The sequence below is a fragment of the Hemicordylus capensis genome, chromosome 1, assembly GCF_027244095.1.
Source record: "Hemicordylus capensis ecotype Gifberg chromosome 1, rHemCap1.1.pri, whole genome shotgun sequence".
NCBI lineage: Eukaryota > Metazoa > Chordata > Lepidosauria > Squamata > Cordylidae > Hemicordylus > Hemicordylus capensis.
This window is the reverse complement of record NC_069657.1, coordinates 386,226,673-387,243,094: the sequence shown is the minus strand read 5'-3', so window position 1 is coordinate 387,243,094 and position 1,016,422 is coordinate 386,226,673. Positions and strand designations below refer to the sequence as shown.

General features: G+C 43.0%; 4 protein-coding genes and 1 long non-coding RNA gene across 36 annotated transcripts; 3 read left to right on the top strand and 2 right to left on the bottom strand.

Annotated features, from left to right (window-relative positions):
* The first annotated feature begins 126,469 nt into the window (after window positions 1–126,469).
* LOC128339783 (uncharacterized) lies at window positions 126,470–130,884 on the top strand. Its single transcript, XR_008313212.1, has 3 exons — window positions 126,470–127,172; window positions 127,944–128,390; window positions 130,718–130,884. It is a non-coding gene; the product is annotated as an uncharacterized LOC128339783 (long non-coding RNA).
* A 14,805-nt stretch (window positions 130,885–145,689) lies between these two features.
* Window positions 145,690–153,865, bottom strand: ZBTB18 (zinc finger and BTB domain containing 18). 3 transcript variants are annotated; one of them, XM_053301845.1, is made up of 3 exons: window positions 153,428–153,553; window positions 151,065–151,147; window positions 145,690–149,234 (listed from the first exon to the last, which is right to left on the bottom strand). In XM_053301845.1, exons 2-3 carry the CDS (start codon window positions 151,075–151,077, stop codon window positions 147,652–147,654), a joined length of 1,596 nt encoding a protein of 531 aa, XP_053157820.1. In that variant the 5' UTR covers window positions 151,078–151,147; window positions 153,428–153,553; the 3' UTR covers window positions 145,690–147,651. The 3 variants fall into 3 exon arrangements, with proteins under 3 accessions (XP_053157820.1, XP_053157839.1, XP_053157829.1); XM_053301864.1 differs by lacking the exon at window positions 151,065–151,147 and having other exon boundaries at window positions 153,428–153,865; XM_053301854.1 differs by lacking the exons at window positions 151,065–151,147; window positions 153,428–153,553 and adding an exon at window positions 152,408–153,219.
* Window positions 153,866–273,274: 119,409 nt separating this feature from the next.
* On the top strand, window positions 273,275–630,302 carry AKT3 (AKT serine/threonine kinase 3). Of its 9 annotated transcripts, none has more exons than XM_053301809.1 (14): window positions 273,275–273,763; window positions 320,322–320,467; window positions 420,918–421,043; window positions 442,264–442,375; window positions 473,922–474,066; window positions 491,660–491,791; window positions 492,898–492,963; window positions 510,170–510,238; window positions 521,519–521,641; window positions 541,751–541,879; window positions 547,473–547,687; window positions 550,939–551,026; window positions 577,746–577,848; window positions 630,284–630,302. In XM_053301809.1, coding segments are annotated over exons 2-14 (1,356 nt in total). In that variant the 5' UTR covers window positions 273,275–273,763; window positions 320,322–320,421; the 3' UTR covers window positions 630,286–630,302. The 9 variants fall into 9 exon arrangements, with proteins under 9 accessions (XP_053157784.1, XP_053157768.1, XP_053157777.1 ...); XM_053301793.1 differs by lacking the exon at window positions 630,284–630,302 and adding an exon at window positions 577,959–577,996; XM_053301762.1 differs by lacking the exon at window positions 630,284–630,302 and adding an exon at window positions 585,930–592,851 and having other exon boundaries at window positions 273,276–273,763.
* On the bottom strand, window positions 594,513–825,914 carry SDCCAG8 (SHH signaling and ciliogenesis regulator SDCCAG8). Of its 12 annotated transcripts, none has more exons than XM_053301670.1 (19): window positions 824,803–825,725; window positions 810,344–810,502; window positions 810,101–810,186; window positions 795,495–795,608; window positions 778,364–778,489; window positions 773,180–773,311; window positions 770,384–770,448; window positions 769,487–769,675; window positions 767,724–767,862; window positions 759,383–759,535; window positions 756,468–756,602; window positions 749,193–749,309; window positions 719,770–719,912; window positions 685,998–686,125; window positions 675,948–676,056; window positions 666,869–667,000; window positions 647,519–647,553; window positions 609,542–609,668; window positions 594,513–597,005 (listed from the first exon to the last, which is right to left on the bottom strand). In XM_053301670.1, the coding sequence occupies exons 1-18, from the start codon at window positions 824,978–824,980 to the stop codon at window positions 609,571–609,573; spliced, it is 2,238 nt and encodes a 745-aa protein (XP_053157645.1). In that variant the 5' UTR covers window positions 824,981–825,725; the 3' UTR covers window positions 594,513–597,005; window positions 609,542–609,570. The 12 variants fall into 12 exon arrangements, 11 of the variants coding, with proteins under 11 accessions (XP_053157645.1, XP_053157719.1, XP_053157636.1 ...); XR_008317478.1 differs by lacking the exons at window positions 594,513–597,005; window positions 609,542–609,668 and adding exons at window positions 642,254–642,718; window positions 646,230–646,313; XM_053301744.1 differs by lacking the exons at window positions 647,519–647,553; window positions 824,803–825,725 and adding an exon at window positions 825,847–825,914.
* CEP170 (centrosomal protein 170) lies at window positions 825,584–966,887 on the top strand. Of its 11 annotated transcripts, XM_053301571.1 has the most exons (21): window positions 825,584–825,934; window positions 851,884–852,010; window positions 852,225–852,370; window positions 869,136–869,225; window positions 871,053–871,134; window positions 872,520–872,575; window positions 873,763–873,925; window positions 882,752–882,886; window positions 894,452–894,922; window positions 899,130–899,767; window positions 919,077–919,226; window positions 932,577–932,703; window positions 933,393–935,222; window positions 937,880–937,930; window positions 939,402–939,636; window positions 942,805–942,982; window positions 945,602–945,769; window positions 956,710–956,798; window positions 961,082–961,175; window positions 961,847–961,898; window positions 964,642–966,887. In XM_053301571.1, the coding sequence occupies exons 3-21, from the start codon at window positions 852,266–852,268 to the stop codon at window positions 964,926–964,928; spliced, it is 5,001 nt and encodes a 1,666-aa protein (XP_053157546.1). In that variant the 5' UTR covers window positions 825,584–825,934; window positions 851,884–852,010; window positions 852,225–852,265; the 3' UTR covers window positions 964,929–966,887. The 11 variants fall into 11 exon arrangements, with proteins under 11 accessions (XP_053157546.1, XP_053157602.1, XP_053157539.1 ...); XM_053301627.1 differs by lacking the exon at window positions 851,884–852,010 and having other exon boundaries at window positions 825,585–825,934; window positions 939,510–939,636; XM_053301564.1 differs by lacking the exon at window positions 851,884–852,010 and having other exon boundaries at window positions 825,585–825,934.
* The last annotated feature ends 49,535 nt before the right edge of the window (window positions 966,888–1,016,422 follow it).

The window sequence follows — 1,016,422 nt, the reverse complement described above, 5'->3', positions numbered from 1 at the left end:
GAGGTGACTGGATTGTACCAAACTATGGTATGGAATCTCTGTAGGGCAGCTAAGAAAATGATGGCCAAAAATGAAACATACAACCAAAAGGGGAAAGGCTCCAAGGAACCACAAAATTCGCAGATCACACAGCCCCAATGTGTAATACAAAAGACAGGGGACAACTCCAGACTGAGGTAGCCATGACTAAGCCCCATTGAAATTAACGGTTAATTATGTTAGGTTAGTCATGACTAATTTATCTCATTGATTTATGTGGTGCTTAATCGTGCCTAACTTGTCTGGAAGTTGCTCAGTGTCTATAAATTTATGGAACACTGAATATACATAGAACCAGCGATACACACAGAATAACGGGAGGAAGGGGGAATAACAAATTCACACATACTGCCTTGCATGTTGAAAAATATTCTTCCACTGGTACATCTTTAGTTTGGATATCAGCTATTGTGATTGCGATTACATTTTGTACTATGTGTTTTTTGTGACCAAAAAATGAAAGCCAGTATTATGCCAATCTAATTGGTATTATGCTAATTGGTGTAAATCCAATTAGAATGGTGATTTGTTAAAGTTTGCAGTATTATGCCTATGAACAACCTAACATTATGTTTATATTCAATAATTCAAAAACCTTTGGTTTAAGATGAGAGTTAAGATGCTTTACATTTTCACTTGTGCTCTAAAAAGAATGGAAATTGCAAGTTAAGGTGCCCATTTAACTTCCACACCATATAAGTTGAAAAGACTTTGTACAGTCTGGTATATGATGATGGCTTTACGAATGAGGCTTCATGTACCCACACGTTGCCTTTATGAGATGCATCGGGCAGAAATTAATCAGGGTCATCTCCAGGAAGTGATTAGAGAAACCGTACCTGTTAAATGTCTGCCTGGATTCATCTCTCCCCAGCCCAATGTCCAACTGAAAGACCAAGGCAAAATGTAGGTGCATGGAGACTCATTTCTAAACCCATCATCATATACCAGACTGTACAAAGTATTTACATCTTATATGGCACAGAAGTTAAGATGGGCATCTTAACTTGCAATTTCCATTCTTTTCAGAGCATGAGTGAAAAAGGAAAGTGTTTTAACACTCATCTTAAACCAAAGGTTTTTGGATTAATGAATTTCCACGTATTTTAAAAAGGGAAATCTGATTAGACACTATGGGGAGGCACTTACCCAAACCACAAGGTAGAACTTCCTGATGCTGAACATCAAAAATTTTGTAAAACCAACTAAGATAAAGTCACACACACACACACCTGAAAAAACACAATTAAATGAAATTAGTGGATTAAATAATAGTGACAGTGTGATCCCACACATGATTATTCACAGTGCATAAGGACACAACAAGAAGCAAGCAATTTGTGTTCACTTTAAATCTGTACTTCATTTTTTCTTATTCTTAAAACACAAACAACAATGATAAATAAAAATAACAAATGCTTTACGAACTATGTCCAAAATTATAGATTCTCTTCCCAGAAATGTCCCATAAACCTCACAGTTCTGCTTGATTTAATTTCCTTCAGCATGGTATTATCAACAAAGTGGTAAGCCTTAAGCTGATCTGACTGAAATAGTAGGCCTTAACCCTCTGAATCACACCTTTTTACCATATAAGAACAGCCCTGCTGGATCAGGCCCAAGGCCTATCTAGTTCAGCATCCTGTTTCACACAGTGGCCCACTAGATGTCGCTGGAAGTCTACAGGCAGCAGTTGAGGGCATTTATTTATTTATTTATTTATTTATTTATTTATTTTTGCATTTATATACCGCCTTTCGTTAAAAGACAACCCCAATGCGGTTTACAAAAGTTAAAACATACAATAAAAAGGCAATAAAAACATCAAGCTAAAAAACATATAAAAACATAAAAACAGGCATAAAAACAATACAACAGGTAAAAACACACAGAAGCAGCAGTAAAAACGATTATGTAAAAGCCTGGGTAAAAAGCCAAGTCTTTACAAGCTTTCTAAAAGCCGTGATGGAGTCCGAGGAACGAATGGCCACTGGGAGAGCATTCCAGAGTCTAGGAGCAGCAACAGAGAAGGCCCTGTCCCGAGTGCACGACAGCCGGGCCTCTCTCATTGTCGGCACCCGGAGCAGGGCCCCCTCAGATGTCCTCGTCAAGCGGGCAGCAACCCTTGGGAGCAGGCGGTCCCTCAAATACCCCGGACCCAAGCCGTTAAGGGCTTTAAAGGTCAAAACCAGCACCTTGAATTGGACCCGGAAACGAACCGGCAGCCAGTGCAACTCTTTCAAAATGGGGGTGATGTGCTCCCAATGGGCAGCTCCGGATAAAACCCTCGCTGCTGCGTTTTGCACTAGCTGCAGTTTCCAGATATTCTTCAAGGGCAGCCCCACGTAGAGCGCGTTACAGTAATCCAGTCGCGACGTGACTAAGGCATGGGTAACCGTGGCCTTCTCGAGAAAGGGACGCAGCTGGCGCACCAGCTGAAGCCATGCAAAGGCACCCCTGGCCACCGCCTCCACCTGAGCTTCCAAAAGCAGAGCCGGGTCCAGTAGTACCCCCAAGCTGCGTACTTGCTCCTTCAAGGGGAGTGCAACCCCATCCAGAACCGGTAAAAGCTCCTCATCCCGATTGGCTCTCCTACTGACCAACAGTACCTCCGTCTTATCCGGATTCAATTTCAGTTTGTTAGCCCACATCCAACCCATCACGGCCTCCAGCCCCCGATTCAGGACATCCACCGCCTCCCTAGGATCAGATGACAAGGAGAGATAGAGCTGAGTGTCATCCGCATATTGCTGGTGGGTTTACCTCACAGGATTTTAAAATTGTTTTCTACTCACATTTTTAAAAGGACCTTTCCATTATTCTTCCCTCCTCCAACACCATTTTTCAGGGATTGTTTAACTTGTTCCTTCATTATATGGAAACGAGTTGCGCTGACTTTAACTGAGTTTACTTCCTTCTAGGTGTGCACATAGAATTGCAGGTTCAGTTATCAAAATGCTGCCGGAAAAAGCATGTGTACTCCAGCCCAGCATCCTCTTTCTCACAGTGCTCAGCTCCAAAGAAGTACAGCAAGGAAATCCCAGAAACCATTCCCACCAGTGGCCAACAAACTATTATTGTGGTGTAGACGGCCCTTGAACATGGATATTGTGAACCCCCCAGGGACTTTTTGTATAGGGCGGTATATAAATGAATGAATGAATGAATGAATGAATGAATAAAATGATCTACATGAAAGCCAAACCAACTGTGAATATGGAGGTTTCATTTCTTTAGTATGGCCAAGGGAAGCGTCCCTTTTCACTGGCAGTTTGGTCCTGAACCTCCATGTTCAAGAGCAGTCTACACCAGAATGGTGGTTTCTTGGTGCTGGGTGGGAATAGTTTTTAGGATTTCCTTGAGATTCCTTCTTCAGAATTTCCTAGCATGGGGGGGTCCTTGGTCCCAATACCATACATTCTTACTCAGAAATAAGCCCCAAATAAATAAATGGGGTTCCCATCCCCCCTCAGAAGGGTTTCCTCCTTCTATACTTTGCTGATGGGCTGGGAGGAAGAGCAAAAAAAAAGAGAACCCACATTCTTGCCTAGGATCACTGCTGGCCTGATTTGTATATGTATGTAGTCAGTGGAATCAATGGATTTACTTTCTAGTAATTTATTCCAAGCTTTGTTCAGGACCTCTCCTTCCCACTTTTGGTGGGGATGAGACAAAGGGGGCAGAAGGAGAAAATTAATGCGCATGAAAGGGAGGGGGGGAATAGTTGTTGCTCCTGCTTACTTGGCAAAGAGGTACCTTTTAATGTGGTGATTCTCTTTATTTAGCAGTGGGAGAGTAACTGGCCCTGTCCACCCCCAGCACAGTAGCTCCAGTGACTGTTGCTGGTGTCTATCTTATGTTTCTTTTAGATTGTGAGCCCTTTAGGGACAGGGATCCATCTTGTTTATTTATTATTTCTTTGTGTAAACCGCCTTGAGCCATTTTTGGAAGGGCGGTATAGAAATCAAATAAATAAACAAACAACAACGACAACAACATCTATACAAGTGCCAACAGACTGTACTTATCAGGCACCTATGTTCAGAACCAGGAAATCACTTGAGAGAAATTGCCAGGGCTTGCCCCTCCCTTTGGCTGAAACTTTGGCTTCAAATTCTCAGTGGGCAGACTCAGCTTTGCTCTTAGCTAACTTTCCTTTAGTTATTTCCCCTATTATTATGAGGATTTTGATGTTTTTCAAACTAGCAAAAGGCACCAGTGTCTTATGGACCTGAATTTTGAGGGAATGCTAAAAAGACACCAAACATTTAAAAATATACATTATCTGTGGTGAATTTTTTTTTGCCAGCACTTTGAAACCTCTTTTTAGGAGTTAAAACCCCAAACAGCTGTATCTCAGTCATTTTGCAACAGATTTGCACCAAATTTGGCAGAGTGGTGTCCCTTGCTCCCTAGATGATGTGTGCTTGATTTCAGAGGGATTGGGAGGATACCTTTGATTTTATAAGCAATAGGATGCTCAGAGCTTTTAATGGCAGAATGTTGAAAACACCCTCATCTTAACTATACTGACATGCTTGTGCCTCTATAATGCTTCAAGAAATAACAATGAGGCTGTCATTGGTGGACATAAAGCATCCTGCTTATGTTTGTGGTTTTGGGGGGAAATTGAGGCAAGAGATAAGTACATAAGAAAATGATTTATTTCTATAAAATTGTAATATAATTGCTTTATTTTCCTTCTCACTTTTGTGAATATAATTAACAAGTGATTTTAAAAGGTAAAAAAAGATAAGAAATTAATAGGAGCTGCACAAGAGCTTTTACTGCTCCTGTTCATTTCAATGGGGAATTGCACAGATGAATTTCCTGGTGCGTTCTATCTTGTATCCACAGCTGAATGATAAGGATGTTGGCTGATATTGGAAATGACCTTAGGTCCAATTTTATACCAGATGAACCTGTGATATGTTTGTTAAATCCTATGGAAATTGTTCAAAGCACTTCTCTGACTATTGCACAATTTTTCACTATATAGACCTTACAAGCGCTGTCTCTACAACATCATGCCTTGACTTATTCCCTGATGTCTGATCTCCCCACTCATGTGATCAGCTCTGTTGCAACATTTTTGGTGCAATCATGCCGAGATTCATTTTCACTTTTGTATTGGAAAATCAAAATCTTTGGAATTAAACCTACTAATATTGATTTTCCAATACCAGGTGTAAATTACACTCTGCATGACAACATCCAACAAAGCTTCAGGTGCTAACACTGCTGACGCAAAGATGATGCTCAAGACCCTCTAGACAATGGGGGAATATTTAAAAATAAAGTCAAATATAATTTTGGGAAGTCAGCAGTGATATAAAAATAACAGCACAAGAAGAAACAAGAGATGCATATGGAGTGGAGGAAGGGTATGGAAATAAGAGTCCTAAGAAAAAAGGAAGATGATAAATTGTTCAAATTTAGAGTGTGAGAATAATCTCTGAGGTTTGGGACAGTGAATGTAATTACACACAGTAGCAACAAGGCCATCCTATTTATAAGCTGTCTGAAATATCGTTTACTAGGAAGTGAGGCCTGTTGTTGACCGGCCAAAGTCAATTTGCATAGATTACACTTACAGGAATTAAGAACAGATATGAAAACCGAAAAAGGTAAATCCTATCAAGTAAACCTTCTATTACTCTTTTTGTAACCTGAATTAAAAATTCAGTAAAAATGTTGTTGGCACTAAAATGAAAATTTAAAAGGGGACTTGATTTTAATTTGGTTAGCAAATATTTTTATGAATTCTAATCATAATACTCATGACTTTTTCCCTGATGGAAAACAAAAATAATTATTTAAACCTTTCACCCAGCATATTCTGGTGTAAAAAGTAGCACATTCAGCTAATTTAAGTGGCTGGATGGTTTATGCAAATTTTGGTATCTGTAGGTAATCAGGAAGAATGTTTTAATTTTTAAATGATTTTAATTGTAAACCGCCCAGAGCTGCAAGTTTTGGGCGGTACAGAAATATGTTAATTTTTTTAAAAAAATATGTATATCTCTTCAAAAATGTATACGAGATACTTGTTACTCTGGGATGCAATCCATTTCTATTGAAGAAAGACTGCATACATACAGTAAGGTACATGGTATGTGTGGGGTTCCCAAGTGGTCAGCCATTTCGGCACTGATGAGACCTAGAACTGCTTAGCTTTAGCAGAATGGATGTATTATATGTATGCCCTCAGACCAAAGCATGTATCAAACTAAAAAATGTATCCTTTCTAATCTCTGTTGGCAATCCAGTCTGAATAGTACTGTCTTTCTACACACACTGTAAGTAGTAGTAGGTATGCTCTAAAGGGATGGATTTCTATGCTGCCAAAAGTGGATCCAATACTTGGGGAATTTTATGTGACTGACTTTTGATGTTTGTATGTGGAGGAGGTTCACTCCACATGCCCTTTCCAGTATTTGTTATTGTTCATCTTCTACTTCCTTTTTTTATGCATGACATTGTGACTCATTAAAGAAGCACAAGCTTTTGCATAATAGGGCTGGACAGGAATTTAGTTTGTCCCTCTTTCTGGCAATTGTCTTGACCCCTTTCCTTTCATGATTGGAGCCTTAAAAAGGAAAAAAAGAAAGAAAAGCATGTCCCACATAATGTGCAGCATTACAGAGCTTTAATGCTATACCTTGGGGCTGCTGCGGCCTCTTAAGGCAGCCTCGATGCTGACAAGAATGGGCAGTAGTGCAAGCAGTGCTTTTTCAGTTTTCCCCATATGCAACAATGGGGGAAATTGTGGAAGCGCTCCTTATTCTCCTGCCTATTTTTACTAGAGGTGTGCACAAATCATATTCTGCAATTTGATTTGAGCTCGAATTGAATCACAGAATCATCAAATTGATTCATCGAAAACAGCCGGTTTGTCCAGCTGCCTCAACTAATTGCCCCTGAATCACTCAAATTGATTCAGGTAATTCCAGCACCATTTTGAGGCCCATTTTAACAGGAAGAGCTGGGGAAATGGGCCTCAGAATGGTACTATTTTTCCAGGGTGAGCTAATCTACCAGTTGGGGCTGGTGGGTAGGCCAGCCCTCCACTCCAGACTTAGTGTGTCAGCCCACCTTGGAGGACTGGTCTACCTGTAGATCAGTTCTCAGGTGGGCTGATGCTCCAACTCCAGAGTGGAGGGCTGATCTACCTGCTGACTCCAATTGCTAGACCAGCTCTCCCTGGGGGCGGGGGGGGTGGGTGAGATGCCATTTTGGGGCACCATTTGGGCCTGTTTTTCTGGCATCATTTAGGCCCCTGATTTGACCCGAATCGCACTGAGGTTTTATCAAATTGCATATCTATAGTTTTTACAAGCATCAGAGCTGCCTTAGGTGTCCGCAGCAGCCTCCAGGTACAGCATTAAGGCTCCATAACATTGTGAATCATGTGGGCCACTGAATATATTATTGTTATTTATTAAAACATCTGTATACTAACCTTTGGTCTAAAAAGATAAACAGGCAACAAACAAAACTTACAATAGAATTTGTTCCACTTCTGCAGTTCATCTATTTGTTAGACATCTAATCTGCTATTTTGTTTTCCTGGCTATTTCATGACCTTGTCTCAAGGTTTTTCTCAAAAACATTTTTGTGTGTGAACTGGGTCAAATTAGTGATTTGGGAGAATATATATATGAGCAGTTGTGTAAATTGTGTACATTAAAGGGAAATAGCATTGAAGGGAAATTCTGGGATGCGAAAGTACATTAAAACATGTTTTTAAAATCCTATTGGTTTGGTAGCACCAAAACCTCTGGGTAGCCATCACATTTCCATCTGCCCAAGTGCTAAAATCCAATTGGGTGCCATAACCAAACCAACTAGGCATACAGTGATAGTTCTGTAAGATATTCATTACTCATTCTAAGCAGACAAACACTGGCTGGCATACTGTGGAGCAAGCTTTTATATAACTAGCACATTTATCACTACCACAATTGCCAGTTTATAAACAAAATGTGAACAAAGCAGCATGATGAGAAGAAAAGAGAGGAAGAAATCAATTATAAGGAAAAATGTGATTTTCAGAATTTTGTCATGGCCTTCCACACACACCCTCCAACCCGCGCAGAATAAAGCAACTGGCAATGGCATTTGATATGGATTGCAGATGGATCATGTGTCACCAATACAGCTGTACATATCTGGCACACAGGTGTTTGATTGTGTATCTGCCAGCTGCCCAGTAGCAGCCAGAGATCTTTTTTTTTTTTTTTGGCCAAGAGAGGGGCTGGGAGCAAACTCTTCACTCTTGTTTAGGGAAAAAAGAAAGGAAGGAAAAAAGAGCATCTGTGTCTATGTAAATGGGTTATGGACAAAACAAGTGGTTGGGAAGACCTCAGTTGCTCTTCAGACCCAGAGTCAAACTGTTCCTTCAGATACTAGGCACTTGAGGAAGATCTAAATTTTCCATGCTCCTGTGAGACATGTAAATGGGATTTTCTCTGTGTGGAACTGAACTGGGCTGAGTACTAAGAGATGTGTGTCAACTGGAAGCTAAAACCATTAAACCCATTTTGAAAACTGAAAAGTGCTTCATGTGTTAAACACATGGAATTTTTCTTTCAGCAATACACCTTTTTCTGACGTTACATGTGGATATATAAGATAAAGAGTACATTATTCTTATTATGGATCAACATGATGCACAGATCTAATGTCTCCATTAGAACTTGTGGCACCACTGCTGCAGGCCTGGAAGTAGTGGTACCACTGTAGAGAACTGGTGGTAGCATTAACCAGCATTACTGTATTTATTTTTATTGTCATGAGTGGGGAAAACTCCAGTAAGACTGGAAGCACTTCTGTCGATTCTCTACAGTGGTGCCACTGCTTCCAAGTTTGTAGCAGTGGCACTGCAAGTTCTAACAGAGACATTAGAACTGGGCATCATGTCCATTGTTGTTGTTGTTATTTTATTTTATTACATATTTATATACTGCTTTTCAACAAAAAAGTTCTTAAAGCAGTTTACTTATCAAAAGGAAATAGAGATGGTTCCCTGTCACTAAAGGGTTGCACGCGCGCGTATGCGCGTGCGCGTGCGCGCACACAGACACACACACACACATCAGCGATAGCCACTGGAGATGTTGGGTTGAACAGGCACACTTGCTTTGCTCTCTCTGCTAGCTATAAGAGAACAACCCCTTCAAAGGTGCTTCCTTGCTCAGTTAGCAGGGGGAATGCTAACATATATCTGATATTAGACCTGTGGTATAAGATACTTCTTTGGTCTGGATGCAGAACTGGGGACAGAAATTACATTATTTCCAAGAATAATATTTAAAACAGCTTAACATTTGAAATATACTGATGGTGAATGTCACTTAATTGTCAATACTACTAAAAACATTTGACTAGGATATCAAGTGGTTTTAAGAATAAGATATTCTTAAAGATAAGGAAGTTATCTCTGGAAATCTGGGGCACATATACCATTGGTGTGGACTTGACAGAGGCTATGTGGCACCCATACTTGTTGTCCTCCGCATCCTTGACTTAACCTGTATATTCTCATAACTGCAGTATAATTTTGAAGAGTGGCCCTGATTCTTCAGACTCCATCAAACCTGGGTAGATGACTAGGCCAGTGGTAACTATCAACCTACATTCATCACCCTCTATACTGTGTTTGGGCTGTGCTTGGATGGTGTACATTGTGACTGTTGCCTACTGAGGTCATGCAAGGAATGTGCCTTTACAGCTCAGTGTACAACATAATACAGGTTTTAAAATCTGAGGAACCACATACGTACAACAACGTTCTAAAATGAAGCAGCATGACAGATTATCATCAGGTATCAGGTTAAAAAGAAAGAAAGAAAGAAATCCAATGTGCCTTTTGCATACAGAAAGTCTCCCCGCATCCTGAGAGAGAGAGAGAGAGAGAGAGAGAGAGAGAGAGAGAGAGAGAAAGAGAGACTTTAATCTAGCTATGCACAAGAAAGAGAACATAATTGTCCTAAATGAAGCATGAGAAAAATGGAACACATACAGACTGATATAAAAATAGTCTTAACGTGTTGCATTTGAAATAGCATTAGGATTTTTTTTATTTCCTTGAGATCAGAACCATATAATTCAACATATGCTTACTTCTCAGCATTGCAGCATGCTCACAGCTGACACCTATTACTACTAAGTAGGCTTTTCCATCGTTAATTTTATTAGTGGGCGGAGTAGTTCCTTGATCGGTAAACTTAAATCCTGTGCTGGAAAGTCTCCTTCAGTAAGAATCCTAGAAAACCAATACCCCACATTTTGAGTCTTGTCGGTTCTCAATATCTTTCCAATTTGATAGAGGTCATATGTTTACATAGACACACTTGGTTTCACCAGGTCTACCCTGGTAGGCTACTCACATGCCCCAAGTAAGTGAGAAGAGGCAGAGACAGGGCCTTTTAGCACAGATTTGTGGGCTGCAGTCTGATGCTTGGCATCACTGCCTGCATGGCAATGTACAACACTGGAAATCCACTGGCTGCCAAATCTCCACATAGCAGTCAACTCTAACTAAATGGAAATGAGGAGGAGCTTGCATGTTGGAAAGATTCACAGGAGGGAGTTAGTAGAGCTTGGCAAGGATGGACCCACATTTATGGCACCTCTCTTTATTCATTTTTGTCCCCTCTGTCTCAGCCATACCTCTCAGCCTCCAGGATCTAAACGGCAGATGAATGGGGATATGAATGAGGAGCAGTGCAGTGAAGGCAAACCCAGCAGCCTTGAAACTCTTGGTGCACAGGTGGAACATTGCAATGTAAGAAGAGAAACTGGACAACTTTCTCTCTCTCAAAAGAATACATGAAGGATGCCCTCCACAATGAGGGACACTTGGATGTCTTTTCAACATAACTTGCATTTTTTACAGGATATGCAGCAAATGTACACAAATGTGTTCCACGTCCCAAGCATGTGATGTACCGAAATGTCAAGGTACACAAATGAAGCATAAAGAAATATATACACACCTAGCTATATATGTGTCTCCAAAGCTGGCCAAGGCATACTGGGAGCATCTGTGCAGCTTGTGGTGCCCAGGCGCAGTCCCAGATTTCTTGGGTCGATGATGTGGGCAGGTGGGGGAAATAGAGCAGAGCATGTGTAGCTGCTGCGAACGAACACCTAAGACTTACAATACTTCATGCATACTTGCCATAGCATAAAAGTCAATGGGCAGCCTGGTCTGGTGAAATTAGGCAATAGAATGCAGAGAGTCACTTTCCTGGTGGAGATGCTAGAAACTGTAATCCCAGTCCAGTTCCCTGCAAGAAAAGATGCTATGCTGGGGCTAGAGTACCTGTTGACATCTCTCTACCTTCCCTCTTCCCCAACTTAAGTTCCTGGGGAACCTTTGCACAGAGAAAAAGGGAGGTGGCAGGGGTTCACAGGATCCAAGCAAACACAGCCCTGCTGGTCCTGATTGTACCAGGGCACTTTCCAGATTATAGGCTACAACCTCTGTAAAATGCTTTGGCTTGGCGGGATCAAATTGACAACATAATTAAAGGGTGCTGCACAAAGCCACCAGCAGGGGGAGCAATCTTTTCTAGTTTGCCCAAAGCGCCATTCAATGGGAAAATACAGCTATTTTTGTACAACATTGTAGGACTGTAACGCACCAATAAACCCGAAAGAAGGCATCAGAAATGTGAATGGCACCTTGCTGACAGTGCAGGGTCTGCGATGTTGACACACAGGCAATATGGAAACACACTTAACGGACATGTAGTGACACTGTTGTAGTGTCCAATCTGGAAAGCACCCAGGCTGCAATCCGGACTCTGTTTCCTCCAGTCCTCTCCACAAGCATTCAGGTAGGGCTGTTCACTTGTACATGTGCTCCTACTCAAATGCTCATGACATCTCTAATAGAAATGTTCTCTTTTGCCCAGGTTACCATCATTTATCTGTATACTAATAACAAAACCAGGTGGTTATCCTGTTCTAAGCCTATCAGACTTTGCGGGGGTGGGGGGAGCCCCCAAACAAAGTAGTGGATACCACATATCTAGGGGTATGTAGTATTAAAAACATGTGTGAAATAAAAGAAAAAAATACCCCAAGGAAAAGCCTAAGGAAGACTGAGCAAGATGAGTGACTTCCCCCAACACACACACACACACGCAACCACAGAACATTGGAAGTGTCAATTTGGGTCAGACTGCTTGCATGAAGCACTGGAGTTGAGGCTGATCCTGGTGCTATCACTCCTGGTGCTATCACTCCCTGGATAGCCTAGGAATTTCACCTTTTATCTGGGTAAAACTGCTCCTGGGTCTCCCCCACTTGACCTTACTTTGCATGGGTTATGTTCAAGTGAAAGGCACCATCAAGCAGCACATCATAGCCACTGAGCGCCAAACCGATCTCTGCAGGGTCCCAATCTTCCTTATCAGTGACGGGCTTTAATATTCTGCTTCTCCAGCGGCATACCTCACTCAGCTCGAGGTACCAAAGCACAGGCGGGCATTCACTCTGGCTTGCTGTGATGCCCTCCCTTCAGCAGTGCTTGCAGTGCTAGAATTCCATTACAGAAGGACTCCATTTGCAGAGTGTCTATGTCCCTGTGGCTCAGGGCAGATTAAAACTACCAAGCATGCCTTCCTCCACTGTTTGTTCTATAGAGACATTTGTGCCTCCCTCATTCTTCCATTGCTATGCAAGTACCCGGCACGATCGAGCCAATTCTATAGCTCCTTGGGGCTTTCTGACTTTTAGCCTGCCATCACATACAGTGTTGACAGGTTTTGTGCGGCAGTGATCAGCGTTCAACGGCGGATGGTAGCCTCTGAGACCTATCAGCCTTAGTCTGACCCCCCAGTGATTCAGGGAGGACTCCACTCTCTACTCATTTGATACTATCAACAGTTGTATTGTATATGCATATTGTCTTTTTATGTCTTTTAATATTTTTATATCCCTTTTTACTCCTCTTATGCCACGCTTCCCTTTTATGCCTTTATGTTTTTTTATGACTCTCATGCCTTTTCAAGCTTTTTATTCCCTCATGCCTCTTGTGTACTTTCTATTATTTTTATTACCATATGTATTTTTAGTTTTGATTTGTAATCACCCCTTATGCTTTATGCTGGTCTATGACCATAATAAAGATTGATTTGAAGTAGTGCTGCACCCCTGGACCTTCTCATCACTTGGAGAAGTGGGGAGCACACATAACAATACAAATAATCTTTGGTAATCAACTGCTTCTCAGTCTGGGAGTGAAACAGAGACATTAAAAAATAAGGAAGTAGTTTCTACATACTTAGGCCACCTAATGATGCAGCAGGGAAGCAACCCACCTAGAAAACAAGAGGCTGTTGGTTCAAATTCCCGCTGGTGTGTTCCCAGAACATGGGAAACTCCTATATTGGGCAGCAGCAATATAGGAAGGTGATGAAAGGCATCATCTCATACTGCGTGGGAGGAGGCAATGGTAAACCCCTCCTGTATTCTACCAAGAAAACCACATGGCTCTGTGGGTGCCAGGAGTTGATACCGACTCGACAACACAACCTTTCCTTTCTTTCCTTTTCTACATACTTGGATAACTGGCTAGGTGTATAGAAGTCAATAAGTTTGTAAATTATAGGGATTTTTTTTTTTTTATTAAAACGATGACTTCCAGAACTGCTCTGTGAATTTCTAAGACCTCATAGAATGTTGTGGAGATTTTTTTGTTTTTTTTAAAGCTATAACTCATCTTGCTGTCTGGAAAGGGGAAACACAGTCTTTGCTTTTACCTTTTGTTTTTTGAGGGAAAAAGGACTTGCCACTACTACCCAGTCAAAGCCATGCTAAAATACTAGTTTTATCTATTGTTTTCTGCCTTATGTGCCAGAAGAGAAAATAAAAAGGTCCAAGAAGTTGGGCAGACTGTGAATCTCTCAATTAGCTCTATCGCTGAGAGCAGCTGAGGCACAAAATGCTAAAGGAGGCAGTCATAAGGAGAAGAAGAAACACAAGAAAATGAAGGGCATGGGAAAAGAGGGAGTTGGCTTTCTGAAGTCGCTAACAGTTTATCATAGGTATTCAAGGGTGGGGTGGGGGTTAGGATTGGGAAGATGTTCAAAGTGAGGTAGGGAAAAAGTACATCTCTATACTACACAGAGATGTTGCAGAGAAAAGGAAAGGAAAACAAGTTGTTTTAAGAAGAGCTAATCAGCCTACTTTCCTTTCACTGTCTCTACATCTGAACTAAATTTGGTGCAAATCGAGGTCCACAAGTTAGATCTCTTGTGCCACAAATGTTCATGTATCCACCATCTTGGATCGGGGTGGATGTCATCATTACAAACTGCACCATTGAGCTGTCCCTGTGTGTTACTCATTACAGCTGTTCCAAATTTGGTTCAAATTGGTTAGACAGTCCTCAAGTTAGTGCACTTGTGCTTCAAAAGGTTATGCATCTGCCATCTTAAAAAAGGGTGGGTGACATCATCACAAACTGCCCCACTGAGGTGTCTCTGTGTGTCACTCTCTACAACTGTACCTAATTTGGTTCAAATCAGACAGTCCACAAGTTAGTCCACTTGCACCTCAGATGTTCATGTGGCTGCCATCTTGAACTGGAGTGAATGACATCATCACACATCACGCCATTAGGACGTCCCTATGTGTCCCTACAGCTGCAGCAAATTGGGTTCAAATTGTTTAAGCAGTTCACAAGTTAGCCCACTTGTGCCTCAAAGGGTTTACACACTTGCCATCTTGAATTGGCATGGATAAAAGCACCGCAAGCTATGCCATTGAGGTGTCCGTGTGTGTCACTCACTGCAGCTGTACCCAATTTGATTCAAATAGGTTAGGCAGTCCACAAATTAGCCCGCATGCACCTCAGAAGTTCACACAGCTGACATCTTGAATTAGAGTGGATGACATCACTACACACCATCCCATTTGGGCATCCCTATGTGTTTCTACAGCTGTAGCAAATTTGGTTCAAATCGGTTAGGCGGTTCACGAGATAGCCCACTTGCGCCTCAAAAGTTTACACATCCATCATCTTGGACTGGAGTGGATGACATCATCACAAACTACATTGTTGTCCCTATGTGCCTGCAACTGTACCTAATTTGATTGAAGTTGGTTACACAGTCCACAAATTAGCCCACTTGCCCTTCAGATGTTGATGCGGCCGCCATCTTGAATTGGAATGGATGACATCATCACAAACTACGCCATTGAGGTGTCCCTATGTGTCCCTACAATTGTACCTGATTTGGTTCATATTGGTCCAGGTGTTGCAAAATTGATAGTGGGGACACACAGACACACAGATGGACACATGGACACACATACAGAATGCTGGGTGATCTCATAAGCCTACTGGAAGTAGGCTAAAAATGACAGTTCTGAAGCCCTCCCCATCTGCATATGGAATGACTCAAGATATCATGCTGCTGCCACCACTGTAGAAACTAGGCAGGTAGGTCTCAAGAGTCAGCTACAGGCTCTAGCCAGTGCTGAGCTGACCAACTCCTGCTGTAGGCCCTGCATAGACCTACCTACATTTCAGTATGTATGTTTCCTTAGTGACAAGTAGTTACAACTACAGCTGATGGTGTGGCATTTCAAACTTCTCACTATTGACTATATTTTCTTACTTTTGTGCCAGGCATTTATGATGTACCCCTTGAGGTACTCTGAAACCATAGACAGTGTGCTCCAAGGAGTAAAGGATTTTATTTTCTAATCCTAATCCCTATATAGTTTATATGTCTTTCTTGGCTTGTTCTTTTGTGGGAAAGCTGCTTGCATTTCTATATGTTCCCATGCAGCATTAAGTGATATAGGGGCCAGGGGCGCACTTACGCATTTTGGAAGCCCGGACTTAAAGGGTTTTGGAGGCTCCCTCCATGCTTTAGGGAGGCCCCCGTGAGACACCCCCTCCTCCTTGCAGCCCCCTGATGCACCCATGCCCACCCCACCGCTGTGCTGCTCTCTTTCCTGTGCTGCCATGTGCGCAGCCAGGGCGGGTGGGAGCTGAGTGGGTTTCCTTCATGCTGCCAGCAGCGGTGGCCAAGCCCTTGGCTGGGCTAGTGATCCTCTTCAGGCCTGCTGGAGGCCCAAGCACAAGTGTGTGTCTCCTTTGCTCCTGCGCAGTGTGAGTTTTGGGTGTTTCAAGTCCGGGCTTGCAACACTTGAAACTGACACTGTGCAGGCGCGCTCACAGCCCAGATAGATAGGCCCACCAGCCACTGCGCCCTCCACCGAGGCCTGTTCGGCTCACCCCCCACACGGCAGCAGCAAAAATGGAAAGGAGCAGCATGGCGGGGCAGTAGCGGGCACTGGGAGCAGTGGGTGCGGGGTGGTAGCAGGAGCCCACCCAGGACATTTAGAGGCCCTACGGATTCAGGAGGCCACAGGCCAGGGCACCAAGGTCTGGGGGTAGGAATGCCTCTGATAGTGAGTAATGTATCTTTTAAATTGAACATAATAAATGCATGGGTTTATTTGACCTGAAAGAGTCAAAAGGCCATTTTGTCCAACTGCTCCCACCTCAGCCTCCACAGACTCACCTTGCAGTGGAAACTTCATTGTGCCACAAGCAAAGAACAAGTATGCCATTGGAAACCAATTAAGTCACACTCTGTCTTTCCACTGCTGGGGTCCCTAGCTAATTCATTGATTCCAAACATGGCACGCATCCAGATCCACCTCCACCTCATCCCCTCCTGGGCACTCCATTATTTACTTGCATTTTTAAAATGGCAATTTCTTTGAATCCTATTGCATTCCACTGTCGTCGGTTCCTTTCCCACTACTACTGTTAAGCACTGTATGTCGTTGCTGGCCTCCACCATTGACACACATCATAGGAACCAAATTTAGCACGGCGCAAGAACGCTCTCTGCATAATGTACATATGTATTTTATTTATTTTTATCTAAATTCTGCTTGAGCATATGGAAAGGAATGAGTGATAACACTGTGCCTGGTGCTGCCATAATGTGGTCAGGCCTTATGTGTTCCATGTACAGTTCCAATAATGATGCTATGATCTAAAGTTTGCATATGAGTCAGTGACCACTCTTCATTTTTAAACTACATGAGCCATATAGTTTGATGAGACCTGAATCTGAGGGTTCTGGGAACTTCATTGGTACATCAGCAGTTCATAAACAATCAAACAATCATATGCATGCAATCCCTGATTGCCAATGTAACCCTTTTAAAGGTTTAGGCTGCTGGTAATGAGTCAGAGAATGATTTCCATACAACTGTTAAGTCAAACAATTCCTTGTAAATTAGACAAATCAAGGAGTGCAGCCAAGTTTCTAAGATGAGTTTCTTTTTTCTTTCTTTCTTTCTGTGGTGACTAGAAACCAGGATGCACATTCTTTGCAAAAATGAAATTTAGGATGTAGACCTCATTATAATCCCTGACAAACCCAATTCCAGTCCCATAAACCCAAGACAGTGCACTGGCGAGACAACACACCTTGGCCTCCTTTCTAGACTGTGCCATGGCAAAAACCACTATATGCCAACATTTGGCTAATCTGGGATTAAATCCAAGATCCAAGTGTTCATGTTTAACTGTTGTGAGTTTTAGCTTTTGATCGCTGTAGGCAGATAGACTGCAATTTTTCCATGCCAATCTCTCTGCTGCCACCAGGAATAGGCAGTCTTGGCATCAAAGCACTTTATACCAGGCAGAATAATAATATGGAGAGTGATCGTATAGCTCATGGTGGTGGGGAGCTAAGCAATAATGAAGGTGTTATTTCAGGCTGCTTCTGTGGGTTATAAAGAACATGTAGACTGGCCCTTAAGAGATCTCCATTGGCAAGTTGACTTCTAATCATCCACACTGAATGGCTGATCTCTCTAGCTTCTTGACTGTTTGGGGCATGGCTGCCACCCCAAGATACTAATTGCCATTAGTGTTATACAAATCTAATAAATAAATTAAATACACACACACACACACACACACACACACACACACACACACACACACACTACACCATTTTAAAAATAAAAGCACCTTCACATTGACACACGACATCCATACTCAAACTGCGCAGGTGTGCGGGAGAGGCCCACCAGCCGCAGTGCCTGCTGCTGCCGCCGCCATGGGGGGCAGGGGGGCCTGTTCTGCTCAGCTCACCCCCCAGTGGTGAAGATATCGGTGGGGCAGAGCAGCAGGGGCAGTGGGGCGGCCCCCCAGTTCACTGGGAGGCCCCCCAGGAGGCAGGAGGCCTCTGCTCATGAGCCCCTTGTGGGGCCCCTAGCCCACCAGGCCCAGGGACATTTGCCCCCTCCCCCCTTTGACCAATGGACACTACGCCTATGCTTATGGCTATGGTTTCACAATGTGCAGTTTTTAGGGTGAAAACACAAAACAATGGAGAAAAAGACACTAGATCCAAAGTAGAATTTTCCTGAGAACGGATACTATCCTGTTATGAAAAGGCCATACACTGTGAGCTAATTTTATTTTTTCCAGTGACATTTCTGATTTGTTTTCCTGGATTTTAATTTAGTTTATGTTGTCAGCTCATGCAGAGCTATGAGCTGCATTTGGTGAGATGATGTCAACCACTGGCTCACAGGGAAAGATTTGTTAGTTATAAATACTGTATATTTATGAAGATTAATAGATGAGCAGACAGCACGAAGCACATCTAGATAATAAAAGCAGAGCCATGATGTCCTTTCTCCACAGGACAGTGGACCCAGAGTTACGACAGTCTCTGATACATGGAGAATTCTTCTTCTTACAGGTTTGATTTCTCTGGGATCCCTGCACAAGTCACCCACCTATGAGCTCCAAACAGAAACCATTCAGACTACTTCTGATTGTTCTTCCTTTCTTCTTAAGAGATAATTACATGTTGGGATTCTCACACTGTGGGAAAAGACCAAAATAAACCGATACGTTCCAGGTCATTGTCTTGCTGAGCTCACAGTTTGTATTCTAGACTTCTGGTGGGAGAGGGTATATGTGTTTGTGTGAGTATGGTTTTTTTTTTTTTAAACAATCCTGGAAAATGGAGCTTCATTGTTGAAATTCAGAGCAACAATGCTTAACTGACAACAAAAGCAGTTCAGAATTCTGAGGGAGTATAACTTGCCTGCTCTATCTCATTTGTGTAAATATTTACAGTGTCTAGCATAATGAATTTTCTAGAGGAAAAAGGTCTGACTCCCCTAAGTACCATACTTGCTGGAGCCTCAACTACCATCCTTAAAAGCAAAGTCAAGTGTGGGTTACCAGAGGGAAATAATGTGATTGAACGCCACAGCTACAGGTATTAGTGTGCAGGGGGTGGGGGGACCCAGTACAAAAGCTGACACCATCATTTGTATGTCTCTTTCACGACATCTCTTTCACCAGACGTTCACTGGATTGACAAAGGTCTCATCAATATTCACAGCTACTGTTCCAAAATGAAATGAAACAGACATATGAGATTCAGGAGAATAATGGTAATGGGGCAGGGGGAGGCACCCAAATATTCTTTCCACTGTGGAAAGTACATTTTTGTTTTAGCTTTCCTCACTCCCAGTTAAATCTTTGAAAAAATTCAAACAGATCTGCCATTTTATACACTGGCAGATGAACAAATAGGCTTGTACACAGGTGTGCTTCCACCAGCTTTCCAACATCCATAGATTGGAAATTTCTTCCCCTAGTAGTTTCTCTTTTCAAAATGAAAAAGACACCACACATTGCTTGCAATCATATTTTCTAGATTTGTTTACAGAAAATGATGAAGGATTCATGATCAAAGTGTCATGATTCTAAATTAAGCTTTAATGGCTTTGAGTTGTTGTTGTGCCTCCAAGTCGGTGTCGACTCTTGGCGACCACCGAGCCTTGTGGTTTTCTTTGGTAGAGTACAGGAACGGCTTACCATTGCCATCTCCCACACAGTATGAGATGATGCCTTTCAGCATCTTCCTATATCACTGCTGCCCTATATAGGTGTTTCCCATAGTCTTGGAAAACATACCAGCGGGGCTCCGAACCAGCAACCGCTTGCTCCCTTGGCAAGTTATTCCCCGCTGTGCCATTAGGTGGCTATTTTAATGGCTGAAGCCAGTCTTATGCTAGCAGTGCCAACCCATGCTGACTCACTTGGGAGTAAGTCCTATTGAGTTCAGGGTGGCTTGACATACATAGGGCCATGCAGCAAAGTTGCAATTCGAAGTGCAATTCTTGTTCACACAAGCAACCCTACCCGTTCACACAATCAGTCTTACCCAGACTTGAACAGCCCTACCTGGGTAGGGCTGCTCATGTAGAGTGCCTAATCCTGGCACTGCCTGTCTGATCCTGGCACTGCCCCATCAGATAGCCCGAGATTTTTACATGGCCTTTTACTGAGGTATGAGGACGCAGGTGCACTGTATATACTACAGTGTATATACAGTGTATAGTGTGTGTGTGTATACTCTACAGAAGGAAAAGCCACCCATTTGATTTCAAACAGGACGGCTAATTGTCATATATGGAGTTGCTCCAATTGTTTAGGATTTAAAGACAACCAAACATTTCATGGGCAAGGTTGTATTTAAAATGAATTTCTTGTGATCTGATTTGCAAAACCTTATTTTGAAGCAAGTGTATAAGAATAGACTTTTGGTTGGGGAGGGGAAATGCTTAATGTTCATTTTAGCAATTTGTGAATTACTTCACAAATTTATCTACTTTCAAGAAGTTGGGGTATTTTAGTCCACTAGAAGCTTATTAAAAAGACAATATGTAAGTTATTTAGGTATGAGCTACTGTTATAAGCACAAAGCAAAATAAAATAGTAATGATTATAAGAAAACATATTGAACAAGAACCATTTTCTCATATTTTGCTATTTCATTGCTAAATCATTGTAAACTGCTTAGAGAGCTCCGGCTATAAAGCGGTATATAAATGTAAGTGCTATTGCTATTGCTATATTTTGCTATTTAAGCCATTTTGAGAACTTTGTTGCTAAAAAAAAGCAGCATATAAATATTTGGGGGGGGGGTGGAGAGAGAGAGAAACCCACACACAGAGACCAGATTAGAGCTATAAGCAGTTTAGTATCTTCAGGAACAAAGGGCAGATCCATTTAGTCAGAGCATTTTACCTTCTCTCTTATTCTTTTTAAAGGTTTAAATACATTTGAATTGATAAACTGTCTCACAAGAAGCTATATTGTTGGGATGGAGAAGGTTTTCCTTACACATTTGTATTAGAATAGTTTTTGCTTAGAGTTTGAAAATGATTTTTAATTGTAAAACTCTCTCTCTCCTCTCTCTCTCTCTCAGAAACACATGCACACAAATTGAGATCACTTCTCTCTCATGTGTGTATATGCACACACGGTTCATAGGGGTGGTGGGAAGAGGAACACAGTTAAGCAATCACACACACACACACACACCCCCCAAATGGATAAGGGTTGGGTTGTTGTTGTTTTTTAAATTAATGTTTTACTTTCCTGGAGGGGAGACAAGCCCAACAGCCAGCAACTCCATCGTCCTCATGCAATTTGCAGTACATTCAGAAGCCGGCCAGAGTGGGGGAGGAGCACAAGATCCAGGAGAACAAATCAGGCTCCTGCTGCTCCTGCTGGCAGAGGGCAGAACTAGCAGCACGAAGTGAAGGTAACCCTTTCTTTGACTCTGCCGCTGCCACCACCGCCTAACTGCTGATCTGGATCCAAATTCACAGGGGGTGCAACTGCACCCTTGCCACCACCTCAGAGCCTCCCCTGCTCATGAGGCAAGAACAGGGGTGCTCCCTCATGAAGCAAGGTGAGGCAATGGCCTTAGGTTGTGAGTACAGAATGTGGCAGCAAGTGTCGTCACCCCACCTTCTCTCTCTCCCCACCCCCCGGCTGCTGGCATCACTCACCTACATGCTGCCACCGCCCCACCTCGCCTCCACTTCTACCCCTGTGCTCCCTGTCCTGGCCCCACCCTCACCTCCCTGCCCCATTCTTCAGGCCAGAGACTGGTGCTGATATTTCCACGATTTCCCCTCATCTTCTGGGCACACGCAGCTTCACTGGCCCTTCCTCTCACGATTGTGTTCTTTCCCAGCACCAAATATGGTGGGAGAGGAAGCTTTGTGCTGGAAAGGAGAGAGTGGCAGCAGGAAGACACAGAGACTGGCCAAGCTGGAGGGAGTCCACACTGCCTGATACAGCGAGGAGTGGCAGGAGCCAACCCCAAGACCAGGGCAGACGGCGCACTTTCTCTTTCTTGCTGCCTGTTCCAGCAAGTAGCAAACCACACACACACACACATTCTGCCCTTGTCCTGGGGTTAGTGCACACTACTCCTAGCTGTATCAGATTTGGGTGTCATCAATATATTGGTAACACCCTGCACCAAATCTGATGACCTCTCCCTGCGATTTCATATACATGTTAAAAAGCATTAGTGACAGTATGGAGCCTTGTGGAACTCCATACATCAACTCCCACTTTGCAGAGCAACAGTCTGCAAGTGACACCATCTGGAATCTGCCAGAGAGGTAAGAACTGAACCACTGTAAAACAGTGCCACCAAATCCCATGGTCGATGGTATCAAAAGCCACTGAGAGATCCAAAAGGATCAACAGAGTCACATGGTGGCCTGCCCCCAGTTTCACTGGCTCCTTCATCTGACTGCTGCTCTACTCTCCTTTTCAGCACCAGGTTTGTCTGCTGGGGAGAGAGAACGGAAGTGAGAGACAGGGCCTGGCAAAGCTGCACACACCCGGCAAAACTCACATGCTGTGTGGCGGGGGTGGGGGTGGGGAATGGCAGCATCAGTGCTGATCTGGAGGAGAGAGAGCAAGCGAGTGGCTGAGTCAGTGCCAGCTCATCCAGAGGACCGGGTCAGCAAGGCCGGTGAGGTGATGCGTTACGCCTTGAGTGGCAAGAGAGGCAAGAGGCTGCCTCTGTTGAAGTGTGATGTTGAAGGAGAAGGTTGGTCAAACCCGTCTGACTAATGGAGGCACGTCCAGTATGGCTGTAGTCTTGTTGGAGCCCATGGGATTTAATGACAAGCAAATATGGTTCTCATCATGCTTTAGGCCCCAAAATGCAGCCATTCAGCAATGGCAATGCTTCCAGAACGAAATGCAAAACTCGCTCATCAGTAAAACTGGGTGGACTAACTTGCATGCAGTAGCCACTATTATATGAGGGGGGGGGCAAATGATCTTAGGCTGCTGGGGTTTGGGGGCCACCATGGTGCCCCCTTGCCCCTCTCCCAGGGCATGCCCTTGCCCCTTCCCACACCTAGCCAGCAAGTGAAGCACCTGCCAGCTGGGAGTACAGGGTATAACTTCTGTCCCACACCCAGCCAGTGAGCACCAGCTGGGAGTGAACAAGGTGCCATGCATCCCTTCTTTTCAGTGCTGGCCATGCCCTCTGCATTGGGATTCATCTTACATTAGCGCAAGGGATGTCACCAGCACACACAGGCAGGGGAGGGGAGGCACCACTGACAGGCAGTCCCTGCACCATCAGTAATTCCCCTATGCTAGTGCTTGTGTCTGTTATTTCTCTGTGTAAACCGCCCTGAGCCATTTTTGGAAGGGCAGTATGGAAATTGAATGAATGAATGAATGTTGCTAGGTGGTTTATCTGATGTGGGAAGTAGCGTTCAATCTGTTTGGGATGGAGTTGTAGGCCCATTAAAGTTTGGGGAGACCAAACTTCAAACATTGAAGACTGAGCACATTCTTACCCCCAAATGCCTAGGTCGAACCACAGGCTCCTTGGTCAGTTGGAAATGTAAAAGAGATGTGAGCAGAAGAGCTACTTTTAATACATCCTGGAGATTTTGGTGCTTCACCTCTGCCTTAAATTCAGTCCAGGGAGGTGATGGCAGGATTTCTGTACTCAGCCCTTCATGAAATGAAACAAAAGTTGGGTACTTTCCACACTTCAGTGAAGAGAACAAACTTTGTGAACTTGAACAAAAGACTGATCATTTAGAGGGAAACAAGTGAGGAGTTATAGACAATTAGGACTGTACAGGCTTGAGCAGCATCATTAATGAGGGACAGTATCCAATTAGAAAGCGAAGACTGAAAATCTAGAGAATGTTTGTGTGAGTTCCCATCTGAAGTCTCTGAATAAGCACAAAATAGCAAAAACTCTTAAAAAACAACCACCACCAAGCAACTGACTGAAGTATTTGAAGTATAGACCAAACACTTCCTTCTATATATTTGTCAGTACCTTTTTCCTATGCTGAAAATAGATTAATATTATGATCTGACTAAGGGTTCAACTTCCCATTATGACAACAATATGAGTTAAGAGTTCAAAATAGGTACATGTGTCAGACTGCCTTGTCAGCATGTGAAATAGTAGGTAGCAAACCTAGGCATAGTAGAGGATGGGCTATGTTCTAATGGGAACAAAGGCTAACACTCTTGTGTAGGACTGATAGAAGTAAATAAACTGAAAATGAATCCAGACAAGGTGAGTCGGCTGATTGGGGGTTCAGCTGGGGTTGCACTCCCACTGAAAGTGGAGCTTCACAGTCTGGGGTATGTGAGTTATTTAGATATCCTTATGGAGGTCCAGGTGACAGCTGTGAAAAAGTGGGCCAACTATGACTATCCCTGGAAAAGTCACATCTGGCCGCAGTTATCCACACCCTGGTGTTCTCTAGACAAGATTACTGTAGCATACACTGAACCATATAAAATACATGCAACAAAACTATAAGACAGTATCATAAACTGTGTTAGGTGACCCCACATGCTCCAAACTACTCTAGGGTGACCAGGGTCATAGCAAAGTTAGAGTGGGCCTTCAGAAAGTGAAGATGGGCCTCTGTTGTTCCCTCCTGCACCTTCTTCAGACAGGCCCCTTCACAATATTCACAATGTGACGAGACCCACAAGCAAAAATTTATTTTCTCCACTTCTATACACACCTTTCTTATGTGATTCAAGTGGCTTTCCAACCTGTTTTTCTCTATATGGCCGCATGTGCACGTAAAACCAAACTGGAATTGAATGAGGCAGAAGTTGGAATTCGTGTACGTCCTAATGCGTGAAACTGCAGTTTTGTGGCAAAGGTGACCTGTGGTTTCCCTCGCCAAACTCCAGTTTGAACTTTCCGTTTGTAGTATGTTTTGTTGCTCCAACCTGAGGTTTGAAGGTGACAGCATTACATCAGAACATGGAAACTGCCATAACTGAGATTTCATGCTGTTTCTGGAACTGATCATAGAGAGGACGCACCCAGGAATGTACCCGCTCCTTGCCTGCCATGTTTCTCACTGGCCGCTTCTCTGAGCACTTGCCCCTTCCCCTGTCTCTGCGCTCCTCAAGGTGTTGCCCAGCAAAAGGGATGCCACGTTGTCCCATCCCAAGCTTCTAAGCCTGTCAAAGGCAAAAATCACATTGGGGGATGCCCACTTTCCACTGTGTCTCTTGTCTGGTAATCAGAAGAGAAAGGGGACAGGATAGCAAGACAGGCACTATTTGTTTTGGTCTCCAAAAAGGAATCAATAAAGTTCACAAGCAGTTGCAGTGGCATCGTATACTAGACAACCCGATTAGATCTCTGCAATGATAACATATGGCAGGGCAGAAATACCTGGGGTTGGGTTTAAAAGGCAGCCCCACCCAGGAATGCCTGAATGGCTCTGCTCTATCTTTTGTACAATGAAGTTGGGGAAGAGTGCCTTAGCCCCTTCCCCTTGGGTAAAAGCATGCAGTCTCTGGCAATACTGTCCAGCTGGAGCAGTATTGCCTCCAGACACAGGAGAGATTCCTCTTGTGTGATGATACCACTCCTGTGTATCATCGAGAGTGAAAGGCCATGGAAAGACCCATGCACTACTCATGAGAAGAAACATTTGGGGTACACAGGGATGGGGCTGAATCATTAATAACATGAAATGATGCCTCTTTTCCCAAGGACCACTCTCTCATAAGAACATAAGAACAGCCCTGCTGGATCAGGCACAAGGCCCATCTAGTCCAGCATCTGTCTCACACAGTGGCCCACCAGATGTCTCTGGGGAGCCCACAGGCAAGAGGCATGTGCTTACCCTCTCTCCTGCTGTTGCTCCCCTGCAAATGGTATTGAGAGGCATCATACCTCTGAGGCTGGAGATGGCCCACAGCCACCGGACTAGTAGCCATTGATAGACCTGTCCTCCATGCATTTGTCTAATCCCCATTTAAAGCCATCTAAGCTGGTGGCCATCACCACATCCCACGGGAAATAATTCCATAGGTTAATTATGTGCTGTGTGAAAAAGTACTTCCTCTTGTCGGTGACCCCTGGTTCTAGTGTTGTGAGAGAGGGAGAAAAAATTTCTCTCTGTCCACGCTCTCTACTCCATGCATAATTTCATACACCTCGATCATGTCTCCCCTTAGTCGCCTCTTTTCCAAGGTAACGAGCCCCAGATGCTGTAGCCTAGCCTCATAAGGAAAATGCTCCACGCCCCTGATCATTTTGGTTGCCCTCTTCTGCACCTTTTCCGGTTCTACAATATCCTTCTTAAAATATGGTGACCAAAGCTGTATGCAGTACTCCAGATGTGGCCACACCATGGATCTGTATAAGGGTGTTATAATATTAGCATTTTTATTTTCAATCGCCTTCCTAATGATTCCTAGCATGGAATTGGCTGTTTTCACAGCTGCCACGCACTGAGTCGACACTTTCAATGAGCTTTCCACCATGACCACAAGATCTCTCTCCTGGTCAGTCACTGACAGCTCAGATCCCATCAGCATATATGTGAAGTTGGTGTTTTCCTCCCCAATATGCATCACTTTACACTTGCCAACAATGAACCACATTTGTCATTTTGTCGCCCACTACCCATTTTGAGAGATCTTTTTGGAGCTCCTCACAATCTGTTGTGGATTTCACTACCCTAAATCGTTTAGTGTCATCTGCAAATTTGGCCACTTTGCTGGTCACCCCAACTTCTAGATCGTTTATGAACAAGTTAAAGAGCACTGGTCCCAGTACCGATCCCTGGGGGACCTCATTCTCATGAGAATGAAAGGACATGGAGACAGGCAAGCGGGCTGGATGGTAGTTGTTGCCTGGCCTGGTTGCTTGACACAAGCAAGCCACTTGTACTCCAGCAACACCTTTCCCTCTCCTTGTGACTGTCGCAAAGAAGCAGTACAAATAGTCCCTCTACTAGTCCAGTCGTCCATTGGCATATATCCATGTTTGGTTTTGCCCAGTACGGCCAACCTTCTTTCCTGGGATAACTGATAATCGGGACTCCCCTCACCCACAATTTCCCATGGTGATTAATCTGCATATGTCACAACGCGAGTTCAAACCAGTGGTCCCTCTAATTTTTTCCATCTCTGTGCGGAATGAGTTTTGTTCTGGCCAGCAGTATCAAGGCACTGTGTGCACACATGCATTCAGAGTGGGGCCTTCCTGATTCAGCCTGAGTGGGATCTAAAATTAACTGAGCAGACATCAGGAAACTTGTGAGGACATGCACATGTGCAAGTCTTAGAGGGAACAATGATCCAAACCCGGGAAATTTGAATGAGAGTAAGGATCTATCCTCAGTCCCAGTATTTCCCTGGTCTGCCCAACTGGAACCACCCAGACTCCTTGGGAGTATGAAATAGTTGCCTGGAGAGGAGGGGATCATGGTGTACAAGTTCTATTATTTACCACAGAGAATGGGGGCCCCACACAAGCAGTGGCCCCTTGATTTGGATGCCTCACCATATGAAAGCACAGTCCAATGGAGGTACGAAGTTCACTAAGCCTCTGGTCCTTTCCAGTGGACTGGCCCTCTCCTGAGAGGGCTAATCCCCACGTGACAAGCCAAGATGGGGGCAGGAGTGTGCTTGGGTGTTCCTGGACTGCTTTGCCTGGGTCTGCCATTAAAAGAGCATCCTTCGTCACAGTGGGCTGGACCCCAGGATCCTGTGCCCTCCCTCTTATACACATTATCTCCTAAGAAGTAATCATGATTCTTTCAAGAAGTAACAGAAAAATAGTACTCCTCAGCACTGCCCCTGCCCTCCCCCCGGGTGCCAATAACTGTGGTGTGTTTTGCTGCAGGGCTCTTATGGGGGCAGCAGTGCAACTTTTGTCAGGAGAAGGGTTTAAGTGCCATTTAAAGGCATTTAAATGCCATTTCCCTGTGGAGGAAGGGCAGTCCATTTCATAAAGGCACAACTTATTTAAGAGAGCGTCTTCTTCACTATGAGCCCCACCGCCCATTGAGGTCATTTGAGGAGGTCTGTTTCCAATTACCACCAACTCGTCTGGTAGCTATACAGAGATGGGCCTTCTCGGTTGCTGCCCCAAGATTGTGGAATGCGCTGCCTACTAAGATACGATCCTCCCCATCTCTGGCAGTTTTTAAAAAACATCTGAAAACCCATCTTTTCAACTAAGCTTCCTCAGCTTTTTAAAATTTGTTGGTTTTAATTTTGTGATTGATTTTAAATTGTTGAATTGTTTTAACTTTGTATATATGTTTTAATTGTTTTATGTTAACCGCCCAGAGACGAACGTTTGGGTGGTATATAAATGTGATAGATAGATAGATAGATAGATAGATAGATAGATAGATAGATAGATAGACGGACAAACTGTGCTTGGCACTCCCCACCCCCATATCATGGCCAGTGGCTGCCACGCTGCAGATGTTCTGATGCCTTGTCCACAATCTGGCGAGGTGAGCCCTATGGAGTTTGCTGGGATGTAGCCACCGCAGACCAGGAAGAGGGAGTGGCTCCCTTGCCCTGAAACTGGAGGTTGCTGGGCTACAGCTGGATGAATGCATGTGATGCGATTCATGGTTACAGACATTAACCTCAGGTTTGTCTACCCGCGGTTTGCCGTTACATGCTAATAAGGCCAATGTGGAATGTGGTTTGGCACTCCACTGTAGCTTTGGGTGCAAGAAATCTTTTAAGATACTGGGAAGAAACAAAGTGCTGTTAACAAAATTAACAGTTGTTCATGAAAACAGCACATAAATGTAGGTAGATAAAGAGAGAAACATAACATAGGCCCAGTTCACACGTAACACTAAACCGGAGGTGGGCAAATCCACAGTTTCAATTGGGAACTCCAGACTGCACCTCAGATGTCTGTCAAACCATTGCCTGCCAAACTCCAGTTCCAGGATCCGGGCATAGTGGCGCGAGCCTTTAATCCCAGCTGCCGAGGAGGCTGAGGCCAGCAGATTGTTTGAGCTCAGGAGTTCTCGGCTGCAGTGGGCTATGCTGATCGGGTGTCCGCAATCAGTTTGGCATCAATATGGTGGTCCCTGGGGAGCCGGGGGCCACCAGGTTGTAGGGTGAGCTGGCCCAGGTCCAGTTCCGGGAGAGGAGAGCCCCTCCCTGCTGCTCAGCCTCCCATGCAGATCCCTGCAGGCTCCATGGCCAGACTGTGGTCAAAGCATCAACATGTCAGTGGGACAGCCACAATTGGCCATGATCTCGAAGCGAGGGCGGGGGTGGTGTCAAGTAGGATTGTGCATTTTAGGAGCGCTCCACCCGCCCTTGGCATGGAAAGGGCATTTAAATCCATTTAAATGCCCTACAATGCCCTGCAATGCTATGCCATGGCAGTGCTTATTCTGCAAGCAATGCCCCCCACAAAGAATCCCACACCCTCATAGTCCCACACAAGCATGAATCCTGGGGTGCATGTGTGTGGGGTGTGTGTTGGTATTCCACTGTTAGTAAGGGGGGGAGGGGAATATGGGGACCCCACAGGAAGGGATATGTGGATGAGGGAGGGCAAAGGATGCTGGGAGGGGTCTGTCCAGGGGTGTAACTATACTAGGGCAAGGGGAGACAGTTGTCTGGAGGCCCACTGCCTTGGGAGGGCCCCCAGAGGCAAGTCACATGACTGACTCCCCCAGCCACACACACATACCCCGGGCTTCCTTCAGTTGTATTCATCCTCCGAAATTCTTTGTCTAGTACCATTACGTTTACAAAACATTTTTTAAAAAATTTAGGATGATGTTCTCTCTCTCTCTCTCTCTCTCTCTCTCTCTCTCTCTCTCTCTCTCTCTCTGCTTTTTGTTACCACTATTCACCCTCATTTAAGATTTCTTTACTGTATGAGCTGAGCTTCAGTGAGGGGGGGCATTCTAAAATCTTGTCTCTGGGCCCACTTCAACCTTGCTACGCCCCTGGGTCTGTCCCACAAACCTGGGAAGATGTCGCAAGGGGTAACCATGGCAAAGCAATCCATGCAGATGCAACTGAAATCCTGCTGTCTAGAAGCTTGCTGCCCAGTGGGCTCACCCTCTCATGAGAGGGCCAGTCTTCTGGGGAAGGCTATGCTCAAGTAAGGGCACTGCCCCACCCACGGACTGAGAGCTCATGAGTTGAGCCAGCCCACTTACCCACTCACACAAGGGGACCCGCTTGTCTGGGCCCCCCAACTCTCAATGGTAAAAGATAGAACAGATCCCTCTAAAGTTCCCCACCCTCATTCCCTGTGGAGATTTTCATGCACCCAAAGGACGTCTAGATGCTCCATGTGCCATGTCCCGGCCGCATGCACGGTGGGAGATACTGGGATGGACCATTACACCCATTCAGAATTCAAAGTCCCGGTCTGGCATTGCAGCGTATACAGATCTGCCAGCATGGGGAATTGCAGGATGGGCCCCCTCCCATTTTAAAGTGGGATCGCCATTTCAAGGTACAGGCAAGGATGCACATGTCCGATTGGCGGTTGGGCTGGCAGGGGGCACACTCCGACAGCTACTCAGCGGCAGCCACTAAGACAGGGAAAGCAGTCTCTGGACTACCCCTCCCGACGGCTTCCCTCCACACTGCAACCTTGCTTGATATAGAGCCCCAGTGTCCTGTCACACCCACGAGGGACTGATTGATGGGAGAAGAGGATGTTTTGCCATCAGGCATCATGACAGAATTTGCTCAGTAATTCTCTCTCCTCCCCTCGGATGGTTCTTCTCATGAGTTAAAATGGGGTGTCCCAATGGTCTTTCACTATCATTATTGAGCAGTGCACCCCTGCCCTATCTTCTCAGCAGTAATGCACTTCCCACATATTGGAGCACTACTAACCTTGGCAACCGGCCCTGCTCATGAGGAAGCCTAGGGAGCGCAAAGCTCCAAGGGGCTGGGCCCCCTTCTCCAACCTTTCTCTGTGAAAAATAGAACTTTGATGATCAAATATTCCTGGGGCCGCCCTTTACACCTGGCCATGAGCACTCACCCCCCACCAACAGTTGTGTGGATACAGGAGACATCAGGTTCTGGAACAGACCCTTAAGCACATTCAAAATCCCTGGGTATGCAGAACTGTGGACATATGCAGAACTGTGGGTGTGTGGATTCGTGGGAGAGAGGATCTACAGTTTCCAGCTGCCCCAAGACAGCTGGGTCGCCCTCTGGGGGCATGGACAAGGGTGCACATGTCCACATAGGTGGACAGGCTGGCAGGGGACGTGCTCCAACACCTACTTGGTGGCAGCTGCCTAGTCAAGGAAAGCAGTCTCCAGGGTACCCCTCCCCATGGTTTCCCTCCACATAGCAACCTGGCTCTATTTAGACCTCCAATGGCCTGACATTCTTGTGTGGGAGCTGTCAGTGGGAGAAGTGGATGTTCTGTTGTCAGAAATGATTAGAGATTTTGCCTGGCAATTCTGTTCCCTCCCCTTGATGGTTTTTCTCATGAGTAGTGTGAGGGTGTCCCTATGGCCTGGCACTCTATTGAGCGAGTGCAGTCCACCCTGCGTTGGCATCTGTCCTCATCACATAGGAGGAATCGCTCCTTTCACTGGAGCAATGCTGATCCTGCTGCTTGGCCCAGCTCATGAGTAAGCCCAGGAAGCAAACCTCACCCCCACAGGGAAGGGGCTGGCCCCCCTCCCCCAGCCTTTTTGTGAAAAAATAGAACTTGGCAGCTCCACAATCCCTGCATGTGGTAGCCTCTGAAACCTGGACAGGAGTCCCCCCCACCAACACCCCCACTTTGTTCCACACCCAGAGAGGGGATGTCCTGCTCATGTTAGCTATCCCTGTCATGAGGGGGGTATGTGTCAGGATGTGGCCATGTGCACTGATGGTGGAGACACCAGGTTCCTTGATGTTCTTTTACTCCCATTCAAAATTCCCGGGTCTGGCACAACGCTGTGCTGTATGCAGATCTCCCAGTGTGAAGATTTGTGGGAGAGAGGGGCCCAGGCTGCCGGTGGCTCCAGGATAGCAGGGTCCCATTTAGGGGCATGGGCAAGGATGTGTCTTGATGTGGGCGCATGGGTTGGCAGGGCACATGGTTTGACAGCTACTTGTCAGCAGTCACCAAGACCATGACAGAAGTTGCCCGAGTACCCATCCCCACGGCTTTCCTTCATAGAGCATCCAGACTCCATGTCGAGTCCCCAAGGTCTGCCACTCTCATGAGAAAGCAGTCTGTGGGAGCAGGGTACTTCAGAGTACCCTCTTCTTTTTCCTTCCAAATTGCTCTTCTCATGAGTAAGCCTAGGGACTGATAATCACCAACAGGAAGGGGCTGGGCCCCCCTTTCCCCAACTTTCCTGTTCAAAAAAAAAAAAAAGAATTTGGGTGCTCAAGAATCCCTGCATGCTGCTGCCTTTTTGGAGCTGGCCCCAGGCATCTCCTCCGCCCTATGCTCCCCTGCTTATGTTGTCGCCTGGAGTGTTTGTGCTTGCGTGCATACACTGCTGTCGCTTCCTTATTGAGGAACAAATAACTTAGTGCCCATCCTGTCTTCCCATCTCCTTTCTCTCCTGCTTGCCAGCTGGGGGGAACAAGGGATCGAGTTGGTACAGCGAATGCCCATTGAGAGGATGGCAAGGCTGCGGTGGGGTGTTGCGGCGTCCCTGTTGGCTGGCAACTCCATAGCTGCGTAGCTGACAGGAGGGTCAGGGCTGGTTCTCCAAGAGAAGGCCAGATAAAATCTACAAAGGAATGCAGCAGCCACGTCCTTGGGTGGGTATGTGCCCCCGCCTCTATGATTGCGGTTAGGACATTGGCATGAAACTGTGGTTATGGTGGCATCCAGAGCTGGATGTAATGCCTTGGCGTCCAAACCTCAGGTTTCGGTGGCAAACCTTTGCACAAACCGAAGGTTCAAACTGGAGTTTGGTGAGGCAAACCAGAGGTCACTTTTGGCCTGAAACCACAGTTTTGCATATTCGGATGTACTGCAGTTCCAAACGCTGTCCCATTTAACTCCAGTTTGGTGTTATGTATGAACCTGGCCATAGGTTCTAACTATGATGTAGCATAAATGTTATGTACCATAGGTTAGAGTACTACATGAGCAGTGCAATCTTAGTCCTCAGAAGTCCTATTGGGCTCACTGGGTCTTACTCCCTAGTAAGTGTTTTTAGGATTGCAGTCTTAGAATGGCAAAGAATAGATTAACCTAGATAATTCTTAGAGCTGTCAAAGACTACTCACAGAAAGTCAATGAAGCTGGTTTTTCAAAGACTTGACTTGCTTTAAACTCCTCAATGTGGGTGGGGGGACTTTTATCAGATCTGCAGATAGTTTGAGTGTGACAATGAACTCTTTCATACATGCTTTAGACAGTGAGGAGTCAGGAGTGGAAATTCAGCATAGCCACAAATCTGGACTCTGTTGTGTTCTTGTTTATGTTCAAAGGGAACATGGAGAACAGGTGAGATCATTTCAGTGCAGAGGTAGAGAAAAATACTGTATAGCTGGTCTAGCTGGCACACAATATGTTCCTCTAAGTTCTTCAGTCAAGATGGATACAAAATTAATAAGCATTCTAGATTTGTGTCCTGTATCTGTCATAGAGGGTAATATGACTCTGTGACTGAGTGCGCCATGGAAACGTAATATACCAGAACACATTCAGTGGCATGGCATTTTGGTTAGCCTTCTCACTCCTTCACTTCCCCCAATTATGTCTGGAAAAGGAAGCAAGATTTTCCCAGCTTACCTGGCCCTGTATATATGTTCCCTTTACTTTGGAGAAGACAGAGAATCGTATTACCCACAGCCGGGGCTGTCCTTAGGGCATGGCAAGCAGGGACTCGCCCCAGGCCCCACTCTTTTAACCCCTATTAGAATTAACTGGAAGGGGCCCATGTACTGGCTGATTTGCCCCGGGCCCCACACCTTGCCAGCGCGCTCTAAGGACAGCCCTGCCCACAGCAGAGGAGTTAAGATATAACAGAGTTAAGATATAACGCTTATTTTAGCTACTTTTCCTGTAAACATCTCCATTGAATTCCTTTCAGATACCTTATTGCATCTGAAAACCATAGCCCTGCTTATCTTTAGGTAAGGTCCTGACTACACACATTGGCACAGTGCAGCCAAGATTAATAACTGTTTCTCCATTGACAATCCAACCCCCTGCTAACTGTAAATAATATTTCAGAGAAGATCCTGATGCATCATGATCTATTATGTTGCCGTGATGAGGCTGGTTGTTATGTCTTTAGCAGTGATTTATCATCCTCTGCAATGACACAAATCATGGATAGCTCATGACATTCCAGAATGTATGGTCCCTTAGTTGTGGCAGAGATGAATCTGGTGCTTAGATCATAATGTTTTGGGATGTTTAGCTGATGTTTTGCTTCCATCTACTTTTAAAGTGTGGCTGGGCTTACACAAAACATGCCTATAGCCACCGCTACCATGTTGTTAACCATGTCAACAACTCCTTTAGTCACTGCTCTTTGCAGCTTGAATATTTTCCATTGTAAACATGCCTGGAGTAGTCAACTTGAAAATCTAATTTACTTATTTACTCAGCATCCTTTTGCTCAGCTTATAATTTGTTCTTATCCCTTATCACCTTTGCTATTACATAACCTTTGGATGCAGAAACTCTATGGTTATAGGAATCAGCAAAAAGTACCAATTAATTCGACAAGTACGTCAGTGACTGAATTCCTGCAGATAATAGCAATGGCAGTAAAATCTTGCTCCATCGTCACCACTGAGTTCCTCTCACAGCATGTGCCATACCCAGATTCACAAATCTTCCAAGCAATGCCTTCTGTGTTCCCTCCCATTGCCCACCGCCAGGTTAGTAGCTGCTGGGATGAATCCAGTTTCTGTAACAAAGTCATGTGAACTCTTTATCCAGAACTCTTCCTGTGGATTCAACATTCTGGTCTGAGATTTGAGATTTTTTGGGCATAGGATCTGGCTCTCATAAATGCAGTTTGGGGCTAGAGAAATCATAGGCTTCTGCCTACAGTAAGTGTATCACCCTCACTCTGTATCCTGATCCCAGGGACACATTCTGGCATTCTGTTGCATGCATAATGAGCATAAAATGTTCTCCTAAGCACTGGAGTACACTCATCTGTTTGGGTTCAGTAGACCTATTCCGACACAACAAGCCCACGTTCAAGCTGTGAACAAAGAGAAGAGTAAGCTCTTGGGCTGGAGCTGATCTAATCCAATGAGCTGCTGCTGCTCTATCAGCTCTGCTGTGGTGAAAGGGATGTTCGTATTCCTACCTTTTTATTTAAAATAATGATTACCATCTTATTTGCCTTCAAAATATCTCAGAGATTCAGAAGATACTTCCGTGCAAGAAGCATGGCCCCTTAATACGTTCAAGGGGGCTTACTCGTTCATAAACAATAGGTAAATTAATAACTAAGTGCATATGCTCTAGCTTTCTGTGTAAATATACCCTTGGCAATCCGTTCATTATGATGAAAAAGATCATATATTGCTTCAAACTTGCTTTCTTAACTAAACATTAAAGGAGTTGAACTAAGGACAGATTTCATCCATTTTATCCTTATATAAGCTCAGGTTATCTATCTCCCACTGAGATAAATCCTGAAATCCTTATTAACCCTTTACTCAGACAAAACACCTACTGATGCCAATGAGAGCTGAAAGCACTTCAGCCCTCCCACTGATCTATCAGCTGTGGTGTATTCAGAAACCCATTTCACAAAGAGACACTAGGCCATGATATTATAATGACAGTCTGCCTTGTTATCTTTTTGTTGCGCCTATTTTTTCATCTTCCAATTGCATCGTTTCTTGTTCCTGTTGTGTATTTGTGCAAATAACTGTGCCAGAAGCAGAGGGCAGGAGAAAATGGACAGTTCTCACAATGGATGGATATGACCAGCGTAGTCCTCATGGATCTATACCAGGACCATTGCCATTTAACTTGCCCATAAATGATCTGGGATCATGGGTTAGCAGTGCAGTGGTAGGATAACTATTTGGGATGGTGAAGACCCAAGTGGACTGTCAACAACTCCAGACTGGTGACTGGGCAACAAAGTGGACATATAAGTGCAAAATGATGCATGCTTGGACAATCCCCTTCCAAACCTAACCACATAAACTGATGGGATCTGAACTGACGGTGACTAACTGGGAAAGAGATCTTGGGATGATGGTCAGCGGTAGCTGGAAAAATGAAGTTGAAGACATGTCAACTGAGTGGGGAGGGGAATTCCTGTTCTTTCCTGTGGGTGCTGGAAGGTGGCAGGAGAAGCAGGAGGTGCTCCAGCCAGCACCATGCAAAGCCATTTTTAGGAGGGCTGCCCCTGCTGCAAGGCAACTCTCCAGACAGAAACGGTGTGCCTGTCTGTGATGGCTGTTGGGCCTTCTCCTCCACAGGAATGACATCTGCACATTATTGCTTCACTGGAGAGTCTCAATCCATTCTCCAGTAGGAAAAGGGGCTACACAGGGGCCTTGTCCTTGGAGCACCCACTGCTGTCTTTGCCACTGCCAAGGGAAGTTGCCAAGAGGCTTTGGGGCACAGGAAAGGAGAGGCAGCTGCAGAGGTCGGACCCTGCAGGGATTTTCCTGTGCTCTTGGTGAAATGCTCATGCATAGCCTTCTGTTGCAGGTGAGGATTTCTAAGTCGGCCCTTTGGTGAAAGCATCAAATATCGGTTAAACCAAGGAGGATGTATTTTGGGCATCTTGCCTGGCTGCTGATTCATTTATAGCAATTCTTACGCCCCATTTGTAGCAGGAAAACGGGAAGGCTTGTCTTATCCAGCGTGGTGTAGTGGTTAGAATGTTGGACGGAGTTGAAATCCATTCAGCCATGAAACTCACTGAGTGACTCTGGGCCAGCCACTTTTCTCTCAGCCTAACTTACCTCACACAGGGTTGTTCTGGGGATAATGATAACTATGTACTGGGTTCTGGACTCCATGGAGGAAAAGCAGGCTACAAATGTAATACATACATACATACAGACAGACAGACATACAGACATACATGTATCCAAAGGGAGACTTCCTTTATCTATATATTTAATCCCCGTAGACGTGCTTCTGTGGGGATGCATCCCGGCAACCCAGCTGATTGGCTGGGCAGCGGAGCAGAGGGACGCACCTGACTGGCTGAGGCGCGTCTGTGGTGGAGGACAGAGGCGGCGGTGGGCCTTGCCAGGCCATGGAGGCCAGGGTGGCGGCGGGCCCGGCCCGGCCGCAGAGGCCGGCGGTGGCCCGGCCGGAGACTGGGGCGGGGGGGAGAGAGGTTGCCAGCAGTGGGCCCGGCCCAAACGCGGAGGCCGGCGGCGGCGGGCCCGGCTGCCAGGCGGCGGGCCCGGATGCCTGGCCGCGGCAGGCCTGGCCGTGGCGGCAGCACTCGGCCAGGCCGGAGACTTGGGCGAGGGGAGAGGCGGCGGATCCGGCCTGGCGAGGAGTCCAGGCGAGGAGGCGACGGCGGCCCGGCCGGAGACTGGGGGGGGGGAGAGGTTGCCGGCCCCAAAAAACGCACAGATGCTCTGTGCGGGGGTCAGCTTGTATGTTCTATTTCGTCTCCATGGTTGTTGTATGTCACTTGCGTGGTATGTTAAAAAATGCTGTTAAAAGAACCATGAAGCCTGAACACTTTACATGGATTCAGACCAGCATGGGAGCGACCACAAGAAGGGGAGCCAAGCCCCCAGTTGGGCTTCTTTCCAAGGTAGCCTGAATGAAAGTGTGCTTCTGAACCACTTCATTGAATTCTGGGGCATGCCCCTCATTTACATGAGAATCCAGCTGTGCTGGAAACAATGCCTGCCCCTTGAACTGTTCTGCTCCAGGAGGCTTCCTATTGTGCCTATAGAGTTGGGGGCAGGGCTCCTGGTTTGAGCTGGCGCCTGGTTTTAGTTGTTTATTCCCACTGCCCTCTAGACACATACTCAAAGTATATTAAGTAAGATAATAAGTAAAGTAAAGTAAAAAGTAAAGTCAAGTTGGTGTCAACTCCTGGTGACAACAGAACCCTGTGGTTGTCTTTGGTAGAATACAGAGGGGTTTACCATTGCCTCCTCCCACGCAGTATGAGATGATGCCTTTCAGCATCTTCCTATATCGCTGCTGCCTGATATCAGTATCAGTGGGGGTTCGAACTGGCAATCTCTGGCTTGCTAATCAAAGAAAACAGATGACTGCATGGAGACATGATAGAAGTATATAAAATCTTGCATGATGTGGAGAAAGTGGATAAAGAGAAATTCTTCTCCCTCTCACATAACACTAGAACCAGGGGTCAGGATTGCCAGGAGATCTAGGACCAACAAACGGAAGTACTTTTTCACACAATACATAATCAACTTGTGGAATTCTCTGCCACAAGATGTGGTGACAGCCAACAACCTGGATGGCTTTAAGAGGGGTTTGGATAACTTCATGGAGGAGAGGTCTATCATCGGCTACTAGTTGGAGGGCTGTAGGCCACCTCCAGCCTCAGAGGCAGGATGCCTCTGAGTACCATTGCAGGGGAGTAACAGCAGGAGAGAGGGCATGCCCTCAACTCCTGCCTGTGGTTTCCAGTGGCATCTGGTGGGCCACTGTGCGAAACAGAATGCTGGACTAGATGGGCCTTGGGCCTGGACCAGCAAGGCTGTTCTTATGTTCTTAAGTCATTTCCCCACTGCACCATTAGGTGGCTGCTATACTTTTGAAAAATGGATGGTGATTGTGTTGGTCCTCTTTGACTGTTATCTTTGAAATGAATATTGATTAATATAATACACTTAATAAATACTATTCTCCTCACTTAACAGGGCCTGTCAACTGCTTTTCAAATATGTTTAAAGTACCACCGTGTTTCTGTGAATTCCAGAGCCACTGTAAAGATCTATTAGACAACGACAGCTTTGCTGAGGTAGGACATTTCTAAAATGTTAGCACTAGCAGTCAGAACCTTTTCTGTGCTACACGTGTTCACTTTGACAGAAACCATTGTGACAGTTAGGAAATGAATGTGATAGATAGATAGATAGATAGATAGATAGATAGATAGATAGATAGATAGATAGATATGCATCTTTTAAACATACATCTTTTGAAAAATAGTTCATACACACATTTAAACAAGTATTCCATTTCCCAACTGGCATGTGTTCTGTTGTGGCTAATGTATGTATTTCCAAAAACAATGATATGTTTCCAATACCATCTTCCACATTTTTTTTTGATGAGCAATAAAATAGGTTGAGGTGGGATGTGTTGTATCCCACCACATTATATCATTCCTCTTTTCCCCTCTCTGTTGGATGGCAATCGGGGACCTTCATGCCAAGCTTTGGAAGCAACAGCATCTGGCTCCTTGGCAGATTGTGCAGGCGGTCTTGTTGCCAGCCTTTAAGCTGTGTCTGGGTCTGCTGCATGGTTTGGCTGCAGATGGGCTCTCTGGGTTGCCTTGTGCTTCTGGGTTCCAGTTTTGGCTTACCTTTGATTCAGAAGACTTTACTCATTTTTATTCATTTGTGAATATGGGCCCATCCAAATGTCTCATGAAACTGATCCTGATATTCAAAATAATTTTTTTTAAAAAATAAAACAAAATGAAGAGACTGCCATTCCGCAGGTCAAAATAATATAATAAAATCATCAAGTGGTGTAGATCTAATAAAACCACTCCCTTTTCAAACAGATTTAAAATATAAGGATTTTATTCCTTTATTGAAATTGAATATGAAGCAGCAATGTACTGTAAAGACAATGACAGATATTTACAGAACATCAGTGTGGTTAAAAGGCTAACCTGTGCTTTGCTTCTCAGTTTTGATATGGAATAATACTGGAGTGAAGGACAGCTTCCTTTGAGTTTAGGGTCAATATGATCTGTGTTCCAAGATGCTTCTGGTTCCAGAGACAAAGTTTCAAGTATTTAATCACTTAGTTCAACAATACTTTCTTCCTAGAGTTTGTGTAGAAGTTAAGTCTTACTTAGAGGTCATTGGACTGACATAAAAGTCAGTCAATAGACAGGGCCTGATATATATGGGGATCATTTTATTGCTCTGCAGATTGTTGTTGAAAATAAAATAAAAGACGTGAGTTTTGGGCAGTATAAAAATATGTTAATAAAAATAAATAAAAATAAAATAAATAAATAAATGTTGTGTGCTGATGGAGCATATAAGAATTGGTATCTCAGAAGATAAACAGCCATAGTATTCATTGTCATAAGTAATTTGTCCTTGAAGTCAATGCAGACACTACCTATTTAGTCAGGATGGTGACTCTAATCCAGTTGGCCTAGAAAGCAGAATCATGTAAGTTTCCATTTTAGTAAGAAGTGGTGGTAGATATTTGTGAAGGTTAGTGGAATTCAAGAGGATGTCTATGGTTCTGCCCATAGATGGCATGGGGTGGTTTTTCTTTCCCTTTCCAAATTAGGAAATTAGGAAATAAATCTTTTGAAGCACACAAAAAATTGGAATGTTTATCATTTTAATGATAAAATGCAGCATTACAAAGTATACAGAGATTCCTCTTTCCACATGTGTGTGTGCGCGCGCACACACACACACACACACACACACACAGCCTGTGTCAGATCAGTTGTTGTTGCCTGGTGTGTGTTCTTAAAGAAAAGTGATGAGAGTTTGGCAGGCTTATGTGAAAATGGATGCTCCTGCTGTGTTGAGAGATGTGAAAGCCCAGCTGAATAGCATATAGATGTGCCATTCCCTAGGGGAAAAATGATAATGATCTATATGTTTGCAATGAAGAGTAGGAGGAGAAATAGCTTTGTGCATGCTGAACTTTCCTTTCTCTGCCTATGTACCACATAAGCATCCCTCACTGAGAGGGACACTCCATATTTACTTCGTTGTTGGAATCTTGCCTGCCATCCCTCATTGGCTTGGCAAAAGCACACTAGCTGTTTTTCTCAACAGTTGTAGAGCAGGTGTAGCTTAATAAATGAGAATGCTCCTCAGAATGAAGAATATATATGTCCACACCACCTCTTGCAGAGTTGCACCTATCCACACAGCAGCAGCTTCGTGCTTTCCTCGCTACATCAATTTGCTCTTACAAATGTTTGAGCTATTCTTTTCATTTTTCGGGCAATGGATTTGTTTAGCTTGAATGCCTAGTTCAGTTCTCTCAGTCATGAGGAATGGCACTCCAATGTCTTAAGAAGGGCAATTCTCTCTACTATCCTTATCAATGAACTCTCTGACACGGCTTCCACCCTTTTATTTTGGTAGCCTCAGCCTGCTGGTTTGCTTACTCGAATCCTGCTCTATGCCCCCTTTAATGGGCTAAGGGGAAGCTACTCAGCCGTTTCCAGCTCTGAGGCAAGGATGAAAGTCATGCTGCCTGTTAGCAGTCGCTTGCAAAAGCAAACTTAAGACTTCCCCTCCCAAGATCATTACCAGCCAAATCCAAACTCCACTGAAGTTAAGGTCTCGTTTGTTATGAGCTGGGGCGGCCCAATCCATGAGACAAAGTGAGGCAGTTAATTTGCTGCCTCAGGCAGCAGACTGTTGAGGTACCAGTGAGGTGGCAAAATGCCCTCCTACCCAGGGGTGCCCTTCCCTCCAGCCATCTGGGTGGAGATCCATTCCCCCACACTCCCTGGGGCCCCCCACATACTTTTAACCACGTCCTGGGGGTGGGGGTGGCTGCACTGTGGCAACAAGACTGCCTGCACAATCTGCCAAGGAGCCAGATGCTGTTGCTTCCAAAGCTTGGCCTGCACTGCACCAGGCAGCTGAGTGCATGACTCTGCTGAGGGTGGGCTGCAGCCCATTTGTGGCCCTCCTGTGCATGGCCAGGGTCTGAGGGCCAAGTGAGGCCAGCCCACGGCCATCTACTTCCATGGGCCTGTAATGGCCACCTGCTTCCCCACCTGGCCAGCAGCATGCCTGCACAGTGTGAGCGAGGCACAAGCACGTGATGCATGTGTGGCACGTTGCACGAGCCAACCCATAGTGTGTGATAGTGGAGCTGCTGCAAGGGAGAGCAGTGATCACTGAGCAGGGCAAGGTCTCACGGTGAGGCCGACTGGGTGTTCTCTGCGGCCCGGTCCTGGGAAGTGAGCAGGCAGTCATAGCAGCAGCCATTGAGTCACTGACTCTCCCATCCTGCTCTGAGGCTCTGCAGTGGTGGCAACTCAACGACCAGTGAGGGGAGAGCAATTGCTAACTACATACACACCCCTAGACCAGCAACGTGTGAGCGAGAACAACAGGTAAATTGTGTCAACCGAGTTCTCATGTTATGGGTTGGGGTAGTGGTGTGTGTGTGTGTGTGTGTGTGTGTGTGTGTGTGTGTGTGTGTGTGTAGAGAGAGAGAGAGAGATGCTGGGACTTGAAGCTGAATCTGTTGCTTGCTTCTTATGTAAGGATCTGTTTTCTGGGTGCTTTTGAGTGAGTGGTAAGGGTGGCGTGTCCGTGTGTGTGTGTAGGGGGATGATGCTTATCATGCGGCGGGGCAGGGGAGGCCTCTAGGTCCAGGTTACAAAATTACCTAGGTGTACTTCTGCTCCTACCCCCTTCTTTTAAAATGAGGAGGAGGAGGAGAGCAGGGTGTATATAAGGGGTATCATTTGGTGCCTTGTCTTAGCTACACAGAGGCCTTGAGCTGCACTCGGTAATGAGCTTCTCCCAGTACTGCCATGACTCACTGCTGCAGTTGCTCCCTTCTCCCAAAACCTACCTGGTGCAGCTACAGGAACAGGAAGATCACATAGGAGGCCTTCATTTCTCTCTCATGCTGAAAGGGCAGCTTTCCAAAGATCCTGAAAATTGTATGTATGTCACAGTGCTCTTAGGAGCAAGAAGTGCTGAGACATGAAGGCCGCCTTCGGACGTAATGTGAAACTGCAGTTTGAATGGACCTACGGTTGCGCTCCCCCTCCCCCTACTCGACTGTCTGAATTTGGACATCCATGAGAGCTCCCTCTCTGCAGTTTCTCTGACTGCAGAGAGGAGGCGGAACTGGCTCCCTGGGCTTTCTCCTTTACTGAAAGACAGCCCTGGCAGCCAATAGCAGCTAAAGTCTGGTTGCAATGCAACAAGACTACAGTGCCAGCATTTGGACATAATGCTGACACTGTGGAACCGGAAGTCTAGGTGGTATCTAAGGTACAACTCTATGTCCTAGGAATGAAACCACGGGTCCCTTTTGTGGCAAAACTCTGATTGCCCACACTTGGACTTACAGTTTTTGAAACTGGAGGTTCCTTCACCTCTGATTTTATGTTACGTGCGAATGCGGCTATAATTTTGGAGGGCTTGATGACTCTACTATGTGTTCAGTGCCTCACCACCATCCATTACCACATATATTTTCGGATAAGTCTTGTCTTGTATGAAACTTTCATTAAATATGGGATTATATATCACGCATGGCTTCAACCTACACTTTGCATTTCCCTAAGTACACATAGGCACATAGGAAGCTGCCATATACTGAGTCAGACCATAGGTCTATCTAGCTCAGTATTGTCTTTATAGACTGGCTACGGCTTCTCCAAGGTTGCAGGCAGGAATCTCTCTCAGACCTATCTTGGAGATGCCAGGGAGGGAACTTGGAACCTTCTGCTCTTCCCAGAGTGGCTCCATCCCATAAGGGGAATATCTTACAGTGCTCACACATCAAGTCTCCCATTCATATGCAACCAGGGTGAACCCTGCTTAGCTAAGGGGACAAGTCATGCTTGCTACCACAAGACCAGCTCTCCTTCCCTTCATATGCTGAGAAAAGCAGAAACTAAGGTAGTTCAAACCCCCAAAGATCTGGTCCATTGAGAAACATATAATTGTACTGGTTTGAACACTTTAAAACAATAAATCAATTATTGTTGTTTATTTTTTAAATATATGAGATGCAATGTACTTTGGCTGACTACTCCACATTTGATAAAAAGAAATAACTTGAAAGCAAAGATCTGTGAACAGTGGGTGAAAGGCATGGTTCTGGCCCCAGTTATGAATGCCCCAGTCACATCCAGGTTACATTACTCTAATGTGTTGTATCTGAGACCATCTTTGAAGACTTTCTGGAAACTTTAGTTGGTTCAAAATGTGGTTTCCGGAGTCTGATTGAAGCTAGGACATTGGACTATATTCCTCTACCAGCTATGCCGGTTACAATTCTGCTTCTGGGTTCAATTCAAGGTATTGGTTTTGTACTTTAAAGACCAAAATACCTCAATAATCTTCCCCCAGATCAGAATTTACCTGAGCACTTGTTTCTACCTTTGTGGCCCTCCTGGTTTATAGCTGCTTCCTGCACAGACACAAAGAAATCTTATGCAGATTTAACAAAAGGTTTATTCAGAAACAACTCTTCTCCTTTCCCTTCCTTTTCCTCTCTGACTCCACGCCCCCCTCCCACTTTCTACAGGATCCCTACTGGGACAAAATTCTCAGCACAACATAAAATATTACTAGATAGAATACAACACATCCCTCCCCTTTATAATAGGCTTGTGCATTTTGATTTGGGTACAAAACGTTTTGTGCCCAAAAATGGCAATTTCGGAGGATTTGTAACCAAAACAAAATCAAGAATTAAAAAACAGAGATTTTTGTTTCCAAATCGAAATGAGTTTGTTTCGGACAGAATGCTTTGTTCTTCAGAAAAGCATTGCAGTTCAAATTGACTTCTCTGACTCTCTCCACTCCAGCTGAGGCACTGAGTGATTAGCAGAAGATAAGATATGCAAAAACTGTTGAGCATGAATAGTTTAGTTAAGTGTTGTATTCAGTGTGATTGAAATGCAAACTGACCTTGCAAAGGGATTGGAAGACAGCATTTTGAGACAGAAATACCCAAATATCTTTGGGAGCTCAATGCAATTCCAAAGCTCTTGCTAAAAGCCATGGTATAAATTGTGTGGAGAAGCTTTTTGAGAAGCTGGTTAGGAAAGTTCTGAAATTACACAGGTGTTTCTTTCCAACTAGCCGACCCCACACAGAGCATCTGTGTGCTCTTGGGGGCCGGCGGTTACCTCCCCCCCACTTTCTGCCCCAGTCTCCGCTGCTGGGCCCAGCCACCTCTCCTCCCCACTGCCACTTCTGCCCCCCCAACTTTCTTTCCCCACTCCTGGGCCTTGCCTCCGTGGCTGGGCTGGGCCTGCCACCTCTGGCCTCCACAGCCGGGCTGCCGCCATGGCAACCAATCCTCCTGAGTGCACCTCAGCCAATCAGGCGCGTCTGCCGCCCAGTCAATCAGCTGGGCTCTGGGACGCACATTCCAAGGCACACCCAGGAGAACTGATATAATAGAAGGTTTAGAAAGAATCTCTTGTTCAGGGCTCTTTTGAAAAGCTGTTTTGTTTTTCTTCTGATTCTTATGAGTTATAGTGGTGTCTAAGTTTTGATGCCCAAGTTGAGCAGTCTAATGTAATTTAGGCCACAATGTAATTTGGTGGGACATGATGTCTAAGCCAGGGGTTCAAAACTTTTCCCATTGCAGGGACAGGTCATCCACATGGCACTACAGGAGACAAAAGGAGGGGGTGGGGAATACACCTGTCAATCTATTGACATCCCCAGGAGTCTTAGTTGCTTCTCTCTTTTTTGTAACTATGATCCATGGTTTTGCACTTTCTTAAATGCAGTGATGATAAATCTCAACAATTCTGGACAGTAGGCTGATTTGTTTGGGCTTCAGCTCACTCCACTTCCGTTAAATGGACATTTGAAGCTGTTCCATAGTACCAAGGCAGTTTTATTTTATTTTTTTACATTTTATATCCCGCTCTTCCTCCAAGGAGCCCAGAGCGGTGTACTACATACTTAGGTTTCTCCTCACAACAACCCTGTGAAGTAGGTTAGGCTGAGAGAAGTGACTGGCCCAGAGTCACTCAGCTAGTATCATGGCTGAATGGGGATTTGAACTCGGGTCTCCCCAGTCCTAGTCCAGCACTCTAACCACTACACCACGCTGGCTCATTGGTCTATCTTGCTATCTCAAATGAACTGTGGTCACTGTTCCACGGGGAGGGAGTGTTTTTATTGAAAGATTGCTTGAATCCACAAATGGGTTGTGCTGCTGTGCTAGTGCCACAGGGACAGGCTCACACCCCCTGCAAAATTCTCAGATAACTGTGCCAAAAAATTAAGTGTCGTTGTTGTTCATCATTCTTTTCACTCTTTCAACTTGCTTATGTGGGGTTTCAGGGGCAAAACAGTGGGTTGGGTGGCAGTGCCCCAAGGGTGGTACACTCAGATTCCAAACAGGGCAAAGGGCTGGTTTCTTAGGAATTTTTGAGGTTTACGCGTCTTTAAGATTTTTTCCCCATAGGGAATAATGGAGGTTTCAGCAGCCCCATAACTCCACCTGGGGGGCACTGGGATGGCCCGAAGCGAGTGGTGGTGTAGTGCACAGAGGGTGCCAACCACCCCCCTGGATTGCTAACCCTTTGGGGTACTGGGCTTTGTTGTTTCTGAGGTGTTGAGTTTAGATTCTCTGGTAGCAAATGAGATTTTTAATGAAAAACCATGAATCCACTCTCATATGCTACTAGAGAATCTACTCTTAGAACACCTCTAGAACAACAAAACCCTGTACTTCATGGGTTGGCAACCCATGTAGGTGGTTGGCTGCCTATGTGCACTACACCGCCACTTGCTCTGGGCCACCCCAGTGCCCCTCAAGTGGAGTTATGGGATTGCAGAAACCTCCATTATACCCTATGAGGGAAATCTGAAAGACGTGTAACTTCATTAATTCTTTAAAAATCATCCCTTTGCCAAATTCCTCTGAAAAATTTGTGGTATCACCACAAATGACACCGGCAGTGGTTCCAGCAGTGCTGCCAGAGTCACCGCCCTTACTCCCCGAGGGAAATGTTGTTAGGGTGGAAGAGGGGGAAGTGAGACAGATATTGAAGGAAATAAATACGAGGAAGGCTATGGGCCCTGACGGAGTGGTTGGTAGGGCGCTTAGAGACTGCTCGGAGCAACTGGCTGAAATTTTTATGAAGATTTTTAATCAATCTCTGGCCCAAGCTACTGTTCCACCTTGCCTGAAATCCTCTACCATTATACCTCTACCAAAAAAATCTAACATAGATAGTCTGAATGACTTTCGTCCGGTGGCGCTTACACCCATTATAATGAAATGTTTTGAGAAATTGGTGCGAAATCGTATTGTGGCTTGTCTGCCAGTTGGACTTGACTCCGGTCAATTTGCATATAAGAAGAAGAGATCCATGGAGGATGCTGTGGCTATGGCCCTACACACTGTCCTGACCCACCTGGAGAAACAAGGGAGCTATGCAAGATTGCTTTTTGTAGACTTTAGCTCTGCATTTAATACTATTCTTCCGTATAGATTGGTGCCCAAATTATTAGATCTGGGGCTTCCACCGTGCTTATGCAGGTGGATATTAGATTTTTTATCAGATCGTTCTCAACGGGTTAGGATGGGTTCTCATGTCTCGGCGGATCTCAGTATAAATATGGGGATGCCGCAGGGGTGCGTGTTGAACCCACTTTTGTATACGCTTTACACATATGACTGTGTTCCCAACTACCCCAGCAATAAGATCATTAAGTTTGCAGACGACACAACTGTGATTGGTCTGATTACTGCTGGAGAAGGGGAGTCGGCCTACAGGAAGGAAGTGGAGCGGCTGACAGAGTGGTGTGGGGAGAATAACTTATTCCTCAATTTAAAAAAACAAAGGAGATCATTGTGGATTTTAGGAAATGCAATTCGGACATTCAGCCACTTATCATTGAAGGGATTTGTGTGGAATGGGTTTCGGTGTTTAGATTTCTGGGAATGGAGTTGAGAGATGATCTGACATGGGGAGCAAACACCAAAGATTTGGTGAAGAGAGCACAGTGGAGATTATACTTCTTGAGAATTCTCAGGAAGAATAGTCTTTCAAATAATCTATTGCTGATGTTCTACCGCTGTACCATAGAGAGTGTGTTAACCTATGGAATTCGTGTGTGGTTTGTGAGTTGCACAGTCAGGGAAAGAGCATTGCTGTCCAAGGTTGTTAAGACTGCAGAGAAAATAATTGGGTGTACCCTTCCCACCTTAGACCAAATTTATGCCATCAGGTGTTTTAACAAAGCGGTAGAGATAGTGCAGGATCCTACGCACCCTGGAAATGATCTCTTTCAGCTTCTGCCTTCGAGAAGGAGGTACAGGGTCATAAAGGCCAGGACCAGCCGCTTGAGAAATAGTTTCTATCCAAAAGCGGTTTTAGCTTTGAATGCAGCGAAATACGGTTTCTGATGTGGTTCTTGTTTTCAGTTTTTTAGAGGTTTTTTTTAGTGTTTATATGGGGGGAGGTATATTGGGATATATTTAGCTACTTCTTGTTAGGTCCTGTAGAGGTTGTTGTAGATTCTTTCAATCTCGTTGTTCTGTACAGGACAATGACAATAAAGACTTATTGTATCGTAAAAATTTGTGGTAGCTTCCTTGTATCAACTGGGCACTACCACCAACCACACTCCACTCTGGGCCACCCCTCCCCCCCACATGAAACTATACTTTTCCTGAAACCTCCATCATACCCTATGGGAAAAAATCTGAAAGACATGCAAACTTCAAAAATTCACCAAAAATCAGCAGTTTGCCCAATTCCTTTGAAATTTTTGTGGTAGCTTCCACTCATTGGGCACTATAACCCCCACCCACTCTTTTGACCATGTTACCCATTTTTTAATCTGAATTAATTCAGGTTCATATTTGGATTAATTCAGATACAAAACAAAACTGGGGTGATTTGGAAGGCTTAATTTCGGACAAAATACAAAATTGGGCTGATTCGGATTTGGTACAAATCAAAACAGAACAAATACAAAACGCACAACCCTACTTTATAACAATCAGTATTGAATCAATTTAAAATTCAGTGACAAAGTCTTGAAGTCTTTTAGGTGGTCTCCTGTCATGCATACTTCTCCTAAATCTTGGGTTATAAGAGCATAAGAACAGCCCTGCTAGATCAGGCCCAAGGCCTATCTAGTCCAGCATCCTGTTTCACGCAGTGGCCCACCAGATACCTCTGCGGAGCCCACAGGCAAGAGGTGAGGGCATGCCCTCTTTCCAGCAGTTACTCTCCTACAACTGGTATTGAGAGGCATTGTACCTCTGAGGCTGGAGGTGGCCTATAGCCACCAGACTAGTAGCCATTGATAGACCTGTCCTCCATGGATTTTTCTAAGCCCCTTTTAAAGCCACCCAAGCTAGTGGCCATCACCACATCTTATAGCAGAGAATTCCATAGATTAATTCTGTGCTGTGTGAAAAAGTCCTTCCTTTTGTTGGTCCTAATTTTCCTGGACTTCAGTTTCATGGGATAACTCATGGTTCCAGTGTTGTAGGGGAGGGAGAAGAATTTCTCTCTGTTCACTCTCTCTACTCCATGCATAATTTCATACACCTCGATCATGTCTTCCTTTACTATTTACCTTTTCCAAGGTAAAGAGCCCCAGATGCTGTAGCCTTGCCTCATAAGGAAGGTGCTTCAGGCCCCTGATCATCTTGGTTGCCTTCTTCTGCACCTTTTCCAGTTCTACAATATCCTTATTAAGTACGGTGACCAGAACTGTACCCAGTACTCCAAATGTGACTGAACCATACATTCGTATAAAGGCATTATAATACTAGTGTTTTCATTTGCAACCCCCTTCCTAATGATCCCTAGCATGGAATTTGCCTTTTTCACAGCTTCTGCACATTGAGTTGACATATTCAATGAGCTGTCAACCACGACCACAAGATCTCTCTCCTGGACAGTCACTTACAGCTCAGACACCATCAGTGTATATGAGAAGTTGGGTTTTTTATTTGCCCCAGTATACATCACTTTACACTTGCTTACATTGAACCACGTTTGCTATTTTGTCACCCACTCACCCAGTTTGGAGAGATCCTTTTGGAGCTCCTCACAGTCTGTTTCGGATTTCACTACCCTAAATAGTTTAGTGTCAATTGCAGATTTGGCCACATTGCTGGTTTCCCCAACTTCTAGATAATGTATAAACAAGTTAAAGAGCACTGGTCCTAGTACAGATCCTTGGGGGACCCCACTTCTTACTTCCCTTCATTGTGAAAACAGTCCATTTATTCCTACCCTCTGTTTCCTCTCCTTCAGACATTTACCAATACATGCATTAACCTATCACCTTATCCCATGACTGCTAAGTTTACGCAATCGCCTTTGGTGAGGAACTTCATCAAAAGCTTTTTAGAAGTCCAAGTATACTATGTCAACCGGATCACCTTTATCTACATGCCTGTTGACACTCTCAAGGAACTCCAAAATGTTAGTGAGGCAAGACTTGCCCTTGCATTAGCCAAGCTGGTTCTCCTTCAGCAAGGCTGTTCTTCTATATGTTTAACAATCTTGTCGGGTAAATTGATGGAAAGTATGCTTTCCATCCATTTACCTGGCACAGAAGTTAAGCTAACCAGCCTGTAATTTCCTGGATCCCCACTGGATCCCTTTTTGAGAATGGCAGTTACATTATCTACTTTCCAGTCGTCTGGTAGAGCCTGATTGTAGGGTCAAGTTACATATTTTTTGCGAGCAGATCAGCAATATCACATTTGAGTTCCTTTTCTGGCACAGGAGCTATTAGTGATATTTGTTCTGGTAAAGAGGATTGTCCATCACTTTCATCAGCCTCTTCTGTGAGGTCAAAACTGGAGGCAAGATCAAATTCCTCTCCAAATCAAGTCAAACTGATTTACGGACAAAGACCAGAATTCAAAACATTTGTACAAATAAGAATCAACAGTGCTTACAGTAGTTTGGTATAATGCCTCAGCATAACAAATAAACCCCAAGTTACACGAGCTGGTCTACTATCTGATGCCTAACTTTCCTAGCCACCTCACAGAATTTTGCGACATTCGTCATTATCTCCTTCTTCTGATCAGAAAGCAAGTAATTAACATAAAATATGTCTGTATGCCCTGGATAATCGACCAATAGCAGAGCAATAAAATGTTGATGAAAGTCCTTGTAAAAGGAATAGTAAAGTAAAATGTGAAAAATCAATTCCCAGTCTCCAGAATCACACAGGCACAGTCTCTGTTCTTTTGGAATCCTTCTGAACCTACCTTCCAAATAGATGAAGGCAATACATTAAATTGGGCCAACGTGAACATCCTGCGGTATTTAGCAATTGTAAGATGATGATGATGATGATGATGATGATGATGATGATGATGATGATTTATTTGATTTCTATACCGCCCTTCCAAAAATGGCTCAGGGCCAGGGGCATAACAAGGCTGGAGTGGGCCCAGAGACAAAATTTTAAAATAGGCCCCTTGCTGATACACACACACACACTTCACAATATATAGTTGTGTGACTTGCCTCTGGGGGGCCCCTCAAGGTGAGGGGGCCCCCAGGCAGCCGCCTCCTCTTGCCTAATAGTAGTTACGCCCCTGCTCAGGGCAGTTTACACAGAGAAATAATAAATAAATAAGATGGATCCCTGATAAGATGGCTACTTAATACTCAACATTGGATAAGTTTGGTGATACATTTTTACAGATTGCCTCTTCCAAGGGTTGTTATTGTGTAGTAGCCAGTTTTAAACTTCCTTTCACTAATCTGTTCATTCTTTCCACTAAGCCATTCCTTTGAGGATGCTACAGGGAAAGAATATTGTGTTTTATACCATGGTTTTGCAAGTAGTGCTCCATTTCAAATGAGGTAACAATTTGAAGAATGTTATCCCATTATCAATCACTAATTCTTTAGGAAGACCTTCCCTTGCAAAAACTGCAGCCATGAACTGGATTACCTTGTTTGTAGCAATGTTGTCTGCAAATGACACTTCTGCCCACCGGGAATAGTAATCTACCATCACTATAACAAATCTCTCTTAAAAAAAAAATTATTATTATTTATTCTTTAAATAGAAAGTTGAGATAATAACATAGTTAAGTCTAGACTTTCCAAATTACAGATGATATTACCAAATACCAGTACTTAGCCATCATATCTCAAAATGCACGAATAATAGAGTAATAAAAGTGTGCCTATAAAGTTTAAGGGGGAAAACTCCCATACAAAGAAAATAAAAATAATGGGGACCAAAGAGAGCAAAGGGTACCTAGTCTTTGTTTTGTGGGATGGTTATCAAATGGTCCCATTATATCGAGAGCAAGCTTTCCCCAGGGACCATTGGGATACTCTACTGGAATCAAAGGGGTGGTAAAGGTTTCTGCAATTTGTCAGATACAGAAGAAGCCATAAAGTGCCAGATTACATTTCCTCAGGGTCCACCTGCTGTTTGGACCCTGAGGAAATAGCTTTCTCAGTCAGGGACATGTCTAGGGTAGGGCAGGCGGGGCACGTGCCCTGGGTGCCACTTGAAGGGGGGGCGCCATTTTTTTAAATGGAAAAAAAAAATTAAATGGCCACCGAAAACAAAATGGCCATCGTGCATGCTCAAATGGCCTCTGTGAGGTCCTAGGCCATGCCAGGCCTCGCAGAGGCCAATTGAGCATGTGTGATGGCCATTTTGTTTAAGGCAGCCATGTTTAAAAAACGATTTAAAAAATGGACACCACACATGCTCAAGTGGTGGCTGCGAGGCCCTCAGCCCGGGATGGGCTACAGCAGTGAATTAAGAGGCCGGTGGGGGGAGGGGGAACCTTTGCAGATCCCCCCCATGGCCTTTAGGAAGCCCCCCAAAAGGGCTACAGGTAAAAAAAATTTTTTTAAATATAATATAAGTCACTGTACACATATACTTCATTTATTTTTAAAACTTATGTAATAGTGATGCTACAATGCATAGTAGAGAATTAGACAGAACTTCTGTTTAGTTTTCCAAGTATACCTCCACATAGTATTTGGGTATTTCATGAGCCCCAGCATATGGAAATTTGTATTTTCCAGCATTTTTTGGTCTGGCTACGTCCACTGCTAAATAGTTTTTGAAATATTAAAAGATTAATAAGCTTGACTTGTATTTTTGAGCAGATATTATGGTAAAGTTATCTGAAAGATGGGTGTCAGATGTTTGGACGGGGGCGCAATTTCAGTGCTTGCCCTAGGCGCTATTTTTGCTAGATACGCCTCTGTTCTCAGTTGTAGCACTCAGGATGTGGAATAGCTTCCCAAATCAGGTGTGCCTCGCCCCATTGCTGCCTGCATTCTGATGACCGGGAGAGATTGTTTTATTCTGGAGAGCCTTTCTGGAATACTGAACTAGGATTTGATTGCATCTTAAAAACAAACCCCCCACCCCCCACTGTGAATTTATTTTAGAAGTAGGTTAAGCTTGGAGATGGTGACTAGTCCAAGGTAATTCAGTGAACTTCATGACTGACACCCCATCCCCATCTGCAGGCTCAGCATTCTTAGGTCATGCTATCAAGGTACATAAGTGGCACACAAGCACTCTCAATGCGACCAAGTTGGCGGTGGGGGCATTTCTAGCTTGTGTTGGGGGAAGCTAGGAAAGAAGTGCCACCCATTGGAACATGTTTTCAGGAGGCACTGAGGGCTGCAGAGGGAAGGGAAGATCAGAGCAAAATCACCTCTTGCCTGCTGCATGTGCAAAACATTGTTCAGCACAGGCAACATTAGTGTTTCTGAAATGACAAAACTTACCAAATATCTAAGAATAAAAGAAAGAGAACACAATTCAGAGTATTTTGAAAGATCCCCTTTTATTTTTAACTGGCATTCTTTACAGAGATTGATTTTTGCCTATATTGTCTATGTTTTCACAGATAGATTATTAATTCTGTGTATGTGTTATTCATATTAAGGTATACAGCAGAAGTATATTAAACTTATTTTGCTCATGATAATGAATGATAGGAGGTGGGGGTGAAAATGATAGGAGGTGGGGGTGAAAATGTATAAGTAGGATGCTTACTAGCAGTGTTCTCAGTTACTTCATTACAATAACTCAATTCACGGGGCCGTGATTTGAATGCCCATCTTCTTCACGCCATGTTACAAAAGGCTTGGAACCTAAGAACAGGAGAACTCATTGAAATGCCACAAAGATGTATAAATATGAATGTCAAACTGCCTCAGTAAATGAAATATGTTAAAATACTGGGGAGTTCCATGGTGCAGTAGGCCATATAAACACAATGAAATTATAATGAGGGGAACCAGTGATGTAGGCCACCCACCAATAGTTTTATGGCTGGGCCTTGGAATGAAGGTTCTCAACGGAGCCATTTAATCTGGATGGCTTTGTCATTTTTAGCACATGCTGAAGTAGCAATTCTAAAAGGATGTTTCAACTGTTGTTTCTGACAAACAGCAGCCAGACTATTTATGGGCAGCTCCCCACCCACTCTTGTGCCATTGGCAATAGGTAGGAGGGAAGGGAATACTGCTACTTTGTTCAAGCAGGATTTCTCATAATCACCGTCTGTTGATGCCTGCATACACTTAACTTGCTAAAGAAAGAGAATGTTTGACTTTTGTCATCCAGAGGATTGTCCAACAGAATGTCTCTCATTGGTATAGGCTAGATTGGAAACAAAGATTGGCAAATGTTTCAAATTCACTATAATTTCCAAATCTTGAATGAGAAGGTTTGAAGCAAAATTCAGGTAGCATTTTGAACATGTATTTGACTCAGAATTCTATAGCTAAATGCTCTCAATTTGTTAGCATCTCTTGATTGTATTAATTGTGGCAGGCTTCAAATATGAAGTCCCACAAGTTGTCAGCTGTCAGATACTAATTGCCATTGCTTGTTATCTATTAAATGCTATCAGAGAATAAATACCAAAGGATATTTTAAATCAAATGTATGAGATAAAAATACCATTACATGTCAGCTATTAATTTTATTGCATGCCCGCTGTCAAATATGATATACCAGTGTTTTTCAGACTATTTCTGACTAATACTAAATTCTTCAAAGATTAGCTTATCCTCAGTTAGAATAATAGCTAAAACAAATGTTCCTTGCCACCAATAGGGCAGACAGAGGGAGAGTTTGAGGAGCAACTCCTCACTTTCATTTTTTGTGGGGGAAAGGAAAGATACTTTGGAGAAGGAAAATAAATATTATTGGGGGATCTCAGTAAAATGAGAGATAACTCAAATGCTTTGCGGGGGGATCTACACCTCTGCTCAGCACTACAGCTCTTCCTCTGCAAAGTGCACCCATAGGGAAACAGTATACACTGGGACATTCTCATTCCATGGTGGGCAGTTATGTGGCCCAAGGATGCCATACACACTCAAGATCTAGATACACCCCAGAATAATGTAGGCATGTATTTATTGCATGTTATATATATGTGTGTGTGTGTGCATTTATTTATTGCATCTTATACCACCCAATTTTAAATACTTGTGGTGATTACAGAAAAGAATAAATAAAAAAATAAAAACAATCAGAACAACTGAAACCAATTAAACAGTTAAAAACAATAAAACATTTAAGAAAAAATAAAATGATTTAAAAGAGCTAAAACATCAACCAAAAGCTTGAATAAACAGGTGAAGAGCAAATGTCCCTATCCAGCATCTAGCACAGCCTCTCTCCAGTGGCTGTGTATACCATGTTTCTTTTTGGATTGTGAGCTCTTTTGGGACAGAGAAGCATTATTATTATTATTGTTGTTGTTGTTATTTATTATTAATTCGATTTCTATACCGCCTTTCCAAAAATGGCTCAGGGCGGTTTACACAAAGAAATAATAAATAAATAAGATGGATCCCTGTCCCCAAAGGGCTCACAATCTAAAAGAAACATAAGATAGACACCAGCAACAGTCACTGGAGGTACTGTGCTCGGGGTGGATAGGGTCAGTTACTCTCCCCCTGCTAAATAAAGAGAATCACCACGGTAAAAGGTGCCTCTTTGCCCAGTTAGCAGGGGTAACTGATGTCTCCTGCATCCGCACAAGTGTTGGTGGGGGGTGAGTGCTCATGGCCAGGTGTCACGTTAAAAGGTGCCTCTTTGCCAAGTTAGCAGGGAATTATTATTATTATTTCTATGTAAACTGCTTTGAGAATTTTGTTGAAAAGCAGTATATAAATATCAGTAATAGTAGTAGTAGTAGTGTCTTTAAAAGCTTCCTAAGGGCCACCAGAGATGTTGCAGGGCAGGGTGGCTAAAGAGATGGTTGGACCACAAGTTCCTGCCAGGCGAGCCAATGGCAACTGCAGGCAGACCTCCCCAGGTGACATTAACAAACAGTGGGCTCGTGTTGAAGTAGGCATCTGTACATATTTCTCTAAGGCGTACCTGTCATTAATCCCATGCATGGCAGCTCTCATGAGATTTCATGAGTGAGGTGAGGGGGAGAGGAAGGTGAACAGCTGAATGAGAGGAAATGGTGGCTAGGCCGCCAGGCCGCTGGGCGGGGAGAGGAAGTGGTAGCCATGCCAGCCATCATGGGAGAACGAACTGGGGCTGGAGGAGGGGGGATGAACTGGGGTTGAAGGGAGGGGGGAGAATGAACTGGGGCTGAAGGCAGGAGGGAGAATGGCTGAAGGGATGGTGGGGAGACAGGGAGAACTAGGGGAGCAGATGCTCTGCACCAGGTCAGCTAGTTCTCTTAGTTACCCTGGGCCTAAGTCATTCAAGGGTACCTAAAATACACTCCAGAATTTTCTATATGCATTCAATATCACCCAGAATCTTTGGCAATGGCTTCTGTGGAAGACACATAGAAGTTTCTTGGCAGCTATTGATGTGGACAGTGTTCCCCTGAAGGCAAAAAGGTTGAAATTTAAATTAGGTTTCAATGATTTACACTGTCAAATGCTAAATACCATTGCATGTCAACTATATAAAAAAATGGAAAATATCAACTGTTGGATGTCCAGAAAATATCTTTGTGGATCAAATACTAATAGCCACCATTCAACAAATATCTGGAGAATATTTGATCAATCCAGAATATTCAACATCAAAATTTGCAAATAATTTTGATGAGAATTTCTGGGAGCAAATATATTTCAGCTCCTGACAGATATGGCAAGGCTACATTCTGCTCCAATCTGCTCCTACTTCTTTTCTCATATTACACATTGTTAGTATCCTATTTATTTGCCACCCAAGCCCCTTTTACAAAAGAAAAATCTGGCAACCATACAGAGTGCAATCCAGAGAAACTTAGGTTTCCCTAAGCATGTTGTTAATTATTTGTTATTTTCATTGGCTGACATCCAGGCTAATGAATTGCACAGGCAGCATGCTGTGTTCCAGTCTAAAGCAGTGCAGGTGTTCCAGTGGGGGTGGTCAGTGTTCTCTCTAATTTATTTCATCTCTGTGTAGAATGAGTTTTGTTCTGGGTGGCAGTATCAAGGCAGTGTGCGTGCACTTGCATTCAGAGTGGGGCCTTCCTGATTCAACCTGCATGAGATCTAAAATTAACTGAGTGGACATCAAAAAATGTGTGAGCATGTGCACATGTGCAAGCCTTAGAGGGAACACTTAGAGGGGTATACTATTTTCACCTATCTCCCCTTCCCTCTGAAGTGCTCTGTAGAACCCAAAAATACATCTTAGGAACATATTTCCAGGTGGCACAGAGCACCCCTTTCTGCAACATGCCCCCCTAGTCTGGAATGCAGTGCACTGCTCACATACTTCCTGTGCTGTACATGTGCTCCATTAGTCTTGATGCCAGCCATCATGTCCCTCCTCAAGAAGCTCAGAGCAGCATTTTAGCATATCAAAACAAAACCTGGTATTGTAGGATAATAATGTGCAAAAGGACACACAATGCGCTGAGGCCACACATACCTGAGGAGGCATTTGCTCTCATGTTTTCCACATCCAAGACCAACACTCTAAAGACTGCTCACCAGCTGAATTAGAATGTCAGCCCCATTGATATAAATGACAACTAAATCCTACTCATACATTATGTGCAATACACATGCAGTCTGTGTATAGTGTATGCATGCACACACAGTTATTCACAGATTACATTCAATGCACAGACAGTAGTACCCTGCATTTGAGGGGCCTGCACCTGGGTTCACTATTCAAATGATTAAATGTACAGCTGTTTACACAGAAAAGTACATGTGTATAGGCATGTACAATGTACAGGTTGAGTATCCCTTATCTGGACTGTTTGGGACCAGAAGTGTTCCAGATTTCGGATTTTTACGGATTTTGGAATATTTGCTCTTTCTTGCAAGGCAGGGATGGAAGAGCCCCCTTTGCTGCCTCCTGCCAGGGGAAGGCCAGTTTAAGGGTTAACCCAAGGGAGTCCAGGTTCCTAGAGAGGCAACTGGGAAGAAACATTTGGCACAGGTGCTTTCCCTGCCAGCCCTTCCCCCAAGAAAGGAGCCTTTGTGTTTTTTCCTGCCCTTGGGATCTGCAGCCCCGCCCCCCTTGAAGAAGAGAACTCAGTGGTTGCCAATGTAGGTGGGATGCGTGGGGACCCCAGAGCTGCAGGGAGAGGTGATGCAAGGGAGGAAAGCAGGGAGTGGGCTTGGGACGATGGAACCAGGGGAGAAATGTCCTGGGTGGGCAATGTCCCAGGTGGGGTGCACCCTTCTGAAATAAATAAGTTAATAAGTAAGTTTTGACTGCATGTTTAAAAGCAGCAACACTGGGAATCTGCGAGCAAGTGAGCTGAGGCGTTATGTTTTTTGTTTTTGTTATGGCATGGTGTCTGGATTTTGGAGCATTCTGGATTTCGGATGTCCAGATAAGGGATACTCAACATTTAACTGACTAAGGCTCTAGATGCACCTCACTTTTTCTGAACTGGGGCAATAGTCCTTTGTGTATTTGTAAAAAATGAATCTAGAAACTTTCTAATAACCGTTTTTTTAAAAATGGTTCGTTAAAAATAATGGGTCACTCGTAAAATAGCAAACCCAAATTTGCTTTTAATTTAAGTAATTTAACTTTAGTATGTGCATTTAAAAAGTATTTCTTAAACTTGAATGAGCAATAATATTAATATGAACCACAACCAGTCTTGTAACTAACAGAGAACACTTGTTTTGAGCCCATTCGCCAACATAGTTGAAGGGATTTGGGCATAGGGGCTAATCAGAATATGGGGCAACTGTTGGAACACTTTAATGGATCCTTGTTTTGCTTTTAATTCAGGATGCGTGAAATATCTTTCTTGTACATAAAAGAGGGTAGGGACCCCAATTCCATAGCATCTTTCAGTACCTACTGGAATGTTGGCATTAGCAAGGAATTAAACATATCGTATCAATATGCCAGAAAGATGCCAAGTTCAGAGGTCTTGCCTAGATGCATCTGACTCACTGCCTCCGTAAGCTCTTTCCTAGTAATAGGGGTAGCTAAACTCTTTGAGGCTATTCTCACGATTGCCCCAAAAGCGGGCTAAGGCAGCCTAGCCCGCTTTTCGGTGATCGTGTGCTGCAATGGGAGCTGCCTGGCTCCCGGCAGCAAACCTCCCAAAGTACCCCTCCCCTTAGACGAGGTTAACAGAATGAGCGCTCCCTTAACCTCACCTTTTGGATTGTGTGCTGCCGCGGCATGTGGCAACACATGAGTAGACCCCCAACTAGGAGGCTGCAAGCAGCCTCCTGGGCTCGGGGGTCTCCAGGATGCCCTGTGCACTCATGCGGGGCATCCTGGAACTTCCAGGGGCCACGTGGCCCCCGAACCCTGCAGCCCCTGCTGGATCCATGACAGAGCCAAAACAAAGAAAAAACGGGGTTCACGGAATCAAAGAAAGAAGAGCAAAAAAAACCGTGAACAAAAAAATAAATGAACCAACTCTCAACACACTGAAAACAATCAAACTGGTATGGAATAAACTGATATGAAATATGTAACAAAGATTGTTTTTATGAAATTGACAAAGCCACCTGGCCAAATGTAGACACTCAAGACAGGCGTGACGCCGAAATGGTGGTAAACTGACACCTTATCCAATTGTGGTCAAACCACATAAACTGCCATTCCACAGTGGAAACATCTTATAACACATACAAAAATTAAATAACTGAATTCAGCATAGAAATGCAGCACACAGAACCAATAAATACACAGAACAAAAAAAATATGAAAAACTGATAAATGTTATATATAGATATCCAGGCAGAGTCCAAGATATTTTCCAGATAAGGAAATGTGATAAGTACATACAGTTCAGGTCATGAGTCCTTGAATTAAAAAAAAAAAAGCCAGCAACATGCTCTGTGATGTATGTGGTATGGATCATCAGTCCTTAGATCATCATAAGTCCTTAATACAGGAGAAAGCAAGCGACATGCTCTGTGATGACTGATGGTAGATGACAAATGAAATAGGGGAGAGCACACTACAGCCACCCCAGGATAAGTAGCTGTTTCGCAAGGCGCTTCATCAGGGGCTGTTTCCCATTGATACAAGCTGAAATAATGATATAAAATACATGAAACAGTATATATTAAATGGTGAAACGTTACTAGTAAAGACCTGCGGCAACACATGAGTAGACCCCCAACTGGGAGGCTGCAAGCTCGGGGGTCTCCAGGATGCCCCATTCACTCATGCAGGGCATCCAGGAACTTCCAGGGGCTGCGTGGCCCCCAACCCTGCAGCCCCTGCCGGCTCCATGACAGAGCCGGCAGTCGTGTGGGTGGCCAGTTCGGCCGCCCAGGGCTGCTTCTTGATCGTCTGTGGGGAGAGTGGGCTAAGCCCGCTCTCCCTGCAAACCCCCTTACGGCTCTTCACACTGATCATGTGAAGAGCCTCTCTGTGTTATTCTTTGGTATCTGTTGGTGTAGAAAGTGGCTTTCCAGATTACTATGGAATTGGTTTGCTGATTCATGCCATGGTTTATTTAGTCCCCATTCTATTTCCAGTCATGGTTATCCAGAATCCTCTGAAAAGCTGACAAACAGGATCTTAAAATGTTGTCATTCCCTGTTGGTTGTTCCTGGCATCTAGAAGTCAGAAGCCTCTGCACAGGAAAGTTCCATTTAGCTATCATGGCTGATAACCAGGGGTGTATTTATTCACCATTAATTTGTCTGATTGTGTTTATTACTACGACTACTACAAATATTTATATACCGCTCTTCAACCTATATTCTAAAAGATGTTTACATACTAAAATAAATAAAACATAAATAACTAAGATGGTCCGCTGTCCCCAAAGGGCTCAAAATCTTAAAAGAAACATACGGTAGACTAGACACCAGCAACAGCCACTGAAGGGATGTGGTGCTGGGGCTGGATAGGGCCAGTTGCTCTCTCCCTGCTAAATATAAGAGAATCGCCACTTTATAAGGTGTCCCTTTAAAAGCCATCTAAGCTAATGGCCATCACCATTACGTAAAACCAGATTAAAGTTCAGTTCCTGGAATTGTGATTTCTTAATCAGACCCATAGCCCTATTCACAAATACAGATCTGTGTACATACATACAGTTACTCAGACATTTATGTTCAATGCATGTGCAACAGTGCCCTTCCTATCTGTACCTGGCATTTGAGGGTGCATGGGTTCATTTTTATAATGAACAAATATACTGTCTTTCACACACAAACATGCACATGTGTATAGACACCTGAATGCTTAGCATAATATCTGCATAAGTCTATAGCAGATTTAACAACACTGTGGTTCAGAAAATTGAGGTACTATAGCATTGCATGCTGCCTCTTTAATATGTTCTTAATATCCCCGGAAATGAAAGAAGATAACAGTATGAGAAAGTGTATGTAGGACAAACTGCAGGTCTACAGTATCTAGATAGAGTTGGTTAAGACTGTGCCAAGGTTGTTTTTTTAATCTGGTTGAGAGAATAATGCAAGCAGGCTGCCCAGTCTACACCATATTTCACGTGCTGTCACCTTTTGTTCCTATCATGCAACAGCTTGTATCTCACTAAAGACAGAAACCTTCCCACCATGTGGTCTAGATGGCACTTTAAAGCTGGCCAATGCCCACCTTCCCTCATCAGCAGAGCCTTGTATCTTTTAAAAAACATAGATTATCAAAATGTAGAGAGAAAGAGTGGTGGGTTGCTTTGTGCTTCAGAATTTGTTATGGTTTTAAGAAAAGATGAGACCCATGATTGCAAAGAGTACAGGAAGATGACACATGTTTATCATTCCCAAACAGGGGTGTTTTTCTCTGTAGCTATGTGCTCCATTCATTTGAACAGGTGTCCTTTTGTTTTCTTAGGTATTCTCTTAGTTTGCTGCTTTAATATGGCACAAAAGAGTTGAAACTTACATTTTTCATTGGCATACAAAGAATTAGATAACTACTGTAAATAAGATTTTAGTGGAACATTCTGATAATTTACCCTCAATCTTTCATTACAAGGGGGGCCAACCTGAGGCTCTCCAGCTGTTGACTGACTTGTGGCTGGGCTGGGAATGATGGGAATTGTAGTCCAACAACAGCTGGTGAGCTTCAGCTTGGCCATCCCTGTTCTCTTACATCTTCATGCGATGCAGGCATGAGCAGGGGAGGGAAATGACTTTGCCCCACTTAGTTGGCCAAGAACGTTGACAATGTAATTCCCAACCAGAGAAGAACTGGAACAAACTCTTGACCTCTGTGCTTGACATGGTACTGAGCATATCATTGGTGATTAACAAATACACTTTGGACTACACAGCACCAATCTGTTTTTGTCTAGTTCTGGAGAGGCAGATTGCCTTATGACTCCATCTGGTGCTTTTAAGAAGTCAGAGGTGTATGCTTTGGAAGTTATACACATGGTTTAAAAATGTTAGTGGATTTGGGTGAGCTACACAGAGAGTAGAGAAACCTACAGATAAGCAGATTTTTCTGGTGTTCTAAACTGCAACATAACCTAGATATAGAACAGCTCAAGCTGGTTCTTGTAGACCTCATATTGGATGGAAGCACTCCTCCCATGATAGACGGTAGCAGTGGTAAGCTCTCCTCTGGTATGAATGTCATCTCTAGCACATTGTAGTACCTGAGCATGGCAAGAACAGGGTAACAGTGAAGGTGGGATAGGAGCAAAATTGATTGGAACTCTGTTCCTCCACACCTTTTTCTTAGCATGATATTCTATATCACGATTGATCCACATACCAAAGACATATTTATGACTTATTTGTTCTGTAACAACTTGGAGGCAACTCCCACTGATTCCTGTTGCCTTCTTTTCCAAGTAAGGGTGCTTAGCATCACATTGTTTGGACAGAGTTGCAGTGAATCAAAGTCATCCTATACTCATTCCAATATAGGTATCTCTTAAAGATCTAACAACAGTTCGGTACATCTCATGGAAATCACACCAAAGCAACTGTTGGGATGTTTTCAGGTTTTAGACTTCCTAAGCCCTCCTTGATTAAAAAAAAAAGCTGATTATAGCATCTCAGTCAAATTTCTGCCATGCACACTGTTCTATATTTCACAAGGGAGAATATAGTTCCTAGCAAAATGTTTGAGAAAAGAAGGATTGGAGCAGTTGCACCAGCATATGAATGAGCGAGAAGCACCATGGCTAAAATGAGCGACAGAAGAAAACTGGATGCAGTTATTTCAGGAAACAACTTTTTCGTGCAAACACATTGGCCAACATATAAGCTAAGAGTTGCCCAGGGAAAATGTGTCTGCGTGCATGGAAAGTAGGTGCAATTTTCAGCAACTTTCCTTTTGCAGCTGGTCAGAAAATATGGCCCGGAGGGTCCCACAACCCTCAGGGTATGAGTGTCCACAGGGGAGCAAAAGGAGCAGTTGCACCCCTTCCCCACGATTCATGGCCTACATTTAGATTTCTGTTTATATTGTGTGTGTGTGTGTGTGTGTATAGTGAATAATCTATCTATCTATCTATCTATCTATCTATCTATCTATCTATCTATCTATCTATCTCCCCCTGGCACAATTTCAGCAGATGCTCATGCCTGAGAGACATTTTCATGAGGCACAGGTGGCTGCTAGGGATGTGCACAAGCCAGTTCGGCGCCTCCTCTGGGAAGCGCTGAACTGGATTGGGCACTGGCATTTGAAGGAGCTTGGTGGGGCAGGGGGTGGTTCCTTTAAAAAGCAGGTAAGGTGCTCCTGCTGATCCCTGTCCTGCCACGTTTCCACTGCTGGTGACCGCTCTCCCAAAGACTGCGCAGGGCTGCGGCGCTGTTGTTCCATGCCGATGCCACATGCAGCCTCCATGCGGCGTTGGCAGGGAACAGCACCGCAGCCTTGTGCGGCCTTTGGGGGAGTGGGTGTCACCGGCGGAAAAACAGCAGGGTGAGTTCCCTTTTTATGGTAACTGTTCCCCACACCACCGTTGGCTGCATAAATGGCTCATGCACATCCCTAGTGGCTGCAGAAGGGAGGAAGAATCACTCAAAATCTTGCCTCTTCTCTATGCAGACGCAGAGGTGCTCCCTGCACACCACTCTTAGTTTGGATGTAGGCCGCTCACATTATCTGAGCTGTCCACAAAGGACAAGATTGAGGTGTCAGTCCAATAGATGGCAATGGAAATGTTTTAGTTTTCATTAAAGTACTCTGGCTTAACAGGTGTGTAGAGCTGGCTGTTGATCAGCTTTAATCTAGGCACTCTGGCTGAAACATTTGTGGATTAACTGCAAGAATATAAATCAAATTGTGCTTCGGCTACATTTAATTAGGATTACACAAATGCAACCAAAGGTATAATTTCGTCCTTCAATTGCAATGTAATTGGTGGAGAATCTTTAACAAATCCTGATTTCCCTCTAGAATTACATGGCCATCTGATTGGATTCATTAGCAAATGTCTAATTGTCTAGAAAAGACTTCCAGAGATTGTCCTCAGATGAGAACAAGTGTTGCTGCCAAATTCAGAAATATCTGGAATTTAGCAAATTTGGAGGATGGCTTTGAGGGGACTCACCAAAATCTTCCACAGTTCTGGAAATAACTATCCCCCACCCCCACTGGATCTCACTAATCTATTAAAGGTAAAATGTGCCGTCAAGTCAGTTTTGACTCCTGGCGCCCACAGAGCCCTGTGGTGTTCTTTGGTAGAATACAGGAGGGGCTTACCATTGCCTCCTCCCATGCAGTATGAGATGATGCCTTTCACCATCTTCCTATGTTGCTGCTGCCCGATATAGTACCAGTGGGGATTCGTACCGGCAACCTTCTGCTTGTTAATCAAGCATTTCGCCACTGTGCCACTTAAGGTGACTCACTAATCTATTGCCAAGGTCTAATATGCCCTTGATATCAGTAATCTGCATTTGTGTGCCATGGGGGTTAGCAAGACAAGGACAAGATTTGCTCAGGGTTAGGAAGTATTAAAATGACAAAGAAACAGATTCTATGCATCCAGCAGATGCTTGAGAAAATATCCCAGTAGGATCACGCTGTTCTCCAGATTACAGCCAGTCAGGATTGCACACCTCTAGCACTGACAACAAATCAGCTTTCAGCTGCAAATCTGAACATTTTAATTGTAAACTGCCAGGAGACACAGGTTTGGGGCAGTATAGAAATATTTCAAATAAATAAATAAATAAATAAATAATCTAGGGATGGTCTAAAACACTTTGGCAATCAAAGCAAAACCTTAAAATGGTTCCTGCCCCCCCTCCCCTCCCCCCCCGCCCTGTCTCCTTTTCAGTCCTTTTGACTTGCCTTTTCCATTGCTTAGCGTGAACTGAACCATTAGCCTGAGCATGAATCTTTATTCCCCACCTGAATTCTTTGACCTTTGGCTCTGGTCCATCATTTTTCTTCTCACCTTTGGTGCTAGTCCCTAGATTTTACAGTGTTACTCCTGCTCACATACACCTTATGCTTCACCTTGGTCCTGGGCTTACTGACCCCCTAATTTGCAAGCTTTGCTCTCTTGGTGCTTGGCCAATCTATGCCTTCCAATAATATTGGTCCTTCCCACCTGCCTTTACATCTTGTACTCCTGAACAGCAGAAACATGTGCACTCAAAGGAAGGGGAAATCCTTTCTAGCTCCTCCCATAGCAACATTTTTGTCCCTTACAAAGTATCCCCTTGGGTAACCACCATCTAGAATTATTTAGAGACTTAGAGGTAATGATTGCCTGTAATAGCTTACATTTCAATTGAGTTATCAGTAACTATGATAATGAAACATCTTTAAGGTATGGCACAATAAGCATAAGCCCACAAGAGCCAAAATGTGCAGTTAAGAGGGAAGCCTAACATATGTCCTGTAATACCTATTCACAACGGGGAGCCACCTTATCCGGTTTCATAATGCGCCTTTATACTTAAGTAATGAGCATTAAAGGACAAACAGTATGTTACATTTCTTTCTAAACTGTGAATTCCTTTCTTCTCTACATAAAGTATGAATCTCACATAATGTGCCATGCTGCTTTTCTCTTCTGGCTTAAAAAAATAATTTTATCTACTTTAAAGATACTTTGAAATAAGAGAAACCAAGTTGGTTCAGTGGGTATCTAGGGTTGCCATCTAGGGACATTTATAGAGGACATGTGACTATTTTGGGGACCAAATGACTTTTCTTGCATTTTGAGGGATAGAGAATATTTGGGGGAACAAATAACTTTTTTTTGGCATATGTTGTGATGTCCAAAGGTCTGGGGAGCAGCTGGAACATTTTGTTTGCTCAGAACACTTTATTATTTATTTATTTATTTATTTATTTATTTTATTTATTTAATACATTTCTATACTGCCCCAAACCAAAGTCTCGGGGCTTCACAGACCACTTTCCCCATGCTCAGTGTGGAATTAGGGTTGCCAACTAGGGATTTTTATAGAGAACATGCAAGTATTTTGGGGACCAAATGCCTTTTCCCCCTTCTCATTAGGAGAAAGGGGGACTATTTTGGGGACCAAACCACTTTTTTGCATAAGTTGTGATGTCCGAAGATCTGGGGAGCTGCTGGAACATTTTTGTTTGCTCAGAATGAGCAGCTTCTCTTCCTGTGTCTCTTTCCCCTCCCTACTGATCATCCATCCAATGGGGAAGCCAGAGTGGAGGTTCTGCTTCCAGGGAAGGTTGCAGAGTCATGTGATGAAAGAGTACAGATAGGTGGACCTGGCAGGTGGAGCTTGTTGGTGGCAGTAGTGAGAAGATAGCAGTTGTTAGCTACCTAACTAACTTTACTCTGTTTGCAGTTATCCCTGCTAGCTGAGTAAAAAGGTACCTTTTAAAGCGGTGAATCTCTTCTATATTTCTTGGGAAGAGCAACGGGTCCTATCCAAACCCAGCAAAACATCTGTTCAGTGCTGATGTTGCCTTGCATTTCTTTTTAGATTGTGAGTCCTTTTGAAATTGGGGGGCATCTTCTTATTTACTTGTCTTTGAGGACCACTGTGAAACCTTCTGTTGAAAAGTGTTCTATAAATGTTTGCCGTCATAGAGAACAGCAAGTGAGTGGGAGACAATGCATACACTGCTGCACCAGCATGCATAGAGGCTGGCTTGGTAGCTAGCTGGCTGCCCTGCCTTGAGCCAAGAGGTGAAGTTGCTGGCCTGGCTGGGGAGAGCAGGCTGGGTGATCCGTCGGGGGAAGGACAGAGGACTGTGAGTGTGGTAAACCTAACCAGGGACTTTTACACATGTGGCTTTTAGCTTGCATCTCCTCTGGAATGGAGGGTGCGTGTTCAGTAAATCAACCGGATTTACCCTGAAGTCTCAGCAGGCTATCAGGGGCCAGTTCACACATGATTCTGGCTTTCCCTGAATTAGGGTGCACATTCTAACTTAGCCCGAATTATGTCTGGGGTAAAAAAAATTCTCTATTTGCAGCAGTTTTTTTCTGAAAAACACACACCAAGGTTTCTGATATGCCCTGATGCTTCTATGCTATGTGTGGAGGGGCCATTGCCAATAAACCAGCTTTTTTCAAAACTCGCTCTTTTGTGTGTGTTTTTTTCTTTTAAATATTTGCTGGGTCGATTTGCGGAACACCAAGAGGGTCCTGCTTGGCAACTTGTCTCACCGGTCTTCCTCAAGGAAGGGGAGTTTGACAGCTCCTTCTTGTCTGCTTTCCTGACTGTGGCTAGCTTTGCTTGGGAAGAATCCCAGCGGTTATTGGAATGGGCTAAATGGAGAGCCAGTGACCCTTTTGGGATCTGTAACATGAGGAATATAGCAAAGGGCTTTCGACACTGGAAGTACTGCTTGCTGAGTACTTCTTCAAGGCTGCCTTCCCCCATAGCCTGTGTTTACTGCAAGCCCCCTTCCTCCATAGCCTGCCTTTCCAGCAAGCCGGCTGGAAACCAAAAGCTGGAGGGGAGAGAAACTACCTGTGGTCAATCATGCAGCTTTGGCAGTGCTTAGCTAGGATGGAGTGTGGGCAAAATAGAACCAGCCACACATGCTTTCGCAGGTGATGGGGAGGCAGTGTTGTGGTGCAGGGAGCACAAGTTTCACAGGTAGGCTTTGGGCAGGGGGAGATCGTGTTTGCTTCTGGCTGTGTTAAAAAAAGTTTGGTGAACCTAGAAAAGCAGTTCCAGACTGGACTCAGAGAACAGTGTCAGCGAGTGGTGGTGGTGGTGTGGACTCTTATAAAGAAAGGATTGGTGCAAGGTTCATTTGTGGGTGGGGGCTATTGGAGTGGGCAGCTTTTCACCATGTGTCGGAAACTGAGAGGTTAATTTTCAAAAATGAGGAGCCGGGACTTAAGTCTGGGACTCAGTCGTGACTGCAACAGCACTCTGCACATGCTCAAAGGGGCTTTTTTCTTGCTTTACATAATTTGGAATGGTTCTAGTTGGGCCCTAGTACTAATTAAGCCCTGTTGAAATGTGAATTGTCAAAAAGTCAGCCCAGTCTAGCATCTTTCTAACTTCTCATTCATTTTTGCAAGTTGAGAAAGGAAACTTTGGGATAATTCATGTGTGTGGTGGGGTGGGGAAGGAACGCTGAAAAATAGAGCCCATTGATTTTGTTCACACAACAAAATTATCCTAGCATGCCGTAAGGATAAAAATGATCTCCCCAAAATTGAGAGTGGTTTCTATGAACATCCACGCAGATACATTCGCTGAGATAATGCTTTGGGTTAAGCGTTCTGTTATTTTGACTAGTCAATCTTGCGGAACACCGACTGTCAAGCTAACAACAACAAAAAGATCTCCTGCCTTCTCCTCTGTGATATGATTGGTTGGAGAAAAAAGCCAGAGCGAGCTGTGGGAACGCACACGGAAAAAAGATCTGCAGGAAATGTGGAGAGGAGCCTACCCTATTTGAATGTTCCATTTAATCCCCCAAATTAAACAGCTGTGAATATGCTGCAAAACAGATTCGCTCTTCAGATACCCCGTGGCATGAAGCCATGTTTGGATAACTTCCAGGAGATGAATTTATGATTAAGAAGCAGGGGCCTTGAGAACTCTGCACCTAGACAGCAGACGGAGCAGACATACAGCTTCACAGTGGTGAGTTGTATTATTTATTCTCAAATTATTCACTTTTTATCAAAATATGCATATATAAAGCCAATAAATATATGTAAATTGTATGCGAAGTGGAGATTTTCTGGAGACTTTTTTTGGTGTGAAAATCATCTTCTATTTCTACTTTTTTATGGATGGATATCGCTTTTTTCGCCATCTGGACCTGGCAACCCTAGTGGTATCTTCATTGTACAAAGAACCTGAAAGTATTCAGTAACTATTTCTAGGCACACAACAGATTGCTAACCTTGACAGAGTTTCTTTATGTTTCATGTCAGGACAAAGTATAATAACAAGCTGGACTTGTCCATGTTGCAAGAATAACTCTGGCTATTAGCAAAGGCTTCTTCTCTATTATGATGCCTATCAAAATTACATCATCATGTAATTGTTTTTTACTCTTTTCACAGGGCTTTCTAAATCTATTTGAAAATCCACTTTTCTGGAATCTAAAGTCTGCACTTTGCTGTTCTGTTTACTTTTCTTTAGATCTCATTCTATCATTGCCTTCCACCATCACATTATCTTCCACGTCTTCACCCTGTTGAACTGTAGAAAGCTGCTTAGCAATGTGTATGGACTTCCTAGAATTGTGTACAATCCTATATTTTGCTTTTACCAAGGAATTTTCTCAGGGAATTTCCCAGGGAATGCTATTTTCCTTATTTTAAAGATTGTGATCTCAGTCATTGAACTGCTCACTCATGGTATAAGATTGAACAAAAACTGAAACAGCTTCATCTAACCCTTTGCACTGTAGGAGGAGGATTCTCCATATGCAAACAGCCTTTCAAAACTTAGCTTCTATAATCCAGAGAAGTAGACAAACAGGAGAGAAGAGGTGTGAACATATCCCATTATGCCAACAGTGCCTGTAAGGCAAGGAATACATTTGATAATTGGGAACCAGATGGTTTAAGCAAGCCAACCGTGTCTCACACTACAGGGAAGATTTCCTCCTTACTCCCAAAGATGACTCCGAGTTAAAAACCTTTACGTGAGAATAAGATCTATCCTCAAAAGTTCTGCAAGATGGACTCATGAGCCAAAGTAAGAGCATCATCTTCTTTTGCAGAAGAACTTCTACAAAACAAAATGTTGTTATTACTTTGGCTTAAGAGTCCATCTTGCTCATAGTTTCATCAAAGAACATGATTACACACAGGAAACCTGACAGAAGACTTTCCCAATTTCATGGGACTTGAAACCTTGATCTCCCAAATCCGGTTTCCTCTAATGTACCCGAGAAGCAGCCTTTCCTTGCAAGGAGCAGTCCCGTGGCTGACACTAAGATTTGACTCAGACCCAAATGCAGCAAGCCAAGTATAAACCTGGATGTTTACTTGGTTTCTTTTCCTGTCCTCTCTTTGAAATACAAGTTAACTTTAAAAAAACCACGAAAAAATCTCACACAGTTTTTTTGTCAGTGTACTTCAGAGTTTAGAAGGCTGTTAGAAGTGTGAATATAAATGTCAGCACACATACATATTACATGGACTTAATTTATATTTGTCTAAAATGAAAAGTTTTTTACAGTTGTACCATCTGTGATGGAAGTGTTATCTTCCTACATTTTATCGTCTCCATGGCAGAGAAAAGGAATATAAAAAGAGGGGAGGATGACAGATTTGATAGAAAAGGGGCAAAGGTAAAGGGTCCCTGGAGAGATTTCAGGGCTTAGAGGAAAGGGGTCACACAACCATAGCATTCTGGGTGTTGGGTTTTTTGGTTTTTAAAAAATTGTACTAGCTAACACCACCTAGGTCAAACAGAAGCATTATCATTTCAAACACACTTCATTTTATTTGGTTTTCCAAATGAAGAAACAGCACTCAGGGGAAATAATATAGCAAGAACCCCTTAGAAGGGGAGGAAAAATGAGAGAGCTGGTGGCCAGACAAACAAGGGCAAAGGGAAGAAGACAAAGGCATAGGGCAGTGAGAAAGACAGATGGGGAAGAAGAATAGACCCAGAAGCACTGAGAATGGCATGGAGGCACTGGGGTCCCCCGCCAATATCATTTTATTTCTTTCGGATCTTCTAGATAACAATATCTTTAAAATATGAATACATTGAGAGATACAATGCTTGCTTTTTGTATTATTACCAGTGTTAAGAGATCATCCCTTCTTAGGCTGATGACTTGCTAACAGGCCAGGAGGTTTCATTATGTTTTATCAATGGGTGCTAATGACAGGAGATGGTCTCCTGAAAGCTGAGATTCTCTCTCTGTTTGGAATGTGAGAGACAGTAGAGAAGCAAGATGACATACTTAGGAAAATTATTCAATGAAAATTATTCAATGAAAATGTCCACGGAGGATGCCACAGTGGGTATGCTCTTGTCACATTCATTTCCTTATTGTGTGGGCTGGTAAGGTATTGTCTAAACTGACCCTTTGCAAACAAAGCAAATGTTACAAAGACACCATGGCCCAGTTCAGACATGACACTAAACCATGGATTAGCACTATATGAATAAGAGAGCTGCGAGCTTATTCCCCCTACACTCCCCTCCTCTCTCCTGTGCATACAGAGAAGAATGAAACATTTCACTTTCAGTTTAGATCAAACCAGTATTTTGTGTCATGTACAAACTCTGTGATTTGTCTAACTCTAGAACTGTGATTTGCTCTTAAGTCTAGTTTGTTAATGGTTTGATCCTGGTTTGTTTTAACAAACAGAGTTGGAACAAACCAGTTTCTCCAAGTTTTTACATCACGTGCAACTGTGGTTTGTTCTAAAGCGAAAGCATTAACTTTCAGTCTCCTATTCTTGCAGCCAGGAGAGAGGGAGAGAGAGGGGAAGGAGGTGAGTGAGCTTGCAGCTGTCATCCAGAGAGAGCCAGCGTGGTGTAGTGGTTAGAGTGCTAGACTAGGACTGGGGAGACCTGAGTTCAAATCCCCATTCAACCATGATACTAGCTGGGTGACTCTGGGCCAGTCACTCCTCTCTCAGCCTAATCTACTTCACAGGGTTGTTGTGAGGAGAAACTTAAGTATGTAGTACACCGCTCTGGGCTCCTTGGAGGAAGAGCGGGATATAAATGTAATAAATAAATAAATAATCCAAAGGAGACTAGACATGGAAGAATTGTCCCTGGACCTTCTCACTGCTTGGGGAAATAGAGAGTATTTAACCGTATTTTTCTTTCCCTGTCTGCTAGGAGAAGATTTCATCCCTACTGACTGACTGATAGAATGATTGATACTATTTATTTCTTATTATATTCTGCCAAATTTTGCTTAAGAGCATACAGTACCAAGCATACAGCACCAATGAAATTATTTAATGGTATTTTATAGTATTGGTTTCTACCAACACTATATTACCATTTCTGTGTATAGTTTCTTATCTAACTAGGGCTACATATGCCAAAACCTGTGTCTTTGTGCCCTTTGGTACCTATGTACTTCATTAGCGTTGATTAAGCCATTCCTATAGAACACCATTAAAATGCAAAATATTATAACCAAAAAAACATGCAACCTTGGTGATTAATAGCCTGCCCAAGCAAGAACATCTTACAATGCCTTGCTTGTTTTTTCCATGTGCGTACATAAGTGCTCAACTGCACAGAAAAATGTTAGCACGAGGCAGGCTTTGTACGGACAGCTGCAGTTCTTCCTTTGATCAAAGATGCTGGGGGGGAAATACAGCTGTGTTTATGGCAAAGGCAATGCCGGCTGTCTCTGCATACTACCCAGTTCACCCTGATGTTTCTCAACACACTTGTCTACCTGCATACATAATCACGAGAAAAGAAGTAGCGCTTATATGTCTGAACGGGCCCTACGAGCATGACAGAAGACACAAATACAAAAACTCACAAGGAAAATGCGAATTTAGGTCCCAAGAAATCAGAAAGACAAATCGTGATCAAGGATAAATAGGGTAAATATTACCTGGGCAACCCCAGCAGATTCTGTAGCATGTATAAGGGACAGATCTAAGCAGTATCCTTGAGAACTTTCCTATCCTGCAGGCTTTCAGTAGCTGGGGTAAAGTTGGTACTTAAGAGATTTACCTGGGATCTAACCCCGCAAGCCTCTGGGATAGGGCAGGATACAAATGGAATAACATAAATAGATGATGATTATTATGTAGTTAGAGGGAGGGAGTATTCCCCAAACATGGAAAAAAATTACAATTTGCATGGGAACGCAATATATTTTGCGTGGGTCTGCATCAACCTTGTTGGGCTGCCATCCAGCACATAACTAGACAAGCTTTAAGTGCCAGGAAATGAATGAAGGAGATAATAGTACAGATAAAGTTTGTGGAGGGAAGAGAGAAAATGTGAGAATGCCCAAAGTAATCAGCAATGTGGATGGGTAACACACTGCACACATCTTGAGAGAACATGGTGGGTTTGTGCTATTTTGCTTTTCCTTTCATTAACATTCTTGAACATAAAAACTCCAGAAGTTCACTAATAGAAGAGGTCGCAAATATCAGCAAAAGTGACTCAGCAGCTTTCGCATGCTGAAGTTGCATCCACCCAGCTGTAGTCTGGACTCCCACATTTCAGCTGTTCTTTCTAGCCACCGTCAGGAAATAATGATCTTTTTCAAATTAACGAAGATTTTATACACACACACACACACACACACACACACACACACAGTATACACACACGCACAATATAAAATGGCAACACCAAGTGGAATTTAGCAATATACTCTTAACAAAGGTTTGGAGAAAATAAAAACCAGGGCAGGTATATTTGTTTTGTTTTCTGACAGCCCAGTACAAATCTCAAATCTGAATCAGAAATGCCATTTGTCTGTAGGGGGAAAAAGAGTAACAGGGAGACAGATGTTTCTCTCATTATTTTTGTTCTGGGACAGCCATTGCTATTAAGACATGTCACCATCCTCCAGGGCCACAGATACAAATGCACAGCAGGACAGCTGTGTTTAAATTATCATTGTAATTTCCACTGGGGCACAAGGAGGGGGGTTCAGAGACAGTGTATTTCATTCAGATGCACTCATGCAACATAACCTTTTTTGGATGAATGTATTTGGCAGAGGCCCCACCCCCCCCCGCCAATATACGTGTATGAACAGATAGTTTTAGCTGTATATCAAAGCAATAGCCAGGTGTTTTAGTTTAGGCTCTCATCTATTGGGATAGTAAGAAAATTTTCAGCAATGTTTAAGATGCCTCCCAGTGCCAGATGCTCCTTATTTTAGGATGGCTTTTATTTTAATGTACTGCTCTCTGCTGTAGAACTGTCACCCTCAACCTTTCCCCCATTCCCCCTCATATCTGCTTTTAATCCTAATCTGGAACATGGGATCCACACTTTAATGCTTTTTAATGAAATATTTTTTTCTCTATCTCCTTCTTTCCCTAGGATGACATGAACATAAGAAGCCTTAAGACTTACTAAGTCACAACCTTGGTCCAGCTCACTCCGTCTGGCAGCAGCTTCCCAAGTGTTCAAAGAGGATCTTTCCCAATCTTACCTGGAGCTTTCCCAGATAGCAGGCTTTAGCATGGGTTTTCTGCAAGGCTTTACTGCAAGTTCAAAGTTGCCCCCCTCAAAAAAAAAAACTAATGCAAACAGCGGGTTTTTTTTTTTTTAACCCTGGATGTAAATTGGGCTACACTCTAATGCACGATGAAAAACCCAAATTGTGTGTGAAGTGCTCCCTGACAGCTCACAGGGACTTCAGGGTAAATTTGGCCGATATGTGAATGCACAACTCCGTTCTGGAGGAGATGCGAACTAAAAGCCGTGTGTGAAAAACTTCCTGGAGATGCCAGATACTGAATCTGGAATCTTCTGTAGGCAAAGTATGTGCTCTCCCGTTAAGCTAGAGCCCATTCCCTTTTTATGATTAAAAAAGAATAGAGGAGGACACAGGACAGCTGTACTTTTACAGTTGTACAGAACAGAGAGTTTTGGGTGACTCCAGCCTGTTCGTGCATTAGCATGCAATCCTGTGGAAGTTAAAGGAGTGTTGTACTCGATTACCCCAGGTTTCTCTTTTCCTCAGTGGAAAATGATGATTATCCCACTTGCCACTGGTGCAACCACCTTGAGTCATGGTACACCCCACTTGTGCATTTTTTTTAATGGAGTTGTGACATTCTAGAACATCTCAACTCCATAAAACTTAATTGCTAAAATTAGTTCTGTGATTCTTTGGCATTTTGATCTAGTGGTCCTGTCTAAAGTCCAGCAGCACTGGTGAAATCCTCTTTTAAATTAAAACTCTTAAGGAACTTATTTCTCTAAGTACTTTCCTCCAAATAATATTCATTTCCACCAGCAAAATTCTGCCTGGAATTGAGTTGTAGGTCAGAGGAGGAAAATGTTACTTTCCTATGCAAGACGCACAGGATTTCCTGCACAGGGTCAAGAAAAACACACCTTCCCATTGTCCGTGTTTATGTCACAAGAGTATCCTTGTGCTCCTTTGTGGATACCATCAGTCATGTCCTGGTAATTAAGGAAAAAATTCCAGGGAATGCTTTGTATTTTCTGTTATGGATTACTTTTGAATTATATGTACAGAAGTGCAGCTTAATTGTCTGTAGCAGTCAAACACTTGCTAAGGCTAAATTTTATGATCAACTTCCTTTGCTAGAGAAATGTGTATTCTTCCAGGGGTAAAGATCTCCAGTCCAATACTCTTGGCCTTATGCCACCATGCAAGTAATAACCATTTGCCTAGCTGCCTACATTTCACAGGGCCCTCATTCTACTGAAATATTTGAACAATATCCCATCACTTGACAACATTTCACACCCAGACACACAGGGCTCAATGTTCAGCTTCTCTCACTGCTGCTGAGACCAGTTGTTGGTTGCCTTTCCCCTCCTTGCTCTCCTTTGGCATCAGACCCTCTGGGCTTCCTTAATCCCCTCCTATTCACAATCAAGTGCCCCACAGCTGCCTTATGTTTGAAACTATAACTTTTGCACAATGTTGCTCCATACCTCTTAATTCTTATTTGGAGGCACGAGTATATTCAGCCTATTTTGCACCAGGTTGTCTGTGTCCTTCTGAGCCTAATTCAGGATGCTGGTGTTAATCTTAAAAGCCCTTCCTGGTCTAGGACCACCTCTTCCTAACAGTGGCTTACATACCACATATGCAACACAGCCAGTTGGACCACAGCCTGTGCTGTTGCATGTGTGTGAATGGTGATGGAGTTGCACAGGATGGCAGGCAGTGGTCCATCTGAATCACTCCTCTACATGCAGTCCAGATAATACTTTAAAATAGGGTTAGGGCCAAATGTAGAGGAGCGGTTTAGATGAATCATGCCCCTGCTACACAACTAAGGAACGGAGTGTGGGGGGAAAGAGACCTGTGCACTCATACTGAGGTCTTATCTTTCTTATGCATGGCAGGTGGGTTGGGCAAACTATTGTCCAGACTGGCCCTATGGAAACCCTTGCCCTACAATAAGCATCCAGGGAATCTACAATACAATGGGATGGCCAATATTTCATACCAGGAAATGGAAAATCCTGTGTGTGGGTGAGCAAGCAAACAAAGTGCTTATAAGAATGACAACAGTGGAATGAGAAACTGTTTGAAAGCTAGCATCATGTAGGTTTACATAAAACTAATCTCAAATTGGGGGATTCACATGGCTTCAAACACCCTCCCCGCAAGGGTGTGGCTATAACTGAATGGGAGAGGCTGTCTCTGGGACTCAGGGGCAGGGGAGGGGGCTGCCGGCCGGGTGACAGCTTGTTCTTCACTGTTGATGTCGGATATATATAAGGTGACTATAGTAGGTATATATGTTTTTAAAATATTTATGAGCCAGGGGGATGCATGCACTCAAGTGTAAGTGTGTGTGTGTGTGTGTGTGTGTGTAAGTGTCTGCATGTGTAGGAAGTGTGTGATATTATTTGCACAGGAGCAAGAACAAGGTCATGCCAAGAATATTTTGCTTTTTACCAAACAAAATGTTACTTTACGCTTCTGCAGCAAAGACTTTTGGAAAGGAGAAAAAAGCAGTCAGGTGAGTGAGAGGGAATCTTCATGTCTTGTTCTAGGCCTGTGCCAAGATTGCTATACCACTCTTTCTCCCAAAAGAAAAGTGTAAAGCTATGTATGCACAGATCATCCATATGGCCAAGCCACTGGCTATCTGCTTGTATTATATACCTATCCCACCTTACCCCACCCAAGGAACATAACAATGCAGTTTGCAGGGGTGGGGGGTGTTCATGCTATAGCCATACCATTGCAGCTATAGGTCAGGGACCCTCAAAACACAAGTATGCAGTGGCCTAAATCAATCTGTGAAGGTTTGGGGCAATGACCTCATCAGCATCTGTAAGTGGATCATGGGCTCCTTATGCAGACACTTCTTCACACTGCAAGAACCTGGTGACACAGACTGACACACTCTCTAGAGAGCAGAGCTCCATCTGCAGAGCTCCATTCATACTGAGAGGGGCCATAGCTTAGTGATAGAAAATACACTTCGCATGCAGAAGGTTCTAGGTTCAAGCCCTGACATCTCCAGGTAGACATGGGAAAGACTCTTGTCTGTAACCCTGGAGAGCTGCTCCCAATTTAGTGTATACAATACTGAGCTGGATGGTCCAATGGTCTGACTAAACATAAGGCAATATGAGTGTGCAGGATTCAGGTTTTCAGCAATAACTTTATGGGCCTAAGGACCAGAATGCTCCAGAAAACCAACAGCCTGGACATGGATGGAGGGAAGGATGTACACAAGCCCAACAGAAAGAACATGGCTGGAGAAAAAATTCTTATTCTTTCTACTTGACTTTTTTACAACTAAAATTTTCTGCCTTATTCTCCTTTCTCACATCTCAATCACCCTTAATCCCCATCTTATCATTAAAAAATGTCTCCTCATGTTATTTATTTACCAAATTGCTGAAAATTCCTTTACCTTTCTGTTGGGGAAAAAACCCCAGTTCAAATGCTGACAAGGAACACATATCAGTCACCCAAAGTTGCAATTCAGGAGTAAATGTGTCCTTCCAGTGCTGTATTATAATCCTTTTTGGGACCCCCCCACCAAGCATGAAGAATCAGCAATTCTTGATGTAATACTAGATTCCGTATGCCTGGGATGTACCCCAACAAAACATGAATGTCCTTGACAGGCAATGATTGCTGCAAAGTCATGTTATGGATTTCAAGCCAAGACGGAACAATAACTGGACAGGACCCAACCATATTTGTAAGTGTACCCGCATACGAATTATATCTCCAACATCTAGAGGTCTGCAACCAACCCTTATTAAACATTCATGGAGGTGACCAATAAGCACAAAATAAACATTTCTGCTGTATTAGTCTCATTTTGAGATCCAAAGAGGCATGTTTCACTGCCTTCAAAGCTACCCACCATTGGTTTAATAGAATAGGGTATTCAAGATCATTATTCCAAAGATCTTGGATATAATCAATATCAATCTTATCAATGTCTTTCAGCTGCTGATAAAGCAAGGTTACAGGTTTATGTGCATCCAATAGATGTTTCAGGTCTAATAACAGAGATGGAATTTCAGAAGCTGTGGTTACATCAGTACCCAAAAACCATGATGATAGATGTTTGAGCTGAATAAACTGCCAGCTAGCATTTAAAAATAAATCAAACTCAGCTCTCAAGATTTTAAAAGATTTGAAAACAGCTTCAGAAGAGATCAATTGATCTAATGTAATGATGTTATGGGAGGTCCAGTTAGCACCCCAAAAGATTTATGAGCAATTTTTAGACAGGGATTCTTCCACAATGTAAGCTTTTCATGTAAGAAGGGATAAAAACTGTTTCTAGAACCCAAAATTCTCCATATATACACAGAGGTAATGACCTAGATCCACAAACAAATGATGAACCCAGCACCTACCAAAATTTCAGTGGGATCAGATAATAACTTTAGAGCTGTGCCCAAGGTGTAGCTGAAACCTGAGTTTCATTTTTCCGTCCTAGGACTGAAGATAGAATAAATGCCCAGTAATACACTTGAAAATGTGGAAAGTCAAACCTGCCTTCTTCCACGGGTAGTTGAAGTTTATGAATTGAAAATCTAGGCGGGTGTCCTTGCCATAAGAAGTCATTAACTAATTTATACAGTCACTTAAAATATGGTGAAGAATGGGAAGACCTCTTAAATATGTGATTTGGCATTAGATTCATCTTTATTACATTTATTTTACCCCAAATACTCAATGGAATCATAGCCCACCAAGCTAAGTCATTTTTCATTTGAACCAAAAATTTGGAAAAGTTTAAACTAACTGAGAAAGTTTCCTAGAGATTACTATGCCTAAGTACACAAGCGACTCTATTTATTTATTCATTCAGTATCTAGACCACCCTTACAGAATAGCTCAGGGCAGTTCACATATATCACAAAACAGTTAAAATCAATCAGTGATCAGGAATAAAGATTTTTAAATGCAATAAAGCAGCTAAATAAAATAAAATAAATAAAACAATTCAAAACCTTATAAAAATCTGATACATTAAAAACACTTTAAAACAATTAAAAAAACCCTGGGAGGCCAGGCTGAACAGGTAGGTCTTTAGGGCTCTTCAATGCCAATAAAGAATTCATATTACGGATTTCTGCAGGGAGTGCATTACACAATCTAGGAGCAGCTACAGAGAAGGCCCACCTCTGGGTCGCCACCAGACAAGCCAGTGGCAACTAGAGCTGGACCTCCTCAGATTTATTTATTTTATCATATTTATTTATCATATTTTTACACCACCCAAAACTTACGTCTCTGGGCAGTTTACAACAAGATGATCTTAGCGTGCAGTGGGGATCAGACCGAAGATGGTGCTCTCTAAGGTAACCTAGACCTAAGCTATTCAGGGCTTTAAAGGTAATAACCAGCACTTTGTATTTTGCCCAGAAACATATTGGTAGCCAGTGCAGCTGTTTCAAAACATGCATAATATGGTGTCTCCGAGTTACCCTGGAGACCAGCCTGGCTGCCGTATTCTGAACTAACTGAAGTTTCTGAACTACGTACAAAGGCAGCCCCATGTAGAGCCCATTACAGTAGTCAAGCCTGGAGGTTACCAGCTGGTGCATCACTGTTCTGAGGTCATCCTACTCAAGAAATGGACACAGCTGTCGAATCAGCCTAAACTGATATAAAAACACTCCTGGCTACGGCCTCCACCTGAGATACCAGGGTGAGATCTGGATCCAGGAGTACCCCCAAGCTGTGTACCTGCTCCTTCCAGGGGAGTGTGACCCCATCCAGCACAGGGAGATCTAACTCATCCCTCAGATTCTGAGCCCCTACAATAAGCACCTCCATCTTGCTTGGATTCAGCTTCAATTTGTTATCCCTCATCCAGCCCATTACTGCCTGTAGGCAAGCATTTAGGGAATGAATGCCATTTCCTGATGAAGCAGATTAGAGAGAGAAGTAGATTTGGGTGTCATCAGCATACTGATAACACCCAGCACGAATTCTCCTGATGACCTCACTCAGCGGTTTCATGTAGATATTGAAAAGTATTGGTGACAGAATGGAGCCCTGAGGGACTCCATATAGCAGCTCTCATTTAGAAGAGCAACTGTCACCAAGCTCCACCATCTGGGATCTGCCCGAGAGATAGGAGCGGAACCACTGCAAAGCAGAGCCTCCTATCCCCAACTCCCCCAGGTGACCCAGAAGGATACCATGGTCGATGGTATTGAATGCCGCCGAGAGATCCAAGAAAACCAACAGAGTCACACTCCCTCTGTTGATTCCCCGGTATAGGTGATCCATCAGGCCAACCAAGGTTGACTCAACCCCATAGCTGCTCTAAAGCCAGTGTGAAATGGGTTTAGATAATCAGTTTCCTCCCAAACCGCCTGGAGCTGGTTGGCCTCCACCGTCTCAATCACCTTGCCCAACCAAGGGAAATTAGAGATTGGCCTATAACTATCCATCGCTGAGGGATCTAGGGAAGCCTTCTTGAGAAAAGGTCTAATTATTGCCTCCTTCAAACATGGAGGCACCTTACCCTCCCTCAGCAATCCTCTCTAATAAAACGCTTGGTGTCTGTCCGTGGACGGACACCAAGCGTGCGTTCGTGCCTCGACTGTTCTGCGCGTGCGCGGAGCGCACGCGCAGAACAGAGCAAGGGACAAACGCACGAAAGCACCCGGCAGGACCCGGCGACCATCTTGGGCGGCCAGAAGCGGCCGCCCCAACGAAGCCGGGAAAGCGGGGGAAGGGGAGACTGACGGCATTACTGGCGGCAAAGGACCGAGTGGCAGGAGCCGCCATACATCGAGAGTGGCCAGAAAGGGCCGCCCCAGGAAGCCGGGAATGCGGGGAAGGAGGAGAGCATTAGCGGCGGCAGGACAATCCATCCAGAAGCGCCCACCCCGAAATAGTACAGCAGCCAGAACACACAACAGAGAACGGGGTGGCAGAACGAGGCGGCGGCGAAGCCGCCAACGAGCACTGCCGCGCCACCCGAAACCCGCCAAAAAGCCACATGCCAACTTCCCCACATTCCCCCCCACAAAAAGCCACCTAAAACACCCTACCACATTGCGCCGCCCCCACCTATCACACTCCCACCCAACCAGCTGACCAAACCCAACTTACCCACTGCAGCCCACGGCAATCATCCAAAACAAAAACAAAACAAAGCAAAAAAAAAAAACGGAGCTCAGCAAAACAGCTCCTCCCAGTGGAAAGCCTCTGCTCAGACTGCCAGCATGGACGTGAGGAACGCCTATTGCGTCACTTGCGTCCATTACAGCAGTCTGGGAAGCAGCCTAGCATAGAGAGGAGCTCCTTTCGCAAGCTCCTCTCTTCTAAAGAATCCCCCTCACAAACAACCAACACAAAAGTTGCATTAAGCACTACACCAACACACAGTTACACAAAGCACAACATACAGCCCAAACACAACAATAAAGAAATAAAAATACAGCAACGGCTGTAAAAAAAAACCAGAAAGAAAAAGAGAGAAAGAGAAAAGGGGGGGGGGAGGAACACACAGAAACACACACACATACACACACACACACACACACACAAAGTCAAGGGAAAGCTAGCGCCCGTTATTATAACGGGCTTAAAAATACTAGTGCATTTATGATATTCATCAGGCCTCCTTGAATAATCTCCCTGCTAGATCGAAGCAGCCAAGTTGGGCAAGGGTCCAGACAACAAGTGGTGGACCACACCGCTCCAAGCAGCTTGTCCACATCCTCAGGAATCACAGATTGAAACTGATCCAACCTAACACTGCAAGAAGGATTGCTGGACACCTCCTCCATAGACACTGCAGAAAAAGTGGAATCCAAGTCGGCCCGAATACAAGAGATTTATCCGCAAAGAACCCACTGAGGGCATCACAGCAGAGCACCTCCAGGAGCTGATTAGAAACAGAAGGAGTAGAAATTAGACTCCTCAGTACCCGGGATAACTCCGCCGAACATGAACCCACACAAGCAATGCGAGCTGACCAGAACTTCTTTTTTGCTATACGCACTGCCTCCACGTAAGCCCTCAAGTGGGTCACATGCTGCATCCTGTCAAATTTAAGTCAAGTTCTCCTCCACCTGCGCTCCAGTCACCTACCCAGCCACTTCAACCCTCGCAACTCCTCGCTATACCAGTGAGCCAATTTTGAAGCGGTTCTGGAGGGACACTTAGGAGCAGTCATGCCTACTGCTCTAGCAAGTTCCTTATTCCGGGTTCCCACCAGGGCATCAACAGAATCACCTGCAGCACCAACTTCGAAATCCTCCAAGGCCTTTTGGAACCCTACTGGGTTCAGAAGCCTTTTTGGACGGACCATCCTAATTGGTCCATCAACCCTGCAGGAGTAGATTGTGGCCATGATACCAACCTTAAGCAGGTAGTGGTCCATCCAATGCCCGTCGGTGGGGGATCCGGGAAACCACCGGATCCCCCACCCATGGAACACCCCCACTGATCTGAACAGAAGACCAAATCGAGCACGTGGCTGGCAACATGAGCTGGTTCAGAAACTAGTTGAGATAGGCCCATAGTTGTCATGGCCGCTATGAACTCCTGAGCCACACCAGACAAACCAGCCCCAAAGTGGATATTGAAGTTCCCCAGGACCAAAAGCATGGGACACTCCAACACCAACTCCACGACCAGCTTGGACAGCTCAGTTAGGGAGTCAGTTGGGCAGTGGGGTGATCGGTACACCAACAGAATCCCCAATCTATCCCTAGTTGCCAGCTTCAAAAATACACACTGTCAGCTGCCTCACAGGGGCCCTGGTAATGGAAATGGTATTCTTATGGACCACAGCCACTCCCCCCACAGCCACTTCCCCTAACCTGCTCCACAACAGAATAACCTGGAGGGAGAAGCTGACCCCAAACTGGACCACTCGCCTCCTCCAAACAGGTCTCAGTTATACATGCCAAGTCAGCTCCCTCGTCCATGATCAAGTCATGGACAATTTTGATCTTATTCTGAACTGACCTGGCATTACAGAGGAGCAAGGCCAGGCTCTGTGGGAAACTGGAGCTGCTCCCCAAGGCCTGAGAGTTGACAGAGCAGCACTGGAAGTGGAAATAGTTACTAAATTACTAGTTTCCCTTCCCCTGTAATGGCCAGCTGCTCTGCCTACACCAATTCTTCTATTCCCCACCACTACAGCAACAGCTATCCCAGAACTACCAGTCCCAGCTGCACTCCCTGCAGTATCCCTCTAGACACCATCTAAAACCCCAAACCTTATAATCATCAGGAAAATCTGTAGAACCTAAAGGCATCAAACCTGATGTACCCCAATTTATGGAGTAACCTGATAAATTACTAAACTTTTGAACTAAAGAAATCTGATTAGGTATTGAGACTTCTGGTTTATTAATAAAGCATAAGATGACAACTATGTATACAATCTACTTGTGCTCAGTCCCCCCTAATGTAATACCCTTTTTGTTGTCAGAATCTCTAATAACACAAGCCAGGGATTCTAACACCATATTTGAAAAAGAGATAAGATAGAAGACATCCCTGCATGTGCCCCGTTCTAGCCTAATTGAAGGGGACACTAGCCTGTTGGTGATGACTCATGAGTAAGGAGCCATATATTGCTTAGTAACCCAAATTAAAAACTTGACGGATATCCAAATCTAACCAAACATGTTTCAGGAACCCCAGATGGACCATGTCAAATGCCTTCTCTGCATCTAAAGAAACTATAGCAGCTTGGTCTTGCTTCTCCAAGGATAAAGCCAGTATATCAATCAGCAATCTAATATTATCTGGCCAGATATAAACCCTGTCTGATGGCCAGATATAAATCCTGTTTGAACTAATGGTAGAGAGCACAGTTTGCACCCTACATGTCAGCATAGCTGTCAATATCTTAGCTTCAACATTTAACAAAGAAATAAGTCTATAGCTAGTCCATAAACCAGGATCTTTAGTGAGCTTAAGAAGGACAGTTACATAAGCCTCATTGATAGAAGGAGGGAAATACTAGCTAAGAAAAGTGTCATTAGAGACCTCCAATAAGACTGGAGCCAGGAAACTAATATACTTCTTGCAAAAACTCCATAGAAAATCCATTGGGCCCAGGAGCCTTTCCAGATTTTGTGGATTTGATTGTGATCATTATTTCCTGTAGAGAAAGAGGTGCAGCTAGATGGTTGATATGATCTTGTGTTAGATGTGGAAGATGCACCTTCTGCAGGAAACAATCTATATCTCCCTCAATATTGGATGTACTACAACTATAAGAATAAAATTTATAAATTCAGGGTTTGTGTGGACATTGATTTGAGTGTCACAAATGGAAGATATATTATTATGCTATTAATCTGCTTCGGTCTAGAAGCCAAAAGCTTTCTAGATCACCCCCCTTTCCCAATATCTTGGCCTAGTACATTTCAACAAAAATTCAGTCTCTGAAGTGTATAACTGCTAGTTGAGTTCATATTTAGTCATAAGTAAGGTTCTGTATGAATCACAAGAAAAGTGTGATGCATATAAAGTTAATAAGTCTTTAACTTGGTTCTCCAGAGATATAATCTGAGCCATTTGTTGCCTTTTTTGGTGTGAAGAATAAGCTAAGACCCAGGCCTGAATAAATGCTTTAAAAGTGTCCCATAGCAGGGATAATAATGTAATGGAGCCCCTGTTAAAATAAAATAAAAAATTCCATCTCCTGTTCCATTTGTCTAGTGAATTGCAGATCATTCAGCAAAGATGTATTCATATAACACCTAAAAGAAGTACTAGAACTACTTTCCAAATGGACAACCAACTTAACAGGGGCATGATTTGAAATTGCTATAGTGTCCATGTTGCATGCTTGAATTTGAGATACTATAGAACAAGAGATTAAAAAATAGTCCAACCTACAACAATTATGATGGACAGGAGAAAGAAACATATATTCTTGTTGGGAGGGACTAAGAAGAATCCATATATCTACTAAATTAAATTGAAGTCTAACATGTAGGCCTTAAGTGTTGCACAGGTTCAAGAATTTAACCTAGATTAGGTGTGTGTGTGTTACGATCAAGAAGGGGGTCAAGAGTTTAAGGTAAGTTGATAATTTTTTTAATCTTTAAAATTCTCTTTCCTGTTATTTAAGATGGAATGCATTTCTCTATACAAGCCTCTTCATGTGCTGTGTTCATTTACAGAGGTTTTACTTCAAGTGCTTAAACCAGCGGAAAAGAAAGCTATGAGAAGCAGAGCATTTCCAGCTGGGTCACTCAGAACTGCCTGCTCAGGGAAGTTTCTTACACGTTCCCCCTTTGTCAACAGTGGCTGACATCCTAAGGAAGTGAGGACACTGTTCTTAATGTAGCCAGAGGCTTTCCACTTCTGCAGCGTGGGGTGGTGGTGGGAAGGGATTTCCGCTGATCTTCCCTGCCTCTGAAAGTGCCTGTGCCTTCCAAAAATATGCCCCTGAAAACCGCACAACCTGCTGCAGAAGTGGAGAGGCCCCTGGCTGTGAGGATGTGATCTCTTGCCGTGTCCTCACTTTCTTAGTAATGGAAGCCAATGTTTCTATTTCAGTGGACAATCTGAGCACCACAGATTGCTGCCTTGTATATGACCATGGTTCTGATTTTGACTTTATTTTTTCACTCATTTTTCATTTTTGTTGATATTTTCCATAATATCTCAGAGGCATTTGATTTCATTTTAAATGTTTATGATTTTATATAAGCCACTATGCGAATTTCCCCCCCTGGAAAAGGTAGGGTAAACACTGAATTAATTGTAATACTAATAATCCCTACTATCTTTTATTCACATGAAGGGATGAAAAATGACTGATGCTCTCTCTCTCTCTCTCTCTCTCTCTCTCTCTCTCTCTCTCTCTCTCTCTCTCTCTCTCTCTCTCTCCTATTTCCTCATCCTTTCCATACCAGTCCTCTGACAAAACATTGACAACGATCAATTTAAATATAGAGTTAGCTTTATAGGAGTTATATATTACAAGGCTGACTATATTAAATATTATGCCTTCATCTCTTGCTTGCAGGCTTCTCAGTAGCATCTTGTGGGTTTCTGTAGGAAACAGGATGTGTCACTAGATAGATCCTCTTATATGTCTGTGCTCTCACAAAATGCTTCAGATGACCTCTTGTAATACGGTCACAGAGTACAGTTGTAAACACTGATTTAGAATGGCGTGTTTGTGTTTGTGTTTGTGTTTGTATGGAGAGAGAGAGAGAGAGAGAGAGAGAGAGATTGATTTAACCCTGACACTGCAAGGAAAGAACATGGGTGTGACAGTGTATTTTGTTGCCAACAATTTAGCAGTAATATTCTGCAGTTTATAATCAATTCTAGTGAAAGGACAGGTGGCAAAGTATACTGACCTTTATGCTCAACTACATGTGTTAATAAAGAAAAAAGAATACAGTAGGTGTTTTTAACTCTAAGTCTTACCCTTGAACATGCCAATCAGAGTGCAGGAGGAGATTGCAGAATGGTTCTAGAATATTATCCAGCAGTTTGAGAAAACTCTGAATATACCTTTGAACACAAAGTTGTAATATGATCACATTTGTGACATACAGTACACAACATAGCAAAGCTATGCAGAAATAATACATTTTACCAGAAGCGGTTGCTACCTTGTAGAAATATAAGGCTATATCAGTAGGCAGCATAATTGCATGTACTTTTAAATTTATGACTGATTTTTTAAAACCGTGTGGAATGGCTGCCAGAATTCTTTTTCATTTGTCTTTGTCTAAAGAGACTCAGGCTAATGCTGCCATCAGAGGTTAAGGACATCCATTTGTCAACTCAAGAGTATGGGTTGGAGACAATAAAGGAAATGGTAAAATCAACCATCAATCCCTGTTATTTATTGTGATTTAATTTGCAAATTTCAATTAGTCTTCAGTCTGCCTCCCCAGGCTAAATCCCATTTACTACAAAAGGGTTTTGCTGGATGCTGAGGTTTGCCAATCAGTGGTTAACACGTTTCCTTTATATTTGTCACATATTTAGTCATCTTATGCCTTCCATGGAAAGCAATTAGATATTGCTAGTGCATGTAAAATATGAAATTTAGGAATATGGAAACTATGCAAGATACATGTATAGAAACCTGTCTGATAGATATCAAAGATGATTTCACTGAAATAGTTAAATTATTGCTTAAAACAACTATTAAGGTTGTTGACACTCTGTTCCTAAATGGTAGTGTTCTAATAATTTCAATTAGAAGTACCTACCAAGAGGCCTACCATATTGTTGAATGGCTATGCTTGAAAACCATTCATTGCATATAGAAGAATAGCAGGTTGGGAGAAGGCTAGGCTAAAACACTTCCCCCTAAAAGCTTGCTTTCTATAATCACTGTTTTGGGTTGGTTTTTTGGGGGTGGGGGGGTTGTAATGGAAAAACATTCAGTCATATGATCCGCTGCTTGCAGTGTGAAATGATACAGTCCAGAAACATGTTTCTGTGAACAAACTTAGCTGGATATGATGTCAGTTATGAGTTTAATTTCACATGTTAGCAAAATACTGCTCAGGATCATCCAACACAGATTAGAGCCCTATGTGGAAAGGGAAATGCCAGATGTTCAAGCTGGTTTCAGAAAAGACTGAGAAACAAGAGACATCATTGCTGATGCATGCTGGATAATTGAGAAAGCCAAAGAATACCAGAAGAAGTCAATATGTGCTTTATTGACTACAGAAAAGTCTTCAATTGTGTCAACCATATCAAGCTGTGGAATATCTTTAGGAAAATGGGCGTCCCAGAACATCTCATTGTTCTCATGAGAAACCTATAAACAGGACAGGGAGCCACAGTCCAGACAGAACATGGTGAAACAGACTGGTTCCAGATTGTCAAAGGAGTAAGACAAGGCTGTATATTTTCTCCTTCTTTATTCAATTTATATGCTGAACATATACTGAGAGCAGCTGGATTGGAAGAAGATGAGCATGGTTTTAAAGCTGGAGGAAGAAACATCAATAACCTGCGCTACGCTGACACCACTCTGAGAGCTGAGAATGTGGATGATCTGCAAGCTCTAGTAATGAAAGTCAAAGAGCACAGTGAAAAAATGGGACTACAATTAAATGTAAAGAAGACTAAACTAATGACAATGGGTACAGCAACCAGAATTGACAATGAAGTCATTGAAGTGGTGGATAGCTTCTGCCTTTTAGGATCGACCATCAACAGTAAAGGATCCAGCAGTCAAGAAATACGTCACAGACTAGCACTTGATAGGGTTGCAATGAAGGCCTTGGAAAGGATATTTAGATGCCATGACATGTCTACACCTACAAAGATTAGAATTGTTCGGACAATGGTTTTCCCTGTGACTTGCTATGGATGCGAAAGCTGGACTTTGAAGAAGCAAGATAGAAAAGGCATTGATACTTTTGAACTTTGGTGCTGGAGAAGACTTTTGAGGATACCCTGGACAGCCAGGAAAACAAACAAATGGATCATAGAACAAATCAATCAAGAATTTTCACTTGAGGCACAAATGACCAAGCTCAAACTATCATACTTCGGACAGATTATGCGAAGACCCAGCTCCCTTGAGTAGTCTATAATGCTGGGGAAAGTTGAAGCACAGAGAAGAAGAAGACGATCAGCAGAAAGGTGGATGGACTCGATGACGACAGCAATGAATGGACCACTGAGAGACCTTAAAGGCCAAGTTGAAGACAGATCATACTGGAGAGAATCTATCTATGTGGTCGCTAAGAGTCGACACCCATTTGACGGCACTCACTCACTCACTCACTCAATCAATCAGTTTGCTGCCAAAAACGGCACCTCCATGGCTATTCCCCTTTTGGTAATATATAATCATACTTTTTCATGTCTCATCACTCCACTTTCCCCCACCACACTTCATAGGCTGCTACCAGCCGTGGAGGATATGTGATGTCACAACACAGAAAGGTACAACTAGACATTATGGAGTAAGGAGAGCTAGGCACATGGATGCCATTTGGACAGTGTACGCATAATTACATCACATCTAGTTAGGGTTTAATAATGAAGAAGAGTCAGTAAAACATTACCTTCTATGCCCCAACCATTTCTTTGTGGCACATTTCCACTTTCATGGCACAACACATACAACTACACACTATGGAACTTGGTACCAGCCCAAAGTGAGTTTCCGTGCCCCTGCCAGTAATCAGCATTGAATTGGATCAGGGATAGGGAAAACTGATTAGGTAATACTGGGTTGCATATATTTGTTCATATTACACCAGGGAGGTAGAAACTCATAAGAGGACGCTGATGAGGCATGGAAATGGGAAAGTGTACCTTAGCTTTTGGAGTCAAACTGCGATGTGGATTTAAGATGGTGGAGAAGATCCATAGAAGGCAATAAGTGGACAAACAACTGTTTTATTAAAATGACTTGAACAAAGAAATAGAAAGAATGCATAAGAGAAGTGCAGAGGATATAAAATTGATGTAATTTATTTTATATTTTTAAAAATGCCTGTACTGCTATTTAGTGATATATCAAAGTGATTACAAAAGTAAAAATAAAATCAAAAAAGCAACAGTGACCTTATGCAATAAACTAAAACACAACAAAACAAGCAAAACTGAGCTGCAGAGGAGTACAGATCTCCCCTAAGCATTTTAGATTGTGAGCCCTATGGGGACAGGGATCCATCTTATTTATTTATTATTTCTCTGTGTAAACCGCCCCGAGCCATTTTTGGAAGGGCAGTATAGAAATTGAATAAATAAATAAATATTAATATTAATTAATTAATTAGAGTTTCCCTGTCATTTTATTGAGTTCCCTTCAAACTTAATAATCCATAGCCAGCCCGCCCCAATAAGTATCTTCCCCCCTGCCTTGAGGAGCAACTCCTATTAAGTGAGGAGTTGCTTCTCAAGCTTTCCTTTTTCTGCACCCCGTGAGTGAAACATACAGTTCTTGAAGGTCATTTGAAACAAAATTGTTTTCGCTTGCCTTCAAAATATGGAGACCTTCCCAAGGGATGGTGTCCCATCGCATCAGGGTTTCTACAAAGTAGACACAAACTGAACAGAAATGTCAACAATGTCTGCATATGGAATTTCAAGGGCCACTTAATCCAGTTCAATTAGAAGAAGAAATAAAGATGGCAGCCCCTAAAATCTGGGGGGAAATAAATGGAAAAGGTGAGATTAATAAAGCCTTGCAAATATTTGATTGAAATGAGTCCAATCTGTGGGAGTACAACCTTTCTTCACTGTTAGCTGTCCTTTATGTTTTTCATAGAACTAGCTGACCCTGCACAGAGCATCTGTGCAGTTGTGCACTGAGCCTGTGGCATCCCCCCACAGCTCTCTCACTTGCTCGCTCGCTCCCCCCTGCAGCATGCTCGCTTGCTCCCCCCGCAGTGCTCTTGCTCGCTCGCTCACCCCTGCAGCGCTCTCGTTCGCTTGCTTCCCCCCGCAGCGCTCTCACTCGCTCGCTTCCCCCTGCAGTGCTCTTGCTCGCTCGGTCCCCCCGCAGAGCTCTTGCTCACTCTCCCCTTCCACTCGTTTGCTCTACCCCAGCATTTCACTTGCTCGCTCTCCCCCTGCAGCTCATTTGCTTGCTCCACCCACAGCTCGCTTGCTCCCCCAGCAGCTCGCTTTCTCACTCCTTCCCACAGCTTGCTCGCTCCCTGCGCAGCTCACTCACTCTCCCCTCGCAGCTCGCTTGCTCCCCCCCACAGCTCACTCTCCCTCCCGCAGCTTGCTCTCCCTCCCACAGCTCGCTCGCTCTCCCCCTGCAGCTCGCTTGCTTACCCCACAGCTCGCTCGCACTCCCCCGCAGCTCGCTCGCTCTCCCCCTGCAGCTCACTCGCTTGCTCTCCCCCCACAGCTCGCTCGATCTCCCCCCGCAGCTCACTCGCTTACCCCCACAACTCGCTTGCACTTCCCCCGCAGCTCACTCACTCTCCCCCCCGTAGCTCACTCACTTGCTCTCTCCCCCCACAGCTCTCTCTGCCCACAGCTCTCCCCATCTCACCATTGCCTCCCACCTCCTCCTCCCGGCTGGTAGGGCTTTGCCCGCTGTCTGCCCACCTCCTCGCCGCCGCCATTATTTCTCCCCACCACCGCCTCCTCTTTCTGGCCGACGAGGCTTCGCCCGCCATCCATCCACCTCTTCTAGCCAGAGGGGCTTTGCCTGCCGGCCCTCCACCTCTGCATCCTGACCACCCCATTATTTCTCTCCACTTCAGTGCTGGAACTCTTGTACCTCTAGAGCATCTGCACGTTAGTTCTTGATTGCTCCCCTCACCTCAGAGATCTCCCCACCCTCACCTGGGCTGCACCCTCCTCCATCCTGTTGCTTCCATCCCCTTCACCCTTCTTGGTCATGGCTGCAGCATTGCTGCCGCCTATTGGCCAAGCTGAAGCCCCCTATCCCCAGAGATCTCCCCACCTTCATCTGAACCCGGGCCGTTCCTCACTGCTGCCACCACCATGGTTGCACGTTCCCCTCAGGCTGCTGACAGGCCCGGGCCCGTCCCTTGCCTGCCTGCCTCCCTCCACCAATGGCCTCGGTAGCCCCAAACAGCAGCAGTGGTTGACTGGGCCTTTCCTTGCTGCTAGTGCTGCCATTGCTGCTCATTCCCCTCAGGCTGCTGACAGGCTCAGGCCCGTCCCTTGCCCTTCCTTCTGTCTCTCTTCCCCCTCCCTTCTTTTTCTCTTTCTCTCTCCTCCACTCGCTCTTTCCCACTCTTCTTACCCCCACTTCATGTTCTATCTCTCTATCTCCCTCCCTGAGTGAACAGATCTTGTTCATCTCGTTTCCTCATCTAATTCACATGACGGCAGCCTCCTTCTCCTGAAGGGGCTCTTTCCTCCCTCATGAATCCTCTCCTCACAGACCCCTGCCCACTACCCATATATATATATAGATATATTCCTCTCCTCTACAATCAAGAACATCTTCCAACCATTAACAGTTTCATTCTAACTGGCCTTAACCATCACAGGCTCCTCCTCCTTATCTGCATTGGGAATCCCCACTGCCCAATCACCACAGTGCCACAGGCTCCTCCTCTCTATCTGCATATGGAATCTCCACTGCCCAATCACCATGGTGCTTCTGCTCTCACAGGCTCCTTCTCCCTATCTGCATATGGAATCCCCACTGCCTAATCAGGTGCTTCTGCTTGCAAACTCTGTCAGCCAATCTTATCCTTTCTACCACGTCCCCACGCATGGCCCGTCTTGGAGAATTAATAATATAGATGGTACTCTTGTACTGTGTCAGTTAGAAAAGGTGCCATCTGTGAAAGAATTCACAAGGAGAGTTGTCATTACAAAAAGGTTTTGCATCTGGAATGCATTAAGTTTATTCCTGTTGAGGTTCCTAATTTTTCTTGTTTTTAATACCACAATGAGAAGCCTTGTATCGAGGCAAAGGATTATTAGATGGTAAGGTTCATTAACATGGTATTGGTCATTCTTATCTCACTCATAATGAGAGGTACATCCACTGCAGATAGTAGTGGAGAACATTAACATAACAAATATCAGATTAAGAATGTTATGTAGATTATAAAGATGATGGCGTCCAAATGAGCACTGTTCCATTATGAACATGTATGGGGCTGAGCAAAAATTACATATCTTTATCCTCCAATTACCAAAACAGATCACAATTTTGTTCCAGGGCAGCTTAAAAATTTAGAGACTTTGGTTTTATTCTGTCATTCACTGCAGGGCCATCAATTTTACATTGCACCAAAACACACATTGTATTCCATTACATATACACAACATCATTTTTCTGATTATGCTTTCTAGAGGAAAGTATTCCAGAAGAAAAGAATGTGACCAAATCAATGTTTGCTAGAGTTATCCAAGAACATGTAGGCACTGCCTAAAAAATATAGCATTGTGTTTGAAGGAGGATTTCATCATTTCACCACCCCAATAGGTTCTATTTTTTAATCCCCTCCATCAAACATTGGAATGCTCAATAGAATGCATTTATTTGTCAGATCACGAAGTTCTCATAACATTTCTCAGCCTTAATAACACATCTGCTCTTAAAATGTGGTCTCTTGGTAATAGCTGGCTGAAAGTGTCTGAATTTAGGGATTATTTGAGACAACAGATTTCCTTCTATTTGGAATTGAATGAGGCATCTGCTCCCTCACCGTTGGCTTTGTGGGATATTCTCAAGGCAATCATAAAAGGGCAGATCATTTTGTACATTATGGGAAGGAAAAAAGACCTCTGTTGGTAATTATGAGACTTGGAAGGGTGTATTGAGGACCTGCAAAAATATTACTTAATGACTAAAAAAAAAGTAGTTGCTCCACAGATCTCCACCCTGTTTCAAGAAGAGGCAGAGTAGTAAGCTTCAGGAAGAAGCTGACTAAACACAATGATTGTTTAAGGTCTAGAGCAGCAAGCAGGATGAAGAAGGAGGGGAAATGGTATCTGAAAGGCATCATCTCACACTGTGCGGGAGGAGGCAATGGTAAACCCTCCTGTAATCTACCAAAGGAAGCCACATGGCTCTGTGGTTGCCAGGAGTCGACACCGACTCAAGGGCACAACTTCACCTTTTACTTTACCTCAGGAAAAGACAAAGGCAGGTGTGACTCTTACAGATAAAAGAATCCAGGATGAAGAGTTAGTCATGGCTCCTTGGAGAATGAGCAGATTGTCTGTCAATATTTATGCCAACTGTGGATACTGGGTGAAGGGAAAGATTTATTTATTTATTTATTTAATCAGACTGTGGAGTACAAAATCACATGCAGTCTTCCATATTTTTTTAAACCTTTCAAATTATGAAGTCAAAACCAAGGCAACCCTACAACAATTTGGGAATTTTATTACAGAAACCCAGAGCCCCTATTCATAGATGTGAGGCTACTTACCAGTTATCTTGCTAAAACTTGATATTGGAATAATTCCTTTATCACAATGTAGGTTTCAAAACAGGCAGCCCCTGACTGAATCCTATACCCATTCCTCCATCACCATCTCCTCTAGTTGGGAAACAGATTATGAAGTGAATCTGAGCTCAGCATTTTTTGTGTAATAAGAAGAGGAAGCGAAACAATGTTTAGACCAGAGCTGCTCAACTTCAGCCCTTCAGCTGTTTTTAGACTGCAATTCCCATCATTCCCAATCACAGCGGCTAATAGCCAGGGATGATAAGAGTTGTAGGCCAACATTTACAAAAGGGCTGAAGTTGAGCAGCACCGGTTTAGACTGAAGGTGGCCAATCACTGCCAAAGGCAGTTCTCCAGCTGTTGGTGGACTACAACACTATCATCCTCAGACAGAACTAATTGTGGAGGGGGGTGATGGGAGTTGTAGTCCAACAATCGCTGGACTCAAGTTAGCCACCCTGACTTACCAGCAGGCCTCTGAGAGGCTTGGCCTGTTAAAATGTTTTTGTATGCACAATGCGGCTTCCTCTGTGTGTGGGTTATGTGCAATTGATAAATATCTCACATGTCCCACATTCAATGTGTTGAGAGACAGGGGCCAGTGTGGGCTATACCATTAAACGTATACTTGTAGTACTGATGCTATTTCACAGCATAATGATGTTATGCAGGTGCAATGGTAGCTGAACACATCTTGATTACTCACCTACCAACCCATAAGATCAGGTCTTAAGCATTTGATTATGTAATTATTATCTTTTTTTTACGTCCTTTGTGGTAGCTGTTTGTAGCATTCCTTTGCTGTAGCTGTTTTATACATGCTGTGCCTGGAATACATTGTATTGCATTGTCCTTTCTGAAGTAGGACATCTACTATTCATTCCTGTCTCACCAATAAGGAAGTAGATTCCATGGGAGCTGCCCATCCATCCAGTTCCTCTCTCATTTGCTGAACTTACCCTATAGCTGCTGGCATCAGTGTTTGAATCAGGTCAGTGTACCCTTTCACATCTTTCTCCATCTGTTAGTTACTGCTTAAGTTAATAAGCGCCCTTGAAAGAGTGTCTGCTGCTAGAAGTAATTTTCTGGTACATGGTCAGTGTTGAAGGAAAATCTCATTTGGCATAGTCTAAAACTTTTAAGTGGAGATTCCAGTGATATTTTTTTAACCCAGTCATGCCACCGAAAGTGTTTGTATTTAGACCCACAAACAAACAAAGAGCTGAAATGTTCATTTGCCCAACTGGAAGCAAGAGAGTCTTTCTTCATTTGAGCATATCACTGTTCAGTTTTTGCAAGACATCCCACCTCCTGGCTGCATCTGTGTGAGTACTACGCCTAATCCATATGATGATGCATCAGCTGCTATGGGAACTGGGTAGCTTTCAGAGTATTGGATCTGGTGAAGATGCCAGCAAAAGTACTTTATTGTCCACTTAGGAGATCACACAGAGTTTGGCAACCATTTTCCAAAGACATGGGGAAAGAGGCACCTTTAAAGTAGCGTGCCTCTTATATTTAGCAGGAGCGAGCAACTTTCCCTGCTCAGCTCAGCACAGTGTCCCTTCCCAGTTGCTCCCTTGTGTTTCTTCTTAGATTATGAGCCCTATAGAACTTCTTATTCTCTTTGGTATATAAACCACTTCGAGAATGGTTGTTGTTGTTGTTGATGATGATGATGATGAAAAGCAGTATGTAAATATTCTAAACAACAATTGAATAATAACTGGTGATTTTCTTTATTGAGCAGGGAGAGAGCAACTGGCCATATCCAGCTCCAGCACAGCATCCCTCTGGTGACTTCTTGTTGGTGTCTATCTTATGTTTCTTTTTAGACTGTGAACCCTTTGGGGACGGGAATCCATCTTTATTTATTTATTTTGATTTCTCTATGTAAACCACTTTGGGAACTTTTGTTGAAAAGCGGTATATAAATATTCGTAGTTCATAGTTCAATGGAATAAATATGTCCTATTGCAGACATATCATGAGGTCCAGGTACGTCCAAATGTGGATTTATTTTTCCAGGAACAGGCTGCTTCAAGGTTTGATGAGACCTTGGTCAAAGACTCCTAGTGGACCTTCTCCTACTCTGGTGAGGCACAGTGGCAAGAGAAGAAGAATGGGGAAGCAGGTGATTGGTGGTGAAAGCAGCAGCAGTGAGAGGAAGAAGAGGAGAGAGGATGGAGAAGCAACAGCCACTTCCGGAGCAGGCAAAATGGGAGAGCACTGGTGGCAGCACTTACATTCCCCTACTGTCCAGCCCTGGTGCAGAAATGGCTGTTGCACTTGGGCCAGACATTTGGGACATTTAAATGGTGCGTGGGCATCATCCTGCTTCTGGCACTTGAAGGAGGAGAATTACTGGCAACAAAAGCAGGCAGGGGCACCAGCATTATTTAAATCCTCCAAATTACTAGCGCAATTCTCAGCTCCGATACAGTGTGTTGCTCCAGAGCAACATGGCTGGGCAATGGGGAATTTAAATGGCAATCCAGCTTGATTTGCCAACACCATTTCCTTCCTCTCTTCATCCTTTGTTTCTCCTCCTTATGTCTCCATTGTGGCAGGTGGCAAAGCAGTGGTACTGGCAGAAGGAGGAGGAGAAAAGGCAGCCTGGCAGAAGCAAAATCAGGCTGAAGAGTGTTTTCATGGATGTGTTCTCCAGCTTCTTAGCACTCATAGGGAAATTTAAAAGGGCCTGGGCAGGGGAGATAGTGTGTGTGTGGGGGGGGCGCACGCTAGGAATTAGGGGAATTTAGATAGACCTTTTTGGAGTGGTGGGCTCTTGGCATTTGCCCAAGGGTGTTATGTGCTAGTGCTGGGATTGAGGCTAGATTCCCTGTTTGCTAATTATCTGTTCAACCTTTAAAGCCTAAAACAGTCAGGGACCAGCTTAAGAACTGTTGGAAGTGAAGGACTATGAGCTGTCTCTTGTCTCAATGACATAGGAAGACAGACTAGTGAGTCAGAGGGCTAGAGGGTCAAGCCATTGGTCATCCCTTCTCTACTACTCTGACACTATCCCTTTGATATGTAGATTGCTAATCTCAGGGACTTCCTTCCTTCCTTCCTTCCACTTCCTCTTCTCTTCTCTTCTCTTCTCTTCTCCCTTGCAACATGCAAGCTCCTCTCTCCCTGCACCATGTGTGCAGAGATGCAGACTCCATCTGCATCCAGCTAGATAGATAGATAGATTAGAGATCCTATCTCTTCACTTTCCTATCTAGAATGGAGTTCTCTAATAAATACTCCTTACATTGATTTGAAACTATGAACTGGCTCCAAGTTATTTTACTCTCAGCATACACGCATACCTAGCCAAATTCCACTGTGTTGTGTCTCTGTGCACTCTGCTATAATGAAAAGGGGTTTCTCTTACCAGAGAGAATTCCCAACAAGAACCACCTCCTTGCATTTGAACCTGCCTGAGCTCTGAAATCAGATGTGAAGGGCTTTGCTCTCTGGTCCACCTTTAGCATTGGTAGAGATCAGGGACAACCTCTGCTTGGAAGTCTTGGTGGCTCCACAGTGAGTCCATCACTGTGCAAGGCAGGCAGACTGTTGAGCAGCTCTCTCTTACTGTAGAAAGTCTGCTGCCAATCTGTGGCAGCCACTGGAGAAAACAGTCACACTCTTTGGTTCTCTGTTTTCAGTTTGCAAAATGAGATGGCTCACATCAAACTACAGCTAAATGCAATTTGCACTGGGGGCGGGTTCATATCAAGGGAGAGGCAGATATTATGGGCGGTGAGTAGAGTATAGGTTTCCTTTCTCACTACAAATGAGAAATAAACCACTTTTGTGCCAACTGCACATAGGAGAACCATCTTATTTTGCAAACTGTGACAGAGAATCAAAGTGTGCAGTGTATTGTTCAATGGCTACCACAGATTGACAGCAGGTCAAGAGCTACTAACCATGTATAGCCAGTACCTCCAAGATGGTCACACTGCCATCCCTTGGCACACAAGTGCCCCATAAACAAGCATAAGCAAACAGGTGCAGAAACTACTTGTTGCAAAAAGTCATGTTGCAAAAAAGAGAGGATTTGCCCCGCAATGGATTATCTTCTGCTTTCTGGAAAGTCCAGAACAGAAGACTTGTTGCCTGGGCTCTTGAAGAGATGACCGTACACATTGGTTTTTGCAAGGCAAACTGCATCAGAATAGCAAAGGACTTGGAAAGGCAAGAGAGCCCTACATGACAGAGGGGACTATTGTTGTCACCAAAGAAAAACTGCCATCCATTGTTAGTTTTTCAATAGATCATCTCAATCAAGCACCCTCCACATCAGAAGAGCCCTTTAAGAATATAGTGGCTAAAGGGCTGAATTGTGAATAAGGAAGTTCCTAGTTCAAGCCTCGCATCAGCCATGAACTCAGCAGATGGCTCTAAGCAGGCTGCTATTGCAGCCTCAGCCTTCCTCCATCACAATATGCAGGTAACAATAAACTACCTTACAGATGTCATAAGGATCATCAGCTTTGCTAGCACTGGGGAAGCACAAAAGGCATGTGCCCCAAATGTTTGGCTGGGTGCCCCAAACCTCTTGCCTCCTCATCCTGCCCTTCCCTTCCCTCCCCTTTCCTGAGTAACAGAAAAATAGTGCCCCTCAGCTTCTCCCTCCCACCACTTGTGTGGGGACTGTTTTGTTGCAGGGGTCTTATGAGGGTGGCAGTGTAATCTCTGTCAGAAGAACAGCTTGCATGGCATGGCATTTAAAGGGATCTAAATACTTTCCCCCTCTGGGGGATAGGCAGACCATTCCAAAAAGGCACAATTGCGCTCAGCATACGCCCTTGAAGATTGTGGCCAATGGCTGCCACCCTGGAGACATGCCGGAGCCTTGGAGATTATGTGCTGGCATAATCATAGAGAGGACATCTGGGCCGCCCTTTCTATTATTATGGTTCCAGAAACTGTACAAAATTGCAGTTATGGTGGTGTCCAGATATAATGCCACCAAAAACCTTAGGTTGGGGGCAAAACTTACAAACCAAAGTTTGAAACTGGAGTTTGGTGAGGCAAACTACAGGTTGCTTTTGCCATGAAACAGCAGTTGCACACATTTGGACGTTCACAAATCAGAACCTCTGTCTCATTTAACTGTGGTTTCGCATTATGTGCTAATGCAGCCTCTGTGTTCAATGTGGTTTACTTCCATTAAACTCGGTTGGACTTACTCCTATGTACTATGGAGTACTATGTTCTATGTACTATGCACTATGTACATAGTACTGCAGTCTTAGTTGCCCATTCCTGCACCTTTTCCAACTCTACAATATCCTTTTTGAGATAAGGTTACTAGCTGTACCCACATAGGACCCGTAGAGTTATAGCAAGTTGGTGGTGTGGAATTGAGATTGGGAAAATGGCATGGGAGAGGAAGGATTTAAAAACAAAACAACAGCAACAAAAACCTCCCCAGTGTGTTAGCAGCTGTTGTGGGAGGGGTCTGAGCAGGGCTGTTGAGAGAAAGAGATAGAGATAGAGTGGTTAAAAAAAAACCCCAACACACAATTAATTAATTAATTAATTAATTAATTATGCTATTTTAACCCCTATGAATTCCACTCATCCATTCCAACTCTTCATTTTTAGTAACTTTCCATTGGAGCTCTACCTGGTAATTAAAGTTTCACTGTTGGTGTGGGAAGGTGGATTATTTTCCAGGCAGCAACTCCAGCTAAAGATCATCTAGTTTGGGCTATGGGGAAGGGAAGCCTTTGTGTTTTTTCTATAATAAACCCAGCATTATAGAGAATTCTCAAACATGTTTTAAATGACATTCTGAGATCATCTTCTGTTGCAACAAAACAGAAAACACTCCTTACATGCTTGAAGAATTGAATTCCCACTTTATGGATAGTCATGCATTATGGAAGGAGGGAAACGCTAATCCACCTATCTCTCTTCAGCTACCCTGGTTGTGACTGCAACAGGGTCAATAGTGTACATTTAATCAATCATGCAGTCTTTAAAGGCTATTATCGGGAAATACGAATATGACAAATATTTATATACCGCTTTTCAGCAAAAGCTTCCCAAAGCGGTTTACATAGAAATAAAGAAATAGAATGGCTAAATGGCCCCCTGTCCCCAATGGTCTCACAATCTAAAAAAGAAACACAAGATAGACACCAGCAACAGACACCGGTGGGATGCTGTGCTGGGGATGGATAGGAACAATTGCTTTCCCCCTGCTCAATAAAGAGAATAACCACTAAAGGGATGCCCCTTTGCTCAGTTAGCAGGGGACTCATCTGTTTTCATTGTACTCATATATGTGGACCTGGATTTGGGTAAAGGAGAGATACATGAGATTATTAGGCCTTAACTAGTTAGTTACCAATGTTTAACAACTTCTGGGTATGAGGTATGAAGGGAAACTGGCTATGAGGGGAAAGATAGAAAAATGGGAGAGAGCAATAAAGGAAAAGATTCTGTTTGAGGAACAGCAGACAGCACCTTTGGATTCTGGGAGAAAAGCAGGAGCTTCTTGCCACCTCATGGTGCAGCAGGGAAATAACTTGATTATCAAGCCAGAGGTTGCTGGTTCGAATCCCCGCTGGTATGTTTACCAGACTATGGGAAACACCTATATCAGGCAGTAGTGATATAGGAAGATGCTGAAAGGCATCATCTTATACTGCGTGGGAGGAGGCAGTGGTAAACCCCTCCTGTATTCTACCAAAGACAACCACAGGGCTCTGTGTTCACCAGGAGTCGACATTGACTCTACGGCATACTTTACCTTTACCTCTTGCACATGGGGTTGGAGGGGGAAAACAATACATTTCTTGTTCTACCACAGGTAGCAAAATGTCTTTGACTCCAGATCAAAGGGTCTGTAGGTTCTGGTGATTGCTTTCCTCTCCCAGCATCCATTTCTTGCATTATCTGCACTTTTGCACTCTGCAGATACCACATACCAAACCATATGCAGAAGTTCTAACTTACTTTTAGGCCAGACTAGATTCTACACATTGCTCCATAAAGATCCGATTGCCAATGGGAGTGGAGAGATGAGAAGTGTAGTCAGGCTGCTTAACCCTTTCCCTCCTATCCTTTTACCATCCATCCTAAGCTGTTCTTCTCCCCATAGCAGCAAAGATATGGGGACCTTATAGTATCTTGACTGGACAAATGGAGGAAGGGAAAAGATTAAGCAGCCATTCTTTTGCTCTTGATTGACATCACTAAGACTAGTTTTCAGTAGAAGAACAAACTATGTTTAACCCTCAGATAACTCATTTGCCACAAACAGAGCCATCAAATAAACAGCTGTTACAAGCAAGCTGGTACCATACATCTGCTTGGCAGGTGGTCTAGGGGAGGGATCAATTGACAAATGAGAGCGTGATGTAATAAGGTGTTGACTGCAGGTGATTCATGAACAAAACCAACATAAACCCTTGTATTTATAAATAGTGTGATCATACAATAATTGCACAGCTTAAAAATGCACTGCCATGTTTCTTCAAGAAGGTCAAAGCGACCCTGTTGGAAAACTTGCTGTTTTCCAGCAGTCCAGATGCAACAGACTGGAAGTCACAGAGTCAACACGCAAAGTAACCCCTTCAAATGTACCAAATTTCTTTGAGACCATTAGGTTTATAAACATAAATAAAACCTCACATATTTTATAATATCACTAGTTCTCTAGAAATTATTCAGCACTCAATGGCCAATTTAAGAACATTAAATATAGTTTACGATCAATGTATTATTCCGCTCCTTTTTATGCATGTCTTGTTAAATAGGTCAGGATGCCATGCAGAGGGTTACTTTTGCTGGCCAATTGCAGCACTTAAACGGATATAGTAACAATAACTGCCTTCTAAACCCTCTTCTTTTAAAAGTGGGCTGTCTGCATATAGATTTCTAATTGCCCTCCACACTTTTCCAGAATGTTCCTTTCCCCAAAAGAACTTCCAGGGATTTTGACTGAGGCAAAGAAGGGCAGAGCCGCACATGGCTTGGCAAAAGGGTTCCATAAAGTTCTGTCCTGTAGCTGTGGATACAAACTCAAGCTGGTTGCACACAGGACTCCAGCTTGCTCAGCCCACTACCCCTCGGCATAGCCAAATGTTTCAGCAGCTGCCCTTTTGTCCTGTTTCTTAAATAAACAAAGAACAGATACAAATTAATGACCTAAATTTATGGCAAAGCACTGCCTTCCCAGAGCTAACTGTCTTAAAAGAACAGATGTTAAAATAATATTTCGGATTCACACAAATGCAAGAAGCGGTGGCGGGGGGTGGGGGTGGGGGACGACACACACATTGGTGTGAACAAATAGAACTGGAATGACATATAGAAAATAAACTCTGAAAGTCAATCATTGCTCACTCTTTGCTGTTACACTACAGATTGTGTGATCTTCCCATCCTGAATGGTATATAAAAATTATTCTACCCATCACATTCCAGAACTCTCCTTCATCTTCTCCCCAACAGATCTCTTTGCGTTATATTCAGTTTGGAGGGAAGACAGGAAGAAGGTGATCATTTTACCACAATACAAAAGGAAATAGGGATCAGATGCTGTTAGAATCAAATTTGTATGCTAGTCTCCAGGAGCAATAAAATAAAATAAAATAACCTCTTTGTCCCATCCTTAAGGAGGCAGTCTTTAATCAGGAAGGATACAATCTTGGTAAATCTTACTAATCTTGTGACTGCGCAGACACATCCAAATGTTAATTATATCCAGGTGCAAGTAAGTAATTAAAAGAGAGAAACCTTTAGCAAAGTCAGTAAGAAAAATCTGATGTAGAAGAAATAAAGCAGATATAGACAGCCAGACAATGCACACATTAGAATTACATTAAGATAGTGATCACTTTGACCCAAAGGAGAATGTTATCCATTCAGGACCTATCCGTTAATCTCATCCCTGACCCTCCATGCGAGTTGTTAATCAGATAGAAAAGCTTTGCAAATATGCTGCCATATCATACATGATTGCTAGATTACTTGGAAGTATGATGTATCTATTCAAACTAATTTACAGACCACTTTCCCCATGCTCAATGTGGAATTAGGGTTGCCAGCTAGGGACTTTTATAGAGGACATGCAACTATTGGGGGGAACAAACAACTTTTTTTGCATATGTTGTGATGTCCGAAGGTCTGGGGAGCAGCTGGAACATTTTGTTTGCTGAGAACCCTTTGCTCTCATGAGCAGCTTCTCTTCCTCTGTCTCTTTCCCCTCCTTACTGACCATCCATCCAATGGGGAAGCTAGAGGGAGGTTCTGCTTCCATGGCAGGTTGCAGAGCCACGTGATGCAAGAGCACAGAGAGGTGGACCTGGCAGGCACAGCATGCTTCCGTTATGTGGTGGTGTGGTAGTGAGAAGTTAGCAGTTAGCTCATAAACTTCACTCAGCAGCTACCTCTGCTAATGGAGGGGGGGGAAAAGACACCCTTTTAAGTGGTGAATCTCTTCTGTTTATCATGGGGAGGGCAACTGGGCCTCTCTAACCCCAGCACAGTTTTCCGTCAGTGGCTGATGCTGGTATTACTTGGCATTTCTTTTTTTATTGTGAGCCCTTTGGGGACCAGGGAGCATCTTATTATTTATTTGTCTTTGAAAACCACTGTGAAGCCTTCTGTTGAAAAGTGGTCTATAAATGTTTGTTGTCACAGAGAATAGGGATGCGCATGAACCTTGGTTCGTGGACTGGTTTGAAGCCGAACCAGTTTGATAGGTCGAGTGAGGAATTGGTGGGGGGCGCGGTGGCAAGCAGCACCTTTAAAAGTAAAGACAGCAGGTCCTTATTTCCTTCACCATTGCTCCATGCAGCTTCCTGCTGCAGTGTTGCAGCCCCCATAAGCCCGTGCACAGTGGTGGTGCTCGCCCATCAGCCCGTACATGGCGGCAGCACAGCACCAGCATGTACATGGCCTCCATGCATGTGCAGTGGCCATACCCATGGTCAGCAACACCATGCTGGCCACACAAATGGTCACCACGCATATGTAGTGGCCATGTTCGTGCTGCTGCACCACTGTGTGGGGGCTGATGGGGGTGCAATGCCATAGCAGGAAGCTGCATGTGGCAACGGTGGAGCAGGTAAGGACTTGCTGGCCTCACTTTTAAAGGTTCAGCATTGAACCAGTGCATGAACTGAGGCCATTCCATAGTAGAGAACAGCAAGCAAGAGGGAGACCGTGTACACACCACTGAACCAACATGCAAAGGGGCTGGCTCGCTAGCTAGCTGGCTACCCTGCCTTGAGCCATGAGGTGAAGTTACTGGCCTGGCTGGGGAGATCAGGCCTGGTGATCAGTGAGGGAGGAAGGCAGAGGGCTGTGTGTGTGGTAAACCTAACCAGGTGAGGAATTTACAGTTAAGAAGCTGGGGCCTTGAGAACTCTGCACCTAGATAGCAGATGGAGCAGACATACAGCTTAGCTGGTCATCAGCTTCACAGTGGTGAGCTGTATTTATTCTCAAATTATCCACTTTTTATCAAAATATGCACATATAATTCCAATAAACATATGCAAAGTGTATGCAAAGTGGAGACTTCTTTGGTGAAAAGTGTCCTCTATTTCCACTTTCTTGGTGATGGCTATTGACTCTTTTCACCATCTGGCCCTGGCAAGCTTAAATGTGGTTGACAATCAAACATCTCAAAACATTTCCAGAATTTCAGAGAGGAGTATTGCTCAGCCCACCCTGTAGATTCCAGGAACTGAACCGGAGCCCTTCTCTGCATGCAAAGAAGGTTTCACACCATAGATCGTTATCATATTTCCAAAAAACCCCTGGTATCCAAAAAAATGCCATACATACAAATTTCTTACACATCTGTGATGACTTTCACAATGGACAATTGAATAGACATATTGACAATGAAAAAGCACACAATGGCAAAGAAAGAGTCCCAAGGATTTTTTTGGCAATATGATAACAATCTATGGTGTGTAACCTTTCTATAGATTATATACACGGTTTATATACATGTTTCTATGTATATGGTTTCTGTCCTTCTTCATCATCTGTGTGTCCTCCTCATTTTTCTTTCTGCAAAGAAGGTTTGTCCACTGAACTACAGTCCAATCCCAAATGGTCCCATCCCAGAATTTGCATCTCAAACTGTTGTTGTAGCAACCATAAGCCTTCTGAAAAAAGTCTGGTTTGCAACTCCCCCAAAAGACCATATTGGAGAGCAGTTTCTGACCTCAGAAGAGAGGTGAGTCAAAAGTAGAGTGGCCAGGTGCTTGTCCTCCGCAAAAGAGGTCACATATAGCCAAAAACTGCCTCTCCAGTGAGGCAGAACTTTGTTCTTTTTGACACCAGGTAAAGACCTTTCTGTTCACTCAGGCTTTTTAAATTTGATTTTTAAAATTGACTTAAAAGAACAGATTTTTAAATTGGTTTGTACTGTATTTTGTATTCGTGTTTTTTTGGTGTGCTGTGATTTCATGCATTTTATGTGTTTTTATTGGATGCTTTGTGTTGTCTGCTGCCCAGGGAACAATTTGTTATGGGACAGCAAATAAAATTATTAATTAATTAATTATTGAAACAAAGGTCAAAATGACACACATCTGTATAAAATTAGCACAATCAAATTTTATATTAATAAGATGCAAATTTAGACACAACTAGAAATACAACTAGGCACTGCCTTGTGCTGTGCTGAGCATAGTATACCGCTGACTGAACAAAATGCACACCCTGCTCAGGACTTAGCATGTGAGAAAGTGCAGGATGAGTGAAAAAGCTGCTCAGTTATACACACCAGCAGCTGCTTCTTCCTCATCACATGTGAACCAGGCAGAAGCTGAGGCAGCATGCAGAACCAAGTTGTAGTGATCAGGCACTGAACAGCCCCTCCTTTCCCCTAAAGAGTGAACAGGAAGTCTGACTGACAGGCTAGTGCTTAATCAATCAGCCACCAGGTGAGTGGGACTTAGAGAGCCATGAGGCAGGAAGAGAAGGGTTTCTTTGTTCAGAAGGAGCTAGGTTGGGGGCTGCTGCAGGATGTATGGCTGGGCAAATGGCTGCAACAAGGAGGACTGCAATTCTTGGAAGATAGGACTGCAGGGGCTTGAATCCTCTACCATGGTTTTGGTGAGTTCAAGAAGGAAGCCAGGACTTTTTGGCTTCTGGAAGTTTAGCCTAGGGAACAGTCTGTTAGTCAGTTTGTGTTAGACTTTTATTTTCCTTTTGTGTGCTCTGTATATCTTTGCATATACGGAGTCTAGGACTGTGTACCTGTAACCTAACTAAGCTAAGAAACAATAACCTGTGCCCATTCGTCCAGGGCACTGCAAAAGTATCTTTAAACATTTACAGGTGCTTTTCTATTTTCCTACACTCCTGTTCCTTGCAACTGGGGTGCTTTTTGGAAGTATTCTTGCAACTACTGAGTGTTTCTTCTACCTGTAACTAAAAGCTGAGAGAAGTGGAAACTGTCTGTAGTATTCTGAATAAAGTTTGTTTTTCTTTCTTTTTTGTTCTTTACAATTTCAATAAACCTCTTGAGTGAATTTTTAACTCAGGAAAGAGGGGCTGGAAAGGGGTTTACTCTGGAGCAAAAATGTCTCAGTTTGATTGTTCAGCTACCAAGTTTTCTCACCACGTGTAAGCTTGCACGTGGAAGGTTTTTGTACTTTTCCAATAGTAAAGGGAAAGAGAGTTCCCTGGAATTTCACCCAAGCTGGGGGTGGGTGAAACTCTGTTAATAAAGGGCGTGGTGGCAACAAATAAAACATTAAGTACAGGAAAGATTGGGAAAGGCTTTTGTTCCGAATGCGTAGAGAGGATGAGTCAGCATTTTTCTTTCCCTCACCTGGGTTTACTCTAAGACAAAGGCTGGGTAAATCCGCTACACAAGTGCTGGAGCAGAGTCAACATGATGCTCGCTTCTGTAGGGAAGCAGCAGACCAAAGCCAATAGCAGACAGTCTGCTATTGGACACGGACAGTCTGAAACAAAGGACTATTTGGGTGAAAAAACGTGACATGTGTTCACCCTCATGGAAAGCTATGGAGCAACTTCAGAAAAGGCCACACTCTATATAGTCGATGCCTTTAGCACTCCAAATGTGGCCCTGCGTATGGTGGCTGGTTTTCTAAAAATTGAATCCTTGAGAGTACACTTGCGGCCGACTGGGCTAACTCCTTATCGGCTGTTCCTCAGCTGATTTGGTGTTTAGCGGTAAGCAATAAGTTTACCTCTTTAGGAATAGTTCCTGAACAGCTGTTAGAGTTGGGCCAGGCAAATGCTAAAAGAGCAGTGAGACAATGGCTGGTAGATATTGAGTTGCAAAATAACTGGGCCTCTCTACCAGAGTTTTATAAAGGAATAAGACCTGAGATGGCTCTCTCACCTGCTAACTATTTGTCCTCCATTGTCCTTAGTAAATTCTGATGGGCATTCACAAGAACTAAGGCTAACTCCTTCTCTTCAGCACTATTAGTAGGGAGATACCAAGGTATCCCCATAGAAGAATGCTACTGTAGCTGTGGATCCGGAGAAGTAGAAACCATTGACCACATTTTATTGCATTGTAAACTAGACTTAAACCCAAGGACATGCTTTATTTTTCCTTTGATATGTAGATTGTCAAACCAGTCTGATGAATATCTTGTTAAATTTTTACTTTCAGATGAGGATGCCTCAGTTTCTTACTCTGTAGCTAAGTTTTGTTATATTGCTTCCAGGATGTATGTAGGGGACTTGTTTTTAGGATGTTAATGTATTATTGTATAGATGTAATTGTATCCACAGATGGTATGTTTTCTGTTTTGGTCTAAGACCGTAAATAAAATTTGAATTGAATAGCTGATGCCTTTACCTCATATAATGAAGAAATGCAGAGCAGGCCTGACTAAAATCAGCATGGGCCTGTACAATTAAAAAAATAGTCTCTAAGATACAGTAGGTGCCTCACTTCTGTCCCTGGGAGATGATAGAGGCTTCCTTTGTATGTGACAAAATACTGGAGACCTATAGAGTCTTGGTATTCTCTGTTTATTTACAAATAGCCAAACTAAAGGCAAATAGACTTCTAAAACAATTAATTCTGCATCAGATTCTCAAAGAGAGCCACATCCCATTACCTTGAGTTAATTCATAGCTTTCTTTGCCTGGCTGTCTTTTTCTTTTCCCAGGTTCAAAATGATATCTCCTGTAGTCAGGGCTTCTCAGAAATGTCTCCCTTTCCCACTCACCAACCCTGATGTATATGTCACTCTCAAAGCTCAAAACAGATCTTGTCATCCAGCCCCTATGGTTACATTCCTGATCCATCAACATGTTTATGAGGCAAAACCATAGGGCAGTTCCCATTCATGCTAATCATAGCAGCCAAACTCCTCATAATATGTAATAGACTGTCAAGGGCATCATAAGTCCTGGATGAATTAATGAGAAGCATCCTAAATTCCTTTCAGCTCTTGTTCACAGAGTTGCAGACATGTTGCAGGAAAAACACATAACTTGTTCACATTTAAGTGGTTTGGTCACCTCTTTTAAAAGTGATCCTGTAAATGCAAAACCTGCATAAGAAGAGACTTTTAGCTATGGACCAGAATGTCAGATCAGAAGGTCCTGGTAGTACATTCTGAGAGTTATTGTTTCTACTGCTCTGCATCTGTCAACTTGACTTACAAGGTTCTGAGGTGCCACCACTTGAGAAGCATGGACTTCAGGAGGTATCAAATTACAAAGGCAGGTTAACAAATTACAAGCCAACTTTATCAGATACATTTTCTTGCCTCATGCCAAGTGCATTTTGTTTATACCAAAGCGCATTACACGCCATTTCCTTTCTTCCTCAGCAGTCTAATATACATTTTCTTGTCAAGCATCTTGGCAGTCAATTCCACGGTTTGCAAGATGGACTGAGAATTCCACAGGTGGACTGATTAGTGGGTGGCATTTTTGAGTTCTAGCAAGCTGCTAGCATTATGTCTGTTTGCTTTAGGTACAGATGTGAAGTGATTTGACAGTCAATTTCAGAAGTGTGTGGATTTTTTTTAATGTCAAACTCTTCTTTATGGATACTGTCTCTTATCCGCCTGGCTGTCCATTGGGGGAGAAAAACTCTCAATCTGGTAGTTTCTTAAAGTACAGAAAAATCCAAATAATTGGTAAGTGACAAAAAGTAGATTTCTATTTGTGGGGGCGGGGGTGGGGACAGTAACACAGCTTAGGGCTTCAATCCTAGGGCTTTTGCATGACCAAAGTTCCACAGTGGGTACATAGGATCTGTTTCTAGAAAGTCAATTTTCTGTTTATTTCACACAACTTACCCGAACACAAGGTTTCATAACAAAAGCCATAGATGCAGGCAAGTGATGTTTGACAAGTGGAATTCTCTGTTGACTTGCTCATTACATTTCCTCCTTTTGACAGAAACATTTGGAATGTGATTTTTTTTTTCCTTGCAGTTACTATGAGCCCAAAATAACAACTCCAGAATCAACGCTTTGGAGGTGGAAAGGTACAACACAAACACTTGCAGACAGAGCAACATGGGAAATATGAGATGACATGCACAATAACCATGCGTGGCACATGGTTTATTGATTACATCTTGTCATATGAAAGAGTCACTCTCAGATCTTGACATCATACTTCCATACATTTCACAACTCTGGGGGGAAAAATATAAATATTATCTATACAAGCTGTGGATAGAGTTAGCTAATGGGTAGGGCAAGATTCCTGCTTCCAGTTAGAAAAGGGGCAGCCGACACTTGTATTCTTAGGGGCCAAAAGCACATTGTCTTCTCATGATTAGGCTATACAATAAAATTGGCACTATTTTTGCAAGGCCTTAGTATTCGTGAAGCATATGCATTTGGGTGAAGTCATCAGGAAGGGGAATCTGAGGAAGAGTGCATTTCCTAAAAGGTAGCTCAAGAAGCTGTGGCACAGTATCCTTCGACTTTCTGGGACATGTATAAACAATACAACTTAAACATGAAATACCATGCACTGCCACACTGCTTCCCTAAGTAGCCATCAGCCAGGGTATTACCTATAAAGCTTAAAGAGAGATGCAACTTTAAACTGAATTATTCCTGACAAACAAATTTTCAAATTTTTTAAAATTTCCAACTTATGATGGAACACTGTGGGCAGGTGTGTGTGTGTGTGGGGGGGGACCCTTACAAGTCGATTTGTAATATGGTGGAGCCACTGGGGATCATATTACTGTGTGACTTAAATGTTCTTGAATTTTCTGGGATACTTTCTGTAGAGCACGGCTTCTCAACTTTGGCCCTCCTGCAGATGTTGGCCTACAATTCCCATTCCCTCTGGTTATTAGCCACTGTGGCTGGGAATTATGGGAGCTGTAGTCCAAAAACAGCTGGGGGGCCTAAGCTAAACAGACCTGATGTAGAATAATAGGAGCAACATTCTCTTTAGTGGTGCTGTGGAAATAGCCCTGATCGAGCACTAGATGTAGTTGTTTCCCCCAATCCCATAAAATGTAATGGAGTAGTGAAATTGACTAAACCAGAAAAACAGCTTTGGGATGAGTTAATTTTTTAAATAAGGAATTAATATTCATGAACGGCATTTGGGGGAGGGCTTGATAGGCTTGAAATCTGTTTCCGTGAATGCTCACGTGGATTCAGGAATGAGATAAAATCCGTTTCAAATCTACTTCCAGGCAGAGATGCAATGTAGGTTACTTATCATTGACATAATCCAATATCTATCCTTTGCAGGATACTAACTTTGTCTTTTCCAGACTCTACTTGAAGCACTATGAGACTTCTGAAAAACAGATTTGGTGGGGTGGGGGACCCAAGCATGAATAGTGTAGGCAATGGTGGCAATTCGACAATATATAAGCAAAATTAAAGCTGTGCACAGTCTCTGTTGATAATGTAGGTAGTTTTACTACAAAATGTTGTAAATGCGTACATAGAGCCCCTGGTGGTGCAGTGGTAAAACTGCCGCCCTGTAACCAGAAGGTTACAAGTTCGATCCTGACCAGGGGCTCAAGGTTGACTCAGCCTTCCATCCTTCCGAGGTCGGTAAAATGAGTACCCAGAATGTTGGGGGCAATATGCTAAATCATTGTAAACCGCTTAGAGAGCTCCGGCTATAGAGCGGTATATAAATGTAAGTGCTATTGCTATTGCTTGCTATAGTTACATGCACATAAATGTGCAAATATGTGTTTGGGACTGCAGCCAGCATTATCTCCTCTAATTCCAGAAGAGGTTCTACTCTGGAGAGGTCCAGTTATGGTTGCCACTAGCTTGTCTGGTGGCGACTTAGGACCAGGCTTTCTCTGTGGCTACCCCAGGGCTTTGGAATATGCTCCCTGCTGAAATAAGAGCATCTCCTTCTCTGTTTATTTTCAGGAAGACTCTCAAGACTTTCCTGTTCTTGCAAGCTTTTAATTAGAATTTTAATAACTTTAATAATTTGTTTTATATTGTTTTTATTGTGCTTTATGTATTTTAACCTGTGATTTTTAATGTTGGGATTTGTACACCACCTAGAGATTTACATATCAGGTGGTATAAAAATATGATAAATAAATACTACTACTACTCCTCCTGAGACAGAAAATAACTGTGACCAACAAAGTAAGTGCACATGTGATATCTGATCACATATTGGGCCCTAAGCCAGCAGCTGAACTGCAAATGAAGTTTGGCATTGTTTACAGTTCACTTTCCTACTATTTTTCTCCCTTTGAAAAGTTTCCCCTGCACCTTTTTTGCTTTTCTGTAAATGTATCTAGGCCTTTGACTCGAACGCATTTTGAATATAGTTTTCCCCTTTCATTTTTCTTTTCTTTTTTAGCTCTTGTTTGACACTCTAATGAAGCTGTTAATTTGCTTTGGCTTTTTTTTTTCTCTTTTTGCACTTAAAAATAAAAACATTTGTTCCAGTTTTTTCTCCCAAAAGTGTGAAGAGCTGCAGCAGAAGCCATCAATTAGCACAGGCAGACAGGGCCAGAGTCCTTCCTTCCTCCTCCCCCACAGCATACTGTAAAGATAACCATGCTGTATTACTTTGAAGGCTGAAGCTTGGGAAGGGAAGAGATGTTGAATGGTCCCGCTACCTTCTTTTGTCTGTTACTGGCCTGCAGGATGGACTTTTCAGCAGCTGCATTCAAGAAGAAGTAGGAAGAACGGTGGTGGGGGCTCTCTTTTTCCCCTTCCAAAGAGCCTTCCAACACTAAACAAAGTTGCCAGAGGTTGTCTTTTTCATTCCAAGAATGATTCTCCCTTTTCACCATTAAAGAAATTGTAAGGAGCAAATCTACTTCCCACTTCCCCTGACCAGCAGCTTTGCTTAATTAGCCTGATCTTTACAAATGTTACAAGACATTTCAAGAAAGGAGATTTAGGCTAGACATCAGGATGCATTTCCTAACTGTAAGACTAAGAACTGTTCAACCCTGGAATAGTCTGCCTCATGCCGTGATGGGCTGGATGATGGACTATCTCTCAGGGGTGCTATAGCACAGTGGCTCCCAACCTGTGGTCCGTGGGGGTACTGCAGGTGGTCCATCATGTGGCGGGGGGGGGGGCAATATAATCATATAATTCTGTCTACTTCTTATTTATAATATTATTTTTCTCACTGGTTGACCTGCTGCAGATAAATCTACTGTGACAAGTACAATAAAGTGAGTAAGCATAATACATTATTAGAAGTAGCTGCATTTTTAATACCCCTTGATTTAAAGACCCATTTAAACACCCTTAAAGAGTCATCTTTTTAGGTGGCTTTTAATGATATTAAGTTTTAATTGTAACTTTAATCTGCTTTGAATTGGTTTTTGATTTTAATTGTTATGTATTTTGGATTTTAGTTTAAACTGCCCTGAGCCACTTTAGGAAGGGTGGTATAGAAACTGAATAAATAGAATAATAAAAATAAAATAAAATATGTGTTTGACTCCTGTCAGCCCTAGGCTATGTTTAAAATGGCTTGCTTACGTGGTGGTCCGCAAAAGCTTTTGATGGAGATGTAGTGGTCCCCTAAGGGGAAAGGCTGGGAGCTGCTGCGATAGCCAATTCCTGCACTGAGCAAGGGATTGAACAAGAAGACCCCGAAGATCCAGGAGTGGCCCAAGGTGTTGCAGTGGCTGAGTTGAGGTACCAGATGCTGCTTCACTCTATGACTGTGGTGAGGATCAACCCCCTTTCAAAACCAATCCTTGCAAGTTTCAAAAGTGGCATGGGGCTAGGGAGGAGGGAAGGTTGCGAGCAACCTCCTCTTCTTTCCTTATATAACTTGCAAGCTAAGTGAGGGGTTCCTTGAAAAGCGGTTCTTTTCTGCCTGTATTGCATCTACAAGTTCACGTCCAACGGAGTTGTTCAGGGTTGTGAGGGAACTAGTATGTGCCCCCCCCTTCCTTGAATCAGAATTTGGAGCCATCAGTTACCCGCTGTGATGTGTTTAAAGAACTTTTTGCAGATAACTTCTCTCTGATTCGGGCTGACTTAGATGGAGACTCTGCAATTAATTCAATGTCTGAACTGGAAGTGTCCAGCAACTTCTCTTTTGTGGTTCGACTGGATCAGTTTCAGTTTGTGTCTCCTGAGGACGTGGACAAGCTGCTCAGAACGGTGAGGCCTACCACTTGTTCTCTTGACCCACTTGTTCTCTTGACCCATTTCCCCCATTCCACCCTGACTTTTTTGGGTTGCTAAGCTATCCTATCCCACACTAAAAGTCCAAGGCAGGTTAAAATATGAAGCCCAAATTCACTTACACAGAGAGAGAGACTTGAAACAATACTATAAAAGCTTACCAAAAGATTTAGCCAGACTGAAAATTTCAACGATTATTGTAGTAAAATTACAGCCCAGTTTATAATTTATCTCCCTCCCTCCTTTGATGAGTTGTTGGGATTCACAACTAGTAAACACCTGAGATCTAGACACTAGTTATGCCAAATTAATGGGAAATTACATTTAATTTAATGGGAAATGAACTTCAAGATAGCTTTTTCTTCAGGTATGTATAAAGCTAGCAAATAATTTGATATTCTAATTTATATTTCACAATTAAGGGAAATTGTCCCTTTCTTTTGGGAGACTCAAAGCAGCACTTTTACTGAGCAATTACAACATGTAAGTATGTTTAAATATAATCATTTGCTTGGTTCCTTTAAAGACATTTATTCAATTTAAAATAGTTCAACAATTTACAAACTTAAAAATAAGTTTAAAACCTCCGAGCAGAAACCACATCCCCATCTTTCCTTCCATTCTGGATACAACAACAAAAAAGTATTTGGTCAACAATTTGTTTTATAGCTGCTTCCCTCATAAGCAAAAAGTAATCTTATGCAGATTTAACTAAGATTTTATTCAGAAACAACTCCATTTTCTCCTCCTCCTTTCCCTCCTTTTTCCTTTCTGACTCCACGCCCCCCCCCACACACTTTCTACAGGAGCCCCATTGGGACAAACTTCTCAACAACAAAACATAAACGATTACTAGACAGTATACAACACATCCCTTCCCTTTATAACAACCAGAATTGAATTTATTTAAAATTAAGTAACAAAGTCTTGAAGTCTTTTAGGTGGTCTACTGTTGTGCACAATTCTCCTAATTCTTGAGTTCTCTGGCACAGGAACTGTTAGTAATTTGTTTTCTGGTACAGAAGATTGTCCATCATTTTTACCTGCTTCCTCTGTGAGGTAAAAACTGGAGGCAAGACCAAATTCCTCTCCAGTTCCTCTCTTGAGATCAGACTCCCTTCCCTCATGTCTCATAGTATGCATGCTTGAAAGTATCGAACTGTTCCAGTTCTTTCCATCATTCAATATGACAGAATCTTCTCAGATCTTGATTATTTGTTTTGGTCTAGAATATTGGGAACATCCATTCTTCACTTTTTAAGGCAGAAGTACTCCAACAAAGTCCTCCACCTGAAATGTTTGCTGTTTTGCACTAGTTTCTGATCTACATAAAAATGGTATTTTTGTTGCTTTTCCCTTACCTGATTACAAATCTCTGCATCCTCAGAATGAAATGGCATGGAAAGCCCTATCAGTTGTTGCCATTAGGTAAATTTGGTTGGGGTGTGCAGCAGGCCCGTAGCCAGCTGGTGGCATGGTTTGTAACTGCCACACCAAAAAAATTCTCTTTCCTCTCCAGACTCACCGACTGCTTTCACTGAACATTTCATAACCTGCCTCCCCCAGCTTCTGCAATCCCACCCCCCACATTTTGAGGCTGGCTACAGCCCTGGTGTGCGGAACCGGTTCAAGTCAAAACAGGTTCAAATAGAACTGAGCCAGCTCAACCAGTTTGAACTCAAACCAGACCAGCCTCAAAAAAAGGCATCCAGTCTGAGTTTGAACCGGACTTGGTGCGATCCAGTGTGGACTTGGTTCTAGGGGCTCTGCTTGTAAAGGGGAATCTGAGAATCTCCTTCCTCTAAAAGGGTTCTAAGAGCAGTGGGGGCGGGGGGGCTGGCAAGAGGGCACCTTACTGGCTTCGGTGGTAGTACTGAAACCCTGCCAGCACCCCACCCACCCAGCAGCATGGAACAGCGGCGGATTAGTTCTGGCTCTGTGCATGCACAGAGGCCATTTGCATGGCCACTCAAATTTGCGTGGTCATGCAAATAGCCTCCATGCATCCATGGAGACCAGAGCCAGGCTGCTGCCGGCCCACATTGCTGGGGAGAAGTACCAGCAGGGTTTAGAGAAGCCAGCACCTACCACCACCGCCATTGCCAAAGCTGGTAAGGTGCTCTCATGCTGTGCACCAGACCATCCTTAGAAACCTTTTAGAGGAAGGATTCCCCTTTGCTTGTAAAGGGGTATCCTCACCAAATTCTCCTTTACAAGCAGAGTCCCTTAAACTGGGTCAAACCGGTTTGACTGAATGGGCTGGACAGACGGCCAGTTTAACTGAACTGGCTCACGAACTGGTGGTTTAGTTTGAATTCAAACTGAACTACCAAAACTGGTTCTGTGCACACCCTAACATTTGGTGGTAGCTTTGCATCCTCAGTAGTTCAAAAGGTTATTTTCCTGTAGTAGAATGAGTAGTTTGATAAGCAAATAGAGTTTTATGGATTGCCTTTTTCCAGGGTGGTTGTTGTGTAGTAGCCAGTTGTAAACTTTTCTTCACTAACCTGTTCATTCTTTCTACTAAGCAACTCCCTTGAGGATGGTATAAAGAAAGAGTCTTGTGTTTTATCCCATGGTTACTCAAGTAGTGCTCCATTTGAAATGAGGCAAGCTGCGTCCCAATGACAGTCACTAGTTCTTTAGGAAGACCTTCCCTCACAAAAACTGCAGCCATGAACTGAATAAACTTATTTGTAGTAATGTTGTGCAAGACAGACATTTTTCTGCAGAGATAATAAGTCCATGTTGGAGTTTTCTTAAGACTTCTGTCTGTTTAGCATCATACTCCTCAATAGTTTTGCCATACACTAAAATGTCATCCTGAAAGTGTTGCCATCTGTAGTCCCAAAAACTGCAGGCATTGTTCTTTGAAATTAGCTGCAGAGGGTACTCCAAAGGGCAAGTCTTTTGTATTAAAAAAAGACCCTCTGGGGTAATGAAGGCTGTGTATTTCCGAAAACATTTGAGCAGAGAAATTTGATGATAGGCTGAAGACAAGTCAAAAGTTGTAAACACTGGGGCCTCTATCAAAGTAAGCAGGATATAATTGATATTGGGTAATGGATGACAATACACTACCATGCTGGAGTTCACATCTCTTAAATCTATGCACATTTGAAGTGTACTATTTGATATCCCCACAAGAACAATGGGAGAGACCCATACTGATGAATCAACAGGCTCTGTTATGTCAGCATGCTATAGTCTTAAGAGCTCCCTCTCTAAGTAATTGGCACAATGATATTGGTATGTTCTTTACTTTGTGTCATACAAGTATTGCGTTTGCCTTCATTTGAATTTTATGTTTGAAATGTATGGCAGTGCCAGGAGTATCAGCAAGAACATCTGAGAAATCAGCAATCATATCAGCATATGGATGCTCCATTATCTCTAATACGGGTTCTGTGTTATTTGGGTCTAACACTATCCATAGATCTTTCTGATGTTTCCAGTCCAATACTGAGACTCCTTTTTGCGACACATACACATTTCCTTCCGCAGTACATTGTTTGTATTCCAGGACAGCAGTGAAATATCCATTTATGGCAATAGGGGAACCTCCCTATCCCGATGGGTGGATGTCTGAAGGCTGCGGGTGCAGATCTAATGTTGTAAGAAGTAAAGCAGATGGGATATGATAGTGTGAATGGAGAGCCAGAATCAGCCATCAACTGCACTTCATGGCCATTAAGGTTAATTTGACAATGAGGAGTCTATCACACGTAAAACGCTGTCAGGAAGTCGTTCACCTGCCTCATCCTTATCATATACCAAATCAGTAATGGACTGCAAACTTTCAAACCTTAGCAAAGTGTCCCCTTTTCTTGCACCTGTTGCAAGTAACCTTCCATGCAGGACAGTGAGCAGAAATGACTTTGGGCAGTCTCCACATCAGTAGCTGTGGTAGGTCTTCCTTTCTTGTGATGCCACTTTCTGGGGCAATACCATATGAGAAGATTGGTTTTGGAAGAATTTAGACTGAACAGCCTGGATTTCAGGGGGTTGGGTTTGGGGTATCAAAGAGAGCAATTTGGTACAGTGAAGACCATTTTCCACCCTAACAGATTAAAACACATTGAGGCGGTTCCCACAACCAGTGGGAACCGCCAGAAGGGGTTAGGTGGGGAGAGTGGGCTTAGCCTGCTCTCCCTGTAGATGAGCCCCCGCAGAGCCCTGGGTGGCCGGATTGGCTGCCCACACGACTGCTGGCTCCATCACAGAGCAGGCGGGGGCTGCAGGGATCAGGGACCGTGCGGCCCTCAGAAGTTCCAGCATGCCCTGTGTGAGCGTGCAGGGCATGCTGGAGAGACCCCCCAAGCCGGGAGGCTGCTTTTTAGCCTCCCAGTCGGGGGTCTGCTCGTGAGTTGCTGGGGCACGGAGCCCGGGTTAATGGAGCACTCACTCAGCTAACCTGGGCTTAGGGGAGGGTAACCTTAGCAGGTTACCTGCTTTGGTGAGACCGGGCTCGGCTATGAGCCCGGTGATTCTCACACATGGGCGAAATCAGGCTAGGCTCCCCTTAGCTCGATTTCGCCCGATTGTGAGAATCGCCTCATTTACTATTAGCACAGGGAGCCTGAAGCTTATGTTAGTTAAAATACGAATCTTTTAGAGCTTTCAAATGGTATTCAGTGACTGTTGATATGATTTTAATAACTTGGCAGAATCACCTTCCCCTAATTTCCAATGGCACATATTCATTTATTTTGTCCCACCATAGTATCTGGTAAAGTAGTTTTACAGACTTGCTTAATACTTGGAAAAGCTAGAACTAACCAGTGGTGGCATAATATACAGTATATGTTTATTTTGCTACTGTTGTCATGGAAATTTGGAGTTATTGCCGGGTGGGGGAGACCATTGTCCACGTATCCTCATCTTGTCCTTTAAAAAAGGTGGGCAGTATGCAAGGGGATTTAGGCAAAGTTACCTGGAAGTAATCCCCATTGAATACAGTGGCACTTATTTGTGAATAAATATACAGAGGACTACACTGTTAGTTCCACAAAGCTATGTCCCTCCGTTTCTAGTACAGGGGATAGTAGGAGTTGAATCCATTTTTATTTGGGCACATGTAGCTTCCATTTTCTAACACAAAAGATAACATCTTGATATTTGTTCATTAAAAATCACACACAAAAAAAACACCTGTGTCCCATTCCCACCCCATACTGAATGCATGATAGCTATTGGTGTATGTATGATTGACTAGACCAGCAGCTGCTTGCAATGCAACATAGTCAATTCCACCGCTCTTATCTTGGATAGTTAATAGGAGAAACAGCTACAAATAGGAATTACGGGGAGGGGGGTCAAAAAGGTCAGCTTCCTTAAGCTGGCACAGTTATTGAGCAACTAGTGCTGCCAGCCCTAGGATAAACAGAACCCTGGGTGAGGAGCGCCTTTGGTGCCTGGTAGTTTTTCACACGGGGCTTTAAAAGCCCTTTAAATCGCATCTCTCCCAGAATGGAGGGGGTGCGTTCACATATCGGCCAGATTTACCCCAAAGTCCCTGCGAGTTAACAGGGAGCAGTGTACACACAATTCAGGGTTTTTTTTTTTTACTGAGCGTTAGAGCATAGCCCAATTTATATCCGGGGTAAAAAAATCCACTTTTTTAGTTGATTTTTTGGGACAACTTCGAGTTTGCAGTAAAGCCTCCCAGTACACTCACAGTAAAGCCTGCTGTGTGTAAAAGTCCCTGTCCCCACACCCTACCCTACGCCCATGGTTAGTTTATCAGTGCTGCCAAACAGAATGCAAAACCTAGTAGACCCTACTATTGTTTGCAGGCATTCCCAGCAATACCCATGAAAAGGGCCATGAGCTGCCTCTCAGGAACTTGCTGCCACTGCTTCCTTGCTCCGGTTATGAGATCCCCGTGAAGTCTCACAGGGCTTCAGCTCCTTCTTCTCTCTCTCAGTCTCTTCCTTTATCCTGTTTCCAGCCTAACATGCTCTTACTCACTCACTCACACTGTAAGAGAGAAATTAGGTAGAGACGGTTCTTTCCTGGTTTTGCTTTCTTTCTCCCTGCAAACAATACACTCGACCAACTTCAGCTCAGGCCCCCCCTTGGCTCACCCACCTCTAAGGCCAGCCTTTATGCTACTGCAGCTCAAAAGGGGAAATTTCTCCCTTTTCCCTTCAGAAATAATGATTTGTACTTTATTTTATTTTTACATTTATATCCCGCTCTTCCTCCAAGGAGCCCAGAGCGGTGTACTACATACTTAAGTTTCTCTTTCACAACAACCCTGTGAAGTAGGTTAGGCTGAGAGAGAAGTGACTGGCCCAGAGTCACCCAGCTAGTATCCTGGCTAAGTGGGGATTTGAACTCAGGTCTCCCTGGTCCTAGTCCAGCACTCTAACCACTACAAGTAAATCCAGACTCAAACATATATGGCTGCAGAGGTGAAGCAAATGACCCCTTCAGCTTTCCTCACCTACAACCTTTAGGAAAAAAGACCCAGCTGACATGTCAATCTCCTTTACTACTAGGGTTGCCAGGTCCCCCAGAATTTAGGGTAGTATCCAGATTTTGGCTCCTCCACCCCGCTGCTAAATTCCACCCAGATTTGCACCTATTTCAAATGCGCTGCCCAGATTGCCCGGATTTTACTCTAGATCTGATCACACAGGAGGGCAGAGAAGAAGGGGAAAGCATACAAATGTGCCTAAATAAATAAATAAATAAATAAATAAATATGCAAATCAGTTGCATAATATGCAAATTAAGCCACCCAAATTTGGGAAGCTTGAATGTGGCAACCCTATTTACTGCTAATTTACTGCTAATTGATCTATCCTGTGTATGCAGTTGGGAAATGGGGCACCCAGAGTAGAGTACCTCTCTCCTTTTAGAAATTCACAGTTGGCAACAGCTCAGTATCAGTGGCTCCATATTCCCATACAAGGCTCCTGAAATGCAACAACAAGCAACCTACAGGAAGGTATTTTCACCCACCTTTAGCTACTGTTAACACTGATCTATGACCATCCTTTTCAGAGAATTAAAGCAGCATCATTCCCATTTACAGTCATGTCAATGTTAACAGCTTGTGTGTGAGCATCACCTTGGCTGTTAAACTTCCTCCACAATGTTGTAGTACTGCATGGCTAGCCAGATGACATTAGGCAGAAAATTGATGGAGGAAGCCACTACGACCAAGGGAGAAAAAGCAATCCAGTGTCCCCTGCAGTAAATGCCAACTTCATGCAGCTAGATAATTGGCACAATGATTGCAGAGCCCTCATTTAGAGTCACACCAGATTTACCCTCCAGGGCATACGAGTTCATTGAAAGTGAGTGTGTGTGTGTGTGTGTGTGTGTGTGTGTGTGTTATGCTCACGGAGGGGCTCTTTTCTTGCACACAGTACACGGTAATACCTGGCCCACGACCATTTCCAGTTTTCCAGCATTCTCTCCTCCTAGTTCATCTCATTTTTTATTTGCCAGGTTAAAAATGACTTCCTTCAAACTATGCAAAGATGAGCTGTTGGCTCTTACAACTAAGGTGAAAGCAGAATCATTTTTTTTAGCTATATACCAGGACTCACTGCCGTCTGCATTAGCTGATGTTTTGAATGAGTTATCAGTGACTCAAAGGAATGTTGTTGCATAGCTGAAAGAATAGATATTTATGCTATGTCCTGATGACGTGAAAAGATGCTCCAAGGTATTGCCACTGCTTGGGCTCGCAGAAAAGTGATAGAGTCACCGCAACCACAAAAGAAAACAGTAAACAAATGAGGCTTATTTCACATATTACATGGCAACAACCTGGGTTTATCACCACGGGTGCACTCAGCAGGGAATCACAATCAGTCCTTCCTCCCTGTCAGGTAGTTTCAAACACTTGTTTTGTACTTGCTCGTACATTTGAAAATTTAAATTAAAGGGTCTATAATGTGCATACCTAAAGCAACACAAAACACCACACACACACACCATGTGTGAAGAGGCCCTGCGAGGTAATAAAACAGGGAGATTGCCTGGGTCAAAACATGGTTCATCCTATGGTGTTTTATAGACCAATGATTACAGTTCAAAGATAGGTGCAAAAGAGCAATGATAAAAATTCAAGCATGGGTGCAAAAGTGATTTGATTTTTAAAAAGTCCCAGTGCACTTCAAGCAATATGCACTTCAAGCAATATGCTGAAAATATGCTGTTTATCAGGAATACAGGTGCAAATTTCAATAGCTTATTCTTACATTAAATAATACCTTTCAGTTTCAAGACTCACACTACTGGGGTGTGTGTGTGTGTGTGTGTGTGTGTGTGTGTGTGTGTGTGTGAGAGAGAGAGAGAGAGAGAGAGAGAGAGAGAGAGAGAGAGAGACTAGTTATTCCTCTTTCCCAACTGCATCACCCTGTGCCCTCAAAAAACTAACTTCAGAAGGTCAGACCCTCCAGAGTGACTTTTCAAGGACTGCAGATGGTGGTGGCGAAGTCTGCAACCTTCTCCTCATGAGCAGAAATGTTTTCTACTCAGGCAGTGGGAACTGGATCCAAGCCAGGGTTTCTATAGTTAGGCTACATCCCCTGATGAAGCATATTTGCTTGAAATATGTTGAGATGTGAATTCTAATTCAATCACTTTTGCACCCACTAATGACCTTTTTGTTGGCTGTTGGATAAAGTGGGACCACCCTCTTGGTTCACATCAGTGTGACATTTCAGGCAGCAAAATTAGCAGCTAGAGTGAGTCCTGGTGAAAGTACTGCAGAACCAAGAAGGGCTTAGATACCTCTGTATTGACTTCTACTGTGGATATTAATCAGTCAATAATTAAAATATTTATACCCTGCCTCTCTAGTAAAGTACTGCTTGGGGCAGCTCACAACATTAATAAAATAGATACAATGTAAAATAAAAGATTAGTAAAGTTAAACAAGTTAAAAGACCAGGCTAAAACACATTTAAAATTACATTATTATTATTTTTTAAAATCAAATTAAAAGTTATTAATAAAAAGCTAAAAACTGAGAACTACAAAAACTAAAGAACCTACCAGATATAAGCAGCAGATAAAACATTTAAAAGCCTATTTAAAAAGATGTGTATTTGTTGTTGTTTTCTTAAATCCTGAGAGAGGGAGCATGGCAGAGCTCTTTGAGGAGGGCATGCCAAAGCCAAGGGGCCACAACTGAAAAGGCCTAGGGTACTACAGAAAAAAGCCACCTAATGGTGCAGCGGGGAAGTAACTTGCCTAGGGAGCAAGAGGTTCAAATCCCTGCTGGTATGTTTCCCAGACTATGGGAAACACCTATATAGGGCAGCAGTGGTATAGGAAGATGCTGAAAGCATCATCTCATACTGCGCGGGAGATGGCAATGGTAAACCCTCCTGTATTCTACCAAAGAAAACCAGATGGCTCTGTGGTCACCAGGAGCCGACACCAACTCGATAGCACAACTTTACTTTACTACAGAGAAGGTAGCTATGCTGTGTATGTATGTCAGGGATTACCAGCCTTGGGTCTCCAGATGTTGTTGGACTACAACTCTCATTATGGCTCTGAATAAATAAACAAAATAAACAAATAAATAAATAATCCCCAGCCACAATGGCTGCAGCTGATGATGATGGGAGTTGTAGCTCAACAACATCTGGGAACCCAAGGTTGGGAATCCCTGATATACAGTACATTATGGCCAATTCTATTCCATACAGCTGCTAGGCCAGGGGTGGGCATACTTGGCCCTCCAGTTGTTGAACTCCAACTCCAATCATCTCCAGCCACAATAATTGAGACTCCAGCCACAATAAAAGAACCATCACTGGAGGGCCAGTTTTGCCCATCCCAGTGATGGTTCTGTCAGAATAGCTGCTAGTGGATTAGTGAGCTTCTCTTATAAGCAGTTTGAATTCCATGCTTGGTGAAAGCAGAGATCTCTCAGGTTCTCTGGTTCTGTGGTTCCATAATGTTGTATCCCATACGAGCCCTTCATCAGTCCACTATCTATAATTCAAATTAATATCATACTATTTGTAGAATGATCACTCCAATTAAAAAGAGAGAGAAAGTGCCTATTATGGCTAAGAATGCAGAACATTCCCTCGGAGGCCAGTGATCTGACATAGTGGAACAAAAACAATGTTGAGAACATATTGGAATCCCCTGCTCTGTCTTTTAAACAGCAAGCACCGAGTCACGGCAAGTCTGTACTACTCATTGCCTCAAGCTGAGAAACCATAGCAGCTTGTTCTCCCTTTAACACAGATTTATTTCCAGCAGCACATGCACTAACACTTCAGTGCTCCAACAAGGAAAGCCAAGAGCCCTGGAGTAGTTGCTTCATTTGACACTGGACTTCCGTTCCCTTTTAATTACATCTTGCAATTCTCACAGACACACATGCATTTTCTCAACTCTTTGGAGGTAGGTCAGTCACTATTCCCATTTTACAGAGGTGAAACTGAAGATAGAAGTGGCCATCCACTTCTCAACAGGGATTTGAACTTTGGCCTCTTCAGCATCATCCACTGGATCATGTTGGCTTTCTGTGTAAAGAAATGATGTTCTCTAAACTCGATAAAGATGTAAAAACAGCCTTATAACCAGACTTCCCATTACTTCTAGTTAATTCTCACTACACCACTCCACATCCCATCTCCATCTGGCTGGTTAACACCCTTTAGGAATCTGCAGCTTTATTCCCCAGCCCCTATCTTATACGTATTAAATAAGATATTTATAGACCTGTAACGATGCCTCCAAGATATTTGCAACCTTAGAAATCTCCTTAAAGGTTTCTCAAAATGTAACTGAGATCTGTGCAACTTCATTGAAATCTTCACATTTTTTAGAACTGCATTAAAACCTGAAATCCAAACCATCCAGATTATCAATCAACCAGTAAATGCAAAATTCTTTTAGCCCTCTTTTAACAGCTCAAATGTGCAATGCACATTTACTATAGAAGTTTGTTTTGGAATAAGTAGGAATGTGACCTAGATCTCTATCTCAAAATTATCCAATCAAAAGTGAAGCACCTTTTCATCCCATAGATTTTAATGGAAGAAATATAAGCATGTGAGTATTGTATTTCTCCTATCAAAATCAATGTGACTTTGCTTTGGCTCGTTCAAGCCGCTCTGGGTATTTTTGAAAGCTAATTCACCAGCTAGTTACAATGCTTCTATAAAAGTGATTTTGGAGATATCAACCGGAAAATATATATATGTGTGTGTGTGTGTGTGTGTGTGTGTGTGTGTGTGAATATGCTGTCTTTCATAAATATTTCCCAAGGTGGTGCAGTGGTAAAACTGCCGCCCTGTAACCAGAAGGTTACAAGTTCGATCCTGACCAGGGCTCAAGGTTGACTCAGCCTTCCATCCTTCCTAGGTCGGTAAAATGAGTACCCAGAATGTTGGGGGCAATATGCTAAATCATTGTAAACCGCTTAGAGAGCTTCGGCTATAGAGCGGTATATAAATGTAAGTGCTATTGCTATTGCTATTGCTAAGGTGGTATACAAAACTATTAAACAGCACTAAAAATCCATAAAAATCAATCCATTTAAAACAGTAAAAACATCACAGTAACACACATCAACCACAATCAGCAACAGCAAAACAAACAAACAAACAAACAAACAAACAAACAAACAAACAAATAACCCATCCACAGAGCAAAACACAGCACAGTCCACTAAGGCCCAAAGGTCTGGGTAAAAATAACATTTTACCTCTCTGCAAAAGGCAGTAAGGACAAAAAGTGAACATCCCCAGGAAAAGCATTCCAGAATCGGGGGCGAGAGGGCAACAACTGAAAAGGCCTCGTACCATGTATGACAGCTGAGCCTCTCTAATTATCAGGTTGTGCAGCGGGGTCCCCTTGGAGAAACTTGTGGGCAAGAAGAAATATTTGGGAGCGGACAGTCTTTTAGATATATGATTCTTAAACTCAATGTGCCATTTGCTTGAAACTGTAGCCTGGCCTGTTTAGACAATGGCCACCTTCGGACAGAACGGCAAACTGTGAGTCCAATGAACCCACAGTTGTTATTGTTATTATTTATTACATCTATAAACTGCCCCATCCAGAGGCTATGGGCGGTGTACAACAACTTTTTAAAAAGACATAAAACCCACAATTCAAACATAATGCTAAAAACAATATAAAAGCAATTCAAAAACAATTAAAATGATTTAAAACCAATTAAAATACTTTTAAAAAACAACAACACTACAAGCCTTGGAAGACTAGTCCAAACAAATAGGTTTTTAGGGCTCTCTTTGGACTTTGCCTCCATTTCCCCGGAACACTCCCAGACGATTACGATCTGCAGTCTGGGAGTCAGCAGAGGGGGACTAACTGGCTGTGAGGGCTTCCTTCTTTGCATGAAGGAAAGCCACAGCAGCCAATAGAGTCAGGGAGAGAGAGGAGCTTCCTATTCTTAACTCCTGTTTGTACATGGAGGCTGCCATTCTGGGAGTTCCTTTTCCATTTGCTCTGGCAATGAAAGCTGACCCCATGGATACTTCTACTTCAGCTTGAGGAAGACACTTCTCCACGAACATTTTTCAGGCGGAATGCTGGCTCCTTGCTCTCTGTCCTGTGGCCTTCACATGCACCAATACAGCCATTAGCAATGTAGCTATAGCAAAAGGTCCCTCCTTGTTTTTAGTAATGAGCACAGGAATTCTGCCCCACTTTTCATGCTCAGGATATCGTGACCAGCTGTTGCAGTGTAAGTACAAAAGCTACAGCCCACAATAGATTAAGGAAGGCCACTTACATCACAACACTTATTTTGTATGAGAGCACTTTGATTGCATATTATTAATTATTATTATTATTATTGTTGTTGTTGTTGTTGTTGTTGTTATTTTATTGTTGTTTACACAGTCAGACAGGTGTTATTGACTGGTTTGTTCTATCCAGACATCAAGTACTTCCCAAGGACCTGGGATGGCTGAATTTTATTATCAATGTTGTTGCTGTTATTATTATAGATATCATCGCAGAATATAGGCTGTTCCCAGTAATGTTGCTTTTTGTAATTGGCTGATAGTGATTTCAGTGGCCCCTATGGTGTTGAGGTGCTCTTCAAGTTGTTTTGGAATTGCACCTAGGGTGCCAATTACCACTGGGATTATGTTGGTCTTCTTCGGCCACAGCCTTTCAATTTCAATTTGTAGATTAATTATTATTATTATTATTATTATTATTATGCCATTGATGATCATGTAATATAGGCAAAAGAGACAGATTCTTGTGCTTAAGATTTATATTTCCTAGAGGAAACAACAATAGGAGAGAAGGGAAAAGGAATCAATTTTTAAATGAAATTAATGAAGGCTTTCAATCCTAATAAGTTTACAAAAAACCAGTTGAAATAGTGCACCCTATTTCCCGCCCCCCCCCCAAGTAGTCAGATATATTCTTATGGTTTGTCCATTCATCAGAATTGTACTCTCCCTACTGCTCAAGATAATCCCTCACCCATATGTTCTTGCAGAAAGTGCCAGTTCAGAATTTCATACCTAAATAAATGAAAAAGAAAGATGAAGAGTGCTTGGTCTGATGTGATGGAAATCTCCAAATAACTGCATGCTCATTGCCCCAAAGAACACTGTGCTGATGTCCTCAAGTAACCTTTGCCATATCCAGCACATTTCTCATGGGAGGCAATAAGACCACCAAGAAAGAGGAGAAACAATAGCAAAAAACAGAGGTAAGGTCGAAAAATAACACATGGGGTGGGGGGAGCATTCTGAAACCACTGAAAGGTTTTGTTTCTCACTTTCCTTTTAAATCTATTCATCTGTTCCTGGTGAGATGCCAGACAGTGCCCATTTGTACAGGGCAGAGCAAGACAATGGGGCCACATTGCAAAGGAAGAAATCTGAGGAAGCTCTTCAGTGCAAGAGAGCACTGCCGCTCAAGTTGCAGAGCAGTTTGGAAGGTGAGAAAGATTAGAAGGTTTGTACGCAGCATGCAGAGCATCCAGGACTTGAATGCCTTGCTAGTTATGTAAGATTCGAAACGTAAGTTTTGAAAGTGGCTGCAAGCAGCAAAACACAGCAGGTGGCACTGCACTGGTTAATTTGGCTTCCAAAAAGCAATATGGCAATGGGTGGAGCCAAAATGAAACTTAAAGTCCCTAAAATAGTACAGGAACACAGAGAATCATAACAAATCCCAATCTGAAGCTGATACTTAATTCTAGTTTAATTCCAGTTCTATATATGTTAGCCTCCCAAAAGGTCACACAGACCTTCCAGATAATGCTCAGCTCCCCTGAGCCACTAAGGCTGGGTTTCCCAACCTTGGATCCCTAGATGCTGTAGAACTATAATTCCCATCATCCCCAGCCACAATAGACTTTCATTTACATATCTTCTCATTTGGACTTTTGGTACGGATGAGCATGAAGAAGATGCCCGTTGAATCTGGAAATTGAAAGAAGGGGTGGGGAATGTATGGAAGATATTAGGTCCATATCAGTGGCCCAAGCAGTACCTCAAAGCTTGATAAGTCAAAATCAGTAGGGATGTGCTGGAAACACAATTTGGCTTCAGAATTGTGGCACAATCCCCTTAAAATTTGGAAGCCAAATCACATTTCGGCACATCCTTAAAAACCAGTACCTTGAATTGAGTCCGGAAGACAGAGACTACAGAATACTGATGAAATAACCTCTTTTAAACTTACTCTTATTAAGATATTGAAAGCTATTTACCCATGTCATGAATATCCTGAAATATAACAACTTGATCTTGGGTTGCTGCAAATACCTGAAATAAATATTAGAAGATAATATTAGCCATAATAGTTAATGCCAAGGTAAAAGGTGCGGTGGTATTTTGGAAACATCCCCCCAGAATACACAAAAAATGCACCTCTCATTTTTGGCAAATGTTCACATTCCTGTTTGAAAAGGAATGTTCACATTCCTGTTTGAAAAGCAAAACTGTTCACAAAAGGGGGTGAGAATTGAGGGAAGAAGAAACACATCCACAGTGCTGAGGCAAGTGGTAGGATGACCTCCTTCACTTGGCCAATTCGCATTTAATTGGCTTATTTATTTATTTATTCATTCATTCATTCATTCGATTTCTATACTGCCCTTCCAAAAGTGGCTCAGGGTGGTTTACATAACGACATTTTCCATACCTTTTGCTATGCAAACCACTTGAAGATTATTTTTCAGTTGAAAAGCAGTACATAAATATTTTTAATCAATAATAATAATTGGAGCAGCAAGTGGGTGGGGATGCTCATTTGGATGTGCATCTGATTGCACATCCCCTTCAAATAGCTCTATCTGCACTATGTTACTTTCAGTGGTATGTGAATTCAAAAGTTCATCACTATTCTGCTCCAACTACTCAGCTATGTGCAAATGGATTGTGGTGCGTGTGGGAGGGTGTGTATGTCAGACCAGCTGCCTCTACAATGGGGATGTAGAGGCAACTAGTCTGACCTCCTCCTGCAGTTGTCATCTCTTTATGAATAGTCTCACACTCATGTGAGTCTTGCAGTGCTGGCAAGCAATAAAACCACTGATGCAGCATGGCAAGACAGCAACAATTGGCCTGGTTGCCTGGTGAAAGAAGATGTGTTCCTTCATCCTCTCACCTTCGGAGTGAGGGCAATGGGATTGGGAGGGTCTCATTTGCCCTCAATGATGTCATCACAGAGCTAAATCTAATTAGCTATGTGACACAAGTATATTTACTATGTGATCCCTGATTAGTTGGGAAGCTACTCTTTGAAATAAAACAATAGTGCAGAAACAGCAGAAAATTGGGGAAACAAGAGCAGCAAACAGACATGGGGGGAAGGTGTGGTTGGATGGTAGGTTGTTGGTTGTGGGTTTTTTTAAAAAAAAAACCTCTTAGGCTTTGTCCAAAATGGCAAGTTTCACATTAAAAAAACCAAAACTGAGCTCACAAAAACTGAGTGCAGCACTAGTCATGATCCTTGCTGTCAGGGCAAATCCAGGTTGTCATTTACCATAGTGTATATGTAACCACTTGATATGCCAAGTGGACAGTTTTGTGGCATGGTGTGGTGAACAAAACGGTGGCAAAATGGTTATCTGAAACCATCCACAATCAACTTTCTTTTTTGCTCCATTTCTGAATGTGTAGGGCCACACTCAATAAATAATTTTAATTCCACTATGTGGTGTGCTTTTATTGGCCATCAGACAGAAGACAGTCTCAGATAGCCAAAAAGAATAAACGCCTGTCAGCTCATTTAACCCTCACATGTCATCTCATGCAGCCCATATTACACAGCAGCATGCATGGCTTCCGTCAAAGCCACTGTGAATGGCAGCTACACCAGAGAAGAGAAAGTGAAAAGTAAGCGAACACTGCATTTGTGACACGATTTCCTTCTACTTGTAATCCACTTCAATGCATATGTTTACAATATCTGCAATAATAATTATTAAATATAGTAAAATACCTCCAAACTTGGCTCCTAGTATAATTGTACTTCTAGGGAGAAGGGGGGGGGGAACCCACTGAAGTTTTGACAGCATGCCACTTCCTCCTCCCCCAGCTTTTAACAGAAGCAGCCTCCAGTGAAATAATCCAAGCTGTGTTCAAGAAGTTGGCAAGTGGGTCCAATTAAATGTGGTTTTAGTGTATTCTGGCATTTGCATATCTAGTGTGCCAAGATGTAATTTTTTTTAAAAAAAAAAAAATCCTGCTTTTGTCCAGACACAGTCAAACACATAATACTGCATTTTCCAAAAAAGAAAAAAAGAAAAAGAAAGAAAGAAAAAATAAAAAAGAAATGGTGTTCCATTACCCATTCTCAGTTTGTAATATATTACAGCACGTGGCATAATTTCGCATACATTACATGTGTAAGAGAATGTATGTTTCCCATACATTACTATATGAATTTAAAATACAGTTTGTACTAAAGATTTAGTACAGTTTGTACTAAAGATCTTCATTTTTACCTTTTTAGGAAATAGTAACACTTTTTAGACTGAAAGATTTCTTAGTAGGTAAAAAACCCACAATTGAACAATTCTGGTTCAATAATAAGTGACTAGGTCAAGCCATGCCAATCTAAATATATCCTTTCTTTGTAAGTGTTGTCCATTCAAAATTTATACATTTGTTATCATCCACCTAAAAAAGATGGACATTTTTCCTTTGACATCTAGCTACATAATTTTCAAGTAGCACACAATGGGCAATGTATGTGAACCCACAGTTAACTCAAAAATTATCCAGTTAAATGAAGGTGCTCAAGTGTGCTCACATTTAGCTTCCCTCTGCTGAAAGTCTAGGCAAAAGAAGATAAAAGCATCCAGCATGTTTACATTTTTAAATGAAAAAGACCAAACCTTTGCACAGATAAGGATCTATGTATGTGATAATCTAAAATGAATGCAGAAACTCATCACATACCATAGAATCCTCATACTATTTATTAAATTAACACAGTGTATTAGCAGGACCAATCTCTCAGTAAAACTCCCCAACTCCAATCTGTGCAACAGAGCAGTTAATTTCTTTTGGACTCAGGCTATGGCATCAAGCTGCTTTTTTTCACCATTTAAGAATGAAATCTTCACCCAAACAAACAATTAAATAATCAACAAATAAGAATATTTAACCAAAATTAAAAATAGGGAACTCTCAGGATATCTTAAAGCTACAAATTAAATTTGATCAGATACATAACGAGGTTGAGTCACCAAGTAAGCAAAGGAGAAATGAAATGCATTTTGATTCTGATATTTTTGAAATTGCTACCTTGATACTGAATAAACTTGCAGAGAGAGACTCTTCATAGTAAGAGCCTGCATTTATCAGAGGCAATTGTTTCAACTTAATTAAATGTAATACATTCCTAACAAGTAAAAAGGCGGAAGTGGTTGAAGACCATCTTAAGATATTTTAATAAGTGGTGCTAATTTCTTGTAGTCTGAATGTATCATTTGTGAATGCAGAAAGAAAGCAAGAAAGCAAGCTACTTTTAAAATTATATTATAGTTTAGTCACCGCACTTTTAAAATAAACTGATGCAGGAAATGCAAAAACCAATTTAAGTGTCACTGGTGGAAAACAGCCAGAGGCCCTGATCTTACAAAGCCACTCATTTGATGACCTTTGACTTTGATGGAAGAAGTACCTGCATGAGCATAATGACTGTACGTTTTTACCTAATGAGGGTGAAAGTCACAAACTTAATGGCATGTGTTAATTGTGACTGTTCTGGTAAAACTTTTTAACTTGCTTCTGGATTTGGCCAACACATAAAGAGTTCAAAGGTTGAGGGTTAGGAGTTTTCATCCAGATCATTTCACGTTAGTCAGATCATATTTCCCCCCTTAATCTATTTGGATTAGATTTGTATTTAATTTAATAGCAAGTGAACATGGCTGCCTGTTGATGTGAATGCAATTCAGGGACAGGGTGGGGCATTTGAAGAGGAGCAGTGAGAGAAGAGTTGCTTAATCCTTCTCATCTCTGCTAATGCTTCTCTGTGAGAGATGGCCTGTAGGATGTTTCCTCCTCAGCAGGGCTTTCGTTCGGTCTCAGATCCTGACAGTGAAGCAGGGAAGGGAACCAGTAAGACCAAAATGACTTGCATCATGAATACACTATGCACTTGCATAGGCAAATCAGTGAGCATGAAAAGTTAAACACCCAACCAGCCACAGATCCTTCCCTGCTAAGGCACCCATACTACCATTAAAGGGCAAATCAAGGGTTGGGAAACCTACGTTTAGCTGGAAATGTGCAGTTTTGCCTTAAAGGCTGGTCTACTGGTTTCACAGAAGACACTTATAATACGGCTGGTGCTCCATGCCGGAGATGAGATGTTTAATGTAGCTTACCATGTAGATGGTTCTCACCATGCAGAGTTTCGATGCTGCCGCTGCTGCATGCTCCAGACTATAGCTAGCAATGGCACAGTCAGGCCACTGACATGATCAACTGCAGCAATGAGAGCATGAAACATGAAAAAACTTGCTGCAGCAATTCAGAAGAAACGCTCTGCTGCTTGATTACTAGACACAAGAGCTCTGTCCTGAAACATATTCTGGAAGTGTCACATATCCTGAAACATATTCTGGAGGTATCACATATCAACTGCCCATAAATCATTTTTCTCTCTCTGCCAGGCATATGCAGTCAATGCGACAGATCTTTTCTCCACATATCCTATCCCTGGAACTGCTACCGTATGAAAGCAGGGCCATTCTGATGCTCATGCTAGCAGGGACACTGGTACATATTTCAGGAGGTGTGTGGCATTCAGCAAGATCTGCTTTTGGATACATAAAGATAAGGGTTGTTTTAAAGCATTAAAATATTTTAAAAGCATGCATGATTATGTTTTATACCTTATAACTACAGCTATATTATCAATGCAGGACACATAGACACCTCTTTATATTTGTACACCCACACACACACACCCAAATTTACGTCTCTGGGCAGTTTACATCAACATGAAACTAATTAAAACCTTTAAAAAAATTAAACCACAAGTCTAGTTAAAAAGCTTGGGTGAATAAATATGTCTTTAGAGACTTTTAAAAAGTTGTCAGGGATGGGGAGGCTCTTATTTAATCAGGGAGTGCATTCCAGAGTCTCGGGGCAGCAACAGAGAAGGCCCGTCCCTGTATAGCCACTGGATGACCTCGTGGCAACGGCAGACGAACCTCTCCGAATTATCTCAATGAGCGATGGAGCTCATAGTGAAGAAGATGTTCTCTTAAATACCCAGGGCCTAAACTGTTTAGCACTTTATATAACCAACACCTTGTATTTTTCCCAGAAACGTATTGGTAGCCAGTGTGATTCTTTTAATACAGGAGTAACATGTTCTCTTCGAGATGACCCAGAGACTAACCTGGCTACTGCATTCTGTACCAACTGCAGTCTCCAGACTATGTAGAAAGGCAGCCCCACATAGAGCGGTCTGCAGTAGTGAAGTCTGAAGGTTATCAGCATATCTACTACTGTTCTGAGGTCATTTATATCAAGAAATGGAGAGCTGGTGTATCAGCCGAAGCTGATAGAAAGCACCTCTGGCCACTGCTTCAATCTGAGACACGAGGGAGAGGTTGGATCCATAAGGGCTGCATGCATACCTGCTCCTTCTGGGAAAGTGTGACTCCATCCAGAACTGGCAGATCAAAATTGTCTCCTGTTCCAATCCCACACAATCAGTACCGCCATCTTATTTGAATTCAGTCTTTGTTATTTATTGTTCAGTGTTTATACTGCCTTTCATAAGGCATCCCAAAGTGGTTTACAGAAGTTAAAATACAGTAAAACTCATTAAAAACATTTTATAGTTTTAATGTTACATTTTAATTGTTGTAATGTTTTAATCTTTTTATCTGGTTTTTTTATTGTTTTGTTGTGAACCTCCCAGAGACTTTTTATTATTATTATTATTTATTTAAAATATTCCTATACCGCCCAAAACATGTGTCTCGGGGCGGTTTACAATTAAAATAATTTAAAACATTAAATTAATTAACAATTAAAATCATCTAAAAGATTTTAAATCTTGCATTTTGGACAGTATATAAATGTGTTAAATAATAATAAATACATTTAAAACCTTAAAATCAGTTAAACAATGAAAACACCAAAAAGCCCACCACCATAAAAAAGACAAACAGAAGCAGGATACCTGGAAGCCCCTAAGGGGTAAAAGCCTGAACTAATAAAAAGGACTTCTTTTTTAAAAGCAGCCATAGATGTCAGAGAGTGGACATTCACTGTGAGACCATTCTGGAGCCTGGGGGCAACAACAGAAAAGGCCCTGTCCCACATGCATAACAATTTACCCTCTCTCAGCCTTGGCACATTGAGCAAAGACCCCTCTGGCGGGCAGAAATCCTTGGGAGCAGGTGGTCTCTCAGGTATCCAGGACACAGACCATTAAGGGCCTTACAGGTAATAACCAACACCCTGAATTGGATCTGGAAACAAACTGGCAGCCAGTGCAGCTCTTTCAAAATAGGTGTAATATGCTCCGGGTGAGCAGTTCCAGAAAGAACCCTGGCAGCTCCATTCTGCAGCAAATGAAATTTCTGAATATTCTTCAAGGCAGCCCTACAGAAAACTCATTGCAGTAATCTAGCTGAGTGTGACTAAGACATGGCTAACTGTGGCCATATCTGCCTTCTTGAGAAAGGGACTCAGCTGGTGCACTATCCAAAGCTGTGCAAAGTCACCCCTGGCCACTGCCTCCATCTGATTATCCCCAAGCAGAGCCGGATCCAGCAACACCACCAAGCTACACACTTGCTCTTTCAAGTAGGGGTGAGCATGGAACCGGCTGGCCCGGTTCAGTCCGAGTCCGAACCAGACTCAAACCAGACCGGGCCAGTTTGGTCTGGCACCCCTTTGAAACCCCGCCCCCGGTTCGGTCCAGTCCAGGTGAGTTTAGGGACCTTAAAATATATATATATATTTGGTTACTTATCCCCTTTGGGATAGTTGTTGGAGATGGGGGTGGGGGTGTACACAGAGGTTCCCCCTTCACACCGCCGGCCTCTCTTGCAGCCCAAACCAGCCTTCTGCCCATTTGGCCAGCTCTTCTGCCCAGTCAGACCTTCCCCCGCTGGCACGGTTTGACTCCGATCCTTCAAACTGAACAGGTTCAACGTCGAACGGGTCGAAGGTCGAACCTGTTCACACATCTCTACTTTCAAGGAGAGTAGAACTCCATGCAGAGCTGGTTGAATCACCATATCCTGATTGGCTTTTCTACTGACTAGTAGAGCTGTGCACAGAACCAGCTGGTCTGGTTTGAGTCCGGATCAGACCCGAACTGGGTCAGTTCAGTCTAGCACCCCCTTAAACCCCCCCAACCCGGTACAGTTTGTTCCGGGGGCAGGGTTCACAAAGATTTTTATCTATCTATCTATCTAGCTTATCCCCTTTGGGGGAGTCGTTGGAGGTGGCGGGGGGGCTGCGGAGGTTCCCCTTCCCATCACCAGCCTCCCTTCATGCCCATACTGGCCGGCTCTTCAGCCATGCAGAGGCCAATTGCGCAGGTACGGCGGCCTCCAAAATGGCCACTGTGCCAAAGAGGGAAGGCCCAAATGGGCTGAAGAGCCAACCGGCCCATATAGGCATGAAGGGGGGCAGCAAGGGGAGAGGGAACCTCCTCAGACCACCACCCCACCACCTCCAACAACTCCCCCAAAGAGGGTACATAAAACCTTTTTTTAATTTAAAAAAAAAGTTTGCAAATCCCCTGAACAGTTGGAGGGTGTTCAGTCCAGGGCCGGACTGAACAGGGGATGGTTCAGTTCGACTCTGAATGGTCGAACCGAACCAGTTCGATGTCAAAGACGTTGAACCTGTTTGCACGTCCCTACTGACTAGCAGCACCTCAGTCTTGTCTGGATTTATCCCTCATCCAGGCTATCACTGCCTCCAGGCAGGCATTTAGGGAGGTTATGCCTTTTCCCGATGATGTTGACATGGAGAAATAGATATGGGTTTCATCAGTATATTGATAACACCCTGCACCAGATCTCCTGATGATCTCTCCCAGCGGTTTCATGTAGATGTTAAAGAGCATTGGAGACAGTATGGAGCCCTGGGGGATGCCATATAAAAGTTCACATTTTGAGGAACAACAGTCTCCAAATGACACCATGTGGAATCCGCCCCAAGAGGTAGGAATGGAACTACTGCAAAGCAGTTCTTCTTCCTATTCCCAAACCTCTCAGACACCCCAGAAGGATACTATGGCCAATAGTATCAAAAGCCACCAAGAGATCCAAAAGGACCAACAGAGTCACACTTCCTCTGTCAATTCTCAATTGGAGATCATCCATCAGGCCAATCAAGGCAGCCTGCACCGCATAGCCCTCCTGAAAACCAGGTTGAAATGGGTCTAGCTAATAAGTTTCTTCCAAGACCGCCTGGAGCTGAGAGGCCACCTTTCTCTCAATTACCTTGCCCAAGTATGGAAGGTTGGAGACAGGCCTATAGTTGCTTAACAGAGGGATCCAATGCAGTCTTCTTCAGAAGTAGTCTATTAATTGCCTCCTTAAGACAGGATGGCATCCTGTCCTCCCTCAGAGTAGCAAAGTTATTTCTCAGGCACGTTCAATTCATAAGCCTATTTAAATAATTACTAATATGAACCAGCAAACTGACCAGAAACATTTCTACGCTTTGCTAATTGGGCAAGGAGGCACCTTTTACAGCGGTAGCCATCTTAGAAATTGCCTCTATTCATCCCGAAATAACATCTTTCCCATCCGCTGGTCTTGGTGTCTTCCTTGTGTTTCTTTTTAGATTGTGAGCCTTTTTGAGACAGAGAATAATTTTCTTAATCCTTTGGTTATGTAAATCACATTGAGAACTTGTTGTTGTTGTTGAAAAGTGATATATAAATTTTCATCATCATAAACACGTGCAGCCTTATTGTGCAGGGTCAGAACTCCAGAGATGATTTTGTTCTTGATGAGGTCACACTTCCCCAGAAGGAACAGGTCCGCTGTCTGGGAGTACTCCTGGATCCACACCTCTCCTTGGTTTCTCAGGCTGAGGCGGTGGCCAGGGGTGCTTTCTATCAGCTTTGGCTGATACACCAGCTGCGCCCGTTTCTCGAGATCAATGACCTCAAAACAGTGGTACATTTGTTGGTAACCTCCAGACTTGACTTCTGCAATGCGTTCTATGTATGCCTTTGTACGTAGTCCTGAAACTTCAGTTGGTTCAGAATGTGGCAGCCAGGGCAGGTCATCTTGAAGAGACCACATTACTCCTTTGCTGATGGAGTTACACTGGCTGCCGATAGGTTTCTGGACAAAATACAAAGTGCTAGTTATAACTTATAAAGACCTAAACGGCTTAGGTCTTGGGTATTTAAGAGCGCGTCTTCTTCGCTACAAACCCCACTGCCAACTGAGGTCACCTGAGGAGGTCCGTCTCCAGCTACTGCCAACTCGTTTGGTGGTCACACAGAGATGGGCCTTCTCGACTGCTGCCCCGAGATGGTGGAATGCGCTCCTTGCTGAGTTACGATCCTCCCCATCTCTGGCTATTTTAAAAAAAACATTTGAAAACCCTTTTTTTACCCAAGCTTTCTCAGGTTTTTAATTTTTTTAAAAAAAACCTGTTTGTTTAATTTTATGTTTTTTAAATTATTGTATTGTTTTAACTTTATATGTGTTATATGTTGAACTGTTTTAATTTTTATATGTGTTTTAATTGTTGTTGGCTGCCCAGAGACGTTAAGTTTGGGCAGGGTATAAATTTGATAAATAAATAAAATAAATAAAAATGATCAAGCTACCCCATCATGCAATATCTGACCAGTGGCGCACCTAGGTAATTTTGGAACCTGGACCTGAAGGACTTCAGAGGTCCCCCCCACCTTAATTTTTTTAAAAGAATAATAAGCCTGCCGCCGCCCCGATCTTTGCCATTTTGTCTGCCATTTGTAGACATTTAACAGCTCACTGAGTGCTGCCTAGAGAACAGCTTGCAGTCCTGGACAGCCTGGGCATTTCCAAGATCTGCCAGTTGCAAGCCATGCCAATGTCTTTGTCAAGCCCCCCCCCCCAAGAGACAGGAGGCCATGGACCAGATCCCCAAGGTCTGTGGGAAATATCACCTCTGTGTTTGATCTGTAATTTTATTTTAAAAGAGCCTAAAAGAATAACATGTGTCTATATGGTCAGAGAAAGTCGCATAATTGTACTATTCAAGTGGCTGCAACTTGGCTGAGCATCTTCTGTGTATCAATAGTCAAAGACTGCTGGCCCCATTTAAATTTAACATTTTAGAGTCTTCAGTGCTGAGCTTTGAAATTTCTACACATTTATTGCAAACTAGAATTTACTATTAGATTTAAGATACACAAGTAGATGAGAAATCTACTTCTACTTCAAAGTGTCTACAATCTGCCAAAAAACCTTTTTCAGGTAGTGGTAGGTTGGGAAATCTGAACAAGGCACCGTGGACGTGGAGTCCAATGGATGTTTGCAAAATTGGGCAATTGTGGCATTTACAAGACCACTGAGACACTTCATGTGGTGGTGGTGGTGGTGTAAACACACATTTCTCTCCTCCAGCATGCAGGCAATCAACATGTATAACAATGGGTGCGCTAAAGGAAAAGTCAGGTTGTGAGTTTCAAATAAGAAGCTGCACTCATGGAAAATGGTGCCTGGATGAAGATTAGAGGCAATAAAACAGCAGGGAGGGAAAGAGTTAAAAGCACCCTGTTTCTGCCCACTTCTTTGCTCCCACTTATCTCTTCTGGAAGAAGCTTTTCTGCTTCCAGAAGGGCCACTAGGCGACAGCACTATGAATGTGTACATAGCCATGCAATGTCTTGATGCTTGAAGCCACTCTTGGCTATTTTTAATTTGTCTGTTTTCCACTATTTACCATTTTCAGAAAAAGAATACAGGGGTAAATGTACAAGTATATCCTCTGAATAAAACCTTCTTAAAATCATGCCTTTTGTGGAAATTGCAAGGAGAGACATTTCAGTTCAGTGAAACCACCATGCATTGATACGTGACTATTATACCATGAACTGATACATGGCTACAGGGCTATTCAGAACTATAGTTTTTTTTCTAATAAATATTGTGACAACACACATAATCTTGTGAGGGGGTTGCAAATGTATGCATTATGCTGAGTAGGGGAAGGGCAAAAAGACATTTCCATCAGCCTCGCGATTTCTTCACTTGACATAGTTACATAAAGGCAATTCGCTAATTTCAGCTTTGTATTTCATTCCACCTACGTCATCATAGAACGAGATGAAATAGCTATGTTTCTTCAAGAAGTTTGTAATGTAATTTTGCAAAAGATTACACAACATTTAGCCCCCTTTGCCTGTGAATAATTTCCCCCACTATCAAACTTGTCTACTGTATTCCCATAAATATTCTAGTACATAAATTAGCTATATAAAAACCTTACAATACATTCAACATTTTCTCCTTATTTACATGCCATACATTTAGAAACTAAGGACATTTTTTAATTATTAGTTTACTTGGGATTTTTATTTTATATGCTTGTAAGTTATGCATCACAAATCAGGAGGGAGAAATATTTAAATATATACGTTTAGCTTCAATGTAAGCAATCATTTATGGCGTTGCTGCTTTGCTGTTACAGTTCTGCACTTTTGTTGTTGTTTTGTTAACACTCCACAAACATAACGTGAGGTTAATCCACTTTAAAATGTGGTTAATTTCATCAGGAAAGGAAAAGGAAAATTCCTACTCACTTTTACTAGCAGCATCCAAGCTAAGTGTGCCGCGTTTAAAACGGCAGCATATTTATAATGGCATTAAACACCCTGTGCCACACAGTATCTTTTTAGTTCACCATCAACAGAATGTACATTAGCCCAGTGCCTTAATACAACCCATTTTCAAAAAAATTAAAAAATGCAAGTATAGTAGTTTTACAAGTTTATTCAAGATATTTTAAGAAGTGTTTATTTCTGTCAAGAAGTTGCCCTACTCTCAAAGTTAACTATTTAAAGTGCCATATAAGCATTTCCACTTTCATGTTCTAATCAGCACTCTGGAATGACTCGATGTGCTTCTTTTAAACATGATTTACTACCTCAAATAAGAAGACACAGATAGCAGAGACACTTTTCAGTTTATGCATTCAAACCCCATAGAAATTAATGGGAACTAGATGAGAGCAACTTCTCACCCTAAAATACATGAAAAACCATGTATTTCAGCAGAGCTTATTGCAGAAAGACTTCGCGGTGGATTGTGTCCTTTGTCTACATATTTTATGGCAGCACATTTTGTCTGTAACCCTACTCAATGCTTCCAAAAATGTATTTTCAATAATCTCACCTAAAGGCTTATCACTTAAGATTTCCATGCAGGTAATCTCTAAGTATAGAAACAAGAATTTAAGACATCTCCAGATGATTTAAAAATCAGAAACAACATTGCATTTAGCATTCAGGTACCAACCAGGTAACACTAGAATTTCAAACATGTTTAATCATAGCAAAAATGGAAAACAATACTTTTAGTAGAGTTTAAGGATATATTTTAAAGCAGAATTTAGATCAAGCCCTCAAAACCTTTTTCTTTTCTTTTCTAAATTTAATCTTCCTAGGTTACATTATTATTTTTGTAACAGATTGTAATACTGTCAATTCTTTGAAAAAATCCCCTCAAAATCATGATGTATGTGCAGTTTGTTCAGTATATTGTTTAGGGTTTTTTTTAACTAACTATAAAGAGAGGTCTGGTTTCTACTCTACTTTGTAAAGATTAAAGATGACCCATGTTAATCCACATTTTGGCATGTAACATACATACGATTTTAAAAAATCCTTCTTATAGAACAGATTAACTCCAGTAGCCGTATCATCAGAACAACTATTACAGGATATCATATTTATATGCCTGCTGCACGAAGGTTCTCTAGAAATCTTTATGAAAATTATTACAACTATGATGTTTAAAATATGACTCAGGTACATAATTTACACCTTAATACCATCTACCAATGTCATGACAATATATTACATTAAGATGTACAATGTTATGAGATCTGAAACAGTTTGAAAACTTTACATTTTTCAAACTTTTACATTTACCAGAATTTATGAACTATGTAATTCATAGATTTGTTTGCAGATCCAAATTATCTGTGAACCTAGTGAATTATGAGCTGTAGCATTGTAAGTGTTGCTGAAGAGACACACCAGGATTTTTTTGTATGCTCACAGCTCTTACTCAAGACAATTTTGGCGTATAAGTGACAAATTAATACTGCTAATGATACTCAAGTCATGACTGAACTTTTATTTTAAATCACTTGCCATTTTAGCAAGATTTGGGGAAATCCTTAGCCATCAAAAGTGAAATGGCAACACTATATGAATGTGTTAACCTGTAATCATGTACAATGGTTTATGTTTTATACCACGTACAATGCAAATTGTACCTGCAGCATACACAAAGCAAATACTATTTTGACTTTAAATGATTTAATGGGGAAAAATCTGCGAGCAACTGAAAAGTTGCCTAGTTTTGCAACATCTATTAATACCCAAGTATCTCCACTAGACTGATAAGCTGCAACCTTTTCTTTTTTTATTAGATGAGCAAAGCCTGAAGTGAAATTGCCATGACAGATACCGTACTATTAGTATTTAAAATCTTAAATAGTTAAAAGTAATGCTTTTTTCAAGCTCATAATGATAAAAATGGATAATCTCTAAAAACACAATCTGCCATCTGTAAGACCCTCTAACAGGTTTAGCTGGATTTTATCACACTAGAATGAGCTTCTAGCTCTAGGCTTTAACCAGGCAGCATTCTTTTTGGCATGGCTGTTGTAATGTAGTGCTGGAAGATACCACCTTAACTTTTCACTGCAGAGTTTAGAAGGGGGAAAACAAAAACCTGTTTTGCTCTGCAAGAGTAAATATGGTAACTCAAAGTGCTAAATGATCCAAGTGAGAGTGTTCAAAACAAAATGTCAAATGGCTGAAATTGGGCAAATATACCAGACAATTTGGGAATATAAATTTAGCGTAAATTCCTTCTTAATTCTTAAATGGCTACACTCATATTCATCATCATATCCTCAATTGTTATGGAAGCATTTTAATACCAACCATTCTACTAGCCTGTGAACAAAAACAAATGATAATAGGTGGATCAGTAGTCTATAACAAAACTCTATGCTAATCCAGATAATCCAGGCAAGCTTCAATGTTGAAAACATGTGCACCAACATCAATAGTTGTACTTTTAAATTTTTATTCAATTTTCAGAACAATTTAAATTTTCACTTATACAGCTAATCCCAATGTTAATTTGAGAAACAGTTTCTGAAATTTGTTCAGTTTGTATTTGAACTGAGAACCTTACAGTTTTTAGGCAAAACTTTCTATAATCCAGATATCTCCTGCATTTTACATTAAGTGGTATTCAGACTCCATGCAAGATTTATTCCAAAAAAGATCTGTAGTAGTAGTAGTAGTAGTAATAATAATAATAATAATAATAATAATAATAATAATAAGAAGAAGAAGAAGAAGAAAGTAAACAGCTTGAGGTTGAGACCATTAAAAACAAGCAAATTGCTCTTGATCATGTGAAGAAATGCATACCTTTAGTTAAGTGACTAACTATATTTTTAAAGATTGCTTTAGCAGCAAAGCAAATACTTCAATTCAGCAGGAAAAATGAACCTCTGCATACATCCTGAGCAGGTGAACAAATGCAGCTGCAAGAAAGAAAAGCAAACAGCAAAGCAAATAGCATGTTTTATTTTCAACTGTATAATAATTTTATTTTGAAAACTATATTATATTGAATCATAGTTTAACAGAGCTTTAAAAGGGCTCTTCGGGGGAGGAGGAGGGGACAGAGGGGGAAAGAGTAAAAGCTGAAGAGAGCCAGTTTTTTCCACATTAAATACATACAACACTAACACTAAAACACTAGTAATGAGTTTGTTGCTTTAGGTTATAAGATGCACACAAGAACAAGAGTTTGGCAATTAAAGCAAGATTTAAATATCTTCAACTGTTTTGGTCTAAGACCGTAAATAAAATTTGAAAGTTCTTCAAGATGTACAAGGACAAGCAAGTTCACTGAGACCAGCTCTAAGTGTAATAACTTGACATAGTGTGTTGCATGATTTTTAGGATTAAATCACTGTATAGTTCAATGCAATTTTGACCAGAATTTTTTAAAAAACAAACCCTTGTCAATTGACCTACAAATGCCAGCTCTGCTGACAAAGGTGATACGTTTTTTTCCTGTGTATGCACAGGTATTTTATGACCACTTACACACCGTAATTTGCTACACATGCTTGAAGTAGTTGCAAACTACAAATCACAAAAGTTTAAGGCATCAGCATACCCCCTGAAAGATCACTTTCTTTTTATATGGAAATACTAATCAGTTGGAAATTATCTGAAGCAATGATATGCACTCTTATACACATATGCAAGTAAACTGGAGCATGTACTCTTGAGAACATAAATTACAGGTGCCCTTCAGTCCCTTGCCCAAACTATCTTATAGTATCATATAGTTTGATATTATTTTAACAACCTCTTTCTAACTTTTAGAACACTAGGTGGAAGAGACTAGAATTGGCATATGTAACCAATACTGTTACAGTACTTATAAATTCATGTCCACTAATGACATCTAAATTCTTTCACAGATCTATTTCATTTTTCTCTCTGTTTCATTTCCAAAACTCTTTGGAAAATTTATCACTGAATATAAGCCTCTAAAGTTTATGTATCGCTTTTAGAATGACAATCTTAAAATTCACAAGAAATGAAACCTAAACCAAAAACAAAGACAAAACACTGGCCCTGCTGAAATGGAGTAAGATTTAAGTCATTGTTATGAATATTTAGGGGGAAAACCAGTTAACGTATTTTGAGGATATTCCACCATTTATTTGAATACAATAGCAGGATGAGGCGCATAAAGCACTACAAGAATTGTAACTATCTAAATGGCAATGAAACATTTTGTTCATTTAGAATAATCTCACAACATTGTGTGCACCATAACAGACTCCTGAACTAGTTAGATTCTGATTAGGTTCACAGTCCCAGCCTCTAGTGTAATAAGGATAGACATAATTTGGACTACACAACTGTCCAACTGCAGTTCTTTTTCAAAGGTGTCTCTAGGCATTTTTAGAATAACCTGGCATGCCAAAGTATGACAAATCCACCAATTAATCTGACAGAGAAAGGGTATTTCCTCTCCCATAATGAAAAGTGGTTAGGCAATTTCTGGTCATTTGAATGCAGACTATTTGGGATAGCCACTAATTCTATTTTTATGGGTACCAGTAATTAACCAATCATTTCTTCAAATTAAGTGATTCTCTCTCTCCTCCCTACCTCATTTTCTTCTTAATATATATCAGTTTTGACAGATCTATTTAAAGTTTTGTGCCTTCATAAAACTTTTAACAATGTTCAAAAACTTGATGGGTATCACAGTAACTATTTTCCCGCAGAATGATAATAGAAAACTATGCACCAATGCTTTTTAGAAATTCAGCATTTTAAAATGTTCAGTTTGCCTAACTGAAACCTTTTTTGTTTTAGATCAATTTAATACAATACGCCTATTCCTTAAAGTCGGCAATAGGGATGTGGACAAAAAGGTAATAAATATGCACATTATCAAAAATACTCATCAACTTCATCATTTAAAAAGGGGAAAAGACAACTAATTGATTTCTCAGTATGTATAATTTATTGCAGTTAGCACACAGTTTTAAAAATTCACCAACACACCAAGAGTACAAAACTAAACAGCATTATAAGTTATTCCCCCTCCCCCTCAGGAAAATAAAACATACTATGATTGTCAAAGCTAGATGTCAGTCTAAATTTTAGAACCAAAGTAGAATGTGAAACTAAAGGGAAAACCACCACCCCCAAAAACAATCACTCACGACCACACCAAAAAAAAAGAGAAGAAGATGCCAAAAGTAGTCCATTTTTTCAGACACTGATTGTCTTTTCTAAATTAATAAAAAGAATGTATTTTAAAAACCTAAAGACTATTCAAGTAACTAAAAATAATGCTTCAAGGCCATTTTCACAGCTTTTTTTTGTTTTGTTTTAAATGCCATTACAGCCAAATTAACATACATTTGACCAAAATATTTCCAAAACAGTCCAGCAATACACAATGGAGTTTTCCATTCAGTTTCTTAAGCACAAAAATAGGCTATGTTTACAGTAGTTAAGGCGATCAAATTCTAAACAAAAGCGTAAAGAAAAAACAATTTTCCATGCTACTCCCATAGACCTTATTTGTAAGTGCAAGACAGGAAAACAAACACTGTGCAAAATGCTTTCGCCCTGTGTGTCGATCATTAAAACCACACGTCAGGCTGCAGTCATTGCTGCTTGGATACACAGTTCACAAACCCTCCCCCAACTTTTCTCCCGCCGTTCCCCACCCCACCCCATGTCAATCAAGGTTTTCTAGTCCTTCCAGCCTGGGGCTTTTTCACTCCATAGAATCTTTTCAAGGGGCGAAAAATGAATGACCTATTGTTAATTTGTGCAGCAGGAATTCTAAAAATGCTCATATGGGTAATGTATGCACCTAAAGTTGGAGCTGGCATGGGCTTTGTGCAATCCAATTTTTTTAAATAAATGTACACTGCACATGCAAATCTCTAAGCCTGTTTGTAAACATTACTATCTTCCTTTACATAGCTAAATCAACATGTAGCTTTTGTTCAACTTAAAGACAGTGGGCAATTAATTTAAATTATATAAAATAAAACAGTGCATTTATGTTCTTCATAACACCCATTTTTCCAGTGGTGTTTTTTCCTACAAAAATTAAATAAGTTTTAAAATTCACTCATTAAAGTTATACAATGCAAACAAAGACAAAAATATACTGAAACGCATGCATTTCCGTAGCGTTAATATTTACTTTTCAAGACTCAACTGAGAGCATTAACACAACGTGTCAATTTCCTTGACACCCCCCAGCCCATTTAATCAATTACAGTATACAACAGTAATTCACATTTTTAAATGCACAGTTCGCAACTGCTGAAGCTGCAACATCCTTTTGCATCCCAAGCACACCTTCACACAGTCCCAGCAATTCCAGTGTATTTTCAAAAATCTGTATTTCTCTTTAAATTGGGAACTGTTGTAATCAACAAATTACAATAATATCTCAACTGCTTGTTTAAAAATAGATACTCCAGCATTTCAGAAATTTACTGTTTGGGTCTAAAAGCATTCAGGTTTCCCACAGCTAGAAAAAATGCATGCAGTTTTTAAAATATAAATAAATTGATAAAATACTGGAGGGGATTTTTATTTTTGTTTTGTTTGAAACAATGCATTCTTGCAAGTAAGGTTAAATAAAAATCACACTTGTTCATTTGCAGCTTTATTTTCAAAAAGTACTTACTTGGTCGGGAAACACAGGAAAAGTTTTATGAAGTTTATTAGTCTCATTTCTATAGTTCATATTATCAGAGCACTAAAGTAGTGAAATGTTCATGCCGCCTTAAAGTGCATAAAACAAGCTAATGGCCAAACTTTCAATTCAAGGAAACAAGACTGCTTTTAGACTGTACCACAACTATATAGATTTATATATATATGTGTGTATGTATGTATATATATATATATTAATTATATATATAAAAAATCTATTTCCAAAGTTCTTGTGAGCTATCTTCTAATGTCCAGTCTCTGACAGTAGGTAAGCTCAGTGCTTCACTTTTGACAGACAATGAGTTCACTAACTCACAGTGAAACTTCCGAATGTGTCTGTAAAGGTCTCCAGACTGTGTGAATCTGCGCTCACACCACTTACAAGCATGCGGCTTCTCCCGTGTGTGAACTACGGCATGGCGGCTCAGATTGTGGGAGTACTGGAAGCTCTTTCCACACTGGGTGCAAGTGTAGGGTTTTTCACCTGAATGAGTCCTCTCATGACGTTTCAAGGTGTACATGCAAGAAAAAGTCTTACCACACAAGGAGCAGGTCGGGACATTGACATCAGTAGCAGGCTTGCTGCGGATCCCGTCCTGCTCTCGAAAGTGCGTACTTAAGTGAATCTGCAGAATGTGGGGACTAGGAAAGACTTTGTTGCAGAGGGGACACATGAAAATTTGGCCTGCAGGGTTAAGTATATTGGAGACATAAGGGAGCAGACTGCTGTCCATATTCCCTTCCACCTGAACTCTCTCGTTCTCTGGAGTTATCATTTCATCATCACTTGCTTTGTCCTCTCTATCTAGCTCCCTCAAAACAGAATCTTCCCTCATAGGAGCCAGATGGGCTGGCTCATACGGTACCCTGTTATTAGTGCTCACACTTTCTTTCACAGTGCTATGTTCCATGTCATAGTCATTAGTGCCAACATCACTCTCATCACAGGAAGTCTCTTTCTCCACCTTCACCTGCACCAGGTTGTTTCTAATTATGTCCTGTGAAGAGAAATAAGAACTGTTCAGATTTTCAACTCCAGAAAGGCTGGACTTGACAGACAAGTCCAGGACACAGTCAACATCTGCTGAATCCCTCATGGAGGTGACAGACCTCTGGGACAAAGACTCTGTTGAGCTGCATGGGCTGGCTACTGTTTTTCCAGCTGCTGTTGCGTGTGTCTCTGCCTCTCCGCCACTCTGGGGAATGCCTGCTGAGTCCGAGGGCAATCTCATCCACATGTTCCCAGGCTCAGCCGCCAAGTCCCTTTTGCTAGGCAGGATGCTCAATTTTTCATCTTCCCCTTCATCTTCATCACTGGGTATATCTCCCGCCATGTGGCTGCTACCATCAGAGAGACTCTCCACTTTGTCTGAACAACTCGAGGCATCTTCTTCTTTTTTTGTACTGTCTGCCTCTGTGGTTGCTTTTTCTTTTAGCTTCTTTTTGCAGACTTTGACAATGTCATACATGTGGAGATAACTGGCAGCTGCTAGCACATCTTCAATGGGTAAGTCTTTGAACTGGAGTTTTCCTTCATACATGAATTCAAGCAGGAGAGCGAAAGCTGGGGCTGTAACAATGTCGCTGTTCAGATGAACAATGTCTCTTTTGTCCAGCTGGTCCTTGTAAAATAGGTGGAAATACATGCTGCATGAAGCCAGTACAGCTCTATGTGCTCGGAATTGGGCATCTCCTACCAGAACAGTGCAGTCACAAAGAAAACCCTGATGTCTCTGCTCACTCAGACACTGTAGTAAATGCCTACTATGGTCAGGAAACTCCATGCTGTCTTCATAACCTAGGAGCAAAAAGAAATTTAAACATTAGTAGAAATCACAATAATGTGCACAGACTATTACACTGGATACTTTAAGTAAATTTCTACACTTTTACAAATACACAAAAACATACAACAAGATGTGAAGTTACTACTGAATCGCATTGATAACACAGAACAAACCATATAGATAAATTAATCAACTTCTCATGGCTTCTTGTTATCCAATTATATTTTGTTCCAAACTTCCGAAGAGTTGTATTACTAGTTTCTTTAACAATAAAGCAGCAGATTTTGGAAGAAAAAAAGTATGCAACTTTATGAAGTTAAATGTTGCAACAGACCTTATCACATAAAGGCAAAAAACCCACAAAAAAACAACAACACCGAACTGTAACATGCATAATTCCAAAGCAATATGGAAAAATCATATTTAAGACAATGGCTTCAAAAAAGCTTTGACAGACGTATTGTCCTCATCTGTGAATGCTGGCCTTCTCAGTTTTCACTCTTTGGCAAAATAACTCTGATTAATAGGTAAGAACTTTAAACATACTAAAATGCAAACAAGTACCAGTTGTACAGATGTTACCCCTCTATTAATGAGCCTAAATTTATAGACTCGAAGAATGTCTCCCCTAGTACGCCAAAATGATAAAAAGCATTTAGGAAAGACTTTTTTCTTTCTTGGACTGTATTATAGCAATAGTTTGGACTATGCCTGTTTTCCAAATTGAATGTTTTCAAAACAAGCATTCTAAGTTTCTACTTAAAAAGCTTAACGATTTCCCCCGTCCCTGTGACTTACAGGGCTACAGTTGCTGTGCTATAGCAGTTATATACAGCAGCTGCATCTTTGGGCAGAGAGATATGTTCTTAAAGTTACAATTCTGTCCCAAGTATATTCTATAAAATACTACAGCCAGAATAAAGCAAGAAGATTTACAATACAATCACTTTAAGTGCCCCACAGCCAACATCAATCCTAATCCTTAAGAGGGCTAAAAATAAAGATTGGAGGGCAGCTCACAAGGTAGCTGTGATCAAATTAGGAGGCTGAAAGGACAGAGAGGGACGAAGAAGGAAGCTTATAAACATCTGATCCAGCTGACTGTGGCCATATGGCAGCTGCTGCCCAGATAAAGAGATTAAGAATAGAGGAGTGCGATTACAGCTGTCTGGCCAATTCAGGCAGCTCAAATCTACAAGTTCTAAATTAGTCGTGAACACAAAAAACCTTCCCTCCAACAATTATTGTTATATTGAAATAAACTTTTATATATATCCAAGACAGGGGGGAAAGGGGAGGCAGGGAGAACAGACAAGTTATTCTCATGGGGTGGTTGGGAGGTGTCCTATAAAGTTTAACACGCAAATATCACATTTTTTTCAAAAATAGAAGAGCTGCTGATTTCTGGAGTTCAGCAGCTGGGTCTTTAAGCACAAAGTTAAATAGTGAAAATCACCACGCACAAGACATCCACCTTTACTTTAGCATGTAATTTTAAAACCCTTATTTTGTTTCTTTAAACAGCAGTACTAAGAGAACGGACAAGACTACTGTATTGTTACAGTAGTTCCTCCCCACACTGTGAATTGCTGTCTCAGTGTTCGAGAATAAAAATAGAGGAACAACATCATTTAAAGTCACTTTTGATACAATTGCATAAGAAGACAGGTCAATATACTGTATATTCCAAGTGTTAATTGCAATACAAACTCTTATCTGTTTTACCCTGAATTACACTTATTCTTGCTAAAGCTTATTAAACAAGTAATACTATTTTTATTCTGAAATTAGACAAATACCAAGAGAGTAATGTACTACAGCTAGCCTACTGCTGTTCCTACCTTTAGTACACATAAACCTGATTAAGTCCTTTTGTCCGAGTCTTGCTGGCTCCAGGTCTGTTAGGTCGGTGGAAAAAAGCAGACTAAGAGAGAGACAGATGCAAAGTGGAGATGATGTTAGAGAGGAATGAGATACCTTCCCTACACACAGATCTGCACACACACTAACTCCCTGTCTGTGTGTTAGAATAAAAGGCTGAGGGATGGCAGGCTGTCAGCTGCTCTGACATCATGTTCAGATGGAAATGCTACCTCCAGCTGTGCTCCTTTTAATGCCATATGCTACTCCTCTACACTCCTGCCACCAGCTTTTTCTTAGGAGAACTTTTCTTGTCTGTTAGTATAAACAAAATACTTCAAAGTCTCTTTTTTCAAAACTTTCTAACAGAGAAAAGTAAAAAAAAAAAATCCTTAAACATATGGGGCTCCACTGCATATACAGTATAGCAGCCCTTCTGTCATAACTTTGTGGAGTCTTTTATATACTGAGAACTTACTCAAGCCATACTAATCCACTTTTACTGAACCTAGAGGCTCATTTTAAATGAAGACTTTTATCTAACTAGTTTCACTCAGTGCACAGTTCACCACTTCTGCGGACACAGAGAAGGGTTTTTTTTAAGCCAATAGCAATGCAATTATTATCAATGCTTTCCCCAAGCATTTTCAGCCATGTCTAAAAAACCAAAACAATTTACTACTTAGGAATTAGTATACCGTAGTAAAGCTGAATATTTTTCTACACTAATGTAAAATAATTATGGAGTGCCAAGTCATTTATTAATAATCATAAAGGTCTCCTTATCACACTGTATCCCTTGCCCTGAAAAACAGTGTGTAATGTTGATCTAGTAAGGTTGTCAAACGTGATCTATTTAGTCTGTGGTGTTAAATATTTAAAATTACTATTAATATTGTTTTGTGGTTTTTAATTATTGAGACAACTGCAGCCTACATGCTTATTACTGCCATTAGTATGCAGGGATAGAGAAAATTCATTCATGAGAATGGAAGAATGTTATAGACTCTTTTTACCTGACAGGAAAGAGTAATGAGTTCATAAGGAAATAAGTTAAAATGAAATGAGTTGCAGCACAGCAGAAAGAAAAGTCACTAGCCTGGCTTTCTTAGGCCATCAACTAACTTTATTGCAATTAACTAACTTCCCAGGATTGCTCATAACTATGTGCTCCTACTTCATTGCAGTAGCTGTCAACTTATGCAAGACCCAACTTGGCCTATAACCATTATTAATATTAAAAATTAGGGGAGAAAAACACCCCTGTGCAAATATGAGAGGTAGTACACTTTCTGGTAGATTAACATCCAATGTGTATTTTCACCTTTGCTCTTCATGGAGAAATACCAAGTTGAAGATTAAGCTAACTATGACTTAATTCACCCCTCTGGCACATTGAAAAGTGTGCAGATACCACCACAAGTCAAATATATAAAAGAGGGAGTGGGGAAGAGGAACAGTAGCACAGACAGGAAAGGAGGAAGCTGCCAAGTGCAGGAACCGGCCAGATCAGAGTAGCCAAAGCAACAACAACAAAAGGCAAGTAACTAAAAGAGTTGAACACAAGAGTCCAGCTGGGAGGGAGTAAGCTCTCTCCTCACCCTTCTCATCTACCCCTCCTTGTATCCACAGCTGCATTGCTGCTCCCCACATCCCCTACCCCCCTTGACCTTCTGAGCCGCAAGACAAAACATACACACACTGCTTCTGCCACATACAAAGGACTCCCTCCCTGCTCCCCCATCTGCTCCTCCTCTAGCCTCCTCCCCAACTCCTTCCTTTCCCACCCTGCATAGGAAGCTGCAAACTCAGAGCCTTGCACACTCAGGCTGGTCCTCTCCTCATTCAAAACCTGCTCTGTAGCTTTCAACTCCCCTGTTGCTTTGTATCCCCTCCCCAAGGCAGGCACCTGCTCCCATACAACCCCTCATGGTCCAGGACAGACTTTCCTCTCCTCCACCCTGATCTGTCTGTTCACTGCCTGCTTCATCTCTCAGCCCCAATGTCGTCCTCCTTTACACCTCGAGCTTCCTGGTTCACTTCCAGAGGCAGATCCCTCACCGGGACCCCACCTCGCTCGCGCCCCACCTGTTAAACCCCTTCTTCCTAAGACCTCCTCCCCACCCCACATGCCCAGTTCCCTTGCTCTCTCACCTCCTCCCAAAGCCCCCCACCGCCAAGCCATGCCCCCCAATTGCCCCATCACAACCAATCAACCTACACCCCCCGCCGCCGCTCAAACAACCTGCTGCTCTCCTTCTCTTCTTCTCACCCACCCAGGGCGCCCTGCTTCAGCCCAACCAGCCCCCCCGCCAGCACGGTCGGGGTCAGGGTCGGGACTCACACTCTGGAGCGGCCCCCAAGTCCCAGCCGTGCTCCTCCCTGCGCCGCTGCCGCCGCCGCCGCCGCCTCCGGCCGCCGCTGCCCCCCTCCGCCGCTGTGGGCTTCCCGTGCCCCCGCCCGGTGTCCCGCTCGCTCCCCGCCCCTGAGGCAGCGAGTGAGTGAGGGACGACCCAGCGGGGCAACGAGAGCGGGGCGGGGGGGAGGAAGAGGGGGGGAGGGCGGGCGGGAGGCGGCCCCCCGCGCGATCTCAGCGGCTCCCCATGGCAGCGCCCCGCAGGAGCCCTGGCCGGCAGACTGGGAGGGCGAAGGGACCGGGAGCCAGGCGCACGCAGCGCAGGAGCACGCGCGGCGGCGGCGGCGGCACAGACGGGCCCGGGCTGCGGCAGCCAGATGTTTCCTTCGCTCCCCTCCCTCCTTCTTTCTTCCCCTCCCTCACCGACCAGTTTCCCTGACTGACAGCGCAGCCGGCCCACAGCGCAGCTTCCTCCAATCAGAGGGGAAGAGAGACCCTGATCGACATTCTAGGCCCGCCCAATGGCAAGGGTAGGAAGCGAAGAAACCTTGGGGCTCCGGCTAATCATAACTCTGGGGGCGGGGCTACTGCTCCACAGGCTGGGCAAAAGGCGAGTTGCTGGGCGCTGCGAAGGGGCGGGGATGTTAGAGTCCCGGGTCATTCCGTCCTCCTCTTCCTCGCTGCAGTCTCCCCGGCCTCAGAAGGAGAAGGCAAACCGAGAGACTTGTTCCTTGGGCGCGGTGCATAGTGGGGGATAATGGTCATGAGTCTGTGGTGCGGTAGTGTTATACTGGAGGAGGAGGCCCGCCTGGAGGAATGGCCGAGATAGAAGACCTGCTGGTGACCCAGCAGCTCTACCTAGTGCTGGACTATCTCATACCACCTAGTGTATCTTTACCAATCATTTGGTAAGCCCTCTTTACTGCTAAGGGGAAAGATACTATAACTTCGCTCTGCAAGTTATTCTGCTTCTGAATGGCTCTTATAGTTGCCTTCTGCTTAGCTTCTGTTTATCTCCTTGTCATTCAGCTTCTTAAAACTCCTTTGCTGTCCCTTGCCCCCCTTCTCCCCCCCCACCCCATTATGTTCTTTTACAGTTTAAAGAATTGGGGTCTCTGCATCATTTGATACAAACTTGCATCCAGCTTTTCTTTTCTGCTTCTCTCAGTTTTTTCTGAGGAAGGCTGAATTTACACAGGTGTGGCTTTCCTCACCACAGATAGTGGTGGGGAAGCTTTTCCTGCCAGAAGTGATGTTATTTCAGTGTTCATAAAGGGGCAGATGGCCTTTCAGAATATAATAGTACTAATTTTGCCTTCTGCATCCTGAGATCTTTGCAATCTGCTACTAAAAAAAACACCTCAACCAGACCCCACATGTTTGGGAGTAGGGGAAAGGTCTTCTCTATCAAAAGGCATGATTTTAGAAATTAAGTGCTGTTTATAACCATTTGAATGCAGCACCACTACCTGGTAACTGTGAAGCCCCAACATTAGGGTTAGGGATGGCATAGTACACTCTTGCTCCAGATCAGTGTTGGAACTTACTGGCAAATCGTGAAACAAAACAAAGCTATTTTGCATTGCCATTGCCTGAGTTTACATAATCAAAACTTCAGCTGAGTTTCTCTTTTCATTATGGTGCATTTTTTAAAAATCACTTTTATATGTAAATTTGTATGTAGGAAAGTTTCTCCCACTATACTCCTTTCCCCTGCCCCTGTAACCTTGCTCCATGGTTGAGATTTCCCTACTTCTTCACCTTCAGGCTAAATCAACAGAACTAGAAAAGTGTGCTCTATCCCAGTTGAAGAAAAAGCAGTGTTTGAAGTTTGTTTTTGCTTAATTGTTCTTTAGTCTTAGGGGGGCTAATCCTCATTTGCTGTCACTAGATGTCACTACAGTGTTGTGTGCTATATCTTCACATATGTTGAAGCAAACAGCACTAAACTAACATCGTGACAGAAAAGGAGCATTACAATACAGTTTTAAGAAGCATGTGCATATTACTGTCAAGAAACCAGAGGAAAGTGATCACGTATATTGATTTTAGGAATATAGGGTGCTGCCTTATATGAAGTCAAACAACAATAAAGAATATTTATATACTGCTTTTCAACAAAAGTTTCCAAAGTGGTTTGGAAACAATTGGTCTGTCTAGCCGAGTGTTGTCTACACTGACTGGCAGTGGCTCTCCAAGGTTTTGGGCAGAAGTCTTTCCCAGCCCTACCAAGAAATGCCAGGAACTGAACCTGGGACCTTCTGTGTGCAAAGCAGATGCTCTGTCTTTGAGCTATGACCCCATCCCCATGTAAGTCCTACCCTAAGTGAAAGATTTTTGAACCGATGGCTTAGAAGCAGCATGCTGCACTTCAGGATGGAGAATAGACAGGAAGAGGCTTGCATGTAAAGGAACTACATCATGAGCACCCCATGTGCCCTAGAATCTTCTGACATTACCAGAGCAGCGTGAGAGAAGCACATACTGCAATAGCTTGCATATTGTTAAGTAATATCAGTTATACAACCTTTTTGAAATGCTCATGTCACTGTTTTGATTTTGAATTGCTGATTTTGACTTAGATTTTTGATTTGATTTTGAATTGTTCATGTTTCCTACTCAACATCTGTTGTGTATGTTTTTATAGCAAAACTGTTATTTGGTGACTTGTAACTTCTTCCCAGCACATTATGTGCAGTGCCCCACCAAACCAAGAGTGGGGTGCATGCACTGGTTCTATGCATTTCCAAAGCCCCTGTGTGCTTCTAGCGAAAGTGGAGAGGCTCTTACTACTAAGAACTGTATCTTTGCTGTAGTGTCACTTCTCCCATCAGGAATGATGGGGCAATCATTGCTAGAGCAATGACACCCTTCTAAGTAGCCACAGAACCTCTCCACATTTGCCAGCAGTGTGCACAGCCTTTGGATTCATACAGAGCAGTGCACATGCCCTTCTCTTGGCTCAGTGGGGAGCTGTGCAGAATAACTGAAATGAGCAAAAATGGCTATTGTACCATTAACTAAAGTGCAATTCCTCATTCTTAACCCTTTTATCTTCCTACTATGAATATTTGTATACACTTTAAAACATAACTTTGCAAAGCAGTTTATATTTTTAAGATAACATAATAAATATATAGATTGTTCCCTGTCCCTAAAAGGCTCACGATCTAAAGAGAGACAGAAGGTGGGCCACTGTGTGAAACAGGATGCTGGACTAGATGGGCCTTGGGCCTAATCCAGCAGGGCTGTTCTTATGTAAACACCAGCAAACAGCCACTACAAGAATGCTGTGCTGGGTGTGAATAAGGGCAGTTTCTCCCCCCACTGCTAATTATATGAGAAAAGGTGGTTCTTTGCTCAGTTAGCTGGGGTTACATTAACTTAAGCTGATAATCTTTTGAAATTATGCAATTATGTATATGTTTGCAAGACTTTGGTTTTAGTAGGAGAAAGGGGTGTTGTATGTTTTCTGACAAAGACTTAAAAATTGTAATGTAGAGAATCCTTAAACAATCTTTTTTAGCTTCCTCTGCTTTATATTCGATATTAAGAATATCATTTAAATAAATGTAGAAGCTGAAATAGCTGCTCTGATTTTTCTTTGGTTTATTACAGGAAAGTATTGGGAACAAAAGGCTCTTTAGATTTTCCAAAGCTAGCATGTACAAGTTTGGCTTTCTAAGGGTGGCTTTACATGTCACAACTGCCAGTTCCCAGCATGTTGTTCAAACCCACCAATGTCAGGTTCCCCAGCTGTGCTTCCCTCTGGGAACCTTGTCATCTGTTACCTAGATTTGAAGTTGGTTACAGATGTCGGGTTCCTGCAGGGAAGTGTGGCTGAGAACTGAACTTGTGGCTTGTGCTGGGAATGCACGTGCATTTGCCAGGAACTGTTGGTTGGCTGAACTTGCCATTACAACTTGTAAAGCTGCCCTAAGACTCTTTTCCTCAGGATCAGAGATCAACACAAGTCTCTGTGTTAGGGCTTGACTAGGGTTGCCAGGTCCAGATGGTGAAAACAATCAATATCCCTCACCAAAAAAGTAGAAATAGAGGATGCTTTTCACCAAAAAAAAGTCTGCACTTTGCATACAATTTGCATATGTTGGCATTATACATATTTTGATAAAAAGTGGATAATCTGAGAATAAATGTATCTCACCACTGTGAAGCTGATGACCAGGTGAGCAGAATGTCTGCTATCGAGGTGCAGAGTTCTCAAGGCCCCTACTTATTAACCGTAAATTCCTTGCTTGGTTAGATTTATCACACACAGAGTCCTCTCTCCTCCGCGCCATGCGTCACCCAGCCTGCTCGTCACCTCTTGACTCAAGGCAGGGCAGCCGGCTAGCAACTGAGCCAGCTCCTTTGCATGATGGTGCATGCATGATCTCCCACTCGCTTTCTGTTCTCTATGACTAAAAACATTTATAGACTGCTTTGCAACAGAAGGTTTCACAGTTGTTTTCAGAGAAAAATAAATAAGATGCTCTCCTGTCCCCAAAGGGCTCCCAGTCTAAAAAGAAATGCAAGGTAACGCCAGCATCAGCCACTGAAAGAATGATGTGCTGGACTTAGAAAGGGCCAGTTGCTCTCCCCATGATAACAGAAGAGATTCACTACTTTAAAAGGTGCCTTTTTACTCAGTTAGCAGGGATAACTGCATGAAGCTAGTTAGCTAACTGAGGAAAGTTAGTTAGCTAACTGCTAACCTCTCACCACGGTCACTATGTGACAGAAGCAAGCTGTGACTGACAGGCCCATGGATCCGTGCTCCTGCATCATGTGGCTGGGCAACCTGCCATGGAAGTAGAGCCTCCACTTTGGCTTCCCCATTAGTTGGATAGTCAGTAGGAAGGGGAAAGAGACCAGCTCACACATACTGCACTTCAAAACTGACCTCCCATACACTCCCTTGATAAAGATTCTGTCACAAATCTGATTCTGCTTATGAGTTTGTTGCTGTCATGTCTGGTTTGGCCCGGCCCCTAAGCCTCTGTGAGAAAAAAATTAAATACAAACAGGAGCTGTTTAGCTGGAGTGCATTTTTTTCTGTTCAGCATCTGGCAATACATCTGGCCTCTACATACATTTATAAAACACCTTTCATGTCAGGCATCCCTAGGCAATACACAAAACAAGCAAAAATTTAAGTGAAGAGCATTCATAAGCTAGAGAGAACAGAATGTTTTTCATTGACTGTAAAACAAGTGAATCCTGTTCATGGCCAAAAAATAAAATAAAAATCATTTGAGGATATGGGACTACAGCGACTCAAGGAAAACTCTTGCACTTCTTAGCCCCCCTATGTTGGTTTGTAACCCCCCAGAAACAGTAAGCCAAAGGTTTCTGGCTTATATTCTCCGTTGATGTTCCAATGTGGAACTTTAGTGTGTTTGTGTGTATAGCAGTTCTGTTAATGATGCACACAGAACAGGTCTTTAACATCAAGGTTGTTTTAAAATTTATTTTAAGTGGATCTCTGCAGAGAAGCCTAAGATCTCATAATGTCATTCTGAATGGAAATAAACTCCCCATTAAAAGCCTGTTGAAGCATTGCACTATTAATTGCAACAGGGTTGCACTATTAATTTTTTAAAGTTTTTTTTTTTAGTTTTGCTGTTACTCTAAAGAAAAGTTCATATTTAAAAATAATTTTGAATCCAAATTCCCCCAAATTGCCTAATACTTATTCTGCTTATTACTTCCTTCTATAGCTGATTACAGAGACAGAAGCTGTCTTCTTCCAATCAGCCTGTCTGTGCTGCTCAGTTCATTCACTAACTCATCTAATTGTGTGATGCCATATGTTGTTATCTTGCGTAAAAGTTTGGGAGAAAGAGAGGACGTGTAAAATATGCACAAAAGTGAGAACTCAGCACCATAGTTTCCACTGGGGGGGGATCACTACAGTAAAATTGTATCTGGACACTTTGGAGTGTCCAGATACACTCCAAAGTGAAAATTTTTGTGGTCTGAAAGTGACTGAAACAGAGGAAGACATGCACATGAAAAAAAGAGAGCTATCCAGAAGTTCTAAATTCTAGATAACAGATTTTTTGCCAAACTTTTCAGGAAGTTGCATTTTACTAAGGAAAGAAGTAACATGCTTTAGTGGTTGTAGTCTGTGTACTACTGCTAGTCTACACAGTACTTCCTTCCAGTGTGCTGTAAGGCAACAACCAATTCACATTTCAGTGGCTAGCTAAGAATTTCACTTCTTCCCAGATTCAAGAAAGATATAGCTCTTCCAGCAGGGAGAAGCAGCGGTTGCATCTCACAGTAGTAGCATGCCAGTGGCATAAAGAGCAACAGACTGCATACTCCAACATCATTGAAAAGCTAAAGGGCAGAGTGCTTTCTTCCTAGCTAGTAGGTTCTGCCTCTTACCACTAGGTCAGATGACTGTTTGTGCATTCTAAGTTTTCAAACTCCTGGGCTTAAAAGGTTGTCCCAGGGTGTTTAATACATTGCAGCAGAGAGGCATCAATAGGTATGGCTTCTGTAACTGCAGCATTGAGATGGGTATAAGCTCTGGCAAACTCCTTGTGAACATTGTGATAGAATAACTTGCATCTACTGAACTTTTCTAGTCCCAGAGCATGGTCTGAGGTCATGTGATACAGACCATCTTGCTGAAGCTAAGCAAGTCTAGGGCTAGTCAGTGCTTGGACTGCAGAGAGGAGGGGGAACTGGCTGTGTGGCTTCTTTCTTGCATGAAGGACAGGATGCACAGCCAGTCACAGCCAGAGAGAGGGAGTAGCTCCAGACAGCCATGCCTCCTGCAAACTGGACAAAGAGGCATCTTTTAAATGTGGTGATTCTCTTTATTTAGCAGGGGGAGAGTAACTGACCCGATCTACCCCCAGCACAGTATCTCTCCAGTGACTGTTGCTGATGTCTGTCTTATGTTTCTTTTTAAATTGTGAGCCCTTTGGGGACAAGGATCCATCTTTATTTATTTATGTATTTCTCTGTGTAAACCGCTTTGGAAGCTTTTGTTTGAAAAACAGTTTATACATATTATAAACGTTGGTTGCCTTTCCACATTAACACGTAATGCAAGTTGCAGCAAACTTTGGGCTGGAGCAGCAAAACACTCTACAACTTGAGGGTTCAAATTGGAGTTTAGAAATTATTATTTTATTATTATTTTACATTTATATCCCGCTCTTCCTCCAAGGAGCCCAGAGAGGTGTACTACATACTTGAGTTTCTCTTTCACAACTACCCTGTGAATTAGGTTAGGCTGAGAGAGAAGTGACTGGCCCAGAGTCACCCAGCTAGTTTCATGGCTGAATGGGGATTTGAACTCGGGTCTCCCCAGTCCTAGTCCAGCACTCTAACCACTATACCACGCTGGCCCGGAGAAAACTTCGGTTTGCTCTCTGTGCGAAACTGGAGTTTCCTGCATTCGGACATACAGGTTTGGCAACCTCTGTCCCCTTAAACTCCGGTTTCATGATACGTGTGAATGGGACAAATGTCTCAAGAGTTGTTGAAAGTTGTTTTTAAAAGGCTCCGTAATAAATATAATAATAAGTGAACTTAAACTTTTATAATGTCAGTTTTACAAAGACGTATGTCTTTGTAGATATTTCCTTGACTGACATCTTCAAAATTATCAAGTGAGCTCATTGATTGCAATGCAGGTCTGGTTGGCCAAGATCAGCGGGTTCAGTTTATGCCAGCTTTGCCTACGAGGGTCCTTGGTACCCTCTAGCAGGCCAGACTGGGTAGTGCAGAGTAGCACTGATCTGTTGTGAATCAGTCCCTATGTGGGTGTCCTGGGGAGTATCTGAGCCACTTAAATAGTCAACTGATTAGTGTTTAGCATTTATTTTGCAATTGTTCAGCTGATTTATTTTACCTGTATTGTAAGATGCAATTCTTGTATTTAGTCTGTGTCTTGGGATGATGTTTCAAAGGTTTATCCAAAAGCTTCATGGGGAAAGTGGGTTTTGAGCTGGGGTTTGAAGAGCGACAATGGAGACATGGCATAATGTAGGTCACATCATTCATATATATATATATATATATATATATATATATATATATATATAACACTACCATATATCTACTTTAGCTGTTAAGTACTGAGGAATAACTATCTTTAATATAATCATTATTTATTATGTTTCTCAAGTAGTATGTAAAAAATAAAACAATCAGGTCTATGTAAGAAAATTGTAGAGAGTCTCTTCTTCCAGAGATAAAATATTTCTCTTATTTTGAGACAGGCCACATCTCAACCAATTAATCTGGTTCAAGCTCTCTGAAGTAGAATGGACTAGTATGAACAGAACTCTGTGAATCAGAGCTTCCAACTCTGATATAGTATAGTTTTTGGAAAAAGAATTTGGAATTGTGCAAAACAATTTATCCTGAAACTGTGAAAGCATAAAAGAATAGATTTTCATTTGCATGGTTTGCTGGCTTTTATGTGGCAGATTCAATAACAACAGGCTACACTAAGCTCATAAAACAAAGTAAGACCAGCGGCTCCTTTTTTAAATGGCAGAATAGTTATGGCTGATGGCCTTTCATAATTCATCTTAAAGCTGGATGCCTGTACAGTATTTAGTATTTCTTAAATGAGAACGAAATGGTGAGGGTTATAAGGAGGCTTCTGGTATCTTATCAAACCCTTAATTCAAATTTTTTAAATTTTTGCAACGCTAATGAGAAGTTTATATACATTGCTGCTACTGCGATGTTCAATGCATTGTATAAGTTATAATTCACTCAGGCTATTCTTATTCCTCGCTATTTTTCTATCACCTATTGCAAACACTCTTCTTCCATTCTGCATCCTTGACCTCTCATCCCTAATCCTAACAGATATCTTGTGCAACATATTTAAAATAAAGCAGATAACCAAACATCAATAACCACTTTACATTAAAGAAAAATTCCATGGATCAAGTGATGAGTGCTATCTCCCCCTACCCCCATGTTTAATATAGAAAGTTCCTTGATGAAGGAGAGGTTTTTGGTTAAGGTGCTATGTAAATTTAAATGGCAAATTACTTTTGTTTAAATCCATTTTAGGCTTCAAGCCTGACATAAGAGACTTGTCAGAGTCTCTCTGAATGCAGGATCATAACTGCAAACGTGTGTGAAGCTATTAGTTGCAGAAATGGTAAAAAGCACACACACACACACAAAGGAGGGGAACTGGGAAGGTCAGAACGTTTATCGAGGCAAATCATGTAATGAGAGTATAGTTTTGTAGGAAGAAGAAACACATTTCTAAGGAGGAAAGTGGAGAGAGGTGAGGCAGTAAACAGGAAAAGAAAAAGGGTTGATGAGAGAGGTGGGCTAGGAAAAAAGTAAGGTGGGCTGTGGAGTCAGAGAACTATATGATAACAGTTTTTCTTTTTGTTTCCAACTCAAAAAGCAGAAAAAGGGCATGGGGGATTTACCTCTTAATTATAATAAAGTGATCTTTATTATTTTTAAAGCAGGGACCACTTTAGCAAAAAACCTTCAGTGGGAGAGTCATTTCCCACTGTGCTTTCCTGAGTGCTGAGAGGGGCCTTTAAGAGAAACTGAGCCCCCGCATTAGAATTCGGTGGGGAAAGCACTGGGAAGGGCTACACTTCTCAGCACTACATGCATGCCTTCCAAGATAGTGCAGGAGCTCAAGAGGGCTCGATTTCCCTTAAAGGAGTCCCATCAGCACTAGGCAAAGTGCAAGACTGCACAGTGGGAATGGTTGCCTCTGCTTGGTGCCCAGGGGACTGTGCAGAGTATTCAGCTTGGGCTGAAGCTTCATCTAGGCCCAATAAACAATTAGTCAGGGAGTCACACTTAAGGTTGTTGGGGGCTGTCACTGGACCCAGGGCCTTACAGTGAAGAACACTGCCAGCAGTCAACCCTTTCATGGATTATACTGAGACACAGAAAGCATAGTAACAGGAGCAGGGCTAGTATGAAGGAATGTTCTTGAACATTGGCTCAAGACTAGAGTATGGATGTAGTCTGGAATGCCTATTGTCCTTGTTGAAGTCACAAAGGTGCACAGGGTAAAAACTGAGCAGACAGTCCTTAGGGCAGGAACTCTATGAGAAATATGGTGGCATGGCCTTCAAGGATAGAAGGGTCAATCAGCCTGTAAAATCTAGCCTGAAGTTGGAACCCAAAGGTGTCCTGGGCTGAAAACTGATTGGGTGGCCGTGTCGCTCAGAAGGCTGGGCTAGAGACTTAACAGAACCAGGGGGGATTAGGGATATCATAATTATAAAATATGTTCTGGGGCTTTTGGGAACTGATGGTACCCTAGTACCATCACCACCAAATGAAGAATGCAGGTTCTAACTCTTTAGGTTGCTACTCAGTGACAGATAATTAAAATGACACTTAGGTGTAAAAATCGAAAAGGCAACCATGATAGAAGTTTTAACATTGCTCTTATCTATGTGCCATTGAACTGATGGGACTCTTTACTCTCATATTCAGCCCCCCCCCAGATCCATAACTGTGGCTGCCAATGTATTTTAATTTTAATGTATTATTACACAGCTCTCTGTTTTCCTTATTTTCTATAACATTAACACATTTTTGTGTTAAAAAATGTGTGAAAGATTAATTTGTAGAATGACGGGATATGTGGGTGCACAGCAGGGGACAGATGGAGGGGGTGTAACATGATGGTTTTCTTCTGTAGCATCATTTTGTTTTTGCTGTTGCAAGTGAGCAGAGTATAACCAAAATGATCGTTTCTTCTCTGGGCAAAGCACGAAGAGCAGTAGGCTGACCTTTCTAGCTCCGTCACCTTTTATAAACATGCAGCTGTACCAACTTGGTCAACAGGTTACAGTTTCTGTATCTGAACACTGCTTTGTTAATTGACAAAAACTGACACTTACATGATGTTACACAAATCTTTGCTGCATATAGGAATGCACATTAAATGAGTAAAGTGAGCCATGTGCCGGCTAGTTCTTATGCTTGCATAGATAAGTTCCATTGAGTGTTATAAGGTTTACTTTCATGTAAATATGTTTGAGTGTAAGTAAATAACCTTATGCATGTTTACTCAGAAGTAAGTACCATAGAATAGGACTTGCTCTCAAGTAAGAGTACATAGTGTTGCAACCTAAGTAATTTATCAGTTTTCTTTTGCCTGTGTAGTAATTGCTATTTCTATATTATATGATACCTCTAACTGGAGAAACTGCACAAATAAAACACCTTTCTATATTGTGCAGTGCAATCCTATGCATGCTTACTCAGAAGTAGGTCCCATTAAGTTTAATGGTATTTACTCCCAAGTAAGTGTGCAAAGGATTGTGTACTAAAGCAACAAATATTTAAGAAAGAGTTGCAAATGGCCAGGAAAAAGCACTTGAAAGGTGGCAGTGGTGGTCTGTGGCCAAATCTTAAATTTCCACATACGTATGGTAGGAGTTTTGTACAATAAATGTCCCTTTCAAAGAATAAAGCAATTAGCACAGCAACTCACTGTCATCTGGTACATAGAGACATTCCAAGAAAAAGTAAAACTTTGGGAGAGAAATTTAGGACAGCATGTGGGAGAGGAATATGGAGGCGCTTGTATGCCACTCTGTGAAGAGCAGAGAAATGACAAACATGGTGATTAAATTTTTTAATCGATTCTTTGCTCACATTTTTAAAAACCCTGATTTATACAGCAAAGATTCTCAGCCTCACACCCATCTGTGTGTAATGCTGGTACCAGAAGCAATCTAATAAATAAATAAATAAATAAATTTCAAGTGGCATAACCGTTGCATTAATATCTAGAGATCACCACTGGCACTACATAGGCATTGGTGGTGTCATGGAGCCCCTCTAAACTGAAATGCTTGCTTAGATATTTTCAAGTCAGAATGACAACTTCTTCTTATGGGCTTGTATTCTTTTGAAGTGGTGCGGACTTAAGGTTAGTTTATAGCAGGGCAAATTGCATTTGGGCCATGACTACTTCTGTACTGGGAGTGCCGACTCTCTTGGGGGCTGAGGCCAAGCGGAGAGGAAAGTCATCTCCTGAGGATTGGGAAAGGGAAGAAGCCTGAGAATGTCAATGGTCTGTCTAGATTTCTGGTTGTGTGGAGGATTCTGCAGTGTCCTGATAACAGTACAATCTCCAAAACGATCTCTCTAAATGGAGTGATTGGCAAAATGGCACATGAGATTCAGTCTCCAGAAGTATAAAGTGATGCACATTGGGTCAAAAAAAAATTCCTAATTGCATATGTACTCTAATAGGATCTGAATTGGCAATGACTATCCAGGAAAGAGGTCTTGCTGTCATGCTGGGTAACTTAATGAAAACATCAACTCAGTGTGTGGCAATGGTGAAAAGGGCACATTCCATACTATGCACTATTAGGAACATGAAAGGAAAATGCATTGTATTAGGAAAATCAGTATCATAATGCCTTTATATAATCTGTTGTGGACACATTTGGATGTCTGTTTTAACCTCTATAGAAGTTTATAAAACTGCATTTTATGGAGAAAATGTATAGCAAGAAATGTTTTTCTCTATTTCTCATGATACTTGAATGAAGTCACCTAATTAAATTTATTGACAGATTCAAGACAGACAAAAGAAAGTGCATCTTGAATTTGCTGCTACAATGCAGTGATGGCCACTGACTTAGATGGCTTTTAAAGGAGATTAGACACATTCATGGAGGATAGGTATCTTAACAGTGCTCAGCCATGATAGCTAAGTGGAACCTCCAAATTCAGTGGCAGTATTTCTAAATACCAATTGCTGAGAACAAAGGGGTGGGGGTTGCCTTTGTGCCATGCTTGTGGACTTCCTGGAAGCACCTGACTGGCCAGTGCTAGAAACAAGATGCTGGACCAGAGGTACTTTTGAGCTCATCCAGCAGAGCTACTCTTATGTTCTTAACCTGTCTTGTGTGACCAAGGATGGCATGAACAAGCTTTCTTCTTTATGGCACTTGGAAAACCTAGATTTATTGAGCTGAATCTAAAGGTTTTGCTTCTTTAACAGGAGGAGCTTCCATTCACTAAAGGAGAGTTGTGCCCATGGAAGGACCACTTTCGTAAGCAGAACTCTCCTGTGAAGGGAGTTCCTGCTAAAGCAGAAACTTCAGATGCAAGCCAAAATCTTTATGGATCATGTTAGGCTGGGATGATTATTCTCTCTAGTTCTCTGGATTGCGTCTTACCTGTTTCACACCCTCTGTTTACGTTATTCTGTTTCTGTACCTTGTTATGTGGTTTCTACATCCAACCATTTTTAGATTGTTCATGTCATTTTGGTCAGCAACTATACAATGTTCTTTTGGAAAAATAGCATCTGAGGTCTGGCATTGGCTGTCATCTAACAGGCATGCCTGCATTCCTAGATGTCAAGGCATTATGGAATTTTAAAATATTTTTAGTTTGGGGTGCTGTTTTTCTGGTTTTCTGGATAGTCTGGAAGCATGGTCAAAACAGGCTAGGTCTTTGTCAGGGGCTAAGTACATGAGCCAATGAAGAAACTAAATTCACAACCATTTGCTGGTGCTCGGAGACTATATTAGGTACAGTTCTGCCTCGAAGTAATTGGTGCTGCCCTCTAGTCTTGTGGCCTAAAGTCTGACCTACCTGCCAGAATTTCTAGACCAACACCAGATCACTCACTGCATTCATATTTTACCATTTCCCCTTTGAAAAATAATTTGCTTTCTAAGTGTACATACATATTCTCTACTGGTAATTGCTCATTCATACATTTTCTTGTTAGATTGTAGTCCACATACATTTGTTCTCTACCCACTCTCTCCACCCCTTTGCCATATGTTTATTGTGACTGTTCAAGGAAGACTGAAGGAAGTTCTTTGTATTCTCTTAATCGTGTACTGAAAATAGTATTAACAATTAGTTCTATGAAGCCTTCTCTGAATACTAGCTAAGAGTGCGGGAAAGGGTTTTCTTCCTTTGGCTGTTTTTACTAGGAACGTGTAGGATCTGCCATTCATAAATTGTATGAGAGCCAGTAACTGACACAAAGATCAGATTGTCAACAGCTTTCTTTTTCCTCCATTTGAATGGGACATAGCAAAAATGTATTATAAGGGGTGGGGGGGGTGTATGTTCCCTCTGATCTCTGTTAGAGGGAACACTGACCTGGACCTGAGGCCAGTGCCTGCCATGAAGAAGTCTAGGCCACTGTGGAGAACTCCTCTACTAAAGGAACTCCTGTCTGAGTTTTAACCTTTTGACCTGCTTGCATTATATTAATATTTCTGACTAAGCCAGAAAGATTCAAGAAATAGATCCCATTTTATCCACACACCCCAGTAACCAGATTTATAGAAGCTTTTGACTCTGTTTTCCTAAAAAATAACATAAAATAAAATAAATTAAAAAATTACCACACAGACACACAAAATTTGCCCAGAGCTGAAGGCAACTAAACAGCTTTAATGAAAGAGGAAATCTTTAATTTTTCTTTCTTTGAGCAACTATCCTGTGGGCTAAATTAAGTCCCTGCATTCCTAGATATGCCTACATTAGGGAGCATATTATTAGCATTTTGTATATATGAAAGGGAAGAATGACTCACTGACATCCTAACTCAAAAAACACAGGTCGGGGCAGAGCCACTATTTGGTGAACGGGTTCAAAGAACCCAGGCCGCACCCAATCAGGTGCCACGAGCATGGCCCCAAACTTGCCCCCCGCGTCTGACGTCAGATGTGGGGGCGTTATTTCGCTGTGCGGCCCTGTTAGTAGCTGAAATCAGCCTGTGCTGTGTTGGCAGCGTGGCTGGAGTTAAGACAGGGAGAGCCGCTCCTGGTCCGTCCAGCTGCCAATGCATCAGGGCCGATCGATCTCCCTCCCATGCGGAGCCGCGTGGACCCGTTTAGGAGAGAGATCGGCCCGTGCTGCATTGGCAGTGTGGCTGGAACGGCTTTCCCTGCCTTTAAGGCAGGGAGAGTTGTTCCGTCTTACGCTGCTCAAAGCAGTGCAGGCCGATCTCCTTTCCAAACTGGGCCATGCAGCCCCACTTGGAAGGGAGACCACACCCCGCGTCTGATGTCAGATGCTGGGGGCATGGCTAGCCGGGTGCATCTGATGTCAGATGCGGGTGGGGAGGGGGTCGCCGCCAGCCTGGCTCCACTCCTGGCACAGGTGCTTTGTAAGATGTTGGTGCTGTGGACGTGATCAACTAACTCAGCACCAGCATTTGCTCGGTGGTGGGGTGGACACATTTTGATGACTTCCCCTTGGTGCCACATGAAAATATGTCCTTGATGATGTCCTCAAGCACATATTTTCAGCTGCTATCTGCTTTGCCTGGATGTCTGCGAATAATAGCATAGGTTAAGATAAAAAGGGGATGGGAGAGGAATGGGAAACTATTGTAAACCGCCCAGAGACACAAGTTTTGGCCGGCATAGAAATATTGTTTAAAAATAAATTTTAAATAAACTATCTTGGCTTTTCACCATATGAAGCAACTTATGCTTGAGCCATGAGAATGCCTGAGAAGCTGTGGTTAAATACAGATTTAAAACCTGAATTAGAGATGATCGTACCTATGGATCTCTGGGTCCAACAGCTCGCTAAAGACATTAAACACCATGCAGCTCTATGTGGCAAGATGACACAGAGTAAGATGGCCAGTCCAAATTTGAACTGAACCAGTTCTGGTCCGTTACGGACCAGTTTGACGATTCGAGGGGCTATTCTTGTAAAGGGGAATCTGGTGAGGTTTTCTCTTTACAAACAAAGGGGAATTCTGCCTTTAAAAGGCTTCTAAGGGTGGTCAGGGGGTTGGCAAGAGGGCACCTTACCACCAGTTGTGGTGGCCCCTCTAAACCCCAGCACTTCCCCCAGCAGTGCAGTCCATGGGGGGGGGGGCGGACATGGTTCTGACCTTTACACATGCAGCCAGTGAGGTGCCTCCCCAGCACTCTTAGAAGTCTTTTAAAGGCAGGATCCCCCTTTACAAGCATAGCCAGTTGAACCGGTTTTATCCAGTTCAATTGAATGGGCTGAACCACCAATCGGTTCAACTGAACCGGTTCACAGACTGGGGTTTGGTTGGAATTTGCTTTGAATTTGAACCAAATGACAAAAAACAGTTCTGTGCACATCCCTACAGGCTAGGGAACCCCAGCCTGGGTTAGGTTGAGCATGTGAAGTTCTGGGAGCAAGGTCGCTCCGAGCACTGCCCCTGTACAGAGCCTCATTTTTAAGCTGCCATTTAGCTGACCTGTGGTTCACTTAATCTTGGCCGGTGATTGCCTGGGTGATTGCCATCAGGTTAAATGGCTTACCCCGCCCGTCCACCCCCCCAGCCTGCTGCCATTTCCAGCAGTGAGCGGTGGGGGGCTGCACTAAGCGCAACAGCTGCTTTAATGAGAGAAGATGCTGCACTTATGCCCCTGGGCGCCATAGGATGCAGGAGAGGGAAGTGCTCCCGCTCCCAGCATTTCTCTTCACTGTGCCACTTATTCATTCATTCATTCATTCATTCATTCATTCAATTTCCATACCGCCCTTCCAAAAATGGCTCAGGGCAGTTTACACAGAGAAATAATAAATAAATAAGCTCTGTGGGCACATGGCATGGCAAAGCTAGAGGGAAGGACGGCGGCCACTCATCTGTTGGGGAAGGCTGGTGAGCTCCTGCCCTCCCGAGAGGTTGTGTGAAAGACACTTCCAGGAGGAGGGACAGTGGTGGTGTGCTCATGCTGGAAGGTGAGGTGCCAGCCTGAGGTGGCGATTGCTGGTACTCTACCCCACCCTTGCTTAAATACCTTGGACCCAAGCCATTCAGGGCTTTATAGGTAATAACTAGCACTTTGATTCGGAAACCTATTGGCAGCCTGTGTAGTTCTTTTGAAATGAGTGTAATATGATCTCTTCAGGCAACCCCAATCTGGCTGCTGCATTCTGTGCCAGCTGTAGTTTCTGGACTATGTACAAAGGCAGCCCAACATAAAGCGCATTGCAGTAGTCAAGTCTGGATGTTACCAGCATATGCACCACTGTTTTAAGGTCAATTATCTACAGAAATGGATGTAGCTGGCATAGCAGACAAAGCTGATGAAAAGCCCTCCTGGCTACTGCCTCAAACCAGGGGTGTAGGGAGCACTTGGGTGGTCGGAGGACGGTAAATGAACTTGGAATATTCTGCATGCAAATCAGGAGGAGGAGGTGGCAGCAGCTGCCCCACCCCCTGTGACTGTTAAGCACACACGCAAAGTGCACACACCCCAAGCCACACCCCCTGCATCTGATGTCAGACCAGGGGGCATAGCCAGTACCAGGGAGGGGCCAGCCAGCCCCTGCAGAGCTTTTCCAGTCAGCAGTTCATTGAATCGCTGACTGGAAGTTCCTTCCCCTGCTGCTGCTGCTGCTGCTGCGGCCACCGCCGCCTTCTCCTCCTCCTGATTTGCATGCAGAATATTCCAAGTTCATTTATTGACATCTCAGGTTGCAATGCTGGAAAAGACATAAGCCTGAGAACCACTGTCGGTCAGAGTAGACAATACTGAGCTAGATGGGCCAGTGGTCTCAGTCTATCTAGTTTCAGAAGTTCATATGCATCACATGTTTCTCTTTTTGTGATTTCAGGCAGGCCACCATCTTTGGGTGCCTAAATATTTAATTAATGCTTTCTAATTATTCTGATAGCAATGTGGAGTTTTGATATAAGAATTTATTAATGTTTGTAATATGCTCAGATATTGCAGTAACAAGTATGACAGAAAATCCTATGGATATGTAACATTTATGAACATTTGAGGATCTCTGCAATGCTGAGATCTGCCAACACTAATCCAAAAGAATTACACACTTTAGGCCTGAACATAACATACTGTATGCAGTAACTCGCATCAGATCAACCCATATGCTACTGTTAATGTGCCAACTGACACATGTTAAGCCACAAATGCAGGCAAGGATTGGAAAACTGAATTTTTATATTCTGCTTATTTCTGAGGTCCATATATTAAATTTTATTTAAACACCACCATATATTTCCCCCCCAGTAAACATTTTGCTCTAGATACTGCATCTTCTACACCCCCTAGTGGAGTTTTTTTCGGGATATATGTTGTCTCCTGGGGATTATATACTCCAAATAAGTTAATATGACCTCTTAGATTTTTCCCCCCAAGCATGTGTGGAAAACCAGATTCCTGTACTATCTAGGTCACATTTTCCCCAGTCCTAATGACTGCCGTGTCAGAAAGGTAGTGCCTAAGATTTAGCATGCTTGCTACTGCACCAGCCCAAGTTTCAAAGCACTCAACGGATATTACTCTGACATTCTGATAAATTAGTATTATGAATTTGTTGTTTGATTACTGTGGATGGGTCTGTCACTATGATTTTGCCTGAAAAGTGTCTGGGATTTAACAAAAGAAATTGTTGCTTTAACAACTGTGGACGGTTCCCTGAATGGGCAAGTCTTTTGGAAGGGTGGGATATGAGACAAATGCTTGACAGATTGTGTGTGAAAAACAGCAACTTTGAATCTGGAGACAGAGCGAGCTGTGATTTGGCTAAGGCGAAGCATCTTGGAGGTGAAGGATATCTTTGTCTGGGGATCTGATGGTGTAGTGGAGTCACTGTATAGGCACACCATTTTGCATCCATGTATGGTCTGCTTGTATATTTGCAAATAAAATACAAAGAGACCTTAAGTCTCCAGTGCTGTCTCATCCAAAGGAAATCAAATATGTGAATGCGGAACTGGAATTTATTACTGTTTGGGGAAGTGGGCATGTATTAAAAAACACTGTAGTATTCTTTGATGCTGTTCTCACAAGCAGCCAAGCCTAGTCTTGGCTGTCCATGAGAACCACTGGCAGCCGCGTGGCTCCCGGCAGCGCCTCAGCAGCACACCCAGCTATGAAGCCTGGCTGCTAAATGAGGTTAAGGGAGCAAGTGCTCTGTTTATCTGATTGTGTGTCATTGTTTAACTGACACAGGGATTGTTTAACTGATGGTGTGTCAGTGCCAGCTGCTTTCAGCACACTAAGTGGTGCCTGCCTGACAGGGGGTACCCACAATGCACCATGTGCTCACGCTCTGCATTGTGGGATTTCAGGGGGTCTGGGATGACACACCCTGGCCCCTGCAACTCCGCACTGCCTGGGGCAGCAGTGGGTCATCTGGGCGTGCAATCCGCGTGCCCAGCAACTGGGACCTGGTCTCCTGCAGGGGAGGTAAGCTTCTGTAGCCTTCCTCCAAACACAACCTCCCTCCCACCCAGTCCCTGATTGTGAGAAAGGGCCCCATGCCAGGCAGCTGCAATGACCCTAAGGCACACATACACAGCAGTACAGCCACACTTGAAGTGACCTTACCATATGCTTCCAAAAGAGGGTGTGTGTGTGTGGATTTATATAAACATTGCGAGCATGAAAGGGAGTGGATGCATAAGAAATCCAAAAGCTATAGAAGGAACCTCAGTCCAAAAATCTTATGAGGAGGCCTCATGAAATTACGTACTATGTTGAACCAGAAGGGATTAAAATATAGTCTTGCTAGTTATGACCATATCTAGTACTACTGAAGCAATGGCATGAGTGCCATAATATTGCTAAATGGGGCCAATGAAAACACATCTGGAATATTCTGTTGAGTTCTGGAAATTGACTGTTCAGAAAGCTGAACTCTCAAAGGGAATTCATGATGGAGGGTCCTGAAGACCAAAGGAACAGAGTTTGTATAAACTAGGATTGTATAGAGGGGATCATATTACATTTGAAATAATGTGGTAAAAAGAAAATAGGGAACAACTGTTTGTTCTATCCACTGACAATAGGTGGCGGAGCCAACAAATGGAGGCCTGGGCTCTGCCCTGTCCCCGGTGGCCCCACCGTGATACTCCTTGTGCATGATGTCACATGCACATGGGCATGGCCCTATTACCAGAGGGCCCATGCGAGCTCTCCAGAGTGCATTCCCAGTCAGCATTTGCTGGCTGGGTGCATTTATTTCCTGTCCTTCCTCCAGCGAGGGAGAGAAAGGGAAATAAATGTGCCCAGCCAGCGTGGCTGGGAATGATTTCCAGAGGGCTCATGTGGCCCTTCCGTGGCTCGCAGCCAGGTTCTTTGAACCTGTCTGCTCAGTATTGGCTCCGCCCCTGGATGGAAGCAATCTGTTAAAATTACAGCATGATCAATTTAAGTTAAACATTAAGAACATCATAATCATAAGATCTGTTGAGAAATAGAACAAGTTGCCTAGGGTGATTGTGGGGCCTCTTGCCTGGAGATTTTGAAGAAAAGGTTGAACAGACATCTGTCAGGATGCTCATTTTAGATAGCTTAACTTGGGGCATAAGGCTGGACTAGATGAAATGTTAGTACCCTTCTTTCTGACTATCACATGAAGCCCAGATGACCTGAAGGTCATCATGGACAAGCTACAGAGGCCATAATATACAACAGATAGCAGCCTGAGTACATAAACTTTGAAAGCAAGTAAGTTTTTAAATGACTCATTTATAGAAGATACAAAGAGGTAGGTACCCATTCTAATTTCATCCCCCCTCATTCTCTCTGAAACTAGTAGGGCTGAATACAGAGGCAGAATTTGGCCTCTTGGCTGTTGTGGATTTAGACCATAATGCTGTATTAACACAGTTTTGAGCATTAGGACTGAACTGCAGATCAAGACATCAGGCTGAAACATTCCTTTAGGTTCATGAAAATGCATGACATTATAAACAACCCTACTGTGCTATCTAATATTTGGACTCAGAAAGCAAGGAATGGAGTTCATGGCTAGCTTTCTAAGGTTATTTTTGAGAAGAACATTCTTTCTAAGAAAGCAGGCAGTCTTTGAACATCCCTTCTTTACTTTAGTGGTTAACAGTTGGAGCTTTGGACCAAATCAACACTTACATTTTTTAGGATTGCTTCTTGTTAATGGAATGCCAATTACTTCTTGCAACTTATGCTGCTACTTATTTTCACTATACAAGTACCCCTGCAGTATCTAAATGACTGTGCTATCAAGTTCAATGCTGTTTTTAAATAAAATGGCACTACTAAAATGTAGCAAGCTGGCATTTGTACTGCATGCACCTATGTAATCATGATAGCAAAGCAGATGTGGAATGTAAGACTGCTTGAACAATCAGCACTGCAATTTGCACAGTAACATTGTTTTAGACCTAATTGGTGCTTATGCAGATCTCTTACAAAAAAATATGAAAACTGCACCAGGATGTAATTGTTTAATGAATTTTGTGAAAAGCTCATTTGCATAACATTACATTTTAGCAGGGGGGGAAGCCCCAAGTTCAAATGCTGTTTGCTTAAGAGCCAAAACATTGTGAGTTTTGCCCACTGTGTTTTAGCCTTGGTGGGCTGGCTTTGATGTTTCAAATAAATACTACAAAGTTAAAGCCTCCAGCTGCAGAACAACCCATCTGTAGATGTTTGGTATATTTGGCAGTTCTGAAAGATTTTTTCCTCTTTGACTGAAAATAACATTGAAAAAGGAGAGAGTTATATCAGCAAAAACCCCTCTAAACTGAAATACTTGTCAGCCATAAAAACTTGATGCTTTAAAACTACAGTGGTCAGTTGACAGAACTCTTAGACCTATCTATCAGAGCTCATACCTAAGGACATTTCAGCAGAGCCTCATTTTCCATTTGCGCTGAAACTACCTGCACATTGTTACAAGGGGTGATGATCAACCCCTCTTGGGACCATCAAGGCATGGTTATAAAGCGGACAGTTTACCAACAAAATCGCAACTGCAGTCTTAAAAATTCAAATATATAAATTGAATACAAAGTAGAGGCTTGACTCTGAACACATGCGTATTCCTGTGTTACATAGACTCTTAGATGTGCATGTGTCTGGGCTCTAATACTTAATCTCTGTGTATATTGTTGCTACTTGGGTACTTATAGCTAAGAGGGAATGGGGGAAGGGAAGCGGTAATGGGAAGAACTGCTTAGTGGGGAGAGGCTAGTGAAAGGATCTGACAGAAGCTGGGGAGCAGAATTGAGAAGGGGAGCTACTAGAACCAGTCCAGAGAGGAGAGGTCAGGAGGAAAAAGATCCCAAGAAGTTCAGGGAAGGAGCTAAGGAGTCAATGGAACCGGAAGAAGATCAGGGGTGAGAAGGACAGTTATCCAAATGGGTTTGAGCACAGAATAGGTTGAGTCAACCTGGAGTTCTGGAAAGGGAGCGCAGGAAACAGGTCTGGTTGAAATAGTAGGTTTGAGTTGGTCTAGAGAGCCAGAGAAGGAAGTAGGTTAAGCCAATCCAAAGAACTGGAGGAAGGAGCAGAATGGAGAGGGAGAGAAACCCGTTAGTTCAGGTAAAGTGGCTAGGCAAGACCAGGGAGAAGTGGCTTTGTTCTTTTGAAGGAGGGCTGTAGCTCCTCTCTCTTTCTACATAGCAAACCCCAGGGCAGGCTTATGCAAATAGAGGAAGTGTGCTAGAAACCAGGAAGCGAGACCTGATGTGACAGCAGTCCTTGTGTTGCCCAGAGGCCACTGAGAGGGGACTAGGGGTCAACATAAAAACAGCCCTGCTGGATCAGGCCCAAGGCCCATCTAGTCCAGCATCCTGTTTCACACAGTGGCCCACCAGATGCCTCTGAAAAACCCACAGGCAAGAGGTGAGGGCATGCCCTATCTTTTGCTGTTGCTCCCCTTCCTGGAATTTAGAGGTGTTTGCCTCTGAAGCCGGAGGTGGCCTCCAGTGTCCATTTTGTAATGGTGAAAGATTGGGCAACTAGGGTGAAAAGGAAAAGTGATGTGATGAGAGTAAACTAAACTGAAAGAGACACTGGATTGGTACCCTGGCCAGGAAAATCAGCTGAAATTCATCCCAATCTGGATGTTTAAAACCTAAGAAGGCAGCTTTCTGACTGTGGCTCACACTCCCATGAGAGAGTGGTCTATAGGAGGATGTCCACCATTAACCAACCCATTTATTTCTTTCATGCAAATAATGGATCATAGTGGACCATTTATCCTAACAGACTGTTTCACATGAGCTTGTGGTCTTTGGGTGGACCTTGGGATTGAAGTCCATATGGAAGCTCTATCTTTATTCTTGGAGGAGTTGATTGCCCTCCCCACTTGGAAAGGAATAAATCTCCTTTTGCCTTTTCTAGTGAAAAACAGACCTAAACAAAAACCCTTCTAGTCTAGCTAGCTGAGACCTGAAGCGTGTGCGCATGCGCGCACACACACCAAAATCAGGAATGAAAAATAGCTACCTGTCCGATGTGGGAAGAGAAGCCAAGTTTTCAGGAATCATCATTTCAGAGTGTAATGATGAGAAGCAAAGGGGCTAACAGCCTTCAGAATGGATCCCAGACTGGGCAAAAATGGGGGGCTTTGACTCTATTATAGGGTGGAGAAGGAACTTTCAAGAGTCCCTTTAGATTCTAAAATTCCAGGCTGGAAACAATGGAACAATGGATCCAGAGTGACCAAATAGAGAAATGGGACTGCTCAGGAAATTAAATGTCTGTGGGCTTGTTGGCTCTGGAGCTTAGGTAGATCCAGGAAGGGGAATTGATAAGAGAAACACAGAACACTTTTTGAAGAATGCAGAAATGTGCTGGAAAAGGAGACAAGCCATGGAGACCTTATTTAGGAGACTCAGAAATGGGTTGGAATGGCCATGCAGAATGTCTTGTTCTGAATGGCCATTCTATGGGGGCCCTCAGGGGACCCCCACGAGGTCAAGATGCATTTGATATTCTTCCTTCCTAACTGACTTCCTAAATTATTCTTTGTCTGAGTGAAAAGTACTGTTTCTTTCCTGGGTTCTCCTTGACACAGGTCAAGCCAGGCTAGGCGATGTACAGGTAGTTCTAATTCTGGATCCTGTAACAACACCACAACAATTGTACATCAATGGCAGAACCACCTTACTAAATCCACATGGATCTGTGGCTGTGATATTGGCTCAAAGATGTGTGATGACACATCTTTGAGCCAATGTCGCAGCCACAGATGTTGCCACCTACCCATAGCCCAACATGGTGGGCTGGAAATGGGGAATTTTGAAGCATCATGAGACAATTTTTAAAAATAATATAGAAACAAGCACTTTGTGTATATAGTAGCATGCCTGAAACTCAAATCTGTGTAGGTGGCATGGTGATATGTTTACTTTTGTTTTGAAAACTATTAGAAAAACTAAGAGATGGCTTCCCCACCACTACTTTCTCAAGGGCTACGTAAGATCTGTGAGTTCTGCAGGGAAGGCAGAAAAAGGAAAGTCCAGATTAGGGAGCTTTTGACTTTGGCTCCACAGCCTCAGAATATATATTTTTGTCATTTTGTTGGCATTACATTTTTATTAAGTGTTTAGTATTTAGTATTATTGAGCTTTAAACTACCTTGCAAGAAAGGTGGTGTATAAATGCAGTAAGTCAATAAATAACTTTTCTGTTGCCTATTTCTCTTCCCCCAGTCCAACAGAAAAAATGATACTGCTTCAATGAATTACATTGAAATAGAATATTTTACTTATTGGCCAGTTCTGCTTTCACCTTTCTTCGATGCCCAACACCAGTAAATGTGCTCTGGCTTATTTCACTTGTGTTTTGTTGAGGGCTGGGTTGGCGGGGGGTGGGTGGGTTGGCATACGTTTGCCTGCTTTAGAAAAAAGAATGGAAACTTTAAGCAAAAATTGTGGCTACTGTGAAAGGGGAACAAAAGGACATCTGTGAAGTAGGCCACAACTGGCAGAGGAGCTATTTTACCTCCAGTGCCAGCTGCAAGGGAAATGTGTGTTTACCACCCCCACAAAGACTTCTTTGTTTTGCCGCATAAACCATGGATTGCCTGGCAACTTTTTAAGTGATATGATTAGAAGGCTGGAATCTTGCTTTATTTATTTATTTGCTCAACTGTTGTTTGTATCTTAGTTTTGAACTCAAAAGTGGACAGGGAGGGTGTCTGTTCCTTTAAAGGCTCCAGACGGGGAGAAGTGCTGTCACAGTGTTGCTGTGAAGGGAGAAGCTGCAGCCACCAAATCTATTGCTAAGCAGGTCAAAATATCCAGGATGGAATATAACTAAACACGTGTATGTGTTCAAAATAGTACCTTTCAGCTCTCAACTTCCTTGCATGCTTACAGCTGAGTCACAGGAAACCATTCTCATGCTTGTGTTGATTGTGGCACTCATCCACTCAGTTCGCCCAAAAGGCAGACTAATTGCATTCTAATTTTTTTCTCTTGCTAACATGGGAACAGCCTCTGCTGGATCAGACTGAGTGCTGTAATCCAGCATTTGACTCCAACAGTGACCAACAAGGAGCCTGACAGACACTCGGTGATGGAGATGGGCATCCCCAGATGCATACCAGTAATGTCTGGTAAATGCCTCAAGCATCTGAAAAACAAATGGTAAGTCTGGTTGCCTAAGCTGGCCCTTAATATTTTATTTATTTCAAGAATTACAATTTAAAAACAAATTTGGAAGATACAAACAAAACAGTAAGTAACATTAACAATACGAGAGCTAGTCAAAAGTATTCCTCACCTTTGTGTGTGGTATATAATTAATGTGATGTCTTTAAGATGAAATCTTCAGTTCTGCACCTATTAAGACAAATATACAGGATCTGAGCCAATTGCTTGCTGCATCTTTTCCACCTGCTTTCATGTGCTTTGCCCCACATGTAAGAGTGTTTTAAAATTGTGAACCACTCATCTGGGGTAGTATTAAAATGTACTAAATAAAGTAAATACATAAATAAATAAAAATATTCTGCCATTGATCCTCATAGCAAAGATGGAGTGGGCTCTGAGACAAAAAGTGAAGATGGGCCCCTGCCCCACCTCCCGCCCTCTTCAGAGAGGTGTGAGAAGAGAGCAGTAAGTGAGCTATCATGCAGCTGGTGAGCCTCCTTCCATCTGGGACCCAGAGACATTTGTCCTCCCCGCACCACTTGTTTAACTGTAGCTGCGCCCTGCCCAGAATGGCCACCTAAGGAATCAACTGAATTGACCTCCAGGTGACAAAGGAAGAAGCAGTTTAGTTTGGTGCGTGGTGATACATGTAGAAGCAAGTTCAGCTGACATCCATCATGTCAGTACCACCAAGTCATAGCATTAGGATGAACACCATATCCATAGAGGAGCACTACTCATGTGGGAGCCACTTTCTACATGCCAGGTGAGCCACTGCATGAGCAAACAAGTTCTGAACACACTGCTCACCTCTCTGATCCAACAACTGGTGCACAGTAATCAACGGTCCTTTAAAAACACTAGAATTCTCCTACTTAGATGTTGGCCTGGGACAGCAGGGGGCTGGTATCAGTTTCCCCTCATTTACCATTCCCTACCAAGTAGATATGGGTGTGCACTTGGTGCAAAGAGCTCTTGGCTCTCAGGGAACATGTTCATTCCCTCTAAGCCAATGTGGCTGACCTGGACAAGTTCAAGGAGGCAGAGAGGTATGTGGATGAAAAACTCAGGGATGTGATTGAGGCATTCCACTCCCATCTAGCAGCCCCACTGCTGTCATGGAGAATGAAGGTCTCAGGGAAGGAGGACATCAGTCTGAGGAAGAAGAGGAGAATGCTCCATTGGAAGGGACTCCTTCCTTGGGTGATGTGCCCATATCCTCTTGTATAGAGAATACTTCTCCAGGGGATGGGGACCTCCTAGTTTTGGGCAATTTGATCATTAGGGGTATAGAGAGATGGGTTTGTGACCCACATGAAGACTGCACGGTGACTTGCCTGCCTGGTACTAAGGTTGCAGACATCATGCAGTGTCTAGATAGACTGTTAGGTAGTGCTGGGGAGGAGTCAGCTGCTGTGATGCACGTTGGTGCCAGCAATGTTGAGAAATGCAGTTGGAAGGTCCTGGAAGCCAAATGTAGCATATTGAAGTCCCCCAGGGTAACGTTCTCTGAAGTGCTAGCTGTTCCATGTGCAAGACCAGTGAGACAGGCAGAGCTGAGGGGTCTCAATACATGGATGAGACAGCGATGCCAGGAGAAGGGGTTTAAATTTGTTAGGCACTGGGATACACTTTGGGGCAAGCAAAGCCTGTACAAAAGAGACATGCTCCACTTGAACCAAGATAGAATCAGACTGCTAGCACTTAAAATAAAAAAGGTCATATGGCAGATTTTAAAATGATGCCTTGTGGAGGGGGGGGGTTGCTGACAGGAACTGGGTGGTATCTGGTTCAGCAAGCCTAATCCCCTAAGGTGAAAGGATGCAAATGTTTCAGGTAAACCAGAAGGGAACAGAGCAGAACCAGGAGTAGATCAGATGGAAGTACATGAAAGCTGGTCAGAAAGGTCAAGTGACAGAAAGGGAGCGAGCACACACTAATGCCATGTAAGAGACTTGGCATAGGTGTTTGTGTTCCAATGCTAGAAGCCTCCAAGCCAAGATGGGCAAGCTGGAGTGCTTGGTTGTTAATTAGAACACAGGTATAGTGGGCATAATGGAAACCTTGTGGAATGGTGACAGTCAGTGGGACACTTATTCCTGGATACAAACTTTACAGAAAGGACAGGGAGGGGTGGATTTGAGGTGGTGTAGCACTGTATGGTAAAGAAGGAATAGAATCCAACAAACTAGAAAATTTAGGAGAACCAGAGTCCTCCACAGAATCATTATGGGTGACAATCTGAGGAGTGAAAGGAAATGTGTTACTAGGGATATGTTATTGCCCTCTGGATCAAGATGCTGAAAGTGACCTGGGTGCTTTCCAGATTACCCACTCAACAGTGGCAAAATGCTTTGTTTCAGGCAAACCACATTCAAAATGTAAACAGCAAAGCTACCAGCAGTGGGAGCAGTCTCGTGAAAACTAACAACTGGAAAATACAGCAACCCTTTTACGCTGGACATACAATGTTATAGCAATAAATTGCAATGATTAAATCCAAATCAAGGCATCCAAAATGCGAACAGCACCCTGCTGACACTGTAGGGACTGTGGTGTCACAACACACGAAGTGTGGAAGCACACTTTGCAGATATGTCATGACCTCATTGCAGGGTCTAATCTAGGAAGCGCCCTGGAGTTGGAGAAGCAAATAAGAGAGGTGTCAAAGAGAGACAGGGCAGTAATAATGGGTGACTTCAATTACCCACCGATAGATTGGGTAAATTCAGGTAATGAAAGAGAGGCCAAATTTCTAGACTTGCTATATGACTGTGCCTTAGAACAGTTAGTTACAGAACCAAACAGGGAGATGGCGACTTTGGATTTAATTCTTAGTGGTACCCAGGACTTGGTGTGAGATGTCAGAGTTATAGAACCATTGAGGAACAGTGTCCATAACGTGATACAATTCAGCTTATATGTGAGTGGAGCACTGCCGAGAAAGTCCAACACAGATATGTTGGACTTCAGAAGAGGAAACTTCTCAAAAATGAGGGGACTGGTAAAAAGGAAGCTGAAAAGGAAAGTCAGGAGGGTCAAATCACTCCAGAAAGCATGGAACTTATTTAAAACCACTTGTTTGTATTTCTGATTACATAAATGAATGAATGAATGAATGATACCACAATAATAGAAGCTCAGTTGGAATGTATACCAAGAAGGAAAGGTACCACCAAGTTCAGGAGGACAACAGTGTGGCTAACAAGTAGAGTCGGGTAAGCTATAAAATAGAAGACAACTTCCTTCAGAAAAGTCCTGACCAAATGAAGAGAACAGAAAGGAACATTCTCTGGCAAAAAAAAGAAGACGAAGAAGAAGAAAAGCAAGGAGACAATAAGGGATGCAAAAAGAGAGTTTGAGGAGCATATAGTTAGAAGTGGCAAGGGGAATAACAAATACTTCTTTAAATATATCAGAAGCAGAAAAACTGCCAGGGAGGTGGTTGGACCCTGAGATGACAAGGGCATGAAAGGAATATAAGAAGATTGCAAAGAAACTGAATGAGTTTCTTTGCATCTGTCTTCGTGGCAGAGGATGCTGACCACATACCCTCTCCGGAACTGAGTTTCTTAGGCTTGGAGACTGAAGAACTGGGCCAGTTTGAGGCGACGAGAGAGGATGTTCTAAACTGTCTTGAAAAACTAAAAATAAACAAATTGCCTGGCCTTCACTGCCCGTGAGAACCTCTAGGATCTACACAGATTCTGGTGCTGCAGTGCCACCAAACCCAGCTCCATAGCCCGGCTATTAGCCAGGGTTAAGGGCGTGAGCATGCCCTTAACCTGGAGGCTTTACAGACAGGGCTTCTACCGCAAAGCTCCTTCAGGAGAGAGTGTTTTTATTCACACACCAGCCAAACTTACCCCAAAGTCCCTTCGAGATCCTTGGGCCCACTGCACACACAAGTTGGGCTTTGTCTTGCGAATTCTAGCATATCTCAAGGTATTTCCAGGTTTTTAAAATGCTGGTTTTAAGCTCCTTTTTCTGAAAATGCTGGAGTAAAAAACTGATGTAGAATCATTAGCATGATAAGGAGGATACTCTCTTTACAAATGCAGATGTAGCTCTTCAGTACTCTCCCCACACCCCGCCATTGGCTAGAGGGAAAACAGGGAGGAAAATATGTGAATGTGCATCAAAAGGAAACCCGAGAGCAGAGGGGAGGGGCTGCTTCCCTCAATGCTGCGAGTGTACTTCGAAGTGGCTTCGCTCAACATTTACCCTGCAGCATGAAGCCATGTGCAAATAACTCCTTGGCTGCTGGGATCATGTGTCTGCTCAGGCTGATACAGAGACGGACAGACACAGAGATGGGTGCCTAGTAGGGATGTGCATGGAACTGGTTCTGTGTACTCCTGGGAGGGGGGGGTCTGCCTGCCTGCACCCCACTGCTTTCCCCCCACCAGCACTCTTCCAAAAAGTGGGCAGCAGGGCTGCAGCATGCGTGCTTTCAGCCGGGATCAGCATCAGCATCAGCACACAAATGGCTGACACACGTCTGCATGTGGGGGGAAAGGGGCGGGGTGGGGGGTGGCAAGTAGGCAGTGCCTTCCCTGCCCCTTAAAGGGATCCCGCCCCCTCTGAACTGGTTCAAACGTTGGTTGCCGGAACCAGTTTGGCACTCCAGGAATGGAGTGCTGAATGACACTATGGTGGGATGTTCGAGCACATCCCTAGTGCCTAGAGTGCTCAGGCTGACACAGAGAATGGCAGACACAGAGACGGATGCCTAGGGTGCCCGTCTCCCAGGGGAATCCCCCAATGTACTGTGCTTGTTGCACAGTGTGTTGAGGGGTATGCAGAGGCTGGGATGCGGCGTCCCCGCATCCGGGGATCCACGCTGCTTGGTGCAGCGCAGATCGTCTGGAAGTGCAGTCTGCATTCCCAACATCATTTACTTTATCATCTGGGGAGAAGAAGAGGTGCTTTCTAATAATCATGGACTACGCACTGAACCTCCAGCAGAAGTAAGTAAGAAGTGGGGTCCCCCAGGGATCTGTACTGGGACCAGTGCTCTTTAACTTATTCCTAAATGATCTAGAAGTTGGGGTAAGCAGCAAAGTGGCCAGATTTGCAAAGTTGCCAGATTTGCATTACCTTAAACTATTTAGGGTAATGAAATCCAAAACAGATTCTGAGGATGTCCAAAGGATCTCTCCAAATTTGGGGAGTGGGTGACAAAATGGCAAATGTGGTTCTATTTAAGCAAGTGTAAAGTTATGCATATTGGGGCAAAAAAAACCCAACTTCACATATACACTGATGGGGTCAGTAACTGACTAGGTAAGAGATCTTGAGGTCATGATGGACAGCTAATTAAAAGTGTCGACTCAGTGCGTGGCAGCTTGGAATAAGGCAAATTCCATGCTAGAGATCATTAGGAAGGGGACTGAAAATAAAAATGCTAATATTATAATGCCCTTATACAAGCTATGGTTCAGCCACATTTGGAGCACTGCATACAGTTCTGGTCACTTATCTTAAGAAGAACATTGTAGAACTGGAAAAGGTGCAGAAGAGGGCAACCAAGATGATCAGGGGCATGGAGCACCTTACTTACGAGGCAAGGCTACAGCACCTAGGGCAAAAGAGGCAACTACGGAAAGACGTAGAGGTGTACACAATTATTCATGGAGTAGAGAGAGTGGGCAGAGAGAACCCGCCCCCCTCACAATACTAAAACCAGGGATCATCCATGAAATGCAAGGCTAGGATATTTAGGACCAACAAAAGGAAGTAGTTTTTTACACAGTGCATAATTAATCTATGGAATTCTTTGCCATGGGATGTGATGAACACTAGCTTGGGTGGCTTTAAAAGGGGCTTAGACAAATTCATGGTGGACAGGTCTATCAATGACTACTAGTCTGGTGGCTGTGGGCCATCTCCAGCCACAGAGGCACGATGCCTCTCAATACGAGTTGCAGGGGAGGAACAGCAGGAGAGAGGGCATGCCTTTACCTTTTGCCTGTGGCTTCCCAGAGGCATCTAGTGGGCCACTGTGTGAAACAGCATGCTGGACTAGCAGGGCTGTTCTTATATTCTTATGTTCTTAAGTGGCAGACCAGAGGAATTTTAACATTTTCTAAATGATTCCTTGTGCACCACCCTGTCAGCACTACACTCACTGCTTTGAATCAGGTTAAGCATGTATGTTTAAAATGTTCATATATATTGTGGAAGGCATATAAAGCCTGAGCTTTATTTAAAAGAAAAGAGGGTCACGCAGCAAAATCATTTAAAGTGGTTTGTTTAAGTAAATCAGTGTTTTGAATGGAGGGATCTGCCAAAACTTTCCTTCCAAAATGCCAGAAGCTGTACATACTATATGTTGTACATTTACTGCCTTACAACAAATGGCAACTGTGCTGCGTGAAGGTAAAACCAAACAGTGTTTGATAGTTCAAATAAACACACCAACAAAGAGGATCAGAGATAAACAGTTTATTGCATATTGATAGCACTGACAAACATTCAGCTTAACATGATCACCCAGTCTCCAGGTCATTTCCCACATTCAAACTGGAATTTGCAATTAAGTATACACACAATCTATATATATATTTCTCCTGGGTGTGCCCAGGAAAAATGCGTCCCGGCAGCCCAGCTGATTGGCTGAGCTGCGGGGGCGCCTGATTGGTCCTGGCGCACACCCAGGAGAATTATGCGAGGTGGCGGAGGCCATGGCCGGGGAGCCAGGCGGGCCCAGCCGCAGAGGCGAGGCGGCAGGCCTGGCCAGGCCCAGCCGCAGAGGCGAGGCGGCGGTGTTGTGACACCGGCTGCGGCAGCAGCGCTCTGGGGCCAGCGGCGGTGGCGGTGCTCTGGGGCCGGCGGCGGCCGCACTCTGAGACCGGCCGCGGCGGCGGCCGCCGCACTCTGGGGCCAGCCGCCGGAGAGAAGAGTGCAACAGGAGCCGGTTGGGCCGGCAGGCGGAGCGCCGCCACCGCCGCAAGGAGGAAAAGGGGTGTGTGGAGGGAGGAGGCAGCGGCGGCATGGGGGGGGCGAGGCGGAGGGAGCCGCCGACGGCGGCGGCACGGCTGGCTCTGCCCCCAGTCCCCGAGACGGCAGGGAAAGGCTGTGCCACGCTAGAGGCGCAGATGTTCTGCGCCCGGGCCCACTAGTAGTGTTATAATACATGAACACGTGGATTTCTATCATGTTTCTTGGGATTTCAGTTTCATAGAGTCACTACAGGGAGCTGAAGCCAATCACAGATTCTGTCAAGGATGTCTGTATGTGTTTGCAAAGGTGTGTTTGCTGTATGGACACATTACATTTCTTAAGTTTACACAGAAAACATCATAAGTGTACACCTGATTAAGTAAGATTTGAAGTCCCCCCCACCTTGGTCCTCGTCCTAGATGTAAACCTTTAAACTGGGAGTTCAAAATGTGTGACCTCACTACAGACATAGGGTAGCATTCACAATAGTACTCACAGGAGGACTTTTTCTTGTGATGGTCCACAAAGTTGTGCTACCACCAGCAGAAGAGGAACCATCCAAATGCATGTTGTGCAGAGAGTGCCCCACTTGCATCTATACAGAGTTCTGCAAAAGACTGGGAGAAGTTCCCCATTTCCATATATACACATTTGTGCAAGAGGTTGTACAAGAATGAGGCCACTCACTGGTCCTGCGCTGGGGATGGTGCTTTGTCTCACCCCTCTAGACAGGCAGCATGGTGGCCACCTGTGATTGGGGGATCCTGGGAGGGGGCAGAGCTTTGATGGCCACTGCTCGGCCTGCTCACTCCCAGGAATTGGTAGGTGGACGGGTTTCCCCTTCCTCCCTGGTTATAGAATAGATTTTGGCTGGTTGCCCCTTTGTGGGGGCCAAGTAGGAATTTTTTGCACTTCACCTGATTGGCCTTGTGTGAGGTGTCCCCCCCCCCCAACTCTGTTCTGTAGCTATTTGAGGTTAGTTAGCGAGGCACCGTGGGGAAATGGCTTGACTACCAAGCCAGAGGTTGCCAGTTCAAATCCCTGCTGGTATGTTTCCCAGACTATGGGAAACAGCTATATTGGGCAGCAGCAATATAGGAAGATGCTGAAAGGCATCATCTTGTACTGTTCTGGAGGAGGCAATGGTAAACCCCTCTTGTATTCTACCAAAGATAACTACAGGGCTCTGTGGTCACCAGGAGTCGACACTGACTAGATGGCACTTTACCTTTAGCTAGGTCACTGGGCATGGGCAGTGCAGGGGCGTGTGTTCAGAAGGAGTTGGGAATTGACATTGGTGAATATTCTGGGGCTATTTAAATCAGGGGAATGTGCAGTGTGTCCTTCGATGCTTCATGACTCAAGGGTACTCTTCACACACTCTCCTGCTTTGAGGACTTCACAACTTCAAAGGTTGTGTGGTTTTGGGGGCAGGAAGTCAAAGAAAGAGCCCCGACTCACTGGGCTGGCCATGAAGGACAGCACTAATGTGATGCTTGCTTCGGAGTCAGGGTGTGTTGCTCTTCAGGCCGAGGAAGGGCAAGGTCTGTCCAATCATGGCATAGGCTAGTCCCACACTGCCTGGGGGTGGGTTTTTCCTTGCTCAAGTACAGTTTGAATTAATTAATAAAGTTGTGGTCCTTTCTCCCAACTTTGGCTTCATGTGTATTTCTTGGGGTGCTGTGCTGGTGGGCGTGGGGCAATTCCCTATTTGCATAAATACAAGCTTGTGCAAGATATTGTAACATGCTGCATTAGCACAAGAACTTATCTAGAACAGGGGTGATTTGCTTTGTGCAATGACCAGATGCCATGTCCTTATACTAGTGCAATAGCATTTGCACTATTAAAAGTATGTCTGGATGCTACCCATTCACCTTTGGTTCCCAGTACTGAATTCACAGAAGGCAGGCAGAAGTGGGAGAAGAACTAAGCCTCAGGTCAGAGCACTGCCTCTCCTCAAAGTAGCTTTCCGCTTCCTTTTCACTTCTCTCCCATTGGCAATACCCAGAGCCCGATTAGAGCAATGAAACTTGTCACTACCTCTGGTAACCTGAAAGCAAAACACAGCCAGAATCACACATGCTCAGAGGTAGAGGTTTGGAATCATCACTGTCTTTCACTTTATCCATAGGAACATAGGAAGCTGCCTTCTTCTGAGTCAGACCATTGGTCCATCTGGCTCAGTACTGTCTACCCAGACTGGCAGCGGCTTCTCCAAGGTTGCAGGCAGGAGTCTCTCTCAGCCCTATCTTGGAGATGCCAGGGAGGGAACTTGGAACCGTCTGCTCTTCCGAGAGCAGCACCATCCCCTGAGGGGAATATCTTACAGTGCTCACACATATCTCCCATTCAAATGCAAGTCAGGGTGGACCTTAGCAAAGGGGACAATTCATGCTTGTTACCACAAGACCAGCTCTCCTCTCCATATGGAGCCTAGATGCCCCATTCCTTTCATTTCTTTCCTAATTTCCTGAAGTCACTTCTCTTGCCCTTCCTCTTCTTTTCTCTGTGAAGGGTTTTTAACCATGTTCTCCAGCCGAAACTGCTTTCTCTATACTTTATCTATGACTATAACCACAAGCATTCCTCCACTCATTCCTCCTTGCCTTGCAAGATTGCTTTTAACCTATTATTGTAATTGTGATAGCAATGATCCATGGTACCAACTATGATATTGCAAGATATTTAATAGAATAAGAATTGGTGCCTGGCTGTTACCATAGATACAGCTGACAATATGAGAAAAAATTGTGCTTAGTGCTGATTCTGACTGATGGCATGGGAGGCACCAGGAGAACTGAGGAATTTCAGAGATTATTCAGCACTCAACACCGATAAGATTATGAGTAACTGGGAAGGGTAGGTCCAAAATGTCTGTATCAATTGTGTCTTTAATTAGGCTGCTTACCATTCTTGAAGCCCCTGTACACTTCTGTGCATTTGCCCATCATGACAAGATCTACTAACCTATGAAATCTAGGGATCAACACAGAAATACTAATCAGCCAGTAGTTACCATAAAAGTGAATTATTGCATACACTGAGAGGCTAACTAGGCAATATGATATATTTGTTGCCCAATGTATGTGCTTATGGGGTGCTTCCACAGACACAGCCTCCCACCCCCAGGAATTCAGCTGGTGTGGAAAGCATGAGTCTCTACAACCTGAGCTATTCAGGAGCAGCTGCTGCATGGGATTCACCCATGGAGTGTGTGTTCATGCATGTGCATGAGAGAAAGAGGTAGGGGAGTTCGCACAAGTTGTGAAAGGGGATAATATGTAGCCTGGCATATCTCCCAAGAGCTGCTTGGCTTGATTAAGTGCCAAGATGTTAGTGAGGGTTATCTAACTATTCCAACCTTAGGAGCTGTGACTGTGTTTTGTTTCCAGTATAGAAGGCTGCAGCTCACTTACATTCCTTCTTGAAAGACTATTAGAGAAGAGACCGCATACTGACCAGTTGGTGAATGGGATTAGGAGGATATTCCTGAGCCAGCTGCTGGTGTTCTGTCCCTTCCTGAAACCTTTTTGCTTAGTGATAACTAGTTGGGACAGCTGTTTTGTCTGAATGCCTGTGAAAATTCTCTTCAGTCTTTTGCTTCTGAGCTTGATCCTATGAAATACTCAACACCTTCCACTGTTTTGAAAGAAAGGAAATGTACACATCTCAGATCTGTTATCCCATTGAAGCCCAGGACAAACCACACATTTTAAAAAGTGACATTAGCCATTTTTAGCCATTGGTGACCAATGAATGAGGAGTGATTTCATGGCAACAGAATCCCCCACCATACACACATGTTCATGTAATGTCTGTACAGGGCTCCTGCATGTACAGATGTAAATGCAGAGAGATCTGTCCACACAGCCAGTAACCCTGAAAAGTCAGGATTCTCAACTGTGTGGGCAGAGCCCTCTTCATGTAGAACTGGGCACATGCCCTTTTTGGGCATTCAGTGAATTCATTGAAGCTTTCCACCCCTCTGCCACACATGTTGATTGAATGTATGGATAATCATGCAAAAATAAGGAGAAAAAATAGTAGAACTGGTTGTAGGGCTAGTGTGTTGGACAAGATTATCTTGTCTAAACTTCCTCTACTGAAGGATATCAATCCCAACATCCAAAACACTGTAGTACTTGGGGCCTTAGCCAAATTATTGTGCACAACAGAAGTAAGATTGATGATGTTATACCATGCTAGAGGTATTCATAGTATAACAGGAATGTTTAACCAAACAAATAGATTGTGAGTGATTTTCTAGTCTCATATTCATTTAGACCTCTTTATATTTCTAAAATAACTTGATAAGCTGGCAATGCTATGCACATATTAACTCTAAACACTTCTTCCACCAAGACCTCTTTATTACACAAAGATAAAATACCATCCACTATATGTTACAAGTTAAAAACAAAACCAATTTCAATGTCAATACATCATCGTCAGTTGCTTACACAAACCAAATGTCTCAGCAATTCTTGAATTCCTTTCTCACGAGGTAAGCAGTAGGCAGGGAAGAGAAAAGAGGGGGGACAACATAACAGCTGCAACAAGGAACAATAACCTAAGTTGCAACAAGAAACAATTCAGGGAAGAGAAAAAGGAACATAACTGCACCAATGAACAATTTATTCAACTTCTATCATTCAGAGACTAATGAATTCCATAGTTGAAACCATCTCCTCCTAAACATTAATAGCTGGTTTTAATTTCTCTAGATAATTGCCTCCTGCAATAAATTACACTCCTGCAAATTTCTTTCCATAGCCAATACAGTTATCTTTGTTCCTACCACTTGTCCAGCATGCCCCTCCTTCATATGTATAGACCACAGCTTAGTATGGCTCCCATTTTATCACATATCCGACAAATACTCACTATATCTAGCTCTCAAGGGTCTCTCCATTTTATCTATGTCGAAAGAGGAACATTCGCCCCCTTTGTACTACACCAACCCTCTCTCCTTTCACAAATAGCTCAATCTTTAAATTCACACTTCTTATCATATAATCTAGAGTTAACCAATTGCTGTTTCAACATTACTAGTGCACTACACATTACATTAGCTTTAACTCCATGGCTTTCCAGAAGCTTCTGAGTCTGCCAGATAATTTTTTTAGTAACATCTAACATCTAAATTTGTTTTGACCTGTAACGTCTAGTGGATGGTATTTTATCTTTGTGTAATAAAGAGGTCTTGGTGGAAGAAATATTTCTAAAATAACTTGCTGGACTATTAAATATATTTGCACTGCAAGGTGCTCTCAGCCACACTGCTGCTATGATTTTACATCATGTCTGCGCAACCTCTGCCCTCCTGCAGGTGTTATTTGTTTTATTTTATTTTATTTTAGTTGCAGATGTTGACCTGCAACTCCCATAACCCCTGGCTATTGGCTACTGTGGCTGGGGATTATGGGAGTTGTAGTCCAGAAACAACTGGGGGGGGGCAAGTTGAGCAGGTCTGCTTTACATCATGCATGCTCCCCCCCTCCCCGCACCCTTCTCTGCTGCTGTTCTCTAGCAGTGACTTTTTAAAGTGTGGTTAACAAAACCATATTACCACTTTGCACATTCACTTCCCACTACACAGAGAAAAAGAAATCTGGGGAAATGAATACTCAGATAAAAGAAAAGTTTGTGTATCTACAGAGGAGAGCTGGTCTTATGGTAGTAAGCATGTCTTGTCCCCTTAGCTAAGCAGGGTCCACCCTGGTTGCATATGAATGGGAGACTACAAGTGTGAGGACTGTAAGATATTCCCATTAGGGCAGTGGTTTCCAAACTTGGAGCCTCCAGATGTTGCTCAACTACAACTCCCATCCACCTTGCTCAATAAATTAATCTATATTAATAAACCTACAATAAATTATAGCTGGGGCTGGTGGGAGTTGTAGTTCAGCAACATCTGGAGACTCCCAGTTTGGGAACCACTGCCTTAGGAGCTGCTCTGTGGAGCTGCTCTGTGAAGAGCATCTAGGTTCCAAGTTCCCTCCCTGACATCTCCAAAATAGGGTTGAGAGAGATTCCTGCCTGCAACATTGGAGAAGCCACTGCCAGTCTGTGTAGACAATACTGAGCTGGATGGACCAATGGTCTGATTCAGTATATGGCAGCTTATGTTCTTACCTATTCAACCTGTGGATGCTATAGGTACGGTTTGTCAACACAGATTGTAACAACAATATTTGTATGGATTAAAGATATTTGCTCTACTCAGTTCAGCTCTGAACAGTTTTCCTGTATGGTATGCTATAGAAGATGGTTGGAAGAGCAATGGCTATTAAGCCATAGCTGCAGACTCATAGCCTTTTCATGATCCTTATTGAGGGGAATCCACTTTGGCTGTTGATGCCAGTTAGGAACATAGGAAATTGCAATATACTGAGTCAGACCATTGGTCTATCTAGCTCAGTATTGTCTTCACAGACTGGCAGCAGCTTCTTCTGCAGGTGAGCATAGTCATCTTTGTCTTTGCCGCGCCACACATCCACATAAGTGGCAGTGTGGTGAAGGGAAAAGCTGGGAACAGGAGGACTTCTTCCTCCCACATCCCGAAGTGCCACGAGCATGGTGGATGTTTTCATTAGAGCAGCCACTGCGTTCGGTGTGTCCGCTCCTTCTCCCTGGCTCACTGCTGGAAATGGCGGTGGGTCATGGGGAAGCCTAGATACTTGGGGATGACCATGCACATAATCACCTACGGAGGTAAAACGAACCACAGGTAAAAAACAGGACTACCATGTTCTGAAGCAGCCAGGAGCGGAGGGCTCCCAGTCCTCCAAGTGGCTCGTATCGTGTGAATAGCCTTACTAATTGTGGGTCCTTGGCAAGTCACCCACTCTCATCCTCAGTCCCCTAGTGTGCAGTATGGGGAAATGACAATAACAAACTGAATACAAGCTGTAAAGCATTGTGCATATTAGAACTGCTGTATAAAGGAAACTTAGTAGGAGAGTATTGGCAGCAGGCTGCACTGCCCACTTCCAGCCCCAAACCATAGCACCCACCTTCAGACATCTGGGAGAAATGATGATTTTGTACAGATTTCTCTGCCCTCTCCAGAAATGGTGAGCACAAGCCCTGTTGCTTCATAAGATTACTGGTAGCCTAATCATGACAGTGATAATTTGGGAAATCAAGACCAAGAGCTGTATTTTTGAGAAGTAGGTCTGGGGAGGTTCCTGACATGATATGGTGCTGTAGCATGAGACCGCCTGGAGAATCACAAGCTTGCAATGCATAGCGAGACTCATAAGAATGTAAGAACAGCCCTGCTGGATCAGGCCCAGGGCCTATCTAGTCCAGCATCCTGTTTCCCACAGTGTCCTACCAGCTGCCTCTGAGAAGCCCACAAGCAAGAGGTGAGGGCATGCCCTCTCTTCTGCTGTTGCTCTCCTGCAACTGGTATTCAGAGGCATCCTGCCTCTGAGCCTGGAGGTAATCTGTAGTAATCAGACTAGTAGCCATTGATAGACCTGTCCACCATGAATTTGTCTAAATCCCTTTAAAGCCCTCCAAGCTAGTGGCTATCACCATGAAGCTAGTGGCCAGCACTCCAAGTGTGTGATGTGTGAAAGACTGTTCTCTTTGCTTATGGGGTATTTTGCGAGTAGACCATTTTCTACGTATTTCTTTGACCAGGTCACATGTAACCCAGAAAAAGAAACTCTTACATTGCAGCAACTGTAGTGTATTCATTTGATAACAGAGATTAATTAAATAGAGATTAAGGTGTGCTGTGTTCAAGGAGGACATTCTGTGCTGATTATTTATGGTAGTAAGCTACCCTAGTAAGCATTACACATTTAAACATTGAGCATTATTCTTTACTAGCCAAGTGCCCACAGCCCATCATTATGATGGGTCAGTGTAGGTTAGAGAGAGGGATAAGATATACTGTGGAGTGTTGCAATGCATCTCTGCACATATGAATATATTGGGGCTCCTGTTGCATCCCTATCACTGGAGGAGTTATAGGAGTGGCAGGGAGGGGAGCAAACCTCCTTTGAGAGAGACTGGAAGGATGTTGCCTTTTGATTCTCTTTCTTATAATAATTCCTGTTCCACTCTGTTTCCTTAGACTTCTCGCTGCTAATAGGCAATCCAATTCCTTGGGGACCCAATTCCACAAAACTAGGGAGAACAAATTGTTAGAAAGGATTGGGAAATTGGAAATATGTGACCCAGAACTCCAAGCCAAGACCATCTGTCATGTGCATCATACCCTGAGAGGGCTTCTCTTCTTCCTTTCTTCTGCATTTTTTTCCTTTTGTCATTCACAGTTGTAGGCAATATGTTGTCATATTTTTGAAAATAAAAGCATGCAAACATATCAACTTTAAGAATTTTAATTAGTGAAAGGATTTCTGCTTCAATGTTCAGGCAAGACCCCTTCTAGAGTCTCTTAGCCCCTTTAAGAATCAAATTAAATTTCAGGAAAAATGGAACAAATATGTCTCTATATATAATAAATTAAATTTAAATTGATCTAAAATGTCAGGTAAGCTCTTCAGCTGACATCATCTGTGTAATAACTATAGCAATAGGAAACTTCTGCTGGCAGATCACCACTCAGTTCAAGGTCTGGATGCTACTTTGCATCTCCAAAAACAGGGCATTGCTTTTCTCTGTGGGAGTGAGTGGCAGCACCTATTGATGCATGTGGGAGAAAATAAAAGGGCACCATTGGGGTGATGGGTAAATCTGTATATAAGCTGTAAAGCATTGTGCATATTAGAACTGCTGTATGAAGGTGAACAAGCCTGTCTGACTGCATGGCCCTTCATCTGCACCTGCACAGCCTCATTCTTGGTTTTGTTCATCACACTAGAGTGTGACAGAACCATGAAAACTGCCTACTGATCTTAGCAGCAGCAGCCTTGTTTATATACACCGGTTGACATGATGCACAGCGTTCTGAAGCCATAATTCTGTGCCTTGGAGCTGCTGAGAACTCTTAAGGCAGTCCCATTGCTGTTGAGAATGGGAGGTATAGTGGGGGGAAACTGGACAGTGGGGCAAAACTCCAGAAGCGCTCTTTGTACTATTGCCTGTGTGGAAATGTTGCTCTAATATGTCCAGCCAGTAGGTGGCACTAGCATTTGCTAGTAGTTATCCTCATTGGAGGCAGAGTCCTGCCCTACTTCCTGCCTATACCTCTTGTTGAACTTGTCTCTTCCTGTTATGCAATAAAGTAGTCTTAGCCTATAATGGCTGCCTTCCCCTGAGCTCTCATAACATTGTGTCAGAAGTATGAGTTTGAATACACAACTTTTTGAAATGGCTCACTTTCCTGTGCCAAAAGCTTTCAACTTTGACAATCCCGCTGCTTGACCAGAATGGAAAGAAAGATTTGCTTGCTTCAGACTAGCTACTAAGCTCCACAAAGAAGAAGGCATTGTGCAAGTAAGTTCCCTTCTTTATGCCATGGGAAAGGAAGCAAATAGCATCCATAAATCCTTTACCTTTGCTGAAGAAGGTCAAAAGAATGACTATGAGACACAGACTCAGTGGGGATCAATTAGAGGCAATTTTATTTGCTGCTGCAGCCAGCAAGGTAAATCAATGGGCTATTGCTCTGCATTGAAATACAAATTGGTTATAGGTGCATCTTACATTTATACAGACAATTTGAATGATGTTGACACCCTAGACATAGTATACTTGGCAACAAAATGGTGGACTAAGTATCTAGTACGCATGCAAAAGATTCATTGTTCATCTGGTGATCACCCCTTATTTGGTTACATCCTGTTTTCTTTAACTGTCAGCAAAGAACAGTGAGAACCCCATGAGAACCAAGTTTCTTTAGATACAATTTAATGGAGAGAGATAATGACGTTGATCATATGAGGCCGTGTCCTTGAGCTGGCCTGAGCTGGGCTGGGGTTACTTTAAGTTAGAGTGAGGTATTCTAAGTAAAATGGAGTTACTTTGGTTTTCTAAAACACATCAAGACTGTCTTGGCTAAATTTGATGCCCATTTCATTCCAAAACAGAATGTGCTCTATGAGAGGGCTTGCTTTTATCAAAGGACACAGCAATCTGGGGAACATGTTGAGTCATTTGTCAGAGGGCCGTATGAACTCTCTGAGCACTGTGACTTTGCAGACAGGAAGGAAGATTATCTCAGAGACAGGCTTGTCCTTGGAATTCTAGATAAAGGGCTATCAGAGCAAATGCAACTCACAGAAAAGCTAACTCTTCGTAAAGCCATTGAAATGACAAGGCAATCAGAGTTAATGAGAGCACAGATTAGAGAGCAGATGATACCTGAAACCAGTTTGGAAGAAATAGCCTTTCCCCCACAAAACACTAACAGCAGGAAGAGTAGCTCCTTTGGAAATGCAAATTTTAAGTTTGTAACTGCAAGGGCCAAACAAAATAAACCCCAAGCAAAGCAGCCCAGCCATTTCAAAAGCACACTGCAGCAAAAAGACATACACTCCCAGTCTGCATGTACAAGATGTGGGAGTAAGCATAACATCAGAGGAATTTGTCCTGCTAGAGGAGCTCAGTGCAAGAAATGTTCAAAAGTAGGGCACTTTGCAATTGTATGTCATACACAGATGGTACAAAAAGTTACCACAGAAGAGGAAGATCCATTTTTCTTAGACTCCATGTTTTGCAAAGACATTGAACCTGCATGGAGGATTGATTTAATGATTAATGGCAAGACTGTAGTTTTCAAAATAGATTCAGGTGCGGATGTCTCAGTTATCGCAGAGGAGACCTTTGCTAGCCTCCAGAATCCTCCCCTACTACACAAAGCAGAGACTGTTCTATGCAGCCCAGGAGGTCCCTTAGACAGTATTGGATACTTTATAACACAAACCAGTCATGAAGGCAACCAATATGAGTTTTCTGTGTATGTGATTAGATGCCATGGTCTGGACAATCTCCTCAGTTGTGGAGTAGCTACCAGAATGGAACCGATGCAAGCAGTGGGAGAAATAGAAGGAGTGAAGGCCTACTCAAGGGAGACCCTGTGGGCATTGTCCTAAGACAGGATGCTAAGCCACATAGCATCCATGCTCCCCACAGGATTACCATTCCCTTACTCCACAAAGTGGAAATAGAGCTAGAAAGGATGAAGGCACATGGCATTATTAAAGAAATCACAGAGCCTACACCATGGTGTGCTCCAATGGTCCCAGTTACAAAAAAGAAGAAAAAGAAAAATATATCTATATATGTGTAGATCTGAAAAGATTCAAAGAAGCAGTTGTTAGAGGAATATACGTACTCCTAATTCTGGAAGATCTCCTTCCAAAAGTGACTGGAGCCAAAACCAAATATTTTCCAAATTGGATGCTTCAAATGGCTTCTGGCAAATACCTCAGACAGAACAGAATGCCAAACTAACAACCTTTGCAACACCCTTTGGGAGATTCTGTTTCCAGCATTTGCCCTTCAGGATCACCAGCGCTCCTGAAATCTTCCAGAGGAAGATGACAGAACTCCTTAGGGGCATAAAAGAGGTCATTGTTTTCATGGATGGCATTTTAGTACATGGCACATCACTAGAAGAGCATGATAAAACTCTGACCCTTGTCCTAAATCTGATCCAGGAGTCCAGGCTTAAACTAAACAAAGAAAAATGCATTTTCCGCCAAACTGAAATAGTCTAATAACACTATTTCAGTTTGGCGAAAAATGCATTTGATTACAGCCATGCCCCAAGAAAGTAAAAGCCATTAGAAACTTGAAAGCACCTACAAATATAACTGAATTGAGACACTTTCTAGGAATGGTGAATTATCTCAGTCGATATCTGCACGACCTCTCCACAGAGACACAGCCACTTAACCTGCTACTCTGATCCGATTCATCCTGGAGCTGGGGGCAAGATCAAAAGGCCTCCTTTATGAAAATAAAGGACATGGTCTCAAATGCCCCAGTTTTGTACCTCTAAGATCCTAACAAGCTTACAATGGTTAGTGCTGATGCAAGCAGTTATGGACTGCGTGGTGTTCTACTCCAATTACACGGGTCAGAGTAGATACCGGTTACATTCTGCTCTAGGACTCTTACAGAAACAGATGGACGTTATGCACAGACAGATAAAGAATGGCTAGCCAGTGTTTGGGCATGTGATACCTTCTACAGATATTTGTGTGGTCTAATATCCTTCAGACTGCTCACTGACCACAAACCCTTGATGACCCCAATAAAGGGTGGAATTTGGATTAAGCACCACTACAATGCCAACGTCTTTTGATAAGAATGATGAGGTTCAACCCAATAGCTGAATATGTTCCAGGGGAAAAACTGGTACTTGTAGATGCCTTAGCACGTAGTCCCATACAGCAGGAAAACTCTTATGACCTAGAGGAGGAAGTACAAGCTTATGTTGGTGCAGTACACATCTTCACAGAAATATCTGACAAGTGGCTTCTTCAAATCAGAACAGCTACTCAACATGATCCAGAACTTCAAGAGGTATTTCAGTGTATCAGAAATCAGTTGCCTGAATATATCAATGACACTTCAGAGCTATCTAAGTGATACTTTGGTGAACATGGCCAACTAAGTTAATCAGATGGACTAATAACAAAAAGAAATCATATTGTTATGCCCCAATCAATGAGGAAAGAAATCCTAGACCTTATTCACCAAGGCCATCAGGGCTTAACTAAATGCCATGAGTGTGCCAAGCAGACAGTATGGTGGCCCAGTACTGGAAATGACTTATAGACCAAGGTCTCATCTTGTGATTATTGCAGGAAGAATAGACCAATTCAACAAAAAGAGCCTTTAATTACCACACCTTTGCCTACTAGACATTGGAAGAGACTTGCAGCAGACCTGTGTGAATTTCAAGGCCAACACTACTTGGTCATCATAGACTATTTTTCCAGATATATATTGAGATACTTTCCTTGTCCATTACCACATGTCGCAGTGTCATTGCACAGCTAAAGAACACCTTTGCCCATTTTGGCATCCCAGAAGAGCTTGTGACAGACAATGCACCTCAGTTTACAGCAGTGGAATTCAAGCTCATTTGCACGTCATTTAACTTTAACCATGTTACTATGAGTCCCCATTCCCCTCGGGCAAATGGGGAAGCAGAGAGGGCAGTACAAGCTGCTAAATAAATTTTGCACCAGGATGACCTCTTGCTCTCCTGAGCTACATTGATAGCTACTGGATATAGCCCTGCAGAACTGTTAATGGGCAGACAAATCAGAACACCTGTTCCAAACCTAGAGAAAAATCTGGTTCCAAGGTGGCTGGATCTGCACAAAGTTGCATCTTCAGATTGCAAAGCCAAGGACAGCTATGGATGTTTCTACAATAAGCGACATTCAGTACAACCACTACCAAACTTAAAGCCTGGAAATAGAGAAGCGATTCTTACCACTGCCAAAAAGCGGGCTAAGAGAGCCTAGCCCACTTTTTGGCGGTTGTGTGCTGCAACGGGAGCCTTCGACTCCCGGCAGCAAACCCCGCTAATTCCCCCTCCCCTTAGACCAGGTTAGCGGAGCGAGCGCTCCACTACCCAGGGTTTTTTGGTTGTGTGTTGCCACAGTGTGTCTCCGTGCCATGGTAACACACAAGAAGACCCCCCCAGGTGGGAGGCTGCAAGCAGGCTTAGGAGTCTCCCCAGGATGCCCCGCACACTTGTGTGGGGCATCCTGGAACTTCCGGGGGCCGCATGGCCACCGAACTCCACAGCCTCCGCCGGCTCTGTGACGGGGCCAGCAGTCATGTGGGCAGCCAATCCGGCCACCCAGGGCTGCTCTGGTGATCACCTGTGGGGAGAGCGGGCTAAGCCTGCTCTCCCCGCAAACCCCCTAGAGGCGAGTCTCACAATCAGTGAGACTCACCTCAGAATCTATATAAAACATGATGGAGAAAAGTCATGGCAGATTCCTGCTACAATTGTAGGGAGGAGAGAACAGATCATATTCTATCAAGACGGATAGTGGAACATTCAACAGAAATCGCAGTAATCTCTTTATCATACCTGAGAATGTACAACCTTCAGATGAGGAAACAGCATCTGCAACCCCAAATTCCTCTTTAGAGACTATGCCAGGGCCAGGCACCCAAAATGACAACGATACCAGTCCTCAGCTCACTACTCATTCTGGTTGAATTATCCGGAAAACCCTGAGGTTTCGAGATGAGTAAATAGACCTACGAATTGCTGATTGTTTAGATGTGCTGTTTGAATAATAATAATTGTTGTTGGTTTAAGAAAGGGGAGGGGGAGATGTGTGGAAAAGTTGCTCTAATATGTCCAACCAGTAGGTGGCACTAGCATTTGCTAGTAGTAATCTTCATTGGAGGTGTAATTACCTGCCTTGGAGCAGCTGTGAAAACCACTATTTTCAGAGGGAAGGGAGAGCTAACAGACAGAAACGGAGACGGAGAGTAGTGACAAACGTTGCCAGAAGTCAACACCAGGAATTCCACAGGATCATGGTCAGACAACAACAAACAGGTCCAGATTTCTAGGTCAAGGTTGCTCACAGTAGGGCTGATCACCACGGACATTGTTTCCAGCACAAACCCAGCTCTCAGGCTGCTCTAAATAGGCAGTGTGCTGAGAGTCCTGCCCAACTGCAGCTGAGCCTTGTCAGGGAGATGCAGCTGGGTCAGGGCTGGAACATCTGTTCCTTCTGGCCAGCCTCTCCAACCTACAGCGTTCCTCCCTCCGAGCCTGTACTCTGGCCAAATGTCACTGTCGGAGATCTGGGGCAGGCACCTCAACTTCAGCAGCCTTGGAGGCTTCATCAGGAAGAGGGAAGGAAGGAAGCAGAGGGGCCTGCAGGCCTGTCAGCTCTGGCTCTGCTGAGTCAACTGGAGTTTCAACCTGATCCCCCTGCTCTGGGTCTTCATCTGAGGAATCCTCCTCCACGACCCCCATGGGAGTAATCACAGGAGGCAGAGTTCCTCCCTACTTCCTGTCTGTATCTCTTGTTGAACTTGTCTCTTCCTGTTACACAATAAAGTAGTCTTAGCCTATAATGGCTGCCTTCCTCTGAGCTCTCATAACACTGCCTGTCCTTAACAGCAGTTGGGCTCCCTTAGGGATCAGCCCCAGCCTAGAGTGTTACGGCTACCTAACACTGAGCAGCGTGTAAAGCCATGTTTTGGTATCTTTTTTAAGGAACATAGGGAACTGTCTTATCCAAAATCAAATCATTGGCCCATCTAGCTTAGTATTGTCTACACAGGCTGACAATGGCTTCTCCAAAGTTACAGGCAGGAGTCTCTCTTAGCCCTATCTTGGAGATGCCAGGCACGGAACTTGGAACCTTGCATGTAAGCATGCAGGTGTTCTTCCCAGAGTGGCCCATCCCCTGTTGTGTTAAAACAGTTTACATTGCAAAGTGAATGAAAAAATGGTTCCCCATCCCAAAGAGGCTGACAATCTGAAAAAAGAAAAAAAAGATATAGAGAGACCCAAGCCAACTGCCACTCGGAGGGTTGCTATGCTGGGGTGAATAGGGAGTGTTGTATATACTTTTGTATATTTAGACATCATCAGCTCACTTATCTTTCCACCCTGGGTTAAAAATCCTGCCCACAAGATATATGTAAACTTTAAGGACACAAGCCTTCTCCACTTGAAAATCCATTTCTGAATTATTATCCTTTCCATAGCAGGAATAAAGGTTCTCTTCACTTTGAAGCTTTTTTCAGCAAACAGGTAACACATTTTTGGCAGGAAGAATACAGTGCTGTTCTGTTCACACTGGCGTTTATCAACCTCCATTTCATTGTGAAACACCGCACTTTAGGAGAATATAGGAAACTATAACCCACCAATTCGATGGTAAACAAGTTTTGGCTTTAAGACAAAGATTGCTTTAATCTCCACAATCGGGATACAGATCTGAACATGTTTTTCAACAAATCTCTTATGAAAAAATCCTATTCATGATTATTATCTATATGAGAATTAAAAAATGTCTAATTGCCTTCTATTAAATCTGTATTTATCAATTGCAGCTTTCTATGGGAAATTATAATTTGCAAAAATGCTCTGCATTCCAAGCTTTAACAGTTGGAGGTGGATGTCCTTAAGGATAGAGGGGGGGAGAGAAAGTTCCTTTTTAAATGGCACATTTACTAATTATAAAATGCTCTTATCTCTCTGCAGCCAAAGCCAAAATGAACATGTGCCTTGCACTAAGAAATCCCAGGATTGTCACAACTTGTGCCAGCTGTTGAGGTTATGACACCTGTGCCAGCATCGCCAGCTCTGCCCACTGTCATCTGTTCCAACTGTTCCATCTGCACTGTTTGTACCAATTCTCCCATTTCTGCATCTGTACCTTCTGCAGAAATGGTTCCAACAATGCCAGCTGTGTCATTGGTGCCAAATATGCCAGATGTTCTATTTGTCCACCCTGGGCCAAATCAATGTAGTTTTGTGCTCATTAGTTTTAGCTGGTAGATTCTATTTCACTTTTTTTAAAAAGATAGAATCATTACTAAATCACAACTACAACTGCTTAACATCTATTTAGCCATCCATCTATCTGTAAACACAACTTTGTCACTGTGCATTCTGTCAACATTATTTTGATCATATTCAATCATGTGTGATGACTGCAAATTCTGTCTTGGTGGCAATGTTTTTGCTCCTGAAGACTATATAGCTCCGAAAACACACAGAAATAAAGTTATGGAATGTAGCCTGTAAATTATGTTAATGACTATGAAAAAGCATTTCGCCAGCGTCAATGGTTTAAAGCGCTGTGGAACTAGTTTCAGATAATAGTTCAATTTAAATCAGGGTTGTCTTTACTAAAGGCTTCTAGTTGGGTTATTCTGCTTAATTGTTGTTGGAATCCTTGAATATCCAGTGTTGAAAATATTATGGCAGGCATCCTCAAACTTTGTCAGAGACAGCCTCCCTCAATCAAGAAAAGGACCAACCAAAATGCAACTAAGATTAAATGAAAGACACAGCTTCCAGCTCTCAATAAATGGACTGCCTCTGTCCATATCACAGATGAGTGGACCCTTTACCCCCTAACACTACACTCCATTGCACTGATAAAGAAAAAAACCTATAAGAAAGTGATACTCTAGTTGCTATTCAAGCCGAACTGCTGTTACAGAAATCAAGAAGAAATCAAGACTGTGCATGGGCTATATTATCATCCCAGTCTCCAATTCTGGCCATTCTTGCATTGCACTAACAGTGCACAAGGTGGTCAGGATCACATTGAGTTGATAACTGATATTTGCTCGATGCATCGGGATGTGGGGGATGGGCTTACATGGCTTCTAAGAAGAAAGTGGCTGCCTTTCGGCAGCTGTTTCCCTCCACCGTATCGCCCTAGAATGCACACTATTGTGTCCTTTTCCTGGTATATTACTGGTAAAAAATCATTTCCAGAGAAAACTGTGAGGCCCAGCCCTAGAAAACAGCTCTTAGCAACTGCTTTTGTCTTCCGATGAAGTTCTGCCTCAGACAGTTTTTATACACTAGGCAGCATCCAGACTAAATTAATCCTGTGTTGTCCTATTGAAATTAAGAAGTGCTATAGAGTAACTCCTGAGTAACCAGACAGCGGTAGTGATTCCAGTTTAATTAATTTAGAGCTTTTCTGATTGAGCGCGGCTTCGCTACACTTAGACTGGGGGTGTGTGAGTTCACCCCTTTATGGTGATGTCACGACAGTGAGAGAAGATGCCGTCCATACAGCCATGGCATCATTCAGCTTTGCTCCTGACAATTCACAGTTATTGTGCATTATATGATGAATATACGGCTTGATAGGCTTACAGCTATCAAGGTTAAAGGCAAGCCTTACTTTTTGGTACAGCAGTCAAGGACTAAAGCATGATGCATGCACAAGTACTAAGTAATTTATTTAAGCACCTGAGTAGTCTCATCAAAGTCAACAAGCTTAGGTTTTACTGGAACTGGCAGAGGGCCCAGATCTTTGTAGAATCATGCCCTATGAAGTCATATGGCAGGGTACTTAAGCCTTTTTTATTCAGGTTTTAATCCCCCCTTGTTCAGATTATTCTCTCACATAGTTCAATGGGCAAATCCAGTGATCTGATGAGCATCTGAACTATTTATTAATGTATACAGAGATGCATTTGCAAATATGTCTTCAAAAACCACATCAGACTGACCAGGAAGCAGCTCATTACAGTTAGTGTATTGGGATAGGCCTATATTATGCAGCCCCACCTCATCACAGCTATCTCTTTATGGCTGCAGCTGACCCAGGTCAACTGTTGACCATCAGCCAGATGGCAATGGATCCCAACTGTATAGTACCTGGGCACCTCTGAGTCATTTATCAATTTTAACACTGTGTTTGGGAGGTAAGGAAGCACTCTCCCTATTTTATAGATGGTTTACTGTGGCAAAGTGGAAATTAATCACGTTCCCAAGAGAAAGAATTTGAAGCAAAGGGTTATTTATTTATATAATGCCTAAAATGTTCCAGTAAAAATTACACCAGGGAGCTTGCAGTCTAGAGAAAGAAGAAAAGGAGAGGCAAATAATGGGAGAAAGACCCATGCAAAAATATTATATATTTGCTTGCAGTAATATACTTCATAAGCCACAGGTTGTAAAAATACAGGTTACAAACACATGTGTAATGTCTGTCATCCTTGTTTCTGTAATAGAGGGTGGATTGCAGTTATATATGGTAGATGCAGGAACAAGATGTATGATGCTACATATTATTAAGATGGGAAGGCAGGAGCTGAATATTTGTCAGTGATATTGCCTCCTTACTTTTCAGAATGGCTCCTGCCCTCCAAACAGGAAGGCCTGGACCAATTTAAAAAACCCCAATCACATTTCACTTTGGGAATGGTGGTGTTTGGCTGAAGTTTCCTTACAAAAACCAGGATAGCTGAAAATCTAGAGTAATCAGGATACCTGAAATCAGGTCTCTGACAGAGACTGACACTTGAGAGCCTATTCATAAGTCATAATTGAGGGCATCTGAATCAACAAAAGTTTGCTCAAATCCTATTTTACTGCTGTTATTAGTGTAAAGCCTCTGCAAGTCCTCTACATAAAATACCCTGACTACAAATGATGAAATGTTGTTGCAGGTGTTAGGGGTAGCCATGCTACTGTTTGCCACCTTTATTAAAAAAAAACCAACTTGGTTCACTCCACCAGCCAGGGTAGGAGACACCTCCAGCCCGGATAGAAGAGCTGGGCACACTCCTGATTTTTGGTCTTGTGCTTGCAAGCATTAAAGTAGGAGACAGGCAGAGGCGTAACTAGGGAAAACGGCGCCCAGGGCAAGCATTGAAATGGCGCCCCCCCCACGCCCCCAACATGCTACATTATACTTAGGTTTTTCCTCACAAGCGCCCGCCGCCAAGCCAGGCCACTGACTGGCCGCCAGGCGCCAGCAAAGCAATGGGGGGGGGGGGCGCGGGCGGCGTGGAAGGGACCGCTTGTGGGGGAGGGGGCGCCGACGCGCTCCCTTGACTGCTGCAGCGCTGCTGCACTGAGCAGGAAACATTTGTATTAACAAAAAATTTAAAAAAATTAAAAAAATAATTTTTTGTCATGGCGGCACCCCCCATGTGACCAAAAAAGATGGCGCCCGGGGCACGTGTCCCCCCTGCCCCCCCTATAGTTACGCCTCTGGAGACAGGGAGAATGATTGTGTGCAAGGCAGCAACTGGGTAGGATGAACACGCCCTACCCAGATTCCATCCCTGGCATTTTACCAAGATAGGAGGAAAAGCTGTCCCACGTAGCTGCCGCCTTCAACATGATCATGCTCCCCATCTCCTGCCTTCATATGTGGAATTCACAACTGCCAGCTGAGAGAGCACTTGGCTCTCCTGCCCAGGCTGGGGGCCTCTCTTACCCTGCCGGCAGTCGTGTGAATGAGCCTTCTATTGAACTAAGGATAGCTGTGCTTGGGAAGCGGGGAGTGCAAAAGCAAAACCAAAAAAGTGCAGGGGAAGGACAAAAGCTCTTTCATGGAATGGCATGCCTGAACAACAGGTCATAACACAGAAATGGATGCATTTCCCCATGCTGGAGTTGTGAAGAAGGATCACACCAATTCAACAAATAATTAAAACAAAAAGACCCATCTTTCCCAGGAAAAAGATGCCATTCACCGGGTGTTATTATGACAGTAGTTGTACATGGTGAGTAGGCAAAGGATGCTTGTCAGTTTCAAGCCCACCTGCCAATCTGGAGTGAGAATATTCTCAATTCTCTCCATGGGCATTGGCAGCATTGGGGCCACCTGGGCATGTGCCCAGAATCAATTACGTAGTGTCATAGTCCTCCAAGCTGCCTGACAAGGTGTGCTGTTCAATGGTGTAGCAAGGTTGATGGTGGCCTGGGAGCAAACTCTAAAGCACCCTCCTGCCCCTTCGTTCTCTCTGCTGCCCCTTCGCTCCCCCACCCCTAGCAACAGAGGCAGAGGCATAGCGCTTCAACTGGCTCCAGTCTCCGCCCGCACTCCAGCCAGGAGCATTCCCAGACAGCAGGCTTAAATGCAGGTCTATACATGAGAGAGGGGTATCCTGGAGCGCCAAACCCCCAAACCCGACACAAAAATTGGACATATATCAAGCTAAGCTCCAATACAAAGGGAAAAACCTGAATTGTGTATGGCGTGTTCCCTGATATATTGCACGGACATCGGATAAGTGTGGCCGATTTATGAATGCACACTCACCTTCCCTGGGGTGAAGCAAAGTAAAGTCACCATCGGGGGGAGCTCCACCATCGGGGGGAGCTCCAGGTAACCAGCTGGGTTTGGGGAGTGGTGGACGGTAGGAGCATCGTGCTCAATGCTGGTGATGAGGAGCACCACCACCACACGCTACCTCTTTGTTAGCTGCTTTGCTTCCCTGCTGCTGTTGGGGAGGTGAGCAAGGCGGCCCTCCTCAGGGCCAAGCAGCTCTGGAAAGCTGGGCAGCATGGGTTTTTCAGACCTGTCCACTCTATTGAAGCTCCGCCCCTGGTGGTATTACTTTCTTGGTGGCAGTTCACACTGAAGCCCAGTGTCATGCGCCCTGCATATCTGCATTTTCTGCAGGCAACCTCCGACCTATGATGTGATGACAGTGGGCAGCTGCCTCCTTACTGCACAGTACATACACTCCTAGCTCAAGCAGGAGGTTCCTGCAGGACCTGCATGCCACACTGAATGCAGGCATTGGTACCTCCCTTCTTCTGTTCCTTCCCACTAAAGTGTGCCGTTGAATCAGTGTTGACTCCTGGCGACCACAGAGCCCTGTGGTTATCTTCGGTAGAATACAGGAGGGGTTTACCATTGCCTCCTCCTGCGCATCTTCCTATAGCGCTGCTGCTCGATATTGGTGTTTCCCATAGTCTGGGAAACATACCAGCAGGGATTCGAACTGGCAAACTCTGACTTGCTAATCAAGTCATTTCCCCACTGCGCCATTAGGTGGCTTCCTTCCTCCCACTATCACAAGGCAAATGGTGACTTGGAGAAAAGGTGCTGAATTTGCTGTTGCTTATTGGTGGAACATTGAGGTTGTGGAGGAGCAAAGCTAAGTCTCTGTGGAGGAGGAGGAGGAGGAGGAGGAGGAGGATGGCTCGAGGATGAAGGACAGTGAGGAGCAGAGCACAGCAACCCAAACTGTGGTATGTTCTTCTTGGCAAGATGTGCATTAACATCAGGCTTCCTTACTGTGGTTTTTTGTTTGTTTTTGGGAATGTGGGGAGGAAACCCTGGCTTCTCTTAAAGACAATGAGACCATGCTCACAACCAGCTGTGCCCAGATAGGTCAGGGCTAGTCCAGGTTAGGCTAGTTGCGAGAAGCGTTGCAATAACTTCTGATCCCACAATTCCTCCCCTGAATAAAAGGTAAAGTGTGCCGTTGAGTTGATGTCAACTCCTGGCAACCACAGAGCCCTGTGGTTTTCTTTGGTAGAATACATGAGGGGTTTACTGTTGCCATTTCCTGCAGAGTATGAGACCAAGCAGGACTCCTCTCTCTCTCTCTCTCTCTCTCTCTCTCTCTCTCTCTCTCTCTCTCTCTCCACCTCCCACTCATTTGTTCCACTCTCTTCTCCTCCAAATGTGAAAAAAGTCATCTACTGTACATTTTTTCATCAGTAAAGAGAAAGTTGGTCTGCTAACTCTGACTGAGATCATGAGGGAAATTATTCAAAGTCAGGTATTATCTAACTTGTCCTCTTAATTTCAATGGGAATGCTTTGAGTAATTTTCCTCATCATGTCAGCCTATGTCCCTTGCCCCGCAAATGATCCTTTCTCCTTCAGGCGGTATACAAGGCTGTTAATTCAGCTGGCTGGGTGATCAATGGCACCATAATAGGATGTTGAAGGTGTTTCTTTGAGGAGCCAGTGTGTGGGTGGTGGAGAAGTTGGGAAACAAACTAGAGAATTAGCGTGATGTAGCTGTACCACAAAGACCAAGATACAAGGCCCCATTTAGCCATGAAACTCACTGGATGAACTTTAGGATGCAATTATCTTTCTGCTGAACGAATGAAGCACCTATAAGAAAGGGTGACTTAATAATGTAATAAATTACATGGCCACCCAGAGACAGAAGTTTGGGCGGGATATACATTTGATTGGTAAATAAATAAATAAATAAATAAATAAATACACAAACCTGCATTTTAGAAACCAAAGCTGTATTACTTAATTGCTAAGCATTTATGCACTTCCTACTTTTGTGAACAGTGAGAGGTTTCACCACAGAACTTGATTTTCGGCTTCCTTTGGAGAAGGCAGTGGCCCTTTTTGGACAGAATGGAAAGCTGTGGGTCCAATGGACCCGCAGTTTGCCTCCATCCCCCTCTCTACAATCTTCAGTCTGGGAGCCAGCAAAGCAGGGGTGGGACTGGCTGCAAGGGCTTCCTCTGACCCTGGAAAAACAGTCCATGCCAGCCAATGGGATGGAAGCCCACGGGAGTAGTTTCCTCCCTTAACTCCAGTTTGGAGTTAATTCAGAATCTGAGTAGAGGGAACGGACCCTCTGTTGGGTGAGTGGAATTCACTACAGACTGAGGGCTCATTCCTAGGTTTGGGGGGCAAATCATAACCGTAGTTGTGTCCAGGAACTGCAGTTCTGATCATTCGGACATCACAGGGAGCAGACCTGAGGTGAGTTCGCCTCAGGTTCCCCATTATGTCCGAAAGTGACCAATATGTCTTTTGCATTTTTGGTGTATTTCTGAATATGCAAGTTGAGTATCAAATGGAGACAAAGAGCATGTACATCTGCAGGCAGCAAGTCCTCTACCTCCTCTCAGATCCCCAGAAAGAACCCCTGTACCATGTAAGGAGCTGCTGGTTCTCAGCACCCTCTCAATCTCACTCATTCTTTGTCTCCGTTTCTCATACAATGATACTTTACACTCATACTTCATACTTTACACTCAACTCCTCCCCTCAGCTGGAGAGGAATAGGATATGTCAGCTTACAGGTGCTGATGGTTTCCCACCTTCCAAAGGAATCTCCCCTTAATGAAGCACAATGGATCACTGAGGAACATCTGCTCTTTTGACAGATCACAGATTCTGACCAGGCATTCGCTTAGAGCAAGACTAGAGTAAAAGGCCCATTTAACAACAATCAGATACCAATCTTTTAACCATATTCAAATCAAAACCAAAAGGAAAACCAACCAGAACAGGTGGATGTAGCAGTGTCACGGGTCTTCGTTCACTTCACAGATCTATCCAATCTGTGATGTGAATATTTATCCAACAAGTACCAGCAACAGATAAGTACAATAAGTAATTATCTATTTAATAAGGATCCAATCACAATTGCTTTCCACATGTTATAGCATGTGGAAATTTTGCACTTTTGGTTTATTTACAAATATGCAAGTTGAGCATCAAATGGAGACAAAGAGCATGCACATCTGCAGGCTGCAAGTCGTCTACCTCCTCTCAAATCCCCAGAAAGAAACCCTGTACCATGTAAGGAGCTGCTAGTTCTCAGCACCCGCTCAGTCTCAGCCTCAGCTATGATTTGCTGAGAGGAAATTGCATTTCCCCAGCAACTTCATAGTGTGGTTTGAGTGCTGGGAACATCTCTGCAGCAAGAGGAGGGAATACGTATAGAACCCCTTGCAATTAAAGGGTAACAAATGTACATTTATTGTGCAATATACAATAATTTGCAAAGGCCTTGAGAAACTTTCTATCCCTTTCCTCTTCAAGAGCTTTTAATATTGGAGCAATTGTACTGGAGGTTAAGTCTGTGTTTTTATCCAAGTTCCATATTGCCATGCAGTCACACAGCATGTCACCGTAGAGACATAATATTGTGTGGTGAATGAACAAATGGCTTGCATAAATGCAAGCTGCAACTGTCTCTAACTTACTGGAATCAATAGAGCTGACAACTCATCATCCAAAAAGAGTACAAATGAAAGGGAACAAAGACGGGAGGGGGAAGGCTAACTGTGGAGAGATTTTCGAGAGCTAATAAAAGAATTGGGGAGATCAAACACAGAAAATTAAAACTACCACTGAAGTTATTTCTCGCCACTGTTGATATTGTTGTTTGTTAAATGCACAGCCCATCCCCTTAGTCAGGAGTTCTCAAACTTTGGTCCCTAGATGTTTGGTCCCTACAGCTCCCATAATCTCAGCCTTAATGGATAAAGGTCTGAGAAGTTGAACCACTGCCCTAAGGAAATTGACTTGAGAAAGATATAACCCCAGGTGTTGGCTTCAATAGACTGTTCACATTTTCCTACTTTTGCCTCTGCAAAACCATCACCCTAGACAGGCACATATATGTGTGTTTTATAGCAGCCTCCCTCACAAACACAAAGTAATCTGATACAGATTTATTCAGAAAAAACTCCATTTTCGCCTTCTCCTTTCCCTCCATTTTCCTTTCTGACTCCGCCCTCACCCTCTCTACAGGATCCTCACTGGGAAAAACTTCTTAACAACAAAACATACAAAATATTGACTAAAATCCAACAACGTGCTTAGTGCAGAGGTTATCAAATTTCGGCCCTCAGATGTTGTTGGGCTACAGCTGACATCATCCCTGTTGTATTCTGTCTAGTAATCTTCTATGTCTTGTAGAGAAGTTTGTCCCAAAGTGGATCCTCTATAGGGATTCTCACTGTTGGGTCCCCAGATGTTATTCAACTCTCATAATCCCCAACCAAAGAACACTGGGGCTGGGGATTATGGGAGTTGAAGTCCAATAACATCGGGGACCCAACGTTGAGAATCCCTGCTATAGAGTGTGGAGACTGGAATCAGAAAGGAAAAGAGAGGGAAAGGAGAAGGAGAAAATGGAGTTGTTTCTGAATAAACCCTTAGGTAAATCTACACAACATCTGAGGATCTGAAGTTGAGAATCTCTAGTCTAGTGGAAAGGCCAGCCCTGCTTTGTGAAACTGGAAGTGAAACTTTGCAGTCATCTCATCAATATCATTCTCTAGCTGTGTGGAGATATTTCCCCCTAAAATTCCACATTTTAGGTGCATGGTATTGAGTGGTTCCATTCAAAAAGCTCTTGGATTCTTTTCTTCATCTTTCTGAGGTGGAAATAGAGCAGCATAAATGAAATACAGGGGCAATCTTTTATGTAAATGTCCCAGGTAATTGTTTTTAAAATTGACAATGAGACAGACAGCCCTCTAATCAAGAATCCATTCCAGCTAGTCTAACAAAACACCCATGAATCATTAATTTAAAAAGTAACTCTGTCAATTATGCTCACAGCACATCTACATAATCTTATGTTCTTATTACTGCTACACATGTCTTCTCCTCTCTTCCCCTCCTACTGTCATATGTCACAGCCACCTGTTATGTCTTGCTGTTATTTAAATTAAGTCTTTTGGAGTGGATACTATCTTTAAATTGTTGTGCACTGCCTAGCACAATGGATGGTAGTAATAATGGTGGATTTCAAAGAAGCCCATAGATCCCTAGCAGAGTGCATAGCTTGCATGCATCAGGTTTCATTTCAGTCCTAAGGACCTCGAGCTACTATGGGATCTCAGGACACTCTTCACTTCATTTTTAAGCCAAGACCATTTGAAAACACTAGCCTCCGTTGCTGTATTGTAGCACCATTTCCTTATTCCTTCTCATATGTTGCACATCTCCCACCAGTGCTGTGGAGGCATTGACATGTAGATGTAACAAGGAACTAGGAAGTGGATATTGTTCCAAAAAGCATGTTTTGATCTGTGTTTTTATTGCAACTAAAAATATTGCTGATTCTCTTTTGGTTTTATGTCTCAAATGGTTTTGTGCCACATAATTCTAATTGTTATTAGTTGTTTTATGAATGTTTATCTTATATTGTATTTGGCGATTGTGAACCCTGCACTGGTCTGGCCAGGTGGGAGTCCTCCAATTATGGGAGATGCTGATAATGCAACAACATCCCAACTAGCAGGAAAGATGAGACATAAAACCTTACAGTAAGGGCAAGAAAGCCATACATTTTACATCTGCACCCAGGCCTCTGCTGTCAGTGTAACTGTCTTAAATAGCTAAAATGGAAACATTTGGTGAGCACCCCGATTGTGGTGGAACCAGGGAAAGGATTGTGGAAGCCTTTGCTTGTAAGGGCCACTCAACACTGCTGATGAGTCAGGTAGGTACAACCCCCCCCTTAAAGTGAGATCCCCCCGGCATCAGACCGCGCCTCCGCAGTCCGTGCACATCCCTAAAGTAGACTTGACTGGCCTCATATTGCAGTTGCTACAGGCTTAGTTTCTCCATCTGAGCAACATCACAGGCATACCTGCCTTCCCTTACCTGAATAAGCTGGTACTTAACACAATTCCCAACAAACACCACCCATTCTCTACCAGTTCTTCAGCCTCTGGACCTTCTGATCCTCACCTACCCAACCTAACACTCACTCTCAGCCTGTCTGAACAACACCTCTTGCCTCTGGCCCTTCAGATTCTTGCATGTGGCTCTTTGACCCTCATCTGCTCCACAACCAGACCCTTCTAGCTGTGGCCTGCCTGAGAGGCAGGCGAAGGCCTGACAAGGGGGAGCTAGGCTGAGTGATATGGAAGAGCACTGAAGTCTGGTTACTCTCTCAAGCTCTCACTCACTCATGAACACCTAAAAAATACACAAGTTACTGAAACCGTGAGGTCACTCACACAATCAACAACTGTGTTCTACCTGGGTTTGGAAGCTATGTATGCTCCCCGTTTTTTGTTGTGTGGAAGAGGAAGACCTGGGTGGAAGTGATTGTCTGGAAGCAAGGTAAGAGGAAATGTTACCCAGGTTTTCCTTCCACCTTGCTTCCACACAATCACTTCTACCCAGTTTTTCTCTTACTTTGCTTCCACACAACTGAAAATGGGGAGCACACAGAGCTGGGTAGAACACAGTTGTTGATTGTGTGAATGACCTCCACCTGTACTGGCCACTATCCATTTCTCACTACTGTCCCATTTTTCTCTTGTCTCCCCACAGGTAACCCGGAAGCCAGTCAACATAGACTGAATAAAGATATTCCTCAGACTTAGTGCCATACAAATCACAAGAAAGTCCTACTACAACAACCACAGCAACAGTGACTAATGGAAATCCATCTGTTCCACTAGGGAGTTGCCATCCTTTTGTTTTAGTGGGGTTCTTATGTTTCTAAAATGCATGACACATATCAGGTGCCACAGTACGCAGCAGAGAGATATAGTGATGGGGAGAGCAGCATTGTACTGGAGGGGTGGGATATAAATATTTTAAATAAATAAAACAATTATATAAATACACCTGTTGCTCTTCTCTCATGCAGCTTTCTCAGGCACAGGGACCCTACGGGAGCAAAAAGGACAGTTACCAGTTCTCACTTTAACTGTTACAGCTGTGTTAACTTTCTTATCATAAAGTTTATAAAGAGATGGACCCCTTCCCCAGTCTTCCTACTCTTTATGCCTCTGACTTCTTACTTACCTCAGCTGTCTTCAGGATTGGACATGTAACTGAAGGTTGTTTCAGGGTCTTCACCACGTACGCCTCCAGGGCAATTTCTTTAAAACCCAATGCAAAGTGAAATGAATCACAACCCTGCCCCAAAGTTCTTTGCATTTTCCACAGGACTTAGAGCAGGGATCTCATGTGCCAAGCACGACATGATATCTCTTCAATGTGTTTTACAGATAATTCAGAGGAAGGGAAGAGGTCTGTCACTTTGTGTTGGTTATAATAAGAACAGTTTTTCTATTGCTAAAGACATCGGCTGACTAACATACAGAGCAAGAATGCATCAGGACAAGAAGAGACCATATAACCCTAACAGAACTTCCCAAATAACTGCACCAATGCAGCAAGGAAATGGAAATTTTTCATGCCTTCTCCCAGGAAGTCCTCTGTACCACCCAAAAATATGTTCCTGAAGGCTGTGCAGTCCTTGGGGATGTTGTTTTGGGTAGCACAGAGGGCTTCCTAGGGAAGGGGAGGACGTCAAAAATTGCAGTTTCTGTAGGCAGATGACATTGTTCGTATTGCCCTCATTCATATTATATTTATTATATTATATTATTTCTTGTTTACACAGTCAGACAAGTGTTATTGACTGGTTTGTTTTATCCAGACATCAAGTCCTTCCCAAGGACCTATGATGGCTGAATTTTATTATCAATATTGTTGTTATTATAGATATCGTCGCAAAATATAGGCTGTTCCCAGTAAAGTTGCTTTTTATAATTGGCTGATGGTGATTTCTGTGGCCCCTATGGTGTTGAGGTGCTCTTCAAGATACTTTGGAATTGCACCGAGGGCACCAGTTACTACTGGGATTATTTTGGTCTTCTTCTGCCATGGCCTTTCAATTTCAGTTTGTAGATCTTTGTATTTTGTTATTTTTTCTATTTCTTTTTCTTCTATTCTGCTTTCACCAGTTATATCTGGTGTAGAGAAGAAAGAAAAACAAGTCAAAATAATCGAAATATTATTTCTTGTTTACACAGTCAGACAGGTGTTATTGACTGGGTTGTTTTATCCAGACATCGAGTCCTTCCCAAGGACCTGGGATGCCAGAATTTTGTTGTCAATTGTTATAGATATCGTCACAGAATATAGGCTTTTCCCAGTAAAGTTGCTTTTTGTAATTGGCTGATGGTGATTTCTGTGGCCCCTATGGTGCTGAGGTGCTCTTCAAGGTCTTTTGGAACTGCACCCAGGGTGCCAATTACCACTGGGATTATTTTGGTCTTTTTCTGCCAGCCTTTCCATTTCAATTTGTAGATCTTTGTATTTGGTGATTTTTTCTATTTCTTTTTCTTCTATTCTGCTATCCCCTGGTATTGCTATGTCGATTATTTTGACTTGTTTTTCTTTCTTCTCGACTACAGTTATATCTGGTGTATTGTGTGGCAGATGTTTGTCTGTTTGTAGTCAGAAGTCCCATAATATTTTTACATCTTCATTTTCTACCACTTTTTCAATTTTATGGTCCCACCAATTTTTGGATACAGGTAGCTTGTATTTTTTGCAGATGTTCCAGTGTATCATCCCTGCTACCGTGTCATGCCTTTGTTTGTAGTCAGTCTGTGCAATCTTTTTACAACAGCTGATTAGGTGGTCCACAGTTTCATCTGCTTCTTTACAAAGGCGGCACTTGCTGTTTGTGGTGGATTTTTCGACTTTTGCTCTTATTGCATTTGTTCTTAGTGCCTGTTCTTGTGCAGCCAGTATTAAACCCTCAGTTTCTTTCTTAAAGTTGCCATTCTTAAGCCATTGCCAGGTCTTGGTGATGTCTGATTTTCCAGTTATATTGTGCAAATATTGACCATGCAGTGGCTTATTTTTCCATTTTTCTGCTCGGTTCTTGACTTGTTCTTTCTTGTAGGCCTGCTTTGTTTCATTGGTGTTGAATAGTTTCTCGTTCTTGACCATTTTAAGTGCATCTTCTTCACTGACCTTTATATATTCTTCAAGGCCTCTTTTCTCCTCCTCTTCTGTTTGATGGACTTGCAGCATTCCTCTTCCACCTGAGCTGTGAGGGAGGTATAGCCTATCGACATCACTGCGGCGGTGCAGAGCATGATTGATGGTCATGATTTTCCTGGTCTTACGATCTAGCGTCTCTAGCTCTGCCTGGGTCCAGTCTATTATTCCTGCAGTGTCTCTGATAACAGGTATATGGCTTGATAACAGGTGTTTATGGCTTGTATGGTGTTCCCGCCATTGAGTTTGGACTTGAGGATTTTTCTAACTCTCCTGATCTATTCACTTCCCATTTTTCTTTTATCTTCAGTGTGTGCGATGTTATCAGCCTGGAGAATGCCCAAGTATTTGTAAGGTTCTTTCTCTTCCAGCTTCTTGATCTTGCTTCCATTGGGCAGTTCTATTCCTTCTGTTTTTCTTATTTTCCCTCTGTTCATTATTAATGCAGCACACTTGTCTAGTCCAAACTCCATTGCTATTTCGCTACTGAATATACGGACAGTGTTTAGCAGTGATTCGATTTCTGACTGGGACTTTCCATACAACTTCAGATCGTCCATGTACAGCAGATGGTTGATTTGACTTGATGTTTTAGATGTTTGGTATCCGAGGCCTGTTTTGTTGAGTATTTGTGAAAGTGGGGTCATGGCGATTACAAACAACAGAGGGGATAGTGAGTCCCTTGGAAAATGCGTCTTCTAATGCTAACTTGTCCAAGTGTCTCGCCATTGATTGTTAACTGTGTACTCCACATGCTCATTGCTTTTTTAAAATAAATATCTGAATGTTTTTGCTGAGACCAGTTGTTTCCAAACATTTTAATATCCACGTGTGAGACAGTGAGTCGAAGGCTTTCTTGTAGTCAATCCATGCAACACTTAGATTGGTTTTTCTTCTCTTGCAATTTTCTAAAATCATTTTGTCAATCAGCAGCTGGTCTTTTGTGCCTCTGGTGTTCGGGCAATTTCCTTTCTGTTCAACTGGAAGCTGTTTGTTAGTTAATAAATGTTGCATCACTTCATCTGCTATTATTCCAGTTAATAATTTGAACATGGTTGGCAGACAGGTTATCGGTCTATAATTACTTGGAACTGCACCTTTTGCTGGGTCTTTCATGATGAGATGAGTTTTCCCAGTTGTTAGCCATTGTTCAATATCACCTCCTTGCAAAATGTGATTGAACTGTTTTAATAGTTGTTTATGAAGGCTTGTTAGGTGTTTAAGCTAAAAGCCATGCAGTTCATCGTCGCCTGGAGCAGTCCAATTTTTAATTTTCTTTGCTCTTTCACTTATTAATTCTGGTGTTATTATTAGATCTTGCATTTGTTGGTTACATTTTTGATCTCTTTCATCCAGCCTGCTTTTTTATTATAATCTATTGGATTGTCCCATAATTCCCGCCAGAATTGCACTGTTTCTTCTTGATTTGGTGTTTCTAGGTTTCTTGCAGTTTTCCTTCTATGCTTTGGTAGAAACGTGTTGCTGTTATTTGCTGCTTTATTATTTCCAGGACTTCTCTAATTTTCCTTGAATCTAGGTGGTATTTTTGGATCAGATACTGTTTGGTATTTTCATTCTTCAGCTTCTTGTCTTTCATATCTTTCAATTTACTAGCATCTGATCTAATCCTGGCAATTTTATTTTCTAATCTAATCTTCCATTTGGTGATGTACTACTTGCTTTTTTTACAGGTCCATTGAGCTTATATCCGAGCTCTTGTGTTGTTATTGTTGCTGCACTGTACATTAGTTGGTTTGTTTCTTGCAAATTATTGGTTGTTATTTCTGCAAGTGCAGCATTGACATCTTTTAATACCTGAGCAAGTTGTTTTTTGGCAACTGTTTTCAGAGCTGAAAGTCGAACCCTGGTGGTTGTTTGGTTCATGTGCTCAGTTATTTTTTGCTTTAGTTCTTGTTGCTTTTCTGTTAAACGGCATTCAGGTTTTTGAGGTGAAGGCAAAGGGGAGGTTGCCTGGTTTTGATTTTGAAACAGTTCAGCAACAGTGGCATCCTCTATTTCCAACACCTCCTCCACCTGCGCCTGAGCAACAGCTTCAGTTGGTGGTAATTCTTCTTCCATGTCTTGAGCCTGTGTTGCTCCCCAGTTCGACTCCTGTGAATACTTTATTTCTTATTAGGAATATTCTCTGGTCTGCTAGCCTTTGTTCTGTTATTTCTCTATCTGGATGCTTCTCTTTACATATTTGGTACATTCTTTTTAAATAACCTTTTCTAGTTGGACTAGACTTGTAATAGCAGATCATTATTTCCTTGTTGGCATTTTTTGTATATTTTTTTCGGTTAAGCGAGGGTTCTTCCAGTAACTTTGCTGTCTCCAGTCCTGGTTGCTCAACTGAAGATCCTGAGTCCTATTGCCCACTTGCCACCAGATGTCCAGCACCTGGCGCGGTCCTTGTTGACCCAGGCGACGACTGATCCAGTATAGATTTATTAAAATTACATCTCACCATATTGTTGATGGGAGAGGCACTCTTTGTCTGGCTCCTCTGGTGAGACCTGTCCAGTATGGTTGGACCTCTGGCATAGCTCTCACATTCCTCAGAGCACGCAAGCCCCACAACCACGCCAAGGTAGTGCCTCACTGGGGGGACTTATTATTATTATTATTATTATTATACCACTGTTCAACAAAAAAGTTCTCAAAGTGGATTACATAGAAAATAATAATAAGTAAGATGGCTCCTGGTCACCAAAGGCTTCACTATCTAAAAAGAGACACAAGGTAGACACCAGCCACTGGAGAGACGCTATTCTGGGGTGGAATAGGGCCAGCTTCTCTATCCCTGCTACACAGAAGAGAATCACCACTTTGAATGGTGCCTCTTTGGCTGGCCAGCCGGTTGGTCTGAGGACAATGCTACAGTAATTAAGTTTAGTTAATATTGGCCGTCTGAGAAGCTAACTATAAACTACCAAACAACTAGAGTGGTCATTTTTGGCAAAAGATCCAAAAAACACAAATGGTGTATTGATGGCCAAGAGATGGAGTATTTCTATTCTCTTAAATATCTGGGTGTACGCTTTGATGAGCAGCTCACCTGGAACAGACATAAATCAGAAATTAAGCTTTCAGTAACTCAAACATTACTTCAGATACTTACTGTTTTCTGTCCTAAGGGTTGACAACTTGTGGAGCCGGCATTTGAAATTTTTGTAGGGAAAGCTGTGGCCCAGTTGCTGTATGACTCATAGCGAAGGGGAACAGATGATAAGAGATGGGGAATAGATAAGATCTTGCAGAATACATTTATTAGAAAAGTTCCAGCCCTACCTCTAGGGATTGCAGTACCAATTACATGCACAGAGACAACATTACATTCCATTTTTGGCAAGGATTGCCTGCAACATTGTAGATGACTGATCCAGATGCCAGAAAATCCCCTCTCTGTTTTATGTTATCAGGAGTAGTTAAGGATTGGGGGCTAGGCACAGACTTGCCAAATGAGATCAAATGTATATTCCTTTCCACTGCATAGTGTCACATTTGTTGAGCCAAAAGCCAAATTGAAGTACTGAATATAGGATAAGTTATAAGTTTATTCGGTCATTGACCAGCAAATGAATATAGGATAATGATTGAGGTGCTTCTCATATGGGGGGGGGGTGTCACATTTTTTTAGATGGTATGCCTTTTTCATGGGAAGTCATGATAGATCATCTTATATATAGGAGTTAACTCTTCCCATGTTGAGAAAGGGAGTTTAGTGAACTAAGGATCAGAACTATTCTATGGGAGGTACTTTAAAATACCTCTGATACCTTCCAAATGTATCTGAGGAAGTGAATATTCCTCGTTCTGTGTTGCATTGCAGGTTGACCGCGGGGGGGGGGATTGTCCCATCATGAAAGACCCAGCAAAAGGTGCAGTTCCTAGTAACCGATAACCTGTCTGCCAACCATGTTCAAATTATTAACTGGAATAATAGCAGATGAAGTGATGCAACACTTATTAACTAACAAACAGCTTCCAGTTGAACAGAAATTGCCCGAACACCAGAGGCACAAAAGACCAGCTGCTGATTGACAAAATGATTTTAGAAAATTGTAAGAGAAGAAAACCCAATCTAAGTGTTGCATGGATTGGCTACAAGAAAGCCTTCGACTCACTGCCTCACACGTGGATATTAAAATGTTTAGAAACAACTGGTCTCAGCAAAAACATTCAGATATTTATTTTAAAAAAGCAATGAGCATGTGGAGTACACAGTTAACAATCAATGGCGAGACACTTGGACAAGTTAGCATTAGAAGACGCATTTTCCAAGGGACTCACTATCCCCTCTGTTGTTTGTAATCGCCATGACCCCACTTTCACAAATACTCAACAAAACAGGCCTCGGATACCAAACATCTAAAACATCAAGTCAAATCAACCATCTGCTGTACATGGACGATCTGAAGTTGTATGGAAAGTCCCAGTCAGAAATCGAATCACTGCTAAACACTGTCCGTATATTCAGTAGCGATATAGCAATGGAGTTTGGACTAGACAAGTGTGCTGCATTAACAATGAACAGAGGAAAAATAAGAAAAACAGAAGGAATAGAACTGCCCAATGGAAGCAAGGTCAAGCACCTGGAAGAGAAAGAACCTTACAAATACTTGAGCATTCTCTAGGCTGATAACATCGCACACACTGAAGTTAAAAGAAAAATGGGAAGTGAATAGATCAGGAGAGTTAGAAAAATCCTCAAGTCCAAACTCAATGGCAGGAACACCATACAAGCCATAAACACCTGGGCTATACCTGTTATCAGAGACACTGCAGGAATAATAGACTGGACCCAGGCAGAGCTAGAGACGCTAGATCGTAAGACCAGGAAAATCATGACCATCAATCATACTTTGCACCCCCGCAGTGATGTCGATAGGCTATACCTCCCTCACAGCTCAGGTGGAAGAGGAATGCTGCAAGTCCATCAAACAGAAGAGGAGGAGAAAAGAGGCCTTGAAGAATATATAAAGGTCAGTGAAGAAGATGCACTTAAAATGGTCAAGAACGAGAAACTATTCAACACCAATGAAACAAAGCAGGCCTACAAGAAAGAACAAGTCAAGAACCGAGCAGAAAAATGGAGAAATAAGCCCCTACATGGTCAATATTTGCACAATATAAGTGGAAAATCAGGCATCACCAAGACCTGGCAATGGCTTAAGAATGGCAACTTTAAGAAAGAAACTGAGGGTTTCATACTGGCTGCACAAGAACAAGCACTAAGAACAAATGCAATAAGAGCAAAAGTCGAAAAATCCACCACAAACAGCAAGTGCCGCCTTTGTAAAGAAGCAGATGAAACCGTGGACCACCTAATCAGCTGTTGTAGAAAGATTGCACAGACTGACTACAAACAAAGGCATGACAAGGTAGCAGGGATGATACACTGGAACATCTGCAAAAAATACAAGCTACCTGTATCCAAAAATTGGTGGGACCATAAATTTGAAAAATGGTAGAAAATGAAGATGCAAAAATATTATGGAACTTGCGATGACTGGAAACAGACAAACATCTGCCACACAATACACCAGATATAACTGTAGTCAAGAAGAAAGAAAAACAAGTTAAAATAATCAACATAGCAATACCAGGGGATAGCAGAATAGAAGAAAAAGAAATAGAAAAAATCACCAAATACAAAGATCTACAAATTGAAATGGAAAGGCTGTGGCAGAAAAAGACCAAAGTAATCCCAGTGGTAATTGGCACCCTAGGTGCAATTCCAAAACAACTTGAAGAGCATCTCAACACCATAGAGGCCACAGAAATCACCATCAGCCAATTACAAAAAGCAACTTCACTGGGAAAAGCCTATATTCTGCGACAATATCTATAACAATTGACAATAAAATTCTGGCATCCCAGATCCTTGGGAAGGACTCGATGTCTGGATAAAAGAAACCAGTCAACAACACCTGTCTGACTGTGTAAACAAGAAATAATAATGTTATTCGCAAGCTGCAAAGCTTGCTATGGCTGCTTAGAAATTACATGCTGGTTGCCTTACTAAGATCATGGTGGATTATATTCTCTGTTACACATTTCATATGTTATGATATAAAATGGTAAGTAATGGTTGAATCTGCATGTTTGAAATATTTTGTATTATGTCTGCACAGGTTCATTTTTTTTCTGTCTCTCAGATGTGTATTTTATCTCTCAACAAAAAGACCTTTTATTGCACAAACAAATCAAAACTAAAAGTTGGTAAACATAAAGACATATTGGTGTAACACACCATCCTCAGTTAAGTAAAACAAATGAGCACAAATAAAAACGTCCTCCGTCCCCCAGCTGTTAACTTCCTTAGAGGTGATAAGTTCTAATCCTCTGTTTCATGACTGGCAAAGAGATAACGAGTGGGGGGGTGGGGGGGATAAGGGGGAATCACCTGATACTTCTCAGAGGCTAATAAAATGTATGGCATCAGCAAGCACCTCCCAAGCATCTCAATTTCTCTATAAATAATGCTTCCTTGATTTTCCTTCTTTGTAGTTTCCTTTCAATCCCCCAAATAAATATTTTAGTGGGCAACATTTGGCCTTCATGCTTAATCCTTATATTCAATGACCAGGGTTTCGTTCTCTGTGCACAATGCCTCATACCTGCTAGATGTTCTTTATATCTATCTTTCAATGATCTACCGGATCCCCCAATATAGAATGAAGTGCAATCTAATCATTGAATTATATATATTGTACCTTTCTTTCCACAATCTCATTCCCTCTGTTCACAAATTTCACAATCTTGTACATCACATCTCCTATCATACAATCTAGAGTTAACTCACAATTGTTTTAAGTGTCATTGGTGCTGTGCAAATCACATTCACCTTAATTCCCTGTCTTTCCAAGATTTTCTGGGCTTGCCATGTAAATCTATCAGTAATGAATGGTATTTTAAGTACAGGCAACCCCTTAAATGAATCTAGCTCTTTTCCAACTCTTTGAAACAGGCAATTCATACCCATTCTTCCTAATTTAGTTTTCCGCTTTCTCTCTAGATAGATTTACTGATAGATTTGCATGGCAAACCCAGATAATTTCTGGCTATAAACCATAAATTATTTACTTACCTTTACTTTCTTAAAAGGGATATTCCTGAGCTACTCCAAAATATGTGGTTTGTGGAATGTAACATTTATTATTTGGTAACAGATACCCAACAGCTGTAGTGCTCCTAAGCAAGTGATAACACTAGATGAGGACAATTTTTTAACTAGACTTTTCTGTAATTGTCTAATGCATGGACTTCATATGGATTTGTTGATGGAACATGAATCACGATGAAGATTATGCTGTAGCCAAACACGTTTGTGGAACATGAATCATGATGAAGAAGGCAAAAGCTTCTATCTTGCCTGCCAAAACTGCATTAGGACAACACATTAGGGTTTTTTAGGCTGAACTAACTGTTACTGAAAAATATTTTGAAAATACTTAACTCCCATTGTGAAGTTTTTTGTTTGAATTTCTTTCAGGCCGCTCTGCCAGACAGCTATGCAAATATTCCTAGAGATGAGATAAATTGTGCTATCTTTCCATGTTCATCTGCATAGTGATTTAACCACTTTTAACTGAACATTTTTTTAAAAAAGTGTAATTGAATACATGTACCATGGGTCTGATGTCACCCTGGAACCATATACTCTTCCCTAGCAAAGAGCAGGGCTTTCTGATGTGTTCACTTCCTCAACTGGTTGTGTCATCATTTTCCATTTTCACAGAAGTTCTGTGAGTACATATGAATATCTGTTCCTAGCAAGTGAGGAAGAAGGGCATAATCAGGATCCACAAATATGGTCACTAGTGATGATCATATAATTAGCCCTGGCAACCGTGTTTACTATGACTAACAAAAAATGATAGACCTTTTCCTCCCCTCTGAATCATATCATGCTTGGCACAAAAATGACATTCCTGCTCCCAGTCCTCTGGTAAATGCAGAGAACTGTGGTGTGGGGTTGTGGCACTTTGCACTGGGAATTACTGCACTGGGCATCTCAATTTGCACTGGGCATTAAAGAAAAGCAGAAAAGTAGCAAGAGTTTAGTTTTGCCCCTCTCTGCCTCTTTTCAAAGTGCAGTCAAAGTGAGATATAAGTTCTCCCACAAGTGAGACTAAAGTCTTCTCCACTTCCCAAGTCCTCTGAGACATGCAGCAAAAGCAAGGGAAGAGTAATGATAACACATAAGAGCTGCCTACTAAACCAAGCCTAAATTTATGGGTCCCTGAGCATAATCCAATAATACTATGAGCTATCTGCAGCTCTTAACTTTACAATCTCTCTTCTAGCCTTCTAAAATAATATCTATCTATCTATCTATCTATCTATCTATCTATCTATCTATCTATCTATCATATTTAAACTCTGCCCAAACCTGCATCTCTGGGAGGCCATTAATAGTCAGAATTCTATTTTGTTTCTTTAGATGACTGAATTTATTATCAGAAATATATATTTATTTGTTTAACCACTTCATGGTTTTGTTCTGGATCATTCAGAAATGCTGATATCAATGAAACTTCTTATCACCTGGAAACATGATATTTTGATAATATAGAAGAGGGACTGGACTGTAACTTGGAAAGCCACTTGAAAAGACATACAGATAACGTCAGCTATATTTTAATGCTTTTTTTTAACCTTTCTGCTTCATTCTGCGTAAAAGGAGTGACCCTGAGGGACACTCACACACCACTTTCCTACACAGATATCACTTATGAATAGAAAAACTGTGTTCATCTGGGTACACTGGCCCATGTGATCAGTGCACACTGATCCATTTCAGCAAATGTAACTGTGTTGAATTGCACCCCAATGGTGCAAATGCATCTGTGGGAGAGGGATTTGCATGGAGTAAGGAGGAGCCAGAAGCCTCATGCTCCCCACATCTTGCATAGCTTCACGAGACATGGGGAAACCGGGGTATTTATTGACCACACTTTGGACAGTGTCTCATTTTGAGCTAGCATTCACATTCTGTTCTGCACATACTGAACCTTTCTCTGGTTGTGCTCTGATGGCTGCTCAAGATGCTTTGGATCCTGCCTTATAGGTTCAGCAATCCTGATCTAGTTTGGATGAAGTTGCCCTTGCCATCAACAAGGAGAGCCCAGTTGGCATTTCCCAGTGGCCACCTACCCCCATGGCAGTATTGCCAGGGAAAGTAGGGATGGCTGTGTCTTGCAATTGTCCTCCTCCCTTGCCTCGGGGTGGACTCAGGAGAGGTGTAGACCTGATCCAAAGTGCCATAGATGGATTAAATTAGGGTAGTTTGAGAGCACAGGGTCTGCATGCTGGTGACAAACACTTCTCGCAGTTTTGAATCCAGCTTGCAGCGCCTGGACAGGCTGGATGTTTCACTTTATGGGCCTCTCCTTTATTACACCCTGTACAGGGTTGGGTTGCCAAGGCATCACTGAGTGGTGGAGCCACAGCTGCTGGTCATTTGGATCTCCCCACCTCACCTGTCCACATGTCTGATGCAATGGTGCGCCATCTGATTTTGGAGCATTGCCTTGGCTGGATGGTGGGAAGTTTGCTCATGGCCTCATGACCCAGACATACCGATAGGTAAGGCCCAGCTGGGGCTTTCCATTTACTCCTTTACCTACCTCATGTGTCAGGTGCGAGGCATGACCTCACTAGGGCTTTCGGTTGGTGGTCATTCTAATTGGGTTCTCCCTTACAGCAATAGCCTTGGCTTGGAGGAAGGTGGACCTAAGTCATTTAGAGTGTGCCATGTGAAGGTTCTTTGTAGTCAGGCTGCAATGAAGAAGGCTCTCTGCCCATTCTTGGGTCTTTTCCTTCCTTTTGCCATGGGTTGACTTGTGGAACAAACCAACTGGATGTGCTGCAGTGGAATGCTGTGGACTGATCTGTTGCCTGCCTTGGAGGCCCTTATAGCCTAGAAGATGCCACCCAACTTGCTGGTTTTGCACTGGAGGGGAGAGAGCAATTTCGCACAAGAGGACAGTCTGCAGTTCCTATCATGTGTGATGAAGAACCTTAATCTATTCATATTGAAGCAGTGGCCAGAGGTGTTTTCTATCAGCTTCAGCTGATATGCCAGTTGCATTCATTCTTGAGATAAATGACCTCAGAACAGTGGTACATATGCTGGTAACCTCTAGACTTGACTACTGCAATGTGCTCTATGTGGGGCTGCCTTTGTACATAGTCCAGAAACTGCACTTATTACAGAATGCAGCAGCTAGGTTGATCTCCAGGTCATCTTGAAGATACCATATTACTCATATACTAGAATAACTACTCTGGCTAAGTTTACCAATAAGTTTCCAGGCAAAATACAAGGTGCTGGTTAAAACCTGTAAAGCCCTAAACAGCTTAGGCCCTGGGTATTTAAGAGAACCACTTCTTCACCAGGAGCCCCACCACCCATTGAGAACATCTGGAGAAATTCTGGTGGCTACGCAGGGACAGGCCTTCTCTGTTGCTGCCCTGAGACCCTGGAATGCGCTTCTTGCTGAGATAAGATCCTCCCCTTCTCTGATCACTCTTAAAAGGTCTCTGAGGCTATTCTCACAACCTTAGGAAAGTGGGCTAAAGGAGCCCGGCCCACTTTCCAGTAGTCGTGAGAACCACTGGGGTCGTGGGTGAGCCCAGTGGTTCAGCAGCAGCTACTCCACCTAAATACCCCTCCCATAAAATGAGATTAGTGGAGTGAGTGCTCTGCTAACCCCGTTTTGGTGATCATGTGCCATCATGGCACAGCTCTGCGACATGTTGACACACGAGTAGACCCCCAACTGGGAAGCTACAGCAAGCCTCCCGGTGTTGGGGGTCCCCTCCCCCGCAGAGTGCCCCGTGCACTTGCTTAAATTGTTTTAAGGTTTTTATTTCTAATCTGTTTTATGTTGTTGCAAAGTGCCTAGAGACGGATATTTGGGGTAGTTTACGAGAGAGACAGAGAGAGAGAGAGAGAGAGAGAGAGAGAGAGCGCAAATAAAATAAAATAAATGTCCCTATGCCCCAAGACTTGTGAGGCATTTGTGGAATTGTTGCCATGCTTACAGTGGTCAGGAGTGTGGTATGTGCAGGCCCTCAACAGGTCTAAGAACAATCTGAATGGTGAAGTGGTGAAGTCCCTCTCTTAGTGCAGTGGTGTCTTTCATTCCGCAGAAGAGTATCTACTCTGCTGAGCTGGAATATTTCAGCTAGGATAGCAGGGAAATATTTTGGGTCTGTGGTAGATCCTATGTTGATAGGTTTAAGAAGGGCATCACAGGCGCTCTCTTGGGAGTCTGAATGGTGGGTCAGCTGCATTTGGGTGGTGCCTGACTGTAGTGGTAAAAGCTGGGGTGTAGACAAAGGGGTTTGAATTTTAAAGGAGAACTGTTTTCCAAATGTTGGCAGCTATCTTTTTAAAGTAGGGATTATACTGTGTTAGTTAAAAGGAAGGGGATAATTCAGTTATTAATCATGGCCTGGGCCTATGGGACATGGGGCTAGGGACAAGCTTTGTTTGTATTCCTTAAATGGCTTCACACCTTGGCCATCTTCATGGTAGATTCCTGGAGCTCTGCTCTCCAGCTTCCTTTGGTGCATCAGATGCCTGTTTTGTTATAATTAGAGTTCTTAATTATTCAATAAAGTTCAGCCAGGTTGTTGCCTGTTCCCATTTACCCATACTTCTGTGTCTGGCCTCCTCATTCTTTCCATGCAAAAGCTGTGATTGGTCACAGATGATGACACAGACACATAGATATTTGCCACACATGATGATGGGCGTGCTGTTTTCTAAAACCAAAGTTATATCCATTCAGGAAATTATTGTATGTGAAATAGCCATTAGTATGGTTCCACTGCAAGTTCTTAGCCAGCTTGTGAACATTCAGATACCACCAAGAATGCTTCTCTGAATGATGTGTAGATAGCTCAGCAGAGTATGTCATGGACATATAGCAATAGCAATAGCAATAGCAATAGCACTTACATTTATATACCGCTCTATAGCCAGAGCTCTCTAAGCGGTTTACAATGATGTAGCATATTGCCCCCAACATTCTGGGTACTCATTTTACCGACCTCGGAAGGATGGAAGGCTGAGTCAACCTTGAGCCCCTGGTCAAGATCGAACTTGTAACCTTCTGGTTACAGGGCGGCAGTTTTACCACTGCGCCACCAGGGGCTCTTTTATAGTTTGTCATGAGCATATATAGTTTGTCATGAGCATATATTTTGAATGCATATGAGTCCACAATAGACTAACTGTTTGGATGATAATGAAAGACACAGTAACAGTCATACAAATATTACTCAAAGCCAAGAATATCCTTTTGTCTTTCTCGTATATTTGCTAGGATTAATGATTTCTATAATTCAGTTTGAATCTTTGCCATCTCATTGTAATGAGAAACAAGCCCTGATCTATGTTACCACAGAAATACACCTAAAATCACTCTTTAAGCCACAGGTTATGCCAAGTACATCTGACTAAAAAAATGTCATGGTTTCTTTTCAAAACCTGGTGAATTCATATAAAATGTGTTCTTTATCTTGTAAATGATGATTCTCAAAACAGCACTATAGAACTTTGTACCCTTTCTTAAAGGTAGTATCAGTGTCAAATTATTGCAGAAACTTGCCTGGGTTTAAACTAGAATTGAGCTAAATGCTCTCCGAGGTACTGAAGCAATTTTAATAATGAACTTAAGTTTAACATAAAATAAATAAGTTTTATATTATCATTTTCAGTTTAGCCATGCATGAATGAACTATTCATGATAAGGTAATGATGCAGAACAATACAATTTGGTGAATGGAGCCAAGTTTGAAAACAATCAATTTTCTTCAGTGTTTTCTGACAAATGCTAAGTCTGGTTTGTCTATAAAATATATGCCAAAGAAAATTGAAATACATCTATGTCAGCTTGTGATTTGCTATAATAATTTGCCTAAGTACTAAAACTGAATTTCTAAGTATGTCTAGCTACTGTGGTACAAGGAGCCTTCCCCTCTGGAATTTGGCACAAAAACTTCAGCATTAAAAATAATCCTACCATAGTGTAAATAATGGTGAGTTTACTCCTACTACTGAATTAAGAAACAATCTATCATAGCATGTTAAAAAGGATTTTATCGTTTTTTAATTTAGTTAGTTATACATTTTGTTAGAAACCACAAATTGATTTTCACTGATCTTCCCTTCCTTCTGGAGCCCTCTGTGCCCCCTGAAAAATATATCTGGAAGGTCTTATAACTCTCAAGGACATATTTTTTGGAGTGTCATGATTCTGGACATAGGACTCTTACAACTGGGGGATGAGGTGGAAAGTTATGGGGGAGTGAATGGTTGAGGAGAAACTAAGATCCAGACCCCTTGCCACTGGGACCCCCAACACCAGAAGAAGCAGTGAATCTGAGCTAGCATCCCAACTATGACTCGAGGACACAGTCCTTCCTTCATCCAGAGGAGGCCCTGAGGACTTAGCAACTTTATCAGAGGTTCCCCAGCATCACCAGAGCCAGTGCTTAAGGAATTGGCCCCTTTAATAAACATAGGCCACATTCACATGTAACGCAAAACTGCAGTTAAATGAGGCAGAGGTTGAAACTCCATTACATTCAAATATGTGCAACTGCGGTTTTGCAGCAAGATTGAGCTGCAGTTTGCCTCACCAAACTCCAGTTTGAACCTTCAGTTTGTAATAAGTTTTGCCGCCCCAACTTGAGGTTTGGCGGTGGTGGTATAAATCCATCCAAATGCAGACTGCATCATAACCATGGTTTTGTTCACTTTCTGGAGCCACAATAATAGAGATGGTGGCACAGACCCACCCAGGATCATGCCTGCTCCATGCCTGTGGTGCTTCTCACTAGCTGCCTCTCCAAGCGCTCCCTCTTTCTTGATCCAACAAAGCAGTTGCCCAGCAACAGGGACACCACCACATCCCAGCCCAAGCTTGTCAGCCTGTCAAATGGCAAAGTCATACAGGGGCATTTCCTCTTCCCACCCTGTTCCTTGCTCCCCCCACTCCTGTCAAGCAGGAGAGAAAGGGGATAGGATGACAAGATGGGCAATAAGTGCTTTGCTCCCTGAAAATGAAGCTACAATGATGTATGTTCACAAAGTGACTCCATCTAGCCTCTTGTTCATTGGGGATGCTCCAGACTGTGAGCAGGTAGCCACTCACATGGCTGGCCACCACCTGGCACCACCTGATCACTGACTGAGAGCTTTCTACAGTGAAGGTGCCAACACTGAGAAGACTGTATGTTTAGTCCCTGCCAACAGAATCTCTGCTTAATGCAAACCCCAAAACAGGGCCTCTGAGGCTAATCTTGAAACCTGAGCAGGTTCATGTGGGAGAAGGCAGTCCTTCGAGTAACCTGATCCCACATCATTTAGGTTAGAACAGGTATACCTTTAACTGTGCTTTGAAGCATATTAGTAGCAAATGTACCTAGGCAAAAAGAGATGTTGCACATTCCAGCCAAAATCTGGTGACTGCATTCTGCACAAATTGGAGATTCTGAACAATCTTAAAGGGTAGCTCCATGCAGAGTGCATTGCAGTAGTCTAGTCTGGATATAACCAAAGCATGGATAATTGAAGCCATTTCAGCACTTTCCAGCACTCTCCAGGTAGGGTTGCGGTCAGGGAACAAGCCAAAGCTTGTCACAAAGTAGGTGACTGTTCACATTATGAGAGACTATAGTCTCTCTCAATGCACACAGGTAGGGATGTGCACGAACTGTTCATATGGCCACGGGTGGGGTGGGGGTTGGTTCCTTTAAAAAGTAGGTAAGCAGGACCTTACCTGCTCCTCCGCCGCTCCACCAATTTTCCAGATTGATTGAACAGTGGCTCAATGTTCAGAAGGCCACATGCGGCTGCCGCGCTGCTCCCAGAGCTTGTGTGCCAATGTCACATGCAGGCTGATGGGTGCAGTGCTGCAGCCATATACGGCCTTTTGAAGGAGAGAGTGCTGTGCCTGGAAAAGCTGTGGGGTGGCAGAGGAGCAGGTAAGGTCCTGCTTACCTGCTTTTTAAAGGAACCACCCTGTCCCCCTGAATCTCCTTGAATGCTGGCACCTGAACCAGTTCAGCCCTTCCCTAAGGAGGCTCCAAACTGGTTCAGGCACATCCCTACACATGTGCACTTGTGTTTGTGGATGTGTTTGTTCTGACTGCAGCCACAGAGAAGGCAGCCCACAGTTTTTCCTGCTGCTCCCATTTCTCAGTATAGAAATTATTCTGAGTACTTCATATTTTGAGCATGGTTAGATTCAAGATCCTCCAGAAAGTAGCAATTATGATATTTTAAACAATAATTTTCTATCAGAGGGGGTGGAAATTTTGGCCGCCACTGGCCCACATACAGCACAGTGCCCTTTGGGTGGTTTCCACACCACCTGTGCTGATGTGGGCATTTTTGTTTTAAATCCATGTAGTTGTGCTAGGGTGCTGTTGTGCACATGCCTAAAATAGCGAGAATGCAGTTGCACAGCAGCCATCATTTCCAGTGACCGCCATGTCACACATCTGTGATGGCACAATTTAGGCATTTCTGCAGCAGGCTGTAGTACAAGTGTATGGATTTATTTTATTTTATTTTTTAAAATGCACTCCGCAGCATAGGTGGTGCAGAAACCACCCACAGAATGTTATGCTGTATGTGGACCATTATACTGAGGTATCTTCTGTGGTTATCAGATTATACCTGCAACAAAAAGTCATAGACCTTGGCTTGACTCCTATTTAAATCTGTGGGACTTACTTTAGTCATGATTCATTTGTTCCATCAGTTTCAACAGAGCTTTGTCAACTCTAACAGCTGCATTGGGAAAACACCTGGTAAGAATTCCAGGAATATAAGCCTCAATTACTTTTAAGGCTGTACTCCAACAAACATAGATAACTGTTTTCCATTACTGCTGTAGAGTTAGGGCCAAAAACCCTGGAAAATGGAGCAGCAGCCTGTTGAGAAAGATTTGCAGTGCTACAGACAACCATAACATTTCTATTTTGTAAGGGGGTTGGATGAATTCATGGAGAAGTCTATCAAGGGCTACTAGTCTGAAGGCTATAGGCCACCTCCAGCCTCAGAGGCAGGATGCCTCTGAATACCAGTTGCAGGGGAGTAACAGCAGGAGAGAGGGCATGCCCTCAGCTCTTGGCTGTGGGCTTCCCAGCGGCACCCAGAGTTTCCCCAGACAGCAGGCTTTACTGCAGGTTTTCTGCAAGGCTTTACTGCGAGTTTGAAGTTGCCCCAAAAACCTGACACAAAAAGTGGATTTTTAAAAACTCCGAATATAACTCTAACGCAGGATGAAAAATCTGAATTGTTTGTGAAGTGCTCCCTGATAGCTTGCAGGGACTTCGGAGTAAATTTGGCTGATATGTGAATGCACACCTCCATCCCGGAGGATATGTAAACCAAAAGCTGGGTGTGAAAAACTTCCTGGTGGGCCACTGTGTGAAACAGGACGCTGGACTAGATGCGCCTTGGGCCTGATCCAACAGGGCTGTTCCTATGTTCTTATGTAAGCAAGTTGATCTCTTTCAAGATCATATTTGTTAGGTAGTCTGATTCTAGTGTTGTTTATCTTTGTGTCCATCATACTAATTAAATCAGGATTATATTCAGGAATCAGGAATATAATCAGGAATCAGGAATATAAACACCATCCTATTAAACAGGTCTATGGCCCATACTTAGATAGGGCACTGTCCTGAAATAATTGGGAATTCTTCAAGGAACATACTATAAGTTCATATGAGTATAAAGTGTCAAAGGAAACAATGGCGTGATGGAGACACTACCAAAGAAAATAAATGTACAGCTGATGATTTTACTAAAAACAGAAACTTAGAAGTTTTCTCCAATTTAATTACAGTTTTGGACACCTGGTCAGAAAACGGGAGAGGAAGGATGAATTTAATCAACAAGAAATTATCTGGGTGTTTCATCATCAGGAGCAGTTAACAAAGTGGAAAGACATATTTCTGGCCTGGAAGACACATGAGTTCATCACGAAATTAAGTATAATCAGGCCAAAGTGCAATCAAGACATGTATTATAATCAGATGACAAAGACAATATGTGTTCTATCAAAGACGTAACTACTGTCCATCTAAAAACAAATGAGAGATCAGACATATCCTCTTTAGAGATTAAATCCTTTATATGCTAAAATAGATCAGAAGGGGGGGGGACCAAATTGAAGATATATATTTAAAATATGGGCCTTTCTTTCTTTCTTTCTTTCTTTCTTTCTTTCTTTCTTTCTTTCTTTCTTTCCTTTCAAGATTAGAAGCACATAGTGAAATACTTGAAGTATTATTGTAATTCAATATTCTAAAATTAAAGTACATTTGGAACACTGTGCAAAATACTGTTTTGGTTTGCTAAATGAAATCTTTAACCAGCCTTGTTGTTTAGGTGAAACAACTAAATTGAGATTTTGGAAATTACCACATATTGGGAATTACCCCAAACCATTTATTGTTTCTAGAAAATGAAAACAATCTTGATACAATTGTCATATTTCTAGATCAGAGAATTTCCACACGATTCATTTTACACACACATAGTATGACTTGTGCCCTGAATTGTGCCCTGAACAGTTGATTAAATTGGTCATGTTTAATTGGGCACAGTTCTGTTCTAGACTATATCAGCTGAGAGCTGCTTGAAAAAGTTGATGTACATCTCATCCCCAGAATCCACATGCAAGGTAGTCACATGGAGAGGGAATAATACACACTACATTCCTCATAGTTATAGCTACCAGCTTGGATGGCTTTCAAATGAGATAAGATGAATCCGACAAGGACAAGTCTAGCAGTGGTGGCTGGCCTTGATGGCTATATGCTATCTCCAAGTTCAGAGGCAGCATGCCTCGGAGGCATGAATTCTTTTCTTGCTTGGGGAACTCACAGAAGCATCTGCTTGGCCACTGTGATTAGATAAACCTTGGGCACAATATACCAAGGCTTTCTTTATGTTCCTATATTCTTATGTAATATCATGAGCTGCCTGATACCTCAGTGCGGGGGAAAGCAAGATCCTGGAAATCAGGTCTTGTTGTGTCCTGAAGTTACTCTTTCACTCTGCATATGCTCAAGAGCTACGCCAGAGTAAAAAGGAGCTTTGCTGCACTTGCCACCCAGTGGCTACCTGTTCTTGGTACAGGAATCACAGATCAAAACTGGCAGAGAGGCAACAAAATACCAATACTATGACTTTATGCAGTTTTAAAGCTTTTTTGAACTAATAGTAACAACTTAAAGCAAGTCATATTCTAAAACAATCCTTATATGCATGGTAGCTGTCATGTGTTGAATGCATGTAAAATCAGTATTAACTAGCAACCAATATTTATTTTTGTTTGTTTGTTTGTTTGTTTGTTATTTTAACATATTTGTATACCACCCAAAATGCAGGTCTCTGGGCAGTTTACAACACTAACATTCTAGACAATCTAGGGAGGGGAAGGGAAGAGAGAGAGACACAGAGAAGGCTTAGGGAGGGAAGAGGAGGCAAGGGGGATGACAGCTCAGGCAGGCTGTACTGTCAGGAGAGAGACAGAGGGAGAGAGCAGTTGGATGAAGATCAAGGAGCTTGGAGAGGCTGCAGAAAGCATTTTTTCCTATTCTTAGTGGATGTCAACAAGTGAGCATTGCTAGGGCACGTAGCCTGTGAACGGTGGGGTAGCAGCTAGGCAGGCAGATGGTATGTCTCAGAGAGCCTCTTCCAGAGCTCAATGCAGATCACAACTTGCTCCAATTCCCTGCTACACATAGAGGTGCACTTAGGTAATTTTGGACCCTGGACCTAAAGGCCTTTGGAGCCCCCCCCCCCGGAGGCCTCCCCCCTACAAGTTAAGAATCATCCCCTTACATTACACACACACATATACCATGAAAAACACAGCATTTTTTACTCATGGGTTCTTGAGGGAACAAACAGCAACTGAACTCACAAGAATGTAAGAATAAAAAACAGATATATTTATGCAAATATGCATTAGATGAAACATTTCAACATGCAACTTAACATATTAACACCTAGACCCATTTCAGACTGGTTTTCATGTGGGCTCTGGTGCTAGTCAGCCTGATGGATGTTCTCCAACTGGCTATTGACAGTGGGCGTGTGACTCTGCTGATCCTTTTGGTCTCTCTGTGGCTTTCAATAACATCGACCACGGTATCCTTCTGAACCGCCTGAGGGAGGTGGGATTGGGTGGTGCTGTTTTACAGTGGTTCTGCTCCTCCCTCTCTGGAAAATTCCAGATAGTGTCACTTGGAGACTGTTGTTCTGCAAAGCAAGATCTAAAGTGTGGAGTTTCACAAGGCTCCTTACTGTCTCTAATGCTCTTTAACATCTACATGAAACTGCTGGGAGAGATTATCAGGAGGTTTGGTGTTATCAATATGCTGATGACACCCAGATCTACTTCTCCATGTCGACCTCATCAGAAAATGGCACATCTTCTCTAAATTCCTGCCTGGAGGCGGTAGTGGGCTGGATGAGGGATAACAAATTGAAGTTGAATCCAAATAAGATGGAGGTACTGACTATGGGGGGGCAGGACCTGAGAGATGATTTAGATCTGCCTGTTACACTCTCCCTGAAAGATCAGGTTCATAGCTTGGGAGTGCTCCTGGACCCAAAACTCTCCCTGGTTTCTCAGGTTGAGGCAGTGGCCAGGAGTGCTGTCAGAAGTTCCTACACTCCCCCACAAGACAGGGTTGTGTACCCAGCCAAACGGCAGGGTGCCATCCCCCAGCTCCAAATGCCAAGGCAACCCCAGTAATTACCTCTCATGAGTCAGGGAGAGCTTGGAGAGAAGTGCAACAACTGCTGGGGGATGGGCGGGGACAGCCCAGGAGATGGCAGCTTGGTGGTGAGCGAACAGCAATGATATTAACTCCACAACTGCAAACAGGTGCAAGGATATTAAGGAAGAGGGTTAACAAGTTCCTTTGGGGAGCCATGGGTTGTCTGGCCAATACACCTGCCCAGCGAGGGAAGATGGAGCAGGTTGGAAGGGGGGAGGAGTGTCTGAAATGCAGGGCTCTATTTAAGCAAGGGGTTGCCGAGGATGAGGAGATCAGCCGGGATGGGCTTGTTGATCTGACTGTCTCCTGGGGAGGAGATCAGACCTTTTGCTCCCACTGATAGGAGAAGAAGGGAGTGAGTGAGCTTCCCTCCTTCCCCTGCTCTGATGCTGTGCCCACGCCTAGAATTTAGTGCTGGAGGGCAGAATGTTTGCCTTGGAAAATTCCTCGCCCCAGGAATGCTGAAAAGTGCATTTCATCAGTTTTGGCTGATACATCAGCTGTGTCCATTTCTAGAAGTAAATGACCTTAAAGCAGTGGTAAACATGCTGGTAACCTCCAGGCTTGACTCCTGTAATGCACTCTACATGGGGCTGCCTTTGTCCGGAAACTACAACTGGTATAAAGTGCGGCAGCCAGATTGGTCTCTGGGACAACACAAAGGGATCACATAACACCAGTTTTAAAAGAACTGCACTGGCTGCTGATATATTTCTGGGTGAAATACAAAGTGCTGGCTATTACCTATAAAGCCCTTAATGGCTTGGGTCCAGGCTATTTATGAGAGTACCTCCTTTGTCATAAACCCTGCCGTCTGTTACAATCTTCTGGAGAGGTCTGGTTACAGTTGCCACCAGCTCGTTTGAGGTGATCCAGCACTGGGTTTTCTCTGTGGCTGCCCCATGGCTTTGGAATATGCTCCCTGCTGAAATAAGAGCATCTTCTCCATTTATTTTCAGGAACACCCTCAAGATTCTCCTGTTCTCACAGGCTTTTAATTAGAACTAGCTGACCTGGCGCAGAGCATCTGTGTCCCTAGTTCTCCCTGCCTTCCTCCCCTTCAGCCCCATTTTGTTCTCCTCCCACCCACCCACAGCCCCAGTTCATTCTCCCTCATCTGGTGGCCAGCCTGGCTGCTGCTTCTCTCCCCCCCTGATTCTCCTTCCCACTGCTTTTCCCACTGGATGTTTCTCCTCCCTGCAGCTTCTCCCAGCAGCTGCCCAGCCTGGCCACTGCTTCTCCTCCCTGCCGCTTCTCCCAGTGGCCGACTGGCCTGGCCGCCACTTCTCCTCCCTTCTGCTTCTCCTGGTGGTTGGCTGGCCTGGCCACCGCTTCTCCTCCCTGCCTGCTCGGCCGTTCTTCTGGCCAGCAGTTTCCGCCTATCTCCGTCGCTAATCAGCAGCTGCTTGCAAATTCTCGCGAGAGCTGCTACACATGGGATTAGCGATAGGTATGCCTTAGAGAAAGGAACATTGGTCTTACCGTGAAGGGTTCTTTTTCCTTGCAGTAGGAGATCCTCAGATAGGGTGATGCACTGCGCATGCCCGAGACAGAACTGGAATCACGTGGTTTGGTTGTAGGCGTGGTTACCTCCTCACTCCAGTTCCAGTGATGACGAGCGAGGATTCGGTCCGGATTGGAGAGAGCTCAGAACTAAATGGTATGAGAAGGCTTAGGAGTGTAGAGCAAAAAATAATTAGTAAGATAAAAGGAAGGACAGTAATGCTCATGCCCTGAAAGCAGCCACATTCATAAACGCCCCCTGATTTGAGTACCAACCCGCATGAACAGAAAAGATGACTATACAGGTAGTCTCTTCAACGTGACAAACATCTGGGCGGGGCTGAGGATCTCCTACTGCAAGGAAAAAGAACCCTTCATGGTAAGACCAATGTTCCTTTTTCCCTTGCGTAGGAGATCCTCAGATAGGGACTTGCCCAAGCTGATAGAAGGACCCTGGGATGGGCAGGATGAACTCAGACTACCTGTTGAAGAACCATGCGACCAAATGCTGCTTGCTCTTGAGAGAAGTCGTGGATTTTATAGTGTCTGATAAACGGAGTAGAAGATGACCAGGTAGCAGCTCTACATATTTCTGCGAGTGGCACATGAGCGGAGAAGGCCAAAGAAGCCGCTGCGCTTCTAGTAGAGTGAGCCATGAGTCCTCCCGGAAGGGGAAGGTGTAAGACCGAGTATGCCAGGCGTATGCAAGATTTAATCCAGCACGCTAAGGTGGATTTAGATACCCTATTGCCTAGGTTAGAAGGATGAAAGGACACAAAGAGGGCATCTGAGTGGCGAATATCCTTGGTGCGGCGAATATAAGTACTTAAGGCCCTGCGTACGTCGAGCTTATGTCACAATTTCTCCCTGGGGTGCATAGGTGAGGGACAGAAGGAAGGAAAAACAATCACCTGAGCTCTGTGAAAGGTGGAATTTACCTTAGGAAGAAAGGTTGGGTCCAAGCGGAGGACCACAGAATCGGAATGAAAGGTACATAGTTCCTTACGAGTGATAGGGCTGCCAACTCTGAAACCCTGCGAGCCGACGTGATGGCAATTAGAAAGCATAACTTGAAGGACAAGATACGTAGTGGAATTGTGCTTATCGGTTCGAATGGTTCCTTGGTCAGGGCGTTGAGCACCCAATTCATGTTCCATGATGGAAAACGTCTGATTGGAGGAGGAGCTAAATTTGCAGCTCCCCGCAAGAACCTGGAGAGATGGGGATGTAAGGAAGACTGACCCGCCACGACAGAGGATAACTGGAGAACTGAGGCAAGGGCCGAGGCCTGGCGTTTGAGGGTACTGGGCCGAAGTCCCATATCCAGGCCTGCTTGTAGGAAGTCCAGAACTTCCGGTATGCCAGCCGTCCTGGGGTCCTTAGTGTGAGAGCGGGCCCATTTCACAAAGGCGGACCAGGTGGATTGGTAGATGAGAATGGTGGATGGTCGCCGAGATGCAAGGATGGTGTCTTGCACGCTGGTGGAGTATCCCTTATTTGCTAGGATTGAGCGTTCAGCCTCCAGGTGGCTAATTGCAACCACTGAGGGTCCGGATAAACGAGGGGCCCCTGATGTAGAAGATCCGATCGGATGGGAAGGCGCCACGGGGGAGCTGTGGCTAGGCTGACCAGATCTGGAAACAAGGGTCGTCAGGGCCAGAAAGGAGCTATCAGGATGAGCTCCGCTTTTTCGAGGTGTAGCTTTTGAATGACCCTCATCTGTATGTGAACCGGGGGGAAAGCGTATAGAAGAACCCCTGGCCACTTGGAGTGGAGAGCGTCCGTGGCCTCTGCTAGGGGGTCGTGGAACCTTGAAAAGAATCTTGGAAGCTGGCTGTTGCTGTGAGATGCAAAGAGATCCACTCGGGGGGCGCCCAGGACTCTTGTGAGCTGTAGGGTCTATAGGTCGCCTGGGTCTATAGTTTCCCTGCTCAGCCAGTCTGCTATCTGATTGCTGTCTCCCTTGAGGTGTTCTGCCAGGATGGACTGAATGTTGTGTTCCGCCCATTGGAAGAGCAGGTCGGCCTCCTGCATCAGATTCGCTGACCTGGTGCCCCCTTGGCGATTGATATGCGCCTTGACTGTAACGTTGTCCGTCCGAAGAAGGACATGATGACCCCGAAGGACCTGCTGAAAGTGTAGGAGAGCTAAGCGGGCCACATGTAGCTCCAGCCAGTTTATGGGTGCGGAGGCCTCTGATGCTGTCCAGACACCCTGGATCATCTGACCCTGACAATGAGCTCCCCAGCCTGTGAGACTGGCATCTGTCGTAAGTAATATCCTTTGGGGTTCCGTGAGTTGAAGTCCGTTCAGAAGCGCCGGAGATAGCCACCATCTGATTGAGTCCCTGACTGTCTGTGTCACAGGGATCTGGAGACTCTGCGCCGCCATGATCTGATCCTGCCATGGCAGGAGAAGCCATTGGAGGGGCCGAGAGTGCCATCTCGCCCAGGGGGTGCAGTCCATGCAGGCTATCATCGAACCCAGAGACTGGGCGAGCTTCATGACATCCTCCAGATGTTTGGAAGTGAGGGGGCGAAGCTGCTTGGTGATCTTCTCCCTGCGCTCTGGGGAGAGGGAGACTGTGTTCGGTATCGAAGAGGACTCCCAGGTGGACTAGCTGTTGAGAGGGGGCCAGGTGACTCTTTGTTTCGTTCACCACAAAACCGTGATCTCTGAGGGCAGTGAGTGTGAGGTTCACATTCTTGATGGCTTGATGTCTGGAAGGCGCTCTGAGAAGAATGTCGTCCAAGTAAGGGTGTAGCCCCACCCCCTGAAGGCGCAGGGCTGCTACCAGGGACACCATCAACTTCGTGAATACCCTTGGGGCGGATGCTAGTCCGAACGGGAGAGCTCGATATTGAAAGTGCTGGCCCTCGTATGCGAAGCAGAGAAACCTGCGGTCCTCAGGACAGATGGGGACATGTAGGTATGTTTCCGATAAATCCACCGAGGCCAGGAAGTCTCCCTTTCGTACTGCCTCCTTTATAGTGCGTAGAGATTCCATGCGGAACTTCTTCTTCCTGACAAACTGGTTGAATGACTTGAGATCCAGGATGGCCCTCCATGAACCGTCCTTTTTGGGAACCAGAAAAAGGATAGAGTAGGTCCCTTGGAATCTCTGGGATGGTGGTACCAACTCTATTGCTTTGATTTGAAGAAGATGTGTCAGCACCTGACGCATCCGAAGATGCTTCTGTGGCATGGAAGATCTTGGTGTGGGGATGAATCGTGAGGAGGGAGGGAAGATAAGATCTATGGCGTATCCCTCGGAAACAGTTTGTAACACCCAGTTGTCTGTAGTTGTTGAAAACCATGTGAGGGCGAAGTGTGCCAGTCGGCCTCCCACCTGGATGGCGTCATTGCTTCTGCTGCTTGTAATAAGGGTTGAAAGAGCGGGTAGGTCTGGCCTGGCCTCTAGACCGTTGTCGCCACTGGGGTCTGCCGAAGCCCCTGTAATTCGTTGAGCAGAAGTCTCTATTTTGGTAGGACTGAGAGTAGGTACCAGGGTGCTGACGAAAGGAGCTGTGACCCCCCCCCCGGCAGAGGGCCTGAAATCCTTCTTAGCAGAGGGCATAACTTTCTTCTTGTCTTTTGTATCGATGAGAATAGGTTCCAGAGCGGGACCAAAGAGAGAAGCCCCTACGAAGGGGGCAGAGGTCAGAGCCGATTTTGACTTAGTATCTGCGTTCCAGGGCTTAAGCCAGAGAGTCCTGCGTGCTGCTACTCCCACCACTAGGGCTCTAGAAGAATGTTGAATGATGTCAAGACTAGAGTCAGCGGTCAGTGCTGCCGCCTTGGCCATCTTGTTTATTCCCTGACGCAGCTTGCGGAGTTCAGGAGGGACGAGCTTAACTAACTCCTTCGCCCAGAGCACCGAGGCCCTCGCAAAGATGGAATTGGTCGTGGCCATCTTGATGGTAGCGGCATCGGCGTCGTGCGCCTTTTTCAGCAGTACATCGCAGCGCCTATCCTCCTGGTCTCATAACTGTTCCTGATGTTCAGAATGGACCAAGGCCCCAGAGACCATTTGCACTACCAGAGGGTCCACTCTGGGGGTGGCTAAAAGTTTAGAAACCTCAGTGGGAAGGTTATAGTGTTTTTTCGGAAGACAGCCTATAGGTCTGGATGAAGTGGGGTGCTGCCATTCTGCAGTCATAACACGGTGGAAGGGGGGGGGAGGGACCACTGGACTAGTAGGTTCTGAAGGAGGGAAAACTTGTTGGTCAAAGGTGGTCTCTGCAGGAGCAAGTGCTGTGGAGGAAACATCATTAATAACTCGTTTAGCCTTAGTCAGCAACACATCAAAGTCTGAGGAGGAGAACAGTCTAGTAGTATTGGAAATTGGTGGAGTAATTTCTTCTTCAGAGAGTTCCCCCTCTTCTTTATTGGATTCCCTGGGATCCCTGGGAACCGCTGGCATGGTACTAGAGGAACCCCCTTCTGAGGAAGAGGAGGAACCTATAGGAGGCAGAGGTCTAGATGGAGCTGGCGGGGGGAGGGGTAGGGATAGGGGCCGCCAGGATGGCAGGGACGGCCGGGACAGAAGGAGGCGGGGGTCTGTGCTTCCTGACGGGAGAGGCAGAGGACGAGGAGGGATGTTCCCTATACCAGGTTCGAATTCTGTGTGCGGGGGGTCTGGGAAGGAACCTGCCGTGCTCCCCCAGAGGAATAGCCCTACATCGGGGGCTGGAGTCGGGGGAGGAGGAAGATAGACTACCATCCCCTTGGATTCTACTACGTTTTCTCCCTCTAGGTACAGTGGCTGGGGGGGGGGATCCCTCCCTGGATAGCCTGAATATCTGCCCCTGTTCGGGAAGGGTGGCCCCCCATTATAGCAATAGGAGCCGTAGGGGGCTCAAGGTGGAAACCCTGTGCAAAGAAGGCTTTAAGCCATTCAGTGGCTTGAGGAAAGGGATCCGTACTCACGGGCTGCGCAGGAGGTGCAGGCGGTGGAGGAAGATCTGTGCGTTCCGGGGCCACCAGCAGCGGGGGGGGGACAGCGTGGACCAGCCGGTTCCCCCTCTACCCCCGCGCTCCCATTGGGAGGGATAGCTGCAGCCGGTATGGTGCCCACCGGGCTCCAGACTGCAACCTCCTTTTTGTGCTTCTTGATGTTCTCCTTCTGGCGCGGCTTGATCTTCACGCCATTTTTTCCCACCTTAGCCTTTGACCGGCGGCAAACCGCCTGAATTAGCAGGCGCTCACTAAGCCGTTTGCGCCCGTCCGTTAGCAAAGTAGATTCCTTAACCTTCCTCTTTCATTTAGGTGAGGAGGGTCGCTCTAGCAAATGGCGGGTCTTTGGAGCTTTAGCAGGGCGCTGCTCCACATAAACTTGTTCCAAACCCTCCAGCAGCAGGAAAGGTGCTGCTGAAAATGGCGGCGGCTGGCCGTGTTCCGTTTGGGGCGGGGAGCAAGCCGCTTCTCTAGCTAAGGTTCGGGAGCGGGAAGAAGAAGTCGCCGCTGGAGGGGCTTCGCTGCCCAGGAGCTGCTGCAGCTGCCCAGATTCCGATAAGGAAGCCAGCATGAGATCTCCGGCATAAGCCGATTCCATCTCAGTAAAAGAAAGAAAAGGATCGATTTGGAAGCCAATTAGAATCCAGAAATAAAAAAGTGAATTTGGACGGAGAAAATCTTTTGAGCTGAAAAGAGGTCTGCTTTCCTCCCACCCTTGCACACAAGGAGAGTTAGAGAAGGAAAGTAAAGCAGGCAGGAATAGCAAGTACAAGGACAAACTAACCAGAGCTCTCTCCCAATGATCCTATCTCGGGTGAGACAGAACTGGAACTGGAGTGAGGAGGTAACCACGCCTACAATCAAACCACGTGATTCCAGTTCTGTCTCGGGCATGCGCAGTGCATCACCCTATCTGAGGATCTCCTACGCAAGGGAAAAATATATATAAAGATTTGTTTTAATAATTGTTTTATACTATTGTTTTTATTGTGTCTCATGTATTTTAATCTGTGACTTTTAAATATTATTTTTAATGTTGTTCACCACCTAGAGATGTACACATCAGACAGTATAAAAATATGATAAATAAATTCATAAATATGTATTCCCATCCCACATATTTCTTTCCCCACTCCCTGCTCTGTCTCTAAAGCACCCGGTACAGGTCATAATCACACTCAGCCACCTGGCACAGTGTGGGCCAGTGGTGATCACACCACCCAGGACAGACTAAAGAGGATTTGGGGGCCCCCAGAGGGTGTGGAGGCCCTGGACTTCAACCCCGAAGTCCAGGGGTAAGAGCATCACAGTTACACAGAGGGGATTGCTAACAAGCCCCTGGTGGGACTTCTGTTCGGCTGGATAGCCTCACATAATCAGTGAGTATGAGCAAATGATTGCTGAATTCATGCTTGCTGCCACCTTGTCTTTATACTTCTTCGATCCTTTGATCTGAAAACAATGTCTTTGGTGCAGTGCAACATCCATCATGAATCTCCATACGTGTTAATAGCTAAACTATAAATACCTGGTTCTCATGGCAAAACATACTTCATTTCAAGGGGAAACCACCTGATAAATGTTACCATAAAGCAGGGATTCTCAACCTTGGGTCCCCAGATGTTGTTGGACTTCAACTCCCATAATCCCCAGCCCCAGTTGCCTTTGGTTGGGGAGTATGGGAGCTGAAGTCCAATAACATCTGGGGACCCAAGGTTGAGAATCCCTGCCATAAAGGAACTGTATCTGTTTGTTCTTGCTGCAAACATTTCAGGAGGTAAATAAACAAACTCTGCAAATAGCAGCTTAATCCTTGAGGCTCCTTTTCTGGTTGGGGTCTGAGAGGGGCGGAAGGGGCAATGGGTATTTCAGGAGATAGCCGTCTAAAACAATGGTTGCCAGCTCATTTATCATGTTGCAAATAGGGATGTGCACAAGTTCAACACTTCCAAAAGGAATGGTATGCTGACCACAGTATGCAATGGTATGCTGACCACACAAATGGTCGGCGGGCATATGCCCTGGTCATGCGTGTGCCAACACTGATTGGGACTGCAGGAAGCAGTGCTGCAGCCCCACAATCTCTTGAAAAACCAAACACTGGCGGTGGGGGAGTAGCGGGGCAGGGTCAAGCAGGTAAGGAGCTCCTTACCTACTCTTTTAAAGGCACCCCTTCCACTGCCCTGGGGAGTGCACAAACCGTGCACGTCCCTAGTTGCAAACTAAGCACAATGAAGAGAGCAGTTTTAATAACAAATGTGATAGGCACAACTCAATCTAGGAATGCACCCTATTGTAAGCCAGCCAGGAAGGATGAACATGAGGTATTCACTAATGCAACAACAGGATGTCTTCCTTAGGGGAAGACCAGCTAAACATTTACTATTTTAACAATGCACCCTTTGGATATTTAATTCCTTGAGTTGTCAGTTCGCTAAGAGTTCAGCATGCCTATTACCAGAGAGTTTCTGGTAGGAATGTTTGAAATGAACACAGGCTTAATCTTTAGTTTTTGGTTCTTTAATTCTTATATAGAGGATATGTTATGAGTTATAATGGTCTGTAGGTTTAATTCTCACCCCTGGGAGATGGACTTGAGGCCTCCATGAAGGACTGGTCTGACACATAGGCAAACTAGGTGGTTGCTTAGTGCACCAGGCTTTAAGGGGTGCAGTGACACCACAATACTCCCCCATCCCTGTTACAACTGTGCATCATGTCAGCCATTGTGAACTGTAACTTAGCATTTCACTGGTACAAGGGATTTTGTAGCAATGTGATTCAGCCAGCCAGCATAGCTTGAGAATAACATTGAATTATAAGGGAAGGTTCATAAATCATTATTAGATCCTGCATGGAAATTAATCTTTTCTGATATGGGTTTAACTCTTTCTCCACCATAACCAGACAAGACTCAATGCTTGTACAGCTGTTAAGATACAGGGGTTACAAGTCCATACCAATTTAGTTAACCTAATCAACATTTTCTGGTGACTAGTTGTTTCACTCATTCTCTGGGACTGATGGAGTACTCTCACAATTAAACAATGATTTTTTTTTAGCTGTGATTAAGCAAGAGATCAGAGGCCTCCCACACCCTGTGGGTGGAGTGGCTGCTGGGCCTGCCCATATGGCCCAGCAGCCCTTGAAAACTGAGAGGTGCTCCAATGCACTTGCGCAAAGGAGCACCTCACAGTTTTCAAGGGCCACTGGGCCAGATGGGCAGGCCCAGTGGCCGCTCTACCCATCCCCACCACAGGGCAGGGGAGACCTGCTCGGCTCACTTCCACCCCTGACTGCGCACATTGGTAGCTAAAATTAAGTTAAAATTTGGTGGTTCGACACAGCGGAATGGGTGCAGGGTGGCAGCAGGAGGCCCCCTCTAAATGCAGGGAGGCCTCGTTGTGGGGGAGAGCTCATGGCAATGGTGGTCCATGCACCAAAATTACCTAGGTGCACTACTGGCAGAGCTCTACATCCACTAGCTTGAGGGAGTTGGGTATAGTAGGCACTGCTTTGCAGTGGTTCCGCTTCTATCTCTCAAGCAGATTCCAGATAATGGAGCTTGGTGATGGTTGCTCCTCGAAATGGGAGATATTATATGGAGTCCCTCAGGGCTCCATTCTGTCACCAATGCTTTTTAACATCTACATAAAGCCGCTGAGTGAGGTCATCAGGAGATTTGGTGCAGGGTGTTATCAGTATGCTGATGACACCCAAAACTATTTCTCCTTATCATTGTGATAATCATCAGGAAATGGTATGCACTCCCTAAATGCCTGCCTACGGACAGTAATGGGCTGGATGAGGGATAAAAAATTGAAGCTGAATCCAAGCAAGACGGAGGTGCTCATTGTGGGGGATCAGAATTTGAGGGATGTGTTCGATCTTCCTGTGCTAGATGGCATTACACTCCCCCAGAAGAAACAGGTATGCAGCTTGGGAGTACTCTTGGATCCAGGCCTCACCTTAGTATCTCAGGTGGAGGCTATGGCCAGGAGCGCTTTCCATCAGCTTTGGCTGATTCGACAGCTGCGTCCATTCCTCGAAGAGAACAATCTCAAAACAGTGGTAACCTCCAGGCTTGACTATTGCAATGTGTTCTATGTGGGGCTGCCTTTGTACGTAGTTCAAAAACTTCAGTTAGTTCAAAATGCAACAGCTAGATTGGTCTCCGGGGCAACCTAGAGAGACCATATTATGCCTGTTTTAAAGCAGTTGCATTGGCTGCTGATATGTTTCCGGGCAAAATACAAAGTGCTGGTTATTACCTTTAAATCCCTGAACAGTTTGGGTCTGGACTACCGTAGAGAACACCTTCTTCTGTATGCATGATCCCCATCGCACATTGAGGTCATCTAGAGAGTCCTGTCTCCAGTTATCACCAGTATATCTGGTTGCGACTCAGAGCTGGGGCTTCTCTGTAGCTGCTCCTGGCTTATGGAGTGCACTCCTGGCAGATATCTTCAGTTTAGGCTTGCTGTTGGCCTTTAAGAGGGCCCTAAATACTTTCTTGTTTGGCCTGGCCTTCCAAGGTTTTAAAATTGTTTTTAAGTATTTTAATTGTTTTTAAATTGTGTTAAAATTGTTCTTATATTGTTTTAAGTAGTGTGTTTTAAATGATGTTTTTGTGTTTTTTTAATATTAGTTGTACACTGCCCAGAGCCTCTGGATGGGGCAGTTTATAAATGTAATAAATAAATAAAATAATAGCGTATTATAAAATATATACAGTCAGAATATTTCCACTCGTTATCCTTCTTTCCTATTTACTGGATTTTCTCTACATTCATAAAACATCCAAGGTGTAAAATGTAACTACTTGTTGTAGATAAATATCTGATATGAACTGTGTAGAAGTCTAGAAAACTGCACATTTAAGGACATTGATCTTCCATTGATTTGTAATTTAACTGGGTTTGATCCAGTAGAGTGGGAGCACAATGCCCATGCATGGAGGATTCTTGCAGAGTCCTGTTTTCTCCCATTAACCTGCCAAGGCAAGCACACAGGTGCATGCTTAAGCAGTGCATTGCCTCTGTGACATGTATGAGGCAAAGCACTCATGTTCCACATCATGAATAACTTCCGCAAAGCATAGAGTGATGGCTGGATAGGGACATGAGAAGCATGCATGTGTCTTCCATTCTCTGCAATGGCCACTTATTTACTTATTTATTTGTCAGATTTGTATACTGCCCCAAACTTTTGTCTCTGGGCAGTTAATACTTGTACTCCTTGTGGACTTAGCTATATATATAATTCTCTTAGATGTAGCCATCACTAATCCCATGTGTGGCAGCTCTCGCGAGAGTTCGCAAACAAGGGGACGGGGAGAGGAAAGCAACAGTGGAGAAGATAAGGTGAACATCTAGGTGGCCAGGCCAGCTGGTAGGGGGAAAAATGGTGGCCAGGCTGGCTCACCGGTGGAGAGAGAAAGTGGCAGCCAGGTCAGCCAGTGGGGGGCGTGGAGTGAAAGCAGTTACCAGACCAGCGGGAGAGAAAGATAAGGGGCAAGAATGAGGGAGAACTAGAGGCGCAGAGACACTACGTCCGGACCAGCTAGTTTTATTTATTTATTGTTCAGTTTTTATATCACATTTCATAAGGCATCCCAAGGTGGTTTACAAAAGTTAAAATACAATAAAACTTCATAAACATCACATTTAAAGCTTTAAAATCAGTTAATCAGTAAAAACCATAGAACACCACCACACACATAAAAGACACACAGAAGCAGGAGAGCAGCTGAGAGACCTGGCAGCCCCTAAGGGATAAAAGCCTGAACAAATAAAAAGATCTTTAGTTGTTTTTTAAATGCAGCCACAGATGTCAAAGAGTGGACATTTACTGGGAAAGCATTCCAGAGCCTGGGGGCAACCTGTCCCACATATATAACAATTTAACCTCTCTCAACATTGGCTCATGGAGCAAAGGCCCTTCCAACAACCTTTTGGATGGGCAGAAACCCTTGGGAGCAGGCAGTCCTTTTGGTATCCAGGGCCCAAACCATTAAGAGCTTTAAAGGTAATAACCAACACCTTGAATTGGATCCAGAAACAAATTGGCAGCTAGTGCAGCTCTTTCAAAATAGGTGTAATATGCTCCAAGCAAGCAGTTCCAAAGAGAACCTTGGCAGCTCCATTCTGCACCAACTGAAATTTCCAAATATTCTTCAAGGGCAGCCCCACATAAAAAGCATTGCAGTAATCCAGCTGTGACGTTACTAAGACAAGTGACTAAGGTAATCGTGGCCAGATCTATCTCCTCAAGAAAGGGACTCAGCTGGTGCACTAGCCAAAGCTGTGCAAAGGCACCCCTGGCTACCACCCCCACCTGAGCCTACAAAAGCACAGCTGGGTCCAGCAACACCCCCAAGCTGTGCACTTCCTCTTTCAATGGGAGTACAACCCCATCCAGAGTTGGTTGAATTGCCTTATCCCAACTGACTTTTTGACTGACCAGCAGCACCTCTGTCTTGTCTGTATTTAACCTCAGTGTGCTAGCCCACATTCAGCCCATCACCACCTCCAGCCCCTGGTTCAGTACATCTGATGCTTCCCTAGGATCCGACGTCAGAGAAAGGTAAAGCTGAGTATCATCTGCATATTAATGACACTCATTCATTCATTCATTCATTCATTCTATTTCTATACTGCCCTTCCAAAAATGGCTCAGAGAAATAATAAATAAATCAGATGGCTCCCTGTCCCCAAAGGGCTCACAACCTAAAAGAAACATAAGATAGACACCAGCAACAGTCACTGGAGGTACTGTGCTGGGGATGGATAGGGCCAGTTACTCTCCCCCGCTAAATAAAGAGAATCACCACGGTAAAAGGTGCCTCTTTGCCAAGTTAGCAGTGGTGTGCCAAGTTAGCAGGACTTCAGTCGAAACCTCCTGATGACCTCTCCCAGCGGTTTCATGCAGATGTTAAACAACATAGATGATCTGGCTCTTTCTTCAGGCTTTATATTAGTCATGTTCTTTGGTTGTATCTGATGATCTTTGTGCTTCTAAAGTAAAATGTGCCGTCAGGTCAATTTCGACTCCTGGTGCCCACAGAGCCCTATGGTTTACTTTGGCAGAATACAGGAGGGAGTTTACCATTGCCTCCTCTCACACAGTATGAGATGATGCCTTTCAGCCTTTCATAGTCTTTCATAGTCTGGGAAACATACCAGTGGGGATTCGAGCCAGCAACCTTCTGCTTGTTAGTCAAGCATTTCTCCACTGCACCATTATTGGAAAGGGGGGGGGAATGTTTATTTGCTCGATTTAAACTCTTATTGTGAGCTGCTTTCACAAGGCTGGGAAAGCAAGATATAAAATAAACACATACATGTACATCAAGCAATTTTTAAACCATCTGAGGTATTATCATGAGATATACATTTGTAGCCAGCTCCATTGCATTCAAGGAAAGCAGAAGGGACACACATTTAGGGAATTACCTGAGAAAACCAAAATATATGAACATATTAATATAACATATTATAAAGAAAGTATATTTAGATTTTACTATTTGATGACATTTACCTAAATTTATTTTAAGAAGGGCCTTGTTTTTAACAATAATCTTAGTAAACTGAATAATTAATTAGCAAGCACATAGGATCAGCAAACTAATGCTTTAATCTGTTAAACCATCTGTTCAGGAGCACCCCACTCAAATCTTGGCGTTATTAGAAGATGGGTGAATACTTTTGCTTTTTATTACTAGTTGCAAATTGCTATTCCTTGCTGAGAACTCCTTCTTTATTTTAAGCTCATGAAGGAAAAAATATTTTAAAAGGTTAATAATTGATCCAGCTTCTGCATTCATGCAAGGGCGTAGCTAGGGGAGAGGGAGCCCGTGTTCACTCCTCTACCCGGAAGTCCCTTGGCGTGAAGGAGATAATGAAGGAAATAGGGAGAGGTGGAGCTGGGGGGCCCTCAGGAGCTGGGGTGCCCGGGTTCTTTGACCCCATCAGCTCAATTATAGCTACACCCCTACTGTCATGCCAAAGTTTGTGCCAAAGAGGCTGATATACGTTGGCAAGAAATCTAATTTTAAATATAACTCACAAATTGTGCATAAGATAAGATAAATTAGATGAGATGTGTCAGCACCATGAGTTCCATACATTCTATCAACTGAGCTGCCCTGATGACCCAAAGCTGCTGTAAACATCTCTTAACTAGCTCAAATGGCACCAAGCACCGTAAGTCCCACAAAAGAAATCCTGCCATTTGAAAAGTATTGATGGAATCTCATTGATATGAGACTAAAGTATAACTGTAAAAGACTATTAGACATGAGCTCTTTTCTTGCCAATGGAGGAGCTAAGTAATATGCCTTTGTCACCTCTTATTTAGTATTTGAAGTATGGAAATTTACTTATTTCATTTATACATTTCCACATCCTTAAAAAACAAAACAGGGTGGCTAACGATGATAAAAAATAATAACATTAAATCGATACAATAAAATCAATTAAATATAAGAAAACATAAATCATAGAATTTTAGAGTTGGAAGAAACCTGAAAGTTTTTCCAGTACAGTCCTTTGCTCAGTGTAGAATCTACCACTGCATTTCTTACAGATGGCTGTCCAGCCTCTGTTTGAAAACCTTCAGTGAAGAGGAACTTAATCCATCACTGTGTAAGGCAGGCTGTTCCACGGTCAAATAGCTCTTATATTTAGGAAACAGTAACAAATCCATAATAGTAGCAAGTTCAAATAAAATATCTCCAGTCTGGTACACATCAGGAATGCTTGCTGGAAAATATAGAGGTTGTTCTCATGAACAACCCTGTCTGGGTAGGACAGAGTTAGCCCAGGTAAGGCTGATAAGGACGTGAGGAGGTGCCTGACAAAGGAATAAACTGGCTCATGCACACCCCTAAAGGCTGGTTATGATGAGTGCTGGGATCGCTCCCGATCCTGCTGCTCTTCCCCCAGGTAGCCCTGCTTTTCTACCCATGCAGAAAGTGTGGTAGGAGGACAGGCGCTGGAGGACAAGTGTGCATCTCCTACCTCACTCTCTGGTCATCTGGGTGCTTGTACTGCTGGCAGCTGCTCCTGGGCTACTGACAGCCATCTCTACCATAGAGGCCAGGGGAAGGAGCACCCCAGCACCAGGGAGAATTCCCAATGCACCACACTGCTTGAACAGTGCATTGTGGGGTCCACAGCAGCCCAAAACTTCCTCCCCACTTCCTGATTGCTGCCTGACTCACTGCTGTGCCAGTCATCTGGGTGCGTGCAGGGTGGTGGAGCCCTGTTTAGGCTCAGCAGGTTCCTGCCTTCCCCCAAACCCTCCCCACTTTGATCCTGTGAACAACTTCATAGTCTCCTTAACTAATCTCCTAAACAACAAAGCTAAGTAGGTACCCTGCACTAAGGCAGGAGTTACATAATAAGAGTGCCCCCATTACCTCTTGTGCCAGCCAATCTTTCATCAGACACTTGGAGCAGGGCCCCACGGCTCAAATGGGAAACATTTTTTTCCCCTGAGGGGTGAAAACCTTATGACTTTTCAGCACTAGATGGAGGCCTTTTTCTTTGCCCAAGTCTTGTAGTCTCTGTTATGCTACTGCTTATGGAATGTTTTATGCTGTTTTGCTGTGCATTAATGCAATTGTGCATTTTTATTGCTGCATTTTCAACCACGGTTTTTACTACTGTTGTTTAATGTGTGTAGGGATGTGCACAAATAGATTTTTTCATTTTGATTTGTACCCAAATCAAAACACCCCCAATTTGTTTTGAGTCTGAATCTGACCACCCCGATCACCCCAGATTCTATTTGTACCTGAATTTTCTGAATCTGAATGGATTCAGATAAAAAAGGGTCCTGGGGCCGAAAGGGGGGTGGTAGTGCCCAGTGGGTAGAAGCTACCACCCAAATTTCAAAGAAATTGGGCAAAGGGGTGATTTCTAAAGAATTTTTGACGTTTATGTATCTTTAAGATTTTTCCCATAGGGAATAATGGGGATTTCAGCAGCCTTATTTTTATTTATTTATTTATTTATTTATTTATTTATTGAAACATTTTTATACCACCCAAAACTTATGTCTCTGGGCGGTTTACAACAGTTAGAACTCCCCGGAGGTGGGGTGGCACCAGGGTGGCCCAGAGTGGGATGTGGTGGGTGGTAGTGCCCAATGGGTGAAAGGAAGCTACCACCCATATTTCAAAGAAATTGGGCAAAGGGCTGATTTTTAAAGAATTTTTGAAGTCTGTGCATGTTTGGGGCAGATTCATGGCAGAAAAGGGGGCTTTGGGGGCAGAAGAGTGGGTCAGGTGGTAGTGCCCCAATGGGTGCCTGCTACCATCCAGGTTTCAAAGGAATGGGGCAAAGGGCTGATTTTTAAAGAATGTGTGAAGTTTGTGTGTCTTTAAGCTTCCCCCCCATGGGGAATAATGAGGATTCCAGCAGCCCCAACTCCACTTGGGGGGCACTGGGGTGGCCCAGAGTGAGTGGTGGTGTAGTGCACATAGGGTGCCAGCCACCCCATACCCATAAGCCCATGGGGTACTGGGTTTTGTTGTTTCTGAGGTGTTCTGAGTGTAGATTCTCTGGTAGCAAATGAGAGTGGATTCATTGTCATTGAAAATGACAAATGCCCTCCCTTCCCCAAGCATTTTCCATTCATGCGCCCCCTCTAAATGCAGGGTAACAGCAGCAGCAAGAAACAAGCAAGCAAGTATGATATCACAGATGCAGCAGACTAGGGCCAACAACAGCATCAAATGTGCCCTGCCCTCCCTTCCCCAAGCATTTTTCACCCACAAGCAACAGACAAAGCTACATCTGTGGCACCCAGCCATAAAAGCGGGTTAAGTAAGGAAGGATAAAAACAACATTCTGCCAGTGGAACAGCGAGGTTTGGCCCCCCTCCCACCTTCACAAGTAAAAGAGTGAGGATGACAACAATGGCACACAATTTTTTGGCGCATCCCCCCCCCATTTCTGAAACAGATCAGAGCCTGTGGCACCAGCACAACCTATTGTAGATGCAAGCAATCTAGTTTGAATAAAAATTATGATGATGCTAGAAGTCACAATATGACCCAATCTTCATTGCAAAGAAGTCCGGGAGGGGGGAGGGAGGGAGGGAGGGAGAGAGAGAGAGAGAACCTGTTCTGTGCCCATCATGAGGTCCCCAAAATACAGGCACAACAACAAACCATCCAAGGCATTTGAATTGCATAATTCTTGAATTGCTAAGCTTTAGCAGGGCCTTTTACTTTTGTTTGTTTTTGCACTTATGGCACTTAAAGTTGAATACGTGGTTTAAAAAAATCACTACACTGTTAAAATAAACATAGATGGAAAGGAACAACCATAGAGTAGGTATGAAGTTAGTTGAAAAGCCATGTTCAAAGAGTAATAAATGGATCAACAACAATATGGAAATACTGCAGTACATCATAGCTCCGTGCTGGGTATACTGCTGTTTAACATCTTCATTATAATAATTTTAATAATAGACAAAGAAGTGAAACAGTGCAAATCAAATCTGTAGGTGATCTAAATCAGAAGGAACAGAAAACACTCTAAGGAATAGGCTAGAAGTTCAACCATTGTCTCAGCAAATAGCCGACCTGAGATTAAAGCAATAAAATTAAACCTGGAAATAACAATTCTGCACATAAGAAAGAACAGAATGGTGAAATATAAATTGGGGGTGGTTGGCTAGACCAGAGATTCTCAATGTTGGGTCTCCAGCTGTTATTGGACTTCAGCTCCCATAATCCCCAGCCCTAGTGGCCTTTAGTTGGGGATTATGGGAGTTGAAGTCCAACAACATCTGGGGACCCAACATTGAGAATCCCTGGGCTAGACAGAAGCACCTCTTAGAACACATGTGCACAGAGTATTTCAATCCATTAAAACAGTCCCATCTCTGTAATGGGGAGTGCTGCAAAACAGTCCTGCCACCTCTCTTCTAGCACTACAGTGGTCCCTCGACTTACGAAGTTAATCCGTTCCGAACGCACGTTCGTAGGTCGAAATTTTCGTAAGTCGAAAAGTGCACCCCCAGAGGTCTGGAAGCATTCGTAAGTCGAGGAAACCGCATCTAAAAATTCATAAGTCGAGGAAGCCGCATCTAAACTGGCAACGACTTCCGGTCATTTTTGTCGTTCGTACGTCGAAAACTTCGTATGTCGAGTACTTCGTAAGTCGAGGGACCACTGTACTTTTAAAGCAAGTCAACAGGAGGGCACAGCACCCTAATACTTGGCCACCAGGGGTGTAACTATAATAGGGCAAGGGGATACAGTTGTCTGGGGCCCCACTGCCTTGGGCCCCCCCAGAGGCAAGTCACATGACTGACTCCCCCAGCCGTGCACCCGCCCGGGCTTCTTTCAGTTGTATTCATCCTCCAAAATTGATGTGAGTGAGCTGCACCTGGGTGTATTTACTGAGGTTTGCATTCCTTCATAAGAACATCTTTCCAAATTCTCCCTGTTATTTGGCTTGTGGAGTTTTGGACATAGAAGGTGACCAAGATATTCACAACAGTTTCATTAAAAAAACAAAAACACCCCACCCCACAAATTAACAAACAACAAAAGACTACTTAAACATAAGTCACTGATTAATTTCCTGTCAGCAAGCTGAGCAATTGTGTTGCAGCAGTTTTACAATTTGTGTTAGCCCTCTTCAGATGTTCTAAAAAGTTTGGTGTCACACCCTCAATCGCAGATAGCGAGGAGGAAGGGGAAGCTGACAGCCTTTCAGCCGATGCAGGGGTGCCTGAGGGGCAGAACCCGGCTGTCAGTTCCCAAGAGACGGCTGAGGAAGTTCCGGCTGATGTTTCAGAGCAGGCACAGCAGTCTGAGGCAGCAGAGACAGCGACGGACAGATGAGAAGATGAGCTGTGCAGGCAACCCCCACTGACTCCACAGCAAAGGCGTGTCACAAGGCGAAGAGCACAGCTGGAAACTATCAGGAGGAGTAAACGCCTCTTGCAGAGGGCTGATAAGCCTTGAATCCCTGCCAGCTGAGAGTTATCAGCTTGGACTATAAAGCATGTCAACAGCTTTCTGTTAGCTGCTGGAAGACAACATTTGTCAACCCTTGTGTCGACAGCTTTCAGTCCAGCCAGATATAGAGAACTATTCCGAGCCGTGTTTCACTTCTGCAGCCCAGTTTGTATTGCGGACTATCTTCCTGGACTTCCCTTCTGGGTGGCCAGATTGCTGACATTTGGATGCTGTACAAGACTAGCATACTCTAAAGCCTTGCCCCCACAATGATTTGCCCAGAAAGGCCCACCTCTCTGTTGTCCATGGTTACGGAGGTGGTGTATGTCTTCAGAGACAAGTACTATACTCGTCATCAGATTGTTATCATAATCAGAACACTGGGCCACCCCAGTGTCATTGATCATAGGAAAAATCTGACCACAAGTATGTTTATGTCTGCAAACACTGTGGACAGCAGGAAGGTCACACTTCTGACCATGTCAGCATTGGCATGAGGCTTCAGATATGTTCCCAAAAGATGTTGAATTCATATAAAGCATCCTTATTTTTAATAACATCTGATGAAGTTTGTGGTTTCTTATTTCCAACTAAACCAACAAAAGAGTTTAAAGAGTTTCCAACTAACTCTAATGTTGTTATTAATACTGTTACTCTCTACAGGAATGGCCAACCTGAGGTTCTCCAGTTGCTGGACTACAATTCCCATTATCTCCAGGCACAATAACTGTTAGAGATAGAGTTCCAGTGCATCGACCTTTTGCACCAACTATTCTAATGACCACTAGGGTTGTTGGGAGTGGAGGTAGTTAGTGAGGGTCTCCTTACCTGTCCCTTCTTGCCTCTACTCTATGACCCCTGCCTTGACTCCTTCAGTACTTCCTGTAGTGAGTCAGTCCTTTTCCTTTCCCCTTAGAGAGAACATGGAGACATCTCTCTCTTTCTACCTATTCATTATGTAGCTGATAGATGGGATAGGTCTTTCCTATCTCAAATAGGGATGTGCAAAACATTTCGGGTACAGAATGAGCTGTACCCGAAACTGCACATTTTGGGTAATTCGTTGCAGAAACTGCCCGTTTCGGGTGACCCTCTTGCCCTCCTGAAAGGTTTTGGAGCCAAAACGAATCACCCCTGTTTCAGCTCCGAATTTTTTGTAGTTTCGGCCCTCCATTTTGTAGCCGATAAAGTGCTTCTGCTACCTCCTCCATTTTGATTTCTGATGTCTATTTGAATTTCCCACCTTTTTGCCTCCCTTTGACTTCAATGCAAAAAAGTCCGATCTGATGAATTTCAGGTCCCAGGGCCAAAGGAGTGGGGTGGGGTGGTAGTGCCTAATGGGTGGGGGCTACCACCCAAATTGCAGAGGGATTGGGCAAAGGGCTGATTTTTTGGTGAATTGTTGAAGTTTTAGTGTCTTTGGGGAAGATTTGGGGCATGTGGTGTTGAGGTGTTCTGAGTGTAGATTCTTTGGTAGCAAATGAGAGTGGATTCATGATTTGTATTGAAAATCTCATTTGCTACCAAAGAATGTACACTCAGAACACCAGAACCCTGTACCCCATGGGTTAGAAACCCATGGGGGTGGTTGGCACCCTATGTGCACTACACCACCACTCCTTCTGGGCCACCCCAGGACCCCACAAGTGCACTTATGGGGCTGCTGAAACCTCCAATATACCTTATGGGAGGAAACCTTAAAGAGGCGCAAACTTCAACAAATCACTAAAAATCAGCCCTCTGCCCAAATCTTATGAAAAAAATATGGTAGCCTCCTTGCCCCCCTTGGGCACTACCACCAACCCCACACCACTCTAGGCCACCCCTTTCCCCCTGATGTGAAGTGATACACCTCCATTTTACCTTTTGGGGGGAAACCTTAAAGAAGTGTAAACTTTAACAATTCACCAAAAAACAGCCCTTTGCCCAATCCCTCTGAAATTTGGGTGGTAGCCTCCACCCATTAGGCACTACCACCTCACCCCACTCTTTTGGCCCTAGTACCCATTTTTTTGATCCGAATTGATTCAGATTCGGATTAATTCAGATTTGAATCAAATCTGAGATGATTTGGATGGGTCTGATTAGGACCCAAAAACAAATTAAGGGTGTTTCGATTCAGATCCAAATTGAATCATCGAAAATCCAAATTGCACACCCCAATCCCAAATGTACTTCACCAATAAATCAATTTAGTTTAGACCCTACAGCGATCTCCATGCATGTTACTTAAATAGCTGCAACAACTAAACTCTGCACTCTGTAACTGGAGTGGTAGCTTCCTTGGTACTTTGCTAAATAATCACACACCCCAACAATAACTTGTTTGATTTGTGATTATTATATGAGTTGTAGTCCAATAACAGTTTGTGACTCTCAGGTTGACCACCTCATGCTACTATGTAGCTCTATTTTATAGCTTCCTAGTCTTCAACAAGACTCCTTCCTTTCTTCCCGCCTCAAATCCCAACGGAACTCCCTCAGTCTAACTGCCAACCAGAAACATATCTTTAATCTGATGGCCATACTCTAAGAACACAGACAGCCCAACCCAGCAAGAAGAGTGGTTGTTGAAGGCCCTCTACCTGTTGCCCTTCCTCCTCCTCCTGCCTCCAGAGATCCGCACTGTTCTGTGCAACACAGATTGGGCACATGCCGGTGCACTGAAGAGGAGCTCGACAATTGTCTTGGGGGAAGATAGGTCCATCCCTGACTTAAATTGCCTGCTGTTTCGGTTATGTGAATAGCCTTTTTGTGTCCTATTTAACACAAGCTATCATACTGTATCAGGACATTAGTTCATCTAGCACAGTATTATCTACTCTAACTGGCAGTGTGTTCCAAAGGGCTAAGGCAGAGGTTTTTCCTCATTCTATGATCAAATTGTGATCCTCATCCTGTGAACAAATTATAAGTGGAGACTTATTATTATTATTTCTTGTTTACACAGTCAGACAAGTGTTATTGACTGGTTTGTTTTATCCAGACATCGAGTCCTTCCCAAGGACCTGGGATGCCAGAATTTTATCATCAATACTGTTGGTTATTATAGATATCGTCGCAAAATATAGGCTCTTCCCAGTAAAGCTGCTTTTTGTAATTGGCTGGTGGTGATTTCTGTGGCCCCTATGGTGTTGAGGTGCTCTTCAAGGTCTTTTGGAACTGCACCCAGGGCGCCAATTACCACTGGGATTATTTGGGTCTTTTTCTGCCACAGCCTTCCAATTTCAATTTGTAGATCTTTGTATTTGGTGATTTTTTTCTATTTCTTTTTCTTCTATTCTGCTATCCCCTGGTATTGCTATGTCGATTATTTTAACTTGTTTTTCTTTCTTCTCGACTACAGTTATATCTGGTGTATTATGTGGCAGATGTTTGTCTGTTTGTAGTCAGAAGTCCCATAATATTTTTACATCTTCATTTTCTACCACTTTTTCAATTTTATGGTCCCACCAATTCTTGGCTACAGGTAGCTTGTATTTTTTGCAGATGTTCCAGTGTATCATCCCTGCTACCTTGTCATGCCTCTGTTTGTAGTCAGTCTGTGCGATCTTTTTACAACAGCTGATTAGGTGGTCCACAGTTTCATCTGCTTCTTTACAAAGGCGGCACTTGCTGTTTGTGGTGGATTTTTTGACTTTTGCTCTTATTGCATTTGTTCTTAGTGCCTGTTCCTGTGCAGCCAGTATTAAACCCTCTGTTTCTTTCTTCCAGTTGCCATTCTTAAGCCATTGCCAGGTCTTGGTGATGTCTGATTTTCCAGTTATATTGTGCAAATATTGACCATGCAGGGGCTTATTTTTCCATTTTTCTGCTCGGTTCTTGACTTGTTCTTTCTTGTAGGCCTGCTTTGTTTCATTGGTGTTGAATAGTTTCGCATTCTTGACCATTTTAAGTGCATCTTCTTCACTGTCCTTTATATAGTTTTCAAGGCCTCTTTTCTCCTCCTCTACTGTTTGATGGACATGCAGCATTCCTCTTCCACCTGAGCTGCGAGGGAGGTATAGCCTATCGACATCACTGCGGGGGTGCAGAGCATGATTGATGGTCATGATTTTCCTGGTCTTACGATCCAGCGTCTCTAGCTCAGCCTGGGTCCAGTCTATTATTCCTGCAGTGTATCTGATAACAGGTATAGCCCAGGTGTTGATGGCTTGTATGGTGTTCCCGCCATTGAGTTTGGACTTGAGGATTTTTCTAACTCTCCTGATCTATTCACTTCCCATTTTTCTTTTAACTTCAGTGTGTGCGATGTTATCAGTCTGGAGAATGCCCAAGTATTTGTAATGTTCTTTCTCTTCCAGGTTCTTGATCTTGCTTCCATTGGGCAGTTCTATTCCTTCTGTTTTTCTTATTTTCCCTCTGTTCATTATTAATGCAGCACACTTGTCTAGTCCAAACTCCATTGCTATAGCGCTACAGAATATACGGCCAGTGTTTAGCAGTGATTCAATTTCGGACTGGGACTTTCCATACAACTTCAGATCGTCCATGTACAGCAGATGGTTGATTTTACTTGATGTTTTAGATGTTTAGTATCCAAGGCCTGTTTTGTTGAGTATTTGTGAAAGTGGGGTCATGGCGATTACAAACAAGAGTGAGTCCCCTTGGGAAATGCCTCTTCTAATGCTAACCTGTCCAAGTGTCTCGCCATTGATTGTTAACTGTGTACTCCACGTACTCATTGCTTTTTGAATAAATATCTGAATGTTTTTGCTGACACCAGTTGTTTCTAAACATTTTAGTATCCATGTGTGAGGCAATGAATCGAAGGCTTTCTTGTAGTCAATCAATGCAACACTTAGATTGGTTTTTCTTCTCTTGCAGTTTTCTAAAATCATTTTGTCAATCAGCAGCTGGTCTTTTGTGCCTCTGGTGTTCGGGCAATTTCCTTTCTGTTCAACTGGAAGCTGTTTGTTAGTTAATAAGTGTTGCATCACTTCATCTGCTATTATTCCAGTTAATAATTTGAACATGGTTTGAAGGCAGGTTATTGGTCTATAATTGCTTGGAACTGCACCTTTTGCTGGGTCTTTCATGATGAGATGAGTTTTCCCAGTTGTTAGCCATTGTTCAATATCACCTCCTTGCAACATGTGATTGAACTGTTTTGATAGTTGTTTATGAAGGCTTGTTAGATGTTTAAGCCAAAAGCCATGCAGTTCATCGTCGCCTGGAGCAGTCCAATTTTTAATTTTCTTTGCTCTTTCACTTATTAATTCTGGTGTTATTATTAGATCATGCATTAGTTGGTTACATTTTTGACCTCTTTCATCCAGCCTGCTTTTTTATTATAATCTATTGGATTGTCCCATAATTTCCCCCAGAATTGCACTGTTTCTTCTTTATTTGGTGTTTCTAGGTTTCTTGCAGTTTCTCCTTCTATGCTTTGGTAGAAATGTCTCTGATTTGACTGGAATTGGAGATTCTGCCTGTGTTGTGTAATTCTGGCTTCATATCTGCTAATCTTCTTTGACACTGCTGTTATTTGCTGCTTTATTATTTCCAGGACTTCTCTAATTTTCCTTGAATCTAGGTGGTATTTTTGGATCAGATACTGTTTGGTGTTTTCATTCTTCAGTTTCTTGTCTTTCATTTCTTTCAATTTACTAGCATCTGATCTAAGCCTGGAGATTTTATTTTCTAATCTAATCTTCCATTTAGGTGATGTACTGCTTTCATTTTTTACAGGTCCACTTATCTTATATCCGAGCTCTTGTGTTGTTATTGTTGCTGCACTGTACATTAGTTGGTTTCTTTCTTGCAAATTATTGGTTGTTATTTCTGCAAATGCAGCATTGACATCTTTTAATGCCTGAGCAAGTTGTTTTTTGGCAACTGTTTTTAGAGCGGGAAGTCGAACCCTGGTGGTTGTTTGGTTCATGTGCTCAGTTATTTTTTGCTTTAGTTCTTGTTGCTTTTCTGTTAAACGGCATTTGGGTTTTTGAGGTGAAGGCAAAGGGGAGGTTGCCTGGTTTTGATTTTGAAACAGTTCAGCAACAGTGGCACCCTCTATTTCCAACACCTACTCCACCTGCACCTGAGCAACTGCTTCAGTTGGTGGTAATTCTTCTTCCATATCTTGAGCCTGTGTTGCTCTTTGCAGTTCTTCCAGCTTATATAAATATGAAACTGTGACCAGGTTCTCACGACCATTTTAATCCTAGTTAAATGGGATTTTGATATTAATGTGATCATGTGAACTCACGTGCAGTGAGAATCCTGGCTGAGTTAATCAGGCTATTTAAGCTAGAATCATATCTAGGTTAGTCATTCCCTCCTGGATGCTCTAACCAGGACCCACTGATTGTATGAACCTGTGCCTCTTACCAGTCCTGGCTACCGCATGCACAGCACCCTCACCTGCACTTCCATCATATACATCCTTGGATACAGCAGGTCATGTCCAGTGATGCACTAGTCTCCTGCCTGCACAACATGGCTATGCAGCCAGAATACTTTTGGCTCCACTCTGCCTGGCAACACACCATGTCATCCATATCTGGCATGCTATGCTCACACCTGCTTCAACATTCATATTCCTGCACCTTCAAGGTTCAGCACAACATGCCATGGCCAGCAACTCAGGGACAACAGCCCCACATTTCACTGGCAGATGATGACAGGGAGATCTGTGGGACCAGTGCCATGAGTAGTAGAGGTACATACCTGCTGTCATGTGCTTTTGTTTACAAACAAATGCACATGGCTGGAGGATGATGTCATAGAGACGTCACAGGGGGCGGGGGCGTGCAGCTGTCAAAATGTGCTGATGTCACCAGAAATACGTCATCGGATATGCGTCAGTGGAAATACGTCAGCGGAAATGGTCAGATGGCCCCCGTGGCCAGAAAGGGTTGGAAGTAGGGGTACGTCCTCACCCCAGAAGTTTGGCCCCCACCCTTCCACTCCTACCCCCAGAATATGTCCATACATGTCCCGAAGGTTGGCATATGACCCCTCTACGAACATGCCTAGCCACCCTGGACCAATAGGAACAGGTTTCAGACCCCATAAAGGTCAGAGTGTGCAGGCTATGGCCGCAGTAGCCATAAAAAAGCCAAGTCTCCAGTGTTAAGAAAAGGAGATCACGTCAGGATTTCTAATCCTGTCCTGTGTCAGGGAAGAGTTTATGGTGCCTGCCACTCACTCTGAACACTCCCCTGCTTCCATGGACTTGATGATCAGTTCCTAAGGTCTTTGGAAATTGCTGAGTGTGTCCAAGCATGGTCAGAGTGACTTTGACCACCCAATCTGGCATCAGGGCCAACGGGAGTGTGTGTGGTGATCCACTGAAGGTTTTCCAGGTAATTGGGATCATGTGGGGGCTGCACTGCAGCAACTCGGCAGCAATAGTGATCTTCTGCCAGACACACCCAATGATCCTGGCTAACCTCCTGGCTGGAAAAGTGGTCATGTGTACAAACCAATCTTGTGTACACATTTCAGCCTGTGTACTATCTTGGATAAGGTATATCCCTTCACTACCAGAGTGATTAAAGCGTCAACAGCAGATGGAAGAATTTTTGGCTGTGGAAAACAGTGAGAAATCTTTCATTCTCCTATTTTAATTGATAATCATTTCTTAAACATATTTGAACTTCAATTCAGTGTTTTAATAAGCACAATAAGACTCTAATTCTATGCATACTAACTTGGGAGTAAATACCATTGAAATCTACAAGACTTATTCTGAGAAAGTAAGGACTAGCATGCATATTTGGTTGTGTTTTTAAGCTACACTTGATTAAGTTACCTAATTAATACAACAAAAACCCCAGAACATTTCATTTCTATGTTTGATACATGTAGTCAGAACTTTCTAGTTCAGTGGTTCTTAATGTGGGGTCTGCCAGATGTTGCTGAAATACAACTCCCAACATCCCCAGCCACAATTTATTGATCTAGTTCATTTCTAACGCTCATTATGCTGATCTTATATTCACTGATACCAGTATAAGTGGTCAGTCACCCTTGCCCTTGGTTATCTTTTCACTGGTCATACCTCTTATTTATGTAGTTTTATGTCTGCATTTATTTATTCAATTTATAAGCTGCCTTTTTTGCAAAAGAATGGTGACTCAAGACAACGTTACCACAGGCTCACAGTTATTTTGCAGTACAGTTGTTATTTAATAATCAGCAGGTTACCATGTTCTAAGAACTGGATCGTAGGTGAATAATTTGGCCAGAGCACAATAGCAACCACAATGATCTAATGTTTCTTCATCATCTTAACAATGATTTCACTTCTTAAAATACTTGTTTTGTGCCAGCTCCACTGGTTTCAAATGCTGTGAAGGCTGAAGTGCTCATACACAATAAAATGAGGAGTGTACCTCTGCAAAAACACTTCCTGAAAGTACAAACAATTCAAGTGAGCAAAACATTCCTGAAAACAGGATGCTAGTTATTGTAGGAATGGAAGAACAAAGCAGCACTAAACAAAGCAATACCAAAAATACAGGCTCAGCTTTTTAAAAAATGTGTCTATTAATTGCAGAGGAGTAATTTCACCTTTTCTTCAAGTAAGAGTATCAGCTTGTCTTTTATTAAAAATTCAAAGTACTGTCCCAGACATGATCTTGTGAAATTAGAATTGAATATTTCAAATGAAGGAATCAAATTTAGAGGGCTATGGGACATATTTGGATGACAGATCATGGACAACAAATAAGTAGGTAGTGTAATATCATCCCATTTAGACTCATCTAGAGTCATGATTTTTACACACAAGTAGAACTTCCTGCTCCCAAGTAGTCCCATTGGACGCCCCACCACCAACTTTTTCAGGCCACAGAGCTCAAGATAATTTAACATTTCACTCCAGGAGATTGCAGCAGGGACCCCCCATGTTCCAAGCATGATGTACTGAGAATGTGAGTCCCACAGAAAGAAAGAAAAATGAATCCCACAGCTCTATGTGGCGCTGCCTTTGTATGTAGTCCAGGAACTGCAATTGGTGCAAAATGCGGCATCCAGGTTGGTCTCTGGGTCATCTTGAAGATACCATATCACTCCTATATTAAAAGAACTACACTAGCTACCAATGTGTTTCTGGGCAATATACAAGGTGCTGGTTATAACCTATAAAACCCTAAATGGCTTAGGCCCAGAGTATTTAAGAGAACATCTTCTTCACTATGAGCCTCATTGCCCTTTGAAATAATTTGGAGAGGTTCATCTGTGGGTTGCCACCAACTTGTCTGGTGGCCACTCAGGGACAAGCCTTCTCTGTTGCAATCCCAAGACGTAAGTTTGGAGCAGTTTACAAATATAATTAACTAGCTGGCCCAGGCTCAGAACATCTGTGCCTCTAGTTCTCCCTTGTTCTTGACCTCCTCCCTCTTTTGCTGCCGCTTTCTCTCCCCCTCCCGCCTCACCCTGTCCGCCGGCTGGTCTGGCCACCGCTTTCATTCCCTGCCCGCCAGCCTGGCTGCCTGACCGTTCGCCTTATCTTCTCTGCTGTCATTTTCCATTCCCCCTCCCCTCGCTCATGAACTCTCACAAGAGTTGCCACGCATGGGATTAGTGACAGGTACGTCTAAGAAAATTATATATATAGATTAATAATGAGGATCCATACTTCAACAACTCAGTTCTCAGCATTTCAGGTGGGAGGACACTCTGTGACTGACCTAAAGGCAATCCAGGAGCTGGTCAAGCACATTCCACAATACAGTCATCCACAATCATCACATCTTTTGCTTGGTTTCTCATCAGCTGTCCTGGGCACAAGCTTCCTGGGTACACACAATATCAATGTCTTCTGTCCATCCAAGCCAAACACAGATGGCAGTGCTTTTCTTTGTGAATGTAGTTGAATCTCTGGGGGTACATCTGGCTTGTTGTGTCTCATGGTCAGGGGTGTAACTATAATTAGGCATGGGGAGGCTGTTGTCTCGGCACCCGCTGCCTTGGGGGGGGGGGGCTAAGAGCCTACCCGAGCTTCCTTGTGAGTCACTTCTTTTATCCCCCCCCCTATTTCAAAATGTTTTTCTCTCCTTGTTCTGGTGCCGGTATTTCCTTGTTGTCTCTGTCTCCACCCTTTGCCTCATGGGGTCGGGCTCCTCCTCCTTCCCCATCCATTGGTCCCTGCTTTCCTCCCCCGCCCGGCTGCCCACATGGTCCCTGGCTGAGTCCCCTCCTTCCCGGCCGCCCGCATGGACGCTTCTCCCCAGCCACGGTTTCTGGCCGGGCCGGCTTTCCTCCTCCTGGCCCGAGCCTTCCCCACCCACCCACATGGTCCCTGCTTTGTGCTCCCCCACCCGCATGGCCCCCGCTTTTTGCTGCTCCCCCTCCCTCCGTACCCGCCCACATGGTCCCAACTCCCCGGCCGCGGTTTCTGGCTGGGCCGGCTTTCCTCCTCCTGGCCCGCACTTTCCTCACTCGCCCGCATGGTCACGATCCTGACTCCCCTGCTTTCCTCCCCCCTCCCTGCCCAACCGCACGGCTGCTTCTCCCCACAGCCACGGTTTCTGGCTGGACCGGCTTTCCTCCTTCTGGCCTGGTGCCCACGCTTTCCCCACCTGCCCACATGGTCCCAAGACTCCCGACTCCCCTGCTTTCCTCCCCACTCACCCGCATGGCCGCTTCTCCCCGGCCAGCCACGGTTTCTGGCCGGGCTGGCTTTCCTCCTCCTGGCCTGCACTTTCCCCACCCGCCCACATGGTCCTGACTCCCCTGCTTTCCTCCCCGCCCGCCCGCCCGCCCGCATGGCCACTTCTCCCGTCCCTGGACAGCCATGGTTTCTGGAAAGTGGCAGCATTTAAAAGCTGCCCTTTCATCTTGATGAGGGGTGGGTGATGCCCACGAGCAATTTTATAACCTCTGGTAGTGGCCCTGCTCGATTGAAGGTAACAATGTTGCCAACGGTTACACTCCTAAGGAGGAGATAATTGTTTTCAAAAGTTGGGAGGGACCGGTGCATGCTGTCCCCTCTACAAAATCCCATCTGGGGTTGTACGAGTCTAAGAGCCTTGATGTTGGTTGCTTTTCTTTTAGAACCTGGCCACTGTGAGAGAGGTCAGGCTTTCTGGCAAAAGAGGCTTTCTGATTATGGACCGTGGTCTGGAGATCAGATAGCCTCTGGAAAGAATCAATGTTGCTTTTTCCTTTTGGAATGTTTGAAAAAAAGCATTTCTTTTTTTGCAGCAGTAACCTTCCTGCTGGGGGGTGGGGGGGAGAGAGAGAAGCCCCCCCAAATAAGCCATCCCACCTTCCTTTGCAAGCACTGTTGCTTGCCTCTGTTAAGTGTCTCTCGGAACAGTGGAAGGAGAGGTAGGCGGCAGAGGCATATCTAGGGAAAATAGCACCTAGGGCAAGCACTGAAATTGCGCCCCCTGTCCAAACATCTGACACCCATCTTTCAGATAACCTTAACATAATATCAGCTGAAAAATACAAACCAAGCTCGTTAATCTTTTAATATTTCAAAAACTATTTAGCAGTGGACGTAGCCAGACCAAAAAAATGCTGGAAAACTACAAATTTCAGTATGCTGGGGCTCATGAAATACCCAAATATTATGCAGAGGTGTACTTGGAAAAACTAAATAGAAGTGCCTGTCTATTTCTCTGCTATGCATTGTAGCATCACGATTACATAAATTTTAAAAATAAATGGAGAATTTGACTTTTCCCAGATACTCTGAAAATAATTAAAGGATATGCAGAGTAAACTGTGTCACTGCTTGGAATATATTCTAGTATTTCAGAAAGACAGTAAAAATGAGAGAAAGAGCAAGAAACTCCCAGTGGGCCTTAATACTTAGGATTCTACACTGATTCAAAGACAAACTCACCATTAATAGCCATATTATTAAGACATCACATTTAACTCACTTATCACAAGAAGCAAAGTAAGAGCAAATGGATACAATCTTAGCTCATAAACTTCAGCTCAGTATTCACAAGCCCTGATTCTCTGTACATAGTGCCAATCTGAATATGTGTACAGTGACATATTATATTATTATTTTTTTTAAAAAAATTTACCTGTAGCCCCTTTGGGGGACTTCCTAAAGGCTGTGTGTGTGTGGGGGGTATGCAAAGTTTTCCCCTCCCCCCACTGGCCTCTAGGGCCTCGCAGGCACCATTTGAGCATGTGCAGTGGTCATTTTTTTAAAAATATATATATTTAAAAATGGCCACTGAAAACAAAATGGCCACCACGCTTGCTCAAATGGCCTCTGTGAGGCCTGGCATGGCCTAGGGCCTCACAGAGGCCATTTGAGCATGCCCAGTGGCCATTTTGTTTTTGGTGGCCATTTTTTTAATTGTTTAATTTTAAGAAATTGCGCCCCCCGTCAAGTGGCGCCCGGGGCCCGTGCCCTGCCTGCCCCACCCTAGATACGCCCCTGGTAGGCAGTGATGGTTGGGAGGGGGGCCCCTTTTAAAAATCTTGTCTCTGGGCCCACTCCAACCTTGTTACGCCCCTGCTCATGGTGCCTGCTCAGGTCAACGCCTTGCTCAGGAGAACCTCTGCCTGGGGAAAAAAGTTAATGCTCATCACAATTCTCTGAGGGCAGATTCAGATTAACATTGCCCTGCACACAGAAAATAAGGTCTGTGGCAATAACACACCCTCCATGATGCCACTGGTGAATGCACTCTTGGCACATCCTTTAACTGTGTGAGAGGCATACTCAACTGAATCATCCCTCAACACGCACTTTGACAAGTGGGCCCAAGTGTTGTTCCATGACTGCACACATTGCTGCACAACTTGCAGGCCTACTTGTCTTTGTTGCAGTCCTCCAGCTTGCTTCCCAAGAAAAATATTCCCCATCAATGGGTAGGAAGTGTTTGCATCACAGAACCATCATATTTACAAACCATTCTTCTTTGGCTTGCTCAGCATGTGTTGCCACAAGGGCGAGCACCTCAGAAACCTAACAGCTGCTCATCAATTGCTGGTCAGACCCAGGAATGGAGCTGTGCTGCAGCTGCTGCACCACCAAGGTCCAGATTCCTCTAATGGTTGCCAGCTTGGCAATCACTCTTCTCTCCTGCCATGTGGCTTTGTCACTGAATCTTAAATTACTTCAAATAATCTCAGCTGCATTGTGGCACAAAGAAAGGAAGGCCCTAAATGTATTGCCCACAGTCCCTGCAGCACTCCATGACTGGCATGAAACACACCAGACAGGACTAGCAGACCAAGATATGCATTCAGTTCTGTTAGGTCAAGGTGCTCCCATTGGAACATAGGAAGCCACTCCAGGGCTCTCCAGGACTTCAGGCCATATTTGGATCTCTCTCTCTCTCTCTCTCTCTCTCTCTCTCTCTCTCTCTCTCTCTCTCTCTCTCTCTCACACACACACACACACACACACACACACACACACACACACTGCTTCACTCATTGCCTCCTCCTGCTGGACTAAACTTCTCTTGGTTTGCTGGTTTAACCTTCTCTTGGTCTGGCCTCTCACCACAGGACCCAGACCCCAGGTGAGTGATACTGATTGTAGACAACATTTTGCCATTACTGCTTATCATGTAACCACCTTGGTGCCTTCATTGGCAAGTGAATGAGGTTCAGCAGACTGTTCAGGGCCATACATCTCACCACTACATCTTCTTGCTCTCTCTACCTGGAACCAAGCTCCAACCCCCATCCCCTTCTGGGCTGTCTCCCACAAGGAGAAATGGGAAAAGAGCAGCAATGTACTGCAGATGGTTGATCCACTGAACCTGACATGTTTGTTTATTTCCTTACTACATTTTTATACTGCCTTTTTGCCTTGACAAAGGCACCCAAAGCAGTTTATAACATTAAAAGAAGCAAATAACAGATTAATAAAATGTTGTCTCAGGCTGTTGTTTTTTTCTGGAGCTGAGGACAAGAGCTCCCTGGCCTGGGTGCCTTCTTTCATGCCTTCCTCTCAGGGCACACTGCTCCTGGGAAGGTGGGGGGAGGGGCTGCCCCAACAGTCCTCACAGACCAGAGCTGTTCTATATGGGCTGATGTTATGCTCTCCCCTGGCCTGGGTGCCTCCTTTCATGCCTTCCTCTAAGGGCATACTGGTCTTTCCTTTGAACACTGTGGGACTTACTTCTAAGTAAACATGCACAGGATTGCACAGTTAGTCTTACTATGTCATTATGCATTTTGCAGTAAAGTTTACAGGGGATGAGGGGGATACCTTTGGATTTGTGGTGGCTGTGCCAAAGAACTAAAATATTCTAGGAGAATACCATTTTTAAAAAAATCTATACTGTCATAAAACATTGTTTCCACATAATTCTTGATCTGTTTACACAACATCCTGGTAAAAGTGAAAGTTGCTTCCATATTAATTATGTTGTCACATTTACCAAGTGCTTTACATTAATGTTCTCATTCATCCTTACAATAACCCTGTAAGTCAGGACATTAAATATTCCTATTTTACAGAAGAGGACAGACTCACTAACTTGCCCAGAGCCACTTAAATTGGTTGAGCAGAATTTGAAACCAGATAATGTTGGCCCACATCCACCATTTTCTCAGGTACACCATTCAGCTTCATATTACTAGCTATGGGCACAGAACATCAACACGTTGTGGTTGCTGCTGTTGTGATCCTTTTGGCCTTTTGGCTTTGTTCTGCTGGCAAAAATCCCTGCATCTGTGAGGTCAGATGCTTCCAAATGCCTTACTTGTTCCAAACATTACATCTGACATTGTGGAAGGGGGTGGTTTCATTTGCCCTAACTCAGGGGCACGGAACAATGCAGTGCCTCACATTAGTTTTGAGGCATTATTATCATCAGGGAAGACAAAACTGAAGTTTTAAACGGAACTGAAGTTAGTAATAAATCCTAATTGTGGAAAAGTGGCTTGAGTGGTTGGTGGCTGCCCAATTTTAAGCTCTCTTGAATGAGACTGATTATTTAGATCAATTTCAACTGGGCTTCAGTCCTGGTTTCTGACATGGAAACTGATTTGGTCACTCATGTCAAGAGAGAAATAGGTGAGTGGAAGACAGATTAGTGCTTGCCCTGGACCGCTCAGAAGCTTTTGATACCATAACTCTGGTATCCTTCTGGATAGGATGGACAGGTTGAGGGCACTGCTTCATCGTGGTTCTGTTCCTGCTTGGATTGCTGAATAAAGAAAGTGATGCTGGGGACTATTGTTTGGCTCCTTGATATTTATGATATGGGATCCTGCAAGGCTGCATTTTGTCCCCTATGTGTCATTACCCCCATTCTGAATCTGACCCTGAGAAGGGAGGACTAACAGTGGACCCAGTCCTGGGCTTCAGCCCCAGACCAGAGCCTGAGGGAGCTCAAGAGTTGGAACCCCTCCAAAAACAAACACATACACATGTATGCACGTGCGTGAACACACACACACACACACACACACACACACACACACACACAACACAGCACCCTCAGAGCCTGAGCCTGCCAAAGCAGCACTTTTGGAACCTGAGCCCCTTGAAGGGCTCCTTCCACCCTGCTGCATTCCTGATATCTGCACACCAATGCAAACTAGTCAGGATCAGATACAGAGGAGGATGAGTGCCAGACTCAAGGCTAGAAAATGTCCACTCTCTAAGCAGGGAGGGATAGCCTGAGGTCAGAAGTATTTAAGAGCTCAGTGTAGTTCTCACTGCTGTTGGAACAACTTGTAGGGTTGTGCACAGAACCGGCGCAGAGACCCTTGGGCCTCCGAACCGGTTCGAAGAACTGGTGTGGACGGAACTTCCGGCCATATCTGGCCAATAGGGGCAACGGCACGGCAGGGAGGTATGCTGCCTCCCTGATTAGCTGTTACAGAAACGGACGCCAGTGGGGGGAAAGCGGCAGGAGGGGTAAGTGCACCCTCTCCCACTCTTAAAGCGGCACCCCCGCCTTCGAGCCTCCCCACCACAGTTCCATGCACATCCCTAACAACTTGTCCCATGGAGCTGTCCATGGTGCTGCAACCTGACTTGCTGCTTTCCAGACCTCACGGGCTCTTATCTGCAGAATGGGACAGGACTTCATGTTATTCAACATCTACAGAAAACTGCTGAGTGGTGTTATGCAAGATGTGGAGTTGGGTACTATCAGTATGCAGATGACCCTGAGCTTCATCTCTCCTTTACATCTGATAAAAGTGAATCAGTGGAGATCCTGAGTCACTAATGACTTGATAATTGTCTGGATGAAGGCCAATAAACTGAAAACCAGTCTAGGCAAAGGAGGTACTGTTGGTGTGGATTCATCTGCCTAGAAGATGGTGTTTTGATTTGTTTCAGATTGAGTTGCCTTGCCCCTGAAGAATCAGGTTTGCAACTTGGGGGTTCTCATTGATCCAGCATTGACACTGAAGGCTCGGATTTCTTCCATGGCTCTGCCACTAGTTTTGGCTGGTGCACTATCTGCAACACCTTGTGGACAGGAAAAGCCTAACCACAGTTATCTATGCTCCAGGGATGTAGCAAGGTTGGAGTGGGCCCAGAGACAAGATTTTAAAAATGCCCCCCCCCACTAAAGCTCAGCTCACGAAGTAAAGAAATTTTAAATGAGGCTAAATAGTGGTAACAAAAAGCATAGTAAACTTTATGTGCCACAATAGAACATCATCCTAAATTATTGTTTAAAAGGTTTTGTAAATTGTGGCTGATGCAAGTCATTTAATGGTACTAGAGAAAGACATGCAGTTCTAGTAGCTCCAGGTCTTAACACTCACATCAATTTTGGAGGATGAATACAACTGAAGGAAGCCCGGGCGGGTGTGCGGCTGGGGGAGTCAGTCATGTGACTAGCCTCTGGAGGGCCCCCAAGACAGTGGGCCCCCAGACAACTGTCTCCCCTTGCCCTATTATAGTTACGCCCCTGCTCTGCTCTGGTAACCGCCAAGCTAGATTACTGTTATATGAGGGGTTAACAGGGACTGGGCACTAGGACTACATCTTACCAGCTCTCAAACAGCTTCACCAGCTCATGGTCCATTTTCAGGCCTATGGCAGTGTTGTTGCATACATCTAAGGTCCTATGCAGCTTAGGATTGGAGTACCTGAAGGATCACCTGCCAGGATTGCCTACCTCCCCATCAGCCTGTCTGCATGTTAAAATATGCTTCAGAAACCTTCTCTTGAGTGCTCCAACCATTTGAGGCTAGATGGGTGGCTACGACAAAGGTTCTTTTTGATGGTGCTGCCCAGAAAGGTTTGCCTGGTGGTGACTTTGGCATATTTTTAGTGCTAGGGGAAAACCCTTTCTATTTTCCAAGACCTTGAATTGAATTGTAGTCCCTGAATTTTGCTTGCTGCTTTAATGGCATTTAATGATATTTTTAAATGTTTATGTGTTAGCTGTCCTGAAAACAACAACACATGATATCATTTGAAATACATACATAATTTGAACAATAACATGAATGTCATCAAATTAAGTACCCAATTATATTTATATATTTATATATGTAACTCTGACTGTCCCCTGGCAGGCTAGGGACCGTTCTACCCCATTATATCAGTTTTTATTTTTATAGTAAGTTCAACTTAATTTCACCATCATTTTCTGGGTTTAGGAGGGCAGTGTACGTGTACTTTTCCCACTAGGTAGGTAGCAAGTTTGATGTTGAAAAATGTGTGGAAACATGTGGCCAAAATCATTTTTTTGGGGAAAAATCTCATCTTTGTAACTTTTACTGTTGCATTAAGGCAAGGTCATGGTGAGTAATTGCCTATAAAAGCAGGGGAATTTTTTTTTCTGAGGAAGATCTGGAGGGCATGTGTCTGTTCCAATATTTGTGCAGGCACAAACACAAACATAAACCTTGCACGGAATTTGCTTTTACACCTGGAAGAGACACCACACTACAATAGCCGATACGGTCACAGTGTGTACTGACAAGGGCCTCAATAAAAATGCTAACAGAAAGCTAATGGAATCACTGTAAGTATGCATTAAAATCAATTTCCTTTAGGTGAAAGGAAAGAAGAAAATTAAAAACCTGACTAAATTTATATTCTCGCTGCAGCTTTGCTAAGAACTCTGGCTATTGCGCCTGAGCTTCTCAGAGCCACCCCGTTCCTCTTCCTGACACCTTCCTCCTCCCAACTGTACCCTTCTGCGCGGTGTGTTTCTCTCCCTCGCTGCCCTCTCACCTCATCCCTCCTCTTGGCTGCCTGTCTGTCTCTTCCCATCCCTCAGCTATTCCCGGGTCCAGTCCTCCTGCGCTTCTCACCTTACCTCCCCTCCCTGCTCGTCTGGTCAGCCCTGCTGGCTCCTGCCCGCCTCCCATTCAGCCTCTCTCCACCTCCCGTCTCCCTCCCCTCTCTTGCTCTGTCTGGCTCCCCCCGCCTTTCCCCTCCCTGCTCTGTCTGACAGCCCCCCGCTCCATTCCGCACACTGGCGCTTCTCGCGAGAACTGGGGATGCCGATGCTGCTACTGCTGCTGCCGCCGCCGCCGCCGCCTCCTCGGAGGGGGAGACACTCGGGGGGAACCAGTGACGTCGGGAGTTTTCCTGAAAGTCAATAACGAGCCTGGAGGAGGCGGTTGAGGAGGAGGCGGCGTCGGGAAGAGCCGAACCGAACGCTGGGCCCCGGGCGGCTCCGGGTCAGTTGAGCCGAGAGGAGCCGCCGCCCTGACTCCTCCGCGGATGCTGCGGCCGAGACGCCCAGGCGGGCGCCTCCCTGAATAGCGGAGAGTCGCTGTCCATGTAGCCGCCGCCCCTCCTGCGTCTCCTCCGAGCGGTGTTCGCTGGGGCCGGGACCTTCTCACTCTCGCTGGGGTAAACAGCGGCCGTGAGGGACCAAGCCCGGCGGGGGGGACGAGGGGGGAGGGAGCGGCCCCCCCCGCCCGCCGCCTTCCCGCCAGTTCCACCCGCCGCCCTCGCCCTTGCAGCAGGTAAAGCGCGCGCGACTGAGGCGTTGGGACCAGCCGGGGAGGGGAGGGGGAGGGGAGCGCGCGTGGAAGGCTGGGCGGCGGGGGAGGCTGGCTGGCTGGCTGGGCGCTGACTGCCTGCCTGCCCGCCCGCCCGCTCCTGTCGGGGCACGTGAGGTGAGGGCGGGGAGGATGCCTCAGACCTGCAGCGAGGCACGCAGCAGGCGACCACGGAGAGAATCCCCTCCCAGCCCCTGACACTTGACTCAAGCCCCCTCCCCCTTCCGAGGGGCATTTCTGGCGGGAGCCAGGAGGGCGGGGGGAGGCGGCGGCGGCGGCCTCGGTTCCCCAGCTCCTCCCCCCTCAGTCATCGCAATACCGCATCCCAGGTTGAAAAATATAAGGACTCGTGTGTGTTTTGTTTATGTGTTTCTCGAGGGTTGACAGGCTCCTTTAGAGACAGCGAGGTTATGTAACATTAAAAGTGGGGGGGGGGAGGAAGAGAGAGATGTGTGCTTGGCCACGAGGCACAACATACAGCGCGCGCGCGCACACAGCATACACACGCGCAGTTATTTATGTTATATGCAGTGCTGCACTTTCTCTACATAGTGTTTGGGAGGATGAGGTCGCAAAGAGTTGCGTGGATCCCTTCGATACATCATTCATTTTCCTCCAGCCTCTTTGGTCACGATGTCTCCTACTTGCACATTCCCATTTCTCTTCCCCCATCCTTCTGCCTCTTGTCTAAAAGGCTTGCCATAGAATATAGGGAAATGTATGGCAAATAGCCTTGGTTAATAAGTCATAAATGTTTTATCGCCTCATTAAAATATGTCTGTGTGCTAAGAATAGAAGAAGGGAAAGATAGTCTCTTCTCTTCATAGCAATGCATTGCTCAAGTGATGCTGCTGCTGGCAGCTGGGGCTGCAAGTAAACAAACCAGCCTCTTCCTGCGCATCACTCTTGCTGGAACAGCCATTATGGTGGCTGCCTTGCACATACAGGAGCTGATGTATATTATTAGTTGTCTGAGAGTGTGCTTTCCTTCCTAAACCTCCCCCCCCCCCACTTGTGCTGGTGGTGATTTGAGGAGTTTGCATACAATAACACATGATACAGTTTGATCAAAGGGGCTGCCTGGCCTGGTAATATGTGGGTTTAACCTTTGTACCTAATCAGTTGTAAACAAGTCCTAAAACATCAAAATTTACAGTTAAAAAAAAACAGTGCAGGGCCATGAATGTCAAAACATGGGTGCATTTTCAACTCATATTTAAGGTTTTTAAAAGAAATTATATACTTTTAAGTAAGTTAAATTATGACTGCTTATAAGTTTGTATATTGTCATTTTAATTGATTGTTGACTTTTTGTTGTTTTTATTCATTATAAGCCTCCCAGAGCTTTTAGGTGGACCAGTATAAATGCTTAATAAATACATAAAACTATATATCATGGGGCTGGAACAGAAGACTGAGGCTTTGTGTGTGTGGCGTATGACTTAAATTAAAGATACTCTTTTTAATTAATCTTTAAAATCAGCACCTAAAGTATAAAGTGGATAAACTGTCTGAATATGGGATAATTGAATATGCTTAGTTTTTGACAGAAATAAACATCTTTCATTTTGTGTGCACATTGGAGTTTTGTACAAACTAAACTTGAGAGTGGAATTGAACTTACAAAGAGATTTCTTGTAGAACTTGACAAATTACTTGCAGACCTAGTTCAGAGATCTTAGAGATAGCTTCTGTGAGTACATTTGTGAAATTTTGAAAAGGGGTTGTGTTTTGTGTGCTACTCTGACTGGAGTATATTATATAAAAGGAAGTTTTGCAACATAAGGGGAACTATAACAACCAATCATATGTATATTTTAATGATCTCTTCTACTGTTTTGCAAGGGATTTCCCCTCTATTAAAAACATTTTATTTCCATAATACAGTTTAGAGTAGTCATTAGTAAAATATACTCTCCAAAGAAAACTGTTTGTTTTGACTTCTTTAAGGGTGCTCATTAAGGAGATTGTTTTCATGTGGAGAGTTTTAAGTTGACCCCAATATCTTTAATTGGATTGGACTGCTAATTATACTGTATGTGTGCTTTGATTGGATGAGACAAACATGGTAGTTCAGGGGAAGAGTACATAGAATTATCTCCACTGTTTTGGAGGTTCTGCATGCATATTGGGTTAGTAAACTCCAAAAACAACAGTCTGGTAATAACCTTATTTGGACCAACCAAATTTTGCCACTGTAGCGTTTGATTTTTTTAAATGAACCAATAGAGCTACCAGTGATTGTTGTGTTTAAAGAAGTCTTTTCCTGTCTAGAGATTAATTTTTCCTCATTTGCTTTGGGTAGTAATTTTCAATGTTCATTTTTACTATATTTTATGTTTTACAAACTGTACTGAATGCTATGTTATAAATTATTTAATATGTGCTGCTATTTGTTATCAAGTGTTACAAAGTTAATTTTCTCAAGTTTTATCAAGTGTTACAAAGTTAATGTTACAAAGTTAATAAGACATGCATCTTATGTGTGTTTACTTGGAAAGTAAGGTCACTTTCAGTGGGATTTACTTCCCAATAGGTGTGCAAAGAATAATACAGTTTAGAGTAGTCATTAGTAAAATATACTCTCCAAAGAAAACTGTTTGTTTTGACTTCTTTAAGGGTGCTCATTAAGGAGATTGTTTTCATGTGGCTTCAGTTTATTTCACATGAATTTAAACACCACAATTTAAAAATTCCTTGCTTTAAATTCTGACACTAAGCCCAATCTGAACCATGTTTGTTCAGAAGCAAGTCCTGCTGAGTTGAAAAAGACTTATTCCCAAGTAATATCTGTAGAGTAGTACAACCTGCTGTTTTGTTTTGCAAAATGAAACCACTAGTTCCATGCAAATGAAGATGTAAAAATAAAAATTTGAAAGGTGCTTTGACAATCGGTATCAAAACAAATGAATTAACAGTTACATTATTATACTGCTTTTCCCCTATAATGATTGTAGCCTGAGTTTTTAGGCTGCAATTTTACATTTGTTTATTTGGGATGTCCCATTGAAATAAGTGGGAACTACTTTTTTTATTATTCAGTTTCTATACCTCTTTTCATTAAAATAATCTCAAAATGATTTACAATATAATACAAAAAGTATAGCTATTAAATATAAATGTAAAAATTTCTATTTAAAGCCTATATAAAATGGTAATACACAAAATGTTTAATAATATTATTATACAAAAGTATTATACAAGTAATATACACAACACAGAGCAGCAGCAGTAAAAACTATACTCTCATTTAAAAACCTGGGTGAAGATCCATGCCTTTACTTGTATTCTAAAAACAGTGATGGAGCCTGAGGAGTGGATGCCAGCTGGGAGAGCATTCCAAAGTTTAGGGCAGTGACTGAGAAGGCACTTTTGAGTAATATGGTTAGGACTGGGCTATATGCCTGGAGTCCTAAGAAACAAGTGTTTTAGATACTAAAGGGACTTCTTTTGAATTGAGAATCTAGATAGTCTTTAATAACTCATGTAGGAAAATAGGAATACACTTTAGATTTGTGTGTGTGAAAGTGTGCAGAATGTCTTCTAAATATGATCATTATTAACTTTTGTCCAATGTGAAAACCTAAAGCTTATTCAAGTTTCTAAGACTTTGGCATGCTTCTAACACATTTACATTTCACCACCATAAAGAACATGCTGGAACTCTGCAACTAGTTTGGTTCTGTGTGTGTTTATTTGGAAGTAAGCTCTGCTGAATTAAAACATACTACCATACTAGGTAAGATTGGAATCCTCCCAGTATAGATATAGATAGCATAGCAAATTCTAAGCAGATGATACTGATAATATAGCTTAATGCTGTCGAGGGTTTTACAGCCTAATCCTAAATGTGTTTGCTCAGAACATGTTCTGCTGAATCACTGGTGTTTTATTTCTTGCAAGCATGTTTACAATTGCAATGTTGTAATTGCAACGTTTACAATTGCAGCTTTAGTGAAAACATAGGCAACTCATGCATTAGTTTGCTGAAAGGCTTCTAACTTTTGCTGCTCCTACTGCTTTGTGGAAATGACCCTTTCCAGGTGGTCTTGTAAAGCAATGGCAAAGGTAAAGGGGTTTCTGCCTTAGTACTACTCAGATGTGTGGTTGCTGAGTGGGTAGTAGCACCCAGCACAGATCATAACATCAGTGACAGCAGCTGTGTGTCTGCACACTGAAGTAGAAGCACCTCTACCTTTACTGTTATTTCCAGATACCTTTCAGTAAAGGTACCAGCAGAAGTTGGTAGCTCTCCAGTGAACTGTCACATGAATGGTCTCTGTGTGTAATTTTTTAAAAAGAGCTTTTCAGAGCTTTCCCCCATGCAGATCATTATTATATCTAAATAGAATGCAGGCCAAGTAATCGGGTAATACAGTCCTATTACCCAAGTGCAGGTAATGCAGTCCTATTCATGCTAACAATGGTAGTTGGTAGGGATGTGCACGAAGATCATTGTTGCCGACGGGGGGTAGTGCTTTAAGGGCGGGGAGGGTGTTCTCACCCCTCCCGCCGCATTTCCCCTGCCGGCGTGCTGTCATTTGGAAGCCCCTCGGGGCGGCAGCGTTCCTCCTTGCCGCCCCGTTTGCCCCGTCGGCCGGAAGTCGTGAGCGTGCGTGCGCCCGTCGACCAATTGGAAGCCAGTGCCAGAAAACAAATCAGCAAGGGAAAGACAGACTTCAAAATGGCACCAGGAACATCGAAACGGTTCGATCAAAATGTGGGTGGTTCTGCTCTGAACTTAAAACAGTTCCTTTATTTAAAGGGTTTTCTATTTTGAGTTTGAAACACTCAAATCATTTCGCTGGTGAAACGTCCTGCACAGCCCTAATTTTTCTCACTAAAACAGATTCTTGAATGCGGTATTTCCGGAACTGAAGATTGGTGTTTGCTTGCCGCCTGGAGCTTGTTAGAAGTATCCTAGATAATTGCTGTCGTGCTTGTTACTCACATGTATAAAGTTACTTGTGTGCCATGATCCTGAAAGAAATTGATGCTTTAGGAAAGAGTCTAGCTTAACTGTCATTAATAATATATATGTTTTGGTATTTCCACTGAGTTGGCAAGATACTGTTTCAGGTCCTCAGTGAACAAATACAAAAAATGTCCTTGTAAAGTTAATAGGCATGAAAATATAGTATTTTCCACATTTTGAGAAATGACCAATTCTCAATCCCATCCCTGCCCCCCAAAGTTGACCTGGCACAAGAGAAGAAAATGTGTGATTTATCTTTCATGGTTATAGAGCAGGGGTGAGGAACCTTGGCCCTCCAACTGTTTTTGAACTACAACTCCCACTATCCCCAGCTTGTGGCTGGGGATGATGGGAGTTATAGTTCAAAAACAGCTGGAGGGCCAAGGTTCCCCACCCCTGTTATAGAGAATACATTGTTTGAAGCCTTGGACATGACAGTACTACCTGTAAACAAACAACTAAAGAGAGATATAAAAAGAGGTGTTGAAATGCAGAACATGGTATCTTTTTACATAAATTGCAAGTTCAACTGTTCTGGAAAGTAGCTGTGAATTGGCTCACATATTGTTCTCTGAGGTACTCATTGATCTCAAAATCTTTTTAGAGGTTTCAGAGTGTTCCATTCTGATCTCATATTTTGAGGCTAAACTGCTTTATATTTTTCCATGGCCAGAAAGTCAGTATTTCTGTTAAACTTTGACAGGTGTAGGAAAACTGGCCTAACCAGAATTAGCAAAATGGAATTAATGCTGTTGGGTCATTGGAATTGTTATGGAGCATTCTGCTTTCATATTTGGTGATAAGGTATGGGATCTAGTACTTCATGTTGCTTGCCTAGCTCGTCAGAAATACCATTGCCATGTTGATGTTGATTTTCTCTTCTTGCTCCAAGCTTCACTCAGAATTTCAGGAGTCAGGCATCCCCTTTGTCCACTGAAGCAGAGTGGGTGCTGCACAGGTTGCCCTGCAGCTGCTATTAAGGTCTTGGATCTCTTTCTACCATTGTTCTCCAGGCACAATCCTGGGAGAGATATGGGTAGTGGTAGCATGGGGCTTTCATCTGTTTTTTGGCAAACCACTTTGCTCCTCCCTTCTCTAAAAGTATCTCATTGTTGAGGTAGTTGGTTCTTGAGGCCTAAAAGGTGCTGCCTTGTTGCCTTGCAATGATGAATGCCCATTTCCTTCTTGATTCACGCATCAAGTGAATTGCTGTCTTTCCTGCCATTTACACCATTGCCACATGTTTGGAAAGTCAAAAAGGAAAAATAGAGTCTGCTTCGTGAACTTTTCAATATGGTGGGTAGATGGTCAAGGGGATCACTTCTCTAGACATAGGAGAGGAGAGCTGGTCTTGTGGTAGTAAGCATGACTTGTCCCCTTAGCTAAGCAGGGTCCACCCTGGTTGCATATGAATGGGAGTTAACACGAGGAAAGGGGAGCTTAGCTGTTGATTGACTCTGTCATGATGTGGACTCTGAGTCAGAGGAATCCTCTGACACTGGAATGAAGGACTTTCCTGGGAAATATTCATTGATGAAGGGGACCCAGAATATTATTCTGAGGATGTAATCTCTCAAATGCAAGACACCTGCAGAGAAGCCTCAAGGTTCATACTACTGAAGCAATACAGTAAGAGGTGGCTTCTTCAGATTCTTCTTTAGAAGAGGGAGATATTTATTTAATTTATTTATATACTAATTTTCTGCTTGAGAACAGGAAGCCACGATGTCTGAAAAGACATACTGTAGCATGCACAACGTATGTATACACTTAAAAAAAAAAAGAATGGTGATTGAGAAAATACTCTGAGTTGGGGGAATGATTGAAAATATTCTTTCCTCAGACTGCAGACATTCCTTCTGCTGCTATTGTGTCTCTCCAACTGTTGCTTTTCATATGTTCTGTGGTGACTGTAGCCTGCTTCCCCGCAAGTTTGCTACTTAGTCATTAGGACCTGGTAGCGCAAAATGTGTTTATGCATGGCATCTTCTGCAGCTGGGCAGTCTGTAACTCTTGACTCTTCTCAGTGGTAGGGGTGGTTTATAAATTTATATCCATTCATGTGGAGAGGAGAGCTGGTCTTGTAGTAGTGAGCATGAATTGCCCCCTTTGTTAAGTAAGGTCTTTGATTTGCATTTGGATGGATAACTACATCTGAGCCAGTAGTAGTGGCTAGTGAGGCCTATTCTGGTGGGGTGAGGTGGTGAGGGCGGAAGGATATAATTTGAAAACACCAGCACCTGGTATCAGTGTTCCCTCTAAGGCATGCATGTGTTCACACAGTTTTTGATGTCTGCTCAGTTAATTTTAGATCCCGCTCAGGTTGAATCAGGAAGGTCCCACTCTGGATGCATGTGCACACATACTGCCTTGATACGGCTGCCCAGAACAAAACTCATTCAGCACACAGATGAACAAAATTAGAGAGAACACTGCCTGGTATCCTTATGGAACTGGTGACGGCCAACCCAGGATCCTGCAGAGAGGGTGCCTGCTCTTAGTTGAGCTTCCTGTGTTCCTGATATTCTCATTCAAGCACTCTCTTTGGATGAGTTCAGAGAGCATTTCTCAGAATGATAAAAGTTTTGACAGAACACAGATTTTTTTTTCCTCTGGCTGGAGCTCATCAGTATGGGATGAATCACTGGGCATGCTCGAGACAGGCCGGAAATTAATCAATTATACTTCCTCTCACTAGAGGGCACCAACCCCAGTTTTGGTCCTGTCTGCTCGAGGCTCGCAGCTTAGAGTTGGCTCTGCTGGTTTTTTGGCCTGTTGGCTGTGCTTATTCCTTCTCTTGCTTCTTCACTTTAATGTGCAAGGGTGGGAAGGATTCTGCTTTAGTTTTTTTGTTGTTTTCCTTACTAAATTCTATACTAAATTGATTTTTTCATTCTTATTCGGCTGTTCGGGAAGTTACTTTCATTTTTGGAGTTTTGTTTGTTTCTCGGTTGTACCCTTACTGAACAAGCTCTTTCTAAAATGGAAATCTCCCACGCGGAGGAATTGCTTGGGGGGGTGTGTCATTGTCTGAGGGTTCCATGGCCTCTAATCAGACTGCGGAAGCCCAAGGAGTCATAGCCACCACCTCGGCAGCTTCGGGGACGGCCTTTCACGCACCGGCGGCGGCCTCAGTCCTGATAGCCCTCCTGTCACCGCGTAAGACACTTAAGCGCAGCAAGCACGGCAAAAAAGGCAACGGCTTTCGGAGTCTGTCCACCTCAGTGAGTGCCTGCTCATTCAGGCAGTATGTAAACGCTCGAAAGTACGTAGCAAAGAACAGAGGCACAACAAGGGAAAGGGGACCAAGTCTCACTTAGCACTTCCCTGGTGATTGTGGTGGAAAGGGAACTGGCTGGTCTGCGTTCCCCGCCCCCCCCCCCCGACAGCCCTGAGCGCCTGCCATGCAGTGGAAAGTTGGAGGACTCTGAGAATCCGGGAGATGCTGTTCCGGAGGGCATATTTCTGTCCACGCTACCTTCACGGGCTGAGAGGCCTTCAGGTACTTCTACCCCCCGCCCTGGCCTATGAGTCCTAGCCCCACTTCTGTTCATCCTGATGTTGTATTATGGCTCAAAGATACTTTCACAAGGGAGTGCCTGCCTTTAATTCTGCAGCCCCCAGAGCAGCTGGCTACAATCCTGACGCAACCCCCCTCCTTCCCCCGGGGGTGCCGATGTGTTTGACTAGGCCTACCAGGACACTTTTCTCGTCTTAACCAGCCTCCAGCCCTGGGAGGGAGGCTATTCCTTTGATGGAGCATGGACTATTTGTCCCCAAGCCGCCTAGGCGTTGTTGCAAGCAGCGCCTGCCTGTATCTCCATCTAGTGAGTCTGACTTGGATCCTAGGCCCGCCAAGGGCCCGTGTATGCCAAAGGAGCCGCTGCCATTGCCCCCTGATGGGCCAGTTCTTCCTCCCACTCCCACTCTCCCCCAGCCTAACCCTGTCTTGCCTAATTCTATTCCTCTGGTTCAGCCTTCCTCAGGCTCTGAACACAAGTTTCTTACACCATTGCATAGAGACTCGGATAAAGAAGAGGGTGAGTTATCGGAAGAGGAAGCCTCTCCACTGGCTCCTATCTCAGCAAATCTATTTAATTCCTCTGATGTACTATTGTCTAAGGCTAAGAGGGTTATCAAGGACGTAGCTCCTGCAGATGTAGCTGCCTGCTCTGAGTTGGACCAGGAGGTTTTTCCTTCCTCTGCAGGCCCCTCCACTGCTGTGCCTTTTTTTGCTCTATTTAAACAAATTATGACAGCAGAATGGCAGAATCCTGCCTCTTCTAGGCCTGTTGGGTCCTATTCTAGGAAGCATTATACCCTTACTCCTGAAGTCATGCCCCTGTTAGCCGCCCCTAGGGGTGGATCCTCCTGTGGTCCAAATGGTTTCTGGAACCCTCTTGAATACTGAAAGTCAGGAACAACTTCACTCGACAGAGGATAAGAAGTATAACACTTTATTTTAAAAAGGCACATGAGGTTTCTGCCACTGTAATTAGGGCAGCTACAGCTAACTCCATTTTTGCTAGAGCATCCATCCTTTGGGCAAAACAGTTGGCCCTGCTGGTAATTCCAAACTGAGACAGGGCATCAATAAGATGGCCAAGGCTGCTGCCTTCATGGTGGACTCTAGCTTGTATTGTGTACAGCAGGCATCTAGAGCTTTGGCCTCGGGGGTGGTCCTGTAGAGATCCTTTTGGCTGAAAGGTTGGCAAGTGGATTCCAAATCCAAAATTGCGCTCACGGCATCACCTTATGCAGGTTCTAATCTCTTTGGCCCCTCCCTAGACCCAGTCGTGGTGGAGACCAAAAACAAAAAGAAGGCTATGCCTTCCACCAGGAGGGAATACAGGAGGGGTTTTCGTAATCCATTGGGTTCCTTTCGTGGTCAGAGGCAATACCAATCGCAGCCATCCTTTCGATATGGAGACCCCTGGCAGTCCACCTTCAGGGGCGCTGGTAGATACCAGTGGAGGCTACGTGGCAGGGGCTCCTTTAGGCCTAAGGGGAATCAAGCATCTGGCTCAGCCCCCCCCATTCAATAAGAGGCAATGACTGCCGGCCTGTAGGGGGCAGACTGTAGGGGACAGACAGTTTGCCCTCATATGGCTGTCCACTACCCAAAATCTATGGCCGTCTGGCTCAGCCCCTCAATTCAATAAGCGGCAATGACTACCGGCCTATAGGGGGCAGACTGCAACAGTTCGCCCTCACATGGCTGTCCACTACCCAAGATCTATGGGTGCTGGACACAGTGACCAAAGATTATTCCCTGGATTTGGAGTTGCATCCTCACAATTCCTTTTTTGTTAACCTCCCGTTCCTGGAGGTCAGAGAAATATCTCCTGATGACAGAGGCAATTTAGCATCGTCTGCAGATACTGGCAATCAAACCCATGCCTTGGACCTCAAGGTGTTCCGGCGTCTACTCGCTTCTGTCCCTGGTGCCAAAAAAGGACAGGTCATGGAGGGCGGTCCTGAATCTCAGACACCTCAATCGCTTCATCAAGAAGTGAAAATTCTGGATGGAATCCCTGCAGTCCGTAAAGCAGGCTGTACTCCCTAATGACTTCTTGGCCTCAGTGGACCTCTCCGAGGCTTACGTCCCCATATGTCCAGAGCACAGAAAATTCCTTCGCTTCTATTACAACAATCAACATTTTCAATACAGGGTGCTCCTGTTTGGCCTGGCTTCGGCTCCTCGAGTTTTCACAAAGATCATGGTGGCACCCACTGCCCATCTCCGCTTACAGGGGCTATGTATTCATCCATACTTGGACAATCTCCTGATAAGGACCTCGTCCTTCCAGGTTGCCCAGAGACACATCCACCGCACCCTGCAATGCCTGAGTGACCATGGGTTCATCGTGAATCGGGATAAGAGCCATCTTCACCCCCTCTGCAGCATCTGGAAGCAATGCTGCAGCATCTGGAAGCAATCTTATTTATTTATTTTATTTATTTTTTGTTGGATTTATATACCACCTTTCATTAAAAACAATTGCAAGGCGGTTTACAAAAGTTAAAAAACACAATAAAATGACAATAAAATATTAAGCTAAAAATATAAAAACAAACCAAATTTAAAATCTATAAAATACAAGCACAAAAACTATACATGGGTAAAAACACATAGAAGCAGCAATAAAAATCATGTAAAAGCCTGGATAAAAAGCCAAGATTTAACAAGCTTTCTAAAAATTGTGGTGGAGTCTGAGGAGCGAATGGCCACTGGGAGAGCATCTTTCACACTGTTCCCGTGCTGGTGACCCTGCCCCAGAGAGGAAAACAAAGATTGTAGCCATGATTTCTCCTCTGCTTCAGGTGGAGTCTGCAGACCTGATGCTGTTGGCCCAGGTGCTGGGGATTATGGTGGCCGGCATGGTCTGTGCACCCTGGGCCAGGTGGCATTTTCGGCCCCTTCAGTGGCTCCTTCGCTCTTTCCAGGATGCCATCATGGCAGTGTCGCACTAGTCGATTCCTCTGTTAGTTCAGGTCAAGCGCTCTTTTCTCTGGTGGCTCTCACCGGCCCTGGATGCATGCCTACCCTTCACAGATTCCCAGCGGGTGCTGATTATGACGGATGCCAGCCTCTCAGGCTGGGGGGCTGTTTGTAAGAATCGTCTAGCATAAGGGCTGTGGGACCCCTCAGAGAGAAGTTGGAACATCAACCGCCTAGAACTCAGGGCAGCCAGACTGGCCCTTCTTCACTTCCAGGAGTTGATTCAGGGCAGGCATGTCCTAATTCAGACAAACAACACCACCGCCAAAGCCCACATCAACTGTCAGGGGGGCACTCACTCCAAGGGGCTGATGAAGGAATCTGACCTTCTCTTTGTCTGGGCCAAGCACCACATTCTCTCCATCACTGCAGAATGCCTCAGCGGAGAGGACAACACACAGGTGGACTGGCTGAGTCGTCAGTCAGTCAGCCCATCGGAGTGGAGGTTACACCCTCAGGTGTTCCACCAGATCGTCAAGTGCCTGGGCACTCCCATTGTAGACCTGTTCACATCCCGGAGCAATGCACAAGTCCCGAGGTTCCTATTGAGGTTCCAGTCACCCCACCTGTGGCAGAGGCCACGGACACCCTCTCGGTTCCCTGGCCACTGGGATTGCTCTATGCATTCCCACCAATTCTGATCATATCCAGGGTCATTAGGAAACTTGGTCTAGAACAAGCGGAGGTCATTCTTGTGGCACCCCACTGGCCCCAGAGGGCATGGTTTGCCAACCTGGTCAACCTGTCAGTCACGCCTCTGTGGCGCCTTCCTCTTCGTCCAGACCTTCTGTCTCGGGCCCAAATTCCATCCAGATCCAGGGTGGAGGTTGAGTGCTGCAAGCTGAGCAGCAAGGGCTACTCTCCACAGGTCCTCGAGACCATCTTGGCTTCCTGTTGCCCATCTACACAGATAATTTAGCAGGCATCCTGGGCAGCATTTTCTCAATGGGCCCATAGGAGGGGCGTTCAACCCCTGTCAGCAGGGGTCCCAGAGGTTCTCGGTTTTCTTCAGGCTGCTCTGGACCTGCATCTGAAACCATCTACGTTGAGCAGAAAGGTATCAGCCCTAACTTCGGTTTTGGACAGCTCTGACCTGGGCACCTAATCATTGCATCCTCATATTTTTCTCTTCCTAAAAGGGGCTTCCAATCTGGCTCCCCCTCTGGTGTCCCGTTTTCTGACCTGGAGCATCAATCAGGTGTTAAATGCACTTACCTTCGAGGTCCACCCCTCTGAAGCTTTTGTCCTACAAGACACTATTTTTGGTAGCCATCACATCGGCATGTATAGTGTCAGATTTGGGCGCCCTGTTAGTCCACAGGGATTTCTGCATCTTTCAACCAGAGGAGGTGATTCTCTGCTTGGATCCTACCTTCCTACCTAAAGTCAACACAGTGTTCCATCAATCTCGGGATGTGCTCTTGCCTTTCCTCTGCCAGAACACCAGTCATCCTCATGAGTGCCTATGGCACAAGTTGGATGTTTGGAGTACACTGTGCTTTTATGTCCACCGTACCAAAGAGCTTCAGTGGTCTGATTCTCCTCACACAACCTAGGTCAGAAGGCATCAAAATCCTCCTTGTCAGCCTGGATTTGGGCCTGCATTCGTATTGCCTTCGAATCCCAGAACCTGCCCCCTCCGGGCATTATGGCCCATTCTGCCCACAGCGCAGCTACATCTGCTGCTTTCTCTGCACAAATTCCCTTGGCGGATATCTGTAAAGCGGCCATTTGGAGTTTGGCTACCCCTTTCATCTGCCATTACAAGATTCCGTCCTTTGCTGTGGACCAAGCGACCTTCGGTCGTAGAGTGCTGCAGCAAGTAGTCTGACATCCTTCCCCCCTCTCCGTTTTTTGGGGGGCTATTGCTTGGGCAAGTCCCATACTGATGAGCTCCAGCCCGGGGAAAAAGAGACATTTGTCTTGCCTGTGAAGTGTCCTTTTCCCCTGTAGTTGGAGCTCATCAGGCCTTCCCTGGTTGTCTTTCTTGATACCGCTGTTCGGGCTGTATATAGTCTGGGGGTCAGGTCATTTTTGGGTGGAGGCAGATTCCAGAGTTATAGCTGCCTTTTTGCCTACTTTTTCCTGGTTTCTCCTAATCTAACCCTTCATCCTTTTCCTACAAGTTTTTCAATTGTTGTTCTGATGTTTCTCTACAAGTTATGTATTTCGCAGCAGAGCCTCTCTTGTGACTATCTCGCTTTTCATGTCAGTCCCGGAACTGGGGTTGGCGTCCTCTAGTGAGAGGAAGTACAATTGATTGATTTCTGGCCTGTCTCGAGCATGCCCAGTGATTCATCCCATACTGATGAGCTCAAGCTACAGGGAAAAAGGACCCTTCACAGGTAAGACTAATGTTCTTTTTGATAAGGTACAAAAAAAGACAGATAAATTGCAAGAAAATATCAGTTACATGCGTCTAGCATTTGGCAGTTCCCATGGATCCAAAATGCTACAAAAATTTCTTTTTTCCAGATTTGGAAGTCAAGTTTTAGTCAGTTTCAATAATGCACAAGGAACTTTTTTGTAAGGATTAAGGGTTTTTCCAGTCAGTTAGGGTTATGGTATCTTGCATAGATATTCTGTGAGCTTAATTTGGTGTACATTCACTAAAACAGTTCTTCCTTTTTAGGATATTGTAGAAGTAAATTAGGACCATGCCGTCAATCTACTTGTTCACTTGATAGAATCCTTCATTTGGTGAGTGGAGCCGACCAGATCCAGGTTTATATACCCAATAAGAGATCCAGAAAAGCTTACTCTCATGACCATTGTCAGTTTGTATGGCTTGGAAGCTATCTTGTAATCTATAAGAGTATAGAACAAATAGCTGTTGCAAGAGTTGGAAATACACATCAATATTATGGAATTATAAGAAGCACGTCTAGGTTTCTAGGAAAGCACGTTCTTCATGAACCTCACCACCTATTGAGATCATCGGGGGAGGTCTGGTTGCGTTAATCACTTGGGGCTTTTTAGTTTGGAAAGAAGATGACTGAGGAAAGACGTAATAGAAGTCTATAAAATTATGCAAGATGTGGAGGGAGTGGATAGATAAATACTTTTCTTCCTCATAACACTAGAACCAGGAGTCATCCCATGAAACTGATTGTCAAGAAATTTAGGACCAACAAAAGGAAGTACTTTAATTACAACAAATAATTAAACCTATGGAATTCTCTGCCACAAGATGTGGTGATAGCCACCAGCCTGGATGGCCTTAAGAAGGGCTTAGATAAATCCATGGAGGACAAGTCTATCAATGACTACTAGTCCAAGGTCTATAGGCCACCTCCAGCCTAAAAGGCAAGATGCCTCTAAATACCAGTTTCAGGGGAACAGAAGGAGAGAGGGCACACCCTCAGCTCTTGCCTGTGGACTTCCCAGAAGCATCTGGTGGGCCACTGTGTGAAACAGGATAAGTTATTCAGTCATTTTGAGTCCTTTCCCCCCCACCCTTTGTTGATTGGTTTCCTGGAACTGACTTCCGATTGCCTTGAGATCTCCTTGCTTCTTGGTTGGCTTATTATCATTAAAATAAAGTGTTGTCATAGGCAACTGTGTCCCCATTGCCTGGGGGGAGGACCTGGGGAAAGGCCAAAGGAGGGGTTTTCAAAATGTATTTAAGGTGCTGCTTGGAGGCAGAGAGACAGAGAGCCATTTTATAGGGATGTGTAGACCGGTCTTGAGGTTTGGTTTGGAGATTCAGGATTGAACCGACCCACCCCACCCCGTTCCATCCAGATTGGAACCGAACTTTTGGACACGTTTGCAATTTTAATTCTTTTAAAATTAAAATAAATTTAAAGTACCTTTAGCCCCTTCGGGGGGCTTCCTGTATGCAGCAGGGTGGGGTGTCCGTGAGGTTTCCCCTTCCCCCTGCTGGCCTCTGAAGTCACTGCCGCGGCCTGGGAAATTGATCATTTTTGGCCTGTTCGGGCCTCTGTCATACGCAGTGGTGGCCATTTTGGCCGCTGCTGCACATGCGTAAATGACCCTTGCGAGCTCTGGCATGACCCAGGGCCTCGCAGAGGTTATTTGAGCATGCGCGTCAGCCTCTCTTGTGACTATCTCTGGAGGGGCCCTGGAGTGACTCATCAGTCCCTGCTTTCCATCTGACCACGGAGGCCATCTCTGGTCCTATAAGGGACGCTGCCTCTAGCCTCTGTCTACAGGAAGCCCTGCAGCAAAGGGAGAGACCACCTGCTTCCCAGACAACCCCCAGAGTGAGAGACTGGTGTTGGCTGTCTGCTGCTGCTGCTGTTGAGTACCTGCCTGCAGGAGCTGGAGAGGGTGAGACCATCTGCCAGCCCCCTGCCTGACCTGTGAGATTGTGGCCTCTGGTTTTGCAGGACTGAGGCCCTGGAGTGACTCAGCAGTCCCTGCTTTGCACTTGACCAGGGAGGCCATCTCTGGCCCTATAAGGGATGCTGCCTGTGGTGGCGGGCCTTCCACCGGCGGGGTTGCCACCAAAGGGGGTCACCCCTTTAGGGGAGCCACTTCGGGGGACGGCGAGGGCGAGGGCCAGGTCTCTTTGTCCATTTACTAATGGGGCTTCTGTTTTAATTTGTCCTGGGTGAAGCTCTTTTATAATGTGTCTGGGCTTACCTGGAGATGGGGAGACAGGGCGTGTCCACTGACTGTGGGGCAGCTATTACTGTGGTGATGAGGAACAGAAGAAGTAACGTTGGCAGGTCAGCGGGCCATTACAAGGGAAGGGGACATAGAAATTTAATAGCTGTTTCCCCTTCCGACTGTCCTACCAGCTCTTTGACTTTGGGGAGCAGTGCTGACCACCCTTGGAACCTCACCTTGCTCCTCTGTAATGCCAGGTTGGCCCAGAACAAATCAGAAACCATCTATGATTTGATTCTGGATGAAGGTGCCAACCTGGTATGTATTACAGAGACCTGGCTGGGAGAGGCTGGGGGCCCAGTGTGGTCCCAGCTTCTCCCTCCAGGGTACTCTGTTGAGGAGCAGGTGAGGGGGCGGGGAGGTGGAGTGGCTGTCATCTATAATATCTCCCTTACCAGGATCCCTGTTGCAGTGTCAGACCATATCGAATGTGTGTACTTATGTTTGGGGACCAGGGATAGACTGGGTCTTCTGTTGGTGTACCGATCACCCCGCTGTTCAACGGAGTCCCTAACTGAGCTGATGGACTTGGTCTCAAGTTTGGTGTTGGAGTCCCCTAGGCTTGTGGTGCTGGGGGACTTCAGTGTTAATTTCGGGACCAATTTGTCCGGAGTAGCTCAGGAGTTCATAGTGGCCATGGCAACTATGGGCCTATCTCAAGTGGTCTCAGGACCGACGCACATTGCAGGTCACACGCTTGATTTGGTCTTTTACTCTGATCAGGATGGTGTTCCGTGGGTGGGGACATCTGTGATTTCCCCACTGTCATGGACGGACCACCATCTGGTTCAGGTTGGACTCACAGTCACACCCCACCTTGGCAGGGGCGAGGGACCTATTAGGATGGTCCGCCCAAGAAGGTTATTGGATCTAATAGGATTTCAAGAGGCCTTGGAGGGATTTAGTGTTGGCCCTGCTGGCGATCCTGTTGATGCCCTGGTGGAGAACTGGAACAGCAAACTCACTGGGGCAGTAGACATGATTGCTCCTAAGCGTCCTCTCCAACCCCCTTCAAAACTGGCCTCTTGGTATAGGAAAGAACTACGGGGGCTGAAGCGGCAAGGTAGACGACTGGAGCACAGGTGGATTAAAACTCTGCTTGAATCCAACAGATTGCAACATAGAGCTCATTTGAAGATCTATGCTCAGGCAATACGTGTGGCAAAGAAGTGATTATTTTCTGCCCGTATTGCATCTGCAAGTTCACGTCCGGCGGAGTTGTTCAGGGTTGTGAGAGGGCTAGTATGTGCCCCTCCTCCCTTGAATCAGATTCTGGAACCATCGATTACCCGCTGTGATGTGTTTAATGAATTCTTTGTGGAAAAAAGATCTCGTATTTGGGCCGACTTAGATTCCGTCTCCACAATTACTTCAGTGTCTGATGTGGAGGTGTCCAGCGACTCCTCTTATGTGGTTAGGTTGGATCAGTTCCAGTTTGTGACTTCTGAGGATGTGGACAAGCTGATTGGAATGGTGCGGCCCACCACCTGTCTTCTTGACCCTTGCCTGACATGGCTTATACTATCTGGCACTGGGGTTGTTGTAGAAGGCCTGGTAGAGATTATAAATGCGTCTCTGAGAGAAGGTAGGATGCCTCCTAGTCTTAAGGAGGCAATTATTAGATCGCTTCTGAAGAAGCCTAACTTGGATCCCTCAGAGCTGAGTAACAACAGGCCTGTCTCCAACTTTCTGTGGCTGGGCAAGGTAATTCAGAGGGTGGTGGCCTCCCACCCCCAGACAGTCTTGGAGGAAACAGATTATCTATACCCTCAAACTGGCTTCCGGGTTGGCTATGGGGTGGAGACTGCCTTGGTCGGCCTGATGGATGATCTCCACCTGGGAATTGACAGAGGAAGTGTGACTCTGTTGGTCCTTTTGGACCTCTCGGCAGTTGTTGATACTATCAACCATAGTATCCTTCTGGAGCATCTGAGGGGGTTGGGGGTGAGAGGTACTGCTCTGCAGTGGTTCCACTCCTACCTCTCGGGCAGGTTCCAGTTGGTGTCCCTTGGAGACTGCTGTTCTTCAAAATCTGAACTTTTGTATGGTGTTCTCCAGGGCTCCATATTGTCTCCGATGTTGTTTAAAATCTACATGAAACCGGTGGGAGAGATCATCAGGAGATTTGGTACAGGGTGTTACCCGTATGCTGATGACACCCAAATCTATTTCTCGATGTCAGCATCATCGGGAAAGAGCATTACTTCCCTAAATGCCTGCCTGGAGTCGGTAATGGGCTGGATGAGGGATAACAAACTGAGAATGAATCCATATAAGATGGAGGTACTCATTGTGCAGAGTCAAAATTCTGGAGATGATCTTGTTCTGGATGGGGTCACACTTCCCCAGAAGGAACAGGTACGCAGTTTGGGGGTGCTTCTGGGTCTGAGTCTCTCCCTGGTGTCCCAGGTTGAGGCAGTGGCCAGAGGTGCCTTCTATCAGCTTCGGCTGATAAGCCAGCTGCGTCCATTTCTTGAGATAGATGACCTCAAAACAGTGGTACATCTGCTGGTAACCTCCAGACTGGATTACTGCAATGCGCTCTATGTGGGGATGGGGCTGCCCTTGTACGTAGGCCGGAAACTACAGTTGGTTCAGAATGCGGCAGCCAGGCTGGTCTCTGGGTCATCTAGGAGAGACTATATTACTCCTGTATTGAAGGAGTTACACTGGTTGCCGATATGTTTCTGGGCAAAATACAAGGTATTAGTTATAACCTCTAACGCCCTAAATAGCTTGGGCACTGAGTATTTAAGAGAACGTCTTCTTTGTTATGAACCCCACTGCCCATTGAGATCATCAGGAGAGGTCCGTCTGCATTTGCCACCGGCTCGTCTGGTGGCCACTCAGGGACGGGCCTTCTCTGTTGCTGCCCCGAGTCTTTGGAAAGCGCTCCCTAGTGAAATAAGAGCCTCCTCATCTCTGACAGCTTTTAAAAGGTCTTTAAAGACGCATCTGTTCACCCAGGCTTTTAACTGATACTGTTTTGATTGTTTTTAATGTTGTTTTAGAGCATTGATTTAATTTTTTTAAAATTGTTATGTTTTAAATTTCTTGTTTTTGTTTTTGAAACATTAGTTAATTTTGTTTTTATCTGTTGTAAACCGCCCAGAGACATAAGTTTTGGTCGGGATAAAAATATGTAAATAAAAAAATAAAATCAATATCTCGCATTGGGGCATTTACGCATGCGCGGCTAGTAGCCACTGTAGTGCACGGAGGTGGCCATTTTGGCCACCGCCACAAATGCGTAAATTCCCCAATGCGAGATAGTCACAAGAGAGGCTGCCGCACATGCTCAAATAACCTCTGCGAGGCCCTGGGTCATGCCAGGGCTCGCAGGGGTCGTTTAGGCATGTGCAGCAGCGGCCAATATGGCCACCACCGTGCACTACAAAGGCCCGAACAGGCCAAAAATGATGAATTTCCTGGGCCATGGAGGTGACTTCAGAGGCCGGTGGGGGAAGGGCAACCATCGTGGAAAACCCTCCCCCCCAGTGGCATACAAGAAGCCCCCCAAAGGGGCTAAAGGTACTTTAAATTTATTTTAAAAATAATAATTCGCGAATGTGTCCAGAACCGGACTGGGGGTGGGGGGTTCGATGGGGGCCGGCCTGGTTCAAGTGTGGCCTGGACTCGAACCGAACCAGGGCAGTCGGTTCCATGCACACCCCAACCATTTTGTGCCTCAGGAGAGAAAGATCAGAGAGAGACTGCAGCAGCACTTAGAGCAGAGACTGGTGTTGGTCTGGCATTACTCACTGTCTGGCCCAGTGAGTGGAGAGAGAGAGACAGAAAGTGCCCGCTGGGTGCTATATTTGTTCTCTCCTTTTAATTTGCAGTGTCAACAACTGCTTTTATTTTCTTTTTCTAATGTTTTTCCAATTGTACAAGCCCCAGTGGCTTTAACTGGGTGCTGCTTGGAATTTCTGCTTCTTCTTTCAATTTCTTATTCTTGCTTATTAAAGCCTTCAGTGGCTTTAATATCTGGGGTGCTGTGTTGATCCCTTCCGCTAATTATTTTAAAATTGTATACCGGAAGCAGTCCCATTGGCTTTAACTGGGTGCTGCTTCTACCACCGTTTCCTTATTTGGATTTCTTCTTTTTACTTGTAGCCAGCCCCTAGTGGCTTTAATAACTTCGTGCAGTGCTGATCCCCTCCCCCTGCAGTCTCAAGCTGTACCTCTTTGCTTCTGTGTGACTTGATTGGACCGCCGCCTCCTTTTTTTTTTCAGGCTGTCTGGTGCCCAGCCCACCAGTGCAGTTTATATCTCTGTTCTTTTCTTGGAATTTTTCATTTATGTTTGTTTGGCTGGATCCGTGCCTGAATGGTGTCCACCTCCCCTCCCCTCAGCTGTCAAGTCTCTTTGCTTGGCCTAAGAGTGCCTCTGGGTAGGACTGTGCATGAACCATGGTTCAAACACTGGTTTGGCACTGTGGGAAGTGGAGCGGGAGCATTAAGAAAGAGGAGAGCAGGTTCTTACCTGCTCTCCACTGCCCCATGAAGCTTCCTCCTGGGGCAGCATTCATCTCAAGTACCCCTGCGAGGCACCAGACCACACGTCGTCTATGCATGGAATGCACCACCATTTGCATGGTCAACATGGTGTTGCTCACCATGCAAATGGAAACCATGCATGTGTGGATGCCATGTGCATACTGGCTCCATGAGGGGGTAATTGGGACGAGTGCTACCGCAGCAGGAAGCTGCATAGGGTGGTGGAGACCTGCTCTCCTCTTTCTTAAAGCAACCACTCCCCTATCCACGGCATTGAACCAGTTTGGACTTCATCCAAACTGGTTCGGCACCTAACCAGTTCTCAAACTGTGGTTCAGGCACACCCCTACCTCTGAGAGCAACACCTGGCAGACTCCAGCTGAAGATGTAGGAAACCCCAAGCTGAGGATGCCAGATAGGCGAGACACGTGCTGCACCGCTTTGGTCAGGTGACAGGTTAGACTTCTTAAATTAGGGCCTAGTTTGGTGGAAGGGATTTGGTGGGTAGTGGCAGCATTGTAGGACAGGAGGGCTCGGCTTGGGTTAGGCCACAATAATCCCCTGCCTTTTGCATTCCCTTCCCTTATACTTGCCTCATTGTTGCTCACAGTTAGTTCCGTCCAAAAAAGCCCCCTCCCCATAAAGCCTGCTTCTTTATATGGGGGATTTAATATTTCTAGCTTCTGTGTGTGTGCACCACAGTGCCATAAATAGTGCAGTGTGTGGCACACAGAGTATAAACAGACCACTTCTGGCTCCACAGCCCCTTAGAGGTGATTCTTCTCTCCCCTAATCAGTGATGACTTGCATTTAAAAAACCCCCAAGATATCCAGGAGGGTGCAAGACAGAGCCAGGGGCAGAGTGGCAGGCAGAAGGAGGGGTGATGCTGCTAGTTGTGGTGGGCGATGGGGAGAGGGGTTTATTCCCCAAGTCAACCCCACTGATGCAATTGTGTGCAGGCTTTCCTTTCTGGAGAAGTCTGTCCCACAGTGCAACTGCCTGTGGTGGCAGAAGTAGAATGGGGGGGTGGGGAGAGTGTCGTCCCCTGTCAAGAAAGAAGCTCTTGTTGTGGCAGCGGAGGAAGAGGTGTCCGCTCCTAGCCGAGCCGGATCACTCTCTCCATCCTCCCCATTTCACATTGGCAGTGCAACTGCCAACTCCCCACCACTCCCCAGCTGAGACTGAGGAAGATCAGGGATGATTTCCTCTTCTTGGACTTTCTCAGCCCTGGATGGAGGGAGGTGGTGACGGCAGCCCCCAGAATGTATCTGCAGCCCCCAGAATTTACCAGCAGCCCCAGCTCTACCATGGTCCCAGAACGATATCAGCCTGATGTCGGACCACTTTGAGATATGTCATGGTGATCCACAGCATGCTGTCTGCATCCACTGTGGGACACAGGTCAGCAGGGGTAAGGACCCCAAGTGTCTTATGATGATGGGGATGCTGGAACATCTCCGACGGCATTACCTGGGGGTCCATGATCCAGCGGGCAGCAATAGGCCTGGTGTGTCCTCAACTAGCAGACTTCCCCTGCTCCTGCTCCCAAGCAGCAGAAATGGCCTGCGCAGTGGGTGCATTCAGTGAGCAAGTGGTCTGGTTGCCCAGAGCCTTGCATCATCACCTAGGCAGCATGGTGTGTAAAACCTACCCACCACAGTCCCTTTTGGCATGCGGCTAGGTAAGATATCCCCGCTGCAGGTGCTGGGAACTTTTCTTATGCTACAATAGGTGCTGTTGTGGAGATGTGCCACAAGATACCAGCTTTCTTCCATCTGAGTGAAAAGGGAAAGCGTATGCTCAAGGAGAGGTAAGCTGGGCTTACCTGAACTGCTCCTTCAGGATGTTCCAACCTGGTGGAACTCCACCTTTCTCTTGCTCTGGTGTCTGGAGGACCAGGAGATGGCCATCCATGGCCTGGCAAGGAGGTGTGGCTTGGAAGTGTGTGACACCTACAACCAGGTCTGGGCATGCCTTTCTGAAGTTGTCTTGGCACTTGAGCCATTTTTTGTTGCCATGAACAGCTTGTGTCCCAAGACAGCAATGCTGACCCAGGCTTTGCCTTCTGCTCTTCTCCTCGAGAGGACAATGGGTGAGTTCCAGACCATGCTGACCACTGAAGAAGCAATTGCCTTGGCAGGTTGGCTGAGGACTGGAGTGGTGATTCGGCTCAGCACACCCTTGGGTGCATCAGCAGTGCATGTTTTGTCCTGCCTATGTGACCCAAGGATGCAGGGCAAAGTGGTCATCCAGTAGGGAAGGGGTTTTTTTGGTGAGGGGGAGGTGAAAAAACCTCACATTAAATATCACTTGCCCACTTCTGTTGTGGTAGGTAGCACCCATCATGCCCTATCACCCAACTCACTTTGGTGTCCCTAGGACCTACCCCTGGGAAACAATGTGGTGATTCAAGTTCCTCATTGATCCCTATGGCTGAATCACTCAAATAACTAGAATAGATTCAAGTTGATTGGTTGAAATAATCAGTAATAGGCTATTCAACATATTTTGCAAAATAGCTCAAATCGGGCTCTAATCAAATTGCAAAATGTTATTCGTGCACATCTCTAAGGCCTTGGGCCTGACCCAGCAGGATTGTTCTTATGTTCTTAAGAGTTCATAGAAACCTTTTTGAGCCATCTAGTCCATCCCTCTTCTTGACTGAGCTAAAGCATCTCCAACAGATGGCTGGCCAGCCTCTGCTTGAAAGCCTTCAGTAAGGGAGAGCCCACCACTGTTTTATATGATTGGTTCCATTGTTGAACTGCTGTTTAGTTCATGGAGCAGACATTCTAGTTTAGTCCAATAATGGTAGCTTATATTATAAAATGAAATCTTGCACTCTGCAGGTAGAAGTACATTATTTGTTTTCTTGAGCAGAGACCCACTTGTTCTTTTTAATGTGAATGCACCTTGAGGGTACTGACATGCAGGAAGCCAGCTGGCAACACTTGATCTAAACAAGTGGTCTCTCAGTTGACAGAAGTTCAGCCTGAGTGTTTAGCTTTTTAGAAATCTATACATTGCTTTTAGGTGCAATGAAAAGGTGAGGAAATTATTTAGCAGAGATCGATTAACAGTGGCAACAGAAACACTGTCTTGGAGATGGCTACAGGTTCTTTTGTATATTTTTACTTCTTTCTTAATTCAGGTATAATACTCTCCCAAGACTACTCTATTGGAGATTACTATATTGGCATTATATTGGCCACACAGGTTGTTGCTCTCTAGTATCATAGTAATGAGTATAGGACCCTTCTTACCCTAGATTCAATTCCACATCTGATGGAACAAGCTCTGGCTTATCATCCCAATTTATTGTTTATTAGGTTGAGTCATGGAAATTAAGTAGAGAGTTTGAGGCCTTTGTTTATTCTTGCTGAGTAGCACATAGGAAGTCCAGCAATAAACTTTATGATATTACTTGGCATATCTTCATTTTCTGCTGTGAATAATGCTTTGTTTCAACAACCAAGGCAAACATTAATATTCTGGAATTTCTTCAGGAGGATCGTATATGACCTTTATTTTATTTACGGTTACATTTATTTTCTGCTTTTTCTCCACTCCATGGAGCCCAGAAAAGTGTATATGGTTATGTTTATCCTCACAATAACCCTGTGAGATAGTTTAGGCTGAGAGACAAGTGATTGGCCCACCAGGTGGATAAAAAGCAGTTCTTTATTTTTAAAATTTAAATTATTTAAATTGCTTTTAAAATGCTAAATGTCCAATTGTCATGTACAAAATTAATATGGTTAAAATTAAATATCGCAAACATGCTACACACCAACACTTTATCTTGTGAAAATGATTCTAGTCTGCCCATCAACTACCAGCTTTTGCTTTTGGAAATTTCTGGTTTCTGTTTCTAAGCCAGTTTTTCATGTAGAAAGACACAGGCTGGATAACAGAGTGATTGTTTTGTGGTGGGGCTGGGCCAAGGCAGTGAAATTAAGACAGACACAATATAGGAAAGGAGATGGAGTAGAAAAACAGTTGGGGGGGGGGGAAGGAAGTTATGTAGTACATAGCTTCCTGATTTGATTTACATCAAATCAATTTCAATTGTGATTTAAATAGATTCACAGGAGGACTCAATTTTAATGTTTTAAAACACAATTTAAATCACTAGTCAGGTTCTATTTAATCACCATTTTCTAGTAGAAGTACATGCTTGTTATAGTAGTAGTAATAATAATATAGTAATAATAATATAACAAGGTACAGAAACATCATTAAAATAGTCTCAAATGGGGTCTCTTTTACAGTCTGCTGCTGTGGTAGGTATTTCCCTTCTACAATGGAGGATACCCTTGGAAAGTGTTTCCTTGAGAAGGCATGAATATGTTCTGTTCACGTTTGGTTCCACTTTCGATCCCATCTCCTATGCATTGCATTTGTATCCAGACACCCCCTGCCCCTTGCTGAGATTTACTACATCCCCCTAATATTATTATTATTATTTATTCACACAGTCAGACAGGTGTTATTGACTGGTTTGCTTTATCCAGACATCGAGTCCTTCCCGAGGAACTGGGATGGCTGAATTTTATTGTCAATGTTGTTGCTGTTGTTATAGATATCGTCGCAGAATATAGGCTGTTCCCAGTAAAGCTGTTTTTTGTAATTGGCTGATGGTGATTTCTGTGGCTCCTATGGTGTCGAGGTGCTCTTCAAGGTCTTTTGGAACTGCACCCAGGGCGCCAATTACCACGGGGATTATTTTGGTCTTTTTCTGCCACAGTCTTTCAATTTCAATTTGTAGATCTTTGTATTTGGTGATTTTTTCTATTTCTTTTTCTTCTATTCTGCTATCCCCTGGTATTGCTATGTCGATTATCTTAACTTGTTTTTCTTTCTTCTCGACTACAGTTATATCTGGCAGGGTGGATTTGATTTAAATCAAACCGATTTAAATCACGATTTAAATCACGATTTAAATCACTAGCAGGGTGGATAAAAATCAATGATTTTTTTAAAAAAATCAAAAAAATCAGTTTTTTTGATTTAAATTGGATTTTTTTGATTTAAATTGGATTTTTTTTTATTTAAATTGGATTTTTTTGATTTTTTTAAAAAAATCATTGATTTTTATCCACCCTGCTAGTGATTTAAATCGTGATTTAAATCAGTTTGATTTAAATCAAATCCACCCTGATATCTGGTGTATTGTGTGGCAGATGTTTGTCTGTTTGTAGTCAGAAGTCCCATAATCTTTTTGCATCTTCATTTTCTACCACTTTTTAAATTTTATAGTCCCACCAATTTTTGGCTACAGGTAGCTTGTATTTTTTGCAGATGTTCCAGTGTATCATCCCTGCTACCTTGTCATGTCTTTGTTTGTAGTCAGTCTGTGTGATCTTTTTACAACAGCTGACTAGGTGGTCCACGGTTTCATCTGCTTCTTTACAAAGGTGGCACTTGCTGTTTGTTGTTGACTTTTCGACTTTTGCTCTTATTGCATTTGTTCTTAGTGCCTGTTCTTGTACAGCCAGTATTAAACCCTCAGTTTCTTTCTTCCAGTTGCCATTCTTAAGCCATTGCCAGGTCTTGGTGATGTCTGATTTTCCACTTCTATTGTGCAAATATTGACCATGCAGTGGTTTATTTTTTCCATTTTTCTGCTCGATTCTTGACTTGTTCTTTATTGTAAGCCTGCTTTGTTTCATTGGTGTTGAATAGTTTCGTGTTATTGACCATATGAAGTGCATCTTCTTCACTGTCCTTGATATATTCTTCAAGGCCTCTTTTCTCCTCCTCTACTGTTTGATGGACTTGCAGCATTCCTCTTCCACCTGATCTGCGAGGGAGGTATAGCCTATCTGCATCACTGCGGGGGTACAGAGTATGATTGATGGTCATTATTTTCCTGGTCTTATGATCTAGTGTCTCTAGCTCTGCCTGGGTCCAGTCTATTATTCCTGCAGTGTATCTGATAACAGGTATAGCTCAGGTGTTGATGGCTTGTATGGTGTTCCCGCCATTAAGTTTGGACTTGAGGATTTTTCTAACTCTCCTGATGTATTCACTTCCCATTTTTCTTTTAACTTCAGTGTGTGCGATGTTATCAGCCTGGAGAATGCCCAAGTATCAGGTTCTTGATGTTGCTTCCATTGGGCAGTTCTATTCCTTCTGTTTTTCTTATTTTCCCTCTGTTCATTATTAATGCAGCACACTTGTCTAGTCCAAACTCCATTGCTATATCGCTACTGAATATACGGACAGTGTTTAGTAGTGATTCGATTTCTGACTGGGACTTTCCATACAACTGCAGATCATCCATGTACAGCAGATGGTTTATTTTACTTGACGTTTTAGATGTTTGTTATCAGAGGCCTGTTTTGTTTAGTATTTGTGAAAGTGGGGTCATGGCAATTACAAACAACAGAGGGGATAGTGAGTCCCCTTGGAAAATGCCTCTTCTAATGCTAACCTGTCCCAAATGTCGCGCCATTGATTAACTGTGTACTCCACATGCTCATTGCTTTTTAAATAAATATCTGAATGTTTTTGCTGACACCAGTTGTTTCTAAACATTTTAGTATCCATGTGTGAGGCAATGAATCGAAGGCTTTCTTGTAGTCAATGCATGCAACACTTAGATTGGTTTTTCTTCCCTTGCAATTTTCTAACATCATTTTGTCAATCAGCAGCTGGTCTTTTGTGCCTCTGGTGTTCGGGCAATTTCCTTTCTGTTCAACTGGAAGCTGTTTGTTAGTTAATAAGTGTTGCTGCATCATCATCATCATCATCATCATTATTTTTACATTTATATTCCGCTCTTCCTCCAAGGAGCTCAGAGTGGTGTACTACATACATGAGTTTCTCTTTCACAACAACCCTGTGAAGTAGGCTAGTCTGAGAGAGAAGTGACTGGCCCAGAGTCACCCCGCTAGTTTCATGGCTGAATGGGGATTTGAACTCAGGTCTCCCTGGTCCTAATCCAGCACTCTAACCGCTACACCACGCTGGCTTTCGAATATAATATCTTATATTCATTCATTGACCTTCTTTGTCTTTGCACTTTTAGAGAGAGAGTGGGACAAGGGCTTGACTGTGTGTGTGTGTGTGCTGCATGTACACTAGGGATATGTAGAATGTTTCACCAGTGAATTGTTCTCACTTGAAATTGACCGTTTTGAGTGTCCTGAGCTGAAAACAGAAGACCCTCTTTAAAAGAAGGGTCTGTTTCAAGATCAGGGAAGAACAACTTCTGTTTCGATTGAAATGTTTCGACGTTCTGAGCACCATGTTGGAGGTCTGTTTTCCCCTTACTGACTGGTTTTCTGACACTGGCTTCCAATTGGCTTGTGATCTCCTTGCATCTTGGTTGGCTTATCACAGAAATTGAGTGTTGTCATGGGCAACTGTGTCCCCATTGGATGGGGAGGAGGGAGGGGGAACACTTCTGGAGGGAATATTCAAAGGGACTGCGAAGCAGAGAAAGCCCTTATGACTCTCTTAAAGAGCATACATCAGGAGAGGAGAAAGGTAGGTTTGATTTTGTGGTTTTCTGTTTCAGCACTGAGTATAATATGCTGTGCTATTGCTTCTATAACTAACTGATTTTGCTGGATCTCAGATTGACAAAGGCAGAACTTGGGTGCCTGCCTTGAACCTTCCTTGAGTTGTGGTTTGCTTAGTTTGTGAGACAGTCTTGTGGTGAGAAATGGACAGTGGCAGCTCTGTGTACATGTGTAAGTGTAATATTTCTTGGTGATTGCTGTGATGTTGAGCTTTATATCTGGCCTTGAGACTAATTTGTGCTGCACAGGCACTGGGAAATGGAACTCCAGAGCCTGGCAGTGAACTCTCTGTCACCTTTCACCTCTGCTTCTCTCTCCCTTCTGCTCTGTCTCGTTCTTTCTCTCCTCCACTACTCTCGAGAAACTTGCGTATGCTTAAGTCGTGGTTGGTGAGACTGCCTACAAAAATCCAGTCGCACATATTCAAAATAGAATTAGACAAATCCGTAGTTGGCAAGGGATAACTGCATTGTAATGCCCTTATACAAGTCTAGGGTGCAGCCACATTTGGAGTACTGTGTACAGTTCTGGTCACAGTATCTTAAGAAGGACATTGTAGAAATGGAAAAGGGTACAGAAAAGGGCAACCAAGATGTTCAGGGGACTGGAGCACCTTCCTTATGAGGCAAGGCTACAGCACATGGGGCCTTTAGTTTGGAAAAATTGTGACTATGGGGAAACATGATAGGGCTGTATACAATTATGCATGAAGTAGAGAACGTGGATAGAGAGAAATTTTTCTCTCAACACTAAAACCAGGTGTCATCCCATGAAACAGAAGGCTGGGAAATTTAAGACAAAAGGAAGTACTTTTTCACACAGTGTATAATTAATCTGTGGAATTCTCTGCCATGGGATGTGGTGATGGCTTTAAAAGGAGCTTAGACAAATTCATGGAGGACGGGTCTATCAGTGCAGACTAGTTTGGTGGCTATAGGCCACCTCCAGCTTCAGAGGCAAGATGCCTCTAAATACCAGTTGTGGGGGAGCAACAGCAGCAGAGAGGGTATTCCCTTAACTCTTTCCTGTTGGCTTCTAAGAGTTATCTGGTGGACCACAGTGTGAAACAGGATGCTGGACTAGGTAGGCCTTGGGCCTGATCCAGCAGGGCTGTTCTTATGATCTTATGAAAGCAGTCATAATTGTGTGAGAGAGCAACTTGTGCCAATGATGTTACTGCAGCACAGGCACGGTGGCTGGCAGTGGATTCTGACTCAGTGATTCTTGTTGGCCATTTTGGGGTCAGTTATTCTTTTTGGTCATTTTTGGGCTGCATTTGAAATGTGTGTTCTGTGTTGGGAGGGACAGATTCCCTTTTTCTGTGTGCTGCTTCAGTCCATGTTTTTCAAGGCAGTGAAATTACAGTGCAAAACTTGTGAGCAGTGCACTGTGAATGTAGCTTGTTCCGGCTTTAGGGAACACTAGGGGACTCAAAACACCCCATTGTTCCCCAAGAGTAGCTTCTAGGGACACCAGAGTGTGTCCTATATGAATTTTGGGGAAAAGTTAAAATTTTATTAAAATCACCCACTTGGGTGGGTGGTAGTAGCACCCATCATGCCCTACCACACAACCCACTTTGGTGTCCCTAGTTGCTATCCATGGGGAAAAATGGGGTGTTTTGAGTTCACCATTGTTCCCTTTGGCCAAAACACTCAAAGCATTCTGAGTTGTTCCATCGAAACAGGCAGCTTGACTGTTGTTTCAACAGAACATTTAAGCCATTTTGTGTTTTGTTTAAAGCTCAAAACACAATGCAAAATCTGTTTTGTGCATATCCCTAATGTACACCACCTCTCATCCTCATATATTGCTGTTAACATATTCATAGAATATAATTAGAAGTTATTATTAATATTCATGATGATATCTTTGACCTGGGTTATTTCTTTAATGAATTGTGGTTTTTTTGAAAATCTGATATAATTTTTTAAAAAATCTGTTTTTCTTTTCTTTTAAAAAACAAATCATTGATTTTCATCAACCCTCGCTTCTTATATTACCCCACATTTTGTCACTTAAAAGCTCTCATAGATTCTGGGCATAAGAGACACTATATCTGGGAATATTTTGAAAAAGTGCCTTCCCTGGGTAAAAAGGAAGATTTGTCAGTTGTAGGCAGTGCAACAAGGAGATGCAGGCAGGGCAGCTTGACACAGTAATGAGTAAAGGTATTCATTACATGAAAAACTAATGATTAGCTTATGCTAATTGATATTCAAGGCCCATAGTGTATGGGGTGTGACTCGGTGAGTACAGGCCTTGATTATCAATATAATATGAAAGAGCAGGAGGATATACATTCAAAGCCATTTGTACTTTCCAGGACTATAAAGTGGAGTGTCGTAAGCTAGCCAGTCTACTGTAGCACTCTTTTGACTTGATGTTTGAATACAGTCACTATCCTAATAATTATGCAAATAAGAGTACTTACAGTGATGCTGGGTAATTTGTATGTATAAGGGAGGAGAAGAAACTGTGGCTTACTAGCAATATACTGTCATCTTTCTAATAAACTAGACATACTTTGGGGAAGATTATCCCTCCCTGGATAATCATCAATTTGATTATCCAATTTGAACCATCAATTTGACTTGAGAAAGCTTCCTTTCAAACTTTTTTCTAGCCGTTGATGAACAGATTCATAGGGAGCTGTGGAGGGAGTGGGTTTTTTTTTTTTTTTTTTAAATGCGAAGGTATACTTGCTCACTTTCTAGCCATCAAGCACTATGATTCCATGTAATTGCGATGATGGGTAATAGGGTTCTCATGACCAGACCTCCATCAATACCCAGGATTTGGACACAAATGAAGAAGAACCATCTAGAATGGAGGGGCAAACAACTGTTGGTGATGGAAGTCTGAGAGTCAGGAGTTCCTGAAATGAGTCTCCTGAAATATGAGGACCCCAGGAAGCAGTGTCCACAAAGCTGTACTCCCCCAAGAGGCCTCTTTGTGCTAGGAACTTACTCCCATTCTTGCTTGCTGATGCAGGGAACCCACTTTGGGGAAACTTTTGGAGTGGTGACAGAACACTGTTTCAGGTCCAAGAGCTTCACCTTTAAAGCCCTCCGCTCCTCAACCAGGGGACAAAGCTTGGGAGGGCTAATGCTAATCAGGGCCTGGGGGGCTCATTTGGTGCTGATTGGAACATCATTAGATCATTAGTTCTCAGTTCTGAGTGACCTGTCCACAGTCCTGAAAGCCATTTATCCATCCACAATGGTTCTACAGGATGTAAACCAGAGGCAGATTGACAATTGAGTAAACATGTGCAGCGAACATGAGCCACCACTACGGAGAGGCACATTCAAATTTCTGACTTAAATAATAATTTCCTCATAGGATCCATGGGAAATTCAAAACTATTAATAACTCCCAAATAGCAAAGCAGCAAACACTGAAATTTTACATGGTGTTCCTACATGATTATAGCATTAAATATGTGGATGTTCAAGGAGATCAGTCCATTTGCTGATTTTTAATGATTTTTTGTAAAAAATTAAAAAATGTTTTTAAAAATCAATTAAAAACCAGAGGGTACACTACGTCCATATAAATTTTGAGAAACCTGCATGCTGGCTTCAATCATGAGGGAACAAAACTCCATTGCCCCTCACTAAGCCTTTCTGCACGTGCTTCTCTTCAATAAAGACCACCCTTCTTGTTTCCAGAATTTCCAGCAACTGCTGTCTAGGTCCCACCCACCTGGTGTACTGATTAGCTTCCCTGGAGTTCACCAGCCTGTCAATCAAGACAAGGGTTCACTCCCTGTTAACTCTGTAGAGGGAGGGGAGGCTGATCACTACAGTGGTATATAAATATCCATCATATTTGTATTTGTTGGTGGCACTGATGCAAACAGCCAGCTGCTGGACATGTGCATGGGCGTAGTTGATAGGTGGCAGGAGCTGAGGCAGGGCCTACGTGAGCATGTGCAACGAGGAGGCAGATGGTGGGACTGCGGGTGGTGGATCATTTTCCTTCTCCTTGTACTTCTTACCTCCTGGTTTCTTTTGCCAGTGCTGAGTTTGCCCCAGGTATGGAAAGGAGCACCTGCAAGCTTCCCATCGAGAGGCTCCTCAGAGTCTGTTGTCTGTGTATGCGCTTGGCTGGCCAGGGCTGCTCTCCCCAGGCACTTGGCTGCCCAGGGCTGCAAGACGCTGGCTGATGTAGGCCCAGGTACTTGTGGTGCAGGGGAAAAAAGAAGCCACTGATGACAGACTCTGTGCAGGCAGATAAGAGGCAGCTCTGTAGTAAGCAAGATTTAAGCAGGCAAGCCCTTGCTAGTCTGGGAGCAGGGAGGGCCCTCCTGCCTGGGACTCTGCTGAGGTCCTGCTGCTGCTGCAATTGTCATGTGTCTTGCCCTCAAATAATAGACATGAAGCAGTAGGACACCAGAGGCGAAGCAGAGCAGTCAAGTCAAGCCTAGCACAGGCCGCTGAAAGGTGCTGAGGCTGGCTTAGAGAGCAGCTTGTTTGGGACTAAGAGGGAGCCTTCACTGAACAACAGCTCACCTTTCCTTTTCCTTCATCCAGCAGCAACCCGGTGTGCATTGTGCTTCCTTCTGCTGTTGTGCTTGAGCATGACCCCCTTCTTGTCCCCCATCTGGTTCTGCTCCCTTTCACCCAACTCATTTATTTATTTATTTATTAGAGTCATTTAATATACTGCCCACTCCGAAGACTCTGGGTGGTGCACAACAACATGAAAACAGGCAACATTCAAATGACATTCTAAATTAAAAACTAAAGTAACTACCAAAGAACAGAAAAATAAACTACAGGGCAAAAGCCTGGTGAAAAAGAAAAGTCTTCAATAGCGATTTGAAGATTGGTAAGGAAGGGGCTAGCTGGATCTGTAGGGGGAGAGAGTTCCAAAGGAGCTGGGCAGCAACTGAAAAGGCCCTTTCACAGGTCCTAGAGCCCCGAACATCTTGGAAGTCAGGGACCAACAGAAGGGCCATCTGAGATGATCTAACTGGATGGGATGTAACTGGATGGGAGAGGCGGGTCTGTAGGTAGACAGGTGCCAGGCCCTTCAAGGCTCTGAAGGTCAGAACCAGGACCTTAAATTGAGCTCGGAAGCGAATAGGCAACCAATGCAATGACTGTAGGAGAGGTGTTACCCTGTCATATTTTCTGGCACCCATTAGTACTCATCTTCCTGCCTCCTCTTCCTACTATCCTCCTCCTCAAACCTTCCCTTCCACCCCTGCCTCTCTCATCTTCCTTTTTCTTCTTTTCCTTTCCCCCATTCTTTACCCACCCAGTCTCCTTTTCTCAGTCTTTCACTCTTGGACCTCCCCCCACTTTTTTTTTACAGTGCCCCAGCCTGCCTCCTGTTAGAGGCAGCAGCATCCAGGCACTGCCTGTCTTTTTCTTTGTTCATTGAGACAGTATAACTGTAATAATAATGTTTAATATTAATGCATTTTTAGCCCATTTTCCAGTAGGCTTATGAGATCACCTGGCATTCCATGTGTGTCCCCCTGTGTGTCCATTCCCCCTCCCCCACCCACTTCACAATACCTGGATCAATATGAACCAAATTGGGTACAGTTGTAGGGACACAAAGGGACACCTCAACGGCATAGTTTGTGATGATGTAATTCATGCTGATTCAAGATGGCGGACATGTGAACATTTATGGTCTAAGTGCACTAACTTGAGGACTGTCTAACTGATTTGAACCAAATTTGCTACAGCTGTAGGGACACATATGGATGCCTCAGTGGCATAGTGTGTGATGATACCATCCATCCCAGTTAAAGATGGTGGATGTGTGAACATTTGAAGCTCAAGAGGGCTAACTTGTGGACTGTCTAACCAATTTGAACCAAATTTGGTACAGTTGTAGTGAGTAACACATGGGGTCATTTCAGCGGTGTAGTTTGTGATGATATAATTCACCCTGATTCAAAACAGTGGATATGTGAACATTTGAAGTCTAAGTGGGCTAACTTGTGAACTGCCTAACTGATTTGAACCAAATTTGGTACAGTTGTAGGGTCACATAGGGACACCTCAATGGCATAGTGTGTGATGGTGTCACCCACCCAGATTCAAGATGGCGGACTCATAAACGTTTGAGGTGCAAGTGCGCTAATTTGTGGACCACCTAACAGATTTGTACCAAATTTGGTACAGTTGTAGTGAGTAACATGTAGTTTTATTGTAATAATGACATTCACCCTCATCCAAGATGGCAGATATGTGAATGTTTGAGGTGCAAGAGGGCTAACTTGTAGACTGCCTGATTTGAACCAAATTTGGTACAGATGTAGTGAGTGACACACAGTGACATCTCAACGGTGTGATTTGCGATGATGTCATCCACTCTAATTCAAGCTAGCAGACGTGTGAACATTTGAGGCACAATTCAAGCCTGTTTGTACATCCCTACTTCCCACTGCAATGGCTGATTGGTGTCCTGCAGGCTGTTTTGCTGTCTTTCATGGAAAATCACCATACAGAGACAGCAGGAGTGTGCATTTGTTTTCTGAATGAGTGGAATGCAGGGCAAATGGTGCCGATGTGTCCTTGTTCCAACCATTCTGAAAATGAACAGGTGGGGCATGTATGGGATGGATGGCACCAAATGGAGGGGGGCATTTTATATTTCATTTCTTTATATCATTTTAGAATTGAAACTTCTGCTTATGGAAACTGATGCTTTATGACCTCATGTGCCAGGAGTGGCAAGAGTTCCAATGCGCAGCCAGCTGCCTCCTGGTATGTACCATAACTACCCTGGGATGCAGCAACTCAGCACAGTTATGGGTCAAAGAAAAAGTGATACCAGAAGATGTTTGTGCATTGACATTTCTGCTGCTCACACAGGGAGTGGCAAAGCAGCTTCATTGGTTGCCAGTTTGCTTCTGGGCCAGATTCAAAGTACTGCTTTTGACCTTTAAAGCCCTACTTGGCATGAGACTGGGGTACCTTCTGTACCACGTCCACTCGTATGAATCTGCCACAGCCCTCAAATTGTCCAGTAGAGCCCTTTCCTTGGCCCCAGACATTGATACAAATCCTGTTGGCAAGGATCGGGGACAGGGCTTTCCCAGTAGTGGCTGCCTGTCTTTGGAATGCTCTCCCAGAAGGACTTTGTCAGTCTTATTTTTTGCTTAATCTTAAAAATAACTTTAAAACCTTCCTTTTAAAACAAGCTTTTAAAGATTGACTGCAATTGTCATTTAGTTTTAATCCTAACTTGCTGTTCTAGTTGTCACATTATCTGCTCTTTTATTGTGCTTTAGGATTCATTGTAATTTATTGTCTTTTCCTCTTTTATTCTTTTATCATGGATTTTATGCTTTTATTGTAAGCCTTTCTGAGCAGCAATGTGCTGGAGGGGTGGGATATAAATATTTAAAATAAATAAAATCAAACAAATAAAATAAATGGGAGCAAATTAAGAGGAACAAGTGCTCTTTCTATTTTTTCCCCATCAGTGAGTGGAATAAGTTTTGTTTGGGTGGCAGTATCAAGGCAATGTGTGTGCACATGCATTCAGAGTGAGGGCCTTCTTGATTAAATCGAGTGAGTTCTAAAATTAACTGAGCGGACATAAAAAAACATGTGAGTGAGCGCACACGCTCACTCCTTAAAGGGAACACTGGTCAGCAGCCTCCATGTGGATCCCCAAATGGATTGCTTTGGGCCCACATGGGCCTAGGAATGAACCAAGTAAGAATTTAAAAAATGAAGAGGGTTTCCAAGGTGAATAGTTTCTATTCACACCCCTAATACAGAGGAATGTGCAGTCATTTCTGCTTCAATTCAGCCAGTAGTTGTGGAATTCCCTGGTAAACTGCACTGACTTCATTTGACTTCAGAAGGTGCCACAGGTTTTTTCTTAACCCACACAAAAAGCTGACCTCCATTCTTCTCATTGGTTGTGGCTGGTTCTGCTTTCCTTTTTTCAGTATTCTTCTTGAGTTTGATCTTCTGTAGCTGTCAGTATTTAACAGATTTCTATACTATCTGTGGATAAGGATTTCCTTCTTTAGCCTTCTGAAGAACTTTAATACTTCCTTCTTATGGAATTGGGAATCTTTGTGCTTCGGATTCAGGATGTTTTTACTGGAACTATTTATTATGTATTTTGAAGAATTCATTTATTTGTGTGAAATAAAGTCATACTTTGCAATGATCTACAGATACCAAATTTTGCATGAACAATCCTGCCACTTAAATTAACTGAATGTACTACACTATATACCAGAATATATTTGGGGAAAGGTTTGATTTTTAATTTTTTTTTAGAATAGATTCTGAATATAATCATATTTTAACTGCTAGGGTTCTCATCAGATATTCATTTATTATTGATTTAACACTCAGTAATCACTTCAATAATTCCAAAATGACATTATGCCCCAAAATAACTTTCTCAGATTCATATTTATTGTGATTCAAATTTACCATATATGGTAATTATACAGTAAAATGAAGAATGTTTGAAGTTGAAATCCTACAAATTTCAGACTGTTCTTTTACTTTCCTTTTGCAATCATATTAATGAAACAAATCTAGGACATATATAGGTGGTCTTAGAATAGCGATTTTGCCCATTCACTGTATTCCAGTGCAGTTATTGTGGATAGTTTGTTATTTGGGGATTTCTGTCCTCCCTAATTACATTGGTATACATTTTAAATAGCCAGTCTCCCCGCTTCTCAGCTGGTGCATGGGGAGATCTAAATAAGCAATGTGAGTAGCGCAGGCTGCTCCATCCATCCTTGCCTCTTGTGCCACTTCTTTAAACCTCCTCACACATCAGCTGAGAAGCGGATAGAGTGGCTATTTTAACTTTACACTTCTGTATGCTTCTAAGCTGACATGCAGGGAGGTTTAAAGCTTAAATATCCATTCTCCCCGCTTCCTAGCTGACATGCGCAAAGGTTTAAAGTTTAAATAGTCACTCTCCCCATGCAGCTGCTTGAAGGAACCTAACCCCATTTTTTGGATTGTCAAGCACTCCAATATTGCAGTTTTTGCAAATGTCACACCTGCAGTATTAGAAGGCCTCCTGGGTTTCATTTCTTGAACTTTCCTAGCCGTGTAATCTATGCAAAATGACTTTGCCTTGTCAATGATGGGCCTAACCTACTAGTTCAAAATATTTGTATCATTTGGTGATTGCAGTGGTGCTTTTCTCTGATGAATACAGTGCTTACTATTTTTGTACTGTTTGCCCAGATAGTTGCCTGTTATCTGTGAAGGTTATCTATCTGCTCTGCTTTTTTTTCTTTCCCTTGACACAGATTTCCAGTTTATTAGCTGCACATCTGGTTGACTCTGGATTTACAGATGTGTCCAAATCCATGTTTTGTTTCACTCCATCTGAAAGAATAACTACATAGGAACATAGGAAGCTGCCATTTACTGAGTCGGACAATTGGTCTATCTAGCTCAGTATTGTCTTCACAGACTGGCAGCGGCTTCTCCAAGGTTGCAGGCAGGAATCTCTCTCAGCCCTATCTTGGAGAAGCCAGGGAGGGAACTTGAAACCTTCTGCTCTTCCTAGAGCAGCTCCATCCCCTGAGGGGAATATCATACAGTGCTCACACTTCTAGTCTCCCTTTCATATGCATCCAAGGCAGACCCTGCTTAGCTAAGGGGACAAGTCATGTTTGCTACCACAAGACCAGTTCTCCTCTCTTTTAGTGTTGTTCAAACATAATGAACAACACTAGCCAACCCCGCACAGAGTATCTGTGCGCTCTTTGGGGCCGGCGGTTACCTCTTCCCCACCACCTTCTGCCCTGGTCCCCACTTCCAGGCCCAGCTGCTTCTCCTCCCCACCGCAACTTCTGCCCCCCCCCCCCACTTTCTCCCCCCCCGGGCCTTGCCTCCCGGCTGGGCTGAGCCCACCGCTGCCTCTGTGGCCAGGCCTGCCGCTGCCGCGGTGACCAATCCTCCTGGGTGCGCCTCAGCCAATCAGGCCCGTCCGCCACCCAGCCAATCGGCTGGGCGCTGGGACGCACATTCCAAGGCACACCCAGGAGAATGATATAGATAGATAGATTGATGATGAGGTTTTGTGTTGTTCATGAGGTTTAGTGTTGTTCAAACATCATGAGAAGAAATTATCCCTTCTGAATGGCAAAAATAACTGTTTGAGTACAATACCATTGCATATGTCTCAGGACTTCCTTCTCACACATCTTGTGCTGTTACTTTTGGGTGAGATAAAGCAATGAAATTACCTGTGTTGCCAGTATTCCTGGTGATAAATGTGTACTTGGCTTTGTAAGAAAGATGGGTTGGTTTTATATACCATAAGCTGTTTTAAAAGATGGAATTTTTCTTTCAGCTGCTTATTTGTTGAAGAGTAACCACTCATAGCAATAACATCTCCAGAGAGATGGGCAACTCTTTTTAACTTTAACATTTTCAATCTGCAAAAAAGAAACCAAAATAATCAAATAGATGTTTAAGCATCATAGGTGTTTATGATAAGTTTCATCATTAAATCGCCCAGAGATGGAAGTTTGGGGTGGTCTACATATTTGAAAAACAAGTAAGTAAGTAGGTAAACACATAAATAAAATTGAAGGGGACCAGGTAGCCACTTTCATTAGTAATAAAGGATTTACTTCTTAAGGGTCTATTTACATGTTGATGTTTCACATTTCCTTCTTCCTGAAGTGAAGCAACAATTTTGGTATTCTTTGGGAGCTTTTTTATGCTTTTCAAGCCAAGCCATTTCCTAAAAATAGGTTTCTCCCCATCTAGTTCTCTGCACAAGTCCATTCCCATGAAAGACAAAGGTGCATTTTTATTTACATTGGTTAAGTATCTCTTTTTCTCTTGAGAGAACGGATGGATTGCAGTTCCTTGTAAACTAGAAAATTAACTTTCAGTTTGCAAATCAAATCTTTATTGTTGAGGTCATTTGACCAGCAAATCTGTTTGCAAAGCAGTAATCAAAATGGTCAGATGAACATTTAGCCATGTTAGATGTCTTCTGTGATTGGTTTGAAAAGCCCAGAAGCCAGAAAAGAAACTAAGTAACTATTTTCTTTCACAAGAAAACACTTTCTTCATAAGGACTTATCTCTGTGTTGGTGGTGACCTCTTGTTGGTAGTGTGATCTTTTACACTTCTTCCTTCCTGAAACAGTTCAACAATGTGTATCATTGGACTTTTAAAAAACACGATTTTTTTGTTTTCTTAAACTGATTGAAAACCATGCATTTTAAGCCAAACCATTTCCTGCTAATAAAGAACATTGTGATGGTGTTGCCTCCCATTCTCTAGGAAAGAAACCAAATGGCTACTTTCTTTAGCAGTAAAGTACTTACCTCTGTGTAGGTGATGTTAATATCTGAAGTTTTTCACTTCCTTTTTTCTGAAACAGTTCAACAGGTGGTGCTTTTTATAGGGATGTGCACGAATTGTGATTTGAAGAGCAATTTGCAGCACAGCACTGGTAAAGGGAGGAGAGCAGATCCATACAGTCTCCTCCTCTGCTTGCCACAGTTTCTTCTGGCAGCCCCCCCCCCCAGCTGCCATAGTGTAGCCAGTGGCATGCACATGGCCTCTGCGCATATGCAGCAGCCATATGTGTTGTCAGTTGCTGACCACACAAATGGCCGCCGTGGTTGCGTGAGGCAGTTGGGGATGCGTTGCCTGAACAGGAAGCTGTGGCAAGTGGCGGAGGTGCAGGTATGGGCCTTCTCTCTTCCCCTTTAAAGGTACTGGGGTTGTGTTGCGAATTGCTCTTCGAATCGCGATTCATGCACATCCCTAGTTTTTTTTAAAAAAACTTTACATCGTTCCTTGTCTTGCATCACAATTTTTTAAATGATCTTTTTTTAAGCTTGGTGGAATCTGTGATTTATTTATTTTTTATAAAAAAGCTTTTCCAGTTGATTCCCCAAAATGAAGGTTGTTTAATTGCTGTCTGTAGTTTCAAGTTGGTCTGTTTCCAAGGTGAGGATACTACAGTATGTTACCTGCAGAGTATCTTTTCCCCTAATGTCTCCAGATTTAAGCCTTGGCAAAGGTTAATTTACAGGACCAAGCAAAGAAAGGAAGCAAAAACATTTGGCATGTAGATATGTTGACATACTTGTCTGATCTGCTAGATTGCTTGGTCTCAAATCACCTCTAGCTATTACTAATTCCTGTTCCAGAACAGAAAGATACTTCTCACCTTACAGCCTTACTACTCATTTGTATAATTAAAAGGAGCACAACTGCTTTGCTATGATTATCCCATCTATTCTTGGGATAGGAGGAAGAGAATCCAGCTGCCCCTGTGGGATACTGCTGCTGCTTTTCCTGCCTTCTCTGCTTTAGCCATCACCAAGGAGACAATGAGCACATCATAATAGAAAAATAGCATGTGATGTCATTATTGCCACTTGCAGGGGTGGGGACAAAGTGTCATCTTTCAGCACTGGGGAGAGATGTAGCTGGTGCACACCTATCTACACAACAAACATATATGTATTTTGTACCAGTCCTATCCTGAGAGTTCTAGTTTGGAGAGAGTCCTGATGACTGTCAGATCTCCAAGCCCAAGGTTCCCAAACTTGGGTCCCCAGATTATGATGGACTACATCATCCTCAGCCACTGTGACCAGAGGCCATTGTGGCTGTGTATGGAAGTTGTGGTCTAACAACATCTGGGGACTCAAGATTGAGAACCCCTGCCCTAGCCAGTTGGTTACTCCATTGTGGCAAAAAAAAAAATCCAACAGCAACTGAATCCAACAAGAACTGTAGCTCAGTATCTGGGGATGCAAAATGGGAACCCCTGCCCTAGCTAATCCTTCATTGAACTACAGTTCCCAAGGTCCTATGGGAAGAGAGAATGACTAAACCACTTTAAGTCTATTGTGTGTCACACTCAGAATTTTGAGATCTGCCAGTTGTGGGTAGAAGAAGAATTCTGCTTTCCCAGTGGTTGTGATATGAGTCCCTAAGCAATGGCATCTGTTTTGGAAAAGAGAAATGAAACCGAAGCTAAGGGCCACACTACACGTGACATTAAATATGTTGTTGTCATACTGTCATGCTTGCTTAGCAGTCCCTAGAGAATAAAATATTAATTTCATTTAGTATACAGAACTTGTGGTTTTCAATCCACAGGATTCCACAGCCCTTTCTTATCCTGTCCTAATCTGGCTAGAACTGATTGCTGGAAGGGGGAAAATGTGTGGCAGACAGACTGTGTGGTGAAGAGATGGCATTGAAGGATTAACTCCACCAGGGGCAGATCTACAATAGAAAAAATGTGTGCAATGAATATGGGCTGCCACTAGGAGGAGCTGCACCCAAATTTCCAACTTAAACCATAGTTTCTCCATAGGGATCCATGGGAAACTCAAAAATATTAACAACTCCCAAATGCCACGGCAAATGGCTGGGCAGAAAGCTCTGAAATTTCACATGGTATTCCTACATGGTCATATTATTAAATGTGTGAACATCCACTCCCATATTCTGGAGTTATAACATGGGATGCAAAAAATAGGGGTACTATTATATGAAGGGAAGGAGCAGGTTCCTCCACATGACACTTGAATGGTCAACTGAGTGGGGGATTAGATTCCTGAGTGTTTTCATACTTTCTGCCATGAAACAAAGTAGTTGCGAAACTTTTATACAGTTTTAGAATCATTAAAAAAATCATTAAAAGTGAGTCAGCCTCTGCACACTTAATGCTGTCCATCATGTGATAGTGTTAAATGTTTAATTTAACACCATGCAAAATTTCAGCACTTTCTGTCCTGCCATTTGGGAGTTATCCCTTTGATCCCTATGGAGAAGTTATGTGATGGGGCCCATGTTCAATTCTTGCACACAGGCCTCTTCAGAGCTTGTTACAACTCTATTGGACTTCATTCTGCCTGCATCTTGAACCTTCTGTTACTCTTGCTCTCCAGGATCTTGTCTACCTCATTTGCTTCAGTTCTCACAATGTACCCCAATTGCTTGCTGAACCTTCTGTTTCCCTGACAGTCTCTGTGTTAATTGGACAGGCCCTCATCCCATGTTCCTAGTCAGATAAAAAGTTTTTTCAGTGTTGCATCAGGCAACATTGAAACAGCTTATTGTGGTACATCATATTCTGCTAGTAAAATGTACATTTTCTTAGCTTTAAGAGTTTCTGTTAAATGGCAGGAGTTGCATGGCTCTGAATGTTTCTCGGTATGTCCCCTCCAGGTCTTATTCCTTGACCTTTAAATAATTTACTATTTTTTCAAATTGTCTACTAATCTTTCTCTCACGTCCCCCAAAGGATGGGGCTTATTGGCAAGCTACCTGCCACCTGCTCATGTTTGTTATTTGGGTCTTAATAAAAAACCCGAAACTTTATAAAGCTTTCCTGCCAAAGTCAAGTGACTATTTAAAGTTTGTTTTACATCTTGATCAATTTACAGCAAATTTTGTTTGCTTTAAATGTATCTTGAATATACTTGCTCCAATAATGGAAGTACTTGTTAGATTAAATTAATCTCATTTTAAAGAAGGCTTCACTTCTCCCACTTCACTTACACTAGTCTGACTGGGTTAACACAATCTGTGCTGTACATGGCAAGTAACTTGCCTATGGAGCAAGAAGTTGCTGGTTTGAATCCTCGCTGGTATGTTTCCCAGACTATGGGAAACACATATAGCAGGTAGCAGAGATATAGAAAGATGCTGAAAGGCATCATCTACTACTGTGCGGGAGATGGCAATGGCAAACCCCTCCTGTATTCTATTAAAGAAAACCATATGGCTCTGGGGTCTCCAGGAGTTGACACGACTCAACAGCACAACTTTACTTTACTTTACATTATTGTGACTTGTGCCGGCGATCCTTTTGATGTCCTGGTGGAGAATTGGAACAGCAAACTCACCAGGGCGGTAGACATGATCACTTCTAAGCGTCCTCTCTGACCCGCTTCAAAACTGGCCCCTTGGTATACGGAAGAACTACGGGGGCTGAAGTGGCGAGGTAGACGACTGGAGCTCAGGTGGAGAAAGACTCTACTTGAATCCAACAGATTGCAACATACAGCTTATTTGAAGACCTATGCTCAGGAAATATGTGCGGCAAAGAAGGGATTCTTTTCTGTCCGTATTACATCCACAAATTCATATCCAGCGGAGTTGTCCAGGGTTGTGAGAGGGCTAGTATGTGTTCCTCCTCCCTTGAATTGGAATCTGGAACCATCTACTACCCTCTGTGATGTGTTTAATGAATTCTTTGTGGGGAAAATCTCTTGTGTTTGAGCCGTCTTAGATTCCATCTCCACAATTACTTCAGGGTCTGATGTGGAGATATCCAGCGACTCCTCTTATGTGGTTAGGTTGGATCAGTTCCAGTTTGTGACTCCTGAGGATGTGGACAAACTGATTGGAATGGTGCGGCCCAACACTTGTTCTCTTGATCCTTGCCCAACATGGCTTATGCTATCTGGCACTGGGGTTGTTGTAGAAGGCCTGGTAGAGATTATAAATGCTTCTCTGAGGGAAGGTAGGATGCCTCCTAATCTTAAGGAGGCAATTATTAGACCGCTTCTGAAGAAGCCTACTTTGTATCCCTCAGAGCTGAGTAACTACAGGCCTTTCTCCAACCTTCCGTGGCTGGGCAAGATAATTGAGAGGGTGGTGGCCTCCCAGCTCCAGACAGTCTTGGAGGAAGCGGATTATCTATACCCTCAAACTGGCTTCCGGGTTGGCTATGGGGTGCAGACTGCCTTGGTCGGCCTGATGGTTGATCTCCACCTGGGAATTGACAGAGGAAGTGTGACTCTGTTGGTCCTTTTGGACCTCTTGGCCGCTTTCAATACTATCGACCATAGTATCCTTCTGGAGCGTCTGAGGGGGTTAGGAGTGAGAGGCACTGCTCTGCAGTGGTTCCGTTCCTACTTCTTGGGCAGGTTCCAGTTGGTGTCCCTTGGAGACTGTTGTTCTTCAAAATCTGAACTTTTGTATGGTGTCCTTCAGGGCTCCATATTGTCTCCGATATTGTTTAACATCTACATGAAACTGCTGGGAGAGATCATCAGGAGATTTGGTGCAGGGTGCTATCAGTATGCTGATGATACCCAAATCTATTTCTCCATGTCATCATCATTGGGAGAGGGCATAACCTCTTTAAATGCCTGTCTGGATGAGGGATAACAAACCGAGACTGAATCCAGATAAGACAACGGTACTCATTGTGCAGGGTTGAAACTCAAGAGACGATCTTGATCTTCCTGTTCTGGATGGGGTCATGCTTCCCCAGAAGGAACAGGAATGCAGTCTGGGGGTGCTTCTGGATCCAAGTCTCTTCCTAGTGTCCCAGGTTGAGGCAGTGGCCAGAGGTGCCTTCTATCAGCTTTGGCTGATACACCAGCTGCGCCTGTTTCTTGAGATATACGACCTCAAAACAGTGGTACATCTGCTGGTAACTTCCAGACTATATTACTACAATGTGCTCTATGTGGGGCTGCCCTTGTACACATCTGTTCACCCAGGCTTCTAACTGATATTGTTTTAATTGTTTTAATGTTGTTTTTAGAATATTGTTTCTTTTAAATTGTTTTTTAAATTGCTGTCTTTTAATTTTTTTTTGTTTTTAACTAATGTTTCACCTTTGTTTTTATCTGGTTGTAAACAGCCCAGAGACGTAAGTTTTGGGCAGTATAAAAATATGTTAAATAGATAAATAAATAAATAGTTGTTATGAATCTGGAATTGATACCTTGCTTCTCTGAATTACTGTTGTTGATAATGGCTTATTTAAAAACATTTTTATTTAAAAAAAAGAAAAACCCTTACCTCTTAATGGTTTTCCCCTTTCTGGAATTTATTCTGAGGAGTGTGTGTGCTACATTCCAGTAGCCCTTCTTCCTGTGTTCAATGATTGGAGCAGGTGTGCAAACTTAATAACTACTTTAAATAGATGTAAACATAATATTTATTTATTTTCATTTGATAAAGGACTGTATAGAGACAAAATTAGATAAGTTCTGCTTTAAAAAAATCATTTCTGTCCTTGGACTACTGTGTTAGTACAAGTGAATGAAATTGGTCCAATGAGGAATTTGGGATAGTGATGTTCTTATGGTATGCACCTGGAATGTTTTGATTATATAATATTTTGCCAGTCTACTTGTTGAAACACTCCATAAGTGCTGAATATGGAATAATTCACAGACTTTTCAGTTTTTGTTAGTTTTTTTTCTAAATCTGGAACAAGATAACTAAATGAAAGTTACATAAACTTGAACTTAGGATACTTTTGAAGTGGTAATCATTACTTTGAAACAACAGAGTCTTGTGGCACTTAAAGACTCACACATTAATTTTAGCAAAAGCTTTCATGGAGCCCAGTTTTTCAGATGCGTCTGATGAAGTACGCTCCAGCTCACAAGAGTTTGTGCTAAAATAAATTTATTAGACTTCTATAAAAGTATACTGTGACAAACACAGCTCCTGCTTAGATATATAGAAGCCTAAACAACTTTTTGAAAAAAAGTATTGCCTAGTTAATTGGGGACACTTCATCAACTACAATTTTTAGTTGATTAATCTAAACAGTCAACTAAACTTTGCAGCCCTAGCTGGAGTCTGATTTTTCTGATCAATCAACCTTGCTTGGTCAGCAGGATCCACATATGATGCCATTTTCTTTGATCTATCTATCTATCTATCTATCTATCTATCTATCTATCTATCTATCTATCCAGTTTATATACTGCCTTTCCAAAAAAGGGTCAGGGCAGTTTACATTAAAATTTGCCAACTACTTTTTAGCATTGAGATGTTGAAACTTGTTACTGTTTTGTGTTCTGAGACAGTCACTTCGTTCTGTCAATACTAGTTTTTAGGTGCTTGGCAAAGCCTCCATTGTTCACCCATGCTTTTAAATCATGCAGTGTTTATGCTATGAATTGTTGATTTTTAGATACTGACGAAACTGTTTTTAGATAGTATTGAGTTTTGTAAACTGCCTTAAGTCAGGCCTTGACAATTTTTATTTGGATCTAGGAGCCAGCCCAAAAATTTAGAAGCCAGACAATAGACACTTGACAAAATTAACAGACTTAGTGATATAATTGGAAAGGGGGAGAGTAAATGTGTGTGTCTATCCTCTTTAGAAGTGACATACTTAGGCTGGACAGCCTGTGACAAATAAAGATTTTATTTAATAACTCCACCTCTGAGTATCCTAATCTAGGCACCATGGTTAATTTTCTAGGCATTGGGGCTCCCTGGCTTCTGGGATTTGTCAAACCCTGCTTTAAGTGCTGTTTTAGAAGATGGAGATATATTTATTTCTGAGTAAATAAAAAAGTAAAGATTATCATTTTGAGGATTGGAGAATTGAATGTCCAGCAATCAGACATACTGACAATCTTTTGTTTGCTCGTTCTTGCAGGTTAATTTAAGATACTAAAAAGCCAGAAGAAACGTGATACACTGAAACTGACACAGCAAAACACTATTTCTCTGAGTCAAGGGCTCAGTGTGGAGTCATCATGAGCGATGTTACAATTGTGAAAGAAGGTTGGGTTCAAAAAAGGGGTGAGTGTTAAATACAATTAAATATACTGTACAGTAAGAATTATTGTTTATTGCTGTAGTCTTTTTAAAAACAATTTTAATCCTGAAAACAATTTACACAATGCTCAATACTTTTTATGTAAATAAGTATGTTGGCTGATATCCTGATTAAATTACTTGATGGAAGAATCAAGTAACTATTTAAATTAAGTAGTCCTTTATAGTAACTCCTGAATAGTACGCTGATTTAATTTATTAAACTTTTTATACCACTTAACCCAGATGGCTAACACAAATAGTCTGGTTTACAAGACGTAGTCTGGATGTCAGCCACTGAGGCTATTCTTACATGCAGTGGAAACCGGGCTAAGGGAGCCCAGCCTGGTTTCCTTAGTGCATGAGAACTGCTGGGAGCTGTGCGGCTCCCGGTGACAATGCAGCGGCAAACCTTCTTGGGTAGCCTGCTGTTTAACCCGGGTTTGGGGCATCACCTGAAAAGTGGGTTAGGTGGTTGTGCGTCACCACAGCGTGGCTCCACGCTACAGCGACTCATGAGTAGCCCTCCAATGGGGAGGCTACAAAAAGCCTCCCAGCATTGGAAGTACCCGCAGAATGCCTCGTGCACTTGCGTGGGGCATTCTTGGACTTCTGGGGCTGGGAGGCCCCCAAACCCTGCCACCCCAACTGGCTCCATGATGAAGCCGGTAATCGTCTGGGCAGCTGATCCAGCTTCCCGGGGAGGGCTCCCTGATCGTCTGCGGGGAGAGTGGGTCAAGCCTGCTCTCCCTGCAAAACCTCTTTAGGCTCTTCACACTGCTCGTGTGGAGAGCCTTACTGAGTTCTACAGCTGTATTCCTTGTCTCCTTAATTTTTTTTCCTGGGGCTATAAAACTCTGGGATCATCTGGGACAAATACGATGGGTAGCATCTAGTACAGTGATCTTCACCATTTTTCAAATGGGGGCTACTTTAGCCAAAAAACAACAACCCCAACTCCCTGCAATGTGAGAGCTATTTCCCATCGTTGATTTCTGTGCATTGCTGTGTCTTTCCCAATACTTTGAGGGTATTGTGTGTGTTGGGGGGAAGAGGGGCTTTAAGAAAAATGGAACCCTATTGAGCCCCAGCGATGCCTGGAAAGGCATACACAGAGCCCTTTCTCACGATCTTAAAATTACCTCCCCAGCAGGTGATCAAGGGCTGCTTCCTGAGCTGGTGGAGGGCTACTTCTGCGCATACGATTGCTGGCTAGTGCTCATGGTGCATTATAGGCTACTCATGTGTAGGTGCCATACGGAGCCACGTGGCACCAACACACAAGCACTAAGCCCAGTTTCAGGACATCCTCACACCCCAAACCCGGGCTAAGCAGCGGGATTCCTAAGTGGGTTTGCTGCTGTGCCATCACCAGGAGCCATGAGGCTCTCAGCGGTTCATACACACACACAAAACTGGGCTGGGCTTTGTAAGACCGGTTTTGCCTGAGCGTGTGAATAGCCCCACAGAGTGCTGGGAAGTGTAGTCCTTCTCAGTGTTTTGCCCATAGAGCTCAATCAGGACAGTGCTGGAAGGACTATGCTTCCCAGCATTCTGTGCATGATTTCCAAGACGTCGCTTCGGGTTAAGACGACTCTGTTTCCCTTAAAGGAACCCCACTGGCACTGGGCAAAGTACAGCACTTTGTAGTGGAAACAGTGACCTCTCAGTGGAGTCAGATGGCTGAGAGCTGCATTTAGCCCCTCCTTTTGCAGTCCCATGCTGCATCCCATGCCATTGATGACCTTCAGCAGTCGCTTTTCCGGGGGCTCAGGAAGCTTTAGTAGGGAGGAGGAGAATGAGAAGATGCTTTGTATGGGCTAACTTGCCAGTGATACTTTGGATGCTACTCACAATTTAGAATGCTGTTTATAGCCCATTTAAGTGATGTATAGAGTATTAATAATAACTAGCTGGCCTGGGTGGAGAGCATCTGTGCCTCTAGTTGTCCCTTTTTTCTCCCCCCTCCTTCCTGCCCTTGTTCTCAGCTCTCCCCCAGCCACCGCTGCTTTCCCTCCCCCACCGCCTTCTCCCCACCCGCTGCTTTCTCTCCCCCTCCTGGTACCTCGATTGCAAACTCTCACAAGAGCTGCCACACATGGGATGGGATTAGCCACAGGTACGTCTTAGAGAATTATGTAGATTGATGATGATGATGATGATGATGATGATGATAAAATATATATTTATATACACTTTTCAAAAAAAGTGGTCCTTAGGCAGTTCACATAACAAAAGGAATGAGAAGATGGTTCCCTGTCCAAAAGGATCTCACAGCCTTTTAAAAAGAAAAAAAACACAACAACCACCCACCAGCAATAGTCACTGGAAGAGACCAATGCTGAGATAAATAGGGACACTGGATTCCCCCACTCCCCCTGATAAAGCCACCACTTTAAAAGTTGTCTCCTTGTCAGTTGACAAGGAGTAAGGCAAAATAGAGTAGGAAGACATTATGGTGGGACCAGAGAAAGATAAATTTGCCTATATTTGAAAAAGAGTGTGAGAGAGAATAATCGATCAATATGGTAAGCTTCCAGGAAACTTCTTTTAAATAAGTTTGCTATTACCTAAACGAGACTTAGGCAGAATTGAATGAACTTTTGCTGGAAAACATTCCATGCTGGACGATATATTATGAATTTTCTTTTGCTCTCCCATAATTTGATACAAAATATTCAGTCTATTATAATGAATCCTTGTTTACAATTTTTGTAGATCTCACTCAGGTCCATGATTTGATTAACAGAGATTGATTTTGGTCTAGATAGGTACAAACTAATATGGATAATTTACATTTCAAAATGCACAGATTCATCTTGGGACTTAAGGCCAGCTTCTTCATCCAGTACCCAGACTGCCAGGTATTAGCTAGAAAGGTCACGTCAGTCCTTTACTTTTTAAATTTGTTATTAATAATTTGTGAGAAACTCAAGAATCCCACAATAATATAGTGGGGAAATAGGACGTGTTTTGTTGCCTTTAAGGTTCTTGACTGTCATTTAGGTATTCTACTCCATGTAGCTGATATGGTACTATCATCAGTATGTAGAGTGAGAACAAACCGAATGATGAGGACATTTCTTGTATGATGTGAACAGGAATTTATTTCTGTTAATTTCTGGAAGGCCAAACTTGCAGCCTTTGGTCAGAACTCCAAAAGACATATGGTACATAGAATGTAGGTTGGAATTTAATCGAGCAAGTTACCAATATTTGAAAGTAGCTTTTGCATCTAATAGGTTGTGGTTCAGTCATTTTCAGAGTATTTTATTAAAGGATTTTTGAGTATCATATACCTTAATTTGTTTTGCAAGAAGTTGTGAAGGGGATTGGTGATACCTGTGATCCAGGTATAAGTGGCTAGATATTTGGGGAATGAAAGATATTTGGGGGATGTGGAAGATTAAAACCTTATCCTAAATACATTTCATATAATACTGTTGCCAGTACCTCCTTCAGCTCCACAACTGCTTTTGTGTGCAGAATTAGGCCAGGCACTAAGAGAAAGTATAATTCATTTTGCAGCAATTTGATATAGATTCAAACTTTTTAAAATTGAAGAATTACCATATTTATGTATTAACAAGAATTCAGAAGTGTGTAAGTTGGCTCTCAACATAGTTAATATTAGTAGAGTCACTTTTGTAAAAGTATGGTTTGCTGTTTGAGCGTATTGTTTAAAGTTTTGCTGTGACTAAGAACAAAATTCAATATAGAATTCAAATAGAATGCTGTAGAAACATCTTGTTAAGTTCTTAAACTTACACGATGGTCACCATGATGTGAAAATATAAAATCTATCCATGGGTTTGAAGAATATTGGCTGTATCCTAAACATGCTTAGTAAGAAGTACTGTATGTTCCATTGAATTTAGTGGAACTTACTTCTGAGTAAACATGCATAGGATGATGTGGTATGTTTGGTTTTTGTGTTGGACCTTTATATCTTTAAGATTTCTTTCTAAAGGTATTGGAAAAATGGTACCACAAGGGTACCATTTGGTTTAGAATTAAGCCTATATATAGGACAAGCACTGTGTTTTGTAGATTATCTGGTGAATTTCTACCTGATGTATCTCTAGCAGGTGATTGGGGCAGCTACACCTTCCTGCATCCCTCCACAACCCAATATTGAGCTGAAAGACCAAAGAAAAGTGTGGTTATATATGGAATGTAATTTATAAAGCCAGCATAATATACATGTTACAGCTTACATACTGCAGAAGTTAAGGTGAACACCTTAACTTGAAATTTCCATGCTTTTTATAACCTGAACAAAAATTGTAAGAACCCCAACTCTCATCTTAAATAAAAGGATTTTTGATGTTTTCTTCTTTTTTTTAAAGGCACTAAAGTATGTGAGAGAGTGTGTGTGTGTGTGTGTGTGTGTGTGTGTGTGTGTTAAAATGTTACCTCTCTAATTGTACAGTGCTTCAGGATGCTTAAATCATTATGCTGACCTCATTTACCATGGATTGTGTTCCGGAGCTTAATACAAATTTTAGCAGGAGACTTGTCAGAAGCTAATCGTAACAGATGAAAGTGGGCCAGTTCCACCAATCTATTAGAAAATGGAAACAGATCCTTCAGAGAAATTCATGGAACACTAAGAGCTATTAGCCATGCTAACTAAATGGAATCACTACATTCAGAGCAGTATACTGCTTAGTTTCTCATGCTGGGGACATATAATGAGAAGAGTGTTAATTCTGCAGTATTGCACTCTATTCTTTAAAGCTTGAAGAGTACATTAAAGTGAAAAATGAAACGAGGACTTGGAGAGGGTGGGTGGGTAAGAGCACTCTACCAGCATTAGTACAGTCATTTTTACAACAGTCCTGCAATTCTGTTCACTTAAGAGTCAACACAGTTTCTACTTCATTTATATTGAAAACCTGCTTTATATATTTCTGTCACTAGAATGAAAATTGAGTTCAGAGCACTAGTGTTAGGTGCAGTGTAGATAGCTAACAATGCCAACATGCATTAGCAACTTTTAAGAAGAAAATATAAGTACCTCCTCTGTCCACACCAGTTCTAGGTTGCTAGGTTTATTTTTATAAAGTTGTGGCATTTTTAATAGCACTTACTGGTGTATGTTTCTTTCTTTTCCTGTTATCTACAACGTAATACATGTTCAAAGTTGTCAAAAGAGGGCACCGCCTCTGAACATACTGTCTTTGCCTGGGTCTGTCTGTAGCAGTCAAGCCTGGAGCAGTCAACAGAGCTCCAGGGTCAGAGCGCTGGTCAGGGTGAAAGGCTAGAAAATGGGTGAGTTCCAGTGGTGGCTGGTGGCTCCGGGGATTGTGGTTGGGGGTGGGGAATAGGCAGGGTGGGTGGTGGGCGGAGCCAGGAGTAGCAAGAGACAGAGCCACTGGAGGTGAAGTCTGTGACTTTTCAGGAAGCAGCTGTATGTAGCACCAAAATAAAGGGGGGAATTTGAAAACCAAAAAGGGAGGGATGCAGGAATCCAGCTAAGCAGGGAGGGAAAATCCTGCTATTGTAAGAACAATTCGGCAAAAGTGGAATCATTCTTTTTTTAAAGTGCAAATTGCAATAACTGGAAGCTACATTCTCTAAGAATCTATATGAAATTTTTCATTTTAAACCAGTTGCTGCTGTGGTTCTGATAAAGAAAAGACATTTAACCCAAGATGGGGCTTCCTTTCAGAAGTGAGGGAACAGAGAGTGCCTTACATAGGTATCTGCAGTAAAAGCCACAGAAATTCAGAGGGCTGGGAACTGAGCTCCCCATAAGTACAGAAGTCTGCAAATTCTAGATTTTTAACTTATTTGTGATCTGATGAATGAATACATTCAATATATAGCACAGAGCTTGCAATAGGTCATCATCAGAACTGTACGTTTAAAGTCTATAAATGCTTAACCAGAGGTGAACATCTGTATTATTGCAGGTTTTCCAAATTATCATACTTTGTCTTTTGTCCATTTTTACATAAAGGTTAAGGACAATTGAGAGAAAGACTTAACACATAAATACATTTTAAATTGTTGAGGATGAGAATAGATTTGCTTTCCCAAAAATGGAGATTTTTTAAACCCAATGATTAACAGTCTTTCAGTCTGTCACTTCTACCCCCCAATAAACCGGATCAAGGCACCTTGGTTTTTTGTTTTTTTACAAAGAACATGTAAAATTCTCCTCAGGTAACCAGTCTTACACACACCAGACACTTACCCCATAGTAGCAGCCTGGTTAAAGTCTCTTAACTTCCTTTCACCAGTTTTGTCTGTGTCTAGCCAAACTAAAAATTCTATGATAAAGTCTCTTTGTAAATTCTTATTCCCAGCCCAGTTTGATACCTCAGACAAATCACCCAGCTATTGATGCCATATCCTACAAAAAGTATGCCTGAAATCAGCAGAAGTAAGGCTGCAATCCTATGCACACTTACTTGAGAGTGTCGAAATGAACACATTGGGACGTCTGAGTAAACACATAAGATCACATAAATTATTGCAAGGTGGAATATTTAAGTCTCAATGAACGTACGTTAACTTTAAATAAATTGTACCCAGAAAAATTGCTGCATAATACCTGGACCAAGTAGATATTTCCTTGTGGAACTAACCCGCATCTATTCAGATATCAAAGACCAACCCACCCACCCCAATCCTTGGAACAGAAAGAGTCTTATTTTGTAGCAGGGTTGATGCTTATGGACAATTCCAGTTCCCATAAAGTTAATAGATTCACGGATTGCATTTTCTTCTTAATCAAAAACATGAGGAACATCAAATAGGTAATTGCAAGCTCCCAGTTTCATCAAGAATCAGCATGCATAGCAACTCCATCACTATAATGGGTGGTTGTGGTGGTGGTATTAGAACTCCAGACTACATTACTACTACCACTACTACTACTACTACTACTACTTCTACTACTTATATACCATGTTTCAAAAAGAAGTCCACAAAGCAGTTTACACAGAAAAAGAAATACAAAAAAATTCCACAGAAATATAAATTCAGCAAAACTGATAATAAAAATGCTTTATAAATGTCTGAAAACACACACACACACCTGACCCACTCCGTGCAGAACCCTACAAGCAACATCCATCTCATACACATGACCCACACATCACTCACACATGTGCATGCATGCGTGTGCACACACACACACACACACACACACACACACACACACACCCCTCTGCCACATGCTGGCATCCATCCCACACACATCTGACCCCCCTACACCTCATGAGTATGCTGCATGCCAGTATCCAACCCACACATATCTGACACACACATATATGCCACACATCTGATACACACCCAGCATGCATCCCCCCACACATGCATCTGCTCCATGCCAACATACATCCCACACATATGCCAATAACTTCAGCAAAACAGATAATAAAAAAATCCCTCCTCCTTCTGAACACAACACACACACATCCATCCTGTGCATGCATGGCATTCTTAATTAGGTTGAATCAGGGCCAGCATTACCCCAGTTCTTTGCTAGCTGAGCAGAGTGTGCTGAGGTTGGAGCACCACATTTGCGGTGGCTGACCACTATGGGAGTCAAGGGTGCTGTCGTTGCCTGTTTGGCTCAAGTTAAAACTGGGAGGAAAGAGAGAGAGAAAGAGGCAGCTGTAGCAGGGTGAGAAAAGAGAGACAAAGAGAGAGACACACAGTTGTATCCAGTCCTGTTCCCTCCAGCCCTACCTCCAGCCCATCAGAACAAGACTATCCATTCTGCTGTGCCTTGCCAGAGCTCTGCACTCACCCCCCAGTCCTGGGCCCATAGAGATAGACCTGCACATCCATCTGTACCTGCGGCAATTTATAGCATGAGGAAAGTGACCAAGGGCCATACGTGAAAAGTCATTGCTGGGCAGAGGCACATACTTCCTTCCCTTTCCCCCCAGCTCCCATTCCTGCTTCGTACTCTTATTTTAAGTCATACCCACACATTCCATTATCGGCTTGGGAAGGAACAGAATGGATTCTCAGTGACTGGCAGCCTCCAACTCTGAAGCAAGGCTTCCGGCTATAAGCCATTAGATTTCCTAACTTTCCTGGGCAGCGCTGTGGAATTGCTGCTCTGAGGCCAGCCCAGGTATTGTGCAAATATAGCTGAATCAGCTGCACAGAGGCCAGGCTGACTGCCACCGCAGCCTGAGCCTTTTGGAAGGGTGGTGTAAATTTTTTTAATAATAATAATAATTAATAATACCCCCAGTGAGGCACTACCTTGGTGTGGTTGTGGGGCTTGCGTGCTCTGAGGAAGGTGAGAGCTATGTCAGAGGTCCAACCATAATGGACAGGTCTCACCAGAGGAGCCAGACAAAGAGTGCCTCTCCCATCAACAATATGGTGAGACGTAACTTTAATAAATCTATACCGGATCGGTCGTCGCCCGGGTCAACAAGGACCGCGCCAGATGCTATAGTCCCTGGATATCTGGTGGCAAGTGGGCAACAGGACTCAGGATCTTCAGTTGAGCAACCAGGGCTGGAGACAGCAAAGTTACTGGAAGAAACGTCGCTTAACCGAAAAAAATATACAAAAAATGCCAACAAGGAAATAATGATCTGCTATTACAAGTCTAGTCCAACTAGAAGAGGTTATTTAAAAAGAATGTACCAAATTTGGAAAGAGAAGCATCCAGACACAGAAATGACAGAACAAAGCCTAGCAGACCAGAGAAGATTCATAATAAGAAATAAAGTATTCACAGGAGTTGAGCTGGAAGAACTGCAAAGAGCAACACAGGCTCAAGATATGGAAGAAGAATTACCACCAACTGAAGCAGTTGCTCAGGTGCAGGTGGAGTAGGTGTTGGAAATAGAGGGTGCCACTGTTGCTGAACTGTTTCAAAATCAAAACCAGGCAACCTCCCCTTTGCCTTCACCTCAAAAACCCAAATGCCGTTTAACAGAAAAGCAACAAGAACTAAAGCAAAAAATAACTGAGCACATGAACCAAACAACCACCAGGGTTCGACTTCCTGCTCTAAAAACAGTTGCCAAAAAACAACTTGCTCAGGCATTAAAAGATGTCAATGCTGCACTTGCAGAAATAACAACCAATAATTTGCAAGAAAGAAACCAACTAATGTACAGTGCAGCAACAATAACAACACAAGAGCTCGGATATAAGATCAGTGGACCTTTAAAAAATGAAAGCAGTACATCACCTAAATGGAAGATTCGATTAGAAAATAAAATCTCCAGGCTTAGATCAGATGCTAGTAAATTGAAAGAAATGAAAGACAAGAAACTGAAGAATGAAAACACCAAACATTATCTGATCCAAAAATACCACCTCGATTCAAGGAAAATTAGAGAAGTCCTGGAAATAATAAAGCAGCAAATAACAGCAGTGTCAAAGAAGATTAGCAGATATGAAGCCAGAATTACACAACACAGGCAGAATCTCCAATTCCAGTCAAATCAGAGACATTTCTACCAAAGCATAGAAGGAGAAACTGCAAGAAAGCTAGAAACACCAAATAAAGAAGAAACAGTGCAATTCTGGGGGAAATTATGGGACAATCCAATAGATTATAATAAAAAAGCAGGCTGGATGAAAGAGGTCAAAAAATGTAACCAACTAATGCAAGATCTAATAATAACACCAGAATTAATAAGTGAAAGAGCAAAGAAAATTAAAAATTGGACTGCGCCAGGCGACGATAAACTGCAAGGGTTTTGGCTTAAACACCTAACAAGCCTTCATAAACAACTATCAAAACAGTTCAATCACATTATGAAAGGCGGTGATATTGAACAATGGCTAACAACTGGGAAAACTCATCTCATCATGAAAGACCCAGCAAAAGGTGCAGTTCCAAGTAATTATAGACCGATAACCTGCCTGCCAACCATGTTCAGATTATTAACTGGAATAATAGCAGATGAAGTGATGCAACACTTATTAATTAACAAACAGCTTCCAGTTGAACAGAAAGGAAATTGCCCGAACACCAGAGGCACAAAAGACCAGCTGCTGATTGACAAAATGATTTTAGAAAACTGCAAGAGAAGAAAAACCAATCTAAGTGTTGCATGGATTGACTACAAGAAAGCCTTCGATGCATTGCCTCACACATGGATATTTAAAATGTTTAGAAACAACTGGTGTCAGCAAAAACATTCAGATATTTATTAAAAAAGCAATGAGCATGTGGAGTACCCAGTTAACAATCAATGGTGAGGCACTTGGACAGGTTAGCATTAGAAGACGCATTTTCCAAGGGGACTCACTATCCCCTCTCTTGTTTGTAATTGCCATGACCCCACTTTCACAAATACTAAACAAAACAGGCCTCAGATACCAAACATCTAAAACATCCAGTAAAACCAACCATCTGCTGTACATGGACGATCTGAAGTTGTATGGAAAGTCCCAGTCAGAAATCGAATCACTGCTAAACACTGTCCGTATATTCAGTAGCGATATAGCAATGGAGTTTGGACTAGACAAGTGTGCTGCATTAATAATGAAAAGAGGAAAAATAAGAAAAACAGAAGGAATAGAACTGCACAATGGAAGCAAGATCAAGAACCTGGAAGAGAAAGAACGTTACAAATACTTGGTCATTCTCCAGGCTGATAACATCACACACACACACTGAAGTGAAAAGAAAAATTCGAAGTGAGTACATCAGGAGAGTTAGGGAAATCCTCAAGTCCAAACTCAATGGCGGGAACACGATACAAGCCATAAACACCTGGGCTATACCTGTTATCAGATACACTGCAGGAATAATAGACTGGACCAAGCAGAGCTGGAGACGCTAGATCGTAAGACCAGGAAAATCATGACCATCAATAATGCTCTGCACCCCCGCAGTGATGTAGATAGGCTCTACCTCCCTCGCAGCTCAGGTGGAAGAGGAATGCTGCAAGTCCATCAAACAGTAGAGGAGGAGAAAAGAGGCCTTGAAGAATATATCAAGGACAGTGAAGAAGATGCACTTCAAAAGGTCAAGAACGAGAAACTATTCAACACCAATGAAACAAAGCAGGCCTACAAGAAAGAACAAGTCAAGAACCGAGCAGAAAGATGGAAAAATAAGCCCCTGCATGGTCAATATTTGCACAATATAAGTGGAAAATCAGACATCACCAAGACCTGGCAATGGCTTAAGAATGGCAACTTGAAGAAAGAAACAGAGGGTTTAATACTGGCTGCACAAGAACAGGCACTAAGAACAAATGCAATAAGAGCAAAAGTCGAAAAATCAACAACAAACAGCAAGTGCCGCCTTTGTAAAGAAGCAGATGAAACAATGGACCACCTGATCAGCTGTTGTAAGAAGATCGCACAGACTGACTACAAACAAAGGCATGACAAGGTAACAGGGATGATACACTGGAACATCTGCAAAAAATACAAGCTACCTGTAGCCAAGAATTGGTGGGACCATAAAATTGAAAAAGTTGAAGAAAATGAAGATATAAAAATATTATGGGACTTCTGACTACAAACAGACAAACATCTGCCACACAATACAACAGATATCACTGTAGTCGAGAAGAAAGAAAAACAAGTCAAAATAATCGACATAGCAATACCAGGGGATAGCAGAATAGAAGAAAAAGAAATAGAAAAAATCACCAAATACAAAGATCTACAAATTGAAATTGAAAGGCTTTGGCAGAAAAAGACCAAAATAATCCCAGTGGTAATTGGCGCCCTGGGTGCAGTCCCAAAAGACCTTGAAGAGCACCTCAACACCATAGGGGCCACAGAAATCACCATCAGCCAATTACAAAAAGCAGCTTTACTGGGAACAGCCTATATTTTGCGACGATATCTATAATAACCAACAGTATTGATGATAAAATTCTGGCATCCCAGGTCCTTGGGAAGGACTCGATGTCTGGATAAAACAAACCAGTCAATAACACCTGTCTGACTGTGTAAACAAGAAATAATAATAATTAATTATATAAATAAATAAATAAATAATAATAATAATAAAAAAATCTTGGGGAAACATTCCCCACCCCTGCATTTGAGCCAAATTCTTTGCAGTTGGCCAGCAAGTCAGGCTGAGTGCTGCCATGGATTTTGACTGTTGTGGCACAGGTTCCTTCCTAGCCTTCGTATTTTGTTATGTTGGGGCAGCAGAAAATGAAGAGAGTGCTACCTGTCATTCAGTTCAGTAGTAGTTGAAAGCGTCTGCTACAGCCAGATGGGAAAGAGGTCCGCAGCCTGCTGTCAAATATTTAAGCGATAACACCATCTTCCCCTCTCCCCCCAATACAGTTTGTGCTCCCCAACCTGGGCTGGCTACGTTCAGTTGTTTAAAACAAGCACAGGGAAGTTGAAGAGGGACTGACTTCTGTAGTCTTACACCACCACCCCGAATATTATTTGCACAGCAGCTCCATTTAGTTTACTTACTTAAATCTGATTGACTAGCTAAGACTCTTCCACTGGACAACACAATCAGCATGCCACACCAGTGTTCTATTGGATGCAGGCTATAGGGACACCGCCCACCTTCCAAAAACAAAACGATGATTCTAATTTGCTCAGCAGTTATTACTGTTTATTTTGAAGGTGCGATGATTTTTTATGGTCAGATAAGAACTCTTGAGACCAGTGCTTTCAGACCCTGGGATATAAAGGAGGCAGATAGTAGGGATGCACACGGAACCTGCGGGGGGCGGCTTTTGGGTGGAGGGGGGATAACTTTAAGTATTGGGGAGGGTGCACTATTTCTCTCTCCCCACTCCATGCATAATTTTATAAACCTCTATAATGTCTTCCCGTATTTGCCTCTTTTCCAAAGTAAAGACCCCAGATGCTGTAGCCTTTCCTCATAAGGAAGGTGCTCCAGACCCCTGATCATCTTGGTTGCCATCTTCTGCACCTTTTCCAGTTCTTCAGTATCCTTCTTGAGATACAGTGACCAGAAATGAACACAGTACTCCAATGTGGCCTCACCATAGATTTGTATAAATCATTGTAATACTGGCAATATAATACTAGCATGTTTATTCTTAATTATCCCTAGCATGTAATTGGCCTTTTTCACAGTTGTCGTGCACTGAGTTATTATTTATTGATTTAATTTATGTGATTTTATTTGTATACCGCCCTTCCAAAATGGCTCAGAGTTGACACTTTCAATGTGCTATCCACCACAACCCCAAGTTCTCTCTCCTGGTCACTGACCAGCTCAGATCCCATCAATGTATATGTGAAGTTAGGGTTTTTCGCCCCAATGTGCATCACTTAACACTTGCTTACATTGAACCACATTTGCTGTTTTGTCCCCACTCCCCCAGTTTGGATTCCCTGATATAAGCATTAGGAGGGGGATGAGGATGCATTTTTAACTTCTGTCTTCTCAAAAGCCCATTTTGTTGCCAGGAACATGTTCCTGTGGGTTGTGCAGCCCTCAGGGACATGCGGCAGCCAGGTTGGTCTCTGGGTCATCTTGGAGAGACCATATCACTCCTATCCTAAAAGATCTACACAGGTTGTGGATAAGTTTCCGGGCAAAATACAACATCTTGGTTATAACCTATAAAGCCCTAAACAGCTTGGGCCCTGAGTATTTAAGAGAACGTCTTCTTCACTATGAATCACACCACCCATTGAGATCATCAGGAGAGGTTCGTCTGCAGTTGCCACCGGCTTGTCTGGTAGCTACTCAGGGATGGGCTTTCTCCATTGTTGCCCCGAGGCTTTGGAACACGCTCCCTGCTGAAATAGCCTCCCTGTCTCTTACAACTTTTAAAAAGGCAGTCAAGACTCATTTGTTCACCCAGGCTTTTCATTAGATACTGTTTTAATCATTTGATGATTTATAATCATTTTAGGGTTGTTTTAAGTTTAAGGAGGCAATCATTAAGGCAATCACAACTTAAGGAGGCATTCATTAGACCTCTGCTAAAGAAGCCTGCATTGGGCACGGTAATTGAGAGGGTGGTAGCCTCTCAGCTCCAGGTGGTCTGGGAGGAAACTGATCATCTAGACCCATTTCAAACTGGTTTTCAGCGGGCTATGGAGTGGAGACTTCCTTGGTCGGCCTGATGGATGGTCTCCAATTGGGAACTGACAGAGGGAATGTGATACTATCGTATCATTCTGGAGCGTCTGAGGGGGTTGGGGGTGGGAGGAACTATTTTACAGTGGTTCCACTCTTATCTCTTGGGCAGATTCCAGATGGTGTTCCTCTGAGACTGTTGTGCTTCAAAATCTGAACTTTGGTATGGTGTCCCTCAGGGCTCCATATTGTCTCCGATGCTGTTTAACATCTACATGAAACCTCTGGGAGAGATCATCAGGGGATTTGGAGCTGGGTGGAGATGAAAGTTTTGGCAGTATATTCGTTTGATGAATAAAATAAAATAAATAAATTGTTGTAATGTTTTAACCTTTTTATTTGTTGTTTTTATTGTATTGTTGTAAGCCACCCAGAGACTTGCATTTTGGGCGGTAAATAAATATGTTAAATAAATAAACAAACAAACAAATATTCCGGGCAACAAAAAGGGCTTACGCAGGGAGGGGAGAAAGGTGAAAATCATATCCTCATCACTTCCTTCTAAGGTCCGTGTGTCCACACGCACACACCAAAGCCCAGGCCCACACACAGAGGTTTCTGGTGGGTGCGCAGTCTCCCCTGTCTCTCCCCCATCTCTCCCCCGCCCCCGGCTGGGAAGATTGCCGAGCTTTCCCCCTCTACCTGGCCGGGTCGCAGGTGTGCCTCATCCTCCCTCCCCCCCAGCTGGGCCGCTTCCTCCTCCAGTTCCAGCTCTGAGCATCCAGAGGAGGACGGTATTGAGGAGGCGGCAAGGAGGCGGTGGTGGTGGCTTCCCCCCATCAGCTTCCCCCTGTCAGCCCATACTGGGGTGGGAGATGGAGGGAGGAGGACAGGAGGCGGTGGTGGCTACTCCCGGCAGGGGGGAAAGGTAAAAAAAAATAACAACCTACTGTGTGTGTGTGTGAGAGGGAGAGAGTGTGAGTTATGTGCGCACACTGCCTCAGTGCTGCCACCCAGGACAAAACCCTTTCCACTCACTAATTTAAAAAAAAATTAGAGGGAATGCTGGTCTTCATTCCCCCTCTCTGCGCATTGCAGTGAGGGGCACAGCTTTGAGCACAGCTAGTTCACTGGCAGGACTGTGCAACATGTGATCCAGTATAATAAACAAGTAGTTCTAAGAAGAACTAATGGAGCCTACTTCCCTTTTCTTTAACATGGTGACTCTTTTCTAGGACACCTCCCATGTGATGTGAATTTGGTTATATCTGACTGTCAGCATGTGAGATACAGAAGTCTGTTGTCTACTTTGTGTTACCACCATCTTAAAAAACAAGAAGGTGGATCAGGTATATTTTCATGTCTAGTCAAAAGAGAATATCCATGGCTTTCTGGGTATTTGCAGCCTCTATGTTTGTGCACACATTAGTAAATAAATGTGCACGCATATAAAAATGCATTCCAGTATGTGGGGCACTGCCCATTTTTAACAGTGTAATATAACTCCCAGGCAAAAAGTTTCCTCATCCACATAAAGCCAGGGGAGAAATGAAAACAGCACACATCATCAAGCAAAAGAGAAAGCAAATAAAGGATATAGTAGCTGAAAAAAATGCACCAAGCTTACCATTTGTTTGTGAATATATATTTCTTGCTATGCATTCAGTGCAGTATTTCTGCTGTTTTATTAACAGTGATTTTACAACCTCTACTTTCAATGTAATTGATTTCAACTTTTTAAATGCTTGTTTAAAACAATTTAAACTCACTGTGCTTCTTAAACATTTTATTGCTAGAACTACATTGCACTGAGCACAATGTTATTTGATAGCATTAGGATAAGAGCTATGGAACACTATGTTGTTAAAGAAAGTCACATAACAATCCAAAGTAGTTCCTTGAGATTCAGATATAGTTGGAAATAAGAGGGATAACTGCAAGACATTACATGTTCAGAATACAGCTGATCAAAAGTTAAAAGTATTGATACAAAATTGTAGTTATTCCCAATATCAGCATGCCTAAAGCAGTTAATGCTGAGGAAATAACCTTTTGAGTTACTCCTACTTCTGTTTACAGGTTATTAGTATAGCTATCAATGAATGCCATAGCAACATCTACAAGCCATTTCATACAATATCCTCTTAATGGGAGAGCATATTTAAATCAAATTCAGCATTGTCTGTATTAAATGCCACATTTGGAGTACTGTGTACAGTTCTGGTCACCATATTTCAAACGGGGCATTGTAGAACTGGAAAAGGTACAGGAAGGCAACCAAGATGATAAAGGGCCTACAGCACCTTCCTTATGAGGCAAGGCTCACACATCTTGGGCTTTTTAGTTTAGAAAAAAGGTGACTCAGGGCAGACATGATAGAGGACTATAAAATTATGCATGGTGTTGAGAGAGTGGAGAGAGGGTTCCCCCCCATCTTTCACAATACTAGAAACAGGGGCCATCCCATGAAATTGATTGCCCAGAAATTTAGGAAAGACAAAAGGAAGTACTTTTCCCACCATAACTCGCATAACTAATTCATGAAATTCTCTGCCACAGGATGTGGTGATGGCTACCAGCTTTAAAAAGGGCTTAGACAAATTCATGGAAGACAGGTCTATAAATGGCTACTAGTCTGGTGGCTATAGGCCAATCTCAGAGGCCTTTGGGGGCAGGGGATCATCTTATTTATGTATTTATTTTTCCATGTAAACTGCTTTGTGAACTTTGGTTGAAGAGCAGTATTAGTCGCTGTCATTATCATATTGATAGCTATAAGCTACCTCAGAGGCAGGATACATTTAAATATCAGTTGCAGAGGAGCAACAGCAGGAAAGAGGGCATGCCCTCACCTCTTGTGTGTGGGCTTCCCAGAAGCATCTGGTGGACCACTGTGGGAAACAGGATACTGAACTAGATAGGCCTTGGGTCTGATCCAGCAGGGCCGTTCTTATGTTCTAACCTACAGATGAGAAGCAGGTTTTCATTTTCCATTAGCACCAGCTAAACAGCCCCCCTTCCACATTTGCCTAGCCCTCATCCTGTCCCCCACACTCAGCAAAAAGTCCTGGATTGCCATCATAAGTCTAGTCTCTTAATGACAACATCTCTTCCCTACAATTGGGACCCTCATCCCAAAGAAGCCAGAGATTGCCTTGATACAGAGGAAAGCCTCGATAACGAAGAGGGCCTCGATGCTGAGGAGGGCCTCAATACCGAGGAAGGCCTCAATACCAAAGAACCTAATTATGTCCATTTGGAGATGGAGGACGTCTCCTACAATCCTGAAGGCTCATTGAACATCAAAGACAACCAAGAGCAACACTGTTACGAAGCTGTCCTTGGGATCCAGGAGGCCCGTTTCGAAGCTGAATTCAAGACCCTCTATCCACGATCCAACAGGGTTACTACCAGAGCGGATCCCTCTACCTTTCACTCAGCTAGCTGCAGGCAACCATCTTATATTGAGCAATACTACTCGAATTGAGACAAGAGGCCAGCCTATCACTCTTACCAACCAGAACCTTCATACCGCCAGAGACATCCCATGCCCAATTCGGTGGTGGTAGAGTCATCATTATCTAAAAACAGGTCTCGCCAAGCCTCTACCTCCACCCCCGACAAAGAGGGAAGAAAATTAGACACTTTTAGCAGGCGTCTATACTCCATTTCTGCACTGCACCTCCATATTGGCAATTATGAAGCCTATTATGCCCAATACAATCATTTCCTCTGGGAGCTCATGGCTCCCTTTTTGGATCATCTCCCTCCCGATTAAAAAGATCCTGCCAAGGTATTCTGGTAAGAGGCTGCACAACTGGCTAAACAAGAACTACATGCAGTATGACAGTCCACTGAATGTGCAGCCAAGGTCATGGCTACCTCGGTTGCCCTTCGCAGACATGCCTGGCTACAGTCCTCTGGCTTGGCATATGATGCCCAAGCTCACATAGAAGACCTGCCCTTTGAGGGAGATACCCTTTTTGGTGAAACCCTTGAGAAAGTTCAGCGCCTCTGTAACACCGTGTGCTCTATGAGCCACCAGTCCCAAGCTACCAGATCTTTCAGGTCCAACACATGGAATAGCGCTCCTCCACAGTGACCCTCCCCTTTGTACCATCAGGGGGATCGCTTCTTTCGTTCCCCAAGATACCAGCCTTATGGGAGACGACCCTTCTTCCCTACTCAATGCCAGTCCACATCAAAGTCCAGGACAGGACCGGCCTTCCCAAAGAAACAGTGACTCCTTGTTCCAGTGCTGACTCAGGAACCAGCTCTCTCCCTTCCTACCAGCTTGGGAGAACATCACGTTGGACTCTTGGGTCCTCACTATCATCCGAATCAGCTACGCTCTGGAGTTTTCCTCCATACTGCTGTTCATCCTTCTCGTCCCTCCCATGCCTACTCCTACTCTGCTATCAGATGTTGAGACACTTTTCAACAAACAATCTATAGAACCGGTTCTCAATCTAAATTCCCAAAGTTTCCATTCTATGTACCTCACAATTCCAAAAATGGACAGAGGCCTTCACCCCATCCTGGACCTTCGGGAACTCAACTGCTGCATCAGCTACATGCATTTTCATATGGTCACCATACCCGGCATCCTCACCCTCCTACACAGGGATGCATGGTTTGTCTCCTTGGACCTCAATGACACATTTTACCATCTCACCATCTGCCCTCAACATCGGTGATACCTGTATTTCACGGTGCAGGGCATCACCTACCAATTCCAGGCCCTACCCTTCAGCCTCTCCTCCACACCACGGGCATTCACAAAATGTATGGCCCCCGTGATGGCTTTTTTAACAACAGTGCTCACAACTCTTTCCATTTCTAGAGGACTGGCTTCTGGTAGCAGAAACCCCTAACGATCTCCTTTCCTGCAAGGTAGCCTTTTTTGGTGGCCATTACTTCTGCTCACAGAGTCAGTGAACTCAGAGCCCTTCATGTAATTTCGCCTTACCTGATCTTCCATAAGGACAAGGTGGTCTTCCATACTGATGTCACCTTTCTGCCCAAAGTTGTCTCTTCCTTTCACTGTTCGCAAACTCTTACTGTACCTGTGTTCTTCCCAAATCCATCGGACAATGCTCAGCGCTGTCTACACACGCTTGACGTTTGAAGGGCTCTGGCATATTCACCTGTATTCCTCTCACACTTGGGTGTCAACCGTGGCTGTCAGGCCCCTGCTCAAACTCTCTCTCTCTCATTGGGTGACCTGAAGTATCACATTATGCTATCAAATCGCTAAGAAACAACTACCTTTGCTTGTAAAAGCTCACTCCACCAGAACCATGGCAGCCTCTGCTGTGTTCAGTATCACATTACGCTATCAAATTGCTAAGAAACAACTACCTTTGCCTGTAAAGGCTCACTTCACCAGAGCCATGGCAGCCTCTGCTGTGTTCAGTAGAACTATCCCTATGGATGTAATCTGCCAAGCTGCTACATGTGTGTCACCACAGTCCTTCATGCAGCACTACACCTTGGACATATGTTCCTGTTGGGATGCCACCTTTGGCACTGCAGTCTAACAATTGCTCTTCACATGATGTCCTACCTCCAGGTCAGGTTTGCACAGGGTGCAGTTTGCTATGTACCCAGTCGAGTTGAGCACGGAGATCATGTTGAAGAATGATAGGTTGTTTACCTGTAACTTTGGTTCTTCTAGTGGTCATCTGTGCTCTTACACGCCCACCCATCCTCCCCTCTTAGTCGTTTAGGTCGCCAGACTCATTGACTGAGGAGGACTGCCGGGACACATGTGTACTACACCAGAGGTGGTAGGGCTACTGCCCATTTCAGAGGGAAGAATTTCAGCTTGGAAAGATTCTGATGAGGTCTCTGCGCAGGCACAAAGCCCAATCGTGTTGAGCACAGATGACCAGTAGAAGAACCAAAGTTATAGGTAAGCAACTTGTTCTGCTCCAAGCTTGAAACACTTGAAACTTGAAATGGCCCGTTTTGAGTTGCTGCACATCCCTAATTCAGAATTATATTGATTCAGGATAGCCACCCTCTTCTGGTTGGGAAAGAGTACTTTCTGGCTATAGATCTAAAAGCTTATTTCCACTTTGGGATAAGACCCCAACACAAGAAATGTCTACATTTTATGCTGATATGAACCAGTTCAAGGTCTAGCTGTCCACAATATCAGCCACAGCACTATTGGCACTGGTATCACTGTCAACATTGGTCCTGACACCTGTCAGGGTTACGCTGGCAGTGCAGTTACATTAGTGTAGCATTCCACTAGCAGAGCTGCACAGTTGCTCTGGTGTAGCGATGGTGGTGGAGGAATATCTCATATTCTGTCATCATAAGGGAGAATCCACCAAATCATATGCTACTCAAACAAATTTTTATAAGATATGGATTGTGCCCTTAGTCCTCTTTTTCTTTTATCTCTCTTCAAGTCTCTCCCCTTTAACTTGTAGTTTCTTTTTTGCATAAAGGAAACAAGATAGCATTCTTTGTCTTTTTAAAAAATTGTTCATCTGTTATTGTAATTGAGAAAACTTGAAATTAACTTTAAATTAATTTTAATCTAAAATTAAATTTAAATCCCCAGATTTTAATGGAAAAGTAAATACTAGCACTCTATGGGGTGATCCTCATGATTGCCTTGGGCAGGTGGGGAGGTTGCAGGGGGAAGGCTGCATTCTGCTTACCTTCCCCCCAGACGACCAAGCAGGTTGGCTTCAGTGCACCTCCTGTGTGTCCACATGGACAGACCCGCTCCGTGCAGCTTTGTGAAGCACAGAGCGGGGGTGGGGGGAACTGGGGCTGGGAATTGTTGTTCTGGACTCCAGGCATCCCTCAGTGCAGAGTGTGGCATGCACACTTGATTGAAGATTCCCCAGTCAGGTGGGCACTCGAGACGTCTGTTTCTGTGATTCCTCGGGCTTCATGTAGCCTGAGGAATCACATGATACCTGGTAGCTGGGCTAAAGGTGTGAGAGTACCCTCAACCTTGGCTAACATTGGGGTTGATTAAGGGGGTTAGGTGAGCAGGGAGCGGAGGGATCCACAAGGGCAGCCCAGGCAGGGTTAGGCTGGTCATGAGAACAGCCTCTATGTCTGTTTCTTTCCAGTTTAGATTATACTTTTCACTACTTTTTCCCCATGATTCATAGTGATTTATGTTTAAATGAAGCAATATAACTGTGAATTGATGTTATATCTGGATACTACTACTACATCTTATAGAGGTTCTCCACACGAGTAGTGTGGAGAGCCCGATGGGATTTGGTGGGGAGAGTGGGCTTGGCCCGCTCTCCCCACAGACGATCATACAGTCCTCCCTGGGTGGCTGGATCGGCTGCGGACATGATAACCGGCTTTGTCATGGTGCTGGTTTGGTCTATGGGGATCGGGGGTCCCCTGGCTCCTGGAAGTCTCAGAATGCCCTATGTGAGTGTGTGGGACATTCTGGGGAGCCCCCCGATGCTGGAAGGCTTACTGCAGCCTCTTGGTGGGGGTCTCCTCACAGGTCGCCACGGTGTGGAGCCACACTGCAGGGACTCATGATAATGAAGCCGCTAAACTCATTTTAGATGGGTATTTAGTTGGGCTAGCCACTGTGGTAAGGGACACATCTCTCTCTCTCTCTCTCTCTCTCTCTCTCTCTCTCTCTCTCTCTCTCTGGGAGACTCACAAAGATTTACAGCTGATGAGATAAATCTGTTTCTTTACTGTGCTGCTTCAGGTGATGACTCTTTTGGTAACGGAATTCTCTTCCATGCAAATAATTCCTTGCACACAGAAATGTAGTATGTCAGTGAGAAGGGTTCCTTTGAATTGAGTTGTGTCCTTTTGTGTTAACATCTTTCTTCTGTATTAGTTATGTTTGTGCATTTAGAATTTCAGGTAATATACATGCTGTTATAAATGTTGGTGAAATACTTTTGAATGTGAAAAACGATGTGTTGGTTATATTTGGGAAGTATAAATATGATGCCTAAGAAATAGATAAGCAAAAGGACATCTGCTTTTTAAATGTTGCTAAATTATAATAATTAAAAGGTTAAATAAAAGCTGGGGAAGCTTTGAATTTTGAAGTGTTTGCAGCAGCTAGTAATATGACTTACTGCAGACATTTTTGTCAAAGTTGAAGAAGTTAGAGCTAATTAATTTCTTGGGAGACATATGATGAAATGGTAGGTGTGATAACATATTTGAGTAACATATGGTCATTATGGGGCACCTTTCTAATGACTGAGCAGCAAGTTAAAAATAGACATTTCTGCTTTTCAGTATTTCTTATGCCACTTCTTTGTTTCTGGTGTATTTGTTTAATTTCATTGTATGTATGGCTTTAATTCTTCATGCTTGTAGTAGATTTATGAAATTGCAACATTCTATGTGGTCTATGAATGCCCAGATAAATGCCTGTATAAATATGAAGGTTACAAAGAGAAAACATGCTCCTTCAAACGACATGCAAGATCTGTTCCTATTCCTACTAGCTAAAGGCCCTTCAAGGGAAATAAGATGATTTCCAGGCCACTCCAAACCCCAATTTCCTCCTTCTCCTTCCCCAATCTCCCAGCCTTTGAGGACTGTTTCTCAAACTGAACACAGCTTCTTAGTGCTGAGATGGAAATAGGGTTCCATATTTTCTCTTCATTGCTTGCCAGTGGTGAGTGTCTCTGTTCCAATGCTCACAAAAGAACAGGAAAGAAGAATTTGTATGGTTTGTAATTAATGGCTGCATTATGAAACAAGCATGATGTCCTCTAGAAGGTCTTCTCTGACTTGCAGTGTAAAACAATGTTCTGCATGTGTACAGTTAACTTTCAGAGTTAGACTTGTGCACAACTGTTCTTTAATGTTATCCCCCATCTTTTGATGAAACTTTTATTGATTGCTGTGAACTTTGTGACCAGTCCACCTGCCAAGCAGCTTTTTTGAGGGGTAAGCACCTTCTTTCTATTTGGATCAGTACTCCTGAATGTTTCTTTCAAACATTTTATATGAGTGCTGTCCCCCTTCCCCAGCTAAAACACTCTTTTGCTCACAGATATATATTTTAGCTGCTCTAAGTTCTAAGCTGCAATTCTGAGGGGCTCTGAGCCATGGGTGGTGTTTGGAACAACAGTTCCTGGAGTAATATGATATGAACGTATGTTCAGCATCATCAGCATGCATTTACAAGCTGGGAGAGAACTGTTGGAATTGAGCAAGCTTAAAAAAAATGTTTGCAGAGAAACATTGTACGTACCAAACAAACTCCAAACAAAGCTGAGGAGAGTTTGCCCAACACTAATCATGGAAGGTTTATGGAATCCAGCACAAAAGTAACATGAGATTGCCTCATGGATCTGTAATGTCTTCCTGGAAATTACAAATCCAGTACCAGTGTGAAAACTTCTTAGTGATATTAGGGTTTACTGACTACTTTTGCTCACTTGCTGTTTTCAGGTTATAATTACATTTTTGACTTGATAATCTGAGGAGACATAACAAAATAATGAACACTCAAAAGCACTATACAGTATGTGTATTTTTTTTTTTTTTAAAATTAAACCCCAGGGTACCCAAGAACAATAAACCACATAATGAAAGCTTTATATTAAAATGTGTCAGAAATTCAGAACACTTCACTATGAGACCAGTGGTAGTTTAAGAAGAACTGAGAAGGAATGCTTCATCCTCCTTGGAATAGGTACATAGGAAGCTACCATGTACTTAATCAGGTAATTGGTCCATCTAGTCTAGTTTTGTCTAAAAGGAATGGCAGAGACTCTCAAGGGTTTCAGACAGGGATCTTTCCTGGCCCTAGTAGAGATGCCAGGATCGAATCTGGGACTTTCTGTATGCAAAGCATGTAATGGTTCGTTGAGTGATCTCCCCACCCTATAGCCAAGGCAATACATACAGACCAACATATATTCATAAGTGGGATAGTAATGAATATAATTAAGCCCTTTTAATTGCCATGAAACTTTGCAGAGGGAAACAGGCTAGAAAACCAGTCTCCTGCTATGTACAATTGTCACAGATCTAGTCATTGACCTCTAGGCCATAATGAGCCTTCAAGTATTATTGTTTCTTTTTTTGTGCTTTGAATAATATATCTGGAACTTTTTTGTTGTAATTGTTCTAAGTTGCTTCAGGTGATTAAGATGTGGGATACAAGTGTTTTAAGTAGTTATTGCACAAGTGTTACTTTTACTCCCTTCCCTGTTGCCTTATGCAGACAATTGTCTACTAAGCAACTGGAATTGCTTTTTGCTGACCCTGTTCCTGGGAGGTTGTCAAAACTAGTTCCTTAGCCTTTAAGCTTTTGAATTGCTGCAGCTGCTCCATCTCCCGTCCACTCCTGCTCCTTTCCTGTTTTCTATTGATCTGTTTCCCCCAGCCCCCCCCCTTTGCTTTCTCTAGTTGACATCCAAACAAAATTACTCATGAATAACCACATTAACATTAATGGGACAATTTAGTCATGATGACACTACTTGTGAGTAACTTTGTTTGACTTTCTTTCAGTCCCTCTCTTTTCCATTACCTGCCTAGCTTTCTCTGTTCTTGAGCCAATTACAGTGTGAAGAACCAGTTAGATGTTTACCTATCTGTGCTTGTCTCTGTTTGAGTATGCCCAAAGACATTGGCCCTACTTAAGAATGTGACTCAAATTCACTAATAATTTTCAAGACATACATATGATAATACATCTGTCACAGCCTTATGCACTTTTATACATATAGATTGCTGCTTCTTCAGCTTTCCTTTCTTTTCTTTAGAAAGCTCAGAGCAACTTAGATTGGCTTCTTGTGGTCTCCCACCCAGTTACTGACTGATCCTGTCAATATCCACTTGGGTTCAATAACACTATCAAGTGCCCCCAGATCATTATTATCCCTTTGAAGCAGACAACAGAAAGATTAAGAAAATTCTCTCTTTGTTAGTATAAAGCCCTGTTACCTGTTTGTGCTGGGAGGCTCAGTGTGCAGATGAGGGCAACCAAAATGATTAGGGGCCTGGAGCACCTTCCTTGTGAGGCTAGACTACAGCATTTGGGGTGCTTTACCTTGGAGAAGAGGCGACTAAGGGGAGACATTTTATTATTATTATTATTATTATTCAGTTTCTATACCGCCCTTCCAAAAATGGCTCAGGGCGGTTTACATAGAGAAATAATAAATAAATAAGATGGATCCCTGTCCCCAAAGGGCTCACAATCTAAAAGTGTATAAAATTATAAAATTAAGTGTATAAAATTATGCATGGAGGGGAGAGGGTAGACAGAGAAATTTTTCTCCCTCTCTCACAACACTAGAACCAGGGGTCACCCCCTGAAACTGAATGTCGAGAAATTTAGTACTGACAAGAGGAAGTACTTTTTCACACAGCACATAATTAATCTATGGAATTCCTTGCCATGGGATGTGGTGATGGCCACCAGCTTGGATGGCTTTAAAAAGCATTAGCCGACTTTTGCATGGTTGTGTGAATAGCTTCATTGTGTATTATGACAAGAGGAAATTGAAAACAATGCATGCAAATTTACCAGTATAGAATTAATTTTTAAAAAATGATTTTGGGGGATATTACCAATTCAAAATGGGATCTTAGCCTCTGAGCTTCTTCTATGCAGAACACAAATAATAACTCATAACTTAACTAGACTTGATAGATATCAGAAATCATGAAGCAATTAAGGCAACTGGGCATGTACATGAACTGAAATTTGCAGTTTGGTTCAAATTCAGACCGAATTCTAACCGAACCGCTGGTCCATGAACCAGTTTGGTTGAACTGACTGGCTGGTCTGGTCCATTTGATTGAACATGTTTGGTGGCTTGAGGGGCTATGTTTGTAAAGGGGAATCTGGTGAGGATGCCCCTTTACGAGGAAAGTGGTGGAGGAATCCTTGAAAAGTATCTTAAAGGGCAGCCGGGGCAGCGGCAAGAGGGCATCTTTAAAAGTAGAGTAAGGTTCTCACTGGCCTGGCAGCAGGTCCTCCAAGCCCATTAGTGTAGCTCAAGCATATGGTGCACCCTCCAACAGCCCGTCTACATGGCAGCACAGTTCAGGCTTCCGTGCATCAATGGAGGCCCTTTACAAGCATAAGCCCTTTACAAGCATAATCCTTTGATCCCAAAACAGTCTGCCATGGACCGGGCTAAGTTTGGTTTGATCGCCAACTGGATTGCTTCTGGTCCGGTTAATGATTGAACCATCAAGCCAGCCCAGTTTGAGGTGAACTGGTTCAGGATCAAATGGTTCATGCACACCCCTAAAACTAAAAGCAACTAAAGTAAATGGAGATGGGTCTCAAATAACAAGACAAGCACACTATATTGATAAGAACCACAAGATAATTCAAGCCAAAGATGGAGGACTTAGCTGCTTACATTGCCAGAATCTAAAAATATTTGTGAGATTTTGGAGACAATGGCTTAGATACTGCGAGGTCCCTGCTCTTCCAGCAGCGGAGCATGTGTGCTGGCTCCATGAGTATGGAGAGTAGGCTTGAGTCTGAAACGTTTCAGAGGCCATTATAGAGGCCTCTGAAATGTTTCAGCAGCTGAGACTATTTCGGCTTTCAGCGGGGGAGGGGGTACTTTAAGGGTGGGGAAGGGTGCACTCACCCCTTTCGCCGCTTTCCCCCCACCGGCGCTCCGTTTTTACTGAAACCCATGGGATGGCAGCATACCTCCATGCCGCCCCTTCTCCCTTTCTTCACCATAAGTCGCTGGAAGTACCGGCTGCGTGTGCGCCCGTTGCATGCACGCGCATGCACGGCAGACAGACATGCGCGCATGCAACGAGCGCATGTGCAGCTGGTACTTCTAGCTACTTATGGCGACAGAAGGGAGAAGGGGCAGCAGGGAGGTATGCTGTCATACCATGGGTTTCAGTAAAAACGGAGTGCCGGCGGGGGAAAAGCGGCAGGGGTACCCTCCCCCACCCTTAAGGAGCCAACCCCCACCGCCACCAAAACATGGCTGAGCCATTTTGGGCTCAAGCCTAACGGAGAGCCTGTTGATGCTCCTTGCAAACAAGTAGAGCCTCATTGGCTCTGAAAAATTGTAGGATTCTTAAGAAGATGCCTCTGCTATTTTCAGTGGGGCAAGCATCCTACAGACATGACATGATTCTTAAGAACCACAGAGGCTGTGTGTGTTTTCAAGGAACATCAATGGGCTGCACAGTCACAGAGCCAGTGTGCATGCCCTGCTGATGAAAGAGCCTGCATGGTATTTAAGCCACTGAAAGGAGCAGACATGGTCAGCTTTCTACCAAAGTAATTTGCTAACCTATGATTGGATTTGAACTTTTCACAGGCAAATATAGAGTGAACCCATCAAAATCATCTCTCCTATAACTACATTTGTTACTAAACCAAGGGACATTATTCTCTTTCCATAATTACTATTAAAACAAAACAAAACACAGACTCTGCCAACTATATCCAATTTCTTATAAAGGATCTTCAGTTACGTACTTCCAGAATTTTTTTCCTGAACTATTGATACATCAACACAGCTTCAGTTGTTTTACATAAAAACTTCCTCTTTAAATTGTGTATACTACAAAGCACTTGGTCAGCCCTGAACTAAGAAGATATTCATATTCTTCTCAAACAATTTAGCCTGGTGCTACTTGTTTTGTGGACTGAGAAGAGGAGACTACTTATGATGATCTTTTAATAAACTATATGATTGGTCCAGGAAAATCTGGGGAAAGAGACCAAGATTCACGACAATGATTAACAGCATCTATGGTGAGGGAATTCCCTGGATGAGTTTGTTCCAAGTTTACACATTTTACTCTGTATTATTTCTTCAGTTTGTCTTTAAGAATGTTATAGAGCTTTTATTAGCACGTTGCCCCTGCCCTATAGTAGTGTGCACGGATCGGTTCGGAGGCCATTCTACGCGCGCGCGCAGAAGGCTCGCGCGCGCAGAAGGCTCCCTGCACTTCGCAGAAGGCAGGGAAGGGGGCGGGCGGACGGACGGACATCTCCCCGCCGCCCGCCCGAGCGCTTTAGCACTCGGTCCGGGGCGAGATTTAAAGAGCTCAAATGGCTTGAGGGGGCTTTGGGGGCGGCAGGGAAGTATCCTGCCGCCCGATTTTGAAGTCAAGGAGCCCCGGAGCAGCAAATGATTCTGCGGCGCATTTTTTAAAGTAATTATGGCGCCGAAGCAGCAAAGTGCGGGAGGGGTGAGTAAAGCCCCCCCCCCGCCCTTAATGGACCCCCCCACCCCAGTGCCGAGCCGCAGGTCCGCGGTCCGGTGCACACCCCTACTGCCCTACTTATTAGATAAAGCATTGAAAGCTTTGTCTTTTTACTGTGAAGGACTTGGGAAGCTGAGGACTTGAGCTGTACGCCATGATCATCACAATTATAACAAATTAAGGCTTGACTTATCTCGCTTTGCATGTAATGCATTTATCTCATATATCAGTTTCACCTTTTAATTTGCATTACTGACATTAATGAACTTTTGCACGATTTTCTAATTTTTCGAGTTTCACCTGTAGACCTATTTGAAGAGGATGAGCTGATATTGAGCGCTGACCTGAAAACTGTTTTTTTATATTCTATTAGGCAGAAATAATAATTCTCATAGCACCTCCCTGAAGGTCTGACATTTCTGCCACTCAAATGTTAGATTACTCATATTGTTTTGCATGGCATAATGCATACACATATATTGATATTATTCTAATGTCTATTACTTGATCTAAATTGGTTTGAAATTAAAACAAAATTCTATAAATAATCATAGTTTCATTTGCACTATTCTCATTGCACTACTTCAGTTGCACTATTTCAGTCATTTTGATTGCGCTACTCATTGCACTATTCAAAACACATTGGGCTCAGCCAAAATTTATCACTTGGAGCATAATTATATGGTAAATAAGATTAGCCAGAAAATGGAAAGCCATTTAAAAAAAAAATACTGTACAGCAGACTTTTCAATAGTGAATTGCTATGAAGGTGGTCTTTCAAAGTGGCTACTAGTAAAAACAACAATGTGAAAGTACAAGGAATGTTTTGTCTGATACAGATAAGTTAGGAACTAAAAGAGGATGAGTAGCAATAGCATGTACAAATAGTTTCCTCTTTTCTTGCATTTATTTGAAATTTTAGAAGTTCATAAAATTTAGAAAGTAATGACCTGCCTAAATTGAACATTGGAAATGACATGGCATTGGAAAGAGAAGTTCAGAACTTCTAGTTGGTGCCCCAAAGGAAAAGATATGCAGGATTTTACATCATTAAGAATAGTGGTCAACATCCAGTGCAGTGTAACGCAGGCAGTGCCAATCCACCCGTGCTGCTGTGGGCTTGCAGTGAAGCACTGGCAATCTTGCACTTTTGCACAAGAGTGCAAATACTTTGAGTAGCATGCCTGTTCTACAGAAGCATTAGTTAGATTGAAATGATGTGTTTCTAATCTAACTAGTGCTTCTTGACATATTTGTTCTGTCATGCAAAAGTACAATACTGCCACCCTCAGCAATGTGGGTGGATTAGCTTTGCCTATGTTACGCTGTACTGGATGTCAGCCAGTATCCCAAATTTTTTTTATAATAATAAAATTGGGAGAATTTTTTCATTAATGTTTTCAACAACTGTAACACCAAAGCACAGTTGGAATCATCTTCATATGGTGGGTATTCATAAACCATCTGAAAGGTTTCAAGTTCCTTCCCTGGCTTCTCCAAGATAGAGCTGAGTGTCAGGAGCCTGTCCATCCAAGTCAAGGTTGCTGTCAAAGTCAAAGGCAGCTCCTTAAAGTCCTCCCCAGTCTGCAAAAAAATACAAGAGAATACTTTACTGGAAGTATCAGGTTCAGATAGGAAGTTACTGGAAGTATTCAGGTTCTTTACTGGAAGTATCAGGTTCCCGCACAAACTAAGACTGCTCACCAGATAGCACAGTCCCAGAGCAAAAGGAGGACAAGGTGTTCCAGCTAGGGTAGCTGTCTGGACTCAGTCAGGTTAGCAGAGTAGCAGCAGGAAAAGCCTGGGTCTCTAGAGGCCAACATGAAGCAGGGGTTTCCTATAAGTCAGAGGCTCAGCTGCAGCAGGCTCAAAGAGACTTGTTGCTTCCAGCATTTAGCTGCAGTCTTCAGGCTTGAGTTATAGCCGGACTTAATTGTTCTCCACCTTCAGCCAGCTGACACAGATTCAGGTTTTATCTGGTTTGTAAAGCAGCCGTCTGCTTCTCCTGAGTTCTTCCACCTGTTGTCTGTGTCTAATCAGTCTCCTCTCATGAGGATGCAAAGGTGCCTCAGTGTTCTGCTTTCCATTCCCTGTCTCTGCTACCTCTGATGGTCCCGGTTGTCCTGAATCTTTGATTGGACCTGCCTCAGGTATCTGCTGTGTGCTGACAGCTGGGCTCTACCTTTCAGGTTCCCCTGCAGCTGCTAGCAGACTGCCAGCTTCCCCTTCCTCTTTGCTATCTGAGGATGGGGGCATGAGACTGAGAAAGACTCGTGCCTAGGGATGTGCATGGTTCATGCATAGGTTTGGCAACCCTGGGAGGAAAGCTGCATGGGGCAAGGACCTGCTCTCTTTCTTTTAAAGATCCCAGTTGCTGCTCTTCCCCCCCCCCAATGGTGCACAAACTTTGGTTCATGCACATCCCTCCTCCTGCCTGCAACCATGGAGAAGCCACTGCCAGTCTGTGTAGACATTACTGAGCTAGATGGACCAGTGGTCTGCCTCAGGATAAGGCAGCTTCCTATGTTCCTAAGCTTTTTATTCAAAGGACAAACAAATCTTAGAATGAGAATTAACTTTTAAAATTTTGTCTTTAGTTGTGTTAAAGCTATTTTTTTTTAAAAAAAATATCTGTAGTGGGGAGACAATACTCCTATTCCCTCCCCTTCTGTGGTGAAGCAGACCACCATTGGCATACTCTTCCCTGCCTCTCTCTCATTGCTTCCTGATCAGGAGCTGGTGGAAAGAGCTGTCCTCTTCCCCACATAGACTGCTGTTCTTGAGTTGCTTGTGCAGAAAGGTGTGGAAGTAAGTGGCCCAGTCTATTCTCTTTCACCTGTTCTCATACTGTTTGCCAGATGCTCTACTTCTCAAAGTCTCCTCTCTACAGAGTAATGTGCTGTCCAGGTTTGGTGGCACAGCAGAATGCACACTGGTTACTCTAATTGCATTGGATCTAGTTATCTTTCATCTTCCTGTTGTGAGGATGCTGCATTTTTCCAGAACTCAAAACAACAATATTTTATTCTTTTGGAAAATACAATTCCTTTTTCAGTTAGTGCACGTATTGGTACTTTGAGTTCTGTTTGGAACATGCTGGGTAGTAGTAATGGCATCACTAATGAAGTATGGCACAATTCCCCTTCCCACTTGCTGTTCCATTTTGTGAACTTAAAATAATTATAGTCTTCAAATATTTTTCTTATGTGCTACCAGAGCACTGGAACTCTCTTCTGGTCCTTATTATTAAACCAGTTGTAAAAACAGTGAGGCTTTCAGTTCACTATTTTGGTAATTTATACTGTAATTGAAAAAATATTTTTTATGGCAAGTCTACCATACTACTGGTGGTACATTTAAGCTAACAGAGATACTCCACCATAGATAAAATCCAGGTTTTAAAAAATACTCTGTAAGGGCCTGCAGCATCCCAAATAGCAGCAAATCTCAAAGTTATTTTTCATGTTGTAACCAAGATTTAAGCAGATTGGTACAGTTAATGTTCATTTCTTTTCTGTCTTTTGTTTTAAAGAAACAGGAAGCAGTGTTGGCTTTTTTTTCCAGTCTTTTAAGCTTATGAAAGTAGTCCAGACAGTTGTTTGACCTCAAGTAGACCTTTTAGTCTCTGGCTTGTCAGAGGACACAGACAACAGGGAGAGCACAGTTAATTGGCATTCAGATCACATGCAGCCACTGGGCTCAATGTGTAGCCAAGTACTGCTTTAGGATTTAGACAAAGCCACTCTGGCAAAGCAACCCAGTTGTCAGGGTAGTTGGTGGTTTCCTAAAGAACTGTTACATAATGGAAAGACTTAGTACAACTATTAGGGGTACAGTTTTTTTTTAAAGCGTAAAAAAAGCACTCAACCTGAGACAACAAACATATCTTCTTTTTAGAGAACACTTTGCCTGCTTTTGTTTAATTCACTGCTGCATAAGCAACCACTATTTTTTGTGTATATTAACTATTTAGTACTTAGTTATATCAGAAATGCTTTAAAATAAATGTGTTATGAATAGGGGAGTGGATATAAAAAGTGTTTTGGAATCACCTTCTTAGTGCTCTTATTAACCTATATTTTTTATTTATTTTACATTTATATCCCGCTCTTCCTCCAAGGAGCCCAGAGTGGTGTACTACATACTTAAGTTTCTCCTTACAACAACCCTATGAAGTAGGTTAGGCTGAGAGAGAAATGACTGGCCCAGAGTCACCCAGCTAGTATCATGGCTGAATGGGGATTTGAACTCGGGTCTCCCCAGTCCTAGTCCAGCACTCTAACCACTACACCACACTGGCTCTCATATATTGTTTTGTTCTGAAAAATATCAACTAATATTTTTAAATCAAATTAATATTTTTATAAATGTGTTAGCAATCAGTTTTTTTAATTGTATGACAATATATTAGCCCTAATGAAGATTTTGAAGATTTGTTGATGCTTGCTGGTAGTATTCAAGGGTGTGTGAACTGGTTCAAATTTCAGCCTTCTCAAGCTTGAACGGTCTTGGCTCAAAGGCTTGACCTTGAGCCAGGCCTGGTTCTGTTCGAGGTTGAGCGGAACTGGCTGAGAGGGTTTGGGCTCGGTTCAAGGTGGCAGGGGATGAGTTTAAAAAGTAATGACTTAGCGCTGCGGAGGGCTGCAGCAGCCTTAGGGGGTGCTGCGGTGGCAGTGGGGGCGGGGTCCTCCCGTGGCTGTGCCTCCCACTCAGTCTCACTGGGCTGGTTCAATCCATTTCGGGGTCGTTTTGGCCCTCTGAGCATGTCGGCCATTTTTTGGATTGCCCTAGCTTGGATTAGGCTGCTCATGAGAACAGCCTTAATGTCTTTTTGTTGTTGTTCCATGAGCTCATGCATGTGAAAGAATTATATTAAGAATAAGTTATCAAAGTAATGTTTAATGTCTTGATCCTTGAATAATCAAATCTGCTGACAAGATCACCATGGAGTAGGGGATAATCCACTTAATTGAATATTTCAGTTGTATGTACTTTAGCTATCACTTCAAAAAGTCATTGCATGATTAAGATAGCAATTCATGTGAAGTCATCTGTAGTAACAAGTGAATTGATCTGGTTTTCATTTTCATTTTATATTATATTAAATTGTAAAAAACATATTAAATACAATATTTTTTCCTATTCAAAATATTTTACATCTGTTTTCAAATTTTGACAATCCTTTCAAAACCTAACCACTTTGGCTGTGCAGTCTGAGATTAGTAATCCTGAATATCTATATTGTGCAGCGGCGATATAGGAAGATGCTGAAAGGCATCATTTCATATTGCGTGGGAGATGGCAATGGTAAACCCCTCCTGTATTCTACTAAAGAAAATAGTAGGGCTCTGTGGTCACCAGGAGTCAACACCAACTCAATGGCACACTTTACCTTTAATTCTGTTATACAGTTTTGAAAAAGGATGCAGCTGTGACTTCTCCTGGTTTATTTCTTTTCCATTCCAGTCACTCTCCCTCCATTTGGATATGTGTGTGTGCTTATTCTTCCAGATATGTTGGAAAAATATTTAATTTGTTCCTATTCTTTTTAGCAGCATGCTAACTAACTGATTTGATTTTGTTTAGAGCCTAGGTCATTGTGTGGTCAGATAGCTTTCATGCAGTGTGTTTCTTCTGTACTAGGATCCTTTTCTGAGGCATCTTTCTGAAAAAAATGGAAGAGGAATTCAAATCACACAGCACTTAATATAGCTCTGTTTTATCTAGCAATGCCTATGCCCATGGCCAAGATACATCTTTAATATTTACTCAGAAGCAAGTTGTTTTTAAAAGAAATAATTAAAAGCATTAGCTGATATCTTGACTAATGCTGCGCTTGCACAATGAGCTAGTAGAAGAAAATTTACATAGCTGTGTGAAGGCACGGCGATTTTTTTTGAAATTGCCCTATTACACAAATATTTCCTTTTAAAACATAGGAGGTGTGCCACAGGTTGCGCAAACACCAACATGCTTGTACTGGTGTAGCATTAGTCTGGAACATAAGCTCCAGACTGAGTGTAAGAAGCTAGTGTAGCAGCATTGCACAAGTGCAGCTTCAGGTGAATTTATGCTACATTTCTACAAATAACATTCACAGTATCATAACAAATAGTAAAACATCATATAAATACGGTACATTCACTTCCTCTAACAGCAAACACAAGGTGGGGAGTGCCAGTTGTTTAGCAGCTGAACATGGCGGATTTTCCTGGCCTCCGTGAATCCCATAATGTATCGCGTGACATGCGCAGTGCATTGGAGCATTCCCCCAAGAGACGGGTACTCTAGGCCCCTGTATCTGTGTGTGGCATGGATGGAGGCAGCCTGTGATCACATACGAGCAAGTAGCCAGGCGTAAGGGAGTGCTCGATCCTTTAACTTTGGCTAACAGCTGGGGTAAATAGCGGGGCTAAGTGCCGCTGCCCTGCTGGGATCGGGCTCAGTTCCGACGGTTCTGATGTGCAGCCTAACCCAGGCTCGGCCTCAGTGTTCTCCCTAATTTTTTTTTCATATGTGTGTGGAATGAGTTTTGTCCTGGGTGGCACTATCAAGGCAGTGAATGAATATCTTTATTATGGTATTTAACCAGATTTCAGCATTATAGTATAAAATTAACGTTCAGTGCACTTGGTACAGATATCACAGTTACATTTATATTGAAGAAGTTTACCCAAATCAGGAACACATCCTTACCTAACTGATAGGGAGAGCCTTCGCCATTACTTGACTTGACAAATCTTGTGTGCAATGGCACAAAATTTAGCAACACAAGAAGTAACAAATAGTCTTATCTGCAAGAAGATAGGTTACATAAAGATCCATTGGTCTTTCCTGTAAGTTCTATAAAAGGCAGTGTGTGCGCACGTGTATTCAGAGTGGGGCTTTCCCAATTCAATCTGAGTGGGATCTAAAATTAACTGAGTTGACCTAAAAAAACTTAAGAGCCTGTGCTTGTGCGCATGCCTTAGAGGGAACACTGATGGGCATCCCTGGCATGTGAGAACAGCCTAATTTTTTGGATGTTCCATTTGTTCCCTCTAATAGCAGACTTGGTGGCCATATGCAGATCAGTTTGGAGAAAATTTGAGATTTCAGCATGCTACAAACAAAAGAGAAGTTCCACGTGTCAAGTAGGATCCCAAGCCGTACAGAAATTCATTAACCCCTCAGAAACTATTACATTTATTTAAAAAGGTTAGAGGTGAACTGTTTGTGGGTTTCAAGCAGGGTGGATTTGATTTAAATCAAACTGATTTAAATCACGATTTAAATCACTAGCAGGGTGGATAAAAATAAAAAAATCTGATTTAAATCAAAAAAATCCGATTTAAATTTTAAAAATCGGATTTTTTTGATTTAAACCGATTTTTTTTAATTTAAATCGGATTTTTTTGATTTTTATCCACCCTGCTAGTGATTTAAATCGTGATTTAAATCAGTTTGATTTAAATCAAATCCACCCTGGTTTCAAGCTCACTCTGCTTTCTCTGCTGTTAGTTCACTCTGCTCAGTGTGGAGGGGGACTAGTGTATGTGTTTGTTTTTTACCCAAAGGCAAACAAATGTAACTATATTTGTAGCCCTCCTCCCATTTTCCTAGCATAAGGCATCACCAGCTGCTGCCCTTAGCCATGGAACAGTCCACCTCAGTAGAATCATTTATGAGCCACACATTTATTATTTAAAATATTTGTACCCCACCTTTCAATAAAATACTACCAAGGTCGCTTACATTGTACAATTCAGAAACAATCTCAAAACAATACACAATATTTCATACAGCAATTAACTTGTGCTAAAAGCCAATTTTATAAAATCATTAAAATGTGTAGGAAAATAAAAGTATGTTAACCTAGTAGCTAAAAGATGTCAGCTTTGGTGCCAAGGAAGCTAATAAAGTGAGGGAGTTCCAGAGTTAGTTGACACCACTGAAAAGGCCATGTTCCTGATGGCCATCCATTGCCCCTTATATGGTGGATGCACCTAGAATCAGGCCTCTTATTATACTAATGTCGACAGACATCAGGGTGGGTGTTCCTTAGCAGGCAAAAAGGTGGGTGGTCTTTCAATTATCCCAGAGTGATATGACCTTAAACATTAAAGCCAGTATGTAGAATTGTGCTTGGAGACCAACTTGGATCCAGTGAAACTCTTTTAAGTACCATCAAGAAATATGGATGATCTCCAGTTAAGAATTGGCAGAAGGAGTTGACTCTGTTGATCCTTTCGGATCTCTCAGTGGCTTTTGATACCATCGACCATGGTATCCTTCTGGACCATCTGATTGGGGTGGGTGTAGGAGGCACTGTTTTACAGTGCTTCCACTCATACCTCTTGGGCCGATTTCAGAGAGTGTTGCTTGGAGACTGTTGCTCTACAAGGCGAGAGCTTTTGTATGGTGGTCCTCAGGGCTCCATTTTGTCTCCAATGCTTTTTAACATCTACATGAAACTGTTGGGAGAGATCATCAGAGGATTTTGTGCAGGGGTTATCAGTATGCTACTTCAAATCTACTTCTCCATGTCAACATCATCAGGTAATAGTTTAACTTCCCAAAATGCCTGCCTGGTGGTGGTAATAGGCTGGATGAGGGATAACAAACAGGCTGAATCCAAGCAAGACAGAGGTGCTCACTGTAGTGAGTCACAATTCAGGAGATGGGATAGATCTTCCAGTTCTAGATGGGGTGACACTCCTTTCTGGACCCGACTTATATCTCAGGTGGTGGCAGTGGCCTAGAGTGCTTTTTATCCTGGAAGAATGTGATCTTAAGACAGTGGTGCACATGCTGGTTTGACTACTGCAATTCACTCTATGTAGGGCAGCCTTTGTACATAGTCAGGAAACTGCAATTGGTGCAGAATGCTGCAGCCAGTTTGGTCTCTGGGTTTTCATGAAGAAACCATGTCACTCCTGTTTTGAAAGAACCACACTGGCTGCCAATGGGTTTCTGGCAAAATACGAAGTGCTTGTTATTACCTATAAATCCATTAATGGTTTGGGTTAAAGGCATTTAAGAGAACACCTTCTTCGTTATAAACCCCAACACCTATAAGATAATCAGGGGAGGTTTATCCGGTAGTCACTTTAATTTTTTGCATCTCCATGCAGAATGAGTGGGTGGCAAAATAAAGACACTGTGTGCGCACATGCATTCAGAGTGGGGCCTTCCTAATTCAACCTGAGTGGTATCTAAAATTAACTGAGAAAACTTGTGAGTGCGTGCATGCATGCATGCCTTAGAGGGAACAGTGGATTCGTCTGAGTGTGTCACTGGCTTGTCTGGTGGCAACTCAAAGGCGAGCCTTCTTTGTAGTTGCCGCCAGGCTGTGGAACACACTTCCTACTGAGATGAGAGCTGCTACACCCCTGATGGCTTTTAGAAAATCTTCAGCCAGGCTTTTTAGTTGAAGTTTTGATGGTTTTAGTTGATGTTTTAGTTGAATTTTATTGATTGTGTTAATTTTAAATTTTATATATGTTTTAAATTTTTAATCTTTTGGGTTGTTTTGTAATTGTAAACCACCTAGAGATTTTGGTAGTGGGCGGTATATAAATATGTTAAATAAATAATAAAATAAAATACCAGTTAGCAGCCTTACAGCTCTATTTTTGATTAGTTGACGTTTCTGAATAGCCTTTAAGGTGCATTATATGTGCGGTCTATTAAGTAATCTACCTACAAGTTAACAGAGGATAGATAATTGTGGGCAGGTCCAGGTTATCGGAGAAGATTTGCAGCTCGCATACTAGACAAAGCTGGTTAAAGTCACTGTATGCTACAGCAGACACTTGAGCATCCAGCTATAGCACTGTATCCAATTCTGTTCCCAAGTGCTGGACCTAATCCTTTATGGGGAGCACAACCCCATCTAGAACATCATGATCTCTCATTTCCCGCTCAACCTTATGACTGACCAACAGAATATTGATCATAGATGGGTATGGTTTTAGTTCCTTGCCATCATCCAGCCCATTACCAACTCCAAGAACTAGTTCAGAACTTTCACTGCCTCACCTAAATTTGCTGAAAAGAAGAAATGCACTCAGTACAGGACGCTGTGATAACCCTTAACTCCAAATCTCGGATGAATGTTCTTGGTGATTTCATGTAGGTTTAAATAGCATGGAGAAACCCTTGCGGTATCTCATAGTCAAGTGCATGATCAGCTATTCCTCTGAACCATCTTCTGGAACCAAACAAGCAGGTAGGAATGGGCCCAATGGAGCTTGTTTCTTCCAGTTCCTAACCTTGACAGACAGTCTAGGAGGATTCTGTGGCATAGAAAGTTGTGGTGAAGTCCAGGAGAATGAAGGTGGTCACTTTCTGGCATCTTTCTCAAACAGAGATCATATGAGCAAGGTGGCTTCTGTTCCCACCTGTTAAAGCACCTTTTCCAACAATAACATGTTAGCCACTGGGTAGTAATTATTCAGCTCTTCCCAATCCAAGCATGGCTTCTTCAGGAAGGATCATAGGACTGCTTCTTCCAGCTGGTTGAGACAACCCTATTCCTCAGGAAAACTTTGATTGTGTCCTGTATCCAGTCAACTTTCCCCTCCTGAATAAAAGACGGAGGACAAGGGTCAATTAGGCAAAAGGGTGAATCATAATTTTCAGATACCCAATGAAAATCTTGAGGCCACACAAACTGAAATTCACCCAAGTATGGGCAAGTAGGCCATGCCTTGGAAGCATTTGGTGTTTAAACTGAAGACATCATGAAGCCCCAATAGCAACAGATACAGAATTTTTATTTCATTTTATTTCATTTTTGTAAAATGTCTAGTGATCAAGTCTCAGTAAGCCACCAAGGAAACATCCAAATCATCCTGAGGGATCGGATGACGTAACTATCTTGCCACTTGGAGATGGTCTGCTGAATGGCTTTGCACAGACACAATGGTGGTGAAGAAATGTTCACACTTCATTGCTATCACCAGTACAGACTAGATGTTGAAATGTGCTGTGACAGAAACAGTTTGCCTTGTGGCTGCAGACAGCACCCCTCTATGTGATTTGGAGTTGCAGGCTTGCAGCTTCCATCTTGGACTCTTGAGGTGACGGGATCTTGAACTCTGCACATGCCATATTTGGCAAATATGCAATTTGGTCCTGAGGAATAGGGTTGTCCCACCAAGCAAACATGGGGCAGTACTGCCCAAGGTCAGGTTAACAAGGGAGACTCCCACTGCTTCTCGCAGAAAAGGGAGGAAGCTAGCAAGCAGGCTTGGGTCAAAGAGACCTTCATAAGTGAAATAGCTAATCCCTTTGCAATGGGAGTAGCTCTGCTAATCGATTTCACAACTACTCAGATAAGCATGGCACACCCCCAGCCTCCTATCACCCTATTAATGAGCTGGTGTGGACCCAGAGGTAGGATGGTTAACAGAAAAAGAAACCTATCTATCTCTCAGGAAGAGATTCCTTGGTCTCTGATAAGGTTTTTGAATTCACCCATACAATACCCTGCACACACCACCAGCCATTCCAGCTTTTGTTTCTAAATGAGCACACTCACTTGACAGGTTCATGTAAAAATGAACTACTTTGTTACAAGTTTCAACCTCTGCAGTGAGGGCTCTTGACTTATGCATTTCCTCAGGATATGTTTCTGAATACAAATATCCCTGGCACAGCCACATGGCCTTGGGATCAGACTCGGAACCACAATTGGAATCAGACTCCACCTGGTTCCTTGCCCTCCTGGTTTTCAAGGGTTCGAATTGTAGCTCTTTGCTTTCTTCTTCCTGCTTTTCTGCTGCTTTCCCCCTGCAAGGAAGACTACCTGTTCACCCCAACCTGCATAACCAACACACCAACAGATTGGGACCAGTAATACTAACTGCATATCCCTTTAAATCTCCTTGCTCCCTTCTCTCTCCTCTTTAAGCCTACATCTTGGTCCTTTCTCAGGCAAAGCCTTAAGCTAATTTAATTGACAATTCAGACCTTAAGCTAAAACGCCTCTACGTGAGACTCTAGTTAGTAAAGATATTATTGCCTCCTCGCCTTGCCTAATCAGTCTTTTATTTTCCTGTGCCCCTATTATCCCTAAATAAATCTGATTGTACCATATTTCTGTCTCTTCATTTTCCAGACCAAAACTTTGCACAAATTTATTCTTTAATTAACTGTTCAATAGAGGCACGGTGATTCCCCATGTTAGCCCCCAAACCCGATTTGAGTGTTTAGCCAGCACTCTGGAACAGTCTCATTAACAGTGCCCTAGTCTGTTTTTGGTTTCCCAACCTTTTCATCATTTCAGTTTCTTGGAAAACCAATCAGATTCTACTCTTATCAACTGGGAGAGAATGTCAGTCATCTGGGTAATCTCTGTATTCCAGAGATCCACCAAAATGTTGGCATTTCAGCATGTCCATAGGAAACTCTTACAGGAATCCTTCTGGATTCCCCAGCCTCCAGGGGCCTAATAGATCTCCCACACTTGCAGTGTGTGTGAATCCTCAGCTTTCTAAACCTGAGTGACCTGGCAATTTACAATTTGAGAGTGATCTGTCAAATAAGGGAATTGATTGTTTCTCCCAAATCCTAGATTATCCGTCTCCGATCTTGTGTAGAAAATCAAATCTAGTGTGTGATGTTAGAACTTAAGGTGTATTGGGACAACTCTATTTGAACCACCTTGAAGAAGGAGGCTCGGACATTTGTATTGAAATTCTCCAGGACCACAAACCTGGGGGACCTCAACATCAAATCAGAGACTGGCTCTAACAACACTGGTAGGACATCTTGTTAGGCAGCAAGGTGAGTAGTAGACTATCAGAATCCCCATTCTGTCCCATGAGCCCAACACTAGGTACACCAGTAAGCAGTAAATTCTCTTCGTGATGCTCAGTGTATTCACACCACTGGGTTCACACCTGACCAGTAGCCTCTTATCAGGAAGATTGGCAGCTCCACGTGGCATCCCAGCCCCACCCAGAAACTTTATTTTTGGTCTAAAGGTAATGTCTATCTGCAGAACCACTTTATCTTTACCACCAGAGCCGGGGGTGGGGGTGGGGAGTGATAAACACATCAGAATTACAAACCAAAAGCCAGTTGAGAAAAAGGTCAGACAAGGTCCCCTAAACTTTAATAAGAAACATCCTTCTTTTAGCTTCTGTTTTTAATTCCTCCTTGTTTAGCATGGACAGGCATTGCTTGCTCAGTTGCCCCTTTATGAGAGCTTTTATGAGCGCTCCTGTTTCCAGGGAGGGGCTTTCTCTCTCTCTCTCTCTCTCTCTCTCATATTTTTAAATGGGAAAGCAATACACAAAATGGGGGGAATTAGAGAGGAAACCACTAACTCATTACCCCCCTGCAGGAAACTGGAACTGTCTAATTAAGGGCCAATTCAACAGCAGTGCTCCATCCCCACTGAACAAGAAACAGAGGCAGAAACCACAAGGATGCCACTATAGTCCTCCAAAGCCTCAATAGTGCTTTTCTAGTCTAGATCAGACTGTTCTGTAATGATTTTTTAAATGAAGAAAATTACCAGTGATCATGTCTGAAAAAAGACAGGATGACTATGCAAAAATACTGGAATGCAACAGGTTGACAATTACATCATCTGGACTCTTGTAAAAATTGAGTAAACCAGGACTTGATGAATTTTCTTTGGATCTAGGAGCAACCCCCAACATTTGGGAGCACTAACTGGGCAAAGAGGCACCTTTTACCGTGGTGATTCTCTTTATTTAGCAGGGGGAGAGTAACTGGCCCTATCCACCCCCAGCACAGTACTTCCAGTGACTGTTGCTGGTGTGTGTCTTGTGTTTCTTTTTAGAATGTGAGCCCTTTGGGGACAGGGAGCCATCTTATTTGTTTATCTCTCTTTGTAAACCGCCCTGAGCCATTTTTGGAAGGGCGGTATAGAAATCGAATTATTAATTATTATTAACATTGTCTATTGCAGCTGGCAGAGACTATCCCATGTCTTAGGCAATGTCTTAGTTCTTTCCTATCCCTTGGGATCCTTTAATTAGAGATGGCAGAGATTGAACCGAGGACATTGTGCGTGCAAAGTATGTGCACCACTACTGAGCAATGTTCCTTTAGATAAAGGATTTATCTAAATCAGCAGATAGTGGAAGCAATCCAGGAGAGGTATCTAGACTAAAGCAAGTGTTTGCTTTCATACTCATTGAAGCTCTTCTCGTGATTGGTGATAAGAGCTTCTTCCGGGTCTGCGGGGAGAGCCCACTCTCCACGCAGACAATCAAAAGGCTGCCCTGGGCGGTTGGATTGGCCACCCACACGACTGCCAGCTCTGTCACAGAGCCGGCAGGGGCTGCAGGGATTGGGGGCCGCACAGCCCCCGGAAGTTCCAGGCACCCTGGAGAGACCCCCGGGCCCGGGAGGCTGCTTTCAGCCTCTTGGTTGGGGGTCTACTTGTGTGTCGCCATGCACCGCAGTGACACACAAGCAACCAAATGAGGTTAACGTAGCAGGGCTGCCCATGTAGGTGTGTGGGAGGCGTGCCAAAAAGGATCTGCTTGGTCATCTGGAGGGAAGGGAAGGTGAAAGCAGCCTTCCTCCGATTCCCTCCCTGCCAACCCAGGGCAGTCGAGTAGATCACCTCATGTTGTGCAACATGGCAGCTTCTCCTAGTGTAAGAACTAATCTGGAGCAGATGTTCCTTTCATTGAGCTACATTCTTGTACTAGCATAACAGCATTATTCCAGTGCAACACTAGTCTGGGGTGTTGGCCACTAGTTTAACAGTTGTATTACAGAAACGATTTACATAATAATGTAAAATAATAATAATACATGTTGAAGACATCTCTGAAAAAATAACTCAAAATATCTAGACACAGTGCATTTCTAGTTCTCTTGATTTTCTTCATCACTAATATCACAGTTCAGCTTATTTCTGATGTTTGTTCTGGAACAGTTGCAAAAATCAGTGCAGGCTGAGATATACCAGTCATTCATTTGTTCCTGTATTTGTATGCTGCCCTTTGTAACATTCTGCTTTCTCCAGTATCATTTGTTTACAGGTGTTGTATATATGTATTTAAATGTTAATGTTATAGAACTGTGTATAATGTTTTATAATGCTGTGTAAATATGTGCAAGAGGTAAAGGGTTAAAATAATTTTTATGTGACAAAGAGAAGGAATCTCTCTGTAGTAGGCTCCCTGCAGAAAATTGGGAGGAAAACCTGTTCAGAAGTGGGGAGGGGGAAAAGGCAGAGGTAAAGGTGTTATTTGTTGATTAGAAGGGTTTTGAGAGGGTGAGTCTTGAGTCTTGGGCATGTAAATAAGACTGAACAAGAAAGTGACTTCTCAGAGGAAGGGAAGATTTATCTAGAGACAGGATTTTCTGTACTCTAAAAGGAAAACCCACTTTCTGTACAGGAAAGACCTGGAAAAATTCTAAATTGGGAAGCAGGTCTGAAACAAAGAGCCCTTTCTTGCGATCCATGAGAAGGGTTTGGGAGGCGGGTATGGAGGAAGGTTCACTAACCTTATCTTCCCCACAGACAATCTGTTGAAGGAGCTCAGTACACAGTCCCAGACAATCCTCTGCTACCCCAGGCAGTGTGAAGTTCGGGGGCTGGGATGCACGTCTTGACGCCTGGAAACCCCATGATGCACCCCCTGAGCGTGCAGTGCATTCTGGGTAACCCCAGTGATGGGCAGGAGCCCTGCAGTCTCCCAGTCCTGGGTGCAAGTAGCTGGTGTGGGCAGACAATCGAAAAAACCAGGGCTAAAGGAGCACTCACTCCCTTCACCCCATTTAAGAGTCTGGCCTCTTCGAGAGGTTATTGGGACTTAATATATAACGAGCTTAAAAAAGTATTCAAAATGACTTTTCCCTAGAGTCCAGAATCAATACTACTAGGTATTGATAACTATGCTCTCCCGAGGAAATATTGGACCTTCTTCATGTACTTAGCAGCAGCAGCAAGACTGACATTTGCGCGCAAATGGAAAGACAGTCAATGCCCGTCTAAAGAGGATTGGCTTCTTAAAGTACTAGAATTGGCAGAAATGGCGAAATTAACATCACTACTAAGAAATAAATTTGAAGAATTTAAAAAAGAATGGGACCCTCTTCTTGTCTATTTAAAAATACATCACAAAATGGATTTTTGTCAGGCTTTTGAGGGCTAACAACAAATGTTTTTAAAACACCCCAAAGTTGTTTTCTATATGAATTATCGGGGAGAGAATGTTTAATCTATAGGCAAGATCCGGTTATTGTCAACAACACTTGTTCCAATGATGAGATGGAAGTCTTTATTGTGTGTGTTTGTGTCTGTATTATTTGTGTTTGTCTTTTTGTGTTGTGAAAATTGAATAAAAAGTATAAGGAGGGGAAAAAAAAGAGTCTGGCCTCTTTGCCAGGTTTGCCGCTGAAGTACCGCCGGGATCAGGCACGATCTGGCCGGTTCTTACGATCAGCTGAGACCGGGCTTGGCTTCCTTAGTCCATTTTTGAACTGCCTCAAAGTAACCTAGCAAGTCACCATAACTCTAAAAAGGAAAGACACAGTAAAACATCAACATTGTTATAAGTTACTAGTATTTTCAAGCCCGTTAAAATAACGGGCGCTAGTAGGGCGGCCTCTGTCGCCGTCTTTCCTCTCCCCGGCCCGCCCTCTCCCCCTCACCCGGCTTCCTCCGCCGCCTCTGTTGTTTTCGGCGCCTGGGCCGGACCCGCTGCCACCGCCTCTCCTCTTCCAGTGGCTGGGCTGGACCCGCCGCCCCCACCTCTGCCCTCCTCGTGGCCGCCTCTGGCCTTCCTGTGCCTGGGCCCCCGGTGTCTTTCCCTTCCCTGCAGCCGCCGCTGCCCCTGTTCTTTTTGGCGGGCGGGCCAGACCCGCCGCTGCCTCTTCTATCCCCGCGGCTGGCCTGGACCCACCGCCTCTGCCTCTGCCGGTCCAGTTGCCGCCGTTTTTGCTCCGCACCGTCAGGCCTCGGCTGCGGCTTTGCCGCTGCCTTAGCCAGCTTCCCCCATCACCTCCTCCCCCCTCCATGTCCCCGCTTCTCCTTCTCGGTTCAGCGGTAGGGCCGTTCCCGCCGCTGCCGCCTCTGCCCTTCCCGGTCCCCGCTTCCCGCTTCTCCTTCCCCCTTTACGGGAGCCAACATGGCCGCCTGGTGCCTGCGGCCGTATCTTTCTCGGACGTTCTGGGCATGTGCTCCGCGCATGCCCAGAACGGCAGAGAAAGACACGTGCAGACACGGGATTACACCTAACCATTTTATTATAGAGGATACGTTTACATGTTGATACATGAAACAATTATACTTATAAATTGTTCATCATCTGAGTAAGCCTAAGTAAAACCAAACCTGTTACTTCAATGTTACAAAGGTGCTAGAATGTTTTCTTTTCTCTCCCACGTTCACCAGACATTTTTCACCACACGGCAGAGCAACATGATATTGGAGAAATATAATAAAGAATAAGCTCTTTTATAAGACTGTGCTATTTGTCTCAGTTTGTCAGAGATTATGAATGGTGGGCAGCCGGGTTACCTAGAAGATGGGTGACTGTAACACCCTTCCATAAAAACATTATGCCCAAAGTGGCCCAAGCAGCAATGGAACATACAGAACAACATTTAAACAAACACAATAGCATTTTGACCCTGCTCCTTGCTGTAATTAATATTAACATAACACTAGCTGTTATAATAATATATCCTATCAATAACATTTAAACATCCTTAAGCAAAAGTAAAAGCAAACAACAACACAGTAGTGCACCACAAACAATTAACATACAACTGTTAAAGCTATCAGTAATGATACAATTCAACACATAATAATAATCTCTAGGCTTGTGCATTTCGATTCGGGTTCAAAATGTTTTGTGCCCGAAAATGACTATTTTGGAGGTTTTGTAACCAAAACAAAATCAAGAATTAAAAAACAGAGATTTTTGTTTCCAAATTGAAATGACTGTGTTTTGGACAGAATGCTTTGTTCTTTGGAAAAGCATTGCAATTGAAATTGACTTCTCTGACTCTCTCCACTCCAGCTGAGGCACTGAGTGATTAGCAGAAGATAAGATATGCAAAAAGCTTTTGAGCTTTAATGGTTTAGTTAAGTAAGTGTTGTATTCAGTGTGCTTGAAATGCAAACTGACCTTGCAAAGGGATTTGGAAGATAGCATTTTGAGACAGAAATACCCAGATATCTTTAGGAGCTCAATGCAATTCCAAAGCTCTTGCTAAAAGCCATGGTATAAATTGTGAGGAGAAGCTTTTCAAGAAGCTGGTTAGGAAAGTTCTGAAATTACACAGGTTTTTCTTTCCAAAGGTTTAGAAGGAATCTCTTGACTTGTTCAGGGGTCTTTTGAAGAGCTATATTGTTTTTCTTCTTTTTATGAGTTATAGTGGTGTCTAAGTTTTGTTGCCCAAGTTGAGCAGTCTAATGTAATTTAGGCCACAATGTAATTTGGTGGGACATGATGTCTAAGCCAGTGGTTCACAACTTTTGCCATTGCAGGGACAGGTCATCCACATGGGACTACAGGAGACAAAAGGGGGGGGGGGATATCCCTGTCAATTTATTTGACATCCCCAGGAATCTTAGTTGCTTCTCTCTTTCTTGTAACCATGATCCATGGTTTTGCACTTTCTTAAATGCAGTGATGATAAATCTCAACAATTCTGAACAGTAGGCTGATTTGTTTGGGCTACGGCTCACTCCACTTCAGTTAAATGAACATTTGAAGCTGTTCCATAGTACCAAGGCAGTTTTATTTTATTTTTATTTATTTATTTACATTTTCTATCCCGCTGTTCCTCCAAGGAGCCCAGAGCGGTGTACTACATACTTAGGTTTCTCCTCACAACAACCCTGTGAAGTAGGTTAGGCTGAGAGAAGTGACTGGCCCAGAGTCACTCAGCTAGTATCATGGCTGAATGGGGATTTGAACTCGGGTCTCCCTGGTCCTAGTCCAGCACTCTAACCACTACACCATGCTGGCTCATTGGTCTATCTTGCTATCTCAAATGACCTGTGGTCACTGTTCCATGGGGAGGGAGTGTTTTTATTGAAAGATTGCTTGAATCCACAAATGGGTTGTGCTGCTGTGCTAGTGCCACAGGGACAGGCTCACACCCGCTGCAAAATTCTCAAATAACTGTGCCAAAAAATTAAGTGTCGTTGTTGTTCATCATTCTTTTCACTCTTTCAACTTGCTTATGTGGGGCTTCAGGGGCAAAACAGTGGGTTGGGTGGCAGTGCCCCAAGGGTGGTGCACCCAGTTTCTAAATAGGAGAAAAAGCTGATTTCTTAGGAATTTTTGAGGTTTATGTGTCTTTCAGATTTTTCCCCATAGGGAATAATGGGGGTTTCAGCAGCCCCATAACTCCACCTGGGGGGCACTGGGATGGCCCGAAGTGAGTGGTGGTGTAGTGCACAGAGGGTGCCAACCACCCCCCTGGATTGCTAAGCCATTGGGGTACTGGGCTTTGTTGTTTCTGAGGTGTTGAGTTTAGATTCTCTGGTAGCAAATGAGATTTTTAATGGAAAACCATGAATCCACTCTCATATGCTACTAGAGAATCTACTCTCAGAACACCTCTAGAACAACAAAACCCTGTACTTCATGGGTTGGGAACCCATGTGGGTGGTTGGCACCCTATGTGCACTACACCGCCACTTGCTCTGGGCCACCCCAGTGCCCCTCAAGTGGAGTTATGGGACTGCAGAAACCTCCATTATACACTACGAGGAAAATCTGAAAGACGCATAACTTCATTAATTCTTTAAAAATTAGCCCTTTGCCAAATTCCTCTGAAAAAATTGTGGTAGCTTTCTTGTTTCAACTGGGCACTACCACCAACCACACTCCACTCTGGGCAACCCTCCCCCCCACGTGAAACTATACTTTTCCTGAAACCTCCATCATACCCTATGGGGGAAATCTGAAAGACACGCAAACTTCAAAAATTCACCAGAAACCAGCAGTTTGCCCAGTTCCTTTGAAATTTTTTGTGGTAGCTTCTACTCATTGGGCACTATAACCCCCACCCACTCTTTTGACCATGTGACCCATTTTTAAATCTGAATTAATTCAGATTCATATTTGGATTAATTCAGATACAAAACAAAACTGGAGTGCTTTGGAAGGCTTAATTTTGGACAAAATAGAAAATGGAGTTGATTCGGATTTGTTACAAATCGAAACAGAAAAAATACAAAACGCGCAACCCGAATAATCTCTAAACATGAAAACTAAAGCTTTAGAGAGAGAGTTCCAGAAGCAGGTTAATAAATAAGCCAGATCTTCAGACAAATGAGCAATGGACTGCTTCTGCTTTCAACAGGAGGGCCCAAAGAGGGCTAGTGGGGAGGAAGCCTTAAAAAGCTTACCTCCCCACAAATGACCGAAGGCTCTTTCTTGTGCGGGCTGATCACCTGCCTAGAAAATTGCTGGCTAGCAGTGTGGAGGGTCAGGATGCCGGGACATGTCACCCCGACCCTGGAACTTGGCAAAGAGTCACCTTTTAATGTGGTGATTCTCTTTTATTTAGCGGGGGGGGGGAGGTAACTGGCCCTATCCACCCCCAGCGCAGTACCTCCTGTGACTGTTGCTGGTGTCTATCTTATGTTTCTTTTTAGTTTGTGAGCCCTTTGGGGACAGGGATCCATCTTATTTATTTATTATTTCTCTGTATAAACCGCCCTGAGCCATTTTTGGAAGGGCAGTATAGAAATCAATCAAATAAATAAAGCACTGCACTAATGCATGAAGATCTGCCCTCCCCAAAGCTGACTGGGAGCCCCACAGTCTGGCAGGCTCCAGAGGCAGGTTTGCTGCCAAGGCGGCACCGGGATCGGGCCTGATGCCGGCGGTACACATGCACAGGCAAAATCTTGCTGTGCTTCCTTAGCTCGGTTTTGCTTGCACATGTGAATAACTTCAGAGTGTGTCCTTTTGGAGGGTCATGCCAAGGGTTTGGCCTTACCCCAGAACTCACTGCAAAAAGCAAGATGCTTGCAGCTGATATTATCAGTTCTTGGGGAAAACAGGGTCTACTGACCTGAGCCACTGATGTTAATGCAGATCAGTGTTCCCTGTAATAGGGATTTCCAGATGTGATTGACTGTAATTCCCAGCATCCTCAGCTGCAGTGGCCTTTGGCTGGGGATTTCACTGGGCATTATGAGAGTAGTAGTCCACCACATCCGGGAATCCCTGATACATGGAACACTGCTGCAGATTCTGGCACTCATGCTTGTGGCAGTGGCAGCACTGTAAGGAGCAGAGGGTCCTTAATGTTAAACATTAATTTAATGTTAAACATTAATTTAACATTTAATGTTAAATTTCCCCCTTGTTCCTCTGTTTTCTGGCTGGCACTGCTACTGATGCTCTACCAGTCCATATTGTGCCTAGGGGATATCCTATTCCCCCTAGAAGTCCAATCCTTTGCACCTTGCTTTTCAGCAGGATCCTTCTCAGTTCAGAAATACAGGAATACCTCTAGAGAAAGGAGGAGGGAATATTTCTTTAGTTCTTCCTACTTTGAAAACCTTAGAACATGAGTTAAAACAAAACAAAACACTTTCTGTTTATCTTGGAAATGAGCACGTTCATACTTGTCGTGCACGATCATGCTCACCTCTTTAGGAATGCTGTAACTGTGAGGAGTGCAGTTGAGAGAGTGAGTGATGCTCCAGAGGCAGGACTTTCATTCCTGCTTGCATTCTGTAATTGTGTAAAGCATTTTTCCCTTCACAGTCTAGGGCTTAAGTGTCAGGCAGGGCACAAGCTCTGATGGAAACTGTTGAACCAGCAAAGAGTAGGCAATGACTGAAGACCTTTATGGCTTCTAGGGATTCAACCGGCAACATTTTCTTGCCCAAACATACAGCTAAAAATGAAAGAGAAATATATTCTATTATAGTACTTATTACTGTGTTACTGTTATTGATTATGATGATTGATGTTAATATTGCCATGAGGAAACCCAAAGATGCACTCACCTTTGGAGACTATGCAGGTGCTTTTGTGGGGAATATTATCTCCAATTTCAAGGAACTGTGCAGCATGGTACATACTGAAGCTGTTCTCATGATCACTGAAAAGTGGGCTAAGGGAGCTTAGCCCGCTTTTCAGAGATTGTGGGAACCACCGGGCTCACAGGTGAGCCCGGTGCTCCCAAGGCAGCTAGCCCGCCTAACTACCCCTCCCCTAAGACGAGGTTAATGGAGTGAGTGCTCTGTTAACCTCATCTTTATGCTTGAGTGTTGCCACGGCATGTGGTGACACATAAGTAGACCCCCAGGCTCGGGAGTCTCTCCAGAATGCCCCGCGCATTTGCATGGGGCATCGTGGAACTTCCAGGGGCTGCGTGGCCCCCGATCCCCACCTTCCTTGCCGGCTCCGTGACGGAGCCGGCAGTCATATGGGCGGCCAGTCTGGCTGACCAGCTATGAGCGGCTGCTCGTCTGTGTGGAGAGCAGGCTAAGTCCACTCTTCTTGAAGTTAGCCCCAAACCTCCCACTGATCGTGAGAAGAGCTTCACTGTCTTTGACTACTACAAAGACCCATCAATCAAGGACATTACTAGAAAGCATTGAATTGTGAAAGGAAGGCAAATAAAAACTGAAATTAGCTGCAGGATGTCATGTTGCTTGTGGAATGGGAGACCATTCATTGAGGCTATTCTTACACGCAGCCAAGACTGGGGTAAGGCAGCCAAGCCTGGTCTTGGCTGCATGTGAGAAGCAGTGGGAAGTGAGCAGCTGCTGGCAGTGCTGTGGCGGCAAAACCACCTGCAGAGCCTGCATCTTAAATGGGGTTAAGGGAGTGAGTGCTTGCTTAGCCCCATTTTTTGTAATCATCTGTCAGTAGCTGGCACTGAGAGACTACGGGCCAGCATTGGGGTAATCCCCACAATGCACTGCGCACTTGTGTGGTGCATTGTGTGATTTCTGGGAGCCTGGATGACGTGTCTAGCCCCCAACCCACTGCACTGCTAGGGGCAAGACGGAAGAAATTGTCTGTGGGGAAGGTACACCGCCTTGAGATTTACGTATTTAGGCATCTGCATACCACCCACAGATTTACATATCAGGCAGTATAAAAATATAGATAGATAGATAAGGTAGGTTTGAACAGCCTTTCCCACCTCTTGCTGCCCAGCCCTTCTCACTGATCATGAGATCATTGAATCCAAGGAAAACAAGGCATCATTTGATATGTTCCTCAAAAGGGAATTCGTACTGCAAGCATCACACAGTAAGCAAGAACTTACATTCAATGGTGGTAATTATGGTTATGCTGCCTCCTCTACTGCAAGAAACATGGACCACCTCAACTCTGTATAAGAAGTGGTAGACACCTGTATGATCTTGCCTCTCTATGAAGCAATGTTAGAAGGATATTATAAGACTCTTTGTTGCAAACCTTGATACAGATGTCCTATTCCTACTGATTGCATTCTGGCCTTTTCTCAGCAGTGAGTTGTGAATGAAAACAGACATATCCAAAACTCAGTGATACATTGATACATTGCCATGCCCTAGGTGGAGGAATACTATGATGATGTAAGCCAGGGGTAGCCAAAAAGGGGCACTGGTATCTTAGGGGTACTTGAAGGGTTCCCAGCAGGTACTCTGAGCCCTTCTGCCTCCCCATTCTGCACCATTAATATGACGGAGGTGCTTCCTTCTGTATAAAAAGGCCAATGACATGCCAAATCATGTTGCAATCCCTTTAGGGCATCAGGAAAATTTGTATAGTAATTCTTTGAGGGAAAAAATCAAGGCAAATTTAATGCAGATGAGGAAATTTGTAAAGATACTTCATGTGCTTTAATTGTTATGCCGAAACAAATTCAAAACTTTATGTGGAAAGAAGTTTTTTGAAATTGGTCAATAAATGGATAAAACATATGTATCCTCTCATTCACTTCTTTGGTATAATCATCTGGAAAACATTCATTTATTCATTCATTCCATTTATGTCCCGCTCTTCCTCTGAGTAGCTCAGAGCGGTGTACATGGCTATTTTTATCCTCACAACAACCTTGTGAGGTGGGTTGGGCTGAGAGATACACGACTGGCCCAAAGTCACCCAGTGAGTTTCAAAACCGCCCTGAGCCATTTTGGAAGGGTGGTATACAAATCTAATAAATAATAATAATAATAATAATAATAATGATTGAATGGGGATTTCAATGATTGAATGGGGATTTCAATTATTTCAATGATTGAATGGGGATTTCAATGATTGAATGGGGGTTTAATGATTGAACTCGGGTCTTCCCAGTCCTAGTCCAAGTCCAACACTCTAACCACTACGGTATGCTGGCTCTTTCACTGCAACTTTGAAGTTGCTGATCTTGCCTAATATTGCATTGGCACCCATTCATCATTACTATTGCATTTTATGAAACAGTGCTGGACATCCAGATTAGCATTGGACACCCAAGTCTGGATATCCAAGAACTTGTGCAGCAGTGTGAGTTCTAGATTACTGCTATGCTGTCGCTTGAGTGAGGGAAGGGGCGATTTCCTACCATCTTCCCTTCCCTCAAAACCCACTGTGTGAGTATGTCCTCAGAGACATATTTTGGTGACATACAGTGTGCTTCAGAGAGAGAGGGAGATTGGATAAAATAATCCCTTCCCCCTCTCAAGCACCAGCGTAGCAGTCATCGAGAACTTGCACTGCTGCACTTCTGCAATGTTAGTCTGTTTTGTTAGCCAATGAAATGTTAGAATGGGAAATTTTCCACAGAAAAATGTCCACCCCACATCTCTGTTGAAAAATATTGTTAGCAGACAGCCTGTTTTCCCCACCCCCTCATTTGGAAGCCCTGGTTTCATCCAGGAGCACCATGGAACATGGACAGGCAATTGGTTCCATAGTGAATGCTGGCTTCTGCTTAGGATTGTCTGTCTGCATCAAGCAGCACTATCATATGAGCAGAAACTAGAAAGTCACTTAGGAAGCGGGAGCACACCCACGGAATCATTTGTGCCCTTGAGTAAACCACAAAGAAATGCTAAAAAGCATATGAAGCTGGAATAGCTTTTAATCTATTCAGAAACCGCAGAATGCAATCAAGAACAGGATCTCAAAGTAGTTATGCAGACTAGGGACAATAGAGACTTTTTGTTCCATGCTTTCTCTAAATAAACACAGCCACATCCATGGTCTTCTTAAGTTCAGTTCCCTTCGTCCATTTTGAAACTAAAGGTTTTCTTGCCTTTGGGATATTGCAGTGGACAGAACTGTATGAAAAAATCCTGTTGGTCTTTTTGTTCCTGACTCTTCTGAACCTGGTTGCTGAAGGAGACATTGTTGTCCACTTTTGCTGTGGGAGCCTGGATAGTGCAAGGTGCCGGCTACTGCTCCAGGAGACCCACCCAGCTGTGTGACTGACTTTACATCCATTCCTTTTCCCTTTCTAAGCTGAATCCTGAAGCACCAGACGGCGGAGTCTAGACCCACTAATACAGAGCTGAAACACCAGCTCCATATTATTTCCTGTAATGGGGAGATGGATGTACTGGTTGAGGAAATGTTCCTTTTTTAAAAAAAGTGTGTGTGTGTATGGGGTCCACAATGTAAGAAAAAGTGTGCACAAACGTCACTTTTTCAGTTTCAGCATCCAGACTATAAAATAGCTTATACCCAGCTTTTTTGTGTTCTTGCTTGGAACTAGCCAAGGTGCTGACACATTTTCCACTTTGAGCTGTCCTACTTCTGTGTCCCTTCTGGATCCCTGCCTCAGTGAAGTCCCTGTCTAGGTCTAGGAATTGAATTCTTTCCTTGTTCCGCTTCCCATTCCATTCCATTCCACATAGTGTATATGTGCATTCCGGTACTGGGAGAGTACATATTTTTAAAATAATGGGACGGGGGGAATGGGTGTGTGGGTGGACAAACCTGTCAGCTGAAAAGGTAGCCTTTGCTGCAGTGTGAAGCAGGTGCTACTTTTCACAGAATTGCAAAAGGGTACATAAGTGTTTCTTCTTCAGAGTCATGGGAGATACTCAGCCTCTGAAGAGGAGGAAAATTGAACTAAAACGAAAAATCAACTGTAGAAACTTGACCCATTCTTACACAGACATATGGGGGTAGTGGGAATGTGCTGCATGTGACATCATGGGCAATAACTATTGGTGTTCCTTCATGAAACAAGAATTGCAAAATAACTGGCAATCCAGCTGCCAACCTCACTTCCCTCCCAAGGGGAGGGCTTGATGTCAAGAAGATGCTAAGATGTGTGTACTTAGCGAAAATGAAAAGAACCTCTAATGAAAGCTGAATTTTCTTCTCACTTAATGAATTATTTGTGTCATGTAGTCAAGATTAAAGATTGAGAATAGATGACATGATGATACAAGTCCAAAAAAGATAATATTTTGGAGAGAATATGGAAGCAAATGATCAGCAAAAAATGACTCACAATAACCATGTATTGCTCTTTCCTCCTAGATGTCCCTCTCATTTCACAATGGGATTGTGCTAATTTTTGTACTGAGTGCTGTTAATATGTGCTGACTAGCAGGATCACAGCGGTTGGTGCAGTAAACTGTAGCACAAAAAACTGGAATTGTAACACATGCTACTCCATATCTCTTTTGTGAATAACTTTCCCTTCTATTTCCTGTTAAGATCTGTCATCAGTGGGGGAAACTGCTGTCTGGAAACAGCCTTAAAGGCTAACTGCAACCTTGATTTGAGAGCAGGGTGCAAACATGATCTTTTTGGCTTTTATATGTAAACTAGTTGCCTCTTCTGCTTCCACGGGGCTTAAGTTGAAAATATAGGTCTTGGATAGATTTGAGCCCCTTTTGGAAAATAGTTTGCCCTATGTGAAGAAGTATGTACTTGCTAAGGATGGCAGATTTTAAACAAGAGCTTTTTACTTATTGTTTATAGTTTGCAACCAGCACTATTATTGGACAGGTAGGAGGGGGAAAAGTGAAGGAAAACAGCTAATTATAGTAATTGCAGCTGGTTTCAAAGTACTTCTAACAGTTTGTGCATAATGCTTACTTGAAAGCATCAAATGGGTGCTAGTTGTGAAATAGAACACCTGTTTGTTGTTGAGCATGTGTTTATGCAGATGATTGTTGTTGTCAAAGCACCTTGATGTAGAGTAGTCCTGTTTACATTTACATTCTCCCCAAAGGATTAACAGTGTTCTCTCAATAAATTTGCAGTCTATTCTCCTCTCAAAGGCTGCTGTTTGGAGGGTGGTGTGAACAAGGCAACAAGTGCTTGCTAATCACTTGAATATACATAATTAGCGACAGTCTGGTGCACTGAAGTCTTTGTATAACCAGAACAATGCTGATTGGCAGCAGCATATAACAATAGTCATGGCAAGATGTTGCCGGCTGGCTGTTTTGAAGGCATCTTTACCTTTCTATTTGCTTCACAGTGGGTTTTCTAGTTTACTGTGCCACTAGTCTACTGTGCCTCTAGTCTAGTTTCTTATCATTGATAAGAGTTAATGGCAGAGGTGGGCCATATGATTCAGCTTTATTAGCCTTCTCTCCCTTTACCAGCAATTCTTTTAGGACTCAAGAGACTTGGGAGATATTTGCCTTCACATTTATTATGCTGGTTGGATGTGGAAATTTGAGTTTCTGAAGGCATTTTTTAACAGATATATTATTATTATTGCTTGTTTACACAGACAGGTGTTATTGACTGGTTTGTTTTATTCAGACATCGAGTCCTTCCCAAGGACATGGGATGGCTGAATTTTATTGTCAGTTGTTATAGATATCGTCGCAGAATATAGGCTGTTCCCAGTAAAGCTGCTTTTTGTAATTGGCTGATGATGATTTCTGTGGCCCCTATGAGGTGTTCTTCAAGGTCTTTTGGAACTGCACCCAGGGCGCCAATTACCACTGGGATTATTTGGGTCTTTTTCTGCCACAGCCTTTCAATTTCAATTTGTAGATCTTTGTATTTTGTGATTTTTCTATTTCTTTTTCTTCTATTCTGCTATCCCCTGGTATTGCTATGTCGATTATTTTGACTTGTTTTTCTTTCTTCTCAACTACAGTTATATCTGGTGTATTGTGTGGCAGATGTTTGTCTGTTTGTAGTCGGAAGTCCCATAATATTTTTACATCTTCATTTTCAACAACTTTTTCAATTTTATGGTCCCACCAATTCTTGGCTACAGGTAGCTTGTATTTTTTGCAGATGTTCCAGTGTATCATCCCTGCTACTTTGTCATGCCTATGTTTGTAGTCAGTCTGTGCGATCTTTTTACAACAGCTGATTAGGTGGTCCACGGTTTCATCTGCTTCTTTACAAAGGCGGCACTTGCTGTTTGTGGTGGATTTTTCTACTTTTGCTCTTATTGCATTTGTTCTTAGTGCCTGTTCTTGTGCAGCCAGTATTAAACCCTCTGTTTCTTTCTTCAAGTTGCCATTCTTAAGCCATTGCCAGGTCTTGGTGAGGTCTGATTTTCCACTTATATCGTGCAAATATTGACCATGCAGGGGCTTATTTCTCAATTTTTCTGCTCGGTTCTTGACTTGTTCTTTCTTGTAGGCCTGCTTTGTTTCATTGGTGTTGAATAGTTTCACATTATTGACCATTTGAAGTACATCTTCTTCACTGTCCTTGATATATTCTTCAAGGCCTCTTTTCTCCTCCTCTACTGTTTGATGGACTTGCAGCATTCCTCTTCCACCTGAGCTGTGAGGGAGGTAGAGCCTATCGACATCACTGCGGGGGTGCAGAGCATGATTGATGGTCATGATTTTCCTGGTCTTACGATCTAGCGTCTCTAGCTCTGCCTGGGTCCAGTCTATTATTCCTGCACTGTATCTGATATCAGGTATAGCCCAGGTGTTGATGGCTTGTATCGTGTTCCCGTCATTGAGTTTGGACTTGAGGATTTTTCTAACTCTCCTGATGTATTCACTTCGAATTTTTCTTTTAACTTCAGTGTGTGCGATGTTATCAGCCTGGAGAATGCCCAAGTATTTGTAAAGTTCTTTCTCTTCCAGGTTCTTGATGTTGCTTCCATTGGGTAGTTCTATTCCTTCTGTTTTTGTTATTTTTCCTCTTTTCATTATTAATGCAGCACACTTGTCTAGTGCAAACTCCATTGCTATATCGCTACTGAATATACGGACAGTGTTTAGCAGTGATTCGATTTCTGACTGGGACTTTCCATACAACTTCAGATCGTCCATGTACAGCAGTTGGTTGATTTTACTGGATGTTTTAGATGTTTGGTATCCGAGGCTTGTTTTGTTTATTATTTGTGAAAGTGGGGTCATGGCGATTACAAACAACAGAGGGGATAGTGAGTCCCCTTGGAAAATGCGTCTTCTAATGCTAACCTGTCCAAGTGCCTCGCCATTGATTGTTAACTGTGTACTCCACATGCTCATTGCTTTCTTTTATAAATATCTGAATGTTTTCGCAGACACCAGTTGTTTCTAAACATTTTAAATATCCATGTGTGAGGCAATGAATCGAAGGCTTTCTTATAGTCAATCCATGCAACACTTATATTGGTTTTTATTCTCTTGCAGTTTTCTAAAATCATTTTGTCAATCAGCAGCTGGTCTTTTGTGCCTCTGGTGTTCGGGCAATTTCCTTTCTGTTCAACTGGAAGCTGTTTGTTAGTTAATAAGTGTTGCATCACTTCATCTGCTATTATTCCAGTTAATAATTTGAACATGGTTGGCAGGCAGGTTATCGTTCTATAATTACTTGGAACTGCACCTTTTGCTGGGTCTTTCATGATGAGATGAGTGTTCCCACTTGTTAGCCATTGTTCAATATCACCGCCTTTCATAATGTGATTGAACTGTTTTGATAGTTGTTTATGAAGGCTTGTTAGGTGTTTAAGCCAAAAGCCATGCAGTTCATCTTCACCTGGCGCAGTCCAATTTTTAATTTTCTTTGCTCTTTCACTTATTAATTCTGGTGTTATTATTAGATCTTGCATTAGTTGGTTACATTTTTTGACCTCTTTCATCCAGCCTGCTTTTTTATTATAATCTATTGGATTGTCCCATAATTCCCGCCAGAATTGCACTGTTTCTTCTTCATTTGGTGCTTCTAGGTTTCTTGCAGTTTCTCCTTCTATGCTTTGGTAGAAATGTCTCTGATTTGACTGGAATTGGAGATTCTGCCTGTGTTGTGTAATTCTGGCTTCATATCTGCTAATCTTCTTTGACACTGCTGTTATTTGCTGCTTTATTATTTCCAGGACTTCTCTAATTTTTCTTGAATCTAGGTGGTATTTTTGGATCAGATAATGTTTGGTGTTTTCATTCTTCAGTTTCTTGTCTTTCATATCTTTCAATTTACTAGCATCTGATCTAAGCCTGGAGATTTTATTTTCTAATCGAATCTTCCATTTAGGTGATGTTCTGCTTTCTTTTTTGACAGGTCCACTGATCTTATATCCGAGCTCTTGTGTTGTTATTGTTGCTGCACTGTACATTAGTTGGTTTCTTTCTTGCAAATTATTGGTTGTTATTTCTGCAAGTGCAGCATTGACATCTTTTAATGCCTGAGCAAGTTGTTTTTTGGCAACTGTTTTTAGAGCTGGAAGTCGAACCCTGGTGGTTGTTTGGTTCATGTGCTCAGTTATTTTTTGCTTTAGTTCTTGTTGCTTTTCTGTTAAACGGCATTTGGGTTTTTGAGGTGAAGGCAAAGGGGAGGTTGCCTGGTTTTGATTTTGTTAATAATCAGCAACAGTGGCATCCTCGATTTCCAACACCTCCTCCACCTGCGCCTGAGCAACTTCTTCAATTGGTGATAATTCTTCAACCATATCTTGAGCCTGTGTTGCTCTTTGCAGTTCTTCCAGCTCAACTCCTGTGAATACTTTATTTCTTATTATGAATCTTCTCTGGTCTGCTAGCCTTTGTTCTTTTATTTCTGTGTCTGGATGCTTCTCTTTCCAAATTTGGTACATTCTTTTTAAATAATCTCTTCTAGTTGGACTAGACTTGTAATAGCAGATCATTATTTCCTTGTTGGCATTTTTTGTATATTTTTTTCGGTTAAGCGACGTTTCTTCCAGTAACTTTGCTGTCTCCAGCCCTGGTTGCTCAACTGAAGATCCTGAGTCCTGTTGCCCACTTACCACCAGATGTCCAGGGACCATAGTATCTGGCGCGGTCCTTGTTGACCCGGGCAACGACTGATCCGGTATAGATTTATTAAAGTTATGTCTCACCATATTGTTGATGGGAGAGGCACTCTTTGTCTGGCTCCTCTGGTGAGACCTGTCCAGTATATTATTATTATTATTATTATTATTATTATTATTATTATTATTATTATTATTATTTCAATTTCAATTTCAATTTCAATTTTTATACCACCCTTCCAAAAATAGCTCATGGCGGTTTACAAAGAGAAACAATAAATAAATAAGATGGCTCCCTGTCCCCAAAGGGCTCACATTCTAAAACGAAACATAAGACACACACCAGCAACAGTCACTCGAAGTACTGTGCTGGGGGTGGATAGGGCCAGTTACTCTCACCCTGCTAAATAAAGAGAATCACCACGGTAAAAGGTGCCTCTTTGCCCAGTTAGCAGGGGTTATGGTTAGGGTTAGATATAGGGAACCATGATACATTTGTCCAAGAGAACTGTGGTCCACAAGAACATATCAAACAATAAACATGTTAGTATTTTCAAATGTCACCTGACTTGTAAATTTATACAGAAGTTTACAGAAATTAAGAATTCCATATACTGTGGTCTGTTGTTACTAATACATGCAGTCACTATTCTGCTCAAAAATTATTTTCAAGCCAGTTTACATAATATGCAATTTAGGCATCCAGATTTGGAAAGCCAGAAAATGGCAACCCTACTGCTCAGGAGATGGCAATGGTAAACCCCTCCTCTATTCTACCAAAGAAAAACCATAGAGCTCTGTGGGCGCCAGGAATCGAAATCAACTTGATGGCACACTTTACCTTTGCCTTACTGATGGAGCATAGGTTGAATCCTTGACTAGCATGATTTACAACCTGTGGCAGATTTAGAACATGTGGCAGACTTCAGTTCTGTCATTCTATTCACTGGACTGCAGTGGCTCCTGTATTAATATTACCCCTAGACTACTTTACTGTGGCAACTATAAAGATATTTCACAAGATTCTGCTTTAGCCAATCACAATATAAATTAATTTGAAAATGAAATTAATGCTTTATTTCAGGGTTTCTTAACTTTGGGTCCCCAGATGTTGTTGGACTACAACTCCCATCATCCCCAGACATGACCTTTGTGGCTGAGGATGATGGGAGTTGTAGTCCAAAAACATCTGGGGGCCAGAGGTTAAGAAACCCTGCTTTATTTAGTTGTCCACTGTCATCTTTCATGTGATGAAGCAGTTGTGATGATAGAAGATAGCTGAAGGAGAGATATCAGCTGAAGATAGTACAGGACTGATTTTTCAGAATGTGGGAAAAACAGCCTCAGTTAATAACATAACACCCCTGCTTACAATGTAAGAAAAGGGAGACAGAAGTCTTAAAAAGTTAGGAATGAGTCCTTTTGCATGCACAGATCTCTCCATTTGTGGATTTGGAGTTGTGGGATTGCTGAAGATTGTACAGAGAGAGAGAGAGAGAGAGAGAGAGAGAGAGAGAGAGAGGTTGCTTGCTGCTTTCTATGAAGGAAAAACATAATCCAGTATCTGTAGTAGGATACTAGGGATAGGGCCTTTTCAATAGTTGCACCCCGTTTATGGAATACCCTCCCCAGTGAGGTTCATCTGGCTTCATCACTTTGTTCTTTTAGACAGCAGGTAAAACTTCTTGTTCTCTCAGGCCTTTTAATCTGATTTTTAACTGTTTTTTAAAAAGTCTTTGGTATGTATTTTGTATCCCCCCCCAAATTTGGTCTGTTACAATTTAATGTGTCGTGTATGTTTTTTCTCATGTTTTAATGTGTGTTGTAAGCCGCCTAGAGAACAATTTGTTATGGCTGGCTAACAAATAAAGTTTCTATCTATCTATCTATCTATCTATCTATCTATCTATCTATCTATCTATCTATCTATCTATCTAATTCTCTAAGACATATCCGTGGCTAATCCCATGCGTGGCAGCTCTTGAGAGATTTCGGAGAGCAGCCAGATAGCCACGGGATGGGTGGGAGGGAGGAAAATGGCTGCGGCCGGTGAAGAAAATGCCGGCCAGCCAGCCAGAAATTGGCGGGGAGAGGAGAAACCGCCAGCCCACCAGCCAGCCAGAAGGGGGGGGGGAGAAGAACCCGGCACCTGGCTGGCCAGAAAGTGGTGGAAGGGTCAGCCGGTTAGAAATGGGGAGGGGGAGATGAGGGAGAAGAACCTGGCCCGCCCACCTGCAAGTGGGGGGGGGGAGAAGAAGCTGGTGTCCAGACGTCCTGAAACAGGGGGCGGTGGGATGGAGAAGAAGCCGGTGCCCAGTTGGCCAGAAAGCGGCAGGTGGGCCAGCCAGCCAGAAACGGGGTGGTGGTGCAGCGAGAGGGAGAAGAAGCCTGCCAGCCAGCCCACCAAAAATGAGTGGGTGAGAAGAAGCTGGCGCCTGGCCAGCCAGAAAGCAATGGGGGGTGGGGGACAAGAAAAAGTCAGCGTGTGGGCCAGCGGGGGAAGAAGGCGGTGGCGGGTGAGTTGGCCGGAGGTGCAGATGCTCTCTGCCTGGCCCAGCTAGTTGTTTTATTTACTTACTTACTTATTTATTTATTATAAAAGAAGAATTCAGCAATTTTATGTGGATCTCATTTATCACTTGCTCAGTTCAAATGGACAAATATAAACAGTAGTTATTTTTTAAATTCTGTTTCTGATTCTTCCCCCACCCCACAAAGTGTTACCATTATTAGTTTACCAAACAAGTTCATCTGAATCTCTCTTCTTCCTCTGTGTGTGTGTGTGTCTGCGAGTGAGAGCGAGCAAGCACTTTCCTTTAATTCTATTTACACTTAGAAAAAACATTGTATCTGGGTTTTCATTATCTTATCTTCTATCTATCTATCTATCTATCTACCAACTGATTCTCTAAGGCATACCCGTGGCTAATCCTGTGTGTGGCAGCTCTCCTGATAGTTTGCGAGCAGAAGCACCGTGGTGATTGAGCAGTGGAAATTCCATATGCAGATAGGGTGGAGGAGCATGTGATTATACTGCCTGGAAGATGCTCTTGATTGTAGAGAAGAGGAGAAGGATAGTGGGCAGGGGTCTGCGAAGAGAGGGGTTGTGAGGGAGTAAAGAGCCCCTTCAGGAGAAGGAGGCTGCCATTGTGTGAATTAGATGAGGAAATAAGATGAACAAAATCTGTTAATCCAGGAAGGGATAGAATGAGAGGGCAGGGGAAGAAAGACAGAAGGGAAGAGCGAGTGGAGGAGAGAGAAAAAGAAGGTGGCGGGAGAGAAAGAAGGAAGGGCGAGGGATGGGCCCGAGCCTGTCAGAGGCCTGAGAGGAAAGAGTGGCCATAGCGGCGCCTATTGGCAGCAGGGAAGGACTCAGTCAACCACTGCTGCTGTTTGGAGCTACCAAGGCCATTGGCAGAGGGAGACAGGCAGGCAAGGGACAGGCCTGGTCCTGTCAGCTGCCTGAAGGGAACAAGTGGCCATGGCAGTGGCGGCAGCGAGAAAGGGCCTGGTCAACCACTGCTGCTGCTGCTTCTGTGTGGAGGAGCAGGAGCGGGTCTTGGGTGTGCTGGTCTCTGGGGATAGTGGGCTACAGCTTGGCCAACAGGTGCCAGCAACTCTGCAGCCACTACCAAGAGGGGTGAGGAGGATGGAAGCAACTTGATGGAGGAGGAGGAGCCGAAGTGAAGTTCAGATGAGGGTGGAGATATCTCTGAGGTGAGTGGGGCTGTGGCAGAGGGTGAGGGGAGCCATCAGGTACTAGCGCACAGATGCTCTGTGCGGGTTAAGCTAGTTTTACATGATTATTTTAAACTTCAAGATAATTTGTCCAAGAACAGAAGATAAAGTGAGAAAAAAGACAAATTCTCTAGATTTTTAAATTTATTTTATTGTTCAATTTTTATACCACCTTTCATAAGGCATCTGTTTATTTCCAAATCGATTTTAAAACCCCGTGGATTGATATAAGAAGCATCCCGAGCAATGAACCACATACAGAAGGATGGTGCCCTAGTGTAAAGTTGTTGAGCTAGCTAGCAACATAGGAAGCTGTCTTATACCGAGGCAGACCAGTGGTCCATCTAGCTCACTATTGTCTACACAGACTGGCTTCTCCAAGAGAGGACGGGAGGAGTCTCTCTCGTCCTTATCTAGAGATGCTAGGGAGGGAACTTGGAACCATCTTCATGCAAGAATGCAGATGCTCTTCCCAAAGCAGCCCAATCCCCTAAGGGGAATATCTTACAGTGCTCACATGTAGCCTCCCATTCAAATGCAACCCAGGCTAGACCCTGCTTAGGAAATGGGACAATTCATGCTTAAGAACATAAGAACAGCCCTGCTGGATCAGGCCCAAGGCCCATCTAGTCCAGCATACTGTTTCTCACAGTGGCCAACCAGATGCTGCTGGAAGCCACAAGCAGGAGTTGAGGGCGTGCCCTCTCTCCTGCCATTTCTCCCCTGCAACTGGTTCTCAGAGCCATCCTGCCTTTTGAGGCTGGAGGTGGCCCACAGCCCTACGACTAGTAGCCATTGATGGACCTCTTCTCCATGAAGTCATCCAAACCCTTCTTAAGGCCATCCAGGTTGTTGGCTGTCACCACATCCTGTGGCAGAGAGTTCCACAAGTGGATCACACGTTGTGTGAAAAAGTACTTCCGTTTGTTGGTCCTAGACCTCCTGGCAATCAATTTCATGGAGTGACCCCTGGTTCTAGTGTTGTGTGAGAGGGAAAAGAATTTCTCTCTCTCCAAATTCTCCAAACCATGCATGATTTTGTAGACATCTATCAGGTCTCCCCGCAGTCGTCTTTTTTCTAAGCTAAAAAGCCCCAGGTGTTGTAGTCTTGCCTCATAAGAAAGGTGCTCTAGGCCCCTGATCATCTTGGTTGCCCTCTTCTGCACCTTTTCCAGTTCAACAATATCCTTTTTAAGATGTGGTGACCAGAATTGTATGTAGTACTCCAAGTGTGGTCACACCATAGTTTTGTATAAGGGCATTATAATATTAGACGTTTTATTTTCAGTCACCTTTCTAATGACCCCTAGCATGGAATTGGCCTTTTTCACAGCTGCTGCACATTGAGTCGACACTTTCAACAAGCTGTCCACCACGACCCCAAGATCCCTCTCCTGGTCTGTCACCGACAACTCGGATTCCATCAGCATATACTTGAAGTTGGGGTTTTTCGTCCCAATGTGCATCACTTTACGCTTGCTAACGTTCAAACGCATTTGCCATTTTGTCGCCCACTCCCCCAGTTTGGAGAGATCCTTTTGGAGCTGCTCACAATCTGTTTTGGATTTCACTACCTGGAAGAGTTTGGTATCATCTGCAAATTTGGCCACCTCGCTACTTACCCCTGCTTCTAGATCATTTATGAATAAATTAAAAAGCACCGGTCCCAGTACAGATCCCTTGGGGACCCCACTTCTTACTTCCCTCCATTGTGAAAACTCTCCATTGATACCTACCCTCTGTTTCCTGTCTTTCAGCCAGTTAGCAATCCACACATATACCTGTCCCCTTATCTCATGACTGCTAAGTTTCCTCAGGAGTCGTTGATGAGGAACTTTGTCAAAAGCTTTTTGGAAGTCCAGGTATACTATGTCAACTGGATCACCTTGATCCACACGTTGCTTGCTACCACAAGACCAGTTCTCCTCCCATAGACCAGCTCTCCTCCTTAGTTAGCTAGTTGTGCTAACTCTGGAACTTATGTTTCAGACTAGTTTTGCACTACTGTGGCACGCCTCATTTGTTTTAAAGGGAATGTTTGCTCAAGAGTGTTATAGTGCAATTCTGCAAATCCCCCCCCTTTTTTTTTTAGTTCAGCAGACCTCTTGCACTAGTGCAACTTTGCATGTTCAACATGCAGTTTGTAGCCCTGGATGTTGGCTATTGCATTTAAATGAACTTGCTAGATATGAATCAATAATTTCTTTATTTTTTAAAAAATGAAAAAGGTAGTTGTAAAACTTTGGTAAGCTGATTTATTGCAATAACATATTTATACCTTTCTACAGAAACTATTCCAGGCATTTCACAAATAGCTCACAACTATAAAACAGAGCAACAAAATCACAAACTAAAACCAATACGAAATTGTTAAAAATAGTATCAAAATATGTAAGAGGGAATATCAGTTTAAAGCATGCTCAAACAGTCTTTACTGCCTGTTAAAAGCAGGCAGTGGCAAGGCCACATATACCACCCTGTGAAGGCTGTTCCATAATCTGGACTGCAGATGTGAAAATACCACTTTGCTTCTGCCCATCTGTCACATTTCTGTTGGTAGTGTGATAGAGAAGAGGGCTTCAGTAGCAGAATAAAGTTCTTGTAGGGTTGGTTGCCATATTCTGGCTCCCCAAATCTGGATACCTGAATTTGCGTATTATGTAAAATGGTTCGTGAATAATTAGCACACACACTTATTTGGGAGAAGATCTAATTGAAACCAATGGTGCTTATTTCTAAGTAGGCATGCATAGAATGTAAAGCCAAAGTCCTTAAACATTACAATACACTGCCTGGTAGGCAGGCATTGATTTACATAAAAAGCAAGCTATCCTCTCAGTTGCCCAGTAGAGTTTCTATGTTGATAAAAAACAAATGAAGCATTCATCAGGGGCTTACTGTACTTGTGAACCCCTCCCAGCTAGTTTCCTGTGCTTTACCTGCCTTAATTCAAGTCCAGTGGTTGAGCAGAATAGTGACTGCACATTTTGCTCTGTTAATTTTTTTTAAAAAATCTGAAATTTTGAAGAATTGGATTTTAGAATCTGATGGAGGGGGGAAGCAATCTGGGTGACATGCTTAAAATCCGGGTACTACCCGGAAATTTGGCGAAGATAGCAACCATAAGTTCTTGAGATGTTTATATGGGAGGTTGCAGTTCTGGAGATACTCCTCAAGTCATTTAGCATTTTAAAGGTCAAAGCCAGCACCTTAAATTGAGCCCAGAAACAATTGGTAACCAGTAAGGATGGTAAAAGTTTGAAGTTATATGTTTTCATTCCCTGACCCCAGCCCTGGTAGCTGCAAACTGAGCCAATTCACATTTCCAAATTGTCTTCATAGACAGCCCCCTATTGAGCACCTTACAGTAATCCAACCTAGAGGTGTGTAGGGAATAAATGACTGAGGCCAGTCGTGATATACTGGGGGTGGGCTCTTACTACTCCCTGGGATCTGCCCTCAGAGGAGAGAGGCTCTGATCTCACTTTTGGAGCATGCTTCTCCTGTAAGGTAGGTTACCAGTTGACCAGTCCACAGATACTATTCAGTTGTGGCTTCAACCCTAGAACTGTCCTGTTTTGCACCAGCAGACTCTGCAAGGTGCAGTTCTACACAAACAGTATAGTTTAAGCATAGATCTCTATAGACAATTGTGCACAGTAGCATGATTACGGTGCATAGCTTGTGAGGAAGAGTTTTGCACATATGCCAACCTTTTAAAAGCCACTCTAAATATATGAATTTTATTAAAGAAAACAAGAGTTGCACACAAAGGAAAATGGGGGAAATAAAGGAGGAAATCAGTTGTACACAGGGATTAATAAAGAAAGTGCAAACAGTAATTAACTGACTAGCAAACTTAATTTATCTTACTTCAGTGATTGGAGCTAAATTCTGGGCATCACGAAGGAGCATTAATCCTTACAGCATTTCCCTTTGGATAGCAGCTCACAGGATGGAAATTGGTGACAACTTTCTTCTGCTGGAAATATTAATATTAACTGAAGGAGGGGAAGGCTGCTCACTTTCCCATGGATGGACAGGTCCTGGATTCAATGAGCAGGCTTGCGCCATCACTGACAGAGTATAAGGTCCTGGCAAATCCAAATTTAGGGTTTGTTTGTTTGTTTGTTTAAAATATTTATACCCCGCCCCTCCAGTGCACTACCACTCAGGGCAGCTCACAACAATAAGATAGACACAAGATACAATAAAAGTAATAAAATTAACGAAATTAAACAGAAAAAGTCAGATTAAATACCACAGTCATTATTAGGTTCAAATTAAAGGTTATTTTAAAAGCTAAAAACTGAAAATTATAAAAAGCTAAAGAACCTACAAGATATAACAAAAATGGAGCATTAAAAAGCAGCCTTAAAAAGGTGTGTTTTAAGATTTTTCAAAAAACACTGAGGGAGGGAGCATGGTGAAGCTCTTCAGGGAGAGTGTTCCAAAGCTGAAGGGCCACAACTGAAAAGGTCCTGTCTCTAATCCCCGCCAACCAGATCTCTGTTAGTGGCAGGGTCATGAGCAGGGCCTGAGATGATGAGCGGTGGGCCCTGGCAGATTCATATGGGCGAATGTGGTCCAGCAGATACCCCAGCCCCTAGCCATGTAGGGCTTTAAAGGTCAATACTAGCACCTTGAATCTAGCCTGGAAGCGGACTGGTAGCCAATGAGGCTAATGCAGGATGGATGTAATACTCGTGAAGCGATTTGCAACCATGAGCATCCTTGCAGCAGCATTCTGAACCAGCTGAAGCTTCTGAACAGTCTTCAGGGGCAGTCCCATGTAGAGTGCATTGCAGTAGTCCAATCTGGATGTTACCAACGCATGAGTGACTGAGGTCAGGTCTGACTCCTTCAAGTAGCGTCACAGCTGGTGTCCCAGTCGTAGTTGGTAAAAGACACTTCTGCACACCGTCGCCACCAAGGACAGTGTTGGGTCCAGAAGCACCCCCAAGCTGCGGACTTTGTCTTTCAGAGGGAGTGTGACCCCGACCAAGACCAGATTTACTTCATTACGCGGATGATCAGTTCTACCAATCCAGATCACTTCTATTTTATCTGGATTATGTTTCAGCTTGTTTGCCCCCATCCAGTCCAGAACAGCCTCCAAGCCCCAGTTCACAGCATCTACTGCCTCCCTGGTGTCTGCTGACTTAAAAGATAGGTAGAGCTGGGTGTCATCAGCATACTGATGGCACCGCAGCCAAAACCTATGGATGACCTCTCCCAGGGGCTTCATGTAAATGTTAAACAGCAGGGGTGTGTGTGTCAGAATAGATCCTTGGCCAAGGGGTGGAGCAGGCATTCCCCAGCACCACCTTCTGAGTACGACTCCCTAGGTAGGAGTGGAGCCACCGTATAACCGTGCCCGGAGTCCCAACCCAGAGAGACGTCCCAGAAGGATACCATGGTCGATGGTATCAAAAGCAGCTGAGAGGTCCAGGAGGATCAACAGAGTCACACTCTCTATGTCTATCTCCCTGCGTAGGTCATCCACCTGGGCGACCAAGGCAGTTCCAGTCCCAAATCCAGGTCAGAAGCCAGACTGGAAAGGATCTAAGTAATCAGATTCATCCAAGGCTGCCTGGAGCTGAGACACCACAACGCTCTCCAACACCTTGTCCAAGAAGGGGAGATTTTAAACTGGTCGAAAGTTATTTAAGTCATCTGGGTCCAATAAGGGCTTTTAAAGGAATGGCCTAATGACTGCCTGCTTCAGGCAAGGGGGGAACCACCCCCTGCTCTAGAGAGGCATTCACCACCCCTGCCACCCATGGACAAAGTCCCTCCCTAGGGGCCTTCACCAACCATGAAGGGCAAGGGTCGAGGACACATGTGGTAGGCCTCAACCTTCCAAGCAGCCTGTCCACCTCCTCAGGCAACACAGTCTGCAAACCATCTAATATAACAAGACCAGACGGTTCATTGGCAACATCCAGTGCCGCAAATATCATGGCATCCAAGTCAGAATGGATATGAGTGATTTTATCTGCAAAATGTAAAATGTTTTACCTTCAAACCTAAGGTTTCTCCTCATAAATGGGTTTTTTGATTTACATGACTAAAGGTGGGTTTGGACTGGACTGGTTCTCCTTTGTGAAAAAGACATTTAGGTTGAAACTGGATGGCTGAATCCACATGTTGTCACAAGGGGATGGGTCTTATTGAGAATACTCCATGGAGGATGAATTTCCAGACACTTTAAGTGGAGCTCTTCTGCTGACTCTGAAATCTGGGGCGTTTCACACCAGGTCTCCACCCCATAGTCTGCTCCTAAAGCCAGTTTGAAATGGATCTAGATAAGCAGTTACTTTCAAAACTGCCTGGTTGATCAGCCACCACCCTCTCAATTACCTTGCCTACCCAAGGGAGTTTGTAGACTATCTTATCCATCACTGAAGGCTTCAGGGCAGGCTTCTTAAGTAAAGGTCTCACAATTGCCTCCTTCAAACATGGCCTCCTTAAGTGAGGCATTTATAATGTTAACTAGGCCATCTCTAATAGCCTGCCTGCTAGATGCCATGTTGGGCATGAGTCCAAAGGACAAGTGGTAGGCCTAACACTTTCAAGGAGCTTGTCCACATCCTCAAGAGTTATAAATTTAGATTGTGAGCCCTTTGGGGACATAGATCCATTTTATCTTATTTATTTATTATTTCTCTGTATAAACCACCCGGAGCCATTTTTGGAAGGGTGATATAGAAATTGAATGAATGAATGAATGAATCAATAAATAAATAAATTGAAACTGACCCATTCTGATTGGATCAGAGAAGTTACTGGACACCTCTACAATCACCCCCTCTCATAACAATGGAGTCCGAGACAGCTTGAATGCAAAATATTTTATCTGCAAAAAAGTTGTTAAAAGCACTACAGTGGGGTGAAAGATCCAGTTGTTATTTCAGAGAGGAGGGAACCTGAGTCAATCCCCTTGCAACAATTCTGCTGGACACGAACTTGCGGATGCAATACTAGCAGAATAGAATTGCTTCTTCGCTGCAAGTATTGCCACAAAATAAGCCGTCAAATGGGCTTTATGTCGTGTCTTGTCAGATTTGAGACTTCCTCCACATATATAGCCTAGTCTTCTTCCTTGCCACTTCAGCTCCTATAGCTGTTCAGTGTACTATAGGGCCACTTTTGAAGCGGAATGGAGAAGATGCTTAGGGATGATAGTGTCTGCTGTCCTGGTAAGCTTCCTGCTCCTGGTCTTCATCAGGGAATCAACAGAATCATCAGCAGAACCAACTCTAAAACCCTCCAAGGCTTCTTGGAATCCTATAGGATCCAATAGCTTTCTTGGGCAGACCATCCTAATAGGTCCTGGGCACCTGAAGAGGTGGGTTGTGGCCACAAAACAAACCTTAACCAGATGGTGGTCCATCCATGACAATGGAGACACTTAAGTAGTCTCCACCCACGGAACACCACCCTGATCTGAGCAAAAGACCAAATAGATTGATTGATTTGTTTGTTTGTTTGTTTGACATATTTCTATACTGCCCAAAACTTACATCTCTGGGTTGTTATCAGCAGTGTGTGTTGGCCCCGTGACCAAGTGAGGTAAGCCCATAGTTGTCTTGGCCGCTATGAACAACTGAGCGGCACCAGACTAGCCAGTCCCAGAGTGAACATTGAAGTCACTCAACACCCAAAGCCTGGGTGTGCCCTTCCCTCTAAGGCGTGCACACATGCCTGCGCTCACAAGTTTTTTGATATCTGCTCAGTTAATTGTAGATCCTGCTCAGGTTGAATTGGGAAGGCTCCATTCTGAATGCATGTGTGCACACACTGCCTTGATACTCCTGCCCAGAACAAATCTCATTCCTCACACAGATGAAAATAATTAGAGAGAACACTGCCTGGGTGATTCCCACACCAACTCTGCAACCAGCTCTGTCAGCTCAGTCAGGGGCTCCATTGGGCAATAAGGTGCTCAATACATCAATAGAATCCCCAATCTATCCCAAGTCCCAGACCAAGATACACACAAGAAAATGGGCCATTTCTCTCACAAAGATTCTGGTAAGGGACATGTTATTCCGATGGATCACAGACACTCCACCCTCTGCACCTTCCCCTAATCTGCTCCACCAGAGTATCCAGTAGGGAGGAGCTGAGCCCATATTGGGCCAATAGCCTCCCTCAACCAGGTCTCAGTTATACAAGCCAAGTCGACTCCCTCATCCATGATCAAATCATTAATGATTTTGGTCTTATTTTGAACCGACCTGGCATTGAAAAGGACAAGGTCAGGTTCTGAGGGTGGTTGGAACTACTCACGGAGGCCTGAGAGCTGACAGGACAGCCAGAAGGGGAAACGGCTATTCAATTTCTGGTCACCTTCCCCCTGTAATGGTCTGGTATAGGGATGTGCACGAACCGGTTCGGATGCCATGTTGGAGGCCTCTGAACTGGTTCGGAAACGGACCGGTCCGGCGGTCCGGCACCGAGGGGGGGTCTACCTTTAAGGGCGGGGGGGGGGGAGAACTTATCCCTCTTGCCGCTCTTCCCCCTCTGGCGCTGTGTTTAAAATTGAAGTTTTTGGGGTGGCAGCGTTCCTTTCTGTCGTTGCCTGGAAGAAGCTGTAATAGAAGCACGCATGCGCGCGGCGCAGCGTGCGCGTGCTTGTCGCCGGTGTGCGCGCCGCATACGTCACACACAACAGCATGCGTGCTTCTATTACAGCTTCTTCTGGGCAACGACGGGGGCAGGGGCAGCAGGGAGGAACGCTGCCACCCCGAAAACTTCAGTTTTAAGCGCAGCGCTGGAGGGGGAAGAGTGGCGGGAGGGGTAAGTTCTACCCCCCCTCCCTTATAGGTAGACCCCCCGCCCCGTGCCGGTCCGGACCGGTCTGGACCCATGCACATCCCGAGTCTGGTGACTTGCCGATGCCAAATCTTCTATTCTGCACCACTACAGTAATAGCTGCTCCAGAACCCCCAGAGGGCACCCTCTACTCCACTATCTGCACCAGAGCCCTGACACATAGCTGTAAGTAGGCAGGCAATAACAGAAAGCCTGGAGAGAAGGTGTCCCAAACAATAAATTGGCCCCAGCCCTCAGTCCCACCAGCAAAGGCTGGCCCCTTTTGGCAGCTGGCTTCAGTGGCTGCACTCCTGGTGCTGCTCGCCCTAATAAGGGCCAGGAGTGCAAAAGCCCAACGGGTGTGGCTTCCATCCACACCAATTAGGCAGCCCAGCCCAGGTCAGGTCAGGTGTGAGTTATCATGACACATTTAGAGAGAGCTGAGCCCCAGATACCTAGCAACCTGCAAATAGGAAAAGAGCACAGGAGCTGTAGCCAGAGTCCCCCCACCCACCCCCCGCAGAAGGGAAGTGGGGAGTAAAAGCCAGATGAAACAAACTCCTTACCCCACAGTGTGTCTTCCAGTTACATTCTGATCCCTTGGTAATCATGAAACTGATTGCCAAGAAATTTAGGACCAACAAAAGGAAATACTTTTTCATACAACTCATGCAATTCTCTGCCATGTGGAGTTTCTTGGGATGTGCAACACCCCAGCAGGAAGCTGCATGGGGCAGCGGACAGCAGGTAAGGACCTGCTCTTCTCTTCCCTAAAGCTCTCAAACTGTGTTTGAACCATGGTTCATGAACATCCCTTGTTTGTCTGTGTTATGATGTGTTGTGGTAGAGTAAGAGGCAGGCAGAGTCTAATGCCAGATGCGTCTAAGCAATAAGCCTATGACTTCGATCAACAAGCCTGGCTAGAGTAGATCTTAGCAAGGCTGGAGATAGATAGGAGCAGTCCAGACAATTGTGAGCCAAGGCAGATCAGAGATGAACCAGTTCACAGAAGCAGCTTGCTAGGATCAGAGTGGAGAGATGAAGCTGAAGTAAACTCATCAGAGGTAAATTTGAGGTAAAAATTAGAGGAAAAGTTGAGGGAATAAGAGACAGGTGCAACAGCCTCAGATGGTGGTGTAAGGGAGGCAGTAAGTTCTCTGGTATGTGGAGTTAACAGCAGAAGGTTTACTTTTAGGAACACCAGCTGATCCACCAACTCAGGCTCCAAGCAGGTGTGGTGGGAGTGTCTCAATATTGCTTGTCATGCTGAATACCCTCTTCCTTCGAACACTGGTTGGTGGACGATATTCCTGGACAACTTTGGCCAGATCCATCCACATCTGGCTGTGAACTACCCAGTAAACCCTGTGGTCATAATGCTCCTCCTCCAGTGGTTTAGCTAGATTGGCCCCACTGTAGCCACAGCACTATCTGATTACTCTTTGGGTACATCGTGGCAGACCCCCAGAACTGTGACCCACATGAATGTTGATGTATCCTTTTGAATCTGATTTTAGTTTTCTCCTGTGTGATCATTATGTGTTTATCTTCTGGTCAGTGTCCATAATAAAGATGATGATGATTTTTGAATCTGATCATGTTCCATATATGAAAAATGCTGAATTAGGGGGTGGGTGGGAGAGGCGTTATTTTGAGTCTTCAAGTCTTGTGGTATTAAAACATCATATGGTTTATTTGCCTGTTCTGTGTGTGCATGGCTGTAATATTCTGTACTAGTGTGTATTGTGCATACACAATTACCTCCCATTGGTTGTCTGTGTCTGGTGTCACTCATATTCCGTTTGTGTGTGAGTGCATGTGCAAGTGTATGTGTATTCTGTTCTGTTATTATTGGTCACACAAGCAATACACATGCCCTCAACCCACATTTCCCTACAATGTGTACAAGCACAGCAGTTGTGTTTTGTTAAATGAAAATCAAATCAAATCAAAGATGTTAAAGGCTGAGATGTTGGCTCCCCACGCACCAAGTTGTTTCGCACCCTTTTTATAGTTGCTGGTAGTGACAGCACAGAAGCTGAAAGTAGCAGTGACAACAATCTCCTCTAGTCCAGGTTAGGAGTGTGCACGGAACTGTTTCTAGCAGTTCGGTTCAAATTTGGACCGAATTTGAATCAAACTTCTGGTCCATGAACCAGTTTGGTCAAACCAACCAGTCCGTTAGATCAACCCGGTTTGATCCAGTTTGAAAGTACGAGGGGCTATGGTTGTAAAGGGGAATCTGGTGAGGTGATGGCGAGAGGGCACCTTAGTGGTGTTGGTGGCTCCTCTAAACCCTGATGCTCTCTCCCAGTAGTGTGGCCTGTGCAAATGACCTCTGCACATGCACAGGGGCTGAAAACCGTGCCACTTCCATGCGGGTCATGCTGGTGGTAATGGGGAGTGCTGAGGTTTTGAGGAGCTGTCACTGGTAAGGTGCCATCTCGGGGCCATCCCCAGCTGCCCTTAGAAGATTTTTTTAAAGGCAGGAGTTCCCTTTACAACCTTAAACTGTTGAACTGGTTCAAACTGTTCTGTAAGCGCGATTCTTTTCGATCGCAGACTGGCTGCCTTTTTTGAGGCTGGTCTGGTTTGAGTTCGAACTGGTCAAACTGGGTCAGTTCAAATCAAACCAGGTTCGATTTGAACCAGTCTTGCACACCCCTAGTCCAGGTGCCACCCCTTTTTCTTTCTGTTAGCACCACTGTAGTGGCAGGAGCAGCCGGTATTGCAGAAAAGGAAGTACTAGGTCTGGTTCCCAGGGAAATTTTGGAGATGGAGGAGAATCTCCCTAGACCAAGCTCTCCTGTACACCTGCTGGAGAGTGAGGTAGGCACAGTTCTTCTTCCTGCTGATCTGCCAGAGTCAAGAAAGCATGAGGTCATGAGGAAGGGAAGGCAGGTCTCTCGCCACAAAAGTGGAGTAGTCTATTGTGGGATCACTTTGAAGTGGTGATGGAAGAAGATTCAGCTGTGCTATCTGCATGCATCTTTACAACCAACTTGTATGGTAGGCCGCTTATATGTGCAATCTTGCGGTTGAGGTGGAGTGAGGGAATGCTGAGGTATGATTTAGTGGCTTACTTAAAGTCATCTAACTAATTGTAATATTTTACTTAGGAGATTTTTTACCTGCCTTTCCCCTAAAATAGGGCTCAAGTCAGCTTACAACATTAAAACCAGCAATTTGGGTTTCTTTACAATTTTAATGATAATGATGATAAATGATAATAATAAATAATAAATAATAATTAATAAAAATGCAAATACAATGAATATATCATCAAATATAGGAAGTGCTGAGGAATTTAAGTAGTATTTCCAAAATCAATCATTATCAGAAATTAACACTGTTACAAAGGGTAATTTAAACACAAGAAAAAAGCAGTTGAGATTTAAAAAAAAAATCATGTATATTAATCTGTAGATGGGTTAATATAAATGTTTATGAACTGTCTGTATACCATTTCATTAATGAACAATTTACTTTAAATTGCTATTGATGACTCCTGATTTTGATTTTAAAGCAAACTGCCTTTGAACTCATATTGTTTTAAAAGTGTAAGTATACTTTGATAGTATCAAATTCTGGTATGTAATGTTTTAAAGACTGAATTTGTACCTGTTTCAACTGGCTTGGACTAAGTGGGCGAGGAGCACTGTCAGTGTTTATTATATTTTTAAATGATATGTTTCATAGATTTCAATTTTGTTTTCTCCCTTGTGCTCCGTTTGTGATGAACTAGAAATGACTGTGAAGACGAAGACAACAAATATTTATATACTGCTTTTCAACAAAAGTTCTCAAAGCAGTTTACATAAAAATAAAGAAATAAGTAAATAAATAAAATGGCTCCCTGTCCCCAAAGGGCTAACAACAACAATAATAAACATATAAGATAGACACCAACAAAAGCCTCTGGAGGGATGCTGTGCTGGGGTTTGATGGGCCAGTTGCTCTCCCCTTGCTAAATAAAGATAATAGGAACATAGGAAACTGCCATATACTGAGTCAGACCATTGGTCTATCTAGCTCAGTATTGTCTTCACAGACTGGCAGCGGCTTCTCCAAGGTTGCAGGCAGGAATCTCTCTCAGCCCTATCTTGGAGAAGCCAGGGAGGGAACTTGAAACCTTCTGCTCTTCCCAGAGCGGCTTCATCCCCTGAGGATAATCACTTTTTAAAAGGTGCCTCTGCTCTGTTAGCAGAGGTTACTAACTGAGCAAAGAATCTCCGTTAGATTTAAATAAATATAGATGCTTTGACCTTACTGAGGGAGAAGAGATCATATGATAGATTATAGTTATAAAACATACATTGACCAAGGCACTGATTCTTTTGCTGTTCAGCAAAATGAGTTACAAGTTGATAGTTCTATGTGAATGTTTGTGGATGTTCTGTTATTATTTTACCTCTGTTTTCTCTTAAACTTGCCCCATGTCTCTTTGCATATATTATGTAGAACATGTTGTAATAAGAATGACAGCAAATAAGAACTGATATTAGAATGTTTTAAAATGCCATTAGCCAACTATTTCTATTTTTATCTCCCCACCCAGTGGACTCTTCTTTTGGGGAGAGCTAGGGTTGTTTTGCAGTGTGCTAGATATCTGTGCAAGGCCAAGGTACTATGCCCAGGCATTTTTGTTGCTAATTATGCTCAACTTCCCTGGAGTATCAGATATTCAGATCCATCTTTATGAATGTGGTAGAGAGAATAACAACTGTAAAACAAAGCACTGTGCATGTAAGTGACTGTTTGCGTGTATTTCAGAAGGGATAAATGCTCACCATATGGTACAATTACTGTGTCCAAGTTTTCAAATTAGCTTCTCTCATCCTCCTTATTACTGTCTTTAAAAAGAGAGGGGGGGGGACCCAACATGATTTATCTACTCTGCACCAGAACTCTTGACGCAAAACAGCAGCCCAGTTCTGTCCAGTTTTTTTCCCCTAGCATAATAGAGGCTGTCGGACTTTTTTATACTAATTACTGTGTGAGCCTCAGATGAACCCCCTTCAATTCACAGGGCTTTGTTAAGGGAGGAGCTGTCAATGTGTCTGCCCGTTTGCAGCTGTGCTGTGGCTTTAGCTTGCTTAACATTATGCTGCTTTTTAGACTTGACAGAAGGGATTTTTTTTATTAAAGCAAAGCAGCCTTGTAGCGAAATGGTTTAAGCAGCTGCATTGTGGCAAAGCACAAAGAAGTTATTATTGTGTCTGTTTTTTGGGGGGGCAGAATGGAGGGGAGAGATATTCGGCTGCTGTTGATGCCGATTGTTGACTTGCCATCTGCCAGATAGGGAAAAGAAAAAAAAATGACAGCTCCAGCAGGGTGTTCAAGAGGTTGTTTGGAGAGACGCATAAACATGTGCAGATGTCGAACTGAATAATGGCAAGAACTTGAGACGGTTTATGATGCTGCTGCTGTGTGTGCATATACAGAATAAATGTATGTGGGGGTTTGGTTGGGGGGAGGATACACACTAATTATCCTCCCCACCTCCTTTCGTCTTGATAATTAGTTCAGGAGTTGAATATTTTCCCACCCTTCATTGTTTATGTTTGAAAGAAACCTTTCAAATAGTTAAGCCAACTTTACTTCATAGTTTTTCAGTTTGATAAATGTGTTACTTCTTCAAAGAGGAGGAATAATGCAATTATCTTGATCCTAGTCCTGGTACAAACAGGTGCTCTGTATGTTCTCTCAATTTCAGATATGCATCTTAAAACAGGAATGTTATACATCCGTGTTCTCACCTTACTTTTGAGTGCAGAAAATGCTAATGAAGAAGATTGTCTATATTTGTACATATACAAATCATCACTAAGTACACTTCTCTCACTTGAGAAACAAATGTTTGGTTACTTCAATCATATTTTTTCCGTTGAGTGAAAAAATGCGTCCATGCACATAATATTACTTCCTTTTCGTATTATGCTGTGTACTGATATGAATTACCATTATTGTGTTAGCTGAATGAAAACATCAGGAATATTTCCCTCTTCTTTCCAACTCTTTCAGTCCCCCCCCTCCCCTCTCCTTTTGTTATTTGTCACTAGAAGGTATATTTAGAAGAGATTATTTATATAGAAATGGAAATACTATATGGTGTGGTTGAGCCATTGTATTTTAGGATTTTAAGCTTAAATAATTAAGCTTTTCTTGCTAATTGCCTTTACACTTAATAGATATCTCACCCCAAATTTGCAAACACAGAGTTTTGAAGAACTGATTACTGTAAATCAGGGCTGCTTCTTTGACTTCTTTTGAACTCATATAGAGATAATTGAGTACAAAGTATATGCATCTCACATCAGTTGTGACTGGCATGTACATGCATAAAATGCTCAAGTTCTCTTACGTTTGTGTTGCATTCACATTGTGCTGCATTCACAACTGATATAATGTACATGTGATCTGCACTCTGGTATGTGTACCAAAGGGTCAAGAAGTGAAGTGACACTGATTTACTCCCTTCTCTGGTTTAAAAATATAAATGTTAATAAAGAGATGGCTGAAACCATGAGGATATAGTTTCTGGTGGTTTAGGCACTTTTGGGGGAAGGAGAGATTAGTGAAAACCACCCTGCCCCTTGTACAATAGCTGTTGTGGTGTTCAGGTGTCACGCCCTCGATCTCAGAAGCTGACAGCCTTTCAGCCAATGCAGAGGTGCCTGAGGGACAGAGCCCAGTTGTCAGTTCCCAAGAGACGGCTGAGGAAGGTCCGGCTGATGTTTCAGAGCAGGCACAGCAGTCTGAGGCAGCAGAGACAGCGACGGACAGACTAGAAGATGAGCTGTGCAGGCAACCCCCACTGACTCCACAGCAAAGTCGTGTCACAAAGCGAAGAGCACAGCTGGAAACTATCAGGAGGAGTAAACGCCTCTTGCAGAGGGCTGATAAGCCTTGAATCCCTGCCAGCTGAGAGTTATCAGCTTGGATTATAAAGCATGTCAGCAGCTTTCAGCCCAAGCCTGATATAGAGAACTATTCCGAGCCGTGTTTCGTTTCTGCAGCCCAGTTTGTATTGTGGACTGTCTTCCTGGACTTCCCTTCTGGGTGGCCAGATTGCTGACATAAGGAAGTGCTCCACATCAGGAATGCCAGCATGGTGCAGTGGTTAGAGTGCTGGACTAGGATCAGGGAGACCCGAGTTCAAATCCCCATTCACCCATGAAACTAGCTGGGTTGCTCTGGGCCAGTCACTTCTCTCTCAGCCTAACCTACTTCACACGGTTGTTGTGAAAGAGAAACTTAAGTAAGTAGTACAGCGCTCTGGGCTCCTTGGAGGAAGAGCGGGATATAAATGTAAAATAATAATAATAATAATGCTTCTTAGGATGCAGGCATACACCTAGTCAGCCATTTCAGCCATTGCTGACTTGGTCTTTTTGAAATGCAAAAGTAATTTAGGATTCTCTCTCTCCCCCTCCATATTTTCTTATTACCCACTTTCTTTGCTCATTAATTCTCATCTGACTCTTCTGATAGGTGTCTAGTAAATGAATGGCCATTACTACTTGTATGGGCTGTGTCTTAGTCATCTGTTAGGCAAAGGTTTTAAGAAAATATTTTCAAGTAATTTTTTCAAGCGATTTTCTTTGCAAAGCAGTTTTGAAGATAAGTGAAATAAAGATTATTAAACACACCACACATTGAACATGCTATGTAAATGACAGGAGGTGATTAGATTTGATATCGAGAAGATATTTTTACAAAATAGCATGGTATTAAAAGCACATGGCCAACATCTGTGGCTCTAATGTTGCTGCTGCAGGCTCTTGGTGGATCCACGTGCACTGCTGCAGGCTTGCAGTAAAGCCCCCCAGCAGTTTAGGGTATTTGCAATAAAAGCACAAATAGTCCACTTGAGCACCAGAAGACCGGAAATACCTTTCTTGACTGTTAGTGATCTCTTTTCAGTCTAATGAGTGCTTCTGGAGCATGGGTGGGCTTTTCGAAGCTCTTGTGCAAGTACCTCAAACTGCTGGAACTTTACTATGAGTCCACAGTATCATGGGTCAATCCACAGAGAGGCTGCAGCAGTGCAGGTGGATTGTCTTTGCCTTCCTAATGCTGCACAATACAGTGGTCCCTCGACTTACGAAGATAATCCATTCCGAACGCACGTTCGTAGGTCGAAATTTTCGTAAGTCGAAAAGCGCATCCACGGAGGTCCGGAAACATTTGTAAGTCGAGGAAACCGCATCTAAAAATTCGTAGGTCGAGGAAGCCGCATCTAAACCGGCAACGACTTCCGGTATTTTTTGTCGTTCGTAAGTCGAAATCTTCGGATGTCGAGTACTTCGTAAGTCGAGGGACCACTGTATGTGGGCCAGTGACTGTTACAGGAGTATGCCTTCTCACAGATTTAGTCTTTTTTTGCTTTTAATTAATAGTTTCAAATTGTAAAGAAAGTAAGTTTTGAAAATCATTGTGAAAAATGAGCAGATAATTAAATGGTCAGCTTATTTACTTAAGTCATAAAAAGTTTAATTCAGCCATATTTTTCTTTGAGAACATCCAGTGTATTTTAGCTTCATTTTCCTTTTTAGTAAACAAAGCATAATTTTGGGTTTCCTTGATCTGGTTAAGATATTGCCCAGAATATGTTGAATGCTAATAATGGTTCGAACATTGCCATTTTCCAGAAACCTATTATTAAAGTAATCATAGTTAATACTCTGTGATACTAAAGCTGTATTAATACAGAATATTAAAGATATCTTGAATGTCTTCCTTTGCTACTGTTTACAAAGAAAAACAGGTTAGGCTAAGGCAGAGATGTGGGTTTTCAGGAAAATTTTGTATTTTTGGAAAATATTCTGAAAACATTTCCCATGCAAATTTCCATCCTCATTTCCATAACTTTTGCATTATTTTTTCTAATTAAAATAGTATTATTGAAATTTAGCTGATGCCCAAAATACATTGTGATCTGATTTGGCATGGTACCTGACCTATTTATAAAATAAAAAACAAACACTGCCACCATCTTGAGTTCCCCCCACTGTCTCTCAAAGGTTTTTCAAGTAACCAGTTAGAAATTTTAGAAACAGAAAATCTTCCATGGGGAAATAAAATAAAGTATGGAAAAATATCTGTCCTGCATCTCTGGGCTTAGCTCTTGTAAGAACTTTTTTTGGCAGTCTGCTGATAAGCAATTATATTGATACTGTATATATCTCTTCATTCATAAATAGTTTTTGACAGAGTTGCTGGCAGATCATATCTGATGCACTATGCTTAGTTACTGTCACTGCATTTCATGAATGATGTTGTAAGATTGGAAAGGATTCATAGAACTGCTGCAAAGGTGTTCGAAGGAAAATCTTATGAAGAAAACTTAAAGGAACTGATTGTCCTTACCTTAGGGAAAAGAAGATTAAAGCAGGCATATTGTGATACTTTCAGACATTTGATATTTAAAATAATATCAGAAAGAAAAAGAGGCAATAGATCAGAGTGATCAAGAAGCAATGGGTTTGAACAACCTATTATTCAAATAGGTCTAGAATACTTTAGGTTTTAAATATCATTGTCAAAGAGTGGGGCTAGATTGTTCCTCCTCAGTTCTGATGTTATATTGTATTTATCTGAATAGAACATGACTGTGAATTTAAAACAATCCCCTGATTTCTTACATAAAAACCTAGGAAAAAACCTTGTCTTGGATTCAGGTAAATATGGTGCTGTGATGTAACTTTGACTGTGATTAAACCTGATGTTTAATGTAAATTTCAGGAATAACTACTGCCATTTGACACCAGAAGTATTTAAAAGAATAGTCCTAGTCTGATAAAGGGGATCCTGTAGGGATTGCATTCTGGGTTGGGTGAAGTGTGTACAAAATATGCTGTGCACAATAGAAATCCTACTTCCAGTACCCGGGGCTATGTATGCAGTTATCATTGCTACATCAGGTCTTCATAGGCATCCACCAAACAGATGGTCAGTGTAATCAACTTTACAGCACTGAGTTTCTTTGTTGGAGGGGAACTGAATGCAACTTCCTCTTCCCTTCTCTCTTACAAGAGATGATCAGTATGTAAAAGCGGATATCTTTCTTTATTTGTCTGCAGCTTGCTATGTACAGGAATTTGTGGATGACCCAATGTCTCTTATCTTAAAAACACAAACACAACCCATCGTAATTCTTGTTTCACTGAAGATTCAGACTTAGACATCATTTGGGCACTTGCTTTTTCTAATTGTTTTACTCGCTGAAGTGTATTGCTATGTCAGGGCAAAAGCATATAAAATACAACATACAAACACATAATTATAGAATTTTTCAGAACTGAAATTTGAACTACAAAAACAAATACAACAAATATTTATATACCGCTTTTCAACCAAAGTTCCCAAAGCAGTTTAAATACAGAAGTTAATTAATTAATTAAATGTCTGCCTGTCCCCAAAGGGCTCACAGTCTAAAAAAGAAACATAAGAAAGACACCAGCAACAGCCACTAGAGGGATGCTGTGCTGGGGTTGGATAAGGCCTGTTGCTCTCCCTCTGCTAAATAAAGACAATCACCACTTTAAAAAGGTGCCCCTTTTCTCAGTTAGCAGGGATTTCAAATCCAGTTATCACTACTATTAAATTTTAAAATATTGCTTTTCCTGCTTTTCCTTATTTGGGCATAATTTTGTGTCTTGCTACAAGATTTGTTGCACGAACACATTTTAGGGAAAGTGTTCATTGGCAGTGAAAGCCTTGCCCCATATATCCCTACCCTTACCTTAAGATCTTCAGAGGCCCTCCCCCGGGTGCCCCTGCCAAATGAAGTAAGGCAGGTTGCTACCAGGGAGAGGGCCTTTTCAGTAGTTACACCTCCGTTTATGGAATAACCTCCCCAGTGATGTTCGCCTGGCTTCATCACTTTGTTCTTTTAGACACCAGGTAAAGACCTTTTTGCTCACACAGGCCTTTTAAATTCGGGTTTTCAGATTTGTTCTGACTTTTAACTAATTTAAAAATGAGTTTTTAAGCTGTTTTGTATTGTATTTTGTATTTTCATTTACCTTTTGTTTGTTATGATTTAATGTGTTATGTGTTTTTATTGTATGTTTTAATCCTCTGTTGTGCGCCACCCAGAGAACAATTTGTTATGGGGCAGCTAACAAATAAAGTTTATTGTTGTTATTTATTGTTAACAGATGATGAATGTCAAGTGTACTATATTCTCTATACTTTCTATACTGTGTACTATACTTTCAAGTGTACTATACTCTCTATACTTTATAGAGAGTAACTGCTGACCAAGGCAGATCTCCATTGCTGCCACAATTGCTGTACTGGAATAGGCTTATATGTATAAACACTTGAAAGGATAATGAAAGAGCTGTGTCAAACAGATTGCATCAAATAGGGCAGTACTACGAGCTTGTATGTGTGATTCTATTCCCATAGGCCAAGATTTAGTATGTAGGCCCACAGTGGCTACTGATAATTGAAGACTAACTGATGATGACTGTGGCTCTAGTAGTAGATGGGGAGTATGGAGGAGTGCTGTGAGTGAGCAGAAAAAGGGATGGATACCCTTAATACTAGTTGTAATACAGCAATAACTGAAAGTGAGGCATCTTGGTGCTGCTTGGAAAGTTAACTCCAAGATTATGTTGGTTAGTATACTGTATGGCCCAGCGAGGAAGTAACTTGTCTAGGCAGCAAGAGGTTGCTGGTTTGAATCCCCACTGGTATGTTTCCCAGACTGTGGGAAACACCTATATTGGGCAGCAGCGATATAGGAAGATCCTGAAAGGAATCATCTTATACTGTGCAGGAGATGGCAGTGGTAAACCTCTCCTGTATTCTACCAAAGAAAACCACATGGCGCTCTGGTTGCCAGGAGACACTGACTCAACGGCACAACTTTACAACTTAACTATACTAATATCATGCACGTTTAATATGCTCTCAAGTTCCTTTAGCTATGCCTCATAAGATTTTCCTTCCAAACCCTTTCCAACTCTCCTCTGAATCTTTTCCAACCTGACAGCATCCTTCATGAAATGTAGTGCTTATTTTGCCATTCCCCTTTTCTGCCCTTGATGTCTCCCCACCCTCCAATATGTAACTGAAGATTCAAGCCTCAGGGATGTTTTTTGGTGGGGCGTACTGGGAACAGCAAAAGGAATAGGCAATCAGCAAAAATCTTCGCTCTTCCTTTGTGTGTACAAAACATTCTTCCACACATGTGGCACTAGAATATCACCCAAATAGGAATGTGTACAAATGGGCAGCTTCAACAGTTTTTGTTGTTGTTTTTTTGCATTGCCTGATCAGTATGGATATTACCAACAGATGCTGGATAATGTGAATTGATGAGACATCTTTTGCATTTTTTGGATCACATACAGTTTTCTACATCAATTGAATTTGATTCCATGCCCAGGCAACACACATTGCTTCCCTAGCAGAGAATGTGTACATAGATCAGTAGGAGAACTGATGGGGCCATATAAAACTGTATGTGCTGTAAGAGATCTTCACTTGCTTTCAGTTTGTTTCCAAGCATAATTCAAGTGCTAATGTTAACTTTTAAATCTGAAAATGATATTGTTCCAGCTTATTTTAGGGAATTCCTTCTCCTGTATGTGTTTTGAGATAATTGAAGGGGCCCTGCTCCTAGTTGGGGAGCTAGAGTTGTTGGATGCTTGGTTTATGATGCATAGGAGCAGGGCTTTTCTGCGTTGACTCTACATGTTTTTTGGCATTGTGCCCCTTCTCATTTTTAGAAGGTTAGTGAAAACACTTGATTCTGCAGAATTTTGAGTAGTCTTCTATAGGTTCCAATCCTGTAGGATGTATAGACCAAAACCAAAGCATAGAGCACAATATCCCACTACCACTTTTTGGAATCTTGTAGGAATGACTGGAGCCACTGCAAAACAGTACCTCCTGGTCGCATCCCTGCAATACACTCCAGAAGGGTACCATGATTGATGGTCTCAGATGCCACTAAGATGTCCAGAACCAATAAGGATGCACTTGCCTGATTAGTTCCCAGTGTAGATATTCCACTAGAGCAACCAGAGCAGTTTCATTCCTGAACTATGGCTGGATACTGGTTTCAGCAGGTTCTAGAAAATAAATTTCATCTGGGAACTTCTGAGCTGAGTCACTACTATCTTCTCAGGTACTTTGACCAAGAAAGGCAAATTAGAGACTGGCCTATACAGTTGTTGGACATTTTATCTTCAGTATTACAGAGTGGTTAATTCTTGTGGGGTTTCTGGTCATGCCTACCCCTACAAGATTCTGTCAAGTCCCCTCTCTGTGACTTTTCATTTCCTTGTGTAGCAAGGTGTCATGAAAAGGATATAAAGGTTATTGCATGCAAATTTTTGAGTTACAAAATTTCTTCAGGATATGTAAATGGAGGGTGTTCTTCTGTACCAGGCTGAGAGGCTGGCCAGCTTTTCACATGTTTTCAGGAAAATTTCTGCCTTCCATTTTGGAATATTTGGAGACATGGCATAGAAACATCTAGTTTTTTAATCTTCTTGTTCTTTTGGCCATGTAGCTTGAAAAAGAATTCTGTCTAAATCAAATACTTGAATTCTACAATAATTAGTCCAAATATAATATATTATCTTATTGTTCTCTTAAATTAAAGCTGCATTACATTCTGAGCATTCGTGTGTATTTTCAAGACCTGTGAAGTTATTTTTTTAAATTTTTTTATTTAATTTATTTAAAATATTTCTATACTGCCCAAAACTTACACCTCTGATATTTCAGGGGAATTATCTGTAGTTTCATATTGATAGTCATTTTCAACTGCTACTGTATATTTCCTATTTCTTATAACATTAAACTGTCATGATTAAAGGTATAATTAATGTATTGGAGCAAAATATTGTCTTCTGTTTCTTTGGCAATGTATTTATGATTGCTAGAAACCCATCAGACTTGCTAGAGTTAATAAACATTTAAAAACTTTTTCTCCTCTAGGCACTGAAAAACTTCGGGGTTTTTTCACATATAAGCCAGATCTGGTCAAATACTGTAAAAGAATACAATGAATAATTAATGAATATTAGGGCTGTGGATCACTTTGACCATATGTGCAAAGCTTTGAAACATGTCTGCCTCATATGGCCAGATATAAGTACTCAACACTGATTATATGAATTGCTTACAAATTCAAGAACATATACATGCACTAGATTTATCTGTGTCAAGGATGACTGCCTAGTTGAATTTAATCTGAATCATAGAATGGTGTTTGTTAACATGTTATTGTCTCAAAGTATTTTGAAATACAAAAGAGTGAAAAAAACAAATAGAAGTGACTTGTAAGTGCATGTTTTGAGAATTAAAACAAGCTAATTCTATTCTGGCAAGTCTAATATAAGCCAGATTAAAAGTATGAAATATTTTGTTCACAATTTTCAAAATAATGATGTACACCTTTAATTTTTGTATGTTTTCTGTATGGCCTATGGCTGTAATAAACTGATTCATGTACACAAGATCATTTAAAAACTTTTAAAATGATACTAGCTGGCCCTGCGCAGAACATCTGCATGCTAGGACTTTATTGCTCTCCCTAAAGTCCCACCACAGCCCCTGCTTTATTGCTTAGTGTCAGCCACCCCACTCACAGCCACCCCCTCCCCTCCATTCCCCAACTCATAGCCAACTCTCCCTTCCCCCACTTGCAGCCACCCCTCCCTTTCACTCTCAGCCACCCCACTAGCAGACACACCCTCTCCTCCACTCCCCTACTTGCAGCCACCCCTCCACTCCACTCCCCCTCACGGCCAGCCCTCCCCTCCCCCACTCTGAGCCACCCCACTTGCAGCCACCCCCTCCTTTGCACTCTCCCAGTCTCAGACACCCCACTCATAGCCACATCCTCTCCTCTACTACCCTACTCACAGTCACCCCTCTTGCAGCCACCCCTTCCCTCCCTCACTTTAAGCCACCCCACTCACAGCCACCCCTTCTTCCTCTCCACCACTTTCAGCCATCCAACTCAGGGCCACCTTTCCACTCTACTCCCTCACTCTCAGCCACCCCATTCGCAGCTACCCTCCCCTCCACCACTCTCAGCCTCCCCACTTGCAGTTACCCCCTCTCCTCCACTCCTCAACTCACAACTACCCCACTTGCAACCACCCCACTTTCAGCCACCCCTACCCCACTTGTAGCCACCCCCTTTCCTTCACCACTTTCAGCCACTGTACTCGCAGCCACCCTCCCTCCTCCACTCCCCCACTCTCAACCACCCCACTTGCAGACACCCACTCCCCTTCACTCCCCCACTCTCTCAGCTTACGCAACCTCCTCTCACTCCCTCAGTTCCAACTGCTGGCCTCTGACACTGCTGAGACTCCTCATGAGGAGGATGGTAAAGCTGGGGCGGGAGAGAGTACCGAGGGCCATCCGTGCAGGCCGGATGGGAAGCCCCAGCTTGGCCATCGTCCTTGCAAGGAGACTCAGCGAGGCATCAGAGGCCGGTGGTTGGAAATGAGGGAGTGAGCTGTGGCTGAGGGAGTGAGTGAGTGATGCCGCTGCTCTTTCTTTGGCCCTCCTGCTTGTCAGCAGCTGCTTCTCCATCTGCTCCTCAGCCTCCTCTGTGCCCCCCTCCTCGGGTTTTGCCAGAACGCTCGTGAGATGTACCACGGGATTTGCTACGTACCTCCTAAGGCTTTTACATGCAGAACTAGTATTTGGTTTTCTAGAGTACATTTACTGGGCCCCTGGTGGCGCAGTGGTAAAACTGCCGCCCTGTAACCAGAAGGTTACAAGTTCGATCCTAACCAGGGGCTCAAGGTTGACTCAGCCTTCCATCCTTCCGAGGTCGGTAAAATGAGTACCCAGAATGTTGGGGGCAATATGCTACATCATTGTAAACCGCTTAGAGAGCTTCGGCTATACAGCGGTATATAAATGTAAGTGCTATTGCTATTGCTATTGCTATTTAGCATTTATTAAACCTGATTTGATTTGTTATATCAGGGCTTGACAAATCCTGGAAATCAGTCTGCCATTGTGCCTAGAAATTATCTAAAGACAGGACCATCTGAACATGGGGTGGGCTGTGTGGTACTGAAGTCCAAAAGATTGTACTATTCCCTAGACAGGGATGGGCATTCCATCATTTGCAAGCTACTGGTCATTACTGGAGTGATTTTCAGTCATTGGTGAGCCATTCCGCCTCCTTTCTTTCTTCTTAGGGATGTTGCACATCTGATTGGCTGGCTTTTAAGGGAGTGTGGCCATGCCATTCTCAGTTGCTTTCCTTTGGTGTGCTCATTATTTATCCTTGTTCTTTTTCTCCCTCTGCAGTTTCCCCCTCACAGTTTCTTTTGCTCGTATCCTCCTGAAATCAGTTTAGCCTTTCCGTTTCAGAAATTTTCTGTTCCACATAGGAACTTAGGAAGCTGCCTTATACTGAGTCAGAACCTTGGTACATCTATTTCAGTATTGTCTACACAGACTGGCAGTGGCTTCTCCAAGGTTTCAGGCAGGAGTCTCTCTCAGCCCTATCATCACTGCATGTGTGCAAAAGAAAGGCAAGGGTAAGCCTATGTATCCAGCCAGACCTAGCTGCATGTACAACTCCGTTCCCAGTCCATAGACATAGAAATATATCTACTAGTCTACCAGCCACTGCTGGGATAATAGAACTGCCATTCTCTCGCTGGAGAAGTGAAAGTGAAGGCATACACTTCTGCGTTGCAAGCAACAATCTGCTCCATGAAGGGTCACATAATTGTGTTTACAAGAATAATTTTAGACAGAGATAATATGTTATGAGTAGAGACAGAATTGTTCAGCTGCAGAACTAGTGGGGAAAGGTTTAGACCAGATAGCATTGTTCCTGAAGTCCAATTTGTACATTTGATAAATGTATTGTTGATAGGAATACCATGGCTTGATACCTAACCTTTGATGGAGCGGCAGTCTATTGTTAGAAGCTCCTCTACTTGCAGAAGGACCTGTTTAAGAAAACACATTAATGAAAAGGGCTTCTTCCATGAGAGACCACTGCTTTGCTGAACATTAGGAACCAAACCCATATGCCTTAATCTTTTTTAAAAAAAATAACTTTTTATTCAGTTTTCCACAACATAAGATACACACACGCACGCACAAAAAGAAAAAGGAAAAAAGAAATAAAAAAGCGCAAAAAAAAGACGAGGACTTCCATCTCATCATTAGAACAAGTATTAGTTACAATACTCAAGTCTTGCCTGTAATTTAATCGTTCTCCCCCCATTAAATCATATGAAAATCAGCTCTAGGGCATTATTAAAACATTTTTGTTACCACTCAAAAGCCTGATAGAAATCCATTTTATAATATGTTTTTAGGTAAATAAGAAGAGGGTCCCACTCCCTTTTAAATGCTTCAAATTTATTTCTTAATAATGCTGTTAGCTTTGCCATTTCTGCCTACTCTAACACTTTAAGTAGCCAGTCCTCTTTACTCGGGAAATGAATGAAAACAGTTGTGTGACAAGGAAGACAAACTAGTTTCTAGGATGTATGATCTGTTATTATTGGAAGATACAAGAATGGAAGTAGTGAAAACTTCAGTGATGAAATGGGCTCAGGATTTTGGTTACAATATAGACTTGGAGAAATGGGGAAAACTATGGATAGAAGACATGAAATACACTGTATTTCCATTTGTATGCAAATGTCAATCTTGCTGCTGCTGTCAGATACATAAAGAGGATCCAGTATTTCCTAGGCAATGAGCTATTATCACTGCCTAATAGTATTGTTTCTGGGCTCTTAGGGAAAGTCATTTTAAACTCTTTCTTAAGATCATTGTATATTAAATCCCAATACCCTTTAGATTTATTACAAGTCTACCATAAATGTATATAGGAACCCTCCTCTTTTTTACACTTCCAACATTTGTTTGACATGTTCTTGTACATTAAAGCCAACTTCTTAGGGGTTAGATGCCATCTGTACATCATTTTAAGATTATTTTCCTTTTAATTAGAACAGGCAGTGTATTTCATGTCTTCTATCCATAGTTTTCCCCATTTCTCCAAGTCTATATTGTAACCAAAATCCTGAGCCCATTTCATCACTGAAGTTTTCACTACTTCCGTTCTTGTATCTTCCAATAATAACAGATCATACATCCTAGAAACTAGTTTGTCTTCCTTGTCACACAACTGTTGTTCAAATTCTGACTTTGATTGATTAAAACCCTTTTTACAATCTTGCTTGAATAATCTGGTGATACTGAAACCAAGAAATATTCCAATCCTGCATAAGATCTAGTACGTATTTTGTACCTTAGGGCATAGGCCATGTCTGTTGCATATTTTTCTGTTTTCTAGATATAACTTCCAGTGGAGATACCCAAAGTGGAATTTTTGGTTCTACCATATGCCTTAATCTTAAAACGTCAAAATTATTTCTCCAAAGGAGAAGATTTTTCGCTTTCTCCATTTTTAAAAGTATGTAATACAGCCAGATCTCAGGCCAAGACTTCAGTATTTATATACAGCTAAAAAACCAAAATAATCACATTTCAGGCTGTGGTGACTGGTATTACTTAAAGCAGAAGCAGGTTCACTCTAAATAACTGCCAAGAAAATGGCCACTAGGAAGAACCTGGCATCAGATTATGGTTCCAGGGACCAGGACTTCACTTCATTTGGAATGCTGGTCCCTAGTTTCCATCATTTATTTTATGCAGCATCTCCCAAGTAACAGCAAAGAATGGGGGAATGAGATGGCAACAGTCTTCAACCCAATCCCAGCTTGGGTGTTTTTGCTGCTGATATAAGCCAGATATTAATAGCCCCCAGGAAAATAGTCCCCAAAATGAACCTGGAAACAGATTCTATTGCTAATGCTGTTGCTTGCGGTTTTTCAGGGAATAAAGAAGTTGGTAGAAGTCTATAGGAGGATGTTTTTGCTTTGGAACTGCTGGGGCCAGTGGTGATTAATGGCAAGGAGGGGGCAAATGGAAGTGTACTTGTGCAAGTTTGGGGAGCAGTGAGAATTGCTGTGAGTGGCATGCTGAAAGAGTGTGATGCACTCCGGACTGGCTCAGAGTTTGAGGGTGCCTTCATCAAAGTTCTTTCTACAGGACCCCTCTTACATGAGTTGACCTCTAGAGAGTTGCTCTGCCATCACCATGAAGGCTGTGAACACTGAGGTAGGTTTGGGGATCAGCAGCAACTTTTTATGAGGGCCCCAGGTCTTTGGCTGCTGTCTAGTGATGCCAACCACTGATACAATATCCCTGGATACAATATCTGCCTAGCAAATAGGAAGATGCCTTCTCTGTCCATGTCCAAACACTTGAGTAAAATGCTAGTGTTTTGTCTTCAATTGTATTGTCCTTATATAGATCCCAGCTTGAAGGCCCAATGAATGTTATGATTTCACAGCTGTTTCAGTCAGTAGTGAAACTATTCAATTTATTGTAACCTTATTGAATGCTGTAGTTACTTTTCCATTCTTTTTGCTTACATCAAAGTTATCTTCCTATTTCATAGTAATGAATTAGCTGGGACAATATTTCAGCTTCAACTCTAGATATTTTTACATGTATTTAATGTAAAAGACTATACTTTGTAGGTAGTAGTTCTTGTATAATAAATACACAAGAAAAAGGACAATAGGCAGAAGTTTGTTGCTTGACCTTTAATTCTGAATTTTTGAAAGTATACTACAGAATTGTTTTGAATATTATGAAGCAATAAGCTGAATGTTTTGTGTTTCAATGGTTTTGTTTTTCTTTTATTTTGAGTGTCATTTGTTTATATGAAGAATGAAGATTTACTTTAAACGTTTGCAATTTCAAATTACATTATAAATACAATACACAACATATATAAGAAGAGTCAATGGCAACTGTCATTCTGGATTTAAAAAAACATATTCATATGATATGTTAGTTAACACTGCCCTCAGAGGGCCAAGGTAAGCAAATTCAGTTTTAATAACATCAATATTTCTGATGTCCTTTTTTGGTTAGGGTGCCTTACTTTCAAAGTCGTCTTTAAGTATGTTTGTACATTTATTCAATCTTCTTATTTTGATTTCTTCCATGTAGTTTTCATTTGGCTTATTTCTTCTAGAGCAAAGTACTTGTATTGAAGGTTCTAAAGGGTCTTGGTAAAGGCATCTGCATTTATACCTGAGATTCAAATGTAATACAGTTCGAAATGAAGCAGCTCTGCCTCTCCTGAATCTTCCCAGTACTTGGACCACTTGGTAAATTGGTAAAACATTTTAGACAGATTTCTGCTTGCATTTTTGTTGTTGGTGGATAAATCTCACTTTTGTCTATGACAGCTGTTGATCTTTTCTGGAAAGCAATAAGCTGAACAGAAAAGATTCCATTGCTTGTTTGCTCTGTTCGTTACAAAGATGTTGCTAAGAAGCCTCAAATAGCTGTCTGTCTGATAGGGGTCTTTACAAGCACATTTAGCACCTTAGAGTCTGTGATAGTGCTGAGCACTAAATATACATAAAATGTATATTAAACACATGTGAAGTTGCACTTAGTTCTTCCCCCCGCCCATAACATGGAGCTATTGTTTGTGAAAATTAAAACAACTCTGTTTTAAAGTCCCTGTTCTGCTATCATCCAATTATTTTAAATGCCTGAACACCCTCTCTTCCTGCACATTTTATACCTGGGCACTGATATTTTAAAGTTAAGTTACATATACACTCATGTGCACACTTCAGAATTGATCATGACACATGTGTACTTTGTTCATGAGCATTTGATTTCTCCATTTCCACAGTGATATGTATGTGATATGTATTCTGGTAACTTCAGGATTACACTGAAATATATATTATGCAGAGTTACCTTTTGAAGTTTTTCAGAAATTGCAAATGATTCAAAGTGCAGCTGTGAGGCTGTTGAGAGGTATCAGCCCAAGAGACTATATAATACTGGTAGTAAGGAGCTGCATTGGTTGCCTACTTGTTCCTGGGCTCATTTCAAAGAACTTGTTTTGACCTTGTCTTTAATGGTCTAAGCTGGTGTTCTTCGTTGCAAGGCCTGAAAGTTAGTGGTGGCTGCCATCAGCCTGAAGTGTGGCTCCCTGATTAATTGTTTACTAGGCCTGTGAGATATTTTAGTGGAATCTGAATACAGTACTCTACAGAGGCAACTATTCCCACTGCACAGTGCTGCACTTTGCCCAGCACTGGTGGGGCTCCTTTAAGGAAAACTGAGCCATGTCAATCCCCAGCACAATCTTGGACTTTTTTTGAGCGGGGGAGGCACTTATGGAGTGCTAGGAAGGACTTCACTTCCCAACACTTTGTCTGCACCTTCCAAGATAGCACCTGGGCTTGGCAGGGCTCTGTTTCTCTTAAAGGAGCCCCCTCAGCACTGAGAAAAGTAGCACCGTGGAGGTCAGCGTGATTGGAAATGGTTCTAATGTTGAAGATATCTTGCCAAAGTGGCCCCTCTTGGAAAAAAAGTGAAGTTCACTAGTTTAAGCCTTGGATATTTGAACGAGTGCCCCCTCTTATTCATTCATTCATTTATTACATTTCTACACCGCCCATCTAATGGCTCTTGGCAGTTTACAAACTAAAAGAAAATATAATAATTCAAAACTCAAACTTGAAGCCATAAAATCCGAACAATTAAAACAGTTTAAAACACTGAAAACAATTTAAAGCAGATTTAAAAACCTTGGAAGGCCAGACCAAACAGATAGGTCTTAAAGGCTCTCTTTAAGGTCGATAATGTATTTAAACCACAAATTTCTGTGGGTAGTGCATTCCACAACCTAGCAGCAGCTACAGAGAAAGTCTCCCCCAGACAAAGCAGTGGCAGCTGGAGATGATCCTTTCCAGATGACCTCAACATGACACATGACCTTGGCATACGTGGAAAAAATGGGGAGTGGGCAGGTTGACCTCACATATCTGTGGGTCAGGGAGGCCAAGAATGACTGTAGAAGTCATTTCCGGCTGCTATTTTGTGTTCAGAGCCTCAAAATGGCCCCATTTTTTAAACAGGGAGTGGTGGTTTCCAGCCAATTTCTGGCTGATTCGGCAGCATTTGATGGCACAGCGTGATTCAGGGGGAGCAGCTAAGACAGTAGACAGCTTCCTTCTGTGCCCCCCCTTCTTTGTTTTAGCGAGGTTTTCCGGCAACCGGGAACCTAACCCCCAATTCTCCATTTCCCCAATGACTTGATATTCGCAGTTGCCATATCCGCGGTTGTCGCATGGAATGGAACCCCTGCAAATATCGAGATCCTCCTGTATTCTACCATAAAAAAGAAGGGTGAAATGAAAGAAATATGTAATTATGAACTATGTAATTAAGGCAATTCAGGTAGGTTGTTCAGCAATAAGCCCCCACTTGTGTTGAACAAGGAAGCACTAAAATGAGCTGAACCTGAAAGAGAAGGCTTTCAGTTACCATAGGAAAGGACCTTTGCTGAATGGAACTTAGTTCTGAATAAACACAGAAGAACAAACTAATATAGAGAAGTAATTAAGGAATACAGAAACTACTGGGCCATGGGGGTGGCGGGGAAGGGCATTGCTGAATAATAAAGCAATATATTTTGTGCCTTGAGACGCCACCATTTTAATTCTGCTTCCAGATTATTGTGGGAAAACAATGCCTCAGCAGCACTAAAGGACATTTGTGTGGAGGAAGCCAAAGTATGAGTATGCATAGCAACTGTTATCTCTTTGGATAAAAGAAATATTCGGGAGAAATAAGGAATAATTTGAAGTCAGTTTATAAATTCCAGGCTGAATTGGTTTCATTTAAGAATGTACTGTCAGTTACATGATAAAGTTGTAGTCATTGAAGTTTGGGCACATCCAGCCCAAATTGTGTTCCACTTATTTTAAGGAGAAAGATAGAGGGAACTTGTGTACTAGCTTAATTCTCCCACTGAAATAAATTGAATTTAGCATGATTAACATTGGCTGAATTTGGCCCTTTGTTACATGTAGCAGATTGAAATTTCATTTTCCTGACAATATAACCATATAATTACCTCAAAAACAGCAACCAAGTTGGACTTGCTCTGTTTTTAATTTTAAAAGGAATAAGTTGAAACTGAGTTATTTGATGCAACATGAGTTACTTCCTTCATATTTGAAGAGTTTTTCTACAGTAACTCTAAATGGTTTGATCAGAATGTAAATTATATGTGAATTATGCAGCTTTCTCCAATGCAGTGTACAAAATTAGAGACCTTCTTATTACAATTCAGGAAAAGAATTAGAGAGAGTATGTTTTTACAATCCAAAAGGGCGTAAATGTAAGCAAAATAATAATTTAGCTTACATTTAACACAGCAGGAAGTTGGACAGAAAATAATCCTCTAAAGCAAAACTACTGGTATATTAACTACTCCAGAGATGCACTTCATTAAATTGTCACAAACTGTTTCCCCCAGGGTGTTAGTCTGTGGATCTCTCTTTATCTTTCTTTTAAAATTCTATGCATGACCTTGCCTATGTTTTCTTTTGTGGTACATGTGTGGTTTATAATAGGTTAAAAAGTGTCAGTTCGTTTCTTTAATTGGGTATGGGGCAGTTTTATATGTGATTATTTTGTGATGTTCTCTTCTTCCATTCAGAATAGAGAGTAAATACATCTTAGTTTTGTTAAGAACTAACATTACTATAGAAGTAATGTCAACATCCTTGTTATTTCTGTGATAATCTCCATGTGTTGTACAGAATGCAGTTCATTTAACTTCATGTTGGATTGCCAACATGCTTCAGTACAATTCTGTACTTTTTGTTGAACAATGATTGTTCATTAATCTCTTCAGACTGATCTTTTGTTAGCTGAAAATTTAGGGTATGTGTACACTACTGCTCCTCTGTTGCAGTTTTCTTAAGTTTATAGACTTGTTTTTTCAGTTATCCTGCCAATATGCTTTATCTTCTTTTGTGGATTTGTGCGGTATTCTTTAGGAAATAATTTTTAAAAGAAAATTGCTGACTATCTGTATACTTATAGCAATAGCTTTATTTCAGGAACTTAAATGTGTGTTGGTGAGGTGAGAATGAGTGTACTGATAGGCATGCATACAGTGGATGAGTCAAAAAAGCAGTACTGGCACTGCTACCTCTTTTGCGATTGCATGTTATGTGCTTCTTCCATTATTCCAAATAATTCCATTGTTGTGTGTTACTTTCATTATTCCCAATGGAGGTAGTGTGCAACGTGCAATTGCGTAAGCAGCAGTAATGCAAGTACTGCTCTCCTGTATAGCAGCAACATCTGCACTAGCACTGCATGTGTTCAGCAGTGCAAATTCCAGGCTGTGCTTGTGCTGCTGCTTGAATGGGGGAAGGAATTATTTTAAATTTTTCCACTTCCCTCTAAAGCCCACCGTGCATCACCAAAATATGTTCCCGTGGGTCCATTCTCCCCCCTCCCCCAAAATCATGCTTCCTCTACTTAAGTGACAGTGCAATTGTCACTGGGAAGGGAAGAGGGAACATCTTGGCAGGGCAGTGACTGTGTTTGGGCTTCTGCCCCACCTCTTTCTCCAGGTGTGTGCCATCTACCCTCAGCCTCTGCGGCTTTAAAGCTGGGGCTGGGCCAGGGACTGAGGAAGGGAAGAGGGAACATCTTGGCAGGGCAGTGACTGTGTTTGGGCTTCTGCCCCACCTCTTTCTCCAGGTGTGTGCCATCTACCCTCAGCCTCTGCGGCTTTAAAGCTGGGGCTGGGCCAGGGACTGAGGAAGGGAAGAGGGAACATCTTGGCAGGGCAGTGACTGTGTTTGGGCTTCTGCCCCACCTCTTTCTCCAGGTGTGTGCCATCTACCCTCAGCCTCTGCGGCTTTAAAGCTGGGGCTGGGCCAGGGGCGTGAGCCTCTTGGCGTGAGCCGAAGGGCGAGAGCACAAGGGCTCTCGTCCTTGTGGCTCTCAGCCGTGGGGCGAGCTGCCTGGAGCCCTGAAGACCTTTTCCTCCTGCCTTGACGATCCATCTTCCACCAAGCAAGAAGTCAGCAGGGACTGTATGAGTCTGGTCTTGGTTTTATATTAAGCCAAGTAGCCGTGGTGGAATAGTCTGGGGAGATGTGTCTGGGAGAGCGAAAAAGTGGGTCTGGAGTGGGGGCGGCAATATCACGGGTAGCGGGCAGAGGGAGGTATGGCGGTGGGAGTTGGGCAGGCCGTTACAGGGGAAAACGGTCCAGGCAATTGAGGCCTGTTCCTTTTTCCGGCCCTTCCCCCAACCCTCTGACCCTAGGGAACTCTGTGAACACTCCTTCGAGGATTAGGGTGCTGCTGCTAAATGCCAGGTCAGTTAATGCAAAAACATCTCTCATCCACGATTTGATTGTGGATGAGCGTGCTGACCTGGTATGCGTGACGGAGACCTGGTTGGATGCGCTGGGCGGGGTTGGTCTCTCTCAGCTTTGTCCTCCAGGTTTCCAGATCGTGCAGCAGCCCCGCCTCGAGGGTCGGGGAGGAGGCGTTGCGGTCATCTTTCGAGAGACCCTCTCCGTTTCCAGGTGCCCAGTCAGGCAATCTCAGAATTTTGAGTGTTTGTCCTTGAGGGTGGGCCTCCGAGATAGGCTGTGGATTCTGCTGGTGTACCGACCACCCCGCTGCACTTCAGTCTCCCTACCTGAGCTGGCGGGGGTGGTCTTGGAGGTGGCCTTGGGTTCCCCCAGGCTTATTGTTTTGGGGGATTTCAATGTCCACGCTGAGGTCCCCTTAGTGGGTGCGGCTCAGGATTTCATGGCCTCCATGGCAACCATGGGCCTGTCTCAGTTGGTATCGGGCCCTACCCACGTGGCGGGACACACTCTGGATCTGGTTTTTGCCGATCGGGAAATAAATGATCTGGAGGTGGGGGAATTTGAGATCACTCCCTTGTCATGGACAGATTATCACCTGGTGGGGTTTAGTTTGACTGCTCCGTCTGCCCTCTGCAGGGGTGGTGGGCCGATTAAGATGGTCCGCCCCCGGAGGCTTATGGATCCGCTTGGATTTCAGACGGCCCTCGGGGAGTTTCCAGTGTCCAGAGCTGGTGACCCTGTCGAGGCCTTGGTTGATCTCTGGAATGGAGAGATGGCACGGGCTGTTGACACGGTTGCCCCCAAGCGCCCTCTCCGGCTTGGTGGAGCCCGTTCTGCTCCTTGGTTTTCCTCGGAGCTTAGGGCGATGAAGCAACTCGGACGACGGCTGGAGCGACGCTGGAGGAAGAGTCGTCACGAATCCGACCGAACACGGGCTAGAGCCCATTTTAGGGACTATGCCGTGGCGGTGGGGGCGGCGAAGAAATGTTTTTTCTCCGCCTCCATTGCGTCTGCTCAGTGCAGGCAAACAGAGCTGTTTCGTGTGGTGAAAACATTGCTCCACACATCCCCCCGGACAATGGGGGAGGAGTCATCTACGGCTCTTTGTGATCGGTTTGCCTGTCGCTTTGCAGATAAAGTCGCTTGCATCCGTGCTGACCTGGACTCCAGAGTTTTGGCAGTTCCGGCAGACGTGCCTCTGGTACCATCTGGTCCCGTTGTGTTGGATTCTTTTCAGTTGGTGCGGCCTGAGGATGTGGACAAGATCCTTGGCAGTGTGCGGGCGACTTCGTGCGCTCTTGACCCTTGCCCTTCATGGCTAATAAAAGCTGCCAGGGAGGGGACAGGTAGATGGCTGGAGGTGATCGTTAATGCTTCGTTAAGGGAGGGCAGGATGCCATCGTGCCTCAAGGAGGCGGTGGTAAGACCTCTATTAAAAAAGCCCTCCCTTGATCCCTCCAACCTGGACAACTATAGACCTGTGTCTAACCTCCCCTTTTTGGGCAAGGTGATGGAGCGTGTGGTGGCGTCCCAGCTGCAGAGGGTCTTGGATGATACGGATTATCTGGACCCTTTTCAATCTGGCTCCCGCCCCGGGTATGGGACTGAGACTGCCTTGGTCGCTCTAGTGGATGACCTACGCCGGGAACTAGACAGGGGGAGTGCGTCCCTGTTGGTTCTGCTGGACCTCTCGGTGGCGTTCGATACCATCGACCATGGTATCCTCTTGGGCCGCCTCTCGAGTATGGGAATCGGAGGCACTGCATTGCAGTGGTTCCGGTCCTTTCTTGGGAGGAGGGTCCAGAAGGTGGTGCTGGAGGACTACTGCTCGGCCCCGTGGCCGTTGGCCTGTGGGGTCCCGCAGGGATCGGTCTTGTCCCCCATGCTGTTTAACATCTACATGAAGCCGCTGGGAGAGGTCATCCGGAGATTTGGACTGAGTTGTCAGCAATATGCGGATGACACTCAGCTCTATCTCTCCTTGTCATCTGATCCTAGGGAGGCGGTGGATGTCCTGAATCGGGGGTTGGAGGCCGTGATGGGTTGGATGTGGGCTAACAAACTGAAACTGAATCCGGATAAGACGGAGGTACTGTTGGTCAGTAGGAGAGCCAATCGGGATGAGGAGATTTTACCGGTTCTGGATGGGGTTGCAATCCCCTTGAAGGAGCAAGTACGCAGCTTGGGGTTCTACTGGACCCGGATCTGCTTTTGGAGGCTCAGGTGGAGGCGGTGGCCAGGGGTGCCTTTGCACGGCTTCGGCTGGTGCGCCAGCTGCGTCCCTTTCTCGAGAAGGCAGATCTGGCCACGGTTACCCATGCCTTAGTCACGTCGCGGCTGGATTACTGTAACGCGCTCTGCGTGGGGCTGCCCTTGAAGAGTATCTGGAAACTGCAGCTAGTGCAAAACGCGGCAGCGAGGGTTTTATCCAGAGCTGCCCGTTGGGAACATATCACCCCCATTTTGAAAGAGCTGCACTGGCTGCCGGTTCGTTTCCGGGTCCAATTCAAGGTGCTGGTTTTGACCTTTAAAGCCCTAAACGGTTTGGGCCCAGGGTATTTGAGGGACCGCCTGCTCCCAAGGGTTGCTGCCCGCTGGACGAGGACATCTGAGGGGGCCCTGCTCCGGGTGCCGACAATGAGGGAGGCCCGGTTGTCGTGCACTTGGGACAGGGCCTTCTCTGTTTCTGCCCCCAGACTCTGGAATGCTCTCCCAGTGGCCATTCGTTCCTCGGACTCCATCACGGCTTTTAGAAAGCTTTTAAAGACTTGGCTTTTTACCCAGGCTTTTACATGATTGTTTTCTATTGCAGCTTCTCTGTGTTCCTATTTGTTGTATTTGTTGTGTTGTTTTTATGCCTGTTTTTGTACTTTTAACATGATGTTTTTATTGTGTTTTTATTGTATGTTTTTAACTTTTGTAAACCGCCTTGGGGTTATATTTTTAATGAAAGGCGGTATATAAATGCAAAAATAAAAAAAATAAAAAAAAATAAATTGTAGTCTGGGACTCATACTGCTGCAAGCGTGCACTTCTAGTCTTGATGTTGGCCAGTGAGTACAAGATGTTTGTGTATTGTAAGCAAATGGAATCTTTCTTCCATAAATTAATGTAGAAAATAATTATTCAAGCTGGGGTTCCCAACATCATTACCAGCCTGTGTCCCTGTGCCTCTATCAGTAGCTTAGATCTCTAGATCTGCAGTAGCTAGATCTGCTAATTTCTGTACTGTATATTAAGCTGCTGTTAAACACAGCACTTTTTCTGCTTAGTTTGCAACCCTACTTCAAGCGGATTTTAAAATAGATTTGACTTTAATATGAATCATGTTTTCTTTTTTTAGGGGAATATATAAAAAATTGGAGGCCAAGATATTTCCTGTTGAAAACAGATGGCTCTTTCATAGGATATAAGGAGAAGCCCCAAGACGTGGATCTACCATATCCTCTTAACAACTTTTCAGTAGCAAGTAAGTAGCTTCACTTTAAAGGTTTGTTTTAAGGTTTGATCAGCAAGATGGGTATCCAGAATGATGAACCAGTGGCCCATGATTTGATCTAGCTCCTGCCCTGCAAATTATTTTGTCTAGCTACTGGACAATATGCCAATGGATACTGAGGAGTGTTTGTGTTTCCACATACACTTGTATGTGAGCAACAATGGCAAAGTGGGAAAGTGCTGCAGGTGGAAGACAGTGTAGGGATGTGTGAACTTGCTCTACATCGAACTGGCCCGGCTCGAGGGCTCTACATTGAACTGGCCTTGAGCTGGACCAGCTTGAGGGTTCTAACTTTAAAAAAATTTTTAATTTAAAATTATTTAAAACATTTTTTAAAAGACTCACTGCCTCTGGGGGATACTGCCGCAGCCACAGGAAATCTCCGGTGGTTCCCCTTCGCCAGCTGGCCTCCCCCCGCCCCCCCCCGTTCTCAAAATGGCCCAGTCATGCATGTGTCTATTGTGCATGTGCGGTGGCCTCCCAAATGGCTACTGCCACTACACAGAGACCCAGAACGGGCTGACAGCTGCCCGAACCTGGCTGTTTCGAGACTGGGAGGAGGCCAGCGGGGGGGGGGGGGGGGGACACCAGAGAACCCCGTGGCAGCACCCCTGAAGGTGGTAATTTTTTTAAAAAAAGTTTGAAGCCCTGAACTGGCTCAAATTCGAGCTGAGCCGGGGGGTGTTCAGGGCTGTGAAAAACCGTACATTCCTGGTACGGGAAAAGCCCAGGAGATTTAAAACAGAAGGACCAGTCCATACGACTGGGTGGGAACTACACACACAGCCAACTACTGGAGAGGAGAATGCTGTGTTCTGTTGGTTAGTTCTGTCCCAGGAGGACCCTGAAGAAGCAGCAGGCTGAGACTGCTGAGGAAATGGGAAGGCCACAGCCAGTGAATAACAAGTTAGGACAAGTTCAGTTAGATGCATGAGGGAACTTATCGTTTTCTTTTCTGTATTGCTTAGAGTCTGAGTTGCCAGGTTTAATGAAAACTGTCTCTCTTTTACAGTCTGCTTTACGAAGAGACAGTTGATCTTATTGCACAATATTTTTCTTTTAATGTAATAGTAAACCCTTGTTGGTGAAGTGTGTTATTCTTCATTTTGGGTCTGCCTTAGTCATGTGCTTTTGGAAACCTAGGATTGATCAACCCTTTTGGGGAGGGTTTTGCAACTTTACACCTTCCCACCAGGAATTTTATATAGAGAGTGGGGTTTTTTACATCAAAATAAAGTGGATGGTGGGAGCCTACTGTGAATCCCTTATACACAAGGATTCAATCCCAGTTAACTCCCCGCTCCTCCTCTGGCAGGAATCATGACGCATGTTGTGTTAAATGTATGGCTGACACCAGCTACAGCAATGACACATTTAATTCCTCTTCCTTGCTCTTTAATATCTAGAACAGTTTATCCACATCCTGACATTAGGATAAGAACATAAGAACAGCCCTGCTGGATCAGGCCCAAGGCCCATCTAGTCCAACATCCTGTTTCGCACAGTAGCCCACCAGATGCCGCTGGAAGCCACAGACAGGAGCTGAGGGCGTGCTCTCTCTCCTTCCATTACTCCCCTGCAACTGGTACTCAGAGCCATCCTGCCTTTTGAGGCTGGAGGTGGCCCACAGCCCTCCGACTAGTAGCCATTGATAGACCTCTTCTCCATGAAGTCATCCAAACCCCTCTTAAGGCCATCCAGGTTGTTGGCTGTCACCACATCCTGTGGCAGAGAGTTCCACTAGTGGATCACGTGTTGTGTGAAAAAGTACTTCCGTTCGTTTGACCTCCTGGCAATCAGTTTCATGGAGTGACCCCTGGTTCTAGTGTTGTGTGAGAGGGAAAAGAATTTCTCTCTCTCCACTTTCTCCACACCATGCATGATTTTGTAGACCTCTATCATGTGTCCACGCAGTCATCTTTTTTCTAAACTAAAAAGCCCCAGGTGTTGTAGTCTTGCCTCATAAGAAAGGTGCTCTAGGCCCCTGATCATCTTGGTTGCCATCTTCTGTACCTTCTCCAGTTCAACAATGTCCTTTTAAAGATGTGGTGACCAGAATTGTACGCAGTACTCCAAGTGTGGTCGTACCATAGTTTTGTATAAGGACATTATAATGTTAGCCGTTTTATTTTCAATCCTCTTTCTAATGATCCCTAGCATGGAATTGGCCTTTTTCACAGCTGCCGCACATTGAGTTGACACTTTCAACAAGCTGTCCACCACGACCCCAAGATCCCTTTCCTGGTCTTTCACCAACAGCTCAGATCCCATCAGCATATACTTGAAGTTGGGGGTTTTCGTCCCAATGTGCATCACTTTACACTTGCTAACACTGAACCGCATTTGCCATTTTGTCGCCCACTCCCCCAGTTTGGAGAGATCCTTTTGGAGCTGCTCACAATCTGTTTTGGATTTCACTACCTGGAAGAGTTTGGTATCATCTGCAAATTTGGCCACATTGCTGCTTACCCCTGCTTCTAGATCATTTATGAATAAATTAAAAAGCGCCAGTCCCAGTACAGATCCCTGGGGGACCCCACTTCTTACTTCCCTCCATTGTGAAAACTCTCCATTTATACCTACCCTCTGTTTCCTGTCTTTCAACCAGTTAGCAATCCACACATGTATTTGTCCCTTTATCCCATGACCGCTAAGTTTCCTCAGGAGTCTTTGATGAGGAACTTTGTTAAAAGCTTTTTGGAAGTCCAGGTAGACTATGTCAACTGGATCACCTTGATCCACACACTCGTTGACACTCTCAAAGAAGTCCAAAAGGTTGGTGAGGCAAGATTTACCTTTGCGGAAGCCATGCTGGCTCACTCCCAGCAGGGCCTGTTCTAGGTGCTTTACAATTTTATCCTTGCGGATGCTTTCCATCAATTTGCCTGGAACAGACATTAGGCTAACTGGCCTGTAATTTCCCGGATCACCCCTGGATCCCTTTTTGAAAATCGGTGTAACATTTGCTACTCTCCAGTCCTCTGGTACAGAGCCCAATTTCAGGGATAAGTTAAATATTTTAGCAAGGTGGTCGGCAATTTCACGTTTGAGTTCTTTGAGGACTCTTGGATGGGTGCCATCCGGCCCTGGTGATTTGTTAGCTTTCAGTTTTTCCAGACAGTTTAGAACATCATCCCTTGTCACTTCTATCTGACTCAGCTCTCAGCTCTCTAACCTCCATCCCTAAAAAGCCTGGTTCAGGAACAGGTATATGCTCAGTATCCTCTGCCGTGAAGACAGATGCCAGGAACTCATTCAGCTTCTCTGCAACCTCCATATCCTCCTTAATAATCCCTTTCACTCCCTCATTGTCTAATGGTCCAACTACCTCCCTGGCAGGTTTCCTGCTTCTGATGTACTTAAAGAAGTTTTTGTTATTCCCCTTGATACTTTTGGCTAAATGTTCCTCAGACTCTCTTTTTGCCTCCCTTATTGTCACCTTGCATTTCTTTTGCCAGAGTTTGTGTTCCTTTCTGTTCTCTTCGTTTGGACAGGCCTTCCAATTTCGGAAGGAAGTCTTCTTCCCTTTTATGGCTTCCTTGACGGTACCCGTTAGCCATGCTGGCATCCTCCTGGACTTAGTGGTACCTTTCCTCCTTTTGGGTATACAATCTAACTGGGCTTCTAGTATTGTGGTTTTGAGTAAACTCCATGCATTCTGGAGCGAAGTGACTCCTGATTTCCCCCCTCAGCTTTCTTTTCACCATACCCTTCATTTTGGAGAAGTTTCCTCTTCTGAAATTCAGAATGTCTGTGTTAGACATCCTTGGTGATTCTCTCTCCGCATGTATGCTGAATTTGATGGCACTGTGGTCACTGTTCCCTAAAGGGTCGATGACACTGACACCACACACCAGGTCCTGGGTGTCACTCATAATTAGATCCAAGGTCGCCTTCCCTCTGGTCGATTCCATGACCAACTGTTCTAGGGCACAGTCATTTAGCGTATCTAGAAATTTGACCTCTTTGTCCTGACTTGAATGTGAATTTCCCCTGTCTATGTGTGGGTAGTTGAAATCACCCATAATTACAGCCCTGCCTCTCCTTGACGCCTCCCTGATTTCATCCTACAACTCCCAGTCACTGTAGGCATTTTGATCCGGAGGGCAATAGCACGTCCCCAGTAGCACGTTCCCTTTCCGGCCTTGTATAGTCACCCATAGGGTTTCTGTAGAGGACTCCAGTCCACCTAGGTTTTCTAGCTTGTTAGATTCTATCCCTTCTCTAACATACAGTGCTACCCCTCCTCCAAGGCACCCCTCCCTGTCCTTTCTATAGAGTTTATACCCAGGGATAACAGTGTCCCACTGGTTCTCACTGTTCCACCATGTTTCTGTTATGCCCACTATATCTATTTCTGCGTTAGCAACCAAACACTCCAGCTCACCCAGCTTGGTTCGGAGGCTTCTGGCATTGGCATATAAGCACCTACACGCTGAATCTCTCACCTGATGTATGCTATTCTTTTGACTCTTTGACCTGCTGGCACAGGCTCCCGTCTGCTCTTTATGAGGTTCTGCTCTGTCCCCTTCTGTTTATCTGAATTCTTTGCAGCCTCACACTTTAAAGGATGGCTTTTGCCAAACTGGATACTGCCCAGCTCCCATCGGCTGTTCCCCAAGTGTCATTTTAAAAGCTGCTCTGCAACCTTTTTGATTTTAAGCGCCAGAAGTCTGGTTCCATCTTGGTTCAAGTGCAGCCCATCCCTTTTGTACCGGCCTTGCTTGCCCCAAAATGTGTCCCAGTGCCTAACAAATCTAAACCCCTCCTCCCTGCACCAACGTCTCATCCATGCATTGAAACCCCTCAGCTCTGCCTGTCTCACTGTACTTGTGTGTGGAACAGGTAGCATTTCTGAGAATGCTACCTTGGGGGTCCTAGACTTCAAAATGCTACCTATCAGCCTAAATTTGGCTTGCAGGACCTCCCGACTGCATTTCCCCACATCATTGGTGCTGACGTGCACCACGCCAACTGTCTCCTCCCCAGCACTGCCTGTCTAGACGCTGCGTGATGTCCGCAACCTTTGCACCAGGCAGGCAAGTCACTGTGTGGTCAACACGCAGGTCACAAACCCATCTCTCTATCCCTCTACTGACCAACTACAAGGAGGCCCCCACCCCCCAGAGGAGTGTCCCCTGTGCAAGAGGATATGGGCTCATCATCCACGGAAGGGGCCCTTTCTAAAGTAGCATTTCCCTCTTCCTCAGACCGATGTCCTCCTTGCCCAAGACCATTATTCTCCCTGACAGCAGAGGAGCTACCAGCCCTGGAGTGGGATGCCTCTATCACATCCCTGAAGGTCTCGTCCACATGCCTCTCTGTCTCTCTGAGCTTCTCCAGATCCGCCACCTTGGTCTCGAGGGAATGGATTTGTTCCCTGAGAGCCAGGAGCTCCTTGCACCGAGCACACACCAATGACTTCTGCCCATGGGGAAAATAGTCATACATGTGGCACTCTGTGCAATACACTGGGAAGTGCCCCTTCCCCTGCTGACCTTCTATCTTCATACTGTTTTAGTTGGCTCTTTACAGTATTTAGGGAGCTTATTGTCTGTTTATTAGATAGTTTATTAGGATAGGTCTCAGCTGTAATGGTCAACTATTTAACTGTCCAAACAGTCTTTCCCAAGAATATGAGGGATACGAGGGAGGGATATGTACTTACGTTCTCTTCTCCACCAGGCTCCTTGTGATCGCAGGGGCTTGTTCCAGGCTCCCCTGCACACTTCCCGCTAAACTCCTACAAAACTCCTACGTCCTGTTTGCTATCCCAGTTTGCTATGCTCTGTTCGCTATGCTCTCGGGCCTTCACCTCATATGTAGAGTAGCCTTCCAACTCTCACACAGGATGTGAGTCAAAGGAAAGGAATGTGGGGCCTCTCGCAGCCCTAGCTGACTCCACCGCCTCCAAGCAGCCACTAAGTAAACACTGCAGTTAGGTAACCCTAAGAACTCCTAGCCCTGTGATATCTTAACCCTAACAAGTAACAGAGAGAGAGAGAGAGAGACTAAGACCTACCCCTTAAAGAGAAACAGCCCCTGCAAAACTCCCCTCTTCCTGTTAGTTTGTTTGAAGGGGAAAAGGCTAGATGTTTAGAAAGGCTTGCTCACCTTCTCAGCTGTGTCTGGATGTTGTGCATTTACCTGTTTCTGCCAAGCATCATTGGCTGCTGCTGACGGGGCAGGAAAACACACAATTATGTGATGTCAGAAAACCATATAAATTTCTCAAGCAATTGCAGAGAGGGAAAACGGAATTAATCACATGCTTGCCTTTTTTGGCAGTAGCTGAGTATTTCATGTAATGTGTAGTTCTGACATTAGAGAGCATCACATGGAATATATGTTGATCCTTAAAACATAGTATTCTTAATAATTTCGTTGATGTGAAAGCTTTCTAAGAAATATTTTATGGCCTTAATGCATGATCAGAGGGATGAAACTAAGCTGGAGGTTAAATGGTTAAACATCCAACCATTAAAACTTTACACTTTTAATAAATTCTGAACAGATGATATGTTTTTTTTCCGGGGGTTGGGGGGGAACTGGCAGGTTTTAGGCCGTCTAATTGGCTTCCCAGCTTTACAGAGTAATTACAGCTTCAAGCAAACTTTGTCATCTGTGGTTCAGAATGGTGTAAGATAAACAAAATGTTTTGAAATACAGCTTGTAGTTAAGAGTTGTTCAGGAGAGTTTAACATAACGATGCAATTGAGAGACTAGTGTAATTTTGCCTCAAAATGCTATTGTAACTAATATCTTCGAGTGTGCCAGACATTTTAGGCATGTGGTGAAGAAAATCAGGCTCCACTTCACATTATGGAAATAATGTCAGTGGTTCAGAAACTTAAACTAATTTTTTTTCACCCAGGCCATTGGAATAGAAATAGTCTCAGAGCGGGGAACCCTTTTCCCATTAGATATTTTCTCCAGTTTCTTTTTCTGAATTTGTATTGTGTTAATTGGATTAATAGTCTTCAGACAAACGTTTGATCTTTTCAGATATTCAACTCTCAAAACTATCATTAGATTAATATTGAATAATAACTAGAATGAAAGATGTAAAATAGTGATATAAGTTTCCAGGTTGTAGATCTGTCATTCTGGGTCTACCTGTTTTTATTGGCTTGTTCATCCTTTTCAGTGATAGCGTAGAGTTCCAACTGTTTTTTAAAAAATCAGGATTCCGCTTTTTAATTATATTTGTTTATGTATAATAGCAAAGTTGAAGAAGAAATTGTTGTAATGTTCATTTAGTAGTGACCCAGCTATGGTTTAAGCATTCTGAGCCAGCAATGGGGTTGTCTTAATACATTCTATGTGTGTCTGTATTTTTCAAAAATAGTTTTTCTATAGGATCAGTAGAGTTTTAAATTACTGCCAAAGAATATTGTATTTGTAGTCTGCTATTTTATTGATTTAAGGGGTGGGCCCACAGCTCAATGGTAGAGCCTGTGCTTCAGATGTATAAGGCTTCAAGTTCAACTCGCCTCATCTCTAGTTAAAGGATCTTTGGGCCAAATTAGAAGTTTTGGAGCAACTGCATGTCTGTTACTGCATGCTTGTTAAACACATGCTTGCTCTTGCCTATGAAGTGGAAGTTGGTGGGTGAACTTTTTAAACTAGAAGAAGCATGCGTGAGAGGGGAATGAAACCTGCCCCTCCCTCACCTTACTTTACTGTGTTTAGTTGCTTTTAAGTAGTTTTTCTCTAACCTAACTTCAATATCGAAAGGGAATCAGGTAGGGAGGAAACTCCGTAAACCAGCTGACTGCAGCAAGGTAAGGTGTGGGGTGGGTTTCATGGATACCTTTTTGTATATAAAGTAAGACCACCCCACCCCTCACTTCATAGACAAATGGGGCAAGCACATATTTAACAAATACAATTGCTCTGAACATCTGGTTTGGCTGTTAGGAATTTCATCAAAGTACATTTCTATAAACACCCACACCAATAGATAGTTAAATAAATCGTAGTGCTATAGTGTTCTGAACCATTTCCTGTTCCACTATATTCAAAGGTGCAAAGATCCAAATCTCTTATCACTATTGACTCCCTTAAACTTGAGATTTGTATAAAAGCAGGGGGAAAGTCTGAGCAACATTCTTACCTCTTGTTGCTTGCAAACTCAGACTAGAAATTGATGTATTCAGTCATAAATGGGGATTTCCATTCTGTAGTGCAATTTATCAAATCTGAAAGGTGGAAGACAGGAGCGTAGCAAGGTTGGAGTGGGTCTTGGAATAAAAGTAAAGTTGATGCCCTGAGCTCCCCAACCCCTGCCCCCCATTTGCTTTACTGCAGAAGAACTGTAAGGTCATCATGAAAAAAAGAGTATTCTTGATTCACTTTTTCGCTCCTATGCAAATATTATCGCACATTCCCCATGCATTCAACGCTTTCACACACATTTGCACGTGCTCATTCCCCTGCCTTTATTATTTTATTTTATTTTAATTTATTTTACATTTATATCCCGCTCTTCCTCCAAGGAGCCCAGAGCGGTGTACTACATACTTACATTTTTCCTCACAACAACCCTGTGAAGTAGGTTAGGCTGAGAGAGAAGTGACTGGTCCAGAGTCACCCAGCAAGTATCAAGGCTGAATGGGGATTTGAACTCGGGTATCCCCAGTCCTAGTCCAATACTCTAACCGCTGCACCACACTGGCTCACCAGCATGATCTATGAACATAGATACCAACCTACTACAGGCACCTCATACATATTGATACATCAACAATACTTATATCTGTCTCCATATATTCATTCATTCTCTCTCTCTCTCTCTCTCTCTCTCTCTCTCTCTCTCTCTCTCTCTCTCTCACACACACACACACACACACACACACACACACACACAGCTTAAAATAGTTAAAAAGAAAATATGACTCCTGGATCCACCACTAGTTAGTGGTAAGATGTCTCCCACAAAACACTCAGCATGCTCATCCTCTGAAAATGTCAGTCCACTCCCTTTGTCACCTCACCCCTAGCACAGTACTTCCAGTGACTGTTGCTGGTGTGTGTCTTATGTTTCTTTTTAGAATGTGAGCCCTTTGGGGGCAGGGAGCCATCTTATTTGTTTGTTATTTCTCTTTGTAAACCGCCCTGCGCCATTTTTGGAAGGGCGGTATAGAAATCAAATTATTATTATCATTATCATTATTATTATTATTTGTCACATTGGAATGGGATTTGTTTGGATCAGCACTAGTTATGATGTAGGGGCCAGTTCAAATTATTTAAACAAGAGGTGTCAAACTGCCACCCTCCAGCTATTATTAGCCTACAGCTCCGATCATCCCCAGTCACAGTGGCCAGTAGCCAGGAATGATGGGAGTTGTAGGCCAACAACTGCTGGAGGGCCGCTGTTTGACACCCTTGATTTGAACCATGCAATTAAGGGCGTTTTTGGATGTTCCAGCCCCATGTGATTATTTAGGACTGGGGGTGGCATACTTTAGACGGGGCCCCAGAGTGGGGGGCCCTTGCTTCTTCGACATGGTCTCTGTCTTTTACACCAGTGGGCTATGTGCCTGTGCAGAGACCTCATCGAAACCTAACAAGCTCAATTCTCCTGATTTAGGTGGGAACCCTGCCCCCAATCACTATATGTGGCTGTGCCATTCCACATCCCTTCAGTCTTCGTCGTCCGCGCTTCAGTAGACGCCATGGAACCTTCGGCTCGGCAACGAGTAGGACTATTCTTGAATCCTCTTGTTATTTTTCTCTTGTTTTCACACCTGTTGTTTTTCTTTACTTGAGCAGTAGTGTTTTTTTCTTGGAATTTTTATTTGTATGGTTCCACCCTATCTTCGTGGCTCCGATCCCAGCCGGGATGGGGCTTTGTGGCCAGGCGCAAAGAACTATGCCGGGCACAAAAGAACTTTAAGAAATGTCTTTGTTGTGGATCTAAGATCCCTTCCCCTGATACTCATACCAAGTGTCTTCTCTGCCTGGGGGAATCCCACATTGTCGAGACCTGTATTAATTGCCAGAGGTTTACGAAGCAGGCTTGAAAGAATAGGGCTTCTCGCTTGCGCACTGCCCTGTGGGACCTGGCCCACGGTTCTTCAGAGGCCTTGTTGTTGAAGCAGTTGTTTAAAATGGCTTCTTCGATGCAATCAGAGCACTTGGACTCCGCTCCTTTGGCCCCAGAACTCCCAGTCTGGGTACTGGTATCGGCAACGCCTGCCTCAGACCTATCCATGGTTTCAGCCCTTTCTGTGCTGCTGGAGGACTTGCCTAAGCGAACTTTACCTTTGCTACCACTAAAGAAGAAGAAGCCGATGCTAGTTCCACATCTGCTGGCAGGGCAACACCTTTTGCCTATCCCCCAAAAGAAGAAGCCCACACCAGTCTCTTCTTCGGAGGCTCCACTGGTTAAGAAGCCAAAATTGGCCTCTTCAGGGCATGGTGCGGTAGCTGTTGACTACGCGTCGGAGGGTCCGGTTCCTCTAATACCAAGTTCTACTGACCTTCGCCTTCCTACTAGTTCTCCAGTGGCTTCGATGTCTCCCACTCAGATGCCTGACCGTACCTTTGCTGGACAAGACCTCTCGGTAGCGGCTGACAAATAGGACTATGCTACGTCGGACTATGAAACCTGTTCACCGAACAAACCTGCTGTGAATGCGACACGACTGCCTGGATGTCGTTTGTCACCCATGCACTGCATGGAGAAGCCCCCACCCCTTGGGGATCAGAGGGCGCTTTGGGACTCGGAGGAGCACTCCTCTGAGTACAGATATGGGAGAGATTGGGATCGACATGGACCTTCGTACGCTGATCAATACTGTGTCTACACGAGGTTCCTCATATGTAGAGGATGAACCCTCCTACGGAGATTGGCGCTGGGACGCCGTTGTTTATAGACAGTATCCCTCTGGTTATCATTCTGACTGTTCTGACTATGGGAAGCCTGGTATGAATCTCGGTACCAAGAGGGTTCTGCTTATGGAGACTCCGGGACTACTTGTGATTGGTATAAGGCTCCTTCGCATTCAGAAGGGAGGCCTTGCTCTCCTCAGCGAGACCTTCGGGAACTGCGTTCAGGGTGTGGATCGCCTTCAGAAGTTACAGTTCAACCTTCGATGCTGCAACCTGCCTCGGTACCATCTGTGGCAGCAGATGGGTCAGTAGTGCAACCATTGGGAAACCATATGGATCTCCCAGCTGTCCCTCTGGACTTGGCCCCGGATCCAGTGGCGCCTCCTGAGACGGAAAGTGAAAGTGAACCTGGCTTTCCGGACTTGGACATAATCTTCCTGGGGTCGTCCCCTTTGTGCAATCAACCAGACTCTAAACCCGTGTCTCTGTCAGAAGATCTGAAGCAATACTTGGCCTATGTGGCCTGCATGGCAATGGCTCTCAGTGTGAGCCTTGATACGCAACAAAAAGGGGCATTGGACCCTTTATCCGGTCTCATTGATGTTGAGGTTAAGGTACCGGCCTCTCTGCCACTTAACACTGCCTTATAGGGAGTCATGTCTGGGCACTGGAAGAAGCCAGCAACTCTTTCACAACCCAACAGGCGTTTGGAGAACTTTTATAGGGTGCAGATGCAAAGGATACGACCTTCTTGAAGAATAATCCTACGCCTAATTCCATTGTGGTGGAGGCATCCATGCAGAAGGCTAAAGGTCACAGTCACTCTGTGCCAGGTGATAAGGAGGACAGGAAGTTGGACTCCTTTGGGAGGAGACTCTACTCAGCGTCAGCTCTGCATTTGCGGATTGCCAACTACCAGGCCTGTAACGCCAGGTATAACCATTTTTAATAGGAAAAGGTGGCTCCCTTTGGGGGCCTCCTTCCTCAGGATAAGTGTGATCCAGTGAAGGGCTTCCTGCATGAGGCTGTCCAGGTGGCAAAGCAAGAACTTTCCTTGGCCAGACACTCTGTGGAGTGCACAACGAAGGTGATGGCCACGTTTGTGGCTCTCAGGTAGCATGCCTGGCTGCGTTTCTCCAGGCTGACCTATGAGGCCTGCGCCAGGATTGAGGATCTCCCCTTCGAAGGTTCCAGCCTCTTCACGGAACAGACTGATGACACCTTACAGAAGGTGCAGAAGCTGAGGAGTACGGCAAAATCTATGTCCTACTCTTCCTCTGCTCCGAAGCCGCAGAGGCAATCAAGGTGGTCCTCTTATCAACAGACTAAAGCCCCTTTGCAGCAACAATCCTCATTGGAGTGTTTCTTTGGGGTTAATTATTTTCAACCCCGATACAAGTCCGGGTTCCAGCCTAGTAAACATGGCTTTCAAAAGCAGTGCCTGAATACCTTTCAGAAAAAGCAATGACTATTGGGCCTTTTGGACCCACCTGGCTCCCTTTGCAGTGAATTCAGACAAGGTGACTGTGGATCAGTGGGTCCTCACAGTCATACACATGGGTTATGCCATCGAGTTTCACCAGACACCACCATTGTCCAGTGTTGTGTCTACTCCGTCGACCCCAGCGTTGGATCAGGAGGTCTTTCCTCTCCTCTTGAAGGATACTATTGAGAGAGTCACCAATGTGACGAGCCCTGGTTTCTATTCCCATTATTTTGTTGTTCCAAAACCAGACAGCGGTCAGTGCCCTATATTGGACCTCAGAAGCCTAAACAAACACCTTGTTTACAAGTGTTTCTGGATGTAACTGTTGGAAAAGGACATGTGGATGGTCTCCTTGGACCTAAGACGCGTACGATCATATCTCCATCTGTTCTCAACATCACCATTTCCTGCATTTTCAGATAGTGGGAATCCCCTATCAGTTCAAGGCCTTACCGTTTGGCCTGACAATGGCCCCAGGGGGTCTTTACAAAATGTTTGGCCCCTGTGGTGGCATTTCTACAAGAGAAAGGGATACAAATCCTGCCATATCTGGATGATTGGCTCATCCTAGCGGGTTCGAAGCAGGCTGCTTTGAGCTCTCTCAGCGCAGGTACTCTGTAGAGCCTGGGCTTGCAGATCAACTTTGAGAAGTCCCAGCTGGATCCTGTCCACAGGATAAAATTTATAGGGCTGATCTTTGACACCAGCTTGGAGAAAGTCTTCCTCCCGGAGACCCACATAGAGACACTTGTACGGCTAGCCTCCTCTTTCCTGGCTGGAGGGCCACAGACCATGCATTCGGTACAGCGCCTGTTAAAGCCAAATGGCTGCTACCACATACATGCTTCTACATGCACGCCTTTGGATGCGCATCATTCAGAGGTGGTTCCTGGATGTGTTTGACTCTCTTCGGGACTCCGCTCAGTTGGAGCGCATACCTCCTCAGCTGGTGTGGGAAGCTGCGGCTTAGTGGGTTGAGCCTCGTCATTTGGACCTCTGCTCTCCCTTCCAGGTCTCACCAGGAAGAGAGCTGGTCTTGTGGTAGCAAGCATGACTTGTCCCCTTAAGCTAAGCAGGGTCCATCCTGGTTGCATACGAAAGGGAGACTAGATGTGTTTGCACTGTAAGATATTCCCCTCTGGGGATGGAGCCGCTCTGGGAAGAGCACCTAGCTTCCAAGTTCCTTCCTTGGCATCTCCAAGATAGGACTGAGAGAGATTCCTGCCTGAAACCATGGAGAAGCTGCTGCCAGTCTGTGAAGACAATACTGAGCGAGATAGAGCAATGGTCTGACTCAGTATATGGCAGCTTCCTATGTTTCTATGTCTCCTCCACACTGGGTGATTACAACCAATGCGTTGGAGCTAGGATGGTGTACTTATTTGGGCAATTATCGCCTGAGCGGCCATTGGACGTCAACAGAGAGGGGCTCTGTGGAGAGATGGCACATCAACTACATGGAACTATTGGCCATATTCCATGCCCTAAGGGGCTTCTTACCCGTAATTGCAGGTTGTTCGGTGACAATTCAAACTGACAATACGATGGTGAAAGCCTATACAAATCAGCAGGGAGGCACAACCTCCAGGAGCCTCCTGTTTCTTTCAATCGACTTGTAGCATTGAAGTGTAGCACATGCGGTGATGCCTCATGTGGTCTGCATCCAAGGTAACCTGAATGCCCAGGCGGACATGCTGAGCAGACTGAAAATGAGTGGACCAAGGTTACATGAGTGGACATTGGATCAGGGTGTGCTCTGGGACATATTTGTAATGTGGGGTGCTCCAGTTCTGCATGTCTTTGCATCTTGGGACAATTCTCAGTGTGTTCTCTATTGTTCCAGGGAAGGGGAGAGCTCTCTGGGCGATGCTTTCGCTCTGTCCTGAAAAGGTCTCTTCCTTTACCTGTTTCTGCTGTTTCCCCTCATATCAAAGGTTCTTCACAATCTGAGGGAGGACCGCTCCAGGGCCATACTGATAGCCCCTTGGTGGCCCAGGAGGTCTTGGTTTGCGGCTCTGAGGTTGCTGGCAGTGTCTTGGGTGTGCCTTCCTGCTCTACATTATCTGCTGTTGCAGGAGAAGGGTCGGGTGCTCCATCTGGACATCCGGTCCCTGAACCTGACTGCCTGGAAGATCCTTCCAACTTCCTGGTGACTCAGGGACATTTTGCTGGCAGTGAGAAAGCCCTTGACGAGAAAGTTGTATGGACATAAATGGGCTCGTTTGTGTACATTTGTTATTCAAAATGGGTTTGTTGTTCTTAATCAATCTGTTCAAAATGTTTATACCTATTTGTTATCTTTGAAAGAATCTGATTTGAAGCTCTCGTCTCTCAGAGTACATTTGGCAGCCATTGTGGTGCATTTGCCTCTCGGGTTTCCTGGTTCAAGGACCCACTGGTAAAGAGTTTTCTGAAGGGTTTATCGCATCTTTTACCGGATGACCCTGTTATGTCACCAGCTTGGGATTTGTTGGTGGTTCTGGCTGGGTTTCTGCAACTTCTCTTTGAGCCTTTGGCTTCAATTTATCCTCGTCTCCTGACGTGGAATGTTGCCTTCTTAGTGGCAATCACCTTCTCTAGGTGAGTGAACTGAGGGCCCTGAGAGTTGATCTACCGCACCTGCAGTTTCATAAAGATAAGGTGGTGCTCCGACTGGATGTTCAATTCCTTCTGAAGATAGTTTCTACCTTTCACCGCACCCTACCACTCACCTTGCCTGTATTTTTTCAAAACTCTTCATCTGACGCAGGTTGCACCATTTGGATGTTCAAAGGGCATTGTCCTTCTAATTTCAGAGGTCGGAAGAGTGATGGAAAACTGCTTCTCTGTTTGTTCTGTATGATGGGCCTTGCAAGGGCTTGCAGGTTTCTGCTTAGTCCCTGGCTAGGTGGATTGTTTCTACTATTGAACTTTGTTATGATTTGGCACATAAACAATTGCCTGCGACGGTTAAGGCACAGTCATTTCGGTCCATGGTGGCTTCTGTTGCCTTTGATCGTGCGGTCCCTTTGGACACTATCTGTCAAGCAGCTACTTGGGCTTCTCTACATTCCTTTATTCGTCATTATGCCATTGATGCCGGGGCACAGAATGATGCTAGGTTTGGCAGGACTGTCCTGCAATCTATTTTTAGTTGATGTACCTCATTTCTTGAAATAAATACTTCTTGCAAAGTGCATCCTTGTTTCTGTTTGTTCCCTCCTCCTTGGGTGCTGGTTTGTTATGCACCCATTGATTTAAAAGACAGAGACCACGACAAAGAACTACAGGTTGCTTACCTGTAACTTTAGTTCTTCTAGTGGTCATCTGTCCTTTTACATGCCCTCCCATCCTCTCTGCTGGATCTACTTAAGGCGGGCTCCGTGACTGAAGGGATGTGGAGTGGCACAGCCGCATATAGTGGCTGGGGGTGGGGTTCCCACCTAAATCAGGAGAATTGAGCTTGTTAAGTTCCGATGAGGTCTTTGCACAGGCACATACCCCATTGGTGTAAATGGACAGATGACAACTAGAAGAACCAAAGTTACAGGTAAGCAACTTGTAGTTCTCCTGTAAATAATACAGGACCCAATAGGCTGACACTACAGGACAGAATAGGCTGTCCTGTAGTGTCATTCCAAGGGAGTTTGGGGGGGTGGATTGTGATTGTCAGTGGACTGAAAAATCCATCAGAATTTCCCAATCCCTGCTCCCTCACCAAAAAATCCAGGAATTGGCCAAGTGTTTTCTGTGTCTTGGCATTTAATGGAGAAAATGGGAGGAGCATTCCAAAACAATTTCAAAATCCCTCTGCCTTTTGGATGCTAGGCATTTTCTGCGGAGGATGGGAATCCAGTGTGTGTGGCACAGTTGATGTGTGATAGAAGATTGTGGAAGAACGGGACAGGCCAGCCTGTCTATTGTTCTTCCGCCCCAGCCCCTTACCTTTCTTTTGCCAGTGTACGTTTTCCTCTGGGTGTATTTAGCAAAGCAGCCCCGTGCATGGAACTCCTCTTGTTCTTTGTGCAAGTAGCTTGAGTAGGAGAAACTGAGTTACTGGATGAGCCCAGGGGAGCAGTGCATCATCAAGTATCATCACTGAGTTAGAGCTAGGACCAAGGGAAATAGTGTCATCAGCTTATTTCCATCTTTCCTCCCGCATGTTCATCAGCTGGCTTCCTTCCTTTTGTATGCTTACCCTCCACACAAATGGGCTAGATAATGGTTATTGTTCTATAAATACATTGTTTGAGAGATTGGTGAACTCTTCAGAGCTCATCTTGATTTTGCCCAGCAGTGATCCGTGTTCTTCCTCCCAAACTGGGAAGAACTCAGATAATTTGCCACATCAATTTGGGGTGCCTCAGAAACTTATTTATCTTGTTCTTTCTAGCCTCCCTGCAAGTCCCCCACTGTTACTTCTCAGTCTTATTGTCAGTGGGAATGCAGGAGAAGCAGCAATGGAGTGCTGTATGAGGATGCCGATCTACCCCCAAACCCTAATCTCTGTAGCACTATAGAATACGGTGGGGATTATTCCTCCTTCTGTGAAGGTTGTAAGGTAAAGGTAAAGGGTGCCATCAAGTTGATTTCGACTCCTTGCGCCCACAGAGCCCTGTGGTTTTCTTTGGTAGAATACAGGAGGGGTTTACCATTGCCTCCTCCCGTGCAGTGTGAGATGATTGCCTTTCAGCATCTTCCTATATCACTGCTGCCCGATATAGTACCAGCGGGGATTTGAACTGGCAACGTTTTGCTTGTTAGTCAAGCATTTCCCTGCTGTGCCACTTAAGGTGATGTGAAGGTTGTACTGACTGGTAATGGACAATATTTGTTCTGTCAGTTTCTCAGCATTCTAATCCTGGGTGAGATTTTTAGGCTTTGACAACAACTTGCAGGACATAGCTGTAGTTAAATACCAAGCCTTCGCTTTAAAAAAACATAACTCTAGCAGGTGAGGCCTGTCGTTGACTGGGGGAAGTCATTTTGTGCAGATTACACTTATAGGAAAGTACAAGAAATTTATTATATGTAATAGAATTTTTTATTAATGTGATTGCAAAAGGAAAGTGAAAGGACAGTTTTAAATTTGTAGGATTTCAACTTTGAACATTCGTTTTGTTGAACAATTACTATACATTGTAAATTTGAATCATAGTAAATTTGAATTTGAGTCAAATCTTGTGCTTCTCTGGGACAGAGAGACATAATGTTATTTTTGCTTCTCTTGGACATGTCATTCTTGAATTATTGCTCTCATTATTAAGTGTTAAAAATCTGTTGAGAATAATAACAGTTAAAATATGATTATTATATTCAGAATTTCTTCTAAAAATATGAAAATTATTTAAACCTTTCACCCAGCATATTCTGGTCTAAAAACTTGTGCGTTCAGCTAATTTAATATAAGGATTGTTTATTCAAAATTTGATAACTGCTTTTGGAAGCTCAGGTGGAGGCGGTGGCCAGGGGTGCCTTTGCATGGCTTTGGCTAGTGCACCAGCTGGATCCCTTTCTCGAGAAGGCAGACCTGGCCACAGTTACCCATGCCTTAGTCATGTCACGGCTGCATTACGATAACATGTTCTACAGGGGGCTGCCCTTGAAGAATGTTAGGAAATTGCAGCTAGTGAAAAATGGGGCAGCTCGGATTTTATCTGGAGTTGCCCGCTGGGATCATATCATGCCCATTTTGAAAGAGCTGCACTAGTTACCAGTTTGTTTCTGGGTCCAACTCAAGGTGTTGTTTTTGACCTTTAAAGCCCTTAACAGTTTGGGCCCTGGATACCCGAGGGACCGCCTGCTCGAAAGGGTTGCTGCCCGCTTGACAAGGTCATCTGAGGGGGTTCTGCTCCAGGTGCCGACAATGGGGGATGCTCAGATGTCATTCATGCGGGACAGGACCTTCTCTGTTGTTTTCCCCAGACTCTGGAATGCTCTCCCAGTGGCTATTCGCTCCTCGGTCTCCATCACAGTTTTTAGAAATTGTGTCAAATTGTGGCTTTTTACCCAGGCTTTTATATGATTGTCTTTACTGCTGCTTCATCAAGGAGGTGGGGGGCCTCCTTGTAGTGTAATGATTGTCTCTACTGCTGCTTCAGCAAGGAGGTGGGGCCTCCTTGTAGTGGGTAATTCAATCATTAGAGGTATAGAGAGCTGGGTTTGTGAAGTGCGTGTTGACCACACGGTGACTTGCCTGCCTGGTGCAAAGGTTGCGGACATCACGCAGCATCTAGATAGTCTCTTAGGCAGTGCTGGGGAGGAGACAGCTGTCGTGGTGCACGTCAGCACCAACGATGTGGGGAAATGTAGTCGGGAGGTCCTGGAAGCCAAATTTAGGCTGATAGGTAGCATTTTGAAGTCCAGGATCCCCAAGGTAGCATTCTCAGAAATGCTACCCATTCCACACACAGGTACAGTGAGACAGGCAGAGCTGTGGGCTTTCAATGTGTGCATGAGACGTTGGGGCCGGGGTGAGGGGTTTAGATTCATTAGGCACTGGGATACATTTTGGGGCAAGCAAGGCCTGTACAAAAGGGATGGGCTGCACTTGAACCAAGATGGAACCAGACTGCTGGCGCTTAAAATCAAAAAGGTTGCAGAGCAGCTTTTAAAATGACACCTGGGGAACAGCCGACAGGAGCTGGGCAGTATCCGGTTTGGCAAATGCCATCTTTTAAAGTGGGAGGGTACAAAGGATTCAGATAAAACAGAAGGGGACAGAGCAGAACCACATAAAGAGCAGACAGAAGGCTGTGCCAGCTGGTCCAAGAGTCCAAAGAAAGCTAACATACACCAGGTGAGAGATCCAGCGTATAGGTGCTTACATGCCAATGCCAAAAGCCTCTGCGCCAAGATGGGTGAGCTGGAGTGCTTGGTTGCTAACGCAGAAATAGACATAGTGGGCATAACAGAAACATGGTGGAACAGTGAGAACCAGTGGGACACTGCTATCCCTGGATATAAAGTCTATAGAAAGGACAGGGAGGGGTGCCTTGGAGGTGGAGTAGCACTGTATGTTAGATTCTATCCCTTCTTTAACAAGCTAGAAAACCTAGGTGAATTGGAGTCCTCTACAGAAACCCTGTGGATGACAATAAAAGGCTTGAAAGGAAACGTGCTATCACCCTCCGGATCAAAACACTGACAGTGACTGGGAGTTGAAGCAGGAAATCAGGGAGGTGTCAAGGAAAGGCAGGGCTGTAATAATGGGTGACTTCAATTACCCACACATAGACTGGGTGAATTCACAGTCAGGTAATGAGAGAGGTCAGATTTCTAGATACAGTGAATGACTGTGCCCTAGAATGGTTGGTCTTGGAACCAACCAAAGAGAAGGCAACTTTGGACTTAATCCTGAGTGGCACGCAGGACCTGGTGCGTGATGTCAGTGTCATTTTCTAGTAAGTTAAATGTGTGTGAAGTTAAAACAATTAGTAACTGTTTTTCTAGCAGCTGGATAAGGACACAACTATAGATGAAGATGTGGAGAGAAACTGACTAGCAAATTAAAAAAGAGAACACTTCAGTCAACATTTCTACAAATCTTAGTAAAAAAACAGCTTGTCCTAACCCTGTAATTGTGGATTTTCTAGGGTTCTTTGGTGCAGCTATGAAAGATGCAGTTCTTTCTTTGGCAGAGTTCTGAATAAGCATTTAAAAATAGTTTATAGTTATTCACTGTATAGAAATTGCAGAGATTGTAAATGTCAGATCCATGAGCTATACCTTTATACTCTAAAACTGAACACAAAGACAATAGAGAGAAATTGAAGCAGATGGAAGCAGGAGAAGAATGTGCATTTATTTCAGTTGCATGTATTTAGGCTTGGTTTCAGTAGGATATAAGAACTAAGTGGCTGAGCCAAAGGCTTCATAGAGAAGGTGTTTTTGAGGAACTAGCACATTCAGAGAAGGCACACTTACTTGGAAGAAATGAAGAATTCTTTGGATGACTGACCATGCATTATTAATGGGGGCTGAGTTGAAATTCACCCCTTTTGTCAGGGGCACTGTCTCCTATTTGTGGATAACTTCCATTACTGTGGGCTATGTCAGTTAGAGATAGAATATTTAAGGAGCAACGGTAGGGTATGGCTCACAAGAGATTTTCTTCTGGGGAAGGACATGACTCCTCCCAGGAAAAAAGAGAGTATTCGCCATTGTGTCACCACTAGAAGAAGAGAAGGCATATGTGTATGATAGATTGTGTGTGTGTGCATAGACATGCATTTCTGTCTGCAAATAAATTTTGTGTGTGTGTCTGTGCAAGAGTGTGATGTGTGTGCATGTGCTTGCACATGTGGAAACAAATATGCCTTTTAGGGCAGTGTGACTGTTGGACAGAGAGAAAGTAATGTATAGTACAAATGGGTTTTTAATAAAATAATATGCATACCTCAGGTTCTCTATTAAATTGTGTTACTTTTCTTTATGTTGCTGTTTATATAGTGTTCATATATATTTCTTATTAGGGAATCTCTCTATACAACTATGATATCTATGAATATACAGGGAGATGCAGATAGACATAGTTTATTCAAGTTAGAGTTCAAATGAATAGAATAGCTAAATATTTACCTTTCCCTCAGAAAATGTATCTTGAATAACGTCCAATATCATATTTTTCACTTCAAATATATATAATTATGGATATATTGTAAGTGCAACTTTAGGCTGCTAACCTGTGAGATTTAACTGCACATAATTGGCTTCAAGAGATTACACCCTTAATTAATAATATAATATACCTGAGTAGTTGAATTGTTGCATATAGCTGTAAATGTTAGGTGGATATATATGTGTTTGTAATTTGAACAAAATAATTCTGTTACTCTCCCCATATTATAAAATCAATATGTTAAAAAAAAATCTTTATTTTTCTAGAATGCCAGCTAATGAAAACAGAGAGACCAAAACCAAACACTTTTATTATCCGATGTCTTCAGTGGACCACTGTGATAGAAAGGACATTTCATGTAGATACTCCAGAAGAACGGTAAGAAATAAATTCTTATTATGTAGACTTGAGTTCCATAATGACTCACTATATCTTAGTCTTCATTAATTATTAAAAATGTAATATTTTCAGATTTTGTTTGCATGGGGGGGGGTTATATGAATAAGCCTTTGTAAAGCATTCCTAATCCATAAATTTATTCATGCATTATTAATGAGTTTATGTTTTTTACCCTGCTTTTTAGCCATTAACTTAAAAAATAGCTACCCCAAGCAAATATTTGCCCCAATGATGCTAATGAAGCAAATGGCATCTTCAGAGGTAAACAACTGCTTATGAGTGAAAACCGGGGGGAAAAACACAAGCTCACAGAGCAAGAATTCAGTAGTTTTATTGAAACAAATTAAAGCAGTTTATTCTGGCATCAAATGTTTTAAACAGAAACAAAAGAGAAATTAAACAAAAGAACTTAGATGGATATGCAGAAAAGAAACATAGAAACATTTTTTGTTTCCATGTAATGTAAACCACCCTGAGACATTTTTGGAAGGGTGGTATAGAAATTAATCAATCAGTCAATTAAATAAATTGTTTTCAGTACAAAATGATAAGCTTTTATACAACTGTGCATTTAATCAGTCCCCTCCCCCTCCAATTGTTATATCACGTGGCAGCGCTACTTGCTCCCAGCAATGGACAATATTAAGGAAAATTCACGGTTAAAATACCAAGAAATAAAATTACAAAATTATTACAGCAGAAATAAAAATCTTTGTTAAAAAAGAAAAAGCAAGGGAAGGGGAAGAAAAAGAAGCTTCCTTTCATCCTGAATAACTATTAGCCCAAAAAGGGTGTGTGTGTGTGTGTGTGTGTGCGCGCGCGCGAACAACCCCCCCCCCCAACAAAAGCCCAAAGGCTCTTCTTAATGGGAGGATTGGGGGAGGAGTAGTACTGTATATTAAAGAAGAGATTGATTCCAATAAGCCTAAAAACCTAGATGGACTAGAGTCCTCCAAAGAATTATTATGGGTGACAGTATGAGGACTGAAAGGAAATGGGTTACTAGGGACGTGCTATCACTATCCGGATCAAAGCTCTGAGAGCGTCTGGAGTTGGAGAAACAAATAAGAAAGGTGTCAAAGAGAGGGCAGTAATAATGGGTGATTTCAACTACCCACACATTGACTGGGTAAATTCACGTTCAGCTAATGAAAGAGAGGCCAAATTTCTAGACATGCTAAGTGGCTGTGCCTTAGAACAGTTAGTTGCGGAACCAACCATGGAAATGGCGACCTTGGACTTAATCCTGAGTGGTGCCCAGGACCTGGTGCGAGATGTCAGAGTTGCAGAATCATTGGGGAGCAGTGACCATAGTGTGATCCAATTCAGCATATATGCAAGTGGAGAATGGTCAAGGAAGTCCAATATAGATACTTTGGGGAAACTTTTCAAAAATGAGGGGACTGGTAAAAAGGAAGCTGAAAGGGAAAGTCATGAGGGTTAAATCACTCCAGAAAGCATGGAACTTATTTAAAACTAGAAGCTCAGTTGGAATGTATACCAAGAAGAGGAAAGGTACCACCATTCCATAGAGCATCTGGGCTAAAATTTTAGCTTGGTAAACCTTCAGTGCAGCAGGAATGGAATGAGCGCCTTTGGTGTGATTTTTTTTTTTTTTTAAATACAGCTGTGACTGTATGTTGAACCTTAGTGGCTAAAATAGTCACAGTGGGTCTCCATGAGATACACTCATGGAGCACAAGGCTGAGATATTTATACGTTTTAACTTGCTGAACGCTATTACCATTTATGGACCAGCAATGCTTTTTCAATCTCCTACCAAACACCATCACCTTGGTTTTATGAGTATTAATAGCCAGAAATTCCTCAGCACAGAATTGTGTAAGAGTTTTCAAAGAGTTCTCCACATGCCAACAAGCGTAGTAAATAGTAGTGCTGCATCATCAGCATACAGTAAGATAGATATCCTTCTACCTGCTAGCTTGGGCTGATGAAAAACAGGGTAATCTAAAAGGGGGATTAAATAATTGATATAAAAATTAAACAGGAAGGGAGCCAAATACAGCCCTGTTTAACCCCTTTCTGAACTGGGACAGGATCTGATAGATGACCTTTGCTGTCATACTTAACCATCAGTGACGTATTTTCATAAATAGTATAGATTAAAAAAAGGAGGCGAAGATCAGTGGAGGACCTAGCTAGTTTGTTCCAAAGATGCGTCCTAGAAATTGAGTCAAATGTGGCCCTGAAGTCAATGAAGGCCACATATGAGGAGTTTTTGCTAGAGCATTTCTCTATCAAATGGGAGAGGAACAAGGCTTAATCTGCAGTTGACCGGCCAGAACGAAAGCCTGCCTGTTCTTCTCTAAGGATGGAATTCTCTTCAGCCCAGGTGATAAGTTTATGGCACAAATGCCTCGCATAAAGTTTACTAATTATACATAATAAACTTATTGGGTGGTAATTAGAGGAGTTACAATGCTGACCCCCCTTATAGATCGGTGTGATGATAGCCATTTGCCAGTCCTCGGGAAAATGACCCACCCCATCAGTATAAGTGAAAAGCTTGGCTAGGATAGGGGCCCACCAGTCAATATCAGCTTTAAGAAGTTCCCCCGTGATCATATCCTTACCGGGGGCTTTACCACATGGTAACTGAGATATCAACTTAGTGACCTCACTCACAGAGACTGGTGGCCATGGGGGTAGACAGTCCAAATGATAATCAAGCGGAGATGACATCTGATAGATACAGCACCCCAAAATGTACTATCCAGGCATCGGCAGAAATATGGCCATTCAAGCTACCTGAGAACCCTTTAAGACTGCCTGATACTATTTTCCAAAACAATTTAACATCTTTTGACTTAGCTGCTGCAAGAAGTTGTTCACAGGATTCCTTCATCGCCACTTGCTCCCCACCCCACCCCGATTAGCCATTTATACTGTCTTTTCAGTTCCCTTATTTCTCTAGCCAAGTCATCATTTGAAGAAGCCCTGAATAAATTGAACTTAGTGACTAATGTATTCTTTACTTGGATGCAATCATTATCAAACCAGCTATGGTGGGTATGCCTCTTAGGTTTACCTCTTTTAGGAACCCTCTCCAAGATGACAATAAGGGAGGCGAAAAGAGAGTCTGAGGAACATTTAGCTAAAAGCATCAAGGGGAATAACAAAAACTTCTTTAAATACATTAAAGCAGGATACCTGCCAGGGAGGCAGTTGGACCATTGGATAATGAGGGAGTGAAATGGATTATTAAGGAGGATATGGAGGTTGCAGAGAGTTCTTCTAAATGAGTTCTTTGCGACCGTCCTCACGGCAGAGGACACTGAGCATATACCTTTTCCTGAAACAGGCTTTTCGGGAATGGAGGCTAAAGAACTAAGTCAGATAGAAGTAACAAGAGAGATTGTTCTAAACTGTTTGGAAAAACTGAAAACTAACAAATTGCCAGGGCTGGATGGAATCCATCCAAGAGTCCTCAAAGAACTCAAATATGAAATTGCTGACCTCCTTGCTAAAATATATAACTTATCCCTGCAATTGGGCTCTGTACTAGAGGACTGGAAAGTAGCAAATGTAACACCATTTTTCAAAAAGGGATCCAGGGGTGATCCAGGAAATTACAGGCCAGTTAGCTTAACGTACGTTCCAGGCAAATTGATGTAAAGCATCCTCAAGGATAAAATTGTAAAGCACCTAGAAGAACAGGCCTTGCTGCACATAGAACAACAGACCCTCCGGTGAGAGAACCAGCATGGCTTCTGCAAAGGTAGTCCAGTTCAATTTTATTACAGTCATTGATCAGGAAAAAAACCAGAACACAAAAATGCAAATATCAATATCAATATAACAAATATCAATATAACAAATATATAAGAAAATGAAGGAATAAGATTATAATTGACATTGGTAAAATAACCAACTAAGGAGTATTCATAATCTCCAGACATATCCCACAATGTAACAAAATTTGGCAACCTTCCACAGTCTGGCTTCGTTCTGTTCAGCTAAAAGATGAGAGAAACATAAGTTATCATCCAAATCTGGGTATAAGGCAAGTTCAGGGCAAATAAGCTCAAATCTAGCATCATCATAAAACTGGCAGTGTAAGATAACATGGACCATACTTTCAATCTCTCTTGAACCACATGGGCACACCTAATCTTTCTGGGGAATACCATGAAACCTCCCTTCCAGCACCATATTGTACAAAGCATTACAGGGGGCTAAAGTCGGGGCCTGATGAAATTTAGAGATAGAGAAGTGAAATAGATATGCTGCGGGTGAATAGTTCGAAATCTGGCTACCCAGAAACACATTTGCTGGAATGGCTCCTCGATCAATCTGGCCTTCCATGTCAAGAATTCTCTTTCGCAACCTGGTCCTTGCAGTATCGTACTTTAGGGATAGTATAGCGGCCGGAGAGAAGCCATAGTATGTTAATCTATCTTCCACATTCTTAATCCAACCAGAATGGTATGTGTCTTTTAGTACTAAAGATAGTAGACCCATGGAGCAAAATATAAGTTTTAATCAGTAGTCAAAGATAGCAATCCAAGCCCTGGCCTCCAATTTAACCATCCCAGCTTCAGGTCGCAAAACCACTCTAGGCACACAGCCAGGAACCTGGAATATATGTTTCAAAAAATTTGATTGTACAGCTTCCAATTTATTAAAACAAGGATAAATGCCCAGCTGTTTACCATATAGAAGCTGTGAACGTACTTTAGCTTCAAGCAGTATGATAGCTGCCGGGATGTATTGGGCACCTCTTGATCGATAATAAGATTGAATCAAAAAAGCGCTCTTTTTGGCAGTCTGTATAGTATAGTCTCTATGGGCTGTACAGTCGCCTGAAGCATGGAAGATAATTCCAAGATATTTAAAGTGATTAACTTGCTCCAGCCTACAGCCATTTAATGACCGCATACAAATTTTTGGGCGCTTCGCAAATACCATGATTTTGGTCTTGTCACAATTGATTTCAAGAGAATTCGATTTACAGAAATCATCTAGCGAGCGCAGCGCTCGTATTAGGCCTACCTGCATTTGCGAGATAATCACTACATTGTCCGCATACATAAGAGCTGTAAGGTGTTTACCTGCTAGTTTTGGTCGATGATGTTCCATTTTAGATATATGAGGAACAAGAGGATTGATAAATATGTTAAATAACAGTGGCACCAATATGCAGCCTTGTCTTATCCCTCTATGGGTCGGGATTCCTTTGGTAATATGGCCGTATTTGCTGCAGCGGACTCTTATTCGTGAGTTATTATGTAGACTTATTATCAGCCACAACAGACAGTGGTCTGTTGTCGAATTCGAAAGCCTGATCCATAGTTTTACCCTAGGAATCATGTCAAAGGTGGCTTTAAAGTCCACAAACCTGCATATAGGGCTCCACCTGGGTTAGAGGTGTACATTGCAACCAAATGATGTACAATTAAAGCAGGATCTACTACAGAATGGCCAGACCGGAAACAAAATTGCTCCTCATTAAGTATCCCATAGTCATCACACCAATCTAGTAGTTTGCTGAATAGATGTCTAGCATATAACTTGCCTATAATATTGAGCAGGCTAATAGGGCGGTAGTTTGCCGAGAACTTACAATCCCCCTTCTTATAAATGGGGATGATTATTGCCACTTCCCAATCACTAGGAACCAAAGCAGTCCTATCAATAAATGTGAATAGGGAGGCCAGGATTGGTGCCCACCATTCCAAATTGTTATTAAGGACTTCCGCCATAATATTGTCAGATCCAGGAGCCTTGCCCGGTTTTAATTGGGCAATTAAGGCACCTATTTCCTCACAGGTCACAGGGGACCACTGGGGTAACTGACTGAAATCCTCCATCAGGATATAATCAAAGTCATCAGCCTTCTTATAAATCTGAGAAAAGTGTTCCTCCCATACAGACGAAGGAATCATATAATCCAATCTTGGTAAACAACTATGGAGATGAGAGGCAATCAAGCACCAGAATACCGAAGAATTTTTTGATTTAGCAGCAACTATCAATTGCTGCCAGTTAACCCATATAGCCTCTCTTCTTTTTTGTTTCACCAGCTGTTTATAATATTTCTTTTGATCAATGACATAATCAAGGGAAGAAGATGACGGAGCAGACCTATAAAATTGATAGGCAGAAATAAATTGATCTTTAGCATTCATGCAGTCCCTGTCAAACCAACCTTTAGAGTATAAATTGGCCTTATAAGTGCCCTGGTTTTTTACCCTAGTTAACACAGCTTGAAAAGCCTGAATGATATCATGGTAGTGTAATAAAACACTTGGGTCCAATTCATTAGTTAATACCAAGGTCCGAGAATGCACCAAATTTGGAGAACTCAAAAGTGTACTAATTTGCTTACCCAGATTATTGGACCATTAGATCTGGTAGGGTTGTACCTCTAATTCAAAGGCCGGAGTATAAGTCAAATCAACAGTAATTGCTTTAGCATCAAAGTTTAAGAGTAGCTCCCCTGGCAGATGGTTACTCTCAGGGTGCCCAACTATTCTAAATTTGGTAAAATGAGAGAGCAAAGATGGAGAAATCGCCATATAATCTATTGCTGAAAATCGGGAACCTGAACAAAAGGTAAACTCATCTGGATAATAATCCGGAGTAGATTTATTCAGCAGATGAAGATCATCAAAAGTCTGTAAAAGACATAAACCAGCGAGATTACCAGATTTATCTTTAAATTGGTGCTCAAGTAAAGGGGGAGGAATCTCATGGTCAAATGGAAAAGCTCTGAATTGGGCAGATAGCTGATTATTATCATAACCCAATCTAGCATTAAAATCCCCTGCAATAACAATATGTGCGCAGGGGCAAGAGCAATACAGTTCCTCAATATAAGCTCTTAGCTTGGACCACACTGCTTTGATGTAAAAATCCAGGCATCTAGGGGAGATGAACACATTTATAATCAATAATGATATAGAGTCAGAGACAAGTTTCAAGGCCATTGCAAAATGCTCACAGCTAGATAATGGGAATATAGAGACCTTAAGAAAGGTATTAACAGATATACATAGGCCACCAGAGTGCCGTCCTCTAACACCTCCAGGACAGGCACCAACCGCAAAGGAGGTGAAACCCTCAAAGTTAGGCAAATTGGGCATCCAAGTCTCTTGGAAAATTAGTATGTCAAATTCTGCTATATATTTTACAAATATTGGATCATTTAGTCTGCTCCTTAATCTGGCCACATTCCATGATACCAATTTAAGCACGTAGGAGGATAGATAATGTCAATCTAAATTGGCAGAGGAGTACTTGTCATTAATATGCTTTCCCGGCTCAGGGGCACCATTAGTAGTAGAGATGTTCATGAGATTCTGTTCCACCAATTTCAAATCAGCAACAGACTGAAACAAGACATAACTTCCTTGGAAAGATTGGTCCAACAAAGACTGTAGAAGATCTGACGATCTGACTCCATTGTCTGGAATATTGTTTAAATGCAATGAAAAGGAAGATCTAAGCAGAGCAGGAGTGACAGCATGGTACAAAGTAGAAGAGTTCTGCAAAGGTAAATCTTGTCTCACCAACCTTTTGGAGTTCTTTGAGAGTGTCAACAAGTATGTGGATCAAGGTGATCCAGTTGACATAGTATACCTGGACTTCCAAAAAGCTTTTGACAAAGTTCTTCATCAAAGACTCCTGAGGAAACTTAGCAGTCATGAGATAAGGGGACAAGTACATGTGTGGATTGCTAACTGGTTGAAAGACAGGAAACAGAGGGTAGATATAAATGGAGAGTTTTCACAATGGAGGGAAGTAAGAAGTGGAGTCCCCCAGGGATCTGTACTGGAACTGGTGCTTTTTAATGTATTCATAAATGATCTAGAAGCTGTGGTAAGCAGCGAGGTGGCCAAATTTGCAGATGATACCAAACTCTCCTTCGAGGATTAGGGTGCTGCTGCTGAATGCCAGGTCAGTTAACGCAAAAACATCACTCATCCACGATCTGATTGTGGATGAGCGTGCTGACCTGGTATGTGTGACGGAGACCTGGTTGGATGCGCTGGGCGGGGTTGGTCTCTCTCAGCTTTGTCCTCCAGATTTCCAGATTGTGCAGCAGCCCCGCCTTGAGGGTCGGGGAGGAGGCGTTGCAGTCATCTTTCGAGAGACTCTCCCCGTTTCCAGGTGCCCAGTCAGGCAATCTCAGAATTTTGAGTGTTTGTCCTTGAGGGTGGGCCTCTGAGATAGGGTGGGGATTCTGTTGGTGTACCGACCACCCCGCTGCACTTCAGTCTCCCTACCTGAGCTGGCGGGGGTGGTCTCGGAGGTGGCCTTGGGTTCCCCCAGGCTTATTGTTTTGGGGGATTTCAATGTCCACGCTGAGGCCCCCCATAGTGGGTGTGGCTCAGGATTTCATGGCCTCCATGGCAACCATGGGCCTGTCTCAATTGGTATCGGGCCCTACCCACGTGGCGGGACACACTCTGGATCTGGTTTTTGCCGACTGGGAAATAAATGATCTGGAGGTGGGGGAATTTGAGACAACTCCCTTGTCATGGACAGATCATCACCTGGTGGGGTTTAGTTTGACTGCTCCGTCTGCCTCTGCAGGGGTGGTGGGCCGATTAAGATGGTTCGCCCCCGGAGGCTTATGGATCCGCTTGGATTTCAGACGGCCCTCGGGGAGTTTCTAGTGTCCAGAGCTGGTGACCCTGTTGAGGCCTTGGTTGATATCTGGAATGGAGAGATGGCCCGGGCTGTTGACAAGGTTGCTCCTAAACGCACTCTCCGGCTTGGTGGAGCCCGTTCTGCTCCTTGGTTTTCCTCGGAGCTTAGGGCGATGAAGCAACTCGGGTGACGGCTGGAGCGATGCTGGAGGAAGAGTCGTCACGAATCCGACCGAACACGGGCTAGAGCCCATTTTAGGGACTACGCCGTGGCGGTGGGGGCGGCGAAGAAATGCTTTTTCTCCGCCTCCATTGCGTCTGCTCAGTGCAGACAAACAGAGCTGTTTCGTGTGGTGAAAACCTTGCTCCACACATCCCCCCGGACAATGGGGGAGGAGTCATCTACGGCTCTTTGTGATCGGTTTGCCTGTCGCTTTGCAGATAAAGTCGCTTGCATCCATGCTGACCTGGACTCCAGAGTTTTGGCAGTTCCGGCAGATGTGCCTTTGATACTATCTGGTCCCGTTGTGTTGGATTCTTTTCGGTTGGTGCGGCCTGAGGATGTGGACAAGATCCTTGGCAGTGTGCGGGCGACTTCGTGCGCTCTTGACCCTTGCCCTTCATGGCTAATAAAAGCTGCCAGGGAGGGGACAGGCAGATGGATGGAGGTGATCGTTAATGCTTCATTAAGGGAGGGCAGGATGCCATCGTGCCTCAAGGAGGCGGTGATAAGACCACTATTAAAAAAGCCCTCCCTTGATCCCTCCAACCTAGACAACTATAGACCTGTGTCTAACCTTCCCTTTTTGGGCAAGGTGATGGAGCGTGTGTTGGCGTCTCAGCTGCAGAGGGTCTTGGATGATACGGATTATCTGGACCCTTTTCAATCTGGCTCCCGCCCCGGGTATGGGACTGAGACTGCCTTGGTCGCTCTAGTGGATGACCTACGCCGGGAACTAGACAGGGGGAGTGCGTCCCTGTTGATTCTGCTGGACTTCTCGGTGGCGTTCGATACCATCGACCATGGTATCCTCTTGGGCCGCCTCTCGAGTATGGGAATCGGAGGCACTGCGTTGCAGTGGTTCCGGTCCTTTCTTGATGGGAGGGTCCAGAAGGTGGTGCTGGGGGACTACTGCTCGGCCCCGTGGCCGTTGGCCTGTGGGGTCCCGCAGGGATCGGTCTTTCCCCCCATGCTGTTTAACATCTACATGAAGCCGCTGGGAGAGGTCATCCGGGGATTTGGACTGAGTTGTCAGCAATATGCGGATGACACTCAGCTCTATCTCTCCTTGTCATCTGATCCTAGGGAGGCGGTGGATGTCCTAAATCGGGGGCTGGAGGCCGTGATGGGTTGGATGTGGGCTAACAAACTGAAATTGAATCCGGATAAGACGGAGGTACTGTTGGTCAGTAGGAGAGCCAATCGGGATGAGGAGATTTTACCAGTTCTGGATGGGGTTGCACTCCCCTTGAAGGAGCAAGTACGCAGCTTGGGGGTACTACTGGACCCGGCTCTGCTTTTGGAAGCTCAGGTGGAGGCGGTGGCCAGGGGTGCCTTTGCACGGCTTCGGCTGGTGCACCAGCTGCGTCCCTTTCTCGAGAAGGCAGATCTGGCCACGGTTACCCACGCCTTAGTCACGTCGTGGCTGGATTACTGTAACGCGCTCTGCGTGGGGCTGCCCTTGAAGAGTATCTGGAAACTGCAGCTAGTGCAAAACGCGGCAGCGAGGGTTTTATCCAGAGCTGCCCGTTGGGAACATATCACCCCCATTTTGAAAGAGCTGCACTGGCTGCCGGTTCGTTTCCGGGTCCAATTCAAGGTGCTGGTTTTGACCTTTAAAGCCCTAAACGGTTTGGGCCCAGGGTATTTGAGGGATCGCCTGCTCCCAAGGGTTGCTGCCCGCTCGACGAGGACATCTGAGGGGGCCCTGCTCCGGGTGCCGACAATGAGGGAGGCCTGGCTTTCATGCACTCGGGACAGGGTCTTCTCTGTTGCTGCCTCTAGACTCTGGAATGCTCTCCCAGTGGCCATTCGTTCCTCAGACTCCATCACGGCTTTTAGAAAACTTTTAAAGACTTGGCTTTTTACCCAGGCTTTTGCATAATTGTTTTTACTGCGGCTTCTCTGTGTTTTTATCTGTTATCTGTTGTCTTGTTTTTATGCTTGTTTTATAGGTTTTTAGCTTGATGTTTTAATTGCTTGATGTTTTTATTGCTTTTATTGTATGTTTTAATTTTTGTAAACCGCCTTGGGGTTTTCTTTTAACAAAAGGCGGTATAGAAATGTTAAATAAATAAATAAATAAATAAATAAATAAACAAACAAACTCTTCCGGGTAGTGAAATCCAAAACGGATTGTGAGCAGCTCCATAAGGATCTCTCCAAACTGGGGGAGTGGGTGACAAAGTGGCAGAGGCAGTTTAATGTTGGCAAGTATAAAGTAGTGATGCACATTAGGATGAAAAACCCCAACTTCAAGTATAAGCTGATGGGATCTGAGCTGTTGGTGACTGGCCAGGAGAGGGATCTTGGGGTTGTGGTGGACATCTCGTTGAAAGTGTCGACTCAATGTGCGGCAGCTGTGAAAAAGGCCAATTCCATGCTAGGGATCATTAGGAGACTGGGATTGGAAATAAAACAGCTAATATTATAATGCCCTTATACAAAATTATGGTGTGGCCACACCTGGAGTACTGCATATAATTCTGGTCTCCACATCTAAAAAAGGACATTGTAGAACTGGAGCAGGCGCAAAGAGGGCAACCAAGATGATCAGGTGCCTAGAGCACCTTTCTTATGAGGCAAGGCTACAACACCTGGGGCTATTTAGTTTAGAAAAAAAGACGACTGCAGGGAGACATGATAGAGGTCTATAAAATAATGCATGGTGTGGAGAAAGTGGATAGAGAGAAATTCTTCTCCCTCTCACATAACACTTGAATCAAGGGTCATCCCATGAAATTGACTGCCAGAAAATCTAGAACCAGCAAACAGAAGTACTTTTTCACACGACGCATAATCAACAACTTGTGGAATTCTGTGCCACAAGATATGGCAACAGGCAACAACCTGGATGGTTTTAACAGGGGTTTGGATAACTTCAGCGTGGAGAGGTCTATCATCAGCTACTAGTCAGAGGGCTATAGGCTACCTCCAGCCTCAAAGGCAAGATGCCTCTGAGTACCAGTTGCAAGGGAGTAACAGCAGGAGAGAGGGCATGCCCTCAACTCCTGCCTGTGGCTTCCAGCGGCATCTGGTGTGCCACTGTGTGAAAAAGGATGCTGGACTAGATGGGCCTTGGGCCTGATCCAGCAGGGCTGTTCTTATGTTCTTAAAGCTGTTGCATAAACTTAGCAGTCATGGGATAAGGGGACAGGTTCATGTGTGGATCAGTAACTCATTGAAGGACAGGAAACAGAGGGTAGGAATAAATGGACAGTTTTCACAATGGAGAGAAGTAGGAAGTGGGCTCCCCCAGGAATCGGTACTGGGATCTGGTAAGCAGCGAAGTGGCCAAATTTGCAGATGATACTAAACTATTTATGGTAGTGAACTCCACAACAGATTGTGAGGAGCTCCAAAAAATCTCTACAAACTGGGGGACTGGGTGAGAAAATGGGAAATGTGCTTTGTAAGTAATGTAAGTAAGTGTATGGTGATGTATATTGGGGTAAAAAAACCCAACTTCACATATGCACTGATGGGATCTGACTGTCAGTGACTGACCAGGGGAGAGATCTTGGTTGGACAGCTAATTGAAACTGTCAACTCAGTGTGCGGCAGCTGTAAAAAAGGCCAATTCCATGCTAGGAATCATTAGGAAGGGGATTGATAATAAAAATGCTAATATTATAATGCCCTTGTACAAATGTTTGTTGCGGCCACATCTGAAGTACTGTGTATAGTTTTGGTCACCGTATCTTAGGAAGGATATTGTAGAACTGGGAAAGGTTCAGAAGAGGGCAACCAAGATGATCAGGGGCCTGGAGCACCTTCCTTATGAGGCTGGGCTATAGCATCTGGGGCTCTTTACTTTGGAAAAGAGGCAACTAAGGGTGATTGAAGTGTATAAAATTATGCATGGAGTGGAGAGGGTAGAAAAAGAGAAATTGTTCTGCTTCTCTCACAAAATTAGAACCAGGAGTCATCCCATGAAACTAAAAGTTGGGAAATTTAAGTCCGACCAGAGGAAGTACTTTTTCACACAACGCATAATTAATCTATGGAATTCTTTGCCATAGGATGTGGTGATGGCCACCAGCTTGGACGGCTTTAAAAGGGGCTTAGACAAATTCATGGAGGACAAGTCTATCAATGACTACTAGTCTGGTTGCTGTGGGCCACCTCTAGCCTCAGAGGCATGATGCCTCTAAATACCAGTTGCAGGGGAGCAACAGCAGGAGAGAGGGCATGCCCTCACCACTTGCCTGTCGGCTCCCCAGAGGTTTCTGGTGGGCCACTGTGTAAAACAGGATGCTGGACTAGATAGGCCTTGGGCCTGATCCACCAGGGCTGTTCTTATGCTCCAAAGGTTCCTTAACATACCAGGCCTCCAATCTTTTCCAGGCCTCCAGCCTCTGGGCCTCCAAATTATCCCAGCAATTCAGGACTCTTGTTGTCTGATTTATAATTTAGCAACCTAGCCATACTCATCTTAATTAATAAAATCAATTCTGTATTGAGTAATAATGATTCAAGGGATTTTCAAATGCTCTTCTTTGTTGTTTTCAAATGTTCTATTGTGGGTAGCTAAGCAAGCCTAGATTGATATAAGCAATGTAGCAAGGAGGTCTGTTATTTTTATCCTGTTATTGTATCCTTTTAACTTATATTTAGTCTGCCATGATTTAGTCAAGGTCTTTCCACTGCCTATAGATGAAACTTCCATATACTGGTGTTAACCCATCCAAAAGTCAGGATTGTTCTCACGTCACCAAACTGCTGACCTTTCTGAAAAACAAATGATATCTCAAAATTGTCTGTTCCTAACTGAGGCTACCTAAGATGGATCCTTACAGGACAAGTCTTCTTGACACACCTGGGCAACATTTATCACATACAGGCAAACCTCTCTATCTATGGATTTGCCATCTGTGGTTTTGCATATCTGTGGTTGGGTAATTGATACCCGACCTCTACACATTGTGGGTGAGGGGGATAAGGAAGAGGGGAAGGGGAAAGGTTAATTACATTACTACATCCACGGGTCATGGGGTGTCCAGAAATGATCTTGGAGGTCATGCCCAGCCACCATTTTAGGGAAAGGAGACATTTTCTGCTTGTTGATGTAAAAAAAGAAGGCGTGACTTTTCACAGAAAAAACCCTCAGATTTTAGACTTTGGGTGGCATTGCTGGACTACTGGAGGCTTGTGGATCATGGTAGCGCATTTTACTTCATGTGTCTCCCCCCCCCCTTTGCCCATTTTCTCCATACTTTTCAGTCCTCCAGCAACCTAACCCCCCGATGCCATTGCCCTGATGACTTGGCAGTTTCCTTATCCGCAGTAATTGCAGAGACCCAAACCCCTGTGAATACTGAGGTCCTCCTGTATTCTTCAGTGAGGATTTTTGGTAGGTAAACAATGTGGGGCAAAAGTTAATCCTCCTTTCCCTACACCACAGCCCTCATCCGCTAGCCTGTTCCAGCAGCTGCTATTTTAAAGATAAATGAAACCTGATACAGATAAGTGATGTGTTTAGCATCAAGTCTAGTTATGTCTGGCCTTTAGAATATCTGATTCATCAACATGGTTTCCGTGCTCAACACGATTGGGCTTTGTGCCCGCAGAGAGACCTCGTCTGAGTCTTTCCAAGCTGAAAAGTTTTTTCTCAAATGGGAGGTAGCCCCACCCCATGGAGCAGTATGCATACATCTCAGCAGTCATCCTCAGTCTTCCTGCTTCTGCCGACAGGTCGACATGTCTATGAGTTGCTCCGCACTGAACAACAACAAGGACAAAAGATTTTACCTCCTTTCCCTGATTTTTTTACACACACACACTCTCTTTCTCTTTCTGCTTTTATTTTAGTTTTACATGCTTTCTGTTTGCGTCTTTATTTCTTCTTGGTTGCCCCCACTTTTCCCATTGGGGCTCATAGTTTCTGGCCTTCTAGGTTACTTATAGCCAGCAAAGTTAGTTTCAAATTTTGCATCTGGTGCAGGGCTAGACTACCATCCACCGATGGGCACAGCCGCTGTCTGTTTTGCCTTGGCGAGGCACACAAGGTTGATTCTTGCTCACACTTTGCTAAATGTACTAGCAAGTGAGGAAAAATCGTGTCTTCCTCCTTACTTTGTGGCTGTGGAAACAAGCATTAAAATCTTCCCAGCAAGTGGCTCTACCTTCCACAACCCCAGAAATGCAAACTAATGCTTCCCCACCAAGTTCGGGCTTACAGTTCTCCTCCGCTGCTGCTTTCCTTGGGGGTGCGCCTGCTCCACGGCAGACTAAAGATCCTATGGCTCCCAAAATGGCCACTTCAGTACTGATGGTCCCTACAACTTCGTCTTTAAGCTCTCCTTCCTTCGTTCCTAAGCCCTCGGATCCGACTGTCTCTTTTCTCATTAAGAAGAAGAAGAAGCAGCCAAGGCAATCCATAGAGGAAACTCAGGCACTTAAGCGCAAACTACCATCTCAAGAAACCTCTACTAAACCTAAAAAGAAATGCAAAATTACTCCGTATTCGGAACCAGGTCGAACCCAATTGAATCCTATCGATACCGAGTCACGAGCTGTTGACCCCAATCCTGAAGGGCCCCATGACTGCCTCGATCCCGAGTAGGCCTTCTAGTCTGAGGACCGTCAATATACTTATTTTGAAGCCAAAGATGCCATTGACGATCCAGAATACCTTTTCAACATAGAAGTAGCTCCACATACCCATCTGTTCGAATCTGAACCTGCACTCCAAGAACCCGACTTTGAAGCCAAGTTTGAATCCCGCTTCCCTCCCCCCAAGAGGGGCCCCTACCTAGGCTCGTTCCTCTGCCTTTCACTTAACAAACCGGGGCATCCATCTGACAGAGAACATTACTACTCTAATTGGAACAAACCCCTGGCTTATTGGTCCTACCACCAGGAATCTTCCTACCACCAGAGGCACCATGAACTTTATGATAGCAATTGGCAGCCCCCTCCTCGAACCTATATCCAATGTAACACCCAGCTGCACCAGTGGGATTATGATGCCCCATCGAGAAACTGCTCTCATTCCCCTTCCTGATCAGTCACCAGACCTTCTGGCCTCCTGGAGAAGGAACTACCTCCCAGACTGTCAAGAGCCCAGGCCTTCATCAATCATCTGAGGCCCTGTAACTGCCTCCACCACCTCCGAGGTCTACCTCCTTACCACCCCTCAAACTAAAAGAACCAGTCCTTGAACACAGAACACACTGTGGAAACTACGGACCAACCCCAACCCACTGAACTGGGTTCCTCTGACCCAGAAACGGACTACGATGACCCTGACATCCATTCTCCACCATCTCAACAAAACAAGTCAGACCCGGACCCCGTTTTTGGGGCCTCATGAGGCAGACATGAGAGCTCCTATTTCACTCCCTCTCAATGTGGGTTTATTAGGCATCACAAAATCATGCTGGCTAAAACCTTCTTCATTGCCTAAGCCTACCAAGCATCTTGAGAGCTTCTACCGAGTCCATACCAAGGGTGAACAGACTGGAACCTTCTTGTTGAAACACCCCACACCCAACTTGGCTGTTGTCGAGTCCTTCCTATCTAAGAATAGATCTCATCCAATTTCTGCCTCTCCAGTTAAGGAAGGGAGAAAACTCGACATGTTCGGCTGCCGCTTGTACTCCATCTCCATGCTCCACCTTCGTATTACCAATTACCAAGCCTACAACAATAGATACAACCACTTCCTTTGGCAACTTATGGCGCCCTTCTTAGACCACCTACCTCCAGACAGGAAGGACCCCACCGAAGTGTTTTTAAAAGAAGCAGCACAACTAGCCAAACAGGAGCTTCACACTGTGAGACACTCCACTGAATGTGCAGCTAAAGTTATGTCCACTTCCATAACCATATGCAGACACGCTTGGCTACACTCCTCTGGCCTAGCACATGATGCCTGCGTGCCTATAGAAGACCTTCCCTTTGAAGGAGAAGCTCTCATCAGAGAAAAGATTGACGAAACCCTTCAAAACGTTCAACGCCTTCGTAATACTGCTTTTTCAATTATCAATCAATCTCAACCTACCAGACTATTCAGGTCCAATAGGTGGAACAAACCACCTCTGCCGTGAGCCCAACAACAGTATCACCAGGAGATTGCTCCTTTCGCTCTCCCAAGTTACCGATCCCCTCACAGCACCACCCTGCTCTGAAGTCCAGACTGCCACAGTCTTTCCTCAGGAAGCAGTGACTCCTCCTTCCAGAGCTGACTTGGTACCTGCCTCTCTCACTTTCTGCTGGCTTGGAAGTCGATCACCTCAGATTCATGGGTCCTCACTATCATCAGTCAGTTACGCCCTGGAATTTTCCTCCATACCCCCATTCAACCTCCCAGTGCCCATGGTTCCTACCCCTACTCTGCTGTCAAAAGTCAAATCTTTACTAAACAAACATGCCATAGAACCAGTGCTCAACCCAAATTCCCTTGGTTTCCACTCCACCTACTTCATGGTCCCAAAGATCGACGGCGGTCTCCATCCCATCCTGGACCTTCAAGACCTCAACCTTTCTATAATCTACAAATGCTTTCAGATGGTCACCATACCTATCATCCTGGCCCTTCTACACAGGGGTGTATGATTAGCTTCCCTAGATCTCAAGGATGCTTACTACCACCTCACCATCCACTCACAACATCGCTGCTATCTGAACTTCACTGTACAAGGCCAGACTTGCCAATTCAGAGCCCTACCCTTGGGCCTCGCCTCCACGCCATGTGTCTTTACAAAATGTATGGCCTCTCTACAACAACGTGGCGTTTCTACAACAAAAGGGCATACAGCTCTTCTTCTACTTAGACAGCTGGCTCTACTTAGACAACTGGCTCCTGGTAGCAGACAACTCCTCTGACCCCTGACAAGCAATCTGCTCCACCATCTCTCTTCTAACCAGTCTAGGCCACTCCACTAGATAAGCTACAAAGAGTCCAAACTCATCTCTACGCACTGCATAGAATTCTTACGCCTCCTTTTCAACTCCTCCCATGAGAGGCTGTACCTACCCAAACGCAGGATTCAATCCATCCTTTCCCTGACGTCTACAGTAGCTGCTTAACATTGCCATAGAGCTCATGTCATGAGCCCAGCAGTCCTTCTCCCCCCACCCTGCTGTGGTGATTTTATTTTTTTATTTTATTTATTTTTGCATTTATATACCGCCTTTCATTAAAAAGATAACCCCAAGGCGGTTTACAAAAGTTAAAAACATACAATAAAAACACAATAAAAACATCATATTAAAAGTACAAAAACATATAAAAACAGGCATAAAAACAACACAACAAATACAACAAATAGAAACACAGAGAAGCCGCAGTAGAAAACAATCATGTAAAAGCCTGGGTAAAAAGCCAAGTCTTTAAAAGCTTTCTAAAAGCCGTGATGGAGTCCGAGGAACGAATGGCCGCTGGGAGAGCATTCCAGAGTCTGGGGGCAGCAACAGAGAAGGCCCTGTCCCGAGTGCACGACAACCGGGCCTCCCTCATTGTCGGCACCCGGAGCAGGGCCCCCTCAGATGTCCTCGTCCAGCGGGCAGCAACCCTTGGGAGCAGGCGGTCCCTCAAATACCCTGGGCCCAAACCGTTTAGGGCTTTAAAGGTCAAAACCAGCACCTTGAATTGGACCCGGAAACGAACCGGCAGCCAGTGCAGCTCTTTCAAAATGGGAGTGACATGTTCCCAACGGGCAGCTCTGGATAAAACCCTCGCTGCCGCGTTTTGCACTAGCTGCAGTTTCCGGATATTCTTCAAGGGCAGCCCCACGTAGAGCGCATTACAGTAATCCAGCCGCGACGTGACTAAGGCGTGGGTAACCGTGGCCAGATCTGCCTTCTCGAGAAAGGGACGCAGCTGGCGCACCAGCCGAAGCCGTGCAAAGGCACCCCTGGCCACCGCCTCCACCTGAGCCTCCAAAAGCAGAGCCGGGTCCAGTAGTACCCCCAAGCTGCGTACTTGCTCCTTCAAGGGGAGTGCAACCCCATCCAGAACCGGTAAAATCTCCTCATCCCGATTGGCTCTCCTACTGACCAACAGTACCTCCGTCTTATCCGGATTCAGTTTCAGTTTGTTAGCCCACATCCAACCCATCACGGCCTCCAACCCCCGATTCAGGACATCCACCGCCTCCCTAGGATCAGATGACAAGGAGAGATAGAGCTGAGTGTCATCCGCATATTGCTGACAACTCAGTCCAAATCTCCGGATGACCTCTCCCAGCGGCTTCATGTAGATGTTAAACAGCATGGGGGACAAGACCGATCCCTGCGGGACCCCACAGGCCAACGGCCAGGGGGGCGAGCAGTAGTCCCCCAGCACCACCTTCTGAACCCTCCCCTCAAGAAAGGACCGGAACCACTGCAACGCAGTGCCTCCGATTCCCATACTCGAGAGGCGGCCCAGAAGGATACCATGGTCGATGGTATCGAACGCCGCCGAGAGGTCCAGCAGAACCAACAGGGACGCACTCCCCCTGTCTAGTTCCCGGCGTAGGTCATCCACTAGAGCGACCAAGGCAGTCTCAGTCCCATACCCGGGGCGGAAGCCAGATTGAAAAGGGTCCAGATAATCCGTATCATCCAAGACCCTCTGCAGCTGGGACGCCACCACACGCTCCATCACCTTGCCCAAAAAGGGGAGGTTAGACACAGGTCTATAGTTGTCCAGGTTGGAGGGATCAAGGGAGGGCTTTTTTAATAGAGGTCTTACCACCGCCTCCTTGAGGCACGATGGCATCCTGCCCTCCCTTAACGAAGCATTAACGATCACCTCCAGCCATCTACCTGTCCCCTCCCTGGCAGCTTTTATTAGCCATGAAGGGCAAGGGTCAAGAGCGCACGAAGTCGCCCGCACACTGCCCAGGATCTTGTCCACATCCTCAGGCCGCACCAACTGAAAAGAATCCAACACAACGGGACCAGATGGTACCAGAGGCACGTCTGCCGGAACTGCCAAAACTCTGGAGTCCAGGTCAGCACGGATGCAAGCGACTTTATCTGCAAAGCGACAGGCAAACCGATCACAAAGAGCCGTAGATGACTCCTCCCCCATTGTCCGGGGGGATGTGTGGAGCAATGTTTTCACCACACGAAACAGCTCTGTTTGCCTGCACTGAGCAGACGCAATGGAGGCGGAGAAAAAACATTTCTTCGCCGCCCCCACCGCCACGGCATAGTCCCTAAAATGGGCTCTAGCCCGTGTTCGATCGGATTCGTGACGACTCTTCCTCCACCGTCGCTCCAGCCGTCGTCCGAGTTGCTTCATCGCCCTAAGCTCCGAGGAAAACCAAGGAGCAGAACGGTGATGACCACCGGAGCAATGCTGGGGCCAGCTGTTTGGCCCAGCATCTCTAACTAACTGTGAGGCATGCCTGCGTAGTTGTGAGAGATTGTTTCAAGCTCATGATGTCAAGGGCTTGTGATGATCTCTCACAACTGTGCAGGCGCGCCTCACAGTTAGAGACAATGGGCTGAACAGCAGGCCCCAGCGTTGCTCTGGTGGTTGCCACCGGGTGTGGGTGTGGGGAGAAGGACTGCTGGGCTCACCCCTCAGCAGCCACCCCTTGGCCAAGTAGCAGCTGAAAATATTTTTTAAAGGAAAGTTTGGTGTGTCAGGACACACAGGTGGAGGCTCCCTTGACCATTTAGATGCCCCCTGAACCTTGGAGGCCACGGGCTGGATCCCCAAGGTCCGGGGGTTAGAGCACCACTTGCTATATGACCTCAACCACCAACATACTCCCTCAGGCCCCTCATATCCCAACCACTTCAACACTGGTTTCTCCACACCTTTCACCCCCAATACGACCCTCAGTCCCAATGTCTCCACGTGCCTCTACATGTTCGCCTAACCCTCTGCTGGTGGTTAGACCCCTGCAATCTATGTTTCGGGTCTCCCTTCCATCTGCCACCCTCCAGTTTCATTCTGACTACAGATGCCTCAGAGATGGACTGGGGAGCCCACATGAACCATCTCTACCTACAGGGTACATGGATGTCATCAGAGGCTGCCCACCATAGCAGTTATCTAGAACTCTTAGCACTTTTCAAAGCCCTTCGCAGCTTCCTTCTGCTCTTCACCCGGACTGCCGTCACTATTCAAACCAACAACACTACCACAAAATCCTATCTCAGCAGACAGGGCGGAACCACCTTCATGGTTCTTCTCCACCTAGCCATGGACCTCTGGCACTGGTGCATCTGACACTCCATCACTCCCAGGGCCATTCATATACAAGGCTAGGCCAACTTTCAAATGGATACCCTCAGCAGAGCAGGAGTCACTTCCCACGAATGGCAATTAGACCGTGACTCTCTCCAGTCTCTTTTTGGGGTTTGGTTTCAGCCACAGATAGACTTCTTCATCTCCCACCTAAACGCTTAATGTCGCCATTACTGCTTCAGAGTGGGCCTATGCCTTCAGTCCCTGGGCGAAGTCTTTGCTATCTTGTGCGCAGAACTTCGAGCATACTTGTTTCCCTCCATTCCGCTAATCCTCAGGATTCATCCGAAATTTCTGCAGGACCAGCCAGAATGCATCGTCATTATCCCATGGTGTCCCAGAAGACCCTGGTTCCCCCACTTCCTACAACTCTCAGCCAGAAGATATTACCACCTTCCCTCACCGACTTACCTTTTGTCCCAACAATTCTGACAACTGCTGCATCCTGATGTCCTCAGCCTTTGTCTTACAGTGTGGTTTGCCTTTCCGCCCAACCTCCAACTTGTCCTCGCAGCTTCCCACAAGCCTGCTACAATAAAATCTTATCAGCATAAATGGACACATTTCCGTCACTTCCTATCCTCCCAAGGACTCTTGGAAACCACTTTCTCCATCCAACATGTTTGTTCTTACTTACAATCCTTAAAAGAATCTGGATTGAAGATGTCATCTCTTGGAGTTCATCTAGCTGCCATTGTGGCTCATTCCACTCCTAGTTCTACTTCCTGTTTTTGAGATTCTACAGTTAAATGTTTTTTAAGAGGTCTTGTTCATGTATAATGCCCCCTTCCTGGGACCTATCTCTCGTACTTACCTGTTTAATGTGACCCCTGTTTGAGCACATAGTCTCTGCCTCAGACGACCTCATTTCCTGTAAAGTGGCCTTTTTAGTGGCCATCACTTCTGCCGTATGAGTGAACTGTGGACTCTCTGTTCGGACACCCCTTACTTGATTTTCCACAAAGACAAAGTGGTCTTCCGGACAGATGTCACTTTCTTTCCTAAAATTCATCTCCTCCTTCCACTGGTCACAGCCTATTTCTCTACCTGTCTTTTCCCCGAACCCATCAGATGATGCCCAGCGATTCCTACACACTCTAGATGTGAGGAGGGCGCTAGCTTACTATCTCCATCAGATGAAAGATTGGTATTCCTCTCCGGCTCCCTTCCTCTCTCATTCTAGTCCCAACCGCAGCAGACAAGCTTCTGCTCAGACTATCTCTCATTGAGTCACCCGCACCATCTCCCTATGCTATAAAATCACTAAAAAGACACCACCTTAATCTCTAAAAGCTCATTCTACCTGAGCTATGGCGGCATCCACAGTTTTTGACAGATCCATTCCTCTCGAGGTCATCTGCCAGGCCACCTCATGGGTGTCACCTCACTCCTTTATAAAGCACTACGTCTTGGACATCTGCTCCCGCAGAGATGCTGCCTTCTGTACTTCAGTCTTGCAGTTGCTCTTCACATGATGTCCTATCTCCAGGTAAGATTGGCACAGGGTGCAGCTTTCTAATTGTGTTGAGCACAGAGACCATGTCGAAGAATATCAGGTTGCTTACCTGTAAGTTGGGTTCTTCTAGTGGTTATCTGTGCTCTTACACGCCCACCCATCATCCCCTCTTAATCTTTTAGGTCGCAGGACTCATTGACTGAGGAGGATGGCTGGGACACACGCGTACTGCTCCATAGCGGCTGGGGCTACCACCGATTTGAGAGAAAACCTTTCAGCTTGGAAAAACTCAGACAAGGTCTCTGTGCAGGGGCAAAGCCCAATCATGTAAGAGCACAGATGACCACTAGAAGAAGTCTTATGGAGGAGAGGTCTATCAACATCTACTAGTTGGAAGGCTATAGGCCACCTCCAGCCTGAAAGGCAGGCTGCCTCTGAGTACCAGTTGCAGGGGAGTAACCGCAGGAGAAAGGCCATGCCCTCAAATCCTGCCTGTAGGCTTCCAATGGCATCTGGTGGGCCACTGTGTGAAACAGGATGCTGAACTAGATGGGCCTTGGGTCTGACCCAGCAAGGGCTGTTCTTATGTTCTTGTGTTCTTGCAGGTAAGCAGCCTGACGATACTGTGGCTTAAGACATAATTATAATTTGCTCACATAAGGTAGTAATTTATAGTATAACCATTAACCATTATCACTTCCTACAGAAGAAGATTCAGGTGAGTTGATGTTCAGTTCAAGAATGTGATTTATCGTAATTCAGCATATGGTGTGTTCTGTTGTATGGCATAGACTTTGTCAAGCTTAATCACGTGTAGCAGAAACTAGTTCTTCTAAGTACCAGCTATTACATTTGATTTATTGATTTGGCCTTTCTTTCCCTAGTCTTTCTATTTTATTTATGCATTTTTTATAATTATGCATTCATAAATTTAAGTGTACTTTGTTACATAATAATACAACAAGAGCTGTGCTGAATCAGGCCTAAGGCCTATCCAGTCCAGCATCCTGTTTCCCACAGAGGTTAATCCAGATAATACCTCTGGGGCGACCACAAGCAGGCAGCAAAGGCATGCACTCTCTCTTGCCATTGCTCCCCTGTAACTTGAATTCAGTGGCATTTGCTTCTGAACCTGGAGGTAACATGTAGCTGTCAAGACTCATAGCCATTGATAGTCTTGCCCTCCCTGAGTCTGGAAAGCTTTTTAAGGCCATCCAAGCAAGTGGCCATCACCACATCCTATGACAGAGAATTCCCTAGCTGAGTTATGTGCTATATGAAAATGTAGTTGTTCTGTCCTAAATTTTCTACCAGTTTCATGGAATGACCCTTGGTTTTAGTGTTATGAGATAGGGATAAAACCGCTCTGTCCACCCTCTCCACACCATGCATATTTTTATAAACCTCTAATCGTGTCTCCTCTTAGTCATTTTTTTTCTAAACTAAAAAGCCCCAAATGTTGGAGCCTTTCCTTGTAAGGAAGATGGTCTAGATGGTGTTCTAGCCATCTGATCATTTGGTTGCCCTCTTCTGTACCTTTTCCAATTCTATAATATCTATCTATAATATTCTATGATATTTATAATATAGTGACCAGAACTATACACAGTGACCAACATCCTAATGTTGTGGAAGTGCTGCATGCAAAGCACCTCTACCGAATCATCATAATCCAGAGTTCCACTGCATGGCACTCACATGTGTGTGTTTGAGATTTTTTTTTGCCAATATCTCCTTCCCCTGGAAGTGCTGCAACATGCAAACATATGCCTGTGCAGGCTGTGTGACCCTCAGGGACATATTTTTATATGCTAAAGAGTACTTCCAGGGGAAAGAGAGATTGGTGAAAATCTCTCCAGTCACCTGTGCAGTAGGATTCTGGATTATTTACCACTGCTGAGATACTTTGCACACAGCATCTCTGCAACATTGGTCAGTATGTCAGCCAGTATTCCAAATGTGTCTGCCCCTAATTTATATAATGGTATTATAATATTAGCAATTTTATTTTCAAGCCCCTTCCTAATGATCCTTGCATGAATTTTGCCCTTTTCATAGCTGCTGCACACAGGTTTTTCACTGAGCTGTCCACCGTGACACCAAGATCCTTTTCCTGGTTAGCCATCTACAGCTCATACTACATCAGAGTATATGGGAAGTTAGGATTTTTTTACCCCAATGTGCATAACTTTACACTTATTTACAGTGAACTGGATATGCCATTGCCCAGTCACCAAGTTGGCAAGATCTTTTGAGATCACCTCAGAATCTGTTTTGGATTTCACCCTAAATAAATTAATGTCATCTGCAAAGTTGGCCACATCATTGTTTACTCTTGTTTAAATAATTTATGAAAAAGCACTGATCACAATACAGATTCCTGGCATTCTGCAGTTCTTTCTATTGTGAAAAATGTCCACTTGTTCCTACCCTGTTTCCTGTACTTCAACCAGTTACCCTTATCCCATGACTGCTAGGTTTACTTTGTTGTGTGACTTTGTCAAAATGTTGTTGAAAGTCAAGTATACAATGTCAGCTGGATCATCTCTATCCATATGTCTGTTGACAGTCTCAAAGAACTCTTAAAGGTTAGTGAGGCAAGATGTATCTTTGCAGAGGCCATGCTGGTTCTTCAGCAAGGCTTGTTCTTCTGTATGTGTAATAATTTCACCTTTATTTATGCTTTCCATCAGTTTATCTGGAACAGATGTTAAGCCAACTGGCCTGTAGTTTCCTGGATTCCCTGTAGAGCCCCTTTTTTGAAAATTTGTGTTACATTGGCTACTTTCCAGTCCTCTGGTACAGAGCCTGATTTTAGTGATGTCACATATTTTTGCTAGAACATCAGCTATGTCACATTTGAGTTCTTTAAGAACTCTGGGGTGGATACTGCCTACTCCCGGTGATTTGTTAATTTTTAATTTTTCAAGATGAACATAAGAACAGCCCTGCTGGATTAGGCCAAAGGCCCATCTACTCCAGCATCCTGTTTCACACAGTGTCCCACCAGATGCCACTGGAAGCCTACAGGCAGGAGTTGAGGGCATGCCCTCTCAATGTTCAAAAAATGCTTTTGAACATTCTCTGTTGTTACCATTATTTAACTCAGGCTCTTTTCCTGATAAGCTCAGCCTAGGCATTGCTATCTGCCCTGTATCTTCCATAGTGAAGGCAGATGTAAAGAATTCATTCAGCTTCTTTGCAGTCTCCATATTCTTCTTATGCATCCCTTGAACTCCCTTGTTGTTTAATGACCCAAGTGTCTTTCTGGCAGGTTTCCTGCTTCTGAATTTTTTAAAAAAGTTTTTATTAATTTCCTTGCTGTTCATAACCATATGCTTCTCAAACTCTTTTTAAAAAATCTCTTAGTGTCTTCTTGCATTTTCTTTACTAGAGTTGCAGGACTTCAATTTTGTGAAGGAGGTCATTTTGCCTTTTATAGCTTTCTTGACTCTACTTGTTACCCATGCTGGCATCCTCCTGGATTTAGTGGTACCTTTTCTTCTTTTTGGCATATATTCTAGCTGTGTTTCTGTTACTGTGGTTTTAAATAACTTCTTTGTGCTCTGTAGTGATTTGACTCTCCTGACTCCCCTTCAACTTTCTTTTAATCAGCTCCCTGATTTTTGAGAAATTTCTTTTTCTGAATTCAAAAGTGCCTATGGTAGACTTTCCTTGCAATTCTCTAGGGATGTACCCGAAACACAATTTGGTTTCTGAATCGTGGGCAACTTCGTTTAAAACTGAGGGCTTATACAACCTATTTAGTATGAGCAGGTCCATACCTACTCCTCCTCCAGTGGCTGCCATTGCCGTAATCCCGGTGTTCCCTCCAGCTATGCTAGCGAGGCATCTCCCAGTTGCCCCTATGCAATGCTCCTGAGTACCATTGAGGATTAAGTCCAGAGTTGCCTTACTTCTGGCCAATTCCATGACCAACTGTTCTAAGCAACAATCATTTAGGGTATCTGGAAATTTGACCTCAATGTCATTACCTGAATGTGAATTTACCCAGTCTGTTTGAAAGTAACTGAAGTCACCCACATTACAACACTGTCTCCCTTAAAAACCAAGAATTCATTTTCCTCCAGCTCCAGCATTTTTGTCAGGAGGGCAATGGCATGTCCCTAATAATAAAATAGTTTTTTAAACCTGGTATTACTATCCACAGTGTTTCTATGGAGGAGTCTCATCCTCCTAGGTTTTTTTATTTTGTTGGATTCTATCCCTTCTTTAATTATATCTTTTTTGTTGTTTTGTCTCTTTTTCCATTTGTATGTATGTATGTATGTATGCATGCATCCTAGCACTCTACCTCCCTCATCTTGACTTTGAGGCTTTGTCATTTGTTGTGTCTGTTTCCAGGTGTCAGTATATGCTGTCTGCCTTTTGACTCTTTGACCAGCTGTCATAACCTCCCACCTGCTTGTTTCCTATTTGTCCACTTCTGGATGATCTGTAACATTTATCCTCATCCCTTAGTGATGATACTTCCAGAACCAAATGTTGCCCAGTTCCTGTTGCTGTAAGGAAGCAGATCCAACTGGAATCAATTAGATGTGCTTTCGCATTATATAAGTAAATCAGTGTTGTAATCAGTAGTATGGTCTATATAGTGCAGTTTCTATTTCAGAAAAGGTCATAGCTGTGCTTTTAAGGAATATTGTAGACTAGGGTTCCTTAACCTTGGGCCCCCAGATGAAGTTGGACTACAACTCCCAGAATCTCCAGCCACAAAGGCCATGTCTGGGGGTTCTGGTAGTTGTAGTCCAACATCTGGGGGCCCAAGATTTGCATGGTTGCAGACTTATTTGAAAAACCAGCCAATCATGAAATAGTCTATATTGTCATCCTTTTTGTTGGCTTTTGAACATTTGGGGACAGGCCTTTACACATGATTATTTGTTATATTCCACACTTCTTCCAAAGTCCTCAGGGCAGTGTGTAATATTCTGCCTTCCCCATTTTTAGCCTACATTCCAGTAGGCTTATGAGATCACCCAGCATTCTGTGTGTCTGTGTGTGTTCCCCCCACCAAAAAAAATCAACTTTGCAACACCTGGACCAATATGAACCAAATCGGGTACAGTTGTAGGGACACATAGGGACACATCAACGGCGTAGTTTGTGATGATGTCATCCACCCCAATCCAAGATGGCTGATGTGTAAACTTGTGAGGCTCAAGTTGGTTAACTTGTGAACCGCTTAGCCGATTTGAACCAAATTTTCTACATCTGTAGGGACACATAGGGACACCTCAATGGCGTAGTTTGTGATGGTATCATCCACTCCAAAATGGCAGCCGCGTGAACATTTGAGGCACAAGTGGGCTAATTTGTGGACTGCCTAACCCATTTGAATCAAATTGGGTACAGTTGCGGTGAGTGACACACAGGGATACCTCAGTGATATCGTTTGTGATGATGTCATCCACACTGATTCAAGATAGCAGACACATAAACTTTTGAGGCGCAAGTGGGCTAACTTATAAACTGTTTAACCAATTTGAATCAAATTTGGCACAGCTGTAGGGACACATAGGGACACTTCAATGGCATAGATTGTGACAATGTCACCCAACATTGGGTGACAATGTCACCCAACATTGGGACACCCAACCTCAAAAGCTTGTGTCCAGATGGTGGACACATAAACTTTTGAGGTGCAGGTGCACTAACTTGTGGACAGTCTAACCGATCTGAATCAAATTTGCTACAGCTGTATGGACACATAGGGATGCCCCAATTGTGTAGTTTGTGATGATGTCATCCACCCTGATCCAAGTTGGTGGTCGTATGAACTTTGAGGCGCAAGTGCACTAACTTGAGGACTAACTGATTTGTACCAAATTTAGTACACTTGTAGTGAGTGACACACAGGGACACCTCAATGGTGTAGTTTGTAATGATATCATCCACCCCAATTCAAGTTGGCAGATGCATGAACATTTGCGGTGCAAGAGATCTAACTTGTGGACCTCAATTTGAACCAAATTTAGTCCAGTTGTAGAGACACTGAAAGGGACGTAGGCTGATTAGTTTTTAGTAGAACAACTTGTTTTGTCATGACAATGCTATGAGGGAGTTTGGGGCAGGTAGCATCATAGCCCAAGGAGTCAGAGTAAGCTTAGTGGCTAAGCTGAAATTTGAGCTTGGACTCTTGAGTCCTAGTTTAACCTCTACAACCGTCTATCATGCTGTCAGACTTGTGGATCTCTCATAAGCATAGCACTTTACTTGTGAGAGGGCCATTGATGGAAAGGGTCAACATCATTTATATATATATTTATTTATTATTTCTCTGTGTAAACCATCCTGAGCCATTTTTGGAAGGGCGGTATAGAAATTGAATTAATAATAATAATAATAATCCCCCAGTGAGGCACTACCTGTTGTTTTAGCCTACATTCCAGTAGGCTTATGAGATCACCCAGCATTCTGTGTGTCTGTGTTGATTCTGTGTGTCTGTGTATCTTCATTCTGTGTGTCTGTGTTGAGGAGGTGTTGGAAATAGAGGATGCCACTGTTGCTGAACTGTTTCAAAATCAAAACCAGGCAACCTCCCCTTTGCCTTCACCTCAAAAACCCAAATGCCGTTTAACAGAAAAGCAACAAGAACTAAAGCAAAAAATAACTGAGCACATGAACCAAACAACCACCAGGGTTCGACTTCCAGCAGTGAGCATGTGTAGTACACAGTTAACAATCAATGGCGAGACACTTGGACAGGTTAGCATTAGAAGAGGCATTTTCCAAGGGGACTCACTATCCCCTCTCTTGTTTGTAATCGCCATGACCCCACTTTCACAAATACTCAACAAAACAGGCCTCAGATACCAAACATCTAAAACATCAAGTAAAATCAACCATCTGCTGTACATGGACGATCTGAAGTTGTATGGAAAGTCCCAGTCAGAAATCGAATCACTGCTAAACACTGTCCGTATATTCAGTAGCGATATAGCAATGGAGTTTGGACTAGACAAGTGTGCTGCATTAATAATGAACAGAGGAAAAATAAGAAAAACAGAAGGAATAGAACTGCCCAATGGAAGCAAGATCAAGAACCTGGAAGAGAAAGAACCTTACAAATACTTGGGCATTCTCCAGGCTGATAACATTGCACACACTGAAGATAAAAGAAAAATGGGAAGTGAATAGATCAGGAGAGTTAGAAAAATCCTCAAGTCCAAACTCAATGGCGGGAACACCATACAAGCCATAAACACCTGTTATCAAGCCATATACCTGTTATCAGAGACACTGCAGGAATAATAGACTGGACCCAGGCAGAGCTAGAGACGCTAGATCGTAAGACCAGGAAAATCATGACCATCAATCATGCTCTGCACCCCCGCAGTGATGTAGATAGGCTATACCTCCCTCGCAGCTCAGGTGGAAGAGGAATGCTGCAAGTCCATCAAACAGTAGAGGAGGAGAAAAGAGGCCTTGAAGAATATATCAAGGACAGTGAAGAAGATGTACTTCAAATGGTCAATAATGTGAAACTATTCAAGACCAATGAAACAAAGCAGGCCTACAAGAAAGAACAAGTCAAGAACCGAGCAGAAAAATGGAAAAATAAGCCCCTGCATGGTCAATATTTGCACAATAGAAGTGGAAAATCAGACATCACCAAGACCTGGCAATGGCTTAAGAATGGCAACTTGAAGAAAGAAACAGAGGGTTTAATACTGGCTGCACAAGAACAGGCACTAAGAACAAATGCAATAAGAGCAGAAGTCGAAAAATCCACCACAAACAGCAAGTGCCGGCTTTGTAAAGAAGCAGATGAAACAGTGGACCACCCAATCAGCTGTTGTAAAAAGATTGCACAGACTGACTACAAACAAAGGCATGACAAAGCAGCAGGGATGATACACTGGAACATCTGCAAAAAATACAAGCAACCTGTATCCAAACATTGGTGGGACCATAAAATTGAAAAAGTTGAAGAAAATGAAGATGTAAAAATATTATGGGACTTCTGACTACAAACAGACAAACATCTGCCACACAATACACCAGATATAACTGTAGTTGAGAAGAAAAACAAGTCAAAATAATCGACATAGCAATACCAGGGGATAGCAGAATAGAAGAAAAAGAAATAGAAAAAACCTCCAAATACAAAGATCTACAAATTGAAATGGAAAGGCTGTGGCAGAAAAAGACCAAAATAATCCCAGTGGTAATTGGTGCCCAGGGTGCAGTTCCAAAAGACCTTGAAGAGCACCTCAACACCATAGGGGCCACAGAAATCACCATCAGCCAATTACAAAAAGCAGCTTTACTGGGAACAGCCTATATTCTGCAACGATATCTATAACAATTGACAATAAAATTCTGGCATCCCAGGTCCTTGGGAAGGACTCGATGTCTGGATGAAACAAACCAGTCAATAACACCTGTCTGACTGTGTAAACAAGATAATAATAATAAAAAATAATTAATAATAATGAAACTCTTGTATGCAGAGTAGCATACGTGATATGCAGTAGGAGGATGCAGCAGGGTATTGGATTTTTCCTTTGCATTTTAACACAGAACTCAGATTATATAGTAAGCTGCCGAATACAGCATAGGTATATGTTGCACATTTGCTGATAATCCTAAGTGATGACCTCAGTCTAAGCTTGAGCTTTCTCAGTGTGCTATAGGAACATAGGAATCTGCCTTATACCATATCAGACTATTAGTCCATCTAGCTCAGTATTATCTACCAGACTAGCAGTGGCTTCTCCAAGGTTGCAGGCAGGAGTCTCTTTTGGCCCTGCTAGGGACAGAACGTGGGATCGTCTGCATGTGAGCATGCAGATGTTCTTCCCAGAGTGCCTCCATCCCTAAGCGGAATATCTTGTAGTGCTCACACATGTAGTCTATAAAGTTGTGCTTTTGTACCTTTTTGTACCTTTTTGTCCCATAGTAGAGTTTCGTTAAATGCACATTTTTCTGGTTTGTTGTCTATTTGTATGCATAATCATGCCCTTTTAGTAACTGCACATTTAAGGGTTTTTTTTAATGGTCCTGTTTTTACACAGGGAAGAATGGACAGAAGCTATCCAAGCAGTAGCAGACAGGCTTCAGAGGCAGGAAGAGGAACGGATGAATTGTAGTCCAACATCACAGATTGATAATATAGGAGAAGAAGAGATGGATGCTTCCACAACCCATCATAAAAGAAAGGTAATTAGAAATTACCCTTGATAATCCTTATCTTTAGTACAGTCATTGACATTGTGGTATAGCAATGTAGTCCTTGTGGGCAATTCAGTTATGCATTATTAATTATGTTAATCTTATAAGAGATTTCAAAAAGTTCAAATAGCTACATGTTTTCTACTGCTAAATCACAAACCAATTTATGACATTCCAGAATGTGAGAGTTTAATTTTGCAACCATAAATAATTTTGACATAGTTTAAATATGAAATATGTTTGCTAAAGAAAAAGCTTATTCTGTGTCTTTAGTGTGCTGAACAATGTGTTTGTGCATACTTTGTTCCCTCTACAAATCGAGCACTACTAAAATGTGTCTGATTAATTCAAAAAGCATTGTGACTTAGAGTGATCCACAACTTTGAAAGAGGTGGTCACAAGACTAGCCTCCCTAGATGCACAAGATTGCTACAATTATTGACCAATTTTAAATGTACCCTTCTGGGGCAAAGTAGTTGAATAGGAGATTGCTGTACAACTATAGACACTTTTGAATGAAACAGATTTTCTGGATCTATTTCATCCCAAATTCTAGCCAATGTTTGGTACTGAAACAGCCTTAGTTGCACTGCTAGATTGCCTATACAGGGAGGAAGACAGGAGGAGAGTGACCCTGCTACTTCTCCAAACCTCTTGGCAGGTTTTGATACTGCTGACTTTCCACTTTCTGCAGTGACTGTGTTAGGGATTGGGGGCACTGTACGTCAGTGGTTCCTTCTACTTAGATTGCAGATATTGCTAGTGGAACTATTTTTCTGCCCATGGCAGATATGTTATGGTGTTTCTTAAGGATCTCTTTTGCCCCCATATTTTCAACATCTACATGAAACCACTAGGTGAGATCATCTGGGGATTTGGGGTGTGGTGTCATCAGTACTCTGATAACACTCCACTCTACTTCTCCATTTCATCAAACTCAGGTGAGACTGTGAAGATGATGAACTGGTGCTTGAGATCGGTAATCCTGGATGAGGGTCAGTTAACTGAAGCTCATATCTGACAAGATGGAGATGCTCTTAGGGATGTGCACGGAACCGGTAGAGGCCTGTTCGACGGCAGGAGTGGGATCTTTAAGGGTGCAGAAGGGTGCACTTATCCCTCCTTCTGCTTCCACCCCACCAGCGCTGGCTGGAAAACCTGTCCGTGGGTACGGCAGTGTACCTCCCTGCCTCCCCGTCCGCTCTTTGGATCTGAAGTAGGCGGAAGTAGCGAGCATGCGTGCACACATCAGGCGGGCATGGCATATGCACTCGCTACTTCCAGTCCGAAGAGTGGATGGGGCGGCAGGGCAGTATGCTGCCATCCCACTGGACTGGTTTTCCAGCCAGCACCAGCGGGGGGGAAGCTCCTCCGCTCTTAAAGTTATCCCACCCCACCATCAAACTTTCGAACCGGCCAGTGTTCGAACCCATAAAAAGGCCTCTGAACAGGTTCGTGCACATCCCTAGATGCTATTGGTAGGTGCTGTATCTGATCTGGGTAGTTGAACTTGTCTTATTTTGGATGGTGTTGCACTCTTCCTTTAAGGACCAGTTTTGCAATCTGGCAATGCTACATTACTAATTTGGATTGGGCATATGGCACATATTTCACTGGTTTTAAAATACCTGCACTGACTCCCAGTCTGTTTCTGGGCCCAGTTTGGTGTTGGTTCTGACCTTGGTATCCTGGTACCTCAAAGACCACCTTTTCTTAGATGAACCTGCCAAGTTATTGAGATATGCTTCTGACACTTTTGTCCACCCTCCACCCCCCGCAGTCTGAGGTAAGGCAGGTGGTGATGTGGGATGGGGCCTTCTCCATTGTGCTACCACATGTTTGGAACACCCTCACTAGGAAGGTTCACTTGGAGCTGAGTCTACTATATTTTCAGCACAATGAAAAGGAAGACTTTTTTATTTGCCTAAGCTTTTTAGTATTTCAGCATTTATGTTTTTACAACTAACCTTTATTCCCTTAACTGTTTGTTTTGTTTTGTTGAATTTTTATTTTTTTGATCATTTTAAAATGTACGTAAACCATTCTGAGAGGCTTTGCACTGAAGAGTGGCATATGTTGAATTCTGATATTAAAATAACCTAACAGACCTTTTTTGTGCTACACTGATGTGAGCTGAGCACCAGTGGGTGCAGCTGAGCCTTGACAGATCCTGCACCTACAGGCTATCAGATTGCCTAGTGGCCATGCAACTGTCTTCACTGCTGTAATTGGTCAGAGCTATCACAACATTTGTCATCCAGAGGCCAGAAGCCAGTAATTGCATAGCCATATATTGAAGTATCCCTGGGATATACTGAGGCTTATTTTACTGTGTGGAGACAGTCTCATCAGTGCAGTGCAGTAGCATGTACAATCTAGATGTATTCTAGAGTACTTCTACAGGGACTTTACTGAGGGTTTTCTCTTGTAAATATATTGGGAATCTTTCTCAGCTGAATATATGGTTAAAGGGGTTGAAAGCAGTAAGATTATTCAATTATTGTATTTCACAGTGAGTACAATATTCTGTTTAGTGCTGATATGAGAGTATATTATTTCAAATGATGTATTGTGGCATCTAGTTTAAAATTTGCCAAACAATACAACCTGCAGATGGAAAACAGTTGTCAGAAGCCAAAATGTGTCCAGTGTACAATGGACTTCTCTTAAGACAAATCTATATAATTAATTCTCTTAGCCGGCATGCGTGTCCAGGATTTGGCGGCAGAACTCTCACGACACGCTGTGAGAGTTCTGGCAAGAGGCCCGGTGGAGGGAGGAGGAGAGGGGGAAGAAAGTGGCAGTGGCAGGCGGAGGAGTGGGGGAGAAAAAAGCAGCGGCGGGTGGGCAAGGAGAGAAAAGCAGCCGCAGGCGGGTGGAGGGGGGAAGAGAAAAGCGGCAGCGGGCGGGTGGAGCGGGAGAGAAAAGAGGCAGCGGCGGGTGAACAGGAGGGAGAAAAAACCGGTGGAGGCGGGTGGGTGGCAGGGCCCTTCTTGGTCGCCCGCTGCCAGATGAGGCTCTGTGTGGGGGGAGGAACGGAGGGGAGGGCTGGAAAGTGCAGGGCTGGAGGGAAGGGGAAGAAAGGAGAGACCAGGGCAGGAGGGAAAGGGAGGGGGAAACAGCCGGCCCTGAACTGCCGCACAGATGCTCTGTGCGGGGTCAGCTAGTATATTCTATAACTCTGCTAAGTTTCATGTGTAATAGACCTTCAGTAGAAGTGCAACATTGGGGCTAGTCACACAACTGCACAGGCAGCTGGCGGGGAAGACAGAGCTCAACCTACCTTTCCCCAGATGATTCCTCTTGATCCATTCCATGCACAAGCCCACTTGTCTTGTGCTGGCAGGAGCAGCACAGATGATTATCCACACTGCTCCCAGTAACAGAGGCCAGGACTCGTTTTCCTGGCCTCCGCATATCCCACAAGGCACTGCGTGACTATCGCAGTGGCTATGGGGATTCCCCCGTCAAACAAGCACTGTAGGTGCCCATTTCTGTGTTTCCTCAGCTCTGTGGAGCTGAGGAGACTCATGAGCCTGGCAGCAAGATTAAGGGAGCTCTTGCTCCCTTAACCTCAGCTACGAGCCGGGCTTAGGAGTGTGGTTGCTGGGCTCCACACAAGCAGCCTAGCCCATGAGAATAGCCTCATATTGTGTGTGTGTGTGTGTGTGTGTGTGTGTGTGAAATGGAAAACCTTAGAGAACCTTAGTGCTTTATTATTTAGCTGATATTATTAGGATCCAAGTAAGACAATAATTCATGATCTTCAGGTCTGGATTATATTACATTTTGTGAAACCCGCCGCCCCCATGAATATGAAAAGTGAGCATTCAGTGGTATTATCTTTTTTTTAAATTACCATATTTATTTGAATCCAGTACTAAGGGTTTTTTTCACATTCTCTCCTGTTTAAAATGGGGGGTGGGATTGTCTTAAATCCAGATTCTCTTTTGAGTAAATACAGCTGTAACCTGTATCTGCTCTCATGGCAGCCCTCCCCACACAGTTCTGGACATTTCTGGCAGCCAGGAACTGTGGTTCCTCCCAGAGCTATCCCGATGAAACCAGCTTCTGGCTGCCCTCTCACCGTTTCCTGTCTGGTCGCATGCAGCTTTGGTTCCTGTAAAAGAGGTTCCCCCAGTGCTGGAAATGCTCATAATTGTATTGGGAGGGCTGTGTTGGGAGTGGAAGGGGTCCTACAGATTTATCAGAATTGGATGCTCCAATGGCCTGTTCAAAGGCCTATTCGCTTATAGGAATAACATAATCAGATTGTGAAACAAACAGAAGAAAGAAGACTATTCTGTTCTAGAGCGTAAATCTGTAAAGAGAACAAAATATATGGCATTTAAGGTAAAAAGGAATGGCCTTGTCCTTACTCATCTTATGTCAACTGTTTTGCTTTCATACATGTTTTAAGTATACAGATATTCATTTCATATTTTGAAATTTCATATTAATTTCATATTTTGATTATGTTGCTTATTGTGATAATAATGAAGTTCATAGGAAATCAGGTGGTTCTATTTGCTGGTACATTGCCACAGCTTCTGGCATTATGCCATAGAGAAGAACCAGCCCTTTTCTAGATTAAGTGTCAGATACGTTTATTCTCATCTGATCTATTAGTGACCTCAAACACTGATTCAGAACTTCAACAGCTTCCATGGAATGTGATGGAAAAGAGATAGAGCAGGAGTCATGCACATATTGATGAGACTTTTCTCTAAATTCCCAGGTGATTTCTCACAGCAATTTCATTCAGAAACATCATGGTAGTCAACAGCAGATGTTGAACAACAGCCTCATTTGATGTGTCAACTTCAAAAAGGTATTGAGGCAAAACCCCAACTAAAACACTCCCTCATTAGCTGACTTCCCCAGGTATACTGTTCTATGAGCTACCCAAAAAGCCTTTAGCATCTACAGTTACAGAATACTCCATGATAGCAATAGCCATTTCCTTAGTTTTCACTAGATATATATTTTTATTATTGACTTGTGCAAGGGTGCCACTTGCTTTATGCTGTCTAAATTTGTTAAGCACAATGTCCTGATTTCTATTCTCAGGGAGATGAAGGCAACAGCACCTTCTTCCTCCAGGTGCATCTGCTGATTAGTCTCCCATGTGCGGGACTGTGCACAAACCATGAAGAAGAAAGACCAATTCTTTATCTGTAAAAGGTGTTTTTGAGTGGCCGTCTATATGGCCACCCCTCCTTGTTGCAGGTGTAATCTGTTCCTCTTTCCATATCGCACTCATAGCAAAGAAACTTCATAGGAAGGTACTTCTCAAGACAAGCATAGATGGTGAAAAATGTAAGGATGAAAGAGGAGGATCTAAGTGCAATTTTCCTCATTAGTACCGTAGAATGTTCCTGAAGTTAGCTCTGCATGGGTGCTGAATCTATATGCGTGACTGCATAGTGACCAAACTGTATTTTAAGTGTGGGTTGTTTTGATCTGGAAACTGATGGGGCTACTTCCTTCTTGTTGATACTTCACAGCAAGTTTTGATACTATGGGCCCTAATTTTTTTTTTCTGAACAGTGCAACGTTATTTTGGTATTATGGGACTAGCCCTTGATCAATTCTGCTCTTTTAGGTGAATCCCAGAAAGTGGTCCTGAAACATACCTGTTCAGCAACCATAGAGAGTATGTAGGTTAGATTACATTGCCTGTTGTTTAATAGCTATATGTTCTTCGACGTGGTCTCTGTCTTCTACACAAATGGGCTATGCACCTGCGCAGAGACCACATCGGAATCTAACAAGCTCGATTTCTCCTGCTTTTGGTGGTAACCCCGGCCCCAACCGCTATATTCGGCTGCGCCACTCCTCAGCCCCATAGTCTTTCTTCGTCCGCGCTTCAACGAGCATCGTGAGTCTTTCAGCTCAACAATCTGTTCGATTAGGCCTACTCTGGTTGTTTTTTCTCCTGTTTCATTGTTTTTTATTTTTCAATTTGTGCAGTGGCGTTTTTCTTTGCATTGTCCCCCCCCCCACCCCCCGGTCTTCCCTTCGAGCTCCGTTCCCGGCTGGGACGGAGCATGTTGGCCGGCCGGCCTTCACCGTACATACTGGGCACAAAGAGCTTCAAAAAGTGCACTACTTGTGGAGCAAAGCTCCCCTCCCTAGACATGCACTCGGAGTGCCTCCTGTGCTTAGGGGAGCCCCACATTGTCAAGACCTGCTCACATTGCCAGAAATTTACTAAGCAGGTTCGTCGTAATAGGGCCTCTTGCTTGCGTGCAGACCTGTGGGATTTGGCTCTCCGTTCTTCAGAAGCCTTGCAACTTAAATGATCCTTCAGAATGGCTGCCTTGGTATCGGTGGACCAACCAGCTACCTCTGCTGGAAGGACTGAACCTTCGATCCCGATACCAGGATCATTGGTCGTGGACACTCATGTGGCTTCGGCGTCAGAGGACAGGGTGCTCTGAGAAGAGCTCCCTTCTTATCAGCCGCATGTGGCTTCTTTGACCTCTCCAGCCTCATCAGAAGCGTAGCTGAAAGCCAAAAAAAAAGAGGTCGAAGGTGAGCAAGTGTGCGTCGATGGACCGGGAGCAACCTCCCCCTCTGAAGAGGAAGGGCTTTGGGTGCTTCAGCTTCCTCAACCTCGGTCCACAAGAAGACTAGAGTTATCCAACAGGACCAGCCACAAAAGCCTACAAGGCAAGTGCGGCCTGTTTCTCCCGAGCTGTCAGACGCCTTAGATGCAGCTGCAATGAGGGATCAGGACTACGATTCTTTGGGAGAGGATGTGAATTCCCCACTCAAGTTTGATGAATACTCTTTGTGGCTGTTGCGCTGTCGGTCCCCTCCGCGTCAGTATCAAGACGATCGTCCCTTGTCATACTGCCAGGGTGTTTTGTGGGATTGTCGGGATCGGTACTGCACCTTGGACTATCACTCCCCCTTGGTGGACACTGAGTATGTGTATAACTCTTGGCGCCCGGACTCTGGCTCGTACGACCAATACCGATCAGATGGCATGTCGGACTATGCAGGCTACACCAGACCACGCTATGGGTCATGTTGTTTGGAGGACCTCACATATGGTCAGTCCTCGATTCCTAGGCTGGAGAGGGCCCCTCCTTCTCACTTGGCGGGCCCCCACATCCCCGTTCTCCACGTCGTTCCCCTCAGGATCGAGAGAAGTGTGAAGCATTAACTTTATCTGCATCGACAGAGCACTGCAAGTTGATTCCTGTCTCAGAGTCTAGTCCCCCCCCCCGGATCGGCCCCTGCGACCCAGGAGTTAGCTAATCCTTTGCAACCCGCATCGGAGAGTGAGGACAGCTCCCCAGATTCGGAGGATGTCTCCATGGGATCGTCGCCCCTTGATATCCACTCAGATTTGAAGCCTGTCTCCTCCTTGGAGGACCTGAAACTCTGTACAGCCTATGTGACTTGTATGGCTTCCGCTTTGGGGGTGAACTTTGACAGCCCACAAGAGGGTGAATTGGACCCTCTGTTTAGCCTAATTGACTCTGAAGCTAAGATCCCAGCAGCTCTGCCGTTTAACCCAGTGCTATTGAAGATGGTGAAGGCACATTGGAAAAGACCTAATACGTTTTCTCAGCCCAACTGGCACCTTGAAAATTTATACAGGGTGCAGTTTCGAGAGGACACGGCCTTTTTGAAGAGTCATCCGATCCCCAACTCTATTGTGGTGGAGGTCTCTCTGCAACGATATCGGGGACATGGTCAGTCCGCCCTAGTGATAAAGAAGGCAAGGAGCTGGACTCCTTTGGGAGATGACTTTATTCTGCTGCTGCCTTACACTCCAGAGTGGCCAGTTATCAGGCCTACAATGCCCAATATAACCACTTATTGTGGGAGAAGGTGGGTCCCTTCTTGGATCTTCTTCCCCAGGACAAATGGGACATGGTGAAGTCCTTCCTTCGGGAGGTGGTTCAAGTGTCCAAACAGGAACTTTACTCTCCCTGTCACTCCGTGGGGTGTGCGGCTAAGGTTATGGCCACGTTGGTGGCACTGAGATGTCACATTTGGCTTCAGTCTTCAGGCCTGCATTTTGAGGCTCGTGCCAGGGTAGAGGACTTGCTGTTTGAGGGTTCGAACCTGTTCTTGGAGCTGACCGATGATACGGTGGTGGTGGTGTCTGCCTGCAAGTCATGCTATACCTCAACGATTGGTTGATTGCTGAAAGTACCCCGCAGGCAACTCGGGACGCCCTGGGCTTCGTTATCAATACCCTCCAGGGCTTGGGGTTCCAAATAAATTTCAAAAAGTCCCATTTGGAACCTACCTGGCGGATTCAGTTTATCGGACTGATTTTCGACACGAGTCTGGAAAAGGTCTTCCTTCTTGAGGCCTGCATCACGATCCTCCAGAGACTGGCGGTCACCTTCTTGGCTGGAGGTCCGCAAACAATGCCATCTGCCCAGTGCCTGTTGGGCCACATGGCGTCCAGTGTTTATGTACTGCCACATGCACATCTTCGAATACAAGTCATTCAGAGGTGGTTTTTGGACGTGTTCAGTCCCCTTCGGGATCCAGGTCATCTCAGGCATTCGCCTCCTCCGGTGAGGGCGACAGCTTGATGGTGGACGAGTGTCTGGTACCTAAGCATTGGTGCCCTATTCCAAGTGCCCCCTCACTCCAGGATAGTGACAATGGACGTGTCGGAGCTCGGTTGAGGTGCCCACCTAGATGGCCTTTGTCTGAGTGGCCACTGGTCCCCAGATGAATGGAGCTATCACATCAACTATTTGGCGCTGTTACCGATTTTCAGTGCGGTCAAAGGGTTTCTGCCCCTGTTGCAGGGGAGGTCAGTTTTGATTCAGACCGACAATACAACAGTGAAAGCCTACCTGAATCGCCAGGGGCCTTCTGTTGCTGGCCCTGGACCTGTGGTATTGATGCCTGGACAACAGGGTCTTGCCACAGGCAGTGCATATTCAGGGTGTTCTGAATGTCCAGGTGAGGCTCTGGGCAGACTAACTGTGGTCTCCCACGAGTGGATGCTGCATCGGGGTGTTTTGAGGGACATCTTTGCAGACTGGGGAGTTCCGGCTCTAGACATGTTTGCTGCACAGAACAATGCGCTGTGCCCCCTGTATTGCTCCAGGGGGGGATTGGGCGAAGGGTCTGTGGGGGATGCTTTTGTTCGGTCCTGGTCGGGGCCGCTCCTGTATGTTTCCCCCATTTCCTCTCATTCCCAAGGTCCTGAACAAGTTGAGAATGGATTGGGCCAGGGCTATCCTGATCGCCCCATTGTGGCCCAGGAGACCCTGGTTTCCAGCTCTGACCCGTATGGCCTTGGACTGGAGGGATCTCCCTGTTTAGACAGACGCGTTATCACAGGAACAGGGACGAGTGTTACAACCAGACATTTGGTCCCTCCACTTGACTGCATGGCGGGTCCTCCCGACTTCACCTTGAGACTATAAGAGGTGTTGGTGGAGGCTAGGAAGCTGTCCACATGGAAGTCTTATGACCACAAGTAGACACGGTTCAGGTCTTTTGATGACCTGCAGGGGTTTGATGTGGGCAATCCGTCTGTTCAAGACATTTGTAATTATTTTCTGTCTCTTAAAGAATCTGGGTTGAAGCTTGCTTCCGTTAAGGTATATTTGGCTGCCATTGTGGCACATTTTCTCTTGGACCGGACCTCTTGGTTCAAAGAGCCGGTGGTTAAAAGTTTCCTGAAGGGTCTGACACACTTGTTTCCAGATGACCCTATTATGGCCTTGGCCTGGGATCTGTCTTTAGTTCTGGCTGGTCTTCTCAGGCCACCCTTTGAGCCTCTGGCTTTTATTGACCCTCGTCTATTGACTTGGAAGGTCGCCTTTTTGGTGGCAGTTACTGCCGCCAGGAGGGTCAGTGAGTTGTGGGCCCTGCAGGCTGACCAACCATACTTGCAATTCCATAAGGACAATGTTGTACTCAGGACGGATGTCGAGTTCCTGCCTAAAGTCGTGCCCATGTTTCACCATTCATCCCCACTCACTTTACCTGTGTTCTTTCCAAATCCTTCATTGGATGCGGAGAGGCGGTTACACCGTTTGGATGTATGTAGGGCTCTGTCCTTTTACATGCAGAGGTCTGCCGAATGGAGGAAGTGTCCCTCCTTGTTAGGTCTGTTACAGCCTCTGTGGCCTTTGATCAGGCAGTCCTGTTGAATGCTATTTGTCAGGCAGCTACTTGGGCTTCACTCCATTCGTTTATGCAGCATTATGCTATTGATGTTAGAGCACGTAATGATGCTGTATTTGGCAGGAGTGTCCTGCAGCCCATTTTCAGTTAATGTGTTTGTCCTGAAATAAAGATATTCCTGGTTGTTTACCTATTGCCTCTGTTTTCCCTCCTCCTTGGGTGCTTGCTTGTTATGTGCCCATTTGTGTAGAAGACAGAGACCACATCGAAGAACTACAGGTTACTCACCTGTAACATTCTACATGCCCTCCCACCCTCCCTGCTGGGGCGCTGAAGCTTGACTCTGTGAATGAGGGGATGAGGAGTGGCGCAGCCGTACATAGCAGCTGGGGGCGGGCTTACCGCCAAAAGCAGGAGAAATTGTGCTTGTTAGATTCCGATGTGGTCTCTGCGCAGGTGCATAGCCCATTTGTGTAGAAGTACAGATGACCACTATAAGAACCAACGTTACAGGTGAGTAACCTGTAGAACTACTAGGTAAGATTGTGAAAAGATCTGAAGTGAAATATCATCAATGTGCTGATGCTACTGTCATGATCCCAGAATTAGTGCCACTCTATCGTGGGACAAGGTGGACAGTTCAGGAGATGAAACTGGGTGGGAAGACCCTGTGACCCAGATGGCAGATGACTTGAGATCTCCTAACCCAAGGTCACAGCGCTGCTTTCATTCTCTGAAAGGAGTCCCCCGAAGACCAGCCAGCTTTAGTAGAGGTGCTGGTAGCTCTCATACTGGAAAAATGGAATCCTGCAGTTATTGTCCTTAGCTATAAGAAAGGTCAACACGCCGATCCATCTAACTATCGCCCAGTAAGCTTGCTGAGCATCATTAATAAAATGTGTGCCAGACATCTCTGTAACAAGCTTATTGATTGGGTGGAGCAACAGAATATTATTATTATTAATAATAATAAATTAATTAATTCTGTTTCTATACCGCCCTTCCAAAAATGGCTCAGAATATCCTTAGGGATGAACAGGCTATGTTCCAAGTTGGGCGGTCCACATTGGACCAGGCCCTGGTTTTATGGCATCTAACTGAAACGTATGCTGGTAAACCTACTCCTCTCTATAAGCGGCATTTATTGATTTTAAAGCTGCTTTCAACTCCATCCCTTGATCGCGACTCTGGAGCAAACTGGCTAACACCTGCATAGATCCATGATTACTCCTGCTCATCCATATGCTATATGAAAAACCTCACTGAGAGTAAAGTGCAATAAGAAAGGTAATCTGTCCGAACCTGTAGCCACACAGAAGGGGGTTGAGCAAGGATGTATCCTTGCTCCTTTTTTGTTCAATTTCTATCTATATTAATAATTTTTTAATTCCCTTTATGGATAATCCCAACCTTCATCTGCCTAAGCTAGCAGGCAGACCCATCTCAATCCTACTTTATGACAACAGTGTGGCTATACTATCGACATTGGTTGGCATGAAGAGAGCGCCAGAAAGACTTAAACAGTTCACAAAGATGAGTCCCTAGTCATAAATACCCCAAAGACTAAGGTTATGGTATTTGCCAAAAGATTGAAAGAACACAAATGGCAAATTAACGAGAGTAGTGTTGAGCAGGTTAGGAGCTATAAGTACTTGGGCATAGTTTTCCATGCAATGGTACATGGCGTACACAATGCAAACATGCTGCAGCAAGTGCACAGAGGAGTGCATCTGCTATATTAAAATTTTTCTATACTAGAGGGGGCTATTTTATCCCAGCAGCTGTCAAAGTATACCAGACCAAAACATTGGCACAAATGCTATATGGGGTCCAGATCTGTTTCACCTGCAATTTCAAACCCATGGAAGTTGTTCAGTCTAGGTTCCTTCGTGCCATATTCCAGGTGCCTAGATGTGTTTCAAATGCCATCCTACACCCAGAGGTGGGTTTAACCAGGGTCGAGGCCTAGAGGTGGCTTCACACATTTATATTATTATATTAAATTATATCAAATTATATTTCAAATTATATTTTTGCCATCAGGGCCTGGCCCCCCTGGTATTGAATGATGAGTTCCATTCTAATTGGTGTATGGGTGTTCATGTTAAATTGGGCAGATATTGTCTCTATCCACAATATCTACTTTCATTGGGACATGATGCCACCAAATAAATTGTAAAACAACATATTGTGGATATGGAGAAGCAATCTGATTTAAGTCTTGTTAAACTTAGTGTTGCAGGTGGCTTCTCATATTACCCTCAGCTAGCGGTGCATCTTACAAATTTGATCACTCTAAACCAGAGGAGAGCATTCTTGCTGGCGTGGTTTAATGCCCTGCTTTCTGTCATTTTGGATGGCGGGTTTAAGATAATACTGCTCAGGAATTGGCTATGTCCATGCAGTTTGGGCAATATCAAGTCCATCTCACATGTGCTTTTATACTGTTTATTTATAGAGATATTCGTATTGCCTGGATTGAACCACTTATAAAAAACATGCCAGGTCAATCAGAAGAGTATTATACTTCCTTTCTTCTTGCAGACTAGTATACAGTAATTACAGCTGAGGTAGCAAGATCCTGTGCCACAGCATGCAAACTGAGATGGGAGTAGTTGATTAATTGTAATTGAGACCTCTGTATGTGTATGTTTTGATACTCTATTACCCAGTCCTGTGTTTGATTTGATTTTACTTTAATTTTACAGTCACTGACTGTAATAATAAACTCATTCAATCTAGTAGAGGTGCCCCAGAACTGCCAGAGCCAGTACTTAGAAAATTGGGCAAGGCCCCTTTTAAGCAACAGAGCCTTTCCTAGTTAAGGGGCAGGGCCAGTTCACTCATCCTGGGCAGTAGACACCAAAATAACAATCTGCACCAAACAACTGCTGGAGCAATATCCCTTCTATGTTGCTAGACCCAGCCCTTGTGTGTTCCTGCTTGGAGCTATCTGAGTTACTTATGTTTTACTCCTCAGAGCTGTCTGAGGTTTGTGCTCCTCCTAGACCTCTGCCTTGTCTTGGCAGGCCCCTTGCTCAACCTAGAACAGGATAGCTATCTAGCTCTGTGCTTTGTGAACCAAACATACAGAAGCAAAAACAAAACAAAACAACAAACATACAGAAGCAGTTGTGTCCAGAACTAATACCTGGAAGCCATATTTGAGTGCATAAGGATGACTAGACTAAAAATAAAACCTGATAAAATGGGATTAAGAACATAAGAACAGCCCTGCTGGATCAGGCCCATGGCCCATCTAGTCCAGCATCCTGTTTCACACAGTGGCCCACCAGATGCCTCTGGAAGCCTACAGGCAGGAGCTGAGGCCATGCCCTCTCTCCTGCTGTTACTCTCCTGCAACTGGTATTCAGAGGCATCCTGCCTCTGAGGCTTGAGGTGGCCTGTAGCCCTTAGACTGATATTGATTGATACTGGTTTGGGAACCTAAGTGCTCTTATTGGAAAGACAAGCTTACCTATTATAGATGGGGCTTTGATTGCACTATCAGAGCAGGTGTGCAATTTGGGAATGCATCTGAAATCAACCTTGTGTGAGAAGCTGGTGATAAGTTTTTTTAGGAGTACCTCTTATTTTCTGTATACCTTCTTGGAAATTATGCTTGATATGTGAGCCCTTCGGGGACAGGGTTCCATCTTGTTTGTTTGTTATTTCTCTGTGTAAACCGCCCTGAGCCATTTTTGGAAGGGCGGTATAGAAATCAATCAATCAATCAACCAATCAAATAAATAAATAAATAAATAAATAAATATTACTTTTTTTAAAATTCAGTTATTGAAGGAACCAGTTGCAGGGGTGCTGGTTACAAGGGTTACTGGAGGCACCTATCTACAATTTTTCAACCAAAGAAAGGACTCAAACCGGTTTACATAGAAGATGGTTCTTTATCACAAAGGGGGCTCACAGTCTAAAAAGAATCACAGGGGAGATACCAACAACAGCCACTGGGTCAATAGGGCAATTCCTGCTATGTATAAGAGAGCCACTATCATTAAGGTGCCTTTTTGGCTAGATACCAAGTTACTTTTTGGCCAGTTACCCCCAGTTCCGGGGGTTCACTGAAGTTGACCTTCAAGTATGTGAAAAACCCAACTTTTAAATAAACAGCAAAGCTTCCACCAACAGGGCCATAATATCTCATATATCATGTCTTCAGCAGCTTGGAAATACTCTTGTCCTTAATTTCTCTTTTGAAACACTCCTGTATTTTAATCATTAATTGCTATATTCAGTCACATTTTATTTTTGTGGGGCTTTTTCTTGTAGTATTCCATAGTAACCTCGTCATTGTAAATTTTATTTTTACAGTGTTAAAGAATACTAGCCAACCGCGCACAGAGCATCTGTGTGGCGCTTTGGGGCCAGCTGTTTCCCCCTCACTCTTCCTCCTGCCCCGGTCTCTCCTCTCTTCCCCTTCCCTCCGTCCCCACGCTCTCCAGCCCTCCTCCCCTCCCGTTCCTCCCCACACACAGAGCCGCAGTGGGCGGCCAAGACGGGCCCTGTCGCCGCCGTTTTTCCTCTCCCCTGTCTGCCTGCCACTGCGGCTTTTTTCTCCCTGCACCCACCACTGCCTTGTTCTTCCCCCACCCGCTGCCACCTTGCTCTCCGCTGCCCTCCGCCGCCTTTCTCTGCCCCTGCCCGCAGCCCGCCGCGGCTTTCTCTCCCCCCTCCTCCACCCACTGGCCAGTGGTGCACTTTCTCCCTGCTCTCCTCCTCAGTCCTCACTTCAGAACTCTCGCATGTCATGAGGGTTCCGCCGCCAAATCCTGGGCACGCATGTCCCAAGAGAATTGAATATATAGATGTCTTTAGAGGGTCATATCAGAATATAGGAAATTTTAAAGTTCTAAATTGGTGTCTCAGTTATGGATGGACACAGAGTAAGAAACTGAGATGGAGATACAGAGGTGGTTCACACAGGCAGGCGGGGCAGTGGTGGTGGTTAGAAAGGCTGGTTGAACTCACGCATTTGACTGTTTCTGGGAGTGCAGATCACGCTTCAAGATGATCCATGCTGCGTGGCTCAGCATGGAGCTTCAGAGGCCAGGACAACACATCCCAGCCTCTGGATAGCCCACAATGCACCGCATGACATTGGGGGATTTCCCTGGATGACAGGCACTCTAGGTGCTCATCTCTGTGTCTGCTGAGGCTGAATGTAGCCTGGGTTCAAAAGCTGGGCCAGGCTGCGCTGCCCCACCTGATCTGGCCTGATCCTTGCAGTTCTCCAATGCAGCCTGACTTAGTCTGGGCTTACCTATCCTGGGTTAGGGTGCTCATGAAAGTCTCACTGTTTTGTCAGCTGAGGAGCTAATTCTGGATTAGGTATTCAGATAATTGTAGATTGGATTGCACTGCTTCTGAAGGATCCAATTTGCAGTCTGTGAGTGCTCCTGGATCTAAAATTTCTCCAGGATTCACAGATTGTGGTTGTGGACAGGAATGTCTTTGTAGAGCTTTGGCTGGTGGACCAATGCAGGGATCCTTGGGCGGGGGGAGGGGGGGAAGCAGATCTGGCCACAGTTACCCATGCCTTGGTCACATCCAGCCTTGACTACTATAATTGCTCTACATGAGGATACTCTGAAGAGAGTTCAAAAAAATATACAGCTGCTGTCAAGTGCTGTACAGGGACAATGTTATGCCTCTCCTGTTCAAACTTCACTGACTCTTAATTACTGTACCTTCTGGGCACAATTCTATCTCTAACTCCCATAGGCATTGACATTGGAGTTAAAGATATTAAAAGGATCACCAAAAGGATATGAGCCTGCTTGCCTACTGAGATCATCAGTGCGGGTTCTGCTGTGTGTTTTGCTGCCAGCTAAGGTTTGGCTAGTGATGACAGGGCCTCCTCCACAGCAGCAGCTAGACAGTTACACTCCCTCTGCACAGAGTCTTGCTTGGCCCCCACATTACATATTTTCCTGCGGATTGTCAGAACCTTTTTATTTCACTAGGCATTTGCCCTGAGTTAGTTGTTAAAAGCAGGCCTGCTCAACTTTGCCCCCCTGCTGTTTTTGGACTACAACTCTCATAATCCCCAGCCACAGTGGCCAATAGCCAGGGATTATGGGAGCTGTAGGCCAATATCTGGAGGGCTGAAGTTGAGCAGCCCTGGTTTAAAGTCTGGCCTGGGTATATATGTTTTGATTTTAGTGCTGCTGCTATGGTTTTCTGTTTTGTTGTTATTGTTTTGTTGTTTTTTAAAAAATAGTTTTAACCTTCTATTTTAAACTGCTATCATGCCCCAAATTTGGGCGGGAAAGTGGCATATAAATGCTAATAATACATAATGGGGCGCTTCTCACGAACAGCAAAAATCAGGCTAGCAGAGGGTAACCCGCTCGACAACCCCTGGTAAAAAGCAGGTTTGCGGAGCGAGCGCTCCAGCAAACCTGCTTTTTATGCTTGTGAGTAGCCACGCTGCCGCGCTGTACCTACTCACGAGTAGATCCCCGGCTGGGAGGCTTAAAAGCAGCCTCCCGGCTCGGGGGTCTCCCCAGTATGCCCTGTGCAGTCACGCAGGGCATACTGGGGCTTGCGGGGGCCACACTGCCCCCACTCCCCCCATCCCCCGCTGGCTCTGTCTCGGGGCCGGCCATCGTGTGGGAGGCTGATCCGGCCGCCCAGGGCTCCCTGCCCGCTCACCAGGAGAAACCAGGTCTCACTGATCGTGAGATCCAGTCCAATAAATTTTTACAGTAAGGTAAAATATCATTTAATGAAAGCATAAATACTAGAGAAGTAAGTTAATATGTGAAGCTGATTTTCAGGTTTGTGTATTGCTGTTTTGATTCCTGGGGCCTGTTTTGCACTTCTTCAGTTAGCTGGAATTTTATTTTCGTCCACTTTAAAAATATTGCACACTGGCTCTGAAAACCAACAATCTGCAAACTCTGTACCCAAAGAAAATAAACAAACTGATTGTTGGCATTATACTACAGTCTGTTACTGGCATGGTATATGATCAGCAGACCATCTACATTCAGAAAATCTGCCCATGCGGAACTTCAGAGCCAGCAGCATTATGGTGTTAAAGAAAGCTTAGTGAGCTGTCGTATTTCAGCATCCCTAGGCTCCTCTGTAGTTGATAATCGTTTTTAAACTGGCAAAAGCAAGGAAATTTAGACAAGGCTAATAATTATTTTTCTTTGTAGTGAATAGTTACATATAGGATCATATGCTGATATGCCTCTCTGGCAAACATCTCTGCACCAATATATGCTGTAGTACTTGTAGCAAAGAATAAGCTAAAGATATAACTTTGAATCCTTTTTTTCCTGTTTGGAACTGCATCAGTGAGATCTATACATGTGTTTAAGAAATGTTTGTTTCTTACTAATCATAGTTTTTGATGGCAGGACAGCAACATTTTAATGAATACAACATCTGCAAGGTGTAATCCTATTAATTCCTGGTCTTGTGCTCCATACAGACAATGAATGATTTTGATTACTTAAAACTACTTGGCAAAGGCACTTTTGGCAAAGTGATTCTGGTCCGAGAGAAGGCAAGTGGGAAATATTATGCTATGAAGATTCTGAAAAAGGAAGTAATAATTGCAAAGGTATATTTTTAATATATATTTATACATTTACTTATAAATATTGCTATGTATGAAAAATAGCTGATATTCATCCCTGCAATTCTTCCTAGAAGACAAGTCCTGAAAGTTGTTCACCTACTTTCCTAGTAGTAGTGATGAGCCCGGACCATTATGGAGATCATTCTACAGGCTTCCGGACTGGTCCGGACATGGGTGGTTCGGGGTTCGGGTGATTCGGGGTGGGGGGTTCCTTTAAGAGCGGGGGGAGGGTTTACTTATCCCTCCTGCTGCTTTCCCCCTCCGGCGCCCATAGTTCTGTTAATAATTGGGCGGCAGGATACCTCCCTGCTGCCCCTTCTCCCGTTTGGCTGCTGCTGCGCTATGCTGCAAAAGGTTTCAATAAGCCTTTTGCACACCCGCATGGTGTGCGTGCGCTTCACGTCTCCGCGGCTCCACATCTCCGGGGGTGAGTGCTACATTCCATGCAGTCTTCCATCAAAGTAAGGGACCCATTGGATGGGAAGGAGCTCTGCACTGCTCTCTGAAAGAAAGTGCTTTACAGTCTTTCTTTAGCAGCTCATTGCTGCACCATTGGGGCTGCCTTTGAAGTCACACAGCAGCCCCAGCAAGTCCCTGATCTAGATGGAAGACTGCACGGAATGTAGCCCATTGTGCGCACACATATTCTGCTTTAAAATGAAGTGAGATGTTCTTACCACCTTTCTCTATTTTTTCCTACAGAAGGCTCCCGAGTGAAGCAGTGTATGCTAAGCAAGATAGGGGAATTCTCCCGTAACAGAAATTCAGCTCTTTCTACCTAACAGTCCCATTCTATTAGCTGCTACACAAAATTACTCATTAATATCTAATTATTAATATCATCATCATCATCATTATTACTAAGTAATAAGAGGATTAGGTTAAAATGCCCTAGTACTGCCATAAGGGCACCCTCTTCTTACACCATTGCAGGGACCCAGTCCCATTCTTGGCAGTGCAAGAGACATCAGCTCTGATAAATGTTATGCTAGGATGTTTATGTAGCATATTCAGGGAGAAGTTGGGGACAGCTATAGCCTTAGTTTGTCAGCATAAATGCTTATAAATGTTACTTTTTTACTCTTTAGGATGAAGTGGCTCACACACTTACAGAAAGCAGAGTACTGAAAAACACTAGGCATCCCTTTTTAACGGTAAGTGTAGTTATTTAAGATAATGAATTTATGTTGAAAGCTTTACAAACACGGATTCAATCCAAAGTACCATGAACGGAAGAAAAATAGCTGCTAGCCCTATTCTTTAAACACTTAATCAAGAACTTGCACAAGAGTCCATGCAGCACTGAAATAGGAAAGCCTTGTAGTAGTTTTCATTATTCTGATTTTGCAAGAGATTGCACAAGTTCTTGCACAATCAGAAGAACATCTTGGGATTTTGTTTCAAAATTTTGTGCATATTCTAGGAGAAAGAAGAAAGTAATTCTTTTGTGAGCAGAAGATGCAATAAACAGTGGAAGGGCAACTTTGGACCCACCCCCTTGTAGTCAAGTTTTGGAGTTTTAGTGAATGAGAAGAGAACTGGTTTGCAGTATGTATAGAAAAATATAGATTTAGACATTCCACTAGAAAGCAATGCATATTTAGAGTGAATTGTCTCAAAAAATTTCTCTGTAGAATAGTCTGAAAACATTCATAGTGGTGTCATAATGGATATGCATTACCTGACAGATGTATGTCAGAGATATGATCTTACTAACCGTGGCCAATAGTGCTGTGTGTGCTGTAGGCAACAGTTAGTAAGATTACAACTATGACAATGTTCCAGTTAAACATGGCACATTTGGGGGCTTGAAATTGGGCTTGTATTCAGACTATTTAAATATAGATCAATTGAGTATGGTTGGCTTTAAGGACAGATTCCATATAATATCAAGTGTCAAACAGGTTGGTTACATAAGAACAGCCCTGCTGTATCAGGCCCAAGGCCTATCTAGTCCAGCATCCTGTTTCACACAGTGGCCCACCATATGCCTCTGGGGAGCCCACAGGCAAGAGGTGAGGGCATGCCCTCTCTCCTGCTGTTGCTCCCCTGCAGCTGGTATTTAGAGGCATCATGCCTCTGAGGCTGGAGGTGGCCCACAGCCACCAGGCTAGTAGCCATTGATAGACCTTTCTTCCATGAATTTGTCTAAGCCCCTTTTAAAGCCATCCAAGCTGGTGTCCACCACCACATCCCATGGCAAAGAATTCCATAGATTAATCATGTGCTGTGTGAAAAAGTACCTCCTCTTGTTGGTCCTAGATTTTCCGACCATCAGTTTCATGGGGTGACCCCTGGTTCTAGTGTTGTGGGACAAGCAGAACAATTTCTCTCTCTCCACTCTCTCCACTCCATGCATAATTTTATACACCTCAATCATGTCTCCCCTTAGCTGCCTTTTTTCCAAAGTAAAGAGTCCTAGATGATGTAGCCTAACCTCATAAGGAAGTGCTCCAGGCCCTTGATCATCTTGGTTGCCTTCTTCTGCACCATTTCCAGGTCTACAATGTCCTTCTTAAGAGATGGTGACCAAAACTGTACTTGGTACTCCAGAGAACTGGCTGCACCATAGATTTGTATAAGGGGATTATAATATTAGCATTTTTTTTCAATCCCCTTCCTAATGATACCTAGCATGGAACTGGCCTTTTTAACAGCAGCTGTGCACTGAGTCAACACTTTCAGTGAGCTGTCCACCACGACCCCAAGATCCCTCTCCTGGTCAGTCACCGTCAGCTCAGATCCCATCAGCGTATATGTGAAGTTGGGGTATGTTGCACCAATATGCTACACTTACTTACATTTGACCACTTTTGCCATTTTCTCACCTACTCCCCCAGTGTGGAGAGATATTTTTGGAGCTCCTCACAATCTGCTGCGGATTTCACTAACATAAGTAGTTTAGTGTCACCTGCAAATCTGGCCACTTTCCTGCTTACCCCAACTTCTAGATCATCTATGAACAAGTTAAAGAGCTCTGGTCCCAGTACTGATCCCTGGGGGTCCTCACTTCCTACTTTCCTCCCTGCATATTCATTTTTCAGTATGTTTGCAGTGGCTACAGAAGATGCTTCTGCCAACACAGGCTGATTCACTTGACACTGAATAATACGACAATATACTGGTGATTGAATACGCATTGCACTACTCCAAAAGCAAACTTCAAATGACCTCTTTATTGCATCAAAGATATTAAAATAACTTACAGATTTTTTCCCCACAAAACATGTAAGCTGAAACAAAACAAGACTGAGCACACGTTTCGGTGCATAGATTTGCACGAATCTGTTGTTGCATTTGATTAAAGCTGGAATTGAATTGCAAATACTTGAATCATTTTGACGAATCAGCTAAAATAATTGAGTGATTTGGCCATAGGGAACAATGAGGAACCTGAATCACCCCATTGTTCCCCATGAGTAGGTCCTAAGGACACCAAAGTGGGTTGTGTGATAGTGCACGATGGATGCTACCTACTACCCAACCCACAAAAGAAATGGGCAAGCAAGTGATTTTTAATTTTTTTTAACCTTTCCCCCCAAAACCCCATAGGATCCTAAGGGGTTTTTGGGAGGAAACGTTAACAAAAATAAAATTGCCCGCTTGCCCATTTCTTTTGTGGATTGGGTGGTGGTAGCCAGTCTCAGTCAGTCAGTCTTTATTGTTACGGTCACCAACCAGAACAAAAATCAGCAATTAAATTAAGAAAATTAATACAATGTATCAATGTATCAATATCAATAAAATGGATATTATAAATTGCAGACTTAGAATCTGAAAGCAACAAAGAGCAATAGAATTTACATAAAATTCTGGAAAATTTACATAATAGAGGTGTAATAAATAGTTCATGGATATCCTTATAAAACAAACAAAATAATAAAATGTGGTAGCACCCATACCACCATACCACTCAACCCCCTCTGGTGTCCCTAGGACCTACCCATGGTGAACAATGGGGTGATTCATGTCCCTCATTGTTCCCTATGGCCGAAACAAGCAGCGTGCACACATTTTGCAACCCTGCTTTGAAAGTGTCAGAACAGTGCAGAACAGAAACACAAGGTCTCTCACAACACAGAACACCACATTTTGCCAAAAATGGTCAAAAAGGACTCACTGATCCAGAATCCAATGCCAGCCACAGTGCCTATGGTGAAGTAACATCATTGGCACAAGTTGCTCTCTCACACACAATTATGACTCCTTTCTTCAGCATTGCAACAGCTGCCACAACAGCCCCCTTAGCAGCCAGCGAACATAGCCATACGCTCAACTAGAACAATGTATTTAACCACATTTTGATGGAGCACATCTTGCAATGCAGATTGCAGAGCAAACCAGAGCAGTGAGTGAAGCACAAGTTAGTCTCAAGGCTAAACAAGGAGCTCATCATAGCAATCACCAAGAAATTTTGCACAGAGAGCTGCCACTGTCCAATGGCAAAACACCACAACACCATCTCACAAACAGACCTAACCACAACTCAGTGCAGCAGGCAGGTAGGCACCCAGGTTCTATCTTCGTCAATCTGAGATCCAGCAAAACCAGAGAGTTAACAGCAAGCAGTAGAACAGCAAGAATACTATACTCAGTTACTCAGTGCTGACAAAAACACAAAATCAATCCTTCTTTCCTTCCATCCTGCCTGCCACAGAGAGATAGGAGTACAGAGCAGTCATGGCCTTATGGACCAGTGTCTGACAAGAAAAAAAGCTTCTAGACTCTTACCATGAGAAGAATTCTTCACCATCATAAGTGTACATCCCTGCCTGCCTGCCTGTGTCTGGATAACACCATGGCCTCAGATTGGTGCTGGGCACTGGCTGACAGCCTGACACATGGGTCAGGGCACCAGTCCATATCTCACCGACCATGGTGTGTGATGTGTGTGTGTCTGCGTGTGTCAGCAGCACTAATGGGCAGATTGTGACACATTTGGGTTTGGGGTTGGCCAGGGTGGGATGAGCTGCCAGTGTTGTTGCAGTGGTTGAAGGTGACCATGAGTCACTCACCCTCCATAGCAAGGTCTTCTTCAGGAAGACCTGCCGCTCCACCATTTCGAAAAAGAGGGGAGGGGGAAATCCCACCGTGACTACAAAAAACAAATATACAAATAATATGAAGCAGCCAAACACTGAAAATATATATTAACAAACAATGAGCCAATAAATTAAATAATCAATAACACTAATGAGCAAAAATCATGAATCCAAGTTAAATAATTCAACAAAAATAATAATATATACAGTAATACTCAAGCCATCTCATAATACATAATGCAAGAATTGCCATCTCATGATACAGAATGCATGGATTTTAGCATGTGCAATAACAGTCAGAGAGATTTCCAAAGGAGGTGTAACTGAGCAAGGCAAAAATAGGGCTGCTAGATGAAATGGGCGAAGTTCAATGTCGTGATAGAAGTTCCAAATAACAAAAAAGCCGTATCAGACGTGGTCTCAATGAGGTGTGGACGTCATCAGTCAACGAGTTAACCCCCTTATGCCCTTTAGGAGAATGCAAACTGAACATTTAAAGATGTAGCTGAACAGGTCAAAAGAAAGTGGAGTGCTGGCTTGTAGGAGAGACGCTCAATACCATCCAAACAGGAGTGAAGGTTACAAATCACAAACATGCAGATTGCAGAGAACCTGTCAAGCATGGCTTCCATAAATTAGATGTCATAAATCAAAGATAAAGCACACTGCATGCCCTTCTGGAGAAAGACAAACTCCATGAATCAAAGTCGAACTGCTCTTCCAGATATTTGCCGTTTCACCAACAAAGCTTCATCAGCCTCCTTAACATCATTAATACCGGTACCCCATTCCTCAAGCTTAACACAGTCTTGCAGCATTTTCCGGGGCTCATTGACTGATGACATCCACACCTCATCGAGGGATTTTCCCCTCCCATCTTTTTTGCTTGTTCCATTCCGTGATTGCCCCTGTTTTCGTTTTGGCTCCACCATTTCAGCATCCAAGCATGAGTGATGGGGTGTCATCATGCCCTGGACCATGGACCTCTTGCTTTGGATACTGCTTGGCGGGCAAGAGAGGTACTGTCTGGTAACTGCCACCAAGTCTGGCTAGTCTTGGCAATGCATTGCCCCAAACTGGATCGGCTCCAGCTTCCAGCCTGCCAGGTACTGCAGCACATACTGCTCAGTAGTGCTGCAGTACTGCTCAGTACTACTGCACATGGTTCAGTACTGCTGCAGGACTCGGCAGGCTCCTCTCGTCCCCCTGGCAAGTTGCCAAGGAACCCCTCCATGAGCAACCATGTAGAATGCAGAGGTGGAACTGCCAGATCACTTGGCCCTGCTGTTAGACCGGGAAGTGGCAATGCTGCTGCAACTAGAGATGGACGGCACACTAGCAGTAGGTGCTGCAGCACTGTTCTCCTAGTTGTGTCCAATCCTCCTCCTCCCCTGCTTGCCTAACGTCTTTAACCAGGAGGTCCCTCCACCTGGTCAGTTGGTCAGGGGTGACCGCTTTGCCCTTCATCCTTGATTCACATAAGCAGGGCAAAACTTGTGCTGCCAATGCACCGAAGGGGTTGCTGAGCCGATCCATCACTCCAGTCCTTGGCCTGCCTGCCAAGGCGATTTCTTCCCCAGGGGTAAGTGAGGTGTGGAACTCACCCATTGTCTTCTCAAGGAGGTGAGCAAAGCCTGGCTCAGAGTTGCTATCTTGGCATACAAGCTGTTTGTGACAACAAAGAATGGCTTGAGTGCCAAGATAACCTCAGAAAGGAACGCCCATTCCTGGTTGGATAGTAGAGATGTGCAAGCTGGCTTGATACAAACCATGGTTCAAATTGAACTGGCCCGGTTCAGGCGGTCTGAGTTAAAACTGGCCTGGCCCCCCAAAAGGGGGTGCCGGTTTGAGTTAGAACCGGACCAGCCTTGGTTCTAAGAACTGGTTTGCAGGCTGGTTCAGGGGTATACTTTTAAAGGGGAATCTGGTGAGGATTCTGCTTTACAAGTAAAGAGGGCATTCCCTATCCTAGAGGCAAGAAAAGGGGTGCTCTATACCTTTAGGAGGCTGCTGTGGAGGTGGCCTCTCTAATCCAAGCCCATCCCTCCTGTCGCTTAGTCCTGCCACTACCCACCTAATCCCCTTCCCCAAAATAGGTCCTCTTTAAAGAACCCTATATTCTTTAAACATAGGCACTGGTGGCGGGGAGGCTCTCACCTTTTGGAGTCTTCAGCTGAGAGTTTCCACTATGGCGTCTTTGGCTAAAGTTTGCCATGTGTTGCTCTCGGAGGCACTCTGGGCTGAGCAGACACCAGAACTCAACAGCTGCGGTGAGGGGAGGTGGGTTCCACCAGGTGGTCACCCATCCACCTAAACAACAACAACAATAATAAAAACCCAAAATGGAAACAGGGAGCCTGGCAGGCTGGGCAACACACACCAGCCTACCAAAACTAAAAATAAATCCATCATGCAGCAGCAGCAAAATTGGCAGGGCTACAAAAATATAATAAGCATCGCCCAGTTATTAAAGCCATTGGAGGCTGCCTACAAGCAATGCGGCAGAGAGGGGACCACAGAAGAAATAAAATTCCAAGTAGCACCCAGTTAGAGCCATTGGGGGCTTTAACAAAAAAGTTCTCAAAGTGGTTTACATAGAAACTTATACCCATCACAAGGAAGGCCCCGAGCAGCTAGGAGTATGCTCTACCTTCGGAGTGGGAGCTCAGCCCTGGCTTGGCATCACCTCTGTTCCTGGGGACCCAGGGCTGATGGAGGGGCTCTAGCGAAAGGGTCAGAATTCCACCAGAGGAACCAGGTCTTCAATTCTTCAGGATTTCTCTAAGTTCCAGGGGTGGGGACCCTGGCTGGGGCAGATTCCCCCTCTTCCCCTGATTGGGTCTCCTCTGGGTTGGCATCTGGGTGAATCCCAACATTATCCATGATAGAACTGTACCAATGATATAGTATGGATTTTAGCTGTATTGTACTAGGTCTACTATATTGAGGACTCAGTTTCAGAATTGAAACAGATCTGTCTTATGGCATGGTTTTCTTTTAGTCAGTCATGTCCTGTTGGTCATGACGTGAGCAAGTTTTCTGCAATTTGCTTCCACTTTCCCACCAAAAATTGGGCACTCAGTGCAACTTAGAATAATAAAAAATACTATAATAAAAACATCATAAAACAGTATCAAGAACAGACAAAACATAACAGTTTCAAAAAACAGTATCAAACATACAAAGAACACAGAACAAAACTATAGCAAAGTGAAATAACACCCTGGAGGCTTAAAAGCAAACAGGCCAGCTAAATGTCTTAACTAAAGGGAAAACTGAAGAAATTGGAATAAATGAATCTTATGGGGAGGGGAATACCACTATTAACACGTGGTTCATCTATATCTGCTGTTTTGACTTTCTTCAGATCCATGTGGTGAAAGCTGCATTTGTCTTCAGACTGATGTTGCTGTTGAGTTCCTTTTTATTTAAAGTCTGAAATCTTATCACCCTATATTTGGGAGGAAGGAGTCAATATTGTTAGATAACTTATCTTCTGCGCCATAGTCTGGTTGCTCTAGTTCTTCCCTTTGATTTGATTCTGAGGAGAGAATAGAAAGAGATAATATAGCCAGAATCACCTTTCTTTTAAACTGACCACCAGTTGTGCTTAAGTGCCTGTTGCACCTGCAGAAACTGGGAAGAGTTCTTTGAAAGCCTGGTAGTTCTCATATTCAGGCCAAATTAGTGCCTCTTTTCAGTTCCAAGTCTGAATGTTTTCACTACCTAAAGTGTATTCCCAAGTTATTTCTGGTATTGGTAAACATAGAAACTATGTTGCAGTGTTCAGATCCGCTAAGAGTATCACATTTGAAGAAATACCAGACTTCGGCCTCTGAAGATAGTAGTTCTTTATCTGCTATAGGCTTTCTTCAATGAAAAGTACAAGTGAATCATATGCCCATTATAATGCCACCACTATTCTAGCAGTTCTAACTACTTAAACAGGACATATACATTGTTGCACTCTTTGATAAATGCAATCAGAAAGTAATCTGGAGCCTGCTGATTTGCCTTGTTGATGTCAGTTCCTTTGGTAGATACAACGCTTGCCAGGATCCAGGACAATTTTGGTCCTGAGGTATTTGTATCAGTAGCTATGTTTTGAAGGCTTGCCAATTACCAGTGTTAATGTCCACATGATGATGCTGAACTAAACAGATGGAGGACATCAGCTCTTATCAACTTCATAAACTGTGACAGGCTTAGTTAAAAAGGAGATAGAAGCGGTAAATGGCCCTTTCATTCAGCTCTTGATATATGTTGTGATTGTTATTGTTTGATAAGACTTCAATACTGCATGAGAAACAGATAACTACATAGAACAGAATTTAGAATGAACCAGTATGTACCTTATTGTTTCTTTAAATGTTTTAAAAGCTCAGTGAACTAGTTCTTTGGTTTCCCCCCCTCTTTTATATTTAAAACTGATCTTGTATAATAATTCAGTTCTTGACTCAATTATTTAATATACTCCAAGCTATAAAAGAATTTGTGGCTGTTGCCACAATTACTTATGTTGGCCAACATCTCACTAACTAACAAAATGTGTGTGTTAGGAGACTCAGCGGGGCATGATGGGGGCCTGCACATGTTTTCCTGCCCTCCTCCATGTGCACTGTTGCACCAGAGGGCAAAACTTCCCAGCTCTGCCCACACTCCAGAAGTGCTCTATAAGAGAGGAAACACCTCACTGACTCATCACAGTGACATGTTCCCTCTCTTGCAGAATCCTTCCAGAATGTGGGCAGAGCTAGAATGTTTTGTACACTGGCTCAGTAGCACGTGCGGAGGACTGGTGGAGTTGCACGTGTGTCCCTGCAGAGCTTCCTAACATATGAGTTTCATTAGTTAGGATATCAGCTGTTGTCTTTATATCCTGAAAACAAATATGCCACAAGTCCAGAGAATCATGGAACATCCTCTTTGAGGAGATACTCCTTTCTCCTCTGACATTTAAGCAGGCACATAAGACCTGTCTGTTTCAGCAAGTGTTTTGAGTGTTGTTGTTCTCTGCTTTAGACTTGTTGATTGATTGATTGATACTGTTTTTAAAAAGCGTTATGTTATTAAGTTTGTTCTGTTATTGTGTTAGTTTTGCCCATATTGAATTTGTGAGCTTTTATTGATTGTTTATTTTATTAGATTTATAAGCCACCTAATAAAATCTCTCTAGTCTGTTTACATACAATCCCAAAAATGCAAAAACAACCAACAATCACAAAACAAAAACATTAAACAAAAACAATTAAAAATATTAAAAAGTTAACTAAAAGCCAAAAGCCTGAAGAAACAGGTCTGTCTTGAGGGCTTTCTTAAAGGCAGGCAAAGATGGGGAATCTCTTATTCTGATAAAGAGTGCTATCACGTCTATATTGTCTGTTTTAATTTTGCCTGTTATGTATGTATGTATTTATGTATGATATTTCTATACTGCCTGATATAGATATTCCTAGGCAGTCTACAAAGTTTAAAACATAACAAATGTAAAACAATGTTAAAAGAGTTCAAATTCACAAAGCAAGTAAAAACAATCTCAGAAGATAAAAACATTAAGATTTTAAAATTTCACTTAAAAGATTGGAAAAACAGATACATCTTGAGGGTCTTCCTAAATGCAAACAGAGAAGATGCTCTTATTTCAACAGGGAGTGTATTCCAGAGTCCCAGGGCAGTCACAAAGAAGGCCCGGTCCTTGGTTGCTACCAAACAAGCTGGCAGAAACCATAACCGGACCTCTCCAGATGATCTTAATAGGCAACAGGATTCATGACAAAGAAGCTGCTCTCCTAAGTACCCTAGGCCCAAACTGTTGAGGGATTTTTAGGTAATAACTAGCACTTTGTATTTCATTCGGAAATGTATTGGCAGCCAGTGCAATTCTTTCAAAATTGGTGTGATATGGATCCTTCGGGTTGATCCAGAGACTAATCTGACGGCCACATTCTGTACCAGTTGTAGTTTCTGGATTATGCACAGAAATTCTGGATTATGCACAGTGCATTACAATAGTCCAGAATAGAAGTTACTAGCACATGCACCACTGTTTTAAGGTCATTTACCTCCAGAAATGGACATAGCTGGCATATCAGCCAAAGCTGATAAAAAGCACTCCTGGCTACTGCCTCAACCTGAGAAATCAGAGAGAGTTTGGGACCCAGGCACTATTACCTCTCTCACAGGTTTTCTCATGTCCGCTCAGTTACTTTTAGATCCCACTCAGGTTGAATCAAGAAGGCCCCTCTCTGAATGCATGTGCTCACACAGTGCCTTGATACTGCTGCCCAGAACAAGATTCTGCACAGAGATGAAAAAAATTAGAGGGACTACTGGACCCAGGATCACTCCCAAGCTATGTATCTGATCTTTCAGGGGGAGTGTAACCCCATCCAGAACAGGGAGATCGAAATCACCTGACCCCCCACAGTCAGTAAAGGTAAAGAGTGCCATTGAGTTGGTGTTGATTCCTGGCGACCACAGAGCCCTGTGGTTTTCTTTGGTAGAATACAGGAGGGGTTTACCATTGCCATCTCCTGTGCAGTATGAGATGATGCCTTTCAGCATCTTCCTATATCTCTACTGCCCAATATAGGGGCAAACCAGTGGGGATTCGAACTGGGAACCTCTGTCTTGCTAGTCCAGTCATTTCCTCACTGCATCACAATCAGTACCTCCATCTTATTTGGATTCAACTTCAGTTTTTTATCCCTCATCCAGCCCATTATCGCCTCCAGGCAGGCATTTAGGGAGATTATGTTGTTCCCTGATGAAGCTGGTATGGAGAAATAGAGCTGGGTGTCATCAGCAAATTGCTAACACCCTGCACCGAACCTCCTGTTGATGTCTTCCAGTGTTTTTCATGTAGATGTTAAAAATCATTGGAGACAGTATGGAGCCTTGTAAAATTCCACATTATACCTCTCGCTTTGCAGAGCAGCAGTCTCTAACAGCATCTGGAATCTGATAGGAAAGGAACCACTGTAAAACAGTGCCACCCAATGCCACATCCCTCAAGCAACCCAGAAGGATTCCATGGTTGATGGTATCAAAAGCTGCCAAGAAATCCAAAAGGATTGACGGAGTCGCACTCTTGTCTGTCAATACCCAATTGGAGATCACCCATCAGGCCGACCAAGGCAGTCTCAAACTCATAGCCCACTCAATTGAAATGGGTTTATATAATCTGTGTCATTCAAAACTACCTGGAGCTGAGAGGCCACCACCCACTCAGTCACCTTACCGAACCATGGAAGATTAGAAACGGGTCTATAATTAGCCAACTCTGAGAGTCCAATGCAGGTTTATTCAAATAAGGTCTAAAACTAGTCTCCTTAAGACAAGGAGACACCCTGCCCTCCCTCAGAGAAGCATTTACAATATTTACCATACCCTCTGTGATAATAGATTACCAGATGAAATAAGCCAAGTTGGGCAAGGGTCAAGAGAACAGGTTGTAGGGCGCACATTCCAGAGCAGTTTGTCCACATCCTCAGGAGTCACAAACTGAAAGTGATCCAATCAAATCCTATAAGAGTTGTTGGATACCTCTACAATACTCTGCAATAACTGTGGAAGCCAGTTTGGCGTGAATACAAGAGAGTTTATCCACAAAAAGGCCATTAAAAACATCACAGCGAGTAACAGATAGTGTTAAATTCAAGGGGGAGGGTGCATAAACTGGCCCCCTAACAACCCTAGACCAGGTGTGGGTCGTGAACACACCTCCAGGGGGGCGGCGGGCGGCTTCTTTAAGTGTAAACTGAGCCGGTGCTCCATGCTGCCCAGCAGCCCCCACGGTGGGGAATCACCTCCGCCACTCACCTGGCTCCCACCGAGCCAGCAGCCAGGTGAATGTCGGAGGTGATTCCTCGCCACGGGGGCTGCTGGGTGGCATGGTATACCAGCTCTGTTTATACTTAAAGAAGCCACCCACTGCCCCCCCCCCCGGAGGCATGTTCACGGCCTGCGCCTTCCCTAGACAACTCAGAAAACAACTGGGCAGAAAACAACTGCTTCTTTGCCACCTGCACTGCCAGAGCATAGATCTTATTTATTTATTATGTATTTTTAATTTATTGAATTTCTATACTGCTTAATAGAGAAATCTCTAGGCAGTGTACAGATTAAAACATAATATAAAATATAAAACATTTAAAATTAATAAAAACAGATAAAAATCACAATAGAGAAAAACACATTAAAATTTAAAATTTCAGATAAAAGCCTTAGAAAACATGTATGTCTTCAGGGTCCTCCTAAAAGCAAACAGAGAAGGAGATGCTCTTTTTTCAGCAGGTAGTGTGTTCCAAAGCCCTGGGGCAGCCACAGAGAAAGCTCGGTCCCAAATTGCCACCAAATGAGTTGACGGCAACTGTAACCAGACCTCTCCAGATAATCTTAATAGGCAACAGGGTTCATGACAGAGAAGGCACTCTCTTAAGTACCCTGGACCTAAGCTGTTAAGGTCTTTATAGGTAATAACCAGCACTTTGTATTTCATTCGGAAACATATTGGCAGCCAGTGCATTTCTTTTAGAATCAGTGTTATATGTTATATCGGGTAAACCCAGAGAGAATCTGGCTACCACATTCTGAACCAATTGTAGTTTCCAAACTACGTACAAAGGCAGCCCCACATAGAGTGCATTACAGTAGTCAAGCCTAGAGGTTACCAGCATATGTACCACTGTTTTAAGGTCATTTGTCTCCAGAAATAGATGTATCTTGTGTATCAGCTGAAGCTGATCTTCAAATGTGCTCTTTGTTGCAATCTGTCAAATTCATGCTGAGTTTTCCTCCACGTGCTCTAGTCATCTACTTTGCTGCTTCACCTCCTGTGGTTCTTCCTAGTATCACAGGGCTGACTTTGAAGCAGGTCAGAGAGGACGCTTAGGAGCAATTGTGTCTGCCACTCTAGTGAGTTCATTATTCCACATTTGCACCAGAGCATCCACAGAATCACTAGCAGAGCTAATTTGAAAGCCTTCCAAGGCTTTTTTGAATCCTATTGGATCCAATAACCTTCTCAGGCAGACCGGCCTAAGGGGTCCTTCACCACTGCAGTGGGTTGTGGTTGCAAGTCCTACCTTAACCAGATGCTGATCCATTCATGACAGTGGGGAGAAGACAAAAGTCCCTACCCATGGAACACTATCCTGATCAGAGCAAAAGACAAAATTGAGCTTGTGACCAGCATCATGTATTGGTCCAGAACACAATTGGGATAGTCCCATAGTTGCCATGGCTGCTACGAACTCCTGAGCCACTCCCGGCAACCTGGTTCTGAAATTGTCATTGAAGTCTCCCACCAGCAGCAGTCTGGGCCACTCCAGTGCCACCTCTGCAACCAGGTTTGTCAGCTCAGTTAGGGATTCTGTTGGGCAGCGGGGTGTTCAGTACACCAACAAAAGTCCCAGTCTATCCTTGGTCCCTAGACTTAGGTACACACATTCAATATAGGCCAGTTCCCTGATAGGGATCCTGGTAAGGGAGTTGTTATTCTTATAGACCACAGCTACCCCACCCCACCCCCACATCCTCTCACCTGCTCTATCTACCATGGGACCGAACCAGGCCACTAGCCTCTCCAGACCAGATCTCTGTAATGCACACCAGGTCTGCTCCTTCATCCATAATCAAATCATGGATAATCTCTGACTTATTTTGGCCTGTCCTGGCATTACAAAATAATAATGTTTGGTTCTGTGGGTTGTTGGCACTGCTCTCCAAGGTCAAAGAGGCGGTAGGCCTGCTGGAAGGGGAAACAGTAATTTCTGAATTCCCTTCCCTTGTAATGGTCTGCTGACCTACCAGCACCATGTGTCAGCCAGGTTGGTCTCTGGGTCATCTGATTGATTGATTGATTGTTTAAGTGCTGTCAAGTCAGTGTCGACTCCTAACAACCACATAGATAGATTTTCTCCAGGATGATCTGTCTTCAACATGGCCTTTAAGGTCTTTCAGTTGTCCATTAATTGCTGTCGTCATTGAGTCCATCCACCTTGCTTCTGGTCGTCCTCTTCTTCTCTTGCCTTTAACTTTCCCCAGCATTATGGACTTCTTAAGGGAGCTGGGTTTTCGCATAATGTGTCCGAAGTATGATAATCTGAGCCTAGTCATTTGTGCCTCGAGTGAAAATTCTGGATTGATTTCTTCTATGATCCATTTGCTTGTTTTCCTGGCTGTCCATGGTATCCTCAAAAGTCTTCTCCGGCACCAAATTTCAAAAGCGTCAATACTTTTTCTATCTTGCTTCTTCAAAGTCCAGCTTTTGCATCCTTAGAGTGTCACAGGAAAAACCATGGTCTGAACGATTATAATCTTTGTTGGTATAGACACATCACAGCATCTAAATATCCTTTCCAAGGCCTTCATTGCAACCCTACCAAGTGCTAGTCTGCAGTGTATTTCTTGACTGCTGGATCCTTTACTGTTGATAGTCGATCCTAAAAAGCAGAAGCTATCCACCACTTCCAAGTCTTCATTATCAATTCTGAGGCTAGTTGCTGTACCCTCTGCCATTAGTTTAGTCTTCTTTACATTTAGTTGTAGTCCCATTTTCTCACTGTGCTCCTTGACTTTTATTACTAGAGCTTGCAGGTCATCTGCATTCTCCACTATCAGAGTGGTGTCATCAGCATAGCGCAGATTATTGATCTTTCTTTCTCCAACTTTAAAACCACACTCACCGTCCTATCCAGCTTCTCTCAGTATATGTTTATCATATAAGTTGAATAAATAAAGAGAAAGTATACAGCCTTGTCTTACTCCTTTTCCAATCTGGAACCAGTCTGTTTCACCATGTTCTGTCTGGACTGTGGCTTCCTGTGTATAGGTTTCTCATGGGAACAATGAGATATTCTGGGATGCCCATTTTCCTAAGGATATCCCACAACTTGACATGGTTGACGCATCTAGGAGAGATCATATTTCTCCTGTGTTGAAAGAACTACACTAGCTGCTGATATGTTTCTGGGCAAAATACAAGGAGCTGGTTATTACCTACAAAGCTCTAAACAGCTTAGGCCATGGGTATTTAAGAGCACACCTTCTTCACCATAAGCCCCACCGCCTGTTTAACATCATCTGGAGAGGTTTGTCTGAGGTTGCCGCCAACTTATTTGGCGGCTACTCGGGAATCTGTCTTCTCCGTTGCTGCTCCTGTACTTTGTAATGCATTCCCTGTTGAAATAAGAGCCTCCCCATCTATAGCAACGTTTGAAAAGGCACTGAAGAGACATTTATTCACTCAGGCTTTTAATTAAATCAATTGTTTTAATTTTTAGAGGTGGTTTTAAATGATTTTAATGTTAGTGATTTTAGTGTTTAAATGATTTTAATTGTTTTAATGTTTTATATGATTTTAATTGTAAACTGACCAGTGTTACAAGTTTGGGGCAATATAAAAATATGTTAAATAATAATATTAAATAAATATATTCATTGATTCCCCACCACCACTGAAATAGCTGCCCCAGAGTTGCCCCCCATCTCCTCATTACTGGACATCCCAAGAGACATACCAGTTCCAGGCCCTGCCATTTACTAGGCAACAGTAATATAATGAAGAGGAGTCTTCCTTTTAGGAGTCTAAAATTATGATGAGATTCTCATGCTCCACCAAAGGAGGCTAAGGGAGCCTACCCTGCTTTTGATGGATTGTGTGCTGCCACAAGAGCCGTGCGACTCCTGGCAGAAACCCTCTTAATTACCACTCCCCTTAGACGAGGTTAGTGGAGCGAACGCTCCGCTAACCCTGTCTATTTGATTGTGTGTTGCTGCAGCGCGGCTCCATGCCATGGCAACACACAAGGAGACCCCCGCCGGGAGGCTGAGACAAGCCTCCCGGCCCTGGGGGTCTCTCCAGGATGCCCCGCGCACTCGCACGGGGCATCCTGGACCTTCCAGGGGCTATGTGGCCCCCGATCCCTGCAGCCCCCGCTGGCTCCATGGTGGAGCTGGCAGTCGTGTGGGTGGCCAGTCCAGCCGCCCAGGTCTGCTTCCCTGCCCGTCTGCGGGGGGAGCAGACTAAGCCCGATCTCCCTGCAAACCCCTTCCCGGCAAGTCTCACTGATCGTGAGACTCACCTCAATGTGTTGGCCTCAACCTTCAGCCCCACCCCCAAAGACCACCACGCCTTTGGTGGCTGGCTTAAGTGGCCACCTAGAAGCGGCTTGCCTGCCAGCGACCTCTACCAGAGGCTGTGCCTCCAGAGTAGTTCTCCGGTTTTAAGGGCCAAAGAGTTGGAAAAGTCCAACCCAGTGACTCTCACTCACCCAGTGGGGCAGAGTTGGCCCAGCTACTTGGTGTTGGAGCATTTAGGAAGGGCAATCAGCTGAGAGGCTGCCAAAGAGGAGAGGGGTGGGGGAGGCAGCCTTTAGCAAAGCTTTTGGCTGGCCTGCCCCCACAAACAGGTTGAAGGGGGGAGAGAAGGAAGATAGAATGTACATGTACCTCCGAGTGTCTCCTGTAAAATGTCCCTGGCTGCCCCCAGCTCAGCCCTCTTTTTTTAAGGGCCAAAGAGTTGGAAAAGTCCAACCAGGTGACTCTCACTCACCCAGTGGCACAGGGCTGGCCCAACTGCTTGGTGTTGGAGCAATTCGGAAGGGCAATCAGCTGAGAGGCTGCCAAAGAGGAGAAGGGTCGGGGAGGCAGCCTTCAGAAAAGCTTTCAGCTGACCTGTCCACCCAAACAAGGAGAAGGGGGGAGGGAAGGAAGATCGAATGTACATGTGCCTTCCAGTGTCTCCCGCCAAATGTCTCCCTGGTATGACACCAGTTTTTTAAACCAGTTTGATAGCTGACTTGAATATAAATAACAGAGAAGCAGGGGTTTACTATATCAAAATGAAATAATGGTTATTTAAGTAAATAAATGTAAAAAAGTATCTAACTAAATGTCAAAAAGTTGGTGAATTTCTCATTTATATTTAAACACATGGAATCCCTGGTGAATTTTGTAAGTGTCCAAGGATATATTTATATGCCTACCTTTGGGGCATATATCAGTGAATATTGAGAATCACATTTTAGTTTTCAGACATTCACATTTGTCTTGGAATAGCAATATTCCCACACACCAGTTGATATTCACTGCAACAGGCATACTTGAACACATAAAATATTCCAGGAATTGGGTTGCATATTGGTTGAACCATGAGTTGCTTTCTAATTGAATATGTTCCACTCTGAGATGAAATCTTAGTTGTAGGCACATTACTGAAATAAAAATTTTCTAAATCTTGCTCATTACTGTACTTCCTCATTACTGGAAGTCAGGCTATTCAATAATTGCAATTATTGTTTCTTTTTTATTTAAGTCTTTGAAATATTCCTTCCAGACCAAGGACCGTTTGTGTTTTGTGATGGAGTATGTCAATGGAGGAGAGGTAAGTTAGACAATGAAAGATTAGTGACAGTGTTGCTTTTCTGACACCTCCCTAGAAATATTAATACATGTTTCCCCTTTGGTTGCAGTAAGAGCCCCTGGTGGTGCAGTGGTAAAACTGCTGCCCTGTAACCAGAAGGTTACAAGTTCGATCCTGACCAGGGGCTCAAGGTTGACTCAGCCTTCCATCCTTCCGAGGTCGGTAAAATGAGTACCCAGAATGTTGGGGGCAATATGCTAAATCATTGTAAACCGCTTAGAGAGCTCCGGCTATAAAGCAGTATATAAATGTAAGTGCTATTGCTATTGTTTATGGATCCTTTATTTCAAATTAAAGGCACCATACCATTTGTACTTTAAGAGGGTGTATAGAATAATAGAATTTGAGTTGGAAGGCACCTTGGAAGTCGTATCAACCTGCTGCTCAGTACAGGTGTCTGCTCTACCACCCCTGACAGATTGCTGTTCAGACTCTTTTTGACAATCTCCAGTGAAAGAGAGCCCACCACTGCATACAGCCGACATAATAGCTTTTACAGCAGAAAATGCATCCTAATGTCTAGCCTAAATCACTTTCATTTTAATTTCAACCTACTGGTTTTAGTCCTGCCCTCAAGAATAACAGAACAAATCCACCCCATTGTGTATGTGACAGACATTCTAATATTTGAAGATGGCAATTCCCTCCTGGAGTGGGTCAAAGCCAGGTTCTTAAGGACATTATATCTGACCCCCAAATGTATTTCTAATGCCACTCTGAGATTGGAATCGAGTGTTATCTCGATAGAAGCCAGAGCTTGGTATCTAATACTAATAAACTTGGCACTTATTGCCCTCTGGTCTCCTTCCCTTGTTACTATTGGATAGGCACTGCTTGAGCTGGTGGGGGAACTGTGTCAAGAAACTCCATACCTATGGTCTTTCACCTGAGGCAATCCTCTCTGTGGGTTTGGACAGGGCCAAATAACTTATTAAATGAAGCATCTGGGATATTGAGTTTCAGAAAGACCTGTCGAGGACATTTAGGTCATTCCACCTGCTCAGTGGTGGGATGCGAACTCGCCCAGCAGATTATCTGTTTCTCCTTACTTAGGAACATAGGAAACTGCCATATACTAAGTCAGACCATTGGTCTATCTAGCTCAGTATTGTCTTCACAGACTGGTAGCAGCTTCTCCAAGGTTGCAGGCAGGAATCTCTCTCAGCCCTATCTTGGAGAAGCCAGGGAGGGAACTTGAAACCTTCTGCTCTTCCCAGAGCAGCTTCATCTCCTCAGGGGAATGTCTTGCAGTGCTCACACATCAAGTCTCCCATTCAGATGTAACCAGGGCAGACCCTGCTTCGCTATAGGGACAAGTCATGCTTGCTACCACAAGACCAGCTCTCCTACTTTCCCCAAACATGGATGGGCCTTTTGGAGGGCCTGTATGAATGCCCTCCCATCAGAATTTTTGGCTGGTAGATACAGTAAAATTCCAATTGAGCAGAGCTATTACCCCTGTAACTTTGATGAGACTGAGTCAGTTGCACATGTGCTCCTGTCATGTGTCTTTTATATAGACCTTAAGCAAAAGTTAATTGACCCTCTTTTACATAATCTGCCAGGTCAATTGGATGAATTCTACATCAAATATTTGCTAAGAGATATGAATTTGTCTATCACACACACAGTTGCAAAAATTTTGTTGTTCTGCAATATGAGTTCATTGCACTCTGCTTGCTAATGGGTTCATCCCTGGCTAACTGAGCAAAGAGGCATCTTCTTAAAATGGTGATTCTCTTTATTTAGCAGGGGGAGAGCAACTGGCCCTCTCCAACCACAGCACAGCATTCCTCCAGTTGCTGTTGCTGGTGTCTACCATATGTTTCTTTTTAGATTGTGAGCCCTTTGGGGACAGGAAAGTAACCATCTTATTTATGTATTATTTATTTTTCTATGTAAATTGCTTTGAGAACTTTGATTGAAGAGCGCCGAGCGGTATATAAATATTTAGAGTAGTAGTAGTAATGGTTAGATCCAGTGTATAGTAATGTTATTAATATGGCTGTGTTTAAAATTTTATATTGTTTTTAGATGTTGTATTATTGGTCAAAGACCATAATAAATCATAATAAAGACTGAACTGAACTGAAGATGGCAATGGTATAGTCTTCTCTAGGCTAAATATACATAGCTCCTTCAACCGTTCCTCATAGGACTTGGTTTCCATACCCCACACCATCTTTATTGCCCTTCTCAGAGTTCATCAATATCTTTTTAAAAATCCTGTGCCAGATCTGGATACAGTATTCCAAGGTCTGAGCAGTGCAGAAAAGGAGGAATGATTACTTCTTGTGAGCTGGACACTATGCCTCTGTTAACGTAGGCCAAGCAAGATTGCATTAACTTTTAACAGCTGCATCACACTGCTGGCTCATGTTCAACTTGCATTCTACTAAGACCCCGAGATCCTTTTCACATATACTGCTGTAAAGGCAGGTAATCTCCATCCTATACTTAAGCATTTGATTGTTCTTTCCTGAATGCAGGATGTTTAGTTCTGTTGAACTTTATCTTGTTGATTTTGGCCAAATTCTGTAAAGGTTGTTTTGAGACTTGATTCTGTCTTCTAAGGTGTTCCAACTTAATATGTCATCTGAAAATTTGATAAGTATCCTCTCTTCTCCCTCATCCAAGTCATTTATATATACATTGAATAGCAAAGGCTCAGGACAAAACTTTGTGGCACTCCATTCAGTACCTCCCTCAAGGATGACATGGAGCCATTATTTAGCACTCATTAGATATGGTTGTTCAACCAACTGTGACTCCACTTACCAGGAGGATAATCTAGCTCACATTTTACCATCTTGTTGACAAGGATATCATTGGAACCTTTGTCAAAGCTTTGCTGAAATTTAGATACATGATATCTATGGCATTAACAAGATGTACTAAAATTGGAACTCTATTTAAAAAAAACCAACAAGATAAGATTAGTCTGGCATAATTTGTTTTTGACAAATACATGGTGGCTTCTAGTAATCACTATGTTCTTTTCTAAGTTATAGATAAACTGCTTAATAATCTGGTCTTCTTAGTGGTCTCTGAACATTCACATCTATGACTTCTGTGCCTGCTTAGTACCCTATTTGGAGCCTTCTGTAGCTTTTGCCTCAGAGCATTTTGGTGGTAACCCAATTCCCAGAGACCATGTGTATATATAACACTGCCATGCCTATCCTCCCTGAGTTCTTCTTTGACTGCTGCAGTGAATACCTCCTTGAGAGGAATCTTTGTCTTTTGATAAAGTGAGCGTGTTCACTTTTCTTCTCTCTTTTTCACTTTAATATTTTCTTTCTGATTTATTTTGGAGTTTCTTATTTCCTCATCCCCCACCCACCCCCACCCCCAAGTTTTGGTTGGTGCCGTCACTTGACTGCAGCCAAAATCATAGCCTGGTAAAGTTATTTTAAATCATGTTCCAAGTGTGGAGTGAAACTTCCTTCTGCAGATGATCACACCTAGGCCTCCTTTGTTTGGGCAATGCACATGTATAGTAGTACAAACATGCCAGCATTGCCAACAATTTACTTGGCAAACCTGTTGGAACTGAGCATCATACTTTCCACTTTACTCTGGGAAAGAGTATTGACATGTGATTCATTGGCAAAGCCTGAAACAGATAAAACCTCTGCTTCTGGGACTTCTATTTACACATCTGCCTTCCCTATTAGGGATGTCTTGCTTGGCCCCATGGCTTCCTCTGCTCCTCCCTTGACCTCTACATTCATTCCAAACTTGCATAGGCCAGATACCATCCGTGAGTCCAGTGCTGATCAGGGGCATCCTCATACATCCCCCATAGCAGATAATTAGCTTCAGATCTGATATCTTAAGCACCCACACCAAAGCTGACGTCTTCCACTCAGGAACCAACATCTCTCCTGGTCTTCATTCCTATGCTCAAGCTTAAGCCTTTGACAAAATGTTCCAAATCCAAGAAGATTAAGTTTGTTGATGAGTTGTTGAAATTCATGAAACAGAAGTGGAATCAGAAGGCATCACATCAGCCATCAGGTTCGTCATCCTCATCTCAACTTATTCTTCTGAAATTACAGAAAAAGGTTCCCTCCTCTTGAGGTTTCAACAGAGTTAATGTGGACCAAAACTGACCCTGGTGTCTAATAAATTTGTTCCAGTTATGACAGCAACAGATCTTTCCCCAGCCAACCTGTCCATCCTCAGTCTCCTCATGTCTTGCTTGCCTGTGCAGAGACTAATCTCCTGGAACCTAGACAGGATCCTTACCTCAGTGCTTTCATTATCCCTACATACAGTCCTTACCAGTATTTCAATGACTTTGAGTGAGATTATTCCCTAAACAGGGAGTACGATAATAACTATTTGTTTGCTCCTCAGAGTTATTCAGAGGAATCACACTTCTGTTTCATGAATTTCAACAACTCATCAACAAACTTAATCTTCTTGGATCTGGAACATTTTGTCAAAAGCTTAAGCTTGAGCATAGGAATGAAGACCAGGAGAGATGTTGGTTCCTGAGTGGAAGACGTCAGCTTTGGTGTGGGTGCTTAAGATATCAGATCTGAAGCTAATTATCTGAGTACCCAGAATGTTGGGGGCAATATGCTAAATCATTGTAAACCGCTTAGCTCCGGCTATAGAGCGGTATATAAATGTAAGTGCTATTGCTATTGCTATTAACATCTTTATTTTCCATTCATCACCCACACTGATACTATCTATGGTCTTTATTTAGCAGGGGGAGAGAAACTGGCCCTATCCATCCACAGCACCCCTCTAGTAGCTGTTGCCGGTATCTTACCTTAAAGGTAAAGTAGTGCCGTCGAGTTGGTGTCGACTCCTGGCGACTACAGAGTCATGTGGTTTTCTTTGGTAGAATACAGGAGGGGTTTACCATTGCCATCTCCCACACAGTATGAGATTATGCCTTTCAGCATCTTCCTATATTGCTGCTGCCCCATATAGGTGTTTCCCATAGTCTGGGAAACATACTAGCAGGGATTCGGACCAGCAACCTCTTGTTCTCTCTGTCTTATCTTATGTTTCTTTTTTAGATTGTGAGCCTTTTGGAGACACGGAGCCATTTTATTTATTTATTTATATCTAAACCACTTTGGGAACCTTTTGTTGAAAAGCGGTATATAAATATTGGTCATATTCTACAATAGATTCCCAAGCGTATCAGTATATGATCCTCCTTTTCAGCCTCTCTACAGCCCCAAGTGTTTTTACAGAACATATTGTAATCGTAACTTATTTCCTCCATCAGCAAGGTGTAACTGTCTACCCCTACATAGAGTGGTTAATTGTCCTACAACCTTGAGCCATTCTTAACTCCATCTCATACCTGCCCCTCGATTGCACATTGCTTTGATGAAACCTGTAGCCATAGTCTACTCCTTGCCTTGGGACACAACCGTCATTATTCAACAGTTTATGTGATTCATGGCAGCAACAATAGCTGCCACTCATTACGAATACGACAAATATTTATATACCGCTTTTCAACAGAAGTTTCCCAAAGCAGTTTACAAAGAAAGAAAGAAAGAAAATAATAAATAAAATTACTCCTGACTTTGGATACACCTTGTTCAGAGGCGAATTCTAGATGTTTTCAGACTTTTGCTTCCTGTGTCCAAGCCACACTTTGTTGGTGGTTGTCTTTGCAAACTCCAGTGTTCACTATTACAACAGATGCATTCAAATAGGGGTAGGGTGCCCCTACGGAGGGCCTTACCATCAATGCTCCTTGGACATCATCTGAAGCAGACCACCATATACATTTTCTCGAACTCAAGAAAGTTTTCAATGTGTTCCAGGCATTTCTCCCTACTTGGAACCATTCCATTCTCATAGCCACTGACAATGCTTCCACAAGAGCTATATATACTGTCAAGGTGGATTTGGTTCTCACAAACGTATATTTCTTGCCTTAGACCAGGGTTGCACAACTTTGGCCCTCCATCTGTTTTGGGACTACAACTCCCATCACTCTCAGTCACAGAGGCCAATAGTGAGGGATTATGAGAGTTGTAGTCCAGCATCTGCAGGAGGACCAAAAATTGCTCAGCCCTGCCTTTTACACTTGCAGTTGGTGTCTTCACCATCATTTTCTCATCTCTGCCATTTATGTTCAGGGTATGTTTAATACTTTGCATACACTCTGGGCAAATCCTTTACTCCATCCCATAAGTGGTGAATAGATCTCAACATAGTTTTCCAGCTTTTTCATTTATGGGGCTCACTGGCAATGAACAACAACTCGCATTGCTGCCTATTCCGCAGCAGAGCAGCACACAGTTCTGACTCTCTGACAGATGAGTTTCTTTTCCATTGGGGACTGGCCTTGATAACTCTTTCCACCATTTCCATGGATCCTCAAATGCTTCAAAAGATACTTTCGGACAGAGCAGTCTGCATTCAGATCGCTCCTTGGTGGTCTCACCAACTGTGGTTTACAGTTCTCCTACACCTGCCAGATAACACATTGATTCACCACTTTATTGTGATCTGCTCTCCGTGGAGAACAGTCAAATTCTGCACTTGTACATCCTTTGACCTTCCTAGATGACATCCATGTGTGATTGTCATCATCTTCAGAAATACAAAGTGTACTTGGGGAGTCTAGAAAACTTTCCACCAGAAAATCATATGCAGCTAAATGCAAGAGAGTCTCAGAATTCATCTGTCAATCCAATATCTCCCCAGTGGAATTGTCATTTGAATTAATCTTATGCTATCTCTTTTCCTTTGCCAAGTTAGGCATATCCATATTCACTATTCAAGTACATCTTGCTGCAGTTTCTGTATGTCACTAACCCTCTTGTTAAACCTCCCTTTTCTCTTTGACCTTAGTGAAATGCTTCTTTAAGGGACTCACCCATTGATTTCCACTGACACCTATAGTGATCTCAGCTTGGTATCTTATCCTTGTGCTTTTGGGGTGTTTAATCAAGCCCTCTGAGCACTTGGCCATTTGTGACCTTCAGATTCTATTTTTTAAAGTGCAACTTTAAACTTGTCATCTAGGAGAGTGAGGGAGTTTCCAGAGCCTACATGCCAGCCTTTTGTTCCCTGTCTTCCATTAGGATAAGATGCTAGCTCAGCTTGACTCTAAGTTGCTTATGAAGGTCATGTGTATATTCCTATTCTCTCAGGGCATCCATTTTCCTGTCCTCTTCCCTCCTACTTTGGACACTGAATTTTCCCTATATACTCTCTCGATATTCATAGGGCATTGTATTTTTACGTACATAGGTGGCTTCCTTTAGTAGAACACAACACCTCTTTGGCTGATCCTCCAAACCCAACAAAGGTCCTGTAGCCTTTGTCCCATCTTCCCTGACATTTCCTGGGCTTATGGGTTAGATGCCTCCTTGAATCCAATCACATTTCACTAGACCTGCCTCAACCACAGCAGTCCTTTCTCAAATTATCTGTATCTCAGAACCTTGGAGATCAGCTGCCTTTTCCTAAGCTACCACATTTATTAAACACTGTGTATTGCATGTCAGATCTAGATGTGACACTTCTATTGTGAGGGCAGTACTCCACTCCTTTTCTTAGTCCTCTGGGACATTTCCTTCCTCTGCCTTCAGTCCCGAATCCCGATATCATACCAACACCCTTGGAACCAATCTTCGAATTTGGACTGCAGGTTTCAGGACTGTGCCATTTTGCCTTTCTGGTTTCTTGTTGCACACTCTTCCGGGTAATCTTTAGCTTGCTATATTCCCATAGGTGTAAATGCATAGAGATCACAAGGAAGAAAAGCAGGTTGCTTAGCTGTAGCTGACATTCTTAGAGTGGTCATCTGTGCAGTCACACTTCTCCGTTTTTCTTGCTGCAAGGGAATTGATAATATTTAATGGTTCATTGTGGTGGTCTTATTGAACTGAGGAAGGATAGGTGAGGCAGTGCTATACATACACATGGAGATCGGATTCCAGACAAAATACTCTAAGATTAAGCTTGAGAAGTTTCTGAACAGGATACAGGTGACCCTTGTTATCTGCAGTCCCGGCACTTGCGGTTTGACGTATCTCAGTATCTCTGGCGTATCTCAGACATAGGTAGGGGTGTGCACTGAACTGGCTGGCCCGGTTTGGTTTGAGTCTGGACCAGTCTGGACCAGACCCAAACCTGACCAGGCCAGTTCGGTCTGGCACCCTTCAACCCCCCCCCGTCCAGTTTGGTCCCAGTTCATGAATTTTTTTTTAACCTTCTGTCCCTTCGGGGGGGGGGCTTCCTATCTGCAGTGGGGGTGGAGGGTGTCTGCAAATGCTCCCCTGCCCCCCGCCAACCTCTCAAATCACTGCTGTGGCCCGTCCGGATCCCCTTTTTTTGCCCGTTTGGGACTTGGTAGTTTGTCGTAGAGGTCATTTTCAGGTCGCTGTGCATGTGCAAATAGCCTCTGTGAGGCCTGGCATGGCCCAGGGCCTTGCAGAAACTATTTACTCTTGTGCAGTGGCCATTTTGTTTTTGGTGGCCATTTTGACCTAGTTTCTTTACTTGCGGGGTGAGAATAGGGTTATTTTCACCTATCCACAGTTCTTGAGTGGCCGGAAATGACTTCTAACATCATTTTATAGTGCTGAGCCATTTTATAGTGCTGAGCCAGCAAAAAAAACCTCAAAAGGAACAAAAATTGGAGGATTTGGAAATTTCGGGGCATTGCTGGAGAGCTGAAGAGCAAGGTACTGTGCTTATTTCTCTCCTCCCCCACCACCACTGCTTTTTCTTGTGGTTTTTAGCATGAAGCATGCTGAAAATCACAAGAAAAGGTGGTGTGGTGGTGGCAGAAAGGGACACAGTACTTAGGAACAGTGTGCTTGGGAACCTAACCCCCCCAATCCCCAAAGGTTTAAGGTCTCTTTATTCACAGTTTTGTTATGTGTGGAAATAGGCAGGAACTCTGTGAATAAAGAGGGCCTCCTGTACTGCGCAGGCACAGAATCCAGAAGTGTGATTACACAGGTGACCAGTTGAACAACACAAGATAAGCAACCTGTTTTTTCAGTAGCATGCCAAGTATCTATGTCAAGCTGTCTGGTATGGTTTGGTCAGCAGTTTTCTGAATCCTCCCCTGCCCCCTCTTTTAAATAGGGACAACATTTGGTCATCTCCAGTCTTTTGCAATGGTTCTCAAAGACAAAGGCTCCATGGCCACACATGCAAGTCTTTTTAGTACCTTGAGATGTAATTCATCTCGCCTGGACATTTAAATTAATTAAGTCACTTAAATTCATTTAAATGAATTCATTTAAATGAAGTTTAGGGGGCAATCCAGCACTCTGATATATCCTCATGTCCCCTAGTACTGGCCTTCTCTCGTCAGCAGCCTTCCACATGATGAAAGCTGTGCTTTCAGCATGGTTATGTTCACCAAATAGGTCATATATTGGAGATGCTGCATTTGGGTATTAGTCCTAAGTTTGACTTTCCTGTTTGAATCCTTCATCACAGTGGCTAGGTCTCAAAAATATAGGACTATTGAAGATAGCAGCTGGAAAACTCAAACTATCCTCTGCTTCATTCACATGTTTAATTCTATTTCACTCATTTATTTTCCTTAATTCCCACACACAATTTTACTGCAAGTTTTGACATAAATCTTGTCCTTAAAATCAAGATTTGTTGTTTGTGTGAGGAAATGATTAGTGTTTGTTTTTCTAGGAAGAGTGTTAATGTAATATACAGTAGTTGCTTACATGAGTGATTGCACAGTATAGTAGTTATTAGAGAGAGATAATGCAAAAAAAGAGTAACTGCTGGAAAATGAAACTCTTAATATACCTCTCCAGTTTGGGGGGAATAATCTGGGGAAAGTCTCAAGTTTCAGTCTCACTTTTAGCATCTAGTTATTATTTCTGTACTCATTGATACTTTCCTTGTCCTGCTTTACAAAATAGTAAAGTTGTTTTGCATCTCTTTGTTAGAATTAACCTTCTTTAATGTTAGCCATGGGTGTTGCTGGTGCAGATAAAAATCTGCATAACATTTGAACTGGTTTTCATTGAACTGTTTTTCATTGGGAGAAAGGTTAACTTAATTTGATGATGATGAAAAGTGGATTTAGGGCTGAGCTGACAATGGGATTTGCTCCAGAGGGACCTCCTTTCAGATAAATGTTACAGTAACATTGTTACTGGAATGAAAGTAATTACCAGCAAACTTGCTGATATTTGTATCTACCAAACTAACAAAGAGACCAACAAAAGTTTAAAGAGTTTTATTATACAATTCCATTTTATTGTGGATAAACTGGTCTTATTGGGCAACCTTGCATGTCTGATGAAATTATGTTTGTGTACAACTGTGCTAAAGTATACAAAAAACCAGGCATAATTGAGTGTTAAAACTGAAGATTTAGTATTTAAGCAAATGGCAGAATAGGAAGGGTAGCCAGTTAGGGTTTATAGATAGATTATTAGATACCTTGTCATCATAGTAGATCATATTGGCACAAAGAGCCTTAGAGCTGAACTTGTTTGAGCATCTTACATTGTTACTTTATGATAATGCATCGACTGATGTTTTGTTAGATTAGCAACTGAATCTTGATGTTGAGAAAAAACATGCACAGGGGTAGGATCATTGGGGAACTTCAAGTGAGGAATTCATTGCATGCAGTTTTTTAAAAGACAGGTTGCCATTAGCATAGCCTATTGTAAAGACAGGGAGGGAAAACTTGGTATCCACAATCAACTAGGAGCGCATGGTGTGTGTGTGTGTGTGTGTGTGTATGTTATCTACACTGTGCAGCACACTTTATACTAAAGACATTCTCTTAGAGCCCAAAGAGTGGTTTCACCATCATGCTCAAGGAATACATCAGTTTAACCTAAAGTACTCCTAATACAGTATTATCTCCTACACTTGTGTAAATACAGTAAATGGTTCCAATGGCTTTATAGTTTTAAAAAAACACACACACCAGAGGGAGGGGATGAAAGAAAAAGTACAGAATGATGATGATGCACTTTTTTCCTCTGGTAACTGAAGGTTAAATGGGTAGCAAGCAGAATGCCTTAAACAAGATTGGTATATTGATTAAAACGCTGATTTAACAGCTCGTTTTTTCCCTTTGGAAACCTGGAAAAGATAAGCCAGCTGCTGTCTAAGAGTGCTGAGTGTCCACTGAGAGTACACTATCTATCATCACAATATGGTGATGAGAGGTGTTTTATGTTTGTGTTAATTTCCCCCACTAAATCAGTAATTATTGCAATCCTGTCCCTGCTGTTTATCCTGCAGCTGTTTTTCCATTTGTCGAGAGAGCGGGTGTTCTCTGAGGATCGCACACGCTTCTATGGTGCAGAAATTGTTTCTGCTTTGGACTATCTGCATTCTGGAAAGATTGTGTATCGTGATCTCAAGGTAAAAAAAATAAGTAATCAAAATTTTGTTTTTGAAAAGACTTTTGGGACAAACACAAAGTAATTATAAAGTTATACTGTTTTGAGAAAAATAACTACTAGAGCAGAGAAAAGGTGTGCTGTAGATTGAAGCCTAGCAAAACACTGAACATCCAGTTTCATACTTTAATCTCCATATTCTGTGATTTTGTTTAAGAATTTGATTAAGAAAATTGTTTAAGAAATTGATAGAGAAGATTGATTGTAAATGCACCAGTAAAGAGGAATGAGTATATTGCATTAGTGCTTTCCTCATTTACTACATAGTACATGTACATAGAAAGGTACAACAATTTTAGGATTACTATTAAGTTCCAAAGACTAAGAAACACTATCTTGGTTGCTTTTTTTAAAAAAACTTAATGACATGAGGACAGCATTCATTTTATGTTGGTGGTATTTAATTCAGGAGTTGCTCAGTGATGGCTCATAGTGGAAAATACTAGCTTTATGTGTAGTGCTATTTAAGAAAAATCGGTGTGTTTTATAAGTGGCTGCCATGGGTATGTTGGCTGGGGAACAGTATACAATAGAACACTCTAGAAGACATGACTCCCCTTCCCTCCCTCAGAGAGTCTAGAGAACATTTGATTGGCCTTTAAATGAAGAAAAAGGCCATCTTAAGTTATTTTGGGACACTTTCTTTCCAGGAAGTATTTAATACAAAGTTTATACATTTAGTAATTCTTTTCCTATTTCCTATTTTATCATTTTCTTACATTTTGTTAGGATTTGAAGCTGTGGATAATTTTCAGAACCTTTCTTTTCTTTTTGAAGACCTTTTATTTTTCTGAGTGCAATTGGTTTTGATGAGTATGAGGATTAAAAAAAAATCAGACCACTGACTAACATCCAGGCTAACTTACTGAATACTACTACACAGGGATTAGTCTAAGTACTACTAGATTTCAACAGGACTTCCTCTGATTTAGTCAGGATGTCAACCACTGTTTTTAAGTATTCACATTGAATTGGGATGATCTTTGCCTTATACAAGTTTTCCATATTTTCCCACTACACTTTTACAGCTTTTCACATTTGAGAATTTCTTCAACTGTCCAAATTATTCAAAGTACTGTAATAGCTGCCATGTTATGCTGAACGTCTGGGGCAAGAGTTTAAACTTTGTTGGACTGGCTGTAACAGAGAGAGGAAAACGATGGGTGGTTTGGGCAATGTGCTCACTGACATATTGAGAGCTGACTATGGCGAACAGTGCAGAAAGGTTCAGTCCTCACTGAGGTAGTTTACTAAAATCAGGAGGCCAGCACCCACTTAGTTTGCTGAGATTGCCTTGATGACTTGACAGAGGCTCCTCTGCACTGACCAGCATTGAGTTCACAGTCATAAGGCATCCCTTCTAGGAACATACCTGGAGGTAATGAGCTCTTTTCATGGGACCAAAGTGACATCTTTACTCATAATGATTTTTTTTTGGTCCATTCCTCCTTCATGAATGCAAATGATTATTTGGAATATTGCAGACTGCTAAACAATGTTCCTTCTAATTTTCTTCATCTTTGTACAGAATGAGTTTTGTTCTGATCAGCAGTATCAAGGCAGGGTGTGCACACGTGCATTCATAGTGGGGCCTTCAGGATTCAACCTGAGTGGGATCTAAAATTAACTGAGCAGACATCAAAAAACTTGTGAGCATGCGCACACACACACCCCTCAGAAGGAGCACTGCTACTCAATGAATTGAAAATTAGGAGTGTTCTTTGCCTGTGAGGCACAGATTGATTCAAGAATTAGCAGGCGTGCTTGCCAGAGATGTGGGGTCGAATATTTTCTTTGGAAAGAATTCCAAAACAGAAAAATTTCCCATACTTTATTTGGCAAGGGTGCAGAGAGGGAATCCCTACCTAAATTTAAGTAGTGCTCCAGGAGTGTCTGATATCTCTTGAACCCCAGCTGAATAAGGTCAAGGTTTTTGCCTCACAAAAAAACAAAAGGCTCTTCAATCTTCTCACACTTCTTAGCCAGCCCCCTCCTGCTCTTCTCCTTTCTTCATCTTCTTGGCCCTCCCAACTCAGGGGAAACCCTTTAGGAACACGGGAGGAAACACAGCTTCAGTTGCCTCTCAGTTTAGACTGTTTAGACTAGTTTTAGCTCTTTTGCACAGATACTGTTCCCTGCCTTCTGCTCCCCACCACTTCACCCCCACACTAGAGATGGTGGTAGAGAAAGAGAGAGTTCCTCAGTGCCTCCCAGGATTCCAGCCTCCTCATATACTAAAAGCCTGCAGTCTCAAGGCAAGATTTTTGCAGCCAGCAAAAGGGACTGCAGATGGATCAGTGAATAGTAGTAATAGCTGGAAGAAGAAGCCCCCACCTTTCTAGTTTGCTCACCGCAATGGCTCAAGTTTGCAATTTGCCCACCTTAATAGCCTGATTCGATTTTGGGGCCAGTTGGCAGCAAAGTTAGAAGACAGAGCAAAGCCAGCAGAATAAGCAGCTCAGTTTGCAGTATACCTGCTCCACAGAAGACCTGAGTAATGGGTCTAACTTACTAGGAGAGTTTTTAATTTTAATGTTCTTGAAAACTGAAAGTTACAACACTTATTCTTTTTTCTTAGTATGTGATTGAATGCAGTTATGGGACTGATACTGAAATCTGAGTATTAGGGGAAATCCCCGTTAAAGCACATGAAGTGCCTTTATTGCACCCCCCCCATCAAATATTTCTGTTCAACTACTTGCCTCCTTGAAAAACTTTAGAGATAATGTATGTGAAATTAATCTGGTGAAGGTGTTGGTTTTTTACTGTCAAGTAACACAGCAAATCAAATCACAATCTATTTAGGGTATCAGGAAACTTTTAAAAGAAATTTCTTAATGCAGATACTATGCAGATGAGGAGGAAATTTGTATGGGAAAATTTTCCAATTCAAAATTTTACAGAGAACCCACATCTCTGGTGCTTGCTGATGGTGGACTAAGCAACCTCTCCTGTAGAATTGGTGACAGTACAATTCAGCCCAACTGGGCTCTTGAATGTTGGGATTCACCCAAGCACATCTTTGAGGATTTCAGCCACTTAGATGGTGACACCAAGTTTGGTGGCATCATCCACAATGTTGAGAAGGGTAACTTGTACCCTTTTTTTCTTAGAAAGAATAAATTGTCATCAGAGGTTTTGCATGTGACACTACATAAATGTGTTTGATACCTTGAAGGAATAGAAAAAGTCTTTTTAATATATTTGCTCGTATTTTGAGATTGTTCAAGGGGACATCCTGCCAGTTATCAGCTGACTTGAAGGCAGTATATGCATGCCAGATAAGCCATATTTGTATAGTATTGCCGCAAAATCTTGCCTCAAGTAGGATTTGGAGTGAATTGGAAAGTGCCTGTATGTATTGAGGAGTCAGCTATCCAGTGGTCCCTCGGTATCTCATTGATCCACCTGTGGACTGCCTTGCATTGTATTGCTCTTGCACAGAGTCCTCTAGGTGCTGCTGTGGACTAATGGCATCATTGTCTTAGTGCTTAAGGACTCAGCCAGCCTAGCAGAATCTAGCTGCTGCTGAAGGATCTTAAGGATGCATTCTTAAATCTGTCAGTGAAAAGTTACCTGCAGCAGTAGAATAGTGCTGGAGAGGGATAGATGATGGTGATGGTTGTACATATGCTTTCTAGAGTGATTGCTTTAGGACTGTAACGTCTTTGATACAGCCATCACTTTTCCCTCCCCAAGTGTTGTCAGAACAGATGTCTCATTAGTGACAGCTTTAAGGATGAGCACTTTTAAATCTATTGGAGATGGCAGGTATATATGATATGCTTTCTAAAGTAGGCATCTTTGGATGGTGTCATCTTGGAAGCACATTGAAGATGGTAGCGTGCTCACCCTAGGTAGCATTTTGAATGGACCCTTGCTTTCCAGCATGAGTGGCTTCTGACTCAAAGATTTAAGAGTGAGCTTTCTTCAATCAATCTGTAAAATGCTTCCAGCGGGAATAAGTGGCTGTTCTATGTTACACCTGCTCTGAATTTGGTTTGTGTTGTTACTATAGGCTTGGCCCAGTTCTAGCAAGGGCCACATGCTGTTGCCAAGATTAGGAGGATTTATGGGCATTGCGGGGGATTCTTTGAAATCTAGCACTCTAATAAGGGTGTGCTGATATTTCTATAGAATTCCTCCATGAGATTTGCACATCCTTCTATGCTAATATTCATTTCCAAATATTGTAGCTTGGTTGGCAGAGTATCACAAGAATCCTTATTTGTTGATTGGCAAGGGCAATGGCATCTGTAATCTCTTTAATTGGCAGATCTCTCTCTCTCTCTCTCTCTCTCTCTCTCTCTCTCTCTCTCTCTCTCTCTCTCTCTCTCTCTCTCTCTCACACACACACACACACACACACACACACACACACACACACACACACACACTTTTCATAATACAGCAAAGAGTATTGCAAGAGAATGACAATAGTATTCTTTCATATTAGTAGACTTCATTGTTTTCTTTACATTCACACTGCAGTTAATTGTTGCAAGGACTGTTATACAGTTTGCAATTATACTGGTTCACTTAAGCCATGGCAATATGCACCAGGAAGAGTAATTGTTAAAGATGTTCAGAATATAGGTCATTTCCCCCTTTAATTATCTATATATTTAATTCTCTTGTGGCCGACTGAGTAGGGAACTGCATGGGGACGCGTCTGGATGCCTGCTAGAACTCTTGTGAGGAGTTCCAGCCATTGCCTTGGGAGGGAATGGCAGCCAGGGAGGCAGGCGGGAGAGAGGAGGAGGAAGCAGAATTGAAGGGGAATCGGCAGAGTCAGGGGAAAGGAGGAAGAAAGGAGGAAACCAGACCCATTGCCTTGAGAGAGAATGGCATCGAAGGTGGCGAGACACCAAGCATCTGCCCTCAAGCTACCCGACAGGAAGTACAGCCGCTTGGGAGCAGCACGGGTGGGAAATAAATAATGGCAGCAGCGAGAAAGCAGAGGAGAATGGGCCAGAAGGCGGGGGGGCAAGAAGACTGGGGCAGAAGGGGGTGGGGGGAGAGGAGCCTGGGGCAGAAGGGGCAAGGGGAGAGGAATGGGCAGGGGAGAAATAATGGTGCCTGAGCGAATGGGTGGGAGATAAATAATGGCAGCGGTGGTGAGAAAGCAGAGGAGACTGGGACAGAAGGGAGCGGGGGAGAGAGGAGACTGTGGCAGAAGGGCGGGGAAGAGAGGAGCGGGCGGGGGGAAATAATGGTGGCTGAGCGGGCAGGCAGGAGATCAATAATGGCGGTGGTGGAGAGAAAGCAGAGAGACGGGCCGAAGGGGGCTGGGGAGGTGGGCAGAAGGTGGGGGGAGTGTACTGCTGCACAGATGCTCTGTGCAGGTTCAGCTAGTCTAGTATGATTTCAATAAGAATTCCAATATGCTTTGTTTCTTATTTTATGATACATGGGGAACAAAATTGAGCCAGATGTTCCTGGAGGGTTTACAGGAGGTTTTGGTAGGTGTCTTTCAGGTTTCATGTGACAAAGGAAAAACATTACAGGCAAAAAGTTAACTGCTGGAATCTACCATGTTTGCAGATGTAGTTCTATTTAGTTAGTGTGATGTTGTAGCCTTTGCTGTTGGTAAATATAGGAATCCTTTACAGGTTTGGAAATTATGAAATATAATGTATATTGGAGATGTCCATAAGAGAAGTTTCTTTGGAATGAAGTTCTTATTCCTACATTGCAGTGCAGATTATTTGTTGATATTTAAGTAAATTGTCTAGATATAGCCTTAAATGTCTGATTTGAGATTTTCAAAAATTCTTTTTAGCAGAAGCATAGTAATTCTCATTTTGGATCAGCACCAGTACAAAGTCTGTGCAGTTGGTATCAGGACACTATTTTGCATTCACATTATGAATACTTCTAGTACATGTAGTAATGCAGACATAATACTTCTAATATATGTCGTAATATGATTCCTGACTGAAGACATTCAAATGGGTTTTATCTCCTCGATGTGATAAATTTTACTGTACTCAGGTTAAAAAGACATTTAGAGCAGACTAAATATATAACAACATATGACACTCTGCTGATACTAGTGTCTATTAATTCCCCATAGGACTCTTCAGGGTTAGATATACAATATCAGCAGGAGGGAAAGACAGCAGTTGCATGATGACAGGGCTGCAAAGGTTTCTGCTGTGACTACCTGGATTGCAAAATTTCACCCAGGTGCAGAAGTGCATATGTCAGAGTATATCAGCTTTTAAGTCTTGAAGAGTAAATTAGCAACAAGACTCATGTTTTGACATGTAAAATCTATGGAAATATATTTTAATCTTCATGGATGTAATTCTTTATGCTTAGTATTAATGGCCAGCAGAGCAGTAGGCTTCACAAAGGGAAGGCATGTATTCCTAGCTTGCTCAGTCTGACCACAATACCTCCAGGCAGCACTTTCTAAGCACATAACAAAGTTATGCTGAAAGGCTCTCTGTTGTAGGCATAGCTCATCTATTTAGAAAAGTCTTATGGCTGAATGCTCTGAAAATATTTGGTTGGACTTGGGTTTCCACATCTGAAATCTTTCAGAATTTCCAAATCCTGAATCCAGTGGATTCTAGAACAGCTATTCTGGACCCCAAATGTAATCTGGAGCAACTGCTGAATCTTCCTATCCGTGCACTTAACCTTTTGCAGGTCACACATTATGGCCAATTTATAATTTTATGTGCCCGTGAGATGCTTTGGAGGCCTTCACAAATGTGTCTTAAAATGGTTGAGATTAAGAACAAGGTTGCTAGAGTGTGCTGGAAACAAGCCCTTCAGGCTACCCTCAAATCTGAATTACCCATTGCTTAATGCCTGGTCAATGAATGGAACTATATCAGCCACCCAAGATCTTATCCTTGATGAGCATGCTGACCTGGCTTGTGTGATGGAGGCCTGGTTGGACAAGGCTTGAGTTTATCTCACCCAGTTATGTCCTCCAGGTTTCCTGATCCAGCAACAGGCCTTTGTGACAGGTCGGAGGGATGAAATCACATTAATCTTTTGTGAACCCATTCCCCTCTCCAGATGTCTGATCAGACAGTCGCAGCATTTTGAGTGTTTGTTCTGATGGTTTGTTCATCTGAGTCAGGATGGGGATTATCTGCTCAGAGAATCTCAGCATTTTTAGTGTTTGTTCATGTGGTTTGTTCATCTGAGTCAGGATGGGGATCATCTTGGTTTAGCACCCACACACTATGCCTGAAGTATCCTTTCTTGAGCAGTTGGGATGGTCTTGGTGTTAGACTACCCTAGATAGATTATCTTGGGGGATTTCAGTATTCATATTGAGCCTTCTTTCATGGGACAGCTCAGGAGATCATGGCTGCCATGACAAGTGTGAATATGTCTCATCTAGTGTTGGACCCTACCAATGTAGCAAGGAACACTGGATCACACACTGGAGGAGAGCTGGTCTTGTGGTAGCAAGCATGACTTGTCCCCATAGCTAAGCAGGGTCTGCCCTGGTTGCATATGAATGGGAGACTTGATGTGTGAGCACTGCAAGATATTCCCCTCGGGATGAAGCCGCTCTGGGAAGAGCAGAAGGTTTCAAGTTCCCTCCCTGGCTTCTCCAGGATAGGGCTGAGAGAGATTCCTGCCTGCAACCTTGGAGAAGCTGCTGCCAGTCTGTGAAGACAATACTGAGCTAGATAGACCAATGGTCTGACTCAGTATATGGCAGTTTCCTATGTTCCTATGATCTGGTGTTTGTTGGTCAAGAGAGGAGTTTGTAAGTCAAGTAAGTGGAAGCGTTTGTTATTGCCCCATTTTCATGAGCAGATCACTATCCAGTGAGGTTTAGGTTTTCTTAATGCTCTGACCTCTGCAGGTTATGGATCCAGTTAGGTTTCCAGACAGACCTTGGAGAGTTTCCTGTTGCCAGGTTGGTTGCCCTCTGATAGAGACGTTCCAAGTAGTAGATATGGTTGCTTCTAAATGCCCTCTCCAACTTTATGGAGTCCAGTCAAGCTCCTTGGTTCTATAAGAAGCAATTATGGCTAGATAGTTGCTAGAAGAAGACTTGCAACGAATCCAACCAAACAAAGGCTAGAGCCCATTTTAAGGGCTATTTTATGATAGTGAAAACAGTAAAGAAAAAACAGGTTGCTCACCTGTAACAGATGATCTGGAGGTGATCCGTTGTATTCATAAAGAATGGGTTCTGCGCCTGCGCAGGGACCTCGCGGACCGATTGACTAGCTCCTCGCGACGCCACCAACCGCCCTGCACGTGATCGTGCCTTCGTCAAAACAGGCAGTTGGGGCGTGTCTTCCTCAGTTTCTTTGGACCGCCAGTACAATTGTTCACACTGACGATCCCTTTCAATTCCTCAACGTTCTATCTTGATGACATGGGGAGGCTGGGTGGGTATTATGAATACAACGGATCACCTCCAGATCATCTGTTACAGGTGAGCAACCTGTTTATCTGGATAGTGATCCGTTGCATTCATAAAGAATGGGTGACTAGCCAGCTTCCCGCTTATGGCGGTGGGTCATCAAGGTAGCACTCTTTTCAGGACACTCCGACCAAACTCCGCGTCCTTTGTCTGCCTAATGTCCAATGCGTAATGCTTGACAAACGGGTGTCCTGACAACCATGTGGCTGCCTTACAAATCTCCTGCATTGGCACTCCTGCCAAATTTGCAGCCGACACTGCATAAGCTCTTGTTGAATGCGCCCTAATAGAACCAGGCGGCGTGATCCCTTGAGAACTATATGCCAGCCTTATTGCCTTTACAATCCATTGCGAAAGACGTTGGTGCGTGACCGACGAGCCCTTCGCTTTCCCACGAAACAGCACAAACAACTTATTAGTCTTCCGAATTGGTCCCGTAGCTTTCATATAATGTAACAGGGCCCTTCTGACATCTAGTGCATGCATTCTCTTTTCTAACTGCGTTTGTGGGTCTCTGAAGAATGCTGGTAACACAATATCTTCGTTTATATGAAAATCTGTGACTACCTTGGGTCTGAATTTCGGATCCAGGCGTAGTACCACCTTTTGTGGATAAAATTGGGTAAACGGCCGATCAGCCCGCATCGCAGCCAGCTCACTTACTCTACGTGCAGACGTCACAGCCACCAGAAACACTGTCTTCAACGTCAGTGTTTTCAGCGCAGCAGTCCCCAAGGGCTCAAATGGCGCTTCAGTCAATGCATTCAGAACTAGTGTCAAGTCCCACTGTCGTACAGGACGTCGAACCGGAGGGTACAGGTTATTCACTCCTTTCAGAAATTTCCTACTATCTGGATGCGAAAACACCGTGGTAGTCCCCCAACCTTTATGTTCCGCTGATATTGCTGCTAGGTGTACACGGAGAGACGAGTTCGCCAAGCCCGTCATTTTCAAGGTGGTCATATACAGTAGTACTTGTTTGACCGATGCACTCCTAGGGAAGAATCCCTTCTCTTTCGCATAGATCCGGAACCTCATCCATTTACTCTTGTAATTTCATCTGGTGGAAAGTTTCCTACAATTAAGTAGGATTTTATTCATCAGTCTATGTGCCACGCCGTCAGCCGCAGCGTGTGGAGTTGTGGGTGCAATATCATCCCCTCTTCCCGACTTAGCAAGTCCGGGTAATCTGGAAACCGATGATACTGTCCTCGCGAAAGTTTCAGTAGTAGTGCGAACCATGGCTGTCTGGGCCACCAAGGTGCTATCAGAATCCCCCTTGTCCCGTCTCGGATGATCTGTGCTAAAACCCTCGAAATAAGTGGTTGTGGGGGAAATAGATAATACGGACCCCTTGTCCAGAGAAGCTGGAACGCGTCGCCCAGCAAGTTCTCTCCATGCCCTGCACGAGAGCAATAGCTCTGACATTTTTTGTTCACAGCAGTGGCAAACAAATCTATTCTCGGCAGGCCCCATTTCTTGAATAACGGCTGAATGTAACACTCCCCCAGCTCCCACTCGTGCTGCTGGTTCAGCTGAGGTGACCTGCTCAGTTTGTCTGCCTGGACATTGTCCACCCCCTTGATATGCAATGCCACGGGGAATATGGAATGTGCAATACACCACGTCCATAGACGCTGGCTCAGATGACACAGGGACCGGGACACCGTCCCCCCCTGCTTGTTCAGATAAGCTACGGCGGTTGTATTGTCCAGGTTCACTTGCACAGTTTTTCCCTGCAAGCGTGGTCTGAAAGCCTTCAATGCCAAAAACACCGCCAGAAGCTCCAGATAATTTATATGCTTCTCTCTTTGTCCCGGAGTCCACCGGCCCTGAACCTGACAATGGCAACAGTGTGCCCCCCAACCCCATAGGGAAGCATCTGTTGTCACCCAACAGGATGGCGTCCGGGGCTGGAACAGCACCCCTGACATTAGATTGCTGCGTTGGACCCACCATTGCAGAGATTTCCGTACATGGACCGGGATGAGCAACGTCTTTCTCTGGTCGTCCACATTCGGTCGAAAATTGTGCAGGTACCACAACTGAAGCACGCGCATGTTCAGGCGGGTACAAGCTACAGTAGAGTTGCAGGATGCCATCAGTCCTAGAAGCCTCTGAATGGTTTCTGCTGGCTGCTGCGTCGACTTCTCGAACAGATGAACCAGACCCTTGATCTGTAGGTATCTTGACTCCGGCAGATAAGCTCTCTTGTCCACAAAATTCAGTATGGATCCTATGAAGTCTACTTGTTTCTGCGGTTCCAATTTGGATTTTTTCCAATTTACATTGATCCCCAGCGTGTGAAGTAGGCGTAAGACGAAGCGAGTCTGAGAAAGTAACTCTTCTTTGTCTCTGTTCACCATAAGCCAGTCGTCTAGGTAAGGATACAGCCTCACCCCTCTTGTTCTTAAGAATGCCACCACCGCAGCCATCACCTTTGTAAACACACGCGGGGCAGTAGAGAGTCCGAAAGGCAAAACTGTGTATTGGTACGCTATATCGCCTACTGTGAATCGAAGGAATCTCCGGTGTCTCTCGCGGATCCCCACGTGAAAATAGGCGTCTTTCAGATCCAGGGTGATCGCCCACTCTTCCTCCATCAAGAGAGGCAGAATACCCTGTAAAGTGATCATTCTGAATTTTCTCGTATCGACATAGCAGTTTAGATCCCTCAAATCCATTATCGCTCTTACTCCCCCATCTTTTTTGGGGATTTGAAAATATCTGGAATAGAACCCCCTCAGTCTGTCCATCCACGGCACTTGCACTATCGCCTGTTTTTCTAGCAACACCTTCACTTCGTCCCGAAGCACTTGCGATGACTTGGTGTACTTCACACCCTGAAAAGGTGGCAAAGTTTTGAACTCTATCGCGTAGCCATAAGATATAATCTTTAGTACCCACTGATCTGATGTTATGTTATGCCACGCGTTGGCATGGCGTGCCAATTTGATGGATACATTGGCTAACACGAGACCGGTGTTGGGAGTCCCGGGTACAGTTCTTGGTGTTGCCACGTGCAGTTGCAGTGGATGGACCCGCACTTCAAAGAGACTGCTTTGTCTGGTCCTTCGCAGACCTCTGACCCTTGGGCTTTTGATAATAGGGTCTACTCTTCTGATAAGGCCTGTTTTGCCTCCTGAAATCCCTTCTATCTTGTCTTCCTGAGTACCGATTTTGCTGCCTCCCGTAGGAATGACTTCGAGACTGTTGACTAGCAGAGGACGTGGATGCCATGAATGTTTTAGCTGTGAACTTCATCTTCTTCCACGATTCCATTGTGTCATCTGTCGAGTCTGCAAACAGCCCTTTCCCGTCAAAGGGTAAATATTCTATCTTATCCTTCATTTCCGGCTGCAAGTTCGTAGACCGAAGCCAAGCATGGCGCCGCAATGTAATAGCAGTAGCCATTGCCCTCGACTCCGTCTCCGCCAGATGCTTGTATGTGCTCAACAGCTGCCTGGTGACCACAGTAGACTTCTCATAGGTCTGCGCTAATGCCCTCTGCAGGTCCCCAGTGGACATAGAGGACGAGTCCTGGAAAAAAGTGTCCCATAAATGGTGGGCATAGCGCGTCATACACGCAGCATAATTTGCAATCTTCACTGCTAAACCTGAAGTGGAGTACACCCTACGCCCAAGGACATCAAGTTTTCTCCCCTCCTTATCAGCAGGAGTAGTGTGGCGCTGAGCGCCCCTTGATGATGCACACTCTACTACTAAGGAATTAGGGTCTGGATGCTTCACCAGGTATGTGTTATCGTCCTCTTGGACTCTATATAAACTTTCCAGTTTTCTTGAAGTGGCCGTCGAAGTCCTCAAAACTCCCCACGCTGATTGTGCGGCCTTTGAAATCGCCGGAATCATAGGCAAAGATACAGGGTGAGTAATTTTAGCCTTTGCCATCATATTATATACAGGATCTTTTAGATCCAATATCGGCAACTTAACTTCTAGGCCCAAAGCCTCTGCCATCTCGCGTAGCTGCGCATGGTAAGCCTTGAGTTCTTCCGAGGGAGAGATCGAAGTCCCTGGAGCCACCTCCTCAGGTGGGTCTGGCTCCCTGGGCTCATGCAAACTACCCCCATCAGTGTCAGATAAGTACGAAGTGTCTGTGTCACTGTTTCTGCTGCTTACAGCCTCATGGGCCGAAACACAACTAGCATTAGGAACAACGCCAGAACGCGCTGCTGACATCGCCTCCTGAGGATGTATAGTTTCTGGACGATTTGTCAATGCCGGTTCCCTTGGGGGTAACCTGGAAACCAATGTACGTTGCTGTGCAAGGGACTGTTGAGCCTTCCAAATCTTATACTCAGCATAATCTGGTGGGTAAATCACTTCAGGGTTGTGCCGGAAACCACAAGTATGGGTAATGCGGTTTACATCCAATGACGTTGCTGTAGATGCATCAGTTGAACGTGCCAGAACCGGCACCGGTCGAGGTAAATTCTGCTGCTCCATCACAGGAGTCATCAGTTGCCTAATTGGACTTGTGGCTGCTGATATAAGTTGTGCAGTCTCTTGAGGGTGAACAGGCGCTCTTAACGGAGAAGCGGACGGAGTCCTAGGAACCTCAGTTGCCGTCAGGTGATCCACAGCAAAACCATGAAAAGTGGAGGCCGACGGTGTGCCTTCACTAGAGTCCAATAAAGCCAGCAATGAAGTCCTCGCCCTTGGTAGTGCAGGCTGCTCTTCCATCCCGGTTTCACCAAAGTCCAAATAGTCCTCCGGTCGATAACCGCCTCTTGGCGTTGCCGGGGAATGAATCGGCGTCGGGGCCGGTGCTAAGTCAGTCGCAACTCGACGTCAAACCGCAGTCTGGAATGCACTCGGTGTCGAAGTACACTGTCCAGTTGCTGCAATCATCGCTTCTTGTGCCGCTGAGGTCGGCAAGTCCGGTACAGCCGGCATCGAGTCGAACACCGTTGTCGATACCGACGGTCCCGTCGACATCGACTGGGTCATTCTCGACACCATCAATGTCTTCTCCTTCTGCGGTACCGAAGCATGTGTCCTCCTCGACGCCGATCTCGACGTCGAAGGAGAGCCCTCTGATGAAGAGGAACTCTGCAGCACCCAGGGCGACGGAGTGACCTTCAGAGTAGTATCCCACTCCTCCAAATCGCCTTGCAAATTTGTAGGCGAAGGAGTCTTACTATGGATCCGTGTTTTCTTGGATCTCTTTCTCGGCGGCGAGGATGTGCAATCCTCGTCAGTGGAGGAATAACGTGCTTTCTTATGTTTGCGACGCTTCTTCTTCTCCACACTACCAGGTGTCTTAAACTCCTGATCCACTGTGGCTTTAGACTGCGAAGAGGCAGAGTCCACAACAGGAGGAACTGCATCCGATGCCACAGCGCTCGACACCGACTTCGACGTCGAAGGCCCCGACACCGGCCTCGGTGTCGGGGGTCGAAGAGCGTCTTCATAAAGTGCCGCTCTCAATCGCAGCGCTCGATTTTTCAAAGTTTGTTTCGAAAAAGAGCAACAGATTTTGCAATTTTCCGGGTTGTGCTGCTCACCCAGACAAAGTAGACAGGCATCATGCGTATCAGTAGTCGGCAATTTCGCTTTACAGTTAGTACAGCGTTTGAAAGTTGTTTTAACTGCCGCTTTAGACGCCATAGCGCCCAAGCGCTACACGGCCAAGAATAATGTCCAAATCAATTAACTTGCGGGAAAATCCAAACGCGTAGTCGAAAAACAGTCCAAATCCAAAACCAAGCAATGATCCAATTCCGTTCCAGTCGTACCGTGAAAATCAATCAAGTATCCGAGGAGCAATCGTTCCGAGGTTTAGACGCAATGGCGGTCTAAAAGAAACTGAGGAAGACACGCCCCAACTGCCTGTTTTGACGAAGGCACGATCACGTGCAGGGCGGTTGGTGGCGTCGCAAGGAGCTAGTCAATCGGTCCGCGAGGTCCCTGCGCAGGCGCAGAACCCATTCTTTATGAATGCAACGGATCACTATCCAGATGTTTACTTCACCACCACCATTGCATCTGGACATTGTAGCTGTTTTGAATGACTTAGAGCTTTGTTACTTACTACTCTCCATCTGTCTGGGGAAGAGTCCTTGGCAGCCCACTGTGACTATTTTACAGGTAAAGCCACAATACTTTGCAGATAAAGTGCTGATTTGGTGATGTAAAATCCAGTAATTTTCTTGGACTCCTTGTCCTGTTCTTTTAGAAACCTTTCTGCTTGTGGGACCTGCAGAAAGATTTTTAGTAGTGTGTGGGTGTCATAATGTGTGCTTGATTCTTGGTCTTCTTCACTGAGAAAGAGCAAATATCCAGCTTTTTTAAAAAAGGCTGTGGTTAGACCCCTATTGAAAAAGCCTTCTCTTGGTACTGCTGACAACTACTGGCCAGTTTCTAATCTCCCCTTTTTTGGACAAGGTGATAGAGCACATGATGATGACCCTGCTGCATGGGGTCTTGGATGACATAGATTGTCTGGACCTGTTTCAGTCTGGCTTTCGACCTGGTTATGGGACTGATACTTCCTTGGCTGCCCTGGTGAATGCTCTACAGTGGGAATTAGTCAGTGTGTCACTGTTGGTTCTGCTGGGAAATTCTTCAGGGATTTTCTGTACCATCATATCCTCTCAAGCTGGGGCTAGGCAGGACAGATTGATTCTGGTCCTACTTGGAGGTTGGGGTCCAGATGGTGTTTTTCAACCCCCTTCCTAATGAACTATCTTGACCCACTTTTTGTTTAACATCTACATGAAAGTGCTGAGTGAGATTGTCTGGATATTTGCGCTGCAGTGTTATCTATCTACAGATGACACCCAAATCTAGCTCACTATGTAATTTGATCCCAGGGAGGCAGAGGAGGTTCTGACTGGAGTTAGAGACTGGATAGAGGCTTCTTGGCTGGATATGTGCCAAGAAGCTGAAACTTAATCCAGACAAGACGGAAGAGGTGGTGGTGAGGCCAATTGGAGTCAAGAGGATGGGTCTGCACTTCCTCTGAAGGAGCAGGTTCACAGCTTGGGGAAGAATGGTCCTCCTAGATCTAGTGCTGATCCTGGGAAATCAAGTGGTGGCAGTAACCAGGAGTGTATTTGCATAGCTTTGGCTGGTGTGCCAGCTGCACCCCTTCCTTGAGAAGGCTGATTTGGCAAAGTCACCCATGCCTTTGTCACATTGTGTTTGGATTGTTGCAATGTGCTCTACATGAGGCTGTCCTTCAAAAGTATTTGGAAACTACAGATGCAAAATGTGATAGTCAGACTGATAGCTGGAGCTGCCTACTGTGTGCATATTGTACTGATCAGCCGCTTCACTGGCTGCCAAATGTTTTCAGGGTACAATTCAGGGTGTTGGTTATTAACTTTAAAGCCTTAAACAACCTGGGCACTGGGTACTTTAAAGACCACTTGCTCCTGGCTGAATTTACCCACCTGATTAGGTCAGCTGAGAGCTCTGCTCTGTGTGCTGGCACCTTCTGAAGCCTGCTTGTCAAGCACACAGGGCAGGTGCATGGGAGTTTCCTGACACTAAGGGGCAGATCCACATCAAAGGGCCCAGGGAGGTGGTTGGGAATGGGATTTGTACAGTGACAGTATAGCTTGATACTGAAGTAGGTTGCAACAGTTTGTTTTTATTGATCAAGTCAGGCTTCACTCCATCCCTATTCTTTTCCTTCAACACATTCTCTCACGGTCTTCAGAGCTCCTTCAGAGCTTTACAGAAAATACCTGTGGTCCTCTCTGGAGGGTTAGCTTGTCTTTCCTGTACTTCTCAACCTGTTAACAATGTCTTGTTGGAGGCCACAGTCAGGATCCTTCTCTGTCAGAACCATCTGGACCTGTGCAGCTTTGCACCTTAACAGGTGAAGGGGTGAGTCTTCAGCCAATCCCCAGTCTCAGTCCCAGGTGAGGTGAGACCTGCAGAACAATGGCCTCTTACCCTGCCCATTTGTAAGTATCCAGGCCCATGATGTGGAAGGATCATCTGAGAGTTTCTCCTTCTTTTGCTGGGCCCCATGAACCAGCCCCACTCAGGTCCACACAGGGCCTTCTCAGTGGTTGCTCTTAGGCTGTGGATGCTCAGATAAGATATTCTTAGTTCCCTCCCTCTCAGTTGCCTCCCAGGGGTGAGTGAAAACTGTCCTTTTTTCTCTAGTGAGTACCCTCTGACTCCTTTATTGGTTTTTGTAGCTATGTTTTCTGGGTTGAAGTTGTACTTTTAACTATTTTTTAAAATTACTTTGTGGATTATAATTTGTTGTTCTTGATCCCAGGACAAAGGGCAATTTATAATATTAAATAATAAAATATATATATTATGGTGATAGTGTATATTGAGTAGGTAGATAGATTGGAAATATTCAAGTCTGTAGGATCATATGGAAAAGATTAATCCTTCCCTAAATTTTCATAGAAATAGGAAGGAGGCTGATTGTAGGAGTCAGTCAGGCTTTCTCTTACAGTGACTTATTGCTCATTACTGCAGTTAAACAAATCACCAGAATTAATTTTGCACTTTCCAGGTCTGGTGCCTATGGAACACTAGGAGGATTACCTGTCACATACAGCTTAAATCAAAATAACATCATGGAAGGATGACTTCAAAGTGTCATCTAACAGCATGTATTCACCTTAGCTAAGTTAAGTAGCCAACATCCCCATTTTAGAATGTAATCTGCGGCATCAAATGAGAACTGATATTTAGGTTACATTTGGCTGAATTGGAAGGAACCTAATTAGCTTTGGAAGAGAAATTGCATTCTTCCATACGTTGGTGACATGCTCATCTTTTTGAGAAGCCAGCTTACAATTGTACTGCTAGGTTGTTACAGAAGGTGAGTGGAATGATCTTGTTGCTAGTGCTTCCTGCTTGGTAATGCAAGCTCAATAATCTCCTGTATGTGTTTAATGTATGCTATACCAATTGTCAATAAAACAAAACACATGCAAGCGCGCGCATCCATTCACACACACCTACCTGTAACTTTATCTTTGGGAGTGGTATGTGTTAGGGCTGCGCAGTCAGATATTTCTGAAAGGCATGTTGATCCTGATAGTCCCTCTGTTGGGATTATCAGTATTAATTCCATAAGCAATAAGTTGGGCACTCTTACAGATGGAACTCCAACTACATTTCTTTCAATTGGTGCAGAATTAATCCTATTTTGGACATACATGTTAGTTCTGTCCCACTGCCCTATCCTTGTCTCCTTCCCTTACCTGGGACTCTCTGGGGGCCAGGGACAGCAGGGACAATCTTCTCTACACTCCCTATGGAGCCCTGGAGCAAGCCAAAAGCTGTGTTCACTTCCTGCAGCTTGTCTTTCAAATTGATGATTTTTTCCCCTTTAGTGCAACTGTAGCCTAGCTTGAAAGTTAACTTTCTGTTTTTTGTTTTTTGGGGGTGGTGGTCTTAATTGATTTTAATATTGTAATGTGATTTTATTGAATCCTATTGTATTAACTTTTGTAATCTGCCTTAGGATGAGTTTTATGAAAGGTGGTATATAAATTGAACAATAAAATAAGTAAATGTATAAGCAAGTATTAAAGCTGGGTATTGTGCATTTGAGGATGTGTAGCTCTTTGAACTACATCCACTCAAAGATATGTAAGAGTCAACTGACACAATCAGTTCTAAAGTACTGAAATTTAGGTAAACAAAAAATGGCAACTGGACATGAATCACAAGTCCCAATACAACAACCACAATGGTTATATTTGGTGATCTGTCATAGTGTTCTGTAAAGCTTTTAGAAAGTACTGGACCCTGGAGTCTTCTAGAACAGGGTTTCTTAACCTTGGGCCTGCAGATGTTGTTGAACTACAACTCCCATCATCCCCAGACATGGCCTTTGTGGCTGAGGATGATGGGAGTTGTAGTCCAACAACATCTGCGGGCCCAAGGTTAAGAAACCCTGTTCTAGAAAACATTTGTTTTTGTAATAAGCATAATAATTCTTTATTAAACACTTTGAATAGATATTGCTGGGTTTGTTTGTTTGTTTGGCAATATTTGGTCAGTTGACCAATCCTTTTTAGGGCTGATCAAATGCCAAACCAGTGTCTAGAATCAGTACTTTGCTGTTCAAAAAAAGAACAAAATTAAGTTTGTCTGGATGCTGAGTTCTTCTTGAATCTTAATGCCTGAAATTGTGTCATCACAATGGAGTAGAGAACCTTCAGTTGACTGAGTTCTCCACAGCACATGTGAAAGAGAAGCAATGAACTTCTCATTTGACACTGTGCCTGAATTACCAAGTCTTGAAGGTTTGAATTTTCTTTCACTGCCTAGTAAGTGGATCAGAGTGCCAACTGTGCAGGGTTGTTGGTTTTTAATCTATTCATTTTATTGTATTAAACCATTTCTATACCACCCTTCCACCTTTGCAGACACTCACAATGGTGACCAATATAACAGTAATATTACATAAGCTAAAATAGGGTTTGGCCTACCAAAGCTATCAAGTGGTATTGAATCCTCCTTTCTCTCATATCTCTTTGCCTGGTGTGTATGAACTGGCTTTCATGGCCCTACAGCCAGCTTTGAGGGAATGAGAAGTATAAGCTCCTGCTTGCAGTCTTCCTACCTGCATCATTTCAGCCTATTCCAGCATGATCCAGAGCTTATTTCTCTGGGCAATCTGCAGTTTACCAGCCTATCTAATTACGGTTGTAAAGGTGAACTTAGATTTGTTTGTCTGAATTATGGGCAACATAAAGATTAGTTAGTCATGACTAAGCACCATTGAAACTAAAGAGACACGTTAGTCATGACCAACCTAAGTCCCATTAATTTCAATGGGACAATAATGACTGATTGAGTTTGGATATTGCCCTATGAGTATAAATTAGTATTTCTGTATAGTAACATCAGCAATCATCCTGTGTTTTGACAAATGGCAATTATGGCAATTCAGTAAGGGCCAAAATAGTAAAGATTTGGGAGATCTGCATTTGGCTGTTCGGATACTTCTGGGATGTTTTGGCCATTGGCCGTAAATAAAGTATTTATCTTCTGGGTTGTTGTTTAAAAGCAGCTGGTGAATTGGCATCTAAATCACCTTGGAAACTGCTATTTGCTCGGCTGGGAAATAGAAGCCTGAGGATACAGTTTAAATCAGGACAGTGATATGGGGGAAAGTGTTAAAAATGCCTTTGATCTGGTGGGGGGGAGGGGCACAGTTGTTGTTGTTTTTTTTAAGGTGGTGATTGGAGATTCAGTCACTGGTGAACATATGAAGCTGTTTTATACTGAGTCAGATCACTGGTCCATCTAGGTCAGTATTATCTACATTGGCAGTAATGGTTCATGAATTTCAGAGAGGTAGCTCTACAGTAGGCCACTGGCCTGGAGATGCCAGGAAGTGAACCTAGAATGTTCCACATGGAAAACATTTTCTGTCACTGAGCTAAGGATGTGATCCCTCTTTCTGCTGATGTATAGGCTTGTCTGGAAATTGAACCCAAGTCTTCTTGTGCCCAAAGCGAAAAGTTGTTTGCAGACAAACAAGTCATCTCCAGGAAATTGCTTGGTCTAATCTCCCATGTCTCATCTAGTTTGGCTCTTTATGACACCAACATTGCAATAATAGAAATAGCACTTAAAAAAAAAGTAGTGATTTTCTGTTATAGAAATGTTAAAAGACCAATTTTGTGTATTTGTAAAATACAGTTAGAGAATCTAATGTTGGATAAAGATGGACACATAAAAATTACAGATTTTGGACTTTGCAAAGAAGGGATCACAGATGCAGCTACAATGAAAACGTTCTGTGGCACCCCAGAGTACTTGGCTCCAGAGGTACGTCAACATTTTACATTGTACATTGTTAAAAATGTCACATTTAATTTAATTACAGGTACCATGTGAATATTAATTATATTTAAATACTGACAGCATATTGTTTCCTGTGCTAATACTTTTATTGCAGACTTTTATCATGGCTTTTTAAAAAAATGTGTAGGTTAAACAATAGCACAAGTGTCTGAATTCAAGCTAGGGATTTCTGTAGTCAGCAATGTCTATATAATTTCTATTATATCCAATTTCTATACTAATTCTGTGTGTTTTAAAAAATTAAAATATTTTAAATGTAGGTTAATTCCTATGTATATTTAATTGTAAGTGAAACTTCTGTTTCTAAAAAAGATGTTTACTTACTGTTTTTTAAAAAAGAAATTTACATGCAGCTGTCTAAATGGATGGTATAATAAAAAAGAGAATCACAGACGATTAAAAATAATGGATGGGAATATTAGTTCCAATGAAAGACTCTGAAGGCAAGTCAAGGGATACTACTACTACATGTGAAGGCAGCTTTGGCTAAATCTGAGCAACTTATTTATTGCCTTTCATCAATATTTATCTAAACATTTACTCTCCTCATCAGCTAGAGCATAAGTTTTATCACCTAGTCCTCTTACAGCAGGAGGAAGTGAGAGGCTAAATAGGGAAATCCTGCATTCAAAATATTCCAGACCTAAGGACATATGTGTGGAAGCCCAAGAACTGCAGTCCTGGGAGGAAAGTATTTTCTGAATAAGCTCTTTGCTCCATTAATCCCAACTTCAGTTAAGAGTGTTGAGACTGTAGAGCATGGGTGGGCAATCTTAGCCCTGCAGCTGTTGTTGAACTACAACTTCCATCATCACCAGCCACTATTTATTGTAGCTGGGGGTGGTGGGAGTTGTAGTTCAACAACAGCTGGAGGCCAGAATTACCCACCCCTGCTGTAAAGTTTGTAGAGGATTGATATATGTACTGTCTGCTGGCCAGTGTTTCTAGCCAATTGAGTGAGGTGTTTTCCCTCCAAGTGTATGCATTCTCTGTATCCAAGGATAGTGCAGCCATTGCCACATGACCTCATATATTGGCAGTATACAATTTTGTAAGCAGCAAGTGTTTCACTGTTCTTCCCCTGCCCACATTCTCTAGTATTAAAAATTCCTCATTGTTCCTCCAATCTTTCATTGGTGCTGTAAAGTGGCTAATACCTTTCCTGCTTTTTGTCAATGATTATTGAAATAATAGCCTGACACTCAAACTTCCTTCTCTGATTCCATTTCTGCTTAAATCCATATTAAAGTATAGGAGGGTAGCTTCTACAAAGCAATAATGTTGTTTTCCGTTATGCCCACCTTCATTTCGCTATAATTGTGTATACAGTTGTCTACTTCAGATAAAGAGAGAACCGTAGCACAGCACAGCTTGTCTGGTTCTGACTTCTATTTTGCATTTGAATAGCAAGAGTGCATAAAGAATATTCTTGGTGGCTGCTGTTTAGCTGTGGAATAGGGATGTAAATATTAATTAATGCATTCAATCGTTAAATATTTAAATTCTTAAATATATTTTTGTTTAACTGCTAATACAGCCAGCTCTGATTAAAAGACAAACAAAACTCCCTGCATGGGTGGGGGGACCACTTGCAGTCTCCCATGGCGGGCGGGCTGCCATTGATATGGAAATTATATTGCATTTTTATAATGGTAACAATATCATGCAGGTTATCACAGTTTGTGAAAACTAGCCATGAGCATGTGCAGGCAATAAATAAGAAGATAAAGTGAATGATAAAGTGATTGACTTAATTGTTTAAACTTTTACTGTATTGCCAAAGATCAAACATCCAGCCATTTAGTGCTTTATATCCCTACTATGAACCTCACCAAAGTCTAAATATGAACATCTTGTAGGAATGCTACAGAACTTCTGTATTACAACTCTTTTTCCTTTGTCTATCCTTGTATCAGCATGTGCTAGATCCAGAAAGTGATCTGGGACTGTCTGATGCTGCAGGATTGCTGAAGCTAAGAAGGTGTAAACCTGATCAGTCTCTTTAATTGAAGAGTACTTTGGGAGGCCAAACACACATTTCTAGAAAGCAAAAAGTATTTAGGGAGGCAAGAGAGAGCAGTGAAAATAGCTTCACCCATGCACGCTCTGTTGCTTGGGAAGACTCTGGCTAAGTTAAGAGCAGCCTCCCTGTGCAGGGACACAACAGAGCTGCATCACCAGATTGGTGCTCTGGATGTCAACCAGCATTTTAAAATGATTAGTTTCCTAATTATTAGGAAACTAGCAAAATTTCTGTCTATATTCATTGTAAATTATAAAGCACTATTACTCTGCTAATTATTTGGACTGCCAGGTTTTATGTTGAGTTAGCAGTATCTGCTCGGTCCTCCAGTTGTAAAACAATTTGAAAATCAAATGCAGCTCATATTCAAGACCCAACAAAATTAAAAGTGTTAAGTACATTTTTGGCAGTTCACTTTTATTATGCCCAGTCCTCAAATGTATGAGCAGATAATCATCTGAATGTTAGTTATTTTTCACATGCTTATGTGATCACACAAAAAGTACACGCTAAAAAGAAGCAGATGGTGACAGATGGGGAAGGTTGAATAAGGTGGTTTTGGAAACCTAGAAAATGCACTTCTGTAATAGTGTAAAAATAAAAAATTATTGGATTGCCAAGTAAGAGCTAACAAAACAAGAACTAGGGATGGAACCTTGATTGTATATGAAAATCTATTTTATAGTATTCATTTGTGTATGAAAAATAATTTAATCCTAATAAAATACTTGTTTTATTTTCAGAATTATATCTAGAATATTTTAGGCAATGTGTAATAATTGAATAAGGCTGTGATCCTATGTACACTTGCTTGAAAGTAAGTCTTATTGAACTCAGTGAGACTTACTTTTGAGTAAATATGCACAGGATTGTATCATAAGAGAAATAAAATCCAGTCATATTAAAAAGAATGCTCCAGAAAGTATTTAATTTTATACTTCAGTATCTCTGTTGTGGTATTAGTTTTGTATAAATGTGAAGGATTAGGTTAGTTTTGGTTCCTCACAGGATACATTTTGGGAAAGTGGATTAAAAACTATTATATACTTCTATATTGTTATATGTGCAAAATAATATCCATATTATCTGGGTAATTTTATGGATTTTAGATTTCTAAACAATCCTCATGCAATAACTGGGATTTTCCGTAGGATATATGGAACCGCAACCGCATTTTGTATTTATAACCAAATGTTTGTAATCCCTGATGAGACAGCAGTCATAAAATATTATGTCGACTTAATGGAACCTATTTCTTCTTGCCTTGCTGAGGGGAAATAGCTATGTTGGCACTTAACCAGCAATACTGGAGTTAGGGGAGGTGAGAATAAAGATTCCTGAAATTGTGGGCGGTGCAGAGGAAGCGGGTAGTTTTGTTGCTTTTTAAACAGTTTTTTTTTTAAAAAAAAAAGTTTATACATTAGTCCTGGATCAATGTTCAAATATTGGTTGTCCAATGAGGCACAGGCAATAAGGAGATATTGAAATTATGGTTTCAGATATAGTAAATTAATCAGATTAATCAATTAAAACCCTTTTGATGGATAAAAAGTGCCCCCATAAGTGGCAGATCTTTTGTTTTTAATTGTTTTTAGTAGTTTTTACTTATTTTTAATTGTTTATATTATTTTATTATTTACATTTATAAATATATTATAATTATTTATATTTAATTATTTATATGATTTAATTATTTTAAATAATCTCTCTGATACTGTCGGCACAGCAGCTCCCTACCTGGCATCGCTTGTGGTGGCTGCCCCGCCTACAGCACTCACCTGACCACCATGCATGCGCAGTTGAGTGCCATAGGTGGGGTGGGCACTGCATGGGATACTGGGTTGGGCACCATTGTTCCACGCAGTGTTCAAGTGCTGACAGTGTAGCCAGTAAGGACTTTTAAAGGTCTCACTCACCCTCACCCCTGTGCTGTCCTCACTAGCTGCTAGTGCTGTGATGCACGCATGAATCATGTACTAATAACAAAGAAAGCAGACATGTTTCTTCAGAATGCCTTGTTTCGTTTATTTATTTATTTATTTATTTATTTACATATATATTTAGATAGATCCATTAAAACTCATATGTTTAATTATGTTTTGCTTAACTGGGTTACTGCCCTATTAAATTATTTAGCAGCCTCACAAAATGGTGTAAACAGAGACTGAGATGAGCAAGGTTCCTTAGGATTGCTTCAGCTAGACTAGAAATTAAGCAACTTATTCCCCCTTCAAAATGCAAATATCTTAATCCCCCCCAAACTAATTTGTGTTAAGCCCTATCCCTGAATTTTTCACCTACTTTCTTTAAGGAAAGTAATCTTATGAGATTACCTGGCTCTGTGTGTGTGTGTGTGTGTGTGTGTGTCCCAGTCCAATTTGGACCAAATTCAGTCCAGTTGTAGGGATAATGAAAGGAAAGTAGGCAGATTAGTTCTTACACGAACAACTTGGTTTTTTTAAAAAAATCTCCCCCTGCCTCTGAATTTCATACAAATTTTTGCTCCGCGCCCATCCCTCAAAAAACCACCAAAGAGCCAAACAGGATGACAAAACCTGCGGTGGTGGTGGTGGAGTCAGTTGCAGGAGGTACCTTGACTCTTAGTCCATCATTAGTCCACCATTTTCACACCAACCTTCTCGCTACTGGTGGCTGCTGACTTTATGGTGTTGCTGCCTAATGATAAGGGTTTTTCTCCTAGAAGTTGCCCCAAGAAACCGGACAACAAAAATGACTTTCCTTAGGAGGGATTTGATAACTGTTAGGGCCTGCTGTAGCACGGATTATTATTAAACAATGATTACATCACCAAAGGTTCATCATTAAACAATGATTACATCACCAAAGATTTAGGATGTTGTACTATTCCGATTTAAACAAATGTTTATAGAGATATTTGATGTACGTCTTAGTTTCAGACGTTTTTCACAATAATCATTGTGACTGAACCAATGACATGATTGGTTAGCATAGATATCAGACTTGTCCTCTTGAACGCAGGTGAAGCATCTGCATGAGAGAGGTATCCCACTGTTCTCAAAAGAGCCCCCTGTTTTTCTTGTTCCTCCATCCTAACTCAAGTGAGGACTGACAGTGGAAAGGAACATTAAGTTTCCTGAATGGGAGGTCCATACATGCTTTTCATATCCTTAGCCAGCTTTCCCTCGCTATACTATGCAAATTAATTGGCTTGCATGGCACAGAGAGAGGAGTGCTGAATGAAGATATGGAAGGAGCACAGAAACAACCAATTTTCTGCAGTACCCCCTTTCACTGCCTGGAGGTTTGCTGAAGACTGTATTCGCACTCTGGTGGGGATGGGAGAAGCAGAGGGAAGTCCTTCATACAAAGGTACTGGGCCTGTGCTCAACTGGACTGAGCTTTTGATTTTTAGGGGTAAATTAAAAAATAAATTTAATAATGCTCATTCTAGAAGATCTGAAAATTGGATGCATGTACTCAAGTTAAATGAATTTCTAAGGGTGTGAAGACAACTAGAATAAATATATTAGTTCCTTTTTGTAACTATTTTAGGTTTTAGAAGACAATGACTATGGCCGTGCAGTGGATTGGTGGGGCCTTGGAGTTGTCATGTATGAAATGATGTGTGGCAGGTTACCATTCTACAACCAGGATCATGAAAAACTTTTTGAACTAATACTAATGGAGGATATAAAATTTCCTCGAACTCTCTCATCTGATGCAAAATCACTGCTTTCAGGTCTTCTAATAAAAGATCCAAATAAACGGTAAGTCTGAAAGAATGCCAGTGAAACACAAGTGTACAATTTGTAGTCTATGCACATAGGGAACTGTTTCTAGAGTTTTCCAGAATAACTGTGCAGATACTTTACAGCACACAAATTTTTGTATATGTGTCTTTCACTTTCACTTATAACAAAAGTATGCTGTAATGGAATGTGGTGGCGGAAAACCAGAATTATTGGTTTCCAGAGCAAATAGTCATTACTGCCCCCCTGTGTTTTTAATACACTGCAGTGTTACAAAATATTGATAATAAAAAATGAATAGGCAATTGCTCTGACTACAAGAAAGAAACTAGGTTGCCTCCCCCACCACCACAGGGAACAGAAGTGGCACACTTTAGAGACTGATTTCAGTCATACTGTGATTTCAGAGTGATTTCAGTCATACTGTGTCCCCACCAAAGAGAAAGCAATTATGGGGCAGAAGCCACAAAGAGAAATTTGTAATAGCCCTGGAAAGCCTTTATGGTACTTTACGAATGCACCAGAACTGCATGCTAAAAGTTAAAAATGGCCACAAATAAGGTAAGAAAAATAACGGAAAGATAACACAGAAAACAGTCAGGTTGTGCACAAACTGCCCAGTGCAGTTTGGATTCGAACCAGACTGGGCATGTTTGGTTCTGGCACCTTGAATGAGGGGCCTAGCTCAGTTTGAATTCAAGCCGGTTTGCGCGGATTCGAAGTTACCAGACATGGTTAATTATTTTTTCAGTTCATTTCAAAGTTTATTAAGGTCTATGACCAGCACAACAAGGGTTACCAGACATGCTTAATTATTTTTTTTAAAGGACTTTAATTGTTTTTTTAAGGACTTTTGCGACCTCGGGGGGGGGGTACTGCTGCAGCCACGGGGGGGGGGTGTCCTCCAGCGGCTCCCCCTCTCTCTGCCGAGCTCCCTCTGGTCTCCCACAGGCCAATTTTGACCCATTTTGGGGCCGTTTTGACCCTCGGTTAGTGCGTGGTGGCCAATTTGGAGGCTGCCATGCATGCCTGTGGGCAGTTTGCATAGCCAGATCATGACCTGACCATGCAAATGGCCATGGACATGTGCTGCGGCCTCCAAAATGACTGCTTCATGCTCACAGAGGGCCAAAACAGCACCCAAATGGCCTTTGGGAGAATGGGGAGAGGCTGGCAGGGGGAGGGGGAGCCGCCCGAGACCTCCCATGGCTGCAGCACCCCCCCCCAAGGCCGCAAAAGCCCTTGGAGGTGGTAAGTGCCATCTTTTTTTTTTTTAAGCCAATGTCTGGCACCCCTGAACCAGCATAAACTGACCTGCGGGGGGGGAGGTTTGGCTTGGTCTCGAGCCAAACTGGGCCCGATCCTGCTCGAGGGCGAGCCCTTGAACCGAGCTGGCTTGCGTGTGAACTGGTTCGACCACGAGCCAGTTCGCACTTCCCTAGAAAACAGTGGGATGCAGCAGGCTATTGATTCATCTATACATTTTCTGTAAAAACTGGGAGATTTGTGATTGCTTTTAAACAATTTAATAGCAGCCACAGGGGGGCTCTGATTAGATCATAGTGCCACAGGAAGCAGGGTTATCCCTTTCCTCCACCATTTTCTGAATTGTTTTCTGAAAACTGTTTTTTCCCTGTTTGAGGAAACATACAGGTGCTTTTATGGTGTTTGAAGGTCACTCACTCCTGTTTCCCAAGTTGGAAAGACCTGATCATAGATCTCCAGTAGTCTAACCCTGAGTGGATAAAAGATGGCAATTCTAGACTAAATATCAGTGTGCAAGCAACCTCAGAGGGTGCTGATACCTCTTGCTCACACCATGCCCCCAAAAAGTTGCACTAGAGCCCTAAATGGCTTAGGCCCTGGGGTCCTTAGGGACCATCTGCTCTGAGCTGAATCTAGATCGGCTGGGAGGACTCTGTTAATACTGCAAATATTTATACACCGTGTTTCAACCAAAGTTCCCAAAGCGGTTTACATACAGTAATTAATTAATTAATTAGATGGCTGTCTGTCCCCAAAGGGCTCACAGTCTAAAAAAGAAATGTAAGACAACCAGCAGCAACAGCCATTGGAGGGATGCTGTCCTGGGGTTGGATAGGGCCAATTGCTAATCTGCACCCCCCACCCACTCATAAGATACTGAGGCTATTCCCATGATCACTGGAAAATGGGCTAAGGGAGCTTAGACCACTTTCCAGTCATCATTGGAACCACTAGGCCTGCCCGTGAGCCCGGTGGTTTCATGGCAGATAGCCCACCTAGGAACCCCTGCCCTTAAACGAGGTTAACGGCGCGCTTGCTCCATTAACCATGTTTTTGCGGTCATGAGACAGTGTGGTGTTCCAACAAGCCTCCAGGCCGCGGGGGTCTCTCCAGGATGCCCCGCGCACTTGCGCAGGGCATCCTGGGACTTCCGGGGGCCACAGTCGGCTCCGTGATGGAGCCCGCAATTGTGAGGGCTGCCGATCTGGCTGCCCAGGGATGGCTCCCTGCCTATGTGCGGGGAGAGCAGGCTAAGCCGGTTAAGCTAAGCTAAGCCCCCTCTCCCCGCATAAACCCTGACGGCACTTCACACTAATTGTGTGAAGTGCCACACTTACTGTAAAATATTAGGGCTTGGGCATGCCAATTTCATCTTTCTTTCCTCCTGATCTACATTTTCCTGTGTGTTTTTCAACTGACATTTGAACATTCTGTTTCAGCTGTTGTCATCAGGTCTTATCAATCACAGACTAAACTGATAGATTCACGCAGCCTTCTTAACTTCTGACTTCTTTAGACTCTTTTGTTTTTTTCTTTCCTGGAGTGAGAATGAGGGCTGCCCATCGAAACAATTTTAGTGTAGATGTTATTAGGAATCTTGTCCCTGCTTCCTGAACAAAAAGTAGCAGAAAAGATGAGTTTTCGGGATTTCTTATCTCTATATGTCCAGCCTAAATGTGATGAAAGCTGCTGAAAGGTCACACAGGTTGCAAAAACCTCAAGAGATACTTTGGGTTTTTTTTAGAAATTTCTTTTCAATTTTCTAATGTATTTACTTAAGCATACCTAGGAAGTCTTGAGTATGTAGAAACCACTATCTTGTTTTTCAGAAGCTGTGTTTGGGAATGATAACTAAATAGCTTATTTGGGAAATGCCACACTATTTCATTTTAATGGTTTTTATATTCTGGTGTCACTTGAACCTAAATGTCCTAAGTAGGAAGGGCATTCTGGTTTTTCATTTCTACTAATATGAAATGTGCAATTTACACTTTTCCCAATAGTCTTGGTGGTGGACCAGATGATGCTAAAGAAATTATGCGACACAGTTTCTTTGCTGGAGTAAATTGGCAAGATGTATATGATAAAAAGGTAGGTTTGTATGGGATGCCACTGAATGGTTAAGGTTTTCTAAAGATAATATTGCTGATCTGGTTATCAGTTGTGATTTGTTTAAAACTGTAAATGGTGGCCCACGTAAGGTGAAAGGCAATGCGAGCTCTCCTGATAGGCCAACCCTGCTGCTTGCATGGAAGCCAGCCCCAACAGTGTTGCACAAGAGTACAGTTGTTGAATTATTAAAATAGCAGTCAACACTTGCACAGCACTGCTTACACTAGAAACAAAGTAAGTTTTGCTGAGCAAGTATGAGCACGCTTTTTAAAATAGTTGTGCAACTGCACTCTTGCAGAACACAGCTAGGACTGGCTTCCATGTGTGCAGAAGGACCAGTTGATCAGGAATGCTGGTGTTGCCTTGCACATCATGTGGGTCAGTGTTCTTACAACATAGATGTTTTTCCTTTCAATTTTATTAACTGGTAAGTCATACAGCATGATACAGCTCAAATTAAATATTTTTAGATCCCTCCGATTTCAATGGAAGCATTGAAACTAATTAAAACTCTCTCATTGAAATCAATGGCTGACTAACAGACTAAATGAGTAGTCCCATTGCAAGTAATAATTTAGTCTACGATTTAATAGTGGCTGGATAATGTACATATTTTGTAATGCTATGACACACTAATCCAAGACAAAACTGGTGTCACTTATTTTGAATCTCTATTAATTATTGCTGTGGTGTAGTTATCAGAGCAGTCATCCCTAAGAAGATGGGGGACAATGTTTGAATATTACTGGTTTGTGTGGGGGTTCCATAGTCTGGTCCATCAATCCTTTAGGGTAGGAAGTGGTGGGGTGTACTTAGTCCTCTCCACCAAACAGTGGATTGGCACTATTTAGAGTACTGAATATAAATGGGGCTAGAGAGATGCAAAGATTTGAATTGGGGATTATCAGTCAAAAATGTTTATAAATTGGACTGTAGTAATTATGGAATTGCAGCTTCTTTTTTCATCCTGTACTCTTTTACAGAAAATTTGGAAAACTTAGTTAATTTTTTAGGGATATATACTGTTTCCTTCAAACTTGATATTTAATGGAGTATTTGAACCTGTGTTTATACGATTGAAATTAATGCACGTCTGTTAATATTTTGAATTAATTTTTGATCAGTCTCTAAAATGCTGCTAAATATAAGCTGATTTTTCAAATGCTTTGCATTAACACAATTTCCACCATTTAAAAACAAAACCTTTTAAAAATAAAAAAATCCTTCTCTACTTTCTGTTTGAATGGTGGAAAGAGAACCATTGTGAAGCAAGACTTTGTACAAGTGTACTATATTTTTCACTTGTTGCGCTTTTGGAATTTTTTACTAGTGAGGCTAGTGAGATATTTGCATGATGAATGTCAAAAAGGAAATTTGGTGTAGGATATCTGTGTTACTGAAATGTGCTCTTTTGAGTGTCATGATGTGTTTTGCCTTACTATTTTTAGGGGTTTTTTCCTGTATTGAATAATAACTTGACAATAGTTTTAGTCCATAATTTTAACACTACTTAAATATATTTCTCTGAAATTGGTTTCACTTCCTTGCATGGTCTCAGATGCAATTTAGTCTCCCAGGCAAATATCCCTTTTCTAGGACCTTCAAGTATGTGTTGAGTTTTGGACAAATGTCTCATGGCTCATTCTGCCCTGCCCCAAAATTCTTCTGATCCTTTTCTAATGTCCTTGTGTTTCTTGCTCTCCCAGCCCCACAAAATGTGGTATGTTGGGCCCCTCAATTTAATTAAGGTAGCAACCCTCAGCGTTTCTCTAAAGTAACAAAGAGCAGCAGCATCAAAAAATATTTAATGTTTTTCAGGGGAAAACAGTATGTAATTCTCAAAGGGATTTACATAGCAAAAAGTAAGTGGAAATGATTCCCTGTCTCAAAAGGGCTCACATTCTTAAAAAACCCAAACCAACAACCCTATAAATTGACAGTAGCAACAACCACTGGAGAGCCACTATGCTTGGTAGGGACTGTTAATCCCTCTCTGCTCAATATTAGAGCCACCAATTTTAAAAATGTTTCTTTGCTTAGATAGCTGGGGACCAGCAGTTATGTTATACTGAATGCCTGTTTGGATTGATATCATACATAAGTTCTAGAAAATTTAGTCTTCTAGTTTCTGGAATGGCACATTCTCATAATTTGTAAGCTCTTGCAGTTATTTTAAAAATGAAAACCTATTTAAAAACCTAAACCTATGATGTGGCAAATGTAGTTTGTGAAATGATCATCAGAACTTAAAGCTTTGTTTTCAGCAATACCTTACATACCTTCAAAAAGTGAACTGGAACTGGAACTTAATTCTGCTGGGGAAAGCTTTTATAAAATATTATTAAAGCTTATAAATATAATCTAATGTCCCCTTTTTTCCTTAAAAAGAAATGAAAGTGCCTAAGGTCAATGAAAATAGTAATAGTAAATAACATTTAAAAACTATTCAGAATACAAAACAATCAAATAATAAAAAACAGCAAAGCTGCTAATTGTTATATTAGCAAAAAAAAAAAATAAAAAAATCCAAACCTTAACTGTAGTATAGAACAGCAACAAACATGCCCAACAACTGCAGCAAGAGACTGACGACCAACAGCCAAACAATTGTTGAGGTCTCCTGAAAGAGTCAGATCTTTGCCACATGTTGGAAAACACCCACCTATAGGGCTAGGTGGGTATCTTTTCCTGAAGGTTGGCACCAGAACTGAAAAGAGCCGCCTGCCCCACATTTCAACCAGCTGAGAGCTACAGATCAGATATTGAACAGTGATCCTTAAAATATTCAAGCTCTAAGGTGCTTAGGGCTTTAATGATAAACCAGAACCTTAAATCAAGCCCAGAAATGAATAGGTACATGGTGCAGATCAAACTCCACCAGGGTAATGTGTTTTGACCAGCTGAATGCAGACACCAATCTGATGACAGTTTTCACTGCAACAGTGTGTAATGCCCCAAATCCTCAACTTTAACCCTGACTTCAGTTGCAGAGCTTGAAGTTATTCAGTTGAGTACGAAATGAGGTCAGTGTCTTCTCCACCTTACGTGTTCATTCGTAACATATCTGAGCTCCTTGAATGATTATGCATTACAATGAACATACCCTGCCTCTCTTTAAGTCCTAAAAACCTGTTCAGACAATCCAGTAACACTGGCTGGATTGCTGCTAACTGAGCAATGAGGCATCTTTCAAAGTGGTGATTCTCTTATACAGGTATTTAGCAGGGAGTTCTCCACACAACAGGCTTTACCACAAGTTTTCTGGGAGGCTTTACTGCAAACTCAAAAGTTATCCCTCCATTTTTTTTACCCCAGATATAAAACTGTGCGCTCTAACGCACAGTGGAAAACCCCAATTGTGTGTGAAGTGCTCCTGATAGCTTGCAGGGACTTGGGGGTAAATCTGCCCAATATGTGAATGCACACCCTCCATTCTGGAGGAGATACGAGCTAAAGGGCTTTAAAAGCCTTGTATGAAAAACTTCCAGGGGGAGAGCAACTGGCCTTATCCAACTCCAGCACAGCATCCCTCCAGTGGCTGTTGTTGGTGTCTACCTTATGTTGATTTGTAGATTGTGAGCCTTTTGGGACATGGAATTATATTATTATTATTGTTGTTGTTGTTTTTACAGTCAGACAGGTGTTATTGACTGGTTTGTTTTATCCAGACATGGAGTGCTTCCCAAGGACCTGGGATGTCTGAATTTTATTATAAATGTTGTTGCTGTTATTATTATAGATATCATTGCAGAATATAGGCTGTTCCCAATAATGTTGCTTTTTGTAGTTGGCTGATGGTGATTTCAGTGGCCCCTATGGTGTTGAGGTGCTCTTCAAGTTGTTTTGGAATTGCACCTAGGCTGCCGATTACCACTGGGTTTATTTTGGTCTTCTTCTGCCACAGCCTTTCAGTTTCAATTTGTAGATCCTTGTATCTTGTGATTTTTAATATTTCTTTTTCTTCTTTTCTGCTATCCCTAACCCCTAGTATTGCTAAGTCGATTATTTTAACTTGTGTTTTTTTTCTTCTCAACTACAGTTATGTCTGGTGTAGTATGTGGCAGATGTTTGTCTGTCTGTAGTCGTCGGAAGTTCCCTAATATTTTTGCATCTTCATTTTCTATAACTTTTTCAATTTTATGCCCCCCCCCCAATCTTTGGCTACAGGTAGCTTGTATTTTTTGCAGATGTCCCAGTGTATCATCCCTGCTACCTTATCATGCCTTTGTTTGTAGTCAGTCTGTGCGATCTTTTTACAACAGCTGATTAGGTCGTTCACTGTTTCATCTGTTTCTTTACAAAGGCAGCACTTGCTGTTTGTTGTTGATTTTTCTACTTTAGCTCTTAATGCATTTGTTCTTAGTGCCTGTTCTTGTGCAGCCAGTATGAAACCCTCTGTTTTTTTCTTCAAGTTGCCATTCTTAAGCCATTGCCAGGTCTTGGTGATGTTTGATTTTCCATTTATATTGTACAAATATTGACCATGCAGTGGCTTATTTTTCCATTTTTCTGCTTTGTTCTTTATTTGTTCTTTCTTGTAGGCCTGCTTTGTTTCATTGGTGTTTAATAGTTCTCATTATTGACCATTTTAAGTGCATCTTCTTCACTGGATTATTATTATTATTATTATTATTATTATTATTATTATTATTATTATTATTATTTTCTATGTAAACTGCCTTAGAAACCTTTGTTGAAAAGTGGTATATAAATATTATTATTAATAATAATAGATTAAAATACATTATTTACATGTAGTCAGGTAAAGTGACTCTCTCTCTCTCTCTCTCTCTCTCTCTCTCTCTCTCTCTCTCTCACACACACACACACACACACACACACACACACACACACACACCCCTACCTTGTTTTATGGAAGATCTGCCCTTGTATAGGTTATTGATCAATGCTGCCTGCACAGATGGGGCAAGAGATCTATTGGAATATATGCCCCTCAACCTTCACAATTGCTTTTGTGGAGCCGAGGGACAGCCACCATAAGGGAGAGCAGAAAAGTTATGATGCATGTATAAGACAACATGTTATAGTGCTTTGGGGAAAGCAGTATATAAATCTATCCAAGGCTTTTTGGTCAGTTCTGAACAATATTGTGAAAGCATTAGAAACTTCACTTGAAGGTCTTGTTGCATTTTTTAACTCTCAACTGAAACCTTTGTAGAAATTTTTATACAAAGCAATGTTGTGAGGATTTTTTTTTTAAAGAAGGGCATTTAGAACATTATTCCTGGTCCTTAAATTCATAAAAGAGCTCCAGTTGTTGTTTGCTCTTCATAAGATGTAAATGGAAGGGATTAAAAACAAACATTAAGAAAAATATTGATCTGGATAGTGAGTGCCTCGACACTCATAAAAATGGGTTCTGCGCCTGCGCAGGACTGCTCCAGGTAGTATTTATTAGCTCCTCGTGATGCATTTTAACCGCCCCTGCACGAGCCGAGCAGTATGTATTGAAGCGGTTAGGCATCTGTTACTTAGTTTCTTCCTGACCACTAAAACGTTTGGACCTCAGGAACTTCACAGCTCCTCGGTAGAAACAATTACAATTTCATTTACTATTAAAACACACCATATGAACGTACGGCCATTCTTTGCTTCCCCTTCAACTTTAAGAATAAAAAGGGACTTTAACTAAACAGTGGATAAACCGTGAAACAGCACGCACGAACTGCAACTCTAACAATTTCACATAGGTCCCTACTTCTCCTTTTCACCTTGACCCAGGACTGGTTTTTGACATCCCCCCCCCCAAAAAAAAAGAAGAAGAAGAAGGGAGAGAGGGATTAATAACAACAAGGAACTCGAGTGACTTTTGCTCATGAGTACTTCTATTAAAGAAAAAACCACCTTTAAGAGATGTATCCGCTGTAGGGCAAAGCTCCTCTCAATGGATGGGCACCAGCTTTGTCTTTTGTGCCTTGGAGAGGAGCACACTACAGCCTCCTGTGCTATCTGTAAGAGTTTCTCAAAGCAAATTCTTAAGAACAGAGCGGCACATCTTAAGGTTGCCTTAATGGAGGATGCTCTCTGCCCATCAACTTCTGCTGCTGCGCCGGGAGCTGCAAGGACGCAGTCTAAACTCCCAACATCAGAGACTGCTCTGGTTTCCAAAAGCAAGATCTCAAAGGTCTCGTGGTCGGGCTCCACATCAAAGTCCGCAAAGCCAAACCCGTTTAAGAGACCCATGGCACCGAGCGGCAGCCTAAAGAAGAGAAATGCCTCGCCTGCGAATGCCATGGCATCAAAGAGGCTTAAAGGAGGGAACTGCAGAGGGAACTCAGTCACCAACCGGGCTGCAGACTGAACCACAGAGAAATCGCACAAGATCTTTGTCTCCAGCCCCCACCCCTCACCAGTCACCCCCACCCCCACCAGTCACCCCCACCCCCACCCCTCACCAGTCACTCACCAGCCCCCACCCCTCCAGCCCCCACCCCTCACCCCCACCCCTCACCAGCCACCCCAAGCTCAATACCAGACATCTCCACTGCTTCTCAACATCATAAGCATGTTGAGAATCAGAAGAAGTCAAGTACATTGGGGTCAAAAGCAACCTCGAAATCGGAAGACCCAGCTCCATCAGTATTGAAGCACAAGCCACTACATACTGTAGCTTCACGTAGCAGTGGCAAAAAGTGGTTGCTGAGCCTACCATTGTTGATGACAACATTTTAGACACAGAGATGCAGATTGAAATAGCTCCAACAGAGGATCCTGAAGTTGTGGATCCAGAGTTCCTGCACCTCCTTCAGTCAGGGCACACAACTCCGTTCACTTCAACTTTCCAGGGATTCATCTCACAGGGGTTGGATGATGATGACTATGATGAAGACCGACCTGTGCCAAGAACACCTTCTCTCACTCCATTGCTCACACACAGGAGCCCAGTGGGCTTGTGCCCATTAGGAGGTTGGGGAGACTCTAATATTACTCTGTCTCTGAAGAATTTGCATTGCTCAGAGAATGGCAGCTAGAGAGACTGAGAAAGCCTCAGCCTGCAGGACAGTTAATACCGGTCACTACTCAAACTACTCCAAACTTCCTTCCTTGTACATCAGCTTCCATTCAAACCAGCATTCCTTTTGCACCTATAGTTCATAGCACTTCTGTCCAAACTACACCACTACATAGGAGGATACCTACTTTGAAGCACACCTCAGTGCAGGTGTCTATTCCTCCACTCTGTTTAAATAGAACTGTTTCTATTCAAACCACTTTTCCGCCTCTTCTCTTGACTACCACTCAGTCTCTAAGGGAGAGATGTAAAGAACCTATCACATCAGAGCCAACAGACTTACCTGACGATGCGTCGTCATCTTCTGAAGAGGACAGTTATCCATCTGATTCTTCAAAGGAGGACCCCAAGGACGACTCAGATGATCAGCTTCCACAGGATCCTAACCAAGACGTTGTGGCTCCTCCTTTGGATTCACCTACGGAAGAAATGAGATCCTACCATCAGCAAATAGCAGAGATGGCAGAGGTGTTGGGACTTAATCTAACACAAAAGACAATTGATTTAGATGACCCTGTCATCCAAAAAGCAAGATCTCAATTTTTTGAAGAAGACAACTGGGTCACAACCTGTCTTCCTACCCATGCTCCCAGTCATAACTAAAGCGGCAAAGTCAGCATGGGAAACCCTACAAACATCCACGGCTACTTCGAAGCACTTGGTATCCCTTTACAGGATACAGGAACTAGACAACGAGTACTTACTGAAACACCCAGTGCCAAACTCACTGGTTATCAATTGTACCTCCAAGGCAAAGACTGGAAGGAGACACACTAACCCAGCGGACAAAAGAGGGGTGGAAACTTGACATCCTCACAAGAAGGACTTATTCTACTGCTTGTCTTTCCATAAAAATAGCTAATTACATAGCTTGCCAATTGAAATATTCTTATTTGTTGTGGGAAGGCTTACATGCACAGAAATCCTCAATGACACCAGAAGAATTCCAGAAGTGTTTTGATGCTGTATTCCTAAAGACTACAACAGCCACCCGCCAACAATTGGCAAATGCCAAACACTTGGCTGAATCTGAATCACGCACGCTCCCTCGCTACTGCCGTGATCTTAAGATGACACGCATGGCTATGCTCGACCACCTTATTACAAGACATGTGGGACCACATAGAAGCCTTACATTTTGATGGTAAAGGTTTGTTTGCGGAGCAAACCAATGAAACCATGGAGCAGTGGAAGAAATCCAAGATTACTGCAAGAACCTTCACAACACAGAGATACAGTAACAACAGATATCAGCCTTATCAATGTAGACAGTACAGGAGGAATGACCGAAAGGATTTTAGAAGACCCTTTAATCAATAAAATAGTCGAAATAACTCCCAGAAGAACAAACCTGAACAACAAGGCTGCAATAAGCCCACACAGCAACCAAAACAGCATCTTTGATCATTCCCTGAGCCCACAGTGATTGAACCAACAGCAACTGATTCATCCCCAGCCAATACAGAAACGAATACCAAGCTTGACCACAAGATACAACACCTCCTTGTTGCAAACCAGGAATTCCATCAAACTGGAAAGCCATGCCCCAGCATGGCATCATATAACATCAGACAGCTGGGTCCTGCGAATAATCAAGACGGGTACATCATTGAATTCAAGACTCTCCCACAGTTTGCAGGCATAAAATACACCCCAGACACACAGATGTTGAGGGAGGAAATCAAAGTTCTGTTGGACAAACAAGCCATCTCACCAGTGCAGTGGGCTCTCGGAAAGACAGGATTCTACTCAAGGTATTTTCAGATACCGAAACGGGACGGTGGCATCCACCCAGTAATGGATCTTAGATGGCTAAACCTGTATGTCGACGTGTGAAAATTTTGGATGATAACGCTGCAAGCGATTCTGCCCCTTCTACACCAAGAGTACTGGATTGCAATGTTGGATTTGAAAGGTGCGTACTTCCACATCGGCATACAGGAGTCACACAGGAAATATTTGTGCTTCACGCTGGGGACTCAGATCTATCAATATAACGTGTTGTCCTTCAGACTAGTGACAGCACTGAGGGTATTCACAAATTGTATGGCTGTCATTATAGGCTATCTCCGTGTACAGGGAATCTCGATTTTCCTCTAATTGGATGACTGGCTTTTGATGGCAAAGACCAAGACACAATTGAGCGACCATATTCAAATGGTGACAACTCTTCTGCCCGAGCTGGGCATCTAGATAAATTGGGCGAAATCTCATCTAACACCCTCAAAGCGCCTGAAATACATAGGCGCAGTGCTGGACATGGAACTCCAAAAGGTTTTCCTCCCACATGACAGGTTCACGCACATTCGAAAGATGGTGGAACTCTTTCAAGCCACTCCCCGACAAAGAGCCAGGTCGATACAAGTGCTGTTGGGGCTGATGGCCTCTTGCAGATCAACAGTAAGTTATGCCAAACTCCGCTTCCGAAAACTACAGATGTGGTACCTGGAGGTATTCCAGCCAAACGTAGATCCCCAGGATCTATACCTAGAAATTCCAAACAGGGTCCTGGACTCCTTACAGTGGTGGATGAGACATGCAAATTTACAAGTGGTGATCCCATTCCAAATACCAATACCCACTCGGACGCTAACCACGGATGCTTCCATGAGCGGATAGGGAGCCCATTTAGAGAACCAGAGGGCACAAGGCATGTGGATGCCTTGGGAGGCAGGACACCATATCAACTTCCTGGAGCTCCTCGCACCATTCAGGGCACTGCAGGCCTTTCAACACAATCTGAAAAACTGTGTAATACAACTATGGATGGACAACACCATGTCCATAGCCTATATAAATAATCAGGGCAGCATGGTGTCAAAGCCTTTGTGCCATCTGGCCCTTCAGATCTGGAATTGGTGCATCGTGGGAGGCAGCGTGGTGTAGTGGTTAGAGTGCTGGACTAGGACCGGGGAGACCCAAGTTCAAATCCCCATTCAGCCATAAAACTAGCTGGATGACTCTGGGCCAGTCACTTCTCTCTCAGCCTAACCTACTTCACAGGGTTGTTGTGAAAGAGAAACTCAAGTATGTAGTACACTGCTCTGGGCTCCTTAGAGGAAGAGTGGGATATAAATGTTAATAATAATAATAATAATAATAATAATAATAATAATAATAATAAAAAATAATAATAATACACCTGATAGCGATCCACATAAAGACAAACTAAGCAGATCAAATGTCCTACATCAACATGAGTGGGAGCTCAGCCCCAAGTTATTAGGGGAAATATTCAATGCCTGGGGCACTCAGACCGTGGGCTTGTTCGCCACATCAGAGAACAAGAAATGCAGTCAATAGTGCTCCAGGATGGGGGAGGTGTGCCTATCCAAGGGAGATGCATTCCAGTACTGTTGGACATGAAGTATGTTTTACTTGTACCCTCCCTACCCCCATTGCACAAGGTTATTGCAAAACTCCTACAGGACAAAACCAGAGGGATGGCCGAGACAACCATGGTTCCCCCAGCTCTTGAGGCTGTTGGATCACCACTACAGGAGGCTGCCTCACCAGTCAGACCTGATAACACAACAGGGCGGTCAAGTATTGCATCCCAACCTGTCTGTTCTGAACTTGACGGCGTGGAAGGTCGGTTACTTAGGAAAATCCTACGTAACAGCAGGAAACTATCAACCAGGAGAAATTACCTCTCAAAATGGAAAAGGTTCTGTGCTTATGCACAAGACAGCACTTTGAACCTAGGAGGGTGAGCTTAAAGGAAGTTTTGTTGTATCTGATGACCTTAAAGACAAGCGGCCTTGCCAATGTGTCAATAAGGGTTCACATGGCAGCAATCTCTGCTTGCCATAGTGGTTGGGATGGTAAAACTGTAATCACACAACCTAGATGCAAGGATTTCCTAAAAGGCCTGAATAATCTTTACCCCCCGGTGTCAAGGCCATGTGACAAGTGGAGTCTCTCATTGGTACTCTCAACTCTGATGGATAAGCTTTTTGAGCCAATGGCTACCACTGCATTGAAGTTGGTCACCTTAAAGACGTTGTTCCTGGTAACTATTACATCTGCGAGGCGTGTAAGTGAACTACTTGCACTTCACATAGATGAGTCGTACACAAGATTCCACCCTGAAAGCGTAGTAATGCGTTTAAGACCCAGAATTCCGCCCAAAGATCATTTCTGACTTCCATCTGAATGCTGACATTGTATTACCAACCTTATTTAGGAATCCATCGTCAGCGCTCGAATGCGCAATGCATACGTTGGACGTGCGTAGGGCCATCCTCTTTTACCTAAAGAGGACAAAGGATTTAAGAAAGACTAAAAACATGTTTGTAACCATTAAAGGACAAAAACAAGGGCAACAGCCTACCCGAAAGAGATTGTCATTTTGGTTGCTGGAGCTCATAAAAATGGCCTATGATATACAAGGGGTCACTCTGCCTTCTACGATACGGGCCCACTCAACAAGAGTGCATGCTACATCGGCGGCGCACCTGTCGGGGATCAGATTTAAAGATATCTGCATGGCAGCAACCTGGGCCTTAGATCAAACCTTTGTAAAGCACTATGCTTTGGACCTTTGCACTGTAGTGGCGGCAGTGTTTGGCAGGGCCGCTCTTAAAAGGGTGCTTCACTAGCTTGCTACTCCCGCCTCCATTTAGAGAGCTCGTTATTCACCCATTTTTATGAGTGTCGAGGCACTCACTATCCAGATAAACAGGTTGTTTACCTGTAACAGGTGATCTGGTAGTGGTGCCTTGACATTCATAAAACCCACCCATCCTGCCCCGCTGCAGAGTTCAAGCTCGAATTGCAAGAGGTCTCAATCGGGTTATGGGTTACAACTAAAACTTACAACGAATGACGTTATCGGTCAGCCATACAGAAACTAAGTAACAGACTCCTAACCGCCTCAATAGATACTTCACAGCTCATGTGGGGGCAGTTAAAAGACATCACGAGGAGCTAATAAATACTACCTGGAGCAGTCCCGCACAGGCGCAGAACCCATTTTTATGAATGTCGAGGCACCACTACCAGATTATGTGTTACAGGTAAGCAACCTGTTTTTATTTATGTTGGTTGGAGCCAAAATTGTGTGAGCAGATATCCTTCCCCAGAGCAACTTCCTGCATACCCCCAGAGGTTCATCTGAAGGAGATGGGGACCCTAAGGAAGGGTGTATGATGAGGCATGGGGGCAGCAAATGGAGGGTAAAATCACCAGCAGTTGGACAGAAGCATGTTGTGCGATCAGACTCTTAGAAATTTTGAGCTAAAAGCCCAATTCTGTATTTCTTACCTTTAATTAGTAATTTACTAGATTTGTGAAAGGTTTATGCTGAATATTTGAGTCTTGTTAGTTATTTACTTTTAAAGTATAGCTGAAGACATGTTATGGAGAAAACGGAGAAGATGGTTTGTGCAGTTATTCAGGGGATAACCAAATGAATGTCATGTCCTGAATCCTTAAGGTCCATTGAAAACAGTAGCTGACATCCTCACCAAGAATACAAAACTCCTCCACATCATTTACCAATCCAACATTGTGCTGCACATGGGGGCAGTAATTTGTGTTGACCCCATTTCCCCAAGAAGCACTTTCTGCAACCCAGAAATAGGTTCCTAAGCATTGCACAGTCCTCAGGGACCTACTTCTGGATTGCAGGAAGCACTCCTTGGGTACAGTGGGACTCTGGATTACTAAATGCTGAGGAGGCACTTTGCACACTGTGCCTCTGAACCATTAGTAAGAATTCCAGCCAGTGCTCTGTAAATTGTTGTTCTGTGTATCGCATGCATATGTGTATTTGGTTTTTAATAAGAGCTGCCTGAAGTGAAAAGATGTTAGTTATGCAGTTTTTATAAAAGACATTCAAGATGTCTGTTTGTTTAAGTGATACATGATTAGTATGAATTACTTTCATCTCCAGTTGTGGTGTTGGTAATGGTGCTATGGACATTATTGTTAAACCCATTTTTTGCTTCTCAGGTCCTTTTCTTTATTTTGGGCTATGCAGTTTTTTTCCTCTTTTCTCCCAAAACAGCACTGGGTGTTACTGTGAGTGCCAACTGATTTGGTTATTCACCTTTAGTTTAGATTTGTTTAACCCAGAGAAGGGTCATCTTGTTTAACAGCAAACAGAAACATCAAAATTGAAGGGATGATCAAAAGGACAGAAGACCTATAATAAAGCCTCTGTGCTTACATAGGTTCAGTTCAAACATAATAGAGAACAAAGTTTCATCCAGGTTCCAAGCAACACACATGGGTGTTGGGCTCTGCTGGAATTGAATTCCAATTTCATATCCTGACTTTTTCCTATCAGACACTATGGTTTGAAGACACAAGGATTTTCTGGGTTTAGATGTCACAGCAAATCTAGGCTGTGGTGTGTGTGTGTGTGTGTGTGTGTGTGTTTGTTTTGAAAACTGAAATAGAAAACTTATTGCCTTTGCATGTGAATCTAGAGTTTATAGGCTAGGGTTTTTTAAGGAAAACTGAAATAGAAAAATTATTCCCCTTGCATGTGAATGTAGAGTTTATGAACATCATATAGAAGCGGGATTAAACTGTGATTCTGCTTGATGTCTGAACCAAGTAGGGACAGTTGAAAATGAGCAGACTGAAGATGAATCCAGAATTTTTTTTTACAATGATAGCTAAAGGCTCTAAGGAAGCTTGGCTTGTTTCTTAGGAGTTAATCATTTCACTCAGAGTTCAGCGATTCCTTGCAACAGGGAATCTCTCAATGGAGTTGCTGGCAGAGACATAGATCTCTGCGTGGCCCACTGGGCTATGAGTTCTGGTCTAATATGAGTGACCTGGGCCACAACACTACTCTTGAAGGCAGTTTGGAGGTTGAAACTGGAGCAGATTGCAGAGGCAAGTCTAAGCTTACCATTTTAATTTTAATCGGTGCTCCCGTGTCAAACACTGGCTTCCTACCCAATACATTTCAGAATGATAATTTTAAATTCATAATGCCCCCAAAAGGCTTGGGTTCTACATTCTTGAGACACAACTTTATAGCTGATCATCTGAAGACAGTTAAAACCAACAATTTCACCAGCCTAAGCTAGCCGATCGCTGCCCTTCTAGGCAGCGCGGCTTGTTTGCCCTCAGCCCCCATCTCTAAGGAGCACGTGGCACCGAGAGCCAGCTCCCATTGGCCCCGACGTGTCTCCGGGGGCGGGGCCAGCATCAGCAAGCCGGCAGCACGCATGCGCCGGCTCAGTCCTTCGGTCAACATCGCACCCTCCCTCCCTCCCTCTGGCATAGGCTGGGCTTGGCTGGTCGCCGTTCAGGGGCCGGGCAGGAATTTTTTGGGTATACGCTTGATTGGCCTTAGCGTGCACCTTTTTTCGCCTGCCTCAGTCTATACCTATTATTGTTAATGAACCTCAGCAGCATTAGAATAGCCAGCCAGGTAAACATGTCATGGTCACCTTTGTCTGGGGGTATGGCGGGCACAGTGCGGCGGAAAACTGCAAAGTGGTGCAGCACCTTAGGTAAGCTTTTTAGCTGCAAGGAGGAGGGGGCAGATCCCTTGAGGCTTGACAGATCAGGGATGCTGCTTTGCTCCTACCTCTCTGCAAACGTCATCCTACCATATGGCTTGGCAGGTGTCGGACGGGTGGCGTTGAGTGCAGAGACCTGACCTTAGGTCGGTGACAAAGGGCGCCCCCTTCGTGAAGGCGGACTGCCTGGAGCCAAGGTGTCTGCGCCATGGGCTTTTAGGTCGGGGCGGCCACGTGACGGGCCGACCCATTAGCGACCGCACTGTTTGCTTGTCGAATGCCAATCCCAGCTGCCGTGCCCCGCGGGCACTATTGAAATTGTTACCCCTAATAAAAATGGCCAATTCCACCAAATACACTGCGTGTCCGTGTCTCCTTGGGTCTGGGTGCAAATACCTTTGTGAAAAGTGCAGTTTTCAGTGGCCTTAGAAAGACTGGGAGTGAAGGAGCAAAGCAGATCTCAGTTGAGAGCAAATTCCACAGCTTGGATGCAGTCACTAATAAGTCCCTCTTTAGCATGCTCAACAAATGAACTTCAATAGGTGTTGGCATGAAAGAACCCTCCCAGCCAACCTACCTAGGAGGGTGGATCCAGCCAGGTGCAGGCAGTTCTTATGAGACCCAAGGCCCATATGTAAATAAAATGTAGACAAGAATCCCTTTATAGCAAGTATAGGATTCACAATTAATTGGTTTACTATAAACAAATATATATATGTAAGCTTGGATCTATGGAGCCCCTTGCTTTCATTGAAGTCACTTGTTGCATATATTCTGAATTCCACAGACGACTCCAGCTGCATTCTTCATGCCACATCGCATGCTGTCCTCGAGAGACCCTTAACCCCCCAGGATAAGACACTGGAAGAAGGAGGTGTCAGGAAAGGCCATTGTTCAAACAGTATTCTGGATACAAGCAATGGTTGTGTTTGACACATGGTATCTCATAACACTCAAGAGACCTAAAATCTTTAAAGGTTCAATCACATCATATTCTACTTGTTGCAACAATATAAAAACCTGATATTGGCCAATGTGAGTTGTTACTTAAAGATCTAAGTTACCCTTGGTGCTCCATACAATGGCAGGTGTAAAGTCAACCCCCCCCCTTTTTGCAGAATTTGAGAATATGTGAAGAAGAATAAAGCTCTATACTGAACATCATGCTTATATTATTATTATTTCTTGTTTACACAGTCAGACAGGTGTTATTGACTGGTTTGTTTTATCCAGACATCGAGTCCTTCCCAAGGACCTGGGATGGCTGAATTTCATCATCAATACTGTTGGTTATTATAGATATCGTCGCAAAATATAGGCTGTTCCCAGTAAAGCTGCTTTTTGTAATTGGCTGATGGTGATTTCTGTGGCCCCTATGGTCCTGAGGTGCTCTTCAAGGTCTTTTGGAACTGCACCCAGGGCACCAATGACCACTGCGATTATTTTGGTCTTCTTCTGCCACAGCCTTTCAATTTCAATTTGTAGATCTTTGTATTTGGTGATTTTTTTCTATTTCTTTTTCTTCTATTCTGCTATCCCCTGGTATTGCTATGTCGGTTATTTTGACTTGTTTTTCTTTCTTCTCGACTACAGTGATATCTGGTGTATTGTGTGGCAGATGTTTGTCTGTTTGTAGTCGGAAGTCCCATAATATTTTTACATCTTCATTTTCTTCAACTTTTTCAATTTTATGGTCCCACCAATGTTTGGCTACAGGTAGCTTGTATTTTTTGCAGATGTTCCAGTGTATCATCCCTGCTACCTTGTCATGCCTTTGTTTGTAGTCAGTTTGTGCGATCTTTTTACAACAGCTGATTAGGTGGTCCACGGTTTCATCTGCTTCTTTACAAAGGCGGCACTTGCTGTTTGCTGTTGACTTTTCTACTTTTGCTCTTATTGCATTTGTTCTTAGTGCCTGTTCTTGCGCAGCCAGTATTAAACCCTCTGTTTCTTTCTTCAAGTTGCCATTCTTAAGCCATTGCCAGGTCTTGGTGAGGTCTGATTTTCCACTTATATTGTCCAAATATTGACCATGCAGGGACTTATTTTTCCATTTTTCTGCTCGGTTCTTGACTTGTTCTTTCTTGTAGGCCTGCTTTCTTTCATTGGTGTTGAATAGTTTCGTGTTATTGACCATTTGAAGTGCATCTTCTTCACTGTCCTTGATATATTCTTTGAGGCCTCTTTTCTCCTCCTCTACTGTTTGATGGACTTGCAGCATTCCTCTTCCACCTGAGCTGCGAGGGAGGTATAGCCTATCGACATCACTGCGGGGGTGCAGAACATGATTGATGGGCATGATTTTCCTGGTCTTATGATCTAGCGTCTCTAGCTCTTCCTGGGTCCAGTCTATTATTCCTGCAGTGTATCTGATAGCAGGTATAGCCCAGGTGTTTATGGCTTGTATGGTGTTCCCGCCATTGAGTGGACTTGAGGATTTTTCTAACTCTCCTGATGTATTCACTTCCCATTTTTCTTTTAACTTCAGTGTGTGCGATGTTATCAGCCTGGAGAATGCCCAAGTATTTGTAAAGTTCTTTCTCTTCCAGGTTCTTGATGTTGCTTCCATTGGGCAGTTCTATTCCTTCTGTTTTTCTTATTTTTCCTCTGTTCATTATTAATGCAGCACACTTGTCTAGTCCAAACTCCATTGCTATATCGCTACTGAATATACGGACAGTGCTTAGCAGTGATTCGATTTCTGACTGGGACTTTCCATACAACTTCAGATCGTCCATGTACAGCAGATGGTTGATTTTACTTGATGTTTTAGATGTTTGGTATCCAAGGCTTGTTTTGTTTAGTATTTGTGAAAGTGGGGTCATGGCGATTACAAACAACAGAGGGAATAGTGAGTCCCCTTGGAAAATGCCTCTTCTAATGCTAACCTGTCCAAGTGTCTCGCCATTGATTGTTAACTGTGTACTCCACATGCTCATTGCTTTTTAAATAAATATCTGAATGTTTTTGCTTACACCAGTTGTTTCTAAACATTTTAGTATCCATGTGTGAGGCAATGAATCAAAGGCTTTCTTGTAGTCAATCCATGCAACACTTAGATTGGTTTTTCTTCTCTTGCAATTTTCTAAAATCATTTTGTCAATCAGCAGCTGGTCTTTTGTGCCTCTGGTGTTTGGGCAATTTCCTTTCTGTTCAACTGGAAGCTGTTTGTTAATTAATAAGTGTTGCATCACTTCATCTGCTATTATTCCAGTTAATAATTTGAACATGGTTGGCAGGCAGGTGATCGGTCTATAATTACTTGGAACTGCACCTTTTGCTGGGTCTTTCATGATGAGATGAGTTTTCCCAGTTGTTAGCCATTGTTCAATATCACCTCCTTGCAAAATGTGATTGAACTGTTTTGATAGTTGTTTATGAAGGCTTGTTAGGTGTTTAAGCCAAAAGCCATGCAGTTCATCGTTGCCTGGAGCAGTCCAATTTTTAATTTTCTTTGCTCTTTCACTTATTAATTCTGGTGTTATTATTAGATCTTGCATTTGTTGGTTACATTTTTTGACCTCTTTCATCCAGCCTGCTTTTTTATTATAATCTATTGGATTGTCCCATAATTTTCCCCAGAATTGCACTGTTTCTTTTCTTCATCATCATCATCATCATCATCATCATCATCATCATCATTATTTTGATTTCTACACCGCCCTTCCAAAAATAGCTCAGGGCGGTTTACAAAGAGAAGCAATAAATAAATAAGATGGCTCCCTGTCCCCAAAGGGCTCACATTCTAAAACGAAACATAAGATAGACACCAGCAACAGTCACTGGAGGTACTGTGCTCGGGGTGGATAGGGCCAGTTACTCTCCCCCTGCTAAATAAAAAGAATCACCATGGTAAAAGGTGCCTCTTTGCCCAGTTAGCAGGGGTTTTGTTAGCAGGCGTTTTAAAGGTTTATATGTGTTTGGGACACATAAAACCCCTGTGCTTTAAAAGTGCATTTCTTCAATTTCCTCATTGATCTAAATTATCCCAAGATTTTCCACATTTGCCATTTTGTTGCGCACACACCCAGTTAGGAGAGATCCTATTGGAGCTCCTCCCAACCTGTTTCGGATTTTACTACCCTAAATAGTTTAGTGTCATCTGCAAATTTTGCCACTTTACTGCTTACCCCAATTTCTAGATCATTTATGAACAAGTTAAAGAGCACTGGTCCCAGTACAGATCCTGGGGAACCCTGCTTCTTACTTCCCTCCATTGTGAAAACTCTCAATTTATTCCTACCCTCTGTTTCCTCTCCTTCAACCACCACCACCAACAAATATTTATATACCGCTTTTCAAGAAAAGTTTCCAAAGTGGTTTACACAGAGAAATAATAAATAAGATGGATCCCTGTCCCCAAAGGGCTCACAATCTAAAAAGAAACATAAGATAGATACCAGCAACTTGTCCCATGACTGCTAAGTTTATACAACATCTTTTGGTGGGGAACTTTGTCAAAAGCTTTTTGGAAATCCCAGTATACTATGTCAACCGGATCACCTTTATCCACATGCCTGTTAACATTCTCAAAGAATTCCAAAAGATTATTGAGGCAAGACTTTCCCTTATAGAAGCCATGCTGGTTCTGCTTCAGCAAGGCCTGTTCTTCTATATGTTCAACAATGCTGTCCTTAAGTATGCCATTGCTTTCCATCAATTTACCCGGCACAGAAGTTAAGCTAACTGGCCTGTGATTTCCCGGAGCCCCCCTGGATTCCTTTTTGAAAATGGGGGTTAAATTAGCTACTTTCCAGCTCAGTAGTACAGAGTCTGGTTGTAGTGACAAGTTACATATTTTTGCTAGGGGATCAGCCATTTCACATTTGAATTCTTTCAGAACTCTTGAGTGGATGCCATCTGGCCCTGGCAATTTGTTCATTTTTAGTTTTTCAAGACAGTTTAGAACATCTTCCCTTGTCACCTCAAATTGGCCCAGTTCTTCAGCCTCCAAGCCTAAGATGTTCAATTCCAGAGCAGGTACATGGTCAGTATACACCCCCATGAAGTCAGATGCAAAGAACTGATTCAGATGCTCTGTAATCTCCTTATTTATCCTCCTTAATAATCCCTTTCATACTCTCATCATCTAAGGGGCCAACTGCCTCCCTGGCAGCTTTTCTACTTCTGATATATTTAAAGAAGTTTTGGTTATTCCTTCTGGCTATATGCTCCTCAAATTCTCTTTTTGCATCCCTTATTGTCTCCGTGCATTTCTTTTGCCAGAGTTTATGTTCCTTTCTGTTCTCTTCATTTTCTCCCATTTTCTGAAGGAGGTCTTCTTCCCTTTTATAGTTTCCCTGATCCTACCCATTAGCCACTCTGGTGTCATCCTGAACTTGGTGGTGCCTCTCCTCTTTCTTGGTATTCATTCCAAGCAAGCTCCTATTATTTTTGTTTTAAACAAGTTCCATGCTTTCTGGAGTGATCTGACCCTCCTGACCTTCTAGGGATCTCCACAAAACCAGTTTGACTGCTTTGGTTCAAATCTGAACCAGACTGGGCATCTTCGATTTTGCCCCGGGCCTGGTTTGGTTCGAATTTGAACTGATTCAGATCCAGTTTGAGGGTGGTGGTGGGCGTTAGTGTAAAATAAGGAATTACCAGTGCCAGTGGCTGTGGCTGCCATGGGAAGGGGAGCTCTGACTGCTTACCCTCCCCCCACCAGCCTCCCCCAAGTCTCCCGGGGCTGTTTCAGCCCTCTTCAAATCTCTCCTCCGGCATCTAAAAAACTCTCAAAAACTCCTGGGTTCCTTCATAAGAAAGGTGGGGTGTAAGTTAACGGTAAGCGATTTGCTTTAAAATCAATCATGACACATTCTATAAATCCACATAGGTATGCCCTGGTTGCCTTGGAGAAATTTTTGACAGAAAGGTGGGGAAGAAATGCCTTTAATTTACTTAGTGCAGCCAGGGTCAACCCAAGGATCTCTGGTGCCCCAGGTAAAGTCTGGATTTGCTGCCCTTGCCCCCTTAGCCTGCATGGGCACCACGTCTGCTTCGCCTGTGTGGGTAGGTGTCTTCGATTGTTTGAGTGGTTAGGCAGTGCCCATCACACACACAGCCTCCAACTTGCTCTGCTCACTTCTCTCCCTCTGCTCACCACTCCTGCTGTTGCTGCCAGGGCAGCAGGCCTGCCATTGCATGTTATAATGATGTCACCATGCAATGTGGCTATGTCATTCTAATGCACCATGTCAAGCCAGCTCCCTGCTTGGTGCCCTAGGAGCTGAGGATGATGAAGCAAGTGAGGAGAAAATTGGAACAAGTGGAGGAAAACTGAGGGCAAGTCTGAGCAGACACTGGTTAGTGCTCATTTTTGAGCCTACTTGGTGGCAGTGATGGAGGAAAAGAAACACTTTTTCTCTCCACATCGCATCCTCTCAGTGTCACCCACTGAGCTTTTCCAGGTGGTGTTGTGCTTCTTGAACTCTGGCCCAAGGGAGGGTAAAGTCACTCATATTTGTCATGACTTGAACTCACAGTTATCATTTGGTATTGTCTAGTCTGGATTGTTGGATGTGTTTTAATTATTGATTTCTGAGGCTTTTGATTCCATTGACCATGGTATCTTTCTGGATAGGCTGTCTGGGCTGGGTGTGGGAAGCACTGCTTGGTGGTGGTTCCACTCCTACCTGGATGGCCGTTTCCAAAATGCTTGTCAGTTATGCTTTGGGGTTCCATAGGGTTCTAGTCTTTCCTCCATGCTGTTTAATATCTACATGAATTCATATTCATATGACACAGCTGGGAGAGATCATCTGGAGATTTGGCTTGAGGTGTCAGTATACGGATGACACCCAACTGTTTCTTTTTTTCATCAGATGCAGGAGAGGCAGTGACCATCCTGAATCTGTGTTTAAGGATGGTAATGGAATGGATGAAAGTGAACAAACTGAGACTCAATCCAGTCAAGAAGGAAATACTGTTGATTGGTGGTTCCTCTTATCTGTGTGAGTGATGTTCAGCCTGTTCTCAGTGGGGTTTCACTCCCCCAAAGGATAAGGTTCATAGTCTGCAGATGCCAGCATTGTCATTAGAGGCTCAAGTGGTCTCTGTGGTTTGGAGCACCTTTTATCAGCTTTGGCTGATACACCAGCTGAGACCTTACCTGCATGGAGATAGCTTGGCCACAGTATGGTAATCTCATTCTTAGATAACTGTAATGCACTGTATATGGGGCTGCCTTTGAAAACTTTGAAAAATTCCAAAACTCAGTTGGTCCAAAATAGAGCTGCAAGATCATGAACTGGGCATTTTGATCATATTACATCAGTGCTTTGTCAGTTCCACTGACTCCCAGCCTGTTTCCAGACCCAAGTTAAAGTGCTAGTTTTAAAACCTCTACAGCCCGAAATGGCTGTGGAACAGGTTACCTGAAAGAGTGCCTTGCCTCATATGTTCCTACCCGGACCTTAAGATCTTCCCTTCTCTGAGTGCCCCCACCATGAGGCGAGGCAAGTGGCTACTACGTAGAGGGCCTTTTCAGTGGTGACTCTCCATTTATGGAATAGCCTCTCCAGAGAGGTTCACCTGATGTCATCGCTATCTTCTTTTAGACACCAGACTTTTAAAATGATTTTACATGTTGTTTTGTTTTTAGTTGTATTTTATTGTAGTTTTAATGTATAAACTGTATGTTTTCTTGTTTATTGTTTTATTTTGTGAGCCTCCAAGATTACAATAGTTGTGGGGCAGCCATACAAATAAAGTTTGTTTATTTATTTATTTATTTATTTATTTATTTAATAAATAATCATTGACTATCTCATTGCTTAGGATACTACATACCATTCTGTGGAGCTGCATAGTCCTGCCGATATTTATTTATTTATTTATTTATTTATTTCATTTCTATACTGACCAAAATCCAAGTTCTCTGGGCGGTTAACAAAACAATAAAAACAGCCAAGAAAAGATTAAAACATTTCAGCAATTTAAATTAAAAGTTAAAGCTATTAAAGCACAATTAATACAGTATCTAATTAAAACCCTGGTTGAACAAATGTGTCTTGACTGCCCTTAAGTTGTAAGAGATGGGGAGGCTCTTATTTCAGCAGGAAGTGTGTTCCAAAGCCTCGGGGCAGCAATGGAGAAGGCCCGTCCCCGAGTAGCCACCAGACGAGCCGGTGGCAACTACAGACAAACCTCTCCAGATGATCTCAATGGGCGGTGCGGTTCATAGAGAAGAAGACGTTCTCTTAAATACCCAGGGCCCAAGCTGTTTAGGGCTTTATAGGTTATAACCAAAACCTTGTACTTTGCCCGGAAACCTACCGGCAGCCAGTGTAGATGTTTTAAGATAGGAGTGACATGGTCTCTCCAAGATGCCCAGAGACCAATCTGGTCGCCACATTCTGAACTAACTGCAGTTTCCAGACTATGTACAAAGGCAGCCCCACATAGAGCGCATTGCAGTAGTCAAGTATGGAGGTGACCAGCAGATGTACTACTGCTCTGAGGTCATTTATCTCAAGAAATGGATGCAGCTGGCATATCAACCGAAGCTGATAAAAGGCATCTCTGGCCACTACCTCAACCTGGGACACCAGGGAGAGTTTTGTGTCCAGAAGCACCCCCAGACTGCATGCATACCTGTTCCTTCTGGGGAAGTGTGACCCCATCCAGAACTGGCAGATCTAAATCATCTCCCGAGTTCCAACCCCACACAATAAAGTACCTCCGTCTTATCTGGATTCAGTCTCAGCTTGTTACTTCTCATCCAGCCCATCACTGCCTCCAGGCAGGCATTTCGGAAGGTTATGCCTTCTCCTGATGATGTTGACATGGAGAAATAGATTTGGGTGTCATCAGCATACTGATAACACCCTGCACCAAATCTCCTGATGATCTCTCCCAGTGGTTTCATAAAGATGTTAAACAATATCGAAGACAATACAGAGTCCTGAGGGACACCATACCGAAGTTCAGTTTTTGAAGAACAACAGTCCCCAAGAGACACCATCTGGAATCTGCCTGAGAGGTAAGAGTGGAACCAATGCAAAGCAGGGCCTCCCACCCCCAACCCCCTCAGACGCTCCAGAAGGATACTATGGTTGATAGTATCGCAAGCCGCCGAGAGGTCCAAAAGGACCAACAGAGTCACGCTCCCTCTGTCAGTTCCCAGGTAGAGATCATCCATCAGGCCGACCAAGGCAGTCTCCACCCCATAGCCCACTCGAAAGCCAGTCTGAAATGGGTCTAGATAATCAGTTTCATCCAAGACTGCCTGGAATTGGGAGGCCAGCACCCTCTCAATTACCTTGCCCTGCTACGGAAGGTTGGAGATAGGCCTATAGTTGCTCAACTCTGAGGAATCCAGGGCAGGATTCTTCAGAAGCGGTCTAATATTTGCCTCCTTAAGATGAGGCATCCTGCCCTCCCACAGAGAAGCATTTATGATCTCTACCAGGCCTTCTACAACAACCTCTCTGCCAGATAGTATTAGCCATGTCAGGCAAGGGAAAAGAGAACAGGTGGTAGGCCGCATCACTCCAAGCAGCTTGTCCACATCCTCATGAGTCACAAACTGAAACTGATCCAGCCTAACCACATAAGAGGAGTCTCTGGACACCTCCGATTCAGACACTGCAGTAATCGTGGGGTCTAAATCCAAATCGGCCCAAAATACGAGAGATTTTGTCCACAAAGAAATTATTACAGTGGGTAATATATGGTTCCAAATTTTGATTCAAGGGAGAAGGGGCACTCACTACCCCTCTCACAACCCTAAACAACTCCACTGGACGTGAACTTGCGGATGCAATACGGGCCGAAAAGAATTGCTTCTTTGCTGCCCGTATTGCCAGAGCATAGATCTTCAAATGTGCTCTCTGTTGTAATCTGTCAGATTCGAGTCGAGTCTTCCTCCACTTGCGCTCCAGTCATCTACCTCGCCGCTTCAGCCCCCGTAGTTCTTCCATATACCAAGGGGTCAATTTTGAAGTGGGTTGGAGAGGACACTTAGGTGCGATCATGTCTACTGCCCTGGTGAGTTTGCTGTTCCAGTTCTCCACCAGGGCATCAACAGGATCACCAGCAGAGCCAACACTAAATCCCTGCAAGGCTTCTTGGAACCCTATTGGATCCAATAACCTTCTCGGGCGGACCATTCTAATTGGCCACTCGTGCCTGTGAAGGTGGCGTGTGACTGTGAGTCCAAGCTTAACCATATGGTGGTCCGTCCATGACAGTGGGGGAAATCACAGGAGTCCCCATCCATGGAACACCACCCTGATCAGAGTGAAAGACCAGATCAAGCATGTGACCTGCAATGTGTGTTGGTCCCGAGACCCTTTGGAATAGGCCCAAAGTTGTCATGGCTGCTATGAACTCCTGAGCTGCCCCAGACAAATCGGTCCCATAGTGGACATTGAAGTCCCCCAGCACCACAAGCCTGGGAGACTCCAACGCCAAACCCGAGTCCATCATGTTTAGAAGCTAACTGTAATACAAACTTGAAAAGGCAATATATTGTTTGGATGTATTTTCTGTTATTTATGTCTTCTGGTTGTGATATTCTAGATAACACTCTGCCTTTGGTACATGTTGAATAAAAATGTAAAAAATAAGAGCTGGAGTTGGCTTCTGTATAGTTGCAGAAAAAACAAATTGTCCCTGTTAGCTGTTGAATAGTATGACTGTGGAAATGTTTCTGCCATTATATTTTGGCAAGCTAAATGAATTGAAACACTTGGACATGTAGAGATTTCTCCATGAACATTTTCTGCATTTTGTGCCCAATGTTCAATGCAAGAGCAACCCTATATTATATATAGCCCAATTAGAAGTGTGTATGGAACATGTTTGGCGTTCCATTCTGACTCAGAATGGAAAGTCAAACAGCTGGAAAGTTCTGATCGAAATACCAGGACGATACCAGTTGTTTGTTTGAACAAAAACGTTCCACTCGGAACATTCAGATCATTCCATGGATCCCCCCCCCAAAAAAAATCTTAATATAGTGAAGGTGGCACTAGTGGGAGGCAACGAGAGGTTACTTTAACATTACATTAAAGATAGCTTCTTACCAGTGGTACCATTGGCATGGAAAGCCACTGCCATGGCGCTTCCACCAGCATTCTGTTCTGTGGCGGCAGCACATCTCCAATTTTCACCTGGCCTGTGTGCATGGTCAGCAACAAGCAAATGACCTCCACACATGCATGGAGGCCAGGAGAAATCCAGACATGCACCACCATCGCGCAGGATGCCGGCATGAGCGCCACAGCTGTGGCTTTCAGTGCTGGTGGTACCACTGGTAAGAAGCTATGTTTAATGTCAAAGTTACCTCTCGCCTCCCCACCACCGCGCCTCTATCTATCTATCTATCTATCTATCTATCTATCTATCTATCTATATAAATTTATATTTATATTTATATTTATATTTATATTTTAAGGGACACTTGGAACATTCTGAGCTTCTGTTCTGTTCCAAGCTTGGAACAGGCCCCCTATTTTAGGGGAGTTCTGTTCCGAGCTTGGAGCACTCAAAACGCTCCATTTTAGGTTGGAACGTTCTGTATTTGGAACATTCTGCACATCCCTAAGATTGATATATATTTATGTTTTCTTTAATGGGGGGAAAAAACCCAAACAACAACAGAGATATGAACTGCTGAATCTTTGTCTTAAATGAATATGTAAAAAGCCAATGAGCGTTCTAGTTCAGTTGACATTGGCTGGCATTCAGAGCAAGGATGTGCCAGTGCAGTGAGAGGAACAGACTAGCAGCTCTTCGAGAGTAACTGCTCCAGTGCACTGCAGAAAGGGCAATTTTTGATGACCTCCCCTTCCCCAGGAAGCCTTCTGTGCCACCTGAAAATATGTCCCTGAGGGTTGATCAAATGTCAGTGACAAGCCTGGTAAAGTTAGTATAGAAGTGCTGATAGTCTGCTCCTCTTACTGCACAAGTGCTCCCTTGCTCTGAATGTTAGCCACTATATTGTGAAAATTTACTAGTTGCTTTTTGCTTTTGAAAGGTTCAGAAGCTGGAATAATAATCACGATGGCCTTTGGATTAACCTAAAACCTGGTTTCTACATTGATCTTCCATCCAGGATTATTTTGGTGTCAGCCATTTCTTCCGACTCCTAGGCCACAAGAGCATCACTATGCTTCTATGTTTAACACAGTTGTGTTCATATTCATTCATGCTGTTTTCTTCCCTGCTTCTTCAGCTTGTCCCTCCTTTTAAACCTCAAGTAACATCTGAGACAGACACCAGATATTTTGATGAAGAGTTCACTGCTCAGACTATTACAATAACGCCACCTGAAAAATGTAAGTATCTTTAAAAATGTTAAAATATAGCAATGGAAGAGACTCAGTGGATGTTGTATTGTGAAAAAGAAAATATGAAATACCTGCCTGGTATCACATTTTCCACATAGGTGATTTGCAACTGTCTAAGTGACCTTATAACAGAAGACTTGCAGAATGTACAATTAAGGATTAAGGACATGCTGGTAATCCACTACAGAAAGTAAACTGAGGTATTTGAGGGGTGGGGGACAGTGTTTCATTATTTTTGGTAATGCTAACTCTAAGTTAATGGGGAATCTTCAAGATTTCAGAGGACGAACAACACAGCCTCAGTTCAGAGTATTTAACGTACCTGCCTAAGAACAACTGTTTGAAGTAAGGCATTTTTTAGGCATTTTGATGACTCAGAGTCAAAACTAATCCCTTGTTCCCCTTGTGAGGTGCATATTAGCATGTCACAAAACAATTCTGATAAGACTTCTTAGCATGCTAAATTTAACAATTTAGTCCATTTTGTTTAAATATCCAATAAATCTTTGCTAATGCAGTCTTCAGCTTTAAGGAATCTCTGTCAGAGGAGTTAGTGAACATTAACACAGTATTTTCACTAAACATTTTTATCTAAGTGGTGTGGGAGTGTCAGTGCCATGATGCTATCCCATAATTGAATTGTATATAAACATCTTTTTCAAAGAAAAACTTTAAGGCCAATTTCCAACGTAGTGTTGAGCCCGCATAAGTTTTCATTAGGCTTCAGCACACAACACTACAGGGACATAGCTATAATTCAACATGATGGAAGCAGGGAATGTCCCTGGGCCCCTGAGGGGTGATACCTCACTCTGTTGGCTCCTGACTGGAGGACTCACCTTCGCTTCAGAAAAGACAAACCCCTCTGTATATATGTAGGTTGTAGGTATATATTATTTTAAAAAAATTCTGAGCCAGGGTAATGCACATGCACAAGAGTGTGTGTGTGTGTGAAACTATTTGCATGCCTTGGGTGTGTGATATCATTTGTATTGGAGTGAGAGAAAGGCAAGCTAAGAACATCTTGTTTTTCACCATGCCCTTACACTTCATCTGCAGCAAAAGAAACTGGGAGTGGCATCTTCACTGGACCCATTCCAACCTTGCCATGTCCCTACAACACTGTCCCTGTGGTCTCTTTAAGTTCTTTCTACAGCACTGTAATTCACTTAACCTTGCCAGAGAGGTACATCATCCTTTACCTTTGAGTACTGGTTAATAATTATGCGCTGGAAGAAATAAGAAGTTCTTCTAAGTGGTCTCTGTCCATCACACAGATGGGCTTCACGCTTGCGTGAAGAAGGCTCCGGAACTCTCACAAGCTGATCTTTCTTTCTTTCTGCCTTCAGATAGGTAGCTAGGCTCCTCCCGCTTTACACCTTAGTCACATGCGCCCCCCCCCCTCAGTACCTTTTCATCCACTGAAGGAGAATCCTCTTGGGACATTCCACAAGCTTTTCTGTCAGGAATTTGAAGTCTTATTATTATTACCTTATTTCTTTTGATTTTATTCTTTCTGACCTCTCAGTATTATACTTCTCTCTTTTCAGTTGTGCGTTATTTCTTTCCTTCATGCTATTAATTTCAGGCTCCCATCATACCCATACATAGGAGAGGAGAGCTGGTCTTGTGGTAGCAAGCATGACTTGTCCCCATAGCTAAGCAGGGTCTGCCCTGGTTGCATCTGAATGGGAGACTCGATGTGTGAGCACTGCAAGATATTCCCCTCAGGGGATGCAGCCGCTCTGGGAAGAGCAGAAGGTTTCAAGTTCCCTCCCTGGCTTCTCCAAGATAGGGCTGAGAGAGATTCCTGCCTGCAACCTTGGAGAAGCCGCTGCCAGTCTGTGAAGACAATACTGAGCTAGATAGACCAATGGTCTGACTCAGTATATGGCAGTTTCCTATGTTCCTAAAGCCCCCTGAGGGGAAAGTCACTTTACTTATTTTTAGTGTATGGCCAGCAAAATGGCTTTTAAACACTGTTTTAAGTGTAAATCAGCATTCCCGTCCTCTGATGGCCATAATTTTTGCCTCTTCTGCTTAGGGGAAACCCATTTGTCTGCCTCTTGCCCAAATTGCTTGAAATTTTTGAAGCAAGTGAGGTGTAACAGAGCCTCCCGTTTAAATTTACATCTATGGGAAAGAGCTCTTTCTGAGAACGTCATGGAACAAACTGGCAAATCGTCTAGTCAGACTCCTGTGGGGACTGCTATGGTGGCTGAGGTGGTTGTTATTCCACCTGGAGGGTCTGGGACTCCTTGGGGACTCCCTCTGCCTCCTCTGTGCTGATTACTCTCCCTGAATCAAAGCAAACTGTGGAGAACCTACCCGGGCCATCGAACCCGCTCCCGGTTGACTCTGCTTCTACAACCCGAGAGCCGAACATGAAATCACATGTACACAAGAAGCATAAGAAAAAGAAATCCAAGCCTCCCAGCACCTCTAACTCAAATTCAGTGACTGTGGTAAAAGGTATGGGAGTAGCCATACTGAAACAGCACATGCTCAAAACATTATGCTCACACAGAAGAGCTCAGTCCCGGCATCGAAGCAGGTTAAATTGAGCTTGAAGAAACAGAATAAAACGGGCCAGAGTGAGCAGCAGTCAGGAGCACAACAGCTCCTGGTATCGCAGCAGGGCTTGTTACAGTCCCCGACCAATGCACAGCCGCAGTTAACAAACGCCCTTCCTCTTCAGTACCCGTTCTCACAGTGAGCTGGAGGTGTGCCCGATGACAGGCTGTCTGCCTGCAGTGACAGAGTGTATCACTATGACCCCATTGCTGAATATTCGGAGTCAGATTACTCTAGGGATGGCAGTTTTTCTTATGCATACACACCAAGGAAACGTTATTACTCACCTCACCATTCTGTTAAATACTATCACTCCTCTCTTACTGATGTCAGTGACCAAGAGGAGAGGGATGATGTAGAGTTCTATTGCAGCTCTTTGTGGGACCGTGTTTACAGGTGCAGAGACTATCGTGAGCGATCATGGGAGTATAGATCGAGTTCTCACTCTCCATACCTAAGAAGATCAAGCACATATGTGTTCTCCAGGGGCAGGTCTCCTCCATACTGGTGCCCCTCCTACTCATCCTATACCTGCATAGAAAGACAGACCTTGACAACTGTGCCATCACAAGACTTGGTTCCCCAAACTATTCCACAGCCAACTCATTACCAAAGGACATCGACCCCCATCGGTGTGCCTGCTAAGGAATCAGCCGTTCCTGCCATAGTCTCTCCTCAGACCTCTGTCACAGCACCAGCCTTGGATGTGATTGGCCCCATGCCTCCGGAAAAGATTTTGCAGTCATCAAACTCATCTACAGACTTGGATTCGGACTCCAGTACTTCCGCTTCTGATCAGGATAGCCCTGACTCCAAACGTAGGAAACGGGAAGGTGATGTAATCCCCTCTCCTCCATCGGGGGACTTCAAATCTTTTCCCTCATATATGTCAAGGATGGCCAGGTCACTTGGCATACAATTGCAAGAGGAGGTGGTACCCTCTTCCAACTCCCTTTTTGATGTGCTGGCCAACGGGACTTTGAAACTAGTAGCGCTCCCGATGAACCAAGCTTTACTGGACATTGCTAAGAGTTTCTAGGAGCAGGCTTCTATGGGTACACCTACTTATAGGAAAGTTGAGAATTTATGCAGAGTTCAGTCGGAAAACTCAATGTTTATGCGGAAGCATCCTGCCTTGAATTCAGTAGTTGTGGAGGCACTGCAAACTAAGTCCAAGAATAAGCTGCTGTTGACTCCCATGGATCGGAAGGGGCACAGATTGGACTCCATGGGTAAGAATTTGTACTCTGGCTCATCTATGCAGATCAGAATAGCAAACTACCAGGCTTTTATGTCACGATATAACCACCTGATATGGGAGAAACTATCAGATCATCTGGAGTCACTCCCGTGCTCCAAACAAGAGACTGTCCGCTCCTTACAGAAGGAAGGATTTGAACTGAGCAAACAACTATTACATACCTCTAAGCACTCTATGGACTGTGCAGCCAGGTCTCTCACCACGTCGGTCTCACTACGCAGATATGCCTGGCTCCGTTTGACTGTCTTGAATACGGAAGAAAGAATGCACATTGAAGACTTACCCTTTGATGGGTTAGCCTTGTTTGGGACTCAAATGGATGAAACTATGGAAAGAGTGCAGAAGCTGCAGAAGACTGCCAAATCCATGAGCTTCTCATCCACATCTTCCGCTCCTAGGTTTCGTAGGCAGTGTTGTGTGCAGAGATCTTATCAACCCCGTCAGTCAACGTCTCAATCCTATGACCAGTCCTTTCGCCAGTCCCAATATGCCCAGTACAATTCGCAATATAAAAAGAGCCAGTATCAGAAGGTCAAGCAAGGTCAGCAGAAGCCTAAGTCCACGGCCTACCAAAAGAGGGCATGACTACCCCTGGACGGAGTCAAGATTGAGACCATACCTGGACTGTTGGGAGAGTATTACATCAGACTCCTGGGTCCTTACCATTATTCGGATCGGCTATGCCATCAAATTTTTGGAAAGACCACCAGACTCAGGCAGAAAACCTACACCAGCAAATCCTATCCTAGAAGAGGAAGTAGACACCCTCTTACAGAAAGGGGCAATAGAACATGTCCCCTCACATCTGTGTGATGGCCTTTTCTCCCGCTATTTCACCGTCCCAAAGAGAAATGACGGCCTGAGACCAATCCTAGATCTACGTCTCCTCAATACTTATGTGCGGTACCAGTGCTTCAGAATGCTGTCACAGAGATTCTATTGCTTCTTTCGCAAGCAATGTGGTTCATTTCGATAGACTTGGAAGATGCATACTACCACATCTCGATATGCCTGCAACACTGGAAGAACCTTCAATTCCAGGTGGGCGAGAATGCATTCCAATTCAGGGTGATGCACTTTGGACTTTCCTCTGCCCCAAGGGTTTTTACAAAGTGCATGATCATCATAGTTGGACACCTCCAAGAGAGAGGTGTTCAAATTTTTCTGTATTTGGACAATTGGCTGCTGTGTGCGAGGTCCCCAGACCATCTCTTGCAAGACCTTCATATGACAACACTTTTGAAGGAGAGTCTTCGTCTGGCTCTTGACTGTTGGCACTGGGCCCTGTCTCACTCCATCGAGCTCACAGCAGTGCATGTCAAGGGTCTCAACAACTTCCTGGTGGACAAGTTGAGTCGAATATGCAAGTTGTCCAACGAATGTCCCACGTATTCCATCGGTGGGGATTTCTGGAAGTGGATCTTTTCGCAAGTGAAGTGAATCGACAGTGCCACGAGTACTACTCCAGAGCAGGCAAGGAGAAAGGGTCATCAGGAGATGCCTTTGCGACGTGCTGGAAGGGGAAGCTTTTCTACATATTCCCTCCAGTTCCTCTTCTTACACAAATCCTTCAGAAGCTGGAACTCGACTCAGCTGACTGCATACTGATAGTGCCTTGGTGTCCGCGTCGGCTGTGGTTCCCACATCTTCTCCACCTCTCTCGCTGTCAGTTCATGAGACTTCCTCTCTCCCCGATGTTGTTATCCTTACAAGATGGCCAAATTCTTCACCCAGGCATTCACACACTCCGCTTGACAGCGTGGAGGATCCTGATACCTGGACTACGGAGTTGAAAGAAGTCCTCTCGGTGTGTAGGAAGCCTTCTACCATGACTTCCTACAAGTCCAAATGGAAACGCTTTTTGGCGTTCATAATTGCACAAGAGATCTCTAATCCTGCTGATGTCACCATACCAAACATATGGCCGTACCTTTTTGATCTGAAAAGGTTGGGACTTACTATGTCTTCTATAAGGGTCCATTTGGCGGCGGTCTCAGCTTTTAGGGGCTTTGCTGACTGTAGCCCATCCCTGTTTGAACTTAGGGAGGTTAAGCAGTTTTTAAAGGGCTTGGCTTATGTGCACCCAGATGTGCCACTAGTAGCCCTTACATGGGACTTGCCGCTTGTCCTCTCTTCCCTCATGGGCAAGCTATTCACCCATGGTGACATGATCTACGCATATTAACCCTCAAAACTGTGTTTCTGTTTACCATTACATCAGCAAGGAGAATGGGGGAGTTATGGGCTTTACACTGCGACCTCCCGTACCTCTTGTTCCACAGATAAAAAGTTGTGTTAAGGGTGGACGTATCGTTCCTACCCAAAGTGTTTTAAACCTTTCATGGGTCCAAGCCTATTACTCTGCTGGTTTTCTTCCCTGACCCCACTACACCACTAGAACGTAGTTGGCATGCCCTGGATGTCAGAAGATCATTAGCGTATTATGTAGACCGCACCATTCAAGAACACTAAGGCCTTGTTTGTGGTTTATGGGCAGCATCATAGGGGCCAGAGGGATTCCTTACAATCCACTTCAGCTTGAATTGTGCGAGCAATCAAGCTAGCATACCAGGTGTTGGGGGTGCCTCCCCCAGTAGCTGTTAAGGCACATTCTACTAGGGCATATAAGTGGTAGGGCCACTTCTATGGCCTTTGACAGGGGTCTGTCCCTGGCTTCAACCTGCCAAGCAGCTACGTGGGCCTCCCTGTCCTCTTTTGTCAAACATTATGCCTTGGATGTTAGGACTTGCCAGGACGCTGCCATTGGAAAATCTGTTTTGCAAGCAGTATTTCAATGATATGGTTCACTGATACATGGAAGTAGTTCTACGTTTATGGTTTATTCTGCTCAGTTTATTGTTAGTTTGCATGATAATTTTTAAAAAACACACACAACCAGTACCAAACGGATTTGTTCCCTTAACCACCCTTTTTCCTTTGCTCAGGATTCCTTGATGGATGGTTTGGGGAATTTGTTCCTTGTCTCAGGCTCTGCCCCTCCTCCATGGTTCTGGATCTTGCTATGCACCCATTTGTGTAATGGACAGAGACCACTTAGAAGAACTGCAGGTTGCTTACCTGTAACTGGAGTTCTTCTAGTGGTCATCTGTCCAGTCACACACCCACCCAGCCTGCCCCTCTGCAGAGCCTTAATTGGCGGACTCTAGAACTGAGGAGGAGGTAGAGGGGCATTTGACTAGTGTAATGGTGGAGAAGCCTAGCTACATATCTGAAGGCAGAAAGAAAAGATAGATCAGCTTGTGAGTGAGTGTTCCGGAGCCGCCTTCATGCAGGCGTGAAGCCCATCTGTGTGACTGGACAGATGACCACCAGGAGCACTCCAGTTACAGGTAAGCAACCTGCAGATCCTGTTCTGTTTGTGCAAAACTTTGGTCATTTGTTTTACTGCCTGACATCCTGACTCAGTGACATCCCCCACCTCCCTGCCCCCATGCTTCCGCACAAGAATGCAATCATTTTGAAACTTTCCCTGTGATCTGGAAGCACTCTGTTAGAGCGGAAATGCATCCCTGGCCATCAGACTGTTTCCACTCTTAACAGAGCACTTCCAGAGCGATGAAATAATGTTGGTTTTGTGCAAGAGTGTCTGCATGTGTTCTGGTGTTTGGAGCATGCAAACAACATTAGTCAGGATGACAGCCACTGTGTATAGTAATTTTAGAATACAGTACAAGAGAACTTCGTTAATCATGGGTCCAGCACCTGCAGTTTTGTGTGTCCACAGTCTGGTAATGGAACACCCAACCTCAGTCTATGTGAAAGCCCCCGGCAGAAAAGGGGTTAAACCCATGTATCCATGGGTCGGGGGTAGAGGGAAATGACTCGAGAGGTCATTTCTGACCACCATTTTTAGTTCAGGAGCCATTGGCTCATTCTTTGAGAAAAACAGGGTGTGTGTGTAATTTTCGGCCCATTTCCAACTCGGGGGCGGGGGGGCATCCTTAAAGGCAGTGGAGCATGGTAGGGCACTTTATTTGACCTATTTTGTCATTTTGGGGGCAATTTTTGGCGGTATGGGAACCTAACCCCCCAATTTACATTTATTCGTGAATTCACACACACACACACACACCCCGGAACGGAACCCCCGCAAATAACAAGGTTCTCCTGTATATGCAAAAACTACTCATAGCAAAGTTAAACAGTAAAATAATGTTACAAAGTATATGCAAAATAATTTTCCTGAGACTACCTTCAAAATTCCCTTCCACAGATGATGAAGATGGTATGGACTGCATGGACAATGAAAGACGACCACATTTCCCTCAGTTTTCCTATTCTGCAAGTGGACGGGAATAGCTTGTTGTTTTGTTCAGCTGCTTCACAGTCATATTAGATTTCTCACTGAAAATGATTCCTGAACATCACCACCAGTACTTGCTATTATTTAGCAGAGCACTTTCAGAGATCATTCCAAATTGAACAAGTTCCCTTCCTGCCCAGTCACTCTCTTTGATTTATCTGCATGACATTTTATATTGCTCTAAGGTCCCCTGCTGTTGCTGCTGTCCACTGTCTCAGCATGAGAGGAACAGCAAGTGCAATCCAAAACCGTTGTGATGTTAAATGACAAATTCTCAATGGCGCATTTTGTGCACAGCCGGTTATCTTTCTCTTATCTTCTCAGAGCAGAGGATGAAGGACATGTTGTTCTGAGATGTATTCCTCACTTCTTCTAGAAGACAGGTCAAAATTCTAGTCAAAAATGGCATCGTTTATGATGTTTCCTCACATCTGTTTGAGCTGGACAGAACTGCGAAACATAGAAGGTGGTGTTGTGTGTATGCAAAGCTTTTGGTAGGCATATCATCACTGGAATCAGATTTGTCATTAACATCTGGATGAAAACATTCAGGAGAAGGACTTATCATTGTTAATATATATATAAATATATATATATATAAATATATATATATATAATTTTTTAATTACTGTTGGATACTATACAAGAAGCAGAAAAGCTGGGATCACCTGGCCTCCACTTAGACTTCCAGATTCATGTGCAATTATGGAGAATGGAACCCTTAAAATGCAAGAAATTAAGGCATAAAAGCAGCAGTTGAAATGCAAGTCTTATAATTTGCATCAGATAACACCTCTCTCATCCTTTTCTTTTTCTTTGTTGATATGCATCACCTTTGGTGGCTGAAGAATATAGACAGGCATAACAACATCGCTTTTCACCAAAATTTGTACACCAAGGTAAACAGGAGTTTGCCTTAAATGTTTTTGTTTTTTTTAATTTTGAGTTTGTGGATTAGTTTTTTTCTTCAGGTGTTTTAACTGAATATTTTTGTTACACTTCAGTAGTATTTATTTTTTAGTGACAACGATCGTATGTGTCATGTTTGCAAATGCTGCTACATCCTAGAAGAAGCTTACAACAATTTATTTTGTAATGTATGGAAGGACTGTACAAGCTGAACAAAATAATGCACTTTTTCTCTCATGTGACAAGAATGTTAACAAGAATCTGAAAGTGAACCTTGTACTTTGAATTGGGTTTCTGTAGCCGAAACATTTCATTATGGTAAAGTGAAAATCCCAAAGCCATGTATCCAGAGGATTTGTGCACTCTCTACTCAAGGTGAATGTAGTATAGGAGTCACTGAGAAATTCAAGTTTATATGTCCTTAAGGATTATAAAAACAACACATTATGCTGTTGCAAACAATAGATTATATTGTTGGGAATCACCATTTTTAAGTGATGTTTGATCTCTGGCCATGACAGACATAACATTGTCAGTGAATTGAATTATCTTTCCCATAATATTTATTAAACAGAATTTCTGAATTTTTTAATTGCGTAATTTAAAAAATAAACACATGGAGGGAAGGGAATCTGTAATACAGCCTTTGGTGCTGGGAGTTGGGATTTTCCAAATGAGCCAGTAAATGTAATAACAGGGCATGCCAGTGGCAATGACATCACAGAATGCGACTCCATGAGATTATCATGGAAGTATCTTGGCTTCACTATATTTTCAACTCCTGTAACAAACTGTGATTTAGCCAAGTATTATGATTGCTGTGTATGAATGTGTACATGACTTTTGAGAAGAAAATAATATTTACATGCGTATGTCTCCGCCTCTTGATGCTGAAAATTTAGATACCCTCAAATGAAAACCACTGCAGGCAGTGGAACATACTGGGGTTGTTAAGAGGCATGTGGGCATTTTATTAAGGCAGCTAAGACAAACACATACTTTCCATAAGCAAAGTAGATTTCATCGTATCTTTGCACCATGACAGGTCATGATTAGTCTAAACCGCTTGAGATGAAAGAATTCAGAATAAAACTACAGCACTTCTTGTTAGATATTGTGCCACTGACATAGTATGGGGCTATTAGACTGACTCAGGGGCTAGACCAAACTTTAGTTTATGAGCAGTGCCCCAGTATATTAAAAGTGATCACATATTCACTATGGTCCCAATACAAAGTATCTGATATTTAAGGATCTGTTCACTCACCCAATGAACTGCGCTATCAGTCGTAAAGCATTAGTTATTCTTTAGTGTGGGGAGGGAGACGGAAAAGCTCACTAATCCCACTCTCCAAGCAAATGATTAGCACTCAGTGGATTCTTAAGACCTACAACAATCTGTTAGTTGGATCTGTGCTTGCCTGATCTAGTAAGGAGCAGGGCATGCACAGCCCTGGTGCTAGCGTGGTTTCCCCTTCCCCACATAATGCCATTGCAAGCATGGGATCTGCACATGGATCAGTCTTGAAGAACTTGAACAAATGTGCCCCTCCATGGCTTAAAACATGTCCGAATTAGGCTGGGCTGCAGTTTATGACAGTTCTATTTTAGCTGGCCCCTATCAATAGAAACATCCTTTTAGATATAATAAAATTATCAAGCTATTATATTTCAGTATTAGAATACTATTTTATAGAAGCTGTTAGTGAACTGTTTGAAAACCATGCAATAATTAATTGAGATGAGGGGGGTCATTCCATGGAATCCTACTTTACATTGGACAAGTATAAGAATACATTCTACAATCTAAATTTTGATATATATTGGCCACACGAGTTAATATACACCTTCAGATAGAATTCCCATTCTTTTGACCAGGTTAAAAAAGATAGTGGCCCAAATCATTTCTGATTGGCCCATACTGCTGTGAGGGCAAGGTCACACATATTTAAAGTTGTGCACCAGCACTTAAGGATGTAAGTTGCACTTCCAGCGTGTAGGGGCACAAGTTTAAATATATGCACTCTTGCACAGATTCAGTGTTCCCTGTAACAGGGATTCCCGGATGTTGTTAACTACAATTCTCAGAATCCTTGGTCAAAGGCCATGGCAGCTGGGGATTCTGGGAGCTGTAATCAACATCTGGAAATCCCTGTTACAGGGAACACTGAACGGGACTGCCATGGCTTCCTTAGATGCCTACAACAGCAGTATGAGCCAATCAGTGTACTTGTGACTACACCTGATTGATTTCAGAACTGGTGACACATTGGCTGGGAACATCATGTAGTAAGCTTTCATTTTGTGAACTGGAAGTGTTCTTTAATATGGACAAATCATATGGACAAAACAGTTTTGTTGCAGTTGCTCCCTGCACTGTAATAGGGTGCATAGTTTGTCTTACGTGGTTGCCTCCAGCTCCTTTTCCAGTGGACATTAATATAACAACTGGGTTATTAGGTGTAATCTGACAGCTCTTTCTACTGCATGATAGTTTGACCTCCTGATCACATGCAGTTTTCTCTGTTTGCTACTTGTTTTTCTCTGTTTGCTTCCAATCACCAGTTATGTTTTGCCCAATATCATAATGTTAGTCTTTAAATGATAAATAGCATATGAATGCCTCCGGGGCATTTAAGATGTTAAAATGTTACTCTTTCTGTGGTTCCTGGCACCTCCAGAGCAAGGATAATTTCAGATGCAGATCAGATGCACACAAACATACATTTTCTAGTAATCTAGGATAGTATTACAGGAAGCTCTTAAATATTGGTGTCTTGTGTGGGGGTGGGGAGTCCATAATGTGGTAACACATGTTTCTGTGGTATTGAAGACAAAATACCATTTCTTTATCTCTGTGGCACAGACTTCACTGTGGCATTAGGAAAATCAGTCCATTGGTCCACCCACTAGTATTGTCTGCACTGACTGGCGGCAGCAACTCTCCAAGGTTTCAGGAAGGAATTTTCCCCAGCTCTGTCTGGAGATGTCAGGGATTGAACTTGGGACCTTCTGTATATAGTCACACTGGCTGACACTCTCTGCAGGGCTACAAAACCAGAAGTAGCCCTGCAGAGATGCAAAAAGACATGAGCTTTACTGCTCTATATTATTTATCTGTAGCAGATGGTTTTTCACTCCTGGAATCTGTCCATGAAGATCAAACAGCTGCCCCTCAGGGCCAGATTATAGGAGTTTCAAACTCCTATAATCTCACTAGCCACCTAATGGTGCAGCAGGGAAGTAACTTGCCTAGGGAGCAAGAGGTTGCTGGTTTGAATCCCCACTGGTATGTTTCCCAGACTATTGGAAACACCGATCTCAGGCAGCAGCGATATAGGAAGATGCTGAAAGGCATCATCTTCAGACTGCGTGGGAGATGGCAATGGTAAACCCCTCCTGTATTCTACCAAAGACAACCACAGGGCTCTGTGGTCACCAGGAGTCGACAATGACTCGACGGCACAACTTTACCTTTACCACTTCCATGACCACTGGGAGGAAGTAATAGAGCAGTTAATTTCATGTTATTTTGTGCCTCTGTAGGGCTGTTTCTGGGTTCGTGGCCCTGCAGAGAATGTCAGCCAGTAATTCTGCACTGAATACCAAGACACAATACCATGTTTCTTTTTGGTAGTGTTCTTTATTTACACCTTTGCATCATGTGAAACATAGGCAGACTTTATCATAGTGCCAGTATTTCCCCTGTAGTCTAAAAGTGGAAGTTTTTGTTGCCTTGAGATTTGCAAATAGCTTCTGGTTTGTCAAGCGCTTGTACCTCAGCCAGCCACCCATTCAATCTGTAACTGCTGTGCTGAATGCCTCATAGGCCTGGTTCAAACATTGCACTAAGCCATGGCTCAGTGTTACATGAGCAAGCCTAAGAGAGCCATGGGTTCATGCATTCTCCCATCACCTTCTCTCTTCCATGGGAGAAGTGTGACAGCTTTTGCTTGCACTATAAATGAAACACAGTTCCATGCTACGTACATACCTGAGAAACTGCAGTTTGTTAACTAACTAGAATTAGAGCAAGGCAGGATATCAAACCAGGAACAAACTATGGTTGATAATTCTAGCTTGTTTGAATCTAGTTAATTAACAAGTCACAGTTCCTAAGTTTGTCTGTAATATGAAACTACAGTTTGTTTTGAAGTGAAAGGAAAAGCTTTCATTCTCCCCTAGTGTTCAAGAGAGGAAGGCAGGCTTGTTTAGCATTTAAATGTGTGAGGCTTTTATCTGAACCAGTCCATAGTGTCAGGAAGACCATGCAAAATGTGAAATATTTTAAATAATAGCATATAGACATTGTTCTATCAAATTTCAGTATCTGTCATGGAATTATAGAGAACATAATAGTCCTGCTGCCTTCACTTGGACTTTCTTTGCATTATTTCATAAGAAGAAAGGGCTTTCAAATGATACCTAACTTGGCCAATATATGAATACACTGTATTAACATTATATTCACTGATCAGAAGTGCTGGACATGCGAGCTGGGGGAGAGGGGTGCAGGAGCACCCATATACAACCCATACGACAGAGGGCAACACCACAGAAATGTGGACCACTGATTTGATCCAAATCAAATAACACTGCTCTACCTTTCTAATACACATTTGAATTACACATGCTCCCCGAACATGAAAGAATAAGCTTTACCATTTTAAATTCAAAATTAGAGTACTGCTCTGAATATTTTTGTTCTGTCAGGAAGGGTCCACATAATTGGAAAAGAAATTATCAATATTTAACATTGCTACAAATTGTGGGTGGGGGGGACAAGTTAACTCATGTTATTGCAATAGTAACTCGTGTTGTCTTATGAGTAGAAAAATTAAAAGTGGCCTGCTGTTTTGTCAGCTACCAGCATTTACTTTGGTATTGTTGCTTGTACAACTATGTAGCAAGATGTAACATTTAAAGGCAAACCTTTGAAATTAGACATAAAAGAAAAAGGACACTTGAGCTCATGTCCCTACATGGAATGACCCCTGTTTGCTTGGAGCTCAGTCTCTTCAATCTAGGCTCCCAACATTGTAGTAAATCATAAAGCTGTGGCTGAGAGATGTTCATGCAGCTTCTCTTCTGCTTCCCCACAGCTTCCTCTGAGTTAGGCTAGAACCTGAGAGGAGTTTTGTTTTTGTTTTTTTAACAGAGTATATTTCAGACTTGTTGACTCCAGCTTGTACTGGCTTCCAGGATATGCCATGTGCCCTCTTGTACTGCAGCCATCTTTGAGGAAATAGGTCATTTCTGTTTATATTTTGGCAGTTTTGCACACAGCTTTGCTTTCTACACTAACGATTCTTCCAACACATTTCTGCTAATTACAGAGCATCTATTCCAGTATTGTTTTGTAATTTCCCACCTTTTTTGTTTGCTTCTTGAAGCTGGCAGTTCTTGCACGGGCCATGTGCTTCTCCTAGAGTACAAACGTAAGGTTTTTTCCTTACTAACTGCAGGGTCTCTATATTACACCTCAATGTACACACTTTGCTGCTACTGTTTGTACTGTCTAGAGTAGAATTTCCTTATCTTGCTCCTGGTAGTGCATTACAGGCAAGCATGAAATGTAAAGTATTTATTTAAATAAAAACTCTAAATTGGTAATTGAATTACCTCCCTGTAGCTTTAGAGTTTGTCAAATTTCTTGACCTTGCTAGTTCTTTCATTAGACCCATGACAGATCTAGTCATATGGTTAAGGATATTAAGCAGACACTACAAACCCAAGAAACCGTATTACTGTTGGTCATACTTAAACTGTTTATTTCCTTAAGTATATGACCCACAAGGATGTGAAATAACTACAACCGTTTTGTACACTGTACATCCTTAGTATTTTTACACGTATATGATAGGGATGCACATTATTTTCCTTCGTACAGACAGCTTAAATAAAGCACTATGTCAATCTGCTACTTATGTGTTTATTGTTGTTGCTTTTGTTCAAAGGTGCAAGCATGTGCATAAAGGTTGCCATAAAGGAGTTTTTAGTCTTATCAATGATTGTTTAGATAAAAGCAGCTATTTATCCCATGAAAATGGTAAATAATAAAGCAATATCTTTGTAATTGCAAATTATTGCAGATAAAGTGTTTGTGGTACAGTTTAGAAAAGTATGAATTCTAATATGCAGCTCATATAAAAGAGGTCCTAAAAGGGTAATACTGAACTTTATTCTAACAATCTATATGTTTTCCCAATCACACAGGTGATAAAAAGCTAGATAAAGCATGTGCATTTTCAGCTGATTTCAAATATTCGTATAAACTATTGCAAAATCACTCTAAATGGATGCTCTCCTATATGGAGATTCCTTCTTTCAGATAGGGCTGAAAATACTGGTCCCCATGATGCACAGTGTTATGCCTCTGAAATGCTGTACCTGGGGCTGCTGCAGCGTCAGAACACTGTCCCAACAGTGGTAAGACTGGGCGGTTGCATTTGGCAGCGCAGCGTTCCTGCACTTTCCCCCATTGTTGTGAACAGGAGAAACTGCTAAAGTGCTGCCTGATCTTACTAGTATTGAAGCTGCCTGATCTTACTAATGTTGAAGCTGTGTTCTGCCTCTGTAGCAGCCCCAGGATGCAGCATGATAAGAGACGCCACATTGTGCAATATGTTGGCAACCATAACTAGAAACAATTTTAAAATGCAAGTTATGTGTAAGGTACTCACTTTCCAGAGGACTCGGTCTTTAAAAAATTGAGGGGAAAGGATACAGGCGTCAGAAGGAAGAGTGAGATACAGGGTTTGTAGAGAGGATTGCTAAGAAGGAACATGAAAATTGGAAATCTAGGATATGGGTAAGGAAGAGACAGGTTTTTAAAAGGGATAAACGAAATGGCAAGAGCATAAAAGTTTATTTTAGAATGAAATTCAAGGTGTAAAAGGGCAGAGAAAGTTTTAAAATGACATTATATGATGAACAACAAAGGTTCATGATGGGCATTTAGAGAAGAATAAGGAATTAAGATGACAGATTACTGTAAGAAAGCTGCAAATCGTGATGTCTTCTTTTTCAGGAGTGTAGATATACATTCAATTTCAGATGTGGAGCCATCTTGGAAAATGCACAAATTATTGTGTAGCAGTAGGGGTGTTTGGAGATTTGATGATCAGATTGGGGCCAGACTGAATTGACTCAATTAAACCAGAATCAAATTTAAGTCTAGTTCTGGTCTCATCAGCTGAACTGGGGCCAATTTGAATTGGCCCCAGTTCAACTATTGAATCTTCACTTTGGGCCCCCACTGCCACTTCCCTGACCCAGACACTTAAAGGACTTGGGCAGGAAGCAGGTTGCTTTATTTTTACTTCTGGTGGCAAGGGAGAAGCAGTGCTGTATGCTTTTAAAAACACTTATGTCCCCCCATATTCAAATTAGGGAGTTCTTAAAAGCACAGAGGTGGTTCCTGAATCAAATAAATACTGATTCATTTGCCTATACAGCAACCATATTTTTTTTCTCCCAACAAAAATATGATACAGTATGAGAATATGATGTTTCTATAGTTTGTGGGGTAAAGGAATCAAGTTTATGACCATTAAAATTCATTAAGTAGAACAATAAAATTCATTGAGTAGAACAAGCAGGTTTATGTATTTTTACACAATTATTCTAATGTAATATGTCATATTTCTACATAAACAGTAAAATACATAAACAAGTTACATAATATACAGAGCTTCAACTTAGTAAAACAATGGGAAACCAAAAATCTTTTTATACATGTAAATCCTTTTGGCTGGAGAGGAATCCTTGGAGTAATTAAAATCAACATCCTAAATCAGGATATAATATGCAGTAATATAGGAAATATCTTTATAGAGAAAGAGCAGAGTTCAAATCAAAATAACTTTTCTGAAAATTTTATCATGAATAAAGCCATGCTTTCCCTCACCACTCCACCATCCTTCTTTAGACATTCTGCTGTCATTGATCACTCAGAGAACCTTCTTTGTGTTTTAGCAATGCTAGTCTGACTACATCAAATGTAATAAGAAGCTCAGGTACACTCTATTAGTGAATGTGAATTGTGTCTAGCACTACTGATCTCGCAATTACATAACATTTGGGAAGTTTCTTGCTGTGATACAGATGTGTTAGTCATTGAAGAAACTTCCAGATGTTTCACTTGCTTGGGTTGTGATCAGCGTTGTCCCGTGCTGCCACTGTCAAAATTTCTTTGCTGGACAAATAAGTTTCTCTCTCCAAAGACTGAAGGTTTGCACACTGGAAGTAGTGAAAATGATATTTCCAGCACATGCATATATGAGATTGAGAGGCCCAGGTAATGTAATGTTACCACACTTCATTTTGCCATATACTGAAACTCTGAAATTTGCTGGCAAAGGAGATGCTTTGATGGTCTGGTGTCCCATTGTACTTAACACTTGGAAAAATAAAAAGGTTGTGATCATGTGAGAGCTGGCTGAGCAATAATGCTGGTTTTAACATTAAAGGTTCTGAACAGTTGGAGACTTGGTTAGCTTAAGGACCACCTATGCCCATATGATCCTGCCTGAGCCTTAAAATCAAGATATCAAGACTTGCTCTCTGGCCCATTATCTCAGGTTTGATTGAGGAGTACCAGGGACAGAACTTTTTTTTTTTTTTAGTGATTCTTTCCTTCCTATTTTCCAGTGAGCTTTGACAACTCTGCTTTTCTGCAAGATATTTAACTGAGGCTTTCTGAATTTTAATATTTTTACTGTACTGTCTCTGCTCTTTTCTATAGTTTCTATCATTAATTTTATTGTGTTTTCTTTGTTGTGGATGGCACCGTGTGGAAGCTTAGCTTCAAAGGGTGGGATATAAATCTGTGAAATAATTGTTGATGCATGCTTCATAAAGAATCATATTCACAACAGAAAGTAGTACTTGGGGCGGAGATATAATTTGACAGCCATTCTCAAATTGTCAATTAAAAGTGTTAGTATGCTCAGCTGTCTCCTGTCCCTAATCATTTTTGCAGCTTAAATCAGAGCTAGTACATCTTCAAAATTCAGAGAGCCGTGTTGGTCCATTGGGTGGGGGGCAGGGGAGAAGTTGGCTTTTACATAACAATCTTTGTAAGGTTACTTCACTGTGTTGTCAACATTTTTGTCAGTGATCAATAAGTACTTTCTTCCTCAGAGCTTCACTGTCATCTGCGGAAAGGGTGAGAGGTATCCTTTCACATAGTGTGGATGAATGTACATCTGTGGATCTTCACTGTTGCTCTCCAATAGTTGTGAGATCCAAGCTTGTCTGTTTTACTTAAGTTCTCCATTCTGCATTAATACATTTCATCCATTCTTCTCATAATGCTGTCTATACAGACTTACTAACTCTGCAAAAGCTACCTCATATAGCTGAACAGTTCTGGTCTTCCTCACCAAGTCATTTGCCCTGGACTTGGAAAGGTAACCAAACAATTTGTATCACTTTTCACTTCCGGTTCTATCATATCACAAGAACTTAGCTTAGACAGAGGATGCTTAATGACCTCAGTTCCAAGTATTTTGCTGTTCAGTCACATATAGTTAGATCTTCTTGTCTACATAAAAATCTGTAAAATTTAATAATGCATTTTATGTATGCATTAAAATGTATGTGATATGAAGATGAATGTTTGCAGAAAAAAGATCATGTTTTATTGTCTGTCGATTTGGCTGTTCCTCACAATGGAACCTGTTTTCTTTTTCATGAGCTTTCCAGCTTAGTAGAGTTGTACAGAAATGCACATTTTTATATCACTTTGCTTTTCTTTGTTTTCAATTTATGGCCCTTGTAAAAGTTCTGCAGATCCATTTCTGGGTGGCACACAGATATTTTAAAATTCTGTCTTACAGCTGGTCAAGATAGAATGACCTGCATCATGTGATGCCTCACATATGTCATTTGCTGGGCAACATAGCTCACTACCATCTTGATTTTGACAGAGGATGCATAAATGACCAGTCCAAAGATGTAGATTTATTTCTCTATGCCAGCCTTCAGAATGGCTTCACTGATCAGGTTAAAGACATTGGTGTCTTTGGCATTATCTCCTTCAATTTCATAAGGTTATGAAACTAACTAGGCAACCTGCAAAGAAAACATGAAGATTAAATAACAGTGTTAAAGAATGTTGATCTTCACAAATTCCTCAACCTCTGTCAAAACCCTATGTATTTTATTTTATACCCTGCCTTTCTTCAATAGAACTCAAAGTGGTGTATGTACATATAGTTACCAAGTAGTCTCCCATTCAGGCATTGACCAAATTCAATTTCATTAAGGTTGTGCATCATCATCATGTGCCTTCCAGATATTGAATGGTTTCAATACAAAAATAGCAACAGAGGGTTGCTATTTTTATGTGGCTATCTTTTTGGAATCTGTGCCAATATGGGGGCTCCACATCTGAACTTGAATGTGAACGTGATGTATACAATCTTGAAAAAATATATTAGCTAGGAAGAGAAAACATTTGGAAAAATAAGTGAAAACAACAGAAGAGTAGTTGGATGCTTTTTCAGTGACTAAAGATATGGAGAATCCCAGCCACAGAGGTCTGGTCAGAACTGATACAATCAATATGGAAATAAAGAAGTCCAGTAAGAAAGAGTGTATAGTAATTAAAGTGTGAAGTAACATGAGACATAAACAGAAATCTTGTAGGTGGTTCACACATTGATGTACATTGCTTTCCCTCATATCAACTGAACTATGGTGTTTGGATTTGGCATTGTGATATGAAAATTCTGTTTGTAGTGATTAGTCTGTGATCTTGCACTCATGTTCGTCACCATGACACAGGCTCATCATTCAATGGCCAACATCCCATCTAACCCTGCACTGACTGCGTCCAGGATATATTATAGTAGAAGATCACTTTAAGGATTGGAGGCATGGATAGTGTGTAGCTGTCCCTCTTAAAATACACATATTAGTGCAAGGTGGGGGCACAGTCTTCAGTAATACCTCCTTCCCTTTGCAGCTTCCAAAAGTGTATCCTTGAGGGTCCACCAACCCTGGTGCATTGGCACAGGGTAAGTTTGGACGTCAGCCAGTGCCTGCAGTATATGTGAAGCATCCCTTGGTGGAGATGAAGAGGAAAGGGAACATTTTAGCAATGTGGTGTAAAGGAAACATAGACTGTTTAACAGTAGAATGAGAGGGCCAAAAAAAAGGAAGTAATCAAAGACTGAATTTGGCAAACAAGGATGATGGTGACAGCTCAGAAGTGACAGAAAAAGGAAAGTTTGTGTAGATACGCTTACTTTTGTCATAGCACATGTAAGGCAAAATCAAGGTATGAGAAATGTAACTGATGAGTGTTAGGAAGCTAGTATCATAGTAGTGGTTAGAAGGCAAATGTGATTATAAAGTGATTATAAAGAGGTGGAGGGGGGAGGAAAGATTAGATGAGGTGAGAGTCAGTTATTGAAGGAAGCAACATGACAGAGTTGGGTAATAGGAGGAAGACAAATATGTTTATTGCTTAACGTTCCCCTTGAAAATCAATAGGACTACCTTAACTCTGGTGAGAATGTGCCTTAGCTACATGTGGTCAATTCTGAATAAGTCAGTATTTATTATAATAAAAAGTATCAGTGACTGGAGGGAGGGATAGTTGATAGCTGTTCCCCTTAAAATGCATATATGGAAACTAAGCTTTAGATTTTTAAACAATAATAATATGTCAGAGAACTCTAATGATTGAATAGCTGTTTGCATTGGCCAGGGTTTGTTTTTTTTTTTTTTTTAATAAAATGACGTAGTGTTACATCTATTCTATTTGCTTCTGTCACACATGTACAACTTTATTTATTTGTTTGTTTTGCTTTTTAGACCTACCCTATTGCTGAGGGCTTAGGGTAGATAACGTTAAGAAACTTTTTAAAAATATGTATTTAATAAATATTTATTACATATTTATAAGGGTGGAATGAAATTATTGCCTTGGTAATCAACATGCAGAGCAGATACATTATAAATCCATGTACTAAAACATCTGTAAAAAATTGAGGGCCTGAGCTTTGATAATGAGCCCTGTTTAGTATCCACAATTTCCACTGATAACTTATAAAACCATATCTTGTAGGTGACATTTATAAAGCAATGTTATTAATCGCTGCAAATGGTAGCCAACATGATACACAACCCACCATTGCTGTAATGCTCCACCCTGGCATTGCTACCGATTTGTAAGCAGCCCCAGTACTGTTCAGAACCAGTGGCTGCCTCTTGAAAAGCAAAGGACTACAGTAGTTAGGAAATGCCTAACTTGTCCTTTTAATGTCAATGGGACTACTTTGAGTAATTTTCCTCCTCACGTCAGCCAATACATCCAAGATCAAACTCCTTCTCTTTCCCCCCAAGCCTGCCTTTCTTTGTTGACTCTTCTCCACTGGCATCACCACCCACCCACCCTGTTGAACAGGCATATAGGCACATAGCCTCCGCTTTCTTTTTGACTCCTCTCTGTCCTTTGCCCCTCACATTCAATCCATTGCCAACTCTTTACTCCTTTTACAATTATTAGACTAATACAGCCCTCCCTCTGTTCCTTTGGCAGAAACTCTGGTCCATGTTGTGGCCATCTCTCTCAACTACTGTTATTGTATGTTCTCTGGACTTCCTTCCTTGTCTTGTTTCAATTCTCTCATCTCTCTCCAGCACTTTGCTTCACCTCTCTTGTCAAAAAGTCTATGTCCCCCTCCTTAAATCTCTATCCTGGTTTCCTGTCTGTTCCTGCATCTAGCATGTCATCCAACTCACCAGCCCTCAATGGCCTTACCCCCCTGCCTATCTCTCTGCTCTCATATCCCAACACATCCCTTCCTCTTTATAGCCTTTGCATAACCAGCTCCATCATCTTCAGCCATAAGAAGGCATTCTGCCCCGTCAAATGCCTCTGCTCTTTATGCCTAGAACCACCTCAAAACCCACTCTTTCCATGAAGACTTTGACCCACTTCCTTAGTCCTGTAACCAAGCCTAAGGAAGCATAAGTGAAACAATCACACATTTTCCCCATCTAGCCCTGCCTCTTGTTTCCTTTGTGTTGATTTTCGATTATGGGCCTCTTGGGACAGGGACATGTTTTTTCTCTTTCTGTGTACAGTGCCATGCACATAGGTGGCTCTATATAAATTATTGCTGGTAAAAACTGGTATGTTGAACCATGGCATGCAATCCAGAGGTTGTTGCTTTGCCACTGGACACATCCTTCCCCAAACATACTGTAGCCAGGGCCAGCTCAAGGGGTTTTGGTGTCCTCGACCAAAGTAGCCCCTGGTGCCCGCAAGCCATGCCCCTGTATCTGATGTCACCAAGCCCCACCCCCTGATGATGCCACCACCTCTCGCAGCAGAGCCAGTCTCTGCACTCCATACACATATGAGGAATATTTCTATACCACTTTTCAACCAAAGTTCCCAACGCGGTTTCTCTTTGGGAAATTTTTGTTGAAAAGCAGTATATAAGTATTCATTGTACAGATAGAGAAGGTTGAGAGCTGCTGGCCAAGTGCTGTGCTCCAGAAAAGCCAGGCATTTACCTTCTGCCATTGCTGCTGCTGCTAGGGATAGCACAGCAGCCACCCCAGTCCCTGTTCACCCTCACAAACCTCCTTGGTAGGTTGAGCTACTGATCCTTCTGTGCTTCATCCAGTACTTTATTCCTTCTCTTTCTCTCTCGCCCCAAGCAGACGTCACATTGCATTTTCTGGGCTGGCTGCACTGAGTTCCTCTGCTCCCCAACTGGGCAAGATCTGGACAGTAAGATCCTCTTGTTCCACTACTGGATTGGTCTCTGGGTGAACCCTGGGCACCACTTTTTCTTTTTGCATGGCATCACTGGTACTTGAGCGATGCAAGTGGCTGGTCCTCAATGAGGTTTAGTGGGTCTGCGAGCAGGGCTTCTGGATCCCTAGGTGCCATCTCATTAGAGCTTGCTTGAGCCTGGCTGCATGTGACCACACCGACATAGGGATGTCGGGCAACGTGGTTGCTCAGATAATTTCCAATCAAAACAGGAGTTTGTAAATCCTTGTGCACAGTAACCCTCCCAGTCCCAGTACTTTAGGCAAATCGTGGCAAGTGGGACTTGCACCACTGCACTTTCAAAGGGTTTAACTGCCCAACTTCTCTCAGGCATAATCATCTCTGATCTTACAAGGCCTTCATGCATGGAGGTAATGTCAGCGCCAGAATCTCTCCATCCCCTTTCCATTTATAATTATGCTTTCCTGCTGCTTGGCAGGAATGGCCAGGGGTGTGACTATAATAGGGCAAGGGGAGACAGTTGTCTGGGGGCCCACTGCCTTGGGGGGGGCCCAGAGGAAAAGTTACATGACTAACTCCCCCAGCCGCACACCCGCCTGGGCTTCCTTCAGTTGTCTTCATCCTCCGAAATTGATGTGAGTGTTAAGACCTGGAGCTACCAGAACAGCATGTCTTTCTCGAGTACCGTTAAATGACTTGCATCGTCCACAACTTACAAAACCTTTTTAAAAATAATTTAGGATAACGTTCTATTGTGGCACATTAGTTAGTTACACACACACACACAACTATGCTTTTTGTTACCACTATTCTGCCTCATTTAAGATTTCTTTACTTCATGAGCTGAGCTTCGGGCAGGGGGGTATTTTAAAATCTTGTCTCTGGGCCCACTCCAACCTTGCTACGCCCCTGGGAATGGCATTTTAATTTGTGATGAGAACACCCACAAGGAAGTCTTGTTGGGGTTGTTCAATTCATTTGAGGTCGGGCAGCTTCTGGGGCCCGTCTAGCCGATGCGGTGGCTTGCTCAGGAAGGGCCCCAGCAAGGGTCTGCACTTTACTGAATCCTCCAAACTGACTCTTAATACTCTGACTAAAACCGAATAGAAATCGCATTAATCTGTGTATTTACTCCTTTCCATCTTCTCTGTGCAACCTAGTTCTGGCTCTCAGTCAGCTTCTAGAAAGTTCTTGCAAAACAATTCAATTTCGATCGATCCCACCCACTGCCCGCCAATTGTGATGAAATGGGTGAATCTGTGCTTTCCTGGGATCTACCCTCAGTAGAGAGATTGCTCTGATCCCAAATCTAGGAGCATGCCGCTCCTTCAAGGTAGGCTGCCACCAGTTGAAGACTGATCTAAGCCACTAACCAGGCTTAGACACTGCTTCAACAACCTAGAACTATCTGGCCTGGGATTTACAGGCACTGTACATCCAGAGTCCACACAACCCAGCTCTAGACAACAAGATATTATTCTGAAAACTCGACAGTAGCATATGACCTTACAAGGCACATGGGGAAGAGTTTTGCAAGTAACCCCAGAACCTGTTAAATCAAACTGAAGCCACTTCTAAGTATCTGAACTTTATTAAGAAATAAGGGTTGCACACAGGATAAGGAACTGGGAGAAAGTAGGTTGAAATTGGAAACAAAGAAAGACACACAGGAATTCAAAAGAAAATACAAAAAGCATTTACTAACTGACTAGCACTGAGCTTTACCTTAGTTGTCAGAAGGCAGGTCCTTGGCTGAGAGAGCATTAATCTCTACAGCTTCTCCCAGTGGAATATCCACTTGCCAATGAAAAAGGGGGAACACTGGCCAGGACTTTGTCCTCTAGCTCTGAAGCCACGAGGAAGGGGGCAAGCTCACACCTGTCCCAAGTTCAAAGAGTATTCTAATTCCCTTCCCTCTGGGTGGTGAGATGCAAAGTGGCCCTATCTGCTGTGTCAGATAAGATGAGGAAACTGGTGAAGGAAGGGTCTGTTAGATGTTGTGGAGTGAGATGATAGAGGTCTGCTTGGTTCTTTTTGATGCCCATGAACCCTTGATGCCCCTTGTCCAGGCCAATCTGGCCAATGGCTTGAGCTGGCCCTGACTGTAGCTCCAGAAATATGATCTAGGAGCCAGTTCACATGTTTGCCTCTTAGGCTTGGTACATTTCCTGATCTCTTAACCATGGTAAGGGACTGGGGCTGCCTATGCTTGCACCTCTGCCTCTCTTCCTCTGGGCTTAACATACTCCTGGGGCTAACATGGCACACACATACACTGGCCACTTCCAGTATGATGCTGACCAGGGCTGCAGAGAGGTACGCTACAGCCCTGCACCAGTGGTTTGGAGCACAGCGCCAGTGGGGGGAAAGCAGCAGGTAAGGTAAGGGGCACCCCCTTAAAGCTCCGCACCTCCCGGGAGTGCACAAACCCATTCGTGCACATCCCTACTGTCTGGCTCTCTTTGTTATATCTGAGGTTGGCTCTTCTTGGTACCATGTGGTTATTTCCTTCTGCTGATCCAGCTGAAATGCCCAAGGAAAAGCAAGCCATGATCGGTGGGCAATTGTGGCTGACATCCTGTTGAAATGGGAGTTTAACATAAGTCCCACTGAAATTAATAGGACAAGTTAGCCGTGACTAAATTGCCCTATTAATTTTAATTGAACTTTCACTGAGTAACATAGTCAGGATGTTAGCCAGTGTTTTTGAGGGAGTGGAAAGTGTGTGTGTGTGTGTGTGTGTGTGTGTGTGTGTGTGTGTGTGTGTGTGTGATTGAGGGAGGGACAGAAAGAAATAAAGGAGGGCTAGAAGTGTGAATGGATTGTTGCTCCAAGACCACTTGCCTGCATTGGCTGATGGACTTCACAGGCACACCAAAGTTTCTATATATGTGGCACCTCACTATGGTAAAATTAGCTGTGAGGTCTGCTCCATCATGTTTAAAGTTAAGGTGGGGTCCAATTGAAAGAGTAAAAGGGGTGCAGAGATGAAGCCTCCATCATTCAAACACTTTTCTTACAGCTGGGCTCATTTCCAGTATTCAACCTTAACTGGGAGAAAAGTGATGTTGTGGGATGGGTGAACTTCCTTTGGCTCAGTTCAGAGCTGGGCTCAGGCAACTGAACCACTTTCTCCAAAATAGAAGGAAATACCTTATTCTTTTCTGAGCCCAATTCCAAATCGGGACCATGTCATTGGTCAGTTTGAAGAAGGCAAAGGGATTCCAATTCCTCTTCCCAACACCCTTCAAGCCACTTAGTGCCACCCCTTCCACTACTCAGCCCACGGTGCTGTTCTTTCCCCAGATGTCTCCATTGTATCCAGGCCAGGCACCTGGAGACTGACTGATTTATTTAAAAATAAACATGCCTGCTTGCCTTCACTTCCTTGTGAACACTGCCATAACAATGTCCCAGGCACCAGGAAAAGGCACCCGAGTTCATACTGTAGATATCAGGTGCCTTGCAGAACTCGAATGCCAAGGTGGTGGTGGCTGGGTGCCAGGAAGGTGCACCAGCACAGATTAAAATCAGAAGCAGAGAAGAACTTTGACTAAAAATAGGTCTCACTTTTGAATGCCACTGAGCATTATAAGCGAAACAAGTTCATAATCTGAGGCCAGTATTTGCAAACTTTGGCCCCATCATTGCTAAGGACAGCAAAGAAGTGGGGGTGGGAAGCTGATTCATCTGCCCTTTTAAGTTTTTAAATCAACCCTCCCCACAATTAATCTATGACGGGGCAGACCTGCATTTTAAGAGATGATCTGCTCTCATCAAGTCTACTTTTGCCCTAAGAGGCTAATATAGTAATGAGTTAAAGATAGGCCATGGTTTGTGCAATGATAGATTTAAACAGAACAGTGGAGTGAAGAAAATTTCCATGTACTCCGCTTTAATAGGAAAGTATCCTAGTTGATAGTTACTGATATTCATGGCAAAGGAACATTAAGTGCAATAAAACCCTTTTTGAAAGCCAGCAGACTATTCACTTATTTATATATACAGATATAGTTATAAATTACCTCTGTCAGTTGGGCATGTTTACTGAAGTCCTTGACAAGCAAGCATATTGCAAACAACTTTACAGCATGGCCATTGCCTCACTGTATGAAACCATCTTTTACAGATGGGATCATGGACTCATTAGCTGCATCCTTAATTTTAAAAAGTTTATAAAATTAAACATTAATGAAAACATTAATAAAACTGAGAAGCAGCAACATTGCTTTTTGATTTTTATTCTGAAATATGTTTTAGCTTTTCAGTTTGAAAAGAGTCCTCTAACCCATATTATTCTATTTTTAAAAGGTTACAAATCATAAACACATCATAAAATAATTGCAATAAAATGGCTATATTTCAGGATTTTTGTAGAAATAGTAAGAAAAATCTTCAGAGTAAATCTCTTTAACTCGTAATTTGGGTGAGACACAATTACTGTAGCCTACCTACATGTTCATAAAGAAATGTGATCACATCTATTTATTTAAAACATTTCCCCAAGGGTTGAAGCAGCTTCCAATAGAAAATAAACATAAAAATTGCAATAAAACCAATGATCAATAAATACAATTGAATCAACACTGGCCCACAATGCCAAGTCAGCAGCCACAGGCCTTTTGGAAGAGGCAGGTTTTGCATCCTCTCCAAAAACCGCACGAGCACAGCCACTTCAAATCTCCCGGGGAAGTAATTACGATAGTTCTGCTCCTTACTACCAATGCTGTTATCTGTGTCTCATATGTAAGGGGAAACCCTTCATTTTGACATATGCAAAATCAAAACAATAAAATAAAATATTAGAAGTTACAAAAATGAATTTCTCCCCCCACCCCCAACAATGCTGAACCCTTCAAGGCTGACGAATCCCATGCTTCAGCTATTGGACATTCAAAGAAGGGATAGGAGAGGAAGCACTTCTCCAAAGGCAAGATGTATATAGCGTCAACCCTTTGAAAATATATGCATTTGTCCCCTTTGGAGTAAGACTTGGAAGAGGAAAAACGACCCACAGAATGCCAACATGGCTCTGAGACTGGGGCCTAACCACTTCACAACATCTGCAGGTTGTGAGGCTCAATTCTAGTGTGGGAAGAGACTTTTGCAAAGGTTTAATTATTTAAGTTCTTCAGGTCAACAAGCTGAAACAAGATAACTGACAAAACTTGCCAGGATTTTCATTGAATGAAGCTGGTTTTAAAAGTTAAAACTCCCAGCAGCAGTTCAGTGTTATGGCTGTGATGCACGGGGTGACAGAAAGAGAAAAACCAAAGGGGGGATTCTCAGTCGTTTAGTAGAGAACCTGGGTTGCTTCTTCCTGTGTTTAAGTTCTCAGGGGAAAAGTTAATCAATTGCTGATGATGTAGTAATGCCCTGTCAACAATTATTGTTTCAAAGGCTTGTGCTCCCCCCCGCCCGCGGCCAAAAATACCTTTAATGGTGATACTTGGTTCCTGAAAAACAAGGCTTCCATGAGCTCTAAACATTGTTCATGTTTAGCAGCAAATAACAGAGCTCATGTTTTAGGGCACGTCTGGGTTCCATCTCTTCTCTTTCCTTGAAAAGAGGTGGTAGGTTTGTGCCAGCACACTGTTTACTCTGAATTTTCCAGATTATACAGGGGGTGGGCAGCTGTATCAAAACAGGAAGCTGGCTTTGAGTTATTAAAAACAAAAAAGCCTCTGGCGCAAAGGCTGCTTTGCAGCTTTTAAACTACGGCTATGAATGTCTATAAGCATCTGACTCCTCGAGCTATATTTTAGCATTTCAGTGCAGCCAGTAGGGGCTGGGAGATCTATTGATGATTATGCACAATGCTGAAATATATTTCTATGAAAACTGAGGGCAAGTTATAACTGCCTGCTGTTTTCCTCCTCCTATCACAGCAGGAGTACATGGCAGCAGTGCAAAAATGCCCAAACTGCAGAACCAGATGGACAATCAAGGCAAACTCAAACCTCTTCCTGTGAAAGTATTACAAGGGCATGTGAATATTCCTCCCCATCAGTTTCCAACTCAGACGAGAGGCACTTCTGTTTATGCCTGCAAGGACCCAGGCTAGCATCCAGTACAGTTCCATTGGTCTTCGCCTCATCAAAAGGAGGAGCCAGAGGCAGGCAGGATACCTTCATGAGCTTAGGCTTTTCGGGGCCACTTTGTACACGATGTAGGTGGTATGCCTGCCACCCAAACCTACTTCTGTGCAGGGACTGTAACCTGCCCGTGACAATTAGATGCAGTGTGTGGAGAGTCTCCATGCCAGCTGTTCATGACTCCCAGGAAGGTGCAGTGCTGCCATGGAAACTTACCACAGAATTGAGCCAACCCATATGGCACCGCAGTTTGAAAATACCGCAGCTCCCTATGGAGCCCCCATCTGGATATGCTTTTTGGCAATCCCGCACTACCTATATCACAACGGCAGTGGACTTTTGAGTCTTATTTACAAGGCACAGTGGGTTCTCTCGCCTCTCCTGATGGAGCCGGGGTGGTGGTTGCCAGGCTCTGCTTCCCCATCCCAAGCTCACTTTCACCCCCTCCCGCAAACCATCAGAGGAGGTTGATGGTACATACTGCACAGGGAACCACCGATCCAAGCGAGAGGTGTGCACAGCTTGAAAGCCACTCCAGAGCATGCCTGGGCGGTCGGCAAAGGCAGGAGTGCGGCATTGCATCGTTCCCAGTGTGTGGTGACATGGATGCTCTTGCAGTCTCAAGAGCCAGTGAAGGAGAGTAAAGAGAATGAGGAGTTTCTCTGTTGCCTCGTTTATTTCTTAACTTTATATAGGTAACTTGAGAAAATAGTAGAGCACTTCTTAATCACTTGGGCTTCCATTTGACTCATCCCAGTGCATGCCTGGGATGTGGCCAGGGGCATTGCTAGGTTACTTACAAGATCTGAGGTCTGGGCCCACAGCCCCCCTTCTGATAATTAAACTCAATTATCCCCCCCCCAAGAATAATGGCATATGTTTTAAAAGTCTCTAGTATTATAATACAGCATGTACTAAGGTGGAAGCAGCAGAGAGCTAGGTGAGCTCTCCCATGCTCTGTGCAGGTGCCTCCAATGCAGCACTTCCTTTCCAGAAAAGGTCACAGAGGAGGGAGGAGGCTGATGAGATTTGGGGCTCTGAGCCATACACTGGGGGCCCGTGCCCCAGGGGTCACCCTCTAATGATTACCCCTGCTAACTGGGCAAAGAGGCACCTTTTAAACGTGGTGATTCTCTTTATTTAGCAGGGGGAGAGTAACTGGCCCTATCCACCCCCAACACAGTACCTCCAGTGACTGTTGCTGGTGTCTATCTTGTGTTTCTTTTTAGATTGTGAGCCCTTTGTGACCCATCTTATTTATTTGTTATTTCACAGTGTAAATCACTTTGGAAACTTTTGTTGAAAAGCGGTATATAAATTGTTGTTGTTGTTATGATAGCCCTGGTGGTGATCATTCCACCTGGCTGCCCCTGGAGGCCCCTCCATTGAGGGGGTCAGCTGCCATTTGGCTCCTCCCATCCCTGCACTGCTTTCACCAGTGCCCATTCCACCTTGTTCTGTCAGAAGAAGAGGTGAAACTGGGATCCCCTGTCTGCTGGCTCGGCTGTGACCAACTGCCATTGGGCTCTCTCCCTCCCAGAATTCTGCATGCAAGTTGGGCAAATGCAAGAAGTGCATAGATGTGGTTACATCCATTCTTGAGTCATAGGTCCCCAAAAGAAATCTGAATATGTTTCTTAATCCTCAGGGCCTTAGCTGTATCTCATTTTAGTACAGACTTAAAAGGGTCAAAATACACTGACATACCACGCAAAGTGCATTAGCCCAGTAACCTTGCATGCAAGTTGTGCAAATGCAAGATGCTGTTACATGAGAGTAAGATCATTATTTTAAATTGCTGAACTCTTGTGGAAAATCACTTATATATTGCAATGGTACTGGGCTGATGTACCCTTGCATGGTATGTCAACCACCACACAGAGTCTGGTGATTTTTATCTTCCACTTTTCAATAAAACAAATCAAATTACAGGTGTGGGTGTTTTCAAGGAGGAAAGACTGGGTGGGGGGAGAAGGAGCTGCTTAACCCTTTATTTGCCAGCTCTTTGTTCAAAGCCTACCCCCTCACTCCTCCATCCTGCCCCCCCTGCCCCTGGCATTGAAAAAGGTAGAGGTATTCCATAAATTATCCATCTGCAGGTGGGAATCAAAAGACAACAAGCTAGCAAGGAAAAGAAGCATGCATTCCATATCCAAGTGGGCTGCTGAACACTGAGCACGTCATTAGGTATTTGCCCTGCCTAGGGAAAATAGTGTACTACCCACAAATAGTAGTTTTTACACCTTGGCTCACCACTTCATTTAAACTATGTACATACTTTCAATTAAGAAATGTTTTTCTTCTACTCAGTGTAAATTGAGTCCACACTCACACTGAGTCCATACTCACAAGGGCTCAGGGCTATTTTGAATTCCAGGACAAACCCCATATAAAGATGTAGCAATCAAAGGCTTGTATCTGGGCAGATGCAAAGTGCTTGCATGCCACTGAATCACCACAACCAGATGATACTTGTATAGGATGAGGAGATCAGAACTAGCTTTCAAAAGAGCCCTTTTTCTGTGGGCTTTGAGAAGGAGAAAGGGTAGGGAGTTGGAAAAAGCCCAGAAAGCAAGGGAAAGGGCCTAAGAGTGTCGAGATCCGCACTTGTTTTAAGGCAATGAGAAATCTCAGTTCACAGGCATTTCAAAAGACCCATCTACACTAGAAACTGTATTGCACCAGCTGTTTCATTTTGCTCGTTGCTTTTCATGCATTTCTCTCTAGGTTTCATTAACTGTGCTCTTTGATGGTACCTGTGTCCGTAGGAAGTCTAGCTCTTCTGTCAGCATCTGCCTCTCCTTGTATAATTGGTTCTGTTTGTTGAGCAACTCCACCAGCTGCTGGGCAGTGGTCTGGCAATGCTTGTCAAGCTGGTGCAACCTGGAGAGAATACAAACAGTGGGATTGCTTGGGTGGCTTTGTTGCAAGGATGCAGCTGTAGGAGCACACGCTCCCTATGACCCTGGAGAGGAGGGAATGTGCACAGCCTGGCCTTTGGGTAGTGCTTTCTTCCACTATAGAGATGTATTCTCAAGTCGTTACAGATTTAAATTAAAAGCTTTATCTAAAAGCACTCACACCATAACTTTGCCATTAAGTAGTATCACTATGGGAAGATTACCCCATGCCAGAAGTATTACCAGGCAGCCAACCACATGAAAGATAAAAGGTCTTGTTGCAGCTCCCACCATCGCCTATCTTTAGCCACTGTGGTGGAGGATGATGGGAGTTGTTGTCCAGTTACTCAAGACTAAAAGATACAATTAAGATACTACAAATCCCATGTCTTCTGGCTTTACTATTAGAGAGACCACCTGGAAAGCTTTGCACATGCAAGTGTGTATTTAGGTGTGATCCTAGCCAACTTATTAATGTAGGCCGTCATTCAGAGCTCAGACTTGTACCATTAACAATTTGTCATCCTAATTAGATTAAAGACATAGGGCTGGGTCTAAAAGGTTCCCTCATAATCAAAGTTGCTTGATTAGATCAGAATAAACAATCAAATAAAAGGTTGCAGCAACCCAACCGGCTCCCAAATGCAGCATTTCCCTGGGCACGCGGCAGTTGTATCTGGGTGAGCAATGCTATCAAATGCACTGGCCTGGCCTGGCCTCCCTCCCCAAGTGCTTGTACCATACCCAACCTGAGAGAGGTAGTGAAAATCATTGGTGAAATCAGGCATGGCTGTCCATAGCAGGGTGAGGGGCTGGGGGTGATTCAGCATGTGCGGGGCCTCCTTAACATTTCAAATGATTACAGAACCATACTGACTGATGACATATGGGGACCTTTCTCACAATCCGTGAGAAAGGGCTTGAAGGGGCAGGGGAGGAAGCCTCGAAAAGCTTACCATCCCTCACAGGCAATCCTCACTCTTGGTCTGGGCAGTGTGGAGGGTTGTGAGCTGGGATGTGCCAACCCAGGTCCGGGAAGTCTCATAATGCAGCGCAGCCGGGAGCCACACAGTTTTGCCCTGGCTGCAAGAAGCTGGAGCTGGCAGATAATCAAAACAGGGCCAAGGGAGTGCTAGCTCCCTTAACCCTGCTTAAGAGGGTGGCTAGCTTGGCGGGTTTACCATCAAAACGCCACTCGGATCGGGCATGAATGAATGAATGAATGGATTGTGGTTCTCACATGTGGACAAGACCAGGCTTGGCTTCATTATTCCGGTCTGCCTGTGTGTGAAAACAGCCGCATAGTGTAAGTGAGCTTGTTTTAAGACTGTAAGCTCCTTTGGAGCAGATAATCATTGTTTTTATAACTTTTGCTATGTAAACCACTTTGAGATTTTTACAGGGCCATTTGCACAAGTGCATACAAACTGCTAAGAGTCATCTTAAGCCTATCAGAACAGTAAGCCTTTAATTTATAGTAAGCCTACTAATAAACAGGTAGGAAGGAACAGTCATTAGTGGTGTGCACGGAACCAATGACTGCCCGTGTGAAGGTTGGGGGGATAGCTTTAAGGACTGGCGAGGGTGCTCTTAACCCCACCCCCCTGCGCCATGTTTCCCCCACTGGAGCTGTGTCTAAAAACGGTCCAGTGTACGTCAAGCCGGAAGTACTCAGAAGTGCCTGGTGTGCGTGGGTACGTTGCGACGTGCACCCACGCACTGGGCAATTCCAGGTACTTCCGGTCTGACATACACCAGGGCAGCAAGGAGATATGCTGCCGCCCCACAGTGCCGTTTTTAGACACAGCGCTGGCAGGAGAAATTAAAGTTAAATATCACTTTACTTTTTTTTTTTCTGAACCTGATCCTCTTCCACAACCAACTGCTCCTAAGGAAGCGCCAGCAGTCTTGCAAAAGTGCTTAAAGTAGCATGCCTGCACTTGGGGAGCACTGCTGACACGATGACCTTGCGTCGTGTTCCTGAAGGTACTTTACGTATCTGCCCTCCTGCACTCTTGAGCAAGACCACCAATGCTTCCTTAAGAGCTTGCAGTAACACCGGCAGCTCAGAACCGCCTGCGTTATGCTGCAGAACATGTCAGCCACTGATATTACAGGACACAAAATTAACCCTAAACATTCATATATAAGAGGGAGTACATATATGTAAGGATATCTCTTTGCCCCTCGATTTGCTAGAAATGTGTTGAGTTTTGTGAATGGTGATCAGAACGGAAGTGCTAAGTCCAGAAGAAACCAGACTTTTGTATTATGCATTGTTCCCGTACCATTAGAGTATGTATGCAATGGCTTCTACTGTACCCTGCATTGCTGAATGTGCCATAGCAGTGAGATTGAATTACAGAAACCGGCAGCAGCTAAATCACCAAATCCAATAGCCCCACTGCACTTACTGGCACACATCTTAATTAGGTTTTAATATAAGTAATCTGATAACGACTCCTGGCTGGCCAGAGCTGAACTGTCAGCACTGAAAGCTTTGTTATTTAGCTGCTCTTCCCGTATATGGTGGCAGCCTCCCTCCTGACCCTTGTCAAAGAACCCCATCTGCTGGTTACCACGGTAACTGAAGGCAACCAATTGAGCTGAACAGAAAGACTCAGCATAAAGTCTGCAGCCAAAAGGAATTCTGCAAAAAGACAATAAATCACTTTGGAAAATAGAGTCTATACCCTGATATTAGGTCTGGAGAGTAATACAACTGCGCAACTCTGCAGGCTACAAACACAACAGTGAATCAGGTAAGCGGCAATAATACGTTTCTTTGAAGTGTTGAAGGTGGTTTGAGTATAAGATTGGTGTTTCTGTGTACATTAATCTCTCAGTCATCTCTGGTAAACAGGTTTTTGTAAGTTTGGAAAAGCCAAAAGCCTGTTTGACCAGAGGCAATCGTGAGATAAAAGAAAGATGCACGCAAAATAGGAAGCAAGGCCTCTCTGAGACTCCTTGCCGTTCTGTTCAACAACAAAAACTTTCAACTCTCTTCTTGTGTGTCTGCAGTCCCATAAATTTATTTTCATTTATTTTTTATTTAGCACATTTGTATAGTGCCCTAAATTCACATCTCTGGGCAGTTCACAACAAAATAAGGTAAATGAAAGCATTAAAAAACAGCTTGTAAAAAACCAGAATTCTGCAATTCTTGTAGAACTGTATTTGTCTCTTGGGCCAAGTCAGGAAGGCAGCCATTCCCCAAAGTAATTCCTTTTGGAAAGTCTGTTGGGTGTACAGTCAGGGGAGATGCCTTAGGGACAGCCCAGTGTACATTTTCACATGGCCATGATGCCAGTTTAGGGTCACACCCACAAGTGTTGTGCCCCTGGATGCAAAGATCTCTCTGTCCAGCCCTTGACCCCAGAAAAAGGATAGCAAGACCAGTGTTCCCTCTTACAGGGATCCCCAGATGTTGGCAAAAGCCATTACAGCTGGGGATTCTGGGAGTTGTAGTCAACAACATCTGGGAATCCCTGTTAGAGGGAACACTGGGCAAGACCCAGTCATCCACCCACAAATTAAGTCAGAGTGTGTCTCATAGAGCATGTCAACATTCCAGTTAGGTCTACAGCACTACAAGCCTTGCTAGGCAGGTACCCTCTTAAGGATACGGGCAAAGTTCTGCAGAATTCCCAGAACCTCTACCAGAGTGCAGGGGACCCCAATGACACTAGAAAGCTCTATGCTGAAATAATGTTGAACAAAATACATGGATGCTATTCTCTACCACCTCCCCTATTATCTTATTCTCCTAATTTTAACCTTTTCACCTTCTTAACTTGCTTTTTCCCTCTTATCTTTCCACCTGATAACATTAACAACTTGCAATCTATTATTGTGGTGGTTGTGGCAAGACAGCATGGAAAAACTGCAGATTAACATTTCCAAGGGCTCTCTGTTTTCAGGCCTGTTTTTGAATAAATTTCAAATGGGAGGGTGGGAGGAGGGAGACAGCCTTCCTGATCTCAGGTTTGCCCTGAGCGGGAGACAGGAGGTCAGGAAACTCTTGTCACCAGCTCCCACATAGACCAATACTGGCCTGCTAGGACTGTTGGCGCAGCCCTTTCTACAACAGAAGTCTTCACTCACCCTTTGCACACAAAAAAAGGAAGGGAAGTACATGAGTCTGAGGTTCATTAAAATTTGTTTTTGTAAAGACCATCTATGGTTTGCTTCTGTGTGTGAACTGGGCCTAAGGCATCACACCATGATCTTTTTTTACAATAGGCAGAGAAACACACCAGTGCTTTTGCAAGGCTCCCCAAAGCACCCAGAGTTGCTCTGGAGGTGAGCTGCTCCATGCCTGCCATTATTCCCAATGGAAGTTGGGAATGCTTCCATTGCAGCCGTGATTGTGCACTACTCAGTGGAGCAGCCTGCCTCCACAGCAGCAGCGCTGCTTCAAAGTTCATGGCTTTGAAGAGCCTCACAGCAGGACGGGTGCCTTCCTCTCCCATCAGTGTTTCTCTGCACAATATGTAAGCAACTGATCTCTATAGGAAAACATGGGCTACTGTAATGCATGAAGCACAACATATTTGGCACTGCAAGTTCATGATGGAAAGCCAAGGCATGCAGAAGCAGCCCAGCTCAAGAACACAGGGGTATAGCTAGGGGAGAGGGGGCCCATGTTTACCCCTCTTCATGGTGGCCCCCTAGAGTAAGGGAGATAATGAAGAAAATATGGAGGGGTGGAGCTGATGGGCCCTCAGGCCCGGGTTCATTGAACCCATCCGCTCAATTATAGCTACACCCTTTTCAAGAAAACATAGCACAAAACAGACGTGTGCTCAACTTCACACTTTTTAATAAACTGCACAACTGTTACACAAAAATATATGAAGTCCTAGTTCAATATATGAAGTTGCTCACAGTGAGAAGGAGGGGAATCCATCCCAGTTGCCTGATAACACGTCCGGTTTGTGTGTGTGTGTCTGGCTAAGAGACCATTCACACAAACACGTTCTTCATTTGATAACTAGCATGTGCTGATGTGTATGTGTAAATGAGCTATCAGAAGTTAAACAGAGAACAGGAGAGTTCTCTTCAGACATCATGCTTCTGTTTTTCAATAAAACCACGTAAATCAAGCTGCTAATTATCAAGCAATACACAGTACATGCATGTTGGAAACAGCCCTGTCTTGGCATGCTAAGGCAGCCCAATGCACAGTTCAGAGTCAGTGGAAGCAAACTGATTTAATCTTTCTTAAGTACATGGAAGTGAGCTGCAATCCAGTCCACACTTACTTGAAAGTAAGCCCAGTTGTTGTGTGGGGGGGACTTATTTCTGAGTGGACAGGCCTAGAATCGGGCTGTATATCAATTGAAATCCAAGCACTATGATTTAATTAAGCTGTGGGCTAGTCAGAAGTCTCTCCAATATTCATATTTATGCAAACTCTCCCACACAAAATAAAAAAAAAAGAATTTCTTCTGTATAGTCCTTTCTCCTCTCCTTTTTAGTTTCAGGGACATTTACACTTCAAAAAACTACATAGCTCTTACAGGTGATATCTGACAATTTCCTCTTATAAACCAAGCCAATTCCAAAATAAAAAAGAAATCCCACCACATTTAGATACTGAGATTCTTTGAACATTGTAGTTAAAGGCAATATTTAATATGGCAAATATGGTAATATTTGCTATTTTCTATACCTATCAATTTATCTGCATGGTGCTTTCCCAATAAACTAATCTTTAGTTATCGCTGGTAACAGAATTGAAATGCCAGTTCCTAGAGTTTCATTTCACCAAGAAATTGAACTAGAAGGGGGTAGAACAAAGAGATGGCGCTGGGCAGACAAAAGCGAGCTCCGTGCTCAGTGACTTGCACTGAGTTCTGTGGAACAAAGTCATCAGGTTGCAGTTTTAGGACCAAGGTGAGAGGGGACAACACTTGATCCTTGCCCAGGTACTGGTCACTAGGGGCAGGTTTCATTCCCATCCCCATTTGGGGAATTTTTGTTGAAGTGAGGGTTAAGGAAGGAGTAGAGGAAGAGCAGCATTGTTTTTCTCTCCTTCCTTCTAACCCACCACACCTCAGGTGGATCCTCTGAGAGAACCAGTCCTGGGGAGAAATGGTGGATGCTTAGGCCAGAAGTGTCGAACTGCCAGACCATGGGCCAGAGCTACATTTTCCACACACACACCCCGAGCAGTTGAGCATCAACCACAGCCACTGGTATTTCCTTCCCCTCCGTCCTGCTATGCGTTGAAGTGCACAATGTTGTTCCTCACTTGCTCTGGCTGGCTGGCTGGCTGGCTGGTTCTTTCCTTTATGGATATGGAATACATATGCAGATTACTGAAGTGTAAATGAGACCCATTTCAGACTCGTGTTTGTGTGGGCTATGGAGTTTAGACTGCTTTGGTCGGCCTGATGGATGATCTCCTATTGGCTACTGACACAAGGAGTGTGACTATGCTAATCCTTTTTTAATCTCTCTGCAGCTTTCGATACCATCAACCATGGTATCCTTCTGGACCACCAGAGGGAGGTGGGATTGGATGGCACTGTTTTACAGTGGTTCCATTCCTGGCTCTTCGGTAGATTCCAGATGGTGTCACTTGGAGACTGTTGTTCTGCAAAGCAAGATCTAAGTGTGGAGTTCCACAAGGCCCCATACTGTCTCCAATGCTCTTTAACATTGCCATGAAACTGCTGGGAGAGATCATCAGGAGGTTTGGTGCAGGGTATTATCAATATGCAGATGACACCCAGATCTCCTTCTCCATGTTGACTTAATCAGGAAATGGCATATCTTACCTAAATGCCTGCCTGGGGGTGGTAATGGGCTGGATGAGGGATAACAAACTGAAGCTGAATCCAAGTAAGACGGAGATACTGACTGTGGGATGTCGTGACTTGAGAGATGGTTTAGATGTGCTTGTTCTGGATGGGTCCCCCCCCCCCGAAAGATTAGGTACGTAGCTTGGGAGTGCTTCTGGATCCAAAACTCTCCCTGGTTTCTCAGGTTGAGGCAGTGACCAGGAGTGCTTTTTATCAGCTTCGGCTGATACATCAGCTGCATCCATTTCTGGAGGTAAATTAACTTAAAAGAGTGGTACATATGCTGGGAGCTTACAGGCTTGACTACTGTAATGCACTCTATGTGGGACTGCTTTTGTACATAGTCCAGAAACTACGATTGGTAAAGAATGCAGCAGCCAGATTGGTCTCGGGGACAACCTGAAGGTAAAGTGTGCTGTCAAGTCGATTTTTACTCCTGGCACCCACAGAGCCCTGAGGTTGTCTTTGGTAGAATACAGAAGGGGTTTACCATTGCCTCCTCCTACACAGTATGAGATGATGCCTTTCAGCATCTTCCTATATAGCTGCTATCCAATATAGTGCCAGCCAGGATTCAACCCAGCAACCTTCTGCTTGTTAGTCAAGCATTTCCCTGCTGCGCCACTTAAGGTGACTTTTAAAATAACTGCACTGGCTGCCAATATGTTTCTGGATGAAATACAAAGTGCTGGTTAGGTTATTGCCTATAAAGCCCTTAATGGCTTGAGCCCAGGGTATTTAAACGAGTGCCTTATTTGTCACAAACCCTGTTACCTATCATGATCTTCTGGAGAGATCCAGTTACAGTTGCCACCAGTTTATTTGGTGGCAGCTCGGGACCAGGCTTTTTCTGTGGCTTCCCTGGGGCTTTGGAATATGCTCCCTGTTTAAATTCTCTGTTTGTTTTCAGGAAGATCCTCAAGACGCATCTGTTATCGCAGGCTTTTAACTGGAATTAATTTTAATAATTTAACAAGTTGTTTTATGAGATTGCTTTTATTGTGTTTTGTGGTTTTTGAATCTGTTTTTACTTTTTTATATTGTTTTAGATTTTGTACACCACCTATAGCTTTACATATCAAGCAGTATAAAAATATGATAAATAATAAAGACGACGATGGAGGAAGAAGATGAAGACAAAAGGCAGTGAGAGATGCTTCCCCTGCACGTATCAGAGGAGGGCTAGGGAGGGAGGAAGAGAGGAGAGGAGAGGAAGAAAAGAAGGGAGAGAGCGAGAGAGAAAGGCGGAAGAAACGCAGCATGAAGCAGGTGCAGCCCCCCAGGGGTACACTGGAATCAACTCCTGCCCAACATCCACTTGAGTTTGATACCCCTGGTTTCGGCTCTGTCTAAATGTATTCATCTAGAAATAGTGGTCAACATAATGCGCAGTGTGCCAACACCGGTGTGAACCACGCCGGGGCTGCTGCAGTCTCATAAGGTAGCCCTGACCCTGTTGAGAAGGAACAGTGGTACAAGCAATGCTGCTGCAGTTGCACTCTTTCTCTGCAATGAGAATAAGTGTGGCAGTACTGCTTGCACAACTGAACATAAGAACAGGCCTGCTGGATCAGGCCCAAGGCCTATCTAGTCCAGCACTGTTTCACACAGTGGCCCATCAGATGCCGCTGGAAGTCTACAGGCAGGAGGTGAGGGCATGCTCACTGCTCACTCTTAGCAGTGTTAAGGGCTGCCTTACGAGTCCACAGCAGCCACGGTGGAGTTGTACTGTAACCAGCATGCTGTGCATCACGTCGGCCAGCATACATTATAAGTTTAATATCAGAATCTTTTGACCCAAAGTCCCGTTTCCACTACCTTAATTTTGTTCTTTTATATGAATACGAACACCAATGTAACTTATTTATTTATTTGATTGATTTGATTTGTATACCGCCCTTCCAAAATGGCTCAGGGAAAGCCGTTTTTGTTGTTGTCTCTAAAAAAAATCTTGCATACAAATAGTACAAAGCACTTAAAGAAGCACACACTACTACAACACTTTCATGTATGAGACTTAATGCATTCCTCGTTTTGTAAAGCTTTCAGTTCCTACCACAAGCCAATCCTTTTCCACTATGAAAATTCAAGCTAAGCATTTATACTATTTAAGATAGCACTTGTGTAGTTTGACCCTAAGTATCCTTGCTCAAAAAGTAAACCTCATGATGTTCACTAAGACTTATATCCTGGTAAGTCTTTTTAGGGTTGCAGTGCTATTGTGTAAAGTAATTTACAATTTTTATTTCCTCTGTCCTCAACTTCCTGGTGGGAAAGATCATAATTATTCCATTTAAGGCAGAGGCAATAATTATGTTCCAGGTCCACAGAAGATTCAAGATTTGAACCCAAGATTAAAGTTAACCATAGATATTTGGAATATTCAAGTCTATGTGACATGTAATTATGATGAGTACCTTCATAACTAAATAAATGTTTTTCACTTGTTAATTCTTCTTCTCAAAATGGCCTTAGTATTTTTATATACAAATCTTCTCATTTGTTCTGCTTTTCCTATGTCTTCCTGTCTCTTTTTTCCTCCACATCTCTGACTGATGAGGGTTTTTACTGATTTCTAGGACAAAGCTAACCACAATAATTACTATACTAATTCAGTCCTGAGCTAGGCGGCTTGTCTGCTGCAAGCTGCCCAAGCTGAACTCTTTTCTTCAGAAACATTTTGCCTTTAAAAAGAGCCTCTCAGCATGAGCTTCATAAGAAGTGACACACAGCAGACAGTGCATGTGGTGTTTGAGCATGCTGCACAGAACGGAGAGAGAATTCTTTACTCTGTTTTGATGGCATGTGCAGAGCGTATGGGAGGCCCAAAGAGACATCAGGCATTTCAAGAAATTTAGAAATACATGTTGATAAATGTATCAGCTTCTGTTAACTTCGTCCATTTGTTGGTCACTGTCTCCATTAAAAAAAACCAATCATTCTCAAAATGTTGCTATTAAGCAACAACTGCTCCAGTCATTTTAAACATTTTTTTAATTGCAGAATTCCTTTGGATCCAATCCTGGAGCCTTAAGATGCCAAATTCTAGATGAAGACTAAAAGAACTGCTGTGATGAGCAAAACACCCCATTCCTTTATGATTTGCACAATCTGCCCTCTGGTGCAGACGCATCATAATGAGCCAAACTTTTTAAACAATTAATTTTAGGAGAATGGGGAGGGGAGATTTATACACAATAAAATTCTGTTACTAGGCAAAAGTTTAGTATTAGTTTTAGAACTGCTTCGCTTGTGTAGAGAAATGGTAGGGGGAAAATTGAGTGATTTGCACATCTGCCTCTTTGTATTTTCCATGGGAACAGGATTGCTTATTTCCTTCATGGTAAAAATAAATGAATTCAAACATTATCCAGAAGTGCGAGGAGAAGAAACACAAGTCACACAATATGTGCTTTTTGCTGCTTCTCATAAGGTTCAAAGGTATTCTACCATATGAAGTCTTCCAAGTAAATGCTATGGTGTCTATGCAAACAGCATCCACATTTTTTGTTACAGAACCACGTAATGGAATCCCATCTCTTGGTCTCACAGCACCAGAGAGCTGCCAAATGGCTGACCCAGACGCATTGACTAGCAAACATGGGAGAGATTACCAGCAGTGTAGTGGCGGAGCCAGGGAATGGAAGAACGGGTTCTTGCCCGTCCCCGGTGGCCCTGCCATACATGCACCAGTGATGCCCCTTGAGTGTGATGTCATGCACACTTGGGTGTGGCCCGATCACCGAGGGCACGAGCCCTCCTGGGCACATTCCCAGCCAGCGTTTACTGGCTGGGTGCATTTATTTTCCTTTCCCTCGCTGAAGGAAGAGAAAGGTAAATAAACGCACCCAACCAGCCAACGCTGGCTGGAAATGTGCTCAGGAGGGCTTATGCAGGCCCTCTGGAGACCAGGCCATGCCCATGTGGGAGTGATGTCACATGTGAAAGGGTCTCTGGAGGACCTGCATGATCCCTCCAGAGGTCACTCCCAGCCAGCGCTGGCTGGCTGGGTGCATTTATTTCTCTTCCTCCCCTCCAGTGAGGGAGTAAAAGGGAAATAAATGTACCCTGCCAGCCAATGCTGGCTGGGAATGAACTCTGCGGGGCTCGTGCGGCCCTTCTGTGGCTCATGGCCACGTTTTTTGAATCCATCCGCTCAATGGTGGCTCAAAACTGATATACACCTGTGGAACGCATGCACACACCTGCTTCCCCCAACCACACTGGTCCCGTCCCCAGGTGACATCAGGCTGCCCCCTCGCTAGCCCCACCCCATCCTGCCTTCCAAGCCCAGACACTGCTCTCCACATGCAAAGCAGGAGGCTGCCTGGGCTGCTGCACTATACCTTATTATCAAGCTGCTGGTGGTACAGCAGCATTCTCCAGACCCTCACTTCCACTGGGTCTCCTTACCTCCAAGTACAGGAAGGAGAGCCAGTAGGAAAGCTCAAGAAGCTGATTAGGGCTTCTCCCACTGTACTCATTGTTTACACGGAAAGCCCAAGAGTGGATGCCTGGGCTCTCTCCTTATTAAGCCAGCCATGGCGGCAGCGGCAGCTCTCTCCTGTTTCTTGCTTCAGATGTTGTTGTCTACAACTCCCAGAATTCCCGAGCAAAAGCCATTGCAGCTGGGAGTTGTGGTCAACAACATCTGGGAATCCCTGTTAGAGGGAACACTGGCTGGGAGAATGCTGCTGCTAGCATTGCCACTATCAGCTCCATAAGGAGGCCTCATGCAAAAGCCCAGGCAGCCGCCCGCTGGGCGCACAAAGAGCAGAGAGCAGCGGCCAGGCTTGGGAGGCGGCTGGGATGGGGCCAAACTAAGACAGTGGCAGTGTTGGCTCCCACCCACATATAAGGTTGCCCCGCACAGTGCAGGATGTCTCAACTTTCAGTGGGGAAATGCTCGTCCCGTTCGGGACACCCTTTCACCCACTTAAAAAAACTTAATTACAAAAAACCCCAGAAAACTTTTAAAGCTGCCACTGAGCAGTGGTGGAGTGGGATGATGGTGAAAGCTTCTTTCCCGCCTCCCAAACTACGAAGGGAATGGCTCTCTGGGGCGGGCAGTGCACCTGCGAGTGGCACATGCTGCTGCCTAAAGTAAGCCTGGACTCAGACTAGAGCACTCACCACCATGGCCGCCAGCCACTCACTGAGTCCGACTGTATGTAACTGGAGAAGGAGGGAGGGGAGGAGCCGGGAGGGAGGGCGGGTGAAAAGCTCCCTTCCTTGGCCCTGCCTGCCTCCAAATGAGGCAGATGGGCCTATGCTAGGCTTCTGCACATGCAGCCTGAAATCAGCCTGTCTGCTTCATTTGGAGGCAGGCAGGGCTGAGGAAGGGAGCTTTTCGCCCGCCCGTCCTCCTGGCTCCTCCTCTCCCTCCTTCTCCAGTTACATACAGTCGGACTCAGTGAGTGGCCAGCGGCCACGGTGGTGAGTGCTCTAGTCTGAGGCTTGCTTTAAGCAGCAGCGTGCACCTGTCGCCACTCGGCAGCATGCCGCCCACCCCAGCCAGCCCTGGCTGTTCCTGCCCCAGAAAGCCATTCCCATCATAGTTGGGAGGTGGGAGAGCTGCTCTCACCGCCGTCCCACTCTGCCGCTGCTCAGTGGCAATTTTTAAAGTTTTAAAAACTGCCCCTAGGTGGCCCTGCCCCCAGCCCCCCAGGGTGTCCCTGTCCTGATTTCGGCGAACATAGTGTTGGCAACCCTACCCACATACTAACAACTGGGGTGGGAGGCAGAGGGTGCAGGGTAGAATCTTGCACGCCCCCCCAAAGGTCCCCCCAAGTCATAGCTGAGGCAATTGCCTCACTTTGCCTCATGGGAGAGCTTCCCTTGGAGATTGCTATTATTACAGTCACACAGATTACAATTAGGATTAAAGAATTCTAGTGTTAAGAAGCTGAAAATGCACAGATAATTAAACATTTGTACAGAGAAGCAGAAAACTTCCATGCTAAAGTCACTGGTTCAAATTCCATTGCAGGCTTGACCCTGGTGAAAAGTGTTGCGAATATTAGAGCACTTTTTCTCTGGCTTCTGTCCATCAAACCAAGTGAAATTTCAGGGTTATTTCAGACACTACAGATGCCCACATACAAAATATTTACACAGTATACTTGTTGAATGGTATGCATTTATAGAAACTGCAGATTTTGCCCACGAGATACATGAAAAAGAAAGCTGATCTTTTCCAGACCACTGTTCACATGTACTCACGGGCAAAAGGTAGAAGTGTTTAATCATGTATAGGCCAATCACAAGTGGCATTAAGTATGTGTCATTGTGTACTGAAATTGGTTACCAAATAGGGCAGTGCTGGAAGAGTTCCTCAGTTAAACATTTCATAGTAAAGTTGAATGGGGGAAAACAACAGTCTTAATGTAAGCTAACATATAGCTAAAGGTGGCTGTCTTGTATTAGTGTAAACTCCAACAAGTAGATTAGGATGGATTGAAGTAGTAATGCCACTGGTACTTAACACTAGCAATTACACAGTTGCAACTGTCTTGCTGATTAACAAGGGACTTCTGTTTCAAAGGCTCTTGTATCAGCAGGTTCCATACATTATAAATCGTCTCAGAATGTTTTGTTAAAAACAGCAGCCTACATATTACACTTGAAATTGTGATTTCTATATTGCATTTGACCAGTGATTTGAAGATGATTTCCTACTGTCTGGCTTTAATAACCCTTTGAAGTAGATCAGTAGTGGAGTGGAGTGGGATTGAAGTGGGTAAACTTCAATTACACTTTCTGAATATACAGAGATAATCTATGACATTCATTCTTTGATAAAGACCCTGTGAAATGTTGACCCCGAATGCTCTCAAAATAAGACATAATCAACATCTGTTGGCTCTTTTCCACCTGAGATTGATGGCATTTCAAATGAATAGCAATAAATTACTCTTCAATTAATTGCCAAACTAAGTAATTACAAAGCAAAACTACATAAGCATGTTTATGCTTACATGTTCTTCATCTAAAATCCAGCAACTCCCATCACAGAGAAAATAAATTGCAGATTAATTACAGACCTTTTATAAAAGGTACCATGAATTCAAATAGTGAGGTCCTGATCCTTTATTAGGACAGACAAATGTCTTTGCTATGTAATCTGCTTTGCAAATGTTTTTCTTGAAAAGCACAATATAAATAACTGGCCAACATCCAGAGCAATGGACCATTTGCAGCAGGATGTTATGCTAGCTCAAAACTATTGCGCTAGCTAGTTGCACTTCTTGCACTACTGTGAGCATGCTCACACTTGCACAACAGTTTGAAACTGCAGCAGGCCTCATTTATTTTAACAGGGACATTTGTGCAACAGCACTACAACAGAACAGCAAATCCCCAGCTTAAGTGCAACTAAGCTAATTTCTTGCACTAGTGCAAATTTGCTTGCTTTGCAAGGGGTTCAATTTTCTGGATGTCAGCCTCTGTCTTTAATTCATCATTAATAAGAGATGGTTTAGATCTGCCTATTCTGGATGGGGTTACACTTCCACTAAAAGATCAGGTTCGTAGTCTGGGAGTGCTCCTGGATCCCCCATACTCTCCCTGGTTTCTCAGGCTGAGGCTGTGGCCAGGAGTGCTTTTTATCAGCTTCAGCTGATACACAAGACACATCCATTTCTGGAGATAAATGACCTTAAAATAGTGGTACATATGCTGGTAACCTCTAGGCTTGACTACTGTAATGCTCTCTATGTGGGGCTGCCTTTGTACGTAGTTCGGAAACTACAATTGGTACAGAATGCGGGAGCCAGATTGGCCTCTGGGTTTATGACATATAACCTCGATTCTAAAAGAACTGCACTGGCTGCCGATATGTTTCTGAACAAAATACAGGTTATTACCTATAAAGCCCTTAATGGCTTAGGTCCAGGGTACTTAAGAGGGTGCCTTCTCTGTCGTGAACCCTGTCACCTATTAAGATCATCTGGAGAGGTCCGGTTATGATTACCACCAATCCATTTGGTGGCAACTCGGGACCGGGCCTTCTCTGTGGCTGCCCCAGGGCTTTGGAACTCACTCCCTGCTGAAATAAGAGCATCTTCTTCTCTGTTTGTTTTTAGGAGGACCCTGAAGACGTACCTATTTTCCCAGGCCTTCAACTGATACCAAATTTTAATGCGTTTTTATCTATTATGATTTTTTATCTTTTTATGAATTTTAAATGATTTATATTTTATATTATGTTTTAATTCTGTACATTGCCTAGAGATTTTGATATTTGGTGGTACATAAATTCAATAAATAAATAAATAACATAATAAATAATATGAGCAGATTTCAGATTGCTCAGGAGCAAAGTGAGAAACATATTAAACAATACAGCAATGCCAAACTAGTGCACTTCAATGCTATTTTTTTCCATAAAAAAGAAAAATCGCACCAGCATAGCTCAGCCTACCTTCTCAAACGTGGACAGCAGCCACAACAAGACACTGATTAAACAATTAGTAAAAATCTATCAAAGTGATCAATTCTCTCAATTTCAAGGAAAGTTGATTGTAGGTGCTCTGTGAGGTTGGGAGTAAAGAAAGAGGAGGCTAAAGGGGGCAGGGGGAGCCCTAGCAGTTTACTGTGTGGTCAGAAAAAAGTTCAGAATCAAATTGTGGTGTTTCCAATACATTAAAAAGAATACATAAGTGGGGGGAAAGGAGAGAGAGAGAGAGAGGATGAAGCAGTAGGCGCCTGGGGGCCAATTGCCTCTCCAGCAGCGGCAAGGCTGTTACTAGGCTTGCAGTACCATTTGTTCCATTACACAATCTCCTGAAGCCTTTTACAGAGAGCTAAAACAACTGCCTGTACCAACACGACACATGGCTTTCCATCCCAACTCTTTGCTAATCCAGACGCTCCAACCATCTTTCTTTAAGATGCCATATGGTTGGCAGAAGCCTGTAGATCTAGCAGCACATCTGCTTGTACGTTACTTCTTCCCTCCAAGGCTCCCCCTTTTCCAAAAAAAAAAAGAGAAAAAAGGAGCAAGTAATATTGTTAGCAGTTAAAGGAGAGGAATTATTTAATCATACATATATTTGTAAAAACAAAAAGCCCAATAAATCATTGTTACAGTAGCTTGATTTGCCAAGCAACAATTTGAAACAGAGCAATAAAATAAGGGGAATGAAAAGCTACTGTCAAAAATGAGTAGTGCTTTTCATTATTCTAATTCTTGCCACTTCAGACACCAAAGCGTCACAGATTTTATTCACAAGCAGCTAATTCATGGAAGAGAAGGACAGGGTTTCATTTGTCAGGGGTAAATCAAACAAGAATCAAAGTAGGAAGCCAGAAGAAATGAAGCCATGCTTTGTTAGCAGGCAGACTGGAGGTCTATATGAGAGTAAATCCGCATGAATACACTGACACAGATTTTTGAGGTGGGGGTGGGGAGAGAAGCCCGATGAGCAAAGATTGTTGACACTGTTAAAATCCTGGTTGCACTGGCATGCATGCATCTAGGCTGCTTTCTTTTTGGAATCCAGCCGCTAGCAAGACAGACTGCAAAAAATAAATTCTACTCACAATATTTTTAGTGGCTTATGATGCTGAATATCTTGTAAAGTTTAAGACAAGCAATCTCCAAAACTAAAGGAAATGGGCAGAGGTGGAAGTATAAAACAAGGCAGGCTTGTAGAAACAAAGTTCCTGGCAGATACACTCTCAGTGTGCATTAAAGGTAAATGTGGATGTGTAGTTGTAGCTATAACTGGGACAGACAGAAACAAATGATGTTGACCACCAGGTGCAACTGTTAAGTAAACCTGGTGTTTGTATATTGTTTATAATTTATGTACCACATTTGAATTGTGCAAAATGTATATCCTGTGTTGAATCACTACGTTTGTTCAACACTTCGTTGAAACAGTATAGTAAAAAGTTGCAGGAGTTCCACCTACAGTACTACATGAGGCTCACATACAATGCTTCATGCTTTCACCCCAATCTTGCAGACATTATTTGTTAAAAGATCAGCTCAAGAAGCTGACTTACTGCAGCCCCTTGTTTTTTAGAAGCCCACTCCTCCCCCTACAGCTTCAAGACAGATAATCAAGGGGGAAACTGGTCAGAGGATCTGGAACTGGGCCAAGCTTCCTCTCATTCCCCTACTTCTTGGGCTTGTTCATTTAACTCCCAGCACTAGAAATGTACATTAGCTAGCACCGGAGCTTGAGCAATATCCATGGAAATTTAAAGGTACTTGGAGCTGTGCCAGCTCTCCTAGGCTACGCCTAAACCACGCACAATCAAGTGTGCACACACCAATCTTACACAAGGAGTCTTTTTTTTTTTTAAAAGGCCCGGGCAAATAAGCAGAGAGAAAGGCAGGTAACAATGAGAACCATAACATACAAACCAAAGCACGCTTCTTTCTCCCTTAACACCAGCAGTCATGCGTATTATGTTAAATGAATTTTCATGCTCAGCATGTCTGCTGTGTGCATTAAGTAGGTACAGAACCATTGTACTCTATCTCCACTTGAACACATAGCAGAATAATGATATACATGCATCACACAAAGAAGCCATTCGTGCTTCAGAAATAAGGAAGGAAGGCCCTCCCTTCTGATGGGATGGCATTTACTCCCTTAGATCAACAGCTAACGGTTCAAATGAATATTGATTGATAGAGAATAGTGCCAGCTGTAATTTTCAGTATAACACTTTCTTTTCCAGCACTCAGAACTTTCTGAAATGTTCGTCGCTAAGTGTGAAATTGTCCATGCTTGCTCTCTGCCGGGAAATGAATATTTCTGGCAAGTAGTAGAAAATCCCATTAGTTGTTTTGTAAGCCGGGGGAGGGGGTGGTATTTCCACTTCTTTAAAAAATGAAGTTCATATCCTAAAAATACACCAACAGTAGTACAGACTACTCAAACATGAGTCAAATTGCAGCTCAAATTTAGTAGGCTTTCTAAATTAATGACCCCCATCTCCCAATGCATTGTTGTATGGGGGACTGGGTGGTAGCATTGCCCAGGGATACCTCATGGTTTTGGCTTGTGTTGAGAGCAAGCTCCAAGAGCATCAGTATATGCTGCATATATTAAGAGCACTTACCCAGTGTGAAGTGTCATGCAAAGAAGCTTGTTTGCAGGGGGGGTGGGGATTTAAAAAAGGAGGGCCATCCATGAGACCTAGTGTGGCATCTATTCCATAGGGACATGGAATAACTGTGTTCTTCTAGCAAATTTGTGCTGACAAATTAATGTAACAAATGTAGTGTACTTTAGTGCACATGGGTGAGTTAAAAAGATTTTCAGAAGTTTTCAATACTGCTTTAGTCACTGTTGTATAAACCTTTTCTTGTGCTACAGCAGCCAAAATGCTGTAATAGTTTAGGATGCCCAGAAGTTATTAGTTGTAATGTACTCCCTGTAGGAGCATGTGCAAACCCCTTTTCCTCCCCAACTCACACCAGCCACATTGTTTAAGAACATCTGCATTAATCATTGCCAATGCCCTAATTTTTGTAATCCTATGTCTCTTTTATAGTTACATCCCAGAAGCCTCCATCCAAAACACCCAGCACACTTTGTCTTACGTTTTCTTTTGGCTTCCTTTGCATTAAATGCATTTGCTAAGGTCTCAGGGCATGGTCTGAAGGGACAAGACACAGCAACCTTGTGGGAGCCAAGCAGGTCTAGGTCTATCTAATCAATGCCTGGATGAAAAGCCACCTGGGATGCACATGGGCACTATAAAATGTGGTGCACACACTGAAACCAAGGAGAGATACAAAGCAATAGAATTATGACTGTGGTGTGAAAGACATACGTGATATTTGACCATTTCAGTGAGTCAATGAATTTCTGTGAGATTACTGAAGAGAAACTGGACAGCAATACTCTTTTGCTATGAGATAAAACTAGAAACACTGTGGAATACTGAAAACACTAGAAACAATGTTAAATATAGCCATTTTTATGTTTGATAATTAACATCTGACTTCCTCAGGTCACTTCAGGTTAAAAAAAAGGGATAACAACCTGTTAATCTTTTAAGAGTTCTAATCCATTTTGATCATTTATAGTTTAAGATAATTTTATTTTTAAAATGACAGAAATTTGAGGTAAATGTTTAATGTCAACTACTATTTTAGTCTGAGTCTTTTTGCCAAGCAAGAAGAGAATCTGTTCCCCCCCCCCCATCATATCATTGCCTTGTGCTTCTTTCTATTGCAAGTTCTGTTAAAAACCATTGCATGCATGTATATGTCTCCTAAAGTAGCTTATCAGCTTATTTGCCTTCATAGGCTAATAAGACTATGAAGTCCTTTACTCTTAACTCAGTCTTACAAATCCTACATTAAGAGATGTTTTAAATCACACAACTGCAAGGAAAGGTACAGGTTCGGCACCTATTTGTGAATACTGTTTAACATCTAGTCTCACTGGAAAATGCATCATGAGGTACAGAACCACTACTAACAATATGCAATTAATTATGTGTTGTATATTAACCTGGTTTTCGTGAATCTCTCAGATGCTAACCTACAATGCAACTTATTCTGACATTTTTTTATTTTGAATATGGTACCTTCAGTCAGCTTGTGAAAATTCCTACAATGCAAACTTAAAACTCCTGTGATTTGAAAAACTATTAATCTGGGCTATTTTGCTCATCCTTCTTCCAATTCTGGACTTTTCAAGATTTGCCTTCACAGTTTCAAACTAGTCTCTGAAACCATGGGGGACAGCACATTACTTAAAAAAAGAAAAGAAGAAGAAGTAGTGGTGGGTGGGGAGAAAATGGAAGCTGGATTTTTCGCTGCTAGCCCAGAATATTGAGACTGGATTTTAGAAGTAAATATGAAAGAAGTGTAGAAGCAGAAAAACAGGTTGCTCACCTGTAACTAATGATCTAGTAGTGATCCATTGCCACCTTCCTTAAGTGGCACAGCAGGGAAATGCTTGACTAACAAGCAGAAGGTTGCCAGTTCGAATCCCCGCTGGTACGATATTGGGTAGCATCAGGAAGAGGCAATGGTAAACCCCTCCTGTATTCTATCAAAGGAAACCACCGGGCTCTGTGGGTGCCAGGAGTCAAAATTGACTTGACAGCACACTTTACCTTTAGTGATCCATTGATATCTATTAGAATGGGATTCTGCGCCTACGCGGAAGCCACTCGGTGTGGAGTGCCACATCTCCTTTTCAGCACTTGTGCCCTGCCCCACATAACTACGTGGCTATTTAAGGCAGGAGGAGTGCAAGCACCTCAGTTCTTTGAAGACCGCCAGAACTACACTGTACAAGCAGGAGAGTTCCTGGAGAATACTAGCCCACTACTGCAGAGGGGAGGTTGGGAGGGTCTAATAGATATCAATGGATCACTACCAGATCATTAGTTACAAGTGAACAACCTGTTTATCTGGATCGTTATCTGTTGAATTCATTAGAATGGGTGTTTAGTTAACTCCTTTAGGAGGAGGGAGCAGTAGTAGAATCACCGTAACACCCTTTTTCGGACACTTCTCCCAAAATTCGCCTCTGCCGCAGAGCGCAAGTCGATGGCCTAATGTTTTATGAAGGGCACCTCAGAAGACCATGTTGCTGCTCTGAAAATATCCTTGAACAAAATGCACAACAGGTGAGCCGCCGAGGTACCATATACCCTGGTTGAGTGCGCTTTTAGAAATTTTGGAGGCTGCACTTGTTGTAGCTTGTAAGTCAGTAGGATGAGTCCCACTAGCCTCTGTCTAGATAGTGCTTGACCTTGAGATCTGCCTTTATAACAAATGAACCACTTCTTTGTTTTGCTTCCTTAGGAAGAACAGAACATCTTTTGACATCTAAGGAGTGCAAGGCTGTCTCGAGAGCTGAATTTGGAGAGCTGAAGAAGGTAGCTAGTACTATATCTTGATTTATGTGAAAGTTTGTCACAATTTTTGGTAGGAAGGAAGGGTCAGGACATAGTAAGACCTTATCCTTATAGAAACGTGTAAAAGGCATATCCATTCTCAACGCAGTCAGCTTGCTTGTGGGCAGTTGTAATAGCCACTAAGAAGGCTGTTTTTAACAAGACACGTTTCAGGTCAAAAGGTAGTTCTGTCAGGGCCAAAAGAACCAAAGAGATACTCCATGGCTCTAGAGGTTGCTTAATCGGAGGATATAGGTTGGAGAGACCAAAAAACATTTGCAACTGGGGAGGGAGAAAACTATTTTTCCATCTCAGCCTGGGTGTTTTGCCAAGATAGCTCCTAAGTGAAGTTTAATGGAGACATTAGAAAAGTCTGATGGTTTTAACGAGGTCAGATATAGTAGGACCTCGCACACTGAAGCCTTAGACATCCAGACACCTTGAGAAACCTCATAAGCCGTGAAGTGCTTCCACTTATTTGAGTAGTTCCTTCTGGTGGAAGGCTTCTTTTGGTTTAACATAATCTTGTTCAGAAGCTTTTCCTCCATGCTATTAACTTTAGAGTGGGTACTTCTGGGTGAAATACCCACCTGCTATCACTAGTTAGAAGATCCAGGTATGAAGGAAGTTTCCTGTATATGTGTTTTGATAGTCTGAGTAAATGCAGAAACCATGGGTGGCAAGGCCACCGTGGAGTGACGAGAATGCCCATTGCCTGGATGGCTAGTAGATGGGCCACCACCCTGCCTATCAACAGTAGGGGAGGATACATGTACAACAGATGTTGAGACAAGTCCAACTGGAACACATTCCCCAACGATTGAGGGTTGTGACCTGCCCTCATGCAGAACTTCCTGGATTTCGCATTGAGAGCTGTTGCGAATAAGTCTATTTGGGGGTACCCCCACACTATGAATATTGGTAGCAGGTACTTGTTGCTTAGCTCCCACTCGTGTCGCTCGTCTCTTGTGAATGAGCAACTGAGATTGTCCGCTAGAACATTCTCTGACCCTTTCATGTGAATTGCCACAGTGATGCTGTTCCTGATGTACCAATGCCATATTTGCATACTCAATGCACACAACGATCTGGACACCGTCCTCTCCCCCTCCCCCCCACCTGTTTATGTAGGTTATCACCATTGTATTGTCCAGTTGTACTTGAACTGTCCTGCCCTTGAGCATCAGCAGAAAAGCCTTCATGGCAGGGAATACTGCCATTAGCTCTAGGAAATATATATGGAATTGTCTTTGTTGACAACTCCACTGTCCATGAACTACATTGCCATTGTAGTGAACCCCCATCCCAACATGGAGGTGTCGGTCGTCACCCAAACCATGGGGGATTGCTGTTGAAAAGGGACTTCCTGCAAAAGGTTTTCTACTTGAGTCCACCAGGCCAAGGACTGAATGATCTGTTGCAGAACCAGCAATTTCTTCTGCTGGGGATCCACATTCAGGTGGAAGCTAGATAAGAACCACAACTGGAAGAGAACATCTTCGTCACCATGAGGCCCACTACCTGCTAAGATCATCTGGAGAGGTTCGCCTGCGGCTGCCGCCAACTCACTTATCTGGCGGCTATTCGGGAACGGGCCTTCTCCGTTGCAGCCCCTGGACTTTGGAATGCGCTCCCTGTTGAAATAAGAGCCTCCCCATCTGGCAACTTTTAAAAAGGCACTGAAGACACATTTATTCACCCAGGCTTTTAATTAGATTTATAGTTTTAAAATTATTAATACTGGGTTTTAAATGTTTTTAATCTTTTAAATGATTTTGTTAATTGATATAATGTTTTAAATGATTTTAATTGTAAACTTGCCAGAGATGCCAGTTTTTGGCGGCATAGAAATATTTCAAATAAATAAATACATAAATAAAAATAGCAGTTTCAGATTTTTAGATGTGTGTGGGAAACCGTTGTTTTGTAAGAAGCCATCAAGCCTAGGAGGCGTTGGATCTGTTTCGCACGCTGCAGTGGATTGGAGTGGAACTGACATACCAGTTCTGTTATGGGCTGGAATCAGTCCTGAGGTAAGTAAGTTCTGCCTTTCCTTGTTTCCAGGACAGCCCCTATGTATGAGATTGTTTTCACAGCACTGAGAAGTAACTTCTTCAAGTTGACTTCTATTCCAAGGTCCTAGAGGAGATGCAATAAGTACTGTATTTGATAATTTAACTCTTCTTTTGATGCCAGTAGCAGTCATCTAGTTAAGGGTAAATCGCCATCCCCGTGGTCCGCAGGTGTGCCACCATCATGGCCATGCATTTTGTAAATACCTGAGGGGCAGTGCAAAAGCCAAATGGTAGAACCTGATACTGATAAATTGTTGTCCCTACTGTAAATCTTAGATATTTCTAATAGGCAGACCTGATCCCTATGTGGAAATAAGGATCTCAGAGGTCTAACATTGCAAGACAGCACTCCTGATGTAAAAGTGGCAGGATGTCCTGCAACGTTGTCATTCAATACTTTTTTACATGTACGAATAGGCCTTAGTCCCCCATCTCTTTGGGGGATCTGAAAATAGCGGGAGTAGAATCCCTCCAGCATCTGTGCCCATCGCACTGGGATGATAGCACTTTGTCCAGCACTTTGTCCAGCAGCTCCTGGACTTCCTTCAGCAGGGCCGGAGTCGCCCTTGTGAAGCATAAACCTGAAAAGTCGGACGTGTTTTGAACTCTATTGCGTAGCTGGATGAGACTATCTTTAACACCCGCTGATCTGATGTTATGTGAGCCATTTTTGATGCCCTGAGCCATTTTTGGAAGGACGGTATATAAATCACATACATACATACATACATGAATAAGGTGTCATGCTTGGGCATGGCTTGCCAATCTGGTGATGTTGTTGGCTGTTGGTGTTAAGTGAGCCTGACTGATGTTGTAGGCTGTCTCTTTCTGCACTACATTGTTGGGGTAGGCTGTTGTTAGTCGAGTTGGAGAGTGATGGGCTGCTGTAGCCCTCAAGGATGCTTTTTAGGGGCATCCCCCTTGGTATTATGCTGGCCCTGATTGTTCTTATTCTTGGGCTGGTAATATTTTTATTATATGGCTGGTAGGATTTTTTAAAATCACGGCATTCTTGTTGCCTGCAGCCAGAGCATGGCCTATTATATGACTTTGCTTTTGCCGTATAAGAAGTGGAGGAAGCAGAAGTAAAAGTTTTGGCACTATATTTTGCCTTTTTAAACTTCTCCGTGGTTGTATCAGTCTGTTCAGAGAGCAGGCCTTTCCCATCAAATGGGAGACCCCTCAATTTTGTCCTTTGTATCAACTTGAAGAAACGCAGAGCGAAACCATGCATGTCGCCTTAGGGTGACGGAAGTACTCTTTGCTCTTGATTCTGATTCCGCCAAGTATTTTGTGGTACTGAGCTGTTGCCTGGTAACTTCTGCTGATTTTAGCAGCACTGTCTTAAAGCGGGCTTTAAACTCTGAGGAGAGAGTGTCCAATTCTTGCCCTAAATTCTCACAAAGGCAGTAATTATATTTTGCTGTGCATGCTGAATAGTTGTCAATCTTGACAGATAAACATGATGTTGAATATACTTTTCTGCCTAACACATCCAACTTCCGGTCCTCTTTGTTGGTAGGAGTAGTATGGCATCTACCTGACCTTGCAGAAGTTGTGCAGTCTATAACAAGGGAGATCTATCTATCTATCTATCTAATTTGTACACCGCCCCAAACTTTTGTATCTGGGCGGGTAACAATAGCATAAAACAAGTTAAAAACATATACAAAAAACTTAAAATAATTTAACAATTTAAAAATAAACCAGAGATTAAAACCTAAAAAATAATAATTAGGAAGTCAAGAAAGCTTGGGCAAAAAGATGGGTTTTGAGGTGTTTTTTGAAAATTGCCAGAGATGTAGAGGATCATATCTCAGCAGGAAGCGCATTCCACAATCTCGGGGCAGCGACCGAGAAGGCCCGTCTCTGTGTAGCCACCAAACGAGTTGGCGGTAACTGGAGACGGACCTCCTCAGATTACCTCAATGGGTAGTGTGGCTCATAGTGAAGAAGACACTCTCTTAGCTACCCAGAGCTTAAGCCATTTAGGGCTTTATAAGTTATAACTAGCACTTTGTATTTTGTTCGGAAACCTATTGGCAGCCAGTGTAGCTCCATCAACAAAGGAGTAACGTGGTCTCTCTGAGATGACCTAGAGACCAATCTGGCTGCGGCATTCTGAACCAACTGAAGTTTCCAGACTACGTACAATGGCAGCCCCACGTAGAATGCATTACAGAAGTCAAGTCTGGAGGTTACCAACAAATGTACCACTGTGTTGAGGTCACTGATCTCAAGAAACAGGCGCAGCTGGCGTATCAGCCGGAGCTGATAGAAAGCACCCCTTGCCACCGCCTCAACCTGAGAAACCAGGGAAAGGTGTGAATCCAGAAGTACTCCCAGACTGCGAACCTGTTCTGTTTGGAGAAGTGTGACCTCATCTAGAACAGGTAGATAGAGATTGTCTCTAGAGTTCTGACCCCGCAGAATCAGTACCTCTGTCTTATCTGGATTCAGCTTCAGTTTATTCTCCTTCACCCAGCCCATTATTGCTACCAGGCAGGCATTCAGAGAGTATATGCCAGCTCCTGAAGAAGTTGACATGGAGAAGTAGATCTGGGTGTCAGCAGCGTACTGGTAACACCCAGCTCCAAATCCCCTGATGATCTCAGGCACTGGGTCCTTCAATAAGTAGATATTTTCCTGTTCCTGCACTCTGTAAAGTCCCTCAATCTTTTAGAAGTTGGGGTTGAAGTATGTGGCACTCCCAGAGCACACTGTGCTGCTCTGGAGATCACTGGCAACAGAGGCAAAACAAGGACTTAGCCATAAAATTATGTACTGAGTCATCCACATTGGCTAACTGGCACTTAATGTCCAAGCCCAGTGCCTCAGCCATATCTTTAAGATGAACATGATAGGCTTTCATTTTCTCAGTTGGGTAAACTGATGTGTTGGTGAAGCCACATCAGGAGAGAGCTCTGGATTGATAGTTTCTGTAGACTTCAGACTCAAAATCTGAAGAACTGTGGTGACTTTCGTTCAGAAGCAACCGGAGAGGAGAGAGGCTGTTGATCTGTTGGAGCTGACTGAGTAGCAGTGGGCATCATTGGTTCCCAAGGATCTGTTTGAATAGCTACTGATTGAAGTTGGAACCCTTTAGTCTGAGTCTGTTTTGTAGCTAAAACAGGTTCAAGCTGGTGGTAAGATCGAAGATGTTTCAATTGTTAAATTAGTTGTCAGAACCGGTAAAGTTTGAGTTGTTGTCCCTGTCATCAACACCAGGGCATAGTGGCATCGCCACCGGCCACAGTACACACAGGAAGTGCTTGACTATAAGGCTTTGTTAGGGGGTTCCGTTTATGTAATTCAGAAATTTTCCATGGTCTATGTTCCTCATAATCATAAGCTAGACCTGGAGAAGACTGGCCAAACGATACAGTATGAGAGGGAGTGAAACCACAGGTTTGTCACTCATGCAGTCAAAGTTTCCAGCTGTGCAGCAGTCAACATGCAAGATGGGGTAGAAACAGGCTCTGCTGGCGGTAGGTGAGTTCCTCTTTCCGCAGATTGAGGGAAACCCCTGAAGTGAGGGGGTTGTAGCAGAAGAGTTAGCATTGATAACAGTGACTGGGCTGTATCAGGATCCAGTGTAGTTGATCTGTTCTGATTTTCATCCTCTTCTATTTTGAATGAAATCGGCACTCAACATTGAGGTGGAATAGCATCTCCTATTACTGGCGTATTTAAAGTTGAAATTGGTACATTGGTTCTTGGCGTCTACAGGAATCTTATTGGCACTGGCACTGGGGACAAGGAGATCAAGCTTGGCATTGGAGGTGGTTTTGATGTCTACGGTTGGAGAGATATTGGTGTCAAAGGTCTCTGAGTCAAGGGTAGATGCATTGATACCAAGGGCACAATATGCTGTCTTGATGTTGAAGTGGAGGTCAGCAAGACACTTGTCAATGGGGTTCTCGATATCGATGCCAGTACAGAATGATCTTGTGTCAATGCCTTCGGTGCAGAATCCTTTGGTATCGATGGCTTCGATGCCAACACAAACACTACCTCTTGCGCCAATGAAGGGGATGGGGTAGCATTCCATGTCAAGGGTTTTTTTCTTTTTCTTGTCAGGCACTGACGTGTCTGCCACTCTATCTCCATGCCGCTTTGGTTTCTGCGGAGACGTAAACTTCGATGTTGAGAGTTTAGATTGGGATTTTACCTCAGGCCTCGAACTAACTTCTCTGGATGACTGTGCCCCTTCCTTAGACGGACCTGGGGGGACTTAAAATATTGTTGTAGAGAGCTGCCCTTAGACGAAGTTCTCTGTTTTGGCGGGTTTGTTTAGAGAATGACGGGCAGACTTTATAAGTGGAGGTAACGTGCGCCTCCCCCAAACAAAGTAAACATAAGTCATGCCCATCTTCTGAGGGTAATTTCGAGTTACATTTTTGAGAGCATTTGAAAGTCTTTTTCTCTGTTCTTTTTTCTGAGCATTTGGGGAGGTCCATTGTTGTTATCCATGCTCCATTAATCAAAATGATTCATGATAGGTTGGTGCCAAAATAATAACAATAAAAAACTGGAATTCAAAAGAGAGTTTCAGGGTTCTTCCTAAGGAGTTTCTCAGATAAGTTTTTGTACATCCCTGAGATATCTGGAGAGTTGTTTATAAAATATTTTTTCAGCACCTTTGGGTTCAATTCTTGTTTTTCCAGTATTCATGCATTCATGAATATCTCAGACCTGCCAGTCCACCAAAAGGTCACAATTCTCAACAGTGTTAAATCAGGTTATTTATAACTCATGACTATAAATAAGAGAGGCTTTTGTATAAAACATTAAAAAGTTTTTAAAAAACATAGCACTCACTTATGTACTAGACAGCCAGAGTTTGGGGCAGAAGTATACATGGGCAAATCTAGCTTTTAAAACGTACAGAAAACAGAAACATGTGTTTCACCCACAAGCTGTCACACTTTCACTCTCCTCTATACATATGTTTGTAAAATCTTGATTTAATACTCTAATCTATTTTTGAATGCTTATTTTTTTTTAATTAAAAAATCTTATTTGTTTGTTATTTCTCTGTGTAAAACGCCCTGAACCATTTTTGGGAGGGTGGTATAGAAATTGAATTAATAATAATAATAATAATAATAATAATAATAATAATAACAAGAAGAAGAAGAAGAAGAAGAAGAAGAAGAAGAAGAAGAAGAAGAAGGAGGTGGTAATTGCTGAGAATTAATTCCTTCAGGTATATGGCTTTACTTGCTAACTCCTGAGAGTTTACTTAGTTATCACTTAAAATGTGCTGAACAGTGTCTTAACTTGGAACAGTGAGCCATATTAACAGTACAAATGCAAAATGTGAAAATACAATCTGGGAAAGATAATTTTACAAATTAAACATATTTTCTCCCTCTTATACATTTGTCCATAAAATCTAAAATAAATATTAATCAAATCTAACAGACAACGCTACATCTGAAGGTTTAAAATAAGTTTCCAAAATGTTTGCAAGTAGAATGCATGTCACTAGTGCAGATCACAGGCTGCTTCTTCATGCTTGTTCTCCAAAAATTATAGTCAAAACCAATTGGCTGAACTGGGTTTTCAAGAGAAATCTCTAAGCTAAGAGCAATATTTGAACATTTGGAGATTTCCATTTAGATAATGATGTTAACAAGATGTGATTGGATGCAGCAGGAGTCTGGATTTCTGGTTCACATATGTGTGTTAGAAGAACAATCTCTTCATATAAAGTGGCTGTTCCTCATGCTAAGTCTACCTTAGCTTCTAATATCTCAAAAGAATGTGACAGTTCTTTGCATCACAGCCTGTTTTTCAGTGGTCTGCTATTAGAATTAGCATCTCCCTTCTCAGGATTCTCTAATTCTTTGGTCAAAACAAAATTTGTGTTTTTCAGGGGAGACTGCCTTGTATGTTTAACAGAGCAATCCTATGCCTGTTTGCTCAGAAACCACACTGTGTTCGATGGAGCTTATTTCCTAGTAACTGCATTTAGGATTGTAGCCTAAGGCTCTGAGGGATGGTTCACCCAATCAATCTAATGTCAATTAAACAAAACTGGAGATACCGGTCTCGTAAACACATCCATGGATCGTGTCATGTGAACTCAAGATTTTTCAGCAATCTCCAACCACCAACGCTCCTCAGTGTTTTTTAAAAACATCTTAAAACACACTTTTTAAGGAGGCTTTTTAATGTTCCATTATTATTGTTTTGTTATATCTGGTAGGTTCTTTCACTTTTTATAATTTTCAGTTTTAATTTGAACCTAATAATCATTGTGGTTTTTAATATGACAACTTAAAAAACATTAGTTAATTTTATTACTTTTATTGTATCTTGTCTCTATCTTATTGTTGTGAGCTGCCCCGAGCAGTAGTGCACTGGAGGGGCGGGGTATTAATAACAACAACAACAACAACAACAACAGGAAATTGCCCGAATACCAGAGGCACAAAAGATCAGCTGCTGATTGACAAAATGATTTTAGAAAATTGCAAGAGAAGAAAAACCAATCTAAGTGTTGCATGGATTGACTACAAGAAAGCCTTTGATTCATTGCCTCACACATGGATACTAAAATGTTTAGAAACAACTGGTGTCAGCAAAAACATTCAGATATTTATATAAAAAAGCAATGAGCATGTGGAGTACACAGTTAACAATCAATGGCAAGACACTTGGACAGGTTAGCATTAGAAAAGGCATTTTCCAAGGGGACTCACTATTCCCTCTGTTGTTTGTAATCGCCATGACCCCACTTTCACAAATACTAAACAAAACAGGCCTCGGATACCAAACATCTAAAACATCAAGTCAAATCAACCATCTGCTGTACATGGACGATCTGAAGTTGTATGGAAAGTCCCAGTCAGAAATCGAATCACTGCTAAACACTGTCCGTATATTCAGTAGCGATATAGCAATGGAGTTTGGACTAGACAAGTGTGCTGCATTAATAATGAACAGAGGGAAAATAAGAAAAACAGAAGGAATAGAACTGCCCAATGGAAGCAAGGTCAAGCACCTGGAAGAGAAAGAACCTTACAAAGACTTGGGCATTCTCCAGGCTGATAACATCGCACACACTGAAGTTAAAAGAAAAATGGGAAGTGAATACATCAGGAGCGTTAGAAAAATCCTCAAGTCCAAACTCAATGGCGGGAACACCATACAAGCCATAAACACCTGGGCTATACCTGTTATCAGAGACACTGCAGGAATAATAGACTGGACCCAGGCAGAGCTAGAGACGCTAGATCGTAAGACCAGGAAAATCATGACCATCAATCATACTCTGCACCCCCGCAGTGATGTAGATAGGCTATACCTCCCTCGCAGCTCAGGTGGAAGAGGAATGCTGCAAGTCCATCAAACAGTAGAGGAGAAAAAAGAGGCCTTGAAGAATATATCAAGGACAGTGAAGAAGATGCACTTCAAATGGTCAATAATGTGAAACTATTCAACACCAACGAAACGAAACAAAGCAGGCCTACAAGAAAGAACAAGTCAAGAACCGAGCAGAAAAATGGAAAAATAAGCCCCTGCATGGTCAATATTTGCACAATATAACTGGAAAATCAGACATCACCAAGACCTGGCAATGGCTTAAGAATAACAACTTGAAGAAAGAAACAGAGTGTCTAATATTGTCTGGCTGCACAAGAACAGGCACTAAGAACAAATGCAATAAGAGCAAAAGTAGAAAAATCCACCACAAACAGCAAGTGCCCGCCTTTATAAAGAAGCAGATGAAACCGTGGACCACCTAATCAGCTGTTGTAAAAAGATCACACAGACTGACTACAAACAAAGGCATGACAAAGTAGCAGGGATGATACACTGGAACATCTGCAAAAAATACAAGCTACCTGTAGCCAAACATTGGTGGGACCATAAAATTGAAAAAGTTGAAGAAAATGAAGATGTAAAAATATTATGGGACTTCCGACTACAAACAGACAAACATCTGCCACACAATACACCAGATATCACTGTAGTCGAGAAGAAAGAAAAACAAGTCAAAATAATCGACATAGCAATACCAAGGGATAGCAGAATAGAAGAAAAAGAAATAGAAAAAAATCACCAAATACAAAGATCTACAAATTGAAATTGAAAGGCTGTGGCAGAAAAAGACCAAAATAATCCCAGTGGTCATTGGCGCCCTGGGTGCAGTTCCAAAAGACCTTGAAGAGCACCTCAACACCATAGGGGCCACAGAAATCACCTTCAGACAATTACAAAAAGCAGCTTTACTGGGAACAGCCTATATTCTGCGACGATATCTATAACAACAGCAACAACATTGACAATAAAATTCTGGCATCCCAGGTCCTTGGGAAGGACTCGATGTCTGGATAAAACAAACCAGTCAATAACACCTGTCTGACTGTGTAAAATAAATAAATAATAATAATAATCTGATATAAAGACAAGATCTGTAATCTGAGATGTGAACTTGGCTTGTCAATGTCAGCTTAATGTGGGTTTGGTATGGCACCAATCTGAAATTGCTAAAAGATCATGAGTTCATATGACATACTTCATGGAAGTGCACACACTGCCAAGATTTCTGGTTTTCATTCAACTGGCATGTGACTGATTATGTGAGCCAGCCCTTAGATTCTATCTGTACATCTGTATATTTCAGAAAAGAGACTGTATATTTCAGAAAATTGGGATATTAAATATTTTTCTCCGGGAAGATTAAACATAATTTAGTTACTTCTAAACCACCTCCTTCCAAACTAAAAATAAATAAATAAATAAATAACAAAATGCAGAGTCAATATACTGCATACAGAATCATTACTGAGTATTACATTACTCAGTAAAAAATAAATAATTATGCCAATTCTCTTTTTTGTGGATGTCAGGCTGACTCCACAATAGCTGGTGAATGTAACAGTTTCTGAGAAGATGGAAATGGCTCACAAGTGTAAGTTGTAATAACTTTCATTTCCTGGGACAATAGATGTATATGGAAAGGAAATGTGGGTTGATTTGAATTAATGCCAATTACCCAATTCCATCATAAGACTGAGGGAAAACCCAGTAAAATTAGATAACTTGCTAGTATTGCTCATAATATATTACTGTAAACCCTTGGGCTCTGGGGACAAGACATCCAAAATATTAGTCACTGGGCTGGAGTGCTTTCTGTATGCAATGCCATATGTTTAAGATGTAGTGCTGTTGAGAGGTCATCAGTTGCATAAGTAATCATATATAAAAACTGACCATAAGTGTGTGAGTGTGTGTGCACATGTATGTATGAAAATAATAATAAATATATATATATATTATATTCATTTGAAACTTCCTTACATTTGACTACATTTCAGTGAATTATCCATGTCGTTTTTATTTTGACAGCTCTCTTTACAGCAGTAAAACAAAATGTGTGCATTGCAAATGGCAAGGATTCAAATTTCAGCTATGTTTATCCAAAATAGCACTGAACTGCTTCTGTACTTATGCTATACTGCCTACAGCCTTACGGAAGGGGAGACAGATGGGATGAATTTAGCAGGGAAACAGCTGGGGCTTGAAGAAGAGACAAGCAAAAGTTTTGCTATCAGGCTTCATTATGTATCAAGGTACCAGTAAAATGTGTATCCGTAAGGCAGCCAAAAAAGTGTGTGTCATTTGACTAGTGATAATTACCTTTTCTCAACAGCTGACAATGTTCTAAGTAGCATTAAATAGGTATAATAATTAAGCAATAAGACAAGGCAGGCAGTGCTTTGCTGGGGATTAATGCTTGCCTCGGGTGTGTTGCGAGGCATAAGGCTGAAGGGCGAGTAGTTTCAGCCGCCCGAGAAATGCAATAATCCCCCAGAAATGCACTGCCTAAAATGTTTCATTGCTATTTAAAAAATGGAACTGCAAAGAGGACAAAATGTTAGATATTTTAATATCCTGAGGATTTTGTTGACATGGGACTGACATTTTGACAGCCAATTCCATTCATACCCAGCCTTTTAAAGGCAATTTCACTTATGCCTCATTTCACAATTTTTAGTAGTTTTTTTGTAATGCTCAGTTATGATACATGTTGAAAATGTATGCATACTGGATTTGTCACAGTACACACTCACTATGGCAGAAACTACAATAGCTTTTAGGCCAGCAAGTGCAGTAGTTAGACCTATGTGCTTGTGAGAAAGCTTTGTGTTCTTTGGTTCAGTGGTTTCTCAATATTTCTCTTCTTCAAGACTGCCCATGTCCAATTTCATCCTGGAGGTGTTTTAACTCTTTGCACCAAAAAGATGCAATCACTGAAAAGACAGACAAAGTATTACTGATGCTTCAGAAATATTTCAAGAGCTGCTTGATTAAGTGCACAGCCACATGCTTTTAGTAATACTCATATGTATTTTGTGTTACAGCTTGGTCAAAGCAAAACTTCTCAAGGCCTGAGCAAACCCTAAGAAAAAACAACTGTGCTTGTACTTCCCCAGTGTTAAATAAAGCAATGTAAGAAATATTGCTTAGTGGGTGGAAACAACTTGTTTTGTTTCTCAGAAGAGTCAGACAGAGAAATCACATGGACTCACACAACTCTTTATGGTCCAGGGAATTTAGGAATTTTTTAATACCTAAATGGATACATCACCAGCATCATAACAACTAGTTAATGATACAGCCTCCAGCAGTAGCAGCAACAAAACAACAAGCAGTAGGTCACATAGCCCAACACAGATCCTGACCCAAGATGGATACAAGAACTACTGTGGACTGTGGAGGAGTGATCACAGAAAAATCCATGTCTCTCTTAGCAACTGGCCTGATTAGCTTAAGAAAGACTTGCCTCATACATTGAGGGCTACAGAATCATGGGGAGAAATAGCTTTAAAGGTATTTAGACAGCACTTTGTCCTCCCAGCAAGTGTGCAACTTATCAAATCATGGTTTAGGATCAGATTTGAAAAACAATAGATGGGGATATGTTATAGCAGCAAAGGCGAGGCGATTAAAATTGTGGGCAAGCTGTTTTCTTGTAAATATTAATGGTTGCTAGTTGCAAAAAACAACAACACAAAAACAAAAACCTGAGAGAAGCTGCCTAGAATTTAAAAAATAAATAAATGAGAACTTTATCCCTTCTGTGTTTCTATTATGTAGTGCTGCAGATATCCATAATGCATAACATTCATGTTCCTTACCAATGTAACTTCCATACAAGTCCCTGGTGTAAATAACATGGCTAGAGCAAGCATGGCATTTTGGAGTCTGGGTTTACAATTATTTAACACTTCTGCAACGATGCTTCATGCCAGTATTTAAAGGCATTTAAAATGCCTTTCAAGCTCTATATGTGGAAATGAAGATTTCAAAATGGCTCGAGTCTCGGAAAGCATCGCAACTCAAGCAAAACCAAAAGCAAATGTGGTACCACTTAAAGTACTTTGCCAAATGGGCTGGTAATTAGATTTTAGTACTACTCGGAGTTCATGTAAGGCCAGTAGAAAGAGCCCAATTATTGTTAAATACCCAGTGTGGGTATTTGCTACTGAACTGCTGTGCAGTTTCTGTCTCTGGCTGATACTTGCAAAACATCACACTGTGCATCGGAAATATCACAGGGATACCACACAGAAACTGAACTTTAAACACACAGATGCATCCACAATATGGAATGAAGAAAATGAGACAGATGTAGGTAGCCAGGTATTTAAATACTCACTATTTAAAGAAAAACTACATCACCAGAAACCTGTTTTAGAAGTATTAAATAGGGTCCCCATTCTGACTAAGTGCATGCACTTAAAATAAAAATGCACTTAATAGAATGCACTTAAAATAAAGCCAGGATATTATCTATGACAACTTTTATGCTCATGGGTCATTTTGGGGGAGCTTCTGAACCAGATGCCTATTTTGGGATATACCATGCTGTTCCTGCTATCTAGCATTACGTAAATAAGTTTCTTCCACAAGTGTGCTAGCATTATGTTGCACTTGCTCAGTCCTTTGATCTTAGATTAGCAGCTTAATGCTTTCTTTAAGACACAACACACTAAATGTTTAGGTCATGCAAAGCGATTTGGTAATGAATTTTCTGCTTAGCCGAGACAAATACACTTAGGAAAGAAAGAAAAAGTGTGTGGCCTAAGCAGAATGTAATATGGTTTTCATTATGCACTTATAACACAGTCATTCAAGTGTCCTATTCTCATAACCATAGGGTGCTCATAGTGGCACCACATTTTAAAAGATCTTGAGGAATCTGAAGGATAGTGCTTACTTGCAACGTTAAAGGTAGAACATAAATCATTTCATGAGTCACACTGCGATTCAGTTACAAAAATAATATTTATCATTATTTACTTGGCAAAATAATCATGTTTGCCAAGTAAAATATTACAAAACTGAAATAAAAATGTTCTTACAATAAGCATGCACTGATCCAATAAATTGATTTGCATGACCAATACATTTGCACTGACACCTCAAAGGCATTCTGAAAATTCAGAAGATAGGCACACCATGGAAACTGTAAGCAATGTATTTCATACCACTAATGCTGTCTCCTTGTTCAACATACTTCTTGGGCAATTCATATTGAGTCACAGAATATTTCAGGTCTTGTATTGTTTAACACATCAGGGATGTTATTCAGACCTTTGGTGCAGTGGTGAATGAATGGAGAGCTGCACTCCTGCAAAGGGCCCTTGTGCAATCAGAACTCTCCTTCCATACACAGAATGAACCTCTGCTGACAGCTTGGCAAAGGTCAGGATGCTGCTCCCAATGTTTTTATAGTTGGGAGTGAATCTTAATTAATAAATGAACATTTTATGTAAGTAATACTTAACACCGAAGCACAGACATATTAAATAGACAACTGGTATAGAAAATAAAATAATATGATACAGCAAGGCATATTAAAAATCCACTTCCTGTTCTTGTTCATTTGCACTGTATTTAAACAACTAAACATACTGCCTGACATTCTCCACAGCCTTCAGAGGGTGGAGCAAGAGCTCTGCCCTTATAAGACGTGCTAAACTAACTGCCCTCCATAAGCCCTGCTCACTGGTGGAAATATGTCCCTGAGGGCTGTGCAGCCCTCCAGGACATATCTCGACAAGCAATTAGGGCTTTTTTGAGAGGGGAGAGAAGCGAAAATCACATTCCAATTCCTGTTGGGATATGCACAAACCGTTGGACAGATGGTTTTGGTGGTGGCGGCGGGGGTTACCTTTAAGGAGCAGGTAGGGTGCCCTTACCCCGCTTCCATGTTGCTCCTGCCGGCACTGCCTCCAAAACTGCTGGCACAGGGCTGTTGTATACCTCAGTGTAAAAACGGAAGTGCCCGACACACGCTCCTTAAAGGTAACCCCCCCCCCAGTCGCCGAACCATCTGTCCAACAGTTTGTGCATATAGAACAGGGTTTATGGAGGGCAGTTAGTTTACCACTTCTGGTCCAAATGCCAGACCTCCGTACTGATCTGGTGGTCTGGAAAAGGACCGCTGAACCGGTTTGTGCACATCCCTAATTCTTGTGTGCACGTCTGGAGGCAGCTAGTTTAACCGCTCCTTAAAAGGGTGGAGCTACACCCTCCTATGGCTAAAGAGCATGTCAGTCATTAAGTAAAAGCTGTTTCCCCCCAGTACCTTAAAAAAAATTGACTGAACCATGTCCCAAGGTTTTAAAAATGAATGCCAATCAGAAGGAAAAAGTACTGATTTATGTCTGAAGAGATGTCCAGAATAAATAATATTTCTACATTATGTTAACTCATGTTATTTGCACAAATAATAAACTAGTTGCAATCATTTACCCATTTACAATGATTTCACCCGACTGGATTAAACAGGTCACTCCAATAATTAAAGTTCAATTTCAGATCATTTTGCCATATCAGCTATCCACATGGAAGGAGAGAGGGAAGAAAAGAGAGAGAAATCAGGCCGTTCCCTTGGGTGAAGTGCTTTTTAAAAAATCACAAAAAATCTCGCATGTTTTGCTAGAGAGATAGCTTTCCAGAAATGCTGTGCTTCCCTAAAATGTCTGAAGGGAAGACCACTCCAGGTACTTGGCTGCTAACACATCCCAGCAGCATGGCACACAGTTAGGATTTGACACATCGAGTCTTTATAAATCCAACATCTATGAATTCAGACAAGTTTCCTTCTTATTTATAGTAACAGGCAAGTAAAGATTTCTGCCGTCTTGTTACACAGATGGCTGTAACTTTTTTTTTTTTAAATTGTTAACTTACAGCCACTGATGCCTGAGGAATAGACATACATCTGCCCCAAACTGCCAATCATCTAGGCTTTTCCTTTGAACTACACTAGAAAAAATTGCTTAAGTAGGTGTTAAAAGCCCATTTTAAAATGCAAAATATTAATCATGCAGCAGGTGAAAAAAAGCACAAACTGTAACATTTCACATTTGGAAAATTATTAGTTAGTGCAATTGAACAAGCAAATATGGGAAGGAAGAGAACTGTGAACATGGAACGAGGACTTTTGGAAGTGAGCAAGAATTACTCCACTAAAGAAAACCAAATAAAAATGTAGGAGCAGCATTTTTCTAAGGGGAAAAAATCCTACAAAATGGTTGTTGTGAGGTTGTTGTGAAGACTGGGTAGCATCCTGAGCACAAGGTACCTTCCCCACCCTCTCCTCCTTACTGAAGCTCCCTGACCCCTGGAAAACTTGAGGTATTCAATTCCCACTGTGGGATTGAGGACCTTGAAAAAAGGCATCGGACTGTAGTGTGAGGAGGATACCTAGAAATCATGAGAGAAACGGCTAGAAGAGGCATTGCTCCATTTGTAGTTTCCAAATATTTCCCCTCACCCTGGAGTATCCCCTATGCCATATCCTGCTGTTCCTGGAGGATTACTCACACTTAGCCCAGGCTTTTCACAGGAATTCAGGAGCTTAATTAGGGAAGGTGTTTTGCACCACTGCAAGTTATGCCGATGCAACACTCTGAATTCTAAATGATATCCAGTGCTCCCAAGTTGAATGTTTTACCTGTCCTTAGGAAACTGAATCAAATACAATCTTTAAAACAATTTAATAACACAACCATAAGAAATTAAGGGCAATGACTCACATTTCAGAGAATGCCGGTTTAAGTGCACCATTTGCCTATTGAAAATGAAGTGAGATACAATTGGATTTGTATGTATTATTTATTATTATTATTTTTACATTTTATATCCTGCTCTTCCTCCAAGGAGCCCAGAGCAGTGTACTACATACTTAGGTTTCTCCTCACAACAACCCTGTGAAGTAGATTAAGCTGAGAGAGAGGTGACTGGCCCAGAGTCACCCAGCAAGTATCATGGCTGAATGGGGATTTGAACTCGGGTCTCCCCAGTCCTAGTCCGGCACTCTAACCACTACACCACTAGGGATGTGCACGGACCATGGAGACGCGGTCCGACGCTGGGGGAGTGTTGCTTTAAGGGCGGGGGGGTTGTACTTACCCCTCCTGCTGCTTTCCCGCCTCCGGTGGTCCAGTTCTAAGCAGAATTTTCGGGGCGGCAGCAGTTCTCCCTGCCACCCTTGCCTCCTTGTTGTTTGCCAAATGCAGAAGTAACTCCCGCACGTGCGTGACGCATGCGGCGGTCGGCGCATGCGCAGGAGTTACTTCTGCATTTGGCAAACAACAAGGGGGCGGCAGCGGCAGGGAGGACCGCTGCTACCCCGAAGATTTTGCTTAAAACTGGAGCGCTGGAGGGGGAAAAGCAGCAGGAGGGATAAGTACAACCCCCCTGCTCTTAAAGCAACCCCCCCCCGCGCGACGGTCTGTTGGACCACCAGACCAGCAAACCGGTTCGCAGGCCTCCAACATGGCCTGCGAACCAGTTCATGCACATCCCTATACACCACGCTGGCTCCATGTAGACACATTCTCCATACTGTCTTTCCACAGATTAATGGAGTACGTAAGGCTGTAGTCATAAGTAAAGGGAAACTGTGCCATTGATTCAGTGTTGACTACTGGCAACCACAGAGAGCCCTGTGGTTGTCTTTGGTAGAATACAGGAGGGGTTTACCATTGCCTCCTCCCGCGCAGTATGAGATGATGCTTTTCTGCATCTTCTTATATCGCTGCTGCCCGATTTAGGTGTTTCCCATAGTCTGGGAAACATACCAGTGGGGATTTGAACCGGCAACCTCTGACTTGCTAATCAAGTCATTTCTCCGCTGTACCATTAGGTGACTTTGCAGTCATAAGTACTAGGGAGTAAATTCCACAGAACTCAGTGAGATTTGCAGACAGAGGCTGGATGGCCACCTGTCAGGGATGCTGTAGCGATTTCGTACCCTGAGTAGTGGGTTGAACTAGAGGATCTCCAAGTTCCCTTCCAATTATAAAATGTGATGATTGAGCTATAAACATGTTAGGACAGCACTGACATATAGACAGATAGATAGATAAATATTGATATATACATAGACACTATCTCAAAATCAGTGGCTGACATCTTAATGACTGAAGCACTGGTGCTCTCTGAGATGTGCTGGTGCTACAGATGGGATCAACTGACTGAGTACTGGCACTTTTGTGAGGGGACAATGGATTTTGATAACTTCCCCTTTGCCCAGAAGCCTTTTGTATCACCCAAAAATATGTTCCTGAGAGTTGTACAGCTCCTCCGCACTGGACGTTGACCATTGTTTTTCTCTATACCATAGTCTTTAAAGGTGTCACAGACTCCTTTTTGTTTTGTTGAAGACTAATATAGCTACACCTATGGAATTCCTCCTTCCTATTCCACATCCTGCTAGCAAGCAACTGAAATGTCAGTTGGCAACTCTCAGGGAGCCAGATTTGACAGGCTACCACTTGCCAATGTTAGTATTTAACTGGTCAAGTTGTGTTCATTATTTTATCTTGAAAGGAATCTGAAGACAAACAAGACATGTGTGTGCTTCATAGTAATTTTGAACCGGTTCATATGCAAGTAAACATGTGAAGTAGTCCATCCATTCTCAGGGATGTTACCAATGAGGAAACAACATCTGACCTAACATGTTCCTGGTCACAGCTACTGCTTCTTGGCATTGAACACAGCAGCACATTTTTCAGCCAATAAAGCAGAAGCTATTTCCAGGGACCCATCAAGCCAGACAGTGCTCCTCCATGCAGCTGTGTCCGGCTGCTTCACATACATAGAGAAGTTTAGTCATGTCTGGACTGGTCCACAGTAAATATCAAGAAAATTATCCTTACAACCACCTTACAAGGTTTAACACCCTGAACTGTATAGACTTTGGTTATATTAAATACTTGCTCCTGGAATACTTGCATTTTCTGATGCTTGGGAATCTTACATTCATCCTTACAATTTTACTGTGATAACCATACAGTTTAGAACTTACTCTCTCTGGGTATCTCCCCCACCACCACTCATTTTCCTTTATACATTTTTTTAAAACTTCTGAAAACACTTTTGTATGCTATGTAGAGATCCACACTTGATTCAGTTTTAATGTATTCTTCTTTCCTCACAAATTCCTTCTTTTTTAAAAGAAAAGAAAGAAACCAAATACAGTGACACATTTTTAAAAAGTACATCATGTTTGATATATTTTGTAAAACACCTTAAAGCACCACCTGACAGGGTACACTATCTCTACTCAGTCATTAATCAGGGTGGTATTCCATGGGTGGGGACACTGGTCATCTCCCCATTGTCATGGTCAGATCACCATCTGGTTAAGATAGAACTCACAGCCAAGACCCACCTCTGCAGGAGTAAAGGATCTATGCGACTGGGCCACCTGAGGATGTTATTGGATCCAAGAGGATTCCAAGAAGCCTTGTTGGGGTTTAGGGTTGGCTCTGCTAGCAATGCTCTGGTGCAAACATGGAAATGGACTCACTAGAGCAGTAGACACAATCGCTCCTAAGCATCCTTTCTGACTTGCTTTAAAGATAGCCCCGTGGTATTCGGATGAACTATGGGAGCTGAAGCAGTGAGGAAGATGACTAGAACACAAGTGGAGGAAGACAAGTCTGGTCGGACACAAATCTGATTGGGCAGAACACAGAGCACATTTGAAGATTTATGCTCTGGCAAAGAAGCAGTTCTTTTCTGCCCATATTGCTTCCACACATTCATGTCCAGCATTCATGTCCTGCTGAGTTATCTAGGGTTGTGAGAGGGCTATGTACCCCTCCCCCTTTAATTTAAACTTGTAACCACTGGTCACTTACTGTGACATTTTTAACGGCTTTTTTGAAGATAAAATATCTCATATTTGGGCCGAGCTGGATTCCACAGTTACTGCAGAGTCTACTGTGGAGGTGCTTCTCTGAGGGATGACAGGATGCCTCCTTGTCTTATGGAGGCTATTATTAAAACACTTTTGAAGAAAACTGCACTGGATCCCTCTGAATTAGCTAATTACAGATCTTTTTCTAACCTTCCATGGTTGGGCATGGTGATTGAGCGGGTGGTGGCTTCTCAGCTCCAGGTTTGGATGATGCAGATTATCTAGACGTATTTCAAACTGGCCTTCGTGTGGGCTATGGGGTTGAAACTGCCTTGGCCAGCCTGATGGATGATCTCCAACTGGCTATCGAAAGAGGAAGTATGACTCTGCTGATCCTTTTGGATTTCTCTGCAGCTTTTGATACCATCGACCATGGTATTTGACCCCAAATGGGTTACACAGTTTGCCCTATCTGCAATGTGGCTTTGGTAGGATAGGAGGCATCTCTGCAATGGTTCAGAATGGAACATTAACCAAGAGACCATGTCCTGACATGACACCAGAATCCTCTGAAGCTTCACCAAGTTCATCAGGCTGTATCTATTGCTGCAATGAACCAGATATCCCTAGGATCTCACCTTATCTCTGCACAGAGAGGAATCTCCTGATTCACAGAGAACTGTCACTTCCAGGCAATCTATACTATATATTGCTAAAGACTGAGGGAACTCTTTTCCCAATTGATGATGAAACTGTGCTTCCTCAGGCAAAAGATGGTCTTGGCCATGTCTGATTCTGCTTGCTAGAAGGGAGGGCACCCAATTAAAAAGTTGGTGAGAGAAGGGTACACTGCTATTCCCTGCAACTTCAAATATGAAACAAGCCCTATGAAGACCTTTGTAAAAAAAAACCCTGAGGTGGAGAAGGAAAGGCATATCTGAAGGGTAGTGCTCAGTACTCAAAGTACTTCGCATTGTATACAAACCTGCATGTTCAATCTTTTCAGGTAAAGAACAGTGTCTATATTCCTTTTCTTCTTTGGAATGGTAAAAATAATTCAATAGACCGCAGAGCCCTGTTGTGGAGGTAAGACTGGCAGTATTGCCATGAAATCCAGAAGCTGTGAGATCACTGCCATGCACAATTTGGCTTCTGGATCTTAGGGACTCTCACTAGGATCCCCAGCTAGCTACAGGTCATGCCCTGTGGAGACTTTCACCAACATTCACCAGTTCACAAGGTCCTAAAGATGGCCCCAGAGGGTCACTGAAGAATAGGTGACATTGGCATCTCTTGCAGAGGAGAAACTGAATAGGAAAGCTGATGGATCCTTTCCCCGAGGGTGGTTCCCTGTATGATCTGGGCTTCAACATGGTTTTGCAATACAGGTGGCCTTTGTTCACTGCCGACTCTGTATCCGTGGTTTTGTGTATCTGCGGTTTTGCATATCCGCGATTGAGTCTTAGAGACCCAGTTTCATTATCCACAGGTAGAAAGATAGGTGAAATTCACCTATCCACAGTTTTGAGTGGCAGGAAATGACCTGGAAATGACTTCCAATGTCATTTCTGGCTGCCATTTTCCAGCAGAGAGCCATCTTGTGGCTCTTAAAAATGAGCAAATATTTGACCATTTTAGGGGTGGGGGGGGCATTGTTGGAGAGCTGGAGACTAAGGTACTGTCCTTTTCTTCACTTATTTCTGCACCCCTTGCTTTTTTGGACCTTTCTGTTTTGTTTTGTTACGAACCTAACCACCCAATTACCATTGACTCAAGGCTTTGTTATTCGTGGTTCTGTATTCATACCTATAGGCAAGAACAGAACCCCCATGAATAATGAGGGCCACCTATAATTACATTGTAGAAGTGCTTTGGCCTTTCTTGCCTCTTCTTTGCCTGTGAAAAGAGCTTTCTGCTTATCTAGCACGATATCCAGGATGTGGATACATATCCACATCCATACAGGATGTGGATGCGCATACATCCACCTGTGTGGAGATGTATGTGTATCTCCCTTCCAAAGTACTTAGATCCTAAGAAGGGGGACCCCACTAGCTGTGACTGCGAATTAGGATTAACATGCTGCTATGAAGTCCAACAAGATCTTTCAGGCAAACATCTGGGGGTGATTTGGGGGAGGGAAGAGTTCCTACACCATTCCTGGCAGATGAGCAGAGCCTTTGTTTGGCTGTTAAATCAACCCACAGATGATAGCAGCAAGAGAAGGCTCTACGGGGAGAAAATGGAACTGGGTCCTGATCTGCTCCGATTGGCCCCTCTGGCCACAGAACTCTCTGACAAAAATGGCCACTGACTGCCGGAGACTCTTATGACTGCATTTTACACACGCAAGCAATAACTGAGGTAGAATAGCTGCTATTTTCATCTTACCTCAGTAAACATCAAGGTACAGAAGTCAGGCTTCCCAGGTGTGAACAGGCTGGGTAGGCAGCCTTCCCATGGGTTCTCATGATCAACAATAGCTGGCTTTTCTGTCTCCTACCATCTAATTGCTGGTCAGGAGAACCAGGGGTGGTTTACTGCAAAGGCAATATAGCCTATAGCGGCAAATTTTGAGGGGTGGCAAATCTTGGGGGGACAGGGGGAAGTTAAATCTGTTTTTAATACTTTTAAAAACCTCAGTCACCACCACCATCCCACGGCCCAAACTGTCATGATTTGGGAGGCAGGTGGGCCCACTAGGAGCTCTCGCTGCCATCCCTGTCATACCACTATCACACAGCTGTGGTTGTAAAAGCGATTTAAAACAGACTTAACTTTCCCCTGCCTCACCCCCAAGCCCTTGACTTGTAAAGGGCAGCCCTTGCCAGGGCGGCAAATCTTTGGCTGCCTATGGACAGCAAAAAGCTTAATCCGCCCCTGAAGATAATGGGCTCATTACAGTGCACCACAAATTAAAAACAATGGCCATGTCACCCATCTGTATGGTATTCAGGGCAACTGGCTAGGTGATCCATGGGTAGAGAGATTTCTCTCAGTCCTTCCCAGCTTCTTTGGTGCACTGGCATCCAGTGAAGCAAGTTCCTCTCCTGAAAGATAGAATGTTCCTGAGAAAAAAGAATTGGTCACCATGTGCTGATTGATGCTGAAGATGCTTTGAAGCCCTGCTTAAAGGGGGCATCTTTTGTTGGAAGCATCCTTGAGGAATTCCTCCCCATCTACTGATCCACCCCAATGGGAAAAGGGAAGGGTCAGAGCAGAAAAAGAAGAAAGAGAAATGAAACAAAAATAGGAACTCAGTCCTAAGAATCCCTGTATCCAGTTCATGACAGCTGTGGTCTGGGAAGATGGGGAGTCCCTCCCCCAGTACACAGCTCTATCAACCAGCCAGGGGATTTTGGAATATGTCAAGACAGCCTTTTGGACCCTTCCAGGAGAAAAATGCATTATAACCCTTTTGAGGTTGGGCAATCAGATCTACCTACAGTTTTTTAAAATGTGGGCACACCATATATTGGTAATGGTGTGATGCTTACTATTTATTAATTGCAAATCCTAACACTGCATTTGCCCTTTTCACTGCCACAGCATATTGAGTTGATGCATCAATGAGTTTTCTACAGTGATTTCAAGATGTTTCTTGACTGATCATAGCCAAATTAGACTTAATAACATTTAGATCAAGTTAAGACTCTTATTGTCCCAAAGAGCATTACTTTGCTTTTATTTACAGTGAAACCTATCTGATATTCTGCTGTTTTTCCTGTCTTTTTTCTGTTCCACCCAGCTTAGAGATATTTTAGGAATGCACTGCCTACCAATATGTTTTCAGGTACAAAACAAAAGATTACCACCTTTTAAAGCCCTAAACAGCTTGGGGCCCAGGTACCTTAGAACCTGCCAGTTCCCAGCTGAATCTACCCCACTCTCAAGGTTGGTTAGGGAGAGCTCAGCTCTGCATGTGGACACCTACTGAAGCTTGCTTGTCAAGTACAAGGGACAGGGTCTTCTCAGTCATCCCCTACAGGCTATGGAATTCACTCGGTTGAGATCTACGTGGCTCCCTCTCATACACTCTTAAAAAAAAATATCACAAATAAACACTGTCTATTGGCCTTAGACAGTGGTCTAGGCAGTGTCAATTACTTTTCTTTCAGTTAGGTCTAAAGGTTCATCCCTTGTCACCTTAATTTGGCAAAGTTCTTCAGCTGCAATATCTGAAATAAACAGGTCAGGTACACATCTTTCAATCTTCTTAGTGAAGCCTGTCTAAAAGGTAAATTAATTTACCTTTTCTGCAGTCTTCTTCAGTATTCTGGTTACATCTTTGTCATCTAATAGTCCTGTTGCTTGTCTTACTGGTTTTTCACTTCTAATGTAATTATGTTTTTATTGTTTATTCCTCTAATTTGCTCAAATTCTTGTCCTAGGTATGCCTTTAAGAGTACCATTGAAGAGGTCTCTTTCTTTAAAGGGACTGTTTTTTGGGGAAAACAAAACCCTCTTAAAATTAAATATGACTGTTGACTCTTTGGGCCAGTTTTCCACTCACGTTTGTTAAATATCTTAATTTTAGCTGTCCCCTGAATTATTTTTGTATGCCATCAGAGTTTTGCTCAGGGACAAATAGCATGTTCTTATTTCTGTATGACTTTGTAATCTGGAATTTCTTTCCAGAGATATTTAGTTTATTTTGAATCTTTCAATTAATTGGGCTTTCTGCTTTTTTTGACATGTAGAGCACCCCCGCCAGTATGACCTACTATCTTCTTTTCTATAGATTTTATATGTACTATATCTATCTATCTATCTATCTATCTATCTATCTATCTATCTATCTATCTATCTATCTAAAATCCACTATATCCCATGGTTTTTTAACTGTTCCATCAAGTTTTTGTATGACTATTATGACTGGGACAAAGCACAGTAGGACCAAGAAAGGTATGGTGACCATTCCAGTGTTAGAAAGGAGGGATGACATGTAAACACATTGCTGGAAAACAGTTCTCTACTGTTTGGGCTGTGGTGGCTTGATACAGGAAGAAGCTTCTGTATGGGAAGAAGCTCCTCTGTACAGGAAGAAGCTTCTAGGTGCACACTGCCAAAACTAGACATGCTACTTTGGCCCTTAGGGAGACCTGTGTCAAAGATTTTTAAAGTTGGAACCTAGACTAAGGATGTAGGAAACTGGACAAAGAGATGCACAACCCAAACTGCGTTCTGGTCACCGTATCTTAAGAAGGGCATTGTAAAAATGGACAAGTTGCAGAAGAGGGCAACCAAGATTATTAGGGGCCTGTAGCATCTTCCTCATGAGGCAAGGCTACAACACCCAGGGCTTTTTAGTTTGGAAAAGAGATAACTACGGGGAGGTGTGTATAAAATTATGCATGGGGTAGAGAGAGTGGACAGAGATAAATTTTTCTCCCTCTCTCACAACACTAGAATCAGGGGTTATCCCATGAAACCAAAGGCCAGGAAATTTAGGACCAACAAAAGGAAGTTGTTTTTCACACGGCACAAAACTAATCTATGGACTTCTCTGCCATGGGATGTGGTAATGGACACAAGCTTGGATGGCTCTAAAAAGGGGCTTAGACAAATCTATGGAAGATAGTTCTAGTAATGACTATTAATCTGGTGGCTACAGGCCATCTCCAGCCTCAGAGGCAAGATACCTCTAAATACCAGTTGCAGGGGAGCAACAGCAGGAGAGAGGGCATGCCCTCACCTCTTGACTGTGGACTTCTCAGAGGCATCCGGTGGGTCACTGTGGGAAACAGGATGCTGGTCTAGATTGGCCTTGGGCCAGATCCAGCAAGGCTGTTCTTATCCTGAGTATTATTTCCCCAACTAATTAATATACTAAAAATTAAAAATGCCTGTAAGGAAGAAGGGTTGTTTTTTGGGGTTTTGTTTTTTTAAAATCCCTTTCTGGTACTAGAGAAGAAAGTCACCCAAGTCCCCACATTACTTCACTGAGACAGATACAAACAAGGCTAAGGGAGGAAGAGGTCTTCTGGCTACCTAACATCAGTCTGATACCCTCTCTTCAGTGGATGGCAATGAACACCTACCAATGTCTAGGAAACCAGTGAAAAATGAATTTATAATGGATACAGTCCATAACTTAGAATAAACAAATCAGTAAACATGAACATGTTGCTGTTTATAAAGCACTTGACTCCTAACATGCAACTTAATAGATTTTGATATGAATATTTCCAAAGGGACTAGAAACTGGGCCAAAGGATTATAAATGACAAGATTCATAAATAGCAAGTAAGACATTTAGAAATTCAGTGAGAGGGTAAAACTGGGGAAGCAGCTTCTTATGCAGATGCAGGGTGATTTCTGATGGCTTATTAGAGAAGGTTAGCTGTCTCTGAGGCAACAAGCAAAAGGTTTTAATTGTGATAATAATACATAGAGGAATCAGATGAGAAAGGAAAGGAGAGCCTCCAAGAAAAAAATTTCTAGTGCATCACAGCCTTTCAGCCACAACAACTCTGTGACATTAAACTGAGTCAGAGGTAACCACATATAGAGTAACACAGCCATTATATTACCATCTACTTCCTCAGCCTAGAAGTTTCACCTGGCTACCCAGCTACTTTTGAAATTGTTTTGGCTAAGAAGAGAGAGCATGCTGCTCATCCAGTCCCAACCCCAACCCCTTTATGAACCAAGGATCTCCTTCACATGTGGTAACATTACCACTTCAGTTTAATGCTCAGAGAATATACTCAGAGAAACCTTTTCCTCCAAGTTTCCTTTGATAGAGAAATCTCTGTTTGCACAAGTGATGTTCCACCACTGTTGCCAGGGTTATGCTGGACAAGCAGGGAGAGAGTGGAGCGGTGGCACTCCATTAGCAGTGCCATGCACACCCAAGCATCACAACAGCCCACCTAGACCGTCAGATCAGTTCTATGGAACAGTGCTAACTGGGGAGGCAGGGATGTTGGGGAATACTGGAGGGAAAGACTGCTTCCTTTCGTTCTGTCCCACAGTGATAAATAGGAGGCAGGAACTCCAGGCCATCTAGCTCAGCAGGGTGCAACTTCTCAAGAAAAAACTAGTTTTTCTAGCCAGGAATTGCAAGGACAGAATGCTAAGGGGTTTGATTAGTTGTAAGCTGATGTGAGAGAGCCAGCGTGGTGTAGTGGTTAGAATGCTGGACTAGGACCGGGGAGACCCGAGTTCAAATCCCCATTCAGCCATGAAACTAGCTGGGTGACTCTGGGCCAGTCACTGCTCTCTCAGCCTAACCTACTTCATAGGGTTGTTGTGAAAGAGAAACTCAACTATGTAGTACACTGCTCTGGGCTCCTTGGAGGAAGGGCGGGATATAAATGAAATAATAATAATAATAATAACAACAACCAGTCAATAACACCTGTCTGACTGTGTAAACAAGAAATAATAATGATGATGATGTGGCTTGGAAGGACATTTTATCAAGGCTGCAAGATGGCAAAGGCAGTAATGTGCAGTGTCAAATATAGGCACATGCTAAGAAAGCTACAGCTTAGAGCCTCACATAATGAGGGGCCTCTGAATAAAAAAACAAAACCAAAATTTTAAGTTTTACATGGATTTATATTTAAATGTATTTCTAATGCAAATAGACTTATTGCAAGATAACTGGTTTTTGTTAGATAATTAAGTTTTTCATCGCATTTTGGCAAGTAAAAATAAAGCTTTATTATATCTATCTCTATTGTACTATTTCTTATAAATGTATATATATTTGTGATGCTATGTGTGCTTCCCAGAATATGGGAAACTCCTATATTAGGCAGCTGCGATATAGGAAGGTGCTGAAAGGCATCATCTCATCTGCGTAAGAAGAGGCAATGGTAAACCCCTCCTGTATTCTACCAAGAAAACCACATGGCTCTGTGGTCACCAGGAGTCGACACTGACTCGACGGCATAATCTTTCCTTTCCTTTCCTTTCCTTTCCCATGGGGCCGTTTAAACTTGACATAGCTTAGGGCCTCAACATGTCATAATCCATCCCTGAGTGTAAGGAGTGGTTCACCTTCTTTATTGCACACCCAGGGGAGAAAGAGAGACAAGTGGATTATGTGTCTGGCTTTGTCACAACTTGCACTTTGGCAAAGGCAGGGACATGGGCTTTTACAAGAAAACCAGTAAAAAGATTCATGATCCTATTTGGAAGGGGATACTAAGGTCTTAGGGGTGCAGGCTCCTAAACTAGTCCTGCAACAGAGAAATGGAGAACAGTCACGCTTGCAGGATGGTGGCAAATGAAAGTACTGTGACTTAAACTCTTGCCAGTTTCGCCTTTCTTCCAGGGTAAACAAATTATTACTTTACTTGTCCCTGCCTAAGAAATATGCCAAACATGGTGTTTTCTAAGAATCATTAATGAAGTTCTAGCCTAGGTTTTCATCCAGTAATGTTTGTGCAGTCTCCTTCCTCTCCCCTTAATGGTTCCAGTCCTGGCTTGGATAGCAATACACGGGGAAATGGTGTAGTACAGTCATATAGGACAGATTTTACAACATATACAGTATATGAATTAGGTCCAATTAGCTTTCTTTCAGAGCTTGCCTGAACAAGATTAATAATTGACTACACTGGGCAAACACAGGGCCACTGATATGGAACCCAATGTAGTTAAGCAGTCCACTGAGTGTGAATTGCTAATTTTACCAAAACTGAGCACTGACGGAGGGAAAGCGAAGGGAGGGATAAGTGCACGTTCCTCTGCCAGCAAAGCGAGACCCCGCCCCACCTTCAAACTTCAAACCCACCCAGTGTTCCAACCTGTTCGGAGGCCTATAAAAAGACCTCCAAACAGGTTCATGAACATTCCTAGATGCCGGTCACACTCTGCACTAGGGCCTTACAGAAATAGAATGACGTTATGCATAAACAGAGAAAGAATGCCTAGCCAGTGTTGGGCATGTGAAACCTTCTACAGATACTTGTGTGGTCTGCCATCCTTCAGACTGCTCACTGTCCACAAACCCTTGGTGACCCCAATAAAGGAGAAAGATTTGGATCAAGCATCACTACAATGTCAACTTCTTTTGATAAGAATGATGAAGTTCAATCTAATAGCTGAATATGTTCGAGGGGAAAAGCTGGTACTTGCAGACGCCTTATCACATAGACCCATACGGCAGGAAGGCTCCTATGACTTAGAAGAGGAAGTACAAGCTGCATCAAGGTGTGTAATGCAGTACACACCTTCATGGAAACACCTGACAAGCAGCTTCTTCAGATCAGAACAGCTACTCAACATGAGCCAGAATTTCAAGATATCAGAAATGGGTGGCCTGAATATGTCAACGACACTTCAGATGGACTAATAACAAAGGAAATAATATTGTCATGCTGCAAATGATGAGGAAAGAAATCCTAGACCTTATTCACCAAGGTCATCAGGATTTAACCAAATTCTGCGAGCATTCCAAACAGGCGGTATGGTGACCCAGTATTGGAAATGACTTCAAGACCAAAGTCTCATCTTGCTATTATTGCAGAAAGAATAGACCAACTCAATGAAAAGAGCTGGGGATGTGCGAAACGTTTCGGATACAAAACATTTTGTACCCAAAACAGCCTGTTTCGGGTGTTTTGTAGACAAAACAAAACACCCATTTTCCAGATCCAAAAGTTTTGTATACAAAACAAAACGTCCCTGTTTCGGCTACAAAACGTTTTGTTGTTTCGGACCTCCATTTTGTGGTGATCTCTGAGTCAGTCTCCATTTTGTGTTGGACATCTCTTTGAATTTCCCACCCTTCCAGCCTTCTGATCAGTGACCTAAACCATGGGCTGACCTGCTGACAATTCCCTCCTTGTTCCCCATTGGCTCTTTTGCTTCTTCCCACTCTTTACTGACCCCACATTGGCCAGGGGAAGGGTTGCTAACCCATGGGGTGCTGGGTTCTGCTGTTTCTGTGGTGTTCTGAGTGTAGATTCTCTGGTAGCATATGAGAGTGGATTCTTGTTTTTCACTGAAAATCTCATATGCAACCAGAGAATCTACAATGAACACCTCGGAAACAACAAAACCCAGTACCCCACAGGCTTGTGGGTATGGGGGTGGTTGGCACCCTATGTGCACTACACAACCCCTCGCTCTGGGCAACCCCAGTGCCCCCCACGTGGAATTATGGGGCTGCTGAAACCTCCATTATTCCCTATGGGAGAAATCTTAAAAGACACGTAAACTTCAACAATTCACAAAAGCTCAGCCCTTTGCCCAATGGAGAGGAGAACTGGTCTTGTGGTTGAGCATGACTTGTCTCCATAGTTAAGCAGGTTCTGCCCTGGTTGCATATGAATGGGAGACTTGATGTGTGAGCACTGCAAGATATTCCCCTCAGGGGATGGAGCTGCTCTGGGAAGAGCAGGACGTTTCAGGTTTCCTCCCTGGCTTCTCCAAGATAGGGCTGAGAGAGATTCCTGCCTGCAACCTTGGAGAAGCCGCTGCCAGTCTGTGAAGACAATACTGAGCTAGATAGACCAATGGTCTGACTCAGTATATGGCAGTTTCCTATATTTCTAATTCTTTTGAGATAATTCTGGAAGTTTCCTTGCCCCCATTGGGCACTACCACCCACCACACTCCACTCTGGGTCATCCCTTTCGCCTTGATTTGAAGCGATACATTTGCTGGAATCCCCATTATTCCCTATGGGAAAATTCTTAAAGATGTGTAAACTTTAAAAATTCACAAAAAATCAGTCCTTTGTCTAATTCCTTTGAAATTTGGGTGGTAGCTTCCACCCATTGGACACTACCACCACCACCCACTCTTTTTGCCCTGGGACCCTTTTTAAATCTATCCAAATCGATTCGGATTTGGAAAATTCGGCTACAAAACAAAACAGGGCTGATTTGGATTCAGAAAATTTGGGCACAAAACAAAACGGGGGTGTTTCGATTCGGATACAAATCGAAACAAGAAAATTCCAAAATGCACACCCCTAAAAAGAGCCTTTAATTACCACACTCTTGCCTATTAGACCTTGGAAGAAACTTTCAGCAGACCTGTGTGAATTCCAAGGCTGACACTACCTGATCATCATAGGCTATTTTTTCAGATACACTGAAATAATTTCCTTGTCTACTATCATTTGCCATAGTGTCATTACACAACTGAAAAACACCTTTGCCTGTTTTGGCATTGCAGAAGAGCTCGTGACAGACTATGCGTCCCAGTTTATGGCGGCGAATTCAAGCTCTTTTGCGCATCATTTAATGTTACCCATGTTACTACAAGTCCTCACTACCCTCAGGCAAATGGGGAAGCGGAGAAGGCAATACAGGCTGCTAAGAAAACTTTGCTCTAGGAGGATCCACATCTAGCTCTCCTGAGCTACAGGTCAACACCACTGATAGCTACTGGATATAGCCCTGCAGAACTGTTAATGGGCAGGCAAATCAGAACACTTGTTCCAACTCTAGAGAAAAATCAAGCTCCAGGGTGGCCTGATCTATATAAAATTGCATCTTTAGATCGCAAAACCAAGGGCAGCTATGGGCGTTTCTACAATAGCCAATATTCAGTACAACCGCTACCACACTTAGAGCCTGGCATCAGTCTCTATATAAAATATGATGGAGAAAAGTCATGGCAGACTCCTACTACAGTTGTAGGAAGGATAGACACAACCAGATTATATTCTGTCAAGAGGGATAGTGGAATACTTAACAGAAATCTCAGACATCTCCTTGTCATCTATCTATCTATAATTCTCTAAGGCAAACCCATGGCTAATCCCGTGTGTGGGAGCTCTCATGAGAGTTCTCGAGCAGAAGCACCTGATTGGGCATTGGGGATTCTATATGCAGATGGGGGGAGGTGCCTGTAAGAGCAAAAGAACCATGGTGATTGGGCAGTGGGGATTCCATATGCAGATAGGGAGGAGGAGCCTGAGGCACCGTGGTGATAGGGCAGTGGGGATTCCATATTCAAATAGCAGAGAGGAGCCTGTGATGGTTAAGGTCACTTGGAATGCAACTGTTACTGGTTGGAAGATGTTCTTGATTGTAGAGGAGAAGAATCTATCTATCTATCTATCGATAGTGGGCAGGGTTCTGCAAAGAGAGGAGTCATGGGGGAGGAAAGAGCCCCTTCAGGAGACGGAGGCTGCTGTTGTGTGAATTAGATGAGGAAACAAGATGAACAAGATCTGTTAACTCAAGAAGAGAGAGAGAGAGAGAGAAATAAAGAAGGAAGGGGAAGAAAGACAGAGGGGAAGAGTGAATGGAGAAGAAAGAGAGAGAGAAAGAAAGAAGGGAGGGGTAGAGAGAAATAAGAGGTGAGGGACGGGCCTGAGGGGAATGAGCAGCCATGGCAGTGCCTACTGGCAGCAAGGAAGGGCCCAGTCAATGACTGATGCTGTTTGAAGCTACCACGGCCATTTGGTAGAGGGAGGCAGGCAGGCAAAGGACAGGCCCGGGCCTGTCAGCAGCTTGAGGGGAACGAGTGGCCATGGCAGTGGCAGCACTGAGGAAGGGTCCAGTTAACCAATGCTGCTCCTGTGGGGAGGAGAAGAAGTGGAGCTCAGGTGAGGAGGTCTCTGGGGATAGGGGGCTGCAGCTTGGTTAATAGGTGCCAGCAACGCTGCAGCCTCAGCCAAGAGGGGTGAGGGGGATGGAGTAAAGGGATGGAAGAGTGATCAAGAGGGGTGAGGGAGATGAGAGATCTCTGAGGTGAGGGGGGTTGTGGCAGGGGTGTGGGGAGCAATCAAGTACTAGCACACAGATGCTCTCTGCAGGTTAAGCTAATTTTATTTGTCTTATTTATTTAACAAATTTCTAGACTGCCAGAAACTTACATCTCTGGGCAGTTCACAATACAAACACAATCAAAACAAAGTTAAACATTAAAAACAACTTAAAACAAGTTAAAAGTATTAAAACTGTAAATCTAATGAAAAGCCTCGGTGAACAAATGTGTCTTAATTGACTTTTTAAAAGTTGTCAGAGATGGGGAAGCTCTTATTTTCAACAGGAGCACGTTCCAAAACCTCAGGGCAGCAATAGAGAAGGCCCGTCCCTGAGTAGCCACCAGACGAGCCGGTGGCAACTGTAGACGAACCACTCCAGATGATCTTAATGGGTGGTGAGAATCAGAGTAAAGAAGATGCTCTCTTAAATACCCAGGGCCTAAGCTGTTTAGTGCTTTATAGGTTATAACCAGCACCTTGTATTTTGCCCAGAAACATATCGGCAGCCAGTGTAGTTCTTTCAATATAGGGGTAATATGGTCTCTCCGAGATGACCCAGAGACCAACCTGGCTGCTGCATTCTGGACCAACTGCAGTTTCTGGACTACGTACAAAGGCAGCCCCACATAGAGCATATTGCAGTAGTCAAGCCTAGAGGTTACCAGCATATGTACCACTGTTTTGAGGGCATTTATCTCAAGGAATGCGCACAGCTGGTGTATCAGACGAAGCTGATAGAAGGCACCTCTGGCCGCTGCCTCAACCTGGGGAACCAGAGAGAGGTTGAGATCCAGAAGCCCCCTAGACTGCACACCTGTTCCTTCTGGGGAAGTGTGACCCCATCCAGGACAGGCAGATCAAACTCATATCCTGAGTTCCAACTCCACACAATAAGTCTCAGTATCTGAATTCGGTCTCAGTTTGTTATCCCTCATCCAGCTCATCACCACCTCCAGGCAGGCATTTAGGAGGGTTATGTCTTCTCTCAATGAGGTTGACATGGAGAAATAGATTTGGTCGTCATCAGCATACTGATAGCACCCTGCACCATAGCCCCTGATGATCTCTCCCAGTGGTTTCATGTAGATGTTAAACAACATCGGAGACAATACGGAGCCCTGAGGGACACCATATGAAAGTTCAGATTTTGAAGAACAGTCTCCAAGGGATGCTATCTGGAACCCTCTCGAGAGGTAGGAGTGGAAGCACAGCAAAGCAGTGTCTCCCACCCCCAACCCTCTCAGATCCTCCAGAAGGATACTATGGTCAATAGTATGGAAAGCCGCTGAGAGATCTAAAGGGACCAACAGTGTCACACTCATAAGAACATAAGAACAGCCCTGGTGGATCCCAAGAAGGCCCATCTAGTCCAGCATCCTGTTTTGCACAGTGGCACGCCAGATGCCACTGGAAGCCACAGGCAGGAGATGAGGGTGTGCCCTCTCTCCTGCTCTTACTCCCCTGCAACTAGTACTCAGAGGCATTGTACCTTTGAGGCTGGAGGTGGCCCACAGCCCTCTGACTAGTAGCCGTTGATAGACCTCTCCTCCATGAAGTTATCCAAACCCCTCTTAAAGCCATCCAGGTTGTTGGCTGTCACCATAACTTGTGGCAGAGAATTCCACAAGTAGATTATGCGTTGTGTGAAAAAGTACTTGCGTTTGTTGGTCCTAGATTTACCAGCAATCAATTTCATGGGGTGACCCCTGGTTCTAGTGTTGTGTGAGAGGGAAAAGAATTTCTCTCTATCCACTTTCTCTACACCATGCATGATTTTATAGACCTCTAACATGTCTCCCTGCAGTCGTCTTTTTTCTAAACTAAAAAGCCCCAGGTGTTGTAGCCTTGCCTCATAAGAAAGGTGCTCTAGGCCCCTGATCATCTTGGTTGCCCTCTTCTGCACCTTTTACAGTTCTACAATGTCATTTTTTAGATGTGCAGACCAGAATTGTACGCAGTACTCCAGATGTGGCCACACCATAGTTTTGTATAAGGGCATTATAATATTAGCAGTTTTATTTTCAATCCCCTTCCTAATGATCCCTAGCATGGAATTGGCATTTTTCACAGCTGCCACACATTGAGTTGACACTTTTAACTAGCTGTCCACCATGACCCCAAGATCCCTCTCCTGGTCAGTCACCGACAGCTCAGATCTCATCAGCGTATACTTGAAGTTGGGGTTTTTCGTCCCAATTTGAATCACCTTACACTTGCCAACACTGAACCGTATTTTCCACTTTGTTGCCCACTCCCCCAGTTTGGAGAGATCCTTTTGGAGCTCCTCACAATCCATTTTGGATTTCCCTACCCAGAAGAGTTTGGTATCATCTGCAAATTTGGCCACATCGCTGCTTACCCCTGCTTCTAGATCATTTATGAATAAATTAAAAAGCACCATTCTCAGTACAGATCCCTGGAGGACCGGACTTCTTACTTCCCTCCACTGTGAAAACTCTCCATTTATACCTACCCTCTGTTTCCTGTCTTTCAACCAGTTAGCAATCCACACATGTACTTGTCCCCTTATCCCATGACCACTAAGTTTTCTTAGTCAATTCTCAGAATTGACTCCCTCTGTCAATTCTCAATTGGAGATCATCCATCAGGCTGACCAAAGCAGTCTTCACCCCATAGCCCACCCAAAAGACAGTCTGAAATGGGTCTTATAAGCCATGTTGGGAAAAGGTCAAGAGAACAGGTGGTAGGTCGCACCATTCCAAGCATTTATACATGTGAAAGAACAATCTTCCGATGTGGAGAAAGTACCTGCAACCCCAAGTTCCTCTACAGAGACTGTGCTGGGGCCAGCTACCAAAAATAATTATACCAGTGCTCAGCTCTCTACTCGTTCCGGTTGAATTATCCGGAAACCACTGAGGTTTTGAGATGAGTAATGGACCTACAAATTGTCAGTTGTTTCAATGTGCTGTTAATAATAATAAGTAGCTGAAACACAACCTCTGAACTCCCATGACATTGATAAGGTTTCCAAAATCTTTTGTTCAAGTCATTATTAAAATAAAAAGGTAATTGCTATTGTATCGGCATTCAATTTTGTTTGCACATCTTTATATACCATTAATAAGTGTTACAGTAGTTAAAATAAATATTTCAAATGTTATATTTATAATAGAAAACAAACAAACAAGTGTTAAACTATTTAAAATAATATAATTTTATGAATAATAGGTTAAATAAATGCTACAGAAATATACCATCATCATTTACAAAATGAGGAAAATAGCTGTTTAAATAAGAACACAAGCATGTTATATGTAATAGGTCTGGATAATTCACCTGGGGAATAGCGCAGACAACAAAGACAGCTTAAAAGCATGTGCAAAATTTACTGGGTTTGAATTGTTTTAACTGTGAAAGTTTAATGTATATTTTTCTCTTTATCAATAACTGCACAAAGAATACTTTAAAAATGAAACTGTGGTCTGAAAGATTTTTGTTATTTTTATAAAATGAATAAGGAAGTCAAAGGATCCACCAAGTCTGCTATAATAGATCACAAAGGGATAAATTAATAGATCCTCCTACCTTAGTTTCATTTTCTCATGCATCCTTCCATGTTGGATACACTGCTCCTCCAATTCATCATTCCTTTTCTGCATCTTTTCAAGTCTGTCATGGATATATTCATTTTCCTGACTAAGCTGGCTGATTTCAGACCTGGAGAATTAAGAACACAGATGATGGATGTTGCCAGATTTTATCCTACAGTGTGCCATCAACTTAACAAAATTCCAGTTCACATCTGCATGAAAAGTATCATACTGCAACACAGAGAAATCAAAAGAATTGCTTTTATTAAAATAAGTATTATCTTAGCAGCTGATAACATTAATCTATGGAATAATTATAGACACATGGGTTACAATAAAGATGGCCATTCGCAATACATGCAAGTGTCATATAATATCATACATTCTTTTGGAATTCATCACTATAGCAGAAGCTAATACCATAAAGATTCAATTTATGCTACAAAACTGCAATCCTAAGCATGAATTGCATATGATATCCTCAGATTCCATAGATTTACTGCTGAATAAATATTCACAGGACTGAACTGGAATTCACAGTGCTAGGAATGCCATACTATAAAGAGCGTTTACATTATTATTAACAAAACAATATGGGACAAGCAAGTAATTTGTGAAAAATTGTTCTAATTACTGAACACTGAAGCAACAAAGAGTATGTATCAAATTGGGGGAAAGCTGTCTTGACCAAGCAATAGCTTAGGTCACTGAGTTTTGTTCCTTCTGTGAAATTTATAGTCTAGGCACAGCAATGCAAGTAGTAGAGATGTGCATGAATCGGATTTTGCTATTCAATTCAAGCTTGAATTGAATTGCAAAATCCTCAAATCGATTTGTTGAAATAGCAGCCATTGCCAGCTGTTTTGATGAACCAACTCATATAGATTTGAGTGATTCAGCCATAGGAACTCAAATCACCCCATTATTCTCCATGAGTAAGTCTTAAGGACACAAAAGTAGGTTGGGTGGTAGGGCATGATGGGTGCTACCTACCACCAAATAGGGGTGTGCACAGAACTGGTTTTGGTGGTTCAGGTGGAACTGGTTTGAGCGTCTCTGCTTCTAAAAGGAATCCTGTCTCTAAAAAGGTTCAAAGAGAAGCAGGGGTGGCAGCAAGAGGGAATGTTGCCAGCTTTGGTGAAGGCAGCAGCTCTTCTAAACCTCGCTGGTGCTCCTCCCCAGCAGGGCTGGCCAGTGGCGGCCCAGTTCTGACCTCCGCACATGTATGGAGGCCATTTTGAGTGCTGGTGAGGGGAGCAGCAGTGGAGTTTAATGAAGCGGCCACCACCAAAGCCAGCAAGCTGCCCTCACATCTCCACCTCCCCGCCCCCACCCCCCTCTTAAAGGCAGGATTCCCTTTTGCTTGTAAAGGAGAATCCTCACCGAATTCCCCTTTACAAGCATAGCCCCTCAAATCAGGTCAAACAAGTCCTTTTTGTCTTTAACTCGGACTGGCTGCCTTTTTTTGAAGCTGGTCCAATTCAAGTTTGAACCAGTCAAACCGGACTGGTGAGAATAGCATCTGGTTCGATTTGAAGTGGTTCGGCACACCCCTAACAAACAACCCACGCACCGATCCCCAAAGGGCAAGCAGGCAACCTTCCAAAACAAAAACAAAACAACCCATATGATCATATGGGGGTTGGTGGGGAAAGATTAAAAATTGGTTTTAAATCACCCACTTGGTCATGTCTTTTGTGGGTTGGGTGGTAGATAGCACTCATCATGCCCTACCACCCAACCCACTTTGGTGTCCCTAGGACCTACCCATGGGCAACAATGGAATGTTTTGAGTTTCCCCATTGTTATCTATGGCCCACATAAGCTGCACTCACAGAGTGCACTGCACACAAAGTTTTGCACAGCAAGTTTGCAATGCATTTTGCAACCCTGCCTTGAAAAAAGTACACAGTAAAAGGGAATCTGTCCATCCCAACACAGAACACACATTTCAAACACAGTCCAAAAATGGCAATCAATAACTAAATAACTGACCCAGAATGCAGTGCTAGCAACAGTGCCTGTGCTGCAGTAACATCATTGGCACAAGTTGTTCTCTCACACAATTATGACTCCTTACTTCAGCATTGCAACAGCTACCACAGCAGTACCCTTAGCAGCAAGCATAGCCATAAGCTCAACTAGAACTATGTCTTCAGACACATTTTGACTGAATACACTTTGCAATGCAGATTGCAGAGGAGACCAGAGCAGAAAGTGAAGCACAACTTAGTCTCACGGCCAGACATGGGGCTCATCTCACAGCAATCACCAAGAAAATATTACACACACACGCACCCCTACCTAAGCCACCACACTTTCAATTTCTTGCAACAACACCATCTCACAAAAACACCAAACCACAATTAAAGGAAGGAAGGCAACCAAGTTCTGCCTTTGTCAATCTGAGATCCAGCAAAACCAGGTAGTTAATAATGAATAGCAATAGGACAGCATATAATACTCAGTGCTGAGAAAAGACAACCACAAAATCAAACCTTCCTTGATTTCTTCCTTCATCCTCTCCTGAAGTATCCTCTTCAAGGGCACATTAAGGTCTCTCTTTGCCTCCCCACCCCATGCCCTTTGATAACATTTTGAAATTCCCTCCTTTCCCCCTCCTTCTCCCTTTACCCCAGCCAATGGGGTCACAGCTGCCCTTGACAACACTTTATTTGCATGATAACTAGCCAATCAAGAAGCAAAGAGATCTCAAGCCAACTGGAATCCAGTGCCAGAAAACCAATCAGTAAAGGGAGGGGCTGCCAGAATGGAGCTCGAATCACTCAAATCAATTCAAGCTCAAATCTGGATCATTTCAATTCAAACTTAAATCAAGCCCTTTATTTTAAGGATCTTTTGTTTCAAATTTGAATCACTTGAAACGGCCCGATTTGAATCGATTTGCACATCTCTAGTAAATAGTACTATTGGAGTAGCTTTTAATGACCAAACAGAACACCAAGAAGCCAAAGAGCTGTACTATCCTTCAAATCAATTCAAAATTTAGGATATTTGCAAAGGTTGCGTACAGCCAGCTTTGTCCTTCCAACTTTTGGTAAACAATGTACAAATATCAACTTAGACGTTTTGTTCGTGAAAACTGTTTCCTACTTCCCAAAGAACCAACCATTTTACAGAGTTATAACCAAATGTGAGGTATAACTTCTATTAACAGAGATCAGGACAATTGTTTAAAAGGGTTTTATATCAAAATAATAATAATCTCTTTTTTTCAGATGAGTTCTGTTTTGCATTCTGATCCTCTAGCATGGGCAAATACTTAACTCCCAATGTTTGAGTGTAATGACTTCATTTTTCCAATACAGCATCAATTGAATAAGCAGAAAACAGTTCAACCGAGTGTGTGTTCTTTACTTCAATTAAACTCACACAGTTGGATGCCTACTGTTGCCAAAACGGTAATATAATTTATCCATTATAGTCAAACAGTAAAACTACACTAAAAGTCATTTAACAATATTTATAATATCATAAAATACAGTGTTAAAATATATGGACTGCAATATGCACCAAAATTATAAAATTTGTTTCTCATCATCAGTGATTAAAAACAGGATCATTTCTCCAGCTTCAATACACTCAACCCTGGTGACAGATTAGAATTCAAATCTTAATGATCAATTTACAATTAACAAGATAGAAGTGAAACAAATTAAACCAACCATTATATATAATGAGGCCCAATGGACTGCATTGTTGCCCTTAATTACAAAACGCAAATCACAAATACACAATGGACAGTGTCAAGCATCAATCCACAAGCTTCAAACTCTGAGACAATCCAAAAAAGAGCAAGCAAAATTATACAGAGAATACCAAAGGACTGTATTTTTTCATATGCATGTGTACACACTGTCAGCGGTGCAGCTTGAGGGGAGTAGATCCTGCAATTCCAAGATCCGCCCATATATGTAGGGAAATTTTTGTTCATGCTAATTTTTATTATTATAGATTCCACACAGCAATTATGCCTGAAGGCTAGCTATATCAATACATTACTTAAGGTGGCATCCAAACACAGAAAAGCAAGTTTGCAAATCTGCTTGCATAATATAAAAGCATCTTTATGCATCGTAAATATGCCTAAGTAAATATGCCTGAAATAAGCCCCCAAGGCATTTTATGTATATTTCATCAATATTTTACACATTTAGGCAAACTTACTGAGTTTGTATTAATACATAATAATTTGCTAAATTCTGACATCAAAACTGATGAGAACTGTGCTTGAAAAATAGTATGCCCCCATTTTTTCCAAGTATTTTAAATAGGGATGTGCGAAACGTTTCGGATACAAAACGTTTTGTACCCAAAACAGCCTGTTTCGGGTGTTTTGTAGACAAAACAAAACACCCATTTTCCAGATCCAAAAGTTTTGTATACAAAACAAAACATCCCTGTTTCGGCTACAAAACGTTTTGTTGTTTTGGACCTCCATTTTGTGGTGATCTCTGAGTCAGTCTCCATTTTGTGTTTGACATCTCTTTGAATTTCCCACCCTTCTAGCCTTCTGATCAGTGACCTAAATCATGGGCTGACCTGCTGACAATTCCCTCCTTGTTCCCCATTGGCTCTTTTGCTCCTTCCCACTCTTTACTGACCCCACATTGGCCAGGGAAGGATTGCTAACCCATGGGGTACTGGGTTCTGTTGATTCTGTGGTGTTCTGAGTGTAGATTTTCTGGTAGCATATGAGAGTGGATTTTTGTTTTTCACTGAAAATCTCATATGCTACCGGTACCAGAGAATCTACAATGAACACGTCAGAAACAACAAAACCCAGTACCCCACAGGCTTGTGGGTATGGGGGTGTTTGGCACCCTATGTGCACTACACAACCCCTCGCTCTGGGCAACCCCAGTGTCCCCCAAGTGGAACTATGGGGCTGCTGAAACCTCCATTATTCCCTATGGGAGAAATCTTAAAGACACGTAAACTTCAACAAATCACAAAAGATCAGCCCTTTGCCCAATTCCTTTGAAATAATTCTGGAAGTTTACTTGCCCCCATTTGGCACTACCACCCACCACAGTCTGCTCTGGGTCATCCGTTTGCCCTTGATTTGAAGCGATACATTTGCTGGAATCCCCATTATTCCCTATGGGAAAATTCTTAAGGATGTGTAAACTTTAAAAAAAATAATAAAACAAACAAACAAACCAGCCCTTTGCCTAATTCCTTTGAAATCTGGGTGGTAGCTTCCACCCATTGGACTCTACCACCACCACCCACTCTTTTTGCCCTGGGGCCCTTTTTAAAAATCCAAATCGATTCGGATTTGGATTCAGAAAATTTGGCTACAAAACAAAACAGGGCTGATTAGGATTCAGAAAATTTGGGTACAAAACAAAACGGGGATGTTTCGATTCGGATACAAATTGAAACAAGAAAATTCCAAAATGCACATCCCTAATTTTAAATCTTCTAGCCACTTTTACACCCCAAATTGCTGTGAAATGATTTTTTTTAAAAATGTCTAAACAGGCGCCAGAGTCCCTGCACTGACAGCAAGATGCCATTCACATTGACAATGCCTTCTTTCAGATTTTATCTATGTGATGTAGTGCTACGATGTTGCATGTGTGTTGCAAAAAAGTAGCTGCATTTTCCCATTGTAGGAGTTTGATATTGGGGGATCATTTTCAAAAAGATCCTGCCAAGCTGAAGCATTTTACCCTTGTTGTAGTGTTTAATCTGGAAAGCGCCCAGAAAAACCTATTTGGGAATAGTAATTCAAATCTCTTCTAGATGAAGTAGCACATGGCATGCACATTCCAGGAAGGATCCCTGACTCGGCTTTGCTCCTGGATGCCCAGACAGCAATGCAATGATAGCTAGGACTGCTTTTTAGCACAGTTTCAGCTAATGCATTACCAGCTGCAGCTCTTCCTGGCAAAAGCAAGTCTCATTGGTCATATCCAGACTTGACTACTGTAACACTGTAACAGAGGCGTATCTAGGGAAAATAGCACCCAGGGCAAGTACTGAAATTGTGCCCCCCCCCCAAAAAAAACCTGACACTCATCTTTCAGATAGCTTTACCATAATATCAGCTCAAAAATACAAGTCAAGCTCATTAATTAACAAATCTTTTAATTAACAAATTATGGAACTACCTGAAAATTATAACTGCACCTCCCTTGCTTGTCACTTCTCTCTCAGCCTAACCTACTTCACAGGGTTATTGTGAGGAGAAACTTAAGTATGTAGAACAAGGAGCTCTGGGCTCCTTGGAGGAAGAGTGGGATATAAATGTAAAAATAAAATAAAATAAAATAATAATACGAAGAAAAACATTTTCTCTGAGTGTTAGAAGTCCAGCACAGAGGAGGTGAAACACTGAAGCCTAAAGGGAGCATTAAAGCATAGCCTATCTTTATTCTCACCAATATTTATGACAACAGTATCAATTTTCCTTATGAGTAAAAATTTAGGCAAAATCCCTAGCATTGCTTGATTAGAATTAGCCCTCAGGCGAGGTGAGAATTATGGGTGCCTGATACTACAACATCAGACTTTCAGTACTGTCTCCATTTAGTTAATCTCTGAAAGCACAGAGAACATGAACTCTGTAGTGTAGAATACTAGGCTACTAGCAGATAAGCTATTAGAAGTGTCAGTATGATAAAAAGTGTGTTGAAGAGGAAATCAGATATGCTTCCTTTATAGCTATACATTGACACTTTTCTATGTAACACAGAAGATGAAGCCAGAACACAACTAGCACATGTCACTTTTTCTGCACTAGCAATTCTCAGTTCACATTTACTGTCTTTTAAACTCTCTGCTCACCCTTGCAGCTGACCTAGGGCTGCAACTCCTCAGAGCAGTGTATCTTCCAAACTGCTGAATTACAGAAGTAAGCAACCCAGCACAAGCAAATTTGTAGTCTGGAGAGTGGTACACATTCATGGCTAGAACGCTGTAAAATGTAGATCGGACTGCCCGACAGAGACTTCAGGCTAGCTGACTTCTGGGGGGGGGGGGGGGGACGCATCGCCAGATTGTAACACTCCAAAATAGCCAGAACTGAGAAGGGAGGGAGGAGGAGGGGGGAGTGGCGGCTGGAAGAATAAACGGAGGAAGGCTGGACTACTATACTATCTTCTTAGTTTAGTCTCTTTCCGAGTAAGCCACCATTCGCTCCCTCAAAAAAACCCAACAACAACAAAACACACCACCACTCTCTCTGGTTGAGATGTCTGGAATCATGCTTGGAAGGGGCCAAAGCTCAGAGGAGGCTACTAGCGCGCAGCGTGGCAGCTAACGCTTGTTCCTAACCCAACGGCAGGCAGGCAGGAGGGAAAGAAGTGAACAAGGGCTCCTCCTTCACATAGGGGGAAAGCTGAAAGAAAGCGCCAGCCTGCCCTGCTGCAGTGCAATCCTGCCTGCACCTCGGAAGAGCCCCGCAGGGAGGGCTTGCTTCCCCTGCGTCTCCCTCTGAGCCAGAGATTGGGGAGCTGGGGAGGAGAGCCAGGCGGGAGGGAAAGTAGTGAGCAAGGGCTCCTCACCTCGGCCCCGGGGAAAGCGGAAAGAAAGCGCCAGCCTGCAGTGCCTGCTCAGAAGAGCTCTACAGGAAGGGCTTGCTTGCTGCCTCACCTGAGCCTGCTGCCTCGTTATTGTATTTATTTCAAAGGTGGGGTGTTTTTTTTTACACTTAAACAGCCGCAAAAGCCTCTCTGAGCAGCAGAGCAGCTAATGATTAACAATCCAATGGCGAGCAGATATGCTCAGCCAGCCAGTAGCTGCAGCGTCCCTAGACAAAGACCAAGCAAACCCTGGTGGGACCACCCTGCCTGCAACCAATGCGCACACACAGAAAGTTTCCCATTCCACCCCACACATTGACCTTCCAAGGAGAACTTTACATTGGCTTGAGGGAGCGGGAGAGAGGAGGAAGGAAGATCATTCAACGAAGCAGGCAGCAGGAGGGCGTGCGGGTGACACACACAGAGCTTGTGAGCTTGTTTATTTTTACTTACTTTGGAAATGGGGAGGGATCAATTAAGAATGCAGCGAGCAAAGAAGTGACAAAGGATTAGGCAGCAGCAAACACAACAGCAGCACACGAGGATTAGCAAACAGCACGAGATTCCGAAATGCCCAGCAGCTGCTGCAGTTTCTCTCTTCAGCAACCCACGTGGACGCAGGCACATGCGCTGATTGAATCGGCGTGGGGGGGGCGGGGAGCGCCGCACGCACTCTCCGCCAGGTCATCAATCGGGTTCAGTGAATGCCTGTCCCTACTCGCCCGGGCTGGGTCAGAGATTCTCGCAACTCATGTGAGTGAGTTGAGTGCGCTGTGCCTGCGCGAGTGGGGGTGGGTGCTGGCGCCTCCCAGAGACAGCGGATGGTGATGGTGAGCAGCAGCGGGGGGCTTCCCAGCACAGTGCCGGCGCCCCCGCTGGCTGATCAGAGAATTTTTTTAAAAAATTTTTAATTCTTTTTTAAATTTTGTGCATAGTGGAGGGGAATTCTGCGCCCCCTTCAACAGTAGCGCCCAGGGCACGTGCCCCCTCTGCCCCTCTATAGTTACGCGTCTGCACTGTAATGACCTCCTCCCCCAGAGGAGTAGCTCCCTGTCAAATGACTCCAGAATCAATGAAAGAGGTGAGGTAAGTTCTATGTAGGCAAACAGGTTTATTGACAATTGTACTCAGGCATCTGGTGGTTTTTATCACCCAAGAGGTACACCAGTCCCTTCTAATTCTGGGTCCAATTCAAGGTGCAGACTTTGACTAATTAAGCTCTCAATGACTTAGTTCCAGGATACCTGAATGACCACCTTACTTCATATGTTTCTGCCGGCCCACTGAAATCATCTGGAGAGGCCCCTGCTCTGGATCTCTCTGCACATATCCTAGTTTTCTTCACATTTTTAATGTGTATGATGGTGAGGAGGGAAAATGTGAGAGATCAGAAACACAGTATGAAAACCGAAAATATAACTACCGCATGAAATTTTATCATGGTTCCTAAAGATCCAAAAACTAGCATTTTGTAAGTAGCTTCAATTATGAAGGTAATTCTAAGTTTAAAACTTTACATACCTGTATTTTTCTGTAATATGCTCTAGTTTCTTTGCCAGCATGCAACATTCTTCTTTTATTTTTGAGATGAACATGTTCTGGGAGCTTAACAATGAATCCAGTTCATTTACTAGAAATAACATATTTAACAAAAATGTTTTTCAACGCATAAAGGGGTTTGAACAAAACAAAAGACATTTTAGATCAATTCTTTTTTTAAAAAAAGTTTAACAATGGAATACATTTTTCCTTTTAAACAATTGTCAAAGCTCTTAAACACAATTCCTTTTCTGTGCATTTTGTTCTTACTTATCCATGAGAAAGTCTACATTTATTTATTTATTTAATATATTTTATACCTCCCAAAATTTGCGTCTCTGGGTGGTTTACCACAAAAACAGAAAAGTTAAAACATTAGTTAAAACAGATAAATGACAACAAAGAAATTAGAACATTGGTTAAAATAAATGACAGCAAAAAGTTAAAACACTGCAACAATTTAAAACCTTAAAACAATATTTTAAAATGAAGTTAAAACTATTAAAATTGTATTTAATTAAAAGCCTGGGTGATTTTTTAAAAATTGTCAGAGATGGGGAAGCTCTTATTTCAGCACGGAGCACGTTCCAAAGCAATCGGGGCAGCAACTGAGAAGTCGCATCCCCGAGTAGCCACTAGGCGAGCTGGTGGAAACTGCAGACAGACCTATCCTGATGATCTCAATAGGCGGTGGTATTCATGATGAAGAAGATGTTCTCTTAAACACCCAGGGTCCAAGCCATTTAGGGCTTTATAGGTTATAACCAGCACCTTGTATTTTGCCCAGAAACGTATCGGCAGCCAGTGTAGCTCTTTCAATACAGGACTTATATGGTCTCTCCAAGATGGCCTGGAGACCAACCTGGCTGCCGCATTCTGAACCAGCTGTAGTTTCTGGGCTACATACAAAGGCAGCCCCACATAGATTGCACTGCAGCAATCCAGTCTGGAGGTTACCAGTATATGTACCACTGTCCTGAGGTTGTTTATCTCAAGAAACGGATGCAGCTGGCGTATCAGCCGAAGCTGATAAAAGGCACCTCTGGCCACCGCCTCAATTTGGGACACCAGGGAGAGGCTCGGATCCAGAAGCACCCCCAGGCAGATCAAACTCATATCCTGAGTTTCAACCCCACACTATAAGTACCTCCGTCTTATCTGGATTTGGTCTCAGTTTGTTATCCCTCATCCAGCCCATCACCAACTCCAGGCAGGCATTTAGGGAGGTTATGCCTTCTCTCAATGAGGCTGACATGGAGAAATAGATTTGGGTGTCATCAGCATACTGATAGCACCCTGCACCAAATCTCCTGATGATCTCTCCCAGCGGTTTCATGTAGATATTAAACAACGTCGGAGACAATACGGAGCCCTGAGGGACACCATATGAAAGTTCAGATTTTGAAGAATAACAGTCTCCAAGGGACACCATCTGGAACCTTCCCGAAAGATAGGAGCGGACCCGCTGCAAAGCAGTGCCCCCCCCCCACTCCCAACCCCCTCAGACGCTCCAGAAGGATACTATGGTTGATAGTATCGAAAGGCGAGAGGTCCGAAAGGACCAACTGAGTCACACTTCCTCTGTCAGTTACCAATTGGAGATCATCCATCAGGCCTTATATGATGGAAGCTACCCGAACAGAGAATGTACGTAGCCACTTGACTCTTCTCACTAATCATCATCAATCTCCTCTACAAGAGATATACAGTCTGGAATAACAAACATTTGCTTATATACAGAAATAATGTAAAATACACTTTGCTTGTTGGATTTCTTTCTTTCATATTTAAAATGTGGCTACTTCAAACATGACAATATCCTTCCTGTACAGGAAGCAGCATGCAATCCACATGTAAATAGTCCTATGTAAGAATTTTGTCCTGTTTAAAGTAGTCTTGCATCCAATGGCCCACAGGTTGCCCAGCATTCGGAGGGTAATTTTCTAGTAAATATCCTAGCATCCCAAAACTTTTCAAATCTTTCAGGGTCACATCTAGAACACTGCAGTTTTCATTTAACTACTTGTCATCTTCAAGACTCTCTGCTACATAGTGCTATTTGCTTAACTTCCACTAACTCAGGAACTAAGATCCCAAGCAAGCATATGGAGGGCCTCAGCCAGTGGCCTGCACAACGCTCACAGACATATTCCTGAAAACAAAAGGTCTTTTGCAATGAGGGGAGACAAGGAACAACTGCTCCCCCCCACCCCCATGCTTTTGGTGGATCCACCTGCATTGCTTTCACAGCACATTATTGCATTCACAGTAAAGCTGCAGCAGAAGCTGCAGCAGTTTGGGACATTTCCTCAAGAGCACAAATACTAAGCCCACTGTGCTGCAGAAGTGCTAGTTAGATCGGAAACACATTGCTCGACTGTCTTTGACATATTACTGATCTAACTAGCACTTCTGGAGCGTGGGCAGGATATTTGAAATCCCAAGCAGCCAGGGCTTTACTGAAAGCCCAAGGAAGCACGGGTGGATCCACTGAGAGCCCACAGCTGCGAAAGAAACTCTCACCACAGGAACAGCGTAGCAGGATCCCTGCAACCATGCAGCCCATCTTCTGTCCACCTACAGCTGCACAGCACTTGGGCCACTGTTAGCTATTTCCACAAATAATAGTAGGACAACTGTGTGTTCAGTGAAGGCACAGACAGAATTCTAGTCCCTCATTCATAAACTAAACAATTGCAATGGAGATATAATTTTGCTGTAAAATGAACCTTATTTTTCCATTTTTATTTCTCTTATTAAAGATATTAACATGCATCAAGTACCATTTCCCAAAGCAAGCAAATTGAGAGCTTACAGATAAGGGAGGAAAAAGTAAATGACAACTTGCTCTAAATATCTGTGCCAAGTCACAGCTGCTTATACACAGAAGTGTTGTACAGAACGCAGAAAGATGCCACAAATAGTCTCTATCCTCCTAATATACTTATATAGAATGAAATTATAAGGAAATAATTGCATTCATGTTTAGCAAAGATAGGCCCTGCAAGGATTGGTGTCAATGCTGCATAATTCAAACAAAGTGCAGTTTGAAATTGAGATAGCAGTTAGTTCAGTGTTGAGTTAGCAATAAAAGAAGATGGGTCAGAACAGGATGCAAAATAAGGCACAGTTCTAAAGAGACAATCCTCTGCTAAGCATGCAATGAGGTGGACAAGACCCATGAGCTGGACAAAGCATCCCATGAGCTGTGTGTGTAAAATTCAGTGCTTCTCTGCAACACAGCTAGTTACTGCATCGCACTGATGTAAGCAGAAGCTCTCTGTTTGATATAATAATATTTAAAAAAATTACCCTAAGCAATGCAAGGATAAATGTGGATAGCAAGAGGCATAGTCAGGTTAGTCTGACTTCTTTTTAACATCTTTTATTGTTGTTGTCTCTCTCTTCTTTATTATTTGCCCAGGGCCCTAGGCCTTGGCCCTTCCACCCCCTCCCCATACCCCACCCAACCCCATCCATCTGCATTGATTTCATTTTACCCTGCCTCTCTTCTTGTTCCTCTCTTTTCCTGTGTGTGCTGATTTATTTTTGCTTTGATTTTGTTTTTTTAGTGTGCTCTTTTTATTGTTGTTCCTCCCTCCCTCCCTCCCACCCCAATTCCCTGGATCCCATCCCAGGCCAGTCCCTGGCTGACCCAGGGCCTAGGCCCTGCAGCCCAGCCTGGTCCCCCCTGACCTCCTCCTGCCATCTGCCCCTCTGGAACCTCCTCCCTCTCCGTTTGTCCTTTGGTTTTGATTGATTTTTGTTCTGCTGGGTTTATTTTTATTGATTATTGTTGATTCTTGATTATTGTTTGCTGTTAATTGTGTATTGCTGTATAAATTTAATTATTGATTTTTCTGTGCCCCTTCTGGGCTAGGCGTCCCCTTCTTCCTGCCATCTCCCCCTCCCATCCAGATTCCCCCCACAAACACACACACTGCCCCCCTCCTTCTCTGTGCCTGCCTGGTGGCTTCACTTGTTTGGATTTTGCTTTTTTAAAAAAATAATCTGTGTGCTGTGCTGCTGGGTTGGTTCTGCTTGAGCCCCTGGTGGCGCAGTGGTAAAACTGCCGCCCTGTAACCAGAAGGTTACAAGTTCGATCCTGACCAGGGGCTCAAGGTTGACTCAGCCTTCCATCCTTCCGAGGTAGGTAAAATGAGTACCCAGAAATGTTGGGGGCAATATGCTAAATCATTGTAAATCGCTTAGAGAGCTCCGGCTATAGAGCGGTATATAAATGTAAGTGCTATTGCTATTGATTTCTTATTATTATTATTGAAGGGTTATTATTGTTTGCTGGTGTACTTTACTGCTGTTCATTCCTGGTGTGTGTTGTTGTAGATTTTGTGCCCCTTGGGCCTGCTGCCCCCTTCCTCCTGACATCCCCCCTCCCAGCTAGATTCCCCCCTGCTCACCCCCCCTTTGTGCCCTTTGGGCCTGCTGTCCCCTTTCTCCTGCCATCCCCCTTCCCAGCTAGATTCCCTCCACTCACCCCCCCTCTCTGTGCCTCTTGGGCCTGCTGCTTTCCACCACAGTGAGAAGTCCAGGTGCCTGCTTTGCGAGAAGCAGGCTGACCTCGGGCTTCCCCGCCATCTCATCCCAACGGATGTAGCAACACAGTGGAACTCCACCTTTCTCCTTTTCCAGCACCTGCTGGAGCAGGAGAGAGCCCTTGGCGCCCTGGTGAAGGATGAGTCCTTGGCTGTCTGTGACCTCTTGAATGCAGAGTGAAAGCAGATGTCTGAGGCGGTGTTGGCACTCAAGCCCTTCCAGCTTGCCACAAAGAGCTTGTGTGCCGACACCACTCCCTTGAGCCAGGCGCTGCCCACAGGTCTGGGCCTGGTGAAGCTGATGGGTGAACTCCAGACTTCTCTGACCACACCAGAGAGTTGTGCTCTGGCTGGAAGGCTGAAGTCTGGAGTGGCCAAGTGGCTTGTTGGTGAGTTGGGTAGCAGGGAGGAGTATGTTCTCGCTTGTCTCCGCGACCTGACCATCAAGGGCAATGTTGTGAGTGCTGGTGATTTGCCCGGTGGAGGGACCTTCTGGTCCAGAAAGTTAGGGAGGAGGAGGTCATTCGGACCAGGAGAGACCAGGAGGGTGGCGGTGGTGCAGATACACCTCCCCCCGAGCGACCCACATCCAGCGGCAATGTGGTGGCAACAGCTTCCTATTCCCCTTCCTAGTCCAGCAGCATGGCATCCCAGGCAGGGGCGTCAATGCAACAGGCACCTCCTCCTGCCGTGAAATCTGCCCAGTGGTTGCCTGGTGTGCGGGAGGCTCGACCTGCCAGGTCCTCGAGTTCTGAGCAATGCGTTTCCCAGTACTTGGAGGAGCCTGTGGAGGAAGACACCTCGATGGACCATGCACAGTTCTGGGCATCATGCCGCCAAGTCTGGCCAGATTGATAGGAGTGATTGCTCTTTATTTATGATTTTCTAAGGCATTAAATAGTATATAATTGAGATTGATGGCTTAACCTTTCACCCAGTGACACACATTCCATGCTTTCCAATGATATATTATTTTAATGACTTACAAAATCATAAATAAAAAGCAATCATTCCTATCAATTTGGAGATGTCTGGGATGGATTGAGGTCATTTCTGCCATGGCCCCAGACCCACCTTTGGGTGCTGCCACCCCCCACAGGAGGGGTTCGGGGCTGCCCCAAATCTCCATTATATCCCATGGGGAATTTCCCCCCCCAAATTCACCATTAATACTAGGAGCACCCAATTGCCTTGGGAATTGGTGGGTGAGGGGCACCCATGGGTGCCTACCACCCACCCCAGCTTCTACCCCTAAGTACTCCGCAGAGGGAGTTATGGGCAACAATGACAAATATTTTTGAAATTCATAGAAATCATAGGAAAGTCCAATTGATTTGAGGTTTGGGTGGTAGTTGGCACTCAAGGGTGTCTACCATCCTACCTACTTTTTGAGGTTTGAACCAGTTCAAAAAAGGTTCCAATTCGAACCGAACCGGGGGTGGCCCGAGCAAAACCAAAACCGAACCACCACCGCTGGTTCAAACCTGGTTTGAATTCGAACCGAACTGGGCCAACCAGTTTTGTGCACAACCCTAATAGTTAGACCTATTCTTAAGAAGCCTTCCTTGGATCACTCAGCGATGGATAGTTATAGGCCAATCTCCAATCTCCCTTGGTTGTGCAAGGTGATCGAGAGGGTGGTGGCTGACCAGCTCCAGGCGGTTTTGGAGGAAACTGATTATCTAGACCCATTTCAAACGGGCTTTAGAACGGGCTATGGGGTCCAGACAGCCTTGGTCGGCTTGATGCATGACCTTTACCAGGGAATCTACAGAGGGAGTATAACTCTGCTGATTCTCTTGGATCTCTCGGCAGTGTTCGATACCATCAACCATGGTATCCTTCTGGGTCACCTAGGGGGAGTTGGGGATAGGAGGCACTGCTTTACAGTGGTTCTGCTCTTATCTCTCGGGTAGATTCCAGATGGTGGAGCTTGGTGACAGTTGCTCTTCAAAGCAGGAGCTGTTATATGGAGTCCCCCAGGGCTCCATTCTGTCACCAATGCTTTTTAATATCTACATGAAACCGCTGGGTGAGGTCATCAGGAGTTTTGGTGCTGGGTGTTATCAATATGCTGATGACACCCAAATCTACTTCTTTTTCATCTGCATCATTGTCGTAAATCTGTTAGCTCGGCTAACCCAACAGGATTTACAACCCCCTTCAGTACTCCCCCTGTGAGAACAGAAAGCAGCAGTGAAGCTACACGAAGGAAAATAAAGGCTCACAAAGAAAATAGTAAATGAATTAAGTCCCCCTGAACTGAACTAGGTACCCCCGCTAACAATAACTGAGTAATAACTGAAAAGAAAACACAGAGCAAGGAATGAAAAAAGAACGGACACCAGAACAAGGAATTAACGGAATAAAGCAGGAAAGCACAAACAAGGGCAAACTGGAACTCGGAAAAGTTGGGAATTCAAAATAGCACACAGTCTGTGGTCAGCGAAAGTTGCTAACAGCATCTGAGCAATTAACAGACTGCTAAATATATATGGCTCAAGAGAACCAGCAGCCAATCAGGCTTCCCTGAGCCAGCACTTCTGCTTCCTCTCTTGTGATCTCCTGCGCCTGTGTGACTCCCACTGAGCTTTCCACTTGAGACATCTTCTCAAGACAGGTGAAATCCCAGCCTCTTCATCAGAAATCATGTCTGGCAGCTGTTCTGAATCCTTAGCTCCAGAGTCTGGTCTCCCTGCCAAATCCGGTTGCTGTGCCTCTGAGCCCTCACTAGCAGGCGAATCCTCCCGTTCCTGCTCTGACTTTTCTGAGTAATCAGGAAATGGTGTTCATTCCCTAAATGCCTGCCTACAGGCAGTAATGGGCTGGATGAGGGATAACAAATTGAAGCTGAATCCAAGCAAGACAGAGGTGCTCATTGTAGGGGCTCAGAATCTGAGATGTGAGTTAGATCTCCCTGTGCTGGATGGGGTTACACTCCCCTGGAAGGAGCAGGTACGCAGCTTGGGAGTACTACTGGACCCAGGCCTCACCCTGGTATCTCAGGTGGAGGCCATGGCCAGGAGTGCTTTCTATCAGCTGCGGCCATTCCTTGAAGAGGACGACCTCAAAACAGTGGTGCACCAGCTGGTAACCTCCAGGCTTGACTACTGCAAGGCACTCTACATGGGACTGCCTTTGTACATAGTTTGGAAACTTCACTTAGTTCAAAATGCGGCAGCCAGATTGGTCCATATTATGAGACCATATTATGGCTGTTTTGAAACAGTTGCACTGGCTGCCGATATGTTTCTGGGCAAAATAAAAAGTGCTGGTTATTACCTTTAAAGCCCTGAATGGTTTAGGCCTAGGTTACCTTAGAGAGCACCTTCTTCTGTATGATCCCCACTGCACGTTAAGGTCACCTGAGGAGGTCCGTCTCCAGTTACCACCGGTACATTTGGTGGTGACTCAGAGGTGGGCCTTCTCTGTAGTCGCTCCTGGACTGTGGAATGCACTCCCTGCAGAAATCCATAATTTGAACTCTTTAATGGCTTTTAGAAGAGCCCTTAAGACCTATCTGTTTGGCCTGGCCTTCCAGGGTTTTTAAATTGTTGTAAAGGGTTTTTAGTGTACCTGTTTTTTCAGGGTTTTTAAAGTGTTTTATTGTTTAACTGTTTTATGGTATTTTATAACTTTTAATTGTTGGTTGATTTTAATTGTTTTTGGTTTTTTTGTAAACCACCCTGAGCCAATTTTGGAAGGGCAGTATAAAAATTAAATAAATAAATAAATAAATAAATAAATAAATAAAGAAGGATAGATCCCAAAGGGCACTGTTGACAAAAATTATTTAATTTTTGTTTTCTTTTTTAATATGCTAAAAGTGAAATCTCACAAACCACTCACAGAGCTTGAGAGATAACAAGCATATAGTTATTTAAGAAGCAAATAAAATAAAATCTGCCTATGATCTAGGGATGAGCCAAAACGCGATTCGGCAACTGAATTGATGGCACAATCCCTCTAAAAATGAATGCATCTACAGCCACTTTAACAAGGAGAACAGGTCCATACCTAGTCTTCCTCTCACTCATCACCACTTCCATAATCTCAGCACTCCTCCCAGATATCTTCATGTGCCAGCGGGGCATTTCCCAGCTGCCCCTGCACATGACACCACCATGCACATGGCTGCCACACATGCACAAAGGCCATGTGCGTGCCAGTGTCATGTGCAAGGGCAGATGGAAGATACCCTGTTGGCGTGCGAAGATATCTGGGAGGAGCGGCAGGATTGCGGAGAGTGGGAGGAGGAGCAGGTATCGACCTGCTCTCTTCCTTGTTAAAGGGACTGTAGAAGCCCTCATTTTTAAAGGGATTGTGCCACCAAGTCAGATGCCAAATCGCGTCCCAGCACATCCCTAATACGATTCCTCACCTTACTAATCTAATCAGCAACATTTATAGTCTGAACACACACTTGACTGTGTTACCAGGTGATAACTGAATTTCCAACAGCTAAACATCTACCAACTGTAGTTTGAGATGTCAAAGTAGTCTGCGATGTCAACTTACGCATATTTTCAGCTAATAAATGCTACTTAAAGCTTAAACATGCATATTTGCTGCAGTTCCAAACCTTTTGATATATTTCAGATGTGGATCCTAAAGGTAGTTTTGACCACTCCTGACACAAAAGGACCAAAATTCGTATTTTGATTGTCAACAATAGGTCCATTTTTCTTTCATACTATAAAAGTAAAGAATTACAGGTCAGCTCAGCCAAAATACTGAAACACATCAGGTTCCAGTCAAGCTGCCAGCTGTTGCCAGTGTCCCATATTTATCAATTTAAACTGCATACTTGAGGTTCTCATAACTGCAAAAGATTAAAGATCTGTCTAGATATTAGGGGGATAGAATATACAAATCCAAAAAATGTGTGAGGCTGCAAAGATTAAATAAAGAAACATATTAATTTGGAGCCAGTGAATTACATCCAGCTGCGACAGTGAATTAAGTACCGATTAATGGCTAAAGCTTTTTTCCAGTTTGGATTCTGAAGCAAACTCATTAAGCTTTTAGAGTAGCTATAATGTGTGTACTGTGGGAACTGTTCAATGCTATTCAGGAGACTTTAACTGTAAGCTCAGAGCATTTCCTGCAGAGCTTCTGATGCTATTTTCTTTATATAACATGTGTGCCTGAAAATCCAGCCAAAAACAAGTCCTTTGTTTTTCTACTTTGTTGTGGTCCCTCTCAGCTTTACGTTTCTTGAACACAGGTAAATAAACTCATAATCCAGATGGTGCAACAGATGTGAGAGCAGCACTCTGAAATCAACAGACAGTGGGCAATACTTTCCATTTTCTCTTTTAAACGCTAACTAATATGTAATTCGGAATCTCCGGTGTAGTTAGCATCTGCTCCCTTCGGCCAGCCAAAGGTTACAGGTGTTCCTGATGTCATTTCACAGTAAGGCGTGGGCTGGGCTTGTGAGTGAGTGCCCAGGCTCTAATCTTTCCCTACCACCTACCAGTTTTATCATGCTGGGCCTCCATTTGCTGCATCTTCTGTGTCAGCTCTTGCTCTCTCTGCTGGGCCTGAAGGACTCGAGCCTTTGCCTCATTGCTAAAGCTCTGCTGAATGTTCTCTTTTTCCAACCTACCAAAAATATAATAAAAATCTACAGAAGAATATAGAATTTTAAGGACTAAGTACATACTATAATTGAAGAAATGTAATTCAGAAGTCAAATAAATAGCACACAATACTTTCATCAAACTGCACTGAGGTAATGATTTACCACTGTAAATGTTTACGTTCAGGATGCAAAAGAGTTATTTTCATTAGTTTATAAACTGCTTTTCTATTCAAAATTCCTAAAGTGATAAATAATAAACATATATGCAATTATAAATTCATTTAAAAACAAATCACATTTTGATCATAGTTCCATATAAACAAGACTACAACAATGGAATGCCACATTAATGGATTGCCACGTCCATTTCTGGAGGTAAATGACCTTAAAACAGTGGTATATATGCTGGCAACTTCCAGGCTTGACTACTGCCATGCACTCTGCGTGGGGCTGCCTTTGTACATAGTACAGAAATTAAAATTGGAACAGAATGCGGCAGCCAGATTGGTCTATGGGACAACTCGAAGGGACCACATAACTCTGGTTTTAAGGGAACTGTACTGGCTGCCAATATATTTCTGGGTGAAATACAAGGTGCTGATTATTACCTATAAAGCCCTTAACGGATTGGGTCCAGGGTATTTAACAGAACACCTCCTTTGTCATGAACCCTGCCACCTCTTACGATCTTCTGGAGACGTCCAGTTACGGTTGCCACCAGCTCGTTTGGCAGCAACCGAGGACCAGGCTTTCTCTGTGACTGCCCCGGGGCTTTGGAATATGCTCTCTGCTGAAATAAGAGCATTTCCTTCTCTGTTTGTTTTCAGGAAGATGTTTCAAGACACACCTGTTCTCACAGGCTTTTTATTAGAATTAATTTTAATAATTTGTTCTAATAATTATTTGAGGCTACTGTTTTTATTTCTGTTTTATACTACTATTTTAATTGTTTTGTGTATTTTAATATGTGCTAATTTTTTAAAAATATTGTTTTAAATTTTGTGCACTGCCTAGAGATGTACATATCAGGCGGTATAAAAATATGATAAATAAATAAATAGGCTATTCTACAGAAACTAAGACAACAGTGAGATTTTGGGTTGCAGATATGAAGGCCAGGATTGAAAGATATGGAACCAATCCACTGCAACATGCTCTCTTGGAAAGAAAAGAGTAAAAACTGCAAAGAAAATGAGATACTGATAATGGCCTCCCAAGTACCCATTCTGCTCCACACATATGAAATTACAGAAGCAGGTCCTACACCCTCATCTTGGTTCCCTACTGAGAAAGCTTTGCTCTAGCACCACACTTCATATCTACGTCTATTCCATTTTCCAGTTATGGCATGCCTTATTTTTTCACCAGTTAAGACTGGTGTGCCAAATGTAGAGGTGCACCTAGGTAATTTTGGAGCCTGGATCTAAAGGTCTTTGGAGCCCCCCACTGCCCCTGCTTCAAGTTAAGCATCATCCCTCTACCACTGTTTCCTCTAAGGTGTGCACACACACAAATCCCCAGGCCCCTGCACAGCGGTTTCTGGCAGGCAAACAGTCTCTGCTTTGCCTGCTACTGCCACCCAACTGCCTGGCACCCCGGTTCTCCCTCTCCCCGGCTGGGATCCATTGCTCCGTTTCCCCCTCTCCCCTGCTGGGCCGCCACCACCTCCCACCCCAGCTGGGCCTCCTCCTCCTCCAATTCTGTCTACAGACCTTGCGAGACTTCTGTCAAGATCTGCAGACAGAGCCAGAGAAGGATGGAGGAAGGCAGTGGCAGCTCCCCTGGCATCCCAGAGAGACCAGAGGTGGGGGCGGGGGAAGGCCAAAAAAAAATAAAAATCCATGCAGCCAGCAAGTGTTGCACTAACCAGCTGGGAAATGGCAGCAGTGACAATGGCAGGGAGCAGCAAGGCAGGTGGAGCAATAACCTGGGGCAGCGTGGGATGCTCAGGGCAGCACAGGTACTCGATGAGGCCCTGATTATTTATTTATGTCACTTCCTACTATGTTAAAAACAATCGGTAGATGATAAATCAGAAATTCTTTTGCAACATTTTGGATTTCCCCCCTCTCAAATTGACTTGTTCCTACCTGTGCACAAATATGCAGAGTCCGCCTTTCCAAAACTTATACTTCTGTTAGCTTTGATATTGTCAGAGGCAAACATTTGTCTGGCAAACAGCGTTATTTTCTGGGTGACCATATTAATAAGTGGTACCTTCCTCTAAAAATGTGCTTAGTCCTGGAGGTTAAGGAGAATCTTTGTAGCCCACTTACACTTATGTATGTACAATGCTGCCTCAATTTAAATGACTTGTGGAACTTCTGCACCACCTGGATAATGACGTGTAATTGAGACCGGAGATGGGGGCTTGGGGGTAGCAAAAAAATTTTGCACCTGGAAGTCCAGGGCTAAGAATGCCTCTGGCCAACTGTGGTCACTTCTACATAAACCATTCTTTATGAATGCAATGGATCACAATCCAGATTCTGGCTACAGCTATCCATACATTGATAATATCCAGATTATTCTACTGCAATAACTTCTATGTGAGGCTGACTTTGAATACTACTCAGAAACTGCAACTGGGATAAAATGCCACAACAAGAGTACTGACTAGAATTGAGTAGTCAGAATATATCTTGCTAGTTTTAAAACAGTTTCACATGCTTCATCATCATTCATATTCAGCCTTGGACCTGGGTACCTAAAAGGATCACCTTCTCCCACATCAACTTGCCCATGCATTAAAGATCAGAATTCCACATATTTTGTCTACTCTTGGTAGCAAAGCCAAAATTTGTGATCAACATGACCCTGTACCCATTTCAATGCAATCCTATACATATTTACTTGTGAGCAAGCTCCACTGGGTTCAATAGGCTTTATTTCTAGGTAAGCATGCATAGCACTGCAGCCTCTGGCCTCAGCGATAATGGACACAATTGTGCTGAGCTGCAGAGAGCCTTTGTAGCAAAGCACAACTGTGGGGATACCTCTCACTCCCTCTTCTCAGTTCCAAACTTGGAGTTGAGATAAAGGTTTGTGTTCATTTCAATGGCTTTCAGAACTCTATGCTACTGCTACAGCCCAGCACCAAAATGGCCAGCCACAGCTTTCCTATCCAATTTGGACTGAGAGAGCGCAGAAATTTTCCTCATAGCTGTGCTGCAGGGGGTTGATCATGCCCCTTCCCCACTTTCAGGCTACAGGAGAAGGACAGGCTTCTCTTGTCATCCTTGCCAAAGAGTGACAGGACACTTATCCTGGCAAGGATGGTGAGCAGTATCCGTGAGTTTTAATTGAGATGTGAAATAGGTACCTAATTTAGGTGCCCCACCATTATAGATTAGACAGGTGGCAACTGTAACAATGCAACAACCTCCACAGGTCACCTTGCACCTTGTTTGTAAAATTTTAGGTGCCAGACTAAGACTTCTTTAAATTTACCCATTAACTATAGACCACTGATGTAGGCTTTCTGGGAAAATGTTAATTCCCCGCCCCCCACCCCAGAAATTTATCTGGAAAATAGAGGATCTGATTTGTCATGTTTCACTTACATTTATGACTATTTTTAATTTCATTTATTAAAGTATACCACGTTAATCATACTGGAATTTTTTTAAAAAACCAAAGTATTTACATTAAAATAATGGATTAGGAAAAACTATTAAAGTATTCTTGATGGATGCTAGGAGACCGGTGGAGCACAGTAGGGCACTTTATTTGGCCCATTTTCATATTTGGGGGGCAATTTGGGGGGTGGGTGTTTTTTTTTAAATCTGGGAATCGAACCCCACATTCCCATAGACTCAATGCCTCATTATTCACAGTTCCATTCCCCGCAGTAATCTGTGGGAACAGAACCCCTGTGGATAATGAGGTTCACCTGTACTTGTCTTACACTGTTTACATTTTAATGGGAAAAGGCAATAAAAATGTTACATTTTAATTTTAAGAGCAATGCATTTATATTGATATATATGCATTATTATATATGCAGGCATGCTTCCAAGGAATAGACACTTGAAAAAAGGTTAATGACAACTTGCCCAGTTTCACTGGTATTGTGTCAATTCATTATGTTAGTATTAATTTTATGAATTAATGCATTTTTAGAAATGGAAAATGTTCTGCCCTACATTACTCAAGCAAATGTTCAACAGTATTTTAATGTTGTTCTTCTGATTTTACCTTATTGAATGATTGGATCCTAGTAGTACGAACACAACGGCTCCCACACAAGCAATATTTCCTCTCCTTTCTACTGTAAGCTCCCTGGGCCTCTCAAAAAGCCACTCCTGAGAGTCAGGGAACTCCTGACAATGGTATAGGTAGGATGTGGTATGGGGAAATACCTGGATACTGAGTGCAAAAACTGGTTACAAGCATCTTCCATGAGCAAAGAAGGATCCTCTCACAGAAGGTGCCCATGTAAAATCTAAGTATATCCCTAACGCTACTGCAGAACCCCCACTGCACTGCATCTCATCCCATTCTTGAGAGGGTCTCCTGAATCTCCTGAATCTCAGGAGCAACTTTGGGCAGGATAGCTGTAGGAGCTGCAGTATGGGGGAGAGAAAGACTGCTTGTGCAAGAGCTGCTACATTCACAGCACTTAAGATCCAATCTATTAATTTTAACTGCTTCATCTGGTTTGGGGGAGTTTTGTAAGCAGCACTGGAAATTCATATTTTAAAATGGAATATATCTCAAATAAATAAAAAAATAAAATTGTAATCTTCCCCTTTTCTTGTTAGGGTAAAGTATCTTGTTTGTTTGCTTTCTAGTGATTCAGTATTCTCAGGAATTTATCAAGGCAGCCACATGCAAATGTAGGAGTTGCATTCTGGCACATTAATTTACAGAGTTAACAATTCTGGTTCCACCCATGAAACAAGAAGTTCCTGCTAACTAGGCAAAGAGGACCTTTTAAAATGGTGCCTTTTAAATACTATTATACTGCAAGGGGACAGCAAGAGGATTGCTCTTAGTGTGACACCCAACATAACATACCTGCTAGGGACTGTGGCCTCCAATGTGTGTCTTTTTAAACTGTGATCCCCCTTAGGACAGGGAGCCATCTTCTCATTCCTTATGCTATGTAGACCACTTTGAGAACTTTTCCCCTTGAAAATCTGTACATAAATATTATTTAGATATATAGAATAATAATCAACTAGCATAACCCACGCAGAGCATCTGCGCGCTAGTACTTGATTGCTCCCCTCACCTCCTGTCACAGCCGTGAACTGTGCTCCCGCTCCTCTTCCTCCATCCCGTTGCTTCGACACACACCCGAACCCTCTTGGTCACTCCTCCAACCTGTTGCTCCATCCCCCTCACCCCTCTTGGCCATGGTGTTGCCGATGCCAATTGGCCAAGCCGCAGCCCCCTAACCCCAGAGACCTCCTCACCTGTGCCCTGCTCCTCCCTGCAGCAGTAACAGTAGTTGACTGAGCCCTTACTCGCTGCCACCACCACCATAGCCACTCATTTCCCTCAGGACGCTGACAGACCCGGGCCTGTCCCTTGCCTGCCTGTCTCCCTCCGCCAATGACCCCAGTAGCCCCAAGCAGCAGCAGCAGTTGACTGGGCCTTTCCTCGCTGCTGTTGCCATCACCATGGCTGCTCATTCCCCTGACAGGCTGAGGCCCATCACTTGCCCTTCTTTCTCTCTGCCTCTCCCTTCTTTTCCTCTCTTTCTCTCTACTCCACTTGCTCTTCCCTTCTTTCTCCCCCCCCTTCTTCTTTTCTTTCATTCTCTTTCTCCTGAAGGGGCTCTTTCCTCCCTCACGATGCCTCTCCCATGTCATCTATCTATCTATCTATCTATCTATCTATCTATCTATCCATCCATCCATCCATCCATCCTTCTCTCCTCTACAATCAAGCACATCTTCCAACCAGTAACAGTTGCATTCAAACTGGCCTTAACCATCACAGGCTCCTCCTCCCTATCTGCATATGGAATCCCCACTGTCCAATCACCACAGTGCTTCTGCTTGTTAATGCCGATTGGTAAAGCACTGTGTGGGTGGGGCTTGCCACATACATCCTTAGCCACACACACACACACACTAGCTGACTCGGGAGCAGAGCATCTGAGCCTCTAGTTCTCCATCATTCTTGGCTCCCCTGGCCCCTCGTTCTCAGACCTCCGCCATCCTCTTCCCTCCGCCAATGTTTTTTCTCTCTGGCCAGCTGCCTTTTCCAGCCGCCTGCCACTTTATCCCCCCCCCCCTTACACCTGCTGCTGCTTTCTCTCTCCACCCACCTGTTCGTTGGCCTTATGTTCTCTGCCACTGTTGCATTCCTCTCCCCCTCCCCTTGCTTGCGAACTCTCACAAGAGCTGCCACACATGGGATTAGCAACGGGTACGTCTAAGATTGTGTGTGTGTGTGTATAATATATATGAAATATGTAATATATATTGTATGTATAATATATATGAAATATGTAATATATTGAAATATATTTCAAACGTAAATATAGTATTGCAAATGTTATTTGCTTCTTAGACTAAGTCCCTCTAAAATTTGAAATTTCTTAACCAGACTGGTTGCATGTTTATGTTCTTCTGACTGGCTCAAGACATTCAAAACATAGGAATGTAAATATGTTAATTAAAAATATGAGGTTTTTAAATATTGGGGCAGTCTTTGAATGGGGTTTATTCAAATTCTGGATTAGTCACATATAAATATGATCCTTTTTGCCTAATATCTAACAACCAATTCAAATGTTTGCTACATTTCAGCAGGTTGCAAATATTACTATATTACAGCTCCCTGCTCAGCATTCACTTAGGAACGAAGCAGGAGGTTACACTTCACCTTTACAGCTGCTTCACAGGTTATCCTCCTGACAAGTGAACATATGTATTTGAGGAACCCTCTGTCTGTTTTAGAATCCAAAAGAGATAGTCCATCCCACCAGCAACCAAGAGGAGGATAGAGAGGCACTCAAATCTGGATCACTCCTATCGTTTTGCCATGTTCTTGAGAAGTAGCAGGAGCAGCCACACATGACAACACCTTTGGTGTTGCTATAATTTGCGCACGCTAAAAACAACTGCTCTCCTCTTACTATATTAGGCAAAGGCAGCTGCTGTAATAGTAAGAAAAATACTGCTGCATTATAATAGCCAAGTGTTGTTGCTCTGAAGACTGCGTGTGTGTGGCAGCTCCTCTTCTTTGGGAACATGGGGAACGTCAAGGGACAAGCCAATCCTAAGTATCATATCTTCCATCTCTCTTTGTTCCACCCTGTTGTGTGGAAGTCAGATCACTTATTCAGGATTATAAAAATAGTCAAAACAGTCAAATACAAGTGTTCCTTCATTTAGAGCACTATTGTTACATTAAAGTATGATCCTTTGAAAACACTTGCATTTTCCTTATGACTAGTAGTGGTGTGCACGGAATTGCACCTCTGTGGTCTGGCACTGGGGAGGGGGGCTCTTTAAGGGTGGGGGAGGGTGGACCTACCCCTCCCACCGCTTTTCCCCCTTCAGTGCTCCTGGTTTTGAAAGCATTTGGCGTGGCAGGGTATCTCCCTGGTGCCCCTTCCCCCGTTCCTCGTCAAAAGGCTTCAAAAGCCTGACTGCGCGTGTGCATGTCGCGCACGCACACATCTGACATGTGCACGCATGCGACGCATGTGCATGATATGCACAAACGCAGTCAGGCTTTTGAAGCCTTTTGATGAAGAACGGGGGAAGGGGCAGCAGGCCCCAAATACTTTCAAAACCAGGAGCACTGGAGGGAGAAAAGCGGCAGGAGGGGTAAGTCCAGCCATCCCCGCCCTTAAAGGTCCACCCCCCGGCGTCAAACCGCCGAACTGGCCCCAGGTCTGGACCAGTCCGGATGCCCTTAGAATGGGCTCCGGACTAGTCCATGCATATCCCTAATGACTAGTACCATGGTAAACATTTTACTGTATCTTTGATTAAAATTTGATGAGAGTTGCCAGGAGCCGGACAGAAGAACTCTTGGATCATATTTGGGTCTCTAGCTGGCTATCCTTAATCTACATAATGATTGGAATCACCCAATAGAAGGCCCAAATATTATTGTACACTGTTCATGTAAGAGCTCAACAGGAGAATGGGATCAAGGACGGATAGAGGTGTATCTAGGGAAAATAGCGCCTAGGGCAAGTACTGAAATTGTGCCCCCTGTCCAAACATCTGACACTCATCTTTCAGATAACTTTACCATAATCTCAGCTGAAAAATACAAGTCAAGCTCTTTAATCTTTTCATATTTCAATAACTATTTAGCAGTGGATGTAGCCAGACCCAAAAATTCTGGAAAACTACAAATTTCATTATGCTGGGGCTCATGAAATACCCAAATAACATGTGGAGGTGTACTTGGAAAACTAAACAGAAGTGCCTGTCTAATTCTCTACTATGCGTTGTAGCATCACTATTACATAAGTTTTAAAAATAAATGGAGTATTTGACTTTTCCCAGATACTCCGGAAATAATTAAAGGATATGCAGAGTAAACTGTATCACTGCTTGGAATATATTCTAGTATTTCAGAAAGACAGTTAAAATGAGAGAAACAGAGCAAGAAACTCCCAGTGGGCCTTACTAATAAGGATTTTACACTGATTCAAAGACAAACTAACCATTAATATTATTAAGACATCACATTTAACTCACTTATCACAAGAAGCAAAGTACAGGTGAAACTCGGAAAATTAGAATATCGTGCAAAAGTCCATTAATTTCAGTAATGCAAATTAAAAGGTGAAACTGATATATGAGACAGACGCATTACATGCAAAGCGAGATAAGTCGAGCCTTAATTTGTTATAATTGTGATGATCATGGCGTACAGCTCATGAAAACCCCAAATCCACAATCCCAGAAAATTAGAATATTACATGGAACCAAGGAGACAAGGATTGTAGAATAGAACAATATCGGACCTCCGAAAAGTATACAGTGTACTGTGCTTGATTGGCCAGCAAACTCGCCTGACCTGACCCCATAGAGAATCTATGGGGCATTGCCAAGAGAAGGATGAGAGACATGAGACCAAACAATGCAGAAGAGCTGAAGGCCGCTAATGAAGCATCTTGGTCTTCCATAACACCTCATCAGTGCCACAGGCTGATAGCATCCATGCCACGCCGCATTGAGGCAGTAATTGCTGCAAAAGGGGCCCAAACCAAGTACTGAATACATATGCATGCTTATACTTTTCAGAGGTCCGATATTGTTCTATTCTACAATCCTTGTCTTCTTGGTTCCATGTAATATTCTAATTTTCTGGGATTGTGGATTTGGGGTTTTCATGAGCTGTACGCCATGATCATCACAATTATAACAAATTAAGGCTCGACTTATCTCGCTTTGCATGTAATGCGTCTGTCTCATATATCAGTTTCACCTTTTAATTTGCATTACTGAAATTAATGGACTTTTGCACGATATTCTAATTTTCTGAGTTTCACCTGTAAGAGCAAATGAATACAATCCTAGCTCATAAGCTTCAGCTCAGTATTAACAAGCCCTGACTCTCTGTACATAGTGCCAATCTGAATATGTGTATAGTGATTCGGGGGGCTTCCTAAAGGCCGTGGGGGGGGGGTCTGCAAAGGTTCCCCCTCCTCCCACTGTCCTCTAGGGCCTCGCAGAGACCATTTGAGCATGTGCGGTGGCCATTTTTATATATATATTTTAAATGGCTGCTGAAAACAAAATGGCCACTATGCATGCTCAAATGGCCTCTGTGAGGCCTGGCATGGCCTAGGGCCTCACAGAGACCATTTGAGCACGGGTGGTGGCCATTTTGTTTTTGGTGGCCATTTTTTAAAAAAATAATTGTAAAAAATAGCACCCCCTTCAAGTGGTGCCCAGGGCATGTGCCCTGCCTGCCCTACCCTAGATACGCCCCTGAGGACGGAACAGCCTAAGAGGCAGCATGCAGAAAAGGAAGCCTTCCATTCCCTCCCAACCACAGAAGGCCATATATCAACCAAGATATGCCTCAGAATAAAAAGAGGTAGGTAGGTAAATTTTATTATGTTCACAGACCAACAGAAAGAGGTAGTCTCAGAAAGGCAATGGAACACCTGTGAAGGCAGGACTGAGGAGAATAGTTCCTGGAATCTCCCCAAACACGTCGCTTCACAAGGCAGATTACCTGACATGGGGGTGGAAGGGGAGAATAGTGCCTATGTAGAGTTTAAGGCAGAATTAGAATAGAGTTGCAATCTCAGAACTCAGGAACAGTAGCCTCAAAAGAGAGCAAATATCCTTGTACAATTCTTGTGGGAAATACTCAAACAAGGTCAACTGAAAAAGGAAATTAGGGATTTCATATCAGGCAAGTGCAGCCAAAGGCCTCCACAGTGAGAAGCCAGTGATTTGTTGTCATAATAATAGGCCATTAATTAGATAGCAAGGGGGACACAGCCGCTTGCACCATGCAATCTCCTGTGTTGTTCCACTAGAATCAGCCCATGCAGCATACTCAACCTGCCTAATTATTCAATATCTATATTCAGAAGCATCCATATGCACACAGAAATTACTACTAACTTCTTCACTACAAAGAAAAATATGACAGTACATGGATTTAATTTCTTTGTTCTGAGATTCGGAAGCAACAGAGAAAGAGGGAAAACACATTCTTGGGCTGCCAGACAATTAAGCAACTATAAAGGAGATAATGGATAGGAATTCTATCCTAAATGAAGGTGTGTCTGGAATACAAAGTCCGTTCTCAGCAGCATTTTGAGTGGTGGCACTGGACAGATTCACTTCTTGGAGGCTGCTTGCTGAAATCTCTGTTGTTAAAGAGAAACAGTAACTATGAAGGAGAATCTGGAAGTATGAGCTGCAATGTGATGTAACCAAAGCTGGTTTTGGTTTTGGGGGGGTGGGGTGGAGGCAGCAACTTTGGTTTCAAGATGTGCATTAAGTGAACAGAACAATAGCTAGCTAGATGAGCATTATTCAAGATATGACAATCTTTAGGAACATAGGAAGCTGCCATATACTGAGTCAGACCATTGGTCCATATAGCTCAGTATTGTCTACACAGACTGGCAGCGGCTTCTCCAAGGCTGCAGGCAGGAATCTCTCTCAGCCCTATCTTGGAGAAGCCAAGGAGGGAACTTGGAACCTTGACTTCTTCCTAATTTTGGTCATAGTGGGCAGACATCTTCACCAAAAGGGCAGAGCTGCTTTGGTGTGACAACCAAGTAGTAGTTCAGATCTTCACTGTTATTCCACAAGACATCTGTTCCTATGTTAAAAAAAAGGGGTGTGTGTGAAGAAATCCCTAGAAGCTTCTGGCTGGTTACTGTCTTGGAAATAGGATGTCAGACTAGATAAACTTGGTTTGCTCCAGCAGGGGTCTTCTTATGTTCTGCAGCAGAAAAAATGAGAATTCTGCTGCAGCAGAATGGCAGAATACTTTCCTCTGTTATTTTGTCTTATAGTTACACAACCTCAAACCTGTCCTGGTACTAGCTGTCCCAGAGTACAAGAGCACTCTACACCACTTTCCTAAAACTTAATTTAACTGATAAGGAGATCTTAACACATTCATTCTTCAGCTTCTGCTGACCTTGTGCCAGCTGAGTACATGTGCACCAGAAAAGCTGTCCTTAGTTTTCAGTTGTATTGACTTAGCACAGAGCCAACAGTCCAAGAAGGGATCAAATTGGGTGACATAATGAATTATCATTAGCCCTCTTAGGAGTCCTTTTAGGGCTGAAAGGAGAGATGTGCCTCTTAGGAGTGTGGGGCTGGTTCCCACAGTACAGGAGGCTTTTTAGAGCTGAAAGGAGGAATGAAAATCATTACTATGTTAATGACACCTAGCTCTATTTCCCCTTTTTATCTACTTCAGGTGTGGCCTGCCTCATCTCAGAGGCAAGATGCTGGTGAATACCAGTTGCAGGGGAGCAACAGCGAGAGGACGTGCCCTCACCTCTTGCCTGTGGTCTTTTCAGAGGCATCTGGTGGGCCACTGCATGAAACAGGATGCTGGACTAGACAGGCCTTAGGCCTGATCCAGCAGGGCTGTTCTTATGAGGCAGTGATGTTCCTAAATGCACGTGGTGATGGACTGGATGAGGGTGAATAAGCTTAAATTCAATCCCGACAAAACAGAGGTGATAGTAAAGGAGTGAGTTTTGGTGGATCAGACAGAAGAAAAAAACCCTGTCCTGGACAAGTCCCGGATGAATCTTGGATGAGCGTACTTATTTAAAAATTAATAGGTTACCCCTCAAGAAAACCTATCAGGGTGGTATACAACAATTATGCAATTTCTACTTAGATGAACCAATCTACAAAAAGGACCTTCTTCTTGTCTGGACTGAGCTACAGCTTATTACACCTCTTCCAGTCCACCATTGCTTTCAAGCAGATTCAGGTGAGTCTGATAAAAAGGTGACATAAAGCTAGGTGTCCATCTCACTCCAGATCCCCAAATAACTCCCCTCAACAATTTTATATACAGGAGAGATTTCTTTATTTTATCTATCATATTTTTATACTCTCTAATATGTACATCTCTAGGCAGCATATGAAATTTAACACACATTATAAAACAGAGTTAAAACAGTTAAAATTTCACAAAATACAGTTAAAACATTCTGATAAATTAAAAACAATTTAAACAGTCTAAAATTAAGTTTTATATCCCTCTCTTCCTTCAAGGAGCCCAGAGTGGTGTATATGGTTATGTTTCTCCTCACAACAACCCTGTGAAGTAGATTAGACAGAGATAGTGAATGGCCCAAAGTCACCCAGTGAGAGTGTCATGGCTGAATGGGGATTTGAACTCAGATATCACTCTCTCTAAAATATCAGATTCGCAGGAAGTGCTTGAGGAACCAGCTTTACTCCTGAAACCTCAGATCACATCTGTAGCCTGCAGGGCCTTTTACCAGCTGGTATGTCAGCTGTGTATGTCATTCATGCCTTAATGAATTTGAGATGAATACTAGGGATGTGCACAAATCAGTTTTTAAAATTTGATTTGTGCCCCCTAAAAAATCACCCCTGATCTGTTTTGTATCCAAATCCAGCCCCTCCAAATCACCCAATTCAATTTGTATTTGATTTGATTTGGATTTTGACAGATTCAGACCACTTAACAAGGTCCAAGGGGCACCAAATTTGGGTGGTGGGTGGTTCCCCATGGGTGCCACCTACCACCCACATTTCAAGGCAGTGGGACACTTGGTTGATTTTTAATGATTTTATTTTAGTTTTTACTGATTTTGAACATTTCCACCAGAGGAAACAATGGGGATTCGAAGTTGCCATATCCTAACACTAAAATGGACCCCTAGCTTTCACTTAAAAAGAAAAAGCTAAGCTCTAGCCCTTGTAGAAGTGGAGTTATGGAGCAAAATGTGCAGTCATTTTTCAAATGTTTGGATTCTTTGGTGTATAATAATTTTCCCTCAATGAATACCTATGAGGATTCATTGCACACCTTCATTTCTTCTGTTCATTTTGACTGTCACTGGACAGTGCCAACTGTCAACTGCCATGTGCCAACTACACCCCCACTCCCCACCTGCAAGGCAGTGGGGTACTCATTTTATTTTTTAGGAATATTGAAATGTTTAGATTTTTTGGTGTCTAATAACTTTTCCTCATTATGAATCCCTATGAGGATTCATTATACGCCTTCATTTCTTCTGTTCATTTTGACTATCATTGGACAGTGTCAACTACACCACCACGCCTCCCCCCCAACACACACACACACACACACACACACACACACACACACACACACACTCAGTTTACTTTTAAGGAATATTGAAGTGTTTTGATTCTTCGGTGTCTTCATTCCACACCTTCATTTCTTCTGTTCCTTTTGACCCCACTGCTTTGCAGGTTGGGGTGGGGAATTAGTGGCATCCCATGTTCCAACTACCCCACAACCCACAAGGTACTCAGTTGATATTTTAGGAATGTTTGAGGTGTTTAGACTCTTTGGTTTGTATCCTCATAGGGATTCATTATGAAGCAAGGTTATTAGACATCAAAGAGTCTAAACACCTGAAAAAAAATCCTAGAACATAAACTGAGTAGTACCTCACTGCCTTGCAGGTGGGAGTGGGGTGTAGTTGGCACACGGCAGTTGACAGTTGGCACTGTCAAAAAGACAGTCAAAATGAACAGAAGAAATGAAGGTGTGTAATGAATCCTCATAGGGATTCATTGAGGGAAAATTATTATACACCAAAGAATCCAAACACTTGGAAAATAGTGGCCACACACTTTGCTCCATAACTCCACTTCTACAAGGGCTAGAGCTTAGATTTTTTTTTTTTAAGAAAGCTGGGAATCTGGCACAATTAATAGGAGAGCTCTGAATCTCGAATTGATTCAAATCCAATCAGGCGCAATTCGATTTGGATCCGAATCTAGACAATGGACCACAGGGGTGATGTGTTTTGTCTCCAAATCACCCAAATCAACTTTGCATTTGCAGCAAAGTGGGAGAAGGGGCGGCAGGGATATATCCCACCGCTCCGTTTACTCAACTAAATACATGTGCGTGCAAAAAAGGCTTCTTAAAGCCTTTTGCACAGTACTGCACACCAAGCGGGGGAAGGGGCGGCAGGGAGGTATCCTGCTGCCCCATTATTAAAAGAATTTCCAAAGTGCCAGAGAAGGGATGGCAGGGAGGTATCCTGCCGCCCCAATTACTCAAAGAAATACGGGCGCCGGAGGGGGAAAAGCGGCAGGAGGGGTAGGTAAACCCTCCCCGCCCTTAAGGGGACCCCCCACCCCGAACCACCTGAATCCGAACCGCCCATGTCCAGAGGCCTATAGAATGGCCTCTGGACCCATCCGGGCACATCACTACTGAAGACTTACTTGTTTGGCCTGGCCTTCCAAGGTTTTTACATTGTTTTTAAGCATTTTAATTGGTTTTAAATGGCTCTGAACTGTTTTAAATTTGTTTTTATATTGTTTTAATGTTTGTTTAAAATTCTTGTGAGCCCTTTGGGGACAGGAAGCAATTTTATTTATTTGATTTATATCTGTCTATCTATGTAAACTGCTTTGGGAACTTTCGTTGAAAGGCAGTATATAAATATCTGTCATATTCGTAAATCTGTGTACGTTTGGCTTCTTCCCTTTTGGTAGATTAGAGCTGGAAGAGACCTTGAGTGAGGTTTTCAAGTCCAACTCTCTACTCAGTGCAGGAATCTGCTAAGCATTCTTGACAGATGGTCATACAGCCCCAGTTTGCAAACCTCCAGCAAGTGGTTTCCTGCAGCAAGAGAGTCTATCACTGCATGAGGCAAACTCTTCTACTGTGAAACAGCTCTTACAGGTAGGACATTTCTCCTATTCTCAAGCCTATGTCTGCTTCTTCATAATTTCACCCTACTAGTTCTAGCCCTGCCCACAGGAACAACAGAGAACAAGCCTGCTACATCTTCTGTGCAGCATATATTTGAAGGTGGCTATCATATCTTGTTGGTTTGGGCTCAATGTTCAAGCCTGTCAAGATCATGTTGAATCTTAAAACTGTCTTTTAAAGCGTTAGCAGCTTCCACCACCACCACCCCCAGCTTTCTGCCGTCTGCAGGTTTTAAAAGCATCTCCTCTACCCCCTCATTCAAGTAATTTATAAAATTGTTGAATATCACAAGCCCAGGACAGAGTCCTGTGGCACTCCACTCAAAACCTCTTCAGGTTGATGTGGTTCCATTAATGAGTACTTGCTGGTTACAGTAATCTAACCAGCTATGAATGTAGATGCAGATGTAAGAGTATGATAATTAGTCCACATGTTACCATCTTGCCAACAAGCATATCATGGGGGATTCTGTTAAATGCTCTGCTGAAACCAAGATACACTATGTTCACAGCACTCCCACAATCTACTAAACTAGTAACTCTATCAAAAAGGAGATAAGATTGGTGTAGCAGGACTTGTTTTTGACAAAGCCATGTTGGCTCCTAGTGATCATCACATTTCCCCATCTAAGTGCTCACAAACCAGCTCTTAATGATGTTCTGTCTTTCCAGGTATTGATGTCAAGCTGACAGGTCTGGAGCTTCTCATATTCTCATTTCCCCCTCCTGAAAAGGGAGACATTTGCTCACCTCCAGCCTTCTGACACCTCACCTATTCTCCAGGAGTTCTCAAATATTTGTTGCCATGCTTGCTCAAACTCATGTATTCTACACACACACATATTTATGCTCTGGGCAAAAATGGAACTAAATTCATTAGCATGAAGAACATTAAGGATCACTGTCCAGGCAGTCCTATGACATGTTAGAGTACCCTAAGCTCTGAGGTAGTCTAACAGACTCAGCAATAAAGACTTTTGAAAAATAATGTTTATATTTATAAAACAGAAACACAATGTGAAAATATAGAATTTGGCAACCTTTGTAATATGGGGAGCAAAGGCAACTCTTAAGGAGAGTCAGAGAAGGAGGGGGAAGGTGGAGGCTGAGATAGAGCAGCAGGTGGCAGGTAACAGAATGTGAATGGAGAGGGGGGAAAGATAGGGTGAGAAAGAAAGTAAGGTACACCTTTATCCCTGGCAGTGATCGTGTGCTAAGCAGCAGCTAGGTTGGAGGACTTTTCCTCCTACCTCTTTAAAAGACCTGGGTACAGCTGCTGGGTAGGGGGGAGCCCTCTGACCCAGCTTCTGCTTAGCACATGATCACTTCTGGTGTCTCCAAACTTGTTTTTAACTTACACATGAGTAGAAAATGGGAGTGACAAGCTCCTGAATGATTCATAATCATGTGAACCAGCATACTGTCACAGTTGGATTGTGGGCAGCTAGATAGGATAGGATAGAGGATGCAGGGGCAAGAGCAGCAGAGCGAGGTCTCCCAGTCCCAGCCAGGAACACACCAGAGGTCAAGCCAAACAGTCACGAAGCAAGAAACAGAGTGAGTGAGTGAAACGATCAGTGAGACCCGGTTTAGCAGGATGCGCTAAACCCACACACGAGCAGGGAGGGAGCCCCGGGTGTACTACCGGTGCTACTAGTACCATAATGAATACTAGAAGTCTGTACAGCAGTGCCATGTAGGTAATGCTTATGGTTGTATGCCAACCTCAGAAACTACCTGTATGATGACCTAATGGGAATGTGGAAAAAGGCTTCCAAGAGCTCTATGGACGCAAAGAAGTTCTAGTGCTCAATTGTGGACACAATTCTGGGTGACTGTTGGGGCACAAACACCTTGTAGTAGTTGTAGTCTCAGGGTCTGTCGCACTGTTTGGAGGCCCAAAAGTGTTCAAGAAGCTCAACTGTCTTGACTTTTACCTAGCTTCTAAAGACCTTCTGAGTACTGGAGAAGGGGGCATTTTCCAGGCAGGACTGTGAACTGGATCCACTGCCAAGTGTGTTAGTCAGACATTCCTTCTAGTTAGGAAGTTGGAGGCTTAGTCTAAAGGTTAGTTATATGGCATACAAGTAAGAGTTCACCATGAGGGCAATGACATTTTCTTCAAGCCATTCCTGAAAAGATCAAGATTGAACCCCTGAGAGTTAATGCCTCACATGGAGACTTCTTTGAAAGATACAAGATTGATGACTCAGGTCCAAAGCTTCATGTCAGTTATAAACTTCTATATACATGATCCAGGGATCTTTGGGTCTACCATAATGGTCAGAAAGAATGATAGCTGCTGATAAAAGTGTTGAAACAGTGCATCAATTGTAGAATTCTTAAGATGTTTAATGATATTGTCAGATACAGTATAGAGTTGTTGACTAATTTATGACAGGTCTTATGCCTAACCACTCTGGACCACTCTGCCTTGTTAAATCTGTCAAAGGATCCTGGGAAGGGAGCCATGAGGGGCTCTAGAGGGCACTTGAGGGAAGACCTCCATGACCACTTTGTGGAGGAGCAAGGATGGGAGCTCCTCCCAATGCTTTTTGCTGGTAGAGAGTTGCAGTGTCCACATAACTGTAGCCAGAACCCTTGGCAAAAGTTTTTTTAGAAAAAGCCTGTCCAGGTAGAATTCAGGCTGCTTGCCTTCTTTCTCTGACAGCACTTCATCTTCCCTCTGAATGTCCAGGGAGGCTACTAATCTGATTGAAGAAGACACTCAAAATGAATTATGAGAGCTGCTTCTACTCCCTGAGCTGTCGGTGACTGACCAGGAGAGGGATCTTGGGGTCATGGTGGACAGCTCATTGAAAGTGTCAACTCAATGTGCGGCAGCTGTGAAAAAGGCCAATTCCATGCTAGGGATCATTAGGAAGGGGATTGAAAATAAAACTGCTAATATTATAATGCCCTTACACAAAACTATAGTGCGGCCACACCTGGAGTACTGCATACAATTCTAGTCACAACATCTAAAGGAGGACATTGTAGAACTGGAAAAGGTGCAGAAGAGTGCAACCAAGATGATCAGGGGCCTACAGCACCTTTCTTATGAGGCAAGGCTACAACACATGGAGTTATTTAGTTTAGAAAAAAGTCTACTGTGGGGAGACATGATAGAGGTCTGTAAAATCATGCATGGTGTGGAGGAAGTGGATAGAGAGAAATTCTTTTCCCTCTCACATAACGCTAGAACCAGGGGTTATCCCATGAAATTGATTGCCAGGAAATTTAGGACCAACAAAGGATACTTTTTCACACAACGCATAATCAATTTGTGGAATTCTCTGCCACAAGATGTGGTGACATCCAACAACCTGGATGGCTTTAAGAGAGGTTTGGATAACTTCATGGAGAAGAGGTCTATCAACGGCTACTAGTCGGAGGGCTATAGGCCACCTCCAGCCTCAAAGGCAGGATGCCTCTGAGTACCAGTTGCAGGGAAGTAAGAGCAGGAGAAAGGGCATGCCCTCAACTCCTGCCTGTAGGCTTCCAGTGGCATCTGGTGGGCCACTGTGTGAAACAGGATGCTGGGCTAGATGGGCCTTGGGCCTGATCCAGCTGGGCTGTTCTTATGTCCCTCTCATTACTGTAGGCATAGCTTGTGTTCTTTGGGATTCTGGCACCCTTCCGGTCTTCCATTGAGCCCTTTGGGGCACTGAGAATTGTGTTGGCCAACCATTCTTGCTACAGTATCTAGAGTCTAAACTGGTGTTGCACATTTTAAGCTGCTCTTTAAAGACTTCAAGGGAAATGAGTCTTCAATACTTCTTGTGGTGTTTGTGCCTGTCCTAACACTGGAGCAATTTCTGTGCTTCTTGAGGGGCTTCTTGTGTGGAGATATGAGGTTGCATCTGTAGTTCAAGCACTTTTTCACACAGCGCATAACTAATCTATGGAATTCTCTGCCACAGGACATGGTGATGGCCACCAGCTTGGATGGCTTTAAAAGAGGCTTAGACAAATTTATGGAGGGCAGTTCTATCAATGGCTAATAGTCCTGAGGGGAATATGTTACTTCGAGGCTCAGAGGCAGTATGCCTCTGAATACCAGATGAAGGAGAACAACAATAGGAGAGGGAGCATACCTTCATCTCTTGCCTTTGTACTAAAATGCTTAACTTTGGATCATGCCTCTAGTTTTCAGTATTACAAAGAAACAACATACTTAGCCAATAACCACTTAAGCTAATAACTAACATTTTACACAATATTAAGTGTTACAATTATAGATGACATGGTGCACTTAAATTATGATATGCATCAGTGATATAATATCGCAATATGGAATTTTTAAATAGTTATTGAAATGTTGGTGGACACAAAACGTGGAAGTGATGTATCCAATGGTGGGTGCATCACTTCCACTACAGAAAAAATGTCTTAGTCCACCACAAAGTTAGGTGCCCCACAAGTGTTCCCTCTATGGCATGCACACGTGTATGTGACAAGTTTTTTAATGTCCGCTCAGTTAATTTTAATTCCCAATCAGATTGAATCAGGAAGGTCCCACTCTGAATATACGTGCATGCACACTGCCTTGATACTGTCACCCAGAACAAAACTCATCCCGCACACAGATGAAAAAAATTAGAGAGAGCACTGTGCCCCACCAAACCCTGCCATGTTTCCCACCTGCTGTCACTGAAAGACACGTTGGGTGACATCCTGACTAAAGTTACAAGAGAACGTCCTACTGAAATTTAGTAGTCCTTCAGACTACTCCTTGAGTAGTACTATTGAGAAATTTATTCAAAATGTCAGCCGCTTTCTTCAGCTGTGCCCTGAAAGGTGGCCAAAATATTATTCATGCCAGCAAAATATTACATTTTGACTGTAATCCTATGCACATTTATATAGGAGTAAGTTCCACTGAACTAAGTAGGACTTACTCTTCAGTGAACATGAATAGGAGAGTGCTGCACAACATCTATTCCTTGATGTTATTTTTTCAAATATTTCACTAACATTTGAGATTAAAGTTCTGAGGCATAACTACAGACCACAAGCAACAAACCTCTTGGGGAATACACCCAGGATTTGTGTCCTAGAATGTTTTATCTTCGAACAAAAGCCCTCTGTACTACAATAGAAATAGATTCTGAAAACTTCCAGAATTTTCAAAAAGTTGTGTGATGTGCATGGGACTACTCATGGAGAAGAGGGGAGTCAAAAGCTTCACAGGACAAATTGCATAGCAGTCTGAGTTGTGGTCATGATGTTAAAGGTCAAGAAGTAGCTTCTCAAGTGTTCATCTTAACAGTATGGTACCTAATGAGTTATGAAATTATCTCAAATGTTGTAAGAGAATTAGTCTGGAGAATTCCAAAGACACGGTATACAACAACACTCCATCTAATTGACCTGAACAACAATCAAGTGATGCAAAAATGCACAGTAAGATGCTATTATTTTACAGAATATAAGACTTCTCTTGTATTGTGCCAAAAATTGACATTTCCTTACAAAAGGAAAAAAAGGCAAAACTAGAGATTACACTGTAGCTAATATCGAAGTCTTATCTTGCTATCATCTTGATTTGGCTTGCCTGCACCACAACATTTTCCTAATCATAACTTTTGTGTGTTAACATTACAAAAAATTGACAGACAAAGCAATATCCTTGTCAATTTAAAAAGTGTTTTAAACACTTTATGTTATTTAGAGCAATGGATGAATGGATTTTAATAGCAACTTTCCAACTAAACTCACAATTACTGTCATTACGCTAAGTGCTTGATATCCCACTGTGCAGTTTTGCTTTCTGCTTTTTTACCTTCTCCCATGCACACTTTTAGCCACTGATTGTACAGCCTTTCAGTGTTTTCTGCCTTTTCCTTTAAATAAACTGGCTCTGGCTCCTTCCATCTGGTTCCCCTTCCGTCAGCAACCCTGCACCTGTTCACACCTCCTCTCCTGTTGGATTCCACTGAACATTTCCTCCTCTGCCAGGGCTATTCTGGCACTCGCAACCTTTCTGTCATTCAATCCATCTGTCAGAAGTGAACTTTGTTTACCGCAAGCTTCTGCTTTCTTCTTCAAGATGCAAAGCCCCTCAAGGTCATTGTCAAAAGAACTATCGGCATAGATTTAATCCCTAGCAAAAGACAAAGCTGGACAGCTATCCGTTTGTGAAAATTACTTTGTGGGGGAAGACAATAGGGAAGACAAATAATAGAATATTTAATTATCATTGTATAATCCAGCAAAACTTTCATTTATGCCTATATACTTTTGTCTGTAAAATCTTGTTCACTTTGCCCGCTTAGCAAATATGAAGAAGACTATAAGGAAACCCTCTCACAAAAATGGTGCAGAATTAAGGGAAAATATAATACACCTTATTTGAGTTAAGGTAAAATGAGAAGGAAATTGTGAAGTAAATTATATAGTTCAGAACAACAGGAGAGGAATGAACTGAAATTCTTACAATAGAACATTTTCTGTAACAACATTGCCTATATCACAATTATATCTAAGCCCTTACTAACCTATGACTAAAATATCACATTTGAAAAATAAAATGTATTCACTAGAGGACCCCCCCCCTTTTTTTTTCATTGTCACTCGTTTTGTCTGTGTGATTATCCATATTGCTATTCAAATGCTTTCTGCAAGTTAACGGAAAGAGCCGTGCAGCTACTTTGAGACATTTCACATTGTCAACAGGATCTATTATGCAGAGCTATTCAGGCATGCATCTGCTTTTCATAAATTGGTTCCGATAGCCACATGCTACTGAATTATTAACTAGTCTTTTAAACAGTTTTACTCATCTGGAATAAAGAAACATCTTACAAAATTATTTTTTGAGGGATGCCCACACTGCAAAGCAGCTTTCTTCACCACAGAGAAAACTACACCAATATGTTAAGAGAAACATAATTTCACTTTTAAATTGATTCAAAATGTTTATTCAGACTACTATATAAAACATCAAGTTTCAAACTTCCCTCAGTAGTGAAATGTCATTTCTCATATATGCCATAGTCACATTCTCAAAGTAAAAACAACCCAATACTTTCAACATTATTTAGATAAATGGCTATTGAGATCATAATTTATTTTTTAACATATTGTATATGAAAAACTCATTTTTGTTCTTGCAATGATGTGTTCCGTGGACTTTAATAAATCTAGTCTTTGATCAAGTGCATAGGATAGTTCAAGGTCTAATAGAAAGGTCTGCTATATGGCAACATATTACCTATCAATATAATTGCTTTTAGCGCTTCTTAAAAGTTATGCTCTGCTGGCAACATGGAATAGCCATAGTCAGAGCAGGAAGACATAGACCAGCTGCACTTCTGCAAAATGCTCACAGGCTGTAGGAACAAGACAGGGAATAGTGGGACAGTTCAGGGCAGCATGACTGCCACATCTATAAAATACATTTATTGAGCAGGGGAGGTCTGCTCCCTGTCATAACTGAACAGCCCAGAGACAGAAGAGAGTTACCAGATGGGCAAGATATAAGTAACCACTCATTTGTACTTTTTCTGATCATAATCTCTTTCTCTCTGCAAGGATAGGGTTGGATCCGTAGTATAGCGATAATGGCTTTCATTATGCCTTTGCTTAAACATATAAGGCAATATATGGGTTAATGTCCCCAAAACCTAATTGCTGCAATGTCAATACTTCAGCCATTAGCATTAATGGTAATCTACTTACAGGCTTCAAGAAACAGGCTCTTCCAGTCTAGTAGTTTACCATTTGCCAAGAAATAACTTCATGAAGAGGACTCCACACAGAAAGAACCTAAATATTTCCATTCATTGTAGTGGCACAGGTTCCTTCTATGCAAGGTAATGTTTAGCATTTTGAATTTGCCATCATAAACATATATTTGTGTTTACCTATTTTATAAAGGTAGGCATATTTGCCAAAGAAAATGAACACTGGAAATCCCAAAACACTAATCAGAATACTTTTGCAATGCCAGAACCTTAAGCTCTAGTATTTTCTCATTTAAAAGAGAAATTATTTTCTGCCTTTGACCTAATAAAAAAGACCTAATAGGAAGTAACTCACAAATATTTATTACAATAGACATTTAAGCAATAGATATCTTTCAGCAACTGAAGTACGTGTGTGTGTGAGTCTTCCCCTTACAAGATCAGTAACAGTAAAACATATTTCAAACAAATTGATCTATTGAATCAGACACGTTTATAAATCTTCCTTGCTTCAGAAAACTGTTGGAACACCACAAATCAAGTATCCAGTAATAAAACTCAGTCTCCTTCAAGAATCTTTTTTAAAAATGGTCACAGTAAGTTGTACACAATTTGCCTAGCTGCTAGATTTCAGAACATATTACTTTTTCACTTACTACTTCCAGCACTGACTTTGAAAATACTATGATCTCAAACAAGCTACTTCTTTTTAAATAGCGATCTAGAAATTAGACAAGTTATTAGCCAACTGACAGTTTATAATGTATACTGCTATCATAATTTCTAAAAAGCACTGCCAGAAAACAAGAGAGCCAATTTATTCCAAATCATTCAATATCTGTCATCATAAAGCATGGTCTAAAAGATGGAAGGTAAAATATTTCAGTTTCAATAATAGTACCTAACAGCTAATTTAGTTACATACCTATAATTACATTCAGAAAAAGCCTAGAGGCAAGGGAAGGTCATTTTTCCCCAATGAGATTTGCACACCTTGCTATCAATAACGTATTATTAATTGTTGCACCCCTTTTTAAAATAAAATTACCTGAAGCAAGACCTTCTTTTCAGTTGTGGAAATATTTGTGGTTTGTACAGCTTCAGGACAAAGAAGCAAGATTTTCATAGAATAGCTCGGGCAAAGTTGGGTGGGGGGGAAGGCTTGGAAGATTCAGTAACAAATAAGGAGAACAAATGGCAACTTTCAAATCTACAGCAGTCATTTACTAATATGTTGCTATATCAAATAAGTCTAATTTTTTTTGACAGCCCCAAATTAGATATATTGCAGAAACTGATGCATAAATAGCATATGGCTCTGTTATACCACCTATTTCAAATCCCTGTAATGTTTCTTCCCCTCCCCACTCAAAATGAATAATTGAGCCAAGCCATAAACCTTCTGCAAAGAATGGGGGGAAATATACAAGTTGAAAAACAGAAGCTGGAGCAGTAATTTTCTTTGTTCAACAAAGAGATGCATCATCCACATTTATCTGCTTATTTTAAAAGTATTTTATTATTTATCCAAGTCAGCTATAGCAATCATTCTGTTACAGGTTAGTTATTTCAGCCACATTCAAATTAATTTTCTAACATATATAATTGTTTCAGCTTCACGGCCACCATTTCAGGATTGCATAGTATATTTCTTAACCTCAAATCAATACATTCACGTGCTTACTACTAGTGATGGTGGCTGGGCAACAAGCCTGTTTCATGTTCAAAGTTACAGACCTGGGACACAAGCCTTCTCTATAGTTTAGAGAAGGAGCAAAGTGATCTAAAGGGCACAGAGAACAATACTGAAAATATTATTAGAATAATATTGCATTTATTCTAATATAAATTCCAGTCCTGATATATGCTGAATGTACAGATGAGATCATATACCTAATGGAATACACCCCCCACACCCCTCACATTTTCTTTCAAATCAACATTCTTTTCATTAAAGAAATAAAACACACCAAACTCATGACATAAGCCTTGCACTAGGCTTCTAAATTCCAGAGGAATAAAATAGCATGAATTTTCTCTGGCAGTAAAGATACAGATTTTCTATAATTCACAAAGCCAATTCATCAGTAGATTTTCACATTACTTGTCTTGCATCTCCCCCCCCCCCCGACAAAGTGCCCAGTTAACAAAAGTTTTGTGTGCTTTTTGCAGTAAAAAGGCATTGCAAGGTCTTACATCAGACCAATGGGCACACCACTGTAAACATCATGGAACTCTGCAGCTATCCTGCAGTTTCCCTCTCTGTGGTCAGTCTTCCCAGCTGCCCTATCTGTTACTGTCTGATTAGTTCTGCTAAGGAGCCCCTCCCCTGCCAGCTTTCAGAGCCATCTGTTCTACACAAGATGGCTGCTGCCCAGCAACCTAACACTGCCCTCCTACCTGGCACCCGGCTACCATCCTTACCCCAAAGTGCTAACACAGGTTCTCACTGCTGGCAGAGTCAGGATTTCATTACTACTACTTTGACAAGTGCAGGGTTGTTTGTAATTTCTCTTTTATCCTGATTTTGATTGTACAACCACCTCCCACTGATTCAGTTTGCTTCAGTTTTGTTGCTCACAGATTTTACTCTCCACATTAATCTCCCTCTGGCATGTTACTGCATCTGTTCCCTTTTTTATTATTAATTTTCAAATTCCCACCATTTTTGACAAAAAGGAGGTAATCTACACTCTGCTCCTGCCCATTTCATTTTCTTTAATTTGGAAGATAAGTATGAAAGCATGCCAAAGAAGTTAATTCTCCGTTAACAGTTTATTTTCTGGCATCCCAATGCCTTTGTATATGAAAAACAGAAAGGATTAAATGTTGACTAAACCACAAGCAATCCTAAATTTAATGAAAAATAAACATATGAAACTAGCAAAGAAGTTTATTAAGCATGGTAACTTATTTCAGGATTTTACACCTCTTCAATTATAAATGTCCAAGTAAAGCTTTTAAAACTAGATATAAAAACATGTTTTAAGATTATTCTTGAGTTGCACTAAATATATATTTTCCAGAGATTTGTGCTATTAGTGACTAAACATTTAATGGTGAGTTACATAAACTACAGGATTCATTTGTTATCTTGTCAATTAATGCAATCTGGTTGCTTAAAATTTATGTACTAAATATGAACATGATTCTGATTATGCTAAAATCTTTTTTTTTAAAGAACCCCGTAAGAAATCTGCTTCTCTTGAACAGATATTATTTGAGAATAATACAGCTAATATAGTTTTTCAATATCTGTAATATTTACAAGCGAAAGCAAAATCTTGTAAACAGAGGAAACATTTCTTTTAAAACCATAGATTTAATTTATGCACCTTATTTATTATACATGGACTTCAATTAAAGCCAGTGAAGCTATTGAAGACATGCTAGAGGCTAGTAGATACACTGAAAAACTGTAGGTATTTGAAGCTAAAAAGGATGTGGTGTTGCTAACTGCCATTGTATGTCCTTCAAAACCAAAATATATAATTTACAAAAAACATTTCTGCATATCAATCACCTAATACTGCTGAGTTCTGCTGAAATACAACATTACCATTAATGCACAGAAAAATAAAATGGACAAATTTGACATGAATACATGATCTGCTCCGGAATTCAAAAATTAGCATTGCAACCTTTTAAGTATGGATACCACCTAAACTGTTCAAAATGGGCACAATTCAATGGGAGATTCACCTGTAAAAGAGCTTAGAGGAAATGAACTGGAGTTGTGCAGAAACATTAACACATGCTAATAAAAATCCTATTCAAGATAAAGAAAGTTACAAGGGAACTCCCATCACCCCTATTCTAGTCATTGTTAAAAGTTGTAAATAGTTGGAATATCAATAATTTGTTTTGGGTTTTTTAAAATGAATTTATTGGAGTCTTTGATTTGAACCCCTGTTCTAGGCAAAAACTAGAAAGAACATAAAAACAGCCCTGCTGGATCAGGCCCAAAGCCCTTCTAGTCCAGCATCCTGTTTCACACAGTGGTCCACCAGATGCCAGTGGTCCTGCCTGGAAGCCTACAGGCAGGAGTTGAGGGCATGCCCTCTCTCCTGCTGTTACTCCCCTGTACAGGATCATTGCTATAATTGAACAGGAAAGGGGGACAAATGTCCCTGGGCCACTGCAGATGTAGGCTGGGGGGAAGGGACTGGTTGGGCGACCACTCGCTTTTAGATCTTTACAGTTCTTCTGCAGCAAAGATACTGGGTGAGGCAAAGGAAGTCCTGGGGTGGGGTGGGGGTCACTTTTTGTCCCAGGGCCAGTCCAACCTTCCTAAAACCCTGTTTCAGTGAGGTTAACAATGTTTTCTTATCTTTCGAATACTCTCAAGGAAGTATCTGGTGACACATCACTTCCTGGAGTTTGTTCATACACAGAAAGAAGAAGAAAATTCTACAAACTACAGTTTAACACATTTGTACTGGAGTCGTTGAAAATCAGTTGTCTAAGTGGGTTTCCCGAATGACAAGATGCCATTAATTGCAGTGCTACTACTAAGGTGGCCTTACACCAATTGCAATAGGATGTGACTTCCCCAAAAGAGCAGAACCTCCACCAAATACTTCAAATACGACACTCTAACAGACATGGTGGCTCTGGTTCTTTAGAGTTCTGTAGATAATAAACATTTTGAATTAGACCAGGGCAGTTAAACAAAACATGATTTGATGTGCTCCCTGCAACCTGTCCCATTAAAAGTTGGGCAGAACATTCCTAGATGAATGTTCTGAACCATCTTTAAGGGCTGTTTCATATATGTTATTTATTGAGTTATTTTTATTTCATTTACGTTTTCGATCCCAATCCCATTCTTCCTCCAAGGAGCCCATAGCGGTGTACTATATACTTAAGTTCCTCCTCACCACAACCCTGTGAAGTAGGTTAGACTGAGAGATAAGTGACTGGCCCAGAGTCACCCAGCAAGTATCATGGCTGAATGGGGATTTGAACTTGGGTCTCCCCGGTCCTAGTCCAGAATTCTAACCACTACACAGCTCACAAACAGGCAGTTCACAAAGCATATATACCATGTTACAGTAATTCATGTGAGAGGAAACCAGAACATGGATCGTAGTGGCCAAGAAGACTGCCACTGTATTATTATTATTATTATTATTATTATTATTATTATTATTATTATTATTATTAACAACAAACAACATTTTTATACCGTCAAAAACTTATGTCTCTGGGCGGTTTACAACAGGATAAAAACAAAGTAAAACATTCGTTAAGACAAAAATGGAGAGGGGGGAAACACACACATTACAACAATTTAAACATTTTAAAATAATATTTTAAAACAGCATTAAAACCATTAAAACAACATTAATTAAAAGCCTGGGTGAAGAGATGTGTTTTTAAAGACTTTTAAAAAGCTGTCAGAGATGGGGAGGCTCTTATTTCACTAGGGAGTGCATTCCAAAGCCTTGGGGCAGCAGCAGAGAAGGCCCGTCCGTCCCCGAGTGGCCACCAGACGAGCCGGTGGCAGCTGCAGACGGACCTCTCCAGCAGATCTCAGTGGGCGGTGGGGTTCATACCGAAGAAGGTGTTCCCTTAAATACCCAGGGCCCAAACTGTAACACTGAACCAGAAACTCTGCTGACGTATCCGCTTTAGTTGAGAGGGGAAAAACTGTCTACAATCCCAAGCAGAGCATCTAAAGCACATGTTGATTCAGTTGATTTGTTAAATAGTAACAATTTTTACTTTCACTTAATAAAAATAAACTAACTAACAGTGTTGTTTTCAGGCAGCCAATCCTCCTCCTTTCTCTTCCAGTTCATTAGAATAGTTGGATGATACTGGTAGAATGCTTTAAACCAATTATATTCAGAACTGTTAGCACAACAAATATGTAGCTAAAGCTAATACAAGATGCAAACTTCAATCAAATTATCAAGAATTTTTAAAGCTACAAGACTATAAAAGCTATGTCTTCTAAGTCCAAATCAAGGTTTACAATTATGACCTGTAGAGCCCTAAATGGCTTGGTCTGTCAAGCATGCTGTATCCATCTTCACCCTTATGTCTCACTGCATTCTATAAGACTAACAAAGAGCACCTTTCTAAATGTATCAATTTAGTACTTCAAAGGCCATATAGAAAAGCAGTCTTGGTGGAGGTCCTTTATCTGTGGATTTCCCTCCCATTTGCAGCAGCCTGAGTCAGTAGGCCACTTCAGACATTACGGGTACATGTTTTTTCTACTATACGTCAGCCCAGTTTTTCCTCTCACATTTGAAGAATATTTGCGTATCATTGAGGGCGGGTGGGGAATGAGGTGAACATGTCCCCAGTAACAGTAATTGAGTAAAGCTTCTGAATATATTTTACACATTATTTCAGGGACATGCCCTTTAAACTTTGCAGAAGAGATTAGGGTGACACACGGTGGGAATGCAGAGGCACTTTCAGTTACATACTGTACAAAGGAATACGTATAATGTGGTGGATAGCAATTAAATATTTGTTCTGTTTTATTTATATCTTACTTTATTTATTTACGGTCAGTGACCAAAAGAGAAATGTACAGTCATAAATAACTCAAAATTTATTTATATCTTTATTATAGTAGAACCTAATCAGGCCTTTGGGATAGGGCAAACTAAAAATCCACAGAGAAAAGAGCTACATTAAAATTTTCAATACTTGAAAACTATTGCTACACATCACAAATAAAATCTTAGTAAGAACAATAAATAAATAAAATTCTAACAAAATCATAACATATTCACCAACTCTAAAACAACAGCTTAAACCTGTTCACCCAAACTAGCACAAATATAAAAGTAATATGCATGCATTTCTGCAATTTAGAACAAAGATATGAAGAACAAGTTCACAATCAATGATTAACTGACAGATAGCTAAACTGTTCTATACTCAACTAGCTTAAAAAAAAAATCACTAATTTGGAGGAAAAGGTGAATTCCCGGAGCATAAAAGTAACTGATGATGTAGGTTTTAAATCTAAAGGTCTCAAAAGTTCCATATAGATGAATCTGCAGATACAATGGACCATGCCCATTTACAGTTTAAATTTACAATATTTGTAACAGAATTTTCAGTCTTCAACATTTTTAATAATTAGGAATTAGAGCACTCGTTTGCTCCTCTCTACATTTTAAATTTTCTTTTGCTTGTATCCACAAAAATCCTCAAATCAGCATTATACTATACTGCACAGAACTGAAACTTCTAGCGTGACTGTTCTAGAATTCTAACATGCTCCATTTTATTTTCAACTCACACATACACCTGCTGAATTGCCTGCATGGAGCATAGTGGAGGAACTTCAACTCCATTATGGGTCCAATACTACAACATTCCAAAAGCTTCAGCTATGCGAGATGAGGCAAACCTGGACCACTCAATAAATCAGCAAAATATATATGAATTCCATGGCCAGAACCTTTATAGATAAAACTCAACCAATGTAACTTTCTAATAATTTACAGACTGAGCCTCAGACGTCCTACCAGATAACCAGGCATAACCCACCATGAAAGTAATATATCTCCTTTGTGACTACAATATTTCATAAAAGGAGAAATATGCAATCTGTTTTTGGTTTCTTTCTTTCTTTTTGTATGACTTAAGTTTGACAAAGCCTGAAAAATCAAATTTCATTGGGGTACTATTCATTTTATGTTCTAGGAATATTTTAAAGTGTTTAGACTCTTAGGTGTCTAATAACCTTTCCTCATAATGAATCCCTATGATGATTCATTACACAAGAAGAGTCTAAACACCTCAAACATTCCTAAAATATAAACAGAGTACCCAGTGGCTTGTGGGTTGGGGGGTAGGTGGCACATGGGATGCCACTAATTCCCTAAGCCCACCCAGAAAGCAGTGGGGTCAAAATGAACAGAAGAAATGAAGGTGTGTAATGGAGACACCCAAGAATCTAAACACTTCAATATTCCTAAAAAATAAACTGAGTACCCCACTCCCTTGCACGTGGTTTGTGTGTAGTTGGCACATGGCAGTTGTCAGTTGGCACTGTCCAATGACAGTCAAAATGACCAGAAGAAATGAAGGAGTGTAATGAATCCTCATAGGGATTAATTGAAAAAAAGTTATTATACACCAAAGAATCCAAAAGTTATTATACACCAAAAAAGCTTAGCTTTTTTCTTTTTTAAATGAATGATGGGGATCCATGTTAGAGTTGGATAGTGCAACTTTGAATCCCCATTATTTCTTATGGCAGAAATATATAAGATCAGTAAAAATGAAATAAAAACCTTTAAAAATCAACCAAGTGCCCCTCTGCCTTGAAATGTGGATGGTAGGTGGCACGCATGGAGACCTACCCACCACCAAAACTTGGTGCCCCTAGGACCTTTATAAGTGGTCCAAATTGATCCAAGTCTGAATCAAATCAAATCCAAATAAAATCTGGGGTGATTCGGGGGGACAGAGTCAAACATAAAACAAATCAGGGTGATTCAATTCATGTACAAATCAAATCAAAAAATTGATAGCAATAGTAGGGTGGAAAAAGAAAAATGTGTCTGAGTGCATGAGACAGCAAGCAACTGGAGGAAAAAAGGAGAGAGGTTGAAAAAGGTGGTTGTAGCGAAGATGGAAGTGAGTAATGAGAGAGGAACAAGTTATGAAAGTGCCAGCAGTACACTGAAGACGGAGCAGGCCGTTATCAGCTTTCCCTTTCCATAAAATGACAAATCAGCAAGTCTAGTTATTAGGACATACAGAATGAGGAAAATGTTTATACTTTGTATGAGAAACAATCAGTGAAAAAAAAGAGTCATGACAAATAGTACTATAAGACAGCAAAGATTACATCATGTAAACAAATATAAGGGAGTAAAAGTGAAGACCATCACCATTAAACTATTTCAACGTCCTACAAATATGCACAGTTATGCAGAATGAAAGGTATGACTATGAGTGTGCATATACAACACTGCAGAGGCATTGTTTAGTCACTGGTTTTGGCAAATCTGAATTATATATTATTTGGATATTTAACTTTATTAAGCTTTTAGTATATGTTATTAAGAGAGTGAAAGTTTTTCAGGAAATCTATCTACAGTTTGGATTTTCTCCAAGACACCACACAGCTTCATAACTTGTATGATTAGCCTTAGGAAGGAAATGGGTAAACCATTTGGTTAACTATCACAACAAATCATTATAAATAAAGTCCTGCAAAATCCAAACTTTTGCTGTCTTAACAACTTACCCAAAACTTTTTTCAAGTTCATTAACCTCTAGCATATTTGTTCTCTAAATACAGGCTGTGAGAAGGGTGTTTTTCTCCCCATCTGCTCCTAGCCCATGATCTATATTTACACCATTTTTTAAAGTAAAAGGATGATGTGATGATTTAAAAGGAATACTATAATATCCCAAATGAACCACCTATATTCAAATCAATTTTTGTGTGTGTGTGTGTACGCACACATTCACAAAGACAGACACACAGTCTACTCCATCTGATACCAATATACCTAAATGCTTTCTGGCACCCTTTAAAATCTTGATATCCTCCTATTTGAGGACTGGTTTCATGTCCTCAAAGAGCTTAAAATAAAAGTTTGTTGTTATGCATTGAACCTACACCTATTTAAAATCAATAATAAAAATGGGATGTAAAGCACACAACAGTAATGAATTATTATTATTATTATTATTAATAATAATAATAATAATAATAATAATAATTTGATTTCTATACCGCCCTTCCAAAAATGGCTCAGGGTGGTTTACACAGACAAATAATAAATAAGATGGAACCCTGTCCTCAAAGGGCTCACAATATTAAAAAAAACCCATGATAGACACCAGCAACAGTCACTGGAGGTACTGTGCTGGGGGTGGATAGGGCCAGTTACTCTCCCCCTGCTAAATAAAGAGAATCACCACATTAAAAGGTTAGCAGGGGTTAAGACAAATGAGGTAATGAGATTAAGACAAATATGGAGCAAGATCAGAGGGAATTTTGAGGAATTATAAGTTTCTTAATACACTTATTTCTGGTACAGATATGACTTTTGTTTTGTGTATCATCAGTTTTCTCTGAAGACTATATATGTATCCAAAGGTAATCTACAACTAGGAAAATAATGGTTACTTTCAGCTTTTATCTGTCAGTATGGAACTGGAGAGCGATGTAGTATATAACCTCAATCACTGTCTAAATCAACTATTTATTTATTATTTAGTATTTCTCTGTGTAAACTGCCCTGAGCCATTTTTGGAAGGGTGGTATAGAAATTGAATAAATAAAATAAAAAATAAATAAAATAAATATCAGAGATCCCTGGAAGAACAAGTGAGTATGCATAATTTCTATTGAATACAGTTTTTATAAATTGACACTTAGCATTTTGTTTGAAAGTGTACTGTAGACTGAACTGGACGAATAGATCTACTCTTATAATCACTAAATCCCTGCCATGCTTCATCTTGTCTGAATGTTTTGTTCATTCCATCTTCACTTCTGATCTTACTAAAATCTGTGCAGTCAGTCAATAGGCAACTACTGTAGATAAGCTGTTGGCAAAAATTAGAAGTATGAAATTGGTTCTAGGCCCAAAAGGCTAAGGGTACCTGGAGAGATGCAGTTGGTGCTCAGCTTTACCCAGCAGCTCTGTTAGTTTCAGACATTCATCCTTAGCTCTTGCTGCATCCTGCTGTGCTTGTTCCAAACGCTGTTTGTTTTCATTGATCTCTAATTGTAATTTTTCTATTACCTTAAAATACATAGAGAAACATAGCAAATTCACTTATACTGTATGCTTAGTAACATTTGATCATCATAAAGGAAGTTAAAATCACCACAAAAATTTGTTGTAGTAGTAGTAGTTGTTTTGCGGTGGGTGGATTCCTATATACTCTTCTGTCAACAAAAACTGATAAACAGAATTGTAGCATAGAAACTTAGAAGAGGAACTGAACTATCAAAATCCATTCTTTAGCTAACTTACTTTATTGTTTTCTTTTGACTCAATGCCATTATCTTTAGTTCAGTTTAGTTCATTTAGTTCATTTCCCAAAACCTATATAATTACCTGCAAACAAATATAGTAACTTCAATAATCATACACAAAACATAAACCGTTAAACATCACGATAACCACATTCTTATTAGTTCTCAATTATTTAATGAAGAAATTAATTGGTATAATAAGAATTATATCAATTATTACAGTATGTGATCACAGTAATTGAAAAAGATACGGATCATTCTTACTTTTCTAATTTTTGCAGTGACCCTGGGAATGTGTGTGTGTGTGTGTGTGTGTGCATACACACATACATACATACACATTCATTCCCAGGGTCACTGCACAAAGTGGAGTGTGCGTGTGTGAAAAGCAAGCAAGCAAGCTAGCTAGAGGCATTTATTTAAAATGAAAAATAAACAAAAAATTGACAACTGTCAACTAATAATAAGGCAAACTCATAATTTCAGACTATAGGCATAAATATAGGCTCCCATCATTTTCTCGAGGGAAATGTCTAAAGTGAACAGATGGGCTTTATACCATCCCCTCAAGATAAATCAGCTCAGGTTCTGTCGGACCAACAAAAAAGCAAATTTTAACATAAAGAGACTTTTGCTGAAATGGCCTCCCTTTACCTGCCAGATGTTTGAGTCTAAAGGATTTAAGGCAATATACTACATCTGATAATCTTCATTGCGTACAGAGAGCAGCTTCTCAGTTTGCTTGAATCCAAGTATCCCACAGAAAAGTTTATAAATATCAAATTCTCATGACCTTTAGCAAGAAATAACAACAAAAACTTGTGCTACATATCCAATACTGACTTAACATGCTCTGCCTAGTCTAAACCAACTTTGGTATTCAAAAAAGTGTTTCTAACTCCTCCTCTGCAATTACTGTTTATTTATGCAACTCACAGAGACATGAATAACCAGTAAAAATGATATCTAGGAAAAAATGAATATTAGTAAATTGTCTTGCATTACAAACCAAAGGCAAAGGGTAAAAAGACACCCTGGCACCTCCAGAACTTCATAAGACAATCCATAGCCATAACGGATTAACACCTACCAACATACCCCTACTCAAGCTAGAAATGGAAGGCAAAGCCCCATTAGGACAGGATTTTAAAAGAAGGGAGAAAAATAGTAGATGGGAATGAATAGATAGCTAGGCAATATCAGCATCATTAATTGTCATGTTATATTGTACAAATTCTCACATTTGGCAAGCAAATATATTCTAGTATTTCTGTAAAACATGTACCTCTTAAACCAGCACAAAACTACCATTAATTCAGTGATGCAGCAAAAATATTTGGATATAGTCATATGTAGGTGTATGGAAGGGGGAAAGGGAGGGTGGTGGACAGTAGCACAGGAACAAAGACAAGAGGTATACTGTACTTGAAACCATTTATTGCCAGTAATTGTTTCCAATTCACCAACCAATGCATTTCAAGTCGAAGGACTCTTCTTCAAGAGTAACTGAATCAGTAACAAAGTAACCTACACATCAAATAACCTACACATCAAAAATACAAAATTCTGCTATGAGTTTAGTGTAAGAATTGCATTTAAATATTCCATTAAAGGCGAAAGCAGGAGTTACCTCAAGCCTATCATTAGCACTGATGGGCAAACTTCCCTTTCAGAAACATCAGCCATGGGGCCCCATAATTAGAACCAGGTGTTCTGTCGGGTGATCTTAATCCTTAGCCCCCCACTGTGATCGTGATCCAGTTCCCTCTCACAGCTGCTATTTGACATGGAAGAAGATTTCCCTTGGTTGGGAGATTCCAAGGGGAAAAAACTTTTCCCTTGTCAAATATCAGCCATGGCGGGACAACACAGTGTTGTCCCTCCAAGGTGGGGATGCATGGTGGAGATAAAAAGGTTGCAACCAATACACCCTGTAACAAACACTTCCAGAAGTTGTTGTCTACTAGGGGTGTGCAATTCGGATTTTCGGTGTTTCGATTCGGATCCGAACCGAAACACCCCTGTTCTGTTTTGTATCCGAATATTGCCCATCCGAATCATCCCTGATTCGATTCGGAAACGAATTAATCCGAATCCAAATTGATTCGGATTTAAAAAACGGGTCCTGGGGCCGAAAGAGTAGGGTGGGGTGTTAGTGCCCAATGGGTGGAGGCTACCACCCCAATTGCAGAGGGATTGGGCAAAGGGCTGATTTTTGGTGAATTTTTGAAGTTTTAGTGTCTTTGGGGCAGATTGGGGGCATAACGTGGGATCTGGGCCAAAAGAGTGGGGTGGGGTGGTAGTGCCTAATGGGTGGAGGCTACCACCCCAATTGCAGAGTGATTGGGCAGAGGGCTGATTTTTGGTGGATTTCTCATAAGTGCACTTGGGGGGTGCTGGGGTGGCCCAGAGCGAGTGGTGGTGTAGTTCACATAGGGTGCCAACCACCCCCCATGGGTTTATAACCCATGGGGTACAGGGTTCTGTTGTTTCTGAGGTATTCTGAGTGTGGATTCTATGATAGCAAATTAGAGTGGATTCATGGTGTCTCATAGAAAATCTCATTTGCTATCATAGGGGCTGCTTATGGGGCTGCTGAAAGCTCCATTATACCACCTTATAAGGAAAAACCTTAAAGACACGTAAACTTCAACAATTCACCAAAAATCAGCCTTCTGCCTAAATCCTTTGAAAAAATTCAGGTAGCTTCCTTGCCCCTACCCGGCACTACCACCAACCCCACACCGCTCTAGGCCACCCCTTTCCCCCCGACGTGAAGCGGTACACCCTTCATTATACCTAATGGGGGAAAACCTTAAAAACGCGTACACTTCAGAAATCCACCAAAAATCAGCCCTCTGCCCAATCACTCTGCAATTGGGGTGGTAGCCTCCACCCATTAGGCACTACCACCCCACCCCACTCTTTTGGCCCAGATCCCACGTTATGCCCCCAATCTGCCCCAAAGACACTAAAACTTCAAAAATTCACCAAAAATCAGCCCTTTGCCCAATCCCTCTGCAATTGGGGTGGTAGCCTCCACCCATTAGGCACTACCACCCCACCCCACTCTTTTGCCCCTGGGACCTGAAGTTTGAGCAGACGTCACATCAGACCTTTTTGCATTGAAGTCAATGGGATGCAAAAAGGCCGGAAATTCAAATAGACATCATTGCTCAAAATGTAGAGGGGGAAAGAAGGCCACAAAATGGAGCTCTGAAACATCCAAATATTTCGGATCCAAAACAGGGGTGATTCGTTTCGGATCCGAAATTATTCGGATTTCTCTGAGGGTGATTCGGTTCGGCTCCGAATCACCCGAAATTTTCTGTTTCGGGTACAGATCATTCTGTACCCGAAACGTTTCGCACATCCATGTTGTCTACAACTCCCATATACCCCAGGCAAAGGCCACTTCAGCTGGAGATGCTGGGAGTTGTAATCAACAAGATCTGAGAACTCCTGTTATAGGGAACACTGGTTAAGGCCCTCTGCTCCCTATCATGGTCCTGATCAGGATCACACTGTTCACAACAGTTGTTTTTAAAAAGAAGAGTTAAGCTCATCAAACCTAATGATGAGCGTAACATAACATCTAGCTTGGCCTGAGAAAGGGGGAAAAGATCTATTCTTTAGCTAGTGTCACACAATATCATTGGGAAACCTGGAATTCTTACAAACATGCTTCTCCAGAGTCCAAATTATATATGTGCTTTGTCAGGGGATCAACTGTAAATTACAGTACATCTAGAGATAGGAACATTGGTCTTACCGTGAAGGGTTCTTTTCCCCTGTAGTAGGAGATCCTCAGCAAGGGTACTGGACTGCGCATGCCCGAGACAGAACTGGACCATATCATGTGATTTGATTGTAGGCAGAGCCACCTCCCAGCCCCAGTTCCAGGGCTGACGAGCGAGGAAAGGTAAGGTCCATGGAGAGAGCCCAATGAATGCGTGTCAGCCATCCTATGAAAACAAATAGAGCGGAGGCAAAGAGGGCAACAGCATACAAGATAGAAACAAAAGGATGACAGGTAACAGGAAAAGACAGACCTGTACGCTGTACCCTGAGAGTCAGCAATGCTGACCGGCTGGACCCCCTCCCAGAAGAGCAGACCCTAAGCAACGAAAAAACACATCCGGGTGGGGCCTGAGGATCTCCTACTACAGGGAAAAAGAACCCTTCACGGTAAGACCAATGTTCCTTTTCCCCCTGAGTAGGAGATCCTCAGCAAGGGACATGCCCAAGCTAAAAAACCAGTCCCTGGGATGGAGGATGTAACTATACGACTTTTTGTAGGACCGTGAGGCTGAAAGCCACCTGAGCTTCTGAAAAACTAGAAATTTTATAATGGCAGATAAAGGGCATGACAGAGGAACAAGTTGCCACCCTACATATTTCTGCCAGGGGAATGTGAGCTGAAAATGCTGCTGATGTGGCTGCGCTTCTGGTGGAGTGGGCAGTCACCCATCCCCCCCCCCCCCAGGCGGCGGTAGTTGTAAGGACTTATATGCCAGGAGGATACAGGACTTTATCCACCCAGCCAGGGTAGCCTTGGAGACCCTATTGCCAAGGCTCGGAGGATGGAAGGAAATGAAGAGCATGTCGGACTTGCGGATATAGCTTTCAGAAAAAATGTAAAATGTAAAAACCCAGGCATTTATTTGATTCTCTGCTGCTGCTCTTTATAATCTTTATAGCTTTTATGCTTTTTGTTTTAATTTTTTAAATCAGATTTGTTTAATATTTCCCCCCCACTTAATATTTTAATTGTGTCTTTTTTACCATCTTGTGTTCAATTTTTTTTTTTTTTTGCTGTAAACCGCCTTGGGATTGCTTTAATGAACGGCGCTATATAAATTTAACAATCAATCAATATCCCTGGTCCTGCGTATGTACATCCGTAGGGCTCTACATACATCAAGCTTATGCCACAGCTTTTCTTTGGGGTGTGTGGGAGCAGGGCAGGAGGAGGGGAGCACAATCACCTGGGATCTGTGAAAAGAGGTGTTGACCTTAGGCAGGAAGGTCGGATCTAGCTGGAGATTCACTGCATCTGATTGAAAGGTGCAGAACTCCTTCCTTGCAGATAGAGCACCCAATTCGGAAACCCTGCGGGCAGATGTGACCGCCACCAGGAAGAGAACATAATAGGAGAGCACTTTAAGAGAAATGGAATCGATGGGTTCGAATGGAGCCTTCGTGAGCGCATTCAGGACACGGTTCAGGTTCCAGGAAGGAAAACGTTTGACAGGAGGAGGCGCTAGATTGGCCGCACCCCACAGGAATCTGGAGATGTGAGGATGAAGTGCTGGTTGGCTGGTAGAAGAGGATGAGATGTTCAATACTGAGGCCAGGGCTGAGGCCTGTCATTTGAGGGTACTAGGGCAGAGGTGAAGATCCAGTCCAGCTTGAAGGAAGGCGAGGACCTCAGGCACTCCTGCCGCAAGGGGGTCCTTCTTGTGAGAATGTGCCCATCATAAAAAGGCCAACCAGGTGGCTTGATATATGCGGTTGGTGGAAGGCCTCCTGGAGGCCAATATGGTATCCTGAACTTGTGCAGAATACCCCTTTGCTTTCAGCTTCACGCGCTCAACCTCCAGGCAGAGAGCCGAGCCACTGGGGGTCGGGATGGCGGAGGTTGATGCAGCAGATCAGGACGGGGCGGAAGGTGCCACAGTGGGTGGATGGCGAGTTCTATGAGGTCAGAGAACCATGGACTGTGGGGCCAAAACAGCACGACGAGGATCAGATCCGCTTTTTCCATCAGCAGTTTCTTGATGACCTTCCTGATAACGGGAGTGGGAGGGAAGTGTAGAGAAGACCGTTCGGCCACAGAGAGTGGAGTGCGTCGGTTGCTTCCGCAAGGGGAGATTGGTATCTGGAGATGTAGCGGGGAAGCTGGTGATTGGTTGGCGAGGCGAACAGGTCCACCAGTCATTTTCCCAGTATCCTGGACATCTGAGAGAAGACTTCCGGGTGCAACGACCATTCTCCCAGGTTGAGGGACTGAGCCAGTCCACCAGATTGTTGTCTTTGCCCTTTAGATGCTCGGCAATGATGGAGAGGATGTTGTTCTCGGCCCAGCGGAAGAGGAGGTCTGCTTCCTGCATCAGATGCCTGGACCTGGTGCCCCCCCTGCTGGTTGACATGGGCCTTGACCATTACATTGTCCATCCTAAGGAGAACATGTTGACCCTGGAGAAGGCGATGGAAGTGGAGCAGAGCCAGACAGGCTGCTCGAAGTTCTAGCCAGTTGATTGGATGTCTGGACTCCTCTATCGACCAGGATCCTTAGGTCACCTGCCCCTTGCAATGTGCCCCCCAACCCAAGAGACTCGCATCCGTTGTATCGTGCGTCGGGGTTCCGCCAAGGGTCTCCCTAGGAGGAGAGACGGGGACAGCCACCAGTGCAGGGAGTGTTTGACTCACTGCGAAACTGTGATAGTCCTGTGTGAGACTGCCATGATGTTGTCTTGGTAAGGCAGGAGGGCCCACTGGAGGAGACACGAGTGCCACCTGGCCCAAAGGGAGCAGTCTAGGCAGGCTATCATTGATCCCAGCGCTTGCACCAAGACCATGACATCCTCCCTGTGTTTGAGCAGGAGAGGGCAGAGTTGACATGTGATCTTGTCTCTTCTCTCCTCTGGAAGAGACACCATCCCCTGTGCCGTGTCGAACAACGCTCCTAGATGTACTAAGTGTTGGGTCAGGACGAGATGGCTCTTGTCTGGGTTGACCACGAATCTGTGGTCCTGAAGGGCCGTCACCGTGGTGTGGACGTCTCTGATGGCCTGTTCCCTGGATCACGCCCGTATAAGAAGGTCATCGAGATAGGGATGGACATTCACTCCCAGGAGGCGCAGGTGCGAGACCATGACCTTTGTAAACACCCTCGGGGCTGAGGACAGGCCGAAAGGCAAGGCACGGTACTGGAAATGGTTGCCATTGTAGGCGAAGCTAAGATGCATCCTGTCGTGGTCTCTGATTGGGATGTGCAGGTAGGCTTCGGATAGATCCACTGAAGCCAGGTAATCGCCTGGCCGGATGGCCTCCTTTATAGTATGGAGAGATTCCATCTGAAATTTCCTCTTCCACACAAAATAACTGAAGGTTTTTAGGTTGAGGACGGCCCTCCAGGAGCCGTCCTTTTTTTGGGACCAAGAATAGGATGGAGTATGTGCCAATACATCTTTGCGCAGATGGAACACACTCTATCGCGCTGATCTGCAGCAGGTGGTTCATTGCTTGGAGCATCTGTTGATGTTTGACTGGGTTGTTTGACCTGGGAGTGGGAAGGAAACGTGGGCGGGGAGGGGAGACAGGATCTATGGAGTAACTGTGGGAGACAACATCTATTACCCAGGCGTCGGAGGCCGTGGAAAGCCAGGTAGTGCAGAATTCCGACAGCCTGCCACCCACTGGAATGGCGTCATTGTTTGTGCATAGAGATGGAGGTATTAAATTGCTTGGATGCGGAACCTCTGAAATTACCTCGATACCTTGGTTGCCACTGGGACCTGCCGGCGCCCCGAAGGGTTGAAACCTGGCCTCCCTGGCTGGATAGTTCTGTAAGGCGGGTTGCCTGTAGGGGCAAAAGGAGAAACGTGAGCCCCGAAAGGAGTGCCTATCTCCCCTACATGAGGAAGGCATGGCCTTCTTTTTGCCTTGTGTTTCAATGAGGACCGGTTCCAGGGCTGATCCAAAGAGGTCAGTCCCGGCAAAGGGGGCTGAGGTTAAGGCCAATTTGGATTTAGAGTCCACATTCCATGATTTGAGCCACAGCGAATGGCGAACAGCCACTCTGGCTACCATGGCCCGGGAGGGGTGCTGAATGCAGTCTAAACTCAAGTCCGCTGCCAAGGCGGCTGCTTTGGCCATTTTGTTTATGCCTTGTTGCAACTTGGGAAGCTCAGGAGGGACCATTTTGATCAGCTCCTTGGCCCACAGCACAGATGCTCAGGCAAATATGGAATTTGTAGTGGCCATCTTAATGGCAGAGGCGGACGCGTTGTGAACCTTCTTAAGGAGGGTGTCACATTGCCTGTTTTCTTGGGACTTCAATTGTTCCTGCCCTTCGGACTGCAATATCGCCCCCGAAACCAATTGGGCCACGGGTGGATCCACCTTAGATGGCTAGCAGCTCGGACACTTCCGAGGGCAAATGATAATGTTTCTTGGGGAAGCTGCCCATGGGTTTGGTAGAGGCCGGGCACTGCCATTCAGTGCACATAACCTTCTGAAAAAGGGGGGGGGGCGGAGGGACCACCGGCATAGTTGGTTCAGAAGATGGAAAAACCTGAAGATCTAGAGTAGAGGCAGACTGTGTAGGCTCAAGTGGTGAGACACTGTTATGTCAGAGGGAGCTGGCCTGACCAGGATAGGAGCTAGGAGGAGGGGCTGGATGGGGAGGAGAGGCTGGGTGGGGAGTAGGGCAGGGGAGAGGGGAGAAGGGTTTGGAGGCACGGGTCCCGGTGGAGGCCTGGCCCTCCTAGATCTCTTGTCACTCTGAGGGGACGAGGAGGAGGAAGATGAGGACACTCTGCGTTTGCGTTTGTCCCTCCGTGGCAAGGACCTGGGTAGGAAAAATCCCCGTTCACACAATGGGATAGCCCTACGGCGTGGGCTGGAGTCGGGAGAAGAAGAGAAAAGTCTATCACAGCCCTTCCTATTGTGAGAGCAACAACATCTTGTGAGAAAACAACATTGATGTTCAACATCTAGCCACCGCTTTTGGATTTGGGTTGCGAGGCAAGGCAGGTGGGATGATGCCTGAAGTGGAAGGGACCACGGGCTGTTGTGCAGGGTCTCCCATGGGTAGAGATTGGGATTGTACCCCCAACAGTGGAGCCACAGGAGGCTCAAGGGCAAATTCCCTTCTGAAGAAGTCCCTAAGCCATTGAGTGGCCCCGGGGGAGAAGGGATCAGTACTCACTGGAGTTTGCTTGTTCGTGGAATCCTTCCCGGATGCAGAAGTGTCCGACAGCGGGGAGGGAATGTGCGGGCCAGCCGGTTCCCCCTCAACCGCTGAGCCCACGGGGAGGCAGAGGAATGGACGCCAGGAAATTGCCCACCGGGCTCTGGTAATCCCCCTCGAGATCAGGCCTCTTGGAGCTGCTTGCTGTTTTGGCGCCGTTTTTGTTAAGTTTCACTTTCGAGGGCTTGCAAACGGTTTGGATAAGCAGCCGTTCGCTCAGGCACTTGAAGCTCTCAAATCTCAGCAGGAATTCTTTGCGCCTCTTTCGCTTCTTAGGAGCAGCCTGGCCCCCATTGTGCTTAGATTTTTTATGGGCTTTACAATGCTGCCGGGCTGAAGCCTCAGCCTCCATCTCCCCAGACGCTGAAGCATGGGCGGTAGAAACAAGCGGCAGCAGGAGAGCTCCCTGAGAAACTGCAGCAGGGAGGTCCTAGTGCTACCCAGGTTCTGCAGTAACGAAACTCCCTCCAATAAAGAGCCCTGAAGGAGCTCTTCAGCGTGAGCTAATTCCATCGAAAAAGGAGTTAAAGCAAAGAAAATAGCAAGTGTGAAGTAAAGCCAATCGGGCCAAATGGAAAATGAAAAAGGCATTTTGGGAATTCAAGAATTTTGAAGCCAAATGCAGCCCGACTCTCTACCCACCTTTGCACAATCTACAGAGAAGGGGGTGGGTGGAGAGAGGGGGGCGAGAGTAAGTAGAAAAGCCAAGAAAACGCTACCAGTCAAGAAAAGATCCAAGCTCTCTCCAGACATCCTGTCCCGAGCAAGACAGAACTGGAACTGGGGCTGGGAGGCGGCTCCGCCTACAATCAAATCACATGATATGGTCCAGTTCTGTCTCAGGCATGCGCAGTCCAGTACCCTTGCTGAGGATCTCCTACTCAGGGGAAAATGGGGGCTTTCCTCTGTGTAGATTTTCTGATATATATTTAATAGAGTTTATAGCCTGAAATAGTGGAAAAAGTAGTTTGCTTTTTGAGTGTTGAAAAGAAAAATGCTTAAACACAAACTTACAAAAAGATTTTGGAAGCAGTACCCCTGCCTTCCCATATTAACTGTTCATGTTTCACAAACTCAACCTTGCCTAACCTACTTCACAGGGTTGTTGTGAAGAGAAACTTAAGCATGTAGTACACTGCTCTGGGCTCCTTGGTAAAAACAAACAAACAAACTCCTTTGAGGTACACTCTCCAATCGCCCACAGAGCTGGTCATGCTCAAAACAGTGCATGAGACTTGACTCAAATTGAATCGTGCTACCAAATATGACTGCCTAGTCTTGTCAACAGGTTCATTCACACTTTTTTACAAACACCTAATTTTATAGATCCTTTTATAAGGACCTTAAAATTACTCTCTTGGCCTATGTAGCTCTTCATCCCTGCTTCCATTTTGTTTTGATCTGCTTGTTCTTGAATGCAACATGTATTGAAACATATCTTTGTTATAGCTGGGGAGGCTTAGAAGCCATTTCCTTGACTTACAGATGATTACTATAAAGAAGCATGAGAACCTTTACATTAGGGAATGCAAGAACTCCTGCTTCTCTCTCTCTCTCTGCCCTCCATTGCAATATGTCTTTTTCATCTCAGTTTTAATTATGGCCGTCAAATGCTCTCAAGCAAAGACTTTACTGAGGCCCCAACTTCTGGTTTCTTTATTTTTATCTCCCTGGTGCAGGAATGAGAGCTGCCCATAGAAGACAATGAAGAACTCCAAGATTTTAGCAACAGCATGTAAAGGTAGCAGAAAAGTCAAGATATACCACTCTTGAGACACAGAAAATAACTTAGCATTTTCTTATTTCTATGGGCCCTGAACATACTGAAAGCTTCTGAGAGCCCTGCATGCTCAAACAAGTTCTGAAAACAAAAAAAACCATGTTTGAGTTTATTACACATATTCCCTCTCTTTCAGTTTACAAACTTACTTATTTCTGCAATCTTAGGGAGGCCTCTGCCTAAGTAGAAACCACTACACGATCTCTGGCTGGCTCTGTTTCACATCTAGACCCATAGGTAGGGATGTGCAAACCAGCTCAACCTCAAGCCGGTCAGACATTGAACTGGGCCCAGTTCGGCTCCAGGTCAAGCTGAACCTGTTGGGCCGGTTCAGGGCCAGTTCGTGTTTTTTGGGGGGGCAGGTGTTTTATTAAGGCGCACTTGCTGCCATTGCCAGGCTCTGTGGGGTTCTGTTGCAGCCGTGGTGAGTCTCCTGATGCCCCTCCACACTCCTCCACCCCCGGTCATTTTTGGTCCTTTCCGGGCCATATTTGGCCCATTATGTACCAGGCTGCAGTGGCAGTGGCCATTTTGGAGGCCACCGCACATGCCCAATGGTTGGGTACATGCAGAGGTCCATTGGGTATGCACAGTAACCTCCAAAATGGCACCAACTCCGCAGGCAGGCCCCTAATGGGCTGTAAACAGGAACAGACCTGGTTCGAGTATAGTTCCACTCAAACCAGTTTTTGTGCACAACCCTACCCATAGGCACTCAGTCACCTGGGATTACTATTAGAAGAAACACATGGAACCTGCAACAAAATGTTTCATCTGCACAACCCTAATGCCCAGCTCCAGGATGCTATAAGTTATTAGAGATTTAAGTAGACAAATTACTTCTCCTCTCGCATTCCCATGTTTCTGTTGTTGCTTTTTCCAATGTTCTATGGGTCTTGAGAACCACTGAGCACCCTCAGTCACCGTCAGGCTGTTGGGACTTTATTTTGTCTTCTTTACCTTTTCTTTTAATTTAAAAACCTATTGAATTTTGCTTGCCAAGGGAATCCTATGAGTTTGTATAAACCACTACTCTATTTGGGGGTAATCCCATTTTGCTTTCAATCTGATTGGCACCCAGTTGCCTGAGTTTATTGTTAGTATAGAAAGACGATGAGGGACGAACAGAAGGAACAAGATGCAAGAAATAGTAACAGTACACACACACATATATAGTGGCCTGATTCAGATGTAACACAGAGCCAGAACTGAATCCTGGTTCTCTGTTATGTCCGCTAGCCTTGAGTGCTGAATCCAAGTTTCAGATTCTGGCTTATTTTGAAACTCTGGCAAGAATAAGAGAGAATCGCCCAGTTTGAACAAAACAAAAGATTCTGGTTTAATCCTGGTCCTAAACCAGGATTAGAAGTAGAATCCTTCCTCCTCTTATGCAAGAATGGGAGGAGGAAATGAGCCTGAGGTCAGGGGATATTATGTGAAACCAGGATTCAGTCTTGGTTTCATGTTACATCTGAACTAGGTCACGGTATTGTTTTATGTATCCTATTCTCTTCTCTCCTCCAACCTCCCAGCTCTCTGAACAAGCATTCCTTTCCCCACCTCCCCAATCTTTGATAATGCGTATGAATTGCTATGTGCTATGCAAAGGTTCAGAATAATTTCTTCAAGTATTGAAGACAAAGTTAAAACACAGAAATAAAAACCTTACAACAATTTAAAACCACAATTAAACTAAAAAGCTTGGGTGAAAAGGTAGGTCTTTAAAGATCTTTTAAAAGTTTTCCGAGATGGGAGGGGGCTTTCATCTCGACAGGGAGTGCATTCCAGAGTTTTGGGGCAGCAACAGAGAAGGCCGGCCCCCACACAGCCACTAGACAAGCTGGTTGCAGTTGCAGACAGACCTCTCGGGATGATCTCAATGGGTGAAGGGGCTCATAGCGAAGAAGTGGTTCTTTTAAATACCCAGGGCATAAGCTGTTTAGGGCTTTATAGGTCATCACCAGCACACTGTATTTTGCCCGGAAACTTATGGGTAGCCAGTGTAGCTCTTTCAATATAAGAGTAATATGATCTCTTTGAGATGACCCAGAGACCAACCAGGCTGCTGCATTCTTCACCAATTGCAGTTTCCGGACTACGTAAAAGGCAGCCCCACATAGAATGCATTGCAGTAGTCAAGTCTGAAGGTTACCAGCATATGTACCACCATTCTAAGGTCGTTCATCTCAAGAAACGGACACATAGGAACATAGGAAACTGCCATATACTGTACTGAGTCAGACCATTGGTCTATCTAGCTCAGTATTGTCTTCACAGACTGGCAGCGGCTTCTCCAAGGTTGCAAGCAGGAATCTCTCTCAGCCCTCTCTTGGAGAAGCCAGGGAGGGAACTTGAAACCTTCTGCTCGTCCCATAGCGGCTTCATCCCCTGAGGGGAATATCTTGCTCATACATCACACACTGAGGGGAATATCGTGCTCACACATAAAGTCTCCCATTCAGATGCAACCAGGGCAGACTCTGCTAAGCTATGGGGACAAGTCATGCTTGCTATCACAAGACCAGCTCTCCTCTTGCCGAAGCTGATAGAAAGTACCTCTGACCACTGCTTTAACCTGGGATACCAGGGAAACAACAGGTTGCTTACCTGTGAACGAAGTTCATCTAGTGGTCATCTGTTTGATCACACCAATGGGCTTCAGGCATGCACTGAAGTCCATTTGGGATCCTTCTAGAGCTCTCTTCATGACTAACTTTTTGGTGGGAGCTCCTCCCCTTTGGTGACATCACCCCCTCCTTCCCCCAGTTTGAGTGTCCGCCAATCTGAAAGAGACTGCAGTGGAGAGGTAGGGAAGGGTGTGTGAACGAACAGACGACCACTGGATGAACTTCATTTACAGGTAAGCAAACTGTTGTTTATTGTCGTGGTCTCTCGTTGTTCATACCAATGGGCGCATCACAAGCTGACTTATCTGGCAGTGGGCCTGCAGTCACTAGAAGACAGAATGCAAAACAGCTCTCTCAAACTCCGCATCCTGTCTGGAGCACAGGTCTAGCGTATAGTGCATCACGAAGGAGTGAGGAGTAGCCACTTTGCAGATGATGTCAACTGAGATGTTCCTGTCGAAGGCAGGGGAGGTGGGTATCACTCTTGTGGAGTGGGCCTTGATGGATCTTAGAAGGTCCCTACCCGCTAGTTTGTAAGCTAGAGTGATTGCACTCACACTCCACCTAGCTATAGATTGTGTGGCAGGTTGGGAGCCCAAGGACCTGGGGGCGTGGGAGATGAATAAGGCTTGGGTCTTCCATATCTTTTGTGTTCTTTCCTTTTAGAACATGAAGCAGCGGTGTACATCAAGTCACTGAAGGGTCCTTTCCGCCTGCCAAGTCGGATTTGGGAAGAAGACTGGTAGAGACAGAACCTGCGACCTGTGAAAAGTACTCACCACTTTGGGGAGAAAGGTAATGTCCAGAGACAACTGAACCTTATCCCTGTGGAAGACCAGATAGGGAGGGTCCACTCTAAGGGCTCTACATTGGCTCCCTCGGCGCACCAAAGTGACCGCCACAAAGAATGTGGTTTGCTAGGTAAGTAGACGGAGGTCACAATGAGCTAGTGGTTTGAAGGGTTTGCATACCAATTAGGTGAGCACTAGGAGAAGGTCCCATGCGGGGGGAGAGACTTGAGCGGTGTGTCAGGATACAAATTGGTTAGACCCTTAAGCAACTTCTTGAAAACTCGGGTTTGTAAAAGGAGGCTCCAAACCTCACATTGTAGTATGTGCATATATTGTTGCCAAGTGTACACAGACCCAAGACATAGAGAGTCCCATAGTTTTCAGATAGTCAAGTAGGGAGGAAGTAGGTGCCCAGTAGGGGTCAAATTCTGTGAAGTGTTTCCACTTCCTTCTGTACGTCCTCTGGGTTGATGGCTTCCGAGCAGCCTCTAGGATTTGCTGCAAGTGAGGGCCTATGTTGAGAAGAGGAGCCATGCCGTTAAGCGCAGTTGTGACAGATCTGGGTGCCATATGGAGTCTGCATCTTGAGTGAGGATGTCCAGCAGGCTGTGGAGGTGGATCAGTCCATCCAGGGCAAGAGACGACAGCACTGGGAACCACGTTCTCCGTAGCCAGTAGGGTGCCACCAGAACTGCCATTGTGGGTTCTTTCTTCAACTTTTATAGAACCTTTGGTATCAGGGGAAATCGGTGGAAATAGGTACAGGAAGATCCCCATCCAACACAGAGCAAAGGCATCTCCCAGGAAGTGACGGCCCACGCCCATCCGAGAGCAAAACTGGATGCACTGACGGTTTGCTTGTGTGGCAAAGGCATCCACAGTTGGTGTTCCCCAACATCAGAACAAGTCCAGGAGGATCAAACGGTGTAGAGTCCATTCGTGGCTGATTACCAGAGTCCAACTTAGGGAGTCTCCCAGGACATTCAGATGTCCTTGAATGTGAATAGCTGAGAGTTCTAGGTCGTGTGCAATCGCCCAGTGCCAGAGCCTTTGACAGTCATGTTGTCCGTGTGAATTTGATGACCCTGAAGAGATGGCAAGAGGCCCTTCAGGGCCTTGAAGACTGCCAGAAGTTCTAAGTAGTTGATGTGCCTCCTAGCTTCCAAGGGCAACCAGTGCCCATTTATTTGAAAGTCTAAAGCATGCGCTCCGCAGCCTAGTTTGGACACGTCCATTGTGACGGCTATCAACCATCTGTCCGAGTGAAGGGGAGACCGACCTCTAAGTGCCGATGAGAAGTCCACCAATGGAGCCCTTGACTGACAACGGCAGTCAAAGGTGTTTGTTCTGCTTGTCCAGTTGCAGACTGAAGTGATCTAGGAACCAATACTGTAGCACCCGCATTAGGAGCTGCGCATGTGGTAGGGCTGAAGTTGTGTGTGCCATAAGTCCCAGCATCTTCTGTACAGTGTGGCTGTTTGCATCAGTTGAGTTGACAATCACCGGGCCATATGTAGTAAGGTGCAGATTCTTTGTTCTGGGAGGAACACCAGCACAGAGACAGAGTCTAGGACTAACCCCATGAAGGGAATAACCGTGGTTGGTGTCAGTCAGGATTTTTCAACGTTTATCTGCAGGCCCAAGTCTTCCCGCATAGCTACTTGGCGCTCCAGCAGCTGTGGTGACAAGGCTGTCAGCAACCAGTCATACAGAAACGGGAAGATGGCGATGTTTTGGCAGTGGAGATGGCAGAATACCATCGCCATGCATTTCATGAAGAGCCTTGGGGCTGTTGAAAGACCAAAGGGCAAGGTCTTGAATTGAAATCTGTGGGTCCCTACCTGGAAATGCAGGAAGCTGTGGTGTTGTGATAATAAGCATCTTTTAGGTTGATTACTGCAAACCACACTCCCGGAGACAAGAGGAGCACTATTTCCGGGATGGTCACCATGCGGAATATGGCGTATCTCACAAAGCAGTTCAAGTCCCAATGGTCCAGGATGGGGCATAGGTCCCATCCAGTTTCAGGACCACAAAGAAAGGGGAATAGAAGCTGCTGTCCAGGCGGTCCATCGGATCTTTTTCTAATAGTGCTTCTATCATCTGAAGGAGTTGTGGTGTTGGAGTTCATCTCCCAAAGTGAGGTGGTAATCTTTGGACAAAATCCATAGCATATCCTAACCGACGATTGTTATGACCCACTGATCAGTGGTTAGAGAGCCCCATGTTTCCAGATAGGGCCAGCGGCACATAGTGGAAGTGAGAAGAGACGAGTCACTGTCTCTCGCTGATGGTGTAACATGTGTAGTTGCTGTTTCATGAGATTCAGTCCCTCTTTTTTCAACGTATTGGACAGATCTCTTTGACCTCTGCAGAGACCAGTCCAATCGCCTGTACCATGACCTCGATGGTGATCTCAAATAGCACCTGCTCCTCACATGGTGATAAGAAGAAGGGGAGTGGGAGTGGGCAGGTAGCCCCTGTAGTCTTCCCAATCCTCCCAGCCAGATTCTCAACAGAGGGCATGCCCATATTTGGGGTCATCAGTATAGTAAGAGTCATCATAATTATCCCCATAGTTCGTTCATTCATTCATTCATTCATTCAATTTCTATACCACCCTTCCCAAAATGGCTCAGGGTGGTTTACACAGAGAAATAACAAACAAATAAGATGGAACCCTTTCCCCAAAGGGCTTATATTCTAAAAATAAACATAAGATAGACACCAGCAACCGTCACTAGAGGTACTGTGCTGGGGGTGGATAGGGCCAGTTACTCTCCCCCTGCTAAATAAAGAGAATCACCACGTTTAAAAGGTGCCTCTTTGCCAAGTTAGCAGGGGTAGCAGGGTATAATAAGCCTCTGGGGCATAGTAATCATCATGTTCAACATGCTCCGAGTGTGAGGGCAGAGGAGCCTGTGGCTCTGGTACCGAATGCCCAGGTAGTTGTCTCGGTACCGTGGAGGAAGGCAGCTGGGGATGGTGTGCTTCCGCAGGGTGCGCTGCATCTTGAGGCAGCACCAGATCACTCACCAGTAGTGAGGAAGGTTGCAGAAGGGCTGCTGAGTCTGTCCCTGCTGGCAGCGTGTTCACTTGGAATGGTCGGGGGGTTAGAGGCGGCAGTGTTTGGTGAGCAGCGGCCTCTGATGGCTCCTGTAGAGAAGGCCTGGTGTGCGAGTCTGCCTTCTTTTGCTTTCTGAGTGCCGAATCCAAGCGTACTTTGCGCTTGGGCAGCCCGGCCATCAAAGGTTTCGGAACCAGGGTGACGATGGCTAAAGAAGTTGAGGGTGGCAAGTCCTCTGGACAGGGTTGTGATAGTTGCAGCACCTCCTGGGGAGGGACTGACAGAAGGGCACGAGGGGAGAATGCCAAGGTCTCGGTCAGCACCAGTACCTGTGTAAGGGAAGGATCCATATCGGGCGCAGCCGCTTCAGGCGTTAAAGTGGCCATGTTAGGTCAGTGTTCCAAAGTACAATAGTCCGGCTGCTGTTCCCAACCAAGACGTAAATGATAAAAGTATATACGTAGTTGTGATGGGACATATATAGGAGCTCGTGAGTGAGTGTGTGAGGGTTACTCTAGTAACAGGCACAGAAGGTTCAGAGGGGGAGGAATTTAAAATAAAGGCAGTAGAGACAGAGAGAGGAAAGCGAATGCTGGATTTTGTTGCATGGGAGGAGGTTTTGTTTTGGGATGAGAGGTGAGAGATTTGTTGGTGTGTTCTGAACAGGAAAGATTGTTCGTGGGCAGGGGTTGTGTGGAACTTGAAGAGTGAATGTGTGGAGGCTGGAGAACTAGCAGTGTTCTGGGCAGCTCCTAGTAACAGACAAGTAAGTCTGGAAGAATTCACTAAATTTATAAACCCAGTTTTAATTACCTCTGTCCCAGTTATCTCACCCCCCTATATGTTACATTTTATCCAAAAGAAAAGAAACACTCAGAAAGTTGAACTGCAAAGAGCAACACAGGCTCAAGATATGGAAGAATTACCACCAACTGAAGCAGTTGCTCAGGCGCAGGTGGAGGTGTTGGAAATAGATGATGCCACTGTTGCTGAACTGTTTCAAAATCAAAGCCAGGCAACCTCCCCTTTGCCTTCACCTCAAAAACCTGAATGCCGTTTAACAGAAAAGCAACATGAACTAAAGCAAAAAATAACTGAGCACATAAACCAAACAACCAACAGGGTTCGACTTCCAGCTCTAAAAACAGGTGCCAAAAAAACAACTTGCTCAGGCATTAAAAGATGTCAGTGCTGCACTTGCAGAAATAACAACCAATAATTTGCAAGAAACAAACCAACTAATGTACAGTGCAGCAACAATAACAACACAAGAGCTCGGATATAAGATCAGTGGACCTGTAAAAAAAGAAAGCAGTACATCACCTAAATGGAAGATTCGATTAGAAAATAAAATCTCCAGGCTTAGATCAGATGCTAGTAAACGGAAAGATATGAAAGACAAGAAGCTGAGGAATGAAAACACCAAACAGTATCTGGTACCACCTAGATTCAAGGAAAATTAGAGAAGTCCTGGAAATAATAAAGCAGCAAATAACAGCAGCGTCAAAGAAGATTAGCAGATATGAAGCCAGAACTACACAACACAGGCAGAATCTCCAATTCCAGTCAAATCAGAGACGTTTCTACCAAAGCACAGAAGGAGAAACTGCAAGAAACATAAAAACACCAAATCAAGAAGAAACAGTGCAATTCTGGCGGGAATTATGGGACAATCCAATAGATTATAATAAAAAAGCAGGCTGGATGAAAGAGGTCAAAAAATGTAACCAACAAATGCAAGATCTAATAATAACATCAGAATTAATAAGTGAAAGAGCATAGAAAATTAAAAATTGGACTGCTCCAGGCGACGATGAACTGCATGGTTTTTGGCTTAAACACCTAACAAGCCTTCATAAACAACTATCAAAACAGTTCAATCACATGTTGCAAGGAGGTGATATTGAACAATGGCTAACAAGTGGGAATACTCATCTCATCATGAAAGACCCAGCAAAAGGTACAGTTCGAAGTAATTATAGACCAATAACCTGCCTGCCAACCATGTTCAAATTATTAACTGGAATAATAGCAGATGAAGTGATGCAACACTTATTAACTAACAAATAGCTTCCAGTTGAACAGAAAGGAAATTGCCCGAACACCAGAGGTACCAAAGACCAGCTGCTGATTGACAAAATGATTTTAGAAAATTGCAAGAGAAGAAAAACCAATCTAAGTGTTGCATTGATTGACTCCAAAAAGCCTTTGAATCATTGCCTCAAGACATGGATACTAAAATGTTTAGAAACAACTGGTGTCAGCAAAAACATTCAGATATTTATTTTAAAAAGCAATGAACATGTGGAATACACAGTTAACAATCAATGGCAATACACTTGGACAGGTTAGCATTAGAAGAGGCATTTTCCAAGGGGACTCACTATCCCCTCTGTTGTTTGTAATTGCCATGACCCCACTTTCACAAATACTAAACAAAACAGGCCTCGGATACCAAACATCTAAAACATCAAGTAAAATCAACCATCTGCTGTACATGGACGATCTGAAGTTGTATGGAAAGTCCCAGTCAGAAATTGATTCACTGCTAAACACTGTCCGTATATTCAGTAGCGATATAGCAATGGAGTTTGGACTAGACAAGTGTGCTGCATTAAAAATGAACAGAAGAAAAATAAGAAAAACAGAAGCAATAGAACTGCCCAATGGAAGCAACATCAAGAACCTGGAAGAGAAAGCACATTACAAATACTTGGGTATTCTCCAGGCTGATAACATCGCACACACTGAAGTTAAAAGAAAAATGGGAAGTGAATACATCAGGAGAGTTAGAAAAATCCTCAAGTCCAAACTCAATGGCGGGAACACCATACAAGCCATAAACAGCTGGGCTATACCTGTTATCAGATACACTGCAGAAATAATAGACTGGACCCAGGCAGAGCTAGAGACGCTAGATCATAAGACCAGGAAAATCATGACCATCAATCATGCTCTGCACACTCCCGCAGTGATGTCGATAGGCTATACCTCCCTCGCAGCTCAGGTGGAAGAGGAATGCTGCAAGTCCATCAAACAGTAGAGGAGGAGAAAAGAGGCCTTGAAGAATATATCAAGGACAGTGAAGAAGTTGCACTTAAAAGGGTCAATAACGCGAAACACCAATGAAAACAACACCAATGAAAGAAAGCAGGCCTACAAGAAAGAACAAGTCAAGAACCGAGCAGAAACATGGAAAAATAAGCCCCTGCATGGTCAATATTTGCACAATATAACTGGAAAATCAGACATCACCAAGACCGGGCAATGGCTTAAGAATGGTTACTTGAAGAAAGAAACAGAGGGTTTAATACTGGCTGCACAAGAACAGGCACTAAGAACAAATGCAATAAGAGCAAAAGTCGAAAAATCCACCACAAACAGCAAGTGCCGCCTTTGTAAAGAAGCAGATGAAACTGTGGACCACCTAACAGCTGTTGTAAAAAGATTGCACAGACTGACTCAAAGGCATGACAAGGAAGCAGGGATGATACACTGGAACATCTGCAAAAAATACAAGCTACCTGTAGCCAAACATTGGTGGGACTATAATATTGAAAAATTTGTAGAAAATGAAGATGTAAAAATATTATGGGACTTCCGACTACAAACAGACAAACATCTGCCGCACAATACACCAGATATAACTGTAGTCGAGAAGAAAGAAAAACAAGTCAAAATAATCGACATAGCAATACCAGGGGATAGCAGAATAGAAGAAAAAGAAATAGAAAAAAATCACAAAATACAAAGATCTACAAATTGAAATTGAAAGGCTGTGGCAGAAAAAGACCAAAATAATCCCAGTGGTCATTGACACCCTGGATGCAGTTCCAAAAGACCTTGAAGAGCAGCTCAACACCATAGGGGCCACAGAAATCACCATCAGCCAATTACAAAAAGCAACTTTACTGGGAACAGCCTATATTCTGCGACAGATATCTAACACAACAGCAACAACATTGACAATAAAATTCAGCCATCCCAGGTCCTTGGGAAGGACTCCATGTCTGGATAAAACAAACCAGTCAATAACATCTGTCTGACTGTATAAATAAATGATAATAATAATACTGTACATTTACACTGTTTTTTAAATCTTCCTTTACTATTTTAACATTATCCCTTTCTGTTCTTGGAGCTGGACTCTCTACAGCAGTTTGAAGTCCTAACTGAAAATTCTCCACATCTCCTTCCCTCTTCTTCTATCACCTGTTTTAAGTCTCTCTATATCAGACTTTAGCCCAGTTTACAAGATGGTTCAAATTATTATGAAAAAGTCTGCAATAGTCTTGGGCTTGCATGCTCCTCTCTCCTCTGTGAGCAAGAAAAAAACTGAAGGCTTCTACTTTCACTTTTGAACTAACCACAGCTCCCCATTACTCCCCAACTCAGGGAACTGTGGCTTATTCAAACTATGGAAACTGTAGCTTATTGAAACTATGGTTAGTTAACATACCAAAACATCAAACCATGGTTTCAACCTGGTTTGTTTCAACTAAGCATAGTTTGAACAAACCATTTCCGCAAATTTGGACATAATTTGAAAACAGAAGCTTTCAATCACCTCATCTCTTGATACACAGCAATGTGAGCAGCTGAGACACAGCTGAGAAGCTGAGCAAGCCTTTCTAAGCATCTAGCCTTTTCTCCCTCAAACAAACTAACAAGAAGAGGAGAGTTTTGCAGGGGCTGTTTCTCTTTAAGGGGTAGGTCTTAGTCTCTCTATCTTTGTGAGTGTTACTTGTTAGGGTTCCTTGCTAGGGTTCCTTGTTAGGGTTAATATATCAGAGGGCTAGGAGTTCTTAGGGTTCCCTAAAGGCACTGTTTGCTGATTGGTGGGGGTGGAGTCAGCTAGGGCTGGGCGGGGCCCCACATTCCTTTCCTTTGGCTCTCATCCTGTGTGACAGTTGGAAGGCTACTCTACATATGAGGTGAAGGCCCGAGAGCATAGTGAACAGGGATAGCAAACAGGACGTAGGAGTTTTGCAGGAGTTTAGCGGGAAGTGTGCGGGGCAGCCTGGAACGAGCCCCTGAAATCGCGATCGCAATTGCGATCACAAGGAGCCTGGTGGAGAAGAGAACGTAAGTACATATCCCTCCCTCATATCCCTCATATTCTTGGGAAAGGCTGTTTGGACAGTTAAATAGCTGACCATTACAGCTGAGACCTATCCTAACAAAATATCTAATAAACGGACAATAAGCTCCCTAAATACTGTAAAGAGCCAACTAAAACAGTATGAAGATAGGTCAGCAGGGGAAGGGGCACTTCCCAGTGTATTGCACAGAGTGCCACATGTACGACTATTTGCCCCATGGGCAGAAGTCGTGGGTGTGTGCTCGGTGCAAGGAGCTCCTGGCTCTCAGGGAACAAATCCATTCCCTCGAGACCAAGGTGGTGGATCTGGAGAAGCTCAGAGAGGCAGAGAGACATGTGGACGAGACCTTCAGGGATAGAGGCATCCCACTCCAGAGCCGGTAGCTCCTCTGCTGTCAGGGAGAATGAAGGTCTTGGGGAAGGAGGACATCAGTCTGAGGAAGAGGGAGATGCTTCTTTAGAAGGGACCCCTTCCGTGGATGATGAGCCCATATCCTCTTGCACAGGGGATACTCCTCTGGGGGTGGGGGCCTCCTTGTAGTTGGTGATTCAATCATTAGGGGGATAGAGAGATGGGTTTGTGACCCGCGTGTTGACCACACGGTGACTTGCCTGCCTGGTGCGAAGGTTGCGGACATTACGCAGCGTCTAGACAGGCTCCTAGGCAGTGCTGGGGAGGAGACAGCTGCTGTGGTGCACGTCGGCACCAACGATGTGGGGAAATGCAGTCGGGAGGTCCTGGAAGCCAAATTTAGGCTGATAGGTAGCATTTTGAAGTCCAGGACCCCCAAGGTAGCATTCTCAGAAATGCTACCTGTTCCACGCGCAAGTACAGTGAGACAGGCAGAGCTGAGGGGTTTCAATGCGTGGATGAGACGGTGGTGCCGGGAGGAGGGGTTTAGATTTGTTAGGCACTGGGACACATTTTGGGGCAAGCAAGGCCTGTACAAAAGGGACGGGCTGCACTTGAACCAAGATGGAACCAGACTGCTGGCGCTTAAAATCAAAAATGTTGCAGAGCAGCTTTTAAAATGACACTTGGGGAACAGCCGATGGGAGCTGGGCAGTATCCCGTTTGGCAAAAGCCATCCTTTAAAGTGTGAGGCTGCAAAGAATGCAAATAAAACAGAAGGGGATGGAGCAAAACCGCATAAAGAGCAGATGGGAGCCTGTGCCAGCAGGTCAAAGAGTCAAAAGAATAGCATACATCAGGGGAGAGATTCAGCGTATAGGGGCTTGTATGCCAATGCCAGAAGCCTCCGAACCAAGATGGGTGAGCTGGAGTGCTTGGTTGCTAACGCAGAAATAGACATAGTGGGCATAACAGAAACATGGTGGAACAGTGAGAACCAGTGGGACACTCTTATCCCTGGGTATAAACTCTACAGAAAGGACAGGGAGGGGCGCCTTGGAGGAGGGGTAGCACTGTATGTTAAAGAAGGGATAGAATCTAATAAGCTAGAAAACCTAGGTGGACTGGAGTCCTCCACAGAAACCCTGTGGGTGACTATACAAGGTCGGAAACTGGGGACGTGCTATCGCCCTCCGGATCAAAATGATGACAGTGACTGGGAGTTGCAGGAGGAAATCAGGGAGGCGTCAAGGAGAGGCAGGGCTGTAATAATGGGTGATTTCAACTACCCACACATAGACTGGGTAAATTCACATTCAAGTCAGGACAAAGAGGTCAAATTTCTAGATACGCTAAATGACTGTGCCCTAGAACAGTTGGTCATGGAACCAACCAGAGAGAAGGCGACCTTAGATCTAATTCTGAGTGACACCCAGGACCTGGTGCGTGATGTCAGTGTCATCGACCCTTTAGGGAACAGTGACCATAGTGCCATCAAATTCAGCATACATGCGGGGAGAGATTCACCAAGGATGTCTAACACGGACATTTTGAATTTCAGAAGAGGAAACTTCTCCAAAATGAGGAGTATGGTGGAAAAAAAGCTGAGGGGGAAAATCAGGAGAGTCACTTCGCTCCAGAGTGCATGGAGTTTACTCAAAACCACAATACTAGAAGCCCAGTTAGATTCTATACCCAAAAGGAGGAAAGGTACCACTAAGTCCAGGAGGATGCCAGCATGGCTAACGGGTACCGTCAAGGAAGCCATAAAAGGGGAGAAGACTTTCTTCCGAAATTGGAAGGCCTGTCCAAACGAAGAGAACAAAAAGGAACACAAACTCTGGCAAAAGAAATGCAAGGTGACAATAAGGGAGGCAAAAAGAGAGTTTGAGGAACATTTAGCCAAAAGTATCAAGGGGAATAACAAAAACTTCTTTAAGTACATCAGAAGCAGGAAACCTGCCAGGGAGGCGGTTGGGCCATTAGACAATGAGGGAGTGAAAGGGATTATTAAGGAGGATATGGAGGTTGCAGAGAAACTGAATGAGTTCTTTGCATCTGTCTTCACGGCAAAGGATACTGAGCATATACCTGTTCCTGAACCAGGCTTTTTATGGATGGAGGCTAGAGAGCTGAGTCAGATAAAAGTGACAAGGGATGATGTTCTAAACTGTCTGGAAAAACTGAAAGCTAACAAATCACCAGGGCCGGATGGCATCCATCCAAGAGTCCTCAAAGAACTCAAATGTGAAATTGCCGACCTTCTTGCTAAAATATTTAACTTATCCCTGAAATCGGGCTCTGTACCAGAGGACTGGAGAGTGGCAAATGTAACACCGATTTTCAAAAAGGGATCCAGGGGAGATCCGGGAAATTACAGGCCAGTTAGCCTAACATCCGTTCCAGGCAAATTGATGGAAAGCATCCTCAAGGATAAAATTGTAAAGCACCTAGAAGAACAGGCCCTGCTCGGAGTGAGCCAGCATGGCTTCCGCAAAGGCAAATCTTGCCTCACCAACCTTTTGGACTTCTTTGAGAGTGTCAACAAGTGTGTGGATCAAGGTGATCCAGTTGACATAGTCTACCTGGACTTCCAAAAAGCTTTTGACAAAGTTCCTCATCAAAGGCTCCTGAGGAAACTTAGCTGTCATGGGATAAAGGGACAAGTACATGTGTGGATTGCTAACTGGTTGAAAGACAGGAAACAGAGGGTAGGTATAAATTGAGAGTTTTCACAATGGAGGGAAGTAAGAAGTGGGGTCCCCCAGGGATCTGTACTGGGACCGGTGCTTTTTAATTTATTCATAAATGATCTAGAAGCAGGGGTAAGCAGCGACGTGGCCAAATTTGCAGATGATACCAAACTCTTCCAGGTAGTGAAATCTCAAACGGATTGTGAGCAGCTCCAAAAGGATCTCTCCAACCTGGGGGAGTGGGTGACAAAATGGCAAATGCAGTTCAATGTTAGCAAGTGTAAAGTGATGCACACTGGGACGAAAAACCCCAACTTCAAGTATATGCTGATGGGATCCGAGCTGTCGGTGACGGACCAGGAGAGGGATCTTGGGGTTGTGGTTGACAGCTCGTTGAAAGTGTCGACTCAATGTGCGGCAGCTGTGAAAAAGGCCAATTCCATGCTAGGGATCATTAGGAAGGGGATTGAAAATAAAACGGCTAACATTATAATGCCCTTATACAAAACTATGGTGCGACCACACTTGGAGTACTGCGTACAGTTCTGGTCACCACATCTTAAAAAGGACATTGTTGAACTGGAGAAGGTACAGAAAAGGGCAACCAAGATGATCAGGGGACTAGAGCACCTTTCCTATGAGGCAAGACTACAACACCTGGGGCTTTTTAGTTTAGAAAAAAGACGACTGCGGGGAGACATGATAGAGGTCTATAAAATCATGCATGGTGTGGAGAAAGTGGAGAGAGAGAGAGATTCTTTTCCCTCTCACACAACACTAGAACCAGGGGTCACTCCATGAAATTGATTGCCAGAAGGTCTAGGACCAACAAACGGAAGTACTTTTTCACACAACGTGTGATCCACTTGTGGAACTCTCTGCCACAGGATGTGGTGACAGCCAACAACCTGGATGGCTTTAAGAGGGGTTTGGATGACTTCATGGAGCAGAGGTCTATCAATGGCTACTAGTCGGAGGGCTGTAGGCCACCTCCTGCCTCAAGGGCAGGGTGCCTCTGAGTACCAGTTGCAGGGGAGTAATGGCAGGTGAGAGGGCATGCCCTCAACTCCTGACTGTAGGCTCCCAATGGCATCTGGTGGGCCACTATGCGAAACAGGATGGTGGACTAGATGGGCCTTGGGCCTGATCCAGCAGGGCTGTTCTTATGTTCTTAAGCATTGGCCTCAGTAATAATAGGCCTTAGGCCTCTCCCCTTGTAGAAACTGGATGTTTAATTAAGTTATGACCAAATAGTTTGGCAACTAGAAAGCAAAGCAATAGCAGTGCTCAGCCTATTTACTGGGAAGGTAAATGGAGGAGAGTGGTGTGAAGTAGAGGCAGATTCAGGTCAACAACTGCTGCCTTAGCTAATCAGCTAAGGCAAATCAGTTCACAGCAACATTTCTGTGAAGCCCAATCACTTATGGAGAAAGCAGATGTTTTCTCAAGTGATGACAGGCCTTGGGCCCTTCCCTTGTACGTTCTGTCGGATTACAGGAATGCACTTGTTACAGAGGTCCATTCAAGAGTGTCTTGCTCCCAGATGACAACTCAGAGAAACATCGGCAAGAGAATGTGCATGTGCCTAGGAGTAGGGCACCCAGGCATGTTTCAATGGCCGTGCCTTGCAAAATCAAAAAAGGATTGCATTTGGTCATGGAAAGTGCAAGTGCAGAAGGACATGGCTAAGGGACCAAAGAATAACTGGTTCTATTTTTTTGTAGAAAGCGTTGAGCTAAATAACAGCTCAGAAAGGATTGTTTTAATATGACCACATGGAACTCATACCTATATATATATTTATTTAATACACTACGGTTGTGCGTGGCAAGCCCCATCCCCACTGCAGCTGCAACCTGTCATTGCCCATCCTCTCTGCTGCCATGGGGCTGGGGGGAAAGGTCAAGTGAGGGGGCCTACTGCCGCCCCGCCAAGTCTCTGGGGTAGGGAAGGATGACTGAGGGGGTGGGAAAGCCAAGTGCACTAGTGCACAGATGCTCTGTGCGGGTTCATCTTAGCATAGCAATCTAGTACACAATGGGCACAATCCACTCGCACCACTGATACCGTGCACATACATGGAGCATTACAATAAGGTTTGACAAAACCTTGTCCCCACCCCCATCTCCATTCAACCTTCTAGCGAGCATGGACACATGTGCAAGCAGTGCAACTGGACATTAGGGGAGTAGAAAGTATATGCACACCTCTAATATTCCCATCCTGTCTTTTCTCTCCATGCCTTTTGTGCCTACCATGGAGAGGAAAGGCTATATGCAAATATCAAAAGGAAAGCACAGACTTCTCATTCCCTGTGACATCACATTGTGCTACTTACATGCACATCAGTAGATGGCACATAGATGAAGAAAGAGGACTCTTTTTAATCCAGTCAGAAACCTCGAAACAAGTGCTGAAGCATAAGCTGATCCTGCCCACCATATTTACTATTACAATCAGTTGCTAATAAGTGCTAATAAGTGCTTTAGAAAAACAATTGTCAGGTTACAGTTACAATGGTAATTTTACCTGTAGTTCAAAAGATTAATCAGCACATTTATGTGCCATTCAAAATGCGCTCATCAATACTTCTCAATGTATGATAAAATAAATAATTAATAAATAAATGTATTTGCATGAGAAGTTCATACTGTATTTTAAGAATCTGTAAGCATCAAGGTATTTGTGAAAAACTGTACTGGTAGTTGTGAAAAAGGTACCTGTACTGGTATCTGATAACCAAATGGGTTTAAATAGTTTCAACCAAATAAAGGAAAAGGAAAAGTGCCTTTGCATTACAGCTTCCTTTCACAAACTTTTATAAAATATGTTAAGGTTTTCTGTGTTAAAAAGTAAAATTTTAAATGCCAATTGGGAACACAACAGTTTTAATTCACAACAGTCACTACATCTTCCAGATCTTATTTATTCATTTTAAATGAAAGTATAACTTAACCCATAGTTCTGCAGTGTGGTCAGTGAAAATTTAATCTGATAGAAATGCACAGTATAACAAAGAACTCTGCAGGAATAAGTGCAAACATATCTTATCCAACCCAATTGTTCCTAATTAAGCTCTAGTTTATCCCAAGATTAAATGCTGATTTATCAAGGGGTGCCTTCTCACAGCTACCCAAAGATACATTCCATAGTTTGACACTGCAAAGAAGAAAATCTTTTAAATTGCCAATATTAATCAGCAACATATTTGTTTTGGCATACTTACTGAAATGTCTGTTAATAAAAAGGAGGGTTTTTTTTTTTTTAAAGGTAGAGAAATTATATTTTACCTTGTGTTTTTAAAAAAGTAGTGTTGTCAGTGTTCGGCAGTGCTTACTGTGCCTTTTCATTTTTGCGATATTAGGCACAACACAGGAACAATTGTATATAAATGGATATTATGCAACACACACTACTTATCAGCATGTGTGCTGATACACAGCATATTATAGGGCATGTTATATATTATATAGCAACGGCTTTTTAGAGGTGAAAATAAATAAGTATATAAGTAAATAAATAAATACAATTTATTTAATAATAATAATAATAATAGCTGGCTTCCTATCCTTTAGCACCTACAACTAACAGCCACTATTAGAAGAATGAAGCATTTAAATGTCTAGTAATAGCTTGACCATTGTGATCTCTCTTACCTGGTCTTTTATTTCAAGTTCCCTCACAGTTTTTGTTCTATACTCTCTGTGCTCCTTTTCTGCCTCATCCTTCTTCATTTTGGTCTGATTCAGCTGATAACGTATTTCCCCACACACCTGTTGGATTGAATAGATAACAGCATGTATCCTGTGGAATCTACAGAGCAATATTTTCAATGAGAGCTTTTGATGCCCTCTAGTGGCAATCTACTGCATTTAGTACTTACTAATTCACCTTCAGCTAGTACACTGAACTTTGGCTGTGTGGTGACATTCCTGAGGACAAGCAAAGCTGCACTCCCCTTCCTTTGAATGGGTGTCAGTTTGAAAGGGAGACACAACTTCCGAACCAATGTCCTCTCTCTTGCAGAGCTACAGCCATTTTGCAGCATTAAAAGGCAGGGAGCATCACCTCTATTGCTTCAGCAGCTGGGGACACAGTACCTCCCACCCACCCACAAATGTCCCACCATTGTCTTGGTCTTTCAAGATTTCTCTTTAAAAAGCTGCTGATAGCTTTTCAGGGAACACAAACATTTCACAAAGGTCATATAACTGCCATAACCCTCTTTTTATCAGATCAGCCCTAATTAATTTATTTTTAAAAACATTACAAAGGTTTTATAGCAGAAGTTGCTCTTCATTGCTTCATGTATCATGACACATGGCAATAACAGCCATTCTTAAGTTCTGTTAAACCTGCTTCAACCCAACTTAATATGAGCTTCATTACTCATAAGTCATTGAACTACAGTGTTGAATTATTTTCTGTAAGAAGACTTAAGCTGTTTGTCCAGGTAGACAATTTATTTGCATTATAAATGCCCATACTCTTATCTTGCAAGGGACCCAAATATTTTCCCGATGTCCTGTAACATTGTCATCCGATACCTTTCCACTCGGACAAATTTGTTGAGTTATCTGAGGTCCATTATAGGACAGAGTCCTCCATCTTTCTTCAGCACCTGGAAGTAGCAGGAGTAAAACCTGTCCCGCCGATGAGCCCAGCGCACACAAATTATCGCTTTCTTTTGTAGGAGTTCTTGCACCTCCTGAAGTAAGGCCGGAGTTGCCTTTGTGAATCGCAGATCGCAAAATCGAGGTTGAGTTTTGAACTCGATTGCATAGCCGGACTGGATAATTTTCAGGACCCACCGATCTGATGTTATGTGGCGCCATGCTTGCGCATGACTTGCCAATCTGGTGGTGATGATGGCTGTTCGGGTTGGCAATTTGGTGGTGCAGACCAACAACCCTTCCTCCCTGTTGGTTTGAGTGGTGCAATAAAGTAAATGATCCGGAGGTGTTAGCGGTGGCAGTGAGCTCTCCTGAATCTCAAAGGCACTGTTTGTTGCCCTCTCCCTGTTTGTTACGCTGGGTAGAGGGGTACTTATTCTTTTGCTGTGTACTTTGCTTCAAAAAGGGTTGGTAGCCCTTCCGGTAATCCCATTGTTCTTGAGGCCTATAGGTAGACTCGGGCCGGAAGTAAGACTTCTGTTTTGTAGCGAATGATGTAGAAGCTGAGGAAGAAGTGAAGGTCTTTGCGATGAATTTTGATTTCTTCATCTTCTCCATTGTTACATAGGTCTCTTCAGAGAACAGGCCCTTGCCGTCGAAAGGAAGGCCTTCTATCTTATCCTTCATGTCTTCTTGGAGAGAGGCCGAACGCAGCCAAGCGTGAAGTCTTAGGGTGATTGATGATGTAATGGACCGAGATTCAGATTCTGCCAAATGTTTGGCAGTGCTCAGATGCTGACATGTCAAATCGCCCGCTTTTTGCAGTGTCTTTCGGAACTGGACTTTAAATTGGTCAAAAGAGAGCATGTCCAGGTCTTTCTCTAAGTTTTCCCATAGACAGTAACTATATTTCACCATACAAGCTGAATAATTAGCCACCTTCACAGAGAGACAAGAGGTGGAGAATAGCTTCCTGCCCAATACGTCCAACTTCCTGCCTTCTTTGTCAGCAGGAGTAGTGTGTCACCTGCCTGAACGTGAGGTGGTAGCACAATCAATTACTAAAGAATTAGGCACAGGGTGTTTGAACAAGTAGGTATTGTCTTTTTCTTGTATCCGGTAGAGACCTTCTAGTCGCTTTGAAGTGGGAGTGGAAGTATGAGGAACTGACCATGCGCACTGTGCGACGTTTGAAATTATTGGAAGAAGAGGCAATGGTTGGGCCGTTTGAGAGTGGGCCATAAAATTATATGCAGGGTCATCAATTGTTTTGACCTGTAAAGTGAGGTCGAGAGCCAAGGCTATAGCCATGTTTTTAACATAGAGATGATATGCCTTTAGCTCTTCTGTTGGTGAGACATGGGATGGTGTGGCCACATCTGGGGAAAGATCGGGCTCCACGGTCACAGCATCAAATTCAAAGTCGGAGGACCCATGGTGACTGTCCTCTGATGCATGTGGTGATGGAGAGCATGATCAAGGCGCCACTGGTGTCAAGGGCCGATGTGCTGGACTACTTTGACCGGTACTTTCTGTTTGTATGGACTTGGAAGACAATTGCAGTGTCGTCGTTTGAGTGTATTTTGTTGAAGATGTGACTCGGGTCTGCTTTGCGGCAGTAGCTTGAATCTTCCTCTTTGGGACTGCATTTGCAGCTCCCGCTGACAATGTACTAATTGGTAAAGAATTCAGCCGCCATACTCTGCTTTCACCAAAGTCATATGCCAAGCCAGGGGAAGTAGTACCAGGCAAGGCAGGTTAATTTGATGGAGATGTTGCGTGGCTGAAGCCGCAGGTGTGCCAAGGTGTCATTTTTGAAAGTTGGGTTGCAGACAGAATGTGGGAGGTGGGATCCTTAGGAGCAGTAGGCTCCTCTTCCAACGCTTGTGGAAAGCTTTGGGAAGTGTTAAAGGTTGATGGCGTAGTTATATTCGACTCCAGCATGTTCAGCAGAGACTGCGCTGCGCTGGGATCCAATGTTGCTTCCTCAGTGTCATCAAGGTCCTCTTGTTCAAGTGTGAACGTCGGCGGTGCTCTGAAGCGCGGAGTGATGTAGAAATTAATGCCGGGGTATTCAGAGTCGATGGTTTTGCAGCTTCCCTCGATGTCGAAGGGGATCTAATCGGCATCAGTGCTGGCATTAAATCCCTTGCTGTTGGTATCGACTGCCTCGAGGTTGTTGAAGTCAGCATTGGTGGTATGCTCAATATCAACGGAGTCGATGTTGGAATGGCATCGGTGGGGGGTGTCGACGCTGATGAGTCTGTCGGCATCAATGCAGGTTTCGATGTCGATGTCTCTCCTGATTTCGATGTCGGTTGCTTCGATGTCGAAGTTGGGGATCTTGGCGAAGTCGAGCGAGGCTTTGATGCCGTACGCATTGGCGTAGACGGTCTCGATATCGAGACGAAGAGTACGTCCTGAGACAGAGTTGAGGCCGATGCCAAAGGCTTCCAGGTCTTTTTGGCGGGCTCTGCTGAGGAAGCCATCTTCTCCCCCTGCCTCTTCAAGGCGTGCGGGGTTTTTCTGGTGGGCATTGAGGTTTTAGACTGGTTAGGTTCCAGGTCCCTCAAACCATGCGGTTGAGGGGACTGCTTTGACGTAGATGGAGCTGCCAGAACGTCATCATAAATAGAAGCCCTCAAACGCAATTCGCGGTTTCTCTGAGTTTGCTTGGAGAAGGATTGGCAAATTTTACATGTTGAGGTGTTATGAGCCTCACCCAAACACAGCAAGCACAAGCTATGGGCATCTTGGGAGGGCAATTTGGCTTTACATTTCTCACAGCGTTTAGAAGTATTTTTCGACTTGGGAGTATCTTTTTTTTAAAAAAAAACAAAGAGGTACTCACAAACAGAACCAGGTAACAGTCTGTGGTCAAAGTCAAATATCAGTCCGATCCGTCATCAGTCAGTGGAGTAAGACTAGAGTGTTTTCCGAAGGCAGTCCAGAGTCTATAGCTAGATATTAGTCCGATCTGTCGCTAGTTATTAGGGCAAGTCAAAGCGTTTTCCAAGTCAGTCCGAGATTGATAACAGTAGAACTTTCCAAAGATAGCAATTTATGAAGGAAACCAGTATGAGGAGCCACAGAAACCGAATGTACCGATTTCCACGGCGGTCGGAAAGGAACTGAGCTGCCTGCGCTTCCTCCCGCCTTAAATAGCCATGTGGTCACGTGGGGTGGGGCGCAGGCGCCGTAAAGGAGCTGTGGAACTCGACACCGAGAGGCTTCCGCGCAGGCGCAGAACCCATTCTAGTGGATTCAATGGATCACGCCCCAGATCAGATAGATTCCCCCTTGAAGGTATGGATAGATTTCCACAATCTATATTCCTCGTAGTCATAACGAAGTTCAGGCAAGCCACACAGAGAGTAAGATCTAAACCCATCACTGGCACACGAATGGCATGAATCAAATGCACTTTGAGAGCTATTATAATCAAAATGTCTTATAGGCACATGTGGTGCAGAGAAATGCTAGCACTCCCCCTCCAAGGAAGAGAAGAAGAGCATAAGGACATTTCATGGACAGGGGAGACGGAAGGCGTCTTTGGAACAGGCATGGGGGTTCCAGGCAGTGTTCCCTCTAACAGGGATTCCTAGATGTTGTTGACTACAACTCCCAGAATCCCCAGCTGCAATGGCTTTTGCTTGAGGGTTCTATTTTGTGTGTGTGTGTGTGTGTTTGTTTTTAAATGCTTTTATTAGTATTACAAATGGAAACAGAAAGGTTACATCTCTGAGACTCCAACCAGACCAAACAGGTTTACCTACAAGGTCTTATCCTTCAAAACCGAAACAAAAGAAAAATACAATGTTAGTTGAATCTAAAGGGTCCTAAACTAGGCATCAAACATCAGTAGCAAACAGTAAAGAATCTTGAACCCCACAAGGAGAAATTAGAGGGGTGGGGGGGAAGGTCTGTCCCAGCATGATTGATCATCCCACTATCCAAACGGTCTGAAGAGGAGAGAGCCAACCCAACTATGATTTATAGATATGATACAATTATTTCAAACACAGGGCAAGACATCTCCAATACTCTATGATTTGAGCATCACAGACACGAAAAATGATATTAAATATTATTGATAAGATTCTGTATTCTATAGGGAGAGGAATATAAGTTCCTTTGCTCTAATTTTGTCCTACTTCTGAATTAAGACCTGTATAAGTAATGATAAGAAACAATTTTTTAAAAACTTTCAATAAGCAGGGTAACTGAGTCTTGTAACGTATATGTTTAATAAAGTATGTTTTATAATGTGTTATTCTCCAATACTCAACAAAAGGAAGTTTCCTAAACAAATCATGGATCTTCTAGCCTTTTCCGTCCCATCAACATTAAATGAGAGATATAATGTATTAACTTATATGTTAAGCTGGTGGGCTGAGACAATCTAAAATGATCAGAGGCCATCCATGATTCTAGCCAAACTGAAAATGAATTTTAAAAATTTTAAATTCCTTGTTCTATCCAGCCGAATAACCAATTTACAATAGGAACCACAGCAGCAGACTTCACCAGCAAGATGCTGTACAGTTCTCTTCCACATGAGTTTCAATGTTATAAATAACAGGTACATGAATCTAAATAAAAATTGTTCCTACTAACAAGAGCTCAAAAACAGATATGTAATTTTAGGTATACCTCAGATATATGTCTCAAATATATCCTAATATACATTATTAAGTACACTTCAGTACCATTTATAATATTGTAATATCAATACAATAAAGGGGAAGATCTCTCAGGCAAGACATATGTTAGTTCTATATGTCTCTACGTTCAAATCGCACCCTAAATTGCTTCAATCCCTTCATACTGGCTCTCTCCTCCAAAAACCATTCGGCTACCTCCTAAAGATTTTGTGGGAGATTCCAACAGCAATACAGAGAAGGCTTGTTAATTGGGGATTCTAGGAGTTGTAGTCAACAACATCTGGGAATCCCTGTTAGAGGGGACACTGGTTCCAGGCCCATCATTATCTAAGCCCTGAGAGAGCGTGAAGCCTTTAGAGGTTGTATTTGAAGGGGCAGATTTAGCTGAACCAAACACAGCCTCCAACTCTTTGTGCAGCAATGCTGACATGGCAGGCGAGAGCAACTGAGGAGTACCCTTCGTGGCAGGCTCACAAGGAGGTAGCCTAACAGGGGAGTGGGAAGGCATTGGTCCTTGGGATAGTACAATAGATGAGGGAGGCTGAGAAAGGACAGGAGAGAGGGCAGCAGCAGGCGTTTGAAGTCTGAGCACCGAAGCTCTCGATGTCGATGGCACCAGTGTAGCCAAAGGCGAGGTCTGTCTCTGGTGCATTGAAGCTGGAGACACTGACATGGGGTGTTTCTTCTGCATCAACAGCACAGGCATCAATGTTGGAGGCTTCTGAGGCTTCAATGCCAAAGAGCTGGTCTCTGAAGATTTTTTAACCCCCGATATCAAAGGCTTGGGAGCCGGTGGGTGCTTAGTTCCCAAAGTCTTCAGAGGGGAAGCAGCTTAAGTCATCTATGCCAAGGCCATATCCAATGGCAAAAATGAGATACTTGGTTGAGCCATTGTCAGAGGCGTCAACTTTGGTGTCAAGCTGGATGATGGCTTGGGGGTTGAGCTAGACGCCGATCTAGAAGTCGACTCACAGCTATGACCCTCCAGCTTGGGGTATATGACTGCAGCATGTTTAATTATTTTAAAAGCAGAAAATAGGAAGCAACTGTTCCCTAGAAATCAGTCCCTGCTCCCAATACATGGAAATGGGAATCTGCGACTGGTGCTGGATCAGGACCTTCTGTGTCTATCCCACAAAGACAAAAATAAACTGGAACACACTTTGACTTTTGACATTTCTATTAGGGATGTGCCCAAACTGAGGTTCGGAGCATACGGGGCCGCCTGCTGCATGTTGACGCCACGTGGGGGGTTACTGGGATGCGTTCTGCCCCAGCAGGAAGCTGAATGGGGTGGTGGGGAGCAGATAAGGACCTGCTCTCCTTTTTCTTAAAGTTCCCTTTTGAAATTTCCCTAAAAGCACTTGAACCACAGTTCGGGGACATCCCTAATTTCTATTACTAATAAAGTAATTGAAAACCATGCTGCAATATACGTTTAGTTAATGTGAGCAATATTTAGACAAATATCAGAATACAAAGTACTAGAAAGTATTTATAAACAACTGTCTGTCAAAAATGCATTTCTTCAAGGCCTGCTCAAAAAGAGTTAAATAATAAAAGTATGCCCCATTAACACACAAAATTTACAAGGCATAAAACTAGCCTATTTCATGTCTAATTAAAAAATGATTTAGTGTTTTTTAAAGTGTACCTTATTGATCTCCATATCGTGCGAAGCATTTTGATTTTGAGCTTCTTCTAGCTGATTGGCTAAGGAGACCTTCTCCCTTGTAACCCTATCAACCTGAGTCTCCAGAGCAGCCACATTCTGTGATAAAGACATCACCTGAAAGAAAACACAACCTAAAATAAGCATTTTAAGGGAATAAATATTTAAGAGAATGCCTTCTTTGTTATGAATCCCGCAGCCTATTAAGATGTTCGGGGGACATTATGGCAGAACTAGTGTTTTTTTCATTTTCATTTTCTTCTCCATTGACTATTCTTGTTCTGAATTGTTTAAGTCCAGGGGGAGTGTTCTTTGTGAGTTTTAAGTTCCATTTTTTTCTCCGATGATTAGATTTAGTTTTTTAGACCTACCCTTTTTTTCTTATAGATTATCTTTACTCATTTAAGAATACTTAAATACTATTACTGTTTTCCCCCCTTGTTTTCTTTGCTGTGGATAAGTCATTGCTCTTATTCATGTATGACTATGTAGATCTCAGATGTAACCTGTTCTATTTCTATTACTAATAAAAGCAAAAATTCTTTTTTTAAAAAAATGTTCAGGGGAGGTTCGTCTGAGGGTGACACCGATACATCTGGTGACAACTTAAAGGCGAGCTTTCTTTGTAGTTGCCCCAGAGCTTTGGAACGCAACTTCCTGCTGAGATTAGAGTTGCTCCATCCCTACTGATCTTTAGGAAACAACTGAAGACAAATCTCTTCAGCCAAGCTTTTTAGCTATTTAGTGGTTTTTATGGGTAATTATTTTAATTTCAACTTTTATATGTTTTAATTTGTTTTAAAATTTCTTTGTTTGTTTTAACGTTGTAAACCGCCTAGAGACTTCGGTAGTGGACATTATACAAACATGCTAAATAAACAAACAATGGGATGAAACCAAAAATCATTAGCTTTTGAAAACATTAAGAATTTTGCCTGCAATGGTTCTATTACTTAAAAGCAAGTGTGGGTTATGAAGGGATGGAGAAGTCTATCACACACACAAAAGTTTACTTTGATAATACATTACATCTTGCAAACACAGAGAATGTGTCACTTCAGGGATGTGTCATACATAACATTTCATGACTAAGGGTAAGGGAAACATATACGCCCTCACACGTGAATACAGGCAAACCTCGGCATTCACAGACTCACTATCTGTGGTTTCATGTATCCGTGGTCAAATAATTAGCACCCAACCTTGGTATACACGATTTAAAATCAGCACACAAAAGGGTTAAGACCTGTGTATTTACAGGTCGGGGGTGGGCAGATTACCTGCGAGGTCATTTCCGTCTGCCATTTTGAGTCTAGGAGCCATTTGTGGCTCGTTTTGTTTTTTAAAGGGTTTTTTTTTAATGGCACTTTGTGGGGGCACTGCTGGAGTGCGGCGGACCATGGTACGGGGTACGGACTTTATTTTATGCCCCCCACCAGTTTGGACCACTTTCACCATGGCTTCCCAGACTCCAGGAACCTAACTCCTGCAAGTACATAGACTTCAATGACCCAGTATTCATGCTTTCCTTATCTGCAGTAATGGCAGGGAATGGAACTCCCCACAAATACCGAGGTTTTCCTGTATTGCACATATGCCTGCTTTGCTATGTATAGACACACTGCAAAGCCACAACTTGCAGTAAGTTTGTAATGAGTGCAGCACATGTGAAAGAAGAATATATGCACAAGATCGGGACAGCCCCAACTTACCCACAGGTGACAATGGGAGCAGACTTGCCAGGAAGGGTTTGTGAGGCAGAGCTCCAGGCAACAAGGCAGAGACAAGGCAACCGCCACTGCTGCCATGTGTGACAGGTGAGTATATCTCACCTATACTCACTGCTGCCACATGGGATAAGCACTAGGCAATGCTCTCAGCAAGGCCGTTTGATGAAATTTCGCAAGACTTTGACCTGAACAGAAGTGAGCTGCCTGGGCAGGCATATGAATGCTAGCGCTGGCAGCAAGCATTTAGAGAGGCAAGACAAGAGGTCAAGGAGAAGGCTTGCAGATAGCTGAGGACTGCACCAGATCTTTTGCTAGGGCAAGGTAGGTGAAGCATCCAAGGGAGGAAGAGGAGGTTCAGGTGGCATTGGAAAGCTCTGTTCTTCCCTCTCCTGACCTGAGGCCACAATGGAGTATGGGGCTGAGGATACACTAGGGAGAAGAAGCCAGGAATGAGGGACTGTATTTCACATGACACTAAACATAGAGTTTCCTCCTTATGCCAATGCCAAAGTACACCCACAAAGATAAGGTGTGCAAAGTGACTCTCAAAGAGTACCTGTAATGAAAACCCCATGTGAATAGTTGGGATTAATAAAATGATTTTTATCTGAACTCCCCACCTATTTACTCATTACTTAGGGTCAATCAAAACTTAATGCAGGTGGTTATGAGAACTGGGGTGGGCCACAGGGCTGCCCACTTTTTCCTCTCTGGCAAAAATTCGATCTTTCCTCACCAGACTTAATTATGAATAAAGGTCAGATCCGCACCTATATTAACAATGGTTTACAAGGGTTTTCTCTTGGCCTAACCAGGCTTTGGAGCTGGTTATCAAAACTAGATGCAAACCTTTTAGAATCTACTTAAATAGCTCACATTTTTGAAGCTTTTTTAAAAAAACAATAAAAACAATAAAGTTCTTTTAAGTGTTATATCTATGCAAAGTTTTTGGAAGGAACCCACTTTGCAAAAAGAAAAAATATCAATATCTACCATCTCTTCTAACAGCTAGCTCTAAAAGCTGATCTATATTTGTATTATGGATTCCCCCCCCCAAAAAAAATCAGCCAAAAACAGCTCCAAAGTTCTGTAACACACACCCCAAAACAATGCAGAACGCATAACTGTTTATTCTCCAACATATTTATATAGAAAATGCTAGAATACCAAGGATGACAACTTCTCTTTTTCTTTATTCATTTCTTCACGAACTGCTTCTCGCTCTCCAGCTCTCTTATCTAGCTGAACTGCTAACTCCTTTTCAAGACGATGCCTCTGTCTCTCCATCTCATTTTTAAGCTGTTCACACTGAACTAAAGCCTGTGGAGACAGCCATATTTTATAGATCAGTTAATTACACATTTCTTTAATCTGAAAAAAAAATTATCTTTGAAGAAGCTGGAAAATAGTCATCCAGACTGAACATGTTTCTATTAAACAACCCAGTTTATATGATTGAATAAAGATGCACAATATGTTACAAATGTATGTATTTATTAGTTTTTCAAGGACAACTTGGTGCTCAAACATGGCGTTTAAGAGAGAAATCAATCACTATAACTTCCAAACATCATTAAACCAATGAAAATGTTGCCCATCTTTAGGACAATCCTGTGTTATACATAGTGACATCTTACTAACAGGTCATCAAGCTTCACTTATTATGTCCTAATGCATGTCTTCCAACTCATGGAATGAAACCAGAAAAATGTAACAGTAATACTTTCATCAGCTTGTTTCTTAGAATATTAGCCTGGTTATAACCACAGAACATGTTTATTAAAATTGTGATTCTGACAAGCAACTTATTTTATGTTGTGACATTAGCAGTCTCATAAAAACAAATATTTCTAAGTGAAATAGTCATAGATAGCCAACTATTTCTAACCCCACCCCACCATTTCGAACTGTGAGGAAAAACCCAAATGAAAACAAGCCAGTTGACATCATTTACCAATATAACACAGATTATAAATACAGTTTACTTCATTATTAGCTTGCCAAAAAGAATCAAAATATAGGCTATAGTATTTCCTAATGCAGAGTAATATTTGGCCTTTTCAGATCTAGAATTCAACTTTAATCCTAAACTGCAATATCATCAACATAATTTTATTTGTTGGCTCCCTATAACAAATTGCTTTCTGGATGGCTAACTAAATAAAAGAATAAAATGACACCCAATTAAAACATCCGCGTTTTCTCTTTCTTTTGTTTCCAGTCTCGAGACAGACTTGGCTACGCTCCTCTATTGGTTTAGCTCTTACACTCTTTCCCTCTCCAAGCGGGAGCCTGCGACAGGCGGCCAATCAGTGCAGTGCTGAAGGGTGGCAACAACAACCGAACCACCGACAACGATGTCAGTTGCAGTTGCTGCTCCTGCGCCAGGCGACTGAGGCCGGAGGAGAGGGGGACGGGTGGAGAAGGAAGCAGCCGTGCTTGAAAAGAACTGAATCGCCAGCATGGGGGCCGTACTGGGTATCTGTTCTCTGGCCAGCTGGGAGTACGGAAGGACCATGAAAGGAGGCACCCAGGCCAGGGGAGAGCATAACATCGGCTCCCATAGAGACCAACTCTGGCCTGTGAGGACTGTTGGGGCAGCCCCTCCCCTCACCTTCCCAGGAGTACGGAAAGATCAGTGTGCCCTGAGAGGAAGGCAAGAAAGGAGGCACCCAGGCCAGGGAGCTCTTGTCCTCAGCTCCTGAAAAGAACAACAGCCTGGGACAACGTTTTAATTGATCTGTTATTTGCATCTTTCTGTGTTTATCCATTTGCGTGTATCTATTGTAAATCGCTTTGGGTGCCCTTGTAAAGGCAGAAAGGCGATATAAAAATGTTGCAAATAAAATAAATACATACATACATACATAAAACAAAACAAAGACTACAGTAAAATACAGCAAGTTGTTCTAGTAAGAACTAATCAGCCTACTTTCCTTTTACTGTCTCTACCTCTGGACTAAATTTGGTGCAAATTGAGGTCCACAAGTTAGATCACTTGCGCCTCAAATGGTCATGTGTCCACCATCTTGGATCGGGGTAGATGCCATAATTACAAACTGCACCACTGAGGCGTCCCTGTATGTCACTCATTACAATTGTTCCAAATTTGGTTCAAATCAGTTAGATAGTCCTCAAGTTAGAGCACTTGCGCCTCAAAAGTTCACACGTCCACCATCTTGGATCAGGGTGGGTGACATCATTGCAAACTACACCATTGGGGTATCCCTATGTATCCATTCAGCTGTAGTAAATTTGGTTCAAATCGGTTAGACTGTCCACAAGTTAGTGCACTTGTGCCTCAAACATTCACGCATCCACCATCTTGGATTGGAGTAGATGGCATCATCACAAACTATGCCACTGAGGTGTCCCTGTGTGTCTCTAAAGCTGTAGCAAATTTGGTTCAAATCGGTTAAGTGGTTCACAAGTTAGCTCACTTGCACCTCAAAACCTCAAAGGTTTATACTTCCGCCATCTTGAATCAGGGTGGATGACATCATCACAAACTACGCCATTGAGGTATCCCTGTGTGTCTCTCACTGCAGCTGTACCCAATTTGGTTCAAATAGGTTGGGCAGTCCACAAATTAACCCGCTTGCGCCTCAGAAGTTCACGCGGCTTGGAGTGGGTGACACCATCACATACCACACCATTTGGGCATCCCTATGTGTCCCTACAACTGTAGCAAATTTGGTTCAAATCATTTAGGCGGTTCACAAGTTAGCCCACTTGCGCCTCAAAGAAGAAGATTTCAGGGTCCAAGTAGGGACATATAGGGTAAGGCACTCTCTCAAGTAGCCTTATCCCAAACTATTTAGGGCTTTAAAGGTTAAAACCAACACAGTGAACTGGACCCGGAAATGGACTGAGAGCCAGTGCAGTTAACAAAGCATTGGCATGATATGATTAAAATGCCCAACCCCAGTTAATTATCTTGCAGCCCTATTTTGGACCAGCTGCAGTCTCCAAACAGTTTTAAAAGGCAGTCCCACGTACAACGCATTACAGTAATCTAAATGAGAAGTTACTAGAGCATGGGTAACTGTGGCCAAGCTATCTCTGTCCAGAAGGTTGTAGCAATCCCATCTAGAAAAAGACAACACATTTTGCTTTTTCTTCCCCTTACCATATTTTTTCTCCTATCTTTGACAGAAGAAATACATTTGTTTTAAAAAGTAGGGAAACCCTGTTCCATGCAGCCTTGAAAGATAAACACACTCTGTCCTTTGCATATGGTCACCTTTCACTTTCTCTCTCTCCACAACACTCCATCTTCTCACAGAAAACAGTGATAGTGCAACCATTGCACTCCAGTTCTATGTCCAACTCACCAGCAGAAGACTCATGTTTTAGCAGTTCTAGTGTAGACAGGGAGGAGTACTTGCAGGCTCAAAAATGAAATGATGGGTGCATACACTGGCACTTCTTCACTATTGAAAAAGTGTATATTCTCTGTACATGGTGGCCTCTGAAATTGCTACTTAATACAAGTTGCTACTATTAAGTCAACTGGAGGGTTATTTTGGAAAGGTGGCCTTACGATGGGAAAAACATTTATTATATGCAGTTGTGTTTTGAGGTGAAATCTTTATTATTTGGCCTTGCTTAACATTTTAGGTGCACATTGTTATGTTATTGTCCTCTATTGGTAGCATACCTAGGACAAATGGTTACTGTTGTTATGAGAGTGGTTACGAGAGACTAGGATGTTTACATGTTAGTCTCTCAGGGGGCTGGTTCACACAAACATGGCCTCAACACACAAAGAAGGGTGTGTGTGTGCCAAGTGAGCGCCTGCCCCGGTGTCTCTGAAGGATGTCCTGAAACATTGTCAAGGCATCCTTCAATTGCATCTGGGGGCTGTTCCTCCTAATGGCCTCTGAACACACAGTCTAAAACACAGGGGTTTGGAGTGCATGTTTAGGAGCCATTAGGACAAACAGCCATACATACATACATTATTTACGGTCTTTGACCAAAAGAGGACAAACAGCCCACACACACGGTTGAAGGATGCCCCAGCAGTGTGTTGAGATGTCTTCAGAGACATCAGGATGGGCACACTCTCAGCATGCCCCCCCCCCCTTCAGATGCTGGAGCCATCTTTATGCAAATCAAACCAGGGACTATAGTTCTTCACTGTATTTCTATGACACAGTGGCATCAAAAAGGGGACTAAAGGTCAGAATGCAAATGGTTCAGAATTAGACATTTCAGTCACTATTGTTGATCAATAATGAAAGACCAATGAGCCTAAAGTTTGAGAGATGTCATATGATGACTAGCTGAAGAAGTGGGGCCAGTGTGTCTATTAGGTCAGACATAGTATTGAGAGAGACAGACAGAAGACCAAATGAGTGGAACAAGACAAAAAGAGAGAACTCTGAAGAGAGATAAACAAGGACAGATGGGCAAGAAATGGAAGAGAAGGCAGGAAGACAGCCATGGAAGGGAAGAAAAGAGCTGAAGTAATGCAGCTAAAAGTAGCTGTGGGAAGAGAGAGAGAGAAAGTCTTCCAGAGTCAGTACTTCAGGGAGGACCTAAAGGAGCAGAGACTTAGCTATATTGTACTGTGTATCTTGAATCATCACAAGACTTGCAAAGAAGTCTTTCTTCCTCACTTGAAGACAGACTTCTTGGCAAGGTAAGCCTTCAGCAGTCAAGTTTTACCAGAGGGATCCTTAAGGAAGACTTTACTGCAAAATAAGTTTTCAGCAAGAAAACTCTGTTTATAGCTCTGTGAGTTCTAACTGGGGGGAGGAGTTTAAGGATGGAGAACTAGCAGGCCATATAATATAGGGTAGTGATCTAACCTGGCCTTATAGCCACATCCCGTAATAACAGTATTACTTAGGTCAGGGGTTCCCAATCAGAGTACTCCAGATGTTGCTGAACTACAACTCCCATCATCCCCAGCGACAATAAATTAAAGCTGGAGATGATGCGAGTTGTAGTTCAGCAACATCTGGAGTACCACTGGTTGGGAACCCCTGGCTTAAGTTAACAATATCTGATCAGTAATGTATCTATTTTATTGTATGTATATAATCTTTATTTTACAATTTAAGGTTTTTTAAAAATTAGTAATACATTTTAATTACCACTGATTTCATCTATGTCACATGTATAGCCTAACCTACACCAACTTGACAGCACAACTTTACCTTTAATATAATGGGGAAAGAGATTCTTAAAAGTAGTTTTTAAAGGGGAAAGGTAATTAGTGGCAGCAGGAAAAGAGTAAAAATATAACATAGTGGGAATTTGGGCTTAGGAACCAAACTGATACATTCCACAGGCTGTGAAATGTATTTCACTGTATTAATGTAGTTGACTACGTGCAGTTTAATTTTGTAATGTAACTGCAGTGATGGAAGTGTATAATCCTCCACCACTCAAAAGTGAGCTCAACATAATTATTTTCAGCACATCTTTGAATATTATAGAAGAATAAATTCTCACTTGGACATTATAACTCTTGTTTTCTATGAAAGTTATTTTTAGTACAAACTTGACTAAATCAGAGGTAATTTGCTAATTACACAGCAGATGGCACTAGTTATCAAGGTAATGAATCACTCCATTGAACTAGACATTTAAAATCAGCCACTTTTAACATAGATGCTGGATTAGAAAAAGTGTTTAATACTGTTCACGCAGATGATTTGAACATCACACTGTTTGTATGAGCTCTGGAGGATGAACAGTCTGACTAACTGTGCTAATATCACAAAGGTAAAATACTCAGGTTGAACAGAGGAATAATATAGTACTTTTCCCATAGAAAACTTCAATACTGAAGATAATGTGGGTAGAGATAACTTAAAATATAGCACTGAGAACTGAAATCAAGCCCACGATTCAAGTCAAGATATTCCACCGGAACTCTCCGAAAACTAAATCCCAAAGACAAATAGTATTGAGACACATTCTGTTCTACACTGCAGCCTACCAACTGCAAGTTAGAAACTCTGTTGTTTCTGCAGACCTTCTTCTACCATATAGTAATGAGAATGAACCAGGGATGCATGAAGCTTTCCTGCCACCACTGTCAAGGAATAACTAGTTTTCTTAAAACTATTTTTGCTTCCCTTGAAATTCTTCAAAGTTTTCTCCTCAGCAGGAACCTTCAATTCACTTCAAATTTTTAAATTTCAAAATTTATTGCCTACTCTAGCTGAAGATGTTGGGTCCCCCCTCTGCCCCTGTGCATTATAAATAGCAATAGCAATAGCACTTACATTTATATACCGCTTTATAGCCGGAGCTCTCTAAGTGGTTTACAATGATTTAGCATATTGCCCCCAACATTCTGGGTACTCATTTTACCGACCTCGGAAGGATGGAAGGCTGAGTCAACCTTGAGCCCCTGGTCAGGATCGAACTTGTAACCTTCTGGTTACAGGGAGGCAGTTTTACCACTGCGCCACCAGGGGCTCATTCTTTTTTTTCACCTTTGACCCCTCCCAGGACACTTATGTCCCCCTCCTCCTCTGCACAACAACCGCCTTCTCCTCTTTCTCCCCCTCCCCACCCCAAGGCTACGCCTCCTCTGCCCGCCCTCAGAAGACATAAAAACATTGGAACATTGGAGTGGGATCCATAGATATAATTTGGGCACCCCTTAAGGGCTTGCAGTTGCCTACTGGAATTCTCCCCCACCCCCCGCATCCCACCACCTTGGACAGCTGACAACACAGTATATTACTGAAAGTTTCTGATCTGTTTGACCTGCAGCATCAGAGAACTGCTGTCTTGTGGAACAAGAAACACAAATAAAAGTTCACCAGGACCCACAGAAATAGTCACAAAGTGCATATCCTGATCATTGCTAGTGGCTTGCATACTCCATTCCCCTCTTTTCCCCCGCACAACAGTTTCTGGCAGCCGCTCAGTCTGCTGCACTCACTATTGCCGCCCAACTTGACTGCCTGGCACCCCATTTCCCTCCCTCCCCGGTTGGGAAACATTGCCTGCTCTCCCTGGCCAGGCAGCCTCCACACCTCCTCCCCACTTCCATTGAGATCTGCAGACGGAGGAGGATGAGGGAGGCAGTGACAACCTAAGCAGCCCAGAGAATCTGGACAGAGCTCGGGGCCTCAGGACGGGGAAGGAGGTCAGGAAGCGGTGGCAGAAACTCCCCCGGCAGGTGTGGGGGGGAGGTAAAAAAAAAATCAGAGGTGATTCCCTGCTGAATAGCACGAGCAGCGGGCGGGGAGAGGTGGAGGGGGTGCATGGGAGGGAAAAGAACAGCCAGCCAGCAAGGACTGGAGTGCTGGCAAGGATTTGGTGCAGTCTGAGGCAAAGGGGAAAGGCGGTGTGGACGGGGGAGAGCAGCAGCTGCAAAGGAAGCAGCACCAGGCAATAAAACTCACAGTCGCAGCCCTAAGGTGTCTATATCAGTTGAGAGAGAGAGAGAGAAAGAGATGTTTGGAACTGGTTCAGGGTTCAGGGTCGAATCGAACCCCCCCCCCCCACACACACAGTTCCATCCGGACCGGAACTGAACCCCTGCGCAAGTCCGCAATTAAAAAAATTTAAAAAAAAAAATTAACCTTCAGCTCCTTTGGGGGTCTTCCTGTAGGCCGCCGGGGGGGGTGTGTCTCCCTCCCCCCGCCAGCCTCTCATATCACCTCCACGGCCCATTCAGGCCTCTGTAGATCGGAGCAGCAGCCATTTTGGAGGCTGTCGCGCATAGTCAAATGGCCTCTGCGAGGCCTGCCTGGCATGGTCCAGGGCCTCGCAGAGACCAATTGCGCATGCACGGCAGCCATTTTTTAAAATAAAAAAAATTAAAATGGCCACCAAAAAATGGCCGCCGCGCATGCGCAAAGACATTATATCCCAGTGTGGCAGAGCTCTTTTCATTTCGTAGTAATCATCGCCTCATAAGACTTGCTGTAATGTGCATGTGCCTTTGGTATCTAACACTTCACCAAAAAAACAAAGAACAAGTAGTTGTTCTAATAAGAACTAATCTGCCTACTTTCCTTTCACTATCCCTACAACTGGACTAAATTTGGTTCAAATTGGTTAGGTGGTCCACAAGTTAGACCTCTTGCGCCTCAAACATTCACACGGCCGCCATCTTGGATCAGGGTGGATTACATCATTACAAACTACACCGTTGAGGTGACTCTATGTATCCCTACAACTGTATTCTGTTTGGTTCGTATTGGTCCAGGCACTGCGAAGTTGATGAAGGGGATAAACACACGAACGGATACACAGAATGCCGGGGTGATCTCATAAGCCTACTGGAAAATAGTCTAAGACATTATAAAAGAAGGCTTGCTGGATTAGGCCAAGGGTCCATTCTAGATTAGTATTCTGTTTCTGTGCTAGATGCCACTGGGAAGCACAAATGAAGGGTATGAAGGCAATGGTCTCTCTGTTCTTTGCCTCCAGCAGTGGATATGCAGAGGTAGACCATCTTCGGGCATGCCTGAAACAGCTCTTTTGATCCCAACCTAAGGAAGCTAAACAAACATTTTTGTGATTTTACCTGTGTTCTTTCTAAATTGGCTTCTTCCGTCATGTGTACAGCTTGCTTCACCTGTTCATAAGCACTACATTCCCTTTGCTGCATTTCACATAGATTTGTTCTTACTGAAGAAAGTGCTGCTATTAATTCATCCCTCTCTCTGTAAAAAAAGAAAAGACTAGACTAAAAAAACCCCCAGACACTTAAACAGGATTAATATTAACCAGCATTTACTGAAATTGTAAAACTTATAACACGAAGCTCATTATGTACCACTATGCACAGGCAAAATACATGGCAGTAATAACAGATGTCTCATCACGATCTATACAAGTTGGAAGGCACCTCATCCTCACACAAAAAAGCAAACACACTGGTCAATGCAACCAGGAAAATGGACTATAATAATGATAAAGAATTAATTTCATATAAAACTAAGGAGGGAAACTGCCCTGAACATCTTTTGAACGGTAGAATGGCATCTTAGATATGTATAATCTACAGCATAGTAACCAAAATGCTAAGGTTGTACATCTCTTCTTCATTAGGACCTTTTAAAAGCAGATTGTGTATACAGTGCCATATGTTTACATACTGATTTACAAACAAGCAACAATTTCCTGCTAAACCGTTTAACATCTAGACAGTAGGGGAGAGATAGGAATAAGGAACACACGCAAGACATTTTAATTAGAGACAAATAAATAGCTGACAGGTGGTAAGAAAGAAAGAAAGAAAGAAAGAAAGAAAGAAAGAAAGAAAGAAAGAAAGAAAGAAAGAAAGAACTGCCCAATCCACAGATTCAGGGCGGTGTACAGACAAGAACAGCGTCCAAGATTTAAAGAGAGATTTTTGAGGTGTCCCGGAGAACGGGCCGCAGAGAGTTGGCTGTGACCCAGTAGAGTTGTCATAGTTGGTAGCTATGCTCTCTCTCTCTCCCAGCAGCCTTCCTCTTCCAGCAGCCTTCCTCTTCCTCTCTCTTTCACCTTCAAGCCTCTTTTCTGTTCCCAGCATTAAAGCTAGCCACCCTCTTTTCATATTTTGTACCCCTACTCTCCTTTGTCCTTTTAAGTGCATCCATTCCATGGCCAACTTTCCCACAGGACTTTAAGGTTAATATTACTGAACTGGTCTGAACCCATTTGAAGATAATTTCCCCCACTTAAGCAAAGCATAGCCACAGAGTGTGGTATGTGTCTGCACATACCTCTGAACAGTTTTTGCTGTTGACACCAGCATACACAGGTAGTGCGCATTGGGCCATGGAGGACCCAGTCAAATTGTATTTCCATGGTTATGATTTTGTAGGACAGTACAATATCTCAGACTGGACATCAGATTTCACGTCCTCATGGCGTGAAAATCATGGGCCATCAAATTTTCTCATTTTTTAGAGCTCGGTTGGTTCTAGAGCTCGGTGATATTATGGTTGCTACACCCATAATACCCCTGCAAACCAAAGGTTTTTTTGCTTTAATTGAATATTACATAATGTAGTTTAGTAGCTGATTGCTTAACAAATTCTTATAACTCTCATATTAGGAAAATGACTACACTTTTAACACTCAACATTTTAAAGTTATCTCCAAAAGACTTATGAAAAAACAACCACATGCACCCTTATGTGAGCATGCTGGAAGGAAGAAAACCGACTCTCATTTTGAATAGCCTCTCCATTCATTTTAATAGGTCTTGCATAAGAGAATTTCACAATGGGCTGTAATGTTGTTAGATCACCTTACAATCATTTGTTTTAATTCAGATTTAACGGTCCTAGTACTTACTTTGTGAGCCTTTCAATGGTTTGCATGTGGACATGTGAATGCGTCTGGGAAAGTACAGCTTCATGTTGTGCACATTTCATGCAAAGGCCACCAACTTTATTAGAATTACTTGCTGAACTGAGCAAATGCTGATGCTTTAATCTTCCACTTAGGTCTTCACAGTTTTTTTGTGATTCTGCTAACTCCATTCTAGAAAAATAATGGCACACAGCATTGTAAACAGAAAATTTTACAGTTCTACTAGTGGGAGGTGGGGACAGCACACTATTCAAAGAAAAAATGATTTTTAAAAATCCATTTTTCTTTGAGTATTAAAGCACTGCTGTGGGAGGGAGTGGGTTGCCTTACACCATTAATGTCCATTTTAAAAAGTGACATAAATGTTTGTGCTGATAAGTGAATAGGCACATATCCTTCATCATACTAAAGAAAAAAAGTACAAAAACCTAGTAATAATTGTAGGCATTGAAAAAAATGCAGAGCATGTGATATCACTCATTGTTAGTACCTGTGATATCTCTCATCACCAGCAATATAATAAATTTCATCTAACAGAATTCTGTGAAAGTCTCATCTCAACAGTTGTGCTGCTTGTGCTTCTAGGAGCTTATTTGCTAGTACTGCCTGAATCAATGCAAAAATGTGGCTTGACTACAGAAAGGAGAGTAAGAAATAAAAACATATGTATGGTAATGAAGTTTCTACAATTCTTTCCTAGCCTTTGGCTGTGTACAAAGACTTGGAACACAGCCAAAGTCTTAAGTTTCATACGAGTACAGGAAAAATGACTGATGATTGATCATACTGAACTGTGTCCAGAAGTAATGAGTCAAACTAAGGAAAATCAATTCAGGTGTCAGTCACCAATCTAAATAAAGAACCTTAATTTCTTTTTACCTTATGGACTGGACCTGAGATTCAAGTGCTTCTGTCTTTTCTTGATAGAGACGTTTTAGTTTTTCCTTTAAAACAAAATAAATGCACACGGTTGCTCTTACTTTAAGAGATGGTTGAGAAATCTGGTTAACATTAATACTTCATTATTTTTGACTAGCTGAGATAGGAAATAGATTTACAGTTGCAATCCTATATACATATATCTGAGAGCAAGTCTCACTAAACTCAATGAGATTTACTTTTGAGAAGCCATGAATAGACAGTACTGTTACTTACTTATTAACAGTCTGTCTCTTTAAATGTTCATAACAACCACCACTAGGAGCAGAATTTTATTATTACTTTTTCTAAAATAATAGGTAATAGCACCTTACCACTTGCTTTCCCCTGGCCTCTTTTACACAATTAAGTGATTAGCAAAACAAAATCCAAGGGAAAGAAGAACGCTGGTTGGGGACATACTGAGAATTTTAAATTGAGTGTATGAAGTTTGAGCAGGGGAAATCACACACTCTCTTCATGCCTTCACCTCCCACACTGTCAGGAGCCAATGAGATTGAACCAGAAACGTTATAGCCTGAAGCAGAGACACCACCTATCAATATACAGTAGAGCTGTATGCTCAATAGGGGTGTGCATGGGCCGTGGTCTGAATTCGAACCAGTTTGTGGTTTAGCAAACCAGTTCGGCTGAACTGCAGACCAGTCTAGCAGTTTCAGGCAGCGCCGGGGGAGGGCAGTGAGTGCCACCTTTAAAAGTAAAGCCAAAGGTCAACACCATGCCAACCGTGCAAATGGTTCCCACACATGCGAGGAAGGCAAGTGAGAGACGGAGCTGTGCCTCCACCACACGTGGGCTGCTAGGGAGAGCACTGCTGCAAAAGGAAGCTGCCTGGAGCAGCAGTCATGTGGGTAAAGACCTGTGGCTTTACTTTTAAAGGTGCCGCTTATCACCCACCTCAGCGCCACCTCGAACTGCCAGATTGGTCTGTGATATGGCTGGACCAGAGCACCAAACCACGGACTAATTTGGACTACAGCCAGAACCACGGCCCATGCACATCGCTAACATTCAAGACCTCAGAATTCTCAGGCACAGTAGGGAATGGGGTGGGCAATATTGAGCCCTGCAATTAGCAAGCAGTATGAAGCCTCTGAATTAGCCAGGTCTGCCTGGTATTGGTATAGAACAGGGATTCTCAGTGTTGGATCACCAGAGTTTTTGGACTTCAACTCCCATCATCCACAAACAAAGGCCACTGGGAGCTGAAGTCCAATAACATCTGGGGACCCAATGTTGAGAATCCCTGGTATAGAAGATTAGAAGTGGGCCAAAATTCAAGAAGTTTGCAAAACACACACACACACACACACACACACACACACACACACACACCCTACTGGGTGCTTCTACAGTGCAGTCTCAAACTCCAGGATTTTCCAAATCAAGATCTAGGAACATATATGCACATAAGAACAGCCCTGTAGATCAGGCCCAAGGCCTACCTAGTCCTGCATTCTTTTCCCCACAATGGCCCACCAGAGGCCTCTGAGAAGCAACACAAACAAGATATGAGGGCATACCCTCTCTCCTACTGTGGCTGGTATTCAGAGGCATCTTGCCTCTGAGGCTGGAGGTGGCCTATAGCCACCAAACTAGTAGCCACCAATAGAACTATAATCCATAAATTTGTCTAAGCCCATTTTAAAGCCACCCAAGCTAGTGGCTATCACTATATCCTATGGCAGAGAATTCCATAGATTAATTATGCACTGTGCGAAAAAGTACTTCCTTTTTGTCAGTCCTAAATTTCCTGGGCTTCCGTTTCATTGGATGACCCCACTGTTGTGAGAAAGGGGAAAAAACTTCTCTCTGTCCACCCTCTCTATTCCATGCATAATTTTATACACCTCTATCATGTCTCCCTCTAGTCACTTATTTTCCAAACTAAAAAGCCCCAGATGCTGTAGCCTAGCCTCATAAGGAAGGTGCTCTAGGCTCCAGATCATCTTAGTTACCCTCTTCTACACCTTTTCTAGTTCTATAATGCCCTTCTTAAGATAAGGTGACCAAAACTGTACACAGTACCCAAATGTGGCCGCACCATAGGGACTTCCTCCCTACTGTAAATTGAGCACTGCTCAAGTTGTAATGTCTAGAGGGCTCTAAGAATAACTTGTATCAGTTTCTATCAACCATCAACAGTAGAATGACAAATCACACATTTCTAATAAAAGGCCGACTTTTAATAATTAACTTTTCACACATCCTCATTTTGAGAGCCACAAAATCAGGATTGTATTGTTTCTTAATTTAACTTAATTTGTTAAGAAAAACAGCAAGCTTTTCCACAGGACTCTTCACCGACTTCTTCAGCTAAACAAAACCTCCATGTTTGAGGGTGTATACTAGGCGCAGACGCTTTAGATGCTTTAGAACCAGAAAGATTAGGTGTAAATACTATTATTGACCAGTAAATAAAATATAATACCTCAAACACCACATATGGAGAGCAAATGGGTTATACTTGAACTTCCTAGAAGCATCTGGTTGTGCACTGCTGGAGACAGAATATTGGACTCTAGGGATCCTGAATGGATCCCAAAAGTCAGCCTGTGCAACTCAAAAGCTTGCATTCCATTTTATAAAATTAAGCTTGTATGTTATTAAAGGTATAATTTACACCAATTTTTCTCCATTTTCTGGAGCAACACGGAAACAGTTTCTTAGAGTAAACCAAATAATATTCGCTTAATATTTCAAATAGATGTTCAATAGATGTTTAAAGACACTCACCAATTCTAGGTTCCATTTTTCCTTTTCTATTGTAGTTGCTATAGTCTGTTCATTGGTACGGGAAGATGATTTGGCAGCTTCACAAACATCAGAATACTCGCCACCTACAACACTGGCATTTTGAGGATTTACCTGAGACAAAAACCATAATATTTTCAGTCTCTGTCTATTTTATTGGTAAAATACATTAAATGCACATGTCACTTCTATGTAAAAAATTAGGATACAAATAATCCTATTCAAACATGTTTGCAAACAGTTAGTCTGGGTGAGTAAAAATTCTCAACTCTAGAAAACAACCATACAAACTGCAAGAATATGAATACAGTCTGGTAAAATGTTGTGTGGGTTGCTAACTTTTTAATATTTCCTGGCAAGGTGATATTAAGAATATTTTTAAGCATTAATGTGTGCTACTGCTTTAAACTCGGGGGGGGAGGACTTAGGCAAAATTAAAGATGACTGACAAAATCTTACAAGTATCCATTTGCCTATAATGAGAAAAAGCTATCTCTATTTTTAGCACATTAAACTCTAGAAAAAGAGAGACATACTTAGGATTATTTCATAAAAGAAAATATTCCTGAGACCCCTTCCGAGTATGAACCTGTTTTCTGCACGCACACCATAACATGACAAATACACATCTCTATTTCACCTAATATATGCAATGTGTGTGCATTTGTTGTAAACTGATTAAGTACTGCCGAGTCGATGTTGACTCTTAACGACCATATACTGTATATAAGATTCTCTCCAGGATGATCTGTCTTCAACTTGGCCTTTAAGGTATTTCTCAGTGATGCAATCATTGCTGTCATAGTCGAGTCCATCCACCTTGCTGCTGGTTGTCCTCTTCTTCTCTTTCCTTCAAATTTTCCCAGCATCATGGATGTCTCAAGGGTGCCAGGTCTTCACATAATACATCCAGAGTATGATCGTTTGAGCCTGGTCATTTGTGCCTTGAGTGAAAATTCTGGATTGATTTGTTCAATGATCCATTTGTTTGTTTTCCTGGCTGTCCATGGTATCCTCAAAAGTTTTTTCCAACACCAAAGTTCAAAAGCATCAATACTTTTTCTATCTTGCTACTTCAAAGTCCAGCTTTCGCATCCATAGCATGTCATGGAAAAACCACGGTCCAAACGATTGTGAGGAGCTCCAAAAGGATCTCTCCAAACTGGGTGAGTGAGCAACAAAATGGCAAATGTGGTTCAGTGCTGGCAAGTGTAAAGGGATGCACATTGGGATGAAAAACCCCAACTTCAAGTATACGCTGACGGGATCTGAACTGTCGGTGACTGACCAGGAGAGGGATCTTGGGATGCACATTGGGACGAAAAACTCCAACTTCAAGTATACACTGATGGGATCTGAACTGTCGGTGACTGACCAGGAGAGGGATCTTGGGGTCATGGTGGACAGCTCATTGAAAATGTCGACTCAATGTGCGGCAGCTGTGAAAAAGGCCAATTCCAGGCTAGGGATCATTAGAAAGGGGATTGAAAATAAAAATGTTAATATTATAATGTCCTTATACAAAATTATGGTGCGGCCACAGTTGAGTACAGCATACAATCCTGGTCACCAGATCTAAAGGAGAACATTGTAGAACTGGAAAAGGTGCAGAAGAGGGCGGCCAAGATGATCATGGGCCTAGAGCACCTTTCTTATAAGGTAAGGCTACAACACCTGGGGCTTTTTAGTTTAGAAAAAAGACTGCAGGGAGACATGATAGAGGTCTATAAAGTCATGCATGGTGTAGAAAATGTGGAAGGAGATAACGTTTGCTCCCTCTCACGTAACACTAGAACCAGGGGTCATCCCATAAAATTGATTGCCACGAAATTTAGGACCAACACACGCAAATACTTTTTCACACAACACATAATCAACTTGTGGAATACTCTGCCATGCAATGCGGTGACAGCCAACAACCTGGATGGCTTTAAGAGGGGTTTGGATAACTTCATGGAGAAGAAGTCTATCAACAGCTACTAGTTGAAGGACTATAGGCTACTTCCAGCCTCAGAGGCAGGATGCTTCTGAGTACCAGTTGCAGGGGAGTAACAGCAGGAGAGAGGACATACCCTCATCTCCTGACTGTAGGCTTCCAGTGGCATCTGTTAGGCTACTGTGTGAAACAGGATGCTGGACTAGATGAACCATTGGCCTGATCCATCAGGGCTGTTCTTATGTACACATCATGGCATCTAAATATCCTTTCCGAGGCCTTCATTGCAACCCTACCAAGTGCTAGTCTGCAGCGTATTTCTTGACTACTCGATCCTTTAGTGTTGATAGTTGATCCTAAAAGGCAAAAACTATCCACCACTTCAATGTCATCATCATTGATTCTGAGCCTGATTGCTGAACCTGTTGTCATCAGTTTAGACTTCTTTACATTTAGTCATATTCCTATTTCATCACTGTGCTCCTTGACTTTCATTACTAGAGCTTTCAGATCATCTGCATTCTCAGCTATCAGAGTGGTGTCATCAGTGTAGCGCAGGTTACTAATATTTCTTCCTCCAACTTTAAAACCGTGCTCATCTTCTTCCAATCTAGTTTCCCTCAGCATATGTTCGGCATATAAATTGAATAAATAAGGAGAAAGTATACAGCCAGGTTTCGACACCGACTCAAGGGCACAACTTTACTTTATACAGCCTTGCCTTACTCCTTTGCTGATCCGGAACCAGTCTGTTTCACCATGTTTCATCTGGACTGTGTCTTCCTGTCCTGTGTATAGGTTTCCCATGAGAACAATGAGATGTTCTGAGACACCCATTTTCCTAAGGATATTCCACAACTTGACATAATCGATGCAATCAAAGGCTTTTCTCTAGTCAATAAAGCACATACTGACTTCTTTTTGGTATTCTTTGGCTTTCTAAATTATCCAGCATGCATCAGCAGCAAATTGTACCTTGGCCTTTTCGGAAACCAGCTTGATCATATGGCATTTCCCTTTCCACATAGGGCTCTAATCTGTGTTGGATGATCCTGAGAATTATTTTGCTAGCATGTGATATTAAGGATATTGTGTGATGGTTTGCGCAATCTATTAAGTCTCTTTTCTTTGGTATGGGTATGTAAACTGACCACTTCCAATCTTTTGGCCATTGTGTCGTTTTCCAAATTTCCTTGCATAGTTTGGTTAAAACCTTGACTGATTCTTCTTCTGTTGCCTGCTATATTTCTGTAGCCATTCCATCAATTCCTGTAGCCTTCTGACTTAGTAATGACCCGAATGTTGATCTAACTTCATCTTCCTGTACTAGAGGTACTTGCAAGTAAGGAATACCTTCTAGCATATCTTGGATGTTGATTCCTTGCTATACAGATTCCCAGTTTACTCCTTCCATCTCTGTTTGATCTTCTCTGAATCAGTTAACTATCTGCGCTTTGGCATCTCTTAACATACCAATTTGAGGTTGGAAACTCCTTCTGAGTTCAGAGATCTTTTTGAAAACTTTCCTTGTTTTTCCATGTCTATTTCCATCCTCAAGGTCTTTACAGATGTCGTTGTAGTACTGCTCCTTGTCTCTTCTAACAGCTTTCTGAAATTCCCTATTCAGTTCCTTCCTAAGGTCTTTATTTTTCTTGACTTTGGCTTCTCTCCTCTTCTTGGCGATTTCCACTGTCTGTTCTGACATCAATTTTGCTTTCTTCTGTTTCTTGGTCTTTGGCAGTCTCTTTTCTTGTTCATCCTTAACAATTTCTTTGATTTCATTCCACAGTTCCTCTGGTTCCCTATCAATGTGGTTCAGAACTTCAAAGCGGTTCCTGGTGTTCTCCTTGGAAATGGTGGGTACATTCTCAAGATCATATTGGGGAAACTGGATAGCTTTATTTTTCCGCTTTAGCTTGACTTGGAACTTGCACATGAGCAGTTCGTGGTCTGTTCCACAATTGGCCCCTGGCCATGTCTTTGTTGTTATAACTGAGCTCTGTTGTTATAACTGAGCTCCAACTCCTTGCACCAATAATGTAATCAATTTGATTTCTGTGTATTCCATCTGGTGATGTCCATGTGTATAAGTGCTGCTTTGGTTGTTTGAAGAATGTGTTAGCAATGAAGAGATTATTGGATTGGCAGAAACTAATAAGTTGTTCTCCTGCTTCGTTTCTGTTTCTGAGGCCATACACTCAGACTGCGTTTTCCTCCTTACCTTTTCCAACTTTGGCATTCCAGTCTCCAACCACCAGCATCACATCTTGCTTGCATGTTCTGTCAATTTTAGACTGAACTTGAGCATAAAACTCATCTGTTTCCTCTTCTTCTGAATCAGTCATTGGGGCATAGACTTGAAGAACTGTCATGTTAAAGGGTTGCCCACGAAATCTAATTGATATTAGTTGGTCACTGACTGCATTGTACCCAAGTACTGTCTTTGCTATATCCTTCCTAACTATGAAAGCAACACCATTCCTTCTTTATTTTTTGTGTCCTGAGTAGTAAATGGTATAATTTTCTGAATGAAAATGTCCTATTCCAGACCATTTTAATTCACTGTTGCCCAAGATGTCAATCTGTAGTTGATTCATTTATTCTTTGACTGTGTTGAGCTTTCCTATATTAATGCTTCTTACGTTCCACATTCCCATTGTAAATCTGTCTTTGCTGCTTTGGATTTTCTTTTCCCACATGGCAATATCAGCCATTAGACATACAAAAGGCGTTAACCTAACTGCATCATAAACACCATCGGTACTATGAGAGATCCTCAGCTCTTCCTCTGTAGCATGTTGAGTACCATCCAACTTGAGGGGGTCATCTTCCGGCACTACATCAACAATCATTCTATTTTGTCTATCCATGGCTAAAAATACGAGAGTGATTTACCATTGCCTTCTCCCCCAAGTATTAAATTATGCCTTTGTTGTTGTCACTAAAGTTACTGTCCTTCCTATATTACTGCTGCCCAATATAGGTGCCTGCTTGCTTTAGCTGGGCAGCTGAGATGACCTTTGTGCGTGCCTTGGGTGACCCTACTGGGAGTATATCTTGCAGTGTACTTTGTTCATCCCTCCCCGGAACACCCTCCTCTCGCCATGATGAGGCAGCATAGCAGACTGGGGTGGTGGGGGTGGTGCTGTAATGACTGATTTGTTGTTCAAGTACATTTTTAAGGCAAATAATCAATTTGAGTCAATATTTTTAAATTTAAGAAAACTTACTGAAGCATCCAAGAGAGTTTGCTCTCTCAAAGTATGCTCCACGGTTAGCATTTTCAGGTGATCATGGAGCTTCTCATTTTCAAGTACAACCACATGGATACGAGCTTTCAGTTCAGACATTTCTTCCTGGAGAGTTAAATATGTATACTGTGAAACGGATGGTAGTGAAATGAAATACTCTCTTGTTTCAGCTATTTGGGGGTTCCCTTGACAATAGCTTAAATGCTTAATATTTGCTTTTGCATAAAATCAAACTAAAGATATAGTAGGAAATATATTTTAAACTGGGAAAGGGGGAGGGCTATACACCAAACTTCAGAAATTTCATTCCTGAAGCCGATTCCAATATGAATGTAATTGTTGTACCAGCGCTGCCACCTAAAGAATTTCCCCCTTGAACAGAATATGACCCCTAACCACCAGGCTACAGCATAACAAACATTAACCTTTTCCAAAGTTAAAACACAACAGAAGTGTATTTCCTTCCATCCTTAAACCTGCACAAAAATCTAAGTGCCACATTTCTGTCTCTAAGGCTGTTCTGATTGGTAGTGTTCAGACAGGTATGCAGAGTACTACTCTGTATTCTGAGTTTTGAATCAGTATACAAGTCTGAGTCATTTTCAAGTCACTAAGTGGAAACACAGCTATTCAAGAGAGAAAAGCAGATTTTAAAAATCTCATGCAAAATGTGGCAAAGCGGTCGTGTCCAGGGCTCAGGAAATCCACTAGTCTTCTTGTTTGTGATGAATGAAAAATGATGTCTGAAGAGTGAAACAAATCTTGACAAGTAATGTACCAACACAGCTTGATGAATAAGAAATTTTTTGTCTGGCTGCTGTATAGAGCCAACATTTCTTGACCCCTGGTCGTGTCTACTTCAATGAATCAGTGATTACACCCTCTCAAAGCTATGACTCCTGAAATAACTAAAGTAAGATAAAGGCCAGATTCACAGGTTAGTGGTAACATGTTAGTGGTGTTGGCCATTTGTGTGGTGACACTGACTGGGGTTGCTTTCAGAAAAGGAAAAGGAGAAAAGAGCAAAGAAAAGAATCAAAATCTTAGGCATCTCCACACTACAATATCACATTTGGCTCCAAGTATTGCAATTCCCAGCAATGTTTTATCCAATGTACGGAAAATAGGAACAGGGTGGGCAGCAAAAGGAACAGGGTGGGCAGGCAACTCTGAGATCAATGAGGATAAGAAAAAACTTTTGCTCTTGAAGTGATAAAATTTCACTCAGGTCAAGCTCAGCTAACTTTGTTAAGGGTGTGGAGCAAACTCTGAGAGATGTAAGGTGCCTTTCTAAAACCTTCCAAAGCCTGCCCTGAATTAGGACCTTTCAATGTGAGGTGAGGAGATACATAGAAATTAAAAAATGCTGCCTTAAACCATGATTCCAAGGCAACTTTCTGTGTCCCTCTCCTTCCATATACCATTCCACCTCTGATAAGAAATGGGAATAATTGATCAAGTTTTACATAGCCTGTGGAACCATGCACATCATGATGATGTCGGTGGTGTGTATGTATGTGTGTGGCTGAAGTATGAGGGGCATGTGAGTATACAAATGAAAACTGAGAGAACATTTATAGGTGTTACGTGTGGATATAGCAAGAGGAGTGTAAGTGCATGTGTGCCCAATATCGCAAAGCATGGTTGCATATTTGATGGGTATACTATGGACATGTATGTGTGTGCCTGAGAAAAACAGGTTGCTCACCAGTAACTGATGATCTGGTAGTGATCTGTTGTATTAATAAGGAATGGGTTCTGTAAATGCGTAGGAAACTCACAGATAGATTGACTAGCTCCTTGTGACGCCCACTCTGACCTGCACGCACTCTGTGCTTCCATTGGAATCGGCAGTTGGGGCACCATTTTATCTGTTTCTTGCAGACCGCCATTTCCTATATTCTAGCAAACATACAAGGTAAAGTTTGTGTGCGTGTGTGTTTTTTTGCTACTGTTGTGGGGAGGTACGGGAGGGCCTTATGAAAATAACAGATCACTACCAGATCATCAGTTACAGGTGAGCAATCTATTTATCTGGATCATGATCCATTGCATTCATAAGGAATGGGTGAGTAGCCAGCTTCTAAATAGGGCACAGCAGTTCCAGAAGCCTATGGCAACAAGCTTTTCAATACACTCTTCCCAAATCTGGCCTGCTCAGCCAATTGCAGGTCAATGGCGTAATGTTTTACGAATGGCTGATGAGTAGACCACGTCGCAGCCACACATATATTAGCCATCCTAATCCCCAGCAGATGGGCTGCTGAGGCTTTGTATGTTCTGGTTGAATGTGCTCTTATAGTACGCAACAACATCTAGACATTTTCCCTTCCAACTAACTAACAGGAGATGGGGAGATGGTCCAGGACCCCTCAAGGTAGCATTCTCAGAAATTCCACATGCAGGTACAGCGAGACAGGCAGAGCTGAAGGGTTTCAATGCATGGATGAGATGTCGGTGCTGGGGTGAGTGGTTTAGATTTGTTAGGCAATGAGATACATTTTGGGGCAAGCAAGGCCTGTACAAAAGGGTCAGGCTGCACTTGAACCAAGATGGAACCAGACTGCAGACGCTTAAAATGAAAAAGGTTGTGGAGCAGCTTTTAATATGACGCCTGGGGAATAGCCAACAGGAGCTGGGCAGTATCCGGTTTGGCAAATGCCATCCTTTAAAGTGTGAGGGTGTAAAGGATTCAGATAAAACAGAAGGGGACAGAGCAGAACCACATAAAGAGCAGACAGAAGGCTGTGCCAGCTGGCACAGGAGTCCAAAGAAAGATAGCATACACCAGGGAAGAGATTCAGTATATAGATGCTTATATGCCAGTGCCAGAAGCCTCTGCACCAAGATGGGTGAGCTGGAGTGCTTGGCTGCCAACACAGAAATAAATATAGTGGGCATAACAGAAACATGGTGGAACAGTGAGAACCAGTGGAACACTGTTATTCCTGGAAATAAACTCTATAGAAAGGAAAGGGAGGGGCACCTTGGAGGTGGAGTAGCACTGTATGTTAAAGAAGGGATAGAATCTAACAAAGTATAAAACCTAGGTGGACTGGAGTCCTCCCCAGAAACCCTGTGGGTGACGATACAAGGCCTGAAAGGAAATGTGCTGCTGGGGACGTGCTGGCGCCCTCTGGATCAAAATGCTGACAGTGACTGGGAGTCACAGGAGGAAATCACGGCGGCTTCAAGGAGAGGCAGAGCAGTAATAATGGGGGAACTTCAATTACTCACACATAGACTGGGTAAGATCACAGTCAGGTAATGACAGAAAGGTCAAATTTCTAGACACGCTGAATGACTGTGCCCTAGAACAACTGGTCTTGGAACCAAGCAGAAAGAAGGTGACCTTGGACTTAATCCTGAGTGGCACCCAGGACCTGGTGTGTGATGTCAGTGTAATCGACCCTTTAGGGAACAGTGACCATAGTGCCATCAAATTCGGCATACATGAGAGGGGAGAATCACCAAGGAACTCTAACACAGACACTTTGAATTTCAGAAGAGGAAACTTCTCCAAAATGAGGAGTATGGTGAAAAGAAAGCTGAAAGGGAAAATAAGGAGAGTCACTTCGCTTCAGAATGCACAGAGTTTACTCAAAACCACAATACTAGAAGCCCAGTTAGATTGTATACCCAAAAGGAGGAAAGGTCCAGGAGGATGTCAGCATGGATAACAGGTAACGTCAAGGAAGCCATAAAAGGGAAGAAGATTTCCTTCTGAAATTGGAAGGCCAGCCCAAATGAGGAGAACAGAAAGGAATACAAACTCTAGCAAAAGAAATGCAAGGTGACAATAAGGGAAGCAAAAAGAGAGTTTGAGGAACATTTAGCTAAAAGCATCAAGGGGAATAACAAAAACCTATTTAAATACATCAGATGCAGGAAACCGGTCAGTGAGACGGTTGGACCATTAAACAATGAGGGAGTGAAAGGAATTATTAAGGAGGATACGGAGGTTGCAGAGAAGCTAAATGAGTTCTTTGCGTCCATCTTCAGGGCAGAGGATACTGACATATACCTGTTCCTGAAACAGGCTTTTCGGGGATGGAGGCTAAATAACTGAGACAGATAGAAGTGACAAGAGATGATGTTCTAAAGTGTCTGGAAAGACTCAAAACTAACAAATTGTCAGGGCCGGATGGCATCCATCCAGGAGTCCTCAAAGAACTCAAATGTGAAATTGCCAACCTCTTTGCTAAAATATATAACATCCTTGCAATCAGGCTCTGTACTGGAGGACTGGAAAGTAGCAAAAGTAACATCAATTTTCAAAAAGCATCCAGGGGTGATCCAGGAAATTACAGACCGGTTAGCTTAACGTATATTCCAGGCAAATTGATGGAAAGTATACTCAAGGATAAAATTGTAAAACACATAGAAGAACAGGCCCTCCAGGGAGAGAACCAGCATGGCTTATACAAAGGTAAATCTTGCCTCACAAACCTTTTGAAGTTCTTAGAGCATCAACAAGTGTGTGGATCAAGGTGATCCAGTTGTCACAGAACACCTGGACACCCAAAAGCTTTCGACAAAGTTCCTCATCAAAGACTCCTGAGAAAACTTAGCAGTCATGGTATAAAGAGAGAAGTACATGTGTGGGTTGCTAACTGGTTGAGGATAAGGATAAATGGAGAGTTTTCACAATGGAGGGAAGTAAGAAGTGGGGTCCCACAGGGATCTGTTCTGGGACCGGTGCTTTTTAATTTATTCATAAATGATCTAGAAGTAGGGGTAAGGAGAGAGGTGGCCAGATTTGCAGATAATACCAAACTCTTTTGGGTAGTAAAATCCAAAATGGATTGTGAGGAGCTCCAAAAGGATCTCTCCAAACTGGGTGAGTGGGCAACAAAATGGCAAATGCGGTTCATTGTTGGCAAGTGTAAAGTGATGTGGTTCAGTGCTGGCAAGTGTAAAGGGATGCACATTGGGATGAAAAACCCCAAATTCAAGTATACACTGATGGGATCTGAGCTATCGGTGACTGACCAGGAGATGGATCTTGGGGTCGTGGTGGACAGCTCGTTGAAAGTGTCGACTCAGTGTGCAGCAGCTGTGAAAAAGGCCAGTTCCATGCTAGGGAACATCAGGAAGGGGATTGAAAATAAAAATGCTAATATTATAATGTCCTTATACAAAACGATGTTGCAGCCACAGCTGGAGGACTGCGTACAATTCTGGTCACCACGTCTAAAAAAAGGACATTGTAGAACTGGAGCAGGCACAAAAGAGGGCAACCAAGATGATCAGGGCCTAGGCAAGGTTACAACACCTGGGGCTATTTAGTTTAGAAAAAAGACGGCTGCGGGGAGACATGATAGAAGTCTATAAAATCATGCATGGTGTGGAGAAAGTGGATAGAGAGAAATTCTTCTCCCTCTCTCATAACACTAGAACCAGGGACTCATCCCATGAAATTGATTGCCATGAAATTTAGGACGAACAAACAGAAGTACTTTTTCACACAACACATAACCCACTTGTGGAATTCTCTGCCACGAGATGTGGTGACAGCCAACAACCTGGAAGGCTTTAAGAGGAGTTTGGATAACATCATGGAGGTGAGGTCTATTATCAGCTACTAGTTGGAGGGCTATAGGCCACCTCCAGCCTCAAAGTCAGGATGCCTCTGAGTACCAGTTGCAGGGGAGTAAAAGCAGGAGAAAGGGCATGTCTTCAACTCCTGTCTGTTGGCTTCCAGCGGCATCTGGTGGGCCACTGTGTGAAACAGGATGCTGGACTAGATGGGCCTTGGGCCTGATCCAGAAGGCCTGTTCTTATGTTCTTACGCAGAGGGACTAAACCCTTCCATTTGTACAAATTTGCACAATCAGCTCTACCAACCAATGTGCTAATCTTTGTCTTGAGATTGGTTGGCCCTTGGCTTTCCCCTTGTAAGCTATAAGAAGTTTTCTTGTTTTCCTAATCTCTTTTGTTTTCCCCCAAATAATATAACAAAGAACAACATACATCCAAGTGCAGTGCCTTGTCTAAAGGTGATTCTGAGTTTTGAAAGAAGGTAGGTATAGTAATATCTTGATTCAAATGAAAGTCCGTCACTAACTTAGGTTGGAATCCTGGATCCAACCTCATAACGACCTTATGTGGATAGAACTGAGTATATGGCATGTCCGTACACAATGCAGTTAGCTCACTCACTTGCCTGGCAGTAGTGATGGCACTCAGGAAAACTGTTTTTAAACTGGCCATTTTGAGAGACACCTCTCTCAATGGCGCAAAAGAACTCTCAGTTAAGGAGGACAACAGCAAGGACAAACTCCATTGCTCTATTGGAGAATATAAACTGTTCACTCCCTTTATATATTTTTTATACATTTTTTGCAGTCTGGATGGGAGAAAACCGTAGATTTATGCCATCCCTTGTGCTTCAATGATATAGCAGCTAGATACAACCTTAGGGACACATTTGCCAAGCCACTAAGCTTTAATGAGGTCATGTACAGCAAAACCTGTTTCAGCATGGCCTTCCTAGGAAGGTAACTGTGCTAACCTTACCAGCTCTTTGACCTCGGGGAGCATTGCCAGCAACCCACATAGCCTTACCTTGCTCATCAGCAATGCCAGGTTGGTCCAAAATAAGCCAGAGCTCATCCAGGATTTGATTATGGATGAAGGGGCCGACCTGGTATGTATTACTGAGACTTGGTTGGGGGAAGCTAGTGGTCCAGTTTGGTCCCAGCTTTTCCCTCCAGGATATTCTGTAGAGGAGCAGGTGAGGGGACGTGGGCGGGGAGGTGGAGTAGCTGTAGTCTATAAGGATGATATTTCCCTTACCAGGGTCTCTGTTAGGGTATCGGATCATATTGAATGTGTGTACTTATGTTTGGGGACCAGGGATAGATTGGGACTTCTGTTGGTGTACGAATCACCCCGCTGCCCAACTGAGTCCCTTACTGAGCTCACAGCCTTGGTTGCGAGACTTGTGTTGGAGTCTCAAAGACTTTTGGTGCTGGGAGACTTCAATGTTTGTTTCGGGACCAATTTGTCCAGGGCAGCTCAGGAGTTCATAGTAGCCATGATAACTATGGGCTTATCCCAAGTGGTCTCTGGACCGAAGCACATCGCAGGTCACACGCTTGATTTGGTCTTTTACTCTGATCAGGGTGGTGTTCCGGGGATGGGGACTCCTGTGATTTCCCCATTGTCATGGATGGACCACCATCTAGTTAAGGCTGGGCTTACAGCCACTTCCCACCTCCGCAAGGGCGAGCGGCCTATTAGAATGGTCCACCCAAAGAGGTTATTGGATCCATTGGATTCCAAGAAGCCTTGGAAGGATTCCATGTTGGTTTTGCCGGTGATCCTGTTGATGCCCTGGTTGAGAATTGAAACAACTTGCTCACTAGGGCAGTAGACACGATTGTTCCTAAGCATCCCCTCCAACCTGCTTCAAAATTGGCCCCTTGGTATATGGAAGCGTTACAGGTGCTGAAGCATCAAGGTAGGCGACTGGAGTGCAAGTGGAGAAAGATAACTCAAATCCGACAGATTACGACATAGAGCACATTTAAAGATCTATGCTCAGGCAATATGTGTGGCAAAGAAGCAATTCTCTTCTGCCCGTATTGCTTCTACGAGTTCACGTCCAGTGGAGTTGTCCAGGGTTGTGAGGGGGCTAGTATGTGCACCCCCTCCCTTGAATCAGAATTTGGAAGCATCAGTCACATGGGGCAAAGAAGCAATTCTCTTCTGCCCCTATTGCTTCTGTGAGTTCACGTCCAGTGGAGTTGTCCAGGGTTGTGAGGGGGCTAGTATGTGCACTCCCTCCCTTGACTCAGAATTTAAAAGCATCAGTCACCCGCTGTGATGTATTTCATGAATTTTTCGCAAACAAAATCTCTTGGATTCGGACCAACCTAGATGGAGACTCCACAACTAATCTGATTCTGAACTGGAGGTCTCCAACAACAACTCTTATGCGATTCAACTGGATCAATTTCAGTTTGTGACTCCTGAGGATGTGGATAAGCTGCTTGGAGCGGTGAGGCCTACCACTTGTTCTCTTGACCCTTGTCCAACATGGCTTGTTCAATCTAGCAGGGAGACTGTTGTAGACAGCCTGGTGGAAATCATAAACGCTTCTCTGAGGGAGGGCAGGATGCCTCCTTGTCTTAAGGAGGCAATTATTAGACTTCTTCTAAAGAAAGCTGCATTAGATCCCTCAGAGTTGAGCAATTCTAGGCCTGTTTCCAATCTCCCGTGGCTGGGCAAGGTAATTGAGAGGGTGGTGGTCTCTCAGCTCCAGATGGTCTTGGAGGAAACTGATTATATAGACCCATTTCAAACTGGTTTTCGGGCGGGCTGTGGGGTGGAGACTGCCTTGGTCGGCCGGATGGATGATCTCCAGTTGGGAATTGACAGAGGAAGTGTGACTGTATTGGTCCTTTTGGACCTCTGGGTGGCTTTCGATACTATCGATCATAGTATCCTCCTGGAACGTCTGAGAAGGTTGGGGGTGGAAGGCACTGTTTTACAGTGGTTCAGCTCCTACCTCTCGGACAGGTTCCAGATGGTGTCGATTGGAGATTGTTGCTCTTCAAAATCTGAGCTTAAGTATGGTGTCCCTCAAGGCTCCATACTCTCGCCAATGCTTTTTAACATCTACATGAAACCACTGGGAGAGATCATCAGGGGATTTGGAGCTGGGTGTTATCAGTACGCTGATGACACCCAGATCTACTTCTCTATGTCAACTTCTTCAGGAGATGGCATATCCTCCCTAAATGCCTGCCTGGAAGCAGTAATGGGCTGGATGAGGGAGAATAATCTGAAGCTGAATCCAGATAAGATGGAGGTACTTATTGTGTGGGGTCAGAACTCCAGAGACGATTTTGATCTACCTGTTCTGGATGGGGTCACACTTCCCCAAAAGGCACAGGTCTGCAGTCTGGGAGTACTCCTGGATCCACACCACTCCTTGTTTTCTCAGGTTGAGGCAGTGGCCAGGGGTGATTATTATCAGCTTTGGCTGATATGCCAGCTGCGCCCATTTCTTGAGATCAATAACCTCAAAACAGTGGTACATTTGTTGGTAACCTCCAGACTCGACTTGTGTTCTACGCTCTACGTGGGGCTCTACGTGGGGTTGCCTTTGTACGTAGTCTGGAAACTTCAGTTGGTTCAGAATGCCGCAGCCAGGTTGGTCTCTGGGTCATCTTGGAGAGACCACATTACTCCTTTGCTGATGGAGTTACACTGGCTGCCGATAGGTTTCCGGGCAAAATACAAAGTACTAGTTATAAAGCCCTAAATGGCTCAGGTCCTGGGTATTTAAGAGAGCATCTTCTTTGCTATGAACCCCACCTCCCATTGAGTTCATCTGAGGAGGTCCGTCTCCAGTTACCGCCAACTCATTTGGTGGTCACACAGAGACGGGCCTTTTCAGTTGCTGCCCCGAGATTGTGGAATGCACTCCCTGCTGAGTTACGATCCTCCCCATCTCTGGAAATTTTTAAAACACATTTGAAAACCCATTTTTTTACCCAAGCTTTCTCAGGTTTTTAAAAAATACTGTTTGTTTAATTTTATAGTTTTTAAATTATTGTATTGTTTTAACTTTTACATGTGTTATATGTTGAACTCTTTTAACTTGTATATGTGTTTTAATTGTTGTTAGCCACCCAGAGACATAAGTTTGGGCGGGGTATAAATTTGATAGATAAATAAATAAATGCATGTGTATTTTGCAAACCTCTTCCATTTGCAGCCATAATTTTTTCTTGTTGATGGCCTCCTATTATTAAGCAAATATTATTAATCTTCCTTAGAAGCCAATTCTCTATGCTGTCATTCACAGAGTCTTTACACCCGGATGCTGTACTTTTCCTCCGTCTCGTACCAGAAGGTCTGGCTGAAGAGGGAATCTGTGGAAACTCTTCTTTGAGAGTTTGAGTAGCGGTGCCAACCATGGCTGCCATGGCCACCATTGCGTCACCAGTATGCAGGTTGCATTGCCCTTCATGATCTGCGCCAGCACACGGTTGATTAAAGGCTGAGGCAGAAATAGATATAGGAGGCGCTTGCTCCACTGATGTTGAAACGCAACCCCTAGGGATTGCCTGCCAGTCCTTGCAGGTGAGCAGTATCTCTGACACCTTTTCTTGACAGCAGTCACAAACACGTCCATGGCTGGATGTCCACAGAAGTTGAAAATCCGTTGCAGATAGATGATCTCCCACTCATGGTGTTGGTAGTGTTGTTTCGTTCTACTGAGGTCTTCTGCCAATATATTGTCCAAGACTCTTAGGTGTATAGCAAGAGACTACATTCCCCGGCAGATGCACCATTCCCAAATCTGTATATTCAAGGCACAGAGTGAGTGGGACACTGTCCCCCACTTGCCAGTTCAAATACGCAATGGCCGTCATATTGTCTAGCTGAAACTGCACCACTCTGTTTCTGAGAAGTGGCTCAAATGCTTTTAGTGCCATTAACACAGCTAAAAGTTCCAAGTAGTTTATGTGCCGCTGACTCTTCTGTATTGTCCATCATGCTTGCATCTGATGCTCGGCACAATGGGGGCCCCCATCCCAACAGGGACGCATCTGTTGTTACCCATTCAGTGGGGGTTAATGGCTCAAATGGAACCCCTTCCAACAGATTGGTCTCCTCCATCCACCAGTGTAGAGAATGTAGTACCATCTGTGGGACTGTCAACAGCTTACTCTGGCTGCCAACATTGGGGCAGAAGTTCCTGTAGTACCACTTCTGCAGTGGCCTCATAGTGAGAAGCGTGTAATGCACTGTGGCATTGCAGGATGCCATTAGCGCCATCAACCGCTGTATGCCTTCTGCAGACTGTATTGGAGGCATGATGAAGCGGCAAATCATGTCCCTGATGTGTTGATAGCAATCTGTTGGAAAGAATGCCCTTTTTAATTGCACATCTAGTATCTCTCCAATGTAATCTATGTGTTTCTGTGGTTCTAGGTTCGACTTCTTCTAGTTGACATTGATATCTAGATTTCGCAGCAGCTGCAACACAAAGTGGATCTGCAAAAATAACCTTTCTTATGTTCTTTCTTTGCCGCTGCCTACCAGAAGTCAGTCGTCTAAGTATAGGAGAAAGAACTACAACGCCTTACATGCGTAAGTATGCCACTAACTTTCGTGAATGCACGTGGGGCTACTGATAGTCCAAAGGGTAGGACAGTGTATTGGCACACTGCACCTCCCACAGTAAATCTTAGATATTTGCAGTGGTTCTCCCAAATTCCCATGTGAAAGTACGCATCCTTTAAATCTAACATTGCTGCCAACTCCTCCCTGCACAGGAGAAGCAGTATCCTTTGCAATTATGAACTTGCGTGCCCACACAAAACAGTTGAGACCCCAAAAGGTCCATGACTTTCCCCCATACCTCCTTGGAGTCTGAAACTAACGGGAGTAAAATCCAGACAACCCCTCTGTCCACTGAACAGGGATGATTGCCTGCTTTTCCAGCAGTATCTGCACTTCTTCCAATAACGTAGGAATTGCTCTTGTGTGTTTTATACCTGAGAATGGTGGCAAAGTCTTGAACTCTAAGGCGTAACCAGTCTCAATAATTTGGAGCACCCACTGGTCTGATGTTATGCGGTGCCATGCTTGGGCATGGTTTGCCAATCTGATGGAATTGTTGGCAACCACAAAGCAGCTGTTGTGTACTTTGGCAGGTAGGTGTTGTTCTTTGGGCGGTGGGCAGTAGAACAGATCAAATAGTTTGTTTTGGTTTTTAGGAGGCCTGTTATTCTGGCCCTTATTTTTCTGTTCAAAGCCTCCATTCTTCTGGTAGGGTCGATACTGGCATCCATAATCTCTTTTGTCTTGTTGTTTGTAATTAGTGCACTATAGTCCATATGGACCCCTGTTGCTGAGGACGCAGATGATGTCATGAATGTTTTTGCCGTATACTTCGGGGGTTTTGTTTTTGTTTTTAAGATTCCATAGTGGTGTCTGTGCTTTCAGAAAACAAGCCCTTCCCATCATATGCCAAATTCTCCACTCAATCGTGCATGTCTTGCTGTAAGTTTGTTGATCTCAACCAAGCATGTTGGTGCAAAATCACAACAGTCGCCATGGCCTGCGATTCCATCTCAGCCAGGTGTTTGAACGTGCTGAGTTGTTGCCTAGTTAATTGTCATAGTTTTCTCATAGACTTCTGCCAACCTGTCCTGAAACTCCTCTGGAGCCATGGAAACAGAATCCTGCAGCAAGACATCCCACACAAAAAGTGACTGTACCTGACCATACAAGTGGCATAGTTCGCAATTCTTATAGCCAGATTTGAGGTGGACTATATCTTCCATAACATCCATCTTTCTTCCTTCTTTATCTGAAGGTGTGGTATGCCTATGTCCACCCTTGGATGTTGATGCACAATCAATTACTAAGGAGTTTGGAGCTGGATGTCACAAAAGGTACGTATTATCCTCCTCTTGGATCCTATATAATCCCTCTAGTCCACAGTTTCTCAACTGCCGGTCCCTGGACTGGTGCCAGTCTGCGACAGGTTGAGTGCCGGTCCGTGTCTTGGGGAGTTAACACTTGCATTGTCCCTGGCCAAACTTGGTTCTCAGGCAAGAGAACAGCCCCATGAATCTACTGCTGGTGCCATTTTGCCCGATGGCTTAAGCCAGCCCTGAGAAGAATGCCATAGAAACTGGTGGCCAGTGCTACCGTCAAGCAGAGATCATGGGGAAACTGCTAGCGAGCCGAGTGTCTACCTGGCTTGAGCGCACCATTTCCTCGTGCAGATCGAGCACTCGCTTGCTCTGCCCATTCAGCTTTTCCTCTTTTGGCATCCACTGCTGTGGTGGGTTTGCAAAGTGCAAGCTTCCTCGTGAGAAGGCAGCAGCGCGAACTCCATGGCAAAACGCCAATGGAGCGGCAGAAATGCGTCAGCAGCTCAGCGCTCCGCTTCCTACGCATAAGGGCGTTGTGCGGAGCACTTACTCAGACCCAGCAGGGCTGAGGTTGGCAGCAAAATGGAAGCCTTAAACAGGATCCAGTAAGTCGGTGGAGAGCGCCTGCTGCGCTGCCTTTTGTGCTGCTGCTTCTCTTCTTTTTGGTGGCGTGTCTTTTGACTCCCTTGCCACGTGTGTGTGTGTTGCTGAGGGGCATCTGGCACCCCGAGATGGGGCAGGGGGTGGCACTACAGAGAAGAGCGAGGCAAGCAGTAGTCCAAGAAGCCCCCCTCTTCCCCAAAGCATCTGCACTGATTGATTATAAGCCGTGGTAGGGACTGTGTGGGTGGCTCCAGCTGGATGGGATGGGGGCTCTGTAGCTGCTGGTGTGTGTGTGTGTGTGTGTGTGTGTGTGTGTGTGTGTGTGTGTGTGTAAGGACTACTGGCTCCCCCCACAACCCCAGCCATTCCTTGGCCGCGCGGTGGCTGGTATTTGAAGAATATATATTTAACAACAAGGAGGTTTGTGGGTGGGGGGTGGGGGGGTAGAAGGAGTATTGGCTCACCCCCCACCCATCCCCAGCCATCCCCTCAGCATTGGAGTTTTTAAAAATGCACGGAGGCTCGCAGCAGGGGAAGGCAAGTGGCAAGCAGAGCAAGGTGCTGCATGGTGGGGTGGTTCTTTCCATCAGTTTTGTTTTAAACTTTCTCTCTTTCCCGTAAGCAAGACCTGCCTATCCTCTTTCCATATCTTTCTTTTCTAGCTTTTTCTCTTTCTTTCTCTCCATTCAAGCCTGCTCCATCCCCCTTTTCCTTTTTCTATCCCTCTGTCTCTCTCTTTCAAGCCAAGCCTGCCCCGTTCTCTTTCTCAAGCCAAGCTGGCCCTATTCTTTCCCTCTTTCTTTCCCCATCTCGCTTCTTTCTTTCCTTTTTATAAAAGCCTGTGTGGTGAAGGATCAAAGTATAATCTTCCTATCCAAAATTATGAGAAAAACTTCTCTAATTTTTTCCCTTAGAAGTGCTCCATGTTAAATGTGATGATTTGGCAGAGGTGGAAAGAAAGAACAATGCATTTTATTGTTATATATTTTGTACAGATAGTATTGTATTTATTTTATTAGAATTTTTAATTCATTTTTTCCATTTTAATTTAAATTAATCTTGGCCTGCCAGAACTTCAAAAATTAAATTTTGAAGTGAAGTAAAAGTGAAGTAAATTTTGAAGTAAAAGTGAAGTAAATTTTGAAGTGAAGTAAAAGTGAAATTTTAATTAATTTCACTGTAATTTGATTTAATTAATTGATGAAGTGTTACTTTAATAATCAGCACCCTAAAAACTGACCTCAGCCCCCATGAGGCAAGTCACGATCAGCTTTGGCCCAGCAGGTCATTTGAGTTGTGCACGCCTATAGTATTGTACTAATAGATAAACTTGAAACCCCTTTACTAATGCTGGTCTGGGAAACTGCGCACCAAGAATGTAGCGGCCCTTGAAACGCAGCACAAAGAATTTACCGGTCCTTGACTCCAAAAAAGTTGAGAAACACTGCTCTAGTCATTTAGAAGTAGGTGTTCAGGTCTGCAGCACCTCCCAGGCTGCCTTGGTAATTACTGGCAGCAATGTAAGGGTGACCAGGTGAGATGTTTTGGCGGCCGCCATCGTGTTACAGGTGGCGGCCCATCAGGTCTGTCTCTGGAAGCTTCAGCTCTAAGCCCAAGGCTTCCGCTATCTCTCTTATTTGGCCATAATAAGGCTTTAACTCCTCTGATCAAGATACCAACGTTTTAGGGGGCACATATGAAGGAACATCTGAGGGATGGCCTGCCCCCTCAGAATCTGTATCCGTGGACTGTGAAGTATAACCATCGCCCTCACCTTCTGACAGAGGCGCAACTGGAGCTGCTTTTCTTTGACCTTTCCCTTTGGCTGGTTAAGCAGTTGGCCCTGTGGGTCTTGTGGCACACGTAGTATTTGTGGTGCCGGAGGCTGCACACAAGGCTACTGCTGATCCAGTATTGAAGTAATAGTCTGGCAGGCAATTGATGTAGTTTATGCTTGTGAATCCAGTTGCCTCACAGGGTGTCTATGCTGTAGTCACTGCATCCCCCACTGCACCTTCCACAATTGGTATTCTGCATAATCCTCTGGAAATATTGTGGTTGGATTATGTCTAAAACCACAAGAGTGTGCAAGTTCTTTGTGCTGCATAAGCCCCTGGGCAGTAGCTCAATGAACTGGTGTTTTCCATGTCAGCGATGCATAGACTGCAGTAGTGGCCATGCCACCACTCGTAGCAACATCAGGAACAGTTTCAATACCACGGGGACTCCTCCGGGATAGGGTAGAGGAGACATGAATTTGTGGTGACATTGAAGATTTGGAGTGGTGACATCAAAGGCGTCTCCTCATCGGCCTCCTGGTCATTGTGGAAGCCGCTACTTAGAAACTCTGGAATGCAGACCCTGAGGGTGTACCAGTGGCCCCTCTAATTTTTTTCATCTCTTTCATCTCTATGTGGAAGGAGTTTTGTTCTGGGTGGCATTATCAAGAAAACTGTGTGCACACTTGCATTCAGATTGATACCTTCCTAATTCAACCTGAGCGGGATCTAAAATTAACTGAGCGGACTTCAGAAAACTTGTGAGCGTGTGCACGCCTTAGAAGGAACAGTGGAGGTACTAGTAGAAGAGTCCAACATGGCCAAAAAGGTGGCAGCAGTATCCAGATCCAGAGAAACCTCTTCCTGATCTTGCTCCTCTGATGTTTAATCAAGGCAGTCCCCCTTATCGTAGCATTGCTGCTGTAAAAAAGTAGAGGGGGAGTCTGGAGTCTGAGCTGGAGACAGTTGCAGGGTCCTACGTGGCATGACTGCCACAAACAGGGAACGTGCAACTCCTGTCGACACCATGGTTGACATCGTAGCCATTTTACCAGAGTCCAACTGCTCAGTAGATTTCAAGCACACCACCGCACCAGTCTTCGATCCTGATATCAAGGGGAAATCTGGTCTCAGCGCTGGAGGCCGAAGCACCTCATCATAAAGCGCCGGTCTCAACCACAATGCTCGGTTTAGAGAAGTCTGTTTGGAGAACAAGCAGCAAATGTTGCAAGCCATTGGGGTTGTGTTGCTCTCCTAAACATAGCAAGCACAAATCATGGTAGTCTGTGGGTGGCAATTTCTCCCGGCAATCCACACATCGCTTAAATTATTTTTGTTCCCATCACTGAAACAGCACGCTCCGAGCAGTGTTCCCTCTAAGTCGTGCGCTCATGCCTGCGCTCACAAGTTTTTTTTAATGTCCGCTCAGTTAATTTTAAACCCTGCTCAGGTTGAATCAGGGAGGCCCCATTCTGAATGCATGTGTGCACATGTTGCCTTGATATTCCCATCCAGAACAAAACTCATTCCACACACAGATGGAAAAAATTAGAGAGAACACTGGCCCGGAGGCAAAACCCCGTGGCACGCAGAGTCCCGATTTTAGTCCAAATTTCCAAACTTACTCCACACAACAAAAGAATAGTCAAACAGTCTGATGTCAATGTCAATAGGAGTAATAACTGCTCTATTTTCTCACTCTTTTACTATAGAATCAATTTGACCCGAGGAGCCAGCAACAAGGTTTTGATGCTTTAGCAGTCAAATAGAAACTGAGAAAATGGTGCCCCAACTGCCAATTCCAACAGAAGCACAGAGCACATACAGGGCAGAGTGGGAGTCATGAGGAGTTAGTCAATCTATCCGCGAGGTCCCTGCGCAGAACCCATTCCTTATTAATGCAATGGATCACGATCCAGAAAATAATGTTATGCAACTTGGTACATGAATGGGCTGAATGATGTAAGTGGAAGAGGCTGAAGAGAAGAAATGAGTGCTTAGCTGCAATCATACTCAGAACATAGCAGGACACGAGACAGTTTGTAACCTGCAGTTCACAGTTCTTGTGTGTTCAGTGTGTCAGTAGGAACAATAACTTTGTTTCAATTATATTTTAAAAACATTTTTTAAAAACCAGCCTTTTGGCTAAGATCTACTTATAATCAATATAAATCGAATTTTATAAACTATTTTCAGGTGCAATATAGTTTCCATTTTTAATAGGTACAATTTTAAATTTAAGCCCCTTATGTATTAATGGTATTAACAAATAGTCCACTTGAAATATTAGGCCATGATGAGGATAAACATGACGTACTATACCTTGCAAAATTTGACTTCAGCCTCTAAGTGGTTAATGTATTGTGACTGATCATTAATGATGGGAACAAGATCACAAAGAGCGGGCAAACTCTGATCTGCCATTTTAGGCTTTCCCTGGAGGAAAGAAATAAAGCAAGCACAGTAAACAACTTATAGGCAAGACTCATTCTGACAAATTTTATATTAAAAAATTAATTTGAATTTAGATGCCTCACAATATTTTTACAAAGTAAGAGAAAGAGCTTATTAGAGAAAGTAAGTTCACTAGAAAAGAATTGCAACTTGAAAAGATTTAGAAATTAAATTAAAATAGCAAAATAAACACATTAAATGTCCTATTTGTATAGGACACCTAGTTTTTTGCTGAAGGAAGAAAGCAAAATTGATTCCAGATTTTCAGCTGCAGTTATCCCTTACAATATCATTCACATTTTCCCCAGAAGACAAGCTCTTAGGACTGACAGTGTGTCAGCGTACATTAGCCTTGTTTATCATTTCATTTCAATCCTTGAGTATGAATTCCTGTACATGCATACCTCCTTCTCTCAGAATTAAGGATAATAGATTAGGAAGGAAGTGATACTTGTTGGGAGGCTCTGTGCTCTGTGTTAGATAGGGCTTAGAGAAGCCAGGAAATAGGAACAGACAGGGCTAGAGAGACAATGTTTGTTCTGGGACTGGTGGGATTCCAGGGAAAGACTGAGTAGGACAGGATCTGTGCCTATAGGTAAAGGAAATCTAACTGCGGCTACCTCAGTCAGATTGTTATCTATCTGTCTATATACACTGTGTAGAACGTCTGCCAGTGGGTAAAGTCTGTGTGCCACAAATCTTACATCATACAATATATACACTGTAGCAAAGCCTTGTTATTGTTGTTATAGATACCATTATGAGTATGGAGTGCTGCTTTGGCAGAGAGTGTGTGTACATAAATAAACTTGTTTTTGTTTTAAACGTTCATGGGTGTACAGTTACTAAGACAAAGGGAGATGAATGGACCTCCCTCCCTGGCCCACAGCCTCTGAGGAGCCCCCGAGGGACGGTTGCCCCGGGCCCTGCGCTCCAAGACTGAGCAGCCTGCAAGCTGCTGTGCTGCTCACTCTCTGTAGTCACTGCAGGAGCAGTAGGCAGAGAGGCAGCAGCTCAGCTCATCATTCTGGGGGTGGATCAGGGTGTTTGTGCAAGGAGCAGACAGTTGCACTCCCTGTGAGTTTTGTACCCGATCGGCATTTCCTGGGCAGCAGCAGAGTCAAGAAACGTTTACTACTCTCTAAGGCGAGTCTCACTATTGGTGAGATGCGCCAAAATGAGCTTTGGGGTGAAAGCGGGCTCAGCCCGCTTTCCCTGCAGACGAGAACTGCTGCAGCCTGGGTGGCCAGATCGGCCGCCCACACGACTACCAGCTCCATCACAGAGCCAGCGGGACATGCAGGGATCAGGGGCTGCTTGGCCCCCAGAAGTTCCAGGATGCCTCGGGCAAGTGCGCGGGGCATGCTGGAGAGACCCCCAAGCCCGGGATGACACAGCAATAGATGGCCACAAAACTTGGGTTAGCAGAGCACTCATTCCACTAACCTCAGCTAAGGGGAGCCGGGAGCTGCATGGCTCCTGTGGCAGCAGACGATCAGCAAAAAGCGGCCTAGGCTCCATTTGCCCGTTTTTTGCTGATCGTGAGAATCTCCTCTCTCTCTGCTAGTTCCGCCCTCTCCCAGAAGGAGCTTCCTGATTGGTTCTCCTGGGGTCTTGTGCTCCTCTCCCCACCATCGCTCTGACTGGCATTTTGGTCATAGGAGTTGCTGCTGAGTCAGGATGTGGCAGAAGTTGGCTGTTCAGCTTGTCTCCTCCCAGGAAAGTAAAACCAAAAACCCTAACACTTGCTTAGCCAGTGTATTATCAGTGTAATATTCAGAAGTAATATCAATTTGTGTGCATGAGATTCGAGAGAGAGAGAGAGAGAATGTTTTACATTTGTGGTTTGCTTGGATGTGTGTTTTACTGGAGTGCTGGTTGCTATTATAAAATAGCCTCTGTCCTGAAGTAGCCTTTTTTCAAAAGGTATTAAAAGGCCCCTTTTTGCATACTTTTCTAGCATTTTTTTAAAATTAAGAGGATTTGCCCCATTTCATTTCCCTATGGTTCACCACAACTTACATTCCTCCTCCTGGAGTCCTGAGTTGGGGAGGAGAACTGGTCTTGTGGCAGGAAGCATGAATTATCTGCTAAGCAGGATCCACCTTGGTATATATTTGAATGACAGACTACATTTTGTGAGCACTGTAAAATATACCCCTAAGGCGATGGGGGAGAGTAACTACATGTTTACATGCAGAAGGTCCCAAGTCCCCTCCCTGGCATCTCCAAGACAGGTCTGAGAGAGACTCCTGCCTGCAACCTTGCTGAAGCCACAGCTTACTGTGTTTATCTAAGTTTCTGATGTTATTACCTGCTTTGAAGGTTTGAATCAGCTCCAAAAGAGGGAACAAAAATGTACAAATTAATTAGTTTACAAGTTAAGGCCCTTATTTAACATTCTGACTTTGGCAATTGGCTAGTTTGGTTAATATAAGGCATGTGTTAGCTCCAATTTCCAGTATATTTGGAAGGAAATAGGAAGCCTATTGCGGCTACCTAATTATAGGAGCAACTAACACTGAGGCAATCAATATTTTACAGGATAAGAGCAAGAAAGCGAGGATTAATTCAAAGTTAAATACACAAAACTTAGACCAGAGGGAGTTATTTTTCTTATTATTTTTTTTGTATGGGCCACTTTTAATCACCAATGGCAAACACAATTGCTATTAAAACATAAGACAGATAAATAGAATTGTAAAATACACTTCTTTCCTTCCATATTTATGGCATGTGTGTTGTATTAATAGTAGCACATAATAATGCAAATGCGCACACACTGCCACCCAAAACAAAACTCATTCCTCTCACTGATGAAAAAAAAATTAGAAGGAACATCCAATAGGTTTCCATGATTGCTCTGCTCATTTACACACAGCCATTGTTCCCTCTGCTACTTATCTGTGTCATTTTGTGTTTTTGTGCTGAAGAATGCTGTGTCTCTGTGTGAAGTCATGGGCCCAGTGTTCTCTTTCTCACTCACTCAGTCTAATCTACAGGATTGTTGTGAAGATAAAATGGGTTATGTATGGTATACATCCATACATACATAGGGTTGCAATGAATCAGTCAAGGCTGTAACCAAACTATGCCAGCAAATTTGGAGAACAACACAGTGGCCAACAGATTGGAAGAGGTCAGTCTACATACCCATACCAAAGAAAGGAGACTTAACAGATTGTGCAAACCATCGCACAATATCCTTAATTTCACATGCTAGCAAAATAATGCTCAGGATCATCCAACACAGATTAGAGCCCTATGTGGAAAGGGAAATGCCAGATGTTCAAGCTGGTTTCAGAAAAGGCCGAGGAACAAGTGAAATCATTGCTGATGCACGATGGATAATTGAGAAAGCCATAGAATACCAGAAAGAAGTCAATATGTGCTTTATTGACTACAGAAAAGCCTTTAATTGCATCGACCATATTAAGTTGTGGAATCTCCTTAGGAAAATGGGTGTCCAAGAACATCTCATTGTTCTCATGAGAAACCTATACACAGGACAGGAAGCCACATCCAGACGGAACATGGTGAAACAGACTGGTTCCAGAACAGCAAAGTAGTAAGACAAGGCTGTATACTTTCTCTTTATTTATTCAACTTATATGCTGAACATATACTGAGAGAAGCAGGATTGGAAGAAGATAAACCTGGTTTTAAAGTTGGAGGAAGAAACATCAATAACCTGCACTACGCTGATGACACCACTCTGAGAATGCGGATGATCTGCAAGCTCTAGTAATGAAAGGCAAGGAGCGCAGTCTAAAATGGGACTACAATTAAATGTCAAGAAGACTAAACTAATGACAATGGGTACAGCAACCAGCCTCAGAATTTACAATGAAGACATTGAAGTGGTGGGTAGCTTCTGCCTTTTAGGATCGACTATCAACACTAAAGGGTCAAGCAGTCAAGAAATATGTTGCAGACTAGAACTTGGTAGGGTTGCAATGAAGGCCTTGGAAAAGATATTTCGATGCCATGATGTGTCTACACCTACAAAGATCAGAATCGTTTGGACAATGGTTTTTCCCATGACACTCTATCGATGCGAAAGCTGGAGTTGGAAGAAGCAAGATAGAAAAAGCATTGACGCTTTTAAACTTTGGTGCTGGAGAAGACTTTGGAGGATACCATGGACAGCCAGGAAACCAAACAAATGAATCATAGAACAGATCAATCCAGAATTTTCACTCGAGGCACAAATGACCAGGCTCAAACTATCATACTTCGGACACATTATGCAAAGACCCAGCTCCTTTGAGAAGTCTATAATGCTGGGGAAAGTTGAAGGAAAGAGGACGACCAGCAGCAAGGTGGATGGAGTCAATGACAACAGCAATGAATGCACCACTGAGAGACCTTAAGGCCATGTTGACAGATCATCCTGGAGAGAATCTATCTATGTGTTCACAAAGAGATGACACTGACTTGACGGCACTTAATCAATCAATCAATGTACGGTATGTTTGTGTAGGGGGATGATACTTAACATCCGGGGGGGGGCCTCCAAAGGCCTTTTGGTCCAGGCTCCAAAATCACCTAGGTGCACCTCTAGGAATGTCATGCATTGAACAATTTGGTGCAGAGTTGTTTTGTACAGAGCAGGACATCATCTTCCTAGGTTCCTGGACGACTGCCAGAGTTGACAATCATCCCTCACGGTATAATAAGGTGAGTTCTCTTTTTGTTTATTAGTGTACACAGTCCACTGACTACTACAGAGGGGAGGTTCTTGGGTGGGTCTTATGAATGTCAACAATGTCTTCATTCGTTACAGGTAAGCAATCTGTTTATATGGATTGTGATCTATTGCCAGGAATCTGTTATCCCAAAACTGGCCTCTGCCGCAGAGCGTGGGTTGATGGGATAGTGCTTGATGAAGGAAAGCTCTGACAACCAAGCAACTGCTTTACAGATGTCTTTGAACGTTATTCCAGACAAATGTGCAGCAGAGGAAATATAAGAAAGCATGGAGTGTGCTTTTATGGATCTTGGAGGATCAACTTGCTGAATTTTGTAAGCTAGTAATATAAGTTCCACCAGCCAGTGGGACAAATGTTGTCTAGACACACAGTGTCCTTTTGATTTACCTTTGTAAGTAATGAAGAGGCAATTTGATAATCTAAAATCTTTTGAGCGGTCTAGGTAATATAGGAGGGACCGGTGAACACCAAAAAATGCATTGCCTTTTCCAGAGAGGAGGATGGGTCTCTGAAGAATGTAGGTAGAACCATGTCCTGATTTAAGTTAAAGTCAGTACCTTATCTGGGTAAAACCTTGTAAAGAGTGCGTCTACACTCAGTACTCACTCTTTGTGCTGTAGTGATCATTAATAAAAATGTGGTTTTCAATGTTATCAATTTGATAGGAGCAGTTTTCATGGGCTCAATGGGGGCCAGGGTCAGTGCAGAAAGGACAAAGCAGATGCTCCACTGTGCAGCTGGTTGCCTAATAGGTGGGTATAAGTTAGTAAGACCAGGAAACTCTAGCAGTTTGGGTGTGTAAATAAAGCTTTTCAGTCACAGACGGGATGCATTGCTGAGAGAGCTGAAAGGTGTACTTTTATAGAGACATTAGCCAAACCTTGGGTCTTCAGGGTGGTCAAGTAAATGAGAATCTCCCTGATAGAAGCTTGTTTTGGTTTGAAACCTTTCAATTTGGCATAGATTTTGAATCTTATCCATTTCCCAGCATAGTTTTGCCTCGTAGATGACTTACACTGACTAATATTTCTAAAAGTCAATTGTACACACTGTGAGATGCAGAGTGGCCACCTCTGGGTGCCACCTCTGGCCCTGGTTGCATGATAGAAGGTCTAGATTTTACCGCTGTTGCTCAGACGTGCAACTCAGGCTGTCTGCCCTCTTTATATGTATTGCTATTGGATACACTTGATTGTGAATGCCCCAATGCCACATTTGAAGGCTTAGAGCACATAGGGACTTGGACACAGTGCCCCCTTGCCTGTTGATATATGCAATCACAGTCATGTTGTTGAGTTGTATTTTAATTACTTGACCCCTTAAGTTGAGGCAGAAAAGCCTTCATTCCTAGAAAGACGGCTATAAGCTGTAAGAAGTTTATGTGAAATTGTTGTTGGTGGCCTGACCAGCAACCCTGAACTTGATGGCCATTGTCATTAAGGGGCATATCAGTTGGATGTACCTCCCAACTGGTCAGAGACAAATCCGTGGTGCTCCACACAGACGGCATCATTGTCTGGAAAGGCACGCCACGAAGAAGATAGTCCGGAATTGTCCACCACTTTAGCGATCTTAGTATAGCCACAGGTATAGTTAGACATAATTGTTGACTGTCCACATTTGGGCGGAACACTGAAAGGAAACAGCTCCTCATTTTCAAGCATGCGTATCTTTACTGTTTTTTTGCCGAAAGCATGAGTCCCAGAAGACTTTGAATCTGACAAGCACACTGGGTTGGCTGAGCACTGAAAGTCATCACCAGCTCCTTGATGAAGTGGAACTGTTCTTGTGGTAACTACAAATACAGTTGTGGTAACTGTATGCCCTCTCTGTTTCTGTATTCATTAAGCCCCTATGTAAAATATGCTTTGCACCAGATCCAGGTGCAATTTCTTCCAGTTTACTTGTATCCCTAAATCCTGGAGAAGTGATAATACATACAACATCAGAGACAGCAACTCGTTTTCTTCTTTGGACACCAGTAGCCAGTCATCTACATATAGAAATATGGTAATGCCCCTTGTCCTCAGATGTGCTACAATCACTGCCAGGAATTTTATGAATGCTCATGGGGTGGTGGAAAGTCTAAAGGGCAATACTTTGAACTAGTATACTGCATCACCCACACTGAAGCACAGATAATTCCTGTGTTCCTCCCTGATGCCTATGTAAAAATAAGCATCCTTTAAATTCAGCATTGCAAGCCACTGTGCCTGGTACAGAAGTGGTAGTATGTCTTGCAGCGCTATCATATGGAACTTTTTTATATAGTTAAACTTGTTCAGGTGACGCAAATCCATAATGGGATTAATCCCTCCATCTCTCTTAGGGATTTGAAAATAACGGGAACAGAACCCTTCTCGTCTCCTCATCCACAGTACAGGGATACAGCTACCTTTGCCAACAGCTCTGTCACCTCTGTCACGCTTAAGCCAACCGAACACTGGTGAAAACTGGTAGTCTTGAAGTCTATGCCATACACCACAAACTTGAGGACTCAACGGTGTGATGTTATGTGGTGCCATGCAGGGGCATAGTTTGCCAGACTGGTGGTATTGGCATTTGGTGTTGTTAATCATGGTGCTGCTATGTTGGAAGTTTCAGCAACTTGACTTGTCATTGAGATGGAACTGGGATTGGTCTGTTGGATCTCCAATTGGGAATGGACAGAGGAAGTGTGACTCTGTTTGGCCTTTTGGATCTCTCGGCGGCTTTCGATACTATCGACCATAGTATCCTTCTGGAACGTCTGAGTGTTGGGGGTGGGAGGCACTGCTTTGCAGTGGTTCCGCTCCTACCTTTCTGGCAGATTCCAGATGGTGTCGCTTGGAGACTGCTGCTCTTCAAAATCTCAGCTTTTATATGGGGTCCCTCAGGGCTCCATACTGTCTCCAATGCTTTTTAATATCTACATGAAACCATTGGGAGAGATCATCCGGAGATTTGGTGCTGGGTGTTATCAGTATGCTGATGACACCCAAATCTATTTCTCCATGTCAACATCATCAGGAGAAGGCATATCCTCCCTGAATGCCTGCTTGGAAGCAGTAATGGAATGGATGAGGGATAACAAACTGACATTGAATCCAGACAAGACAGAGGTACTTATTGTGCGCAGTCGTCACTTGGGAAGCGATATTGATCTACCTGTTCTAGATGGGGTCACACTTCCTCAGAAGGAACAGGTACGCAGTCTGGGAGTGCTTCTGAATCCACACCTCTCCCTGGTTTCCCAGGTTGAGGCAGTGGCCAGAAGCGCCTTCTATCAGCTTCAGTTGATACGCCAGCTGCGTCCGTTTCTTGAAGTTCATGATCTCAAAACAGTAGTACACTTGCTAGTAACCTCCAGACTTGATTACTGCAATGCGCTCTATGTGGGGCTGCCTTTGTACGTAGTCCGGAAACTACAATTAGTAAAAAATGTGGCAGCCAGGTTGGTCTCCGGGTCATCTCGAAGAGACCATATTACTCCTATATTACAGGAGTTGCACTGGCTGCCGATAGGTTTCCGGGCAAAATACAAAGTGCTGGTTATAACCTATAAAGCCCTAAACAGCTTAGGCCCACGGTACTTAAGAGAGCGTCTTCTTCTGCATGATCCCCATCGTCCACTACGTTCATCAGGGAAGGCTCGTCTGTGGCTACCTTCATGTCATTTGGTGGCCACCCAGAGACGGGCCTTCTCTGTTGTCGCCCCAAGACTTTGGAACGCACTTCCCGTGGGAATAAGAGTATCCCCATCTCTAGTGGCTTTTAAAAGGGATCTAAAGACTTATCTTTTTACCCAAGCTTTTTAGCTTTTTAACTTTTAACTTTTTAGCTTTTTAGCTTTTAATTTTTAAACTTTTGATTGTTTACTATTTGTTTTAAATTGTTTTTAGTATTGTTTGTTGTGAACCGCCCTGAGACCTTGGGTTAGGGCGGTATTAAAATGTGTTAAATAAGTAAGTAAGTAAGTAAGTAAATAGATGGTGGACATTCCAAAACTTCAAAGATGCTGTTTCTAGGCCTCAGATTGTTTGTTACGTTGGGCCCAGTTACCCTTGTTCTTGTTTGTATAGGGATGTTTCACACTTTCTGAAATCCCTATGATCTTGTTGCTTATGATTTGATTTTGGTTTTGAGAAGGCCCTATATAGAGAGGAATATGTAGATGGTGCCATGAAAGATTTTACCGTTAATTTTGATTTGTTTCCCCATTGTGGCATCTGTTTCTCCACTAAAGAACCCCTTCCCATTAAGGGGTTCTATTCTATTTTCTTTTTCATTTCTGCCTGTAAGGAAGCAGAACAGAGCCAGGCATGTCTTCTGAAAGATATGGCTGTGGTAATTGATCTGGACTCCGTCTCTGCCAAATGTTTGGCCACACTCAATTGTTGGCGTGTAAGAGCAGTGGACTTTGACATTGTTTCTTTAAAACGTTTCTTAATGTACTTTGGGGACAATGCATCCATATCTTGCTGTAGCGCTTCCCACAGGGAATGATTATATTTAGCCATACAGGTGGGATAATTTTCAATTTGTACAGATAGGCATGCCATTGAATAAACCTTTCTACCCATGACATCCAACTTTCTGCTTCCTCTGTCCTATCAGGTATAGTGTTGCATTTACCAGAGTCTTGACCAGTACTGCATGTGTTACTGCTGATGTTAAAGAAAAAGGCGACTAGACTTTGGAAAGTCTAGTTTGCTATGTTTTCCAAAGTTTATAGTCTTGATAAATTGTAAGGCAATTCTTGAGAAGACTGCTCTAAAACTGTAGTAGAGACCCATGAAGTAGTTGCTTGTGCAAGGTGTGAAAACTCACAAGAGCACCAAGTCAAACTCGACAGCTGTGAAGCTGTCAAAGCAACGGGAAGGTGAGAATGTGTCTGAGAGACTGATAATAAAGGCCTCTGTGGAGATGTTGATGAAATGATTTGAACATCCGGGTCCTCAGTTGGTAATTCTGCATTCCAAGGTAGAAACCCTTTGAAAGTTGTCGTTGACAGAGTACTATTACTTGAGTCTAGAATGAAGAGGAGTGTCTGAACTGTTCTGGGTCCAATCCAGTTTTGATGCCCTTGAAGTCATCATTTTCTGCGTCAAAGTTGGGGGAAGGATCTCAGCATCAAGGTGTTACTTGTTTTGACGTCAAGAGTACAGGAGTGTTCATTGTTGAAGGAATCTCTCGATGCCAATCCACTGATGGAGTTGGTGATGGTTTGGATATTGGTGCTGGCGAGATTGGAGATTGGAGACAAGACAGCAATGCCAAAGGTTGATGCCAAGTAAACAGCGTCAGTGGGCATGGTGTCGAGGTTGTCGAGGCCAATGGCTTCGGTTTCGTGTGTACAGATGCCGATTCATCATCTAATGCTGTAGATATATTTGATGTCGAGGCTGATCGAGACTTTTCAGGCTAATGGTAGTGCAGACAGCAGCCCTGATGGCGAGGGGGTTTTGTCCTCCATCTGATCCAGACTTTTATACCTCTTTGGTGCTGGAGCTGAAGAACTACCCTCCAAAGAATGGCATTTCTCTTTCGCCTTCTTGTCTACAAAAGAAGAGCCTCTCAGTGGTTTGGGGGGCTTAAAAGTCTGAGGATCATTAGTGGATTGATAATGATAATTGATAATTACCATCTTAACAAGTTAGTCCACTTTCACTTCAAATGTTCACGCACCTGCCATCATTTCCCAACCTCTCCCTGACGTCCCAGGTTGAAGTGCTCTTTATCAGCTTCAGCTAATAAATAATAATAATAATAATATACAGAAATAACAGAACAAAGGCTAGCAGACCAGAGAAGATTCATAATAAGAAATAAAGTATTCACAGAAGTTGAGCTGGAAGAACTGCAAAGAGCAACACAGGCTCAAGATATGGAAGAAGAATTACCACCAACTGAAGCAGTTGCTCAGGTGCAGAAGGAGGAGGTGTTGGAAATAGAGGATACCACCGTTGCTTAACTGTTTCAAAATCAAAACCAGGCAACCTCCCCTTTGCCTTCACCTCAAAAACCTGAATGCCGTTTAACAGAAAAGCAACAAGAACTAAAGCAAAAAATCTGAGCACATGAACCAAACAACCACCAGGGTTCGACTTCCCGCTCTAAAAACAGTTACCAAAAAACAACTTGCTCAGGTATTAAAAGATGTCAATGCTGCACTTGCAGAAATAACAACCAATAATTTGCAAGAAACAAACCAACTAATGTACAGTGCAGCAACAATAACAACACAAGAGCTCAGATATAAGATCAGTGGACCTGTAAAAAAAGAAAGCAGTACATCACCTAAATGGAAGATTCGATTAGAAAATAAAATCTCCAGGCTTAGATCAGATGCTAGTAAATTGAAAGATATAAAAGACAAGAAGCTGAGGAATGAAAACACCAAACAGTATCTGATCCAAAAATACCACCTAGATTCAAGGAAAATTAGAGAAGTCCTGGAAATAATAAAGCAGCAAATAACAGCAGTGTCAAAGAAGATTAGCAGATATGAAGCCAGAATTACACAACACAGGCAGAATCTCCAATTCCAGTCGAATCAGAGACGTTTCTACCAAAGCATAGAAGGAGAAACTGCAAGAAACCTAGAAACACCAAATCAAGAAGAAACAGTGCAATTCTGGCGGGAATTAAGGGACCATCCAATAGATTATAATAAAAAAGCAGGCTGGATGAAAGAGGTCAAAAAATGTAACCAACTAATGCAAGATCTAATAATAACACCAGAATTAATAAGTGAAAGAGCAAAGAAAATTAAAAATTAGACTGCGCCAGGCGATGATGAACTGCATGGCTTTTGGCTTAAACACCTAACAAGCCTTCATAAACAACTATCAAAACAGTTCAATCACATTATGAAAGGCGGTGATATTGAACAATGGCTAACAACTGGGAAAACTCATCTCATCATGAAAGACCCAGCAAAAGGTGCAGTTCGAAGTAATTATAGACCGATCACCTGCCTGCCAACCATGTTCAAATTATTAACTGGAATAATAGCAGATGAAGTGATGCAACACTTATTAACTAAAAAACAGCTTCCAGTTGAACAGAAAAGAAATTGCCCGAACACCAGAGGCACAAAAGACCAGCTGCTGATTGACAAAATGATTTTAGAAAACTGCAAGAGAAGAAAAACCAATCTAAGTGTTGCATGGATTGACTACAAGAAAGCCTTCGATTCATTGCCTCACACATGGATACTAAAATGTTTAGAAACAACTGGTCTCAGCAAAAACATTCAGCTATTTATTAAAAAAGCAATGAGCATGTGGAGTACACAGTTAACAATCAATGGCGAGGCACTTGGACAGGTTAGCATTAGAAAAGGCATTTTCCAAGGGGACTCACTATCCCCTCTATTGTTTGTAATCGCCATGACCCCACTTTCACAAATACTAAACAAAACAAGCCTTGGATATCAAACATCTAAAACATCCAGTAAAATCAACCATCTGCTGTACATGGACGATCTGAAGTTGTATGGAAAGTCCTAGTCAGAAATCGAATCACTGCTAAACACTGTCCGTATATTCAGTAGCGATATAGCAATGGAGTTTGGACTAGACAAGTGTGCTGCATTACTTGGGCATTCTCCAGGCTGATAACATCGCACACACTGAAGTTAAAAGAAAAATTGGAAGTGAATACATCAGGAGAGTCAGAAAAATCCTCAAGTCTAAACTCAATGGCGGGAACACCATACAAGCCATAAACACCTGGGCTATACCTGTTATTAGATACACTGCAGGAATAATAGACTGGACCCAGGCAGAGCTAGAGACGCTAGATCGTAAGACCAGGAAAATCATGACCATCAATCATGCTCTGCACCGCCGCAGTGATGTCGATAGGCTCTACCTCCCTCGCAGCTCAGGTGGAAGAGGAATGCTGCAAGTCCATCAAACAGTAGAGGAGGAGAAAAGAGGCCTGAAGAATATATAAGGGACAGTGAAGAAGATGCACTTCAAATGGTCAAGAATGCGAAACTATTCAACACCAATGAAACAAAACATGCCTACAAGAAAGAACAAGTCAAGAACCGAGCAGAAAAATGGAGAAATAAGCCCCTGCATGGTCAATATTTACACAATATAAGTGGAAAATCAGACATCACCAAGACCTGGCAATGGCTTAAGAATGGCAACTTGAAGAAAGAAACAGAGGGTTTAATACTGGCTGCACAAGAACAAGCACTAAGAACAAATGCAATAAGAGCAAAAGTAGAAAAATCCACAACAAACAGCAAGTGCCACCTTTGTAAAGAAGCAGATGAAACAGTGGACCACCTAATCAGCTGTTGTAAGAAGATCGCACAGACTGGCTACAAACAAAGGCATGACAAGGTAGCAGGGATGATACACTGGAACATCTGCATAAAATACAAGCTACCTGTAGCCAAACATTGGTGGGACCATAAAATTGAAAAAGTTGAAGAAAATGAAGATGTAAAAATATTATGGGACTTCCGACTACAAACAGACAAACATCTGCCACACAATACACCAGATATCACTGTAGTCGAGAAGAAAGAAAAACAAGTCAAAATAACCGACATAGCAATACCACGGGATAGCAGAATAGAAGAAAAAGAAATAGAAAAAATCACCAAATACAAAGATCTACAAATTGAAATTGAAAGACTGTGGCAGAAGAAGACCCAAATAATCCCAGTGGTCATTGGCGCCCTGGGTGCCGTTCCAAAAGACCTTGAAGAGCACCTCAACACCATAGGGGCCACAGAAATCACCATCAGCCAATTACAAAAAGCAGCTTTACTGGGAACAGCCTATATTCTGCGACGATATCTATAACCATTGATAATAAAATTCTGGCATCCCAGGTCCTTGGGAAGGACTCGATGTCTGGATAAAACAAACCAGTCAATAACACTTGTCTGACTGTGTAAACAAGAAATAATAATAATACACTTCGGCTAATAATATCAGAAAGCCTCCTGTATTTCCCGTTCTTTATAGACCATTTTTAATGTGCAGAACGTTTTACAAATCTTCTTAGGAAGAGAATTCTGAAAGACATCATATGTGTAAAACTCTATATGCCATTTTCTAGAATGAGTTTTTCTTTTCTCATATTTTTTGGCATGCCAAGGTTCTCTTTAGTAGAGAAGCTGCCGTATACTGAGTCAGACCATTGGTCTACCTAGCTCAGTATTTTCTACACAGACTGGCAGCAGCTTTTCCAAGGTTGCAGGCAGGAATCCATCTCAACCCTATCTTGGAGAAGCCAGAGAGGGAACTTGAAACCTTCTGCTCTTCACAGAGCAACTCCATCCCACAAGCGGAATATCTTACAATGCTCACATGTGGTCTCCCATTCAAATGCAACCAGGGCAGACCCTGCTTAACTAGAGTAACAAGTCATGTTTGCTACCACAAGACCAGCTCTCCACCTCCTTTGCCATGAGCAAATAAAACACTATTGTATTCTGGTGTGCATTGCACCCACATATCGAGAACATCAGATCCTTTGCTTTTGACCTCTCTCCTTCTTCCAGCTTTATCTATGTTGCATACATTTGCACAGATTTATGCTGCTGAAGTAAAGCCAGACAGCTTAAAATGAAGAGCTTATATCTCTAATAAATACATGTAACTTTTCACACTAGCCTATTAATGTCTTGTTAAATTTCTACATGATTCACTAAGTGTGACAGTATAAATGTTGCTTCAACAGAACCTTTGCCTACAGGCATATAATTATTTGTTCACTTACAAAAGAATAAAGAAAGGCAATAATGCTTACAGAGGGTGATATTCTCCTCCTCCTCGAAGGGGACATTTCACTCTCTTTTGTTTCTTGTTGTCGTAATAAGGCTTTAAGTTGATTAACTATCGGAAAATGATAAGAAACCATATAGTTGATTATATATATAAAAGAATGGTAAGAAACCATACAGTTAATTAAATACAGAAGAATGGTAAGAAATATCTTAAATAGCACAATCATTACACATTGAAACAAAGCCAGAAACTGAAACTTAGAAACCTGCATGGCTGTGCTGTAGTTCCTGCCAAGCTCTATCTTCACTCTCATCATGGCAGTTATTAGGAAATAACTGGTCAAATGTTGCTGCCCCATCTCCCATTGTCAGGTCTTTTTCACCCAAGGCATATTTCAGTTGATCAATGCTTTTACTGGCACGGTCTGTGAACAAGAACAATGTTTTGTTTAGGACACCATGCACAGAAGTTTGTTTCTTCACACCTGAACAAGCAAACATAGGTTCATCATCAAAAGTCTCCTGTCTATGGAACCAAGCAACAGGGGAATTCATGAACACAGATTCTTGGCTAGTTCTAACCACTCCTGAAGGCTGAACACAGGGCATAAAACAACCTATTACCACCATTACCTCCTAGCTAGTACAGATAGCTATAAAGAGGCAACAGCTCTCTGCCATGCAGCATAGGTTTTTTCCCCCAGGGAGTGCTGCTTTTATATTGAGTCTGTCCATCTTTAAGACATAGTAGTAGCTACCAAAATAACTGGGCAGGAGTTAGGACTATTGTGTTGTTTCCCAGTGATTACTGCTACTTGTACTCACTGTGGAAAAGAGACTAACTACAGCCAGCAGCTCCACTTCGATCTGCACCCTAGCAGCAGTGAAGCCTCACTCCCTTAAATCTGTCATCAGGGGTAAAGTAAAGTGTGCCATCGAGTCAGTGTCGAGTCGACTCCTGGCAACCACAGAGCTCTGTGGTTGTCTTTGGTAGAATACAGGTGGGGTTTACCATTGCCTTCTCCTGCGCAGTATGAGATGATGCCTTTCAGCATCTTCCTATATCACTGCTGCAACCTTTGGCTTGATAGTCAAGTCATTTATCCGCTGCACCATTAGGTGGCTCATCATCAGGTAGTCTAAGATATTTTGCTAACTGAGATGAATGTCAATATGAAGGACCCTACCCTCTATATCTGCAGGTAGATACTCATACCATGCTACCAATGCAATAATGGCAGCACACAGGCACTCTCAGACAATGCCACAAAGTTAGCAGATGCATTCCAAGGCTGGCTTTGAGCTAGTCATTATTTTCTCAGCCTACCTTACAGAGCTGTTGCCAAGGGGAAATTCAGATAACTTCACATGTCTTTTATGTATTTATTTTACCCCACTTTTCAAGTGCAAATGACTCACAATAGGATTTTTAAAAATCCCTGGCTGACATGATGAGGAAAGTTACTTAGAAAAGCTTCACTGAAATTAAAAAGCTGAAACTAAAAACACTGCTTAACTCCAGGCTTTACAATTCCCAGGCACCAAGGGATACATGGCACCTAGAAATTTAACCATGGCCCTTATACTAGGATATTCAGAGCCAGGTAGCCATATTTCTGTTCTAAGGATGTTACTTGTAAGAAAGATAAAGAGAAGGAACCTTTCACCCTCCTCTTTCACAATGTTTGTCACAAAGACCAGTAATTTTAGGAACATAGGAAGCTGCCATATACCTAGTCAGACCATAGATCCATCTAGCTCAGTATTGTCTTCACAAACTGGCAGTGGCTTCACCAAGGTTACAGGCAGGAATCTCTCTCAGCCCTATCTTGGCGATCCCCTAAGGGATCTTACAGTGCTTATACATCAAGTTTCCCATTCATATGCAATCAGGGAAGACCCTGCTTAGCTAAGGGGACAACTCATGCTTGCTTCCACAAAACCAGCTCTCCTCTAATTTTATAAATTGTCCATTGTCTGGCTCCTAGATTTGGGGGCTGGATTCTAGATCCAAAGAGAATTTGCCAAGGCTTGGCCTAACTTGTCCTTTTTAATTGCAGTGGGACAACTTGCAGAAATTTTCTTCAACATGTCAGTCATTGATTTTAAAAACTGTATATCCAGCTTTACCTTATTTAAAACAAACAAACATACATTTAAAGCAGCTTATGAAATCATTTAAAAACAACCAAAAGATAATGCAGCAATATAAAATCAGCAATTGAAAACAAAACCAAGAATTGAGGCAAAGCAATGTTGTCAATCCCGGAAATAACTAGAGCATGAATGACCATGGTGAGGTCCAATTTCTTCAAGAAGGGGTGCAGATGGCATACAAGCTGAAGCTGGTAAAAAGTGCTCTGTGACACCATTGTCACCAGAACCTTACTGATGGATCAAGGTAAGAACTTGATTCTTCAAGGGGAGCATAACCCCATCTTGAACAGGAGATATACCTAATCCCAAATCAAAGGATCCAACATCTAACAGTACTTCCATGTTGCCTGGATTATGTTTCAGTTATTCTTATTCAACCAGTTATTCACAAGTGTCAAGCACTGGGTTCAAGGTTCTCACTGCGTCCCTGATGTAAATTAGGAACAGTGCTGCATGTCATCAACATATTGAGGACTCCTTAGTCCGTTTGTGACAGAGACGCTTTTTTCCCCCCCTATGTAAACCACATTGAGAATTTTGTGTATGTATATATAACACTTTACTTGTGGTAAACTCTTGCAGCATGTTGCATTTGAACAATGCTTAGAATTTCTACTAATTCACTTTTTTATCTTAATCAATCTGGTTTTCGTCCATTCTACTCTAATCAAATAGCCTTAGTGTTTATTACTGACTTTCTCTATTTCCAATTCTCTTTTGTTGGATCTTGCCTCTGCTTTTGATACCAATGAAATTATTTTATTTATTTATTTATTTAACTTATTTTTATACTGCCCAAAATGCAAGTTCTCTGGGCAGTTTACAAAACAATAAAAACAACCAATAAAAAGATTGACACATCTTTTGATTGACACATTTCAACAATTAAAACTTAAAAAGTTAAAACTATTAAAACACAATTAAAACAATATCTAATTAAAAGCCTGGGAGAACAGATGCATCTTGACTGCCCTTTAAGAAGTTGTAAGAGATGGGGTGTGTTCCAAAGCCTCAGGGCAGCAATGGAGAAGGCCCGTCCCTGAGTAGCCATCAGATGAGCCGGTGGAAAGTGCAGACGGACCTCTCCAGATGATCTCAATGGGCGGTGTGGTTCATAGCAAAGAAGATGTTATCTTATAGGGATGTGCATGGTCCGGAGCAGTCTGGACCAGCACCGAAGGGGGGCCTTTCTTTTAGGGCGGGAGGGCTTGCTTACCCCTCCCACCTCTTTGCCCCCGCCAGAGGCTGTATTGTACCTCGTAAATGGGGCGCTGGAAACCAGCCGCCCCCGCCGCCCCCCCCCCCCCGCGAGCGGATTAGGGCCAAAAATTAGTAAAGTACTGCCGCCGTCCCGCCCTCCCCCCCAGCCCCCCGCCCTGAGTGCTCACCGCATTGTTTCCAAAAAAAGAGAGGAGCTCGCGAACAGAGCTCCTCTCTCGGCAAAGTCTGTGGCCCAACTGGGGCCTGGGGCGCGTGCGTGATACGACGTCTAAAGGAACTTCCGCCAGAGGCCCGGTCTACCCGGCCTCGTCCCGCCGGGAAGACCGGGCCTCCAGCGGAAGTTCCTTTAGACATCTTATCGCGCGCGCGCGCGCGTGCCCCAGGCCCCAGACTTTGCCAAGAGAGGAGCTCTCTTCGCGAGCTCCTCTCTTTTTTTGGAAATAAAGCGGTGAGCACTTGGGGGGGCGGGAGGGAGGGACGGTGGGACAGCGGCAGTACTTTACTAATTTTTGGCCCTAATCCGCTCGCAGGGGGGGGCGGCGGGTTTCCAGCACCCCATTTACGAGGTACAATACAGCCTCTGGCGGGGGCAAAGAGGCAGGAGGGGTAAGCAAGCCCTCCCGCCCTTAAAGGAAGATCCCCCCACCCGGACCCGGACCGGCCAGGTCCGAACCAGTCCGGCAGTTCGGAGGCCTTTAGAATGGCCTCCAGACCGGTTCGGACACACCCCTATTATCTTAAATACCCAGGGCCCAAGCTGTTTAGGGCTTTATAGGTTATAACCAAAACCTTGTACTTTGCCCAGAAAATTATCAGCAGCCAGTGTAGATGTTTTAAAATAGGAGTGATATGTTCTCTCCGAGATGACCCAGAAACCAACCTGGCTGCCGCATTCTGGACTAACTGCAGTTTCTGGACTACATACAAAGGCAGCCCCACATAGAGCGCATTGCAGTAGTCAAGTCTGGAGGTGACCAGCAGATGTACTACTGTTCGGAGGTCATTTATCTCAAGAAATGGATGCAGCTGGAGTATCAGCCAAAGCTGATAAAAGGCAGCTCTGGCCACTGCCTCAACCTGGGACGCCAGGGAGAGTTTTGTGTCCAGAAGCACCCCCAGACTGCGTACCTGTTCCTTCTGGGGAAGTGTGACCCTATTCAGAACAGGCAGATGAAAATCATCTCCCAAGTTCTGACCCCGCACAATAAGTACCTCCGTCTTATCTGGATTAAGTCTCAGTTTGTTACCTCTCGTCCAACCCATCACTACCTCCAGGCAGGCATTTAGGGAGGTTTGTGTTCTCCTGATGATGTTGGCATGGAGAAATAGATTTGGGTGTCATCAGCATACTGATAGCCCCCTGCACCAAATCTCCTGATGATCTCTCCCAGCGGTTTCATGTAGATGTTAAACAACATCGGAGACAATACGGAGTCCTGAGGGACACCATACCGAAGTTCAGTTTTTGAAGAACAACAGTCCCCTGGAGACACCATCTGGAATCTGCTCGAGAGGTAAGAGTGGAACCACTGCAAAGCAGTGCCTTCCACCCCCAACCCACTCAGACGCTCCAGAAGTACACTATGGTCGATAGTATCGAAAGCCACCGAGAGGTCCAAAAGGACCAACAGAATCACACTTCCTCTGTCAATTCCCAATTGGAGATCATCCATCAGGCCGACCAAGGCAGTCTCCACCCCATAGCCCACCCGAAAGCCAATCTGAAACGGGTCTAGATAATCAGTTTCATCCAAGACTGCCTGGAGTTGGGAGGCCACCACCCTCTCAATTAGATGACTTCTCTCTTTCTTAACCTAGATTTCTTCAAGAATGAGTTCCTTTATTTTTCATCCCTCCACTTCCTCGGTTATTTCTGGTATTACAGTTTCCCCTATTAGATGCTAGGAATTTGGATTTGATTTTTTAATATTCTCAAAACACTGTAGTTAGTTTCAGGCTCTTTCTAAATCTACTTGTCAATATTTCTAAAATTCATTCCTTTATTTCTGAAAATGCTAAGACTCTTGTTCACTCTCTAATTCTCTCTAGGTTTGATTATTTTAACACTCTTTTTGCTGATCATCCTTTATCCTATCTAAAACCACTAATATCTATACTTTATTCCACAGCTTGTCCCATTTTCTTCCCCAAAATGTGATCATGCTTCTCTTTTCCCCCTAAATTTCCCTTACTGTGTCCAAATTAGAGTTCTACTACTTACTTATGAATGCTTATGCTCTATCACTCATTTTATCTTCTTCTCTAATTTCTCTTTTGTCAAGACATATCACTGTGAGGTGTTGTGTGTGTATTGCTTTAAGTAATAAGTGCAAATCACTGTATTTGCAGTAAGTGGTGACTGGCAACATGTGAGGCCAAGTAACAGGTGTTGAGTACTGACCTGACGTGATTGGCCAAAGCCAGCATAAGAACGAGGCTCAAGGAAGAGCTAACTGTCCACAGTGGTAAAGGCTGCACCACTGTGGTCCACCCGGCTGCTATGTCTATGCTATATCCTGGTGCCTAATGTATATGTATACTGGTGCCTAATGTATATGTATACTGGTGCCTAATGTATATGTATACTCCTCCCAGAATTCTACATTATTTAAGCCTTGGCTAACAGCATATTTTACTGTATCAAACCAGCTCTGGGGTCAAATACAGCCCAAGAGAGACATGAAAATACTGGAATGCAATAAAGCATGAAACCATTTGCAAGTTACCCCCCCCCCCCCAATCAAATCTTTGAGAAATTTTATTTTTCAGTAAAACTAAGTGTTATATATTGTTTATATATCTACAAGAACAATGTGTGGGGTCTCATTGATCTCAGTTTATAAAACAAAACACCACATTGCGCTATTAACATATATAACAGGTACATAAATATAACCATGCAATAATCGTGAGTTGCGAATTACTTGTAACAAAAACAGTACATTGTACAGAACTTGCAATCATAGCACATACTACAGTAGGGTTAAGTAACAACAATAAGTTGCGGCTGGGGATGATAGGAGTTGTAGTTCAATAACAGCTAGTGTGCCAAACGTTGCCTACCTCTGTACCACAGTTTCTTCCACATAATACTGTTTGGCCATTTTTCTTCCTTCTTTTTTGTTACTCCCTCTCTCCCTGCTTTTGTTTCTTCCCTCTCATTTGTTACTCAAATAAAAGCAGCAACAATATGACTAGATTTCTAACTGAACTTGCTATCCAAAAGCAAGAGGAAACAGCAAACTACAGTCAGTTATCCAACTAGCCTTTGCTTCCATCCACTACCTGTGTAGGCTGCATAGGTAACAGCACTCACCATATGCTCAGAGGCACATATTACTGAATTCTTCTTAAACATTAGGTCTGTGCATGCCAGTAAAATCAGAAAGGGGAGGTCGAAATTCCCACCCTCCACCACAAGGAGTCCAGTGACGGCAGGGCAAGTGCCAGCCTCTCTGTGTGTGCTCACCACCTTTATTACCAACGCTGTTGGAAGTGGGGGATGGAGCGGGGACAACGGTGGCCAGAGCAGGACAGGACCAAGGTTGGAGGATGGTAAAAGCTCTACAGGAGCATAGGGATGTGCATGAACTGTGCTTCGAAACGCAGTTTGAACACATTGTGGAAGCAGGGCCAAGGAGCCTTAAGAAAGAGGAGAGCAGGTCTTTACCTACTTTCTGCCAGCCCATGCAGCTTCGCATATCCCTAGAAGCCCCACATGGCGTCAGCACACATATGGCAACCACGCATGCACAGGCACCTATTTGCGTGGTCAGAAACACCAAGCTGATGCTGTGCAGGGCTTCTAGAGATGAACACTGCCCCAGAAGGAAGCTGGGTACCTGCTCTCCTCTTTCTTAAAGTTCCTGGGCCCCACTGCCAAAATGTGCTCGAACTGCGGTTCGTGCACATCCCTACAGGAGCACTGAGGCCTACCAGTTTTCCAGTTAAATGAAGCAAAACAGAAGCAGAGAGGCCTGTGTGGTTGAGCCTATTTTCCTATTTAGCTCAGAGACATGAGGTAAACCATTCAAATGTAATGGTTACCCTTTCAAGACATTTCTCCTTCTCTGGGGATTTTACCAGCCAGCTCTTTCAGAGGCCCTTCATAGCTGATTCCAGGGGTAAGGGTGTGCATGGAACTGGTTTTGCCGATTCAGTTCAAATCTAAACTGGATTCGAACTGACCCAGCCCATTCCAGATTGGGGTCTGACCGAACTGGGTCCGGTCCAGTCCAACCACCAAACCGGTTTGTGGGCTGGTTCGGGTATATACTTGTAAAGGGACAATCCCTAGCCTGACAGGTGCGGTGAAAGAAAAGGTAGATACCTGCTATATGTAGGTGGTGGCGGCTCCTCCAACCCCCCCACCTTCCCTTCAAGCCCCCCACCTCCTTCCAGGCTGGTGGTGACCCAGTCTGGGCCTCCACACATGCACAGAGCCCTTTTTCATTACCTTCATGCATTCATGGAAGCCATTTGCATCCACACACAATTTGCATGGTGACCAAAATGGCTTCTGGAGGTCACCCCAAGGTCATGAAAATAGCCAGGCTGCTTCCCGCCCAGGCTGATCTTCAGGAGGCCAGCAGGAGGTTTGGAGGAGCCCTGCCATCTCAGTCTCCACCTGCAAATAGCAAGTATGTACCTTTTCTTATACACACACACATACATCCTTAGGCTCAGAATTGCCCCTTTACTTGAAAAGTGGAATCCTCACCAGATTCCACTTTATAGGTATATACTCAAACTGGTTTGGACTTGTTCTTTTAGAACCAAGGCAGTTCAGTACAAACTCGGATTGGCACCCCCTTTTGGAGAGTCAGTCCGGTTCTAACTTGGACTGGCCAAACTAAGTTGGTTCAATTTGAACCACAGTTCAAATCAAACCAGCTCACACATCCCTAGGCAGAGGCTGTTTACTGCCCCTGTCTCTTCTCACTCACTGCCTTCCCTCTCCGCTTTTCTTCTCACGAACATTCCAACTCTACAAACTTGACCTTATAGGGCCCCCTTTTTTCTTAACTTGTAGAAATTAACTGTGGCTCATCCCTGTTGGCATACACTCAACCCCAACTATCACCCAAGGGTTAAAAATAATTTCTTAGCTAAATCAAGGGTTACACTTGCTGTCTCCTGCTTTCACTCATTTTCTTTGGCATCATCTTATCATTGGAATTCACTACTTCCAGACATCTGTGTAATCCAATCCCTCCCACTATTCATTTTTTCCCTCTCAGGCCTTAAATGATTAGATATAATTTTAGTTCAATACCTCTGTTTCTCTATTATTTTTCCTTCCTCTCCACTTTCCTTTCCCTTATGTGCTTATTTATATTGTAAGCTTGTATACAGAGAATTGTCATCATTGACTTTATTTATATGCAGTGCTTTCTTAGGTGCTTAAGAAATATTCAGTCCCCCAAAAACCTCTGGCTTAAGATAAGAGTTAAGATGTTCTCAATTTGACCCATGTTCTAAGAAGCGTGAACAAAGTCAGGGGGCCCATTTTAACTTCTGTGTCATATAAACTGTAAAGACTTAATATAGTCACACATATAATGCAGCATTAGAAATGATGTACCACTTCTTTACACATGAGCAGACCTCACCCATACTTGTTAAATACAACCCATGCCTTTACTTTTGACTAGACCCTCCTGAGAAAGTGTGTAGACTCTTGCCCCTGAGAAAACCTTGCATCCTTGATTGTGAGAAGACCTCCAACTTATTCATGAATAGATCCCACAATTCCAGGTAACGTTGAGGATCTAATCATGAGTAAGGCTACTGTATTTGTAAGTACGAATACACTTACTCACCGGTAAAGCCCCAACTTCGCTCACAAGCAGACCTAACCCTTACTTGCAAATACCTGCAACCTTACTCAGATGTAAACCTGGCATCCTTTCTCAGAAGTAGACATGCACACAAGCAAAGGTGACGTCTACTCATAAGGTTAAGGGGCTACTCATAAGCAAGGATGCAAGTAAGAATGAAGGTCAGCTATGAGTAAGGCAGATAGTCTATTCACAAGAAAGAATGGAAGGCCTAATCACAAGTAAGCAAGTATGTCAGGTTCTCATGAGTAAGGGCATGGGGTCTACTATAGACAGAAAATCATCAGGCATATCTGTAGAACATTATTGAGACTGTGTTGGGGAACTCTTCACATATTTTGATTATTCGCATTTATATGCCACCCTTCGTACTGAGATCTCGGCACAGAGAACAACAAAATTTAACACAATACTTTTTTTAAAAAAAAGAAACAGATATAAAACCAGTCTAAATGGCAGAAAGAGACCAACTAATCACTGAACAAAGGCCTGAAAAGAAGGGCAGTTTTCAAACATCTCAGGAAAATTGGAAGACAGAACCATGCGGATCACAACTGGAATAGAGTCCCAATAACATTGGGGCAATCACTGAGAAGGCTCTGTTCCTCATGCTTAACAAATGAACTTTAGCAGACATCAGCAAGTAGAGAACAGCTCTCCCAACTAATCTAGTCAGATGGGTGGATTCAACTAGGAGCAGGCAATCCTTAAGGTACCTGGGACCAAAATTATTTAGGCTTTTAAAAGGTAGCAATCAGGCACCCAGAAACCAATTGAAAGCCAATGTAATGCTTCAAAGATTGGTGTAATATGTGCACTGTGGGCAGCTCCAGATAATTATCTGTTTGTCATATTTATATAATACCTGATAGGTGGGTCCCTAGGCAGTGTACTTAATTTCAAAATGTATAAACAGAATAAAAATGATTATTGATCTGGCTTCTGAATTCCGCACCGTCTGAAGTTTCTAAATATTTTTCAAGAGCAGCCCCATATAGAGCACACTGCAATAATTCAAACCCAACATGACTAAAGAATAGGTGACAAAAGCCGGTGCAGCCTTCTCAGGAAAGGGATGAAGCTGGCACGTAAGCCAAAGCTATGCAAAGGCAACCCTGGCAAACACTGCTATCTGATTCTCCAGAGGCAGCACCAGATCCAGAAGAATTCCTAAGTTGCAAACCTATTCCTTAAGGACTGCAACCCCATTTAGAAGAGGTTGAAATTCCCTACTCCAATACATTCACCTAAGAACCCAAGAATACTGCTGCTGGATCAGATCAAAAGTCTATCTAGTCCAGCACCCTGTTTCCCACAGTGGCCCACCAGACGCCTCCAAAAGGCCCACAGGCAAGAGGTGAGGGCAAGCCCTCTCTCCTGATATTCCTCCCCTGCAACTGGAATTCAGAGACATCTTGCCTCTGAGGCTGGAGGTGGCCTATAGCCACCAGACTAATAGCCATTGGTAGACTTGTAATCCATGAATTTGTCCAAGCCCCTTCTAAAGCCATCCAAGCTAGTGGCCATCACCACATCCCATGGCAGAGAATTCCACAGATTAATTATGTGTTATGTGAAAAAGTACTTCCTTTTGTCAGACCTAAATTTCCTGGCCCTCAGTTTCATGGGATGACCCCTGATGCTAATGTGAGAGAGGGAGAAAAATTTGTCTCTGTCCACTCTTTCTAAAACTAAAGTGTGCCGTCGGGTCGGTGTCGACTCCTGGCAACCACAGAGCCTTTGTCTTTGGTAGAATACAGGAGGGGTTTACCATTGCCTTCTCCCATGCAGTATGACATGATGCCTTTCAGCATCTTTCTGTATCGCTGCTTTCCCGATATAGGTGTTTCCCAAAGTCTGGGAAACATACCCGCAGAGGTTAAAACCACCAGCCTCTGGCTTGCTAATCAAGTCATTTCCCCGCTGCACCATTAGGTGGCTCCACTCTCTCTACTCGATGAATAATTTTATGCACCTCTATCATGTCTCCTCATAGTTGCATCTTTTCCAAACTAAAAAGCCCCAGATGCTGCAGCCTTGCCTCATAAGGAAGATGCTCAAGGCTCCCGATCATCTTGATGGACCTCTTCTGCACCTTTTCCTGTTCTACAATGTCCTTAAGATACAGTGACCCAAACTGTACACAGTACTCCAGGTGTGGCTGCACCATAGATTTGTAGAAGGGCATTATAATATTAGCATTTTTATTTTCAATCCCCTTCCTAATGATCCCTAGCATGGAATTTGCCTTTTTCACACCTGTTGCTCACTTAATCAACACTTTCAACAAACTGTCCACCACGATCCCAAGATCTGTCTTGAACAGTCACTGACAGCTCAGATCCCATCAGTGAATATGTGAAATTGGCAATTATGTGAATGTGATTATGTATATGTGAAATTGGCAAATATGCATCACTTTACACTTGCTTACACTGAACCATATTTGCCATTTGGTCACCCGCTCACCCAGCCTGGAGAGATGCTTTGGGAGCTCCACACCATCTGCTGTGGATTTCACTACCCTAAACAGGAACATAGGAAGCTTCCATATACTGAGTCAGACCATTGGTCCATCTAGCTCAGTATTGTCTTCACAGACTGGCAGCAGCTTCTCCAAGGTTGCAGGCAGGAATCTCTCTACGCCTTATCTTGGAGAAGCCAGAGAGGGAACTTGAAACCTACTGCTCTTCCCAGAGCAGCTCCATCCCCTGAGGGGAATATCTTATAGTGCTCACACTTCTAGTCACTAAATAGTTTAGTGTCATCTGCAAATTTGGCCACTACACTACTGGTCCCAGTATAGATCCGGAGCGGGGGGACCCACATCTTCCTTCCTCCACTGTGAATACTGTTCATTATTCCTACCCTCTGTTTCCTGTCCTTCAACCAGTTAACCAATCCACAATTGTTGGCATGCATCCAGCCAGTCATGGCTTCTAACCTCTGTCTCAGGATCTCCTCTATCTCCCTGGCATCAGATGACGTCGTGAGATAGAGCTGGGTGTCATCTGCAGATTAATGACACCATAGACCAACGCTCCAGAAATTAATCCAGATGATTCATGTAGATGTTGGACTAGAAGGCGGACAAGAGTCTCATCCCTGCAAGACCTTACAGGTCAACAGCCACAGGATCAAACAGCAGTTCCCCAATAACAGTACCTGAACCTCCAAGTAGGGCTGCAACCCATCCAAAGCTGACCTACTTAATCTGGTCTTGGAAAACTGGACCAGAAGAATACTACAGTTGGTGGTACTGAAAGCCATTGAGAGGTTCAGCAGAACCAAAAATGATGCACTTCCCCATCTTGTTCCCAATGCAGATGGTCCACCAGAGCAACTAAGACAATTTCCGTCCCACAACCAAGGCAAAAGACTGAAATAGGTCCATATAATCACCCAAGATACTATGCAGATAGGTCATCACCACACACTATTATTGTATTACCCAAAAGGGGGAGATTAGAAACCACTCAGTCATTACTGGTGTTGTGAGAGGGCTTCTTCAGTAAGGGTCTTCTTTCAAAACAGATGGAAATTTACCCTCTCTCAACAAAGCATTAATTATAACCTCCAACCACTCAGACATCCCCTTCCCCCTCACTTTGGCAGCTATTACTAATCAACTAGCCAACCCTGCAAAGAGCATCTGTGTACTCTTTGGGGCCGGCAGTTACCTCTCTCCCCCCTTCTGCCCCAGTCGCTGCTTCCGGGCCCAGCCACCTCTCCTCCCCACTGCCACTTCTCCCCCGCCCCCACTTTCTTTCCCCTCTCCTGGGCCTTCCCTCCACGGCTGAGCCAGGCCCGCCACCTCTGGCCTCCACGGCTGGGCTGCCGCGGCAGCAACCAAACCTCCTGGGTGTGCCTCAGCCAATCAGGTGCATCCGTCCCCCAGCCCATCAGCTGGGCTCTGGGACGCACACTTCAAGGCACACCTAGGAGAATTAATATAATAGATTATGTATGACAATGCCCACATGCTACCAATGATTCTGCCCCATATTCTCAGGCCCCACAAGTTAAAAGGTATTCAAAACTACAGCCAAGAAGAAGCCAGAGGCAAGTCACTACGTACTATATAACGCCTGGACTCAAAGTCAGTAAATATTTTGTCATCAGAAGCAGTACTGAGAAGACATGGCATCTATAGAAATAAACCTCACACTCAAAATACCCAGTTTATTTAACACAATACCTAGTGTCAAGTTGAAGCAAGAGCACTAATGTGCAGATCAAACTGAGGTGGCTCACTAATGAGGCAAGGTGAAGCAGCTACCTCAGGTATCTCAGGCACCAGTTTGGGCAGAGGTGGCAGACAAGCTGCACGACAGCCGACACCCTCTTTTGCCCCATAAAAGCTGCCACTGTTGCTACCACAGCTGCTGCCCACATCTGCTTTTCTTGTGGTGCTCAGCCACTGCTGTCATTACCTTTCTCTCTCCCAATGCATCCTCTCACCCTCTCTGTCTGTACAAAAGGCTGAGGGTGGGGAAGCAGCAGGAAGTGATAAAACACACTTCCTGCTACTCCTGCTTCCCAACCCTCAGCCTCTTACACAGACAAAGGGCAGGAGGGTGCAAGGGGGGGGAAGGAATGGCTGTGGTTGCTTTTGCAATCACCAGGTAGGGAGACGCCTGCCTTTTACAAAGGTGCCATGAGGTGAGGGAAAGTTGCTGACAATCTTGTCTCTTCATGGGGCATCCTTTGCAAGGGTCAGAACAAGAGTTCCCCAACTGAGCCTCACAGAGATGTACGCAAGGTGCCGTGTGAGGGAAGGGAGAGCTGGCAACCCTCCCTTCTCATGCGGTGCTTTTGCAGGGTAAAGGTCTGTAAAGGTCTGATGGAGATGCTCCTAGCAGACCTTAGGAATACACATGGGAGAAACACTGCACAGGGCAAGAAGCTGTGTGCAACTTTGCTTTACCTCCTCGAACCCCTTCAAGAGCCTTGCAAATGTCGTGGCGATGCTCCCACCAAATCTCTGCAAGGCTTTGGGATGCAGGGTTAAAGAGAGAAGACTATTTCCTGGCAGCTGTTTCTCACTGCCCAGCCCTCTTGCCAAAAGGCAGTCAAGGTGATGAGAAGAGCCTATCAGGAAACAACTTCCTCTCCTCAGCCTGCACCCCTTTAAATGCTGGGGGCAGGGTGCAAGGCAGTATTCTGAGGCTTGCCTCAGGAGAGGAGGCCACCCCTGGATCAAATCCCTGACAAGAGGCAACCCTGCTCTCGGAGCATTTGTTCGTCTTCCATTCAACAGTTATGTATTAAATGGAAAAGGTCATATAGCCCTACATCAACATAAGTTAGCCCAGGAAAAATGCTCTAGGCTTTGCTTACTGCACATTTCTATATACAGAGCTTGCAGCCAATCTGTCGGCGATGAGCAGAGCGGAGGGTAGTGGGTGGCAGCCGGTAGAAGTGGACTGGAGGACTTCTCAGAGGGGAGATGACAGGAGGGCCCCGCGAGTAGAAACTGTTCCCCCGTCTTTCGCACTCCCTCTCACCATGGAGGCTTCGCTGATAGCGCTCCAAGGACTCCTCCAAGTCGGACTCCCCTCCTCCGGCCTCTCTCATGACTGTACTCTGCGACCCGCCCCAGAGGGCAATGTTTGGTCTCGGACTACCCGCCGCAGCTCTTTCCGTCGCCGCCACCGGCTCTGGGTATCCTTCCATGCCATCCATGAGGGGAAGCGTGCGAAGTAAAGCTTTCTCAGTTTTCTGCAGTGGCTTTTGGTCGCTGTAGTCCGACCCGTTCCCGAGTGACTCTAGACAAAATAGGACCACTCTATGCAAAGAGACTACAATTCCCAGGAATACCGAGGTTTCAGAGCTTCTCACGAGGAAGTTTGTTGCTAGACAACCAAGAAACGGTCCTTTTTGCGTCCCGCTCAAAGGAGGGGCTGCCGGCCATTAAGCGGGTGACATCCACGTCTCCACCGTGGACACAAAAAGCTACTATGCCCCCCAGCATGCAATGCGCCGTTACTCTAGATTACGTCTAATAAGCGTTCGTCGCGCTTCATTCTGGGATTTGTAGTTCTTATCGCTATGAAATGAAATAATATATTCAGCAGGCGCTGTTCCTTCAACCACAACAAATAAATTTCATCAGTTTCCAGACTTAACGCAACCGTTTCAGTCGGGTGCGTCAGTTACAGCTTAGAAAATATAGGATGTTCAGCACTGACTCAGGAAGGACAAAATTTCTGTCTCTCTACCCCAGGATCCGTAACGATTAACTACATGTTATATTTCCAAAAAGGAACACTTCCCCGCAACCATCGTATCTCCCCTTTCCATTGTCTGAAATACAACGCTTGCGCAGTGCGAGTCCGTTTGAGCAAGACATCAGCCGTTCGGCCGGGCGCTTGCGTACTGCGCTGGTTCTGGAGCATTGCAAATCCGTTCTTTTCCTTCCCCCTCCCCCTCGCTTCATATGTGTGTGCACTGGGGTGGCGCCTGCGCAGTCGTCTCTCCGTGCTCCGCGCCGTTAGCCGCTATGTGCAGGGAATAACGTTAAAGCGGTTGCTGCAGCTGGAGCTACATACCTAGACGGGGTGTCGTAGCGTCCGTTTCTGCCCCCCTCCCCACTGTGGAGATGATGGTGGGCCAGTGAGCCAGCGTTCCCGAGGGAGGGTGAGTGAGTGAGTGATGCTGGGGGACCCTTGCCTGAAAGGGGTGGTGCCCTCCCCCCGTGCGAGAGGGGGTGGTAAATACGGTGCATCAGGATATTTCTGTTCCCCTTCTTCCACCCCGGTTTGCTCTTCTGACTGCTGCCCTTTCCCCTTTTTGTCTCCAGAGTGGTGTCTTTGGGGGAGTCTTGCAACTGCGCTAGGGTTTAGCCAAGGCTTTGATGGTGATCATGATAAACCAATTCTTTGACTTCCCAGTATTACTGTTTTATTTTTCTTCGGCGCTTGTGCCACCGCTGCGTGTCCCTTTAGGTTGCCCAAAAGGTTTTTCTGCTGTTGCTGAGCGCTGTCCCTCTGGGACTCCATAGGGGCGACTGCTGCATGGATATGAAGGGGGATGGCCCAGATTGGATACAGATGGAGCGGCTGAAACCTCCGTTTCCTCTTTCCTCCCCTTCCCCCCACTCCATGATAACAAACCTCCCCCGAGCGCTTTCCCCATTGGGGTGGAGGCTTTCCTCCCCTTGCTGCTCATTCTTTTGGCTTAGAGGAAAACCCCATCCGATGCCCACCCACCACTCTGTTAAACGCGCCCAGGGAGGCGTGGGGGCAGGTTTTTTGCTTTGTGCGTTTATTATGAATCCGGTTTCTTTTCTCTCTAACTCTCACTGGCAGTTATGGTGTTTATTCCCCTTTGTCTGTTTCAGATTAGTTTATGGTCTCGCTTAAAAAAAGAAATCTTCCAGGAAACTGAAGGGTACATATACATTGTTTAAAAACAATAATTTTTTTTAAAAAAAAACATTTGATGCTCCTATCTTTCAACCTGCTGTATAGCTGGAGTATAAAGAATCCCAATTTAAAACGATGCAGATTTGTACTTGTTTAAAAACGAGAGAGAGAGAGAGAGAGAGAGAGAGAGAGAGAGATCCATACGAGAGGGAAATTGGACAATAATGAGTCCCCCGCCCCTCCACTGATATTTTCTCTAATACACATTTTCGTAGTGGTTTTCTGTGTATAAAAGGGATGTGTAGGGAAATGAATATGGCTTCTCAAAGACTACACATACTTGTGGGAGGGAGGCCTTTTGTAGCAGGCATCATTGCAAACCATTCATTTTACATGGATGTGTCTAGTCATAGCTGCATGGGTTGCAAAGACAATAAAAATCTTAAGAGTGGTTTTGAAATATCAAGCATTTTGTGGAAGAGGAAGCTGACTCGACTGAGAACCAGATGACAGCTCTATGGATGAGCCTTCTTTTGTGATCTCATCCACTCATTGCTTGGAGCCGGATGCTAGTGGTGGGGGAGGGGAAGAAGATGGTTTCTTGCTCAAAATTGTGTTCTGGTACATTTGCTATTCAGTTAATCTAGTTTCTCTGGCACCCAGTATAATACTGCTTGTGCATCTGATCCAGAAATTGCAAAATGCATTAAAAATGAGCCATAGTTCCTTAAAATACTGTACTTGTATAAGAGAGCTGAAGACCTAAACTACCTATTGGTTTTTTAAACTAATTTAAAAATGTGCTGCCAACAGTATTGAGTATGACCAAATGTATGTACTATTTGTCATTCAGCTTTAAAAAAAAAAAAAAAGACAACTAGTGAATAACCAGAGAGTGCTTCCTTGTGTGCCGAATCCTTTGGAGTCTGTTTTCTCACTCAGTAAGAGCTAAAGCTATTCTTCATAAAATATTTATTTGAAAGAATATGCTCAGGTTCCTAAACTATGACTATGCCTATTCAGCATCTCACATTGGTGCAACTGTGCAAGGAAAAAGAGTATTCGAAGGCAGCAAATTATATTGATTAGGATTATTTGAAAAATAGGACTTAATCTAGCAATATATTGGGGGGGGAAACAGTCCACATAAATTCAAATATATGGTTAAATGATGTGCTTCTTTTGAGTCTAACACAAGTTGGGGCTGGCTTCACACTTCAAGGCTCTCAGCAAACTATCTTTCATGGGTCCCCTTCTCCTATCTGATGAGCCCTAATAAACACACTGCTGTCACCTTATGAAAATGATGAGCACGGAGATGTTGTCGGAGAGGGTCCTTTCTGAAGACCTTGTGCTCTCCATAGCAGTTTAAGTATACCAGCCCTGATGACAGTTCAGTACAACTAATACTATGTTTAAGTCTTGACAGGCTAGTAATAGAGTGAAAGTGCTATGCACTAGCTAGCCATCACTTTTGTTGTTCTGGACTCTGTGGCCAGACTTATTTCTAGATTGTTCAAACTAGCAACAAGGTTCAAAGGTAGAGGCTATTCACCGACAGGCGGGCAGGGGGAAAGGCAGGGATGGACCTACTTTCCCCCCAGACAACGGTCAGTTCTCCTTTGGGTGTACTGCTGTACACCCATACAACCTATGCTGCTCCCAGCCTCTAGGAATCCCAAAATACACTGTGCAATGAGCACGGTGCATTAGGGGATTCCTCCAGGAGTCGGGTGCTCTGGGCACCCGACTCTGTGTATGCTTGGGCTGCATGAAGCCTGAATATCCTCATGACCCTGCCGCTGGGGTTAAGGGCACGCTCACACCCTTAACCCTGGCTAAAGGCATGAGTTAAAAGTTGGGCTACCTCAAGGCAGCATCAAGCTCAATCCCGGTGGTGCACGCTGTCAGCCAAACCCAGGCTGGGCTGCCCTAGCCTGGGTTTGGCTGCTCATGTGCATTGCCCTGTAGTTTAATTTCTAGCACCATGGACACTGACAGAATAGGAAAGTTCACTGTCCTCGCCATCCCTTTGATGACACTTACTTTAGAATACTACATTTCTATAAACATTATGGGATGTGACCATAACTAGGTATGTAAGGATCAAATGAGGGAGGCAGGGATAAAGAAAAATCTCTCGTCTAGTTGAGTCCTGGGTAAGCTACCACCATCCACTATTTAAAATATGAGCAGATTCATCCTTTCAAGGGATTATTCTGGGAGAGTAAAGTGGAAAACCCCTCCTTACAAGAAAGGCGTGAGAAATCTTAGGCCTTCAAGATCATGTGGCTAGGACAGGACCCAATAAGGAGTGGCACTCTATAACAACAATTTATTAATAATTGGATTATAATGAAAACTTTAGAGGCATCAAGAATCACTGCTTTCATTCATACCAAATTCTTTCGGGTAGTGAAATCCAAAACAGATTGTGAAGAGCTCCAAAAGGATCTCTCCAAACTGGGTGAGTGGGCAACAAAATGGCAAATGCGGTTCAATGTTGGCAAGTGTAAAGTGATGCACATTGGGACCAAAAAACCCAATTTCAAGTATACACTGATGGGATCTGAGCCAGTGACTGACCAGGAGAGGGATCTTGGGGTCGTGGTGGACAGCTCGTTGAAAGTGTCGAGTCAGTGTGCGGCAGATGTGAAAAAAGCCAGTTCCATGCTAGGGATCATTAGGAAGGGGATTGAAAATAAAACTGCTAATATTATAATGCCCTTATACAAAACTATGGTGCGGCCACACCTGGAGTACTGCATACAATCCTGGTCACCACATCTAAAGGAAGACATTGTAGAAGTGGAAAAGGTGTAGAAGAGGGCAACCAAGATGATCAGAGGCCTAGAGCACCTTTCTTATGAGGCAAGGCTACAACACCTGGGGCTATTTAGTTCAGAAAAAAGACGACTTGCAGGGAGACATGATAGAGGTCTATAAAACCATGCATGGTGTAGAGAAAGTGGATAGAGAGAAATTCTTCTCCCTCTCACATAACACTAGAACCAGGGGTCATCCCATGAAATTGATTCCCAAGAAATCTAGGACCAACCAACAGAGGTACTTTTTCACACAATGCATAATCCACTTGTGGAATTCTCTGCCACAAGATGTGGTGACATCTAACAACCTGAATAGCTTTAAGAGGGGTTCAGATAACTTCATGGAGAAGAGGTCTATCAACGGCTGCTAGTCAGAGGGCTATAGGCCACCTCCAGCCTCAAAGGCAAGATGCCTCTGAATCCCAGTTGCAGGGGAGTAAGATCAGGAGAGAGAGCATGCCCTCAACTCCTGCCTGTAGACTTCCAGCAGCATCTGATGGGCCACTGTGTGAAACAGGATGCTGGACTAGATGGGCCTTGGGCCTGATCCAGCAGGGCTGTTCTTATGTAAGTAAAATTCTTCCCCAGGAACTACAAGAACCATGCAGTCAGATCCAAGCCTTTAAACAAAAATAATTTCCCTGATGCATCTAGCTAAGCTGGTCCCTATGCTTCCTACTTACTTCCAGGTAAGGAACAGCCAGTTGATTCCAAGCCCAAAGCTGTTAGTCTCCTCTTTACTTGCAATAGCTGCTGATCAGATCTCACTCAGAGGCTTCTAGGGAAGAATTGAACTCTAACACATACCCATAGGCTGTTGTCCAGTAAACTCTGCCCCTCTCTCTGGATTGGGCCACAGGGATTTGATTCTCCTGGGCTTTCTTCCGTATTTGGAGAAGCCCACCCTCCAAATTATTGAGGCCTAGTTCTCCCTCAAGTCTATTATTACAAGATAGGTAGAGCATCTGCTATGCATGCTGAAAGATCCAGTTCAATTCCTGGCATCTGCATGTAGGGCTGGGTAAGACTCTTGCCAGAAACCTGGAGAGCCACTGCCAGTCGAAGTAGACAGTACTGAGCTAGATAGACTAGTGGTCTGACTTGGTGTAGGGCAACTGCCTATATTCCTATGAAAAGGCCCCCTATTTCATGATGTTGCTTGTTTTCAGGAAAAAAATGAATGTTTGAAAATCTCATATAAGTACTGCAACTTCCACCAATCTTTGTTATACCTAAAAGACTCTTGGAAGCCCTTCTTAGAGCTGTTCCTCCTTAATTTATTACAATGTACACAAACAGTATATTCATTATTTTTCTTCTATTACTGATCATAGATAATAAGGTGGAACAATATTTAAGGTTTCTTTTATTATTAAATATTGCTATGCTTGTTCAAAGCAAATTGTAAGAGAAATCTGGTTTGACTTCCTCAAATAACCCCTTCCCACCCACCCACACAAATATCTTTGCCCATATAAAGGTAAAGTTGTGCTGTGGAGTTGGTATTATTTCCTGGTGCCCACAGAGCCTTGTGGTTGTCTTTGGTAGAATACAGGAGGGGTTTACCATAGCCTTCTCCTGTGCAGTATGAGATTATGCCTTTCAGCATCTTCCTATATCGCTGCTGCCCCATATAGGTGTTTTCCATAGTCTGGGAAACATACCCGTATACCTCCTTTTCAACTTCTTCCTGTCTGACCACATTAGCTGTTAATGTATGGTTGTGCTACGGAGCATTTTGTCAGCATGTCAACTGTTACAATGTTTTACACAGCATTTTTTGCAAATGTCTTTGGACTGGAAAAAATAAAGCCTGTTGTATAAGAGCTTTTTGAGTAACAAATCTTTAAAGTTGTATTTGAATGAAGAACTGCTCAGGAACAATTAAAAAATAATCGGTACTGTGATGTGGTAAAGGATTTTGTAGTGTTAGTACCTGAAGCCTTTGGCATGAATGGTTAAGTTGTCTTTTTGTTACAGAGATTGAAGATCTCTGGTTGCCACTTTCTTGCAGATCTTAAAGTGGGCAGGACAAGCAGAAGAGCTTTGGGACTGAAGGATACAGGAGGCATGTGCCTGAGAGGGCAGTGAGCTAAGGGAAGTAGAAAAAGCTAGAAAATGGTGAGGAAGATCTGTAGTTAAGACTGCATGGGGATGAGAGAATGGGCCGTCCTGAAAGAGGCATGTAACTAGGAACAATGTAACATCATCATAAGAAGAGTCCTGCTGAATGAGACCAGCAAGGTCCATCTAGTCCAAACCTGAAGGTAGAATGTAGCATCGCGTCTAGTAGCTATTGATAGCTCTAAACCAAAGTTTACCCAGTTGTTTGGAAGTCCAAACCATGTTTTGCATTTTGTATTGTAGTTTGTGAAACAATGCTTTGGCATGGTGGCAAAATTTAAACCTAAGTTTCAAACTTTAGAAAATGCTTCCTTATAGTTCAAACTATTGTTTCCTGTCCTCTCTTCAGTGATGAAGGGCCAATTTCATCCTCTTCTATCTTTATAATTTTAAATTATAGAGTAAATATTATCCTGTGCAAAAATATGTTACCAGTCTTGTTGATGACTGTGGAAAGCAACTGTGTAGTTTTGCAAAGCATGTTTAGTTTTAAGAATAGGAATTGCTATTAAGTAGTCTTCCAATATGACAAAATAGAGTAAGTAAATATGTGTAAATTTAAGCATGCTTAATTTAAACCTTGTGCACCTATAGTCACAGATGTTGCTAGTTTCGATATAAAGTAATTTCTTTTGGCTTATAATGGGCTCATTGTGGATATAAACAGTAACTTTATAGAAATTTTGTTCACATAGGTTTGGCAATTACTTAATTGACCATTGTCATTACAAATAGTACTTATTTAGAGCACTGTTATTTGTGCACTAAAAGGCTGTAACTGGAAATGTCTGTCTGTTTCAGACCCATTAGTGACATTTCAGCCTTCCCCTACTCTCTTGGCCTTCCTACTCACCCTTACCAAGCTTCCTTGTCAGCTCTCTTACATATTGTTCCAAGTTGTGTCATCTGATTAAGAATGGACCTATGTTTATGAAGCCTATGTGTACATTCAATCGTATATTTGGAGGGGTCCTTATAGAACACCTAGTGCATCCCTCTGGTTGATCCAGGAAATCCAGAGCTAAAGCATCCCTGGCAGATGGCTGTACAGCCCATTTTTGAAAACCTTGAATGAGGAAGAGCCCATCATTTCACCCTAGGTAATAGGTTCTATTATCAACTACTCTTACCATTAAGAAGTTGCTCTTAACGTTCAGTTGTAATCTACCCTTTTGTAACTTAAGCCCATTAGATGTAGTCCTGCCCTTTAGGGCATCAGACAACAAGTCTTTCCCCTCTTATATATGGCATTCTTTCAGGTATTTGAATAGTGCTATCATGTTCTGTTTCTTTAGTGTGCATGTCAGCCATTGCCTATTGGTGCAGCCTAAAATCACATTGGGTTTTTTTTGTTTTGTTTTTGTTTTTTGGTGCCACTATATCACACAGTTGACTGCAATCCTGAGGTCCTTTTCACATGTTCTACTGCCAGGGAAAGATCCCCCATTCTGTACCTGTGCATTTGATTTTGTTGTGCCCAAGTGCAGAACCTTGCATTTATATTTGTTGAACATCATTTTGCTTCAGCCTAGTTTTCCATTCAATCAATCATTTTGAATTGTGCTCCTGTCTTCTAAGGTGTCATTATCCCTCCCAGTTTTATGTCCCTTTTCTCATTCTGAATGGGCCTATGTAGGATAAAAGTGGATAAAAGTTTAGGATAGGAGAAAAGTGCTTTGCATGAGGAGTGCCTTCGGTGCCTCCCCAATCCCCATGGTCAACAAACAGCAATGCTCGGCAAACTGCAAAGCACCAGGATCAGCTTGGTGCCCCCTTCAGGTAGGTGCCCTGGCTGACCGCTCAGCAGACCCACTTCTATTATTTATTTATTTATTTATTTATTTATTTTGTATACCGCCCTTCCAAAATGGCTCATGGCAGTTTACAGCATGAGAAAAACAATTAAAACAAATTAACAATTGCAATCAAACTATTAAAACACAATAAAACCAATTAAGCAGCTAAAAACCCTGGAAATCAGGGCAGCAATTTAAAACAATGTAAAACAGTTAATAATTTAAAACACTGGAAGGCCAGGCCAAACAGATAGATTTTAAGGGCTCTCCTGAAGGACAGCAATGATCTCAAATTACGAATTTCTGCCAGGAGTGCATTCCACAGCCTAGGGGCAGCTAAGGCCAGTCTTGGGCCTACATATATGAAGTCGCTTTATAATGAGTGAGATAATTGTTTCATTTGGGTCAGTACTATCTACATTCTCCAAGGTTTAGATAGGAGTTTTCCCCAGCCCGCTCTAGAGTTACCAGGGATTAAACCTGGGACCTTTTGTATGCCACTGAGCTATGATCAATCCCTTAGGGTAGACCTTACTGTCTAAGATCAGGTGCAAATTTATGGTCTGAGTGCCTCAGCAGTTCATTGTGAAAACAACCACCCCCAGCCTTACCCCCTCAGTTTGGAGCTGGAGAGGGAGAAGTGGTCTTACAGCCTCCACTGCAGCTTCAAATCAAAGAGAGAAGGTTGGAGCTCCTCTGTCATGCTTATCACAATGGCAATGGAACTCTTGCCATGGTAAGTGTAGCAAGCAGAATTAGGTACCTCTACTCATAGAAAGTATGTAGCAAGTTTTGTTTGTTTTTTGAGTTATATTTTGGGAAGTGGAGTTATCATGTTGGCTAGATACTAGAAATAGGTATCATGTGGCATCTTGTAAGATACCTGTCCATTTAAAAGTGAGTATAGATGAAACTGGGAATTAAATACTGCTACTGCATTTGTTGTCATGATTTTAAATGTTTTAAAATTAAAGTTCAAATGTCATTGTGGGTGAGGTCAGAAAAAAAACTTGGAACATTTTATGTTTATAGGACTGCTCTGTATACTTCAGCTCTCTAGGTCAATGGTCTTTAGCCTTTCCAAACCTGTGACCCACCTCTTAAAAAAAACACACCCCACTTTTTTTTCTAATACCCTTTTCTCTGGTTTTGTGACACCTCCCTCCAGGCTAGAAAACCTAACTTTAACACCACCCCTGTGTTGTGTTTGCATGGGAATTTAGAATCCTGTTATCAGCCAACAGCCACTATTTGAGGAAAACCCCATGATACTGAAGAATATTATGATAGAGGCCTTAGCATGTGAAGAAGGGAATGCACCAGAGCTCAGTTCAGTTTTCATTTTCGATTTGAGGATCCGATCTGGATTTCATATGTTTATTCTGAGGGGCTTAAAAGCAGTGTTCCCCTCTAATTTCTTTCATCTGTGTGCAAAATGAGTTTTGTTCTGGGTGGCAGTATCAAGGGCAGTGTGTGCACACATGCATTTGGAATGGGGCCTTCCTAATTCAACCTTAGTGGGATATAAAATTAACTGAGCAGACAACAAAAACCTTGTGTGTGCGCACACATGTACATGCCTTAGAGGAAACACTGTTTGAAAGGACTCATCTATATAAACAGACATCTTTCTCTGGTCAAATTTAGATTGTACAAACTGTTCAGCTTCCATATTGTAAGTAGATGTAGTTTCAGGTACCTTCTTCAATGCAATTTTAAGTAAGTACCACCCAAGGGATCTCTTGCTACTAAGAATTGAGAATCAATAACCAATGTATTAAGTGCAATAAGTTCTAGGAAGCATTAGGATTAGACACTTTCTCATTTCTGATCACAGTGGAAAGATTCTTGGGCACCGTATTCTTTTAACTAGTGGTTGAATTATGAGGAAAGAGTTGGGGCCCATAATGGTATCCACATCACCTTCTCCCTGTTTTGGATCAATCATGGCACCTCTGAAGTCTTCTAAAACCAATAGTTAATAGCTATGTCTCTTCTGCCTGCCCCCCCTCCCAGGAATTTTAGCATTGTTAACAATTTGACATACTTTTTCCAGCTCTGTGCCTCACACTGCCATTTCTAAAGTGTGCCATAATTTGCCACAATTTCTTTAATCTCAATATTTCCCTCAGTGTGTAAGTCTAATATCAGTGATATTCAGTTGCATATTCATAATTCTGTATGAAAGGTATGCATGCAAGCATAATGTAATCAGTGTTTCTTGTTTAAAAGGGTGCAAACTATTCAATTAAACAAATAGTTTCTGCAGGTGCATGATGTAGCTTGTAGAATCCAATGTAAATATTTTTGCATGTCTAGCATCCTTGCTTAAACTCAGCCAAATAGGAACATGTTTGAGAAAGGTAAGCAGAAATAAGTTGAAAAATACCATCTATATATATATTTAATTCTCCTAAACGTACCTGTCGCTAAACCCATGCGTGGCAGCTCTTGCGGAAGCAGCTGCCTGGGGGATAGCGAAGGGGACTGGAGACAATGGTGGCGGGCTGGCCTGACCCTGACCCGGCCGCTGGTTGGCCAGAGGAGACAGTGGGCTGGCCTGGCCTAGCCGCCAGGAGGAGGGGGTGGGAGGAGGTGGCTGACCGGCTTTCTGGCCAGCCCATAAGCCAGAAAGTGTGGGGTAAGTGGGAGAGGAAGCCGGACGGCCAGCCCGCCAGAAAGCAAGGGGGGCAAGAAGCGGGCAGCGGGGAGGGGGGCGGACAAGATGCCGACCAGCCAGAAAGCTTGGCGTGGTGGTGGTGGGGAACAGCGGCAATGGGTGGGCCGGCCAGAGGTACATCGTAAAAGGGCCATAAAGGGCCTCCGAACCGGTTCCGTGCACATCCCTAATGTTAACCTGGACGTTGATCATTGTTTCAGAAACTTCATTAGTAAAGATGAATGTATGCCAATGGAATATTAGACAAGTTTGGCAATTTCAAAGTTAGTTTTTTTCAGGTGATTATCCATACAAAGTGTGTGAGAGTACATGTGTGTTTAATGAAGCTGCACCCACCTAGCCCTGTTGTTGAACTGGCTCCTGCCTGTTCCGTGTACATCCCTAGTTAACATTGCATGTGTGCTGGAGTGAGAATTCCAAACTACTGCTGTACTAATTTCTGAGCAGGGAAAGGGACAGTTTCCCCCAATCTCCCCTTCCCTCCGAAGCCCACTGTGTGTCACTAAAATATGTTCCTGAGGTCACACAGCCAGTGTTCTCTCTAATTTTTTTCATCTCTGTGTGGAATGAGTTTTGTTCTAGGCAGCAGTATCAAGGCAGTGTGCACGCACATGCAATCGGAGTGGGGTGTTCCTGATTCAACCTGAGCAGGATCTAAAATTAATTGCACACACATCAAAAAAACATGTGAACGTGCACATGTGCACGCCTTAGAGGGAACACTGCACACAGCCCTCAAGAACATATTTTGGTGTTGCACAGTGGGCTTCAGAGGGAAGGGGCAATGGGTGAAAATTGCCCCTTCCTCCACTGAAGTGACAAAAGACAGTAGTCTGGAACTTGCATTGCTGGACGTATGCAGTGCTAGTTTGGATGCTGACTAACAAATTTTTAGAAATGGAAAAAAAAATCCATTTAAAAAATCAAGTATGGCAAAAAATTCCACCCAACTTCTTTACAGATAAGATTTTGTAATGCTTCTAGAAACGTTGGAATCCTTAAAAGTTCCAAAGGGGAAAGCCACTCCATAACTGTAGCCCTTTATTATAGATTCGGCAGGGTGTTCCATCTTGGAGGTGCAATGGAATGTGGAGCAGGTGGTGGTTTCTTCAATACAGTCGAAGCTATACTGGATTTTTTAGATCTTTCTCTGTGTATATTAATGTCTGGTGTGTGTCCTTCTGATACCTTCCAGTTTTCAGAGACAGTTACTTTTCCTGTCTCTAGAGGGAAAGGTTGTTTGTTAGATGTTTCTTAGGTGGTCTACTATTAATGTAGTATCAACATCTGCTTTTACTTTTCAATAGAATAATTCATACTACAGTGGGGCTAGTGTTCCCAAAAAACTCATAGTGTTCAGAAACCATTATTCTGGTCATCCTGATGTGCTTTTAAAATAACAGCATTTTGCACACATGCAGGGCTCAATCTGTAGGTACATTGCCAGCATATGAAGTTATCCATAAAGTTGAACAGAACCCTATTGCTGCCCTTCCTTTTTGACATGTACACAGATATGCAGAGCTGCAGGCAGTTATGAGGAATGAAAGACCTGTGCATGGCTTGACTGATCATGAGCTCCTTGCCCAAGCAGAGGGGGCAAACTAGACAGGGCTATGTAAGGTGTTTGAAGGCTTTATATTTTAATAGGGTGCACTGCTGCACATGCACATCCATGGAAACATGAAGTGGTGAAAAGGGCCTCTATTGTACCCTCTGGTGCATCTTTTGTGTGCAGCTGATGAATCAGTAATGGATTTGGCTGAACCCCAGATTGGTACTCTTCTCCCTTCTTCTCATTCTCAGTGTTGTCCACCAAAGAATGCCAAAATTGAGTTTTATTTTAAACAAACGTTTCAAAAATACTGTATCATATCTATATACAACCTGGCATTTGCATCTCGAAGCAATGTACATAAGTTAAAATACAAGTATAAAATGGAATAAAAATATTAATTAAAACAATTTTGATTAATTTAAAGCCCGAGAAAACAGGTGTCTGAAGAGTACTGAATATTCTTTTGTATACTGCAACCAGATTTTACAATAAACAGCTAGGAAGGAGATACATGTATTTTATCTATTTACTGCTAAATGTATGCAGAGTAATAGCTTGCAATTTTTTTTATTTATTTAACATATTTTTATACTGCCCAAAGCCTATGTCTCTAGGTGGTTCACAGCAAAGCAAAACAAATGACAACAGAAAAGGTTAAAACATTAGTTAAAACAAAATAAATAACAGAAAAGTTTAAAACATTACAACAATTTAAAATTTTAAAACAATATTTAAAACTATGTTAAAACTATTAAAACAACATTTAATTAAAAGCCTGAGTGAACAGATGTGTCTTTAAAGACTTTTTAAAAGTTGTTAGTGATGGGGAGGCTTTTATTTGGTGGGCCACTGTGTGAAACAGGATGCTGGGCTAAATTGGCCTTGTGCCTGATCCAGCAGGGCTGTTCTTATTTCAGCAAGGAGCACATTCCAAAGCTTCAGGGCAACATTTAAAAGTGAATGTTGAAAAAGTGAGTATTATAGTTGTGGGGTGGGGACATTAGGTAGTTCAGGAGGTACTGGCAGATCCTGGCTTATCTGAACTAGCTTTTGAACTTGCTTATTCCTCCCTTCCCTTCCAGCCAATACTTTAGATCCGATTGGCTGGCTGAGTGGAGGCATTGCCATACCGTTTTAAATCTCTCACTGAGTACTCTAGGTGCTTTGCTTTCCCATTGGCTTCTCTGCAGTTTCTTCCCTCACAAAGCAGTGCTTCTTGTACATCTCCTGTCAGGATGTGCATGAAACTAGGCGGGGGAAGTTCAAAGGCAGGGGGTTGACTTTAAGGACGGGGGAGAGTGCACTTACCTCTCCCTCTGCTTTCTCCCCATGGTGCTCCATTGCGAACACGTGCTGGGTGCTTCTGTTTAGGAGCAGATGGGGCGGCAGGGAGGTATGTTGCTTCCCCGCCAGACCCATTTGTAATGGCGCACCGGCAGGGGAATAGCGGAGGCAGGGGTAAGTGCAACCTTCCGCGCCTTTAAAGCCAAAAACACACACACTGGCCTTTGAACCGACGGAACTGCCAGTTCCATGCACATCCTTAACCTTCTGTCCTGCCGCACAATTCTCTTGGAATTCAGGGTGTTTGATGTTAAAATCGCTTACTCTGTCAGTGTAATTGGTACAATCTGCTATTTTGACAATAGAATCATTTTGTATTTGGCTTTGCCTCTTCAAGTCACTATTTTGTGTTAGTGGCTCCCAAGATTCTGGGGGTGGGAGGACTGGCTCCCAGAAGCTTTAAGTCTGCCTTCTCCAGCTATAGATAAATCCCAAATATTAGGGGGCAGATTGCCTTGAGTAATAAATGTCTTCCTTTCTCTTTAAATACTATTTAACTTGCTCAGTTGAAGAACTGAAATATTGTACCTAAATAGGCCAAGGTATTAACCTACTCTTACCACATGGTTTAGGACAGGTCTATCAACACATTAAGATTAAATAATTTATAGAAGATTTATCCCTCCCCATAGTTCCAATTTTTGGATCATAGTTTAGGAACACATAGGAATTAATGACACAATACAGATTAGCTCCAAGATTAAAAATGAAAATGAATAATTGAGGATGGTGCACACTACATGAGAAGGAAAGAACACAGAAGAAGGAAAAACCAATAATAACAATAATAATATATCTATAATAATAACAGCAACAATATTGATAATAAGATTCAGCCATCCCAGGTCCTTGGGAAGTACTTGATGTCTGGATAAAACAAACCAGTCAACAATACCTGTCTGATTGTGTAAACAACAACAACAACAATAATAATAAAAACATAATAATGACTTTTAAAAACTGTTATTCTATTACTGAGGAATGTAAGTGGCTGTATGTATTTGGACAAAAGAACAACAAAATGATGAAAATCCTTGCATTTGAATGCATAATCTTATAAAGATAGAATGAATGTAGTCCATTTTTCTCTAGGCAGTTGGAGGAAAGCTTGTGCCATTGCTGGCACAACCTATACCTAGTAATCTGATTACCTTTACACACAGTAACATGTAAATGGATAAAGAGAATTAGGGATAGAATCTTGACCTTATTGGCTTGAGTAGTAAAGTGTTTGTTGTTTTTTTACAAGGATAGAGATTTATTTATTTATTTTTAATATTTTGCCTTTAAGGCGCAATGCCTAACATGGAAGCTTACAATAAAATACTGCTACATCTGTATATATAAAGCTGCTTGGGCCTCACTCACTCATTGACAACTCCCAGACCAAACTATAAAAGATAGAAACCTGCTATTTAACAGATAGGTTCAAGACACTCACATACACTAGCAGAAAAAATAAAAAAAAACCCAGAAAAATTCATTAATTTCCTGGAAAATGTGGAAAGCCTTCCCAGTGGAAAAGTATGGGAAATGATGCCTTCTAACAAACTTTGGACAGGTTGAAATGTAAAAAATGCAGAATACACATGTAAAGGGTAAAAAAATACTCCAAGTATAATCTGATCCACAAACCACAAAAGGCATCAACAATACAGAGATAATGTAAATACAGACAATGTGGGCTAATGAAAAGCTCCACAAGTGCTAAAGTGCAAAGCTATAGTGCAAAAAAAGTGGGAGGATAATAAGTCTTTCTGATGGTGTGCTGTGTTAGATGAATGCAATGTAGCATGCAAGAGCCAGCAGGAGAACAGATTAGGGCTGCTTGGACACACCTCTTACTAGCTTCCGTCAATTTTGGATGCCGCTGCACAGAACCTGGCAACGCCGTAGGTAATAGTGAGCTTAGAGTCAGAAAGCAGCATAGACACATACAGGTAGATATGGCGTGAATGGGTACTTGCATAGCAATGGGTGGATAAAGGAAGAGCGAATGTCTCTGTAATACAAACATGAAGTAGGACATGCTCACTTATTTCAATCTCCCCGGAGCCGCAGGGGCATTGTTGCTTTGCAAGTGGGATCTTTCTGAAATGGCCTTCAAGCACAGCAGACAGGAGGGCGTGACAATGTGCCAAGGTGAATGCCTTCCTGTGTTTTGGGACTTCCAAATGAGTAAGATATGATGCTAGGCAGGGTAAATATGTAAGGCATTCCCTGATGAGAAAATTCGTGACCCTGCTTAAATCAGTTTGGTGCTCTATATCTATTCTACACTGTTTAATAGAAGCTTTGACCTGATCATAGCCCATATTAAGTAGAATCAAGGGGGAAAGGCCCAAGGATGCTCTTTTTGCCTCAGTTGACTGTTTCTATTTAGATTGGTAGTCATCACATAAGGTTAAGGGAGCAAGACCAAAGGGGTGAAAGGACAGTCTGAGCCAATAGCTGAGAATGTCCACTGATACCCAGACCTCCACTTTGATCAGGCCTGTCTCCAAGCGCAGAGTGGCATTAGAGACATAACTTGGAACTTAGCTTTCCAATGTGATTATTCCTGATGCTTTCCTACTGTTTACTGATTTGGTTTTCCTCTGTTTGGTTCTGTTTGGTTGCTTCTGCTTGGTTTTCTTGCTGTGATTGTTCACATTGCCACAATTTTTGCCCTTTTCTCTTCATATAGCTTTGCATGAGGCTCCATCTGCAGAGCAAACAATTGCCCATCCCCTATTAGCACCTTTCGAAAGCATTGCAGTTTATACAATAAGGACCCCTAACATTTTTGTTGAAAAGCAGTGTATAAACTGATTAATAAGAAAAGCTGATGGATACATCTCTTACAGACAGTGGAACTACTTGCTTCAGGATTAAACTCAACTAGATTTGTTGATATTCAGAAACTAGTACTAAGCCAAGGATTTCATAATTTCTATCCATGTATTAACTAGGACTTTCTAGGTGCTTGCAAGCTGACTTGTTCTCCAAGTATGTGCAGTGTCCATACCACCTAGTGACCATAACCAGTAGCACACATATTTGGTTGTTGCATTTATACCATGTATTTCTTCCAACAAGGAACTCAAGGTGGTTTGTGCTGTTCTCCAACAGCAGTCCAACTTTTGACCAGATGTAGGACCTGCTTAACATTTGGGAATTAGGAGGCAACATTTCTGGATTGGAGGGTATGGCTTTTTAGACATAGATGGTCTTGGAACCTGTTCTACAAAGTTGAATAGAAAGTGCATGGGTGGGGGGGTGGGGGCAGGCAGGGACCAAGTCAGTAGTTGGTAGACTACAGGATGCAAGTCTGAAATTGCTAGTTTACACAATTCAGTGAGGTTTGTCTGGTGTTGCTTTTCCAGAGTGACATAATTACTCTTAATAAGTAAATATGGGGTGTAGCTAGTATCATGGTAGGTTGGCCATAGGAGAGAGCAAGGACTAGGTAAACTACAGGTGAAACTCGGAAAATTAGAATATCGTGCAAAAGTCCATTAATTTCAGTAATGCAAATTAAAAGGTGAAACTGATATATGAGACAGACGCATTACATGCAAAGTGAGATAAGTCAAGCCTTAATTTGTTATAATTGTGATGATCATGGCGTACAGCTCATGAAAACCCCAAATCCACAATCTCAGAAAATTAGAATATTACATGGAACCAAGAAGACAAGGATTGAAGAATAGAACAATATCGGACCTCTGAAAAGTATACAGTGTACTGTGCTTGATTGGCCAGCAAACTCGCCTGACCTGACCCCATAGAGAATCTATGGGGCATTGCCAAGAGAAGGATGAGAGACATGAGACCAAACAATGCAGAATTGCTGAAGGCCGCTAATGAAGCATCCTGGTTTTCCATAATACTTCATCAGTGCCACAGGCTGATAGCATCCATGCCACGCCGCATTGAGGCAGTAATTGCTGCAAAAGGGGCCCAAACCAAGTACTGAATACATATGCATGCTTATACTTTTCAGAGGTCCGATACTGTTCTATTCTTCAATCCTTGTCTTCTTGGTTCCATGTAATATTCTAATTTTCTGAGATTGTGGATTTGGGGTTTTCATGAGCTGTACGCCATGATAATCACAATTATAACAAATTAAGGCTTGACTTATCTCGCTTTGCATGTAATGCATCCGTCTCATATATCAGTTTCACCTTTTAATTTGCATTACTGAAATTAATGGACTTTTGCACGATATTCTAATTTTCCGAGTTTCACCTGTATAGAACTGTGATGCAAGGTAGCAGGATTATGGTCCTATAGATGTGGCTGTTAGATCACCATTGGTGACCAGGAATCTCTTCCAAAGCCTTGCCTGTGTGGATGGACACAAAGGAAGAATCTTCTCCCCTCCCCTTCCCTCCTCGCCCTGCCCCTGAGTTCTTCATGCACTGCAAAGAACTTGGAGGAGTGTATGCATCATTTGGTTTTTGAACAGAAATATTGTATAAGTGAGAGCAGCAGTGCAAACTACATTTCATCTAATCACACAATTATTTATTGCTCACAACTTACTGGAAAAGCTGAATGCACAAAACAGAAGGATCATAACCTCAGCGGAAAGGTATATGCTCTGCATGCAGAAGGTCCAAAGTGCAGCCCCTGACATCTCCAAGTAGGGCTGGGAAGTTGACCTCTGAAACCTTAGAGAGCTGCTGCTACTCCCTGGATATAGCACTAGGCTAGATAGACCAATGGTCTGACTTACCATTAGTCTGACTTACCAATACATTACTTATAGGCAGCTTCCTATAAGTAATGTATTGTAAGGTAAAGTGTGCCGTCAAGTCGGTGTCAACTCCTGGTGACCACAGAGCCCTGTGGTTGGCTTTGGTAGAATACAGGAGGGGTTTACCAGTGCCTCCTCCCAGGCAGTATGAGATGATGCCTTTCAGTATCTTCCTGTATCTCTGCTGCCTGATATAGGTGTTTCCCATAGTCTGCTAAACATGCCAGCGGGGATTTGAATCAGCAACCTCTGGCTTACTAGTCAAGTAATGTAGATTGGTGGAAAACAATTACAACTTATTTGTGGGTCTGTTTTCTGGTTCATCTGATCATAGGACTGTTCAGGCCCCTGAGGAGATCATACAGGCCAACCAGTCATAGACACTGTTCACTCTAAGGCGTGCGCTAAGGTGTTTTTGGATGTCCACTCAGTTCAATTTAGATCCCAATCAGGTTGAATCAGGAAGGCCCCATTCTGAATGCATGTGTGCACCTGCTGCCTTGATACTGCCGCCCAAAACAAAACTCATGCCTCACATAGATGAAAAAAATTAGAGGGACCACCGGTCATAGAGGCTTCTGTTGCAAAACTGAAACTGTTCACCAGTTTCCTCACATACCTTCTCATACAGAGGCCTTCTGGGCTTGCCAGTTGCAAAGGTAATACACAGCAGGAAAGACCAATCCTCCTATTGAGTTTTCTGAGGCTGCCAAAGGAGTTGGCAGAGCGGAGGGGCCAGCTTCTTGTATCAAGTCTGGCTGGGATACACTCAGAAGCAGCTAGAGGGATGTCTCCTTTCCATGTGTGAAGTTTCAGGCATTCCCTCCCTCCTCCTGTGATATCTCTGCATGACCAAATACTTTGGAGAGGGAAGAGGTAAGAATGACAATAAATAAATGGCTGGCTAACAGCAGGGCCAGACAAAATGTCTGTATCCCTAATAGGGCGGACAAAACTCAAGATAGCTAGAGAGGTAGGACTTGCTTGGATCCTCCCTATGGACCAGAAGAGAAGAATCCAGGATCCCATAGTATCCAGAAGAATCCAGGATCCCACTTTGCATTAAGCCAATTAACTATTTTCAAGGATAGAAGACTAAAAATTGTCAGCTTTGCCTCATTGATTAGGGAGGTTGTGTCTTGAGTAATTGCTGGTTACAACCACAATCAGCAAGTGCATATTTGCTTATGTTTTTAGTTTATTGATTCAAATTAAGAATTGTATTTGCATCAGTAATACTTTAGTTCAATGCTGGCAGTCACATCATCCGTAGAACTGAGTTACACCCATCACTTGGCTGCAGAATGTAGAGCTTCAGTTCCAAATTATGCAGATTATATTGCTGGTTTTGCAGCTGTTGCATCATCTATTTGTTACACTTCTGAGAAGAATGCATTTGCTGCTTTTTAGATACTGAAGTATGTAATTCCCCAGACTGTAAAAACAATACCTCTCCCTTTGAAAGAAAACTACAGTGTTCATGCAATAAAGACAATGCAACATTATTGTAATGCACAGAAAATATAAGCCCTGGCTAATGAGTCGTTTTTCCTAACTTAGCAAGTTTGTCATGAAATTTATAGGTGCTTAGTTTTTAAAATGTTGTGCGGGGTGATGGTGGTGCATGGATAGATAATGTGTAGGATTATATTGGTTGATTAAAGTTTTACATAAACTAGTAGTGGCACGCTGTGCAGAGAGGACTATTTATTTTGTATATATATTTGATTTGATTTGATTTTATAATTGTATATCCTGCTCTTCCTCCAAGGAGCCCAGAGCGGTGTACAACATACTTACATTTCTCCTCACAACAACCCTGTGAAGTAGGTTAGGCTGAGAGAGAAGTGACTGGCCCAGAGTCACCCGCAAGTATCATGGCTGAATGGGGATTTGAACTCAGGTCTTCCCAGTCCTAGTCCAGCACTCTAACCACTACACCAGTTATCCCTCGCCAACCGCAAGGGTTCTGTTCTGGGAAAACTTCATGGTTGGTGAGCAATTGAAATACATTAGAATGGGGTTAGGAGAATCACAGTCATGAGAAGACTGAAAAAGAAAGAAAAAAGACCCCAGAAATGGCCAAAAACCACCCGGAATCCCTTTAAATTAATAGTTAGCAAGAGGAATGAAGGAGAAACGCCAGAAATCACCCCAGAATCCCCCACAATTGCAAACACTCCCCCCCCCCCCAATTACCAAGAAATCTCACCAAACCATGGATACTCAAGTCACATTTGGTGAGACCTATCACAATTTCCCAGTCGGGGATACTCAAAACCACAGTTGGGAAAACCATGGTTGGCAAGGGGGATGACTGTAATTGGAGACATAGGAGTCATCCACTAGTGCCAGTGAAATGCCTACAAAGACATTATCCAAATCTGGCTATCTTGTAAGATCTAAGCTGAAACTATGTACTTTATATTTCAGACATATTCAGCTGGTCAAAAAACACTGTCCTCTCTTTCAGTGTTGTTTTGCCCTACAAACATTAACCTATTCATTTATACTCCTCTCCCTCATTGGCTTCATTTGCCCTCAGAAATGTCATTATGTAAGGTAGCCAAACTGGTTGATTATGTAGTATTGACATCATGCTAGATACATTATCCTTGAATAATTGGGATCATGCATATGACTGATTCTGTAAACATTGCCCTTGCTCTCATGTCATTCTGTTCTTAGTGACACTACCAGGCATCTAAATCTGAATGGCTATGTAGCATTGTGATGTCATCATGTTCATATGTGCACCCCAATCAGCTGTGATTGCCCATGTGACTGAACTAGGTAAAAGAAAGAAGCATTATCTAGATGGGTAGGAAAATAATGCCAAAATTGCAAGAGCAGATAGAGAAGATAATAGTGGACAGGACTGAAAACAATGACAATATCCTTTCATTAAGGGAGGGGTTTTTTTGGTGGGGGATATTTCTATCTTCCCTCACAGAAAGCACTGTTCTGTTTTTAGCATGAAAGTTGAAGTGGGAGAATGAACAGTCCTAATTACATCAATGGAATGCCACCTTTAAAAACAGCTCTTCTCAGAATTCTCTTTTCTATAGACTGCCAGCACTGGGACAACATTAATATTTTTGTCGCAAAAGATCAGTGGTGATAGATTCAGTTTCCACAGTGCATGTGTCCAATGCATGTGTACTAGGAGAGGTTGTTGGTATATACCACAAAGTAGGACCTACTGCCAAATGAACATGTATAGGACTGGGCTGCCTGTGTGTGTTCTATTTTCTCTCACTTTAACCAGTTCAATACAGGAGATGTATCATTCTGAGGAGTTCTAAAATATGTATCTGGGTTGCAAATCTTCCACAGTTCTGCCAGCTTTTTTTGCTAGCTCTCTATTCTTACTGTCAGGCTTTTATCTCTAAGAGTGCTACCTAAAGCTACTACGATTGCCAGACAATAAATATTTAATCCCTTTCAGGTTGTTTTTTTTTTAATTTATTCTGTTAAACATCAATTGGTGAATTTTTTTGACATTTTCAGCATTTTGATTCATCAATTCTGACCTAGTTATTTGTGTTCATTTTAAATGTAAATATGTTCTCTTCTGTTTCAGTATGCAAAAAGCAGTAGGATTTAAACTTTTTGAAAGGGATATTGGTTCTAAAAGATAGCAGTCATATGTGGACCCCATGCCTCTTTTTGCTTGGTATCGGAGACAAGGTAGAATATTTGCATGAAACAAGGAGTTTGCTCATGCTTGCTGCTATTCACATGATCTGCCTGTGAGGCATACTCTTGGCTCTTGCAAGGGCATGTGGCCAAATCACATGAGACAGCAATTCAGTGTTATAATAATCACACTGAAGGCCTGCCACTGGTGATGTAGCTTAAGGCATCACCTATCTCCATAGCAGTTCCTCTCTGAATAGTTAGACTGTATATCTGTGTACTTTTGCTGCTTTCAGGGTCTGAATGATAATTTTTCTTTTAAATACCTTTGTCTCCAGGACATCTACACAATAGCAGAGGAAGCAAATCTTGCCTGATTTCAGGTTACTTTCTTATGTTCTATCCTGGTTATGCTTGTTATATCCCAGGTATGAGGCAAGGCTACATCATCTGGGGCTTTTTAGTTTGGAAAAGAGGCAACTATGGGGAGAAATGATATATAAAATTATATTCTCTGTGTGTGTGTGTGTGTGTGATTGTATTTTATATGGTATATAAAATTGTGCATGGAGTAGAGAGAGTGGACAGAGATACATTTTTCTCCTTCTCTCAGAACACTAGAACCAGGGGTCATCCCATGAAACTGATGGCCAGGAAATTTAGGACCAGCAAAAGGAGTACTTCTTCACACAGCCCATAATCAATCTATGGAATTCTTTGCCATATGATGCAGTGATGGCCACTAGCTTGGATGGCTTTAAAAAGGGCTTAGATAAATTCATGGAGTACAGGCCTAACAATGGTTGCTAGTCTGGTGGCTATAGGCCACCTCCAGCCTTAGAGGCAAGATGTCTCTGAATACCAATTGCAGGGGAGCAACAGCAAGAGAGAGGGCATGCCCTCACCTCTTGCTTGTGGGCTTCTCAGAGGCATCTGGTGGGCCACTGTATGAAACAGGATGCTGGACTAGATAAGCCTTGGGCCTGATCCAGCGAGGCTGTTTTGTGTTCACCAGCCTATTTAATCTTTTCATGAGACTTATACAGGCAGGAGTTAAAATGTAGGAGGGACAAAGATACAAAAGGAAAATGATAATGCCAGTTTAAATGCATGCGTTACTAGCATATTGTTTTCCCATCGTAAATGCACATGCGGTCAGTGTGGTGAAGGACCGTGAGATGGTAACTGAAAATGTCTACTTTCTTTGAGACCCTACCTTATTATATTACCATCCTGCTAGCACGCAAGTTCTAATCAGGGGTCTGAAGCTGTCCATCTGTCTTGTACCTTTTTCTTCTTTACAGTAACTTGTATGGGTGTTCTTTTAATATATTCAGTTGTTGTTGGTGCGTGTGTGTTCATACTGATCAGTGTGTTATCAATACCAGCAGTGGGCACTATACAGCCTATTTGTGTCCACCCCCCACACACTTATTTCAGATTTTTAAAATCTTCTATAGTTTTGCTCTGATTTTAAGACTAAACGTATCTTTTTTTTCTGTATGTTGAATTATTGTGAAGGAAAGATCATTGCTTTGCAACTGTTGTTACTGGAGCCTTTGAGCTCTTAACAATATACCCATAATATATACAGCAAAACAGTAAGCAACTTTGTTTCATCTTAAAGCACAAGCCTTACCAAGTTTACTTAAAAATAACTCCCGTTACCTCTGTGGAACTTACTGCTTAGTACATAGGCTTTCAGCCTTTGACTCTAAACTTACAACTGTGCACCCTCCCTGATACCATATTTCTAATCTTGAGCAGCACTCTTCCGGTATTGTTTTACAACTACCATGAAACCATGTATCTGAGGACATGCACTTGCTTGAAGTTAATTATTTTGGAAATCTGGTTATATGTGGTAATGCTCAAGTATCAATCAAGCAAATAGGCCACAGTGGAGAGAGGAGGGTGCTAGTGATATTTGCCGGTTGGTTCTTCACCTGAAGGAAATATTCACCTGTCCCTCTATTGCAAGTAATTAGCAATATGCATGCCTACTACTACTAACAAGTTGTCTGAACAAATTAATTCCTGAAAAGAAACTTGCAGTCTGACTACTTTTCAAAAGGACCTGCAGTATTCTCTGTGGTTCAGTTTAAAAAAACAACCTTTGGCTAAACTCTTCTTTCTTTTTTTTCTTTTTTGGTCAGTGATTTCAGTTACATTTTCCTAAGCAATGATTTATCTGAGTTGCCAAATCAGTTTGGATACATAATTGGATTGCAAATTAGATTGAATTATTTGAAATAGGTATCACCATATTTTTTTGAAAACTATTTCTATTTCCTTAAAACTGCCTAATGTCAAAATTTACAACTTTCCAAAACATATTTGCACCTCTAATTTATGTTTAACATTTTGAAAATACCTTCAAGTGCTTTAAATATATTTTTAATTTCCCCTTTATACTCCCAAATATAGGGCAAAACCCAGCTTTTGCTTCTTGTATAACTAATAACTGAAACACATAAAATGTCTCTTAATTCCTCTTTACAGATACATTATCTATAAGGAGAAGCTATATATTTTGATTGTGCAGGCAATCTAACCACATGGAAATGAGAAACCAAATAATGGGTTTACCATTAAAGTAAACCATCATATTCATTTTTATTTGATACTAATGAAAATTAGTAGTGTTCAGGTTATGACCCTGGATAGGATACTTGAATAAGTTTGCTAGTATTTGGAAGGACCACTTCTTGCTATCTTACTGCCTAAGTTAAGCCACCATCTAGATCAATATCATGAATATCAAAATACCTTTTAACCTCTGAGTTGCTACAATTGCACACCCAGGCCCCAGTAAAGACAGGACACATGTAATTTGGAGAAAATTAGGGCCGCTTTATTGACTTAAGTACAAATAACCTGCAATGAGGAACTAACTCAACAGAGTATGGGTGCCACCCATATAGGTCGGCCTCAAAAGGAGGACTATCCAGAGCAGGGCGAAGGACTGGGTGATTCAGCCAGGCACCGAGCCCTGACATCATCACACTGTGAGGTTTTATCCCTGCTGAGGAAGGCCAGCCTGACTCACCTCAACCTGTAAAACTCTGGGTGGTGAACCAAGCCATCCTCCTAGTAGGGGCAGTTCCCAGCCCCATGGCCACCGAGCTGTTCCTTGGCTCCCTCGCCCTTTAATTGGTCCTCAAGTCCAACACCATTACCAATACAGCCTACCCAACCCACACACAACTATAAAGTGACCAAGGGAGTCCTAAGCAGTGGAACCTTATGAGGAATGTCAGAAGTCAGTGAAAGAAGGCCACACCTGGAGCCAATCGGGTGTGACCCAAAAAATTCCTACTTGGCCCCAAAAGGCTATTGGATAACCCTCACTGATGACGAGATGGGTGAGTGAGTGCCTTACCCCAGAGCAACTAGGAGAAAGAGAAGAGAGCCTGCCATTTTATGCAGGTGCTCCCTCACTCCCATTAGCCAATCACTGATACGAGCAGGGGGAGACAAGATGGCAGGTCATGTGCCTGCCCGTGGAGCTGGGGTGCACAACTCCGCCCCTGGCTTTGCCATGAAATACAGCAGCAGGGAGCGGCTTTTCTGCTGGCAACAGTTATACCACTACTTGTAATAATACTAGCAGCAATGTCTTTCCCCGGTTGTAAAACATATAGTAAAAGAAAAGTGTGCCGTCAAGTCGATTTTGACTCCTGGCGCCCACAGACTGGGCGGCCTTTTTACCCAGGCTTTTATATAATTGTCTCTGCTGCTGCTTCTTTGTATTGTTCTTTTTTTATGCTTGTATTTTAAATCTTTTAAATCAAATTTGTTTTTATATTTTATAAAATATATTTTATATTTTAATTGTGGCTTTTTTATAATCTTGCTTTTAAATTCTGTGTAAACCGCCTTGGAATTGTTTTTAATGAAAGGCGGTATATAAATTTAACAATCAATCAATCAATCAATAAATACAGAGCCCTTTGGCTTTCTTTGGAAGAATACAGGAGGGGTTTACCATTGCCTCCTCCCACACAGTACAAGATGTTGCCTTTCAACATCTTCCTATATTGCTGATGCCCGATATAGGTGTTTCCCCATAGTCTGGGAAACATACCAGCAGGGATTCGGTATATTACCACTATACAGCAGGTATTCGAACCAGTTCAGTATGTTAAAGCTCTTAGGGTTGCTTTATTTATTTTTCCAGTTTGTGTGTAGGAAAAACATTATATATTAATGCATTAACACATTTTGCTGCATGCTCACGTACTGAGAATCTTTTGCTATCAGACATAGGAAGCCACTTTATACAGAGTCAAACCGTTGGTCCATCTAGCTCAGTATTGTCTGCAAACTGGCAGCAGCTTCTCCAAGGTTGCAGGCAGGAGTCTCTTTCAGCCCTGTCTTGGGGATGCCAGGGAGGGAACTTGGAACCTTCTGCATGCAAGCATATAGATGCTATTCCCAGAGCAGCTCCATCCCCTAAGGGGAATATCTTAGAGTGCTCACATGTCTCCCATTCAAATGCAAACCAGGATGGACTCTGCTTAGCAAATTCATGCTTGCTACGACAAGACCAACTCTCCTCCCAGCTGTCACAACTTCCCATTGTGTGACACCTGGCAAACTACACATGTACAGTCTTCACATATGATGGTGTTCGTGAGTATTTTCTTACATCTGTGTATGGAAACATTCATTTATGCAATGTTTAGTGACATAAATTTAAAGTCCTGTGTCTGTTGTAATTTCTCCAGGCACTGGAAAACATTTAAAGCTCAATAGCATAGGAAAAAGAGGTGAAGTTTTAAAAAAAAAAAAACATACAAAAAACCCTATAATATATATTTCTCTTTATCTTGGTGTCTCACTGCAGGATGACGTAGCCTTGCTGAGGATTTATCAACTAAGCAGAAAATGAGCTTAACATCTTGGTTTTTAGTGAGCAGTGGAGGCACCCGCCACAGGCTGCCACGAGAGATGATTTTTGTTGGAAGAGATGACTGTGAGCTGATGTTGCAGGTAATCTACAGTTGAAGCACTGATCCAAGTTTGGATTTAATATCCTAGACACACACTTCTTTTTGAGGATTATGTTTTGAGCTGTTAAGTATTTTGCTGTCTCATTTCTAACTTCTGCTAGCAATTTAATCATTCTTCTCATTCCCTGTAGAAAAACAGGAATAATGGACTACAGTGACTGCATACCAAAAAGTTTCCCTTTCCTTCCTTCCTTTTTGCTATGACCTGAAATTTATTTATTTTGTATATCATATTTATATACTGTCTGATATATACATCTCTAGGCAGTGAATGAATGAATGAGGCATATAATCACATACATTTTGTCTCCATTTGAACAAAGAGCATTCCCTCACTTCTTCTCCAAAGGAATTCTCAAGGTTTAGAGGCGATTTTGTGAAAAGGTCTTCTGGGTGGCACCTCCACTTGTCTGCTATCTTGTCTATGGTGGTGTACACAGTCCAAACTACAATATAAAAACAAAAACACTTTCACAGAATAAAAACCAATTAGAAACAATTCACAGAATGAACTGAATAAAAACAGTTTATTTATTTATTTATTTATTTATTTGAAACATTTAATTTACTGCCCACTCCAAAGACTCTGGGCGGTGTACAAAAACATGCAAAGCAAGACAACATTAAAATTATATTCTAAATTAAAAACTAAAGTAACTAACAAAAAAGGAAATAACCAAATAGGTAAACTGCAGGGCAAAAGCCTGGCGAAAAAGAAAAGTCTTCAATAGAGATTTAAAAATCAGTCTCTCAAGCCTCATGGGCTGACTGGGTTTTATATTAATTAAAAAGAAAAGGAGAATCTCTGGTAGATAGTCTTGCTGCCACCAAGCATTCCTTAGTTAACAGAGTTACCTCAGACTGGAATGGGAACGCTAAAACTTCCAGTCCACCCTTTACTTTGCTAGAAGCAAACGGTTCCACTTATATATGTTTATGTGGGGAAGTAGCAGGCTTTGCTATCCCATTTAAGGGCATGTAGACTCATGCTTCCACCTCTCCCTATGCCGGAGTCAGTCAGACAATCTAAGAGGGCTTCTAAAAACAAAGAAAACAATTTATTGGTTTATTATCCCACCCCTGCAAAAAAAGAATAAGCCAGTTCTGGATTTCCCACATAGCTATTGCAAATAATATTGGCTTCGTGGTTACAAGAGTTTTTCAAAAAGCCCAGATGGTCTCAGGCAGTACTTAACTTGGTCATTTACTAGGCTAGTGTTGAAGACAGTTACAAGAAGCAAAAACTTGAGTATACAAAGCAACACACACAAAAGAAAATAACTTCTAACCCAAGTCTTAAAACACTTTCTCCTAAGTCTATACTTCTGAAGCCATCATCCTTGGCTTCCTCTCTTTGGACCTCACCAGGACAGGTGAGACTAACCCCTGCAGTCCCTGACCCCCAGGGACTTGCAGAACTCAGCCTGAGAGAATCTGGCAAGACTCAATTGCTCCTCTCTCACCTGGGCACACCACCTTCTTCCCAAGAGCCCTTTAGTTGTGCCCAACTTGATAACTGATTGGGTCATGACCTAAGGGCTACAGAATGTCAATCAAGGAAAAACCACCTTTTATGTTAACCTTACAATTTCTGGTTGCCCACCCACTACAGGTAACAGGGTTCATGACAAAGAAGGTGCTCTCTTAAGTACCCGGGACCTAAGCTGTTCAGGACTTTATAGGTGATGATCAGTACTTTGTATTTCATTCAAAACATATCGGCAGCCAGTGCAGTTCTTCTAGAATTGGTTATATGGCCCCTTCATTTTGTCCCGGAGACCAACCTGGCTGCCGCATTCTGTACCAGTTGTAGTTTTCAAACTATGTACAAAGTGCATAGTTTGAGTGCATTACAGAAGAGTACACTCTACTCACCCTGAGCCATTTTTGGAAGGGTGGTATAGAAATCGAATAAATAAATAATAAATACTCATTACAAAAGAGTGCAGAGTGCAAGCTACGTAGAGTACATTATAGTAGTCAAGCTTGGTGGTCACCAGTATATGTACCACTGTGTTAAGGTAATTTATCTCCAGAAATGGGCATGGCTGATGTATCAGCCACCGAAGCTGATTAAAAGTGCTTCTGGCCATTGCCTCAACCTGAGAAACCAGAGAGAGTTTTGACCCAGGAGCACTCCCAAGCTACATACCTGATCTTTCAGTGGGGAGTGTAACCCCATCGAGAACAGGCAGATCTAAACCATCTCTCGGGTCTTAACCCCCCACCCTGTAATCAGTACCTCTGTCTTATTTGGATTCAACTTCAGTTTATTATCCTCATATAGCCCATTACTGCCTCCAGGCAGGCATTTAGGGAGGTTATGCCATTTCGTGATGAAGTCAATAAGGAGAAATAGATTTGGGTTTCATCAGTATATTGATTACATCCTGCATCAAATCTCCTGATGATCTTTTCCAGAGGTTTCATGTAGATATTAAAGAGCATTAGAGACAATATGGAGCCTTGTGGAACTCCATAGAGTAACTCTTGCTTTGCAGAGCAACACACTCCAAATGACACCTGGAATTTACTTGAGAGCTAGGACTGGAACCACAATAAAATAGTGCCACGTAATCCCACCATCCTCAGATAACCCAGAAGATACCGTGGTTGATGGTATTGTAATTGTAAACCTCCCTGAGCCATTTTGGAAGGGCGGTATAAGAATCAAATAAATAAATAAATAAATAAAATAATTGAAAGCCACTGAAATCCAAAAGGTTCAGAAGAGTCATACTCCCTCTGTCAGTACCTAATTGGAGATTGTTATAGCTCCTGCCAGAGCGGAAGGGGGTGTTTACTGGGGTGAATCCTTAACTGTAAGGGATTCACAGAAGGCTGCTACCATCCACTTTATTTTAATGTGGGTCAAGCCACTTTCTCCATATAAGATTCCTGAGGTGTAAAGTGGCAAACCCCTCCCTAAAAGGGGCTGAGCATTCCTAGGCCTCCAAAGGGGTGTGACTAAGGCAGACCCAAAATGAAGAGTAGCACACTTCACCAAGGGTTTATTAGATTAAAAGAAAAACAACTGTCTCTTCAAAAAGCAGATTGTAAGAGAGAGAGAGAAGTTTCTCATTAACCAGGCAACACAGATTCAAGCAATACAATAAAGGAAAATAACTTCCCTCTTACGTTCGACTGAACTGGCCCCTATATTATTACTCGCTGGCAGGGGCCTTCCTGCTGACTCCAACCTCCTTTCCCATTTCCCCAGCAGCTTCTCAACCAGCTGCTTCCTCAGGGTACTCTTGGGACAGAACAGAACAAAGCTGCTTTTTCTTCTGCTGGTGGCTGTGAGTGTAGATCCCACTCAGTCCTCTGGATTGGTCCTTCTGTTTCGATTTTTCTGGGACTCTTTCCCTTAATAGGAAAGGCCCACTCTCTCAGCAGTTACTCTGAGACCTAGTCCACCTTCAAATCCTTCCCATCACTACAGAAATCATCCATGAGGCCAACCAAGGCAGTCTCCACCCCATAGCTCACTCGAAAGCCAGTTTGCAAGGGGTCTAGATAATCAGTTTCCTCCAGGACTGTCTGGAGCTGAGAGGCCACCACCTTCTGTCACCTTGCCCAACCATGGGAGATTAGAGACGGTACTATAGTTTCCTAACTCGGGGTCCAATGTAGGTTATTTCCAAGTATGGTCTAATGATAGCTGCAGCTAGATTTAGCGGCTTGGTTTGAGCGCAGTTCATACTTGAACCGAACCAGGAAAACCAGTTTTTTGCGCATCCCTGTCCCATAGGGAACACTGAAGTCCCTCACTACCAACAATCTGGGTGACTCCAATGCCAACCCTGCAACAGGTCCATCAGCTCAGTTGGGAAATTGGAAGTGGGTGAGTAATAGAGTAATAAGTGGAATACATTTTAGAGTAGTCTTTCAACAATACTGTTTCCTGGTGTCAAGTTCAAGTGGAATAATTGTTCATTTTGATTATAACTGTTAAGTGTCTTGTGGCACTGAGACTTGCAATTTATTGCAGCATAAGCATTTGTGTTCTACAGCTCGCTTTATCACAAGCTCTAGTCCACAAAGACTTATGCCCCACAAAGACTTATGCCACAACAAAGTTGTGTCTCTTTAAGGTGCCCAAGATTCTTTTCTATTGCTGCTCCACAGTTCACTTGCTAAAAATCTGTTAGATCCAAGATTCGAAATAAGTGTTGACAATAGCATTTTGCTACTGTTTAGCAAAATCTATTGGATTATTAAATAAGCACTGATTTAATTTCTGGTGTTGAAAAGGTACTTAGAAATGTTCCAAAAAACACAAGTATTGAAATCCAGACTAGTGGATTTCAGACCTCAGAACAGTAGTAAGTACATCTGCTGGTCACCTCCAGACCAAACTACTGCAATGCGCTCTATGAGGGCCTCCCTTTGTACATAGTCCGGAAATTGCAGTTGGTCCAGAATGTGGCAGCCAGGTTGGTCTCTGGGTCATCTCAGAGAGACCATATCATTCCTATCTTAAAAGATCTACACTGGTTGCAGATACGTTTCCTGGCAAAATACAAGGTCTTGGTTATAACCTCTAAAGCTTGGGCCCTGGGTATTTAAGAGAACGTCGTCTTTGCTATGAACCACACCACCCATTTAGATCTTCTGGAGAGGTTCGTCTGCAGTCGCCACTGGCTCGTCTGGTGGCCACTCGGGGACGGGCCTTCTCCATTGCTGCCCCGAGGCTTTGGAACACACTCCTTGCTGAAATAAGAGCCTCCCCATTTCTTACAACATTTTAAAAGGCAGGCAAGACTCATTTGTTCACCCAGACTGTTGTAATGTCTTAACCTTTTTATTTCTTGTTTTTCCGTGGTTATTCGGAGCCCATCCATTAACATAGGGTTGTGTACCCATCATGCCTCAGTAACAGACAGGAAGTTATCACAGCAGAACTTTTGGTTAGCAGTAGGTGGAGTCCCAGGGCCCCAGTTCCTTTCCTGTATTACTTCAGAGAACAACATGCAGAGAATGCTCTTCAAACTGAATGCCCATTTTCAGGCCTGTTTACTTTGCTTTTATCAAATTCCAAACACCCTTTCCTTTCTAATTCAACCTTTGGATATTCTATTTTGAGTTCTTTCCTTAAATTTATTTGGGCGTGCCTCTTTAGTTTTCATGGATCCTAGACCAACAGAAGCCCTCACAGGCTCATTATCACAGGGCCCCCCACTTTTATCAGAAGCCCCATTTCCTCACCCATGACCTCAAAGTCTGGTACTCTTTGGGGAGGGGGAATCGTTTCCACTGCTTCCCATTGCAGCCCAGCCAGCAACGCCAAGCTCTCCAGTGAATGGAAAGCAGCCAATTAAGCTGCCCTTATCTTCCTCCATCCAACAGAATCCTTTGTTTAAATGCTGGGAGCGGTGAGTAATGCGGAGCTGGGGTTAACTCCGAGGGCAATCATCCCCTCTTGGAAGATGCATCTAAAGGGCTCAGGGACTTTTATTGTGATGGTATTCGGTAGACATTTTGCCTGTCCCTCCCCTCGGCTCCCTCCCCTTCTCCAGTCCACTACGCAGGGCAATTCCTTTGTTTCAGTGGGGCCTGTTCCTTCCCCAAGATCTCCCAGTGCACATCAAAGGCACTTAAAAACTTTTCTCCTCCTCTGTGAGGACAGTCCTCTCAACAGACCTCCCTCCACGAGGCAATAGCCACCCACCCACCCGGCAGGACATCCCTTGTCCTGTTCAACCTAATGTACCATCTAATAAACTATCTATTTAGTAGATGAGAAATCTCCCAGGTAGAGATTCCCCACCAGTGTCTTCTTCTAAGCGTCTCCTTCTAAACGCTGCTTCCGAGCGACAGACTTGATATTCTCTCTCGCCTAGGGCCATGAGAACAAATGGTGCTATATCTAACCCAGAAGCCCCATGTAACAACCAGGGGCTGGACACAGGGAGACTATAATAAAACATAAAACATAAGTTAAACAGAGTCTACCATGGTCTAGATTTGAATGGGTGACTGTTCTCTGTTTTATGATATTCTCCATTCTAGCCGAAAGGACCCATACCCTGGTTGGGGATTTTTTTTAAAAAAAATTAAAAAATTCTGCATATGTCAGAAGCCTCCTCACTCCCATTACAGCAGAAGTTCTCAAGGTCTCAAGGAACACAGCTTACAACTGTGGAGACTCAATATGGAGACTCATGTAAGATTAAGCTAATCTACTTTGGTCACAAGTAATTGATGATAGTAAAAAACAAAACAACACCCTATGTTTTCCTCCCATCTACATTTGGTCAGAAAGAGACCTGGGCAACATGGTGCCTAAAGAAAGAGCTAGAGGCCTTCTGGGTAGAAAACTAGGGGAGTAACCCCCAGGAAACTCCTCAGTATACTCTGTCAGTACAACGGTCATAGCAGCATTGATAAATAAGAAAGAGGGAAAGACATTATTTCACCTAGCCCCAACACCTAGCCCCTAGTGGTCATGGGGGTGCCCATTGCAATGTCAAGGGATTGGTTTTGCCAATCCCCCCCCCCTTCTGTAGCCCAACTTGCCTCTGGAAAATATGTTCTTGAGGATTGTAGGACTCTTGGGCCATTTTGGGGGGAGGCCTAGGCAGTTACAAAAGAACAGCCCTGCTGGTTCGCTTTCAAGGCCCATCTAGTCCAGCATCCTGTTTAACACAGTAACCAACCAGATGCCTCCAAGAAGCTCACAGGCAGGGAGTGAGGGCTTGTCCCTTTTCCTGCCATTGCAGAGGAGTGCCAAAAAAAAAAAAAAAATCCCTCGCCAAAATACTTTTCTGCATATATGAAATTAGTCTTATGGATTTGGCCTTGGAGTATGATCTGGAAATTTGCTAAGCCTGTTTCTCCTACCACGTGGTGTTAAGGCTAAGAACACAACCTCCAAAGTCTCTTGCTTCGCACTTAACTTATTGAGGAGATCCTCACAATCGGCAAAAAGCAGGCTAAGGGAGCCTAGCCCAGTTTTTTTTCCCGATCGTGTGCTGCAACAGGAGCTGCAGCAGACCTCCTAAAGTACCGCTCCCCTTGGCCGAGATTAACGGAGCGAGCACTCCATTAACCTTGTCTTTTTGATCGTGTGTTGCTATGGTGCGGCTCCGCAGTCTGGCAACACATAAGGAGACCCCTGCCGGGAGGCTGAAACAAACCTTCCAGCCCTGGGGGTCTCTCCAGGATGCCCCATGCACTCGCGTGGGGCATCCTGTAGCTTCCAGGGGCCATGTGACCCTCAATCCCTACAGCCCCCGCCAGCTCCATGATGGAGCCGGCAGTCATGTGGGTGGCCGATCCGGCTGCCCAGGGCTGCAATTGTAGTCTGCAGGGAGAGCAGACCCTCAAACCCTTTTAAGGTGGGTCTCACTGATCGTGAGACTCGCCTCATTCTATCTTCTAAATCAGTGATTCTCAAACTTGGGTCCTCAGGTGTTATTGGACTTCAACTCCCATAATCCCCAACCAAAGGCCACTGAGGCTGGGGATTATGGGAGTTGAAGTCCAGTAACACCTGAGGACCCAAGTTTGAGAATCCCTGTTCTAAATCATCAGATGGCAGAAACTAATGAATGTAGGCAAATACATAGAAAATGATGCAGCAACTATTAGCATATGAGCAGAGAAACTTGTTTCAGATGGTACAAGTTCTGAATATAGGATTTAAAGACACTGATTCTCATAGAAATACAACAGGTCAAGTGTAGTTTGAAATATACATTATTGCTTTATCTGAGCAGAATAAAGTGTAGCATTAAAATCTAATCACAAAAGTTAACCATTTTTACGTGCAGTTGCTTGCTGTATGTGGTGATATAAAGATTTCAGTAGTGCTATACATCTGTTGCTATTCTTTAATTATGTTATAGGGATCTTTGGTTTCTGAGCTTTCTATAATTTTAAAAAAATCATTCTGTTTCTGATCACAAGGATGCTGCCTTAATCAAACCATTGATCCATCTAGTCAAATATTGTCAAGAATAATTGGCAGTGGCTCATCAGCATTTCAGAGTGGGGTCTACCTGGCAATGGGAGGATTTAGATGGTCTACATGACTTGCACGCTCACAGCCAAACAGCGCTGGTGTGAGAATAAGTTATAGAAACACTTTGAACACTTAAAAATTCTTATAGAATCAATACTTTTAATCTGATAATGGACTACTTTGTTAACTGACAATTGTTTTGTAGTGAGACTGAAGATTACACCAGGCCTTAAAGTACTGTAATAGGCTCATGAAAAGTTACTGAGTTTACAGCATTTCAATAATTAGGAATACAGACTCTGTCATTTAAAGGCTCTTTTAATTTTTCAGTACATAGGTGTTAGCTCTGTTTGCTATAAGTCTATTTTTTCTCTAGCTTTTACTAGGTGCCAGTGGAGGAGGGAATGGGGGTGAATACATCAAATGTTTAAATTAGGAAATGCTGAAAGTGAAAAAGGATGGGATTTTGAGTTCACTGTGATATTGGATAAAATAAACAAGTTCTAGTATGAATTAATCTGCCTACTTACTTTTACTGTCCCTACAACTGTACTTACTTTGGTCCAAATTGGTTAGGCAGTTCACAAGTTAACCCACTTGCACCTCAAATTTTCATGCGTCCACCATCTTGAATTGGTGTGGAATGACATCATCACAAACTATGCGTTTAAGGTGTCCCTACGCTTGTAACAAATTTGGTTCAAATCAGTTAGGTGGTTCACAAGTTTGGCCCAATTGTGCCTCAAACATTTACGCTTCTGCTATCTTGGATCAGGATTCATGACATCACAAACTACACCACTGAGGTGTTCCTAGAACTGTACCCATTTCTGGTTCTTATTGGTCCAGGCATTGCAAAGTTGATAGTGAGACACACACACACACACACACACGCACACACACACACACACACACACGGAATGCCAGGTAATCTCATTAGCCTACTAGAAAGTAGGCTAAAAATATACACAGAAAAATATCTAATGTTTTTATTTCAAAATAAGGCAAACTAGATGTCAGCTTTGTAGTACTGTTTGAAAAAATATGTAAGTAATGAAATAACTAGAGAGGTGCAATGATAATAATTGAACTGGAAATACTGGGAGAAGTCTTATGATAAAATTCTCACATGAGAGAAGAGTTTGCAGTTAAATCATCTTTAAGAAAAAATGAAAGAATTGCAAGAGGATGAGTAAATCTAGCCTTGTTTATCAAATGTTTTGCTTCATTTGGGTATCCCTTGCAATCTAAGCTGTATTCAATAAATACACTAAAATTGGGCAGGAGCAGGCCTCTTAACATCCAGGGCAGATAAGTGGAGCCATCAACAGGCATGGAATTTAGGCAGATAAGTTTTATTTAGGAAGCATATTCAAGGGATAGTAGGACAATGAAAAAAGAATATGTGTGTTCAAGAAGCAGTATGTATTTGTTTAGATAGGGATGTTGGGTATGAAAATTACACCTTCTGTGTAGTTATAATCAAATATGATCAGTTGGAATAAATCATTTATATAGAATTGGTCAGAAAACACAGATTGGAGGAAATGTTTGTATTGGTATGCCAATTTGGCAGGAGGGGGGGAATTCTTTGGTATGAAATTTTACAGCATTCATTATTGTTCCTCTGATTTGGTATAATCCAGAAACTATATAGATATACAGGGTAAGCTCTCCAGTCCTCTAAGATGTGCATCTGTTAATGACACACAGAATGTTTTCTGGAAATATAGCTGCGGAGTCAGGCAATTTAAGTGAGGCAAATTTTTGTTATGCGATGCTTCCTGCCAGATGAATTCCCATCACAGTCTGTTACTGTCCTGCTTAAGAGGCATACAGTTACACTGACTTAGATGGCTATTTTTGTAACCAAAAGTGAAGCTAAGGTAGCACAGAGCGATCCTGCTACACTCCTCACCCCTATCTCACCTCTGTGAGGCATGGCATATGCTGCATCTGACAAAAGGTGTAACTCTTTTTCTATCTAGAAATTGTATGTATGTATGTATTTATTTATTTGGGGTATTCTGTTATAGTAATGCTTGTGTTGCCCATACAGATAAAGTTGCTGTAATTAATACTGTTTAATTCAGGCTACATTTTGCCTTGCTTTATAGTCACCTACTATTAAGCTATCGGAAGTTATTTTCCCAGAAATCCTGATCTATATAATACGTTAATGACAGAATGTCGTTTGGTTCAAGCCATGGTCTTGGTAACTCTTCTTTAATTTCATAATTCTGAATGTTGTCCTTATCTTCATGTAGCTTTCTTCCCCAGATGCAGGGGCCTCGTTCAACACTCATGTTGCACTAGCATGCTGTTCTGCTAAAGTAAAGCTATAGTTCAGTAACACAGTGCAAATAAAGGAATCTTGATCCTTTGCATTCATAAGGAATGGGTTCTGTGCCTGCGTAGGGACCTCACAGACCGATTAACTAGCTCCTCGTGCTGCCTCCAACTGCCACGCACATGACTGTGCTTCCGTTATCCATTCCGTTACCCATTTCTTATGATACAACGGATCACCTCCAGATCATCTGTTACAGGTGAACAACCTGTTTTTCCAGACTAGTTCTTACACCAGCAGAAGATGTTGGTACATTGCACAATGCTTTGTATATGTCCTGAAGAAGGTTTCTACTAATGGTTGAACAGCACTGCAAAGCACTTTATGCTGATGCAACACTGGATATAGGCCATTGTTTCTGCTGCCACCTCTGATTATATGTGTAGTTCGGCTAACCATGAGCCTGGTTATGAGAATGGCTTCTTAATCCCTGATAAATATACTGGCCAACATGATGTGCAGCTTACCACCTCGGTAATGGTCCACCCCGGGATTGTTGCAGACTTCAAAGGCAGACCCAACACTGCTTTGAAGCAGTGATTGTGGAAGCTGTATTTCTGCAAGTTTCCCCATTTGTGATGATGGGGAAACCTCCAGAAATGCATCTTCTGCAATCACATCTGCAGCATCCCCAGGGGAGACCAATAGGCTGCACAGCATGTCAGCCACTGTAATTAACCCTTCCATTTGCATCCTAAATGAATGGTAACAAATGTAAGAAATAAAATATGCATTAACATTACTGAATTTTACTTTGATTTCCAATAAATCAATTCTTCATCCATTGTCCAAGAGTTCTTAATTATTATTACAGAGGCATAATGAGGTAGACGACTGGAGCGCAAGTGGAGAAAGACTTGGCTTGAATCCGACAGATTGCAACATAGAGCTCATTTGAAGACCTATGCTCAGGCGATGCGTGCGGCAAAGAATCTATTCTTTTTTGCCCGTATTGCATCCGCAAGTTCACGTCCGGTGGAGTTGTTCAGGGTTGTGAGAGGGCTAGTGAGTGCCTCTCCTCCCTTGAATCAGAATCTGGAACCATCGATAACCCGCTGTGATGTGTTTAATGAATTCTTTGTGGAAAAAATCTTTCATATTCGGGCTGACTTAGACTCCGTCTCCACAATTACTTCAGTGTCTGATGTGGAGATGTCCAGTGATTCCTCTTGTGTGATTAGGTTGGATCAGTTCCAGTTTGTGACTCCTGAGGTTATGGACAAGCTGATTGGAACAGTTTGGCCTACCACCTGTTCTCTTGACCCTTGCCCGACATAGCTTATATTATCTGGCAGGGGGTTGTTGTAGAAGGCCTGGTAGAGATTATAAATGCATCTCTGAGGGAAGGTAGGATGCCTCCTTGTTTTAAGGAGGCAATTATTAGACCACTTCTGAAGAAGCCTACCCTAGATCCCTCGGACTTGAACAATGACAGGCCTGTCTCCAACCTTCCGTGGCTGGGCAAGGTAATTGAGAGGGTGGTGGCCTCCCAGCTCCAGAGAGTCTTGGAGGAAAATGATTATCTTGACCCAAACTGGATAAGGGGTAGAGACTGCCTTGGTCAGCCTGATGGATGATCTCCAATTGGGAATGGACAGAGGAAGTGTGACTTTGTTGGTCCTTTTGGACCTCTTGGCGGCTTTCGATACTATCAACCATAGTATCCTTCTGGAGCGTCTGAGGGGGTTGGGAGTTGGAGGCCCTGCTTTGCGGTGGTTCCGTTCCTACCTCTCGGGCAGGTTCTATATGGTGTCCCTTGGAGACTGCTATTCTTCAGAATCTGAACTCTTGTATGGTGTGCCTCAGGGCTCCATATTGTCTCTAATGTTGTTTAACATCTACATGAAACCGCTGGGAGAGATCATCAGGAGATTTGGTGCAGGGTGCTATCAGTATGCTGATGACACCCAAATCTATTTCTCCATGTCAGCATCATCGGGAGAGGGCATAACCTCCCTAAATGCCTGCCTGGTGATGGGCTGGATGAGGGATAACAAACACAGACTGAATCCATATAAGATGGAGGTACTCATTGTGCGGGGTCGGAACTCGAGAGATGATTTTGATCTGCATGTTCTGGATGGGGTAACACTTCCCCAGAAGGAACAGGTATGCAATGTAGGAGTGCTTCTGGATCCGAGCCTCTCCCTGGTCTCCCAGGTTGAGGCGGTGGCCAGAAGTGCCTTCTGTCAGCTTCGGCTGATAGGCCAGCTGCGTCCATTTCTTGGGTGAACGACCTCAAAACAGTGGTACATCTGCTGGTAACCTCCAGACTGGATTACTGTAATGCGTTCTATGTGGGGCTGCCCTTGTACGTAGTCCAGAAACTACAGTTGGTCCAGAATGCAGCAGCCAGGCTGGCCTCTGGGTCATCTTGGAGAGACCATATAACTCCTGCATTGAAGGAGCTACACTGGCTGCTGATATGTTTCTGGGCAAAATACAAGGTGTTAGTTAGTTAAAGCCCTAAATGGTTTGGGCCCTGGGTATTTAAGAGAACGCCTTCTTCTGCATGAACCCCACCGCCCACTGAGATCTGCTGGAGAGGTCCATCTGCAGCTGCCACCTGCTCGTCTGGTGGCCACTCAGGGACGGGCCTTCTCTACTGCTGCCCCGAGGCTTTGGAATGCGCTCCCTAGTGAGCCTCCCCAACAGCTTTTAAAAAGTCTTTAAAGATGCATCTGTTCACCCAGGCTTTTAATTAATATTGTTTTAATGGTTTTAATGCTGTTTTAAAATATTCTTTAAAAAAAATTTAAATTGTTGTAATATGTAAAATTTTTCATTTTTGTCTTAACTAATGTTTTACTTTGTTTTTATCCTGTTGTAAACCGCCCAGAGATTCAAGTTTTGGGCGGTATAAAAATGTTTAAATAAATAAATAAATAAAAATAAACAACAATGTTCACTGCATTCTAGAAATGTAAGCAGCATGCAGCAGTCTGGTGTGTAGAATCACTAGCTGCTGCTGCCGCCGCCGCCGCCACCGCCGCTACCTGCAGCAGCACTCTACAGAGTTTATAGAGGTAAAGCCATATCCAGACCAGAGGGATGCTACTCTCTCCAGTCTCTTAACTGAAGCTTCATCATTCAGTCATGAATCTCTGCTCATAACCTCCCTACACTTCTATTCCAGCATCTTTCACCTAGGCTTCTTAAAGTGACCCTGGCTTGTGGCCAGCACTGGATTTAAATTGCTTTTGCTGTACTATGTTGGTCTGGCTCTGCTTCCTAGCTTTAGTTTAGACCTCCTTTTGTACCTCATTGGGAACTCCCTATTGGCACTTGCCAAGATCCTAACAGACACCCTACTTCTAACATGCTGAAGACGAGAGCATGCTGCAAAAAGAGCATAGATATTGAAATTCAAAGTTCTGATGAATATTTTAATGAAACATTCCCTGAGTGAATACTAACCAAAACCCACCGCTGTACTGAAATTGGACACCTCCAAATCCTTGAGTGATTTTCTTTTCCATATTTTGTACCCCAAGTTGGGAGAAGAACCCACATATCTGGATGAGGTCCATTGTACCCATAAGAAATGGGTTCTGCGCCTGCGCAGGGACCTTGCGGGCGGATTGATTAGCTCCTCTCGATGCCCCCACCACCTGCACGTGCTGTGTCTTGTCCGTTAAGATTGGCGGTTGGGGCGCCTCCTTTCATTTTCTCGCAAACCGCCCATATCCACAAGATAAATAGTCTCAATGTCCACCAACTGACTCTGCAGCGAGGATGGCTTGGGAGGGACTTATGGCTACAATGGACCCCATCCAGATCATAAGTTACAGGTAAGCAACCTGTTTTAACCCTTCTGTGATAATTGTACTGATACATCTCTAGATAAATGCAGAACTTTACATGCTGCTACACCATAATCCTATTTCTGGTGCAAAGGAAGAATATGGGGGAGGAGGTCAGTCTTAGCACAAATAATGTGTTAATGTCCAAGAATGTCTTGGTAGCAAGCATGAATTTTCCACTTTGCTAAGCAGGTTTTGCCTTGGTATGCATTTGGATGTGAGCACTGTCTGCTGTAAGATGCTCCTCATAGCAGGTGGGACTGTAGCTCAGTGGTAAAACATCTGCTTGCATGCAGAAGGTCCCAGATTAAATCCCTTGCATCTCCAGGTAGGGCTGAGAAAAAACTCTGTTGGAAACTTTGGGGAGTTGCTTCCAGTCAGTTTACTGTGTAGACAATAGTAAGCTAGATGGGACAATTGTTCAGTTTGGTATAAGGCAGCTTTCTGTGTTCCACTTGGAAACTGGGAATGCTTACTGCTGTTTCACACAGATATTGGATCACAATGGCAACAGGTGCAGAAGCTGGCTTGTAAGATCTGAACAGATGTACCCTATTACCTTCTGAGAGCTGCCTGATAAAGGAGTGGAACAAACTTGGAGCAATGTTATCTGTATTGGCTATATCTCTTAGCAGAAGGTTGCAGTTTTCAGCAATTCTTATTGCTTTCCTTCTGAATTGTACCAATTATCTATATTGTTTATTTCACTGAAGTTGAAAATAACATCAGCTAGATCAAAGCAGCACCTCCTCTTGATCTGACAATGGCAAAGTGAAATTATTTCACTTTAGAGTACTTGGTATTTGGGATGTTATGTTGTATAATATACTGTTAATCAGACGTAGCAACAAACCATATTTTATGAACCAGTAGTCATTATCTAAGTGATAGTCTTATACATCGGAAAATATTTCAAACTCCTGGTGAATAGGCACATGGGATTTTCCCCAGCCCTGCTACAAACTGATGAAAAATATGCTGCCTTCCTGGAAAAATCCACTTATAATCAAAAATTATAATTGCAGTCAATTCCAGAATAATGCATACTTCATTGCATAAATTTATGGTACTAATTGTGAGTGGCTACAGATAGAAAAAGTATTGATGCTTTTGAACTTTGGTGCTGGAGAAGACTTTTGAGGATACCATAGACTGCCAGCAAAACAAACAAATGGATCATAGAACAAATCAATCCAGAATTTTCACTCAAGGCACAAATGACCAGGCTCAAGCTATCATACTTCAGACACATTATGAGAAAACCCAGCTCCCTTGAGGTCCATAATGTTGGGAAAGTTGAAGGAAAGAGAAGAAGAGGACGACCAGCAGCAAGTTGGATGGACTCTGTTATGACAGCAATGACTGCAGCCCTGAGAGACCTTAAGGCCAAGTCAAAGACAGATCATCCTGGAGAGAATCTATGGGGTTGCTAAGAGTTAACACTGACTTGATGGCACTTAATCAATCCATCACAGATGACTCACTGCATAGTCTGTTAAATATGTTCTTGTAGATTGTTTGAGAATTTGAGCAGCCACCTAACGGCGCTGTGGGGAAATAACTTGACTAGCATAGTCTGGGAAACACACCAGCAGGGATTCAAACTGGCAACTCGAGCTTGCTAGTCAAGTCATTTCCCCACAGTGCCATTAGGTTACTGCTCAAATTCTCAAACAATCTACAAGAACATATTTCTTGTAGACTATGGGAAGCAGACTATGGGAAACACCTATATCGGGCAGCAGCGATATCAGAAGGTGCTGAAAGGCATTATCTCATACTGCGCCGGAGATGGCAATGGTAAACCCCTCCTGTATTCTACCAAAGACAACCACAGGGCTCTGTGGTCACCAGGAGTCGACACTGTCTCAATGGCACACTTTAGATTGTTTGAATTCCTACATGTCTGTAGGAATACTGCAAGAAAAGGAACCAAACAATGAGATTTTGTGTTGCATATATGTTTGCTATTTTGTGCAGGATCTACTAATCTAGACTAACAATCCATTATTTTCCTCTGTTTACTGAGAATGTGGGTTGACCAGCAACCTCTTTCCAATGATAGGATTGTTAAACAATTATTCCTTTTTTCTTCTGAATTATACCAATGTTCATTGTGTTTAAAATTTTAAATCATAATAACTGACCATATAAATATCTCCTCTAGATGTAACCATTACTCTTATATTTGCTGGGCTTCCTGACATTCACACCACCTTCATATAGATCAGTGATTCTCAAACTTGGGTCCTCAGGTGTTATTGGACTTCAACTCCCATAATCCCCATCCAAAGGCCACTGAGGCTGGGGATTATGGGAGTTGAAGTCCAATAACACCTGAGGACCCAAGTTTGAGAATCCCTGGTATAGATTATGCAAATTTCAGATGCTAAAATAAACATTTGCTCTAGTAGTTCTCTCTCTCTCAGCTATTTTGGATAATTCTCCTGGCTCTACTTTTTATCTCATCAAATTAAGGTTCCTTCTTTACCTTAAAAGCCCTTCTCAACACTCATTTCATTGTTACTTTTCCCTGATAGCTTTGTGATGATGTTTCAACTATGTTACCAGTTTTTGAAACAGATCGCATTTATTTTAAAATGGTATCTTTTTAAAAATATTTCAGTCACGTAGTGTGGACAAGCAACACGCTGTAATCAACTACGATGCCACTGCCGATGAACACTTGGTGAAGGATTTAGGCAGTCTAAATGGGGTGAGTTAATTATGACTCTGTCTTCATGATGTCTGATGGCTTGTACAACCTACAGCATAGTATGTCTGCTATAACATGGGCTGAATGCGAAGTTTTCTCTACACTTTTATAAAAGTACATTGTATAACCTAGATGTGGTTGTATGTTAAGCTTTGTATCTATTTTATTAACATTGTGAGCTGCCCTGAGCTGTAGTGTACTGGAGGGGCAGGGTATAAATATTTTAAATAAATAAGCTTGTGTAAAATACAGCGGGTAGCATCCAGACTCCCTGACAAAGCAGTGCACCATGCTCTTTCTGCTCATGGAAGAGAAGTTGCACTCACACAAGGACTCGTTGAAGCGAGTCTCACGACTGGTGAGACTCACCGAATGAGGTCAGCGGGGAGAGCAGGCTTAGTCTACTCTCCCCGCAGACAATAGCCCGTGGAGCCCTGGGTGGCCATATCGGCTGCCCACACGACTGCCAGCTCCGTCACGGAGCTAGTGGGGGCTGCGAGGATTGGTGTGGGCCACGTGGCCCCTGGGAGTTCCAGGATGCCCCGTGCAAGTGCGCCGGGCATCCTGGAGAGACCCCCAGGGCCAGGAGTATTGTCGCTTTTGAACTTTGGTGCTGGAGAAGACTTTTGAGGGTACCATGGAGAGAATCTATCTATGTAGTCGCTAAGAGTCAACACCGACTTGATGGCACTTAATTAATCAATCACAGAAGACTCAATGCATAGTCTGTTAAATATATTCTTGTAGATTGAGAATTTGAGCAGTCACCTAATGGCAAGCACACGGGGTGCCTGGAGAGACCCACAGGGCCGGGAGGCTTGTTTCAGCCTTCTGGTTGGGATCTTCTCATGTGTTGCCGCAGCGCAGCAATACTCGAGCACAAAGACAAGGTTAATGGAGCACTCGGTCCATTAACTTTGGCTAAGGGGAAGGCTACCTAAGCGGGTGGCCCGCTTTGAGGACACCGGGCTCGCCTGTGAGCTTCATGCTCGCCCAAAAGTGGGCTAGGTCCCCTTAGCCTGCTTTTTGGAGATCATGAGAATCGTTTCCTTGTGTGAGCAGAACTCTCCTTCCACTTCCAGAAGAAACTTCAGTAGAGCAACAGAAGGAGCTTCTGCTGCTCCACTGAAAGACTTGTGGACCTTCATGAACATGACCTAAAACTTCATTTACAGAATACTGGTCTATTGATGAACAAGTTTCAGACTTTAAGGAAGCATTGTCAGATAAACTACTTCAGAGGTTAAAGTTACATTGGGCTCTCATCTTTCAAACTATAATTTGGAGCATCTGGAATAAGTCACATGCATGCTTGTTCCTTCCCTTCATGTGCTTGGCTTAACAAAATACTTCCTAGTTTATCAAACCAATTTGCTGTGATGCAAACCATGATTTGACAAACCAGAAAGTATATTTATTCTTAAGTTGAGGGGAGTGGGGAGAAGAAGGCACACTCTTTACTCTAACAGACAATAGACATTTCTTGCTGTGTGGGAAGAGTGCAGTGAGAGATGTCTAGCTATTATGGGAACGGTACATATTACTTAACAAGTTTATAGAATATTTCCTTAGCAGACCTGTTAATAGTACATGTTAAGCTTAGGTCATATCAGTAGTAAATAAACCCAGATCTGTATATCTTCACCTATGCCCGTTGAATTATTTTGGTGCACAGGGAAGATAGATTCCAGAACATTTTATTCAGCAGTTCGACGATGGTATATGAAATTGACTTTGCAAACAAAAAACTACACCCATACTGAAATATTCTTTTATTGCTAGAATATCTAACTCTACTTTCTCTTTCTTTTTTTCCCTTTTCCCCAGACATTTGTAAATGATGTGAGGATTCCAGAACAGACATACATCACCCTGAAACTTGACGATAAACTGAGATTTGGATATGATATCCTTATTACAATGTGTGGTTAAAATACAGTAGCTTGTGGTCATGTTCAGGAATTTACATATTAATTTATTCTTCCTTTGGATGTTGTGCATTATAATATGCACTATAGAATTCTCAAAGAAAGTGGCAAAAAAATAGGTCAAACACCTTCTCTCCTGACATGTTAAGATAATCTGATCCTTTTATCTGTTAGTGCACTATTATTGGAAGATACATGTTAATAATGTGCACAAGACACCATATAGCTAATCTTAACCCTGTTCTTTCTACATTTTCGGTGAAGCAGAGTTGAGTAATTTGTTCAATGTGAAACACCACCACAGAAGCCTAAAAAGAGCAAGGTGGTGGCAGTTAATTTACTGCTTTAATGGCATATACTTCACATAATCTACATACAGTGATTTGAATGAAAAGGATGGCTATCAAGCCTTTGCTGTCAGATGCTTGATACCCTTGAATGTTTCCTGCATGGTAGTTTTGATTATTGGTTATCAGTTAGAACCAGTTATCAGTTATGTTTACAGGTTAGAACAGTTTTGCCAGTTAGGATGAAGAGAAGGATCAAAAGCAAGTATAATTCAGAAAAAGAAAGTTGTGAAAAGTAATGTTTAAGCTGCTTTCATATCTTGAGTTGCACCACTCACTCCTGGTAAGCTCCTTTGTATACATCACACCGGAGCGAGAGGGTGCAACTTGCTTGTAGTTCTCTCCCTTATTTTGTAGTAACAAAAAACCCTTATGTCTCTCAATTTGGACATCACACCAAATCATGGTTAAGAAAACATTTCTGTGGTTGGGCATAATATCTTAATTACCAAACTGTAGTTATGGCCATCATTTTACCTCCAGTTTACATTTCAACTGTTGCAGTTTATGCTACAACATGGAGACGAGTCAATTTATAAAGTTGAGTGCTGTGTGAAAACAAACAAGCACCTCTAAAGCATGGGTTGCCTGTTGTGTGTTTGGAGGCTGAAACCATGGTATATGGTGTCTAAATTAAGCCCATGTCTAAGATTCTGGAGTGCTTTTACCCCTTTCTGCTTGTTATTTATGATCATATACATTTTTTTATTCACACTGACAAGCTAATATTCTGCTTATGCTATGCAAAATAATGATTTTGTGAATGGATGGTTTTAAGCAGTCAGTATAGGTAAATCCAAGGCAAGTATAATGTTGCATCACATACATTATGTTTGTTAATCTAATACCCAATATAATACCCTATAAACAAAACGATATAAATTGAGACTCTTGTTGCATCTTTTAGAAACTTGAAACTGAGTAATATTTTCTCTAAAAAAAAACACCAACTTGTCCAAAAAACGGTAAAACTTCTAATGGATTTAGACACAATTTCTTTCCTTATCGCACATTACATACCAATCTTTTTACTGTAGTCAGAGGAGAGATGAGAGTCCCTGAAGAAGCACTTAAGGTAAAATCATAAACTGTGTATTTATTGGCTGTCATCCTAACTAAGAAAATGCCCACACACTTGTGCACCTAAGAATACTCTACAGTATAGACTCATCTTCCTGGTGCATAGACATTTCCTTTATTGGGATGTCAGCTTCTGTTTCCCATCTTGGTCAATGAGGCTCAAAGCTGATTCACATTAGCCATCAGCCTCACATTTCGGGAGCTTGTCAGATTGTTCTTGCTAAACACCTGCTAAATGAACAAAGAGGTACCTTTTACCGTGGTGATTTCTTTATTTAGCAGGGGGAGAGTAACTGGCCCTATCTACCCCCAGCACAGTACTTCCAGTGACTGTTGCTGGTGTCTATCTTATGTTCTTTTTAGAATGTGAGCCCTTTGGGGACAGTGATCCATCTTATTTGTTTATTTATCTGTGTAAACCACCCTGAGCCGTTTTTGGAAGGGCGGTATAGAAATTGTAGTAGTAGTAGTAGTAGTAGTAGTAGTAGTAGTAATAGTTTCAGGTTCTTTCTGAACCTTAGCTTCCTCACAACCTGTGGTTGTTTGGAGCCAGCAAACTAGAATCTGATTGGCTTGCATACCACAGTTTGTGCTAACTGTAGTTTTGTGTTATTTATGAATACACAGACCATTGATAAATGCATACTTAGGGCCACTGCTGCACCATAGAGATGGAAGTAAACTTATGAAGCTGAGTCCTGAGCAGATGGGAAATAAAAGTAGACAGTTCTGAATCACAGTTTGCTTGTTAAATGTCTAGAAGCTCAAACCATAGCTTGGATTCTTGACTGTGGTTAGCACGAATCATAATTTTGCGTTATTTCTGAAGCCAGACATTCTCTTGTCCAAGAAAAACTCATGCACGGGCTTGGTCTGTATAACCCAGTGTCTCAATTCAGGGGGCTCTGAGTGGGCTCATGTGAAGTTTCAAGCTATAGCAGCTCCAAGAGGAGGTGCCAGGTTTATGCAAACGGTACCTCCACATCCATGACTCTTGGAAGTACTCATGGGAACCATTAAATAGTGAACTGGCTATTTATATTTAGTATATTTATATAAACTGATTCAACTTAAATGAATTATGTAAAGGTTTGTTTCCACAATAGGTTTGAAATTGGTGGATTTATTTGTTTTGTTGTAAACTGTAGTCATCTGCTTCATGGGATCTTCTTTAATGTCTAGCATGAGAAGTTTACAAGTCAGCTTCAGTTATCCCAAAAATCTTCAGAGGCAGAAGGATCAAAGCCAACCAGTGCCAAAGCTGCAGAGCCAAAGGTACAAGATTCCATTGCTGAAGTGCATCACAAAACTATAGAGGCACTGAAATGTGAAGAGAAATCTGCAGGTGAGAGAAATGAAGCAGTATAGTCTGTTGTACCCATTAACATGTACTGAATGTTTTTAGGTGTTACATTGGCTAGTGTAAAAACAGTATTATAGATGTGTTGGCTGACGCATGGTACAAAGCAATCTGGTTGGCTGGTTCTGAACTGCTTGTTCCACTGCAGTTCTAAAGCAATGTGTGTGGTGTTGCAAAACAAGGCTTATCCATTACTACTTAAAAATTAAGCAATAACTTCCACAGCAGTATGTCCATTGGAAATAATGGACATAGCACAGTGGAAGTGTGATTGTGCAATTTTAAGTAGTAGCAGACAAACGTTGTTCAGCAACATCATAGGGTTTACTTTATTATTTATTTATTTATTTATTTTATTGTTAGATTTATATACCGCCTTTCATTAAAGCAATCCCAAGGCGGTTTACAGCAAAAAAAAATATATTTTTTAATCACAAGATGCTAAAAAAGACACAATTAAAATACTAAGTGGGGGGAAAAATATTAAACAAACCTGATTAAAAAATTTAAAACAAAAGCATAAAAGCAATAAAAACTATAAAGAGCAGCAGCAGCGAATCAAATAAATGCCTGGGCAAAAAGCCAAGATTTTACACTTTTTATAAAAGCTGTGATGAAGACCAAGGCATGAATAGCCACTAGGAGAGCATTCCATAGTCTGGGGGCAGCAACAGAGAAGGCCCTGTCCCGCATGCACGACAACTCACTCATTGTCGGCACCCAGAGCAGAGCCCCCTCAGATGACCTTGTCAAGCGGGCAGCAACCCTTGGATGCAGGCGGTCCCTCAGGTATCCCGGGCCCAAACTGTTTAGGGCTTTAAAGGCCAAAACCAGCACCTTGAATTGGACCCGGAAACAAACTGGTAGCCATTGCAGCTCTTTCAAAATGGGTGTGATGTGCTCCCACCGGGCAGCTCCAGATAAGAACCTCGCTGCTGCATTTTGCACTAGCTGCAGTTTCTGGATGTTCTTCAAGGGCAGCCCCACGTAGAGCGTGTTACAGTAATCCAGCCTTGACGTGACTAAGGCATGGGTAACTGTGGCCAGATCTGCCTTCTCGAGACACCCACAGCAGCGCAAGCAATTCAAAACCAACCACATTGCATTGCATGATGTGACAACCATTGTTAACATGCATCCAAGAGTAAATGCAGACATATTGGAATCTCTAATTTTGTTGGTGAACCAGCCTCTTCAAGGCACTTCAGTTTCATCCCCCCCCCCCGCTTTGGTAATTTTGTGATATCAAAATAAGTGAGGCTAGTTCACTTATTTTAAAGTTCATGAGTCTTTGTATCCTTTTTTATTTTGTTGTGATATGTATTTTATTGTGAGCCACCCAGAGACATAAGTTTTGAGCAGGATATAAACAAGTTAAATAAATAAGTACAGTGTACTGTCACCCCAAGTGATGTCAAATTTCACCCCATCCAATCCTCAACTTGTTGTATGGTCTTCACATCGGCTTGTATAAGCCTAGAGATTTCCAAGATTACTTTATAATTTCATAACATAACGGTGTTACTGTCATGAAACAATTATTGGAATACAGGGCTTAATTCTTGCCAGAATTTGTCAGGGCTCAGTACTGAATAGGATATAAGAACGGTTGAAAGTGCCCCAAGTTTATATATTATAGTGGCAGGCTGCAGAAACACATTTGGTATCTAGTTTCAAGTGGAATAAAATTAATTTCCAATACCAGATACAGTGTAAGTGTGCATATACTGAATAAACTAGCTCAAGCCAATGCATAACTAGAAGGATTCCCCAGAGACCGTACAAGCAACCCTTGATAGAAGAGCTCTTTACAGATCCATTTGTGTAAAACCTGAAGCTGCGTCTGGATTAAAACATGCCTCTAGATAAGTGGACAGAATTATGTGTTTTATGCCATGATGACAAACCTGAGGAATGTAGATTTTAAAATTAATTCATTACCTTTTGTGGGGGCCTAACATATTGTCTGCAGATAAAGGTTCTGAACAAATGTTTGTCAAATATATTCTGTTGTATTTTGCAAAAACATTTACCCTTATGTTAATAATCTGTCTGTCTAGCTTTAGGAAATGATTCATTCTACAAACCTAAATTCTTTGTTTTATGAACATCATAGATAACCATGCTGGTCCATTAGAAAAGATCTCAATGCCGCAGTTTGGTAATGTCTTTTTTTTTTTTTTTGATCAACCAAAATGACATAAGGTTGTGAGCAGCAATCTTTTCAGTTCTTTGGAACTCTTTATCAGGTCAAATGGTGAAGCAAAATGTTGAGGGAGGAGGGATGGAAAAGCTAGGCTTGGTGGCAGAGCCCCAAATCTGCAGTTAATAACTATTAAAAATTGAATGCCTTTCGGACCCAAGCGCCAGTTCGGGCAGAGCCTTTGCAGAGGGAGGAGCACTGCTTGAGAGCTCCTCTCTCCCTCCTAAATTTAGGACTTTCTTTGATCAACTGTAACGGGACAGGGTAAGGTGGTTTCGGAAGCTGGGAGGGAGGGAGGGTGGGACTTCGGAGGCAGCGGCTGAGGCTGTATTTTTGCTTTCTGTTTTCTTCGGCCTTCGCTCGGCCCCCGGTCCCGGCCTCCGTCTCCCTGCGGCGGTCTGGGTCTCCGCCGCCATTCCCCCTCCCGCCACCCACCGCGGCCCGTGTCTCCGGCCGGGGCGGCCACCCAGGGCTCCGGCGGGCCCGCCACCCACCGCCGCCGCGGCCCGCGGCTCCAGCGGGCCCGCCACCCACCGCCACCGCCCGCAGCTCCGGCCGGGTCCTCCGCTCCCTGGGGCCTCTCCCTTGTCACCGCGGGTGTCCTCTGGGCAAGGCGGTGGCGGCCAGTGTCCCCTGCCGCCGCTTACCCGGCTTCTTCGGGGTGGCCGCTTCTGGCCGCCCAAGATGGCTGCCGGGTACCGGCGAGCGTGTCTCCCTTGCCCTGTTCTGCGCCTGCGCTTTGCGCAGGCGCAGAAAAGGGCAGGGAGGCACGGACACACGCTTGGTGTCCGTCCACGGATGGACACCAAGCGTTTTATTAGAGAGGATGATTCAAGGTCAAATCACCAAATTGCCTCAGATTTGACCTGAATCAATTTGAGGTCGAATTGAATTGCACATCTCTACTTCTCACATTACAGAAGGTAATTACTTAAGTTTGTACAATTCCTCCTGAGCTCCATTTTAAGATTATAAACTGTAGAATTTGGCAATCTTCCATCAAACCCAGTTTCCTTCTTTCTCTTGGTTTTTTAAAACTTGGTCATGTAGCCAAGTTCTCCATATAGAAAAGCCTGTTACTCACAACTTTGTATCATTATCAATGGTCCTAATAAAGGTGTTACCAGACTAGGGCCTCTAGTTTTACAAGAAACCACAGTTGGAGAGTCATCTTAGCATATTGTGGCATCTGTTTTCAAAGCATTGACAATGCACATCTAATCAATGGGACTCTTGCTAACATTGACTTATCTTAAATTAACACATTAAATCAGTTTAGTCCCCTGTAAGTTAATGGACCAATGCCCCAGAAGCTAACCATCTCCTCTGGGGTGGGGGGGAACGTGGTTTTTCTGTAAGAGCAAGTCAGGTTTCACCCATTCTTGGGAAACTACTGCCAATACTATTTATATCTATTTATTATTTATTGTTTGATTTATGTACCTCTTTTCATTAAAATAACCTCAAACTGGTTTACAATATAATTAAAAGAATACACAATTAAAATACAAAAAGTAAAGTTATTAATATAAATATAAAAATCTCTGTTTAAAAATGTAAAATCCTATATACAAATAATACATAAAACATAGAGAAGCAGCAGTAAAAACTAATCTCATTTAAAAGCCTCGGTGAAGATCCATGTCTTTACTTGTTTTCTAAAAACTGTGGTGGAAGCTGAGGAGCGGATGCCAGCCAGGAGAGCTTTATTATCACAATGCAAGCTTAGTACATTGCAACTTGTAGAGTTAACTCAGAATAGGAACATCATATAGAGCTAATGGGAAATATATACTTTTTAACCTTTTTGTTCTATTTGAGTTACCTTGTCTCCCTGCTGCTTTCCAATATCTTTCTGTGTTATGTATAATAATCCCTTTTCTATAATCAAATGCAAGTTCAAACCACCTCCATGACTATTCTAGAATGTACTCACTTTTAAAATGAATGGATAGAAGGAAGGTTGGTAGGATCAGACCCTGAGACTAGGGATCCTGTAGAGAATATACCATCCTCAAGAACTACTCTATTCTCAATACGGGAGAGGGAGAGAGATGGTAGCAGCTTATGTAAATCAGGCACAGTCTGAGGAAGGAAGGTATTTCAGAATACTGCAGGTTCCTGAATAAAAAGTGGTAGATAAATCTCTTCTGATGAGGCTTTCTGTAATTCTACCCATTTCTGAAAGCTAACGTCAAAGCTTCATGATCATACAGATCATTCTGTATGATCCCCATCACACATTGAGGTCATCTGGAGAGGTCCAACTCCAGTTACCACCAGTATGTCTGGTGGTTACTCGGAACCGGGCCTTCTCTGGAACTTCTCCTGGCCTATGGAATGCACTCCCGGCAGATATCCGCAGTTGAGGCTTGCTGTTGGCCTTTAAGAGAACCCTAAAAACTTACTTGTTTGGCATGGCCTTTCCAAGGTCTTTAAATTGTTTTTAAGTATTTTAATTTGTTTTAAATTGTGTTAAAATTGTTCATATATTGTTTTAAATGATGTTTGTTTGTATGCTTTTTAAACCAGTTGTACACCGCCCAGAGCCTCTGGATGTGGCGGTTTATAGATGTAATAAATAATGATAAATCAGCACTGTTACTGAGTAAGTAATGAAGCTTTTGCGGAGCTTGTAAGAGTGGAAACATAAGCCAAGAATATGAACAGACATATCAGCCCTAGGACATGTAAACGTGCCTCTGAATAGCTGCAAAATGCATTTCTTTCCAACCAAAAATCTAAAAGGATTGCCCATAGAGCAGGAATTCAGGAGGAAAGGCTTACAGAACAGAGGCTGTTTCCAGCCAGACTAGAGCCCCTAACATATTTTTTAGCAATTAAGCATTTCACATGCTCTGAGGCGTTCTTGCCTTATCCCTCCAGACATTATGAACACATGGTCAATGACTATAATCCACAGGGATAAAGATGCAAGACCTGTCATGCAGAAGGAGAAAAATGTCATTAATAATTCACTCTGCCTTTAGCTGAGACTCCCTTAGAGGTGACGTTTTGTGTAAACTTCTGCACCTCTCTCCCTTTTTAAGGCAAATCCAGCACATGCAATGTTCATTGAATTTAACCAATGTGCTCTCAGGAAACAGATTAGCAGCATGTAAAATATTCTGCAGAAGATATACCAATCTTGGTACTACATTTAACTTCCAAAGCTTAAAAAAAAAAAACACTCGCCAAGTTAGTTTTTAATCTCACATATTTTTAAAAATATCTGTATCTGCTGCTTATTCTGCAAAAATACCTTTTTAGCCAGAAACCTCTACTGACCTGTGTTAAAAGCTCATTTTTATAGTATTACTTCAGAATTTACAAAGGCAATGTTATGGTAAGAAGTTGTTGTGATTATTGAACAGAGATAGAAGTTAGTCTGGATTGATAAATAGAGGTCTGTTTCCCTTTCTGTGTGACACTCTTTAGTAACTGCCAAGCCCCAGTATCAAGATCCAGTTTACTTTAAAGAGGCTTTTCAGCGTTTATACAGAAGGTGAACTAAGATGATGAGATCATTCTGCCTCACAGGGCTGCTGTAACGATTACTGACAAAATTTGCAGGAAGTGTTTTGACAGCTATAAATGTGCTAAATAGCATTTGTCAAGAGATAGTTATCAATCACACATAATGAACTCTACAGGTAGCAACCGAACCTTTGGCACAGTGTTTCACTGTTGACAAACACTCCTTCCACGTACAGAAAGCTACTGTAGATGTTCTTGGAGCTCTAAAATCAGACATGGAGATTTCCTTTGACTAAAAGAAAATGCTCCTTTGAGTGAAACAAATGGGTTTTATTTCCTAAGTTGTGCAGTCTTATCTGGCTGCTCACAAAAATGGGGAAGTCTGTGTCCTCCTTTCTTTGCTCATTTTATGACTAGTCTCCCATTGCTTTTTCTGCTGTATATCCCCCTTTTATCCTCTCATTTTTTGCAGGGTGGTGTGAGAGTGCCATTCAATCTCTTTCTACTACTAATCCTGCTGTGATTTTCTCACTCTCTTTTTATGAGCTTTCTCCCCTGCCCCCTCGCCCACTGCTTCTCTTCTATCTTCTTTCCATCATTCCCAAATTTGAATCTCTCCACCTTTTCCCAGCGAGCTGTCTTTAATTCAGGTAACAATAGTCTTTGCAGGAAAGTACCTCTCCATAGTCTCCTCCATACCCATAGTGAAGGATTTCTGACTTTAAAATTTTTTTTTAAAAAAGCACACCAAAATTCATCTGGCTCTCTGCAGAGGAGGGGAAATGGAAGAGCCAGGAAAGGGAAGTGGAAGCCAGAGGAGGCTGAGGAAGCGCTCCATTGTTGTAGCATGCTGGCCAGCATGTGAATTGTGATTCTTCTCCCTGTTTGTAGTAGTATTAGTGGTGGTGATGGCAGCAGTGGTAGACATCTCTAAGAGGCATTCCTTTTCAGGATCTCTCTCACTGCTGGCAACTACATGAAGTCCTGCCCTTCAGCTGATAGCTAGGTAGAGATCAGGAAAGAGAAAAGTCTATTGGGCATTTTAAAAGTGGCGGATGAGTGAAAGGGAGAAGGTGGCAAAGAAGGACCAAGAGGATGCCAGTTTCACAGCTAGCCTTCCTGCACCCTTTGAATAGGTTAAGTGAGGGGTTTATTCAGATCACTGAGCCTCCCCCAAGATGGAATCATTGTTGCATTCTTGTTAGGTCTGCTATTGTCATTTCTTCATTACTGGACCATGGAAGAAGCAAAAGAGAGCACCTTCTTTATGAGGGAAAGCTACAACACCTGGGGCTTTTTAGTTTAGAAAAAAATATTACTTAGGGGAGAGACATAAGGGGCTTTTTCTGTAGTCACTCCTGGGCTGTGGAATGCGCTCCCTCTAGACAAGTGTGGCTTAACAACTTTATCAGCCTTTTAAAAGAGCCCTTAACACACTTTTTTAGCCAGGCTTTTGATTATCTCAATGTTTGAAATTTTTAATTGCTGTTTAATGGTTGGTTTTATTCTGTTTTTATTGTGTGCGTTTTCTAAACTGCCTAGAGCCTTTGGAGTCAGGCAGTATATAAATAAAATAATAAATGTCTATAAAATTATGCATGGTGTGGAGAGAGTGGACAGAGTGAAATTTCTCTCTCACACAATACTAGAACCAGGGGTCATCCCATGAAACTGATTGCTAGGAAGTTTAGGGTCGAGAATAGGAAGCACTTTTCTATACAGTGCATAATTACCCTATGGAATTTTCTGCCATACAATGTGATGATGGTCACCAGCCTCTATGATTCGAAAAGGGGCTTAGACAAATTCATGGAGGACAGGTCTATCAATAGCTACTAGTCTGATGTTTATAGGCCACCTCCAGCCTCAGAGGCAGAATGATGCACTGTACCAGTTGCAGGCAAGCAGCAGCAGGAGAGCGGGTATGCCTTCATCCCATGCCTGTGGGCTTCCCAGAGGTATCTGGTGGGGCCACTGTAGGAAACAAGATGCTGGACTAGATGGTCCTTGAGCCTGATCCAGCAGGGCTGTTCTTATGTTCTTAAATAATGAAATATTACATTTTGGTTTCAAGCCTGATCTATCAGTAGTTAGGTGCACATGGGATCCCAAGTTCTTAAATGAGATTGCTTGTACTATGCTTCAGAGCAAGAAACTGGCAGACACCACACTATTGCAAAGCCCCTTAAGGATTCAACATGTTGGTCAGTAGGCTTTGGGATTAGTTGTACAGAAGCCTCGCATCCTATTATCCAGAAAGTCGGAGCTGTTTTCTCTGCCAGAGCCTTAACAAGCAGATCTTCCATTCTACTTAGTGACAGGCAGGGAAGAGCTGTTTAGTTCTGTGCCACTTGGCTCTCACAGTTTTCTGTTCTAGCTGTTGGGGTGTGAATATAATCAAAAGCTAAAGTAAACAGTCAGCTCCCTGTATTTTTAAAACTACATATCCAAGCTATCTAGCATATTGCCAAGTGCATGTTTTTTGTTTTTTAGAGTGATTGAGATTTAGCACCATTGCATAATTTAATAATGTAGTTGCTTTGAGCTCCCAAGTATGGTCAATAAAAGTATCAAAAATTACTGTGTGCTCATAGAAATAGAACACTTTGATACATATTAGTAAAACCAAAAGAAGTGGAAACACAGTGTTCAAAATATTATTCATAAGAAAGGAGGACACCCAAGTAATGTTGCATGAACACCTAAAAAAGCAATTTGAATTGCATCATTAGCAAATCTTCTATTTGGAATGTAGGTAGTTTAGATTGTTAAGCAGTCTTAAGGCAATAGAAGTAAAGCCCCCTTGAGATCCTTTGTATGATCAGAATGCTAGTGTGCTCCAGCATTTTGCATCTGTACAATTTTTTGTATTTTCAACACTGTAAACATGAAGAGCAGGAGATGGCATTTCAGAGCATGTTGGTGTAGGGGTCAAGCTTCCAAGCATGCTCTAGGATATATAGTATGTGAGTATAGCATCCTCACTTTATATAATGCCTGAACAGGGCTTCTAACATGCAGTGTAGTACATAGAAAAACATTGGGGGGAGGGGGCAGCAGGGCTTCATCTTGTCACTCTTGCTGTCCCAAACAAGCAAGCTGTTTTGTAAGCAATCTGTTTTGTTCATTAGATCTTTCTGCCATGCCTCGAGGTACACCATTATATGGGCAACCATCATGGTGGGGTGATGATGAGGCTGAAGAAGAAAATGGTTATAAACAGGATGGTAAACCTGAAGAGAAGATGCAAGAAACTGGAGTTTTAGGTAAGGTTACCTAGAAAATCAATCAATCTGTACTCCGTGTCAATAGATTGTTGTGACGATGTTCAAGTTGAAAGTTCATATGTGATAGCAAAATGGCTGTCATTCTGGTGCATTCTTGGGAGAGAAGATACTCTCTGTTTTCTGTAGGGTCACAAGTATGTGTGTATGCACTACTTGCACCATCAGTGGACTCCTTCCATGGAGGTTGGGCCAGCCAGAGATTAAGTGGGGTAGGCCTTTGTCTGAGTGCAGCAATATTATCAAGTGTTCCATTTCATTTCCCCCCATATGAGTGAATGATAGCTATTCACTTACTTTGGATAAATTTGTGCACTCTGGCACCCCTAGGGTGGGAATTATAACCTCAACTTGTCCTTCCCTTAAGGTCTTGACCAACCCGCAAGAACCTTCCTGGTTGCAGTCTATTTGCTTTGCTGCAAAGAATTTGAGACAGCATCCCTATATATAGAAGGAGTCCTACCTGAAGTTCTGTATTTTGTTCTTGTTAGAATGTGTTGAATCCAGGAATTGAGAGAGATAGAGAGAGAGAGATATGCTATTTTTCATGAATTGCTCTGAGGGATGTGGATGTGTGAGATAGAAATTCTTTAATACGATGTCATAGGACAAGTTCTGTACAGGCAAAGCTCGCATTAGCAGACCAACACCACATGGTTCTGTGTATCTGCAGTCATGTAATTGACACCAGACCAGTGGTCCCTCTAGTTTTTTCCATCTCTATGCAGAATGAGTTTCGTTCCGGGCAGCAGTGTCAAGGCACTGTGTGCACACATGCATTCAGAGTGGTGCCTTCCTAATTCAATCTGAGTGGGATCTCAAATTAACTGAGCGGACATCAGAAACCTTGTGACTGCATGCACATGTGCACACCTTAGAGGGAACAGTGCACCAGACCCTCGCATGTGTGGGCAAAATAAGAGTTAATTTTTGAATATCTGCAGTCTTGGTTGGCTGGAAATGACCTCCGAGGCCATTGTTGACCAGAGCCAGTGTGGTATAGTGGTTAGACTGCTGGATTAGGACCGGGGAGACTGAGTGCAAATAAGCCATAATACTTGCTGGGTGACTCTCTCAGCCTAACCTACTTCACAGGGTTGTTGTGAGGAGAAACTTAAGTATGTAGCACACCGCTCTGGGCTCCTTGGAGGAAGAGCGGGATATAAAATGTAAATAATAATAATAATAGTTGTTGTTGTTATTATTACTACTAATAGTAGTAGTAATACTACTAATAATAATAATAATAACCGTAGTCAAGAAGAAAGAAAAACAAGTTAAAATAATCGACATAGCAATACCAGGTGATAGCAGAATAGAAGAAAAAGAAAGAGAAAAAAATAAAATACAAAGATCTACGAATTGAAAGGCTGTGGCAGAAGAAGACCAAAATAATCCCAGTGGTAACTGGTGCCCTAGGTGCAATTCCAAAACACCTTGAAGAGCACCTCAACACCATAACGGCCACAGAAATCACCATCAGCCAGTTACAAAAAGCAGCTTTACTGAGAACAGCCTATATTCTACGACGATATCTATAATAATAATGATATTGATAATAAAATTCAGCCATCCCAGGTCCTTGGGAAGGACTCGATGTCTGGATAAAACAAACCGGTCAATAACACCTGTCTGACTGTGTAAACAAGAAATAATAACAATTGTTGGCCACATTTGGGGGGAAAGAGTAATTTTGTGGCTCCTTTTTAGAAACCTGCGGGTTTTTTGGTAGGAAAATGGGGGATTTGGGACTGGGGGGGCATTCCTGGACAGCTGGGGCATGGTGGGGAGCTTTATTTCCAATTTTTTGACGTTATTTGCCATCATCTCCCATTTTTCCTGCCTCCAGGAACCTATCCCCCCTCCCGTCATCACCTTAATATGCTGTTATCTGCAGTTCCATTATCTGTGATTGTAGTGGAGAACAGAACTCCTGCAGATAACAGGGTTCACCTGTACTTCTAGTATCTTTGGAAAGAAAAATAATGGATAAATACATTTTGGATGTTCTGATAAACTGCTGGTTAGCATTGTAATCTCTCAATTAAATTCCATGTATCTGCTTTAGATATGATCCAGCTTCTAATACATTATTTTCTGTAACAAAAACTCAACCTGTAACCAATGCAGTACGGTTTTTGGTTGTGCTTAAGTGTTCTGCTTCAGTGGTTTTAGCTGTTACAACATTTTATCATGCGTATTCTACACTATTTAACCATCTTCCTGACCACCTGAATATAATAGTATGGAGGGAAATAGGTAGGTAGGAGGACAGATGAACTACGGAGACCCAGGTACACATTGCAAGAAGCAATATATAGGTGCCACTGACCTGCTTTTGCCCAGTAATTTTGTAGTTGAAAAACAATGTGAGCATTGCTCTGCCTCCCCCACTGTTTCAGTGCATTGGCTGCTTCTTTCAGATGGGGCAAGGAAATGCTAATACCATGTCATGTGTGTTTACATGCTCCCCCCACATATACATATGTGTACGTACACACACACACACATAATTAATTACAGGTTGGTGTGCTGGCATATCTTTTCATGACATCTAATTTGGTCCTTAGTAAGGCTTACTTCGTAATATCTAACTATCTCTAAGTTCAACAAAAACAATACAGTTACTTATTGCTGTGTATGTAATCTATCTGATCATAATAAACTGACTAAATGCAGTTGCAGTTGTAATAAAATCCTTTCTCATATCCTGGGTTCTTCTTTCTAGTCTGGTCTATAATAGGTTAAGGATAATTTTACTTAACAACCTATTTTCATTACTTAGCAATATTCAGAAATTTAAAGGGAGAAATCCTGACTTGTATATTTGTTAAGAGTTTGAAGCATTTAAGGGTTCTGATGCAATACATGTATGCAGTGTCCCCTAATGCTAGAGTTAATGAAGGAATTTGGTTTGTCTGTAACACTTAGATTTATTTGGGTATCTGAAAAATCTTAACTTTAGTACAATCCTCTTGCAACTGTTTAAAAAGAAATCATTCAATTTCACCTTTCAATTTGGTGTTTAGTCATGATGCAGAAGCCTCACAACTGGAAATGAATTTAAAAGCAAATAGTTAAATAATAGCATAGAGTTGAGTAGACATTGATTTAACTGGGAGTTCACTTAATGGTGCACTGGACCATGGTTTTTGTGCCTCTCATTCTGTATTAACCGTATCCTAGTATTTGTTGGAACTGATTTGAAAGCTGATACATGTTTAAATAATTTGTTATCAACATGAAGATGTTCTTTTCATATGAGTAGTATCCTTCTGGTTTTGCACTCCATCACCTGATCCTTAGTTGTTTTTGTTTTCTTTGTAAGATTTGAGCTAAGATTTAAGGTATTGTATTGGCACACAACTTTCTAGAAGGAATTCTGTTTTCTTGTTTAGGCTTTTCTGTTGACATTTCTGTAACAACATTACTTTGTATATAATTTTATCTGTGACAATTGGTGAAAGAAGAGTGAAACATCTTATAAGCAGCTACTGTTTCAGGTATGAACTACTTTTAAAATAACATTTAATTACTAGATGATAGAAGAGGACTAGAGAAGCAAATATATCTGCTTTGGAGCTTGTATTCCATAAGAATTTTTCCCCCTTTTGATCAACTGATAGGAATTGCAGGATTGAAGCAGCTCATAACACTGAATTGCCTCTCACTTTTTAACTTGTTGAAAATGAAAGTAAAAGCCACATTTACTTTTGCAGTTCAGGGAATACTGTGTCTAAGCACACAGTGGTAGTTCTCTCCATGCTTGAATAGTGTGTTCTGTTGTGCCTTTCTTCCTCCCTCCGTGATGATCAATGTTTATCTCACACTGAGCAGGTCATATAATAAGAATTCCTCAAGTTCAGGAAACCATATGTGGTGTTGCTTTACAACTGATGCATGTTAGACAATCTCACTTTTAATATTTTCCTTGATGAGTCAATGTGCATGAAAGAATGCATTTCAGAAATACTAAGCAAAATTCTCCATAAATTTTGCAAGAAAGATCCATGAGTAGGAATCTGTTTGTAAATACATCTGCAGAATCCATTTAGATTTTTGTTTTAACATTCTTTCTCACACATTTCCTTCATGGGCATTTCTTCACTGAATATAAATGTTATTTTGGAACTTGCCCACAGTTTGCTATGTATACATAGTAGAAAAAAATTGATTTTCTTAAATGTTCTCCAAAACCCAAATAGAATTCCACTAATAATCTGTATCCTAGTTTGTGAGTTCATAAGCAAAATACTGGTTTGTTTACATTGGTAATGCTTTTATTTTGTGAAAATTTTAAAACTAGCAGCTTACACTAATATTCCAAACTAACCCCAAAAAGGCTACTTTACAATGTTTAAAAAATGGTTGTTCAGTGAACAGAAGGGAAAGTGTATATATAACAACAGATGGAGCATGGTTTAATGAGGAGATTGATATGGGAGATTAGTTACTGCTAAACCAACTATATACAATTAGCCTTTACAGCCTTAAGTTAATAAGATTATGTTGGTATTACTTTTTTTCAGCCTTAATGGAAACCTCTAATGGAAAATGTTGCTAGTGAGCAAAACTCAGTGGACTCAATTCAGCTGCCACAAACTTTAGTAGAATAATATATCAATCTATTTTTCTCTGCTATGGATCCAGGAAATAAAGAAGACATGAATGAAGTGGTTGCTGATACACATGCAGTATATGATCTTAAGCCACACATGTTTGTTACTTTCCATTTGTGTTCTATTTTTTTGGTTGTGACCTTACATATACAAATATCATAACAAAAAAAGTACCCATAAGTAATGCGCTAATGATTTCTAGCTTTTAAACAAAAACAATGAAGTCTTATGGAACTTACAATACATAGTCTTACAATGATTTCTTTTCGCTAATGATTTCTAGCTTTTAAACAAAAACAATGAAGTCTTATGGAACTTACAATACATAGTCTTTAAACATACACTTCCATGGAAAGTTCACCACCAGCTGCATGGTGTGTTTGTGTGTGTGTGGGGGGGGGGGGGAGAGATTGTGATACTCTGTCTCACCCATGACATTACCCTCCCAAATGCACATGTGTGCACACGCACACACCCCGTCTGTTCCTGGAGCTTCCCTGATAAAATGTTTGCCTCTAGTTTCCTCCTCACCATCACAGTGTGCCACATGCACCAGTGCGCAGGCATGGCTTCCAATTCCATCAGCCTCTACTCAAGCACACAAGGACTGGGAAATGCAGGCTCTGCCAGCAGAGTGCTTACGGTTAAGTCTGCCAGTGTCTTACCTGCAGCAGCAAGGTCAGCAGGCACAGTCGTAGACTAGAATCCCGGACAGTATTATCTAGACTGAGATGAAATGACAATGAATTGTAAGTCTTATGTTAAATGTAAATAAAATAAGCTTGATGTTCATTCAGGACAAAAGGTTTATTTATTTATTTTAAGGCTCTAAACCTTTCACCTGTCTCGGGCTGTTAAATAGTTAAATAAGATCAAGATTCCCAGTGTGCTCTAATCTCCTCTCTAAGAATGCTGAAGCTTGACATGGATTCAAAGAATTTGAATTTATACTGGAACTTTCTGTTCTTAACTTTTTCTTTGTTCAGGAAAAAATAACCCAGGTATGATTTTGTAGTCCTAAATATGATTTACGGTGTGCTGTCTGCTGCATTTATGACTAAGAAAATTCTCAGAATTGTATTGCTTTTTGGAATATAGGACAACCCTTTCACAGACTGTTTTAAGGTTTTCAGACAGATATTTGTTTCAGTTTGAGATAAATGTTGGATAATATTTATCTAGCAAGATGTATGTCTGGGACCTACCTTGCTGGCCCCAGCTAATCTGACCGGCACCTTGGCAGTTTCAGGGGTGGCAGAGACTGCACTATGTGGGCTGATACAACAGCCAACAGTGGCCCTCCCACTTGCGATGTCTGGGGCAGGTTTGCACACAGCTGAGCAGTGAGCAGGTGGGGCTGTCCTTTTTCCAGGCTGCTTGCCAGGGAGGCAGGAAAGAGGGCCTTTGTAAGCACAAAAAAGGGTGGAGGCATGGAGGGGCATCATCCACTGACCACCACTGCACGTAAAATGTGGCATGAGGGAGGCTCACTGTAGGAGCGGTCTCTACCAGAAGATGGGTGAGGATATAAGGATTGTGGGGGTTGTTGGGGAATAGCGTGCCTGTTATGACGAAGGCTGGAGAAGCATGAGCAGGGCTGTCTTGGACTTCCAGTGAGGAGCAAGGCTAAAGCGCTTACAATCAGGGGAGAAGGAAAAGAGAATCTTGAACCCTGTTCCCATAAATCTAAGGCACTGGGGGCAGGGAAGAAAAGAGCCTGGAGGATCTTCATCAACCCTCCAAAAGCCACGCTGGTTCTAAACCAGAGTTGTTTGGAAGGAAGAAATAACAGGTTTTTAAAAACCACTATAAGAAATCTGATGCTACGGGGGGGGAAATCAGGGTAATTATTCAACCCCTTTCCAACTCCAAATATAGTGGTTAACTGTAGCCTGGTTTGAAGCAAAATCGGTCCACTGAGTTTATCTAGTATTCCATTCAACTACTTAAAATAGTTACAATCTTATATTTTGGGATAATTGGAAAGAAAAGCCTATGGTCTTAGGGCTAAATGAGATGAGACATTAATTGCATTATTGGGCTTGTTTGTTTAAATGTAAATAGTCAATTGGGAAAAGGAGAACTTTAATTCTTTGTCGTGGTTCCAGTCTAGTTTAGGGACCTTTAAGACTGTACAGGAGGAAAGCCCCCATGGGACAAGTAGTCGCAATCATGGTGGGACAAAGAGTAAAGCCTCCACTGTGCTTTTGATCCAGTTCAGGGCCCATGCAGGTGCTTTTTAAAAGGTAAACATATGCAGGCCCCAATCATGCAATTAAAGTATAAGCTAGTTTGGCTGTTAGGATTTTTTAAAGGGTTCTTCAACCCTGTGAGTTGAAATTGTGGAGCCAGATTAAAATCTGCAACACATATAGGGGTATGAACTTTTTTTTAATAAGTTTGAACTTTGTGAAGGACCATTTAACTGAAATTTGATAGTGGACATATGGGAAAATGTTATAAAACCCCATAATGTCATAAAAATCTAATTATTTTTTTAAAAAACATTTGAAGACCCATCTCTTCACCCAAGCTTTTTCAGCTTTTTAAATTTGTAGGTTTTAATGTTATGCTGTTTTTAAATTGTTAAACTGTTTTAACCTTTTATATTTGTTTTAATTGTTTTTATGTCACTGTTAACCACACAGAGACAAAAGTTTGGGTAGTATATAAGTTAAATAAATAAATAAAGTCCACATGTGATAATAGCAAAATATTTCTCAGATTTCAGCTTATGTCAGCAACTTAGTTGTCTATATACTTGTGAATCAAATTGATTCATTTACATTAGCTGTGAAAATGTTCACTGTTTCTGATTTGGTATTTTATACCACTCTTCATAGCATCATTAGGGTTTGAAAGTATACCTAGCATCCTCCCCCCCCCCGCCCCGGCCTAAGGAAATCTAAGGAAACAATCTAAGGGAACAATATTTCAGCCTGTACACACAAATCTATACTAAACCTTTTGTTGTCTGTGCAAACTGTTGCAAAATTTGAAGAATGGATACCCTACATCCAAGAGCACAAATTATATCCTATTGTCTTTCCATCAAAATATGGTTACTAATTGAAAATGAAAAGCTTTCACATTTTAGAGTCCATGTAATATATAGGTACTGATAATTAACCATATCAAATAGACTTTATTTCAGTACACAAACCGTAAAAACAATGGCACACTTCATTTGAACATCAAACCTGAGTTTTAAAAATATAAAAATCGTGAATTCAATCACATTGTACAGTGGAGTTAAATTCTAAAAAATTAATTAATACAATATAATAAAATTCTAAAAAATTAATACAGTATAAAATTGAATTAAACTAAACTCTATTTGGCCTCTCCCAATATCTCTGACCTTGTTCTATTAGCTGGATAATTAACTGAAAACCCTTGATAGGGGAAAAACGAGCTTGCCTAGCATATTGTTATTCTGTGTTTTATGACACTTGTATGTTTCTTCCTGTTCATGGTTATCAGGACGATCCTTACTCCCAGCTTCAGGTCATATACCTAAACCAGTCTTAAATTTATAAACTATAAACCTTTTTATGGAGAATGTAGTCTGACTCCTGGACTTAATAGTCTAGAAAGCTTTATTGAAATGCTGAAGAGCCCAAGAACTTCAAACGAAAAGGATTGTACAGATAGGCCTTCTTAGTGAACGTGTGGCTATTTTGTAAGTTTATGAAACATATTGGTGTTTAACAGCAACTCTTTCTCTATTTTTTTTTTCATTCCTGACTGTAACCATAATTAAACTGTGGCTTGTAATCCTAATGATTGTCTGCTTCTATAAAACTATGCATATTAAAGAGCAAATAGCAAGTGGGACCTTTCTCCCTCTTTTTTCAGAGTACTTCTAGTTAATCTGTTTAATCATGAAGAATGTACAACTATGTTTTGGAGAGTCGAAAATAACTTGACCATAAAGGCGTATTCCCTTGAGATTATTTTATAAAGGTTGCTTTCACTTTTCACTTTCCAGCTATTGATTGCTACCTTGAGACAGATGGTTGAGTTGATGAATATTGTAGAGCCTCTGTTCTGCTAGCTCCCCTTCCTTCTGCTCAGAATACTGTTCTTTCACATAAACTAATGCTTCTGCCTCTCACAATTTATCCTGTCAAACTGCTTCTTAGAAAGCAGTATGTATCAAATATCTTTTCAGTCTTTGTTCTTCCATGGACTTACCTGCAGCCCTTGCTTCTTTACCTAGCTTTGCTCTTAACACCTGCTGTTCTTACCCTGCTGCTCCCCAGCTATCAGCCCTGAGCATCACTTGCTTCCTTCTCTGTGCTGTTTTCCATTCCAAGCAAAGGCTTGCTATTTTCATCTCCAGGAACTTGATCTAATTTCCTAACATCAAATCTACAATCACATTCATTTTCTTACTCCTATACAGATAAAATTCATTTTATGCATCTCCAGTTCTGAATTGCATGTTCATTAAAGCAACATGCCTGTAGAATGTATCACCAGTACTATAGTGTATGATTGACACTCTGGGAAACAGTTGACATTTTGCACACAACAATGCTTACTAGAAAAGCTAAGGCTAGTTGCCACCCGCAAACTTAATATCGGCTTCCCTTTAAGAAGAAAAGTGTGCTGGCCAGTCCCTCCCAAAAAGGTAGCAGTATAATTTCAGACTAGAAAGCATATTCAGAGTGGGCAGCATCCCCACTAGTCCTTGAGCAAATGGAAGACATTTTACTCCTGCAAGTGAGGGGCAATTTTCATTGATCACCCCTTCCCTCTGCACTTCCCAAAAATATGCCCCTGAGGGCCCCCTTAACCCTCAGAGACCTACTTTCAGGGGGCTTGGGACTGTAGAAGGAAGGAGGGATCTGTGGAAAATCACTGTTCCTCCCCCTTATGTGTGTCCACCATCTTCTATTTGTGCAAGTACTAGTCAGGATGCTGCCCAGTGAATTTTTTGCACCATGAAATGCAGCACAGCTCTCCGTCTCTTTTTGCTATAACTTACCACCTTACCTATTTATATATTGGGTTCTATGCAAAGATGTTTACAAATAGAAAAACTTTTTTTCTTTTGCACAATGGGGACAGTTTTTACCTGTCTCTCTTCCCTCTATAGCCCCTCTGCCCCACCCCCAATCTGCTCATGAGGTTTGAGGGATCCCTATGGAATAGGATGGCACGTGGCATGAGATGCAAAGGAGAGGTTTGGAGGAATCTCTCCCCACCCACCCCGCAAAGCTTTTTCCCCAATTAATGGGACACCACCCTAGGATGCAGTCCAATGTATCCAGGCCTTAACTAAGCAACAGAATTAAGAGCCACAAAGACTGGATCTTTTGAAAAGTTAAGTTGGAAAAGGAAAAAAAGTAACAGTTTTTAGTCAACAAGATTACTGGAAATAATCATATATTTTTAAATCTTAACCTAGTTTTATCTCCCCCCCCCCCCCGGAAGTTGTGGAAATGTTCATTCAAAAAAATCTTAATAGGAGATGCTGCATAAAATCATGTGTCTTAATTGAATATAGTATAATTCTTCAGAATTAGGTAAGGGTCTTAATGTTATCATTCAAGGAAAATAGTGTGAACTGCTTTTTAAAAAAAAAAAACTGGAGATGAAGATCACAGGATGCTGTGTATCAGTCCCATGCCATTGTCATTCATTCCTCAATGTTTCTAGTTGTTTCTTGTAGTGAGTTCATTAATGCTGTCATGCTAGATGCACAGCCAGCTATGTGCCCTCTTTAAAGCTTCATCACTCTAAAACAAACCTGGTAATGAAATGAAAAGAAATGACAAAAATGAAGATTGTCCTGGAGAATGTCTCTTCCCTACTTCTGGCACCATAAGTGGCACCAACTGTGCTACCCATTTTAAATACATTATGCATGGTACTGCAACCCTTCCCTCCTTTTTATCCACTCACATTGATAGATCTCTTAGAAATTTGCTAGTATTTTGTTCTTGATTTATTGCTTTTTCCTTAAAAAGAAAAGAAAGAAAAGAAAAAGTAAAGTAAATAAGTGCTCAGTTCTGCAGTCACAATCTACTTTCCAGTACTCACTTCAGCAGCAGTTGCTTGTGGTGCATTCACATCTCTGACATTTGGCAAACAAGCTTGTTATGCTAAATGCATAATGTTTTGCTAGCAGCTCCACAAAGGCTTTGGTTTAGCATTTATTCAGAATGTACATTGTGGCTCTCTTTCTTCTGCTGCTTTCTTTGTTCCATCAAAAAGCAAGATGTTTACAAAATTCTGCATGTTTCTTGCTGCTATAGTAGTTATATTCTATTTAAATGTTAACTTCTTTTTCTCCCTTTATTCAATACTATTAGCTTTTTAAAACAATTAATCATCCTTGCAGCCTGGCTTATTTTCTTGATTTCTCCATTAGTAGGAATATTCTAAATGCTGGATTTAAAACCAATTCCATATTTTTCACTGCAGTATTTATGCAGAATGTCATGCTCATTTGCATAAATAGTTGTAAAATTAAAACATTTCTTCACTGATAAAATCTGTATAGCTCAGGAAATGAAAAAAACATTTCATATTGCTACCCATCAAATTAAGAATGCTACTGCAATAGATCTTGGCAAGTTTTTTATCAGGTTCTGCTCTTGGAGGCGGTGGGTGTTTCTTTTTCTTTTTCCATGGCTCCATTAGATCATGTCCCCTTCTGATATCTGTGGATCTGTTGGAGTACAAATTTTCTTTCACTTCCTTAGTGAGCTTTTATTCAAACTAGTCTTCAATAAGAAAATATCAACGGAGAGCAGAAACAAGTTACAGTTCTGAACTTTACTGTTCACTCTTGCTGCACAGATTTGTACTTTCTTTCCAAGAATTATCACTTGGCTTTTATGTGAACTCTGAAATTCCTTGAAGACTCTGAAATTCTCCAATACTGTGAAATCTATTTCTTTATTTTTCTTACTAGGATGCAGCACAGATGGCAAGCAAGCTGAGGAGCAATCTGCAGCTGCAAGTGAAGAAGAAACTTATCCTTTCTGTAGGGAACCAAGTTATTTTGAAATCCCTACAAAGGAATTCCAGCAACATTCACAAATACCAGAGTGTACTATTCATGAGATCCCAACAAAAGACACACACATAGTAGGGGCAGGGCATGCTTCATTTACTATTGAATTTGATGACAGCACCCCAGGAAAAGTAACCATCAAAGATCATGTCACAAAATTCACTCCAGATCAGCGCCACAAGCCTAAGAAGCCTTCTCCTTCTGGTGCTCAGGATCTTCCTGGGCTTCAAACTGTGATGATGGCACCGGAGAGTAAAGTAGCAAACTGGTTAGCACAAAACAACCCCCCAACAATGATCTGGGAAGCAACAGAGGACGACTCAAAAAGTATTAAAAGTGATGTTCCAGTCTACTTGAAGAGACTGAAAGGTAAAATAATTTCAGCTGTTCATTAATTCCTTTTCTTGAATATTGATGGTAAGTATACGAACTGGAACTCTGTACAGTTTCTGCAATCTATAAAGATTCTTACAGGACAATATGCTTTAGGCAGGCATCTTGAATTACAGCAGATTTTGCCAAGATCAACACATTGTACATTTGTGCTTCTCATAGTCAAAGCTTCAATGTATAACACATGTTGATGCACATTCAAAACAAATAAATATTTAATATACTACTAAAGCTCATTTGGTCAGATCACATTTCAAATCAGATTAAAAATACAGTAGTTAGATACCGCTTGTAATAAGTATAGCTGCAGGCATTTCCCCAGTAAATTCTTAGACTTTAGTTGTTGTGGACTATTAGCTGATGATGTCACATGATTAAAGTGCAGTTGTAATGCCCCCTGAAAGCTAAAAAACTAGAGTCAGGCTCCAAAGACCCATGAAGCAAGTATTATGAACCCAAGTGTGTGTAAACTTTCTTGAAGATCATCCTCTGCTTTGGAAACAGGACTCTTTCAAAAAGCAGTCTGTGATCCAGCTGGAGGGTATGTTCAATTCTTCAAAACATAACATTTCACTGGGTCAGCACAAGCCTAAGCATCTGTCTGGATCCCAGGCTTGTCATGAAAACCCAAGGCCAAGCAGGATTTCTTCCCAACCATGGACCTTGGGGAGTTTCTCAAGAGGTCCGAAATGGTAGAAACTGCCATCACATCCTTATAGACACCTCAAATTACTGTGTAAAAAGAACTTCAAAAATATTGGTATTGGGTAACACAAAGATTTTAGGTGTGGGTAGGCACTGGGTGAATAATAAGCATTGGTGGTGGAATTAGAGAAAAGGTTTATTTGAAAGAAAATTGTAGATCATCTGACATTTGAAGGAGCAAAATATTAACTGGCTTTAGAAGTATTAAACAAAAACTTTTCTATATTGACTTGTAAAGTCCTCCTTCAGTAGTTCAGTTCAGTTCAGATCAATTTTATTACAGTCATGGACCAGAAAAGAGAACATAAAAAATACAACTAACAATGTCAATATAACAAATATAAATAAAATAAAGGAATAAGATTATAATTAACAATGGTAAAATATCCAACTAAGGAGTATTCATAACCTCCAAACGTATCCTACACAATGTAACAAAATTTGGCAACCTTCCACAATCTGGCTATGTTCTGTTCAGCTAAAAGATGAGATGAACATAAATTATCATCCAAATCTGGGTATAAGGCAAGTTCAGGGCAAATAAGCTCGAATCTAGCATCATTATAAAACTGGCAGTGTAAAATAACATGGGCTGTACTTTTCATCTCTCCCGAACCACATGGGCACACCCGATCTTCCTGGGAGATACCATGAAACCTTCCTTCCAGCACTGCTGTGTGCAAAGCATTACAGCAGGCTGAAGTCAGGGCCCTACGAAATTTAGAGATAGATAAATGGAAAAGGTATGCTGCAGGTGAATAATTCGAAATCTGGCTGCCCAGAAACACATTTGCTGGAATGGATCCTTGATCAATCTGGCATTCCATGTCAAAAATTCTCTCTCGCAGCCTGGTCCTTGCAGTATCATACTTTAGGGATAGAATAGCGGCCAGAGAGAAGCCATAGTATGTTAATCTATCCTCCACATTCTTAATCCAACCAGAATGGTATGTGTCTTTAAGTACTAAAGATACTAGACCCTTGGAGCAAAATAGAAGTTTTAACCAGTGGTCAAAGGACTGGAAGGAACTCCAAACAGATTGTCTCAAGCATGTTCAAGAGGTTTCACAAATGGATTCTACCATGTTTCCTGGGTTCTAACAGCTTTGGAAAACCCATTCTTTCACTTAGAGATAAGGAGTTTCTGACCAAGGGGAGAGAGATAATTGAACTTGCCCAGTGACTAGGGCAAGAGACTTTCTACACACACAGAGAAACTGCAGTCTTAGAAATCAGGTCAAATCATTCAGGCTCCTCCTAGTAATTTATTTTTAACAGATTTAAACCCCTTACTACATTTCCAGGGGTCACGCTACAAGTTTTGATTTAGTGTTTAGGATTTGCTTAAAAAATGTTTTGCTTCTCATTACCTTTTAAGAATGTGCTTACTAAATAAAACTAGTTTTTCACTTGCATCTTGGGAACCTGTCTTGCTTTGTATTGCTTTTACAAGGTGATATTACTCAAGTTGTCTTAATGATTAATGGTGTTATCTATATTCTGCTTCAAACAATTTCTCAAACTGCTTTGGGAGATGGAAAGAAGCATTATCTGATCAATCTTATCGGTGATATTTAATAGGTGATGGGAACATATTACATTTACCTGGACATAAGGTATATTTTTAATTCTTTCAGCTGAAAAGCATTGCAATTCCTTGACTTATCAGGGAACTTAGTCTGGCGCATTCAGTGTGAAATGGATTGTTGTTCCCTCAGCTCCTTCTATGAAAAAGATTGGTGCTTTTAAAATGTTTCTTGTCTGAAATTGTAATTACAATCCAAAATTGTAATCATTAACTTGAATATTTTAAAAGTTGGCCTAGTAATATTTTTTTCATTGTGCATTATAATGAGCTTTCTCTTTGGCAATATAATAATTTGCCTAAGACATACTAAATGTGTTCTAATGATGAGCTAAGTTAATCTTACTGCAATTTTAACATTTAGCATTTATTCTACTATTTAATAAAATCTAGAAAAATCAAACTAAATAGCACATATCTCTTAATGATCATGGCTAATATTTAACATTCTAATGGAGTTGTCCTTTTAATTATATAATAAAGATTCTACAACTCAAGTGAGAGTCATTGGATCTGGCAGTAATTTTGGCCTTTTAAAACCTTTTTCAGTTCATAATTGCTAAATTCTTAAGTATATTCCATCAGCTGACTATATAGAGGATTCAGCATAGATGGTCAACCCACAGCTTCCAGGCGCAGCAATACCTATAGATCATTTTACAACAGCTGACTCTGCTTGCAGTGGATTGGAGCCAGTAACTGAGGCCTCAGTCCAGATTCCAGGGATGTCTGGGATTTGCTGCTGGGGGTTGGGATGGTAAAATCTGCACACTCCTCCTGTATAGTCCAGCAAACCTATGGAACACACCTTGAAAAATTCACTGTTTTCATATCCATAGAAAGACCTCACTTATGCCTTCGGGACTTTTTACTAGTTTTACAAAATTTAAAACATAAAGATCTACACACACAGGTAGAATACTTGTCTGTCTATGAGTACAAAATCATGGCTGAAAACAGAGATACACTTAAAAACACTAAATGTTAGTAATGTTTTGGCTTATGCCTTAATTAGCAACAGATGGATTTATAGAGAGATACAGATTATTACATTCTTCTGATTGTACCATAGAAATCCTGTTACCAAACTTTAATTTGTATATAGGTTGAGCTTTCTTTTCATTTGCAAATATTTAATGCCCAACTAGAATTCTTCTTCCTTGGATCTTATAAGTACTTTAAAAAAAAAAAAAAGGCTAAAGCAACTCTGTTGTAGGCTGGCTGTATACTAGGCATTCACAAGAGCAAAATGTGGAGGAAAACATTCTTATAAGTTTGATATTACATAATTACTGCTTTTAATAAAGAATCCAACTTTGAAAATTAGGGTGATAACTTGATCCAAATTTTATTTTTGAAAAAACCAATTCTAAATGTTCAAAACCAAGGCTTTCAGCAGTTAGCTTCCAATGGTAGTGAGTAGTATGTAATTATCTTTTTCTCTTCTTTTCTACCATTCATGGGACGTATTTAGAAACAAGGGTATTTTCTGGCACTCGAGGTATTTGTAGTTTGCAGGCTAATATAGTTTGAATGCAAGGTATGTCAATCTTCTGAATCAAAATTTGATAATAGCTGTAGTAGTATTGTTCAAATTTCATCACGGAGTAGTATTGTTCAAATTTCATCACAGAGTATGTTTACGAACTGAATGTTTTCTGAATACGATGATTTCAATGCATTTCCCTCACTGATTAGCTAGCAAAAGGCTCCATTGTTGCATGGCAAGTCTGAGTGTGTGTTGCTATGGGAAGCTTGCAGAGCTTGTTACCAACGGACAGATGAGCTTCTAACAGAAAAGCAAATATTGTCCCTGCATTCAGTTGAGTCTGAGAGGTTCTTTCTGCATTATTTGTATGTGTAGTGCTAGACTTCTAATTTTTGCCTCTACAGGAAATAAACATGATGATGGGACACAGAGCGATTCAGAAAATGCTGGAGCACACAAGCATTACAGTAAGCGAGCAGCACTTGAAGACCAGTTAAGACATCATTATGGTGAACAGAGAAAGTTGCACACAAGAGCCCAGGATACAGAGAAACATACAGATCAACCTACTGTAAGCCAGACTGCTTTTATGATTGAGTTTTTTGATGAAGGTCATCCCCGAAAGAGGAGATCTTATTCCTTTTCTCAGAACGTGGGAGGCTTGTGCCCTGAAACACCTCCTCCAGCACCTCATGCAAGAACTGAAAAAGCAAGACCTGCATCAGGTGACTCCAAAGGAAGCCCATCACTTTTGCAAAATAGCTCTACCCAGCAAAAAGCAATACATGCCAAACTTTTAAAACAAAAATCCGAAGAACCTTCTGCAGCATTACCTTTCTTACAAAATGCATTGTTAAGAAGTTCTGGAAGCCTTGGGCATAGACCTAGTGCAAACGAGGACATGGAGAAAAAGTTAAAGAGCCAGCTGGCTTTGGTGACCACAGAAAAGGATGATGATGACCAAAGTGACAAAGGTACTTACACTATTGAGCTGGAAAATCCTAATGCTGAGGAAGTAGAAGCTCGCAAGATGATTGATAAGGTAAGCAATTTAAATATGTGCGCCATCATTAAAACCCAACCCACTGATGGGTGGGTGTGTACTAGGACATTAATAAATGCAGTTATTTACTAGAAGCTTAAAGGCTGTTGAGATATCCTGTTTTTGAAAGACACCGTTCACAGGATATCTGAAGCATAACTACTTGCAACGTTTTCCCACGATTAATGCTAGCCTTCATTAGATACTATTTCTAGTATTTTTTGGATCCCAAATTTTGAGCCCTTACATTGTGTTAACTCTCATGCTGGTCTTTATAAACTGTACACTAATATATCATGATACTATGGTATCTTTTCCTTTAAAAAAAAAATGGATTTGTTTTCTCAAGCTGGTGCTAATCTGCATTGCTTCCTAAATCGCAACATAATTGCTGTACATCAAACTGAATTAACCAAGAGTAATGTTGTCTAATTTTCCAGTTGTGTTCTTCCAAATTTGCAATGAAATAAAACTTGAGTTTAAGCAAGCTTTACAGTTAAGCAGCCATGGCTCAACGTTGCTTTTCTTCTCTCTAAACTGGAGAGGTACATCAGTTTAGAGAAGCTTGGATAATTAAACAGACTGCCAAAACTATATACACTATAAGTTTAATTTTTTAAAAAAGCTTTAAGAAGGGAACAAATACAAATTACTACTTAATCTTTCTCCCAGCTTTGCAAAGATGGTTGCTGAAAACATAATATCTGGGTTAGTGTTATCTACTATTTCTTAATATTGTTCTTGAATCTTTAATTTCATTGATTCAAGGAATATACTGAGAAGTAGTTCAAGATAGTTCGGTTTAAGTTATTTATCTAAATAATGAGGGGAAAGGCTACTTAACTATTTGCCAACTTTGATTCATATATTTCCTGAACAAGCATGCATACTAATAGGTTGCTATAACAATTACAACCTATCAGTCTGCAACACAGTAGGGTCTTTGTATTAACCAGAAACATAAGCTAAACTCTCTTTTGATGCAGCCCACATGATTTTTGCACTACAGATCAGCTTGGGAAAGCAATTATTAAATTTTATGGATTTCTGTTTGGCTTTCTATATGTAGAAAGGAGACTAAACAAGATCATTTTTTCCAGAAGAAAGATTTGGTACTTACTAGAGAGATCAGTGTTGCTCCACATCATGGAAAGGAAATATGTTAATGCCTCTGGCACTCTAACATGTGACAGCCAAATTAACAAAACTAACTGAATTCTATGAAGAAATGAAAGATGGACTAAGTAATTGTGTTGAGCAGCATCTTTTTATTGATTTTTAGACAATGGATTATAATGATACTAATGTGTATTTTTCCCGTTACCATTTTTCCTGTGTTATGTATTGATGGTTTTTAAAGATGATGCTTTATATTAAGGAGTATTATAAGTTCTAAAAAATGCTTATTAGCCTGGATGCTAACCACTATTAACATAGTTATGACAAAGTCATTTTGAGATTCGTTAAGTTATGTCTAACATCTTATTGATTTCAATGGTACTTAGTCATGACTAACTAGTTTGGATGCCACATGGTTTGTTTATAAATTAATTAATTAATTAAATTAATTAAATGTGATCTTTATTTATTTTATTGTTAAATTTCTATACTGCCTTTCATTAAAACAATCTCAAGGCGGTTCATACAAAAGTTAAAATAAGACTATAAAATTACACAATTAAAATATTAAGCTAGAATATAAAAATACAGATCTGATTAAAAAGATTTTTAAAAATACAAATACAATTATGATGCTTGTACTCAAGTTAGTACAAGCTTGAGTACTAAGTTTGTTCTGTTTCATTTAAAAGCAATTCAGACAACTCTTCAAAACATAGTATGGAGAATTTGAATCACCCATGTGCTTATGCACTCCTCCCTAGTACCCTCCCTACTTGTGCTCAACTTAATAAATGACTCCTTGATTTCATCAAAAGATTGTTTGCTGTTATATCCATACCAGCAAACTGTGGTTTGAGTATACCCTGTAAATCTGGCTTTGATCCTGATTTGCAATATAGTCATCCCTCTCCAAATGCAAGGGTTTCGATCCTAGAAAACCTCACAGTTGGTAAATTTGTGTTTGACAAGCAATAGGAACACACTGAAAACGGGTTTAGGGGAATCATGGTCACAAAAGGACTACAAAATAAAGTTAAAAATAGGGGGGAAACGCCCCTGACCCGCTGGAAATGACCCCCTGACTCCTCAAACCCCCAGGTTTCCAAAGAATATCGCCAAACCACGGATACTCAGGTTGCACTTGGTGAGACTGGTCACAAATCCAGTCTCAAATACTCAAAATAATACTCAATACTCAAATACTAAAATAAAAATAAAAATTACTCAAATCCACAATTAGGAAACCCACAGTTGGCAACAGATGACTGTACTGATATAGAGGACATGATCAAACCATAGTTTGCCAGTTAAGACATAACAGCAAATTGTTTTAAGTAAATCAAGATGTCATTTATTGTGCCACGTGAAAGGATGAAATGGGGGAATGTTCATTCCCCCAGCCATCCAAATACAGTGGCTGGCACCCAGAGCAGCCTTCAGATAGGACACCAGGAAGACATGCCAATGGGAGGCAGAGCTTTCCCACTTTCACTCTGGATGCCCTCAAGGACACATTTCTGGGTGACACAGGGAACCCCCAGAGCTAGAACAAATTGTCAAAATTAGGTCCTTCCTGCTGCACACCCAAGGCTCCACAGCAAGAGTGAAATTGGGGAAGCAATCCCACCTGCCAGCTCATCTTCCTGGCATGCTACTGGCAGGCTGTTCTGGATGCCACCGACTGCCTTTAAAGGTTCCAAATTCAGTACTAAGAGATTGTTTGTAGACTTAAAATGCTTATATTAAATTTTAGGTTTCCTTTTAAACCCGTGGGCTTTTTTTTTTTAAAGAAACACTTAATATGACTGAAAATTTTAAATTACAAAACTGATTTTTTTTAAAAAGCATTCAATTTATTATATTATTTATTATATTATAGTTAATATTTGCATTCTAGTTTAATATACTCAGCTGAGCTGTCATCTTTTATGACTCCTATTTCCAACAACTGCAGCAGTTGTAGGGCTACAAAAAGGAGCTCCATTTCAGATGCATAGCAATTGAAGAGGATCTGTGAATATTTCATTGTTTTGTTTTTAAATTACTTACCTCCTCCAAACCTTTCCCCTATCACTTTGGGAATGAGTTCTAGTAAAGTTGGTAGGGTTGGATCCTTCTCTAATGAAAAAATCATCAATCACTTTCTAAGAAATATATTTCATATTATTATTGCAAATAATATGAAATACAGAAAGAATCCTTACGTTTGTGGGAAACATAGGATTGCTATATTGGGCAGGTTCAAGCAACCCATTCCAGTCTATCAAAACAGATTCCCACAAGATTATCTGGCTGCTCAGCCTGGCAGGATTGTGCTCTGAGCTTGTGTGATATCTCCTCCCCTTTCTTTCTCACCTCCATATGTGAAGGAATATTAGTTCAATTAAAACAACTCAATTTGTTGTCTAACCCAGCAACTATGGTTTAAGTGTAGTTTGCAATCCAGAATATGAAACCAGGATTAGATCTCAGTTTCATCCTGGTGTGCAGATCACAGTTAAACTATAGCTCCCAGGTTCAGAGGAGACATGGAACTGTGATTTAACTTTCCAGGGTATGTTGTCATAGTTCTATGGAAGAAGTGGGGGGGGGAGGGGAGTGAGTGCACAGGCTCTGAGCTCATTCCTACCTTGGCCATAATCCAACCAACCATGATTTATTCAATCATCTGATCTAGCCTATTTATGTTGAATAGAATAATTTTTCCCTTCAATATTGCATATTCTTGATAGTGTCTATGAAAGGTGTATGAAAATGTAAAAACTGTGAAATTACTTCAGTACTTTTTAATGTTCTCATAAAATAAACTTTTAGTTGCACATTAAAACTTCTCTGCTGTGCTGCTGGTGGAAAGAAAGGCAAGTACAGTTCCCCTCAGCAGCATGCCTGGGGGCAGTTGTAACCTACTCTAAGTAGTGAAAAGAAAAATGAAAAGATGGATTAAGTTGTATTTAACAAAGAATCAGTTTTACTTACCAGAGTCTTATTTTTTTCTGCTGGCTGGAAAGAGATTACTAGGTTGAAAGAACACAGACCTTACTGGCTTGGACCCTTATTGATCCAGCATTTGTGTCACATATCTCAGCTTTTATCAGCTGCTTCATGGAACATAATCACATGCTGCAGTTTCTCCAAATAGCTGATTAGTTTGACATGCTTCTAGTAGTGTGCTGTGCTGCCAAACTGCCTCTCCAGTGCCACTTTTAGTGTAACAGATTGCTTAGCAATGCTGTAGACTCGGGGAAGGGGACATACCAAAAATGTGACAGAAGATATATGTACAACTAATTCATCTAAATTAATCCAGTTGAATACTTTGTTTCTTCAGTGTGGTCTCTGTCTTCTACACATATGGGCTTTGTGCTTGCGCAGAGACCACATCGGAATCTAACAAGCTCGATTACTCCTGCTTTGGTCGAGAACCCCGCCCCCAGTCGCTAAATGTGGCTGCGCCACTCCTCATCCCCCAGTCTTTCTTCATCCACTCTTCAGCGAACACCGTGGTGTCTTTCAGCTCAGCAACTCATGGGCTCTGGTAATCTGGTTGTTTTTTTCTGCTTCTCTAGTTTTCCTTTGTTTTCCTCTTCACGCAGTTGCGTTTTTTTGCCTTTGCATTTTCTTTTAAGAGTCTTTCCTTCAAGTTCTGTTCCCGGCTGGGATGGAGCATGGTGGCCTGCCGGCCCTCGGCATGTATGGCGGGTATGAAGAACTTTAAAAACTGTATCTGCTGCAGATCGAAGCTTCCCTCCACCAATATGCACACGGAGTGCCTCTTGTGTTTGCGGGAGTCCCACATTGTCAAGACCTGCCCGCATTGCCAGAAGTTTATCATCAGGTTTGCGGGAATAGGGCTTCTCGCTTGCGCGCTGCCCTGTGGGATCTGGCTCTCTGTTCTTCGGAAGCCTTCAAAGTTAAATAGTCTCTGAAAATGGCTGCTTCGATGTCAATGGACCGATCGGCTGTTGATACTGTGGAGGACCAGGTCCTGGTATCGGGATTGTCGCCCTCGGATGCTTGGCCTTCGGCAGCATCAAGTGATAGGGCGCGATCGGAGGAGCTCTCCTCTTACCAGCCTCAGGCGGCTTTTGCGATCCCCCTGAATTAATTGGGGGTAAAGACAAAGAAGAAGTCTAAGACTCAGAAGCACTTCCCAACAGATCAAGATCGAACCCAGGCCCATAAATGGAAGGAATCTATGGATGCCAAGTGATCGTTGGGCCCAACCTCTAAGAAGGCCAAGATGGTGTCTCAGTGCAAAACCCCTCGGTATCAACGCGTCCTGCTTCACCTGTGTCGTCGGGGGTTTTGGACTCGGTTGCGACAGGGGAACCTGACTGCGCTTCGGCTGTGGAAGAAGCCTACACTCCACCTGAGTTTAATCCCAATGCTTAGTGGATTCCTAGATGTAGGTTGCCCCCACGTCGATACCAAGAAGAGCGATCCTCAGCATATCGGCAGGATCTGTCTTGGGATTATCGGGATCATTCTCACACCATGGAGTATCGTTCCCCTCTTTTGAAATCGGAGCATGTCTGCAGCTCCTGGCATCCGGACCCTGGTTCCTATGATCACTACCGGATGGACAGCAGCTTGGACTACTCAGACTATGTTCGATCCTGTTATGGGTCTCACCACCCGGAAGACCTTGTGTATTGGCAGCCTTCAGTACCGAGGACTGTCCAGATGCTCCCCACGCATGCGGAGGGGCGACCGCATTCCCGCTCTCCACATCGTACACCTCGGGACCGGGAGGATTGCACTGGGGAGTTCATGTCGGCATCGAAGCTGTACCAAGAGACAGTTTCTTTTGGCTGCCACCAGTCCCAGCACTGGCCCACCTGGCTGATATGCCTGGTTCCCCATCGGGTTCGACCCCTGTGCCTCAGGACCAGTCGGTCCCATGGAACCCTACATCAGACAGCGAGGATAGTTCGCAGGACTTGGAGGCTGTCTCCCCAGGTTCGTCCCCGCTTGATCTCCACTCGAATTCAAAGTCAGTTTCTCCGTCAGAGGACTCAGAAATTTTTACCACCTATGTGACCCGTATGGCATCGTCTCTGGGGGTGGATCTCGGTACCCTTCAAGAAGGAGAGCTGGACCCTCTGTTCAGTCTGATTGACTCGGAGCCAAGGTGCCTGCTGCCTTGCCCTTCAACCCGGCCTTGTTGAAAGTGGTGAAAGCCCTCTGGAAGAAGCCTAATATGCTCTCTTAGCCAAGTAGGCACCTGGAGAACTGCTACAGGATGCAATTCCAGTAGGCTACAGCCTTTTTGAAAAGTCATCCTACCCCGAACTCTGTCATTGTAGAGGCCTCTTTACAGAGGTCCGGGGTCATATCCTGTCGACCCCAGGTGATAAAGAAAGCAAGAAATTTGACTCCTTTCAGAGAAGACTTTATTCTGCTGCAGCCTTGCAGTCACGTGTGGCAAACTATCAAGCATATAATGCTAGATATAACCACTTCTTGTGGGAGAAAGTGTGTCCTTTCCTGGATCTCCTTTCTCAGGATAAGCGAGATCCTGCAAAGTCCTTTCTGAAGGAGGCCATGCAAGTCTCCAAGCAGGAATTGTATTCTGCCCATCACTCCATGGAGTGTGCTGCTAAAGTGATGGCCACGTCTGTGGCACTTTGATGCCACACTTGGTTTAGGTAATCTGGCCTTCACTATGAGGCTCGCGCCAGGGTGGAGGACTTGCCCTTTGAGGGCTCTAGCCTGTTCTTGGAACAAACCAATGACATGCTTCAGAAAGTGCAAAAGTTGCGGAACACTGCACGATCCATGTCCTATAGCTCTCCATCGCTGAAGCTTCAGAGAATTTCCAAATGGTTGCCTCATCAGGTGCAGAGAGCGCCGGCTCACCACCAGTCGTCTTCCGAACAGTACTTTCGGAGAAACAAGTTCCCCCTCAGACACAAATCGGGGGGACAACACAGTAAGCCAGCCTTCCAGAAACCTTGCTCTAGCGCCTCACCAAAGAAACAATGATTTGGGGCACCTTGTGACCTGCCTGCATCCGTTTGCGGCAAGTTGGGACAAAGTGACTACGGACCAGTGGGTCCTTACAGTAGTACATTTGGGCTATGCCCTGGAGTTCTGTGGTCCACGGCCGGTATACGGGACGGTGGTGACCCCTCATACTCCATAGTTGGACAAGGAGGTCACCTTTCTCCTAGAAAAGGACACGATCAAGATCGTTTCGAATCCGGACAGTCCCAGGTTCTACTCCAGGCATTTCCTGGTGCCAAAGCCGGACAGTGGTCAGCACCCTACCTTAGATCTCAGGGCTCTGAACAGGCATCTGGTCTACAAAAGATTCCGGACGCTGTCGGTGTTTACCATCATGGCCGTCTTGGACATGGACATGTGGATGGTCTCACTGGACTTAAAACACTCATACTATCACACGGCCATAAGGTCTCAACATCGGCACTTCCTGCGGTTCCAGATAGGAGGGATCTCCTATCAATTCAGGGCGTTGCCATTTCACCTCACTGGTCCCCTGGTGGACAGAGGTCCAACAGCTAAGTATTGGTGCCCCTTTCCAGGCGCATTGTTTCCAGACGATCTGGTCATGTCACCGGCCTGGGATCTGTCCATGGTTCTGACTTGTCTGTTAAGGCTGCCCTTTTAGCCTTTGGCTTCTATTGACCCTCGTTTCCTGACTGGGAAGGTCACTTTTTTTGGTGGCCGTTACCTCCACCAGGAGGGTTAGTGAGTTGCGGGCCCTGCAGGCTGACCAACCGTACCTGCAGTTCCGTAAGAACAAGGTAGTACTCAGGACAGATGTCAAGTTCCTGCCTAAAGTGGTGTCCATGTTTCACCACTCATCCCCACTCATTTTGCCCATGTTGTTTGCAAATCCTTCATCGGATGTGGAGAGGCAGTTGCACCATTTGGATGTATGTAGGGCTCTGTCCTTTTACGTGCAGAGATCTGCTGAGTGGAGGAAGTCCCCCTCTTTTTTTGTTTTTGTATGATGGGCTATAGAAAGGGCTTCCGGTCTCTGCCCAATCCATGTCCTGGTGGATAGTCTCCACTATTGAACTGTGTTATCAATTGGCCCGTAAGCAGTTGCCTGCCCTGTGAAAGCTCACTCTGTTAGGTCCATGGTGGCCTCTTTGGCCTTTGATTGGGCGGTCCCATTGGATGCTATCTGTCAGGCAGCTACTTGGGCTATTCATTTATTCAGCATTAATCTATCAATGTTAGAGCTCGCAATGATGCTGTATTTGGCAGGAGTGTCCTTCAATCGATTTTCTGTTGATCTGCTTGTCCTAAAATAAATTCTTCCTGGTTGTTTACCTGTTGCCTCTGTTTTTCTTTGTCCTCCGTGGATGCTTGCTTGTTATGCGCCCATATGTTTAGAAGACAGAGACCACGTCGATGAACTACAGGTTACTCCGCTATAACATTGGTTCTTCTAGTGGTCATCTGTACTTCTACACGCCCTCCTGTCCTCCCCGCTAGGGTCGCTGAAGCTTGGCTCTGTGACTGAGGGGATGAGGAGTGGTGCAGCCGCATATAGTGGCTGGGTGTGGGGTTCCTGCCCGGGGTTCCTGCCCAAAGCAGGAGAAATCGAACGTGTTAGATTCCGATGTGGTCTCTGCACAGGCGCATAGCCCATATGTGTCGAAGTACAGATGACCACTAGAAGAACCAACGTTACAGGTGAGTAACCTGTAGTTATTAGAATAATTAAAATCATACTTGGAGAAGGCCTTGTAGGCCATCTAGAAAAATGAACTCAATTTCAGAGGCATAGAAATCAAAATAGAACTAGCTGGACCGGGCGCAGAGTACCTGTGCCTCCTCTGGCCCGCTTCCTTCCCTGCCTGCTTCTCCCTCCACCCCACCAGGTGCTTTCTAGCTGGTGGGCTCGCTGGCCTGCTGCCACCTCCCACCCGCCCATTCCTGGCGGCTGGCCCACTGCCGCTCGCTCCTGCTTGTGGCAGGCCATTCCCGGTGGCAGCTGCCGCAGCCTCCTGTTCCAAGCACGACCAGCCTGGCCCGCCGCCATTGTCTCCCCATCCCTGTTGCTATCCCCCAGGCAGCTGCTCTCACGAGAGCTACCACACATGGGTGTAGTGACAGGTACGCCTAGGAGAAATAAATCTATAGATTGGATCAGTAGATATTTTGATATCTACTGATCCACCCTTGATGAAGGAAACCTAGAGCTAGAGCATCCTCGATGCTCTAGGCCAGGGCTGTTCAGCTTCTGCCATTCATTAGATGTTGGCCTCCAACTCCCATAATCCCTGTATATTGGCCACTGTGGCTAGGGACTATGGGAGTTGTAGTCCAAAAGTAGCTGGGGGGCCTAAGTTGAGCAGGCCTGATCTAGCCTATGTTTGAAGGCCTCCAGCAAGGGAGAGGGCTTACCGCACCCACTCTTGGTATTGGTTCCATTGTCAAAGTGTGCTTACCATTAAGAACTTTCTCCGAAGATTTGACTGAAATCTACCCTCCTAAAACTCAAGTCCTGTAACCTGGGGCAACAGAGAATGAGTATCTGTCGGTTGGGTATTTGAAGAGTTCTATCAGATCTCTCTTCATCCTTCTCTTCTCCAAGCTAAACATACCCAGTTCCTTCAATGGTTCCACATAGGACTTGTTTTCCAGTTCCCTGATCATCTTTGCTGCTGTCTCCTTAACCTGTTTTAATTTGTCTGCATCCTTCTTTAAGTGGGGTGCCCAGAATTGGACAAAGTACTCAGGATGAGGTCTGACAACTGTAAAATAATGTGGAACTTTGACTTCTCATGACATGGAAACTGTTATTCTCTTAATGGAGCCTAAAATCATATTAGTCTTTTTACTGCATCACACTGACTCATGATCACTTTATGATTAACGGCGGCCTGAAATCCTTTTCACTTATACTACTGCTCAAACATCTGATGTTTTATATGAAAGTACTAGTCCAAACACAATATCTACACATGTACACCTGGCAGGTCTAGAGGTGGGACAGGTGCTTGTGATGGCCAGGGCCAGGTGGCCACAAATCTATTTCCCATCACTTGTAGCCATTAAAATAATCCAGTCCAGCCTTGTATACAGCTATATGCTTTTTTTTTGGTTGCTTCAGAAGTGCTTGGAGCCTCTTGAATTGCTCCAATATGCAGACCTTGCTTATTTCAATGTATATTGTATATATGTTTTATGCATTTGATTGCATTGTTTATTTTGCCATATAAAGCTAGCAGACTTACTTAGACCTATTGCAGATCAGTTTGTTAGTCATCTTGTTTTAATTTTTTCCATGCATTTAAGTGTATTATTTTTATAAGACATGGTGTAACATTGTTCTTGTTTTTTTCAAGTTGACTCTTGATCTGCCAATCTTATGTATATCAGTAATTAAATTTAGGCTGTCTTGGAGACCTGTTCATCAAAGTTCAATACATCCTTTTTGTATAAGTAGTTTTTTTTCATTCTCAAATACTTTGATTTCAGGCTGTAGGTAATGCAACATTTGTGGTTCATTTTAGGATTTCTTTATTTTATCTTTTCAAAACATATTGCTCAGGAACACTAAATGAACTCTCTAGTAATGCCCTTCATGTGGCTGCTCAAAGTTTTGCTATCATATCTTACCACTCACAACCACATATAGATTATATAGTAACCACCTTTTGGTTACTGTATAATTGCTGATCTGAAGAGCATGCACTCCTGGCTTCATATTGTCATGGTGTACCTGCCAATTGGGTTATGCAACTACAGTGATTACAGATGAAAGTTGTAATATTTTGCATTTATATAGCCCTTTTAAGTATGAAAAGCCCTTCACATGTATTAACTTCATGTAATCCTTAGAACAATCCTGTAAGGATCACCATATTGCAACTGAGGCTGAGGAGCAGTGACTTGCCAAAGGCCACCTACTCAGTTAATGGCAAAAGCAAAACTCATACAAGGGACGAAACTGTTCTCAGCTCAATATCTTGGCCACTTCATTCCATGTGTGTGTGTGAGAGAGAAGGAGAGAAAGAGATGCATTGTATACCAATGTTTATCTGTTTTACTTTATCATCTCCTGCCTTTCAACCAAGTTGATTCCTAAGGTGACTAGATGCAGCTAGACTGGGGTATGTGGCTTGTTTGGGCATTTATATACTGCTTTTCAGGTGAAGCACCCAAAGCTGTTTACATGAAAGCATTATAAAATAAGTATCAATAAAAGCCTATAATAATGGATGACTTCAATTACCCACACATAGACTGGGTACATTCACATTCAGGTAATGATAGAGGTCAAATTTCTAGATACGCTGTGCCCTAGAACAGTCGGTCATGGAACCAACCAGAAAGAAGGCAATGCTGGACTTAATCCTGAGTGGTTCTGAGGACCTGGTGCGAGATGTCAGTCTCATGGAACCTTTAAGGAACAGTGACCATAATCTGATCAAATTCAGCATACATGCAAGGAGAGAGTTGTCAAGAAACTCTAATCCAGATACTTTGAATTTCAGAAGAGGAAACTTCTCTAAAATGAGGAGTTTGGTGAAAAGAAAACTGAAAGGGAAAATCAGGAGAGTCACTTCACTCCAGAATGCATGGAGTTTATTTCAAACCACAATAATAGAAGCCTAGTTAGAATGTATACCAAAAAGGAGGAAAGGTACCACCAAGTCTGGGAGGATGCCAGCATGACTAATAAGTAAGTAAAGCTAATCCTCTGGGAGGATGCCAGCATGGCTAATAAGTTAATAAGTAAAGTCGAGGAACAAACAATGAGTGAAAGGGATTATTAAGGAGGATATGGAGATTGCAGAGAAGTTAAATGAGTTATTTGCATCTATCTTCATAGCTGAGCATATACTGTGCCTGAACTGAGCTTCTCGAGGACTGAGGCTAAAGAACTGAGTCAGATAGAGATGATGAGAGATGACATTCTAGACTGAAAATATTTAAATCTCCAGGCCAGATGGCATACACCCAAGCGTCCTTAAAGAACTCAAATGTGAAATTGCCGACCTCCTTGCAAAAATATATGTTTCCCTATAATCCGGCTCTGTATTGGAGGACTGGAAAGTACCTGATGTAACACGAATTTTCAGAAAGGGATTTGGGGGGATCTGGGAGATTACAGGCCAGTTAGCTTAATTTCTGTTCCAGACAAATTGATGGGAAACAGTCTTATGGATAAAATTGTTAAGCACATAGAAGATCAGGCTCTGCTGAAGGAGAACCAGCATGGCTTCTGCAAAGGTAAATCTTGCCTCACTAACCTTTTGGAGTTCTTTGAGAGTGTCAACCAGTGTGTGGATAAAGGTGATCCTTTTTATTTATTTATTTATTTATTTATTTGCATTTATATCCCGTTCTTCCTCCAAGGAGCCCAGAACAGTGTACTACATACTTGAGTTTCTCCTCACAACAACCCGTGAAGTAGGTTAGGCTGAGAGAGAATTGACTGGCCTAGAGTCATCCAGCTAGTATCATGGCTGAATGGGGATTTGAACTCAGGTCTCCCCAGTCCTAGTCCAGCACTCTAGCCACTACACCACGCTGGCTCTGATATATATATATATATATATATATATATATATATATATATAAAAAACTGTTGACATAGTATAACTGGACTTCCAAAAAGCATTTGACAAAGTTCCTCATCAAAGTCTCCTGAGAAAACTTAGCAGTCTTGGGATAAGGGGGCAAGTACATGTGTGGATTGCTAATTGGCTGAAGGGACAGGAAACAGAGGGTAGGTATAAATGGAGAGTTTTTGCAATGGAGGGAAGTAAGAAGTGGGGTCCCCCAGGGATCTGTACTGGGACTGGTGCTTTTTAATTTATTCATAAATGATCTAGGGCTAGGGGTAAGCAGTGAGGTGGCCTAATTTGCAGATGACACCAAACTATTTAGGGTAGTGAAATCCAAAAGACATTGCAAGGAGCTCCAAAAGGATCTCTAATGTGAGCAAGTGTAAAGTGATGCATATTGCGGCTAAAAGTCCCTATTTCACATACACACTGATGGGGCCTGAGATATCAATGACTGACCAGGAGAGGGATCTTGGGGTTGTGGTGGACAACTCATTGAAAGTGTCAACTCAATGTGTGGCAGCTGTGGAAAAGGCCAATTCCATGCTGGAATAAAACTGCTAATATTATAATGCCCTTATACAAAACTATGGTGTGGCCATATCTGGAGTACTCTACACATTTCTGGTCATCATATCTCAGAAAGGACATTATAGAACTGGAGAAATTACCTGGGGCTTCCATGTGTGTCCCACCCTGAGGTCCATGGAAGAAAGGTGGGACAGAAATGAGAGAATATATAGGTAGTGATGGGCTACTTTGAGGAACAGTGCCCCATATCTGATAGTTTTGTGGTGCCTTGAAACTTTAGTTGTACGCAGAAAGATGCTGTTTTGATCAGAAGTATTATAAAACACTTTTTTGCCTGCCTATAGACATAATGGATAATGACTGCAAACAGAGACATGGTGAGGTTTTTCGTAGTGTTTCAGGAGTTTAGCACTAGCCGTTTAACAAATACTTGAATAGTCTGCCATCTGGATGACATGCTATAGTCGTCTGGAGAAGGTGGATTTTTTCTTTGAGAAGGCTTCCTTTTGACTTTAAGCTTCATGCCGTATTCTGAGAAAATACAGGTTACCCCATAAGATACATCCAACAAATACAGTATGTAATTCAAATTCTTTATCATTCTACCCACCCCATTATGCATGTGACAGTATTGTAATTGTATAGCACTAGTCTGGCATTATTTCCTCAGCTATAAGCAGAAGTGATCCTGACCATTTCCCTGTCCTAGCTATAGCACAGTTGAGTTGCACTGATCCTAGTTTTATCTGTTAACTGTTTAATTTGAGTGACTATATAAAATTTTCTTGAGAATTTAAGATCACCTTGTGCAGTTTACCCATGTATCAAAGACGCATTAATAAGATTTTCACAAGTTTCCATGGGTTTGTAAGTGAATTATTTCCACATTCCCCAAAACTTTACAAGAGAAAAACCATTTTCCCCAACAATTTCACAGCCATAGGGATTATAGTTCTAAGTAAAATTGATGTTAAAATAACTTTAATGGATGAAATTTGTTCTGATACATTTATTGGAAGGATGCTAAATTAGGAAAGGTCAAGATACTTTGAAGAACTCAAGCAGCCAAAGACAGGATCAAAAACAGTAGTTGGTATAGCTGTTGCTTCATTGCCAGTTGTCATATATAAGTACCACGTTCACTGTATCTGGTTCATCTTTATTTAAAGACTGAGCAACATGACAGTCTTAGGAGCTTACATAGTATGAATAAAACACTCCCCACCACCCGCTGTGTAAAATGTATGATCTTGTCCATGTCGAAGCAGTGTCCCCAAACTGAGATGGTCAGTTTCAGGGCTACAGAAATCCTCCCTATATAAGGGAGCTCAAATAGCAATGTCCATATGTGAATGTGCACTGGCACATAACGAATAAATATCTATCTATCTATAATTATATAAGGTGTGCCCATGGCTAATCCTGTGCGTGGCAGCTCTCGCAACAGTTTGCAAGTGAGCTGCCAGGCGGGGGAAGAGGACAGCGGTGGCGGGGAAGAAAAGGCGAATGGGCAGGCAAGTGGTTGGGCAGCCAGGTGCGGGAGAGAAAGCGATGATCGGGGGGAGAGTGGCAGCTGGCTGGGGGTAAAGGTGAATGGGTGGGGGGATAAAGCGGCGGGTAGTGACTGCCCAGGTGGAGAGAGAAAAGACGGGGGAGAGGAAGCAGTGGCTGAGGGGAGGGAGGTCCAGCGGAAGCACATGCCATCTCCAACCTCCACTGTGAGCCAACGGGAGAGCACACGTTGTCTCCAACCAGCCTACTCACGAGGAGAACGGCCAAGCAGGCATGGGAGAAGGTGGCGAAACCTCCTTTGGGCCTGCCTGCCACCCAAATCACTGGTCGGGCGAAGGGAGAGGCCAATAATGGGGGACAATCTTAGAGAGGAGGGGTGACAATAAGGGAGGGAACAAAAAATGAGGGAAAGAGCCAGGTGGTGGGGGGATGAGAAAAAAGGGAGAACTAGAGGCGCAGATGCTCTGCGCCCAGGCCAGCTAGTAAAGATTATATTTCTCTTGCACCCAAATATGTTTTAAGAATGGGATCCAAAGAGTTACTTTAGGTGTTCTCAAAGACTTGGATACACACAACTTCTTAAAAAAACCTTTGACAGAAGCCCACCCTATTCCACAATCTACTCTTGACACTTCCCTCATTTTAAAAATAGGTTTGCTGTGTGGGATGGAGGGGCTATTGTACAAGAAAGATGATCTTTAATGATTTTTTAAAACTGATTTTGTATATTTCCACCATAGGAAATAATGGGGATTCAAAGTTGTCCTATCCTAACCCTAACATGGATCCCCAGCTTTCATTTAAAAAAAAAAAAGCTAAACTCTAGAGCTTGTAGAAGTGGATTTGTACAGCAAAATGTGTGGTCACTATTTTTCAAGAGTTTTGATTCTTTGGTGTCTAATAACTTTTCCTCATAATGAATCTCTATGAAGATTCACCTTCATTGTACACCTTCATTTCTTCTGTTCATTTTGACTGTCATTGGACCACCACACACACACACACACACACACACACAAACACACGAGTACTCAGTTTATTTTTAGGAATTTTTGAAGTGTTTAGATTTTTTGGTGTCTTCATTACACACTTTCATGATGATTGAGAACTGTCTATCAATGCTAGAGGGGCAAGTCCTTCAGGGAAAAAATATTTTTCAGCCAATAACTCAGGCCAAAAGTCCAGACACAAGATTCCAAAGTATGCAACCCTGCTTCCAAATGTAGGGCTACATTGGGGGGACACCTAGCCATCTGCAAAATGGATCTCAAAATTTTTGACTGGATAGTCTCTTAAATGGAGCACAGCTGGCATGGGAAGCTGTGATAGAGATTTGGCCTTAAAAAGTTTGATGGCTGCAGGAACATAATATCTTCCTCTAGTGTGAAAGTACTTCAGAATAGCAGCCACACTTCTTTGTGCTCCATGAGCTGCATATTCAATCTGGGCCTTCTTTCCCCCAGGAGTGTGAAAAACCAATCTCAGATACTTAATGCATTTAACCTGTTCATGTTTGTTACCAGAGATGCTCCACTTCAAGATCCTGGGACTTTTAACAAAGACCAGGATCTTGGTTTTCTGGTAGTTCATTGTTGGGCGATTGTCCACACAGTAGTGAGCAAGAGCCTTTAATGCTTTCCTTAACCCAGCTGAATTCCGCGATAAAATCACTGCATTGTCAGCAGTGATTGGGGATCACTGCCAATATTGGGGTGTGAAATTCTAGTTTGTCCATTTACTCAACTAAGGAATTAATATACAGATTGAACAATGTGCGTGCAAGTATACATCCTTGCTTAACTCCATTATGTATAGGAACATAACCAAATGGCCATTTGGGTTGCAGTGCACTCACAAGCATGTGTTATCAGACAGCTTCCTGATAAGGAGAAGCAATCAATTATCTATTGAGGAGGCCTCAAACTTCCTCCATAAAATGTCTCTGGAAATGAAGTTGAATACAAATTAAAAATCAACAAATGCTGAATGTAGGGAGAGTAGGGTTAGTTAGTTTGAGCTTGCTAGTATATTTCTCCACCATGTGCTGTAAAACTAGCCCATGGTAGAGTGACCAGCTATAAAACTGGCCTGCTCTTCCACCAGAATGTTATCTTGTTCTACCCCATCTTGGAGCTTCATATATAAATGCCTAGTGTACAGCTTGCTAACTATATGCTCAGGAGGCTAATTGGATTATGATTGCAGTGTCACTTTTTAGCCTACTTTCCAGTAGGCTTATGATATCACCCGATGTTCTCTGTGTGTGTCCGTGTGTGTGACTCTCCCCATCAACTTCGTAATGCCTGGACCACTATGAACCAAATCGGGCACAGTTGTAGAGACACCTCAATGACGTCATTTGTGATGTCATCTACCCTGATACAAGATGGATGCATAAATTTTTGAGGAACAAGTGGGCTAACTTGTGAATCGCCTAACCGATTTGAACCAAACTTGCTACAGCTGTAGGGACACATAGGGGTCCCCTAATGGTATGGTGTGTGATGATGCCATCCACTCCGATTCAAGATGGTGGTCACGTGAACATCTGAGGCGCAAGCCAGCTAATTTGTGAACTGTCTAACTCATTTGAACCAAATTGGGTACAGTTGCAGTGAGTGACACAGAGGGACACCTCGATGGCATAGTTTGTGATGATGTCATCCACACAGATTCAAGTTCCATACACTTTCGCGGATGCATAAACTTTTGAGGCGCAAGTGAGCTAACTTTTGAACCACCTAACCAATTTGAAACAAATTTGGTACAGCTGTAGGGAAATATAGGGACACCTCAACGGTGTAGTTTGTGATTGTGCCATCCACCCCAATCCAAGATAATGGTCATGTGAATGTCGGGGGCACAAGCTGGCTAATTTGTGGACCATCTAAACCATTTAAACCAAATTGAGTACAGTTGCAGTGAGTGACACACAGGGACTCCTCAATGTTGTAGTTTGATGATGTCATCCACTCTTATCCCAGATGGTGGACATGTGAACCTTTGAGGCACAAGTGCACTAACTTGAGGACTGTCTAACTGATTTGAACCACATATGGTACAGTTGTTGTGAGTGACACACGGGGATACCCCAAAGGTGTTGTTTGTAATGATCATCCACCTCAATCCAAGAGGGCAGTTGCATGAACATTTGAGGTGCAAGAGGTCTAACTTGTGGGCCTCAATTTGAACCAAATATAGTCCAGTTGTAGAGACAGTGAAAAGAAAGTAAGCCGATTAGTTCTTACTAGAATAATTTGTCTTCCCTTAAAAAAAAAAAAATTGTACGATAATGGCCAAACCCCAGTCACTACGAATCTATGTAGTTGGGCTATATAAGTGTAAAGGGAAGCTAAAACAGATGAATTTATTTATATAATGCTTTGTATGAAAATGTGTATGTCCCATGCATTTATTTAGCAGTGTTCAGATCCAGTAAAGTAAAAATTGTTCTACACTAACATAAACATCAAAAATATTTATGTAAGAATTACATGGATAAGTGTCTTGAAAATGGCTATGAATCAAACAAGATGAATTTGTAAGAGGGGCATTTCAGTAATAAGGAGCAGCAGAGAAGATTGATGGTAGATAAGCAGAGATCAAGGTCCAAAATAATAGGACAGATATGAAGGAATGAGATAATGGAGACAGCTAAAGGTAAGTAGAAGTTTGAGCTAAACACAGTAAGATACTGCAAGGAATGGTATAGATAAGTAAGGTGATCAAAGGGTGGCTTCATGAAGTTGCTGGCAAGTTTGTAAGTTAAAATGCTGGGATATATTGGGAATCAGGAGCACACACTCCCAGTGGATGTGATGTCTGAACCTGGCTAAGTCCAGTTCCTGTACTCTGCTCTCAACATTCTCCACCAATTTCAAATCTTGGTTACAGAACTTGGGAGAATGTTGGGTGGAGAATCTCAAGAACCAGACTTGCATTCTTCATCGGAAAGAAGGCAGCTACTTAGACTTGAGATTCACCAGCTGTCTTCATCTCTTCTGGTTGCAGTATTGTTAGAGCTAACATCCCCTTCTCAAAAATCCCTGCTGATTTTTGCATTGTTTCTGAATCTCATTGTGGGCTGCTTTGGCTTGTTGCATTCATACACTTAGCTGTTACTGTTGAAGAGCATAATGCTAGCGACACTGCACAAATTTAGATGGATATAATCTTAAATATGAAAATGTATATTAGCTACAAGAAGTGCTACATTAAATATTTTGAAGACATTTATTTCTGTAGTTTGACCATTCTTTATATATTATTATTATTTATTTATTAAATTTATACCCCACCCAAAGTTACGTCTCTGGGCGGCTAACAACAATTACATATATAACAACAACATATATAACATTAGGATAATATATTTGAACCTTTCCCCAAACAGAAACATATCTATTCCTGCTCACAAAATTTTGTTCTGTTTGATAGCAAATAGCTGGCAATATTTACATAGCAACAAATTGTTAAAGCTTTTTTTTAACTAGCTAACTGCTTTGGTAGAGGTACCACCCATATATTCAAACTGAATATTATTAGGAAGGCCTTCAGTTAATGTGTGTGATGATTTGTTTTATTTTCAGGTTTTTGGAGTGGATGACAGCCAGGATTATAATAGGCCTGTTATCAACGAGAGCCAGAAAGATTTAGTAAAAGATTGGGCTATAAATTCTGCTACAATAGTGCTGGAAGAAAAAAGACCACTGAGTACAACTGGATTTCTTGACACAGAGGTAGAATTCAATTTTTGATGGTCTTCATCTTTTTTCTTCCAATAAAGGAGAGGACCTTATTTTAGTCAGTGTTAAGTAGCTAGCAAGCAAAGCTTGTTTAGAGAACATTAACTAACTTCTATATTAATCTTTTTATATTTCTGGTTTCTATAGTAAAAGCTTAATCCTTCCTATTTCTTAAAAACCATGGACATTTGCCACTTTTTAATAGCTTCATTTGCACATACTACATATCGTGTTTTTCCTGTGCAACATTTCATTTATGTATCCAATTGTGCCCATACTGCGCATTCAAGGTACACAAGAGAATATATTGGGCAGCTAAGGAGGTGGGGAGTGTTAGATTTGCTGCATTGTTTGTTATAATGTACACGGATTTGAAAAAATCCAGACATTTCTGAGAACTGAAGGAAAGAGCTTCTGGAATCTGAGCTCAGATGAAGGGATGTTGATCTTTCTAAATCACTGCTTCTACCAAGGGACTGCCATCCTATGCAAAAGAATCAGTATGGTAGACACAAGACTTCTGCATAACTCTGTGTATAAACCTCTGTGATAACACTTGGTCAATTTTAGTAATAGTAAATGACTTCATAAAAGCTGTTCAGCTGCTTAATGAATGGTCATAGTATCTTTTTTTTAAAAAAAAAAATCTATATAAGACTTTCATATATCATCAACATACAAAAACAATCAAGCCTTGGATTGGATTATAGAGCAGTAAGGAAATATGAATGAAGTGCGGTAACATCTGAAGCCTGATATATACCTGTGATGTTGACAGGTCAGGTTTGCTACAGTATGTACACAGAAGTTGTTCCATTCATTAATATAGGAAATTTTTTTGTCATTGTTTATATCTTACTTTTTGTTACCTGAAGCGGAATCTCCTACTATCTTTTATTCTAGTACTCTAATAAAAAACAGTATGGGTCACATACTAAGTAATAACTAAGTCCTTTTGAAATCAGTTGGGCATAAGTTATTAATAAATTGCCCCACTAATTTCAGTTGTGCTTAGTCATCACTAATTAGTCATAGAGATGTGCAGAACATTCTGCAGTCAGAATGTTCAACCTTAAAACAGGCCATTTCAAGTGTTCTGAGCTTGGAACAGCACACCCTTCAAATGAAGGCCCTATTTTAAGCTCGGAAGGAACAACCCCATCCCAAGTTGGAATGTTCCAAGCCTGTCTGAGTGGCATTTTAAAATCCAAAATGGTGCTTTTCTAGCCTTTGCGCATACATGGCGGCCATTTGCTTGATCAGCACACAATTCCAAAATGGCGCTTGGAATGTTTCAAGTGTTCTGAATTAGTCAGAATGCAATCCTATATGTTCTGTTTATCATCATCATCATCATTTTATACCTTGAACCTGCAAGCAATATCTGAATCTTTCCTTTTCTGCTTTTTTAAAAAAATTAGTGTTTATTACATAGATCTGTTTTAACTTAATTTAAATTTTTGTTAAGATTTGCAATTTCTCTTAAAGTGTCTGGTGCTATGTTTTCTTTTCTGGAGAAAGGGGAAACTAGTGGAATTCTCAGTTATCCCAGTTAGACAGAACTAGTGGGCCCAGGCACAGAGCAGCTGTGCCTCTAGTTGGGCCCAGCAATCACCCCCTCCCCATGCCAGCGAGCCTCACCCCAGTGGGCCAGGGCCAGGCCATCCTGCCACCTCCTCCTGGTCAGCAGGGCTTTGTCCGCCCACCTCTTCCAGCCGGCAGAGCTTCGCCCGCCGGCCCTCCGCCTCCTGGCTGTCGCCATTATTTTTCTCCGCTTCAATGCTGGAACTCTTACGTGCTCTCAAGCATCTCTGCGCTAGTACTTGATTGCTCCCCTCACCCCCGCCACAGCTCCCCTCACCTCAAAAATCTCCCCAACCTCACCTGAGCTGCACTCCTGCTCCTCCTTGTCCATCCCATTGCTTCCATCCCCCTCACCCCTCTTGGTCGTGGCTGCAGCCTTGCTGCCGCCTGTTGGCCAAGCTGCAGCCCCAGAGACCTCCCCACCCTCACCTGAGCCCCGCTTCTGCTCCTCCCCACAGGAGCAGCAGCAGTGGTTGACCGGGCCATTCCTTGCTGCTGCCACCACCATGGCCACTCGTTCCCCTGAGGCGACTGACAAGCCCGGGCCCGTCCCTTGCCTGCCTGCCTCCCGCTGACAATGGCCTCAGTAGCCCCAAACAGCAGCAGTGGTTGACTGGGCCCTTCCTTGCTGCCATGGCAGCTCATTCCCCTTAGGCTGCTGACAGAACATCTTCTGACCAGTAACAGTTGCATTCCAACTGACCTTAACCATCACAGGTTCCTCCTCCTTATCTGCATATGGAATCTCCACTGCCCAATCACCATAGTGCTTCTGCTCTCACAGGCTCTTTCTCCCTATCGGCATATGGAATCTCCACTGCCCAATCAGGTGCTTCAGCGGGGGCGTGGCTTGCCACATCCCCATGCATCCGCCTGGTCCATCTACAGGAATTAATAATACTAGCCAACCCTCACAGAGCATCTGTGCGCTCTTTGGGGGCCTGCTGTTCCCCCCTCCAGCCCCACTCTCTTTTGTCCCCCTCCCCACATCCTCCAGCCCCACTCTTTGTCCCCCTCCCCCACCCTCCTGCCCCACTCTGTCTTGCCCCCTCCCCCCTGCCCCACTCTCTCTTGTATTCCTCTTGCAGTCTTCCTCCCATCCTGGCCTCTGATGCCTCTGGCGGCCAGGCCCAGCCGGGCCGCCGCCTCTTCCATATCTGGGATGGCCTGGCCAGACCAGGCAACCCCGCCACCTCTTGCCAGGTCAGGGGGCTGCTGCCGCCTCTGCCATACCTGGATGGCCTGGACAGCACAAGCCGTCCCTCCGCCTCCGAGCAACCAGCCTCCACCTCTGGCCGTTTTGTGGCCCGCCCCCACTGCCGCCATTTTTTCTTTCCACTCAACTCTCACTGGGCCCAGGAACTCTCGTAATGTGTCACGAGAGTTCTGCCGCCAAATCAGGAGGACACGCACCGGCTTAGAGAATTAAATATATAGATAGAAGATATAATAATATAGATGTGTTCTATTATGTTATTTTAAGGTTACACAGTACTCTTTAACAGAAAATCTGGATTAGTCTCCAGAAACCGGATACAAAAATCTCGCTCATGCTGCCATCTTTTCCAGGGCAGAATTCTAGCCAGTTCCCAGAACAAATTTATCTATGTAACCTAACTGAACTTTCTTGTTTTGTCACAATTCTCCAAAAAAGCACTGTAAACCCAATTTTATGACTTTGCTTCATGGTGAAAATTAAAGTGAAATTGGAAAGCTTGAAACGGAAGTAAATATAACAAGTGAACTTTCCCCCCACATCCAACTCTAAATTCTGCAGCCAAAGCACAACCACCCAGATATTATGAGTTTTACTTGGAATGTTTAGGATTTCAGAGAATCTGTTGAAAAAACCTGAAGTAGCTGATGAAGGTGGAGGAGCTTTTGGTTTGAGAAGCCAATAATCCTAGCTATATTGAGGCAGGCATTTTTCTCAGAAGTATGAGTTGAAGACTCATTGCTTGATTCTGTGTTTTCTAATCCCTTAATGTTTGGGTATCATGTTCTCAAGTTGTACCTAAAACCAGGATGGGCTTGGAAGCTTGTATAAAATCAGAGCTAGGATTATTGGGAATCCTTTATAAAGGTAATTCAAGAGCCACAAATAGCTCTTGGGCAGTATATTACTCACCCCTGAATTAATCTTTCAGTATTTTGCTCTTTCAGACAGCCACAATATTCTTCATTCTGCTTCTAGACACAAACTATTTTATTTAAAATGTCACTGTAAATACTCGTGTTATGAATATCAAATATGAACATGTTTAAAATTATCTCTGATATATTTAAATAATATTCCTGTCTTGTAGAATCTGTAATAAGTTACTCCATAACATATCCATTCATTTATCTTTCAATCTGTCCTTTAATACGAACATTACCAACTTAAGTCCAGCTTTGTTATCTGGGAGGGCTTACTTGGATTCCAACAATAATTTCAGAAGGCAATTATAAGTGGAACAATGGTTCTTGAAAACTTAAGATCTTTTATTTCCTTCCGGAAACTGTCAAAGTATGTTAAAATGGCTAATTATCAGTGCTTCCTAGTTAACCTTCCTCTGTCTATCCTTGAAATAATGAGAAATCGCAGACTTTTCGATTTCTATTCGAACTTTCTTTCCCTCCAGTATTTCAAGAAGAATGGGGGGGAAAGGGTTTTTTTTTTTTAATTTGTCTTTTAAAAACTTGTTTTAGTTGCATGATACTGATGGATATTATACTGCCCTTCCCTTGTACCTTCTCCTTGTTTTGAGAATAATAGAGTCAAAAAAGGTGATTTGTGGTTTTATGAGCCTGGAATATGCAGTCATGGGAACAATGTGTATTAATGTAATCCAGGGGCCTATTAATTCATAATCCATATCATAGGTCAGCAATAGTAAGTTGGCTTTAATGAGGGTCTTCATCAGTTGTGACTTCAAACTGAACTAGAAAGAGCCTACAACATCACCTGAACATGTTACACATTTATAGGTAGGTGGGTAGGACAGATGGTTTAATTCAATGTTTATTTGTTGTTCCTATTCATATCTATACATGGATTTGTCCTGTTTCACAGAACTTGGAATCTTGTACTATAGTTTGTACTATGGAAGGTAGTGCAGATATCCACTATAGTTTCATAATTTGAGAAACGGGGCACAGAAGATCTAAAAAGCGTGAGAAGGGGGAGTGCAACTCAGAGTTTTAGAGATGCTGATTTTAAATAGATTTCCTTAAAAGATTAGTACTTATTATATAAAAATAAAGCACCCTTCCTTATCCTGTAGAGTAGGTCTGCAAAGCTTTGGTCCTCCAGCTGTTGTTGACTACAACTCCCATCTCCCTTGTTGGCCACTGTGGCTGGGGATGATGGGAGTTGTAGTCCCAAAACAGTTGTAGGACTGAAGTTGTGCAGCTCTGTAGATCTTGGACTCCAAAACCCAGTCACTGCTGCAGGTTTTGTTATGATCTTTTCCCAAACAGTTGCTTAATATTTTGAAATTAACCCAGTTGACCCATATTTATAGTATTTGGTTTTTATCTGAGTCCATATTATGATTGACTGGCTTTAAGGGACTTGTACAGCAGGAAAACAACCTGCCTAGAGAGCAGGAGACTGTTGGTTCGAATCCCCGCTTGTGTGATTCCCAGAATATGAGAAACTCCTATATCAGGCAGCAGTTATATAGGAAGGTACTGTAAGGCATCAACTCATACTGTGTGGGAGAAGGCAATGGTAAGCCACTCCTGTATTCTACCAAGACAACCACAGGGTTCTGTGGTTGCCAGGGTCGACACCAACTTGACAGCACAACCAACATCTGTGCAAATGCATCATTAAATAAAGGGGTTCTTCATTCTTTGGGTAAAATATGTAATCAATATGTGAAAGAATACAGAGCTATTTCAAGTAAATAGTCTTATAGTCTTTCCCCTCACTTGCTCTTATTTTGTGTAACATATTTTACAGTCTTCAGACTACTTCTGTAATTTACTACTACAGCAGACTAAGTAGGCTCTATGACAGCCACCTACTGGACAAGACACTAATCACAACTCCAAGATCAATCAAACTATCTCTGCTTTAAGCCCTGTGATTTAAGAAACTCATAACACCCATCCTAATCCTACTACAGGAGAGCGGGGGGATCTGTGCTATTGAGTTAATGAAGCTTTATTACAATAATCTTTCCATGCTATTCTTAATGTTATTTGCACATCATATCATCTGTGGTCTTGTTTATAAAGCATACACTGCAAAGCCTAGTCCTGTCCTTTTTTGATTCTGTAAAGGTCCTGGAACAAAGCAATGTCTCAACAATACTCTACCCAAAGCCACTTCAGTTACTCACCCAGGATGCCAAAATTGCCAAAATTCAGATAACCCTGCTAACTGAGCAAATCGGCAACTTTGAAAGTGGTCATTCTCTTTGTTTAGCAGGGAGAGAGCAACTGGTCCTATCCCGCCCCAGCACAGCACCCCTCCAGTGGCTGTTGTTGGTGTCTGCTTTATGTTGCTTTGTAGACTGTGAGCCCTTTGGGGATAGGGAACCATCTTATGTATTTATTATTTCTATATAAACCACTTTGGACATTTTTGTTGAAAGGGTGTGTGTGTGTGTTTGTGTGTGTGTGTGTATAGTGGATTTAAGCCCAACCTTTGTCTCAAAGGAAGCCCATGTGGGTGGGGGGAGGAAAATGCTGAATCATTTCCTCCATGTTTGCTCAATAAAGGCTGTTCCTTCTTAAAACTTAAACTGCTTTCTCAGTAGCTGATTCGCTGCCACCACACACTAATAATTACAGAGTTTGGCCCCACCCCTGGATTTGGGTGAATGTCCATGGAGACCCTCCTTCCCTTTTCTAAGGGAAAAGTCCAAAAACCCTTCCACATGCAGCCTACCCATGATGGGCACGCTTGGTAGAGTGAGTTGCTGTGCAATCAAACTTGAGATGTGTTTGCACCAGAGTAAAGCCCCTTTTCCTTAGTTAAAAATCTACTCAGAAGCAGGTAAAATACAAAGAACAAAAAGAGAAAAAAACTTTTTTTCAAAATACTACAGGCTGCTTCAGTCTGAGACTTTCTCAGCTTTTAGTTACAGGTAACAAAAACACCAGTACTTGCAAGAATACGTCAAAAAGCACCTCAGACTATATTGAGGCAGCAGGGCTGGAATTTAAATCTCCATTTCACAGAGCAACAGCCTAACTAGAGTCATAATTGCTTGTAGACTCCAGTGGCTAAGCTTTCGAGATGCTGCCTCCCCCCACACGTAACACCCATGGATCATAGCCATATAGACCAGAAATAAATGGTGTGGGGCTGAAACAGCACAGGCTTGGTGTACAAGAGGCCCCAATTCAATGCCTAACCATGGTCTTTCATGGAAAGGAGACAAACAGATGCGCACACACAAACACACATTCTGAAATCAGAGGGAGTGGTGCAAGGACCAATCGCCTCATTCAGAGAACTATCTAGACCTACTCATGACCCAAGATGTCTTTTTTTTTTAAAGTTATCCTCAACTGATCCTGCCACACCTCCTCCATGTTCATTTAGCTGATGGCCAGTGCCTGCTGGATCTACCCCCACCCCCTTGGCCTTTTTGACCAATCAATCTCCTCCATTTCATGTTAGTTGAACTGATAGGCTGATCCAACAGTACTCATGAAGGTTGTGACAACTGTTGCCAACAGTAGTCATGAAGGTCAGGACAACTTTGCTTGTCCTCATCCTTGCTGGTAGTCCATTTGCAAGGACATCTTAAATTCCCAACCCTGGTGTTGTATTGTGAAGAACTTCACAGTCCCCAGTTGTGTATCCCATCCTGAAGATAGCTGAGGAAAGTAAGTGTGGTAAGGGAGAAGAACCAAGGGCACAGATAGAAACAGTCAAATATTTTACTGAAGATTTGACTCTGTGATGTCATGAGTTCTTTGAAGGAACGAGGTAGCCAAGCTTTTTGTCCCTACAAGTCTCCTGTATCTGAGAAAGATATACCTGTAGCCCCCTTTATAATATTTTAACTATTGCCTTTCTAGAAAACACAGGAGGCCTGATTGAATTAAATATGCTAAATCCGCAGAGTAACACTGATTTCCATTTGCTCCCAGGTATTGGCCTCTCTTATGATATCCATGTAGTGATGGTGGGGGATCATCCTTGAACTTCTGAGTACTGGATGATTAGTTCACAAATGCCAGCTTGACATACTAGTCAACTTTTATTTGTGGGGTTCATCAACAACCTCTCCCCTCTTCTGAGTCCCCGAGCACACACACAGAACTCAGAGAGACTATTTCATTAGTACGTTGCTTGGAAGAGTATAAAATATCAAGAATCTTTTCCAAGCAGTTCAAAAGTCTTCTGCTATTTCTCATCTTATCTTTAATCTGCTGAGAACTTGAGACAGGATCTGCATGCTGCTGAGTGTTCTGCTCATCAGGGAGCATGAGGTACTTGCCCTGGAAAGCTGTGAGTTGATGTGGATGAATGACTGCCTAGTTGTCTGTGGAAGTATGATAAAAAACGGGTAGCAACTAGAATAGGCAGTACATGCAACTGAATGCTTGGTGACGAGTGATTGAAAAAGTGTGCTACATACACTGGGATGTGCTCCCTGCTGTCCCAGTGGTTTATAGGTTTACATTTCAGAATTCACTTGTTAGGGCAGAAGTCACCTGTTAGGGAAGATGACTAATTAAGAATATTTATATTTTGCATTTTGATCTAAAGGAACTTCAAGGCTGCTTACAATAAAGTGTGCAGTGCAAAAGTTATATTGGTAGAGCAACTAAGATGGATGCTGGAGGGGTCGTGATATTAAAGTCTCTCCCTAGACCTTGGCACAACTATAGCTGCTCTCGGGGACCTGTAACAAGCTTAGGAGAATGGCTCCCTTCAGATAGCATGTTGCCAGGCAACACAAGATGTACCACTCCCTTAAGTTGGCTTCACACACAGACCAGATGGAATTAGGACAATGTTCAGTGGTCTTATGTAGATGGTAAACTATAAGTGCCCTAAAATGTCTCAACTGATTGATCTGCTCCATGTGTCCTGGCTCTGATCTTGCAAGGAAGACTACATCATGATTGATGGACAAGCAGTATCAATAAGTGGAATGGGGTGCATAAAGTTTCCCCCCCCCAAAAGTGTTCCCCATTACCTTCACTGGATTATGATGGGAACTGTTCTGCTCTTATATACTCCATACTTGCTGCATCAGAGACACTGTAAAATAGAGAAGGTGAAATAAGGATTTTCTAGCTGGTACATGTATTCCTGTATTGCAGGGGGGATGACAAAACTCTGTGGCCAGGATTGTTTGTGTGGTCTGTATACTTTGAGTGCTCAGGTTAGAGGATGGAGTTTGTTTAGGAGTCCCTCTTTGAAGTATGGTAGTCTTCTGTCTGGCTTATCTGTGTGAGGTACCGTGATATTACACCCTCATTTGCAGCAGTGGATTTGGAGTTTCTGTTGTTGTTTTATATCTGAAGTTCTGAGATGGCATAACTGTATGTTTTCAGATTATTGTAAGCAAGACAACCTTTCTATCTGTGTGTGTGTGTGTGGGTGCAAAGATCCCTTTCACCAGTTTTCCACTGAGTGCTCTAAATTGCATAGATATAAGTCATGTAACCCCACCACCTTGAAATATATTAGATCTGAGTTTCCTTTTTTGAATCTTCTATATTCTTACAGCAGTGTTTTTCCTTGCAAGGCCCAGGAGCCAGTGGCAGTTCCCTGACTAATTGTTTGTTAGACCTGTGATAATTTTTAGCTGAATCCAAATACTTTGCACAGTCTTCCTATCAAGTCCCCATTCCCCCTGCACAGTGCTGGGATTTGCTAGAACTGGTGAGGCTCCTTTAAGGGAAACTGAACCGTGCCAAGCCCTAGCACAATCCTGGATGGCACTCATCAAGTTCTAGGAAGGACTTTACTTCCAAGCACTCTATATGTACCTTCCAAAATGGCACTGGGGCTTGACAGGGCTCTGTCAGGGGGTCCACTCAGCTCCAGGAAAAATAGAACACTGCATGGAGGTCAGTGTTAGGGATGTGCAAGCCGGCTTGATTCGGGTGGTCCTAGGACGAACTGGACTGATCCCCATGGGGGAAGTGCCAGCTCAAATCGGATCACCCCCTGGTTGGTGGATCTGGCTTGTGGGCCAACTCGGGTGGACATACTATAAATGGGAAACCAGCTAGGATTCCCCTTTACAAGTACAGGGGATTTCCTAGCCTAAAAAGGCTTTTCTTTCACTTTAAAGCAGTGTGTGTGTCTGTGTGTGTGTTTGTGTAGCGCTTAATGTTTATCTTCAAAATGAAGCCTTGTGGGTGGCAGTGGGAGGCAGCAGTGGGGGCTCCCTCCAACCACTTTGCCGGCGGGTGAAATGCTTAACTTTTATCTTTAAAATAAAGCCCTGCCAGTGGCAGCTCTTCCAACCACTCTCCCACCCTTCCAAATGATAGTCTGGGCTGGCTGCGGCCTGGTTGGAGAGGCCTCTGCACCATCAGGGTTTCATTTTAAAGATTAAACTTAAGTATTTTGCCTGCCAGCAGGCAGTTAAATGAGAAAGCCTCCACCACTGCCTCCCAAGGCGCCCCCCCCCCCCGCTGTTGGGGCTTCATTTTTAAGGTAAACATTAAGCATTTCACCCAACCACCCCCACCCCCACAAAGTGAAAGAGAAACCATTTTAGGGTAGGAAATCCCCTGTACTTGTAAAGGGGAATTCTAGCCGGATTCCCCCTTACAAGTATACCCCCTGAGCTGGCCCGTGAGCTGGACCAGAACCAGCCAGGCTGGATCAAACCCGAGCCCCCCCGGGATGGCTCGAATCCAGTCTGGATTTGAGCTGAACCAGGCAAATGTCCGGCTTGCACATCCCTAGTCAGTGTGGTGGGAAATGGCTCTCTCACAGACAATGTTTTGCCGAGGTGGCCCCCTGCCTTGCACTATGCTTGCTTTGGCTACAGAGTTAATTGGAATCCTGTCCTCTGTTGTATCTGTGGGGGTGGCAAGATAGTGGGGAGACAGTTACCTGAGACTGACCCTAGGGTGGTGGTGTTGATCTCGGGTGTGTGTGTGGTGTGGGGAGAGTGTTGATCTACACCACTGTGGGGAGCAGGAACAAGCCATGAGTGAGCATAAGATTTGTCTTAAACCCTGCTGCAGCCTAACTATACCTGCACTTTGTCTCCTTTTCGCTTCTTGCACTGGTGCAGACACATCTTTGTGTGGTCACAATTATTGTCTACCTATAGAGCATTGTGCAATACTGCTGTAAGGTGATTTACAAACTATCATATCCCAACTGGTTGTATAACTTGATAGTATACTGCTTTTCACAAAAGTGACTTGGGATGCAATTCTAAGCACACTTTCCTAGGAGTAAGTCCCATTGAGCCCACATCGGGCCTTGCTTCTGAGCCAACGTGCACACGATTGTGGTGTTAGAAGCAGGACGGGAGCACAAGCTTGACAGCCACTATCTAGTACTGGCCATATAAGGACTCAGTATAGCAATATCAGAGTTGTTCCTATAACTCCCCATAAACTAAGAGTTACAATCAGTACAGTCATCCCTTGCCATCCACAGTTTTATCAACTGCAGTTTTGAGTATATGCAAATAGGAAATTATGACAGATCTTGCCAACTGCGACTCAAGTATCTGCAGTTGGCAAGGAGTTTTTTTTAAGTGATTTGAGGGCGGTTCAGTGATTTGGGGGGGTTCAGAGGTTTGATCTGCTCATTCCTCGTGGTGACTCTTGCTATCTCTTGCCAATTTAAAATGCCTTTGAGTTATTTCTGGGGGTTTCAAAAAATTTCCAGAGGTTCAATCTGCTCATTCTTCTTGGTGACTCATGACTATATTACAGGATTTTTTGTGATTATTTTAGAATGTTTTTGTATTTTTTTCCTTTTATTTTTAGGTCTTTTTGCAGTCATGGTTCCCCTCACCCATTTCCCATAGACTTTAATGCCTCACCAACTGCGAATTTGCCAGTGGCGAGGTCTTGCCAGAATGGAAACCTAGCGGTTGGCGAGGGATAATTGTAGTTCTTTTTTCTAAGGTGAATTAATGCTGGCTTTACAGCTATCTACAGTGTATGAGATATGAGTATTCCTAGCTAACTTACTAACAAAACCAAACTATCCAGACATTTAAAACTTGGTATCACTTGAATCTGCCTATATCGATTCCACCAAATCAGAATAAGGTTAAATATGATCTTGTGTATCAAGCTCACATTGTTTGCTGGAGAAGGCCTGAGAACAAACTTAAATTTAAATTTCTTTAGCATGTACGGATCACTTGTTCTTGAAATACAGTGTTTCTGTAATTAGAATAACAAAGGAAAATGTCAAGTTTTTACTAGAGGATGAATCTAAGTGTAGATACTTCTGTGACCAAAGAAAGGGTCAATTTTCATTTCATTTCACAGGGTCAATTGCACTATTTGACTTGTGGAAAAGACTTACTTCAATATAACTTTGATGGACACACCTCACTTGAGCCTTGACAGACTAATCATATCATCTCAGTTTTAAGCACATTTGCAATTCAAATTACTTAGGACTAAATGCAACAAACTCAGGAAATGGGGGTCTGTTACCCCAGAAATTCCACCTTGGATTTGATTTGGCCTGATCTCTGTGTAACCTGTTCTAGAGGTTTCCCTCAGTGCTCTCCTTCCCATTATGCTAACAGAAGTGAAGGGGGAAATGGAGGTGGGATTCTAGCATATATAGTAGCAGGCCTTAGGCCCAGAATGCTGTCATACTTGTTTATTGAAACATCTAGGGATTTTGAGAACCATGGGAACTGTATTTTGTATGGCTTATTAGTATTTCTGGAGGAAACCAGGGGGTTTACCAACATTATTTGACTCGGGTAGAAAACTTTTCCTTGAATACAGTTAGGTGGCATGCCTCCTCCACACCCATCATATTCCTTATCAGCTTGGATTGAGGCTGCAGTAGACACTTTGTCCCATAATAACTGAGGCCAGGTCACCTGTCTTAAATTCTTTGTGAAATGTATGGTGCTGGTTCGCCATGGGCTAAAGACAATGAGATTGCTCTTCACATGCTTAGATTATTATTGTTGTTGACACTGTTTTAGAATTGCTTTAATTCTGAGTCTTTCCTTCCCCACAATTGTATGCGGAACCATTCATCTACATTTTTTCTTTAGCCATATCTAATGTGCTGATTAGCTACTGTGTGGGTAGAAGAATGAATCTGGAACTTACCTGGAATTAATTACTTTTCCCCCTGCTTTCTTTGGCACTACTGCAAATTCAACTTTGGGTGCTGCTTTAGAGGGCCTTCTCACCCGCCAGCCTCCTATCATATCTTTTGCTGGTTTGGCTGTACCAAAACTTGCTTGCAAGTAAGCATGTTTTGGAGCAGGTTGTGAATCTTGTATACTTTGCATCTTATGCAAATATACAGCAACCTATACAATTACAAAAATACTCCGCAATTTCACTTTTTTGTTGGAGCTCTGAAGTCTGTGGAAACTTTAAAGTGCCTGATTAAATTTACGTTTAACTGTAGTCATATGTTTAGATTGTTTCATCAATACTAGGTAACAATGGGAAAACAATTCCATAGCTTATCATGATTAGATTTGATTTTTCTTTCTTCTTTTTTGCTTTATTTTCTTCACTGTGCTCTCTCTTTTTTCTCTCTTCGTGTCTAAGTATCCCTCAAATATGGTTAACTAACAAAGTAATCTGTGTTGTTTTCATATCTCCTATCAGGAGAACACTGGTACGTCTGGAAGCAAACGCTGGGTGTCACAGTGGGCTAGCCTGGCTGCTAATCATACAAAGCATGAAGAAAGTGAACTGCGAAAGGAGTCATCTGCACCTGGTCCTCTAGAAAATGGTACTGATGAGTAGCCAGTAGCTATTTCTGAACTAAAGTTGAGAAACAAGCATTAGCACCTCTTTTTGCTGAGATTTTAAATTTAATCAGAACTACTTTTTAAGTTACGTTGTTGCTGTTGTGTAAGTGAAAATATCAGATAACTATAAATAGATGCTTCAATCATCAATATATATAATTATCTTAAACATACCTGTCGCTAATCCCATGTGTGGCAGCTCTCGCGAGAGTTCACAAGCAGCTGCTGGACTAGCGATGGGGACGGGGGAGAAAATAGGGATGGTGGCTGCTGGGAGCAAGAGGCAGCAGTGGACTGGGAGTTGGTGGGTGGGCAGGAGGAGGTGGTGGGCCAGCTTGCCCACCAGCCAGAAAGCACGGGCTGGGGTGGAGGAGGGGGCAGGGGGAGAAGCCATCCGTCCAGAAAGCTGGCTGGCAGGGGAGGCAGCCGCGGTTCCAGCCTGAGGCGCAGATGCTGTGTGCCCGGCCAAGCTAGTTGTAATATATTTTGTAAATTGATTAGGTGCAGAAAAAAAGAACTAAAAGATCTATGTGATGAAAGAAAACAAGTAAACCTGGACTTTTTGTGAGTTTAATGTGCTGCTGAAATAATCTTTGCCATTTTGTAGAACTATCAAACTCTTGCTTAAGACAGTTTCTTTCTTTCTTTTTTGCTATATATTTGATTTCAGATACTGACATTAGTGAATCTGGCATATCAGTTAGAAGTACTGGCTCAGCTGCCTCTTTGACCAGCCAAGGAGATAGGAAGAGAAGAACACTTCCACAATTGCCAAAAGATGAAAATGTCACAGAAGGACAAAGAACAAAAGCAACAACCCATCAGAGATCAGAGATAGGTGAAAAACAAGACACTGAACTTCAGGAGAAAGAAACTCCAACTCACACCCAAAAAGAAATAGGACAAGATACTGATAGAAGCCAGATTAAATCAAGCAAGGCAGTGAATGGCCTTTCTCCTAAAGCAGACAAGACACTTTTTCACTCCCCTTCCAGCAAAGAGAAAAGTGAAAATGTCAGGGAAACATCGGTGGTAAAGCAAGCTTTAGCTAAAATGCAGCATCAGGAACAAAATGAACACACACATTGGATTCCCACTAAATTATCTTCTGCAAAATCTGCAGGCCAGGTTGAAAGAGGGAGAGAAGAGCCTTCAGTTTCTCATAAAATGGATAATAAAGAAAGGGCATCGGGACGTGGTGCAGGCAAAGCAGAAATTAAAGTGGCACACAGTGAAGGGAAAAGAAAGAAAGCAGAGGAGACAACAAAATGTCCAAAAGGATTTAGTGGGGATAAAAAAGAAACATCAAAACCATTAGTAAGACAAGGCAGTTTTACTATTGATAAACCAAGCACAAATATACCTATAGAGCTTATTCCTCATATTAATAAACAGGCTGGAACGACTCCACCATCACTCTCTTTAGCATCCACCAATAAAATATGTGAGAAAAGTGATTCAGTGGAAACCGATTCCAGTCTAGATACAACTCTTATTTTAAAAGACACAGAAGCCGTAATGGCTTTCCTTGAAGCTAAGCTCCGTGAAGAAAACAAAACAGATGAAGGAGTTGACACTCCCAGCTATAATAGAGACAATTCCATTTCACCTGAATCTGATGTGGATACAGCTAGTACAATTAGTCTAGTTACTGGGGACAGTGAAAGAAAACCAACTCAAAAACGAAAAAGCTTTACCACCCTGTACAAAGATAGGTGTTCCACTGGTTCTCCTTCTAAGGATATTTTAAAGTCATCTTCAAGTGCTAGAGACAAAATTGAAAAGAAAACAAAAAGCCGTTCTTCAGATGCTGCTTCGAGAAGTGATGCACGCAAGATTGTGCAGAGCAGTGGAAGAATAAGGCAACCTTCAGTAGATTTAACAGATGATGACCAAACTTCTAGTGTACCTCATTCTGCCATTTCTGATATCTTGTCATCTGACCAGGAAACATGCTCTGGCAAATCACATGGAAGGACTCCTTTTACCTCAGCAGATGAACATTTGCATTCCAAAACAGAAGGCATCAAATCAGCTAAGTCAAAGGCTTCTCCAGCATCTACTGGACAATCTAGTAAGTCAATCACACTTCCAAGGCCTCGCCCCACAAGGACTTCTCTCTTACGTAGAGCACGGCTTGGTGAAGTCTCAGACAGTGAGCTTGCAGATGCAGATAAAGCATCAGTGGCTTCAGAAGTGTCTACTACAAGTTCTACATCCAAACCGCCATCAGGAAGGAGAAATATCTCAAGAATTGATCTGCTTGCCCAGCCACGCAGAAATAGACTTGGCTCCTTATCAGCACGTAGTGATTCTGAAGCAACAATGACCAGAAGCACTACATCATCTCGTATGCCAGAAGCCATAATCAGAAGTGGCATTAGGCTAACACCACCAGCAGATAGCACTAAAGTTTCTCCTAGGATTAGAGCAAATAGCATTTCTCGGCTGTCGGACACCAAATCCAAAGCTCTGTCTTCCGCCCATAATTCCCCATCAGGTAAGAGAAATTTTAACCTTGTATTTCAATGTTCAGTGCATTTTGTTTCTGTTCTTTCCATTTTCAGTTGATAAGACAACTTATAGCAGAGCATACTTGGAATGTTTTCAACTTGTATGTTTAATGTTGCTAATTCTCATAGAATGAGAACATTTTGGATGAATCGTTTATTGATAAATGCCTGATTCATATTCACCTTTTTAAGAACATATACTTAGGAGAGCATTTCTGTTCAGTCATAACACTAAGCACTTGAAGGAAAACTAGAAATACTGTGGACTTTGGAGTTGTTTCTGAAATTACATGTGACTAGTGCTTATTGAACTTGGCTAGGAGTGGCCTGTGCTTAAGTCCCTTCTCAGCCATTAACTTTTTGAATGGATTGACCTACCCAAGTCACTATATACCTTAAGGACCATCTGCTCCCACATGAATCTGCCTGTGCCTGCAGTGGCCCACCTGTGTGTGCCGCTTCCTTCTGAGTTTCATTTGGTGGCCAAGCAAGAGACAGGCTTCTCTGCAATGCCTCCCTTGACCCACAGTTTCTAAGGACAGATCTGAAGGATGGAGTAGAATCACAGATGTAGAACTGCAATATAGATCAGATCTGTAGATCAGTTGTCACTTTCTCAATGGTGATAGGGCAGAGGAGGAATGCACAGCAGCTGCACACTCTTACAACATGCTTGTGATTCCCCCCTCCGCCCATAAGTAATGTTTGAACAGATATGTGTCTGTTATCAGAGGATAGAAATATTGGCTGACATCCAGGCTAATGCTGCATGCACTGAATGTTTCACATGCGCAACAAAGGAGCAGCAATTTTCACCAATCTTCCCTTTCTTCTGTGCCTCCCAAAGCTATGTTACTGAGTGCCCTATAGCCCTTAGGGACACATTTTTCAGAAGGCAAAGAGGAAAAGGGAGATTGGCAAAAATTGCCCCTCCCTCACCGCACATACAGAATGTTATTCAGTAAATGCAACATTAGCTCACATGTCAGTCATTGCAACTCTTTATTTGTGAACTAATTCAGAACTTTAAGAAAATGCAAGAGGAAAGTATCCCCAAGTTTTGGCGATGCAACATTCATTTTGTTCTAAATTAGGTAAATTCATTTTGTTCTAAATTCAGTAAATGTGTTTACTGAAGTACTAATAGGATATCATTCTACTGGAGGATTTTAAGGGGGGAAATGGAGAAATGCTCAAAGTGTCTCAGTGAATGCTTTAAGCATAGCATTTCAGGGACTGAAATATGTATGCTACATCACAAATATTACATAATTAATCATTCACTTCTTTTCTTCCCCATGGTGTTGCTGTAGCCATGTGTGCTTTTCATAAAATATGCTCTCAAATGTCACTTAAGTAGTAGCCGGAATAAAATAATATTCTTATTTTTTTAGTAGTGGTAACAAAAGTAATTTAAAAAAAAAATCTTGTAAACCAAACACTAATAAAATGAAGTTTTGGAACATTGTAAACCTTTGGTCAAAATCAGGGTGGATCATACCATCTTGTGATAGTTCACAAGGAAGGTTCCAATTAGGAAAAATATGCTCCTACAATTCAAGTTTGTAAAGGGGTTGGTTAATTCTTGAGATAGTATTTACCCCCCAAATCGTTTGCTTGAGAACATAGAGTACTTGGTATTTTATGAATCCAGAGAAGACCTTGTGTGTTCAGCCTCTATTTTCCCACAAAACATGAAAATAACATGCTTCTGGTCGAAGCATCTATGGACATAGAGAGTTATTCCAGTATTGTGACAGCATTTTGTGCGGCCTTTTTGACTCCTAGTGCCATAACCCATCTTTTAACCCAAGCTTTTTCAGCTTCCTAAAATTTTTAGGTTTTAATCTCTGGTTTATTTTTAAATTTTTAAATTGTTTTAAGTTTTTGTATATTTTTTTAACTTGTTTTATGCTACTGTTAACCGCCCAGAGATGAAAGTTTGGGGCAGTATACAAATTTGATAAATAAAAATAAATAATAAAATAAATAAGTGCATAATATTTTCAGTTAACATTCAATGCAGTAGGTCTGTCCATACCATACCATTTCATAGGGCTGAGAAAGATTCCTGCCTGCAACCTTGGAGAAGCCACTGCCAATCTGGGAAGACACTACTGAGCTAGATGGACCTATGGTCTGACTCAGTGTATGGCAGCTTCCAATGTTCCTATACCTCAACATCTGTATTAGTAAAAACTGCCATTTTAAACAATATTATGAAGGGGTGGTGGACAAAACACCACAAGGTACTTCACCTCATTAAGGTTGATCCTGCAACATAGAGTTTCAGAATGCTGAACACAAATTTTATGGGTTTTTTCCCTTCTCAAATGGGGTACGAACCACCACATTTTGACCCAGAGTTAAATGCTGAAAACCTTAAGGGGTGTGTGAAATCTTAATATTTAGGCTAGTTAAATAAATATAAACAGGCTAGTTAAATAAATATTTAACTAGCCTGTGCCATCACCTGATTTTGATGCGCCTTGATATTTGGATTTCCAAATTGAACTGAATTTTAAAAAAAATAGCAGGGATGATTATTGTACTTAAATCCTCCAATTAAAAAGATTAAATTTTAAGCATATGCTTTAAATTTGTATTTCTTCATTAATATGATAAACAAATATTTTGTACACAGAGACATACCATCTTCTCCCAGACCCAGATCCTGCTGTTGAAACTTACAGTGGTAGAGTACTAGAAATTATATTTTGTTTCTAAAAATGTCACCCTTAGATATTTGGTTTTTCCGTTTTTCTTTTAATTCTCATGTTGTACAATGCTGAGTTGCCAAGCTAATTCTGAATTTTATAAGACATCACCTTGTGAAGTTTCATCATTTTGACTGTTTAAACAATCTGAACATTAACAAAACTTTGAGATCAAATAAAAGTATCTGTCAAAAAAGAAAAGATTGGGCCCAACTCATAACAGCTCTTTGGCCCTCCGTTACTCTGTTTTCGCATGCTTTTAGAAATGTACTTTTTCTGCTTATACAGCTAACCAATAAAAAATTTTAAACTAGAAAAAGTTAATGTAAAAAATTGAAAATAAAACAATATTATTAACTGGAATCAGTATATAGAATTAGTAATAAAGTTTATAAAATCTGATAATGGAATAAGTGTCTATCTATGCTCAACTGATTGGACTGTAATAAAGGTATATTCCAAATACACAATCTACTGTCTATTGTCACTCAAAAGTTGCAGTTACCTTTACATACCCATGAATGTATCTTACATTCTATATTGTAAATTTTTTATACTTTTGGTGATTAATGAACAAGTAAATTCATTTGGATGCAAGCTTCCAAAGTAGTATCTCTGCACCTAGCCAGCTTCAGCATAATAAGTGAGATCAAGATTTTGAACATCACTTTTTAATATAAATGCTAACTGTTTGACAAAATCAAACTAATCGAACGTAACTAATCTTCAGGGCTACTGTTAGACAGAAATGGCTGGTGTTTGAATCTTTAGTTATATGATGTTGTTTGCAGTTCCAAGCATTCTAACATTCTTTTGTTTTAAAAAGGAGGGGTAAACCTGCAATCCTCAGTGCCTGGCTGATAATGAGCATTTTGCTTGTTGTCAGCAATCTGCTACTGCCCTTACTTGGAAAAGTGGTGTTAAAGTATGAGTACAAGTCTGTTCTTCACTTGTGATTAGTTTGTGGATGTCACTTTATGTTTCCAAGCTGAATTTCAAATGATACAATCTCCAGACTTTCCTTCTAGAAGTGCCTTAATTCATCAGTTATATATTTTCTTATTCTGGGGAAGAACTCATGTCAAGTTGGACACTTTTCACAATGAGAAAAATTTGCAGAAAAAGTACAGACTCACTGTATAGGAAAATGACAATGAATTGGGCCCTTTTTCTATGTATCTTGTTCTCGATAGGACTCTGTAAAGCATTCCTGTCTTATTAATTCACCATTGTACAAAGAGCACTCTTTTCATATTTTGTAAATTAGTATTTATTATTTAACACAGTTAACAGTAGCTTTCTTTTTAAGCTGTAGTAAGCAAACACTTTTAAGAGGTATTTTGGGTTTGGAATTGAGCAACTGGTGTGTTTTCATGATGTTTCTAAAATCATAATGTTGTTTCTTGCAAAAGATAAAATAATTCTTTTTTAATAATTAAACTAATTTAGTAAATTCAAGATGGAGGCGCTTTCCTACAGATTATGCTTCCACCTCAGAAGATGAATTTGGATCAAACCGTAATTCTCCTAAACATGCCCGTCTACGTACTTCTCCAGCCCTGAAAACTACTCGATTGCAGAGCACTGGAACACCAACGCAAACTAGCAATGTCTTCAAGCATAGGATAAAAGAACAGGAAGACTACATTCGTGACTGGACTGCTCATCGAGAAGAAATCGCAAGGTTGGCTTTCAAGGAATGTTCTTAGGAAAATATATATTAGTTAAATATTTGACCTATCATAAAATGTGTTTAGTAATATAATTATGTTGAGAGAGAGAGAGAAAGACTGCCAGAATTATGTTCTCTAATACAAAAATATTAACTTTATTAATACTTTCTGGGACAGAAATGATTTTATTATTGTGTTTCCTGCATAAAGATGGTAGACTTCTAATTGTAATAGTAGCTGTTATAAATATGTAAATGGCATATAATCACAACTACTATTTAACATTTAGTTCATGTCATCAAAGGTTAATAAAGAGATAGATTCCTTAAAGGAATATAGGAATACGGCAAGGGTAAGGTAGATGAAGAACCTACTGGTAGAAGCAAAAGTAAGATCATTCTGCTTAAATATGGACTCTGCTAAGGATGCTTTAAGGAAGGAAGAGAAGATTTGGAGTTCTGTCACTGCACTGTGTGATTTGGGTATAACTTGTAACAAAATGAATACGCCATATAATTTTTCTTGGCTATCGTCTCTTTCATCACAGCATGGCACCAGCAAAATTTCAGACAAAAGGCCTGTTCAGATCATGCTTCTCCACTTTACATTTAGTGAGATCAGGAAATATTAACCTTATCACCTGCTAATGGAGCAAAAAGACACATTTGTAAGAAGTGCTTCTCTTAGCAGCAGGGGAACAACTGTCTGACTCGCACAGCTTCACTTCAGTGGCTATTGCTGTGTCTACTTTTTTACCCCTAAAATTGTGAGCCCTTCTGGGACAGGCCCAGGGGTGTAGCTATAATTGAGCAAAAGGGTTCAAAGAACACGGGCCCCCAGCTCCTGAGGGCCCTCCAGCTCCACTCCTCCCTATTTTTTTCATTATCTCCCTCACTCTGGGGGGACGCCACAGAGAGGGATGAACACGGGCCCCCTCTCCGCTAGCTATGCCCCTGGACAGGCCAGCAACCATTTTATTGATTTGTTATTCTATGTAAACCACTTTGAATACTTTTGCTGAAAAGCTGTATATAAATATTTGTTGTCGTAATAGTAATCAAGAACAAGATACAGATTTTTCTCTTCCTTAAGACACATTGAGAAATATGTCTAAATTGGAGGAATGTGTCTGAACATTCCAGGTGAAAATAAATGGGATCTAGGATGCAGCGGAGGGGGAAGGCAAGGGAAGACGAGCCCAAGACCCATTCCTGATACCATTGCATGTAAAAGTATCATCTGAGTATTGTAAGAAGAATACAGCTAACTGGAGTGGGCTGTGTGTGTGTGTGTGTGTGTGTGTGTGTGGTCTCTGTTCAAGACCAGCACAAAATTGAGTGGTTCATATGAGTTTTTCTCATATTAAAACATTTGCTGTCCTATATTCCTCTAAAATTAGAGAAGATAGGTTCCTTGATAACCAAAGTTAATCTGTAATATTAGCTGATGGTGTCTCCCAAACATGAAATATAGTAGGTAATATGAATGTGTTTTGGTATTAGAAGTTGATTAGGAAGTGAGATATGGCAGCTTTCCAGAATGTAAGAATATTCCATCTCATATTTGTGTTTTTGGACTCTGTTGTCTAGGATTATAAAGAAGTTATTTGATTTAAATATCTTTGTAGTTGTTAACAGTACACTGCTGTTCTCTATTCCAGTACAGTACAGAAAAGATTTTACAAATCTGCTTTCTATTCATCACTATAAATGTTATACTAATTCTAGAGCAATGTTTTGCCCTAGAATTCAAAGGCCTTTACATGAACAGCAAGCACATCCACTTCCACAAGGAGAATCTCGGATTTTCCCTCAAACTATGGTCCTGTCCCGCTACTGCCATGTGCCACACCAATTCCAGGGCCAGCTTTTCTGGGGCCACAGGGTGCTATAACAGGAAGGAGTTGGTGGAAAAGTCCCACTCTGAGAGTAAAATTCCACTGTCAGTTATTAGGATCCACCCAATTGTATGCACAGCCATCTCAACAAAAACAAATCTTTGTAGTAAGATTTTGTTTACTTCTAAAATGTTCACTTTCTGTTTCTAAAAAATCCCAAATTCTTCATACAAAGTATCAAGCAAATTAAGTATATTTATCTTCTTTGTGAGTGCACAATTTGTAGCTAAGGGGAAATAATCAGCTGCCATCCAGATTAACACTGCACTAACATGCCAGGTTTTCCATCTTGCGAGCTGGGGCAAGGTTGCCAGAACCTAAGGGGTATACTCGTGGGTCAAATGGTCCGTAAGCCAGAATTTGGCTTTTTAAAAGCCAAATCTGGCCACCTAGAGCTGGGGTGGGGGCCATATAGTTTTTGGCAATCTCCCCCTTTCCCTCTGCAGCTGCTTATGCTCCCTTTAAATATCTCATTGTGGGTCTTCTACTACTAATATTTCTGAGAACTGCTTTTCCACAGTTCTCAGAATGGTTTACATAGAAAAATAAATAATAAAATGGTTCCTTGCCCCCACAAGGCCCACAGTCTAAAAAGAAATACAGTGTAGACACCAGCAACAGCCACTGAAGGGATGTTGTGCTTGGACTGGATAAGGGGCCAGTTGCTCTTCCCCTGCTATGTAAGAGCATCGCCACTATAAAAGGTGACTCTTTGCTCAGTTAGGCGTCACCCAGTCTTCAAGAACATATTTTTGGAAAGCACAGGCAACTCCAGAGGGATGAGTTAATCACTTAAAAATTGCAAACTACAACCGAAAGCCATGGCGCATCAACACAATGTTAGTTTGGATGTTAGCCACCGAGTTTAGAATAATGAAGGGGAAGATGGGAGTAGACGGAGAGATTAACAAATGTATTATGGGCACAGGAAATTGAAAGGAAAACTTGATTCAAGGAGAATTGTTGTGCTGAGGGGAACACAGGGATGCTATCTAAGGGTGAATTTTAGCTATTTAAAATATGAATGCATCTTTATATAGTTGTCTCAGAAGTATAATAAGAGGACTCGTACAGTGAAGGCAATTGGCTGCTGTTCTTATAACTGCCAGAGCAATCAGTGTGAATGTATTTTAGACTGCAGTCTCTGGGATAGTTACTGTTAGAAGAAAGTAATGAGAGCTGTAGCATGTCTCAGCTTGCAGGGAGCCAACAATGTATTGCTGAGGTTGATTGGTTGAGAGAAATTATGTCTGGAAGATAATACTCTGTTCATTATTAACAGGATCAGTCAGGACCTGGCTCTCATCGCACGGGAAATCAATGATGTAGCGGGAGAGATAGATTCGGTGACTTCATCAGGCACTGCTCCTAGTACCACAGTAAGCACTGCTGCCACCACCCCTGGCTCTGCCATAGACACTAGAGAAGAGGTAGGAGATCTTCATGGAGAAATGCATAAGGTTCTTCCTTTTCTTTATTTCTTTTGCTTTACCTCTTTGACATATTTTAATTATTTCCACTCTTGTTTGCATGGATCTCGGCATTCTCTTCCTTTGATTTCAAGATCACATTATTTATTTATTTATTTATTTATTTAAACCCATTAGTCTATGAACACATTTCTTATTGTGGGCAATACAAAGACAGTTGAAATATGAACACTCTATCAGTATTCTTTTTTTTTTTATGTTGAACACAATACGTTTTGTTTGTTGCTTTGTCCAAAGCCTCAGATGTTATCGAGTAGTATCTAAGTTCTCCCTAGTGAAGAGAAGTTTGTAGAGATGTGTTTTATACAAATGTTAAAGTTTATGTATGATTTGTAGTATTATGCATTGTTAGTGCTCCTAGAACTCTTGAAATTTATCAATCTTGGCTTGTAAATGTACTTGCTGGTTCTGAGTTCCCCTCCCTAGTGTATTATAAACAATGAAGCTAAATTAGGACAGGTTCATGCTGCAATTCAGTGTTTTACTTTCTCCATTATGCTGCTTCTGTATGCAAGCTTCTGTGTTCTAACCCCTATCACAAACTTTTCAGTATTTCACATTAACTAAGTAAACCCTTTTGCCTTTTAACTATATTGTTTGTGTTTCTTAATTGTTTTTGTTCTTAGGATTGGCAGTTTCCTGGCAAAACATAACTTTAGGGACAGGGCAATAGTAACCAGGAAAAGAGGGGGGACATTTAACAATTTAGTAACAGTTCTTAAGTAAAGTTGCCCGTGTTTATCCTAAATAGGAAATTAAGAACAGCATCAACCCAAACCTAACCTGCATCTGTATGTTGCCTTGGCTGCTTAAAATTAAAAAAATTAGCGTCTTGAGTTTTTGAGTTCATTTCAACAATTTAGAGATATTCTCATAAGTGATGTCTTGCTTCCAACAGGAAACATGACGAAAAACAGAACAGATTCACACAACCATTTGGTATTGTCGGCTACATGATTTTGGGGTAGTCAGATATATGTAGAATCACAAGACAAGGTCCCGCATGGATGCCCACCATAGCATAATGTGATGGCAAAAAGTCAAAAATAATATTATGAATCTATCCATAATCCAACTTCCTGTGCATTTACAGCAATGGATTTGAGAAAGTTAATTAACTTGTCAAAATCTGGGATGGAGAAATTCAGAGAGAGAAATGAATAGGAACAAGATACATGGAAATATTTTTTACCAAATTCAGTGAATAAATAATTCCTCTAAAAGCAGTTTGATGAAGAATTCAGGTCTTATAGTGGGGCCACTGGCACAGAACTGCTCGTGTGAGTGATCTACTCTGGTGAGCAGTGTACTGTCTGATAATGATACTCATGGAAGCCCTAGGGTAGCTTCCAATAGCAGGCAGTGCTGCAAATATAGAAAACCGCACTCACAGAAGCTGCCTCTAGGACTTTGATTGAATTCCATAATGATTATTGGCTATTGTACTGTGATCTCACTGGTCTGTGACTGTAATAAAAATTGAATGACTTTGATTGACTATCTTTATCCACATTTACACAAGAGTAGATCACTCCTAACCAGTAGGACCAGAGTAGACCACTCCCTGTGAGGTGTTATTTGCACAGAATGTGCTAGTAGTAGTTAAGACTGCCTGAACCAGTTCTTAAAATCGAGTTCTGATGATGCACTGCCAGTGGCAGCAAAGAGGAATAATCTAGATTTATGTCGAGTTCATCGATATGAAACTTATATATTCCAGCACTTGAACAACAGACATTGGAAATACAGGATTTTGTTTTATGGTTCTCATGTCCTTCCAACTATTGAGCATTTAAAAAGTTGAAACACTAAATGGGCTCTAGAAATTAACTTTTAATGTATATACATTTAGTATTCTCCTTTGAATTTATTTTAATACCAACCCCAGTGATTCAATTTTTCTCTAGAAATGGGGTGGTTAGGTCTGGAGCACAAAAACCATGGACTTGAACTGGTAAAAACAGCCCTATCACACTAAATACGTTGCCAAACCTGGATATTTTCTCTTTGTCTTTTGTATTGTCCATCTTGATTTATTTAACTTCTTGTACATAAAACGTGGTTCATAACATTATGTCCTGTGTACATTTTTGTGAGTAACAGTAACATTTTGTGAGTATCAGCTGAAAAAGACATACATTGTATTTGCCATGTGGTTTTATTGTGTTCATGCTGGTTTCTTTTTTTATTGTCTCCTAGCCATACTAAGACTCTTCTAATGTAAATATGCATTTTCTCTGAGTTAGGTAATGTTGACTTACATCATTTACTAAATAAATGAATCCCCTTTTTCTCCTGTTCAGAATTAACATACATTTTAGAATATTTACATAGTACTGTACGTAACTGTGTCCTGTTCTTAACTAAACATTTATTTCTGTAACATCAAAACTAAAATTATTAGTGGCCCTTTGGTAATAGAACACTTTTAAAATATACAGGAAAGTGGAATATTCCAACTATGGATTTTATTTCTTCTGTGTTTTAGTAGAGAACATCTGAACTGATGGGCCTCTAAATATGTCTCCAGTTGATTTTATCAAATGAAATATTCTCTCTATTTATTTATATATTTATTTATTCTTTCAGCTAGTTGACCGTGTATTTGATGAAAGTCTAAACTTCAGGAAGATTCCTCCGGTAGTAAATGCAAAAACACCCGATGGGAACGGTCGGCCTAATGAACCGAAACCACCACCAGTAGACATGCCTGAGCCCCCCACAATAACACGTCGACGAACCTGGAGTAGGGATGAAGTAAGTACCCACTATTCTAGAAATACATTTTGCTTTACAGAGATGTGAGACTGAGACCCATAGAACTGATAACTTACCTGTCTCCCATTCCGTAACCAAATTACTTAAGGCTGAACTGTCTCTTTCACTGCAAGGACAAGCATGGGATGTGATAACTGCATTCTGGATCCTAGCAATTCTCGATGTTTCTTCTTCCATAGATAGAATGCTTCTTACAAGCTAGAAGCAGGGTTTGTCAACTAATAATGCAGAGGGTACTCCTCTCACAGAAGGTGCCTCTGCCTGATGTTTGACTAGCCTCCCCCCACCATGCTAATTAATTACTGTTCTGGAAGGGTCCTCCAGCCTTCAGGAACAACATCATCAGCGGGTGGGGTACATAGAACTGCAATGGAGAACAAGGGACAACATTATCTTCCATGAGCTTCCTTCTGCTTGCGCTTCAAATAATTAAGTCCATTGTCCACTATTGTTTCTGTTCACAGATGTATAATATGCTCATGTGTGTTCTGAACTCCTCCACTGTTCCTGTGGATCCTTTTATCCACTTACTGGATTTAGGAGTGATCTTTAAGCTTTGGCTTTATTTTGAACAAAAAAGCTACACTTCAGCTGGTCTCATGTGCATTTGTAATGCATGTAGTTGTTTGTAGCTGCATATTTCCATCTGCCCAGACCTTTTCCAGTGGTTGCCTTTTTATAGTATTCAGCATCGTTCTAATCCTTAGGTTCACAGACCATTTAAGTAGGGATGTGCAAAAAATTTCGGGCACAGATCAATCTGTGCCCAAAATGAGCAATTTCGGGTGATTCAGGGCCGAACCGAATCACCCTCGATGTCCCCTGATATTTTTCGGGGCCGAGCCGAATCACCCGAATTTCGGGGCCGAAAAATTCGGGTGATTCGGCTCATGACCAATTTTGGGGGATTTTTTGAAGTTTTAGTGACTTTGGGGCAGTTCGGGGGCATAGAATGGGATCTGGGCAGAAAGAGTGGGGTGGGGTGGTAGTGCCTAATGGGTACAGGCTACCACCCCAATTTCAGGGGGATAGGGCAAAGGGCTGATTTTTGGGAAATTTCTGAAGTTTTCATGTCTTTGGGGCAGAAAGTGGGGCCTGGGGCAGAATAGTGGGGTGGGGTGGTAGTGCCTAATGGGTGGAGGCTACCACCCCAATTTAAGGGGGATTGGACAAAGGGCTGATTTTTGGGGAATTTTTGAAGTTTTTGTGTCTTTGGGGCAGTTTGGGGGCATAAAGTGTATCTGCCCCAAAAGGGTGGGGTGGGGTGGTAGTGCCTAATGGGTGGAGGCTACCACCCCAATTTCAGGGGGATTGGGCAGAGGGCTGATTTTTTGGGAATTTTTGAAGTTTTGGTGTCTTTGGGGCAGATTGGGGGCAGAAAGTGGATCTGCCCCAAAAGAGTGGGGTGGGATGGTAGATGGTGCCTAATGGGTGGAGGCTACCACCCGTCCCCAATTTCAGAGTGATTGGGCAGAGGGCTGGATTTTGGTGAATTTCTGAGGTTTTTCTTGATAAGGTGCAGTGTGCTAGATTGATATTCATAGTAAATGAGAGTGTGAAAAAGTGAAAGTGAGGTCATGAGAGTACTTTAATTGAAAAAAATCTCATCTGCTATCATTGAATGAGAATTCACACCTCAGAAAATAAGGGAAAACATCCCTTCAGAAAAACTTCTTTTTGTGGTACTTAGGATTCAGGTGATCTGGATAGTGATTCCATCGCCATTAATAAAAGATGGGTTCTGCGCCTGCACAGACCAACTTCGGGTAGAATTTGTTAGCTCCTCGAGACGCCTCCAACCGCCTTCTGCATGTGCCCTGCAGTACCTCATAGCGGCGGTTAGGCACCTTTCTCTCAGTTTCTTTCTGACCACCTTAGCGATCGCATCTTTGGATCTTTCCCACTCCTCAGAAACAAACTTTTATATTTTATCTTACCTTATACTTCTTAAATGGCTTGAAATCAGATCAGATTGACTACTCTTTGCTTTCCCCCTAAGAAAGAAAGAAAGAAAGAAAGAAAGAAAGAAAGAAAGAAAGATTTTATCTATACTACGGACTTTGACTTTGGAATGGTAATGACAAACAGGGAGTTTAATTGTTTTTGTTCTGGTAACTGCAAGAATTTCAGGCTTGACCCTGGACTGTCTCTGATTACCCTGCTGTGTAACCCCCCTCATTTTACATATGTCCCATGAGTGAAAAATATAGGGAGAAGACCACATTTAAGAGGTGTGAAAACTGTAAGGGGCAACTCCCCTCGACGGACAGGCACCAACTCTGCTTGTTGTGCCTAGGGGAGGGCCATAGTGCAGTGTCTTGCATGATTTGCTCCAGCTTTTCTAAGCAGACATTAAAAAACAGGGCTGCGCATCTTAAAGTGGCTTTAATGGAAGATGCACTTTGAGTTCCACCTCGAAGACCGCACTGGGAACTGCTGTTCTAACGCAGTTGGAACTCTCGGTGTTGAGGTCAGCTACTGTGACCTCTAAGTATGATACTCCTTTGAAGAGACCAGTTGCCATGCAGTCTAGTCCAAAACGGAAGGGCAAGCCTCCATTCGAAGCTCCCCCAACCAAAAAACACAAGTCTCATAAAAAGAAACACTGTGGTCACGAGGCTACCCCCTCACCCACAGGCTTGCAGACCGAAAAACCTCAGCATCGGGCAATATCGCTTTCGCCGGCATCAACTCCACAGCAGTCGCCATCCACACCATGCTCTTTGCCAGCGATCTCGATGTTGAAGCCAAGTGGCCACTAGGGCAAGCATCAACACCGTGAATGATCTCCGTTGGCCTCTACCTTGATGCTGATAGCCTCGACGTTAGGACCTATACTGTAATCAAGTGATGGAAAAAGAAAGGTTCAGGCTTCAGAGCTAGCTGAACTGTCAGAAACTGCCCTCAGCATTGATTGAGAATTCAACATCAACCACATCGACACTGAACTTGATACCAGGAACAATGTTGAAGCTGGTCAAGAACCAGATCCAGATCTTGCTTAACTCTTGCAATCAGGACAAACAACCCCTTCGACATCGACATTCCGAGATTTCCTGTCTCGTGGACTCAATGAAGAGGAGGAAGAAGCTGACCAGTGAGTCTCAATACCAAAAACTCCATCAATATCGAATGTCAGCTCCTGTAAGACTCCAGGGCTATTTCCCTACAGAGGCTAGAGAGACACTGCCATTGCTTTGTCCCCAGTAGAATACTCCTTATTTAAAGAATGGTAGTTGCAGAGACATCAGTCATCTCACCTGCCAACCCAGGTTGCTCCAGTTAGACAACTTGTCAAAAGTACATTGGTGCAAACAGTACTTCCACAGCAACATAAGACTCAAATAAAAATTGTATCCATCCAGGCAAGTTTTCCACCCCTGGCTCAATCTGCTCAATCACTACAACATTCTGCTACCCAGACGAGTCAAAAAAATGATGGGAGAAGAGAGGATAGTAGGGATCTCCCTGCATCAAAGAGAGACAGTGTCAGTGGAGTTCCCAACCTACCTCCTGCTAACGGCTCAGACTCCTCTGACAAAGGGAGTTATGCTGCAGATTCCTCCAAGGAGGGTTCAGAGGAACATATCCCTGAACCCAGCCAGGATGTTTCTGCATCTCTGTCCATTTCGCCTACTGAATAAATGAAGACTTGCCACCAACAAATTGCCAAGATGGTGGAGGGCCTGGGCCTGGACCTGGACCTGAGCCAGAAGACTACTGACCTGGATGATCCAGTGTATAATTTTATGAAGAAAACTGGCATACAACCGGTATACTTAACCATGCTTCCAGTTATTACCAAGGCTGCAAAATCCATGTGGGAAGTAATTCAGACATCCACACCAACTTCTAAACATCTAGGAACTCTGTACAGGATTCAAGAACAGGATAATGAATACCTTATGAAGCATCCAGAGCCAAATTCACTTGTCATAGATTGTGCCTCATCAGCCAAGTCTGGAAGGTGCCATACTACCCCAGCAGATAGACAAGGACAAAAATTAGACGTCCTGGGCAGAAGGACATACTCTACTTCGTGCATCTCTATCAAGATTGCTAATTATATTGCTTGCCTCTCTATGTTTACACGTTGGTTATGGGAGAAGCTATTTGAAGAGCGTGCTACTCTAACACCAGTGGAATTTCAGAAGAGATTTGAGGGCACTTTCACTAGAACTACTACTGCAATGTGCCAACAGTTGGCTAACACTAAACATTTAGCTGAATCTGAGTCACACACTATAACATCTGCTATTATGCTGAGACGACACACGTGGTTACGATCAGCCACGCTGCAGCAGGAAATGCGTGATTGGATAGAGACACTGCATTTTGACAGAAAGGGTCTATTTTCAGAAGAGACAGACAACACCATGGAACAATGGAAGAAATCAAAAAACACTGCCAGGTTGTTTATGTCTCAGAGATACACAGGAAACAGATACAAGCCCTTCCAGAGAAGGCAGAATGTCTACAGGTGTAATAACTGTAAGGAATACAGGAAGCCTTACAACCGCTTCAATCGAATGTCTTACACACCAAGGAATAGGCCTGATCAACAAAACCGAAACAAGGCCGCACAGCAGGCCAAACAGCATCTTTGATAAAACTCAGAGCCCACACAAAATGACAATTCCAACCATCAGCTCAAGGAACAACATCACCTTGACATGAGCCAGAATTACCATCAAACTGGCAAGCCATGCCCAAGCGTAACACCACATAATATTGGACCGCTGGGTCTTGCGGATTGTCACAACGGGATATGTGATAGAATTCAAGACTCTACCAGAGTTTGCGGGGATAAAATACACCGCAGAAATGACTCTGAGGGAGGAGGTCAAAGTTTTGTTGGAGAAGCAGGCAATCTCACCTGTGCAGTGGGCTCACAGTCAAACGAGCTTCTACTCAAGATATTTTCAGATACCCAAGCAAGATAGAGGGATCCGCCCAATTATGGACCTCCATTGGTTAAACCTGTATGTTGAGGTACAGAAGTTCTGCATGATAATGCCGTAAACACTCCTGCCTTTTCTACACGAAGAGGGTTGGATTGCAACGCTGAATTTGAAGGATGCATACTTTCACATCGGCATACAGGAAAACCACAGGAAGTACCTGCGCTTCACAGTAGGCACAGAGATGTTCCAATACAATGTACTATCCTTCAGCTTGGTGACTTCCCTGAGGGTATTCATAAAAGTCATGGCAATAATAATAGCCTATATTCGGATACAGGATCTCTCCATCTTCCTGTTTCTGGATGATTGGCTCATCTCTGCAAAGACAGAAGCACAGGTGACAACCCATGTACAGGTGATGACTTTGTTGTTACACGAATTAGGCATTTGAATAAAATGGGGGGGGGGAATGATGTCTACAGCCCACCAAACGCCTTCAATACATAGGGGCAGTTCTGGACATGGACAGCCAAAGGGCCTTCTTACCAGTGGACAGATTCACTCGCATTCAGGAGATGGTGACCATGTTCCAGGGTGCACCTCTACAGAAGGCCAGAACAATATAGGTGCTTCTGGGCCTGATGGCTTCATGTACATCCACAGTGCGCTATGCGAAACTGAGGCTGAGGAAACTACAGTTGTGGTACCTTATAGTATTTCACCCCAATGTAGATCCTCAGGGCAAACTTCTGGAAATACCAAAGAAAGTGCTAGACTCTTTACAATGGTGGACCAGCCCTGGAAATCTCCAGGAGGGAATGCCATTCAAGTTTCTGGCCCCTACTTTAACACTAATGACAGATGCCTCCATGAAAGGCTGAGGGGCCCATCTATCACACCAGAGGGTACAGGGACTCCGGTCTGCTCGAGAAGCACAGCTCCACATAAACTTCTTGGAACTGCTGGCAGCTTACAAAGCCCTTCAGGTGTTTCAGAACATCATTGAGAATCAGGTAGTCCAGCTTCAGATGGACAATACCACCACCATTGCTTACATGAACAACCAAGGCAGTTCTGTATCGAAACCACTTTGCCACCTATGTCTGCAGATGTGGATCTGGTGCATTGCAAGGAATATTCACATTATGGCCATCCACATAAGAGGGCAGGACAACACTCTACTGGATGCGTTGAGCAAGGGTCAGGTACTCCAACAGCACAGATGGGAACTGAATCCCTTACTTCTGGAACAGTTGTTCACCACCTGGGGAACCCCAACAGTTGACTTGTTCGCAACCGATCAAAACAAGAAATGCAAATAATACTGCTCCAGGATGGGTCAGGGAGAACAGTCCAAGGGTGATGCAGTCCTGTTTCAATGGACGCAGAGTACATTTTACTTATATCCTCCGTATCCCCTACTGAACAGAGTAGTTGCCAGGGTGTTACAGGACAAGACAAAGGGAATTGTGATAACACCATGGTGGCCAAGGCAGCCATGGTTCCCACAGCTACTCAGACTCTGGCCAGAATCACAAGAGGCTGCTTCGGTGGCCAGATCAGATTTCTTAAAGGGACGGACAAATACTACATCCGAACCTCTCCATTCTGAATCTCGCAGCATAGAGGATAGGCTATTGAGGATAGGCTATTAATTTTTTGCATAATAACAGGAAGAGGTCAACCAGGAGAAACTATCTGGCCAAATGGAAAAGGTTCTGTTCTTATGCAGAATCCAGACACTTTAAATCCAGAAACGCAACGTTAAAGAGGGGCTTCTATACCTTACATCCCTAAAGTCCAAGGGACTGGCAAATGTCTCCATCAAGGTCCATATGGCAGCAGTCTCATTGCTCCATAGTGATTGAGATGGTAAGACAGTCTTTACTCACTCTAGATGCAAACACTTCATGAAGGGTTTCAACAATTTATACCCACCAGTTAGGAAGCCGGTAGACAAGTGGAGTCTGTCTCTGGTGTTCTCTACATTAATGGAGAAGCCATTTGAGCCTATGGCAACCACTTCTCTGAAGTTGGTCACGTTAAAGACATTATTCCTTGTGGCCATAACAACTGCTAAATGAGTAAGCGAGTTACTAGCCCTGCGTATAGATGAGCCTTATGCTAAGTTTTATCCGGATAAGGTTGTGATGTGCTTGGATCTGGAATTCTGACCAAAGATCATCTTGGACTTTCACTTAAATAGTGATATAGTGCTACCTACCTTCTTCAGAAGTCCATCCTCACCATTGGAGCATACTATGCATTATTTGGACATCCTCAGAGCCATCTTGTTCTACTTAAAGAGGACACAGGCTATTAGAAAGACAAAACATCTGTTTCTCTGTGTGAAGGGTCAGCAACAGAGCCAACAACCATCATGACAGAGGTTGTCATACTGGCTAGTGGAAGTCATAAAGATGGTATATGATTTGCAGAAGCTAGCCCCATCAGGTTCAACAAAGGCACACTCCACCAGAGCATATGCAATGTCTGCAGCTCATTTGTTGGGCATCAGATTTAGAGACATTTGCACTGCTGCATCTTGGGCCTCAAACCAGATGTTTGTCAAGCACTATGCTTTAGACCTTCGCTCTACAGTGGCAGCTGAATTTGGTAGGGTGGTCCCCAAAAGAGTTTTACAATAGCTTGCAGCTCCCACCTCCTCTTGGGAAACTCGTGATTCACCCATCTTTTATGAATGTTGATGGAATCACTATCCAGATAAACAGGTTGCTTACCTGTAACAGATGATCTGATAGTGATTCCATGACATTCATAAATCCCGCCCGACCATCCCCACTGAAGAGTGCAAGCTAGAGACTTTTTTTAAAAAATGATGACAAAGGGAAAGCATGTATGCAAATGGACCACCAGTCGGCCATCGAGAAACTGAGAGGACACCTAACCGCCGCTATGAGGTACTGCAGGGCACGTGCAGAAGGCGGTTGGAGGCATCTGCTGGCGCAGTGGTAAAACTGCCACCCTGTAACCAAAAGGTTACAAGTTTGATCCTGACCAGGGGCTCAAGGTTGACTCAGCCTTCCATCCTTCCGAGGTCGGTAAAATGAGTACCCAGAATGTTGGGGGGGGCAATATGCTAAATCATTGTAAACCGCTTAGAGAGCTTCCAGCTATAGAGCAGTATATAAATGTAAGTGCTATTGCTATTGCTATCTCGAGGAACTAACGAATTCTACGTGAAGTTGGTCTGTGCAGGCATGGAACCCATCTTTTATTAATGTCATGGAATTGCTATCAGATTATCTGTTACAGGTAAGCAACCTGTTTTTTAACTTGTTTGCTCATTAATTGTTGACATTATTCTAATGATATTAGGATTTTATGCCTTTGCACACATATTCTCACACTTTCCCACCCTTGTACTAATTGACTATAGTAAGCCTTTTGATAATGAGATTTCAAATGAAAGCTGCTTTATGGAAAAATGTAATAAGATGTATTATTGCTAGCTACATCCAGACTAGTACTGTGCTGATACAGCAGTGCCCAACATCTAGACTAAGGTGACACCATCTTGAGAGGAGTAACCCTCAGGAACATATTTTCAGGAGGCATGGTGGGCTTCAGAGGGAAGGGAAGATTGTCAAAAATTGGGCCCCCTTCTTATGCAACTGTGCCACCTTAATCTGGATGTCAGGCACTGCTACACCAACAACTTATAGAATGGACACTATCTAATGTCTATTTGACAATTTGGGGGTGGGGGAGGGGACAAACTAGGGATGTGCAGAACGTTTCAACCATGAAACGTATTGGCTCAAAACAAGCCGTTTCAAATGTTTTGAGCTCAAAACAGAATGCCCTCTTTTTTTGTTTTTTTTAAAGGGCCTGTTTCAAGCTCAGAGCAGAACAACACTGTTTTGATCGAAATGTTCTACATTCTGAGCACTATTTTGGTTTTCTGGCACTGGTTTCCAATTGGTTTGTGATCTCCTTGCTGATTGGTTGGCTTGTTATCATACAAATCAAGTGTTGCCATGGGCAACTTCGCCCCCATTGGCTGTGGGGAGGGAACACAAAAGGAAGGAATTTCAAATTCAAAATGTATTCAAAGGGACTGGGAGGCAGAGAGAGCCCTTATACTGTGCCTCTCTTGAAGAAGAGGCTATATCAAGACAGGAGAGGAGGAAGAAAGGTTCGATTTTTGTGGAGGTTTTTTCTTCAGCACTGAGTATAATATACTGTGCTATTGTTGATATATATCTGGTTTTGCTGGATCTCAGCTTGACAAAGGCAATCATATTGACAAAGGCAGAACGTGGGTGCCTGCCTTCCTTGAATTGCGGTATGGTTGATTTGTGAGATAATGTTGTGGTGAGAAATGGACAGTTGCAGCATGTAATATTTCTTGGTGATTGCTCTGATGAGCTCCATGTCTGTCCTTGAGATTGACTTGTGCTTCACTCACTGCTCTGGTCTGCTCTGCAATCTTCATTACAAGGTGTACACAGTCAAAAAATGTGGCTGAAATTGCTCTAGTTGAGCTTATGGCTTTGCTTGCTGTTAAATAAGGGTGTTGTGGCAGCTGTTGCAATGTAGGGAAGTGACGTAAGGAGTCGTCATTGCATGTGAGAAAGCAACTTGTACCAATGATGTTACTACAGTGCAGGCACTGTGGTTGGCAGTGGATTTTGGATCAGTGATTTTTATTTTTATTTTTATTTTTGCCATTTCTGGACTGTGTTTGAAATGTGTGTTCTGTGCTGGGAGGGGCAGAATTTATTTATTTATTGACTGTGTGTTTCTGCAATGTTTTGCAAGGCAGGGTTGCAAAATACATTGCAAATTTTGTGTGCATGTGGTTTTTGAGTTCAGCTTGTTTCGGCCATAGGGAACAATGGGGAAACTTGAAACACCTCATTGTTCCCCATGGTTAGCTCCTAGGGACACCAAAGTAGATTGTGTAGTAGGGCATAATGGGTGCTACCTAGCACCTCACCCACAAAAAAGCAGGCGATTTTAAACAAATGTTTAGCCTTTCCCCAAAACCCCCATAGGATGCTATGGGAGGTTTTTTTGGGGGGGTTTAAAATCACCTGTTTTCCCTTTTCTTTTGTGGATTGGGTGGTAGGTAGCACCCATCATGCCCTACCACACAGCCCACTTTAGTGCCCCTAGGAGCTACCCATGGGGAACAATGGGGTGTTTCAAGTTTCCTCATTGTTCCCTATGGAACATTGTTCCCTGCTAACTGGGCAAAGAGGCACCTTTCACCGTGGTGATTCTCTCTATTTAGCAGGGGGAGAGTAACTGGCCCTATCCACCTCCAGCACAGTACTTCCAGTGACGGTTGCTGGTGTCTACCTTGTGGTGTTTTTTTTAGAATGTGAGCCCTTTGGGGACAGGGCGCCATCTTATTTATTTATTATCTCTCTGTGTAAACCGCCCTGAGGCATTTTTGGAAGGGCGGTATAGAAATCGAATTAATAATAATAATATGGCCAAAACACTCAAAAAGTTTAGAATTGTTTCATGGAAACAGCTAGCTCGGCTGCTGTATTGACAAAATGTTAAAGTAGTTTTGCATTTTGTTTCACGCTCGAAACAGAATGCAAAATTAGTTTCATGAACATCCCTAAAAAGAATTACTTACAATAAATGAACAAAATAGCAATGTAATTACCAAAGATCAGCTTTGGGTAAGTGTATTTTTCCCCCTTTATAAATTTACTTTTATATTTTATATTGTGGCACAAAAGCAACTTCTTTCTCTTTCACTTTTTACTACTTTTTTCACTTTCGAAGCCTGCTTCTATGACTTGTGGAAATTGTCATAGATGTTTTACATTAGCCAAATAGTTCAACAAGGATTTGTGATTCAGTTGAAATAAGGCATAAGAGTAGCTGCAGAAGGAGAAAAATCTTGTACTGTGTGTGTGCTTATGCATAGTCAGGGCTTTGGCAATTTATTCCTGTCTATACATGTAAGAAACTGTATTTCTGATCAGCAGAATTGCATATTAGAATTGTCATCTTTTCAAAATATTTCAGGTTATGGGAGATACCTTGCTGCTATCTTCAGTCTTTCAGTTTTCTCGGAAGATCAGACAATCCATAGATAAAACAGCCGGTAAAATCAGGTAACCTGTTGTCTTGATCCATAAAATGTATTTTGCTCATACCAAAAAAAATTGTTAAAAGGTTAATTTGGATTGTAGTCCATGTTCCACTGAAATCAGTGGCAAATAAATAGGCCTTTCCCCCTAAAATTTATTTACATGTTTAATTGAACAGCGTGTTTAAGGTATGCATTTCAATGAACTTGTTTGTGCTAGCAGTCAAAAAGAGGGCATTGTGAATTTTACTAGATTTCTTTGCTGTAGTTATGTCATCACTACATGTAGCTTTATGTGATGTCATATGTGCAACAAACTTTTAGCAAAGCACTTGAACTATTAGTTCTAAGGAGCAAGTCATATTTGGCATTTTTGTCACAAAAAGAATCCAGTATTTCCTAAGGAAAGAGAGAGTTGACTACCTTACTAGCTATGTGTAGTGGGGAAGCAGGATTCTCACTGTCACCGAGAGCATTTGTTCACCTCTAATTTCCCCAGAGCTTTATGCATTCATCTGTATAGCACCTACATGAAAAAAAATTCAATACACGTGGATTCAGTGGTCCCTCTAATTGGTTTCATCTCTGTGCGGAATGAGTTTTGTTCTGGGCGGCAGTATCAAGGCACTGTGTGCGCACATGCATTCAGAGTGGGGCCTTCCTAATTCAATCTGAGCAGGATCTAAAATTAACTGAGCAGAGAGCAGAAAACTTGTGAGTGCATGTGCGTACACCTTTGCGGGAACAGTGATTCAAATCTAGGGGTGTGCACGAATCATGGTTTGAGGTTCTGTGCTGAATCAGTGCTCAAACCACAGTTTGTGCACACCCCTACTCAAATCACAGTTAATTGCATTTAGAGCTTGAGTTGATTGGCAGATACATGAGATAAGGCCTTCTAAGTAATGGCCCCCTATCTCTGGAATTCTCTTTTCAGGGATATTCTTCTGGCTTCCTCCCTGGCCATTTTGTAGATGATAGGTTAACATGTTTATCCACTGAACCGTTAACTCTGTGGTTTACTATTTTAAGATTTCTGATCTCATGTCATTCACTGTTTTTATTCTCTTTCTGTGTCTGTGTGTTTTATTTTATTTTATAAAGTGTAAGCTACTTTTTGGTCTCTTTCAGGAATAGTGGGTTGGGAATAGTGAAAATGATGTATAGTAGATTTCGTGTAGGTTTATATATTCAAAACACTCATGCCTGAATGTTCAGCAAGCTTGAAAATATTGCAAACACCTAAGGCAATGACTCCCAACTGGTGGTACTCCAGATGTTGCTAAACTACAACTCCCATCATCCCCAGCTATAAATTATTGTGGCTGGGGATGGTGGGAGTTGTAATTCAGCAACATCTGAAGTACTACTGATTGGGAACTCCTGGCCACCCTGATCTTGCCCATTCTTGCTGGTTGCATGTGTGTCGTCTTTTGGCCTCAGCAATATGTCATTGTGTGTTGCAAATTTTAGAGTAAAACAGAATTTTCAACTATGTATTACTATATATTAGCAGACTAAAAACTGATTATTATGCACCTGTAATTAAAAAATAGAATAGTGTGTGGGGAACAGCTGGCATTTCCCTGCTTTGCTAACATCTGTGCTTTTAATTAGACCTGTTACTTTGCAAAGCAGCAGTAATAACTTCCTCTACTATAAATAACACAGCTATATATTCCTGAAGTTTTGGTGTAGTGTTTATCTTAAGACTTCATATTTTCAAATGGAATGAGGATTAAGAAAATTTCTAAGGCCAATCTTTCCTCTGTAATGAAATGTTTGTTTCCTCCTTTATGACCAGTTCTCTTTCTTTGAATGTACTGTCTCCCCCCTCCCCCCTCTCGGTTTTTCATAGCTCTCTCATCCTACATTTTTGCATTCGTTCCTGATCCTTCTGATGATGGTCAGTTTGACAAGAGCATAGCTGGAAGTGCAGTGGTTTGCTTGTTTAAACACATTTAAGCAGCTGGGAGTAGAAATCTACCCCAAAATCTGAATGAGGATTCCAATTATCCTGAATAGCTTGGGATATCCAGATAATCTTTCTAAAGTAAATCCTGCCTCATTCAGATGTACCATTTTATCATGGAGGGTTGTTTTTTTTCTTTTTCTCAAGATATCTGAATTACTTATTCACAAAGAGGCATATTTTGTTGCAGTTCTGGGGAAACCATATATTTCACATCCATCTTTATTTTCTTCAGTCATCAGCATGTAATAGATGGAATCAAGGCACTGTCATTTAGTTTAGGTTCCAAGAACAGCTTCTCCCATTTCCCCCAGTTTTCCTTTCTGCTTGAAGTCATTAACTTAGGGTTTGGCAGACTCTCACTGGCTACCTGACTAAGGTAGAGTAACTTCACTTCTGCCCCTCCCATTCACCCTGTCTGTATTTTCTGTGTTAGAAAATATAGCAAGATGAACTACGATAGCAGACTTTTCCATAGAAGGTACACTGAACAAAGATCAGTGTTCTCCTCCGCCCCGCCTGTCCCTACATCATTGGTCTGGCTCCAGAAGAAGACAGAGGCTACTTTGGATTCACTCCTCTTAACCTTTCCAAATAGGCATAAAAGATGGTGAAGGGTGAGGAACAGGAAACAACTAGAATCTGCTAGTCTTTACTGTATGAGAAGATGGGAACTTGGTTTCCTTTGGGATTTCATTTTGGCAAGAGATTGGTTTTTGCAGCCTACTTGTGCGTTTGCCTGTGCAGAAGGCCCATGTGCTGCAGTCTCAAGACTTGAGTACTGGCACACTCTTTGATGGATGTACAAGAGCACTAATGTATAAGAGCACTAATACCTCCGAGCACTGTCTGCACTCTGGGAGCACTCTGTAAGAGTGGAAACATGTTTCTGAGGGTCAGCAGTGTGTTTCCACTCTAACAGTACACTTCTGGAACACAGGCAGTACTCGGGTACTAGTGTCCTTGCACAACAGCCTGAACCCAAAGGGGCCGAGGGAGTTGCGCGCTGTGTACTAACACACATGCTTCATTAGGATGTCAGCCGGTGGTGCTATATATAAATAGTAAATAATAAAGCAACCCTACAACTCTTAAGCCCTGTCCTATGTCAGTCCCACCAAGGCTCAAAGCAGAAATTCTTTGTTTTGCCAGTATTTTATCCTCCAGCTCTCTTATTCTCAAAGATAAGATCAATGTAGTGTTTGCAACAGGATGGAAAGGGAGGATAACCTAACACAAAGATATAAAGTAGAATTTGAAATATCAAATATTATAAAATGTCAGCACTATATGTAGGTGGCAACTAGAAATGGACTCTGACCGATACAATCTGAGAATTTTATTTGGGTCCAGCAGCACTTCCCAAGCTGCGGACTTTGTCTTTCAGAGGGAGTGTGACCCCATCCAAGACCAGGTTTACCTCACTACTCGGATGATCAGTGTTACCAACCCAGAGCACGTCTATCTTATCTGGATTAAGTTTCAGCTTGTTTGCCCCCATCCAGTCCAGAACAGCCTCCAAGCCCCAGTTCAGAGCATCCACTGCCTCCCTGGTGTCTGCTGACTTAAAAGATACAGTAGGTAGAGTTGGGTGTCATCAGCATCTTGACAGCACTACAGCCCACACCTACAGATGACCTCTCCCAGAGGTATCATGTAGATATTAAACAGCATAATGTTTACCATCTACATGTGGCTTTCATGTAGATGTTAAACAGATTTTCTCCAGGTCTGATGCCTTGGCTGCAGTTTCAGTGATCACTCGGAGGCACAACACAAGTTTTGCTCTGTATAAAATCCCATCTTCAGTCTGGCATCTCCAGTTATAATTATCTTGGTTAGCAGGGATGGGACAGTTCTCTGCCTGAGACCCTGACAGATTGCTGCCTGTCAGAGTAGGTAGGCTGGACTAGATGGACCAATGGCTCATATGAATGTTTGTCTTTTTTGCTACAGCTATCATATTCTACTGTGCTCTTATAGTGTTGTGGTTAATCTGTACTCCCTTTCTATTAAGCTGTGCGAGTATGATGCTCTGACTACAAACCAAGGAATGACTTTTTAAAACCTTGCTTCATTTGTGGTATGTCTTTGGTGCCTCTTCTGGTTTTTAAAAAGCAAACTAAGATTGATTGGGTAACATGGATGACTTTGCATTTCTGCTGCACCTGCAAGTAGAAGCAAGAGCAATGTCAGCTTGAAACTGCAGATACCTGTCAGTATTTTGAACAGGATTTGGTTAGAACTCCTAAGACAGCTGGCCAGCTTTTATCTTTACTGAATTGTATAGTTATATCTTTGAGCTCACATCACTCTTCTACACTTCTTGGCTATAGAATATTATTTAAGGACAAAGACCGGAATTGGGAAGACATTGAAAAGAAACTGCGAGCTGAAAGTGATGTTCCAATTGTGAAAACTTCAAGCATGGTATGATAAGAGAGCGTGTTTTCAAATGCTCACATGTGGCTATTGTAAAAGCTCTTTAAAACTTAAAATAAAAAATAAAAACAGTCCCAGAGGAGCCTGAAATCAGATTTGGAGGAGCAGAGCCATAATCCTTTCCCTGTTTTCCCTATCTAAATTTCCCTTCAAAAGCTATTTATCCTGGTTGAGGGTGGGGGGACATATGGCAGCATATGTGGGGGGCAAATAGCAGGTGGGGAACTAGATGGAGAAAATAGTGAGATAGAAGGGTTCACACACACACACACACACACCAACTCCCTCATGCTATAGCCTTGATCTGATTCACTTTCCCACCCTCACTACTGCTTTTAACTTAACAAACTGTGGGTATTCCTGATCATGGCTCTACCATGTGTCTTCTAGTTGTGCCATTTTACACAGAAATAACTCTTGGATCCCCAAAAATGAACTGTTAAAAGGATGCTGCTTTCAATTCTTCATATTATTCTCTGTAAAGGGATGCATGTTAACATTTAAAGGTGGTATATATTAAAAGTACTATGGACACTCCAATTTATCTGTTCCATCAGCATAAGAATTATTAACATGGTCGTTATGATGAAGTGTAATGATGGTGAAGTGTAAGAATTGTTTCCTTAATGCAAGTTAATGCTTCTGATATATTCCTGCAGGAGATATCCTCAATATTGCAAGAACTGAAAAGAGTTGAGAAACAACTACAAGGTATTTAATATTTTATAATGTAAAGTCGCAGTTTTCAGGACTGTCTTTATATTATATTGGGCTTTAGCTGTTTTGTTACAATCCTAATTGCAAATAAATTACCCCTGCTAACTGGGCAAAGAGTTACCTTTTTAACATGGCGATTCTGTTTATTTAGCGGGGGAGAGTAGCTGGCCCTGTCTATTCCCAGCACAGTATCCCTCCAGTGACCGTTGCTAATGCCTATCTTGTGTTCCTTTTATAGACTGTGAGCCCTTTGGGGACAGGGAGCCATCTTATCTATTTATTTATATTGATTGCTCCCATCACCCCCTGCCACAGCTCCCTCACCTCAGAAATCTCTCCACCCTCACCTGAGCTGCACTCCTACTCTTCCTCCTCCATCCCATTGCTTCCATCCCCCTCATCCCTCTTGGTCACAGCTGCAGCCTCCTATCCCCAGAGACCTCACCCGAGCCCCACTCCTGCTCCTCCCCACAACAGCAGCATCAGTTGACCAGGCCCTTCCTTGTTGCTGCCACCGCCATGAACACTCGTTCCCCTCAGGCCACTGACAGGCCCAGGCCCATCCCTTGCCTGCCTGCCTCCCTCCACCAATGGCCTCAGTAGCCCCAAACAGCAGCAGTGGTTGACTGGGCCCTTCCTTGCCGAAGGGGCTCTTTCCTCCCTCACCTCTCTCTCTCTCTCTCTCTCTCTAAATATATATATATATTCCTCCCCTCTACATCTTCTAACTAGTAACAGTTGCATTCCAACTGACCTTAACCATCATAAGCTCCTCCTCCCTATCTGCATATGGAATCCCCACTGCCCAATCACCATAGTGCTTCTGCTCTCACAGGCTCCTCCCCCCCATCTGCATATGGAATCCTCACTGCCCAGTCAAGTGCTTCTGCTGGTGAACTCTCATGAAAGCTGCCACGCACAGGATTAGCCATGGGTGCACCTTAGAGAATTATATCTATCTGTATATAGATTATTTCTCTATGTAAACCGCTTTGGAAATTTTGGTAGAAAAGCAGTATCTAAATATTTGTTGTGGTTAAATTACAGAAGATATAGAAGGGTATAGGGCAAATTGAATGAACCTTAAAACCAGAGGTTATGTATTCAGGTTGGCAGAAGGAGAGTTAGTAGTAGATAATCCCACTACTTCCTCCTGTTCCAATGCAAGAATAGCAACTACCTTTTGTCCAGCCTTTAGTTTCTGCCTTAGGAAGCAGGAGTAGAAAAACTGTCCTACATTTTGCCCTATCATGCACATACTGGATCTCATGATGGATTGCCACATAGACAGAAAAGCCGTCCATCCTATTTTCTTTTCAAACCCAACTCCACAGCATATTGTTCACTTAACAGCTCCCCTTGCAGCTGACAGAAGTATGGAGTTCCTTAGAATTCTGTTCCCCTTCCTTGCTGCTTCAGTAACAGACACTAGGCCCTTTCTTGCTTGCCCTTTACAAGTATACTCCCTAACTGGCTTGGCAGGCTTGCAGACCGGAACCGGTTTAGATTCGAGCTGAATCGGGCTACTGCCTGTCTCGCACATCTCTACCTCCTACGTACGATGAAATTTTTCTTCTCTGCAACCAGGATTAATGGCCTCACAGATTCACGAGATGTAAACTTTGTATTTTCTGCTGCTGGAATCTCTGATACCGTTTTAAAATCCTGAGGAAATAATTTATTTTGCACTTATCTGAAGCTAAGATGCGTGGTTATATATTCTTATAACGTTTCACTTCCTTCTCCTCTCCCTTTAGAGCTTAATAATTCTCTCTCCGTGATTTCCAGAAGTTAAAAGGTTTCTGTTTTCTCATCCCAAATAAGAGGAATAGCATGTCTTGGATTAGTGCAGTACCTGAGTATTTTATTTAGACAGGACCTGACTGTTTAGGGAATAGATGGGGGAAATGTGTCTAGACTCATACTCATCATGTGGCCTCATGATCCGAACATCAATGGATCAACATTAGGCCAAAGATTGTATAGACAGAAGAGCTTGTGCAGGTCTGAAAGTTGTCCCTATCTGTTGTTTTCATGAGTTGTTGCCTGTAGAGAATGGATAGGCTTTATAAGCCCCTCTTATAAAGATCTTATATAAGCCAGTGTGGTATAGTGGTTAGAGTGCTGGACTAGGACCGGAGAGACCTGAGTTCAAATCCCCATTCAGCCATGAAACTAGCTGGGTGACTCTGGGTCAGTCACTTCTCTCTCAGCCTAACCTACTTCACAGGGTTGTTGTGAAAGAGAAACTCAAGTATGTAGTACACCGCTGTAGGTTCCTTGGAGGAAGAGCGGAATATAATTGTAATCATCATCATCATCATCATCATCTAGTCACTGAAGAAGAAGCTACGTTGACTCATTCTTCCACAGGGCTTATAGAACCTCTGACTTTATTGGGAAGGCAAACCTAACACCCAACACAATTTTGATGCTCTCAAACAAGCAGCCACTTTGTGAATTATATGAGAGGGCTATAATGCATAATTTCATGAATTGTTCCTTAGTAAAGGCTGTGTTCCATTTCTTACCTTGAAATATAAAAATACTTTGATTTCAGGTTCTGAACCATCAAGCAGATGTTCATAAAAGGTATATTCGGTATTTTAAGAAAAGTTGGGAATACAAAGACATTAAAATGCAGAATAATATTGGAGTAATTTTGACACAGAGATATGTTCTCAGTTCATAAATTCTGATCTTGATTTTGCACAAACTTCTCTTCCTCTTTGTTCAGTGATAAATTCAATGATTGACCCTGATGGAACATTGGATGCTCTGAGTAATTTGGGATTCGCAAACCCTGCCCAAGCAGCTCAACCTAAGCAGAAGTCCAGCCCTGTTTCTCAAAGTGCCCATCCTCAGATACAGTCAAACTGTCAACCAGAAGCAAGGGCTGTCCGACCAGCCATTGCCTCTGCTGCAAGTGGACTTGGCAATGTTGAATCTGAGCATGATTTCAGCATACATTTTAACAGATTCAATCCAGATGGAGAGGAGGAAGATCCAACTTTGCGTGAATGACATCAGTGTCATCAGTACCTTTTCGTATTGAATGTGTAGAATTCAAAGAGAGTCTTAATGTTCATACAAGGGTTGTTTTTTTTTAAGCTTGGCAAAATGACCATTGCTTTTGTTACACCAACTACTTGTGATGTTTTGGATGCCACACATCTCTTGACCCATTAAGGTAAACATTAGGACAGACATAGAAAAGCTGTTTGTGGTAACTTTATGAGCACTTGTTTTGAATATTTCTCTCCATAATGTTCTTCTTTGAAAGAGTCTTTCAAAGTAACATTCAAGCAGGTGAAAGTCCAGCTTTATTAAACTTCTAAATCTCCTGTGCCAAGCTGATCTGTAATTGAGCCTCTTCACTCAAATTTGTATGAAATGATTGATAATTTAAATTTGATTCTGAGTAAGAGGATCTAAATTAAGATATACTGTATTTGAATACCATGACACACTACAATATAAGGAAAGACAGGCTTTACAAAGCATTCATTCTTGTATACTAAACATTTTCAAACCATTGTGATTTATGTAACTTCATTGCTATGTAAGTTTGTTTGGGGGTTTACAGAGCTCATTATGTTTGCACTAAGAATTTGCTAGGAGTGGCAGGTGAACATATCAGTATCAATAGGAGCTAATAATTTTATGTATATAGAAAACTGATCATAATTGTCCTTTTAAAAAGCACACTGTGGTGAGTCCACTTCCAAAAGGATCTATTTGGCCCTTATTGATCCTGTTCAATGTCTTTTTGATGCTGATGACGACAAACTGTCACATTTTTGTCCAAATGTTTGGAAATATAAAACCTTTAAATATATAGCTATGTAAGTCTCTTGCTTGAAATCCTTTCTCATGCTGTATCACCAAGGTCAAACAGAAAATACTTCGCGAATGCTCCTTGAGATGATCATGAGTTCTAAAATTTTATTCAGAAGATTTGAAGATGGAGTAGTGATGATCTAGTCAATAGACTCACTCCAGGCTTACAAACTGTTCATCTTTTCCAGTAGATTCCCTAGTCGATCTGTCTTATACATTAATAAGGATTCTGGAAGAAAACGGCAAACGTAGGCCTGTTGCTAATACTGCTTAACAGCAAAGCTATTAAACTCTCATATAAGCCTCTTTACCCTGAAAATTGTCCCAGTAACTTAACATTTGGAAATAATAATAAAAAGTATACAATGTTATATTTCCAGAACACTGTAATTTCAAGATCTTCTGTTAAATGCAACTAATAACTGGAATTTTCCTATGTTTTTGCCTCAGTCTATGTATTAAGGTTACAAATACAATTTCAAAGCTTTTGTGAAATCTTTAATATTTCAGCAATAATCTTATGTGTCATTTGTTTAAAAATACTTTTTTCCTGTACTTTTTTGAAACTGCAGGATTTTGGAAGTCATTGCAAAGTGTGACCAATTAAATATAAAAAAACATTTTTGTAGAGATGTAAAAATAAAAAAACAATAATCCTCTTGTATATTGGATTTAATTTTTTTTTTTTGCTTTAAAATTTGAAAAAGCCTCTTGTCAAACTCTGTATCCCGCTCTGTATTGACAACAGCATCAAGAAAATGCTTGTTTACAGATGCTGTCAAAGTTTAAACTGATATAGAATAATATAAATTGAGAGCAGTGACAAGGATTTGGGCCACCATAATTCCTTTCTTTCTTTTCAGTGCTTGGGAGAAGAACCACAAACACTCAAGTGTGGGGAAAATTGGAATTGGTAGTGGAAAAATTAAACATGCAGGCTCTTCACACAATTCTGTTTGTGTTCTTTAAGACGTTTACACCTTTTGTGTTCTGTAATAAATGTTTGCATTTACAATGTTCTTATTTCTATGGATGCATACTCCTTATTTATTTTTGTTACATTTATTATGTATGTTATTGTTATAAGCATTTACAACTCCATTTTTAAATAAAGTGTTTCTGGAACTTTATACAATAATTTGATACATGTGTGCTTAACTATGCCAATTAGTTCATGATGTGTGTTGTGTCAAGTTCATTAATTGAGGGAGTATTTTCCTAAATGTACTGTGTGTTTGTGTCTATGAATTTTGGACAGTGTTTGTGCAAAGGACAATAAATCACTTTCCGTCTATAATAGGTGTTCATACAGCGACCTGTAGACACATGAAGTGTACATGTACACAAGTTTTCATATAGACAAGCGCTTTATTTCCTCAAATTATATTGGACAGGATCCAGAAAGCCCCTTGTGAATGGAAAGTGGGGTTTCAGATTTCTGCTGATTTCCCCCAGCCCACATCTCTCACCATTCTGGATAAGCCTTTGTGGTTTTGAAAGACACTGTAAAGGAGCAGGAGGAAGCTGGAAAGCCTTGTTGTCTAAATGGATAATCACATACTGTCTTCTGGATCTTGCCCATTGTACAGCTGAGAGTGCCTTTGAAATAGTAACCTGCCCAGAGATGTAAGTTTGGGCCATATAAAAATATGATAAATAAATAAATAAGTCAACATGTTATGGGCACAAAGAAAGACTTAGTGCTTGGCATCTAGACAAGCATCAAGTGCACGGAATAACGTTTCATGTGTTGGAAGTGGGGGAAGTGGTGATTTTTGCAAATCTCACCTTGTTTCTGTAGTGATCTCTTGTCTCCCAAAAATATGTCCCTGAGGGTTCCCCATTACGTATCCAGTCAATGAGTGCAAAAGAAGTGGCTGATGAAACATATCCATCTTGATTGTCACCTGAGCACCTTGGATTGGTACAGTGTCCTAATTAATATATGCACCATTCTGTTTTCTGTTAGAACATCTGTTGCTTGGCAATCCAGATGAAGCTAGACAGCTCTTCTGTTCTGCTATTGCTTCCGTTGTACTGTAAGTCACTGTTCTTCCTCTGAGGCTAAATCCATCAAATACAGACTTTCAGAAAACATAAAACATGTGCACTTTCTTTCCCCAAATTCAGTTACATTCAAACTTCTAATTCTATTCCCCTCCAAATCTATGTCCAGCTCCTGTAATCCTATTCTTCTCTAATCTTGACTTCAATCTCTCATCCTTTCTGTCTCATCTTTATCACCCCCTTTTTGCTGACTTTCATCCTTCTTGTTTTCAAGCTTTAAAAAAATCTGCCCCCCCCCTTCATCATAACCATCTTTCTCCTTTCTTTCACCTACAAGCTCTTTGAACATTTGGAATATAATCTTCTCTGTTTCTTAATACCTTCCAGTTTGGTTCTTACACTGTACTGAAATTCCTCTTATAAAGCCTTCCAACAACTATTTACTTTCTAGATCTAAGAGGCCTTTTCTTGTCAGGTATTTTCCTCCCGAATGTCCTGCCAGTGTTTCAAATTGAAAAACAGAGCTCTTGGTCTGTCCACCCCAAAACCTTGCTCTTCCCACACCTACTCTCTTGATAGTGAAGATAAATTTCATTTCCCCCTTCTCTGTACCATGCAAGCTTTGAGTTAATCAAAGAGCCTTCAAAACTGAAAATGTGTCAATAGCTGCTATAACCTCTAGATAACCCCCTGCTTACTGGGCAAAGAGGCACCTTTTAATGTGGTGATTCTCTTTATTTAGCATGGGGAGAATAACTGGCCCTGTCCACCCCCAGCACAGTACCTCCAGTGACTGTTGCCGGTATCTGTCTTATGTTTCTTTTTAGATTTGTGAGCCCTTTGGGGACGGGTCCATTTTATTTATTTATTATTTCTCTGTGTAAACTGCCCTGAGCCAGTTTTGGAAGGGTGGTATAGAAATCAAATAAATAAATAAATAAATCTGCACAGATTTCAAACAGTATAAATTAACATAGACATACATATAAAAATAGTTGATGGCAAAATAACATGCAGAGATGGACCATCAATAGTGCTAAAAGGAGCTGTGTACATCTAACAGCTATGCAAAAGAAAGAACTTTTGCACTTCATTTCTTTTTACTGTGATGTAGTTTGACTGTTCCACGGTACAAAATAATTCTAAGTTGTGAATTTGTGTGTGGCAGTGAGCCTGTGTTGCAAATCTTTTGGTCACATGGTTTCACAATTCTAAGAGGACAACAGAAGAGAAAAAGTATTCACAAAATACCCTATGTTCTTTTTGCGGCTCATCTGGACATTGCTTACTGCAGTGGTCACCGAAGGTATTGCAGCATCTGAGGCAAGGCACAAAATACTGCCTTGCCCCATGCCCATGGTGGGGGCCAGCCTCCTTTCAAAACCAACCCTTGCAAACTTCAAAAGTGCACAGAGGGCAGGGAGAGGGGAAGGTGGCACTCACTCACTTCACCTCATGAAAGGGCTGCCCCTGCCCTATCGTGCTTCATTGTTACTGGCTAAATTGATGTGATGGTGGCCAACATGTGAAAAGAAACCTGTCACCCTATTCACATAGATAATGGTGAGGAGCAGGTGGTAAAAACAGCATGCTGGGAAGGGGCCCTAGTCACACTTACTTGATCTGCTCTTAGTCCATTGATCCAGGCACTTTTCCCAGTTCCTCGTTCACTTCTGTTACCAGATCTGAGAAGAGAGAAAAGGGCCTGGACCGATTGGCTCTGGGAAGGTTGGCATCCCTCCTCCTCCTCCTTTTACTGCTAAATAAAGACCGCATAAATACCCTACTGTACTTCTTAATGGCTGGATGCATGAATGATGGCAAATTGCATCTACTTTGTCCACTATTAAAGATGCATTAATAAAGTAGCGCAAACTGGTATTATAGCTAAGCTTATGACACACATCTAGAAATCACAAAAATTCTTGTTAGCATTAAGGGTTTTATTAAGAAAAGACTGCCCCCTAAAACTCCTTGTTAAGTACACCCAGTAAGATGGTCCCTCTTGAAGCTTGATTTAACAATGTAAGATTGGCTTTATTAGTGGGATTTGGCTTGAATCAGCTCTCCTACAATAGCCAGATGCTGTCTGCACTGCATTGGCCAAAGTGTGACCCACTGTGAGTTATACTTACCTTGGTGTCTTTGTTTTCATAGACCTTCTAATTGATTGATTGATTGATTGATTAAGCATGCACTTCACAAGCATTGATGTATTCCTGATAAGCACTGTGAAAAGTCTCATCCTGAGGGTGGCGTGTAGAATTCCCAAAGCTCAGCATGCCATCCCATCTGTGCTATTCCTTGCTCTGTGCTGGTCTGCTCTTATGAGGCAGACTTCATTTTCTACACATTGAGAAAGCAATCGGACTAAGGTTGGACTATGTGTATACTAAATGCGATATTACAAAACCTCATAATTCTTGGGTTCCTAATTCAAACTTTCAGGATCATAATGCTGGCTTTAAACATGGTGAGCATTAGAATTCTAGAGTTCTTCTCGGGCTCAGATTTTAATCCATATAGGGTGGGAATTCTTGCTTCCACCTGTTCACTTACCTAGCTGCTGTAGCACAGCAGCCCTCGCCCCCCCCCATCCCACCCTTACCGCCTGTAATGTGCTGCAAAGATATTACAGATACTGCAGGAAAGACCTCTCTCACTATTGCTGCTGAAAATCTCATTAAGTTTAGAAGCAGGTGGACTAACAGCAGTTGTAGCAACTATCACATAAGGAAGCTGGGGAACTCATGAATTGGGGGCTGGCAATTATGAGTCAATTTAGAACTTATCAGGGATAAGAAGAACTTGTGTTTATAATAGCCAGCCTCAATCAAAACTGAATCTGGAAGAATCCATCCTTCTCTCTGTGCTGTGGAAGTACAATAACAACTGTCCCTGTCAGTGAGTTAATGAAAGAACTTTTTTTCTTTAATACTTATAGCTTACTTGTTCCACATGAGAGGAGAGCTGGTCTTGTGGTAGCAAGTATGAATTGCCCCCCTTACTAAGCAGGATCTGCCCTGGTTTGCATTTGAATGGGAGACTACATGTATGGACACTGTAAGATTTTCCCCTTGGGGATGGGGGTGCTCTGGGAAAAGCACCTGCATGCTTGGATGCAGAAGGATCCAAATTCCCTCCCTGGCATCTCCAAATAGGCTGAGAGAGACTCCTGCCTGCAATCTCAGAGAAGCCGCTGCCAGTTTGGGTAAACTAAGTTAGATGGACCAATGGTCTGATTCAGTGGAAGACAACTTGCTATGTTGTTCCTATGTTAATAGTTAAAACTGATGTAGGCAGAAAGGTTGCCCTCTTCTGCACAAGAAAGCTAGAAAGTACTAGTAATGGCATGTTAAGACAACTGATTCTTGCAGTTGTTGCTGGCAATAAGTCAACTGATTTTTGAGGCATTTGAAATGTACATCAGACTTGCTTCGGCTGCATTGAAATATTTATTTTATTCATCTTCAGTGTCGACTCAGGGAAATGGCACAGGCATAATCTTATTGTTCAAGCATCTGCTCTGCAAAAGTTTCACCTTGATTATAATTTTTGGAGCATTTTAAAGACATATGGATTGTCAGTCAAAATACATGCAGGGGCCATTTTTAAAATTACCCGATACCTCTAGAGTGGTTTACCATGGGGGTGGGGTGGGGGCTGCTGTTTGGAGAGGATGAAAATCAAGTCAAAAGTCCTAGTGTGTGTGTGTTTAAAGTATTTTGTTGGTCCAGCTTAACAAGAATCTTCAGGTTTTTATAGCCGATATCTTAATTGCTGCTGGGATTATGTTCTCCGTACTAGAAATCTGCCAACATATCATCAGTGCAGCAATGGCTGAAATTGATAAACTGACAAATAAGTTCTATTTGCAAAAAAAGTATTAAAGTAACTACTATGAGAGTGGAGAAATTAACCTCTTCTATACTGAGATGGATACTATCTTGTGAATTCACAAAATTGTGTTTGTAGGTTTCTGTAGACTTATAATTAATCTTTTTTGTTATGTGAATGGTTACCAAGAGCCAGAAAGTAAAAGACAAAGAATTTGTGATTGCTTGCAGACTTAGGCTGCTTTGAAAAGCAGCAACAGGTGTTTCATGGAAGGGAAGCACAGAGGAGGGGAAAGTTCCATGGCAACAGGTAGGAAGGAAGGAAACGGGAACAGTACAATAGCAGGTTTTTATTAAAGAGTACAGGTGGATCTCACTAGGGCACTTTCCAGATTACACACTGTTCAGAAGTAAAATGCTTTGGCTTGGCAGGATCGTTTTGAAAAAGTAACTAGTTTGTGCAATGGCACCTTGCTGACAGCGGAGGTACTGTGATGTCGAAACACAGGCAGTACGGAAGCACACTTAAGGGACATGTACTGACACTGTTGTAGCATGTAAATCTGGAAAGCACCTAGACGTACTGCTATTTGTGGTTCTGCATATCCGTGTGTGTCTAATTGACACTCGACCTCCATTATCCAAGGACACAAAAGGATTAAAACCCAAGTATCTGCAGTTCTTAGATGGCTGGAAATTACTTTGTTCATTTCCAACCACCATTTAGTCAATAGGAGCCATTTTGTAGCTCATTTGTTTGGGGGGGAAGCACCCCCTCCCCCTATTTTTCATGGTAAAATGGGGAATTTGGGGCGGGGGGCACAATTCCTGCACAGCTGGACACCCGTGGAGTATGGTAGGGCACTTTGTTTGCCTTTTTAAATGGTTTTTGCCAGCCTCCAGGAACCTAACCCCCCCCCCGATCCCATTGACAAATGCCCCAATATCTGTGGTTCCTGTGGATAACAGGGTTCACCTGTAGATCCCTACTCATTTTGAGTAGCACTCTTCTTCAGGGGAAGTGGTTTACAAGGCACAATACTCAGCTTCTAAAAAGCTAAGCTAAGCTGTTTAGAAGTTGAGTATTGTGCCTTCTAAACCACTTCCCCAGAAGAATTCTACTTGAAACACATCAGGATCTACTCTTTAATAAACTGCTATTGCACTGTTCCTGTTCCTTTCCTTCCTACCTCTTGCGATACCCGGCCTGATGCATTGTGGATGGGAATCTTCTCGTATCATGGCATCAACTTTCAATTGATGGGTTGTTCTGGCAGACTCTTGATCTTTTAAGTAAAAGTTGGCCAGAAGTGATTGGCCAGATGCTGCCTTTGAGGGTAATGGCCCTCTGTTGTCCAAGGCCCTGTGTCAGGGATACAAACAGACCTCTTCAGGTGCAACATATGGTTCAGTCCAGTTTATACAACAGACCAGTTTATAAATCAGGCCTGCACAACATAAGGCCCAGAGGCTGGATTCGGACTATTTTACTGACCCCCAGGTATCCTGCAGCAACATAGGAGCTGGAAACTGCCTCAGAGCACCACCCTATGCATGCTTTCTCAGAAATATGCTTCATGGTGTGCCCAGTGAGGCTTATTCCCATGTAAGCATGCCTAACATTGCAGCCTGAAAGCAATGACAATTTAGGGAGAGGAGAGGACTTGGCATTTGTTTGGGGATGGCTGTGCATGTACTCAAGGGGCCCCACTGATTGAACAGGGACAGGACCTATTCTCTGGCCACTGTCCTTGGTTAAAACTATGGGTTCATTGACAGGAGGAATAGATCCACAAGTAACTAATAATATTTTTAATTTTAATGTAATAATGTGCAAAAAGTTTGATCTCAGCCCCTGCACACCAAGTTGTGGATGGTTCCAGCCAACCAGGGCATTGGAGTTGTGCAGCCCTAAATAGACAAATTTTACTAGACCTAAGATTCTCTTTTCCTGCCTGCTCCCTGACCCCCATTCAAACTTGGAAGCCACAGGGCTGTTGTTTTTTAAACACACCAGAACTCTTTTGCCAGAGGACTCTCAGTCTCTCCCCTTCGCACAACTTAGAAGTCAACAGAAAAAATACCAACTCCCATTCTCCCCAGTTACAACGGCAAAATACAGAAAAACTCCCCCTACTCGTCTTTCTCTTTCTCTCACACACACACCATTTAATCAACATCAGGGAAACATAGATGTATCATTTGAAAATTGTTGCTTTTATGCAAATAAATAAATAAATAAATAAATAAATGACTTCTATCCCCCCACTGCATAGACTTAGACATTAAAAACAGCAACACAAAGCCAATAAAAGTTGAGCAACTTGCTGTGTTCACTCACTCACTCGAGCTTAATTTCCCCTTTCCCTGTGGAGAAACAGCACAGCAGCTGCTGCCTGCCATCCTGCTGAAGGTTCCCTCAGCCTCTAAATGCTTTCAGTTTCTGAGGAGGGATAAATGCAGACTAGGACCATGAGGAGAAAAACCAACAGGTTGCTGCAGAGGGCAGCACCAGCAACAGAGGGCAGGGACTGAAGCAGGCATGCTCAGCCTCCTCTGTTTTGCCTTTCTCGTTATCTCTCTGTCACTGCTGGGCTGGCCACATCACCCTCAATATCCATTTGGTGGGAGCTGAAAGCAAATGGTTACAATCCCTCTTGGATGCCAAAGAAGAAGAGAGGTTGCTTTTGGAGCTGGCACTGCAGTTCATAAGCCGGACAGCCAGTAGGTGCTTCAGAAGTTGTCGCACTGGGGCTGAAGTTTTTGCACTGGGGCTGAATCTGCCACAGTGTGGGGGCACATCACTATGTCATTCTGGGTGACCGGTACCCCATCTTCTGTATCCTGCCTTCTCAGTGGATTACCCTCACAAGAGATATACCATCACAGTTATATGAATCATTAAGTTTAGAAGCAGCAGAAACTCTGCTAAGTTCTAGGACTTCCTCTGTTGGGACTAGGCCTATGGGTGCCACAAGGATCTATTCTGTCCCCCATGCTGTTTAACATTTACATGAAACCCCTGGGAGAGGTCGTCCATGGGTGTGGGCTGCGGTGCCATCATTATGCTGATGACACCCAGCTCTACCTATCTTTTAAGTCAGCAGATACCAGGGAGGCAGTGGATGTTCTGAACCAGGGCTTGGAGGCTGTTCTGGACTGGATGGGGGCAAACAAGCTGAAACTTAATCCAGATAAGACAGAAGTGCTCTGGGTTGGTAACACTGATCATCCGAGTAGTGAGGTAAACCTGGTCTTGGATGGGGTCACACTCCCTCTGAAAGACAAAGTCCGCAGCTTGGGGGGTGCTTCTGGACCCAACGTTGTCTTTGGAGGCTTAGGTGGCGGCAGTGTGCAGAAGTGTCTTTTACCAGCTATGGCTGGTACACCACCTGCAACTCAACTTGGAGAAGTCGGACTTGACCTCAGTCACTAATACATTAGTAACATCTAGACTGCCCTTTAAGACGGTTTGGAATCTTCAGCTGGTTCAGAATGCTGCCGTAAGGATCCTCATGGGTGCAAGTTGCTTCACAGATATCACACCCATCCTGTGGCAGCTTCATTGGTTACCGGTCCACTTCCAGGCTAGATTCAAGGTGCTGGTCTTGACCTTTAAAGCACTACATGGCTTGAGGCCATGGTACCTGTCAGACCGCATTTGCCCATATGAATCTGCCAGGGCCCTCCACTGGTCATCTCAGGCCCTGCTTATGGCCCCGCCACTAACAGAGATTCGGTTGGCGGGGACTAGAGACAGGGACTTTTCGGTTGTGGCCCCTCGGCTTTGGAATGCCCTCCGTGAAGAGCTTCGCCATGCTCCCTCCCTTAAAAAACACACACACCTTTTAAAGGAGGCTTTTTAATACTCCACTTTTGGTTATATCTGGTAGGTTCTTTAGCTTTTTATAATTTTCAATTTTTAGCTTTTAAAATAACTTTAAATTTGAACCTAATAATGAGTGTGGTTTTAACCTGACTTTTAACCTGTTTGTCCAATTGGTTAATTTCATTACTTTTATTGTGTCTTGTATCTATTTTATTGTGAGCCACCCTGAGCAGTAGTGCACTGGAGGGGTGGGTTATAAATATTTTAAATAAATAAATAGATTTGGAACAGAATTATGACCATGTTGTCATTTTTCTCTGTTTAATATCAAGAGAAGCTCAATAAAAATGATTACCTTGTAGGTAGTCAACTCCAGCTAGTTTAAGACCTGTAACAGAAATGTGTTTAAGCACAAGACATGCTTCTTGCAAATTGTGCATATTTTCATTCTCTGTGGTAGGAGGGTCAATATACTACAAATTATTGGTGAGGCAATATTCTATATGACAGGATTACTACTTCCACTGCTTTAAGTAGTTATGGAGAAAGGTGGTCTATGGATGTAATAAATTTATTAATTAGCTTTGATGATTCTTTAACAATACATCTGAGTTGTTCTGACAGGATGCTATAGGATCAATTTAAATTATTTCCCAAAATCCAATGGCAGTAATCATATTTGGCTGATATATGAACGCACACCCTCCATTTCGTCGGAGAAGTGAGCTAAAAGCCCCGTCTGGAAATGCTCCAGTCTGCTAACAGGGAGGGGAAGCTATATAGGAACAGGAAGGGGCAGTAGCAATTTTAGTGGGGAAAATAAAGCAAAGGTTTCAAGTTCCCTACCTGGCTTCTCCAAGATAGGGCTGAGAGAGATTCCTGCCTGCAGTCTTGGAGAAGCCGCTTCCAATCTGTGAAGACAATACTGAGCTAGATAGACCAATGGTCTGACTAAGTATATGGCAACTTCCTATGTTCCTATGATAAAGCTCCATGGGCCCAAGGAGGCCTACGTTTGCCAAAAATGATGCAGTGGCTGAAGGAGCAGGGCTCCAATCCAGCTCTCAGAAAGTCTGGGATGACCTTAGAGCCCTAAGACTCTAGACATTCTTGAAACTACAAAAATGGGCATCTTATGGAAAAGAAGTTGTTATTTGTTCCATATGAGCTTGTGGGGAAAGAGGTTCAAATAATAATTATTTGAATAATTATTCTACTTTGAGAAAACTTGAGAAAGCACCATTTTTATAAATGTTTGTTTTGGAAGCCTCTCTCTCTCTCTCTCTCTCTCTCTCTCTCTTTCTGTCTAGGTATATATAAATGAGCATTTATATGAATATCAGTTGTTGACATTATACGGCGCACAGATGGCAATCATAGCTTATAAGCTTGCTATTTTGTCAAGGAGAGCCAATGCGGTGTAATGGGTAGGCTGCTGGACCTAGCGTATGCATGCACAAATTGGTAGCACTCCACACAAGAATAATCTACAAACAATCACACCAATATTATTTTTGCAATGTCTGTCAATGCATTTTAGTAATGTGTGTATGTGTGGCGAGGGAAAGACATGAAAGGGCTGCGAGCTGTGCATGCCCAGTGTAAACATTCAGAATTTTTAAAAACGGAACCATGGAGGGCCGCAGCTTGGTGACAGAACCCATGCTTTGCAAGCAGAAGGTCCCAGATGCATTTCTTGACATGTCTGGGGAGGGTTGGGAAATATCTCTCTCTGCCTGAGAGCCTGGAAAGGCACTGCCAGTAAGTGTAGACAACAGGAATCTAAGCACAAGAGGATGAGGCAATTCAGAACTCCAAAAGCCAGGGGAAATGTCAAAGAGAATTTCAGAAGCTCTACTTGCTGGAATTCCAGCTTGGAGACAAATTACAGATTACACTAAATAAGAAGTTTGGCCTTGCATGTGTTTGTTTTAAGAGAGTGTGAGATTGTGTGTGTGAGTATGAATGTTGTTTTCATCAGGACCAGAGCAAGAAAAATTAAATCCTTCCTTCCTCCATGCCACAGTCCCAATCCTGATCACCCCACAACTATTTAAAGCGAACACATGGGGCAAATCTATGCATTTAACATAACCTCTCATTTGGTCCTCAGTTACAAAATTCACTGGGGTGGCTGCACAAATTTGGTCCTCCTGCAGATGTTGGACTACAACTCCCATCATCCCTGACTATAGGCCACTGTGGCTGGCGATGACGGAGTTGTAGTCTCAAAACAGCTGGAGGACTGAAGTTCTGCAGCTCTGCCTTAGACCATTCCTTCTAAGACTAACCTATGAGGCAGAAAATAAAGTGAGACTATCCCATGAATGCCATTCTAAGCTCTCTGGAGGAAGAGTGTGAATGTTATAAATGAAATCATAAAAGACGTGAGGAAATCTTATTTGTTTTGTGAGATGGTTCTAGGCTTCTGTTACCTGCAGTAGAAATGCCTGCAATCTTGTTTCTGGTGTGCTGCTGGATAGCATTCATGGACACTAGGTGGCATATTGGGTTGTCTTTTGGAAAAACCGTTCCACATTCAGGTCAGTTCATGCTGTCATTTTCTAATGCAATTACAGTTGTGCTGCTGAACTAAGACAAATGTTTGACAAGAAACAACAATGCTCGAGAACTAAAGGGAGTAAAAAATGATAGGTTAGGATGAAATGAGACATTGATGGTCTAATACATACATTTCGGGCAGATACTGCCTGCATTTAAAACCTCCATGTTTAGGATAATAATGAGACAGGTTACTGGAGGCATTACTGATTGCTTAACCAGCAGGTCCTTTTTGATACTGCTCTGCTTTTGTAGATACTGCTATCATGGGATATGTATATATGCCATACATCCACATCATGCAGACTCTAACCCAAGGATCTCAACATGTGTGTGAATGAACCCCCAGCGGCATCATTGTGTGTTGCACAGAGTGCTTCTGGAGGAAGGGGAAATTGGCAAAAAAAACCAAAAAAAACCCCCACAAAAAAACCCACAAAATGACAGCAAAAAAACAACAAAACAACAACACCCACACACCCTACGTGTGAACATCTACACCTTACAAGTAGAAGTACATTGGCTTGTGCACAGCATTAGTTAGGATGTCAGCCACTTAATTGGATGTATGAAATGTTATCTTCAGTTGGCAAATATCTAGCTAAGTAGCCACACACACCTAGCTAGCTAGCTAGCTATACACACACACAAGTATAGAGAAAAATGAAATGAAATTGTGGGGTCAAATGACCATACAACTCAAAGAGGAGATTCTCACAATCAGCACAAAGCGGGCTAAGAGAGCCTAGCCCACTTTTTGCTGATTGTCTGCTGCCACGGGAGCCACACAGCTCCTGGCAGCAAACCCTCCTAATTCCCCCTCCCCTTACCCGAGGTTACCGGCACGAGTGCTCCGCTAACCCCATCTTTTTTATCGTGTATTGCTGTGGTGTGGCTCCACACCACAGCAACACATGAGGAGACCCCCCACTGGGAGGCTGAAACAAGCCTCCCAACCCTAGAGGTCTCTCCAGGATGCCCCGCACACTTGCTTGGAGCTTCCTAGAACTTCCAGGGGCCACGCGGCCCCCGATCCCCGCAGCTCCCACCAGCTCCGTGACCGAGCTGACAGTCATGTGGGCAGCCAATCCAGCCACCCAGGGCTTCCCTTCCAGTCGTCTGCGGGGACAGCGGACTAAGCCCGCTCTCCCCGCAAGCCCCCTAAAGGCGAGTCTCACTGATTGTGAGACTCGCCTCAATAGGTTGTGACAATTATATGTAAATTTGAATATATCATCATCATCATCATCATCATCATCATCATCTTTCTATTACTTATAACCAAAGTCATCACAATAATATATAGTAAGGATAAAATTAACAAACTGATTAGCTGGAAATCCGATTCTAAGACAAATAACACTTCTATAAGCAATTGTATATTAAAATAAATTCCAAATTCCTCCTAAGAGCATTTAATTTTAGTGATAAAATTGATAATTTTTTAAAAACGAGAAAATCAAACATAACCAGTAACAGAAGGCACTAGGTTTACCTCAAGGAAATGTATACAGGCCCTTGCTAGTTCCATTAGGAAAATGGCTACTTGTTTCATTATCTCTAGGTCTTTACTGAAAAGAAGGTAATCTGTCTTCTGACATACTGACCAATTAGTGCAATTTCTTAGTACATTGGCAAGATGTTTTCCACTTATATTTTGTGTTAATGGACACTTAAACAGGTAATGAGGAAGGTCTTCCGCTTCATCCAAGCCATAATGACAGAGGCATTGGTGAGAAGGTCTCTGTGTGTGTGAGTGTGTATGCAGTAGAAAAGGCACCCTCTGCTACAAATGCTATTCAGTTACATAGGGCGTGCTTGATGTCAGTTTGGTCCCCACAGGACCATCTCAAGGCATCTTCATACCTGAAGCAGGAAATTAAAGGATTTGCTCCCCTGAAGATTTACAAGACTACATCAACATGTATTAATCCAACTTAATTCTAGGGTGCAAAAAATTCACATGTGAACTGAGATCAAATAAAATGTTCAAGGAATGAAATCTCAGAGGTGTGTGTCTGCAGTGAGTTCTTTGTCTATATGCAACGTTGTTAAAATTTAGAGTTTGCAAGAAAATGTAGTTCACCATGGTCTATTAGCAGTTTAATTTTATTCAGCACCATTTGCTGAATAAATGTGTAATATGAGCCCCTGCAAGTTAAGCAATCTGCTACAATTATTTATTGAGCCTCATTTAAACAAAATAACAACTTCAGAATATGGCTTGTGTTTTGTGGCATTTTACATGACAGCTGATTTACAAACACAGCTGCTCAGCCAAACTTAAAATGCAGGTGTTTGGTTGTAATGTTAATCTTTGGCTGTTGCTCTGGGCTGCTTACTATGAGCAGCCATTAATCATAGATAATGACTGATTTCCCAAAGGCTAATGCTTGAATGCACTCCCTTAAAAGTTTGAAATATTTATCTTCTTAAACATATCCTGCTGTCAATGGCAATCCAATTCTTCATGTGTTTGTTAATCAAATAATTTGGAAGGATATTATTGGATCCCCCATCTTGTTTCTAACCAATTGTGTTAACTTGCCCTATGCCTTACGATAGACAGTTTATCAGAGGTTATTCAGGGGTCGATGATCAGATATGCTGTGTGTGCAGAATTCTGTACAAACACCAACATCCTGATCTTTGGTAACTATGGCCCCTAATTGTTAAGCACATGAAAAAGTGTAATGCTGTTGTCCTTGCTTAGATAACAAACCTACCTCTAGGGACACCTAGGTAATCTTTGCATATTACCATTGATGATTGGACCCTGTCAGCTCTACAATTATATAACTGAAACATATGAGACAATACCTTCACTGGTAGTGGCACTGGTGTTTATTCACACCATAATGACGCTTAATATCCAGGGCCAAAGGTAAATTACAAACTGGAATCTCAAACAAAAAGCAGAATACAAACATATAGAAAGAAATCTGTATTGACCACAATACAACTGGATGACCTGCGAAGTGGACAAATTTGCCAATGACACTAAACTATTTAGGGTTGCAAAATCCACAATGGATTGTGAGGAACTCCAAAAAGATCTCTCCAGACTGGAGGAGTGGGCAACAAAATGTCAAATGTGGTTCAATGTAAGCAAGTGTAAGGTGATGCACATTGGGGGGGAAAAACCCCTACTTCGCAATGGGATCTGAGCTGTCGGTGACTGACCAGGAGAGAGATCTTGGGGTCATGGTGGACAGCTCATTGAAAGTGTCATCTCCGTGCACAACAGCTGTGAAAAAGGCCAAATCCATGCTAGGAATCATTAGGAAGAGGACTGAAAATAAAAATTCTAATATTATAATGCCCTTATACAAATCTAAGGTGCGGCCACATCTGGAGTACTGCGTACAAATTTGGTCACCGTATCTTAAGAAGGATATTGTAGAACTGGAAAGGGTACAGAAGAAGGCAACCAAAATGATCAGGGGCTTGGAGCACACGAAGCTAAGCTACAGAATCTGGGGCTCTATACCTTGGAAGAGAGGTGACTAAGGGAGACATGATCAAGGTGTATAAAATTATGCATGGTGTGGAGAGGGTGGACAGAAATTTTTTTTCTCCCTCTCTCACAACACTAGAACCAGAGGTCACCCCATGAAACTGAAGGTCTGGAAATTTAGGACTGACAAGAGGAAGTACTTTTTCACACAGCGCATAATTAATCTACGGAATTCCTTGCCATGGGAGGTGGTGATGGCCAACAGCTTGTATGGCTTTAAAAGGGGTTTAGATAGATTCATGGTGGACAGGTCTATCAATGGCTACTAGTCTGGTGGCTGTGAGCCATCTCCAGCTCAGAAGCACAATACCTCTCAATTCCAGTTGCAGGGAGCAACAGCAGGAGAGAGGGGATGCATACATCTCTTACCTGTGGGCTCCCCTGAGGCATCTGGTGGGCCAATGTGTGAAACAGGATGCTGGACTAGATGGGCCTTGTGCCTGATCCAGCAGGGCTGTTCTTATGTTCTTATCACTTTGGTAGCCACCTGGATAGCTTCCTGGAGAGAAAGGAAGATATGTAGATGGCTGGTGAATGATTCATTAGCCACATGGATGGTTTCCTCCCTTGCCTGCACAGTTGTAGCAACTATCCTCCCTTGCCTGCACAGAGCAAGAGAGGAAAAGAAACCATCCAGGCAGCTTATAACCACCTGCAAACTGAACAATATTGATGGGCAGTACATGCTTTGCTGCTGGGCACATGCTCTGGACATCAGTAGGCATGGCTGGTAGTAGGACATTAGCAGAATCCCTTTGGGATTGGAATGATGGGGGTGTAATGACGGTCCAGGGGTAGGGGCTTCAGTTCAAGAAGTTTTTGTGATTTTGTACTGTGAAACAAGCCACTTATAGGACATTTTTTAGTCCTATAAGTGGACTCAAAAAGTCCACTTAAAAATATTTGTAATATTTGTATTATTGTAATATTTAATATTACAAATCAACTGACTGACCAATCTACTTCAAAATCAATGCACAGTGTCCTGCTAACGTGTCCTACACCTGTGCTCAATTTCAAAACTCTAGGCTAAGCCATTCTGGAAAAATAAGAGAGGGGTGTTTACCTTTTTTAATGAAGGCAATGGGCAGATTTCTCAACAAGGGGGTGAAATTATGGTCCGGGGGAGGGGGGTCAGTTACAGAAGGGTTTTTTTGGGTGTTTTTTTTTGTAATTTTCTGCCATTAAACAAGCCACTTATAGGACTTTTTTTTGGGAATATTTTTTTTAAATTCAAAAAATCTTTTAAAAGCAATGTATTGACTAATCCACTTCAAAATAAACACACAGAGTCCTGATAACCTGTCCTATACCTGTGCCAAATTTCAGACTTGTGGGCCAATCTATTCCAAAAATATAAAAGGGGCCCTTTTCCCCTTGGGGAACATCATGGATTTGAGAGTGGGATTGAGATCGCACTCTCTCATCTAGGAGACTGGGATGATGGATTTCGGGACACAGGTCCATTCCTATTGGTGCCCTTGCAAGCACCACCTCATTAATGCCCCCCTCGTTAATATCAATATACCATTTTCCCTAAAGACTCAAAGCATTTGGCAATGTATTGTCTCAAAACAGCCTTGTAAGGTGGCTCAGTATGATTACACCCATTACAGATGGGGATTGAAACAGAGATTATTATATGCCAACGTCCAACTAGTGAGATAATGGGTGAGCTGAGATTTGAACCAGGGATCATCCAGCTCATACTCATAACCCTTGTTGTGCCAGAAGTTTCTTCTTGCTGTCTTTCATGGGAAACAATTCACAGACACATTCGGATTTCCCACTGTTTATATACAATGATCTCTTGCTCAGTATGTTGTGCCTTTAGAATATTTGAAACAGCAAAAGATGACTGATGATCAATAATTTTGAGGGAACGAGACAGGGAAAACAATAGCATCAGGTTCCTTCACAACGTAACTGACTTGAGTTTTAACAAGGAACAAGGCAGTTTAAATCCCCCAACTTAACAACAAATAAGCTGTGATTATTTTATTAAAGACTACATAAGTCTGAAATGTCAATAGTCTGCATAAATTAAATGCAATTATCAAGCCCTACTCCCAAGACAGAGAGCCCTTAACCCTAATCATATAAGTTAATAACTTGGCTATGGAAACTCTTGTCAGTGAAGGTTGTAATGTTCTCTACAAGCTGACCTTCCAGAGCTTTACAAGATTACCTTCATAAATATTTATGTTAAATATTCTTGTGTATAGAATTCTTGGGGCTGATTCACATGTATATGCTCATTATCTGATAACTGCAACATCCTATGATCATTTGTATTTTTGAATGATGAGCCACCAAAGAAAGAACACTGCAGATAATATTCATATCACCCGGAACACAATGTTTTTCAATGGAAACAATTCACATTTGACTGTCAGCCAATAAAGTGTATAGAATTGAGTAATGTACATACCCAAGTGAAAAAGGCCAGAATGTTATAGAAATATGCTATAGGAATAATAGCATGGGGAAAATTTCTTCCTGCCTCACGATATACTGCAGAAGGAAGGGGTATACATTGTTTTAAATATGTTTGTATAACTCAGCGTAGAACCTTCCATAAAAAGCACTTTTCCAGTGTAGTAATCATCAGGTGGAGAGTAGCGGGTCTAATATAGTATATAAGAACAGCCCTGCTGGATCAAGCCCAAGACCAGGAGAACTGGTATTGTGGTAGCAAGCATGAATTGTCCCATTTGCTAATCAGGATGCACTCTGGTTTACATTTGAATGGAAGACATGAGTGAGCACTTTAAGATAACCCCCTTAGGGGATGTGGCTGCTCTGGGAAGAGCATCTAGGTTCTAAGTTCCCTCCCTGGCATCTCCAAGATAGGGCCAAGAGAGACTCCTGCCCTGCAACCTTGGAGAAGACACTTCCAATATGTGTAGACAATACTGACCTAGATGGACCAATGGTCTGACTAGGTATAAGGCAGCTTCCTATGTTCCTATCTAGTTCAGCACCCTGTTTCACACAGTGGCTCACCAGATACACCTGAGAAGCCCACAGGTGAGAAGTGAGGGCATGCCCTCTCTCTGCTGTTCCTCCCCTGTAACTGGTATTTAGAGGCATCTTGCCTCTGGGGTGGGAGGTGGTCTGCAGACACCTAATAGCCATTGATAGACATTTCCTCTATGAACTTCTCCAAGCCCCTTTTAAAGCCATCCAAGCTAGTGGCCATCACCAAATCCTGTGACAGAGAATTCCATAGATTAATTATGCACTGAGTGAAAAAGTACTCTATTGTGTGTTGTGAAAGAGTGAGAAAAAATTATCTCTGTCCTCTCTATATCCATGCATAATTGTATACTCCTCTATCATGTCTTTCCATAGTCACCCTTTTTCCAAACTAAAAGGCCCCAGATGCTATAGCCCTGCATCATAAGGAAGGTACTCCAGGCCCCTGATCATCTTGGTTGCCCTCTTCTGCACCTTTTCCAGTTCTACAATTTCAGAAGCAGGAAACCAGCCAGTGAGGCAGTTGGACTGTTAGATGATGAGGGAGTGAAGAGGGTTATTAAGGAGGATATGGAGATTGCAGAGAAACTAAACACATACTTTGCATCTGTCTTCACAGTGGAGGATACTGAATGTATACTGTGCCAGAATTGAGCTACTCAGGAATAGAGGCTAAAGAACCTCTGAGGAGTTCTAAAACGATCTCTCCAAACTGGGTGAATGGGCAACCAAAGGGCAAATGTGGTTCAATGTTGGCAAGTGTCAAGTGATGTACATTGGGTCAAAAAAACCCCCCAACTTCAGGTATACGCTGAAGGGATCTGAGCTGTTGGTGACTGACCAGGAGAGGGATCTTGGGTTCATGGTGGTCAGCTCCTTGAAAGTGTCGACTCAATGTGCGGCAGCTGTCAAAAAGGCCAATTCCATGCTAGGGATCATTAGGAAGGGGATTGAAAATAAAAATGCTAATATTATAATGCCCTTGTACAAAACTATGGTGTGGCCACACTTGGAGTACTGCGTACAGTTCTGGTCACCATATCTAAAGGAGGACATTGTAGAACTGGAAAAGGTGCAGAAGAGGGCAAGCAAGATTATCAGGAGCCCTAGAACACTTTCCTTATGAGGCAAGGCTACAACACCTGGGGCTTTTTAGTTTAGAAAAAAGACAACTGTGGGGAGACATGATAGAGGTCTATAAAATCATGCATGGTGTGGAGGAAGTGGATAGAAAGAAAATCTTCTCCCTCTCACATAACATTAGAACCAGGGGTCATCCCATGAAATTGATTGCTGGGAAATTTAGGACCTGCAAACAGAAGTATTTTTTCACACAACGCATAATCAACTTGTAGAATTCTCTGCCACAAGATGTGGTGACAGCCAACTACCTGGAAGTCTTTAAGAGGGGTTTGGATAACTTCATGGAGCAGAGGTCTATTAATGGCTACTAGTTGGAGGGCTATTGGCCACCTCCAGCCTCAAAGGCAGGATGCCTCTGAGTACCAGTTGCAGGGGATTGACAACAGGAGAGAGGGCATGCCCTCAACTCCTGCCTGTAGGCTTCCAGTGGCATTTGGTGGGCCACTGTGTGAAACAGGATGCTGGACTAGATGGGTCTTGGGCCTGATCCAGCAGTGCTGTTCTTATGTTCTTATGAACATGATGGAAGATTCATGCTAAGGCACAACCTTGAGTTCAGCTGGCCAGACAACCCCATTTTCACTCTTATCTATTATCTATCTATTTCCTATTATCTGTTGTTTATTTTTCTACGTAAACTGCTTTGAGAACCTATTTTGTTAAGGGGGCCCCTTAACAGGAAGGGGCTCTGTAAGGCCATTGGGTCTAGAGTCTGAAATTCCCTAGCTGCACCCCTGCCTTTCTGTGGCACAACTTACAGTCTTTCCATACCAGCTTCTGTGTTAAAGTTTGACTCGGGATGACAAGGGGCTCAAATACAAGCATGGACCATCAGCCCAGAATTATAATCTTTGGCATAGATGCAAAAATGCCTAATGCATTACTAACATCGGGGTGGTGTGTGGGGTGTGGGAATGCACTCAAGAATGGCTCCTGATTTGTAATGCAAATGCTTCTGAGAATTCTTACTGTTTTCATCAATCATCCAGAAGAACTGCAGTCCCTTTTTTGGTTCTTATCAACACACAGTGAAGATACTGCAGTCCCTTTTTTGGTTCTTATCAACACACAGTGAAGATAACGTAATTGTCTGATGTCACATCTATAATCTTGGTGAAGTGAATAGCTAGCCCTGCAGGTAAAGACTCCTGATGGCTAACTGCCAAAACCATCAGCTAATTATGCATTGCAAAGTTATTCAAGAACCACCAACAGTTGGCATTCATTTACAAAGAACAGATGAATAATGAACTTGCCTATTCTAAGATTTTCTGTTGTAGAAGCAATTCTGTATACAGTCTGTCTAGTCAATTTTTACACATGCAGTCATTCTAAAAATAATGAGGTTAGAAAAAGTTAAATCATGTTCAGGAAGGAATATTATTTCTTAGGCATAATTCTAGGCTTTCCCCACCATTGCTAAGGTAATCAATACAGTTTCTAGCCAGCTACTGAAGAAACCATTTTATCCACAGATTCTAACTTGGCTAAGAATTTAAGCCCTTTCGACCAGGATCCTGGAACCATCTAAATTCTTTGGAATTTCAGTGTGCCTTATTATCAGTGAAATCAAGATGTAGTCCCCATGGATAAAGACCAGGGCAAATGTTCCCAGAAGGGATGCATGAATGCTTTCAGAATCTAAATAAAAGCTACAATGGTTAACATGTCAGTGTTTAAATTAGGTTCCTGAGATCTGTGAGATACTGCAGAATGAAGTCACCAAGATATATTGGCTTTCTTACATTCAAGTTCATCATCATCACTCTTGTGTTTCTAAATGATAATTAATTACAATTTGAGCAAGGAATGGGTTCTGCATTAAAATCAGCAGGTATAGAGCTGCAAAAAAGCATTATAGCCATGCTTCTGTACTGTTGCATCCTGCAAAAAAGAGATATAAAAGTCTGGCCAGAGATGCTACGGAACACGTTCTGCCAACCTGGGTGAACTGAGGGTGTCTTTATACCCTACACCACTTCAGAGGGCTTTGGGGTATACTTTTAAATTGCCCAGAGCTGGTTATGCTGGATGGAGCATAAGATTCTGTATCCATACCCTGTTTCTGGGCAGGATTGATTGATTGATTGATTAAGTGCTGTCAAGTCGGTGTCGACTCTTAGTGATCACATAGATAGATTCTCTCCAGGATGGTCTGTCTTCAGCTTGGCCTTTAAGGTCTCTCAGTGGTGCATTCATTGCTGTCATAATCGAGTCCATCCACCTGGGCAGAATGGTATCCTAGGCAGCTGTCCAGTCCTTGTGGTTGTGCTTGACTGGGGTCCAGCAGTGCCCTCATAATCTAGCTGTTCATCAGTGTCCAAAGGATCTTAGCTTACTTTGTGAAATGCCTGTTTTCAGGGAACAACATTTCCAGAATTTTGAGCCTCCCCTTCTAAACTGCCTCCACTTACTACCCTCCCCTAACCCAGCCACAATCATCATGTCAACAGGTGAACATAGAGTGGCCTGAAGCACAGTCACTGCATGCAGTGATCTGTGAGTCTGGGAATTCATCCACACTGGCTGATATATAGAGCAAGGATGCACTGGTGCAGCAAGAGAGCAGCTTTAACAGAACTTCACAACTAAATGAACTGTTGCAGCAGGAAAGTAGCACTTTTTGACAGCTTCCCCTTCCCCAGGAAGCCCTCTGTGCCAGTCAAAAATATGTCCCTGAGGGTTACACAATCGTTGAGGACATATTGGAGGCGAGGGCACAGATACCTTCCTGGGGAAGGGGAGGGTGTCAGATGTTGCTGCTTATTCTGTGTTGCACTGGTGTGATTAGTTGGGGAGCTCTATTAGGCTACTCTCTTGCTGCACCAGGGATTTGTATGATTTGTATGTCAGCGACCAGCATGAGAAGAAAAATAGATTCTACCAAGTGATCATTATATGTGTTAGGCTTCCTTTAAGAAAGCACTATTAAATGTTTGTTCAAATGCTCACATTCAAGAATTATCTGTACATTGGGATTCATTAAATGATTATCATGTTTGCACTGGGCTTCTGAGCTGCCTGTTTTCATTTTCATTTTGGCTTGGGCTCTGGAGGCATCAGCAGAGGGTAGCATGTGTACAGTCACAGAAAGCTAAATGTGCAATAGAGCTGTTATTGCCTTGTTTTTTTTTCCCTCTGATATAAATCAACTCACTAACTATGCCTGGTCTTTAGACCTCATTACTTTTGAAATATGTTTTATTAGGCTGGTTATTCACCTAGATGGTATTTTTTTTGTTTGTTTGCATGAAGGAAACCATTTTTGTTTACTTTTGATTCCCTCTAGTTAACGTTCTGTGCAATGATGTGAGAATAGGCTTGCCTTCGCAAGCAATGGGCAGTCTTTAAGTGAATATATACATCCAGCCAATGCAATGGAGCCCAGAAAGGCATTGGGATTACTCTCAGAATCCACATCTAGATGCATGTCTGTGTTCACATTGGCAACACAAGTGAAAATCTCCTTCTGCATGCAACTCTCCCTTGCTGGTATGAGATGATTACCTTTCCTAGTTCCTCTTTACCAGTTTATATCTGTACTGTATATCCTAGTAATGTGTATAATCTGTCGGTACCCGATTTCCAAGAGGTTCAGGGTGCTAGGACCCATGAAAGGGCCTTCTCGGTTGCCGCCCCACTTCTCTGGAATTCCCTTCCCCTACAGATTTGTTTAGCTCCTTCCTAGTTGATTTTTAAATCTCTATTGAAGACTTTTCTTTTTCGCCAGGCTTTTACCCTGTAGTTTACCTATTTGCTTCCCCCCCCTTTTTCTTTTTTGTTAGTTACTTTAGTTTTATTTAGAATGTAATTTTAATGCTGTCTTGTTTTGCATGTCTTTGTATACCGCCCAGAGTCTTCAGAGTTGGCGGTATATCAAATGTTCCTAATAAATAAATAAATAGTCTGTTGCATCCTAAAATTATCACAGTTGAAGGGAAAAGCTACACCCTAGTAGCCTATTTAAAAAATGTAAAAAAACAATATGCATATTACTATGATGATTGGTGTCCTCCCCCACCTGATGCCCCCTGTGCCACCTGCTGCCCTCCCCTTTCTGCATGTCTGTAGCTTTTCAGCACACAGGGATGGATGGAGTTTTAACCCCATCCATCCTGGAATGCTGAGAAAGTACAGCAACATGAGAAGGGGACAGTGGGCAGCATGGGGAGCTCCCAGATTGTGGGGTGGTGGTGGTGAGATGCCCTTACTCTCTACCCAGGCACAGGTGCCACCTGAAGCCAGTGCCTCCCTTGATGTCATTGTGAATTTCAATGAGAATTTCATCACTTGCTTTGTCAGTTATCTACCACTTTGTCTTGGAACAAAGTGTTCTGTAACTCAGACCAAGACCAGCCAGATAGAAATAATTCAGTTATCACAGATGCTGTCTTAGTGGTGTGGCAGGTCCAAGAAGAAAGGTGATGGCAAGGAGGCCAGAGGGGTAGCACCCATGATGGCGGAGGGGAAGTGCTTGCATCCACCCCACCTTGCCTCATGGAAGGGCTGCGCCTGACCATGCTTATGGGCCACTATCTGTTATCAATGGCCATAACAGGGAAGCACAAATAGGTCTGCCCAATTCAATGTGTCTAAATAACAACAACTACTAAGCAGTTTGTTGAATCTGACATAGGCTGCTTCTTTCCTTGGTTAGGGCTGCAGCAGACAAGAAAAGTTCTCCTACACAGAAGCCGTGTAGGAAACTGTATTTCTATGAAGTAAAATAAAGATGTTACTTCAGGTGGCAGATTCCAGCTGGTGTGCTATTTTCCTGCTCTCAACTTTCCTCTCTGTATATCATTGTGAAAATAAGATGTCATTTTGACCTTTGCTGCAAGTTTGACATTTTCAAGCCAGCATTGTGCATTAATTCTTGTGCAGTGATCATTATCCATAAGAATATGAGAAGAACCTGCTAGATCAGGTGAAGGCCTAACTAGTCCAGTATCTGTTTCCCACAGTGGCCCACCAGTTGTCTCTAGGAAGCCCACAAGCAAGAAATGAAGACCTATCCCCTGTACTGCCATTGCTCCCCTGCCACTGGACATACTGCCTCTGAATCTGGAGGTAACATATAGCCATTAAGACTAATAGCCATTGATAGTCTTGTTCTTTATGTATTTGTCTAATTTCCTTTTAAACCCTAGTATTTGGTATTGTATTATAGCACTTTGCATCTGAGCTAATGGGCATCACCACATCTTGTAACAGTAACTTCCATAGATTAATTATATAGTATATGATGAAGGATTTCCTTTTGTCTGTCTTAAAGCTATTGCCAATCAGTTTCAATCAATGCCCCTGGGAGAGGAGCCATTGGGCATGGACCAGGGGGCCAGGTCTATGCGCCCACTTTCCTAGAGGGCCCCATGATGTTACCCAAGGGAAAAGGGCCCCCTATATTCCTAGAATGGCCTGGCCTAGAGTTCTTAAATTTGGCACCAGTGTAGGACAGATTATCAGGACTCTATGTATTGATTTTGAAGTGGACTGGTCAATGTTTTGATTTTTAATGATTTTTTATTTATTTAAAAAAATCTTCAAAAAAGCCCTATAAGTAGCTCGTTTCATGGCATAAAATTACAAAAATTTCTGGAACTGAAGCATATGGATAAATCTGCCCATTGCATTCATTAACAAGTTCTTCTAGTAAGAACTAATCAGCCTACTCTCCTTTCACTGTCTCTACAACTGGACTAACTTTCATTCAAATCAAGGTCCAAAAGTTAAATCCTTTGCACCTAAAATGTTCATAATCCAGGATTACATCATTACAAACGACACCATTGTGGTGTCCTTGTGTGTCACTCACTACAACTATATTAAATTTGGTTCAAATTGGTTAGACTGTCCTCAGGTTAGTACACTTACACCTCAAAAGTTCACACATCCACCATCTTGGACTGGGGTGAATGACATTACCAAAAACTACACCATTGGGGCATCACTATGCATCCATACAGCTGTAGCAAATTTGGTTCAAATCAGTTAGACAGTCCACAAGTTAGTACACTTGTGCCTCAAAAGTTTACATGTCTACCATCTTGAATTGTGTTGGATAACATTGTCACAATCTATGTTGTTGAGGTGTCCCTACAGATGTAGCAAACTTGGTTCAAATCGGTTAAGCGGTTCACAAGTTAGCCCACTTGTGCCTCAAAAGTTTACGCACCCACCATCTTGAATCGGTGTGGATTACATCATCACAAACTACGCCGTTGAGGTGTCCTTGTGTGTCACTCACTGCCACTGTATGTAATTTGGTTTAAATTGGTTAGGAAATCCACAAATTATCCTGCTTGCACCTCAGATATTCATGTGGCCACCATCTTGAATTAGAGTGGATGACATCATCAAATACCATGCCATTTGGGCATCCCTATGTGTCCTTGCACTTGTAGCAAATTTGACTTAAATTGGTTAAGCAGTTCACAAGTTAGCCCATTTGCTCCTCAAAAGTTTATGTGTTCACCATCTTGGATCGGGGTGGATGACACCATCACAAATTATGCTATTGAGGTGCCCTTGTGTGTCACTCACTGCCACTGTACATAATTTGGTTTAAGTCGGTTAGACAGTCCACAAATTAGCCCACTTGTGCCTCATGTTCACACGGCTGCCATCTTGCATTTGAGTGGATGACATCATCACTCACTATGGTATATGGCATCCCTATGTGTCCCTGTAGCAAATTTGGTTCAAATTGTTTAAGCGATTCACAAGTTAGCCCACTTGTGCCTCAAATGTTTACGCATCCACCATCTAGAATCAGTGTGGATGACATCATCACAAACTATGCCATTGAGGTGTCCCTGTCTGTCACTCATTTCCACTGTATGTAATTTGGTTTAAATTGGTTAGGCAGTCCACAAGTTAGCCCACTTGCACCTCAAATGTTTACATGTCTGCCATCTTGGATCAGGGTGGATGACACCATCACAAATTATGCTATTTTGGTTCAAATTTGGTTCAAATTGGTTAAGCGGTTCACAAGTTAGCCCACAAGTTATGCCTCATATGTTTATGTGTCCACCATCTTGGATCAGGGTGGGTGACATCATCACAAACTACACCATTGAGGTGTCCCTACAACTGTACTCAATTTGGTTCATATTGGTCCAGGTGTTGTGAACTAGATAGTGGGGGACACATGGACATACTGATACACACACAGAATGCCAGGTGATCTCATAAGCCTACTGGAAAGAAGGCTAAAAAGGTAAACATCACCCCCTTTTCCACTCCTCTTTTATATTTCCAGAATGGATTGGCCTAGAGTTCTGAAACTGGGCAAAGATGTAGGACAGGTTAGCAGGACACTGTGTCTTCATCTTAAAGTGCATTGGTCAGTCCATTGATTTTTAATGGTTTATTATTTTTTAAATAAAACTTCAAAAAAGGCCTAGAAGTGGCTTGTTTCATGGTAGAAAATTACAAAAACTTCTGGAATTGAAGCTCCCCTGCCAGACTATTGTCCACCCCCCATGAAGGATTCTGCCCTTTGCCTTCATAAAATGTGCAATATGCCACCCTTTGCCAAACTCTTTACATTTCCAGAATGGCTGGACTTAGAGTTCTGAAACTGGGCACACAGGTAGCCCAGGATAGCAGGACTCTCTATTTTTATTTCAAGTACATTGGTCAAGCCTGTGATTCTTAATGCATTTTCCCTATGTGCAGTAAAGCTGCCAGAAAGCTTTATGGATATCTCTATCGATAGAGTAATTCACACCTACTGAAAGTGGAATTGTTACATCTAAATAAACAAATAACCATTTTTTTTTAAAAAAAAGCCCTATGCTCAAGTTGGCTTGTGGTCCAAGGGCTCTGCCTAAGAAATGAGAAGCAAGGGGTATGTGTAGTGGTTTTAATTTATTTTCCTTACCAATGCATCATATGCCCAATTTGGTTTTGTGTTTGAGCTGTGGAGCAAGATACACATGTTGTGTCCCTGTTAGTATATGAATGGTCAAGAAGTTGTGTGGATCCATTGGGGCTTGTGTGGTCCTCTCTCTCTCTCTCTCTCTCTCTCTCTCTCTCTGCAAATAATGCACTCTGGCCCAGATCGGTGAGTTTGTATTTAATGATCAAGAATATGTATGGATCCTTTGTGGGGAGTGTAGTCTTCCCCCTGCCCCAAATGCACTCTGGCTCTGGCCCAGACCTGTGGGTGGTGAAATGTATATATATTTTAAGGATAAGATGCTTATCTATTGGGGGGGGGCAGGGTGTAAGGTCATAAGGTTCCAGGTCCAAAAGTACCTAGCTGCACCTCTGCCCCCTGGTTCCAGAGACGCACTTAGCCATGGATCATGGGGATTTGGTCCATGGCCTCCTGTCTTCTGGGAGGCCTCCAAATGTTTTGGGGGAAGGGCTCCCCAGAGCCCCACCACTGCCCCATGCCTGCTGGGCAAGTCAAATCTTTTTAAAAAATGTTTTTAAAGCACTGCTGTGTGGTGGGGACGGGGGCTGCCAGAGGGTGTGGGGGTACTTGGGGGAGGGAGACAGCAGCAAGATCTCATCCTCTGAGCCCCCCCGATTCGAGCTCACTGAATCACTTGGTTTCACCTTGCCACACACACTCTTTTTGTTTAAGCCCCTCTTCTCTTGTTCCTTCTTCCTCCTCCCCTCCCCTCCTCTCATTTTCTTCCACCACTACAAGGAGTTGTGGGGGGTAGGGGTAGGGGAAAGGCAAATAGCAGAGGAGAGGAGAGCTGCTTCTGCCGGAGGAGGGACCGCCCTGCAGCTGATGGAGAAGTAAAGAGCGCAAAGGGAGAGCCCGGCCGATTGAGCAAGCAGTAAACACTGGCTCTGGTCCTCTCTCTCTCCCTTTCCCCTTCCTTCCTCCCCACCTCCCTTCCTGGCTTCACCTTATGCCGCCATGGAGCTAATCAAGATTTTGGAGCAGACAGTCTTCCCAGAATGCAACAAGCTTGAGGCGGCTCAGAAGTTCCTAGTGTAGGTGGCCATCGAGAACCTGTCTGCTTTCCTTTGCCCACAGAAGGAGCTCTTGCTGCTGCCTCCCTCCCCCAAGTACCCGCACACCTGCTGGCAGCCCCTGTCCCCGCTGCACAGAGGCACTTTAAAAATGTAAAAAAAGAGAGAGATTTGTCTTGCCCCTGACCCCCCCCCCCAAGCCCTCAAGTGGTGGTGGTGGTGGGGCTCCGAAGCCCTTCAGGTCCGGGCTCCAAAATTACCTAAGTGTGCCCTGTCTGGGTTTAGTGTTGTGGCGGGGCGGGGGGAGACATATCTCTGTTCACTTTCTCCATACTATGCATAAGTTTGTAAATTTCATTTATGTCCGCCCCCCCCCCCCCCGCACTTAGTCATCAGTGCCCCTTGAATGGATTGTGGAAATGCTGTGGATGAAATTTATCTTGATTTCAGCAAAGCATTTGAGAAAGTTTCCCATGATATTTTGCGTAGCAAACTCTTCAGTCAGGTGGATTCACAACTGATTGGAGAACTGTATTCAGATGGCTTGTCCTCATCAAAATGGACAGAGATTTTGAGTGGGGTACTGCAGGGCTCTGTTCTGGGCCAACACTATTTTAAAAATATATATCAGTGACTCAGATAAAGGGTGGAGGGAATCATAATAAGTTCTGCAGATGATACCAAACTAGGAGGATAGTTTTATACCCCTCACAAGACAGGAATTAAATTTCAAAGTGACCTTGATAGAATGGGAAACTGGGTGAAACTACAAAGTGAAATTGAACAGAGACAAATGCACTTGAGGCAGGGGGCTGGAATCAAATGCACAGGAACAGGATTCAGAATACCCAGCCTGGCAATTTCACATGTGGAAAGGATCTCAGGATTGCAGTTGATAATGAGCTGAGCATGAGTCAGCAGGGTGATGCAGCTGAAAAAAGGCGAATGAACTTTTGCAGCTGCATTAATACCACCTTAATTTCCAGGTGATGAAAAGTCATAGCTCCACTTCATTTAGCATTCGTTAGACCTCATCAGGAGTATTGTGTCAGTTCTGGGCTCTGCACTTTAAGAAGGATATAGACAAATTGGACTGAGTAGAGAGGATGGCAAGCAGAATAGCCAAGGGTCTGAAAAACAACAAGTCCTATGAGGAAAGGTTGGAGGAACTGGAATGTTTAGCCTGGAGAGCAGAAGGCTGACCGAAGACATGACAGCTCTCCTCAAATACCTGAAGGTCTGTCACACAGATGAGGGCAAAGACTTGTCTTCTGTTGCTACAGGGGGCAGGCCCAGGTCTAATGGGCTTCAGTTACAGGAGGACAGGTTTCAGTCGAACATTAGAAAACACTTCTTAATGGTAAGAAGAGCTTGGCCATGAAACCGTTTAGCTGTGGAGCTGGGATTTCCTTGCTGGAGGTCTTCAAGCAGAGGCTGAGCAGTCATCCGCTGGGGGTGCTCCAGCTCTGGAGTCTTGCCTGTTTTGCGAGTGGGGTGTTAGATAGCACTCATCATGCCCTACCACCCAACTTGTTTGGGTGTCCCTAGGCACTACCCATGGGGAATAATGGACTGGTTTGAGTCACCCATTATTCCCTAAGGTTGAATTGGTTCTAACCAGTTTGAATTCAGTTCAGATTTGAACCAAACCAGCAGTCAGTTTAATCAAACAGTTCTCAAACACACAGTTCGAATTCAATTTGAATTTGAACCAAACTGTAGAAACCAGTTCCATGCACACCCCTGCTAATGGTCTACAAGGCCCCCTCCAATTCTATTGTTCAATGAGACGGCTAGAACATTTTTTTTTTAAAGGGGAGCTGCTTGATTAGGTCCCCCCTGCCACCCTCCCACAATTTTCATAAAACCAACAGAGTCTGAGTTTTTTGTCTAATGCAGTATGCAGTTACTTGTCCATATCAAGTAGTACGTTATATAAAATATTTGTATTTGATATTATTCTAAGTCCTGAATTAGTCTATTATGTATGAAATGAAGATGCCACATAATGGGAAAGGAGAATCACGAGAACTTTCTGAGGAAAACAGCAAGTGGTGATGGCACGTACAGGATCTAAATTGCTCAAAACCATAATTGACTAAGAGAATGTTTTAGGGAGATTGCAGTTATGTTATGAGAAGATAACTGCTCTAACTCCTAAACTTTAAAGTTAATTTCTAATTAAATTAACTCAGAGTGCTGCAGCTGAATGATTCTGGAACATAACTACATCATATAAATCCTCCTCCCACCCCTGCACACAGTTCTGACGTTGCCTTCTGGATATACCATGAAAAACAGGGGAACCATAAATGTGTAACCAAGAGATTAACAAAGCAATAAGGGCGATCAACAGTGTTGAATAATCCGATAAATGCATCTCATTGCAATTAACACCTATGCTCAATGTTGTTCTAAAGTACAGAGATTTTTATTTTACAAATGTTTTGAGAACCTTTATTGCACTTTTAGACAATATTGTATGTGCAACATTTTAATCAAATTAATAGCTATGCAGAGATTTTATATCATCAGTGCCAGTGTACTCCCTTCTTGAGGCATACTGAATGTTTTTCATAGGTGATGAAGAAATGGTCTGCATATCAAGGAACACGATGTTCCAACATAGCAATGATGATGATTGAGCTTCTTGTCAGTTTTAAAAAGACAAACCATGGTGGGTGATGCATAACACTCTGACTGGGTCCAACCTTGCTCCTAGGTAGAATTCCCAATTTTTCCTTAATTCAAGAGGCATACCCTTCATTTTAAAAGGCTAAAACTTATATCAGAATGGCACAGTCCGATGGAACAAAACCAGTGGTTCTTACCCCATACTCTTGTATCCTGCTGTACAGCATACCTGGGAGAAGCTTTCCTTCACTGGATAATTTTAAGCACAGCTGGACAGCCATTTCTTAGGGATGATCTAGCTTTGGAGTTCCTGAATCAAAGGACCAACTCTATGGGAACAACTGAATCCAACTGTGTGGGCCAACACTGTTGATTGCTAGATTGCTAGAGCAACTGAGAAAGAAGGTGCTAAACCTACAGTACTTCTCCTCTACCTCAGATTTATAAAGAAACAAGAACTTCACTCCTTATTGCGCTTTGAGAGCCTATGACTGCATACCATCTGTATATTTATGAATGCAGAAGAAAATGTCAGATTGGTGTTAGGGCTTCATCCATATCATCCAATTCAGCAGTGGTCAACTGTCTCCCACTTTTAGCACATGCCCTATCTAGTAAGATCTCTGTGACTGTTAAAGTCTTTTAGTTTTCCTAATAAGTTTTCTTCATGTGAGTGCTTGAACATTTTTTGACCTCAATAAATATCTGCAGTGCTAGCTTGATTTTACTGCTTCAAGACTTGTATTTAGACCATAGGAATTTGGACTGAATGGAATTTAGTCCCCGTATTTATAATTAAGGAACACTCCTCAAATATATTTTGTAATTTAATATAGACAAGCAGAGAATTAAAAGCATACAATTTAATACAAAGAGTATTAAAACTGCATACAGTACACACATTGGGGATTTAATGAGTTTATATTAGCCAAAAATATAAAACCATATACAGTAGGTTTATGTTTAGTGGAAATTTCCTAAGAAGAGCCTAGGAACCTTTTACAGCAAGTGTGTGTGTGTGTGTGTGTGTGTTGTGTGTGTGTGTGTGTAATATTACAGGAAGAGAATAAATATGAAGTCATCGAAGGGCCTTTAAAGGTTCATGGCCCTTTGTAGTTTATAGGCTGGTGGTTCTTTGCTGATGTCAAGAACCCATATGAGAAGGTAAGTGAACCATTTTCCAGAATCAATGAAGCAGAGGCTTTTTACTCTGGTACTTTTTATTTTACTCTAATCTTAATGGTGCTGCCTAATGTACACTCCAAAAAGTAGTGACATGAAAAGGGGATGTCTGATGCTTTAAAAGGAGCATGGCCATTTCAAATAAAGCACATTTCTCAGCAGAATAGCAAGTTGTTGCTCTCCTTCTATAAGTTGCTCAGTCCTCTGAAAGCTTTTCGCCAACACTATGTGGCGTGTGATATGTGTGTGTGTACATTCGTGTGTATGCACATTCATAGTTGTGTGCTGTTTGTGCACCCACTCCTTTTCTTTTCTGGAACAACTGGAATTCATGCCTAAAGCTGCAGTTGTAATTGTCAGTTCATTCAAGCAGACCCGCTGTTTTGTTCTCTGCAGCCCCACCAATACTGTAAAGCGATCAGTATGTTTTGTATTTGATTTGCTTGCTAATGATCAGTTGATGTTTCTTCAAAGGCCACGAATGTCTAGCAGATGTTGATTAAATAAACCATTGAGACGGCAGACTGTTATATCTGCCAGAGTAGGGCTAAAATCTGTGTCCCGCAGGAGTGAGGTTGTGGGGGATATGGGGCGGGGGGGGGGGAGGGAGAGAGAAGCAAGAAGCATTTTGAAGTGGCAGAGTAGTCAGCAGGGGAAACAGGCCTGACTTTTGCAGCTGTCAGCGGGGGCAGATTAAGCCTTTTGCTGCCCGTAGGCAACCAAGGATTTGCCACCCACAGCGAGGGTGGAGGGGGAGCAATGGACAAGTCCCCCCTTTTTCTTTCTGAAAACCACCGCTGTGCTGTGCAATGGGGGCAGTGAAGGCTGCAGTGGTGGCTGCTGTGAGTGTGTGTGTGGGGGGGGGAGAGGAAAGCCCCCCCCTTTATCTTTAAAATGCTGCTGCACTGCGCTGGCAGGATGGGGTGGCAGTGGCTGCCGCGGGGAGGGTGGTGGTAGGGCAAGGGGAAAGTTCCCCCTTTTAGCAATGCCTGCTGCTGCACAGAGGGATGAGGGGGTGAGGGAGAGCTCCTTCCAGCTCCCCTCCTCTCTCTGAAATGACTGCATGCCCCAGCTACAGTCCATAATGGGCCTTGGAGAAAGGCCCGTCACGGACTGCAGCTGGGGAGTGCAGCCATTTCGGAGGGAGGAGGGGAGGAGCGGAGCTGGAAGGAGCTCTCCCTCGCTGCCCTGTGTGAAACAGGATGCTGGCCTAGATGGGCCTTGTGCCTGATCCTGAAGGGCTGTTCTTATGTTCTTACCCAGCTTTTCTTCCTACCTTGATTCCACACAATCACTCCTCTCTCCTCCTACCTAGTTGTTTGCTCCAACACAACCAAAAATTGGGAGCACACACAGCTCTCCAGCCCGAGTTGTGTGAATGACCTCTGTGTCATACTCTATGCAGATGCAACTGCAGATGAAGAGCTCCAGATATGGAGTTTGCACATACAGGTGAAACTCGGAAAATTAGAATATCGTGCAAAAGTCCATTAATTTCAGTAATGCAAATTAAAAGGTGAAACTGATATATGAGACAGATGCATTACATGCAAAGCGAGATAAGTCAAGCCTTAATTTGTTATAATTGTGATGATCATGGCGTACAGCTCATGAAAACCCCAAATCTACAATCTCAGAAAATTAGAATATTACATGGAACCAAGAAGACAAGGATTGAAGAATAGAACAATATCGGACCTCTGAAAAGTATAAGCATGTATATGTATTCAGTACTTGGTTTAGGCCCCTTTTGCAACAATTACTGCCTCAATGTGGCGTGGCATAGATGCTATCAGCCTGTGGCACTGATGAGGTATTATGGAAGACCAGGATACTTCATTAGCGGCCTTCAGCAATTCTGCATTGTTTGGTCTCATGTCTCTCATCCTTCTCTTGGCAATGCCCCATAGATTCTCTATGGGGTCAGGTCAGGCGAGTTTGCTGGCCAATCAAGCACAGTACACTGTATACTTTTCAGAGGTCCGATATTATTCTATTCTTCAATCCTTGTCTTCTTGGTTCCATGTAATATTCTAATTTTCTGAGATTGTGGATTTGGGGTTTTCATGAGCTGTACGCCATGATCATCACAATTATAACAAATTAAGGCTTGACTTATCTCACTTTGCATGTAATGCATCTGTCTCATATATCAGTTTCACCTTTTAATTTGCATTACTGAAATTAATGGACTTTTGCACGATATTCTAATTTTCCGAGTTTCACCTGTACCTAGGCCTTTCTACAGCACACTGTACTGTGTACAATGGATCTTCCTCCTAGGTTAGCATGCAGAGGATTGCAGCCTAAAAGTGATACACAAATAAACAAGGACAAATAATTTCTGTTACAGTTACTCCGTTTAAAAAAAAAGAAAAGAAATTCATTTTGCCTAGTTTGGTAGCCTTTGAGGGATGTGTTAATGGTCTTAGTACAAGAAATGACCACTAAAAGGAGATGAATGGGCACTAAGCACCACTACCATCATTTGTGATCTAACCAGACACTCTTGCTGACAAAGAGTCACGGCGTGTCTGTTTGTATGTGCATAAAAGTTTCATTTCTTTTGCATACCAGTTGTCATTTACATTATAAAACTGCTGAAGCACAGTGACAGGGCAATATGTATAGGCAAGCCTTCACTTCCATTACCTATTCTAATCTCTTGATAGCAGACATACATCTCAAGGACTGTTAGCCCGGCTCCTCACATAATCAGTAAATTCTCAACCATGTCTTCTCCATTACTTAACTCAAGAAGACTCTCATAAACCTTTGTTTTTGTTTTTGTTAGAGTGATATAATCTAGGCCAAGATCTAGGTGTGCTTAAACCCATTAAGGCTATGTTCATGACTGACTGAGCAGGCAGGCAAGTGGGTGGGGTGGGGGTGGGGAGGGAGGGTTTCACCTACCTATCACCTAGATGATCCATCATTCCATCTTTGGTGCACCACTGTACAGCCACATGATCTATGCTGCTCCATGCAGCACGGATCTCCAGAGGATGGGACTTGTGATCCCAACAATCACAGTGCCATAGGAGCTTCGCTTGGGAGTTGGGCACTCTAGGCACCCAATTCTGTGTATCTTTGGACTGCATGCAGCCCAAGCCTACACATGACCTTGGTGCAGGGTTATAGGGCGCACTTGCCGTGGAGGCAGTGCTGGGATTAGGTGGTGTACATGAGCAGCCCTAAGCAGGTAGGGCTTCCCTAACCTGGGTAGGGCTGCTCGTGCACATAGCCTTACTGATTTTCATGGCTGTGCATGTGCCTAACATTTTGTGTCAGAGTGTGGCTGCAATTCTTTGTGCCAATTTCCATCTTCTATGGGTTTCCTTCCCCTTTTATTATGTTTTCTTTGCCCCACCCTCCTTCTCATTTATTCTTTCACTGCAAAATGTTTTAAGGTGTTGTTTACAAATGCTAATAATGGTCTAATTTTCAAAGAGAAATGGTCTTTCTGAAAATGTGTCCCCTTATGCTAAGGACAGAACTAATTATTTTTCTGAACCATTATATATCCAAAATTGGTTGGTCAGTTTGGATAATTTTGGGTCCCTGGTTTGGGAATGTAATCAGAAGCCAACTTAGGAAAATAGGGAAATAGGAAACTGCCATATACTGAGTCAGACCATTGGTCTATCTAGCTCAGTATCATCTTGACAGACTGGCAGCGGCTTCTCCAAGGTTGCAGGCAGGAATCTCTCTCAGCCCTATCTTGGAGAAGCCAGGGAGGGAACTTGAAACCTTCTGCTCTTCCCAGAGTGGCTTCAACCCTTGAGGGGAATATCTTGCAGTGCTCACACATCAAGTCTCCCATTCAGATGCAACCAGGGCAGACCCTGCTTAGCTATGGGGACAAGTCATGCTTGCTACCACAAGACCAGCTCTCCTCTCCACTTGAATCTCCTTTGTGTGAATCCCAGTAATTCCTGGTACACTGATGTACTACATACATAGTTCACCATGTAGCTGGCTACCAGATCATTGGCAGTACTGTGTTAGGAACAGTGGTACTGTTGTTCCAGTCTAACAGGCTGTGCGCTTGTACTTCCTCTCCCCTTTCCCCCCTTCCATGGTCAGCTTCACTCCATCACTTCCTGGCACCTGAAGCAGACAAACTACGGTTGATGCAAACTATATATCCCCTTCAAACCAGGGCTGATGTGAATTTCCACTACTGGTTTGGAGGCAAATGTATTTGCATAAGCCAGGAAATGGACAGTTCACATCTGGAGCACGCAAGGGAGAAGGGGAACAAGAGAGTGCTCATGAGCACAAACCATACTCAGCATAGGCAAACCAGGTCAGTAACTTGAAATGAGAACTGATCGTTCTGCCTGAGTTCAGCTAGGCATTTCTGTAGCTGCTGCAGCAGCGTATCTTTGATATACAGTATAGAAATTTGTCAGAATGAACAATACATGCTGACATTATTAGAAACACTTGATCTGACATAGTGGCCTATCACACTCCTGTAACATTACACTAACAATATCTAGCTTTTAGCTTTTGGTTTTAGGTGGGACTGGGGGGGGGGGGGCGCACATGCTTCTAGACAAGTAACATGCCCCCTGCTGTTCCCCACCTCCCCACCCCGCTTTGCTGGGCTCTCTGATAACATGAAGGAAAGGCGCTTTTTACAAACTCGGCAAGCTTGTCTTATCATCCATCGATACAAATATAAAAAGCATTGATATATATAATAAGCAGTTCCCCAAAAGGTCTCTTCGATTAACATTATGGATGGGGCCTGGATGTGAAATATTTTGTATGAGAAATCGAATAGGTGGGACAACGTTTCTCCCACCCAAAAATGCACGTTGCCCTTTCTGTGCCACCTTGATATGTCTTCATTCTCTGGTTCTGCCACTGCTACATGCTAGTGGACAAACTAAGATGTGAACTTTTTCTTCATCTGGAGTGTTTGGAACACATAGAACCTCTTCCCACGATCCGTGAGAAGATCTTCTTCCGGGTCTGCGGGGAGAGCGGGCTTAGCCCCTCTCCCTGCAGACAAGCAGCCACTCGTCGCTGGGCAGGGAGATCAGCCGCCCACATGACTTGCCAGTTCTGTCACGGCAGGGGCTGTGGGGATTGAGGGCCGCGCGGCCCCCAGAAGTTCCAGGATGCCCCATGCGAGTGCATGGGGCATCCTGGAGAGACAGGGGTCTACTTGTGTGTCGCTGCGCGTGACATACAAGCAATGAAATGAGGCTAACAGAATACTCACTCCATTAACCTAATTTATGGGGAGGGTACTTTAGGCAGGCTAGCCGCCTTGGGAGCACCGGGCTCACCCATGATCCCCCCTTAGCCCGCTTTCCGTGGATCATAGGAATAGCCTCATTGATTGTTTTCAGCCACCTTCCTTATCAGCTCTATCCTGATGGGTTGGTAAGCATTTGGGAGAATCTAGTATGCACTTCTAAAAATGTAGCTAGTTTCCTATATACCACAGAAGCCATTTTCAGATGATATTTTTAAAAGGCTGTGCATGAGTACAGCCATCACAAAGCATGCCAGAAGTCCTGCCCCGGTGTGTCACTCACCCTGCCGCCTGCTCCCTTCACTGTTCTTGTGGCATTTGAAGAGGCAAACACTGTAACTGTGATGCTGGGCACTTCTGGGATTAGCAGGCACCTCTCCCTCCATTGGAAATCACCAAAGTTCCCCCCCCCAAGTTTTCTGTTTGGGTTGGAAGTTAGGGTTAAACTGGTGAAGAGTTGGCATTTAAAAATATATTTTAGTGCTTTAATCACATTTTATTATCTTATGTACTGTGTTAATGAACTTTACATATTACTTAATAATATAGAGAGCCAGCGTGGTGTAGTGGTTAGAGTGCTGGACTAGGACCGGGGAAACCTGAATTCAAATCCCCATTCAGCCATGAAACTAGCTGGGTGACTCTGGGCCAGTCACTTCTCTCTCAGCCTAACCTACTTCACAGAGTTGTTGTGAAAGAGAAACTCAAGTATGTAGTACACCGCTCTGGGCTCGTTGGAGGAAGAGCGGGATATAAATGTAATAATAATAATAATAATAATAATAATAATAATAATAATAATAATAATAGCCAAAGTAAAAAAATCCACAACAAACAGCAAGTGCCGCCTTTGTAAAGAAGCAGATGAAACAGTGGACCACCTAATCAGCTGTTGTAAAAAGATCGCACAGACTGACTACAAACAAAGGCATGACAAGGTAGCAGGGATGATACACTGGAACATCTGCAAAAAATACAAGCTACCTGTAGCCAAAAATTGGTGGGACCATAAAATTGAAAAAGTGGTAGAAAATGAAGATGTAAAAATATTATGGGACTTCCGACTACAAACAGACAAACATCTGCCACACAATACACCAGATATAACTGTAGTCAAGAAGAAAGAAAAACAAGTTAAAATAATAGACATAGCAATACCAGGGGGTAGCAGAATAGAAGAAAAAGAAATAGAAAAAAATCACCAAATACAAAGATCTACAAATTGAAATTGAAAGGCTGTGGCAGAAAAAGACCAAAATAATCCCAGTGGTCATTGGTGCCCTGGGTGCAGTTCCAAAAGACCTTGAAGAGCACCTCAGCACCATAGGGGCCACAGAAATCACCATCAGCCAATTACCAAAAACAGCTTTACTGGGAACAGCCTATATTCTGCGACGATATCTATAATAACAACAGCAACAACATTGACAATAAGATTCAGCCATCCCAGGTCCTTGGGAAGGACTCGATGTCTGGATAAAACAAACCAGTCAATAACACCTGTCTGACTGTGTAAACAAGATAATATTGCAAAGCATAGTTATGTGATTGGAGAGTTTGCTGGGATCAAACTTGCATACTATGCATCTGTACGCAGAACGGAGTAATAAATAAATAATTTCCCAGGTATTGATAAAATAGAAGTGGAATTCTATCTATTTTTTGGAAAACAGGAAAGGTCATCACATTTGAAAGGTTGAAATTGCATTTTGGTGCAAAGAGAGATCTGCTGCAGTTGCTCTCATTTACTAATATGACCTTCTTGTAATCAGGCAGGCTTGTGTGGTGGCAATAACATTTTCCAAAGTTCAAATATTTCACTATAAACAACTTACCACCTCAGCACTTCAAAGCTTCGTCTTCAATAAAAATTCTTGCTGTAAGGCAATTCATGTACAGCGACTATATAAAATCCAATAAACAGAACAGAGGAAGCATGAAGGATGGTTAAAAAACAACAACAACCCACCAAAACTTTTTATTCTGTTGGTGTTGTTTTGTCTGTTCCTATCAGCATTTTTGTAGAGAAATATTTTGCCCTGGTTTCTGCATCACCACACTCACCCGTGTGAACCTAATTGTGTGTATAAGGGACTGATGGTTTCAGGCCCCAAATATTATTGTTATCTTATATACTACTAAAAATAAGGGGGGGAAACCATCAACTTACTGGGAAAGGAAGCAATTATGTTTTAAATATATTTAATTAAGATCTTGTATTAAATATTTAAAGATCTTAAAGATCTTGCATAAAATACTTAAATGTCATTTCAGTACCTCAAATATTTAAATATTTTGGACCAGGCTTGATAATCTATCATTTGAACAGTCAAAATATATCTGCAAAACAGATCAATAATTGTATTATCTTTTTACAAATGTAATAAGAATGAGAGAGGATACAAAATTCAATCAAGAGCATTGTTCTGTATTTAAGGTAAAGCTCTGGTAAGAAGGAATTGTGACCTACTATTTCATCTAAAGAATAATTGATTTAACATTCAACTTCTGGAGGCTAAAATTCAATGCAGAATTGAGCTTAAGCTCATTCATTTCAGTGAGTTTAAATTCACTTAAGAAAGAAATATCATTGTAGTTAGTGGGACTTCTGAGAAAGTGTTTTTCAGTTTGAGTTGCATAGTTGCTGGTTTGTGAAAAGTTCAGGATTGTCTTCCCTTAGGGTGGGGGGATCAACCTAATGGATGTTGTGATGCTGAAGAAAAAGGGGTGCCAAAATATGTGGTAAATCAAGTTTTGCAGTTGTAGGTTGGTTGACGGAAGAGTATGTGCAGTGTGCTGTTAGCACAGTCCTTTCTACACACCCAGGAGCTGGGAGAAAGGGGTTTGGAATCAGAGGGCGTGACTTTCAGGGCATGGCATTAGGGCATGAAGCATTTTGTGTGGCCATGAGGGGAGGGTGGAGAGCAGTAGCCTTAAAAGGAGGCACGCAGGTCTTACCTGCTCCCCGCCCACAGACACTGTGGCACTGTTGGTTCTAAAAAGCCATGCTGCATGGCTGCGGTGCTGCTCCCAGCAGCCTGAGCATTGGCATGCATGTGGGCTGCTGGGAGCAGCACCTCAGCCACACGGCGCGTCTTTTCAGAACCAACAGTACCGCGGTGGGGCAGTGGGTGAGCAGGTAAGATCTCCTTTTAAAGCTATCATTCACCCCCCCCCCGAAATGATTCAGCTGTGGCAGCTCAAATCGTTGTGGCATCTCTGTAGTGAGGTGCTGAAACGATTCGGGCACATCCTAACATGGCATTTCTAATGTTACAAGGTAAGCACTGACCACCACCCTTGCTCTTAGTTACGCTGTTCCAGAGATCAGTAGTCAAAATGCAGAAATTTATCATAGCTATATATAACATAAATATAGTATATAAAGTGTATAATGTTTAGAGATAGAGACAGAGAGAGTATAGAAAGTAGAGTTAGTGGCTGACATGATACACAATGCTAACAGGACTGGAAGATACTGGCACACCACTGCTGCTGTGTACATGGGAGCATCAGGATGTGTGCATGGAAAGTACATCAGCCTCAGGGTGCGAGGACAGCAGGCAAGAGGGAAAACACACAGTGAGGGTGGCGAGGAGTTGGGGACAGTGGCAGGCAGCCGCAGGCAGGTGGAGATGATGCTTGCTGGGGGTGGGGTGCCTGCAGTTGCCTTGTTGTGGCACAGTTGCCACCTGAGGCCATTGCCTCACCTTGCCTCATGGGGGAGCCCCTGCTCTCCTCTGATAGTATACTATGACTGGGTTGATAATAAACAGTGTTCTTTGATTAGCTGAGCAGATGTCCACACTGGAGAGTCACACAATTTAGTTAGAGATGATGGGATATGGAGAAACCATCTGAGGACATTCTGCAATGTTTCTCTTTAGGAGAAACCCCGGAAGTCCTCTTTGAATTTCAGTTTTAACTTGGGTGCACCTGAAATTCTCCTTCAAATTTCGTTTTGGAGAATTTGCCGTTCCAGTTGGGCAAAGAGGTGCCTTTTAAATGGTGGCTCTCGTATATTTACCAGCATGCCATTCCTCCGGGGGCTATTGCTGGTGTATCCTTTGTGTTTCATTTTAGTCTGAGAGTCCTTTGCTACAGGGAACCATTTTCTTATCGTACTGTTATTACTTTTGTTATGCAAACTGCTTTGAGACCTCTTTTGGAAAAAGTAGTATACACATTACGAAAAATAATAATTTCCTCTGCTGTGTTATTGCCAGCTTTTGAAGTGGTCCCCAGCTGTTTCCTGTTGACATATGTAATGTAATTTTATTTACAGTCATTGACCAAACAGAGAATAAAAACCAGTAAACATTAAAATATGCATATACATATATACAGTTTAAGATTGGGGTGATATCCCATTATACCTTTTAAAAGCAATATAACTAAACTTAGCTACAGGAACAGAAATTAAAGCATCTTTGTCTGAAAGCAGATGTTTTACAAGGTTAGCATCGGATTGATCTGCCAGTTTACATATTAGAGGAGCAATAAGGCGTTCCCTGGGATACAAATGGAGATTACAGTGGAGAAGGATATGTGCGACAGTTTCTGTATCTCCTCATCCACAACGGCAGTGTCGTTCTTCTAAAGGCACACCTTGAAACCTCCCAGCTAGAAGTGCGGATGGAAAGGAATTAACCCTTACTCTTGTGAATATCCATCGAAACTTAGAGAAAGTAATTGTCGACAGATATTTTGCGGGGAAAAGATCCATATTAGTTCTTATAGCTCTATCAAACTCTGGAAGCGCAGCCCAGTTTTCTTGGATCTCAATATCAACAAAACGTTGTTTCACTACTCTTTTCGCGTTCACTAGACCCAATTCCAGCAGTTGGGCTGCGTCTAAGCCTAGAGAGGTGAGCTTCGTACTTGCTGTAGTACACCATAATGGCTGGGGACTAACTGAAAGAAACTCAGGAATTAAACCAACTGGTCGCAGATGTATTTTCAACCAGAAATAAATAATCAAAAGCCAGGCCCGAGATTCAATTTTTATGAAACCAGCCTCTGTCCTTAAAGTCACATTTGCTGTACATTTTGGTGTACCAAATAAATTCCTCAACAACCCTGATTGGGTTCTTTCCAAAGTGTCAAACCTTGAGTATGGACCTAGTTGTATGCCATACAATAATTGCGGAATGACCTTTGCAGTATAAAGCTTTAAGGCAGCTGGTATGTAGCCTGCACCCTGAGTGCTGAAAAATCTTAAGATTGCTGCTGTGCTGCGTTTTGCCGAGTCTGTGACCATACTAATATGTGCTGATTTCCCAGCATTATGTTGAAAAATTACCCCCAGGTATTTTATTTGATTTACCTGTTCTAGTCGGTGTCCATCTAGCATCCATACAAATTTTTTAACTTTATTGGTGAAACACATGATTTTAGATTTGTCGTAATTAATCTGTAGATGCTCATCTCTGCAGTAAAGTGCTAAGGCATCTAACGCTCTTTTGAGCCCAACCCTGGTATGAGATAGAATTACTGCGTTGTCGGCATACATCAGGATTGGGATTTTCTTGTTGGCTAGTTTTGGTGTGTGTGTGTCAGATGTCTGCAAACACTTTATCAAATCGTTAATGCAAAGGTTGAATAGGTAAGGGGCTAGTACACACCCTTGTCTCACCCCTTTCCTAATGGGTACTAAGTTTGTAAGGTTACCAGCATGGTCTAAACGCACTCTTAAAAAGGAATTTTCATGCATTTTGATGAGCAAGAGTAGAAGCCTTCGGTCCATAGAAGTAGCAGCCAATTTAGACCAGAGACGGCCTCTAGAAACTGTATCAAAAGCCATCTTAAGGTCTATAAAAGCGGCAAACAGGGGTCGCTTATTCCTTTTTACCTGTTTGTCCACAAGATGTTGTAATATTAGACAGTGGTCTAATCCAGATCTGTTAGCTCTAAATCCTGCCTGCTCATCCTCAATAATGCACTCCTGCTCCATCCAAGCACATAGTTTGACACATAAGTGCTTGGCATAAAGTTTACTTATGATATTTAAAAGGCTTATTGGTCTATAATTAAAGGGATCATCCCTTCTGCCTTTCTTATGGATGGGAGCCACAATCGCCGTTCCCCAATCCTGGGGGAATTGTGCTGTTTGATCAATATGTGTGAAGAGAGCAGACAGCACAGGAGCCCACCAATCTTTGTAGAGCTTCAGAAGTTCCGGTGGGATACAATCGTTTCCAGGTGCTTTTCCGCATTTCAGTTGCATGATTAATTGCTCTATCTCTTTAGTGGAGACCGGAGACCAGTGTGGTAATGAACCTATTTGAAGGGGGCCTTGGGGAGAGATATCATTATAAAGTGCCCGAAAATGAGTTTCCCATAATTCTGGGGTTATTGAGCAGGCCTGAGCTGTTTCTTTAAGAGCGTCTCAATCTACAACAATTAGCTGGAGATCATGTTAGCTCCTTGCCATGAAAAGGCTCCAAGCCTGCTGATTTCTGCATATCCAATTGCTGTTAAAGACACAGGAGCAGACCAACCTAGATTCTGTCCTTTGTCTTAGCCAGGTGGCAGGGCTACCCTGTAATTAGTAACCTGATTCCTTGCTTCAGCCATTACCTCGGACATGCAAGTACAGGCTCTTGTGCTTCCTTTCCTCCCGCTTGTGTTTAATGCCCAAGCCACTGCTAGACTTTACGTGATACTACTGTATTTCTATTAGTATCTAGCACCAACAGTTTTCTTAGGTGTTGTACAGAACATAGGACTGACATGGGCTGACATCCAGACTGATACTGCACTAGTGTGAACATATTTTACTAAGTAGATCTGCTGAATCGGAAACTTGGGTTCCACACTAGACTTTTGGCATGCCTCCTGCTGTGAAATCTCACCCTTGGTCTATATATGTTCCATATATGGGAATGATATGAGCTAGCCACTGCCCTTGTTGTGCAGGACCAAGTGCACAAGAGGCTGGCAACTTTGAGCATCTGCTCATCTAATGTGACCTTCTTGCATGGGTGCATCCTTGTTTGTTGTGCAAGCTCAACATTAATCTGGATGTCAGCCATGGTCTCAGTCCAGAAAGCAGTCCTTGGTTATAGCTCAATAAACTAAGACCATAATGTAAGTTCAGACTTTCACAATTTTAGCTGCTAGAGATAAAAATAAAGCAGTAGACTAGGGTCTAAGCTTCACAGTATGTTGGGGTCTACATTTCTTTAATGAAGGACAAAGCTAGAAATAGCAAAGGAGGAACTGGGAAGTGTGACAAATGGAATATAGACCCTGAGGAAAGTGAACAGCCAGAGATGATCTGTTCTATTATGGCAATCATAAAATCAAAATATTGCACTATCATGCCAGAAGCATCAATTACACTTCTGTAAGTTAAATTAAAAGATTATTTTCTTCTAAGAAGACATTGATCAATGATTGCAACAATGATTCCAAAAGTTACTTTATCTATTATTTAGAGTCTAGGGAGTATGATGGATGTAAGAAGAGACAACTTGAAAAACAAGTACACTTTTGTTTAGTTATAAAATATCCTCTAATTGTTAATGCTCATTAGTCAGAGCACTCAGGCTTTTGTGCAGACAGTTGATCAAAGCTTTATTTCCATAAGACTATAAAAGCATCATTTCAGATTTCAGGAAGAATGGGGGCAGGGAGGAAATTCAGCAAGACCCAAAGCCTGCTCTTAGATGCATTTAAGGTTAAGCAGCAAGACATAACATGTATTGATTATTGTTACTTTTAAAAATATACTTCATAATTACTAATAGAATATCAATATATAGCAACCCCATTCTGAGCAGACCCTTTCTGGAAAGCAAAGGGATTTGTGCAGGATTATTTATGTCCAATAATAGCAGAGGAGTATGGTTATTTATGCCCATTTAACTGGTTATAACCGTAGTCACCAAAGGCTATTTCACACATCGCACAGAGGCAAATTCAGGTTTGTTACCAAGTGCATAACTCCAGGACTTCTCAAACTTAGGTGCCCAGATACTGTTGGACTATAACACCATCATCCCCAGCAACAATGGCCAAAGGCCATTGTGGATGATGGGAATTGTAGTTCAAAAACATCTGGGCACCCAGGTTGGAGAAGTCAGGCATAATCAGTGGGAAGCGGTAGCCAATCTTGGCTCCCTGGCAAGTGTAAACTGTATGATACCTATCATACAAACACATATGTGGCATTTACAACCTAGATTAATTTCAGTCTTGGTTGTACACCTATTCAATTATGTAATGTGTGAAGCAGTGCATATTGTATAGAGCTGGACTCTATAGGTGCTCCTAAGGAATCATACATGATCTAAAATGTGGGAGAGAAGAGTGTACTTTTAAAAATTGTGCTCCTGAACTCCAGGGCCAATAAGTGGTTCTTGCAATAGCAGCACTGGTGAGTGAATGGGTGAAGGCGCTTAGCCTCACAGTTAGTAATAAGAACACTGAAACCCAGTCTAGTCATACAAACCACCTAATGGCACAGCAGGGAAACAACTTGACTAGCAAGCTAGAAATTGCCAGTTTGAATCCCCGTTGGAATATTTCCCAGACTATGGGAAACACCTATATCAGGCAGCAGTGTTATAGGAAGATACTGAAAGGCATCATCTCATACTGCACGGGAGTAAGGTAAAACCCTCCTGTATTCTACCAAAGAAAACCACATGGCTCTGTGGTTGCCAGGAGTTGACACCAACTTGATGGCACACTTTACTTTACTTTACTTTACTAGTCATACAGCAGAGTCAAGGGGACTGAACCATTTCAGAAAGCAGGTAGGTAATTACATTTCTGAGTGCCCCTTACATTAATAACCAGTCCAGCAAGCTAAATTTAAAAAAAATCATTTTCAGGGTGCTTTTATTACTTGGAGAAGTGGACAGAAGTGGTAAGCCCCACCTCTAGCCTGAAGGGATATGATACAATCCCTTCTAATACCTCATTCTGCTCATGTATTGATTCAGGCTGAGTGCTGGAGTGAGAGGAATATACAGGAAACAGCCAGGCTCTCAAATAAAGGATAAAGGCTCTCTATGGCAAAAAGCATAATTTTGCCTCATCCTGTTAATATTTCCCTTTTGGGTACAACCTACATTTCAAGATTCAGGGCAGCACGATTCCAGTAACATTGGGACCACACTGTATATTTGTATTATGCGACATGCTTAGAATAAAGACCAAATATTGGTACGACCTTAAGAGTGACTTACTATCACCACACAACACAAAAAGCTACTGCATAGTCACAAAGTGTATTCAATGACACTCAACAGATGTCGCAAAACACAATGTGGCCATTCTCATGACCTTGCTGGGGAGAGCAGGCTATACCCAGGTAGGGTAGAGCTTGTGGTGAGAATGACCTTAACGGCTGACAAATTGTGCAAGGGTACATATTGCACAAGGTACTTCAGCCCAGTATCATTGTGTTTACACACGAGCGCAAATGTTACACAAGAGCAAATCTGTTATTTCCGATGGGCTTACTGTTTTGTGATGCCATTTACACAGGTTGTGTACATGCAACATCACTGGGCTGATGTACCCTTGAGTGGTATGTCAGCCACTGATGGGAGTAACAACATTATGAAATGAAACACACATTCTTATTTTTTAAAAAGAGGTGCAGAGGAGTGCACAAAGAATATTCACATCAGAGCCTGCTCTCTGTCTCTCCTCTTAGCTGTACAACTCAAATGCCCTAGTGGGCCAAAACCATCCACAACTTGGTGTGCAGGGGGCGAGGTCAATTTTTAGCACATTACATTGAAATTAAAAATATTATTAGTTACTTCTGGATCTATTCCCCATCAATGGACCCAAGGATAGTGGCCAGGAAATAGGTCCCGTCCCTGCTCAATCAGTGGGGCACCTGGAGCGCATGTCAGCCCCAAACAAATGCCAAATCCTCTCCTCTCCCTAAACTGTCATTGCTTTCAGGCTGTAATCCTAGGCATGAATAGGGAGTAAAGCTTGCTGGGAACACCATGGAACATATTTATGAGAAAACATGCGTAGGATGGTACTATAAGGCAGTTTCCAGCTCCTGTGTTGCTGCAGGATACCTGGGGGCCAGTAAAATAGTCCCTGTGGGCCGAATCAGGCCCCTGGGCCTTATGTTGTGCAGGCCTGGATTAGAGCCTATCAACGGAAAGAGAAGTGCTTTAGAACCCCTTGCTCTGTTGGACTTCCTTCCCATGCTTCCACACTATAGTTCCCATGTGGCAGTGGGAGAACTGATATGTGCCCCCCCCCCACAAAAGTACAAGATAATTTGGAAAACAATATTTAAGGGGGTCTCAGTTTACACTTGTACTTGATGAGCTGATGGTAACTTGAGAAGAGGCAAGTTCACATGATATAAAAGGGAATGAGAAATCAACTCCTTTACAATAAATAACTAAGAAATGCATTAGATATATATGTATGAGGGTTTTTTTTTAATGTTCACTTAATTTTTGTTTTGTTTTTCTTTTTTTGTTTCATTTTTGTTTTCATTTTCCCATTTGTTTTCAGGTTTTGCTTTTCTGAATAAAATAAACTGTGTATCTTATTTGTCTTTGCTCTATAAAAAGCAGCTTTAATTTTTTAAAGTCCCAACAGTGGTACAGTATTCATTGTAAAAAAGAAAAATGTTTCCCAGAGGTAGATGGCCAAATCTATGTTTCATTCTGTTATCTTTGTGCTGCCTTTTCCAGAGCAAAAAAATTTCTTGTATTTTGTTTAGCCCCTCAAAATGGCACCAATAGTATCTTTTGTATGTAGCCTTTAAATTTGTTCCTATTATTTGCATTTTTATATACCTAGTGATGTTAATATCAGTGTAAAGTTTGTTAGATTTGTCTTGGGTTCTGCAAAATTGCACTGACTTATTTAGATCACAATTCCTATTCCTCTTAAACACTGAAATTCATAACCCCAACTCTCATGCTTCTTGTTCTACCCACAGCAGATGATGAAGTTGACCTCCATTCCACTATAACTGGTACAGTATACCAGTATTTTTACAGTATTTGTAGAACCAGTATTGTATAGTCTTGGATAAAAGTTTATACTCATGACAACATACCCAGAATGTAATTGTGTAGTCCTACCCTGATGGCGAAGTGGGGAAATAACTTGCCTAGCCCACAAGAGGTTGCCAGTTTGAATCCCCACTGGTATGTTTCCCAGACTATGGGAAACACCTATATCGGGCAGCAGTGATATAGGAAGATGCTGAAAGGCATCATGTCATACTGCACGGTAGATGGCAAGGGTAAAACCCTCCTGTGTTTTACCAAAAAAACCCACATGGCTCTATGGTCACCAGGAGTCGGCACTGAATCGATGGTGCAACTTTACTTTACTTTACCCTGAGTTAACTTACTTCTATAGCAGGCATTGAGGTTATTCACACAATCAAACACTGTATTCTACCCGGGTTTGGGAGCTGTTTGTGCTCCCAATTTTTAACTCCCAGATCCAGGAACAACACAGTTTTTGATTGTGTAGAACACAGTTTTTGACTGTGTAGTGACCTCATCGATTCTAGCAAAAGTGTTAAGAGTTACCTTCATAATGTAATCCAAAATGGCTATGAGCAAAACATCTTTTATCTACTTAACTTGTATGCTGCCCTTAGCGTTTCTACAGTAGTGCGGCATAGAAAAATGTAAAATAAATATATACTTCAGATCATAAAACGGAGTACTGCTGAGCTTTTGCACAAATGTTATTCATATTGATAGATCTTGCAACAAGAGAACTTCCTGTGGATTGCAACCATGGCAATAATGCAGGGCTAAAGAGGCTCATTGCCCTGATCCAGGTCGCATCATATACAATGTATCAGATGCAACAATATATGTGCCCTAGATGGGAATGTGGATCAGATGGGCACTGCAATGCAGATAAGAATGTGTATCCAAGGCCCTGCTTCTGCACATAAATCCCCCTTGCTGAATTGAGGCATGTTGTTTTCAATAAACCGTCCTACTTAGGTAGCTCCACAACTAAACAAAATGTGAATGCTTTTGGGGGTGGGGGTGGGGGCTATAAACTGGAAATGTTGCTTTAGAATGAAATCATATATTTTTTAAACACAAAATGATACATTTATTGTTATTATTAATTATTATTACTATTTAACATATTTTTATACCACCCCAAATTTACCCTTTTTCCGCACTTAAAGTCTGTTATATTTTTAGATATCTCTCAAATTGTGCCCAGCAGATGGTTAAACTAATTATTCCTGTACAGATGTACTACTATAGATGAGGAAAAAATATGAACATATTGGACAATATGGACAATATTAACATACAGGAATATCTTCCTAATGAGGCAGACATTCCAGTATGCTAATATTGTCCCCCTTTTCCGAGAAGTAGTTACAATAATGAACAGTTGGGTTTGTGTTCACTGAAGGCTGTAAGGCAATCCCCCCCCCGCCCCGCAAAGCTTAGGTTATAAGAAAGAGAAGAAGAAGAAGAAGAAGCAGTAAAGCAATTTTAGTTACAGCACAGAACCCAGTGCCTTAAAGAACACCGTTCTAACCTGACCTAGAGAGTTATAAGCAGCCCACCCTATCAGTTAGATGCCAGCAGGCTCCTAATCACAGGCAAGTGTTAACGACAATGGATGTTTCCCAGATGAGAAAGAGTTACTGAGAAATTCTCATTTCCCAGATGAGAAAGAGTTTGCTGAGAAAGAGTTACTTTGGTCCATGGGACTGGGCTGTAGTCTAACTAGAAAGATATTTTACCATACAAATGAAAAGTCTTTTGGATCAGGTTAGAGAGGGAG

What these genes read in the sequence shown, in the direction of transcription:
- AKT3 (XM_053301762.1), top strand. Translation starts at nt 320,422, where the DNA reads ATGAGCGATGTTACAATTGTGAAAGAAGGTTGGGTTCAAAAAAGGG. An exon ending in GTAGATACTCCAGAAGAACG is followed by an intron (nt 442,376 to 473,921) that starts GTAAGAAATAAA and finishes GTTTTTACACAG; the next exon opens with GGAAGAATGGACAGAAGCTA. An exon ending in TTGTGTATCGTGATCTCAAG is followed by an intron (nt 521,642 to 541,750) that starts GTAAAAAAAATA and finishes TGTAAAATACAG; the next exon opens with TTAGAGAATCTAATGTTGGA.
- SDCCAG8 (XM_053301661.1), bottom strand. Translation starts at nt 824,980, where the DNA reads ATGGATGGCATGGAAGGATACCCAGAGCCGGTGGCGGCGACGGAAAGA. An exon ending in ACCATTGAAAGGCTCACAAA is followed by an intron (nt 767,863 to 769,486) that starts GTAAGTACTAGG and finishes CTTTTTTTACAG; the next exon opens with AGAGAGGGATGAATTAATAG. An exon ending in CATGAGAAAATGAAACTAAG is followed by an intron (nt 609,669 to 666,868) that starts GTAGGAGGATCT and finishes TATTCTCTCCAG; the next exon opens with GTTGCACCAGCTTGACAAGC.
- CEP170 (XM_053301571.1), top strand. Translation starts at nt 852,266, where the DNA reads ATGAGCTTAACATCTTGGTTTTTAGTGAGCAGTGGAGGCACCCGCCAC. An exon ending in ATTTAGGCAGTCTAAATGGG is followed by an intron (nt 869,226 to 871,052) that starts GTGAGTTAATTA and finishes CCTTTTCCCCAG; the next exon opens with ACATTTGTAAATGATGTGAG. An exon ending in CATCGAGAAGAAATCGCAAG is followed by an intron (nt 939,637 to 942,804) that starts GTTGGCTTTCAA and finishes CATTATTAACAG; the next exon opens with GATCAGTCAGGACCTGGCTC.